General features: G+C 39.4%; 1 protein-coding gene and 3 pseudogenes across 1 annotated transcript; 1 reads left to right on the top strand and 3 right to left on the bottom strand.

Annotated features, from left to right (window-relative positions):
* Positions 1–13,872: 13,872 nt before the first annotated feature.
* Positions 13,873–565,385, bottom strand: LOC149217702 (alpha-mannosidase-like). Its single transcript, XM_089393048.1, has 29 exons — positions 564,890–565,385; positions 564,692–564,775; positions 561,925–562,013; positions 561,655–561,829; positions 560,738–560,857; positions 560,543–560,626; positions 560,383–560,454; positions 560,042–560,155; positions 496,147–496,247; positions 495,966–496,059; positions 495,679–495,846; positions 495,445–495,531; positions 443,347–443,412; positions 443,127–443,183; positions 393,763–393,982; positions 393,418–393,557; positions 325,212–325,280; positions 325,015–325,074; positions 324,766–324,837; positions 285,690–285,737; positions 285,236–285,355; positions 246,141–246,206; positions 136,414–136,526; positions 136,166–136,250; positions 17,455–17,565; positions 17,271–17,366; positions 16,692–16,739; positions 14,583–14,651; positions 13,873–14,496 (listed from the first exon to the last, which is right to left on the bottom strand). The coding sequence occupies exons 1-29, from the start codon at positions 565,100–565,102 to the stop codon at positions 14,308–14,310; spliced, it is 3,030 nt and encodes a 1,009-aa protein (XP_089249174.1). The 5' UTR covers positions 565,103–565,385; the 3' UTR covers positions 13,873–14,307.
* Positions 208,498–209,812, top strand: LOC149217703 (ATP-dependent DNA helicase SRS2-like protein At4g25120 pseudogene; annotated as a pseudogene).
* Positions 565,386–800,542: 235,157 nt separating the features above from the next.
* LOC149217704 (pumilio homolog 24-like) lies at positions 800,543–805,184 on the bottom strand (annotated as a pseudogene).
* A 111-nt stretch (positions 805,185–805,295) lies between these two features.
* LOC149217705 (pumilio homolog 24-like) lies at positions 805,296–818,800 on the bottom strand (annotated as a pseudogene).
* Between the last annotated feature and the right edge of the window lie 334,633 nt (positions 818,801–1,153,433).

Here is a 1,153,433-nt window from a genome sequence, read left to right on the forward strand (position 1 = left end):
AATCTAAAGGCAGCACATGATAGGCATAAAATCTATGCAGATCGGAACATGTTGTTCAAGGAGTTCCAGGTTGGGGAACAGGTGTACTTGTGCATCAAACCAAAGAAGAGATCCTTACGGATTCGATCATGTGCCAAGTTGGCACCATGGTTTTTTGGACCCTTCAGTATTATTGAGAGGATTGGGCCAGTAGCCTATCGACTTGCACTACCTGCGACAATGAAATTCCATGATTTTTTGCATGTTTCATTACTTGAGAGGTATGTTAAAGATGTTGATCATGTGATTGACTAGTATGTATTGCAAGTGGAACCAGATGGAGAATTCCAGCCGAAGGCTGAGTGTATATTACAGAAAAATGTGATCATGCTCTGAAACGAAGCAATTGAGTAGGTTAAAGTGCAGTGGAAGCACTTTTGGCCCGATGAAGCTACATGTGAGATGGAAGATTAGATGCGAGCTATGTATCCTTCATTATTTATCGATTGAGGCAAAACAGTTTTGGTATGGTGTTTTGGTATATGTCTTTGGTATATGTACATATGTATATGGATGTAAATGTCACCATGAGTTATTTTATAAAGCTCCAATAATCGATATGAGTGTCATATCATTCTTTTCAGTAGGGTGATCATTGTAAATATTGCATTGAGCTATGTTATAAAGCTCCATGGGCAGTATGTTTTCTTTTCAGAAGTTTTTTTGAGGTATAGATGTTGTTGAACACCGAGGACAGTGTCCCCCAAGGGGGAGGGTTCTATAACAACCCTGGTGAAAATTCCATGTAATAAAATTTAATAAAGGAAAACATAATAACCACGGTTGATGGGACACTTATTCCAAACTGAATGTTGGGAAAAACATCCTAGTGTGGGTGTTCATTGGACTATTATGGCTAAGTAAATTGGAAAAGGCAATGGCTAAGGCTTTGGAAAGGAAAAATAGCATTTTCGGTACATTTATTTATGGAAATAATGGAAAATTAGGAGAAAAGGAAGGTTAAAAGTCACAGGTTTCATGTGAGGAGGAAAATAATGGAAAATGAAGAAAATAGAGGCCTAATTAATAAAAAAGCTTATGAGGATCAGTATGTAACCTTTTTTAATTTAGTTTTGGAGCCCTCTCATTGTTCTCTCTCTCTCTCACTCTTGGACACTTAGAGTTTTCTTGGAGCACTTTGGCATTGGATCAAGAAAGGAAGAGAAGGCAAGAGGAAAAGTAGGAGCAAGCAAGGAAGAGCAAGATCAAGCAGCTACAACATTATTATTTGCAGATATTGATTTGCATATGTATTTTCCTTGCTATATTTGGCATGCATGGTATTGCATGTGGTTCTTTTGCTGTTATGGCATGGGTTTTTCCAGGTGTGACAGTATTTTCATCCTAGCTTTTCCATTTTCGAATAGCCATGGTGTGATGGGGTTCCATGTTTTGGTTGTGATGGATTGGTGGATCAATTCGAAGCTGAGTGAGGTGGATCTCTGAATGATAGAACACATGGCCTAGTGGTCCCTGAATCGGACTGTCGACCATGATAAAACCACTGGCCTAGTAACCCCTGAGCCATAATGTGGGTTGCGGTAAAGCTATGATTCTATTGCCTCAGTGGGCCTAGGAATCCTTTCCAAGGAATGACAGGATATATGGTAAAGACAAGAGATGGATTGCTCTCCCTTGGGCCTAGTAATCTCGGGTTGGGATATGCTGTAAATCCTAGAGAGTGGGTCTCAATTTAGAGCCTAGTGATCCGGTGTAGATTGTGGTAAATCCTGAGAGACTAGGAGACAGGAAAATTCCTCACGGTGTAGGTGGATAAATCCGGTGGCATCCATGCTTGTTTGGCCAAGTGATCAGGTGGAGATCATGGTAAAGCATGTTATTACATGTTTATTGTGTTGGCCTAGTGATACGAGATCGATTACGACAAAGCCTGGTTTCTATTGATGAGGGTGAGGTGGTTTAGCCTTGGGATTTCTTGGTTGGTTCTTTTGTTTTGAGTCCCACATTCATGCTTGGAATATGGCACGGGGGTGAATGGCTGAAGAGATATTTGGCTCAGTCATTTTATGGTCAGGTGGAACATGGTAGTCCCATCTCGGGTTTGGATTTTTCATCATCAATATGAGGCTATTTCTCCTTGTATTTCTATGGGTATTATACTGGTTTATATGTGGATCATAGGGACGTGATTTCCTTGGTAATTTTGTTGCTATTATGTTGGTTATGTATATGTTTATGACAGTGGCTATGTATGGATATCATCATGTTTTTACTTGTAAATGGATGAGCAATGTATCTATGACCTAATAAATGATAATGCAGCAAATGACATAAGGGAACAATGCTTCATAGCGATTCTCAAATAAGTATGAGACCCCTATGCTTAAATATGTTGTTTACACCTATAGATTACATATTTGTGATATGTTTTAAGAAATTCTTGTCATGGCTATTGGGGGGTCTAGTTAAGGGCTTGTTCAAGTATTTACATTTGCATCATTGTTTCTTTGTTATCTTTCTGTTCTGAAGGTGTCATTCAATTCTGGGCAGTGACCTAGGCTCTGGGCCTAAAAAAGTGGCTCAAATCTCGGGGACGCTAGCACAACACTGGGAAAAATAGTCCCTGGACGCTGGCATGCCTTGGCATGAGAGCATCTAGAGCCTCCTGGACGCTATCAAGTCCATTTCATGGGAGTGTCCAGGGGTGAAGTGATGTAAAACCTTAGTGGGACCCAAGGGCTAGCTACCCGAGTGGTTGGGATGGTTCTTGGGAGTCTTGTAGCTATTGTAGAAGGTATTTATGATTTTTTTTCCATTGATTCCATTTCCTTAAGGTCACCTAGGAGGTTGAATCTAATCATAGTAGCCCCTCGTCACATGTTTACCCTATTAATCTAGGTTGTCATTGATGTCAATATGGCACTAGCCGAGATGGAAAATATTGTTGAGATGCCTGGTTCCAAATGATGATGTCATAACTCTTGTTTCATAAGAATGTCATCAATTAATATTGCAAGTCACTAATGAAGAAGACTTAAGAAGTGCCAAGTGCCAAGTATTTATAAGCCCTTGATGACATATGGAGGACTACATTTGATGATGTCATATTCTTGATGAATGACCAAAATTGATGATGGCACTTGATGAGGTCTTGATAACATGGTTGGAGATCATTTGATGGTTGGAATATTATTTTGGAGTTATCCTAATGATGTTGCACTATGACTGCACTAGTATATGATGACATTGTTCATGCGTCAAGCTACATGGATGTTGCACTCCTACATAATTACTCTATGATCCTATGATGACATTGATAACAATGAAGAAGCTAAAGAATGAAGAAGCCACACTATCCCAAACATTCCTCATGTTGTCCCAAAAATTTTATGCATAAAATTTAAGGACAGTCACAAACAAAAATTATTTTGGACACCTTGGAGGCATCTTTTGAAAATGGATCCTAGACCATCTTAAAGAGGATTTTTTCCTCTTTCTAACGAACCTTTATTTTCCCCGAAAATCCCAATAGTTTGTGAAATATCGAATTCTTAAGTTAAGGAAATTATTCCTAGCAGTGAGCTGACCTACACTTAGTCATACAAGTCAGCCTCACTTCAAATAGACGTGTCCCTTCAGTTATAAATGAAATCTCTATAAATAGACATCTAAACACCATTTTTATCAGAAGTTTAGACAAGAATTCAAAGATACGAAGTACAAGAGAAGACAGAAGGCTGAGGAGAACAAGGAGACTATTGTTTAGGACAAAAAAAAGGATAATTCTGTTTGGGCATAAAATCTTGGTCGAAGCTGCCGTATTTTTTGTGTTCGAAGCTGCCATAGTTGTCGTGGTCGAAACTCTCGTAGTTTCCGTGGTCGAAACTGCCACAGTTTCTGTGGTCGACGCTGCCATAGTTGCCATGGTCGAAGAGTTGTTGTAGTTGCTGTGGTAGAAGCTACTGTAGTTGCTGTGGTCGAAGTTGCCGTAGTTGCCGTGGTTGAAGTTGTCATGGTCGAAGTGTTGATTTATTGGGATTGGAAAAATAGAGCTTGTTTAAGTCTTCTCTTGAGAGCATAATAGGACAGATTTGGAGAACTTTATGAAGCATCATATTGAAGATTTGTGGAGATCATTGAAGACCATGATGCATTGAAGTCATTATGAGGTGACCTTGAAGAAGTTTTGTTTGGGTAACATGAAGAGAAATGGTGACACCTTCATGTGAAGAACAAGGTTGTCATTGATGATGTGACGTGGAGACTAAGTGAAGGCGTAGCTGAAGATTGATAAGGCTTGTTGAAGAAAACATTGGGAGCCGTGAAGTATAAGAAAACATACCTTGACAAAGTGAAGCTATAGGGTTGGAGCCCTTGGGGTTGGTGCCTCAAAATTGACAAGGTTGGTGCCTTGGAAAGTCCAAGTTGGTGCTTGGAAAATATAGGATTGGTGTCCTTGGAGTTGGTGCTCCTAAACTCAAGGTTGGTGCCTTGGATAAGATAGGGTTGGAGCCCTAGAGGATCGAAGTCCTCAAGAAACCAGGTCGGAGCCTGAACCAGATATAGGGTTGGAGCCCTTGAGGTTGGTGCCTCAAAATTGACAAGGTTGGAGCCTTGGAAGTCCAAGTCAGTGCTTGGAAAATATAGGTTGGAGCTTGGGAGATTGAAGATCAGTGTCTTCACCTAGGGTTGGAGCCCTACATATATTGTACTTGATTTATTGAAGAAATTAATAAAATCATTTATTCTTATTGTTCATTTTGTGTTCTAAATATAAGTGATCTAACTGGTAAAAGTAACAATTGAAAAGAAATACTGATTCACCCCCCTCTCAGTATTTCCAATAATTAGTATTAGAGCCAGTACCTTCACTCAAAGCCTAACAACTTGAAGGTTGATCATTAGAACACAAATGGCGAAGCCAAGGAAGAAAGTCTCTAATCCTCCTAAAGATGTGTCTCCCTCAACCACCGAAATTGAAGTCAATCAATTTATGAAGGCTCCATTGTTCAATGGAAACTTTGATATATGGGAGGCAAGAATGAGGAATTTCTTAAAGACTCAAGGCATTGAAGTCTAGAAATCGGTGATTGTTGATAGCATGATGGATGGAGAATCCAAGGAACATAATACAAGAGAAATGAAAGCAATCTTGAATGGGATACCTGATTCTATGAAGGCCAATTTTGAAAAATGTTCGTCAGCAAAAGGCATATGGGATAAAATTCATGATCTTCACTCAAAAGGAGCATTGACAATGATCTCTAGTCAAGAAAATGATGGAAAACAAGAAGGAAATCCAAAGCCCATCAAGGAAGGTGAAGATAAGAGTGATAACATCAAGGCTAAAGAAGACTTAGAAGATGAAGAGAATAAAAAAGATTTTGAAGAAGATCTCCTCACTAAACTTATGGCTACCATGTAAGAGATTAACAATTTGAAAAAGGAAAATGAGGAACTTAAGAACAAAGTGCAAGTTGGTGACCAGGACAAGACAAGGAAGGAAGTTGACCTTGTCAAGCTTCAAATACAAGAAAGAGATGAGGAGCTCTCCAATATTAAGGAAGAATTGCATCAAAACAAGAGAAAGCATCATGAAGAAGTCATATCCATGACAAATCAATTGGATAAGGCAAAGAAATGGGAAGATACCTTGTCAAGCCACCTTGAACAAAGGCACAAAATCTTGAACAAAATTGAAGCAGATATTGGTCAATACAAGGAAGAGGTCTCCTCCCTTAGATCTCAACTAGAAGAAGCAATGAAACAAGCACAAGGAGCTGAGAAGGTTATGGAAGATTTGACATTCATATAAGGACAAGTTGATGAAGCAGAAAAGGAGAGAAATACCATGATATGCCAACTAGAAGAAAAGGATGATGACATCACCAAGTTAAAATTAGAAATCACTTCTCTTAAGGCCCAATCATGTGAAGCAACCAAGATGATGGAAGAAACGAAGAAGCAACTAGTTATGAAAGATGAAGATTGTGAAAAGTTGAAAGGAGAAATTGTCTTTCTTAAAAAGGAAGCTGACTTGTTGAATAAGAACTTGAAAAGCTCTCAAACCCTAGATGACATCTTAAATCATAAAAGGTCTCCCCTTGATAAATCAGGTCTTGGCTATGTGGGTGAATCCTTAAGCAAGAATGATGCAAACCATAATTCTTCAAACAACAAGGATGTGAGGAAGCCTGGAAGAAATGTTGATGCTCCCAGTTCTAGCAAAGGCAAGGAGAAGAGTCAAGACAACTATGGAAGAAACCTTCCTCCAAGAAGAAATGCAGATGGTGTCAAGGATGCAAGAAGAAATGGTTATCATCAAAGGATCCCAAGGCAAAAAGACTTCAGAAGTACATCAAGGAAACCTTCTTCTACTAGGTACCAAAGTATATTTCTTGGTTATTGCTATTCTTGTACAAACTTTGGGCACATGGCAAAAGATTGCAGGGCATATCACAAAGACAATTATAATGTTCCTCATAAATATCTGAGAAGAAATTTTGCAAGAAGTCGTGAATTCTTATTCATGAACAACATAGAGTGCTTCAAGTGTCATAACATTGGACATATGGCATGTAATTGTAACTTGACTTGGGCACCTACTCAAGATAGAACTATGCCAGAAAATAAATTTACACAAGTATGGAGAAGGAAGAAAATACAATATGAAAATCTCTTGAACTCTCTAGCCAACAACACATGTTGTTGACTTGATCTTCGACAATCTAAGCATTTGATGGGGAAACTCTGCCAAAAGGAAGACCATGCATACAGTTAGGGGGAGCTTATGATGATTAGGAATTCTTATAGAAGCCATCCATGAATGAGTCTTATGAAATCCTTGATGAGCTATATGGACAATCATTCTTTGATAGATCATCTCTCAGGAACACTCCTTGAAGAATATAATCCTTATTCATCCGATGGATTATTATTGAAGATCTCTTCCACTTGATCATTAGCAGGTAATCTTTCATGAGGGGGAGTTGGTTCATCACATGAAGGAATTTAAGCACATCTATCATGGACCACATTGCCAGAAAGAAGAGCACCATGACAGGGGGAGTAACATACCTATGAAGAACTACTATTCGTAAAGAAAAGAAGCAGCTTGACAGGGGGAGTACTTGGGCACCCCGTTTGCCATTGATGTCAAAGGGGGAGAGAATGTTGAAAGGGCAAGAATATTGCCATCAATGACAAAGGGGGAGATTGTTAATCTAGGTTGTCATTGATGTCAATATGGCACTAGCCAAGATGGAAAATATTGTTGAGATGCCTGGTTCCAAATGATGATGTCATAACTCTTGTTTCATAAGAATGTCATCAATTAATATGTCAAGTCACTAATGAAGAAGTCTTAAGAAGTGCCAAGTGCCAAGTATTTAGAAGCCCTTGATGACATATGGAGGACTACATTTGATGATGTCATATTCTTGATGAATGACCACAATTGATGATGGCACTTGATGAGGTCTTGATAACATGGTTGGAGATCATTTGATGGTTGGAAGATTATTTTGGAGTTATCCTAATGATGTTGCACTATGACTGCACTAGTATATCATGACATTGTTCATGTGTAAAGCTACATGGATGTTGCACTCCTACATAATGACTTTATGATCCTATGATGACATTGATAACAATGAAGAAGCCACGCTGTCCCAAACATTCCTCATGTTGTCCCAAACTTTTTATGCATAAAATTTAAGGACAGTCACAAAGAAAAATTATTTTGGACACCTTGGAGGCATCCTTTGAAAATGGATCCTAGACCATCTTAAAGAGGATTTTTTCCTCTTTCTAACGAGCCTTTATTTTCCCGGAACTCCCAATAGTTTGTGAGATATTTAATTTTTAAGTTAAGGAAATTATTCCTAGCAGTGAGCCGACCTACACTCAGTCATACAAGTCAGCCTCACTTCAAATAGACGTGTCCCTTCAGTTATAAATAAAATCTCTATAAATAGACATCTAAACACTTCATTTTGATCAGCAATTCAGGCAAGAATTTAGAGATACGAAGTACAAGAGAAGACAGAAGGCCGAGGAGAACAAGGAGACTATTGTTTAGGATGAAAAAAAAGGATAATTCTATTTGGGCATAAAATCTTGGTCGAAGCTGCTGTATTTTCTGTGGTCGAAGCTGCCATAGTTGTTGTGGTCGAAACTGCCATAGTTTCCGTGGTCGAAGCTGTCATAGTTGCCGTGGTCGAAGCTGCTGTAGTTCTCGTGGTCGAAGAGCTACCGTAGTTGACGTGGTAGAAGCTGTCGTGGTCGAAGTTGCCATAGTTGTCGTGGTTGAAGCTGTCATGGTCGAAGTTGTCATAGTTGTCGTGATCGAAGTTGTCATAGTTTTCATGGTCAAAGTGTTGATTTATTGGAATTGGACAAATAGAGCTTGTTGAAGTCTTCTCTTGAGAACATAATAGGGCAGAGTTTGAGAACTTTGTGAAACAACATATTGAAGATTTGTGGAGATCATTGAAGACCATGATGCATTGAAGTCATTATGAGGTGACCTTGAAGAAGTTTTTGTTGGGTAACATGAAGAGAAATGGTGACACCTTCATGTGAAGAACAAGGTTGTCATTGATGATGTGACATGGAGACTAAGTGAAGATGTAGCTTAAGATTGATAGGGCTTGTTGAAGAAAACATTGGGAGCCGTGAAGTATAAGAAAACATACCTTGACAAAGTGAAGCTATAGGGTTGGAGCCCTTGGGGTTGGTGCCTCAAAATTGACAAGGTTGGTGCCTTGTAAAGTCCAAGTTGGTGCTTAGAAAATATAGGATTGGCGTCCTTGGAGTTGGTGCTCCTAAACTCAAGGTTGGCGCCTTGGATAAGATAGGGTTGGAGCCCTATAGGATCGGAGTCCTCAAGAAACCAAGTCAGAGCCTGAACCAGATATAGGGTTGGAGCCCTTGAGGTTGGTACCTCAAAATTGACAAGGTTGGAGCCTTGGAAGTCCAAGTCGGTGCTTGGAAAATACAGGTTGGAGCCTGGGAGATTGAAGATCGATGTCTTCACCTAGGGTTGGAGCCCTACATATATTGTACTTGATTTATTGAAGAAATTAATAAAAGCATTTATTCTTATTGTTCATTTTGTGTTCTAAATATAAGTGATCTAACTGGTAAAAGTAACAATTGAAAAGAAATATTGATTCACCCCCCTCTCAGTATTTCCAACATACCCTAGTTGTTCGGTTACTTGGGTAGATGTGGGAGGACGGTGCTACACAGAGACTTTTCTTGCTGCATTTTTAGCAAAACTCAGTCATCCAAGTCATCCAATATGTTGCAAAACTAGTATCCAAAATATATTCCTAATCGACCAATCCACTAGACAAGAAGACAACAAAAAGATGCAATCTATGTCCATAAAGATTTTCTATGTCATTATCAACCGCGCCACCCCCCCCTAAACTGAACTAAAGGAGTAGTAGTAAGAACACTAATCGAAGCTTAGTTGATAAACAACTCAGTTGAAAACTCCAATCAAAATCTCTGACCAACTGTCATTTTTGGTTGATCCTTGCTCGACTACTTTAGAGGAAATCAATAACAAACAAGAGGAAGATTTTACATATATACAAAAAATGATACATACTTATATGAATTATTAAGAATTTACTTAGATTATTCCATAACCATCCATCAATCCAACCATAATCGATCTTTGATAGTCGATAGTGGTCCACGGTTCTATCTTTTACATAATTTCTACAATGATTGAATGCATATCTACCACATAATTTTTGAAGAAGTATGATTCCCGAGTAAATTCCTCTAATGTTTATGAGCGCGATGATATGGTTCAAATTTTTGGCTTGGAGGCTCAAAGCTTGGTGCACTGATAGAATTACAACTATGCACATCAACAACACTATCATTTGTAATGATTTTATTAGCCATCTCATCAATCGGTGCAACACAACTAGTGGGATACTCTTCCAACAACTTAGTCTGAACTCTACTTGCAACAAATGACATATTATCTGCATCAATAAAATCAAATGTAAGTAGTGACACAACAACAACATCGCTATATCCAAGACTTTCCCTAGATGTTTTAAACTTAGGGTAAATAGGAATAACAATTCCCTGTCCATTCATCCAAAATCCTCCTTCAATGTAGTCCATCTTTTTCAACAACTGGAACACAATATCTCTAGTGTTCTTTTGAAAGCTAGGTGAAGCAATATAATGAATGACCAATAAAGCCTACGATGAAACAAAAATTATCAAAATCATCCTTCTTAGAAACAATGGAGCTGCAATCAATATCATCAAAGGTGGAAGAAATGATAGGTAATCCTTGTAGCTCAAAAGCAACAATCTTATTCATAGCATTCTACAATCAATTGACTTCCAGCTCAAGGTTTTGTTTGTAGTCTTGCAAGCCCTAAATATTCTTGTTCTTCTTAGTCAATTACAGTAACAAGGCATCATAATCATCTTTCAAATCTTGATATTTATCAAATAATTTATTGTTCTTTGTTGAAGAGGGTCAGATTCTTCACAAAACTCATCAATAGAGGCTTGAAGTAGGCAACCTAATTATTCAATTGGGCATTAGTATCCTCCATGTTTCAAACTTCAAGGAAACATTTTTTGAATGAGAGAGACCCCTAACTTCTTCCTCTAAATCATCAACAAGGTTGGCCTTGTTCTCAAATTCATTTGCAAGATTCTAGAAAAAGGTTTCCATTGTTCTCCCAAGTCCATTAACCCTCTTGGCTTTATTAACCATAGTAGTCTGGAATAGAATAGCTTCAGTCTTCAATTTTTCGTTCTCTTTTTGCAATAATGCATTGATAAATTGCAAGATAATGACCTCATTACAAAGCTAAACAACTACCTTATTTTCAAGGAGTTTTTGCAACCTTTTACCCATCTTAAAAAATTGTTCATAGCGCAATAAATTGACAAATGGACTCAAATTAGAGTAAATTAACTCACACCAAATTGAAAGTGAATTATGTATTAGTCGAACTTAGCAAGAAAAAAATGTATCTTGATACTTTGAGTCAAGCTTACTTGAATATCATTTTTCATGTAAAGAAGGGAAAAAAATATGCCATAAACCTCTAAAATACAAACTCCATACAATAGTTATCTACTAGTTATACAATGACAATGACGGTTCTAAGATTTATTTCACAAAATATATATTCAATCCACTCAAATTAGTAGATCATAAACTACCACAAATTTCCTCCAATCTTCATTATGAAGCAAGGAAGTTCCCACCCATTGAAGAGATGTGACATTACCACGATCTAAGCAATGCTCATATCCTCACGAATTATTACTTAAAAATGAAAAGAAAAAATAACATGGATGTAGAGTTGCATCCCTTACAGAGGTGGATCAAAGGTCTTGTAGAGGAGGAGGCCCACAATAACCAAAGTTGATAGATCAGTAGATCTAAGGCTGTGAATGATGCTCTTTCGCAATATGTATAATACAAGCCAGACTACATAGGAAAATCCATGAAGTAGGCTATATAGATTCATGCAGGGAATTGTGGCTCTTTGCCAACGTTGAACTTATGTCAATTATAGATTCTAGGAATATCTTGGAATTTGATAGTTAAGAGACGATTCAAACAATTGACCTCTCTTCTCACTATTAGATTCAGAGATATTTACAAAATATGCAATCTACATAAGGACGCCCCTCAATGAGATCCAAAAGTTAGAGAAGACCACCAACCTGTTGATACAAAAACTTCCCTCCCAATGACTCAGGAAGGAGATGAGCCAAGACTTTAGGACCAGCCTCTGCTTTTATATCACCCAAGCCTTTAGGACAAACCTTTGCTTTTATTCATCCATAGTTTCTTGCTAATCCTCTGAATGAGCTTAGATTTTAAGATGTGAAACCATGCGACAACTAAGTTGGAGAATCAGTGAATGGTGAGCTAGAGATTAAATAGATCGATCACACATTTCAAAGATAGAATGATCTTACACCTGATGAAAAGTATAACTCATCAGAGAAAATAGAACTACTGGTATTGGAGTTCCAATTAGTGCACAAATATCTACTTTCGTTACCCTATCTAACACCAACAATTTCCCTTCAATTGCACCCAGATTAGTTGGAGTAGGATCCTAAGGTGACTATCTGACACCCAAAAATTCAAGAATGTTAACAATTTTCATATTTTTTCAACCTCAAACAACAATATACAATAGTGAATAAAAATAATGGACCTCACCATTGTTTATTACACTTCAAAATATTCTCGAAAGCGATAACTAAACTTCAAAATATTCTTGAAATTGACAATCGAGATAAAGGATGACTACCACAATCTACACCTCAGACAAAAGAAAACAACCACGATCTATGTTGCTCACCCAACAACGTACTCCTCTCCAATCTAATCCAATATACTATGTGGCTAATACATTATAGCCAAGAGAAGTGTGAAAGTGCAGCCTTACTAAAACTTGGAACACCAATATATTGGAAACTGAAGCAAGTTGATGAAAGAGATCAATTTTGTTTGCATTTAGAGCAGCACACATGGGTCATCATGTAGATTAACTTAGCCCAGTTTGAGATTTGCAAGTTGCAATTTCATGACGTCAAAAAAGGACAACCACATATCTCTGCATCAAGGAAATAATCTTGTGATCTGAGAATGAAGGGTTGAATTTTGATGTAGTGCATGAGATCGAGACAACAAACTTTTGTTGAAACATGTTTTGTATAAACTCAGTAGATTCGAAACTAAGATGCCCAAGCCAAAGATTTTTTGATGCCCTAGTGGGCCAAATTGTGATGGATCTCTAACACTGATGTGGTGCCAAAGATGACCATGAACTTCCACATGTGTAATGTTTCCCATGATGTGGAAAAGAACACAATCTATACGAAAGGTAGTATACACAAGTGAAAGATTACACACAAATGTGTACATGACAGAAATAGTAAAGGCTTAAGAAAATAAGAAAATGTGATCCTTAATGTCAAAACATGGTAATAAAAAAAAGAAAGAACTAAATAAGCATATTTGATACTAAGATAAAATATTTGATATTATGGTTGCCTCAAATACAAGAGAGAGAATGCCTACTATTTATAATAATGTTATCGATATTTAATATTAGTTAAGAACTTCTATAACAATTAGACAATATCTAAGTTTAATAAAAATTGTTTTTTTGAAAAAATATTTGATATTACTATTGTGTCGAATATAAGAAAATATTAATTATTTATAATAACTAAAAAAGAATAATTATGACAAAAAAACATTAAGGAAACTTCCAATTAATAATAGTGAGTTCATTGGAAAAATAAATATCGCAAAAAGAAAACATTAACAAAACCCAGGAAAAAAATAAAAAATAAAATAAATTTGAAATCTCTTAATTTAATTATAAAAATTAAAAATAATAAAAATAAAGTAAATATAAAAGAAAAATTTTCGATAAAAATACACTATTTTGTTATGAATGTTTTTAAATTAATCACATCAATAAACTAATATAAAAGCTTATCTCAAAGAACATATTTTCGATAGAAATACACCATTTTGTTATGAGAATGTTTTTGAGATTAATCACATCAAAACTAATATTTTTCTTCTCAAGACATAAGTGAATGTTTTCTTCTCAAGACATAAGTGAGGACAAACTACATTAATAATTTTACTGATGTGATTAATCATAAAGATATTTTTGTTGCAATATGAATCAAAATGCTCTCATTTCAATATGAATCACAAAAGTCTAAAATCTAACCAGTTATCTTGTTTGATTGATTTTTGGAAATTAAAATTTTAGATCAAAGTTACAAATGATGAAAATGTGGGAACTTCTCCCAAATTTACTTCGAAAGGCAACATTAAATTATTATCATTGTGAAATTATATAAAATATAAATCACCTCGGTCCGATAACATTGATGTGCTGCCCGAGTCAGCCTTGACGAAAGGATTTAATTGTCCAGCATATGGGATGCCTCTGACCATCATTCTCAGAGTAACGTCATATTAATTTGCTGCAATCTTTAGGTTTATTCATATTCAGTAAACTGCAGCTTGATCCCACCATGCTGATCATTGGTATCTAGTGATCGAAATCAACCGACCGTAAATCATTTTACAGTGTACTTTACAAAATTGTTTGTAAATATTGCATAAACGATGTCTTTGTATATATTCCTAAAAGGAATTAACATCCAACGGCAATTATTGCCACATGTCACCATAAAATTGATGGCCATTGCCTCCAATAATAACTTAATAAATAATGTGCTTCCAATAATAACAAAATAAAGTTATTTGAAATTCAAAACGAAAGTGCGAATTTCCATAGGCCCCAACTCGACCACCATGTTATGGTCGAGACGGCGACCTCGTATGCCTACACCATGCGTACCATTGTCACCTGCTACTTTCCATTTCAATCTTTTCATTTCTGACTTCTCTTGATTGGCGGATAAACTCATTTCTTTAGCCTTCAGTATCTGTGTCATTTTATTAAAAGTTTAATTTATCAGTAATGAATATTTAAATAAATGAGAAAGGGACAGAACAAATGCTATGGACTTACCATTCTAGTGCCAAAAACCTTTTTAAGCTCAACTTTGGCAACCGTTGAATACACCTGGTCTTCTCCGGCCTGAATAAAAAACAAAATAAAATGTGAAAAATATAAGCAAAGGAGTTTTTCCGAAAGAAAAACAAAACAATATAAGTAAAGGAGTTTTTCTAAAAGAATGTGAAAAATATAAGTAAAGAATTTTTTCTAAAAAATTTGATAGTAAAAATGTTTGAATCTTGTTTCTGATGATGGAAATAAATTTAATACAATAAAAAAATTATGACACCAAAAATTTTGGTGTTTAATAACTATAAGCCAGATATCCAAAAAAAATTACCAGATTTAATTAAAATTATACTTAAATTCACAAACAAATTTAAAACCTAATTAAACTATATAATATCTTTATAATATGTGCTTTTAAATCATATTATTTACCCTTTACAAAAATAATAACTATAAAATTGGTCAACTCAATCAACCTGAGAACAACGAACAGAGTAGAAATACTTAATTGGATTTTTGTGACTGATGAATACGAGTATAATAGGACAAAATATACATATATTAACAACGAACAGAGTAGAAATACTTACTTGGATTTTTGTGACTGATGAATACGAGTATAATATGACAAAATATATATACATATATTTATTTACTTTGAGGAGACGGGAATTTTATAATCTGAGATGAAATGACAAAATTTTTGGTTATTTTCTTTTTTTAATGTTTTTTTCGCCTATTGATGGATGGTTATCATTTCAAATTTATGGTTAAGATTTCAAATTTACTAATGAGATTTATCATTAAGATAAAAAAAATTGATCTATCGATAAAATTAAATAAAATATAAAATAGTAAAGGGATACATTAAATTTTAAAACTAGTTGTTAGGAAATAATATTATTTAATACTTATTACTAGTCTTTAGTTAGAAAAATTTAATTACTTAAGTCAAAGATTTAACAGAGCTCCTATTAAATATAACAAAAAAATTATTTTTCTTAAAAACACGAGCGATCTTATAACAGAAACATTATTTTTCTTAAAAACATGAGCGATCTTATATCAGTGGTACCAGGGATAAATAGAAAAAAAAACATATGAAAATTTTGAAAAATGTTCACCCAGTAACTTATTTTTTATTTTTCAAAACATTCCAATCGTATAAACTCAACTACTTAAATTTACAATTCAATTAATTTACAATTAAATTATTAAAAAAATAAATTAAAATAAATTTTAAACTACACTACCTTTATTCATTTATGGACCTAATTTATTAGAATAATGCTCACTAAACCTCACTTTTATTATTCAAACATATATGTAGCGAGATGGTGTACAACTCCCAAAACGTGTATTCTTGATAAAAATGGAATTACATTGTAGTCAGAAGATTCACCCACTCATAAAAATATGGTTCATTGTTTATAGGATAGATAAAAACTCACTTCCACACAGCCATATACTCTCTCAGCAAGCAAGCATGCTAGAGTATAAGCAAAGGAGTTGTTTATAATGCGATTTTTTGAAGATTCCGGTGACGGAATCCGGCGGAAGAATTTGAGATTAAATTATGATTTGTTGCAGTTAAAATGGTTTTTTAACTGCATATTCGGATTCAGCACCTTGAAAACCCCTGGGACGCTTTGATTGTGCAGAAACTAGCTATCAAACTTGCAATTCCAATAAATTGCTGCCAGATTTTCATCGAAAAAACCAGCCGGAAAAGCTTTCAAAAAATCGCATTATAGACAACTGCATAAGCAAATACTCACACATACACACCCCACCTGCCAGCTTGAAGCCATGCTTGTGCATTCGTAACTTTGAGGAGTAGCCCCCGTTACTAACAGCATTCCTAATGCATAAGTTTAAACTTTTTGGGAGGCAATATGCTAAAAACTGTGCTGCATATTAGTCATTATGTTTATTCAATAATCTAATTTCACAGTTCCTTTTCAATTTTGTTATGTATAATTGAGACTTACAGGATTGAGAGGAAACATGTTTACCTACTTGAATGCAGGACATTATTTTTCTCGTGAAATAAATTAAAAATATTTGCAAACAGACTGACTTGAGTGCAGGCCATAGTCCGAGCAGTCATACCTCATAAAGGTGAGCCAATCGAAAAAGCACACTTCCATCTTCGAGCTCCTGTTGTAAACCAAATGTTCTCATTAGTACGAAACGTGCCCCTAATTTAACAGCCATTATAAATTCACTCTGCCATGCCTGCTAAAGGCACAATTTTACAGATTGTACTGGCTACTTGAGGATCTCCATTGTTTCTTTTCTTGAGGATAAAGACACTTTAAAGCTAGTTGTCATATTATAGTTATTATTATTGAAAGCGATTGCCTTCAATAATCTAAACTGGAAGAATTGAACATATGGTCCCCCTTGCATGGGACAAATTGGTCCAGGCGGGGTGAACTACATAGGGCTCTGCTTGCAAATGGAAGATCCAATGCTTAAATGGAAGAGCCAATGCTTAAGCACATGCTCTCAAGGAGATAAAAGCCTGAAGGATAGCTTGAAAAGCCATCTCCATCGCCATTGAATCACAAACCCTTAGGCCATATTGTTTTCGTTAATGTAATTGAAGAAAATTGTGGATTTTACAAAAGCCAAACACTGTTTATGTTCAATGTAGTAAAGAGGGCATAATGGAAGTGGATCAATAACCTGAAGGGTGATTATTGCAACATTCTTTGGTAAAGAATAATTGGGATCCATTGCTGAGAAACTTGAAATATGAGAAGCTTTCCAATGGTCTCCATCCTGTCAAAAGAGTAACAGAATGCATTAGTGAAGCAACTCGATTAGTCGAAACTTGAATAAAACTACTCAGCAGAGAGATGTCCATCACCTGCTCCGAGAAGGCTAATAGGAGCGGAGAATAGACTTCTTGTCCAGTAGTACGACGCCACTGTGCACCGCTTCCCACAGGATGGATGCTGACATAATAGGTACCTTTCACCTAGCAAAGAAAAAAGCATTTGTTCACATTCCAATGTATCACATTCTTCTACAATGCATAAACAAACATGCAACTCTCTAAATACTATAAAACCATGTCCATTTTGTAAAAGCCTAGTTATTAACCATGTCATATCTAGCTGAAAACTAGAGAAGTGCACCTAGGATAGTGCAAAAACATCAACTTGCATGAAGTTTGCAATACTCTCAGTTCGCATCAATTGCCTGGATGCCTCTCAGCCTAATCTAAGATGGATCCGGAACTGGAGATTGAGGAAATGGCAGTTGAATGAGAAGTGAAGGGCAGTGTTTTTCGGGATAAGAAATGACCCCCTTGCACTATGCATATCATGCAGATAAGTGGGTCCAAATCCATTTAAGGTTCAAAAGTAATCTACAATATGTTATTATGCAATGCATAAAAGAATTCATCTGATAGCCAACACTCCATCGGGTAACAGCAACTGCTACAAAGCAATAGAGCGATGGGCACGGTGACTCAATAGAGACTTTTTATTTGGATAATGGAAAGAGGGACGAGATAGAATATAAGGTAACAGTGGTAGGAGATCCAAGGGAATTCAATCACAGATCCTAAGTCATGATCCTATGGGTATTTTTGTTATCAAGAACTGTAAAGATCATTCCATTTCGAGAGACTGCAAATAAACTATAAATCTAGATTTGAAGATCTTTGTAAAGGTAGAAAGAATCCAAGCTAGTTGATTAAATGCATAGAATGAGAGTTTGGGTTGACCGTTGGAGAGAGACGAGTTAATAAGGTTGGATATGTATATAAAAAGTTATAGGCATTAATAGCAGGTGCCAACGCATGATTGTTTTATTACTTATAGCTCTAAGTCACACTGACTTGAATCTGCATTAAAAATTATAATTTCTTATGAGTATCTCGCATGGCAGTGACATGGAAATAATGTAAACAGAAGTATGTAAGTATTACAGAATAAAGAATCATTTACCTTAAAGGAGTCGACGTGCAATAATATACACATATTCTATAATTTTCTGTCTAATATTGTCAAAATAATATTTACTAGCATTTAATGTCATAATTACCCTATGGACAACTAGGCAAGATAGTGATGGAGCCATCTAATTGTGTAGCAAACTTCTTTCTAGCTTCCGAAATCCAATGATAAGAGTAAGAGTTTCGATCAATTCATAACTTTGATCAATTTTGAAGATCCAGGTGAATCCAAATGGGAAAACCCCTTGGCATGTAGTTCCACCATGCACTGAACTTGGATTATACCCCTCGGCACGTAGTTCCACCATGCAGTGAACTTGGATCATGGTGAACATCTAATCATGCTTAGAATTTCTGTCAGATGTATATCAGAATTGTGATCAGAAAGAGGCTCCTTTTGTTACAAGAATTTACTCTGGTTACCTACTACTACTTAGCTTACATAGCAATTTGGCTTGCAATGTGATGAGCTTACATAGCAATTTGGCTTGCAATGTGATGTGGATGGTCTTGGTTTAGAGTCTAGACACATAGTATTCCACTTGATTCAAGGCATTGATAGCATAGACATATGCCTGCTTGATTCAAGACACTAATGGGATAGGTATATCTTGAGGCATTATGGGAATGATAAAGTACTGTCATGTCCTTTCTCAAACCAATTTGTAACAGGGTGCTGCTACACAATTTTGCACAATTTTGGCTAAGGAAGAGAACCCATCATTTTCGACTTAGGGACTTAGGAAGCAATTCGACTTAATTTGGTTGCTAGTGGAATGTGGGGGCCACCCACATGGGAATTCAAATTGGCCCATTCGAATAGCTTGGAGGGAAAGTCGAATAGGTGGATGGAGGGGCCCATATGAGGCAACGGAGGCCCAAGGAGTTATAAGGATGGAGCAGCTCTCATTTTGGGATTCATTCATACATCTTGCAAACAAAATCACTTGACTATTCACTCTACTATTTAGCTAAGTTAACCGACTGTTTAATCACGAATCTCTCAAGTAGGAGATTCAATCTCTACTTCGGGGGACCATCCGTGCCCACCCTAGAGAGGTAGTTCTACAAGAATTTCAGGAGTTCCGAGGCAATGACATAGCACCACCAACCAGCGCAGAGCAGGGAGTACGTATTTTTGGGCAGCGAGAGAATACGTAGAAGGAGATAGAGGTCAACAGAGATCAGATTCTTTGCTGGAGAGTTAGAGAGTTGAGATAGCAGCAATAGACCAGCATTCTTGCTGAGTTTTACGGCCAACATTCCAGCGGTTTGAATTGCTGGGCTAGGGGACAGTGTAGAGGCCACTCAATAGTTTTTCGTGGAGCTTAGGAGCAAGAGTCTTAGGCCAAGAGCTAACTCGGGGAAGTCAGGGATTGGATAGAAAGGGTCAACCCAGCACTTTGGGTGCATTTTCGGGAGGATTTACAGGCAGTTTCCAATAGGTCGAGTTTTGCAGTTGTAGCCAAGGTTGAGCTCGAGGGGGGTCGAATTTCAGAAGTCTAAACCAGCCAAAATATTTTCTAGGTTTTTTTGGGTTTTTGACAAGGATCCCAAATATAAAGTTTCATAATTTTATAAGCACCAGAGGTGGGGTTTTAAGCCGTATCTTTGCAACAGACAGTGTAGAATTGTTGGGGATTGAATAGTGCCTTTGGGGGTCGATTTTGGGAAGTCCAAATCGGGCCAAACCATTTTTGGGTTTTTGTGGGTTTTGGCCAAGGAGTTTGTGGCTAAAGTTTCATCATTTTTTGAGCATCGGAGGAGGAGTTTCTTGCAGTCCCTTTCCAGGCAACAATGAAGTTTTTTGGGCAGCGCAGAGCATTAGAGGAGCAGTCATTTCCAGCATTTGAGATCATTGTATTATCACCTGGGTTTTGTCACGCTTGCCATTGAGGCAAGCCCAGGTGCATTCCTCCATACTATTGTACTTGCTCCATTGATTAATAAAATGGCTCAACTGGTTCTTAATTCCAGAGTTTTTATGAGCATTTGCTGATTGTTTAAAATTTGTGTTGTAAATCGTTTTTGCTTTGCATATCACTATTTATTTAAGTTTGGAACATTACAATGGTATCAGAGCATGATATTGGCCCAACTATGGAAAATTAGCCAGAAGATCATGGAAGCTTTGGGTATGAGTGCACAGTGACAGGTGAAACCGAAGACAAACCCATGGTTCAAGGGAAATCCAGTATGCAGAAATTCTAGGGTAGAATCCATTGGGACGATGAGAGGTTGGCCGAATTGAAGAGGGTGAAAAACCAAACCCATCCTCAACCTTACAACAAAGACGTTAGAGGTGAGCAGGCCATGGGGGCATAGTATTCAAAACCAGCCCAGCTAACCGGTTATCGATCTAACCGGCCGGTTAGCAGGCCCACCAGTTGGAACCGGTCAAAAAACCCGGTCAGACACCCTGTTTGGCCAAAAATTGGAGCTAACCGGTCCTAACGGGCCGTTTTGTGGCCAAATCGGTCGGTTTTGTCCTAAACCGACCGGTTTATTGCCAGGGCAAGTATAACCCCCACAAAATGCATTTTTGTGAGTTTTGAAGCTGTTTTGAGAGAAATTTGGGGTTGTTTTCCTCCAAAAATAGTCCCTCCAAGAAAAAAATGCCTACCCTCTCATTTTCCTAACACATTTCAACCCTAACAATGTTGGCAATTAATGGTGATGTTAAATTCTTAAAGTAAAAGTGACATTTCCTTTAATTTTCATTGTCATCCTTTTACTTAAATTTTTAACATTACCATGAAATGACTCAGGATGTTTGAGAGTGGTTTTGACCTCATTGGATTTCATATGGAGAAACTAGAATTTTAGATTTCACTCAAAATTCAGCAGACTTAATGGTTTTCAGGATTTCATGGTTTGGGGGTAAACAATAAATGCAATTGAAGCTCCAAATGATGAGAAAAACTCCTGATATAGATCCCATTGTGTTGGACGATATTGATCCAACATAAGAATGGGTGGAGGACACTGAAGACCCTATGTTTGAGGCTGATTTTGATATCGACATGGCTTTAGCAGGGGATGAAGCAGATTATGTGGCAGCATCAGAACCAGGATCAGTAGTGGCATCAAGGAAAGGCAAAGAACCAACGGAAGGCACTAGTCATGCAGGTCGACAAACTCGTGCTTCAATTAAGTCCACTTCTATTGCTATTGGTGGCATTGATATTGAGGTTGCAGATCAGGATGAGGCATCCTCAGACTCTAAACCAGATGATGTCTATGTAGCTCCTGATGATGATCTTATGACTAGTAGTGGTGATGAATTTGATGATTGATCATGTGTACACTGTAGACTTGTAGTAGGCCAATGGCCTCATAGCTTGCAACATTATTTTTGGACTTTATAGGCCATTTAGAGCCTCATTGCTTATGTATTTTGCTATTTTGTCGATGATATGTATTGCACTCGGTGCCATTTTGATATATTCACCTTTACATGGTATATAAATGAGCAAACTTTGCATATTTTGTCTCTATTGGCTTGGGATCATGGTTTTAAATCTTAAAAATAGTTTCATTTCATTAAAAATTAATTATTTAATGTATTTTTCTAAAACGGGTTCGTTTAGACCAAACCAGTCCTAGTTAGACCGGTTCCGGTCGGTAAACCGGTTTCGGTCGGTAAACTGGTTCATTAGGTGGACCGGTCCGGTCACCAATTCCATTTTTAAAAACTATGCTTGGGGGTGTAGCCATCTGCATCATGTGGGGAAAGTCGACCAGATCAGGGCACTAGATCTGCTGAAAAGGAGAAGACAGGACAAAGACGGATAGAGGGTGAGACTAGGGGGCGCTTTTGTTGGTGGAGACCTGGCTTTAGATATCAGGAGCCTGAGGAGGAGGTTGAGCATGATGCTGAGAGCCCAACGGATGGTGAGGAGCACATCAATATACCCGGTGTGGCACAGGAGTCACCTTCATTAGAGACCTCTTTGATAGCCCCAGTTGACACCCCGGTGGAGAGGATAGAGCCTACTCACATAGAGCCATTTGTTGAGGGGGTGCATCCCTAGACAAGATGCCAACACTTGCTGAGGTATTTGGACTTGTGACCGAGTTTACAAGCGATAGATGCCCACAATAGTTCCATTAGTTTCATGCCGACCATCTAGCATTAAAAAGGAAGGTCGCGTTAGTGCGAGAGGCAATTTTGTAGTAGAACGAGGAGCTAAAGGGCATGAGAGTGGTTTGTGCCAAGTCCACGACCAAATTGACTCATGTTGGGGAGCAGTTGGATTTCCTATTGGTGCAGCTAGAGTGCACATTGGAGTGTGAGAGTAGGCCTCTTCGGGCATACATAGACGGGGCTAAAAGCACTGTTAGGTTACCTTGGCCCATTGGAAAGAGGGAGACAAAACTACCTAGTCAGATTGTATGTATTGACCAGGATAGTGAAATGAGACGATCCGAGTTAAACAAGGTGCAACACCCACATGCTGAGGTTGTTCTATGTGTGGGAGTTCATGCATTCGATCCCTATCGTGGGGTTGGGTGGCGAGAGGTTCTGAGTTGGTACCCAGTGGAGTGGATTATGGAGATGGTAGTGGACCCAGGTGGAGCTTAGTAGGAGTTTCCAAGCACTGGGGATGCTGGAAGCCCCAATTGGCATTGGGATCCGGGAGGGAATACCTATCATTTCCCATGTATGTCGGTTGACTACAACCGGGATGGTGTAGTTGACCTAGCAGTTGAGCATGCACATGTTGTTTTTTGGTAGCATCAGATGTGCTCTAGCCTTGAAATTTGGAGGAGAGGCTAAGGCACATGAGATCTCCAAGACCTAGAAATTGTTCTGAGAAATTCCACCCAGATGAGGAGTTATTAAAATAATTAATATTTTTAATGGGTTCTGTTGACCACTACGTGTCAACGACCCATAGCAGTACACCCCCGTACTTCGCAAAAGGGATAGCGCTTGATCGATGTGTCCATGTCGTTCAGCTATCATCATCAGCCTAATTATCATGTTATAATGTAAACCCATTCTGCAAGTGTATAATGTAAATAATCTCAGCAGATCCTTGTCGTGTATGTAATTGCCAAACTGGCTGGTTTCCAACTAGTTCTCCTTCATTCCATTTTCGTTGGGTCTACCCCCCTTAACCTGTTGTAGGGAGACAACTTAAAAGGAGAGATTGGGGATCAAGGTGACAACCCCCGATCTGAGCCGTTGTCGCGGTGCCTAGACATTCTGTGCGACAAATTTTTTTGGTGCCGTTGTCAGGGACATTTTATTCTTGGCGTTTCAACGACATTTCCTCATCATTCTTCTCACTTCTCATCTTTTCATTTGATCTGGCAACGACAACATTTTTTGGCATCATTGGACCCTTTCATCGCTTCATCTTTCATTATCTCATTAATCGTTTCATCTGCACTTTTAGCACCTGGACACATTGGTTCGTTTCTTGTTTGGGTGGTGACTCCACTTATTCATCCATTATTTCTCAGATAAGAAACCTCCCTTATATCCAGTTGTTTTCCTTTTGGATCTTAGAGCTAGATTCACGTTCAAGTGGCAACTCCACTTCTTTCATTTCTTACAATAATTTCTACTAGAAGCTCACTTCTTGTGGATCTCTTGATTTTCTTGAGCAGGGGTCTCTCTCTAGCATCCATTTGGTCCCTCCTTATCCCTTCAAGCAAGTCATCATGTATGATTCGTTTACCCCATGTCATTCTACTGATCTTCTCCATGATATGCCGGAAGAGGTCATTCATAAATTGCCTTTGTTCTCGGGTGGTGATTCAATCGCTGTTAGAAAGCATCTATGCAGGTTTACTCATACAATAATCAAATATTGTAGTTCTCCCCAATATAAACATGAAGATGTCAAAATGTGTCTATTTGCCTTTTCTTTAGAGGGTGATGCTTTGAATTGGTTTCATAATTGTCCTGAAGATTCTTTCGCTTCTTGATAAGACATCATCAATGCTTTTACATTAGATATGGTGATCAAGGTAGCTCGCCTTGTGCCCCTAATACTATCCAACAGAATGCGAGTGATCTTGTAAAGGATCTGTTAGTGTCAGTCTTCCCAGCCTTCCTCCAGTGATCAAATATGCTCTTACAAAGTGGTCTCAGAGTTTCCAAGTCAAATTTTGTCATTTCAAAGAGTTTTCAAACAAAATTTGGTCACTAGGCATTAGGTCTAGGGTTTGCCTTAACTCCTTCTAAAGTTGTCAAAATGTTGGTCCATGTCACCATTCAGCTGAGTCTATCATCATTCATAGGGTTTTCATTGTCATGTCAGTGTCTAATGAGTCATTTTACATCTTGTTCATGCTTCAGTTGTGCCTTGGCAAGGTCATTTCCCTCTCCTAGGGTTTTGAAAGCCAATTTCTCTTGGATGGTCAAATCACCAACAAAACTTGTTTCCTGATGTTCATACACCTTCCCCTATCCTTAAAGTACCTTATCAAACACTTCCCATCCCTTAGATCCGCCAAATTCCTCATTTTTGCACAAACCCTGGTTTCTAGCTACAATCTGGCAATTTTCTAGGTTTGGCCTGTGTTTTGCCCTTTTGGACCCCTTCCCCTCACTCAATCTCTGAGATTCCATTTTCCCCTGCTTCCTAACATCCCTCCCCACTCCCAAAAATTTCCCCAAGAATTTAGAAGCCCCCTATCCCCTTCATTTCGCTCCATTTCGACAAAATTCCTTGTTTCACACATCGGGACAAGTCGCACTCAAATGATGTTCCAGAGCAATAAAAGATGAATTTTGGAAAACTGAGAGAGGTTTTTGTCCAAAACATGCCAAAGAAGAAAAACCTCCTTCACTTTTTGCACAGGTGTCATGGTTTTAGAGAAATGTCAAAATTACAATCGCCGGATCCAAGGCAGTTGGCCAAGGCACAAAAACGGAGAAAGAAGCCAAATCCCCTCCGTATCTTGGCTGAGGCTTCACTCAAGGATCATGGCACTCAATAGCCTAGCCACAGCTCAAATCCCAAATTTTTTTGAGAATTTTGGGTAATTTTGGCATTTTTTGGAAATTTACAGGTTTTGGCTCCTCAACGGGTCTCACCCCCGGTGAGACCCTTTGTCATGACATCTCCTTTTTGCAAATACTCAGCATTTCTAGATTTTTTATGCAAAGTTACATATGCCTATGGATGAACTTGAGTTTTTATGGGGTTTTGGGCCTCTAGAAGGTCAAAATACATGCAAAATTTGACTTTCTGCCCCTTTTTTGAGTTGCAGAAACCAGTCTTGGGAGAATTAAGTTTTGACAGGGCAAATGACCTCCAAATTCAAAAATTCCAGTTGGGTTGGAAAGTAGACTCACAGACCTTTCCAACGAGCTATCCTTCACCCAATTCTGACACATGCAAGTGCCTCAAACAGAGCTCCCAATGTGCACGACCCGTTGAGCAGGGGGCGCGACCCGTTGAGCAGATTTTGCCAGAATTGACTTGTTCAGCCCAGAAAACGCAGATTTGACTCTTTTTTACTTTTTGAGGTTAATGATGGTCCTCTTGGATGTAATTGTGACACTTTTTAGATACTTTTACTCTTGTTTAACACTTCTAGAAGATTCATTTATGTAAAGGGTAAAAATTGAATGTATGAACTGGTTTCCAAGTTTATAGAGGCAAGTTGTTTTGACTGCCTATTTTGTAGTGCTTAGTTTAGAAGTGGTTCAAACAGCTCCTAGGATAGTGAGCTCGACCCATGGAGGCAGGGAAAGAGGTTAGATCATCTATATTATGTACTTTCTTGCTCATTTTCATGGTTGGACTCTTGAGGGAGAAGCTATCATTGTATATTTCACTGTATCTCTGCAATTTTTGGCTAAGGAAGACCAGGGTTTTGCAGTCATCTTTGGGATTCTTGTGGACTCATGTGTTGATGGTGTGTTTCTCAATGTTCTTGTAAGCTTTGTTATGTGATTCATTTCCTTTCTTTACTGTTGCACATTAAACAAATGAAGTGTTAAAGTAAGAATTCATGCTTGCCATGCTCTGCTTTTAAATTTGTTTAATTTCAATGTTTTCTACTGTCTAAAGGGAATTCAAAGTCATTGTTTGCTCTCTTTAGCTCCTCATCTTTCATTCCTGATCATCCATCTCACTTTAAGGCATCAATACTGTTTCCTACCTTGCCCCAAGGAACCCCCTGCAGAAACTGTGTCCAATCCCCGCACCCAAAATTGCAATTCCTCAAATTGCCACCAAAAACCCTAAAAACCCCAAATCAATCTTTCTAATCAGTTTACTAGCCTAATATCAGTGTTACCTTGTTGGTCATCTCATCCCATTGAAGATCCGCCGAGATTGACCGGAGAGAGCCTTCTCCTGCCCCGTAGGGCTAGCTACGAGGCTGAATGGTTTGATGTAGCCTTGGGGTTTACCTTTCTCAGCCTGAGGTGAAATTTCAAGCGCTAACATACTGGCGACCATACTGGGGAGAACAAACTAATCGTTTGCTCATTGATGTGTTTGTTTCATAAGTCTTAGACGGAGCCTGAAGTCATGCCAGGTAGCCTTCGAAAACGCTCTTGTTTTACATCAGCGTTAGTAGATAAACGTTGCTTCAGTCAATCTCCGTGAGCTTGTGAAAACAACACTTCGATTCCATTTTACCCCAGTACATGTATCAAGTTCAAATCTGATTGTTGATAGTGGACAACGATCAGACGCTGACAAGGCTGAAATCATTCACTGGCGACTCCTTCACTGAAAACTCCAGAGATCAATGCTTCATGGTGACTTCACTGCAGAGAGATCAGTAGCTGTGAGATTTTCAAGATGGATCGGATTGCAAGAAGATATGCTCCCCTGAGCCGAGATCACATCCCTGGTTTTCCGAATAAAATTCCGAAGGTAGATTGGTCAAGGAATCTGCCTACATTTAATGATGATGGTAAGAAGGATGCTGCTTTACATCTAGTTAGATTTCATATGCATATTCGCAAGTTGAAGGTGGATTTTCCTGAAGATTGCTTGATGAAGATATTCTTGGCCACTCTAGAAGGTAAAGCCCAATCGTGGTATGAAAGTTTGTCGCCTGCTTGTATTTAATGTTTAAAGGATTTTCATGCTATGTTCATTGAAAGATATCAAGCATCTTATCCATCATTAAATTTAGTTCAAGACTGTTGCAAGCATGCCTATAGTTTTATTGAAAGCCTTGAGAAGTTTTATGAAGATGATAATTTCATGGATGAAGAGATCATGGAAGCCCTGTATGAAAAGCCGTTTCAGCAACACATAGAAATCTTAGAGGATACTTGTCAAGATCAGCAGGTTGAAGATGGCCATATGGCTGTAATTGATGAAAGAGAAGAGCTTGTTTCAGATCTGCCCACAGAAGAAGACAGCGTGCAGGGTAGCCAAGATTCAATTTTAGAATGTAATGCAGTCAACTCAGCTATTTCAGATCAAAATTCAGATCATGGTGACCAAGAATACCTTGTGTTGAATCCTATAAAGAAGAACTCGACTGTTGAGATTAGCTGGCATGAAGAAAACGAAGTTACAAATCTAAGTGCTCCCACCTCACCGGAACTAGATCTTCATGAGGAGGTCATTCATTCAGCTCATGAACAACAAGGTGAGATCTTTGCTCAAGCAAGTGAAAAAGTTTTTCTGCATGAATTTGTGGTAGACGATATAAATGATCATCTTGTGCTTCAAGGACCATCTAAAGTTTCTTCTCTTATGATTGATGAATGTAATGAGAATCTGGCTATCATATCATATGAGGATGACTTACCATGTATTCAAACTACAAAAGATCAGATCATTCAGGATTCCATTTCAGATTCTTCCTCATATGTCTCATGTTTTGAAATGTTATTTCAAGAGGAGATCTGCTCATCTACTTGTTCAGAATTTTTTGAGGACCAGGAACATACTCTTTCCGAAGCACATGATGAAGGCATATCAGAATTTGAAGCAAAGGATACCTTGTTCTTTCAGCAGGTGGTGGCAATGTCAAGTCTTCATATTTTCCAGGATCCAATGGCCGATTTGTTGCAGCCAGCAGTGATAGTGTTTATTGCAGTATTCAGTGATGAAGGAGAATATGGTCAACTATGTTTTTGGATGCCCAGTGATAGATTTGTATTGTTGACCAGAAGATCTAATCAGGAGAATCAATCAAGAAGGCATCTGCTTGATTGGTTGCATTGGCATTTTGATATAGTTTGATGTATATAGTCTTGTAAGAAACACCGGTGGTTGTCATCATGATTTCACATCTTGATGGACTGCTGCCCTTCTCTTTTTTTAGTTAAGTCAGTCATGAGTCATTTGTGTTTGGTCTATTGAGTGAGTTTTTTCAAGTTATTTCAGTTTGCCATCGAGTCGGTTTGAGTCAAGCTTCAGTTAAGTTTCAGTCAGTTTTCAGTCAAGTTTTCATTCAATAAATGTGTCAAATGTGTCAAAGGTGTAAATAATGACTCCATCGCCCAATGGTTGCAAGCACTGGTCTGCTCTCTCAGATGTCTAAGGTTCTTGGCACCTCCAAGGAGCTACCATCCCCATTGGAGCCAATGTTAGTGTCAGTCTTCCCAGCCTTCCTCCAGTGATCAAATATGCTCTTACAAAGTGGTCTCAGAGTTTCCAAGTCAAATTTTGTCATTTCAAAGAGTTTTCAAGCAAAATTTGGTCACTAGGCATTAGGTCTAGGGTTTGCCTTAACTCCTTCTAAAGTTGTCAAAATGTTGGTCCATGTCACCATTCAGCTGAGTCTATCATCATTCATAGGGTTTTCATTGTCATGTCAGTGTCTAATGAGTCATTTTACATCTTGTTCATGCTTCAGTTGTGCCTTGGCAAGGTCATTTCCCTCTCCTAGGGTTTTGAAAGCCAATTTCTCTTGGATGGTCAAATCACCGACAAAACTTGTTTCCTGATGTTCATACACCTTCCCCCATCCTTAAAGTACCTTATCAAACACTTCCCATCCCTTAGATCCGCCAAATTCCTCATTTTTGCACAAACCCTAGTTTCTAGCTACAATCTGGCAATTTTCTAGGTTTGCCCTGTGTTTTGCCCTTTTGGACCCCTTCCCCTCACTCAATCTCTGAGATTCCATTTTCCTCTGCTTCCTAACATCCCTCCCCACTCCCAAAAATTTCCCCAAGAATTTAGAAGCCCCCTATCCCCTTCATTTCGGTCCATTTCGACAAAATTCCTTGTTTCACACATCAGGACAAGTCGCACTCAAATGATGTTCCAGAGCAATAAAAGATGAATTTTGGAAACCTGAGAGAGGTTTTTGTCCACAACATGCCAAAGAAGAAAAACCTCCTTCACTTTTTGCACAGGTGTCATGATTTTAGAGAAATATCAAAATTACAATCGTCGAATCCAAGGCGGTTGGTCAAGGCACAAAAATGGAGAAAGAAGCCAAATCCCCTCTGTATCTTGGCTGAGGCTTCACTCAAGGATCATGGCACTCAATAGCCTAGCCACAACTCAAATCCCAAAAAATTTTGAGAATTTTGGGTAATTTTGGCATTTTTTGGAAATTTACAGGTTTTGGCTCCTCAACGGGTCTCACCCCCGGTGAGACCCTTTGTCATGACAGCTCCTTTTTGCAAAAACTCAGCATTTCTAGATTTTTTATGCAAAGTTACATATGCCTATGGATGGACTTGAATTTTTATGGGGTTTTGGGCCTCCAGAAGGTCAAAATACATGCAAAATTTGACTTTCTGCCCCTTTTTTGAGTTGCAGAAACCAGTCTTGGGAGAATTAAGTTTTGACAAGGCAAATGACCTCCAAATTCAAAAATTTCAGTTTGGTTGGAAAGTAGACTCACATACCTTTCCAACGAGCTATCCTGCACCCAATTCTGACACCTGCAAGTGCCTCAAACAGAGCTCCCAATGTGCGCAACCCGTTGAGGAGGGGGGCGCGACCCGTTGAACAGATTTTGCCAGAATTGACTTGTTCAGCCCAGAAAACGCAGATTTGACTTTTTGAGGTTAATGATGGTCCTCTTGGATGTAATTGTGACACTTTTTAGATACTTTTACTCTTTTTTAACACTTCTAGAAGATTCATTTATGTAAAGGGTAAAAATTGAATGTATGAACTGGTTTCCAAGTTTATAGAGGCAAGTTGTTTTGACTGCCTATTTTGTAGTGCTTAGTTTAGAAGTGGTTCAAACAGCTCCTAGGATAGTGAGCTCGACCCATGGAGGCAGGGAAAGAGGTTAGATCATCTATATTATGTATTTTCTTGCTCATTTTCATGGTTGGACTCTTGAGGGAGAAGCTATCATTGTATATTTTCACTGTATCTCTGCAATTTTTGGCTAAGGAAGACCAGGGTTTTGCAGTCATCTTTGGGATTCTTGTGGACTCATGTGTTGATGGTGTGTTTCTCAATGTTCTTGTAAGCTTTGTTATGTGATTCATTTCCTTTCTTTACTGCTGCACATTAAACAAATGAAGTGTTAAAGTAAGAATTCATGCTTGCCATGCTCTGCTTTTAAATTTGTTTAATTTCAATGTTTTCTACTGTCTAAAGGGAATTCAAAGTCATTGTTTGCTCTCTTTAGCTCCTCATCTTTCATTCCTGATCATCCATCTCACTTTAAGGCATCAATACTGTTTCCTACCTTGCCCCAAGGAACCCCCTGCAGAAACTGTGTCCAATCCCCGCACCCAAAATTGCAATTCCTCAAATTGCCACCAAAAACCTTAAAAACCCCAAATCAATCTTTCTAATCAGTTTACTAGCCTAATATCAGTGTTACCTTGTTGGTCATCTCATCCCATTGAAGATCCGCCGAGATTGACCGGAGAGAGCCTTCTCCTGCCCCGTAGGGCTAGCTACGAGGCTGAATGGTTTGATGTAGCCTTGGGGTTTACCTTTCTCAGCCTGAGGTGAAATTTCAAGCGCTAACAGGATCCAACTATCAATGAAAGATTTCAAGACAATTCTCCATATCAGAATGTGCCATCCACTTGTACCATTGCAGGACGAATCCATGATAGTGGAAAAGAAGGAACAAGTTATCAAATCAGTGTCGACAATGAAAGGGAGAATGATAAACATCTTATAGAAGAACTAAAGCAGTTGGTTAAAGACATGCAGTTCAGTCAAACATAGCTGGTAAAAAATATGGAGCTTAATCAAGAAAAATTTATAATTGATTACGTCAAGGATATGAGAACTTTGTACACTCAACTGGAAAAACGTGATGAGGAGACGAAAATCATGAAAATTAAACACTCTGATCACATAGCCACTGTAGTAGAAAAGTATGCTCAGAATATGGAGGATATGAGGACCGACATGCATAGTCAACATGCTAAGGAAATGGAAACCATGAAAGCTAATCATGACAGGGAAATTAATTCTATGCAAAGCAAGTTATTAGCCCTAGAGGAAAATATGATGATCATGGAATTTAATCATTCAAATCATGTGACTGCCATGGAAACAAGTTATCGAGAGGAAATAAGTTCGATTTAGAACAGATTGTCAACTATGGACGAAGAAATGACCATATTGAGATTCGGTTATAATAATCAGTCAGCTATCATACAAGCAAATCATGAGAAAGAGATAAACTCTATGCAACATTGCTTGATGACCATAAAAGCAGATAACGACAGAGCAATAAAAAATATGGAAGCTGGTCAGATATGTATTCATAATAAGTTGTTGACCATGGACGAAAACCATCCCAAGGAAGTCAATGCTATGAAGGTTAAACACTCTAACTAGATGGATGCCATGACCATATAGGTACAGAAACTTCAGCATCAGTCAGAGGATGAAAGAAACAAGGAAACGTCAATAGATCATAAGCCTCCTTGTCTACTGCAGCAAACTCCATCTTATTATGAAGAGGTCATTTGTTCCATTGAAAAGTGGCTAATTGAAGATGACCTAGATAAAATGGAAATTAATAAGAATCAGATTGATGCTTACATGCTTGTTCCACCAGTCATAAAAGATCAAGCTATAACTCATGAGACTTGTGAGGCTGATCCATCATTCTTGACAGAGCAGATGCAGAATGAAGAAAGACATGTCATGCATATCTTACATACTTCGTTTGAGAGTTTTGAAGTAGAATGTTCCACATCATCAATGATACAACCTGCCACAAAGAAAAAACGCAAGAGAAAGAGAATGAGAAAGTGATTTGATGCATCAGATGGTCGCGAGCAGCTTGATTTTCAGATAGGAAAAAGTCCTACCGTATGCAGGATTAGACATGGCACATCTAAGAAACAGCCAACAGATTTGCCTGAAAGCAGGCAAATGCTCAATATGCACTATATTGAACAGATCTGATGCCATGGGGTATCTTTTTATTGTATTTCTAACCTTATATCTTGTTATTTCAGTGTTTCATTTTGTAGTTAGATTTGTGTTTTTCATGTTATTAGGATAGTTAATAAATGAAGAGCTTATATCTTTTATGTGCTTAACGTTATATGAAGATTTTTGGATGGACACTACTTATGTTATGTTTTGTGTTGCATGGATGCAGATTCTGGAATCTCACCTTCCTTCAATGCAGTAACATGTCCCCAAGTAGAGCCAGATGTTGACCACTACGTGTCAACGACCCATAGCAGTACAACCAATTTTTTCGCAAAAGGGATAGTGCCTGATCGACGTGTCCGTGTCATTCAGCTATCATCATCAGCCTGATTATCATGTTATAATGTAAACCCATTTTGCATGTGTATAATGTAAATAATCTCAGCAGATCCATGTCGTGTATGTAATTTCCTAGGTAAACCTATTCTGGTGATGATCTCTCTCACCAATCCATTCTCAAATGGTCGTCAGAGTTTTCCTTCACCCTTACTCCAAAGCCAAAATGGATTTTGTCACTGGGATCTTAGGCGAGTCCTAGTGTTATAGATAGAGTCTATGTAAAAGTGATTTGAGAATAATTCTAACTATTTGGTTAGGTTATTTTATTAAAAATTGCTTGGTCTGCTGGATTATGTTTGTGTCGCAAAAATGGGTAGTCTGTGAGGGTCTTTTTCAAATGGGTTTTCTCCCATATGATGTAAAAATATGAAAATTGTGATGTAAAGTGTCTTGAGAGTTGGAAAAAATAACTTATCCCTTCATAGGTTAGTTAATTAAATTTTCTGGCCAAAAAATTAATTAAAATCCTAAGCAAAAATTTAATTAATTCTAGGTCCTAGGTAAGTTTAAATTCTCCGAAGGCAAAATTTGTCGGTCCTTCAAATGCAAATTTTAAAAGGTCTCGGGACTAAGGTAAATTAATTATTTTGCTAAATTTTAAACCTTTGGTCCCTGGGGTTAAGTCAAAGTCAAAATTTTGAGGAAATTAATTCAAAAATTTAACTTTTGAATTAATTAAAATGCATTTAATTGAAAAAATCGAATTTCTTCAAGAATTTAAAATTTCGACGGATGAGATTAAAAGAAATTTTGATCTTCATCAACGGTCGAGATTGCTTTAACAAAGATCAGTCAAACTAGCCGTTGGAGGATTTATCTTTAAATAGGAAGTCATTTGTCAATCAATTCATCTGATCTTTGAATCGTGTACTAAGCTCTCAAGCTCTCTTGTATACTTTTTTGAATTAATGCAAAAGTCTTTGGGGTTTCAACAAGCTGTAGTGTTCCTTCATGAATTTATGGTAACATTGTTTTAATTTCTGATTAATATTATGTGAAAACTGTCAATCAATAGCTCTCTTATAATAATCTGAATACAGGTATCTTATTCAGTTTGTTGCATCTAGGGAAACATTTTTAGTTTTGATTGAAGTAGCAGGTATCTCTATTTCCTTAGAATTTTATTGTTATTTTATTTCTCTACTTGATTTGATGGTTGATCTAGTGTTTACAGAAGATCTCTTAGGTTCTCATTGAGTGTTTGGGGATAGTCTTCGGTTGGACCAGCCAACTCTCAACACATACTTTCTGAAGGGCCTACTTCATATAAGCCTCAGGATTTATCTAATGATATATATCTATATATATATATATATATATATATATATATATATTTATAGATATATTTGCAGGATGTTTTTGGGCTAGTACCTCCCTAAAATATCAAAATCTTAAAAATATTTTGTGGAATTTTTGGTAGATCTGGCTATTAAGAGCCTTAAATTATCAGATCTGGGAGCGGAGTTGGACTCATACTCCTCGGATCTGATAGATCTGTAAATTATTTGTATAGATATGTTATTTACTTGTGTAGATATGAAATTTTGTAACATAATTTTGAATTTTAACACTTGGGCTTTTGAGATTTTCTCTATTTTTGTACATATTGGGTACTAGGTTTTTCTATTTTCACTTGTGCAGTAATAGATCTGAGAAATCAGCCAAGAAAATCTTCAGATCTGAGCTAGATCTAGACCATGGAGGGCAAGATTTGGGCTCAAAGATTCTTTGTAGGAATAGATCTGGGAAATCAGCCAAGTAAATCTTCAGATCTGAGATTTTTTTAAGCAGATCTGGGGGTTTTGAGACAGATCTACGCCCTGGACAGAAATATCTTGTCCCAAATAAATTTGCAATGCCAGCCATTAAAGATTTTGCAATAAATTTGAAGATCTGAAGAAAAATAATTTTTTTAGAACAAGGGTTTCAAGTTTGGGGCTCCTAAGCCCAGATCTGCCTTCTCCTAGCCCAACGCTAGTTCTATTGGGCCTGGTGCTAGCTCTCATTGGCCCTAGATTTCCCTTGCTCCATTTCTGATTTGAATATTTGATTTTCTGAAGCTAATCATTGGTGGGTTTTGCAGAAAATTTGGTAAAATTTGTGTTTCAGGTATTGAAATTTTTTTGGCAACTTGGGCAAGTGATCTTCAAGGCCTAGGGCCTAAAGGTTTGATCTCTAAACCATCTTTTTCCTCACTATTTGCTACAGTAGTCGTATACCTTTCTAATAGTGGTGAAAAACACATTTAAGTGGTTTGAAATTAATTAAAAAAAATGTTAAATACATTAATAAGTCATTTATGTTTGATGTGTATCAAAAATTTGGCCTAGATCTACATTTTGGGTGACTGTTATCTCTGAATAATTCTGTTTCTGAAGTCTGAAATATAACAATGGCAAAATTTCATGTGGGTTAGCCTAAAATCAGTTCCTAAGTTGTCTAATACATTAAGGAATTAATTTCTTGAGTTGGGCATTCATCATTAGGCTTATTTCATGTTTTAATCGCTAGATGTAATAAGTATATCAGATCTGATATAATTATGAAAATCACATCATAACAGGCTGAAATTTTTTGATAATTCCTGTGAGCAAGTTTGGAAAAATTTCGGTAAATTTTTGGCATAAAGATATCATTGATAGGTTAGTGTTTTCATTGTCATATTGCTGTTGTCATAAAGTTTTTTTTACTGTAGTCCTAAAAACTAATTTCTAAAAATTAGGTACTCTGTCATGGAATTGTGATAAAATGCATATCTTCTGTTTCATAAACTGAGTATTTTTTTAGTATCTGTTGACATTGATTGCAAGTAAGTTTTTGTTCTCTTTGAGCTATAATTGTATCAAAAAGGTTTGAAATAAGCTTGTGGTTTGAATGTAATATTTTCAGGGGTTTATTTTTAAGTCTTCATCCAATAAAACGAACATTTTATTTTGGTGATTAAGGGCTTTTGCGACACAAGTTTTTCTAATCCTCGGGTCTAACTTCTTCTCATCATCTGGTGCATTTGCATATAAGTTAGTTCTGCATAAATAGATTTTACTTCCAAGCATATGCTTGGTTGATAGAGAGATAGGTATCCATCCATCTTTGCTTGAGAAGCCTGCTTTTAATAGTACTTAAAATGGTGACCTTGCAGTCGTCAGAGCCATGGTTCTCTGCAGCAACGGAGACACCGATTATGTTAGATTTTCAGGAGAGGTATCATTAATCACTCCTTAGTGTGCTTCACCTTATCTTCTTTCTGCCAATTACTATGAAATCAGGGTCAATATAGAAAGGATAGAAGGGTTAAAACTTAGATAGGCATTTAACTAAAATTAATCAAGAATCTTGCATTTCATATTAGCTTTAGGATCTGCACTTCATATAAGATAGTCATTCATCCAAGAATTAGTTGCAAATCAATTACTTGGTCCTAAATTTCCTAGCAAGATAGTTGACTCCATAAGGCACTGTCATCAATTGCTTAAAATCTAATCAAATCCTATAAATCTTACTAAATCTAAATCAAGTACTTGGTCACTTTACTGTGTCTCCCAAACTGACTGGTTTCCAACTAGTTCTCTTTCATTCCATTTTCGTAGGGTCTACCCCACATAGCTTGTTGTAGGGAGACAACTTAAACAGAGAGATTGGGGATCAAGGTGACATCCCCTGATCTCAGTCATCGTCGCGGTGCCTAGACATTCTATGTGACAACAGGTTCCTAGGTTTAAACTTAGGAAAATAAAAATATTAATGGGTATTAATAAAGATAAGGGTGAGAAGCTTTTAAGAGACGAGTATCAAGTATGTTTTAATCTTAGCAGTTGATTAGAGACTTAATCTTGGTCGTTGATTCATCAATAGGAAAAATATATGTTGAGTTATGGTATGTTCTATGCTTGTTTTCTTTCTTATTACTGTTCATAGATTAGCAATCAAATGTAAAGTGCAGATAGAACATTAAATGATCAACAGAAAACAAGCCAAGACAAGAGACACAAGATGTGGCGGCTAGCCAGGGACAAACCCCACAATGTGTGGGGAAACCCTTTGATCAAATCTTCTTTTATCTTCAATAATTCAATAGAGAGAAATAGTACAATAAATCTGATTTATATCAACAGTAGCAAACCCTAGATCAAAAACATTAGCATTAGCGGCTTTATCATCAAAACTAGGGCAGTCGATATCTCACAAACCGACCGTTGGATCGGCTTGATTCCACCACCAAAAAATGCGGCCTTCAGAGGAGGTCCAAATGGACCTACAACGTAGTTCAGAAGAGGAGGTTTGATGGTCAACGCTGGTCAAAGTTTGGATCCGCAGTTGCAGCTTCAGGTTCAGCAGCTTCCTTCCACATGTGTGAGAGAGAGTCTTTTTTGCGCAGTAGAGAAGAGCCTCTTTTCTGCGTAAGGGAGAGAGAGAGATGTGATGAGATGAGTGAGTGCAAATGAGGAAAAGTCCTGTATTTATACACAACTTTTGATGTTTAATAGATGCGACTGTTGGGCTTCTGAACCTACATAAGTTGTAGGTTGGCTTGATAATAATTCCATAATCAAAATAAATTCATATCTCCATAAATACTTATCGGAATCGGATGATCTTTAGATCAATCCTACACCTCTTGACGAGAGGAATCTAATAAAAATATTATCAGCCATAAATAAGATGACCCACATGGATTTTGGCCCTAGTTGCCAATTTTAACACTCCCTCTCAACTAGGGAGAACTCCATCTGCAATCTGTTTGTCGGTCGCTACTATTCATCCATCAAATGCACTGCCCTGTATAGCCTGACCCTTGCCCTGCTCTACTCTATTCTTCCTGTTCTTCTTTGTCTTGTTTTTCCCTGTACTAATTTGTATTGCTCTGCTCTGTTCTGCTCGGCTCTACTTTGTTCTATTCTGTTCTACTTTTGTCCGAATTATGAAGAAGAAGAAATAATCGAGGATGTATCATATTGACTCAAAATCCGTCTCAGAGTATGTACCACCGGTCCCAGACCAATCTCAACAAACCTGAAGTCAACGTCATAGTGAGTACAACTCCTACCACTGGTCCCAGACTAGTATCATCCTCCACTGACTCAAAGTCAGTCTCAGAGTGCGTACCACTGGTCCCAGACCAATCTCAACTGACCCGAAGTCAGTGTCATAGTATGTACCACTCCTACCACTGGTCCTAGACCAGTATCGCAGTCTCAGAGAGTGTACCACTGGTCCCAGACCAGTCTCAACCGACCCGAAGTCAGCATCATAGTATGTACCACTCTCACTAGTCCTAACCCAGTCCTGCACTGACCCAAGGTCAGTCTCAGAGTATGTACCACTGGTCCCAGACCAGTCTCAACCGACCCGAAGTCAGCATCATTGTGGGTACAACTCCTACCACTGGTCCCAGACCAGTATCATTGATCCCAAATCAATGAAGGTCATCCTAGCATAGGGAGTATGGTAGATACAGCGATGCGTCCATCGGTACTACTATGGTCACTAACTTCATTTCCCTGCTCATTGATCAGATGAGAGGTACTGCCCATGAGTCCCTGACTACATGGGTAGGATGCCTTGACAGGAGAACTTAATCAATCCTGTCCTCATAGGAGAACTAATCATCCTGTTACACAATCGCCATGGAGAACACATCATCCAGGCCTCACAGGAGAACTAATCATCCTGCTACATAATTGTCATGGAGAACACATCATCCAGACCTCACAGGAGAACCAATCATCCTGCTACATAGTCGTCATGGAGAACACATCATCCAGACCTCATAGGAGAACCAATCATCCTGCTACATAGTCGCCACGGGGTGTACATGTACACCACCAGGGGATAGTGAATCACCCTATGGTCATATGTCGCTCCAAGAAGTACCCTGCACCCCCCCGAAGCTCCCAGAGCTCAATGCATCATACAGGACCCTCATCGGAGTGTCTTTGAACAATAGCAAGTTGTTCTCAGAAATTTAGGAATTTGACTTTCCCTAGGGGCTTTGTCAGAATGTCGGCGACCTATTCATTTGTACCGATATGTTGGAGCCTTATAGCTCCCTGCTGCACCATATCTCGAATATAGTGATACCTGATATCAATATGCTTGGAGTGATCATGAAATACGGGATTCTCTGACAAATGAATCCCACTCTGGTTATCACATAGGATCACGGTGGTATCCAATGTAAATCCAAACAGCTCACTGAAGAGATTTTGCAACCAGACTACCTCACAGGAGGCCATGCTAGCAGCAATATATTCTACTTCGGCGGTGCTCAAAGCCACTGACTTTTGCTTCCTGCTCATCCAAGATATCGAAGCAAATCCCAAGGAGAAACAACACCTAGAAGTGCTCTTATGGTCCTCCACATTGCCTTCCCAATCAACATCAGTATATCCAAGTAGTCTCACATCTCCGGCAGTGTATCTTAACCCATAAGTGATTGTGCCACGAAGATATCTCAACAGATTCTTGGCACCAATCCAATGTATGTGGTGAGGTTCAACAATATGTTGACTCAATGTGTTGACTGCAAAGCATATGTCTGGACGAGAGCTCACTAAGAACATTAATGCTCCGACGAGTTGCTAATACTTGGTAGCATTTTGTAAAACAGGTCCAGCAGCACTACCTCTTAACTTGAAGTCAAGCTCCATCAGGGTAGTTACAGGCTTGCAGTCTACCATACCAAACCTTTCCAATATATTCACCACATATTTTCCTTGAGATAGGAAAATTTCCCCTGGCTTCTGCCATACTTCAAGTCTTAGGAAATAATGCATCAGTCCTAGATCCTTCATTTCAAATTCAGAAGCCAACTCCCTCTTACATTTGTGAATAAGAGGGTCTGCGCCTGTTAGGAAGAGGTCATCCACATACAGCACCAGTATGAGAGGTTTGTCATCTTCAACCTTAAAATAAAGGTTAGGATCGACTTCACTCTTAGTGAGTCCCAGCTTGATCAAGTAGCTATCGATCCTCTCATACCATGCTCGAGGTGCTTGCTTCAGCCCATAGAGAGCTTTCTTCAACCTGCATACATGAGATTTTCGATCATAAATCTCAAATCCTCTGGGTTGCTCCACATAAACCTCTTCTTTGATCGAACCATGCAAGAACGCGGTCTTGACATGCATCTGATGTAAGTTCCATCCTTGTGAAGTTGCAAGGGCTATGATCGAGCGGATGGTCGTATATCTGGCAACAGGTGCAAATATCTCATCATATTCTATACCTTCCTTCTGGGAGAAGTCACGAGCAACAAAACGAGCCTTGTACTTTTTCGTACTTCCATCTGCTGCATGCTTTATCTTGTAAAGCCATTTTGAAGTGACAACTGTCTTGTCCCGGGGCTTGGGAACTACTTCCCAGACATCATTCTCCATAATAGACTCATATTCTTCGATCATAGCATCCTTCCATACTTAATGCATGACAACATCTGAGAATGATGAAGGCTCATTTTGTATGATCATGCTCATGATAGTCAGGTATCCCTGATACCTGTTAGGTTTCTTACTTTCACGGAAGGTTCCTCAGGGTGCAGCATGTCCTTCAGCATCATCAAGTAGCCCCCTAAGCCATGAAGGCCTCTTCCTAGAAGAGGAAGGCTCAGGTGGATAAATAGGATCCATGGGTTCCTCCACATTAGGCATTGTTACATCATCTACCCATAAAAGCTTTGGAAGTCTTTGATCATGGATCATGGCACGAATAGTTTCCATAATCGTACGATTCTTCCTTTCTGCCACACCATTCTGCTCAGGAGTATGTGGTGTAGTAGTCTCCCTCTTGATGCCAGCCTCAAGTATGCCTGAGTGAACCAACTGTAATATATCGGAGGTCTTGCTTTAGCTTGAGGGAAATGGTCCCATTTTGAGCTTTCCTTCGGCACATCCTAGACATACAACTCCTTTCTCTACTCGGAATTTGGGCATCCCTGTCACCATTTGTCTTACATCGGGTAGAACTTTATAATGAAGGTGGGAAAACCTCCGATGCCAAAGTTCAGACAGAAGAGATGTGTCATATGACACCTAGCGGACTTCCACCGACCTAATATAATGAATCAACACGAAACCCAAGAGTAAAGACATCTTTAACATTATTTTTCCATATACGTACCTTGCCATCGCTGAAGGTTACCTTGTAGCCTTTGTCTTCCATTGCGGAGATGGACACCAGGTTCTTTTTCTGGTCAGGTACATATAATACATCCTGTAAGTGAATCGTATTACCTTGATTCAATTTGAGAGAGACATTGCCTACACCTTTCACGGGATATTTCATATTATCTCCAAAGACAATGTCCAGGTTAGTTTCTTTCTCTATCAGATTATGGAGAACTTCTTTGTAACCAGTGAAGTGCCTTGAGGCACCGCTATCAATGAGCGAAACTCCCATTGAGTCCAAAGGAGCAGAGATAGATAGAGGAGCTGGTAGATAATATTCATCTTGCTTATTTTCAACAATGTTGGATTCATACCTGGAATTTCTAGCCTTCTTGAATGGTTGTCCTCTTCCTTGGTTTCCAGCGCTCCTTTTACCTTTGCTATTGAATTTTCCATTCCTCTGATTGCCATCAGAGGGATTTTGATCGTCGTCCCTGTGTGAGTCCTTTCTATTAGGGCACTCCCTTGCATAGTGACCTGCTTTATCGCAGATGTAACATCGTCCTTTTCTTCCGCCCTTAGGTCCAACCTTTCCTTTTGATTTAGTCCCGGAATTATTTCTTTTCTTAGCATGAGAGGAAAAGGCAGCAGGAGGACCTGTAGGCATGGGCATTTCTTGCTTTTCTACCCTTGTTTCTTCTTGGATGCATCTAGCCATTAATTCCTTGAAACCAGGAACTACATTATTGTTTAGAAGAGTAGTCCTGAACACGTAACATTCGGATGGTAATCCTCCAAGAGTCATGAGTGTCATTTCCCTATCAGTAATAGTCTCCCCCACAGATAGGAGATCATTCCTGATCTCGGTGATTCTTAAGAAGTATGCTTGCATACTCTCATTTTTACCCTTCTTAATTACCTTTAGCTTATTTCTAAGAAACAAAACTTGATTTGCATCATTAATTTTAAATAAACTCACCAGTCTTTCATAGATTTCCTTGGAGGTGTTCAGGTCGGAGATGTAGGCCACCAAGCGCTTATCGATAGAGTCCCGGATGATCTTCTTTGTTTTGACTTCTCCGGTTTTCCATTTGTTCCTGGCAGCAGCGGATGTATTTGATGGGGGCTCAACAATATTGCCTCTCACATGGTCCAACACTCCTTGATCTTCTAAGGTTAGATCGATAGACATCTTCCATCCGTGATAGTCAGCTTTCTTACGGAGCTTGTCATCGGCAGGGAAGAGTGATGAGGACCCCTTTCGATATTCCCTGAACGCCCCTAGAGGACTCCCCCCCAGGCAGGAACTAAATAAGATCATCAAGGAAGACATCTACAGGCAGTTTATCCAGGGCACATGGATTAACCCCCCGGGGGACCTGCGCCCAAAGATGACTTTCTATGCAGAGCACTTCTTGAGTATCAGAGACGGGCTTATAGTTCGCCCCCAGTACACGCTTCGAAATTGGATGCATGCTCTTCAGATCCCCCTCGGGCAGTTCAGAGTTGGATCACATAGGCTTCGGGTAGAGACAGATCACCAGATAGAGAGAGTTGACAGGACTTGCCGGCTATGCCATACACAGGAGGTGGAAACCGAATGGCACTTCATCTTCGGTTGTCCGATATATTATGAGATTAGAGGTCGCTACCACTGTCTGTTCAGAGGACCACAGAACCTATCCAGCTTCTTCAGCTACACGGACCAGAGATGCGTCGCACTTTACATCCAAGAGACTCTTAAGCATCGGGAGCATATCCTCCAGCCTCCCATCCGACCCAACATTACTCGTCAGATCACCTCTTTCTTCAGCATACTCCCCTCAGCCCGAGGAGTTAAGAGATCAACCAGTCCGAGTACCGATCAATCCGGCTCACACAGATTGACAGACCCTCGTTCAGTAAAGAGGAGAGGCCCCTTTCTTACGAGGGCCCAGCAGCAGAACCGTTCCAGGCATCTCCCCGAGAGGCGGCCCAGGATCGTTAGATCACGGAGACAACACAATGGGAGGCAACCAGCGCCCACCGCTTCAAACCAGCAAACCTTACTGAACTACCCACAGTTCTTTTCTCTCGTCCTCAGATGTTAGGAGTAGCGGACTCCCACATCCGCGTCCCCAGGGTCTTCTTCACCAGTGATCCTATGACGCAGTCTAGAGATCAACAGGCGTGGCTAGGATCAAAGCTCCATACACTCTTCCCAACCCGCCTCGTTTTAGCTTCTATCTTCCTTTCAGCATTTGTCTTTATGAGGAGACCGATTGGTTCTCCTACTGGGCACGGCCCCTTATGTAACCGGCAGTCCCGTTGACCTACTTTGTGGTCATTCGTTGGACATTAATAAAATTATCTTATCTTATCTTATCTTGCCAATCTTCTCTTTGGTGATTGCTCTTGCTCTTGCTCGGGCTTTGTCTTCACCTTAGCTCTGATACCATGTTAAGTTATGGTATGTTCTATGCTTAGAGAAATTTACTTTTCTTTCTTATTACTGTTCATAGATTAGCAATCAAATGTAAAGTGCAGATATAACATTAAACGATCAACAGAAAACAAGCCAAGACAAGAGACACAAGATGTGGCGGCTAGCCAGGGACAAACCCCACAATGTGTGGGGAAACCCTTTGATCAAATTTTCTTTTATCTTCAATAATTCAGCAGAGAGAAATAGTACAATAAATCTGATTTATATCAGCAGTAGCAAACCTTAGATCAGTAGCATCAACATTAGCAGCTTTATCATCAAAACTAGGGCAGTCGATATCTCACAAACTGACCGTCGGATTAGCTTGATTCCACCACCAAAAAATGCGGCTTTTCGAGAAAGTTCAGATGGACCTACAGCGCAGTTTAGAAGAGGAGGTTTGATGGTCAACGCTGGTCAAAGTTTGGATCTGCAGTTGCAACTTCAGGTTCAGCAGCTTCCTTCCACATGTGTGAGAGAGAGTTTTTTTTCTACGCAGTAGAGAAGAGCCTCTTTTCTGCGCAGGAGAGAGAGAGATGTGATGAGATGAATGAGTGCAAATGAGGAAAAGTCCTCCTGTATTTATACACAACTGTTGATGTTTGAATAGATGCGACTGTTAGGCTTCTGAGCCTACATGAGTTGTAGGTTGGCTTGATAATAATTCCATAATCAAAATAAATTCATATCTCCATAAATACTTATCAGAATTGGATGATCTTTAGATCAATCCTACACCTCTCAACGAGAGGAATCTAATAAAAATATTATCAGCCATAAATAAGATGACCCACATGGAGTTTGGCCCTAGTTTCCAATTTTAACAGTATAAGAGAAGACTTGAGGATCATTTGGAGACACGCCGACAGATACTCAGTATCTCAAGGGAAATCGATTCTCAAGTGAAAGAGATCGATTTCAGAGGGAGAGTTGCAGGGTGCAGGTAGAGGAGAGCATCAACAGCAGTCAGTGACTGAGGAGGAGGTGACGCAGGGACAGTGAAAGACAGTGTAGAAAAAGATGCAATCCAGAGGAGAGACATAGCCCTCACACACGCTGACGCAGATGGATGCATAGCCACTTAGAGTCGCACTGAGCCACGCAAAGTGACGCAGAGGTGACGCAAGAGTGGGAGAAGGGTCTCCAAAGTGTCAGAAAGTTTCAAAGGGAAAGTCGCAGGTGTTTTCTTTCAGTTCTCTGTAAAATCATTCCTTGTAAAAGCCATTGTTGCTGAAGATTAATAAACCCTCATTTGCTGCACCGGTTTTCCCGCATTGGGGTTTTCCAGGGACAATTGTCCAAAAACCACTGTGTTGATGTGATTGGTTCTTGTGCATGTATTTTCTTTGTGTAATTATTATGATAACTGCAGTAGAATTTATTTTAATATTAGCTGGAGGGATTTCATAAATAACTTATTGTGAAGAATAAGTAGGTGAAATAAATCAGTTGCTGTAGTAGAATTTCAGTTTAGAAATTTTCACATGGTATCAGAGCAGAGATCCGACAACAGGAGAGAAGAATCGACTATGGGTCAAGAGCATGATGCAGAGGCATCAACTCAAAGGGACTCACACAGATTTCCAGAAGAATACACAAGGGACATGGATCACGATTATTCTATGTTAGCTTCCAAATTGGAAGAAGAAGTCACTTGCCTAGCAAGCTCTGCCTCCTTTGAGTTTTGATATATAGACAGTGGAGCTTCCTGGAGCTTCTTGGCATATTTTTGTCTTTATAGGGTGGTAGGGTGGTGCTAGGCAGGTGAATGAAGTCACCTACAGGTTGGGGCCTGTAAACACTTCAGGGTGGTAAGGTGGTTCTAGGGCAAATTATGGCTCGCTAGGGTGTTGGAGCATCCATTCAATTGATTACTGAAGAAACCAAGGCATTGGGGCGTCCTTCCAGTGGGAGTTGGAGAAGAATGCTTTTCTATAATTCTAGGAAGTTGTTGCTTTCATTTTAGTTGGGGTTGAAGATCAAATAATTTATTAGAAAAGTGTTCGGTGGTGTTTGACCTGGAGGGGATTTTCGACCTAAAATTCTTGTGCCTACTTTGTTCTTTTATTTACTGTTATTACTGCATAAATATTAATAATAATTGAAGATTAACTAATGCTTTGAAAAGATTTAAAAGTGCTAATTGCTAAGAAATACTGATTCACTCCCCCTCTTAGTATATCTAACAATTGGTATTAGAGCTTGGTTCCTTCAGTAACAACTTAACCACTGGAAGTCAGTTTTTAGAGCATAGAGATGGGAAAGTCAAAGCAGATTACAAGGATTTCAAAGGAAGGTACAGGTACAAAAAAATCTGAAGAAAGTGAGTATTGTGTACCAACCCCTAATTTTGATGCAAATAATTACTGGATATGGGAATTTAGGATGGAAGTACAGTTGTAGGGACATGGAGCATGGGAATCAATTGTTTCTGGAGACACATCTATCGACGAAGCTAAAGGGTACAATTCAAAGGCCATGAATGTAATTTTGAATGTTTTGCCAAATTCTGTGAAAACAAAAGTTGGTCAATGTTCAACAGCTAAAGCTCTGTGGGAAAAGCTTCATAATCTCTATTCAACAAAGCAATCAGGTCAAAATGTTATTGAAAATTCAGATCCTTCTGATTATGATGAAGAAATGGGAGAAATGAGTAAACAGAGTTTCGAAAACAAGTGATCAAGGTGATAAAGGAACTCAAAAGTCAAAAGGAAAAGATAAGACTTTTGGAAGCAAAATTGAAGACAACAAAAGAACTCATCAAAGAAAATGAAGAGTCTGAGAAGATGATTAGTAGTCTTAGAACTCAGTTGAAAGATATCAAGAATACAACGACATGAGACCTCAATAGGGAAGTCCAACAAAAGCAAAAAGAACTCGACACAGTGTTTGCAGAGATTAGCAAGATCACACAACAGATGCAGGAAGCAGAAATTGAAAGGAAGGAATTTGATCAAATATGCATATCTGTTATTGACCAAAAGCAAAAGGAATTAGAAACATCTTCAGTAGAAATAAGCAGGCTCAAGATTGAAAATGAGAAGCATAAGGAACAGATACGGTTCTCAACAAAGAAGTGGAGAAGACCACTCTTCTCAAGCTACATGTTGAGGAGGCAGAAAAAGAAGGAAGATCTTGATCAAAAGCAAGAAGAAATTGATGCAACCCATGATGAGATCAACAAACTCAAGGGATCGCAAAAAGAATGCTTACAAGATAAGGCAGATGAAGAAGCAAAAATGAAGGCAATTAAAGATGGTAAAGCTCCAGTTGATGAAGGTACAAGCTCCACATCTTCATAGGATGATTCTATGAAGGAATTTGATGAAAGTGAAAAGCCAAAGAAGAATGTTGCAACTCCAAAGAACAAGACCAAAACATTCAAGAACAAAGGACCACAACAAACTACAACACCGCCTCCAAAGAAGAATGAAAAATCTTCTAGGTATGTTCGTTTATTTAATGGTTATTGTTTTTCATGCGCTAACTATGGACATATGACCAAGGATTGTAAAGTTATTGACAAGTACAACTATCAAGGACCATCGCATCCAAATGAACCATTCAGGTATACACATTTATTTAATGGTTATTGATTTTTATGCGCTAACTATGGATATATGGCTAGGGATTGTGAAGTTTTTGATAGGTACAACCATTATTTGCAAAACCCTATAAGCAAGTTTGGAGGATCACAAGACACGTTCCACGATGATTTTCTCATAAGAGAATACGTGTTAGATGGGCCAAACATTGAATGTTTCAAATTCCATAACTATGGTCATAACGTTCATGGTTGTAGATATCAGATGGAATCACCTATGGACAACATTGAATGCTTCAAGTGTCATAACTATGGGTACATGGCTCGAGATTGCAGGAATAAGAAGGTCTGGAAAAGGAAATAGGTACAGGAAGATAAAGCAGATAGCAAGGTTTCAGCAGTTATGATTTCAGGATTTGTAAAAGCAAAAGGTCATGAGGAATTAGTAGTTGCTTCAGATAATGACTCAAGTCAAGATGGCCCGTTAAGTGACTCACTATTTTGAACAATCTGTCTTGTTGACTCCTTAATGTTTGTACAGGAGGAGTCTATGCAACAGTTTATGGCACAATTCTACGATTGATAGGAAGGTAGTTTGAACAAGATTGAAGTTTCATTACAGGTCCAGGGGGAGCAAAATAGTTGAAGGATTACAGGTTGCCAAGTGTTAGAGACATGATTTCCGTTGCACCAAAACCCGCAGGTGTTAGTAAACAGACACATCACTAGATTTAAGCACATGCCACGAAACACACAGGAGCATTGGATCAACACCACCATTAACGGGGAGTGCAATAATCTCCCCCCTCAACGCGAGCTAGGTGTGTTTCGAACTCGAGTCCTTTGGATCCGATACCATTTGTTGGAAACACGATTGTCGTTACACCAAAACCCGCAAGTGTTAGTAAACAGACACATCACTAGATTTAAGCACATGCCACGAAACACAAGGGAGCGTTGGATCAACACCGCCATTAATGGGGAGTGCAACACCAAGAACAAGGCAGATTAGTCTATAAAGGATATGTACAAGATGAAGGAATCAATTTTGAATAGATATTTGCTCCCGTTGCCAAAATGGAAGCTATCAAGACGTTTCTCGCTTATGCTTTCTCGAGAAAAATCAAGGTCTACCAAATGGATGTTAAGTTAGCTTTTCTAAATGGTGAATTGGAGGAAGAAGTTTACATTGAACAACCCGAAGGTTTTCTGCTCTCTGACAAAGAAGACTACGTTTGCAGATTAAAGAAGGCTCTATATGGTCTCAAGCAAGCTCATAGGGCTTGGTATGCTCGTCTTGATAGATATCTACATCAACAGGGATTCAAGAAAGGAAGTGTTGACAATAATCTTTATGTGAAAGTGGATCGAGATAACCTAACAATTATCGAAGTATATGTGGATGATATAATATTTGGAAGCAGTGATGACAGATTAAGTAAAGACTTTGCCACAAAAATGCAAAGTAAGTTTGAAATGCCTATGATTGGCGAACTGACATACCTTTTAGGGTTTTAGATTACTCAGCTGGATAAAGGAATATTCATATATCAAACCAAGTACTAAAAGAATATTGAATGAATTAAATTAGAATGAGCAAGAAGCTCAATGATAATATAGAGATATTTACAATAATAGAAACATCAAGTTTCTATGTAGAATATGGAAACACTCAGTTTCATCTAAGAAACTGCTTAAACGAATAAAAATAGCAACAGCTAAAAGAATGAGTATTAAATACTAAATAGGAATATTATAATACCCTCCCTTAATACTCAATCTATTTACAACACCAATAGACCCTCTGAATTTTACAAATTTATCAGGACCAAGAGGCTTGGTGAAGATGTCGGCGGGCTGCTCTGTTGTGGGAACATATTGCAACTGAACTGAGCCGTCTTCAACAAGCTGGCGAATGTAGTGGCAATGAGTTTCCACATGCTTTGTTCTTTCATGAAAGACTGGATTTTTGGCAAGTTTGAGAACTCCCTGATTATCACAAAACAAAGAAGTAGGCCCGGTCTGGGAAACATGCATATCTGCAAGCATATGTCGAAGCCAAACTGCCTCACAGGATGCCTTAACTGCTCCCCGATACTCTGCTTCTGTTGAGGAGAGAGCCACTGCCTGTTGCTTCTTACTAGTCCAAGTAACAGCACCAGATCCTAGACTAAACACATACCCAGTTGTAGATTTACGGTCATCAACCGAACCGGCCCAGTCAGAGTCAGTGTAACCACTGAGAATAGGATTGGAACTGCGAGTATATAAGAGGCCATAATCAGAAGTACCACGCACATATCGTAGCACGCGCTTTGCTGCTATCCAATGATCAGCTTTAGGAGCTGACATAAAGCGGGAGATATAGCTTACTGCAAAACTGATGTCAGGTCTGGTGGCAGTAAGATAGATGAGACTGCCCACTAGTTGCCTGAATAAAGTTTCATTCACAAGGGGAGAGGATGACTGTGATGAAAGTTTGAGCCCTGGTTCCATAGGAGTCGTGGCTGGTTTGCAATCCTGCATTCTGAACCTGTCCACAAGATTTTTTGCATACTTGGACTGAGAGAGAAAAATATGATTTTCAGTCTGCCAAACTTCAACCCCCAGACAGTAATGAAGAAGTCCCAAGTCTGTCATCTCAAAAGTTCTGCATAAATCTTGTTTGATCCCATGGATCAAATGTGCAGAGCTGCCAGTAATGATAAGGTCATCCACATAGACAACCACAAGCAAGATATCATCAGCAGTACGCTTGATATACAGGTTTGCATCAGATGGGCTCCGCTGAAAACCCTGATCTGTCAGGTACTGATCAATTTTCATGTACCAAGCCCGAGGAGCTTGCTTCAATCTGTTAGCGCTTGAAATTTCACCTCAGGCTGAGAAAGACAAACTCCAAGGCAACATCAAACCACTTAGCCTCGTAGCTAGTCCTACGGGGCAGGAGAGGGCTCTCTCCGGTCTATCTCGATATAAGATCTTCAAAGGGCGAGATAACCAATAAGAAAACACTGATTTTAGGCTAGTAAACTGATTAAAAAGTTTGAATTAGGGAGTTTTAGGGTTTTGGTGGAAAGTTGGGGAAGGGCAATATTGGGTGCGGGGATTGGACACAGTTTCTGCAGGGGGTTCTTTGGGGCGAGGTAGGAGACAGTATTGATGCCTTTGATAGAGGTGGATGGATGAGAATGACCGGTGAGGAGTTAAGGAGAGCAAGCAATAACCTTGAATTCCCCTTAAACAGTTGAAAACATTGATATTAAGCAAACTTAAAAGTAGAGCATGACAGCCATGAATTCTACTTTAACACTTCATTTGCCTAATTTGCAGAAGGAAAAGTAAGGAAATGATTCACATAACACACTTACAAGTACAAAGAGAAACACACCATCAATACATGTGACCACAAGAATCCCAAAAAGGACTGCAAAACCCTGGTCTTCCTTTGCCAAAAATTGCAGAGATACAGTGAGTAATACAATAAGAGTTTCTCCCTCAAGAGTCCAACCCTCCAACCCCTGAAAATGACTAAGAAAATACATAATATAGGCAAGCTAACACCTTTCCTTGCCTCTAGGGGTCGAGCTCATCCTTCTAGGAGCTGTTTCAACCAATTCTAAACTGAGCACTAAAATCTAGGCAGTCAAAACAACTTGCCTCTATAAGCTAGGAAACCAATTCATTCATTAAATTTTTGCCTATCTTATGAATGAATCTTCTAGAAGAGATAAATAAGTGTCAAAATATCATAAAATTACATCATTTACAACAAGGAGGATGAAAATCAACTCCAAAAAGTCAAATCCAGTCAAAACTGCGTTTTGCTGAGCTGTAGGTTGAATTCCTGTGCAAACTGCCTGATGGGTCGCGCGCCTTTGGAGGCACTTTTGAGGCACTTCCAGGTGTCCAAATGAGGCAAAAGTGGGCTTGTTGGAAAGGTCTGGATGTCTACTTTCCAACCCAAGTGGAATTTCTGAATTTGGTGGTCATTTGCCCCTCCAAAATTGCAATCTCCCAAGACTGCTTCCTGTGTGTCAAAAATGTGGCAGAAAGTCATTTTTTGCTTGTTTTTTGACTTTCTGGAGGCCCAAAACTTGGTGAAATATCTTGGCAATGGCTGAATAAGTGTAACTTTTCATGACAAATCCAGAAATGCTGAGTTTTCCCAAAATGGAGTTGCCAAACGAAAAGGTCGCGCGCGGCGCGCGACCCATTGGTGGAGAAAACCTGTGTTTGGCACAAAAAATTCACAATTGACAAAATTTTCTCCAAATTTCTTGAAATTTGGGCTGGGAGTCCCCAATAAAGTACCATGCTCAGTAAAAGAGGCTTTGGCCAAAATTTGGAGTGGATCGGGCCTTTTTCGTCATTTTAGTGCCTTGGCCAACCTCCTTGGATCTGGCGATTGCAATTTTGACATTTCTCTAAAACTATGACACCTGTGCAAAAAGTGAAGGAGGTTTTTCTTCCTTGGCCTGTTGTGGACAAAAACCTCTCTCAGTTTTCCAAAATTCATTTTTGATTGCTCTGAAACGACTTTTGAGTGAGACTGATCCCGATGTGTGAAGCAAGGAATTTCGTGGAAATGAAGCGAAATGAAGGGGATAAGAGGCTTCTAAATTCTTGGGGAAATTTGTGGGAGTGGGGAGGGATGTTAGGAAGCAGGGGAAAGTGGAATCTCAGAGATTGAGCGAGGGGAAGGGGTCCAAAAGGGCAAAACGCAGGCCAAACCTAAAAAATTGCCAGGTTGTAGCAAGAAACTAGGGTTTGTGCAAAAATGAGGAATTTGGGGATCTCAGTGATGGGAAGCATTTGATAAGGTACTTTAAGGATAGGGGAAGGTGTATGAACATCAGGAAACAAGTTTTGCCGATGATTTGACCGTCCAAGAGAAATTGGCTTTCAAAACCCTAGGAGAGGGAAATGACCTTGCCTAGGTGCAACTGAAGCATGAACAAGGTGTAAAATGACTCATTAGACACTAAGATGATAATGAAAACCCTATGAATGATGATAAACGCAGCTGAATGGTGACATGGACCGACATTTGGACAACTTTAGAAGGAGTTAAAGCAAACCCTAGACCTAATACCTAGTGACCAAATTTTGCTTGAAAACTCTTTGAAATGACAAAATTTGACCTTGACACTCTGAGACCACTTTGTAAGAGCATATTTGATCACTGGAGGAAGGCTGGAAAGACTGACACTAACATTTTGGCTCCAATGGGGATGGTAGCTCCTTGGAGGTGCCAAGAACCTCAGACCTCTAGGAGAGCAGACCAGTGTTTTCATCCATTGGGCAATGGAGTCAAAAACTCAAGCTAAAATGCATGACTGAAAACTGATGACTCGGATGACACAAATTGACTCTCACTCAATTAAAAACTGACTCAATACTTAAACACAACCGACAAACCGGAAATGATGCTCAAAGGGGAGCTTATTCATCAAAACCTACTCTAACAGTTTCATTCATCACCTGATCAAGTGAAATGAAACAACCAATGCAACCAAGTAAGTATCCCGTTTGCTGTTCGAAGTCTCCACAAGTGCTCACTTATGAACAACAAAAGGGAACTACTGAAAGGCAACTCCCATGACAACTTAGAAACAGATCCGTAAAATGATATGGATTCTCTATCCGCCTCCAAAAACACTGCATAAGGATCATGAAATTCAAGCACACTGGAACTTAGCTCATCCGATGGATTACTTCTCATTTCCTCATACCATGAACGCAAACTTTGATCTGAGCCTTGTGACGAGACCTCTGCTGAAAATGACAAAGAAATCGGCTGCCGGATCAAATTCATATCAGCACATGTTTCAAGCTCACATGTAGTCAATGAAGAAAAACTTTGACTGCAAACCTCATCCAAAACATCAGCTATTGGATCATGAAAAACTTGAAAAGACTGCTGCAATCCCATTTCTATTGGTTCCATTGTGATTACATGATTTCCTACATGCTGCTCATTCTTCACTGAATATGGACTATGTAAATTTCCCTTCAAATACTGAAATGATTCAAAACAGAATGGTAGGGAACCTTCTTGTATCATTTGATCAAATATGTCAGCTTCCATGCCTTCATCTGCAACTTGACAACCAATGGCATTTGGGGGCTGCAAATCTGAATATGAGAAGTCTGGAACAAGGTTTTTATTGCCTTCAAGATGGTCTAGATCAAGACTTGTTGACAGCTGATTTTTAAGTTCATGGAAGTTGTCTCTAATGAACTGACATGAATCAAAACAAAAAGGTAAAGATCCTTCACTTACTTCAAACTTTGCTGCACTTTCCTCATCACTGTCATAGCTGATATGTGATGGCAGAACATTGTTTTCAATCTGCTGAAAATGAACTTCCTCCTCCCACAAACTAGCTGCTGATTTGTCTGCAAGATTAGCTTCTGTTTGGAGAACATAATCATCATCATACTGAGGCAAATCATTGGTATAAAACATATCATCAAGCATGCAGGTCATATCAACAGTTCTTTCTTCGCCAAGGTGATCTACAAAACAATCATTATCAGATCTATGACAACTAGGATAAGAAACAAAATGTTTTGGATCAGCAACTTGTTCTTCTTCAATCAGCAAGCCATGAGCTTGAACATCATAACCATTCCTTGCGTTGATCTTGTCCATCATCTTCTCTACTGCACTTACCAAAATGTCAAGCTTTACCTCTAGAGATGTCGATTTTTCCGGATCTATGTTTTTCATCTCTTCTTCCTTCAACCTTGCCCTTCGGATCAGCAGATGAGCCTCTACATTTACTGCACTGTTTTGCATCTCGTGAAGTGTTGCAATATTCCTTTCTCTCAGCTGAAACTCCATTTCCGGATCAAAGGCACCCGGATAGTGCAAGAGAGCAGATCTAGGAGAAGGTCTGATATCAACTGGCATTGAATAATAAACTTGATTAAATCTGGCTGAAAACTGTTGTACTGTCTCCCCTGGCAATCTTTTCAGCTGGTTATACTCTTCTACAATCAAGAAAAGGTTCTGTCCGATCATCCACCTGTCGAGAAAAACTTTGACGAACTGCTGGAAATCTGAAATGCTTGCATCAGGCAGGGCTTTGAACCAACTCTTCACTTTGGCTTGCAAAGAAAGAGCAAAAAGCCTTATACTAACATCTTCATCATCAACTTCAAAAAGATCTAGAAAATTCTCAAAATTCTGCACATGTTGCTCAGCGTTGACATTCTTACATTCACCATCAAACCTCGGCAAGTATAGATCATAGTTTTTGGGGAAAGCGTGGAGAACAGAAGGTAAAACAAGAGGTTTATACTGATCTGGAATTTTATAAGGTGTAGGGGTATGTACAGCAGGTATAGAATCAGTGTTGGTTGCTTGAGACTCATCAATTTGAAGATGGTCATCACAAAATTCGGAAAAAGGATCTTGATCAAGCTCAAAGGCATGCAAATCTTTGGTTTTCACACTTTTCAAAGGGAAGGAATCAACTGCAGGCCTGGGATATTTTCTCAAGCATAGTATACTTTGCAACGCAGTCTTGAAATTCTTGGGAAAAGAGAAGAGATAATTTATGACAAAGAACAACATGTCTTGAATGAAATTCCAACTTGAGTACCTGATCTGTCCATATTGTCCTTTCATGTTTCTGCTGGTCAGGATCATCCTCCAGTGGAGTCTTTGGATCTGATCTCGAAAATGATTTAGAGTCGCCAAGTGAATGATTTCAACCTTTCAAGTGTCTGATCGTTGTCCACCATCAACAATCAGATCTGAACTTGATACGTGTACTGGGGTAAAATGCAAATGAAGTGTTGTATTCTCAAGCTCATGGAGATGGACTGAAGCAGCGTTTATCTACTTCCGCTAATGCAAAGCAAAAGCGTTTCGAAGGCTACCTAGCATAACTTCAGGCTCCGTCTAAGACTTATGAAACAAACACATCAACCTACAAACAAGTTTGTTCTCCCCAGTATGGTCGCCAATATGTTAGCACTTGAAATTTCACCTCAGGCTGAGAAAGGCAAACTCCAAGGCAACATCAAACCACTTAGCCTCGTAGCTAGCCCTACGGGGTAGGAGAGGGCTCTCTCCGGTCTATCTCGATATAAGATCTTCAAAGGGCGAGATAACCAATAAGGAAACACTGATTTTAGGCTAGTAAACTGATTAAAAAGTTTGAATTGGGGAGTTTTAGGGTTTTGGTGGAAAGTTGGGGAAGGGCAATATTGGGTGCGGGGATTGGACACAGTTTCTGCAGGGGGTTCTTTGGGGCGAGGTAGGAGACAATATTGATGCCTTTGATAGAGGTGGATGGATGAGAATGACCGGTGAGGAGTTAAGAAGAGCAAGCAATAACCTTGAATTCCCCTTAAACAGTTGAAAACATTGATATTAAGCAAACTTAAAAGTAGAGCATGACAGTCATGAATTCTACTTTAACACTTCATTTGCCTAATTTGCAGAAGGAAAAGTAAGGAAATGATTTACATAACACACTTACAAGTACAAAGAGAAACACACCATCAATACATGTGACCACAAGAATCCCCAAAAAGGACTGCAAAACCCTGGTCTTCCTTTGCCAAAAATTGCAGAGATACAGTGAGTAATACAATAAGAGCTTCTCCCTCAAGAGTCCAACCCTCCAACCCCTGAAAATGACTAAGAAAATACATAATATAGGCAAGCTAACACCTTTCCTTGACTCTAGGGGTCGAGCTCATCCTTCTAGGAGCTGTTTCAACCAATTCTAAACTGAGCACTAAAATCTAGGCAGTCAAAACAACTTGCCTCTATAAGTTAGGAAACGAATTCATTCACTAAATTTTTGCCTATCTTATGAATGAATCTTCTAGAAGAGATAAATAAGTGTCAAAATATCATAAAATTACATCATTTACAACAAGGAGGATGAAAATCAACTCCAAAAAGTCAAATCCAGTCAAAACTGCGTTTTGCTGAGCTGTAGGTTGAATTCCTGTGCAAATTGCCTGATGGGTCGCGTGCAATTCCTGAATGGGTCGCGCGCCTTTGGAGGCACTTTTGAAGGCACTTCTAGGTGTCCAAATGAGGCAAAAGTGGGCTTGTTGGAAAGGTCTGGATGTCTACTTTCCAACCCAAGTAGAATTTCTGAACTTGGTGGTCATTTGCCCCTCCAAAATTGCAATCTCCCAAGACTGCTTCCTGTGTGTCAAAAATGTGGCAGAAAGTCATTTTTTGCTTGTTTTTTGACTTTCTGGAGGCCCAAAACTTGGTGAAATATCTTGGCAATGGCTGAGCAAGTGTAACTTTTCATGACAAATCCAGAAATGCTGAGTTTTCCCAAAATGGAGTTGCCAAACGAAAGGTGGAGAAAACCTGTGTTTGACACAAAAAATTCACAATTGACAAAATTTTCTCCAAATTTCTTGAAATTTGGGCTGGGAGTCCCCAATAAAGTACCATGCTCAGTCAAAGAGGCTTTGGCCAAAATTTGGAGTGGATCGGGCCTTTTCCGTCGTTTTAGTGCCTTGGCCAACCTCCTTGGATCTGGCGATTGCAATTTTGACATTTCTCTAAAACCATGACACCTGTGCAAAAAGTGAAGGAAGTTTTTCTTCCTTGGCCTGTTGTGGACAAAAACCTCTCTCAGTTTTCCAAAATTCATTTTTGATTGCTCTGAAACGACTTTTGAGTGAGACTGATCCCGATGTGTGAAGCAAGGAATTTCGTGGAAATGAAGCGAAATGAAGGGGATAAGAGGCTTCTAAATTCTTGGAGAAATTTGTGGGAGTGGGGAGGGATGTTAGGAAGCAGGGGAAAGTGGAATCTTAGAGATTGAGCGAGGGGAAGGGGTCCAAAAGGGCAAAACACAGGCCAAACCTAGAAAATTGCCAGGTTGTAGCAAGAAACTAGGGTTTGTGCAAAAATGAGGAATTTGGGGGATCTCAGTGATGGGAAGCATTTGATAAGGTACTTTAAGGATAGGGGAAGGTATATGAACATCTGGAAACAAGTTTTGCCGATGATTTGACTGTCCAAGAGAAATTGGCTTTCAAAACCCTAGGAGAGGGAAATGACCTTGCCTAGGTGCAACTGAAGCATGAACAAGGTGTAAAATGACTCATTAGACACTGAGATGATAATGAAAACCCTATGAATGACGATAAACTTAGCTGAATGGTGACATGGACCGACATTTGGACAAATTTAGAAGGAGTTAAAGCAAACCCTAGACCTAATGCCTAGTGACCAAATTTTGCTTGAAAACTCTTTGAAATGACAAAATTTGACCTTGACACTCTGAGACCACTTTGTAAGAGCATATTTAATCACTGGAGGAAGGTTGGAAAGACTTACACTAACATTTTGGCTCCAATGGGGATGGTAGCTCCTTGGAGGTGCTAAGAACCTCAGACCTCTAGGAGAGCAGACCAGTGTTTTCATCCATTGGGCAATGGAGTCAAAAACTCAAGCTAAAACGCATGACTGAAAACTGATGACTCAGATGACACAAATTGACTCTCACTCAATTAAAAACTGACTCAATACTTAAACACAACCGACAAACCGGAAATGATGCTCAAAGGGGAGCTTATTCATCAAAACCTACTCTAACAGTTTCATTCATCACCTGATCAAGTGAAATGAAACAACCAATGCAACCAAGTAAGTATCCCATTTGCTGTTCGAAGTGTCCGCAAGTGCTCACTTATGAACAACAAAAGAGAACTACTGAAAGGCAACTCCCATGAGAACTTAGAAACAGATCCGTAAAATGATATGGATTCTCTATCCGCCTCCAAAAACACTGCATAAGGATCATGAAATTCAAGCACACTGGAACTTAGCTCATCCGATGGATTACTTCTCATTTCCTCATACCATGAATGCAAACTTTGATCTGAGCCTTGTGACGAGACCTCTGCTGAAAATGACAAAGAAATCGGCTGCCGGATCAAATTCATATCAGCACATGTTTCAAGCTCACATGTAGTCAATGGAGAAAAACTTTGACTGCAAACCTCATCCAAAACATCAGCTATTGGATCATGAAAAACTTGAAAAGACTGCTGCAATCCCATTTCTATTGGTTCCATTGTGATTACATGATTGCCTACATGCTGCTCATTCTTCACTGAATATGGACTATGCAAATTTCCCTTCAAATACTGAAATGATTCAAAACAGAATGGTAGGGAACCTTCTTGTATCATTTGATCAAATATGTCAGCTTCCATGCCTTCATCTGCGACTTGACAACCAATGGCATGTGGGGGCTGCAAATCTGAATATGAGAAGTCTGGAACAAGGTTTTTATTGCCTTCAAGATGGTCTAGATCAAGACTTGTTGACAGCTGATTTCTAAGTTCATGGAAGTTGTCTCTAATGAACTGACATGAATCAAAACAAAAAGGTAAAGATCCTTCACTTACTTCAAACTTTGCTGTACTTTCCTCATCACTGTCATAGCTGATATGTGATGGCAGAACATTGTTTTCAATCTGCTGAAAATGAACTTCCTCCTCCCACAAACTAGCTGTTGATTTGTCTGCAAGATTAGCTTCTGTTTGGAGAACATAATCATCATCATACTGAGGCAAATCATCGGTATAAAACATATCATCAAGCATGCAGGTCATATCAACAGTTCTTTCTTCGCCAAGGTGATCTACAAAACAATCATTATCAGATCTATGACAACTAGGATAAGAAACAAAATGTTTTGGATCAGCAACTTGTTCTTCTTCAATCAGCAAGCCATGAGCTTGAACATCATAATCATTCCTTGCGTTGATCTTGTCCATCATCTTCTCTACTGCACTTACCAAAATGTCAAGCTTTACCTCTAGAGATGTCAATTTTTCCGGATCTATGTTTTTCATCTCTTCTTCCTTCAACCTTGCCCTTCGGATCAGCAGATGAGCCTCTACATTTACTGCACTGTTTTGCATCTCGTGAAGTGTTGCAATATTCCTTTCTCTCAGCTGAAACTCCATTTCCGGATCAAAGGCACCCGGATAGTGCAAGAGAGCAGATCTAGGAGAAGGTCTGATATCAACTGGCATTGAATAATAAACTTGATTAAATCTGGCTGAAAACTGTTGTACTGTCTCCCCTGGCAATCTTTTCAGCTGGTTATACTCTTCTACAATCAAGAAAAGGTTCTGTCCGATCATCCACCTGTCGAGAAAAACTTTGACGAACTGCTGGAAATCTGAAATGCTTGCATCAGGCAGGGCTTTGAACCAACTCTTCACTTTGGCTTGCAAAGAAAGAGCAAAAAGCCTTATACTAACATCTTCATCATCAACTTCAAAAAGATCTAGAAAATTCTCAAAATTCTGCACATGTTGCTCAGCGTTGACATTCTTACATTCACCATCAAACCTCGGCAAGTATAGATCATAGTTTTTGGGGAAAGCGTGGAGAACAGAAGGTAAAACAAGAGGTTTATACTGATCTGGAATTTTATAAGGTGTAGGGGTATGTACAGCAGGTATAGAATCAGTGTTGGTTGCTTGAGACTCATCAATTTGAAGATGGTCATCACAAAATTCGGAAAAAGGATCTTGATCAAGCTCAAAGGCATGCAAATCTTTGGTTTTCACACTTTTCAAAGGGAAGGAATCAACTGCAGGCCTGGGATATTTTCTCAAGCATAGTATACTTTGTAACGCAGTCTTGACATTCTTGGGAAAAGAGAAGAGATAATTTATGACAAAGAACAACATGTCTTGAATGAAATTCCAACTTGAGTACCTGATCTGTCCATATTGTCCTTTCATGTTTCTGCTGGTCAGGATCATCCTCCAGTGGAGTCTTTGGATCTGATCTCGAAAATGATTTAGAGTCGCCAAGTGAATGATTTCAGCCTTTCAAGTGTCTGATCGTTGTCCACCATCAACAATCAGATCTGAACTTGATACGTGTACTGGGGTAAAATGCAAATGAAGTGTTGTATTCTCAAGCTCATGGAGATGGACTGAAGCAGCGTTTATCTACTTCCGCTAATGCAAAGCAAAAGCGTTTCGAAGGCTACCTGGCATAACTTCAGGCTTCGTCTAAGACTTATGAAACAAACACATCAACCCACAAACAAGTTTGTTCTCCCCAGTATGGTCGCCAATATGTTAGCGCTTGAAATTTCACCTCACGCTGAGAAAGGCAAACTCCAAGGCAACATCAAACCACTTAGCCTCGTAGCTAACCCTACGGGGCAGGAGAGGGCTCTCTCCGGTCTATCTCGATATAAGATCTTCAAAGGGCGAGATAACCAATAAGGAAACACTGATTTTAGTCTAGTAAACTGATTAAAAAGTTTGAATTGGGGAGTTTTAGGGTTTTGGTGGAAAGTTGGGGAAAGGCAATATTGGATGCGGGGATTGGACACAGTTTCTGCAAGGGTTTCTTTGGGGCGAGGTAGGAGACAGTATTTGGTGGGCTCCAGTATTGTAGCAATAATGCTACAACTCCTGGGGTTCCCTATCTCTAATTTTATCAACCCGGTAGTTCGTACAAACTTGGAAGCGACGGTGCTGTATGCACAAGTACTAGCTCTTGTCGCAGCTGTCACTAGGTCAGCTGCACAAGTCCGCTAGGGCTCAAGCCAACTTCTATATGCTCTTCAGAAGAAGCTTTCTAAATGATGGACGAAGGCTATCTCGAGGGAAATTGATCTACTTTGCAAAAGTGAACTGAAAGCCAACCAAAACATGAAACCCTAGTAAACCCTAATTTGACTAGTTTGACCTCTATGATGCAATAGTGAAAGTGCAAGTGTCTAAAAAGGATGCCATTACCTCTAATGATGTGAAATGAATGAACTCAAACTACTTCTATGAAAAAGAACATTGTTTTTGTATTTTTGCTTAAGTGGATGGAGTGATTATGACTTTGTTTCTTATTAGGGTTTGGCTGTGCAGAGGTGGTGCAAAGGGAGAGAAAGCTTGGGAGAGGTCAGGAGGGCTAGGAGAGGTCCCAGAGGGTCCCTAGCATCAGTCCACAGAAGTCTACAACGTTCAGATGCTCGACAACCAAGTTTGCAGGCTCCTACAGGATGTCTGCAGGGGATCCTACAGGAAACTAAGGAATTCTACAGGAAGTCTGCTAACTTCTACAGGATGTGCTGTAAGTGGAAGTTTTGGGTGATGGTGAAGTGATGGAACGGCTTGGGTGGATAGGTAAGGTGGAGATGGAACTTGTGATGGCTCAGGGGCAGAGGAATAAGATGGAGAGAGAGTGCACGGAGTTGATTGGTGGATAGAAGGATGGCAGCAACGAAAGGTCAAAAAGATGAAGCTACGTGGCAATGGATGAGTTGGAAGGTAAACGAGCTAAACAGAGGTCGAGTAGGTGGCTTGAGGAGAGGTCAAGAAGAAGAAGAAGGAAGTAAAATGATATGGAGCAGTGTAAATGAAACAAATGACTTATGTCTTGCACCAAAAACGAGAATTCAATAAACAGTGATGTAAATCATGAAGAAAAGTCGTGCATGGAATTGCAATGACGAGGTATGGCTCAAGAGCGCAAGTGCATGGAAGGATCCACGATTAAACCGACTGTGTTGCAGCTTGCATGAAAGTAGAAAAGGCTGCGTTTTTTGGTGGTTGGTATAGACTGCACCCCAATCCCTAAACAGAGATGGCAGTGATCTCTAACAACCTTTTCTTGGAGCTCCAGTGGATTACAAACCTCCTATCCGAATCTAAACAGCTGAAAGTAATTTAATCATAAACCAATCCTACTCAATCCTATTAAAGAAATCAAATCTGTGTTCTTGAAATGCATATCAAAACAAGTAAACAAAGTGCTGGAAAGAAAGGTAAATAACACTACAAGAAGAGGAGATCTATTGCTCTCAGGTTGGGCCCTAACCTGAGAGCTATAGCTCCCTTAAAAGCTCAAAATTAGATCCAAATCTGCTTGCCTTTATTCATAATCAAAAGTCTAATGTCATGCCAAAACTGGCTTACAAAAACAAACACCGAGCTATGCTCCAAAATTACAATATCAATCCAAAAGTTCAAAAAGCTCCTAACAAAGGCTACGGCCTTCATATTTATACAAAATGAAGATCAAGCTGGCTTCCTCCATTCGTGGAGCTTGGCTGTCCAACTGAAAGTCAAACTGCTGTAAAACTGCTGATCCTGTAGAACGTGTTGGCTGCCTTTAAGCTCGGTGGGGAGAGCTGTTAGAGCTCGGAGTGAAGGTGAAAATCACCAGGAGGGTCATCAAGACTGTGGACAACCTCCCTATGAACCCGCAATGTCACCTTTGTTGTCTCCTTGTCTCCTTTTGCGTGGTCTTTTGGTCTCTTTAATGCCAAGAACCTGAAATCATCATGTATTAGTCACATAGATATAATGCCTGCCCTTCTTCCTACAAACAACACGAATATACTAAGAAATGAATGCATAAGTGGTAAAATATGAATGGTTGAGCAAGGTAAGTAGGCCAATATGAGCCCAAATTGTACCAAAAATTGGGGCTCATCAGTATTGATGCCTTTGATAGAGGTGGATGGATGAGAATGACCGGTGAGGAGTTAAGGAGAGCAAGCAATAACCTTGAATTCCCCTTAAACAGTTGAAAACATTGATAGTAAGCAAACTTAAAAGTAGAGCATGACAGTCATGAATTCTACTTTAACACTTCATTTGCCTAATTTGCAGAAGGAAAAGTAAGGAAATGATTCACATAACACACTTACAAGTACAAAGAGAAACACACCATCAATACATGTGACCACAAGAATCCCAAAAAGGACTGCAAAACCCTGGTCTTCCTTTGCCAAAAATTGCAGAGATACAGTGAGTAATACAATAAGAGCTTCTCCCTCAAGAGTCCAACCCTCCAACCCCTGAAAATGACTAAGAAAATACATAATATAGGCAAGCTAACACCTTTCCTTGTCTCTAGGGATCGAGCTCATCCTTCTAGGAGCTGTTTCAACCAATTCTAAACTGAGCACTAAAATCTAGGCAGTCAAAACAACTTGTCTCTATAAGCTAGGAAACCAATTCATTCACTAAATTTTTGCCTATCTTATGAATTAATCTTCTAGAAGAGATAAATAAGTGTCAAAATATCATAAAATTACATCATTTACAACAAGGAGGATGAAAATCAACTCCAAAAAGTCAAATCCAGTCAAAACTGCGTTCTGCTGAGCTGTAGGTTGAATTCCTGTGCAAACTGTCTGATGGGTCGCGCGCAATTCCTGAATGGGTCGCGCGCCTTTGGAGGCACTTTTGAGGCACTTCTAGGTGTCCAAATGAGGCAAAAGTGGGCTTGTTGGAAAGGTCTGGATGTCTACATTCCAACCTATGTGGAATTTCTGAATTTGGTGGTCATTTGCCCCTCCAAAATTGCAATCTCCCAAGGCTGCTTCCTGTGTGTCAAAAATGTGGCAGAAAGTCATTTTTTGCTTGTTTTTTGACTTTCTGGAGGCCCAAAACTTGGTGAAATATCTTGGCAATGGCTGAGCAAGTGTAACTTTTCACGACAAATCCAGAAATGCTGAGTTTTCCCAAAATGGAGTTGCCAAACAAAAGGGTCGCGCGCATCTAAATAGCAATATCATCTTGGCTGTAGGAGCAAAAGTCTCTTCATAGTCGATGCCTTCCATCTGTGAGAACCCTCGAGCCACAAGACGAGATTTATACTTGTCTATGATTCCATCAGCTTTGTATTTCACTTTATACACCCATTTGCAGCCTATGGGCTTTTTCCCTGCAGGAAGATCAGAAAGTGTCCAGGTGTGATTCTTCTGAAGACTCTGGAATTTGGCTTCCATAGCTTGTTCCCACTCAGATGTACCCTTAGCTTCTGAATAGGTTTGAGGCTCAAAAATACTGTGAAGGTTAGCCATAAGAGCAAAATTGACTGTAGACTGTTGTTTGTTCTTATGTCTAGAAGTTCTACCTTCAAGAAGCTCATCATCTCGGAGATCACCAATGGTTTTAGCCCACCATTTAGGCCGAAGAGTAGAGGAACCAATATCAGGAGGAGGTGGAGAAGACTCAAGAGCAATAGGGGCATTAAGAGGAGGGTTGTTTTCTGGAGGAAGCTCAGATAGAGTATTATCAAATACTGATGCTATATCATCCCTCCCATCAGGTGGACCGACCGGAAGAACACTGTGAGGCTGATCCTCAGAACACTGCTCAGAAGAAGAAGACTGAAAGAATCCTCTGTCTTCATCAAATACTACATCACGACTGAAGCTAAGACGATCGATGGCTATATCTATTAGCCTATAGGCCTTGTGATGATCACTGTAACCTGTCATCATGAGTTTCTGGCTTTTGGAATCCAACTTAGAGCGCTTAGCAGGTGGAATCCAAACATATGCAACTGAGACAAATACTTTGAGGTGACTGATCTTAGGTTTACGGCCAGACCAAACCTCTTCAGGAGTCTTCCCTTTAACAGCGTGAGTAGGTGATCGGTTAAGAAGATAAACAACAGTAAATACTGCTTCAGCCCAGATTTTTTTTTTTGAACACTCCTGTGTTGTAGCATGGAACGAGCCATTTCAACAACCGTGCGGTTGCGACGCTCGACAACACTGTTCTGCTGAGGAGTGTAGGGGGTGGTTAACTGATGTTTGATGCCATGAATATCACAGAAGTTGGCAAAAGCTGAAGAACAAAATTCCCCCCCATTGTCGGTCCTAAGGGTCATGATGTTACAGCCAGACTCTTTTTCAACTATGGTTTTAAACTTCTGAAATGTACTAAGTGCATCAGATTTATTTTTTAAAAAATATACCCACATCTTTCTATTGAAATCATCAACAATAAGTAAAAAATATTTGCAAGCAGTGATAGAAGTTGTATTCATAGGTCCACAAATATCAGCATGAAGTAACTGGAGTACCTTAGATGCTCGCCAAGATTCTCCATCCTTGAATGAAGACCGATGTTGCTTTCCCGCTTGACAGGCGCTGCATACCCCCAACTGCTGAGTCTGAATATCAGGTAATCCTGACACAAGTCCCTCCCGAGAGAGCCGAGAGAGATACTGCATATTTAGATGCCCATATCGCTGATGCCATAGAGTGCTGATGGGAGAGACACGTGCTGCTAGAGCCACTTCTGAAGAGTCACCGGTGTCAAGTAGTCTGTATAGACCATGGTCTTCGAGGCCAACAGCAACTGTTAGACTAGTCTCCCTGTCAATAATAGAGCACTTGTGTGCACTGAACACTACATCAAGCTGAGGAGAATTCCTCATAATCTGGCTGACAGACAGCAGATTGATTTCCATACCAGGGACATAGTATACATTCAGAAAGATGAGTGTGCGCCCACCAGACTAGATTTGAACTGTACCTCTGCCAACTACTGTGTACTTTTCACCTCCGCCAAATACCACGGAATCACTGAAAGGTGAGAAGTCAATAAACCAGTCACGCCTGTGAGAGAAATGGCGTGATGCACCAGAACCAATGTACCAGGCAGAGGAAGGAACATGATCTGAAGACCTTTTAGCCATAAAGGCGTAAAAGGCAGAATCTGTCTGCTCAGAATGTTCTGCAACATTTGTTGTCTGATGGGGCCCTCCCTGTTTCTTCTGTTCAGAAGCAATCCTCTGTCGGCAATCTTTCTTCATGTGACCGAACCTGTGACAGTAATTACACTGCACACTTTTCTTCCTAGCAGGATCAAAAGGCTGAGAAGAGCCTTTCTGCTGAAAGGACTAAGAGGTCTGATATTTTGCAGCAAATGCATTTTCCGAAGACACTGATGAAGCACCACTACCAAACTGCTGTTTCCACCGATCCTGCTGCAGGAGTTTGGTGCATAGCTCTGGAAACTTCAGATCAACATTTGTGGTGGTAATGTTGAGTGTTTCTATGAAATGTTCATAAGATTTCGGTAGACTTTTCAAAGTAATGACTACCATATCTTCTTCCTCCATGGTCCTACCAATAGCTTCGAGCTGATCTCGAATGTCTTTAATTTTGTTGAGATGTTCCTGTAAAGACATATGTTCGTCCATCATGATGGAGAACAACTGATTTTTGAGAAAAAAAGCTCTGCTTTTGTCAGATGTTTCGTGCAGTTCTTTCAACTGTTCCCAAATCTCGACAGCTGTCTTGCCGGAAGGAATCTGCGGTAACTGATCATCAGCGACAGAGAGCTTGAGAAGCATAACAGCCTCTCGATTTCGATCATCAAATTTATCTTGATTGGTACCAGCTGTACCGAGACGAAGCTCTTTGCCCAAAATGAGCTGATCAAGACGCCTGTATTCAAAAATGGTCAACATTCTTTGTTTCCAAATGTTATAGTTGCTGCCATTAAAGCGTTGATTTCCTTCTAACATCAGATTGGTGAGCGTGGCCATTTTCCCAAAGACAATACAGAAATCTGACACAAAAATGTAGTTGCCCGCTTATCCTGGTGCAAATCAAAACAGAATTTGTTCTGGGAGACAGGTTTAAAATATATATATATATATATATATATTTACCTAGCAAAAATATATCTCCACAAAAAAATGAGCGCTATATTTTTAACTAGCAAAAAAAAATCAGTATAATGACCAATACGTGGGCTGAAAAAGTGAAAACCACGTGAGCCGTCATTTTGATAAACCCACGCTGCACACAGATTGCATGTCGGAGAATACTGCCGCGGCTTTAATTTTCCTCAAATTTTCACTGTCTACGAGTGACCATGATCCCGCTTTGGTCCCGCTGATTTCCTGGGCTAATTCCGATAAACTGCGATGGTGGTCCAGCTCCTGGGGTTCCTGATCGTGCGATTGATTCCGAGCCGGAAATCCGTCGGAATTGGCATGTATGGCGAGAATGATACAATAAACAAGATCATTAAAGAGCTTTGGCAACAAACTTATCGCGGACAAGACATAGATAATATAAGTATTCGTTCAGATACGGACGGTGCGGGCACCCGATCTTATAGTTAATGCTGAGTTGGAAATGCGAGGAAGATGCAGTTCAACAGGAAAAACAAATATGGCGGAGTCAGCCAGCCAGAGAACGAATCCCGCGCCCACGAAACGGTCACCGCCACAAAGTGCTGAAGCGAAGAAAACAGCGGCTTCGATACAAATGGAGCAGAAGCTACGGCCACAGCCGCCACTACGAATGAAACTCTGTAAATAGTGGAAGCGGATGATTTCTTCCTCGCTGCTTGATGTTGAGAACACGACACAGACGAAGAACCGACTACGATTATCCAAACGGAATCGGTACACCAGCAAGGGAAGGCTAAATTTTGTTCTAAACCAGATCCAAGAGTTTCTTCAATTTTTAATTCCTCAGAGAAATGATAATGCAGGAGAAGAATCCATTTCTGTATCGAGATAGACGACTGTAAGCTTTTATCACAGTGAGCAAAGCCGAGGCTAAGACTCAGTGAAGGCTACCTGGCTTACAGAGGGCTCGACCTTAGAAATGAATGAAAGAAAGAACTCAAGAGATTAGGATGCAGAGAGAATAACTGTTCAAGAAATCTCTTAACCTCGCTCTGATACCATAAAAGAATATTGAATGAATTAAATTAGAATGAGCAAGAAGCTCAATGATAATACAGAGATATTTACAATAATAGAAACATCAAGTTTCTATGTAGAATATGGAAACACTCAGTTTCATCTAAGAAACTGCTTAAACGAATAAAAATAGCAACAGCGAAAAGAATGAGTATTAAATACTAAATAGGAATATTCTAATAAGTACATCAAGGAAATTCTCAAAAAATTCCAAATGGAAGATTGCAAGCCAGTCCTTACCCCCATGATAATAGGTTGCAAGTTAAGCTTAGAAGATTCGTCAAAGGATGTGGACTAAAGGTTGTATTGATCCATGATTAGTAGTTTCCTATATGTGACAGCCTCCCGGCCTGATGTGATGCAAGCAGTTGGACAAGTAGCAAGATTCCAAGCAACACCAAAAGAATCTCATATTATTGCCATCAAAAGAATTCTTTGATATCTTAAGGGAACAACAGAATATGGCCTATAGTATCCCAAAGGAAATGATCTGGTTATCCAAGCTTATATAGATGCAGATTGGGCAAGAAGTGTCGATGATCGTAAGAGTATCAGTGGAGCAGCATTCTATCTAGGTGGTTGTCTTGTTTCATGGTTAAGTAAAAAGAAGTCTTCAATCTCGTTAACCACAGAAGAAGAAGAATATGTTGCGGCAATAACTTGTTGTACTCAAGTTCTTTGGATGAAGAAAACTTTGTAAGATCTTCAAGTCAAGTTCGATGAGCCTATTCCCATCTTTTGTGATAACTCCAGTGCCATCAACATCTCGAAGAATCTTGTGATGCATTCCAAAACGAATCACATTCTGATTAAATATCATTTTGTTAGAGAGCAGGTCACTGAAAAGAATATCAAGATTAAATATGTTGGCACAAAGGAACAAATTGCTGACATCTTTACCAAACCATTACATCGTGAAGCATTTGAGTATCTTCGCCAAAAGCTTGGGATTCTCCCAAGTTTTCATTAGACTCTTTCTCTTATCTACTCGAGTAGAAAGGGGGAGTGGAGGTGTGTACAAGTCTACAGGATGGCTATTTGTCAGGGGGAGTTACCCTTTGCCATTGATGACAAAAGAGGAGAGAAGGCAGTAGGAAGAGGTGTCATGATCGTAGGGAGTACTTGTGTTGCCATCAATGCCAAAGGGGGAGATTGTTGATCAGTGGTTGTCATTGATGTCAACCCAAGTAGCACCAGGGGCTACCTCGATCTTGCATGGGAATTTTGACTTGACAACTTACTCTATTCTGAGTCAAGGATCTTCTATATGGATTCTACTCATTGAGATGTTTCCGTTGATATATGGCACACCAAGTAATTCTTCATGGTTTGAGAGATATTCATGTTTGAAGTTAGTAACCCTAGTTAGTGGGCTAAAACCCTATGGGGTTGTGGCATGGAACTCATAATTGGTTGTGGTCATTGAGTAGTCAAAAATTAATAATAATAAAAAAATTATCCTAAAATCCCTCCAACATTCAGATGTTGAGGACCCTCTCAACTCAAGACATTCATATAAATAATGAACCTCATATCCTCCTCTAGTAGGGATTTTGTGGCTTAAAATAGGTCATTGTGAAATTTTCGCAATAATTTTTTTTCTACGAAGCTTTAGAAGTTGAAATTATAACTCATTTGAGTCAAAATCTTGATGATCCTCGTGATTGAATTGGAGATCTTGGTTCGCTATATTTTCGGAGATATGATCTGAGGAAATTAGGGTTTTTGCAGGCTCCCGAATTCCATGTCAAACAGGTGACGTTGGGAAAATCGTCATAACTTTATCTTGGAGCATTGAATTCAAATTTCATGAATAGTCAAATAAAGAGGACGGATTGTAGCTTGTTGAGTAGCATTTTCATGGCTGAAGGTCGCAACAGTGACACATGGCACTTCGTACAATTTTTTTCTACTGAACTAGTCTATAATCAGGTCATCGTGGGATATTGGGCACAACTGTTTCTTGAAGAATCCAATCTTGATCAGACCTACGGGGTTAGAAAGAGGACTTAGAGGGACACCACAAGACGAAATTGAAGACCCTGGAGATCCAAAATTACATAGATACAACAGATTCAATATTGAGCTCCTAGAAGGCAAGAAAAAGCATGCATTTAGGGATCACTGCAGTAAGGACCACACATCAACAATCAAGGGTAAGTCTCCTACAACAAGGTATGTATGATTAGTGTTTACATTTGAAATATGAGTATCATCTCTGACATATGTTTTTGCACGACAACGTAAGTACATACAAGGTCTCAGTTATATCTCTATGTCTCTATATGTCACAGTTAGTTTTGATACCACATTTCAGATGTCCTAATCTTGATACTACACATTTGGTGCTACATATTCTTGATGCTACACCAAGTCTGCTAAATCTATATGATGTTGTCAATTCATGTTATTTGTCTTGTCATAATTGATAAAATGATCTCTGTTGTTCTACTTAGAACTTGGTCCATCACAAGTCTAGGGTCTGTCATTAGTTTTTATTGTATATATATTTAGGTCAGTTTTGGATATAGTCTTGCATAGAGTCCATGATTATATCAAGAGTCGGAGCCTTTGTCTACTATTGCAACAAGTCAACAACAAAAGTGACGAGCACACTTCAGGTATACATTGTAATTTTAATTTGTATTTATTTATTATTATGCACTTACATGTGTTTTGCAGGTAGAGGTAAGTTGAACAGTATTTTATTTTGTTTTGGGATTGGTTTCACCAGGCAAATTTTGCATGTAGGTAGAAGAAGATTCAAGTACAACTTCAAGCAAGAATTCAAGAGCAGAAGTATCAAATCAAAGGAAGCATTACAGCGGAACATCCATTGAAGACATGACAACCATCCGTATATTGTGAAGAAGTGTCAAGGCCAAGAGTCATCATTGTAAAGTTGTAAAAGTGTCATCATCAGAAAAGTCATTATTGTAAAAGAGTCAATTTTCTTAGAGTTGAAAAGGCATTATTGGGAGGTATAGGAGTCTCTGTTGGGATGATGTCATGGTTGGGTTGCAGGTCATAGTGTGATTGAGTGTTCAGTCAAAATCATTGTAAATCATATTGTATCATGGATCATTATTCCTAGTACGGGAGTCCACACTTTTGTCTTTATAGGGTGGTAGGGTGGTGCTAGGTAGGGGAATGAAGTCACCTACAAGTTGGGGCCAGTAAACACTTCAGGGTGGTAGGGTGGTGCTAGGGCGAGTTGTGGCTCGTTAGGGTGTTGGGGCATCCATTTAGTTGATTACTGAAGAAACCAGGGCATTGGGGCATCCTTCCAGTGGGAGCTAGAGAAGAATTCTTTTCTAAAATTCTAGGAAGTTGTTGCTTTCATTTCAGTTGGGGCAGAAGATTAAAGAATTTATTAGAAAAACATTCGGTGGTTTTTGACCCGGAGGGGGTTTTCCACCTAAAATTCTTTTGCCTACTATGTTCTTTTAGTTACTATTATTACTGCATAAATATTAATAATAATTGAAGATTAACTAATGCTCTGAAAGGATTTAAAAGTGCTAATTGCTAAGGAATATTGATTCACCCCCCCCCCCCCAGTATTTCCAACAAAATGTTTATTCCCCCATTCAAGTTTTTAAATGTAAAAATCATATGTATTAGAAGGTGGAAAAAATATTAAATCCCCTCTTATGTAAATTAATTAATTTTTCTAGCAAAAAAAAAAATCCTAAGCCAAAAAATTAATTAATTAGAGTCAAATTAAACTGTCTTAGGAAAATTAATTCTCCAAAGTGGAAAAATTCGTGGGTTTTAAAAGAAATAATTTTTGAAGGTCTTCCACCAAGGGAATATTGTGTATTTGAAGAAAATTTGGACCCTTTGACCTTGGTGTTAAGTCAAAGTCAATTTTTTGAGGAAATTAGCTCAAAATAATTAACTTTGAACTAATAAAAATGGAGTTAAATGAGAAATTCGAAAATTCCTCAAAAATAAAAATTGAACGGCCAAGCTTAAAAGATCTTCAAGAGTTTATCAATGGCCAAGATTATTTTGACAAAGATCAAAGAAACTAGCCGTTATTTTTCCACTTGGAGGATTTAGTTATAAATTAGAGAGTCATTTGAGTCTCTAGCATGATGATCTCTGGCTAGAAAATATTGTTGAAACATCTTTGTAATGTTATTGTCCGACTGAAAACTATTTCTTCTATCATAATAAAAGGTTGGGGTGCAATTCAAGGTGTTCTTGCTTATTGATTTGTGGTATGTGGTGTTTAAGGGCATCTCTATGTTGTGCTAAATATTGGTAAGATCTGTTTTTCATTAAATGGAGATAAAATCATACTATTGATAGTTTTGGGCTAATCTTAGGTGGCTTGATCCCCATGTGATTAACAAATTATTTTTTGAGATAAATACATAGTGTTTGTAGGTACTTCAGTCCTTGGCTTCCAAGTTCACAAACTTAGGCAGAAATCACTGTTGCTTGGATCCCAAATATTTGTATGGTGGATTAAAACTTCGCTAAGGTTATAGTATACATTGGGGTTTCTAAAATATTTTCAGCCATTCATCAAAGAAAAAACTTGATCAAAAAATATTATTTATCATAAATTTTTATTTCAAAACCCTTGTACATTTGTAAATTTTGTGAATAAATTTGTAAATTATTTTTGCTAATTGGGTTTTGAGTTTTTTGATATTTTGTATATATTTGGGTTTTTGGGGTTTTGAATTTATTTTTATTATTATTGACTATTTGGGCTTATATTCTAAATTTGTTTAAGGATTGTGGAATAAATCAGCATTAGAGACCTCAAAAATCCTAGACGTCTAGGGTTTTCACGCTATTTTTGCAGGTTGCTTCTTTTCAAATTGAGGAAGAAACACATTTTCTGAAGGCCCTAGCCCTTACCCAACCTAGAAGGCTAGTGTTTGGGACCTATTTTGCAAGCATTAAGAAGATCATAAGCCTTACATGGGCTAGATTTCATTACAGACAAGGCTTTCTTCAAGGGATTGGAATTTCATCTCTAACAATTTGTTTTGCATCAATTTTGGGGTTAACTTTGTGTTTTCAGGTTATTGTTTTCATTGGATGTCTTCCTAGCCATCTACAAGGTCCAAAGGCCTCTTGGTTCTCTATATGAACCCCAGCTTCTCACTGTTTTACCACCGCTGTAATTTTTATTTTTAACAGTGATATATAAGCCCTAAAATCACATTTAATTTGGTCAAAATCAGTGTGGAAAAAGTCGCCAAAAGGTCGCAATTAAATTGACAAAGTCCAATTTTTTGGCGACTTTTTCACTGCTGAAAAAGTCAAGATTAAATCATAGAAGTCACGATTTATTCAGGGGTCGACCCAAAATGTGCGGAGCCTGCCTAGGTCATAGATAAGTGGCGGAAAAGGAAAAAAAATAGTCATTTGTCACTCTTCTTACTGCCATTCATCCCTGTGGAGAGAGGAGGTGTTTGCCATTGCCCAAGAGGAGGAGATTTGCTAGTTTTGTGGTGTGGATTTGGATATTTTTCCACTGCTCAATGTGAGAGATTCAAAGTGTTGATTTGTTGTTGCCAGGTATGTATTTTAATTTCTCTCTTAGTCTTTGTTACACAAATGGCTTCTTAAATCTTTCTATAATTCTATTACTTTGTTTTATCTTATTTTTGTTTAGAAATTTGAATCAAAATATTGTTTAGAATCTAGATTGAATCAAAACTTCAAATTTCAACTTTCAAGAATCAAATGACAAAAATTCAAACCCTTGTTTAGTGAATCTTAGCGTGTTCAAGTGAGTGAGAAGAGGCATTTACAATTTAAAATCAACAATTACATTTGTGTTCGTTTCTTATGTGATGGGCAAGTTTTATTTTTTTTCAATTATTTTTTGTGCCCAAGTTCAAATTCAAGTTCAAAGTTTCAAACAAAACGCCAAGGCTTTTGGACCTTATGTGGGAATATAGTGAACCTGATACTATACTCGCATCTAGGGTGGTCAATAGAATGTGTTTGACTTGCAAGTTGTGTGCAAAACACATGTCAGGGGGGTGTCAACAGATTAAAACTCCATTTGGGGTAAATTTTGGGGCAAAATATAGAACTTTGCCCAAAACCATCTCCAGAAATCATCTAGTAGAGCATTAAATTGTTGGTGGACAAAGAGGAGGGCAAAGACACCAGGGCATCACTAAAAAGCCAACTTGTAGGGGCCTCAAGAGTGGGGGGCAGTGAGAGTGGTTCTTCAGCATCACCTTCTACACCCACATGTCCCAACCCCTCAACTTTCTCATCCTTTTTTGTTCCTAAAACCACACCTGGTGCACAACCTGGCATCAAATCGACACTTAAAAAAAAGCAAAAGGTAGAAGCTGATAGGTTGGTCAGTAAGTGTCTTCTATAGAGTGATGTTCCTTTCAACATTGCCAAGACAAACCCATTCTACCAACCTAGGTTTGATGTTGTTGTTGTCATTGGCTAAGTGTTAAAATTGGAAACTAGGACCAACTTCCACCTAAGGAAAGCTCATATGTTGGAGATGATTATTGCATTGGATTCCTCTTTTGGAGAGGTACAATTTTGATATAAAGATCATCTCATTCTGACAAGCAGAAATGGAATATTGAGTTTATTCTTCTCATGGACAAATTGTCAAGGTCGGCCTCAATCAAATGTAGCCTCTTGAAGCCCAATGGATGGGTCTCCTCACCCTCAACAAATTGTATAAATAGGATTGACCCTTCTCTCACTTGGACAAACACTCATTTCATCACATCATCTTCTCTCTCCTCTCTCGATTGGTTCATACACTTGGAGGCTCTCTCTCTCTCTTCGCACGTGTGGAAGGAAGGTTGATTTCAGGAGGCCAAAATTTCTGTGATTAGGGCAGCATTGACTTGGGTGCTTTGACCAAGCGTTGACTTATGTTTTTGGGCCAGAACTTCGATCTTTTTGGGTAGCACTCTTTGGCATGCAAATCAAGTAGATTGGGGACAATTTGACCACATTGACTGTAGTGTTGACTTTTATGGTTTGAACGCAAAAATTGCAGCAAGGATTGTTTGGGTTGACCAAGCTATTTTGGGTTGACTTTTACCCTCTTTGGAGGCTGTACTATTCTGCTGTTGACCAAGCTGATTAGCGGTTGATTAGGGCAGCTTTGACCACAGTTGACTTTTTGGTTAGGGCTACATTGACTGATGATTTGGCAGATCTATTTTGGGCTTGTATTTATGCTTTTTGTACTCTCTCTCTGCTGAACTATTGAAGAATAATAAGAAGATTGACCAAAGGGTTTCCCCACAATGGGGTTTGTCCCTAACATTTGCCACATCTTGTGTCCTCTTGTCTTGGCTTGTCTTCTGCATATGATTTTATGTTCTATCTGCATTTACACTCAATGGTTATAAGTTAATGTGATTGCTATTGGATATAATTTGAAATTGTCATTGGGCTGTTGAAGGAACATTGAAGTAAATTATGCTTAAGCATAAAACATACCATTTTTATCTAAAATTAACATGGTATCAGAGCTCAAGTGAAGACAAATCCCAAGCAAGAGTGAAGCAAAGCAATCACTAAGGGAAGTTGTTGAACAAGGACTTGGAACTAGTACCAATGACGAATACATCTTTCCTCAAATCCGAGGACAAGCTTAAGGACAAGTTCAACTATCATGCATGGAAGATGACTTTGGAAGAGAATGATGCCATGGACTATGTCAAAGGAAGAATAGTAGAACCTCCTTCAAAAGCATCCGCTGCTGAACAAACCAAGTACAAGAAAGGCGAGGTAAAAGCTAAGAAGATTATTGTTGATTCCATTCATAAGCCTTTGTTTGCCTATATTTTTTATTTGGAAACATCTAAGGAGATGTATGAAAAGTTGGTTGGGATGTTCAAAGTAAACAATGTTAGTTTTTGGTAGCATCAGAAGTGCTCTAGCCTTGAAAATTAGTGGAGAGGCTAAGGAACATGAGTTCTAAATAATCCAGAAATGATTTGGTGAAATTCCACCTGGATTGTATTTTATTAAAATAATTAATATTTTTAATGGTGTTCTTAAGTCTAAACTTAGGGAAATTAAAATATTAATGGTTATTAATCAAAATATGGGTGAAAATGATCTAGAAGGCGGATCAGGTCATGTTTTAATCTTAGCTGTTGATTACAGACTTAATCTCGTTCGTTGAAGACTCAACAGGAAAAGTATAAAATGGAGGCTTGGGGTTCATTTGAAAACACACACAAAGAGATTGAGGAAATTGATTTTCTAAGGTGAAAAGTTCTCAGGAGGAAAATCGATTGGAGAGATGTTGCAATTGAGGGGCAGGGATAGCAGCTTCCAGAGAGAGAGATTCTTAGTTAGAGATACATCAGCAGAGAGAGGCAGTAAGTGATCCAAAGGCCTTGATGCAGGGGTTGACGCTGGGTCAGAAGGGCCACATAGAAGTGACGCAGAGGTTGAGAGAGGAAGTCGAAAATCAAAGCAAGGGTCAGTTTCAGCAGCCGAAAGCTAGGGTGTGAGACCAGGAAGCTGAGAGCAGAGACTCTGGGCTTTTGATCAAATTACGAGCTAGTTGACGCAGTGCCTATAAGGGTTTGCGTTGGGACAATGGAGTGTGAAAATTCCTACACTATGAAAGAACCCCTACTACAGCAAATCTGAATCTACTTCACCTACTTGATTTTTAACACACATTAACCAAGTTATTCTTCTTAATACTGAAGCAAATTACTTTTGCGGCTTACACTAATTAAATATTTTATCTCATGAAACATAAAATAGAGAAAAGAACAAGATACATAGGACACACTTATTTTTGGACACAATAGTCCCTGGAAAAACCCAATGTGGGAAAACCGGTGTAGCATTTCTGAGGGTTTATTATTATGCAGGAGAAATATCTGAATACAAATCTAGGATGCTCATCTAGCAATCCTTTACAGAGAAAAATGCTGGTGGAAAATCTGAGTGAGTTTTAACTCACTTCACCTTGCAGAATTTCAGCTGATCTGGCACAAGACTAGCTAACCCTGGCTATTTCTACAATGGCTCTACATCAGCCCTGCGTCACCTTCTCTGCCCTCTGTGTCATCTCTCCCAGCAGTTCCCAGTAGTTCCGATAGTTCTGGATTCTCCATGACAAGCAACATTTCTGTGTCAGCTCTCCCGGCTATTGTGATGCCTTTGCGTCTACTCTCCCGGCTTCTTTGTTCTGTATTTTCCGGAAAGTCCTCCTGGATTCTCTCTGTGATCCAGGTGGATATTGGTGGCCACCCTCGTATTCCACTTGTACCCTCACCATTGTTCTTGCAGGTGTTTTCAATTTCATTAATTGTAGCACAGTTTACTATATTTGTCAATTTTTTAGGTCCTGAACTTCCGAAGCAGTTTTGAGGCCCTAAACGACGTTTTTTGGCAAAATGTGGCCGATGATTTCTATGGAAGTAAAAAATCATGTTATTGGTTGTAGTCCTTAGAGAGATCTTTCCAATGAGGTATCAAACGCTTCAAATAGAAATAATATAACCAATTTACGACCCTGGGAAGTTGGCTACTCAACTAACCCCAATAGGGCCCATAAACTCTTGGTGTTACATCTCCTCGAGTTAGGATTTTGGCTGTTTAGGGGATTCTCTTATCGTTCAATAATAAAAAGTCCCTAGAGCCTCATTGTAACTCAGTTCAGAGGCATGTAGCCGCCACATCTCTTCTCAGAGATAAGTTATCATCTCTTGAGCTAGTCTCATTTCCATTCTATTTGTAAGCATATTTCAGTATTTGCTATTAATGAAATGAAGTGTTATTTCTGCTGCATCTCTATATTTATGGTTATATCTGTAATTTATTGCGTTCCTGTTTAAATCCGGATCAGCGGTATCAAAGAGGTCTTCTCTTTCTCTGTTTTTCTTTGCATGTTCCCAATGAGGTCGGGATATAAGGAGTTAGGGCTTGATCTAGTTGAACCTTTATAAGATCAGCCTCACAAACACCGACGGGTGCCCATGGGGAAAGAAAAGAAAGACGAGTGAGCAGGAGATCCTATCAAAATATTGGTCGATGATTCCCTCAAGAAACAAAGGAATGCGATGATGGATAACTTTGCCCAGATCCTTCAACGGTTGCCCACCGACAGGGCATCCACATCCAGCAGCCACTCTGGAGGCTCCACACTTTTTAAGGTACAAGTAAACTTTGACATTCCCATATTTGAGGGCCAAATCGATGCAAACACCGTAAGTAAATGGTTAAACCTGCTAGAAGGATATTTTTCTATTCATGATTTTTCTAGCCGGGAAAAGATTACTTTTGCTCTTCCCAAAGCTGCCCCCACGTCAAACACTGGTGGGAAACCTACCGTAAGCAGAAGGATGAAATTATGACCTTATTGTTTTCAGTCGCTGCCACTTGGAATTCATTCCGAGATGCCATCAAGGAGCAGTACTACCCTATCGGGAGCTATGAGGACAAATACATAAAGTGGACCATGTTGCGACAGGGAAGGGACTAAGATGTGCCAGAGTTTACCAATGTTTTTCATACCCTTCGCACGAAGTTGGGTATCAAGGATTCTGAGAAACATTTAGTACTCAAGTACCACGACTGCCTACAACGATATATCCTGGACATCTCCTCGCTCGGCATGACGTACCGATACACCGTCAAGATCAAGCAGAAGTTTAAACAGAAGAAGTGAGACTTTGGATCTGCGAATCCAAAGCAAGGGAAAGGTGCCCCCAAATTGCATAACAAAGGACAAAGCCAAGGCGGGACAACCAAGAATAACCCGCCAAAGCCATAAGAAAAGGACAACACTGTGAAGCCGAAGAAGGACACGGGAAAGTGTTGTCGGGATAGAGATAAAATCGGCAAGGGTTCAGAAAACCAAAAAATCATAAAAATCGCGAAAATATCTGTAAAAGATCGGCAAACATCGCAAACTTAAGATACCATAAAAATATTTTTAAAAATCGGCAAACATCAGCTAGCCCAAAAAATCGTGATTTCGAGATAAAATCGGGATGTTATCGAGATGTTCGTAACACAAGTTCCATAAGAGCTCCACTCACAACACAAGTGAGTGTCGGGCCAAGCAGTCACTAGTGGCCGAGCTAAAGGCCTTGGAATTAGATGTATGTTCCGACTCTGAGTCAGAACTCGAACTCGACAAGGGGAATGACAAAGGGAAGCATATTATTGATACGAAGCCCAACACCACCGTTGCCACCACGAAGATCTAGAAGGAGGAACCCAAAGATCCAGAGGGGGAGGAGTGTCTCTTCCACTCCTAGATGTGGGTAAAGGGTTCCCTGCTACAGTTCATTGTCGACAGTGGGAGCCAAAAGAACTTCATTGCAACTGAGGTCGTGAAGCGGCTGGAATTACCGACCACAACACACCCAAAACCGTACACCATTGGGTGGCTTCACCAAGGATGGGATCTTTGCATGAGCCAACAGTGTCATCTTCCATATAGCATCAAGCCCTTCACGGATGAGGTATTATGTGACATTGCTCCCCTTGATGTTTGTGATGTATTATTAGGCCAACCATACTTGTGGAAATGACATGCTGTGTATGAGTCAAGGCCTCGCACTATTATTGTTACCTTGGGAAACAACTTGTACAGGATACCGGAGGTAGCACCGCCTACCGCCATCTCTCTGGTTATTGCAAAACAATGCAGTAAGCTCATTTCCAAAAGCGGGAAATTTGTTTTCCTAATGATATGCCCTCAGGGAAAGAAGAAGATGGTGGCCACGACCTCCAGACTTGGCCTCTCCGCACGACAACAACAGATGGACAAGGTCATGGAAGAGTACGAGGACATCTTCACCTCCCCCGGAGGGGTTCCTCTGCACTGTCAAGTCAAGCACTGCATCTATCTGACATCAGGTGCGTTGTTGCCCAATTGACCAATCTATTGGTGCTCTGTTCTAGAGAACAATGAAATCAACACGCAGATTCAGGAGCTGCTGGAGAAAGGTCACATCCAGTCGAGTTCATCGCCTTGTGGGAGTCCGATCATGTTGGTACAGAAGAAGGATGGGACTTGGATTGGAGACTCTGTATCGACTATCGGGCACTGAACAAGATCACTGTTTGGAATAGGTACCCGATCCCACAAATTGATGACCTTCTAGACCAACTCAAGGGGGCAAAATATTTCAGCAAGATCGACTTGAAGTCTGGATATCACCAAGTACCAATCGAACCCTCCAATGTGTCGAAGACTGCCTTCAAAGCAAAGGAGGGCTTTTCGAATGGTTGGTTATGCCTTTTGGGTTGACGAATGCTCCTGCAACCTTCAAGAGGCTGATGGATGACATCTTGTGGCCATTCATCAACTCATTGTAGTGGTATACTTAGATGACATCCTGATCTTCAGCCAGAGTTGGGAAAAGCACCTCCACCACATCCGACAGGTTCTCCAAACACTGCAGCAACAAATGTGTGCCAATTTGGAGAAATGCACTTTTGGCATGGCCCAGGTTTAGTATCTGGGATACATTATTGATGAACAGGGGGTGCTTGTGGATCCATCCAAGATCCAAGTCATTTGGGATTGGCCAGCCCCAACCACTTTGACAAAGCTCTGCAACTTTCTAGGTCTTGCCAATTCCTACCGTAGGTTTGTGTTGGGGTTCTTTAATATCACTTGGCCCTCGAGTCAAGTCACCAAGGGAACAATGAAAGAAAAATTATTTTGGTCTGAATCTCAACAAAAGACATTCATAGAGTTGAAACATCACCTCTTCTCTGCACCATTGCTCACATTACTAGACTTGCAACAACCATTTGAGATCGAGATAGATGCCTCTAACTATGCTATTGGGGCAGCTCTTACTCAACAGGGGAATTCAGTGGCATATTACAGTGAGACACTTTCAGACACAGTTCAGAAGTATCCCCCTTATGACAAAGAGATGTATTCCATTGTGCAGGTTTGCCGACAACGGAAGCATTACATTTTGGGGAAGGAAACAATCATCCACATAGACCACCGACCCCTGCAGTTCATACAGACGCAAGGGAAGTTGCAGAATGATTGCCATCAGAAGTGGTCCACATACCTGCAACATTAACATTTGAACATCAAGTACAAAAGGGCGGCACCAATAATGTTGCAGACCGCCTTAGCCGACCACTGATCATGGCGTTAACCACCGTGCTCAACTCTTGTGGGCACGAGATTTCTGATTGGCCACTTCTCTAGAAAAGTGACCCAGAATTAGGCCACACATACCATACACTCTTGGAGGATCAGAAAGTTCCAGATTTTCACCTCCAGGATGCTCTGTTATGCCACCAGGGACACCTTTGTGTTCCTTCAAGCGAGCGTGCCAAGATGATTTGGGAAGCGCACTACAGTCAGGCCGCTAGGCATTTCGAGGTCGAGAAAATGGTGGCAGTACTAAAAAAGTATTTCTATTGGCCAAATCTTTGATAGGATGTCAAGAAGTACATCAGATCTTGCACTGTCTGTGCCATTGCCAAACCGACCATCAAGAAGCAAGGCCTCTATATTCCGCTGCCTTACCCTAGTCGACCTTGGGAATCCATCTCCATGGATTACATGTCAGGCCTTCCTTCTACTAAGCATGGCAACGACTGTGGTTTTGTGGTCGTCGACTGATGGCCATTATGGCGGCCTACAAGAAGAATATCACAATAGAAGCCACTGTGAAACTCTTCTTTGAACAAGTGTGGGTACACTTTGGATCCCACAGTCTATCATCTTAGATCGGGGCAACAAGTTCCTCAGTACATTTTGGTCTAGTCTCTGGTCGATGCTGGACACCAAACTCACTAAGCCCACAACTTTCCATCCCCAAACTGATGGCCAGACAGAGGTCGTCAATAGGATGATCATACACATTCTGCGCATGTACAATTCAAAGCATCCATGCACATGGGATGAGAGCCTCGCCTATGTCCATCACAGCTATAACCGAGCTCTCCACAACTCGACTGGCCACAACCCTTTTCAGGTGGGCTTGGGATTCTAGCCACTATGTCCCATTGATGTGGCCATACCATTTGCAGCGACTTAGGGAGATTCATCTCATGTCCAATCCGAAGCCGACAAGGAAAATAGCTTCATTGAGCACATTCAACACATCCGCCAACAGGTCCAGCACATATTGGACAAAGCCAATGCTAAGTACAAGCAGCGGAATGATCAACATCTGTTAAATTGGCAACTAGGGCCAAACTTCATGTGGGTCATCTTATTCATGGCTAATAATATTTTTATTAGATTCCTCTCATCGAGAGGTGTAGGATTGATCTAAAGATCATCCGATTCCGATAAGTATTTATGGATATATGAATTTATTTTGATTATGGAATTATTATCAAGCTGACCTACAACTCATGTAGGCTCAGAAGCCCAACTATCGCATCTATTCAAACATCATCAATTGTGTATAAATACAAGAGGACTTTTCCTCATTTGCACTCACTCATCTCATCACATCTCTCTCTCTCTCTCCTGTGTAGAAAAGAGGCTCTTCTCTACTGCACAGAAAAGAGACCTTTCTCACACATGTGGAGGAGCAGTTGCAAATTTTAGGGCAGCAACTGAAGAAGTGAAGTTTGGTCTGCGTGGACCAGAAGATCTCCTCATTAGAACTCCGTTGTAGGTTCATCTGAACCTCCTCTGAAGGCTACAACTTTTGGTGGTGGAGTCAAGTCGATCCGACAGTCAGTTTGTGAGATATCGACTGCCCTAGTTTGAAGGAAACTGCTGAAACTGAAGCTGCAACTGCAGATCCAAAGTTTGACTAGCGTGCACCATCAAACCTCCTATTTTGAACTACATTGTAGGTTCATCTGAACCTCCTCTGAAGGCTGCAACTTTTGGTGGTGGAATCAAACTGATCCGACGGTCGGTTTGTGAGATATCGACTGCCCTAGTTTTGATGATGAAGCCGCTAATGTTGATGCTGCTGATCTAGGGTTTTCTACTACTGATATAAATCATATTTATTGTACTATTTCTCTCTGTTGAATTATTGAAGATAAAAGAAGATTTGATCAAAGGGTTTCCCCACACATTGTGGGGTTTGTCCCTGGCTAGCCGCCACATCTTGTGTCTCTTGTCTTGGCTTGTTTTCTGTCGATCGTTTAATGTTCTATCTGCACTTTACTTTATGTACATGTGATTGCTAATCTGTGGAATATAATAAGACAAAGAAGTAAACTATTATAAGCATAGAACATACCATAACTTAACATGGTATCGGAGCTGAGGTGAAGACAAAGCCCGAGCAAGAGCAAGAGCAATCACCAAAGAGAAGATTGGAAAGGCTATCCTAAAAGATTAATGGGGTCCTCATCACTCTTTCCTGCTGAGGACAAGCTCTGTGAGAAAGCTGACTATCACGGATGGAAGATGTCTATCGATCTAACCATAGAAGAACAAGGAGTGTTGGACCATGTGAGAGGCAATATTGTTGAGCCTCCATCAAATGCATCCGTTGCTGCCAGGTACAAATGGAAAACCAGAGAATTCAAAACAAAGAAGATCATCTGGGACTCTATCGACAAGCACTTGGTGGCCTATGTCTCTGACCTGAACACCTCCAAGGAAATCTACGATAGATTGGTGAGTTTATTTAAAGTTAATGATGAAAATCAAGTTTTGTTTCTTAGAAATAAGTTGAGGGAAATCAAGAAGGCTAAAGATGAGAGTATGCAAGCATACTTCTTAAGAATCACCGAGATCAAGAACGATCTCCTATCTATTGGGGAGACTATTACTGATAGGGAAATGGCACTCACGACTCTTGGAGGATTACCATCCGAATGGTACGTGTTCAGGACTACTCTTCTAAACAATCATGTAATTCCTCGTTTCAAGGAATTAATGGCTAGATGCATTCTAGAAGAAACAAGGGTAGAAGAGCAAGAAATTCCCTTTCTTTAAGGTCCTCCTACTGCCTTTTCTTCTCATGCTAAGAAAAGAAATAACTCCGAGTCTAAATTGAAAAGAAAGGTTGGACCTAAGGGTGGAAGAAAAGGACAATGTTACATTTGCAATAAAGCAGGTCACTATGCAAGGGAATGCCCTGATAGAAAGGACTCTCACCGTGACGATGATCAAAATCCCTCTCATGGTAGTCGAAGGGATGGAAAATTCAATAGCAAAGGTAAAAGGAATGTTGGAAATCAAGGAAGAGGATAACCATTCAAGAAGGCTAGAAATTCCAGGATGTATTAAATGCACCTAACCTTCGAAAGAACCTGGTGTCCATCTCGGTAATGGAAGACAAAGGCTACAAGGTAACCTTCAGCAATGGCAAGGTACGTGTATCGAAAAATAATGTTAAAGATGCCTTTACTCTTGGGTTTCGTGTTGATTCATTATATCAGGTCGATGAAAGTCAGGTAGGTGTCATGTCATATGACACATCTCTTCAGTCTGAACTTTGGCATTGGAGGTTTTCCCACCTTCATTACAAAGATATACCCGATGTAAGACATATGGTAACAGGGATGCCCGAATTCCAAGTAGAAAAAGGTGTATGTTCGGGATGTGTCGAAGGAAAGCTCAAAAGGGGACCATTCCCCTCAAGCCTAAGCAAGACCTCCGATATATTACAGTTGGTTCACTTAGGCATACCTGAGGTTGGCATTAAGAGGGAGACTACTACACCACATACTCCATAGTAGAATGGTGTGGCATCGTATGATTGTGGAAGCTGTCTCTATGGGTAGATGATGTAACAATGCCTGATGTCGAAGAACCGATCGATCCTATTTATCCACCTGAGCCTTCCTCTTCCAGGAAGAGGCCTTCATGGCTTAGGGGGATACTTGATGATGCTGAAAGACATGCTGCACCCCAAGGAACCTTCCGTGAAAGTAAGAAACCCAACAGGTATCAAGGATACCTGACTAGTATGAGCAAAACATACAAAATGAGCCTTCATCATTCTCAGATGTCGTCAAGCATCAAGTATGGAAGGATGCTATGACCATTATGGAGAATGATGTCTGGGAAGTAGTTCCCAGACCCCAGGACAAGACAATTGTTACTTCAAAATGGCTTTACAAGATAAAGCTGCAGCAGATGGAAGTATGATATAGTATAAGGCTCGTTTGTTGCTCGTGGTTTCTCCTAGAAGGAAGGTATAGACTATGATGTGATATTTGCACCTGTTGCCAGATATACGACCATCCGCTTGATCATAGCCCTTGTGGCTTCACAAGGATGGAACCTACATCAGATGGATGTCAAGACCACATTCTTGCACGGTTCGATCAAAGAAGAGGTTTATGTGGAGCAACCCGAAGGATTTGAGATTTATGATTGAAAATCTCATGTATACATGTTGAAGAAGGCTCTCTATGGGCTGAAGCAAGCACCCCGAGCATGGTATGAGAGGATCGATAGCTACTTGATGAAGCTGGGATTCAATAGGAGTAAAGCCGATCCTAACCTTTACTTTAAGGTTGAAGATGACAAGCCTCTCATACTGGTGTTGTATGTGGATGACCTCTTTCTAACAGGTGCATACCCTCTCATTCACAAATGTAAGAGGGAGTTGGCTTCTGAATTTGAAATGAAGAACCAAGGACTTGAAGTGTGGCAAAAGCCAAGGGAAATTTTCCTATCTCAAGGAAAATATGTGGTGAAGATTCTGAAAATATTTGGTATGGTGGACTACAAGCCTGTGACTACCTCGAGGATCTTAACTTTCAGAAGTTATATGGTAGTGATGTTGGACCAGATTTTGGAAATGCCTCTGAGTTTCAAAAACTCATTCGCATTGATGTTCTTGGTGAACCTCCGTCCGAACATATGTTTTTTAGTTAGCATTGTGAGCTTATATTTGGTTGAGCCTCACTAGATTGGTGCCAAGAATCTTCTGAGATGTCTTCAGGACACAATCTCTCATGGATTGAGATACACTATCGGAAATATGAAACTGCATGATTATTCGAATGTTGATTAGGCAGGGAGTGTGGAGTATCACTGGAGCACTTTTTATTGTTGTTTCTCTTTGAATTCTGCTTCGATATAATGGATGAGCAAGAAGCAGAAGTCGGTTGCCATAAGCACCACTGAGACCGGATACATATCTACAGTATGATCTCGTATGAAGCTGCCTGGTTGGGGAAGCTCTTTAGTGAGTTGTTTGAACACATAGCACTATGATTCTCTGTAACAACCAGAGATGGGATTCGATTATTGAGGAATCCCATATTCGTCGATTACTCCAGCAGATAGACATCATCTGGGATATGGTAAGTTGATGAGCAAGGAGGCTCCATTGTATTAAGATGATGTACAGGTCGATACAACTTGTCAAAGCCCCAAGGAAAGATCTAATCTGTGATTTTCCCAAACGACTTGGAGTCATCAAGAAACCCTTGTACAAGGGTCCTGCATGTTGCATACATTGAGCTCTGGGAGCTCTAAGGGCTTGCGGTTCTTAATGGAGCAACATACGACCACAAAGTGACTCACCCTCCCCTAGTGGTGCGCACTGGAACAAGATGATTCGCTCTCTTGTGGGACAAGATGATTCACTCTCTCGTGGAATAGGATGATTCGCTCTCCTATGTAGCAGGATGATTAGTTCTCCTGTGATGCCTGGATTGATGTGTTCTCCATGGCGATTGTAGCAGGATTGATGTGTTCTCCTATGAGGCCTGGATTGATGTGTTCTCCATGGCGATTTTAGCAGGATTGATGTGTTCTCTTGTGAGGCCTGGATTGATGTGTTCTCCATGGCGATTGTAGCAGGATTGATGTGTTCTCCTGTGAGGACGGGATTGATTAAGTTCTCCTGTCAAGGCATCCTACCCATGCAGTCTGGTTCTCATGGCAAGTACCTCTCATTTGATCAATGAGCATGGAAATGAAGTTAGGGTCCATAGTAGTAGCAATGGATGCATCGCTATATCTATCATACTTCCTACACTAGGATGACCTCCATTGATCTGGGATCAATGATACTGGTCTGGGACCAGTGGTAGGAGTTGTACCATACTATGACGCTGACTTTGGGTCAGTTGAGACTAGTCTAGGACCAGTGGTACATACTCTGAGACTGATTTCGTGTCAATGCAGTGCTGGTCTGGGACTAGTGAGAGTGGTACATACTACGACGCTGACTTCGGGTCAGTTAAGACTGGTCTGGGACCAGTGGTACACTCTCTAAGACTGCGATACTGGTTCGGGACCAGTGGTAGGAGTGGTACCTACTATGAAGCTGACTTCGGGTCGGTTGAGACTGGTCTGGGACTAGTGGTACGCACTCTGAGACTGACTTTGAGTCAGTGGAGGATGATACTGGTTTGGGACCAGTGTAGTTGTACTCACTATGACGCTGACTTCGGGTTGGTTGAGACTGGTCTGGGACCAGTGTTACATACTCTGAGACTGACTTTGAGTCAGTATGATACATCCTCGATCATTTCTTCTTCTTCATAATACAGACAAAAGCAGAGTAGAACAGAACAATGCAAGAGCAGAGCAGAACAGAGCAGAACAATACAAATCAGTACAAGGCAGAACAATACAAAGCAGAACAGGCAGAATATAGTAGAGCAGGGCAAGGGTCAGGCTGTACAGGGTAGTGCATTTGATGGATGAATAGTAGCGACCAACAGACAAATTACAGATGAAGTTCTCCCTAGTTGAGAGGGAGTGTTAAATTGGCAACTAGGGCCAAACTTCATGTGGGTCATCTTATTCATGGCTGATAATACTTTTATTAGATTCCTCTCATCTAGAGGTGTAGGATTGATCTAAAGATATCTAATTCCGATAAGTATTTATGGAGATATGAATTTATTTTGATTATGGAATTATTATCAAGTCGACCTTCAACTCATGTAAGCTCAAAAGCCCAATAGTCGCATCTATTCAAACATCATCAATTGTGTATAAAATTATAAATACAAGAGGACTTTTCCTCATTTTCACTCACCCATCTCATCACATCTCTCTCTGTCTCTCCTGCGCAGAAAAGAGGCTCTTCTCTACTATGCAAAAAAGAGACCTTTCTCACACATGTGGAGGAGCAGTTGCAGGTTTTAGGGCAGCAACTGCAGAAGTGAAGTTTGACCTGTGTGGACCAGAGGATCTCCTCATCAGAACTGCGTTGTAGGTTCATCTGAACCTCCTCTGAAGGCTGCAACTTTTGGTGGTGGAATGAAGTCGATCCGACGGTCAGTTTGCGAGATATCGACTGCCCTAGTTTGAAGGAAGCTGCTGAAACTGAAGCTGCAACTGCAGATCCAAAGTTTGACCAGCGTGGACCATCAAATCTCCTCTTCTAAACTGCATTGTAGGTTCATTTGAACCTCCTCTGAAAGCTGCAACTTTTGGTGGTGGAATCAAGCCAATCCAACAGTCGGTTTGTGAGATAGCGACTGCCCTAGTTTTGATGATGAAGCCGCTAATGCTGATCCTGCTAATCTAGGGTTTGCTACTGCTGATATAAATCAGATTTATTGTACTATTTATCTATGCTGAATTATTGAAGATAAAAGAAAATTTGATCAAAGGGTTTCTCCACACATTGTGGGGTTTGTCCCTGGCTAGCCGCCACATCTTGTGTCTCTTGTCTTGGCTTGTTTTCTGTCAATCATTTAATGTTCTATCTGCACTTTACTTTATGTACACGTGATTGCTAATCTGTGGAATATAATAAGAAAAAGAAGTAAACTATTATAAGCATAGAACATACCATAACTTAAAAGCATCAGGTGCCACACAAGTTCCAGGTGGGTGACAAAGTTTGGCTACATTTGTAGGAGCGCTGCACTAGACCCCACCGCAAGATTCACCCGCTTTGAGATGCGCCATACACCATCACCAATAATGCTTTTAAGCTCAGCATTCCCCCATTCCTTGGCCTGCAACCAATGTTCAATGTGGAGCGCCTTCGGCCATACTTTCCACCATTATTGGACACATCTGACATTGCAGAATAGCTCACACCAACAGAGTTAAATCCAGACTGCATGGAACAAGATGCAACTGATCAGATCATGGACACGCAGATCAAGAACACTTGCTAGAAGAAGATCCAGCTATATCGAGTTGTCAAATCCGGCCAACTCTTGCACCAAGGCAAATGGCTCACTAGGGACCAAGTTCAGTAGAAGTTTCCTCGTCTTATGGAGGAAGTCAAAGCAATGGAGACCATTTCTTCTTAAGGGGGGGGAATTGATCCAAGTGGATATTGGTGGCCACCCACCTATTCCACTTAGACCCTCACCATTGTTCTTTCAGTTTTTTTCAGTTCCCTTAATTGTAGTACAATTTACTATTTTTGATAGCTTTTCAGGTCCTGAACATCCAAAGTTGTTTTGAGGCCTAAACGACATTTTTTTGACAAAATAGAAATCCATCAATTTCTACAGAAATTGCATCTATAGTTGTATTCCTAGAGAGATCTTTCGAACGAGGTATCATACGTGTCAAACGGAGATAATATGACCAAGTTACGACCCCTGGAAGTTGGCTACCCAACTAACCCCAACGTGGCCCATAAACTCTTGGTGTTACATCTCCTCGGGTTAGTGTTTTGGTTGTTTAGGGTTTTCTCTTATTGTTCAATAATAAAAAGGCCCTTGAGCCTCATTGTAACTCAGTTCAGAGGCATGTAGCCGCCACATCTCTTCCCAGAGATAAGCTACCATCACTCGAGCTAGTCTCATTTCCATTCTATTTGTAAGCATATTTCAGTATTTGATATTAATGAAATGAAGTGTTATTTCTGCTGCATCTCTGTATTTATGGTTATATCTATAATTTGTTGCATTCCTGTTTAAATCTGGATCACTCTACCCCTCAGCTTCAAGATCTCCCTAATCGATTTTCCTCTTGAGAACTCACCTTAGAAAATCGATTTCCTCAATCTCTTTGTGTGTGTTTCCAAATGAACCCAAGCCTCCATCTTATACTTTTCCTGTTGAGTCTTCAACGACCGAGATTAAGTCTCTAATCAACGGCTAAGATTAAAACATGACTTGATCTGCCTTCTATATCATTCTCACCCATATTTTAATTAATACCCATTAATATTTTAATTTCTCTAAGTTTAGACTTAGGAACCCCATTAAAAATAAAATTTATTTTAATAAAATACAATTCGGGTGAAATTTCACCAAATGGTTTCTGTGTGCTTTAAAACTCATGTGCATTAGCCTCTCCACCAATTTTCAAAGCTAGAGCACTTTCGATGCTACCAAAACCTAACACCCCCTCTTAGCGAGGAAAGTGCTCTAGCAACAATGTCCATCTCTGCATGTTGCTCTGTTTTTGAAGCACCTCCTTTCCGCATTGTTGTTGTCACCAACACTGTGCAGCTGCTGCTACTGTACCGCTACCCAAGACAATGCCACTGCTGCATCTGTACTACAACTCCCTCTCAAACGCTACATCTGCTATGCTGCTAGCACTGCCACTGCTAACACTACATCCATATTGCAACTCAATTGCTAAGAGAATCAATTGAAAAAATCCCAAAATTAGCTAAAGTTAACTGTGTTTAGCATAATACAACAAATGTTGGAATCTGAATACTACTGATTCTAACCCTCTGAATCTTCTACGCTAATGCTGACTCCTGCACTATGCCAACTACATTGCTGCCAACCTTGTTCTGCCCCTGATCAGTCTCTAGTCCCCAACTACTACATCTTTCCTCCAAACACTCCATTGCATCATATGACACTAAGTCCATCTCGTTACTGTTGAATCTTGGGCTCCCGTAGCAAGGAATTGATCCAAGAGATGGACTCCTCAAGGATCCTGCCCACATGTAGTCCTCCTGACTACAGCTCAATATTGCCCCATCTCCCTCCTGGAGATGTGTGGGCACTCATGGAAAACTCATCCTCGTCAATCTTTCCTGAAGAAGCCTTGGGATCGTGTTTCTCATCTTTGTCCTTTTTCTTCAAAGGACATTGGGATGGATAACGGCTGAAACACTTCACCTTCGAAATGTCATTTTTTCACTTTGGCTTCTGTTATCCTTTCAATGCCAGAGCTGTGTTCTCCTCCTCCTCCTTCATCTTTGTGCCACTCCTACTGCTGCCACTGAGGTTGACCTTCACTATGCCCCTCCTTAGCTCCTCCGGTTGAAGAGCTGCGCACATCTCCTCCAATGAAGGTAGTTTTTCTCTACCCAATATGCTTTGGATGAAAACTTTCCATTCATCCAAGACTCCATTCAGGGCTATCCTCACCATCATGGTTGGCTGAGGAGTGGACCCTAATGCAGCAAGCTAGTCTCTAGCGTCTTGCAGATGCTGAAGATGGAGGTTCACCCCTTCTCCTTTCTGCATCAAAGTCCATTGCAACTTCTGCTCCAAATACATCTTCCGCTATTCGGAAGAGCCTTCATTCAGAGAAGACAAGGCTTCCCACATTTCTCAGGCTGTATCCTTGCCCTGCAAGTGTGAGACCACATGATCTCGAACTCTATCGAGAAGGAGCCTCTTGGCCTTCCCCTGCTCGGCCTTATACTTCTTCTTTTGATCGTTGTCAATAGGAACATCTACAACACTATTGACGTAGGCCTCGAGATCATATTCCTCCAAAACAGCTAAGATTCTGGTCTTCCATATGACATAGTTGGAAGAACCTTCCAACCTGTCCTGATCTCTGAGCCCAAGCGATGTCGTCTCACCCAATTGTCGAACTGACTCCTCTAGTCGCTACTTAGCACTCTTCAGCTGCTCAGCAAGTGAGAAATTCGAACTTTCTGGCAAAAAGTTTTATGAGGAGAAAATTCCCCTTCTATGTGTCTTCGTTCTTTTCCAGCGGATTTCTGCCTCGGCAGAAACTGTGCCCTTCAGGCACTGCACTGAGGATCTACATCACTCCCTCTGTCTACAAACTCATGAACTGGAAATCGTGCATCTCTGTTGTCTCACTTAGAGAGAGATTTCCTTGGATCTGTTTCCCTGCAAGGACTGCGCAATCCCTTCAAGGGGATTCGAATTGCTGCCAAGTGTAGCTTTCAGCCTCACTGCTTACTATTGGATCTGCTCTTCCTGTTTCAAAATCAATCATCTGATACCATGTGAAAATTCCTACACTTTGAAGGAACCCCTACTGCAACAAATCTGAATCTAGTTCACCTACTTGATTTTTAACATACATTAACCAAGTTATTCTTCTGAACACTGAAGAAAATTACTTCTGCAGCCTACACTAATTAAATATTTGATCTCATGAAATAAAAAACAGAGCAAAGAACAAGATAAATAGGACACACTTATTTTTGGACACAATAGTCCCCGTAAAAACCCAATGCGGGAAAACCAATGTAGTTTTTCTGAGGGTTTATTATTATGCAGGAGAAATATCAGAATACAAATCTAGGATGCTCATCTAGCAATCCTTTACAAAGAAAAATAATGATGGAAAATCTGAGTGAGTTTTAACTCACTTCACCCGGCAGAATTCCTGCTGATCCGACACAAGATTGGCTAACCCCAGCTACTTCTGCATTGGCTCTGCATCAGCCCTGCGTCACCTTCTCTGCCTTCTGTGTCAACTCTCCCGATTGTTATGGCAGTTTTGGATTCTGCGTGATAGGCAACTTTTCTGCGTTAGCTCTCCTGGCTACTGCATTGCCTCTGTGTCAGCTCTCCTGGCCTCTCAGTTCTGTATTTTCCAGAAAGTCCTTCTCCTAGATTCTCTCTACCCCTCAGCTGCAAGATCTCCCCAATAAATTTTCCTCCTAAGAACTTCTCACCTTAGAAAATCGATTTCCTCAATTCTGTGTGTGTGTTTCCAAATGAACCCTAAGCCTCCATTTTATACTTTTCCTGTTGAGTCTTCAACGACCGAGATTAAGTTTCTAATCAACGACTAAGATTAAAACATGACTTGATCTACCTTCTAGATAATTTTCACCCATATTTTGATTAATACCCATTAATATTTTAATTTCCCTAAGTTTAGACTTTGAAACCCCATTAAAAATATTAATTATTTTAATAAAATACAATCCGAGTGGAATTTCACCAAATGGTTTTGGGTTCTTTAGAACTCATGTGCCTCTCCACCATTTTTCAAGGTTAGAGCACTTCCGATGCTAGCAAAAAATAAATCGTAGAGGCAGCGCAGAGCTAGCGCAGTGCCTACCAGGGGCATCTTAATCAATAACTGGAACAGCCGAGACTTTCCTCATTGACTGTGTGAGGTAAACTCACAAAGCTTCTGGTAGTATTTCCCTTTGTAACTGAATAACTATATTCAGTGACGTATTCAGATTTTTCTATTGCATAACAATAAAACCCTCAGAACTGTTGCACAAGTTTTCACGCATTGAGTTTTTCCGGGGACTATTGTGTCCAAAAATAAGTGTGTCCTATGTATCTTGTTCTTTGCTCTGTTTTTTGTTTCATGAGATCAAACATTTAATTAGTGTAGGCTGCAGAAGTAATTTGTTTCAATATTCAAAAGAATAACTTGATAATGTATATTAAAAAATCAAGTAGGTGAAGTAGATTCAGATTTGCTGCAATAGGGTTTCCTTGAGGATTAGGAATTTTCACATAGTATCAAAGTGTTGATTTTGAAACAGGAAAGAGTAGATCCAGTGCTGAGCAGTGAGGTCGAAAGCTACACTTGGTAGCAATTCGAATCCCCTTGAAGGGATTGCGCAGTCCTTGCCGGGAAGCAGATTCAAGGAAATCTCTCTCTGAGTGAGACGGCAGAGAGATACGATTTCCAGTTCATGATTTTGAAGAGGCAGAGGGAGTGATGCAGTGCTTGAAGGGTGCAGTTTCTGCCGAGGCAGAAATCCGCTGGAAAAGAACGAAGACACGTAGAAGGGGAATTTTCTCCTCAGAGAACTTTCTACTAGTAAGTTCAAATTTCTCACTTGCTAAGCAGCTGAGCAGTGCTAAGCAGTGACTAGAGGAGTCAGTTCGACAGGCGTGAGATGGCATCGCATAGGCTCAGAGATTAGGACAGGTTGGAAGGTGCCTCCAACTATGTCATATGGAAGACTAGAATCTTAGTTTTTGTGGAAGAATATGATCTCGAGGCCTATGTTAAGAGTACTATGGCTATTTCAGTTGACAACGATGAAAGGAAGAAGTACAAGGCCGATCAGGGGAAAGCAATGAGGCTCATTCTCGATGGAATTTGAGATCATGTGGTCTCACACTTGCAGAGCAAGGATACAACCCGAGAAATGTGGGAAGCCTTGCCGTCTCTGTATGAAGGCTCTTCTAAAAAGCGAAAGATGTATTTAGAACAGAAGTTGCAGCGAACTTTGATGTAGAAAGGAGAAGGGGTGAACCTCTATCTTCAACGTCTTCAAGACACTAGAGACCAACTTGCTACAATGGGGTCCACTCCTTAGTCAACTGCGATGGTGAGGATAGACCTGAATGGAGTCTCGAATGAATGGCAAGTCTTCGTCCAAAGCACATTGGGCAGGGAAAGACTACCTTCATGGGAGGAGATGTGGGCAGCTCTTCAATAGGAGGAGTTAAGGAGGGACCTAGTGAAGGTCAACCTCAATGGCAGCAGTGGGAGTGGCACAAAGATGAATGAGGAGGAGGAAAACACAGCTCTAGCATCAAAGGGACAATAGAAGCAGAAGCGGAAGAAGGACATTTCGAAGGTGAAATGTTTTAGATGTGGCGCGATGGGTCACTTTGCATCTCAGTGTCCTTTGAAGCAAAAGGATAAGGATGAGAAGCATGATCCAAAGGTTGCAGCCGCAAGGATATATGAGGAAGAGTATGCCATGAGTGCCCACGCATCTCCAGGAGGGAGATGGGACGATATTGAGCTGTAGTTGGGAGGACTACATGTGGGCAGGATCCTTGAAGAGTCCACCTCTTGGATCAATTCCTTGCTACGGGAGCCCAAGATTCAGCACTAGTGAGATGGACTTACTGTCAGATGATGCAATGGAGTGTTTGTTAAAGTTTCTAAGTTTACTTAGTTAGAAACCCTCCATGCATTTTATCTGATTTATTCCTACCTACTTGTTATATTCCTTAACATGTTATTTACAATGTAAATACTGAAAATAAACACTAGTGCATTCTCAACATATTACAGATTAAAAACTAAATGAAACAAGAACAAACACACAATATGACACCATTATCTTTGGACTAATGTCCCCGGAAAAACCCAATGTGGGAAAACTGGTGCAGCTATTTGAGGGTTTTCTTATTAAGCAATATCAGAGTACAATCTAGGTGCCGAAACTGGCCTACCCAACAGAGAATTTCCTTGGCAGTAATACCTCTCAGTTTTTGACAAATCTACTGGCTGAAACCCCAGGTAATCCTTCTGGCAGCTACTCAACACCAATTTGCCCCAAAAACCCCAGCGTTTGCCAAATCTGGACTGCGTCAACCTCTCCTGGCCCAGTGTTGGCCCTGCGTCAGTCTATCTTGGCTTGTGTTAGCCCCAAGAGGCCCTGTGTTAGCTCTATGAGCCTCTGTGTCAGCTACGTTGGCCCCTCTGGTGCTTTGCACAACACTTACCTGCCTCTACATGGTCCTGCGTGAGCACTGGCTACTCCTACGCTCTCTCTGGCTGCTCTGCTTCTCTCCGGACATTATATCTGCCTCTTTGTCTCTTTGTACTCAATGCCCTTAGCTGCTCTTCGATCACTGATTCTATCTCTCTTAGCAAACCCTACTCTAGAGAATAGAATGATTGATCACTCTGGTGTATTCTCCAAGTGACCCTCAAGCCTCCTCTTATACTTTTCCTGTTGACATATCAACGGTCGAGATTAAGTCCCTAATCAACGGCTAAGATTAGATCTGGCTTGATCCATGTCTTTTGGACCATTCTAACACAGATTGATATTAATACACATTAATATTTTATTTTCCCTAGGTTTAGACTTAGGGAATCCATTAAAAATATTAATTATTTAATATCTCCTGATCTGTTTAGAATCTTCCCAAAGCCTTTATGGGTATTGGATATCTCATGTGCCCCAACCTCTCCACCAAATTTTGTGGCTAGAGCACATCCGATGCTACTCCAAATCAACACTCCCTCTTAGCGACGACTGTGCTCTGGCAATACTCCTCACTGAGTATAACTCTGATCATCCGACATCAATACCTGTGCTGATGTTAGGCCTTCCTACCCAACATCCTCTGCACTGCTGCCTCGTATATTGTTTCCCATGATTCTACCACTACCACTGCTGCATCTGTACGACAACTCCCTCTACATTCGTGCTGCTACTAGTCCTTTCTCCCAGCATTGCATCCGCACTGCACCTCCTCTCATCAAGCTGCATCTTGCTGCCCACTGTTGCACTGCAACTCAGTTACTAAGAAGTAAGTAACTGATCTCCCAACTGACCTCCTTGTTGGGCTAGAGATACCCACTAATTCTGAAGCTCCCTCTGCTGCTGACAAGTGCTCCCTATCTGACCTTTGTGCTGCTGCAACAACTGCCTGTATCTCACACCGTTGCACACCTCTCTGTGCCATCCTGCACTAGTGCAACACTCTGTGCCTCTCGCACTACTCCAGCCTGCTAGCCTCGCGCTATCTAGGGACTCCTGCACTGTAGCTCTCTTTGCCGCTCCATCCGCATCCGTCTCTACCCGACCCAACCAGTCCTGCTACTCCTCGACTGGGCTCCCGTAGAAAGGTCTAATCCAAGAGGCTAGGTACCTCGAGGATCCAGCCCCCCATTGCCTGTATTCCATCTGACTACAGCTCGTTGTCTCCCCACTTCCGCTCAAGTGGTGTGTGTGCACTCATGGCACAGTCATCGTTTGTCAAAACTTCCTTCTTTTCCCGTGCTAGCACTGCCTTAGTCTCGGAAGACTCTCCCTCACTTTTCTTCCTTGGACATTGGGTCGCATAATGACCCAGCTCCCCACAGTGGAAGCACTTGATCTTTGAGAGATCTTTCTTCTTTCGCTTCTCCTGCTTTCCCACAGATGCTAGGGACATATCTTCCTCCTCCTGCTTGACTTTGATCCCCTTGCTAGTGTTACCTGTCTTCGACTGCCGTCTGATCTCTTCCTGGCGAAGAGCTGCCCACATGTCATCCCAAGGTGGAAGTGTCCCTCTACCCAGTATACTCTTGACAAATACTTCCCAGTCTTGTGAGACAGCATTCAGGGCTATCCTCACCATTAGCTCTTAATCCGGTGTCGCTCCTATAGCAGTCAATTGGTCTCGGATCTCACTCAGTCCTCCGAGGAAGGTGTCAATCAATTTTCCCTTCTTCATTTGATACGACATCATCTGATTCTCAAGCAGCATTCTTCTCTGCACAAAAGTATGCTGGTACAGCTTCTTGAGAGTCTACCACATCTCAAATGTCGTTTCCTTTTCGGCTATTTGTGGTACCACATGATCCTTGACCCTGTCAAGGATAATGCAATTGGCCCTCGCCATCGCCTCCTCGTACCTGTCATTATCAATGGGGTCGATTGGGATAGCTATTACCTTCAAGGCGAAGTTCTTGACATGATTCCTGTCAAGCACGGATAAGATTTTGGCCTTCCAGACCACGGAGTTTGATGCTCCGTCCAATCTATCCCGGTCTCTTACTCCATGTAGTGCCATGATGCTCCTCTACTTCCCTCTTGGAAGTTCTCTGTTCGACTCATCTGAGTCTCTACTTCTCGTCTGGAAGTTCTCTTCTAGACTCCCTCTGAGTCCTGATTCCCTCCTGGAAATCCTTCTGCCGCTTGTCGAGATGCCCCCTACTCTGATCGTCTTGTGCAACTGCACTGTTGATCTGGGTTGCTCGGCTAGAAACCCTCGGTAACAACTCCTTTGGCCTTTCTCTGTCAGGTACTATTCTGACTATAGTACCTCACCAACTCCACTCTGCAATATTCTTGCAGCCTTCTAGACCCCAGCAACTGCCTCTCTGTGAACTGCGTCAACCCCTCTCTGCCTCACGCTAGCCCTGCGTCACCCTGGATGGGTCTGCGTCAGCCCTCTGGCCCTCTGCATCAACAACGCTGACCTCTCTGAGGCTCTGTGTAGCTCCCGGCTTCCTCTGCATGGCCCTGGCTGGCTCTGCGTCACACTCCTTGGCTTTTGCGCTGCTAGAAACAGCTTTTGTCACCTCAAGGCAACTGTTCTCTGTTGCTATTGCTCTGCTAGTGTGATGTCTTTTAGTACCCCTGGGATCTGCAATCACCCTTTAATACCATGTTGAAGTTTCTAGGTTTACTTAGTTAGAAACCCTCCATGCACTTTATCTGATTTATTCCTACCTACTTGTTATTTTCCTTAACAAGTTGTTTACAATGTAAATATTGAAAATAAACACTAGTGCATGCTCAACATATTACAGATCATCAATTAAAAGAAACGAGAACAAACACACCATATGACACCATTATTTTTGGACTAATGTCCCCAGAAAAACCCAATGTGGGAAAACCCGTGCAACTATTGTAATATCCCTAACCCGGAATATTCCTTAAACCCCAGCAAAGTCTCAACCAAAAAAACATACAAGTGGTATAATAGCCGAGAAAAATCACAGAGATATAATAACAGTAGTGCAACAACAATAGTGTATATATGAAATATAAACAGATACTCAAGAAATGCAACGAGAAATACTAAGCCATTTTATTATACTGAGTAGAAAAATGAGTACAGGAGGTGATTAGGAAGATGGAACCTCAACTTTTGCAAGGCAAGTGAATAAATACACTCAGAATAGCAAAGGAATGGATTCTCTCTGAACTGCGTCCCAGCTGCTGGAAAACTGTCGTGCTGCTGCTGTTGCTGAAAATCAAATGAGGGTTTGGGGTTGTTCCCCTCCTCAGAAAAGGCTGAAACTCTGGAATCGGACTCTACTCAAGAAACCCACAAAAACTCAGAAAGTTTTTCTAAAATGGCCAACCTCTGAAAATCACCCCCTTGGGGATCTGCACAGTTCCTCAATGCTCGCGCTACCACTAAAGAAACCCCTCTAGAACTCTACCTGAAACTCTGCCAAAAATCCTCCAATATGCAAGGGCTAGTCCCCAGCTCAATCACCCAGCATAAATCCTCCTGCAAAACCCCAATCCAAAACTCCTGCCAGAAAGAACTGCGTCATCCCTCTCAGTGCTGCGCAATCATCCAAAGATGCTCAATCCTCCTGCCCAAAATGCTGTTGAAACCACTGCAAAAATACTGATGGAAATACCTTGCCCGAGCAGGCACTCGAAGTCCCCCGAGGCTAAGGGTGAGATCTCCGAACGGAGACACTCGATGCACTAAATAGTGCTGCAGACTAGCTAAATAGCCAATGTGCTCTAAGTTGAAATGACTAGCTCACAATGCACATAATCGAATGACAAAATGAGGGGGCTCCTCTCTCCTTTATAGCATTGGCCTCTCTCAATCCCAAGGCTCACCTACCATTGTAATATCCCCTCTTTCCACGTATTCCTTTTCCATCTGCGCAGTCCCTCCAAGTGTCTGTGTGGGTCCCATCTCTGCGTGGTCCCTTGGCCCCCTTGGCTCCCCTTTAAGTCACAACATTATGCTACCTAGGAAGTGACTTTTATTCAAAAAGTGAGTTATGTCCGACTTTTATTCAAAAAGTGAGTTATGTCCCCTTTTCCTCACCTTTTTATTTACAAATAACTATAGAGGCAAAATTGAGCAAAATCGAATATTCCAATTAGCCATGGCTAATTAGGAATATTACAACTATCTGAGGGTTTTCTTATTAAGCAATATTAGAGTACAATCTGGGTGCCAAAACTGGCCTACCCAAAAGAGAATTTCCTTGGCAGTAATACCTCTCAGTTTTGGACAAATCTACTGGTTGAAACTCCGGATAATCCTTCCAGCAGCTACTCAGCACCAATCTGCCCTAGAAACCCCAACGTTTGCCCAATCTGGATTGCGTTAGCCTCTGCGAGCCCAGTGCTGGTACTGCGTTAGCCCCAGGAGGCCCTGCGTTAGCTCTGTGAGCCTTTGCGTCAGCTACGCTGGCCCCTCTCGTGCTTTGCACAACACTTAGCTGCCTCTGCGTGAGCACTGGCTGCTCCTGCATCTCTCTCTCTCTGGCTGCTTTGCTGCTCTCCCGACACTATCTCTGCCTCTCTGTCTCTCTGTACTCAATGCCCCTCAGTTGCTCTCCAATAGCTGATTCTATGTCTCTTAGCAAACCCCGCTCTAGAGAATAGAATGACTGATCACTCTGGTGTATTCTCCAAGTGACCCTCAAGCCTCCTCTTATACTTTTCCTGTTGAAATATCAATGGGCGAGATTAAGTCCCTAATCAACGGCTAAGATTAGATCTGGCTTGGTCCATGTCTTTTGAACCATTCTAACACAGATTGATATTAATACACATTAATATTTTATTTTCCCAAAGTTTAGACTTAGGGACTCCATTAAAAATATTAATTATTTTAATATCTCCTGATCTGTTTAGAATCTTCCCAAAGTGTTTTTGGGTATTGGAGATCTCATGTGCCCCAACCTCTCCACCAAATTTCGTGGCTAGAGCACATCCGATGCTACACCAAATCAACAGTGTTTGGAGGACAAATGCAGTGGCTTGGGACTAAAGACTGATCAGCACAGAGCAAAGTTGGCAGCAGTACAGATGGCACAGTGCAAAAGTTAGTAGCAACACAAAAGATTCAGAGGGTCAGTAGCAGTCAGATTCCAACATTCATCGTATTATGCTAAGCACAATTAAGTTCAGTTAATTTAGGATGTTTTTCAGTTGCTTCTCTCAGTAACTGAGTTTCAATACGGATGCAATGTTAGTAGTGGTAGTGCTAGCAGCATAGAAGATGCAACATTTGAGGGAGAGCTATAGTACAGATGCTGCAGTGGGAGTGGCAGTGTCATAGGCAGCAGTAAAGTAGCAACAACAAAACAGTGTTGGCGGCAGCAACAGTGCAGAAAGGAGGTGCTTTAGAAACAAAGCAGCATGCAGGTGGACATTGTTGTTGGAGCGGTTTCCTCACTAAGAGAGAGTGTTAGTTTTTGGTAGCATCAGAAGTGCTCTAGCCTTGAGAATTGGTGGAGAGGCTAAGGCACATGAGCTCTAAAGAATCCACAAACTGTTTGGTGAAATTCCACTTGGATTGTATTTTATTCAAATAATTAATAATTTTAATGGAGTTCATAAGTCTAAACTTAGGGAAATTAAAATATTAATGGGTATTGATCAAAATATGGGTGAGAATTATCTAAAAGGCGGATCAAGTCCTGTTTTAAACTTAGCCGTTGATTAGAGACTTAATCTCGATCATTGAAGACTCAACAAGAAAAGTATAAAATGGATTTTTGGGGTTCATTTGGAAACACACAAAGAGATTGAGGAAATCGATTTTCCGAGGTGAGAAGTTCTCAGGAGGAAAATCGATTGGGGAGATCTTACAGTTGAGGGGCAGGGATAACATCTTCCGGAGAGAGAGATTCTCAGTCAGAGATACATCAGTAGAGAGAGGCAGTAAGTGATCCAGAGGCCTTGACACAAGGCTAACGTTGGGCCAGAAGGGCCATGCAGAAGTGACGCAAAAGCAGAGAGAGGAAGTCGAAAATCAGGGCAAGGGTCAATTCCAGTAGCCGAAAGCCGAGGTGTGAGACTGGGAGGCTGAGAGCAGAGACTCTAGGCTTCTGATTGAATTCCGAGCTGGTTGATGTAGTGTCTGCAAGGGTTGACGCTGGGACAACGTAGAGGCAGCGCAGTGCCTGCCAGGGGCATCTGATTCAGTAATCGAAACATCTGGTTATTTCCTTAGTGATTGTGTGAGGTACACTCACAAAGCTTCTGCCAGTATTTCTCTCTGTAATTGAATAAATGTATTCAGTGATGTATTCAGATTTTTCTACTACATAATAATAAAACCCTCAAAACTGCTACACTGGTTTTCTCCCATTGGGTTTTTCTGGGGACTATTGTGTCCAAAAATAAGTGTGTCCTATGTATCTTGTTCTTTGCTCCGTTTTCTGTTTCATGAGATCAAACATTTAATTAGTGTAGGTTGCAGAAGTAATTTGCTTCAATATTCAGAGGAATAACTTGATAATGTATATTAAAAAACCAAATAGGTGAAGTAGATTCAGATTTGCTGCAATAGTGGTTCCTTGAGGATTAGGAATTTTCACAAACAATGCAAATCAACACGGTAAAAGATATCAAGATGGATAGCGAAGAATCCATCCAATAATACTTCATGAGGATTACCGAGATCAAGAACGATCTCCTATCTGTTGGTGAAATCACTAGTGACCGAGAACTCTGTCCTATTGCACTTGGGGGCCTTAAAAGAGATTGGGATGTGTTCAACACTACCATTCTCAACAATGACAGGATTACGGGATTTGATGAACTATTGGCCAGATGCACTCAAGAATAAATAAGGATGATGGAAAGAGACAAGCCCTCAAATGGAAACAATCCTCTCACTTCTCCACTCATTCCAAGAAAATCAACAATGTTGATCCAAGGAATCAAGGACAAGGGTTCAAGTCGGGATTCAAAGAAGGAAGAAAAGGAAGGTGCTTTAGTTGTAACAAATTTGGCCACTTCGCTAGTGAGTGTCCTCACAAAAAGGATACTCCAAGAGATGATGACTACAATAACAACAAATTCAAGGGAAATGGCAATCAAAGGAACAATAGGTTCAATGAAAAAGGAAAGAGGAATGCTCCCGCTGCTCAAAAATGGAAATGGTCACCCTCCCAAGAAGTTGAGAAACTCCAGGTTTGAAGAAATTAATGTTGTAAAGAAAAAAGAATTTTATCTTATTTATGCCCTCTCCACCGCCTCTCCTCTGGATACATTGGACCATTGGTTGATTGATAGTGGTGCCTCAAGGAACTTCACTGGCTACAAAGAAGATCTTTCAAACTTAGTTGAAAAGAAGAGGAATATGCAGATTATACCTGGGGATAATTCCACTTATCCCATGAAAGGAATTGGTCTTGTTACTCTTCACTTAAATCAAGGTCAAACTCTTCATTTGCAAGAAGTGCTATATGTACCTGATCTGAAAAAGAACTTGGTTTCTATTTCTGCGATGGAAGACAAAGGTTTTAAGGTGACATTCATTGATGGGAAGGTTCGTCTTTGGCAAAGGAATCCAAGAGATGCATTCACTCTAGGATTCAGGATTGAGGGTCTTTACCAGGTTGGAGGAAGTCCATTGGGAGCAATGACTTGTGATACTTCTCTTCAATCCAAATTATGGCATCGTAGAATTGCTCACCTTCATTTCAAAGCCTTACCTAATGTAAGGAAGATGGTCATAGGGATGCTCGAATTCAACTTAAATCATGAAGCTATTTGTCAGGGATATGAAGTTGGAAAACATACAAGGGGACCATTCCCCTCAAGTGAGACTCAAACCACCGATATTCTTCAATTGGTCCATTTTGATCTATCAGGTATGTTTTCGTGACATCTTTGGGTGAATACTTATACTACGTTATTTTTGTGGATGACTTCTCTTGCAAAACATGGGTCTACTTCTTAAAGAAGAAGGATGAAGTATTCAAATGGTTCTGTTCCTTCAAAGCCTTGGTCGAGAATCAAACAGGGAAGAAGATCAAAATATTGAAGACCGATAATGGGACCGGATATGAGTCAAATGAATTCAAAGACTATTGTAGAGAAGCTGGGATTAAGAGGGAGACTACTACCGCATATACTCCTGAAAAAAATGGTGTTACTGAAAGGAAGAATCATACTATCATAGAAGCCACCCATGCTATGCTTCATGATCAAGGTCTTCCGAAGTTTTTATGGGGAGAAGCTACCAACACTATTGTTTATGTCCAAAACCGATTCCCACATCAAGATTTGGACTTCAAGACACCCGAAGAAGTATTCATCGGTAAGAAACTTGATGTTTCTCATTTTAGAATTTTTGGTTGTCTCGTATACTTTCATGTGCCGAAAGAGAAAAGAAACAAACTAAATGCATCTAGGAAGAAAGGAACATTTGTAGGCTATAGTGAAACTTGGAAGGCATATAGAATCTATGTGCCTAGTCAAAGGGAAGTGGAATTAAGTCATGATGTCACTTTCGATGAAGATTCCACTCTTAGAAAGATTCGAGATCTTCCTATTCCTAGGAAGGACAATGATGAGCCTTCGTTGATGAGTCGATGCCTAATGTTGAAGGTCCAATGGATTCCATTGATCCGCCTCCTGGTGAGCCCTCTACTTCAAGGAAAAGGCCTTTGTGGCTCAAAGATACTCTTGAATATGCTGAGAAACATATTGCATCCACAGGGACATTTCATGAAAGCAAGAAGCTGAATAGGTACCAAGGGTACTTAGCTTCCATGAGTACCATTGTATAATCTGAGCCTTGTACATTTGAAGAAGCCGTAAAACAACAGGTTTGGAAGGATGTGATGAACGAGGTTTATGAGTCAATCATGAAGAATGATGTTTGGGATGTGGTTCCTAGATCCAAGGACAAGTCAGTGGTCACTTCAAAATGGCTCTACAAGATCAAACATGGCGCTGATAGGAGTGCTAAGAAATTCAAGGCCATATTTGTAGCTCGAGGCTTCTCTCAAAAGGAAGGAATAGAATATGATGAGATATTTGCACCAGTTGTCTGATATACCACCATTCGTTCGATCATAGCCCTTGCTACCTCGCAAGGATGGAACCTACACCAGATGGATGTAAAAATTGCCTTCTTGCATGGTTCGCTTAAGGAGGAAGTGTATGTGGAATAACCCAAGGGGTTCGAGGTTCAAGATCGTGAAACACATGTATGTAGGTTGAAGAAATCCCTCTATGGGTTGAAGCAAGCCCCTAGGGCTTGGTATGAGAGGATCGATAGCTATGTTATGAAGTTGGGTTTTACCAGAAGCGATGTTGACCTAAACCTATACTTCAAGGTTGAAAATGATAGACCTCTCATTCTGGTCCTTTATGTGGATGATCTCTTTTTGACAGGTGATGACCCTCTCATTCATCAATGCAAGAGGGAGTTGGCTTTCGAGTTCGAGATGAAGGACCTAGGACTGATGCATTACTTCCTAGGGTTGGAGGTCTGGCAAAAGGCAGGTGAGATTTTCCTTTCTCAGGGAAAATATATTGTGAAGCTACTTGAGAGATGTGGGATGGTGGACTGCAAGTCTGTGACTACTCCGATGGAACTCAACTTTAAGAATCTATGTGGAAGTGTTGCTAGGCCCAGATTGGCGAACCCTACATAGTATCATCAACTTGTGGGGGCCTTGATGTTTTTGGTGAACTCCCATCCTGACATGTGCTTCGATGTGAACACGTTGAGTAAATATATGGTCAAGCATCATCACATTCATTGGGTTGCTGCCAATAATCTCTTGAGATGTCTCTGAGGCACAATCCACTATGGACTGAGATACACTGCCGGGAATTTGAGGCTACATGGATATAAAAATGCTGACTGGGCTGGTAGTTTGGTGGATAGTAAGAGCACGCCTAGGTGTTGCTTCTCTTTGGGGTCTACTTCTATATCTTGGATGAGTAGGAAGCATAAATTGGTTGCAGTAAGCACCGCCGAGGCCGAATACATTGCTGCAAATATGGTCTGTTGTGAAGAAGTTCGGTTGAGGAAGCTCTTTAGTGAGCTATTTAAGCACGTCCTAGATATCACCGTGATCTTCTGCTACAACCAGAGTGGGATTCGTCTATCAAAGAATCCCATGTTCCACAACCGCTCCAAGCACATTGATATCAGGTACCACTTTATCCGAGATATGGTACAATGGGGAGAAGTTAGGCTCCAACTGTTGAAGTTTCTAAGTTTCCTTAGTTTAGAAACCCTTCATGCACTTTTTTTGATTTATTCCTACCTACTTGTTATTTTTCTTTAACAAGTTATTTACAAAGTAAATACTGAAAATAAACACCAGTGCATGCTCAACATATTACAGATCAGCAGCTAAAAGAAACAAGAACAAACACACCACATGACACCATTATTTTTGGACCAATGTCCCCGGAAAAACCCAATGCAGGAAAACCAGTGCAGCTATCTGAGGGTTTTCTTATTAAGCAATATCAGAGTACAATCTGGGTGCCGAAACTGGCCTACCCAAAAGAGAATTTCCTTGGCAGCTATACCTCACAGTTTGAGAGAAATCTCCTGGCTGAAACCCCGGAAAACCCTTCTAACAGCTCCTTAGCACAAAACTGCTCCTGCAACCCCAGCGTCTGCCCAATCTGGACTGTGTTAGCCCCTCTCTATCTCACGCTGGCCCTGCGTCAGCCTTTCTAGGCCTGCATCAGCCCCAGGAGGTCCTGTGTCAGCTTTGAGAGCCTCTGTGTCAGCTGCGCTAGCCCCTTTGGTGCTCTGTGCGGCACTTGGTTGCCTTTGCATGGCCCTGTGTGAGCCCTTGCTGGCTTTGCGTCACCCTCCTTGGCTGCTGCACTGCACTCCTGACACAATCTATGCGTTCTCTATTTCTCTGTACTCAATGCCCCTAGCTTCTCTCCTGATCACTGATTCTGTCTCTCTTAGCAAACCCCGCTCTAGAGAATAGAATGACTGATCATCTGGTGTTCTCTCCAAGTAAAATATGGGTGCCGAAACTGGCCTACCCAAAAGAGAATTTCCTTGGCAGCTATACCTCACAGTTTGAGATAAATCTCCTGGCTGAAACCCCGGAAAACCCTTCTGACAGCTCCTCAGCACAAAATTGCTCTAGCAACCCCAGTGTCTGCCCAATCTGGACTGTGTTAGCCCCTCTCTATCTCACGCTGACCCTGCGTCAGCCTTTCTAGGCTTGCATCAGCCTCAGGAGGTCCTATGTCAGCTTTGAGAGCCTCTGTGTCAGCTGCGCTAGCTGCTTTGGTGCTTTGTGCGGCACTTGGTTGCCTTTGCATGGCCCTGCGTGAGCCCTTGCTGGCTCTGCGTCACCCTCCTTGGCTGTTGCGCTGCTCTCCCGGCACAATCTCTGCATTGTCTATTTCTCTATACTCAATGCCCCTAGCTTCTCTCCTGATCATTGATTCTGTCTCTCTTAGCAAACCCCGCTCTAGAGAATAGAATGACTGATCATTTGGTGTTCTCTCCAAGTGACCCTCAAGCCTCCTCTTATACTTTCCCTTTTGACATCTCAACGGCCGAGATTAAGTCCCTAATCAATGGCTAAGATTAGATCTGGCTTGATCCATGTCTTTTGGACCACTCTATCACAGATTCATATTAATATACATTAATATTTTATTTTCCCTAAGTTTAGACTTAGGGACTCCATTAAAAATATTAATTATTTTAATATCTCCTGATCTGTTTAGAATCTGCCCAAACCCTTTCTAAGTATTGGAGATCTCATGTGCTCTAACCTCTCCACCAAATTTTGTGGCTAGAGCACATCCGATGCTACCCCATATCAACACTCCCTCTTAGCGAGGACTGTGCTCTAGCAATACTCCTCACTGAGTATTATTCTGATCATCCGGCATCGGTACCTGTGCTGATGCTAGGCCTTTCTGCCCAACATCCTCTGCACTACTGCCTCCTGTACTGCTAGCAGCCCATGGTTCTTCCACTGCCACTGTTGCATCTGTACGACAGCTCCCTCTGCATTCATGCTGTTGTTGGTCCTTTCTCCCAGCACTGCATCTGCACTGCACCTCCTCTCATCAAGTTGCATCGTTCTGCCCACTGCTGCACTGCAACTCAGTTACTGAGAAGTAAGTAATTGATCTCCCAATTGACCTCCCTGTTGGGCTAGAAACACCCACTGATGCTGAAGCTCCCTTTGCCGCTGACAAGTGCTCCCTCTCTAACCTTTGCACTGCTGCAATAACTCTCTGCATCTCGCACCATTACACACCTCTCTGTGTCATCCTGTACTGTTGCAACACTCTTGTTCCTCTCGCACTGTTACAACCTGCTAGCTCTACGCTATCTTGGGACTCCTGCACTATAGCTCTCTCTGCTACTCCATCCGCATTTGTCTCTACCCACCCATCCAGCCCTGCTACTCCTCGTCAAGGCTCCCGTAGCAAGGTCTAATCCAAGAGGCTGGGTACCTCAAGGATCCTGCCCCTCATCGCCTATAGTCCTCCTAACTACAGCTAGATGTCTCCCCACTTTCGCTCAAGTGGTGCGTGTGCACTCATGGCACAATCATCGTTTGTCAAAACTTCCTTCTCTGCCTATGCTAGCGCTGCCTTAGTCTCGGAAGACTCTCCCTTACTCTTCTTCCTTGGACACTGGGTCACATAATGACCCTGTTGACCCCTACTGGTCAACTGCCCATGCAGTACACCTCCTTTCTGTTGGCAGAGAGGGGTAGCTCCTGAGCGACATGTCCGTGCCAGCCTACAGCCATCGACAACTTGATCATTTTTGTTGTAAACCCAGTTTGCATGTATAAGTTGTAAATAATCTAAGCAGATCAGAGTCATGTATGTAAAGTTGCCTAGGTGGACCTAACTTTCTAACGATGATCTGCGTCTCGGGAGGTTTTTCGTCTCACCGATCCATGGATCGGCAGAGTTTTCCTTCAAACCTGACCCCAAAGCCGGGATGGATTTTGTCATTAGAACTTTAGGAGAATCCTAGTGAGTTAATCTGCTAGATTATAGTTGTGTCGCAGAACTGGGTGTTTTGTGAGGGTCTGTATTAAATGGGTTTGTCCCTTAAGATGTAATTTTGTAAAAGTCATGATGTAATGTGTCCTGAGGGTCGAGAAATGTTTTAAATCCCCTCATGAGTCCTAAGTCCTAGGTCCTAGGTGATGTTTCCGAAGGCTTAGTTCAGTGATCCATTTTAAAATGAATTAAAAAATTAAAAAATGAATAAAAATAATAAAATAATAAAAAATAAATAAAAATTATAAAATGGAGCAAAAACCCTAACTAATAAAATAATAATATTTTAAGTTAATAAATCGACGGATGAGATCAAGAGATGTCTTGATCCTCATCAACGGTCGAGATCATTTCTACATGGATCACTCGAACTAGCCGTTAGGATCATTTCCTTTATATAGGGTCTTAGGGAGTCATTTGAGATCATCTGATCTGTGAGTCTGTACTGAAAAAGCTCTCTTGTAATCTGATTTTCTGGTTAATAAAAAGACTTTGGGGTCCAAATCGTGTTGGTGTTGCTCTCTGAAATTGCTGTGAGATCTTTAATTTTCTGCATATTTCAGTTTTCAGCCATTAATCATAGCTTGTTTTTAGAGTAGTGTGAGCATAGGTATCTTGTTCACCTGCTAGGGTTTGAGGGCTGCTAGGGTTTCTGAAATAATGGCAGGTATCTGCATTATTTCCTGAGATCTAGCAGCTTTCTCTCTCTCTTTGCTGATGGTTGCTTGAGATGTGCAGGAAAACATTTTTGAAGGAAATTTTGTGGGCGTTCGGGGAAGTTCTCGGCTGAACCAGCCAACTCCCGCAAGCACTTTCTGTGCAGAGCCCAGCTGATTGTGCCCTGGGTTAATCTTTAAAGTTTTATTTCGTGTTTTACATTGAGAGATTTTTCTTTCTGTTCACAGTGAAGTTCAAAATTTCTGATATTCTGAAAGTATTTCTGCTCTTATTTGCTGAATCTGGCTATTTCAGGGGCCAAAAATCTGTAAATTATTGGGCTGTCTTAGGGTTTCAATTTTTTTTTTTTTTTTTTTAGGTATAGGGTTTTGTCTTTGCAAGACCGCCATCAGACTTCACGCCCAGTACAACATCTTGTTTCCAATATTTCATGCGAATGATTGTATGAAGTTTCATTCCGGGCCAGTATTAAAAGGCTTTCATCGCAGAAAATTTTCGCCAACAGAACTTTCAAATTTCATCACGTTCAGGAAATGCAGCTCCCAATCATAATCTTCAAAAAATTTCCACGTATATCAAGCCATCCAACGCTGTTATCCATTATACAACATTACCATCGAACCTCTCGCTGATCATATCGCATTACCAGGGGAAGGGAACAGTACATCGGTTCACAGCAAATGCACACGCAGCAAAACAGTGAACTCGTCGATCATCAAGTCTTCATTTGTTACTCAACGAGCCTGGAACCGGAGCGTACCCGCATCATAAGAAATCAAAGACACGGTTTGTGCATCCCACGCGGACCAGATGCTTCACTGAACACAAATACCTGTGTATTTTTCGGGATTCAAGGGCGTTTAGGCTTTTCACACACCGATTCTATCAACATCCTTGTGATCGGGGCAGACATTTGCGGAGCACCTCAGTTATTGTCAAGCCAATGGGAATTGTCGTGGCAGGTAAGCTTTGGTGAGTTTTCAATACGTGAGTTTTCCGCCAGACTCGCTGCAGCATTCACCTCCGCCGTCCGGATCTGGAAAACGTCTCAAGCCACAATGGACTCCAGGTATCGAAATCGAAAATGCGTAACAGGTAAATCAAAAATGCGTATTGGATATTTGCGGGTTTCTGTAGCGTAGGCTAGCATAATCGTAGTTTCATTTCATTACATTTAGTTTTAATCATTTTATATTATGAAAAAAAAAAAAAAAAAAATACGATTCTGTTAGGGTAGCGTAGATTTTAATTAGGTTTAATTTATTCAAAAGGTTTTGTATAGTTTCATTTTTATAGATTTTATGTTAGGTTTTGTTTAGATTTAACGTACTTAGATTTTAATCTTTTTTTTTAATAGTTTCATTTTATTTTCAACAAAAAAAAAAAAAAAAAAAAAAATCAAATAAAAAATGCGTTTACGTTTAGTTTAAGTTTCATTTTGGTAAATGTATATATGCATTAGGTTTTAGATTTAGTTTTATATTTTTATTGAAGTTCCTTTTTTTTAGGATTTATTTTGTTTAGATTTTAAAATAGTTTTTTTTTATTTTTATTTTTAGATTCATTTTATAAAAAAAAAAAAAAAATTTGAAAAAAAAAAAAATAAAAAAATAAAAAATTTGTGGAAAATTATTTTGCCGAGTTTCAGTGGTTTTCACGTTATATCTTTATTGCTGAGATCTAAGTTTTTTCAAGCCGAGATGCGAAATTGATATCTGGTTAATGGTTTATAATTCTCGTGGTATTTTAAGGCATTTATCTGTTAAAATTTTCAGTTGCTGGATATCGTTTTGGTCATTCTAAGAGCATTGTAATTTCGCTGATGATAGATGATTGCTGTTCATGGTCCATGTTTCTATATCATTTAAAAAGTAATCATTTAAACATTAACTCCACAAGGCACTGGTCTGCTAAGTTAATCAAATCATCACGTGCTTTTTTACATCGTATCTCGTGTCTCCCAACCAACTGGTCGACAGTTGGTCACATCATCTCACAGGGTCTACCCCCCTTAGCCGCGGGAGACAGGCTTAAACGGAGGGATCGGGGATCAGAGTGACAGCCCCCGGTCTGAGCGTTGTCGTGTCAGTTTGCGTGACAACATTTTTGGCGCCGTTGCCGGGGACACTTTTTCTCGGTGTTTTCAAACGACTTTTCATGCATCTTCTCATCTTCTCATCTCTCATTTGAGCTGGCAGATTCAATATTTTGCATCTTTTCATCACGTATCAGCAGTACCTCTTGGGTTTGTTTCCTGTTTGGGTGGCGACTCCATTTTTCTTATTTTTCCCAGACAAGAAGCCTACCACATATCTGTTTGTTGATTGCTTCTAGGATCTTAGAATCAGATTTGTTGTTCAAGTGGCGACTCCACTTCTTTCATCTTTTGATTTTCTTGAGCAAAGAGCTAGTTCTATCATTCATCTGATCCCTTATTGTTCATCATGGATTATTCATTTAAACCATGTCATTTTACTGATAATCTCCATGATCTTCCGAAAGAGGCCATTGGTAAATTACTTAAGTTCTCGGGTGATGGTTCGGTCGCTGTTAAAAGGCATTTAAACATGTTTACTTGTGTAATGATCTTATACTGTAGATTTCCTCAATATAATAATGAAGATTTCAAGATGCGTCTATTTGTCCGTTCTTTAGAGGGTGATGCCTTGAATTGGTTTAATAACTTTCCTAATGATTTTTTCACTTCTTTACAAGACATTCTCAATGCTTTTAAAGATAGATATGATAGTCCAAACAGCTTGCCTTCTACTTCTAAAATTGTTGAACAGAAAGAAAGTATTTCAGCTGTTGAAGAAAGATTTCGAGGTCAGAATGTGTCATCCGCCGGAAATATTGCAGATCATCATAGTGGAAAATCAGGGACAAATAACAATGAAAGGGAAGAACAAAAGCAAATTATACAAGATTTAAAGATGCTGGTGAAAAATCTGGAAAGCAACCAAACTAATCTTATCAATGATGTTAAAACTTTACGCACCCATCTAGAAAAACGTAATAAGGAGATTGAGGACACGCAAAATCAGCATGCTAAGGAAATTGAGGCCATGAAAATTAGATATGAAACAGAAATTAGAAGCATGCAAAGCAAGATGTCAGTCTTAGAGGAAAATATGGTGACCATGAAAGCTGATCATGATAGGGAAATTGACTCTATGACATTTAATCATAACAATCAGTTGGCTGACATGCAAGCGAATCATAAAGAAGAAAACATTGCTTGATGGACATAGAGGAAAAGAATGATAAAGTAATAAAACACATGCAAGAACACCATACCATGCAAATCAGCGCTATAAGGGATGAATGCTCTAGTCAGACGGATGCCATTAGAATACAAGTTCAAAAGATTCAACAATGGTCAGATGATAAGAGAAACCATGAGCCTTCTCATTTGCCGCAACAAGTTCCATCTTACTATGAGGAGGTCATTAGGTGGATAATTGAAGGTGATCCAGATAAGCTTAAAAACGATAAAAATCAGATGCAAGACACAAACGGACTTAGCATGCATATCTTCCACACTTCATCTGATAGTTTCGAAACAGAAAGTTCCAGATCATCAGTAATTCATCCTGCCAGAAATAAGAAGCGCAAGAGGAAGAAGATTAGACGAAGATTTGATGCATCAGACGGCCGTGAGCAGCTTGATTTTCGGATAGGAGGGAGTCCTACCATATGCAAAATTGGACATGGCACATCCGACAAGCAGCCGACAGATTTGCCTGAAAGCAGGCAAATGCTCAGTATGCACTATATTGAACACATCTGATGCCGTAGGGCATCCTTTGTATCGTATTTCTAACCCTACTTCCTTGTTTTTTCCGCATTTTCGTTTCTGCTTTAGATAGTTAATAAATGAAGAGCTTTTCTCTTTCCTGTGCTTAATGTATATGATGATTTTGGAATGGACGCTACTTATTTTTATCTGTGTGTTGTATGGATGCAGATTCTGGATTCTCACATTCCTGCAAGCAGCAACGTGTCCCCAAGTAGAGCCAGATGTTGACCCCTACTGGTCAACTGCCCATGCAGTACACCTCCTTTCTGTTGGCAGAGAGGGGTAGCTCCTGAGCGACATGTCTGTGCCAGCCTACAGTCATCGACAGCTTGATCATTTTTGTTGTAAACCCAGTTTGCATGTATAAGTTGTAAATAATCTAAGCAGATCAGAGTCATGTATGTAAAGTTGCCTAGGTGGACCTAACTTTCTAACGATGATCTGCGTCTCGGGAGGTTTTTTGTCTCACCGATCCATGGATCGGCAGAGTTTTCCTTCAAACCTGACCCCAAAGCCGGGATGGATTTTGTCATTAGAACTTTAGGAGAATCCTAGTGAGTTAATCTGCTAGATTATAGTTGTGTCGCAGAACTGGGTGTTTTGTGAGGGTCTGTATTAAATGGGTTTGTCCCTTAAGATGTAATTTTGTAAAAGTCATGATGTAATGTGTCCTGAGGGTCGAGAAATGTTTTAAATCCCCTCATGAGTCCTAAGTCCTAGGTCCTAGGTGATGTTTCCGAAGGCTTAGTTCAGTGATCCATTTTAAAATGAATTAAAAAATTAAAAAATGAATAAAAATAATAAAATAATAAAAAATAAATAAAAATTATAAAATGGAGCAAAAACCCTAACTAATAAAATAATAATATTTTAAGTTAATAAATCGACGGATGAGATCAAGAGATGTCTTGATCCTCATCAACGGTCGAGATCATTTCTACATGGATCACTCGAACTAGCCGTTAGGATCATTTCCTTTATATAGGGTCTTAGGGAGTCATTTGAGATCATCTGATCTGTGAGTCTGTACTGAAAAAGCTCTCTTGTAATCTGATTTTCTGGTTAATAAAAAGACTTTGGGGTCCAAATCGTGTTGGTGTTGCTCTCTGAAATTGCTGTGAGATCTTTAATTTTCTGCATATTTCAGTTTTCAGCCATTAATCATAGCTTGTTTTTAGAGTAGTGTGAGCATAGGTATCTTGTTCACCTGCTAGGGTTTGAGGGCTGCTAGGGTTTCTGAAATAATGGCAGGTATCTCCATTATTTCCTGAGATCCAGCAGCTTTCTCTCTCTCTTTGCTGATGGTTGCTTGAGATGTGCAGGAAAACATTTTTGAAGGAAATTTTGTGGGCGTTCGGGGAAGTTCTCGGCTGAACCAGCCAACTCCCGCAAGCACTTTCTGTGCAGAGCCCAGCTGATTGTGCCCTGGGTTAATCTTTAAAGTTTTATTTCGTGTTTTACATTGAGAGATTTTTCTTTCTGTTCACAGTGAAGTTCAAAATTTCTGATATTCTGAAAGTATTTCTGCTCTTATTTGCTGAATCTGGCTATTTCAGGGGCCAAAAATCTGTAAATTATTGGGCTGTCTTAGGGTTTCAATTTTTTTTTTTTTTTTTTAGGTATAGGGTTTTGTCTTTGCAAGACCGCCATCAGACTTCACGCCCAGTACAACATCTTGTTTCCAATATTTCGTGCGAATGATTGTATGAAGTTTCATTCCGGGCCAGTATTAAAAGGCTTTCATCGCAGAAAATTTTCGCCAACAGAACTTTCAAATTTCATCACGTTCAGGAAATGCAGCTCCAAATCATAATCTTCAAAAAATTTCCACGTATATCAAGCCATCCAACGTTGTTATCCATTATACAACATTACCATCGAACCTCTCGCTGATCATATCGCATTACCAGGGGAAGGGAACAGTACATCGGTTCACAGCAAATGCACACGCAGCAAAACAGTGAACTCGTCGATCATCAAGTCTTCATTTGTTACTCAACGAGCCTGGAACCGGAGCGTACCCGCATCATAAGAAATCAAAGGCACGGTTTGTGCATCCCACGCGGACCAGATGCTTCACTGAACACGAATACCTGTGTATTTTTCGGGATTCAAGGGCGTTTAGGCTTTTCACACACCGATTCTATCAACATCCTTGTGATCGGGGCAGACATTTGCGGAGCACCTCAGTTATTGTCAAGCCAATGGGAATTGTCGTGGCAGGTAAGCTTTGGTGAGTTTTCAATACGTGAGTTTTCCGCCAGACTCGCTGCAGCATTCACCTCCGCCGTCCGGATCTGGAAAACGTCTCAAGCCACAATGGACTCCAGGTATCGAAATCGAAAATGCGTAACAGGTAAATCAAAAATGCGTATTGGATATTTGCGGTTTTCTGTAGCGTAGGCTAGCATAGTCGTAGTTTCGTTTCATTACATTCAGTTTTTTTTATATTATGAAAAAATCAAAAAAAAAAAAATACGATTCTGTTAGGGTAGCGTAGATTTTAATTAGGTTTAATTTATTCAAAAGGTTTTGTATAGTTTCATTTTTATAGATTTTATGTTAGGTTTTGTTTAGATTTAACGTACTTAGATTTTAATCTTTTTTTTTAATAGTTTCATTTTATTTTCAACAAAAAAAAAAAAAAAAAAAAATCAAATAAAAAATGCGTTTACGTTTAGTTTAAGTTTCATTTTGGTAAATGTATATATGCATTAGGTTTTAGATTTAGTTTTATATTTTTATTGAAGTTCCTTTTTTTTAGGATTTATTTTGTTTAGATTTTAAAATAGTTTTTTTTTATTTTTATTTTTAGATTCATTTTATAAAAAAAAAAAAAAAGGATTTAAAAAAAAAAAAAAAAATTGAAAAAAAAAAATAAAAAAAAATAAAAAATTTGTGGAAAATTATTTTGCCGAGTTTCAGTGGTTTTCACGTTATATCTTTATTGCTGAAATCTAAGTTTTTTCAAGCCGAGATGCGAAATTGATATCTGGTTAATGGTTTATAATTCTCGTGGTATTTTAAGGCATTTATCTGTTAAAATTTTCAGTTGCTGGATATCGTTTTGGTCATTCTAAGAGCATTGTAATTTCGCTGATGATAGATGATTGCTGTTCATGGTCCATGTTTCTATATCATTTAAAAAGTAATCATTTAAACATTAACTCCACAAGGCACTGGTCTGCTAAGTTAATCAAATCATCGCGTGCTTTTTTACATCGTATCTCGTGTCTCCCAACCAACTGGTCGACAGTTGGTCACATCATCTCACAGGGTCTACCCCCCTTAGCCGCGGGAGACAGGCTTAAACGGAGGGACCGGGGATCAGAGTGACAACCCCCAGTCTGAGCGTTGTCGTGTCAGTTTGCGCGACAACAGACCCATCTCCCCACAGTGGAAGCACTTGATCTTGGAGATATCTTTCTTCTTCTGCTTCTCCTGCTTTCCCTCAGATGCTAGGGCCACATCCTCCTCTTCTTGCTTGACCTTGATCCCTTTGCTGCTGATACCTGTCTTTGACTGCCGTCTAATCTCTTCCTGTCGAAGAGCTGCCCACATCTCGTCCCAAGGTAGGAGATTCCCTCTGCTCAGGATGCTCTGGACAAATACTTCCCACTCTTCTGAGACAACATTCAAGGCTATCCTCACCATAAGCTCCTTATACGGTGTCGCCCCCATAGCAGTCAACTGATCTTGGATCTCATTCAGTCCTCCAAGGAAGAAGTCAATAATTTTACCCTTCTTCATCTGATACGACCTCATGTGGTTCTCGAGCAGCATTCTTCTCTGCACAAAAGTATGTTGGTACAGGTTCTTGAGAGCCTCCCACATCTCAACTGTCGTTTCCTTCTCGGCTATATGTGGTACCACATGATCCTTGACCCCGTCAAGGATAATGCACTTGGCCCTCGCTATCGCCTCCTCGTACTTGTCATTATCATTGGGGTCGACTGGGATAGCTATAACCTTCAAGGCAAAGTTCTTGACATGATTCCTATCAAGTACTGATAAGATTCTAGCCTTCCAGACTGCGAAGTTCGATGCTTCGTCCAGTCTATCCTGGTCTCTTACCCTGTGTAGTGCCATGATGCTCCTCTACTTCCCTCCTGGAAGTTCTCTGTTCGACTCCTCTGAGTCTCTACTTCCAGTCCAGAAGTTCTCTTCTGGACTCCCTCTGAGTCCTGATTTCTCTCCTGGAAATTTTTTTGCCGCTTGTCGAGATGCTCCCTACTCTGATCGTCTTGTGAAATTGCACTGTTGATCCTGGTTCCTCAATTAGAAACCCTCGGTAACAACTCCTCTGGCCTTGCTCTGTCAAGTACTGTTCTGACTATAGTACCTCACCAGCTCCACTCTGTAATATTTTTGTAGCTTTCTAGACCCCAGCAACTGCCTGTCTGTGAACTGCGTTAGCCCCTCTCTGTCTCACACTGCCTCTATGTCACCATGGATGGGTTTGCGTCAGCCCTGGGATGCCCTGCGTTAGCCATCCAGCCCTCTGCGTCAGCAACGTTGGCCTCTTTGAGGCTCTGCGCAATTCTTGACTTCTTCTACGTGGCTCTGGCTGGCTCTGCGTCACACTTCCTTGGCTTCTGCGCTGCTAGAAACAACTTTTGTCACCTCAGGACAACTGTTTTCTGCTGATATTGCTTCGCTCGATTGATATCTTTTAGTCCTCCTGTCACCTGTGATCTGCAATCATCCTCTCATACCATGTTGAAGTTTCTAAGTTTCCTTAGTTTAGACACCCTTTATGCACTTTTTCTGATTTATTCCTACCTACTTCTTATTTTTCTTTAACAAGTTATTGACAAAGTAAATACTGAAAATAAACACCAGTGCATGCTCAACATATTACAGATCAGCAACTAAAAGAAACAAGAACAAACACACCACATGACACCATTATTTTTGGACCAATGTCCCCAGAAAATCCCAATGCGGGAAAACCGGTGCAACTATCTGAGGGTTTTCTTATAGTAATATCAAAGTATAATCTGGATGCTGAAACTAGCCTACCCAACAAAGAATTTGCTTAGCAGCTATATCTCACAGTTTAAGAGAAATCTCCTGGCTGAAACCCCGGAAAATCCTTCCGGCAACTCCTCAGCACAAAACTACTCCTGCAACCCTAGCGTCTGCCCAATCTGGACTGCGTCAGCCCCTCTCTGTCTCACGTTGGCCCTACGTCAGCCTTTCTAGACCTGCATCAGCCCCAGGAGGCCCTGCGTCAGCTATGGGAGCCTCTGCGTCAGCTCTGGGAGCCTCTGCGTCAGCTCTTGGAGCCTCTACATCAGCTGCGCTAGCCCCTCTAGAGCTCTGCGCAACACTTGGCTGCCTCTGCGTGGCCCTGCGTGAGCCCTTGCTGACTTTGCGTCACCCTCCTTGGCTGATGCGCTACTCTCCCGACACAATCTTTGCCTTCTCTATTTCTCTGTACTCAATGCCCCTTAGCTACTCTCCCAATCATTGATTCTATGATCTATCTCTCTTAGCAAACCCCGCTCTAGAGAATAGAATGACTGATCATCTGGTGTTCTCTCCAAGTGACCCTCAAGCCTCCTCTTATACTTTTCCTGTTGACATCTAAACGACCGAGATTAAGTCCCTAATCAACGACTAAGATTAGATCTGGCTTGATCCATATATTTTGGACCACTCTAACACAAATTCATATTAATACACATTAATAATTTATTTTCCCTAAGTTTAGACTTAGGGACTCCATTAAAAATATTAATTATTTTAATATCTCCTGATTTGTTTAGAATCTACCCAAACCCTTTCTGGGTATTGGATATCTCATGTGCCCTAACCTCTCCACCAAATTTCGTGACTAGAGCACGTCCGATGCTACCCCAAATCAACACCAACATATTAGAAAAGATGAGCATGTTGCAGACATTCTCACGAAGCCTTTGGGGAAGGTCAAATCCTTAACCTTCCAAGAGAGACTTGGAGTTGTGGAATGACCCTCTTATGAGGGTCCCCTATGAGTTGGACATACAGCTCTCGGAGCTCTTGGGGACGTGGGTTACTTCTTGTAGGTAGCTATGAGCAACCATAGAGTGGTTCACCTTCCCCTAATGGTGAACTGGATACAGGGTGAGTGGTTCACTTTCCCCTAGTGGTGCGCTGGATACAAGGTGAGTGGTTCACCTTCCCCTAGATACCCTATTATGGTTGACATGTGTGTAGGCCATAGGGTGAGTGGTTCACCTTCCCCTTACCGGACACATGCATGTAGGGTGAGTGGTTCACCTTCCCCTATGATTGACATATGAGCAAGATGAGTGGTTCACCTTCTCTTGTTGATGCCCCAACACACATCCGACCCATAGAGTCCGGGACTCATGGGAAGTACCTATAATCTGGCCAATGAGTTGGGAAAAGATGGTTAGGGACCATAGCACTACTGATGGACGCATCGTGTACTACTGTATTCCATATGACTAGGATGTATGGTGTTCAACAACTTGATCTGGGATCAAGGACTGACTTTTGTCAATGGAGAGTTGTATGATCTTATGACTCACTCTCGATCACTTCTTCTTCATTATTACTTTATGGTTCGGCATAGCAGAGCAGAGCAGTACAGGTCAGTGATGACAGGGATGGTTCAGGATGACAAGTTGACATGATGATGGATTGGCAGGTGGAATTCTCCCTAGTTGAGGGGGAGTGTTAAAATTGACAACTAGGGCCAATTTCCACCTTAGGACAACTCATATGATGGAAATTATTATTGCATTGGATTCTTCTTTTAGAGAAGTATAATTTTGATATAAAGATCATCTCATTCTAACAAGTAGAAATGGAATATTGAATTTATTCTTCTCATGGACAAATTGTCAAGGTCGGCCTCAGTCAAATGTAGGCTCATGAGGCCCAATGGATGAGTCTCCTCACCCTCAACGAATTGTATAAATAGGAGTGACCCTTCTCTCATTTTGACACACACTCATTTCATCACATCATCTTCTCTCTCCTCTCTTGATTGGTTCATACACTTGGTTTGCATGTGTGGAAGGAAGGTTGATTTCAGGAGGCCGAAATTTTTGTGATTAGGGCAGCATTCACTTGGGTGCTTTGACCAAGGATTAACTTCTATTTTTGGGCCAGAACTTCGATCTTTTCAAGGCGCATTATTTTGCACGCAAATCAAGGAGATTGGGGACAATTTGACCATGTTGACTATAGCATTGAATTTATGGTTTGACCGCATAAATTACAGCAAGGATTGTTTGGGTTGACCGAACTGTTTTGGGTTGAATTTGACACTCTTTGGAGGTTGTACTATTTTGTTGTTGATCGAGCTGATTAAAGGTTGATTTAGGACAGATTTGACCACCGCTGACTTTCTCGTTAGGGCTGCATTGATTGTTGATTTGGCATATCTGTTTTGGGCTTGTATTTATGATATATGTACTCTCTCTCTGTTGAACTATTGAAGAATAATAAGAATATTTGATCAAAGGGTTTCCTCACATTGGGGTTTGTCCCAAGCATCCGCCACATCTTGTGTCCTCTTTTCTTGGCTTGTCTTCTGCATATGATTTTATGTTCTATCTACATTTATTGGCAATGGTTGTAAGTTAATGTGATTGCTACTAGATATCATTTGAAATTGTCATGGGCTGCTAAAGGAACATTGAATTAAATTGTGCTTAAGCATAGAACATGCCATTGTTATCTAAAATTAACACCTGGGGTACAAAGCCCCTACCTTTGCAGAGTTGAGAGGGCCTCTTCTTCAAGATGAAAACACTGATTGCACTGCTAGATTGGAGGATTTTAGGGCAACATGGGAACACACTAGATGCACAGTCATGTCAGATGGTTGGACTGACCAGAAGGGTAGGACCTTTCTTAACTTCTTGGTTAGTTGTCCCAAGAGAACAATGTTTATGAAATCCGTTGATGCATCTCCACACATTAAAAATGCACGCTTATTATGTGAGTTGTTGGAAATCTTCATTTAGGAAGTAGGCCCACAAAATGTTGTCCAAGTCATAATGAACAACCCTGCAAATTATGTTGCAGCTGGCAAGTTGCTTATGGAGAGGTATCCTAACTTGTTTTCGACACCTTGTGTTGTTCATTGTATTGACTTGATATTGGAGGATATAGGTAAGATTCCTCTTGTGAGGGATATTGTTGAATCATCCAAGAGCATAGCAAAAATTATATATAATCATGTATTTGTGGCATGTGCTTAGCTCGATGAGAAGATTCGCTAACAACAAAGAGTTGGTGCATCTTGCCATTACACGATTTTCCATTACTTTTATATCTCTTCAGTCTCAGTTGAATTCTATGTGGGATGTGGAGAGCATGCTTCTTTTACAGGATTGGCGTGCTTTATCTATTAGCCACAAACTAGAGGAAGGGGCATATGCAAACTAGTTTCATATGATCAGAGCTTTTGGGCAAGAGTAGAGGAGGTGTGTGCCATTTCAAAACCTTTGGTAAGGGTTCTTCGGTTGGTTGCTGGAGACAAGCCCACGATGGGATATTTGTATGAGGCCATGGATAGGACCAAAGAAGTCATTCATGCTTATTATGAAGATAAGGGAGATGAGGGGTTAAAGAAACAATAGGTCATATGGAGAGTGATTGATGAGCGATGGAACAATACCCTCCATCACCCCATTCATGTTGTAGGTATCTACCTCAACCCTTTTGTGGTTTTAGATTTGATGCCGAGGTGATGGATCGATTCTTCACTTGTGTTGAGAGGATGGTGACATCTGAGCAAAAACGTGAAGATATTTCTAAAGAAATGGAAATATATAGGATGGCAGGTGGCACATTTGGTTTTACCATGGCTATTAAGAATAGGATGACCAAAATTCTAGGTAAGCTTTAGTTTGTTTCAAGTTTGAACTTTCAAATTTCATAATTCATTGTCTCTTCATAATTTGCTTCAAGTTTAGAATTTCAACGTTTTAACTTTTTTCTTATGTTTCTCATTTTTATTTTAACTTGTCGATGCACAAGCTATGGTGGCAAAGTACCCCATCTCCAAAAGCTTTTTGTTCGAGTTCTCAACCAAACATGCAGTTCCTCTGGGTGTGAGCGCAACTGAAGTGTATTTAACAAAATATACAACAAAAAGTGCAATAGGTGAAAAAAATTAAAATTAAATTTTTGAATTCATTTGATTATTTTTAATATTTGAATTTTCTAAGTACTAATTCACAATCTATGACCCTAATACAAATTGGAGTCCCAACGCCTCAATGACATGGTCTATGTCTACTACAATCTTTGATTGTGGGTGAGACAACTTCAAAAAACTCCTGATGTGGAAGCCATTTCATTGGACAATATTGATACCACTACTGCATGGAGGGTCGAGACTAAGAGGCCGACCATGGACTCTATCCCTGATTGGTTAGATGTGGATCCAAAGGCACTAGCGGCAGAGGAGGTAGTAGTTGCAGTGGAGGGAGAGCCAGAGGTACAGGAGGAAGAGCAAGGTCAGGAGGCAGAGCAAGAGGAAGATGAGGAGGAGGAGGTGACATTGTCTAGTATGGGCAGCAACAAAGGACAAAGGCCACATCTTTTATTGTATCCCTATGGGTAGGGCCTTCTTCCTCTAGAGGAAAAGGCAAAAACATTCCCTATTCCCGTAAAAGGGACAGAGGATCTGAGTGACTAATTACTTTATGACATGTATATGACTCACGATATATGTTCATTACACTTTTTGTTGATATTTTGACTCTTGAGAGTTGAGACTAAGACAAGACTCAAGATTCAGGACTTGATTCACTATTTTGATATGTGATATAGCACTATACTTCATATACATATTACATATTAGCTTTCTTTACATGTTTATGTGGAAATGCATTTATTTGATGTTGTGGATACTTTAGATGCTAAAAAAATAAAAAATAAATGATTATTTTTGTATTTTTTTAATTTCGTCGACTTTTTCAAAAACCTTCGGACTTTAACGAATTTTTCAATTTCTGGACCCTTGCTGATTTAATTCCGACTTCGACTTTTTCCACATTGGTCAAAATAACTCAAAATTGCAAAAGTTGAATTTTCCTAAATTTTGGTCATTTGGGCATTGGTTATCTAGCCTAGATCTAATTTTTTGGTTGCTGGAATTTTACTGGATAACTGAATATATCAGATCTGAACTTTTTTTGAATAATTTACCTAAAAGGCTCAAAATTTCAAATTTTTAGTTTTGGCAATTTTTTCCAAGTTCTGGGCATTTTTTGACATTTGTTCAAGCACTAATAGCTCACTGGTTTTCTGATTTCCTCACTGTTGTAACAAGTTTTTCAGATCTGATATTTTCTAAATATCACACTCTAAAAGCCCTAAAAACTTGATTTTTTCAATTTTGATAAATTTTTCCTAGTTTTGGGCATATTGGGCATTTGTTGTAGCATCATTAACTTGTTGATCTGATGATTTGTTTACTGCTGTAATAAGTTACTTCAGATCTGACATATCATTGAATACAACATTTTAAAGTGGGCTAAATTCATAAATTTATATCTGTTCATCATTCGAAAAAAAATTTCTTTCATATATTTGGTAAATTCCATGATCTAATGTGATTTTCTTGCTGTTGTCATAAGTCTAATAAGCACTGGAATTTTCTAAAATATTACTACTGATCTGGATATTTGAGATCTAACACTTGCTTGTCTTGCTCCAAGTTACAAGGATTTCTGAATTTTACACTTAAATCACTCATACATTTAAGCTCTAAAATTATGATCTTGTTGTTGGTTAACTTGCTTTGATACTTGGAATTTACTTGGCATTGTGATAAGAATATCTTGAGTAAAATTTTATTGGCATCGTGTAATCATTGGCTAACTGACAAAGTGGATGATTTACTCTAACTATCTTGTAGATTGATTCATTGGCACTTGTATCCTTAAGCACTTGCCTTGAATTAAGATTGTCCTCTAATTGTTGTTAAGTATTGTTGTCATAAGGAGTAATCATAATTTGAGTACTTAAACACTTAAACAATCTTAACTCAAGTAATTTCACTCATCATCTTTGCATGAGCATTCTAGGATCTAGCTTGCACTAAAAACTTACCTCCTAGCATAAGCTAGGTCGATAGACTCATAGGGAAACCCTTTTCTGATTAGCTTGAGGGATTCGACCCTTCTTAGTGCTTAACATTGTAATGTTCCTAAGCAGGAAATTAAGTAATAAACAAAGCAAACAAACAATCCAACAATCAGAAATGTGAAATACACATCAGGCACCCATGAAAACACTGGAAATAGGGAACTACTGAGCCATTTTATTAAATCATCAAGGGAAAATATAATGGTATATAGAATGGTACACCTGGGCTTGTCTCTTAGGACAAACATGACAAAACCCAGGTGAGCAAATGATGATCTGAAGGTTGCCCAACTACTGCAATAGAACTGATCTGTGCTGCCCAAAAATTGCGTTGTTTGCTGGAACAAAAAGATTGGAATCACTATTTCCCATGCTCAGAAAATTATGAAACTTCAGCTCTCAGATCCTCAGCCAAAACCCACCAAAACCTAGGAAGGGTTTTGCCTAGTTCAGAATTATGAAATTTGACCCCCAAGGAGCCCAACCTCTGTGGCAACTGGTAAAACTCGGCTTGCCTGAATGAAGCTGGGAAAACTCCCCAAAACTACCCCAAATCATTGGGATGAGTCCTCCTTTGAATTTCCTTCCTGCCCAACTGTGATTCTGATGTTGTGGCCCTTTCCCTCAAGACCACGTGATGCCCAGATTGTCCCTCTGCGTTATCCTCCAAGGATAGATTTCAAACTGCCTATTTGTTGCACCCACTTGCTCCAAAACTCTTCCCAATTGTTGACCTCCTGATGTCCTTCGATTCTCCTGGTTCCTCCGGCTAATGCTGGCCCAATGAAGCTCTATTCTCAACTACATGTTCCCTCTTTGCTGGCCCAAAAATACGCACTGTTGGATGATGACCGAATGTGCTGGCTGTGAATACTCCATGGTGCTCCTAAAGATGCTATGGAACTTCCTTCCTAGGGCGGCACTTGTAGTCCCCCGAAGGTAAGGTTGAATCTCCTGCTTGAGAGATTCGTGGCTAAGCAGCCAGTTGACTCGGCTAAGCAGCTTGAGCAAATAGTCAAGTGATGTTTGATTTGCAAGAGTGAATGATGCCCAAGTGAGGAGCTCTTCCTTCTTATGACTTCGTGGGCCTCCCTTTGCCTCATGTGGGCCCCTCCAATAGCCATATGAATTCCCTCCAAGGCAATTCGAATTTCCCAATACACTTTCCCACGTGGGTGGCCCCCACCTTCCACTAGCAAAATAATTTGGCCATATTTCTCCTAAGTTCCTAAGTTGAAATTTCTTGGGTCCTTTTCCTTAGCAAAATTTGTACAAAATTGTGGAGAGACAAAACATGTTACAAATTCTTTTGGAAAGGGACATGACAATCCACCCCTCCCAAATGTTGCTTGCCCTCAAGCAACTTTAGAGTTGGGTGCTCCAAAATGTGCTCACCCTCCCAAGTGGCATCCTCATCCGGCAAGTTCTTCCAGCATACCAAGAACTCCTTGATGGTCCTGCTCCTTAGCTTCCTCTCCCACCTCTACAAAATGACCTCAGGCTCCAAAACCAGGTGACCCTCGTCATCCAACAAGGGTAACTCTACTACTACTGTCACCTGTTGTCCCAACACCTTTTTAAGGCACGAGACATGGAATATGTTGTGAATATTGCTCCCTAGAGGCAGCTCTAGCTCGTAGGCCACCTCCCCAACTCGCTTGACTACCCTGTATGGCCCATAAAAATAGGGTTGTAGCTTCTCAGTCCCTTTCTGCTTCAATGTGGATTTCCTGTACCGCTGTAACTAGAGGTACACCAAATCCCCCTCCTCAAAATGTATCTCGATCCAGTGCCAATCTGGGTACACCTTCTGCTAGTTTTGCGCTGTCATTAAGTTATCCTTGAGAGCTTTGAAGATGTCTTGGCTCTCTTGGATCCAATCTTTGGCCTTTGGGGCCCAACTATCTCCAAAAAAATGTCAGCAAAAGATAATGCATCATAACCATACAAGGCACGGAAATGATTCATACCGATGGACATGTGATGGGTGGTGTTGTAGCAATATTCACCCAAATGCAGCCACCGAATCCAAGCCCTCTACTGCCTAGTCACATAGTTCCTCAGGTATCCCTCCAGCCACTTACTAACTCACTCAGCTTGGCCATCTATTTGGGGGTGGTGACTTGTGCTAGGGGTGAGCTCGGTACCAACCAACCTAAAGAGCTCCTCCCAGAAGCCTCCCATGAACTTGCTATCCCTGTCACTCACGATGTCCTTAGGAAGCCCGTGTAACTGGAAGATCTCCCTAAAGAACAATTCTACAACCTGTGAAGCCAAATATTTGGTAGAGATGGCGAAAAAGTGGGCATACTTGGTCAACTAGTCGACCACTACATAAATGCAGTCCTTGCACTGTACTATGGGGAGCCCCGTGATGAAATCCATGGTGATGCTCTCCCATTTCCCCTCGAGGATGGGAAGCGACTGTAATAATCTTGCAGGATGAATCAACTCCGCTTTGTTCCTCTGACATGCCTCACACTCCTGTACGTGCTTCAGCACATCCCCCTTGAGGTCCTTCCATGTGAAGTGCTCCCCAACTGCCATGTATGTTTTCCTAAACCCCTAGTGCCCTGACAATGGCAAGTCATGTGCTGCCTGGAGCACTCTCTCCCTCAACTGCGAGTTGGGAACCAGAAATATGCCCCTTGTAGTAGATGACCTCATCATCACTCGATAGCGCTCATCTACGTGGGTACCCTCCAAAATCTTACATGCCCTCTTGTCCTTAGAATACTCCACCAACAACTGGGCCTTCCAATCATGGCAGATGCTCATGAGTGATAGGCCTACGGGTCTCCAGGATAGGGCATCAACCACCACGTTGTGTTTTCCCCGCATATACTCTATGTCGAAATCATAGGCCTGCACATTGCTAACCCATCTTTGTTGTTTGTCGTTGAGGCCCTGCTACCCCATGAAGTGACGAAGACTGTTGTGATCAGTCTTCACCCGAAACCTGTTATCCACCAAATATTGTCGAAACTTGGCCAAGGCATGCATAATGGCCAGCATATCCTTGCCATATATAGAATATGACCTCTCATGGGGTAAGAGCTTCTGACTCTCGAAGGCAATGGGGTGCCCATCCTGAGATAGTACCACTTTGACTCCCTCCCCAGATGCATCAAACTCCACGGTGAAAGGCTAGGAGAAGTCCGGAAGTGCTAAAACTGGATAACTACTCATCACCTCCTTGATGCGATCAAAAATTGCTTGTGCCCCATCTGTCCATGCGAAAGCCCCTCTCTTGGTCAAATCTGTGAAGGGAGCTTCCAACTGCGAAAACCCCTTGATGAACTTCCGATAATATGTGCAGATGCCCAAGAAGCCCCTCAACGCTGTCACATCTTTGGGTATTGGCCAATCACAGATAGCTCGTATCTTCTCCTCATGGAACTTCACCCCATCTACGCAATGATATGCCCCAAGTAGAGCATCTTGGTCAGGGCAAACTCACACTTGGACAACTTGGCATAGAACTATTGCTCCTCCAAAATACGCAGCACCTTCTCCAAGTGCTGGAGATGCTCCTCCCAAGTCTTGTTGTAAATCAAGATGTCATCGAAGAAAACCAACACAAAACTCCTCAACTACCTCTAGAACACATGGTTCATACATGATTGAAAAGTAGCTGGGGCGTTGGTCAACCCAAATCGCATGACCAAGAACTCGCAGTGCCTATAATGGAACCAAAAAGTTGTCTTGGGGATGTCCTGATCCCTCACCTTGATCTGGTGGTACCCCAAACGTAGATCTATCTTAGAGAAGTACTAGGCTCCTCTAAGCTCATCCATCAACCCATCGATGAGGGGGATGGGGTACATGTTCTTCAGTATCTTCCTGTTGAGGGCTCGGTAGTCCTATGTGTAATAGTTCTTCAAGTTCTATTTGTAAAATGTATTGTGTTTCCACTTTTCTTTATGAGTTTAGTGTACCATTTGCTTGAACTTATGTATTTCTATTAAAACACTTGGAAATCAATAATTTATGTTGGAACTGAAGCATGAATATTCCATCATGTCGTTGATTAGCATGGAGCTCACCTAATTAATCCTTGCCAGTTTGTTGAATGGAAATCATGACTCAGTTCACGAGTAGGAGGAGCCTTAGAGAGTTCTGAGAAACCAAATGATCAACAAGTAATGAAACAAATTCCGTGTGAAGTCAAACCTGGAGGAGTTTGTAATATCCCGTTTCAGAGATATTCTCCAAAACCCCAATAAACTCCAAGCAAATACATACAAATTATATAATAACCAAGAAACTCAAATGATAAAAATGACAATGGTGCAATATATAATAATGTAAACGTGCAATATAAGCAGATACTCAAGAAATGCAGAGAGAAATGCTAAGCCATTTTATTATACTAAGCAATAGAATGAGTACAGGAGGTGATCAGAAAGATGGCACCTCGACTTGCACAAGGCAAGTGAAGAAATACACTCATAATAGCAAAGGAATGGCCTCTCTTAGAACTGCATGGAAGCTGCTGGAGAACTATTGTGCTGCTGGAAATAAAATGAGGATTTGGGGCTGTTCCCCTCCTCGGAAAATGCTAAAACTCTGGAATCGGACTCTACTCAAGAAACCCAAAAAAACCCAGAAATCTTTCCTGAAATAGCCAACCCCTGAAAATCACCCCCTTGGGGTTCTGCATAGTCCCTCAATACTCTGCGCTACCACTAAATGAAACCCTCCAGAAATCTGATTGAAACCTCTGCCAAAAATCTCCAATATGCAAGGGCTGATCCCCTGCTCAATCTCCTAGCACAAATCCTACTACAAACTCTCAATCCAAAACTCCTGGCAGAAAGAACTGCATCATCCCTCTCAAGACTGCACAGTCATCTACAGTGCTCAATCCTCCTGCCAACTACCAATGAAACTGCTGCAAAAATACTGATGGAACTACCTTGCCCGAGCAGGCACTCGAAGTCCCCCAGGGCTAAGGGTGAGATCTCCGAATGGAGACACTCAATGCACTAAACAGTGTTGCAGACTAGCTAAACAGCCAGCGTGCTCATAAGTCGAAATGACTAGCTCAAATGCACATAAACGAATGTCAGAATGAGGAAGCTCCTCTCTCCTTTATAGCCTTTGCCTCTCTCAATCCCAAGGCCCACCTTCTCCAGCGTAATTCCCCTCTTGCCATATGTTCCTTCCCTTCTGCGTAGTCCCTCCAAGTGTCTGCGTGGGCTCCATATCTGTGTCCCCCTTTGGCCCCCTTGGCTCCCCCTTTAAGTCACAACGTTGTGCTACTAGGAAGTGACTTTTATTCTATAGGTGAGTCATGTCCCCTTTTCCTCACCTTTTTATTCATAAATAACTATAGAAGGCAAAAATAAGCAAAATTAAATATTCCAATTAGCCATGGCTAATTAGGAATATTACAGTCTCTCCCGGCAAAATGTTGCTTGTCCTCAAGCAACTGAGGTGATGGATGCTGCAATATTTTCTCACTCTCCCAAGTGGCATCCTCATCCGGCAAATTCTTCCACCTCACCAAGAATTCCCGGACTGTCCTACTCCGCAGCTGCCTCTCCCTAGTATCAATAATAGCCTCTGGCTGCAACACCAAATGCCCCTCATCATTCATGGGTGGTAGCTCATCAGTCACTGTCACCTGCTGCCCTAATGTCTTATTCAAGCATGATACATGAAAAACGTTATGAATCTTGCTGCCTTGGGGCAACTCCAACTCATATGCAACCTGTCCAATCCTGCGTATCACCCTGTATGGCCCGTAAAAGCGGGGCTTGAGCTTCTCAGCCCCCTTCTGCTTTAGTGACAACTGTCGATATGGCTGTAATCGTAGGTAGACCATGTCCCCTACCTCAAACTGTCTCTCCACCTGACCTCTGTCAACATACATCTTCTGCTGGTTCTGCGATGTAGCCATGTTATCCTTGAGAGCTCAGAGGATATCCTGACTCTCTTGGATCCAAATCTTGGCTCTTGGAGCCTTGCTATCACCAAACATCATGTCAACAAAAGATAAAGGATGATACCCATACAAAGCATAGAATGATGACATACCAATGGACATGTGATGTGTAGTGTTGTAGCAGTACTCCCCTAGATGCAGCCACTTCATCCATGCCCTCTGCTACCCACTGACATAGTTACGCAAGTAGCCCTCCCGCCACTTGTTAACTATCTCTGTCTGTCCGTTTGTCTATGGGTGATAACTGGTACTCGGTGTCAACTCCGTCCCCACTAAATGAAAAAGCTCCTGCCAAAACCTGCCCATGAAACGACTGTCCCTGTCACTGACAATGGTCTTAGGAAGACCATGTAACCTGAAGACCTCTCTCAAGAACAGCTCGGCCACCTGTGCTGCTGTGTAGTGTGTGGATATGGCAAAGAAATGTGCGTACTTTGTCAGTCGGTCAACGACGACAAAGATACAATCCTTTCCCTGTACCATGGTCAACCCTTTGATGAAGTCCATCGAGATACTCTCCCATTTCCCCTCCGAAATGGGAAGACGCTGCAATAAACCCGCGGGATGGCTTATCTCCCCCTTGTTCCTCTGACAAACGTCGCACTCCAGGATATGTTGGAGTACGTCCTCCTTGAGGCCCTTCCATGAGAACCTCTCTCTGATGGCCCTGTAGGTTTTGGTAAACCCCTAATGGCTAGCCAATGGTGAATCATGTGATGCCTAGAGTATCTTCTTCTTGAGCTGAGATCCCTCAATCAAGAAGATCTGATCCCTATAGTAGATGATCTCATCGACCACCGTGTACCTGTCATCCGCCACATGCCCATCCAAAACCTCACATGCAAACCTATCCATGGAGTACTCAACTAAGAGTCGAGCCCTCCAGTTTGTGTCCAAGCTCAAAAGAGACAACGTGGCTAGTCTACGTGAAAGAGCATCTGCTACCACGTTGTTCTTACCGTTGACATACTCGATGTCAAAGTCATATGCTTGGATCTTGCTGATCCAGTTCTGCTGCCTCTCCTATAGTTGCTTCTGCTCCAAAAATAATCTGAGGCTGTTGTGATCAGTCCTCACCCTGAACCTGTTACCTACTAAACACTGTCAAGACTTGGCCAATGCATGCATGATGGTCAGCATCTCCTTGTCGTATATAGAATACAACCTCTCGTGCGGAAGGAGCTTCTGGCTCTCATGGGCTATAGGGTGACCTCCTTGCATCAATATTGTTCCTATCCCCTCTCCTGACGTGTGACACTCCAAAACAAATGGCTGCGTGAAATCTGCCAATGCAAGCACTGGGCAGCTGCTCATAACCTCCTTGAGCCTTTCAAAAACTCGTTGCACTGTATCCATCCAAATGAAAGCCCCCTTCCTTGTCAAATTTGTCAGGGGTGCAGCAAGCTGTGAGAAACTCTTGACGAACTTCCGGTAGTAAGTACAAATGCCAATGAATCCCCAGAGTTTTGTCACGTTCCTCGGCTCCGGCCACTCTCTAATGGCCCTGATCTTCTCCTCGTGGACTCTCACTCCGTCCACCCCTATGATGTGCCCCAAATACAACATCTCTATCAACCCAAACTCACACTTGGAGAGTTTGGCATAGAACTGCTGCTCCTGCAAGATACGCAACACTGTCTCAATGTGCTGGAGATGCTCCTCCCAAGTCCTGTTGTAAATGAGAATGTCATCAAAGAATACCAACACAAACTTCCTCAAGTGACTGCGGAAGATGTGATTCATGCAGGACTGAAATGTGGCGGGGGCATTGGTTAGCCCAAAGGGCATCACCAAGAACTCAAAGTGCCCATAGTGACACCTGAAGGCGGTCTTGGGAATGTCCTGCTCCCTCACGCGAATCTGATGGTACCCAGATCTCAAATCAATCTTTGAGAAGAACCGTGCTCCTCTCAACTCATCCATCAACTCGTTGATCCTGGGTATGGGGTATCTGTTCTTCAGTGTCTTCTTGTTCAGAGCCCTGTAGTCAATGCGCATTCTCAATGTGCCGTCCTTCTTCTTCACTAACACCACGGAAGAAGCAAAAGGACTCGTACTCTGGTGAATGTGCCCAAGAGCCAGCAACTCCTGAATGGCCCACTCAATCTCATCCTGATAGGCCTTGGGATACCTATAGGGGGTAGTGATCACTATCTGTATACCTTGCTCAAGCTCAATGGTGTGCTCAAACCCCGGTCCGCTGGCTGTCCTGGCGGAATCTCCCCAAACACTATGGCATACCAGTAAAGGATGGACTGTATCTCTATATGTACTGCCTGCTCTGTAGTCCCTGCCTATGATGCACGCAACTCCACTGCCCACTCTACATCTCCCTTCCGGAAGACTGCCTCCATCCGATGAGCCGAAACAGTCTGAGGCGGATATGTGTGTTGTCCTTGTATCTTCTCATGCCTCCCTGTCTTCTCATCATCCCACTCCATCTCTAGGGTTTTCCAATCTGTCGTGACCTTCCCTAGAGTGATGAGCCACTGAACACCCAGTATCATGTTGATGTTCGGAATATCGACCACGAAAAAGTGGTCAGTCAATGTGTAGGTGCCCATCGTCACTGATAGCTCTGGAACATAACAAGCACACATCATGGTCTGATCTCCTGGGACCAAGACCGAAAACGCATCAAAGCTCTCTGTCTATATACCCCTCCGCTCAACCATCTATGCATCGATGAAGTTGTGGGTTGCCCCACTGTCAACCAAAACTAATACTCGTTGGCCACGTACTATCCCCCGTACGCGTAGCGTCAAATACTTGGGAACTCCTGGCAATGCTGCAAGGGCCCCTCCGATAGGTGCAAAAGATGCACCACCTGTTGTTGGTGGTTGAGGTGGCAAAGGTCCCTGCACGCCATGACAATCTCTTGCCTCCACATCATCCTCATCATCCTCTTCCCCATTGCTCTCGGAGAAGACCTCAATAAAATGTGCTTTGCCGACAGCACATCTATGTCCTGGTGCCCACGGCTCCTGATAGGGGAAGCATAACCGCTTCTTCTTCAGCTCTCTCCTGGCATCATCGTCAATCTGTACTCGTCCTGGATTCCCCTTTGGAGGTGGAATCCTCACATCCTTCCCCTTAGACTGGAAAGTCTGTCTCTGGGGGTAAGGTGTCCGGGTCCTGGGTAAGACATCCTGTAAGTCTCGGGTCCTGCTAATAGCGTCTTGGAGTGTAGCTGGTCTAGTGGATCGGACTAAACCCTGAAGTGGCTTTGCTAACCCCTCAACATACATATAGATCCTCTGTGTCGTGGATAGATCTGGCACCATCACTGAGACCCTCAAGAACTCTGCAATGTAGGTCTCTGGGCTCCCTGTCTGTTTGAGCCTCGTCAGCTCAACAAAATGCTGCTCTGGATCCCTCCGATCAAATCGCTCCATCAATCTCCTGGTGAACTCGGCATATGTCATCACTGTGGAGTGTCCGAGTGTAACCATCCCATGAAACCACCAATCCTGAGCCTCACCATCCAAATGCAATGTTGCCACCTTGATGGCCTCTGTCTCCGACATCTGGTTAAGCTAGAAATAAATGTCCAGCTTCTCCACCCAAGACTTTGCCGAACTGTTTGATGAACCATCAAACGTAGGCAAGTGGAATCTACTAATTGCACGGTGGGTGTCACCATCATGCTAATGCCGGTACCCTCTGTGATGGTCGCGGGGTCTGCTATCCTGTTGGAGCTGAACAAAGTCCCTGAATGAGAGGGCTTCCCTGAACTCCTGCCCATAGGCTTGGTACTTTGCGAAATAATCACCCATATGTCCAGGCTCTGCCTCCTGCTGGGCTACAACCCCCGTGTCTGCTCCTAAGAAAGTGGGCATGGTAGAGCGTGTAGGGGCTTGTGAGGCCACCTACTGCGCAGTATCATGCTGCTTTGGCAAATGGTGGGATGCGCCCGAACCCTCACCAACCTGAAAAACCCGTGGGCTCTCACGCTGTCTAGCCTCTACTTCCGTGAATCTCTGTCCCATCGCCTCAATCTGCCTCGACAGATCCTATACCAATTTGAGGAGCATATCCGCAAATTTCTTCCCGTCCTCGTCTGCAATCTGCTCTGCGTCCACTACTGGCTCTTTCTGTTCTGCGTCCACCACAGGCTCCTCCTGTTCTGCGTCCACCACAGGAACACAGTCTCCCTCCCCGTAGGTATTCTCCAATTTACGTCCAGTGTCTCTGTATCTCCTACCTCTGTAACAGATGTAGGGTTTTTCCCCCGGTGTCATAGATTGCTAGCTCTACACGCTAAGCTAGATTTATGCTTTGATACCACTGTAATATCCCGTTTCAGAGATATTCTCCAAAACCCCAGTAAACTCCAACCAAATACATACAAATGATATAATAACTGAGAAACTTAAATGATAAAAATAACAGTGGTGCAATATATAATAATATAAACGTGCAATATAAGCAGATACTCAAGAAATGCAGAGCGAAATGCTAAGCCATTTTATTATACTAAGCAATAGAATGAGTACAGGAGGTGATCATAAAGATGGCACCTCGACTTGCACAAGGCAAGTGAAGAAATACACTCAGAATAGCAAAGGAATGGCCTATCTCAGAACTGCGTGGAAGCTACAGGAGCACTGTCGTGCTGCTGCTGCTGCTGGAAATAAAATGAGGATTTGGGGTTGTTCCCCTCCTTAGAAAATGTTGAAACTCTGGAATCGGACTCTACTCAAGAAACCCAGAAAAACCTAGAAAGCTTTCCTGAAATAGCCGACCCCCGAAAATCACCCCCTTGGGGTTCTGCAAAGTCCCTCAATGCTCTGCGCTGCCACTAAATGACACCCTCCAGAAATCTGCCTGAAACCTCTGCCAAAACTCTCCAATATGCAAGGGATGATCCCCTGCTCAATCTCCCAGCACAAATCCTACTGCAACCCCTCATTCCAAAACTCCTACCAGAAAGAACTGCGTCATCCCTCTCAAGACTGCGCAATCATCTACACTGCTCAATCCTCTTGCCAACTACCAACGAAACTGCTGCAAAAATACTAATGGAACTACCTTGCCCGAGCAGGCACTCGAAGTCCCCCGGGGCTAAGGGTGAGATCTTCGAACAAAGACACTCAATGCACTAAACAATGTTGCAGACTAGCTAAACATCCAGTGTGCTCATAAGTCGAAATGACTAGCTCAAATGCACATAACCGAATGCCAAAATGAGGAAGCTCCTCTCTCCTTTATAGCCTTTGCCTCTCTCAATCCCAAGGCCCACCTTCTCCAGCGTAATTCCCCTCTTGCCACGTGTTCCTTCCCTTCTGCGCAGTCCCTCCAAGTGTCTGCGTGGGCTCCATATCTGCATCCCCCTTTGGCCCCCTTGGCTCCCCCTTTAAGTCACAACGTTGTGCTACTAGGAAGTGACTTTTATTCTATAGGTGAGTCATGTCCCCTTTTCCTCACCCTTTTATTCATAAATAACTATAGAAGGCAAAATAAAGCAAAATCAAATATTCCAATTAGCCATGGCTAATTAGGAATATTACAGTGTTGTGTTTCCACTTTTCTTTATGAGTTTAGTGTACCATTTGCTCGAACTTATGTATTTCTATTAAAACACTTGGAAATCAATAATTTATGTTGGAAATGAAGCATGAATATTCCATCATGTCGTTGATTAGCATGGAGCTCACCTAATTAATCCTTGCCAGTTTGTTGAATGGAAATCATGACTCAGTTCACGAGTAGGAGTAGCCTTAGAGAGTTCTGAGAAACCAAATGATCAACAAGTAATGAAACAAATTCCATGTGAAGTCAAACCTGGAGGAGTTTGGTACCAAATCTTAGTCTTGACAAGGCATAATTGGGCCATGAGTGAGTTGGAATGTGGGACGAAGACTAGACCCTCGAATAGCACCAAACAGTCCAAGGGCATGGTTATTCCCATCAAAAGTAAACAACTGAGCAAAGCGTTTATGAAGATACAAAGATGCTAGTACATTGCAAGAGAAAAAGTGTTGCTTTGGTTTTAGATACACTTATTCACAATTAAAAAATGTAAAGGTGGATAAGCACTTTCAACGACCAAAAGTATTTTCATTACTAGGAATTTTTGTTGTTGTTATGCAATTTCAAGCCAAATTTCAAGCCATTTTTCTTGGTATGCATAGGCTACTCTACTATTAAATTTTGAATGTGGCACAGACATTAGGGAAGTAAGCTTTGGATTCATTTTTGGCTTAACATACTGTCAGAGGCATTATACTACATTTAATGATAAAAAATATACAACTAAAAACATTTTTGAAATTACATACTGTTAGTCCTTGACACTTCGATTGTACACAAACAGTTTCATTAAGAGGTTCACCAACCCCTCGAGAATCATCATGGAGCAATCGCCTGGTAAAGCACAAAAAGAAAAATATTTTAGATTTTCAAAGTGTTTATATAAAATGATATATAGAAATTTGAAAACTTTCTAAGAATGCTATTACATTTATTATTGATGATGACAGCAATGTGATATTTTGATTTCTCTCAACTATAAAAAAACTTGAAAAACCTGTGAAGCATTAGTTCAAGTTCCCCATCTTCAATGCTTGCACCTCCAACAGCACGATCAACCAAAACTGAAAATTCAGCTTTGTCATCCATCATATAGATCCCAAGGTTAAGCTGCAAATACTCACAACATTCAATAATTTGTGAAGCTTTTGTGATTGAAAAAAGGGAAAAAAAAATATACAGGATACTATAATGTTCCATGAATTCACTGAAAGAACTAAAATCTTGCATCTACATTTGTTCTTTTAAATTTCATTATACAGTTTTTACTATAAGGAGCTTATATTTTCTGTTACCTAAAAAGGAGAATTCATTTTTTTTATTCTAAGAATATCAATAATAAGAAGTGCCATTTTACACTATGTTTTTCTTAGGGTTTTCATTGCCTAAAATTTTAACCAAGTATTGGTTTCACATGTTCTGCAAAGAAGATAACCCAATATTTGAAAGTGATGCATTCTGTCACACAGCAAATCCTTTTCATCTTTCATATATGAGGTGTCAATAAGCACACTAATAAGGGGAGATTATCACATCAGCAATCACATTGATTTGATCAAGGACCTATCTGTTTGATGGCTTGTTAAATGATGGAGGATACATTGATACGTCTCCCTATGAGTAATAAATAAAATGGGAAGATACTCTAACTGTTATTCATGTGTCTTAGATAGAATTTTGTCCTTCAATTAATTTCAGTGATCTATATAACAAATTGGATTACTGCTTAAGACAATTTCCTTTTTCTTATAAGATGAGGCCATGCAGGGATTGACGAAGAGAGTGTTTACATGCACCATCTTGAAATGGAATTCTTCCAATGTGTAGTCTCCAACAAATAAAACATATGTGCATTAAAATATCCCACAATCAATGACAATATCAGCGTGTAAGGAATAAATATTGAAACAAAAAGGAAATGAGCATACTTCATTCATAATTAAACAAGGAAACGATTTTAAATTTTAACTTTATTTGATTTTGGAAAGCTTAGATCCATTCATCAAGATTATTCTGATGAAAAATGTTGGTGGTGGGAATCCCTATATTTAAGTTATAACCTTTTTAGGGACGCATCTGCCATCAACATCATAGTACACTAGCTTTTCAAAATTTAGACAATCTTTTCAAGGCCATTTTAATACATTTTATCCTTGCAACTAATTCTGTTATTATTAATTTTCCAAATGGTATCTATAACAAAAAACACTTTGAATGTAATGTTCCTAAGTAGGAATGTGAGTGATATTTAAACAAATAAACAGTGTAACAGCATAAAATTAAAAAAATGCATTACACATCCATGGAAACACTGTAAATCTGGGACTGCTGAGCCATATATTATAAAATTTGAGAGCAATGTGTATAATATAAATGAAGTGGTACACTTGGGCTTGTCTCAAGGACAAGCTGGACTAAACCCAGGTGATGGAATAGCTGAGATGATGGTTGTTCAGTCACTACACCACTTGCACTGCGCTGTCCCAGCAAAACTGCTGATCTGCTGACTTTGACCTGCTAGAATGTGCCCAAAAACCGCCCAGAAAATTTTGTCCTTCCGGCCTTAGAATCCTTGGACAAAACCCAAAAGGGAATTTCTCAGATTTTGACTTTGGATTTTCGGCCTCCTTGGAGCCTCTCCCCAGCTGCTACAGCCAAATTCGTTTTGCAGGAAACAAGCTGCAAATCCCTTTGAAATTACCCCTAGTACACTGGGTTCACCTGTATTGACTAACTCCTTGCTCCCCGGATGACCCTTGGCCCGGATGACTGCTCTTCCAGCACCACGAGTTTGCTGCTACAGTGGCCTCTGTGCAACACCTCTATCCAAAACTTTGACTCACTGTTGCGCTGGTCTGGCTGGCTGCTACTCTAGCAAAATGACCTTTTCTATGTTGCCTCCTCAACCCCTGGCTCTCCCAGCAAGCTATGAATCTCTTTGCTGATCTATTCCCTGCTCTCTCAGCAAGCTAGGAATCCCCCTGATTTTCCAACCCCTCCTGCTTGTTCTCTAGCTGCGTCGAAATACGCAATTCCTCCCTATGTTGATGGCTGAAATGTGTGTCTGTACTGGACTCCCTGGAAACTCCTGTGTAACATCCTCCCTAGGGCAGGCACGGATGGTCCCTCGAAAAATAGGTTGAATCTCGCGCTTGAGAGATTCGTGGCTAAACAACCGGTAGGCTCGCTGAACAGTAGAGCGTACAAAAATGAATTTGTTTGTCAAATAATCAGAATGCCTCTAGAATGAGAGCCAATCTCTCTTTATAGCTCTTTCGGCCCCCTTAGCCTCATGTGGGCCCCTCCATCCACTAGCTCGAATTCCCTCCAACGTATTCCTTGGCCAATTTCGAATTATGCATGTGGTGGCCCCCACATTCCACTAGCTGCTAGAAATAAATCAGATTGCCTATAGTTCCTAAGTTTCTACATGTGGGGTCCTCCGCCTAAATCAAAAATGCTGCCAAAATTGTGTTGCTGCATCTTGTGACTAATTCATTTAAGAAGGGACATGACAGCCCCCCCCCTCCCAAATGTTGCTTGCCTTCAAGCAACCTCAAAGCTAGGTGCTCTAGTATGTGCTCACCCTCCCAGGTGGCATCCTCATCCAGTAAGTTCTTGCAGCATACCAAGAACTCCCTGACGGTTCTACTCCTCAGTCTTCTCTCCCTACTTTCCAGTATGGCCTCTGGTTCCAGCACCAAATGGCCCTCATCATCCAATGGGGGTAGATCATCTGTTGTCCCAACACCTTCTTCAGGCATGAGAAATGAAACACGTTGTGGATCTTGCTCCCCGGAGGCAGCGCTAGCTCATATGCCACCTCCTCAACTTGCCTAGTCACCTGGTAGGGCCCATATAAATGTGGTTGTAGCTTCTTGGCCCCCTTCTATTTCAGCATAGACTGTCTGTAACGCTGCAACCGGAGGTACACTAGGTCCCCCTCCTCAAAGTGCCTCTCTACCATGTGCCGATTTGCATATAGTTTTTTCTGATTCTGGGTTGTCGCTAGATTATCCTTGAGATCTTTGAGGATATCTTGGCTCTCTTGGACCCAGCCTTTGGCCTTTGGGGCCTGGCTGTCTCCGAAATTAACATCAACAAAAGTTAGAGCATCATAACCATAGAGGGAATGGAAAGGAGTCATATCGATAGACATGTGGTGTGTGGTGTTGTAGAATAACTTGCCCAAGTGCAACTACCAAATCCACATCCTTTGCTGACGTGCCACATAGTTCCTGAGGTACCCCTCGACCACTGATTGATACTCTCTGTCTGGCCATCCGTCTGAGGGTAGTAATTGGTGCTAGGAGTAAGCTCTGTCCCAACCAACCTGAAAAGATCCTGCCAAAATCCTCCCATGAATCTACTATCTCTGTCGCTAACAATGCTCTTAGGGAGTCCATGTAGTCTGAAAACCTCCCTAAAGAACAACTCAGCAACCTAGGCTGTCGTGAATCTAGTGGGGATGGCGAAGTGGGCAAATTTGGTCAGCCTGTTGACCACCACATATATGCAATCCTTTCCCTGTACTTTGGGGAGCCCCGTGATGAAATCCATCTAGATACTTTCCCATTTCCCCTCTGGAATGGGAAGTGACTGTAATAGCCGTATAGGGTGAGTCAGCTCCCCCGTTCCGCTGGTGGGCCTCACACTCCCTTACATGTCATAGCACGTTCTCCTTGAGGCCTTTCCATGTGAACCTCTCCCGAACAACCATAGAAGTCTTTCGGAACCCCTGGTGTCCAGACAATGGTGAATCGTGAGCATCCTGGAATACCCTCTCGCTCAACTACGAGTTGAGCACTAAGTAAATGAGCCCCTTGTAATAGATGACCTCATCCATCACACGGTAACGCTCATCTACATGTGTCCCCTCTAGCACCTCACAGGCCTTCCTGTCCTTGGAGTACTCAACCAATAGCTGAGCCTTCCAATCCTAGCAAATGCTCATAAGAGATAACCCAGCCAGTCTCCTGGATAGAGCATTAGCCACCACGTTGTGCTTGCCCCACACATACTCAATATCAAAGTCGTAGGCCTGCACCTTGCTGACCCATCTCTGTTGCCTATCATTGAGGCCCTGCTACCCCATGAAATGTCGAAGACTATTGTGATCAGTCTTCACTCTGAATCGGTTGCCCACCAAGTACTGGCGGAACTTGGCCAATGCATGCATGATGGCCAGCATCTCCTTGTCATATATGGAATATGACAACTCATGTGGTAGGAGCTTCTAACTCTCGAAACCTATAGGGTGCCTCTCCTGTGACAAAACAACTCCAACTCCCACCCCTGATGCATCACACTCCACCGTGAATGGCTGCGAAAAATCTGGGAGTGCCAAAACAGTGCAACTGCTCATCATCTCCTTCAGGCGATCGAAAGCGACTTGTGCTCCCTCAGTCCATGTGAAGGCCCCTTTCTTGGTCAAGTCAGTCAAGGGTGTTTCTAGCTGTGAGAACCCCCTGACAAACTTCCTATAGTAAGTGCAAATGCCTAAGAAGCCTCTCAGCATAGTCACGTCTCGGGGTACTAGACAATCTCGGATGGCCCGACTCTTCTCCTCATGAACCTTCACCCTGTCTGCTCCAATGATATGCCCAAGATAAAGCATCTCTGTCAATCCAAACTTGCATTTGGAGAGCTTGGCATAATACTGCTGCTCCTCCAAAATGCGCAGTACCTCCTCCAAGTGTTGGAGGTGCTCCTCCCATGTCCGGCTATAAATCAGGATGTCATCAAAAAACACTAGCGCAAACCTCCTCAACTTTCCTCAAAAGATGTGGTTCATGCCAAACTGAAATGTGGCGGGAGCGTTGGTCAACCCAAATGGCATAACCAGAAATTCAAAGTGCCCATAGTGGCACCAAAATGTTGTCTTTGGGATGTCCTGATCCTGAACTCTGATCTGGTGGTACCCCGAATGCATATCGATATTGAGAAATACTAGGCTCCTCTAATCTCATCCATTAGCTCATCAATGCAGGGAACGGGGTACCAGTTCTTGAGGATCTTCCTGTTAAAGGCTCTGTAGTCTATGCACATCCTGACGGTCCCATCCTTCTTCTTCACCAATGCTACAGAAGAAGCGAAGGGACTGGAACTAGACCTCATGTGACCCAAAGCAAGTAGCTCCGGAATAGCCTTCTCTATCTCATCCGTATAGACTTTGGGGTGCCTATAAGGGGTAGTGATGATTACCTGTATACCCAGCTCTAGTTCAATGGTGTGCTCAAAATCTCTATCTAGTGGCTTCCTTAGTGGAATGTCCCCGAACACCACTCTGTATCGGTCCAGAAGCACCTGTATTTCTGCTGGTGGTGACTTTGCCTGTCCTCCAACCTTTGAGATCCTCAACTCGACTGCCCATGCAATGTCCCCATGTCAAAGATCTACCTCCATCCTGTGGGCCGAAACTGTTTGAGGTGGATAAGACTGCATGCCTCTCAAAACCACCAGTTTGTCATCTAGCCCGATGAACTCCATTTCAGGTTTCCGCCAATGTATCGTAACTCTCCCAAGGCAATACAACCACTGGACACCCATCACCACATTGGTGTCTGGCACATGGACCACAAAGAAGTGGTCCGTCATCAAGTAGTTTCCCATAACGACTATCAAGGAGAGCACTTATCTGGTACACTGGATGGTACGGTCACCTGGCACTAGGACGGAGAATCCCTCAAACTCTGTCATGGTGAGGCCCCTCCTCTGGACTCGTTGTGCATCTATGAAGTTGTGGGTAGCCCCAGTGTCCACTAGTACCAACACCCTCTGTCCCTGTATTGTACCTTTGATTCGGAGTGTCAAAAACTTAGGAATCCCGCATAGAGAAGTAATGACTCCCCCTGATGAGGCAAGAGATGCCCCTCCTTGTGGAGGTGGCCCTATGCCCTCTGAACTCTCTCCATTTGCCCCACCACAATCCTGCTTCACCTTGTCCTCCTGGTCACTGTCAGAAAAGACCTCAACATAATGTGCTCTACCCGCTGTGCACCTATGGCCTGGTGCCCAGGGCTTTCTGCATGTGAAGCATAGCTTCCTCCTCCGGAGGTCCTTCCGTGTCTCCTCATCTATTTGCCCCCTCCTGTGTGGTCCTCGGTGGCGGGGGTATAGTCTCATGCCCTTTCTATGGGAAAGGGGTCCGTGCAAGGAATGGCGTTCTAGTCTTGGGGATGGTCCCCAATAAATCTCTGGCGCACACCACCACCTCCTGCAGCGTAGAGGGTCTGCGTGACTTCACCAATCCATGAAGAGGCTCAAGCAAACCATCAATGAAGATGTATACCCTCCTGGACTCGGACAAATCCGGAACCATCACTGGCACACGCAGAAAATCAGAAAATATTCCTTCGAGTTGCCTATCTTGCGCAGTTGTGTCAGCGCCCTGAAGGATGCTTCTGGATCCCTCTGATCGAATCAATCCACCACCCTCATGGTGAAGTCCTCATACGAAACTATCTGGGCATGCCCCAAAGTGGTCAAGCCATGAAACCACCAGTCATGGGCTTCCCCCTCCAAGTGCAGCGTTTCCATCTTAATGGCCTCCTGTTCCGTCATCCAGTTGAGTTGAAAGTATGTGTCCATCTTTTCAACCCAAGCCCTGGCTGTGCACTTGGCAGTGCCATCAAATGTAGGGAAGTACATCCTCCCTATAGTTCTTTGCAGCTCATAGTTTTGGGTTCCCTGTCCTCCGTACCCCTTGTTCCTCTCACTCTACTTGAGCTTGCAGTAATCTTTGAAGGAGAGGGCTTCTTTGAAATCTTTGTCCATCGCCTGCCACTCTCTGAAGTAGTCCCCCATCTGGGGAGTGTCCTCCTCTCTTGCTGGTTTGATTTGTGCTATAGGCACGAAAGAGGGTAGTGTAGCCCTAGTGGGCACACTCACTGAAGGGCGCTGCGCTACTGGTGAGGGTTGATCAAAAGGCTGAGAAGCCCCTGAAGTTTCTCCACACAAGAACCCTCTAGGTGTGGCTCTATCCCGGTTCTTTGATTTGATTTCTTCTAGCATGTCTTTCTGCCCCTTGGCCAAGTCACTCAAAGCCCTCAAGAGGCTATCGAAAACCATATCCTCCATGCTCTTGGAAACTGTTGTTTCCTCCTCTTCGGCTACTTCTTTCCATTTTTCCTCCGTATCTAGTGTAATCTCTAGCTCCCTTTCTCTGCTCCTATACCTCTGCCTCCGGTAAATGATGTTTGGCATTCTCCTCTCATATGAAGCCAACCCCACAGCTGAGCCAAGAATTAGGCTCTGACACCACTGTAATGTTCCTAAGTAGGAATGTGAGTGATATTTAAATAAATAAACAGTGTAACAGCATAAAATTAAAAACAAGCATTACACATCCATGGAAACACTATAAATCTGGGACTACTTAGCCATATATTATAAAATCTGAGAGCAATGTGTACAATATAAATGAAGTGGTGCACCTAGGCTTGTCTCAAGGACATTTTGGACTAAACCCAGGTGATGGAATAGTTGAGATTATGGTTGTTTAGTTGTTGCACTACTTGCACTACATTGTCACAGCAAAACTGTTGATCTGTTGACTTCGACTTGCTGGAATGTGCCCAAAAACCACCTAGAAAATTTTGTCCTTCCAGCCTTAGACTCCTTGGATAAAACCCTGAATAACCTAGAAGGGAATTTCTCATATTTTGACTTTGGATTTTCGGCCACCTTGGAGCCTCTCCCCAGCTGCTACAACCAAATTCAACTTGCAGGAAACAACTTGCAAATCCCTCTGAAAATACCCCTAGTACGCTGGGTTCACCTGTATTGACTAACTACTTGTGTCCTAAATGACCCTTGGCCCGGATGACTGCTCTTCCAGCACCACGAGTTTGCTACTACAATGGCCTCTGTGTAGCACCTCTACCCAGAACTTCGACTCACTGTTGCGTTGGTCTGGCTGGCTGCTACTCCAGCAAAATGGCCTTTTCTATGCTACCTCCTCAACCTCCGGCTCTCCCAACAAGCTGTGAATCCCTTTGTTGATCTATTCTCGGCTCTCCCAGCAAGCTGGGAGCCCCCCTTGTGAATCCCTTTGTTGATCTATTCTCGGCTCTCCCAGAAAATTACAATTCATTGCATTCATAGTCATGAATTAACAGATTTAATTCAATGCGCACTTGCAAAGTGCAAAAAAGCAAAAATTAAGAAGTTTGAAACAAATTGCTTTCCGGTTAATGCTTGGTTTGATAAGGAATGCAAAAAGGTAAGGAGAATGTGGAAAGAGTCAAACAAAGATAACATAAAGCTCAAAGCTTACAAGCAGTTATTAAGCAAGAAAAAGGTCGATTTCATGGTTTTAAGGAGGGAAGAACTAATCTTCCTTGGAAAAAATAATCCCAAATTATTTTGGAAGGAGCTCCAACCGAAAAAGATACAAATTGGAAATAATATTACAGCTTCTAAATGGTTTGACTGTGCAAGACAACTCTATGAGCAGGTTCCTAAGGTTGACCCTCCCCCCTTGGTCAACACTGATACTAAAATCTTCATGGTACAAGAGATAGAGATGGATATCAAGAATTTGGGTGTTGGAAAAGCAAAAGACTTAGTTGAACTCCAAGCAGAATAGCTAAAGTGGGGCTCAAAGATTCTTGCACCTCACATTACAAAAATCTTCAACAACATCATACAACAAGGGCTCCCCACAGATTGGACAACTAGTCTGGCAATACCTCTTTTCAAGAGTGGTGACGTCAATAATCCCTCCAATTATAGGACCATCATGATAAACCCTTTGTTTTCAAAGCTATTTGGAAGCATGCTAGAAAACAAAATTAGCAAGTGGGTAGAAGAAATAAATAAGCGTGCTAAAGGGCAAGCAGGTTTTAGACCTAAACATTCCACAGTTGATCATTGTATAACTTTAAGGCACATCATTGAAAAAGTTTGGGAGAAAAAGGAAGAAGTCTTTTGTTGCTTTGTTGATTTCAGAAAAGCGTTTGACTCGGTTCCTAGGGATAAGCTTTGGCACAGAATGGAGGAACTTGGGGTTCCTAAACATTTGAGAGTAGTTGTGCATAGGCTGTATGAAGAGGCAAAAGTCAAAATTAGAACTTTAGCGGGGATTTCTGAAAGTTTTAGAAGATATATTGGGGTCAAGTAAGGTTGCCCATTGTCTCCTACCCTTTTTTGGTTTATATATCAACAAGCTTGAGGAGTGGTTAAATTCACAAGGGGATGATGGTATCTATTTGGGCAAGTTTGTTATAAGGCTTCTTTTGTATGCAGATGACCTTATTCTGATTGCTAAATCGACTCTTGGTTTGCAAGAGCACTTACTATCCCTTGAGCATTTTTGTAGAAGTGTGGGGATGCAAGTCAATATCAACGACACAAAAGTAGTGGTCTTCTCTAAGAAAAGAAATCATAACTAGGATAAGTTCTACTTTGAAGGCAACATTTTGGAAGAAGTTGCGAATTACAAATACCTCGGAATTGATATCAACAAAAATATAAGCTAGAATGGTTGTAGAAAGAAAATAACTTTGGGGGGTTGGAAATCATTTTATGGTTTTCAAAATAGGTGTAGAGAGGTAGAGTTATGGGACTAAAAAACCAATCAAACTCTTTTTGTGCTTCTAGTGATTCCGGTGATTCTCTATGGTTGTGAACTATGGGCAACAATACATCTGACATGTAGTGGACGCAAATTGAGAAAATTCAAAAGCATTTGGTTACAAACAAATTTAAGATTAAAAGTGCAGTTCCTTATGATATCTTGTTAAGTGAAATAGGGACTGCTCCTATTGAAGCAATTGCTATGGTGCAAGTCATAAGGTATTTAAAAAAAATTGAGCAAATGGAAGAGGGTAGATGGTCTAAGTTTGTCTTTAATGATAGATTGTGCAAGAGCAAAAAAACTTGGATGCAGCAAAATAACAAATGGTTATGGGGTATTTGCTTGAACGCATGTCCCATAAACAATAAAGAGATAAAATATTTTGTTATGGATAAGTTCCACAAGCGTACTTGGGATAAGGAGCTAGGAAGAAAGAAAAATTACTATATTGAAGTGTCTAATCCCACTCATAGTCATCAACCAAAAGCATACATAGAGGCCAATATCTCTTGGAGAGTCAAAATTTTTATTGCTCAGTTAAGGACTAATTCTCATCAACTCTGTTGTGAAACAGGGTGCTGGAAAAGGCCAAAGGAAGTGTGGGAGGAAAGAATATGCATTTTTTGTTCTTCCGGAAAAGTGGAAACAGAAAAACATTCCATTTTAGAATGTGAGGCCTTCAAAGACAACAGGAAAAGTCATATGCTGGTAGCTAGCTCTTGGGATACTCTATTTAGTGAGAGGTTTGTTGAAAAGCTGGGAGCATTTATTTTGAAGCTTCATAGAAAAAGGGCCGAAGACATCAAGCAGATGAAGAAGCAATCTGTTCCATAGGCTATCTTTAGCCTCGTGGACGCTAAAATAATTTCTTTCTTTCTTCTTTCTTCAATAATAATGTAAATTAAAAATATATATATATAATTTATAACAATAACTTTATGAAATTTGCTCAACGATTTATTTTTAAACAAAAACTTTATTCATACTCTATTTATACCATACAAAGATCGTAATTTTAATATAGGGAAATTGAAAAGGCATAACCATAATCATCAACGCCCTAGTTAATTAATATATTCTTGATACACAACCTATTAGTGGCGTAAGCTATGAGGATGCCCAAAGAGAATAGATACGGAACTGCCTGGATGAGTTAGTGGCATTAGAAGAGCACAAATTCCCATTTGATTGATGATTTCGTTTGCCCTTGATAACACCCAAGCCAAGAGGCATCATAATCCAAAAGCATGGTCAGTTCCGAATTGAGAAAGAGATAGAAACCACGTCAGAATAAAACAAAAGGGATAAAAATCTAGAACGTAGACACCATTGCGAGCATATAGAGATCCCTTTTTCTTAAAAAATAAATACACCATTTGTGAAATGCAGCGGAAGCATTAAATTCACACTTCATAATAGCTACTGTAATTTGGTAAAGTCTGGAAATCACACTTCATATTAGGAATATAAAAATTATAATATAGGTGTCTCGAAATTATGAATATATAAATTAAGATATATATGGTTACTTCTATATATATATATATATATAGATATATATATTAATAAAATAGAGTTATTTTTATTATGTTTAGAGAAAGAAAGAATGAAATAACACATACTCGAATCACCAAAAATTTCACCATACCATTTTGTGAGAGGACAATGCAGCATCCAAAGTCATTTCTGAAATAACTATCTTTTTATAAAATGTTCTCTTGTATGATGCTCTCGAATCAATGGACATCCCCTTCATGACCAAGACTCATGCGAGCCCTATTCGACCCCTCCCAAATATTGCAAGTTACCATTGGATCTCAATTTGCAGGAAAGAGACAAGGAGTTGAGGAGGGGTCAGAGGATCAGGTGGAGTTGCTTGTTTGGCTAGTGACTCACTCCAGAACAGGGTAACTTTGGTAGCGGAAGATGAGTTTGCCAGGCTTATGTGGATTCGGATTAGCATCGGAGTCTCTCCTCTAAGGGACATCTACATTGCAGTTTGTTACTTCCCCCCAGCCTCTTCACCATTTGCTATCCATAATGGCTCAAATGGGGATCCCTTTATAGACTTGTACACCAACATCACTTGGTACTGTGTTGTTGGGGAAGTCATCCTCCTAGGTGACTTCAATGCTCACACTAGAGATCTCCAAATCCCTCTCCACGACCGATCAGAGGATGTATTTTGTACCCAGGGGATAGATCCAGATTCAGTAGGGCTTCACTGGATGTCAGATGATGCTTTAGGGCCCATTACAGTTTATGGTAAACATCTATTGCAGTTGGGGGAATCTCAGGAGTGGTTGATTCTAAATGGTCTCCCCAATTTCCCACACTCTTGCTTTTTCACTTGCCGACCATATGGCGGGGGTGCAAGTGTAGTTGATTATGTACTCGCTAGCCATAACTTGCTCCCTTTTATTCACCATTTCTCAGTCTCCCCCATCCCCCTTGCTGATCATGCACTTCTTTCCTTCTCTCTCCGGTTTGACCCTCCCCTTCCACCCCATCCCTCCCCTCAGGGCCCACCCCAAACTACCTTCTGATTTGACGAAGGAGACCCTGACATTTTCTCCTCTACCCTACGCAAGATGCTCCCATCGAAAACCCAGTTCTCCTTGCTTGATTCTGCTTCCACTAAATACACCTGTCTTTCAGCTGCCATTTGGGAAGCAACACTCAAATCCTTCCCCCACTTCACTTGTTCCACTTCCATCTCCCCTAAAGTTGGATCTTGCCCCATGAACAAATGGTACGATGATGAATGCAAGACTCTACATCGAGAACTTTGATATGCTTTCACCCACTCTCAACCCTTCTACTCCGACCTCAAAGCTTCTTATCGTCATCTCCTTCGTCCAAGAAATGACTCTTTGTCTCCCATAGTAGACAAGAACTTTCAGCTTTCCTTGCCCACTCCCCTAAACAATTCTGGCGTACCATCCTTCCCCGACGCTCCCCTCTTCCCCCTGCTCTCAACCCTACATCCATGTTCTCTCACACTTCAAATCTTTATGATATTCCTGGGCAGACCCAAATTCATGTTACCTCCCCACCCTCTTCCTGTTATCTATTCTCAGAAAAAGATATTAGAGAGGGCATTTGGGTGATGAACAACAACAAAGCAGTTGATGAGGAAGGCTACCAAGAAGAGTTCTTTAAGCATGGTTTCTATGCTTTAGTTAGCTACTTGGTTGATATCTTCAACCATGTAGTCCGTGAAGGTTTTCCATCGACATGGGCACACCACATCATCCATCTGATCCACAAATCAGGTTCTAGCTCAAATCCCAATAACTATAGAATGATCATGGTGGTTCACACGTTCTCGAAGTCGTATGCTACTATTCTACATAGGAAGCTCTCCAGTGACATTGAGCAAAGACAACTCAGAGCTAAGGGACAGACTGGTTTTCGATCGGATGATCAAACCATTGACCACATCTTCGCCCTTCATGCCGTGATTGAGGAGGCATGACACCGCTCTTCGAAAGTCTATTGTTGTTTCGTATATTTTCCAAAAGCTTTTGAATCTATTCCGAGGGAGGCCTTGCTCCAGAGACTCAGAGATACTGGCATCTCTGCAACCCTATTGACCGTTATTATGCGCCTATATGAATCCGTTCTTGGTCGTCTTCATGCAACCCATGGGATGTTTGATTTCATTCACAACACTATTGGGGTTAAACAGGGTTGTCCGCTATCCCCTACCCTGTTTGGGATCTATATTGATGAGTTGGAAGCATTTCTACACAAGCATATCCAGGACACTGATGGTTGCCTTCTTCACCAGGTTCTGATATCTATTCTACTCTTTGTTGATGACGTGGTCCTCCTCTCCTCATCCCCAGAAGGATTATAGAGGCTGCTGGATGCCTTAGCTTTGTTTTGTGACCATCCATAGTTGAGGGTCAACCTGGGTAAAACCAAGGTTATGATCTTCAATGAGATGAAGAAAACCTCAGACCTTCACTTTCTATTCAGAGGGGAGGAGATTGAGATTACCAACACGTATACTTACTTGGGGGTGCAATTCTTAGGTCCTTGCTTCAATTTGCGACTAGCACTTCAGTCTTGGATCACCAAAGGATATGGATCCTTAGCCCTTCTCGAGAGAGAGTGCTTTCAACATCACTTACAGGACATCTCGTCCAAGATGAACCTCATGGACACCTTGATTCGTCCCACTGTTCTATATGGCTTAGAGATTTGGGGACCGTCTGTACTTGAGTCAGACTGGGCTTCAGCTAAGAGAGTCTAGATTCTTCTTCTTCGCTGCATCATTAGGTGCAAACTAATGGTGCCACAGCACATCATCCTTGCAGAGTTTGGATCTCAGCCGTTTCGGCTTGACACAGTCTTCAAATTGGTTACATTCTTGCATCGTGTCTAGGGATTGGCAGACTCGATAAAGAGTAGGGACCGTTATCCTTACTTGGCATATTGCTCTTCTGAGACTATTGCCCGTTTTGCTCCCTTAGGCCAAGACAAATGTTGGTTTACAGGAGTTTCAAACCTCTTAGAATTGGTGGGAATTCAGTTGGATCGTCTCCCTCCTTTCGGATATTCCTTAGATGCTCCTGGTCACCTTTTACCTACTAGACAGGAGCTAAACAAGATCATCAGGGAGGATATCTACAGGCAGTTCGTCCAAGTCACTGTTGATTTGGGGTAGCATCGGATGTGCTCTAGCTACGAAAATTGGTGGAGAGGCTAAATCACATGAGATCTCCAATTCCCAGAAATGGTTTGGGTAGATTCTAAACAATTTGGGAGATATTAAAATAATTAATATTTTTAATGGAGTTCCCAAGTCTAAACTTAGGGAAAATAAATTATTAATGTGAATTAATATAAACTATGTTAGAAGGGTCCAAAAGTCATGGATCAAGCCAGAGTTAATCTTAGCCATTGATTAGTGACTTAATTTCGGTCGTTGATTTGTCAACGAGAAAACTATTTAAGGAGGCTTGAGGGTCACTTGGAGAACACACCGAGTTGATCAAGATTTCGATTTTCTGGGGTAGGGTTTGCTGAGGAAGTCGAAAAAGTGATCAAAGTTGCAACTGAGGGGAAGTGAATACAAAAGCAGAGAGGCAGAGATAGTACCAGGAGGATCAGCGCAGAAGCCTGGAGAGAGGGATGCAAAGCCAGCCAGAGGTTCACGCAAAGCCAGCAAGGGCTCACGCAGAGGCAGCCAGGAGCTGTGCAGTGCCTCAGAGAGCCAACATGGATGATGCAGAGGCTCTAAGGGCTGACGCGGTGCCTCCAGAGGCTCACGCAGGGCAAGCTAGGGTGACGTTGGGCCAAAAATAGCTGACGCAGTCCCTAGAGGCCGACGCTGGGGTTTTCGTGGGGCAGATTGGAGATGGGACCTGTCAGAGTGTTTATCCGGGGTTTAAGTCGGAACATCTATCTCCGACTGAGAGGTACTAGTGCCAAGATTATTCGTTGTTGAGTGAGTCGGTTTTGGCACCCAGATTGTATTCTAAAACTGCTTAATAATTAAAACCCTTAGATAGCTTCACTAGTTTTCCCACATTGGGTTTTTTCTGGGGACATTGGTCCAAAAACAACGATGTCACTTGTGTGCTTGTTTTGTTTCCTTCAGTTGATGATCTGTAATGTGTTGAGCATGTACTTGTATTTATTTTCAGTATTTACATGGTAAATAACTTGTTAATTAATCAAAACAAGTAGGCTGAAATAAATCAGAAAAGTACATGAAGGGTTTGTAATAGTTAGACTTAGAAATCCCAACATGGTATCAGAGCGTGGTTGCAGATCACAAGAGAACTGAGGACATTAGCCGAGCAGAGAGCAGCAACAGAAAACTATTGTACCGAGTGATAGAATTTGTTCCTAGCAGAGAAGTAGCAAGGAAGGGGTGACGCAGTGCCTGCATCATCAAGTTTGAGCCAGGAAGAGGATCAGCGTAGTGGCAAAGGGGAGCAGACTTGACCTACGTAGTGCTCAGTCATCTTTCTCAGTCAGGAAGGATTGATGCTCATGGCCAGGAGGTGGGGATTTTGCTGGTGCCTAGAAGCTCTAACCTTCAGTTTGTTGAAGCTTAGGAGAGTGTGGGTAAGTTGCAGAGTGAAGCTGGTGGGGTACTGTAGTCAGAACAATACCTAACAGGGCAAGACCAAGGAGGAGGGAGTTGTTACCGAGGATTTCTAGCCAAGAAATCCGGATTAGTGGTGCAGCTACACTAACAATCGGAGTGGGGCTATCTTGACATTGGCAGAAGGGTTTCTAGTAGGGAAATCGAGGCTCTGAGGGAGTCACACCAAGAACTTCCAGAAGGGAAGTAGAGGAGCAGCAAGATGGCAGTGAATGGGGTAATAGACCAGGATAGACTGGACGAAGCCTCAAACTTCGTAGTTTAGAAGGCCAGAATCTTATCCGTTCTAGACAGGAACCATCTCAAGAAATTCGCATTGAGGACAATAGCGGTTCCAGTTGACCCGGTTGATAATGATAGGTACGAGGATGCAATGGTGAAGGCCAAGAGAATCATCCTTGACGGGGTCCAGGACCATGTAGTGCCACATATTGCTGAGAAGAATATGACAAATGAGATGTGGGAGGCCCGAAAAAAGTTGTATCAGCATACTTTCGTGCAAAGGAAGATGCTACTAGAAAATTAGTTGCGGTCATACTAGATGTAGAAGGGAGAACAGAGCAACACCTTCCTCAGTCGATTGAAGGAGATCTGGGATCAGCTGACTTCCATAGGGGCCACGCTGGATCAAGAATTGATGGTGAGAACAACCCTGAACGCAGTCTCTGAAGACTGGGAGGTGTTTGTGTTAAAATTCGCAATTAGGGCCTAACTTCATGTGGGTCATCTTATTCATGTCTGATAATATGTTCATTAGATTCCTCTCGTCGATAGGTGTAGGATTGACCTAAAGATCATCTGATTCCAATAAGTATTCATGGAGATATGAATTTATTTTGATTATGGAATTATTATCAAGCGGACCTACAACTCATGTAGGCTCAGAAGCCCAACAGTCGCATCTATTCAAACATTAACATTCTGTATAAATACAAGAGGACTTTTCCTCATTTGCACTCACTCATCTTATCACATCTCTCTCTACTACGTAGAAAAGAGTCTCTTCTCTATTGCGCAAAAAAGGGTCTCTCTCTCACACATGTGAAGCCGGAAGCTGCTGAAACTGAAGCTGCAACTGCAGATCCAAACTTTGACCAGCATGGACTATCAAACCTCCTATTCTAATCTGCGTTGTAGGTTCATCTAAACCTCCTCTGAAGACTGCAACTTTTGGTGGTGGAATCAAGTCGATCCGACAGACGGTTTACGAGATATCGACTGCCCTAGTTTGAAGGAAGCTTCTGAAACCAACGCTACAACTATAGAAGTGAAGTTTGACTTGCGTGGACCAGAAGATCTCCTAATCTGAACTGCGTTGTAGGTTCATTTGAACCTCCTCTAAAGGCTGCAACTTTTGGTGGTGGAATCAAGCTAATCAGACGGTCGGTTTGTGAGATATTGATTGCCCTAGTTTTGATGATGAAGCTGCTAATGCTGATGTTGCTGATCTGGGGTTTGCTACTACTGATATAAATCAGATTTATTGTACTATTTCTCTCTACTAAATTATTGAAGATAAAAGAAAATTTGATCAAAGGGTTTCCCCACACATTGTGGGGTTTGTCCCTGGCTAGCCGCCACATCTTGTGTCTCTTGTCTTGGCTTGTTTTCTATCAATCGTTTAATGTTCTATCTGCACTTTACTTTATGTACATGTGATATCTAATCTGTGGAATATAATAAGAAAAATAAGTAAACTATTACAAGCATAGAACATACCATAACTTAACATGGTATCAGAGTTGAGGTGAAGACAAAGCCCGATCAAGAGCAAGAGCAATCACTGAAGGGAAGATTGGCAAGGCTATCCTAAAAGAACTATGGGGTTCTCAACACTCTTTCCTACCGAAGAAAAGCTCCTTGAGAAAGCTAACTATCACGGATGGAAGATGTCTATCGATCTAACCCTAGAAGATCAAGGAGTGTTGGACTATCTAAGAGGCAATATTGTTGAGCCTCTATCAAATGCATCCGTTGTTGCCTGGAACAAATGGAAAAACAGAGAAATCAAAACAAAGAAGATCATCCGGGACTCTATCGACAAGCACTTGGTGGCCTACATCTCTGAATTGGACACCTCCAAGGAAATCTACGATAGACTGGTAAGTATATTTAAAGTTAATGATGCAAATCAAGTTTTGTTTCTTAGAAATAAACTCAGGGAAATCAAGAAGGGTAAAGATGAGAGTATGCAAGCATACTTCTTAAGAATCACCGAGATCAAGAATGATCTCCTATCTATTGGGGAGACTATTACTGACAGAGAAATGGCACTCACGACTCTTGGAGGATTACCATTCGAATGGTACGTGTTCAAGACTACTCTTCTAAACAATAATATAATTCCTGGTTTCAAGGAATTAATGGATAGATGAATTCAAGAAGAAACAAGGGTAGAAGAGCAAGAAATGCCCATGCCTAAAGGTCCTCCTGCTGCTTTTCTTCTCATGCTAAGAAAAGAAATAATTCCGGGACTAAATCAAAAGGAAAGGTTGGACCTAAGGGTGGAAGAAAAGGACGATGTTATATCTGCGCTAAAGCAGGTCACTATGCAAGGGAGTGCCCTGATAGAAAGGACTCACACCGGGACGATGATCAAAATCCCTCTGATGGCAATCAAAGGAATGACAAATTCAATAGCAAAGGTAAGAGGAGAGCTGGGAATCAAGGAAGAGGACAATCATTCAAGAAGGCTCTCTATGGGCTGAAGCAAGCACCCCGAGCATGGCATGAAAGGATCGATAGCTACTTGATGAAGCTGGGATTCACTAGCAGTGAAGCCGATCCTAACCTTTACCTTAAGGTTGAAGATGACAAGCCTCTCATACTGGTGTTGTATGTGGATGACCTCTTTCTAACAGGTGTAGACCCTCTCATTCACAAATGTAAGAGGGAGTTGGCTTCTGAATTTGAAATGAAGGACCTAGGGCCGATGCACTATTTCCTAGGACTTGAAGTGTGGCAGAAGCCAGGGGAAATTTTCCTATCTCAAGGAAAATATGTGGTAAAGATATTGGAAAGTTTTGGTATGATGGACTGCAAGCCTGTGACTACCTCGAGGATCTTAACTTTTAGAAGTTATATGGTAGTGATGTCGGACCAGATTTGGGAAATGCCTCTGAGTTTCATAAACTCATTCACATTGATGTTCTTGGTGAACCTTCGTCCGAACATAGGTTTTGTAGTTAGCAATGTGAGCTCATATTTGGTTGAGCCTCACTGGATTGATGCCAAGAATCTTCTAAGATATCTTTGTGGCACAATTACTAATGGGTTATGATACACTGCCAGAGATGTGAGACTACTTGGATATACTGATGTTGATTGGGCCGACAATGTAGTGGACCGTAAGAGCATTTCCAGGTGCTGTTTCACCTTCGGATCTGCTTCAATATCCTGGATGAGCAGGAAGCAAAAGTCGGTGGCTTTGAGCACCGCCAAAGCAGAGTATATTGCTGTTAGCATGGCCTCTTGTGAGGCAATCTGGTTGCGAAAGCTCTTCAATAAGCTGTTTGGATTTACATTGGATACCACTGTGATTCTCTGTAACAACCAGAGGTGGGATTCGATTATTGAGGAATCCAGTATTTGTTGATTGCTCCAGTAGATAGACATCATCTGGGATATGGTAAGTCGATGAGGAAGGAGGCTCCATCACATTAAGATGATGTACAGGTCGATACACCTTATCAAAGCTCTGAGGAAAGATCTAATCTGTGATTTTCCCAAACGACTTGGAGTCGTCAAGAAACCCTTGTACAAGGGTCCTGCATGTTGCATACATTGAGCTCTGGGAGCTCTGAGGCGTTGCGATTCTCACTGGAGCAACATACGACCACAGGGTGACTCACCCTCCCCTGGTGGTGTGCACTGGAACGAGATGATTCACTCTCTTGTGGGACAAGATGATTCACTCTCTTGTGGAACAGGATGATTCGCTCTCCTATGTAGCAGGATTGATGTGTTCTCCTGTGAGGCCTGGATTTATGTGTTCTCCATGGCAATTGTAGAAGGATTGATGTGTTCTCCTATGAGGCCTGGATTGATGTGTTCTCCATGGCGATTGTAGCAGGATTGATGTGTTCTCCTATGAGGCCTGGATTGATGTGTTCTCCATGGCGATTGTAGCAGGATTGATGTGTTCTCCTATGAGGCCTGGATTGATGTGTTCTCCATGGCGATTGTAGCAGGATTGATGTGTTCTCCTGTGAGGACAGGATTGATTAGTTCTCTTGTCGAGACATCCTACCCATGCAGTCTGGGACTCATGGGAAGTACCTCTCATTTGATCAATGAGCAGGGAAATGAAGTTAGGGATCATAGTAGTACTGATGGACGCATCGTCGTATCTACCGTACTCCCTACGCTAGGATGACCTCCATTGATCTGGGATCAATGATATTGGTCTAGGACCAGTGGTAGGAGTGGTACATTCTATGACATTAATTTCGGGTCGGTTGAGACTGGTCTGGGACCAGTGGTACGCACTCTGAGACTGACTTTGAGTCAGTGGAGGATGTTACTGGTCTAGGACCAGTGGTAGGAGTGGTACATTCTATGACACTGACTTCAGGTCAGTTGAGACTGGTCTGGGACCAGTGGTACGCACTTTGAGACTAACTTTGAGTCAGTGGAGGATGTTACTAATTTGGGACCGATGGTAGGAGTTGTACATACTATGTCACTAACTTCGGGTTGGTTGAGACTGGTCTGGGACTAGTGATACATACTCTGAGGCTGACTTTAAGTCAGTAAGATACATCCTCGATCATTTCTTCTTCTTCATAATTCAGACAAAAGCAGAGCAGAACAAAACAAAAGAAGAGCAAAACAAAACAAAGCAGAGTAGAGCAGAGTAGTACAAATCAGTACAGGGTAGAAGAAGACAAAGCAACACAGGCATAATAGAGCAGAGCAGGGCAAGGGTCAGGTTGTACAGGGTAGTTCATTTGATGGATGAATAGTAGCGACCGACAAACACATTGCAGATGAAGTTCTCCCTAGTTGAGAGGAAGTGTTAAAATTGGCAACTAGGGCCAAACTTCATGTGGGTCATCTTATTCATGGCTGATAATATGTTCATTAGATTCCTCTCGTCGAGAGGTGTAGGATTGACCTCAAGATATCCGATTCCGATAAGTATTCATGGAGATATGAATTTATTTTGATTATGGAATTATTATCAAGCTAACCTACAACTCATGTAGGCTCAGAAGCCCAACAGTCGCATCTATTCAAACATCAACAATTGTGTATAAATACAAGAGGACTTTTCCTCATTTGCACTCACTCATCTCATCACATCTCTCTCTCTATTGCGTAGAAAAGAGTCTCTTCTCTACTGCACAGAAAAGGGTCCCTCTCTCACACATGTGAAGCCAGAAGCCGCTGAAACTGAAGTTGCAACTGCAGATCCAAACTTTGACCAGCGTGGACCATCAAACCTCCTCTTCTGATCTGCGCTGTAGGTTTATCTGAACCTCCTCTAAAGGCTGCAACTTTTGGTGGTGGAATCAAGTCGATCTAACAGACGACTTGCGAGATATCGACTACCATAGTTTGAAGGAAGTTGCTGAAACTGAAGCTGCAACTGTAGAAGTGAAGTTTGACCTGTGTGGACTAGAAGATCTCCTCATTTGAACTGCACTATAGGTTCATCTGAACCTCCTCTGAAGGCTACAACTTTTAGTGGTGGAATCAAGCCGATCCGACGGTCGGTTTGTGAGATATCGACTGCCCTAGTTTTGATGATGAAGCCGCTAATGCTGGTGCTGCTGATTTAGGGTTTGCTACTGCTGATATAAATCAGATATATTGTACTATTTCTCTCTGCTGAATTATTGAAGATAAAAGAAGATTTTATCAAAGGGTTTCCCCACACATTGTGGGGTTTGTCCCTGGCTAGCCGCCACATCTTGTGTCTCTTGTCTTGGCTTGTTTTCTGTCGATCGTTTAATGTTCTATCTGCACTTTACTTTATGTACATGTGATTGCTAATATGTGGAATATAATAAGAAAAAGAAGTAAATTGTTACAAGCATAGAACATACCATAACTTAACAGTTTGTCCAGATCATACTAGGTAGGGAAACCCTTCTAGATTGGGAGGAAATGTGGGCAGCTCTTCGCCAAGAAGAGATCAGAAGGTTGACCAAGGCAGGAAGCAGCGACAAGTGGGTCAAAATCAAGAAGGAGGAGGAGGTGGATGCTTCCCTAGCATCTGAGGGAAAGCAGGAGAAATGGAAGAAGAAGGAACTCTCCAAGGTCAAATGCTTCCATTGTGGGGAACTAGGTCATTATGCGACCCAGTGTCCAAGGAAGAAGAGCAAGAGAGAGGCTTCCAAGACCAGGGCTGTGCCAGCAAGGGCAGAGAAGGAAGTGGAGACAGATGATGACTGTGCCATGAGTGCTCACACGCCACTTGAGCGGAAGTGGGGAGACATCGAGCTATAGTGAGATGGACTACAGGCGATGAGGGGCAAGATCCTCGAGGTACCCCACCTGTTGGATTATACCTTGCTACGGGAGCCCCGAAGAGGAGTAGTAGTATTGGCGGATGTCAGTAGAGACGGATGCAGATGGAGTGACAGAGGGAGCTACAGTGCAGGATGCCTAGGACAGCGTGAGGCAATAGTGCGAGAGGCATGGAGTTGTTGCAACAGCCCAGACGTCAGAGAAGGGGCACTTGTCAGCGACAGAGGGAGTTTCAGCATCGAGGGTGTCTCTAGCCTGACAAAGATGTTAGAGTTGGGAGATTAGTTACTTACTTCTCAGTAACTGAGTTGCAGTGCAACAGTTAGCAATGGCAGTGCTATGGGCAGCACGATGCAGCATGATGAGAGGGGTTGCCATACAAATGCAGTAGTGGCAGTGGCAAGGCCATGGGTAGCAGTGCATGATGCAGCAGTGTAGAGGATGTTGAGCAGCAGGCCTAGCATCAGCATAGGGACCAATGTCGGATGATCAGGGTGATGCTCAGGGAGGAGTATTACTAGAGCACAGTCCTCGCTAAGAGGGAGTGTTGATTTGGGGTAGCATCGGATGTGCTCTAGCCACGAAAATTGGTGGAGAGGGTAAAGCACATGAGATCTCTGATACCTAGAAATGGTTTGGGCAGATTCTAAACAGTTTGGGAGATATTAAAATAATTAATAGTTTTAATGGAGTCCCTAAGTCTAAACTTAGGGAAAATAAAATATTAATGTGAATTAATATAAAACTATGTTAGAAGGGTCCAAAAGTCATGGATTAAGCTAGAGTTAATCTTAGCCGTTGATTAGGGACTTAATCTCGGCTGTTGATTTGTCAATGAGAAAAGTATTTAAGGAGGCTTGCGGATCACTTGGAGAACACACCGAGTTGATCAATATTTCTATTTTTTGGGTCAGGGTTTGCTGAGGGAGTCAAAAGAGTGATCAGGGTTGCAGCTGAGGGGCAGTGAATACAGAAGCAGAGAGGCAGAGATAGTACCAGACTACCAGGAGGATTAGCGCAAAAGCCCGGAGAGAGGGAGGCAAAGCCACCCAGAAGGTTCACGCAGAACCATCCAGGGCTCATGCAGAGGCAGCGAGGAGCTGCATAGTGCCTCAGAGAGCTGGCATGGGTGACGCAAAGGCTCTAATGGCTGATGCGTTGCCTCTAGAGGCTGACGCAAGGCGAGCTAGGGTGACGCTAGGCCAGAAAGAGCTGAAGAAGTCCCTAGAGGCTGACGCTGGGGTTTTCATGGGGCAGATTGCAGCTGGGAGCTGTCGGAGTGTTAATCCAGGGTTTCAACCGAAACATCTGTCTTCGACTGAGAGGTACTACTGCTGAGATTATTCTCTATTGAGTGAGCCGGTTTTGGCACTCAAATTGTATTCTGAAACTGCTTAATAATTAAAACCCTCAAATAGCTGCATTGGTTTTCCCGCATTGGGTTTTTCCGGGGACATTGGTCCAAAAACAACAGTGTCACTTGTGTGCTTGTTTTGTTTCCTTCAGTTGATGATCTGTAATATGTTGAGCATGTACTTGTATTTATTTTCAATATTTACATGGTAAATAACTTGTTAATTAATCAGAACAGGTAGGCTAAAATAAATCAGAAAAGTACATGAAGGGTTTCTAACAGTTAGACTTAGAAATTCCAATAGTCACCTAGGTCAATCCTCCAGGAGGGTTATGCCCAAAGATGGCCTTCTACACTGAGCACTTCTTGGAGTTGAGAGATGGGCTCAATGTTCGACCCCAACATACATTTCACCACTAGATGCATGCTCTTCACATTCCTCTAGGCCAGTTCAGAGTAGGTTCTCATAGACTTCAGATAGAGACAGACCACCAGGTGGATAGATTAGACAGACTCTACCAGGTATGTCATTTATAGGAAGTGGAGACCGAGGTGCAAATCATCCTTGGATGCCTTGTCTACTACGAGATCATAGGAAGGTTTCATTGCTTGTTCAGAGATTCTCAGACCCTCGCCAACTTTTTCAGGTACCCTGATCAAAGATGTTTGGCCCTATATATGCAGGAGGCTCTTAGGTTTTGAGCGCGTATTCTTCAGCCTCCCATTAGACCAGACCCCACACAAAGGATCATGACATTTTTCAGGGTACTACCTTCAGACAGGGGCACCAAGAGATCAATTGATACCAATACCTATCCAGACTCCAGATCAATGAGGATCCGTGGGACCTCACCCTGCCAAATGAGATCTCAGCAACAGTTCTGTCTCAGATCTGTTCCTGGGAGACAAACTAGGTCCTTCAATAGTCAGCAGCGTGTGAACCCCCCCAGGATACGATTTAGTTGACAATTTGTACTTGCCATCGGCTCTTCATCAGGCCAACAGACTTTGTTGAGTTTCTTCAGTGTTATTCATTCAACCTCAGATGTTAGGAGAGATGGGTCTGATCCTCATGATCCTCGGACCTATTAGCTCCTGGATCTTCTTTGCTAGGGCCAGAGGTTGATTTACTTCATGCATTGTATCTTTTATAGGAGACCATTTGGTTCTCTTGTTTTGTATATACATCAGTGTACTCAACAATCCCTTTGACCTACTTTGTGGTCATTAGTTGGACATAAATATAATTATCTTATCTTATCTTATCTTCATCATCAGAATCATCATCACATGCACATCTTCTGCAAACGGGAAGCCTCTTTTGTTTGCATAAATATCGTCACAAAGACTATCATCTTTATCAGTTTCATCTTTTCCAACAGTGTGAAGTTCTAGCAAATGTAACAACTTTTATTAAATATTCTAGGGGCATTTTTTGTGTGTGTGTTTTTTTTAAGATGATGTGAAATCTTAATCAAAACCCTGATATATATATATATATATATATATATATATATATATATATCCAAAGCACAAGTCTTAGATGGTTTGAATGATGGATAGATCCTTGCATATGCCTTGGAGAATTTAATTATCTTCCCTTTTTAGATGTGAGCCAACTTAAGTATGAAATATATATCTTTTTCCCTCTGGCACGCCTTTAGAGCAACTATGATGAATATGAAGAGATCATTTGAACAAATAGGGGTGGTTGTAATCATAAGTAGAAGTCTTTAGGTGAGGTATTGTAATCAATAATTGCCAACCATCCTCACAAAAATGACTAGGAACAATCTTCATCCCATGATTGAGTTGCCATGTGAGATATGAAAAACTTCAAAGTCACTGCTCATGACAGTATGTGTAGTTGTTTCACTGATCATGAAAGCTTGGCATGTGGTCCTTGATAACAATAAAAAAAAATTGTGTTTATCCATCTAAAATAACTTTTTTGAAAGAACCCAATGGTGACTGGATAACTTCAGGAATTTGATCAGTGTCACTGATTTAACTTCCTTTCACGTGTATCGGTTCATGCCAATATATCTTGTGGTTTGATCTACACTACACCCCTTGGCTAGCTTCTAAGAAGCGTCTCTCCGGCTTCTCCACGCTGTAGCTCAACTTGCTCACATTAAATTAATACTAAGATAATTAATAATAAATTTTCGTACCTTTAAATATGACGTGAATACAAATGATTATCAAATCCTATTACGCCATCCAAGATGTTCTATATCAATTATTTAACAAATTCATTTCATGGAATGGCAAATTTATCGCACGGATTAAAGTTATGCATTAAATTTTGCAAGGACACCAACGATGATTATTTCAAGCCCTCAATTTTTAAGTTCACCACGTTTTGACTACTATTCTCACGGTGTTTTTTGGGTTCATCACATAATTCATATTTCTTTGTGGTATATCTAATATGAACAACCTAACCATGAGGTACAACCCAAAAAATGGATCTTTCTAAAATCGAGGTGTCGGAGAGTCTAAGGCACTTATGTTTCATTTCATGCTTGAAATCGTAAGAGCTCGGGCTCTAAATGAAATTTCTGACATATTTGAATATGTCATAATTACAGAAAGCGGATAAGAAAGAAAGAAAGAAGAACAAAGAAATTATTTTAATGTTCACGAGGTTAAAGATAAAGATAGCCTATGGGATAGATTGCTTCTTCATCTGCTTGATGTATTCGACCCTTTTTCTGTGAAGCTTCACAATAAATGCTCCAAAGAATTAGACAAATATATTGTTAAAAATATGCCTTAAATTCCAGTGTTGCACACATCGCGATCGGGATTTAATCGGCGCCGGGAAAAAAGCGGAAAAAATCGTTAAAATCGGGAAAAAATCGGAAAAAAGCGGGAAAAAATCGTTTGGCACAAAAATATTCATTTTTTTTTCAATTTTTTTCAATTTTTTTAATATCTAAACCATCTACAACATAAAATAAATACATTGACACATAAATATGATAAAAAAACTAATATATAAGATGTTTAATATCATTTCTAGCGCTAAAATCACACATAACATTGAATCATGTCCTGAATAGTAAGTCCTGAGTCCCAAGTCCAACTCAGCCTCAAAATATCAACAAAAAATATGATAATGTATCTCATCATGTCATAATGTCATATACAATAAAATGAAAGTCTAATCCTATTGATTTCCTCTGCCCCTCTTGCGAGAAAATGGCACAACTTTCTCTTTCCCTCTAGATGTAGAAGCTGGTGCCTGTGGTGGTGGAAATGGCAGTGGAGTCTGACGTGCTCTAGAAGCTGAAGAACTAGTAGTAGCAGCTACAGGAGGCTGAGGTGGACGGAGACCACGTCCTCTACTGGTGGTAGTGGTAGCCCGGGTAGCCCGGGTAGGCGGTGTCACCTCCTCCTCCTGCTCCTCCAACTCCTCCTCCTCCTGCTCCTCTCCTGCTCCTGCTCCTCCTCCTCCTCCCCCTCCTCCCCCTCATCCTGCACTAACCAATCCTCAGTGGGATCCATGAGAGGCCTCTCGGTCTCAACCCTCCATTCAGCAGTGGTGTCAATCCCATCCAATGAGATGGCTTCCGTATCAGGTGTCTTCTCTAGTTGTTTCACCCACAATCGAAGATTGTAGTAGACATAGACCATGTCATTAAGTCTATGGGACTCCAACCTGTACAAAGTTTATGAAATAATAAATTAATAATTAATATTATAAAAAAAATATTGTTTAAAACTTTAATGAATTCAAAAATTTATTTGGAAATTTGCAATATTTTAAATGTTTAAGTGTTAACCTATTGCGCTTCTTGTTGTGTATTTTTTCAAATACACTCCAATTGCGCTCACATCCCGAGGAGCTGCATGTTTGGCTGAGGATGCGCACGGCAAGATTTTGCAAAAGGGGTACTCTGCCACCATACATCTTCCACCATGCGTCTACGACAAATTACAAAGAAAATTTTAAATAAACATAAGAAAAAAATGAAATTTGAAGAAACAATGAAATTTGAAACAAAGTTACAAAGTACATACTACAAACTAAAAAATACCTGGCATTTTAACCGTCCTATCAATGACAGCCATCTCAAAGCCAAATGTGCCAGCTGACAACTTATATTGCTCAATTTGTCTAGAGACCTCCATACGTTCTTCTGGAGTTCTCACCATCTTCTGGACACAGGTTAATAATCCTTCCACGACCTCAACATCAAAATTAAACCCACATGCATAAGAAAATGCAGGGTTCAGGAAAAGGCCAGCAGCATGAATGGGACGATGGAGTGTGTTGTTCCATCGCTCATCAATGACGTTCCATAGAAGGAGTTGTCTCTGGAACCCATCATCTCCCTTGTCATCATAGTAGGACCGAATGGCTTCTTTGGCCCTATCCATGGCTTCATACAAATAGCCCATTGCAGGCTTCTCAGCATCAACCAACCGAAGAACCTTTACCAAAGGTTCTGTAACAGCGCACACCTCCTGCACTCCCGCCCAGAAGTCTTCCTGGTATGAAACTAGTCTGCAGACGGCCTCTCCTTCTGGTTTGCGGCTCATTGACGAAGCACGCCACTCCTCTGTAAGAAACATTCTCTTCAAATCCCACATAGAATTCAAGAGGGATTGAAGAGATATGAAACTCGTCGCAAACCGTGTAATGGCGGGGCGCACCAACTCTTTGTTGTTGGTGCATTTTCTCATCAAGCTAAGCACAGATGTGTGATTGTAAATAAATTTTGTGATGTTTTTTGATGAGTCAACAACCTCTTTGACAAAGGGAATTTTCCCAATGTCCTCTAACATCAAATCAATACAATGGGCAGCACAAGGTGTCCAAAATAAAGTAGGATGCCTGTCCATAAGCATTCTACCAGCAGCAACATAATTTGCAGCATTGTCCGTTATGACTTGGACAACATTTTCTGCACCCACCTCCAAAATAAACACATCCAGCAAATCACATAAAATTTTTGCATCTTTGATTTGATGAGTTGCATCAACAGATTTGATAAACATAGTCCCCAGGGGACAACTAACCAAGAAGTTTATAAGGGTTCTCCCCTTTTGGTCAGTCCAACCATCTGACATAACAGTGCATCCTGTTTGTGCCCATGATGCCCTAAAATCCTCCAATCTTTGGGTGCAATCACGCTTTTCATCTTGAAGAAGCCGGCCTCTGAAATCATGAAGAGAAGGGAGTTTGTACCCCGGGCCAACACTGGCAATAGCATCAACAGTAGGTTGGAAAAATGGATTATTCCTTATAATGCTGAAAGGAATATCACTCCAGAGGAGAAATTTTGTCATCAACTTGTCAGCTTTTTCTTTTTCAGTTCTTTTTAGCATTGAACCAATAGTTGGTTGTGAACCAGGTGTGGTTCGAGGAACAAAATATGATGATGCAGCTACCGGATTGACTGACGCTGCAGTAGAACTTGTGCCACTTGGCCCACTTCCTTCAGCTGACCTTTTTAGTTGCCTTTTGAGTTCTTCTTTGGCGTCTCTAGTGTGCTCTAATTCTCCCAATGCTCTCATGGCTTTTTGGATAATTTCAGCATTTGTCTTTAGACAGGGCCCCACATCACGTCCAGGGATTTGTGCAAGGTGGAACTTCAACCTGTACACCCCCCCGAATATTTCCTTTCCACACAACTTGCAATACAAGTTTTGTCTATCATTCGGAGTTTTAGGGTCACCATATTCCCAGAAAGGATCCAATTTCCTTGGCATGTTTGTTTTTGAATTTTGAATTTGCAAACCTATGGAAAAATAAGGATTAGGAAATAGGAATTTAGGATTACATAAATGATAATAGTAAATACAAATTACAATTTAGCATTTGCAAAATTACAAGCTAATTATTTCCAAAATCCCAATTTCTAAACCCAAGTTACCCAACCAAATGCCAAAAAACAATGAAAAATAAAAAAAAATAAACAATGTTTAAAGAAAATGAGAAAATAAAAATAAAAAATTGGTTCTCATAGTCATAACAAATAACCCATCCCAAATCAATGAAAAATTTCCAAAAATTCTTTAAAAACAATGAAAAACAAAGTTTTTATAGAACCAAAACAAAAAAAAATTAATCTACATACCTGGTTTATGGACAAATTGGCGATCTTGGCTTGGATTCCTCCTAAAATCGCTTCGATTCGCTCCCACAACCGACGGCAACCCTCTCCCTCACTTCTTCTCCTCCTCCTCCGCGCGGACTGCTGAATGAATTAAAAAAAAATCGATTTTCCCATATAAAACCCCGCTGCCCGCGCCCTCCACGATTTTTATTGAAAAAATCGCGATTTTTTCCGATTTTTTCGATAAAAATCGTTATAAAAAAAGGTGGCGATTTTTATGTAAAAAATCGCGATTTGAATCGGCTAAATGAAAAAATCGCGCTTTTACGATAAAATCGCGATTTTAACAACACTGTTAAATTCCACTACCCAATTTTTATAATTACAATTGACTTTCATAGTAATTTTAGACTGTATGGAGAGCCTATAAGGTCCAAAATAGTTTGAATTGGCTCTAAAACCATAAATTAATACCCTAACCAAAATTAAATCCCTAAATTCTACCAGAATTTAACAGCTGTAATTTAAACAGGAATTTATCAATTTGATTCACAGATACATACCTGGCTTCTGTGTTTGACGTCGATCCCGAGCTGTTGTAGCACCAAATTTGCTTCCATTACCAAAATGACCAAAACCTCCCTGCCAAACTGGGCACAATCTCGGTACCCAACTCCAAAATACTTCAAAATTGAAGCACTCTGACCCCCGTGCCCAAAATATTCAAGAACAATCAAGGCTCACTCCTCACTTTGTCAATAGTTCTCTATTGAAATTCCTCCTTGGTCTCTCCGAAAAAGGCTTCCCCTTCTCTGTTCCTTACACTTTTTCCTTATACCTTCCCCGCACCATCGTCTCAACCTCCCGCAAGACCTCCCGCAAGGCCTTGTGTCTCCTTTGCCTTCCAGCACATGGAAACCTAGCTTAGTCATTTTCCTTCTCCAAAAGTCTAAAGAGGCAATTGCATTTTTATAATGGTTTTGAATAATGGGTTCTTTACTTTAGTTCATGAGTTAATTGAAAGTTTCAACCTTTAATATAATTTTCATTTAATTTTATACTCTTTTTTAGCTTAATTCTTTATTTTTATAACTTTAATTTAATTCTATATTTTTATAAAAACTTTTATTAAGATTTTACTATAATTCTTATTTGATTATTTTAATTTAATTTAGTTCACCATCTTTTATGTATGTTTTAATATTAATTAATGTATTAATTATATATTATAACAGTGGTATATTAAGTACCCTGCTTGACATATTCATCATACTTTGGTGAGTTAGGTATTTACTTCACAAATCAATTTATTGCCCTATACTTAGACATTTTCAATAACAACTAGTATGTATACTAGTGCAGTACATGCGTTGTATGCATATGTAGCTCCAATATGCATACTAATATTCACATTTTGTTTGTAATTATAGGTGGGTCATTACAGAAAGGGTTTCGTAGAGAGCATATCTTGTGTCTTGTGTGTGAGAGCTTATTTTGTCGTTCTCTAATTTTCTCCACAATTTTCATTCACACGCATGCACTAATTACAATTAAATCTACAAATCTATAATTTTAATAAAACTATAATAGTGTAAAATTTCAATATTTTAATATATTATTATCAGATCTATTGTGGCGAACTTTTCAATGGAATATCCACAATAGTTTACGGATCATTGTGTAAAATTTGCAATAAATAATTCTAAATTAGTAATATATACCACTCAAAAGTAAATATATATGACATGAAAACAACTTAAATGAGTATACAAATAATATATTAACCAAATATATGATTATTCTTGTGTTTATATCTTTGGTTAGAGGGGTTGCTTTGTTAAATTACTTGTCGTCGTGTAACTACAAATTGTAAAATCTGCAAAAAAGTGAGAAAACAACACTAGTGTCCCTTGAAGTATGTCATGTCCCCATTTTTATTTTCCTCTATAGTACAACCAGGATGGATTACCAGGGTATGTGATGGCCTGGCCGCAGGAGTAGGATTACTCATTAGGGTTTTCAGAGGAGTTTTGAAGAGTTTTTATGAGATCTGATGGCATTCACTTGGAATATTCTATCATCAACACAACTTGGCTTCCGTTTTGTTGCATTCCGAAAAATCTCAAAAAACAAAGTTATTAATGGGCTTGACTCAATTAATTTCGCCTAAGGTGGCATTATGGGAGAAATATTTGATGGAATACCTCAATGTAATAGCTCGTTGGAACCACATGAGAAGATCTACAGGATGAGATGTTGAGAAGTAACTTCTAGTGGCCAGAGAGAGTATGGTGGGAGATTTAATATTTTCCCTAATTAAAAATGACTTTAATTAGTCATTTAACTAAGAAAAAATAATTAATTGGAGGAAAACTTCCAAAAGTGACTTAAGTGAAATAAAATAAAATTAAAAAAAGTCATTTAAGATAAAGTCAATGGAGGAGCTTCTAGAATAATAAAATAAGATACTTCTAGAGGCTTGGAGATCTATCCATCAGATATATAAAAGAGGAGGAGAAGATCATTTGGATACATTTAGGTTTTTAGCATTTGCCTTTGATATAGATTGGAGAATTTAGTTCTCTACCTTAGTAGCCCCAGGGTAAAACTCTCACGTCATTTAGTAAGAGTGGGCAAGAACTCGCCACTCTCGTTGGTGAATTCATTCAGAATTCACAGGTTGCATCTTATTGATTTTCAGATCAGTATTTTGGAGGCATGTTGTAGTGTTATTGTTGATCTTTTGATGGCATCACCTCATCCATATTGCTTCTGTTTGTACTAGCATATTTTCTTATTAATAAAATAAGGTTGAGATTCTTTGCATGTTCATATTGTTTATTTTTCAGTTGCAGTCTATATTTCTATTATTTTCTGTGGATTTTGTGGTTTGATTTGCATAAATTGTTTTTGAAATTAACAACATAAATTTTGAAGCAAATTTCTGCCAAAAAATATATCTTCTGCATTTCAAATACATTCCCCCAATAATGCCTTAGTACACTCTAGATCAAAGGTATAGGGGTGGAGATGCTAGGGAATGAAAGATAGACCACTTTGGATCAATCCTAAGACTGGAACCAACAAGAAAATGTAATTTCCAACAAGATGGAAATTAGTTTGCTATGGTGATGGGGTCAAACTCTAGTGGGTGCAAAACCCTGAAAATTTTCTAGCGAATAAAGCAATAATGGCTGGAAATTATGTTTTTAGGCTCCAATTAAAATCAATATAGAGTATATCCATAAGGTTTTATTGATGTAACTTACTAAGAACATGTCTTGTACCTTGAAAATCTGCAAATATTGTTGTATTACAGTGGTATTTTAATGTAGATATGCAATAGAAAACTCAATATACCCATGAAGATAATATGGAAATCAAGCTCAAATAACAAAAACATTGATCCTTGGTTTAAGTATATCTTTATTACTGAAAATCCTAAGGTTTAAGCTAGATAATAAACGATGAGATTTTAAAACACTAGTTAGTAAATAAACTCTATGTTCCACGAAGGATCCAGGATTGGGGGACATGTGTGGGGATACATACATTATCCATTCATACACCATGAGATTTAGTAATGAAATATATTGATTCATATTTATCTTTTATTATTTATTATTCTAGAATCTATATTGATTTAAAATTAAATTCACAATTCTAGATTATAGATTAATTTAAAATTAAAATTTATCATTTTAGAATCTAATTAGTACTAAGAAAAATAGACTATAGTAGATACTGAAGTTTGAAGACTGGAATTGTAGATTGATATTACTCAAACTTAAAAATTGATGAAGTGCCATGTCAAAATCCAGGTTCCTGAAATTTCGGCCCTCTCTAGAAAAATGATCTCCTTTATATAGCCTTCAAGTGGGGGTCGAATGGGTGCCTCTTAGGGGCCCATCCGACCTAATGAATTTGGAGGCATATTTAAAAATAAAAATTTCCATTTATCTTTCAAAATGAAAATACCGATCATGGCAACCATATTTCTCAACAGTTTCCACACTTCAAACTCCAATACCACATTTACAGAGGACATTGCTATCTCCACACCTAGGGTTTTTTTAAAAGGGAGGAGAGGTAGTTTTGTTATTTGTTTCTAGCATCAACCATTTAATGAATTTACGAGGGTTCTTATTGCATATGCAAATGGGTTGATTATCTTATGGAACAGTGTAAGTCCACTTACACCTTGGATGGACATACAATATTCTATGATTTTCAAATATCATAGACTAAGTGTGACACAATATGCATCTGTCATTCAAGACTACATCACTTCATCAGAGATATATTTCTTAAATGAAGTAAGACTAAGTCTCCGGAGGGGCAACTCAAAGTTGGTATTGAGGTTCCTTAATAAGGAAGGTATTGAACCATCAAAAATCAGTCATATGACAATGTTATAAAAAATTTGATATTTGTAAATAGCCTTGCTTCTGAAATTCTAGTTCCAAGGAGCTAGAATTTGCCTCCATATGACAAGTTATATTTGCAAACTCCAATTGCCTCCATACAAGATACCTGTAAAGCAAAAGTTGGAAGAAAAATGAATGTTGTAAGGAATCCCAATTTTTTACTCACTTTTGGCTTTGGCGTGAGTAGTGCAACTATCACCACTATTGTACATGAATATATAATTTCTTTTAAGCTTCTTTGGGACTTGAACAAGCAGGTTCAAACACTAACTTAGACCCAAGTTAAGCTTAATGTGGAAGCTCCTTGAAGAATATGTAAAGAAAGTAATGAGAAATTTTGGGCAAGACTGGATAAGCAAACACAGATTCTTGGTCTCCACCACGGAGAGACAATTCCAGGTAAAATTCTTATAAACTTCATTGAGGAATAAAAATTAAAGAATGTTGATTTCTGTAGAATTAGATGTAATCTAGCCTCAAGATTTTGCAGAGAGGCTAAAACACATGCATTCTCCAATACCCAGGAATTGTTTGGGAAAATTCTGCCTAGAGATGAATTAATTAAAATAATTAACTTTTTAAAATGGTTCCCTAAGTCTAAACTTGGGAAATCTGGTTAATTAAAGGGTATTAATTAAATCTGGTGTGAATTTCATAGAAGAAGACGAGGATCAACTCCTAGTTAATCTTAGCCCTTGATTATGTTTTAATCTTGGTTGTTGGTACTCCAACGAGAGATTATAAGGAGTTCGATGGGCACGTGGAGGATACACTTGTGTAGTTCGATTTTGCTAGGAAGTCGATTTCCTGAGTAGGAGCTGTGAGTTGTTGAAAGTGACTTAGTAAAGTCGAAGCAGTGAGAGAGAGGTAGGGACAGTAGACTAGAGGAGAGTTTTCCAGATCCGGGGAGTGCAAGGTAGAGAAGATAGAGAGAGGTTCAGAGAGGTAGCGCAGTGCCATGCAGAGGCAGTGATGAGCATTAGAGGGAGTCTGAAAATTAGCTAGGAAAGTCAAGATCTAGAGCCAAAAGTCGAAGCGTGAGATCGGAGGGACAAATGGTCGAATTTCTAGTCAGTAGGAGATCAGAGGAGGTGACGCAGAGCCCAGAGGCTATGATACGGATCTGTGTAGGTTGACACAGAGGTTGCACAAAAGCAGTGTGGGGCCAGCCATCCAGAGCCTGGATCAGATTCTGATTGTCAGTGACATTGTGAGATTTTTCTCACTACCTCTTTGTCAATATTTCTCTGTATCATATGGTCAGTTTGGGAATCTAATGATTTGTACTTAGATTACTACTACATAATAATAAAACCCTCAATTGTTGCACTGGTTTTCCCACATTCAGGTTTTCCGGTGACATTTTTCCAAAAACAATAGTGTATATGTGTGTGTTCATTTATCTCCAGTGCAGTATTTAGTTTCCGCAATATTTTATTTTGTGTAGGCTGTGGTGTATGTATTTCATATTTGTCGTAGAAAACTACAAGTAATTTGTTCAAGCAATTTAACAAATAGAAGAAATATCATCAGTTTGCTATAGTAGGAATCGGGTCACTGATTTTTCACATGGTATTAGAGCACAGATTGTAAGCCAAAGAGCTCAAAACAGAAAGGAAGGCAACAGTTCAAAACCCTAGAGGCAGCGCAGTCCTTGGGCCAAGGAGGTCGAGTTTTGAGGAAATATCGATTTCTCTAAGTGACTCGACAGAGAAATTTGATTTTCTAGATCAAAGCTTTCCAGAGGCAGAAGGGAGCAACGTATTTTTCTTTGCAGAGTAGATCTTCACCTGGGACGCAATTATTTTGTAGCAACGGTACGCAAATAGCGTCAGAAGGAGAGAAGTGCACACATTCAGGGAATTTCTTCCTTAGATGACTTCTAGCCAAGAAGTTCAAATTTTTCTAGCAGAGCAGCAGTAGTTGTGTGCGGAATTTCTCACTCCAGGAGGGAGTGCGAACAACTAGGTAGTAGTTGTGTAGAGGAGAAGAGGAACCATTTTGAATTTTTCAGGAGAGATGGCATCATCTAGGTTGAGAGATCAAGATTAGTTGGACGGAGCCTCCAACTATGTGATCTGGAAGGCCAGGATTTCCTGCCTTCTAGATGAGCATGATCTCAAAACTTATGTCAATAGTGTGGTAGTTGTACCTGTCGATTGAGATCTGCTCAAGAAGTAGAAGGCAGAGATGGCAAGAGCTAAGAGGATCATTGTAATGACCCGTCTATAAATAAAATAATAATATAAATTAATTAAAATTATAAATTTAATACATTTATAATTAATTTATAAAATAATAAAATAAATAAACCTTATTAAATCAAACTATGTATTCAAATAAAAATCAACGAAATCAAATCAGGTTCCATTTCATAAAAGTTACACGTAACCATAAAATTGACACGAAGAAGGAAAAGAAGGCGGTGGATGAGGAAATAAAAGGAGAAGGGAAAAATCATTTTGGAGGGAGGAGAACAAATTGGATACTGTAGTACAGTTATGAAGGAAACTTGAGTCTTGATTATACTGATGTTTTTGGGCACGGGGGAAATTAGATTGCTTCAACTGAAAGCTTTCTGAGACTAAGTACCTAGTTTGTACTCAATTCGGCAGAGTGGTTTTGGCTGTTTTGGTGACACAGACGGTCAAGAATTGCAACAGAGTAGATAGATTTTTAGCAAAATTTCAGCAGAGCAAACAGCTGGGCAAGAACTGCAGTAGAGTAGACAGATTTTTCAGCAAAGCAGAAAGATTTTTAGCAAAGAAAAAAGGGCGAAGCTTTACGCTTAAAAGTGACCATCAAAGTCTACAGTACTTGTTCACCCAAAGAGACTTGAATGCTAGACAAAGACAATGGAGTGAATTCCTAAGTGAATATGACTTTGGAATATCATATATCAAAGGAAAAGAGAATGTAGTGGCAGATGCTTTAAGCAGAAGACCCCGAATATTTTCCCTCGTACCTATCAAAGTTGACTTAAGGCAACAAGTACTCGAACATCTCATAAGAGATAGCTGGTATTTAAAGGTAAGATCTAGTCTTGATAGTAAAAAGCCAAAAGAACCTAAGTTTGAAGGATATGAACTAGAAGATGATGGAATCTTACGATTTCATGGAAAGATGTATATTCCTGATAGTAGGGATCTCTGAGACATCATCCTTAAGGAATCCCATAGAGCAGTATATTGTGCACATCCCGGAGTAAAGAAAATGTATACAGATACCAAGAAACTCTTCTTCTGGTCGCGTATGAAGCGCGATATTGTTCAATTCGTTGCAATATGTTTAGACTGTCAACAAGTAAAAGCTGATCATTGTCATCTAGCAAGTCTCCTACAACCTCATGACATTCCTATGACCAAATGGGAGATCATTTCTATGGATTTTATCACTGGGCTACCTCTTACTTCTCAAAGACACAATGCTATTTTGGTGGTAGTGGATAAATTAACAAAAAACACCCATTTCATTCCCGTAAGAGATACTTACGAAGTTAATGACGTAGCACGAGTATTCATAAATGAAATTATCAGATTTCATGGAGTACCTAAGAAGATCATATCAAATAGAGACTCACGATTCACTTAAAGATTCTGGACTTGCATACAGTCAGCCTTAGGAACTCAACTAAATTTGAGTACAACATATCATCCTGAGACTGATGGGCAAACAAAAAGGGTAAATCAAGTACTAGAAGATACGTTGAGGATGTACGTTATGGATCAACAATCACACTGGGAAAAGTACTTATCTTTGGTCGAATTTTCATACAATAATGGTTACCATAGTTCAATCGTAATGCCTCCATTTGAAGCATTATATGGTAGACCTTGCAAAACACCTTTAAGTTGGGACATGTTAGAAGATAGGGTGATACTAGGGCCAGAATTAAACCAAGAGATGGAGGAATAGGTAAAACAAATTAGACGATGGTTAAAAGAAGCACAGGATAGACAAAAAAGTTATGCTAATGCCCACAGAACTGACAGAAAGTATGAAGTAGGGGATCAGGTTTTCGTCTGCATCAAACCAAATAAAAGCACTGTCTGATTCGGAAAAGGGACAAAGTTGTCACCCCGATTTATCGGACCATTTAAAGTCATGGAAAGAGTTGGACCTGTCGCCTATCGTCTTGCACTGCCACCTCACTTGCATAAAGTTCAAAATGTATTTCATGTATCTGTATTAAGACATTACATAGCTGACAAATCTCATAACCTTCAATGGAAGGAACTGCAGGTATTAGACGAAGGTATCATATCGGTCGAACCATTACGTATACAGGAACGTAGGGTTCGACAGCTCTGGAATCGTATGGTAGACCAAGTTAAGGTCCAGTGGGACAAGTATAGTCCTGGATCGACTACTTGGGAAGATACGGAAATCATATGTCAAAAATACCCCAACTTGTGTCAATTTTGAAGAACTTTAAGCCATATTTTGTATATATTTTCTTTAATTTAAATCAGATACTCAAAACCATTTTTGGAAGAAATTTTTATGTTACCAAAATATGATATATGTTACCTGCTTAATTCCACTGGTACACGGATACCAAGATGAAATATGTTATTTAGATTTACCTTACTAAGTTATGAATACTAAGATCAAGTTCAATATTTGATTAACCTTCTTATAAAATCTAAATTCAATTTTGCTATGAATTAAGGTATTACAAATTTTGCTTTATTTATGCATATTGATATGATTAATGAGATAGAAATGAAAGAATTATTACAATTGCAATATGAAAATCAATAACATGAGCAGAACATGACCAAGTATGTTATATTGTAGATAACAATATGTATGAGCTATACATAAACTATTTATTTTATTGATGCATATGTTATAATATATGGATAAGTGTTTATATGGCAGCTTACCAAAACAACCACGTGATGACAAAAACTTCAATACAATTAAGACTCAATAAGATTCCATGAAAGAACATTAACTCTAGTACCACGAGGAGGGGTGGAGGTATTGCCAACCATTTATCTTCCAAAAACCTAGATTCATGGGAGGAATGTGCAAATCACGCTCCCCTAGATGTGTGATGATGACTACCAGATGCCTACTGGGCAATCAGGTTGATATAATGAACGTTGATACCCTTGAGAGTCTATGAATGGTTAACCAGTATAGTTGACACCATGGCATACTCTAGTAGAGGATGGATAGGATGGAAGCGGAAGATATTAGGAAGGATAGGATGATTCTAGAGTAGCTTGAAGAATCAACCGGGGAAGGACATGAATATTATAGTTGTAAAATCTTAAAATATTTAAGAAAACATATACTCACGTTAATCACTAATATATTTTAGCAACCCTAACTTCGGGACGAAGTTTTTGGAAGGAGGGATGTATGTAATGACCCGTCTATAAATAAAATAATAATATAAATTAATTAAAATTATAAATTTATAATTAATTTATAAAATAATAGAATAATTAAACCTTGTTAAATCAAACTACGTATTCAAATAAAAATCAACGAAATCAAATCAGATTCCATTTCATAAAAGTTACACGTAACCATAAAATTGACACAAAGAAGGAAAAGAAGGCGGTGGATGAGGAAATAAAAGGAGAAGGGAAAAATCATTTTGGAGGGAGGAGAACAAATTGGATACTGTAGTACGGTTATGAAGGAAACTTGAGTCTTGATTATACTGATGTTTTTGGGCACAAGGGAAATCAGATTGCTTCAATTGAAAGCTTTCTGAGACTGAGTACCTAGGTTGTACTCAGTTCGGCAGGGTGGTTTTGGCCGTTTTGGTGACATAGACGGCCAAGAATTGCAGCAGAGTAGATAGATTTTCAGCAGAATTTTAGCAGAGCAAACAGATGGACAAGAATTGCAGTAGAGTAGACAGATTTTTCAACAAAGCAGAAAGATTTTTAGCAAAGCAGAAAAGTTAGTATTCAATAGATTAAATTTCTTTAAAATTTTGTATTCATTATTTCAGGTTCTGCTATTTAGAAATTAGCCTATAGTTCAAGTTCTTACAATCATTCTCGACGGGGTTCGAGATCATGTGGTATCCCATATAGCTAGCAAAGATACTGCTCGACAAATGTGGGAAGCATTAGCTACGTTGTATGAAGGATATCTGAGCAGCGGAAGATGTACTTGGAGGAAAAGTTGAGATGCACGAGGATGCAGAAAGGGGGGAGTGTATATCCCTTCCTTACTAGACTTCAGGATCTCCAGGACCAGCTGGCTTCAATAGGGTCAGTGCCCCAGCCATCAAAGCTTTCCAGAGGCAGAAAGGAGCAACGTATTTTTCTTTGCAGAGTAGATCTTCACCTGGGACGCAATTATTTTGCAGCAGTTATACGCAAATAGCATCAGAAGGAGAGAAGTGCACACATTCAGGGAATTTCTTCCTCAGAGGACTTCTAGCCAAGAAGTTCGAATTTTTCTAGCAGAGCAACAATAGTTGTGTGCGGAATTTCTCACTCCAGGAGGGAGTGCGAATAGATAGGTAGCAATTGCGCAGAGGAGAAGAGGAACTAGTTTGACTTTTTCAGGAGAGATGGTATCATCTAGGTTGAGAGATCAAGATTGGCTGGACGGAGCCTCCAACTATGTGATCTGGAAGGCCAGGATTTCCTGCCTTCTAGATGAGCATGATCTCAAAACTTATGTCAATAGTGTGGTAGTTGTACCCATCGATTGATCCGCTCAAGAAGTAGAAGGCAGAGATGGCGAGAGCTAAGAGGATCATTCTCAACGGGGTTCGAGATCATGTGGTATCCCATATAGCTAGCAAAGATACTGTCCGATAGATGTGGGAAGCAAGAGCTACGTTGTACGAAGGATATTCTGAGCAGCGGAAGATGTACTTAGAGGAAAAGTTGAGATGCATGAGGATGCAAAAAGGGGAGAGTGTAGACCCCTTCTTTACTAGACTTCAGGGTCTCCAAGACCAGCTGGCTTCAAATTTCAATAGGGTCAGTGCCCCAACCCTCAGAGTTTGTACAATTAGCATTGAATAGTGTTTCTGAAGATTGGCAGGTTTTCATCCAGAGTATCCTGGGCAAAGAAAAACTGCCAGATTGGGAACGTGTGTGGGTTGATCTGCAGCAGGAGATGAGGCGCAGTTTGGTGAAGGCCACCATCAGTGGCAGTAGCAGCACTAGGGTGAAGTAGGTGAAGGAAGAGGAGGATGTGGCCCTTTCATCAAAGGGGCAACAGAAGCAACACAGAAGAAAGAAGGATATTTCAAAGATCAAGTGCTTCAGGTGTGGTGAAGCAGGATCAACATGCTACATCCGTTGAGATTGATAGGTTGTCCTCCAAATTGCAAGAAGAGTTTGCCATGATTGTCGAGATGCCTCCAGGGGTGAGGTCGGGCGATCTAGAGTTGTAGCCCTAGAGAGCTACAGGATGGGTTGGATCCTTGAGGAGTCCACCTCTTGGATCAAGACCTTGCTATGAGAGCCCATAGTCAGTAATAGCAGGATGGACTAGTGGCAGTTGGTGCACTCAGGTTCCAGAGTGACAGCTGCAGTAGCTAGTAGCGGTTAGATTCTGAGTAGCGCAGAGAAGAGTTGGTAGAAGTGCAGTTGGCACAGAGCAAAGTCAGCAGCAGTGCAGAGGCTTTAATGACAACACAAAGACTAGCAGCAGTCAGAACTCGGATGACGAATGCATCATACTAAACACATTTATTTCAGTATTTTGGATGCTTTTTCGTTGCAGTTGTAGCAGCGGCAATTGGAGAGGGTTGCAATGCAGATGTAGTGTTGGTAGCAAATCAGCAAGGCCGACAGCAGCACAGGTGCAACTCATGTTAGAGTTGCACAGTAGTTGGTGAGCAGTAGAGTCAGAGATTAGCAGCACAACAGGAGATGGTGCAGAGACAGAGTGATGCTTCAGTGGGTTGCAACATTAGAGCACATTCCTCGCTAAGAGGGAGTGTTGATTTATGTAGCATTGAATGTGCTCTAGCCTCGAGATTTTGCAGAGAGGCTAAGACACATTCATTCTCCAATACCCACATATCGTTTAGGAAAATTCCACCTGGCGATGAATTAATTAGAATAATTAACTTTTTTAAATGGTCCTAATACCCACCACGTTGTGGGTGATATCCCCAGGAGAAATTTTTCTCCATGATGAGCCTCAACCGGTAGCCAGCAGCCCCTTGATGCTTCCTACCAGCTTGTTGTGCCATTTCTCTACCACCTGAGCCAACAATGTGGTCCCTCACTCACCTGTATTGATCATATGTTTGAAGGTGGGCCTCCCAAATCTAAAGGTATGTCTTGTCATTTGATAATTGAGTATTGGGTTTACTTATCATGGATACTTCTGGGTATTGATTGATGGGGGGGATTTGGCGGAAAGAGTGGTCTTAGTTTGTGTTCTTTTCCCATGGTCTCTTTTGGTTGCTACCCTTGGATCTTAGTTCCATGGGGTCTCCTATATTGGCCATTTGGTTCTAAGGTGGTACTGTCAGACCAGGAGTAACTCCAGATTAGGCAAAAATCTGATTCGTATATTTCATTAGGTAGCTATTGTTTATATACATGAATGTGACTGATCATTTCATCTTCTAGATGACTGTTCACATTCCGGGTTCACCCAACCGCTGAGGATTAGGTGTCAACATTCCCCCCCTTAATCTGAAGGGATGTTGGTGAGTCCAAGCATCGTTCTGAATCTTTCAAGCTTTTCTCTTCCAAGCACTTTGGTGAAGATGTCTGCAATTTGCTCATTTGTGGAACAATGACGGATATGGATTGTTTTGGCCTCAACATGATGTCGGATCAGATGATATTTAGTATTGATGTGCTTAGTACGATCATGGAACTTTGGGTCCTTGGCCAACTTTATTGCAGAGGTGTTATCAATCATGAGTGGAGTTGATTGTACTTGTTTTACCTGCAAATCTTCAAGAATTTTCCTGAGCCACACAATTTCTTTCGTTGCTTCAGCTGCTGCTACGTATTTTGCTTCTGTTGTGGAATCTGCTGGAACTGATTGTTTGCGTGATCTCCAGGAGACAGCTCCTGATCCAAGACTCATAGCATATCCTGAAGTAGATACCCCAGTTTCTTTGTCTCCATCGAAGTCTGAATCAGAGTATCCAATCAAGCTGAAGTCGTCCACCTGTGTATACTTGATTCCAAGGTCTTGAGTTCCCTTCAAGTACCTTAGAACTCTTTTTGCAGTAGACCAATGTCCCTCACAAGGTTTTTGCATAAACTTGGAGAGGATTCCAACAGCAAATGAAATGTCTGGTCTGGTAGTAGTGAGGTAGATGAGACTTCCTACAAGCTGTCTATACTTTGTTGCATCCTCAAATTCCTTTCCTTCAATAGATGTGAGCTTTAAGTTTTGTTCCATTGGAGTAGAAAGAGGATTGCACTCTGTCATGCCAAATCTGTTTAACAAATCTCCAATGTATTTCTTTTGAGAAAGAAATATGGATTTTGGATGTTGGGTTACTTCAATGCCAAGATAGTAATGAACATAGCCCAAATCAGTCATTTCAAAACTTTTTCCTAATTCTTTCTTTATGGATGCAATATAGCTTTCATTGTTCCCTGTCATTAAAAGATCATCTACATATACCACAAGATATACAACTGTTTTGCCAACTTTCTTGATAAATAAAGTTGCATCATCAAGATCAAAATGATTGAAGTTGAGTTTCAGAAGATGCTCAGTTAGTTTTTCATACCAGGCTCGTGGTGCTTGTTTGAGGCCATACAAGGACTTCACAAGTTTGCATACTTTATGTTCATGTCCTTTCATAGCAAATCCTTCAGGCTGGGACATAAAAACATTCTCTTTTAGATCTCCATTCAAGAATGCAGTTTTTACATCCATTTGATGGACTTTCCAACCGTTCTGAGCAGCTAGTGCAAAGAGTGTCCGGATGGTGGCCCATTTTGCTGTGGGGGCAAAAGTTTCCTCATAATCGACCCCTTCCTTCTGTGCAAAACCTTTTGCCACAAGCCTAGCTTTGTGCTTGTCAAGTGAGCCATCAGCTTTGTACTTGTTCTTGTAGACCCACTTGCAACCAATTGGTTTGGTTCCAAATGGAGGGTCAACCAGCTTCCAAGTGCCATTCTTTATGAGGGCATCATACTCCTTTTTCATTGCTTCTTTCCATTCATCATGAGAAGCAGCTTCTTTGAAGGAAGTTGGTTCAAAATTTGTAGACAATTTCAATTCACAATCATAAGTAACATCCATATCAACAGGTGAATTAGAGTCATCTACATCACCTCCATTTTGTTGGTTTGAATTTCTGGTTCCTGTTTTTCCAATTTCATCAGGATGAACACTTTCAAGTGTCTTTGTCAGCCACTTTGGGGTACCTTTCTGAGATGGTCCAGGCTGCTCTGTTGATTGAGTTGGGACTGAATCAAGATTGAGTCTCCCAATTCTATCAATTACATCACTTAAGGCATCATCCGTTGTTGGAGTTTCATGCAGGGGAGATTGTTCTTCAGAAGAAGATTCCACATGTTGTTCTAGTATAGGAATCCCCCCTTCAAGATGTGGAATCTGATTATCAAATTCTTGAAATGATTTCGTTTTTTGCGAATCTATCCAAGCGATCAAGTTGTCGCTCAACAACATTGTCAGATTTGGATGATTCAAGAAAAATGACATCTCTAGATACAACAAACTTTTTATTTACTTCATCATAGAGGTGGTATTCTTTAGATGTGTTTGAATACCCCAAGAAGATACACTTACGACTTCTAGCACCAAGTTTGTTTCTATGTACCTTTGGTATCAAAGCATAACAGGTGGAACCAAAGATCCTGAGATGTTTTACCGAAGGAACATGTCCATACCACAATTCATAAGGAGTCTTGTTTCTTATAGCATTAGATGGACATCTATTCTTTATATATGCAGCACATAGAACAACATCAGCCCAAAACATTATCTTTACATTTTTGAAGAAAAGCATGGATCGTACCATATTCAAGATTGTTCTGTTCATTATTTCAGCTACACCATTCTATTGAGGCTTATAAGGCACAGTTGTTTGATGTTTAATCCCATGTTGGCAAAGATAGTGTTCAAATTCATTTGATGTATATTCTTTTCCATTATCAGTGCGAATAGACCCAATATGAGATTGTGCATCATTTTCAATCCATTTATGAAAATTCTTGAATGTTTGAAAAGCATCAGATTTGTTCTTCAATAAATAAACCCAACACATTCTGGTGTAATCATCAATAAATGTCATGATATATTTATTTCCATTTGCAGAAGGAACAGGCATTGGACCACATAAATCTGAATGAATGAGTTCAAGCTTCCTATGTGCTCTTGAATGTGAATCATGAAAAGACTGTTTGCTATGCTTTCCTAGAATGCAAGCATCACATTGCTTATGTTTCCTAGGAATTGTAGGCAAACCAGCAACACCATTTTTCTTCAATAAGCGGAGACTGTCATAGTTTAAATGTCCAAATCTAGCATGCCATAATAAACTTGATGGAAGTGTACCTTCTTCATGATGAGAAATATATGAGAAATGTTGTGCATGAGCAGAGGTTCCTTGCAGTTTGAGAAGCCTTTCTTCTTTTATACCCCTCATGACAAGTGAGTGGTCAGATGCTTTTCTTACCTCAAGCTTGCCATCAAACATATGAATGGAGTGACCTTGCTGGCGGATGTGGACCAGGGACAGCAAGTTTCTCTTGAGCTGTGGGAGATATAGAACATGGTCCAGAAGAAAGTCTGGAATACCAGGCAGTTTAAGCCTGATTGTGCCAAGCCCTGATGGCTTGATTTTTGACTGATCTGCAAAGTATACTGCTCCATCAACATTGTTAGTGAAATCTTCAAAAAAATCTTTCCTATGAGTCATATGACAGGTTGCTCCTGAATCAAGCAACCAATCATTTTTCGAAGAAGCAAGTGAAGCATTAAACAAATCTTCATTTACTCCAATGTTACATTGTGCCTCAATATAGTGAGCGGATTCAGGTGCTTTACCTTTGTCTGTATCATCAGTTTTACCTTTCTGCTGGTTTCTTTTCTGCTCAATTTTGTCCCATGGTAGCTTGCATGTAGAAGCATCATGTGATCCATTTCGTTTGCAGCGAATGCAATGCAGATCTGCTTTTTCTCCTTGAGGATGTCTGCCCCCCTGCCTCTGAAGTATCTTCCTCTTCCTCTTCGTCCACCTCTTCCTCTTGTAGAATCTTGAGCAGGGTGCTTTTCTTTATGAGCAAGACAACAATCTCTTCAAAAGATTCAGGGACTGTCTTCTTTCCAAAGGCTTTCTCTCTTTCAGCAAACTTTTTCACAAGAGAGTCAAAGGTTATATCTTTAAGATTTCCATTTGCTTGTAAAGACTCAAGATAATTGGAGTAAGTAGGATAGAGTGCCTTAAGAAAAGCAATAAGAGGGATATCCAGCTCAACTTTAGTGGATTTGATATCATGCATTATGGATTTAACTTCAGATGCAAGAGCAAGAGGATCATTATTTTTCAGTTCAAGAGTGAAGAGTTTAATCATGAGCTGAACAACTTTAAGTGCAGAATGTGAGTCATAGAGTTCTTTGAGCTTTTGTAAAGCTTCAAAGGCAGTTGAATATGATGAAATATGGCGACTTACTTCTTCATTTACAGATGCTGCGATTAATGCATATGCTTTGTTGTTCTTGTTATCCCAAATGACGAGCTCTTTGTCTGATGTAGGCTGTACTGGGTCATTGTCTCCTTCTCCAACACACTCCCTTCCACAACTCATTGTAGATGAGGGTGTGTTTTACCATCCGGGACCATTCAGGATATTTCTCCTTGCCAGTGAGAACTATCCCTACCATAGAGATGATTGAATGCATTCTGTAAAAAAAATGTCTCTGCTGATAAAAACCTTATGTCACAGCCTTATGCACTTTATTTTCCTCTAACGTTTGATAGAAGCATCAGCATCACTTCAATATATCATGCAATACTACTATGTTGAAAAAACGCATAAGGGATCACTTCAATATATTACTTCAATATATATCAATGCAATACTATTATGTTGAAAAAACGCATAAGGGATATATCACTTCAATATATATCAATGCAATACTATTATGAAAGCAGCGCAATATGTAAAAATTTTGAATGATACTGCGCGTTTTAAACTCTCAATCTTCACTGTTTTAGCAGATTGAGTCTCTTGCAAGCGCAGAGACAGTATGCTCAGAAAAGAAAATTTCCTCCTCTTGCGCCGAGTAGAACAACCCTTCCACCTCAATTCCGCAACTTATTAACAAATCTCCTCTTCACAGATTTCTGTGTCTACATGTGAAGCAACGGGGCATATATAACCCAGGTTCTGCGTGGGATGTCGAGCAACGACACATATATATCACAGATTCTATGGCTATGATTGTCCCGCAGATTCGCAAAAACCACGAATAGGCACCAAGGCACCACCATGAATAAACACCACCATACTTCAGTTGTGTCCACAAATCCACGCATCCACCAGCGTTGACTGCTTCTCTGATGTTATACGCACTTAAGTAGTATAAAGACGAAGGTTTATACATATATATAAACAAAATCCATCAGAGACGACCTCATTTCAGAATATATATATATTATATTGGAAAACAAAGTATTTGTATAACCAATATCCAACAAAGTATTTGTATAACCAGATAATCAATCTGCTACAAACGCCGGCTCTCCAGCAATGTAAGCGGAGCTACAAATGTCGTGGTCTTCACCGTTTGCCCTTCATCCTCAACTGCCAGCGTCGGGCTTCTCTCCTACACATTTGCAGCGCAAACCGACCAGAAAAACACCATTGTTTCTATTCTCAATGCGAATAGACCACGAGGTTTGGAGACTAGCCAGCGAGGAAAATACAGTCCGGCCTCGGCCTCAGGGAAAATGACAGAGCCTTTTTTTTTGGTAGCGGGTTTCTTCGGACAGCAAGAAAAATTTGCTTGAAAACGTTTACCACGCAGATGCGCAGGGTATGATGAGGCCGACAGTAAATGACAGAGCTTTCATACATTGATGAGGCAGCGAAACCACGCAGGGATCTGAGCCTTTGTCAGGGGTGGAGAAGCAGCGAAACCGATGCTGGGAGAATCAATGAGTCGCAGGATAATCAATGAGACTCAGGACAATCAATGACACGCAGGACAGAGGCAGCGCTCAGGTATTCATGAGCAGAGAATCAATAAGAGGAGTTACGACTATTCTTAGGACTGGCTCTGATACCATGTCAGACCAGGAGTAACTCCAGATTAGGCAAAAATCTGATTCGTATATTTCATTAGGTAGCTATTGTTTATATACATGAATGTGACTGATCAGTTCATCTTCTAGATGACTGTTCACATTCCGGGTTCACCCAACCGCTGAGGATTAGGTGTCAACAGGTACTACTTGGAAAACCCCGACTTTGGGTGCGTGGCTCCACTCCTTTACCCACAAATATTACTCCCTTTCTGCTCACTATACCCCCATTCATCATTTCTCCCACCTGGGTCCACATTCCCATTCTGGGTCCACATAGGGCTAGCTTCCCTATCCCCATGCCCCCACCTTGGGTCAGGACTAGAATGATGCCTAGAGGTCGAAGCAATTAATAGAAAAAGAGAAAGGCATAATCAGCCACATTAACAAGAAATTGTACCACAAAATGCAAAAGATGACTAGGACAAAAATTAGCATGTGAGCAAAAGCGAACACATGAGCTCTAGCCCATCCATGGAAATCACCCTAGTTCCATAGGCCCTAGCTGAGCCTCCTCTATCATTCAGGAAGCCATGATTGTCCCAACCCCTGGAAGGCAATGAACCGCCTTACCTCAAAAGGGGTAATCACTGCTATATTATACAAATCATGCTCTTGTCCTTTGAGCCCCAAGCAGTTAATTAAAGAAAATTCATAAAAGGCAAAAGGCATATAAAGAAGGGTGGAAAAATCAAGGTCGGGGCATCTCATGTACCATTACTGCTCCCTCCTATAGATTATAGACCCAGGTGTGGTCTTCCCCTTATCTAGATACCCTTATGCCCCATTATGTGGCCCAAGGATGCCCCTCTCATTCCCTATTCCATCTCACCTATTTGTCATTGGCCACCCCCATTAGAAGGATGTACCTTGGACATACTATCCCCTCTAAGGGTTGAAGCCACCTAATAAGTTACTTAGCTAACCCCTTTGGAGCTTGGAGACACTAGCACATGCCAAAGCCCACTACAGAAGGGCATACCCACTTTGATATCCATGATTTGTAAGCTCTTTTAACCGATTTTAATGACTGGTTGTACTAAAATCCTAGGGGACGCATTGGATCTTTTGTGGCATTGTAGGTGATTTCCATTTGGGTTTGGCTTCCCTATATGAGATCCTGACACTAGAGGTCCACATTGGCACATGTAGGGTATGCATGGAAATCCATGGGTCTCCACAGCGGCAGACAACACTCCACAAATCTTCATGGATGTTTCTACTAGCGATCCACTTTTGGGATGATAGTGATATGTTTGGTACACTATGCCCAATAGGCCCCCACAGGAGCCCCACGCTCTTGGCAGGTGCCCCAACACTTGTACAATGCCATCGTAGTATTCATTCCACCACTTGGACCATTGCAGAGGATCTACAAACATCTCCTATTCATATGGAGACCCATGGGGTCATTGATGTGCCCTCAGACCCACTGAGAGCACCATAGGTCTACAATTTGGAGAACAAGGGGTCACCCCCTTGTCCATCATGTTTCGAGGAATTTATTCCTCAATATGACACTTCAGGATGTTATTGAACCTTTGGAGGGCCCTACGACATGCATGCATTTTTATTTGGCCCCTTGCAAAGCTTATTTTTACATTTATGAGCTAGTTTGGTGGGCTTGTCACCAATAGGGGTTATTATTTGCACATTATTTTATCATTAGGGGCCCATAGGCTAATTCGAACTCCTTAGGAGGCTACATATTGATGTTAGATACATTCATTTGTATCATCACTTGACTTGGGATCTCTCTATCTTTAGAGAACTTCGCAATTTTTCCTTGGAGGATTATCTTGGAAGATGGATGGATTTTGACGTATGGATTTGGGCTATTTATCTTGTCTTGGAGCTTTGTCTTGTCAACAATATGCTGGTTGGATATACTCTATAATGTTGTAAGTAAATTTTGATGTTATTATTCTTGTTGCTGCATAGGGCTAAAATTAGGGTTAGTTGTTGCATTATCAAAATGTGGAATTGAGCATGTTTTAGCTATTTTAATGTATGGACCAATGTTATATGAATGAAACATCCTAGATATTGTTTGTCTCGATAAGCTTGCATCATTTTCTTTGAAGTATAAAAGCTTGAAGGTCACTTTTCTTTTCTTTCTCTCAACATTGGATGAAGTTGACTTTGTAGGCCTCCTTGATCAAGAAACCAAGTTCTTACTCATTACCATCCTTGACTCCATATTCCCAAGTGAATTAGGAACTTGTCCCATAAAAGGATGATCATCTCAACCTTCATTTACCATTTTCCCATTTTTCCCAAGTCTAGCCCCATTGGGTCACCTAGGGCATCAATTTCCTAGCAATTGGGCCAAGGAAAAATTTTGATCTCCTCTAGGCTACTGCACTGGTGGGTCACCTTCTTCTTCTCCAAATTTGATGCCATTCTGATAGTGGAATCTCTAGGAATCCCAAGCCCTAGCTCTAGGACTGAATTTTTCCTAGGTATCCCCAAAGCTAGACCTTAATAGGATCAATTCAACCTTTTGAAGTGAATATTCTTGTTTGGTCCTTTCCCCTCACCTTGTCAAGGATAGGAACATCATTGGCTGCTATATTCCATCCCCAAACCTGGGCTACGTCCACTTAGCCTAGTGTCATCCCACTTCTCAACAAATACTATTTGTTAAAGACCACTAAGGAATCCAAGTTTCCAAGGATTATAGGGATCGAGAAACTCCTTTATAAGCCTATCTTTTCTCCATCAACCCTCCAATACTCACCCCTTACCCTTGGTGGATCAAGTCCCTTCCTTAAAGAGCGAGCAAGTTCCACTTTTCACTCCATCCTTGGGAAAGGGTTTTCAAGGTCACTCTTCACCTATCCATTGACTTCTACTTTACAAAGTGATCCCTACACTACCGGGACTCCTCCCATCGATGAAAATGCGTAAAGAGTAGGGAGACTTAGCTAAGGTGACAGTGGGCTAAGCCTCCACCGTTGCCCTTGACCTAGTAGTTTCCCTCTTAGGAACCTCTTTTAGGTCCCTTGTTGGTTTGAGTGGTCTTTCATAGAAGTGGTTGAGGCTGCTCGAACGGGGAGATCACGAGAACTCCAACAATCTCTTGGTCATCGTAGACCTGTTATCTACACATGTCAAAGATCAAAGCCATAGGATAGGATGTTTTTTATGGTGTCTGATGATCACCCATGCTTAATGTTAGCCCATGAACCAATATATATATATACACAATCTAATCTATCATGAGAAACATCATGTGTGATTATTTCTAATGCAAAAATCAGCATGCAATGCATCCCACCCTAACATGCATGTGATAGTTCTAACGCTAAGTGTAATCATAAAGCCAGTGCAACCAACATATCATCATATCAATATACATATGCTTTTTAGTATGACTACTCATGTAGCAAATACCAAAGCGAATGCAAACCCAAACACATGGAGGACGTTGTGGGCGGCGGGTGGGAAAATATGATGCCCACACATGGATGATTATGTTAAAAGAGGTGAGAAAAGGATGCGGTCTAGTCCATGAGATCTTCTCTTGCAACCAAAATATAGAGATGTTAACAACCAAGCTCATAAACTTCTGATGGACGGCCACCTCTGGCATATCACTTCCACCATTGTCCTTATTATTTATGTCATGGCTTATGGCCTTCATTTGGCTATAAATAGTGGGAAAGGGAGGCCGACAAGATGGAGAAACACAAGTAGGTTGCACATGATGATTACACTAGACAGGGGAGACTATGGAGTGATCAAAACCCTGAGGGTGTGTCCAAGGAGGAAAAATATAATCGATGAGAGGCTTTACCTTGATACTGTACTCAGGCGGGGGGGTAAGGCTCACAATTACTTGACATCATATGACCAGGGGTGAGGGAATCACACGACAAAGACTCAAGATGTTGACCAATAGGAAAAAGGGAAAAATAAATATTGCACTCAATGGGTTGTGCTTTCCCAGAATCATAATCTAAAGGCTCAAGTGATTTAAACATTGAATCATACTCATGAGAAGTGGGAGACTTATCAATTTCCTTAGTATCAAAGATCGGGTCTCTCCTAAAAGGAAAATTGATCTCTTCTAATTGCCCCTCTTTATGCAAAGGAAAATGGGGATTCTCCTTCTTAGGGGTATCAATGGGTATGTCATCATAATTAGTGTCTGAGGGGAAGGGAAGACCGATCTCATCCTCATCCTCGTCAGTGTCATAAATGGGAGCACAATCAAATTGAAGACCAACAATGTCCCATTTATCCCTTTCAATATGGAAATAATCTTTAATGTCATGTTTCAAGGGGCTAATGGGATAATCTCTCTCAAGGTTTTAAAAACATGATTCATCGAGAGTAATATCCTTGAGAAAGGTAGGGTTGGTCTCAATTTCATTTTCCATAAATTCATCCTTCCCAGTGCATGTGTCCTCAAAATCATCATTTTCATCATTCGAACCCAAGGAGGACTCATCTTCTTGCTCATTACCTAGATTCTTAATGTCTTGATGATGCTCGATGAGGGCTTCCTCTTGGGTGCTTAATGTAGGATGTGCTTGAAAATGTTTAAGAAACCCATCAACGAACTCTTCAATAGATGAGATGCTCCTAAGTTCGGTTGGAATTTCTAAGTTTAACCCATTAGAAATTCTTCTTGTATTATTTGATTTATTTCTTCCTACTTGTTCAATTACTTAATAAGTTATTTACCATGTAAATACTGAAAATAAATACAAGTACAACATCAACACATACATATCATCAACTGAAAGCAAACAAGCACACAAGTGACACTGTTGTTTTTTGACTAATGTCCCTGGAAAAACCCAATGCGGGAAAATTGGTGCAACTGTTCAGAGGATTTTATTATTATGCAGTTTTAGAATACAACCCGGGTGCCAGAAATGGCTCACCCAACAGAGAATGCCCTCGGCAATAGTAACTCTCCGTCAGAGACAGATATTCTAGCTAAAACACCAGATGAACAATCCCACAACAACAATGCAGCTTTTGCTGCTCTACGTCACTCTGATAGGGATTGTGTCACCCTATCCGGCTCTCCAGCTCTCTGTTTGTCCCACGAAATGCTCCCAACGCTGCCTCTATGGCCTACATCAGCCTCTCTGGGCTTTGCATCAGCTTCTGGAGCCTTTGTGTCAGCCCTTGGACCCTCTGCGTCTCACACGCTGGCCCTCTCTGGCTCTGTGTAACTCCTGGTTGCCTTTGTGTGCCCTCTAGTTGGCTCTGCGTCCTTCTCCCAGCTCTGCACTGATCCTCCTGGTACTAACTTTGCCTCTCTGCTATGTATTCACTGCCCTTCAGCTGCGACTCAGATCACTCACTCAATTTCCTCAGCAAACCCTGCCCTAGAAAATTGAGTTCTCGATCTCTCTTAGTGCGATCTCCAACTGACCCTCAAGCCTCCTCTTATACTTTTCTCGTTGGTCCATCAATGGTCGAGATTAAATCTCTAATCATTGGCTAAGATTAGATTTGGCTTGATCCATGACTTTTGGACAATTCTAACCCAGTTTTATATTAATACCCATTAATATTTTATTTTTCCTAAGTTTAGATTTAGGAACTCCATTAAAAATATTAATTATTTTAATATCTCCCAAACCGGTTAGATTCCGCCCAAACCATTTCTGGGTCTTGTAGATCTCATGTGCTTTAGCCTCTCCACCAATTTTTGTGCTAGAGCACATTTGATGCTACCCCAAATCAAGACTCCCTCTTAGCGAGGCCTGTGCTCTAGTAATACTCCTCACTAAGTATCACCCTGATCATCCAGCATCGATCACTGCTGATGCTAGTCCTCTCTGCCCAACATCCTCTGCATTTTTGCATCATGTACTACTACCCATGACCCTGCCACTGCCACTGCTGCATCTATATGACAACTCCCTCTGCATGTGTGTTGTTGCCGGTCCATATACCCAGACTACATCTCGACTGCATCCCCTTCTCCTCACGCTGCATCGTGCTACCCATAGCACTGCCACTGCTAACTGCTGCACTGCAACCCAGTTACTGAGAAGGAAGTCACTGATCCACCCATTTTTGACATCCCTGTCAAGCTAGAGACACTCCTGATGATGAAGCTCCCTCTGTCGCTGACAAGTTCTCCCTCTATTGACCTCTGCAATGCTACAACAACTCCATGCATCTCCCACTGTTGCCTCACGTTGTCAGGGGACTCCTGCACTGCTTCATCCACATCCGTCTCTACCCACATTCACCAGTCCTGCTACTCCTCTTCAGGGCTCCCGTAACAAGGTATAATCTAAAAGGTTGGGTACCTCAAGGATCTTGCCCCTCATCGCCTATAGTCCACCTGACTACAACTCCATGTCTCCCCACTTCTTCTAAGGTGGCGCATGAGCACTCATGGCACAGTCGTCATCCTCCTCAACTCTTTCTCCGCCCTTGCTGGCGCTGCCTTGGTCTCAGAAGCCTCTTCCTTACTTTTCTTCCTCGTACACTGGTTCGCATAATGACCCAGTTCCCCACAATGGAAGCATTTGACCTTGGAGAGGTCCTTCTTTCTCCTCTCTTGTTTTCCTATAGATGCGAGAGCCGCATCTTCTTCTTCATCCTTGCTTCTGACGCCTTTTCCGCTACTCCCCGCCTTGGTCACCCGTCTGATCTCTTCTTGATGAAGAGCCGCCCATAGTTCCTCCCAATCTAGAAGGCTTGACCTGCCCAGTATGCTCTGGACAAATACCTCCCAATCCTTTGAGACTGCGTTCAATGCGGTCCTCACCATCAGTTCTCGATCCAGTGTGGCCCCTATGGAAGTTAGCTGATCATGGATCTCCTTCAATCCACCAAGGAAGACATCTAGCTGCTCTCCCTTCTGCATCTGGGATAACCGCAACTGATTTTCAAGTAACATCTTCCTCTGCACGGAAGTATGTTGGTACAATTTCTTCAGGGCCTCCCACATCTCATTTGTCATGTCCTTCTCAGCAATATGTGACACCACATGATCCTTGACCCCATCAAGGATGATGCACTTTTCCCTGGCCATTACCTCCTCATACTTCTCATTTTCAGCTGGGTCAACTAGGATCGCTATCATTTTCAAGTCGAAGTGCTTGATGTGATACCTGTCTAGAATGGACAAGATCCTGGCCTTCTAGACTACGAAGTTGGAAGCTCTTCTAGTCTATCCTGATCTCTTAGCCCATTCACTGACATATTGTTGTTCTTCTTCCGACTCCTCTGAGTCTCTTTACTTCCCTCCTAGAAGTCCTCGGTTCGACTCCCTCTGAGTCTCGATTTCCTTTCTAGAAATCCCTCCTCCTTGATCTTGCCCTGTTAGGTACTGTTCTGACCACAGTACCCAACCAGCTTCATTCCGCAAATTATCTGCAACCCCTTATACCTCAACAACTTGAAGAACTAAGCCTCTAAGCTCTGCGTAATCCCGACACCAGCAAAATCTGCACCTCCTGGCCACATCGTCAATCCTTCCTAGCTGAGAAAGATGATCGGGCACTACACAGGTCAGGTCTACTCCTCTCTGCCACTGCGGTGATCCTCCTCCTGGCTCAAATTGATGATGCAGGCACTCTGCGTCACCCCTTCCTTGCTGTTTTCTACTAGGAACAACTTTTGTCACTCGCGACAGCTGTTTTCTGTTGCAACTGCTCTGCTCGAATGATGCCTTCAGTTATCCTGTGATCTGCAACCACGCTTTGATACCATGTTGGAATTTCTAAGTTTAACCTATTAGAAATTCTTCCTATACTATCTGATTTATTTCTTCCTACTTGTTCAGTTACTTAACAAGTTATTTACCATGTAAATACTAAAAATAAATACAAGTATAGTATCAACACATACAAATCATCAACTGAAAGTAAACAAGCACACAAGTGACACCATTGTTTTTGGACTAATATCCCCGAAAAAACCCAATGCGGGAAAACGGGTGCAGCTATTCAGAGGGTTTTATTATTATGCAGTTTCAAAATACAACCTAGGTGCCAAAAATGGCTCACCCAACAAAGAATGCCCTCAACAGTGGTACCTCTCAGTTGAAGACAGATATTCCCGCTAAAACACTAGATGAATGATACCACAACAACAATGCACCTTTTGCTGCTCTACATCATAGGGACTGCGTCACCCTATCCGACTCTCCAGCTCTCAGTCTGTTCCACAAAATGCTCCCAGCGCTGCCTCTAAGGCTTGCATCAGCCTCTCTGGCCCAATGTCAGCCTCTCTGGGCTCTGCGTTAGCTTCTAGAGCCTTTGCGTCAGCCCCTGGACCCTCTGCGTCTCACACGCTAGCCTGCTCTGGCTCTGCGCAGCTCCTGACTGACTTTGCGTGGTCTCTAGCTGGCTTTGCATCCTTCTCTTGGCTTTGCACTGATCCTCTTGGTACTAACTCTACCTCTCTGCTATGTATTCACTACCTCTCAACTGCAACTCAGATCACTCGCTCAATTTCCTCAACAAACCTTGCCCCAGAAAATCGAGTTCTTGATCTCTCTTGGTGTGTTCTCCAACTGACCCTCAAACCTCCTCTTATACATTTCTCGTTGGTCCATCAACAACTGAGATTAAATCTCTAATCAATGGTTAAGATTAGATTTGTCTTGATCCATGACTTTTGGACCATTCTAACCCAGTTTTATATTAATACCCATTAATATTTTATTTTTCCTAGGTTTAGACTTAGGAACTCCATTAAAAATATTAATTATTTTAATATCTCCCAACCCGGTTAGATTCTGCCCAAACCATTTCTGGGTCTTGGAGATCTCATGTGCTTTAGCCTCTCCACCAATTTCGTAGCTAGATCACATCCAATGCGACCCCAAATCAACAGTTTCATGATCATGCAGCCGTGAGTTATGACCATAGAGGGAACTAAAGAATAAGAACGTAAGGACATCCTTGTGGACCACTTTTTGCTTTGAAGTATGTGCATTAAATATTTCCACATGGTCAATTGCGGAGCTTGGGTCACCATCAAACATGGGCATCCCACGTAGCATCCTTCCTGCGACATGATTAGGATGTTTAGGGATGCTAGCAATGTCGAAAGTGAGAAATTTATGAAAGAATGACAACCTATTTTAGGTATACATGAAACATATGTAGGAGTCGCCAAGGTGAAATTAAAGATGCCTAGAAAAATTCTTGATTCACCCTACAAGCATCGACCTTAGAGTTCAATTAAGAACTAGGGCTTTGTTCTTCCAATGGAGTCACCAATAATGATATGTCGATATGTCGATAAGGAACAAAACGCACACTTCAGTCCCCGACAATGACGCTAGAAATGTTACCACTCAAACTAGAAGGGGACCTAAAAGGGGTTCCTAAGAGGGCAACTGCTAGGTCAAGGGCAACGGTGGAGGCTTAGCCCACTATCACCACAACTAAGTCTCCATGCTCTTTACGGACTTTCACCAATGGGAGGAGTCACGGTAGTGTAGGGATCACTTTTCAAAGTAGAAGTCAATGGATAGGTGACGAGTGACTCTGAAAACCCTTTCCCAAGGATGGAGTGAAAAGTGGAACTTGCTTGCTCTTTAAGTAAGGGACTTGATCCATCAGGGGCAAGGGGTGAGGATTGGAGGGTTGATGGAGAAAAGATAGGCTTATAAAGGAGTTTCTCGATTCCTATAATCCTTGGAAACTTGGATTCCCGAGTGGTCTTTGACAAATAGTCTTTGTTCAGAAGTGGGACCACATGGGGCTAAGTGGATCCAGACCACGTTCGGGGATGGAATATAGCAACCAATGATGTTCCTATCCTAGACAAGGTGAGGGGAAAGGACCAAACAAGAATATTCACTTCAAAAGGTTGAATTGATCCTATTAAGGTCTAGCCTTGGGGATACCTAGGCAAAATTCGGTCCTAGAGCTAGGGCTTGGGATTCCCGGAGATTCCACCATCAGAATGGCCTCAAATTTGGAGGAGAGGGAGGGGACCCACCAATGCAGTAGCCTAGAGGAGATCGAAATTTTTCCTTGGCCCAATTGTCGGGAAATTGATGCCCTAGGTGACCCAATGGGGCTAGACTTGGGAAAAAGGGGAAAAATGGTAAATCAAGGTTGAGATGATCACCCTTTTATGGAACCAGTGACTAATTCACTTGGCGATATGGAGTCAAGGATGGTAATGAGTAAGAACTTGGTTTCTTGATCAAGGAGGCCCAAAAAATCAACTTCATCCAATGTTGAGAGAAAGAACAAAAAGGTGATATTCAAGCATTTATACTTCAAAGAAAACAATGCAAGCTTATCAAGACCATCTCTAGGACATTCCAATCATATAACATTGGCCCATACATTAAATTAACTAAAGCATGCTCAATTCCACATTTCGATAATGCAACAACTAGCCCTAATTTTAGTTGTATGCAAGAACAAGAATAATAACATCAAAATTTACTTACAACATTATAGTTTATATCCAACCAGCATTTCTTACACAAGACAAAGCTCCAAGACAAGATAAATAGCCCAAATCCATACGTCAAAATTCATCCATCATCCAAGATAATCCTCCAAGGAAAAATTGCGAAGTTCTCTAAAGATAGAGAGATCCCAAGTCAAGTGATGATACAAATGAACATATCTAACATCAATATATAGCCTCCTAAGGAGTTCGATTAGCCTATGGGCCCCTAATGATAAAATAATATGCAAATAATAACCCCTATTGGTGACAAGCCCACCAAACTAGCTCATAAATGTAAAAATAAGCCTTGCAATGGGCCAAATAAAAATGTATACAAGTCGTAGGGCTCTCCAAAGGCTCAATAAAATTCTGAAGTGCCATATTGAGGAATAAATTCCTTAGAACATGATGGACAAGGGGGTGGCCCCTTGTTCTCCAAGTAGTAGGCCTGTGGTGCTCTCAGTGGGTCCGAGGGCACATCAAAGACCCCATGGGTCTCCATATGAATCATATATGTCCGTAGATCCTCTATAATGGTCCAAGTGGTGGAATGAATGTTACCATGACATCGTACAAGTGTTAGGGTACATGCCAAGAGTGTAGGGCTCCTGTGGGGGGCTGTTGGGCATAGTGTACCAAGCATATCACCATCATCCCAAAAGTGGATCGCTAGTAGTCTCTAAACATCTATGAAGATTTGTGGAGTGTTTTCTGCTGCTGTGGAGGCCCATGGTTCTCCATGCACACCCTACATGTGCCAATGTGGAACTCTAGGGTTAGGATCCCATATAGGGAAGCCAAACCCAAATGGAAATCACCTGCAATCCTACATAAGATCCAATGTGTCCCTTAGGCTTCCAGTAAAATCAATCATTAAAATAATCGAGTAAAAGAGCTTACAAACCATGGATAGCAAAGTGGGCACTTCATAATGGCATGCCCTTCTGTAGTGGGCTTTGGCATGTGCTAGTGTCTCCAGGCTCCAAACAGGTTAGCCAAGTACCTTATTAGGTGGCTTCAAACCTTAGAGGGGATAGTATGTCCAAGGTACATCCTTCTAGTGGGGTTGGTCAGTGACAAATAGGTGAGATGGAATAGGGAATGAGAGGGGCAACCCTGGGCCACATAATTGGGCATAGGGGTAACTAGATAAGGGGAAGCCCACACCTGGGTCTATAATGTATAGGAGGGAGCATTCGTGGTACATGAGGTGCTTCGACCTTGATTCTTCCAACCTTTTTTTATGCCTTTTGCCTTTTATGAATTTTCTTTAATTAACTGCTCGGGGCTCAAAGGACAAGAGCATGATGTGTATAATATAGCAGTGATTACCCCTTTTGAGGTAAGGCGGTTCATTGCCTTCTAGGGGTTGGGATAATCATGGATTCCTGAATGATAAAGAAGGCTCATCTAGGGCCTATGGAACCAGGGTGATGGCCATGGATGGGGTAGAGCTCATATGTTGGATTTTACCCACGTGCTAATTATTTTGTCCTGACCAACTTTTGCATTTTGTGGTACAATTTCCGGTTAAATGTAGTTGATTATGCATTTCTCTTTTTCTTTTAATTGCTTCAACCTCCAGGCATCATTCTAGGCCTGACCCTAGGTGGGGGCAAGGGGATAGGGAGGCTAGCCCTATGTGGACCCATAATGGGAATGTGGACCCAGGTGGGAGAAATGATGAATGGGAGTATAGTGAGTGGAAAGGGAGTAATATGTGCGGGTAAAGGAGCGGGACCACACACCCAAATCAGGGTTTCCCAAGTAGTACCACCCTAGAACCAAATGGACAATAAAGGAGACCCCACGGGACTAAGATCCAAGGGTAGCAACCAAAAGAGACGAGGGGACAAGAACACAAATTAAGCCCACTCTTTCCGCCAAATCCCCCCATCAATCCATACACAGAAGTATCCATGATAAGTAAACCCAAATCTAAATTATCAAATAACAAGACATACCTTTAGATTCGGGAGGCCCACCTTCAAACATACGATCAATACAGGTGGGTGAGGGACCACATGCTTGGCTCAGGTGGCAGAGAAATGGCACAATGAGCTAGTAGGAGGCATCAAGGGGCTGTTGGCTACCAGTTGAGGCTCATCATGGAGAAAAATTTCTCCTGGGATTTCATCCACAAGGTGGTGGGTACCAGTTCCTTAAGTCTAACCTTAGGAAATCTAGTTAATTAAAGGGTATTAATTAAATCTGATGTAAATCTTCTAGAAGAAGACGAGGATCAACTCCCAATTAATCTTATCCCTTGATTATGTTTTTATCTTGGTTGTTGGTGCTCCAACGAGAGATTATAAGAAGGTGTTTGATGGGCACTTGGAGGATACACTTGTGTAGTTCAATTTCGCTAGGAAGTCGATTTCCTAAGTAGTAGTTGTGAGTTGCCAGAAGTGACTTAGTAAATTCGAAGCAGTGAGAGAGGGGTAGGGATAGTAGATCGGAGGAGAGTTTTCTAGATCCGAGGAGTGCAAGGCAGTGATAGTAGTTCAGAGAGGCAGCGCACTGCCACATAGAGGTAGCACTAAGCTTAAGAAGGAGTCTGAGATTCAACATGGAAAGTCGAGATTTAGAGCCAGAAGCCAGGGTGTGAGACCAAAGGGCTAGAGGGTTGAATTTCCAATCAGCAGGAGATCAAAGGAGGAGGTGACGAAGAGCCCAGAGGTTGTGACTCAGATCTGCGTAGGTTGACGCAGAGGCAGCATGTGGCTAGCCATCCAGAGCCTGGATCAGATTCGGATCACCAGTGACAGTGTGAGATTTTTCTCACTACCTCTTTGCCAGTATTTCTCTATATCGGATTGCCAGTTTGGGCATCTAATGATTTGTAATCGGATTACTACTCAATGTTTTAGAACTCCGACTCGGCCGAGGGTCAACTCCGACTCCGACTCGGTATCAACTCGGCCGGCTTGATTTCAATGACTCGATCATCGTAAAAAATACATTAAATATTTATTTTTTATAAAAACACATAATTTTAAAGATTTTCATTCATGTTTCCAAACACACAACATTAGAATATAGATAGAAGACAACATATGATCAAAGTAGGCTCATGAATATATCCATTATATTAAAATGGCACCCAGTGCACTGTCCAATACATACAAAATGATGATATAAAGATCAAAACAAAGCCACATAACCAAGGAGGCTAGAAATGGCCTCTACAACAAAAGTCTGTGACCAATACTACTGGCTACTGCTAGAGTTGCCAACATCATCTGGCTTAGTGTTACTTGGGAGTGGGAGCGAAAACGGGAGTGTTAGCGACACTTTTGGAAGCTCCCGGTTTGGGAGCGAATCTTGAAGGAGTTCAACAACCAATGTCACTAACATCAAGGTACATAGAGGGATTGGTGCTCTTGATTAAATACGAGTTCCATACCCTAATACATGACAAAATTCAATGGAAACATTGCAATCCCCTAATCCTGAAATCCTGAAAAACCGATAAGTCTACTGGATTTTGAATGAAATCTAAAATTATACTTTCTCCATATGAAATCCAATGAGGCCGGAACCACTCTCAAACATCCTAAGTCATTTCATGGTAATGTTAAAAATTTAAGTAAAAGGATAAAAATGAAGATTAAGGAGAATGTCACTTTTACTTTAAGAATTTAACATTACCATGAATAACATAGCCTTAGTAAGGCGATATGATCAAATACTAGGGTTTGGGAGAGGGGAACGGACCCCAAAGACCAGAAAACTAATTCATAAACCCCTTTGGAGTCCCCCACACTTAGAAAAATAAAAAAATAAAAAAAACGTGTTTTTATGGTTCACTGGTCACTGTCAGCTACTCGGCCAAGTAGTTACGGATCCGGCCAAGTCGGCTGAGTTATGACTGACTCGGCCGGGTCAGTCATAACTCGACCGACCGAACCGAATTTTCTGGTGGGTTGAATTTTTTTTTTTTTCAGCTCGAATCAACTCAGCCGAGTCAGTTCCGAGCCGGACGGATCTTAAAACAATGTTACTACTGCATAAGAATAAAACCATCAGCTGTTGCACCAATTTTCCCACATTGGGTTTTTCTAGGGACATTTTTCCAAAAGCAACAGTGTATATGTGTGTGTTCATTTCTCTCCAGTGTAGTATTTAGTTTCAGTAGTATTTTATTGTGTAGGCTGCAGTGTATGTATTTCAGTATTTGCCATAGAAAACTGCTAGTAATTTGTTCATATAATTTAACAAATAAGAGAAATATCATCAGTTTGTTGTAGTAGGAATTGGGTCACCGATTTTTCACAAAGACCACAACAATTGGAGCAGTTCTAAATAAGACTCTTCTAGGAGCAACGTCTTTAGTTAAGGATAAAGCATTGAAGGATTCAAAGTATACAAAGACAAGTCTTATGCGTTGCAAGCTCTTTTCTCTCCTTCAAGTTCTCTCAACTATAATGTTGCAGTCAATTGGACACCTAAAGACTATGAAAAGATGGGAAATATCATTGGTGCTTCTATTCTTGGACATTATAATGCTACATTAAAAGCTTGTAATCCTCTAGACTACCATGATTAGGGACTTAATCTCGGCTGTTGAGATGTCAACAAGAAAAGTATAAGAAGAGGCTTGAGGGTCACTTGGAGAACACACTAGAGTGATTAGTCATTCTATTCTCTAAAGCGGGGTTTGCTAAGAGAGATAGAATCAGTGATTGGAGAGTAGCTAAGGGGAATTGAGTACAGAGAGATAGAGAGGTAGAGATAGTGCCGGGAGAGCAACCAGAGAGACAGACGCAGGAGCAGCTAGTGCTCACACAGGGCCACACAGAGGAAGCTAAGTACTGCGCAAAGCACTAAAGAGGCTAGCGTAGCTGACACAGAGGCTCAGAGAGCTTACGCATGGCCTCCTAGGGCTGATGTAGGCCAAGATAGGCTGACGTGGGGCCAGTGTTGGGCTAGGAGAGGCTGACGTAGTCTAGATTGGGCAGACACTGGGGTTTCTGGGGCAGATTGGTGCTGAGTAGCTGCCGGAAGGATTATCTGGGGTTTCAACTAGTAGATTTGTCAGAAACTGAGAGGTATTACTACCAAGGAAATTCGCTGTTAGGTAGGCCAGTTTCGGCACCCAGATTGTACTCTAATATTGGTTAATAAGAAAACCCTCAGATAGCTGCACTGGTTTTCCCACATTAGGTTTTTCTGGGGACATTAGTCCAAAAGTAATGGTGTCATATGGTGTGTTTGTTTCTGTTTCTTTGAGTTACTGATCTATAATATGTTGAGCATGCACTAGTGTTTATTTTCAGTATTTACATTGTATATAACTTATTAAAGAAAATAACAAGTAGGTAGGAATAAATCAGATAAAGTGCATGGAGGGTTTCTAACTAAGTAAACTTAGAAACTTCAACATGGTATTAGAGGGTGATTGCAGATCACAGGAGGACTAAAAGACATCAGTCGAGCGGAGCAATAGCAGTAGATAACAGTTGTCCCAAGGTGACAAAAGTTGTTTCTCAATGTTGCCAGGAAACGTGGGTTCGGGGACGGGGACGACATTTTTTGAAACAGGGTGCGTGGGTTCGTCGGGTAATATAATAATATTAAATTTTAATAATTAAATTTTATGAATTATAAATTAATACATTATAATTAATAATATATATGAAATTTGAATTTGTATATTTTTCAACTTTAAACAAGAAAACTTTAATCATTTAAACATGCACACCATTGAACATTCAACATTCACATTGAAATTTCAAAATTTATCACCAAAAAATTGTTTAGTGTTTACATATTAATAAGAATAATGAATCATGATATATGTCCATTGTCATACTACATTCAAAATTTTCCTTAAGGCATCTTCAAACATGAACTAGGAAATTTTAAAATACTAAAATAAAAATAGCTAAAGCCTAATGAACAATGGCTTCCTCAAGCCATGTCATCAACATCCATGTCACCAACATCACCTAGATCTTCAGCTAGCATGCTCTCCAGGTAGGAATCACTCTCATCTTGAGGCTCTTGCTCATCCATAGCAATTGGAGGTAGCTCAACAAGGCCATCTGGTTGTATCTCCTTGTCCACACACATCATCAATTCGCATCCCATCATCAAATGTTAATTTGAGTGGGTTCATTCAAAGTTGACAAGATACAGGCCTAGACAAAAAGGCAAAATGTGCAGAGCAGTAATCCTACACTCACTAACCAAGTTAAGCTAATCATAGTTGATGTTTCATATTTGATATTACGCTTAAGGACATTGAGATACACGAATGGACAAAACCCTGCACAACCAAATTAAGAAATACAACACTATGGCAATTTCCAACATTTCTCACACTGATCTATTGATAAATGTCAAATTACGAAATAAAATAAAAGACACCAACCACAGGGAGCCACAATACAAAAAAGGTCACCACACAGGGAAACAAAATATACATAGATGATAGAATGCTTCACAGAAGAAACATATGCAACCTCCAAGAACACACCTGAACAACAATGTCTCTGCCCGATGTCTCCCCTGCATAAACACCGACTCAAACTGGCTGACGTCTCCCTTGCGCAAACAACGTCCTCTACCAACCATTGGTAATGGAACGCCTAATGCCTAACACCACTAGCGCTCTGTCCATCTAAAGGTGTCGTCGAATCTGTGCACTACCGCTGAAAATGGGTAAATCGGAATAGCTCAACCAAAAACAAAAATGAAATTCGATGATTGTGGGTTAGTTAAAAGTTTAGGTTTTAACTTTTAAGTTTTTGACATTCGTTAATAATAAATATCATATTATTAGTTTTTAAATTTGAAATTAAAAAAATTATTTGAAAATTAAATTTTTAATATAATTTCTTTTCTGAAGAACCTAAAGAACTCGAAGAACCCAAAGAACATGTTAAAGGAAAAGAACCCAAATTTTTTTTTTGGAGAACCCGGTTCTTATGGGTTCTTCTGAGAAGAAACCGTACCTGAATCCGGCACTTAGGGACGAGAACCCGGGACGGGTTCGAGAACCCCACCCTCGGGTTCGGGAACCCATGCAACATAGTTGTTTCTAGTAGCGCAGAAGCCAAGGAGTGTGACGCAGAGCTAGCCAGGGCCACACAGAGGAAGCCGGGAGCTACATAGAGCTTCAGTGAGGCTAGCGTTGCTGACGCAGAGGGCTAACGTTGGGCATCCCAGGGTTGACGCAGACCCATCCGGGGTGACGCAGGGCCAACGTGAAGCAAAGCAGGGCTGACACAGTCCACAGATAAGCAGTTGCTGGAGTCTAGAAGGCTGCAGGAATATTGCAAAGTGGAGTTGGTGAGGTACTATAGTTAGAACAGTACCTGACAGAGTAGGGCCAGAGGAGTTGTTATCGAGGGTTTCTAGCTGAGGAACCCGGATCAATAGTGCAGTTGCAGAAGACGATCAGAGTAGGGGGCATCTCAACAAGCGGCAGAAGGATTTCCAGGAGGGAAATTAGGACTTAGAGGGAGTCCAAAAAAGAAACTCTAGACGAACGGACGGTTTGTGAGATATCGACTGCCCTAGTTTGAAGGAAGCTGCTGAAACTGAAGCTGCAACTGCAGAAGTGAAGTTTGACCTACGTGGACCAAAAGAGCTCCTCATCTGAACTGCATTGTAGGTTCATTTGAACCTCCTCTGAAGGCTGCAACTTTTGGTGGTGGAATCAAGTCGATCCGACAGACGGTTTGCGAGATATCAACTGCCCTAGTTTGAAGGAAGCTGCTGAAACTAACGCTGCAACTGCAGAAGTGACATTTGACCTACGTGGACTAGAAGATCTCCTCATCTAAACTGCATTGTAGGTTCATCTGAACCTCTTCTGAAGGCTGCAACTTTTGGTGGTGGAACAAGCCAATCCAATGGTCGGTTTGTGAGATATCGACTGCCCTAGTTTTGATGATGAAGTCGGTAACGCTGATGCTGCTGATCTAGGGTTTGCTACAGCTGATATAAATTAGATTTATTGTACTATTACTCTCTGCTGAATTATTGAAGATAAAAGAAGATTTGATCAAAGGGTTTCCCCACACATTTTGGGGTTTGTCCCTGGCTAGCTGCCACATCTTGTGTCTCTTGTCTTGGCTTGTTTTCTGTCGATCGTTTAATGTTATATCTGCACTTTACTTTATGTACATGTGATTGCTAATCTGTGGAATATAATAAGAAAAAGAAGTAAATTGTTATAAGCATAGAACATACCATAACATGGTATTAGAGCTGAGGTGAAGACAAAACCCGAGCAAGAGCAAGAGCAATCACTGAAGAGAAGATTGGCAATGCTATCCTAAAAGAACTATGGGGTCCTCATCACTCCTTCCTGCCGAAGACAAGCTCTATGAGAAAGCTGACTATCACGGATGGAATATGTCTATCGATCGAACCCTAGAAGATCAAGGAGCACTGGACCATGTAAGAGGCAATATTGTTGAGACTCCATCAAATGCATCCACTGCTGCCTGGAACAAATGGAAAAATGGAGAAGTCAAAACAAAGAAGATCATCTGGGACTCTATCGACAAGCACTTGGTGGCCTACATCTTCGAACTTGACACCTCCAAGGAAATCTACGATAGACTGGTGAGTTTATTTAAAGTCAATGATGCAAATCAAGTTTTGTTTCTTAGAAATAAGCTGAAGGAAATCAAGAAGGGTAAAGATGAGAGTATGCAAGCATACTTCTTAAGAATCACTGAGATCAAGAATGATCTCCTATCTATTGGGGAAACTATTATTGACAGGGAAATGGCACTCACAACTCTTAGAGGATTACCATCCGAATGGTACGTGTTTAGGACTACTCTTCTGAACAATAATATAATTCCTGGTTTCGAGGAATTAATGGCTAGATTCATTCAAGAAGAAACAAGGGTAGAATAGCAAGAAATGCCCATGCCTAAAGGTCCTCTTGCTGCCTTTTATTCTCATGCTAAGAAAAGAAATAATTCCAGGACTAAATCAAAAGGAAAGGCTGGACCTAAGGGTGGAAGAAGAGGACGATGTTACATCTGCGATAAAACAGGTCACTATGCAAGGGAGTGCCCTGATAGAAAGGACTCACACCAGGACGATGATCAAAATCCCTCTGATGGCAAATCAAAGGAATGACAAATTCAATAGCAAAGGTAAGAGGAGAGCTGGGGATCATGGAAGAGGACAACCATTAAAGAAGGCTAGAAATTCTAGGATGTATTAAATGCACCTAACCTCAAAAAGAACCCGGTATCCATCTCGGCAATGGAAGACAAAGGCTACAAGGTAACCTTCAGCGATGGAAAGTCTGCAAGGTGTCATGTCTTGTGACACAACTCTTCAGTTCAAACTTTGGCATCGGAGGTTTGCCCACCTTCATTACAAAGCTCTATGCGATGTAAGACAAATGGTGACAGAGATGCCCGAATTCCGAGGAGAGAAAGAAGGTGTATGTCCAGGATGTGCCGAAGGAAAGCTCAAAAGAGGACCATTCCCCTCAAGCCATAGCAAGACCTTTGATATATTATAGTTGGTTGACTCAGGCATATCTGAAGCTGGCATTAAGAAGGAGACTACTACACCACATACTCCTGAGCAGAATGGTGTGGCGGAAAGGAATAACCATACGATTGTGGAAGCTGTCTCTATGGGTAGATGTGTAACAATGCCTGATGTGGAGGAACCCATGGATCCTATTTATCCACTTGAGCCTTCCTCTTCTAGGAAGAGGCCTTCATGGCTTAGGGGGATACTTGATGATTCTGAAGGACATGCTGCACCCCAAGGAACCTTCCGTGAAAGTAAGAAACCTAACAGGTATCAAGGATACCTGACCATCATGAGCACGATCATACAAAATGAGCCTTCATCATTCTCAAATGCCGTCAAGCATCAAGTATGGAAGGATGCTATGACCAAAGAATATGAGTCTATTATGGAGAATGATGTCTAGGAAGTAGTTCCTAGACCCCAGGACAAGACAATTGTTACTTCAAAATGGCTTTACAAGATAAAGCTGCAGCAGATGGAAGTACGGAATAGTATAAGGCTCGTTTTGTTGCTCGCGGTTTCTCCCAGAAGGAAGGTATAGACTATGATGTGATATTTTCACTTGTTGTCAGATATATGACCATTCGCTTGATCATAGCCCTTGTGGCTTCACAAGGATGGAACCTACATCAGATGGATGTCAAGACCGCATTCTTGCACGGTTCGATCAAAGAAGAGGTCTATGTGGAGCAACCTGAAGGATTTGAGATTTATGATTGAAAATCTCACGTATGCAGGCTGAAGAAGGCTCTCTATGGGCTGAAGCAAGCACCCCGAGCATGGTATGAGAGGATCGATAGCTACTTGATGAAGCTGGGATTCACTAGGAGTGAAGCTGATCCTAACCTTTACCTTAAGGTTGAAGATGACAAGCCTCTCATACTGGTGTTGTATGTGGATGACCTCTTTCTAACAGGTGCATACCCTCTCATTCACAAAAGTAAGAGGGAGTTGGCTTTTGAATTTGAAATGAAGAACCAAGGACTTGAAGTGTGGCAGAAGCCAAGGGAAATTGTCCTATCTCAAGGAAAATATGTGGTGAAGATTCTGAAAAGATTTGGTATGATGGACTGCAAGCCTGTGATTACCTCGAGGATCTTAACTTTCAGAAGTTATATGGTAGTGATGTCGGACCAGATTTGGGAAATGCCTCTGAGTTTCAAAAACTCATTCGCGTTGATGTTCTTGGTGAACCTCTGTCCGAACATATGTTTTGCAGTTAGCATTGTGAGCTCATATTTGGTTGAGCCTCACTAGATTGGTGCCAAGAATCTTCTGAGATGTCTTCAGGACACAATCTCTCATGGATTGAGATACATTACCAGAAATATGAAACTGCATGATTATTCGAATGCTGATTAGGCAAGTAGTGTGGAGGATCACTGGAGCACTTTTAGTGTTGTTTCTCTTTGAATTCTACTTCGATATAATGGATGAGCAGGAAGCAGAAGTCAGTTGCCATAAGCACCGGCGAGAACAGATACATATCTACGAGTATGATCTCATATGAAGCTGCCTGGTTGGGGAAGCTCTTCAATAAGCTGTTTGAACACATACCACTGTGATTCTCTGTAACAACCAGAGGTGGGATTTGACTATTGAGGAATCCCATATTCGTCGATTGCTCCAGCAGATAGACATCATCAAAGATATGGTAAGTCGATGAGCAAAGAGGCTCCATTGCATTAAGATGATGTACAGGTCGATACACCTTGTCAAAGCCCCAAGGAAAGATCCAATCTATGATTTTCCCAAACGACTTGGAGTCGTCAAGAAACCCTTGTACAAGGGTCCTGCATGTTGCATAAATTGAGCTCTGGGAGCTCTGAGGGCTTGCGGTTCTTACTAGAGCAACATACGACCACAGGGTGACTCACCCTCCCCTGGTGTTGCGCACTGGAACAAGATGATTCGCTCTCCTATGTAGCAGGATGATTAGTTCTCCTGTGAGGCCTGGATTGATGTGTTCTCCATGGCGATTGTAGCAGGATTGATGTGTTCTCCTGTTTGGCTTGGATTGATGTGTTCTCCATGGCAGCCTGGATTGATGAATTCTCCATGGCGATTGTAGCAGGATTAATGTGTTCTCCTGTGAGGCCTGGATTGATGTGTTCTCCTGTGAGGGCTAGATTGATGTGTTCTCAGTGGCGGCCTGGATTAATGTGTTCTCCATGGCAATTGTAGCAGGATTGATGTGTTCTCCTGTGAGGATAGGATTGATTAGTTCTCCTATCGAGGCATCCTACCCATGCAGTCTGGGACGCATGGGAAGTACCTCTCATCTGATCAATTTACAGGGAAATGAAGATAGGGACCATAGTAGACCGATGGAAGCATCGTTGTATCTATCATACTCCCTATGCTAGGATGAGCTCCATTGATCTGGGATCAATGATACTGGTCTGGGACCTGTGGTACGCACTCTAAGACTGACTTTGAGTCAGTGGAGGATTTTACTAGTCTAGGACCAGTGGTAGGAGTTGTACTCACTATGACGCTGACTTCGGGTTGGTTGAGACTGGTCTGGAACCAATGATACATACTCTGAGACTGACTTTGAGTCAATATGATACATCCTCTATCATTTCTTCTTTTTCATAATTCAGACAAAAGCAGAGCAGAACAAAACAAAGCAGAGCAGAGCAAAACAGAACAAAGTAGAGCAGAGCCGTACAGATCAATATAGGGCAGAACAAGACAAAGCAGAACAGGCAGAATAGAGAAGAGTAGGGCAAGGGTCAGGCTGTACAAGGCAGTGTATTTGATGGATGAATAGTAGCGACCGATAGACAGATTGCAGATGAAGTTCTCCCTAGTTGAGAGGGAGTGTTAAAATTGGAAACTAGGGCCAAAATTCATGTGGCTCATCTTATTCATGGCTAATAATATGTTCATTAGATTCCTCTCGTCGAGAGGTGTAGGATTGATCTAAAGATCATCCAATTCCGATAAGTATTCATGGAGATATGAATTTATTTTGATTATGGAACTATTATCAAGCCGACCTACAACTCATGTAGGCTCTGAAGCCCAACAGTCGCATCTATTCAAACATCAACAGTTGTGTATAAATACAGGAGGACTTTTCCTCATTTGCATTCACTCATCTCATCACATCTCTCTCTCTCTACTGTGCAGAAAAGAGTCTCTTCTCTACTGCGCAGAAAAGGGTCTCTCTCTCACACATGTGAAGCCGGAAGCTGCTGAAACTGAAGCTGCAACTGCAAATCCAACTTTGACCAGCATGTACCATCAAACCTCCTCTTCTGATCTGTGTTGTAGGTTCATCTGAACCTCCTTTGAAGGCTGCAACTTTTGGTTGTGGAATCAAGTCGATCCGAGAGACGGTTTGTGAGATATCGATTGCCCTAGTTTGAAGGAAGCTGCTGAAACTGAAGCTGCAACTGCAGAAGTGAAGTTTGACCTGTGTGGACCAGAAGATCTCCTCATCTGAACTGTGTTGTAGGTTCATTTGAACCTCCTCTGAAGGCTGCAACTTTTGGTGGTGGAATCAAGTTGATTCAACGAACAGTTTGTGAGATATCAACTGCCCTAGTTTTGATGATGAAGCCGCTAATGTTGATGCTACTGATCTAGGGTTTGCTACTGCTGATATAAATCAGATTTATTTTACTATTTCTCTCTGCTGAATTATTGAAGATAAAAGAAGATTTGATCAAACAGTTTCCCCACACATTGTGGGGTTTGTCCCTGGCTAGCCGCCACATCTTGTGTCTCTTGTCTTGGCTTGTTTTCTGTCGATCGTTTAATGTTCTATCTGCACTTTATTTTATGTACATGTTCTTGCTAATCTGTGGAATATAATAAGAAAAAGAAATAAACTATTATAAGCATAGAACATACCCTAACTTAACATTTCTGCTTTTGATTCATTTTGGAAAGACTTCCCTTCTCATAAAGAGGTTAGCTTGCATCAAAATTATCGTTCAACGCAATGTATTGTTAAGGCCACATCTTTTCTTATTGGAAACAATGTAAAACGCTTCCCCTCAAAGCACATTTTGACAGGTGTGTGTCTGGTGATAGAATTATTATAAGAGAATGTCGAAATGAGGATGCCCAATGTGCATTTGTTGTTGATAATATCTTGATGGTTACCTTGGTGAACTCTAAAGGAGAATGCTCGTTTGCCAACATAGCCATCCTATATTGTCGACAAGTCTCAGGAAATTCATTCCAGTCAATTCTACGTGATTGAAAGATTCCATTTAATTTAAATGGTTTGGATTCTTATTAGAAAAAGGTAATCAAAGTTGTGATCTCAATGCTTCAAACTACATTGGCTATGGGTGTAGATGACTCGTGTCTTTGTGTCTTCAAAGCACTGTTATCCTAGTTATAAGGAAGAGAAGGAAATTGTTGTTAATATGTGGAGAAGCTTGCAAACAGTACAAAATGTGGATTTTTGATGCCCGCTTGTGAAATCTTTATAGCAAAGGTTTTAGGCACTTTCAACAGGTGGCAACTTGCCCAAGGCCACAGAGTGCTCTTTAGTATTGACACCATTTATAAGCCTGTATGCAAGGAATGATCTTTGTTAGCTATTCTAACTTCAGCTATTAAATTTATACCTTAGAAATTTCTATTTGAGAAGCATGCTATCATCGATGAAGACAATGAAAAGCTTTTGAATGAAGAGGATGATCCTAGATCGGTTCTTGAGTACCTTCGAGATGATGTTTCTGATTTCCTATGCAATCATTTAAATTCCATGGGCACAAATGAGAAGGGTACAAACATAGATGATCAAGGTGGATGTGTGACAGTGCTTAAAGTCTTTCTTGATTATCTATCTACAAGGGAAATGGAGAACTCCAGATGTCTAAGAGTACACAATCAAAATTCTGGCACTTTGACCACAATACATCAGTCTAAAGGCTTGGAATGGGACACCGTGTTCATTGTAAATACTAATGATTCAAAGATACCCTTACTTCATGAATCAATGGGCTTTGTAAAAAATGGTGGATCCTCCCTTGAGGAAGAGAGACGACAATTCTATGTGGAAATGAATCGAACTCGGGAAAATTTGTACATTTCCTATGTAGTAATGGATTCTAATTGGAAGTTGCTTCAACCATCTCGTTTTTGAAGGAATTTCCTAGCCATCTTATTGATATCCTGGCTGACTCATTGAGTTCAAGAGGACAAGGAAAATATGGATAAATAGGATGTTAAAATTAGCAACTAGGGCCAAACTTCATGTGGGTCATCTTATTCATGGCTGATAATATGTTCATTAGATTCCTCTCGTTGAGAGGTGTAGGATTGATCTAAAGATCATCCGATTCTAATAAGTGTTCATGGAGATATGAATTTATTTTGATTATGGAACTATTATCAAGCCGACCTACAACTCATGTAGGCTCAAAAGCCCAACAGTCGCATCTACTCAAACATCAACAGTTGTGTATAAATACAGGAGGACTTTTCCTCATTTGCACTCACTCATCTCATCACATCTCTCTCTCTCTACTGCACAAAAAAGAGTCTCTTCTCTACTTCGCAGAAAAGGGTCTCTCTCTAAACATGTGAAGCCGGAAGCTGTTGAAACTGAAGCTGCAACTGCAGATCCAAACTTTGACCAGCGTGGACCATCAAATATCCTCTTCTAATCTGCGTTATAGGTTCATCTGAACCTCATCTGAAGGCTGCAACTTTTGGTGGTGGAATCAAGTCGATCCAACGGACGGTTTGTGAGATATCGACTGCCCTAGTTTGAAGGAAGCTGTTGAAACTGACGCTGCAACTGCAGAAGTGAAGTTTGGCTGGTGTGGACCAGAAGAGCTCCTCATCTGAACTGCTTTGTAGGTTCATTTGAACCTCCTCTGAAAGCTGCAACTTTTGGTGGTGGAATCAAGTCGATCCGACATACGGTTTGCGAGATATCGACTGCCCTAGTTTGAAGGAAGCTGCTGAAACTGACACTGCAACTGCAGAAGTGACGTTTGACCTACGTGGACCAGAAGATCTCCTCATCTAAACTGCGTTGTAGGTTCATCTAAACCTCTTCTGAAGGCTGCAACTTTTGGTGGTGGAACAAGCCAATCCAATGGTCGGTTTGTGAGATATCGACTACCCTAGTTTTGATGATGAAGCCGGTAACGCTGATGCTGCTGATCTAGGGTTTGCTACAGCTGATATAAATTAGATTTATTGTACTATTCCTCTCTGCTGAATTATTGAAGATAAAAGAAGATTTGATCAAAGGGTTTCCCCACACATTGTGGGGTTTGTCCCTAGCTAGTTGCCACATCTTGTGTCTCTTGTCTTGGCTTGTTTTCTGTCGATCGTTTAATGTTATATCTACACTTTACTTTATGTACATGTGATTGCTAATCTGTGAAATATAATAAGAAAAAGAAGTAAATTGTTATAAGCATAGAACATACCATAACATGGTATTAGAGCTGAGGTGAAGACAAAACCCGAGCAAGAGCAAGAGAAATCACTGAAGAGAAGATTGGCAAGGCTATCCTAAAAGAACTATGGGGTCCTCATCACTCCTTCCTGCCGAAGACAAGCTCCGTGAGAAAGCTGACTATCACGGATGGAATATGTCTATCAATCAAACCCTAGAAGATCAAGGAGTGTTGGACCATGTAAGAGGCAATATTGTTGAGCCTCCATCAAATGCATCCACTGCTGCCTGGAACAAAGGGAAAAATGGAGAAGTCAAAACAAAGAAGATCATCCGGGACTCTATCGACAAGCACTTGGTGGCCTACATCTTTGAACTTGACACCTCCAAGGAAATCTATGATAGACTGGTGAGTTTATTTAAAGTCAATGATGCAAATCAAGTTTTGTTTCTTAGAAATAAGCTGAGGGAAATCAAGAAGGGTAAAGATGAGAGTATGCAAGCATACTTCTTAAGAATCACCGAGATCAAGAACGATCTCCTATCTATTGGGGAAACTATTACTGACAGGGAAATGGCACTCACAACTCTTAGAGGATTACCATCCGAATGGTACGTGTTCAGGACTACTCTTCTGAACAATAATATAATTCCTGGTTTCAAGGAATTAATGGCTAGATGCATTTAAGAAGAAACAAGGGTAGAATAGCAAGAAATGCCCATGCCTAAAGGTCCTCCTGCTGCCTTTTATTCTCATGCTAAGAAAAGAAATAATTCCGGGACTAAATCAAAAGGAAAGGCTGGACCTAAGGGTGGAAGAAAAGGACGATGTTACATCTGCGATAAAACAGGTCACTATGCAAGGGAGTGCCCTGATAGAAAGGACTCACACCGGGATGATGATCAAAATCCCTTTGATGGCAATCAAAGGAATGATAAATTCAATAGCAAAGGTAAGAGGAGAGCTGGGAATCAAGGAAGAGGACAACCATTCAAGAAGGCTAGAAATTTCCAGGATGTATTAAATGCACGTGACCTCAAAAAGAACCTGGTGTCCATCTCAGCAATGGAAGTCAGTGATGGCAAGGTACATATATGGAAAAATAATGTTAAAGATACCTTTACTCTTGGGTTTCATGTTGATTCATTATATCAGGTCGATGGAATTCTGCTAGGTGTCATGTCTTATGACACATCTCTTCAGTCCGAACTTTGGCATTGGAGGTTTGCCCCCCTTCATTATAAAGCTCTACTCAGTGTAAGACAAATGGTGACAAGGATGCCCGAATTCCGAGTAGAGAAAGAAGGTGTATGTCCAGGATGTGCCGAAGGAAAGTTCAAACGGGGACCATTCCCCTCAAGCCAAAGCAAGACCTCCGATATATTACAGTTGGTTCACTCAGGCATATCTGAGGCTGGCATTAAGAGGGAGACTACTACACCACATACTCCTGAGCAAAATGGTGTGGCGGAAAGGAAGAACCGTACGATTGTGGAAGTTGTCTCTATGGGTAGATGATGTAACAATGCCTAATGTGGAGGAACCCATGGATCCTATTTATCCACCTGAGCTTTCCTCTTTTAGGAAGAGGCCTTCATGGCTTAGGGGGATACTTGATGATGCTGAAGGACATGCTGCACCCCAAGGAACCTTTCGTGAATGTAAGAAACCTAACAGGTATCAGGGATACTTGACCATCATGAGCACGATCATACAAAATGAGCCTTCATCATTCTCAGATGCCGTCAAGCATCAAGTATGGAAGGATTCTATGACCAAAGAATATGAGTCTATTATGGAGAATGATGTCTGGGAAGTAGTTCCCAGACACTAGGACAAGACAATTGTTACTTCAAAATGGATTTACGAGATAAAGCTACAACAGATGGAAGTATGGAATAGTATAAGGCTCGTTTTGTTGCTCGTGGTTTCTCCCAGAAGTAAGGTATAGACTATGATGTGATATTTGCACCTGTTGCCAGGTATACGACCATCCACTTGATCATAGCCCTTGTGGCTTCACAAAGATGGAACCTACATCAGATGGATGTCAAGACCTCGTTCTTGCACGATTCGATCAAATAAGAGGTCTATGTGGAGCAACCCGAAGGATTTGAGATTTATGATTGAAAATCTCATGTATGCAGGTTGAAGAAGGCTCTCTATGGGCTGAAGCAAGCACCCCGAGCATGGTATGAGAGGATTGATGTAAAGTACCATCTTTGATTCTATAAAATATTTACTGAACTGTTTTATCTATTTTAAGTTGTCTATCTATTTTAAACAGAGTATGGAACTTTAAAAATTTATGTTCTAATTTATGCATAAACTTCACATAGCTAATTTCTTCAATTAATGAAAAGTACTTACTTGGTCTGCTGTGAATGTCTCTGCAGTTCTACTGTAAATGTCTGCTGCGGATGAGAATGTTTCAGAACCCTTCTAGTTTGCTCCTGTTTACCAAAAGACCGAAACCACCCAGCGAGACTGAGCAGAACCTCGCTACTCAATCTAGTAAGCTTCTCAGTTGAAGCAGACTGTTTCCCCCGTGCCCAGAACCTCAGAACAATCAGCGCTCTTCTTTCCTGTGAATTATTTCAGTTTATGATCCTCCTCCTCCTTCCCTTCTTTCATTTTTTTCTCCCCCCCTTTGTTAAATTCTTCCCTCTAGTTTATAAACTGATTCTTGGCGGTGGCCGTCCTTCCTCAACACTCACCGCTTCAGTTCCTCACGACACCCTTCCCATGTCGTGTCATGTGTATTCCTTTTTAAAAATATATTGATTTTTAATTAACATTCCTTTTCTGATTTTATTTTATTAAAATACTTTATCATTCGTATTTTTATTATTTTATTAGTTTGGTTAATATAATTTATTTAATATTATTTTATAAATAGGTCGTTACAATGCACCTCCTCTTCAGAAAACTTCATCCCGAAGTTAGATTTTTACGTTATATGAATATTCATGATCGTGATTAGTACATTTTGGATTATGTATTGAGGTTAAATTCTTACTTAATGTGAGGGTATTACAAATTTTGGTGTTTTGAATACTTTAGGTTTACAATTTTAATGATCATGTTTTATTTCATTAGGTTCCCAACTATTACAAAATCATCCTATCCTTCTTAATCTCTTCTGCTCCCATCCTATCCATCCACTACTGGAGTATGCCATGGCGTCAGTTATACTGACCTAACCATTCATAAACTCTAAGGATGACAGCGTCGGCTATACCCCCTGATTCCCAATAGGCATCCGGCAGTCATCATCACACGTCTAGGGGAGCGTGACTCGCACAGTCCTCCCATGACTCCAGGGTTCGGAGGATAAATAGTGGGCAACACCTCCACCCCTTTTCAAATAGAATTAGAGTTAATACCTTATCATAGAATCTCTTTAAGCCTTAATTGTTCTGAGGTTCTGTCATCACGTGGTCATTTTGGTAACGGGTATTATCTGCAATCATAAACACTTGTCCATGCATTTATAAAATGTGCATTAACATATTCAAAAGCAACTAGCTTATGTATAATTCACACATGTCAACTACAGTATAACATACTTTGCCATATTCTACTCATGTCATTGAATTTCATTTTAAAATGTAATTATTCGTTGATTTCTATCTTATCAATCACATTGATACATATAAATAAAACATAGTTATAATATCTTAATTCCCATTAGAAGCAAAATCACATAAATATTTTAAACTTTACTATGACATCTATAATTTAGTAAGATCAATAACATATTACATCTTGGTATCCATGTACCAGCAGAATTTAAACAGGTATTATGTGATAAAAAGTCACATTTATATATGATCGTTCAAAATGGTTCTGAGCTTCTGATTTACAGCAAAGTAAATATATACAAAACATAGTTTAAAGTTCTTCAAAATTGACATAGATCAGGGTATTTTTGACATATGTACTCTGTATCTTCCCAAGTAGTTGATCCAGGGCTATACTTGTCCCGTTGGACCTTAACTTGGTCTACTAGACGATTTCTGAGTTTTCGAACTCTACGTTCCAGTATACGTAATGGCTCGACCAATAGGATTCCTTCGTCCAAAACCTGCAGTTCCTTCCATTGAAGGTTATGAGATTGATTAGCTATATAATGTCTTAATACAGATACATGAAATACATTATGAATTTTATGCAAGTGAGGTGGCAGTGCAAGACGATAGGTGACAGGTCCAACTCTTTCCATGACTTTAAATGGTCCACTAAATCGGGGTGACAACTTTGTCCCTTTTCCGAATCGAATAGTACTCTTATTTGGTTTGATGCGAATGAAAACCTGATCCCCTACTTCATACTTCTTATCAGTTATGTGAGCATCAGCGTAACTCTTTTGTCTATCCTGTGCTTCCTTTAATCGTTGTCTAATTTGTCTTACCTGCTCTTCCATTTCTTGGATTAATTCTGGTCCTATTATCACTCAATCTTCTAACCTGTCCCAACTTAACGGTGTTCTGCAAGGTCTACCGTATAATGCTTCAAATGGAGGCATTCCAATCGAACTGTGGTAACTGTTATTGTATGCGAATTCGACTAAGGATAAGTACTTTTCCCAGTGTGATTGCTGATCCATAACATGCATTATCAACATATCTTCAAGTACTTGATTTACCCTTTCTGTTTGCCCATCGGTTTCAGGATGATAAGCTGTGCTCAAATTTAGTTGAGTTCCTAAGGCTGACTACATACAAGTCCAGAATCTTGAAGTGAATCGTGAATCACTATCGGATATAATCTTCTTAGGTACTCCATGAAATCTAATAATTTCATTTATGGATACTCGAGCTATGTCAGCAACTTCGTAAGTATCTCTTACAGGAATGAAATGTGCGCTTTTCGTTAATTTATCCACTACTACCAGAATGGCATTGTGTTTTTGAGAAGTAAGAGGTAGTCCAGTGATGAAATCCATAGAAATGATCTCCCATTTGGTCATAGGAATGTCGTGAGGTTGTAAGAGACCCGCTGGATGACAATGATCTGTTTTTACTTGTTGACATTCCAAACATTTTGCAACAAATTGAACGATATCACGTTTCATGCCCGACCAGAAGAAGAGTTTCTTGGTATCCGCATACATTTTCCTTACCCCAAGATGTGCACAATACACTGATCTGTGAGCTTCTTTAAGGATAGTGTCTCAAAGATCCTTATTATCAGGAATATACATCCTTCCATGGAATCGTAAGATTCCATCATCTTCTAGTTTAATCCCTCAAACTTAGATTCTTTTGGCTTTTTACCTTCAATACTAGATCTCACCTTTAAATACCAGCTATCTTTTATGAGATATTCTAGTACTTGTTGCCTTAAGTCTACTTTGATAGGTATGAGAGAGAATATTCGTGGTCTTCTGCTTAAAGCATCTGCTACTACATTTTCTTTTCCCTTAATATATGATATTCCAAAGTCATATTCACTTAGGAATTCACTCCATCGTCTTTGTCTAGCATTTAAGTCTCTTTGGGTGAACAAATATTGTAGACTTTGATGATCGCTTTTAAGTGTAAAACTTCGCCCTACTAGATAGTGTCTCCAAATCTTTAGGGCTAGTATTACAGCGGCTAACTCTAAATCGTGAGTAGCGTAGAGTTCTTCATGAGGTTTTAACTTTCTGGAGGCATATGCTATTACTCCTCTATCCTGCATCAATACTGCACCTAGCCCTTGTTTGGATGCATCAGTACATACCGTAAAATCTTTGTCCATATCAGGGACTCTTAAGATTGGTGCACTGGTCAGTAGTCTTTTGAGTTTAGAGAATGCTTTATTACATTCCTCAGTCCATTCATGCTTAACACATTTATGCTGAAGGGTTGTAATCGGCTTTGCAATTTTGGAGAATCCCTCCACAAATCTTCGGTAGTAACCGGCTAAACCCACAAATCTTCGTATTTCATGTGCGTTTTTCGGTATTGGCCATTCCATGATTGCTTTTACCTTCTCAGGGTCTACTGAAATCCCTTCACCTGATATGATATGACCTAAGTAATGAATCTTTTCCTGAAAGAATGAACACTTGGATAATTTTCCATACAACTGATGTTTTCTAAGGCAGGACAATACTATTCGTAAACGATTTTCATGCTCTTTCTTATTCTTGGAATAGATGAGAATATCATCTAAAAATACTTGTACAAATTGATCAAGATATTCGCGGAAAACACTGTTCATAAGATTCATGAATACTGTTGGTGCATTTTTTAATCCAAATGGTACCATAGTAAATTCATAATGTCCAAAACGTGTCTGGAATGCAGTCTTAGAAATATCGCTTTCAGAAATCCTTAGCTGTTGATAGCTTGATCGAAGATCAATTTTTGAAAAGACAATAGCTCCTTTCATTTGATCGAAAAGATCATTGATTCGAGGCATAGGGTATCGATTCTTTACTGTAGCTCGATTCAAGTCTCGATAATCTATGCATAATCTTAAGGATCCATCTTTCTTCTTGACAAAAATTACAGGAGCACCCCAAGGTGATATACTGGGTCGAACAATTCTTGAAGTTCTAGAGCTATCATTCTATAAGGTGTTTTAGATATTGGTTGAGTACCAGGTTTCAATTCAATAGTGAGATCTAGCTCTCTTACAGGGGGTAATCCTTGTAGTTCCCTTGGAAATACATCTGGAAATTCAGCTAACACCGGATATTGTTCTAAGGATGGTCCTTTTTCTTTACTTACTTCTTGAATTACATATCCCTGACAACCTTTTCTTAAGCAACGCTTCATTTTCATTGCTGATATGTAGCATAAAGACACTTTTCTCTTGATTCCTTGAATTTGGATCGCTTTTCCTTCATCATTTATACCTAGAATTCTTTTCCCATAACAGTCTACCCAAGCTTGATGAGTTTCTAGCCAATCCATACCTATGACAAGATCATAAGTTCCTAAGGTTGTGACATAAGCTTTTAGTTTAGTCGTACAGACCCCTAGGTCAATTTTGCATTGATCCACACTTAAGTCTATGGATTGGAGTTCTCCTGAGGCCATTTCTACCTATCTGAAATCATTTTGTTTGCGAGCTGCCAACCCACATTTGTTTAATGCATATGACGAAATGAAACTATCTGTGGCACTTGTATCATATAAGATTTTGAGTCTTATATCATTAATAATACCTGAAGATTCCACTACAGTGGATTGATGTGCTGCTTGGTCATTGTTGACTACTGCATGAATTCTATGATTACCTTGATTATTTGATATTGGTTCATTTCCAGTCCTATGCAATATACTTGACGAAGCTTCTGGACAATCACGTTGAAAATGCGGTCCTCCACATCCCCAACAATTAACCTGCATTGATCCTCTTGAATCAGGACATGAATTTCGAGATAAAGAGCTCTGTCCTCTCATGTTGTTTCCTCTCGAATTTCTTCCTCTATTGGTAGTTCCACGAGATGTCCATGGACTAGTGTTTGATGATTCAGCGGCTATAGTATTAACTGCCATGGGAGCTCTTGTTCCTACATTTCTTGAGGTAAATTTGTTACCATAAGGTGGCCTTGAGCTACCTCCCCTGAAAAAATTTCGGGGGGTCTTTCCTGGAAATCCTGATTGTAAAGGTTCTGCTGGCCCTACATCCTTTTTGATTCCCAGATGTTCTTCTGCATAACGGCAACATTCTACCTCCTCAGCTACTGATGATGGTTTCCACATGCTTACCAAGGCCCCGATGTGAGGATTTAACCCAAATATGAAGCGTTCAACTTGACGTTCATCAGAATCTAAAGAGTGAATGTATTTTACAAGCTCCATAAACCTTATCTCATATTTTTCCACTGTTTTATTACCTTGAACTAATGTATGAAAGGCTCTGGCTTGTTGTTGTTGAAAGTATGGAGGTAAATACTTTGTGTGGAATCTTTCCTTGAACAATTCCGAAGGGACATTATCTAATGTAAGGTGCAGTTGTTTTTCCAGATTTCCCCACCAAATCAAGGCACTTTCCTTTAATTGAAATACAACAATTTTTGTTTTTGTAGAAGAAGAATATTCTCTTAATCTAAAACATCTTTTCATTCCTTCTAACCATGCCTCAGCCCGTTCACCTGCTTGACCTCTTGAAAATTCTGGGAGTTTAATTTTCTGAAGCTCCCTAGAGATATCTTCTTTTGATCTTTTATGCTCAGAATTCTTTGGTTCCGCTGAATTGGTTGCTAAGGGTTGAAGTTCTTCTTTGGTTTTAGCCATAGTCGACCCTTTTAATGTTTCCAATAAGGCTTCTAACGAGTTCATTATCACGGTCAACTCCAGTGCTGGAGCGATTGGTGTTGATGATGGTGGTGGTGATGGGGATGACAATGATAACGGTGGTGGCATTAATGATGGTGATGCTGCCTGATCACGTCGTCAGTGCTCATATGTCCTTACGATTGTAGTGTTTCCTGCATACATAATAAAATTTTGTAAAAATTTGAGGTAGACATTCGGTTTAACATATAGTTTTCTTTTCACAATTTCACATTGATAAACGGGTATAGTTTTTTTTGTTGTTTTTATCTGCTAGGCAAATCTTATTGGTACCGAGGTCAAGGAGGATGGTCTCGCGACCTCCTTGTCCTAATGCAAGGTATTCTATCCTAATATGAAGTAATGTAGAAGTGTATGGTTATTATTTCCTAAAGTAGATCATCCAAAATTAATTACTAAATAACATTCACAAAATTAGAATATTAAATGCCTTGTTACAATGAACATCATCAACATACCCATCGCGCCTCAAACTAACTATTGCCTTTAAATAAGGACACACATAGTTATAATGTTGAATATGTTACTTAGATGTATACTACCGGGTTAAGATTTAAGTGAGGCATTACACCAAGTGGCATCCTAAATGAGAAATTGATGTCCTTGAAACAAACATAATGTCATTCATACAATTGTTCCTGCTGGTCAAACTAATAAAGGAATAATAGTTTTAAAATGTCTCAACCAAAACTTCCTTGCTCAGCATTCCCAATACAAAACCCACAGCAATTACTTCACTTGATTTTTAAGCTATTTAAAACTTCAACTAATATTTTGTATCAAATTAGTATATTTTTCCTATATATATATATTATTGACAAATCTGCTTTTCTTCATGCACAAATGGCCAAAAGTGTTGGAGAAGGCAAAATAATCAGTTAGACTTTTATCGTATTTATTATTGAAGATCGTGATCATAAGGAGATAGTTATTATTTCAGCATTCACCATACATATTTTGATAATTTATATTTTATGATAGGAAATTCAATTTTATCTTTTCCTATTATTAGAATTTAAAAAAAAATATTATTTAAATAATAATTTGTAAACTTTATTAAACTAGATTTAGGATGCAATTCTTATATTTATAAAATTAAATTAATCTAAAATTTTCAATGCATTTTTTTTTTTTAAATTTAAAAATTTAAATTAATTTAGATTTTTTTTTAATGCACAAAAACATAAATTAAGTACAGTTTTTTTTTAATTTACACAAATTATAAGACGTAGGTAGAATTTCTATGTACACTCAATTTCAGGTGTTATATATAAATAAATATTATAATAATAATAATAACTAAGATTTGCAGAATATTCCCACATGTTAACACTCTCCAAGCTGGATTGTGGAATTATAAATGGAAATTCGATGTGGCAAGGGTAATGGGTTTCGTGTAAATATGGTATAACGAGTCTTTTTGATGGTTGACCCTGTGGGCTTTTTTTTTTTTAAATTCATCGAAATTCCCAAATCATAACGTAAAATGAATTTTAACAAAAACTCATGGAATTCCTAAGAACGAACCCTTAAAAGAATATTTCGTTGATGAAAAGAGATTAGAGTCTAAGACCACACGTTTGCAGTAAATGGAGACGCCATCTATACTCTACAATTTTAGGTCGGTCAGGCTCCTCGATTTTAATTGAAACTTTGAAGGACAACATCTACAGGCGTGAAGCCACATCGATATTTCATGCATAGGGTTGAGCGAGGAGGGATGTGTTGAACCGCATGAAAACCATATGGCTATTTGTTTGCCACCTCCCCACTATTATAATGCCACGAACCTAAACGTCAGGTGGTTTGTCGTAACCACAGGAGGGCAGGTCACCGTAAATCGAGACCGCCGAAGGTTAATACCAGAATGGTGATATATATTCCGCGGGTATACCAATACTGGATTATTTCGACACAGTGAGGGAGGGTTTTGAGATTGCAAGCTTTGCGACGATATCCTTGCGACTCCAGTCAATCAGAGAACCAGTGGTGGTTTCCGTTAGTTGATTTGTTGCCCTATCTTTAAATGCATCAATTTTTTTCTTTTGCCGTCATTCGCTTCGAAACCTGGGCCACGAATTCGTTGTCGAATCCCTGGAGGGGTTTTGCGCTCTCGTTGTTTGAAAGAAAGCGTTGTTCCGGTTTGGCATGTCGTGGTCATTCAGAGTGCTGCAATTCGAACCGTGATCTAAAAGGACAGAGATTGGATTATTATTATTGTAATTGTTATTATTATCTGAGCGTCTGTCCTTATAAGGGGCTGCGATTGTTATTTAGTAACAGATGCTGTAAGCGGACAGAAGGATGAGGTGGAATGCGCGGAGGATCTGGTGGATGGTGGAGGCTAATTGATTACTGTTCAGAGAAGTAACAAGAATAGATTTCCTTCTAAATTCCTGAAGCCACTGGGCACCATCTAAAGATTCTTGGCCCCATAATCCGCGACTTGATTAGCTTCTTCCTTCTCTGCAGTAGACCATAATTGACTTAAAGAACTTGCATGGACAGATCTTGAGATTGCTATTGCAAAATCACTTGAATTCGCTTACTTAATGAAAACTTAAGCGAATTTGTGGCAGTTGTTCTAGTGTCCTTCCACCGGCCTGGCTGTCAGATAGGGACAACTAAAGTCACCAATACATATGAGCTACCTTAAGGTTTTGATTGAGCATGGGCTACAGAGCATTAGTTACTTCTAGGGCCTGTAAGATCCCAAGGGTTTGAAAATACGCTCTGATACCAGATGTAAAGGACCATCTCTGATTCTATAAAATATTCACTGAACTGTTTTATCTATTTTAAGCTATCTATCTATTTTAAATAGAGTATGGAACTTTAAAAATTTATGTTCTAATTTATGCATAAACTTCACATAGCTAATTGCTTCAATTAATGAAAAGTACTTACTTGGCTTGCTGTGAATGTCTCCGCAGGTCTGCTGTGGATGAGAATGTTTCAGAACCCTTCCAGTTTGCTCCCGTTTACCAAAAGAGCGAAACCACCCAGCCAGACTGAGAAAAACCTCGCTACTCAATCCAGTAAGCTTCTCAGTTGAAGCAGACTGTTTCCCCCGTGCCCAGAACCTCAAAACAATCAACACTCTTCTTTCTTGTGAAAAATTTCAGTTTATGGTCCTCCTCCTCCTTCCCTTCTTCTGTTTTTTTCTCCCTCCTTTGTTAAATTCTTCCTTCTGGTTTATAAACTGATTCTTGGCGGTGGTCGTCCTTCCTCCAGCACTCACCGCTTCAGTTTCTCATGACACCCTTCCCATGTCGTGTCATGTGTATTCCTTTTTAAAAATATATTGATTTTTAATTAACATTCCTTTTCTGATTTTATTTTATTAAAATACTTTATCATTTGTATTTTTATTATTTTATGCATTTGGTTAATATAATTTATTTAATATTATTTTATAAATAGGTCGTTACAATTGATAGCTACTTGATGAAGTTGGGATTCACTAGGAGTGAAGACAATCCTAACCTTTACCTTAAGGTTGAAGATGACAAGCCTCTCATACTGGTGTTGTATGTGGATGACCTCTTTCTAACAGGTGCATACCCTCTCATTCACAAATGTAAGAGGGAGTTGGCTTTTGAATTTGAAATGAAGAACCAAGGACTTTAAGTGTGGCAGAAGCCAAGGGAAATTTTCCTATCTCAAGGAAAATATGTGGTGAAGATTCTGAAAAGATTTGGGGAAATTTTCCTATCTCAAGGAAAATATGTGGTGAAGATTCTGAAAAGATTTGGCATCATGGACTGCAAGCTTGTGACTACCTCGAGGATCTTAACTTTCAGAAGTTATATGGTAGTGATGTCGGACCCAATTTGGGAAATGCATCCGAGTTTCAAAAACTCATTCGCGTTGATGTTCTTGGTGAATCTCTGTCTGAACATATGTTTTGCAGTTAGCATTGTGAGCTCATATTTGGTTGAGCCTCACTAGATTGGTGTGAAGAATCTTCTGAGATGTTTTCAGGACACAATCTCTCATGGATTGAGATACACTGTCGGAAATATGAAACTGCATGATTATTCGAATGCTGACTAGGCAGGTAGTATGGAGGATCACTGGAGCACTTTTAGTGTTGTTTCTCTTTGGATTCTGCTTCGATATAATGGATGAGCAGGAAGCAGAAGTCGATTGCCATAAGCACTAGCGAGACCAGATACATATCTACGAGTATGATCTCGTATGAAGCTACCTGGTTGGGGAAGCTCTTCAGTGAGCTGTTTGAACACATACGACTGTGATTTTCTGTAACAACCAGAGGTGGGATTCGATTATTGAGGAATCTCGTATTCGTCGATTGCTCAAGCAAATAGAGATTATCTGGGATATGGTAAGCCGATGAGAAAGGAGGCTCCATCGCATTATGATGATGTACAGGTCGATACACCTTGTCAAAGCCCCGAGGAAAGATCTAATCTGTGATTTTCCCAAACGACTTCGAGTCGTCAAGAAACCCTTGTACAAGGGTCCTGCATGTTGCATACATTGAGCTCTGGGAGATCTGAGGGCTTGCGGTTCTTACTAGAGCAACATACGACCACAGGGTGACTCACCCTCCCTTGGTGGTGCGCACTGGAACAAGATGATTCGCTCTCTTGTGGGACAAGATGATTCACTCTCTTGTGGAATAGGATGATTCGCTCTCCTGTGTAGCAGGATGATTAGTTCTCCTGTGAGGCCTGGATTGATGTGTTCTCCATAGTGATTGTAGCAAGATTGATGTGTTCTCCTGTGAGGCCTAGATTGATGTGTTCTCCATGGTGATTGTAGCAAGATTGATGTGTTCTCCTGTGAGGCCTAGATTGATGTGTTCTCCATGGTATCCTGGATTGATGTGTTCTCCATGGCAATTGTAATAGGATTGATGTGTTCTCCTGTGAGGACGGGATTGATTAAGTTCTCCTATCGAGACATCCTACCCATGCAGTCTGGGACTCATGGGAAGTACCTCTCATCTGATCAATGAGCAGGGAAATGAAGTTAGGGACCATAGTAGTACCGATGGACGCATCATTGTATCTATTGTACTCCCTACGCTAGGATGACCTCCATTGATCTGGGATCAATGATACTAGTCTGGGACCAGTGGTAGGAGTGGTACATTCTATGACACTGACTTCAGGTCAGTTGTTATTGGTCTGGGACCAGTGGTAGGAGTTGTACTCACTATGACGCTGACTTCAGGTTGGTTGAGACTGGTCTGGGACCAGTGGTACATACTCTGAGACTGAATTTGAGTCAGTATGATACATCCTTGATCATTTCTTCTTCCTCATAATTTGGACAAAAGCAGAGCAGAACAAAAGAAAACAGAGCAAAGCAGAACAGAGCAGAGCAATACAAATCAGTACAGGGCAGAACAAGACAAAGCAGAACAAGCAGAATAGAGTAGAGCAGGGCAAGGGTCAGGTTGTACAGGGCAGTCCATTTGATGGATGAATAGTAGCGACCGACAGACAGATTGCAGATGAAGTTCTCCCTAGTTGAGAGAGAGTGTTAAAATTGGTAACTAGGGCCAAACTTCATGTGGGTCATCTTGATCTGAAAGTCACCCTTGAGTGACCTCAGTTAATTAATTATTGAATGAAGGTATTACAGACTCATGTGCTGGTGTGTGTCTATGTTTTTAGGCAACGGATCGATCAGATTGCAAAATACACAGACACTGGAAATGGAAAACAGCAGAGAAACATAGTAAGCAAATACAAGAACACAACAATTAATAAGGAGTTCACCCTATCCTCCAGGGCTACGTCTCCGGTCCAGCTTTCAGTGGTGGCCTTCTTTTATTGTGTCTTTAAAGCAGAGAATTACAATGAGGAGCTCAATCTGAGTCTCCTGAAACAGAATTGCTTGGTAGGGTGGTTCTTGGATTCCCCAAGTCACTAGAGTGCACAAAGTCTTTTCCTTACCAGCTCTTGACCTTTTTGGTCTTTAAGGGGAGGAGCCCAATATGGTACTCAATTGCCGACAGATCCCTTCAGGGGTGGCTTGAACCTCTCAAGCTCTCTGGTGCTCGACGCTGCCTGTGGTTAGCTCAGCTCTCTGTCTTATTGCTTTTTGCTTCACTGTCTTTGTCATCTTCTCTCTGATTCTTCCTCTCGGCGTCCTCTCTCTGTTTTCTGGTCATGGCTTTAAAGCCAGTCGATCTCATGACTGTTCGATTCCTCTTCTTCCTCCATCGGGTCGCCTGCTGCTTCTTGCTTGGAGTTCCTTGTCTTGGCGTCATCATCAACGGCTCACAGGGAGTGGCCACTTGTCCTCTTGCGAACTGCGCCAGCTCTTCCTCGTCGGTTCGGTTCTTCAGTTTCGTCGGGAAATGACTCATCCGCCACCTCAGCGGTCAAATCGGACCTCAAATCCTTGTAGATCTCGGCTTAATCCCCTGTCAAATCCCGTTCTTTCATTGGGCGCGTTCTCAGCGGTTAGATCTGGAGCCTCCCGATCCAAAGTCATTCGCTCATTTCGCGTGATTGACTTGCTCGACCGTTAGCGTGCAATGAGTAGCGGTTTTCTCTCTCCTCCACCTGCCACGCGTCGGGCGCTGAATGGAATCACTAGGTTTTAGCCAAATCCGTTTACCGCCCAAGGGTGTCCTCGATATATACAGACGGCTTTTGGAGCGTGGGTCCCGCCTTTAGCCTTTTGGGCTTTTCCCCACAGTTTTCCCGGCTTCCATGCAACCGAGCGCTTCGGGGCCTTTCCATTTGGAGGGGATTTGCCCAGCGATGCCGCTAATCGCGCATCACAAACAGCCTCCTTTTCCCGATCCGGGCTTCCTACGTGCTAGTTTCGCCTCTTGCGCAGTCTCCATGGGCCTCGGTCAGCGCGCTTTGACCGAGGTCCTTGTCGTTCCTCGCTGGCTGCCAACTGCCACTGTTTAGAGGTTTTCCTGATCGCTCTGTGCTCTTTAATTCGAAGTTTGTCCCGATTTGATACAGTCATGGTGCTTTGATTATTCTTCATGGATCCAATTCGGATCACGGCCTTCCCACTGAAAAAGCTTTTGGACCACCAAAAGTTGGTTTTCAAGCATCGACTAAGTGAGGGTATTGTTGTCTCACTTGTCCAGTCTCAATCTACTTTGCATTTCTCGGCTTTGAACCCTTGAGTCCTACTCTGAGGTACGTCATCCTCACCTTCCTGTTCAGAACTATGTCTTCCTGCAATCCATTAAGATATTCAGGTAGCAGGTCATCAATAGAAGGCAATTGACTCTGCTATTCGGGATCCTCAATTAGAGAGGGTTCAAACAATCTCAAGCAATCTGTATTTACGACTGAGTAGATGTGCATGTAAGCTGGTAGATAAAGGTGAAAAGCATTCTCACCAATCTTCTCAAGTATTTTGTAAGGTCCATACCTGATAGGCTTTAGCTTTTTACCTTCACCTTGCATCCTGTCCTTGCTGATATACAGACAGACTTGGTCACCAACGTTGAAACTATGCTCCATCTGATGCTTGTCATGCCTTGCCTTGTATTTGGCTTGGCTCTTTTCCAGCTGTTCCTGTACTGCCTGGTAGATCTCCTAGATTTGTTCAATGAACCTAGTTGCCCGGTCCACATCACTGTGTCCCTCAACTGTGGTATCTTTACCAAAGACAAAATCCAAAGGAGACCTTGGTGTGAAACCAAAACAAGTCTCAAAAGGAGATCTCTGTGTAGAGGAATGTTTTGCTCTGTTGTAAGCATGCTGCACATAACACAAATGTTCATCCCAAAGCTTCGGATGTTCGCTGCAATATCCTCTAAGTAACTGGATCACTGTCCTGTTAACTACTTCTGTCTAGCCATCAGTTTGTGGATGAAAAGTTGTGCTTTTCTTCAGTTTAGTGTCCATCAGTTCCCACAGACTTGACCAAAACTCCCCACAAATCAGGTGTCTCGATCAGATACAATGGAAGTGGATAATCCAAAATGAACCCATACATGTTCAAAGAACAGTTTTGCAGTTTGTTCAGCTGTAATTTGTTTATTACAAGGTATCAAAATACACATTTCGCTGAACCTATCCACAACAACATATAGATAATCATGACCTTTCCTAGATTTAGGCAGTCCTCCAACAAAATCCATGGAAACGCTTTCCCAAGGGTGAGAAGGAACTGGTAATGGAGTGTACAAGCCTAGTTTTCTGTTGCTAGGCTTGCTTTTGGCACAAATAGTACACCCTCTTACATATCTAGAAACTGTCTCATTCATTTTTTGCCAATAACAACATCTTTGCAGCTGTGCAACTATTTTACTTACCCCAAAGTGACCTGATATCAAAGAAGTGTGTGCTTCTCTAATTATCTTTACTCTCTCAGTTTGTGGAATGCATAACTTCCCACAATGGTATAAGAGCCAGTCCTTTACATGATAATCCAATTCTTCTACTCCTTTGCCTTGACTTAAAGTTGCATATACACCTTTGAAATCTATATCTCGGGCATAATGTTCAATGTAACTCTCATGTAACACAAAATTATGCTTAAGTATAGTAGATGCATTTATAGTGGGTCTAGATAACATGTTTGCAACTTTATTGTGTATGCCCTTTTTATATCTGATGACTAAATGAAACTGTTGTAGAAAATCCATGCACCTATAATGTCTTGATTACTGCAACTTAGTTTGGGAGTGTAGATATTGAAGTTGTTGATGATCAGTATGTATTATTGTCTCTTTTCCCATTAAGTAATGTTTCCACTTTTTCACACTCTGAAATAATGCGTACAACTCTTTATCATATGTAGAATAGTTAACTACTGTAGGATTAAAAGTCTCAGAATAATAACATATGGGTTTATCGTGCTGTGTCAACACTGCTCCCATGGCATAGTCACTAGCATCTGTTTGGATCTCAAATGGTCTTTACAGATCAGGCAGTGCTAGTACAGGTGTTGTACTAATATTTTTTTTCAAGGTGTTGAAGGCTTTCTGATGTTTGCCTCCCCACTGAAACACCTTGTTCAATCCTGTTAAAGCATATAAGGGAGTTGCAATTGAAGAAAATTTAGAAATGAACTTCCTCCAATACTGTGCTGCCCCTAAGAAGCTTCTCACTTCCATAGCAGATTTGGGTTTAGGCTAGTTTACAATGACTGCCACCTTAGAGGGATCTATCTTCAATTCACCACCCCCTACTATATGACCCAAATAATTCAGAGATGTCTTGCCAAATTCACATTTTGAGAGTTTAACATGAAGTTTTTCTCTTTTCAAAACATCAAATGTCTGCTTAACATGTTGTAAGTGTTCCTCCCACGTTTTACTAAAAATTAAAATGTCATCCAGATACACTAACAAAATCATCAAGAAAAGGTCTGAGTACATCATTCATTAATCTCATGAAAGTAGCAGGAGCATTAGTTAAGCCAAAAGGCATAACCAGCCACTCATACAATCCTTGCTTTGTTTTGAAAGCAGTCTTCTATGCATCTTGTTCTGCAACTCTGATTTGATGGTATCCACTATGCAAATTTAGCTTGGTGAAATAAACAACTTCTTTCAATTGATCTAAAAGATCATCTATGCGATGAAGGGGATAAAGATTTTTTATTGTTATCTTATTTAGTGCTCAATAATCAATGCACATTCTCCACGAGCCATCTTTCTTTCTTACCAAAACGATTGGTGACCCACATGGTGACGTGCTAGTCCTGATGAACCCCTTCTCGAGCAACTCCTACACCTGCTTCTTGATTTCAACATTCTCTAAAGCAGACAACCTGTACATTCCAATGTTAGGCAAAGGAGCGTCTTGCTGCAAAATAATATCATGTACTATTTCATTTTTGGGTGGCAGACCCTTAGGTTCTTGAAACAAGATATCATACTCTGAAACAACCTTTTCTAAATCAGCTTGCTGTTTAGCATTACAGCCCTCAAATACATTGGTTTTATCAGGTTTCTTTTCCTTTATAACCATCAGTAAGAATTGTTTGCATGAATTTATCATTCTTTTCATTTTCCCTGAGTTTATGAGAGTATAATTATTCTTGAGCTTATGAGCTCTTATAAAGTATTCGATTCCATCTTTGACAAGTAGATACTTGTTCTCAGCTCTATAGAAAATAGCTTTTATATCATACAAGTAAGGACTTCCTAAAACAATTCCACATATATCCAAAGGAACTATGTCTAACTCAACCTCATCTACAAACGCTGACCCAAAAGAAAACTTGAGTTTGCATTGTCTAGTCACTTGTAGTTGTGCTTTGTCATTCAACCATTCTAATGGGTATGGTTTCTTATGAGGTATAGTTGCTAATCCCAATTTCTTTACAATTGCTTCAGAAATTAAATTTACTTGTGAGCCACTATCAAACAAAGTATCAATCTTTTGATGTTTGGAAATAACTCGAATATGGAAAAACTCATGTCTTTTTCTCTCATTTTCTTCATCAATAACAAATTGTGCAAAATTACTTGTAGATGCTTCAGAATTCTTACCTTTTATACCTGTGGCTGCAATGGTTGTTTCATCTCCCGAGTCTAACCCCAAATCTTTCTGAATAGCTGCAGCAGTCTTCTTCTTCTTGCCCTCAAACTTCTTAAGTCTCAGCTTTGGATGCAGAATCCAACAATGCTCATCATCATGCCCATCCTTTTTACAGTGAGTGCATGAAGCCTTGCTTTTCTGTGCAGTGTTAGCCTTCCTTGCTTTCCACTTTTGCAGTGTTAGCCTTCCTTGCTCTTGCTTGCAGTGGGTTGGGATGGTCCCCCAACTTCTGGATTTCCATTCTTTCCTCTAGGTTCTAGATGAGTAGCTTGTACAGATACCTCATCTATACTAGTGGGGTTAAACATGAGGATAGAACGATCATGTAGCTGTGTAGACCACCAATGTACTTCAACAGAGTCTCTGGTGAGTCTAATGAGATTCCTAGAATCAATGCTCTCTTTCTAAATTCTTGAGTGTACCCTTTCAGACTTTGCCCTTTCAATTGTCGAAGAGTCTACCAACTCATCATGGCTTGTTGCATGTAGGCCAATGGATAGAGCTGCTTTTTGATTGCAGACACAAATTCATTCCAGACAGAGATAGTCTTACCGTGTCTTTTCATGTCAGCTTGGGCTCTGCCTTCCCACCAAACCAAGGCAGTGCCTCCAAGGCGTAGGCTTGCCAGCTAAATCTTGCTCTTGTCTGAGTCGATGTTTTGCACTATGCAATACACATCATTTTGTCTAATCCAATTGTCCAACTTTTCTGCATTTAACTCTCCATCCTATATAGGCAAAGCAAATTTAACATCTAGCTTGATCAAAGATGTTTTCTTGTTATGTACAAGGCTATTAGGAAGTGTGAGAAAGCTTTCCTCTTTGCTTTTTCCTTTTGAGTGGTCATGACTGTGAGACTCATCTTCTCCTTTGTCCTGTTTAGAGCCTGATGAATCTTCATTCTTATGTTTTCTAAAGTCCTTATACATTTCTTCTACCATGGACTTTATGGCTAGAAAACTCTCAATAAATTGAGTGTCTAGAACCATAGGACCTTCCTCTAACATTGTCTTCCGATGATAGACTCTCCCAATTTCAGGATTAGTTTCGACCAACTCTCCTTCTCCTAATTTGAGCTTTGATCTAGTGAGCATTCACAACTAAACCAACACAAGCTTGTCTAACTTTAACAGCCTAAAGCTCTGATACCACTTGATCTGAAAATCACCCTTGAGTGACCTAAGTTAATTAATTATTGAACGAAGGTATTACAGACTCATGTGCTGGTGTGTGTCTATGTTATTTTAGGCAACGGATCGTTCAAATTGCAAAATACACAGACACTAGAAATGGAAAACAACAGAGAAACACAGTAAGCAAATACAAGAACACAACAATTAATAAGGAGTTCACCCTATCCTCTAGGGCTACGTCTCTGGTCCAGCTTTCAGTGGTGGCCTTCTTTTATTATGTCTTTAAAGCAGAGAATTACAATGAGGAGCTCAATCTGAGTCTCCTGAAACAGAATTGCTTGGCAGGGTGGTTCTTGGATTCCAAAAGCGACTAGAGTGCACAAACTCTTTTCCTTACCAGCTCTTGACCTTTCTGATCTTTAAGGGGAGGAGCCCAATATGGTACGATTCCCGACAGATCCCTTCAAGGGTGGCTTGAACCTCTCAAGCTCTCTGGTGCTCGACGCTGCCTGTGGTCAGCTCGGCCCTCTGTCCTTCTGATTTTTGCTTCACTATCTTTTCTTTTCTCTGTCTTTGTCATCTTCTCTCTGATTCTTCCTCTCGGCATCCTCTCTCTCTATTTTCTGGTCATGGCTTTAAAGCCAGTCGATCTCATGACTGTTCGATTCCTCTTCTTCCTCCATCGGGTCGCCTGCTGCTGCTCGCTTAGAGTTCTCTGTCTTGGCGTCATCATCAACGGCTCACTGAGAGTGGCCACTTATCCTCTTGCGAACTGCACCAGCTCTTCCTTGTCGGTTCGGTTCTTCGATTTCGTTGGGAAATGACACATCCGCCACCTCAGCGGTAAAATCGGACCTCAAATCCTTGTAGATCTCGGCTTAATCCCTTGTCAAATCTGGTTCTTTCATCGAGCGTGTTCTCAGCCGTTAGATCTGGAGCCTCCCAATCCAACATCATTAGCTCATTTCGCGCGGTTGACTTGCTCGACCGTTAGCGTGCAATGAGTGGCGGTTTTCTCTCTCCTTCGCCTGCCACACGTTGGGCATTGAATGGAATCGCTAGGTTTTAGCCAAATCCGTTTACCGCCCAAGGGTGTCCCCGATATATACCACCGATTTTTGGAGCGCGGGTTGCGCCTTTAGCCTTTTGCGATTTTACCCATGGTTTTCCTGGCTTCCTTGCGACCGAGCGCTTCAGGGCCTTTCCATTTCGAGGGGTTTTGCCGAGCGATGCTGCTAATTGCGCATCAGAAACTGCCTCTTTTTCCCGATCCGGACTTCCCAAGTGCCAATTTCGCCTCCTGCGCAGTCTCCATGGGCCTCAGTCAGCGCGCTTTAACCGAGGTCCTCGTCGTTCCTCGCTGGCTGCCAACTGCCACTGTTAAGAGGTTTTCCTGATCGCTCTGTGCTCTTTAATTCGAAGTTTGTCCCGATTTGATACAGTCATGGTGCTTTGATTATTCTTCATGGACCCAATTCGGATCATGGCCTTCCCACTGAAAAAGTTTTTGGACCACTAAAAGTTGGTTTTCAAGCATCGACTAAGTGAGGGTACTGTTGTCTCACTTGTCCAATCTCAATCCACTTTGCATTGCTCAGCTTTGAACCCTTGAGTCCTACTCTGAGGTACTCAACATCTCCTCTGCGCATCGTCCTCACTTTCCTGTCCAGAACTGTGTCTTCCTGCAATTCATTAAGATATTCAGGTAGCAGGTCATCAATAGAAGGCAATTGACTCTGCTATTTGGGATCCTCAATTAGAGAGGGTTCAAACAATCTCAAGCAATCTGTATTTACGACTAAGTAGATGTGCATGTAAGCTGGTAGATAAAGGCGAAAAGCATTCTCACCAATCTTCTCAAGTATTTTGTAAGGTCCATACCTGATAGGCTTTAGCTTTTTACCTTCACCTTGCATCCTGTCCTTGCTGATATACAGCTAGACTTGGTCACCAACTTGGAAACTATGCTCCATCCGATGCTTGTCATGCCTTGCCTTGTATTTGGCTTGACTCTTTTCCAGCTGTTCCTGTACTGCCTGGTGGATCTCCTGGATTTGTTCAACGAACCTAGTTGCCCTGTCCACATCACTGTGTCCCTCAACTGTGGTATCTTTACCAAAGACAAAATCCAAAGGAGACCTTGGTGTGAAATCAAAACAAGTCTCAAAAGGAGATCTCTATGTAGAGGAATGTTTTGCTCTGTTGTAAGCATGCTGCACATAACACAAATGTTCATCCCAAAGCTTAGGATGTTTGCTGCAATATCCTCTGAGTAACTGGATCACTGTCCTGTTAACTACTTCTGTCTGGCCATCAGTTTGTGGATGAAAAGTTGTGCTTTTCTTCAGTTTGGTGTCCATCAGTTCCCACAAACTTGACCAAAACTTCCCCACAAATCGGGTGTCTCGATCAGATACAATGGAAGTGGGTAATCCAAAATGAACCCATACATGTTCAAAGAACAGTTTTGCAGTTTGTTCAGCTGTAATCTGTTTATTACAAGGTATCAAAATACACATTTTGTTGAACCTATCCACAACAACATATAGATAATCATGACCTTTCCTAGATTTAGGCAGTCCTCCAACAAAATCCATGGAAACACTTTCCCAAGGGTGAGAAGGAACTGGTAATGGAGTGTACAAGCCTAGTTTTCTGTTGCCGGGCTTGCTTTTAGCACACATAGTACACCTTCTTACATATCTAGAAACTGTCTCATTCATTTTTGGCCAATAACAAAATCTTTGTAGCTGTGCAACTGTTTTACTTACCCCAAAGTGACCTGATATCAGAGAAGTGTGCGCTTCTCTAATTATCTTTACTCTCTCAGTTTGTGGAATGCATAACTTCCCACAATGGTATAAGGTTCGGTCCTTTACATGATAATCCAATTCTTCTACTCTTTTGCCTTGACTTAAAGTTGCATATACATTTTTGAAATCTATATCTTGAGCATATTGTTCAATGTAACTCTCATGTAACATAGAATTATGCTTAAGTATAGTAGATGCATTTATAATGGGTCTAGATAACATGTCTGCAACCTTATTGTTTATGCCCTTTTTATATCTGATGACTAAATGAAACTGTTGTAGAAAACCCATGCACCTATAATGTCTTGATTGCTGCAACTTAGTTTGGAAGTGTAGATATTGAAGTGGCTGATGATCAGTATGTATTACTGTCTCTTTGCCCATTAAGTAATGTTTCCACTTTTTCACACTCTGAACTAATGCATACAATTCTTTATCATATGTAGGATAGTTAACTACTGTAAGATTAAAAGTCTCAGAATCATAACATATGGGTTTACCATGCTGTGTTAACACTGCTCCCATGGCATAGTTACTAGCATCTGTTTGGATCTCAAATGGTCTTTGCAGATCAGGCAGTGCTAGTACAGGTGTTGTACTAATCTTTTCTTTCAAGGTGTCGAAGGCTTTCTGATGTTTGCCTCCCCACTGAAACACCTTGTTCAATCCCGTTAAAGCATGTAAGGGAGCTGCAATTGAGGAAAAGTTAGAAATGAACTTCCCCCAATAGTGTGCTGCCCCTAAGAAGCTTCTCACTTCTGTAGCAGACTTGGGTTTAGACCAGTTTACAATGATTGCCACCTTAGAGGGATCTATCTTCAATTCACCACCCCCTACTATATGACCCAAATAATTCAGAGATTTTTTTGCCAAATTCACATTTTGAGAGTTTAACATGAAGTTTTTCTCTTTTCAAAACATCTAATGTCTGCTTAACATGCTTTAAGTGTTCTTCCCATGTTTTACTAAAAATCAGAATGTCATTGAGATACACAATAACAAAATCATCAAGAAAAGCTCTGAGTACATCATTCATTAATCTCATGAAAGTAGCAGGAGCATTAGTTAAGCCAAAAGGCATAACCAGCCACTCATACAATCCCTGCTTTGTTTTGAAAGCAGTCTTCCATGCATCTTGTTCTGCAACTCTGACCTGATGGTATCCACTGTGCAAATTTAGCTTGGTGAAATAAACAACTTCTTTCAATTGATCTAAAAGATCATCTATGCGAGGAAGGGGATAACGATTTTTTATTGTTATCTTATTCAGTGCTCGGTAATCAATGCACATTCTCCACGAGCCATCTTTCTTTCTCACTAAAACGATTGGTGACCCACATGGTGACGTGCTAGGCCTAATGAACCCCTTCTCGAGCAGCTCCTGCACCTACTTCTTGATTTCAGCATTCTCTAAAGCAGACAACCTGTACATTCCAATGTTAGGCAAAGGAGCATCTTGCTGCAAAATAATATCATGTACTATTTCCTTTTTGGGTGGCAAACCTTTAGGTTCTTGAAACAAGATATCATACTCTGAAACAACCTTTTCTAAATCAGCTTGTTGTTTAGCATTACAGCCCTCAAAAACATTGGTTTTATCAAGTTTCTTTTCCTTTACAACCATCAGCGAGAATTGTTTGCATGAATTTATCATTCTTTTCATCTGCCCTGAGTTTATGAGAGTATAATTATTCTTGAGCTTATGAGCTCTTACAAAGTATTCGATTCCCTCTTTGACAAGTAGATACTTGTTCTCAGCTCTATAGAAAATAGCTTTTTTATCATACAAGTAAGGACTTCCTAAAACAATTCCACATATATCCAAATGAATTATGTCTAACTCAACCTCATCTACAAATGTTGACCCAAAAGAAAACTTGAGTTTGCACTGTCTAGTCACTTGTAGTTGTGCTTTGTCATTCAACCATCCTAATGGCTATGGTTTCTTATGAGGTGTAGTTGCTAATCCCAATTTCTTTACAATTGCTTCAGAAATTAAATTTACTTGTGAGCCACTATCAAACAAAGTATCAATCTTTTGATGTTTGGAAATAACTCGAATATGGAAAAGCTCATGTCTTTTTCTCTCATTTTCTTCATCAATAACAGATTGTGCAGAATTACTTGTAGACGCTTCAGAATTCTTACCTTTTATACCTATGGCTACAATGGTTGTTTCATCTCCTGAGTCTGACCCCAAATCTTTCTGAATAGCTGCAGCAGTCTTCTTTTTCTTGCCCTCGAACTTCTTAGGTCTCAGCTTTGGATGCAAAATCCAACAATGCTCATCATCATGCCCATCCTTTTTACAGTGAGTGCATGAAGCCTTGCTTTTTTGTGCAGTGTTAGCCTTCCTTGCTTTCCACTTCTGCTTTCTTTTCTCCTTGCTCTTGCTTGCAGTGGGTTGGGATGGTCCCCCAGCTTCTAGATTTCCATTCTTTCCTCTAGCTTCTAGATGAGTAGCTTGTATAGATACCTCATCTATACTAGTGGGATTGAACATGAGGATGGTATATTTCATGTAGCTGTGTAGACCACCAATGTACTTCAACAGAGTCTCTGGTGAGTCTAGTGAGATTCCTAGAGTCAATGCCCTCTTTCTAAATTGTTGAGTGTACCCTTGCACACTTTGCCCTTTCAACTGTCGAAGAGTGCCAACTCATCATGGCTTGTTGCATGTAGGCCAATGGATAGATCTGCTTTTTTATTGCAGACACAAATTCATTCCACACAGAGATAGTCTTACCATGTCTTTTTATGTCAGCTTGGGTTTTGCCTTCCCACCAAACCAAGGCAGTGCCTCCAAGGCGTAGGCTTGCCAGCTAAATCTTGCTCTTGTCTGAGTCGATGTTCTGCACTCTTGTAATATTCCTAATTAGCCATGGCTAATTGGAATATTCGAATTTTGCTCAATTTTGCCTTCTATAGTTAGTTATGAATAAATAAAAAAGGTGAGTAAAGGTTGACATAACTCACTTTTAGAATAAAGTCACTCCCTAGTAGCACAACATTGTAACTTAAAGGGGAGCTAAGGGGGCCATAGAACCATGTAGAGGAGGGGGCCCACGCAGACACTTGTAGGGACTGCGCAAATGGACAGGAGCACGTGGCAAGAGCTGGCTACGTTGGAGGAGGTGGACCTTAGGGTTGAAGGGCCAACGCTATAAAGGTGAGGGGGCCTCCTCATTTTGGCATTCGATTATGTGCATTTGAGCTAGTCACTTCGACTTAGAGCACGTTGGCTGTTTAGCTGGTCTGCAGCACTGTTTAGTGCATTGAGTGTCTCCAGTCGGAGATCTCACCCTTTGCCCCGGGGGACTTCGAGTGCCTGCTCGGGCAAAGTATTTCCCTCAGTATTTTTGCAGTAGTTTCATTAGCATTTTGGAAGGAGGATTGAGCATCTTGGATGACTGCGCAGTCTTGAGAGGGATGACGCAGTTCCTTTTGGCAGGAGTTCTAGATTGAGGGTTTGTGGAGGATTTGAGCTAGGAGTTTGAGCAAGGGATCAGCCCTTGCATATTGGAGGATTTTTGCAGAGTTTCAAGCAGAGTTCTGAAGGGTTTTCTTCAGTGGCAGCGCAGAGCATTGAGGGACTGCGCAGATCCCCAAGGGGGTGATTTTCGGGGGTCGGCTATTTCAGGAGGAGGAGGGAGTAGAGGCTGATTCCAAAGTTTCAGCATTTTCTGAGGAGGGGAACAGCCCCAAATCCTCACTTGATTCCAGCAGTAGCAGCAGCACAGCAGTTCTCCAGCAACTTGGACACAGTTCAGAGAGAGGCCATTTCATTGCTATTCTGGGTGTATTTCTTCACTTGCCTTGTGCAAGTCGAGGTGCTATCTTTCTGATCACCTCTTGTACTCTGTCCATTACTCAATATAATAAAATGGCTTAGCATTTCTCTCTGCATTTCTTGATTATCTGCTTATATTTCCTGTTTACATTATTATACGTTGTACCACTGTTATTTTCATCATTTTGAGCTTCCCGGTTATTATATCATTTGTATGTATTTAGTTGGAGTTTGCTGGGGTTTGTGGAATATTCCTAGAAATGAATATTACAGTGGTATCAGAGCATAGATCTGGCTCAGCCCGTGTTGCTAGTAGTCTATGACACCGAGGGAGAAACCCTACATCTGTTACAAGGGTAGGAAATACAAAGACATTGAGCGTAGGTTGGAGAACACCTACGAAGAGGGAGACTCTATTCGGATAGAGGACATAGAACAGGAGGAGCTTGTGGTGGACATAGAGCAGAAAGATCCGATGGCAGACGAGGTCGAGAAGAGATTTGCGGATATGCTCCTCAAATTAGTGTAGGATCTGTCGAAGCAGATTGACGTGATGGGGTAGAGATTCATAGTAGTAGAGGTTAGACAGCGTGAGAGCCCATGGGTTTTCCAGGTTGGTGAGGGATCGGGTGCATCCCACCATTTGCCAAAGCAGCGTGATACTACTCAGCAGGTGGTCTCGCATGCGTCTACACACTCTACCATGCCCACTTTCTTAGGAGCAGACACGGGGGCCGGAGCACAGCAGGAGGCAGAGCCCGGTCATATGGGTGATTATTTTGTAGAGTACCAGGCCTATGGGCAGGAGTTCAGGGAAGCCCTCTCATTTAGAGACTTTTTTCAGCTCCAGCGGGATAGTAGACCCCGCGACCATCACAGAGGATACTGGCATTATCATGATGGTGACACCCACCATGCAGCTAGTAGATTTCACTTGCCTACGTTTGATGGTTCATCAAACAGTTCGGCAAAGTCTTGGGTGGAGAAGCTAGACATTTACTTCCAACTTAACCAAATGTTGGAGGCAAAGGCCATCAAAGTGGCGACGTTACATTTGGATGGTGAGGCCCAGGATTGGTGGTTTCATGGGATGGTTACACTCGGACACTCCACAGTGACGACATATGCCGAGTTCACCAGGAGATTGATAGAGAGGTTTGACCGAAGGGATCCAGAGCAGCACTTTGTTGAGCTGACGAGGCTCAAACAGATCAGGAGTCCAGAGACTTACATTGCAGACTTCTTGAGGGTTTCAGTGATGGTGCCAGATCTATCTACGACACGGAGGATCTACATGTACGTTGAGGGGTTAGCCGAGCCACTTCGGGGTTTAGTCCGATCCACTAGGCCAGCCACACTCCAGGATGCTATTAGCAGGACTCGGGACTTACAGGATGTCTTACCCAGGACCCGGATGCCTTATACAGGGTGATACGAAGGATTGGACAGGTTGCATATGAGTTGGAGCTACCCCAAGGCAGCAAGATTCATAACGTTTTTCATGTATCATGCCTGAAGAAGGCATTGGGGCAGCAGGTGACAGTGATAGATGAGCTACCACCTATGTATGATGAGGGGCATTTGGTGTTGCAGCCAGAAGCTAATATTGATACCAGGGAGAGGCAGCTGTAGAGCAAGACGGTTCGGGAATTCTTGATGAGGTGGAAGAATTTACCGGATGAGGATGCCACCTGGGAGCGCGAGAAAATTTTGCAGCATCCATCACTTCAGTTGCTTGAGGATAAGCAACATTTTTCCAGGGGACACTGTAATATTCCTAATTAGCCATGGCTAATTGGAATATTCGAATTTTGTTCAATTTTGCCTTCTATAGTTAGTTATGAATAATAAAAAAAGGTGAGTAAAGGGTGACATAACTCACTTTTAGAATAAAGTCACTCCCTAGTAGCACAACATTATAACTTAAAGGGGAGCCAAGGGAGCCATAGAACCACGTAGAGGAGGGGGCCCACGCAGACACTTGGAGGGACTGCATAGATGCACAGGAGCACGTGGCAAGAGCTGGCTACGTTGGAGGAGGTGGGCCTTAGGGTTTGAGAAGGGCCAACGCTATAAAGGTGAGGGGAACCTCCTCATTTTGGCATTCGATTATGTGCATTTGAGCTAGTCACTTCGACTTAGAGCACGCCGGCTGTTTAGCTGGTCTGCAGCACTGTTTAGTGCATTGAGTGTCTCCGGTCGGAGATCTCACCCTCAGCCCCGGGGGACTTCGAGTGCCTGCTTGGGCAAGGTATTTCCATCAGTATTTTTGCAGTAGTTTCATTAGCATTTTGGCAGGAGGATTGAGCATCTTGGATGACTGCGCAGTCTTGAGAGGGATGACGCAGTTCCTTCTAGCAGGAGTTTTGGATTGAGGGTTTGTGGAGGATTTGAGCTGGGAGTTTGAGCAGGGGATCAACCCTTGCATATTGGAGGATTTTGGCAGAGTTTTAGGCAGAGTTCTGGAGGGTTTTCTTCAGTGGCAGCGCAGAGCATTGAGGGACTGCGCAGATCCCCAAGGGGGTGATTTTCGGGGGTCAGCTATTTCAGGAAAGCTTTCTAGGTTTTTCTGGGTTTATTGAGTAGAGGCTGATTCCAGAGTTTCAGCATTTTCTGAGGAGGGGAACAGTCCCAAATCCTTACTTGATTCCAGCAGTAGCAGTAACACAACAGTTCTCCAGCAACTTGGATGCAGTTCAGAGAGAGTCCATTTCATTACTATTCTGGGTGTATTTCTTCACTTGCCTTGTGCAAGTCAAGGTGCTATCTTTCTGATCACCTCTTGTACTCTGTCCATTACTCAGTATAATAAAATGGCTTAGCATTTCTCTCTGCATTTCTTGAGTATCTGCTTATATTTCCTGTTTACATTATTATACGTTGTACCACTGTTATTTTCATCATTTTGAGCTTCCCGGTTATTATATCATTTGTACGTATTTGGCTGGAGTTTGCTGGGGTTTGTGGAATATTCCTGGAAAGGAATATTACAACTATGCAATACACATCATTTTGTCTAATCCAATTGTCCAACTTTTCTGCATTTAACTCTCCATCATATATAGGCAAATCAACTTTAACATCTAGCTTAATCAAGGATGATTTCTTGTTATGTACAGGGCTATTAGGAGGTGTGAGAAAGCTTTCCTCTTTCCCTTTTCCTTTTGAGTGGTCGTGGCTGTGAGACTCATCTTCTCCTTTGTCCTGTTTAGTGCCTGATGAATCTTCATCCCTATGTTTTCTAAAGTCCCTATACATCTCTTCTACCATGGACTTTATGGCTAGGAAACTTTCTATGAATTGAGGGTCTGGACCCATAGGACCTTCCTCTGACATTGTCTTCCGAGGATAGACTCTCCCAATTTCAGGATTAGTTTCGACCAACTCTCCTTCTCCTAATTTGAGCTTTGATCTAGTTAACATTCATAGCTAAACCAACACAAGCTCGTCTAACCTTAACAGCCTAAAGCTCTGATACCACTTGATCTGAAAATCGCCCTTGAGTGACCTCAGTTAATTAATTATTGAATGAAGGTATTACAGACTCATGTGCTGGTGTGTGTCTATGTTATTTTAGGCAACGGAACGATCAGATTACAAAATACACAAACACTGGAAATAGAAAACAGCAGAGAAACACAGTAAGCAAATACAAGAACACAACAATTAATAAGGAGTTCACCCTATCCTCCAGGGCTACGTCTTCAGTCCAGCTTTCAGTGGTGGCCTTCTTTTATTGTGTCTTTAAAGTAGAGAATTACAATGAGGAGCTCAATCCGAGTCTCCTGAAACAGAATTGCTTGGTAGGGTGGTTCATGGATTCCCGAAGCCACTAGAGTGCACAGACTATTTTCCTTACCAGCACTTGACCTTTCTAGTCTTTAAGGGGAGGAGCCTAATATGGTACTGGATTCCCGACAAATCCCTTCAAGCGTGGCTTGAACCTCTCAAGCTCTCTGGTGCTTGACGCTGCCTGTGGTTAGCTCAGCCCTCTGTCTTTCTGGTTTTTGCTTCACGGTCTTTTATTTTCTCTGTCTTTGTCTTCTTCTCTCTGATTCTTCCTCTCGACGTCCTCTCTCTTTGTTTTCTGGTCATGGCTTTAAAGCCAGTCGATCTCATGACTATTCGATTCCTCTTCTTCCTCCATCGGGTCGCCTGCTGCTGCTCGTTTGGAGTTCCCTGTCTTGGCATCATCATTAACGACTCACGGGGAGTGGCCACTTGTCCTCTTGTGAACTGCGCCAACTCTTGCTCGTCGGTTCGATTCTTCAGTTTCGTCGGGAAATGACTATCTGCCACCTCAGCGGTCAAATTGGACCTCAAATCCTTGTAGATCTCGGCTTAATCCCCTGTCAAATTTGGTTCTTTCATCGGGCACGTTCTTAGCCATTAGATCTGGAGCCTCCCACTCCAACATCATTCGCTCATTTCACGCGGTTGACTTGCTCGACCGTTAGCATGCGATGAGCGGCGGTTTTCTCTCTCCTCCGCCTGCCACACATTGGGCGTTGAATGGAATCGTTAGGTTTCAGCCAAATCTGTTTACCACCCAAGGGTGTCCCCGATATATACCGCCAGTTTTTGGAGCGTGGGTCCCGCCTTTAGCCTTTTGCGCTTTTCCCCACGGTTTTCCTGGCTTCCATGCGACCGAGCGCTTCGGGGCCTTTCCATTTCGAGGGGTTTTGCCCAGCGATGCCGCTAATCGCACATTAGAAACTGCCTCCTTTTCCCGATCCGGGCTTCCCAGGTGTCAGTTTCGCCTCCTGTGTAGTCTCCATGGGCCTCGGTTAGCGCGCTTTGACCGAGGTCCTCGTCGTTCCTCGCTGGCTGCCAACTGCCATTGTTCAGAGGTTTTTCTGATCGCCCTGTGCTCTTTAATTCGAATTTTGTCCCGATTTGATATAGTCTTGGTGCTTTGATTAGTCTTCATGGATCCAATTCAGATCATTATTCATGGCTGATGATATGTTCATTAGATTCCTCTCGTCGAGAGGTGTAGGATTGATCTAAACATCATCTGATTCCAATAAGTATTCATGGAGATATGAATTTATTTTGATTATGGAATTATTATCAAGCCGACCTACAACTCGTGTAGGCTCAGAAGCCCAACAGTCACATCTATTCAAACATCAACAATTGCGTATAAATACAGGAGGACTTTTCCTCATTTGCACTCACTCATCTCATCACATATCTCTCTCTCTCGATTGTGCAGAAAAGAGTCTCTTCTCTACTGCGCAGAGAAGGGTCTCTCTCACACATGTGAAGCCGGAAGCTGCTGAAACTGAAGCTGCAACTGCAGATCCAAACTTTGACCAGCGTGGAACACCAAACCTCCTCTTCTGATCTGCGTTGTAGGTTCATCTAAACCTCCTCTGAAGGCTGTAGCTTTTGGTGGTTGAATCAAGTCGATCCGATGGACGGTTTGTGAGATATCGACTGCCCTAGTTTGAAGGAAGCTGCTGAAACTGAAACTGCAACTGTAGAAGTGAAGTTTGACCTGCGTGGACTAGAAGATCTCCTCATCTGAACTGTGTTGTAGGTTCATCTGAACCTCCTCTGAAGGTTGCAACTTTTGGTGGTGGAATCAAGTCGATCCGACGGACAGTTTGCGAGATATCGACTGCCCTAGTTTGAAGGAAGCTGTTGAAACTGAAGCTGCAACTACAAAAGTGAAGTTTGACCTGCGTGGACTAGAAGATCTCCTCATCTGAACTGCGTTGTAGGTTCATCTGAACCTCCTCTGAAGGCTGCAACTTTTGGTGGTGGAATCAAGCTGATTCGATAATCGGTTTGTGAGATATCGACTGCCCTAGTTTCGATGATGAAGCCGCTAATGCTGATGCTGCTGATCTAGGGTTTGCTACTGCTGATATAAATCAGATTTATTGTACTATTTCTCTCTGCTGAATTATTGAAGATAAAAGAAGATTTGATCAAAGGGTTTCTCCACAGATTGTGGGGTTTGTCCTTGGCTAGCCGCCACATATTGTATCTCTTGTCTTGGCTTGTTTTCTGTTGATCGTTTAATGTTCTATCTGCACTTTACTTTATGTACATGTGATTGCTAATCTATGGAATATAATAAAAAAAAGAAGTAAATTGTTATAAGCATAGAACATACCATAACTTAACATAGGAAGCTAAAGTTCAGAAAGTTCATGAAGAAAAAAATTGAAACTTCATAATCAAGGGAGGTTATTCATAACCAGAATTTATTCAACATTCTAAAGGAGAAAGAGTTGGATTAATTTTATTAAATGGAGAGGTTGGGCATTCAATCTATGAATTCCTCTCGAGTGAAATCATTGATTGGTGCTTTGAAGTCAAAAAAACACACATTTATGGAAAAGAGGATTCTTCATCTATTGTTTGTGCACACGTTATGCTTGTTTATGTCTTTTAGAATATTGTAAAGTTACTCCACCATTTCATGCCATATGTTACAGAACCTTGGTAGGTATTCCCTGACAAAAGAGTTGCTCTTATAGTGGCAGTTTGGCCCAGAAAGTTGCTTCCAAGTGATACAGAGCCTGTAGAAAAGCTAGAAACTCTGCAATCCTTGGTTAGAGAAATTCATAATGCTAGAGAAAGGTATTTTGAAGAACCTGCAAAGCAGATTTCTACAACTATTGTTACATGTGAGAGTCGAGACACGAGACTACATCTGTAGAGGAAAGTCAATGTCAATATCACTTGCTCGACTGGATCTTGGAAGTGTTCATCTTACTGATATTCCCCGAAAACATTCAAAATCAGCTGTACATCATGTTGTGAGGGAAGCAAATGGATTGTTTTTAAGGGCCTGGAAGTGGAAACACAGGTAGCCTCGGGAAGTTTGTCTGTACTAGCCCAATCAGAGATAATGTATTGCATGATTCAAATTGGCCCAGAAAGCCCAAAATGGGTCTATCTGAATAACCCCAGTGAGCAATCTATAGTGATGCAGCTCACACTTAATTTAGAAACAGTTGTTGTTCAATGCAAGGAGGATGAGAAAATCAGTTTCGCAATGTGGCCTTGGGATGGACTATGGTATCGTAGGATACCTCGCAAAATAGTGAAGTATGACAATGAGGATAGAGCATTTTCTAGGCACGTTTGGGACCCTGGCATTAGCTAGGTGAGGTTGTTGAATAGTTGCATATGGTGAAATTGGTTGAGGAAAAGCAATTTTTTGGTGGAGAGGACTGTAATATCCCTGATTTTTAGTACAGAAGTTACTAAGGAATTTGCCCAATTTTGATGAAAAAGGGCAGATATTATTTAATTATAAATGGCGGAAAAATATTATTTCATTAGGAAAGGGCAGAAAACGTTATTTTATTAAAAGTGGCAGCAAAAGTTACTTAATGGAGAATGGCTCCCACCAATAAAATAATATTAGAAGGGAATCTAGAAGCTTTGGGATAACTCATAAAAGGAGGTTGGGGGATCATTTGCAAATCATCCTAACTCATCATTTCTATTGCTACTGAAGTGGAGCTTCAAGAGAGTTCAGATCGAGGGTTTCAAGGGAGACCCTCACCCTAGTTTCAGTGGACTTTCCATTGCCACCCTAGCTAGTCTTCCAACTTTGGTGGAATTCTTTTGCCACCCTAGTTGGGTTTCTATCTTTCTAGATTTATTGCTAATCAGCTTGATGGTGTTCTGGAGCTAATCCATTTTTGTGCAGGAGAAAATTAAAATTCTCAAGGAGGCCAAATTGTGTTATGTGGGCAGAGTTTCCCTTCACCAAGAGGCCAAGTCCTGAAGTGGGTTTGTTGTACAAGCCATTTACAGTCACATTCTGCCCAACCCAAGTGCCATTCAGTTGTAAGGGGGACGAGAAGCATGCATTTTGATGCCTGCTAGCGCATGTGGAAGAGAGGCACGAATTCTGTCCTGTAGCTGAACCATGTGCCAATGAGTTTTTTCATGAAAAAGGGACGAGCTGGAGCTGATATGCAGAGAGGACATTTCGCAGAATTGGGGCATTTGAAATAGAAGACTAGTTGTTGTTTATAACCATGTTCTACCATATTTTTCATTGCTCTGTACTTGCCTTGGTGACTGTAATGTTTGCAATTCTGGAATATAATTTCAGAGTTGTCTAAATTGGAGAAACAACGAACTAGATGGATGTAGCGTTCACTATTTCTGCTAAATGTTGTGATGGAATTTATGTGACCATCCTTCTTGAAAAGGGTTGTCTATGCCAACATTATATTGGATATGCCCTTTATTATTTATGTGACATGGAAAAAAATGCACATACAGCAATCAACTCACAAACTGTTTTAACAAAATATTTCACTGAGAAAACCAGTAAAACTCAGAAATTACAGAGGTTGGTTTGGGTTGTTTCCAAGAAGGAACACTACAGAACATGAAAAATATATATTAAAAATACATTTTATCATCAAAATATGCACATTTAATTACAACACAAGAAATTATAAAGCCAAACTTAACATCAAATTAACAAGGTTCATATTCAAATGATTACTAATGCATGTTTGATTTGTTGGTGATGAGAGCCTTTGTTTTCCAAACAGCCAAAGTTCAAACACAAAAAAAGGCTAAAGAAGGTAATAATTTCAACAAACTCACAGGATAATAGTTGCCTGCCACAGGTTGATGTACTTGTAGATCCCAATCTGTCCTATAATCCCTCACCTGTCAAACAAAATAAAAATGTCGTTCAACTTTTTTGTCTCAAGTATTAAACAAATAAGAACTTTATGTGCGTGAACATGTGAATTTAGAATTATTAATACTCAAATAAACAATGTGCTAATACATGGTTAAATTAATTAAGCTATGTTGCACAGGTATTAAACATATAGGAACTTTGTGTGCATGAACATGTTCATTTAGAATCATTAATCCTCAAATAAATGGTGTAATAATACTGGGTTAATTTAATTATACCTATCTTGTACAAGTTTTTGGAGGGTGGGAATGATAGAAACATGGGTATAGATGTCCATAAAACTAGAAGCTTTTGATAAATCCAAGAATGACCATTCCTTGGACCCAACTTAAGCATTAAATGGCGCTTTACTCATACCACAATGTAATATCGCTAACCCGGAATATCCCTCAAGCCCAGCAAAACTCCAACCAAAAACGTGCAAATAATATAATAACCCAAAGATGACAAAATAACAGTGGTACAACATATAATAATGTAAACAGGAAATATAAGCAAATACTCAAAAATGCAGTGTGAAATGCTAAGCCATTTTATTATACTGAGCAATAAAATGAGTACAAGAGGTGATCAGAAAGATGGCACCTCGACTTGCACAAGGCAAGTGAAGAAATACTCTCAAAATAACAAAGAATGGCCTCTCTGCGTGGATGCTGCTAGAAAACTGTCGTGTTGTTGCTGCTGCTAGAAAACAAATGATGATTTGGGGCTGCTCCCCTCCTCAGAAAATGTTGAAACTCTGGAATCGGGCTCTACTCAAGAAACCCAGAAAAACCCAGAAAGCTTTCCTAGAATAGCCGACCCCCGAAAATCACCCCCTTGGGGATCTGCGTAGTTCCTCAATGCTCTGCGCTGCCACTGAAGAAACCCCTCCAAAACTCTGCTTGAAACTCTACCAAAAATCCTCCAATAGGCAAGGGCGGGTCCCCTGCTCAATCACCCAGCATAAATCCTCCTGCAAAAACCCCAATCCAACACTACTGCCAGAAAGAACTGCGTCCCTCTCTCAGTGTTGCGCAGTCCTCCAGAAAGCTGATGAAACTGCTGCTGAAATGCTGATAAACTACTGTTGAAATGCCAATGGAAATACCTTGCCCGAGCAGGCACTCGAAGTCCCCCGGGGCTAAGGGTGAGATCTCCGAACGGAGACACTCAATGCACTAAACAGTGCTGCAGACCAGCTAAACAGCCAGCGTGCTCAGAAGTCGAAACGACTAGCTCAAAATGCACATAACTGAATGATCCAAATGAGGGGGTTCCTCTCTCTTTTATAGCCTTTGCCTCTCTCAATCCCAAGGCTCACCTCCTCCTGCGTGATTCCCCTCTTGCCACGTGTTCCTTTCCTCCTGCGCAGTTCCTCCATGTGTCTGCGTGGGCTCCATTTCTGCATCCCCCTTTGGCCCCCTTGGCTCCCCTTTAAGTCACAACGTTGTGCTACTAGGAAGTGACTTTTTATTCTAAAAGTGAGTTATGTCCCCCTTCCTCACTTTTTATTTACAAATAACTATAGAAGGCAAAAATCGAACAAAATCGAATATTCCAATTAGCCATGGCTAATTAGGAATATTACACACAAATGGTATTCGATGTTAAGTTTCTAGTGCTCCATGCTTAACACAATCACTTGTTACAATTCTTCTTTAGTTATCAATCACTTTATCCAATATAATTCAATCTTCCAGCGACAATAAGCAATTGTAGATAGAACAATAAATCTAATGCATAGTAGAAGACAACCAAGAACAATAGAGACGCAGTATTTGGTCAAAGACCGTGGAAAAACCCCACAAGGTGGATACCCTTTTCAAATATTTTGAAGTTGGATAGCTCGATCTGCCAAGGAACTTGAGCTCAAGTTTGTCTTTCTCCAACTCCATTGACCTCCTCTTATAATCTCTAGTTGGATCACGAACGACCATGATTAAGTCCTTATCAATGGTTGAGATCATTTTTGAGTTGATTCATGTGAGTTTCTAGATAAATCTCACTTTTCTCAATTAATTGTTATTAATTAATCATTTTCCCTAAGTTAGACTTAGGAAAAATTTAATTACTGACTAATTAAATTAATTGAGCTTTTTCTAGGTGGATTTTTGTAATATCCCTAATGGAAATTTTAACAGTAGATACCATAAATGAACTTGAACAACAAAATAATTGTAAACAGACACACAACCAGCAAATTGATACACAAATAGATGCCAATAAAATCAATGAGCCATTTTATTAATCCACTGAAAAAAGTACATCAACATGAAGGAATAGTGGAACCTGAGCTTACCAAGCAAGTAGAGCTAAACCTAGAAAAAGATCTCTGATCCAACTGGTGAATGATTCTAGCAATGATGTAGATGGCCTCGTGAGAAGACTGTTGCAAACTTGCTACTGCAAAAGTGCTCTCTCCAAAACTCGGATGAAGCATTGTGAGATTTTTGAGTGAAATCTCCTCAAGAGTGTTGGGTTTTTATCCAACACCCACTAGCACACCCAAGGGTTTCCGTCTTGGGCCTACCAATGAAGTAGAGAATCGGGTTCTCAACCTCTCATACAAGAAGAAATATCAAATCCAAGATGTTCCCTCAATAGCCTCCTCTTTTTATAAATATGATGGACCCCTCTAGAACTTCCTATTTTATTATTATTTTAATCATGGAGCACCTTTCCCTCTTTTATGTCAATTAAAATATTTTTTTAATGTGGGAAAATGGTAAATTTGCAGCCATGTCTCCTCAGGTCACTCAAAATCACCTCTAACCATTCCATCCTGTATATCTTTTCATTTCGGTTCCAACGAGCTATTACACTAAGGTGTTTCATCAAGTATTCCTCTCGAAATGCCACCTTAAGCATAATTAATTAAGTTAGGCCCAATAATAACCCTGTTTTTCGAAAGTTGTTGAAATGCAACGGAACGAAAAGCAAATTGTATAGGTGATGGAACATGCCAAGTGAATGCCATTGAATCCCATAGAAACTCCTCAAAACCCCATGAAACATCTCCAAAAGCCCCTGGGCCCATTGATGACATAAACCTACACCTGTGACCTGTCTGCCTCAACCTGAAATTCCATCCTATCCAAGCCATAAGGAACACCAAAAAATGAACATTACAAATCCTCTTGCCCCAATATTGCTTTCCCTCAAGAAATCCAAACCTGTGGAGCAATATGGTGGCCCTATTACCCACCATTTTGTGGGTGATGTGAAAATTCGGCTAACCCCAAATCCTACTGTAGCAACTAATTTAGTTTCTTCTATTTGTTAAATGAATTGAACAAATTATTTACTGTGTTCTACAGTAAATATTGAAATTAATACATTGCAGCCTTCACAAATAAAATATTGTGGAAGAATGAAATAAACTCGCTGCCCTCCGCCTCCCCGAGCTTTGAGAGCTGCTTGTGCTCCCACGGGTTGGTTGGCCGCGCTAGGGCTGCGCCCCTCTGTGCCCCTCTGCGATGGATGAGCTGGGCTCATCCCAGGCTCCTCCTATCAGTCTTCCGTCCTCCTCCAAAGCTGAATATTTCGCATTCAAGACTTTTCTGGCTTCGCTGCCAGCCAAGAAGAAACTGAATGCATCGAAGTTTGTTAAAAGACTGGAAAACATTCTGGAGGTCTCCCTTCCTCCGGAAGGGCCAATCAAGGTTGCTCTGTCGCTGGCAGAAAGGGCCCTGGTAGGTCAGTTCACTGGCCTTTGGCCTTCTTCCAAAGCCACGGAAGCGTGGGTCTACAGAAACTGAAGACCATTAATCAAGCAAAGTGTCACCTCGTATTTTCTAGCGCAAGGTTATTTCCTATTCGAGTTTATCTCAAAAGAAGACAAGGATCTAATCTTCAGGAACGGGCCCTATTTTATGGGTCCTCAAGGTCTCTATTTGAACAGATGGAATCCAGATTTTGATCCAACTGAAGATGTTCCGTCGGCGGTTCCAGTGTGGGTAAGGCTTCCGAATCTTCCTGTGCATTGTTGGAACTGGGACTCTCCAACATATTGGCAACGCGCTGGGCAAATTCATAGATCGCACAAACACCAAGGATCAATATGATTGCGGTCAGATCTGTGTCGAAGTAGATCTAGAAGTGGGACTGCCAGAGGCTATAAAGATAAATGTAGGAAGCTGGATTCATGTGCAAAAACTGGGCTATGAGTAGCTTCCTTTCAAGTGCCAGGAATAAGGACATTTTGCCAAGAACTGCACAAAAAATGAAGAGGCTGTGCAAGGAAAGGAAGAAGGATGGAAGCAGGTCAAAAGGTCAAGGGCTAACCCTAAACTTTCAAACCCTCCTAGAGCTACAAAAGGAAAAGGGTTGCAACCCTCTTCTAGTGGCCAACCAAAGGCACAAGGGAATGCGTTCACCCCTCTTTCCTCTACCTCAATCAAAATGCATGAGACAGAACAGCAGCAGAAGGAGGCAAATGAGAAAGAGATCCTTGAAAATTCCAGGCAAGGTGAGAGCACAACAATAAGCCCTAAGGAAAAGGCTATAGATATGGAAGAGGAAGACCTAGATTTGGAAGAATCTGAGGAGGAAGGAGAAATAGGAGACTCCCAAACATTGTCCCGCAGATCGACAAGAGGAAGGAAAATTGATCGAGAAAAAAGAGAGCGAGAAACATATAAAGACAAACTCCAAGGCAGCCAGCCAACATTGGAGAAGCTGCTAGCAAAGACACCGAAGATTACAAGAAGCCATGGACAGGGGCCCAAAGGGGCCACCCATTCTCAGAAAGGTAAATAATGAATATTGTCTCCTAGAATTGCAGGGGGTTGGGGAGCAAGCAAAAAGAAGAAGCAATGAGAAGTTTGATTAGATTAGAAACCCCAAATATCCTTCTGATCTAGGAGACTAAGTTGGAGGAGAAAAGCTTCCTCCAAGTAAGCAGGAACTTATGGAGAAAAAGTGGAGGACAGGCTGTCTCAGCCCAAGGTGCATCGAGAGGGCTGGGAGCTCTCTGGAATGAAGATAAGTTGGAATTGGTCAATGGAAAGCAGAATACACACTGGCAACTTATGCAACACATAAGCCGAGAAACAAGGGAGGTCTTTAGCCTCTTTACTGTGTATGTGCCAGTAAACGCAGGGGAAAAGAAGCAGTGTTGGGACTCAATCAAACTCATGGCTGAGGAAGAAACGTTGAGAAATATTATTATCGCAGGGGATCTGAATATAACCCTAAGCTCCTCTGAGAAGAGAGGTGGCAACATAGTAAGAGACCCAGCAAGTGAATGGGTGGAGGATATCATGCAAGATTGGGATCTGCTCGACATCAAACCTCTGAAAGGTAAGTATACTTGGTCAAATAAAAGAATTGGCCCTGGCCATATTGCTGCGAGATTAGATAGATTTCTTATTCAAAGTTCCTATCTACTCCTTGGTTTAGAAGCTAGGATGCTCATTCTTCCATGCAGTATTTCGGATCATAAACCCATAAAGCTGGAACTCTCAACGCAAATAGAAATTTTGGGCCCATTCCTTTTCGATCCAATGCTCTATGGATAAGGTTAAAGAGAGCTGGAATCGGCCTGTCACAGGGTCCCCTTTCTTTGTTTGGGAAGAAAAATTAAGAAGAGTAAAGGCTGCATTGAAAAGTTGGGCTAAAACTCTTCCAAACCCGGCTGATGAATGGAGGATGGCCCATGCCTCCCTTGAGAAGCACCAACTGCAGATGGAAGAGGAGGAACTCACAGAGGAATCGATAGTCATAGAAGGAAATCTGCAACAAAAATTCCACAAAGCTTGTCTGCAAGAGGAAGAATATTGGAGGCAGAAATCCCGTAGCCTGTGGTTGAAAGCGGGAGACAGGAATACCTCCTTCTTCCACAAACAAGCCCAAGCTAGAAGGTCCTTCAACACAATTTCTGAAATAAAAGAAGACCGCGTTACCCATAAGGACTTTACAAGCATCAAAGGGGCTGCCTTCTCCCACTTTGAGAAACTATATAGTGAAGTCGAGGGAATGAGCCAGGACACTATGTTCTTGGATGTTGTCCCCTCCAAGATCTCTTCAAATATGAATCAACAACTGGAAGCTAAAGTCACCAGAAAAGAGACAAAGGTTGCGCTCAATGAAATGGAGTCGGACAAAGCCCCAGGTCCGGATGGCTTCACTGCCAGATTCATTCAAGTCTGTTGGCAAATAGTGAAGAAGGATCTGCACAGAATGGTATCCAAATCTTAGTGCTGCCAGAAAATTGGAGGAAGCACGAATTCTGCCTTTGTCACCCTCATTCCGAAGGAGAAGGGAGCCAACACCTTTAATAGGTTTCATCCGATTTCGTTATGCAACATTGGCTACAAGTTCATAACAAAAGTGATTGCCAACAGACTGAAGGTCCTCTTGCCCTCCATTATTCCTGAAATCCAAGGGGGGGCTCGTTCAGGGCTGGCAAATCGTGGACAACATAATCCTTGTGCAAGAGGCGATTCATTCTAGCTTGCAACGGAAAGAAAAAGGTATGGTGATCAGGCTGGACCTTGATAATGCATTTGACCGAGTTCATCACAAGTTTCTCTTTGGCGTGATGCACAAGTTTGGGTTTGGTCAGGAGTTTATCAAATGGGTTCGAGCATGCATCTCTGAGCCCTAGATTGCCCCTCTGGTGAATGGAAGAGCAACGGAGTTCTTTAAAGCCTCTAGAGGGTCGCACCAAGGCTGTCCTCTTTCCCCTCTTCTTTTAGTTTTGCAAGCTTCAATTCTGAGTTTTTATTTAGAAAAGTGCCAGATAGACCAAGAAATTATGGGTCTTAGGATCGCTCGAGGTGTCAAGGATATCAACCATGCATTGTTCATTGATGATTCTCTTTTGTTGGGTGCTGCCTCCGTGTACTCTGCCTCCAGATTCAGAAAAGTGTTGGACAATTTCTGTAGGACTTCGAGCAGCAAACTAAATGAACGAAAATGCCATTTTTATGGCTAGAATATCCCCAACAGCGAGCTCTCCTCAATTTCTAGATGTACGGGTTTCGCTGGCTTTGCTTCTTGGAACTCCTTCATCTACTTGGGCCTTCCTATCTTCCAAAGGAGGCACTCCAGTAAAGATTGGCTCCCATTGGTCGAGAAATTTAAGAAAAAAATTCAGTCTTGGGGCTTCTCATGGTTGAACCTGGTAAGGAAAATAGTGCTTATTAAGTCTGTCCTATCTAGCCCGCCCATCTTCCAATTCTCGACCATGTTGGCTCCCTCCAGCTTCCTCAAGAAGATGGAGGAATGGATTCTAAGGTTCTTCTGGAAAGGAGTTAAGCAAAATGATAGAAAGATCCCCCTTGTCAATTGGGACAAAGTTGCCAAACCTCTGCTAGAAGGAGGTCTGAATTTCAAGGATCTGAGGACTCAAAATATTGCTATGGGGGCTAAGATTCTGTGGAGACAAATATCTCAGAAACCGGGGCTAGGTCCAAAAGGCGTTGTGGAAGAAATATTTTAGGGGTCAGAGGCTATGAAGCTTGGATGACCTCACCCACACCAGCAAAGGCTCTCAAATTCACAGGCTTTACATGCAGGCCTTACCTCTGATACAAAAGTATTCTTACTGGATCTTGGGTAATGGCAAGCTCATTAATATTTGGACTGATAAAATCATGAGCGAAGAACCTTTGGGTGAAGTCTAAGAGCTCTCTAAGCTTCGAAGCTGGACGTTAAACAACGACATCAAAACTTTGTGGGATATTTCTAGCTGGAAGGATAATTCGTGGGTAGGCTGGAAGAAGCCTCAAATGCTGGATGCTCTAGATCATGCGTGGTCATTCTTGCTGACTAAGCTGAAGGGAATGAGCCTGATGAGCATCAGGAAACAAGACAATAGAGGCTGGGGCTCTCTAGCTGGTTCTTATACTGTTGCACAAGGCTATGCACAGCTCAGAAAAATTCCCCATGTCCCTTGCTGCCCAGCGACTTGGTGAGGACTCTGGAGGCAGAAATGTGTGCCAAAAATCGATTTTTTCAGCTGGTTGTTGTGCCACAACAACATTTTAACTGACGATAGACTAAAAAAGAAAGGCTTCCTGGGCCCTTCCAGATGTAATCTCTATCTGGAAAATGAGGAAAATGCCACTCATTTATTGATTGAATGCAGGTTCGCCAATAGTATTTGGGCTGATGCATTTTCCTCATGGGGATCCTCTGTTCGTCTGTCAAACTCGTTTGCTGGATACTTTGCTAACTGGACTCACCTCTATCCCAGAAAACTCCCTAATAACAACTGGTTCAAGGCAGCTTGGATGGTTTATTGTAATATCCCGTTTCAGAGATATTCTCCAAAACCCTAGTAACTCCAACCAAATATGTACAAATGATATAATAACTGGGAAGCTCAAAATGATAAAAATGACAGTGGTGCAATATATAATAATATAAACGTGAAATATAATCAGATACTCCAAAAATGCAGAGAGAAATGCTAAGCCATTTTATAATACTGAGCAATAGAATGAGTACAGGAGGTGATAAAAAAGATGGCACCTAGGCTCGCACAAGGCAAGTGAAGTAATGCACTCAGAATAGCAAAGGAATGGCCTCTCTTTGAACTGCGTCCCAGCTGCTGGAGAACTGCCGTGCTACTGCTATTGCTGGAAATCAAATGAGGATTTGGGGCTGTTCCCCTCCTCAGAAAAGGCTGAAACTCTGGAATCGGACTCTACTCAAGAAACCCAGAAAAACCCAGAAAGCTTTTCTGAAATGGCCGACCCCCGAAAATCACCCCCTTGGGGTTCTGCGCAGTCCCTCAATGCTCTGCGCTGCCACTGAATGAAACTCTCCAGTAATCTACCTGAAACCTCTGCCAAAACCCTCCAATATGCAAGGGCTGATCCCCTGCTCAATCTCCCAGCACAAATCCTGCTGCAAACCCTCAATCCAGAACTCCTGCCAGAAAGAACTGCGTCATCCCTCTCAGTGCTGCGCAGTCCTCCAAGATGCTCAATCCTCCTACCAAAAATGCTGATGAAACTACTGCAAAAATGCTGATGGAAATACCTTGCCCAAGCAGGCACTCGAAGTCCCCCGGGGCTAAGGGTGAGATCTCCGAATGGAGACACTCAATGCACTAAACAGTGTTGCAGACTAGCTAAATAGCCAGCGTGCTCTAAGTTGAAGTGACTAGCTCAAATGCACATAACTGAATGCCAAAATGAGGAAGCTCCTCTCTCCTTTATAGCCTTTGCCTCTCTCAATCCCAAGGCCCACCTTATCCAGCGTAATTCCTCTCTTGCCACGTGTTTCTTCCCTTCTGCGCAGTCCCTCCAAGTGTCTGCATGGGCTCCATCTCTGTGTCCCCCTTTGGCCCCCTTGGCTCCCCTTTTAGTCACAACGTTATGCTACTAGGAAGTGACTTTTATTCTAAAAGTGACTCATGTCCCCTTTCCCTCACCTTTTTATTCATAAATAACTATAGAAGGCAAAAATAAGCATAATCGAATATTCCGATTAGCCATGGCTAATTAGGAATATTACAGTTTCCCCCAGCAAAATGTTGCTTGTCCTCAAGCAACTGAAGTGATGGATGCTGCAAGATTTTCTCACTCTCCCAAGTGGCATCCTCATCCGGCAAATTCTTCCACCTCACCAAGAATTCCTGGACCATACTGCTCCGTAGCTGCCTCTCCTTAATATCAATAATAGCCTCTGGCTGCAACACCAAATGCCCCTCATCATCCATGGGTGGTAGCTCATCTGTCACTGTCACCTGCTGTCCCAATGCCTTCTTCAGGCATGATACATGAAAAATGTTATGAATCTTGCTGCCTTGGGGTAGCTCCAACTCATATGCGACCTGTCCAATCCTACTTATCACCCTGTATGGCCCACAAAAGTGGGGCTTGAGCTTCTCAGCACCCTTCTGCTTCAATGACGATTGTCAGTATGGCTGTAATCGTAGGTAGACCATGTCCCCTACCTCAAACTGTCTCTCCACCCGACCCCTATCAGCATATAGCTTCTATTGGTTCTGCGCTGTAGCCATGTTATCCTTGAGAGCTCGAAGGATATCTTGACTCTCTTGGATCCAAATCTTGGCTCTTGGAGCCTTGCTATCACCAAACATCATGTCAACAAAAGATAAAGGATGATACCCATACAAAGCATAGAATGGTGACATACCAATGGACATGTGATGTGTAGTGTTGTAGCAGTACTCCCCTAGATGCAGCCACTTCAGCCATGCTCTCTGCTTCCCACTGACATAGTTACGCAAGTAGCCCTCCAGCCACTTGTTAACTATCTCTGTCTGTCTGTTTGTCTGTGGGTGATAACTGGTGCTCGGTGTCAACTCCATCCCCACTAGCCGAAAAAGATCCTGCCAAAACCCACCCATGAAACGGTTGTCCCTGTCACTGACGATGGTCTTAGGAAGACCATGTAGCCTAAAGACCTCTCTGAAGAATAGCTCGGCCACCTGTACTGCTGTGTAGTGTGCGGATATGGCAAAGAAATGTGCGTACTTTCGTCATCCGGTCAACGACGACAAAGATACAATCCTTTCCCTGTACCATGGGCAACCCTGTGATGAATTCCATCGAAATACTCTCTCATTTCCCCTCCAGAATGGGAAGAGGCTGCAATAAACCCGCGGGATGGCTCATCTCCCCCTTGTTCCTCTGACAAATGTCGCACTCCCGGATATGTTGGAGTACGTCCTCCTTGAGGCCCTTCCATGAGAACCTCTCTCTGATGGCCCTGTAGGTTTTGGTAAACCCCTGATGGCCGGCCAATGGTGAATCATGTGATGCCTAGAGTATCTTCTTCTTGAGCTGAGATCCCTCAGTCAAGAAGATCCGATCCCTGTAGTAGATGATCTCATCGACCACCCTGTACCTGTCATCCACCACCTGCCCATCCAAAACCTCACATGCAAACCTGTCCTTGGAGTACTCCACTAAGAGTCGAGCCCTCCAGTCTGTGTCCAAGCTCATAAGAGACAACGTGGCTGGCCTACGTGAAAGAGCATCTGCTACCATGTTGTTCTTACCTTTGACATACTCAATGTCAAAGTCATATGCTTGGATCTTGCTGATCCACTTCTGCTGCCTCTCCTGTAGCTGCTTCTGCTCCAAAAAGAATCTGAGGCTGTTGTGATCAGTCCTCACCCTAAACCTGTTACCCACTAAATACTGCCGGAACTTGGCCAATGCATGCATGATGGCTAGCATCTCCTTGTCGTATACAGAATACAACCTCTCGTGCGAAAGGAGCTTCCGCTCTCATAGGCTATAGGGTGACCTCCCTGCATCAATATTGCACCAATCCCCTCTCCCGATGCGTCACACTCCAAAACAAATGGCTGCGTGAAATCTGGCAATGCAAGCACTGGGCAGTTACTCATAACCTCCTTGAGCCTGTCAAAGGCCCGCTGCACTGTATCCGACCAACTGAAAACCCCCTTCCTCGTCAAATCTGTCAGGGGTGCAACAAGCTGTGAGAAACTCCTGACAAACTTTCGGTAGTAAGTACAAATGCCAATGAGCCCCCGGAGTTATGTCACGTTTCTCAGCTCCGGCCACTCTCTAATGGCCCTGATCTTCTCCTCGTGGACTCTCACTTCGTCCACCCCTATGATGTGCCCCAAATACAACATCTCTGTCAACCCAAACTCACACTTGGAGAGTTTGGCATAGAACTGCTGCTCCTGCAAGATACGCAACACTGTCTCAATGTGCTGGAGATGCTCCTCCCAAGTCCTGCTGTAAATGAGAATGTCATCAAAGAATACCAACACAAACTTCCTCAAGTGACTGCGGAAGATGTGATTCATGTAGGACTGAAATGTGGCGGGGGCGTTGGTTAGCCCAAAGGGCATCACCAAGAACTCAAAGTGCCCATAGTGACACCTTAAGGCGGTCTTGGGAATGTCTTGCTCCCTCACGCGAATTTGATGGTACCCAGATGTCAAATCAATCTTTGAGAAGAACCGTGCTCCTCTCAACTCATCCATCAACTCGTTGATCTTGGGTATGGGGTACCTGTTCTTCAGTGTCTTCTTGTTCAGGGCCCTATAGTCAATGCACATTCTCAATGTGCCATCCTTCTTCTTCACCAACACCACGGAAGAAGCGAAAGGACTCGTGCTCGGCCGAATGTGCCCAAGAGCCAGCAACTCCTAGATAGGCCGCTCAATCTCATCCCGATAGGCCTTGGGGTGCCTATAGGGGGTGGTAATCACTGCCTGTATGCCCGGCTCAAGCTCGATGGTGTGCTCAAACCCCCGGTCCGATGGCTGTCCCGACGGAATCTCCCCAAACACTATGGCATACTGGTCAAGGATGGACTGTATCTTCGGATGTACTGTCTGCCCTGTAGTCCCTGCTTCTGATGCACGCAGCTCTACTATAATATCCCGTTTCAGGGATATTCTCCAAAACCCCAGTAAACTCCAACCAAATACGTAAAAATGATATAATAACCGGGAAACTCAAAATAATAGAAATAAGAGTGGTGCAATATATAATAATATAAACGTGCAATATAAGCAGATACTCAAGAAATGCAGAGAAATGCTAAGCCATTTTATTATACTGAGCAATAGAATGAGTACAGGAGGTGATCAGAAAGATGGCACCTCGACTTGCACAAGGCAAGTGAAGAAATACACTCAGAATAGCAAAGGAATGGCCTCTCTCAGAACTACATGGAAGCTGCTGGAGAACTACCGTGCTGCTGCTGGTGGAAATAAAATGAGGATTTGGTGTTGTTCCCCTCCCTAGAAAATGCTAAAACTCTGGAATCGGGCTCTACTCAAGAAACCCAGAAAAACCCAGAAAGCTTTCCTGGAATAGCCGACCCCTGAAAATCACCCCCTTGGGGTTCTGCGCAGTCCCTCAATGCTCTGCGCTGCCACTGAATGAAACCCTCCAAAAATCTGCCTGAAACCTCTGCCAAAACTCTCCAATATGCAAGGGCTGATCCCCTACTCAATCTCCCAGCACAAATCCTACTGCAAACCCTCAACCCAGAACTCCTGCCAGAAAGAACTGCGTCATCCCTCTCAGTGCTGCGCAGTCCTCCAAAATGCTGATGAAAATACTACTGAAATGCTGATGAAACTATTGCTGAAATGCTAATAGAAATACCTAGCATGAGCAGGCACTCAAAGTCCCCCGGGGCTAAGGGTGAGATCTCCGAACGGAGACACTCAATGCACTAAACAGTGCTACAGACTAGCTAAACAACCAGCATGCTCTAAGTCGAAGTGACTATCTCAAATTCTCATAACTGAATGCCAAAATGAGGAAGCTCCTCTCTCCTTTATAGCCTTTTCTTCTCTCAATCCCAAGGCCCACCTTCTCCAGCATAATTTCCCTCTTGCCACGTGTTCCTTCCCTTCTGCGCAGTCCCTCCAAGTGTCTGCTTGGACTCCATCTCTGTGTTCGCCTTTGGCCCCCTTGGCTCCCCTTTAAGTCACAACGTGGGGCTACTAGGAAGTGACTTTTATTCTAAAAGTGAGTCATGTCCCCTTTCCCTCACCTTTTTATTCATAAATAAATATAGAAGGCAAAAATAAGCAAAATCGAATATTCCAATTAGACATGGCTAATTAGGAATATTACAGTCTCCCCTGGCAAAATGTTGCTTGCCCTCAAGCAACTGAAGTGATGGATTCTGCAAGATTTTCTCACTCTCCCAAGTGGCATCCTCATCCGGCAAATTTTTCCACCTCACCAAGAATTCCCCGACCATTATGCTCCGTAGCTGCCTCTCCCTGGTATCAATAATAGCCTCTGGCTGCAACACCAAATGCCCCTCATCATCCATGGGTGGTAGCTATCTGTCACTGTCACCTGCTGTCCCAATGCCTTCTTCCGGCATGATACATGAAAAGTGTTATGAATCTTGCTTCCTTGGGGCAGCTCCAACTCATATGCAACCTGTCCAATCCTGCGTATCACCCTGTATGGCCCATAAAAGCGGGGCTTGAGCTTCTCAGCCCCCTTCTGCTTCAGTGACGACTATCAGTATGGCTGTAATTGTAGGTAGACCATGTCCCCTACCTCAAACTGTCTCTCCAACTGACCCCTATCAGCATACAGCTTCTGTTGGTTCTGCGTTGTAGCCATGTTATCTTGAGAACTCGAAGGATATCCTGACTCTCTTGGATCCAGATCTTGGCTCTCGAAGCCTTGCTACCACCAAACATCATGTCAACAAAAGATAAAGGATGATACCCATACAAAGCATAGAATGGTGACATACCAATGGACATGTGATGTGTAGTGTTGTAGCAGTACTCCCCTAGATGCAGCCACTTCAACCATGCCCTCTGCTGCCCACTGACATAGTTACGCAAGTAGCCCTCCAGCCACTTGTTAACTATCTCTGTTTGTCCGTCTGTCTGTGGGTGATAACTGGTACTCGGTGTCAACTCCGTCCCCACTAGCCGAAAAAGCTCCTGCCAAAACCCGCCCATGAAACGGCTGTCCCTGTCACTAACGATGGTCTTAGGAAGACCATGTAGCCTGAAGACTTTTCTGAAGAACAGCTCGGCCACCTGTGCTGCTGTGTAGTGTGTGGATATGGCAAAGAAATGTGCATACTTCGTCAGTCGGTCAACAACGACAAAGATACAATCCTTGCCCTGTACCATGGGCAACCCTGTGATGAAGTCCATCGAAATGCGCTCCCATTTCCCCTCCGGAATGGGAAGAGGCTGCAACAAACCTGCGGGATGGCTCATCTCCCCCTTATTCCTCTGACAAACGTCGCACTCCTGGATATGTTGGAGTACGTCCTCCTTGAGGCCCTTCTATGAGAACCTACTCTCTGATGGCCCAGTAGGTTTTGGTAAACCCCTGATGGCCAGCCAATGGTGACTCATGTGATGCCTAGAGTATCTTCTTCTTGAGCTGAGATGTCTTAGTCAAGAAGATCCGATCCCTGTAGTAGATGATCTCATCGACCACCCTGTACCTGTCATCCGCCACCTGCCCATCCAAAACATGCAAACCTGTCCTTGGAGTACTCTACTGAGAGTCGAGCCCTCCAGTCTGTGTCCAAGCTCATAAGAGACAACGTGGCTGGTGTACGTGAAAGAGCATCTGCTACCACGTTGTTCTTACCCTTGACATACTCAATGTCAAAGTCATATGCTTGGATCTTGTTGATCCACTTCTGCTGCCTCTCCTATAGCTGCTTTTGCTCCAAAAAGAATCTGAGGTTGTTGTTATCAGTCCTCACCCTGAACCTGGTACCCACTAAATACTACCGGAATTTGGCCAATGCATGCATGATGGCCAACATCTCCTTGTCATATATAGAATACAATCTCTTGTGCGGAAGGAGCTTCTCGCTCTCATAGGCTATAGGGTGACCTCCTTGCATCAATATTGCGTCGATCCCCTCTTCCGACGTGTCACACTCCAAAACAAATGGCTGCATGAAATATGGCAATGCAAGCACTGGGCAGCTGCTCATAACCTCCTTGAGCCTGTCAAAGGCTCGCTGCGCTGTATCTGACTAAGTGAAAGCCCCCTTCCTCGTCAAATCTATCAGGGTTGCAGCAATCTGTGAAAAACTCTTGACGAACTTCCAGTAGTAAGTACAAATGCCAATGAATCCCCGGAGTTCTGTCACGTTTCTCGGCTTCAGCCACTCTTTAATGGCCCTGATCTTCTCCTCGTGGACTCTCACTCCATCCACCCCTATGATGTGCCCCAAATACAACATCTCTGTCAACCCAAACTCACACTTGGAGAGTTTGGCATAGCACTACTGCTCCTGCAAGATACGCAACACTGTCTCAATGTGCTGGAGATGCTCCTCCCAAGTCCTGCTGTAAATGAGAATGTCATCAAAGAATACCAACACAAACTTCCTCAACTGACTGCAGAAGATGTGATTCACGCAGGACTGAAATGTGGCGGGGGCGTTGGTTAACCCAAAGGGCATCGCCAAGAACTCAAAGTGCCCATAGTGACACCTGAAGGCAGTCTTCGGAATGTCCTGCTCCCTCACGCAAATCTGATGGTACCCAGATCTCAAATCAATCTTTGAGAAGAGCTGTGCTCCTCTCAACTCATCCATCAACTCGTCGATCCTGGGTATGGGGTATCTGTTCTTCAGTGTCTTCTTGTTCAGGGCCCTATAGTCAATGCACATTCTCAATGTGCCGTCCTTCTTCTTCACCAAAACCACGGAAAAAGCGAAAGGACTCGTGCTCGGCCGAATGTGCCCAAGAGCCAGCAACTCCTGGATAGGCCGCTCAATCTCATCCCGATAGGCCTTGGGGTGCCTATAGGGAGTGGTAATCACTCCCTGTATGCCCTGCTCAAGCTCGATGGTGTGCTCAAACCCCCGGTCCGATGGCTGTCCCGACGGAATCTCCCCAAACACTATGGCATACTGGTCAAGGATGGACTGTATCTCTGGATGTATTGTCTACCCTGTAGTCCCAGCCTCTGATGCACGCAACTCTACTGCCCACTCTACATCCCCCTTCCGAAAGACTACCTCCATCCGATGAGCCGAAATAGTCTGAGGCGGATATGTGTGCTGCCCCAGTATCTTATCATGCCTCCCTGTCTTCTCATTATCCCACTCTATCTCTAGGGTCTTCCAATCTATCGTGACCTTCCCTAGAGTGATAAGCCACTGAACACCCAATATTATGTTGGTGTCCAGAATATTGACCACGAAAAAGTGGTTAGTCAAGGTGTAGGTGCCCATCGTCACTGACAGCTCTGGAACATAACGAGTACACATCATGGTCTGATTTCCTGGGACCAAGACTGAAAACCCATCGAAGCTCTTTGTCTGTATACCTCTCCACTCAACCATCTGTGCATCGATGAAGTTGTGGGTTGCCACACTGTCAACCAAGACTGATACCCGCTGGCCACGTACTGTCCCCCGTACACGTAGCGTCAGATACTTGGGAAATCCTCGCAATGCTGCAAGGGCCCCTCCAGTAGGTGCAAAAGATGCACCACCTGTTGCTGGCGGTGGAGGTGGCAAAGGTCCCTGCACCACATGGCTATCTCCTGCCTCCACATCATCCTCATCATCCTCTTCCCCACTGCTCTCGGAGAAGACCTCAATAAAATGTGCTTTGCCAGCAGCACATCATGTCCTAGTGCCCACAGCTCCTGATAGGTGAAGCACAACCGCTTCTTCTTCAGCTCCCTCCTGGCATCATCGTCAATCTGTGCTCGTCCTGGAATCCCCTTTGGAGGTAGAATCCTCACATCCTTCCCCTTAGACTGGAAAGTCTATCTCTGGGGGTAAGGTGTCCGAGTCCTGGGTAAGACATCCTGTAAGTCCCAGGTCCTACTAGTAGCGTCCTGAAGTGTGGCTGGTCTAGTGGATCGGACTAAACCCCAAAGTGGCTCTGCTAACCCCTCAACATACATATAGATCCTCCGTGCCGTGGATAGATCTGGCACCATCACTGAGACCCTCAAGAAATCTGCAATGTAGGTCTTTGGGCTCCCTGTCTGTTTGAGCCTCGTTAGCTCAACAAAATGCTGCTCTAGATCCCTCCGATCAAATCGCTCCATCAATCTCCTGGTGAACTCGACATATGTCGTCACTGTGGAGTGTCCGAGTGTAACCATCCCATGAAACCACCAATTCTGAGCCTCACCATCCAAATGCAATGTTGCCACCTTGATGGCCTCTGTCTCTGACATCTGGTTAAGCTGGACTCTCCACCCAAGACTTTGCCGAACTGTTTTATAAACCATCAAATGTAGGCAAGTGGAATCTACTCGCTGCACGGTGGGTGTCACCATCATGGTAATGCGGTACCCTCTGTGATAGTCGCGGGGTCTACTATCCCACTGGAGCTGAACAAAGTCTCTGAATGAAAGAGCTTCCCTGAACTCCTGCCCATAGGCCTGGTACTCTGCAAAATAATTGCCCATATGTCTGGGCTCTGCCTCCTGCTGGGCTATGGCCCCCGTGCCTGCTCCTAAGAAAGTGGGCATGGTAGAGCGTGTAGGGGCATGTGAGGCCACCTACTGCGCAGTATCACGCTGCTCTGGCAAATGGTGGGATGCGCCCGATCCCTCACCAACCTGAAAAACCCGTGGGCTCTCACGCTGTCTAGCCTCTACTGCCGTGAATCTCTACCCCATCACCTCAATCTGCCTTGACAGATCCTGTACTGATTTGAGGAGCATATCCGCAAATCTCTTCCCGTCCTCATCTGCCATCGGATCCCCCTGCTCTGCGTCCACCCTAGGCTCCTTCTGTTCTGTGTCCACCACAAGCTCCTCCTGTTCTGCGTCCACCACCGGAACACAGTCTCCCTCTCCGTAGTTATTCTCCAACCTACGCCCAGTGTCTCTGTATCTCCTACCTCTGTAACAGATGTAGGGTTTTTCCCCCGGTGTCATAGATTGCTAGCTCCACAGGCTGAGCCAGATCTATGCTCTGATACCACTGTAATATCCCGTTTCAGGGATATTCTCCAAAACCCCAGTAAACTCCAACCAAATACGTACAAATGATATAATAATCAGGAAACTCAAAATGATAGAAATAATAGTGGTGCAATATATAATAATATAAATGTGCAATATAAGCAGATACTCAAGAAATGCAGAGAAATGCTAAGCCATTTTATTATACTGAGCAATAGAATGAGTACAGGAGGTGATCAGAAAGATGGCACCTCGACTTGCACAAAGAAAATGAAGAAATACACAAAATAGCAAAGGAATGGCCTCTCTCAGAACTGCGTGGAAGCTGCTGGAGAACTGTCGTGTTGCTGCTGCTATTGGAAATCAAATGAGGATTTGGGGTTGTTCCCCTCCTCGGAAAATGTTGAAACTCTGGAATCGGGCTCTACTCAAGAAACCCAAAAAACCCAGAAAGCTTTCCTGGAATAGCCGACCCCCGAAAATCACCCCCTTGGGGTTCTGCGCAGTCCCTCAATGCTCTGCGCTGCCACTGAATGAAACCCTCCAGAAATATGCCTGAAACCTCTGCCAAAACTCTCCAATATGCAAGGGCTGATCCCCTACTCAATCTCCCAGCACAAATCCTACTGCAAACCCTCAACCCAGAACTCTTGCCAGAAATAACTGTGTCATCCCTCTCAGTGCTGCGCAGTCCTCCAAAATGCTGATGAAACTATGTTAAAATTGGCAACAAGGGAAAAAATTCATGTGGGTCATCTTATTCATGGCTGATAATATTTTTATTAGATTCCTCTCGTCGAGAGGTGTAAGATTGATATAAAGATCATCCGATTCCGATAAGTATTCATGGAGATATAATTTATTTTGATTATGGAATTATTGTCAAACCGACCTACAACTCATGTAGGCTCAGAAGCCCAACAGTCGCATCTATTCAAACACCAACGTTGTGTATAAATATAGGAGGACTTTTTCTCATTTGGACTCACTCATCTCATCACATCTCTCTCTCTCTACTGCGCAGAAAAGAGTCTCTTTTCTACTGCGTAGAAAAGGGTCTTTCCCTCACACATTTGAAGCCGGAAGCTGCTGAAATTGAAGCTGCAACTGCAGAAGTAAAGATTGACCTACGTGGACTAGAAGATCTCCTCATCTGAACTGCATTTTAGGTTCATCTGAACCTCCTCTGAAAGCCACGACTTTTGGCGGTGGAATCAAGTCAATCCGACAGATGGTTTGAAAGATATCGACTGCCCTAGTTTGAAGCCGGAAGCTGCTGAAACTGAAGCTGCAACTGCAGAAGTAAAGATTGACCTGCGTGGACTAGAAGATCTCCTCATCTGAACTGCGTTGTAGGTTCATCTGAACCTCCTCTGGAAGCCGCAACTTTTGGTGGTGGAATCAAGCCGATTCGACGGTCGATTTGTGAGATATCGTCTGCCCTAGTTTGATGGTGAAGCCGCTAATGTTGACGCTACTAATCTAGGGTTTTCTACTGCTGATATGAATCAGATTTATGTACTATTTCTCTACTGAATTATTGAAGATAAAAGAAGATTTGATTAAAGGGTTTCCCCACACATTGTGGGGTTTGTCCTTGGCTAGCTACCACATCTTGTGTCTCTTGTCTTGGCTTGTTTTCTGTCGATCGTTTAATGTTCTATCTACACTTTACTTTATGTACATGTGATTGTTAATCTGTGAAATATAATAAGAAAAAGAAGTAAACTGTTATAAGCATAGAAAATACCATAACTTAACATGGTATCAGAGCTGAGGTGAAGACAAAGCCCGAGCAAGAGCAAGAGCAATCACCGAAGAGAAGATTGGCAAGGCTATCCTAAAAGAACGATGGGGTCTTCAACACTCTTTCCTGCTGAAGACAAGCTCCGTGAGAAAGCTGACTTTCACGGATGGAAGATGTCTATCGATCTAACCCTAGAAGATCAAGGAGTGCTGGACCATGTAAGAGGCAATATTGTTGAGCCTCCATCAAATGCATCCACTGCTGCCTGGAACAAATGGAAAAACGAAGAAGTTAAAACAAAGAAGATCATCCGGGACTCTATCGACAAGCACTTGGTGGCCTACGTCTCTGAACTGGACACCTCCAAGGAAATCTACGATAGACTGGTGAATTTATTTAAAGTTAATGATGCAAATCAAGTTTTGTTTCTTAGAAATAAGCCGAGGGAAATCAAGAAGGGTAAAGATGAGAATATGCATGCATACTTCTTAAGAATCACCGAGATCAAGAACGATCTCCTATCTATTGGTGAAACTATTACTAACAGGGAAATGGCACTCACAACTCTTGGAGGATTACCATCCGAATGGTACGTGTTCAGGACTACCCTTCTAAACAATAATGTAATCCCTGGTTTCGAGGAATTTATGGCTAGATGCATTCAAGAAGAAACAAGGGTAGAAGAGCAAGAAATGCCCATGCCTAAAGGTCCTCCTGCTGCCTTTTCTTCTCATGCTAAGAAAATAAATAATTCCGGGACTAAATCAAAAGGAAAGGATGGACCTAAGGGTGGAAGAAAAGGATGATGTTACATTTGCAATAAAGCAAGTCACTATGCAAGGGAATGCCCTGATAGAAAAGACGCTCACTGTGACAATGATCAAAATCCCTCTCATGGTAATCGAAGGGACGAAAAATTCAATAGCAAAGGTAAAAGGAGTGCTGGAAATCAAGGAAGAGGACAACCATTCAAGAAGGCTAGAAATTCCAAGATGTACTAAATGCACCTGACCTCCGAAAGAACCTGGTGTCCATCTCGGCAATGGAAGACAAAGGCTACAAGGTAACCTTCAGCGATGGCAAGGTACATATATGGAAAAATAATGCTAAAGATGCCTTTAATCTTGGGTTTCGTGTTGATTCATTATATCAAGTCAATGGAAGTCCGCTAGGTGTCATGTCTTATGACACATCTCTTCAGTCTGAACTTTGGCATCGGAGGTTTGCCCCCCTTCATTATAAAGCTATACTCGGTGTAAGACAAATGGTGACAGGGATGCCCGAATTCTGAGTAGAGAAAGAAGGTGTATGTCCAGGATGTGCTGAAGGAAAGCTCAAAAGGGGACCATTCCCCTCAAGCCAAAGCAAGACCTCCGATATATTATAGTTGGTTCACTCAGGCATACCTGAGGTTGGCATTAAGAGGGAGACTACTACACCACATACTCCTGAGCAGAATGGTGTGGCAGGAAGGAAGAACCGCACGATTGTGGAAGTTGTTTGGGCCATGCTACATGATCAAAGACTTCCAAAGTTTCTATGGGCTGAAACTACAAACACCACCGTATATGTACAAAATCGATGCCCTCATCAAGCATTGGGTTCCAAGACTCCTGAAGAAATTTTCACCGCCAGTCAAAGGGAAGTCGTGATTAGTCATGATGTCACCTTTGACGAAGATATGGCTCTCAGCAAGGTGGACAATCTTCCGACTTTGAGGAGCTCTCAAGAAGCCGACACCAAGGAATCGAAAGAAAAGGATGATGAATCAATGCCTGATGTAGAAGAACCCATGGATCCGATTGATTCTCATCCACATGAGCCTTCTTCTTCTAGGAAGAGGCCTTCATGGCTTAGGGGGATACTTGATGATGCTGAAGGACATGCTGCACCCTGAGGAACCTTCCGTCAAAGTAAGAAACCTAACAGGTATCAGGGATACCTGACCATCATGAGCACGATCATACAAAATGAGCCTTCATCATTCTCAGATGTCGTCAAGCATTAAGTATGGAAGGATGCTATGACCATAGAATATGAGTCTATTATGGAGAATGATGTCTGGGAAGTAGTTCCCAAACCTCGGAAAAGACAATTGTTACTTCAAAATGGCTTTATAAGATAAAGCATGCAACAAATGGAAGTACGGAAAAGTATAAGGCTCGTTTTGTTGCTCGTGGTTTATCCCAGAAGGAAGGTATAGACTATGATATTTGCACCTGTTGCCAGACATATGACCATCCGCTTGATCATAGCCTTTGTGGCTTCACAAGGATGGAACCTACATCAGATGGATGTCAAGACCGCGTTCTTGCACGGTTCGATCAAAGAAGAGGTCTATGTGGAGCAACCCAAAGGATTTGAGATTTATGATCGAAAATCTCATGTATGCAGGTTGTAGAAGGCTCTCTATGGGCTGAAGCAAGCACCCCGAGCATGGTATGAGAGGATCGATAGCTACTTGATGAAGTTGGGATTCACTAGGAGTGAAGCCGATCCTAACCTTTACTTTAAGGTTGAAGATGACAAGCCTCTCATACTGGTGTTGTATGTGGATGACCTCTTTCTAACAGGTGCAGAACCTCTCATTCACAAATGTAAGAGGGAGTTGGCTTCTGAATTTGAAATGAAGGACCAAGGACTTGAAGTATGGCAAAAGCCAAGGGAAATTTTCCTATCTCAAAGAAAATATGTGGTAAAGATATTGGAAAGATTTGGTATGATGGACTGCAAACCTGTGACTACCTCGAGGATCTTAACTTTCAGAAGTTATATGGTAGTGATGTCGGACCAGATTTGGGAATGCCTCTAAGTTTCAAAAACTCATTCGCGTTGATGTTCTTGGTGAACCTCCATCCGAACATATGTATTGCAGTTAGCATTGTGAGCTCATATTTGGTTGAGCTTCACTAGATTGGTGCCAAGAATATTCTGAGATGTCTTCAGGACACAATCTCTCATGGATTGAGATACATTACCGGAAATATGAAACTGCATGATTATTCGAATGTTGATTAGGCAGGTAGTGTGGAGGATCACTGGAGCACTTTTAATGTTGTTTCTCTTTGGATTCTGCTTCGATATAATGGATGAGCAGGAAGCAGAAATCGGTTGCCATAAGCACCACCGAGACCGGATACATATCTATGAGTATGAACTCGTATGAAGTTGCCTGGTTGGGGAAGCTCTTCAGTGAGCTGTTTGAACACATACCATTATGATTCTCTGTAACAACCAGAGGTGGGATTCGATTATTGAGGAATCGTATTCGTTGATTGCTCCAGCAGATAGACATCATCTGGGATATGGTAAGTCGATGAGCAAGGAGGCTCCATCGCATTAAGATGATGTACAGGTCGATACACCTTGTCAAAGCCCGAGAAAAGATCTAATCTGTGATTTTCCCAAACGACTTGGAGTCATCAAGAAACCCTTGTACAAGGGTCGTGCATGTTGCATACATTAAGCTCTAGGAGCTCTGAGGGCTTGCAGTTCTTATTGGAGCAACATACAACCATAGGGTGACTCACCCTCCCCTGGTGGTGCGCACTGGAACAAGATGATTCGCTCTCTTGTGGGACAAGATGATTCGCTGTCTTGTGGAACAGGATGATTCGCTCTCCTATGTAGCAGGATTGATGTGTTCTCCTGTGAGGCCTAGATTGATGTGCTCTCCATGGCGATCTTAGTAGGATTGATGTGTTCTCCTGTGAGCCCTGGATTGATGTGCTCTCCATGGCGATTGTAGCAGGATTGATGTGTTCTCCTGTGAGGCCTGGATTGATGTGCTCTCCATGGCTATTGTAGCAGGATTGATGTGTTCTCCTGCGAGGCCTGGATTGATGTGTTCTCCATAGAGATTGTAGCAGGATTGATGTGTTCTCCATGGCGACTGTAGCAGGATTGATGTGTTCTCCTGTGAGGCCTGGATTGATGTGTTTTCCATGGCGGCCTGGATTGATGTGTTCTCCATGGCGATTGTAGCAGGATTGATGTGTTCTCTTGTGAGGACAAGATTGATTAGTTCTCCTGTCGAGGCATCCTACCCATGCAGTCTGGGACTCATGGGAAGTACCTCTCATCTGATCAATGAGTAGGGAAATGAAGTTAGGGACCATAGTAGTACATATGGATGCATCGTTGTATCTACCGTACTCCCTACGCTAAGATGACCTCCATTGATCTTGGATCAATGATACTGGTCTGGGACCAATGATAGGAGTTGTACCATACTATGACGCTGACTTCGGGTCGGTTGAGACTGGTCTGGGACCAGTGGTACATACTCCGAGACTGACTTCGTGTCAGTGCAGTACTGGTCTGGGACCAGTGAGAGTGGTACATACTATGACACTGACTTCGGGTTGGTTGAGACTGATCTGGGACCAGTGGTACACTCTCTGAGACTGCGATACTGGTCTGGGACTAGTGGTAGGAGTGGTACCTACTATGAAGCTGACTTCGGGTCGGTTGAGACTGGTCTGGGACCAGTGGTACGCACTCTGAGACTGACCTTGAGTCAGTGGAGGATGATACTGGTCTGAGACCAGTGGAGTTGTACTCACTATGACGCTGACTTCGGGTTGGTTGAGACTGGTCTGGGACCAGTGGTACATACTCTGAGACTAACTTTGAGTCAGTATGATACATCCTCGATCATTTCTTCTTCTTCATAATTCGGACAAAAGCAGAGCAGAACAGAACAATGCAAGAGCAGAGCAAAACAGTACAGATCAGTACAGGGCAAAACAAGACAAAGAAGAATAGGCAGAATAGAGCAGAGCAGGGCAAGGGTCAGGCTGTACAGGGTAGTGCATTTGATGGATGAATAGTAACGACCGATAGACAGATTGCAAATGAAGTTCTCCCTAGTTGAGAGGGAGTGTTAAAATTGGCAACCAGGGCAAAATTTCATGTGGGTCATCTTATTCATGGATGATAATATTTTTATTAGATTCCTCTTGTTGAGAGGTGTAGGATTGATATAAATATCATCCGATTCCAATAAGTATTCATGGAGATATGAATTTATTTTGATTATGGAATTATTATCAAGTCGACCTACAACTCATGTAGGCTCAGAAGCCCAACAGTCGCATCTATTCAAACACCAACGTTGTGTATAAATATAGGAGGACTTTTCCTCATTTGGACTCACTCATCTCATCACTTCTCTCTCTCTCTCTACTGCACAGAAAAGAGTCTCTTCTCTACTGCGCAGAAAAGGGTCTCTCCCTCACACATTTGAAACTGGAAGTTGCTGAAACTGAAGCTGCAACTGCAGAAGTAAAGATTGACCTGCGTGGACTAGAAGATCTCCTCATCTGAACTGCATTGTAGGTTCATCTGAACCTCCTCTGAAAGCCACAACTTTTGGTGGTGGAATCAAGTCAATCCGACAGATGGTTTGCAAGATATCGACTGCCCTAGTTTGAAATTGGAAGCTGCTGAAACTGAAGCTGCAATTGCAGAATTAAAGATTGACCTGCGTGGACTAGAAGATATCCTCATCTGAATTGCGCTGTAGTTCATCTGAACCTTCTCTGGAAGCCGCAACTTTTGGTGGTGGAATCAAGCCGATCCGACGATCGGTTTGTGAGATATCGTCTGCCGTAGTTTGATGACGAAGTTGCTAATGCTGATGCTGCTGATCTAGGGTTTGCTATTGCTGATATGAATCAGATTTATTGTACTATTTCTCTCTGCTGAATTAATGAAGATAAAAGAAGATTTGATCAAAGGGTTTCCCCACACATTGTGGGGTTTGTCCCTGGCTAGCCGCCACATCTTGTGTCTCTTGTCTTGGCTTGTTTTCTGTCGATCGTTTAATGTTCTATCTACACTTTACTTTATGTACATGTGATTGCTAATCTGTGGAATATAATAAGAAAAAGAAGTAAACTGTTATAAGCATAGAACATACCATAACTTAACAAACTACTGCTGAAATGCTGATGAAACTACTGCTGAAATGCTAATGGAAATATCTTGCCTGAGCAGGCACTCGAAGTCCCCCAGGGCTAAGGGTGAGATCTCCGAACGGAGACACTCAATGCACTAAACAGTGCTGCAGACTAGCTAAACAGCCAGCGTGCTCTAAGTCGAAGTGACTATCTCAAATGCTCATAACTGAATGCCAAAATGAGGAAGCTCCTCTCTCCTTTATAGCCTTTGCCTCTCTCAATCCCAAGGCCCACCTTCTCCAGCGTAATTCCCCTCTTGCCACGTGTTCCTTCCCTTCTGCGCAGTCCCTCCAAGTGTCTGTGTGGGCTCCATCTCTGCACCCCCTTTTGGCCCCCTTGGCTCCCCTTTAAGTCACAATGTGGTGCTACTAGGAAGTGATTTTTATTCTAAGAGTCAGTCATGTTCCCTTTCCCTCACCTTTTTATTTATAAATAACTATAGAAGGCAAAAACAAACAAAATTAGGAATATTACATCTACTACCCACTCTACATCCCCCTTCCGGAAGACTACCTCCATCCGATGAGCCGAAACAGTCTAAGGCGGATATGTGTGCTATCCCCGTATCTTCTCATGCCTCCCTGTCTTCTCATCATCCCACTCCATCTCTAGGGTCTTCTAATCTGTCGTGACCTTCCCTAGAGTGATAAGCCACTGAACACCCAGTATTATGTTGGTGTCCAGAATATCAACCACGAAAAAGTGGTCAGTCAATATGTGGGTGCCCATCGTCACTGACAGCTCTAGAACATAACGAGCACACATCATGGTCTAATCTCCTAGGACCAAGACTGAAAACCCATCGAAGCTCTCTGTCGGTATACCTCTCCGGTCAACTATCTGTGCATTGATGAAATTGTGGGTTGCCCCACTGTCAACCAAAACTGATACTCGCTCGTCATGTACTGTCCCCTGTACACGTAGCATCAGATACTTGGGAACTCCTCGCAATGTTGCAAGGGCCCCTCCGGTAGGTGCAAAAGATGCACCACCTGCTGTTGGCAGTGGAGGTGGCAAAGGTCCCTGCACGGCATGAATATCTCCTGCCTCCACATCATCCTCATCATCCTCTTCCCCACTGCTCTCGGAGAACACCTCAATAAATGTGCTTTGCCAGCAGCACATCTATGTCCTAGTTCCCACGGCTCCTGACAGGTGAAGCACAACCGCTTCTTCTGCAGCGCCCTCTTGGCATCATCGTCAATCTGTGCTCGTCCTGGATTCCCCTTTGGAGGTGGAATGCTCACATCCTTCCCCTTAGACTGGAAAGTCTATCTCTGGGGGTAAGGTGTCCGGATCCTGGGTAAGACATCCTGTAAGTCCCGGGTCCTGCTAATGGCGTCCTGGAGTGTGGCTGGTCTAGTGGATCGGACTAAACCGCGAAGTGGCTCTGCTAACCCCTCAACATACATATAGATCCTCCGTGTCGTGGATAGATCTGGCACCATCATCGAGACCCTCAAGAAATCTGCAATGTAGGTCTCTGGGCTCCCTGTCTATTTGAGCCTCGTCAGCTCAACAAAATGCTACTCTGGATCCCTCCGATCAAATCACTCCATCAATCTCCTGGTGAACTCAGCATATGTCGTCACTGTGGAGTGTCCGAGTGTAACCATCCCATGAAACCACCAATCCTGAGCCTCACCATCCAAATGCAATGTTGCCACCTTGATGGCCTCTATCTCCGACATCTGGTTAAGCTGGAAATAAATGTCCAGCTTCTCCACCCAAGACTTTGCCGAACTGTTTGATGAACCATCAAACGTAGGCAAGTGGAATCTACTCGCTACACGGTGGGTGTCACCATCATGGTAATGCCGGTACCCTCTGTGATGGTCGTGGGGTCTACTATCCCGCTAGAGCTGAACAAAGTCTCTGAATGAAAGAGCATCCCTGAACTCCTGCCCATAGGCCTGGTACTCTGCAAAATAATCGCCCATATGACCGGGCTCTACCTCCTGCTGGGCTCCGGCCCCCGTGTCTGCTCCTAAGAAAGTGGGCATGGTAGAGCGTGTAGGGGCATGCGAGGCCACCTGCTGTGCAGTATCACGCTACTCTGGCAAATGATGGGATGCACCCGATCCCTCACCAATTTGAAAAACCCGTGGGCTCTCACGTTGTCTGGCCTCTACTGCCGTGAATCTCTGCCCCATCACCTCAATCTGCCTCGACAGATCCTGCACTGATTTGAGGAGCATATCCGCAAATCTCTTCCCGTCCTCGTCTGCCATCAGATCCTTCTGCTCTGCATCCACCACAGGCTCCTCCTGTTTTGCATCCACCACCGGAACACAGTCTCCCTCTCCGTAGGTATTCTCCAACCTATGCCTAGTGTCTCTGTATCTCCTACCTCTGTAACAGATGTAGGGTTTTTCCCCCGGTGTCATAGATTGCTAGCTCCACAGGCTGAGCCAGATCTATGCTCTGATACCACTGTAATATCCTGTTTCAGAGATATTCTCCAAAACCCCAGTAACTCCAACCAAATACGTACAAATGATATAACAACCAAGAAGCTCAAAATGATAAAAATGACAGTGGTGCAATATATAATAATATAAACGTGAAATATAATCAGATACTCCAGAAATGCAAAGAGAAATTCTAAGCCATTTTATTATACTAAGCAATAGAATGAGTACAGGAGGTGATCAGAAAGATGGCACCTCGGCTCGCACAAGGCAAGTGACGTAATGCACTCAGAATAGCAAAGGAATGGCCTCTCTCTGATCTGCGTCCCAACTGCTGGAGAACTGTCTTGCTGCTGGAAATCAAATGAGGATTTGGGGTTGTTTCCCTCCTCAGAAAAGGCTGAAACTCTGGAATCAGACTCTACTCAAGAAACCCAGAAAAACCCAGAAAGCTTTTCTGAAATGGCCGACCCCCAAAAATCACCCCCTTGGGGTTCTGCACAGTCCCTCAATGCTCTGCGCTACCACTGAATGAAACTCTCTAGTAATCTACCTGAAACCTCTGCCAAAACCCTCCAATATGCAAGGGTTGATCCCTTGCTCAATCTCCCAGCACAAATCCTGCTGCAAACCCTCAATCCAGAACTCTTGCCAAAAAGAACTGCGTCATCCCTCTCAGTGCTGCACAGTCTTCCAAGATGCTCAATCCTCCTACCGAAAATGCTGATGAAACCACTGCAAAAATGCTGATGGAAATACCTTGCCCGAGCAGGCACTCGAAGTCCCTTGAGGCTAAGGGTGAGATCTTCGAACGGAGACACTCAATGCACTAAATAGTGCTGCAGACTAGCTAAACAGCCAACGTGCTCTAAGTCGAAGTGACTAGCTCAAATGCACATAACTGAATGCCAAAATGAGGAAGCTCCTGTCTCCTTTATAGCCTTTGCCTCTCTCAATCCCAAGGCCCACCTTCTCCAGCGTAATTCCTCTCTTGCCACGTGTTTCTTCCCTTCTCCATAGTCCTTCCAAGTGTCTGCGTGGGCTCCATCTCTGCGTCCCCCTTTGGCCCCCTTGGCTCCCCTTTTAGTCACAACGTTGTGCTACTAGGAAGTGACTTTTATTCTAAAAGTGAGTCATGTCCCCTTTCCCTCACCATTTTATTCATAAATAACTATAGAACGCAAAAATAAGCATAATCGAATATTCCAATTAGCCATGGCTAATTAGGAATATTACATTTATCCAAAATTCATTTTCTAGCAAATTTGGATTGAGCGCAACCCCATAATTTTTCATGAAAAAGAACAGAAGTGCAACCTTGTTTTGTCAAAAGCCAACAGCCTGATCAAGGAATTTCTCGGTGAGAAATTTGAGAAGCTGGGAAGAAATAATTTAAATCCTCAAGAACTTGCATGGGGGAGCAAGCTCGGCCTTCAGTTTTCTAAGGATGAGAGAGAGTTCCAAACTATGAAAAACTGGCAGATCAGGCTTGCTGAGAGCGATTTCCACATTTGGCTCAATAATTGTGACAGTTCTTCCTTGTTTTTTGATGGGACCGCCAAAGGCAATCCGAGAATTACTGGGGCTGGGGGTGTCATTAGGAATGCGAATGGCTGCATAGAGAACAGGTATGCCTGGGGCCTGGGCCACAATACAAACATGCAAGCTGAGGCCATGGCTTTGTTGCAGGGTCTCAAGCATTTACAAGTTCTTGGTATTGAGAAAGCCAATATTCTTGGTGACTCCCAATCCTTGATACGAATTCTTGTGGATAACACGTCCCTGAGGCACTTTTGGCTAGCAAGAGTGGTTGCCAGAATAAGGAAGCTAGTTGATTCCTTTCTTCAGGTGAATTTTTTCCACATTCTTCGGCAGAATAATAAGGAAGCGGATGCGGAAGCCAACAAACCAGTCCTCCTTCCTGCAGGCACCCGGATAAGAGATGGGGTTGAAGATTGGGATCCAACCCCTTAATTCTGTTTCTCATGTATTACTGTCTTTTACTTTAGCAGTTTGTTTGTATTCACAAGCATGGGGAAATTAGGGAAATAGGCTTGAATAATAGAGCTAAGAAGATTCAGAATATTAAGGTTAGGAAGTCAGTTCTTCTACATGTTGAGGATCGCTGGTTCATGGACTTCCTAAATGTAACCAGCCAGCAAGCTTTGGATTTCTTTTAATACAAATTATATCCGTTTTCGTTAAAAAAATAAAATAAAATATTGCGGAAGAAAAATAACACTAGAAGAATAGATGCACAGACACACAAATACACAGTTATTTTTGGACTAAAGTCCCTGGAAAAACCCAACTTGGTAAAACCGATGCAGCAGCTGAGGTTTTTGATATTATGCAGTAGTAAATCTGAGTACAAAAATATGGATGCTCAAATCTAGCAATCCATACAGAGAAATAACTGACAATAAATCTAGTGAGAAAAATCTCACTCCCACTGGCTATCCGACACTGACCTTGGCTCAAGTTGAGCTGCTCTTTGCTGTCGCTGTGTAGTCCTTGCGTCAGCCTATGCAGTACTTGGTCCCACAACTCGGAACTGCTTCCCTCTCACTATCTGATCAGTTGATGTTTGGAAGATGGACCCCTCTGGCCTCCAAACTCTCTCTCCAGCTTTTGGCACTAAATCACTGGTTCTCCCCAGAAAAATATGGAATCCCCTCTAAATCATTGCACTGCCTCAGTGAATCTGCGTTGCCTCTCTATGCCACTTACTGCCTCTCTGCAGTGCACTCACCGGAACTGGAAAAACTTCCTCCGGCCTTGCTATCCCTGCCCCTCTCTCACTGCTTCGATCTCACTAGCTCTCTCTTCGAAAACTCAACACTGCTACTCTGGAAATTGATTTGCTAGTGAAATCGAACTACTGGTGTCTAATCTATGTTCTCCAAGCCCCATCGAGTTTCTTCTTATAATCTGTCGTTCAGGCATCAATGACCATGATTAAAACTTAATCGATGTCTAAGATTAACAAGAACTCAATCCATGTATTTTTCAAGAAGATTCTCACCATGAATTAATTAATACCCTTTAATTAATCAGATTTCGTAAGTTTAGACTTAGGAAGCATTAAAAAACGATCAATTGTTTTAATTAAGTCATCTCTAGGTGGAATTTCCATAAACAATTTATGGGTTTTCGAGAATACAAGCATTCTAACCTCTCCACCGAATTTTGTGGCTAGAACACATCCGATGGTAAAAAAACTAACACTCCCTCTTAGCAAGGAATATGTTCTAGCATTGCAACCCACTGAAACAACACCATGTCTCTGCATCATCTCCGATCACGTTGTTGATGTCTGGTTGTTGTTGCTCACCAACTACTGCGCAACTCTGATATGTGTTGAATCTTTGTTGTTGCTGACCTTGCAGAACTGCTGCCAACACTGCATTTGCATTGCAACTCCCTCTCCATATGTTGTTGCTGCAACTGCAACATATGCAACTGAAAATCATCCTAAATATTGAATCAATTGTGATTAGTATGATGCATCTGTCTTCCGAATCTCTAACTACTGCTAGTATCTACGCTGTCACTGAGGTATCTGCGTTGTTACTGACTCTTCACTGTGCTAATTGCACTGTTGCCAACTTTGCACTGTGCTCCCCAACATCTAACATGCAACTAGACTCTGCATCTGTCACTCTGGCATTTGACTGCATCTACTACCACCGATCCATCTTGTTATTGAAACACTGTGGGCTCCCATAGTAAGGTTCTTATTCAAGAGGTGGACCTCCTCAAGAATCCTGCCCAACTGTAGCATTCTAGGGCTACAATACCAAATCACCCCATTTGACTACTGGGGGTATGTCAGCAAACATAGTGAAGTCTTCCTCCAGCCTGGAGGAAAGCCTATCGATCTCTGCTAATGTTGCCTGCTTCTCTTCCTTGACCTTCTTCCTGAGAGGACACTGAGTGTTGTAGTGGCCAAGCTCACCACATCTGAAGCATTTGACCTTGGAAAGGTCCTTCTTCCTCCCACGCTTCTCCTGCTACCCGTTTGATGCGAGGGCCACATTTTCCTCTTCCTTCACTTGCTTCGTTCCATTGTCGTTGTTGATGCCACTGATGGTGCTCTTCACCAAATCTTGTCTCATCTCCTCCTACTGCAGATCAGCCCACATTTGATCCCACTCTGGAAACTTGTCTCTGCCTAGAATACTCTGGACAAATACCAACAAATCTTTGGAAACGCTATTGAGAGCTAACCGCACCAATTCTGTACGTTGGGGCACTAACCCTACTATAGAAAGTTGGTCTCAGACATCCTGAATCCTAGTGAGGAAGGGATTATTTCTCCCTTTCTTGCATCCTTGTCCATCTCAGCTTCTCCTCAAGATACATCTTCTGCTGCTCGGAAGATCCCTCATATAGCGTAGAAAGAGCTTCCCACACCAAGTAGTATCTTTTCCAACTATGTGAGACACCATGTGATCTTGAACCCCATTGAGAATCATCCTCTTTACTTTTTCCATCTCCTTCTTGTAGGCCTTCAACGTATTTGCATTTGTGGGTACATTACCACGCTATCAATGTAGGCTTTGAGATCGTACTTATCTAGAAGACAAGGAATTCTTGCCTTCCAAATCACATAGTTGGAGGCTTCGTCCAACCGATCTTGATCTCTCAGCTCTATTGATGCCATCTTTGCAAAAATTCGAACTCCTCCTCTTCTCCTCCGCGTAGCTGCTGACTAGCTCTACACACTCCCTGATCGATTGGGAAAATCTGCTCACAACCACTGTTGCTCTGTAGTGAAAAATCGAACTTCTGGACTAGAAGTTCCTTGAGGAAAGAAGTCCCTCAGTGTGTGCTCTTTCTTCCTCCTGACGCTAGCAATCTGCTGCAAAATAATTGCATCCCAACTGAACATCTGCTCTGCAAGGAAATATTGTTTCTCCCTTTGCCTCTAGTAATCTTTGATCTGGAAAATTTATTCTCTGTCAACTCTCTCAGAAGAAATAATTTTTTCCTAAAAAATCGACCTTGTTGGCCAAAAGGAACTCCACTGCCTCTAAGGGTTTCAAATTGTTGCCTACACAAAGCTTCGAAATTCCTCTTCGTTTCTGCTACTAAGCTCTCCAGCTTACAAATTGGCTCTGATACCATGTGAAAATTCAGCTAACCCCAAATCTTAATGCAACAACTGATTTAGTTTCTTCTATTTGTTAAATAAATTGAACAAAGTATTTACTATGTTCTATGGTAAATATCGAAACTAATACATTGCAGCCTTCACAAATAAAATATTGCGGCAGAAAAATAACGCTGGAAGAATAGATGCACACGGACAAATACACAGTTATTTTTGGACTAAAGTCCCCGGAAAAACCCAACTTGGGAAGATCGGTGTAGCAGTTGAGGGTTTTGATATTATGCAGTAGTAAATCTGAGTACAAAACTATGGATGCTCAAATCTAGCAATCCATATAGAGAAATGAATGACAATAAATCCAGTGAGAAAAATCTCACTCCCACTGGCGATCTGACACTGACCTTGGATCAAGTTGAGCTGTTCTCTGCTGCCTCTGCGTTAGCCTACACAGTACTGAGTTCCACAACTCGGAACTGCTTCCCTCTCGCTATTTGATCAGCTGCTGTCTAGAAGATGGAGCCCCCTAGCCTCCGGACTCTATCTCTGGATTTTGGCACTTAATCACTACTTCTCCCCAGCAAAATACGGAATCCCCTCTGAAGCATTGCATTGCCTCTGCGTTGTTAGTTTTTGGTAGCATCGGATGCGTTCTAGCCATGAAAATTGATGGAGAGGCTAAGGCACATGCGTTCTAAAGAACCCAGAAATCGTTTGTTGATATATCTACAGGAGTGAGGTGGGGTGACCTGGGGTTGTAGCCCAGAGTGCTACATATGGGTAGAATAGTTGAGGAGTCCACCTCATGGATCAACAGCTTGCTACGAGGGCCCACAATATATAGTAGCAGGATGGATCAGTGATAGTTGATGCAGTCAGATGCCAGAGTGAGAGTTGCAGAGACTAGTAGCAGTCAGATGTTGGGAAGCACAATGCAGAGTTGGCAGTAGTGCAGTTGGCACAGTGCAGAGTTAGCAGCAGTGTAGATTCTTCAGTGACAGTGTAGATACTAGCAGCAGTCAGAGACTCGGGTGACTCACAGTTGATTTAGTATTTTGGATGGTTTTCAGTTGTAGATGTTGCAGTTGCGGCAACAACAAATGAGAGGGAGTTGCAGTGTTGACAACAGTATGGGAGTGTCAACAGCAGCACGAATGCAACATATATCAGAGTTGCATAGTGGTTGGTGGGCAATATGGCCAGATATCAACATCGTAACAGGAGATGATGCAGAGACAGGGTGCTGCTACAAGGTGTGTAGTAAGCTTAGAACACATTCCTCACTAAGAGGGAGTGTTAGTTTTTGTAGCATCAGATGTGTTATAGCCACAAAATTTTGTGGAGAGGATGGAATACATGAGATCTCCAAAACTTAGAAATCATTTCTGGAAATTCCACATAAAAATGTCTTAATTAGAATATTAACCAGTTTTTAAATATTTTCTAACTCTAAACTTAGGGAATATGATTAATTAATCAGTATTAACTAATTCAAGGCGAGAATCATCTAGAAACTCACACAGATCAATCCAAAGATGATCCTAGCCATCGATTAAGTTTTAATATTGGTCGTTGGTGCTCCAATATAGGATTATAAGAGGAGATCGATGTGGTGATGGAGAAGACACTGAGAGGTTCAATTTTTGAGCAGATCGGTTTCCAAAGTAGTAGCAGTCAGTTTCCAAAGAGAGAGCTAGAGATCGAAGCAGTGAGAGAGGGGCAGAGATAGTGAAGCTGGAGGAAGATTTTCAGATTCGGTGAGTACATTTGTAGAGAGGCAGAAGAGCCACAGAGAGGCTAACACTGGGGCAGTGCAATAACCTCTAGAGGTAGTTTCGATTCTGCTGGGGAAAGCCAAGTTTCAATGCTAGAAGCTGGACATAGGTTCTGGAGGCCAACATAGATGTTTTCACAGACAACAACAGACTAGACGACTTGAGGAGAGACTGATTTGGACTAAGTATAGAAGGGACTGTGCTAGGGTGATGCAGTAGCTACGCAGAGGCAGTTTGGACGACTCACTTGGAGCTGTGGTCAGAACCCAGATTTGCCTGTGGGCTGAGGAAAATTCCTTACTAGATTTTTCCCATTATTTTCTCTGTAGGATTGCTAGTATTTGGCATCCAGATTGTACTCATATTATTTCACTGTTGCTTAATAATAAAACCCTCAGTTGTTGCACCAACTTTCCCATGTTAGGTTTTTACAGGGACTTTGTCCAAAAACTATTGTGTTATTTTTGTGTGTATGCTAGCATTTCTTCCAGCGTTTATTCTTTCCCAGTTTTATTTATGTAGGTTGCAGTGTGATTTATTCAATATTTGTCGTAGGAAACCACAAAAAAATTGTTAAATAAAATTAACAATTAGGACAATGATTTCCAGTTGTTGCAATAGGATTCCAGTTTGGAATTTTCACATTCAGAAGACAGTTGACCAAGTAGGAGTTGCTCAAGGTTGGTGGACCACGCAACAAGAATGAGTTAAGGAGGAAGGGTATTTGCTTCATTTGCGGGGAACCTTAAGGGCCTAGCCACTCCTGTTTGAGTGACACCGAGGAGATGATAGGGGTAGTTTAGGAGGAGACTCCTTCTGACTTTTAGGATGAGGATTCTTCTTCTATAGTTTATTCCTTGGGTTTTTACGAGGATACCTCTAAGGAGCATGATCGGCCATGTGGAAATGTTGACAACAACCCAGATATGCATCCATCTGAGATGGAGTATGATGAGTAGTAGATTGTTCCCATGATGGAAGAAGAATGGGTAGCAAACTTGCAAGATGAACAATTGATGATTCACCATGAAGAGTACATAGAGGAGTGTGAGTCAATTGAGGAGGATGATATGCACGGTGTGAATGATGAATCACTTTTGGAGAGCCAGCTAGAGGCTCAAGTTGAGCCCATGATGGATGAGGATGAGCAACCGTCTTTTGGATTAGCCATTGATAAGGAGCAGACAAATGCACAAGCAGTCAACAGAGTTGTAGTAATTTTAGATAACATACCTCTCCATGAGTACATAGACAGGGCTTGCAACATAGTTTTTCCACTCTTGTCCACTATAAAGAGAGGGACAAGATTTTCTAGATGGATCTTGTAGATTGACCAAGCAAAGTTGCGTGAGTTGGGCAAGGTGCATCATAGGGGACTTATTCCATATATAGGTGCCTATGCATTCGAATCCATCCCACAGGATGGATTGGCGAGACATAATGCGTTGATATCATATTAATGGAATATCATTCTTAGTCAGGGGTATAGTACAATAGGAGCCCTTAGATGTGAGGGATACTACATGCTCCATTGGTAGTATGATGCAAGCTAACAATTCATCAACATTCCAGTAGCACCAGCCCAACATTAGCATAGTGGGATTGACCTTGGTTTATGCCAGGGGTTGGATTGGAGGGAAGTAAAGAGTTGGTATTTTATTCGTGGAGCAACATCTATGGTCAAAGACAAAGCACAACTAGAGCCATGGGATGTGGGTTGAAATGATGGGCCGTGGTGGCATTGGGATCCGAGCGGATCTATTGGTAGCAGGGAGAGTTAGAGATTTGTTTGGGATTCATGCAGGATTGGATCACGTAGAGGCATGTGACACAATGGGTTGCCTTTGTAGCAGTTAGATTTGGATTGCTTAAGGGAAAGCAATCTTGGGGCGAGACGAATTTTAATGTCCCCATTTTCAGTTTCCTCTATAATATAGCTAGGATGGATTTCCATGGTATGTGATGGCTAGGCCACAGGAGCAGGGTTACATCATCAGGGGTCTCAAAGAGGATTTTGTTGGACATTGGATAAACCAACACCCCTTGTGTGTTTCGTGACATGGACTAACCGCCTCTCGTGGATCCTCATCTCTCGCGATACGATCATTGACTAACACCTGCGGGTTTTGGTTTAACGACAATTGTGATTCCCAACAAGTGGTATCAGAGCGTAGGTCATGAGTACGATACACACCCGACTCACGTTGGGGGGGAGATCATTGGACATTGGATAAACCAACGTTCCCCATGTGTTTCTTGACATGGACTAACCGCCTCTCGTGGATCCTCATCTCTGGCGATACAATCGTTGACTAACACCTGCGGATTTTGGATTAACGGCAATCGTGATTCCCAAAAATTTTGAGGGATTTTTATGGGATTCGACGATGTTCGCTTGGCGTAATCATTCGCACAACTTGCCTTTTGTTCAATTTCATTTCAGCAAATTCCATAAAATGGGGTTATTATTGAGCCTAACTTGACTAATTACACTTGAGGTGGCATTCTGGGAGGAGTATTTGATGGAACATGCCAGTGTAATAACTCATTAGAACCACAACAAGGAGATCTACATGATGGGATGATGAGGAGAGGCTTCCTGTGGCCATATAAAGTATGGTGAGAGATTTAACATTTTCTCAAATTAGAAGTGACTTTAATTAGTCACTTAATTAATAAAAAGGAGGGGAAAATAATTAATTGGAGGGAAAAGGCCAAAAGTGACTTAAGTGAAATAATATAAAATTAAAAGTCACTTAGATGGAGTCAAAGGGGAGCTTCTAGAATAATATTAAAATAATCAAAATAAGATACTTCTAGAAGCTTGGAGATCTATCTATTGAATCTTTAAAAGGAAGAGGAGATCATTTGAGAACATCTTGGTCTTGAGTATTTGTCTTTGGTGTAGCTTGAATAATTTAGTTATGTACTATATTAGTCGGGTGATTCAATGAGAGTGAGCAAGAACCCATCTCTTCCCTTGGATTCATTCAAAATTCTCAAGTTGTACCTAGCAATTTAGTTATTTGGAGGCTTCATATAGTTTGTGGCAGATATTTTTGGGAAGTCATCCTCTCAGCCATTTTTGGCATTATATGTACTATTTTATTTAATAAAATAAGGCTGAGTTTTTTTGCATGATTATCTCATTTATTCTTCAGTTGCAGAATATATTTCTGGTTTTTGCCGTTAATTTATGGTCCAATTGGTGTAAAATTGTTTATGGAGTTGAATTAAATTTCTGAAGCATTTTTCTGCTAAATTTGTATTTGGGATATTACAAGAAGGTAATATATAGGACACTAATGGGGTGAGGGGAGGCAGATTTTGGAAGGATAAAAAGGAGTTGTTGTAGAGAACAGAGGGTTTTCTTCTCCAATTAACCTAGGAAACAACCTATGCTAATGTCGATTTAGATTGACTCCTTAAATCAAAATAATGACATTGTTTTCTAATATCATAGAATGTTTCATGGGAAAGAAATGCTGATTTTATATAGCATGCAATTAACAGAAAACTTATTAACTTTTATATTACTCAGTTTTGAATTTTCTATTTCTCATAAAAATTAAAATAACAAATATATGCAGCAACGCAGATATGCACTGTGAGATGTCTGGAGAAATTAAACACTACCCGCTTTATGAAATCTCTTGCATTAGAATCTGTGTAAAACACTTTATTGGTAGTCATATTTGTTGTAATTTGAGTTATCACTTCCTTTCCAACACCATCGTGGACTGGGATGGGGCCAACCTTCAGGCACATTTACATATAATGTTTGTTAGCAATGAAAAAAATGCACTCATCCACTATTTGAAACGAGGTAATCTAATCGCTCAAACAATGATACAAACTTCTGAATTAACAAAGATAAGCACCCTACATCTGTTAATATGGTTTGTTTTGACGGGGTTTTCCTTTAATAGTCTACGTTGTGCAAATACTATCTAAGCATAAAATAATGCATCAGCCATAATAAATGACTGGGATAGAATAAAAACAGATTGTATATTACCCTACATTTTCAAACGTTGACATGGACATCATATCTATATATCAATGAAAAAGTAGTGAGAATCTCTCTTACAGTGAACTCCACTTCAGCATGCTCCTTGTCCTTGTAAAGTCTGGTTACCTGCATGTTGAATTGACACGTAGACATGAACTCATATGCCTGAATAGGCAATTACAATAAATCTGTATACAACATCAACTCAAATACGTGAATCTTAATAAGAAAATATCAGCACATTCATTACATATTTGAACTGTCACTCCCGTTCTGGAGTCACAACTATGCCACAAGGAATTACAAAATTGCAAATATGTGAATTTCAGTGGCAGCCATATGCTATCAAAAATAAAAAAGATGGATTGATGGGTAACAAAGAAAGACTTTCCATTAGAGTAATAAAATAAACCCTTTACAACTTGTTACATTCAATATGTTGACAATACAATGTTTATGAGCACACCAACCAATTTTTCAGAATATATATATTTTCTGGCTAGCATGTGGGAATTTAAAAATATTTATATATATTTTATGGAAATAAAAGTCCATATCTATTATTTGGAGTGATGTCTATGCTACATGTTACCACCTAAACTAGCATCTAAGTCAAGAACCCAATCCATGGATGCCATTTTGGGGTAACGTATGGGATTTGTACCATTGTCAACTCACTACAACTTCCCCTTCACCTCTAGCTGACTCGTAAGAGGTTAAGAGGGGTATCCCTTTGATATATTATTTGATAATAGCTCCTTAAGAAAATAAGCCTAAATCACCGCAATCCACTTGGATGCTTAGCTGAATTAGAAACAAGTGGATCAAACCTCAAATCTGATTCATTAAATGAGCAAGAGAGATATTTCAGATTTCAAGTTATTTATTACCAACCCAAGTCAATGATAAAACCTTAAATGTTAAAATTGGCAACTAGGGCCAAACTCCATGTGGGTCATCTTATTAATGTCAACTGATATTTTTCTTGGATCCCTCTCATCAAGAGATGTAGGATTGATCTAAAGATCATCCGATTCTGATAAGTATTCATGGAGATATGAATTTATTATTGTTATGGGACAATTCATCAAGGTCGGCCAACAACCAAATAAACCCCACTTGTGCTCAACGTTTTAGTATAAATAGAGGTGGCCTTCAAGTCATTTCAATACACACTTGGGATCTCTTCCTTTCTACTTGTCTTTGGGTCTTAGTAGGAGGAGAGATCCTAAGGGATAACACTGCCCTAATGTAGAGGGAGTGCCCTAGGCTCTACAATGCCCTAATGAAGAAGCCCTAGACGCAGGAGGAAAGGGAGATCTAGCACGGTGAAGGAAGCCCTAACGCTGCCCTATGGAGAAGCCCTAAACGCTGCCCTATGAAGAAGCAGTAATATACAGCCATGGAAATGAAGGCAAAAACCCTAGCTGCAGGTCTAAGGAGAAGAGATGCCCTAAACCTAGTTGCTACGCTGCCTAATGGAGATGGCACCTAAATGCTGTCCTAGAAGAAGTGCTCTACACATGGAATGCCCTTGCTGTCATGAAAGGAAAAGCCCTTATCCTATATGCAGTCATGAAAGGAATACCATTGCTGTCATGGAAGGAATGCTCTCACACGTAAATGCTGAGATAAAGAAGCCACATCTTCAGCTATCCTTAACCTTGTTCTAAATAAGGATGCTCTATCTGCTGTTTGGATTTAATCACGGTCATGAATGATAGATCCAAGTCATATGATGAATGTTGTAATATTATAGACAGCATAGTATATGACAACAAGATGTATGGCGCAGCAATGGTACAGCAATATGGATAGCAAGATGTATGGTGCAGCAATGGTGCAGATGTATGGACAGCAAGATGTATGGTGCAGCAGTATGACAGCAAGATGTATGGTGCAGCAATGGTGCAGCCAGTGTTGATAATATCGCCGATATTTCGGCGATATTCGTAAATATCGCGCTATTTTATGTGAAACGAGATATCGGCCGGAAAATAGCGCGATATTTTCCGATTTTGAAAATCTCGCGATAAATACGATATTTCGGCGATATTTTCCCAAATATCGCGCGACGATCCTAAATATCGCGGATGGGGTTAAAAAAATTTATGCCGAGCTGTATAAATGAATTTTTTCGCTATCTGTTTAGTCATTTTGCTGCGAAGGAGGCCCGAGGGTTTGAGGATGCTGTCGTTTTCCATTGGGGCGCTGAAACGGTGCTGTCGTTTTCGTTTGAGGGGCGCTGGAAGGTTGCTGCCAACGACGGTTTTCCATTGGGGCGCTGTCCACTGATACAGGTACCTTACAGTTACAATATATGCCTTATACACGACAGTGAAGAATAATGTATGCTGGAAATGATACTTGTGATGACTGTAACCGTGTATGATAGAGTAACCCTTTGACATGACAATAACCTTGTTCTATGACAGCGATCTTTTATATGGCAGTCAGTTTGCATGACTGTGATTTATATATCTCTGATTTTGATGCAAGAATAGCACAACGGTAACTTGGAGGCTTGACTGGGTTCTATACAGAACAATCATTTTTGATATGGCTGTAACTATAATATGGCAATGAACTTGGTATAACAGTGATCTCCGATATGACAAGTAACCTTGATATGGCAGCGACATTGATATGGTAGTATATAATAGACACAAATACAACCTTGAGAATATACTGAGTCACTGACTGTAGGGAATACAGCTGTGCTGTTGGATATTTGTAGATTAGGTATAAGACTCAATACTCCATTTTATATCTTGTTCTCCAAAATCCATTTTATATCTTGTTCTCCAAAATTCCTTACGACAGAAGCCTCAAGAATCTGGTGCTCCAGCAATTTCCTATAGCTGAAAAGGATCTGCTACTTGATGTTGATGGCATTGGTTTTGATTGCAGGATGGTCTCCAAATGCCTCTTTAACAGTGTTCAATTGTTGGTGGATCTTCCTCAAACCTGCCCTTAATTTCTTGCACTCCCAGCTCTGACCCCAACCCTACATAAGGAATGTCGTCTTCACTATTAATCCACTTCCCTTTGTCATCATAATGTTGCCTTTAATACTGAGATTCCAAGCCAGAGGCATGCATGTCCTGCATCTTCCACTCGATTATCCAAATAGCCAACAACTTTCCAATCCCTTCAGTTCTTCAATAGCCGACAACTTTCCAATCCCTTCAGTTCTTCAATAGCCAAGATATTGTTTCCCTTTAATTTCTAAGTGTTTGATTGAAGTTGATTGAAAATCTGTCCAGTTCAATTATTCTATTTCTATTTATGCGGTGGCTCAATGGAAAGAGATCAAAGCACACCATAATGACTTGCTGTTTGTCCTGAATTGTAGAGGTCTGCACCTATGATTTTCTGGCATATACATCAAACTTCAAAGTAACCAACATCAAAGTAATAGATGCTGTATAGGTTAGGATATACAACATTTAATATTTATTACTCTGCTGCAGGGTGCATGATGTTTATAACTTTATCCTTGCTTGTGATTGTTATTGTTTTGTTTGAGTCCTTGAATGGACAATTATCACTATCAGGGATCAGCAGGGTATGTGATGTTATTTTGTTTGAGTCCTTGATTGGACAATTATCAGGGATCAGCAGGATTTGGTATCGCCTTTGAAGTTTGATGTATCATTTCTATTTGACATCATATATATCAATGCCTTCTTCATATTTATGTGCCAATGTGTTTAGTTCATGTTGTTATTGCTTTATATGTTTAGAAATCTGAAAAAAATGAATATATTATGCATTTTTTATGCTTGCCGATATTTGCCGATATTTTCGCCGATATTTCCGATAAGATATTTTCCGGACCCTCGCCGATATTTTCCCGATACCGATATTATCAACACTGGGTGCAGCAGTATGGACAACAAGATGTAAGGTGCAGCAATGGTGCAGATGTATGGTGCAACAATGGTGCAGCAGTATGGACAGCAAGATGTATGGTGCAGCAATGGGACAGCAATGCTACATGGTGCTGCAATTATACAGCAATGGGACAACAAAGGCAACTTGGTGCAGTATGGTGCAACATATGGTACAACAATTGAACAGAAATGGCCAATGGCATATAATGCACAATGGGACAACAATGGTACAATGGTACAACATGGGACAACTAGTATTTAGTGCAGCAAATTCATGGTGTTGTTATGGTATGGCAAATCACAACGGGACAGCCATGACATTGTGCAATAGTGGCACAATGGGACAATCATGACATAGTGCAGCAGTGGCACAACGAGACAGCCATGACATTGTGCACCAGTGGCACAATGGGACAGCAAGCATGTGCAGCAGCACGATGAGGTGCAGCATGATGACGAGATGCAGCACAATGATAGGTGAAGGAGTCACCTTGGAGAATCAATTGAAGCAGTATGTCTTCTGATCTCATGTATCATCTTGTTAGAGATGATCTATGCTCTTATTTAGATAAGTCAAAGTGTTGACCTCTGTTGTAAATGTACTATCTCTCTCTCTACTGAACTATTGAAGAACATATAAGAAGAATCGATCAAGGGTTTCCCCACATTGGGGTTTGTCCCTAGCTAGCACCACATCTTGTGTCCTCTTGTCTTGGCTTGTCTTCTGTAATTTATGTTTATGTTTTATCTGCAGTTTACTTTAACGCTGATGTGATTGTTAATCTGAAAAAGATATTGAGCTAACTATGAAAATTGAAATAAATTGCTCTAAGCATAGAACATACCTAAACTTAACATTAAAGAATTAGCCTAACAACAACTTAGTGAATGTAACTTGCAATAGATCCAAATTTCCTTTCAGAGAACAAATTCAAGTCAAATATAAGCACATGAGACACAATCTTAATAGTAGAACACAAAGTGCTTAAATAATATGATATTAAGAGCAATCCAACTAGTGCTTAAGCAAGGACAAGTCCAATATGTAATTTGGTTTGTCTTGTATCACCAAATCTGTTTTGTGTTTAAGTATGCAATATCCAGATTTGTGATTAGAGATAAATCAACCCAAGAGAATGTATAGATGCTTCACACCAAGACATCTAGGGTTAGATTATCAATTAGGAGCTTATGATATTCAAGAAAGCAACATCCCAATGTATTCCAAACAAGCATATAAGAGATGTATCAAAGTAAAATATAAGGGACTTGAATCAAGAGGTAAATCCAAATTATGGGTTTATTAGTGTTAACTGTTGGATTTACTTGAATTTACCAAATCTTTTCTTAAGTGTAGATAAACAATAAAGCTAACTTAAGGAAGCTTCACAACTAGAAATTATGTAATATCCCCCTTCTAATATTACTTATTTAACTTGCAAAATTTTTAATATTCTCTTTCAGACATTTTTACAAACATTTTCCAAGCAATTGTTTCTTCAAATATAAAGAAATAACTGCTAACAATTTTTTCTCAATAAATTCATTAAATAGATGCCAAATTCTCCAAGCCAAATTTATTAAACTAAATAAGAAGATTACATGGAAATTTATATCAAGAACCTAGAGTCTTCTTAGCAATGGCACTATCTAGCTCCTCCTAAATTAATTCTGCCTCAAAGACAAACTCAACCACTTCTGAAATAACCTTGTCTTCCCAATAAAATCATCCCCCTCAAAGACAATTTGGTCCCTTGCCTTCACAATGAATAACTCGACCCTCTATTTATCTTGTTCTGGCAATGGAACTGAGCCTCCCAGTAAAAAAATTGTCCTTCACAAATTAATTCAGCCTCTCCGGCAATTTGGTTTATCAAAAAGCATCAACTCAGCTTCTCAATCAATTTGGACCCCAGGTAATGAACTCAAAGCCATGCAATAAAAACTCGGACTCAATAATTAATTCAGCCTCCTAGAAATAGAACTCGTCTTCCATAATGAACTTGGACATCTAGAGATGAAGAAATTGGCCCCAACAATTATTTTGGCCTTCAGGAAATAGAGATATTGCTCTCTCTAATGTTGAATTCGACCTCGCCAATTTCTTGGGCTTCCTTCTCAAATAATTCAACATGTACAACTTATCTAGCTTCTGCCAGGAGATTTGATCTCCCAAACATGGAACTAATTCCCTAAATTAATTCAACTTCCAAAACTAATTCGACCTCCTCAAATATTTTGGCTTCATGAGATAGTTTGGACTCCTATAATAATCAATGTTGCAAACAGGTCCTACTTCCCAAGAGAACTTGGACCTGCCACATAATTCAACTTCCAAAAGATGAGCTTAATCTTTATCTGGGAAATCGCATCCTCAATGATATTTGGCCTTAGTCAATGAATTCAAAGCCTCCATTAAAATTCGGACTCAAGAAAATAAAAACTTCTACATAGATGAATGTTTCTCCTCAGTTCCCATGATCTCCTACAAATGAACTTCAATTAAGCACCTATGAGGAATCTAGATGATCCCTCCTTATTGACTGTCTAGGGTGGATAGTTTGACCACTGAAACCAACCTTGATCAACTAGGGTGAATGGTCTCACCACCTAAACTAGTCTCCATGATGGTTTCACACCCTTACAAAAAACTCCAAGAGCCCTGTTACCCATCATCTCCGCCACCTGAGCCAACTGTTATGCTCCCTCGCCCATCTGTTATGACTGTATGGCTTTCATTATGTAGTTGGGTGTTTTTGCTTACTTATCATGGACACTTCTAGGCATGGATTAGTGGGGGGATTTGGCAGAAAGAATGGGCTTGGTTTGTATTGAAATATTCCTAGTGGGAAATATTAAGTTATAATGACAAATAAAGCATCCACATGTAACCATAAACTAACACACCAACATAGTGACAAATTGCACCAGAAATTGTACCAAGAGCTGAGCCATTTTATTAACTGAGAAAATAAGGTACATATAAATGAAGAAGAGGAACATGGGCTTGCTACAACAAGCTAGTCAAGTCTTAGGTAAAAATGGAGTTTCCCAAGTGTTGGACACTGCTCTCCCCAAGTCTTTGTGTTGGTCTAGTAAATTCTGCTACTACTGGTTGGAATGGAATGTTGATTTGGGGTAGCATCGAATGTGCTCTAGCCACGAAATTTGGTAGAGAGGTTGGGGCACATGAGATCTCCAATACCAAGAAAGGGTTTGGGTAGATTCTAAACAGTTAGGGAGATATTAAAATAATTAATATTTTTAATGGAGTCCCTAAGTCTAAACTTAGGGAAATTAAAATATTAATGTGGATTAATATAAAATTGTGTTAGAATGGTCCAAACGATATGGATCAAGCCAGATCTAATCTTAGCCATTGATTAGGGACTTAATCTCGATCGTTGATATGTCAACGAGAAAAGTATAAGAGGGGGCTTGAGGGTCACTTGGAGAGCACACCAGAGTCATCAGTCATTCTATTCTCTAGAGCAAGGTTTGCTAAGAGAGAGAGAATTAGTGATCGGGAGTTGCAGCTGAGCGGCATTGAGTACAGAGAGGCAGAGATAGTGCCGGGAGAGCAGCGAGTAGCCGGGGAAAGTGACGGAGAGCCAGCCAGGGCTCACGCAGGGCTATGCTGAGGCAGTCGCGAGTTGCGCAGAGCCTCAGAGAGGCCAGGGTTGCTGACGCAGAGGGTCAGAGGACTAACGCAAACCCATCTAGGGTGATGCAAGGCCAGCGCTGGGCAGAGAGGGGTTGTCGCAGTCCAGAGAGAGGCTGACGCTAGGGTTTCTGGGGTAGATTGGTGTTGAGGAGCTGCCGGAAGGATTATCCAGGTTTCAACCAGGAGATTTGTCAGAAACTGAGAGGTATTACTACCAAGGAAATTCTATGTTGGGTAGGCCAGTTTCGGCACCCAGATTGTACTCTGATATTGCTTAATAAGAAAACCCTCAGATCGCTGCACCGGTTTTCCCACATTGGGTTTTTTTCTGGGGACATTTGTCCAAAAATAATGGTGTCATATGGTGCGATTGTTTCTGTTTCCTTTAGTCTTTGATCTGTAATATGTTGAGCATGCACTAGTGTTTATTTTCAGTATTTACATTGTAAATAAAAACTTAGAAACTTAAACATGGTATCAAAGCGTGATTGCAGATCACAGGAAGACTAAGGACATCAGTCGAGTGGAGCAATAGCAGCAAAAAACAGCTATCCCGAGGTGACAAAGTTGTTTCTAGCAGAGTAGCAACAAGGAAGGCTGATGCAGTGCCTGCGTCATCAAGGGTGAACCGGGAAGAGGCAGCGCAGAGGCTAAGGAAGGCAAAGGGAGCCTCACGCAAAGCCACGTAGTAGCTGGGAGGGCTGACGTAGTTGGCTGAGGAGGTCAGGTTGCTGGTGCCAGGATTGCACAAAGCGTAGGAGCTCTCACCTTCAGGTTACTAGGGTTTAGAAGGTTGTGGGAATATTGCAGAGTGGAGCTGGTGAGGTACTATAGTCAGAACAGTACTTGACAGATCAAGGCCAAGAGGAGTTGCTACCGAGGGTTTCTAGCCGAGGAACCCGGATCAATGGTGCAGTTGCACAAGATGATTAGAGTAGGGGGCATCTCGACAGTGGCAGAAGGATTTCCAGGAGGGAAATCGGGACTCAGAGGGAATCCAAAAGAGAACTTCCAGACGGGAAGTAGAGACTCACAGGAGTCGAATAGAGAAATTCCAGGAGGGGAGTAGAGGAGCATCATGGCACTACACGGAGTAAGAGACCAGGATAGACTGGACGGAGCATCGAACTTCACAGTTTGGAAGGCCAGAATCTTATCCGTACTTGACAAAAATCGTGTCAAGAACTTCGCCTTGAAGGTTATAGCTATCCCAATCGACCCCAATGATAACGACAAGTACGAGGAGGTAATGGCAAGGGCTAAGAGCATCATCCTTGACGGGGTCAAGGATCATGTAGTACCACACATTGCCAAGAAGGAAACGCCATATGAGATGTGGGAGGCTCTCAAGAAATTGTGCCAGCATACTTCTGCGTAGAGAAGAATGTTACTTGAGAATTAGTTGAGGTCGTATCAGATGAAGAAGGGAGAACCGATTGACACCTTCCTCGGAGGACTGAATGAGATTCGAGATCAGTTGACTGCCATAGAAGCCACGCCGAATCAAGCGCTAATGGTGAGGACAACCCTGATTGTTGTCTTAGAAGACTAGGAGGTATTTGTCCAGAGTATATTGGGTAGATGGACATTCCCACCTTGGGACGAGATGTGGACGGCTCTTCGCTAGGAAGAGATCAAACGGCAGTCGAAGACGGGTAGCAGCAGCAAGGGGATCAAAGTCAAGCAGGAGGAGGAAGATGTTGCCCTAGCATCTGAGGGAAAGCAGGAAAAGCAGAAGAAGAAGGACCTCTCCAAGATCAAGTGCTTTCATTGTGGGGAGCTGGGTCACTATGCGACCCAGTGTCCAAGGAAGAAGAGTAAGGGAGAGTCTTCCGAAACTAAGGCAGCGCCAGCACGGGCAGAGAAGGAAGTTTTGGCAGACGATGACTGTGCCATGAGTGCACATGCACCACTTGAGAAGAAGTAGGGAGACATTGAGCTGTAGAGGACTACAGGCGATGAAGGGGCAAGATCCTCGAGGTACCCAGCCTCTTGGATTAGACCTTGCTACGGGAGCCCCGAAGAGGAGTAGCAGGACTGGTTGAGTCGAGTAGAGAAGGATGTCGATGGAGCGACAGAGAGCGCTATAGTGCAGGAGTCCCTAGACAGCACGAGGCTAGCAGGCTCCAGCAGTGCGAGAGGCACAGGAGTGTTTCACCAATGCAGGATAGCACAGAGAAGTGTGCAACGGTGATAGATGCAGGGAGTTGCAGTAGCGCAGAGGTCAGAGAGGGAGCACTTGTTAGCGGTAGAGGGAGCTTCAGCATCAGTGGGTGTCTCTAGCCCAATAGGGAGATCAGATTGGGAGATCAGTTACTTACTTCTCTGTAACTGTTAATTTTAGGTATGTTTTATGCTTAGAGCAATTTATTTCAATTTTCACAGTTAGCTCCATATCTTTTCCAGATTAGCAATCACATCAACATTAAAGTAAATTGCAGATAGAACATAAACATAAATCGCAGAAGACAAGCCAAGACAAGAGGACACAAGATGTGGCGCTAGCCAGGGACAAACCCCAATGTGGGGAAACCCTTGATCAATTCTTCTTATATGTTCTTCAATAGTTCAGCACAGAGAGAGAGAAAGAGATAGTGTTGCTTCAACTAATTCTCCAAGGTGACTCCTTCACCTATCGTTGTGCTGCATTTCGTCATCATTTTGCACCTCACTGCACTGGACCATGCTGCATCCATCATCACTATGTTGCATCTCATCACGTTTCATTAATCATGACTGTATCTATCACTGTACTGCATTATGTGCCATTGCTGCATCATGTTGTCATCCTGACCTATGTGTTGGCTGCACCTTGCTTGCTTGTTGTCCCTAGCATGCTTGTTGTCCTTAACATGCTTGTTGTTGCATGCTATTTGTCCCTTGCATGCTAGCTGTAACATTGCATGCTTGGTGTATCTGCTGCTAAGTAACATACAACTGTCCCAATGTTAGTTAGCTGTCCCTTGCATGTTTCTCTCCTTCGAAGACAGATGCTCCAGCTGTTTCGGCAGTTCCCGGCAGTTCTGGCAGTTCCGGCTGTTCCCAGCAGTTATGGCAGTTCTGGCTGTTCCCAGCAGTTCTGGCAATTCTGGCTGTTCCCAGCAGTTCTGGCAGTTCCAGTTGTTCCCGGTAGTTTCGACAGTTCCAGCTTTTCTGGCTTTTCTGGCAGTTCCGGCTTTTCTGGCAGTTCCAACTTTTCCGGCATTTCTGGCTTTTTTGGCTTTTCCGACAGTTCTAGCTTTTCCATCTTTTCTGGCTCTTCCGACTTTTCCAGCAGTTCCGGCTATTCCAGCTTTTTTGGCAGTTCTGGTTTTTCCAACATTTCCGGCAGTTCCGGCTTTTCTGGCAGTTCCAACTTTTCATCTTGCTTGGGCATTGTTTTCACCTCAGCTCTGATACCATGTTAATTTTAGGTATGTTCTATGCTTAGAGCAATTTATTTCAATTTTCACAGTTAGCTCCATATCTTTTTCAGATTAGCAATCACATCAGCATTAAAGTAAACTGCAGAGAGAACATAAACATAAATCGCAGAAGACAAGCCAAGACAAGAGGACACAAGATGTGGCGCTAGCCAGGGACAAATCCCAATGTGGGAAAACCCTTGATCAATTCTCCGCCATCAGTGCCTTGCACTGCTCTGCTCTGCTGAACCATGGAGAAGAAGAATTGATCGAGAATGTCTCATACCATTCTCTATTGACCTAAAGTCAATTTCATCTGAAGAGAGTGTGTCACATCACTCTTATTGACCCAAAGTCAGTTTTATTGATCCCAGATCAATATCACAAGAGAGTGTCTCAAACCACTCATACTGATCCCAGATTTCTGGCTTTTTCGATAGTTCCGACTTTTTGCCCTCTGGATCAGGGCAACGTTATTCCTTAGGATCTCTCCTCCTACTAAAACCCAAAGACAAGTAGAGAGAGGAAGAGATCCCAAGTGTGTTTAAATGACTTGAAGGCCACCTCTATTTATACTAAAACGTTGAGCACATGAGGGGTTTATTTGGTTGTTGGTTGACCTTGATTAATTGTCTTATAATGCAAATAAATTCAAAACTCCATGAATACTTATCAGAATCGGATGATCTTTAGATCAATCCTACACCTCTCGATGAGAGGGATCCAAGAAAAATATCAGCTGCCATAAATAAGATGATCCACATGGAGTTTGGCCCTAGTTGCCAATTTTAACACTCCCTCTCAACTAGGGAGAACTCTATCCGTTGATCCATATGTCCAACTGCACTATCTTTGCCATCAGTGCCCTGCACTGCTCTGATCTGCTGAGCTCTGATCTGCTTTGATCTGTTGAGCTCTGCTTTGCTCTGCTCTGTTGAACCATGAAGAAGAAGAATTGATCGAGAATGTCTCGTACCATTCTCTACTGACCCAAAGTCAGTTTCATCTGAGGAGAGTGTGTCACATCACTCTTACTGACCCAAAGTCAGTTTTATTGATCCTAGATCAATAACACAAGAGAGTGTCTCAAACCACTCATACTGATCCCAGATTCCCAAAGAATCTGAAGAAGATGGCCAATACAAGATAACGCTTCTTTATCTTATCAGAAACAACATTTGATTCTTCATACCTAGGGTTCCTTGCTTTCTATGAAGAGTTGGCCATTTCCTTGATGACCTGCATTACCTGTCATTCCTTTGATCACTGAAGATGTCCCTGGAATGATTGTTATCATCATCAAGTGATGTGACCCTGCCATTTAGACACTCTTTCGCATAATGGCCGAACTAGTTATCTTCCTTTCCTTCCACCCTGAGATCCAGTCTTCCAATGAAGTGATATTTAGGTAAGCCATATTCTGCTATGCCATTCTAATAATATTCTCTGCTTGGACTTCACCCTTGGTGAATTTGAAGAGGGATGAGGAATCCATTGATCCTTTTGTCCTTTCCCAACTGTCTTCGGTGATTGCTCTTTCACTCTTGCTTGGGCATTGTCTTCACCTCAGCTCTGATACCATGTTAATTTTAGGTATGTTCTATGCTTAGAGCAATTTATTTCAATTTTCATAGTTAGCTCCATATATTTTCCAGATTAGCAATCACGTTAGCATTAAAGTAAACTGCAGATAGAACATAAACATAAATCGCAGAAGACAAGCCAAGACAAGAGGACACAAGATGTGGCGCAAGCCAGGGACAAACCCCAATGTGGGGAACCCTTGATCAATTCCTCTTATATGTTCTTCAATAGTTCAACAGATAGAGAGAGAGAGAGATAGTATGTTTACAATAGAAGTCAACACTTTGACTTATCTAGATAAGAGCATAGATCATCTCTAAGAAGATGATACATGAGATCAGTTGAAGATATGCTACTTCAACTAATTCTCCAAAGTGACTCCTTCACCTATTGTTGTGCTGAATTTCATCATCATGCTGCACCTCACCGCACTGCACCATGGTACACCCATCATCTTGCTTGGGCATTGTCTTCACCTCAGTTTTGATACCATGTTAATTTTAGGTATGTTCTATGCTTAGAGCAATTTATTTCAATTTTCACAATTAGCTCCATATCTTTTCCAGATTAGCAATCACATCAGCATTAAAGTAAACTGCAGATAGAACATAAACATAAATCGCAGAAGACAAGCCAAAACAAGAGGACACAAGATGTGGCGCTAGCCAGGGACAAACCCCAATGTGGGGAAACCCTTGATCAATTCTCTGCCATCAGTGCCCTGCACTGCTCTGCTCTACTGAACCATGAAGAAGAAGAATTGATCGAGAATGTCTCATACCATTCTCTATTGACCCAAATTCAGTTTCATCTGAAGAGAGTGTGTCACATCACTCTTACTGACCCAAAGTTAGTTTTATTGATCCTAGATCAATATCACAAGAGAGTGTCTCAAACCACTCATATTGATCCCAGATTTCTGGATTTTTCGGCAGTTCCGTCTTTTCCAGCAGTTCCAGCTTTTTGCCCTCTGGATCAGGGCAATGTTATTCCTTAGGATTTCTCCTCCTACTAAAACCCAAAGACAAGTAGAGAGAGAAAGAGATCCCAAGTGTGTTGAAATGACTTGAAGACCACCTCTATTTATGCTAAAACGTTGAGCACATGAGGGGTTTATTTGGTTATTGGCTGACCTTGATGAATTGTCTTATAACGCAAATAAATTTATAACTCCATGAATACTTATCAAAATCGGATGATCTTTAGATCAATCCTACACCTCTCGATGAGAGGGATCCAAGAAAAATATCAGCTGCCATAAATAAGATGACCCACATGGAGTTTGGCCCTAGTTGCCAATTTTAACAGTAACTGAGTTGCAGTGTAGCAGTGGGCAGCTTGATGCAGCATGATGAGAGGAGGTGTAGTGCGGATGCAGTGTTGCGGAAAGGACCAGCAGTAGCACGAATGGAGAGGCAGCTGTCGTATAGATGCTACAAGCAGTGGTAGAACCATGGGCAGCAGTACAAGATGTAGCAGTGCAGAGGATGTTGGGCAGGAAGGCCTAGCATCAACACAGGTACCGATGCCGGATGATCAGAGTGATACTCAGTGAGGAGTATTGCTAGAGCACAATCCTCGCTAAGAGGGAGTGTTAATTTGGGGTAGCATTGGATGTGCTCTAGCCACAAAATTTGGTGGAGAGGTTGGGGCACATGAGATCTCCAATACCCAGAAAGGGTTTGGGCAGATTCTAAACAGTTAGGGAGATATTAAAATAATTAATATTTTTAATGGAGTCCCTAAGTCTAAACTTAGGGAAATTAAAATATTAATGTGGATTGATATAAAACTATGTTAGAATGATCCAAAAGACATGGATCAAGCCAGATCAAATCTTAGCCGTTGATTAGGGACTTAATCTCGGCCGTTGATATGTCAAAGAGAAAAGTATAAGAGGAGGCTTGAAGGTCACTTGGAGAGCACACCAGAGTGATCAGTCATTCTATTCTCTAGAGCAAAGTTTGCTAAGAGAGATAGAATTAGTGATTGGGAGTTGCAGCTGAGGGGCATTGAGTACATAGAGAGAGAGGCAGAGATAGTGTTGGGAGAGCAGCGCAGTATCCGGGGAAAGTGATGCAGAGCCAGCCAGGGCTCATGCAAGGCCACGCAGAGGCAGCCGGGAGCTGCGCAGAGCCTCAGAGAGGCCAGCGTTGCTGACACAAAGGGTCAGAGGGCTGACGCAGGGCCTCCTAAGGCTGACGTAGGGCCAGCGTTGGGCAGAGAGGGGCTAACGCAGTCCAAAGACCAATTGACGCTGGGGTTTCTGGGGCAGATTGGTGTTGAGGAGATGCCGAAAGGATTACCTGGGGTTTCAGCCAGGAGATTTGTCAAACACTAAGAGGTATTACTGCCAAGGAAATTCTCTAATGGGTAGGCCAATTTCGACACCCAGATTATACTCTGATATTGATTAATAAGAAAACCCTCAGATAGCTGCACCGGTTTTCCCACATTAGGTTTTTTCTGAGGACATTGGTCCAAAAATAATGGTGTCATATGGTGTGATTGTTTCTGTTTCCTTTAGTCGTTGATTTGTAATATGTTGAGCATGCACTAGTGTTTATTTTCAGTATTTACATTGTAAATAACTTGTTAAGTAAAATAAAACGTAGGTAGGAATAAATCAAATAAAGTGCATGGAGGGTTTCTAACTAAGAAAACTTAGAAACTTCAACATGGAATTGGTGTTTCGGGCCTCTAAACTATTTAGAAAATTCTAGGAAATTAACTGGAGTCTCCTCACAAGGAACCCAGAATAACCCAGAAAAATCTCACGAACCCAAGTGGTGGAAATGGTCCCAGAGTGAACTGCACCCTTCTCCAATACTTTATGTTGCTAGCTGCTGACTAGAACACTGATTTCTGCCAGAAATACTACCTAGAAAAATCTACAAAATTAACCCCGGACTCCTCTCACCAAACCAACAAGAACCCAAAAAGTGTTTGGGTTGAATCCACCGACCCCAAATGACCCCCAACAAGTGCAAATCGCCCAAACTAGCCAAAAATGCCCCACAGTTTGATATTATGGAATTATGCCCAATCTACCACTAGCTAAATTCTCTCTTGAGGTTTACCTCCAATCTTCGGCCCTCGTCTCTCCGCAATTATTATCCCTTCTTCCCTTGCACAATCTAAGCCAAAAACCCATACGCACTTCCAAATGAATAGAATTTCATCCCACAAATTTATTGCTCTCTATCCCTGTAAAATCACCACAAAATTCCCAGCTCCAACTATAGGAAAATCCTCCTAGAAATAACCTAGAATCCAACTCGTTGTATGTTGGACCATAATGAATAACTCGAATTGCCTCTATGCCCAGGAAATACTTAGAGTTGGGAATACGGGCATCAATGAAGCTCTATGAAATCCCAAAAACGAACTAAGTTCCCAACAGCGGAGGCACTCAAAGTCCTCCGAAGATGGTGTTGATTTCTAGTAGGATCGGATGTGCTCTAAGCCTCAAAATTTGTTGGGAGGCTAGGATACATGTATTCCAAAATACCCAGAAATCGTTTTGGAAAATTCCACTAGGAGAGTGTTTTATTAAAATAATTAATTATTTTTAATGGATGCCTAAGTCTAAACTTAGGAAATTAAAATAATTAAAGGGTATTAATAGAAATGGGTGTGAATCTTCTAGAAGAAGACATAGATCGAGTCAATATGATATGAACCATTGATTATAATTTAATCTAGTCCATTGATTACTCAAGGAGAAGATTATAAGGAGGACTTCGATGGGAATTTGAAAGACACATCGAGTGAGATCAAGAGATCGATTTCCCAAGAGAGCAGCGCAACAGTTGCCGGACAAGTCATCAACGATATTCTAACAGTGAGGGGTAGGGATAGTTTTTTGGAGGAATTTTTTCTAATCTAGAGAGTGCAAGGCAAAGAGGGCAATGAGTAGTCCAGAGAGGCAACGCAGTGCCATGTAGAGGCAACACAGAGCTACGTTGTGGCAGAGCAGAGCTTCAGAGGGAGTTTGTATTTTTGCTGAGGAACAATCGAGATCTAGTACCATAGCCGGGGTGTGAGACCGAGAGTCCAGAGGGCCGAAGTTTCCAGCTAGCAGGAGATCAAGAGGAGGTGCAGCGCAGTCCCAACAGTAGTGATAATAACTGCATAGGTGTGATGCAGTACTGCGCAGAGGCTCATCTCCAGCACAGATTAGTGTCAGATTTTCCAGTGACAGGGTGAGATCATCTCATTATATTTTGTCCAATTAGATCTCTATATACGATGGCCAGTTTGGGCATCCGAAAAATTGTATTCAGAAACTACAGCATAATAATACAAACCCTCAGTTGCTACACCGATTTCCCACATTGGATTTTTTGGGACATTGTCCAAAAACAATGGTGTCACTTGTGTGCGTTCTATTTATTTCTTGGTCAGTTCTTGTTTCCACATATTATTTATGTTGTGAAGGCTACAGTTGTATTTACTTCGATATTTACAGTGTAACACAGTAAATAACTTGCATGAATTAACAAGTAGGAGAAGTAATATCAGTTTGTTGCAGTAAGGATTTGGGTCTCCAAATTTTCACATGGTATCAAAGCACAGGTGAAGCAAGAGAGCAGACCAGAAGTGCCCATCGTTGAAGAGAAGGAGGGAGATCAAAGTGCTTCATAGGCAGTACATTGAATCCCGAGAAGGATTGCGTAGTCCAGGCTAGGAGGGCAAGATTCTCAAGGAAAATCTCTCTCTGAGTGAATTGATAGTGAGGTAAGATTTCCAGTTCGTGATTTTTTAGTCACAGAGGGAGCAGTGCAGCTACTGATTCAGCGCGGAGCAGCCTTCAGGTGGGACACATATTTCTGCAGTGTTTGTTGGGTCAAAAAAGCGTTAGAAGAAGGAAAAAAACACTTTTGGAGGGAATTTCTTCCTCAGTGAATTCCGAGCAAAGGAATTCTATTTCTCAGTTGTCGAGCAACAGTAGCGAGGAGCAGATCTACTAAATCCAGAAGGGAGTGCATAGGCCAGCTTAGCAGCTTCACAGAGGAGAGAGGCAATAATTCGACTTTTGTTGGTAGAGATGGCAGCTAATGGGTTGAGAGATCAAGATCAATTGGATGGAGCATCCAACTATGTGATCTGGATGTTGATTTGGGGTAGCATCGGATGTGCTCTAAGCCTCAAATTTTGCAGGGAGGCTTGGGCACATGTATTCCAAACAACCTAGAAAGCGTTTTAGGAAATTCCACCCAAAGACAATTTTATTAAAATAATTAATATTTTTAATGGAGTTCTTAAGTCTAAACTTAGGAAAATTAAAGTATTAATGAGTATTAATCTAATTGTGGGTGTAACTTCTAGAATAAGATGGAGATCAAGCCAAAACGATCTGAGCCTTTGATTAAGAGTTAATCTAGGCCATTGGTTGTCCAACAAAAAGATTTAAGAGGGGATGCCATTGGTTCTCCAATAAAAAGATACAAGAGGGGGCTTGAGGGTAATTTGGAAAACACATCGAGAGATCAAGAGATCGAATTTTTGAAGTGAGAAGTGTGAAAATTCCTACACTAAAGGAACCCCTACAACAACAAATTTGAATCTACTTCACCCTCTTGATTTCTAAATTACATTCATCAAGTTATTCTTCTCAATACTGAAGCAAATTACTTCTGCAGCCAACACTAATTAAATATTTGATCTCATGAAACAAAAAATAGAGCAAAGAACAAGATACATAGGACATACTTATTTTAAACCCAATGCAAGAAAACCGGTGCAACAATTCTGAGGGTTTATTATTATGGAGGAGAAATATCTGAATACAAATCTAGGATGATCATCTAGCAATCCTTTACAGAGAAAATAGTAAATACTGGTGGAAAATTTGAGTGAGTTTTCCCTTACTTCACCCAACAGAATTTTAGTTGATCTAGCAACAAGACTGGCTAACCCCGGCTACTTCTGCGTTGACCCTGCATAGGCCTTGCGTCAGCCTTTCAGGTTCTGCATAGGCCCTGCGTCAACTATCACGGTTGTTCCGGCAATTCCCGACAGTTCCAGCTTCTGCGTGACAGGCAACTTTCCCCTTTGCACTGTCCCTTCTGGCTCTGCGTCAAGGCTGCGTGGACCCAGACTGACCCAGCGTCAGCTCTCCCGGCTATTGCGCTGCCTCCACAAGCTCTCTCCGCCTCTCTGTCAGTATTCTTCGGAAAGTCCTTCTCTCAGATTCTCTATGCCCCTCTGCTACTAAATGATCACTTAGTTCAAATTTCTCAACTTCCTGCCCTAGAAATCCAATTCTAGATCAATTCATTCTCTTCATGTGTATTTTTTCTAAATGAACCCCAAGCCTCCATTTTATACTTTTCCTGTTGAGTCTTCAACGGCCAAGATTAAGTCTCTAATCAACCGCTAAGATTAAAACATGACTTGATCCACCTTCTAGATCATTCTCACCCATATTTTGATTAATACACATTAATATTTTAATTTTCCTAAGTTTAGACATAGGAACCCCATTAAAAATATTAATTATTTTAGTAAAATACAATCCGGGTGGAATTTCACCAAACGGTTTCTAGATTTTTTAGAACTCATGTGCCTTAGCCTCTCCACCAATTTTCAAGGTTAGAGCACTTCTGATGCTACCAAAAACTAACACTCCCTCTTAGCGAGGAAAATGCTCTAGCAACAATGTCCACCTGCATGTTGCTCTGTTTCTGAAGCACCTCCTTTCTGCACTGTTGCTGCCCCCAACACTATGTTGTTGTTGCTATTGTCCTACTGCCCATGACACTGCCACTGACACTGTTGCATCTGTCCTGCAACTCCCTCTCAAACGCTGCACCTGCTATGCTGCTAGCACTGCCACTGCTAACACTACATCTATATTGCAACTCAATTGCTAAGAGAAGCAACAGAAAAACATCCAAAAATTAACTGAACTTAACTGTGTTTAGCATAATACAATGAATGTTGGAGTCTGACTGCTGTTGACCCTCTGAATCTTCTGCGTTGTTGGTGACTTCGGCACTGCTGCCAACCTTGCTCTACGTTGATCAATCTCTGGTCCCAAGCTATTGCATCTGTCCTCCAAACAATCCACAACATAATTTGACACTAATTCCATCTTGCTATTGTTGAATCTTGGGCTCCCATAGCAAGGAATTGATCAAAGAGGTGGACTCCTCAAGGATCCTTCCCACATGTAGTCCTGCCGACTACAGCTCAATATCCCCCCATTTCCCTCCTGGAGATGCGTGGGCACTCATGGTCTACTCATCCTTGTCTATCTTCACAGCTGCAACCTTTGGATCATGCTTCTCGTCCTTATCCTTTTGCTTCAAAGGACATTGAGATGCAAAGTGACCCATCTCGCCACATCTAAAACATTTCACCTTCGAAATGTCCTTCTTCTGCTTATGTTTCTACTGTCCCTTCGAAGCTAGAGCTACTTTTTTCTCCTCCTCCTTCGTTTTTGTGCCCCTTCCACTGCTGCCATTGAGGTTGACCTTCACTAGGTCCCAACGTAACTCCTATTGAGGAGCTACCCACATCTCCTTCCATGAAGGTAGTTTTTCCCTTCCCAATATGATTTGGACAAAAACTTGCCATTCATCCTAGACTCCATTCAGGGCTATCCTCACCATCGTGGTTGGCTGAGTAGTGGACCCCACTGTAGCAATTTAGTCTCTGGTGTCTTGAAGATGTTGAAGATAGAGGTTCACCCCTTCTCCTTTCTGCATCAAGGTCCACTGCAACTTCTCCTCTAAATACATCTTCCGTTGTTCAGAAGAGCCTTCATACAATGACAACAAGGCTTCCCACATCTCTCAGGCTGTACCCTTGCCCTAGAAGTGTGAGACCACATGATCTCGAACTCCATCGAGAATGAGCCTCTTTGCGTTCCCCTGATCGGCCTTGTACTTCTTCTTTTGATCGTTGTCAACAGGAACAACTAAAACACTTTTGACGTTGGCTTCAAGATCATATTCCTCCAGAACAACTAAGATTTTGGTCTTCCATATGACATAGTTTGAGGCTTCATCCAACCTGTCCTAATCTCTGAGCCCATGCTATGCCATCTCGCCCAGCTGTCGAACTGACTCATCTGGTCACTGCTTAGCATTGCTCAGCTGCTCAACAAGTGAGAAATTCGAAATTTCTGGCAGAAATTTCTTTGAGGAGAAAATTCCCCTTTTACATGTTTTCGTCTTTTCCAGCAGATTTCTACCTCGGCCTCGCAGAAACCGTGCCCTTCAAGCACTGCGTTGAGGCTCTGCGTCACTCTCTTTGCCTCTACAAGCTCAAGAACTGGAAATTGTACCTCTCTGTCATCTCACTCAGAGAGAGAATTCCTCGGATCTGCTTCCCAACAAGGACTGCGCAATCCCTTCAAGGGGATTAGAATTGCTTCCAAGTGTAGCTTTCGGCCTCACTACTCAGCACTCGATCTGCTCTTCCTGTTTCAAAATCAACGCTCTGATACCATGTGAAAATTCCTACACTTAAGGAACCCCTACTGTAATAAATCTGAATCTACTTCACCTACTTGATTTTTATATTACATTTATCAAGTTATTCTTCTGAATATTGAAACAAATTACTTCTGCAGCCTACACTAATCAAATATTGATCTAATGAAACAAAAAATAGAGCAAAGAACAAGATACATAGGACACACTTATTTTTGGACACAATAGTCCCTGGAAAAACCCAATGCGGGAAAATCGGTGCAGCAGTTCTGAGGGTTTATTATTATGCAAGAGAAATGTCTAAATACAAATCTTGGATGCTCATCTAGTAATCTTTTACAGAGAAAATACTGGCAGAAAATTTGAGTGAGTTTTTACCTTACTTCACTAGGAAAAATTTCCGCTGATCCGGCACAAGACAGCTAACCCCAGCTACTTCTGCGCCTGCCCTACGTAGGCTCTGCTTTAGCCTTTCAGGCTCTGCGTCAGCTATCCTATTTGTTCCAATAGTTCCGGCTTCTGCGTGACAAGCAACTTTCCCCTCTGCGTGGGCCCAAACTAGCCTAGCATCAGCTCTCCTGGCTACTGTGCTGCCTCCACAAGATCTCTCCACCTCTCTGTCAATATTCTCAGGAAAATCCTTCTCCTGGATTCTCTCTGCCCCTCTGCTACTGAATGATCACCTAGTTCGAATTTCTCAGCTTCCTAGCCCCAAAAATCAAACTCTAGATCAATTCGTTCTCTCCATGTGTATTTCTAAATGAACCCCATGCCTCCATTTTATACTTTACCTGTTGAGTCTTCAACGACCGAGATTAAGTCTCTAATCAATGGCTAAGATTAAAACATGACTTGATCCACCTTCTAGATCATTTTTGTCCATATTTTGATTAATACCCATTAATATTTTAATTTTCCTAAGTTTAGACTTAGGAACCCCATTAAAAATATTAATTATTTTAACAAAATAAAATTCAGGTGGAATTCCACCAAACGGTTTCTATGTTCTTTAGCACTCATGTGCCTTAGCCTATCCACCAATTTTCAAGGCTACAACACTTCCGATGCTACCAAAAACTAACAAGAAGTTCTCAGGAGGACATTCTAATCGAGTAGATTTCTTGCAGTTGAGGAGCAGGGATAGTTGGGTTGGAGTATCTTCTCTAGAGCCCAGGATATGCAATAGAGAGAGGCAGAGAGACACCAGAGGGGTTGACGCTGAGCCAGAAGGGCCCAAGAAGAGCTTGATGCTGAGCCAAAAGGGCTCACGCAGAGTCAGCTCAGTCACCCACGCAGAAGTCTGAGTTTTGCATAAGAGATGACATTTTTGAGCCGGGAGGGCTAGAAACTGCTCCAAAAGGCAAGATGTTTCCTAGTTGAGCTAACGCAGAGCCTCAGAGAGCTCCACACAGTTACTGCGCAAGGGCAACATAGTTGTAGCCAGGGAGACTTGATTCATTTGTCGAAACAACCGAGATTTGCAGGGTAGAGTGAAATAATCTCACAATTCTTCTCTGCCAATTGTATTTCTCTGTAGTTGGATTGTTGGGAGGGCATCCAGAGTTGTATTTAGAAACTATTGCTTAATAATATAAAACCCTCAGAGTTGTTGCACCGGTTTTCCCGCATTGGGTTTTTCCGGGGGCACTTGTCCAAAAATAACGGTGTCTATTGTGTTGTATTTTCTTTCTTGCTCTGTCTCTTGTTTCTGCATAATATTTAATTAAATGAAGGCTGCAGTGTATGTATTACGATATTTGTCGTAGGAAACTGCAAGTAATTTGTTTAAAGGAATTTAACAAATAGGACTAATATGATCAGTTGCTACAGTAGGGATTCCTGTTAAAGGAATTTTCACACTGGAAGGTTAGAATATCCTGCCTTCTAGATGAGCATAATCTCAAATCCTATGTCGATAGTGTGGTAGTTGAACCCACCGATGCAGATCCACTCAAGAAGTACAAGGCGAAGATGGCGAAAGCCAAGAGGTTGATCCTCAACGGAGTGAGGGATCACGTTGTATCTCACATTGCTGGCAAAGGGATGGTCAAAGAAATGTGGGATGCCTTGGGTACGTTGTATCAAGGATCTTCCAAGCAACGGGAGATGTACTTGGAGGAGAAAATGAGATCCACAAGGATGTAGAAGGGGGAACGCATTGATCCGTTCCTATCGAAGCTTCAGGAAGTCCGAGATCAGTTGGGAGCTATAGGATCAACACCTCAGCCCATAGAGATGGTGAGGTTGGCCCTAAATTCAGTCTTAGAAGAATGGAAAGTATTTGTCCAGAGTATCCTAGGCAGACAGAGATTGTCGGATTGGAAAGGGATGTGGGCCGCTCTTCAACAGGAAGAGATGAGGTGATACTTAGTCAAGTGCAAACTTGATGGCAGCAATAGCAGTGGGACGAAGCCCAAGGAGGAGGAGGAGAATGTAACCCTTGCATAAAAGGGGTAGCAGGAGCAGCGAAGGCGGAAGGAGGACGTCTCTAAGATCAAATGTTTCTTGTGTGGTGAATTTGGCCACTACGCTACACAGTGTCCTCCCAAGAAGAAGGACAAGGACGAAAAACATGATCCGCAGGCCGCAACTGCACAGATCGAGGAGGAGTTTGCCATGATTTCCTAGATACCCCCATTTAAGTTTCTAAGTCTACTTAGTTAGAAACCCTCCATGCACTTTATCTGATTTATTCCTACCTACTTGTTATGTTACTTAACAAGTTATTTACAATGTAAATACTGAAAATAAACACTAGTGCATGCTCAACATATTATAGATCAACAACTGAAGGAAACAGAAACAATCACACCATATGACACCATTATTTTTGGACCAATGTCCCCGGAAAAACCCAAAGTGGGAAAATCAGTGCAACTATCTGAGGGTTTTCTTATTAAGCAATATCAAAGTACAATCTGGGTGCCGAAACTGGCCTACCCAACAGAGAATTTCCTTGGCAGTAATACCTCTCAGTTTGAGACAAATCTCCTAGCTGAAATGCCGAATAATCCTTCCGGCATCTCCTCAGCACCAATCTACCCCAAAGACCCCAGCGTCAGCCTCTTTCTGGACTGCGTCAACCCCTCTCAACCCAGCACTAGCCCTGCGTTACACCGGATGGGTCTGCGTCAGCCTTAGGAGGCCCTGCGTCAGCCCTCTGGCCCTCTGTGTCAGTAACACTGGCCTCTCTGAGGCCCTGTGCAGCTCCCGGCTGTAATATCCCTTTTTCCGGGATATCCCTCAAACCCCGGCAAACTCCAACCAAATGCATACAAATGATATAGTAACCAGGAAGCTCAAAGAGATAAAAATAATAGTGGTGCAACATATAATAATATAAACATGGAATATAAGCAGATACTCAAGAAATGCAAAGAGAAATGCTAAGCCATTTTATTATACTGAGTAATGGAAAGAGTACAGGAGGTGATCAGAAAGATAACACCTCGACTTGCATAAGGCAAGTGAAGAAATACACCCAGAATAGTAAAGAAATGGCCCCTCTCTAAATTGCGTCCAAGCTGCTGGAGAACTATTGTGCTGCTGCTACTACATGGAATCAAGTGAGGATTTGGGGCTGTTCCCTTCCTCAGAAAATGCTGAAACTCTGGAATCAGCCTCTACTCAATGAACCCAGAAAAACCCAGAAAGCTTTTCTGAAATAGTTGAACCCTGAAAATCACCCCCTTGAGGATCTATGCAATCCCTCAAGGCTCTGCGCTGCCACTGAATAGAACCCTCCAAAACTCTGCCCGAAACTCTGCAAAAATCCTCCAATATGCAAGGTTTGATCCCTTGCTCAATCTCCCAGCTCAAATCCTACGCAAAAACCCTAATCCGGAATTCCCACCAAAAGAACTGTGCCCCTCTTTCAAGATTGCGCAGTTATCAAAAATGCTCAGTTCCTCCTCACTCCAAAGATCAATCCTCCTGCAAAATACTGCTGAAAACTACCTTGCCCAAGGAGGCACTCGAAGTCCCCCGGGGCTAAGGGTGAGATCTCCGAACGGAAACACACGATGCACTAAACAATGTTGCAGACACGCTAAACAGCCAGCGTGCTCTAAGTCGAAGTGACTAGCTCAAATGCACATAATCGAATACCAAAATGAGGAGGCTCCTCTCTCCTTTATAGCATTGGCCTTTCTCAAAACCCTAAGGCCCACCTCCTCCAACGTAGCCATCTCTTGCCACATGCTCCTCTCCACCTGCGCAATCCCTCCAAGTGTTTGCGTGGGCCCCTTCTCTATGTGGTCCTATGGCCCCCTTGGCTCCCCTTTAAGTCACAATGTTGTGCTACTAGGGAGTGACTTTATTCTAAAAGTGAGTTATGTCCCCCCTTTTCTCACCTTTTTATTTATAAATAACTATAGAAGGCAAAATTGAGCAAAATCGAATATTCCAATTGGCCATGGCTAATTAGGAATATTACAGTCTCCCCTGGAAAAATGTTTCTTTTCCTCAAGCAACTGAAGTGATGGATGCTGCAAAATTTTCTCACTCTCCCAAGTGGCATCCTCATCCAGTAAATTCTTCCACCTCACCAAGAATTCCCGGACTGTCCTGCTCCGTAGCTGCCTCTCCCTGGTATCAATAATAGCCTCTGGTTGCAATACCAAATGCCCCTCATCATCTGTGGGTGGTAGCTCCTCTGTCACTATCACCTGCTGCCCCAATGCCTTCTTCAGGACTGATACATGACAAACATTATGAATCTTACTGCCTTGGGGCAGCTCCAACTCATACGCAACCTGTCCAATCCTGCGTATCACCTTGTATGGCCCATAAAAGCAGGGCTTGAGCTGCTCAGCCCCCTTCTGCTTTAGTGACGACTGTCGGTATGGCTGTAATCGTAGGTAGACCAAGTCCCCTACCTCAAACTGTCTCTCCACCCGACCCCTGTCAGCATACAGCTTCTGCTGGTTCTGCGATATAGCCATATTTTCCTTGAGAGCTCAGATAATATCTTGACTCTCTTGGATCCAAATGTTGGCTCTCGGAGCCTTGCTATCACCAAACATCACATCAGCAAAAGATAAAGGATGATATCCATACAAAGCATAGAGTGGTGACATACCAATGGACATGTGATGTGTAGTGTTATAGTAGTACTCTCCCAGATGCAGCCACTTCAGCCATGCTCGTTGCTGCCCACTGACATAGTTACGCAAGTAGCCCTCTAGCCACTTGTTAACTATTTCTGTCTTCCCATCCATCTGTGGGTGATAACTGGTACTCGGTGTCAACTCCGTCCCCACCAACCGGAAAAGCTCCTGCCAAAACCCGCCCATGAAACAGCTGTCCCTGTCACTGGTGATGGTCTTAGGAAGACCATGTAGCCTGAAGACCTCTCTGAAGAACAGCTCGGCCACCTGCGCTGCTGTGTAGTGTGTGGATATGGCGAAAAAATGTGCGTACTTTGTCAGTCGATCAACGACGACAAAGATACAATCCTTGCCCTGTACCATGGGCAACCCTGTGATGAAGTCCATCGAAATACACTCCCATTTCCCCTCCGAAATGGGAAGAGGCTGCAATAATCCTGCGGGATGGCTCATCTCCCCCTTGTTCCTCTGGAAAACATCGCACTCCCGGATATGCTGGAGTACGTCCTCCTTGAGGCCCTTCCATGAGAACTTCTCTCTAATGGCCCTATAGGTTTTGGTAAACCCCTGATGGCCGGCCAATGGTGAATCATGTGATGCCTAAAGTATCTTCTTCTTGAGCTGAGATCCCTCAGTCAAGAAGATCCGGTCCTTGTAGTAGATGATCTCATCGACCACCCTGTACCTGTCATCCGCCACCTGCCCATCCAAAACCTCACATGCAAATCTGTCCTTGGAGTACTCTACTAAGAATCGAACCCTCCAGTCTATGTCCAAGCTCATAAGAGACAACGTGGATGGTCTACATGAAAGGGCATCTGCTACCACGTTGTTCTTACCCTTGACATACTCAATTTCAAAGTCATATGTTTGGATCTTACTGATCCACTTCTGCTGCCTCTCCTGTAGCTGTTTCTGCTCAAAAAAGAACTTGAGGCTATTGTGATCAGTCCTCACCCTGAACCTGTTACCCACTAAATACTGTCGGAACCTGGCCAATGCATGCATTATGGCTAGCATCTCCTTGTCGTATATAGAATACAACCTCTTGTGCGGAAGGAGCTTCTAGCTCTCAAAGGCTATAGGGTGACCTCCCTGCATCAATACTGCGCCGATCCCCTCTCCCGACGCATCACAATCTAAAACAAATGGATGTGTAAAATCCGGCAATGCAGGCACTGGGCAGCTGCTCATAACCTCCTTGAGCCTGTCAAAGGTTCGCTGCACTGTATCCAACCAACTGAATGCCCCCTTCCTCGTCAGATCTGTCAGGCGTGCAGCAAGCTATGAGAAACTCTTGACGAACTTCCGGTAGTAAGTACAAATGCCAATGAGCCCTCGATGTTCTGTCACTTTCCTCGGCTCCGGCCAATCTCTGATGGCCCTTTCTCCTCGTGGACCCTCACTCTGTCCACCCCTATGATGTGTCCCAAGTATAACATCTCCGTCAACCCAAACTCTCACTTGGAGAGCTTGGCATAGAACTACTGCTCCTCCAAGATGTGCAATACTATCTCAATGTGCTGGATATGCTCCTCCCAAGTCCTGCTGTAAATGAGGATATCATCAAATAACACCAACACAAACTTCCTTAAGTGACTGCGGAAGATGTGGTTCATGCAAGACTGGAATGTAGCTGGGGCGTTGGTTAGCCCGAAGGGCATCACCAAAAACTCAAAGTGCCCATAGTGACACCTGAAGGCAGTCTTGGGAATGTCCTTCTCCCTCACGCAAATCTGATGGTACCCAGATCTCAAATCAATCTTTGAGAAGAACCGTGCTCCTCTCAACTTATCCATCAACTCATCGATCCTGGGTATGGGGTACCTGTTCTTCAAGGTCTTCTTGTTTAGGGCCCTGTAGTCGATGCACATCCTTAATGTGCCGTCCTTCTTCTTCACCAACACCACGAAAGAAGCAAAAGGACTCGTGCTCGGCCAAATGTGCCCAAGAGCCAGCAACTCTTGAATGGCACGCTCAATCTCATCCTGATAGGCCTTGGGATGCCTAGAGGGGGTAGTAATCACTGCCTGTATGCCCTGCTCAAGCTCAATGGTGTGCTCAAACCCCCGGTCCGGTGGCTGTTCCAATGGAATCTCCCCAAACACTGTGGCATACTGGTCAAGGATGGCCTGTATCTCTGGGTGCACCGTCTGCCCTGTAGTCCCTGCCTCTGATACACGCAGCTCCACTGCCCACTCTACGTCTCCCTTCCAAAAGACTGCCTCCATCTGATGAGCCGAGACAGTCTGAAGCGGATATGTGTGCTGTCCCCATATCTTCTCATGCCTCCATGTCTTCTCATCATCCTACTCCATCTCTAGGGCCTTCCAATCTATTGTGACCTTCCCTAGAGTGATAAGCCACTGAACACCCAGTACCATGTTGGTGTCCGGAATATTGACCATGAAAAAGTGGTCAATCAGTGTGTAGGTGCCCACCATCACTGATAACTCGGGGACATAACGAGCACACATCATGGTCTGATCTCCTGGGACCAAAACTGAAAATCCATCGAAGCTCTTTGTCTGTATACCTCTCCGCTCAACCATCTGCGCATCGATGAAGTTGTGGGTTGCCCCACTGTCAACCAAAACTGATACTCGCTGGCCACGTACTATCCCCCGTACGTGCAGCGTCAAATACTTGGGAACTCCTCGCAATGCTACAAGGGATCCTCCGGTAGGTGCAAAAGCTACACCGCCTGCTGGTGGGGGTGGAGGCGGCAAGGGACCCTGCACGGGATGACTATCTCCTGCCTCCACATCATCCTCCTCATCCTCTTCCCCACTGCTCTCGGAGAAGACCTCAATAAAATGTGCTTTGCCAGTAGTACATCTATGTCCTGGTGCCCATGGTTCCTAATAGGTAAAGCACAACCGCTTCTTCTTCGACTCCCTCCTGGCGTCATCATCAATCTGTGCTCGTCCTGGATTCCCCTTTGGAGGCGGAATCCTCACATCCTTCCCCTTAGGCTGGAAAGTCTGTCTCTGGGGATAAGGTGTCCAGGTCCAGGGTAAGACATCCTGTAAATCCCGGGTCTTGCTAATAGCATCCTGGAGTGTGGATGGTCAAGTGGATCGGACTAAACACCGAAGTGGCTCTGCTAACCCCTCAACATACATGTAGATCCTCCGTGACGCGGATAGATCTGGCACCATCATTGAAACCCTCAAAAAGTCTGCAATGTAGGTCTCTGGGCTCTCGGTCTGTCTGAGCCTCATCAGCTCAACAAAGTGTTGTTCTGGATCCCTCCAGTCAAACCTCTCCATCAATCTCCTGGTGAACTCGGCATATGTCGTCACTGTGGAGTGTCCAAGTGTAACCATCCCATGGAACCACCAATCCTGGGTCTCACCATCCAAATGTAATGTCACCACCTTGATGGCCTTTGTCTCTGACATCTGGTTAAGCTAGAAATAGATGTCCAGCTTCTCCACCCAAGACCTTGCCGAACTATTTGATGAACCATCAAATGTAGGCAAGTGGAATCTACTAGCTGTGCGGTGGGTGTCTCCATCGTGATAATGCCGGTGTCCTCTGTGATGGTCGCGGGGTCTACTATCCCACTAGGGCTGAACAAAGTCTCTGAATGAAAGAGCATCCCTGAACTCCTGCCCATAGACCTGGTACTCTGCAAAATAATCGCCCATATGACCAGGCTCTGCCTCCTGCTGGGCTCCAGCCCCCGTGTCTGCTCCTAGGAAAGTGGGCATGGTAGAGCGTGTAGGGGCATGTGAGGCCATCTGCTGAGTAGTATCACGCTGAGTGGCACCTTGCTCTGGAAAATGGTGGGATGTACCCGATCCCTCACCAACCTGGAAAACCTGTGGGTTCTCACACTGTCTAGCCTCCACTACGTGAATCTCTGCCCCATCACCTCGATCTGCCTCAACAGATCCTGCACTGATTTGAGGAGCATGTCCGCAAATCTCTTCCCGTCCTCATCTGCCATCCAATCTTCCTGCTCTGCGTCCACCATAGGCTCCTCCTGTTCTGTGTTCACCACTGGCTCCTGTTCTGTGTCCACCACCCGAACACAGTCTCCCTCTCCGTAGGTGTTCTCCAACCTATGCTCAATATCTCTGTATTTCCTACCTCTGTAACAGATGTAGGGTGTTTCCCTCGGTGTCATAGACTGCTAGCTCCACAAGCTGAGCCAGATCTATGCTCTGATACCACTCTAATATCCCTTTTTCTGGGATATCCCTCAAGCCCCAGCAAACTCCAACCAAATGCGTATAAATGATATAGTAACTGGGAAGCTCAAAGAAATAAAAATAACAGTGGTGCAACATATAATAATGTAAACATGGAATATAAACAGATACTCAAGAAATGCATAGAGAAATGCTAAACCATTTTATTATACTAAGTAATGGAAAGAGTACAGGAGGTGATCAGAAAGATAACACCTCAACTTGCACAAGGCAAGTGAAGAAATACACCCAGGATAGTAAAGAAATGGTCCCTCTCTGAACTGCGTCCAAGCTACTGGAGAACTGTTGTGCTGCTGCTACTGCATGGAATCAAGTGAGGATTTGGGGTTGTTCCCTTGCTCAGAAAATGCTAAAACTCTGGAATCAGCCTCTACTCAATAAACCCAGAAAAACCCAGAAAGCTTTTCTGAAATAGCTGAACCCCAAAAATCACCCCCTTGAGGATCTATACAATCCCTCAAGGCTCTGCGCTGCCACTGAATAGAACCCTCCAAAACTCTGCAAAAATCCTCCAATATGCAAGGGTTGATCCCTTGCTCAATCTCCCAGCTTGAATCCTACGCAAAAACCCCAATCCGGAATTCCCACCAAAAGAACTGTGCCCCTCTCAAGACTGCGCAATTATAAAAAATGCTCAGTTCCTCCTCACTCCAAAGATCAATCCTCCTACAAAAGACTGCTGAAAACTACCTTGCCCAAGCAGGCACTCGAAGTCCCCCGGGGCTAAGGGTGAGATCTCTGAACGGAGACACTCGATGCACTAAACAGTGCTGCAGATAGGCTAAACAGCCAGCGTACTCTAAGTCGAAGACTAGCTCAAATAAACATAATCAAATACCAAAATGAGGAGGCTCCTCACTCCTTTATAGCATTGGCCTTTCTCAAAACCCTAAGGCCCACCTTCTCCAACGTAGCCATCTCTTGTCACGTGCTCCTCTCCACCTGCGCAGTCCCTCCAAGTGTCTGCGTGGACCCCTTCTCTACGTGGTCCTACAGCCCCCTTGGCTGCCCTTTAAGTCACAACGTTGTGCTACTAGGGAGTGACTTTGTTCTAAAATTGAGTTATGTCCCCCCTTTTCTCACCTTTTTATTTATAAATAACTATAGAAGGCAAAATTGAGCAAAATCAAATATTCCAATTAGCCATGGCTAATTAGGAATATCACACCGGCTGCCACTACATGGCCTTGTGTGAGCACTGGCTGGCTCTGCGTCACTCTCCCCGGCCACTGCGCTACTCTCTCGACAATATCTCCACCTCTCTGTCTCTATGTACTCAATGCCCCTCAGTTGCAACTCCCGATCACTAATTCTATCTCTCTTAGCAAACCCCGCTCTAGAGAATAGAATGACTAATCACTCTTGTGTATTCTCCAAGTGACCCTCAAGCCTCCTCTTATACTTTTCTTGTTGACATATCAACGGCTGAGATTAAGTCCCTAATCAACAGCTAAGATTAGATCTGGCTCGATCCATGTCTTTTCAACCATTCTAACACAATTTCATATTAATGCACATTAATATTTTATTTTCCCTAAGTTTAGACTTAGGGACTCCATTAAAAATATTAATTATTTTAATATCTCCTGAACTGGTTAGAATTTGCCCAAACCTTTTCTGGGTATTGGAGATCTCATGTGCCCAACCTCTCAACCAAATTTCCTGGCTAGAGCACATCCGATGCTACCCCAAATCAACACTCCCTCTTAGCGAGGATTGTGCTCTAGCAATACTCCTCATTGAGTATTACTCTAATCATCTGGCATCGGTACCTGTGCTAATGCTAGGCCTTTCTGCCCAATATCCTCTGCACTGCTGCCCATGGTTCTGCCACTGCCACTGCTGCATCTGTACGACAACTCCCTCTGCATCTGTGTTGCTATTGGTCCTTTCTTCCAACACTGCATCTGCACTGCACCTCCTCTCATCATGCTGCATCGTGTTGCCCACTGCTGCACTGCAACTCAGTTACTGAGAAGTAAGTAACTAATCTCCCAACCTGACCTCCCTGTTGGGCTAGAGACACCCATTGATGTTGAATCTCCCTCTGCCGCTAACAAGTGCTCCCTCTCTGACCTTTGCGTTGTTGCAACAACTCCCTGCATCTCGCACCATTGCACACCTCTTTGTGCCATCCTGCACTGGTGCAACACTCCTGTGCCTCTCGCACTGCTGCAGCCTACTAGCCTCGCGCTGTCTCGGGACTCCTCCACTGTAGCTCTCTCTGCCGCTCCATTCGCATCCGTCTCTATCCATATCAGCTAGTCCTGCTACTCCTATTCGGGGCTCCCGTAGCAAGGTCTAATCCAAGAGGTTGGGTACCTCGAGGATCTTGCCCCTCATCGCCTGTAGTCCATCTGAATACAGCTCGATGTCTCCCCACTTCCGCTCAAGTGGTGCGTGTGCACTCATGGCACAATCATCGTCTGTCAAAACTTCCATGTTTGCCCTTGCTGGCGCTGCCTTAGCCTCGGAAGACTCTCCCTTACTCTTCTTCCTCGGACACTGGGTCGCATAATGACCCAGCTCTCCACAATGGAAACACTTGATCTTGGAGAGATCCTTCTTCTTCCTCTTTTCCTACTTTCCCTCAGATGGTAGGGCAACATCTTCTTCCTCCTGCTTGACTTTGATCCACTTGCTGCTGGTACCCGTCTTTGACTGTCGTTTGATCTCTTCCTGGCGAAGAGTCGCCTACATCTCATCCCAAGGTGGAAGTGTCCCTTTGCCCAGTATACTCTGGACAAATACCTCTCAGTCTTCCAAGACTGCATTCAGGGCCGTCCTCACCATCAACTCCTGCTCCAGTGTGGCTTCTATAGTAGTCAACTGATCTCAGATCTCGTTCATTCCTCTGAGGAAGGTGTCGATCGGTTCTCCCTTCTTCATCTGATACGAGCTCAACTGATTCTCAAGTAACATTCTTGTCTGCACAAAAGTATGCTGGTACAATTTCCTGAGGGCCTCCCACATCTCATATGTCATTTCCTTCTCGGCAAGGTGTGGTACTACATGGTCCTTGACCCCGTCAAGGATGATGCTCTTGGCCCTTGCCATTGCCAAGTTTGGGTTTCAAACTCATCCAAAGTGCTGACCTCCTAATGTCCTTCAACTCTCTAGGTTCCTTCAGCTAGTGTTGGCCCAATGAAGCTCTGTCCACAACTATGTGTTCCCTTCTCTGACAGGCCCAAAAATACGTACTACTAGGTTGTGGTTGAATGTGTTGGCTATGAATCCTCCTTGGTGCTCCTCAAGGTGCTACAAAACTACCTTCCTAGGGTGGCACTCGTAGTCCCCGTAAGGTGAGGTTGAATTGCTAGCTTGGGAGATTTGTGGTTAAATAGCCAGTTGACTCAGCTAAGCAACTCGAGCAAACCGTCAAGTGATTTTCGATATGAAAGAGTTAATGGTCCCCTAAGTGAGGAGCTCTTCCTCCTTTTGACTTCATGGGCCTCCCTTTCCTCATGTGGGCCCCCTCCAACAGCCATACGATTTCCCTCCAAGGAAATTCGAATTGCCCAATGCATTTTCCCACGTGGGTGGCCCCCACCTTCCACTAGCAAATTAATCTGGCCTCATTTCTCCTAAGTTCCTAAGTCAAAATTGCTTGGGTCCTTTTCCTTAGCAAAATTTGTACAAAATTGTGGAGAGACAAAACCTATTACAAGTTCTTTTGGGAAGGGACATGATACATGCAGCATCCCTCACATCTAAGAGATCTTGTTGCACTATGTCCCTAACTAAAAATATCGCTCCATCAACAGGATACCAACTCATGATCTCCCGCCAATCCATCACGTGGAAATAGTCGAATGCATGGGCACCTGTGTATGGAACAAGTCTAGTATGATGATGCTGGTCCATGGTCAACTCATGTTGTTCTGCCCAGGCAATCAACAAGATCTGCCCAAGAAATCCTACCCCTCTCTCTATAATGGGAAAAAATAGGCAAGTTGTGCTGCAAGCCTTGTTTATGTACTCCTAGAGAGGGTTTTTGCCTAAAAATACTGCAGTTGTGTTGGATGCCACTGCACTTATATACACCTCATTAATGGGCAGGCACAAAGATGGATGCACCAACATATCCAAAATATCCTCCCTCATCGTATTGGAAACTCTATGCTCTCCTAGTCTACCAGTCTCCTGCAATACTATCCCATCGAGTTTGAGCAGCTCCTAGCGACAACTGTCTGCAAATACTGTCACCCTGTTGGCTATCTGTACATTTGCCTGCTCCTCACCAATGACTGGACCAAAGGACAACTGCTCATCCTCCCTCTAATATGGGCTCAACATGAGCCACTAGCTGACCCTCCAAAAATGGCCCATCTCACACACTGTGCATATCATCCTCCTCATTTGGCTCATGCCCCACCATACGTTGCTCATGTTGAATCGTCACTAGTGACTCATCTTGAATGCCTCCCATAGGACCTACTAACTGCTCAGCATACACATAGGAATATATATCCGACCTACTGTCAACATCCTGATATGACGACACATGTTCCTCAGAGGCATCCTCGCAAGAACCCATGGACTCAACCATAGAAGCAAAATCCTCATTCAGAAAGTTAGAAGGAACCTCCTCTTGCTCTAACTCTGTCATCTCCTCCATGTCACTCATGCATAAATGACCAAGTCCTCAAGGTTCCTTCGAGATGAAGCAAAGACCCTTCCTCCTTAGCTCATTCTTGCTACATGGTTGGTCAACACCAATCTTCCGCAACTCCTCTAGGGTCAATCATCTCCTGAATAGTTTTATGCTTTTCTTAACCAACCTTTGGGCTAGTTCATAAGCAACAAGGGATACCAATTGTTTCTTCCTCTATATGGCCAACATCTTAGATTGAAACCTTCTGCAAATGACCTCACTATCTCCCATGCATGAATATAAAATGGATTGCATGTTTGTTTGGACTGTGTGAGGATGATGTCTTTTAATGTTGAAAATGTGTTGGAACATTTGCAGGATCAAGTTATCACACTCCAAATCAAACATGAGGTCATAAGATCTAACCATGGCCATGACTTCTAAAATCTCTAGCTTCTCCCCAAAGGTAGGGCCCTCACTGTTATCCAAATTCTGAAAGGTCCCCACTTTCAGTCTAAAGACTCTCATAATTTCGTCATTGTAAGGGGGTATAGGTGTGGTCAACATTATGATATTACTAAGACAAGAGGCAAATATGGGCTCGAAGAAGGAAAATGGTGAATGGGGATTGTAATGTGGGAAGGGAAGTGATAAATATGGAATGGGAAAATGGGACCACACTACCAAAATCAGGGTATACCAATAGTTCCCTTACCAATAGTGACTAGGCTTGAAGATTAACCCAGCCATTTAAGTTGAGAGAAAAAAACCACAGTCAAAACCCTTCCTTCTTCCAAGTCACCCAATAATCCAGCCAAAGTGCCCAAATGAAAAACAAGCATAAGCACCCGATTGACCAATGAATAGCATACCTTTTGGATCAGATTTCCCACCTTCTAACATATGGTCTTAACAAACGGGCGAGGACACATACAACTAATGCAGGTGGTGGAAATAAAGTAGCACATCACATCAACTACAAGGTGGCTCTCAAGGACCGCTAGATGATGGTTGGAAAAAGATGAATGGGAGAAAATCTCTCCTAGGGGCACCCTCTTTTGGTGGGTAATAGGATCGATTCAAGGTGATAGAGAGAGGCCAAATTGATTTAGAGGGGCCAAGTTACTTCCAGGAGTTGGAGTTAGCTTGAAAAAGTGAAAAAATTAATTTGTCAAAGGTTTGCTAATTTACGACAAATAGTATATGTAAATTTCAATTATGGATTTGTTGAAGAATAATAATACCCTCATCTGTACCCCCGATTGGGGTGATAATGATGGCGATCAGGGCAATTAATACAGATCAGGTAAGAGAGGATGACGAGGCAAAAGATAGTCAGGTAATGATGAAGGAGGACAGAGGGATCATCAGCAAAGGTATCATATCGAGAAGGGACGGCGACGAGGCAATGAAGGAAGAAGCTGGTGGAGGTAATGCAGCAGAGATTGGACGTGGGAACGACCGCACAGAAGAAGGACGAAAGGAGGTGGGTGGTGATGAAATCGGCAGGTGGCAGGTGAAGCGAGCGACGAGAGACGAGGAGAATCGGCGGAGGAGACATCATAAAGGAAGGCGAGATAAACAGAGGAGAACGTTAAACAAATGTGCAGAGGATTTGCGAAGAGATAGAGTAGTGAAAGCTCTGGGCAGGTTAATAGAAAGGCAGAGGAGGCGGAGAAGACAAGCGGACAACGCCGGAAGGAAGTATCGAATGGCGACAAGGAGGAGAATGAGGAACGACGAGGATGAAGACAACAGAGGACGGAGAAGCCAGGGAAAGAAAGGGAAAGGAATCGAAGAGGTAGAAGCGGCAGAGGAGTATCAGACGATCCAAGATGACACGGAAGATGAAGTGGAAATGTTTGACTCGGACCAGGATAGAGGGGAACAACCGCGAAAGAAGATATGGAAGGATGCAGGGTCAGCAAAGGATAAAATACAGGAGGACAGGGAGCAGGTAGACAGGAGTAACAAATGGCGAGAGGAGAGAGGTGACTTCGGAAGCACCTCAGGCATGAAGAGTCGGGGAGGTAGGGGAAATTACAGGAACAGAGGAAGAGCAGGACGGGGACGAGGACAACGCAGCAGAGGAAGAGGAGGATCGGAAGGGAGACGGGTAGAGAATGAACCAGCACCAGCAAGAAAATACAGGAAAACATTAAAGAAGAGGATTCAGTTTGCGGAGGAAGCCTACTGTGAGAACACCAATAAAGACATCAGAAGGATAATCCAGCATCTGGAGGAAGAAGCGACCCAGGGGCAATCAGGATCAGAAATGGAGGACTGGGAATACCTCCTCCCGGATCCAGGGAACACGAGAGGCCGCATGACTCTGTATAAACAGGCCTTGCATGTTTACTGGGTCATGAAAAGGCTGCTGGCGAAGGCGATGGAACAAGTGGCCATGGAGATGGCAGAACTGTCACAGGGAATCCCAAACTTGAAGAAAGAATTGCAAAACATTCAGGTCACTCTGATAATGCAGGATAAAAAACTGGAGGAGATACAGCAGCAGATAAAGGAAACCAACCCGGGTATAAAGAAAGAAGAGGAGCAGCAGGAAGTCATGGCGGACTAATACTGGAAGATATGTATATACTGTCTGTAGTTTTTTGTGAAAACGGTTGAATAGTTTAGTTTCTATTTTCAGTTAAGAATGCAAACAAGAAGCAGTAGTAATCTTTTCGAATGTATAGTTTACATAGCATGGACAAGAAGAATCAGTATTTTTTGTTTTTGGATGGCTGTCAAAAACTTAAGGTGGCCAACAGACCCGGTTTCCCCTCGGGGCGGGTTGAGGCCACCATGAAAATGTAATGGTTTCAATTCGAAGTAATGGAAAAAGAATGGTCCCTCCTTAGTTTACAAAAAAAAATAATACCCTCATCTGTAGTACTGATTTTCCCTTCGGGGATTTTCCAGGGAAAATTGGTCCAAAATATTGGTGTTAAAATTTTATGTGTGTTATTTTCTCAGTTCCTGTGATTATTTATTTGTGAAATTACTGTTGTGTTTTAATTCAGTATTTGTCATGAATTAATTTCCAGAAGACAAATAATCTGCAATGATAGAAGATTAAAAACCAGTGACTGCAATAGAATTTTCACAGGCCACTACCCTGTTGTTGCTAATAGGTCTAGTTTATGCCTTGTAGGGTTTCCCTGCCCAAGGCCTGCTATATTTTGTGGCAACAAGCCTCTTGAGAGTTGGCCAAAAGTGAACGGCAATTTTGCAAACATTGGCATCAGGTTAAAATCGGCAAGGGTATGGAAAACCAAAATATCGTAAAAACTGGGAAAATATTAGTAAAAATCGACAAACATATGCAGAATTAAGATACCACCAAAATATCGGTAAAAATCGACAAACATCTGCTAGGCCAAAAAATTGTGTTTTCACGACAGGATGTTTGCAACACTAGTGAACGGGAAGTGTATTGAGGTGACAGTGATAACCTCTCATCCATTACCCCAATGTGGCATTTGTGAATCTGTATTTTTCACTTGGATGCTAGTTTAGGCAGTAATGCAGTGATAAGGCTGAAAGTTCACAACAAAGAGATCTTGGAAACCTTATATTTTGAGGTGAAATTTCTTAGCATAGATCTTACAAAATTTCAATCCTCTTGCTATTCTTATTTCTAGAACTTTGAATAATTTTCAAATTCAACCAAAAAAAAATCATATACATTAAAAAAATCCTAAAACCATTACTTGTGCAAAACCTGAAAATTGTCATTTTTTGTAATATACTCATTGCACATATCTCATTTCTAGTAACATACATTCAAATTAGTGATATATTTCTTCAAAAGTATCAGTCACTAATGAGGATTATGAATGAAACAATTGGGATGTGAAGATTTCAGATCATGGTTGTTGTTATTTTTAAGGATGCTAAATACAACAATAAGGGTAGCTAGTAAAAATAAAATCAACCAAAGTGGCAACATAGGAAATTTGTTCATAGTGACAACATCCTAACGAAAAGAACCAAAAGACACTCAAGAAAAAGCTGAAATTTGACATAGAAAGTTAGATAATCTCTACACATTTATTGTTGTTTAGAAAGTATTCTTTCCCTGAGAAGGTTATAGCTCACCTATTTCCAACTTTTGCTATTTCTATCTTCCACATTATTTAATATACAAGATTTTTGTATATGAAAGGATATGTCATTAATAAATATATTCTGAAAATAAATCCACAATTCTGTAAGAATTTTGAAAAGATGTTTCTACCTGATAGATCCATGAACTGAATTCTTCATGAACTTCCTCAACCAGAGGTCCCCTCATGATAGTCAATGGGACCTGCAAAATAAACCACTTTGTAAAGAAATATACATTGTCTTGACATCTTGTCCAAGAGAATACATTTTAAATGAAGTGACATATTTTCCATGAAAGAAACAATGTAGTGATCAGATCCTTTAGTCTATTGCGTGACTACGGTGATGGGATGCTATCACAAGGTTGCAACATTTATACCAATCTTGAAACAGTTGTTGGAGGGGCACCATTTGGACGAAAGATATATGCTCCAGAAGCCTTCAAAAACAAACATAGATTTAACACAAAATGATATTAACAAAGAAGGAAATGAAAAACTTTGAATATGCGCATGAGGAAAAGTAATATATGTTCCACAATTTTGTACTTGAAATGTGGAAATAGTATTAAAATACCTGTTTGTCCGTACCATTGCCATCATTGGCACCATACCAAAGATATGACTGATGCATTGGAACCTTTACCTATTGCAACAGAAATAAAACATTAGCCAATTTCAGTATAAGCTACATATGGACAAGATAAAATTCACCATGGAGTAGTACTAACTAGTGAACATGCTTTACTTTGCAGATAGTGTTATTTTGTATCTTGATGTAGAATCATAACAATGTTGCTCCTTTTTCATAGATAAGGCTTCTGAATTTTTGTTAATTGTGGAATATTGAAGCTACAAAACAGTCTTTTTGACTATTGACTATGAACATACCTAATCACACATAGATGTTATTTGATGATACTTCACGTAAATGAGCAATGCATACTTGGATTGTTATAATCTTTCTATGAAACTTTTACAATACTGCAAGGAAACCATGCATAAATTGTTGTACTCCGTTGGAGATAATGTTGATTTCTGGTAGCATTGAATGTGCTCTAAGTCTCAAATTTTGCGAGGCTTAGACATATCTATTCCACAATACCCAGAAATCGTTTTGGGAAATTCCACTCAGAGACAGTTTTATTAAAATAATTAATTACTTTTAATGGGACACAGTCTAAACATAAGAAATTAAAATAATTAAAGGGTATTAATTTAAACTGTGGGTGTAACTTCTAGAAGAAGACGAACATCAAGTCCAAATGATCTAAGCCATTGATTAGAATCTAATTTGGGCCGTTTCTTCTCAACTGGAGGATTATAAGAAGGACATCGAGGGGCATTTGGAACACACACTAGAGGTAGATACTCAGTTACCCAAGTAAGATCGATTTTCTCACTGGTCAAAGTTTGGCAAGAGAAAATCGAATGAGAGGGAGAGTTGCAGGTGAGAAGAAGAGAGAGAGAGGGTATCAGAATAAGTCTGGAGGTCAAGAGCAGAAGACGCAAAGCGAAGGGAGGATGACGCAAAGGCTGTGACATAGAGGAGGGGCATCACAGAGGCAGTGTCACACTGGGAATACGCAGCTCTCATGCAGGTGCTGACGCAGTGAGACGCAAAGGGGGCAGCAGGTCCTCTCCTGGATCAGAAACTCATCAAGAAGTGTCTATAAAATTTCTCACAGAGAATCCTCTTCTATTCTGTTGGTTGTATCTTGTACATGAGAATTTTGTTGAAGAATAATAAAGAAACCCTCATTTGCTGCACTAGTTTTTCCACATTGGGTTTTTCTGGGGACAATTGTCCAAAAATAATTTTGTCATCGTGTTTATACTTGTGCTAGTATTTTTCTTTATATTCACTTTCCGCATTATAATAATTGTGAAGATTGCAGTAGAATTTATTTCGATATTTGTTGTAGAAACACTGTGAATAACTTATTTCTGAGTTAATAAGTATAAGAAATAATATTAATCACTGCAGTTGGATTTCTATTTAGAAATTTTCACATGGTATCAAAGCAAGGTTAAGTAGAAGTGCAGACCGGAAGAGCCAGCGTTAAAGAGGAGGGAGTTCAAAACTATTGTATGGGAAGAAAATCGAATCCCAGAAGAATTGTGTAGTCCAGCCTAGGAGGGAAAAATTCTTGTTGACCACTACTGGTCAACTACCCATGCAGTGCACCTCCTTCCTGTTGGCAGAGAAGGATAGCTCCTGAGCGACATGTCCGTGCCAGCCTACAGTCATCGACAGCGTGATCGTTTTTGTTGTAAACCCAGTCTGCATGTTTAAAATGTAAATAATCTAAGCAGATCAGAGTCATGTAAGTAAAGTTGCCTAGGTGGACCTAACTTTCTAATGACGATCTGCGTCCCGGGAGGTTTTTAGTCTCACCGATCCATGGATCGGCAGAGTTTTCCTTCAAACCCAACCCCAAAGCCGGGATGCATTTCGTTATTAGGACTTTAGGAGAATCCTAGCGTGTTACTCTGCTAGATTATAGTTGTGTCGCAGATCTGGGTGGTCTATGAGGGTCTATGTTAAAGTGGATTCATCCCTTTGAGATGTAAATTGTAAAAAATTGTAAAAAATCATGATGAAATGTGTCTTGAGGGTTGAAAATGTTGTAAATCCCCTCATGAGTCCTAGGTCCTAGGTGATGATTCCAACGGCTGGGTTTGATGATCCGTCTTAAGATAAATTTAAAATTTTTTGTTTTTAATGAATAAAAATAATAAATTCATATATAATAAAAAAATAAAAAATTTAAAAATTTAAAAAATTTAAAAAATTTAAAAAAATAAAAAATAAAAAGCATAAAGCAAAAACCCTAAGCAATAAAATAATAATATTTTTGTGGATCACCCAAAACTAGCCGTTGGGATCATTTCCTTTATGTAGGGTCTTAGGAGGTCATTTTCAGTTTTATCTGAACTGTGAGTCTGTACTGAAAGCTCTTCTTGTAAACTGGTTTCTGATTAATAAAAAAGACTTTGGGGTTTCAAACTGGCTGGTGTTACTCTCTGGGATTTGCTGTGAGATTTTTGCTTTCCTGCATATTTCAGTTTTCAGCAGTTAAAATAGCTGTTTTTCAGAGCATTGTGAGTACAGGTAGCTTGCTCATGTGCTAGGGTTTGAATGTTGTAGGGTTTCTGGAAATGTGGCAGGTATCTCCATCATTTCTTGAAATCTAGCAGCATTTCTTGCCCTCTTTTGCTGATGTTTGCTTGAGGTGTGCAGGAAATTTTTAGGTGAAGGTTATTTGTGGGCGTTTGGGGAAGTTCTGGGCTGAACCAGCCGACTCCCACAAGCTGTTCTGTGCAGAGCCCAGCTGTTTTTGCCCTGGGTTAATCTTTAGGGGTTTATTTCCTGTTTTACATGAGGGATTTTCTTTATTTCACAGTAAAGTTCAAATGTTTGGTATCTTGAAAATGTTACTGTAATCATGGTTAAATCTGGCTGTTCTAAGAGCTGTAAAATTTTGATTTCAGGTAATCTGGAAGGGTTTTACTCCAAAATTTTTTGTGGATATCTGCCAGTTTTCTTTTCTTGCAGGGTATCTATCATCAGGTGATGTTGCAGCTCAATTATAGTGACCAGGTCGTGGGTTAAGCGTGAAAAGGTGCGTTCTGCAAGCTTCAAGACATCCCAGGTATTTACAAAACCCCTGCTGTCCTTTTAAAACTGCAAGCAACACTGAAACGACAGAGAAAGTCTAGAAACAAAAATGGAAGCGTGAATGTATAACAACTCCGGTTTTAGATTTGAGTAACTTGTGATTTGACTTCTGGTGTAACGCATTTGTATGTTTTCTTCATAATCCAAATACGCTGCTTGCTGTCTGATCTCTCACGCCTCTATATGCAAAACGCTGTATGCCTTCCAGTTTCAAACAGTCCCTACACTTACACATTGCAAACCCCTCCTTCCGCCATCCGACCTGTGCATTTCACAACCTGCAAACAATCCCATTCACTTGAAGAAGCTTCGACCTGCACTGATCAAATAACAGAAAGAAGCAAGAAATCGGTCTCTCCTCCTGCATCTGGTTGTCTCGCCCTTGAATGCGGTCACGAAATACCCTGCCGGCCTTGAAGCATCTGCGTCTTTTCTTTTGACCTGCGGCTGCATCAAATTAATTGTTTCGTTCCCATTTTGGAGGCATATCAAAATCTTTCAGGTGAGCTCCCGTTCCAGCCATCGTTTCAAAAAGAAATCGACCCGTAGGCCTTTCCAAGCCCCCGCCATCGAAAAACTGGAAATCTGAATGCAGTGGCATCGCTTTGGTAATTTCGTATTTGTTTCCTCATTGATTTTTCGCGTCCCCAGGTCGAAGTCTCTCAGTATTTGGCGTATCCATCTGCGTCTTCCCTTTGAGTTTTGGCCTGCGGCCCCGTGCCTATCGGAGCTCTGTCCCGTTCACCTGCAAGCACCCCCGCCGTCGCATCCTCTCACCGCACCCCCGTCTTTCCTTTGTGTCTGTCTCCTTGCAGCGTAAGTCTGTCTATGGCCAGGGTTTAGCATTCAGGCGTTTAAAAAAAAAAGGGAGTCGCACGATTTTTGCATGTCGTTTTTTTTTGGAGTTTCATGGTTTCGGTTCATAGTTTGGTAGGGTCTAGAGTTAAGCGTAGGTTAGATGTTTAGGATTTAAATTTACATAGTTTCATTAACATTTAAAATAGATTTTGGTACTTTGTTTTATTTTTTTATTTATTTTTTTTGTTTAATTTAGATTGTAATTTGTTTAGCTTAGGTATAGCTTGGATTTCAAAAAATTTATATTTTCAAATAAAAATAAAAAAAAAAAAAAATCAAAAAAAAAAAAAAAAAATTTAGTTTTCTTTTGTTTTAAAAAAAAAAAAAAAAAAAAAAAAAGAAAAAATTGTGTGTGGAGAATTACTTTTACTACATTCAGTCGTTTATCATTGCATATCTTTACGCTGTGATCTGAATCTAAATTAGATATCTGGTTTTACCGTGTTTTAAAGCAATTTATCTCTCTTAGTTTGCTGGATATCATTATTTGAAGAGCGTTGTGGTTTTATTCAATATTTAAAGCATTGCTCTCTTTTCTCTGATGATTGCTGTCCGTGGTTCATATTTTTCGATCATCTAGCTAGTAATCATTTAGATCTCTTAAGGCACTGGTCTGCTCAATTCGTCAAAGTCATTTAGTGCATCTCGTCTCCTGGCCCAACTGTCTGGCAGTTGGCCTTCATCTTTCCTCAGGGTCTACCCCCCTTAGCCGTGGGAGACAGGCTTAAACGGAGAGACCAGGGATCAGAGTGACAGCCCCTGGTCTGAGCGTTGTCGTGCCGGTTTGCGCGACAACATTTTTTGGCGCCGTTGCCGGGGATAGAGTTTTTCTGTCCTTGGTCCTTGTTTTTTCAAGCTTTTCCGTGCTTAGCTTCTTGTTCAAGTGGCGACTCCACTTCCATTATTATCTGCGAGAGTGTACACTAGAAGACATCCAGGCAGTCTGTGCAACCCCACTCCGGATCCTGAAAAGGTTTACAGGGTGCGGTCACACAAACTCGCTTCTCGTGCACTCCTTACAAATCTTGGACAAGAAGCCCTTTCTGACGTTCATCTGCTCTTTAGGGGTCAGGTTAGGCGCAACACCATGAGTCTGTTGGGTCCTTGTGATTTCTCTAACATTCCCGGAGCCCCCAATGATATTCCATCTGTTGGGATAGACAAATTGCCTAGCTTTCATGGAGATAATGCCATTACTGTTAATTCCCATTTGCGAGATTTCAACATATGGATGGCTAAGTACGCTAGATCTCCTGATTTTGATCATGAGGATGTCAGGATGACCCTTTTTATCTTGACTCTAGGAGGTGATGCTCATGACTGGTTTACAGAAAAACCTCCTAATTCTTTTGACTCTTTACAATCAATCATTAATTCATTTAGAGAAAAATATGGAGATAAAAGAGAGGGACGACATCTTGTAAGAGCTCTTACTCTGATGAGAAAGAGAGAAGACGAAACTGTTGAGGAATTTAATAGAAGGTTTAATAGCATTATTAAAGAGCTACCTCAAGATTATAAACCTTCAGATAAAACTCTCCAGGATTTTTATATTGATGCCTTTGGTCCTGAGCCATCTTATGAGTTAAGGCGTGCTAAACTTACTGATTATCGAGCTTACCAAACCTTAGCTGTAGAACTTGAGAAGGACAAGGCAGCTTCTGGGAAGTCTGAAATCCCAGGTTATGACAGGGCTGCTACAAAACTGAAGGAAACTAAGGGAAAAGCAGCCCAAGAGCCTGAAAATGAACTTGTTCTCAAATTGCTTCAGAAAATTGAAACCATGGAAATTAACCATAACAAGGAGATAAACACTTTGCAGAATAGGTTAATTCAAATGGAAAGAGCGCAACCGCAAAATTTTCAGCCTCGAAATAATAATAACAAAAATAGTAACTGGCAAAGAAAGGGTCAAACTAGTGAGCAGAGGCCCCCTAATCCGCTTACCAATCTGGTGGATGATGCTCCTCCCTACTGTCGTGCTTGTGCTGATTTTCACGAAGAGTCCTCTTGTCCCATTATCAGAAGACTTCTCGATAATGGAATGCTTGGGACAGGTGAGCAAATAAACGTAGTAGGGAGCAAGTTCCCTTTGCCCATGAATGATTGGATAGAGGTTAAGGAAAGGAGCTATGATGTTGTGAGTCCTCAATCCGCTTTTAGCATAAATAGCCTTGAAGACGAAGATGACATTTTGGCTAGGTTATATGGTGAGAAACCTTCTCCTGAGAAAATTCTGGAAATTGCTAGAGATAAGGGTTTGACATACCAGAGAAGGGATAAGGATCAGAGCGGGAATCAAATTCCTCCTCGAACTTTAAACCCTGGTATAAATTCGGGAATAGATGTCGATTTGGGGAGTTGGTTTAATAATGCTAAAATCTGGGTTCCCGTCTCTGAGATCGCTAAGATCCCTTCCCAAAGAGACAAATTACTAAAAGCAATTCAGGGTCCTCAAGTCAACGCTTCTCAGCAGAAGATTCGTGAGGTTGACTATCATGATGCTCCTATTTATCTGCAAAGCGTAGATGCTGATAACAAGGATCATCAACCCTTCTTTATCACCTTATTAGTCAATGGGTATAAATTGAATAACTGCATGTTGGATTCAGGCGCATCTGCTTGTGTTATGACTAAAAGGGTTATGGAACAGCTTAACTTAAGAGTTTCCAGACCCTACTATAATATATGCGCCATGGATTCTAAGAAGATCGAGGTACATGGTTTAATCAAGGATTTGCAAGTTCATCTTTCGGTCTACCCAGACATCATGGTTGTTATGGATATTGTTGTCGTTGATGTACCTGATGCTTGGGGTATGCTGTTATCTAGGAAGTGGGCCTCTGATCTAGGGGGAAGCATTCAGATGAATTGGTCATATGCTATGATTCCTTCTCCTAGCGGTGACGGTTTTGTTAGACTGAATAGAGAGCCTGAGAGGAAATTTCATGTTGAAAATCCTAAAAAGCCTCATAACGAGATAATTAAAGAGAAATCTGACATCGGGAACTATGCTATCATGTCCAATTTCATAATTCCTCCCGATGATGAGATTAAAAATCTTAAGGATGAAGTCTGGTATATGTATTTCGATGGTGCGTTCTCTAGTCATGGTAAAGGTGCTGGGATTGTGCTTAAGTCTCCCCTTGGTCACGTATTCAAGTTTGCCTATCGTCTAGAATTTGAAGCAACCAACAATGTCGCTGAGTATGAAGCCATATTGTTGGGCCTTGAATTGGCCAAAGCTTTGAAGATTAAATTGCTTAACATAAAGGGGGATTCCGATCTGGTTATCATGCAGCTTAAGAACAAATTCACATGTAGAAATCAGAGATTAAGAAACTATCGAAATGCTGTGTGGGATACTATGGAGCACTTTGATGCCCTTAACCTTGAAGCAATTCCTAGAGAGCTAAATAGTTCGGCAGATGAACTTGCCGTAGCTGCTAGCACTTTCCAGTTGTCTGATGAGTTAATCAACGATAAAATTAAAATGGAGATAATATTCAGACCATCTGTCCCAGACAACTCAGAGCATTGGCAAGTTTTTAATGATGAAAAGCAAGTCGTTCGTTTTCTCAATAGTTTAGACGAGTTTGAGGATTTCCGGCTAGTTTCTGGCGAGGATGGGTCTTTAGATCAAGGACATATCATAAATCCCACTCCCAGAAATGTAGTTGCCTTAGAGCAATATTTTGATCGGCATGATGCCACGAAGCTGAGAGAAGAAGACAAGTCGGACCCAGGCGAGTACCTTGAAGTTAACATTGGTACTTTTGAAAGTCCGAAAATGGTTAAAATCGGTAAAGGTACTAGTCTGGAGGAAAGGAAAAAGTTAATTGGTTTACTTCGTGAATATCGTGATGTTTTGGCTTTTTCCTATGATGAGTTGAAGGGCTACAGGGAAGATATTATGGAACATACTATTCCCTTAAAGGACGAAAATGCTAAACCTTTTCGGCAGAAACTTAGGCAGATTAATCCTAAGTTAGCCCCTCTGGTCCAAAAGGAACTTGCGAAGATGCTTGCAGCAGGAATCATCGCTCAAACTAGGCATTCGACATGGTGTTCGAATTTGGTGATTGTCAGGAAGAAGAACGGTACAATAAGACTTTGTGTCGATTTTAGAAACCTTAATCTAGCATGCAAAAAAGATAATTACCCTTTGCCAAAAATGGAAACTTTGCTGCAAAGAGTAACTGGGTCTGGAATGATGTCGTTGCTAGACGGTTTTTCTGGTTATAATCAAGTTTGGGTTAAAAAGGAAGATCGACACAAGACCACATTCACAACACCATGGGGCACTTTTGAATACATCAGAATGCCGTTTGGGTTAACAAATGCTGGGGCTACTTTCCAGAGGGCCATGGATTATGCCTTCAAGGGGTTAATTGGGAAAATCATCGAGATTTACCAAGACGATCTTACTGTGTTTTCTAAAGATGGTATCAGCCATATAGATCATCTTAGGAAGGTTTTCGATAGATGCAGAGAATATGGAATTTCTTTGAATCCGGCTAAATCTGTCTTTGGGGTAACTGAAGGGAAACTTCTGGGTCATATCATTTCTAAGGAAGGAGTCAAGGTCGATCCTGAACGAGTTGAAGCAATTCAAAAGATTCCTCTCCCGCATAACCTCAAGTCCCTTCAGTCTTTCCTTGGAAAGATAAATTTTATTAGAAGATTCATCCCGAATTATGCAGAAATAGCTAAGCCCATTCAAAGTCTTCTGAAGAAGGATGTGAAATTTGTCTGGCAAGAAGAGGGCAAAAGGGCTTTCCAAGAAATCAAGTCTGCTATCGCGAAGGCTCCTGTCCTTGTTAGTCCTGATTACTCCAAAGATTTCATGATTTTTTCTTTCGCTTCTGAGGATACCATTGCCGGTGTCTTATTTCAAAAGAATAGAGAGGGTCACGAGCAGCCTATCGCTTTCATGAGTAGAGCACTTCAAAATTCCGAATTGAAGTACAATACCATGGAAAAGCAGGCCTATGCCCTAGTCAAGTCTCTTAAGCATTTTAAAACTTATGTGGGTTATTCTAAGATCATCGCTTTCGTCCCACATTCTGCTGTTAAGGACATATTAACTCAAACTGATTGCTTAGGGACTCGTGCTAGGTGGGTTACTAAGATACAGGAGTATGATTTAGAAATTAGACCCACTAAGCTGATCAAAGGCCAAGGTTTGGCTCAAATGTTAGCTGAAAGTAATGAAAAGACTCTTGGTTTGTTCTGCCTTGACGATCTTTCTTCACCAGAATTAAGAAAGTTAGCTGAGCATGAATGGTATCAGGACATAGTTCACTACTTAACAAATCTTGCTTGTCCTAACCACTTAGTCGCTCATAGAAGAAGGGCTCTTAGACTAAAAGCCACTAAGTACTGCCTTATGAAGGATGGCCTCGGATGGAGAAATCCAGAGGGCATAGTGCTTAGGTGTGTTGACGATGTTGAGTCCAAAAAATTAATCTCCGAATTTCATTCAGGATTTTGTGGTGGTCATTATGCCGCTAGGACTACTGCCCACAAAATCCTGAGAGCTGGCTATTATTGGCCTTCGATTTTTTCTGATGTGCACAAGTTTGTTAGATCTTGTCAAGCCTGTCAACTGTTCACTGGGAAACAGAAGCTTGCTGCCCTTCCTCTACAGCCTGTTATTGTAGAGGCACCTTTTCAGCATTGGGGTCTGGACTTCATAGGGAAGTTCCATGAAAATTCTAGCAATGGCTACTCTTGGATTTTGACTGCTACTGATTACTTCACTAAATGGGTAGAAGCCATTCCTGCTAAGAATGCCACTGAAAAGGTGATTATGGATTTCATTGAGAATAACATCATTACTAGATTTGGTGTCCCCGCTAAAATCACTACGGACAATGCCAAGGCTTTTAGTTCCTCAGAGTTTACATCTTTCTGTTTCAAATATGGCATTATCTTATCTCATTCGTCGAATTACTATCCTCAGGGTAATGGTTTGGCTGAATCAAGTAATAAAAATCTCATAACCATTATCAAGAAAATAGTAGGAGATAACAAGAAGTCTTGGGACAGCAAAATCAAGTATGCTTTGTGGGCGGACAGAATTACTAAGAAGAAGTCTACTGGTAAATCTCCCTTTGAATTGGTTTATGGCTTGGATGTTACCTTACCTGTGCACCTAAAATTGCCAGCCTATCAGCTCCTCCAAAATTTTTCCACTGATAAAGATGTTGTTCAGAATAGGATAGATCAGATTGTGGAATTAGATGAGACACGTCAGACAGCGTTTGAAAATATATGCAAAAATCAATCTAATATTAAGAAAAGCTTTGATAAATGCTCTAGATCTAGATCTTTGCAGGTTGGAGATATGGTTTTGCTTTGGGATCGCAAAAATGAAAAACCAGGAAAGCATAAAAAGTTTGACAGCTTGTGGTTGGGACCGTACATCATTAGAGATATAGCTGGACCGAACTCATTCCACTTGAGCAGATTGGATGGTGAACCACTTCATCTACCAGCGAACGGCCAAATGCTCAAGCTGTTCTTCAGAGATGATATCTGATGCCATGGGGCATCTTTTGTATTGTATTTCTATCCCTACTCCTTGTCTTTTCAGCATTTTTCTGTTTTTAGGATTAGATTTACTTTTCATGTTATTAGTTAGTCAATAAATGAAGAGCTTTTATTTTTCCTGTACTTAATGCATATGATGATTTGGGAATGGACGCTACTTATTCTTATTTGTGTGTTGTATGGATGCAGATTCTGGATTCTCACATTCCTACCAGTGCAGCAACGTGTCCCCAAGTAGAGCCAGATGTTGACCACTACTGGTCAACTACCCATGAAGTGCACCTCCTTCCTGTTGGCAGAGAAGGATAGCTCCTGAGCGACATGTCCGTGCCAGCCTACAGTCATCGACAGCGTGATCGTTTTTGTTGTAAACCCAGTCTGCATGTTTAAAATGTAAATAATCTAAGCAGATCAGAGTCATGTATGTAAAGTTGCCTAGGTGGACCTAACTTTCTAATGACGATCTGCGTCCCGGGAGGTTTTTAGTCTCACCGATCCATGGATCGGCAGAGTTTTCCTTCAAACCCAACCCCAAAGCCGGGATGCATTTCGTTATTAGGACTTTAGGAGAATCCTAGCGTGTTACTCTGCTAGATTATAGTTGTGTCGCAGATCTGGGTGGTCTATGAGGGTCTATGTTAAAGTGGATTCATCCCTTTGAGATGTAAATTGTAAAAAATTGTAAAAAATCATGATGAAATGTGTCTTGAGGGTTGAAAATGTTGTAAATCCCCTCATGAGTCCTAGGTCCTAGGTGATGATTCCAACGGCTGGGTTTGATGATCCGTCTTAAGATAAATTTAAAATTTTTTGTTTTTAATGAATAAAAATAATAAATTCATATATAATAAAAAAATAAAAAATTTAAAAAATTTAAAAAATTTAAAAAATTTAAAAAAATAAAAAATAAAAAGCATAAAGCAAAAACCCTAAGCAATAAAATAATAATATTTTTGTGGATCACCCAAAACTAGCCGTTGGGATCATTTCCTTTATGTAGGGTCTTAGGAGGTCATTTTCAGTTTTATCTGAACTGTGAGTCTGTACTGAAAGCTCTTCTTGTAAACTGGTTTCTGATTAATAAAAAAGACTTTGGGGTTTCAAACTGGCTGGTGTTACTCTCTGGGATTTGCTGTGAGATTTTTGCTTTCCTGCATATTTCAGTTTTCAGCAGTTAAAATAGCTGTTTTTCAGAGCATTGTGAGTACAGGTAGCTTGCTCATGTGCTAGGGTTTGAATGTTGTAGGGTTTCTGGAAATGTGGCAGGTATCTCCATCATTTCTTGAAATCTAGCAGCATTTCTTGCCCTCTTTTGCTGATGTTTGCTTGAGGTGTGCAGGAAATTTTTAGGTGAAGGTTATTTGTGGGCGTTTGGGGAAGTTCTGGGCTGAACCAGCCGACTCCCACAAGCTGTTCTGTGCAGAGCCCAGCTGTTTTTGCCCTGGGTTAATCTTTAGGGATTTATTTCCTGTTTTACATGAGGGATTTTCTTTATTTCACAGTAAAGTTCAAATGTTTGGTATCTTGAAAATGTTACTGTAATCATGGTTAAATCTGGCTGTTCTAAGAGCTGTAAAATTTTGATTTCAGGTAATCTGGAAGGGTTTTACTCCAAAATTTTTTGTGGATATCTGCCAGTTTTCTTTTCTTGCAGGGTATCTATCATCAGGTGATGTTGCAGCTCAATTATAGTGACCAGGTCGTGGGTTAAGCGTGAAAAGGTGCGTTCTGCAAGCTTCAAGACATCCCAGGTATTTACAAAACCCCTGCTGTCCTTTTAAAACTGCAAGCAACACTGAAACGACAGAGAAAGTCTAGAAACAAAAATGGAAGCGTGAATGTATAACAACTCCGGTTTTAGATTTGAGTAACTTGTGATTTGACTTCTGGTGTAACGCATTTGTATGTTTTCTTCATAATCCAAATACGCTGCTTGCTGTCTGATCTCTCACGCCTCTATATGCAAAACGCTGTATGCCTTCCAGTTTCAAACAGTCCCTACACTTACACGTTGCAAACCCCTCCTTCCGCCATCCGACCTATGCATTTCACAACCTGCAAACAATCCCATTCACTTGAAGAAGCTTCGACCTGCACTGATCAAATAACAGAAAGAAGCAAGAAATCGGTCTCTCCTCCTGCATCTGGTTGTCTCGCCCTTGAATGCGGTCACGAAATACCCTGCCGGCCTTGAAGCATCTGCGTCTTTTCTTTTGACCTGCGGCTGCATCAAATTAAGTGTTTCGTTCCCATTTTGGAGGCATATCAAAATATTTCAGGTGAGCTCCCGTTCCAGCCATCGTTCCAAAAAGAAATCGACCCGTAGGCCTTTCCAAGCCCCCGCCATCGAAAAAACTGGAAATCTGAATGCAGTGGCATCGCTTTGGTAATTTCGTATTTGTTTCCTCATTGATTTTTCGCGTCCCCAGGTCGAAGTCTCTCAGTATTTGGCGTATCCATCTGCGTCTTCCCTTTGAGTTTTGGCCTGCGGCCCCGTGCCTATCGGAGCTCTGTCCCGTTCACCTGCAAGCACCCCCGCCGTCGCATCCTCTCACCGCACCCCCGTCTTTTCTTTGTGTCTGTCTCCTTGCAGCGTAAGTCTGTCTATGGCCAGGGTTTAGCATTCACGCGTTTAAAAAAAAGAGCCGCACGATTTTTGCATATCGTTTTTTTTTGGAGTTTCATGGTTTCGGTTCATAGTTTGGTAGGGTCTAGAGTTAAGCGTAGGTTAGATGTTTAGGATTTAAAATTTACATAGTTTCATTAACATTTAAAATAGATTTTGGTACTTTGTTTTATTTTTTTATTTATTTTTTTTGTTTAATTTAGATTGTAATTTGTTTAGCTTAGGTATAGCTTGGATTTCAAAAAATTTATATTTTCAAAAAAAAAAAAAAAAAAAAAAAATTTAGTTTTCTTTTGTTTTAAAAAAAAATAAAAAAAAAAAAAAAAAAAAGAAAAAATTGTGTGTGGAGAATTACTTTTACTACATTCAGTCGTTTATCATTGCATATCTTTACGCTGTGATCTGAATCTAAATTAGATATCTGGTTTTACCGTGTTTTAAAGCAATTTATCTCTCTTAGTTTGCTGGATATCATTATTTGAAGAGCGTTGTGGTTTTATTCAATATTTAAAGCATTGCTCTCTTTTCTCTGATGATTGCTGTCCGTGGTTCATATTTTTCGATCATCTAGCTAGTAATCATTTAGATCTCTTAAGGCACTGGTCTGCTCAATTCGTCAAAGTCATTTAGTGCATCTCGTCTCCTGGCCCAACTGTCTGGCAGTTGGCCTTCATCTTTCCTCAGGGTCTACCCCCCTTAGCCGTGGGAGACAGGCTTAAACGGAGAGACCAGGGATCAGAGTGACAGCCCCTGGTCTGAGCGTTGTCGTGCCGGTTTGCGCGACAACAATTCTCATGAGAAAATATCTCTTTGAGAGAGTCAATAGAGAAGAAGATTTCAAAATTTGAAGTTTGTCATTGATAAAGGTAGTAGCATAGAAACTTCAACGCAGAGCAGTCTTCAGGAGAAGATGTAGTTTTTCCTGCAGCAATTGCTGGGGCAGGATAGCATCAAAGATCATTAGAAAAATAGCACAAAGACGGAAACTCAAGATGTCTCTGAATTATCTTCTAGATTAGAAGAATAATTTGCATGCCTAGCAAGTTCAACGTCAGCAAATGTTTGGTACATTGATAGCGGGGCTTCCGCCCATATGACTAGAGTACGAGAATATTTCTCGAGCTATCAAGAAGAAAAAATGGACTTATAGGTTACTATGGGAAACAAAATGAAGTGTACTCCTGTAGGGAGAGGCATTATAGCAATTTAGACGAAAGCGGGAACCAACATCCGAGCCACCAATGTTATGCACGTGCCCGGGTTAGGAATGAATCTGATTTAAGTATCCCAGTTACAGGACAAGGGATACGATGTATACTTCATTGGAAAGAAAGTATACGTCAAGCATCCAAGCTGGAAGAGGAAGAGACAAATTGGAGCTCAAAGCAACAGACTGTATAGGTTGCAGCTTGAGTCTCCAATGCAACTGATAGGCAACAGTCATAATGGTGAAAAGGAACTGAATGAATTATGGCATAGGAGAATGGGACACTTACACCATGAAGCACTGTGGATGCTCAGAGAGACTGTTATAGGAGTTCCAGTCCTTAGTACTGATCATGATGATTTATGCAGAGGATGCGTACTAGGGAAGTACGCTAAAACAACTTTTCCAAAAGCAACAATAGAGCAGAAAGTGTATTAGGATTGATACACTCAGATATTTGTGGTCCAATGTCCACAAGAGCTCTTAGTGCTAGTGAATACTTTGTCACCTTTATTGATGATCACCTTAGAAAAACTTGGATCTATTTCTTAAATACCAAGGATTAGGTCTTTGATCGATTCAGAGAATTTAAGGTTCTCATTGAAAACATGATAGGGAAAAAGATAAAGGTATCGCGTTCAGATAATAGTGGAGAATATAGGGACAAAGACTTCACAGATTTCTGTGTAAAAGAGGGCATCAAAAGAGAGTGGACAACTCCATATAATCCGGAGCATAATGAAGTAGCAAACCAGAAAAATAGAACTATTGTTGGGGCAGCAAAAGCTATGTTGTATGATCAGGACTTGCCTAGATTCTTATAGGCAGAGGCTTGTAACACAACGGTATATATACAAAATAGAACTCCTCACAGAGTGTTGGGGAAGAGAACGCCCGAAGGTGTCTTCACAGGGAAGAAGCCAGAAGTAAGTCATCTCAGGATATTTGGAAGCGTGGCATATTGTCACATTCCAGATAAAAAGTGCAGTAAACTGGATCAGACTGTAGAAAAGGGGTACCTCGTAGGATATAGCGAGACCTCAAAGGCATACAAAATCTACATTCCTAGCAGCAGGAAGATTGTAGTGAGACGGGATGCGAAGTTCATGGAGGATAGAGCTTTCAGGAAATCTCGAGAGATGCCAGCAGAAGGTCAGTCAGTAGATGTTCCATTAGTCCAGCAGCAGTAGGGGCAGCAAGGAGGACAGGCAAGAGGACAGACACTTGGATCGAAAACTGTGACCAGTACCAACATTTCCTCAGAAGAAGGAAATCCAGATAGTTCCCAGCAGATGGAATGACAGAACCAGGAGGAGGAGTTGATTGAGCTTCCCACCACCAGTGGTAGAAACAAAAGGGAAGTACGACAGACGCTGAGGGTCACAGAGGAGTTTGTTGGAGCTCCTAGAACCGAGAAGAGGCAGCGTAGATAGCTTGACAGATACCAGACCTTGGTAGCATAGGTTGAAGAACCCTCTAGCTTTTAGGAAGTTATTCAACACCAAGTTTGGGTGGATTCCATGGTAAAAGAGTATAGTTCTATCATGATGAATGATGTTTGGGAAGTAGGACCTAGACCAGAGGATAGATCAGTTGTAGGATCAAAGTGTATCTACAAGATCAAGTATGCTGCAGATGGCAATATAGAGAAGTACAAGGCTAGGTTCATGGCAAAAGGGTATGCACAGAAATAAGGAATAGACTATGAAGAGACCTTTGCCCCAGTAGCCCAATATACCTTTATCAGATCTGTTATATCCCTAGCAGCTCAAATGGGATGGGAGATTCACCAGATGGATATCAAGACAACATTTCTGAAGGGGGTGATAGAAGAAGATGTGTATATAGAACAGCCTGAAGGTTTTGAAACGCAAGAAAAGAGAACTCATGTGTGAAGATTAAAGAAAGCCCTATATGGGCTCAAGCAGGCACCCAAAGCATGGTATGGTTGGATTGATAATTACTTGTAGCAGTTGGGATTCGTCAAGAGTGATGCTGATCCCAATCTCTACTATTTAATGGAAGAGAATGAGCCACTTATTCCGGTATTATATGTGGATGACTTGTTTTTAATAGGGCCATCTAAACTCATATAGGACTGCAAGAAGAATCTTGAAGCAAAGTTTGACATGAAGGATATGGGGTTGATGCATTATTTTCTAAGGTTGGAAGTTTGGCAAAAGGATGGGGACATCTTCCTTGGGCAAGGAAGATATGCTACAGAAATATTGAAAAGATTCAAAATGCAGGATTGTCGACCCATGGCTACTCCCATGATCACCAACTAGAAGAAAATAGATGCATCAAGAGACAAGAAGGTGGACCCCACCTCGTACAGACAACTCATTGGGTTGCTCATGTATCTGGTCATTACTAGGCCAGACATTTGCTTCGCTATCAACACCCTTAGTCAATTCATGGTGGAACTAAAAAGGGTGCATTGGGCAGCAACCAGGCACATTCTGAGGTATGTGCATGGAACAGTGGATTATGGGTTGAAATACCCCCGAGGGGATGACGTTAGATTGAATGGATTCATAGATTCAGATTGGGCAGGTAGTTTAATAGACCGAAAAAGTACCTCTGGGTACTGCTTCAGTGTTGGATCAGGAATGATATCTTGGTGCAGCAGGAAGCAGAAGTCAATAGTTCCCAGAGAGTCTCCTAGGCATCCCCCCACCTAGCCGGGGTCTCTTGTGGTTATGCCTATTCTTTCATGGTTTTATTTATTTGGTCTTAAAATTAACTTAACACCCCAAAACATTAGAGTAAATTTCGTTTTCATAGATTAAATTTTATTTTATACTTTAGATTAGATTTCAATTTTGCAATGTAATGAATCCCATCAGGCTCTATCATGCTCTTTGCCATTGCAGGTCTATGCCGATCCTTGCGCGTGACAAGAAAGAGCTTGTTGGTGGTTTAGTTTAATTAGGGAAACCAATTCTACCACTTTTTGTGAGGTTGGGGGAAGGTAAGGTTGCCTTGTGAAATCAAGCTAGGAGCTAAATTCTCATAGTGTTGGATCTCCTTGCAACTGGTCAACTTGTGAAATCAAGGGAGTACTCATTGAAGCGAAGCTTCCTCCCATTGGATCTCCTTCTGACCCTCTGAAACCTATTCAAAGAATAAGTTAGAAGGGAAAACACACGCTTAGATTAGATTCATTTTCTTGCAATCACATGGGTTGTATACCCTCATCTCTACTATGCACTCACTTCACTAATTAATCTAAACCCAAGTGAAATCTAACTTAATAAACTTTACCAAGAACGCATTCCACAACATTTCCTACAACATTTAGCATTGGGTTATTATTTCATTTGCTATATTTATTTTCAAGTAGCATTTGACTTTTCAAGCATTAGTATTTACTTTTCGCAAGGTCTGTATCCATTGTGAAACTATCCTGACCAAATAGGATGAATTTCAGACACTGCATTTCAACGTGATACAACGGGTATGCAGTGAGCCGACTAGACCTCAATTGGTCAGCTAAAGTTTGCATATATGTTCACATGAAACACTTGCAATGGTGTAATTTGTTTTATTTATATACAGCTAATGTATATCTCCTTTCAGTGCTAAGTGGGCGCAAGAATAATCTTGTTGCACACAATATACCATGATTAATCCACTGTAACAGCGCAAGATCAGTTTGTCAAAGGTTACAACATATGTCGTATGTAATTCACTTCAAAGTTCTTCATGTTACAGGAGATGGAGAATTGAATTAAGAAGCTGAAAACAGGAAAGGCAAAGGACTTGGTTGAACTTCAAGCAGAGTATCTAAAATGGGGAATGAACACTCTTGCACCGCACATCATGGAAATATTCAACAACATCATTCAGCAAGGATTCCCAAGAGACTAGACAACTAGCCTAGCAATACCCCTTTTTAAAAGTGGAGACATTAATAATCCATCCAACTATAGAACTATTATGATCAATCCTTTGTTTGCAAATCTTTTCAACAGCATGGTAGAAAACAGAATCAGTAAGTGGGCAGAAGTAAAAGAAAAGAGGGCAAGAAGACAAACAGGTTTTAGGCCGAAACATTCTATAGTGGATCATGGTATCATGTTGAGACACATTGTTGAAAAGGTTTGGGAGGACAAAGAAGAAGTATTTTGTTGTTTTGTTGACTTCAAAAAAGCATTTGACACAGTTCCTAGAGATAAGTTGTGGTGTAGGATGGAAGAACTTGAAATTCTTGTGCATTATAGAGTCGCTGTTCATAGACTTTATGAAGAGGTGAAATTCAAAATTAGAACCTCAACAGGTATTTCAGAAAGCTTTAGAAGTGACATTGGAGCCAAGCAAGGTTTCCCTTTATCCCCTACTATTTTTTGTTTATTTATTGATAAATTGGAAGAGTGGCTAAATCTGCAAGGTGGAGATGGTGTTCGGTTGTGGGAGTTTGCAATAAAGCTTCTTTTATATGCTGATGATATTGTATTGATTTCTAAATCGGCCCATGGATTGCAAATGCACTTATATGCCCTTGAGCATTTTTGTTGAGAAATGAGGATGCAAGTCAATACCAGCAAGACCAAAGCAGAGCCAACATACTTTCTTCTTTGAAGATAATGTTCTTGATGAAGTAAATGAGTACAAGTACCTCGGGATTGATTTCAACAACGAATTCAATTGAGAGGACAGTAGAAAGAAGAGAATTTTAGGAGGGTGGAAAGCATTATTTGCTCTACAAAATAGATGTAGAGAGGCAGAGTTATGGGATTGGAAAACCATTAAAGTGCTTTTTGGACTCCTAGTTTGTCCAGTGATGCTATATGGGTGTGAATTGTGGGTTAGCAGCACCCCTGTCTCCAAATGGAAACAAATTTAGAAAATTAAAAACGCTTGATCATGAGCAAGTTCAAAATAAAAAGTTTAGTACCTTATGAGATAATGTTGAGCGAAACAAGAACAATTCCCATCGAAGCAATTGTTATGCTGCGGGTCATAAGATATCTAAAAAGAAATGAACAAATGAGAGTAGGTAGATGGCCTAATGTTATCTTCAATGAAGGCATGAGTGAAAGAAAGAAAACATGTATGAAACAAAATTACACATGGATGCAAAAATGGAATATCTACCTCAATGCCTGTCCCACAAATAGCAAGGAGCTAAAGAATTTTGTTATGGAGAAGTTTCGTAAGAGTTGGGTAGAAAGAAGCACTAAATTGAGGAATTCAACCCTACATGTGATCTACAACAAAAAATTTCATTGGAGCTAGCATTTTGTGGAGGGAAAAGTTTCTTATTGCTCAATTAAGGACCAACTCGTATCAACTTTGGTGTGAAACAGGATGGTGGAAAGGCCTAAAGAAGCTTGGGAAGAACCGTTATGTACATTTTGCACGTCTAGGGTAGTGGAATTGGAAAAACATTTCATTTTGGAATGTGATGCATTCAAAGACATCAGAGAAAGTTATGAGAACGTGTTAGCATTAGTTTCTCAGCATTGTATTTTTAGCGAGGGGATTGTTGGAAGGTTGGGCCAGCTCATCATCAATTTGAATCGAAAAAGGATTGAATTGTAAAAAGCGAAAAACAGGGAACTAATGGTCTCATAGACTGTTTTTAGTGTCATGGACCTTAAAATACCATTTCATTATTATGCATATAACATAACTATATTTCCTCTATTTCTTTTGGCGACCCCTCAATTATGAAAATAGTTAGTGACGGGTAATACAAATGTGCATCGAGAAATAAATTTAACTATCCATTGTATGAGATGTATCAATGGTTTTTAGATGAACAAAGGATTGGGTTTCACTTCCACTTTTGACGTCTGTTGGATCAAATTTGTCAAATATATATATATATATTATAAAATTAGACTGTAAGTTATTAATAAATTCCAACATTCGTTCAATGGGGTATTACAAATGTGCATCGGGAAATAAATTTAACTATCCGTTGTATGAGATGTATCAATGGTTTTTGGATGAGCAGAGGATTGGGTTTCACTTCCACTTTTGACTTATGTTGGATCAAATTTGTCAATATATATATATATATATATATATATATATATTATAAAATTACACTGTAAGTTGTTAATAAATTCCTACATTCATTCAATTTGGAATGGTGAATCCTGACATAACAAGGGAAGGGAATCTTATGATGGTCACAATCTGATTTTGTATATATATATATATATATATATATATAGATATAACTCGTAATTTAAGTCTGGATAAATAGTCAAAGCGATAATTGTGTCATGTAGTTGAGAGACTCATTCTACAACCCAGTATGATGTGTAATGTTGTCAGTCTGCCATCAAAATTGAATTGAAATTTTGCTCATGTTAGCCAAAATAAAAATTATGAAAAATCTATACAAAAAATAACTATACAAAACATTTAAATAATGTTGGCTCATAAAAAAAATTACACGTTAAGAAATTGGATCTCTCTCGGCTCATGTTAGATTTGTATTTAAGATGGATCTATGCTGGTATATATTTTTATTTCAAAAGAAAAAAATAGGCATTCTTCATTACAGAACTGAGAAGTTACATAATTCAATCTGTCACATACACCCTGGGTAACAATACTACAATTTCCTTCTATGCCCTACCGGATCCATGATGTGGACTGTTAGATTCAATTAATAGACTTACATTCCAGATAATCCCTTAAGCATAAATTATAACTTGGAGAACAGAATCAATCATGGCATTCAATCAAAAAGATTTGAGCGTCCAGACTTCATTTCTATGAGGACTCAACACCAGCATTAATGGAATGTTATCATGAATATACCGTAACTAGCATAGCCATAATCATGATCATAGTCCTACTGGCATAGTTGAAAATATTATTGACATATATCTTATGCAATATGAATAATTAGCTAAACGATGCCTCTGTGGATGCAATTCACCTCATGATGCATAATGCATAGCATAAACAACCTGAACCACAAACTATACCATTTCACATCTTAAAACATAATCACTCTTTATACATAGTTGTCTCATGCATAATTAATCACCATTATTCCATCATCTCAGAGCAAGGATTATTCATGCATCTTACACTCACAAATTCTACAACATCAAGAGTAATAAGATAGCACCATGCAATCGTACTCATAAGTTTAAAGATGTGACAACAAAAAGAGTAAAGGGGCCACATACAGTACATCCCAAGCAATTGAAGTAAACTAGCTTAGTTGAAGAAAGTCACTTGGAAAAACCGAGCACCGCCACCCAACCTAGAACTGTCTTCCACCAGTTCACCCCCGAGCCGAGAGTTCTTGCCATGGATCAACTGCTCCCTGTTGATCTCTTCAATGGGTATTTAATACCCTCTTTCATGATATGGTTTCCATTAGCAGTGTTCCTCTTTTACGGATCTTTTTTATCCATTTACCTAGACTTTTCCCAAAAAAGCTCACCTTTCTCTCTCGTGAGGTTTTTCTTCATAAAAGCTTTCCTTTCTCTCCCGCAAGGCTTTTATGTTTTTCTTAAACTTAGCATCTTTCTCCAGCTAAGTAGCTTAATGGATATTTATCTCCAATCCATTAAGCTTATCTAGAATTGGATCTAGAAGTCTTATCATGAAGGAATTATCCCTTCCCATTCACCAATGGGATTTGGCAAGAATCTCATCTCTTGGTGTCTCGGTTTTCCAAGTGATTAAATTATTTTATTTAATAATAAAGTATTTACTTTCCTTGTTACACATCAAACCTAGCTTTTCTTAGCTTAGGTTAGCAAAGTTTTACATACAATGGAGGGGTGTTACATACTCCCCCCCTTAAATTTACACCGTCCTCGGTGTATTACTGCATCTTACAATATTATTTCCTCGTTCATAGGTAGTTGTCTCTGAATTTACAGGCTCCCATGGCCTTGCCATCTGATGTAGATCTTCCGATATATATCGGTTACAAACGAGCACATCTCCTTCCATCGCTACCTGTAACATTTGTTTCAATCAATTTTGTGAGAGATTTTAGATGTAGAAACTCAACTTTGTTTACCACAGTTAACATCATAACTTGATATATAGTACTACTTGTTTAGTCAATTTAGTGTTGTCTAAATTGCTAGTATTAATTGTCAACCCGGGGCTCGTAAGCTGATGAAGTGAAGGTGTACTATATGTACTTAAGTAACCTCTTAGAGTTTTCTTATCGTTGGGGGTGTTGTTGTGGTTAATTATGTTCCTAAGATGGAATGATGATTTATAAACAAGTGAGTGATGGTGTGTGTGTAGTGTGAATCCTAAATGGGTGAGAGTGTGTGATTAGTGATTTTTAACTACTTGCTTGAAAGGAAATGCTTGAAAGAAATAAATGACTTGAAAGATCTTGAAATAACTTTGAAAGCAAATAACCACTTCCAATGGCACTAGACACCATTCATGCAGCTGCAAATAAAAGAAAAGAAAGTCACTTTTAAAACCAAAGATAAAGATTATCTCTCTCTAACTCGCTGCTTCAAACACATGTACTGTGTAAAGCACGGAAAGAAAGTAGCTTAAGTTGAATTAGAAAAGTGATTAAAAATGAGAAAATCTGCTTTAAAGACTAGTGATAACGTTTTGCTCTTTCTAACTCTCTACTTCAGCCATATGTACTATGCAAAGTATGATTAGAAAGTAGTGAAAGAATAGTCTAAAAAACACTTAAAACCAAAAATCTACTTTAAAGACTAGTGATAACGTTTTGCTCTTTCTAACTCTCTACTTCAGCCATATGTACTATGCAAAGTATGATTAGAAAGTAGTGAAAGAATAGTCTAAAAAGCACTCAAAGCCAGCTGCAAGTTAGTGGTATTCTGATCTTAAAAGATAACAATTTATGATAGAAGATCATTCATGTGTTAGCAGCTCTTTGAGAAATAAGATTAAAAATCAGCTATAAAAACAAAGGCAGCAACTTGAATCTGTCAACTTCAAATACCATTAGTTTGTAAAGCAAACACACACACATAAAAACAAATCCCGGGCTAAAAGAAACCTGCAAAGAAGTAATACTGATCAGCTTGAAAGAAAAGAAATCAAATAAATGAAACTATACATGCTTAAAGGAATGCTGAATGAGAAAATAAGTAAATACTGAACATAAAATACTTTACAGAGGCTAAGATGAACAGGGGCCCTCTATTCATTCAGCCACAAGAAAACTCAGAGATCTGGAAGCTTCAAAACAGCACTATGTCTATTCCTTCATTTGCAAAAGTGTACAAAACAAAGTGCTAGAATAGCACTAAAAAAACAGAGTTCACAACGCTCTTAAAATTAACACAAGTTCAGAAATTACAACTGATAAAAAGTCCCTTGAGCGTACGCAGACGCAGCTATTTATAGGCATTTCTAGGATAGCCTAACACGTACAGCTACTAACTGAAAAACAACTAATTGTAATGCGTAATTATGGTTCCTGGACACATCATACGGCTGCGTGGATGAGCTGGTGCTTCTGTCGTCATGGGCAATGAATCCCATGTTGGATCATGTCCCCTACCATCTGCAAAACGTGGACAAGTCACCGTTTAAGCTGACGTGACCTAGCAGCTCACAATCACCGTTAAACAGCCTTTAGTTGACCGTAACTTGACCAACTTTGACCAGGGGTAAAGATGACGTGGATGGCTGGAAAAATGGGACAGGAACCTCGAGCACGTTGATACCTAAGTGCCCATGTGGCTCATCTGGCAAACTGACACGTGGAACCTTGCGTTTAACAAAAAGGCTGCAGGATCATCAGATAGCTGCGGGATCATCAGATAGCTGCGGGATTCCTGCAAGTATGTCAAAATCTAAACAAACAGTCACCCATTAGCAAAACTTACTTGATCATGCCTAATGACACCTAATGTAATGATCTGGGTGGTTTTACAGTGAAAATGAGGCAAAAGTGAAGAAAAACTGAGGAAAAACTGAGGGAAATGATAGACAAGTAGGTGTCAAGTAGAGACTCTACATACCCCCACTACGAGGGTATTGCATGTCCTCATGCAATGAAAACACAGCTCAATCCATCTGCTGGGATGCCTCTGCTAGGACATCCAACCTCCTCTTCTTCCTTTGTGTAGAGATATTGACTTTTGGTCTTTTGAACAAGCATCTGAATTTCAAATTGATTAGTGCTCTGTTTAGCCTTCTACATTTCTTCTTCAGTTCACTGCTTTTCTTTTTGCAGACGACTAGGTGCAGCATGGTGTTATTATGAAGCATTTTGTCAATGTTTGCTTGTTCCTTCAATTTCTCATTTTCCTGCCTAATGTGGCGATTTAGCACTTCAAGTTCAAAGATCTCTTGTTTGAGTACATCTATTTGCTGCTCATGAGGTAGGATATTACTTGGACAGCAGTGGTCTGCTCCAATGTTTCAAAATAATTGTATGCTTCTTGCTGCGCTGGATCAATCATTGGTGATTTTCTTGGACTGTGTGCATGCTCAATTTCTGTTTCAAACTCCTGCTGAAATGGACTGTCCTCCCTTGGAGGGGTAGCTTCATCATGTTGTGGACTACCTTCAAAATCTGATTTTATAGCACCCTTCTCAGGTGTGCTTAGATCAATGAAAAGTGTCCTTGTGGTTTTATCTTTATTCTGCAATCTGCTACTCCTTCTTACAGTGGCAACACTCTGTGTTTCTCTTTGTGCCTTTTTCCTTGGTTTTTGTACTTTTACTTTCTTGGAGAGGGCAATTTTCTCATGGAGTTTAGCTAACCTTTGTGCTAAGGGCTGGCTATCTCTCTCTTCATCACTAGAATGCTCTGGAGTCTGATAAGTTTCTTGAACTATGGATTTTCCCTTGTCTTGCTTTTGTTTCTTTTTATCTTCTCTTCTCTTTTTGGCAGCTTCTTTGGCAAGTTCAGAGAGGGTTTCTGAGATAATCTCTTGAGCACTGTCCACAGTAGGTTCAGGCTCAATCTCATGTTCAGGATGATGTACTTCTATTTCCTCTACAGTCTGTCCTTGGACAGTTCCCTCTAAGATATCAGTTTCAGGGGTATCCTCTTTTCTTTTTCTTCTACTTTTTCTAGGCACAGAGGTTTCTCCAGCTTCTTCAAAATGATTTCTCACAAGGAATCTCTCCCAGGTGTCTCGTTTGGCTTTTAATTGTTCCTCCACTAACAACTTGACAAGACTATGATGACCAAGATATGCTTCAATGTTTCGTGGATTCTTTTGAGCCATGGAACACATTTTTCTAAGGCTTTGGAATAGAAAGTAGGGAAGATTTATATCATGTTCTCCTTGAAATTGCAGCATAATTTTACCATGATAAACGTATAAAACCCCAAATCTCCCTTCACATGTGAAAAACTTTTGCACTAACAACAGTAAAATTTTCCATTCTTCTTTAACATGAGAGACAGGGATTCCTTTGGTGAAGATACTTGTGTCCATACCTGGGTTTTTAAAAATCTGCTTCCATTGTTGATCCTGGACTGCCCGGTTTTTGAACCACCGTTCTCCGGTTTGTGGAAGAGATGTAGCTTTTGCTATGCTCCCCTCACTGACTGCAAATGTTAAATCACCCACCTCCACTTGACTGTCTTTATCTTTGAATGACCTTGCAAAGGCTTTTGTTACTTCCTTGTGGTAGCCTTTAAACTTCTTGATGCACTGTAGCCAATTGGCTTTTTGCAATGCCTCCTCAACTTGAGGATATGCCTCCAAGAATTTCGAACCTTCTGGTTCAGCCCTTAAAAGTTTTCCCATTGACCCTACGGCTCTGTCTTAAAACACGATTTTGATGGTGGCTTTACACAGAAAATCCTCGGCTCTTGTTCAGAATTTTATGGAACAGAGGATGTATGGGTTCAGCAACAGCCTTAGACTCAGAGAATTTACGGCTTGAACAGAGTTAAATGGTGGACAAACAGTGTGAACACAGTGAAACGGTGGCTTTACTGGCTATACGTATTCACTGTTTCTCAGAATGAGCAGAGAGGAAAAATAGAGTATGGTTTATGGAGGCAATCGTAGTGAGTGAAACGGAATGAGGGAGATGAGAGAATGGAACAGCGTGAAATGGAGTGTTATGAGCGTAGAGGGTTTCGAAATAATGAGTGAAACGGCTAGATTCTCAGATTTCGGTTGTAGGTTAACACATGGCTGTGGGATGAGGACTGAGAGAGTCGTAATACGGTAGGTTACGTCACTAGGGTACGAAAGCCTTAATGACAGAAGCAGCCGACGGTGATTTTCGAAATCGTGGTTATCATGAACTGATAGACGTGGAGGATTCGTGGATATGTGGTCGCATGGTAGAGAAAATGGGTAATCATTACAATTAGTGGCCAAAAAGACATAACCCAGAAAATTCTGCGTAATGAAATAACTATAGGTTTAAGATTTAAAACGTACCTCAGATCCGCGTTTGATTTGCTTTCTGATAATTTGCCACTAACCCTTTGTAACCTTTATTGCTATTACATGATTCTTTCCTACTTGTCATTGATGATTTTTGAACTGTAAATATTTCTCAGACAGACTGTGTTTCTCTGTGCAGGTGCAGAGGGCTGCAGAAAGGCTAAATGGCTGCAGAATTGCCAAATAGCTGCGGGAACTGCAATGGTGTCCTTCAGCTGCACAAAATAACTTTAGTTCCTGAAAAAAAACTTTATTAATGAAATGAAATGGAATGAATGAATGGATGAATGGGTGGAAAACAGTGAGGATGGTGAGATGGAATGAGATGGTGAGATGGAATGGATGAAATGGCGAAATGAGATGAGAGAGTGAGATTTTTTTTTTTGGAAAACATGAGGTGTTAGGTGACCCTGATTTTCACCTTATGTTTTCTGCATGAGACTGCCAATCAGAGATTGGTTTTCAGGCTCATACATTTATTCTTTTCTTTTCTTTTTTTTTTCATTGAAATTGAAAGAAACAGAGATTAGGCTGATGGAGGAGAAGAATTCTTCTCCACCAGCCTCATTTCAGAATCGCCTTGGAACAACTTAACAAACTCCTCTTTTGAGAGTGGCTTGTGGTAAATTTTCAACCGGTGGCCATTCATAATAAAGGGAGTTTGAAGTTCATCAATAGTCTTCACTCTAACTGCTCCATTATTAAAGACTTCATCAATCTCATATGGCCCAAGCCAATGAGTTTGAAATTTTCCTTTGAAGTCCTTAAATTTTGAATCAAACAAGAGTGCCCAATCACCCTTTTGAAACTTCTTTTCTTTGATATGTCGATCATGCCATTTGCTTCTTTGGTGCTGAACTAGATCGGTCCTTAGAATTGCATCTTGTCTCATTTCATCTAGTCCATTTAACTGGTCCATTCTGTGCTTCTGGGCTTCTGATAAGCTCATCCCCAATTGAACTGCTGTCTTGAAGGTCTTGATTTGGAACTCAATGGGAAACAGGACTTCCTTCCCATAAACAAGTTCATAGGGAGAATGTCCTGTGGTGTTTCTCCATGTAGTTCTATAGGCCCATAAGGCTTCAGGAAGCCTTTCCGCCCAATCTCTTCTATGAAGATGAACAGTCTTTGTGATGATGCTTGCAAGAACTTTATTTGTAGATTCTACTTGACCATTCGCTTGCGGATGGTATGGAGTAGATGTTCTATGCTTGATCTTATACTCCTCCATCAGCTTCTCCATCATTCTTGATGTAAATTGGTTCCCCTGATCTGTTACAATTTCTCTTGGGACACCAAAACGAGTGAAAATATCCTTAAAAAGAAATTGAACAACTAAATTTTCAGTAGCAGAAGTCAATGCTATAGCTTCTACCCACTTAGTAACATAATCAGTACAAACCAATATATATCTGTTTTGCTTGGATGGCGGATTAATTGGTCCAACAAAATCTAGAGCCCATTTCTCGAAGGGTTCGATGCATACCTGTGGCTGTAGTGGCATTTCATTTGAAAGAGTTGGTCTCCCAACTCTCTGACAACTGTCACACCTTTTAACATATTGCTTTGCATCCTTAAAGAGAGAAGGCCAATAATATCCTAATGAAAGGATTTTATAAGCAGTCCTCTTATCAGCAAAGTGTCCACCACAAGGTTCGTCATGACATGCCTTAAGGATGTCAGGCATTTCATCCTCCCGTACACATCTTCTGATCATCAAATCTGGCCCTGTTCTGAACAATTCATTAGAAATCCAAGAATAATGTGAACTATCCTGAATGATTTTCCTTTTCTCATTAGGAAATAAATGTAAAGGTAACTTTCCAGTAACTAAATAATTAGCAATATCAGCATACCAAGGGGTTTTGGTAGTTACTGCAAACAAATACTCATCTGGAAATTTATCCTCTACAGGAGAGTCCTCATTAGTGTTTTGGATTCTAGACAAGAAATCAGCTACTGTGTTTTGTTTACCTGGTCGATCTAACACAGTTATGTTGAATTCTTGTAAAAGCAAAAGCCATCTTGTAACTCTACCATTAGTGACTGGTTTGTTCATGAGGTATCTAATGGCAGAGTGATCAGTGTGGACAAAGGTTTCATAGCCGGTTATATAGTGTCTAAACTTGTTTATCGCATGAACAACGGCTAGAAATTCCTTTTCAGTAACAGTGTAATTTAACTCAGTGGGAGTCAAATTCTTACTTGTGTAATAAATGGCATAAGGGATCAAATCCTTTTGTCCCAAAACAGCTCCTAAAGCTGTATCTGAAGCATCAGTAGAAATGTGAAAAGGGAGTTTCCAATTTGGACCCCTTAGAATGGGTGCTTTAGATATTCTAGTCTTTAAGGCTTCAAAGGCAGATTGACATTCAGGATCCCACTTAAATTCACAATCTTTAGTAAGGAGTTTGAAAAGAGGGGATGCTATCTTAGTGAAGTTTTCAATAAATCTTCTATAATAACCAGTAAATCCAAGAAAACTTCTAACATCCCTTTGGCAATTAGGAATAGGTAACTTAGAGATGACTTCGACTTTAGATCTATCAACTTTGATTCCATCTCCTAAAATATGATGTCCTAAAACAATCCCTTCAGTAAACATCATAAAACACTTTTCATGACTTAAAGAAATATTTGTTTCCTTGCATCTTACCAGTACTTTTTCCAAATTTGCCAAAGCTTCTTCAAATGTATTACCATAAACTGTGAAATCGTCCATGTATACCTCTACACAATCATGAATCAGATCTGAAAAGATTCCTAGTACAGCCCTTTGAAATGTAGCGGGTGCATTGCACAATCCAAAAGGGAGTACTCGGTAGGCAAAAGTTCCCCAAGGACAAGTAAATGTGGTTTTGTCTTGATCTTCAGGTGCTACCTGAATTTGATTGTAACCACTAAAACCATCCAAGAATGAGAAATACTTTTTACCTGCTAAAGTGTCTAGTACCTGATCAATAAAAGGTAAAGGGAAATGATCCTTTAAGGTTGCTTTGTTCAATTCTCGATAATCAATGCAAACTCTCCATTTACCATTCTTTTTGGGCACTATAACCAAGGGAGAAACCCATTGGCTATCTGAAATGGGGTAAATGAAGTTTACCTTGAGCAATTTCTGAAGTTCTTCTTTCACAATTTCCCTAAGATTTGGATTCATCCGTCTTTGTGGCTGCCTAATAGGTCTGCTGTTTTCTTCAATATAAATGTGATGAATACAAGTCTTAGGGTCGATTCCTTTCATGTCAGTGTATTCCCATGCAAAGGCAGTGGAATGTTTTTGCAACAGTTTAGTTAATTCTTCTTGTTGTAGTCTTTCCAAGTTCTTGTTAATGTTTAATGTTTTTCCTGGAAAGATTTCAACTGTAGAACTACCAAACTCTTCCATTGAGAAGAGAGACATCTGTCTAGAGGAGAGATATTCAATGTCTGCATCTAACTGAAACTGTGAAGAGTCATTCTAAAGGTATCTCAAAATTTTCTAATGTATTTAGAATTTGACTGTCCTCACTAATCTCAGAGATGGTTAGAACAGGTTGAAGGGTATCCTCATCATCAATCCACTCATCTTCTCCTATTTCTGTTATTGCCTTTGCGGGAGGATACAAGTTGAATTTCTTGGTAGAATTACCATCTGATATGTACATGTCCCCAGACCTACAACTTATGAAAGCATCAGCTGTGGCCAGCCAAGGTCTTCCTAAAATAAGAGGATGTCCTCCTAGATTGTTCTTGGGAGTTAAAATCATAAAATCAACTGGATATTCCCAAGAATCTAGAGAGACAGGAATGTCTTCTAATACACCATCAGGTTTAATGATTGATCTATCTGCAAGTTGCAGCAAAGTAGGTGTAAAGAGAAGGTTAGGAAGCTTTAACTGATCCATGGTCTGTCTACTCATGATGTTGATAGCGGCTCCTAAGTCAATCAAGGTATTTGGGATTTCAACCCCATTAATATGAGTTTTGACAATAGGACTACCGGGATCCACATACTTTTGCATGGTAATCTTACCCATCATAATGTCTGCAATTTTTCCAACTAGATGTATCCTTTTGGTATCTCTGGTTCTTTTTATTGTTTTTTTCAAACTCAACTCCTTTATCGTCTTTGCTAGAATGGGAATCTCCTTAATGGCTGTTAACAAGGGAATCTTGATACAGACATTTTTCAATTCATCTAGAAAGCTATAGTCAGGCAACCAAATCTGCTTCTCCACTCCTTTGTCAATTTGCAATCTTTCAGGAAAAGGAGGAGTAGCTGAAGATGTGGGTTGCTCAACTAAGGGAGTTGATTCTTTTTCTTTTTGGGTTTGAAGTGATACTTCAGAACCTTTATTGACTTTGAGAGATTCTTCCTCAGAAATGCTTGGTTCTTGAACACTTGTGGAAGGTTGATCTAAGATTCTACCTGATCTGAGTTGTACTTCATTGAGAGGAACAACCATATAGGTAGGGAATGGTTGACCTTCCATCACATAAGCATTTTGAGGGTTCCTATTATTTGGGTTTGGTAATGGCTGAGAGGGAAGTTGATTTGACTTCTGCTGGGTGAGTTGAGAATTTTGATTTTGTGGAGGAGTTTGTTGTTGTTGAGGGTATGGCAATGATAATTGTTGACCTTGATTTGGAAGTTGGGGAGCTTGTTGATTCTGAAATGATGGAGGATATTGATAGAATTGAGCAAGCCTCGCATAAGGATTTTGCATGCTTTGCAACCATGCTTGAAAAGCATTTTGTGGTTGAGGCCAACGTTGTTGCCAAGGATTCCAATTTGGTTGGGATTGAGAATTCATAGAGTTGTTAAACCCTTGATTCTGTTGTCCTTGCCAAGGTCTCCTTGCAACAAAACAGAGAGATTCAAGTGTGTTTGGATCCTCTTGAAAGACTGCTTTGAGGCCAGGGATTGAAGGACAATCCTTGGTCTCATGAGTTTCTGAGCAAATGACACATGTTTCTACAACATTTGCTTCCAAGGGACATTCCCTTAAAGCATGCTTCTTTCTACACTTCGGGCAAAAAATGGTCATAGCCTCAGCTTCTGCTTTTTGTTTGTTTTGGATCTTAAGGGTATCAATTTGTTCACTAAGACTCCCTAAGATGTCAGTTTTAAATTCATCAAGCATACTGCCGATTTCAGCCCTACTCACGGATCCTGTTGCAGATTTATTTGCCCTAAGGAGAGAAGGATCTCTAGGCCCTTTTTGAGTTTTTGATTTGCCCCTTGAGAGATGGATACAAAGTTCTGCTATATCATTGAGAGAAAGTTGAGAGATATCCCCTTTCCCCATCATGTTTAAGATATCTATCCATTCATCCCTAATGGCTTTTAATAAGAGGGCTTTTAAGGTCTCTTCATCCAGGCTACTCATCTTTGCTCTTTTTAAGTTATATTGAAACCTTTCAAGCAAATCTTCTAAGCTCTCATCTTCTTTTTGCATCATTTTAAATACCTCGTCCTTGTGATTAGTAGGCATACAATAGTCCAAATACCTATCCAAAAAGGTTTGTTTCATTTCATCCCAAGTCCTAATGGATTGAGTAAGTAACCCCATGAACCATTTCAAAGCTTGATCTTTTAATGTTGAGGGGAACAGCTTGAGTTTCTGAGTATCATCCAGATAGTCATAGGTTCGACACACAACTTCAAATTCAAACAAGAATGTTTCAGGGTCCTCAGTTCTTAACCCATGGAAATTTGGGAGGACGGATGGTGATATGTTTTTCATAGTGGCTCGGGAATCCTCATTAACAATGGGAAACCCAAATGAATTATCCCCATCTCTATTTCCTCCTCCAATGTGACCTCTACCTCCTCCATTATTATTGTTATTTCCTCCTCCTCCTCTACCTCTACCTCTACCACCTCCTTCTTCCTCTGCCATGATGATTCTCCTAGGGATTTCAAAATCTTCTGGTTCCTCTACAAAGGGTGAATGAGAAGAGATTTCTCCTTCTTCTTCAGGTGAGTCTATTTCCTCAATTACAATTGGTTTTCCTGTAAGAGAAAGAGAAGAGTCTCTTCCTGGTTCAAACTCAATAGAAGGTGTAGGAGAATCAACTCTAGGCTCTTGAATTCCAAGAATTCTAGGACTAGGAGTTTCGGTTGGAGATAAGGGAGGTGTCTCTTGTCTCTCTCTTGAAGCAGATGGACTTGAAAAGATTGAACTTCGAGCTCTAGCTAAAAACCTTCCTCTAGAATCTCTAGCTCTATGCATGTCATTTTTTTTTATTTTTCTTCAAGTCAAGTTAATAGTTCTTTTTCTGATCTTCCAGGTCACTCTAGGTGCAAGAAGAGAGCATACTCAAGAAACTACTAAATCAATAACTTTCTCCTTTCTGATCCTCCAGATCACTTTGAAGTGCAAGAGGAGAGCATACTTAGATAGGCTATTAACTTCTTTCCTTGAAAATTTTTTTTTATGTTTTTTTTCTAAGAATATGGCTACTTAATTTCACTTCCCCGGCAACGGCGCCAAAATGTTTAGTCAATTTAGTGTTGTCTAAATTGCTAGTATTAATTGTCAACCCGGGCTCGTAAGCTGATGAAGTGAAGGTGTACTATATGTACTTAAGTAACCTCTTAGAGTTTTCTTATCGTTGGGGGTGTTGTTGTGGTTAATTATGTTCCTAAGATGGAATGATGATTTATAAACAAGTGAGTGATGGTGTGTGTGTAGTGTGAATCCTAAATGGGTGAGAGTGTGTGATTAGTGATTTTTAACTACTTGCTTGAAAGGAAATGCTTGAAAGAAATAAATGACTTGAAAGATCTTGAAATAACTTTGAAAGCAAATAACCACTTCCAATGGCACTAGACACCATTCATGCAGCTGCAAATAAAAGAAAAGAAAGTCACTTTTAAAACCAAAGATAAAGATTATCTCTCTCTAACTCGCTGCTTCAAACACATGTACTGTGTAAAGCACGGAAAAAAAGTAGCTTAAGTTGAATTAGAAAAGTGATTAAAAATGAGAAAATCTGCTTTAAAGACTAGTGATAACGTTTTGCTCTTTCTAACTCTCTACTTCAGCCATATGTACTATGCAAAGTATGATTAGAAAGTAGTGAAAGAATAGTCTAAAAAGCACTTAAAACCAAAAATCTACTTTAAAGACTAGTGATAACGTTTTGCTCTTTCTAACTCTCTACTTCAGCCATATGTACTATGCAAAGTATGATTAGAAAGTAGTGAAAGAATAGTCTAAAAAGCACTCAAAGCCAGCTGCAAGTTAGTGGTATTCTGATCTTAAAAGATAACAATTTATGATAGAAGATCATTCATGTGTTAGCAGCTCTTTGAGAAATAAGATTAAAAATCAGCTATAAAAACAAAGGCAGCAACTTGAATCTGTCAACTTCAAATACCATTAGTTTGTAAAGCAAACACACACACATAAAAACAAATCCCGGGCTAAAAGAAACCTGCAAAGAAGTAATACTGATCAGCTTGAAAGAAAAGAAATCAAATAAATGAAACTATACATGCTTAAAGGAATGCTGAATGAGAAAATAATTAAATACTGAACATAAAATACTTTACAGAGGCTAAGATGAACAGGGGCCCTCTATTCATTCAGCCACAAGAAAACTCAGAGATCTGGAAGCTTCAAAACAGCACTATGTCTATTCCTTCATTTGCAAAAGTGTACAAAACAGAGTGCTAGAATAGCACTAAAAAAACAGAGTTCACAACGCTCTTAAAATTAACACAAGTTCAAAAATTACAACTGATAAAAAGTCCCTTGAGCGTACGCAGATGCAGCTATTTATAGGCATTTCTAGGATAGCCTAACACGTACAGCTACTAACTGAAAAACAACTAACTGTAATGCGTAATTATGGTTCCTGGACACATCATACGGCTGCGTGGATGAGCTGGTGCTTCTGTCGTCATGGGCAATGAATCCCATGTTGGATCATGTCCCCTACCATCTGCAAAACGTGGACAAGTCACCGTTTAAGCTGACGTGACCTAGCAGCTCACAATCACCGTTAAACAGCCTTTAGTTGACCGTAACTTGACCAACTTTGACCAGGGGTAAAGATGACGTGGATGGCTGGAAAAATTGGACAGGAACCTCGAGCACGTTGATACCTAAGTGCCCATGTGGCTCATCTGGCAAACTGACACGTGGAACCTTGCGTTTAACAAAAAGGCTGCAGGATCATCAGATAGCTGCGGGATCATCAGATAGCTGCGGGATTCCTGCAAGTATGTCAAAATCTAAACAAACAGTCACCCATTAGCAAAACTTACTTGATCATGCCTAATGACACCTAATGTAATGATCTGGGTGGTTTTACAGTGAAAATGAGGCAAAAGTGAAGAAAAGCTGAGGAAAAACTGAGGGAAATGATAGACAAGTAGGTGTCAAGTAGAGACTCTACACTACTATTTCAGTAACTACGGGTTATATTGCCCGTCATTTAAATATGATTCCTCATGTTCATTGTATTTGAAGAAATGCATGTTCTTCCCTTGCATTCTTCCAAAGCCTTTGTGTTCTTGTTGAACACTTGCTTCCTGCAGTTTCCCTGCATTAGTCACAACAAGTCAACTAGCACATTTGACTAATCAACATGTATAAAATATCATATCAGGTTAGCTCAAACATAACCATCAAAATCATACCCCATATGTAACCATCATAAGCATAACCATATGTCATATGTATACTAAGACTGAAGCAAAACACGGATACTTATCCTTAGTTTCCCATACCAATTCTTAGTTTCCACTTTTATCCTGCCTCTGTACACACTTTGGATTAGTTGCCTTACTAGGCAATCACCCAGTGTCTTCATGTGCACCTTCACATAGTGTGCATTACACACAGTTATACATGTCATATATTATCATGCAATACATGTATCCATACCGGTACCATATGTACCACTTGTACATAGTACCACCTATACAACTTGTACACCATAATGATGTCCATAGCATCACCTGCACAACATATACTTCATCCACATGTTTCCAATGATGTTACTATTATGCTAAAAATTCCTTCAAGTATTCATCTTACCTTTAGGCAAGTCCAATCAAACCATGTTCCGTTTGTCGATTGGGGAATAAAGAATTCTGCAACCAGAGTATAACTGAAATTTTTTATGTCAAAGTATTCAAGTGCTTTTACTTAGCTAATCTTTTTCATGTATCTTGTGGTTGCAGGGAATTTTCAGCGACAGAGATGCATAATACAACTTTACAAAACCCATAACTTTGAGTTTTAGGGTTGAATTTGTCCCATAGACAAGGTTTTAATAACAATGGAATCTGACCTCCGCTTAATCATAAAGCAAACTACTGACTATGATAGTTAGTCTAGTATGGACTCCAATGTGATATTTGAAGTTTAATAACAATTTTAACCTTGTCTTTAGCCAAGACAAAAGTACTCCACACATAACCTAGTTATGCCATCTGCTTTCCTGGTTGCTCTTTTTTATCCAAAGCTAATCGAACAATCAGCATGTATGTACCCACATCTATGCATAAATCATAAGTGAAGGTTACAATGTTCTCCATTCCACACCCTCCAAGTTTTTAGGCATTATGTGTACTAGGGTGTGAACCTAGGTCATTTACATGTTTACACCTCACCTTAGGCATTAAATGACCCCTGGAAGACAAGAGAATATAACCTATTTATCCATTATCAAATTAGTTTATGCAATACTTGTTATGTTGTCTTATTCAGAACCAGACAACACTATTAATGCAATCTGACAGGCAGACTTCTCCAAGTTTGTTTGATAGGAAATAGTGGTACAAAATATGCATTTCATATTGTACGGTTGTCCATTTATTTGAATATATTGCTAGATACCCAATATCTTTGTGCACAACAATCCTGATTACCAGTGCCACTTAGCCATCATCTTCTTAATTTAACAAGCTGTTGCAAGATTTGTTATCCTCTTTCTTCCTTGTCTAGAACATTTTATATGTTCCATTTTACTTGATGTATGCATTATTTTACTACTAGCCTAAGATACTTTGATTATCATAAGTTGTATTAATGTGAAACCTATTGGTTTACCCAAGATTGGTTTATTAATCCAAACCGGTCATGTTCTGAATCCAGTGTACCATTCTTGTTATTCGTTTGGTTATCGTTCTCTTTCTACTTCTAGTGCATCCAACACCACCATATCCAATATGTTTGTCATTTCTATTGTTATAAGCATGTATAGTTTGTTTATATATACACACAGATCATTGTAATCTTATCCCTTCCCATAAGAAGTACATTTGCAAGATCTACCATCCTTCTACTGAAAGCATATTTCTCTTGTTACAGATTGGAAAGGTCCCTATTTATGGGTTATTATTAACAAAAATCCATTTATATTTGGATTGATATGCACATCCATGACACATTGAAATTGAGTGAACTATTAAGAATGTGCTCTTAAGCTTAATACTGTCTTTCTACTATTAACCAAGAAGCACTAGGAGTTGCTTCCATTATGTATTTTTACTTTTGGGTGTCAGTCCCATTGACCTACTTATGAAGGTCATAAAGTTGTTCATGTATGATGTCTTCATGCATACAGTGAGTTGTATTGCATGTGTGCATATAACTTTGACCCTAGTTTAGTCTAGATTTGAACATATAATTTGTGCTTATAATTTATTATAGTTACAATTATTTAGATATTGTTTTACTCAAAGACACATATAGGTCAAAACTATGCATGTCCAATGAAATATGCATATGTTACTCAATATAATAACCTGGTAAGGTTAAGTTCACTTCAATAGAATTTTCCCTAATGACAAAATTACATTCCAAAATGGATTGCATCATCAGATGTAGATGCACCAAATATTAAGTTGAAAGACAATTTTTACAAATACATAGTCTCATACAACGACCTATCCTTCATGAGCTTAACAATATTTCATGGGAACCGTTACAAATAGATATCCTTACATAAAACCTTAAAATTTATTCTAGGATGGAACCCACTTAAGTAACCATCAACATATGTTAATGTTGATAGTATGTCAAGGACGTCTTACCTGATGATTTATATAGTTTCCATTTATATACTTTAATTTTTTATTTTTCCTCATGTTGTCTGTTGTGGCTAAAACTTGCATATGCAGCACAAATGCAGCACGATACAGAGAAAGCCCCCTAGAGATGGTCTTGGATTGTTGACAAGACCAGTGCCTAGGGTCATCTAGATTAGTGTGTCTCAAATGATTTTTGGATAACAAGAGACATCACTTATGTTTGAAACAATGAACACGAGAGAGTGATTCTTCTACCCAAAGATGTAAGCCAATGATATAAGCCTTAATAAGCAGAAGTAGATTTTAGAAATAAAACAGGACAGTGGAGGCCTTGCCCTTCAAAACTTCACAGTTAAATCAGATTTGTTCTAAAGTAAATGATAACAGATAAAGAGAGGAAAGGAACTCAGAATTATAGAGCTCACAACACCAAGGAATTCATACACAAAGTATGATCCTGGAACCATAAAGCTGATCTATTTCTGAGTTAAAAAAGGAGTGTTGAACAGACAATAGAAGAAAGATGACTTTGCATCATACAATGTTGTAAATGTAATTTTGAACCCTCACACTGGCACATGCATTTAAATAAACACAAATGAATCTGTAGGAGAATTAAAAGACATTACAGTGCTTTATTGATGCATGAATAGGAGGACTGATAAACAAACAGACAAGCAATTGTACAGGACTAACAAGCTGCAAAGCTCAGAAGGAGGAATCACCACCAATCTGTGGTATTCTGAAGGTCTATAACTATCACAGGAATTACAGAATCGACCCTTTTCTCTCAAGATTTTCGAACCCTTTTACAATATCAGGACCCCCTATTTATAAGAAGGGGATGACCAAGACATTAATGATTTTTACAGGAGCATTCATGGGCCGAGGGCTTCTTTGTTAGATCAGGTTGCCTTCTCGGCTGAGGAAGGGGATCGTCTTCAAGCTACGCTGCCTCTTTAAACTCTTAAACACGATCTGGAAATCTTTTGAGTAAATGAGCAGAGAGGAGGATCCTAGGGAGAAGGAGGAGGTGTCAGAACATCCTTTATTGCGAAAAACTCTTGTGAAGGCCACGTACTGCTGCAATGGGTGATTTTAAGGCGGTTGATGTGAAAACGGGCCGACATAGTCACTTCAGATGTCTTGCCTGAATAAATTGATCGCTGCATTCGAATCCTGGCTTCTACCCCTTCAAACTTCGAAACAACTCTGTTTTCCTGTTTTTTGGCGGTGACCGAGGTTTCTTTCACTTCAACGTTTAAGTCTTCTGAAGAGCGAGCAGGGGCCTTTCTTTTCAATACAAATATCCCTTTTTGGCGATTTAGGTGGACGCAAAATTTTATGAAATGCAGCCTAAATTTATCGCATCCGGGAGAAAACTGCATATCGCAATCAACGCTTCTCCATTGTCTCGCCCTTTTTAACTTTTAGCGCATTGCAATCGTTGATCACCAATAATACAAATGCCCAAACTCGAAGGCTTCATGAACTGTAGTTTATAGTTAATCGCATCCGGGCTTTGCTATCACATCGCAACCTCGCCGATAATAATAGGACCCAGATACGCCGATCGCCGATCATCGATAGCTTGCTGACGTCATCGTTGAAGTCATCATGACGTCATCATTGCCACATGTCACCCTATGAGTGGTGCCACGTGGCACTCGAAAATAAGCCGATTGGACCCCTGAAAAGACCGAAAATGAGTGACACGTATCCCCCTTCCACATCATCCTCCATACCTGCCACATCATCACTGACGTCATCCACCACATTAGCTCTACAGACCAATAAGAAGTCGCCACATGGAGGAGACAGAAGGGGCGTCTTGGGCCGTGTTTTGCACCGCATTTCTTTGTATTTCAGAAATCTGCCTCCCCCGACAAGTTTGGTCTATATATCACAATTGGCCTTCGCCTCCGCCAATAATCCTTAAGGGAGGACCCCTTGGGATTCGCCAATTGCGATATAGATGTGTGCTGCGATCCACCAATGCCGATGTTTATGTATTCATGCAATGCGATAATTCCTCTAGGCCCAATTGCGATTTTATTTGAACACTTAGCTATTTTTACCCTTTTCATGCTTTCAGGGCTTTTTAAAGGGATAGTTCAACTGAGTGTAACTTTTGATCCAGGGATCCTTTTCTGGATTTCTTTATACCACTGGAAAGCTATTTCCAAGCACTCTGCAATGGGGAAAGTTCCATCAATCTCTGGTCACTTCCATGACTCAGAAAATGGCCTTTTCTCCCCTGATATCTTGCATCACAGACTTCTGACCCTCATCAAGACACTGAGTGAGCTGTGAATACAACATTGGCTCCATCAGGGGATAGTGCCTTGCCAGCAAGGTGCTGAGAACTTGCACACTATGAACTACTCCTTTGGGCATGGAGTCATTTCTAGAACAAAAGATACTTCCAAAATTCCAAAAATTCTTTACAAATTTAAAGAAAGAAAAAAAAACTTAAATCAAAATTTTGCAGTAAACACGCCGAATATTTACAATGAGTGCGGAGCACACAATTTTAATTTTGAAAATAAAACTTAAGGAATTGACCATTCACTGGTAGTTCTAGCAATTCACCATCCAAGTTTTCCAGCGGAAAGGTATTGTTCCCTCTTTCTTCTGCAACCCTTAAGGGACCAAACCATAATGGATCGAATTTCCTGTGCTTGCCCTTGTCTTCCTGCCTGAAATTTCACCTAAGAACTATAGATCCTGGCTGCAGAGGTCTGTCCTTAGCTTTCTTATCAAACAACTGTTGAAATTTCTAAGTATTACCTGTTAGAAATTTTATCTGTATTCTCTGGTTTATTTCGCCTACTTGTTTAATTACTAACAATTTATTTAACCATATAAACACTGAAATAAACAAAATACAGTCTCAACCATCTATAGATCAACAACTAAAAGAAATAGAAAAACACACAAGGGACACCATTATTTTTGGAAAATCGTCCCCAAAAAAACCCAACCTGGGAAAACCGATGTAGCAATTATGAGGGTTTTATTATTAAGCAACTTTTCTTGAGTACACTGGGTGCCAAACTAGTTCACCTAACAGAGATAAATAATCTGCTAGTAATACCTCTCTTCGAAAGTAGATATTCTGAAAGTTTGCCCCACGAAACCCTCTCCATCACAATCTGAAGCACTACATTAACCCTCCTGGCCTCTGCATCATCCTAAAACCCTATGCATTGGCCCTCTGCGTCACTTCTGCAGCCTTTGTGTGGATGACGCATGCCCTTCTGGCCTCTGCGCAATCACTGTTGGCCTCTGCGTGGCTCCCTCTGGCCTTGCGTCTGCCTCTCTGCTTCTACGTTTGTCCTCCGGCATTATCTTTGCCTATCTGCCTTGTACTCACTACCCTTCACTACAACTCTGATCACTGGTTCGATTTCTCTTAGCAAACCCTGCTCTAGAAAATTGAACTGACTGATCACTCTAGTGTATCTCCAACTGATCCTCAAGCCTCCTCTTATACTTTTTTTGTTGAGTCTTCAACAGTCAAGATTAGATATCTAATCAACGACTAAGATTAGATTTGGCTTGATCCATGTCATTTAGAACCTTCTAACCCAGTTTTATATTAATACCCATTAATATTTTTATTTTCCTAAGTTTAGACTTAGGAACCCAATAAAAATATTAATTATTTTGATTCCTCTTTAACTAGGCAGAATTTTCATGGCTAGAGCACATCCGATGCTACCCCAAATCAACACTCTCTCTTAGCGAGGAATGTGCTCTAGTAATACTCCACCACTGAGCATCACCTTGATTGTATGACACCGGTACCTGTGTTGATACTAAGCCTTCCTGCCCAACATCCTCTGCACTACTGCATCCTGTACTGCTACCCATGGCTCTACCACTTCCACTGCTACATTTGTATGGCAGCTCCCTCTACATCCGTGTTGTTGCTGGTCCTTTCTCCCAACACTGCATCTACACTGCAGTTCTCTCTCATCATGTTGCATCGTGTTGCCCATAGCACTACCACTGTTACTGTTGCACTGCAACTCACTTACTGAGAAGTAAGTAATTGATCCACCCAACTAATGACATCCTTGTCAGGCTAGAAACCCTCCCGATGCTGAAGCTCTCTCTTCCGCTATCCTGTGCTCCCTCTGCTGTCTTTGCGTTGCTGCAACAACTTTGTGCCTCTGGCACCGCTCCAAACCTCTTTGTGCCATCTTGCACTGCTGGAACCTCCTATGTGCCTCTTGCATTGTTGCAACCCTCTCTGCACCACCTGGGACTACTGCACTCTAGCAATCTTTGTTGCTTCATCCGCATCTGCTTCTTCTGCCATCCTGCTACTGTCACTTCGGGACACCCGTAACTGGATATGATCCAAGAGTTTGGGTACCTCAAGGATCTTGCCCCTCATCGCCTATAGTCCTCCTGACTACAGCTCGATGTCTCCCCACCTCTTCTCTAGAGGTACATGAGCACTCATGGCACAATTGTAATCATCCTCTACCTCCTTTTCTACCTTCGTTGGCGCTGCCTTGGAGTCAAATGCCTCTGCCATATTCTTCTTCCTCAGACACTGGTTTGTATAATGGCCCAATTCCCAACAGTTGAAGCACTTTATCTTGGAGAGGTCCTTTTTCTTCCTCTTCCCCTCCTACCCCGCAAATTCTAGAGTTGCATCCTCTTCCTCCTCTTTCTTGATCCGGCCTCCTTTACTGCTACTTCCTGTCTTGGTCAGTCGTCTGATCTCTTCTTGGCGAAGAGCTGCCCATAGTTCTTCCCAATCTGCAAGATGTTCTCTGCCCAAAATGCTCAGGACAAATGTCTCCCACTCCTCGAAGACTAAGTTCAGGGCCGTCCTCACCATTAACTCTTGATCTGGCGTGGCCCCTATGGAAGTCAGTTGGTCCCAAATCTCCTTCAATTTGCTGAGGAAGTGATCTACCTGCTCCCCTTCTTCATCTGATACAGCTACAGCTATTTCTCCAGTAGCATCTTCCTTTGCACGGAAGTGCCCTGATACAATGTCGCCAAGGTGTCCCACATTTCCTTTGCCGTATTCTTCTTGGCAATATGCTGGACCACATGATCCTTGACCTCGTCAAGGATTATGCATTTCGCCTTGGCAATCGGATCCTCAAACTTTTCATTGTTCTCAAGGATAGCCATGGTTCTCAAGGCGAAGCCTTGACACAATGTCTATCTAGAATGGACAAGATCTTGGCCTTCGAGATGACAAAGTTGGATGCCCCATCCAGCCTGTCCTGATCCCTCAGTCCATTCATGGCCATCTCTCTGCTCTCCTTTTCGACTTCGCTGAGTCTCTACTTCCCTCTTGGAAGTTCTTTCTTCGACTCCCTCTAAGTCTCTACTTCCCTCTTGGAAGTTCTCTGTTAGACTCCCTTTGAGTCTCGGTTTCCCTCCTGGAAATCCTCTTGCTAACCGTCAAGTCACACCTCTCCGATCTCCTATGCACCTGCAACACTGATCTGGATTTATTGGCTAGGAATCCGCCTAGGTTGCGACTCCCTTTACCTTGGTTTTGCCCCGTTAGGTACTGTTCTGTCTCGGCAGTAACAACACCCCACCAACTTCACTCCTCACAATCTTCCCACAGCTTCCTATTCCCCAACAGCTAAAGGACAGAGTCTCTAGGCTTTGCACAATCTTGGGAAGGCTGATTTTCTCCCTTGGCCACCTGTGTCAACCCTCCTGGTCTCTGCGTGGCTCTTCGTGAGCCTCTTCCACCTTCTTCTGCCTCTGTGCTGGCCTCTCTTTGACTTGAACTGATGACGTAGACCCTTTGCATCAACCCTTCTCTGTTACTTTCTGCCTAGGAACAACTTTTGTCACTTGGGACAGTTGTTTCTGCTGCAAATTATTTGATTCAGCTGGCGCCTTCAGCTCTCCTGTGATCTGCAATGCTCTGATACCATGTTGAAATTTCTAAGTATTACTCGTTAGAAATTTTATCTATATTCTCTAGTTTATTTTTCCTACTTGTTTAATTACTAACAAGTTATTTAACCATATAAACACTGAAATAAACAAAATACAATCTCAACCATCTATAGATCAACAGCTGAAAGAAATAGACAAACACACAAGGGACATCGTTATTTTTGGACAATCGTCCCTAGAAAAACCCAACTTGGGAAAATCTGTGCAACAATTCTAAGGGTTTTATTATTAAGCAACTTTTCTTGAGTACACTGGGTGCCAAACTGGCTCACTTGACATAGATAAATAATCTGGCAGTAATACCTCTCTTCGGAAGCAGATATTCTGAAAGTCTGCCCCACGAAACCCTCTCCAGCACAATCTGAAGCATTGCGTTAGCCCTCCTGGCCTCTGCGTCAACCTGAAACCCTTTGTGTCAACCCTCTGAGGCTCTGCGCAGCCTCTCTGGCCCTCTGTGTCACTTCTGCAGCCTCTGCGTGGATGATACAAGACCTTCTGGGCTCTATGCAGTCACTGCTGGCCTCTACGTGGCTCTGTCTAACTCTACGTCTACCTCTCTACTTCTGCGCTGGTCTTCTGACACTATCTCTACCTCTCTGCCTCGTACTCACTGCCCCTCACTGCGACTCTAATCACTGGTTCGATTTCTCTTTGCAAACCTTGCTCTAGAAAATCGAACTAACTGATCACTCTAGTGTATCTCCAACTGACCCTCAAGCCTCCTCTTATACTTTTTCTGTTGAGTCTTCAACGGCCAAGATTACATCTCTAATCAACGACTAAGAATATATTTGGCTTGATCCATGTCATTTAGAACCTTCTAACCTAGTTTTATACTAATACCCATTAATATTTTTATTTTCCAAAGTTTAGACTTAGGAACCCATTAAAAATATTAATTATTTTAATATCTCCTTCACCAGGCAGAATTTCCCCAAACCATTCTGGGTCTTGGAGATATCATGTGTTTTAGTCTCTCCACCAATTTTCGTGGCTAGAACACATCTAATGCTACCCCAAATCAACAACAACAGCTTCATCTTTCGCTGATAACCATATAATCTGGCTTCCACTCTTTGCTCTCCTGAAGTTCCACTAGCTGATTTATTCTCCTTGTTAGTGCACTTGGCTCCTCCTCAGCTTCTTGTAGCAACTTGTCTACGGGCATTGCTAATTGTATAGGGAAAAAAGCAGCCTTACCATACACCAACTCAAAAGGTGATACCCCATTGGATCTCTTGGGTGTTACCCTGTTGGCCCATAAAGCAAATTTCAACTGAGAATCCGAGTTCCTTTTGTTTTCAGCAATGATTTTCTTCAATATTGTCCATGATCTATGGAAAGAAAACACTTGACATTTTATCTCATAAAGGTTCAATATCTCTATACACATAACTTTATTCCATTAAGTTATGTCCTTGACTAGACTATCTTTACTGGCATTAATTTGCATTTTATTAAGCTATGTCCTTGCATAAAAATCATATATCCATTATTCCTCCTACAGCTGGTTATATGCTTTACTCCTCTTATGTGGAGACATTTAGTATTTGAATCTTCTCATTCCTCAATGATATATATTCTTCTTACAGATGCACTACCTATTATCAAAATTGAATATCTCATTAATACGATGGGTATAGCATCCCACTTCTAATGCAATAATCATACTTTACAATTATTACCAAATTGTTTATTTCTCCCGCTCTACTATGCATATTTAAAACTATGCAAGTATCAATTTTAAATCATGGTATAAAGTCTTTGTGCCTTCATAAGAGCATTCAACAATAACTTAAGTTTTGAAAACTTTCACACATATAATAAGTAGAATTTTAAATCTTCACATCATTCGATAAGTAAGCACAATAACAAGTAACCAATTGAGGTTTGACCTTTTCTATTTATTCAATTAATCAACATGTTATTTGTTCTCTTTTAGTTGTATTACTCTCCATTCCACCACATCACTGCAAGGTTCTTTGCTATATAACCACATTGAAGAGTTATTAGTTCCAGTGTAGCCTTTTGGGTTTCCTCTCCCCATATTGCTATAATAACTATCAATATAGTTGAGATATTTAATATAGGTGTAAGGATTAAATCCAACCTCGTACAGTTATAAATCTCGACTATTAATTCAATTTTAAATCATGGTAACAGTGAAAATATGAGTTCTCAATCGCTCTGCTAGGGTTCTGCTAATGCTCTGATCGCTCCTTCGACGGCGCCGACAGTAATCCAGTCAAGCCCATCTCTGCAGAGGAAAGATCGTTGTAGAAGCTCAGTACTGCAGTGAGCCAGGGGCTCACAATGACTCAACCACAGGGGGGGGCGTCAGAGCCCTCCCCGAACAAGCCGGATCCGACGCATGGAGTCGTTTTTGGGTCAGTGGACGGAGAGGTCCTGAATGGAGGGAAAACTCCCCAAAACGACAACAAAGAAAGTGAAAATAGTAAGGAAGATGACTGCAACCCCCAGCAGGGTACTGAGATACCAGAAGTGGGTCTGAAGGTTACCTCTTCGACTTGCAGACCAGTCGCCAAAGTAAGACCTCGAATCGAACTATCGGGAGACTTGATAGATAGAAGAATCGAATTTATGCGAGATCATGCCCTCATCGGGAAGTTCATAGGGTTCTGGCCCACTGAGAAAGCTCTGAACGGATGGATAGCGGCGAAATGGAAACCGAAGGGGGATGTCACGCTCCAGCTTGGACCGAAAGGTTTCTTCACGGCAATATTCTATTGCTTGGAGGACAAGCACCGAATATTGGTGGGAGGGCCATACTTTTTCAACTCAACCGGATTGTATCTGAGGGATTGGATACCCAGATTCAATCCAGATAAGGAAGATCTAACCTGGGCTCCGGTCTGGATCCGGTTATACTCCCTCCCGGATGAATATTGGGAGGAGGAAGCTCTCAAAAGGATAGGAAATGGAGTGGGGGAGTATATCAAAGCAGCAGAAGAAACTAAGTCTCGTAAGTTTGTCTCCTATGCCCGTATTTGCGTTTTTATTCGTCTCAATGAAGCCCTACCTGATTCTGTCACTCTGGCTCACCGAGATGAGGAATGGATCCAGCCTCTCGACTATGAGCATGTACCTTTTCGGTGCCGTAAATGCCATACCCTAGGTCATCTTTTTAGGGACTGTCCCCAAAATGCCCAAGACAGCTCTCCCGACTCCTCTGTCTCCCCGGGCCAGGATGGTTTCATCAAAGTTGCAAGCAAAAAGCGTTCTCATAAAAAGCCCCAAAATGGGTACAAACCCCAGCCCCCTAAGTCTCATGGCCCAGTAACCAAGAACAGCTTCAGCGTTCTTGGTCAAGACTCTGAAAATCCACCTCACAGCGCTGAAGCCTCTCATGATCTCCCGTCTTCCTCGACGCCTCCCCCTCCATTGCATCCCCCGTTCAAATCCTCCCCTCTAGTCATCTCCCCTTCTATTCTCAAACGGGATCAGAAAGATGCCCCAGATATCATCAAAGAAATGGAGGTTGACGGAACATTGGAGCGCCCCCAGAACAATGAGATCAGCACTGAAGGAAGCAATCAGGTGGTAGTCATGGATGAAGAGCCCGAGAGTATCGACATGCACGGCTTAGACCTCCTCGAGCTAGAAACAGCCTGCAAAAAAAAAGCGTACGATGCAATACCAGAACTGCAGCTCAATAAGCTCGAATTGGTCATTTCTCGAGCTTACTATCAGAGCCAACTTGGTATACAGTCAGGCAGTCAATGGGATGGGGGTCCACGCACAAAAGACTCAAAGAAAAGAGGAAGAAAGACTGATCTGCAAAGAACTATAGAGATCGGGAAAATCCTGGTGGATTCAGGCAGATATGCACAGTTGACAAAGTACTACAAACCCTCCATCAATAGTTAAAGATGAAGCTGGTATCATGGAATATAAGAGGACTTAACAGTCCCGGCAAACTTAGGATGTTAAAACATATGTTAAAAAAGGAAAAGCCTCATTTGTGCTTCCTCCAAGAAACCAAGTGCAACTCAACTGCGCTAGGTAGTATACTCTCGAAAGCCTGGCCTGGCTGTAGATCGGTAGCAGTAGATGCCTCCAAGGCATCAGGAGGTCTGGCAATAGCATGGAATACCCAAGCGGTTTCCCTCTCGGATTTTCATGCGGCGCATCACTTAATTTAGGCAACTTTTCATATCTTAGGCACCAATATCTATGGTAATCTGTCAAACGTTTACTTCCCACAAGATGCAGGAAGTAAGATGGCGCTTCTAGACACAATTGAAACTCTTAGCAACAGCAGAAAATACCCACTCTGGCTTGTCGCGGGAGATTTCAATATGATAACTAGAACTGAAGAGAAGTTGGGAGGCAGAAGCAGATTGGAGCAAGAAGATAGTCACTTCAAGGACTTCATCCAAGCGACTGCACTCATTGACATGCCGTTTTGCAACGGAACCTTCACTTGGAATAATCGCAGGCAGGCAAACACCAGATAGCCTCAAAATTGGATCGCTTCCTACTTTCTGACAATGCGGTCCACTTAGGAGGGGACTTCTCAGCAACCATTCTAGCCCACTCAGGCTCGGACCATTGGCCAATAGCACTACAATGGCAACGGCCAGGTAATCTAACCAAACGACCCTTTCGGTTTGAAGATTTTTGGCTCACGCACCCCACTTTCAGGGATCTTGTGAAATCCTTATGGGCCTCATATACTCCACCAACGGGATCAAAGATGTATCAATTTCAGCAAAAGCTAAGATTCCTCAAGGAACAACTGAAAAGATGGAATAGGGAAACCTTTGGAAACATTTTCAAAGAGCAGCAAAAACTCTCTCAGGACCTGGAGACTCTTCACCAAAGGATCATTGTTGTAGGATACACGGAAGACACTCTGAAGCAGGAACGCCTCATCCATAGCCAGTTGGAAATCAGAGGAAAGTAGGAAGAAATTCTTTGGAAACAAAAATCAAGGATTAGGTGGCTGAGGGAAGGGAAACGCAACACAAAGTTCTTTCACAGAACCACTGTTCAGAGAAGAATGCACAATAATATTCCCTTCATCCAAAAGCAGTCTGGAGCAAAAGTAGAGACCCATGAGGAGATTGAAGAGGAACTTCTCGACCACTTCAAACAGATCCATCAAGATCAAAGAGAAGACCGGCGACAGGCCATCCACAAAATAACGAGCAATATCCCAAAAATCGTTACGAAGGAACAAAATGAACTCCTAATGCGCCCGATCTCTCAGCAGGAAGTGGACGATGCAATGAAACAGCTCAAAGAAGGCAAGGCCTCGGGGCCCGATGGTTTTTCTACCACCTTCTTTCACGCCTTCTGGGATATGCTAAAGGAGGAGGTATGGCAGATAGTTGAGGATTCCAGGGCGACGTGCTGGCTCTTACCATCTCTTAATGCCACCTTTATTACTCTCATCCCCAAAGATGAGGACGCCATTACCCCTGACAAGTTTAGGCCCATTGCGTTATGCAATGTCATATACAAAGTAATTTCTAAAGTCATAGCAAATCGGCTCAAACCCCTGCTACCTGGGCTCATCTCTCCGGAACAGTCAGGGTACGTGGAAGGGCAGCACATAATGGATGGCATCCTGCTTTCGCATGAAATCATTCATTCCCTCAAGCTCTCTAAGCAATCAGGTATGCTTCTTAAACTAGACCTCTCCAAGGCATTTGACAAACTAAGCTGGAACTACATTCATAGCATGCTTACAGCTTTTGGTTTCTGCCCTCACTGGATCCGCTGGATAATGAATATGATAACCTCCACGCACTTCTCCATTCTCGTCAATGGCATTCCCTCCCGTCAAGGAGATCCCCTTTCCCCCTTTCTCTTCGTCCTAATGGCTGAAGGATTAGGACGGCATATCAAGTAGGCTCTCCTCTCTCATCAGATCAACGGCATCTCCGTGCACAACTCCCCCGCAACCTCTCACCAGCAATTCGTGGATGACACGATGCTTTATGGGTATCCCTCTGCCCGTGAAGCCCGTCGTCTAAAATCCCTCCTTAATGATTTCTCGGAGGCCTCAGGCATGCACATCAATTGCGCCAAGTCCCAGATCTTCTTTTTCCATACTCCGCCCTCTGTCAAAGCTGTTGTCTCGCGTATCCTGGGCTTCCCTGCTGCCTCTCTGCCATCTAAATACCTAGGCGCCCCTCTTTCAGCTTCCGCTCTCAAGCAACCTGCTTGGCGTTCCCTTCTGGAGAAGCTAGAAAATCGTCTCAATCTTTGGACCTACAGAACTCTCAATTTTGCCAGCCGAATAGTCCTCATCAAATCTGTTTTGCAGGCGATGCCTCTGTACTTGTTTTCCATTCTTGCAGCGCCCAAATGGGTTTTAAAAAGTATAAGAAATCTACAGCGAAATTTTCTGTGGAGCAGCGCAGCTACCAATCACAAATGGGCTCTGGTGAAATGGACCAATGTCTGCATGCCAAAAGAGAAAGGAGGTATTGGATTAAGGGATCCTGAACACAGCAATTCCATTATGAATGCCAAGATTTGGTGGCAATGGATTACTAGTCCGGACAAGCCCTGGGGTAAAATATGGACAGCCAAGTACGCCGGCAATCGACCTCAAGAAGAGCTCATCCGCTTCATCCCCAATGAAAACGGCTCCTCTATTTGGAATGCGGCCAAGCAACATCATCAGCTCATTCAGAAGCATAGCTTCTGGGAGATAAGGAACGGATGTACGGCAAGATTTTGGACTGATGCCTGGAATCAACTGCCTAAACTTCAAGACACTCTCCACCCTACGCTCATTCCTGATGGCCTGGATCAGCAGCAGAAAACTGTGCATCAATTCTGGTCTTCAGAGACAGAGCATGGCTTCAGAAGATGGAAAGGAAGTGACCTAATTCTCCACAATGCAGAGAGGCAGAAGCAAGAAGAGCTCACGATCGAATTGAAGAAAAGAAGTATCAGGCAGAACAGTGGAAGGGACATTTTGAGATGGGGATACCTTCCCAAGGGATCTTATACTACTGCTGAAGCATATAGGGTGTTATGCAACTTCCCCTCACCCCCTGACCCTGTTTGGAGTAAAATTTGGAAGCTAGGACCCTGGCCAAAAATTTCCTACTTTCTCTGGCTGGTGAGCCATAAAAAAATACTCACCTGGGACAAGCTCCGAAAGAGGAACTTCCATGGTCCCTCTATCTGTCTCAATTGCACGCAAAATGAGGAAACTCTTCAGCATCTGTTAGATACCTGCCCGTTCGCCAGTCAATTATGGAATAAGGTTAGTTTCAGATGTCAGAAAAACGGCAGGGGGGAAGGGGATATCATCAGCTCCCTAAGACTATGGCCAATGCAGCCCTACAACAGCAGGATCCTCAATCATCTTTGGAGTATGGTTCCGGGAATTGTCCTCTGGAACATCTGGAAGGAACGCAATCAACGCATCTTCAAAAACAAGAAATCTCCTTTAGAGGAAATCTGGAACAAGATTCACAAGAATATTCAAGAGACTATGGAGCTTCAGGTTTGGACCAAGGAGGACCTTCCATCCACTGATATTGAGCACAACATCCTAAACAATTGGCAGCTGAAGCTTCCCCTTGACTCCCCCAATAGTAGGGCTCTCAATAATAGTAGCAAGGATTGTTTTCATTGGCTAGCTCCTCCCAAAAACTCATTCAAGCTAAATTTCGATGGGGCCTCCAAAGGAAACCCAGGGGCGGCAGGATATGGAGGCATAATAAGGGACTCAGAGGGCAAGCCTATTCGAATCTACTTTGGGAACATAGGGTGGGACACTAACAACTCAGCTGAGTTGGAAGGTCTATGGCAAGGCATGTTACTAGCAGGGAATCTTCACCTACAGCCCCTTATTGTAGAAGGAGACTCCCAAATTCTAATCAATATAGCTATCCGCCTTCAAAATGGATCAAATGCCAGGAAAGTCGCTCCCAATTGGAGGCTGGAAGCCAGATTAAATGAATTAGCGCAGAAGCTCAGCAATTTTCGGGCCATCTCATTTACTCACATCAAGCGGGATGGCAACAAAATAGCGGATCTTCTTGCAAACATCGGGACAGAGTCTGATCAATCTCATGCATCGGGGGACATAAACCTCATTACAAACAGGCAGCAGCTCCAGGAGTGCCAAAGCCTGATCCTTGCAGAGATCATTACCCCGGATGCGGGTGGCAGTATGATATTCAACGGCGAGCCACATGACGGCCATGGGCTGCCACGTGATGGAGCTCCACCCTTAAATGCTATCCGCCGCTAGTACCTCTCATCTAACGTGGCCTCTGAGCTATCTTAATGGAGACGAGGGAAGGTATGGTTAGCCTGCGGGAGGCATTCATTGCTGGTCTTTTCATTGGTAATGAAGGGCGGTTTAAGATGGTGGTATGCCTGGAGAAGGGAGCTCATTATGGTAAAAGGAATTTGCAGAGCGTTGAGTGTCTGCGCGGAGGGAAGGAGGTGGAGAGTTGGGCCGCGAACCAGAACGCGCCTGCGCTCCTCGGACTGGTCTTTAGCCTATTTAAGCGTTGTTCTGTCCCAAATTGGGGAGTGTTTGTTGTGGGGAAGGAGCAGCTCCATTGCGGGACCTCGTCTGTCGGGGAAAGGCACAAAAGCTGGGAGCCTGTCATGGTGCGTGAGAGAATGCCTTGTCGCAGAGGAACCTGGCGTGGAGAATCCTCTCGCCCTCCAGCTGCTGATATTCATCATCACTGTTGTTGTTGTTACTGCCACCGGAGGATGGGAGCCACCCCTATCCAGCCCTGTCAAGTCATGGAAGTGGGCAGCTCAAGCGGTGGGGAGCACAAGTTACCTGCATTTGGTTCGGTTATATTTACTTTGGGTAGTTCTGGGGATAATCCAGGCATTAACGCCCATATTTCTGTGCTGTTCACCCCAATTGAGGAGGAGAACGCAGAAGACTCATCTCTGGTCCTGGCGGAGGACAATGTTGTGCATGGCAAGGGAAAACTCCCAATGGGGGAGCCGTCAACTGATGCGGAAGGGTCAGCAATTGGTCGTGGGAAGCTCCCAGTGGGGGAGTCGGCGAGTGAGGAGAGCAATTCAGAGTCGAACCGCTCTCAACCCCCATCCCAACCTCGAGCTTCTGAGCAGCCGGAACCTGTGCACAATCCGTCAGCAATGGAAGAAGAGCCAGAGGACTAGCTCTGGTGGGTGGTTCTGTGTTTTTGCCTTTTGCACTCAAGTCGGGCTTCGGGGTAAGAATAATCGCAATTTCCTGTGTCACATGGTTGTCTGTGTTTTTGTTCTGAATGGCACTGCTTGCGGTTTCCACCACGGCAGTGGGGACTTAATCTCCTGTTGGGCGCAAATCCTTGGTAATGGCCTGGTTTTTTGTATTTTCAAGTTTATGTCTTCAGGTTCCATAGTTGCTCTGGGTTGTAAGTCTGTTTGGAATTGCCCCTGCGTGGGTCGTTATGGAAACTCTCAGTATTTTGATTTTTGATCATAAAGCCCAGCACGACAATTGCACTCGTTTGAAAATGCAACCCATGAGCCGCAGTAGGCCTTGGGTCGCCAGACTCTCTGTTTGTAAAGTTATCTGTACATATTAATATACTAGTAGTTAATTTTGCCGAGAAAAAAAAAGAAAATATGAGTTCTCAATGTATACAGTCACATAATGCAGTTCATCAAGAGCACATGATAAGCCCTACATGTATGCACACAATTGAGTTTGAACATTACTCATCGTATGCAAAATGAGAAGGATAACATACAACCTTCAAAGATCAAGCAACTCAAGAGGTATTCATATTTTTATGGGAGCTTTATGCATACCAAAAAAAAAGCTCAAATAACTATACTCACAGATATATGAAATTTGATTATACACATTCTGTCTTAATTCGTCGGATGTCTGGTAGGTTTCAATTTTTTTTTTCGAAATTGCGTTGACCATCTATAGCTATTTCGATTCGCAAAATTGCATGCCCCCCCCCAAAAAAAAAAACATTTTGTGGTGATAGTCCATTGCCAAGATATCTCACTTATTAATTCTTGAAAGGAGATGTGAAGGCCAACTCAGCTTGATCATCTACTCTACATATATTTGACTTCTCTGGATTCCCCCTCTTGTGATTCAAAGGAAATTGTTACACAACGTCCACACGTCATTTAAACTTGTCTTAATAGTAATTATACAAAAAAAAGAATTAATTAATTAAATAATAATAATAATAATAAAATCTGACAACGACATCGTTGCAGTCAAATCAATTGCAAATAAACATTGCAATAACCTGAGCCTACATATCAACTAGATTCTACATGCTTTGGTGTGTTTCACACTTTAATGGGTACAAATACCACGAGTTTCCTTATTCAAACCCCATTTTCACGACCAGACTCCTTCTATACTCATGGTGAAGGAGCCCTGACATACTCGAATTTGTGCACTCCAGTTGTGAACACTATATTATTATTTACAACGCCATCATTCTTTATTGATCCTTCCGCGTAGTTGCTTTTATCGACAGCTCTCATGGTGATGCCGTGGAACCGACAGAGTAATCAGTAATGGCAAGGGTTTCAGGAGGAAGTACTGCGGACCTGCCATCAAACCCTACATTGGAAAAGAACGAGAGAACAACTTCAAAGATAACAATGCATGGTATTCAGCCATTAAAATTGAGCGCAACTACAATTTCTTTCCTTTGGACCCTTGTTGAGCATGGCGTAATTTGGAGAGATAAAATTCATCATACAAGCCGGTGTAAGAATTATGAATTACAAAATACTCTGCCATGTGCATGACAAAGGTTGTTGGTGCACAACCTTCAACTATGTCGCCAACGGAGTGAGAATGTTTCTCTGAGAAAGAGGGAGGGTTGCCAATTGTCGGGGACGTAATGTATCTTGTAACGACGCCCTCACCCAGATGGAACATATATAGCTATGATGACTCCTTCCCGCTAAGCATTGTGATACCTATCCTTATTATTTTCTGGATAACCATTATCCTTATCCTTATCCCATCTGGATAACCATTATCTAAACATGACGTGGTTATGGGATGTTAGTAAGGATAACCTTATCCACGATAGGATTTTAAGGCGTATCTAACCGGATGATCATTATCCATTGAGGCTGGCATTACAGATCAGCAAGGAAACATCAGCCGCCACTCAATTGGCAAGGTGCATTTTGCATTTTTCATTTTGGCAAGTTCCAGAGCACTGCTCATATAACATCTTTTCTTTCTGTGCACTCTTCATTGTTAGCATTTGACCTTGATGATTTGTGATTCAAAGGTATGTGCCGCACAATGAATGATGAGAATAATCTATACCATCCAAGGTTCTATGAATTTTTTTGTGCTAATTCTATCGTGCAAAGTAGAGTTAAGAAACGCGTGTTTTCAGCGAAACCCTAGTGCTTGCAATGATTCTGACATTTCCTAGGGTGTTCATAACCAGTCACTACTATTAGATTGATTCTCTATTTCATCAATTATATAACGCCCTCTATGTCAGATCATATTCACCTTCCTGGTGATATAAACAATGTCCAACGAATTCCAATCTCATAAATTTCCCAATCTTATTAATTATCGGGTTAGATTCTGGCTAGAGATGTTGTTAAGCATTATTGTGAAACAACTATTTGATTTACAACCTCCCGCAATATTTGATATACAACCTATTGCATCGTTGCATTTGATATATCATTCATTTCATCGGTTGATATCTATTGTAGTGGTTGCATTATGATATAATCTCCATCGTAATGTTTGTGCAATCATTTCATCATTTTAGGTATAGTCTTCATCGCATTTTGACTATACCATTCTCTGACAATCTAACCCCCCCCCCCCCTTTTGGATGCAGAGAATTCGTTGGTTGCGGGGGATTACCTTTGATGGCAAAAACAAAATTTTTAAATTTGTATTGGATGATTCACGCAGTGCATTGGTCTACATCTTGTTGACACCGCCCACAGTTTCCAGCATTAAAATTTACACACTTTGATGGTTTTTGAAGAGGATAATTAGGAATAATAATAGCACCGGAGTTAGGAACAACAAATCGAGGAACAGAAAAATACTTCTATAATTTCAAGTGTTGTCACTAAGCTTTTTTAGTCACCAATTGCTTCAAATGCCCAATAGCAGTGAAGTTTGATGCCAAATTCTAAGCCATAGATGCTACTAGAGCTAGATGGGACCCTCTCCATTGCGTAGTTCCCCAAAAAATCTTTCCGGTGGTATATAGAAGTCTAAAAATGGGTTCCTGGATCAGAGGTTAGACCCTATTGAAGAATTCCTTTGAAAAACTCAGAAAATAAGAAAAATGGCTAAGTCTGAGGGAAAAATCACAATCGGGACCTGGGAGGTTCATCGCAATCGCATATCAGCGTTGGCGGGTCTAGGTGGGTAAAGAGCATCGGCGGAAGTAGAAATAGTGATCTGTCCATCATCGATATCGCAAATCAGCAATCGGCGGATCAGGGCTCTGTATTCATCCACTATCAGCAGGGTTTTAAGTCCTGAAACTGCACAGACGAGGCTGAATGCGATATAATGTTGTACCGCCGGGAGGGGCCGAATCTGGAATACAAAGGAAATGCTTTAAAAAACAAGGGTTGAGCCCTCCCTTTCTCTCTCCTCCACGTGGCGTTGGCGATCAGCGATCGGCAGGGGTCGCAGCTCTGGAACAATGAAAAATCTTCGATTTGCGATGCCTGTGTTAAAGTCCCAGGGAGAGCCAATTTTCAAATACAAAAGAATTCCCTGCAAAACCAAGGCCCGATCGACCTTTTTCTCTCTCCTCCAGGGGGCCATGTGGTAGCCTCTGATTGGCCAACTGAGTTGACATGGTAGCTGACATCATAAATGATGTGGCATGTATGAATGATGATGTGGCGAGTGGACATATGTCACTCATTTATGGCATTTTTCAGGGTCCTATGGGGCTGTTTCCGGGTGCCACATGTCACCACTCACAGGGTGACACATGGCAGTGATGATGTCAGCATGTTTATCGACGATCGACAATCAACAGTTCTTGGTTTCAGGCTTATCGGCGATTGCGATTGTGATAAGGAAAGGCCCCGGATGCAATATATTATGAGCTGCGATCTACAAAGATTTCGGGTCCGGGAAATCAACCAATGAGGAACTTCTAAGATATAAAGAAAAAGGCCCCTTTGCATAGCCGTTGAGAGCTTTAGCGCCAAAACACATGGGCCCTTGGTTCCAGCTCCCAGTCACATGCGAAAAACTACAGAGGGGGTTGTAATAAAAGGGGCCTAAGAGAAAATCAAAAGTGCCCGCTTGTTCATTTGTTTTAAACATTAAAGGCCTGCGACCACACAACTGTTTGCTACAGCATAAGGCAACCAGAGCGTTGAAAGGACTACGCAGAGCTTTAAAAGATGGATGGGTCGACAGCTGGGGTGGTTAATGAAGGTATGGGCGCATTCATGGAAGGACTTAGCCTACAACATGCCTCCATAAGCCAATGCAAAAATCATTTAAAAATAATTGACAGAAGTCGACCAAGGCAGTAGTGAACCACCTCTGTTAAAATTGGAAACAAGGGCCAAACTCCATGAGGGTCAGCTTATTTATGGCAGCTGATATTTTTATTGGATCCCTCTCGTTGAGAGGTGTAGGATTGATCTAAAGATCATCCGATTCCGATAAGTATTTATGAAGTTACGAATTTATTTATGTTATGGACAAATTGTTAAGTCGGCCAGCAACTTATGTAGGATCAAAAAGCCCAAACGTCACGTCTATTCAACCTATACGTTTTTGGTATAAATAGAAGAGGATTTAATGTCATTTGGTACACAGATTATTGAGGTGATCTCCTCCTCTCCACGTCTTGGGTTTTTGGAGCAGCAGAGAGACACCATAAGAATGTACGCTAGCCTATGATGCCCTAGCTCTAATGCACAACAATACACAGTCAATGTGATGCCATATACGCAGCCACGAAAGCACCTGTACATACGCAGATATATGTATGCTACTCTTTATACGCAGGGTATAGGGAATGAAGTTGCAGTGGAGCTGCAGTCAAGGATGTCAATTGTTGGGCATAAAGTTATTTAACATGCAGGCAATGAAGACACATACGTTGGGTCAAGAATCCACAGGAAAATGGTGACACCTTATCTGTTGTAAATAGAGACAGATACGCAGGCAATAGAGACACCCTATACGCAGGCCATAGAGACGTTTTAGGTGCAGTGATCTACGAATTGAGTCAAGGCATGAAGCCACCGTCTAGGCATGAAACCGCAGAAGAAAATGCCGCAGTTAAAAGGAAGAGTTGAATAGTGTAGGCTTGTTCATGGTGAGACCTATACGCTGCCATAAAGACACTTTCCACGCTATCATGAAGACTCTTGTTACAGGTAGGCTGTGTGGTAGGCCGCAGGCCATACCACCACAGCAAAGCATTTGTGTGGGTCTATTTTGGGGTTGTATACTGCCTTAATCTCCAGCGTGGAAGCAGAGGGATCACACTAAGGTGAGCCGCAGGATTGAAGGCTGTTTGAGGACTATTCCGGGATTGATTGAGGGTTGTTGCAGTGTGCTAAAGTGCCCTAAACAGGAACAGTCAAGGGTAGTGTGGGACAACAGATTTGGAGGTAAGGTTGTTGTGTATTGGGTCAATGTGTTGACCAGATTATTGAGCAGCCTGTGGAAGCCATGATTTGAAGCTGACTCATGATGAATGGGTAGCATGATGTATGATATCATGGGCAGCATGATGAATGGGTAGCATGATAGATGATATCATGAGCAACATGATGTATGGGTAGCATAGTGATCATGAGCAGCATGATGATGCTACATGGTAAGGTGCAGCAAATGGACGAAATGCAGCACTACAATAGGTGAAGCTGTCACCTTGGAGAATCAGTTGAAGCAGAATGTCTTCAACTGATCTCATCGTTATAGGAGATGATCTATGCTCAGATCTAGATAAGTCAAAGTGTTGACTTCTACTGTAAATGTACTATCTCTCTCACTTTCTCTGCTAAACTTTGAAGAATATAAAAGAAGAATTGATCAAGGGTTTCCCCACATTGTGGGGTTTGTCCCTGGCTAGCGCCACATCTTGTGTTCTCTTGTCTTGGTTTGTCTTCTGCGATTTATGTTTATGTTCTATCTGCAGTTTACATTAATGCTGATGTGATTGCTAATCTAGAAAAGATATTGAGCTAAATGTGAAAATTTAAATAAATTGCTCTAGCATAGAACATACCTAAAATTAACAAGCCACAAACAGCCGAAAAGAGCCTGATGACAGTAGGGATGTGGCTCAATTCAAGGCCTCCACTAAAGCAGCAAGGGGACACCTCCTCTTTCCTCTCTCGATTTTCTTTCTCTGTACATTTATTTTTGTATTTTTCCAAGAAAGGGATTTGATCCTTGTTGTAATCTTTAGGTAGGTGGTAGCAAAGCCTTACAGAGGCTAACACATCTAGTCTAGTATGGCAGTTGGAGCCCTGTAATCTAAGATATTTTGATTGTAACTCCTACTCTCCCTCTCTTCCTATAAATATGGGGAAGAAATCTATAATAGGGGCTCCAGAATTTCTCACCTAGGAGGATTGTACTCCGTGATGCCATTTTGGTTCTAATTTGCTTGTTCATGAGGGTTTCACTGATATCATTGCTAAGTGTATGGACTGGTTATTGGACCCTTGGAGTTAAATGGTATTTTCCTATTGATTCGTAACATGATTAATGTGCAGTAAGTTTTCCCTTCTCTAACCTCATTTCACTGTGTATTTCTTCTCTGAAATAGTATTAAGACAGTTGCTATGATTCTTGCTGACTAATAGATTTGTCTTCACTGCTAAATAGAAGAGAGTACTTGTGCAAGACCACATAATTACTTCTATTATTTATATGCATGTAGTACCTGTAGTCCTTCAGATTTACTTATGCTTGTGAGTAGCTTACAGTACCTGTGGTGGCTCAGACTTACCTCAACTGTTGAACAGAGATTGATACCCATTACTATGCATGTCTGAAACTGTAAAATCAGCTCCCTCTATTTCTATCATTTTAGTGGAAAACAATGGTTTAGGATTCTGTGTTGCTTACAGCCCTATCGATCAAATTCCATTTTTTGCTGGAAATTAGTGGCTGAAGATTCTGTTGTCACGATGCTCTGCTCCTAATTTCCTCCTTCTCCTCCCCCTCTCCTTCACCACTTGAACTTTAGTTCAAGCTGTCTCATTTCCATGAGTAGGCCACTAGAAGAAGAAACCAGTTCTCTCTAAGATTGCTCCATATACCCCCAACAATTGGATCCATGAATTGGCTTGAATCTACCTCTTTGAAAGCTAATTGAACCAAGCCCCCTCCTATTACTTTTTACGTGACATTTGGAGTGTTGCAACTATTGGAATTTCTAAGTTTAACCCATTAGAAATTCTTCCTGTACTATCTGGTTTATTTCTTCCTACTTGTTTAATTACTTAACAAGTTATTTACCATGTAAATACTAAAAATAAACACAAGTACAGTATCAACATCTACAGATCATCAACTGAAAGAAAACAAGCACACAAGTGACACCGTTATTTTTGGACCAATTTCCCCAAAAAAACCCAATGCAAGAAAACCGGTGCAGCTATTCAGAGGGTTTTATTATTATGCAGTTTTCAGAATACAACTAGGGTGCCAGAAATGGCTCACCCAACAAAGAATGCCCTCCGCAGTAGTACCTTTCCTCGAAGACAGATATTTTGGCTAATTAATCACCGGATGAACGATCCCACAGAAACAATTGCAGCTTCCACTGCTCTGCGTCACTCTGATATGGACTACGTCACCCTACTCGGTTAACCAACACCCAGTTTGTCCCACGAAAGTCCTCCCAGTGCTGCCTCTTAGCCATGCGTCAGCTTTGCTAGCCTCTATGCAGCTACTGAAGCTTCTATGTCAACCCTCAGACCCTTTGTGTCACACACGCTGGCCTCTCCTGGATCTGCGTTGTTCCCAGTTGCCTCTGCGTAGCACCCAGCTGCCTCTGTGTCAACCTCTCCAGTCTCTGCACTGTCTCTCTAGTACTAACTCTGCTTCTTTGCTATGTATTCACTGCCCCTCGTTGGTGATCACTGATTCACTTTTTCTTAGCAACCCCGCTCTAGCAAAATGAATGACTGATCACTCTGGTGTATTCTCCAACTGACCCTCAAGCCTCCTCTTATATTTTTCTTGTTGGTACATCAACGACTGAAATTAAATCTCTAATCAACGGCTAAGATTAGATTTGGCTTGATCCATGACTTTTGAAACCTTCTAACCCAGTTTTATATTAATACCCATTAATATTTTATTTTTCCTAAGTTTAGACTTGGGAACTCCATTAAAAACATTAATTATTTTAATATCACCCAAACCAATTAGAGTCTGCCCAAACCATTTATGGGTCTTGGAGATCTCATGTGCTTTAGCCTCTCCACTAATTTTCATGGCTAGAGCACATTCGATGCTACCCCAAATCAACAACAACCCCCTCACATATAACCTTACAAGCACTCCTCTATTTAAGACGTCCTAGGCACTGGTCTATTATCAGCCCAGAGGCTGCCTCTAGGGAGATTTCTTGTCTCATGCTACTACATGGTGCAAGATTTAGCGACAACATCTTTCTGGTGTCGTTTTCGGGTAACGGATTAGAATATTTTTCCCTGGGTATGACAAAGTTTTACATTTCCCCTGTTAGGTGAGCTAGGGAAGTGTGGATTGAAGATCTCTCACCTTGGGGACTCCACTGATTAATTTTATGGTAAACATCCTGGTGACTCCACTGTCTGAATATTAATTGTAAACTCTCTGGCTACTACATTTGTCAAGAAATGGAAGAGACGATGGAAGAGAAGGTTAGCTTACTAAAGAACACCTTATATAGACTAATGAAACTGGAGATAGAAAACATAATTCTTCGATGACAGTATTCCTCTTTCTCTGACAAAGAGCAAGAAACTAGGACGCATGAAGAAGAGGAGGATGATCTAGATGACGATGAGATGGATGATTGTTGCAGGCAGTTCATTGATTTCATGATGGCTCGGCTCCACAAGGGAAGTGCTCCTCGGTTATCTAGAAAGACATCAATGGGACATGACCAAAACGAAGACACTTCCTTCGAGGAGCCTCCTAGGCTAGTTGACAAGGGAAAGGGACTTCTAGATACAAATGGCTTTAAACCCAAAGTCCTCAAAGAAGAGAAGTCACCCTCCCCTTCCTGGCTCATCTGTGAAGAAGCCAAAGAGCCAAGTGGTGTTTGTGGCTGCCATGACCAAAAAGACATCGGTCAGCAAACTATATGTGAAGAAGAGGTTGCTGCAAACATTCCTTTTCTATTCCAGGACCCTGTGGCTGAGTACATAAGCATATTCTTCAGTCAGCACCAGAGGTCATTTCATGAGCATGTATCAGGTTCCATATTTGCAGATTTTTCATGTTGCATGCATGTTCTAATTTTTATTTTTCAGCGATATGAAGGCATATGGTCCAATACTCTTATGCTAGATTGTACATAAATAAGCTCACTAGCTGAGCATTTACTTTTCAGTTGTTAGAATTTTAATTTTTTGCATTTTAGATTCCGGAGGAAAGTCCCATGGAGATTTTGCTGATTACAAAGTTCATATATTACTGACTCCATGCCCAATAGTGAAGGATACTAGTCTGCAGGTTCTCAGCACCTTTCCTACATGGCACTGTCCCCAGTAGGAGCCAATGTTGTCACTCACTACTTTTTTAGCCACTAGTTGCTTCAAATACCCAATAGCAGTGAAGTTTGATGCCAAATTCTGAGCCACAAAAGCTACCAAAGATAGATGGGACCCTCTCCATTGCGTAGTGCTCGAAAAAATCTTTTTAGTGGTATATAAAAGTCTAAAAAGGGGTTCTTGGATCAGAAGTTAGACCCTATTGAACAATTCCTTCGAAAAACTCAAAAAACAAGAAAAATGGCTAAGTCTAAGGGAAAAATTGCAATCGAGACCCGGGAGGTTCATCACAATCGCATATCGGCATCGGCGGGTCTAGGTGGGTAAAGAGCATTGGTGGAAGTAGAAATAGCAATCCATCGATCGCCAATATCGCATAGTGCCAATTGGCAGATCAGGGCTTAGTATTCATCGACGATCCGCAGGGTTTTAAGTCTTGAAACTGCGCAGATGGGGCCGAATGTGATATAATGTTGTACCGCCAGGAGGGGCCGATTCCGGAATACAAAGGAAATGCTTTACAAAACAAGGGTCAAGCTCTCCCTTTCTCTCTCCTCCACATGGCATCGGCGATCGACAAGGGTCGCAGCTCCAGAACAATGAAAAACCGCTGGTTTGCGATGCTTGTGTTAAAGTTCCGGGGAGAGATGATTTTCAAAATACAAAGGAATTCCCTGCAAAACCAAGGCCTGACCGACCTTTTTCTCTCTCCTCCAGGGGGCCACGTGGCGGCCTTGATTGGTCCACCAAGCTGACATGGCAGCTAACGTAAAAAATGACGTGGCACGTACATATGATGATGTGGCGGGTGGACACATGTCACTCGTTTTTGGCATTTTTTGTGGTCCTATGGGGCTGTTTTCGGGTGCCACATGTCACCACTCACAGGGTGACACATGGCAGTGATGACGTCAACAAGTTTATCAGTGATCGACGGTTCTTAGTTTTGGGCTTATCGACGATTGTGATTGCGATAAGGAAAGGCCTCGGATGCAATATATTATGAGCTACGATCTATAAATATTTTGGGTTCGGGAAATCGGCCAATGAGGGACTTCTGAGATATAAAGAAAAAGCCCCCCCCCCCCCAACATGGCCGTTGAGAGCATTAGTGCCAAAACACATGGGCCCTTAGGTAGGTGGTAACAGAGCCTTACAGAGGTTGACATAGCTAGTCTAGTATGGCAACCGGAGCACTGTACCCTGAGATATTTTGATTGTATCTCCTGCTCTCCCCCTCTTCCTATAAATATGGGGAAGTAATCTATAACAGGGGCTTCGGAATTTCTCACCCGGGAGGGCTGAACTTCGAGATGCCATTTTGGTTCTAATTTGCTTGTTCATGGGGGTTTCACTGATATCATTGCTGAGTGTATGGACTGGTTATTGGACCCTTGGAGTTAAATGGTATTTTATTGTTGATTCCTAACATGATTAATGTGCAGTAAGTTTTCCCTTCTATAACCTCATTTCAACATGTATTTCTTCTCTGAAATAGTATTAAGATAGTTGCTATGCTTCTTGCTGATTAATGGATTTGTCTTCACTGCTAAATAGAAGAGAGTACCTGTGCAAGACCACAAAATTACTTTTTTTATTTATATGCATGTAGTACCTGTAATCCTTTAGATTTACTTATGTTTGTGAGTAGCTTATAGTACTTGTGGTGGCTCAGACTTACCTAAACTGTTGAACACAGATTGATACCCATTACTATGCATGTTTGAAACTGTAAAATTAGCTCCCTCTATTTCTATCATTTCAGTGGAAAACCATGGTTTAGGATTCTTTGTTGCTTACAGTCGTATCCATCGAATTCCACTTTTTGTTGGAAATTAGTGGCTGAATATTCTGTTGTCACAACCCTCTGCACCTAATTTCCTCCTTCTCCTCCCCCTCTCCTTCACTACTTCAACTTTAGTTCAAGTTGTCTCATTTCCATGTGTAGGCCACCAGAAGAAGAAACCATTTCTCTCTAAGATTGCTCCATATACCCCCAGCATTTGGATCCATGAATTGGTTTGAATCTACCTCTTTGAAAGCTAATTGAACCAAGCCCCCTCCTATTACTTTTTACGTGACAATTGGAGTGCTGCAACCCCCTCACATATAACCTTACAAGCACTCCTCTATTTAAGATGTCCTAGGCACTGGTCTACAATCAACCCATAGGTTGTCTCTAGGGAGATTTCTTGTCTCATGCTATTGCATGGTGCAAGATTTAGCGACAACATCAGGAAACATTGTTCAAAAATGCATGTTAAGAAAAAGGTGAAGGTAGTTCCAAGTAACTTCCAATCCATGAGGATTAGAAATTACCAAAATATGGAAGGATTATCTTCTATTCTTATTGCGGGCATACCGAGTTCTTCATCGAATATGCCAACTGAAAGTAAGTACATGCAGATGTCAAAACAACGTAATCCATGGTAGCATGTGCAGAAGTGAAGAAGATGAGATGTCAACTGGCTCATCATCAGGAGAACAAAACAAAAATGGTCCTTGCTATTTTTTTTTTTGACGATAGAGCATGAAACTAGACCAAAAATTTAAGTTTGAAAGTGTAATTCTAAGTGGGTAAAACCAGTCAATGAGAATCCCCCCTCAAGACTATTGTACAACAGGTTAATATATACCCAAACCCTCCGTGGACATCGTAATTTTCGTTGTTCAAATCAACACCAGAAACTAATATTTATTAAATGTTGATTTGGTTATTAGGATTTTAATTTTAATTATAATGTGTAAAACTGAAATATACACATTCATAATCCATTTAACTTCTTTTTTTAAATAATTACCAATCATAACGATAAGGGAGTTGCCTAAAGAGGCTAATCCCATGCCTTCCACTCTGAGATTCTATATGAGTTGAAGCTCAACTACCTCTAGATAGGAGTTTACATCTCAGAGCCATAATCGTTGTATTTGACATGGATGGAATTTTTCTATTGGAAATTATTGACCAATCTAATGGCCATTTCAACACTCAATGAAAGCACTTTTGGTCGCATATTGTTGTGGAATAATGCTAGGTTGAATATGTAGGAGACAATCGCCTCATCCATAAGAATATTTGTTGCAACATGCAAGATTGCAACCTTAGTCACGATATATAATTGTCATAGATACATCGAACTAATTTCAAAATCCATAACTTTTACAACCTCAGTTCAAAGTTACCTTCAATTTTATAGAAAACCTCCTCCAATAGTTCATTTTCAGATTTAGCTTCAAACCTTATGAATTCTAATGCCTCAAGACACTACTCTAGAACTCATTGGAGCAGAACCTAACAACTCATCTATATCTTATAGAGGTGGATTGGCCCATAGGCCGAAATGTTTAAACTTAGAGCTCTGATACCATTTGTCACATACCCCCTGGGTACAATACTATAATTTCCTTCTATGCTCTACCAGATCCATGATGTGGACTGTTAGATTCAATTAATAGACTTACATTCTAGATAATCCCTTAAGCATAAATTATAACTTGGAGAACATAATCAATCATGGCATTCAATCAAAAATATTTGAGCATCCAGATTCCAAAGTTCATTTCTATGAGGACTCAACACCAGCATTAATGGAATGTTATCATGAATATACCGTAACTAGCATAGCCATAATCATGATCATAGTCCTATTGGCATAGTCGAAAATATTATTGACATATATCTTATGCAATATGAATAATTAGCTAAACAATGCCTTTGTGGATGCAATTCACCTCATGATGTGTAATGCATAGCCTAAACAACCTGAACCACAGACTATACCATTCACAACTTAAACCATAATCACTCTTTATACATAGTTGTCTTATGCATAATTAATCACCATTATTCCATCATCTTAGAGTAAGGACTATTCATGCATCTTACACTCATAATTCTACAACATCAAGAGTAATAAGATAGCACCATGCAATCGTACTCATAAGTTTAAAGATGTGATAGGAAAAAGAGTAAATGGGCCACATATGGTACATCCCAAGCAATTGAAGTAAACTAGCTTGGCTGAAGAAAGTCACTTGGGAAAACCAAGCACCGCCACCCAACCTAGAAATGTCTTCCACCAGTTCACCCCCGAGCCGAGAGTTCTTTCCATGGATCAACTACTCCCTGTTGATCTCTTCAATGGGTATTTAATACCCTCTTTCATGATATGGTTTCCATTAGCGGCGTCTCGCTTTTATGGATATTTTTTATCCATTTGCCTAGGATTTTCCCAGAAAATCTCGCCTTTCTCTCCCGCGAGGCTTTTCCTCATAAAAGCTTTCCTTTCTCTCCTGCGAAGCTTTTCCTCATAAAAGCTTGCCTTTCTCTCCCGCAAGGCTTTTATGTTTTTCTTAAACTTAGCATCTTTCTCCAGCTAAGTAGCTTAATGGATATTTATCTCCCATCCATTAAGCTTATCTAGAATTTGATCTAGAAGTCTTATCATGAAAGAATTATCCATTCCCATTCACCAATGGGATTTGGCAAGAATCTCATCTCTTGGTGTCTCTCTTTTCCCAGTGATTAAATTATTTTATTTATTTCATAATAAAGTATTTACTTTCTTGTCACACATTAGAGCTAGCTTTTCTTAGCTTAGGTTAGCAAAGTTTTACAGACAATGGAGGGGTGTTACACAATCGCAGTCTGCAAAAGCCCAAGAGGAAGGGCGACAAAAACAGAGACCCTCTGAGGACGAACAAAGAAACAAAGTAGAACGGAGGAGCTAATACAAGGCATAGATTCAAGGCCTAGCCGAAACATAAGAACATAAAGAAATACAATCCTAGAAACCAAAACAGAGCAGAGAGAGTCCAATAGGGTAATTCATAAACCAAAAGAACCTGAATCATGTAAAGAACCATCAATCAAAAATTCAAAAAACATTCTGCCAAGGCAGAGAGGGATAGTTGTGTTATATATATATATATATATATATATATATATATGATTTTATTTATTTTTTATATATGAAAACTAAAAGCTTTCTAGTCACTTATATACTATCAATCTAAATAATCTAAATGAAATTTGGAGCAATACGGTTTACCTTCTTTTTTATATTTGGAAACCAAAATTCTTTAGTCACGTTTATATATTATTAATCTAAAGTTATATTAGATTAAGTATTATCACTTCATTTACTTGGTTGTGGTTGTGTTTGGTAAGGTGTCCATATTTTATATGTTTTGATGTCTTACAGCTGGGTAATACTATAATTTTGTTGACTATAGCTGATTGAGTTATAGTTTCCTATGTAACGTGGATATATATATCCTCACACAATTGCTTATATCTGAATACGTATTTAGTCATAGTACATGGTTTAAAAATATGTATATATGGTTATATTATACACGAGGTACACATAAATATATAGGTGTCAAGTTGGCTTTGGGAATTACAATCATATCTGATTCAGAATTTTTTTTAGATTTTGGTATTTTTGTAACTTGATTTATTAACTATCATTAGGAAACTTGAGTCAACAAGTTTGTAACATCCCCCATGACCCATGAAAATACTAGTATGGTAGGTACGGTTACAAAATTGATGTTGAATTCAAGATTTTCCAATATATTTTCCAAACATTTGTCTATGCAATTTCACGTATACTAATATAAATAGAAACTATATAACCTTGGCGTCATCAGCAATCACATATGCAATTTTCCAATTATTGGACTCTGATTCATAATTTTATTAATCAATTGTCTATTTCACAACTGACTTGCCTGCTAAGGACTAACAACTAATTAACTAGAATGGGTTGTGATAAGGTCTGGAAATTTACCCCTGTCCTGTGATTTGATATCTGTTGACATTGGCCAGATGCAGAGGAAAATAACATTTTTAGGTTGCCAGATCCAACTTCAAAATTCCCATTCTCACTTACTTTTGCAGATTCTATCGTTGAGAGAATAGATCTACCTTCTGACATTTAGACAACATCCAAGATTTATTATCTTCTCAAACATATATCTTGGAATAATCTGAGATATCAGCGCCTCTTATGATGTTATATGGTATTTGTGCTTTACAATGCAGAGTATTATGCCATGGTTCATCAAGGAAAAATTATGATGATGTGTAAGATGAAAAAACCTTTAAGCATGGGAAATTGAAAAGAGGTACTGACCTTTACCATTATCATTTGAGATAACATATGTGCTGAATCCAAGGGGTGGCACAGATGCTGGAAACACAAGCGAAAAAAGGGGGGCTTTTCCTGACGTTATGCCAAGATATGCTCTCTTGTAGTAGCTTCTGGTCTTACCCGTAGAATTTGCTAGAGGTACAAGTTGTGACTGTATTATCTTTCCATCATAATCTTTGACAACGAGTGATTCACTGTTTACCTGAAAAAGGCATTTTTTGCATCAATAAATGGAAGTATCACTGGATACACACGTCACAAAATCAAGAGTCTAACCATCGGTTATTGTAGAGCCAAATCTAATATTGTCAAGCAAAAAAAGAGAGTCAGAGTATTACTGTACCTGATAGAACATATGCAATGTTGTTACAAAGGATGAATGGAATAGTTTCAACATGGGGAATTATAGGATTCCTCAGTCCAATACCAGAAATAGTTTTCCTAATCTTGGTAATGTTGACTCCACATTTCATGTGACATGATTGTTTCCCTAGTACTATAACATTCTCCGACATATTTAGTGATTATTAAGAAAAAGTTACTGAGCATTCTCAAATCTTCTATAATGTTCATAAAAAATCACTCACATGGTAGATTTATCTGCTTAAAATAATCATTTATAATCATTTGAAAGCATGAGGGAGAAACTCGACCCAGAATAATCATAATCATAATCAGAATAATAATGAGCAACTATTGACATAAACGGATATGTATGCAAGATAAAATACATATGATACGGTCAATCATGATTTAAGTGATAACTGAAGGTAAAATGCTTCAAAATGTACACCTAAAGAAAAGAAAGATGCAAGAATCCTTAGATTAAATGCAGACATTTTGTACAGAACAAGCCAGGAAAGCACAAATTCATCATCCAAAGCAAATAGGCACATTAGCCATTGTTCTATTTCATAAAATACAACAAGGAATACAAATCCAATGAAAATTATGAATATCATACCTGTTGACCACTGGAGTGGCACCTGATGATTATATGAAGACTCCATGCCTAAGGATGATCTAGAGGACACTTGTACCATTAGATATCATCAGTCAACAGATTTTTTTAACTCTTCTTCTATCTTCTCATCATCTTTCTTGTACCCAGATTCCACACCCTGCGAGGAATTGTAATAAGTGATACTAGTAATGATAAATTTTTGAGTTTGTAACATGCCTAGAATGTTGGAACTCGATCAGAAAACGAGTACACCTTGGAGTGTTTTTTTATCTAGTTAATTATCTATTTTTTTTTAGAGGCAAATAATTTTCTGGGTTTTTCACTCCCATTTTACCCCAAAGTCGGGGTGACTGTTTTAGGTTGAGCCTCTAACACATCTTAGTGTCTAAAGTCAATGAATATTACCATACTAGATCACACAAAAAATTTCGTGGAATTTGTTAGGTCTAGGCAGTCATTTTTAAATTTTTTAGATTTTTCGCACTGCAGAAATTGCTAATAAAATTGTATTTGTAATGTAATAAGTGACGTCTATAGAAGTTGTATGGGGTATGAGTAATGAAATTTGCACCTCTCACCCTCAACTTTATACTATGACACACTTTGAGGGGTTAAAAATGTGTTTTCGACTTTCAAACCCCACTTTTTCTAAGTTTAGTGGGAAATATGGCAATTAATTAAGCCAGAAATTAAATAAATGGATAAAAAAAATATCCACACATGGTAAATGTTGTGGAAATGACGTGAAAAATTATGGGGAAGTGAAGTCCCAAGGTGATGTGGAGTCCTAAAATCAAGGAAAGGATGTGTTCAAATAAAATCAAATTTCTGGCATTAAATGAGAAAACTACATACTTGGAATTTCGAATTTGTGAAGTTAATGCACATTTGGGAGGATTTGGGAGAATATTTGGTGAAGATTTTTGTGGGAAATTGTCCCCACATGGGTTACCACCCATATACACTTGTCATTACATCATAAAATTCGAATTTGGCATATAAGGGAAGAAGAAAATGATGTCCACTTGCCAAAATTCGATTTTTACACTTGGCATTGGAGCTCCATTCAACAAATTCGAATTTCTCTTTGAGATTGTCACCTCATGCCACTTGTTTAATCACTTCTACATTGGAATTGGCTCTCATAGTTCCAAATAATGGAGTCTTGAACTCTCGTTTGTGTCATGTAATACGAGCTATTGTGTCTGAAGAAACTCTGCGGGATTGTATTCACTACTTGCAATATAATACAACAGTCTTTGGGGTAAAGCGTGATGGTGTTTTTCTCCTTGCATGTGTGGTAAATTCTTGGCTTGTTGTTATGCTTCTATTTATTTCCTCATGTCATTATTTCTTTCATGCTTGTTTCAAGTTATGTTAGTATGCAGCTATCTCATATTAGCATAAGAATTAATTATTTTCTTTAGGAAAATAAATATTCTAGTAGATAATAGATGTATCTCTAGGAATTCTTTCCACTGCACTTATTTAATTTCATGTCGATTTAATGATTTGTGCTGAAGTTTTGTGGATGAATTATTATTTGGTCAAGCTTTTCAAGTGTGGGGAAATTCTCAAAGGAATCAACCCATTCTTGAAAAATATTCAAGGAAAACCCGCATGTTTTGAATTCCAAAGTCTCATCTATATCTTGTTTATGTCTTGCGGGGATTCTTTCTAGTTTCTTAAAGTTTTTATTTATTGCATCAAAATATCAAACTTGGAAAAAAATATTTTTTACGTATTGTACTTCATTTATCAATATCTAGCTATTTCAAAGAGCTAAGTCATGGCTAGTCAAAGAGGAGAGCTTATTCATACTTTTTGGCCTAGTCTATTGTACATTATTTTTGTAACATACATTGTTGTCATCTTGGTCTAGCACTTGAGTTATTTTTGTATCATTTTGAACAAGATAATTTCCATGCTTTGATTTGTAGAATTATTCATCTTGAAAGCATTTATAATATCTTGTGTTAACAATTTATTGTTTCACTTTTCAGGATTATTTTGGCTTTCCATTTGAAAGCATTTCACTTCATTATAAGAAAATACAATTTCATTTCTTAAAGAGAAGTACTTTGAAGGCACTGGTTATTTATGTAATTCATGCTTATCTTATGTATTTATGGTTATTGTTCATATCAATTTTGCTTATAAATCTTAAAGAAATAATCTATTTAACTCTAACAATTCTCCTCATTAGGAACCACCCCCCTTCTCTGAGTTCCCTGCCACCAACCACACATTGTGGGGTTGAAGGCTTTTCTCACTGACTTGTAGGTAGGTGTAGGCAATAGGGTCAACAATACCCACGACAACATGAATCTGATACCATCGCTTCTTGAGTATCGCTACCAAAAAATGCACCAGAAAGGGATTTCCAAAGTTAAATAACACATGCAGTTCAAGAGTTTATAACCATCTTAGTTTAAAACTAGGATGACACAACAACCTTGACTTGCTTTATGAATTTATTTTGTCTTGGTATCAATATAGTCCAAAGTTGTCAGACTTGAACTCTAAAACTTGGTGTTAAAATTGGCAACTAAGGCCAAATTCCACCTTAGGACAGCTCATATGACGGAGATGATTATTGTATTAGATTCCTCTTTTTTAGAGGTCCAATTTTAATATAAAGATCATCTCATTTTGAGAAGCAGAAATGGAATTTTGAATTTATTCTCTCACATGCACAAATTGTCAAGGTCGACTTTAGTCAAATGTAAGCTCATAAGCCCAATAGATGTGCCTCCTCACCATCAACGAAGTTTATAAATAGGAGTGACCTATCTCCTCATTTGGACATCACTCATCTCATCACACATCTCTCTCTCTGCTCTCTTGATTGGTTCGTATAACTTGGAGGCAACCTTCTCTACTTCGCACGTGTGAAAGGAGGATGCATTTCAGGACTGTTTTGGAGGCTGAAAATTTCAAGAAACAGGAGAGTGTTGACTAGAGTTGACTTCGTTCTAGAGGGAAAAATTTCGATTTTTGAAGGCCACATCGATTGGCACAATTTTCGAGGTGATTGGGACAGTTTGATTGGTTTGACTTCAGCGTTGACTTCATCCTTTGACCGCAAAAATTACAGCAATGTTTGATTAGGTTGACCAAATTGTTCTTGGGTTGACTTTGACCCTCTTGGAAGGCCGAATTGATCTACTGTTCACCGAGCTGCATGGAGGACATTTTGGGGCTGCTTTGACCAACATTGACTTTCTGGTTAGGGTTGCAGTTGACTGCTGATTTTGACAGGACTATTTTGGGCAATTTAATTTGATATTTGTACTCTCTCTCTCTTTGCTGAACTATTGAAGAATAACAAAAGATTTGATCAAAGGGTTTCCCCACATTGGGTTTTTCCCTAGCATCCACCACATCTTGTGTCCTCTCGTCTTAGCTTCTCTTCTGCACATGTTTTTATTTTTATCTACATTTATTGTCAATGTGTTTAAATGAATTTGATTGCTACTAAATATAATTGGAAATTGTCATTGGGCTGATAAGGAACATTGAAGTAAATTGTGCTAAAGCATAGAACATACCATTTTTATCTAAAATTAACATGGTATCGGAGCTCAAGTGAAGACAAAGCCCAAGCAAGAGTGAAGAAAAGCAATCACTAAGGGAAGTTTTTGGACAAGGACTTGGAACTAGTCCCAATGACGACTACATCTTTCTTCAAATCCGAGGACAAGCTTAAGGACAAATCTGACTATCATGCATGGAAGATGACTCTAGATTTGAGATTGGAAGAAAATAATGTCATGGACTATGTCAAAGGAAGAATAGTGGAGCCTCCTTCAAATGCATCCACTACTACACAAACAAAGTACAAGAAAGCTAAGGTTAAAGCTAAGAAAATTATTGTTGATTCTATTCACAAACCATTGGTTTCCTATATTTCTCATTTGGAAACATCTAAGGAGATGTATGGCAAGATGGTTGGGATGTTCAAAGTAAATAATGCAAATCAAGTTCGCTTTCTCAAGAACAATTTGAAAGACATCAAGATGGATAGAGGAGAATCCATCCAATCCTACTTCATGAGGATTACCAAGGTCAAGAATGATCTCCTATCTATTGGAGAAGTCATTGGTGACAGGGAGCTTACTCTTATCACGCTTGGAGGCCTTACAAGAGAATGGGATGTTTTCAACACTACCATCCTCAACAATGATAGGATTCCAGGATTTGATGAATTATTGGCTAGATGCACTCAAGAAGAAATAAGTATGATGGAAAGAGACAAGCTCTCAAATGGAAACAATCCTATTGCCTTCTCTGCTCATTCTAAGAGGAGGAACAATGTTGGTCCAAGAAATCATGGTCAAGGGTTCAAGTCAGGATTCAAAGAAGGAAGAAAAGGAAGATGCTTCAATTGCAACAGGCTTGGCCACTTTGCTAGAGAGTGTCCTCACAAGAAGCATACTCCAAGATATGATGACTACCATAACAACAATTTCAAGGGCAATGGCAATCAAAGGAACAACAGGTTCAATAACAAAGGAAAGAGGAATGCTCCCGCTGCTCAAAATGGAAATGGTCATCCTCCCAAAAAGTTGAGAAACTCCAAGTATGAAGAAGTTAATGTTGTAAAGCAAAAAGAATTTTATCTTATTTTTGCCCTCACCACTACCTCTCCTTTGGGTACATTAGGTCATTGGTTGATTGATAGTGGTGCCTCAAGGCACTTCACTGGGTACAAATAGGCTCTTTCTAACTTGATTGAAAAGAAGAAGAACATGGAGATTATACTTGGGAATAATGCCACTTATCCCTTGAAAGGAATTGGGACTATTATTCATCACTTAAATCAATGTCAAACCCTCCACTTACAAGAAGTACTATATGTACCTAATATGAGCTTAGTATTTGTTGAAGTATATCATAAGAAACCTTTTCTCTCGAGCCTTGACCTTGTGAATACCTATTGTTGACCCTGCCATCTACACCTACCTACATGTTAGTGAGAAAAGCCTTCAACCCCACAAGGTGTGGTTGGTGGCAGGGAACTCAGAGAAGGGGCTGTCAAACTAATCTCAACTTTCTCCAATTGAGCTATCTCCTAGGTTAGCTAATGGGGGTGGTCCCTAATGAAAAGTTAAGTTAAAAAAGATGTGAGTTTCTAGGAGAATTGTTAGAGTTAAATAGATTATCTCTTTAAGATTTATAAGCAAAAACTGCTATGAGAAATAACCATCATAAGATAAGCATGAAATACATAAATAACCAGTGCCTTCCAAGTATTCGCTCTTTAAGAAATGAAATTGTATTTTGCTTAAAATGAAGTGAAATGCTTTCAAATGGAAAGCCAAAATAACCGTGAAAAATGAAACAATAAATTGTTAGCACAAGATATTATAAATTCTTTCAAGATGAATAAGTCTACAAATCAAAGCATGGAAACTATCTTGCTCAAAAGGATACAAAAAGAACTCAAATCTTAGACTAAGATGACAACATGCAATTAAGTTTGCAACCCAAAATAATAGTACTTGAAAGTGAAATCAACCATTCATGACAATATGCAATTAAACCAAAAGATAAGCCAATTTCCAAGTACAAGAAAATTAAACTTGTTGCAAAATTAAAACGGATTACAATGTTTGCATCCAAAGTGCCTCTTGAAATAAGATTTTCATGTGAGACTTTAAACCATCAAGATAGAAAGAAATTTAAGAAATTTGCAAACAAAGCAAATGTGATGGAATGAGTTCTTGGTTTATTTTATTAATTAGTGTTAAGGCAAAGTTACTTTTGAACTCTAGTCCTCAGACCTCATCCTCACCCAAATATTTGGATCTCACAGTGAAGAGTCAATAAATATAGAAGGTCCCTAAAAGCCTATTCAACTAACTTAAGTTGGAGGTAAGTTCTGGTGAGACTTGGGGCCTTCCTATACTAAAATGCCTAGATGAAGTGCAAATTGTGTTAATTCTCCAAGTTAAACTAATGCTTCATGCAAATGCTTCAAAGAGAAATAGTTTGCAAACTTGAGAGCGTATGCATGCGGGAATTTAAATACAAGATTAATAAAATTTGCATGTGGAGTGAAATGTGTTGATTTTAAGCATGTACAATATGAAATTAAAAGCTAAAAAGCTATGAAAAACTAAAAGCAAGATTAGGCCACCCACAAGAATCCCTTCTCTAAACGAGGAAGGGGAATGCCATGGCAAAATCCCATGCTCCCTCCAACAATTCTTTTATCTTTTATTAGCGCTTAAAGCGGGTAAAAATGCCTCTAAGAGGGCAGCCCACGATACAAGAGAGATCTTTACAAAGATGAGACTCTAACAAAGCTAGACTCTCTCCCCAAAATATATAACAACAACAAACTTGAAGATGGAAAAAAAACTCTCCAAAAGAGATTCACAAGGCTCAAAAGGCCCAGGGTTTCGATGAGTTTGCAACTCTCTCCCAAGTGCTTATGGCCTTCCTAGAAATCAAACTTTGGATAGTGTGAGAGGGTTTGCATACACACAAGTGAGTAGTTTTCCAAAGCTTCTCCTCAAGCTCCTTACTGCCTAATGCTCAAGCCTATGGGCTGCAAAACACAAAAAAAAACCAATTGTCAGTGTGAAATTAGAAAAAAGAAACAAAAACTAAACTTAGGATTTAATATACAAAGTACTAGCTTAATTGATGGGGGTGAACCCCATACTTGGACGGCTGTGGCTCTAGGAGTTAGTTGATCTAATTGAGATTTCTCCCACTTCCAAATGGATTCCTGCACACAATACAAAATATCTTTCCTACACACTTGAACACGTATTAGTTTGCACAAGATTAGAGCAATTGTTAATTTTAGGTATGTTCTATGCTTAAAGCAATTTATTTCAATTTTCACAGTTAGCTCAATATCTCTTCTAGATTAGCAATCACATCAGCATTAAATTAAAATGCGCATAGAACATAAACATAAATCGCAGAAGACAAGCCAAGACAAGAGGACACAAGATGTGGCGCTAGCCAGGGACAAACCCCAATGTGGGGAAACCCTTGATCAATTCTCCTTTTATGTTCTTCAATAGCTCAGCAGAGAGAGAGAGAGATAGTACATTTACAACAGAATTCAACACTTTGACTTATCTAGATAAGAGCAAAGATCATCTCTAGGAAGATGGTACATGAGATCAGTTGAAGACATGTTGCTTCAACTGATTCTCCAAGGTGACACCTTCACCTCTCATTGTGCTGCATCTTGTCATCATGCTGCACCTCACCGTGTTGCACCCATGTTGCATCTCATCATGCTTCATTAATCATGATTGTACCCATCATTGTAAGGCATTATGTGTCATTGCTGCACCATGTTTCCATACTGACCTATGCGTTGGCTGCATCTTGCTTGCTTGTTGTCTCTAGCATGCTAGTTGTCCCTTGCATGCTAGCTGTAACATTGCATGCTTGGTGTATTTGCTACTAAGTACCAGACAACTATCCCAATGTTAGTTAGTTGTCCTTTGCATGCTGCTCTCCTTCGGAGACAGACACTCTCGCTGTTCTAGCAATTTTAGCAATTTTTGCTGTTTCTGGCAATTCCGACAGTTCTGACAATTCTAGCTATTCCCAGTAGTTCTGGCAGTTCTAGCAGTTTCGGCTTTTCCCGGCAATTTCGACAGTTCCGGCTTTTCCCGACAGTTCCGACAATTCCAGCTTCTGCACTTTATGTTAGTTTCGGCTTTTCCTGACAGTTCCCGATAGTTTTGGCTTCTACCCTCGAATACGGGATTCCTAAATAATCGAATCCCCCCTCTAGTTGTCACAGAGAATCACAGTGGTATTCATCATGTGTACAAACAACTCACTTAAGAGCTTCTGCAAGCATGCAGCTTCACACGAGATCATACTCGTAGCTATGTATTTGGTCTCAGCGGTGCTTATAGCAACCGACTTTTGCTTCCTGCTCATCCATGATATCGAAGCAAAATCCAAAGAGAACAACACTGAGAAGTGCTCTAGTGATACTCCACACTGCCTGCCTAGTTAGCATTCGAATAATCATGCAATTTCATATTTTCGACAGTGTATCTCAATCCATGAGAGATTGTGCCCTGAAGATATCTCAAAAGATTCTTGGCACCAATCCATTGAGGCTCAACCAAATATGAGATCACCATGCTAACTGCAAAAACATATGTCCGGATGGAAGTTCACCAAGAACATCAACACGAATGAGTTTATGAAACTCAGAGGCATTTCCCAAATCTAGTTCGACATCACTACCATATAACTTCTGAAAGTTAAGATCCTCGAGGTAGTCACAGGCTTGCATTTTATCATTCCACATCCGGAATCCAACTCCCTCTGACTTCTGCAAATGAGAGGGTATGCACCTGTTAGAAATAGGTCGTCCTCATAAGGTGCTGGTATGAGAGGCCTATCATCCACAACCTTCAAACAATGGTTTGGATCAACTTCACTCTTAGTGAATCTCAGCTTCATCTGACAGCTATCAATCCTCTCATACTACGCCCGGGGAGTTTTGCTTCAAGCCATAGAGGGATTTCTTCCACCTGCATACATGAGATTCCTGATCATCAATCTCAAACCCCTAGGGTTGTTCCAAACCTGTGGACCTACTACATGAGGGGAATGGTCCCTTTGTAAGATTTTCCTTCGATACATCTCAAACATGTACTTTCATGCTCTTTTTGAATTCAAGCATCCTTGTCACCATCTGACTCACAGACCTCCAATGCTATGTGTCAATGGACATGGTCCCCAGTCGACTTCCTGCAACTTGATACAACCTTGAACTCAAAAACATCTTTGAAAATTCTATTTTCAAACACGTACCTTTGCATCGATGAATGCCACCCTGTAACCTTTGACTTCCATTGCCGAAATGGACACCAGGTTCTTCATGTGATCAGGTACATAAAAGAGATTCTGTAAATGAATCGAGTTACCCTCATTCAATTGAGGGGTAACATTCCCTACGCCCTTTCTGGGATAGGTGGCATTGGCTCCAAGTATAATCCCACAATTGTTTCCATCTCTACCAAATTAGAGAGTGCACCCTACTATCCAATGAAGTGCCTTGAAGCACTACAATCAATAAGCCAGATTCCCAAAGAATCTGAAGGAGAGGGCCAATACAAGATAACGCTTCTTTATCTTATCAAAAACAACATTTGATTCTTCATACCTGGGGTTCCTTGCTTTTTTTTGAAGAGTCGGCCATTTCCTTAATGACCTGCATTACCTGTCATTCCTTTGATCACTGAAGATGTCCCTGGAATGATTGTTATCTTCATCAAGAGATGTGTCTCTACCATTCGGACACTCCATCGCATAATGGCCGAACTTATTGCAACCAAGGCATTTGCCTTTCCTTCGACCCTTAGATCTGCACTTCCCAATGAAGTGATCTTTAGGTAGGCCATCAGAAACTTCCGCTGCGCCATTCTGATACTATTCTCTGCTTCGACTTCACCCTCAGTGAATTTGAAGAGGGATGAGGAATCCACTGATCCTTTTGTCCTTTCCCGACTGTCTTTGGTGATTGCTCTTTCACTCTTGCTTGGGCACTGTCTTCACCTCAACTCTGATACCATGTTAATTTTAGGTATGTTCTATGCTTAGAGCAATTTATTTCAATTTTCACAGTTAGCTCGATATCTTTTCCAAATTAGCAATCACATCGGCATTAAAGTAAAATGCACATAGAACATAAACATAAATCGCAGAAGACAAGCCAAGACAAGAGGACACAAGATGTGGCACTAGCGAGGGACAAACCCCAATGTGGGGAAACCCTTGATCAATTCTTCTTTTATGTTCTTCAATAGTTCAGCAGAGAGAGAGAGAGAGAGAGATAGTACATTTACAATAGAAGTCAACACTTTGAGTTATCTACATAAGAGCAAAGATCATCTCTAGGAAGATGATACATGAGATCAGTTGAAGACATACTGCTTCAACTGATTCTCCAAGGTGACTCCTTCACCTTTCATTGTGTTTCATCTCATCATCATGTTGCACCTCACTGTGTTGCACCCATCATCACTGTGCTGCATCTCATCATGCTTCAGTAATCATGATTGTACCCATCATTGTACTGCATTATATGCCATTGTTGCACCATGTTGCCATACTAACCTATGCATTGACTACATCTTGCTTGCTTGTTGTCCCTAGCATGCTAGTTGTCCTTTGCATGCTAGTTGTCCCTTGCATGCTAGCTGTAACATTGCATGCTTGGTGTATTTGTTGCTAAGTACCATACAACTGTCCCAATGTTAGTTAGTTGTCCCTAGCATGCTGCTCTCTTTCGGAGACAGATGATCTCGCTATTCCGGTAGTTTCAGCAATTTCGGTTGTTCTCGACAGTTCCGATTCCGACAATTCCGGCTATTCCCGGCAGTTCCGGGAGTTTTGGCAGTTTCGGCTTTTCCCAGTAGTTCCGGCTTCTGCCCTCTGCTTCAGCTTTCTCGGCTGTTCTGGCTGTTCCTGGTAGTTCCGGCTATTCCCAGCAGTTTCGACAGTTTCGGAAATTTCGGCTATTCCCGACAGTTCCGACAATTCTGGCTATTTTGGCTATTCCCGGCAGTTCCAGCTTTTCCCAGCAGTTCCCAGTAGGTCCGGTAGTTCTGGCAATTCCGGCTATTCCCAACAATTCCAGCTATTCTCGGCAGTTCCGGCTATTCCCGGCAGGTCTGGTAGTTCTGGCTTTGCCCGGTAGTTCTGGCAGTTCCTGGTAATTCCGGCAGTTCCGGCTTTTCCCAGCAGTTCCCAGCAGGTCCGGTAGTTCCAGCAATTCCAACTATTCCCGGCAGTTCCGACAATTTTGGCTATTCCCGGCAGTTCTGGCAGTTCCGACAATTCCAGCTATTCCTGGTAGTTCCCGGCAGTTCCCGCAGTTCTGACAATTCCTGCTATTCCCAGTAGTTCTATCTTTTCCCGACAGTTTCGGCAGTTCTAGCTTCTCCAGGCAGTTTCGGCAGTTCCCGGCAGGTCCAGTAGTTTCGCTTTTCCCGGTAGTTCCGGCTTTTCCCGGTAGTTCTGGCTATTCTCGGCAGTTCCGGCTTCTCCCGGCTATTCCCGGCAATTCCCGGAAGTTCCGGCAATTCCGGCTATTCCCGGCAGTTCCGGCTTCTGCCCTCTGGATTAGTGCAACGTTATCCCTTAGGATCTCTCCTCCTACTAAAACCCAAAGACAGGTAGAGAGGAAGAGATCCCAAGTGTTTTGAAATGACTTGAAGGCCACCTCTATTTATACTAAAACGTTGAGCACAAGTGGGGTTTATTTGGTTGCTGGCTAACCTTGACGAATTGTCCAATAACACAAATAAATTCATATCTCCATGAATAGTTATCAGAATCGGATGATCTTTAGATCAATTCTACACATCTCAATGAGAGGGATCTAAGAAAAATATCAACTTCCATTAATAAGATGATCCACATGGAGTTTGGCCCTAGTTTCCAATTTTAACAGCAATATAATGAATAAGATAAACCAAACATTCCTCCTAAAATGAATTGGCAAGCTTATCCCTATAATACTACTTTAAATCAATGATATGTGCAAAATAGCTTGCACACATCAATCCAAACAAGATAGCAAGCATAAACTAATATTAATTCAACATGCAAAAGAAATTAAACACAATAGTAGTAGTATGAAAGGACATCACCTCATAATGCCAAGAGAACACCAACCAGATAGCCCCAAAATCTTGATTGTATTAAGAAAGTGTTGACCACTACATGTCAACTTCCCATAGCAGTACACCCCCTTTTTTCTTCACAAAAGGGATAGTGCTTGATTGACATGTCTGTGCCATTTGACAGTGATCGTCGACTTGATCATATTATGTTGTAAACCCAGTCTGCATGTGTAAAGTGTAAATAATTTTAGCAGATCTGAGTCATGTATGTAAATTGCCTAGGTGGACCTAATTTTCTAGTGATAATCTACATTCCGGAAGGTTTTTTGTCTCACCGATCTATGATCGGCAGAGTTTTCCTTCAGCCTAACCCCAAAGCCGGAATGAATTTTGTCATTAGAATCTTAGAGGAATCCTAGTGTGTTAATCTGCTAGATTATAGATGTGCGCAGATCTGGGTGGTCTATGAGGGTCTATGTCAAATGGGTTTTCCCCCTTGAGATGTAAAATTGTAAAAGTCATGATGTAAAGTGTCTTGAGGGTTAGAAAATGTTTTAATCCCCTCATAAGTCCTAAGTCCTATGTCCTAGGTGATTTTTCCAAAGGCTAAGTTCGAGGATCCATTTAAAAAAAAAAAAAAAAAATAATAAAAAAAAATATATATATATATATATATATATATAATTAAAAAATTAAAAAATATAAAAAATAAATAAATAAATAAAAATAAAAATAAAAATAATAAAATAATAATAGGTCAAGTTTTTGAGTAAATAAATGCAGAATTTCAATTTTTTAATGCATCTAAAAATTCGACGCATGAGATTAAAAGATGTTTTGATCCTCATCAACGGTCAAGATCATTTTGACGTGGATCACTCGAACTAGCCGTTGGGAATTTTCCCTTTAAATAGGGTGCTAGGGGTCATTTGAGATCATTCGATCTGTGAATCTTATGCTGAAGAAAACTCTCTTGTAAACTTTTTTCTGGTGCAAATAAAGAAAGACTTTGGGGTTGAAATCTTGCTGGTGTTACTCTCCTGAAGTGCTGTGAGCTGTTTTATTTTCTGCATAATTTTATTTTCAGCCATTAGTAATAACTTGATGTAGAGTATTGTTGAACACAGGTATCTTGTTCACTTACTAGGATTTGAATGGTATTAAAGTTTCTGAAATAATGGCAGGTATCTCCATTGCATCTGGAATCTAGTACTGTTTTTTCTCTCTTTATTGATGGTTGAAGTGAGCTGTGCAGGAAACCCTCATCGAGAAAATCAGTGGGCGTTTGGGGAAGTTCTCGGCTGAACCAGCCAACTCCCGCAAAGCATTTTATTGTAGAGCCTAGCCAGTTTCGATTCTGGGTCTAACATTTAAAGTTTTCTTTTTTTGAGTTGCATGAGAGATTTCTGAAGTATCTCATAGTAAATTTGATATTCTGAAAGTATTATGGAGGGTTATTGACAAATCTGGCTGTTGTAGAGTCACAAAGCTGTAAATTTGTAGCTGGTTTTTAGGGTTTAATTTTTGTGCATATATTCTGGGTGTTTTTACTTTCCATTTACAGGTTGCAGGGTTTTCTGAAGACTTTCGAGGGTTTTATCAACTCCCCGCTATTACTCAGGGTTTTGTCATGTTGCAGGTTTACTTGTGTTTCAGGGACATTTTGAAAATTTTAAGGCCAAACTGCGTTCCAGCCTTTCCACACCTGCTGCTCTATCAGCCTGCGTTCCTTGCAGCCATCAGTCCTTTGCTCCTCACGCTCACCTGCAGCATTGTAGATGCCACTTCTGCTCCTGCGTTTTCTTTTGAACGCCCTCCAATCTGCAAAACGAATTGGCAGCATGGTACCATTCCCGCTGATTTCTTTCCCCTGCACGCTGTCCCTAAAGCTTGCCAACCCTGCAATGTCCCTCCAAGAACTCCCTCCGCCGTCCATTGCTCAGTTTTCCCTCACTTCACACACAGCTCATTACTGCACCTTCTAAATCCACAGTTATCCAGCTATTCGCCATCGCTCAGCTTTCCTCAAACCCGCAGATCTGTTGACTGTCGGCTTCCAAGCTTCCGCAGCGTTCTTTGCGTGGCTGCTCTCTTCGAAACCCGCCGTCACCAATCGTTCTTCAAACCTGCGCAGCAAACGACAAAAAAAAGAAGGAAAAATCGAAGTTTGTTTTGCGTGGTTGGCATGATCAGGTTCGGATGTTAGCGTATCATTTTTTTCTTTTTAGATCGATTTTTTAGGTTCAGCGTAGTTTGTTTCTTTGTGTCAATGCATTAATAGCTAAAGTTTGGTCATGCGTATGGTTCTAGATTTGAACTGTTATTTAATTTAGTATTTAGATCTTAGTTTTTTTTATGTGATTAGTATAAATTTTCGATTTCAAATTTTTTTTTACGTTGTCAGTGTAATACGTTTTAGTGTTAGTTCCCTTTTTTTAGAGTTAGCTCTTTTATATATATAGAGAGAGAGTATGTTTTAATATATAAAAAAGTAAAATAATAATAATAATAAAACGTTAAACAAAAAAAATAAAAATAAAAAAAATTCGGAGTTTAATTTTTTTTATTAGGTGTTAACTTTAGATTTAAATTTTGTTTTTTTGGCCCTAGTTTGGCCTAGGTTTTTTATTTTAGATATTTAGATTTTAAATTTTAGTTTTAATTTTAGATTTAGTTAATTTTGTTTAGGTTCAGATTATAACAATAAAAAAATCATAAAAATTCTAAAATTCTAAAAACCACAAGGAGTTTCTTTTCTTTTAGTTTAGATGTTGATTTAATTTAGTTTAGATTTATTTTTGTTTAAAGTAAACTGAAAAAAAAAAAAAAAAAAATAAAAGGTTTTTTTTTTTTTAGATTTTAATATTATTTAGATTTTTGACTTAAAGTTTCATTTAGTCTTTAATTTTGTTTGAAAATAATAATAATAATAATAATTTGGAAATTTTTTGCCAATTTCAGTCTTGGCTCAAGATTTGTTATGTTTGCGATATATCTTTTATGCTGAGGCTAAAATTTTGATGTGGGAATAATATTTATCATTGTTTTATATGGTTAAACATGCTTAAGTGTTCATTTGAAGATTAACTACATGAATGTGATCTCTGGTTAGCATTTTACGTGGTTGTTTAAAGCATTTTATCTTTCGAAATTTTAATTGTTGGAGTATCATTAAGCCATTGATCATTTAGTACATTTGGTAAAAGTTAATCTTTGATTGAGTTAGTTGATGGTAAACGATTGTTAGTGAGTTCAAATTTCTGCAGCATTTGACAAATAATCGTTTCATCATTCATTTCATAAGGCACTGGCCTATTAACTCAATAAAATCAATTAAATGCTTGTTTCCCTCGTGTCTCCCAACCCAACTGGTCCCCAGTTGGTCATCCACTATTCCATAGGGTCTACCCCCCTTAGCCGCGGGAGACAGGCTTAAACGGAGAGATCGGGGATCAGGGTGACAGCCCACGATCTGAGCGTTGTCGTGACAATCTGTGCGACAACATTTTTTGGCGCTGTTGCCGGGGACAAAGTTTTTTCTGTCCTTGGTCCTTTTTATTTCGAGCTTTTCCGTGTTTCACTTCCTGTCTGGGTGGCGACTCCACTTCATATATTATCTACAAGAGTGTATATTAGAAGACATCCAAGCAGTCTGTGCAATCCCGCTCCTGATCCTGAAAGGGCCCTCAGGGTACGATTACACAAACTCTCTTCTCGTACACTTCTTGTTAACCTCGGACAAGAAGCCCTCTCTGATATCCATTTACTTTTTACTAGTCCAGTTGAGCACGACATCATGGACATATTCACCCCGTGTAACTTTGCTAACATTCAGGGTTATCCCAATGATATTCCAAAACATGGAATGGATAAATTGCCTATCTTTCAGGGAGATAACGCAATCAGTGCTAATTCACATCTGAAAGCTTTTAGTTCATGGCTGGGCAAGTACGCAAGGGCCGCTGATTTTAATCATGAAGATGTTAAAATGACCCTTTTTGTTCTGACCTTGGAGGGTGATGCTTTAGATTGGTTTACGGAAAAGCCTCAAAATTCATTTGATTCCTTACAATCGATTGTTAATGCCTTTAAGGAAAAGTATGGAGATAAGAGAGAAGGAAGACACCTTGTGAAAGCTATCAACATAATCAAAAAGAGAGAATGAAACCGCTGAAGAATTTAATAAAAGGTTTAATGATATTATTAAAGAATTGCCTCAAGACTATAAACCTACCGACAAATCTCTTCAAGATTTTTACATTGATGACTTTAGTCCTGAGCCATCTTATGAATTGAGGCGTGCTAGACTTAATGATTATAGGGGGTGCCAAGCCTTAGCTATCGAGCTTGAAAAGGACAAGGCGGCATCTGGGAAGTCTAAGATCCCAGGTTTTGATAGGGCTGCTACGAAACTAAAAGAACCTAAAGGAAAAGCAGTTCAAGAGCCTGAAAGCGAACTTGTTCTCAAATTGCTCCAAAAGATTGAAACCATGGAAATTAATCATAACAAGGAGATAGCCACTTTGCAAAATAGGTTGATCCAAATGGAAAGAGCACAAACGCAAAACTTCAACCTCGAAATAATAATAACAGAAATAACAATTGGCAAAAGAAGGGTCAGTCTAGTGAGCAGAGACCTCCTAATCCATTAACTAATTTGGTTGATAATGCTCCTCCTTACTGTCGGGTTTGTGATGCTCTTCATGAAGAAGCCACTTGCCCTATCGTTAGAAGAATCTTGGATAATGGAATGTTTGGGACAGGTGATCAAATAAATGTGGTAGGTAGCAAGTTTCCTTTGTCTATGGATGATTGGATAGAGGTCAAGGAAAATAGTCGTGATGTTATAAATCCTTCATCAGCTTTTAGTATAAACAACCTTGAAAATGAAGATGACATTTTGGCTAGGTTATATGGTGAAAAACCCTCTCCCGAGCAAATCATGGAAATCGCTAGAGATAAAGGTTTGACCTATCAGAGAAGGGATAAAGATTAGAGCGGGAACCAAATTCCCCCTCGAACCTTTAACCCTGATTGAACTCTGGATTAGATGTCGATTTGGGAAGTTGGTTTAACAATGCAAAAATTTGGGTTCCTGTCTCCGAAATTGCTAAAATCCCTTCCCAAAGAGACAAGTTACTAAAAGCTATTCAAGGTCCTCAAATAAATACTTCTCAACAGAAGACTCGGGAAGTTGACTATCATGATGCTCCCATATATTTGCAAAGCTTAGATGCAGATAACAAAGATCACCAACCTTTCTTTATCACCTTGTTAGTTAATGGATATAAATTGAATAATTGCATGTTGGATTCTGGTGCATCAGCTTGTGTAATGACTAAAAGGGTCATGGAACAACTTAACTTGAGAGTTTCTAGACCCTACTATAACATATGTGCCATGGATTCTAAGAAAATTGAAGTGCATGGTTTGATCAAAGATTTGCAAGTTCATCTATCAGTTTACCCAGACATCATGATTGTTATGGATATTGTTGTTGTGGATGTGCCTGATGCCTGGGGTATGCCTTTATCCAGAAAGTGGGCCTCTGATCTAGGAGGAAGTATTCAAATGAATTGGTCATATGCTATGATTCCTTCTCCTAGCGGTGATGGTTTTGTAAGATTAAATAAAGAACCCGAAAGAAAATTCCATGTCGAAGATCCTAAGAGACCTCACAACGAGATAATCAAAGAGCAATCGGACATTGGGAACTATGCCATCATGTCTAATTTCATAATTCCTCCCGATGATAAGACTAAGGGTCTCAATGATAGAGTTTGGTACATGTACTTCGATGGTGCATCATCTAGGCATGGTAAAGGTGCTGGAATAGTGCTTAAATCTCCCCTTGATCACATTTTCAAGTTTTCCTATTGATTAGAATTTGAAGCAACCAACAATGTCGCTAAATATGAGGCTATATTGTTGGGTCTTGAATTGGCAAAATCTTTGAAGATTAAGTTGCTTAGCATTAAGGGGGATTCTGATTTAAGTATCATGCAGCTTAAAAATAAATTCACATGTAAAAATCAAAGATTAAGAAATTATCGGAATGTTGTGTGGTATACTATGGAGCACTTTGATGCCCTTGACCTCAAAGCTATCCCAAGAGAGCAAAATAGTTTGGCAGATGAACTTGCTGTAGTTGCTACTACTTTCCAGTTATCTGATGAGCTAATTAAGGATAAGATCAAAATGGAAGTAATATTTAGACCATCTCTTCTAGATAACTCAGAGCATTGGCAAGTCTTTAATGATGAAAAACAAGTCATTCGTTTTCTCAATAGTTTGGATGAGTTTGAGGATTTCTGGATAGATTCTCGGGAGGATGGACCTTTAAATTATGAGCATATCATAAATCCTACTCCTAGGAATGTGGTTGCCTTAGAGCAACATTTTGATCGGCATGATGCCACGAAGTTGAGAGAAGAAAATAAGATGGACCCAGGCGAATATCTCGAGATAAACATTGGTACTTCTGAAAACCCAAAGATTGTTAAAATTGGTAGAAGTACTAGTGTGGAGGAAAGAAAAAAGTTAACTAATTTACTTCGCAAATATCAAGATGTTTTAGCTTTTTCTTATGATGAATTAAAGGGCTATAGGGAAGATGTCATGGAACATACTATCCCCTTAAAAGATGAAAATGCTAAACCCTTTTGCCAGAAACTTAGGCAAATTAATCCTAAATTAGCCCCTTTGGTTCAGAAAGAGCTGGCGAAAATGCTTGCAGCAGGAATTATCGCTCAAACCAGGCATTCGACATGGTGTTCAAATCTGGTGATTGTTAGGAAAAGGAACGGTACGATAAGGCTTTGTGTCGATTTTCGAAACCTTAATCTAGCATGCAAGAAAGATAATTACCCTTTGCCAAACATGGAAACTTTGTTGCAAAGAGTAACCGGTTCTGGAATGATGTCGTTGCTAGATGGTTTTTCTGGGTACAATCAGGTATGGGTTAAAAAGGAAGATCGTCATAAAACCACATTCACCACGCCATGGGGTACCTTTGAATACATAAGAATGCCGTTTGGATTAACCAACGTTGGGGCTACATTCCAAAGGGCTATGGATTATGCCTTCAAGGGGTTAATCGGAAAATTTATTGAGATTTACCAAGATGATCTAACTGTATTTTCTAAAGATGGTATCAATCATGTAAATCATCTTAGGCAAGTTTTCGATAGATGTAGAGAATACGGGATTTCTTTCAATCCAGCTAAGTCTATTTTTGGAGTAACATAAGGGAAATTACTTGGCCATATCATTTCTAAGGATGGAATCAAGATTGATCATGAAAGAATTGAAGCAATCCAAAAGATTCCTCTTCCTCATAATCTTAAATCCCTTCAGTCTTTCCTTGGAAAGACAAATTTTCTTAGAAGGTTTATTCCAAATTACGTAGAAATAGCTAAACCTATTCAAAGTCTTCTAAAGAAAGATGCAAAATTTGTTTGACAAGAAGACAGCAAAAAGGTTTTTCAAAAAATCAAATGTGCTATTACAAGAGCTCCTGTCTTAGTTAGTCCCGATTATTCCAAGGATTTCATGATTTTTTCTTTCGCTTCCGAAGATACCATTGCTGGTGTTCTGCTGCAAAAGAATAAAGATGGTCATGAGCAGCCTATTGCTTTCATGAGTAGAGCACTTCAAAATTCCAAATTGAAGTACAATACCATGGAAAAGCAGGCTTATGCCTTGGTCAAGTCTCTTAAGCACTTCAAAACTTATGTGGGTTATTCTAAAATCATTGCTTTCGTCCCACATTCTGCTGTTAAAGATATATTAACTCAAACTGATTGCTTAGGGACTCGTGCTAGGTGGGTTACTAAAATACAAGAATATGATTTAGAGATCAAACCCACCAAGCTAGTCAAAGGCCAAGGTTTGGCTCAAATGTTGATTGAAGGTAACGAAAAGACTCTTGGTTTGTTTTGTCTTAGCGATCTATCTTCGCTGGAGTTGCAAAGATTAGGAGAGCATGAGTGGTACAAGGACATAGTTTATTACTTGATGAATCTTGCATGTCCTAACCATTTAGCTGCTCATAAGAGAAGGGCTCTTAGACTAAAAGCCACTAAGTATTGCCTTATGAAGGATGGCCTTGGATGGAGAAATCCTGAGGGCATAGTGCTTAGGTGTGTTGATGACGTTGAGTCCAAGAAATTAATCTCTGAGTTTCATTCAGGATTTTGTGGTGGTCATTATGCTGCTAGAACTACCGCCCACAAAATCCTGAGAGCTAGTTATTATTGGCCTTCAATTTTTTCTGATGTGCATAAGTTTGTTAGAACTTGTCAAGCCTATCAACTTTTCACTGGGAAACAGAAGCTTGCTGCCCTGCCCCTACAGCCTGTCATTGTAGAGGCACCTTTTCAACATTGGGGTCTGGACTTCATAGGGAAGTTCCATGAAAATTCTAGCAATGGCTACTCATGGATTTTGACTGCTACGGATTATTTTACTAAATGGGTTGAAGCCATTCCTGCTAAGAATGCCACTGAAAAGGTTATTATGGATTTCATTGAAAATAATATCATCACTAGATTTGGTGTCCCTGCTAAAATCACTACTGACAATGCCAAAGCTTTTAGTTCCTCAGAGTTTTCATCTTTTTGTTTTAAGTATGGCATTGTTTTATCTCATTCATCAAATTACTATCCTCAGGGTAATGGTCTGCCGAATCAAGTAACAAGAATCTCATAACCATTATCAAGAATATAGTAGGAGATAATAAGAGATCATGGGATAGCAAAATCAAGTATGCTTTGTGGGCAGACAGAATCACTAAGAAGAAAGCTACTGGTAAATCTCCCTTTGAATTAGTTTATGGCTTGGATGTAACCTTACTTGTGCACCTGAAATTGCCAGCTTATCAGCTCCTTCAGAATTTTTCTACTAATAAAGATGTTGTTCAGAATAGAATAGATTAGATTGTGGAGTTAGATGAAGCTCGTAGGACAGATTTTGATGCTATATGTAAAAATCAATCTAACATTAAGAAAAGCTTTGATAAATTCTCTCGATCTAGATCTTTGCAGGGAGGAGATATGGTAATTCTTTGGGATCACAAGAATGAGAAACTAGGAAAACATAAGAAGTTCGACAGTTTGTGGCTGGGACTGTACATCATTCGAGATATAGCTAGACCAAACTCATTCCACTTGAGCAGATTGGATGACGAACCACTTGATCTACCTGCGAATGGCCAAATGCTCAAGCTGTTCTTCAAAGATGATATCTGATACCATAGGGCATCCTTTGTATTGTATTTCTAACCCTACTCCTTGTTATTTCAGCATTTTATTTCTGATTTAGGATTAGATTTACTTTCCTTGTTAATAAATGAAGAGCTTCTATCTTTCATGTGCTTAAATGTTATATGATGATTTTTGAATGGACGCTACTTATTTCTGTTGTGTGTTGCGTGGATGCAGATTCTGGATTCTCACATTCCTGCAGTGCAGCAACGTGTCCACAAGTAGAGCCAGATGTTGACCACTACATGTCAACTTCCCATAGCAGTACACCCTCTTTTTTCTTCGCAAAAGGGATAGTGCTTGATTGACATGTTCGTGCCATTTGACAGTGACTCATTGGAAAGAGACTGGCTAGAGAGACTGACCTTCCTAGAGAGGAGACCCTTATTCCTGCAATTGGGATGGGGATCATCCTGGACAGAGATAGAGAGACTGGCCTTCCTAGAGATTGGATTGTGGATCTTATCAATTCCTTAGATTTGCCGAAGGGTTGACTAAGGGTGTCTTAAGACAAATATCTATTGTGGTGCCTTATATCTATTGGTTGGGGGAGTCTTTCCTTGGGCAGGGGACCTCATAAAGAATCTATCCATTGTGTAGAGGGTGTAAAGAGGGTGGGTGTAGACCCACCTTCAGTTAGTCCTACGCTTACCCAACTTTCACCAGTATGACTCTCTCTCACACACTATTCACTCCCACCTCCCCCCCCCTTCTCGTTACGCTCCAAAAAGCCTCCTTCCCTCTAGCGACATCATCTAGATGCCCCTCAAGTGGGTAACCGATTGCGCATCTCGGTTCAGTTATTCAGAAACTGAAACTGATCGGACCATATCCAACAAGCATCGAGACTCTATTTATGTCTTTTACCCTAATAATTACAATATTAAGGGAAAAAAGCAAATGAATCGATTCATCGTCTCATTGCAATGTGATAAAGAATGGGAAAAAAGAATAATACCTTGTCCTGATGCGATTCTTAGAATACCCAAAAGTGGTATTCTACAGAGAAATTCCATTTTTGGATATTCTAACGTAGAACATGGAATACCTGATGGGTCGAATATGACAACACCGCACACCACTTGCCCCCATAAAGACACACCCTTTGACCCGGATCGACGGGACGGAAGGAGATTAGGTGGTGGGACGGAAGGGAAGGAGCACCGGAACAGGTACAACGAAACACGGCTGGCTTTGAGAAGAAACGAGACCAACGGGCTGACTAGTCGAATGGGAGGATCATCCTTTACACCAACTGGATGGGAAAAGAAATTGCTTGCTGGGAGAAGAAATGATAGAACCGGGCTTACTTGCTTCTCTAGACCTTGCGACCTGCCCGACTGATATATAAATACCCTGCCCTTTTGACCCGTTGATATCTTCTTGCTCGGATAGAGAATAGATTTACCTACTCGACCTTGGCACCTCACGAATAAGACCGTGGCCGCTTAGATCGACAAGAGCAGCACCGATTGATTTGATCCTTTGGAAGGTGCTGTTAAAAGATCATCAATTCCTAATGAAATAGCTGTATTAGTAGCTTGTTGAAAACCCGAAGTCTTGAGTTGATCCAAGATATGTGATGTATATGTCATTCCGAAGTGATCTATTAATCTGCTAATAAGCTTTTTAATGGCAGTTTTATCCATCACTTTATTATAAAAGGGCAAATTATCAAAGGGCAATCTAGTTCGTTCCTTCATAAGGAAAAATCTCCATATTTTCATGAGCAGGATTAAGCAATGGGTTCAAGCCGGTTATTCGAAGGCTTCCTCGATCTCCATATCTGCACTAATGAAAAAATCATAAGATCAATAACATTAGATCCTGAGAGCTGGTAGTGATTTATTTGGGTGTTCAGAACAGGCAAACCCTTGTATGGCTTCTTCCATTTCTCGATTGAAACGAGTACGACCAACAGTTGTTAATTTTCTAGTGATAATCTACATTCCGGAAGGTTTTTTGTCTCACCGATCTATGATCGGCAGAGTTCTCCTTCAGCCTAACCCCAAAACCGGAATGAATTTTGTCATTAGAATCTTAGAGGAATCCTAGTGTGTTAATCTGCTAGATTATAGATGTGTCGCAGATCTGGGTGGTCTATGAGGGTCTATGTCAAATGGGTTTTCCCCCTTGAGATGTAAAGTGTCTTGAGGGTTAGAAAATGTTTTAACCCCCTCATAAGTCCTAAGTCCTAGGTCCTAGGTGATTTTTCCAAAGGCTAAGTTCAAGGATCCATTTAAAAAATTAAAAAATTAAAATTAAAATTAAAAAATAATAAAAATTAAAAATTAAAAAAATAATAATAAAAAATTAAAAAATAAAAGATATAAATAATTAAAAAATAAAAAAATAAATAAAAATGGTAAAATAAATAAATAAATAAATAATAATAGGTCAAATTTTTGAGTAAATAAATGCAGAATTTCAATTTTTTAATGCATCTAAAAATTCGACGCATGAGATTAAAAGATGTTTTGATCCTCATCGACGGTCGAGATCATTTTGACGTGGATCACTCGAACTAGCCGTTGGGAATTTTTCCTTTAAATAGGGTGCTAGGGGTCATTTGAGATCATTCGATCTGTGAGTCTTATGTTGAAGAAAGCTCTCTTGTAAACTTTTTTCTGGTGCAAATAAAGAAAGACTTTGGGGTTGAAATCTTGCTGGTGTTACTCTCCTGAAGTGTTGTGCGTTGTTTTATTTTCTACATAATCTTATTTTCAGCCATTAGTAATAGCTTGATGTAGAGTATTGTTGAACACAGATATCTTGTTCACTTACTAGGATTTGAATGGTATTAGAGTTTCTGAAATAATGGCAGGTATCTCCATTGCATCTGGAATCTAGTACTGTTTTTTCTCTCTTTATTGATGGTTGAAGTGAGCTGTGCAGGAAACCCTCATCGAGAAAATCAGTGGGCGTTTGGGGAAGTTCTTGGCTGAACCAGCCAACTCCCACAAAGCATTTTCTTGTAGAGCCTAGCCAGTTTTGATTTTGGTTCTGACATTTAAAGTTTATTTTTTTGAGTTGCATGAGAGATTTCTGAAGTATCTCATAGTAAATTTGATATTCTGAAAGTATTATGGAGGGTTACTGACAAATCTGGCTGTTGTAGAGTCACAAAGCTGTAAATTTTGTAGCTAGTTTTTAGGGTTTTATTTTTTTGCATATATTTTGGGTGTTTTTCCTTTCCATTTATAGGTTGCAGGGTTTTCTGAAGACTTCCGAGGGTTTGATCAGCTCCCCGCTATTACTCAGGGTTTTGTCATGTTGCAGGTTTAATTGTGTTTCAGGGACATTTTGAAAATTTTTAAGGAAAAACTGCATTCTAGCCTTTCCATACCTGCTGCTCTATCAGCCTGCGTTCCTTGCAGCCATCAGTTCTTTGCTCCTCAAGCTCACCTACAACATTGCAGCTGCCACTTCTGCTCCTGCGTTTTCTTTTGAACGCCCTCCAATCTGCAAAACGAATTGGCAGCGTGGTACCATTCCCGCTGATTTCTTTCCCCTGCACGCTGTCCCTAAAGCTTGCCAACCCTGCAACGTCCCTCCAAGAACTTCCTCTATCGTCCATTGCTCAGTTTTCCCTCACTTCACACATAGCTCATTATTGCACCTTCTAAATCTGCAGTTATCCGGCTATTCGCCATCGCTCAGCTTTCCTCAAACCCGTTGATCCGTTGACTGCCGGCTTCCAAGCTTCCGCAGTGTTCTTTGCCTGGCTGCTCTCTTCGAATCCCGTTGTCACCAATCATTCTTCAAACCTGCGTAGCAAACGAAAAAAAAAAGAAGGAAAAATCTAAGTTTGTTTTGCGTGGTTGGCATGATCAGGTTCGGATGTTAGCGTATCATTTTTTTTCTTTTTAGATCGATTTTTCAGGTTCAGCGTAGTTTGTTTTTTTGTGTCAATGCATTAATAGCTGAAGTTTGGTCATGCGTATGGTTCTAGATTTGAACTGTTATTTAATTTAGTATTTAGATCTTAGTTTTTTTTATGTGATTAGTATAAATTTTCGATTTCAATTTTTTTTTTACATTGTCAGTGTAATACGTTTTAGTGTTAGTTCCCTTTTTTTAGAGTTAGCTCTTTTATATATATAGAGTATGTTTTAATATATAAAAAAGTAAAATAATAATAATAATAAAACGTTAAACAAAAAAATAAAAAATAAAAAAAAATTGGAGTTTAATTTTTTTTATTAGGTGTTAACTTTAGATTTAAATTTTGTTTTTTTTGGCCCAGTTTGGCCTAGGTTTTTGATTTTAGATATTTAGATTTTAAATTTTAGTTTTAATTTTAGATTTAGTTAATTTTGTTTAGGTTTAGATTTTAACAATAAAAAAATCATAAAAATTCTAAAATTCTAAAAAGCATAAGGAGTTTCTTTTCTTTTAGTTTAGATTTTGATTTAATTTAGTTTAGATTTAATTTTGTTTAAAGTAAACTGAAAAATAAAAAAATAAAATAAAATAAAAGGTTTTTCTTTTTTTTTAGTTTAGATTTTAATATTATTTAGATTTTTGACTTAAAGTTTCATTTAGTCTTTAATTTTGTTTGAAAAATATAATAAGATTTTAATATTATTTAGATTTTTGACTTAAAGTTTGAATATATATATATATATATATAGATATATATTTGGAAATTTTTCGCCAATTTCAGTCTTGGCTCAGGATTTGTTATGTTTGCGATATATCTTTTATGCTGAGGCTAAAATTTTGATGTGGAAATAATATTTATCATTTCTATATATGGTTAAACATGCTTAAGTGTTCATTTGAAGATTAACTACATGAATGTGATCTCTAGTTAGCATTTTACGTGGTTGTTTAAAGCATTTTATCTTTCGAAATTTTAATTGCTGGAGTATCATTAAGCCATTGAGCATTTATTACATTTGGTAAAAGTTAATCTTTGATTGAGTTATTTGATGGTAAATGGTTGTTAGTGAGTTCATATTTCTGCAGCATTTGACAAATAATTGTTTCATCATTCATTTCATAAGGAACTGGTCTATTAACTCAATAAAATCAATTAAGTGCTTGTTTCCCTCGTGTCTCCCAACCCAATTGGTCCCCAGTTGGTCATCCACTATCCCGTAGGGTCTACCCCCCTTAGCCACGGGAGACAGGCTTAAACGGAGAGATCAGGGATCAGGGTGACAGCCCCCGATCTGAGCGTTGTTGTGACAATTTGTGCGACAACAGAAAGTATGCAAGTACAAAATGGTAGAGTTTCCTCAAGCCCAATAGCTTATTACATGACACAAAGATGAGATCCAAAGCTCATTTAAATAGAACTATGGGAGTCGATCCCAATGTGAATGCAAGTGACAAGTGTGGAATGGAGATAATCCCAATGATAAAAACGAATTTGTACAAGTGGTTGTTATGACTGATGTGCATATCTCCATGTGTGAAATCAAATTGTTGTAGGTGACTGTTAGCACATGTTCTCTGACTGTTGTGAATTTCTGTAGGTGTCATCTTCATAAATCAACATAGATATCCCTGGCTGCCAAGTGCTTTGAGAGTAGGAGTGGTAGGGAGACAAACTATCATCAAATCTCCATCAAAATCCAAGGCAATGACACCTCTCCAACCGCACCAACAAACTGCCCATCGAACATTTTCAAATCTGCTGTGTGCATTCCTTGATTGCTGGTGTATAACTTTTGATTGGCTGGCAGTGGAGAAGGAGCACCAATGCATGAGTTTAAGTGGGAGACAAACTCCAATCAGAACTGCAGTAATAACTGACATCTAATCCATAAAATTCGTGCCCACAATATGCCAAAATGTGTTGCGTATTAGTTGTATGAACTGCTGCGTGGAGATGGAGTTAAGTTGCTGCATTGACACTTTGATTGGGATAGTGTCTAATCTGATTTGGTGTATGAGTAGTTGCAGGTGACTTTTAGCTGGCAGCGTGGAGGCTAAGTGGAGTTTTAATGCGTAGATAGTCCTCACAAAAACTTGAGTTAACCTCACTTAACATTCCATGAAAGTCTACGCTGATTTTATTTTGCTGCATGGAGATATCTTTGTCCAACATGGATATTCCTTTGTTGTACGCGGAAGCTTCTTTTATCATGTGCCTTTTATCAAGCTAATGCGTAGACCATAGTTATGTGAGGTCCCTCAATTTCTTTTAAATTTTTCACCTTAGACTTTAGTAACATTTGATTAGAATTAAATCAAAGTTACTTTGGCCCCTTTGACTTTGACTTGAGTTGTGGCTTCATGTGGTGGGCCCCACATAATTGCCACATCATCTTTGAATTTCATTTGGAACTGCCATGTCATTTGGTTGAACTTCTTTGACTATGGAAAAATTTAGAAAAATTTCCACTTATTGAATTTGTTTGAATTTTTTCTCAGTTTTTGCCACTGTCACTAGGAAAATCGGCTTTTGAGGGACTATAAGTCATGTTTTGACCCTCAAATTGGATCCTAGGATAATGTTGGGCTTCTAAAGATGAATTTCGACTAGTCATACGCCCCAGACATTTCCTAAGGCCACATTTTTACATCATTACATAGAAATTAATTAAAAAATCTCATTTTGTGGGAAATTTTTAATTATTAAAAAATCCTACTTACACATAGCCAAATTCCACAAATTTTTTTGTGTGATCTAGTATGGTAATATACATTGACTCTATACACTAATATGTGTTAGGGGTTCAACCTTCAAACTGTCACCCCGGCTTTGGGGTAAAAAGTGAGTGAAAAACCCAAAAAATTATCCACCTCTGAAAAAGGGATAATTAACCAGATTAAAAAAACACTCCAAGGTGAACTCATTTTTTGATCAAGTCCCAACATCTTAGGCTTGTTACAGACTCAAAAACTCATCATTACTAGTATCACTTATTACAATTCCCCCTAGGGTGTGGAATCTGGGTACAAGAAAAATGATGAGAAGATAGAAGTAGAGTTAAAAAACTTTGTTGACTGATGATATTTGATGGTGCAAGTGTCCTCTAGATCATCCTTGGGCATGGAGTCTTTATATAATCATCATGTGCCACTTTAGTGGTCAACACCTATTACCATCTAAAAACCTCAAAACCCTATGTCTTGTGCCAGGATTTTGTTAGAGATCGATTTTCTTCTTTGAAGCCTTGTTCCTTTATTGGGCCTCTCTTTTGAGTGACCTCTAGCTCCATCACCTTGTACCTTCAACCCTAGAATATCTATTATAGGTGATCATAATCATACTGGAATTCCTCCCATCGGTGAAAGTCCATAAAGAGCAAGAGACCTTGCCTGTGGTGACAGTGGGCCATTGTCCCATTGTTAGCACTTAGTCCAGCTCCAAGGCCCGCTAGATTTTGTGGTAACACTACCTATATATATATGATGTAAAAAGAAGTTGGTGCTTGCATTTACATCTAAACAAAAACATTGGCGGTTTTCTTCCTTTATGGGTTCCACGTATATATGGTGTCTCTATTTGTTGCTTGAGTGTTTGAAGTTGATAGTATTGTTGTGTATTGATTTCATGATTAATTGCTGAATATTTAAATAACTATGCTCATTGTTAAAGAAATTGGCTAATAATTGTTGAAAGCTTTAAAATACTGATTCGTGTTGATTTCTGGTAGCATCGGATGTGCTCTAAGCCTCAAAATATGCAGGGATTCTAGGACACATGTATTCCATAATACCCAAAAATCGTTTTGGGAAATTCCACACAGAGACAGTTTTATTAAAATAATTAATTATTTTTAATGGATGCACAAGTCTAAACTTAGGAAATTACAATAATTAAAGGGTATTAATTAAACTGGGGGTGAAACTTCTAGAAGAAAAAGAGGATCAAGTCAAAATGATCTGAGCCATTGATTAGAATCTTATTTGGGTCGTTGATTGATCAACGAGAGGATTATAAGAAGAAGCTTGATGGGCATTTGGAAAATACATTGGGTGAGAGATCAAAGATCGATTTTCTCAAGAGAGCAGCGCAGCAATTGCCAGAGAAGGTGATCAAGGAGGTTTTTTGCAGTGAGGGGAAGGGATAATTTTCTGGAGGAAGTTTTCCTGATCAGAGAGTGCAAGGTAGAGAGGGCAGAGAGTAGTCCGGAGAGGCAGCACTAGGCCATGCAAAAGCAGTGTAGAGCTACAATGTGGTAGCGTAGAGGTTCAGAGGGAGTTCATATTTCTGCTGGGGAATAGTTCGGATCTAGTGCCGGAGCCGAGGTGTGAGACTGGGAGGCCAGAGGGCCGAAGTTTCCAGCGAGCAGAGGATCGAGAGGAGGTGTAGCACAATTCCAGCAGCAGTGAGGCTGTAACTGCGTGGGTGTGACGCAGTATTGTGCAGAGATGGAGTAGAGATAGCGCGAAGGCTCATCTCCAGCGCAGATCAGTGTCGGATTTCCCAGTGATAGGGTGAGATCATCTCACTATCCTTTTGTCCAGTTAGATCTCTGTATAGGATTGCCAATTTGGGCATCCGAAGAATTGTACTCAGAAATTATTGCGTAATGATACAAATCCTTAGCTGCTGCACCAGTTTTTCCACATTGGGTTTTTCTGGGGACATTTGTCGAAAAACAACGGTGTCACTTATGTGTGCTATTCTTTCTTGCTCAGTTCTTGTTTCTGCATATTATTTAAGTTGTGAAGGTTGTAGTTGTATTTACTTCGATATTTCCAATGTAACACAATAAATAACTTGCATGAATTAACAAGTAGGAGAAGTAATATCAGTTTGTTGCAGTAAGGATTTGGGTCTTCAAATTTTCACATGGTATCAGAGCGCAAGTGAAGCAAGAGAGCAGATCGGAAGAGTTGAGCGTTGAAGAGGAGGGAGATCGAAGTGTTGCATAGGCAGCCAATCGAATCCCCAGATGGATTGCGCAGTCCAGGCCAGGAGGGCAAGATTCTCAAGGAAGATCTCTCTATGAGTGAGTTGACGGAGAGGTAAGATTTCCAGATCAAGATTTGTCAGTGGCAGAGGGAGTAGCATAGAATAGTCTTCAAGTGAGACGTAGTTTTTGTAGCAATTGCTAGGGTAGAAAAACATCAGAAGAAGGAAGGAGACACATTTTTAGGGAATTTCTTCCTTAGTGAATTTCGAGCCAAGGAATTTTATTTCTCAATTGCTGAGCAATAGTAGTGAGGAGCAGATCTACTAACTCCAGCAGGGAGTGCATAGGCCAGCCTAGTAGCTGCGCAGAGGAGAGAAGGAGCAGTTCAATTTTTGTTGGTAGAGATGGCAGCTAATGGGCTAAGAGATCAAGATCGATTGGACGGACCATCCAATTATGTGATCTGGAAGGTTGGGATCTCCTGCCTTCTAGATGAGCATGATCTCAGAGCCTATGTCGATAGTGTGGTAGCTAAACCCGCCGATGCAAATCCGCTCAAGTACAAGGCTGAGATGGTGAAGGCCAAGCGGTTGATCCTCGACGGAGTGAGGGATCACATTGTATGTCACATTGTTGGCAAAGGGATAGCCAAAGAGATGTGGGATGCGTTGGCTACGTTGTATCAAGGATCTTTCGAGCAGCGAAAGATGTACTTGGAGGAGAAAATGAGATCTGCGAGGATGTAGAAGGGGGAACGCATTGATCTGTTCCTATCAAAGCTTCAGGAAGTCTGAGATCAGTTGGAAGTTGTAGGGTCATCACCTTAACCTACAGAGATGGTGAGGTTGGCCCTGAATTCAGTCTCAGAAGAATGGCAAGTATTTGTCCAGAGTATCTTGGGCAGAGAGAAATTGTCGGATTGGGAAGGGATGTGGGCTGCTCTTCAACAGGAAGAGATGAGGCGAGACTTAGTCAAGTGCAAACTTGATGGAAGCAGCAGTAGTGGGATGAAGCCCAAGGAGGAGGAGGAGAATGCAGCCCTTGCATCAAAGGGGCAGCAGGAGCAGCGGAGGTGGAAGAAGGATGTCTCAAAGATCAAATGTTTCCGGTGTGGTGAATTTGGTCACTATGCTACACAGTGTCCTCTCAAGAAGAAGGACAAGGACGAGAAACATGATCCGCAGGCTGCAACCGCAAAGATCGAGGAGGAGGAGTTTGCCATGATTTCCCAGATACCTCTAGGGGAGAGGTGGGGTGATCTAGTACTATAGTTCGAAAGAACCACATATGGGTAGGATCCTTGAGGAGTCCACCTCTTGGATCAAGACCTTGCTACACGAGCCCATAATCAGAAATAGAAAGATGGACCCGTGTCAGTTGGTGTAGAGGAGTGTTAGAGTGACAATTGTAGTGACTAGGAGTGCCAGACACTGAGCAGCGCAGAGTAGAGTTGACAGCAGTGCAGTTGGCACAGTGCAGAGTTAGCAACAATGCAGAGACTTCAGAGGGTCAACACAGAGACTGGCAGCAATCAGAACTCCAACAAGAGATGTATCATTTTGAACACGTGTTCAGTATTTTGGATGTTTTTCCGTTGCAGTTGTTGCAGAAGGCAGCAACAACAATTGGAGAAGAGTTGCAGTGCAGATGTAGTTGGCAGCATCATGCAGAGTCAGTAGCAGCAAAGATGCAACATTTGCGCAGTAGTTGGTGGGCAGTGATGTCAGACATCAGCAGCATAGAGGGATATGCTACAGAGTCGAGGTGATGCTTCAACAGGTTGCATTACAAGAGCACATTCCTCGCTAAGAGGGATTGTTGATTTCTGGTAGCATCGGATCTGTTCTAAGCCTCAAAATTTGCAAGGAGGATAGGACACATGTATTCTAGAATACCCAGAAATTGTTATGGGAAATTCCACTCAGAGATAGTTTTATTAAAATAATTAATTATTTTTAATGGATGCCTAAGTCTAAACTTAGGAAATTAAAATAATTAAAGGGTATTAATTAAACTGGGGGTGAAACTTCTAGAAGAAGACAAGAATAAAGTCAAAATGATCTGAGCCATTGATTAGAATCTAATCTCGACTGTTGATTGATCAACGAGAGGATTATAAGAAGAGGCTTGATGTGCATTTGAAAAATACATCGGGTGAGAGATCAAAGATCGATTTTCTGAAGAGAGCAGTGTTGAAATTTGATAACTAAAAAAGGTTTCCAACAATCCCAACCCGGTTTAATTTCACCTTATCACTCCCATTCAGTTAAATGCCCTTTCCCATAAACATACATTCAACATATAGAATTTTGGAAATGAAATTTTCAGATTAAAACACATGGGACTGTCAACACATGCTGAAAATAAATATGGACATAACTAGACCAACAACACATAAAAATACACATATATTTTTGGTCAACTTAGACCCAGGCAAAACCCCTTCAATCTTCTATGGGGAAAACCTGTTAGAGAGCTTTTCAAATTTATTTATCTTTCAAGGTGTAGGAAAAATACATTTGCAGACAAAACAAAACAACAAAATACAACTTATCTCTTCAGCCCAAAACTCCTTGAAAACCGTGCCCACTTTGCCTCGATTTTCGTGCCCACTTGAAGTTGAAAATATGTACTGTACGGATACGACTATATGGACTATATGGATTTCCGTACCACTATATGAATTTTTTTCAATTTTTTTTAATTTTCTCTCGAATGGCGTGCAGTTCACAACATTCAATGATGTTCGTATTGTACCCTCTGTTGTCGTCTAAACCTTGATTTCCATGTCCATCTTTGCCCAGAAATCACTCCTTCAGCTTGCTGCAACAAATTTCTCTTTCAGAACTTTTCTCTAGCTCTCAGCCTCCTTTCTCCAATCTGCTAATGAAGAATGAATGTAGTCTCACTTTTCTTTTTCCCTTTTTATTTCCCTAAATGACTTTTGGGCAACCCTAAGATCTAATGGCTCAGATTCATTTAGATCAAGGGATGAGAATAAATGTGCATTTAATTTTCACTTTCTATTTTTTAACTCACCCATTTAATAAAGTACCCACATTGTACTTTGTCTAAAGTCACTTTTCACTTTATAATTTAACATTGACTTTACCACTTATAAAGTCACATTCACTTTATAAAGTCACACTTAGGAAAAGAATTATTTTGGACACTTTTCTCTAGGTAGATATTAACCCATGGGAAACCACTTGTCCAAGGTATATTAAAAATCAACAAGCAGTGCAACAGCTTGTGGAGAAGGTGATCGAGGAGATTTCTTATATTCGACTTAGTTACCGGAGAATCCACAGTAAGAACCATTTTCTGCCAACGTTTCAAATCCCAACTGGGATCCATCATCAGGACAACTTGAATGCTTGATAGAAGAAGAGCTTATTTGAGGGATTAAATAGTAATGAGGAGAGAAAAAGAGATGAATGTCGGCTTTCAATTTTTATGAAAAATAATTTTTGATGAGATGTCGGCTATCTCAGATTAATTTAAATTATTTATTTATTTATTTTATTTATTATTATTATTATTATTTATTTAATATTCAATATGATAGTTATTATTAATATTAATTTATTAATTATTATTAATATACTAATTAATAATAAAAATAATTAGTATTAGTGATATTATATTCATCATAGATAATGTTAAAAAAGAAGAAGTATTAATCCTAGAAAATTGAATTAATATTTAATATTTATAATACATGATTGATCATTAATATTTATTATTAATAATAATTGTAATTATTATTATTATTATTATCATTAATATAATAATTAGTAATAATAATAATTAGAATTATAATAATTAATAATAATAATTAGAATTAATGGAATTATAATGATCAAAATTAATGTTAAAAATATTAATTTTAGAATATTGAATTAATATTTAATACTTATTATAATATATGTTGGTACGATTTTTTAATAAATTTTTAAGAATAGGTTACCATTTAGCTTAGTAAAGAAATTTATTGTTAATTGTAAAAATTATTGTTATTAATAATTATTATTTATTAATATAAAAATTAATAATAATAATTAGTATTAATAATCATAATTAGAACTGATCAAATTAATCCTAGAATATTGTATTAATATATAATAATGATAATATTAATCCTAGAATATTGAATATGATATTTGATATTTATTATTTAATTTATATATAACACATGAGTTAGTACAATGTTATTTTTATTTTTAATTAGAATTATTACCAATAAATTTTTGATATTTTGGGAGAAGAATTATGGGATAATATTAAAATTAGTTAAACTATTTAAATGAATAAATATTAATAATTATTATTATTATATTAAAATAGATATTTTAATATTAAGAATTAAAGTAATTAATATGGGTAATTAATTAATTAATGATAAAGCTCAATGTCAAAATTAATAATGTAAATGATTAATAAAGTAAATGATTAATTGTGTACTACTTATTATTATTATTATTATTAATATTATTATACTAATATTAATAAAGCGAGTTAATTTCTCTGATTAGGGGAAGCCAGCTTCCACTGATCTCCATACCATTGTCTCTGTTGAGATTATGCGGGTGTTTGATAATTTCAAGAGCTTCTCTGATCTTTCGCCAATGGTGTTGCTCTTCCCTAGCGATTATAGAGGTGCTTTCCAAGCAGACATGGTGCTTAGTTTTTGAGGAGTGTTCTGCCAGGCGGAAGTACGAGACCTTTCCTTCTTAATATCAGCTCCATGTTCCTTGAGTCTGGTCTGCAGGGAGCGACTTGTTTCACCAATGTAGCTTTTCCCACATGAGCAATCAATTTTATAGACCCCTTTAAGTTGATGTCTATCAATATTATCCTTGACAGATCTAATACCTTGCCTAATAGTTCCAGGTGCTGAGAATTGCATGCTTATGTTTTTCCTTCTTAGGATTTTCGCAATCTTATCTGTAACTCCATGAATGTAAGGTAGAAAAACCCTACCACCCTCAAGATGATCACAGGCCTTGGGTTCATGAGATAACATCCTTTTTGCTGAGAATTGCGTGCTTATGTTTTTCCTTCTTAGGATTTTCGCAATCTTATCTGTAACTCCTTACGCTGCCACGACGTAGCTCTACGCTGCCTCTCCAAACTACTCTCTGCTCTCTCTGCCTTGCACTCTCTGGATCAGGAAAACTTCCTCCAGAAAATTATCCCTGCCCCTCACTATAAGAAATTTGGATTTAAGACCTCTGTGGTTTATTACTTTCGACTTAGTTACCGAAGAATCCACAGTAAGAACCATTTTCTGCCAACGTTTCAAATCCCAATCGGGATCCATCATCAGGACAACTTGAATGCTTGATAGAAGAAGAGCTTATTTGAGGGATTAAATAGTAATGAGGAGAGAAAAAGAGATGAATGTCGGCTTTCAATTTTTATGAAAAATAATTTTTGATGAGATGTCGGCTGTCTCAGATTAATTTAAATTATTTATTTATTATTATTATTATTATTATTTTACTTAATATTTAATATGATAGTTATTATTAATATTAATTTATTAATTATTATTAATATACTAATTAATAATAAAAATAATTAGTATTAGTGATATTATATTCATCATAGATAATGTTAAAAAAAAAAAAAAGTATTAATCCTAGAAAATTGAATTAATATTTAATATTTATAATACATGATTGATCATTAATATTTATTATTAATAATAATTGTAATTATTATTATTATTATCATTAATATAATAATTAGTAATAATAATAATTAGAATTATAATAATTAATAATAATAATTAGAATTAATGGAATTCTCAGCAAAATTGCACGCAATTCTCAGCAGGAAAATCCTAAGAAGGAAAAACATAAGCATGCAATTCTCAGCACCTGGAACTATTAGGCAAGGTATGAGATCTGTCAAGGATAATATTGATAGACATCAACTTAAAGGGGTCTATAAAATTGATTGCTCATGTGGGAAAAGCTACATTGGTGAAACAGGTCGCTCCCTGCAGACCAGACTCAAGGAACATGGAGCTGATATTAAGAATGAAAGGTCTCGTACTTCCGCCCTGGCAGAACACTCCTCAAAAACTAAGCACCATGTCTGCTTGGAAAGCACCTCTATAATCGTTAGGGAAGAGCAACACCATAGGCGAAAGATCAGAGAAGCTCTTGAAATTATCAAACACCCACATAATCTCAACAGAGACAATGGTATGGAGATCAGTGGAAGCTGGTTTCCCCTAATCAGAGAAATTAACTCGCTTTATTAATATTAGTATAATAATAATAATAATAATAATAATTATAATAATAATAATAAGTACACAATTAATCATTTACTTTATTAATCATTTACATTATTAATTTTGACATTGAGCTTTATCATTAATTAATTAATTACCCATATTAATTACTTTAATTCTTAATATTAAAATATCTTTTTTAATATAATAATAATTATTATTAATATTTATTCATTTGAATAGTTTAACTAATTTTAATATTATCCCATAATTCTTCTCCCAAAATATCAAAAATTTATTGGTAATAATTCTAATTAAAAATAAAAATAACATTGTACTAACTCATGTGTTATATATAAATTAAATAATAAATATCAAATATCATATTCAATATTCTAGGATTAATATTATCATTATTATATATTAATACAATATTCTAGGATTAATTTGATCAGTTCTAATTATGATTATTAATACTAATTATTATTATTAATTTTTATATTAATAAATAATAATTATTAATAACAATAATTTTTACAATTAACAATAAATTTCTTTACTAAGCTAAATGGTAACCTATTCTTAAAAATTTATTAAAAAATCGTACCAACATATATTATAATAAGTATTAAATATTAATTCAATATTCTAAAATTAATATTTTTAACATTAATTTTGATCATTATAATTCCATTAATTCTAATTATTATTATTAATTATTATAATTCTAATTATTATTATTACTAATTATTATATTAATGATAATAATAATAATAATTACAATTATTATTAATAATAAATATTAATGATCAATCATGTATTATAAATATTAAATATTAATTCAATTTTCTAGGATTAATACTTTTTTTTTTTAACATTATCTATGATGAATATAATATCACTAATACTAATTATTATAATACTAATTATTTTTATTATTAATTAGTATATTAATAATAATTAATAAATTAATATTAATAATAACTATCATATTAAATATTAAGTAAAATAATAATAATAATAATAATAATAAATAAATAAATAAATAATTTAAATTAATCTGAGACAGCCGACATCTCATCAAAAATTATTTTTCATAAAAATTGAAAGCCGACATTCATCTCTTTTTCTCTCCTCATTACTATTTAATTCCTCAAATAAGCTCTTCTTCTATCAAGCATTCAAGTTGTCCTGATGATGGATCCCGATTGGGATTTGAAACGTTGGCAGAAAATGGTTCTTACTGTGGATTCTCCGGTAACTAAGTCGAAAGTAATAAACCACAGAGGTCTTAAATCCAAATTTCTTATAGTGAGGGGCAGAGATAATTTTCTAGAGGAAGTTTTCCTGATCCAGAGAGTGCAAGGCAGAGAGAGCAGAGAGTAGTTTGGAGAGGCAGCGTAGAGCTACGTCGTGGCAGCGTAGAGCTTCAGAGGGAGTATGTATTTCTGCTAGGGAACAATCGGGATTATCTAGCGAGCAGAGGATCGAGAGGAGGTGCAACACAATCCCAGCAGCAGTGACACAGTAACTGCGTGGCTGTGATGCAGTGTTGCACAGAGACTACGTAGAGACAACGTTGAGGCTCATCTCCAACGCAGATCAGTGCCAGATTTCCTAGTGACAGGGTGCGATCATCTCACTATCTTTTTGTCCAATTAGATCTCTGTATAGGATTGCCAATTTAGGCATCCGAAGAATTGTACTCATAAATTACAGCATAATAATGCAAACCCTCAACTGCTACACCAGTTTTCCCACATTGGGTTTTTCCAGGGACATTTGTCCAAGAACAACGGTGTCACTTGTGTGTGCTATTTCTTTCTTGCTCAGTTCTTGTTTTCGCATATTATTTAAGTTGTGAACGTTGCAGTTGTATTTACTTCTATATTTACAGTGTAACAAAGTAAATAACTTGCATGAATTAACAAGTAGGAGAAATAATCAGTTTGTTGCAGTAAGGATTTGGGTCTTCAAATTTTCACAATTCACACCCCTCTTAGTATTTTCCTAGTTTTCAACAAGGAGGTCAATCACTTGTGTAACCAGTGTGTTGGATTCATTCTGGTAAAAGATAAGTACTTTCCATTTTATATTATTGTTATTTAATCTTGAATTTTGTGCCTGAGATTTTATATGAATCATCATGAAAAGGAATGTGGGCATGTGTTGCTCTTCTGTCCATGGTTAAATGGTTAATATCATATACATTTGTTGAAGAAATATTTTTATGTTATGAATTTTATAGAAAGGCTGAAAATAGGGATGAATAGTGAATACACTGTGTTTGAATGAGCTTTTTTTCATGCATTTATAATTGTGCATTTTGTTGCATTAGCAGTTGATTTATGTGCACTGTGATTTTGGTGGACGCCCATTTCCATCCCCGGTTGCATCTCTGACTGGTTAATGAGGTGCATTTGAAATATGATAAGTGGTTACTTGGCTAGCTGCCATCTTGGAGACAATAGGTGGGTATGCTTCAAAATAGGAGTTGCTAAGTTGTATAAATATGCATCTGTCTGCATTTTATTCCTTTTTATTCTGACTATTTTAATTTTTAGATTTCTACACAAGCAAATCATATTGCTGAATTAGGACTTTGTTTATTGACATTTGTGACTTCAAATTCACAAATTACATCCTTCGAATTCGATGTCTTTTAGGAAGTACTAACACAAGTAATGATTATGATATTGAATAGCCTTTTCTAATATGTGCTAGTAACTATGAGCAAAGCAATCAAATGTAGAACACAAAGCCAAGGATATGAAACTGGGAAACTTATTCCTAAGTTATAACCAATTCTCAAAATAAATCGTAGCATTTTGGTTCTTATTATCAAGTATCTATCATTGTTATAATAACTCATATTGTGATTGGAACATTTTGCAGGTATGCTTCTGATTTTCTCGTGAGTGGGGATCCCCAGCCATTATGTCTGCTGATCACTCAAATCATAATGATATTATCTTGTATACTTCTTACTACTGGGGGTACTCTCTTCCTCTCTTTTATCCCTTTTTGCTACACGATTGTGAAATAAAAATAACCAGCTGTTTACTTCTGTGTCAAGAAAGTGACAAGATGTTTGTCTTTGCTGGGTCTGCAAGCTGCTCTTTTCGATTTCAAGTTGAAATGTATCAATAACAACTTACATTAAGCATAAAGAAGCTAGTGATTTCTTTTAAGATGTTCTTTTTATATTGAAAGTCAATGTCTACATAAAATCTTTATAGAACTTACCTGATGAATCCAGGCCAGTCAGTCAAGATAAGGAAGAGATACCATCATTGCAAGACATCAATGTAGAAAGGAAGTAAATAATGTTTGTTCTTTGAGGTTTCCGAGTCTAATTCTTGAACACCATTTGTCTCCATTTTTTTCCATATTTCTTCCTTTACATGCCACTGACCATTCTTATGATGCTGTTTTTAGCAAGCAAACCCTAAAATCCAAAAATGTAAACAAACCTAAATCCTAAATTCTTTTCTAATATTTGAGGTATTGCCTGCAAATACCTCCCTTCCCCTTCCAAAAAGAACAAATTATTTGGTTTTGGAAAATAAAGTTTAACTGCAATACACAAATAGATATTATCATACGAATATTCTAGTGAATCCCCTGAACCTTGTGGCAAGATATGTTTTTTGGTAATCTTGGCTTCCCCTTTAGCAACATATAAAATGTAATAATGTGTTTAAGGATCGATATCTATGCATACAGGCTTCTCTGTTCTATTCTGGTGGGTCTATTGGGCACCTCCTCTTTGCCATTCTTTATATGCACACTTGAGTGTAGTACAAATGTGTTAAATTGGCAACTAGAGGAGAAAATCACCCTGCAATGGAAAAATTTCACCAGGATACAAATCCTGGACTACGAAGGAGTCCCTTTCAGATGTCGTAGGTGCCACAAAGTGGGGCACTTATTCAAGGAATGCCCATTGGTGCGAAGGGACTCAGACTCTCCAAAGGGACCAGGAGGAGAGACTACAAAGGCTCTTGCATCCATCCCAGGGTCGACTCCTCAGGCTGCCACATCAATGAACAGGAAGGGGTCACCAACTCATCGGTCGGCTACAAACACTCTTCATCCTCCCTCCCCGCCGATGACCTGATTGAGGGCTGCTGCCGAGGCTGCTCGCTCCTCAGGTACTCCTCCTCTCCTTGACTCTATATTTTCTTTTTCTCCTGCATGTACTGCACTGCATATGCACTCTACATCTGCATCAGTCCAAGATTTCACTCCCTCCACCATCCCCTGCCCCCTCGACACACACCGGATGGTCCTCTCGACCACTACCCCATCCTTCCCTCCTAATCCCCCTCCCTCCCCCATTACAATACCTACTTCCCACTCTGATCCCCCCACCCCTACAACCTCAGACCTCACCCCCCCCCTCTGAGGACTGCTCTACATCCTCTGGTTTGGGTCTGACCCCCTCTTCCCTGCCCCCCAAATCCAACAGAGGCCGTAAATCCCATTTATCTAAATCCATCCTTATATCCAGGGCGAAAGTGGCCTCTAGCAGACAATCATCACTTGATCGGGTTCTTAGAGCTATGAACACCCATTCTAACTCACCCCCATGAAGTGGCTCTCCTTTAATTGCAGGGGCCTGGCTAGCTCGCCGAAAAAGCTAGCCCTCAGATGACTTTTTGAATCTGAGACTATTGACATCATATTCCTATAAGAAACTTTGGGAGTTGCTGACCTTACCTCTCGCACTCTTTGCTCTTTGAAGCCAGGATGGATCTTTCAATCCCTTGATGTCATAGGGTGATCTGGAGGACTGGCCCTGGGATATAACCCCCATACTATAAACCTCAAGGCCTCCTGAGGTGGAGTTGGTTTTATTGGCATGGACATCTTTTCATCTGAATTGGGGATGGATCTTCGCTTGATCAATGTATATGGCCCATGTCATAATAGAGAAGCCTTTTGGAACCGCCTCCTCAATCTATCCCTCATTGCCCCAGATAATCTCATATTAGGCAGTGACCTGAACTTCTCCATAGGATTTTGGGAATCTTAGGGGACAAATGCATAGGTGGATTCGCTTACAGAGACTATGGAGTTGCTGCTTGAACAACACCATCTGACGGATATCCCAATGATAAAACCTCTCCCCACCTGGCGGAACCAGAGAGTGGGTGAGGCCACTTTGGCCAGGAGACTAGATCGATTTCTCATTAAGGACTCTCTGATACAAAAAACTCTCCCTCTATAGACAATGGGTGGGTTCAGGAGGTATATCGGACCATTCCCCCATTTATATGGAGATTACTAGCCCCTCTCAAAAACCAAGGGCACCGTATAAATTCAACTCCACCTGCTAGCGGACCCATCTTACAGACAACTGGTCTCTAATTTCTGGTTATCAAATCCTCCATCCATGGGGAGATCTCTGGCAGAAGGATTTTGTTCCAACCTCACTAGACTCAAGAGACTCTCCATTAATTGGGCTAAGGAAAAATCTAAGAGGGACGACCAAACCCTTGGAGAAATTGAACAGACATTGGCCACTCTTCTGGATGACCAGGGCCGGGGATTCACATCTGTAGAAGCTAAGACTCATCTTATAAATTTGGATAAAAAATTTTGAAGGAGAGGGAAGAAACCTGGCGGCTCTAGAGTCGAGTTGTTTGGTTAAAAGCAGGAGATGAGAACACCAAGTTCTTCCAAAACTTTTCCAAGGGAAGGAAAGTCACCAATACTATCTGGAAAATGCCCATGGAAGATGGGGGCACGGCGACAACCTTTAATCAGCTCTCCTGCCTTGGGAATTCACATTTCAGGAACCTCTTCAAGGCACCTCCTGGTGCCTCTCTTGCTGAAATTGTCAGAATTGCGGGACACTTCCCCAGATTTGTGGACATGGATACGGCTGAGGAGCTCACATCCCCTGTCACTCAGGTGGAACTAGAAGGTACGCTGAAATGGTTCAAAAAAGATAAGAGTCCAGGGCTAGACGGCTAGACAATTGAATTCTACCTTGCTTTTTATGAGATCATTGGACAAGACCTGCTTAAGGTGGTGGAGGAATGTAGGACTTCTGGGCGTATGTATGAGGCCATTAACACCACTTTCATTGCCCTGATCCCTAAATCCAACTCCCCCTCATCTTTCAATGATTTTCTCCCTATCTCCCTTTGTAACTGTCTATATAAAATCATTGCCAAGATTCTTGCTAACTGGCTCAGGCCCATCCTATCCCGCCACATCTCCCCTGAGCAATTTGCTTTTCTACAAAATAGACAAATCCACGAAGCAATTGGCACTGCCCAAGAAGCCCTCCACTCCCTCAAAACAAAAAAGCTAAAAGGGGCAATTCTCAAAATCGATCTAGCTAAAGCTTTCGACTGGGTCAGCTGGCTTTACATTAAGATGATCCTCACCCACCTGGGTTTCCCCCCTCCCTTCATCGACTGGATCATGTGTTGTATCACCTCGGCAACCTTCAGTGTTCTCATTAATGGTTCTGCATCACATTTCTTCCATGCTGAGAGAGGTCTTCGGCAAGGATGCCCACTCTCCCCGCTTCTCTTTCTGATTGTCATGGAAGGACTCAACAGACTCATTGCATCGGCCAAGAGGGATGGGCGACTGCAAGGGCTAAAAATGAGTGATCACTGCTATCTCACTCATCTACTTTTCGTTGATGATGTCCTCATATTCCTAAATGGAAGCCATAGGGACTCATCTACCTTCCATGAAATTCTCACACTATTTTCCCTCGCTACCGGCATGGAAGAAAATCACTCCAAGTCTACCATCACCCTCTCTAATACATCTCCCCTGGAAGCTAGATTTGCACATCAGAAATTCCCTTTTCAGAATCATCATCTGGAGGATGGCCTCAAGTACCTAGGGTTTTGGATCAAGCCCCATTGCTACAGAATAGCAGATTGGATTTGGCTTGTAATTAAAATTGAGAAGCGCCTATCAAATTGGAACCACGGATTCCTATCCAGAGTTGGATGACTAGTCTTCATCAAATCTGTCTTGGAGGCTACCCCTATTTATTGGATGTCGTTGGCTTGGATTCCTAAAGGAATTCTTGCCCGAATTCAGAAGATTTGTTGCAAATTCCTTTGGAATGGATATAAAGAGGGCAAACCTTTTGCTTGGGTAGGATGGAAGCACATTGCCCTCCCCAAGAAATGGGGAGGATGGGGACTAAAAGACTTATCAATTTTTTGCACATGCACTAGCAGCCAAGATGGGTTGGATCCTACTCACAACACAAAACCTCTAGACTGAAGTCTCCTATCACAAATATATTTGGCCTCATCATCTCATGGACTGGATTCGTTTACCCTCCTGGCCTCGAACAGGGGTATCTATGGTTTGGAGAGCAATTTTGCATACCCTGCCTTTCATCAGAGAGGGTCTAGCATGGAGAATAAATGATGGCACTTCGGCTCGTATAGGCATGGACCCATGGATAGGAGGGGGGAATATGTACCAATTACCACCAGGCCTCATCCTATTTCTCAACCAGAGGCATATCAATGTAATTGCACAGATAGATGATTTGGAGAACAACTCCATCTTCGAACAGGCTTGGTTATCTGCTCCACACTTGGGCATCCCCGAACACTGGCAGCAGACCTGGGAGGGGTACATCAATGCCCTGAAAGAAGCCCATGTGCGCATCAAAGAAGGACCCGATGAACTTATCTGGACCCTGACTGATCATGGTAAGTACTCCCCGAAAACTAGCTACCCCAACCTTCTCAAAGCGCGCAGACCACTTGTACTTCTTGACTGGTGGGGCAAGATTTGGAAGCTCAATGCGCCACCAAGAACAAAACTCTTCATGTGGAACGTGCTCAAGAACAAAACACCAACCGGAGCTAACCTTATGCACTAATCTCACTACGGTCCACATTGGTTTGTTCTCTGTAAACAGGCTGAGGAGACAAATGACCACCTGTTTCTCCACTGCCCAATGTGTGCACAGCTATGGCTACAAGTATTAAACCTACTCTCCAAATCTGGCTGCTGGAAGGGACAAACGATCCTTGAGGCCTGGGACAACTGGACTACCGTGAATAATGGTTCTAAATTCCTATGCCTTCCTCTCCTCATTTGTTGGTCAATCTGGCTGGGCAGGAACAAAATCATATTCAAAGGAACAGAGGCCCAATGGCCACATGTAGCAGCGAAAATTGTTGCAGCCTACCATGAGATTCCTGATGAAACTCACCCTCCTTCAAACCACACTTGCACCACTGAGACGATTGATCACACCAAACCGTGGGCATATTTTGATGGAGCCGCCCAAGCACAGGGGTGTGGGGGAGGGGGGGAATTATTCTACACCTATTTGAGCAACACCACTTCAAAATTCAACTGGGATTGGGAGAGGGAACCAATAATTATGCAGAATTGATCACACTCAGGCACCTATTGCATTTTGCACTAGCACATTCTTGCATTAATCTACAGATCTTTGGAGACTCCAAAATCATCATAAATTGGTTCAATAACATCAATAATTGTCATGCACATTCACTTAGAAACATCTTGGATGAAATTATGGAATTCAAGGCACAATTTAACTCTGTCACCTGTCAACATATTTACAGGGAATGTAACGAGGTTGCTGACAAATTATCCAAGGAGGCCACGACACATCCCAGAGGCCTGTGGATGATACAAGAACAGTTTGGTGCAGAACAATATCAATACTATCACCGGCCCTACATTGATAGGGCATATCCTAGGGTGGACAGGCCCTAATTTTTGGTTTATCTTCAGTTGATACACAATATTACTTTATGTATATATTTATGCTCTTTTTCTGCTTACTAGATACTCTAAGTACACCCTGCGTGGTGAATATGTACAACTCTTTTTGGAAATGGCTTCGGCCATAACTTATATTTTTTGAACACTACTTGAATGGCTACGACCAACAGTTATGCATATGCCAATGGCATCTACTATATGTAATTTTTCAAAATTAATGGAAAGTTATGATTTTTCCTTGGGAAAATATATATATATATATATATAATTTTATTAAATAAAAGAAATTATATATATTATAAAAATACATAGGAAATTATATATATAATAAAAATATATAATTTCTTTTAGTTAATTTAAAATATATATATAGGGGTTCAAATGGGCAAATAACATAAACAACTTAATAATTTAAATCCAAACAAATTCATTTATTAATCATATAAATTTATTAAATGTTTAAATTTAATAAAAGTAGTAACTTATATTACTACAATAACTTAAAGGTAGTAATGTATGTACTTGATATAAAGTATTAAGTACGAATATTAATAGGATTAAAATGCCACTTAAATAAAATAGATATTATATTCACCATCAATCTCCTAACCACCTCTAAATTTCATAAAGAGCACCCTGGACGCGAGAGTTCGCTCCACCTGTGACCAACTGAACCAGAAAACCCTTTTTAAATCGAGATATTGAGACGGTGGAAGAGGAGGCGGTGAAAGAATTATTGATATAAGGAAATCGAAGATGACAGAAGGGGGGTAGAGTTTTTACAGAGGAGGAATTTCTAACAAAGTCACTATAGAGGGAATTGGGCTTTCATTGTTCTTGAAATTTTGGGCACAGGGGCCAGAGTACCTCGAATTTGAAGTACTTTGGAGCTGGGTACTGAGATTGTGCCCAGTTTGGCAGGGAGCTTTTGATCATTTGGTAACGGGAGCGAGAGTAAGAGCCACAGAACATCAAAAGCATCTTCAACCATAGAAACCCCAAGTAGGTACTCAATAATCAAATTGATAAATTTTGATATTCTGAGCATTAATTCTGGTTATACCTTGTTAAATTCCTAATTTAGGGCCTCACACCGAGGATAAATAGAGTATGCCTCAAGGAAGCTAAAGCCTCATGAAGAACTTTATGCCACACACGATTTAGAGTTAACTGTTGTAGTGCTAGCTTTAAAGATATGGAGACACTACCTAGTAGGTAGAAGCTTTATGCTCAAAAGCGACCATCAAAGTCTACAATATTTTTTTACCCAAAGAGACTTAAATGCTAGGCAAAGACGATGGAGTGAATTCTTAAGTGAGTATGACTTTGGAATTAAAGGAAAAGAGAATGTAGTGGCAGATGCTATAAGTAGAAGACCATGGATATTTTCCCTCATACCTATCAAGGTAGACTTGAGGAAGCAAGTACTAGAACATCGCTTGAGAGACAGAAGGGGGGGAGAGTTTTTACAAAGAGGAGGAATTTCTAACAAAGTGAATACAAAGGGAATTGGGATTTCATTGTTCTTGAAATTTTGGGCACGGGGGCCAGTGTACCTCGAATTTGAAGTACTTTGGAGCTGGGTACTGAGATTGCACCTAGTTTGGCAGGGAGGTTTTTTTTATCCTTTGGTAACGGGTGTGGAAGCGAGAGCCACAGCAGAGTGGTAGCATCTTCAACCAAAGAAAACCCAGGAAGGTACTCAATAATCAAATTGATAAATTTTAATATTCTAAGCATTAATTCTGGTTATACCCTTCTAAATTCCTAATTTAGGGCCTCACAAAACTCCTCATATAAGTAGAGGAGAGATTCATTCTTGTAAATCATCATCACACACTTGGGATTTTCAGCCTCTTGAGCTAATTCGACCTTCTTTTCTTATGGAGAATTTGGATCTATGAATGCATTTTGACATTTAGAACTGATTTGTTTATATTTGGAGCTATTATTTGGATTAAATGATTGAATATATTTGCCTACTATCTTGTAAGTGTACCTATTGTTGAATATTTATTTTTTCTGTCTAATGTAAGGAATATGTTGAATCTAGGGTTTGCTATTGCTCCCTAATTTTTTGAAAATTTATTGAATGCTAAGTAAATATCACTATTGCATGCATTACTCATGAATAGCATTTGAATGGATATACTAGTGGTGAACTTTTACTAGCTCTCCCAAGAAAATTCTTTGATCCATTACATAGATAATTGCTTGAGTTTTGGTGCTAGGGCATCAAGATTTCAACCTCCTAAGAAAAGTTTTGGCTATCCTATCAAATCATATACTCCATATTCCGAAGGGACAAGGCACTGGTCCATTTTGTTGGTGATCGAATTTCAAACACACTTATTATCCATTAACTCTTCTTTCCTTAATTTGTCCTCTTTAAGGCCAAGCACACTAACTAGGGCTTGGTGCAAATTCCTAGGCAAGGCATACTTTTGGAATTGAAGAGATTAAACACCATGAGGATTGTATTTTCCACAAAATCTCTTCTTTTGGTTGGCATCTGCTTCAATTTTTTCCATAAAATCCTTTTCCCTAGCTGTTTTCCCTAGGGTAAACCCTAGTTTGATCTTGCTTCAAATTAGGGGCTCGTTTAGGGGTTTCGTGTGCCTTGAGCTCGTTGATATATATTGTTGGAAACCCTTTCCCTTTGCCTTGACCTATAACCATCCCAACACTCAACCTACTAATCAAGCCCTAATTCTTGTGCCTCACCTAATAGGCCTCTATCAAGAAAGCGAATTGCCTCCTATTGGAGCCTTGAGCCTAAGTTGTGACTTTCTTATAGAATGCATCATTGTGTCACCTTGTACCCTCACCTTAGAATACCCATTAGGCGACCTTCTTACATACCGAAACTCCTCTCATTGGTGAAAATCCATAAAGAGCAAGGGGTTTTGGCTATGGTGATAGTGGGCCATCACCCCATTGTTGTCACTTGGTCTAGTGTTAGCCTTGTAGGGTGCCCCTCTCCAAGGCTTGTTAGATTTTGTGGCAACAGTCCCATAAAATTTTGTGTGTCTCTCCACCAATGTTGCAAATATCACTTCATGGAATATAATTTTGAGGGTCCAAAATCTTTTTTTATCAGAAATATGAAGGGAACTATTGAAAATTACTGGAAAATGTTGAGATGAATGAACTTAAACCTGAGGACAAACTGGTAACTTGTAAAACTTGGGAGAAATCAAAGATATTTGTAACAATGTTCTCCACACCTCCCTGAATTGCACCCCTACATTCCCAATTCTTGGTACATCATTGAAAAAAATAAAACACAAAATATTGGTTAGCTTCAATTACCCATGTCACCAACACAAATTTGTACAGAAATACAAAATTTTATTTAAAAAATATTACATTTACTAATATAAGTAGCCAATTGCAAGTGGAAAAGCATCATTTTATCCCAGGTTGAACTTCCATTCATATGGAATATGGGAAGTTCTTATAAATGGACATGTTCTCATTACAATAACAATGAAAAGTAAAGTGGAACTAACAATAACAGTCGTCATAGATAAGCAACCAAGCCATGCAAGGTCACAATTAATAGTAAGATAGTTGAGAAGTAGGATTGAATTGCACCAAACACCCCATAAAAGAAATTTATTATTTCATAAAAATAGAAAGAATAAAATTAAAAAGAATACGTACTGGCACTCTTATAGTCTCTTTGCGCTTCCAACCAAGAGGATTGTATGCCACTACAACCTAAAGAAAGTTTGATCGAGTGAATCAAAAATATGAAAACCATAGGACACAAATTTTAGTCATATATACTTGTAAAAAGCATTATTTTCTAATCTTGAAGAAAAATCTTAAGCCATAAAACTAACTACCATCCAAAATTGAATTAAGGAAGAAGAAATCTAACCACGCTCTTCCCAAATGGAAGGTTTGCTTCTGTTGGTGGGCAATAACTGATGTTTAGGTTACCACACTGCAAATTATGAGTAAAAAGTAAAGCGTGAGTCATAATATAATACAAAAAATCACAAACTACCCAAGTTAAATGCTTCTATTTATAACCATTTGCACCTACAAAAATATTGTTGCTATCATAAAATAAAACAGTTCATGGTTATGTTGTTAAAAAAATTCTAAAAAATGATGTAAAAGTGAGGCTACCATGTAGATGTGCCAACAACGCAACTCCTGGAATAAAGAGTCAAAAATCAAAGCAAAAGAATAATGATTCTATTGCATATTACTCTCAACTGCATGCATCAACAATCTAATAACATCACGCTTGTTAATTATATACGCTTTCTGGACAATAGTTTCGTAATGACATAAGACATTATATAAATTTAAAACCCTTTGTTACCCTACCATTCAATTGGTAAATTAATACCTATAAAAAATCCATCATCTTAGAGAGAAAAGACTTAATCTAGAAAATAACTACCAATGTGCAGGTCAAGAAACTCATTATGATATGTTGAAATGGAAAATATAGACATTTTGAAACCCTTTTTGTGGCCTCTTACTTCATTGACTGCCAAAGAGATCACTCCTTACTTCACTCTAAGCTGCATCCATAACTAGGGGAGTTTGATATAGATTTTGCATCTAATGAGGTCAGAAAAGTCATTGATCATTTAAACTTAAAGAACAGTGTTGTCATCCTTCACATTTTGTCACAGACACCTCGGGAGCAACAACTATATAATTCTTTCACAAACAAATGGGGTTGTATAGGCTGGAAGATGGAATCTTCCTAGCAAGTTGGCAAGTGATACATCTATGCAGTGTTAGCCAAAGAGGAAGTGGCTCAAAAAGTGTTCTTGAATGAGGTCTAATACATTGGGATTTGCATCACATGGACGGGATTTCCAACTGGTTTCTTGGAACATTGAACCAATTGGGGTGATACATCTTCATGGAGATCCTTCTCCTCATGGCATTGAATCATTGGATGGAAGTCTTTGGTTTGGGGGAATTTCACTTCTGTAATGTTCCAAATGGAAAAATACAATAGATAGCATAAGCAAAGAACTAGCTACAACTATAAAATTCAACCATGCATAGCTATACACAAATAAACACTGAAATGTGGGCAAAAACTCTGAGCCATTATATTAATATAATAAATTATGAGTACAATAATTGTGATAAGAGAAACCTGGGTTTGCTACAACAAGCAAGGCCAAACCCAGGGGTCAAATCAATGGCTTCAAGTGTTGGAAAAGATCCCAAAAGAAACTGTGGCCGGCGTGGTGTATATTGCTGCTACAAATGGAAACGACCTTGTATTTGACCCCTCAAAAGTGCCCAAAAATTTCTGTAATTTGTGATTTTCCTTTTTCTAGTGTTCCTTATGGCATGGTTAGCATGGGCTTTCAGAGTTGGGTGCTTACATGTCATGTTGTCGCACAGATTGTCACGACAACGCTTAGACTAGGGGCTGTCACCCTGATCCCCGATCTCTCCGTTTAACCCTGTCTCCCGCGATTAAGGGGGGTAGACCCTATGGGAAAATGGATGACCAACTGAGGACCAGTTGGGTTGGGAGACACGAGGGGGAACAAGCACTTAATTGATTTAGAAGTTAATGGACCAGTGCCTTATGGAGTTAACGATTAAATGATTAAATGTTGCAGAAATATGAACCATGTAAAACAAACATTTATCATCGAATAACCCAAGCAATGCAAGATATCCAGTAAATTCCCAATGCTTTAACGATGATCCAGCAATTAAACTTCAAGAAAAATTAAATGCTTTAAATGATCATAAAATTTAAACGCTGACCAGTTACCACTTTCACATAGCTAACTTTAAATAAACATTTAAGTGCATTTAGCTATACCACAACAGAAAAAAGACTTTAAAGGAATTTCCGATTTTAAATTAGTCTTTTTCAAAATTATTTTTTTATATTTTTTTAATAAAATTTTAAATTTAAAAATTAAACAAAACTAAAATCCTAAATAAAATCGAATCTAAACTAAAGGTTTTTTTTTTGTTTGTTAAATATAAACTAAATTCTAAAACAAGACTAACTAAAAACCTAAGAATTAAACATTCTATGCTTTTGGTATTTTTTTTTAATTTTTTATGATTTTTTAATTTTTTAATTTTTTATGATTTTAAAATTTTAGATTTAAAATAAAAAATAGAACAAAGCTAAAATCTAAAGTATATAAAATTAAAGAAACTGATCTAAACTAAGAACTAAAATTAACTTTTTTATTTTTATGAAATTTTTTATTTTTCATGAAATAAAAAATAAAACAAAACTATTCTAAGCTAAGATTCTAAAAGTAATAAAAAAAGGAACTTTTTTATGTTTTTTTATGATTTTATTTTTAAAGTCAAAAATAAAACAAAAATTTAAATCTAAGCTAAATGAAATTGAAATTTAAAAAGACAAGTGTTAAATGTATACAAATGAACTGAAATAATTATTTTTTGTTATATATATATATATATATATATATATTTAAATGAAATCGGAATATTAACAAAAATAATTAAATTCTAAACTAAAAATGAAATCTAATTAAAATTGAAATCCAAAACTAAAAATCTAAACTAAAAGAAACCCTTTGTTGCTTTTTATGATTTTTTTATTTTATTTTTGATATAAAATCCTAAGTTAAATATACACATAATCTAAATGAACAAAAGGAAAATTAATATCTAAACCCTAATTATACAAAACGTAAATAAAATCTAAACTATATCTGATCTAAAATTAACCTTTTTACTAAAATGAAATTGAAAGGAGAAGAAATATGCTAACCAAAACAAAATCGAATGAAATCTAACCTTACAGCTAAACTAGATGAAATTTGACGCACATATACAAATAAATAGAGGAGAACGATAGTGTAGGGAGATACACAACTGCGTATCTGAAGTTCTATGGCATGGAGGGGAATCGAATACGCAGGTGGACGTTGGAAGGAAGACGCAAGTCTGGCAGATGGAAGAATAGCAGCGTAGATCTGGAGATGGCAGCGTGAATGGACGCAGTTGCAGCAGAAAGGAAGAACGCAGGTTTGGGCAGCGGATGCACACTCAGGTGAATAGGAAGAGCGTGGGAGGATGGCTGAGGGTTTGATTGCAGATTGAAAGATAGCTGCATGTTACGTAGAAGGAGAATGCGTGGTGGAGGAGAGGACGTTGGAAGGGATGGTTGGGTGGAAATGTTGGGCAGCAAAAGGCGTTTTCCTTTTGCAGGTTTGGAGAATGGGCAGCGTAACTAAAGTTTTTTGGAGTGGCAGCAGAAGGGAAAATCGAGCGAAGGCAGAGGGAAAAAATGCGATGAGGGTTTAGACAGTGATTTTGCAGGTTTGCTGAAGCCGCAGAGGATATAGCTGTATAATCTCGAATTTTTCTTTTGATTTTCTAAGCCTGAGACCAGCGTATGCCCAAAAAAGATTTTAATTTTTTCCTGCGAAATGAAACCCCACGAATAGCAGACAGATAGATCAGAAAACCCTCCAAATTCTCCAGTAAATTTCAAATTGCCTTGCATTCAGATTTGTGTAATGAAAACCCCGAAAAATTTTCAAGATCTGTACCTGCAACCTGCAATGTCAAAAACAGAAAACCCAGAGGTAAAATGTGCCAAAAACAAAACTGAAAACCCTAAATCAGCTAAATAATTACAGTATTTACAGATTAATGACTCTAAGCAGCCAGATTTGTCAATAATCCACAGTAATATTTTCAGAATTTTAAACTTAATGTGAGATACTAAAGAAAACCCTGCATGCATTCATAAAAATTTTCAGATGATAAGCCCGGGATTAAAACTGGCTGGGCTCTTGCAGAAAACACAATCCGAGAGTTGGCTGGTTCCGTCGAGAACTTCCCCTAACGCCCGGTAAACTCAAAACTAAGGTTTCTTGCACAGCTTAAAATCAACTATCAACATAGAGGGAGAAAACAATAGTGAAATCCAGATCAAATGGAGATACCTGCCATTATATTTCAGAATCTAAACTATCATTCAAACCCCAAATATCAGACAAGATACCTGTGCCTAAATCAGTCTTCATCAAGCTAAAATCAATGGCTGAAAATAAAATTATGCATAAAAATAAATCATCTTACAACACTTTCAAAAGAGTAACACCAGCAAGATTTTTAACCCCTAAGTCTTTCTTTATTGCACAAAAAAAAATTGACTACAAGAGAGCTTTCTTTAGCACCAGACTCTCAGATCTAATCTTGATCTCAAATGACCTCTAGCACCCTATTTAAAGGAAAAATTCCCAACAGCTAGTTCGAGTGATCCATGTCAAACTAATCTCGACCGTTGATGAGGATCAAGATTTCTTTTAATCTCATCCGTTGAATTTTTAAATGCATTTTAATATATTAAAAAATTAAAATTCTGCATTTATTTACTAAAAAATTTGACTTATTATTATTTTATTTTTATTTTTTTGTTTTTTTATTATTTTTTAAATTTTTAAATTTTATTATTATTTTTATCTATTTTTTAATTAATTAATTTTTTTTAATTTTTTGTTTTTGGATCTTCGAACTTAGTCTTTGGAAAAATCACCTAGGACCTAGGGCTTAGGACTTATGAGGGGATTAAAACATTTTCTAACCCTCAAGACACTTTACATCATGACTTTTACAATTTTACATCTCAAAGGGGAAAACCCATTTGACATAGACCCTCATAGACCACCCAGTTCTGCGACCAAATATAATCTAGCAGATCAACACACTAGGATTCCTCTAAGATTCTAATGACAAAATTCATTCCGGCTTTGGGGTTAGGCTGAAGGAAAACTCTGCCGATCATGGATCGGTGAGACAAAAAACCTTCCGGAACGTAGATTATCACTAGAAAATTAGGTCCACCTAGGCAATTTACATACATGACTCAACTCTGCTAAGATTATTTACAATTCACACATGCAGACTGGGTTTACAACATAAATCGATCAAGTCGATGATGATTGTCGAACGGCATGGACATGTCAATCAAGCACTATCCCTTTTGCGAAGAAAAGGGGGTGTATTGCTATGGGAAGTTGACACGTAGTGGTCAACACGTCACAAGTACAAGTTAGTGTCATCAACGGGCCCAAGGGCTTTTGGAGGGGTTTTGAGGAGTTTCTATGAGGTCAATGGTATTCGCTTGGTATATTCCATCATCCGCACAATTTGCTTTTCATTTTAGTGCATTCTGACAACATTCAAAAAACAAAGATATTATTGGGCCTGACTCAATTAATTACGCTTAAGGTGGCATTCTGGGAGGAATACTTGACAGAACACCTTAGTGTAATAACTCGTTGGAACTGGAACGAGAAGAACTATAGGATGGGATGGTTAGAACTTCAAAGTGAGTTTTAGTGACTTGAGGAGATATGGTGACTAATTTACCCTTTACCCACATTAAAAAGAATATTTTAATTGAAATAAAAGAGGGAAAAGCGCCCCATGATTAAAATAATAATAAAATAGGAGGTTGTAGAGGCGACCATCAGATCTATAAATGTTGTTTTTAGGTATGTTCTATGCTAGAGCAATTTATTTCAATTTCTTTAATTACATCAGCATAAAGCAAACTGCAGATAGAACATGAATATAAATCACAGAAGACAAACCAAGACAAGAGGACACAAGATGTAGCGCTAGCCAGGGACAAACCCCACAATGTGTGGGGAAACACTTGATCAATTCCTTTTTTATGTTCTTCAAAGTTCAGTAGAGAGAGAGAGAGAGATAGTACATTTACAACAGAAGTCGACACTTTGACTTATCTAGATCTAGCATAGATCATTTTGTATAACGATGAGATTAGTTGAAGACATTCTGCTTCAACTGATTCTCCAAGGTGACTCCTTCACCTATCATCGTGCTGTATCTCATCCATTTGCTGCACCTTACCGTGTAGCACCATCATGCATCATCATGCTGCTCATGATCTCATACATCATGTTGTCCATGATCTATATCATATTGCCCATACATCATTGCATCATCTAATTCAGGTATGCTGAGATATGTATTTAGTCTGCGTCCACATCACATCTCCTCGAACCTTGTTGTTCCATCAATCTGGAATACCTTAATTCAATGCGAATCCATACGAATGCAAGTCCCCGTACCCGAGTTACACCTTACGTTTAGATTGTGGCTACTATATCCGAAATTCCAGAGAGGGAAGTTCTTTTGCGTTAACAGGTCTCCATTAACTGCGTTAACTGGTCTCCATTACAATGTTAATAGGTCTTCATTACAGCGTATAGGGTTTCACTATGAATAGCGTATCAGGTTTCCTTGATTTCACCATGAAACATCATATCATGTTGAACTATGTGTATGACTCTTCATAATTGCATATAGACCCTTTATTAACTGCGTGTTAATAAGTATTTATCAAGACTGCAGCTCACTGTGGTTACGTGGCACCCTTGCACTTGACTGCGGCATTCCCTCTCCATCACTGCGGCTTGACTGTGGTTCTCTCCATATCACAGCAGCTGTGGTTACCCTTTATGACAACGACTTCTTATATCACTGCGGCTACCATGTGGACAGTGGCTAAGTGCTCTAGCTGTGCGTGTATAGACTGCATTCCATATATGACTGCAGCTCTTCATAGTTGAGTTGCTTTTGACATGCGTTCTTCTGCGTATACATGACATCGTTGAGTTTCCATGACTGTTATTCTGCGTATACATAATAGCGTTGACCATGACTACGTTATTCTGCATATACATAACAGCGTTGACCATGACTACGTTATTCTGCGTATACATGACATCGTATGAATGTCTCCATGACTGCAGATAGGGTCTTACTGCGGCTTCATAAACTGTGTATAAAAGTTTCCATGGACAGCGTATAAGGTCCAGCGTATAAGATTTGTTTGCATCCTCATAAGCCTGCGGCTAGCTAGGGCATTACAGCAATTAGGGCATCACAGCAGTTAGCACACCATAGGCCAGCATAATCCATAGTGTATCTCCTCCAAAAACCTAGACGTGGAGAGGAGATCACTTGAAGTGAGTTGCCAAATGACTTCAAATCCTCTTCTATTTATACTAACATGTAGATGATGAATAGATACGTCTATTGTAATATTCCTAATTAGCCATGGCTAATTGGAATATTTGATTTTGCCTAATTTTTGCCTTCTATAGTTATTTGTAAATAAAAAAGTGAGGACGAGGGACATAACTCACTTTAAGAATAAAAAGTCACTTCCTAGTAGCACAACGTTGTGACTTAAAGAGGAGGCAAGGGGGGGCCAAAGGGGGATGCAGAAATGGGACCCACACAGACACATGGAGGGACTGCGTAGGAGGGAAGAACACGTGGCACGAGGAGAATCACGCAGGAGGAGGTGAGCCTAGGGATTGTCAGAGGCAGAGGCTATAAAATAGAGAGGAGCCCCCTCATTTTCGAGCATTCAGTTATGCGCATCTTAAGCTAGTCGTTTCGACTTCTGGGCACGCTGGCTGTTTAGCTAGTCTGCAGCACTGTTTAGTGCATTGAGTGTCTCCGTTCGGAGATCTCGCCCTTAGCCCCGGGGGACTTCAAGTGCTTGCTTGGGCAAGGTATTTCCTTTGGCATTTCAGCAGTAGTTTTATCATCATTCCAGCAGTAGTTTTAGTAGCGTTTTGGAGGACTGTGCAACACTGGGAGAGGGACGCAGTTCTTTCTGGCAGTAGTGTTGGACCGGGGTTTCTACAGGAGGATTTATGCTGCATGATTGAGCAGGGGACCAGCCCTTGCCTATTGGAGGAGTTTTGGCAGAGTTTCAGGCAGAGTTTAGAGGGGTCTTCTTCAGTGGCAGCGCAGAGCATTGAGGAGCTGCGCAGAACCCCAAGGGGGTGATTTTCGGGGGTCGGCTATTCTAGGAAAGCTTTCTGGGTTTTTCTGGGTTTTTGGAGTAGAGCCCGATTCCAGAGTTTCGGCATTTTCCGAGGAGGGGAGCAGCCCCAAATCATCATTTGTTTTCTAGCAGCAGCAGCAGCACGACAGTTCTCCAGTAGCATCCACGCAGAGGGGCCATTCCTTGTTATTTTGAGAGTATTTCTTCACTTGCCTTGTGCAAGTCGAGGTGCCATCTGTCTGATCACCTCTTGTACTCATTTTATTGCTCAGTATAATAAAATGGCTTAGCATTTCTAGCTGCATTTCTTGTGTATCTGCTTATATTTCTTGTTTACATTATTATATGTTGTTCCACTGTTACTTTATCACTTCTAGGTTATTATATCATTTGCACGTATTTGGTTGGAGTTTTTGTTGGGGTTTGAGTATTATTCTGGGTTAGGAATATTACAGTGGTATCAGAGCATAGATCTGGCTCAGCCTGTGGAGCTAGCAATCTATGACACCGGGGGAAAAACCCTACATTTGTTACAGAGGTAGGAGGTACAGAGACACTGAGCGTAGGTTGGAGAATACCTACGTAGAGGGAGACTGTGTTCCGGTGGTCGACACAGAACAGGAGGAGCCTGTGGTGGACATAGGACAGAGGGAGCCTATGGTGGATGCAAAGCAAGAGGATCCGAAGGCAGATGATGACGGGAAGAGATTTGTGGATATGCTCCTCAAATCCGTGCAGGACCTGTCAAGGCAGATTGAGGTGATGGGGCAGAGATTCACGGCAGTAGAGGCCAGACAGCGTGAGAACCCACGGGTTTTTCAGATTGGTGAGGGATCGGGTGCATCCCATCATTTGCCAGAGCAGCGTGATACTGCGCAACAGGTGGCCTTGCATGCCCATACACGCTCTACCATGCCCACGTTCTTAGGAGCAGACACGGGGGCCGGAGCCCAGTAGGAGGGAGCTCGGTCATATGGGCGATTATTTTGCAAAGTACCAGGGCTATGGACAAGAGTTCAAGGATGCTCTTTCATTCAGAGACTTTTTCAAGTTGGTGAGGGATCGGGCGCATCCCACCATTTGCTAGAGCAGCGTGATACTGCGCAACAGGTGGCCTCACATGCCCCTACACGCTCTACCATGCCCACTTTCTTAGGAGCTAACACGGGGGCTATAGCCCAGCAGGAGGCAGAGCCTGGACATATGGGCGATTATTTTGCAGAGTACCAGGCCTATGGTCAAGAGTTCAAGGAAGCCCTCTCATTCAGAGATTTTGTTCAGCTCCAGCGGGATAGTAGACCCCGCGACCATCACAAAGGGCACCAGCATTACCATGATGGTGACACCCACCGTGCAGCGAGTAGATTCCACTTGCCCACATTTGATGGTTCATCAAACAATTCGGCAAAGTCTTGGGTGGAGAAGCTGGACATTTATTTCCAGCTTAACCAGATGTCGGAGACAGAGGCCATCAAGGTGGCAACATTGCATTTGGATGGTGAGGCCCAGGATTGGTGGTTTCATGGGATGGTTACACTGGGGCACTCCACAGTGACGACATATGCCGAGTTTACCAGGAGACTGATGGAGCGATTTGATCGGAGGGATCCAGAGTAGCATTTTGTTGAGCTGACGAGGCTCAAACAGACAGGGAGCCCAGAGACCTACATTGCAGATTTCTTGAGGGTCTCTGTGATGGTGCCAGACCTATCCACAACACGGAGGGTCTATATGTATGTTGAGGGGTTAGCAGAGCCACTTCGGGGTTTAGTCCGATCCACTAAACCAACCACACTCCAGGACGCTATCAGCAGGACCCGGGACTTATAGGATGTCTTACCCAGGACCCGGACACCTTACCCCCAGAGACAGAATTTTCAGTCTAAGGGGAAGGATGTGAGGATTCCTCCTCCAAAGGGGAATCCAGGACGAGTACAGCTTGATGACGATGCCAGGAGGGAGCTGAAGAAGAAGCGGTTGTGCTTCACATGTCAGGAGCCATGGGCACCAGGACATAGATGTGCTGCTGGCAAAGCACATTTTATTGAGGTCTTCTCCGAGAGTAGTGGAGAAGAGGATGATGAGGATGATGTGGAGGCAGGAGATAGCCATGCCATACAGGGACCTTTGCCACCTCCACCACCAGCAGCAGGTGGTGCACCTTTTGCACCTACCGGAGGGGCCCTTGCAGCATTGCGAGGAGTACCCAAATATCTGACGCTACGCGTACGGGGGACAGTATGTGGCCAGCGAGTATCAGTTTTGGTGGACAGTGTGGCAACCCACAACTTCATCGATGCCCAGATGGTTGAGCGGAGGGGTATACGGACAGAGAGCTTCAATGGGTTTTTAGTCTTGGTCCCAGGAGATCAGACCATGACGTGTGCTCATTATGTTCCAGAGCTTTCAGTGACGATGGGCACCTACATGTTGACTGACCACTTTTTCGTGGTCGATATTCCGGACACCAACATGATACTGGGTGTTCAGTGGCTTATTACTCTAGGGAAAGTCACGACAGATTGGAAGACCCTAGAGATGGAGTGGGATGATGAGAAGACAGGGAGGCATGAGAAGATACGAGGACAGCACACATATCCGCCTCAGACTGTGTTGGCTCATCAGATGGAGGCAGTCTTCCGGAAGGGAGATAGAGTGGGCAGTGGAGTTGCATGCATCAGAGGCAGGGACTATAGGGCAGATGGTACATCCAAAGATACAGTCCATCCTTGATCGGTATGCCATAGTGTTTGGGGAGATTCCACCAGGACAGCCACCAGATCAGGGATTTGAGCACACCATCGAGGTAGAGCGGGACATACAGGCAGTGATCACTACCCCCTATAGGCACCCCAAGGCCTATTGGGATGAGATTGAGCTGGCTATCCAGGAGTTGCTGGCTCATGGGCACATTTGGCCGAGCACAAGTCCTTTTGCTTCTTCTGTGGTGTTGGTGAAGAAGAAGGACAACACATTGAGGATGTGCATTGACTACATGGCCCTAAACAAGAAGACCCTAAAGAATAGGTACCCCATGCCCAGGATCGATGAGTTGATGGACGAGTTGAGGGGAGCACGATTCTTCTCAAAGATTGATTTGAGATCTGGGTACCATCAGATTCGCGTAAGGGAGCAGGACATTCCCAAGACCGCCTTCAGGTGTCACTATGGGCACTTTGAGTTCTTGGTGATGCCTTTTGGGCTAACCAACACCCCCGCTACATTTCAGTCCTACATGAATGACATCTTCCATAGTCACTTGAGGAAGTTTGTGTTGGTATTCTTTGATGACATTCTCATTTACAGCAGGACTTGGGAGGAGCATCTCTAGCACATTGAGACGGTATTGCATATCTTACAGGAGCAGCAGTTCTATGCCAAACTCTCCAAGTGCAAGTTTGGGCTGACGGAGATGTTATATCTGGGACACATCATAAGGGTGGACAGAGTGAGAGTCCACGAGGAGAAGATCAGGGCCATCAGAGAATGGTCGGAGCCGATAAATGTGACGGAACTTCGAGGGTTAATTGGCATTTGTAGTTACTATCAGAAGTTCATCAAAGGTTTCTCGCAGCTTGCTGCACCCCTGATAGATTTGATGAGAAAGGGGGCATTCAGTTGGTCAGATACGGTGCAGCAAGCCTTTGACAGGCTCAAGGAGGTTATGAGCAGCTGCCCAGTGCTTGCGTTGCCAGATTTTACGCAGCCATTTGTTTTGGAGTGTGATGCGTCGGGAGAGGGGATCGACGCAGTGTTGATGCAGGGAGGTCACCATATAGCCTTTGAGAGCCGGAAGCTCCTTCCACACGAGAGGTTGTATTCTATATACGACAAGGAGATGTTGGCCATCATGCATGCATTAGCTAAGTACCGACAGTATTTGGTAGGTAACAGGTTCAAGGTGAGGACTGATCACAACAACCTCAAGTTCTTTTTGGAGCAGAAGCAACTACAAGAGAGGCAGCAGAAGTGGATCAACAAGATCCAAGCATATGACTTTGACATTGAGTATGTCAAGGGTAAGAACAATGTGGTAGCAGATGCCCTCTCACGTAGACTAGCCACGTTGTCTCTTATGAGCTTGGATACAGATTGGAGGGCTCGACTCTTAGTAGAGTACTCCAAGGACAGGTTTGCATATGAGGTTCTGGATGGGCAGGTGGCAGATGACAGGTACAGGGTGGTCGATGAGATCATCTATTACAGGGACCGGATCTTCTTGACTGAGGGGTCTCAGCTCAAGAAGAAGATAGTCCAAGCATCAAATGATTCACCATTCGCAGGACATCAGGGGTTTAGCAAAACCTACAGGGCCATTAGGTAGAGGTTCTCATGGAAGGGCCTCAAGGAGGACGTTACAGCAATTAGGGCATCATAGCAGTTAGGGCACCATAGGCTAGCGTAATCCATAGTGTATCACTTTCTCTAAAAACCCAGACATGGGGAGGAGATCACTTGAAGTGAGTTGCCAAATGAATTCAAATCCTCTTCTATTTATACTAACATGTAGATGATGAATAGATACGTCTATTGAGCTTCTGAGCTTTCTCAAGTTGTTGGTCAGCTTGATGATAATTCCTTAATCAAAATAAATTCATATCTCCATAAATACTTATCGAAATCGGATGATCTTTAGATCGATCCTACACCTCTTGATGAAAGGGATCCAATAAAAATATCAGCTGCCATAAATAAGCTGATCCACATGGAGTTTGGCCCTAGTTGCCATTTTAACAATAAAAGAGGAGGAGGTCATTGGAGGATATCTTGGATTTTGTGAAAATTTCTAATCTGAAACTCTACTGCAGCAACTCATTTATTTCACCTACTTATTCTTCACAATAAGTTATTTACGAAATCTCTTTAGCAAATATTAAAATAAATTCTCCTGCAGTTATCACATAATTACACAGAAAAAATACATGCACAAGAACCAATCACATCAACACAGTTGTTTTTGGACAATTGTCCCCATAAAAACCTAATGCGGGAACACCGTTGTAGCAGATGAGGGTTTTGTTAATCTCCAGCAACAATCAATTTTACAAGGAATGATTTTACAGAGAAACTGAAAGAAAACACCTGATACTTTCCCCTGAAACCTCTCTGACACTTTGGAGACCCTTCTCCCACTCCTTTGTCATCTCTGCATCACTCTGCGTGACTCAGTGTGGCTCTGCATCCCTCTGCGTTAGCTTGTGTGAGGGCTACGTCTCTCCTCTGGACTGTCTCACTCTGCATTGTCTCTCAATGTCCCTGCGTCACCTCCTCCTCAGTCACTGACTGTTGTTGATGCCCTCTTGTTCCTCCACCCTGCAACTCTCCCTCTGAAATTGATCTTCTTCTCTTGAGAATCGATTTTCCTTGAGATACTAAGTATTTGCCGGTGTGTCTCCAAATGATCCTCAAGTCTTCCCTTATACTTTTCTTGTTGATGAATCAACAACCGAAATTAAGTCTCTAATCAATGGCTAAGATTAAAATAGATTTGATCCTCGTCTCTTAGAAGCTTGTTACCTTTATCTTTATTAATACCCATTAATATTTTTATTTTCCTAAGTTTAGACTTTGGAACCCATTAAAAATATTAATTATTTTAATAACTCCTCATCCGGGTGGAATTTATCAAAATGATTTCTGGGTCTTGGAGGTCTCATGTGCCTTAGCCTCTCCTCCAAATTTCAAGGTTAGAGCACATCCGATGCTACCAAAAATTAACACTCCCTCTTAGCGAGGAATTTGCTCTAGTAATGCTTCACCATAGAAACATTACATTGATCCTTCGCATTGGTACCTGTGCTGATGCTTGACCTACTACCTCACATCCAAAGCACTGCTACCCATGACACTGCCACTGCCACTACTACATCTGTACTGCAACTCCCTCGGAACATGTTGCCCATAGCACTGCCACTTCTAATTGTTGCAATGCAACTCCCGACGCTAATCCATTTCTCCTACTAAAATGGAGTCTTCACCATTCCCATCTTCTCCCTGAAATAAACAAACTTTGTTCTTCCTAGAGCCTTGGTGAGGATGTCTGCCACCTATTCTCTTGTAGGAATGTACCTCAACTGTACTGCTCCTCATTGGACACAATCTCTGACAAAGTGACACCTGATATCAATGTGCTTCGATCGATCATGAAATACTGGATTCTTAGAGAGCTTGATGCAACTTTGATTATCACACATGATGCTGGTCGCTTCCATCCTTCTCCTAAATAGATTCACAAGCAATTTCCTAAGCCATATGGCTTCACACGAAGTTGTGCTAGCTGCCATATATTTTGCTTCAGCTGAGCTCAGAGCCATGGAATTTTGTTTCCTACTACACCAGGAGGTCATTCCTAATCCAATGTTGAAACAATACCCAGTTGTACTTTTCCGATCTACTGAACTTCCAACCCAATTTGTGTCAGTGAACCCACTCAGCCTGATGTCATTGCCTTGGGTGTACAATAGTCCATGCTCGACTATTCCTTGTATATATCTGAGAACATGTTTGGCTGCTACCCAGTGCGCCCTCTTGGGTTCCACCATGAGTTGACTGAGGGTGTTGATAGCGTAACCAATGTCTGGCCTAGTATTGACCAGATACATCAGGGACCCTATAAGCTGCTCGTACAAGGTAGGATCAACGTCTTTATCTTCTGATGCATCAATCTTCTTCCAGTTAGTGAACATTGGAGTAGCCATAGTTCTACAGTCCTACATCCTGAATCTCTTCAAGATCTCTGTAGCATATCTCTCTTTTCCAAGGAAGATCTCACCCTTCTGCTGCCAAACTTCCAACCCCAGGAAATAATGAATCTGAACCAAATCCTTCATGTCGAATCTGTGGCTAGGTTCTTCTTGCAGTCGTTGATGAGCCTGGATGATCTTGTCAGGAAAAGATCATCCACATATAACACTAGGATTAGAGGCTCATTCTCTACGACAAGATAGTAGAGATTAGGGTCTACGTCACTCTTAATGAACCCCATCTTCTGCAAGTAACCATAAATTTGACCGTACCATGCTCTAGGTGCCTGTTTAAGCCCATACAAGGCTTTCTTTAATCTGCATACATGGGATTTATTCTCATGTGTCTCAAAATCCTCTGGTTGTTCAATGTATACTTCCTCTTCTAATACCCCATTCAAGAATGTCGTCTTGACATCCATCTGGTGAATCTCCCACGCCATCTGTGCTGCAAGGAATATCACAGTTCTAATAGAAGTATACCTGCCTACTGGGGCGAAGGTTTCTTCATAGTCTATCCCTTCCTTCTAAGCATACCCCTTAGCCACAAACTTGGCTTTGTATTTTTCCAAACTGTCTTCTGTAGCATATTTGACTTTGTAGATCCATCTTGAACCTACCACTAACCTGTCCTGAGGCCTAGGTACCACTTCCCAAACATCATTGACCATTATAGAACTATATTCCTCCACCATAGCATCTACCCATACTTGATGTTGAATGGCCTCCTAAAAACTAGAAGGTTCCCGACCTGAGCTACTAGGGCCTGGTATCTGTCTGGCTGTCTTCGCTCCCTTTTTTCATTCCTGGGTACATGAATGAAGTTCTATGCATCCCGTAGGATCTGTCGAAGTTCCCGGCTCGTTCTTCCACTGGTAGTGGGTAAATTTATCAGCTCTTCCTCTTCTTGAGATTCCTCATGTTCTGAATTTTTGGTACTAGATTCTGCTGGTCGAAGTGGTTGGACCAAAAAATCATCTTTTGACTACTCTTCAGAAGGCATTTCTCGAGATTTCCTGAAAGCTCTATCCACCATGAACTTTACATCCCATCGAACTACTACCTTGCCACTCCCTGGAAGATAGACTCTATATGCCTTAGCATTCTCGCTATATCCCACAAGATATCCTTTCTCAGCAGTTTGATCTAATTTCTTTCTCTTTTCTTCGGGTACACGACAATATGCTAAACTTCCGAATATCCTGAAATGACTAACTTCAGGTGTCTTCCAGGTGAAGACTCTTTCCGGAGTGATTTTTCCTAGTGCCCTGTGAGGAGTCCTGTTTTGGACATAAAATATCGTGTTGTATGCTACTGCCCAAAGGAATTTGAGCATATCTTGATCATACAGCATTGCCCTAACTGCTTCCACAATACTCCTGTTTTTCCTTTCTACTACTCCATTATGCTCTGGATTGTAGGGAGTTGTCCACTCCCTTTTGATGCCTTCCTTAGCGCAAAAATCAATGACGTCCTTGTCAACATACTCTCCTCCATTGTCTGAGTGCAACACTTTTATCTTCTTTCCTGTCAGATTCTCCACTAGCCTTGAACTCTTTGAATCGACCAAAAACCTCATCCTTGGTTTTTAGAAAGTAGATCCAAGTCTCTCTGGAATGATGAAGGTGACGAAGTATTTGGCACCACTAAGAGCTTTTGTGGACATCGGTCTGCAAATGTCTGAGTGTATCAATCCTAGAACACTCTTAGCTCTATCTTTGCTTCTAGAAAACGTTGCTATGGCATACGTGCCCAGAGTGCACCCTCTGCATACATCATCTGGTTCAGTACTTAGTTTTGGAACTCCTAGAACTGTTTTCCTGGGAATTCTTAGAGCCCCATGGTGCAAGTGTCCCATCCTCCTGTGCCATAGTTCATTCAAATCTTTGCCTCCATTGTTGCCTATCAATGCCATTAGTGATTCTAGCTGTAATCTATACAGCCTGTTACTTTTGATTCCAATCTGGGCCTTCCTTTTCCAACTCGGGTGTTTGACATATACTTTCTCCTTAATGAAGAAAACGTCATAGCCCTTGTTTTGAATTTGAGATACGGAGAGTAAGTTCAAAGCCAATCCTGACACATGCAGCACATTGGTTGCTCGAAGCCGCTCTCCAACTTTGGTTTGAAAGACTACAGTACCTCTTCCTACTATGTAGACTTTGCCTTATTTCCCATGGTGATCTGAAAAGTCATTCTTTCTTACTGATAATCTGAAAAACATTCTCAAATTCTTGTCATATGCCAAGAAGCTCCACTGTCTATATACCAAATCTCAGAGGAGGCAGAACTTGCTAGGCAAGCGACTTCTTCTTCCAATCTGGAAGCTAACATTGAATAATCGTGATCCATGTCCCTTGTGCCTTATTCTGGAAATCTGCGTGAGTCCCTTTGAGTTGATGCCTCTGCATCATGCTCTTGACCAATAGTCGATCCTTCTCTCCTGTTGCCGGATTCCTGCTCTGATACCATGTGAAAATTTCTAATCTGAAATTTTACTGCAATAACTGATGTATTTCACCTACTTATTCTTCATAATAAGTTATTTACGAAATCTCTTCAGAAAAAATTAAAATAAATTCTACTATTGTTATCACATAATTACACATAGAAAATACATGCACAAGAACCAATCACATCAACACAGTTGTTTTTGGACAATTGTCCCCAGAAAAACCCAATGTAGGAAAACCGGTGCAACAGATGAGGGTTTTATTAATCTTCAGCAATAATCGCTTTTACAAGGAATGGTTTTACAAAGAAACTGAAAGAAAACACCTGAGACTTTTCCCTGGAACTTGTTTGACAATTTGGAGACCCTTCTCCCACTCTTGCGTCACCTCTGCGTCACTCCGCGTGGCTCAGCATGGCTTTGAGTGGCTCTGCATCCCTCTGCGTGAGGGCTATGTCTCTCCTTTGGATTGCGTCTCACTCTGTGCAGTCTCTCAATGTCCCTACGTCACCTCCTCAGTCACTGATTGTTGTTGATGCCCTAGTCTTCCTCCATCCTGCAACTCTCCCTCTGAAATCGATCTCCTTCTTTTGAGAATCGATTTTCCTTGGGATACTGAGTATTTGTTGGTGTGTCTCCAAACGATCCTCAAGTCTTCTCTTATACTTTTCCTGTTGATGAATCAACGACCGAGATTAAGTCTCTAATCAACGACTAAGATTAAAACAGACTTGATCCTTGTCTCTTAGAAGCTTCTCACCCTTATATTTATTAATACCCATTAATATTTTTATTTTCCTAAGTTTAGAATTAGGAACCCATTAAAAATATTAATTATTTTTAATAACTCCTCATTCGAGTGGAATTTCTCAAAACGATTTCTGGGTCTTGGAGGTCTCATGTGCCTTAGCCTCTCCTCCAAATTTCAAAGCTAGAGCACATCCTATGCTACCAAAAATTAATAGATTTGATTTTATTTATTGTATGAGAGGTTGAGAACCCTGTTCTCTATTTCATTGGTAGCCCCAGGACGGAAACCGTCAGTTGTGCTAGTGGGTGTTGGACGAAAACCCAACACTCTTGAGGAGCTTTTTCGTATCCAGTTTGTAGCAATCTTCTCACCAAGCCATCTACATCATTGCTAGAGCCATTCATCAGTTGTGTAATATTCCTAATTAGCTATGGCTAATTAGAATATTCGATTTTGCTCAAGTTTGCCTTCTATAGTTATTTGTAAATAAAAAAGGTGAGGAAAAGGGGACATAACTCACTTTTAAAATAAAAGTCACTTCCTAGTAGCACAACGTTGTGACTTAAAGGGGAGCCAAGAGGGCCAAAGGACCACGCAGAGATGGGGCCCACACAGACACATGGAGGGACTGCGCAGATGGAAAAGGAACACATGGCAACAGGGGATTACGTTGGAGGAAGTGAGCCTTGGGATTGAGAGAGGCCAATGCTATAAAAGAAAGAGGAGCTTCCTCATTTTGGCATTCGGTTAGGTGCATTTGAGCTAGTCATTTCGACTTGTGAGCACGCTGGTTGTTTAGCTAGTCTGTAGCACTGTTTAGTGCATTGAGTGTCTTCGTTCGGAGATCTCACCCTTAGCCCCGGGGGACTTCGAGTGCCTGCTCGGGCAAGGTATTTCCATTAGCATTTCAGCAGTAGTTTCATCAGCCCTTTTGGCAGGAGGATTGAGCACTTTGGTGGACTGCGCAGCACTAAGAGGGATGACGCAGTTCTTTCTGGCAGGAGTTTTGGATTGGGGGTTTGCAGTAGGATTTGTGCTGGGAGATTAAGCAGGGGATCAGCCCTTGCATATTGGAGAGTTTTGGCAGAGGTTTTAGGTAGTTTTCTGGAGGGTTTGATTCAGTGGCAGTGTAGAGCATTGTGGGACTGCGCAGAACCCCAAGGGGGTGATTTTCGGGGGTCGGCTATTCTAGGAAAGCTTTTTGGGTTTTTCTGGGTTTCTTGAGTAGAGTTCGATTCCAGAGTTTTAGCATTTTCTGAGGAAGGGAACAACCCCAAATCCTCATTTGATTTCCAGCAGCAGCAGTAGCATGGCAGTTCTCCAGCAGCTTCCACGCAGTTCTGAGAGAGGTCATTCCTTTGATATTTTGAGTGTATTTCTTCAACTTGCCTTGTGCAAGTCGAGGTGCCATCTTTCTAATCACCTCCTATACTCATTCTATTGCTCAGTATAATAAAATGGCTTAGCATTTCTCTCTGCATTTCTTGAGTATCTGCTTATATTTCACGTTTAGATTATTATATATTGCACCTCTGTTATTTTTATCATCTTGAGTTTCCCGGTTATTATATCATTTGTACATATTTGGTTGGAGTTTACTGGGGTTTGGAGAATATCTCTGAAACGGGATATTACAGTGGTATCAGAGCATAGATCTGGCTCAGCCTGTGGAGCTAGTAATCTATGACATCGGGGGAAAAACCCTACATCTGTTACAGAGGTAGGAGATACAGAGACACTGAGCGTAGTTTGGAGAATACCTACGGAGAGGGAGACTGTGTTCCGGTGGTGGACGCAGAACAAGAGGAGCCTGTGCTGGATGCAGAGCAGAAGGATCCGATGGCAGACGAGGACGGGAAGAGATTTGTGGATATGCTCCTCAAATCAGTGCAGGATCTGTCAAGGCGGATTGAGGTGATGGGACAAAGATTCACGGAAGTAGAGGCCAGACAGCATGAGAGCCCACGGGTTTTTCAGATTGGTGAGGATCGGGTGCATCCCATCATTTGCCAGAGCAGCGTGATACTGCACAGTAGGTGGCCTTGCATGCCCATACACGCTCTACCATGCCCACGTTCTTAGGAGCAGACATGGGGGCCAGAGCCCGGTCATATGGGCGATTATTTTTGCAGAGTACCAGGCCTATGGACAAGAGTTCAAGGATGCTCTTTCATTCAGAGACTTTGTTCAGCTCCAGCGTGATAGTAGACCCCGCGACCATCACAGAGGGAACCGGCATTACCATGATGGTGACACCCACCGTGCAGCGAGTAGATTCCACTTGCTTATGTTTGATGGTTCATCAAACAGTTCGGCAAAGTCTTGGGTGGAGAAGTTGGACATTTATTTCGAGCTTAACCAGATATCGGAGACTGAGGCCATCAAGGTGGAAACATTGCATTTGGATGGTGAGGCTCAGGATTTTACACTCGGACACTCCACAGTGACGACATATGCTGAGTTCACCAGGAGATTGATGGAGCGATTTGATCGGAGGGATCCAGATCAGCATTTTGTTGAGCTGACGAGGCTCAAACAGACAGGGAGCCCAAAGACCTACATTCAGATTTCTTGAGGGTCTCAGTGATGGTGCCAGATCTATCCATGGCACGGAGGATCTACATGTATGTTGAGGGGTTAGCAGAGCCACTTTGGGGTCTAGTCAGATCCGCTAGACCAACCACACTTCAGGATGCTATTAGCAGGACCCGGGATTTACAGGATGTCTTACCCAGGACCCGTACACCTTACCCCCCGCGTCAGGCTTTCTAGCCTGAGGGGAAGGATGTGAGGATTCTGCCTCCGAAGGGGAATCCAGGATGAGTACAAATTGATGATGATGCCAGGAGGGAGTTGAAGAAGAAGCGGTTGTGCTCCACCTATCAGGAGTCGTGGCCACCAGGACATAGATGTGCTGCTGGCAAAGCACATTTTATTGAGGTCTTCTCCGAGAACAGCGGGGAAGAGGATGAGGAGGATGATGTGGAGGCAGGAGATAGTAATGTCGTGCAGGGTCCCTTGCCGCCTCCACCACCACCAGCAGGAGGTGCAGCTTTTGCACCTACCAGAGGAGCCCTTGCAGCATTGCGAGGAGTTCCCAAGTATTTGACGCTGCGCGTATGGGGGACAGTACGTGGCCAACGAGTATCAGTTTTGGTCGACAATGGGGCAACCCACAACTTCATCGATGCACAGATGGTTGAGCGGAGAGGTATACCGACAGAGAGCTTCGATGGGTTTTCAGTTTTGGTCCTAGGAGATCAGACCATGGTGTGTGTTCGTTACGTCCCAGAGTTATCAATGACGATGGACACTTACACGCTGACTGACCACTTTTTCGTGGTCAACATTCTGAACACCAACATAGTACTGGGTGTCCAGTGGCTCATCACTCTAGGGAAGGTCACTACAGATTGGAAGGCCCTAGAGATGGAGTGGGATGATGAGAAGACAGGGAGGCATGAGAAGATATGGGGACAGCACACATATCCGCCTTAGACTGTTTCGGCTCATCGGATGGAGGCAGTCTTCCGGAGGGGAGACATAGAGTGGGCAGTGGAGCTATGTGCATCAGAGGCAGGGACTACAGGGCAGACAGTGCACTCAGAGATACAGTCCATCCTTGACCAATATGCCACAATATTTGGGGAGATTCCGCCAGGACAGTCACCGGATCGGGGGTTTGAGCACACCATTGAGCTTGAGCAGGGCATACAGGCAGTGATTACCACCCCCTATAGGCATCCCAAGGCCTATTGGGATGAGATTGAGCAGGCCATTCAGGAGTTGCTAGCTCTTGGGCACATTCGGCTGAGCACGAGTCCTTTTGCTTCTTCCGTGGTGTTGGTGAAGAAGAAGGACGGCACATTGAGGTTGTGCATTGACTACAGGACCCTGAAGAACAGGTACCCCATACCCAGGATCGATGAGTTGATGGACGAGTTGAGGGGAGCACGGTTCTTCTCAAAGATTGATTTGAGATCTGGGTACCATCAGATTCGCGTGAGGGAGCAGGAAATTCCCAAGACTACCTTTAGGTATCACTACGGGCACTTTGAGTTTTTGGTGATGCCCTTCGGGCTAACCAACCCCCTAGCTACATTTCAATCTTGCATGAATCACATCTTCCACAGTCACTTAAGGAAGTTTGTGTTGGTATTCTTTGATGATATCCTCATTTACAGCAGGACTTGGGAGGAGCATCTCCAGCACATTGAAACAGTATTGCACATCTTGGAGGAGCAGCAGTTCTATGCCAAGCTCTCCAAGTGTGAGTTTGGGTTGACGGAGATGTTATACTTGGGACACATCATAGGGGTGGACAGAGTGAGGGTCCACGAGGAGAAGATCAGGGCCATCAGAGATTGGCCAGAGCCGAGGAACGTGACAGAACTTCGGGGGTTCATTGGCATTTGTACCTACTACCGGAAGTTCGTCAAGGGTTTCTCACAGCTTGCTGCACCCCTGACAGATTTGACGAGGAAGGGGGCATTCAGTTGGACGGATATAGCGCATCGAGCCTTTGATAGGCTCAAGGAGGTTATGAGCGGCTGCCCAGTGCTTGCATTGCCGGATTTTACGCAGCCATTCGTTTTGAAGTGTGATGCGTCAAGAGAGGGGATCGACGCGGTATTGATGCAAGGAGGTCACCCTATAGCTTTTGAGAGCCGGAAGCTCCTTCCACACGAGAGGTTGTATTCTATATACGACAAGGAGATGCTGGCCATCATGCACGCATTGGCCAAGTCCCGGCAGTATTTAGTGGGTAACAAGTTCAGGGTGAGGACTGATCACAACAACCTCAGGTTCTTTTTTGAGCAGAAGCAGCTACAGGAGAGGCAGCAAAAGTGGATCAGTAAGATCCAAGCATATGACTTTGACATTGAGTATGTCAAGGGAAAGAACAACGTGGTAGCAGATGCCCTTTCACGTAGACCAGCCACGTTGTCTGTTATGAGCTTGGACGCAGACTGGAGGGCTCGACTCTTAGAAGAGTACTCCAAGGACAGATTTGCATGTGAGGTTCTGGATGGACAGGTGGCGGATGACAGGTATAGGGTGGTCGATGAGATCATCTACTATAGGGACCGGATCTTCTTGACTAAGGGGTCTCAGCTCAAGAAGAAGATACTCCAGGCATCACATGATTCACCATTGGCTAGCCATCAGGGGTTTACCAAAACCTACAGAGCCATTAGAGAGAGGTTCTCATGGAAGGGCCTCAAGGAGGACGTACTCCAGCATGTCCGGGAGTGCGATGTTTGCCAGAGAAACAAGGGGGAGATGAACCATCCCGCAAGATTATTGCAGCCTCTTCCCATTCCAAAGGGGAAATGGGAGTGTATTTCGATGGACTTCATCACAGGGTTGCCCATGGTACAGGGCAAGGATTTCATCTTTGTCGTCGTTGATCGACTGACGAAGTACTCACACTTTTTCGCCATATCTGCACACTACACAGCAGCACCGGTGGCCGAGCTGTTCTTCAGAGAGATCTTTAGGTTACATGGTCTACCCAAGACCATCACCAGTGACAGGGACAGCCGTTTCATGGGCGGATTTTGGCAAGAGCTTTTCCGGTTGGTGGGGACGGAGTTGACACCGAGTACCAGTTATCACCCATAGACGGATGAGTAGACAGAGATAGTTAACAAGTGGCTGGAGGGCTACTTGCGTAACTATGTCAGTGGGCAGCAGCGAGCATGGCTAAAGTGGCTACATCTGGGGGAGTATTGCTACAACACTACACATCACATGTCCATTAGTATGTCACCATTCTATGCTTTGTATGGATATCACCCCTTATCTTTTGTTGACGTGATGTTTGGTGCTAGCAAGGCTCCGAGGGTCAAGATTTGGATCCAAGAGAGTCAGGATATTCTTCGAGCTCTCAAGGATAATATGGCTACAACGTAGAACTAGTAGAAGTTGTATGCCGACAGGGGTCGGGTGGAGAGACAGTTTAAGGTGGGGGACTTGGTCCACCTACGATTACAGCCATACCGACAGTCGTCACTGAAGCAGAAGGGGGCTGAGAAGCTCAAGCCCCGCTTTTATGGGCCATACAAGGTGATACCCAGGATTGGACAGGTTGCATATGAGTTGGAGCTGCCCCAAGGCAGCAAGATTCATAACGTCTTTCATGTATCATGCCTGAAAAAGGCATTGGGGCAGCATGTGACAGTGACAGATGAGCTACCACCCACGGATGATGAGGAGCATTTGGTGTTGCAGCCAGAGGCTATTATTGATACCAGGGAGAGGCAGCTGCGGAGCAGGACGATCCGAGAATTCTTGGTGAGGTGGAAGAATTTACCGGATGAGGATGCCACTTGGGAGAGTGAGAAAATTTTGCAGCATCCATCACTTCAGTTGCTTGAGGACAAGTAAAATTTTGCCGGGGGAGACTGTAATATTCCTAATTAGCTATGGCTAATTAGAATATTCGATTTTGCTCAATTTTGCCTTCTATAGTTATTTGTAAATAAAAAGGTGAGGAAAAGGGGACATAACTCACTTTTAGAATAAAAGTCAATTCCTAGTAGCACAACGTTGTGACTTAAAGGGGAGCCAAGAGGGCCAAAGGACCACGCAGAGATGGGGCCCACGCAGACACATGAAGGGACTGCGCAGATGGAAAAGGAACACGTGGCAAGAGGGGATTACGTTGGAGGAAGTGAGCCTTGGGATTGAGAGAGGCCAATGCTATAAAGGAAAGAGGAGCTTCCTCATTTTGGCATTCGGTTATGTGCATTTGAGCTAGTCATTTCGACTTGTGAGCACGCTGGTTGTTTAGCTAGTCTGTAGCACTGTTTAGTGCATTGAGTGTCTTCGTTCAGAGATCTCACCCTTAGCCCCGGGGGACTTCAAGTGCCTGCTCGGGCAAGGTATTTCCATTAGCATTTCAGCAGTAGTTTCATCAGCCTTTTTGGCAGGAGGATTGAGCACTTTGGAGGACTGCGCAGCACTGAGAGGGATGACGCAGTTCTTTCTGGCAGGAGTTTTGGATTGAGGGTTTGCAATAGGATTTGTGTTGGGAGATTAAGCAGGGGATCAACCCTTGCATATTGGAGAGTTTTGGCAGAGGTTTCAGGCAGTTTTTTGGAGGGTTTCATTCAGTGGCAGCGCAGAGCATTGTGGGACTACGTAGAACCCCAAGGGGGTGATTTTCGGGGGTCGGCTATTCCAAGAAAGCTTTCTGGGTTTTTCTGGGTTTCTTGAGTAGAGTCCGATTCCAGAGTTTCAACATTTTCCGAGGAGGGGAACAACCCCAAATCCTCATTTGATTTCCAGTAGCAGCAGCAGCACGACAGTTCTCCAGCAGCTTCCACGCAGTTGTGAGAGAGGCCATTCCTTTGCTATTCTGAGTGTACTTCTTCACTTGCCTTGTGCAAGTCGAGGTGCCATATTTCTGATCACCTCATGTACTCATTTGATTTCTCAGTATAATAAAATGGCTTAGCATTTCTCTTTGCATTTCTTGAGTATCTGTTTATATTGCACGTTTAGATTATTATATATTGCACCTCTATTATTTTTATCATCTTGAGTTTCCCGGTTATTATATCATTTGTACGTATTTGGTTGGAGTTTACTAGGGTTTGGAGAATATCTTTGAAATGGGATACTACAAGTTGGGTCAAAGATCTTTTTCTGAGTTTTTCTCTACTTGCTTGGCTAGCTCAGGTTCCACTATTCCTTCATGTTCATGTACTCTTTTCAGTGGATTAGCAAAATGTCTTATTGATTTTATCAACATCTATTTGTGTATTATTTGGATAACACTGTTGGTTTTAATTTTGGGAAAAAGCTCCAGATTTTGGAAAATATGGCCAAACTCCGAGCCTATGACATCATGTTTGATCGAGAGTGTGATGACCTGATTCTTCAAATGTTCCAATCCTTTTTCAGCATTAAGAAACATCATCCAGACATGGTCAAAGCACACATGCAGTCCATCTTGTCTTCAGTTATGGGAGATCATGATGTCATCTGCAAGACGTTACAGTCTAAGTTGTTGGCCATTTAGTGAGAGGAACAGACAGTCTCACTCGCGGCTTATGAGCTAGGCAAAAGGTTGGTTGACTAGAATATTATATTGTTCCGGAGACAATTGACGAGGGAGGAGTTGCTCAGGATTGGTGGACCATGTAGCAAGAATGAGTTAAGGAGGAAGGGTCTTTGCTTCACCTGCAAGGAACCTTGGACTCTGGAGACTTGACCACTCATGCAAGACTGACATGGAGGAGATGGTAGAGGTAGATCAGGAGGAGGTTCCCTTTGATTTTCCGGCTAAGGAGTCCATGGGTTCCTATGGGGATGCCTCTGAGGAGCACAACCAGTCATGTGGAGTTGATGATAGTAGCCCAGATATGCATCCATGTGTAGTACGGGAGTATGATGAGCATCTAATTGTTCCCATGAGCGGACGCCTGTGTGGCCAGCCATTAGTGAGGAGCAGGGAGATGTATAGGAAGCCACTAGGGAGGTAGTATTTCCAAGCACTTATCCCCAAGAGGTGCGAGGGTTTGACATGATAGTTTTGGAGGGGGTTGGTAGACTGGAGGAGCGTGGAGTTTCCAGTCAGATGAGGGAGGATCTTCTTGAGATTGTGGTGCATCCATCTTTGGGCCGATCCACTAATGATGTTTAGGTGGATGCACAGGCAGTTGGCAGAGTTGCAGTACTTTCAGGGAGCAGCTCTCTCCAGGAGTACATAGACGGGGCTTGCAACATAGATTGGCCACTTACACCCATTACAGGGAGAGAGGCATGGTTCTCTCATTGGATATTGTTGATTGACTAGACAAAGTTGTGTGAGTTGTGCATGGTGCAAAATAGGAGACTGATCCTAGATACAGATGCTTATGCATCTGATCCCTCCCACAAGATGGATTGGCGAGAGATCATGAGTTGGTACCCTATTGGTGGAGCATCATTTTTAGTCAGGAGCATCGTACTGCAGGAGCCCTTAGAGGTGAGGGGTACTACATGCTCCAGTTGGCAACAGGATGTAAGCTGGCCACTCATCAGTATTTCAGCACAACATCAACATAGTGAGATTGACCTTACTCTATGCCAAGGGTTGGACTGGAGAGAGGTGATGAGTTGGTACGCAGTGGATGGAGCAACACTCATGACTGGAGTTATAGCATAACAGGAGCCATGGAGCATTGATACTTCTTCTTAGTGGCGTTGGGATCGAGGAGGATGTGATGATGGCAGGACGAGTCAGAGTTTAGTGTGGGATTCGATCATTAAGGGATTCTTTCTTGGTTGGGTGGCACGGAGGTTTGGTATCACCTAGTGGTTTATATGGGATCCATGTATTGATTCTCAATTGCATGGGACTGCCAGATTGGTCGACAGATATGGATTGCTTGAGAGCAAGCAATCTTGGGGTGGGAGGATTTGTCATGTTCCTTTTTCTGGTGTTTCTTATGGCACGGTTAGGATGGGCTCTCAAAGTTGGGGGTGGACAGGTCATAGGTATAGGTTGCTGTCATCAGCGAGCCCAAGGGCTTTTGGAGGGGTTTTGAGGAGTTTCTATGAGGCTCGATGGCATTCACTTGGTATATTCCATCATCTGCACAGTTTGCCTTTCATTGCAATGCATTCCGACAACGTTGACAAAATAGAGTTATTATTGGCCTTGACTCAATTAATTATGCTTAAAGTGGCATTCCAGGAGGAATACTTGACATAACACCTTAGTGTAATAGCTCGTTGGAATCAAAACGAGAAGATCTATAGGATGGGATGGTTAGAAGTGAGTTTTAGTGACCTGAGGAGACATGGTGGCCAATTTACCCTTTTCTCACATTAAAAAGAATATTTTAATTGAAATAAGAGGGAAAAATGCTCCATGATTAAAATAATAATAAAATAGGAGGTTCTAGAGGGGCCCATCAGATCTATAAAAGAGGAGGAGGTCATTGGAGGATATCTTTGTTAATTTTAGGTATGCTCTATGCTTAGAGCAATTTACTTCAATTTTCACAGTTAGCTCAATATCTTTTCCAGATTAGCAATCACATCACCATAATAGTAAATTGCAGATAGAACATAAACATAAATCGCAGAAGACAAGCCAAAACAAGAGGACACAAGATGTGGCACTAGCCAGGGACAAACCCCAATGTGGGGAAACCCTTGATCAATTCTTCTTATATGTTCTTCAATAGTTCAGCAGAGAGAGAGATAGTACATATACAACAGAAGTCAATACTTTGACTTATCTAAATAAGAGCATAGATCATCTCTAAGTAGATGATACATGAGGTAGTTGAACTCAGTTGAAGACATGTTGCTTCAACTGATTCTCCCAAGTGACTCCATCACCATGCTGCACCTATCATTGTGCTGCTCCTCATCATCATGCTGCACCATGCTGCACCCATCATCACTATGCTGCACCTCATCATGCTTCACTAATCATGACTGTACCCATCATTGTACTGCATCATGTACCATTGTTGTCCCATGTGCTTGTTGCACCATGCTTGCCACTACTATCCCATGTGCTTGCTGCACCTTGTTTACCATATTGTTGTTCGAATGTGCTTGCAGCACCATGCTTGCCATCATGTGCTTGCTACACCTTGTTGTTGTTGTTGTCCCATTGCACCATGCCATTGCTACTATCCCATTGTAACCTACAACAACCCAACAATCATGCCCAAAACATACCTTGAACAACCTCAATAAACTGTGGCCTAGTCAAGGTAGATAGCTACCTCCACATGCTGCTGTTTTGGGATATGGCAGCCCCTAACACTTCCAAACTGGCCTGTTTTGGAGTGGCTAGGCCTGTGGCCTACCACAGACCTCCACTGCCACCTACAACCCATTCAAAACACCTTACGTTGCCCTCTAAACTGCTCGTAGGGCTTGAGGCTTACCCACATCAACCTACACATCCCGTCACCATGAGTTAGACACCTAAGAACTTCTCCATGCAGGCTGCAACAACCTTTCCTTGTCTTGGCCCTTTAGGGAGTAATCTCGGCCTCCCTTACAGCAAACTCAACCCTCCAAAATATCATGAAACAGGACTCTATAATCACGTTGTTCAGCTCTCCTTTGCTGCGGCCAAGACAAAGTTCCCTTGCCTCCAACTTAGGGCTATCTCCTTCACAATATGACTGTGTCTTCTTGGATTAGGGCAGACTGCGGCTAGACATCCTTTAGGACTGCGGCTAGGTCATCCTCCTTAGGACTGTGGCTAGGGCATCCTCCTTAGGACTTCGTTTTCCTTGCTTGGGCATCATCTCTAGGGAAAGTCCCTTAGTCTCCTTTCCTCCTGCGTCTAGGGCTTCATCATCTACATTTCACTACATTTCTCTTGCCACTAAAACCCAGAACAAGTGGAGAGAAATCAAGAGTGAAGTGTGTGTAGAAATGACTACCAAGTCACCTCCTTTTATACTAAAACGTTGAGCACGTGTGGGGGTTATTTGGTCGCTGGCCAACCTTGACGAATTGTCATAAAACACAAATATATTCATAACTCCATGAATACTTATTGGAATTGGATGATCTTTAGATCAATCCTACACCTCTCGATGAAAGGGATCCAAGAAAAATATTAGCTGCCATAAATCAGATGACCCACATGGAGTATGGCCCTAGTTTCCATTTTTAACAATCTTGGATTTGATATTACTTCTTGTATGAGAGGTTGAGAACCCTGTTCTCTACTTCATTAGTAGCCCCAGGATGGAAACCCTCGGGTGTGCTAGTGGGTGTTGGATGAAAACCCAACATTCTTGAGGAGATTTCACTTAGAAATCTCACAGGGCTTTAGTGGAGTTTGGAGAGAGTAGATTTGTCGTAGTTGGTTTGCAGTAGTCTTCTCACCGAACCATCTACATCATTGCCAGAGCCATTTATCAGTTGGGTTAGAGATCTTTTTTTGGGTTTTGCTATGCTTGCTTGGCAAGCTCAGGTTCCACTATTCATTCATGTTCTTGTAGACATTTCAGTGGATTAATGAAATGGCTCAGTGATTTTATCAGCATCTATTTGTGTATTATTTGTTGGATGTGTGTCTATTTACGTTTATTTTGTTGTTCAAAGTTTATTTCAGCACTGTTCATTTGGGGTAGCATCAGATGTGCTCTAGCCATGAAAACTGGTGAAGAGGCTAAAGCACATGAGATCTCCAAGACCCAAAAATGGTTTGGACAGATTGTACTCGGTTTGGGAGATATTAAAATAATTAATATTTTTAATGGAGTTCGTAAGTCTAAACTTAGGAAAAATAAAATATTAATGGGTATTAATATAAAACTGGGTTAGAAGGTTCCAAAAGTCATGGATCAAGCCAAATCTAATCTTAGCCATTGAATAGAGATTTAATCTCGGCCTATGAAGGACCAACGAGAAAAATATAAGAGGAGGCTTGAGGGTTAGTTGGAGGATACACCAGAGTGATCAGTCATTCATTTTGCTAGAGCGGGGTTGCTAAGCAAAGTTGAATCAGTGATCAGCAGCAAGGACCGTCAGTACTGGGCAGAGAGGCAAAGATAGTGCCAAGAGACCAACACAGAAGAAGAGAGTGAGAGGCAATAGCCAGTTCAGGCCACGAAGAGCCCAGCAAAGACGACGCAGAGGCCAAAGGGACTTCGTCATCCACGCAGAGGCTGCAGGAGTGACGCAGAGGGTCCCAGAGGCTATGCAGTGCCTCAGAGGGCTGACGCAAAGAGGTTTGAGGCTGACATAAGGTAGCAGGAGGCTGATGCAGAGGCTAGAAGGGCCAGTGCAGAGCTTCAGAGATGTTGGAGAGGGTTTCATGGGACAGGTTTTTTGAATACCTGTTTCTGAAAAGAGAGGTATTGTTGTTGTGTATTTTTTTCTCTATCAAGTGAGCCTGTTAGACACCCAGTTGTACTCAAGGAAATACTGCATAATAATATACCCTCAGAATAACTGCACCGATTTTCCTGCATTGGATTTTTTCGGGGACATTTGTCCAAAAATAATGGTGTCACTTGTGTGTTTGTTTTATTTCAGCTGATGATCTATAGATGTTGAGATTGTATTGTGTTTATTTCGATATTTATATGTTTTAAATAACTTGTTTAGAATTTACAAGTAGAATAAATAAACCAGCAGAATACAGATTAATTTTCTAACGGATAAACTTAGAAAATTCAACATGGTACCAGAGCGTGGTTACAAATCACAGGAAAACTTAAGGCATTAGCTAAGTAGAGCATTTGCAGCAGAATCAGTTGTCCCGAGTGATAGAAAGTTGATCCTTGCAGAAGCGATAGAAGAAGAGTTGATGCAGAGGGACTGCGTCATCAATCTGGACCAGAGAGAGGCCAGCGCAGTGGCTGAGGGAGTTGTTTTTGCCAGTGTCGGGATTGCGCAGAACCTAGCAGCTCATTCCTTCAGTTGCTGGGGCATAGGAAGCTGTGGCCAGTTTGCGAGAGCAAAGCTGGTGGGGTACTGTGGTCAGAACAGTACCTAACAAGGCAAAACCAAGGTAGAGGGAGTTGTTGCCGAGGCAGATTTCTAGCCAAGGAATTTGGATCAGTGTTTTGGGTTCACAGACGATCGGGGAGGGGCAACTTGACGATTGGCAAAAGGATTTCCAGGAGGGAAATCGGGACTCAGAGGGAGTCCAACAGAGAACTTCCAGGCGGGAAGTAGAGAGACTTAGCAGGAGTCGAAAGGAGAACTTCCAGAGGGAAGTAGAGAGACTCGGAGGAGTCGACAGAAGAGCAGAGAGATGGCCGTGAATGGGCTGAGAGATCAAGATAGGTTGGACGGGGCGTCCAAATTTGTGGTATGGAAGGCCAAGATCTTGTCCATTCTAGATAGACATCACATCAAGGGCTTTGCCTTGAGAGTAATGGCTATCCCAGTTGACTCAGTAGCTAATGAGAAGTACGAGGAGGCAATGGCCAAGGCAAAATGCATCATCCTTGATGGGGTCAAGGATCATGTGGTCCAACATATTGCTGAGAAGGAAACGACAAAGGAGATGTGGGACACCTTGAAGACATTGTACCAGCATACTTCCGTGCAGAGGAAGATGTTACTTGAGAATCAACTAAGGTCATACCAGATGCAGAAGGGGGAGCAGATAGATCACTTCCTTGGTTGGTTGAAGGAGATCTGGGACCATCTGACTTCCATAGGAGCCACACCGGATGAAGAATTGATGGTAAGGATAGCACTTAATGCAATCTCCGAGGAGTGGGAGACATTTGTCGAGGGGATATTGGGTAGGGCGGATCTTCCAAATTGGGAAGAATTGTCGGTGGTTCTTTGTCCAGAGGAGATCAGACAATTGAGCAAGGTGGGAAGTAGTAGCAAAGGGGTTAGGATCAAGAAGGAAGAGGAAGGAGAAGGACCTCTCCAAGGTCAAGTGCTTCCACTATGAGGAACTGGGTCATTATGCGAACCAGTGTCTGAGGAAGAAGAACAAGGGAGAGGCGTCTGACTCTAAGGCAGTGCCAGTGAATGGTGGAGAAAGAAGTCGAGGAGGATGACAATTGTGCCATGAGTGCTCAAGTACCACTAGAGAAGAACTAGGGAGACATTGAGTTGTATTCAGCAAAATACAGGCGATGAAGGGTAGGATCCATGAGCTACCCAACCTCTTGGATTATACCTTGCTACGGGAGAGCCGAAGAGGAGTAGCAGGACTGGTAGATGTCAGTAGAGAGAGATGCAGATGAAGCGGTAGTGAGCGCTACAGTGCAAGAGTCCCCGGGCAGCGCGAGGCTAGCAGGCTGCAACAGTGCGAGAGGCACGGGAGTGTTGCAACAATGTAGGATGGCACAGAGAGATATGCAATGGTGCGAAATGCAGGGAGTTGTTGCAGCAACACAGAAGTCAGTAGAGGGAGCACTTGTTAGCAACAAAGGGAGCTTCAGCATCAGGAGTGTTTCTAGCCTGACACGATTGTCAGAAGTTGGGTGGATCAGTTACTTACTTCTCAGTAACTGAGTTGTAGTGCAGTAGTAGTATGCAGTAGCACGATGCAGCATGATGAGAGGGGATGAAGTGTAGATGCAGTGTTAGGAGGATGGACCAGCAGCAGCACAAATGCAGAGAGAGTTGTCGTATAGATACAGCAGTGGAAGTGGCAGGGCCATGAGCAGCAGTACAGGATGTAGCAGTGCAGAGGATGTGGGGCGGGGAGGCCAAGCATCAACACAGGTATTGGTGTCAGATAATCAGAATAATGCTCAGTGAGGAGTATTACTAGAGCACAATCCTCTCTAAGAGGGAGTGTTGATTTGGGGTAGCATCGAATGTGCTCTAGCCATGAAAATTGGTGGAGAGGCTAAAACAATTGAGATCTCCAAGACCCAGAAATGGTTTGGACGGATTGTACCCGATTTGGGAGCTTTTAAAATAATTAATATTAATATTAAAATAATTAAAATAAAATATTAATGGGTATTAATATAAAACTGGGTTAGAAGGTTCCAAAAGTCATGGATCAAGCCAAATCTAATCTTAGTTGCTGATTAGAGATTTAATCTCAGTCATTGAAGGACCAAAGAGAAAAGTATAAGAGGAGGCTTGAGGGTCAGTTGGAAGATACACTAGAGTGATTAGTCATTCATTTTGCTAGAGCGGGGTTGCTAAGCAAAGTTGAATCAGTGATCAGCAGTGAGGGGCAGTGAGTACTAGGCAGAAAGATAGAGACAGTGCCAAGAGACCAGCGCAGAAGCAGAGAGCGAGAGGCAACAACCAGTTCAAGCCACACAGAGCCCGGCAGAGACAACACAGAGGCCATAGGGACTGCGTCATCCATGCAGAGGCTGCAAGAGTGACACAGATTGTCCTAGAGGCTACGCAGCGCCTCAGAGGGCTGATGCAGAGAGTTTTGAGGTTGATGCAGGGTAGCAGGAGGCTGACGTAGAGGCTAGAAGGGCCAGCGCGGAGCTTCAGAGACGCTGGAGAGGGTTTCGTGGGACAACTTTTCTGAATACCTATTTTTGTATAGAGAGGTATTGTTGCCGTGTATTTTTTCTCTGTCGAATGAGCCTATTAGGCACCCAGTTGTACTCAAGGAAATAATGCATAATAATATACCCTCAGAATAGTTGCACCGGTTTTCCCGCATTGGGTTTTTTCGGGGATATTTGTCCAAAAATAACGGTGTCACTTGTGTGTTTGTTTTCTTTCAACTGATGATCTGTAGATGTTGAGACTGTATTGTGTTTATTTCGTTATTTATATGTTTTAAAAAACTTGTTCAAAATTTGCAAGTAGAAGAAATAAACCAGCAGAATACAGATTAATTTTCTAACGGATAGACTTAGAAAATTCAACAAGCACTGCCATTGTTAACTGTTGCACTACAACTTAGTTACTGAGAAGTAAGTGACTGACTTCATCCAAACACTGACATCCTGGTCAGTCTAGAAGCTTCGTGATGTTGAAGATACCTCTGCTGCTATCCTGTTCTGATGCCACTACATTGCTGCAACCTCTTCTATGCCTCTCGCACTGCTGCAACCTCCACTGCGCTGCTGCAGACTTCTTTCCTGCCGCTCCATCACACTTGGCTCCACCCAACACCTATCATCATGCTACTGTCTTTAAGGGCTCCCGTAGCTGGATGTGATCCAAGAGTTTGGGTGCCTCAAGGATCCTGCGCCTCCTTTTGTAGTTCTCTCGACTATAGCTCCAAGTCTCCCCATCTCTTCTCTAGAGGCACATGAGCCCTCATGGCACAATCGTCATCAGTCTCGAAATCCCTCTCTGCCTTTGCTAGAGTAGCCTTTGAGTCAGAAGCTTCTCCCTTGCATTTCTTCCTAGGGCACTGAGAGGCATAATGTCCCAGCTCCCCACAGTTGAAGCACTTGACCTTGGAGATGTCTTTCTTCTTTCTCTTCTATACTCGTTGATGCGAGAGCTGCAACCTCCTCCTCATCCGTGATTCAAACTCCCTTACGACTACTCCCTGCCTTGGTCAATCTCCTGAGCTCTTCCAGTCGAAGAGTTGCCCACATCTCCTCCCAACTAGGGAGAGTCTCTCTGCCCAAAGTTCTTTGGACAAATGTCTCCCACTCCTCGGAGACTGCATTCAGGACAGTCCTGACCATGAACTCTGGATCCGGTGTAGACCCCACGAAAGTAAGCTAGTCGTGAATCCCTTGCAACCTGAGAAGGAAGGGATCTATCTCCTCCCCTTTCTACATCTGGTATGACCTCATCTGATTCTCCAATAACATCTTCCGTTGCACGGAAGAGCCCTAGTATAAGGTGGTCGGGGTCTCCCACATCTCCCTTGTTGTTGTCTTCTCAGCAATATGTGGTATTACCTATTGAAATTTCTAAGTCTAACCCGCTAGAAAAATTTCTGCACTACCTGGTTTATTTCTCCTACTTGTTAATTACTGAACAAGTTATTTAACCATATAAATATTGAAATAAACACAATGCAGTCTCAACCATCTACAATCAACAATTGAAAGAAATAGACAAAAACACAAGGGACACCGTTATTTTTGGACAATCGTCCTCGGAAAAACCCAACTTGGGAAAACCGGTGCAACAGTTCTGAGGGTTTTATTATTATGCAGCTTTTTTGAGTACAACTAGGTGGCAAACTAGCTCACCCTATAGAGAAAATAATCTGGCAGTAATACCTCTCTTCGGAAACAGATATTCTGAAAGTTTGCTCGACGAAACCCACTCCAACACCTCTCTAAGGCATTGTGTTAGCCCTCTTGGCCCCTGCTTCAGCATGAAACCCTCTGTGTAAGCCCTCTGAGGCTCTGTGCAGCCTCTCCGGTTCTCTGCATCACTCACGCAAGCCCTTTGGCCCTCTGCGCAATCACTGCTGGCCTCTACGTGGCTTCCTCTCGCTGTGTGTCTGCCTCTCTACCTCTGCGCTGGTCTTTCAGCACTATCTTTGCCTCTCTACTGTGCACTCACTATCCCTCGCTGCAACTCTAACACCAGTTCGATTTCTCTTAGCAAACCCCACTCTAGAAAATCGAACTGACTATCACTCTGGTGTGTCTCCAACTTACCCTCAAGCCTCCTCTTATACTTTTTCTGTAGAGTCTTCAACGACCGAGATTACATCTCTAATCAATGACTAAGATTAGATTTGGCGTGATCCATGTCATTTAGAACCCTCTAACCCAGTTGTATATTAATACCCATTAATATTTTTATTTTCCTAAGTTTAGACTTAGGAACCCATTAAAAATATTAATTATTTTAATATCTCCTTCACTGGGTAGAATTTCCCCAAACCATTTCTGGGTCTTGGAGATCTCATGTGCTTTAGCCTCTCCACCATTTTTCATGGCTAGAGCATATCCGATGCTACCCCAAATCAACACTCCCTCTTTGCAAGGACTATGCTCTAGTAATACTCCATCACTGAGCATTACCCTGATCATACGGCACCGGTACCTATGTTGATTCTTGGCCTTCCTACCCAACATCCTCTGCACTGCTGCATCCTGTATTGTTGCCCATGTCTCTACCACTGCCGCTGCTACATCTATATGGCAACTCCTCTACATCTATGTTGTTGTTGTCCTTCCTCCCAACACTGCATCTACATTGCAGCCCTTTCTCATCATGTTGCATCGTGCTGCCCATAGCACTACCACTGTTACTGTTGCACTGCAACTCATTTACTGAGACGATGGTAACTGATCTACCCAACAACTGACATCCTTGTCAGGCTAGAAGCCTCCTGATGTTGAAGCTCTCTCTGCTGCTATCCTATGCTCCCTCTGTTGCCTCTGTGCTGCTGCAACAACGTTGTGCCTCTCATGTTGTTGCAACAACATTGTGCCTCTCGCGCTGCTGCAAACACCTTTATGTCTTCCTACACTGCTGCAACCTCCTCCGTGCCTATCGCACTGCTGCAATCCTCTCTGTGCTGCTAGGGACTACTGCAATATAGCATTGTTCTGTCGCTCCATCTGCATCCGCTTATACCGACATCGCAATCCTGCTACTGTCACTTGGGGCTCCCGTAGCCGGATATGATCCAAGAGTTTGGGTACCTCAAGGATCCTGCCCCTCATCTCCTGTAGTCTTCCTGACTACATCTCGATGTCTCCCCATCTCTTCTCTAGAGGTACATGAGCACTCATGGCACAATCGTCATCATCCTCTACCTCCTTTCTTGCCTTAGCCGGCACTGCCTTGGAGTCAGACGCCTCTCCCTTATTCTTCTTCCTAGGACACTGGGTTGCATAATGGCCCAACTCCCCACAGTTGAAGCACTTAATCTTGGAGAGGTCTTTTTTCTTCCTCTTCTCTTGCTACCCCGTAGATACCAGAGCCACGTCCTCTTCCTCCTCTTTCTTGACCTAGGCTCCTTTGCCACTACTTCCTGCCTTAGTCAACCGTTTGATCTTTTCTCGGCGAAGAGATGCCCATAGTTCTTGCCAATCTGGAAGATTCGCTCTGCCCGAAATGCTTTGGACAAATGTCTCCCACTCCTCGGAGACTGCATTCAAGGTGGTCCTCACCATTAACTCCTGATCCGACGTGGCCCCTATGGAAGTTAGTTGGTCCCGAATCTCCTAAAACCTACTGAGGAAGTGATCTACCTGCTCCCCCTTCAGCATCTAATATGACCGTAGTTAATTCTCAAGTAGCATCTTCCTCTGCACGGAAGTGCCCTGATACAATGTCACCAAGGTGTCCCACATTTCCTTTGCCATATTCTTCTCAGCAATATGCTAAACTACATGATCCTTGACCCCATCAAGGATTATGAACTTTGCCTTGGCCATCGCATCTTCATAATTTTCGTTATCAGCTGGGTTGATTAGGATAGCCACGGTTCTCAAACCGAAGGCCTTGATGCAATGTCTATCTAGAACAGACAGGAACTTGGCCTTCCATATGACAAAGTTGGACACCCCGTCCAGCCTATCCTGATCCCTCAGTCTATTCATGGCCATCATTGCTCTTCTTTTCGACTCCTCTGAGTCTCCACTTCCCTCTTGGAAGTTCTCTACTAGATTCCCTCTGAGTCTCGATTTCCCTCCTGGAAATCCTTCCGCCAATAGTCGAATTGCACCTCTCTGATCTCCTTTGCTCATGCAACACTGATCTAGATTTCTTGGCTAGAAATCCGCCTAGGTAGTGACTCCCTTCTACCTTGGTTCTGTCCCGTTAGGTACTATTCTGCCTCAACAACAACACCACCCCACCAGCTTCACACTCCACAATCTGCCCACAACTTCCTATGCCCCAACAACTGAAGAACTGAACCTCTAGGCTCTGTGCAATCCCAACAATGACTGAATCGCTCCACTAGCCAACTGCGTCACTCCTACTTGGATTAGCAGGCTTCTGTGCTGGTCCCTTCTCTGACTCGAACTGATGATGCAGGCCCTCTGCGTCAACCCTTCTTTGCTGTTTTATGCTTAGGAATAGCTTTTGTCACTCGAGACAGCTGTTTCTGCTGCAAATTTTCTGACTTAGCTAATTCCTTCAGCTCTCCTGTGATCTGCAATGCTCTGATACCAAGTTGAAATTTCTAAGTCTAACTCGTTAGAAATTTTTCTGTACTACCTGGTTTATTTATCCTACTTGTTAATTACTAAACAAGTTATTTAACCATATAAATACTGAAATAAACACAATGCAGTCTCAACCATCTACATATCAACAACTGAAAGAAATAGACAAACACACAAGGGACACCATTATTTTTGGACAATCGTCCCCGGAAAAACCCAACTTGGGAAAACTAGTGCAGCAGTTCCGAGGGTTTTATTATTAAGCAACTTTTCTGAGTACAACTGGGTGCCAAACTGGCTCACCCTACAGAGAAAATAATCTGCCAGTAATACCTCTCTTCGAAAGCAGATATTATGAAAGTCTACTCTACGAAACTCTCTCCAGTGCCTCTTTGAGGCACTGCGTCAGCCCTTTGAGGCTCTGTGCAACCTCTCTAGCCCTCTGCGTCACTTCTGCAACCACTGCGTCACTCACGCAGGCCCTCCGGCCCTTTGCACAATCACTACTGGCCTCTGCGTGGTTTCCTTTGGCTCTGCATCTGCCTCTCTGCCTCTGTGTTGGTCTTCCGACACTATCTTTGCTTCTCTGCTATGCACTCACTACCCCTCGCTGCAACTCTGATCACTGGTTCAATTTCTCTTAGCAAACCCCGCTCTAGAAAATCGAACTCACTGATCACTCTGGTGTGTCTCCAACTGACCCTCAAGCCTCCTCTTATACTTTTTTTATTGAGTCTTTAATGGCCGAGATTACATCTCTAAGCAACGGCTAAGATTAGATTTGGCTTGATCTATGTCATTTAGAATGTTCTAACCCAGTTTTATATTAATAGCCATTAATATTTTTATTTTCCTAAGTTTAGACTTGGGAACCCATTAAAAATATTAATTGTTTTAATATCTCCTTCACCAGGTAGAATTTCCCCAAACCATTCCTGGGTCTTGGGGATCTCATGTGCTTTAGCCTCTCCACCAATTTTCATGACTAGAGCACATCCGATGCTATCCCAAATCAACATTACATGATCCTTGACTTTGTCTAGGATCATGCATTTCGCCTAGCCCTCCTCATACTTCTCATTTGCATCAGGTTCAACTAGAACATCTATTATTTTCAAGGCATAGTCCTTGATGCGATGTTTATCTAGGATTGCTAGGATCTTGGCCTTCCAGATGACAAAATTGGAAGCCCCATCCAATCTGTCCTAATCCCTCAATCCGTTCACTGCCATCTCTACTCCTCTTCTCTAGACTCCCTCTAAGTCCTGATTTCCCTCTCGGAAATCCTCTGGCCAACTGTCGAATCGCTCCTCTCTAATCCTCCTTTGCTGCCGCAATCTGGATTTAGATTTCTTGGCTAGAAATCCGTCGAGGTAGTGAATCCCTCTACCTTGGTTTCGTCTCCTTAGACATTGTTCTGCACCGACAGAAACAACGTTCCACCAGCTCCACAAATCAAAATCTCACAGCTCCCTTAGCCTTAGCAACTCGAAGAATCTGAGCACTTCAAGCTCTGCGTGGGTTGAATCTGCTCCTCACAACCAATTGCATCAATCCTTCCTGGTTCAGAAAGATGACGTGGCTCTGCGTGAGCCTGATCTGCCCTCCTCTACCTTTGCGCTAGCCCTGATGACTAACACAGCTACTGCGTGGGTTCCTCCCAACTACTGCGTCCACCTCTACTGGCTCAGAATGCTGACGCATGCACTGCGTGAACCTCTGTGTCACCTCTTTTGCACTACATCCTTCTCCTGCTGCCTCTCCGGCTCTAGAACAATGTTGTCTCTCAGGACAACTACTTCTCTGCTGCAAATTCTTAGATTTCTCAGCTGGTGTCTTTAGTCACCTATGATCTGCAATCCCTTTGATACCATGTGAAAATTTATGAATCTAACACATCAGAAACTCCTACTGCAATTACTGGTTTACAATCTCCTACTTGTTCTTTACATTAACAAGTTATTTAATTGCATAAACATCGAAGTAAACACTACTGTAGCCTTCACAAATATACAGATCATGCACTGAAATAAACAGAAACAATAACACAAGGGAGACCGCTATTTTTGGACAATTGCCCCAGGAAAAACCCAATTCGGGAAAACCAGTCCAGCATATAGAGGGTTTGTATTATTAAGCAGATTCGTGAATACAACTAGGGTGCCAAAAATGGCTCACCCAACAGAGAATATCCTCAACATTAGTACCTCTATCCGGAGACAGATATTCTGGCAAATCAGCAACTGGATGATTAAACCCCACAGCGACTCTGGCCGTTCCCTATGCTGAACAGTGACAGTTGCTCCAAGTACTACTCTGAAACTGTGTCACTCCTCCAGGATCTGCGTCACCCTCCCCGGTTCAGAATCTACTGATCTACTCTCAGTCTGCCCCACAGAATCTCCCCAGCGCTACCTCTAAGGCCCAACATCAGCCTTTACGACTTTTGTGTCACCTGCATCAGCCTTCTACATCCTCTATGTCAGCTCTTCAGCCTCAGTGTCAACCCTTCTAGGGCCTGCACTGTCTCTCTCGGCACTGCGCTGCCTCTCTTCTATGTATTCTTCAGCCTCGGATGAAAATCCCTTCCTGAAATGCCCCTCACTGCAACTCTGATCACTAACTCGATTTCCTCAGCAAACCTCGCCCCAACTGACTCTCGGGCCTCCTCTTACATGTTTCCTGTTGATGAATCAACAGCCGAGATTAAGTCCCTAATCAACAGCTAAGATTAAAACTGGTTTGATCCTCATTGCTTAGAACTTTCTCACCCATATTTTATTAATACACATTAATATTTTTATTTTCATAAGTTTAGACTTAGAAACTCATTAAAAATATTAATTATTTTAATAACTCTTCATCCGAGTGGAATTTCTCCAATGATTTCTGGTTCTTGAAGATCCCATGTGCCTTAGCCTCTCCACCAAATTTCATGGCTAAAGCACATCCGATGCTACTCAAAATCAACATAACGCAAGTGCCTCCTCGGGTCACTAAAAATAGATCCATATTTTTTAGGGATGTTTTTTTCATTTTGCTTTTTTGTTTTTTCAGGAAAAATTACCATTCATTACGTGGAAAGATTACGCAGTTCTGGGAAGGACTAGGCAACTCGCAGGCTCATGCACTGCACAGTTTCTGAGCACAGTGAGGTCTGTACAATTTCTAGGCTAAGTGTCTTTGGGCTTCCTCTGTTGTCTACACAATTTCTTAGCTCAAGGCTAGCTGGCAGTCAAGACTGTGCAATTCCCAACAGCAAGGCCAGTTGCTCTCAAGAATTGCGCAGTTCTCTAAGGCGAGCCCGAAACTGTTAAGGGACTAAGTCAGGAGATCGACTTGTGGGTTAGAAAATGAACTAAGTGAGCAAACACAAGCCTGGTTGAAAAGAATAAGGCTCAGTCGAAGCACAAGTACATGGATTAGTGAAAGATGATAAGTTGCTATGGTTTAGAAGGAAGGCTCCAAAATTGAAGCATAGGCAAAATTTTGGAGGGTGGTTGTAGCCGCCAGTGTTGAAAATATCGGTATCGGCAAAATATCGGCGAGGGTCCAGAAAATATCTTATCGGCAATATCGGCTAAAATATTGGCAAAATATCGGCAAATATCGGCAAGCATAAAAAATAATTTTTTCAGATTTTTAAATATAGCCGATATTTTGCCGATATTTTCCGATATTTGCCGATATTTTTGAAAATATCGCGATATTTTCTCGGCGATATATCGTTTTGCCGAAAATATCGCGATATTTTCGAATATCGCCGATATTATCAACAATGGTAGCCGCTACAACAAGTTCATAGGTCTAGATGGCAAATCAGTTTTGCTATGGGGTATGCATTCATACCCTCCACAGATTGTTTCAGCCCACAGAATGGAGGTGGATCTGAGACATGGAGACATTGAGTGGGTTGTGGAGTTAAGGATTTCAAAGGCTGGAGGTTAGGCCAAGCCACTGCACCCAGATATACAGGCCATTTTGGACATGTATCTAGTAGTGTTTGGAGACATACTGTCGGGTCAACCACCTGACCCGGGGTTTGAGCATACCATTGAGTTGGAGTCGGGGGTATAGGTAGTGATCACTACCACTTACTGACATCCCAAGGCAGACTAGGATGAGATAGAGAGGGTTACTCATGAGTTGCTGGCACTTGGGCACATCAAGCCCAACTCTAGCCATTTTGCTTCATAAGTTGTTTTGGTGAAGAAGAAGGATGGGCCCTGTTGACCACTAGAGTGGCACTTGATGATTATATGAAGACTCCATGCCCAAGGATGATCTAGAAGACACTTGTACCATCAGATGTCAACAATCAATAGAGTTTTTTAACTCTACTTCTATTTTCGCATTATCTTTCTTGTACCCAGATTCCACACCCTGCGGGGAATTGTAATAAGTGATACTAGTAATGATGATTTTGAGTCTGTAACGAGCCTAGGATGTGGGGACTCGATCAACAAATGATTACACATTGGAGTGGTTTTCTTATCTGGTTAATTATCCCTTCTTTTTTAGAAGCGGATAATTTTCTGGGTTTTTTCACTCACTTTTTACCCCAAAGCCGAGGTGACAGTTTGAAGGTTCAGCCCCTAACACATCTTAGTGTCTAGAGTTGATGTATATTACCATATTAAATCACACAAAAAAACTTGTGGAATTTGCTTAGGTCAAGTAGTCATTTTTTAATTTTTTAGATTTTCTACATTGCGGAAATTGAAATAAAATTTGAATTTGTAATGTAATAAGTGATGTCTCGAGAAGTTGTATGGGGTATGAGTAATGAAATTTGCACCTCTCACCCTCAACTTTCTACTATGACACACTTTGAGGGGTTGAAAATGTGTTTTTAAACTCTAAAAACCCACTTTTCCTAAGTTTAGTGGGAGATCTAACAATTAATTAAGCCAGAAATTAAATAAATGGAGAAAAATATATATCCACACATGTTAAATGTTGTGGAAATGAGGTGGAAAATTATCAAGGAGTTAAAGTGAAGTCCCAAGGTGATGTGGACTCCTAAAATCAAGGAAAAGACATGTGCTCAAACAAAATCGAATTTCTGGCATTAAATGAGAAAACTACTTACTTGGATATTCGAATTTGTGAAGTTAATGCACATTTGGGAGGATTTGGGAGAATATTTGGTAGAGATTTTTGGGAAATTGTCCCCACATGGGTTACCACCCATATACACTTGAGATTCCATCATAAAATTCGAATTTGACACATAAGGGAAGAAGAAAATGATGTCCACTTGCCAGAATTCGATTTTTACACTTGGCATTTGTAAAGTTTTGTAGATGTTCTATGCTAAGAGCAATTTCACTTTTCTCACAGCAATCATACATGTAGATAAGCAAAATGCAGATAGAACATATAAGCAGATCTTACAGAAGACAAATCAGAAACAAGAAAAATGTATGTGTTCGTTTCGGCGGTCAACAGGATGCTTCAACCAGCAAAGTCTCCTTTGGTCAGCCAGCCCAGCATATGTCACAACAACCCTCCAGGTAGCTCGTACTTTTAGGATGAGAGAGGAAGATGTGAGTTGTGTTGTGTTCAAATTCTCTCCAACTTTTCCTGTATATATATCCATTAATGAGGGTGTGTGACACATCTGTTGGGCATGTGAGCCTACATTACAAAACTGGCTGACCTTGCACATATAATTTATTAAGAATAATAAATTCAAAATATAAGTTCAGCTCATCGGATTAAGACTATTTTTATATGGATTTTACACCTCTCAGAAAGAGGAATCCAACAAAAATATTAGCCTCTTAATCTGAGCATCAGAACATGGAGTTTGGACCTAGTTGTCCAATTTTAACACTCCCTCTCAACTAGGGAGAACTCCATCTATTAGTGCAATTAACATCGTGAGTCATCCCGCCGAAACTTGCTTTGCTGGCTTCTTTATTTCAGAACAGAAGTAGGTCAGTCACAAAGACATCATTCCCCGACTGACATAATCAGTCCAGAGGTCCCAGACCTCACAAATCTTGATCCCAGATCAAGTGGTTGGACCATGCCATCCTAGATAGAGAGTACGGCAATCTCTGATGCATCCATCAATCTTTGCTAATAGTCTCTAGCTTTTCCACACCTCATTGGCCAAATGAGAGGTACTTCCCATGAGCCCTGAACTCAATGGGTAGGATGCATACGGGGCACAGATTAAATGAGTGGCGAACCAGCTCAATAATCACAAGGGTGGGGCAGAAGCATTATGAGTGCTTATAGCTCCGAGAAGCTATCCCCAAAGCCCCCCAGAGCTCCCAGAGCTCATCGTCCAACAGGACCCACATCATAGGGTCTTTCCACGACACCAAGACTCTCACGGAAGGTTAGGAACTTGACCTTCCCCAGGGGCTTAGTGAGAATATCCGCGACCTGCTCATCAGTTCCTATATGATCGAGCCTTACGGCGCCTCGCTCTACCATATCCCGGATAAAGTGGTACCTGATATCAATATACTTGGATCGGTCGTGGAACACAGGATTCTCAGTCATACGAATCCCACTCTGATTATCACAGAGTATTACAGTGGTATCTAGCACATGTTGGAACAGCTCACTAAAGAGCTTCCTCAACCAAACTGCTTCACAACAGGCCATACTAGCAGCAATGTATTCGGCCTCCGCGGTGCTCAAAGCCACCGACTTCTGCTTCCTGCTCATCCATGAGATCGAAGCAGAACCAAGATTGAAACAGCATCCAAATGTGCTCTTACGATCCACCACACTGCCAGCCCAATCGACATCAGTATATCCCCGGAGTATCACACTCCCGGCAGTGTATCTCAGCCCATGGTTTATCGTGCCCCGAAGATATCTCAAAAGATTCTTGGCACCAACCCAGTGAAAATGATGAGGCTCAACCATCTGTTGACTCAAAGTATTCACTGCAGAACATATGTCCGGACGGGTGTTCACTAAGAACATCAAAGCTCCTATGAGTTGACGATACTCAGTAGGATTGGCCAAGATAGGCCCTGCAGCGCTGCCACTCAACTTCTTAAAGTTGAGTTCCATTGGTGTCGACACGGACTTACAGTCCACCATCCAAATCTTTCCAGAAGCTTCACAATATACTTTCCTTGAGAAAGGAAAATCTCTCCAGGTCTCTGCCAGACCTCCAGGCCTAGGAAATAGTACATCAGTCCTAGGTCTTTCATCTCGAACTCAGCAGCAAGCTCCCTCTTACATTGATGAATGAGAGGGTCATCACCTGTCAGGAAGAGGTCGTCCACATACAGCACTAGAATGAGAGGCTTTCCTTCCTCAACCTTAAAGTAAAGGTTTGGATCAGCATTGCTTTGAGTGAAGCCCAGCTTCATCAAGTAACTATCCATCCTCTCATACCAAGCTCTGGGTGTTTGCTTTAACCCATAGAGGGCTTTCTTCAACCTGCAGACATAAGTGTCTCGATCTTGAACTTCAAATCCCAGAGGTTGTTCTACATACACCTCTTCCTTTATTGCACCATGCAGAAAAGCGGTCTTGACATCCATCTGATGAAGACTCCATCCTTGCGTAGCAGCAAGGGCTATGATGGATCGGATGGTGGTATATCGAGCCACAGGTGCAAATATATCGTCATAGTCAATTCCTTCCTTTTGAGAGAAGCCACGGGCAACAAATCTTGCCTTAAACTTTTCAGCACTCCCATCAGATCCATGTTTAATCTTGTAGAGCCATTTAGCGGTGACAACAGATTTGTCCTTCGGTCTCGGGACCACATCCCAGACATCATTCTTCATAATAGCCTCATATTCTTCATGCATAGCATCCTTCCAGACTTGATGCTTGATGGCTTCCTCAAAAGATCCAGGTTCAGATTGTATAATAGTACTCATGGCAGCTAGATACCCTTGGTATCTACACGGCTTCTTGCTTTCTCGGAATGTTCCCCTTGGGGCAGCATGACCCTCAGCATCTTCAAGGGTGTCCCTGAGCCATGGTGGCCTCTTTCCTAGAGAAGGGGAAGGATCAATAGGGTCCATTTGCCCTTCAACATCAGGCATAGTCTCATCCTGGGGTTCTTCCAGATTTCCAGGTCTTTCTTCATGGTTTTCTTCAGATCTAGGAAGATCTACTACTTTCTTCAGGGAAGCATCTTCGTCAAAAGTGACATCATGGCTTTTCCCTTTGACCAGGTACATAGACTCTATATGCCTTAGAAGTCTCACTGTAGCCCACAAACATTCCTTTCTTCCCAGTAGCATCCAGCTTACTTCTCTTTTCTTTCGGCACATGAAAATAGACAGGACATCCAAAAATTCTAAAATGTGAGACATCAGGTTTCTTACCAGAGAAAACCTCTTCGGGTGTTTTGGAGTCCAAAGCGGAATGAGGGCATCGGTTTTGAATGTACACAGCAGTATTTGCAGCTTCTCCCCACAGAAACTTTGGAAGACCATGGTCACATAGCATGGCACGGGCAGCTTCCACAATAGTCCTATTCTTGCGTTCAGCAACACCATTCTGCTCAGGAGTATATGCAGTGGTAGTCTCCCTTTTAATGCCAGCTTCTCTGCAAAAGTCTTTGAACTCATTTGACTCATACTGCATCATGCATCATCATGCTGCTCTTGATCTCATGCATCACTGTGCAGCCCATACATCATGCTGTCCATGATCTACATCATGTTGTCCATGATCTGCATCATGCTGCCCATGCTCATGATCTCATTTATCATGATGCTGCCCATTACATTATTCACCACAGTTGCACCTTTACTGAGATCATGCTTGCTGTACCTTTTGAAGTTGTTACAGCAGCATCTTCCCAATGATGAGATCTATTGAGATCTTCACAATGCTTTTTGTTAGATAGCTTCATTTAGGGCTTCATTATTATAATGACAGTTTCATCATGATTACATAAACACTATATAGAAACTGTAATGATAACTGAGAGATTACCGTTGTGACAACATTTGAGAAGCTCATTCTTAAATTGATGCCGAGACATTACTGCTGAGCTTGCTGTGGTTAAGTGTCTCTATTTACAGCGAGTAACTATCTTCCTTACTGCGGCTACCATTGCCTGAGTGATCTTACTACGTCTTGCTGCGTTGTTTATTTCTTGCATAATTTCCGCATGTATGTTGCCTTCATTTCTTGCGAAATTTGCCAACGAGTATGGTCTCTCTACCCTGTGTATAGATGAGGGAATTACATTGACTGTAAGGTCTCTCTGCATATAAATGAATTACGTTGACCGTGCAGAGAGCGTAGAAATGTCTTGGTGATTGCGTATATATTACAACATATTGATATCTCCATGTCTGCGTAGAAGGAGTCTTCATTAACTACGTAGGTCAACATATTGTGGCTGCGTGCATTTGGCTGTGGCTCCATACGCTGACTTCGGCTTTGTGCATTTGCTGCGGCTTCATGTATAGATTGCATTTTATATGTCTCCATGTACGGTGTTATACACAGCGTATGAGATCTTCCATGTTGTGCGTATACCATGACGCTCAGCACATACATAACATATATTAATGTCTGCGTATACATGACAAATTATTCCCTGCGTACACATTTCCATGACTGCGATATTACTGTATACATGATAGCGTTGAATTTCCCTGTGTATACATGACCTCATTGAATTTCCGTAACTGCGTTATGACATCGTATAACCTCATCATGTACAACGTGTAATCCATCGTGGACAGCGTGAGAACTATATATAATCTCCAGCGTAACAATATCTTTGTTTCCTTTGCCTGCGGATCTTTATGACATGCGTATGTGTCTTCATTGTTAGCAGAAACTGCGTTTACTCCTTCCCTTACTGCGGCTAGGCTCCACTACAGCGTAACGTTGACTGTGGAAAGCATGACCATTGACGCGTTAATATTTCTCATGACGGCATGAAACCAGCGTATCCACTACAACATATAGGTTTGCATGCGTGACTGTAATTTAGGGCCTTTCCTCTGGCTGTATATATATAACCTCAGCGATGTGTACAGGACCTCTGTGACTTATATAATATTGTATAAAACTTCTGCGGCTGATATAACTCTTCTGCAATGCGTACAAGACTTCTGTGACGTGTACAGGACCTCTGCGTGTATATATATAACCTCATGCGATGTGTACAGGACTGTCTAGCGAATAATTGCACAACGTATATATAACTCCAGCTACACCTCAGGACTGTGGAATTTAGACTGCGGTTGACTGTGTCCTTTTATTACTGCGTCCACCATTTATCATACAGCGTGTAAGTTTCTTAAGAACAACGCATATATGTATATATTGTGCTCCATAATATTTCTACAGCGAAGCATATATATATTGCGTTCCCAGCGTATGGCTGCGTGTCATTATTATCTGCGTGTAAGATACTCTATGAACTGTGCTTTGACAACAATGTATATAATCCTTTATGAACAACGCATATGATCCTCTATATAAAGGCATCCATTAACTGCGTTTAGGGCTGCTTAGAACAGCGTATAAGTTCATGACTGCGTTCTCCGTTAGGGCATCATGTTAGGGCATCATACTAGGCCGGTGAAATCTAGTGTGAATCTCCTTCTCCAAAAACCCAAGACGTGGAGAGGAGATCACTTGAAGTGAGTTTGTCTTCACCTCAGCTCTGATACCATGTAAAGTTTTGTAGATGTTCTATGCTAAGAGCAATTTCACTTTTCTCACAGCAATCATACATGTAGATAAGCAAAATGCAGATAGAACATATAAGCAGATCTTACAGAAGACAAATCAGAAACAAGAAAAATGTATGTGTTCGTTTCGGCGGTCAACAGGATGCTTCAACCAACAAAGTCTCCTTTGGTCAGCCAGCCCAGCATATGTCACAACAACCCTCCAGGTAGCTCGTACTTTTAGGATGAGAGAGGAAGATGTGAGTTGTGTTGTGTTCAAATTCTCTCCAACTTTTCTTGTATATATATCCATTAATGAGGGTGTGTGACACATCTGTTGGGCATGTGAGCCTACATTACAAAACTGGCTGACCTTGCACATATAATTTATTAAGAATAATAAATTCAAAATATAAGTTCTGCTCATCGGATTAAGACTATTTTTATATGGATTTTACACCTCTCAGAAAGAGGAATCCAACAAAAATATTAGCCTCTTAATCTGAGCATCAGAACATGGAGTTTGGACCTAGTTGTCCAATTTTAACAGCATTGGAGCTCCATTCAACAAGTTCGAATTTTTTTTGGGATTGTCACCTCATGCCACTTGTTTAATCACTTCTATATTGGGGTTGGCTCTCATAGTTCTATATAATAGAGCTTTGAGCTCTCATTTGTATGATATTGTTACTAGCTATTATGATTGCGGAAGCGTTGGTGCCTTGCACACTTTCAAAAATATCAATAAAGACTTTGGGGTTTCATTCATGAGGTGTTCCTCCTTTGGGAGTGTGATGAATTGTTGATCATTGGTATAATTCTTTTTACTCATGCTTTGATCTAATTTGTTTCCATATGCTCTTGTAGATTTGTTAATGTAGAGCTATCTTGCATTGACATTTGATTTAGAAGTATGCTGTAGGTATAGAATGCTCTAGTTGGTTTTAAATAAATCTCTAGAGTTTCTTATCATTGTTTATTGTTAAATTTATATGGAACTAATTCTTAAAGGAGCTCTCATTTGTTCTTTGAGCCTTCATAGTCTTATCTTACAAAATGGTTTTGCAGGGGTTTTGGCACATAGCTTGTACACAAGCCAAGCACTTCTAAATTTAAATTTCTTTTAAAAAACATTGTACTTCATTTCTTTCATTTGCTTGAACATGGCTAAGCAAAGGCGAGAGTTTACTCTCACTCTTTAGCTTAGCCTTTCGTAAATTATAATTGTACATATACATTTTAACTTGTTGATTTTTCACTAATACTTAACTTATTTTGCAGTCATTGTTTGGATTGTTTGCTAACTCTTGTGTGGCAGATATTGAATAGCAATCTCCACAACATCTAACAAGTGTTTGTAGGACCTTTGGCAAATGTTGGGGGTTCGATTTCCAAGTCTGTCATGAGCCCTTTTGAGGTTTATTTTAGCCAAGTTGAGTGCACTAGAGGGCTGCCCATTTTCCTCTTTAAGCCGTGGGCATTTGGAGGAAACTTATTGTTTCCCTTGCATATGCCAAGGTCAGTCCCACTATGTAGATGAAGGCCTGAAATGTTAGGAAGTTGTTGCCTACCTCCCACTGCCAACTGGAGCATGTAGTACTCCTCATGTCTATGGGTCCCTGCTGCATTATGCTCCCGACTGAGAATATTGTGCCACCAACAGAAGACCAACTCAGGATCCCTTGCCAGTCCATCCCAAGCTTTCTAGGGACCAAAAATTTGCAAGATTAAAAAACTGGGTTTTCACCCTGGTGGGGATTTGATGTCAAAACTGAATAGTATTCTCCAGATTTGTGTATCTTTTAAAATACTCAGTGTTCTGAAGTGCTATTAGGCTCATTGAAAAGCTATTTCAGTGTACTAACATCTCCAACCCGAAGTCATACTTCATTTGCAAATTTTTAGGCCTGTGGCTGGCCCTGAAGTGGTCCCTAGCTTGCTGATTTCTGCATTTTTTTGGAGAATTACAAATTTGCATATTTAGAACAGCAAGAAAATAAGTTATTTTCAACCAACTACCAAAGACACAATAAAGAATAATTGCATCAAAGTTGGTAAGGGCTCTTTTACACTCAATATTGTGTTTTTCCAAGGATTTACTCTCCAGTTTATTGAGTGTTCTAATTGCTGGTATGAATTTCTGTGCAGTAGAATACAATTTACAAATTTGCAATCATCTAAATTAACTCCTAGACCCCATCACCCAATAGAGATTTATAGGCACCGGTCTACTAATCTTATGGTGGGGTTTTTGTTTGTGTAGAGAAGCTTCCCGTGGCATTTTAGGAGTTAGCTTAAAGTGTGGGGACTCATGCCAAGGTGACAGTGGACACTTGTCCTGTGTGGTTCCACTCTAGCATCTTGCAATACCTTTTCAAGACTGCTAATCCATGATGTAACGGTTAACTTTATACATATTATAAATAGATGCTCCTAGTGCCCAATACCTTGTCATTTTTTGAATTGATATCATATATGAGATATCTATACATGAAATTTTGGACATGTATTGATATTGTGCATTGTATGGACAGGGATTTATTGGATATCATGAAAAACGTTTTTTTTTGTAAAAATGTGTAAAATTTATATTTTTGTAATTCCCGAGTTTTTCCCAATCCAAGTCAAACTCTTGGTGCTTCTGCCTCACTGATTTTTTCTTAATTCCAGATCCTGTTAACTTTTCCCTAACAATATTTGATGATAAACTTGTTGTTTCTGTAATAGCTTGTCCACAATTATGTGTCGTAGAAGAGGGTATTGATTTGACAAATTGGGAAAACATGAATTTTACCAATTGTGCAATGCTACCATTGGTTATTTATAATACTTCTCCAAATTTGCATGAAACTAGCCATAACTCCACAAAACTAGAATCCAATAAATTATTGTCAATTTCCATACGTGTCTTAATACCTGAGAATAGACAATGATAGAAATATAGATATTTAAGTTCCATTCCTAGAAAGTAGGAATAACTTAATAACGAAAGTTTGGAACCCATTTGGAATTGAAGAAAAAGGCTGAGTCTAAAGAGGGTGTAGGTTATGACGCTTCTCATATTTGAAATAAAAGTGAATGATTTCTGTACCTGTTCAAACTTTGTCAATGTGTTCCGACATCCATAAGATTTCGAACTCGTCAAGCAGGAAAGAGCTGAATTCACTACCTCTTCTGCCTAAAAAAGTTCCAAGTCATTATAAGTGTTTGTTACACTACACATACAGTATGAATGGAATGTAGAATATGCAATGCCTATTTTTCTATGTTGAAAGATAAAAAGAAATTGTAAAAGCAACAAATATTGGTTACTCTAAGGCCAAACCTGAGAAGCTCCGATTGCAAGACGTTTAGCATAGTCACTAGCTGTATGGTTCTTTTCAGTGCCAGAAACAGCATCATGATGCTGTGCAAGAGCCAAACCATCACCTAGAAGGTCTGTTTTTGGGCCAGAATCTCTTCTCCCAACTAGGAACTCAAGTTGTCGTGCGGCCTGTTTATATAAATCATGCCATGACTACTTGCAGATTCCATTTATCTTGCAAATTAACTTCAATCAGAGATGTTAAATAAAATGGCATTGTTAAAAAGATATGGTTTTAAGATGCTTACAACATAGTAACCACTCAGGAAGCGAACATATCGCTTCAGAGCTGGCCTACTGGTGAAATATCCTGTCCAATAAGCATTTTCAGAGTCTGCATACCTGTACATTTCTATCAATTACAATCACAGGAGATGAAGAGGATTCAGGAATCACTAACATAGATGGACATAATCAATTTCTACTCACGGGAAGTAATCATCAAGTTTGAGGGGCCATGCTTCATTTGCAGCATTGTTTGCATCGGTGTAAATTGATGGAGTTGAATAGAATGCATTGACTCGTCCATCCTGAGAATTCTCAACTTGTCAATAACCCCAGATGCGATGTTTCACAAATAGTCTTTAGAAAAAGCGATGCCCTAACACCTACTTTTCAACAATTACCCACCCAAGATCTAAGGAGTTTCATGGAAGAAAATCAAATTTCAATCGACTAGGAACATTTATCTACTTGTTATTCAATGAGTAACATGAGCAATTTCACAATCTAACAATCTTTACAATGATTTTCAATAAAAAAGAACTAGCTAGTTGCAATAATTCCACACATTAGACATTATTTTATGAAAAATCTTCAACAAAAATCACTTACAAGATAACAAGAGATATATCAAACCAAAGATCAAGAGGCAGCTCCAAGAGAAAGCGAAATTAGCTCCCAAAAATATTGAAATGCATCAAAGATATCCAATTTCGTCCAAGAGAGAGAAGTGCGAAATTCTTTTACAAAGAGATCCAAGTGTGATGATGATGATCTCTCTCAATGGGAGAGATCTAAATTTATATGATCCTCTATCCTATTCGAATTAGCCTAAGATGCCCCTAAAATTATTTTAATGTGCAAAATAACATATCCTTGGTGACAAGCCCACCAAGTAGCTCATAAATTGAAGAATAAGCCATCCAAATGAGCCGAAATGATGAAATGATGGTGTAGAGGGGCCGTTGGAGGGCTTCATTGAGCCCTCAAAGTGCCATAATGAGAGTGAGGGATCCATGAATGATAAACAAGGAAGTGGCCTCTTGATCTCCAAGTAAAATATCATGTGGTGCTCCAAAGTGGTTGTAGGGCATAATTAGTGGTCTCATGGATCTCCTGAAGTAAAATAAGCCTACATAAATGAGGGCACAGAAGATGGTGCTTTCTCTCCCATGTCTCAAGGATGAAACAAACTTCCTTTGGGCCTTGGATCAGCTAACAAACCCTGTATATACTGCTAAGCCAGCTGGGGGCACTGTTGGTCCAAGTGCATCATCTCGCATATAATGTGGGGCAATGAACAAGTTGTTGAAGGTGCTGAGGTTTCCCATGGCATAGGATAATGCTCTGTCACGTGATGGAAACCCATGGCTCCCAATGCTTCCCCTACAAGTGTCAATATGATCCTCTGGTGGGCTTGGGCCAGAATTTAGTTGCCCAGCCCACGATGGAACCACCTGCCAATCCTGTATAAGATCCAATGTGTCTCCTCACCTTCAGGTACAATAACTCATTAGTGCATCTAAGTAAATCAAGCTTGTTAGTCAAGGGCACAAATGAGACTCTATAGTGGGTTTCCCTTCCAAAATTGGGGCTTTGAGCATGTAATGGTGTTACCTCCCTAGGTAGGAGCAGTTAACAAACAACCCTATTAGGTGTTCTCAGCCCCTAAAGGGAAGGACATGTCCAAAGTACATCCTTCAAGTAGTAGGTGTCATGTCAATAATGATGAGGTGGATTGGGACACAAGGGTTTCAAAGCCAATTTCCATGGGCTCAAGGGTAGCAATGATCATCGATGTCCACATATTAGGGTGTATGAAAGTAGGAGGGAGCAATTGTGGTACATGAGTTACTCTGACCTTTGTTTTTTCACCCTTCTTCATTTTCCTTTTGCCTTTTATTGATTTTTCTTTTATTTTACTGCTCGGGGCTCCAGGAGATGAGAGCATGTTGTGTATGATATAGTAGTGATTACCCCCTTTAGGTAGGGCAGTTCATCACCCACCAGGGGTTGCGACATGCATGGGTTCCTTAATGATGCAGGAGGCACTTATAGGGGCCCTAGGAACCAGGGTGATTTCCATAATGATACAAGGAAGAGCTCATGCTTGGCTTTTGCCCAAATGCTAAATTTTATTGTCCTGGCCATCTTTTGCATTTTGTGGTATTATTTCCTTTTGTACATGGCCATATTATGCTTTTATCTTCTTTTTTTACCTGCATCAACCTTTCGGACATCATTCCAAGCCCAACCAAGACATGTGGATAAGGGGAGGGGGAGTACCAAAGCCTTGTGGACCTAGTGGTTATGTGGACCTAGAGAGGGAAGATAGTGAAATAGGGCATCTAATGTGCAGAGGGGATTGAAAAATATGGAATGGGAAAGCGACACCATGCTATCAAAATCAGGGTTCCCTAAGTAATGCCCATCCTAAAGCTATAAACTAGTAGGGGAGATCCCACGGGACTAGGGTTGAGGATTAACCCCCCATTTAAGGGCGAGGGAACAAGACTATAGTCGAAACCCTTCCTTCTTCTAAGTCACCAAGTAATCCATACCCAAGTGTGCTCCAGAAAAACAAGCATAAGCACCCAATTGCACAATGAAAGACATACCTTTAGGATTGGATGGCCCACCTTCAAACATACAATCTCAACAGATAGGCGAGGGAACATATGACAGGTTGTAATATCCCCAATTTTGATTTTTCATTTGAGGAGATTAACGAAGTTTATTGGGGAGGTGCTAGGCATAGTACAATTTTGTAGTTCGAGTTTTGGAGATGATTTCGGCTTGAGGAGCTTGGATGAAAAGGAAATATTGCAACTCATTGGCAGGTGGGGGACACAAGAGAGACAAAAAGGGAATGCACACATGTGGAGCAAGAGACAGAAAAAGAAAGAGGGTGCACTGGTCGAAAGTGGGGGCCACCAAGGGAGAGAGAGGCCAACAATTATAAATAGAGCAAGGAGGCTCTCATTTGAGACATCTTTGATCATTTGATAATTTAACATTAGTTCTCTTGAGTTGCTTAGTCAAGACAATCATGTTGTTCAGCAAAAGGAAATTCCAAGCAGAAATTCCACCCTCATTTCGGAGAACTTAGAGTGTCTCCCTAGTGAGGCAATTTGGGGAGTTCAATTCAGAGTTTCCATCAGGCGTATTTGCAGGTTATGTCAGCTGCTACGTATTTCTTCCAAGGTACAGAAGTGGTTTGAATTGTTTGTGGGGAGCTCAGTTACGAAGGGGTAGAGCACCAAAGGATTTGCTGGGGTTTCCCCCTAATTTAGACTGAGGATTTTTTGTGATTAGTAGGGTTGAGTTTGAGAGAATTCTTGGGGTCGAAATTCTACAATTATGGAAGTGTGCAGGGGTCTCCATGTAGGCTTGCACAAGGGATGAAGGAAAAGAGGTTGAGGAGAGATAAGAGCCATAGATTTGAGATATTCCTCAAGGAAGTTGGGGGAGATTTCCAATGGTGGATTTGGGCTTAATTCAACAGTATCAGTTTTGTGGGGCCTTTTATGGCCAAATTAGGTAATTTGCACTTGTTGGGGGTCACTGGAGGTCGGTGGATTCATCCCAAACCCTTTCTGGTTTTTTATGGGTTTATTGAGAGGAGTCTCCGACTAATTTTGCAGAATTTTCCGAGTGATATTTGGGCCTGAAATTCTCATTCTTATAGCAGGGAGAATTGTTGGTTAGCTGGGGAATTTGCATCATTTTGTGGATTCGACTTTGGCTTGGATATAGGTCAAACCTTTTTTGGGTTTTTTTGGGTTTGAGGAGAGAAACTTCCAACTGCAATTTCAGAGCATTCTAGGCATTATTTTGATTAGGATGACTAGTTCCATCCAACAATCAGCAGCCGAAATTGTTGGAAAAGAACACAGTTTATTCTGGGACCATTTCCACCACTTGGGTCAGCAAGATTTCACTTGGTGTTTCCATAGAAAGCCTAGGTTCTATTGTTCTTACTCATTATGTCCTAAATTCTCCACATTAATAAAATAGCTCAGTTATTCGCCCTATTTCTTGTGTTTTATTGACTGTTGCATGTGTAGGAAAATTTATTTGCTATAACTTAGTTCATGCATCTATTATCTACTGTAAATTCAATTTAGAATACTATGGTGGTATCAAAGCCATGATCTTGGCCAATTGTGGGGTAGGCAACTAGATCATGGAAGATTTGGGCATGTATGCACAGTGATGGGTTAAACCATAAACAACCTATGGCTCAAGGAAGATTTAGTATGCAGGAATTTTGGGGTGGAATCCATTGGAACGATGAGAGATTGGCCTAGTTGAGGAAGGTGTCGGACCAGATCCATCCTCATCCTTATAGCAAAGGAACTAGAGGTGTGTAGGTCGTGGGGGTGCATCCATCTACATTGTGTGGGAAAAGTCGACAAAATCACGGCATCGAATCTCCTCAAAAGGAGCAGATAGGACAGGGACAGTTAGAGGGTGAGACCAAGAGGCGCTTTTACTAGTGGAGACCTGGCTTTAGATATTAGGAGCCTGAGGAGGAGGTTGAACATGAGATTGTGGGCACATAGGAGTGTGAGGAGCGTGTCGATGTGTCCAGTGTGATGCAAGTTTCACCCTTGTTGGAGATGTGAAAATTCCTTGACTTGAAGGAACCCCTACTGCAACAAATCCGAATCTACTTCACCTACTTGATTTTTAAATTACATTCATCAAGTTATTCTTCTGAATATTGAAGCAAATTACTTATGCAGCCTACACTAATTAAATATTTGATCTCATGAAATAGAAAACAGAGCAAAGAACAAGATATATAGGATGCACTTATAATTGGACACAATAGTCCCCAGAAAAACCCAATGCGGGAAAAGCGGTGCAGCAGCTCTATGGGTTTATTATTATGCAGGAGAAATATCTAAATACAAATCTAGGATGCTCATCTAGAAATCCTTTACAGAGAAAATACTAGCAGAAAATCTGCGTGAGTTTTACCTCACTTCACCTGGCAGAATTTCGACTGATCTGGCACAAGATTGGCTAACCCCGACTATTTCTACGTTGGCTCTGCATCAGCTCTACACCACCTTCTATGCCCTCTGCGTCTGCTCCCCCGGTTGTTCGGCAGTACTGGCAGTTCCGGTAGTTCCCGACAATTTCGGTTGTTCCGAAAGTTTTATATTCTGTGTGACAGGCAGCGTTTCTACATCAACTCTCTTAGCTATTGTGTTGCCTCTCTGCAAGCTCTCTTCGCCTCTCTATCTGTATTATCCGGAAAGTCCTTTCGGATTCTCATTGCCCCTCAGTTGCAAGATCTCCCCTCGATTTTCCTCCTAAGAACTTCTCACCTCAAAAAATCAGTTTCCTCAATCTTTGTGTATGTGTTTCTAAATGAACCCCAAGCCTTCATTTTATACTTTTCCTGTTGAGTCTTCAATGGCCAAGATTAAGTCTCTAATCAATGGCTAAGATTAAAACATGACTTGATCCGCCTTCTAGATCATTCTCACCCATATTTTGATTAATACCCATTAATATTTTAATTTCCCTAAGTTTAGATTTAGGAACTCCATTAAAAATATTAATTATTTTAATAAAATACAATTCGGGTGGAATTTCACCAAACAGTTTCTGGGTTCTTTAGAACTCATGTGCCTTAGACTTTCCACCAATTTTCAAGGCTAGAGCACTTCCAATGCTACCAAAAACAAACACTCCCTCTTAGAGAGGAAAGGGCTCTAGCAACAATGTCCACTTGCATGCTACTTTGTTTTTGAAGCACTTGTTTTCTGCACTATTGCTGCTGCTAGTGTACTGTTGCCCATGACACTACCACTGCCACTGCTACATCTATCTACATCTCAATTGCTAAGAGAAACAACAGAAAAAACATCCAAAATTAGTTGAACTTAACTGTGTTCAGCGTAATACACTGAATGTTGAAATCTGTCTGCTGGTGATTCTGAACCTCCGAATCTTCTATGTTGCTGCTGACTCCTGCACTGCTGCCAACCTTGCTCTACGCTGATCAGTCTCTGGTCCCAAGCTACTGCATCTGTCCTTCAAACACTCCATTGCATCATCTGACACTAAGTCAATCTCGCGTACACATTTCCATGACTGCGATATTACTGTACTGGCAGTACTGGCAGTTCCGGTAGTTCCCGACAATTTCGGTTGTTCCGAAAGTTTTATATTCTGTGTGACAGGCAGCGTTTCTACATCAACTCTCTTAGCTATTGTGTTGCCTCTCTGCAAGCTCTCTTCGCCTCTCTATCTGTATTATCCGGAAAGTCCTTTCGGATTCTCATTGCCCCTCAGTTGCAAGATCTCCCCTCGATTTTCCTCCTAAGAACTTCTCACCTCAAAAAATCAGTTTCCTCAATCTTTGTGTATGTGTTTCTAAATGAACCCCAAGCCTTCATTTTATACTTTTCCTGTTGAGTCTTCAATGGCCAAGATTAAGTCTCTAATCAATGGCTAAGATTAAAACATGACTTGATCCGCCTTCTAGATCATTCTCACCCATATTTTGATTAATACCCATTAATATTTTAATTTCCCTAAGTTTAGATTTAGGAACTCCATTAAAAATATTAATTATTTTAATAAAATACAATTCGGGTGGAATTTCACCAAACAGTTTCTGGGTTCTTTAGAACTCATGTGCCTTAGACTTTCCACCAATTTTCAAGGCTAGAGCACTTCCAATGCTACCAAAAACAAACACTCCCTCTTAGAGAGGAAAGGGCTCTAGCAACAATGTCCACTTGCATGCTACTTTGTTTTTGAAGCACTTGTTTTCTGCACTATTGCTGCTGCTAGTGTACTGTTGCCCATGACACTACCACTGCCACTGCTACATCTATCTACATCTCAATTGCTAAGAGAAACAACAGAAAAAACATCCAAAATTAGTTGAACTTAACTGTGTTCAGCGTAATACACTGAATGTTGAAATCTGTCTGCTGGTGATTCTGAACCTCCGAATCTTCTATGTTGCTGCTGACTCCTGCACTGCTGCCAACCTTGCTCTACGCTGATCAGTCTCTGGTCCCAAGCTACTGCATCTGTCCTTCAAACACTCCATTGCATCATCTGACACTAAGTCAATCTCGCTACTGTTGAATATTGCATTCTCGCAACAAGGAATTGATCTAAGAGGTGGACTCCTCAAGGATCCTGCCCACATGTAGTCCTCCCGACTACAGCTCAATATCGCCCCATCTCCCACCTGGAGATGCGTGGGCACTCATGGCAAACTCATCCTTGTCAATCTTTGTTGAAGTAACGTTAGGATCATGTTTCTCATCCTTATCCTTTTTCTTCAAGGGACATTGGGATGCATAGTGGCCCATCTCGCCATAACTGAAACATTTCACCTTCGAAATGTCCTTCTTTCGCTTGGGATTTTGTTGTCCTTTTAATGCTAGAGCCACGTTCTCCTCCTCCTTCGTCTTTGTGCCACTCCCACTGCTGCCACTAAGGTTGACCTTCACTAGGTCCCTCCTTAACTCCTCCAGTTGAAGAGCCACCCACATCTCCTCCCATGAAGGTAGTTTTTCCCTACCCAATATGCTTTGGACGAAAATTTGCCATTCATCCGAGACTCCATTTAGGGCTATCCTCACTATTGTGGTTGGCTGAGGAGTGGACCCCACTGCAGTAAGCTGGTCTCTAGTGTCCTGAAGACATTGAAGAAAGAGATTCACCCCTTCTCCTTTCTACATCAAAGTCCACTGCAACTTTTTCTCCAAATACATCTTCCACTATTCGGAAGAGCCTTCATATAGAGAAGACAAGGCTTCCCACATCTCTCGGGTTGTATCCTTGCCCTGCAAGTCTGAGACCACATGATCTCGAACTCCATCGAGAATGAGCCTCTTTGCCTTCCCCTGCTCGGACTTGTACTTCTTCTTTTGATTGTTGTCAGTTGGAACAACTACAACACTTTTGACGTAGGCCTCGAGATCATAATCCTCCAGAATAGCTAAGATTTTGATCTTCCATATGACATAGTTGGAAGCACCTTCCAACCTATCCTGATCTCTGAGCCCATGCAATGCCATCTCACCCAACTGTCGAACTGACTCCTCTAGTCACTTATAGACTATCTGCTTCCAAATAGAGAGGTATTATTGCCAGATTATTTTCTATGAAGGGTGAGACAGTTTCGCACCTAGTTATACTCAGAAATACTGCATAATAATATAACCCTCAGAATTGTTGCACCGTTTTCCCAAGTTGGGTTTTTTCGGGGATGATTGTCCAAAAATAACGGTGTCACTTGTGTGTTTGTCTATTTCTTTCAGTTGTTGATATATAGATGGTTGAGACTATATTGTGTTTATTTCAGTGTTTATATGAGTAAATAACTTGTTAGTAATTAAACAAGTATGCGAAATAAACCAGAGAATAAAGATAAAATTTCTAACGGGTAATACTTAGAAATTTCAACACATGGCAGTCAGATATCCTTGATACCTATTCGGATTCTTGTATTCAAGGAAAGTCCCCCTTGCTGCAATGTGTCTCTCCGCATCCTCGAGAGAATCCCTAAGCCATGAGCGTCTCCTTTTGGATGAGGAGGGCTCACGAGGAGGAGGATCAATAGGATCCATAGGTTCATCAACATCAGGCATCGTTTTGTCTTCTTTTGCACCTAGATTTCCAATGTCAACTTCTTTTTCCTTCCTTAGGATAGGAAGGTTGTTGATCTTCCCGAGGGCCATATCTTCGTCGAAGGTGACATCATGACTTATTTCAACTTCCTTTTGACCAACCACAAATATTCTATATCCCTTAGAATTTTCACAATACCCCACAAAGGTTCCTTTCTTCCGAGATGCACTCAATTTGCTTCTTTTCTCTTTCGACACATGAAAATATACGAGACTTTCAAAAATTCTAAAATAAGAGACATCGGGTTTCTTCCTATTGAACATTTCTTCAAGAGTCTTGGAGTCCAATGCTTGATGAGGGCATCAGTTTTGAACATATACAGCGGTATTTGTAGCTTCAACCCATAGGAACTTTGGAAGTCCTTAACCATGAACCATGCCACGAACTGCTTCTACAATAGAGCGATTCTTCCTTTCAGCCACACCATTCTGCTCAGGAGTGTATGGCGTTGCAGTCTCCCTCTTAATGCCAGCTTCTCTGCAATAATCTTGGAATTCATTGGATTCGTACTCGGTCCCATTATCAATTCTCAATATCTTGATTTTCTTCTCGGATTAGTTTTCAATCAAGGCCTTGAAGTGTCGGAACCAGGCGAACACTTCATCCTTCTTCTTCAAGAAGTAGATCCAGGTTTTGTGAGAATAATCATCTATAAAGGTGAGATAATATAAGTATCCTCCCAAAGAGTTTACAGGCATCATACCAGATATGGCGGAGTGGATCAATTGCAATATATCTGTGGTCTTGCTATTATGTGAGGGGAATGGTCTCCTTGTAAGTTTCGTTCAGCACATCCCAAATATACACCTTCATGCTCTACTTTGAACTCGGGCATACCTATCACCATCTGTCTCGCATTGGGTAGGGCCTTATAATGAAGATGGGCAAACCTCCGGTGCCATAGTTTAGATTGTAGAGATGTGTTGCAAGACATGGCTCCTAATGGACTTCCTCCAACTTGATACAAAGTGTCAACCCTGAACCCAAGATGAAAAGCATCTTTAAAATTTCTTTTCCAAACACATACCTTTCCATCGATGAATGCCACCTTGAATCCTTTGTCCTCCATGGTTGAAATGGACACCAGGTTCTTGAGATTAGGTACATCTGGTAATTCTTGCAAATGAATGGTGTTACTAAGTTTGTCTCCTTTTCTATCAGATTAGAGAGGGCTTCCTTGCATCCGATGAAGTGCCTTGAGGCACCAATATCAATCAGCCAATTTCTCAAAGTGTCCTGAGGAGAGGCAATAGAGAGGGCCGATATAAGATAGTAATCTTTTTGCTTATTGTTAACAACATTTTATTCTTCATACCTGGAGTTCCTTGATTTCTTGGAGGGTCGACCATTTCCTTGATGTCCCGCATGCCTTTTTCCTTTGCCATTGGACCTACCATTCCTTTAATCATTGTTGTTAAAGACTTAAAGTTGCCCCTGGAATGATTGTGATCATCATCATGCAATGTGTCCCTTCTATTTGGACACTCCCTTGCATAGTGGCCAAACATATTGCAAACAAAGCACCTACCCTTCCTTCCTCCCTTAGATGTAGGCTTTCCATGGAAATGACCTTTAGACCCTGCACTATTTCTCCTTTTGGCATGAGCGGAGAATGCAATCGGGTTGCTTCTATTAGAAGGCATTTCTTGCTCCCCCATTCTTGTTTCTTCTTTAATGCATCTTGACATCAATTCTTCAAACCCTGAAATTCGATCATTGTTGTGGACGGTGGTTCTAAATACATACCACTCAAGTGGGAGTCCTCCAAGGGTGGTGAGAGTAAGTTCTCTGTCAGGAATGACTTCTCCATTCATGAGTAGATCATTCTTGATCTCAATAATTCTCAAGAAATAGGATTGAATATCCTCATCCTTGCCCCTTTTAATATCCTTCAACTTATTCTTGAGTAATAGAATTTGATTAGCATTACTAACCTTGAACATCCCAACCAACCTGTCCTAGATCTCCTTGGAGGTCTTCAATTCGGAGATGTAGGCCACCAGATGCTTGTCAATAGAATCCCTGATAATCTTCTTTTCTTTGACTTCAGCCCTATTGTACTTGGTTTTTGCAGCAGCTGATGCATTTGAAGGAGGTTCAGGGATTTTACCCTACACATAGTCCATCACTTCTTTTTCTTCCAAGGTCAAATCAAGAGACATCTTCCATCCATGATTGTCATATTTATCATGGAGGTTGTCTTTAGCCGGGAAGTAGGATGAGGAACCCATTGAACCTTTTGTCCTTGTCCAACTGTCTTTGGTGATTGCTCTTTCACCATTGTTTGGGCTTTGTCTTCACCTCACCTCTGATACCATGTTAATTTTAGGAAACAATGGTATGTTCTATGCTTTAGAGAAATTTTACTTCAATTTCTTTATTAGCTCAATATCAATATTTAGATTAGCAATCACATCATTATGATAGTAAAATGCAGATAGAACATAAACATAAACAATAGAAGACAGGCCAAGACAAGAGGACACAAGATGTGGCACCATCCAAGGACAATCCCCAAGTGGGGAAACCCTAGATCAAATCTTATTTTAGTCTTCAATAGTTCAACAGGGAGAGATAGTACAATTTACAAATCTGATAATTTATAACAGCAGCAAAAGGCCCTAACCAGAAAAGTCAACGCTGGTCAATAGGGTATATTTGACCCTCAGCAAATCGATCAACTTCAGTCAACTTCGGCCTCCAAGCAGCAAGATAAAACAACCCTCAAAACAGTGAAATTCAGCCCAGTCAAAGTCTGGTAGAAGTTCAAACAGCCCACTTGCGGTTATCCCTAGCTGTAATCAACGTTGGTCAAATTGGCCAAAACTTTGGTCTCCTGAAATTTCGGCCTCCTGAAATTTCGCTCTCCTAAAATTCTGGCCTCTTGAAATTTCAGACGTGTGGAGAGAGAGAGGCCCAAAAATCCGTACCCAATCAATGAGGAGAGAGAGAGAGAAGTGTGAAGATGAGTGCGTCCAAATGAGGCTAGGTCACATTCTATTTATATTCAACATTGAGCATGAATAGACGTGATTGTTGGGCTTCTGAGCCTACATAAGTTTGTTGGCCAACCTTGACAATTTGACCATAATCAAAATAAATTCATAACTTCATTTGTACATGTCAGAATTAGATGATCTTTGGATCAATCCTACACTGCTCGGAGATAGGAATCTACAAAAAATATCAGTTGTCATAAATAAGATTACCCATGTGGAGTTTGGCCCTAGTTACCAATTTTAACACTCCCTCTCAACTACGGAGAACACCATCTGCTAATCCATCTGCCAATTTGTACTACCTCTGCCATCTATGCACTGCTCTGCTCTGCTGAACTATAAAGAAGAAGTAATCGAGAATGTATCATACCATTCTCTACTAACCTGAAGCCAGTCCCAATCGAAGGAGAGTGTGTCATACCATTCTTACTGACTCGAAGTCAGTTCCAATCAAAAGAGATCTTTTCATACCACTCTTACTGACCCGAAGTCAATTCCCATTGATCCCAGATCAATATCAGTCATCCTAACATAGGGAGTACGGTAGTACACGATGGTTCCATCGGTAGTACTATGGTCCTTATCCTGATTCCCCACTCATTGACCAGATGAGAGACACTTCCCATGAGTGCCAAACTGCATGGGTAGGATGTCTCAGCAGGAGAAGGACGAACCACTCATCCTGCCTACATGTCGCCAAGGGGTATCATAGGGGAAGGATGAACCACTCACCCTGTACACAGCGAACCACTAGGGGAAGGCTGAACCACTCACCCTATGGTTTCTCATTGCACCAAGAAATACTCCAAGCCCCCCGGAGCTCCCAGCGCTCAATGTCCATCTCATACAGGACCCTCATAAGAAGGTCTCTCCATGACTCCAAGTCGTTCTCGAAAGGCCGAGAACTTGACCTTCCCCAAGGGCTTTGCCAGAATATTGGCGACCTGCTCATCAGTCCCAATGTGATGGAGCCTTATTGCTCCTCATTGTACCATATCCCGGATAAAGTGGTACATGATATCTATATGCTTGGAGCAAACATGAAACATGGAATTCTCTAATAATCAGATCCCACTCTGGTTGTCGTAGAGGATCACGGTCGTATCCAGCACATGTCCAAATAGCTCACTGAAGAGCTTCCTCAACTAGACAGCTTCAGAGGAGGCCATACTAGCAGCTTTGTATTCAGCCTCGGCGGTGCTCAAGGTAACCGATTTCTGCTTCCTGCTCATCCAGGATATCGAGGCAGAACACAAAGAAAAATAGCATGCAAAAGTGATCTTGCAATCCACCACACTATCAGCCCAATCAGCATCAGAATAACCATGCAGCCTCCCATCTCCGACAATGTATCTCAGTCCATGAGTGATTGTTCCCCAAAGATATCTCAGAAGATTCCTGGCACCAATCCAATGTATATGATGAGGCTCAACCATATATTGGCTCAATGTGTTAACTGCAAAACATATGTCCCGACGGGAGTTCACCAAGAACATCAGTGCTCTTAGGAGTTGACAATACTTAGAAGCATTTCCAAATTCAGGTCTAGCAGCATTACCACATAACTTCTTAAAGTTAAGTTCCATCGGAGCAGTCACAGGCTTGCAGTCCACCATCCCAAATCTTTTCAATATCTTCACAACATATTTTCCTTGAGAGAGGAAAATTTCACCTGCCTTTTGCCAAACCTCCAACCCTAGGAAATTGTGCATCAGTCCTAGGTCCTGCATCTCAAATTCAGAAGCAAACTCCATCATACATTTGTGAATGAGAGGGTTTGCACTTCTTAGAAAGAGGTCATCCACATAAAGTACTAGAATGAGAGGTTTATCATTTTCAACCTTAAAGTAAAGGTTCGAATTGAATTCACTTCTAGTGAATCCCAGCTTCATCGAATAGCTATCGATCCTCTCATGCTAAGCCCGAGGTGCTTGCTTCAATCCATAGAGAGATTTCTTCAACCTGCATACATGAGATTCCCGATCATGAACCTCAAACCCCTCGGGTTGTTCCACATAGACTTCCTCTTTAATTGAACCATGCAAGAAAGTCGTCTTGACATCCATCTGATGTAGGTTCCATCCTTGCGAAGCAGCAAAGGCTATGATCGAGCGGATGGTGGTGTATTCGGCAACAGGTCCAAATATCTCATCGTAATCTACACCTTCCTTTTGAGAGAAGCCTCGAGCAACAAAGCAAGCCTTGAACTTTTCTGCACTTCCATCAGCTCCATGCTTGATTTTGTAGAGCCACTTAAAGGTGACAACCGATTTGTCCTGGGGTCTAGGGACCACATCCCAGACATCATTCTTTATAATTGACTCGTATTCTTCATTCATAGCATCCTTCCATACTTGATGCTTCATGGCTTCTTCGAATGATTAAGGTTCATTTTGAATGATATTGCTCATGGCAGTCAGATATCCTTGATACATGTTCGGCTTCTTGCTTTCACAGAAATTCCCCCTTGGTGCAATGTGTCTCTCGGCATCTTCGAGAGTCTCCCTAAGCCATGAGGGTCTCCTTTTGGAGGAGGAGGAATCATGAAGATGATCAATAGGATCCATAGGTTCATCAACATCAGGCATCGTTTCGTCTTCTTTTGCACCCTGATTTCCGATGTCAGCTTCTTTGTCCTTTCTTAGGATAGGAAGGTTGTTGATCTTCCTGAGGGCCATATCTTCGTCGAATGTGACATCATGACTTATCTCAACTTCCTTTTGACCAGCCACATAAATTCTATACCTCTTAGAATTTTCACTATACCCCACAAAGGTTCCTTTCTTCCCAGATGCACCCAATTTTCTTCTTTTCTCTTTTGGCATGTGAAAATATACAGGACTTCGAAAAATTCTAAAATGAGAGACATCGAGTTTCTTACCAGTGAACATTTCTTCGGGAGTCTTGGAGTCCATTGCTTGATGAGGGCATTGGTTTTGAACATACACAATGGTATTTGTAGCTTCAGCCCATAGAAACTTTGGAAGGCCTTGGTCATGAAGCATGGAAAGAACTGCTTCTACAATAGAGTGATTCTTCCTTTCAGCCACAACATTCTACTCAGGAGTGTATGGTATTGTAGTCTCCCTCTTAATGCTAACTTCTCTGCAAGGATGATCACCAAGTTTGTCTCCTTTTCTATCACATTAGAGAGGGCTTCCTTATATCCGGTGAAGTGCCTTGAGGCACCAGTATCAATCAGCCAATTTCCCAAAGTGTCCGGAGGAAAGGCAATGGAGAGGGCCGATATAAGATAGTACTCTTTTTGCTTATTGTTAATAAAATTTGATTCTTCATGCCTAGAGTTCCTTGATTTCTTAGAGGGTCGACCATTTCCTTGATGTTCCACATTCCTTTTTCCTTTGCCATTGGACCTGCCATTCCTTTAATCGTTGTTTTTGAAGTTGCCCCTGGAATCATTGTGATCATCATCATGTGATGTGTCCCTTCTATTTGGACACTCCCTTGCATAGTGGCCAAACTTATTGCAAACTAAGCATCTGCCCTTCCTTCCTCCCTTAGATGTAGGATTTCCATGGAAATGACCTTTAGACCCTGCATTATTTCTCCTTTTGGCATGAGTGGAGAATGCAGTGGGGTTGCTTCTATTAGAAGGCATTTCTTGCTCCACCATTCTTGTTTCTTTTTGAATGCAACTCGACATCAATTCTTCAAACCTTGGAATTTGATCACTGTTGAGGATGGTGGTTCTAAATACATACCACTCAGGTGGGAGTCCTCCAAGGGTGGTGAGAGTAAGTTCTCTATCAGGAATGACTTCTCCAATTGAGAGTAGATCATTCTTGATCTCAATAATTTTCAAGAAATAGGATTGAATATCCTCATCCTTGCCCTTCTTAATGTCCTTCAACTTATTCTTGAGAAATAGGATTTGATTAGCATTACTAACCTTGAACATGCCGACCAACCTGTCGTAGATCTCCTTGGAGGTCTTCAATTAGAAGATGTAGGCCACCATATGCTTGTCAATGGAATCCCTGATAATCTTCTTTTCCTTGAATTCAGCCCTATTGTACTTGGTCTTCACAACAATCGGTGCATTTGAAGGAGGTTCAGGAACTTTACCCTACACATAGTCCATCGCTTCTTTTTCTTCCAAGGTCAAATCAAGAGACATCTTCCATCCATGATAGTCAGATTTATCATGGAGCTTGTCTTCAACCGGGAAGTAGGACGAGGAACCCATTGAACCATTTTTCCTTGTCTAACTGTCTTTGGTGATTTCTCTTTCACTCTTGCTTGGGCTTTGTCTTCACCACACCTCTGATACCACGTTAATTTTAGGCAACAATGGTATGTTCTATGCTTCAGAGCAATTTTATTTCAATTTCTTTATTAGGCCACTATCAATATTCAAATTAGCAATCACACCAACATTATAGTAAAATGCAGACAGAACATAAACATAAACAGTAGAAGACAAGCCAAGACAAGAGGACACAAGATGTGGCACCAGCCAGGGACAAACCCCAATGTGGGGAAACCCTTGATCAAATCTTCTTTTAGTCTTCAATTGTTCAATGGAGAGAGATAGTACAATTTACAAATATGATAATTTATGATAGCAGCAAAAGAGGCCGAACCAGAAAAGTCAATGCTGGTCAACAGGGCAGGTTTGACCCTCACCAAATCAGTCAACTTCAGTCAACTTTGGCCTCCGAACAGAAAGATAAAACAGCCCTCAAAACAATCAAATTCAGCCCAGTCAAAGTCTGGTCAAACAACCCACCTACGGTCAGCCCTAGCTGCAATCAACACTGGTCAAACTGTCTAGAAATTTGGTCTCCTGAAATTTCACTCTTCTGAAATTCCGGCCTCTTGAAATTTCGGACGTGGAGAAAGAGAGACCCAAAAATCCATACCCAGTCAATGAGGAGAGAGAGAGAGAAGTGTGAAGATGAGTGTGTCCAAATGAGGCTAAGTCACCTTCTATTTATATGCAACATTGAGGATGAATATACGTGATTGTTGGGCTTTTGAGCCTACATAAGTTTGTTGGCCGCCCTTGACAATTTGACCATAATCAAAATAAATTCATAACTTCATTTGTACATGTCAGAATCGGATGATCTTTAGATCAATCCTACACCTCTCGGAGAGAGGAATACAAGAAAAATATCAATTATCATAAATAAGATGACCAATGTGGATTTTTGCCCTAGTTGCCAATTTTAACACTCCCACTCAACTAGGGAGAACTCCATCTGCTAATCCATCTACCAATCTATATTACCTCTAACATCTATGCACTGCTCTGCTCTGCTGAACTATGAATAAGAAGAAGTGATCGAGAATGTATCATACCATTCTCTACTAACCCGAAGTCAATCCCAATCAAAGGAGAGTGTGTCATACCACTCTTACTGACCCGAAGTTAGTTCCAATCAAAAGAGAGTGTCTCATACCACTCTTATTGACTCGAAGTTAGTTCCAATTGATCCCAGATCAATATTGGTCATCCTAGCATAGGGAGTAAGTTAGTACACGATGTGTCCATTGGTAGTACTATGGTCCCTATCCTCATTTCCCTACTCATTGGCCAGATGAGAGGTACTTCCCATGAGTCCCAAACTGCATGGATAGGATGTCTCAGTAGGAGAAGGATGAACCACTCATCCTGCCTACATGTCGCCAAGGGGTATCGCAGGGGAAGGCTGAACCACTCACCCTATGGTTGCTCATCGCTCCAAGAAGTACCCTAAGCCCCCCGGAGCTCCAAGAGCTCAATGTCCATCTCATACAAGAACCTTATAAGAGGGTCTTTCCATGAATCCAAGTCGTTCTCGGAAGGCCAAGAAATTGACCTTCCCCAGGGGCTTTGCCAGAATATCAGTGACCTACTCATCAGTCCCAATGTGATGGAGCCTCATTGCTCCTCATTGTACCATATACCAGATAAAGTGGTACCTGATATCTATATGCTTGGATCGATCATGAAACATGGGATTCTCTGATAATCGGATCCCACTCTCATTGTCGCAGAGGATCACGGTGGTATCCAACACATGTCCAAACAACTCACTGAAGAGCTTCCTCAACTAGACAGCTTCACAGGAGGCCATACTAGCAGCTATGTATTCGGCCTCGACGGTGCTCAAGGCAATCGATTTTTGCTTCCTGCTCATCCAGGATATCGAAGCAGAACCCAAAGAAAAACAACATCCAGAAGTGCTCTTGCGATCTATCACATTGCCAGCCCAATCAGCATCAGAATAACCATGCAGCCTCACATCTCTGGCAGTGTATCTCAGTTCATGAGTGATTGTGCCCTGAAGATATCTCAGAAGATTCTTGTCACCAATCCAATGTATATGATGAGGCTCAACCATATATTGGCTCAATGTGTTAACTGCAAAACATATGTCCAGACAAGAGTTCACCAAGAACATCAGTGCTCTTATGAGTTGACGATACTTAGAAGCATTTCCCAATTCCGGTCCAGCAACACTGCCACATAACTTTTTAAAGTTAAGTTCCATCGAAGTAGTCACAGGCTTGCAGTCCACCCTCCCAAATCTTTCCAATATCTTCACAACATATTTTCCTTGAGAGAGGAAAATTTCACCTAGCTTTTTCCAGACCTCCAACGCTATGAAATAGTGCATCGGTCCTAGGTCCTTCATCTCAAAATTCAGAAGCCAACTCCCTTTTACATTTCTAAATGAGAGTGTTTTCTCCTGTCAGAAAGAGGTCGTCCACATAAAGTACCAGAATCAAAGGTTTATCATTTTCAACCTTAAAGTAAAGGTTCAGATCGACTTCACTTCTAGTGAATCCCAACTTCATCAGATAGCTATCGATTCTCTCATGCCAAGCCTGAGGTACTTGCTTCAATCCATAGAGAGCTTTCTTCAACCTGCGTATATGAGATTCCTGATCATGAACCTAAAACCCCTTGGGTTGTTCCACATAGACTTTCTCTTTGATTGAAACATGCAAGAAAGCGGTCTTGATATCCATCTAATGTAGGTTCCATCCTTGCGAGGCAACAAGGGCTATGATCGAGTGGATGGTGGTGTATCGGCAACAGGTGCAAATATCTCATCATAATCTACACCTTCCTTTTGAGAGAAGCCTTGAGCAACAAAGCGAACCTTGAACTTTTCTGCACTTCCATCAACTCCATTCCTGATTTTGTGTAGCCACTTGTAGGTGACAACCGATTTGTCCTAGGATCTAGGGACCAAATCCCAGACTTCATTCTTCATAATTGAATCATATGATTCATTCATAGCATCCTTCCATACTTGATAATTCACGGCTTCTTCGAATGATGAAGGCTTATTTTGAACGATAGTCCTCATGGCGGTCAAATATCCTTGTTACCTGTTCGGCTTCTTGCTTTCACGGAAATTCCCCCTTGTGCAATGTGTCTCTCAGCATCTTCGAGAGTCTCCCTAAGCCATGAGGGTCTCCTTTTGGAGGAGGAGGATCAATAGGATCCATAGGTTCATCAACATAGGTTTCATCTTCTTTTTCACCCTGATTTCCGATGTCAGCTTCCTTGTCCTTCCTTCGGATAGAAAGGTTGTTGATATTCCTAAGGGCCATATCTTCATCGAAGGTGACATCATGAATTATCTCAACTTCCTTTTGACCAGCCAGATAAATTCTATATCCCTTAGAATTTTCGCTATACCCCACAAAGGTTCCTTTCTTCCCAGATGCACCCAATTTGCTTCTTTTCTCTTTTGGCACATGAAAATATACAAGATTTCCAAAAATTCTAAAATGAGAGACATCGAATTTCTTACCAGTGAACATTTCTTCGGGAGGCTTGGAGTCCAATGCTTGATGAGGGCATTGGTTTTGAACATACACGGCGGTATTTGTAGCTTCAACACATAGGAACTTCAGAAGGCCTTGAAGTTAATTTTAGACAACAATGGTATGTTCTATGCTTTAGAGCAATTTTACTTCAATTTATTTATTAGCCCAGTATCAATATTCAAATTAGAAGTCACATCAACATGATAGTAAAATGCAGATAGAACATAAACATAAATAGTAGAAGACAAGCCAAGACAAAAGAACACAAGATGTGGCACCAGCCAGGGAAAAACCCCAATGTGGGAGAACCCTTGATCAAATCTTCTTTTAGTCTTCAATAGTTCAGTAGAGAGAGATAGTACAATTTACAAATTTGATAATTTATAATAGCAGCAAAAGATCCCTAACCAGAAAAGTCAATGTTGATCAACAGGGCAGATTTGACCCTCACCAAATCAGTCAACTTCAATCACATCTGCCTCCAAACAACAAGATAAAACAACTCTCAAAACAATGAAATTCAACTCAGTCAAAGTCTAGTCAAATAGCCCACCTGCGGTCAGCCCTAGCTGCAGTCAACACTCGTCAACGGTCAACGTTTCGCCTCGATTTCTGTGCCTAGAAATGAGGCCTGCCTAAACAGAGGTAGCCCTCACAAAATCACAATCAAAGGAGGTCAATGCATGTTGGTAAATGCTTTGACAAAGTATCCAGAAATTCGGTCTCCTGAAACTTCGGTCTCCTGAAATTTCGCTCCTAAAATTTCGGCCTCCTAAAATTTCACTTTCCTGAATTTTTGGCCTCCTGAAATTTTGCTCCTGAAATTTCGACCTCTTGAAATTTCACTTTCCTGAAATTTCGCTCTTCTGAAATTTCGGACATGTGGAGAGAGAGAGGCCTAGAAATCCGTACCCAATGAATGAGGGGAGAGAGAGAAGTGTGAAGATAAGTGTGTCCAAATAAGGCTAAGTAATCTTCTATTTATATGCAACATTGAAGATGACTAGCCATGACTGTTGGGCTTCTGAGCCTACATAAGTTTGTTGGCTGTAATATTCCTAATTAGCTATGGCTAATTGGAATATTCGATTTTGTTCAATTTTTGCCTTCTATAGTTATTTGTAAATAAAAAGTGAGGAAGGGGGACATAACTCAGTTTAGAATAAAAAAGTCACTTCCTAGGTAGCACAACGTTGTGACTTAAAGGGGAGCCAAGGGGGCCAAAGGGGGACACAGAAATGAAGCCCATGCAGACACATGGAGAGACTGCGCAGGAGGGAAGGAACACGTGGCAAGAGGGGAACCACGCAGGAAGAGGTGAGCCTTGGGATTGAGAGAGGCGAAGGCTATAAAAGAGAGAGGAGCCCCCTCATTTTGATCATTCAGTTATGTGCATTTTGAGCTAGTCATTTCGACTTCTGAGCACGCTGGCTGTTTAGCTAGTCTGCAGCACTGTTTAGTGCATTGAGTGTCTCCGTTCGGAGATCTCCCCCTTAGCCCCGGGGGACTTCGAGTGCCTGCTCGGGCAAAGTATTTCCTTTGGAATTTCAGCAGTAGTTTTATCAGCATTCCAGCAGTAGTTTCAACAGCGTTTTGGAGGACTGCACAGCACTGGGAGAGGGACGCAGTTCTTTCTGGAAGTAGTGTTGGACTGGGGTTTCTACAGGAGGATTTATGCTGGGTGATTGAGCAAGGGACCAGCCCTTGCCTATTGGAGGAGTTTTGGCAGAGTTTCAGGCAGATTTTAGAGGGGTCTTCTTCAGTGGCAGCGCAGAGCATTGAGGAGCTGCGCAGAACCCCAAGGGGGTGACTTTCGGGGGTTGGCTATTCCAGGAAAGATTTCTAGGTTTTTCTGGGTTTTTGGAGTAGAGCCCAATTCCAGAGTTTCGGCGTTTTCCGAGGAAGGGAGCAGCCCCAAATCATTTTTTGTTTTCTAGCAGCAGCACGACAGTTCTCCAGCAGCATCCATGCAGAGGGGCCATTCCTTGTTATTCTGAGAGTAATTCTTCACTTGTCTTGTGCATGTCGAGGTGCCATCTGTCTGATCACCTCTTGTACTCATTTTATTGCTCAGTATAATAAAATGGCTTAGCATTTCTCGCTGCATTTCTTGTGTATCTGCTTATATTTCTGGTTTACATTATTATATGTTGTTCCACTGTTATTTTATCACTTTTGGGTTATTATATCATTTGCATGTATTTGGTTGGAGTTTTTGCTGGGGTTTGAATATTATTCCGGGTTAGGAATATTACAGTGGTATCAGAGCATAGATCTGGGTTAGCCTGTGGAGCTAGCAATCTATGACACCGGGGGAAAAACCCTACATTTGTTACAGAGGTAGGAGGTACAGAGACACTGAGCGTAGGTTGGAGAATACCTACGGAGAGAGACATTGTGTTCCAGTGGTGGACGCAAAACAGGAGGAGCCTGTGGTGGACGCAGGACAGAGGGAACCTGTGGTGGACACAAAGCAGGAGGATCCGATGGCAGATGATGACGGGAAGAGATTTACAGATATGCTCCTCAAATCCGTGCAGGACCTGTCGAGGCAGATTGAGGTGATGGGGCAGAGATTCACAGCAGTAGAGGCTAGACAGCGTGAGAGCCCACAGGTCTTTCAGGTTGGTGAGGGATCGGGCGCATCCCACCATTTGCCAGAGCAACGTGACACTGCGCAGCAGGTGGCCTCACATGCCCCTACACGCTCTACCATGCCCACTTTCTTAGGAGCCGACACGGGGGCCGTAGCCCAACAGGAGGCAGAGCCTGGACATATGGGCGATTATTTTGCAGAGTACCAGGCCTATGGGCAGGAGTTTAGGGAAGCCCTCTCATTCAGAGATTTTGTTCAGCTCCAGTGGGATAGTAGACCCCACGACCATCACAAAGAGCACCGGCATTACCATGATGGTGACACCCACCGTGCAGCGAGTAGATTCCACTTGCCCACGTTTGATGGTCCATCAAACAGTTCAGCAAACTCTTGGGTGGAGAAGCTGGACATTTATTTCCAGCTTAACCAGATGTCGGAGACAGAGGCCATCAAGGTGGCAACATTGCATTTGGATGGTGAGGCCCAGGATTGGTGGTTTCATGCAATGGTTACACTGGGGCACTCCACAGTGACGACATATGCCAAGTTTACCAGGAGACTGACGGAGTGATTTGATCGGAGGGATCCAAAGCAGCATTTTGTTGAGCTGACGAGGCTCAAACAGACAGGGAGCCCAGAGACCTACATTGCAGATTTCTTGAGGGTCTCTGTGATGGTGCCAAACCTATCCACGGCACGGAGGGTCTATATGTATGTTGAGGGGTTAGCAGAGCCACTTCGGGGTTTAGTCCGATCCACTAAACCAGCCACACTCCAGGACGCTATTAGCAGGACCCGGAACTTACAGGATGTCTTACCCAGGACCCCGACACCTTACCCCCAGATACAGACTTTTCAGTCTAAGGGGAAGGATGGGAGGATTCCTCCTCCAAAGGGGAATCCAGGACGAGTATAGCTTGATGACGATGCCAGGAGGGAGTTGAAGAAGAAGCGGTTATGCTTCACATGTTAGGAGTCGTGGGCACCGGGACATAGATGTGCTGCTGGCAAAGCACATTTTATTGAGGTCTTCTCCGAGAGCAGTGGAGAAGAGGATGACGAGGATGCTGTGGAGGCAGGAGATAGCCATGCCATACAGGGACCTTTGCCACCTCCACCGCCAGCAGCAGGTGGTGCACCTTTTGCACCTACCAAAGGGGCCCTTGCAGCATTGCGAGGAGTACCCAAATATCTGACGCTACGCATATGGGGGACAATACGTGGCTAGCAAGTATCAGTTTTGGTGGACGGTGGGGCGACCCACAACTTCATCGATGCCCAGATGGTTGAGCAGAGGGGTATACAGACAGAGAGCTTCGATGGGTTTTCAGTCTTGGTCCAAGGAGATCAGACCATGACGTGTGCTCGTTATGTTCCAGAGCTTTCAGTGACGATGGGCACCTACACGTTGACTGACCACTTTTTCGTGGTCAATATTCCGGACACCAACATGATACTGGGTGTTCAGTGGCTTATCACTCTAGGGAAAGTCACCACAAATTGGAAGACCCTAGAGATGGAGTGGGATGATGAGAAGACAGGGAGGCATTTGAAGATACGGGGACAACACACATATCCGCCTCAGACTGTGTCGGCTCATCGGATGGAGGCAGTCTTCCGGAAGGGAGACATAGAGTGGGTAGTGGAGCTGCGTGCATTAGAGGCAGGGACTACAGGGCAAACGGTACATCCAGAGATACAGTCCATCCTTGATGGGTATGCCATAGTGTTTGGGGAGATTCCAACAGGACAACCACCAGATCATGGATTTGAGCACACCATCGAGCTGGAGCGAGGCATACAGGCAATGATCACTACCCCTTATAAGCACCCCAAGGCCTATTGGGATGAGATTGAGCAGGCTATCCAGGAGTTGCTGGCTCTTGGGCACATTCGGCCGAGCACGAGTCCTTTTGCTTCTTCTGTGGTATTGGTGAAGAAGAAGGACGACACATTGAGGATGTGCATTGACTACAGGGCCCTGAACAAGAAGACCCTGAAGAACAGGTGACCCCATGCCCAGGATCGATGAGTTGATGGACGAGTTGAGGGGAGCACGATTCTTCTCAAAGATTGATTTGAGATCTGGGTACCATCAGATTCGCGTAAGGGAGTAGGACATTCCCAAGACCACCTTCAGGTGTCACTATGGGCACTTTGAGTTCTTGGTGATGCCTTTTAGGCTAACCAATGCCCCCGCTACATTTCAGTCCTGCATGAATCACATCTTCCATAGTCACTTGAGGAAGTTTGTGTTGGTATTCTTGGATGACATTCTCATTTACAGTAGGACTTGGGAGGAGAATCTCCAGCACATTGAGACGGTATTGCATATATTACAGGAGCAGCAGTTGTATGGCAAACTCTCCAAGTGCGAGTTTGGGCTGACGGAGATGTTATATCTGGGACACATCATAGGGGTGGACAGAGTGAGAGTCCACGAGGAGAAGATCAGAGCCATCAGAGAATGGTCAGAGCCGAGAAATGTGACAAAAAGTCGAGGGTTCATTGGCATTTGTAGTTACTACCAGAAGCTCATCAAAGGTTTCTCGCAGCTTGCTACACCCCTGACAAATTTGACGAGAAAGGGGGCATTTAGTTGGTCAGATATGAGGCAGCGAGCCTTTGACAGGCTCAAGGAGGTTATGAGCAGCTGCCCAGTGCTTGCGTTGCCAGATTTTACACAGCCATTTGTTTTGAAGTGTGATGCGTCGGGAGAGGGGATCAGCGCAGTGTTGATGCAGGGAGGTCACCTTATAGCCTTTGAGAGCTGGAAGCTCCTTCCGCACGAGAGGTTTTATTCTATATACGACAAGGAGATGTTGGCCATCATGCATGCATTGGCTAAGTACCGGCAGTATTTGGTGGGTAACAGGTTCAGGGTGAGGACTATCACAACAGCCTCAAGTTCTTTTTGGAGTAGAAGCAGCTACAGGAGAGGCAGCATAAGTGGATCAGCAAGATCCAAGCATATGACTTTGACATTGAGTATGTCAAGGGTAAGAACAACGTGGTAGCAGATGCCCTCTCACGTAGACCAGCCATGTTGTCTCTTATGAGCTTGGATATAGACTGGAGGGCTCGACTCTTAGTAGAGTACTCCAAGGACAGGTTTGCATGTGAGGTTTTGGATGGGTAGGTGGTAGATGACAGGTACAGGGTGGTCGATGAGATCATCTATTACAGGGACCGGATCTTCTTGACTGAGGGGTCTCAGCTCAAGAAGAAGATACTCCAAGCATCACATGATTCACCATTGGCAGGACATTAAGGGTTTACCAAAACCTACAGGGCCATTAGGTAGAGGTTCTCATGGAAGGGCCTCAAGGAGGATGTACTCCAGCACATCCGGGAGTGCGATGTTTGCCAGAGGAACAAGGGAGAGATAAGCCATCCCGTGGGATTATTGCAGCCTCTTCCCATTCCGGAGGGGAAATGGGAGAGTATTTCGATGGAATTCATCACAGGGTTGCCCACAGTATAGGGCAAGGATTGCAGCTTTGTCGTCGTTTATCGACTGATGAAGTATTGAAATTTTTTTGCTATATCCGCACACTATACAGCAGCATAGGTGGCCGAGCTGTTCTTTAGAGAGATCTTCAAGCTACATGGTCTTCCTAAGACCATCGTCAATGATAGGGATAGCTGTTTCATGGGCGGATTTTGGCAGGAGCTTTTCTGGTTGGTGGGGACGGAGTTGACACCGAGTACCAGTTATCACCCATAGACAGATGGGCAGACAGAGATAGTTAACAAGTGGCTAGAGGGCTACTTGCGTAACTATGTCAGTGGGCAGTAACGAGCATGGTTGAGGTCGCTGCATCTAGGGGAGTACTGCTACAATACTTCACATCACATGTCCATTGGTATGTCACCATTCTATGCCTTATATGGGTATCATCCTTTATCTTTTGCTGACATGATGTTTGGTGATAGCAAGGCTCCCAGAGCCAAGATTTGGATCCAAGAGAGTCAGGATATTCTCCGAGCTCTCAAGGATAACATGGCTACAGCACAGAACCAGCAGAAGCTGTATGCCGACAGGGATCGAGTGGTGAGACAGTTCGAATTTCGAAGTAGGGGACATGGTCTACCTACGATTATAGCCATACCAACAGTCGTCACTAAAGCAGAAGGGGGCTAAGAAGCTCAAGCCCCACTTTTATGGGCCGTACAGGGTGATACGCAGGGTTGGACAGGTTGCATATGAGTTGGAGCTGCCCCAAGGCAGCAAGATTCATAACGTTTTTCATGTATCATGCCTGAAAAAGGCATTGGGGCAGCAGGTGATAGTGACAGATGAGCTACCACCCATGGATGACGAGGGGCATTTGGTATTGCAGCCGGAGGCTATCATTGATACCAAGGAGAGGCAGCTGCAGAGCAAGACGGTTCGGGAATTCTTGGTGAGGTGGAAGAATTTGCCGGATGAGGATGCCACTTGGGAGAGTGAGAAGATCTTGCAGCATCCATCAATTCAGTTGCTTGAGGACAAGCAACATTTTTTCGGGGGAGACTGTAATATTCCTAATTAGCCATGGCTAATTGGAATATTCGATTTTGCCCAATTTTTGCCTTCTATAGTTATTTGTAAATAAAAAAGTAAGGACAGGGGACATAACTCACTTTAAGAATAAAAAGTCACTTCTTAGTAGCACAACGTTTTGACTTAAAGAGGAGCCAAGGGGGGGCCAAAGGGGGACGCAAAAATGGGACCCACGCAGACACATGGAGGGACTGGGCAGGAGGGAAGAACACGTGGCAAGAGGAGAATCATGCAGGAGGAGGTCAGCCTAGGGATTGTGAGAGGCAGAGGCTATAAAATAGAGAGGAGCCCCCTCATTTTGGAGCATTCAGTTATGTGCATCTTGAGCTAGTCGTTTCGACTTCTAGGCACGCTAGCTGTTTAGCTAGTCTGCAGCACTGTTTAGTGCATTGAGTGTCTTCGTTCGGAGATCTCACCCTTAGCCCCGGGGGACTTGGAGTGCCTCCTCGGGCAAAGTATTTCCTTTGGAATTTCAGCAGTAGTTTTATCAGCATTCCAGCAGTAGTTTCAACAGCGTTTTGGAGGACTGCACAGCACTGGGAGAGGGACGCAGTTCTTTCTGGAAGTAGTGTTGGACTGGGGTTTCTACAGGAGGATTTATGCTGGGTGATTGAGCAAGGGACCAGCCCTTTCCTATTGGAGGATTTTTGGCAGAGTTTCAGGCAAATTTTAGAGGGGTCTTCTTCAGTGGCAGTGCAGAGCATTGAGGAGCTGTGCAGAACCCCAAGGGGGTGACTTTCGGGGGTCGGTTATTCCAGGAAAGCTTTCTGGGTTTTTTTGGGTTTCTGGAGTAGAGCCAGATTCCAGAGTTTTGGCATTTTCCGAGGAGGGGAGCAGCCCCAAATCATTATTTGTTTTCTAACAGTAGCAGCAGCACGGCAGTTCTACAGCAGCATCCACGCAGAGGGGCCATTCCTTGTTATTCTGAGAGAATTTCTTCACTTGCCTTATGCAAGTCGAGGTGCCATCTATCTGATCACCTCTTGTACTCATTTTATTGCTCAGTATAATAAAATGGCTTAGCATTTCTCACTGCATTTCTTGTGTATCTGCTTATATTTCTGGTTTACATTATTATATGTTGTTCCACTGTTATTTTATCACTTCTGGGTTATTATATCATTTGCACGTATTTGGTTGGAGTTTTTGCTGGGGTTTGAGTATTATTCCGGGTTAGGAATATTACATTGGCCGAGCTTGACAATTTGACCATAATCAAAATAAATTCATAACTTCATTTGTACATGTCAGAATTGGATGATCTTTAGATCAATCCTACACCTCTCGGAGAGAGGAATCCAAGAAAAGTATAAGTTGTCATAAATAAGATGACCAATGTGGACTTTGGCCCTAGTTTCCAATTTTAACAGTCCCTCTCAACTAGGAAGAACTCCATCTACTAATCCATCTGCCAATCTATACTATCTCTACCATCAATGCAATGCTCTGCACTTCTCTGCTCTGCTGAACTATGAAGAAGAAGAAGTGATCGAGAATGTATCATTCCATTCTGTACTGACCCAAAGTCAGTCCCAATCAATGGAGAGTGTGTCATACCACTCTTACTGACCCGAAGTCTTTTCCAATCAAAATAGAGTGTCTCATACCACTCTTACTAACCTGAAGTCAGTTCCAATCAATAGATAGTGTCTCATACCACTCTTACCGACCCAAAGTCAGTTCTAATTGATCCCAGATCAATATTAGTCATCCTAGCATAGGAAGTACGGTAGTACATGATGTGTCCATTGGTAGTACTATGGTCCCTATCCTCATTTCCCTACTCATTGGCCAGATGAGAGGTACCTCACATGAGTCCCAGACTGCATGGGTAGGATGTCTCAATAGGAGAAGGATGAACCACTCATCTTGCCTACATGTCACCAAGGGGTATCACAGGGGAAGGTTGAACCACTCACCCTGTGCACAGAAAAATAACTAGGGGGAGGCTGAACCACTCACGCTGTGGTTGCTCATCACTCCAAGAAGTACCCCAAGCCCCCCGGAGCTCCTAGAGCTCAATGTCCATATCATACAAGACCCTCATAAGAGGGTCTCTCCACAACTCCATGTCGTTCTCGAAAGGCCAAGAACTTGACCTTCCCAAGGGGCTTTGTCAGAATATCAGCGACCTACTCATCAATCCCAATGTGATGGATCCTTATTGCTCCTCGTTGTACCATATCCTGAATAAAGTGGTACCTGATATCTATATGCTTGGAGTGATCATGAAACACAGGATTCACTAATAATTGGACCCCACTCTGGTTGTCACAGAGGATCACGATGGTATCTAGCACATGTCCAAACAGCTCACTGAAGAGCTTTCTCAACTAGACAACTTCGCAAGGGGCCATACTAGCAGCTATGTATTCAGCCTCGACGGTGCTCAAGGCAACCGATTTCTTCTTCCTGCTCATCCAGGATATCGAAGCAGAACCCAAAGAAAAAAAGCAACTAGAAGTGCTCTTGCGATCCACCACACTGCCAGCCCAATCAGCATCAGAATAACCATGCAGCCTCACATCTCCGATAGTGTATCTCAGTCCATGAGTGATAGTGCCCCAAAGATACCTCACAAAATTCTTGGCAGCAATCCAATGTATATGATGAGGCTCAACCATGTATTGGCCCAATGTGTTAACTACAAAACATATGTCCAAACGGGAGTTCACCAAGAACATCAGTGCTCCTATGAGTTGACGATACTTAGAAGCATTTACCAATTCAAGTCCAACAACACTACCACATAACTTCTTAAAGTTAAGTTCCATCGGGGTAGTCACAGGCTTGCAGTCCACCATCCCAAATCTTTCCAATATCTTCACAACATATTGTCCTTGAGAGGGAAAAATTTCACCTGGCTTTTGCTAGACCTCCAACCCTAGGAAATAGTGCAATGGTCCTAGGTCCTTCATCTCAAATTCAAAAGCCAACTCCCTCTTACATTTGTGAATGAGAGGGTCTGAACCTGTCAGAAAGAGGTCGTCCACATAAAGTACCAATAAAGGTTTGAATCAGCTTCACTTATAGTGAATCCCAACTTCATCAAATAACTATCAATCCTCTCATACCAAGCCCGGGGTGCTTCCTTCAACCCATAGAGAACTTTCTTCAACCTGCATACATGAGATTCTTGATCATGTACTTCAAACCCCTCGGGTTGTTCCATATAAACTTCCTCTTTGATTGAACCATGCAAGAAAGCGGTCTTAACATCCATCTGATGTAGGTTCCATCCTTGTGAGGCAGCAAGGGCTATAATCGAGTGGATGGTGATGTATCGTGTAATAAGTGCAAATATCTCATCATAATCTACACCTTCCTTTTGAGAGAAGCCTCGAGCAACAAAGGGAACCTTGAACTTTTCTGCACTTCCATCAACTCCATGCTTGATTTTGTAGAACCACTTAGAGGTGACAACTAATTTTTCCTGGGGTGTAGGGACCACGTCCCAAACATCATTCTTCATAATTGACTTGTATTCTTCATTCATAGCATCCTTCCATATTTGATGCTTCACTGCTTCTTCGAATGATGAAGGCTCATTTTGAATGATAGTGCTCATGGTGGTCAAATATCCTTGATAATTGTTCAGCTTCTTGCTTTCACGGAAACTCCCCCTTGGTGTAATGTGTCTCTCGGCATCTTCGAGAGTCACCCTAAGCCATGAGGGTCTCCTTTTGGAGGAGGGTTCATGCGGGGGAGGATCAACAGGATCCATAGGTTTATCAACATTACTCATTGTTTCGTCTTCTTTTGCACCCTGATTTCCGGTGTCAGCTTCTTTGTCCTTCCTTAGGATAGGAAGGTTGTTGATCTTCCTAAGGGCCTGTTGTCGCGCAAACTGACACGACAACACTCAGACCGGGGGCTGTCACTCTGATCCCCGATCCCTCCGTTTAAGCCTGTCTCCCACGGCTAAGGGGGGTAGACCCTGAGGAAAGATGAAGGCCAACTGCCAAACAGTTGGGCCGGGAGACGAGATGCACTAAAATGGTTTTATTGATTTGATAGACCAGTGCCTCGTGTCTCCCAACCAACTGGTCGACAGTTGGTCTCATCACCTCACAGGGTCTACCCCCCTTAGCCGCGGGAGACAGGCTTAAACAGAGGGATCGGGGATCAGAGTGACAGCCCCCGATCCGAGCGTTGTCGTGCCAATCTGCGCGACAACAGGGCCATATCTTCATCGAAGGTGACATCGTGATTTATCTTGACTTCCTTTTGACCAGCCACATAAATTCTATATCCCTTAGGATTTTCACTATAGCCCACAAAGATTCCTTTCTTCTCAGATGCATCCAATTTGCTTCTTTTCTCTTTCGGCACATCAAAATATACGGGACTTCCAAAAATTCTAAAATGAGAGACATCGGATTTCCTACTAGTGAACATTTCTTCGGGAGTCCTAGAGTCCAATGCTTGATGATGGCATCAGCTTTGAACATACACGCCGGTATTTGCAGCTTTAGCCCATAAGAACTTTGGAAGGCCTTGATCATGAAGCATGGCACGAACTGCTTCTACAATAGAGCAATTCTTCCTTTCAGCCATACCATTCTGCTCAGGAGTGTATGGTGTTGTAGTCTCCGTCTTAATGCCAGCTTCTCTGCAATAATCTTGGAATTCATTGGATTCTTACTTGGTCCCATTATTAGTCCTCAATATCTTGATTTTCTTCTCGGATTGGTTTTCGATCAAGGCTTTGAAGTGTCAGAACTAGGTGAATACTTAATCCTTCTTCTTCAAGAAGTAGATCCAGGTCTTGCGAGAATAATCATCCGTAAAGGTGAGATAATATAAGTATCCTCCCAAAGAGTTTACGGGCATCATACCAGATATGTCGGAGTGGATCAATTGCAATATATCTGTGGTCTTGCTATTACTTGAGGGGAATGGTCCCCTTGTAAGTTTTCCTTCGGCACATCCCAGACATACACCTTCATGCTCTACTTTGAACTCGAGCATACCTATCACCATCTGTCTCACATCAGGTAGCACCTTATAATGAAAATGGGCAAACCTCCGATGCCATAGTTCAGATTTAGAGATGTGTCGCAAGACATGGCTCCCAATGGACTTCCTCCAACTTGATACAAAGTGTCAACCTTGAACCCAAGAGTAAAAGGATCTTCAAAATTTATTTTCCAAACACGTACCTTTCCATCGATGAATGACACCTTGAATCCTTTGTCCTCCATGGCTAAAATGGACACCAGGTTCTTCTTGATATCAAGTACATATCGTACTTCTTGCAAATGAATAGTGTTACCTTGATCCAATTTAAGGGTAACATACCCTACTCCCTTCACGGGATAGGTGGCATCATCTCCAAGGATGATCTCCAAGTTTGTCTCCTTTTATATCAGATTAGAGAGGGCTTCCTTGTATCCGATGAAGTGCCTTGAGGCACCACTATCAATCAACCAATTTCCCAAAGTGTCCAGAGGAGAGGCAGTGGAGAGGGTCGATATAAGATAGTACTATTTTTTCTTATTGTTAACAACATTTGATTCTTCATACCTGGAGTTCCTTGATTTCTTGGAGGGTTGACCATTTCCTTGATGTCCTGCATTCCTTTTTCCTTTGCCATTGGACCTGCCATTCCTTTGATCGTTGTTGTTGAAGTTGTCCCTGGAATGATTGTTATCATCATCATGCAATGTGTCCCTTCTATTTGGACACTCCCTTGCATAGTGGCCAAACTTTTTGCAAACAAAGCACCTACCCTTCTTTCCTCCCTTAGATCCAGACTTTCCATGGAAATGACCTTTAGACCTTGCATTATTTTTTCTTTTGGCATGAGCAGAGAATGCAGTGGGGTTGCTTCTATTAGAAGGCATTTCTTACTCCACCATTCTTGTTTCTTCTTGAATGCATCTCGACATCAATTCTTCAAACCCTAGAATTTGATCATTGTTGAGGATGGTGGTTCTAAATCAAGGTTGCACGAAACGGGGAAAAGGGTACGAGTTTCCGAAACGGGAAGCGATACGAAACGTGACCTCCCCAGATTTTGGAAACGGGGAAATGCGAATATATATATATATATATATATATTAAAAATATTTAAATATATATATATATATATTAAAAATATTTAAATATATATATATATATATGTGCAACATAAAGCATAAATGATACATTATAATTCATTACATTTAAACATTAAGATTAAATTTACATCACATTTACTCATGAATCATCACATAATGAAAATAACAATATTGGAATATCCAAAAGCAACCTTTATTATATATCCAAATCTCAAAATCAGCCTTTATTTATATTAATATATGAGGCTGCAAGTACAATAAAGACTATAAGGCTGTAGGAACTATAGAGACAAAAGACTAATCCTCATCATAACAATCCTCATAAAAAATAGAAGCAGTACAATGCTCAACAGTGGATGGTGGGGCTGAAGAAGATGATGCGCCAGTTCCACTTCTAGACTCGGCCTCAATATTCAGGGTAGCAAGAGAGAGATCCAAATCAGGATTTTCTGCATCCACATCCCATTCTTTAGAAGGACCACTGTTGTATTCTGCACCCCTACAAGATGCAAGGCAAAGGTTGGAGTGCACATAAACAAGATCCTCTGCTTTCTGTGAGCCCAACCTATTGCGCTTCACAGAATGAATAAAACGTAAGTGCTCCAATTCCTTTCTGCTGATGAAGAGCTTGCCACTTGTGAAAGAATACGAATGGCAAGGTTTTGCAAATGTATGCCATTTGCTCCATGACAAATCCACCACCTAATTGGATTCATGGTTCTTCTCTCCTCCAAAGCTGATATATCTGAATAATCATCTATTCTTGCAGCAAAACTGGCAAATTCCTCCTTTACCTCCCTGTGTAGATGAGAAGGAAACATTCTCATAAGGGCTTTTTTCACCCCATTAGCCACCTCTCTATCCTTATGGGGTGCCTTCCTCTTCCCATTGCTTTGAGCAATAAGCTCCTAATCATAAAATTTGGGGTTCAAAGCATGTGCTAAAGTGTGCAATGGAGTGTTGAAATTGTTCCACCTATCAACAATGATTTTCTTGACCAAACCAGCAAAATGATCATAAAAAAAAAAGTTGTAGAGACTCTTGGTAAATGATTTCCATAGTTTTCTCAACCATGGAATCCATGCCATCATATACCTCTCCTAAGAAAGGTTGGTCAGCGTCAGCACTCTGGAGAAGCTCAAATGCAAGGGTTGTGAACTTTAGCAAGAAATCTACCTTGCTCCACCAATCCTCATCAAGGCACAATCTACGCACCATAGATCCCCACTCTGAATCTGCTTGTCTCCACTCAATCCAAAGTTGACTCACCACCATAGAAACTAATGCATGCTTAATCTCAACAAGGCGGTACAACATCAGGAAGTTTGAGGCATATCTTGCCTCAACAACTTTTAACAACTCCAATTTGGAGTACTCTCGAAATATGGCCTGAGATTGGTGGTGGTTGGTGATGAATTTGACAATCTCCCTTGCTTCCCATGTGAGTTCCTTTATCCAGGAAACTTTGTTGTCGATCTCCTCTAAGATCAGATTCAGATTATGGACAATGCATGGTGTCCAAAAAATGTGGTCATACCTCCCCTCAATAATTAAACCTGCAACTTTGCAAACTGGTGCATTATCTGTGATAACTTGCACCACCCTGTTAGGCCCTATTTGTTCAATAGCTTTTATAATAACATCAACAATGAACTGTGCATCTTTCACCTCTCCTAAGCAGTCTTCTGCCTTGATAAACATTGCTCCTTTGCGGGAAGTGGCAACGATATTTATCAATGGTCTTTTCCTTGTATCTGTCCATCCATCTGAGACTATGGTAAACCCAGAGCTACTCCAGGAAGAAAGAATTGGAGCTAAAATATCCTCTACAAGCTCCTTCTCATTTTTGAGAAGCTAGGTTCTGACTTTCTCATAGTTGGACCCCTTGTACCCTTGAGGAGCTTTGTTAATTGCCCTTATCATATCTTGCCAGTAAGGAAAGCGAACAACATTGAATGGGATACCACATGCATAAATGCACCTAGCCACTCTGGAATCAGTTTCTTCTCTTGTTTGCACATTCACCAATTTAGCAATTCTGTTATCCTGAACTGAAGGGGATGCCCCTCTCGTATTTTTGGGTGCTGGTTGTTCATGTCGTTGAGTGGGACTGGCTCTCCTCTTTCTTGCTTCAACTACAATCCTTGGCTGAATGTTAGATGGAGCTTGAGTAAGGTCATCATGCCTTCTCTTAGTACCATTCGCCTCATCTTGCTCTCTTTGATATGCCCTCCTTGCCAATGCATCTGTTGTTTTTGTGCAACTTGTAATCCCCTGTCCTCCTCCATGCAAAAGATGTGCCTTCACTCTTAGGTAGGAGCCCTTGTACGAATTATTGCAAAGATTGCATTGCCATTCCCATGAGCCACCACCTGCACATCTTTGAAGCTTCGTCACATGCCTCCAAAGAGGATAATATTCAGCCCTTGGGTTGGCCCTAGGGCTTGAACTTGCAGCTGCACTTTGGTTGGAAGCCATTGCTGCAAAAATAAATTAAAAAAACAAATCTATAAATAAAAAACGTTTTCATATTATTGGCAGCATAAACCCTAGAAAAATTGAAGATATAGTAGAAAAAAACTAACAAAATGAATGTTGCTTACCCAAATTAAATTTTTGTAGCTGAAGCTACCCGAAAATGCCAGAAAAGAGAAGAGAAATATGGCTGTAGCTGAGCCAAAAAGCCAAAAATGTCGTAGCCGGAAACTCTGCACTCCAAATCTACTGCTGAAATCTCTTGCTCTTGCTGCTGAAATCTACTTTGCTCACTGCTCAAAACACCCTAGCTGAAACAACTGCTCTCTTTCTCTCTTCTCCTTTGCTAAAATTGCCAGTCTCCAAGAGAAAGGACTTGTTGAATAGTGTGATGAAAGAATGAGACAAAGTTCACTTTCATAACTTTAGACGGGCATCTAGAAGCAACTAGAAGTCATTAGGAAAACCTAATAATAAATGAGAAAACAAATTAAAAAATAAAAAATAAAAAAACACAAGTAAAAAGCTGAAACGTGTGTCGTATGGTCGTGAAACGCGTTTCCGGCTATACTGGCCACTTTTCTGCACCGTGAAAGTGCCAGTACGGCTGGAAATGCGTTTCATGGTTGTACCACATGCGTTTCAGCGTTTCATACTCGTTTCCGTACGGAAATGACCTCCTACCCTATGTTTCCTGCAACTTAGTTTTAAATACATACCACTCAGGTGGGAGTCCTCCTAGGGTGGTGAGAGTAAGTTCCCTGTCAGGAATGACTTCTCCAATCAACAGTAGATCATTCTTGATCTCAGTAATCCTTAAGAAATAGGATTGAATATCCTCATCGTTTCCCTTCTTAATATCCTTCAACTTATTCTAGAGAAATAGAATTTGATTAGCATTACTAACCTTGAACATGTCGACCAACCTGTCGTAGATCTCCTTGGAGGTCTTCAATTCAGAGATGTAGGCTACCAGATGCTTGTGAATGGAATCCCTGATAATCTTCCATGTTTTGAATTCAGCTCTATTGTACTTGGTCTTTGCAGCAGCCGGTGCATTTAAAGGAGATTCAGGGATTTTACCCTGTACATAGTCCATCACTTCTTTTTCTTCCAAGGTCAAATCAAGAGACATCTTCCATCCATGATAGTCAGATTCATCATGGAACTTGTCTTCAGCCGAGAAGTAGGATGAGGAACCCATTGAACCTTTTGTCATTGTCCAACTGTCTTTGGTGATTGCTCTTTCACTCTTGCTTGGTCTCTGTCTTCACCTCAGTTCCGATACCATGCTAATTTTAGACAACAATGGTATGTTTATGCTTTAGAGAAAATTTACTTCATTTTCTTTATTAGCCTAGTATCAATATTCAGATTAGTAATCACATCAACATGATAGTAAAAGGAAGATAGAACATAAACATAAACAGTAGAAGATAAGCCAAGACAAGAGGACATAAGATGTGGCACTAGCCAGGGACAAACCCCAATGTGGGGAAACCCTTGATCAAATCTTCTTTTAGTCTTCAATAGTTCAGCAGAGAGAGATAGTACAATTTACAAATCCGATAATTTATAACAGCAGCAAAAGATCCCTAACCAGAAAAGTCAATGCTGGTCAACAGGTTAGATTTGACCCTCAGCAAATCGTCAACTTCAATCAACTTCGGCCTCCAAACAACAAGATAAAAAAACTCTCAAAACAGTCAAATTCAGTCCAATGTAACTCTGGTCAAATAGCCCACCTGCGGTCAGCCCTAATTGCAGTCAACACTAGTCAACAATCATCATTTAGCCTCAATTTTGTGCCTAGAAATACGACCTGCCCAAACAGAGATAGCCCTCACAAAAATGCAGTCAAAGTTGGTCAATGCTTGGTCAAACTGTCTAAAAATTCGGTCTTCTCAAATTTTGGCCTCCTAAAATTTCGCACCTGAAATTCCGGCCTCTTGAAATTTCGCTTTCCTGAAATTTTGGCCTCCTGAAATTTTAGACATGTGGAGAGAGAGAGGCCCAGAAATTCGTACCCAATCAATGAGGAGAGAGAGAGAAGTGTGTCCAAATGAGGCTAAGTCACCTTCTAATTATATGCAACGTTAAAGATGAATAGACGTGACTATTGGGCTTCTAAGCCTACATAAGTTTATTGGCTGACCTTGACAATTTGTCCATAATCAAAATAAACTCATAACTTCATTTGTACATGTCAGAATGGGATGATCTTTAGATCAATCGTACACCTCTCGGAGAGAGGAATCCGAGAAAATATCAGATTTCATAAATAAGATGACCCATGTGGAGTTTGGCCCTAGTTGCCAATTTTAACACTTGATCATGAAGCATGGCACGAACTGCTTCTACAATAGATTGATTCTTCCTTTCAGCCCCACCATTCTGCTTAGGAGTGTATGGCATTGTAGTCTCCCCCTTAATGCCAGCTTCTCTGCAATAATATTGGAATTCATTGGATTCGTACTTGGTCCCATTATTGGTCCCATTTAAACCAGGTGAACACTTCATCCTTCTTCATCAAGAAGTAGATCCAGGTCTTGTGAGAATAATCATCTGTAAAGGTGAGATAATATAAGTATCCTCCCAAAGAGTTTACAGCATCATACTAGATATGTCAGAGCAGATCAATTGCAATATATTTGTGGTCTTGCTATTACTTGAGGGGAATGGTCCCCTTATAAGTTTTCCTCCGGCACATCTCAGACATACACCTTCATGCTCTACTTTGAACTCGGGCATACCTGTCACCATCTGTCTCACATCGAGTAGGGCCTTATAATGATGATGGGCAAACCTTCGGTGCCATAGTTCAGATTGTAGAGACGTGTCGCAAGACATGGCTCCCAATGGACTTCCTCCAACTTGATACAAAGTGTCAACCCTAAACCCAAGACTAAAAGCATCTTTAAAATTTCTTTTCCAAACACGTACCTTTCCATCGATGAATGCCACCTTGAATCCTTTGTGCTCCATGGCTGAAATGGACACCAGGTTCTTCTTGAGATCAAGTACATATAGTACTTCTTGCAAATGAATAGTGTTACCTTGATTCAATTGAAGAGTAACATTCCCTACTCGCTTCACGGGATAGGTGGCATCGTCTCCAAGTTTGTCTCCTTTTCTATCACATTAGAGAGGGCTTCCTTGTATCCGGTGAAGTGTCTTGAGGCACCAATATCAATCACCTAATTTCTCAATGCGTTTGGAGGAGAGGCAATGGAGAGGGCCGATATAAGATAGTACTCTTTTTGCTTATTATTAACAAAATTTGATTCTTCATACCTAGAGTTCCTTGATTTCTTGGAGGGTCGACCATTTCCTTGATGTCCTACATTCCTTTTTCCTTTGCCATTGGACCTGCCATTCCTTTAATCATTGTTGTTGAAGTTGCCCCTGGAATGATTGTGATCATCATCATGCGATGTGTCCCTTCTATTTGGACACTCCCTTGCATAGTGGCCAAACTTATTACAAACTAAGCACCTACCCTTCCTTCCTTCGCTGTAGGCTTTCCATGGAAATGACCTTTTGGCATGAGCAGAGAATTCAGTGGGGTTGCTTCTATTATAAGGCATTTCTTGCTCCACCATTCTTGTTTCTTCTTGAATGCATCTCGACATCAATTCTTCAAACCCTGGAATTTGATCATTGTTGAGGACGGTGGTTCTAAATACATACCACTCAAGTGGGAGTCCTTTAAGGGTGGTGAGAGTAAGTTCCCTATCAGTAATGACCTCTCCAATTGAGAGTATATCATTCTTGATCTCAGTAATCCTCAAGAAATAGGATTGAATGTCCTCGTCCTTTCCCTTCTTAATATCCTTCAACTTATTCTAGAGAAATATAATTTGATTAGCATTACTAACCTTGAACATACCGACCAACCTGTCATAGATCTCCTTGGAGGTCTTCAATTCGGAGATGTAGGCCACCAGATGCTTGTCAATGGAATCCCTGATAATCTTCTTTGCTTTGAATTCAGCCCTATTGTACTTGGTCTTTGCAACGGCCGGTGCATTTGAAGGAGGTTAAGGGATTTTACCCTGCACATAGCCCATCACTTCTTTTTCTTCCAAGGTCAAATCAAGAGACATCTTCCATCCATGATAGTTAGATTTATCATGGAGCTTGTCTTCAGCCGGGAAGTAGGATGAGGAACCCATTGAACATTTTGTCGTTGTCCAACTGCCTTTGGTGATTTCTCTTTCACTCTTGCTTGGGCTTTGTCTTCACCTCACCTCTGATACCAAGTTAAGTTTAAGCAACAATGATATGTTCTATGCTTTAGAGAAATTTTACTTCAATTTCTTTATTAGCCAAGTAGCAATATTCAGATTAGCAATCACATCAACATGATAGTAAAATGAAGATAGAACATAAACATAAACAGTAGAAGATAAGCCAAGACGAGAGGAGACAAGATGTGGCACCAACCAGGGACAAACCCCAATGTGGGGAAACCCTTGATCAAATCTTCTTTTAGTCTTAAAGAGTTCAGCAGAGAGAGATAGTACAATTTACAATCTGATAATTTATAACAACAACAAAAGAGCCCTAACCAGAAAAGTCAACGCTGGTCAACAGGGCAAATTTGACCCTCGACAAATCGGGCAACTTCAGTCAACTTCGGCCTCCAAACAACAATATAAAACAACCCTCAAAACAATTAAATTTAGCCCAGTCAAAGTCTAGTCAAACAACCCACCTGCGATCAACCCTAGCTGCAGTCAACGCTGGTCAAACTGTCCAAAAATTTGGTCTCCTGAAATTTCGGCCTCCTGAAATTGCTCACTCCTAAAATTTTGGACATGTGGAGATAGAGAGGCCCAAAAATTTGTACCCAATCAATGAGGAGAGAGAGAGAAGTGTGAAGATGAGTGTGTCCAAATGAGGCTAAGTAACCTTCTATTTATATGCAACGTTGAGGATGAAAAGATGTGATTGTTGGGCTTCTGAGCCTACATAAGTTTGTTGGCCGACCTTGACAATTTGACCATAATCAAAATAAATTCATAACTTCATTTGTACATGTCAGAATCAGAGGATATTTCGATCAATCCTACACCTATCAGAGAGAGGAATCGAGAAAAATATCAGCTTTCACAAATAAGATTACCCATGTGGAGTTTGGCCATAGTTTCCAATTTTAACAGATTGGGTACTTTGCCACCATAGCTTCTCCACCATGCATCTACAACAAATAAGATAAAAATAAGAAAAAAATGAAATTTGAAAGTTGAAGCAAAGTATGAACTTGAAGAGAAAATGAAATTTGAAACAAACTAAAGCTTACCTGGCATTTTTGTCTTCCTATCCACAATAGCCATTTGAAAGTTAAATGTACCACCTGCCATCTTGTATATCTCCATTTCTTTGGAGATTTCTGCATGTTCTACTTGAGATGGCATCATCCTCTAAACACAAGTGAAGAATCCATCCATGACCTCAACATCAAATAAGAAACCACAGGAGTAAGAAAATGCGGGGTTTGGGTAGATCCCTACAGCATGAATGGTATGATGGAATGTATTGTTCCATCGCTACTCAATCACTTCCCATAGGAGTTGTTGTTTCTCAAACCCTCATCCCCCTTATCATCATAGTAGCTTTGAATGGATTCTTTGGCCCTATCCATGGCCTCATACAAGTAGCCCATTACGGGTTTGTCTCCATCAACTAATCGAAGAACCTTTACCAAAGGTTAAGTAATGCTACACACCTCCTGCACTCTCGCCAAGAAGCTTTCCTGGTATAAAACTAACCTTCATATGGCCTCTCCCTCTCGTTTGCGACTATATGAAAAAACACACCACTCCTCAAAACGAAACATTCTCTTCACATCCCACATAGAATTCAAGAGGGATTGAAGAGATATGAAACTCATTTTAAACCATGTAATGGCAGGGCGCATCAACTCCTTGTTGTTGGTCAATGTTCTCATCAAATGAAGCACAAATGCCTAATTATATATAAATTTTGTAATTCTTTTTGATGATTCAACAATATCCTTGACAAAAAGAATTTTTCCTATGTCCTCCAACATCAAATCAATGTAATGTGCAGCACAAGGTGTCCAAAATAAGTTAGGATGCCTCTCCATAAGCATCTTGCCAGCAACAACATAATTTGCAGCATTGTCTGTTATGACTTAGACAACATGTTGTGGACCCACCTCCTGAATGAACACATCCAACAAATCACATAATAATCGTGCATCTTTGATATGTGCAGATGCATCAACAAATTTCATAAACATTGTCCCCTTGGGACAATTAACCAAGAAGTTAATAAGGCTTCTACCCTTTTGATCAGTCCAACCATCTAACATCACAGTGCATTTTTTGTGTGCCCATGATTCCCTAAACTCCTCCAATCTCTTAGTGTAGTCAACCTTTTCATTTTGAAGAATGCACCCTCTAAAGTCATCATATGAAGGGACTTTGTACCCTGGGCCAACAATAGCAATAGCATCAACCGCGGGCTAGAAAAATGGATTTTTCCTGGCAACGCTGAAAGGAATATCACTCCAAAGAAGAAACTTGCCCAACAACTTGTCAACTTCTTCCTTCTCCCTTTTTTTAATAACTGGCGAGATAGATGGTTGTGCACCAGGTGTGGTTCTAGGAACAAAAAATGATGAGGTAGCTACAAGGATGGGTGTAGAATCGTAGATGTTGATAGTGATGTAGAACCAGTACCACACTCTAACTGTCACCTCCCAATCCTAACACTCTACTCCCTGTAATTTGACTCTTTAGAGCTACCTTGGACATTTTGGTTGTCTTTATTTCTTCTAATGATTTGAGGGCTCTTCAGATGATTTTTTGATTTGTATTTGAGCAAGGCCATACCTCATGTCCAGGGAACTTGTGCAAGGTGATACTTCAATTTGTATACCCCGATTGTCATATGATGCCCACATAACTTGTATGTCAAATTTAATCTGTCAAACCCTCCATCAGGTTCACCAAATTGCCACAAAGTGTTAAAATTGGCAACTAGGGCCAAACTCCACATGGGTCATCTTATTAATGACAGTTGATATTTTTCTTGGATGCCTCTCTCCGAGAGGTGTAGGATTGATCTAAATATTATCCGATTCCGACATGTACAAATGAAGTTATGAATTTGTAATATCCCTTTTCAAGAATATTCCTCAAACCCTAGCAAAAACCCCAACCAGAAAAACGCACAAGTGGTCTAGTAGCTAAGAAACTCACAAAGATATAATAACAGTAGTACAACAAACAATGATGCATACATAAAATATAACAGATACTCAAGAAATGCAACGACAAATGCTAAGCCATTTTATTATACTGAGTAATGAAATGAGTACAGGAGGTGATCAGCAAGATGGCACCTCGACTTGCTCAAGGAAAGTGAAGAAATATACTCAGAATAAAAAAGAAATGGCTCCTCTCTGAACTGCGTCCAAGCTGCTGGAGAACTGTAATGCTGCTGCTGGAATCAAATGAGGATTTGGAGCTGTTCCCACCTCAAAAAATGCTGAAACTCTAGAATCCGCCTCTACTCAATAAACCCAGAAAAACCCAGAAAGCTTTTATGAAATGGCCGACCTCCCGAAAATCACCCCCTTGGGGATCTGCGTAGTCCCTCAATGCTCTGCGTTGCCACTGAAGAAAACCCTCCAGGACTCTATCTAAAACTCTGCCAAAATCCTCCAATATGCAAGGGCTGATCCCCTGCTCAAACTCCCAGCTCAAATCCTCCACAAACCCTCAATCCAGAACTCCTACCAGAAAGAATTGCGTCATCCCTCTCAAGACTGCACAGTCATCCAAAGTGCTCAATTCTCCTGCAAACTACTAATGAAACTGCTGCAAAATACTGATGGAACTACCTTGCCCGAGCAGGCACTCAAAGTCCCCCGACGCTAAGGGTGAGATCTCCGAACGGAGACACTCGATGCACTAAACAGTGTTGTAGACCAGCTAAACAGTCAGCGTGCTCTAAGTCAAAGTGACTAGCTCAAATGCACATAATCGAATGCCAAAATGAGGAGGCTCCTCTCTCATTTATAGTGTTGGCCCCTCTCAAAACCTAAGCCAACCTTCTCCAACATAGCCTCCCTCTTGCCACGTGTTCCTATCCATCTGCGCAGTCTCTCCAAGTGTCTACGTGGGCCCCTCCTCTACGTGGTCCTTTGGCCCCCTTGGCTCCCCTTTAAGTTACAACGTTGTGCTACTAGGGAGTGACTTTATTCTAAAAGTGAGTTATGTCATCCTTTACTCACTTTTTTATTCATAACTATCTATAGAAGGCAAAAATTGAGCAAAAATCGAATATTCCAATTAGCCATGTCTAATTAGGAATATCACAGAATTTGTTTTGATTATGGACAAATTGTCAAGGTCGGCCAACAAAATTATGTAGGCTCAGGAGCCCAACAGTCACATCTATTCATCCTCAACGTTTGCTATAAATACATGATGCCTTAGCCTCATTTGGACACACTCATCTTCACACTTCTCTCTCTCTCTCCTCATTGATTGGGTACGGATTTCTAGGCCTCTCTCTCTCCACACGTCTGAAATTTCAGAAGAGCAAAATTTCAAGAGTCCGAATTTCTAGATAGTTTGACCAAGGATTGACCAGCATGCGTTGACCTCCTTTGACTGCATTCTTGTGGGGGATATCTCTGTTTGGGAAGGCTGCATTTTTGGGCACAAAAATCGAGGCCAAACATTGACTTTGACCAGCGTTGACTACAACTAAGGCTGACCGCAAGCAGTGTTTTTAAAACCGGAACCGGTGACCGAACCGGTCCACCTAGCTAACCGGTTTACCGACCGGAACCGGTCTAACCGGGACTGGTTTGGTCTAAACGAACCGGTTTTTAAAAAATACATTAAATAATTAATTTTTAATGAAACAAAACTATTTTTAAGATGTAAAACCATGATTCCAAGCCAATAGAGACAAAATATGCAAAGTTTGCTCATTTATATACCATGCAAAGGTGAATATATCAAAATGGCACCGAGTGCAATACATATCATCGACAAAATAGCAAAATACATAAGAAATGAGGCTCTAAATGGCCTATAAAGTCCAAAAACAATGCTGCAAGCTATGAGGCCATTGGCCTACTACAAGTCTACAGTGTACACATGATCAATCATCAAGTCCATCACCACTACTAGACACAGGATCATCATCAGGAGCTACATAGACATCATCTGGTTCAGAGTCTGAGGATGCCTCAGCACAAGTCAGAGTAAGGTCTGAGTTACCTATGTGTTTGAGACTGAGTCGTGAAAGAAGTTCAAAGCCAGATCTCTGTAATATTGTTGTGTAATCTGAACTCTCCTAAAAGGGCCTAATCTAGGCCTTGTTGCAGATATTTTCTAGCAGAACTTGATCAAGATATTTAAAACATATTGATGACACCTTGTTGATGGACTGACGCCAGCAACCTGTGGAATAAAAGGTTCAATCACAAAGCGAAGATGCATGACAAAAATTTATTATACAGGAAAGAAGTAATGAATTAGTCATGAGAATGCAGACCTACAAAAAGATCATTGAAACAAAGCCAGAAATCAAAGTCCAAAACATATTAAAGAAGGCCCGTCGTGAAGTTTACAAACAGATTTTGAATTGCACTGTCAAGTACCTCATTTCTCTTTGAGATTTATTTTGTGCTTTTTTGAAATACAAATCATTTCATAGTTTGAAGGACTCTAAGATCTCCATGCAAAAGACATTACAATGATGGGTAGCTCAGCATCTCATAACTCACAACCATAAATGAGTCTAACAAAATTATAAGTCTGCAAATGAAAGGTATGCATCATGGCTTGATTTACCCACAGTGACCTTAATCAATATTAAAGATTTTGCTTTGGCATCATTCTTAAAAAATTTCAAGGCTTGGAATAAAAGACATGTATCAAGAGGTTGATTTCACAAGAATATGATCAGTCAGATCATAGAACTGTCAATCTTGTTGAAGATTGGCAGCTTCGGTCAGAATTTCGTTAGCAAATTAATGGAGAAACTTAATATTTATGACTTTGGCCAAGTCAGCCTCGTAGAAGACAAGTTGGCCCCACATTTCTGACCAGCATTGACTATCTTGATTGACTTGTCCATAAACCGGCCGGTTTAGGACAAAACCGGCCGGTTAGCAATAAACCGGCCGGTTTTGACCTAAACCGGCCGGTTTTTACCGATTAGGTCTATTTTCTGGGCAAATGAGGCTTCTAACCGGGTTTTTTCACCGGTTCTGACCGGTGAGCCTCCCAACCGGCCGGTTAGGCCGGTAACCGGTCAGACCGGAACGGTTTTTAAAACTATGACCGCAAGTTGGTTGTTTGACCAGATTTGATTAGGCTGATTTTGGGTTCTTTTGAGGGCTGATTCATCTTGTTGTTTAGAGGCCGAAGTTGACCAATTTATTGAGGGTCAAATCTGCCCTATTGACCAACATTGACTTTTCTAGTTAGGGCTCTTTTGCTTCTATCATAAATTATCAGATTTGTAAATTGTACTCTCTCTCTCTGTTGAACTATTGAAGAATATAAGAAGAATTGATCAAGGGTTTTCCCACATTGGGGTTTGTCCCTGGCTGGTGCCACATCTTGTGTCCTCTTGTCTTGGCTTGTCTTCTACTGTTTATGTTTATGTTCTACCTGCATTTTACTATCATGTTGATGTGATTGCAAATCTGGATATTGATATTGGGCTAATAAAGAAATTGAAGTAAAATTGCTCTAAAGCATAGAACATACCATTGTTTCCTAAAATTAACCTGGTATCGGAGTTGAGGTGAAGACAAAGACCAAGCAAGAGTGAAAGAGAAATCACCAAAGACAGTTGGACAAGGACAAAAAGCTCAATGGGTTCCTCATCCTACTTCCCGGATGAAGAAAATCTCCATGATAAATCTGGCTATCATGGATGGAAGATGTCTCTTGATTTGACCTTGGAAGAAAAAGAAGTGATGGATTATGTGCAAGGTAAATCCCTGAGCCTTCTTCAAATGCACTGGTTGTTGCGAAGACCAAATACAATAGGGCTGAAGTCAAAGCGAAGAAGATCATCAGGGATTCCATTGACAAGCATCTGGTGGTCTATATCTTCGAATTGAAGACCTCCAAGGAGATCTACGACAGATTGGTCGGCATGTTCAAGGTTAGTAATGCTAATCAAATTCTATTTCTCTAGAATAAGTTGAAGGATATTAAGAAGGGCAAGGATGAAGACATTCAATCCTATTTCTTGAGGATTACTGAGATCAAGAATGATCTACTCTCGATTGGAGAGGTCATTCTTGATAGGGAATTTACTCTCACCACCCTTAGAGGACTCCCACCTGAGTGGTATGTATTTAGAACCACCATACTCAACAATGATCGAATTCTAGGGTTCGAAGAATTGATGTCGAGATGTATTCAAGAAGAAACAAGAATGGTGGAGCAAGAAATGCCTTCTAATAGAAGCAACCCCACTACATTCTCCGCTCATGCCAAGAGGAAGAACAATGCAGGTTCAAAGAAGCAAAGTCAAGGAAGACCGGGATTCAAAAATGGAAGGAAGGGAAGATGCTTTGTTTGCAATAAGTTTGGCCACTATGCAAGGGAGTGTCCAAATAGAAGGGACACATCGCATGATGATGATCACAATCATTCCAGGGGCAACTTCAACAACAACGATCAAAGGAATGGCAGGTCCAATGGCAAAGGAAAAAGGAATGCGGGACATTAAGGAAATGGTTGACCCTCCAAGAAATCAAGGAATTCCAAGTATGAAGAATCCAATGTTGTTAACAATAAGCAAAAAGAGTACTATCTTATATCAGCCCTCTCCATTGCCTCTCCTCCAAACACTTTTGGAAATTGGCTGATTGATAGTGGTGCTTCAAGGCACTTCACCAGATACGAGGAAGCCCTCTTTAATCTGATAGAAAAGGAGACAAACTTGGAGATCATCCTTGGAGACGATGCCACCTATCCCGTGAAGGGAGTACGGAATGTTACCCTTCAATTGAATCAAGGTAACACTATTCATTTGCAAGAAATACTATATGTACCTGATTTCAAGAAGAACCTAGTGTCCATTCCAGCCATAGAGGACAAATGATTCAAGGTGGAATTCATCGATGGAAAGGTACGTATTTGGAAAAGAAATTTTAAAGATGCTTTTACTTTTGGGTTTAGGGTTGACACCTTGTATCAAGTTGGAGGAAGTCCATTGGGAGCCATGTCTTGCGACACATCTATACAATTTGAACCATGGCATCGGAGGTTTGCGCATCTTTATTATAAGACCCAACCCGAGGTGAGACAAATGGTGACAAGTATGTACGAGCTCAGAGTAGAGCATGAAGGTGTATGTCCGAGATGTGCCAAAGGAAAACTTACAAGGAGACGATTCTCCTCAAGTAATAGCAAGACCACAGATATATTGCAATTGATCCACTCCGACATATCTGGTATGATGCCCGTAAACACTTTGGGAGGATACTTATATTATCTCACCTTTACGGATGATTATTCTCGCAAGACCTGGATCTACTTCTTGAAGAAGGATGAAGTGTTCACCTGGTTCCGACACTTCAAAGCCTTGATTGAAAACCAATCCGAGAAGAAAATCAAGATATTGAGGACTGATAATGGGACTAAGTATGAATCCAAGGAATTCCAAGATTATTGCAGAGAAGCTGACATTAAGAGGGAGTCTACAACGCCATACACTCCTGTGCAGAGTGGTGTGGTTGAAAGGAAGAATCGCTCTATTGTAGAAGCAGTTCGTGCCATGCTTCATGATCAAGGCCTTCCGAAGTTCCTATAGGCTAAAGTTGCAAATACCGTTGTGTATGTTCAAAACCGATGCCCTCATCAAGCATTGGACTCCAAGACTCCCGAAGAAATGTTCACTGGTAAGAAACCCGATGTCTCTCATTTTAGAATATTTGGAAGTCCCGCATATTTTCATGTGCCGAAAGAGAAAAGAAGCAAATTGGGTGCATTTGGGAAGAAAAGAATCTTTGTGGGCTATAGTGAAAATTGTAAGGGATATAGAATTTATGTGGCTGGTCAAAAGGAAGTTGAGATAATTCATGATGTCACTTTCGACGAAGATATGGCCCTCAGGAAGATTAACAACCTTCCTATCCTAAGGAAGGACAAAGAAGCTGACACCAGAAATCAGGGTGCAAAAGAAGATGAAATGATGTCTGATGTTGATGAACCTATGGATCCTACTGATCCTCCTCCTCATGAACCCTCTTCCTCCAAAATGAGACCCTCATGGGTTAGGGAGACTCTCGAAGATGCCGAGAGACACATTGCACCAAGGGGGACTTTGCGTGAAAGCAAGAAGCCAAACAGGTATCAAGGATATTTGACGGCCATGAGAACTATCATTCAAAATGAGCCTTCATCATTCGAAGAAGTCGTGAAGCATCAAGTATGGAAGGATGTTATGAATGAAGAATACAAGTCAGTTGTGAAGAATGATGTCTGGGATGTGGTCCCTAGACCCCAGGACAAATCGGTTGTCACCTCTAAGTGGCTCTACAAAATCAAGCATGGAGCTGATGGAAGTGCAGACCCTCTCATTCACAAATGTAAGAGTAAGTTGGCTTCTAAATTTGAGATGAAGGACCTAGGACTGATGCACTATTTCCTAGGGTTGGAGGTCTGGCAAAAGCCAGGTGCAATTTTCCTCTCAAGGAAAATATGTTGTGAAGTGTTAATTTTAGGTATGTTCTATGCTTAGAGCAATTTATTTCAATTTTCACAGTTAGCTCAATATCTTTTCTAGATTAGTAATCACATTAGCGTTAAAGTAAACTGCAGATAGAACATAAACATAAATCGCAGAAGACAAGCCAAGACAAGAGGACACAAGATGTGGCGCTAGCCAGGGACAAACCCCGATGTGGGGAAACCCTTAATCAATTCTTCTTATATGTTCATCAATAGTTCAGCAGAGAGAGAGATATAGTACGTTAACAATAGAAGTCAACACTTTGACTTATCTAGATAAGAGCATAGATCATCTCTAAGAAGATGATACATGAGATCAGTTGAAGACATGCTGCTTCAACTGATTCTCCAAGGTGACTCCTTCACCTATCGTTGTGTTGCATTTCGTCATCATGCTGCACCTCACCGCGCTGCACCATGCTGCACCCATCATCACTATGCTGCATCTCATCACGCTTCATTAATCATGATTGTATCCATCACTGTATTGCATTATGTGCCATCGCTGCACCATGTTGCCATACTGACCTATACGTTGGTTGCACCTTGCTTGCTTGTTGTCCCTAGTATGCTTGTTGTCCTTAGCATGCTTATTGTTGCATGCTAGCTGTAACATTGCATGCTTGGTGTATTTGTTGCTAAGTACCATACAACTGTCCCAATGTTAGTTAGTTGTCCCTTGCATGTTGCTCTCCTTTGGAGACAAATGATCTGGCTGTTCCGGCAGTTTCGGCAGTTCCAGATGTTCCTGGCATTTCAGGTAGTTCCAACAGTTCTAGCAATTCTGACTGTTCCCGGCAGTTCCAGCTTCTGCCCTCTCTGTCAGCTTTCCCAACTGTTCTGGATATTCCCGACAATTTTGGCTTTTGCCCTCTGGATCAGTGCAGCGTTATCCCTTAGGATCTCTCCTCCTACTAAAACCCAGTGTTGTGGGGGAGTGCCCCCTCCTCGATCCCGCTCCCAACCCGCGCTCCGGGCAGGAGCGGGTTGGGAGTACGCTCCCGAAATCGCTCTTGAAAAGGGAGCAATTCCGAGAGCTTGCTCCCTAAAAAAAATTTCGCTCCCTGCCTTTTTGGGAGCATTTTGTCTTTTTTTGCAGTTTTTTTGTCTTCATTTTCATCCTTTTACTTAAATTTTTAACATTACCATGAAATGACTCAGGATGTTTGAGAGTGAAGCGAACAAAGTTCTTTCTACAAATTAATTACTCCAGAAGACTTGGAATATAAAGATATCCATGAGGATACAAATATTATTTATTAAATATGAATAAGAATGAATTATTTACAAATGAGAATGAAAGACTTGCTTATATACCAAGTAAGTGTCTCTTCATGAAGAGTCATGTCTCACTTAGACATGCCTCTTCAACCTAATTACTAGTTAACTAATCATTATTACAATTTATCTTTATTATTTATATATATATTTTATTCATTACATTGCCTCCTTCCTCAAAGAGATTTGTCCTCAAAGCTTGTCGATGAAAAAATGCTTGATCTCTTTTTCGGCTTCGAAAGTCTTTCTGTCTCAGAATAGTCATCCTCGTCGATACAAGATGATATGATCTTCTTAGTGACAAATAAAATTGTCGCACCGATAAGGGATCAAACCATCCCAGATTAATCTTCTGTATAGTACTCTGATCACTAGAATTTTGTAACGACTTGTTAGCATAAGACTGGATTGAGATTACATCACTATTATCTGGAACATCAATTTGTTGTTTCAGTTCTGACTGGTTCAAATATGTAGCATGGTTGATTCGTCTGTTCTCATGATTCGGATGTCGATATGGAACTTTTTTGGTTTGATTTCTCCTTACTGGGCATGTGCCAATTTTTATATTTTCTTCTGGCAAAGATGTTGTTGAGATGGTTATGGAACATTCACTTGGGATGTTCATTGTCTGAACTGCAACATCTACGTGTGTCGTTTCTTCAACTGACTTGTCTTCTTGAGTTGTCATATTCACTGGATCGATATTTGTTGTTTTGTCATCAACTTGAATTCCTACATTTGATACTTCTTTCTCTATAAATTGTTGTACCTTGTTTTCTAATGACTTCTTATCCTTTTTAAGTTTCTTAATTTGCGTCAATAATTTTTCACTATGGTTTTTAAGTCGAGAAACTTCTTCATTTTTGTCAATAGTGATTTTGTCAATTTCATTTTGCATAATTTGTAATACTTTTTTACCTTCTTGAGAAATTACTTTTGAAATATCCGATGTATCTTCTGGTGTTACTGAATTAGGTTTCAGTGTAACATCTTGGAGTGTTATTTTCTTCTTCTTGTAAGAAAATGTTAAAAAATTTTCTTAGTATTTAGAATAAAGGAACCTAGAGTTTTTATCCATGGTGATCCTAAAACAATGTCACTATCGTTAAAACGTAAGGTTTTCACGGTGAATTGTGAGGTAAAAGTATAATCTCCAATATTCAGGTGTAGATTGCTTATATCGTATTGTTTGCCAAAAATATTTGTTTCAACTATATTTGATTCAGGGATCACCAATTGATTAGCACATTTAGGACTAACATAATTACTTCTTTCAGTATGACTGATAGAGATTAAGATGTCTCTTCCTGCGAGTGATCCTTTGATTTTAAATAGTGTGTAAACACATGTACTATGGGATTCAGGAAACCTTTCATTACTAGTCTCCATTTTTGCCTTGACGTTTTTACGTAAACAATATGTCAACTGGAGCTATTTTTATTATAAAATATCACTTATTTCTTCTATATATATTTTTCAAATATTCTCCTTTAATGTGGATTGTTAAAAACTTGAATACCCTTTTATTAAAAAAAATACTCCTTTATATTGTTGCCCTCTATATATGTATGTATTTCTATATATTAAGACCCCTTTTTTTATTACAGAGGAATCGGCAACTGGAGCAGCCTCGCAACTCGTGTTACATGGGGTCGATTCTGACCGCTACGACTATAATAGTTTCACTTCTTTTTTTAATAATAAATTGGTCCCTTTTTTATATACTTAATTACTCCCTTGATAACTTTTAATGTCACCCCACTTAATATAAAAGTCACACTTAATATAAACGTTTATGATGTCACCACACTTAATAAATATAAAGGTCACGTCTTTTCATATGACACGGTCACGATGTTCACAATACTTTAAGTAAAAAGTAATATTTACCTTTCACGTAAAGAGATTTTGTATCCCTTTTGTTTTTTCTTTTACTTTTAAAATACCATGGGTTGTTTCTAAAACCACGAGCTTCTCCACGTAAAAAGTTTTAAATATCACTTGGTATGAGATTTTGTATCCCTTTTGTTTTTTCTTTTACTTTTAAAATACTATGGGCAATCACCATGGGTTGTTTCTAAAACCACGGGCTTCTACCAGGTGATTTTGATTTTTTTTTTGGTTAATTTTTTTTTTATGGCCAAAGGTCAACTAGTGAATTGGAGACCCTCCAACTAGCAAATTTTCTTTTAATTTTAATTTTAATGGCCAAAGGCCTAGAAAAACGGAGAAAAGGAGAAACTCCCAAATTCTGAGCAAAATGCTTCAATTGTACGGCAACACGGTTGACGAATTCCGATAGCCAAGGACCTGGATCGGAGAACGAGCTCTGTGCACCGGTTAAGCAACCTAGAGGACCAAACTGCTTTGATACCAAATGAAGCGAACAAAGTTCCTTCTACAAATTAATTACTCCAAAAGACTTGGAATATCAAGATATCCATGAGGATACAAATAGTATTTATTAAATATGAATAAGAATGAATGATTTACAAATGAGAACGAGAGGTTTGCTTATATACCAAGCAAGTATCTCTTCATGAAGAGTCATATCTCATTTAGACATGCCTCTTCAACCTAATTACTAGTTAACTAATCATTATTACAATTTATCTTTATTATTTATATATATTTTATTCGTTACAGAGAGTGGTTCCAGTCTCATTGGATTTCATATGGAGAAAGTAGAATTTTAGATTTCATTCAAAATCCAGCAGACTTATCAATTTTTCAGGATTTCGGGATTGGAGGATTGCAATGTTTCCATTGAATTTTGTCATGTATTAGGGTATGGAACTCGTATTTAATCAAGAGCACCAATCCCTCTATCACTATGCACCTTAATGTTGGTGACATTGGTTGTCAAACTCATCTATCATGACACTCCTAAAAATGTACGCATCACTCAAACAAAATCTTGACCTGACATGCTATGCTTTTTCTATCTTATGTTAATGCTTAGAGGGTGATATTAATGACAAAGATCCCTATTCAGATACAAAGGTAATGACAAAGATACCTCTGGATATTAATGCTTAGAGGGTGATATTAATGACAAAGATCCTAATTTTCCAACAAGACTAAAAAATTAGACATTTCTCGTGGTGGCAAGAGACCCAAGCATAAGAAATAGATAATAGATTTACTTCTCTTTTCTAGTTTCTAGAAGCTTTTATAACTATTGACTCTTTCATATTTATTATGATATTTTTTTAAACAATATATGACAATTTAAGTTTGAATTTGGCAATTATAACTCATTAGTAATAAATTATGAATATGATGCTTCATGAAAGTTGAAAGTTGTTTCATTTCATTTCATTTTATAACATTTCATTTCATGTTAGATATTATTTGTTGTAATGGTTACACTTAGCTTACAAGTACAGCTTTGGTGATCAATGATGATAAATGTTATATATTGAATTTTGAAAGCTTGAAACTTTAAGATTGATGAATCATGAGACTCAATATGTTGTATGTTACTATGTTACTAACTTGTGGACATGGTTGATGAAGATTATAACTTCTAGATGATTGTTGTTATATGGTTCAATCTATGTTTTTTTTATGTTTTTTATATCTAATTCATTATTCTACATGTTTTTGTTGACATATATGTATCAAAATATAAAAAATATAAAAATATATATATATTGTATAAAAAAAGCTCCGGGATTCGCTCCCAAACCGGGAGCTTCTAAAAATGTCGCTCCCGCTCCTCGCTTTCGCTCCCGCTCCCAAGTAACACTGCTAAAACACAAAGACAAATAGAGAGGAAGAGATCCCAAGTGTGTTGAAATGACTTGAAGGCCACCTCTATATATAATAAAACGTTGAGCACAAGTGGGGTTTATTTGGTTGTTGGCCCACCTTGACGAATTGTCCCATAACACAAATAAATTCATATCTCCATAAATACTTATCGGAATCGGATGATCTTTAGATCAATCCTACACCTCTCGATGAGAGGGATCCAAGAAAAATATCAGCTTCCATTAATAATATTACCACATGGAGTTTGGCCGTAGTTTCCAATTTTAACACTCCCTCTCAACTAGGGAGAACTCCATCCACTAATCCATATGTTTGACTGTACTATCTCTGCCATCAGTGCCCTCTGTTGAGCTCTGCTCTGCTGAACCATGAAGAAGAAGAATTGATCGAGAATGTCTCATACCATTCTCTACTGACCCGAAGTCAATTTCATCTGAAGAGAGTGTGTCACATCACTCTTACTGGCCCGAAGTCAGTTTTATTGATCCTAGATCAATATCACAAGAGAGTGACTCAAACCACTCATACTGATCCCATATCGATGGAGGTCATCCTGGCATAGGGAGTACACTAGATACATCGATGCGTCCATCGATAATACTACTATGGTCCCTAATCCCATTTCCCTACTCATTGATCAGATGAGAGGTACTTCCCATGAGTCCCAGACTACATGGGTAGGATGCCTTGACAGGAAAACTGTAAAAATTTCTGTTTTTCCACCCCGGTTTTCAGTTTCACCTTATTTCTCCCATGTAGTTAAATGCCCATTCCCATAACCATACATTTAACAAGCTGAAAAAATAAATATTGCTGAAAACACAAATTCTGGAAATTTTACAGAATGCTGGAAATTGCAGAAATAAAAATCAGCAATCATAAATAGCCATTAAAACACATTTAAACACTGAGATTTTTGGTCAACTTGACCCTGGAAAAACCCCCTACAACTCTTGGGGAAAACCAGTTTGAGAGCTCTTCTTTATTTCTGGAAAATGCATTTTTACAGAGAGAAAATTTTCAGCAAAAAAATCAGCAAAACAGAATTTTTCCAGCAAGCAAACTTATCTGTTTTCAGCCAACAGACAATCTGAAAATGTGCTGTACGAGCTGTACGGACCGTACGGATGTACGGACTGTACTGACGTACATATGTACGGACCGTACGGACTGTACGGACGGCCGTACGGACTTGTACGGACAGACCTCGAAAATTGTGCAGAAAATCGCCTCCTCGATATTCGTGCTGAAAATCAAATTTTCACTGTTTGCTCACAAAAATCTGCCTTTTTTTGCTTGTTCTTTATGCTATTCGGATTTGCTGAAGTGCTGCCTTGGTATGTGTGCCAAACTGCTGCCTCTTTCTCCTCCTTGTCCAGAAATCTCCCTTGCTCTCTTGCTCTCCTTCTCCCAATCTGCTCATGAAAGAATGAATGATCTTTTTCTCCTTTTCCTCCCTTAACCCAACCCTAAATGACTTTTGGGTGATCCCTAAATCCAATGGCTGAGATTAAATGCTCATTTAAATCTCACTTTCTATTTTTTTAATTCACCCCACTTTAATAAAGACCCACTTAGTCATTTATTTCCAAAGTCACTTTTCCTTTCTAATTTTTCATTGACTTTATAAAAGTCACTTTAAAATTAGACTTAGTAACTTTATCACTTAAAGTCACTTTTAAATTAGATTTAACTTTATAAAAATTATAAAGTTACTTTAGGAGAAAAATTAAATTCTTTTGGACACTTTTCCCTAGGCCAAAGATCAAAGCCTTAGGGAACCACCTGTCCTCCGGTACCAAATTTCAACAAGAACTAATCATCCTGTCCACAGGAAAATGAATCATCCTGCCCCAAAGTCGCCACGAGAGAACTAATCATCCCGGCCCACAGGAGAACTAATCATCCTATTTCACAGTTTCCACGGGAGAACTAATCATCCCGACCACAGGAGAACTAATCATCCTGTTCCACAATTGCCACGGGAGAACTAATCGTCCTGTTCCACAGTCGCCACGAGGTATCACAGGGGAAGGTTGAATCTGTCATCCTGTACATAGCGCACCACCATGGGAGGGTGAGTCGCCCTGTGGTCGTATGTTGCTCCAGTAAGTACCCCAAGCCCCCTAGAGCTCAATGCATGCAACATGCAGGACCCTTATAAGAAGGTCTCTCAACGACTCCAAGTCGTTTGGGAAAGTCACAGATTTGACCTTTCCCCGGGGCCTTGACAAAATGTCTACGACCTATACATCAATCTAAATGCGATTTAGTCTCCTCGTTCATCGACTTACCATATCCTAGATAAGGCAGTATATGATGTCTATCTGCTGGAGCAATCATCGAATACGAGATTCCTCAATAATCGAATCCCCCCTCTGGTTGTCACAAAGAATCACAGTGGTATTCTTCATGTGTACAAATAGCTCACTTAAGAGCTTCTGCAACCATACAAGCTTCACACGAGATCATATTCGTAGCTATGTATTCAGTCTTGGAGGTGCTTATAGCAACCAACTTTTGCTTCCTACTCATCCATGATATCAAAGCAGAAACCAAAGAGAACCAGCACTGAGAAGTGCTCTAGTGATCCTCCACACTGCCTGCCCAGTCAGCATTCGAATAATCATGTAGTTTCATATTTTCGGTAATGTATCTCAATCCATGAGAGATTGTGCCCCGAAGATATCTCAGAAGATTCTTGGCACCAATCTGTGAGGCTCAACCAAATATGAGCTCACCATGTTAACTGCAAAACATATGTCCGGACGGAAGTTCACCAGGAACATCAACGCGAATGAGTTTATGAAACTTAGAGGCATTTCCCAAATCTAGTCCGACATCACTACCATATAGCTTCTAAAAGTTAAGATCCTCAAGGTAGTCACAGGCTTGCAATTTATCATTCCACATCCGGAATCCAACTCCCTCTACTTCTGCAAATGAGAGGGTCTACACCTGTCAGAAATAGGTCGTTCTCATAAGGTGCTAGTATGAGAGGTCTATCATCCACAACCTTCGGGTAATGGTTTGGATCGGTTTTTCATCAGACAGCTATCAATCCTCTCATACTACGCCCAGGGTGTTTTGCTTCAAGCCATAGAGGGATTTCTTCCACCTATATACATGAGATTCCCGATCATGAATCTCAAACTCCTGGGGTTGTTCCAAACCTGTGGATCTGCTGCATGAGGGGAATGGTCCCCTTATAAGATTTTCCTTCAATACATCTCAGACATGTACCTTTATGCTCTTCTTGAATTCAAGCATCACTATCACCATCTGACTCACATCGGGTAGGACCCCATAGGTCGACCTCCGGTGTTATAGATGCGACATGTCAATTGTCATGATCCCCAATGGACCATCCTGCAACTTGATACAAATTGCCAACCCTGAACCCATAAGAAAAATAATCTTTGAAAATTCTATTTTTTAACACGTACCTTCCCATCGATGAATGCCACCTTAAAACCTTTGACTTCCATTTCCGAGATGGACACCAGGTTCTTCTTGCGATTAGGTACATAAAAGAGATTCTTGTAAATGAATAGAGTTACCCTCATTCAATTGAGGGGTAACATTCCCTACACCCTTTCTAGGATAGGTGGCATCGACTCCAAGTATAATCCCACAGTTGTTTTCGTCTCTACCAAATTCGAGAGAGCACCCTTCTATCCAATGAGGTGCCTTGAAGCACTACGATCAATAAGCCAGATTCCCAAAGAATCTGAAGGAGAGGGCCAATACAAGATAATGCTTCTTTATCTTATCAGAAACAACATTTGATTCTTCATACCTGGGGTTCCTTGCTTTCTCTAAATTTCCTTGATGACCTGCATTACCTGTCATTCCTCTAATCATTGAAGAGGTCCCTGGAATGATTGTTATCGTCATCAAGTGATGTGTCCCTACCTCAGACACTCCTTCGCATAATGGCCGAACTTATTACAACCAAGGCATCTTCCTTTCCTTCCACCCTTAGATCTGGACTTCCCATTGAAGTGATCTTTAGGTAGGCCATCAGAAACTTCTGCTGCACCATTCTCATAATATTCTCTGCTTCGACTTCACCCTAGGTGAATTTGAAGAGGGATGAGAAATCCATTGATCCTTTTTTCCTTTCCCAATTGTCTTCAGTGATTGCTCTTTCACTCTTGCTTGGGCATTGCCTTCACCTTAGCTCTGATACCATGTTAATTTTAAGTATGTTCTATGCTTAGAGCAATTTATTTCAATTTTCACAGTTAGCTCAATATCTTTTCCAGATTAGCAATCACATCAGTGTCAAAGTAAACTGCAGATAAAACATAAACATAAATCGCAGAAGACAAGCCAAGACAAGAGGACACAAGATGTGGCGCTAGCCAGGGACAAACCCCAATGTGGGGAAACCCTTGATCAATTCTTCTTATATGTTCTTCAATAGTTCAGCAGAGAGAGAGAGAGATAGTACGTTTACAACAGAAGTCAACACTTTGAATTATCTAGATAAGAGCATAGATCATCTCTAAGAAGATGATACATGAGATTAGTTGAAGACATACTGCTTCAATTGATTCTCCAAGGTGACTCCTTCACCTATCATTGTGCTACATTTCGTCATCATGCTACACCTCACCGCGCTGCACCATGTTTCACCCATCATCACTATGTTGCATCTCATCACACTTCATTAATTATGACTGTACCTATCACTGTATTGCATCATGTGTCATTGTTGCACCATGTTGCCATACTGACCTATGTGTTGGTTGCACCTTGCTTGCTTGTTGTCCCTTGCTTTCTTGTTGTCCTTAGCATGCATGTTGTCCTTAGCATGCTAGCTATCCCTTGCATGCTAGCTGTAACATTACATGCTTGGTGTATTTGCTGCTAAGTATCATACAACTATCCCAATGTTAGTTAGTTGTCCCTTGCATGCTGCTCTCCTTCGGAGACAGATGCTCTAGTTGTTCCGACAGTTCCCGGAAGTTTCGGTTGTTCCCGATAGTTCCGGTAGTTCCAGCAATTTCAACTGTTCCCGACAGTTCCGGATTCTACCCTCTGCGTCAGCTTTCCCGGCTATTCCGGCTATTCCCGGCAATTCCGGCTTCTGCCCTCTAGATCAGTGCAACGTTATCCCTTAGGATCTCTCCTCCTACTAAAACCCAAAAACAAGTAGAGAGGAAGAGATCCCAAGTGTGTTGAAATGACTTGAAGGCCACCTCTATTTATACTAAAACGTTGAGCACGAATTGTTCCATAACACAAATAAATTCATATCTCCATGAATACTTATCGGAATCGGATGATCTTTAGATCAATCTTACACCTCTCGATGAGAGGGATCCAAGAAAAATATCAACGTCCATTAATAATATGACCCACGTGGAGTTTGGTCCTAGTTGCCAATTTTAACATGAAAATATTGGAAAGATTTGGGATGATGGACTACAAGCTTGTGACTACTCCGATGGAACTTAACTTTAATAAGTTATGTGGTAGTGCTACTGGACCTGAATTGGAAAATTCTTCTGAGTATTGTCAACTCATAGGAGCGCTGATGTTCTTAGTGATCTCCCGTCCGGACATATGTTTTGCAGTTAACACATTGAGCCAATATATGGTTGAGCCTCATCATATACATTGGATTAGTGCCAAGAATCTTCTGAGATATCTTCGGGGCACAATCACTCATGGACTGAGATACACTGCCGAAGATGTGAGGCTGCATGGTTATTCTGATGTTGATTGGGCTGGCAGTGTGGTGGATTGCAAGAGCACTTTTGGATGTTGTTTTTCTTTGGATTCTGCTTCGATATCCTGGATGAGCAAGAAGCAGAAATTGGTTGCCTTGTAAACCACTGAGGTCGAATACATAGCTGCTAGTATGGCCTCCTGTGAAGCTGTCTAGTTGAGGAAGCTCTTCAGTGAGCTGTTTGGACATGTGCTGGATACCACCGTGATCCTCTGTGACAATCAAAGTGGGATCTAATTATCAGAGAAGCCCGTGTTTCATGATCGTTCCAAGCATATAGATATAAGGTACCACTTTATCCGGGATATGGTACAATGAGGAGCAATAAGGCTCCATCACATTGGGATCGATGAGAAAGTCGTCAATATTCTAACAAAGCCCCTAGGGAAGGTCAAGTTCTTGGCCTTTCGAGAACGACTTGGAGTCGTGGAGAGACCTTCTTATGAGGGTCCTGTATGAGATGGACATTGAGCTCTGGGAGCTCCAGGGGGCTTGGGGTACTTCTTGGAGTGATGAGCAACCATAGGGTGAGTCGTTTAGCCTTCCCCTAGTGGTTTGCTCTGTACAGGGTGAGTGGTTCAGCCTTCCCATGTGATACCCCATGGCGACATGTAGGTAGGATGAGTGGTTCATCCTTCTCCTGCTGAGACATCCAACCCATGCAATCTAGGACTCATGGGAAGTACCTTTGATCTGGCTAATGAGTAGGGAAATGAGGATAGGGACCATTTTACTACCGATGGTTGCATCATGTACTACCATACTCCCTATGTTAGAATGACTGATATTGATCTGGGATTAATTGGAACTGACTTCGAGTCAATAAGAGTGGTATGAGACACTCTCTTTTGATTGGAATTGACTTCAGGTGAGTAAGAGTGGTATGACACACTCTCCTTTGATTGGGATTCACTTCAGGTCAGTAGAGAATTGTATGATACATTCTCAATCACTTCTTCTTCTTCATAGTTCAGTAGAGAAGAGCAGTGCATTGATGGCAGAGATAGTATGGATTGGTAGATGGATTAGCAAATGGAGTTCTCCCTAGTTGAGAGGGAGTGTTAAAATTGGCAAGTAGGGCCAAACTCCACATGGGTCATCTTATTTATGACAGCTGATATTTTTCTTGGATTCCTCTCTCCGAGAGGTGTAGGATTGATCTAAAGATCATCTGATTCCGACATGTACAAACGAAGTTATGAATTTATTTTGATTATGGACAAATTGTCAAGGTCGGCCAGCGAACTTATGTAGGCTTAGAAGCTCAACAGTCACGTCTATTCATCCTCAACGTTTGATATAAATACATGATGCCTTAGCCTCATTTGAAAACACTCATCTTCACACTTCTCTTTCTCTCCTCATTGATTGGGTATGGATTTCTAAGCCTCTCTCTCTCTCCACACGTCAGAAATTTCAGGAGAGAAATTTCAGAAGGCCAAAATTTTAGGAGAGCGAAATCTCAAGAGACCGAATTTCTGGACAGTTTGACCAAGCGTTGACTAGCATGCGTTGACCTGCTTTGACTATGTTTTTGTGGGGGCTATCTCTGTTTGGGCAGGCTGCATTTATAGGCACAGAAATCGAGGCCAAACGTTGACTTTGACCAGCATTGACTGTAGCTAGGGTTGACCGCAGGTTGGCTGTTTGAACTTTGACCAGATTTGATTGGACTGATTTTGGGTTCTTTTGAGGGCTGATTCAGCTTGTTGTTTGGAGGCCAAAGTTGACTGAAGTTGACCAATTTATTGAGGGTCAAATCTACCCTGTTGACCGACATTGACTTTTCTGGGTAGGGCTCTTTTGCTGCTATCATAAATTATCAGATTTATAAATTGTACTATCCCTCTCTCTGCTGAACTATTGAAGAATATAAGAAGAATTGATCAAGTGTTTCCCCACATTGGTGTTTGTCCTTGGCTGGTGCCACATCTTGTGTCCTCTTGTCTTGGCTTTTCTTTTACTATTTATGTTTATGTTCTATCTGCATTTTACTATCATGTTGATGTGATTGCTAATCTGGATATTGATATTCGGCTAATAAAGAAATTGAAGTAAAATTGCTCTAAAGCATAGAACATACCATTGTTGCCTAAAATTAACACGAAGGGTCCAATTTCCTTGGCATGATTGTAACTTTGTTGAATCTTGAGTTTTAATGTAAGATTGAAGATTGAAGTTTGAAGTTTGAACCTAGGGCACAAGAAGAATGACAACTTAAACAAATGAAATTAAAACTACATACAACATTTTGAATTTTTTACCAAAACAAAAACACTTAACTCAATGCAACAATAATGGCAAAAAAATACATATTCAAACCCAAGCAAAAATGATGGAAAAAAATTAGGGCACAAGAAGAAATTGAACAAATAAAACTAACAATCGAGATTTTGCATTTTTGAACAAAAAAACCCTCCACTGAATGCAACAAAACTGACAAAAAAACACACTAAAATCCAAACAAAAATCATGGAAAATAAATGGGTGTTAGAAACCCAAGGAAAAACAAGAAAAAAACAAAAAATGGCCAAATTTGATGTCCATACTTAAATACCATGTTTCGCTGAAGAAACTTGGTCCAAACTTGAATTTTTTTTGCTTGGGATGTTAAAGTCCTTCACTTTTCTCCTCTCTTGCCCTTGTAAATGAATTCTCCTCCTTAGCTCTCACTCTTACCCTCTGTCTGCAAAATGAACCAAAAAAAGCCAAAAATTTGCTTTAAAAACTCGTTGTTGCTGCACCTGGCGATTATGACTGCTTGACTCGTGATTTTTCCATGATTTTTTCATCTCAAAAAAATCGTTGATATTATCGGCCAATAAAATAATTCACTTGAAAAAAGCGTGATTTTTTGAAAAAATCGCGATAACATCGCAATGTTCGCAGCACTGCTTTGTACTTCATCCTTTGTCTTTTTGGGTGACTTCGTACAAATTGATCACTCATCTACTTTATTATATTTTATCAGAGACTTTGTCAAACATAATTATTCTCTTGCAATTTTGCAAGCCTATATATATAATACAAATAACTATACAAGTTGTTTACAATTCCAACAATCTCTTGTCTTGTGCTTGCATAATTGTCTCCTTGTTTGGTCTCCTTGCATTGTTGTAACTGAGATCATATCACCTACAATGTTTTAAACTTGCTCTCATTGTGTGATGTTACTTTTTCTGGTGTTCCTTATGGATGAACTTTCAGGGTTGGAGGTAGACAGGTCACAGGGGCAGGTTTACTTCATCAACGGGCCCAGGGGCTTTTGGAGATGTTTCATAGGGTTTTGAGGAGTTTCTATGAGGTTTGATGGCATTCGCTTGGTATATTCCATCATCCACACAGTTTGCCTTTCGTTCCGATGCTTTCTGATAACTTTCAAAAAATAAAGTTATTAATGGGCCTTACTCAATTAATTACACTTAAGGTGGCATTACGGGAGGAATACTTGATAGAACACCTTACTGTAATAGCTCGTTGGAACCAGAACGAGAAGATCTACAAGATGGGATGGTTAGAAGTGAGTTTCAGTGGCCTAAGAAGGCATGGTGGCCAAATTACCATTTTCCCACATTAAAAAGATATTTTAATTGAATTGAAAGGAGGGAAATGTGCTCAATGGTTAAAATAATAATAAAATAGGAGGTTCTAGATGGGTCTATTAAATCTATAAAAGAGGAGGAGGAGGTCATTGGGGGACAACTTGGATTTGATATTTCTTTTTATATGAGAGGTTGAGAACCCGATTCTCTGCTTCATTGATAGCCTCAGGAGGGAAACCCTCGGGTGATTCAGTGAAGTTGGGCGAGTACCCATCTCCCTTTCGTGAATTTATCCAGAATTCATAAAAAAGATCAACAGTGACATTTCAGTTCAATTTTGGAGGGCCAGCATAACATTGGAGCAGATTCTTGAGATTTCTGCAAAATTTGCCAAATATCCCGCTTGGGATATTATACATTGCCTAACTAGCAATGACCACACTTAAAAGCCTCCAAAAATGAAGTTTTGGCTAAGGATTATTGGCTTGCATTAACTTGTATTGTCTATTGGTGTGTTCATTAATGTAGATAGCAGAGATGGAGCCCTTAACAGTTAACCAGTGTGTTGTACGCAAAGAATATAACTTGGCTATTGCTTCATTGAGATGTTGCCATGTCATAAATTTTTGGTCGAACTTTCATCATTTTTGTTGAACTATGTCTTAGCAACCTTGAAATTTATTCCCTACAGCTAAAGTTATAAATGATTTTGGAGAAATATCTTACACTCTATTAATAATTTTTATTATAAAGCAAAACTGAGGAAAGCGGATCAAAGAATTTTCAGGATGCGTACTGAATAACTACAATGTCAAAAAGAGATTTATATGATGTATGACTAAGAGCAAATGCACCTATAAAAGTGGTACCTTATTCACATAGTGGATTAACTTGTCCATTTGCTTGAACCAAGAATCTGCATATTGATATTGAAAGTCATCTCCCATTGTCCACATAATATGATTTGTACGGGTAACATTAGCCTACACACAGTGAGGCAAAGTCATTATATCCAATTAATGAAGTAAAACAAAACAAAATTATAAGAATGCATTAAAGTAGTCATTGATACTTCGATGGAATAGAAAATTGAAGTTTCGACAGCGTATTCTAGATCCAAAAAGTAAAGTGAATGAACTACATAATTGGTCAAGTTAGGCATGATTATCCTAATATCTATTGGATTGCTATCAAAAGCAACACCAATTACCTGAGTTGTTGATGCTTCGACAAAATCATTAACACGTTGCGCAACATTGTAGTCAAAAAGCAGAACATCATCCTGCAGTAAATTACACAGGAATATGACTTAAAGAAAGAGATAACTGGAATGCATATTTCATTCTGCAATTTACCCACAGAAAACTTACCTGAATTGGAGGAGAATCATCATTAATTTCAAAAGAAAAACCATCCGGAGGACTATAGTGAACAGGAAATGCGTCAGTCCATATCTGCAATAAAATGAATTAGTGATCAGAATACCATTTAATCAGCTTAGTATTCTTGACATTTCCAAGAAACCTTTAAGGGCGTACGTCACATTTACAAGACCATCTGGTTACCTGAGCAGAGGGGCCAAATGTCTTGGAACCCTGCCATACAACTTCCAAGGTCTTCTGATCTTTTCGCTTTTCTCTGTCCTGGTAGTCGATCCGTGCAAAAAAGAGAGAGTCGAACCCAAGCTACGAATAAAAGAGAAGAAAGAAATGCAGTTAATAAACACATTCGAAGTGCAAACAGTGGCAACCATAACACGGCAATTTGACCTAAGGATTTAATTCAGATGTTCATGCTTATTTGCCGGAAACCAATGGAGGCGGAGACATTGACATTTTGACTTCTAGATTATTATTGGAAAGAACCAAAGGTCCATCAGCTCTATGACATGCAACTTATTAACATGGGTGAACACTAGTCCCAAGATACAATTACTGATTTAAGCTTTAACTAACCAGGAAACTCTGTAAGCCCTTGGCTTAGCTCAATTGGCTATCGCAGCATTATGAAATATATGGTGTAAACCATCAAAATCGAGGTTCAAATCTCCTTGGATCAAACCGAAAAAAAAAAAAAAACACTATGTCACCCTACACAAACAGAGAAGTGAATCACCTAATACAGAAATATGATTGTCCTGCATTAAAAATATGCCAAAAATGCCAAAGGGTAATCTGCTGTGTGGTACCTGTTTTCCACACTCCTCTAAAATGCAAGATAACATAACGAAACTAGTCGCAACTCTAATATGTGCTAAGGTAGAAGGAAACAGAAGAGTTCTTCATAAAGGGTGTAAAAAGGGCAACTTAGAAAATAATGGCAAAATCATGATTGCGATTTACAAAGAATTATCATAATTCTAAAGAATATATGAGGAGCAATGGCAAAAGACAATGAGAGCACCTCAAACCCAACAACATATCTGCATTCTATTTATTGCAATATCAAAAGCATAAGGCAATTCCAATATCATAAAACAGACCTCTGCACCTAGCAAATAAGCTTGAACTGCGGAATGCCCAAAAGGATCAATCTGCCATCCAACACGTGGGGTTTTATTAAATTGCTGCTTGATAAAACGGTGTCCGAGTGTTGTCTGATCGATCATGTCTATATAATGTGTTGTTGCTTCATCATGCATACACCAGCCACCATTTCTGGAATTTGAAATACAAAACTGAATCAGCACAGCCACTAAGTGATATGAATCGTTTTAAAAGAAGATGGTTGTTTCCAAAGGACAGAAGAATACATGAATTCCAGCTGGCCTGAATCAACTAGTTTCTTGACTTGTCCCTGCTTATCCTCACTTTGCTCCATCCACCACCTGTGAAAAAATGCCTGCAACCACCACACCCAACGATTTGACACCCATGTATCACAGGCTAATCCTACTATTTAGTGAAGAATTTTAGCAATAGGCGGGTATCAGGTATAGTAAAACTAATTCTCGTAACAATACGAGCTTTGCTTGTAGCTAAGAAGCCCCATTTGACAACCAGAAGTCATTACTTCAACCTAGATGGAATGTCGTAAACCCCAAGGATAATAGTGGGTCTATCCATGTGCGGAAAATAAGAGCTGCAGTAATCAGCTAGTATTTTTGGGAAGGTTTTGGCATTGTCTACTTAGGCAACAATTTTGCTTAATTTCATTACTTCAACCTAGATGGAATGTCGTAAACCCCAAGGATAATAGTGGGTCTATCCATGTGCGGAAAATAAGAGCTGCAGTAATCAGCTAGTATTTTTGGGAAGGTTTTGGCATTTTCTATTTAGGCAACAATTTTGTTTAATTTCACTTTTTTTTAAGTGGAAATGAATTCAGCACTATCAAAAACTCCTCTGCACCCAAAATCTTGAAGTTTCACAGATGTAACCATATTTCCAAAATTCTGCACCCAAAATCTTGAAGTTTCACAAATGTAACCATATTTCCAAAATTTTCCACCAAATTTTTGTCAAAATCGTGCTGAAATTTCCATTATTTTCCACGAAAAAACAGTGTATGTTTTTTTCTTGTCACATAATTGTAGGGAAGCAATGTTTTTGACTTTTTTTTGCAGGCATGTCGTTTCAAAGAGTTACACCACAACTTTATGAAAGAGCCTATCCATTATACAGACTCCCCCTACTGTATCTGCTGTTAGACACCGCACATATTGTTCACGGTTCTGCCCGCCATACTTCAAGGTTCCGCCAGTCGTACTCATGCTGACAGATTGATGTGCAACTGGTGGAGCCTTGAAGCAGCAAGATTGATGTGCAACTGGTGGAGCCTTGAAGCAGCCTTGAAGTAGGACTGGCAGAACGTAACAGCTCACATTCAGGGCGAGTGTGTATAATGGATAGGCGTTGCACAACTCTACTGGCGCACTGTTCTTGAGGATCCTTGGTGCTGCCACATATCTGTCTGGAGTGTCTGGCAGGTAATCAAGACGGTCAGTCTTCACTTCTTGCAGCGAAAGAATATGCCAGAAGTTAGAACACTTGAAAATTTACCCAAAGAAAGGGAAACTAAAATTGATCAGTTTTCAGTTTTGGGCATAGCTATTCAATGTTCAACTCATCTGGTCGCCTTGAGAAAAAATTGTCAAAAACTCATCTGACTGCCTTTCGATCAAAAGCTATATGTAGGAGCTAGATCTACAGCACATGGCCTACGGGTAGGTCAGAGGAACAGGTTAGCACGCACACTTTGAAGAAATAACACATCCCTTCCAGTAATATAAGTATCGGGTCTTAAAAAAATCATAAAAGGATGGAAGGTGTAATGCACAAGGTTTAGCTTAATAAATAGCTATGTGAAGGTCTACCACAACTTGGTAGAGGAGACCTTAACTTCTGTCATCCAATCTTTTCAATCAAAGGCAGACCAGTCCAATGAGTGCTGGGCAGCATTTATCAAGTGGGTGTCAAGAGATACATATTGACATGCTTACCAAAAAAATATAGGGACCAGATGAAACTGCAACCGCTGTCATATGATAGTCATATAGGCAATGTTTTCCTAGTTACATCAGAAAATATAACTTTTTGGGACTATGTTTTGGAGCGGCAAGAAAAACCTCTGGGACCCCAGATTGGAGTTGGAGACCTCACTGTAAACTCTACCTTGAAAAAGTGCAGTCAAACCAATTGAGCTAACTCACTGGATTCTGGAGAGTAAATACTTACCTTCATTATTTGATGGAAAATATTTCTGATAAACTTTCTGTCTCTGGACAAACATGGAGCTGTGGGCCAATTTATCCCGTTGCAGATCACATTGACAAGAATGAAAAATTCAGGATACCGAAACAAGTTGGATAAGGAGACCACAAGGTATCTAGCCATCCAACTCTTCTTTTAGGATTAGAGTACCTGGGTGGTTCATTCGTCATAAGAGTTCAGGAGCTAAAGATAGACTGTATTGCACTGACCTCACAAACAGATATTATGTAATATGCTGCAAGATGAATAACAATTAGGCATGTTTAGAAAATAGTCTTTTGGATTAATCACATTGTAAGGATTGGGTCGATGTTTCGAACCAATTAATGTGGTCTTTGAGGATGAACCACATTAGTTGGTTCGAATGTCGACCCAAATATTTTTTAAATTATGGATCACAAAAGTCTTAGATCTAAAATTAGGCATGTTATGTGGAATTGCAAACTTGCCCAAACATTTTGGGTCTGGATTGCCGCTTATTACAGGGTTGTTCTTTTGCTCCTTCGCATAGGAAAGGGATTTATTTGGGGATCGAATGAATGATTTGGCAGGTAGGAGTGGGTGAAACGTGATCAGATTGATTGGCATATTTTTTTTATGAAAACCAAGAGAAACACTTAGTCCATTCAGATTAAGAGAAATTTTAGCTTCTCATTTTTCCCTAGTTTGAATTCAAAGCGCTTCCAGTCATGTATCAATTTGAAGAGACTGGGTGCTATAAACTCAGTGATAAATCATTCCAGTATACCTATAAACACTGCATGATTGATAAAAGACGTTGAGGATTTATTTGGCAAGAAAACATACTTGTTCTACATAAACGAATTTACGGTTTGGATCTTCTTGCAATGAGTAGACCAAACTATCTAATACGTTCCTCACACAGGCTCCCTGCAGATATGATTTACAGAGTCTATGGTAAATACATTTCACTCAAATGCAAATAATAACAAACGGATTAATGCAGAATAAGGATTGACATTTGAGTAGAGGAAATAATAAGACCTGAATACTGTTATTGGAGCCTACGTAGTACTGATCGACTGTCTTAAGCCACCCCACGTCGTCGTGAGTATGGGCAACCAAATGCACATTAAGCTTGCCTTCCACAGGCCCAGCTGTTGTATTGTAGTGAATAAACACACAATTAATCCCATGTTGGGATAACAATAGTGAGCTTACTAGTAACAAAACCAGTGCCCTTAATGCAATCATCATCCTGCAGTGCACTGGTCTATTGCAGAGCTAGTAGTTGCCTGAAACAATATATATGATCCCAAATTTATATTGGGACTGACTGTAGCAAACTTGTAGTTGCCCGAAATAATGTATATCATCACAAATTTATATTGGGATTCACTGTAGCATTAATGTTTATATACGATGGGTGGTTCAAGAATGGAGAGCAGAGACGTGGCTCGTGCTCTCATACCCTGCGGCATCGCTCGCACTTTGTCTGCGTCAAAGGCTCTAGAAACCGTGGGCCAAGTGAAGGCTATGAGGTCGTAGAATCTCCATGTGAGGTTCAAAGATTGCAAAATGCGATCGGCGTTGCAAGTCATGGACGGATAGGAAGGAATTAATAAAGTAATTTACTGTGTCGAGATAGCGATGGATTAAAGTTGCCACTTTGGATGGTAGAATCTTGCGAGTTTATGGCCATATTTTCAATTGGCTTTTAGACAATCGAGTCATTTGAAACTTTATTTTTTTAATAGTAGAGTCGTGGAGTAAATGGGAATTTTATTTTTTAATAATTCTGTTTTGGTTAAAAATTATTATTTTGTTTAAATATGTCGGGAAGTTTTATATATTTTTAATTGAATTGGAAAATAAATGATTAATGATTGTTTTTTTTTTAAATTATAATTTATTTTAAAATATGAATTTTGTCTAAAAAAATTATATTTATAATTTTATTGCGATGAATTATTATTGATATAGAAATAAATGTAATATTAATAGTTTAATTATTATATGTTTTTATTTTTTAAGTCAAAACAATTTTTTGTAGAGTCATGATTTTAGTTATTATATCTATTTAGGCATGATATATTGTGTTTAGTTTGTTTATTAGTTATTTTTTATAAAAAAAATTTACAACTTTTTATATAATTTAACATTACAAATTATTTTCAATTATTTTTAATAATATTTTAATTTTAATTTTATTTATTTGTTTTTTTAGTTGATTGGTGACCTTTTATTTTGTCATAATTACTTTGAATAATTAAAAATGACAAATCTTATGCAAGGTACTAAGTTCCAATTATTACATAGTTATGATCCTACACCATCATACCTAAGTTGTAATGAAAAATTAAATTTCAAATAACTCGAAGGCTTAGTGGAATATCATGTAGCTTTTATTGGTTGAGGATATAATGGCATAGGAGAATATCATGTAATCATCGTCATCATCACAAAATATCATCCAAACTGATGGAGTATGTGCTGATTTGCCATGTTGCCAAAGCAAAAACAACCTTAAACTAATCAGAAAATCAGAATGGACAACACAATTTCCATTTTCATACGCTTGTGGACGCGCACAATTTTGAGTGGTCATCTGGTTCACATTTATTCACCATAAATGAGATGCTTTGCCCTAGCTATAATTCATCGCTGCCAAACATTACATAATTGGGGAGTCCAGACCATGTAAGAACAATATTGCATTTTAAATATTATATACTTCTTAATATTCACATTTCAATTTGTACTTTATTTTAAATTTAATGTATAATTTTAAATCAGATTACTAGCATATCTTTATTTTGCTTTAAATTTCAGGTAAAAGAGCAATCAACATTGAAATGTAAAATATCCTCGATCAGGGTGCGAGACAGTTCATCGTCCCTCTTGAGACTCTCGACAACGTTGAATTGACAAGTGACAGAGCATAAGGGCAGCTCATCCCAGGATGTTACATGCGCGATTAGGGCAGTGGGGTGGCAGGTAGCATGGGTAAGTTTGATGTTGGAGTGATACGATACAAGGTTCATAATCTCTAGGTGGTGATGGCGCGTAGCCCCATTCATGCATTTGTTTTGTGTTGGACACTGGTTGTAGTAAGTAAGCGAAGGTGCCTGGGTCTTTATCCTCTGGTGGTAAGCTCAATTGGGAGGTTTTGTTCGCGGGACGTTACCGGCCTTGGGTTCATGGCGATGGTAATCAAGTATGTAATTTTCCATTTATCCCCTTCTCGTCTGCAACCTGCTCTATTTCTGATTGTCTCTTGCAAGTTTGTTGACCTCTCCTGCAAAATGATTATTGAGCAAACTTGAATTGACTGCTTGACAAGCGAGCATGTTTATGTGGTTACTTTTTATGTTGAGTCTGCAGTTTCTATGTTGATGTCTGTCTTATATGGTATTCTATTGCTTCGAATGGGAATCTATGGAACAATTTGGGTTAGTTGTCTTTTGTGGACGGATTGTTCGCCATACGGAAAGGGTTTTCTTTGTGATTTGTTGAACTGTAATGTGAAAGTCTCCTATAATTCTTCATCTCTGGTTTTTTATGGTTATGGTGTGTTTCTCCATGGGAGTTGGTTCGAGGAACTGGTCTATAGTAGCTCCCTTTTGAGGTGAGAGACTATATATGGTTCCTATATGTCAATTGAACCACCTGAGCACGAGGTGTTGGATATTTGCAACGAATGGCAATGGTGGTTGGCCTTCTCAACCTGATATGTTTTCGTATGGCTCGAGCTTAATGTAGTTTTCTTCTTGCTCTTTTCCTTTGAATTTGTGTTAGGTTATATTAATTAGGGTTTTCACTCAGCTCGCATGCAATCGTTCTATTTCCAGACTGTGGCTTGGCCTGTTTGGGTGGAAGGGTGTATTGTGTTGGATTGGTGGTTTATATATATTGTTTGGCCTTCTCCGGGTGCTGGTCTGTGGGAACTGGGGGTTGGGGTCGCGTCGAAAGGTTGGGAATAAAGGCGGACGGGGTTCCTCCTCTACGCAGCCACCGAGGAGAAGTGGCAGAAAGTCTGATGCTCAGCTTATCAATGTCACGACCCAAGCATATAACGTAGGTATTCCAACCCAAGTAAAACAGTTGATTTCATCATGGGAGGCAGATCTCAGCCAATGTACTGAGAATGATGTGCAACTCGAGGATTGACGTCTCCTAGTTCCTGATCCCGAACATACCCAAGGTCGGCTCACACAGTATAAACAAACGGTTCACCTTTACTGGATGATGAAGAGTATTGTGGCCCAAGTTATTATGGATTATATAGGTTTTGTTAAGTCTGACCCTTGTTTCTAAGAAATTTAGAAAGAATTTCAACTTGTTCAATTTTAGATCTAGTAGCAAAATGTTCGTCTTGGTCGTATTGAGAAGTACATTTTGTGCCTTCCTCAATTGGAACTACCACGTTCTAGCGCTAAGGACCCAGCCTCAGTGGAGTCCTATGTTGAGTAGTAGCTAGCAACATCTTTTTTGTTTATTCTATTGTATATGTCAGTTAGTAGTACTTATGCTAGTATGTTAGGTGTAAACTGGTTTATAGGCATTCAGTCCTATAAGGCTTTGTGAGACAGACTTAATATTCTCAAATTTTGTATGGCATACAATACGGTCCGATGGCAAACAAAGTTGGTTTCCCAATGGGCATATTGAGGCCACATAATGTTTTTCATGGATGTAACCTACTTTTTTGCAAATGAATGAATGAAAAGTCCTACCAAAATTACAAAAAAAAAATTGAAATATAAAATATGTAAAAACTCTTTTTCTTTTTGCACTTCACTAATAACTCATAAATGATGCTTTGCTGGATAAAGTTGGACCATTCAGATAAAGTTAATTTAAAACTATTTAACTTCGGTCAACACGTTACTATTGAGCTCAGTCATCTATGTTTTGCAAACAGTGCAAATGTGGCATTGATAGTTGGTTGAGTTAATTAATATTCATGTTTTTGTTAGTTTGACAAGTTGGATTTAATTTTCCATATAATAACTGAAGTTAGTTAATAAGTATATTATATAATAATTGAAGTTAGTTAATAAGTATATTATTTTAAAGATATTTGATTATTCAAATTTTAAAAATAATAAATACATGTATAATTTTGTTTACTTAAATAAAATATATAAAAAATTGAATGTGTTTATTTATTAATTTATTTTAAAATGACAAAGTTGTTTAGCAGTATTATATATATATTTTTTTTGCAATTAATTAAAATAAAGAGATGGATTTTCAATTGGAAGATATCCGCCTATTTCATTAAATATTGATCATCATATATTAGTAGTGAGTCGAGTGGTTGGCATGAGCTTTCCAATTATATGAAATCAATATTATACGATATATTCTATTCATTGGGATGAAAAAAAGGGAGAGGGGGTAAAAAAAAAAGATCCCGAATAATCAAATTGGAAGAGATACAAAGTTATCAATTTCTATGCAATCCATGGACCAAATCCAATTTGATTAGATTGTTAATTCAAATCCTTTCACGTCGGGAGTGCCTTATAAAGCTCTTTGACCCTAGAATTCTCAGTACCTTGATTTTATGCGATCTACGAAAAAGAAATTCATATTTTTTGGTCAAAGGTATAGTAGTACTTACATTATCGATCTAAAATAAAGAGAGCAAAAACTCATATTTTTATCGCTCACATTGTTATCAATTGGTTCTAATAATAGAGACAACATTTTTACTTTAATTTAGCTATATTCTATAAGATTTTTTAATTAAATTGTAAGTCATTTTTTTGTCATAATTTACTATACATTTTTCTAAAAGTTTGTTAGTCAACGTAAAAGTCATAGGAAAATGAAGAGTTATAAAAGAAATATTAGTTTGTTATTAATTAAACTTTTCAATTCATCAAATTGTTGAAATTAATAAATATATGAAAAAATGATGAGTATGTTCGACAATAATCACAATCCCAAAAAAATTGATATTAAAATAAGAGTTGCAAGCAAACCATGTATCATAGATAGAAATGGACAATAACATTAAAATTCATTTAAGAGCATGAGTGGGCCTAATAGTTAAGAGCATGTGTTTCCTCCTAAGAGGTCAAAGGTTCAAAACCGGAGGGGGTAGAGTATGTATGCCTTTGTAGACTTAGTAGTTAAATCATTGTGCGGAGGTGGGTCCCTCGTCCCAAAAACAAGGGGTTAAATCACTGTGTGGAGGTGGGTCCCTTGTCCACAAACAAGGGGGTCTCATACACCAATTTGGTGTCTAGAGGTGGGTCCCTTGTCCCACAAACAAGGGGGTCTCATACACCAATTTGGTGTCTAGATTGGCCGTGACCTTAAAATTGGATAATAATAATAATAATAATTTATGAAGGCTTCAGTTTTGCCAAATCTTCATAGTTTTTTACTTTACTTTAATTATATTTATACTAGGTGACAGGTACTCACTACTATATAGCTTGTTTAAAATGCATATATATATATATATATATATATATATATATATATATATAATCATGGACACTTAGATATTTACAACACATTACACATGTTACAATCACACTACTAAAAATTAATGAAGTATTTTAACAAACAAAAAAATATATTTGATATTGCATTGTAACCATTTAATTTTAATATAACAACAAATGTAAAATCAATTTATGGTGTAACTTGATAAAGTGTTTCATAAATGTAGAGTCCACTTATATAATGTAATTTAGCTGATAAGAATGATAATGTTTTGTTTTATTTTTTATTTAAACATGATTTATAAATTATTAATAACCTAATTCATTAGTAGATTAGTAGTTTAAGGTTTGTCATTTGTTTATTGGATATAGTTTGGGATAGTTTACAATTTATAAATATTATGAATGTCATTATCATAAAACCAAAAATTTATATATTAAAAATAATTTTCAAATTGATAAAAAAATTGATATTAATAATGTTATCTTTATCTCAAAATTATTATAACTATTATAACTATGAGATTATTCATAATATCTATATGCATCAACAATATTAATATACATATGAATGTAGCACAAAATCCTATATTATTATAAAAATGTCATATAAATAACAAATTCACATAAATAACAAATGTAAGTCCAAATAGGTTTACAGGGAATGATATCAAAACTACCAAACATGTTAATTTTAGAATGGGAGAATATGTTATTACATCAACTTGTACCAAAAAAAATTGTCTATATTGGCAATGTTGATGGTGGAAACTACTACTTTTTTTATTTATCATTATATTATGATGTCTCTGAGCTATGGCAAATGATAGAATAGTAGTATTACATTGAAATGGTAATTTATATCAATGTTTTTAATTAGTTTTGAGTTCATGAAATGGAGCGAAAAAAAACTATATATATATAAAAGTTTAGTTAAATTTAATATATATATATAAATAAATTTAAAAATTATTATTTATAATTTAAAAATAAAAATTATATATATAAAATAATTATATTTTTAAATTAAATTGAAAAATAAATTATTAATGATGAAATTATAATTGGATTATAAAATATTGATTTTAACATAAAAACAAGGCCAGGTTTATTTAATATTTTATTGTGGATATTTAGAATAAATATGACAACAAATGTAGCATTAATTTATAATGTAACTTAATTAAATGTTCCAAAAAAAATCATTAGTCACTCAATATTTCATCATAATGATTTAGTTTTAACATGACAACAATTGTAAAATTAAATTATTACGTAAGTTGATAAATTGTTCCATAAATGTAGCATCCACTTATGACGTAACTTACTAGATGAGCGTAATATTATTTTTGTAAAAACATGACTTACAAATTATTAATGGTTTGATCCATTGATAGTTTAATATACCTTACTTCATGAGAGTGATATTGTTTTGTTTCAATTTGATTTTTGTTTTTCTAGATACATGACTTACAAATTAATAATGACCTAATCCATTGATATTTAAAGGTTTGTTATTTGTTTACCAATGATAGTTTGTGATTTATAGATATTGTGAATGACATCATCATTAAAACCAAGAATTTACTCATTAAAATTAATTTACAAATTGGCAAAAAACATTGATGTAAATAATGTCTCATAAATGATATTTGTCTTAAAATTATTGTAAATATGGGATTACTCACAGTATTTGTAAGCATCATCAATGTTAACACACATATAAAAACTTGAGCAAATGAATATAAATGTGGCCCAAAATCCCATATAGTGATATGTTACTATAAAGATTGCATATGATGTCATATGAATAACAAATGCAAGTCCAAGATGGTTAACAAGGCATGGAATCAAAACCACCACATATATTGATATTGGAGTAGAGAGATGTTGTCATATAAACTTGAGGACTTGTACCCCAAAAATAATGTCTAAATTCGCAACGTTAATGGTGGAAACTACCACTTTGTCATTTACCATTCTATTTCGATGTTACATGGCTAAGAAAGTTTATATAATAGTTTTTTTTTAAGCTAAATTTTGTATGATAATTTAGAAAAATGCATGTTTGCCACTAGGGAAACCAAACTAGTGGCAATGCATGTGTGTCCTGGTCATGAGAGATTTGTAATCAAAATTTAAATTTTAAATTTACATCTTTCTTTTTATCAAAATTGAAATTGTCTATCAAGATACTATCCCTTGGTTGACAAATTGTAGAGGAAAAAAACACTAGTTAATTAGAGGATTTACATGAAATATTTGAGGATTCAAAGGGATTCACCTCAATGGGGTCTTCAACCTATTTTTTGAGTTCCATAGACTACATGGAGGAATAAGCTAAGCTTCAATGCACTCCATTTTTTGAGCTAACTCTTTCATCTACAATTGTAACTCATCCAACATGATAAAAATTTGTCTTTGGTGTCATTGTGATCTAAAAGCAATGTTTTGAGTAGCATTTGCATCCACTAGTATAGACCTATGGTGTGAAAGTATTGCTCATGCCTTCATCTACTATATCATGTATCTAGGATCCAAGGTACAACCTCTGCTACAATGCCAAAGTTTGACAAAAACCCTCTCTCTCTCATCACTTCATATTCACCCTCTTGGACTTCTAGTTGGATTTCCATTAGAATTTTTGAATGGAACTATTTGACTAAATACCTCACCCTAAGTTGGGCCTGTGAACTATTGAAATTTTGGCATTAATGTCAAGGTCATGCAGGTCCAGGAGTTATTCATTGTGCAAACTCAAGATGGATCATGAAGTAAACACAAGCTTATGAGACAAAGCATATTACATCATCTATAGCAAGCCCCTCACTAGGTCGACTTGAGTCTTCACATGAAAAATCCCAAAACACAAGCTCGGGAGGTAGAGTTAACGATTGACAAGTGGTGGGCCACTCATCAGATGGAATACCCTCACCATATTAGGAGTGACCACCAAAAGTTAAGCTTAGGAGGAAGAGTTGAAAAGCAACAGGTTGTTAAGATAGGACCTCTATCAACACCCACAATCACAAAGAGACAACTAGTAAGAACTTGTGACCTTAGATCCCACTAAATATTAAAACAATATAGGGACCCCAGGCACAGTTTCCATATTGAGATGATGTGGTATTAGATGGGTAATAGGTGGTAGGCACGATCAATGGATCAAGTAGGTTGACCAAGTAGCAAAAAGTTGCATCGTTGGATCAGTTAGTTTGGGAAGATCTATGGTAGGAGAGGGCTAGGCTCATTCAGAAGTTAACAGGGATATACCCACCCCCATGGTGGAAACCATCATGGTTTACTATCATTTATGTGGTAACCTGTGATTGGTTACGAGACCCCCCTTTGCTCCAGACCAAAACCATGAAGCCCCCCCCCCCATGGTGGAAACCATCATGGTTTACTATCGTTTATGTGGTAACCTGTGATTGTTTGCGAGACCCCCCTTTTCTCCATACCAAAACCATGAATCCCCCCCCCCCCCCCCCCCATGATGTCAATTGTTTTCTTGATGAAACAGTGTAGGTTGACCGTCGATGACATGGAACACAGGTGGAAGCGAATGTGGCTAAAGAACTTGATGTGGCAACATGTGAGAGTCACATGTGGCAGGTGGATTTAACATTTTTGGGTGGCTAAATGGAAAATTGGTGAGTGACATGTGTGCAGGAAGAGACACGGTAAACTCTTATTGGTGGTATCATTTAACATGTTAGACATGATGACAATTGACGTAGCAAGGTGGGTCACATATCAAACCACCTGATTTGAAGGGTTTTGCAACCAACCTTGAATGCGACTGATGATTGATGGGCGACAGATAGGTAACAATCTATGACAATTAATGAACATGTTCAACATCATATAATGTGTCCATCTATCAGACTGCCAAGTTGGAGAGCGGTGAACACAACAACGATCTTAGCTGATGGGCGGTGGGTAGAAAATGGAGAAAATGTGATCAATTATAGAAAAGAGAAAGGGAACCATTAAATGACATGTATGTATGTCAGACCACCAAGTTAGAGGGATTTTCACACCATAGTGAACTTGGTTGACCAACGACATGCAACAAACAGAATAATCCACAACATTTAATAGTGAACACAATCATCCTCAACTAATGTATATGTCTATCATATCACTTGAAGATGGGAGGTTGATCATTGTTTGGATTCCAACTCCGATGATCAATGGTTTAACAAAGGATCACCATAAGGTCACAATTCCTAGTCACATGGTGTCTGAAATATAAGTGCCTAAAGGTTGATCAACCACCAGAATTGAGACTATGGAACCCAGTGTTCAAGCATTAAAATTGCCCAATATTTTGATCCACTAATGCCCACAATGGATAAGATTGTGGTTATAACGCCTAGGTCACATGCATTGGTGAGAAACAAAGCCCAAGTGCTAAGGCCAAAACTCACAGTCTTGGGCACCATGTCTATTGTAAATAATTCCAAATTAGGCCAAAACTTATGGATGCATGTGGGTATAAGTGGAAACCCAAAATGACATGAAGTGTGGAGTTCTTATGCAGATCACTAAGTCAGATTACAACAGATGCACACAACGGAGAAGTTAACAAAGAAAAGAGGAAACTTTTTTATTGTAAAGGAAGAGATCTCAACACCAAATTAAATGCATGGGAGTGAAAGTAGACACATTTGTAGAGTGCCAAGTTTGTAAGTGGGGCTTTAACAAGTTCTCAAGTTGATGTGGAGTAGAGGAAAACAATAGTGCTAATTTTAGACTCTTTATAAAAATGAGTGTTAAGAAGAGGCTAAGAGGGAAAATTAGCTGAGAAATGATGTTGTTGTAGAATAAATATTGCATATTTGAAATGTTGTGGAATTAATTGGAAGAAGATCTGAAAAGGGAGAAAATCCTAGTATAAACATTGGTGTCATTGTGATATTTTTTTTAAAGAGCCATAGATCTGAGTTTGAAAATGTATGATCTGAGTTAGCAAGTTGATGCTTACATATCAGGGGATTGGATTTGGTGCTTCCAAGAAGTGAGTTATTACAAAGAAAAGGGTTTTGGTGCCTCTTGTAGGTTGGTACCTACAATATCTAATATAAACTGAAGTTGGTGCTTGCATTCACATTAAAATTCAAAGAATATTTGTGGTTTTCTCCTGTATGGGTTTCCATGTAAATATCTTGTGTTCAATTTTGTATGTGATTTATGCACTATTGTGTGATTGAATGTGTTTAACTAAATAAATAATTGTTAAAATTTACAAAATATTGACTCCTCCCCTTTAACATTTTCCTGGTTTCTAACATGAACCACCCCTTGCTTCATAAAAGGATACTCCTCTTCTAGAAGAACCCATTTCCTTGTCATGAATTATGCAAGGAAACTGTGTTGTAATAGGGTTGGGACTACTCCAAAGGAGAGAAGGAAAAAATAACTCTAAGGACAAGAAATATGGGGAAGGAGAATTCTAGCACTAATACTAATCTAACTGCAGATACAACATTGTTTTGTGCCCGATGAGAAGAGGAGAACATTTATAGACCAAGGGATCCAACTAATCGCACATCTCATGAATTCTCAAAGGAAGGAAATAATGATTAGATCATGCAATAGATCCAAATTTTCGGGGCTTCATTACAAGGAAATCCTTTCGATCTGATAGCAACAAAGCACTAATGGATTCATACCATACTTTAGGCTCACAGTTAGCTTGGAAGATAGTAAAAGGGAGGAAATTAGAGGTGGGGGAGAACACATGGCTTGGAGAAAAAAGGCAAGATATCTTGTTCCCAAAGTTATGATCCCTTCTTCATAACCATAATATTCATAACTTGAAATATTTTAAATTCAACCCAATCCATGGAGGAAGGATTGGAATTCTTTTAAATAAATAGGTTTAGTGGGATATTTGGCTTAACAATGGACAACCTAGACCGAGCTTCAAATTCAATTCAATAAAGCTAAAGGAGGGTGGATATTCTTCTCTAGTCAAAAAACGCTTTGATTGGGGCATACCCCACAAGGATAGGATACTCCTATATTTTCTTGGTTGATCTTAGACAGGAAAAGGAATGGTAGTGGCATACAATATGGAAGTTGAAAGGAGAACTAAAAGCCAAATTGTTCTTTTGGCTATAACTACCCAATCAAATTCCAACTTGGGACTTTCTTCAAAAGAGATCAAAGCTCAATCTAGGTATATATTATATTTGTTGACAACATGAAGAGATATGTAAGCATTTATTTGTAAGATGTCACTTTACCTAGGAAGTGTGGGTAGCCTCTATGATTCTATTGAATGGAGTATTTAAGTGGGAAAGTGAAACATTGACTAAGGATTTCAAATCTCAATTCGTGGACAAATATATAAGTGATTATAAGGATTCTACAATTTAAAAATGTTTTTATGTCATTCTTTTAAAGAGAGTATATTCCAAAGCTATCTCTTCATCCTAGACCAAGTATTTTATAGAATCAATTTATGTTACAAAGAGCACAAATATCTAGTTAAGGAACAAGCTCAAAAGCAGATTGATCCACTATTGATCATGAGAGGAGGAAATGGTATACTTTTGATGGTGCATCGCACGACAATCCTAGGAAATGTGGAGTTAGAGGATCTCTATATTTTAATCCATCACATGGTATTTATTTCTCCCTTGGTTTGGATGCTAAATTAACAACTGGGTTGAGTTGATAGCCCTTGAATATTTTCTTAGGATAACTTTAGAATGGAGATTTCTATACCTACATGCTTATGGGGACTCAAAGATCATAATTATACTAGATTAATGGTGTTTCAAACTTTAGAAATGTGGATTGAGAAGTAGTGATGGCATAAATTCTTGGAAAGAACACTTACATCCAAACTCCTTTACCCATATTTATAGGAAGAACAACAAAAAATCATACTCTTTAGCAAAAGCATAGTACTTTCAGAAATACGTTTGTTTCATACTTTTGAGGAAAATGACGTGCAGTCTCTCTACCCCCAATTCAATTTTATTTTAACATATGACATATAATGTCTCTTTAGAAGAGATTGGATATACATGGACTATTTGGAATTTGGGGATCCATGTTTAATTTTATCTTATTGATGGGAAAATGTTTTGTTCATAAACAATATATTATGATTGACTACATAGTGATACAATGGACATAATGTTCCTTTGATTCAGTAGTCTATTATATATGTAATATTATAGTAATTCTAGCGGGGTAGAGTTCACGTGGTTTTGATTTAATATTCTCAAATGTGTTAATTATCTTTCTTATAAAATATGAACACAATGTGGAAAAAGTAATAACTTACAAGCTAAAATGCAATATTTATCACTATGCCTTTAGGGTAATTTCCATTAGTCATTATTATATGGTATATCTTAATGGTGGGATTTCACTTTATGATAATACTTAATAACTTATGTCCATTTTAACTTCTTTTTTATTGCATATGGAGAGGGAAGCAAAAACAAAATGCAATTATGTCACGACTTAAAAGATTTGGAATTAAAATAGATTTGTGCTAGTGGTTTTTTTTAACCTTTTTCTCTATAATTATAAAATTTCATGGTATTTTTTCTCTTTTATTATATTAGATGTTAAGTATCAATTTTATTTTAATATTATACATCCATCATCACTTGTAACATATCACATCCAAACTAAACTATAAAATGTGCCCCACTTCTCTTGATACAATTACGTTAAAATACCTAAAAGATAATCTAAGATTTACAAAGAAACTACTATGATTTTTCGCATTGATGCTCATGACTAATATATCCTCATTACAAACCATAATTTGTTAATGTTATTTAATCTAGCAAATAAAAGAATGATAATGTATCCAGTAAAAATATAACATCTACATGTGGAGGTGTTCACTTACAAAGAGATAGGTATTAAGAGGGGACTAATATATTATATAAAAAATATATTGTTAATATTCAAAGTCATTATTACATAGTGTATAGTTAGATTGTGATTCATTTGAAACAACTAATTATTTCAAGAATTCATAAATTAATTAAGGCTATATGTCTATTACTAATCTATAATGTATTTTTGATATCTTACAAGTCATCCCTTCTTGAAATGCTTTTTCCTCGAAGCATTGGTAGATATGAGAGCCCCAATTTAAATTTGACAATTTTGTAGGTGTCTTTATATCTTGTTAGGTTCCTCCACTTGATAAGGTATTTGTTGACAGTTCTTGAAATATTTTCCACATTAAAATTATTATTTTTTAGTACTATACATTTTTAAATATATGCCCTATCATATTGGGAAGTAAAAAGCATAGATCGATGGGATAAAAACTCTGTGTGTGTGCGCGTGCCTACATTGGTTTTTTTTTTTGTATTAATGTTCTTTTAATTGTTGCATGTCAACTACATATTAAGCATTGAAGAAGTTACAAATCTCTTTCATACCTTGAATGAAATAATAGATCTCTCTCTCTCTATGTGTATGTGTGTGTGTTGCTTCATATTAAAAATTGAATAAGTTACACATTCCCCTCACAATGCAAAGTGAAAATATAAGTTTTTTTTTTTTTTTTTTTTTTAATTTGTCTTGATATAAAATTATGTTACATTGAAATATTTTATTTATGAATGACAATTGTATATAAATATATGTGTGTGTGATCTAGGCAGATCCCTCATGGCTTAAAAATCAAAGTTTTCACATCTCAGCAAAACTAGAATAGAATCAAAGAGCTCATCATTCTAAATCCAACGGCGCAAACGACGCCTCAATCTAACTTCGTATGCGCAAGTTATTGGCAGTCAAAGTTTCAAGTCAAAAACAGGATTTTTGTTGTCAAATAAATTTGGTAGTTTGGACAAATTTGGCAGCGACTTGGCTAAATCTGGTGAATCGCTAGATAAACTTAGCAACACTCTACATTTGGTGGAACCACCAAATTTTCCAGGACTCCACTAAGTATGGAGGTAGGTACGTGGCCCAATAGGAAGGTGCCACGTGGTGCTCTCACAATGGCTAGTGAAACCCAGATCCAAAATCAGCAAACGAGTATGATATATATATATATATATATATATATATATATATATATATATATATATATATATATATATATATATATCTATCTATATATATAGATATATATATATACATACATACATACATACATACATACATACATACGTACATACATACATACATATATATATATATCGTGTGGGTTGGAGCCCGTGGGTCTAACCTCGGGACCCCACCCAATGGCCCAACCATTTAATATGGGGGTCGATGGGAGTTGAACCCATGCCGACCACCAATCTGCTCGCCATTGGTGGCCCCAAACTTAACACAAACGCCAACGAAACCTCAATCAAATATGTCAAACAACAATTGACAGATATATAACAAAACCCAACTTTATTTATTATGGCGCGGGTGGGTATTGAACCCGGGACCCCCGACCAGTCCAACACCTTAATTATAGCACACCAACCAACAGTCCAAGCCAATAGACTTTGAATTCTTTGTCACCTAAATTATATTTAAACCTTACTTATCCATTCCACCAACGAAGGAGGAGAGGAACCAGGCCGGGAGCCAATGGGCAAAATTGTGTGCAGAGCGGAACCACGCACATGTGGAACATGAAATAGAGGTGGAATCATGACCTTGTGGAACCCTGACATAAAGAATATTTCATGTTGTGAGGAATCTTTTAGATTCCCCGGAGGCCCAAATTTGGCAGTGTCGAAATGGGGTCAATTTTATACTCATCTTAACTAATTTTTTCACAAGGATCGCAATGGCACAATCCATTTTGGCATATGAGTAGCCGATTTTCAAGCCATCGCCCGATTGGGGGTTATAATGTTGCATTTTGGCCATGTTATTTATTTTTATTTCAGCAAAAGGATGGGTGTATGTTACAAGTTTTGGTGATCATTGTATGTTGTAACAAGACAACAAGATGTGAATCTCTATAGGGAATTCATCATTTGATTTGTTGCACAAAACCTGAGGTGGTGCATTGCTAATAGTAGTCATGTTTACAACCATTGGTCTCAAAGTTTCGAGATGATTATGATGATGATGAGTATGATTTGAATCTGATCAGTGGATTCAAGAGGAAATGTTTACACTTATGTGAGAGTGTCCATTTATGCCACTTTTTTGAGAAACCATTTCTTTGTCTTGTTGAAGGAGATATGGATGAGAATTATTTTTAGGAGAGATATCGTCACTCAAGAAGAGAGATATATCCTTGTGTTGATGAAGAAATGCCATGTACTCATTATCTTTTGTTGATACTAATGAAGTTGCCTCCCCACTAATGACCAAGGACTAGAGATGTAATCCACACTGGAAAAATTATGTTATCATGTCTTGTGTATGATTGCTTCATGGTTATTTTCTTCTTGTTTATGTTGATGAATTGGTGAAGTATTGCTTAGAGAATTTATTTCTCATGTTTCACATGCAAATATAAGTGTCAGTAAAAGGTCTTGTAACAAATATTTTTGTTTAAGGGTATTCATATTTTTTTCCAGATCAATTGGTATTAGAGCAGTCTAACCATTTTGTAGGGATTGTGAATGTCATCATGGGCAAAGGATTGAAGTGGGAAAGACTTCAAAAGTTTGGAAGAATTTAACCATTGCATTAAATAAGAGAATGTTGAACTGAGGAGACTTCTACAAGAAGCAGAGGAAGAGAAACAAAGTTTGCAACATTAGTTACAAGCCACGGAAGAGGCCTTGGAAAAGTTGCAACTTCAAAAGCCATCATCACCCACTTCGAATTCGGCACCTGAGGTAAAAATTGATTCTTCAGTTTCATGTTATGATGATGACTTCACTGCTTATGAGAAACACACTACAAAAACTGGTTCAAAATTGATCAAGAAAATGGGGTATCAAGAAAAATGCATCGGTATTAATGGCTAGAGAATTGTGAATCCCATCAAATTGGAAGAATTACATTGTTATGCAGGGCTTGGTTATTTAAAAAATGAGGTTTGAGAATTTCCCAAGACAACCAGTGACTGATCAACGATGGATGTTGAGAGCACATCACAACATTCTAGTGATAATGAGAATTCCAAAGGAAGAGCTAAGGCAAGCTCTCTCCTCGTTAGATCTACATCAGAGATGGTCATTCAAACAAGTTCAGGAAAGTATGGAGGAGGAAGAACCATTACAACCATTGAAACAAGAGTGGACATCAGAGAGCCACATGTTGGGATCTCCATGTAGAGTTGCATCTTAAGAGGGACCGGAAAGCACCTGCGAAGAAATCATTCAGTGATGTTGTTTAACAAGAGAATCAACTACGGAAAGAAGACCCATTAACCTGGATGACTGAGAGATGGTGGTATCAGAACATTTTTAAGTAGTTGAGCATGGCGAAATTTGTAAATCACATGTTGCGAAAATGTTTGTAAAAGTGGTGAAGTGTTTTCCATCACTTATAAATGCAACATGGTGATATTTTTGCCTTTTAGTTGGATGCAAGGGGTTTGGTTTCTGTTGTAAATTTGACCATGAGTGTGTTATAAACTCTTGGCAAGTATGGATTTTTCTTGGGTCCTCTTTTGGTCTTACAATTGAACATGTATTGGCAACTACAAGTTTGCATATGGATACAGGTGTCAGTTTCATCATTCCAAGTTCCAAAGTATAAAGGTGAAGGAAAGAGAAGATGACATGTTATGGGAATCAATTATGCAGATCAATAGTGGATCAATATTGAAGATCACGCGTATGCTTTTGGAGGACCACAATCTCCTTAGTGGGGAGGAATGATCTAGGTGGATCCCTCATGGCTTAAAAATCAAATTCTTCATATCTCATCAAAACTAACATAAAATCAAAGAGCTTATCATTGTGAATCCAATGACACAAATGACACCTCAATCGACTTCATATGCACAAGTTATTGTCAGTCAAAGTTTCAAGTCAAAAGCAGGTTTTTTTTCGACAGACAAATTTGGAGGCTCACTAAATTTAGCAGTTCGAACAAATTTGGTGGTGATTTGGCTAAATCTGTCAGACTGCCAAATAAACTTAGAAACACTCTGCATTTGGCAGAACTTCCAAATGTGGCGAGACTCTGCTAAGTATGGAAGTGCGTATGTGGCCCAATTAGGAGGTGTCATGCGGCACCCTTAGAATAGCCAGTGAGGCCGAGATCTGAAATCAAAAAATGGGTATGGTTTTAATATAAAAATCAATATATATATATATATATATATATATATATATATATATTAAAAAAATAGGGTGGCGGGTGGTCAACCCCACCAAAGCACAAACCATATATATATCTTCTAGTGAGCACATCACCACATTCCAATGATAATGAGAACTCCAAAGTAAGAGCTACAAAAAGCTCTCCTCATCAGAGCCGCACCAGAGACAGTGATTCAAAGAAGGTCGGGAATTTCTAGAAGAGGAAGAACCATTGCAACCTTTGCAACAAGAGTGGACTTCAGAGAACCACATGTTGGGAGATCCATATAGAGTTGTGTCTCAAGAGGGACCAGAAAGCACCTACAAAGGAATCAACTAGTGAAGTTATTCAACAAGAGAATCAACTACATGAAGAAGACCCATTAACCTGGTTGGTTGAGAGATGGTGGCATCAAAACATTTTTAAGTAGTTGAGCATGGCCACATTTGTAAATCACATGTTGCGAAAATGTTTGTTAAAGTGGTAAACTATTTTCCACCACTTATGAATGCAACATGGTGATATTTTGGCCTTTTAATTGGATAACGAGGGGTTTGGTTTTTGATGTAAACTTGACCATGAGTGTGTTATAAACTCTTGGCAAGTATGGGGTTTGTTTGGGTCTTATTTTGGTCTTGTAATTGAACATGTATTGATAGCTACAAGTTCGCATATGGATACATGTGTCGGTTTCATCATTCCAAGTTTCAAAGAACAAAGGTGAAGGAAAGGAAAGGTGGCATGTTAAGGGAATCTGTTATGCAGATCGAGATTGCAGATCACACTTATGCTTTTGGAGGATCAAAAGCTCCTTAGTTGAGAGGAATGATCCAAGTGGATCCCTCATGGTTCAAAAATAAAAGTCTTCATATCTAAGCAAAAATAGCACAAAATCGAAGAACTCGTCATTATGAATCCAATGGCGTAAACGGTACCTCAATCCGACTTCGCATGCGAAAGTTATTGTCAGTGAAAGTTTCAAGTCAAAAACATGATTTTTTAGCATGTATGTTTTCATAGTGAGTAATATATTGTTGTTGAGAACTTATGGAATCATGTGTCCATTGTTTGAAGAAACTAACGTTTTGGGTGAACACTTCACCCATCTTCAGGGGCAGGGAGCAAACTAATGATAGGAAGAGTGCTTGACTAGAATATATAGAGAATGGAGTGAAGAATTGGCTATTAGAGATAGTAAGATTAAAGGACCGTTGCATAAATGATAATTTTGACTAAACCATAGAGAGAGAAATTATTGATTTAAATTTTTTAAATTTAATTTATATTTAATATAATTCCATGATTTGTTAGATAAATTAAAATAACATAAATATAAATAACTCAAAGGATTGTAATGATACAATTAAACTTTAAAAAAAAATTGATTAGTCAAAATTCAAAAAGGTTCACAAATATTATTTATTGATTATGTCAAAAACCTAATTATAAGAAATACATTAAACTGGGATGGAATTCAATAGTCAAAGGTCATAAGTTCAACATTTGGAAATTATATAAATGAATAAATCACCTTAAAGAGATTAAAATTTTATTTTAATTGGTCAAAAATTGTAAAAAAGGAGCGGGACAAACATAAGAATTAAAAATATTATTATTTTATAAATTAAATCAAAGACATGATTACTTATAAGATTTAAAGGACATATTATTAATGAGAGGAAAATTTATTACATAAATAAATCAAATGTGGAATTACAATATATAAATGTTAAAATGGAATTAAGTAATCATGTCTTTGATTTAATTTAATACCATTTTAACATTTATATATTGTAATTCCACATTTGATTTATTTCTATAATAAATTTTCCCCTTATTAAAAATATGTCCTTTAAATCTTATAAGTAATGATGTCTTTGATTTAATTTATAAAATAATAATACTTGTGATTCTTATGTTTGTCCACACCCTTTTTAGAATTTTTGACCAATTAAAATAATTTTTCTATCCCTTTAGGGTAATTTATTCATTTATATAATTTTCAAATGTTGACCTTATGACCTTTGACTATCCAATTTCATTCCAATTTAATTTATTTTTTATAATTAAGCCTTTGACATAATCAATAAATAATATTTAATTCTAATATTTGTCAACCTTTTTGAATTTTGACCAATCAAAAAATATTTTTTGAAGTTTAATTGTATCATTTCAATCCTTTCAGTTATTTATATTTATGTGATTTTAATTTATCTAACAAATCATGGAATTATATTAAATATAAATTAAATTAAAAAATAAAATAAAATCAATAATTTCTCTCTCTATGGTTTAGTCAAAATTATCATTGATGCAATGGTCCTTTAATCTTACTATCTCTAACGACTAATTCTTCACTCCATTCTCTATATATTATGGTCAAGCACTCTTCCTGTCATCAGTTTGCTTCCTGCCCCTGAAGATGGGTGAAGTGTTCACTCGAAATGTTTGGCTCTTCAAACAATGCACACATGATTTTAGAAGTTCTCAACAACAAGATTTTTGTCCCCAAACATTTGGTAGTTCGAACAAATTTGGCGGCAACCTCGCTAAATTTGACAGGCTACCAGATAAACTTAGCAACACTCTACATTTGGCGGAGCCACCAATTCTGGTGGGACTACGCTAAGTATGGAGGTAGGTAGGTGGCCCATTAGGAAGGCACCACGTGGCCTAATTAGGAGGTGCCATGTGGCACCCTCGGAATGGCTAGTGAGGCTCAGTTCCGAAATCAGTGGACTAGTATGATTTTTAATATCAAAATAAAAAATAAAAATATATATTAAAAAAAATAAGATGGCAAGTGGTCAACCCCACAAACTCCCAAACCATATACATATATAATATATTGTGTGGGTTTTGGCCCTTGGGCCTGACCCTGGGACCTTGCCCAATGGCCCAACCATTTAATACGGGGGCCAGTGGGAGTTGAACCCGTGCCAACCGTTAGTCGGTCTGCCACCGGTGGCCCCAAACTTAACATAATTTCCAACAGAACCTCGACGAAATATGTCAAACGACAACCAATATATATAGATATATATATATATATATATATATATATATATATATATATATATATATATATATATATATATATATATATATATATATAGATATAACCAAACTTTGTTTATTATGGTACAAGGGTGGGGGTATTGAACCTGGGAGCCCCGGTCTGTTCAACACCTTAAATATAACGCACCAACCAACAGTCCAGGGCAACGAACTTTGAAATATTTGTCATCCAAATTATATTTAAATATTACATATTCATTCCACCAATGGAGGAGTAGAGGAACCAGGACGGGAGCTAACAGGAAAAATTATATGCAGAGCAGAACTACATGCATGTGAAACCATGAATCGAGACACAGAACCATGACCCTGTGGAACCCTAATGTAAATAATCTACGATGTTGTGAGGAATATTTTAGATTCCATGGAGGCATAGATTTGACAGTGTTGAAATGGGGTAGGGTTTATGTTAATCTGAATTGACATTTTGCAAGGATCGCAATGGTACAGTCTGTTTTGGCATATGAGCAGCGAATTTTCAAGCCATTGTTAGATTGGGAGGTAAAATGTTGCATTTAATCCATTTTACTTGTTTTTTTCTTTTGGCGAAAGGATGGATGTATCTTGTAGGTTTTGGTGATTGTTGTATGTTGCAACAAGGCATCAAGATTTGAATCTTTGCAAGGAATTCATCATTTGAGTCGTTGCATGAAAACCAAGGTGGTACAGTGCTGAAAGAGCACCATGTTGACACTTTGTTAGAAAGTAGTCATGTTTATAGCCATTGATATCAGAATTTCACGATGATTACGAAGATAAAGAGTATGATTTGAATCCGATCAGCAGATTCAAGAGGACATGTTCCACTTAAGTGAGAGTGTCCATTTATGCCGCTTTTGTGAGAAACCATTTCTTTGTCTTGTTGAAGGAGAAGTCTTTGTGGGTGAGAATTATTTGTAGGAGAACATCTCTTTGTAGGAGAGATATTTCCAATCAAGAAGAGAAATATGTCCTTGTGTTGATGAAGATCTACCATGTACTCATTATCTTTTGTTGAGACTAATGAATCAACTCCCTCTCCACTACTGACCCAGGGCCCGGAGACGTAGTCCACACTAGATGAAATTCGTTATCACGTCTTTTGTATGATTGCTTCATGTTTATTTGCTTCTTGTCTATGTTGATGGATTGGTGAAGTATTGCTTAAAGAATGTATTGCTCATGTTTCACATGCAAATATAAGTGTCAGTAAAAGGTCTTGTAATGAAGATTTTTGTTTAAGAGTATTCACAATTTTTTTTGGATCAATATATATCTATATCTATATATATATATATATATATATATACATGTTCATGTTAATTGAAAAAAATAATGAATTACGCATCTCCCTCATGCTAAAAAGTAGAAATAAATTATGGATGGAATTATAATTTTTTACTTCCAATTACTTTATCTCTCTGTATAAAGTTGATTTAAAAGTAAGGTGGATATGAAAGTATTGTATACATGGTTTAAATTGAAATCTTTTTTTGTTATTACCATTTCTTAATTTGTTAATGTAATTATTATTTTATTATTTTTAATAGTAATGTTATAGGACAACATCTCCCCTATACCAGGCTATAGAGTGCCTCTCAACACAAAAATACAAATCCCAAAGTTAAAATACATTTCCTTTATATCATGGATATTAACATAAAGTGTGATGGAAAAGCATAGAAGATAATTTCATTCTCAATGGCCAATTTTTCCACTTGAGGCATCTTACAATACACTATACCAAACTTTTAAGTAGGCCTAATCACATCAAATATCATGGATGAGTACCATGGGCTGCCCAATACCATGCACTTGAAAATTATCTATGGTTTAACCTTTAAATATGATTCATCACATCCAATACCATGGAACACCCAAACCAGGGCTTGAAAATTATCTATAGAGTTACTTGTCATAGGAAGGGTAATTAAGAAATGCCCCATGAAATTCTTTAGAATGGTAGCATGTATTCATTCCTCCCCACATCAAGACTACTCCCATAGCATACCCAAAACACTTGTCTCCACTTCGAAGGGTTGTTGCAAGTTTAGTAATGCTAGAATTGGTGCTTGATTGATCTTCTTCTTTAGCTCCTCAGAAACCCATTATTGACCAAGTTCCCCATTGGAAGCTATTACCACTTACTATTATGGTGTGGATTGGTGTTACTACCAATGAAAATGAGGCTATGAATTTCCTCAAGTATTGTGCTACCCCAATGAAACTCATAACTTTAGAAACATTAGTAGGCACCAACCATTTCATAATGGCCTTTGATGTTGAGCTAATATTGGTTGTGCCAATATGTTAACTTAAAAACCCACAATTCCAAACTAAAGCCAAAAAAGTGATTCCTTAACCCCAATTTAGGGAGATAAATCCCTTATTCGTTTAAATTCTAAGTGGAAGGAGCTGCATGGGTATAATCTAGACCCATTTTTATAAAACCATCAGATTCAAGCTTTGTGTGTGTGTGTGTATATGCGCAACCCCATTCTTAGCACCTGTGCCTAAACTTTTCCACTGCTCCACTTGATGTGTCCGAGTTCAGTGACTTGGCCCTTGGCCTTTTACACTACGCATAATTATTTACCTGTTAGGACATATCATCCTAGGCTTGTGTCATCCCAACCTTTCCAACAATGTGTGCTATTAAAGCCTTCCGAGATATAGACTCCAGGGAACAGGAATTGTTCCCATCAAATGTCGTTCCCAAATTTTTTTAGTTGTTGTCCCCGACCCTTTTTAAAAGAACGAAAATAACAAACCTCCAGGAGGAGCTAGAATCCTCGTGGCCCACTCATTAGTTTTGTGCTCGATAAATAAACTTTCATCACCTTGACAATTGATATGTAGGTTAGCTTCCACTTCCACCTAAATCTTTCTCATGATGTGAAAAGCTTGTGCTTATGGAGGAGTCAACACTCCTTCATTGCCCCTTTGTCAGTCTCCTCTTCTAATGTCACGTTTTCCTGGCACTGTCCCTTAACAATATTTTTCCAACAGAACCTTGAGTTATGTTTCCCCGACCTTCGTTATGCGATAGATTCTCACGGCTCCAAATGAACTAAGTCTTCCACTCCTTCTTCATTATGACCTTGGCTACTATTTCATTGCTCCTATGTAGGTATTTCTCCATACATCCACACACTTCTCTTTATGGCTTCCTTCTAACCCTCTATCAAATCCAGGCTTTTGTTGTGTCTCCTCTCTCTTTGACAAACTTTGATTAAATTATATTTTTGATCTACCTCATTGATCAATGATCAACAAAATTTTTCATGAATTACAGAAGGATTTCAGACTGGTATGCACTCTCCCGTCAATTCTCTAAGCACTCTCCCTTTTGAGCTTCACTGCAGCATGCCTACAATATCCTCACCTGTTACAAACACCAAAGTTTATTCTCATAAATATAATATGGTTACTAATAATGAAAAGGGGCTTGAATGATATTGGAAAGAAAATATTTCCTCTCATTAATCTCTAATTGTACAATAACTATACATAGGCCTATGAGCTTGATTTACAATGAATTGGCCCTTCTCGGCCTCGTGGCCATACTCGGCTTCAAATCCTTCCTATTCTCCTCTAATATTGATTGCTGCTCTCTAATGTCTTTTGACTTAAAAAAATATAGAAAAGGATCATGAACTAGAATTAGTTTAGATCCATAATTCACTCAACTAATAAGCTCCTGAAAATCCTCTAGATCCACAAATCCTCTCAAGGAATTTAACCTATCCCAAGATATCTCTAACTCACTAAACCTCTTGATACTTCTTCTTAGAAGAAGCTCTGATTACACACCAATTAAATTAATATTACAATATTTATAGAATTACTAAAAACATAGAAAATTACAAATAATTAACAATTAGGGAACCAACTCTCTTAGTAAATGACAGACCCCTAGGTCTTAGTCAAAGGTATTTGACTTAGAGGTTAGATGCTCCTACATTAGCCTCCATATTCACGAGATGTATCTTCATCTATCCTCCATCTATAACATACCCAAAATACACCAAATCATGTTGTGCAAATTCACACTTCTTGTTATTTGTTAGTAGTCGAGGCTTCTTTAATGTCTCCATCAACTACGTCAAATGTGAAAAGTTATCATCTCAAGTATCACTTGCCTAGTTTAAAAGGTGGTTTTCTAGGTATATTGACAGTGTGAATATTTCATTCCTATATGGGGAGATATTGGTGTTCACTTATCATTTAGTTTGTTAACCTAGAGTCTATTGACTTGTGAGGTTCTCGGTGCTATATGCACAAGCATCAAAGTTCCTACTACTTTTATATGCAACAAAATTAACTCAAAGAAAACTTATTGGTGATATGGAGCCTATGTCATGACGAGGCTTAAATCAATACTTCGGTTCAGCTACTTGTCGCCTCATGTATTGTTATCAAAACTCAATACTTAGCTCAGTGTCATTGTTCCTACTCAAGTTAAGAAATTCTACAGGGATATAGTTTTGTAGTAGCTACCATTGATTTTGTAGCACAACTACGAAATATTCATCTTATGAAATCAAAATCAAAACATGTCCCAATTAAATTCTTAAAAGGAAATTCAATCAAATTGTCTAGAATGAAATCCAGCAGATCATGAGAGATGCAATTAACACAAAAAAAATACAAAATAAAACATTATCGTTACTATTGTTGGGTAATTTAATTAAGTGTTAAATTACTTACATTAAAATGTCAATCTAGGTTCGTACACTTATGAAGTACACTATAATATGTGTTAGGAGATTAACTTTTTGATTTCAATGCTTCGAAGAAGAATTCTATTCTATTGAAAACAATAACTTTCTAATCTAGAAAATAAATGAAACTAGTCTAAGGAGTAGACTAACTCTAGGAAATTGATTAAACAATTTATAATATGAAAAAAAAAAATTCTAATTTGTGGAAAATAAAGAAAGTGTATTCTATGAAGGATTTTAAATCTTAATCTAAAGAAAGTAAAGACAATCTTACCTATGAAAACAATCAAATTTTTATCTTACAAAAGATAAAAGCAGATTACTCTTTAAACTCTGATATATGAAAAGAATATTATGCTATGAAATACATTTTCATTTCTAATCTATGAAATATAAAGGTGTCTACAATTATCTGCAAGGAATTGAGAGAGTATCAAAGCAAATGAATCAATTAGGTGCATGCATGCAAAACTCAGAATTCATTCATGCATGGAACCATGATATGTCTACAATGTTGTGCATGAAATCCTAACATATTTATAAATATAAGACTAAAAGTGAATGCAGAAGTGAATTAATTGTAAAGATGGATGGTGAATGTTCTGTGATTTTTTGAAATTTGTATAGGTGCTTGATATCTGCAAAAACAACTAAAACAAATAAGCAAAAATTCTATAGAATGAAATGGCGAAAAAAAAAGTAAAAAAATAGAGTATTTAAAAAAAGAGAAAGATAAATGAAAAGGAATTAAAATACACTTCTCGTATGCAATAGGGGGCCCTCCTGTGGAGCACAAGATCTAAAACTACTCAGAAAATTGATTACCAAATATGTATTACTCTCATTGAGGTGCAATTGTAATAGTAGGCAAGATTTTATTAAATCAGAACAATGCATGCATGATACAAAATGTTAGTACTAACCAAAGACAAGATACTGATAATGGATGTCTCTTCACTTCTTAGTGAATCATATATATAGTATATTTTACAATAACAACTTGAGAAATTGATTTCTAGAAACCTGAGTGGTGAATGACAACTAAGTCTTCTATTTCTATTGAAATTATAATTTCTATGATTCATTATCAAGGAAGTGAATCATAAAAATATTTAATATTAGACACATCATCATTAAGTTGATTTCTCATTCCTTTAAGATTTATCACACTTGATTGAGATTTTAATTCATTGCCAAGTAATATGGAGGTATGGTTCACGCACCATCAAACAGTTGACCGAATGTTTTACTTTGCTATTATGATCAACCAATGAACTTTTGCTTGCACCCAGTAGGTGGAATACCATGTAGGAGTGATTTGGCATCTGTCCATATGCTAGAGCTAATCTATCCTCCACGGAGTCTACCTAAACCTTGGATTCAACTATAGAATGTTGTCAAGGCTGCATAATGTGTTAATTTTCGTAACCTATGAAAATTGAGCCAAATTTATAAATTAAAACACATGGAACTAGGAAAATATTGGAATTTTACCTTATTGCATCTTTTATAGCTCTAATGATTGATTATTCATGGACCAATAGTACGATAATGCAAGGATGAGTGAGTTATAAAGGTTTTTATGACTAATGGGTGAAAAACTAGGTAACATTCTGTTAAAAAGGGTGTTATTTCTTCAGCCCAACAACTATCTACTTTGCAAGTAAACAAAATAAAAACTATAATATACTAAAATAACAAGAAATGAACACAATGTAGGGCTTTACCTCGAGAAGGCCCAACTCAAGGTTAAGAAAGTGCCTGAAGAGTTATAAGTTCACCAACACAACTATAGCAAGTAATCCAAAACATCCACGGGTAGGAAATTTTTTATTAACAGAAACCAAAATTACAGAGCAATTTTACATGTTATCTACCTGTATAATACCATATTTCAGAGTACATATTTATATAGGCAAAAGCGAATCTAAGTCTCAACAAGGGTTTGAGAGACCATTCGTAATATGGGGATGCTAACTTAAAACAATTGGTATAATTTGTCATGTGTAACAACATATGTCTAAATAAAGAGAAGGATTAACGAATTGATCCTAGTCGAGAATGATTATATGCCCTTAGCATTGTAACAACTGTTACATGCTGAGGCATCTTGGAAATGCTTTGATTGGTGACATAACAATCCATTAGAAAGTCTAGTGTTCACCTGGGGACGAACCAAATCTATCCATAATTGGTTGGAAAACAAACTATGCATATCATCTCTCCTAATAGTATTGAAATAATCGTGGCACTATTTACCATGATTTTGGCATCATTTCTCCTCATGTGGCATGATTCTCCAAATGCTACCTATTCCTTAAGCTTCCACCACGTTGTTGATCCTTGATTCAAGACATGACACCTAGTAATAGATGGTTGTACTTCTACAAGCATGTGAGTTATCCCCCTTGCATGTATTCTTGCAACATCCTCTTCCTACTCAAGAAGCCCAACATGTATATCGATTTAGTCATATGATGGATGAACCAATTCCCCTACATAATAATAACCAATACATTGTCCCACTCCTACTAGCGTGTTGTCTCTTCCTACTCATCCCACTAAATGGGTGACTAGTAAAATCTGGTGGGACACCAAATGAGAGGGAAGTGGAATCGCAGACCGATCCATATTACCCCATATCCCAATACAAAGTTGGAATAGAAGGAGGATCAATTAAGATCTAAGCTAAAATAGGGTTACCCAACTGGGTGCCTCTAATGGAGAAATTTGGATAATCCATCCCAGATGTTTTGTGCAATTATAAAGGCCCTGATTGAATAAGTTGTGACCAACTCTCAGAACTTTGTGATTTTGTACATTTGGTTATGTTGAATAGTGATGACATCTTCTAGGTCTATCCTAAGCCTATGTATATCTTCTCAGATAGGACTAGCCAATGGATACTCTTCCTTTACTACCAATTTTGACACAATTTACATTTTCCCATAGAATTTTGTGTATTTATTCCATTGTATTAGGTTGGATATGTACGACTTTATGGATTAGAGCTATAAATACCCCACATATGGGTTGACATTCCACCGTGAATTTTATGCCAAGATAAAATTGAAAATATAGAGTTCACACACAAGGTTTTGGTCCACATTCTCAGCGTTAAAATAAAAATCAATAAACTCTTGTGGTTGGTTCATCAAATGAGGCTGAAATGTTGAAGTTTGTTTTAGCTGAAGGGTTACCCATCACTCATGTAAAAATATTGGTTTCACCTGAGAGGTTACCCAACAGGTGATAGCCTCTAGTCCCAACTCACATGTAATTTTCTTAAGATTTTCCTCCCATGTATTCTTTTCTTTCCATTTTCGTATTTTGGCTCCCCATTTTTCCTCCTAATCTAAATACATGGTGAACAATCGCTTTCTCGTTTTGTAAATAACTTGGGGATGTGTTTCTTTGTCAATAAGTCCAAGATCAAATAATTCATCTTTATTTTCCACACGGGAAGGTTCAGTTTGAGTTGGTGAAAGGCATAGGTATTTAATACAATGTCATCCAAGATGTTATTAATGAGGTGTTGTGCCTTAGTAGTGAATTCCTATGAATATTGTTATACCCTAACTTCTAGGCTCTCAACCTAGTCAATGGCTTCAATGAGGATATTCAAATTATGAAACCTTGGTCTGGCCTTTTGTAGCTAGGCCCTCAACTTTTGGTTTTGCAACAAAAGAAATTTATTTTGTTTTAACAAATTTATATATGTTGGGCTATATAAATGAAAATGTTGAGGCATAATAGGTTTACCTCTAATCCTTCACCTCCTTGGCTTGCCATTCGACCTCCCAAAAATGAATTTCATAGCTTCATCCTAAAATGGAGGGTCAACTTAAAGAGTGTCAGCAATGTCTTCTTACATTTGTTCAGACCCATCATCACTAGTAGTAGCTACATATTCCTCTGTAATCTTCTTGCCTTTTTCCTATTGTTATGCTCTTACAGCATATTGATGTTTGGGCTTGTATATTGTGGCAGACCATTCTCCCCCCTTGGGAGCTAATTTCTTAGTTACTGGAAAGATTGTCACCCAGGATTTAGTCCTTATTTTATGCAAAAATGGACCCCAAGGAATGCCAATTCATTTTAACTCATCAATGACAATAATTTTGATAAGACCTTAATGAAATAGTGCATTCTAAAGGTTTTTTCATTTGAAAACTACAACGACCCTTTTTTGAGACTCTTTAGGAGATAGTGGGGCATATTCACAGTCTTTATCTTGGCCAAATGCATGAGGATTTGTATGTGGTAGTGATAAAGTTTGTTGAAGCGCCCCTCACATGTGATGACTTTTGAACAAAATAGACAACATCCCTCCATAATGACTATAATTCCTCTCACCGAATCCCTTACTTCAAAACAGACAATGGTGAGGGCTCTTCAAGAAAGGAGCCCCAATTTTCACTAGATATCTTATGATTTTTATACCATATTTCACCATCATGTGGAAGCATGGTTGTTGTCACAAGGGTTGCTTCATTCATGATGATTGTGAGTTGGTATACAAAGGTCCTAGATACGTAAATGGTGTTGTAAAATTCCAATTCTATCTAAGTGTTATTACCTTGGATCCTTTCAAGAAATGCAATCCACTTTGCTCTAATGAAGACATCCTAGACTACTGGTTTTGCATGAATAACTTTAATATCAGATGGTTCGACTTGAGCCATTGTTCCTCCCATAGCTCCCTACATTATTTTGTCTTTCCTATGTTGGAAATTATTCCCTTCTTAAGACTATGTAGTCTCCCCTATTATCCTTCCTATACTATGTGTTACTCATTTTCCAATGATGGTTCCTTGTCATCGCACCACTCTTTAGTTCAATCTGTATGTAGGCCATGTCAAGTCATTTCCATAAATGCTTCGAAATTATGGTCTGGCTAGTTGGATACAAAATAGCTATGAGTTGATGCCCATTGTTTTTCATGCCATCATTATTCCCCAATTGACGATACCGCCCAATCACATGGAGTGGTGTTGCAAAATGTCATATCGTGTTGCAAAATATGGCACAAGCTACGAAGAAATACATTCACTATGAAACAGGGTAATAGGGAATCGTTTTGTTATGTCGTGATTTGTTATTTGGTGAGTTTAATGGGGCACAATATAATCAACACGTAATAATCACGAGATAAGGTATAATGTTTAAACCATCTAATGGTCCTTGGCTTAATCATAAAGAGTGAGGAGATGAGGATTTTGATGAGGGACAATTAAGTGGGATATAAAGGTTAAGTAGAATAAACAAGCTCACGACATTCTTGACATATTACTAGTCTCCTAAAATCATTTTAGAAAAGAAACTAAAGAAAATTTTAAAGAGTACCTGGCCCATAGAAAAATTACGTGACACATAATTATGTCATTCATTTGTTTGTCTCGTGCGGTATTCTTGATAGATAACCTTGAAGGTATTATTATTATCCTTAACATTCCTAAAAATCATAATCCACAAGACTAATGACATGTCTGGATCACATGGCACTATAAATTTCATGTTGAAAAAGAAAAATATATTATTATTTATTATTTATGTTCTTTCTTTTTTTTTTCTCCTTTTTTTCTAACTCTACCAACAGGGTCCCTGATTTTCCAAATTAAGCTTGCCCAACTGTGCCTTGAAAGGTTTTCACAGTTGGAATTCCTTTTTTTTCTTAGTGATATCAACGAGAATTTGGTTTTCTAACATCACTAAGTGCTGGTAGTACCTGAAAAGACATGTTTTTATTTCCAGATCTCTCTCTCTCTCTCTCTCTTTCAATACATGGACATGAAATGAAGAGGTAATAGAAATGGGTGGATCATCCACCATTTATATGACTTCTAGGTCTAATTGCTTTACCAATTCCTTGATAGACTATTCTTTGGACTTACTAAGGTCTTTGATATTACCTTAGTCACTTCCCATTAGCCATTAATTGTGTCTATGATACATAAAGGTGTGAAGCTTTACAAACCCATTGCCAGATATAGTTCCAATTTCATATGGCCCTAACCATTGGGTATAGAATTTACCCTTGAAACCCTTATATCTTGAATCGAACAAGAGAGCCCAATCTCCCTCTTTAAATTTCTTCTTCTTGATGAATTTTTCATGCCACTTTGTTCATTGCTATTGCACAAGAATTTTCTGTTGTATGGCATCTTGACAGATTTCATCGAGTTCATTAGATTGATCCAATCCATGTTGTTATTCGTCGGAGAGGTCCATTCCCACTTTCAATGTTTTTCTTAGTGTTTTGATTTCGAACTCGATATGGAGGAAGACTTACTTCCCATGCACAAGCTCATAAGGATTAAAATTAGTGGCATTTTTCCAAGTGACTTGGTAGGACCATAAGGCCTCTGAAAGTTTCTTGACCCAATCCTTATGATGTTTTTGTATTGTCTTAGTCAAGATGGTTTCTAGAACCCTGTTAGTAACTTCTACCTATCCATTTTCCCAAGGGTGATACAGAGTGCACATCCGATGCTTAATTTTGAACATCTCAGTAATGGATCATATGAGCTTAGAAGTGAACTAAGTCCCTTGGTTTGTAACAATTTCCCATGGGATGCCAAAATGAAAAAAAAAAATCTTCATACAAGAAATTGGTTACTACTTGCTCTATCGCCTTAGGTAGGGCCTTAGCCTCAACCTTGCTATTTACATAGTCGGTACATACCAAAATGTGTGCCTTATGTTTTCATGGAAGGTTAATAATGTTGATTTTCTAGTGCAATTAGGGTTAGCACAATATTTATGAAATTATGATAATTACTTTTGATGGAGATCTTCTTTTAACTTATTCCAATATATTATTCAACAATTATAATTCAGAAATTCAACAATAAAGAAGAGTAGAATAATAGAGATCACTATCCACAAAAGAGAGACACACCTTTTTTAATAGAAAAAATATTCTTGTTCAATGAGAGACACAGCTAAACCTATGGTCAAACCTAGTCTTCTCCTCCAAGTTAAGGAGGTCAAGTTGCCTTTATAAAGTAATTTGTTTAAGGTGAATGGACGCGTCTCTTGGCTAGGGCCGAATTGACTTGGAGGGAAGTTGAATTGTCACTTTTGGAGCCAAAGTTTTCATTTCAAAAATTCAACTTTACATTTTTTTAAAGTCGCAATGGGACTTTGACTCAAAATAAATTTTCATTTGACTCAAGCATTTATAAATGATAAATACAATTACATCAAGTGACCAAAAGTACATTATGAATACCGACCATAGTTACAAATTCAATTTTGTCCCTCTTAACTAGGGAGGTATTCATAACCATTATCATAGATGTTCTCAAATTGAACAAATTTCTCTAAATAAAATGTTATCCATTGTTACCAACATCATCATCTGTGGTACCAAACCCATGGAAATTCCATCAACATATTAGGACTCACTCTTTCAAAATGATCGGTCCTCGAATCCCATGGCCACTAACTTTGAAAATATGTTGGGACCCTCAACTAGCAGGCACTCACTCACCCTTCCTGGTGAGCAATCTAGGTGAAGACCTCACTCAACCCCTTCCTAGTTGGTGTTCATGTCTAGATGTTAGACAAGACCTCACTGCACCCTATCTAATGTGTGATCGGGTTCCAAGAGCTCACTCCACTCTTCTGGTGTGTGATCAAGGCCTAGGACCTCACTCCACCATTTCTAGTGTGTGATTAGGGCCCTCCTCCAAGAGAAACTCACTCAATATTTCCTGTTGAGCCCTCTGGGTCTCTTGGACCCATTCTCCCTTTCGCGAGAATGTCCATTTTTTTGTAGATAAATCAGCACTCCCTCTCAATAACAGGGGTGATCTCCACAAGCCCCAACTTGTCTCTGGAGTACACGAACTTTTCCCTTGGAAACGGCTTCGTCAGAACATCAACTGTCTACTCATCAACGAAGATGTACTCAAGTATTATTTTTGTGCTCTACACCATGTCATAGATGTAGTGGTACTTGATCTCAATATGCTTCAAATTTTCATGAAACACGAGATTCTCTAAGAGATTCACACAACTTTGATTATCATAGTGCGTCACCATCGATTCTAATTCTTAGCTAAATAATCTTGCAAATGACTTTAAGAACCATACTACTTTAGTACAAGCCTCATTTGTTGCAATTTACTATGCTTCAACAATGTTAAGTGAAATCAACCTCCACTTCTTGTTTATCCATGATATCATAGCAGATCCCAAACTGAAGCATTCTCTTGAGGTACTTTTCATGTCCTCAACACTTCCTGCCCAATCAACATTTGCATATCCCTGAAGTTGTACATCCTTGTTTGCAACATTCCTCAAGCCATAGTTCACTATACCACACAAATATCTTAAGATGTGCTTTGCTGCAATCCAATAGTTGTGTCTCAGTTCTACCTACAATTGGCTCAAGGTCTTCACAAAAAAGCATATGTCTGACATGGTGTTAACCAAATACATCAACATGCCAATCAGTCATTGGTACATATATGGATCTACGAATCTGGGTCAAATCCTCTTAACTTCATCAAGTTAGTTACCATGGAAGTCGCCATGTATTTAAAATCCATCATATTGAATTTATGAAGGATCTCTAACACATACTTTCCTTGACTAATGAAGACTTCACCAGGGTTTTTTCCCTACTTCTATTCCCAAGTAATAATGCATCAACCTAAGATCCTTCATGTCGAACTCATAAGCCAATTACTTCTTTCACTGAATGATAAGAAGCTTGAATTCAAGTTAGAAGTCCTTCTGAAGTCATGCAAGAGTTATCCCTTAAATTAAGGAGATTAGATTGAGTTATATTTGAGTTGTAATTAGTTAACTCAGTTTACTGAGTTAAGTCCAGTTAAATTAGTTCCAAACTGGTTGAGGAACTAATAGAGAGTTAATAGTCAGTTGATGCATGCATGCACTCAACTAGTGCTACTCTAGTTAACTGAAGTTTCCCTCATCAAAAACTCATGCATGTCTATTCTGAGAAAGACCCAGTTGAGTTAAATGTCAAGGAAAATGTACTATCAGTTTCATGTGTTTTATCAAAGAGATAACTCATGCATGCAGTAAAGGATTTGATCCTTGAGGATTGCACAGTTTTGGTAAGAGGTTTTCCACTTGGTTGAAGGAGATCATCCACTTGGTAATAGGAGAATCATCCACAAGGAACAACACAAGGATATAGGAGCTTGGAGGGTAGAGAGGAAGGCTAGAGAGAAGCCAAGATTTCCTGTGAGCACCTGTGAGGATTGTACTAAGAGCTAGCTAGCTGTGAGAGCAAAGGCTTTGTATAATTCCTATGTATTTCCACCATGTATGATAATACAATAGTGTGGGGTTTTTAGCTGAGGCTTTCCCCAAAGTATTTTCATGTGTATTGTGTGATTGATTCTTCTTCTTCTGGTTATATTATTCAGCTTGATCTTTAAGCTTCCACAAATTGATAGTAGATGTAGGTTATAATATTCTTCTTTGATTTATATTGCATTATCGGGTTAACCTACCATCAGATTTTCTACATGGTATCAGAGCAAGGTTTTGTAGAAATTTTCTACATGGTATTAGAGTTGGATTTGTAGAAATTTTCTACATGGTATCAAACCTGTGAACAGTATACTGAGAAGAGAATTTGAAGTTTGAAGTTCGGGGTTGCAAGTGCAAATTGAATTCATATCTTACTTCAAGGTTGGCCAATGGCGTTCTATGGCTTGAGACTCGAATATGCCTTGGAAGGTAGCTCAAATTACATAGCATGGAAATATAGAATGGAGGTTGTATTAGAAGACAATGGCTTGAAGGAATTCATTGATCAAGAAATCCCGAAGCCATCTTCAACTAATGCACAAGAGTTGGCTAAGTGGAAGAAGTGTGTGGCAACGGCGAGATAGATCATCCTCGAGGGAGTTCGAGACCATATTGTCTCGAGTCTCCATGGGAAGGATACCCCATTTTCAATGTGGAAGACATTGAAGGACCTCTACCAGAACAATAGCGACCAAAGGAAATTGGCACTCAAGGACAAGCTTCGAAGAATCAAGATGGAGAAGGGTGATACTATTTCCACATATCTAAACAAGCTCACCACCTGCAGAGATGAGCTTGGCAGTGTGGGAATAACTACTTCTGATGATGATATGGTGAGCCTCTCTCTCCTTGGCCTTCCAAAGAGTTGGAATAGCTACCAGGACTCTGTGAATATAAGGGAGAGATTGCCAGATTGGGAACGACTGTGGTCAGATCTTATGCAGGAGGAGATCAGGAGGAGCACACGAGATGGTTCTTCATCCAAGAATGACGATGAAGAAAATCTGGCCTTAGCAAGTAAGGCAAGGAAAGGGAAGGGGAAGGCTTCCCATTCCAAATCGAATTCTTCTCATGGAGGGAAGAAGGGTGACATGTCTAAAGTAAGATGCTTTAATTGTCACAAGATGGGACATTATGCGACTAATTGCCCATCGAAGAAATCCAAGAAGGGATCCTTGGAAGGATCGGGAGGTGAGGCATTAGCCTCTTAGTTCGAAATGGACTTTACCTTCATCGCATGCATGGTGTCATCGATGATGGGTTGTGTCTGGTATCTTGACAGTGGAGCCTCATTCCATATGACCGGTGATAAAAATTTATTCAGTGCTTTGGAGGAGAAAGACCTCAAGATGCACATAGAGATGGGTGACGACGAAAGATATAGTGTTTTAGGAGTGAGCATGGTTGCATTTTAGAGGGAGCATGGAGCTCCTCTCACCTTGACAAATGTGATGTATGTGCCTGGACTGAAGAAGAACTTGGTATCGGTCACGATGTTGGAGGACAAAGGCTACGATGTTGTCTTTAGTAAAGGAAAGGCATTCCTAAGACACATAGCCACGGGTCAGACCGAGAGGATAGGGATTCAGGTGAAGAATCTCTATAAACTAGAGGTAGATGACTGTGCAACATTGAGCACGAAAGAAGAATTGATGCAAAGCCAAGACATTGGCAAGTTGTGGCATAGGCGGTTGGGCCATTTGCATCATGGGGCTTTGAAGATAATGCAACAGATATCTATAGGACTTCCCAAAGGTAACTTGAGCAAGTTGACACATGCAAAGGTTGTACCTTGGGAAAGTACACCAAGTCTTCCTTTCATGATCGAGACAGTCGAGCAGAGGCTATCTTAGAGCGAGTTCATACTGATGTGTGTGGACCATTCTCGACGACATCCATAGCGAAGCAAAGGTATTATGTGATTTTCATTGATGACTATTTAACATAAATGATGGATTTATTTCATGTAGAAGAAGGACCAAACTTTCACAAAGTTTTGAGAGTTCAAAGCTTTGGTCAAGAAAGAGTCAGGGAAGAAGATCAAGGCCTTGAGAAGTGACAATAGCGGCGAATATGTCTCTCAAGAGTTTAAGGACTTCTATGCAGTGGAAGGAATTAAACGAGAGTTGATGGCACCTCATAACCCACAGCAGAATGGGGTGGTCGAGAGGAAGAACAGAACTATTGTAGGGGTAGCACGGGAAATGCTACATGACCAAGGCCTACCACTTCACTTGTGGGCTGAGGCATGCAACACAATGGTCTATTTTCAAAATAGAAGCCCGCATCGTATACTTGGGATGAAGACACCAGAGGAAGATTTCTCTGGTAATAGACCAGATGTGGGTCACTTCAGGATCTTTGGATCATCGATATATTTCCATGTGACAAAGGATGCACGGAAGAAGCTTGAGCTGACAGCAGAGTTAGGGATATTTGTGGGGTACATTGATACACCTCACAACTATCGGGTGTACTTGCCTACCAGTCGGTGGAAAGTGGTTCGCAGAGATCTCAAGTTTGATGAGTAGAAGGCCATGCGAGTTTCCCTTGAGAGGGAGCTCCAACTACAAGCTTTGGAGGAACTATTGGTTCCTAAGGAGAAGGAGCCTCAAACTGATGTGGAGCAGCTACATGCAGAAGTTCCAGGAGTGGAGACATCCACTCAAGAAGAGTCTTCCAGAGATGGACAGAAGTGCACAAGAGAAGCTGACAGATTGTTGGAGGATGCAAGAGAGAATGTGGGAGCACCATCTTCTCAGCACAGATAGAGGAGGTCACTTGAGAGGTACACTAGGTACATGGCCCTTGCTGGGGAATGTGTTGAGACCGAGCCATCTTCCTTTGAGGAAGCAATGCAACAGTCGATTTGGGTTGATGCTATGGTGGAGGATTATGACTCCATAGTTCGTAACAGTGTTTGGGACGTGGTTCCGAGACTGAAGAATAAGTCAGTTGTGAGTTCCCATTGGCTTTACAAGGTAAAGCAAGCTGCTGATGGTAGTGTGGAGAAGCATAAGACAAGATTTGTTGCCCGTGGCTTTTCACAGGTTGAGAGGATCATGTTGCTGTAGTATATTTCGACAGAGGAGCAAGATGCTGACAATTTGACAAAGGCATTGTCAAAGTGTAAATTCGAGTTCCATAGAGACAGGATCGGGGTGGTAGGTAATCCCTTTCTTGTTGAGAGGGAGTGTTGAAATATGACAACAAGAATATTCCAATTTAATTTGTCCTTGAATTAAATTGTGAATTAAAATACAATTTAGTCTTAACAACTACTTGGAAATAATTAATTAATTTATTTTGAATTAATTAGTTGGAGAAATTCAAGTTCGAAGTCTTTCTGAAGTCATGCAAGAGTTATCCCTTAAATTAAGGAGATAAGATTGAGTTATATTTGAATTGTAATTAGTTAACTCAGTTTACTGAGTTAAGTCCAGTTAAATTAGTTCCAAACTGGTTGAGGAACTAATAGAGATTTAATAGTCAATTGATGCATGCATGCACTCAACTAATGCCACTCCATTTAACTAAAGATTCCCTCATCAGAAACTCATGCATGTCTATTATGAGAAAGACCCAGTTGATTTAAATGTCAAGGATAGTGTACTATCAGTTTCATGTGTTTTCTCAAAGAGATAACTCATGCATGGAGTCAAGGATTTAATCCTTGAGGATTGCTCAGTTTTGGTAAGAGGTTTTCCACTTGGTTGAAGGAGATCATCCACTTGGTAAAAGGAGAATCATCCACAAGGAACAATTCAAGGAAATAGGAGCTTGGAGGGTAGAGAGGAAGGCTAGAGAGAAGCCAAGATTGCCTATGAGCATCTGTGAGGATTGTACTGAGAGCTGGCTAGCTGTGAGAGCTAAGGCTTTGTATAATTCCTATGTATTTCCACCATGTATGATAATACAATAGTGTGGGGTTTTTGGATGAGGCTTTCCCTAAAGTATTTTCATGTGTATTGTGCAATTGATTCTTCTTCTTGTGGTTATATTGTTCAGCTCGATATTTAAGCTTCCAAAAATTGATAGTAGAAGTAGGTTATTGTATTATGCTTTGATTTATATTGCATTATCGGGTTAACCTACCATCAGATTTTCTATAGTTGTTTTTGCTATGAAGGCTCCAAATGGGAATTAATATTCATAGTTTTCCCAAGATGAATTTCAACAACCTTAGTTTGATTTTCTATAACAGTGCTAGGTGGATCTATTGTATCCAGTTGTTGTGATAGTTTAGTGGTTGAACATGTTTCTTGGGATTATTTCCCTAAAACTTGATCAAGTGGTGAATCGTAGTCAATGTGGGGATGTGCTACAAATGTACAAATCAGATCATCATTAATATCTTCTTCAATAATGTTAAAAACACATATGGAAGCAACATAATCTGAAAGATGAAACATGAGAATATGTTTTTTATTAACAAAACATATACATTTATAGTACATGGTTTGACCGTTGGGTTTCACTTCCCAAGGTCTCTTGGACTTCCTTTTGTCTATTTAGCTTCCACACTAACCCATTGAGAATTAGGTGTCCAACATTCCCCCCTTAATCCGAAGGGTTATGTATGAGTCCAAGAAGAGAGTTGTAATACAAAATGTGCAAAAATGCATGACAACACTAGGCTGAATGTGCTCTCTGAAATGTTGGTATAAAGGGCGGTGGTTTAAGGATGACCAACAATACTGGAACACTTAGTGCAGTTCCTGGAACTCTTCCGAAACTGGCAAGAAGCTGAGGTCTTCTGCTAGAGGAAGTGCTCCTATTGTTTTGAAGAGGGAAACCTTCAACCATAAAAGGGAGGTCTCACCCCGCATAAAAGGGAGAACTTCAACCTGAAAAGGGAAGTCTCAACCTGTGATGGTTTAAGGATGACCAACAACTCTGGAATGCTTAATGCAATTCTTGGAACTCTTCCAAAACTCGCAAGAAGATGAAGTCTTCTGCTAGAGGAAGTGTTCTCAATTTTGTTCCTGGAATTCTTCCAAAACTGGCAAGAAGCTAAAGTCTTATGCTAGAGGAAGTGTCCCAGATTATCAACTGAAGGCATGTTCAGGGGCATCTTTGTTTCTGGCTACAACTCTGAAATTGGTGTGGCAGGTTGTGGCTCATGCTCGCTTGATGCACGCTTGATGTGACAAAGCTTGTAGATGACCATCATTTCCCCACCTGTCAGATACAAGGTGAGATGATGGAGAAAAATCAACTGCAAGACTGTTCAATACTCTGGAACAAGTTCGGATATATGACTAAAATATCTTCTTGGATGTTGATGTCCATTGCCAAGAAGTGATCCATCCAAGATGAATCTTTTTTCTTACAGGACGTTTGCTTCTGAAGCATCTGTGTGAAGAATGGGTGGTTTTATGACAGTGCTTACATGGATGCAGATCAAAACAGTGATCTTTTAGATGGGCAACTCGGTCACAGTGTTTGCATTTGAAAATCTATTGTGGTGGCTTTTTCTGTTGCTGTGGAAGAGAACCAAAATATGAAACAGCTGAAGTGGAACTGTCATGAAGGAATCCAACACTCTGAAACTAAATGGGCTTTGAGTAGTCTGGAATATGAAAGGACAAGTCCTTCTCATATCCGAGGCCAGTTCTATGCTTGTTGTGAACAAGCTCTTCCCAAGGTCTGATGATGGGCTTGGGAAGTGCAAGCTGAACTTTTGCATCTGCATGTAACCTTGCTGCTTTATGGGAGTCTATTTCAATCTTCTGAATAGAAACAGGTTCAGAATGACTCCTCTGTTTTAATTCTTCTTGCTGTAGCTGAGATTCGAGCTGCAAAAAATCAATTTTCTCTTGTGCATTTTGTAGACAGACCTGAATGTCTGTGAGAGAAACTTTGCTGATTTTTAATGTATCATGAGTAGTAGACAATATCAGAGTTTTGAGGAACTCTAATACTTCATTGATTCTGGCCATTTTTTCTTTAATGTCATAATTACACCTTAAAAACTGATCACAACTACTACTCAATGCAGAAAAGTAATACCCACTCATAGTACACAACAATATCCTTTATAAATGTGCAGCAAATGATCAGTGTGCAACCAACAAGCACCAATTACAATCCATTACATAAAAATAAGAGTTTACTCATGACCAGCACTATGTTCTGACAATACAACCGACTAAACTTTTCTCCACAAAAGATTACTTTTATTTGTCAAAACAATCATTGCCTTTATACAACCCACCAAACTCTTATGCAGCAGTCAAATCAAGGAATCAATGCATATATATGTAGACAAAAACTATAATGAGTTTTAAATACAATGCCACAACTGGGGCAGCAACAACTGCAAACTTGCTTGGATCCTTCAAATACTCCTTCACTTTCAAAGCAGAAATGATGGTTGTCAAAATTTCAACAACTATAGCACCATGTCATGGACAGGACTTGAATGCTCATATATAAATGCTTTGACTAGGGTACGAACAAATATTCTCTGATCTTGCCACTTCTTCAAAGAAAACAATCTGCCCTCATATATCACACAGAATTTATGGAGAGCTAACAACACATATGCCAGAATGCAATATATAAAGAGTCAACGATACCTCTAGTATTCCAATAAGAATGATGAACACAACAGTGACCCACTTGTACCAATGAAAGGATTATTCCACATGTTCATGCATGTATGAACGCACAGAGATGAACCAACCAGCTCGTTGCTTTAACACACAGCTTCTCTTGTGCGAGTCTCACTGCTCTCCACGCCACTGCGAAGCTGTTCTGCGGTGCTTCTGATTCTCCAGACTTTCACATCTATAGCAGTGATCAACACTCCAACATCATCCACGGTCTTCCACCAAAAGCATAGCAACGTTTAGCAAAATATATATCTGATATTTCTCGGAATTCCCCCCACAGAAATATCAGAATGCGCCAATTGACTTTCTGCTTGCTCTAGCTTCTCCGCAAGATCTGAAATTTGACCTGCAACATAATCTTGGTTCCCTAAGAGTGGCGAAGATGAAAGAGTATTCACCCAATATTTATTCCATAAGAGGTCCAAGAGGTGAGAATCAAGGGATGAATGTATGGAGGAATATATAACGCAGAGTATGGAGGAGAAACCGGTGGTATACGGTAGGACCGGTGGTAATGGGGACGAAAGAAAGATCTAGTCACAGGGCAAGTGCATGGAAACCAGAATTCCAACGTTATATACCAGCGTTCAATATATGGTGAGTGTAAATACAATGTAATACACAACGTTGAATATAACCATCATTCAAGAAACTATCAACGTTCAAGAAACTATTCAAACTTCAATGGAACCAGCGTTCAGCATTCAAGAAATATATATGGATGGGGCAGCGTAAACAACCATATATGATACCAATGCACATATCACAACATACCAGAGTATTTCAATGCATAGTCATGTTGACCAACACACCATAATTTTCAGAGTGGCTCGAATCAATGTACCACGGGCTCTACAGGGCACAACAGTTCATGGAATTAGCTCTTCGATGGTGTTGAGAGAGGAGTCCAGGTTGGACCAACATTCACCACAACAACGTTTCGACCAACGTTCAAGGCTCTGGAAATTCAACGCACTCACATAATTTAATCAATGCATACTCACTGCATCATAAACAATATCCATATGACCCATTTTCAAACGCAAATATTTCATCATGCCAGATTTACAGTCGTCCTTATGCCACCATTACACGGTCTTTCCACCATTGCTTGGAGCCACGGTTTTCAGAAAAATGCAGAGGACCAACGCACCAAAATTAGGGAAAATGTGTAGCAGCGAGTGGCCAGAGTTATAGCAGAAAGAAACTAAATTTGGGCATGTGATCTGATAATTCTATGAAGGTAATTTCACAAATTGAATTGTACCCACTCTAACTGGTTTCCATGTCTGAATCATAAACACAAGTGTATTTATCATTCTCGTCTGGGACCACCTTAGCTCATAAGAATAGCGAAGCCTCTGCACTCAGAGATCTGGGCCATGTTGATTGCTTGCAGTCAAGGATGCCCACAGACCAATCCTTTTGCACTTGTTTATTGTCTGGGAAATCTGCCCCTTCTTATGTGCACCATTACCGTATTTCATTCTTTATGAAATATCAATGTCATATTTGCTGCGTTCTTGCCACTGTCATTACTCTGTTGTTGCTTCGTTCTATACTGCAAGGTCTCCAGAGGGTTTTGACGTGATCTTCCGGCATGCGCAGAGTTTTTCAGTTGAGATGATAGATAGAGGAAGTACGTGGAGGAATGGCAGAGCACTTAGGTGCAGTTCAGACAGACAAAACTGACGTGCAGAGAAAGGTTCATCAAAACGCTCATAACTGATATCAAACGCATATGCCAAAGATATGATTTCACTCGGACTTCAGCTGAGAGATGTTACCTCTGTTCTGACAAATGCTCTGAAACTGGCATAAAAAATGTATTAAACACATATGATAGGTATGACAGCATATGGCAGAGGTGAGCAGTGCAGCCTGGGAGGAGAGGCATTCAAGGCAGCATTCGAACTGACCACGTCGAAGATCAACCGACAATCCTCAGGAGGTAGCGCTGGATTCCACTCAGACAATACAGGAATAGTAATGAATAGCGGATTATATGAAACAACAGATTATACCATGTCAGGGCAGTGCAACGTTATATGTATCGGGATTATATGTCAGGGCAGTGCAGCGTTACATGCAGGTGATTATAAAAAACTAGTTAGAGAAGAGTAGATACCAGCAGCGTTATGGGCAGCGTACCAGCAGGGTATTATATGTCAGAGCAAAGCAGAGGAGGAGTGCTTTTATATGCAGGTGAATAAAAATGGCACTGGAGAAATAACAGGTTGCAGCTAAAATTTAGCTGAGAAAATATTCATGAAATGGAGAATTGATGGCAAAAATGACCTACATAAAAAGGCCATAAAACAAATGGCTCAAAGAAATTATGCAGGGCAGGAATACGCCTGCTCTAATACCATGTTAAACACACACATGGCAACAACATAATCTGAAAGATGAAACATGAGAATACGTTTTTATTAACAAAACATATACATTTATAGTACATGGTTTGACCGTTGGGTTTCACATCCCAAGGTCTCTTGGAATTCCTTTTTTCTATTCGTCTTCCACACTAACCCATTGAGGATTAGGTGTCCAACAAACAGTTAAGGCTTGGTCGAGGATAAAGAGAGGTCAAATAGATTCTTTATCACTATCTTCAAACTAGAGAGAGTTTTCATGATCCAGGGAAGATTTAGTGGGAGGATAAAGAGTAAGCTTATTCATGGATTTTTCATGAGAAATAGTCCTATCCCCTGAACTATAGTTGATATGGCCATATGTTGTGGCCAACCAAGGTCTACCTAGAATTAATGGGTAGCCTCCAAGATTAACTTTAGGTTAAATAATCATGAAGTCAATTGGGTATTCCCATGAATCTATGGGAATGACAATATCCTCCACCATTCCATTTGGTTTTATGGTAGACCTATTGGACAATTCAGGGACAGTGGGGTTCGGTCACAGGCAAGGTAGTTTAAGCTTCTCCATGGTTTCTTTTGTCATAACATTTACAGCTACACATAAATATGTTAAGGCATTGGATATGGATATATTATTAATTTTAATAATAATGACGAGGCTTTCAATATCCACATACTTTTCCATAGACACTTTTCCCAACATTAAATATGTTAATTTACTAATTACATGAACTATCTTTGGATCTTTTATTTTCCTTGTCGGCTTCTCTGACAAAGGAACCAGACTGATTTTGTGTAAATAGGGACACCCTTAATGGCTTGAAACAATGGAATATTCACACACAATGATCTAGGTGGCTCTGGAGAGGCTCAAAAATTGAAGTCTTTGGATTTTGTCGAAACCATGACCAAATCGAAGAACTCGTCATCTTGATTCCAACGATGCGGACAACACTCAAATATGGCTTCCTATGCCCAAGTTACTCATAGTCAAAGTTCGGGTCAAAAGGATCAGTACTTGTGTTGCCAACTAAAGGGTGAGGCTCACCAAATAAATCAGGGCCAACGGGGATCGAACCCGCTCGACCATTGGATGGCCCGCCCAACAAGAAACCCCATTAACACATCACATAGTTATTTATAACAATCCAATGACCAACATTAAAAAATAGAGGGTCACGGGGATTCAAACCATGACCAACCCCAAACAAATGCCAGTTTAATGTCTATTGACTGGGAGGCCAACAACCCAACTTTGATTTATTTGCCCTTATTTATATATTAACCAACCTACCATTCGACTGGACAAGGCAGAGAGAGAAGAGGTGAGGCAGTGGAAACTTGTCATGATTGGAACCATGCAAAGACACATTTTTCGAGAGCATCTTTCTAGGGAATATTTTTTATAGAGAATTTTTTAGGAATCTTTAGATTCCTTGGAGGCAAAATGTTGACAGTGTCAGAAACATGTCGATTTTATATTCATTTGAACTGGATTTTCGCCAAGAGTTTGATGGTGCAATCCATTTCTTTGTTTGAGCAACATATTTTTTTCCGTGTCCAGAAAATAATCTTATGAGATATCTAAAAGTTTCTTGGGGATCCCATATTTGACTGTGATAGAAAGGGGTTGTGTTTATACTCAAATTTCAAATTTTTTGCAAGGAACACAATGATATAGGACGTTTATTAATCCAAGTAGCTGAATTCCAGGCCGTCATTAGACTTGGAGGTATAAGGTGTATTTCTGATTGTATTCATTTGGTTTTTGCTGAGACAATGATGTGAATCTGATCAACGTATTCAAGAAGTCCATTTTTATGCCATTGTATGGGAGGGGTCCATTTATGCCACCTTGTGTGAGAGGATCATTGTATGCCACTTTATGTGAGAGATTGTTCCTTTCTCATGCTGAAGGAGAACCTCTTGTGATTGAGAGTTCTTTGCAAAAGAACGTCTCTGGGACAGACATGCCACTCTAGATAAGGGGTTTCATCCTTGTGTTGAAATAGACGATTACATTATGTACTCATAATCTTCTTGTAGAGACTAAGGAAATGGCTTCCCCACTCTTGACCCAGGGCCCGGAGACGTAGTCCACACTGGACAAACTCCTTTATCATATCGTTTGTTATGTGGGCTTCATGATTATTGCTTCTTGTTTCATGTTTATGGTTTGTTAAAGCGTTGTTTAAGAATTTGTATTGCTTATGGTTTCACATGTAAATATGCATCAGTAAAGGTCCTGTATAATGAATATTTTTGTTTGAAATTATTCAAAATTTTTTTTTTTTTTCGAATTAAGTGGTATCAGAGCGATTTGACTATTTTTCCAGGGAATGTGTATGACATTATGGGCAAAGCATTGAAGTGAGCAAGAATTGAATAATTAGAAGAGATCAACCATCACATTCAAGCAAAGAATGCAGAGCTTCGAAGACTTCTCCAAGATGCAGAAGAAGAGAAGCAAAAATTGGAGCTTATGATGGAGCAAGATGATGAGGAACAAATGGGAGAATGTTCCACTAACAAAGGAGATTTGGCTAAAGTCGATGATCGGGCATCACAAATGAGATCGGAGGTAAAATAAACTTCTTCTCCTCATGATTTTATTTCTGTTGGAATCTTTGAGATATACATTCCAGGAATCGACCTGAGACTCCTCACAAGATGGGGTACAATGGAGGAGGACTTGGTGTCAATGACCAAGAAATGACTCAACCATTAGAGGTTGTAAAAGGGCCTCGATTTGCAGGATTGGGGTACATTGAAGGAGAGTGTTCGAAGGAAGTAGAGGTAAGGGGTTCTGCAAACAAAGAATCTAATCCATTTCCAAAACCATTAAAGAAAGAGGATGTTGAGAGAACATCACAATCTTCTCGTGATAGTGAACATTGTAAAAGAAGAGCTAAGGCACATTCTTCTTACCGAGATCGCACCATAGAAAACCAAGCTTGGTATAAAAGGTCTCATTATTCTAATATTCCTTTTTATTACAAGTAGATTGATTATGATGGGAAATTTTGTGGCATAGAAAACCATGTACTTTTTGTGGCTTGCATAACCATGTTTTTGGAAACTGTTGGAAAAAAATGGAAGCAAGGAAGAGGCCAAGGTAGGAATACCTTTCTCCACATCAGGGTAGGAAGAAGGCCAAGAATTTTTGTAGGAAGAAGATTTTTTGCAGTCATTGCAGCAAGGGTGGACATTAGAGAACCACATGTTGGAGGCTACATTCAGAGCAATGACCAAAGAATGACAGTGAGCATGTGAAAGCACCTACAAAGGAAACAACCAGTAAAGCAATACAATAAGTGAATCAAATACAAGAAGAAGGCCCATTCACCATGTTGAGTGAGAGATGGTGGCATTAAAACATTTTTTAGTTGAGCATGCCCACATTTTGTAAATCACATGTTGCGAAATTTTTGTAAAAGTGATGAAGTGTTTGCCATTAGTTATGAAAGAAACATAGCGATATTTTTGGCTTTTAGTTGATAGCTGGGATATAGTTTCTATTATGATTCTGATGTAAAATTGACCATGAGTGTGTTATAAACTTTTTGCAAGTAAGGGGTTTTCTTTGGGTCATGTATGGTGTTGTAAAAGAACATGTATTTTGCAAGTTGTACTACATGTTTGTATAGAATACATGTGTTGATTCATCACTTACGACTCTGAACTACAAAGGTAAAGGAGAAGGAAGTATGGCCGGTTAGGGAACTTGTTGTGCAGATGAGGGAATATAACAGATTGCATATTTTGTTTATGCTTTTGGAGGACCAAAAGATCCTAAGTGGGTATTATCACCTGGATTGAACCTCAGGCTGAAGGAAGGCAATGCCAGGGTAACCACAAACCACGCTTAGCCAAGTAGCTAGCCCTACTAGGCCAGGAGAGGGCTCTCTCTGTAAGGATCTCAGCCAAATTGACTAGATCTAGAAACTGATATTAGGCTCAGTATAGTAGCACAAGGTTTGATTTGATTTTGAAGGGTTTTGTTGGATCAAGAGGAGCTAAACAGTTAGGGCAAGGAAATTAGGTCAAAATTGCAGGGGTTCGATGGGGCAAGGTAGGCACAAAGCTCAACACTCTAGGGTTTGATGGGTGAGGTGATTTCAAGACAGGTGAGGAGCTAGAAAGAGCATGCAAGAAAACATGGATTCTTCCTAAACTGAAGAAAACATAGACTGTGAATATTTTCCCAAAATAGAGCATAAATATTATGGGTTCTGCCTATCAACTTGAAAACATCCACTTAAAGAGCATGAAATGATGAAATGGAGTCAACAATACATTTTAACACATGAAAACATAATAAAAACTGAATTGAACATCATACCACATGGATCCCAAAGAAATAGCTGCAACTTTTCATTAATCTCCTGCTAAAACTAATACAAAATGACGTAGACTCAAAGCATAAGCATCCAGCTGAGTCCAACCCTTTAAAATGAGAAAGAAGAAGAAGATATATACATTGATTTAACCTCCTCCCATCCTCAGGGGTCGAATCCCTTAGGATGAGGAACTAATCTATCAAAAACTGAACAAGAAACTGAAATCTAGGCAACCTAACAACTTGCCTCTAAAAGTGAGGAAACTGATTCATTTGTCCTCAAGATAACTTTTAATATAATGAATCTACCTTCTAGTACTTATTATCCATCCTATTTACATGCCTAGTCACCATTTACATCAGTAAAACACCATCCATGAGAGGAAACCCAAAATTACAGTCAAGGCACAGTGAAGTGGAAACCCAACACAATTTTTGTCCTATGCGCAGTGCTTTTTGCAGGGCCATTTTGGAGGCCTTCCCAGTGTCCAAATTGAGCTCAAGATAGCTCATTGGAAAGCTCTTCAAGTATTATTTCCAAAACATCTTGAAAATTTTTATTTGAAGTTCATTTGGCCCCTCAAAAACTGATTCTCCCAAGACTACTTCTGTGTGTCCAAAAGAGGGCAGAAAGGTCATTTTTTGGGTGTTTTTTGACCTTTTGGTTGACCAATTCTGCTCTAAAAGCTTAGAAAATGCACAGGGTTCATGTACTCATCATTGTGAATCCAAAAATGCTGACCATTTCCTCATTGGATTCCCCTAGGAAAAGCGCAATGCCAGTGGTGCTGCGCATAGAACCAAAATTTCTGTGTCAAATATTGCCAAATTGTTCAAAAGGCAAAAATTCTTCAAAACTTGCTCAAAATTTGTGGAAAACACCACCATTAAGTATCTTGGTTAGCCAAGGAAGCTTCAGCAAGAAACCTAAGCCTATCACCCTCCTTTTTGCCTTTGAGTGCTTGTTTTAGCCTTGTTTTCATTTGCTTGACCCTTATGTTGCAAATCTTATTCCGGGTCCTGTAATGGCGAGCCAAATGCCTAATGATTTGATTGTCCCTGTTGGCCTTTTGTAGTAGCTTCTCCAAATGAAAATTGACTCTGTCAAGCCAAGTTTCTCTATCCTCCTTAATTTCTTTCGCAATTCTTTGTTTTGTAGTCAAGGTAACTGGTGTTTCTTCCTCTTGCATTACTGAGTTGCCCTTGTCACTTTGCCTCTTTGCTTTGAGAAGTTCTAGCTCCATGAGGACTTGTTTGTCACTTTGCTGCTTGTTCTCTTGCTCAAGGTATGAAATGGCATACTTATATCTCCCCAAGTTGTCCATCAGTGCTTGGATCTGTGCATATTTTTCCCTTATGGTTATGTTTTCATTTATTTCCTCATCTTGAGCCTCCAAGTCAACTATCTCAATGCCATGATGGATGTGTGGTTGTTTTGGTTCATCATCTTCCATCAAATCAAACTCCCTTTCCTCCTCATCATCAAGGCTTTCCTCTAGCATATTTTCCTTACCTTTATGTAGTTGTTTCACCTGTTGTACCTGTTGTGTCGATGAAGAAGGCAAAGCCCCTTCCACATTTTGTGGAGCAAGCATTTGCCTATGGGTTGATGAAGAAGGCAAGGCCCCTTCTACATAAAGTGGAGTAAACACTTGCCTATCCACTGCAAACAACTTTCTAGCCCCTCTCTGATATGTCTTGTAGGCTTCTGGCTCCTCAACAGCTTTAGTCTCTTTAACCTTCTCATCTTTCTTTACTTTGGCACTGCTAGAAGGCCTTTCTGCTTCTTGAGGCACCAGTGGAGGAATCTGAGGACCATTGAAGATGTCATTGGCAATGAATGTATCCCAGGAGATGTTGAGGAGGTTGAGATGATGTAGTACAATCATCTTAATCAAGGAATAGTGATAAATACTACTCATATGTTGGGGGTATGGCTTTTTCTGTACAATGTAGGCCATCTTCTCAATATTCTTGAATAAGAAATACGAGATGTTCAACATTTTCACTCTTGTGAAATGCATAAGAAGCATAATGTGATAGGTGTACAATCTAGAAAATTTTCCCTCACATGTAAAATACTTCATAATGATCCTCATCATAGGGGAAAACTTGTATTCAAGGAACCTGAAAGGAAAGGTCCTCTTCTTTTCATTTATGTACCTAGATTTGATGTATGGTTCATTGTAGTGCTCATCCAAATCTTGTGCCCTATACCATTTTTTCCCCACATTTGGAATCCTTGTAGCATCAGCAATGATGGAGGATGAAACTGTAAATTTCACCTTGGCAAGAGTTACCTTGTTGTCACGGAGATTGGCTACAAAAATCCTGGTCAACTCAGGATGATGTTGAACTCTTTCCACCTGCTCACAAAACTCATAACACCCTACATGCCTGAAACAAGAGACAGTCATATGAGAATATGTTAAAATTTGAAACTAGGGCAAAACTTCATGTGGGTCATCTTATTCATCGCTGATAATATTTTTATTAGATTCCCCTCATCGAGAGCTGTAGGATTGATATAAAGATCATCCGATTCCGATAAGTATTCATGGAGATATGAATTTATTTTGATTATGGAATTATTATCAAGCCGACCTACAACTCATGTAGGCTCAGAAGCCCAACAGTCGCATCTATTCAAACACCAACGTTGTGTATAAATATAGGAGGACTTTTCCTCATTTGGATTCACTCATCGCATCACATCTCTCTTTCTCTATTGCGCAGAAAAGGGTCTCTCCCTCACACATGTGAAGTCGGAAGCTGCCGAAACTAAAGCTGCAATTGTAGAAGTAAAGTTTGACCTGCGTGGACTAGAAGATCTCCTCATCCAAACTACACTGTAGGTTCATCTGAACCTCCTCTAGAAGCCCCAACTTTTGGTGGTGGAATCAAACCGATCCGACGGTCGGTTTGTGAGATATCGTCTGCCCTAGTTTGATGATGAAGCCACTAATGCTGATGCTGCTGATCTAGGGTTTGCTACTGCTGATATAAATCAAATTTATTGTACTATTTCTCTCTGTTGAATTATTGAAGATAAAAGAAGATCTGATCAAAGGGTTTCCCCACACATTGTGGGGTTTGTCCCTGGCTAGTCGCCACATCTTGTGTCTCTTGTCTTGGCTTGTTTTCTGTCGATCATTTAATGTTCTATCTGCTCTTTAATTTATGTACATGTGATTGCTAATCTGTGGAATATAATAAGAAAAAGAAGTAAACTGTTATAAGCATAGAACATACCATAACTTAACATGGTATCAGAGCTGAGGTGAAGACAAAGCCCAAGCAAGAGCAAGAGCAATCACCGAAGAGAAGATTGGCAAGGCTATCCTAAAAGAACAATGGGGTCCTCAACACTCTTTCCTGCTGAAGACAAGCTTTGTGAGAAAGCTAACTATCACGGATGGAAGATGTCTATCGATCTAACCCTTGAGGATCAAGGAGTGTTGGATCATGTGAGAGGCAATATTATTGAGCCTCCATCAAATGCACCTCCTGCTGCCAGGAACAAATGGAAGAACAGAGAAATTAAAGCGAAGAAGATCATCCAGGACTCTATCGACAAGCACTTGGTAGCCTACATCTCTGAACTGGAAACCTCCAAGGAAATCTACGATAGACTGGTGAGTTTATTTAAAGTTAATGATGCAAATCAAGTTTTGTTTCTTAGAAATAAGCTAAGGGAAATCAAGAAGGGTAAAAATGAGAGTATGCAAGCACACTTCTTAAGAATCATCGAGATCAAGAACGATCTCCTATCTATTGGGGAAACTATTACTGACAGGGAAATGGCACTCACAACTCTTGAAGGATTATCATCCGAATGGTATGTGTTCAGGAGTACTCTTCTGAACAATAATGTAATTCTTGGTTTTGAGGAATTAATGGCTAGATGCATTCAAGAAGAAACAAGGGTATAAGAGCAAGAAATTCCCACGCCTAAAGGTCCTCCTACTACCTTTTCTTCTCATGCTAAGAAAATAAATAATTATGGGTCTAAATCAAAAAGAAAGGCTGGACCTAAGGGTGGAAGAAAAGGATGATGTTACATTTGCAATAAATCAGGTCACTATGCAAGGGAATGCCCTGATAGAAAGGACTCTCACCGTGATGATGATCAAAATCCCTCTCATGGTAATCGAAGGAATGGAAAATTCAATAGCAAAGTTAAAAGGAATGTTGGAAATCAAGGAAGAGGGCAACCATTCAAGAAGGCTAGAAATTCCAAGATGTATTAAATGCACCTGACCTCAAAAAAGAACTTGGTGTCCATCTCGGAAATGGAAGACAAAGGCTACAAGGTAACCTTCAGCGATGGTAAGGTACGTATATGAAAAAATAATGTTAAAGATGCCTTTACTCTTGGGTTTCATGTTGATTCATTATATCAGGTCGATGGAAGTCCGCTAGGTGTCATGACACATCTCTTCAGTCCTAACTTTGGCATTGGAGGTTTACCCCCCTTCATTATAAAGCTCTACCCAATGTAAGACAAATGGTGACAGGGATGCCCGAATTTCGAGTAGAGAAAGAAGGTGTATGTCCAGGATGTGCCGAAGGAAAGCTCAAAAGGGGACCATTCCCCTCAAGCCAAAGCAAGACCTCCAATATATTACAGTTGGTTCACTCAGGCATATCTGAGGTTGGCATTAAGAGGGAGACTACTACACCATATACTCCTAAACAGAATGGTGTGGCGGAAAGGAAGAACCGCACGATTATGGAAGCTGTCCGGACCTTGCTACATGATCAAAGACTTCCGAAGTTTCTATGGGCTGAAGCTACAAACACTACCATATATGTACAAAATCAATGCCCTCATCAAGCATTGGGTTCCAAGACTCCTGAAGAAAAGTTCACTGGTAAGAAACTTGATGTTTCTCATTTTAGAATTTTTGGAAGCCCTGTATATTTTCATGTGCCGAAAGAGAAAAGAAATAAATTGGGTGCATCTGGAAAGAAGGGAATTTTCATGGGCTATGGTGAAAATACTAAAGGCTATAGAATCTATGTATCTGGTCAAAGGGAAGTCGTAATTAGTCATGATGTCACCTTTGACGAAGATATGGCTCTCAGCAAGGTGAACAATCTTCTGACTTTGAGGAGCTCTCAAGAAGCCGACACCAGGGAACCGAAATAAAAGGATGATGAATCAATGCAACCCATGGATCCGATTGATCCTCCTCCACATGAGCCTTCCTCTTCTAGGAAGAGGCCTTCATGGCTTAGGGGGCTACTTGATGATGCTAAAGGACATGCTGCACCCCGAGGAACCTTTCGTGAAAGTAAGAAACCTAATAGGTATTAGGGATACCTGACCATCATGAGCATGATCATACAAAATGAGCCTTCATCATTCTCAAATGCCGTCAAGCATCAATTATGGAAGGATGCTATGACCAAAGAATATGAGTCTATTATGGAGAATGATGTCTAGGAAGTAGTTCCCAGACCCCAGGACAAGACAATTGTCACTTCTAAATGGCTTTACAAGATAAAGCATGCAGCAGATGAAAGTACAGAAAAGTATAAGGCTCATTTTGTTGCTCGTGGTTTCTCCCAAAAGGAAGGTATAGACTATGATGTGATATTTGCACCTGTTGCCAGATATATGACCATCCGCTCGATCATAGCCCTTGCCACTTCACAAGGATGGAACCTACATCAGATGGATGTCAAGACTGCATTCTTGTATGGTTTGATCAAAGAATAGGTCTACGTGGAGCAACCCGAAGGATTTGAGATTTATGATCGAAAATCTCATGTATGCAGGTTGAAGAAGGCTCTCTATGGGCTGAAGCAAGCACCCCGAGCATGGTATGAGAGGATCGATAGCTACTTGATGAAGCTGGGATTCACTAGGATTGGAGCCGATCTTAACCTTTACTTTAAGGTTGAAGATAAAAAGACTCTCATACTGGTGTTGTATGTGGATGACCTCTTTCTAACAGGTGCAGACCCTCTCATTCACAAATGTAAGAGGGAGTTGGCTTCTGAATTTGAAATGAAGGACCAAGGACTTGAAGCGTGGCAGAAGCCAGGGGAAATTTTCTATCTCAAGGAAAATATGTGGTAAAGATATTGGAAATATTTGGTATGATGGACTGCAAGACTGTGACTACCTCGAGGATCTTAACTTTTAGAAGTTATATGGTAGTGATGTTGGACCAGATTTGGTAAATGCCTCTGAGTTTCATAAACTCATTCGCATTGATGTTCTTGGTGAACATCCGTCCGAACATATGTTTTGTAGTTAGCATTGTGAGCTCATATTTGGTTGAGCCTCACTATATTGATGCCAAGAATCTTCTGAGATATCTTCATGGCACAATCTCTTATGGGTTAAGATACACTGCCGGAGATGTGAGACTAATTGGATACACAGATGATGATTGGGCAGGCTTTGTGGAGGACCGTAAGAGCACTTCCGAGTGTTGTTTCTCCTTGGGATCCGCTTCGATATCTAGGATGAGTAGGAAGTAGAAGTTAGTGGCCTTGAGCACTGCTGAAGCAAAGTATATTGCTGTTAGCATGGTCTCGTGTGAGGCAGATTGGTTGCAAAAACTCTTCAGTGAGCTGTTTGGATTTACATTGGATACCACCGTGATCCTTTGTGACAACGAGAGTGGGATTCGTTTGTCAGAGAATCCCGTATTTCATGATTGCTCCAAACATATCGATATCAGATATCACTATATTCGAGATATGGTGCAGCGGGGAGCTATAAGGCTCCAACATATCGGTACAAATGAACAGGTCGCCGACACTTTGACAAAACCCCTTGGGAAAGTAAATTTCTAACTTTTGAAGAACAACTTGGAGTTGTTCAAAGACCCTCCGATGAGGGTCATGTATGATGCAGAGCTCTGGGAGCTCCAGGGGGGTGTGGGGTGCTTCTTGGAGCAACATATGACCATAGGATGATTCACTATCCCCTGGTGGTATACATGTACACCCCGTGGCGACATTGTAGCAGGATTGATGTGTTCTCCTATGAGGCCTGGATTGATGTGTTCTCCATGGCGATTATAGCAGGATTGATGTGTTCTCCATGGAGATTGTAGCAGGATTGATGTGTTCTCCTGTGAGGCCTCGATTGATGTGTTCTCCATGGTGATTGTAGTAGGATTGGTGTGTTCTCCATGGTGATTGTAGCAGGATTGATGTGTTCTCCTGTGAGGACAGGATTGATTAGTTCTCCTGTCGAGGCATCCTACCCATGCAGTCTGGGACTCATGGGAAGTACCTCTCATATGATCAATGAGCAGGGAAATGAAATTAGGGACCATAGTAGTACCAATGGACGCATCGTTGTATCTACCGCACTCGCTACGCTAGGATGACCTCCATTGATCTGGGATCAATGATACTGGTCTGGGACCAGTGGTAGGAGTTGTACCATACTATGACGCTGACTTCGGGTCAGTTGAGACTGGTCTGGGACCAGTGGTACATACTCTGAGACTGACTTTGTGTCAGTGCAGTACTGGTCTGGGACCAGTGAGAATGGTACATACTATGACGCTGACTTTGGGTCAGTTGAGACTAGTATGGGACTAGCGGTACACTCTCTGAGACTGTGATACTGGTCTGGGACCAGTGGTAGGAGTGGTACTTACTATGAAGCTAACTTCGGGTCAGTTGAGACTGGTCTGTGACCGGTGATACATACTCTGAGATTGACTTTGTGTCAGTGCAGTACTGGTTTGGGACCAGTGAGAGTGGTACATACTATGATGTTGACTTCAGGTCAGTTGAGACTGGTCTGGGACCAGTGGTACACTCTTTGAGACTGCGATACTGGTCTGGGACCAGTGGTAGGAGTGGTAATTACTATGAAGCTGACTTCAGGTCGGTTGAGACTGGTCTGGGATGAGTGGTACACACTCTGAGACTGACTTTGAGTCAGTGGAGGATGATACTGGTCTGGGACCAGTGGAGTTGTACTCACTATGACGCTGACTTCGGGTTGGTTGAGACTGGTCTGGGACCAGTGGTACATACTCTGAGATTGACTTTGAGTCATTATGATACATCCTTGATCATTTCTTCTTCTTCATAATTTGGACAAAAGCAGAGCAGAACAGAACAAAGCAGAGAAGCTCATAATAGAGCAGAGCCGTACAGATCAGTACAAGGAAAAACAAGACAAAGTAGAACAGGCAGAATAGAGCAAAGTAGGGCAAGGGTTAGGCTATACAGGACAGTGCATTTGATGGATGAATAGTAACGACCGATAGACAGATTGCAGATGAAGTTCTCCCTAGTTGAGAGGGAGTGTTAAAATTGGAAACTAGGGAAAAACTTCATGTGGGTCATCTTATTCATGGCTGATAATATTTTTATTAGATTCCCCTCATCGAGAGGTGTAGGATTGATATAAAGATCATCCGATTCCAATAAGTATTCGTGGAGATATGAATTTATTTTGATTATGGAATTATTATCAAGCCGACCTACAACTCATGTAGGCTCAGAAGCCCAACAGTCGCATCTATTCAAACACCAACGTTGTGTATAAATATAGGAGGACTTTTCCTCATTTGGATTCACTCATATCATCACATCTCTCTCTCTCTACTGCGCAGAAAAGAGTCTCTTCTCTACTGTGCAGAAAAGGGTCTCTCCCTCACACATGTGAAGCCGCAAGCTGCCGAAACTGAAGCTGCAACTGCAAAAGTAAAGTTTGACTTTCATGGACTAGAAGATCTCCTCATCTGAACTATGCTGTAGGTTCATTTGAACCTCCTCTGGAAGCTGCAACTTTTGGTGGTGGAATCAAGCCGATCCGACAGTCGGTTTGTGAGATATCGTCTGCCCTAGTTTGATGATGAAGCCACTGATGCTGATGCTACTGATATAAATCAGATTTATTGTACTATTTCTCTCTACTGAATTATTGAAGATAAAAGAAGATTTGATCAAAGGGTTTCCCCACACATTGTGGGGTTTGTCCCTGGCTAGCCGCCACATCTTGTGTCTCTTGTCTTGGCTTGTTTTCTGTCGATTGTTTAATGTTCTATCTGCTATTTACTTTATGTACATGTGATTGGTAATCTGTGGAATATAATAAGAAAAAGAAGTAAACTATTATAAGCATAGAACATACCATAACTTAACAGAATCCTATAACTCTCTGATGTTTGATGGTTCCTCTCTGATGATTCTGCCTTCCTTATGTGGTTTTATCTGATGCTGAGGTTCATCTCCCAAGCTTTCACTACCACTGTTTTCCTCCTCATAATCTCTATCCTCTTTGTCCATGTTTGTTGAATTTTGAAGCTTTGTAACCCTAGAGAAGGTAATCAAGGAGTGAGTTATGGTGAACAGGGATAGGGGAAGGGGAGATGAGCTTATGTGGTGTAGGATGGAATATATATGATATGAGAGTGAGAAGGAGGGTATTTTTCTTTGGTAGGGATTGTTTAGTAAATAGGGTTTTAGGATTTTGTTTTGGGGATTAGGGTATAAGGGATAAGTGGAGGAATGTGTTTGAGGGAATTAGGGTATAAGGAATAGGTGGAGGGATTTGTTTGAGGGAATTAGGGTATAAGGGGTAGGTGGAGGGATTTATAGGCAATCTAGGGTTTGAAATTTGAAATAGCAAACCAACTTCAAAATGATGAACTGAATGCCGGGAGGATAGCTCAAGGATTGAACTTACTTGTTTAGAAGTCCTAGATGGAAAAAAACACGATTTGGATGGTTGATAGGGTGTTTTGGTGCTTGCTGGTCCTATGCGCAGTGCCCTCTACAGGTGCGCAACGCTCCGGCTCTATGCGCAGTGCCATGCAAAATTGCACTGGCAAAATTTCCCTATGCGCAGTGCTCCATCCCTATGCGCAACACTCCAGCCTCTATGCGCAACGCTCCGTCTCCTATGCACAACGCTCCGTCTCCTATGCACAACGCCTCCTTTTTTGCTTAGCCACCAATTGGCCTCAATTCCCCTCTCTCCTTCAATGCTCTTCTTTCTCTTTGTCAAATGAAAGTGATGAATTTGGAAAAGGAATTTGACATCTTATATAGAGGTTGATTTTGATTTTTCTTTAGAAAAACCCACTTTCTAATGTTTTGGAACTTTTTCTTTGTCTTCAAATCTTTGTTTAATGTTTTTCCTTCTTTGTCTCTTTTCAAGTGAATGGATGCTCTGATTGACTTGATTTCTTCAATGGTTTCATTTTCTTGCAGCAAGGAGAAATGTTTGGGGTAGCTGGGAACACTTATTACATAAAATGAATTAAATTACATCAAATGAATTGAATTACATAAAAAAAAATATTAATAAACTAAAAATACTTTGTTTTCATCTCAAAAACATGTTTTTGAGATGGAAATTACATTAGTGACATAAGATCTTTGTACAATAACCATGACTTACTAGTAATCACTCTTTGTTTATTGTTCATCCTCATACTTTTGTTGCCCTTTATTTACACTTGAAACCATGCTTATGACTTTGGAAATGAACCCTAGGACCTAATGGAAAGACAAATCTCTTGACACTAAAAATCACATATTTGAAACCACAACTAAATACAATATCGAGATGGGTCATCAAATGTACCTCATGAGGGAAGATTTTGATTTTCTGAGAAGAAGACTGTTGTTTGAATAGGGGAAACAATGAGGAAAGAAAATACACACATTCAATTATACATTGACCAAGAAAGATTCATAACTAACTAGAAAACTGAAACTGAATTCACACACACACATAAACACACAGGATTTACGTGGTAAAACCTTGACAGGGTGTCAAGGAAACATCCATGGGGCAAGGGATTGGAATCTCTATTAATTCAACAATGGTTCTCCACGATTACATTTCTCTGGCATTCACTAGTTTTATACAAGCCTCCTCCGTTACATAACTGCTATTTTGGTATAAAACTAACTAGTTACATTTTTACCCAAATTTACATAATTCGTTGTCAAACTTCCAACAAACTCCACCTTGACAACAATTTTCCTACTCCCTTGCCCATGCCCATTCATCATCTTTTCTGCAAGCCAAGAGAAGCTAAACTCCATCACAGCTTCTCTACTATAATTGGCTTTGTGAATATGTTTGCATAATTCTCTCGCGTATGGACCTTTTAAAGAGCTACTTTTCTGCCATCGATCACATGTCTCAGAAAATGATACCTTACATCAATGTGCTTGGTTCTGCTGTGATAAGCAGGATTTGTAGCCAAGTGAATATCACTTTGACTATCACAAAGTACATTCACTCTCTCCTGCGTCCTTCCAATCTCATCGAGCAGACCCTTTAACTTGATTGCTTCTTTACGGGCATCTGAAGCAGCTATATATTCAGCTTCGGTAGTGGACAACGCAACTGTTTCTTGAAGCTTTGACATCCAACTAATTGCTCCACCTGCAAGAGTAAAGACATAAACTGTAGTAGATCTTCTTTTGTCCAAATCACCTGCATAGTCAGCATCTACATATCCGCAGCCTGATCCTTCACTACCATTAAAGACGATGCAATTGTTGGCATTATGGCTAAAGTATTGTCCTTGATGGCAACCCATACAGGTGATAGATCACAGTACTTCAGGTCAGTAGCAGAGATTGATGATCAGCTCTAAAATATTGAAGAAAATAAGGGGTACGCAGGTACACCGTACAAAATATGCGTACATGCAGGCATGTCTTAGATAAACTTCGTACATACACGCAGGTCACCCGTTCATGAGGTGCGTACCCCCAATTCACTCACTTCAAGGCAGAGAAGCGCGCTCACGTGGGGTTTCTTATGTTTGGCCCGTGGTATTTAGCCCGTCGTTCTTGATTCTATGGTTTTGGCCCGTGGTATTGTTTTATATTATTATTATTATTATTGAGCCCCATGTTTTGGTTATCTATGGTATTGATCCATGATTTTAGGAAGAGCTTGCCTATATAAAGCAAAGGAGATCATTTGGCTAGACACTTGTGAAATTAGAAGATCTTAAGAGAAGCTAGATCTGAAATTCTTGTAATCGGTTTGTGAGAGAGAGTTGAATCAATATCAAGGAGAAACATGAGAATTACAAGTCAGATCTAATAATGGGTTGATATCTCCTCGGCGCATGTTCAGATCTATAGATCTGACAGTCTGGGTTATTTTTGAAGTCATGAAATTATCTATACCCGCAGGTACGCAAGCACAGTGAAAGAAAAGCGTGGGGATACGCAGGCGCAGAAGCGCTGCAAGTGCGCAGATACGCAGGCCCGGAAGCGCTGCAAATGCGGAGGGGCGCAGGCAGTTTATAAGACACAGAGCGCAGGTACGCAGGAATTCAGTGAGGCACAGTGCGTGGGTACACAGGGAAGCAGTAGGAAACAGTGCGTACTTCTACGCAGGGGTTCTATGGGTTAAGCTGCGTACTTCTCATGAAATCTATTTAGCTGCTCCTGTTATTTTTGTTGTGTTCTGGGTTTTGAAGTGATGTCTAGTTTCTGGTATTAAGTTCTGATAACAGCAGTGATTGATTAAATGTTTATACATTGATGGATGAATGGATCAGGTTCTTATTGACTCTTTTATGTGATCTGATGGACTAGATCTGATTGATGACTCACTTGTATATGTATTGATCTAGTGCTTGGGTAATTCAGAAGGTTGTTTGATTATGAGCTTCAATGTTGTTGGGTCTAGTATGAAAATTGGATGAAATGTGGCCTTTCAGATTATGTGTTGTGCTTCAGTGTATCCAGTCTGAAAATTGATGAAACGTGGTACCTGGAGGAGAGAAGATTGTAGGTCAGCACCTACATACTAGTATCTAAGCTAGTACAAGAGCTAAAGGAAATCTTTGGAGCATTGTAGCAGGTAGTAGCCTGCGTACTAGTAAATGGATCGACTAGTACAAGAGCAAAGGGGGTTGTAGCTCCCGTACTGGTATAAGACTGCACCAGTACAAAATATTGTAAAAGGATTTTCTTATTAAGAAGAAGATTGAGATGACTTGCAGCAGGTGGTTTTCTCCTGCATTGGGTTTCCACCTTATATCATGGTGTTCATGTGTGTGCCTTATGTGTGATGATCTACTCTATGTTACTGCATCTGTTAACTAATAATATGGTTGATAACATTCTAGTGCACTCATTGAAGATCAATTAACTTAATCATAAGAAGTTATGGAAGTAGCATATGTGAATCTGATTATGGAAATGAAAAAGTTTTATTAATGTGATAATACTGATTCACCCCCCCCTCTCAGTATTATTTCCAACAGCAATGGTCACTTATGCCTCTTAGATATCGAAGCACCCATTTCACTGCATGCCAATGTTCTTTACCTGGATTTTCCATGAACCTGCTGACAGCTCCAACTGCATGTGAAATGTCAGGTCTTAAAGATACCATCACATACATTAAGTTGCCTACAGCATTTGCATATGGTACATGAGACATATACTGCTTTTCTTCATCAGTTCTAGGACTCAAAACTGAAGAAAGCTTAAAACGGGAAGCTAGTGGAACATTAACAGGTTTCAGATTGTTCATAGAGAACTTTTCAAGTACTTTCTCCACATACTTCTGATGTGATAACCAAAGCTTACCATTTTTCCTGTCTCTGTGTATCTCCATTCCCAAGATATGTTTTGCTGCTCCAAGATCCTTCATATCAAATGTCCTAGAGAGCTGAGCCTTTAACCTATTGATCTCTTCCATGCTTTTGCTTGCAATAAGCATATCGTCAACATACAAAGCTAAGATAATGAATATGCCATTGAAACTTTTGAAGTATACACAATGATCATACTCATTTCTTATAAAGTTCTAGCTCACCATGAAGGAATCAAACTTCTTGTACCATTGTCTGGGAGACTACCTCAGACCATACAATGATTTCCTGAGCTTGAAAACTAATCTTCTGCTGCAACCTTGTGCAAAACCTTCTGGCTGTTCCATATATATCTCTTCATTCAAATCACCATGTAGAAATGTTGTTTTAACGTCTACCTGTTCTAACTCAAGATTAAGTAATTCAGTTAGTGCCAACACAGTACGAATAGAAACAAGTTTTACAACTGGAGAAAAAATCTCATAAAAGTCTATACCTTCAACCTGAGAATACCCTTTTGCTACCAGTCTCGCCTTATACCTTTCGATACTTCCATCAAGTTTCCGTTTCAGTTTGAAGACCCACTTGCATCCAACAACACTTCTCCCTTCAGGAAGCTCTACAAGATCCCAAGTATTTTTCTTGGCTAAGGAATCCATTTCTTCTTCCATAGCCATTTTCCATTTTTCTCTATCTGTGTCATCTACTGCTTCCTGATAAAACAAAGGTTCCACATCTTTAGTAATCAAAGCAAAAGATGAAGCAGAATCTTCATACCTTTTGAGAGTTTTCCTTTCCCTTGTAGACCTTCTTAGAGCGACTCGTTGTTGAACTGGTTCAGAAGCTTCAACGGCTTCCTTTGTGTCTTCAACACCTTTTTCTCCAGAAATCTCTCCTTCCTTTTGACTGTCACCGAAAGGTCTAGCCTCCAACTGAACTCGTTGATTTGGCGATACCTGTTCCTGTTCAATTCTTTCAACATTTGATTTTAAAAGAGAAGATTCATCAAATGTTACATCTCGACTAATGACTATCTTCCGCAATGTAGGATCCCACAACCTATATCCTTTCACTGCATAGTCATACCCAACAAAGACATAACACTTCGATTTTGGATCTAATTTTGAACGCTGATTTTTAGGAATAAGAGAATAAGCATCACAGCCAAATATCCTCAAATGTGAATAATCACAACACTGACCTGTCCAAACTTCTTCAGGAATTTTACATTTAATTGCTACTGAAGGTGATATGTTAACTAAATAACAAGCAATAGATACTACTTCTGCCAACAACTCCTTTTGCAAGTTAGCATTGTTGATCATGCTTCTGGATCTTTCCATAAGAGTCCGATTCATACACTCAACAACACCATTTTGCTGAGGAGTATAAACAACAGTTTTGTGTCTAATAGTTCCCTCATCCTTACAGTATTGTTCAAATTCAATTGAAGTGAACTCACCACCATTGTCAGCTCTTAAACATTTAATAGATTTTCCTGTTCTTTTCTCTACCGTCGCTTAAAATTTTTTAAAGACATTGAATACATCAGCTTCCTTTTTTAGCATAAAGACCCTAACTTTACGGGAGAAATCATCAATAAATGTTAAAAAATATAGAGCACCTCCATATGACACAACAGGGGATGGTCCCCACAGATCAGAATGAATATAGTCTAAAATATCTTTACTATTATGATTTCCAACTTTAAATCTTTGTTTACACTGTTTTCCATACACACAATGTTTACAGAAATCTAACTTCAAGGATTTCAGATTGGGAAGAGATTTACGTTTCATCAGTATTTGAAGACCTTTCTCGCTCATATGACCTAATCGCTGATGCCATAGATGAGTACCTGCTTCTTCCTTTTCTGACGCAACCGCTGCTTCACTGACCTGAGTACTTCCTTTTAACCTATAAAGATTTCCAACCTTTTCTGCTTTCATAACCACTAGGGCTCCTTTAGAGACTTTCAAGACGCCATCCTGACCTGTAAACTTATAACCATCTGAATCCAACACTCCCAAAGAAATCAAATTTTTCTTCAAATCAGGTACATGTCTAACACTAGTTAATGTTCTAACTGTGTTATCATACATCTTAATCCTGATATTTCCCATCCCAACAGTCTGACATGACACATTATTACCCATAAACACAGAACTTCTGTTTACATTTTCATACGAAGTAAACCAATTTCTATGTGGGCACATGTGATGAGAAGCACCAGAGTCTAATAGCCAGCTATCTAAACCCTGAGAGACATTACATTCAGGTGAAGTTTCATCTATCATACATAATTCTTCAGAAGATAAAACTTCGTCTATCATACCTGAATTGACTTGATTCACTTCCTTCTTCTGGTTATCGGATTCCTTTCGTTTCCAACAGTCTTTCTTTAAGTGTCCAATTTTATTGCAGTGCCAACATTTTGCCTTACACTTCTTTCCCTTCGATTTCGATCTGGAAGACCCCCTTGGTTTTTCTCCTCTTTCCTTTGAGCATACTCTAGCTACCATAGCTTCTGATGCAACTGTTTCAGTACTGGATTTCCTTCGTACTTCTTCAGACAGGAGAGCTCCCATGACTGATTCAAACTTCAAAGAATCAGCAGTGCTCAAGCTGATTGAAGTTACGAAGTGATCCCATGATTCGGGCAGAGAACACAGCAAGGTTATGGCTTTATCTTCTTCCTGAATTTTAACTTCCATATCTGTTAATTGACATATAAGTGTATTAAAAACATTCAAATGTTCTGCAACTTTTGAACCTTCTTTCATTCGAAGACTGTACAACTGTCTTTTCAGATAAATTCTGTTGGTTAATGACTTTGTCATATAGAGTTTTTCCAGTTTTTCCCACAATCCTGAAGCTGTAGTCTCTTCAACAATATTGAAGAGAACTTCATCCACCAGGCATAACCAGATGGTACTGAGAGCTCGGGCATCCAAGTCCTCCCAGTCTGAAGTAGTCATGGTTGCAGGTTTCTTAGTTGCCCCATCCAATGCCTTGTGCAACCCTTGTTGCACAAGCAGATCCCTAACCTTCAGTTTCCAAAGAGAAAAATTGCTCTTTCCGGTGAATTTCTCCACCTCGAATTTCGCATTCGACATCTTGGCCATTTTGTTTTTCTCCTAGGGTTTCAGTCTTTTCAGCTAGGGTTTATATTTCCTTATTTTTCCAATGAAAGTTTTTTTTCTTCAACTAGGGTGTATATTTCCTTATTTCTCCAAGAAATTTTTTTAATTTAAATAGAAAAAACCCTTTGAAAAAAAAAAAAAACATTTTCTCCTTTCCTTTAAATAGAAAAAAAACTTTTTCTCCTTTCCTTCAATTAAAAAAGAAACTGTCTTTTTTTTCTTCAATTTCACACATCCACCCCTTTATCTTCAGAATTTCTTCAATTTACATAAATCTATATTTTCACAACTTTTTGAAAAAAAATTTCTGAGACAAAATTTCTTTCAAAAAATACCAGGATTCAGATAGCAGATGGCTCTGGTAACAACGCCCTCTCTGCTCCCTCTCTGCTCTACCACGCAGGGTCTGGTCTTCCTCTCTACTCCAGCACACACATCGGCAGGCACTCCAGCACCTAGTTCAACGCACTTCAACTGATACGCAGAGGGTTTCTGGCTCTGGTCTTCACGACCTCCCTTCCTTTCTTACACATGCAATCCTCCTGCAGCACGCAAGAAAATCACGCAGGCAGCACGCAGGCAAAAGTGCTCTGGTCCACGCAGAGAGCAGATTGCTCTGGTCTTCACACGCAGAGGGTGGCAATCTTCAAGCTCCAAGCTCTGGCGGCAGGAGCAAAACACGCAGGGTTTTACGTTGCACGCAACTACTTCACGCTTCTCATGTAGCCAACATGTAGAGGGGACATCACGCAGAGGGTTTGGATTGCTCCACGCTTCTGCAACTATTCCACGCTTCTCACCCAACCAACACGTAGAGAAAATACGCGGCAGAGCATTTGGCAAATCTTCCACGCAGGCAGCACACTCACGCAGGTGGCCTCACGTTGGTTTGGTAGCGTCCTCTCACGATTTTCCACGCAGATTGCCCCCTTTATCTCTATACGCAGGCTTTGTCCTTCACACAGAGCCTCCTCAATGCAGACGCTGGCTCTTCAACAGCCTCTCCTCACAGAAAAACCTTCATGCAGCACCAAACACATGCTCTGATACCAATTGTTGTTCGAATAGGGGAAACAATAAGGAAAGAAAATACACACATTCAATTATACCTTGACCAAGAAAGATTCATAACTAACTGGAAAACTGAAATTGAATTCACACACATGCATAAACGCACAGGATTTACGTGGTAAAACCTTGACAGAGTGTCAAGGAAACATCCACGGGGCAAGGGATTGGAATCTCTATTAATTCAACAATGATTCTCCACAATTACATTTCTCGGGCATTCACTAGTTTTATACAAGCCTCCTCTGTTACATAACTACTATTTCGGTATAAACTAACTAGTTACATTTTTACCCAAATTCAGATAATTCGTTGTCAAACTTCCAACAAAGACAACCATTAGTGGACCATTTTGACATGACCTAATGGAATGATCCAAAAATTCAGTATGAGACACCTAAAATGAAAATGCAAAGAGCATATTTGATCCCTGATGGAAGTATGCATATATTGACACTAATAGTGGGGAGGAATGATCTAGGTGGCTCTGAGGAGGCTAAAAAATTGAAGTCTTTGGATTTCGTCAAAACTAGGATCAGATTGAAGATCTCATCATCCTAATTCCAATGTCATAGACAACACTGGTTTCTGACTTCGTATGCCCAAAGTTATTCACAGTGAAAGTTAAGGTCAAAAGGATCAGCAATTTTGTCGCTAGCTAAAGTTGGAGGCTCACCAAATCTAGCGGTTCAGCGAAATGTGGCATAAATTGTCAAATTTAGTGACAACACAATTTTCAAACTTCACGGCGACTGGAAATGAATAAATTTTTTCCTGTTTAAATTTTCTGGTGACCCCTAAAAATCCACCAACGGGTTTTGAATTGTATGTTTAAAATATAAATTATAAAATATAAAAAAATGGGGTGGTGGGCCACCGCCCCCGCCAACGCCCTACCTATCATTGTTTAAATATATTAAAACTATGTTGTATGGGGGTTGGGGCCCGTGGCTTTGACCCAGGACCCTGCCCCCGACCCTTATAAATGATAGTCCATTTAAATCGAGGTCGACGTGGATCAAACATGCCCTACCATTAGTTGGCCCATCCAACGGGTGGCCCCATTAACACATCACATGGTTATTTATAACAAACCAACAACCAATGTTAAAAAATAGAGGGTCACGGGGATTCAAACCCTGACCAATCCCAACCAAACACCAATTTAATGTCTATCGGGAGGCCAACAACCCTACTTTGATTTATCCGCCACTTATTTTATATATAAATCGACCTACCATTTGACTAGGAAAGGCAAAGAGGGAAGAGGTGAAGTAGTGGAACCCTGACGTGATTGGAACCATGCATGGGAACATTTTTCGAGAGTATATTTCTAGGGAATATTCTTTATGGAGAATATTTGAGGAATCTTTAGATTCCCTAGAGGCAGAATTTTGGTAGTGTCAGAAACATGTCAAGTCTAGAATCGTTTGACCCAGTTTTTCACAAGGAGTCTGATGGTGCAGTCCATTTCATGGTCAACGTATTTTTCTCTTATTTACAAAAGAGAATCTTGTGAGGAATCTAAAAGATTCCAAGGGATCCCAAATTTCATCGTGATAGAAAGGGGTCGTGTTTATACTCAAATTTCACGATTTTTCGCAAGGAACACGATGACATATGTCATTTCTTCATCCAATTAGTTTAATTTCAGGCCGTCCTTAGACTTGGAGGAATAAGGTGTATTTTTTATTATGTGTTCATTTGATTTTTGTTGAGACTATGATGTGAATCTAATCAACATATTCAAGAGGTCCATTTTTATGCCATTGTATGGGAGGGTCCATTTATGCCACCTAGTGTGAGAGGATCCTTGTATCCCACTTTATGTGAGAGATTATTCCTTTTTTATGCTGAAGGAGAAATTATTGTGAGTGAGAGTTCTTTATAGAAGAACGTCTCCTGGGAGAGACATGCCACTCTAGATAAAGGGTTTCATCCTTGTGTTAATAGAGACAATGACATTATGTACTCATCATATTCTTATAGAGCCTAATGAAGTGGCATCCCCACTCTTGGCTTAGGGCCTAGAGACGTAGTCCACATTGGATGAACTTCATTATCATATCATTTGTCATGTGTGTTTTATGATTATTGCTTTTATTTCAGTTGATAGTTTATTGAAGTGTTGTTTAAGAATTCATATTGCTCATGATTTCACAGCAAATATGCATTAGTAAAAGGTAATGTATAATGGATATTTTTGTTTGAAAGAATTCACGAAAATTTTCGGATAACAAACATTTATTAATTCTTCCAAAAAATAAAACTTGAGTTGCATAGGGGTTTTTTCAAGACCTAACCTTTCTAGATAAGGAGTAGATTCCAACTCATTCCCATAAGATTTTATGTTGGAGTTTATTGATATTTTGAGGAAAGCAATTATGGTCTTTGATAATTATCCTCATCATCTTTCTCTTTGGTGATAGGAGGGGTTTGATTTTGAATTACCTTCCCAGAACGCAAGTGGGTATATTTTAAGTCCATTGATCAAAGGGTGTAAGTGGGAAAGATAAGTAGTTCAACATTGTATGTGGGTTGGAATTATTTATTATTTAGGTTAGGTATAGGTTGCAATAATTGAGGTCTTTTTGGAGCTTGAGAAGGTTGGTTGGAAGGTAGCTAAATTTGTTGTGGATGCATTTGAGTTGGAGCTTGTGGTGCCATATTTCCAAAGGGAGAAGGCCCTCTCCAGCCTGGGGTGAACCCTTCATTTTGCGTATGAGGGGGCCAATGTGGCCATGGAAAGGGAGGGTGCCATCCAAAAGCTGGTATATAATATTGGGAAGGCTCAGATGATGTGGCTCCAAGTGAATGAGGGGGCCATGGTTTCTTTTGGTCCATGGAAAAAATTTGCTTGGTCTCTTTATTAGCCTCTTGAAAAACTTCCTTAAGACCTGGAAGAGAAGAACAATCTTAAGTAGAATTATTTTTCTTGCAAATATTACATGCCTTGACATCATTTTAAGGACATTCTCAAATAGGATGTTTCTTTCGACATTTGGAGAAAAATATAGCCAAGGCTATCTTAGCCTCCTCCTTTTTCGTTTTAGCTTGTAGGATATCTAATTGGGAGCTAAGTGTGCTAAGGATATCAATATTAAAGTTATCTAACAAGTTCACTAGCTTAGTTTTAGTCACCCCTGCCCCACTTGGTCTATTAATCCTAGAAATCACATCTCGAGAAATAATTCCATATTTCAACTTCCCTCTAGAATATCACTTACACAAGTCATGTATCTCCTCATATGACAAAAGAGAAAAATCTCCTTCCCCCATAAGGATTAATGTTTCAAGACAATCCTCTCGTATACCATTAAGAAAAAGGATACGCATGGTTTTTGGGTCTAGAGTATTTTATTCCATTCTTTTTAGATTGTACTAGAACCTCTCTGCATAATCCTTTAGAATTCCATCATCTGCTTGGGATATTTTGAATATTTCTTCTTTAATATGTTGAAACTTACAATAGTCTTGATATTTTGTCCAAAACAAATTCTTCATATCATCCCAAATTTAGATGGAGTCTCCCTCAAGTCTCATAAACCAATGGAGGGATGCATCCTTCAGAGTTGTAGGAAATAACTTCAGTTTTTTGACATCCATAGAATAATCATAGCTATGACAAAGAATATCAAACTCAACCAAAAATGTATTCGGTTCCTCCTTAGGTAGGCCATGAAAATTTGGAAGGGAGGAAAAAGGAATGTTATTCATTTGGACCACCACATTAGGATCTTGGATGGGGAATTCAAAAGCAACAAATCCCTATTGTCTAGGTCCATTTACTTCTTCGAACCCCATCTTTTATTTTCTTGAGGCTTGGGGTTCTGAATATGATTGGAACCTTAGAAACTTTAAAGTTCCTCATTCAATTTAGTTTCTTCCATCCTTGGTATTTCTACTTTCAATGGCTTCCCAACTATACTAGTTTGAAATAAAGCTACCTCTAAAGGGTTCCCCTTTTCACTTGCCAAAATGTTAGTTTGGGTCACTCCTATCATACCATGCATTGGGATTTGAGTGGAATATTTCTTCTTTAAACCTATGGTATTTTAGTGTAGCTATCATGCTCTAAATGTAGGATATTTAGGATGTAGGTTACTGAAAGGGAATTATTGGAAATTTCCCTTTGGTCGCTTCTAATCCCAGCATCATTCCTATTTGACCTAAAGTAGGAAACCTAATACTGTTGAGTGCCTCCTTGTCAATGATGCCAAAAATGATGCTATAAATATTTGATTCCTATATGAAAAAGTGTTTGGTCAATTTAGTGATGTCTAAATTGCAACTTTTAAATGTCAACCTGGGGCTCGTAAGCTGATGAAGTGAGGTGTACTATATGTACTTAGGTAACTGTTTTCTTAATCTTTTGTCGTTTTTATCTTTTTAGTTTGTTTTTGATTGTATCTTTCCTAATGTGATGTGATGGAGATGTAATAAAGCGAGTGAATGTGGGTGATTGTGATGATTTCTAAGTGATTTCTTGAAACTTAAAGAGTATTCTAAAAGGAAACTTGAACAATAACTGAAATAAAATCAAAGCTTAAAATCAAATAAAGGACTAATGGCATCGGCCCAGTATCTCTGCTGTTGATGAAAATGAAAATGAAATCTATATTAACCCAATGAAAAGCAAGAACAACTACTTTATACTATTTTAACTTTGCATTAAAATCTAATCAATGTGAAATCTAAGTGAGACAAATCACACCATTTTAACCTTTTCTTAATCATGTGAGAACAATTATGAATAGGTCAGCAATGTGAGTCTTAAAGCAAAATAAACCAAGCTGCACTAAGTGATATTTTGGCTCTCAATAAAGATATTGGATTATGGAAAAAGAACCATCAATAGATGAACAACTTGATAACTACTGAGCAGAAAGTAAAGTGCAAGTTAAAGAAATGATACTAATGAAAATCAAACTACAGAAAAATAAAGGTCAGCAGCCTAGACAAGATGATCACACATGCCACTAGTTGTACAAAGAAAAGAAAGAAAACTATCCCGGGCTCGCCTAAGAAACCTGCATAACACACTGATCAGTCATGAACAAAAGTGCAGAAATGTAAATCAGCAGAATTCAAAGTTTATGTACAGCTATTATACATGTTGAAAACGCAACAATTAAAAGACATTTGTACAGCTATTATACATGAAACAAGGAAAAAAAGAAATTCTGGAAATTAAAAGTAAAACTACTGTACAGTGGCTGCCGCAAACAGGGGCCCTCTACCTACTTTAGCCAATCCAAAGAGCAGTTACACGCTTAGAAACAGAACAGTCTTCTCATATATTAATCATCAAAATGTCAAGTACAGTGGGGAGCTCAAAATTACAAAATGATTACAGCAATGACTAACTATCCAGCGTTCAAAGACGCTTTATTTATAACAGAGGAAAGCAAACTAACTTAACGAAAACTAAGCTATTCAAACAGCTGTGTAAAAACATGTAATCTGGCTGTGTCCTCGGATTTAGGCAACGGTCGTTGTGGGCATTCAATCTTCTGTTGGATTCGTGTTTCCCACTGTCTTCGTGGCTGAGGAAGATGCCACCTGTTCTTTACGTGCTCCAAAACAGAACACGCAGAGTCGTGCCACCGCTAATGACTTCTGTTGACCGTATTTGCCTCCTCGTTGACCACGGGTTTTTATGACCGGTTTGGGTGAGCTGGCAGGATACACACCATGTCCTTGGTTCCATGAACTTGCCCATGTGGCTCTTCTTCCCTAAGGACACCTGGAACATATCATTTAATAAAACAGCTGCGGAATCCGGAGTTGGCTGCGGAAACTGGGATCAGCTGCGGAAACCCTGTGTGAGCTGCGGAAACGCAGCACTTTGAACCAAAATTCTAAACCAACAACAGTCATTAGCATAATTAGCAAACCATGTAAAAAGTCCTAAAATACAATGATTTGAGCAATTTTATGGAGGGAATGAGTGGCAAAAGAAGGAAATGAATAGGAAAAGGAGGCTGAGAAGATGTGTGAAGAAGTGCAGGTTTGAGGCTCAACATACCCCCACTGTGAAGGTGTTGCATGTCCTCATGCAACCAAAACTTTGTCATTGTTTTTCAATCCATGTGCTCAGATGCTTCTGCCAAAAAATCTAGCCTTCTTCTCTTTCTCCTTGCTGCCAAAATTGTCCTTGGTTTTCTGACTAAACACTTGAATTTCAAATTGATCAATGCCCTGCTCAGCTTCTTACATTTTCTCTTCAATTTTCTGTTCTTCTTCTGCCAGAGTCCTAAGTGAAGCATGGTATTGTCATGGACAATTTTTTCCACCTTGCTTTGTTCTTTCAATGCTTCGTTTTCTTGTTTAATATGCCAGTTTAGGACTTCTAGCTCAAACACCTCCTGTTTTAACGATTGGACCTGTTCATCAAGAGGCAATATAGTGCTTGGACCTGCAACTGATTGCTCCAAGGTCTCCAAATAATTGTATACCTCCTGCTGGTCAGGGTCAATTTCAGGTGTTCTTTTTGGGCTATGTTCAAAATCAAATTCTGTTTGAGGTTATGGCTGAAAAGGGCTCTCTTCATGTGGAGGAGTGGTCTCAACACGTGGAGGACTCGACTCAAGGTCAAGCTGAGTTGGAGCCTTTTCAGGTGTACCTTCTCCCAAATCAATGAAATGTGATTGTTTTCCTTTAGTCACACTCATTTTTTCTTTAAGTCTACTGCTTCTTCTCACTTGTGCACTAATGCTCTTTTGCTGGGCACCCTGTTTTTTTTTCTGTTTCTTCTTTGAGAGGGCAGCAACTTGAAGTTGTGCTAGTCTATCAGCCAAGGTTTGAGAGTCTTCTTCTATTGAAGGTTCAGGTGATGGATATGATTCTTGATCAATTGTTTTCCCTTTATCCTTTTTCTGTTTCTTGGTTTTATCTCCCTCTTCCTCTTCTTATTGAGCAATTTCTTGAGTTTCTACTGTGGGAGGATCTTGGGCTGCAACATTTCTTTCTCTTCTCCTACTTCTTTTTGGGATTCTAGGGGAACTGCTAGAGGCTTCAGTCACCTCTTGGAAATGGTTTCTGATTAGAAACTTTTCCCATGTATCCTTGTTATTTTTCAATTGCTCTTCTATGAGAATTTTAATGAACCCGTGATGATACAAGTGGGGTTCAATATGGCCTACATTCTTTTGGACAGTGGAACTCATTTTCTTTAGGCTTGCTAACAGAAAGTGGGGTAAATTGAGGGCATGGCCTTCCATGAAATTCATCATAATCCTTGCATGGTACATATACATAATGCCAAAGCGGCCCTCACATGTGATAAACTTTTGAACAAGTAATAATAATGCAGTCCATTCTTCCTTAATTGCATGCACAGGAATCCCTTTAGTGAATATTGAAGTGTCCATACCTGGGTTCTTAAGCATGTCTTTCCATCCCTGATCTTCTAGCCCTCTGTTCTTAAACCATCTGTCTCCCTCTTGTGGTAAACTGGTTGCTGCTGCTATGGTGTTCTCTGTTATTGTGAATTTCAGGTCCCCAACTTCCACGGTGTGTCCATTGAAGGATCGAGCAAATGCTTTCGTGACCTCCTTATTATACCCTCTGAATTTTTGAATAAACTTCAACCACTTTTCCTTCTTTAATGCTTCCTTCGTCTGTGGATACCCTTCTAAATATTTCGGACCCTCAGGTTCAGCTCTAAGCAGCTTCCCCATCTTCGGCTCTCAACTTCGGTTGAAGCTTTGACTGTGTGTGGATGCTCAAGGAGGATGCTTACGGGAAAAACAGGTGGATTACGGCTGTAAGTGGAATAGCCATAACGTAATGCAAGGCGTATTGCAGAATTGTAATCGGGGTTTGAAACAAAGCTATGGTGTTTGCGACAGAAATGAGAGTGGAAATAGTGTGAGTACGAGGGAGTAGAAGACAAACACGAGAAATGAGTTCAACGCATGCGGAAATGGAGTGATAAGTGGACGGAATAACAGCCGAATCCTTTAGAGTCGGGTGGCTTACGCACACGTCTCAGCATTGGCTGCGGAAATGATGGTAAGGAGAGCCGTGGTACATTGGGTTACGTCACAGAGGTACGGCCAATAAATGAAAGCGCAGCCCCATTTCGAGTTTGAATTAAGAGTGATTATGGAACCGTTAGAAAGGTATGAGGTGGATTATCGTGGAGGAGGAATGGGATGATCTTGCCGAATCATTGCATTTAGTGGCTCTTTCCACGATTTAATAACTATGCATAAAATGACATTAAATTGTTGTTTGGAAAAGATTTTGATCATACCTTCATAAGTTCGCCATTTGTTGATTAAGGTTGCTGACCCATTATTGCTTTTGATCTTGCAGATTCCTCATATCTTTGCTATTCTTGGTGATGATGATACCTCTGACTGTGACTTTTGAAAATAGAGTGCTGCTGTAGAGACAGAGTGTGCTGGTTGCGGAATCATTTCGAGCTGCGGAAACTGGTGCGAGCTGCGGAAACGGTTCCCAGCTGCGGAAACTAAGACAACTCCCCTTTTAGCTGCACAAATTTAGTTAGAAAAACAACTAACTGAATGAAATAGTCCTGAGAGGGACTGTTATTAATGGAATGGAATGAAATGGAAATGGAATGGAGTGAAGTGGAATGGAGATGAAGATGAGATGGAAAGAGATTTTTTTTTTTTTGGAAAATATAGAGTGTCAGGTGTCCCTGATTTTCACTCCATATTTTCTGTATAAGACCGCCAATCTGAGATTGGTTTTCAGGCTTATACACATATTTTTTTTTTTTTATTTTTTTTTTATTTTTTTTTTTTTCAGAAAGAAACAAAGACTAGGTTGATGGAGGAGAAGAATTCTTCTCCACCAGTCTCATTGCAGAATTCTCTTGAAACATTTTGACAAAGTCCTCTTTTGACAGTGGCTTATGATAAATTTTCAATCGGTGGCCATTCACAATAAGAGGAGTTTGAAACTCATCAATAGTCTTGACTCGAACTGCTCCATTGCTAAAGACTTCATCAATCTCATATGGCCCAAGCCAATGCGTTCGAAATTTCCCTTTGAAGTCTTTAAACTTTGAATCAAACAGTAACGCCCAATCTCCCTTTTGAAACTTCTTCTCTTTGATATATCTGTCATGCCATTTAGTTCTTTGGTGCTGAATTAGATCGGTTCTTAAAATTGCATCTTGTCTTATTTCATCTAGCTCATTCAGCTGCTCCATTCTGTGCTTTTGGGCTTCTGATAGACTCATCCCCAACTGAATTGCCATCTTGAAGGTCTTGACTTGGAACTCAATGGGGAGCAAGACTTCTTTCCCATAAACAAGTTCATAGGGAGAATGTCCTGTTGTGTTCCTCCATGTAGTTCTATAGGCCCATAAGGCTTCAGGAAGCCTTTCTGCCCAATCTCTTCTGTGGAGATGAACAGTTTTGGTGATGATGCTCTCAAGAACTTTGTTTGTGGATTCTACTTGACCATTTGCTTGCGGATGGTATGGAGTAGATTTTCTATGCTTGATTTTGTATTCTTCCATCAGCTTCTCCATCAAATTAGAGGTAAATTGACTTCCCTGATCTGTCACAATTTCTCTTGGGACACCAAAACGAGTGAAAATATCCTCAAAAAGAAATTGAACAACTGAATTTTCAGTGGCAGAAGGTAATGCCTTGGCTTCTACCCATTTAGTAACATAATCAGTGCAAACCAATATATACTTCTTTTGTCTAGATGGTGGATTAATAGGTCCAACAAAATCTAAAGCCCATTTCTCAAAGGGTTCGATGAGTACCTGTGGCTGTAATGGCATTTCATTTGAAAGAGTAGGTCTCCCAACTCTTTGGCAGCTGTCACACCTTCTAACATATTGTTTTGCATCTTTGAAGAGAGAAGGCCAATAATATCCTAAAGAAAGGATTTTATAGGCCGTCCTCTTGTCAGCAAAGTGTCCACCGCACGGTTCATCATGACATGCCTTAAGGATGTCAGGCATTTCATCTTCCCGAACACATCTTCTGATCACACAATCTAGCCCTGTTTTGAACAATTCATTAGAAATCCATGAATACTTTGAACTCTCCTGAATGATTTTCCTTTTCTCATTAGGAAATAAGTGTGGAGGTAGCTTCCCTGTAACAAAATAGTTAGCAATATCTGCATACCAAGGAGTTTTAGTAGTTACTGCAAACAGATATTCATTTGGAAACTTATCCTCTACGGGAGAATCTTCGTTAGTATTTTGGATTCTAGACAAGAAATCAGCTACTGTATTTTGTTTTCCTGGTCTATCTAACACAGTAATATTGAATTCTTGTAAAAGTAAAAGCCATCTTGTGACTTTGCCATTAGTAACAGGTTTATTCATGAGATATCTAATTGCAGAATGATCAGTATGGACAAAAGTTTCATAGCCAGTTATGTAATGTCTAAACTTGTTAATTGCATGAACAACGGCTAAGAACTCTTTTTCAGTCACAGTATAATTTAACTCATTGGGAGTCAAATTTTTACTGGTGTAATAAATGGCATAAGGAACTAAATCCTTTTGACCCAACACAGCTCCTAGAGCTGTATCTGAAGCATCTGTAGAAATATGGAAAGGAAGTTTCCAATTTGGCCCTCTCAGAATGGGTGCTTCAGATATTCTTGTTTTTAGAGTTTCAAATGTAGATTGACAGTCAGGATCCCACTTGAATTCACAGTCTTTTGTAAGTAATTTGAAGAGCGGAGATGCTATCTTGGTGAAGTTTTCAATAAATCTTCTATAATATCCAGTAAATCCAAGAAAACTTCTAACATCTTTTTGACAATTTGGAATAGGTAACTTGGAGATGACTTCAACTTTTGATCTATCAACTTTAATTCCATCTCCTGAAATATGATGTCCTAAAACAATCCCTTCAGTAAACATCATAAAGCATTTTTCATGACTTAATGAAAGATTTGTTTCCTTACATCTTATAAGGACTTTTTCCAAATTTTCTAATGCCTCTTCAAATGAATTACCATAAACTGTAAAATCATCCATATAGACCTTTACACAATCATGAATTAGATCAGAAAAGATTCCTAATACTGCCCTTTGAAATGTTGCAGGTGCATTACATAATCCAAAAGGAAGTACTCGGTAAGCAAAAGTTCCCCATGGACAGGTAAATGTGGTCTTGTCCTGATCTTCAGGTGCTACCTGAATTTGATTGTAACCACTAAAACCATCCAAAAATGAGAAGTACTTTTTGCCTGCTAAAGTATCTAATACTTGATCAATAAAGGGTAAAGGAAAGTGATCCTTCAAAGTTGCTTTGTTTAATTCCCTGTAATCAATGCAAACCCTCCATTTACCATTCTTTTTAGGTACTATAACCAAAGGGGAAACCCACCGGCTATCTGAAATGGGGTAAATGAAGTTTACATTAAGTAACTTTTGGAGCTCTTCTTTCACTATCTCCCTAAGGTTTGGATTCATCCTTCTTTGAGGTTGTCTGATTGGTTTACTGTTTTCCTCAATGTAGATGTGATGAATGCAAGTCTTAGGGTCAATGCCTTTCATATCGGTATACTCCCATGCAAATGCAGTAGAATGTTTTTGCAAGATTTTGGTTAGCTCCCCTTGTTGTGATTTTTCCAAGTTTCTGTTGATATTCAATGTTTTTCCTGGAAAAATCTCAATGGCAGAACTACCAAACTCTTCCATAGAGAAAAGAGACATTTGTCTAGATGATAGACACTCAATGTCAGAATCCAACTGAAATTGTGTGGAGTCATATTCTGAAGATGGTTCAAAATTTTCTAATGTGTTCAGAATTTGACTATCTTCACTAACCTCAGAAATGGTAAAGACAGGTTGTATAGTATCTTCATCATCAATCCACTCATTATCCCCTATTTCTATAATTTCTTTTGCTGGAGGATACAGATTGAACTTCTTTGTCGAATTACCATCAGAAATATACATATCCCCAGACCTACAACTTATGAAAGCATTAGCTGTGGCTAGCCAAGGTCTTCCTAAAATAAGAGGATGTCCTCCTAGATTACTCTTGGGAGTTAAAATCATGAAATCCACTGGATATTCCCAAGAGTCTAGGGAGACTGGAATGTCTTCTAATACACCATCTGGTTTAATAATTGATCGATCTGCCAATTGCAATAAAGTAGGTGTAAAAAGAAGATTAGGAAGTTTTAGCTGTTCCATAGTCTGTCTACTCATAATGTTAATAGCAGCCCCTAAATCAATCAAAGTATTTGGTATTTCTACCCCATTGATATGTGTTTTGACAATTGGACTACCAGGGTCTACATATTTCTGCATAGTAATTTTTCCCATCATGATATCCGCAATTTTTCCTACCAGGTGGATCCTTCTGGTATCTCTTGGTTTCCTTCCTGGTCTTTTAAGGCTCAACTCCTTTATTGTTTTTGCTAGAATAGGAATTTCCTTAATGGCTTGTAACAAGGGAATCTTGATACAGACATTCTTCAATTCATCTAGAAAATTATAGTCAGGCAACCAAATTTGTTTTTCCACTCCTTTGTCAATTTGTAATCTTTCAGGAAAAGGAGGTGTGGATAAAGATGCAGGTTGCTCAACTATGGGAGTTGTGGGGGTTAATTCTTTTTCTTTTTCTTTTTGAGTGTTTGGGTTTTGAAGAGATGCTTCAGAACCCTTATTGGCTTCAAGAGATTCTTCCTCAAAAATGCTTTGCTTTTGATCATTTATAGAAGGCTTATCTAAGACTCTACCTGATCTGAGTTGTACTTCATTGAGAGGAACAATCATATAGGTAGGAAATGGTTGACCTTCCAACATGTAAGCATTTTGAGGATTTTTATTATTGGGGTTTGGCAATGGCTGAGAAGGAAGTTGATTTGACTTCTGTTGGAATGGAAGCAAGAGTTGAGAATTTGGATTCTGTTGAGAAGGTTGTTGTTGTTGAAATGGCAATGATAGTTGTGGATTTTGATTTGGAAGTTGTGGAGCTTGTTGGTTTTGAAAAGATGGAGGATATTGGTAAAATTGAGCAAATCTCCCATAAGGATTTTGCATACCTTGTACCCATTATTGAAAAGGATTTTGAGGTTGGGACCAAGGTTGTTGCCAAGGATTCCAATTTGGTGGGGGTTGAAAATTCATAGAGTTGTTAAACCCTTGATTTTGTTGCCCCTGCCAAGGTCTCCTTGCAACAAAACAGAGAGATTCGAGTGTATTTGGATCTTCTTGAAAGACAGCTTTGAGCCCAGGGATTGAAGGACAATCCTTGGTCTCATGATTCTCTGAACAAATTACACATGTCTCTACAACTTTTGCATCCAAGGGACATTCCCTTAGAGCATGTTTCTTTCTACACTTCGGGCAAAAGATGGCCAAAGCCCCCGCTTCTGCTTTCTGCTTATTGTGAATCTTAAGGGTGTCTAATTGTTCACTAAGACTTCCTAAGATATCAGTCTTAAATTCATCAAGCATATTGCCAATCTCAGCCCTACTTACTGATCCAGTTGCAGATTTGTTTGCTCTGATGAGAGAAGGATCTCTAGGCCCTTTTTGAGTTTTAGACTTCCCCCTTGAGAGATGGACACATAGTTCTGCTATATCATTGAGTGAAAGTTGAGATATATCTCCCTTTCCCATCATGTTAAAAATATCTATCCATTCATCTCTAATGGCTTTTAGTAGAAGGGCTTTTAAGGTCTCCTCATCTAAGTTGTTCATTTTTGCTCTTTTCAAGTTGTATTGAAATCTTTCAAGCAAATCCTCCAAATTTTCATCTTCTTTTTGCATCATTTTGAATACCTCATCCTTGTGATTGGTGGGCATACAATAGTCCAGGTACCTATCCAAAAATGTTTGTTTCATATCATTCCAAGACCTAATGGACTGAGTGAGTAATCCCATGAACCACTTCAAGGCTGCTCCTTTCAATGTTGAAGGGAGAAGTTTGAGTTTTTGAGAGTCTTCCAGATAGTCATAAGTTCGACAAACGACTTCAAACTCAAATAGAAATGTTTCAGGGTCTTCATTCCTCATCCCATGGAAGTTTGGGAGGACAGATGGTGAGATGTTTTTCATGGTGGCTCGGGAGTCCTCATCGACTATAGGAAATCCGAATGAGTTATCTCCATCCCTATTTCCCCCAAGGTTACCTCGACCTCCTCCATTGTTTCCTCCTCCTCCTCCTCCTCTACCTCTACCTCTACCAAATCTAGGTGCTCCTTCTTCTGTCATGGTAGTCTCCCCGGAGACTTCAGAGTTTTCCGGTTCCTCTACTAAGGGTGAACGAGAAGGAATTTCTCCCTCTTCTTCAGATGATTCTACTTCTTCAATTACAATTTGTCCTCCTATGGAAGGAAGAAAAGGGTCCCTTTCTGATTCAGATTCGATAGATGGTGTGGGAGAGTCAACTATTGCCTCTTGAATTCCAGGAATCCTAGGGCTAGGAGTGTAAGTTGGAGATGATGGAGGTGTCTCTTGTCTATTCCTTGAAGTAGATGGACTTGTAAAAATCGAACTCTTGGCTCTAGCTAAAAACCTTCCCCTAGAATCTCTTGCTCTATACATGTCATTTTTTTATTTTTCTTCAAGTCGGGGTAATAGTTCTCTTTCTGATCTTCCAGGTCACTCTAGGTGCAAGAAGAGAGCATACTCAAGAAACTATTAAACCAATAACTTTCTCTTTTCTGATCCTCCAGGTCACTCTAGGTGCAAGAGGAGAGCATACTTTGAGAGGTTATTAATTTTCATTCCTTGAAATTTTCTTGTTTTTTTTTTTTTTTAAGAATTGGCTACCTAATTTCACTGCCCCGGCAACGACGCCAAAATGTTTGTTCAATTTAGTGATGTCTAAATTGCAACTTTTAAATGTCAACCCGGGGCTCGTAAGCTGATGAAGTGAGGTGTACTATATGTACTTAGGTAACTGTTTTCTTAATCTTTTGTCGTTTTTATCTTTTTAGTTTGTTTTTGATTGTATATTTCCTAATGTGATGTGATGGAGATGTAATAAAGCGAGTGAATGTGGGTGATTGTGATGATTTCTAAGTGATTTCTTGAAACTTAAAGAGTATTCTAAAAGGAAACTTGAACAATAACTGAAATAAAATCAAAGCTTAAAATCAAATAAAGGACTAATGGCATCGGCCCAGTATCTCTGCTGCTGATGAAAATGAAAATGAAATCTATATTAACCCAATGAAAAGCAAGAACAACTACTTTATACTACTTTACACTATTTTAACTTTGCATTAAAATCTAATCAATGTGAAATCTAAGTGAGACAAATCACACCATTTTAACCTTTTCTTAATCATGTGAGAACAATTATGAACAGGTCAGCAATGTGAGTCTTAAAGCAAAATAAACCAAGCTGCACTAAGTGATATTTTGGCTCTCAATAAAGATATTGGATTATGGAAAAAGAACCATCAATAGATGAACAACTTGATAACTACTGAGCAGAAAGTAAAGTGCAAGTTAAAGAAATGATACTAATGAAAATCAAACTGCAGAAAAATAAAGGTCAGCAGCCTAGACAAGATGATCACACATGCCACTAGTTGTACAAAGAAAAGAAAGAAAACTATCCCGGGCTCGCCTAAGAAACCTGCATAACGCACTGATCAGTCATGAACAAAAGTGCAGAAATGTAAATCAGCAGAATTCAAAGTTTATGTACAGCTATTATACATGTTGAAAATGCAGCAATTAAAAGACATATGTACAACTATTATACATGAAACAAGGAAAAAAAGAAATGCTGGAAATTAAAAGTAAAACTACTGTACAGTGGCTGCCGCAAACAGGGGCCCTCTGCCTACTTTAGCCAATCCAAAGAGCAGTTACACGCTTAGAAACATAACAGTCTTCTCATATATTAATCATCAAAATGTCAAGTACAGTGGGGAGCTCAAAATTACAAAATGATTACAGCAATGACTAACTATCCAGCGTTCAAAGACGCTTTATTTATAACAAAGGAAAGCAAACTAACTTAACGAAAACTAAGCTATTCAAACAGCTGTGTAAAAACACGTAATCTGGTTGCGTCCTCGGATTTAGGCAACGGTCGTTGTGGGCATTCAATCTTCTGTTGGATTCGTGTTTCCCACTGTCTTCGTGGCTGAGGAAGATGCCACCTGTTCTTTACGTGCTCCAAAACAGAACACGCAGAGCCGTGCCACCGCTAATGACTTCTGTTGACCGTATTTGCCTCCTCGTTGACCACGGGTTTTTATGACCGGTTTGGGTGAGCTGGCAGGATACACACCATGTCCTTGGTTCCACGAACTTGTCCATGTGGCTCTTCTTCCCTGAGGACACCTGGAACATATCATTTAATAAAACAGCTGCGGAATCCGGGGTTGGCTGCGGAAACCGGGATCAGCTGCGGAAACCCTGTGTGAGCTGCGGAAACGCAGCACTTTGAACCAAAATTCTAAACCAACAACAGTCATTAGCATAATTAGCAAACCATGTAAAAAGTCCTAAAATACAATGATTTGAGCAATTTGATGGAGGGAATGAGTGGCAAAAGAAGGAAATGAATAGGAAAAGGAGGCGGAGAAGATGTGTGAAGAAGTGCAGGTTTGAGGCTCAACAAAAAGTATTGGTGTTCACTTATCATTTAATTTGTTCAACCCAGGGTGTACTAAATTTTAAGGTTCTCGGTGTTGTATGCATAGGTGTCAGGGTTCCTACCACTTTTATATGTAACAAAATGAACTCAAGGAAAACCTATTGGTGATATAAAGCCTAAGTAATAAAAGGTCTTAAATCAATACTTTTGTTTAGCTATGTGGCTCCTCATGTATTGGGATCGTAACTCAATACTTAGCTCAGTGTCACTATTCCTACTAAAGTTAAGCAATTCTGTAGGGGTATGATTTTGTAGAAACTGCCACTAATTTCATAGAAGATGTATTTCGCAGCAAAGCTACAAAATATTCACCTTACGAAATCAAAATTAAAATGTGTCGCTATTAAATGTGTAAAAGGAAATTCAATCAAATTATTTAGAATGAAATCCAACACACCATAAGAAATGCAATTTTCACACTTAGTACAAAAACTAAACACAATCGTTACTATCTATTTTTTAAGTAAACAAAATAAAAAATACAGTAAAACAAAATAACAAGAAATGAATGTAATGCAAGGCTTTACCTCGAGTGGGCCCAACTTGGGGTTCAACCTGCGCCTGAAGACTTATAAGCTCACCAAAACAACTTTAGAAATTAATCCAAAGCATCTACAGGCAGGATATTCCGTATTAACAAAAATCAAAATTACAGGGCAAGTTTACATACCGTTTGCTTGTATATCATCATATTTCAAAGTACAAATTTATATAAGAGAAATGGAATCTAATTCTAAACGATGGTTCAAGAGATTATTCACAATCTAGGGATGCTAACTTAAAATAGTTAGTATAATTTGTCATGTGTAACATCAAATGTCTAAATAAAGATATGGCTCAACTAGTTGATCCTAGTCGATAATAATTATCTTCCCTCAACATCGTAATGGTTTTTACATGTCGAGGCATCTTGGACATGCTTTATTTGGTGACATAAAAATCCATTAGACAATGTAGCATATGCCTTGATACAAATTGAATCTATCCATAATCAACTAGAAAAAAATTGTGCAAAACATCTCTCCTAATGCTATGTAAGTAACCATGGCACTATGTACCGTGATTTTTTTAGATGTTAAATTCGGTATCGTTTCTCCTCATATGGCATGCCTATGAATTCTCCAAATGCCACCCATTTGTTCCTTAAGTTACTGCCACGATGTTGATCCTTGATTCAAGACATGATATCTGTTAATAGAAAATTGTACTTTTGCAATCATTTCAGTTAGCCCCCTTTTATTCCATACATATAGAATATATTTAGATGACTCTTTAAAATATCCTTAGTTCTAATATGAAAATTATATTAAGATAACTAGTTAATAAATAATTCATACCTTGAGCTTCTCAGAATGTATATACTGGATTTTATGGTAATTTAAGGTAGTGTTGACAACGTTGGACCCACCAGCATTCAGGGGATCTCCCCTATATTAAGTCCCAATCATACCTCACACATTTTTGTGTAAGAGTCCCATCCGATATAAAGGCCTGGCTGCCAAATTGTTAAATATTTTCCTTGACTCTAGCAGTCAGCACAAGAGAGTGATGCAATGGTATGTTCTAAAAGTAAGGTGAGTGTTCCTGGTGAGTGTGTAGCACAACTGTGTCTAGGTTCTCTTATTGCAAAGGGGGGGAGAAAAGTGAACCTCTAAATGAGAGGTAATAGTACCACCCAGGAAGAGACACACACAAACCAAAAGGACCTATCTAGCATCCAACGGATGTGACAGTCATTACAACCAATAAACAAGGGAAGATTTGTCTAACATCCAAAGGAATGGTCCACAACAGACGTGACGATTGTTATAGCCAATAAGCAAGGAAATATTTGTCTACTATCTTGTGTAATAGCCCACAAGGATGGGGACAACAATAACAACCACTACAACACATTCTCAACAAGATAATCAATAAAATATCTGAAATAGTTCAACTATCTTAGTACATGTGAAAGTAAACATGAAATATAAACGTCCACAGAATAGTCTTACAAACATTCATAAGTTGTGCATGAAGAACGTGTTGGCCTTAAAAGGCTTCTGTTATTAAGAAAAATTTCCAAGACACATATTTACATTGAACATCACTAGCCCCAGTAGTGGGGCATTGGAGCCAAGCATTGCTCCTCAAAGAACTAATTGGTCTCTCTAATGCCTTACGGGAGGATCCAAGGTGAAAAGGCTTTTTCTCATACAATGAGGGGGTATATATAACCAAGAGGTGATGCTTACCCCTTATGACTCTTTGACTACCCTCATGACTATTCAACTTCCTATGAATTTTCAACCTACATGACTCTTCATATTCATGTGTGTCCATTGGACTTACACTTTACAATACATTTGATTTATAATATACATGGCCCACAATAGTGATGTGGCATATGAAAACTCATGACACAACTTGACATGACACTGTTGACATGTACTGACTTGATGATGTGGCTATGTCAAGTCGTTGTTGCTACTGAGTGCTAGATGTGTTCTTGGATATGCTTTCTCTTCTCCTTCACATAGCTTGGTAATGCGGGGCCTTCAATGATCTTCGATCTTGGAAGGTGGTTGCACACTTGTGTTCCTTTTCTTTCTCTTGGTAGGTCCACTCATCTGGTCAACTACAAGTGATCCTTTAGGAAAGTTTCCCTCCTCCTTCTCCTTCTTCATCATCTCACCATGACTTGATAGTGTACCTGTTCCTACAATTCATTCATGACGGGACGACATCAATCTGAAAAATCCCTAGTTTAAGATGATGCATTATTATCCATGAACTGAGCCCGGGACAAGTTTCAAGCTGGGAGAGAGGGCCCAGTAGCTACACATTCTGCAGTTCTAGGTGACAGGGAGAGAGATTGATCACCGAGACTGTGTATAGTGCATCTCAGGCTTAACTAAGGAACTTTTCAGCACAGTCCCCACTGGGGAAATAAATTGCACAGTGGCCACTGGGAGTCAGGTTTGTGTAGTTCAGTACAGTAGTGGTTGATGTGGGATGAGGCCTTGCGAGATCAACTTGCGCAATTTTCAGAGGCAAGGGTATCAGAGAGGCCTAGATGAAAAATCTACGAAGTTCTTTAGGTTAGTGAGCTCTAGCTAAGGGAAGGACACTAGAGGACACATCTGTTCAATTCTAGAGGCCAATGGAGACTAGGCTATCTGCACATTGTGAGGTTCCAGAAGGCAAGGGAAAAGATTCAGGGATGAAAGTACGAAGTGTGCAGTTCAAGGCAGACACAATTCTGGGGTTAAGGAAGGTTGCTGGGCTCTAGAATTTCACAGTACAACTACCCTGGAGGAAAGTGAATGTGCACTACAGAATTCTAAGTAGCAAGGTCACATCAATGAGGAATGAGACTGCGCAATGCACAGCTAAGTCGAGGAATGGTGAAGCTGAGTTGCTCGGTCGGGAATTTTTTCTGAAAATGGCTAAGTGCGGGAGGAAGATAGATTCGTAATGGACTTAAACTTGTGATCACACACATAGCATACTTCGACGACATGAAAACATAGACCACCGAAGCAACAAACAAAGAATTACCCTCTCTGTGATTGTCTTATGACAAGAAGTGACAAGTGCGACACTTGAGATAGACTTTTAGGATGATCATGACAACACTTGTGTGACAATGCTCAAAATTTTGTGTATGAGTGCGACAAATGTTTACATGAATAGGACAACTCGTATACACACAAACCAACCTTCAAAACCACCAAAAAGGTTCGCAAACATGACATAATAGGTAAACATGCCAAAAGAAGACAATTGTTCCAACAATTGAAACAATTCAAAGAACTTGGAGAAAGCTCATGAAATCAGCTTAAGTGTTTGCAAAAATCAAGGGAAGGACCAAGGAAGGCTCTGAAATTTGAGTGCAAGCCAAAATTTTGGAGGGTGTTGCAGTAGCTACAACACTTGGAGATGCACTGGTTGCATTCCAACTTCTCTGTCTTGGTTAGTTTATTCCGTGCAGGGCCTTGGTTGTTCAGGGAGTATTGATTCATCTTGTAGGTTACTTTGGATTCCCCACTTATCCCACAAGAAGACATGGTCCTTATTGTAGCAGCTACAACTACCCTCCAAAATTTTGCCTTAGCCTCATTTTGGAGCCTCCCTTCCAACATTCATAGCATCTTGCCTTGCTTCGTCAAGTTCGCAAGTTTCAGTGTCTTTCCTACACAAAGGAAGCCTGTCGGTCACAGCTTGATCCATTCCCCTCATAGGTTGTTCACCCGGACTTGGTCCAGCTGCATGCTGAGCAGCTTCCCCTTGAAAATTGTGCATTTCTGGAGGGAAAGAAGCCTTCCCTCCAGAAATTGCACAATCCTCTCTGGTAGTCGAAGTCATCGTTTAGAGCAATCCAGGAGATGCAGTCAATCAAGTGTCTATGAGCTTTCCTACTCACAAAGACATCAAGTTGTTTCTAGACAACAACATCAAACATCAACATCACAATGATCAACATCATGAATAACATCTAAAGTCATCATACCAAATGTAGTGAACGCAACGAATGCAAGAGGAAGGCTGTTGACAACATAGAGGTGGAACAAAGTTGAAAGATCAAGCAGATCCACTGGTAATGAAAGCAACTTTGGAGACTCAGGCTATGAGGTGACAACGCGACATGAAGGTCGCGCGAAGAAAGAGAATGGAACGAATAAGGAGTTGCATATACCGAAGCAGCAACTCAAGGAATAACATGAAGCTGCACAGATAGATGAATGAGGTGCAGCAAGATCAAGAACAACAGTGGGCACAACATGCACTCACGGATGAAACTGCACCAGTACAAGTTAAAGATCCATCCCAGCGCTGACACAGAGCAGACATGGTGGGAAGTGTTGTTGATCATGTTATCACTCAGGTTGTCCCTTGGCTCCTTAAGGGATACGGCCGAGGTAACCACAAACCAATCTTTGGGCTGCAGGTCCTAGCCTACCTGCAGTCAGAGAGGGCTCTCTCTTTATGATTTAACTTTGTTTTGGGTTGATTTTAGGCTAGTTATGGTGTACAAGGGTTTTGTTTTGATTTTGGTGGGAAGGAGATGTTTTCAAGCAGAGTTGGGATGCATAGTGTGAGAAGTTCAAACCATTGGGCATGGAGTCATGGATTAGGGCTTGTTGTTGCATTTTCTTGGTCACAAGATGAATATAGAGCAGGATAGCCACACATAGAACAATATCAGGCTGGAATAAAGATGGAATGAAGGTCAGAGATGAAAGGAAATTAAAAATCTTTCATTAGCTAACAGAGAGGGAAGGTGGATGACAATTTGTCTAGGAGCAGTTAAGAATTCCTAAAAAACAGTCATATGTGAAAGAAACAGGGTAAACATGATCATTTACGTATACATATTCATAACCATTTCTGAAGAAAACATATAGAAATAACAAAAACTGAGCATAGGGTGCAGTCGAGCAAAACCCAAGCTATTCTTTTTTCTTGCTATTTAGATGGTAACACGATGATGCATAAACATATGAAAACTGTAAACAGAGGTAAGAAAACTTATTGAGCCATGTAGTAGCACAGGAATTCTGCAGTCACTCTTTAACCATTAATAACACAACAGTCAGTTCTTCATCCAAAGAATTCCAGCAGTCTTTGATTACAAAGCTTCTCAAAAATACAGCGCAAGTCCAGAATGAGGAATATCAACCAACCAACCCTTTAAACAATGAATTAGGGTGGTTTATATAGGGAAAATATCTAAAAATATCTATTACAACAGACCTTAAACAGGTCTAAGGGAAATGAGTTCTTTAACCTAATTTTGTCCTGAAATTAATGTAAGAAAATATCTTTGAGCTGCGCTGGAGGCAGCTGTATCAAAATGAGTTAATATGGTGTCCTTATGGCTCTGTGCTGTTCATTTAGCCATAACTGTGCTTTGGGCTTTGATCCCCTGCTCTCGAGTGGTTTTGATGTGCATTAACTATGATCTGAGAGCCTTAAATGGCTTCACCGCTTTCTTTGACTTTGCTTGGGGGCCTTTAATGTTCACCTGCTTTGGTATTTTCCGATCTGATACTCTTTGCCGCTTCACTGATACTCTTTAATTTAATTTGGGCTTCGTCTTTCCTCTGATACTCTTGAAATTGTCAAATCGCCCCTTTTTTGAACCTACATGAAGAAATCCTATCAAATTGCGAATTTTCGAGCCTGCTGGTAGCCGAGCAATAGGCAGCCTTCCATTTTGACCATTTTTTCTTAGCGATGTGCGATTAGCGCTAAGCGCTAAAAAACTGCCTCAGTTTTTCATTCCGGGCATCCTTCGCTACGATTTTCGCCTTTCGCGCCTTTTTTCGGTGATGACGTCAGTGGTGGGTCCCGATACGGCGGTGACGTGGCGGGGTGACGTCAGCAGGGTGACGTGGCGGTACGGCAGGGGAGGAGAGATAGAAGGCGGTTTGTGGTTTCGTCGGACCGCCTTCTGTACGAGAGCGGTAATTGTCAGAGGGGCTCCGACGCAATAAAAGGCGGACACCTGTCTTCTGTACAATGGCAAAACCGTCAGGCTATCGGAGGATAATCGTCGATCGTCAGGGTGGATTCGAAATCGTCGTGAGCCGTTGGATCTGGGTGGGTGGATCAGAGGGCTGACGGAGTGCGGAGCTGGCGGCAGGTTTATGTACGGTGGCCCGCCCGAATATTAAATTAATATTTATGTGTGGGGGGGTCAAAACTTTGGGAAATACGGGTTTTTGAGGCCTCGGAAGGGGTCCGATAACCTAAAAAAGGAATTTCACGCTTTGGAGGAGTTCAAAGGCACTTGAGAAGGGTTTTATGTGTTTTGAGAAGGGTTTATGGCCAAAAAGGGGTTTATGCCTTGGGAAAGGTAAAACACGGCCAAAGATGGATTTTATACATTTGGAGGGGAATTTTATGCATAGGAATGAGTCCTAATGCATTTTTAGAAGATGGTTTGAGAGGCAACCTGAGGGTTCTGGCTAAGTTTCAGGCAAACTTAGCGATTCCCAAGCATAGTCAAGGTTATCTTTCAACCAAAGGGAGGGGATATGTACATAGGGGAGCTATTTAGTGCTTTTTAGTAAGGAGAAGGGAAAATAGATAGGGATTTACATAATAATGTTAGAAGTTAATATGAATTTGTGAGGTGAAGTGTAGGGGAGAGGCTAAGTTTGTGAACTGAAACTTTAAACATAGGAAGTGAATGGACTGTGGAGAAATGATTTTTACACAAGAAATGTGGCTTCTTTTCACTAAAGAAAGTCAAAGCTTGACTTAGTATTTTACAAAAAATGAAGTGGTAACAGGACTGGTTGGGCAGATCCCAAGGTCCTCAAGGGGATGTTAGTGAGTGATTTGGGGAATAAGAAGAAGGGGGAGTTAGACATGCCTCGCTTGAGTTCCTCCAAATGAAAAAGTGCCTCATAACTATGATCTGAATAGATATAACACTTGAAAACATGAAATGGATCACATAGCTTGATTCTGCAACCACAAAACTACTTACCCAGCCTACTTGCCTAGCATTTTTTCTTCTTTTTGCATGGGTGCACTTAGACTTGCAGACCCTGATTATCTTCTTTTCTTTTGACTGCCCTCCTATCTAAATGTACCCTTATATCTTCCAAGGGCCCAGATTAAGCAGTTGGGCTCCTTCATTTCTCTACCTAGCTACTGATCTGCCAAGTTTAAGCTGTTTGGACAGATATTCATTCTCTATCTTCTAAAACAAGCAATTTAAACCTAGGGAAGCCAAGATTAAGCTGTTTGGCTTTCCCTTATCTGTAAAACTCTTCAAAAATGGTATGATTCTTCAAAATGGAACTTCTTGGAAATATGGAACCTTGCAGCATGAAAAGATGACATATTTGGCATGTAAAACAGTCAATCATGAAATATGAAACCTATTGCAATAGGAGGCTAACAGTGGCTCCACTTGGGGATGGTTTTTCAGGATGAAAAGCCAAGAACAACAGGTCAGAATGCCTTGATCTTCACTTGTTGCTGTAAACTAAAAATTTCCTTCTTGTCAATGCCTTTGACTGAATTCTCGTAAGCTGATATGCAATATTCTTTTGAGCTGAATTGCATAAAAATTCCAGCTCCGCTTCTTGCCCTTTGGGTGCTTGTAATCATATTGAAATCCGCTTGAGCACTTCATTATTTCAAAAACAGAGATCTGAAATAGAACTTTATTTGATCTTTCCTTGAAAATTTGCTGCATTGTTCCCTCTTATTGGCCTTTTATAAGAAAAAGTGCTGAAAATACTAATATTAATGTACAGATAGTATACAGAACTGTGCTGCCTTCACCAAATGGGATCATGATAGTGCTTTAGCATTCGGCCATTGACAGGGCCTTCTTCAGCTATGATGCCATCCAAATTCTTCAGAAAATATGTGTTGTTACCTTGAACAGCAGAAATAATAAAGGGGCCTTTCCACAGGAAATCAAACTTGCCATGCTTTCCTTTGTCCTCTCTTCTTGAATCCCATCTTAAGACTTTGTTGCCTATGTAGAAATCTTCATCCTTGGTTCTTTTGTTAAACATTTTCTTGAGCTTTTCTTGTAAAATCTGAGCTCTGTCATACACTTGCTCTCTTGTTTGCTACAAATGGATGGTTTGGTTTATTCTTCTTTGGATATCATTTGGCTCTGCCTGCATCTCTTGCAGCAATTTGATAACTGGGATTCCCAAAGAAGAGGGGAACTTGGCCTCCATGCCATAGATTAACGCATATGGGCTCATCCCTATGGACCTCTTGGTTGACAATCTGTCTACCCATAGGGCATTTACAAGCTTTTTGTGCCAGTTCTTCTTGTTCTCCTCCAAGACTTTCTTAATGATGTTAATCAGACTCTTGTTGGATGATTCGGCCAAGCCATTCCCTTGAGGGTAATAGCTTGTGGAGTGACTTAAGGTAATGTGGAATTTGTGGCAAAAACTGATCATTTTCTTGGATTTGAAGGCAGCAATGGTATCTGTAATGATCTTCTCAGGACAGCCAAATCTGGAAAAAATGTTGGTTTCAAGGAATTGGATGATGGTGGAGTCATTGGCTTGCTTACATGGGATGGCTTCAATCCACTTGGTAAAGTAATCTGTGGCTGTTAGAATCCACTTATGTTGGCCAGAAGAGGATGGATGGATTTCTCCAATGAAGTCAAGACCCCATTGTTGAAAAGGCCTCTCGGTTGAAATGGGTTTAAGGGGCAAGGGCAGAAGCTTTCTTTTGCCGTCAAAGATTTGGCATTTGTGGCATGAAACAACAAATTTTCTGACATCAGCAAACAAAGAGGGCCAATAGAAACCAGCCCTTAGTATCTTATCAGCAGTGGACTTCCAATATAAGTGCCCTCCACAGTCTCCTGCATGGAATTTTTTCATGACACTATCAGTTTCATTTATAGTTAGACAATTCAACAATATTCCTTTATGATTTTTCCAAAACAGGGCACTATCTAAGACACAAAACTTTGATGCTTTCATCTTTAAAAATCTCTTTTTGGTTCTGGACAACCCTGGAGGAGCACACAGGTTTAACAATATAAAACATATATCAGCATACCATGGGGATTGCAAAAAATCTTGACTGATCTGTGGAGTCACCAGCTCCTGTTCATTGTCCAGTTGATTAATGTCTAAGGCTTGAAAATTGGTTTCGGACATCAGTTTGGCTAAACCTTGTCCCTTTATCAGCTTGGTGGGTTTTATCTCAATGTCGTACTCAAGGATATTGGCAATCCATTTGCCTCTTTTGCCTTCTATGCCCTCTTGAGTTAATATGTCTTTTACAACAGCATTTGGTACATAAGCAATCACATGTGAATATAAAATGTAAATTCTGAAATCTTTGATTGCTTTTACAAGGGCATATGCTTGCTTCTCCATGATTTGGTATTTCAAGGGTGCATCTCTAAGGGCTCGGCTAAAAAATGCAATTGGATTTTCATTTCCCTGATCATCTTTCTGCAAAAGGACAGCAGCAATGGTGTGTTCAGATGCAAATGAAAAAATGATGAAATCTTTATCAAATTGAGGACTTGTGAGGACTGAGGCTTGTGTTAAGGCAGATTTTATGCCCTCAAAGGCTTGCTTGGCCTCTAAAGTCCATTTTACCTTGGAATCCTTTTTTAACATTTTATTTAGCATTCTTATCAGCTCGGCCAAGTTTGGGATAAATCTCCTTAGGAAATTGATCTTTCCTAGGAATGCTTGCAACTCTTTGATGTTTCTTGGATAAGGGATTTGAAGGATGGCTTGAATTCTTTGAGGATCAATTCTAATCCCATCTTTTGAAATGATATGGCCTAGCAATTTTCCTTCTTCAAGGCCAAATAAAGACTTCTTGGGGTTCAAGGAAATGCCATATTTCCTACATTTTAGGAACACTTGTCTCAAATGTTTTAGGTGCTCTTAATCAGATTTTGAGAAAGGAGTAAGGTCATCAAGGTAAACCACTAGGAAATCATGGATTTCTTTGGCAAATGCAATGTCCATGGCCCTTTGAAAGGTAGCACCTGCATTCTTTAGTCCGAAAGGCATCTTCACATACTTAAATGTTCCCCACGGTGTTGTAAAGGCTGTCTTGTCTTGGTCATCCGGGTGAACAAGTATTTGATTAAACCCTGAAAAGCCGTCTAGCAAAGAAATTCTTGATGACCCCACTACTCGTTGTAGAATGTGGTCCATTTTTGGCAGAGGGTAGTGATCTTTAAGGGAGACTTGGTTCAAATTTCTTAAGTCCACACATAGTCTAATCTCCCCTATTTTCTTCCTTGTGGGAACAAGATTGGATACCCATTCTGAAAATCTAATGGGTGCTATGATACCAGCCTCAAACATTCTTTTCACTTCTTTCTTAATCAAAGGGAGGAGCACAGGATTGATTCTCCTTAGTTTCTATTTGAAGGGCTTTTGATTTTGTTTTAAGGGAATGATATGTTGAATAACAGAGGTGTCATAGGACTTAAGGTCCTCATAACTCCAGGAAAATACATCTTGGAACTCTTTAAATAAATCAACATATTTTGTTTTTTGATCAGGAGGCAAAGACTCGAACAGTTTAATCATTTTGGGCTTCTCTACTGTCCCAATATTACAGTCTTCCACAGCAGCGTTTAAGGGCTGCATCTTTGGCTTTTTGGGGACATTGTTTGAATCAAATATGTCTTCTAGTGGAGTGAGGCCGGCAGGTAGAAAGTTGTCTTTTAAATCAATGACTTCGGCCTCTGCTTTAGCTATTTCTTCTAAATGCATTTGCTTCAGCTCTTGCATGTTTTTCTCCTAAAAAATGGTTGGGTGCAGCATTTGATTTGCTGCTTCAGCTGTTATAGTTTGCTCATTTTGGTTCATTTGTTGTTGTGGGTCATTCATGGAATCTTCATCAATGTTTAAGCTTGAGAATTCTTGCTGTAAGGTAAGAAAATTGTTGATTTGAGCATCATCCTCAAACACTTGCCAATCTTTGATATTGTTAGGGACAGTAGGCCTGTGCTTTATCTCAGCAGTAAAGTGGTAATTGGGCTCAAAGGGCAGCTTGCAAGTGCTAGCAAAAGTAGCTAGACTATGAGCATGCATGTTATGGTTTCTAGAAATTTTAGCAAGCTTGGATTCGGTGAAGGAATTGAGTATTTCTATGGCAGTAGACCTATAAGCTCTCAACCTATTGTCATTAGTAACAAAGTTACCTTTCATCTATTGAATGATCAAATCAGAGTCACCTAGAATGGACACTTTTGCAGCTCCTAGAGCTTTGAGCAGTTTAAGGCCTAAAAAGAGAGCCTCATACTCTGCCATGTTATTGGTGCATTTGAAGTTTAGTCTGTAAGCATGACCCTCTGCATGGCTGTTATGTGTATTGTGAATCCATATTCCTGCCCCTGCTCCTAGCTTATTAATAGAACCATCAAACTCTAAATACCATGTGATTTCTTGCTTGTGGTTAGTATTAAGAGTTTCAGTCATTTTAGGATTGGGTGGACCTTGGTTTTGTGCTTCATGTGGTTCTTCTTGTATGCTGGTTGCACTAATTGTTTTAACAGTTTCATGGGTATGGGCAACTGACTCTTGATTGATGCATGTTTCTTGTTCTAAAGGCAAAGGCTTTTCATCAGTGGGAGGGCAACTTTCATCATTGAACAATATAAAAGAATCCATATCAGAATGGATTGAGTAAATGGGAAAGTTTTGGGGTTTTTCCTCACTACTTACCACATACTTCATCAGTGTTTCTCTATACAGCCTCTTTGGTTGTCCAAAGGCTGAAATAGTGGCATAGGAGAGGTCTAGCTGGAGAGATCCTTGGAGTTTTTCTCCCCAAGATCTTGATAAGAGCATACCATACTTTGGTGGAATGCCAGCAACCACCACGTCCATTAGGATCGTTTTATTGGGAAATTGGACTAAAGACACACAAAGGTCTTTGATTAAGCCTAAACACTCGACCTGACTAGAATCGAATGAGAATAAGTCTTTGTAGGGTCTAGTGACATCAAGGTTTAGCTTCTCCATTACAGCTTTGGGCATTAAATTGTGCGAAGCACCTGAATCAAACATAGCATTGTGCAACACTTTATTATGAATGTGCAAACGGACATAAAAGGGTAGAACAACTCCATGTCCTGATTTACCATTGACTTCAAGACCAAAATGTAATTCAGGTCGATTATCTAAGACATTAACATCATCCCTGTTCTCTGGTATTTGCAGTGATCTTTTGATTTGTTGTCTATACACATCATGTTTGGCAAGCTCAGAGAGAGGAATAGATATCTTTAATTTACCAATTTCTGCTTCTAAATCAAAAGGTTTTTCTGACTGTGTTTTAGTATTGTGACTAGCATATTTTCCCTTTTCAATTGTATCTTCAGTTATCTTCTCTTGGTTATCAGTGATTTCTTGAGATTGTTCTGTTTTGGGAAGGCTTTGAGGAGTGCTATTTACATTGTCTTTTAAGGTAAAGGAAACAAGAGGCTGGTTATTAGAGGGCTGCATGTCAGATACATCCTCTATGGTCACTTCCTTTAATTTTGGATTTGTTTTATCAGCAGGTTCTGTGATAGCGGCCTTGTCTTTTACTTTCTTAGCTTGCTTGACATCCTTTGGCTTGATGGGATCAGACACATCAATGGTTCTTGTTCTCAATTTGTATTGTTTATGGACTTCATAGACAGCTGAATCATAGCCTTGTTTGAAGTCAAAGGACTCTCCAGACTTGGTCTAAAATTGCTTTATATCATGGTCATCTTGGTCTTCTTGGGTTAGGAATACTTGTCGTTCACTTTTCAAACCCATCAAGTTTATGTGAGTGTCTTCTGTTTGCTTACTAGATGTAGATGCTTCAGCATAGTTTTCATGAAAAGGAGGTCTTATATCATGGTCAGGATTTGCCCTTCCAACGTTTGGGTTCTGATTTTTTCTAAAGTTTGGATTTCTGATAGGATTGTTTTGCTGTCCTTCCCATGAGGCTTTTCTTTCAATAGTTCCCATTCTATTTTCAAAGGTGTCCATACCTTTGATGATTGTGTCCAATTTTTGCTCAAAGGCTGAAGGTTCATCTTTGAAAGTGGTTCTTCTCTCAGCTTTTGCTCTATTTCGCTTGGCAATCAGATTTTCCTCTACACTAATAGCTACATTCTGCATGTCTGTTAAGGTTTGAGGGGCTCTTTCTCTTAACTGATAAGCCATATCTGAATCAAATCCATCAAGGAATATGTATAAAGCAAGATCAGGTGGAGGTCTAAGGTTTTGTGGAATAGAGTTATAAACATTGTTAAACCTGGCACAATAGTCTAAGACAGCTTCTTGAGGGCCTCTTTTGATAGTGTCATACTCGGATAATATGTGCAGAGGGTCTTTCTTTTTCTCCCATCTGTTAAGAAATGTTTGGTAAAGGGCCTTTGGGTCATCTATGGAATTTGCAGCAAGTGCTCTAAACCAGGGCCTTACATCTCCTTTTAAACTTTGGACAAAAATCTTCATTCTTAAACTATCATCATCTATTTCATAACTCTCAAAAAAGTCCTGCATTTTCTTGGTATGCTGCAGGGCTGTGCCAGAACCAGTACCATCAAAATATGTGATTTTGGTTTGATAATCCTGAGGCATAGCCCCTGGATTTGCAGGTAACTGTAAAGGTGCATATCTGTTAGCCATATTTACAGGGATAAGTGGAACGACTGGAACAGCTGGAAGAGATGTAATAACAGTGGTGGTAGTGGTAGTATGCGCAGTGAATGGAGGTGTGGAAAAGGTGCTTGGAGAGGTGGATGATGAACAAGGGGAAGTAGGGGTTGAACGAAACAAAACTTTAACAGGGGTTGGAAAACAGCTTGGCTGAACTGTTTCAGGACTAGAATCAACAAGCTCTTCTTGTTTTTGTTTGCTAAGGTTTCTAGAGATTAAATTGGGATTTTAAAAAACAGCTGGTGGATTTGGGTCTGGATTTGACCTAGTATTATGTGTTTTCTTCTTGGGAGCCAGCTTCTAACTTGTTTTTTGGAATTTTCTAAATAAGTTCCCCAGTGGAGTCGCCAATGATGTTATCACTCAGGTTGTCCCTTGGCTCCTTAAGGGATACGGCCGAGGTAACCACAAACCAATCTTTGGGCTGCAGGTCCTAGCCTACCTGCAGTCAGAGAGGGCTCTCTCTTTATGATTTAACTTTGTTTTGGGTTGATTTTAGGCTAGTTATGGTGTACAAGGGTTTTGTTTTGATTTTGGTGGGAAGGAGATGTTTTCAAGCAGAGTTGGGATGCATAGTGTGAGAAGTTCAAACCATTGGGCATGGAGTCATGGATTAGGGCTTGTTGTTGTGTTTTCTTGGTCACAAGAGGAATATAGAGCAGGATAGCCACCCATAGAACAATATCAGGCTGGAATAAAGATGGAATGAAGGTCAGAGATGAAAGGCAATTAAGAATCTTTCATTAGCTAACAGAGAGGGAAGGTGGATGAGAGTTTGTCTAGGAGCAGTTAAGAATTCCTAAAAAACAGTCATATGTGAAAGAAACAGGGTAAACATGATCATTTAAGTATACATATTCATAACCATTTCTGAAGAAAACATATAGAAATAACAAAAACTGAGCATAGGGTGCAGTCGAGCAAAACCCAAGCTATTCTTTTTTCTTGCTATTTAGATGGTAACACGATGATGCATAAACATATGAAAATTGTAAACAGAGGTAAGAAAACTTATTGAGCCATGTAGTAGCACAGGAATTCCACAGTCACTCTTTAACCATTAATAACACAATAGCCAGTTCTTCATCCAAAGCATTCCAGCAGTCTTTGATTACAGAGCTTCTAAAAAATACAACGCAAGTCCAGAATGAGGAATATCAACCAACCAACCCTTTAAACAATGAATTAGGGTGGTTTATATAGGGAAAATATCTAAAAATATCTATTACAGCAAACCTTAAACAAGTCTGAGGGAAATGAGTTCTTTAACCTAATTTTGTCCTGAAATTAATGCAAGAAAATATCTTTGAGCTGCGCTAGAGGCAGCTGTATCAAAATGAGTTAATATGGTGTCCTTATGGCTCTGTGCTATTCATTTAGCCATAACTATGCTTTGGGCTTTGATCCCCTACTCTCGAGTGGTTTTTGATGTGCATTAACTGTGATCTGAGAGCCTTAAATGGCTTCACTGCTTTCTTTGACTTTGCTTGGGGACCTTTAATGTTCACCTGCTTTGGTATTTGCCGATCTGATACTCTTTAATTTAATCTGGGCTTCGTCTTTCCTCTGATACTCTTGAAATTGTCAAATCGCCCCTTTTCTGAACCTACATGAAGAAATCCTGTCAAATTGCGAATTTTCGGGCCTACTGGTAGCCGAGCAATAGGCAGCCTTCCATTTTGACCATTTTTTCTTAGCGATGCACGATTAGCGCTAAGCGCTAAAAAACTGCCTCAGTTTTTCATTCCGGGCATCCTTCGCTGTGATTTTTGCCTTTCGCGCCTTTTTTCGGTGATGACGTCAGCGGTGGGTCCCGGTACAGCGGTGACGTGGCAGGGTGACATCAGCAGGGTGACGTGGCAGTACGGCAGGGGCGGAGAGACAGAAGGCGGTTTTTGGTTTCATCGGACCGCCTTCTGTACGAGAGCGGTAATTGTCAGAGAGGCTCCGACGCAATAAAAGGCAGACACCTGTCTTCTTTACGATGGCAAAACTGCCAGGCTATCGGAGGATAACCGTCGATCGTCAGGGCGGATCCGAAATCGCCATGAGCCGTTGGATCTGGGCGGGTGGATCGGAGGGCTGACGAAGTGTGGAGCTGGTGGCAGGTTTATGTACGGGGGCCCGTCCGAATATTAAATTAATATTTATGTGTGGGGGGGTCAAAAATTTGGGAAATAAGGGTTTTTGAGGCCTCGGAAGGGGTTCGATAACCTAAAAAAGGAATTTCACACTTTTTAGGAGTTCAAAGGCACTTGAGAAGGGTTTTATGTGTTTTGAGAAGGGTTTATGGCCAAAAAGGGGTTTATGCCTTGGGAAAGGTAAAGCACGGCCAAAGATGGATTTTATACATTTGGAGGGGAATTTTATGCATAGGAATGAGTCCTAATGCATTTTTAGAAGATGGTTTGAGAGGCAACCTGAGGGTTCTGGCTAAGTTTCAGGAAAACTTAGTGATTCCCAAGCGTAGTTAAGGTTATCTTTCAACCAGAGGGAGGGGATATGTACATAGGGGAGCTATTTAGTGCTTTTTAGTAAGGAGAAGGGAAAATAGATAGGGATTTACATAATAATGTTAGAAGTTAATATGAATTTGTGAGGTGAAGTGTAGGGGAGAGGCTAAGTTTGTGAACTGAAACTTTAAACATAGGAAGTGAATGGACTGTGGAGAAATGATTTTTACACAAGAAATGTGGCTTCTTTTTACTGAAGAAAGTCAAAGCTTGACTTAGTATTTTACAAAAAATGAAGTGGTAATAAGACTGGTTGGGCATATCCCAAGGTCCTCAAGGGGATGTTAGTGAGTGATTTGGGGAATAAGAAGAAGGGGGAGTTAGACATGCCTCGCTTGAGTTCCTCCAAATGAAAAAGTCCCTCATAACTGTGATTTGAACAGATATAACACTTGAAAACATGAAATGGATCACATAGCTTGATTCTGCAACCACAAAACTACTTACCCAGCCTACTTGCCTAGCATTTTTTCTTCTTTTTGCATGGGTGCACTTAGACTTGCAGACCCTGATTATCTTCTTTTCTTTTGACTACCCTCCTATCTAAATGTACCCTTATATCTTCCAAAGGCCCAGATTAAGTAGTTGGGCTCCTTCATTTCTCTACCTAGCTACTGATCTGCCAAGTTTAAGCTGTTTGGACAGATATTCATTCTCTATCTTCTAAAACAAGCAATTTAAACCTAGGGAAGCCAAGATTAAGATGTTTGGCTTTCCCTTATCTGTAAAACTATTCAAAAATGGTATGATTCTTCAAAATGGAACTTCTTGGAAATATGGAACCTTGCAACATGAAAAGATGACATATTTGGCATGTAAAACAGCCAATCATGAAATATGAAACCTATTGCAATAGGAGGCTAACAGATCACATGAAAGGGATTCAACAACATGCATGTCATTGTGCGCACGCATGCAATCCAACCCATTTAGTACACTCACCAAGGCAAAGACAAGAAGTGAGTCCAATTGAAGTTGAACATGTACTTCGGAAAGTTGATGCGCATGACCACCAACACACACTTGAAGATTAGAATGGATACTATGCATCAGTGTGTTTCCGGTTCAACCATACCCAAGAAGACCATGTGCATGTTAACAGATGAGTTGGATTAAGGAGCCAAACCAATGCAGCGGTTGCAACGAAGGCAAGAGTTCGCTTCAACAAGATGTCACCATGAGGTGCATGCACACCATCACGGACGACCAAGATTGGCATCAAGTCACCACCTTCACCATCACAAGCATGTCAAAGAGTTGGTCTCATCACAATGGACCGAGTGTCAGTGATGTCTTGCATGGCTTGCTCAAGCCATGTTGTCTCACATGAGTACATGTGCATTGTAATGTTGAGTCATGTCAAGTGTAAGTCAAGTGCCAATAGTTGGACGTAACAGTGATAGAGTAGGTGAAGATTCATGAGGGTAGTTGAACTGTCACAAAGGGGAATGTCAAGGGTCACCCCACCTTTTGCTATAAATAGTCCCTCATAACTTATTGTATAAGCTTTTGGTCAGCCAATCTTCTATAGAGACTATCTTGAAGAAAGCTTGGACAGTATTGTAACGTGCCTTGGCTTCTCCACTGCACGGAGCTAGCACATCTCTTTGGAGGAGTAGGCAAATGTGGCTGTAACGTTTTATTGATGGGGCTAGCAGGTTTACATGGAATTATTGTATGATTGGAACTTACACTTTTATATAATAAGAGCCAACACATTTTCATGCATATGTTGTTATTGTAGTTGGATTGCTCCGATTCCCTTAATGATATATGTTGTTTAACTTATGTATTTGTGTATGAACTGATTCGTATGCAATTATACAAATATTGTTACAAATGTGTTGTATATGCTGTTAATGTTGTCCTGTCCATTTCGACTGCTCTGTCGGACACTAGACAGACCTTTCACATGAACCTTGTTGTAACAATCGTTGCACTTGTTCGGATTGATCCATAAGTGATGTACGTGTTAACTTACCTTGTATATTGTGACTACCGCATCCGAGTGGATTGCTCCACTGGAAGCTATGTATGTCCTTTTGTGTTATGTGTTCCTAGCCGAGTTGGGATTGATCCCTTTCAACCTAGAACTCACCTTCACCCTTATCTCCCCCCTTATGTGTTAGAACCTCTCATACACCTTCCTTGACTTGCTGTAGCAGTCACACCCTTGCTACTGACAGAGTTATCTTACTTGCCTCTGTGTGACATCACGGTCAAGGAATTACCTTACGACCCACTGCTGGAATCCATGCACTAAACAGTCTGAGGTCTAATAGGGACTTCTTACCGGGGATATCCCCTTGACATGTTGGCGGGTCCAACAACGTCAACATTTCTAGTGCTAGAAGGAGGGCTTGATGACAAGCTGTGTCCTCTCATCCAATTGTGAACCTTTGCACATCTTTCATGGAGTCTTGCACTCTTCTTCCCCCGCAGTTTTTTTTGAATCGTGAAGATGTCTCCATCACGAGGAAGCTTTTCAATCTCTTGTTGACTCACATGTCTGATGGTAAAGGCGTGGCCTGGCCTGAGCACTTACGTAACTTTCTTACCATGCTTCATGAGGAAGATGAGCTTTCTAACGAACATGCCGGTTTTCTGCTTGCATACACACTTCGTGAATCTCCATTTCTTTGGGTGCTCAACCTACCGTTGACATCGTGCACTCATTTGAGCACTTCTGTAATCTCATTGAAGACACGTTCTATCATTTTGATCCAGACCACCTTGACCAGAAACTGTTATAACAATGGAGGGCTCCGTGTGAATCAGTTATTGATTTTTGGCAGTGATTCCATGACTTGCAGTTTCAAGCTCCGAGGAGCCAGATGAAATTTGCTTATCTTTGGGACCCGTTCGAGTATTGCCTTAAGAAATCTGCCCATCGCAAGAGAAAGTTTGAAATCAAACCTTGCTCAACATTCTTCATTGATGGAGTTGCGCAATCTCATGTGGATGCGGTCATTGTCTCGAATGACTTTCTGCCTTCCTCTCATTCAACAGCTCCACCATTTCCCAGTGATGTTGAGGATCATGCTGACACATTTGTTCATCCTTCACACTCTCCCAACATCACTTCACTCAAATTTTGCACAGATTTGGTTGTGAGTCCTTCAAGCTCTCATATGCATTATTTTCTTCGACCTCCATCTTCGCACTTGGTTGTTCCTCCAGATGATGATGATGTTGTTCCGTCTATTCCAGACTCTTCACTTGTTGTGAACGAGGAACAACCCATTGACGGAGTTGGTGTTGCACAACCAACATGCGCTGTCATTCATGAAGAGTATGAGTGGGAGCTTGAACATCAACACTCAGCGAAGGATGACTCCCTTCCATCCGAGCCCCCTCCGTTATTTCATGACCTCTTTGGTGAACCTGCCATCCATGATTTTTCATGTGTGTCTTCATCCATGGATGCACCCATTGTTGATCACTCACAGGACTCACCAGATGTTAGTCCATCATTCAACAATGGAGAGGATAAGTTACTCATTGAAAATCCACTTGATCCTTCATCTGTCTTTTCCGCAAACACAAAGGATGTGTTTGTTCGCTTTTCATCTACCCCTTTGTTCGATTCATCTGATCACGAGGATGCTGAAGGATCCATTGATTTTTCTGATTGTGGTGGTCGTGATCCATTTGCTTCAATTTTTTATCACTATCATGAATCTATCATAGTTGATCTTTCGAAGCCACCAGTTTATGATGATCTATCTGATGATGAAGTTGAGACACCCAATACTGTCGAGGCACTTCAGCCCGAGCTGATGGTTATGTTAGGCCCTCGCCCTCTTAGGGTTAGTCTCACTTCCGATCATGAAACTGTTCAATCATCCAAGGCTCCTCATCACTCATCTATATTCATTGAAGATCCATTTCACTCACATATCACACTTCCTCCACTCGAACTACACAATCCCATTTCTCATGCATTGCAGGAGTCTTACATTGCTAGCACTCGTGCGCGACACAAGTTATCTTTGTTTCTTTCGTTTGCTTGCCTGTCATAGTCAAGAATCTGCTTATGCTTCAAAATTGCTTGTAGGGGCACACAACACCATGAAAAGTCCACAGACCGCTCATCTTGCACTTGCACTCACTTATGTCCCATGGGCACTTTGAAACATGAAGTGTGGCTGTCTTCATTGTTATATCTTTCTTGTTTGCTGGTTCACACAATTGGGTTGCTTGCGGACCAAGCCGTCACCAACATGGGTCTACCAATGCGCTAGTGGCTGCATTGGAAGTATCACTTCACGTGATTAGGCCCATGCACCGTTGGTGTAGGAGTAGGAGTAGTGTTTGCTTTTAGTTGCTTGCTTGCATGCTTGCTTGCTTACATGCTTTGTTTGCTTGTTTGTTTGCTTTCTTTTTTTCCTACTTGCTTCACTTTCATTTTTCTTCCACTCTTGCTTTGCTTTGTTGTTTGTTAGTTCACTTGTTTCATTCATAGGTTAGTTTTGCATGAAACTATGTATGACTCTTGAAACGAGCTAGGTAAAGTACAAGAGGGCTTGTACAACTATTACTGCTTGGTTATCTGTCATCTTTCCTCTGTATGATGATCTTGTTACTTTTAGTCCATGATACGTCGAAGGAAAATACTTACTGTTTGAATTGAAGCTTGGCGAAAAGACAATGCTTGCATGCTAACTAGTGTCACCTTCTCTAGTCGTTTGTTTTTGGGTTAACCCTTGTTAGCCCAGTCAAGTAGAGTAAGGTGAGGGGGAAAACCTTAACAGGCACATTAGAGATACAATAAACTACTTCTCTGCTGGAACAACCTCTTCTGCTCTCAATAAGTCGGGATCCCTCTTCCGCCTCTGAAATGAATAAGTGCTATGCATAGTGAAAATTGAAAAAATGAAAAGTAAAAAATTCAAATTCAAATGAATAAGGCAAAAGAAGAGAAAGGCTTCCTATGCAGCAAGGTGATGCAAGTAACTCTATCGGGGTACTGACCAGGCTCACTGGCAGCATAGCTATGCTTGTGTTCCTATGTGACTCCATCGGGGTACTGTCTAGGCCTGTTAGTAGTGGAGCAACACCAGAGATGAAACTATGACTCTCATGAGTATACTGCTTGTACACCTATATACCCCTCAACCCCAATTGAAACAACTATGTTTCCTTGGCTTGGAATGTGTGTCAATCGACCAAGGTTTTGGCAGGTGCTACATATTTTAATCAAGTTAGTGTGAAACCAAGATGAGATGAGAATTGAACAATACTTCCGAAGGTATTAGACCTACTTTTCACGAATAAGGTCCATTCAGAGAGCTGGAGTTCTACCAGTGTGTCACCAAGCGTTGTAGAGGCTACAAATACCCTCCAAAATTTTGCCTTAGCCTCGTTTTTTAGCCTCCCTTCCAGCCTTCACAACAGCCTGCCTTGCTTCGTCAAGTTCATAAGTTTTAGTGTCTTTCCTACACAAAGGCAACCTGTCGGTCACAACTTGATCCATTCCCCTCACAGGTTGTTCACCCAGACTTGGTCCAGTTGTAGGCTGAGCAGATTCCCCTTGAAAATTGTGCATTTTTGGAGGGAAACCAACCTTCCCTCCAAAAATTGTGCAATCATCTCTGGTAGCCTGCTGGGCTCCAGGATTACACAATCCTGCCTGCCAACACTCCCAACAGGATTTGCGTAAATTTCCCCAGCAAGGATGCTTAACCAAAAATTTACACAAACCTGGGCAACAGTCAACTGCTCTACCTAGAAATTGCACAAATCTCCTGGGCAGTCAGCCCAGCTCCCAGCCAGAAATGCACGTTTCCTTCAAGCAGTCGAACAACCTCTAGCATGTGCAACTGAGTTGACTGGTTCCCTCCAGGACCGAGCAAAGAAGACTTGAATGCATAGGCTGCTTCTCCTAAGGAAGCATGCAAAGGCATCCCTTGTATCAGGGATCTATGTTTAGCAGTTGGAAGTTACATGCAAGGAGCTATTCAGAAACCTCCCACCAAGTGTCACTTCCCCTATATTTGTGGCATGCACGTCACAACCTCGATGTTATCAAAACTCATCAACCGGAGCTCATTCCTCACATCAACCTTGCAGCTCTGACATCCCACACCACATCTAGGAGCAGTGGGCACATTTAGCTCAACAGTTTTGGGGTAAGCCTGCTTCCCATGCCTTATGCTGGATTTCTATCGCTTTTTGTGTTTTTGCTTGTGGGAGTACTGTTTTTTTGATTTCTTTAAATGCTTGTTGTCATTTACATGTATACTAGCTTGTCCTAGTTCTGTTTCAGTTTTCATTGCTATCTCACTGTTGTCACATGCATGAAACTGTTTTGCATGGACGTTCGCCCAACCAACAAACTGCCTCACCCACATGCATGTTGATCTGTTTGTCGAATCTTTCATTCATGTTTTTCATGCACTGTCAATCACTTCTACTATCACTTAGTGTCGCCATGAATTTATTGTCTTAGTTGTTTTCAGTTGCCTGTCGGCGAGTCGGGGCAACCTTGGCCCAGACTCTGCCTTCACCAAGGCTGCATTGTGAAATATAGGGAAGGAAGGCTCACCCTCCTCTCCAAATTTGCACATTCCTGCCCAACACTGGCCTCCAGGACTGTTTTGTGCATTTCCAGAGGACAATGGCTGCTTGGCCCAAGAAATTGCATAAATCTGTCCCTAGGCTAGCAGTCCTTCCCAGCTAGAATTTCCCATTGCGCAATCCCAATAGTCAGCAACCAGAATAGATTGTGAATTATGCAGTTCCAATAGTCAGTCAGTCTCCCAACAGCTCAGACTATGCCTTGTGTAGTCTTGGCAGTCGGTGTCCTGACCTCCCAGACGAAATTACGCAACCTTCATGATAAGTCACACAGGTATGTTGCAAATCAGTTCCCAAAGTTCATTTTGGTTTTTGACTAAGAAATTTCTTGCCATGAGTGTTGCCATGTCCCCAGGCATTTCAGGTGCTCATCTTCCTCTCAGCAGTGCAGGTACAATGGTTTCCAAGAGAGAAGAGTTGAAGATACCGTTCAGAGCACACTTGGAGATGTTATCGATCAAGTGTCTATGAGCTTGCCTACTCACGAAGACATCAAGTTGTTCGTAGATAAGAACATCAAGCAACAACATCACAGTGAGCAACATCATGAACATCAACTAAAGGTAGCATACCAAATGCAGTGAACACAACGAATACAAGAGGAAGGTTGTTGAAAACACAGAGGTGGAACAAAGTTGCAAGATCAAGTAGACCCACTGATAATGAAAGCAACTTTGGAGACTCAGGCTATGAGGTGACGATGTGGCATGAAGGTTGTGCGAAGACAGAGAATGGAATGAAGAGGGAGTTGGATGTACCGAATCAACAACTCAAGGAAGAACATGAAGCTACATAGATAGACGAATGAGGTGCAGTAGGATCAGGAACAGCAGTGGGCACAACGTGCACTCACAGATGAAACTGCACCCGTACAAGTTAAAGATCCATCTCAGCAACTGACATGGAGCAGACATGGTGGGCATTGTTGTTGATCTTATGCAAGGGATTCAACATCATGCATGTCATTGTGTGCACGTATGCAATCCAACCCATTCATCACACTCACCAAGGCGAAGACAAGAAGTAAGTCCAACTGAAGCTGAACATGTACTTCGACAAGTTGATGTGCATGACCACCGGCACACACTTGAAGATCAGAATAGACACTATGCATCAGTGTGTTTCCGGTTCAACCACACCCATGAAGACCATGCACATATTAGCAGACGAGTTGGATGAAGGAGCCAAACCAATGCATCAGTTGCAACGGAGGCAAGAGTTTGCTTCAACAAGATGTCACCATGAGGAGCATGCACACCATCACAGACAACCAAGCTTGGCATTAACTCACCACCTTCAGCATCACAAATATGTCAAAGATTTGGTCTCATCACAACAGACCAAGTGTTAGTGATTCCTTACATGGCTTGCTCATGCCATGTTGTCTCACATGAGTACATGTGCATTGTAATGTTGAGTCATGTCAAGTGTAAGTCAAGTGTCAATAGTTGGATGTAACAGTGATAGAGTAGGTGAAGAGTCATGAGGGTAGTTGAACTATCACAAAGGGGAATATCAAGGGTCACCCCACCTTTTGCTATAAATAGTCCCTCATAACTCATTGTATAGGCTTTTGGTCAGCCAAGCTTCTATTAAGACTATCTTGAAGAAAGCTTGGACAGTATTGTAATGCACCTTGGCTTCTCCATTGCACGGATCTAGTACATCTCTTTGGAGGAGCAGGCGGATGTGGTTGTAACGTTTCACTGATGGAGCTAGTAGGTTTACATGGATGTATTGTATGATTGGAACTTACACTTTTATATAATAAGAGCCAACATATTTTCATGCATATGTTGTTATTGTAGTTGGACTGCTTTGGTTGCCTTAATGATATATGTTGTTTAACTTACGTATTTGTGTATGAACTGATTCATATGAAATTATATGAATCTTGTTGCAAATGTGTTGTATATTTTTTTAATGTTGTCCTGTCCGTGTTGACTACTTTGCCAGACACCAGACAGACCTTTCACATGAACCTTGTTGTAACAACCGTTGCACTTGTTTGGTTTGATCCATGAGTGTTGTACGTGTTATCTTACCTTGTATGTTGTGACTACCGCATCTGAGTGGATTGCTCCACCGAAAGATGTGTATGTCATTTTGTGTTTTGTGTTCCTAGTCGAGTTGGGAATGATCCCTTTCAACCTGGAACTCACCTTCACTCTTATCCCCCCCTTTAGCACCTCTCATACACCTTCCTTGACTCACTGCAGCAATCACATCCTTGTTACTAACAAAGTTATCTTACTTGCCTCTGTGTGACATCGCGGTCAAGGCATTACCTTACGACCCACTGCTAGGACTCCTACACCAAGCAGTCTGACGTCTAATTGGGACTTCTTACCGTGTTGATCCCCTTGACATGTTGGTGGGTCCAGCACCGTGAACAGTCCCCTCTATACCTTCCTAGTTGAACACAACATAAGATTCAACATAATCACAATGTTTCGAGTTGGGAAGGGTAGTTTAGCTCACGAGCTTAAGATTTCCAGAGTATAGTTTTTCATCTTTGGTGTTGCTTCGCTATTAGCAGGCTTAGATAGTACCCCGATGGAGTCACGTAGGAACACAAGCATTGCTCCCCTACCAGTGACACTAGAAAGTACTTCGGAAAAGTTTCTTGCTTCACCTCTCTGCACAAGAAGCCTTTCTCTTCTTTCACCTCTCTGCACAAGAACACTCGTTACAGATGGATCGTATTTTTTGTCAGAACTTCATCTGCCAAAAGATGTAACCAACACAAGGAAGACAGACATAATGTTAGCCAAATGTTGGAGTGTCACAAGACTCTTTAGACTTCAGCCATGCACACACTTAGAATCCACTACGCAGTCAGGAACAACACTTATTCACATGAAAAAACAACACAAAACCAAAGCAAAGACATAAACAACAAACAACAAAATACTATGTACATAGTGAAGGGCACAACCCCAGATATTCATTGAAAATATTGCTTTAAGTTTTGGTCATTGACAGGGAGAGAGTCAATCTTCCTATCAAGTGATTAAAGAAGATAAGTATGTTGGCCAAGCTTCTTGTGGACAGTGTATGGACCAATCAATAGGGATTAAAACTTAGTTTTTTCCTTTGTCCTCATGGACTTTGTCCAAATTAAAGACTAAGTCACCCACAATGAAGTTATTCTTTCCTTCAAACTTTATATCAAACCATCACTTGATACAACTCTAGTGAAGTGAAAATATTTCTTTTGCTTTCAAATTTTCTTCTTGTAGCTTGCACAAAGTTTCCATTCTACGCTAGACTAAAAGACAAGGCTTGCCTTGGTATTTTTGGGACAATTGGAGAGCAGGCAAGTAGATGCTTTGCAGGAGGATGGCTTCTTTTCCATACACCAGGAAGTAAGGGGAGTTGTTCAAAGAAGGTTTAGGTGTGACTCATCAGACCATAAGGAATTCACCAAAGCAGAGTGCCAGTTTCACTTCTCGGAGAATATGGTCTTTTTGATGATACATATGAGGTTATTATTTGTGGATTTGGCAAGATCATTCCCCCGTGGATAGTAATTAGCTGAATGTTTCAATATAATACCGTTTTCCAATGAAAAATCATAAAGTATTAATGATGAGAAGTATGTTTCATTATAAAAAACAAGTGACTTAAGAACGCCAAACCTGGAGATGATATTTTGCTACAGAAAGCTGATGAATTCCTAATCATTCACCTGTTTTAGCGGAATTGCCTCCATCCACTGTGTGAAATAGTGCGTGGCAGTTATAATATAGTGGTGTTTCTTTGATGAGTGCAGGAAAATTTCCCCAATGATATGCAAGCCCCACTGTTGAAAAGGATCTTCCACTGCAACAAGCTATAGTGGGGCTGTTGACTTATGATTTCGGCCGACACACCTTTGACAAACCGATCACTTGCAGGTATAGGCATGAGCATCCTTGAATAATGTAGTCTAGTAGAATCTGTCCCGCATGACCTTATGTGCTATAGTGTTGTCTACAAAGTGTCCCCGGCTGGTCTATCGTGGAGATCACGTAACACCTTTTCTGAATCGTGTGCCTCCAAGCACTTGAGAAATACTCCATGGTGGTGCTTCCTAAACAACACCCCATGCACCAACTGATATGACAATGCTTTAAGTTGGATTTCTCTCTTCTGCCGCATAGATAAGTGAGAGGGCACGATGCCATGCTCAAGGTATTGGCACACATCAATGTACCAAGAGTCTCTGTCTATCATGGGGGTGTCTCGCTCAACGTTGTACATTTTGATTCCTTTATCCCATCCTATGAGCTCTTCTTCTTCCTATTTTGTGTTTATTTCCTCTACTGCTAATAGGAAAATACCATGACCCTTGATGGTGTGAACTGAATTAATGTCTAGATCATACTCTTGTAACCCAGTCATCCAGTTCGCCTTCCGTTCACCCATCTCTTGTTGAACAAGCAATGATCTGACTCTTGGGTGTGGAACAAAGATAACACAACGATTCTTTAACAAATAGGGTCTGAAGTGCTTTACCACCTTGTATACTGCGTAAGCCTATTTGTCCACAATGGGGTAGTTGAGCTCTAGTCCTTGCATACTTGCATTCATGAAGGAGATAGGCCATTCGTTGTTCAACTCATCCTTCTAAGTAAGCACAACAACAAGAGAGGTATCAGAAGAAAAAGTGTAGAGAAAGAAGTCTTTACCAAAGTCTGGGTTGTACAACGCAGGTGCTTCTACTATAGCTTGCTTGATACAGGAAAACACATCCTTTTCCCTCTTATCCCATTTATAAACTACGTCCTCCTTGATCATCTCTTGTATCGGTTTAACAATATAAGCATGCATGGATTTCTTATTCACTGGGTGGGGAATCTGCGTAATGGTCCTGACCCTGTCTAGGTCTACATTGATCCCACTTTTAGCAATGATGTGTCCTTGGATATTACCTTAGTACACTGCAAAGATACTCTTTTTGGGATTCAAGAATATCCTGTATTTATGACATCGATAAAAAATATTCTTTAGATGGCATAGGTGGTTTGACCACTATTTGGAGAATATTTTCATGTCATCAAGGTAGATCACTACACTCTGTCCAATAATTCTGCAAAAGGCGATGTCGTCCAATAATTCTGCAAAAGGCGATGTCCATTTCACGTTGGAATGTTGCACCAGCATTGACTAGCCCAAACGACATTTGTCATAATGCGAATGTGGCCCACTTTGTCCGGAACGTAGTTTTCAGTCTGTCAAGCTTTGCTACTAGAACTTGGTTTTAACATGAGAATCCATTGAGCAAAGAAAACATTGCAGCTCCCGATACTGTTTGCAGTATTTTCTCCATGGATGACACGAGGTAATTTTCCTTGTCCGAGGCGCGATTGAGATTGCAGAAATCTATGCACAAGAGGATCTCCCAGACTTCTTTTTCATAGGGACCAAGTTTCATAACCGCGTTTAATGATGCACCTTGTAGATGATCTAAGCATCCAATAGTTTTCTCAACTCCTTATGTATGAGGGGCTCAAGGGTTGGGTGAACTTTCCTTTTCTTCTGAAATGGTTTGGCCTCTTCCTTGATTGGTATCACATGCTGGATGATTTGCGTGTCATATGTCTTGAGTTCATTGTATGTCCATGCAAAGACATCATGGTATTGCTTGAATAAGAGAATGAAGGCTTGCTACTCTTGTGGTGTGAAGCAAGTACCGAGATTGACATATTTAGGATCTTTTTCGGTTCCCAAGTTGATTTACTCATGTAATAACGTAGAAATGTGGGTCTTGGCATTAACATGTCCCTGAAAGCATCTTTGCAGATCATTCAACTTTTCAAGTGATACCACACCCTTAGGGATGAGGTTGCCTTTATTTGCACTGGTTGCATCCCGCAGTGCCTATTCGTGATCGTCCTCGTCGATCGTTGTGTCTTTGAACACATCAACATTTGCCATAAAGTACTTTATTTGTTGGTCATCATAAAAAATGCGTAAGTTAGTTATGTTATCTAGGACATACAGTTTATACAAAATTTCAATAGAAAAGTCGTCCCTTAAAGGTAACATCCTAGCAACAAGATTTGCTAAGGCATCCGTAGCTACATTATTGATCCAGGTGGATATTGGTGGCCACCTTCTTATTCCACTTGGACCCCCAACACTATCTCTTTCAGTTTTTTAGTTTCCTTAATTGTAGCACAATTTACTATTTTTGACAGTTTTTGAGGTCTTCAACTTCTGGCGCAGTTTTGAGGCCCTAAACGATGTTTTTAGGGAAAATGGAGAGACTCAAAATGTCCCAAACTAGTTTCCCAATTTGTTTTTGGCCTTCTCTTCGAGATCTTCGAAACGAAGTATTATGATAGCCAAATGGAGATTGTACGCCAAAGTTACGACCCGGGAAGTTGATGTACAAATTTACCCAAATAGGGCCCACAATTTTGGCGCTTCATCTCCTAGGGTTAGGTTTTTGGATGTTTAGGGTTTTCCATTGTTTCTCAATAATAAATAGGCCTTTGAGCTTCATTGTAACACAGTTTAGAGGCATGTAGCCGCCACATCTCTCCTCAGAGATAAGCTAACATCGCCCGAGCTATCTTATTTCCATTCTGTTTGTAAGCATAGTTCAGTATTTTTCCATTAATGGAACGAAGGGTTTTTCTGCTGCATCTCAGTGTTTATGATTATATCTGTAATTTTTTGCATTCCTGTTTAAGTTCGGATCAATTACACATTCTTGGTACTGAAATAATATTGAAAGCTTGGAAATAAGAGATGATTCACCATACCTCTTGTTGATAACTCTTAAGATGAGGTGACACAAATGTATAGTGTTACGTACCTGACACACCACAATTTCAGAGTCACCTACCACTTTTAGAACAACAACGTTGAGGTCAATGGCCATCTATAAGCCCAAGAAGAGTGCTTCATACTCTTTACTACGCTACTTATGAGAAGGAGTTTTATGACCTTATGTAAGATATGAAGAAGTGGAAACACTATCTGATGGGAAAGGAGACAGTAATCCACACAAATCACCAACCACTATAGTACTTGTAGGCCCAAAGTAAGATACAACAAACTAATAATTACAAATGGATGGGGTTTTTGCAAAAGTTTCATTTAGTGATCAACCATAAGAAGGGAAACACAAACATGTTGGTTGGCATGATTTCAAGGCCACCCACATCAAATATCATAGATTTGGGAACTTTGACGCACATGGATCCATTCACTCATGAAGCATACATAGAGGCATATTTAGAGGATGAGGTGTTTTAGTAGTTGTATATCCTAATTCATGTACAAGATGTTGAAAACATCATTAATAACCATATCTAGGATGAATTACTCTACATGCTAGCAAAGTTATGTGTTTTTAAAGGTGATCATTTGTAGCTAATTAGATAGGATCATACCTCCAAGGTTGTAGGGAAATTTAGTGTAGGGAACTTTAGTGTAGGGAATATAGTGGCCAAATTGAATAGTTATGTGTATTGGCCCAAGATGCAAGAACATATAGCTAGGTTCATAACATGATGCATGCTTTGTTGTACCAGCAAGCCTAGTAACATGAAATAGGGTTTGTTTCATCCCTTACATTTACTCACTTGTCCATCGGAAAGCATTTCCCATGGAATTTAAGTGAGGTTTACCAATAGCTAGGAAGGGACATGACTACCTATTCGTGGTACTTGATAGGTTTATCAAGATGTGTGTTTTGATGCCTTGTAAAAATGCCTTCTGTCAGACGAGGAGGTAACTCCTCAAATCAAAACTCATATTATTTATTCAGGTTGTTCATTATTATATACAAGAGGGAGTGACTATTTGGTTCATCTCCCAATGACTCTCTATCTTCTCTATTATTTATTTACATTAATTACAGTTGTACACCAATCCCTCTGATTAGGTGTCAACATTCCCCCCCTTAATCTGAAGGGATGTTGGTGAGTCCAAGCATCGTTCTGAATCTTTCAAGCTTTTCTCTTCCAACTGCTTTGGTGAAGATGTCTGCAATTTGCTGATTAGTGGAACAATGGTGGAGATGGATTGTTTTGGCCTCAACATGATGTCGAATCAGATGATATTTAGTATTGATGTGCTTTGTTCGATCATGGAACTTTGGGTCCTCGCCAAATTTATTGCAGAGGTATTGTCAATCATGAGTGGAGTTGATTGTACTTGTTTTACCTGCAAATATTCATGAATTTTCCTGAGCCACACAATTTCTTTTGTTGCCTCAGCTGCTGCCACATATTCTTCCTTTGTTGTGGAATCTACTGGAACTAATTTTTTGCGTGATCTCCAGGAGACAACTCCTGATCCAAGACTCATAGCATAACCTGAAGTAGATACCCCAATTTCTTTGTCTCCATCGAAGTCTGAATCAGAGTATCCAATCAAGATGAATTCACCCACCTATGTATACTTGATTCCAAAGTTTTGAGTTCCCTTCAAGTACTTTAGAACTCTTTTTGTAGCAGACCAATGTCCCTCACAAGGATTTTGCATAAATCTGGAGAGGATTCCAACAACAAATGAAATTTCTGGTCTAGTAGTAGTTAGGTAGTTGAGACTTCCTACAAGCTGTCTATACTTTGTTGCATCCTCAAATTCTTTTCCTTCAATGGATGTGAACTTTAAGTTTTGTTCCATTGGAGTAGTCAAAGGATTGCATTAAGTCATGCCAAATATGTTCAACAAATCTCCAATGTACTTCTTTTGAGAAAGGAATATGGACTTTGGATGTTGAGTTACTTCAATACCAAGATAGTAATGAACATAGCCAAAATCAGTCATTTCAAAACCTTTCTTCAATTCCTTATTTATGGATGCAATGTAGTTTTCATTGTTACCTGTCATCAAAAGATCATCTACATATACCACAAGATATACAATTGTTTTTCCAACTTTCTTGACAAACAAAGTTGCATCACCAAGATCATAATGTTTGAAATTGAGTTTCAGAAGATGCTCAGTCAGTTTTTCATACCAGGCTCGTGGTGCTTGTTTGAGGCCATACAAGGATTTCACAAGTTTGCATACTTTATGTTCATGTCCTTTCACAACAAATCCTTCAGGCTGGGACATAAAAACATTTTCTTTTATATCTCCATTCAAGAAAGCAGCTTTTACATCCATTTGATGGACTTTCCAACCGTTCTGAGCTGCTAGGGCAAAGAGTGTCCAGATGGTAGCCCATTTTGCTGTGGGGGCAAAAGTTTCCTCATAATCGACCCCTTCCTTTTGTGAAAAACCTTTTGCCACAAGCTTGGATTTGTGCTTGTCAAGTGAGCCATCAGCTTTATACTTGTTCTTGTAGACCCACTTGCAGCCAATTGGTTTAGTTCCCAATGGAGGATCAACTAGCTTCCAAGTGCCATTCTTTATCAGGGCATCATACTCCTTTTGCATTGCTTCTCTCCATTCATCATGAGAAGCAACTTCTTTGAAGGAAGTTGGTTCAAAATCTGTAGACAAATTGAATTCACAATCATAAGAAACATCCATATCAACAGGTGAATCAGAGTCATCTACATTACCTCCATTTGTCTGGTTTGAATTTCTAGTTCCTGTCTTTCCAACCTCATCAGGATGAACACTTTCAAGTGTCTTTGTCAACCACTTTGGGGGACCTTTCTCAGATGGTCCAGGCTGCTCCATTGATTGAGTTGGGACTGAATCAAGATTGAGTCTCCCAATTCTGTCAATCACATCACTCAAAGTATCATCCGTTGTTGGAGTTTCTTGTAGGGGAGAGAGTGTTTCAGAAGAATATTTCACAGATTGATCTAGTATAGGAATCCCCCCTACAAGATGTGGAAAATGATTATCAAATTCTTGAAATGATTTTGCATTTGTGAATCTATCCAAGCGATCAAGTTGCCTTTCAACAAATTGTTAGTTTTGGATGATTCAAGAAAGATTACGTCTCTAGATACAACAAACTTTTTGTTGACTTCATCATAGAGACGGTATGCTTTGGATGTGCTTCAATACCCCAGGAAGATACACTTACGACTTCTTGTACTAAGTTTGTTTCTATGTACCTTTGGTATTAAGGCATAACAGGTGGAACAAAAGACCCTGAGATGCTTTACCGAAGGAATATTCCCATACCACATTTCATAAGGAGTCTTGTTTCTGATAGCATTAGATGGACATCTATTCTTTATATATACAGCACATAGAACTGCATCAGCACAAAACATCATTTTTACATTTTTGAAGAACAACATGGAGCGTACCATATTTAAGATTGTCCTATTCATTCTTTCAGCTACACCATTCTGTTGGGGATTATAAGGAACAGTTGTTTGATGTTTGATCCCATGTTGGCAAAAATAGTTTTCAAATTCATTTGAAGTGTATTATTTTCCATTATCAGTGCGAATAGAGCCAATATGAGATTGTGCATCATTTTCAATCCATGTATGAAAGTTCTTGAATGTTTGAAAAGCATCAGATTTGTTCTTCAATAAATAAACCCAACACATTTTGGTGTAGTCATCAATAAATGTCATCATATATTTATTTCCATTTGCAGAAGGAACAAGCATTGGACCACATAAATATGAATGAATGAGTTCAAGTTTTCTGTGTGCTCTGGAGTGTGAATCATGAAAGGACTGTTTGCTATGCTTTCCTAAAATGCAAGCATCACATTGCTTAAGCTTCCTAGGAATTGTAGGCAAACCAGTAACACCATTTTTCTTCAACAAGCGGAGGCTGTCATAGTTCAAATGTCCAAATCTAGCATGCCATAATAAACTTGATGGAAGTGTACCTTCTTCATAATGAGAATTGTATGAGAAATGTTGTGCACAAGCAGAGGTACCTTGCAGCTTGAGAAGCCTTTCTTCTTCTATCCCTGTCATGACAAGTGAGTGGTTAGATGATTTTCTCACCTCAAGCTTGCCATCAAACATATGAATGGAGTGACCTTGCTGGTGGATATGGACCAAGGACAACAAGTTTCTCCTCCACTGTGGGAGATATAGAACATGATGCAGAAGAAAGTCTAGAAGACTAGGCAATTTAAGCTTGATTGTGCCAAGCCCTGATGGCTTGAGTTTTGATTGGTCTGCAAAGTATACTGCTCCATAAACATTGTTAGTAAATTCTTCAAAAAAATATTTTCTATAAGTCATGTGGCAAGTTGCTCCTGAATCAAGCAACCAATCATTTTTCGAAGAAGCAAGTGAAGCATTAAATAAGTCTTCATTTACTCCAATATTACATTGTGCCACAACATAATGAGCGGATTTAGGTGCTTTACCTTTGTCTGTGTCATTAGTTTTACCTTTGGGTTGGTTTATTTGCTGCTCAATTTTGTCCCAAGGTAACTTGCATGTGGAGGCATCATGTAATCCATTTCTTTTGCAACATAGGCAGTGCAAATCTGACTTTTCTCCTTGAGAGTGTCTGCCCCCCCTGCCTCTGAAATATCTTCCTCTTCCTTTTCGACCACCTCTTCCTCTGGAAGAAACTTGGGCAAGATTCTTTTCTTTATGAGCAAGGCACATGGTCTCTTCAGAAGATTCAGGGGCTGTCTTCTTTCCAAAGGCTTTCTCTCTTTCAGCAAATTTTTTCATAAGGGAGTCAAAGGTAATATCTTTGAGATTTCCATTTGCTTGCAATGACTCAAGATAATTGGAGTAAGTAGGATAAAGTGCCTTGAGAAAAGCGATTAGAGGAATATCCAATTCAACCTTAGTGATTTTGATATCATACATTATAGATTTTACTTCGGATGCAAGAGCAAGCGGATCATCATTTTGTAATTCAAGGGTAAAGAGTATAATCATGAGTTGAACAACTTCAAGTGCAGAGTGTGAGTCATAGTGTTCCTTCAGCTTTTGTAAAGCTTCGAATGCATTTGAAAATGGTGAAATGTGTCGACTCACCTCTTCACCTATAGATGCTGGAATCAATGCATAGGCTTTGCTGTTCTTATTTTCCCAAATGGTGAGCTCCTTGTTTGAGGTAGGTTGGACTGGCGCTTAGTCTCCTTCTCCAATACACACTCCTTTCTATAGCTCATTAAAGATGAGAGTGTGTTGGATTTTCCACGACCATTCAGGATAATTCTCCTTGCTAGTGAGAACTATTCCCACAATAGTATGATTGAATGCATATCGTTATACCAACAACGTTATACCAAGAGCATTCAACATGGTATCGCCTTATTTCACCCGTATACAAGACTTTGACGTTTAAGAGATGAACGAAGAAGAGATGAATGGTGTTAAGAGATGAACGATGGAGATGAGTGGTGGAGATGAGCAGAGGAGATGAACGGAGGAGATGAACGGAGGAGATGAGTGGAGGAGATGAACGGAGGAGGGCCATCGATGGTAAGTGATTAACGATTATCGCAAGCAAAACAATTCAAGGCGATAACCATGGCCCTCCTCGGGATTTCGGGCGGATAAAAAACGGTAAGTGGTATTGAGAGGGGAGCACCTGATTCCACTAAGTGGTGGACACGTAGCGACTAGAGGAGAGAGAAAAACCGCTCATTTCGGGTGGGTAACTCTCGTGCATCTAATGCACCCGAAATCGCTATAAACCATCGGATTTGGAGGTTATGATCAATGGTGGAGATTAAAAGGCACTTTCTAGGTGGGTAACCACCGTGCAAGTGGTCCCCTCCGAAATCAATGTCAGCTGTCGGATCTGGAGGTTGAGATCAATGGTGGAGAACGAGCTAGATAAAGTGAAACCTCAGGAATTGTGTCTAAGAGGGTTTAATGAAGGGTATGATCACATCGCAGACATGCAGCGGTATTGATCGGGGCAAGAGATTTGTGATATGGGATTAAAAAGCAGACTCAACAATATTTATATATATATGGGTTTATAATACTTGAGATCCAGTTCAAGGGAATACGAAAAAGGATATATGTGAATACAAAAAAGGATATATGGTTTTTCAATGCGAAAGGGTATACATACCATACTCAGAGCAGGAGGAAATCCAAGTCATTACAACACCTTCGACGAATGTATTAAATGATAAATGAACGAAATCTCTCCTTTGGCTTCAATGAACCATTCAACACAACAACAATGAATGATATTTCGTAGGGTTTTGACAGAGATATTAGCCTGCAAAAGATGCAAAACAAAGGGAAAACGAAATAGGAGTTACAAATTAAAAGGAAGCCAAAAAATGGTGCCTGCTCTGATACCATGTCAGACCAGGAGGTAACTCCTCAAATAAAAACTCATATTATTCATTTAGGTTGTTCATTATTATATACAAGAGGGAGTGACTATTCGGTTCATCTCCCGATGACTCTCTATCTTCTTTATTATTTATTTACATTAATTACAGTTGTACACCCAATCCCTCTGATTAGGTGTCAACACCTTCAATGAGCAAGAAGCTACAAAATTGTTCTTTGGGCCGGTTTGGGTGCACTTTGGATACTAAGAAGCATTATTTCAAACAAGGACACAATATTTCTCAGTGCATTTTGGACTGCATTTTGGGAGAATATGGACATGAATTTAAAGAGGACAACATCATTCCATCTTCATAAAGATGGACAAACAAAAGTAGTCAACATGAATTTGGTGTAGCTTTTGAGGGGTTACAATGAAAAGCATCTAAATACTTGTGATGAAAATATGGTATATATACAACACTCATATAATAGAGAAATACACACTTCTACTAGTAAGTCCCCATTTGAAACTTGTTTTGGATATTTGTCACCTTCACCTTTGGATGTTGCATATGGGAAACACGAAAGAGTAAGTGAGGATCATATAGGGGATGCCTTAAGGGCATAAATATTTTTTGGAAAGATTATGTAATGCCCCCTCCTACCCCCTAGTTCCTTCTAGGCTAAATGGGAGGTGTTACTTTATCCTAACCTGACCTCCATGATTTCATTATGGAAATGGGGTTATAAATTTCCACTTATCCAAAGCTTGAAGAATTAACTTTGGAATACACCATTATACTTAGCATGTTAGGTACTTTTCATCATACCCCAACTAGTTGATCAAACACAACTAGTTAACGTGACAAAACTAGTTGAAATAAGCCAACCAATCGACTTAACATGACTAGCCGACTTACCACAAACATTTGACTTAACATGAATAGACAAGATTGGTCGAAATGACTCGACCAGTAAACTTAACACTACTATCTAACTTACCACAAACAATCGACTCAACACTATTAAAAAGGATTAGTTGAAACAACTCAACCAGTCGACTTGGCATGAATATGCAACTTAGCACAAGCAGTCGAGTCCACATGTCTAAATGAGACCCCGATATGGCCAACATAAAGTCAATGCCGAAAACCAGTTGAAACCTTCATCTAGGTCGATAGTTAGTAATATTAATGCATATAATTGAATAACTTCCTCGTAAATTTGGTCTAGGAAAATAACATTGAATAAGTTCCACACTCTTTAGGGACCCATACCATATGTCAACAACTTTATAAATTTAATTAATGATCAAGCCACAGTGTTGACGGCCAGTTACTATGGATGAATTAGGTGCGCCAATATTCTAGGTCTTCCCATGATGGGCTCCACACTAACTACTAAGTAATCCTCGTGGAAATAAGGATCCTTTCTAGCTATGCACAAACCATAACTTTTCGACTCATCCCAAGTCTTGATTGACCACAAAATTTGAGTACACTTTGGTCAACTCAAAGTGAAGTTACGTTAGATTTCCACACCATTGAATTATACCTTTTCTTCTTTCCATAAACATCTAATAGTATAAAATCCAACCCTCTCAACCAAATTTTGGCCTATATTTCTCCTCCTCCTCAGACTTGTGAATCTGTGTCCACTTTTCAGCTAGTCAGTGTGTTACAATTCCATGTAATTAACATGAATCACAATTCATAATGATATTTACAAGAGGTTCAACGACAGGGGATGTCAATTTTCCCACCCCATTAGAGGAACATTTTCATCGGTTTTTTACATCCAAACATGTACTATTTACAAGATATTTGTATACACAAGTCTTCCCATTCATTTACATTTACAGTCATATTCAAGTTTGATTAATCAGCAAAAAAAATGGGTATAACAACCTCATTTTTTCATCAATCTCCCATGTGGCTTCCTTTGGTCCAAAGTGTCAGTATTGCACCTTGTCAACCTCTATTGCTCGATTACAGAGCATGATCTACCCCCTTTCTACAATGAACAATGGCTCTGGCTAGAATTCTCCCATGGATTACACTTGTATCATAGAACAATCAACAACATTATTAGAATCATGTACATACATTTTAAGAAAAGAAATATGGAAGATATCATGTTTACCATGGATTGCAATGCCAATCTGTAGGCCGATGGTCCCACTCTTTCCAAAATTTAATGTGGCCCACAAAACTATGGTGCCAACTTGGCACGAGACCCAATCCTCAAAGAGGTTTTCTTTGGTCTAATATGAAGATACACATGATCTCCCACCTTAAATTCCTTCTGCACTTTATGTTTTTATGCATAACTCTTTTTCCTGTCCCGAGCTATCTTTAAATTCTACCTAATAGTTTTCATTTCCTATTCCATCTCTTTTACCATATTAGTTCTGATATCGACCCTATTTACTGGATCACTCCAATTGATAGGAGTATTGCAGTTTTTACCATAAAGTGCCTCAAATGGACTCATCTTTAGTGACTCTTGGTATCCATTGTTGTAAGAAAACTCTAACAATGGAATAAACTCTTCCCACTTCCTTAGTTGGTACATGACACACATCCTGAGAATGTCCTCCAACAATTTGTTTGTTCTCTTGGTTTTTCCATCTATTTGTGGATGGTGGGCTATGATAAAAACCAACCTTGTCCCCAAACTAGCAAATGGTTACTTCCAAAATTTAGAAGTAAATTTTGCATCCATATTCGAGATAATTTTCTTAGGTACTTCGTATAGCCTCACTATATCTTTTATGAAGACCTGGGAAATATCACTTGTTGTATGGGTATACTTGACAACCACAAAGTGAGTTGACTTTCTCAACTTATCCACTACGCCCATAATGGCATCACATTGCCTAGTTCTCTTTGGAAAACATGTGATAAAATACATGGAAATGACCTCCCATTTCCATTCTTAAACAGGGATTTATTGTAGAAATCCCACTGGATATCTGCATTTTACCTTTACCTGTTGGAATTCCAGTCATTTTTCAATATACTCAACCACACCATTTTTCATGCTTGGCCAATAGTATGACTTCTTCATAAATGTTATCATTTTTTTATAACTGAGATGACTAGAATATGGTATTTTATGGAATTCATCCAAGATGAGCTTCTTCAAGTCACCCCCATAAGGTAGATACCACCTTGATTTGAGAATTTGGAAGTACATCACCTATACGAGATAAATTATTGCTCAACGCCCCTTCAAGCTCTTACTGTAAGCATGCCTTTATATGCTGATAATATTCATCTTGCAACTCAACACTTTTTTTTTTCTTGCATGTTGATTTAGCAAGAACTTATGGTAGGTACATGGGAAACTATTGTGAAGGTAAATCCCCTCAGCAGACAGAGGCTATCCCTCTAGCCCAATGAGTGAGTCTAGAAACAAGCAAAACAAACTAACATACACTTTCCTAGATTATGTTTAACAAATGCAAAGAGAGAGAGTGGCCTACCTCACTCTGATGTTAATCGCTCAATCCTTTGAAGACAACTTTGAATCCTTTGCTTTCAGGCTTGCTTCTTACTTGTTCTTCACGTCCGAGTACTTGGAAGAAAGATCAAAGAGCAATACAACATACAAGAGCATATATGGTATACATGAAACATAAAATACTTAATAGATCAAGGAGTATTAAGCTAAAAGCATAAACATTTACACAATTATGGAAAGTGAACATCAGATGTATATATTAATAAGCTAAAAAGGGAAGCATACAACCTATGCCTTGATGTTGGATATCTCCTTTTGGTGAATGTCCAAGTCCAAGAAAAGACTCTTCAAGCACTCCTTCTCCAAGTTAGAATGGGCAACATGTAAGCATAATCTTAGTATAGGAATGCAACAATCAATGACCAAACCATTTTGGGATGGAAGGGAGTTGATTTATAGGAAAGGAGAGGGAGTTAAGGATCCAAAAATGAGGGAGGAAGGTCCACATATCAAGGGGAAATCCCATAATGATAATATCAAGAGGTCCAAATGGGAGAGCTCGACCATATCAACAACAACCAATATCCAACTTGTTGTTCTTAAAGTTTCTAGTGCACAAAGATTCTCCTCCAGTTTGGGAAAACCTACCAAAAGAGGTTCAACGTGGGTTTTTATATCAAAACCCATGCTAGTAGCGCTAGGGTAAAGACAATGCAACCTTCCATCAGCACAGGTAGGTAGTGGAGAAAAATGCACTGGCCCTAAAAATTAGGGTTTTACTTAACCTTCTTCAGAATTGACTCAGGGCAGTTTTCCTTTGGTTCTTCAAGGAGGTTTTGGTCATATATCATGATGGATATGTTGCACAGTTATCATTATTTTGGCACTTTCGGGATATGGAACAAGAAGTGGACAAGAGGTGTGACAAAATTGTTGAAAAGTGTGCAACAAGAAATGCTTGTTGAGAATGCAACAAGATTATGGAGCTTAGTGGAAAGGAGTCGCCTTCACTAAGTGGGCCCGCAGACAAATTATGGTGCAAGTTCTATTTTTGGATCCCAGCAGGGATGATCACAGCATGAGTGATCACAGTATGGGTGATCACAGTATGAGTGATCACAGTATGGGTGACCACAGTATGGGTGACCACAGTATGGGTGATCACAGTATGAGTGATCAAATTCTATTTTTAGACTGGCTGTCAAAAATAGAAAAGTCAAATATTATTGACTCATAATAATATTTGGACTATAAACTTTGTCTTATTCTCTTGGAGCACTTCAGGATGAGCTACGGATGTGGTACATGCAGATCCCAGAAGGAAATACGTGGTTACCTATGGGATGACTAATATTTGCATGCAAGACTTCAGTTAGAACTCAAGTGAGTTGAGTTTAGTGGACTGGACGTGCAGTTGATGGAGTTGTGTTCAGTTTAACTTTGTTAAACTAGTTGTATTTGGTCTAACTGATCAATAGACTAGAGATGAGTTGGGTGAATTAGTTATTAATTAGTTCACAAGTTATTAACTCATAATGCAACTATAGAATACATCAGTTAACTTAGTTGCATGTCAGTGCATGTTCAGTTCAGCAGGGACAGGTGTTAGAGAATCAGATTGCTATCAGTTGTGACTATAGTTGTGCATGAGGATTTTCACAATCAAAGGGATTGAGTATGCCAATGAATTGGCCAATACCAAAAATTGTAGCCTGTGCTCACGTCCAACATAGTGTGAGTGATTATTTGCAGGTCAAATACGAGTTTGGTAAACCATTTCTCATCAATTCTTGAGCAGGTATTGAGGTGTGGAGGCAGGCAAGCAGTGGAATAGATTTGGAGATCAGATCTGAGCTGTATTGTGTGTAACAGGTGGAGCTGGTACTGGATTGCTTGTGATAAGCATTGTACTTTGTAATGTTACATGATTCAATCAATATTATTTATAGATAGTTGGGGTTTTTAGCGAGATGCTTTCCCCGGGAAAATACTGTGTTGATATGTGTGATTGATGCTTCTATGTACGCCTGTGAATGTTTCTGATTCTGTAAATTGATGATCAATGTAGAGGAGGTTATGCATTATGCATGTTCCGCTTATAAGTGTATAATCAGGATAATCTCTGTGAATATGTGTCATATTATTCAAAATTTCTACAAAAATACTATTTAATAGAAACTTGTATGCTTTTGTTGAGTGCATATGAGAACCTATTTTCCTTTCCCTTGATGTATTTAATTTCAAAATAAAACTCGCTAATTAAGGGAAACCATTGTTCCTAGACCGTATTCATCTTAGGCTAATCAAATAGATACTTCATGTAACATACCCCCATGCACCCCATAGCCCATACTAAGGGTAGAAAAATGTGTTACTATCATTGACCCGACCTCCAAAGTCCTATTATGGAAATGGGGTCTTAAAATTTTGTCATTTCTCAAACTCCTCAAAAGTTAAAATAAACACTGTCATTGCATCCACCCCATTGAGATCTTTCTAGCGATTTAAAATTTTCCTCAATCCAACTCTTGGATCAAAAGTTATGGTCGTTTAAAGTTTTGGCTAGTAACCTCTTGCCAAGTTATCAAGCTCTACCATGTGGCACCCACATGGTCCCCACATGGCATTCCAAATCATCACCATGTCATTCCCCAAGAAATTTCGCGTCATAGCATTGTCCCCTTAGCATTCTACAATGGCATATGCCAAATCAACACAACATGGTCCCCACCATATATGGTGCTTAAAAATGTTTTCGAGGTGAGACGAAAGTTTGTCCTCCTCAAACAACATGAATACTTGCCAACTCGGCCTCCCATATTGGCACATTCCCATGGATGCCATATTGTGCACACAAGAATAATATCGAGGTTAGATGGTACTTTCCATATCAAATCATGGGCTTATTTCCCGTCTTGACTGATTAATAAATTGGGCTAACCCCCTGCGTTAAACGTTGTCCTAGTCAATTGCAAGCAGTTTTTCCATGTCATCCATTAATATTGACCTTAGCTCCTTTCCACTCAATGGAAATGCCTGTGATGATGTCATCCCTAGGTGGCATCACTTTAACATCATGTTAACATCACCCTATCCACGTGGCCTTCTCGAATAGTGCCATGTGTCATGTGTTTTTGGGCCACTTCCCAGCAAAAAGGCCATTGGTACATACCATGTGGCAGTCCTCTTGAATGTCATGTCACCACTAATCCATGTCATTATGCAATGTGGGTTAGGTCCCACTAGTGTTCTGTCCCTTGTGCAAATTCCAATTTTCCTTTATAAATTTATGTGCCATTTTACGGACTTGGACTTCCATTGGATGGCTAGGTGGTTCAAGGCACCAATGGTTTATATTAAACATAGACCCACCCACCCCCACCCGAGATGCCAATTTTACCATTACCTGCCAGATGACTCTCTATAAACCTTAGTCATCAATCTTAGCCATTTCCTAGCATTACCGCATTGAACACTTAGAAAATATCCTGAGGTGAGATGGACATTCCTACTCTTGAATTGATGGGAATATCTTTGTCTTGGCCCATTTCCTCCCTTGACACTTAGACATAGCTTCAGGGAGGCCCCATATATATGTGTGTGTGTGTGTGTGTATCTCTCTCTCTCCATATATCTATATCTCTCTCTCTCTCTCTCTCTCTCTCTATATATATATATATATATATGGTTATGCCCAACCTTCCAAACTTATTCAATTATGTTGCCCTCCCACAAGCCTTCGTTGAGGCTCTCAATGCTCGTCGAATTTGATCCCTCCTGAGATTTACAATATATAATATATATATATATATATATATATATATATATATATATATATATATATATATATATATATATATATATATATATATATATATATATATATATATATATATATATATATATATATATTTCTTTGTGTGGTACATAATGCTACCTCTCCTGTGCCTAAAAACGCCCATTCTCAACACTTTGATAATTCATTGGCTATCTATCTTCTTCTTGTGGTATATATGAATAAATACAGAAGCCTATCTCTCTTGAGCTTTACAATTATATACCAAGTCTTGATGATCAAGTCATTTTAAGCGAAAATTTGGTTATTAACAAAGATTTACCCATCTCTTTTATACTTACAGGCTATTTAGATTGTTCTCATACTCATTTTAACACATAGATTCACATATCTCTTAAGATTGGAAATCAATGAGAGTCAAGCTCATAAAGAAAATATGATAATCAATCATTCCTCAGAATTTATGTAGTAAATCAATATTCCATAATCTTGTAGGAAATCACATTCCTCAGTATTAGCATAAGCATTTAATCAACACAAGAAACATATACATAATATTCAAATGCACAAGACATAAGTGAACACTTATCTTATGAAGAAGTCTAGCAACTGAGATTGGGACTTCAACTCTCCACCCAACCTTAGATTGGCCTACACTGCAACCTTTCTTGTAACTAATCACCCTTGAGCTAGATTTCAAAGCTTGAGGAGGTAGCTTATTTAGGAGCTATCAACTCTCATTCACATATCATGAACAAGGCTTGTTTCCTCAAGTGATCTCAACATCTCCCAGTTGTTACACCACAACGGCCTTTAGCTAATCGACATCAACACATGGGTTCTCAAAAGCAAAGAGACTCTTAGTCAAACTTTCAATATAGAGATTTACAAAACTAATAAGGGAGGTGTTGGGTGTGTGTTATATTCTTTCCATGACTATTTGCATGCGCAGGGGGGGTGATAGCCCCCCTTTTTCATTGCGTTGGGCACAATAGGGGGGTCACAACCCCCCTGCATGGGATTCGGAGCAATGCCTTGGGAAAAAAATTGGACCCTATATTGGGTGGGAGGACCTACCTATGGTTTTGTGCATGGGTTTTGCACATGGTTTTGGGCATGATGGTTTTCTTCCCATGGTATTTTGTAGATCTGGTCAAGGGAACTATGATTATGTTCTAATCCAGGGTTAATGGATTGGGGTTTATGAATGCTTCAACATGTATATATATGTGTATTGTAAAATTGAAAGGAACATAATGAAAAATCAATCTAGTAGTCCCAGTTTTGTGATCCAAGGGAAAATATCTATGTATTTGTTTTCTGTTTCTCGCCATTGTATATTTTATGTTTTTAAGAATTTTTTTGTAGGTAATTTATATATAGGGTTAAAACCTACATTTGGTATCTGAGTTGTTTCGGCTTCAAGGGGATGCCTTTGCTGTTGAGGGGTTTTTCTCAGGCCTGTGGAAGACACTGTTTAGTGAGAGATCTGCAGGATCGATTCTTGCTGTGAAAGAAGATGACGAGCAGTGGAAAGATAAAGATCAAGAAATTTAATGGTCTAAGTTTATATTTTTGGTAGCTCAAGATGGAGGATCCGCTGGGGGATAAAGATCAATGGATCACAGTAGATCCGGGTACTAAACCATTGACAATGTTAGCGGCAGACTGGGAGAAGTTGGATCAGAAGAAAAGGAGCACAATACGGTTGTGTATCTTAGATTCAATATTGTCAAATGATTAGGGGAAGCTACGACAAAGGATTTGTGGGTCAATTTAAGGAATTTGTACCAATATAAGTCTCTGGTGAACAAATTGTTCCTGCGAAAAAACTTGTATAACTTGAGGATGAAGGATGGAGACTCGATGACAGAGCATCTGAACACATTTAATACTGTGGTAAGACAATTGTTATATGTCGATATAAAAATTTCAGATGATGATAAGTGCATCAGTTTGTTGTTTTCTCTACTAGATTCGTGGGATAGTTTGGTTGTTGCTATAGATAGCAATACAACTACCTTGAAGTTTGATGAAATAGTCTCATCCTTATTGTAGGAGGAGATGAGACGGTAAAATATGTAGAGCCAGAATGGAGATGTCTTTTATATACGAGGATGGTCCCAAAATAGAAATAAAAGTAATTCCTCGAGTGGGAGATCAAAATCTAGAGGGAGATCTAAATCTCTAGGAAAACTTGTAAAGTTATGTTGGAAATGCGGAAAGGAAGGGCACTACAAAAAGGACTGTAGATCTAAAGTTCCTGAGAAAGGAAAGGGATCTAATGATGCTCCTTTTGTAGAGGCAAAAACCACCTTAGATGAATGTGGGGATGTGTACTTGGCTTCTTCTTCAAGTACACATGTAGATCATGATGCATGGTTGATTGATTTAGATGCATCCTTTCACTTCACTCCCCATAGGGAGTGGTTCTGCGAGTTTGAGAAATATGATGCTGGTAATGTATTCTTAGAGGATGACAGGAAGGATAGAATCATCGGATGCGGAAAATTCAAGGTGAAGTTGCAAGGTGGAACTATTAGAACACTTCCAGGTGTTCTGCATATTCCTGCATTGGCCAGAAATATGATTTCTATAAGCAAGATGGATGATGTGTGTGTAAAAACAGTGTTCGAGAAAGATACCCGCAAGATGGTTCGGGGAGCACTGGTATTGATGTGGGGAGTTTGGATTGGAAATCTGTACAAGATTATGAGTAATATTGTTATTGATGGGTGCAATAATTATGTGGTTCCTGAAAGTGGAGTAGAAAATCTAGTGGTCTCTAGAGAAAAGACCATGCTATAAAATCAAAAGCTTGGACATATTAGAGAGAAGGGCCTTCGAATACTTCATGGTAATGGTATGGTAGAAGGTATGTCTAATTTCTCTCTCGATTTCAATTTCTGTGAACATTATGTATATGGGAAGCAGAATCGGTTGAGTTTCCCCTCTGGTGCTAAGAGGGAGAAAGGGATATTAGAGTTTATGCATAGTGATGTGTTTGGACCTGTGTCGGTTCCATCACTGTCTAAGTCTATGTACTATGTATCATTTATATATGAATTCTCAAGGAATACATGGATATTTCCTCAAGAAGAAATCTGAAGTCTTTGACAAGTATAAAGAATTTAAGGCTCTCTCGGAAAACTAGATAGAGAAGAAGATAAAGGTGTTGAGGAAAGATAATGGTGGAGAGTTCTACAAGAAGGAACTCGAAGAGTTTTGTAAGAAGTGTGGTATAGCATGAAATAAGACTACTCCATAAACACCTTTGCAAAATGAAGTTGCAGAAAGAATGAATAGGACGTTGATGGAAAAGGCAAGAAGCATGCTTAGTGGTGTCGGGTTAGGACAAGAATTATGGGCAAAGGTAGTGGAGACTACATGTTACCTGGTTAATAGATCACCTTCATTAGCATTGGAGCATGAGACTCTAGATGAGGTATGGACTGGTAAGAAAACCTCTCTTTCACATCTGAGGGTATTTGGTTGTGGTGAATATCTACATGTTCCAAATGAGAAAAGAACCAAGTTGGATAGTAAATCTAAAAGGTGCATCTTTATTGGGTATAAGTATGGTTTAAAAGGTTATAAGCTTTAGAACCCAGAACCAAGGAAGGTTGTGTACAACCGAGATGTGGTGTTTATAGAGGTGAAAGATGTTACTAAACATGAAGTCCTAACAAAGGAATCTGAGAAGATAAAGTTTGAGACAAAGGAGGAAGTACCAGACTCTACAACAAAACAAGAATAAGAAGATTAAGAGCCAGAAAGTCTAGTTGTGAGAAGATCAATTCGAGAAAGAAGGAAACCAAAAAGGTATAGTCCATCTGATTTTTTTTCAAATTTTTCTTTATCTATTACTGATGATGATCCCAGAACTGTCAAGGAGGCAATAGATTCAGAGGATGGAAAACTCTGGAAATAGGCCATGGTTGATGAAATGGCATATTTGGACAAAAATGAGGCCTGGGATCTCATGGATTTGTCAGCTAGAAGGAAACCCATTAGAAGAAAATGGTTTTTTAAGAAGAAGATGAATGCAAAAGGAAAAGTGGATAAATACAAAGCTTGGTTGGTAGCAAAAAGTTATTCCTAGGTGCCACGAATTGATTTTGGTGATATTTTCTCCTGTTAACGAGGTAGCTTCTATTAGATTACTTTTTTCTGTTGCTACTTCTTTTGATTTTGAGGTAGAATAAATGGATGTGAAGAAAACATTTATTCATGCGGATCTGGAAGAAGAGATCTTGAAGCAACCTGAAGGCTTTGTTGTGAAGGGAAAGAAAGAACCAGTATGCAGGTTAAAAAAATCTTTGTATGGGTTAAAACAGTCACCAAGGATGTGGTATCATAAATTTGATACATTTATACAGGGACTTGGCTTCATCAGAACCAAAGCGGATCACTGTGTGTATTTTAAATTAATTGGTGTTGTGTTATTTATATCTTCTTGTATGTGGATGATATGTTTCTTATTGGAAATGACAAAGAAATTATCTAGGATTTGAAGACCCAATTGTCCTCCAAATTCGACATGAAGGATATTGGTGCTGCAAACTATATTTTGGGCATGGAAATTAAACGAGATCAAGCAAAGAGGAAGGCTGCTCTGGTTAAACTAGAGGAAGTATGTCGAAATAATACTGCAGAGGTTTAATATGTAGGATAGTAAAATAGTGAAGGTTCCTATTCCTGTAGGTGTAATTTTATTTGCTAAATAATGTCCCAAGGCATAAGAAGATGAAGATGACGTGTCCCGTGTTGCATACGCAAGTGAAATCGGAAACCTAATGTATGCAATGGTCTATACTAGACCATAAATTGCACATGCAGAGGGAGTATTGAGTATGTTTATGTCAAAACCAGGGAAGGAGCATTGGACAACATTGAAGTTGGTTTTCAGTTATTTTTGTGGCACTAGTGATTATGTTTAGGAAGACCAGGATTGGATACAGTTTTGGACATCCATGGGTTTGTTGATGCAGACTAAACTGAAGATATAGATCAGAGAAGATCTACAAGTGGGTATGCATTTAACCTATTTGGAGGAGCAATCAGTTGGATGAGCAAGAGATAGTTTGTAGTGGCACTTTCAACTACAGAGGCAAAATACATGGTAGCCACTCATGCAATCAAGGAAGCAGTTTGGTTGCAGATATTGTGTTCAAGTATGGGGTTAGTATAGTGAGCTATAATAGACTATGACAACCAAAGTGAAATTTTCTTGGCAAAGAACCCTTCTTATCATTTAAAGACAAAACACATTGATGTTCAGTATCCCTCTGTGAGGGATATGGATGAGGAAAAAAAGGTGTTGTTGGTAAAGGTGGACACTTTGAAGAATGCTATAGATGCATTGACGAAGTATGTTAGCACTGAGAATTTTTCTTGGTGTAGAGAAACAATGGACGTTGCAGGGCTGGACCAGTGACTAAGCTCTCCTGTGACCCCCTATGTGGAAAAGAAAACAACAAGTGGGAGAATGTTTGGTGTGTGTTATATTCTTTCCACGACTAGTCAAATGCGTGGGGGGGTGGGGGCATTAGCTTCCCCTATTTGTTGTGTCAGGTGCATCCCCCCTGTTGGGGAGTTTCAGGGGGGCAATAGCCCCCCTGCACAGGGTCTGGGAAATGCCCCGGGAAATTTTTTTGGACCTTATATTAGGTGGGTGGGCCTACCTATGGTTTTGTGCATGGGTTTTGGACATGTTTTTGGGCATGATGGTTTTCTGCCCATTGTATTTTGTAGATCCATTCAAGGGAACTACGATTATGTTGGTTTTTGCACATGGTTTTGGGTATGATGGTTTTCTTCCCATGGTATTTTGTAGATCTGTTCAAGGGAACTACAATTATGTTCTAATCCAGGGTTAATGGATTGGGGTTTATGAATGCTTCAACATGTATATATGTGTATTGTAACATTGAAAGCAACACAATGAAAAATCAATCTGGTAGTCTCGGTTTTGGGATCTAGGGGAAAATATCTGTGTATTTGTTTTGTATTTCTCGCCATTGTATATTTTCTATTTTTAAGAATTCATTTGCAGGTAATTTCTGTACAGGGTTAAAACCTACAGGAGGCTTATCAATTGTATTACTATGGTAAGGGTAAGAGTATGTCTACCTAGGGACCTCTCAATGGTGCTACACATGTGTTCTTAGCCTCAGGCTACACAGGTGTTATCAACCCAACTAGTCCTAGAGTGCCTCTTCCCACCAGTAGTAATCAACCAACTATTTCTTGATGGTTTTATCAGCCTTAGAAGTAATCCAATACTTTGTGATTATCACCCAGCACACCTTCTTGGGTTTCCTTAGTTGGCTACCACTAGAGAAATCTCTTCCTCCTAAAATCTCCCTACGTTCATTTCTTTCTTGAATACATAATATCCCTCCTCCGATGTGAATCCCTTCTATTTTTCTATTTTTCCTTCCAATATTATCATCGCAACTGTAGATGGTTGTGTTGTTATGCACTTGTTTGGGCCAATCTCCTTGCGAGCACCACCCACCTTAATTGCCTTGTCCCATTTTACTTGTGAATTTTTCAAGGGAGGTATGGCTCTCGTCCTTTCTTCTCCATATGAAATCAATGGTGTAGTTAGTTGATTTAAGGCACCATAGTCATCCTCCCATGAATTTCACTAAATAACCAATCCTCTTCTGATTTCCAGTAGTCTCCCTCCCTATGCTCTGAAATCTGTGTCCCAAATCTTAGCCTATCAATTACAACAAACATGATTATATCATTTACATTAGGGGGATTCGTAAGAAGGGTTGTCACAAACCCAAACTCTTGAAAGTAACATCATCCTCTATGTTCTAGACTTGAACACAAATACAAAAGCATTCTTTCCCAATTATTCAATGGTTATAAATTCTCATTAAATTATCCACTTCTTTGTGGTCCTTTATGCTTCTTAACGTGCCTTATCTAGCTTGACAACTTTCCTTTTGGAGTGTTGTCTACCTCCATGTCTAGTACTATTGTATATCACGCTTAGTGCTCCTTTAGTGAACAACTTTGGCTCACTACTATCTGGGACACACCCAATGTACCCATGATCCCAATTTTCAATGCCCATGACTATTTTAAAAAACTAATTCAAGTCTCAACATCCTCTTCTCTTATGCATAGTCCCTCGAGTGATATATTTCCTCTTCTGTGTGGTCGCTCGCTTCCAATTTTAGGAACCCCCTTCCCTTGGCAAGGTTTCCTTGCATCGAAAGAGTTTCATAACTGAGGCATTTACCTGCCTCAAAACAAGTCTCGTATGTCATGGAATGATTCATGGAAATCAACAGTTAATATTGGGTCCCAGTGTCATCATAATGGACCTGTTCATTGCTACGCACTCTGTCATCTTCAAGGTGCTTCTATTCAAATTTTCATCTAGCTTCATTCACCCAAAATGTGTAGTCCAATTTCCTTCCTACATCGTGACATACAAATATTCATGAGACTCATCATAAATGAATTGCAATAAACTTAAATCATGCCTCATTAAATAATTTATCAATGGGGCGATGTCTGCAATCTTATTTTACTTACTATCAAAACAAAATTGATTAGTCCATAATCCACATGATTATAAATTGGAATTTTAAATAAATTTAAATCATGGAAATAAGTATGATTTCACTAAATTAAATGGAAAATACTTATCTTTGGTTTTCTTTTGTTTCATGGATCCACACATACTGAGTGATTTTCCAACCCTTGTTAGAATTCAACAATGCTCATATAGCTCCATGAATTCCTCAACTCACACGCATTGAGATGGTTGCAAAACTAGATAACATCCAATGGTGGACATGCTCCATGCAATCTTAAATCTTCTTTTCTCTTCTCTTCTGCTCACTCACATACACACACTAGATCAATTGCCAAACTCGACAAGCATCCAATGGGAGAGGTGATCCACACAATCTTTAGTCTTTGAACTGGGCCCATGTAACCCCTAATCCCAAGTGGTCTACCTGTCCTAGTATAGGCTCACGGGCCTAGGAAACCCTGAATCCCAAGTGGCATACTTGGTCCAAATATCATCAGTAATATAGAGACTACACAATATCCACCCATATAAACCAGGAATTACCACTTCTAGTGTCTCCACTCAATACTAGGAACCTAGAGAACACTTATAGACCTCTTTGAATCCTACAATCAAATATCACCAGGAATCCAAAGACTACACCACCTTCACCCATATAAACTAGGCAACACCGCTTCCAATGTCTCCACCCAACACTGGGAGCCTAGAGAACATTGATATACCACTGCGAAGCCTGTAGTCAAATATCATTGGGAGTCCAAAGACTACACCACCTTCACGCATATAAACTAGGCAATATTGCCTCCAATGTCTCCACCCAATACTGGGATCCTGAAGAACATTGTAACCAATTACAATCCCACAGTCAAATAATGAAGACATAGAGAACACCTCTACAAGGCAAGGGTCCAAAGAATACATGGCCTCCACCCAAAATTAGGAATCCAGAGAAACTTGCTCCTTCACCTAGGTAGCATATTTAGTATTCTTTGATGCGTGTGCCCACAACCCAAATCTCAAGTCTGTGGTCCCTTCAACTTGTCCACACTTGTCCTAGTGTGCCATAGATCACATTTCTCTTTATCTGCTAACATAAGCTTCAAGATTCCCTATTCACAACCATTACATGACTTGAGTAGCATAATATCATGATAATAAAGTCATAATTCAGTGAGGGTTTCATTTTTCCCGATTGATTCCTCGCAAAACCATGAATATTAACATGTAATCCATTCATTCATTAAATTCATAAACATGATTAATAATTCTTTCATAAAATAATACCCAACAACAACCTATCAATCTCAATGGCATTCTCATATACTTATATGACAATCAACATGTTCGTGGACATAGCACACATATTTTCATAGGTCAATAAATTCAGAGTTAAGAGAATTCCCTACACCTATGAAAATCATGCATCGAATTGAACCAATAGTTTCTAATGCGGTCAAGGAATTATTTAATCCAAATTCCTCCCTTTTACCTTTATACCTTGATGTTAGTATCAATGCTTCCAATTGTTGTTTTTTTGTTAAGTTGGAGTTCACGCCATTAATTTTTAGCTTGCTTGTATTCCCTTTTTCATGCTTGCTATCACACTCAAGAGTAGGATTCCAATAATATTTTAGTGATGGAATTTTTCGGCCCATTTGTCCAACTCTAGCCTTTCTCATTTTTCTTCACTGCTCTTTATTTATACATAGGGCCTTACCCTGATCGCATAATTCTATTGGGTTCCACTGATCCCTTCCCCCAGAGCTTCGTGGCTTTGCTTCCACACCCAACAAGTTTACCCAAGGCCCTAAAGCATGAAAGACAAAAGGAAAAAATCAAAAGGAAACAAGGGAAATTAGTAAAAGGAAAAATATTCATGACAACAATAAAATCATAAACAAAGTGGCATGGACGTGCTCACAACCAACAATCAAACGAAAATAATTATAAATTCAATTGTGAAACACATGAAACATATAACAACCCAAAAATTGACTCAATTCCCAAGAGCTTGATGTTCAATGCACTTGTCACCATCTTATAAGATACATATACATGTTCAATTTTCAAGTGGAGAACATTGTACAAATCTTTATAACACTTCTAAATTCCAACACCCCAAAATAGTCCATGAATATATATATATATATATATATATATATATATATATATATATATATATATATATATATATTCATGCAATCAGATACCACTATGTTAGCTTGTAGGCCCCATAACACATATTGTGCCCCTTGTCAATTCTAAGAAGAAAGGCCCATGGTTATCAAAGGTCATGAGGGGATGCCCCCCCTCCTTTCATCTAGCATCACTTGTTGTTGTCTCCTATATCTACTGTTCATCTAGTTCATCCTTCTTCCTTCTTTGTTGGTTGGGGTGATCCTTTTTCATATGTTCCTCCCCAAAAAATCAACATAAAATGGGATTCTTTTCCTTCTCATCCTTACGAGGCATATTCATATCGACAAATGTTCCTCTTTTAAGGATAAATCTTGTTGTGTCAATTCCTGCATACGTTTTTGCAACATTAAGTCCACCTTGGCTAGCCCTCACTGCTTCCTAGCAAGTTTCTTAATGTTTTCCTTGCAGTTCCTCACCTTAGCCTTCAAGTTATTTAAGGTCCTTTCTCTTTCAAGGGAGTTTCCCCTTTTTCTCTCATGTTGAATTCCATTGGCTATGCCTTTCCTTTTTAAGCCACTAAGTCTTCTTATGTGTTGTCACACACCCACTCAGTTTTTAGTTAACAATAAAAATAAACAATTTAATTGTTTACCTTGCCATGCTAGTTCCAAGCATGTTAATTGTAGTTGTACACATCTCAAGTTGCTTTCAATAACATGTATCAAAACCTTAAACATAAATAGGCATATTCTATACCTCAACATAATTTTAAAAGTCAAAATTTTACATACACGTGTATATCGACATTTTTAAATACTAGAGTATAATTATTACAAGTTTTAGGATTCAACCGTTTTTACCATCAGTGTTAATTAAAACCAATCTCCTTACCAAGACCTTATCATTAATTGAAATCAACCTCCTTTCTAAGGCTAGCAATAACAAATATATTCAACCTCTTTACCAAGGCTAGCCACCATAACATCTGCAGTCTAGAAAGGTTAGTTACAAACCAATATAGCACTTCAACATTTGTAATTTTTATATTTTCACACTTATGAGATCATCATGTACATGAATACTATATAGTCTATAAAAAAACACATAACCATCACATTCCGTGTTGCACCAACACTCACTTGGAATCATCAGAAAACACATTACTTTGTAATAGAGTCACAAAATCTTGTGTCCCCAAAGGTATAGCATAAGACATTTTCGCTTGAACCCATTCATTTCAAGTGGTGAACCTAGATGTTCTAGCCTCATATTGATCAACAACCATTATAGGATTTAACCAACCTTCCCATATACACACCATTCCATGAGTAAGGAAGGAATTAACCATTGATGACAATAATTAACATATATAAACAACCAACCTCCAATCTACCGAGACTCTTGGCTCTATATAACACATAGACCCTGGGATTCCCACATCCCAATCAACATTTATATAAACACCTAACATTCAATAGAATCAAGCAATACTATGCAAATATAAGCAACACAAGGATTTCCCCAAATCCTTCATATCACATGAAAACTCACATGCACATCTCATCCCAAGTATGAAAAGTCACACTAGTTGAGATGGTACTCCACAAACAACCATACACACAACCATGTAGGCAATATCGCAACAACTAAAGAAATGACAAGCATCCAAGGTCATAGCAATAAACTATCCCAACCTTCAAAATGCAAGCAAGTAAACCCATGCATTGTCATTGCATTTGGTAAAATAATTCAAACATCATTGTAGTCAGCATGCAATCCACAATCAATGCTATAAGTAGCACATATTCATGTTCACATTCAACTACTACACTCATAGCTTGAGTTCCACTCTTATTTATAGGTCCAAGTGTTGAACCTTCTTCTCCGATACCACTCTATAACATATCCTCATCCACCTCATAGCCCATACTAAGGATAATAATGTATTTTTCTACTATTAGTAAGGGCTATGGGGTGGATGGGGGTATGTTACACTTTGAACCTCTATGATTTGCCACTAATACGAAATTATTTCAAGAATATAATGTCTCCACATCTTTAGCATGTGGACTATCACTGCCAATTCTAGATCATGAATCACATAATTTTTCTCATGCTCGCTCAAATTTATAGACTCGCAGAACATAACCTGTCCTTCTTACATGAGGACTCCACTAATCCCTTCCTTGCAGGCATCCCTGCACACCACATTGAAAACTAATACAAAATTGTCTAGATAAGGACTGAGCACATTATTCATTAGACACATGAAAGTAGCAGGAGAATTTGTAAGCTCAAAGGGTACAACCACAAACTCATAGTGCCCATACCTAGTTCTAAATTTTGTTTTATGAATGTATTCATCCTTTATACATACTTAATGGTACTGAGATATTTTATCAATTTTCAAAAGTATTTGCAATAAGGGATATCTATTCTTTATGGTGGCTTTATTCAGTTGCTTGTAATCTATGCATAATCTTAGTGTGCCATATTTCTTTTTCACAAAAAAAATTGGTGCTCCCCAAGGTGACACACTTGGTCTGATATAACCTTTGTCTAACATTTCTTTTATCTATAGCTTCAACTCTATCAATTCTGACATACTCATTCAAAAATGAGATTTAAATGTTGATGTTGCACGTGGAAATAATTCTATTGAGAAATCAATTTCCTTATGTGGTGGGAGTCCAAGTATCTCTTCAAGAAACACATCACTAAATTTTTTAATGAATGGTTTCTCTTCCATTCTGCCCTCCTCATCCTGTGGTTCATTGGTCACTTGGAACAAAAAAAGTATGCATCCATTCCTACTACATCACTTCAACTATGGTACAATGGTTTTCCTAATAGTTAGAGGATTTATTTTTCCTTGTAGTGTGATTATCTCCCCACTATTATTAAGGCACTCAATTGTCTTGCTAAAGAAATCAACCTTTTTCTTGTTCCTAGCCAATTAGCCCATGCCAATTAATAATTCATATGAACCCAAGGGTAATATGTTTATGTCTACTATCATAGGCATGTTGCCCATCACCGCTAGACATGCCTTCACCACATGTTCAATCCTCCTCTTATTTCTGGTGGCTAGTTGAACCAACCATAAACTCTCATGTGTTGTACTCTTAAACGCACACTTCTCTACAACTAACGAAATCACATAACTGAAATTTGAGTCAGGGTCAATTAGAATAGAAAAGTCTGGCTATTGATCGATGTACCTTCCATTTCGATCATTGAGGCTTGGTGATCAGTCTGTCTGTTGTCGAATGTTGCATAGATGCGTAGTATGCTCTGAGCCACATCATTTACTATCTCGTCTTCTTGTACATTGCATAGTTTTGGATGATTTATTTGTAACTGAGGACAATTCCTTCATAAGTGGTCTTCACCACACTTCCAACAATCTATGGGTTTTCTCTTGGACCCATTTTTTCCCTCTCTCGTATACTTAGAGAACTAATCTTGATTTAGTAAAATGGGGTTCTTGCTGAGATTCACTCCTTGTAGAAGTGGAAAATCTCACACTTCCACCTTGCAAGGGTCCTATAATTTTCTTCCCCTTTCCTTTATAGTTGGGCTTCCCGGTTGTTCCCAAATTAATCTTATATTTATATTTCTATTTGGATTTTTCATAATAGTACTTCAACTTTTTAATAACATCCTATAGAGTCTGAGGTTCATCAAACTCTATTTTGTCCCTAAAGTCTTGTGGAAACCCACTAATATACCTTTGGATATTTGGTTTCTCATCCTTGACGTAGGGTACATACCTAAGTAACTCCAATAATTTGGTTATATATTCGTCAACTAGTGGTTGCCCTAACTTGTGCTCATAAAATTCCTTGGATTTGATGTCATAGTACCCCTCCGATAGGCACTTCTCTTGAAAATAACTTTTGAATCTCCTCTAGGACAACTCTTCTTCTTGAATGTTCTTGAATATCTTCAGGTATTCCCACAAAATATTAGCCTTTCCCCTTAGGTTGAATGTGGCTATTCTCACATTCGTATTTTCAGAGTAACTATGGATCGCAAAAAAATTCTCCATTCCAAGCAACCATGCCTCTACTTCCTCGACCTTCTTCACTTCTCCTTCAAAGGTAGGAGGCATTTCCTTCTTAAATTCCTATGGCATGAAATTTTCCCCTTGTGTCTATGCTAACCATGCCTTTTTTTGTGTCACTAAGCTTCTTCTCAATACTTTATGTCCTCCTTTTTTGGGTACTTAGAGGAGTTCCACCCTTTGTTGTGTCTTCACTTCCTTGCCTGTGTCTCTTCTTGGACCTACTGCCTTCAACACCATCAACCTTCAATTCTTGTCTCCCAAGTCCTGATGAGATTTGCTTAATCTTGTAGTTAGCTTCTAGATCATGTTGTTTCTTTCTCTGCAGATCTGATAGGATTTGTAGTATGACTACATTCACTCATGCTTGCTTCTCCTAGGCCTTGGCAATCCTCTCATTGTTAGATCTAAGACTTTTGTGATCCATAATGTAGATATCAGTGTTTCAGATTAATCACATCGTAAGAATTTGATCAACGTTTCAAACCAACCAATGTGGTTCATCCTCAGGACAAGGTGGGAAATCAATTGATCTGAAAGAATAAATAAAACGAATGCATCATTGCCCAGAGTTAGTCGTTAGTTAATTTGTTACTAAGGACAAATTGTTTAATATCTAGTTAAAAACTAGCTGTTATGTAATAATTAAATATTTTATTTTGATATTATAAATAGATTATTTAATAATATCAAGTTTTATAGTAATAATTCTATCTAAAAATAATTAACTTTATAATATAATTCGTTATGGTTTGACCTATTCGTGATAAATTAGATAATATTTCAAATTAAAATATTATCAATTTCTATAATAAGAATATTATCTGTTAGAATTGTTCACTATTTAGTTAGGAACTAGCTTGTTAAGTAATAATGAATAAATATTTTATTTCAAAATTATAAATTAATTAATAATATTAATTTTTATAATCATGTTATCTGAAAATAATTAATTTAAATAATATAAGCTGTTATGGTTTGACTAATCAAACATAAATAAGGTTAAAGACTTACTATAAGGATTAATTCATATTCAAGTATTTAGTGTTCATTATAAATTAATATTATTAATTTCTATTAATAAGAATACAATTAATATGACCATAATTAGTTAGAAGAAAACTTATATTGTTAATAAAGGAGGATGGCTGAGATAATTTTAAAGGTTTAAAAGATGAATATTAAAATCCAGATAAGTTAGGTCAACCAAGTAGATCAAAAATATACTTCACATGTTAAAAAAATAAAGATACAAAAAATTAAAACAGAAACAGGGGGTGGATAAAGCCTGAAGACGAAAAAGGGGAGAATCAGAAAAACGAATAGGAGAAAGGAAAGGGAGGGAAGGAAGAGTCAAGAGGAGAGAGTTGGAATCCAACTTTTACTTAGTTTCCAGCCATCATCCCTATTAATGTTTTTGTCATTGACTGTTTCCTCTCATAGTTAGCCTTGCATCTTCTTAGCTCAACCCTTAGCTAAGAGTATCCATCAAATCAAGGGAACCTTCCTCTCCTCGTCACTCCACTGAATCCTCTTCGTGTCCATGATGATATATATTAGTGCTATACTACACCATTCTGTTTCTCATGTTTTGTTTCTTGGTGTCTTCTTATGTGTTTTCATACACATACAACTATTATCCAACCAAAATGATATCAATCATATTTACTATCATCTTGGTTTAATTGCAATAATCCTGTTGGTGTATATCCGTGTAAAACATCACACCTCAAGTTAGCATGCTTGTTAGAAAATAATGATCACGTCAAAGTCAACATTTTCACACAACATGCAATCTATAATAAAATGCTATGGTAGCATATGAAATTCAATCAAATATATTACCACACTCTATAACAGAGCATCAAGCCTTTATCCCCAAATGCTTAGTGTTGAACCTTTGAAATTTGATACCACTCTGTAACACCCCCTTACCCCTAGTTCCTTCTAGGTTGAACGTGAGGTGTTACTTTATCCTAACCCAAACTTCACGGTCTCATTATGGAAATGGGGTTATAAATTTCCACTTCTCCAAATATTGCAGAATTAACTTTGGAATACACCACCATACTCATTTTGTCCAGCGATTTTCGTCATACCCCAATTAGTCGAGTAAACACAACTAGTCATCATGACATAACTAGTTGAAATAACCCAACTAGTCAACTTAACATGACTAAATGAATTACCACAAATAATAAAATTAGCGTGAATAAACAAGATTAGTTGAAACAACTCAACCAATAAACTTAATATGACTAGATGACTTACCATAAACAATTGAATTAGCACGACTAGACAAGATTGATTGAAACGACTTAACTAGTCGATTTGGCATGACTAGATGACCTAACAAAAGAAGTCAACTCCACGCGACTAGACGAGATCCTAGTATGGATGACGAAAACTCAATGATAACAACCATTTGAAATATTTGTCTAGGACGATAGTCAATAAGATTAATACATATAACTGAACAATTCCCTCATAACATCAATCTAGGACAACAACACTGAATATGTCCCTCTTTAGTGACCCATAACCTCCACTAAAATATTTATACACGTAAATAATGATCAAGCCACAATGTTGACAATCAATTACCTTAGACGAATTGGGTGCCCCAACAATCTGGGTCCACCTATGATGGGCCCTATTGACCACTACGTGTCAATGACCCATAGCAGTACACCGCCTTTTTTTCGCAAAATGGATAGTGCCTGATCGATGTGTCAGTGTCATCCATCTATCATCATCAACCTGACTTCCAAGATGTTATGTAAACCCATTTTTCATGTGTATAATGTAAATAATCTCCGCAAACCCGTGTCATGTATGTAATGACCTAGGTAAAACTATCTTTCTAGTGATGATCTCCATTCTAGGAGGTTTTTCGTCTCACCAATTCATTTTCGAATAATCGACAGAGTTTTTCCTTCCAGTCTTACCCCAAAGCTGGAACAGATTTTGTTGCTAGGATCTTAGGTGAGTCCTAGTGTTCTAGATCAATTCTATGTAAAAGTGATTTGGGAATAATCCTAACTATTTGGTTAGATTATTTTATTACAAATTACTTGGTGTGCTCGATTATACTTGTGTCGTAGAAATGGGTAATCTGTGAGGGTCTATTACGAATGGGTTTTCCCCCTTATGTTGTAAAAAATATGAAAATCATGATGTAAAGTGTCTTGAGGGTTGGAAAAATAATTTATCCCCTCATAAGTTAATTAATTAAATTTTCTGGCCCAAATTTAATTAAAATCCTAAACCAGGAATTTAATTAATTCTAACTCCTAGGTAAATTTAAATTCTCCAAAGGCAAAATTCGTCAGTCCAAAAAAATTAAATTTTAAGAGGTCCTGGGACTAAGGTAAATTAATTATTTTTATAGATTTTAAACCTTTGATCCCTAGGGTTAAGTCAAAGTCAAACTTTTGGGGAAATTAACTCAAAAGATTAATTTTTGAATTAACTAAAATGCATTTAAATGAAAATTTTGAATTTCCTAAAAAATTAAATATTTCGACGAATGAGATTAAAAGAAATTTTGATCTTCATCAAAGCTCGAGATTACTTTGACAAGGATCACTCGAACTGGCCATTGGAGGATTTATCTATAAATAGGAAGTCATTTATTAGTTGATCTATCTGATCTTTGAGTCGTGTGCTTAACAAGAAGTTATGGTGTAATCTTTTTTTGGATAATAAAGAAAGACTTTGGGGTTAAATTTAGCTAGTGTTACTCTTCATGGGAATACTGTTAAATGTTTCATTTCATGCATAATTTTTTCTAAAGCCATTGATGATAGCTTCTGAAGAGTGATTTGAGTACATGTATCTTGCTCAATCGCTGGGGTTTGAATAATAATTTAAATTTTGAACATAATAGAAAGTATCTCTATTTCTCTGGATTTTATTATTATTTTCTCGCTCTATTTTTAATGGTTGGATAGAGTTTGGAAATCTTGAGTTAGATCATCAGGCGTTAGGGGAAGTTTTCAGTTGGATTAGCCAACTCCCGATCCGTATTTTCTGAAGATCTGAGCTAAATTAGCTCTGGGCTTATCATAAGATTTTTGTTTTGTGATGCATGAGGGTTTCAAGTTAGCACATCCTTTAAAATAAAATAAAATTGTGCGGCATAATGATAGATCTAGCTACTTAGAGCCTTCAACTTGTAATTATCGTAATTATTTAACTAGTTTTTTTTTAGATTTTTTTTTCATCATTGTATATATCATTTGGGTGTTTTGTTTTGGTCATTGCAGGTACAGATCTGAAAGGAAAATTTTTATTTGAAGCCAAATCTAGGCCTTGGAGGGTAAGATCCGGCCTCAATATCATTTTGCAAGGACATTATTTTCAGTCTAAGGGTTTTAAATTCAGATCTAAGGTCTTTTGGAAGAATTTTTTTTAAGCATAGATACATTGGTTCGAAATTTTAATTTTTTTGGAGTTTTTGGGCTACCGTTTTTATGCCTGAAAGCCTCTTGAAATTCTGTCACTGTCTCTTGTTGCATTTTCCCATCTTTTTTGCATTTTTACTTTGGAAAAATTTTTAAATTCATTTTGCTGCTTGGGGTTTTCTTTTTTATTTTTCCTGCAATTCTTCCCTCACTACCATATCCTTGTTTCCCTACCTTTGAATCCTCGCGTCCAATCCTCTCCTAAAACACTGTCTTATTTCCCCTACCCAAGTTTCTCCTCCTTTCCCCTCAACCCGTGTCCCTTATTTTTCTGCGATTCCCTCTTTCCTTGTGTTTTTTGTTATATCTGCACATCCCTTTCTCCTCGATCTGCATCGCAGACCTGTCCCTACTCCATGAGCTTGCAACTTCTCCTCCATTATGGTGTCTTCTCTTTCTCTAGGTTGTTGTCATAGAGCCTTCCATACCTTGTTGCTGCCATCCTTTCACTGCCATTTGTGTGCTCCTTCCTACAAAAAACCTTCAAGCTACCTCTCTCCCTTGACCTGCTCTAGTTCATACGCCGCTGCGAGAGCCTGCATACACAACCAAACAAACTATTCGATTTCGTTTTTTCTTTGTTTGGTTTTTTATTTTATGTATGCATTAGAGCTAGGTTTAACATTGTAATTCATTTCTTTTGAGTTTGATTTTCAATTTTTTTTATAAATTTTGACTTTCGTTCAAATTTAATAAAACTAAAAAAAATCATTTTTTATTTTATTTTAATTTTCACTTTGATTTTATTTTCTATTTTACTTTTCATTTTTTTAATGACACTTTGACGTTGTTTAAAAAATCTAAAATTTTTCAAAAATTTAAAACAAAAACTTAAAAAAAAAATCATTTTCATGTGACTTAAATTAAATCGAAAGGATAATTTATCTTTCACATTTAAAAAAAAAACATGTGGCCTACAACCCATTAAAATTTTAAATTTGATTAAGTTCTTTCGATTTTTATCTTTGGTCACATTAAAAAAATTAATTAAACATTTTCCACATTAAATTTGCTTCATAATCTTAACACATTAAAAATCTACCTGAGGGATAGTTAAACTCTAATATAAAATTCCTTGGTGTCTTTTTATGTTAAGTGTAAAATTTTAAAGGGAGAATTTTGTGGTATTGATTTTTCTATTATCAAGCATGATTAATGTTTTAGAATCATATCTAAATATTGACTATAGGAGAAAGATCAATTTTTCTAGGTTTGGGTTATTAAAAAAAAATCATTTTAATTCTAGAATCATGTATTGCTTAGCAGTTAAATTTCATAGTTCTTCATGGTATTTAATTGCTAGAATAACTTGCATGATAAAGTTTTGAGCATTTATATTTAATCATTCATGATTGTCACTTTCATCACATTTATAAATTGCTCTAGATAACTTGTTTTCATTTAATTTATGGTTAATTGAGTATTAAGTCACTGGTCTAAAATTATTTCTATCTTGAGGTTGCATTTGTTTTAATTGTTTAATCTATCCATCTCGGTTAACTAGGACTTATTTCACATTTGTCAAGTTGTTCATATTTAAGTCTCCTAGAGGTTGTGTTCAATAGGCCACCCTCATTCATTCACCCTAGGGACTACCCCCCTTGACTTGTCTAGGAGAGAGTCTAAACGGAGTAAGGATTAGAGTGAAAACCCTTACTTTGAGTGTTATCACAGTGCCTAGACACTTTGTGAGACAAAAGGCCCCACACTGGCTACTGAGCATTTCTCATGGAAACCCATCTCATTTCTAGCTATGCACAAATCACAACTCATCGAATCATCTCAAGTCTTGACTAACCGTAAACTTCAAGTACCCTTTGGCCAACTCTAAGTGAAGTTACATTGGCTTTACCCACCATTGACTTGTACCTTAGCCTCTTTCCACAAACGTCTGGAAGTGTAATAACCAACCCTCTTGACTAAACGTCGACCTGGCTTTCTCATCGATTGGATCCCTATTGATGAGACCTGATTAATATACCATATGATGAAATGTACTTATTCCCTATTCTAAAAAGAAAATCACAGTCTTAAACATGCAGAGATCCGTAATATCCATAGCATACCAACCAATGGGATTCACACATTGCAATAGCTTAGTCAACCACATTTAGCAATCACACAAGACCATACGAATAACTTTGTTCTACATGAAAATATTAACAATCACAAAGGCCTCCAAGGCCCCTTTTAACCATGAGAGTTATACATATATATAAATCATCTCATCATAGACAAACAAGAATATCATATTTCTCTATTAACAATATATATATATATATATATATATCACATGGAAACAATACTCATATTTTCAATGCACCAAGTACACAAGTAAGCAACTTATCTTATTATCTTCAAATGACTATAAATTAAGAGTGTGACTTCAACTCTCCACCCAACCATAGGGCGATCGCATTGCAATCTTTCTTGTAGTCGACCAACCCCGTGTTGGATTCATAGCTTGAGGAGGTAAATTTCTTAGGATTTCTCAACTAGTCACACTTGGGAAGGGTCCATTTATCATGTGATCTCTCTCTACATCTCCTTGCTACAACACCATAGGGACCTTAACCAATCACACAACAACCACCAGGTTTCAAGCAAGGCACAAAGAGTCTCAGTTCAACTATGGAGATGGATTAGATATGCACAATGGGGGATTTATCATCTAGATTAACTACTAGAGGAGTAAAGAGTACACTCATCCAGGAAATTTATCAATGGGTGCTAACCCTAGTGCTATAAGCCCCAAGGCTACACTTGGTGTTTATCAGCCCCAACTAATACCATATTTCCTCAACCTATCTAGTATTTTCTCAAACCAACAAGTTCCCAATGGTTTATTAGCCCCCAGGAAGGTCACATCCCAAGTGGTTTATCAACAAGCAAGCCTTCATGGGTTTAATAACTCGGTGAAAAATACAAGTTCTTAGGGAGCTCAAGTTTTCCAAGAAGCCATATTAGCTACTACACTGACTCTGCATTCTCCCTCCTATTCTTAGGCACTCTTTGTTGATACATGAGCATTTGTCTAAGAATTCTCTGATCCTCAAATGCTCGGCCCTCCAATTATCAAATCATGATCACGATCAACAACTCTTTTCCCTCTTGTCTCCTCGTCGAGGTTTTCTCCTTGAATTTTCTCATGTGTTGATCCTGTCAACACAATCTACGTGGGAAAGTCCATTAACTCGTCCTATATATCCTCCATTAAATGATTGCACAATAATGTCATTAAATCAACATAGATTTAGGTGATGAATTAAATGCATTGCTTTGGTTTACCAATAATATCCTCCTCCTTAGTCCTCTAAATCCATATCCACTTCTTAGCCATTCAATATGTTACAATTCCACATAATTTTATATGAATCACAATTCATAATGATATTTATAAGAGGGTTAGCTATAGAGGCTTTCACAGATTAGGAAAATCCATATACAAGTACAAGAGGCATTGTAGAAGTCACAAGAAAAATATAAGGTCAGACATGATTAGCACAAAATACAGAAGTTGTTCAAGGTGGGAGACAAAGTATGATTACAATTGAACAAGGAAAGACTACATGGTCCTAGTAATAAAATCAAGGCTCTGTGATATGGTCCCTTTGAGATACTGGAAAAGGAGGGCGATAATTCCTATAGATTCAATCCACCCCCATACATACACATTTACTCAATTGTGAATGTTGAGAACCTGGAACTCTATGAGTCTTTCATGTTAGATCAGGAAGAGGAATAGATTCTAACTTCTCTAGAGGATTTGGTACTCGATTCTTACGCATAGTTGATAGAAGATACAATTTTTCAGAAGAGGTACACAACTACAAGATAGTGTTAACATGACCTTTGGAAGATTGGGTTGAAAGGATAACTTCCAGGAAAAGCTAAATGGTATACCTGAGAGAAGGTGGAGGAAAAATTTCCTCACCTCATTCAGTACAAGATATTGGGACCAAAAGCCTCCCAAAATTGTGAGGTGTGATCTGGGTTGGATGATTATGTTCTTTTTCATCCACCTATAGAAATTCTGCTCTCTACACATCTTGTAGAGAAACTGTAGGTTAAACTGATTATGCAATGTACTAAAGCAAAATACTTAATCTACTTCTACAATCAAACTTGTGGAAGCTTAATCAATTTGCGCAAGATCAATCAGAACACATATATTAGAGAAGAAGGTTCAATCACACATGAAACATAGAAGAATACTCAGGGGAAAGCCTCATCTAAAAACCCCACTATCTGTATTATCATACAAGTGGAAATATCTCAGGATTACACAAAGCTTTAGCTCACAAGCTATCCAGCTCTCAGTACAATCCCTCACTGCTGCTCATAGACAGAATAGACAACACATATGCCTTCCTTCAGTCCTCCAAGCCTCCTATTTCCTTGCGCAGTTTCTCCTGGGTCCTCAAGCTGCCACCTGTGTGTAATAATCCCTCACACACTGCTCTGACCTCTGAAATAACTGCGCAATCCTGAAGGAGATAATTCCTTCTGCATGGATGAGTTTCCTATATAGGAAAATTCCTCCAACTGATAGTACATTATCCCTTCCTTTAATCTCAACTGGGTCTTTGTCTAAATTGACATGCATGAGTTATTTATGAGAGAATATTCAGTTATCTGGAGAACACTAGTTGCATGCATGCATGCATTAACTGACTGAACTCACAATTAGTTCCTCCAATTGTTTGGAACTAATTTAACTAGACTTAACTTAGTTAATTGAGCTAACTAATTACAACTCAAATACAACTCATCCTTATCTCCTTAATTAAGGGATAACTTCCTCAATTAAAGGGATAATTGTTGCATGTCTTCACAAAAACTTCATGTTTGATTTTCTCCAACTAATTAACTCAAGATGAATTAATTAATTATTTTTCAAACAGCTAGTGAGACTAAATTCGAATTTTAATTCTCAATTTTAATTCAAGGACTAATTAAAATTGGAATCTATCCTGAAATGCTATTTATAGCAATGTTATTTTTAGCATTTCTATTTTTTGCTATTTCCAACAGAGTTGGAGTATATCCTGAAATGCTATTTATAGCAATGCTATTTTTAACATTTCTATTTTTAGCATTTCTTGTTGCTATTTTCAACACCACCTTGATGATTTTAGATTGGAAAAGGTGGAGGAAGCATCTCATAAGACCATTTTTATTAGTGGGACCCAATTTGGCAGATTGGAGTTTGAAACCTTTCGAGAAAATTTTGAACCATCAAATGGAATTTTTTGGGGTAAAACTTTGTATATTTAATGAAAAACCTTATTACCTTATTCTACACATAGAGACGTTTGCATTGACACAATAATTTCCTTAATCAGAGTCTGTATGCAAAAGTTATGCCACTTGGAAGTTGACCTTTTGATTTGACGATCGTAATTCGAGAGGATGACATGTTAGCCCAAATTATTCATGGAAAAGTCGTTAGCCATGTGGTAATGATGAAGAAGACTCTAGAAGTCTCCATATTGTAGTTCTAGTTAAGATTTGAAGTAGTCAAACCTAACCAGTAGTAGGCTATTGGGCTATGTTATAACCAAACTACTAGGAGGAAAAGGGGTTCCATTTCTGTCAAGTGCAATTTGTTCCATAAATGAGAAAAGTATCTAATATGGATAGGGAGAGAGGACATAAAGAGTATTTTTGCAATGTAGTATCCCACAGGCCACAAGCCTTACTTATTTGTACCTGCAACCATTTTCTATTCAAAGAAAGAGAGCAGAGCAACCTCACCTTCTAGTTGGGTTTTCTCCCAAAAGGGTTTCCAAGGATATATCTTGTGTCAATTTTGGTTTGTGAGTTTTTATTTCATAATTCTCCATTTTGTACATAATTATAATTTCCATGCATACACAATAAACAATAATTTATAGATCTAGAAATATAAAGAGAAATAAACCCTCATAGTGTATACTTCATATTTTTAAGTATAATTTTATCATATATGTTGTCATGCATGAACTGTCCAGTGGAATATCCACAAAAGTTTACAAATCACAAAATACATCAACCATTTTAAAGGCTTTAAATACATGTACTACCATAGTCTTAATACCAAGGATCACCAATGCCAGGTGCTAGAAACCACAATCATTGACCTAAACACCTTGACTACTAGGTCAAGTTTACTAACATCATCATGTGCATGTTCTTGTGTAATTGATTCGATTTTTTGTAAAAAAATATGCCAAAATCTTAAGGTTTTTTAAATTTTTAACTATTTTTTGTTTTTTAAATCCAAACAAGTAATAATATAAGTACGAAGAATTAGTATGGCTCCTCAATCCACCAAGGAAGAGACTCACATAGACCAATTATTGCTATTGAATAATATTTCTAGTCATGATGTCTTGGGAATTTGGAAATTGCGACTTCTTGAAGTTATAGGTGATTTTGTAGAAAGTATAATAGCTTGGGTGCATTCATATGACTCACCAAAACTCATATGATTGCAAACGAGCATGTAGCCTCTTTCATAATGGAGAATGAAAGACCTTGTAAAAGTGATTCCAAGTGGATTAATTTCTTTATAGAATAGCTCATACTTTAATATTGATTGAGGCTTTTGAGGCCCTCACGTGGAAATCCAACTACAAATAACTTGAAGGCAAAGATGTAGTAATGTGGTACTACATATACACCACAAAAAACACGGATAATGAAATTGCATCACCTTGGTTGAAATATTTGAGAAATGCATGAATTAAAAAGTGGAAAATATTATAAAATAGTGTGTGTTGTTCTTGAGAGGTTGATTTGAAGTTTGAATGTTAGTTTTAGTGAATACAAAGAATATATGACCTGATAAATGAAATGCATAAGAAAGAAACCATTGGGACGTTGAAAAGACACAAAGTGAAGTTAATTTCACTTAATAAGCATTGATGCATGAAAATTAAGGCATGTGATATACTAAGCATCCTAAAATTGTGAATTGATTGGATCATATGCTACATGTTCAAATAGACTTGTTAACGAAAGCGTGGGAAGTGTATTGAATTCACTAAAGTTAAGAAATATATTGAGTTTGGATAACTCATGAAATGTAGTGGTTTTGTTAGAATTAGTTGCTTCAAAAAATCGCAGGTGAGTGAATATGGAAATCCAAGACAATGGTTGGACAATGACATTAAAAATCCAAAGGTTAAAGACCATTGAAAAACCCAAACACATGGACAATGGTAAAGGAACAAGAAGGTATATGAAATGATGTCATATGTATCATTATCTCTCATTGACATTTTGTAGTCCTCCATGGTATTACTTTATGGTGAAAAAATCATAAAGTGTGGTGTATCTATAAAGGAAAATTAGCTACATCATTTTTTCCCTTTGTATGTCTAGTTTGGTAGGTGCATAAAGAATGTAAAATTGACTTGGATGCATATTGTATCAAAACTATTATTATATAAAATTGGTGAGCTCCATGGTGGGCACCAAGGTGTCTCAAATAAATACAAATATTTCCATGGGATGGCTATTTATTCAATAATTATAGTAAGGTTGGTGTTAGGCCATGGAGTACGACACATTCCCAACCAATCTGTGTGGTAAGGGTGTTTGGACCTATGGTTGGTCCCCAATTGGTATGAATTTGAAATAAAAACTCTACAAGTGAATGGAGGAGCATGGACACTGCCATTCTAAGAAGAAAGCAATTTGCTTGGGTTAAAAATCATTGGTTGATTATCATGGTAGTTAAAAACTATAGAAACCAATTGTAATTGCAAACTTAATTATGAAGTGGAATGGTGAGATTGCAACAAGAAGGACAATTATGTTCTAGGTATAACATAGAGTTATTTTCTTAGAGTTTGATATAAGGGAAGTCATCGACAGTTCTAGTGGTAGTAATTGGAATTTATATGATTTTGGAAGAACAAAGTGAACTTTATGAATGGGGTTGAAGAAAAGAAGACTTGACCATGTGGAATTTTGAATCAAAATAAGTCTATGATTTCATATATTTGAGCTTGTATCTTGCCTAGAGTTTGTACTTGGAAGAATTATTAAAGTGGTACTTAGACATTGTCTTTAAAACTTGTACCTAGTGTCTTCATGAGATAGAGTATGTTAATTGTGTGTATCTATTGTTGAGCAATCTAATTGATAATTAAATTACTTTATTAATTTTTAACCAAGGTTTGTGTACTTATGAAGTGCATGTGTACAATATACATTAGGAGTTCTACTTTTTATTTTGAAATGATAAGTCAATCAAAGGAAATTGCAAAATAAAACAAATCAAGATCAACTCATCTCAACTTTACGCATATGTTCTTTCTATCAAACTTGAAAAGATAAACTATGCTTTCGAACACAATATCGAATTGAAAAGACTATCTAATGACATTGAATTGAAAGGCCTATTCGAAATTGAGAAGACTATCTAATTGCATGGAATTGAAATGAATAATATAATTTCATCAAATTGAAATAATTATTGCATTAGTGGAAATAACTTATTCTACTTGCATTAAATCAAAAGACTATTCTACTTACTGAAATGAAGTCTTACTCTATTGAAACAAATTGAAATGCTATACTATCATACATAATTGAAATTGATTCTAAATCCAAAGTAACTGAAATCAAATGCACTAAGGAGCAGAAATAAAATTTCAAATTATGATAAATTAATAATGTGCACAACGGAGATATGAATTAACTCAATAATCTAAATCTGAGACTAAGTAAAATAAAAACCCTTAATGAAAATAACACTTAAATTTTTTGGTTGTTTTTAATTTTAAGAGTGCTCAATCCTATAAAACATAATCAACCGTAAGTGACCAAAAATTGACCATAATGAAATAAAAACAAATCCACTTGGAGCTAACTAAAATAACAATGAAATAAAAGTATCTAACCTATATTACAACTCTCCAAGGGGCCCTCTTGTTGAGTGTAAGGCATTATAAGTTTAAATCAACTCAACTATGGATGCATTTGCACTTCAGGAACATAATATTTGCATTAATAAAAACCGAGAGTCTTTGCACCACTTAAAACAATGTAATCAACATCTATTATCTCTCCTCTCGATTAGTAGAGCAAGGAGATATATATACATGAGTGAATTAACAACTTTAAATAAAGAAATGCTAAGAGGCAAGTTTTTTGATGAACAACACAATTTTTTATTTGACTACGAAATAGATCTGGCACGATTTGATTTGTCGTAGCAAATCATGCAGATCTTCTTCTATACATCAGCCACATAAAAATCACTTTCTTGATACCCTTTTTTCCATGCTCGCTTGATGTCGAAACTGCATCTTGAAACCCTTGTGTATGAACATAATGGTGTTGACGTGGATGTTTGACCAAAGGGGTTCTCAATCCAATCAATCTCTTGAGTTGGCACAATAGGTGGATGAGCATGTACTTGACATTTGGAAACTGTCCATAGCCTTTGTTTTCCTTGAAAGTGTTTGCATCCTATCTAACCATGGGCTGAGCTATGGAAAATTTAGTCAACTATAGAAATGTTGCAATTCGGTAGCCAAAGAGATATTTTAATCAATTTCATAAAGAAAGTCTAGATTATGGGCATTAAATGATTTGATACCTTTTGTTATAGATGAAATGGAATTGATGACCTTACAACCTGTAAAGATATTCTAAAATATATATGGAGTGGGTGAAAAGAAGAAAAAATGATGTAAAAATTGAGGACAATTTGAGAGTCCAACATTCTCCCACACTCGGGGTATTGCATGTCCTCATGCAAAAAAACTCAAAACTGAAGAAGTATCCTTTGTTACTCTACTTATTTTGAGGCTTGAATCAATAAATCCATATTGCTTAATCTCTCTTGTCTTTCTCCTTAATAGCACATATGGGTTTTCTCATAAGAAGTTTTGCTTGTAGATCCCTGACTTTATTTCTAAGAACTTTGTTGTTAGTTTTGAGTTTTTTGTTCTTATTATACCAGAAACACATTCTTAACAACATAGTGTCATTTTGTGCCTTCAGGAGTTCATTTTGTGCTTTTAGCATTTAATTATCTTCTTTGATATACTTTTTTAGTATTTCTAACTGAGAAATATCTTCCTTCATAATATGAATGGTTGCTTGTTTCCCTTGAGAAGTAGTTGCATGAGTTTTTGGACCAACAAGATCATCATCATATAAAGATTCTTCATGAAATTTCTTCAGGAGACTTTACCTTTTCTTGCGTTTTCTGATCCAAATTCTCTAAATAGTCATACACTTCTTGTTGATCTGGATCAATTTCTGGAGTCTTTATTATCAGATTCTAATGAAATGAAAATTATACGTCTGTTTCTATGTAAACATCATCTTCCTCATTACGATTGATAGTGTCTAGAGGGTTCTATTGTGTTTACTCAATTGAATGCTTGGAAAGTCATTTACTTCTTCTCAATTTTTTCTCTGGATCAATTGTCCTTGGTGTAATCCTTTCTTTGACATTTTTTTTGTTTCTTTTCTTGATGCAAAAATGTTTCTTTTCTTTTGTGGCTTTAGACTCATGTATATTTTTTCTAGCTTTCTCTCTTCTAATCTTCTATCTTTTGTTTTTCTTCCTAACCTTCTCTAGATATTGAATAAGTTGCACATCCTCCTCTGTTTCTTCTAGTGGGATTTCCATTGGTTATGGTTTATTATTAATCAAACCCTCTTCTTCAACAACAACTTTAGGGTTAGGGTTTTGTGATGCACGTCGTCGACTCCGCTTTGCTTTTGGTAATTATACTTCTTTTGAAGATTCTACAAAATGATTTCTAAGCTTAAAATCTTGGATATTATCACCAATAGAATTTAGATGAGCTTCGACAAGAATTTTTATCAAACCATGGTGATATAGGGCTCTATCAATATTTTAATACTCTCTCCAAATATTGAAGGCCATCTTCTTGAAAATTGACATTAAATAATAATGCAAATTCATTTCTATTCCTTCTAAAAAATGCATGATATATCGAGAGTGGTAAAAGATCATAGTACCAAACCTACCTTCACAAGTTAAAAAATTTTGGAGGAAGAGCAACAAGTTTCTCCATCTGGTATTTAATGCAGTGATTGGTATTACCTTCTTGAATGTTGATGTGTCCATTTGTGGATTATGGAAGCATTTTTTCCAGTATTCATTCCTAAGCCTCTAACTTTTGAACCAAGTTTCTCCAATTCAAGTCAGTCTTGTTACCTCTACTATCAATGACTCGGAAATTTTGAGCTTGATATCTCCTAATTTGGCCTCCACACCATCAAAGGATTTAGAAAAATCTCATGTAACTTCTACTTCATGCCCATTGAATTTCTTTGTAAAACTGAAGCCATCCCACTTTCTATAGCTAGTCTTTCACTTTTAGATAAGCACTAATAAAATTTCCCCCTTGTGGCTCAAACCTAACAATAACACCCATAGCGGAAGAGAATTTGAAGCCTTGAATTACCTTTTTCTTGACAGGGATGAATGGAGATGGATATGGCAGCGAATAAGGATGGTGGAAGTAGGGTATGGGTGAAATATTCAAGTGATTGAATTTGAATCGACACCTCCTTTACTAATGATTTCCCACATTAGAGAAATTTTGGGGTAAAAATTGGGCCTCAAAATAAAAATTTACAATAGAAATCAACTTTATAAGAACCAACATGATTCAATATGATGATGTCAACCATGGGGGATGTTTAACCATTTTTGAAGTAAAAAGGTAAAAATATTAAAAAAAAAACTAAAAAAATATAAAAACTACTTTTTGAACTCGCATTTTCAACTTATCTCCCTAGGATTTTACTCAAATTTCGAGCGGGAGATTTCGTTGGATGTGGAAATTATTTTTTCATCTGAGTACCCATGTTGGATACTTTTGATGGACCCTACGACATGAGAAATGTGAAATACATGAAAGGTTTTTTTTTTCATGTATTTCAGTTGTTTCATGTAGTAGGGTCCATCGAAAGTATGAAAAAGGGTACTCCTTGGATGAAAAATTAAATTCCGCATCCAATGAGTGCTCCCGCTCCAAATTTGAGTAAAATCATAGGGAGATAATTTGAAATTACGAGTTGAAAAAGTAGGTTTTTCTTTTTTCCCTTCAAAACTTGATGAGGTAATCTAATCTTATTTTATTATCTCCACTATTATTCTATAATATTCCTTAGAAGGCCCATTTTAGACCTCAAAATTTCTATAATATGAACTCATTTGATCTGTTTTTGTAGGATCGTTGGGATATTTCAAGTCATTTGCATTCGGTGGATGGATTCTATCATGATGAAATGAATTGCGGTAAAGAGGTCAGGTGTAAATATGATACATTAAAGTACACAGTCATCATTTTAAATAAAGTCGTATCAATAATTATTATTGAAGCCCATAGATCTATCATTCTATAAAAAATGATTTAATATCATTTGTATGTACCTTTTTGTACTATTTGTTGTAGCCATTTGTCCATTTTGTATGATGCCATTTGGACTTTGATCAATTCACCTTTGCAGGTCTGTCACTTAGATGCAGAATTTAAACTGAGCTATGGAAATTGGTAAATTTTGTAGCTATCTTCCAAACTTTACAATTTTATGAAAATTATGCTGCTGATGATGTGGCTGATCTTTGTTGGTGTTGCTAACTTTTGAGAATGCTTGAAGAAAACCAGGTCTTCAAAAATGTTAATTAGACTTGGAAATTTGTTAGAAGAAAAAGTAGGGATAAAAAGGAAGTGGGGAAAGACAAGGAATTTGAAAATCTAAACTGCCAAGAATTCTTGGTTTTCAGTTAAGATTTTCTATATCTATATGCCAACAATGTTGGTTTTCATATCTTTACTTGTTTTGTTTTTAGATTACAGTGTAGTTGGAAGATGAGGAGAAAAAACTCCTTTTTTTAACCAACTTAAAATCATAATTGGATTAAAAATATTTGACAAATTCCTCTTTTGTTAAGGGCTTATGATATAACTTTAACCTATGCCCATTAACAAGAGAGGTATTCTTTTCTTCATCAATAGTCTTGATTCTACCTACTTCATTATCAAAGACAATATCTATCTCATAGGGACCAAGATAGTGAGTCTAGAATTTTCCTTGAAAATCCTTGAATTTAGAGTAAAAAATAAGAGCACAATCACCTAGATTGAAGTTCTTGGATGAATCTATCATGCCATCTCGATCTTTGTTGTTGGACTATGCTAGTTCTTTGGGTAGCATCTTGTCAGATCTCGTCTAGCTCATTTAATTGTGTTAACCTTTATTTTTGATCCTCAGATAGATCAAGTCCCAACTTTGTTGTTGTTCTAAAAGTCTCCACCTATAATTCAATTGGAAGAAAAACTTTCTTCCCATAGACAAGCTCATAGGGAGTATGTCCAGTAGTGTTTCTTCATGTGGTAGGGTATGCCCAAAGTGACTCTAGATGTATTTATACCCAATATCTACTATGCAAATGTAAATTTTTGGTCAGGATTGCTTCAAGTACCTTATTGGTGGATTCCACTTGCCCATTGGCTTGTGGATGGTACAGAATAGAATTTCTGTGCTTGATTTTGTATTGCTCCATAATTTTCTGCACCAATTGTGATGTGAACTGAGCACCTTGATCTGTTACAATTTCCTTTGGGACACCAAAACAAGTGAAAATATCCTCAAAAAATAAATGTAGCTACAACATTTTCAGTAGCAAAAGGAAGTGGTTTAGCTTGTACCCATTTTTTAACATAATCTGTGCAAACAAGAATGTACCTTTTCTATTTAGATAGAGGATTGATTGAACCAATGAAATCTAGAGCCCATTTTTCAAAAGGCTCTACAAGTACTTGAGGTTGCAGAGGCATCTCATCTTATTGTATGGGCCTTCCCATTCTTTGACAATTGTCACATCTTTTGACATATTCCTTAGCATCTCTAAAAAGAGAAGGCCAATAATATCCTAAAAGAAGGAATTTATTTGCAGTTCTTCTATCAGCAAAGTGTCCTCCACATGGTTCATCATGACAGGCTTTCAATATCTCTGGTACTTCATCCTCTTGAACACATCTTCGAATGATCAAATCAAGTCTAGTCTGGTACAATTCTCCATTTAGCCATGAGTAAAGTGCACTAGTTTTGATAACTTTATGTTTTTATTGAGCTAATAAATGTGAGGGAAACTTTATTGTTCCCAAATAGTTAACAATATCTACAAACCATGGAGATTTAGTAGATGTTGCTGATCAGAATCTGGATTAGGGGGCAAAAATTTGCTCAAAAATTAAAGTGCTTGGAATCGATCAAAACCTAAATGAATGCATCTATCTCAGTGATACAATCCTAATGCAACTTGTTTCACTCAAAATGGAGTTCGTATGAGAAAGTTAGAGCCTATTGTCCGTTTTGTCAAACAGGGAAAATTTGTGACTCGAACACTGACTAGGCATCCGTACAGCCCAGTTAGCAAAAAGAATATTCCAGGGAATATTCCTTAGAATATTCTAGGGAATATTCCTAAAGTATTGTCACAGGTGGCTCAAGGAGGTTGTGACAAGTGTTTGTATGTTATTGGTCAACGACAATGGGTGGACCAATGAGAGGGTGACACGTGGCAAGTTCGGAGGTTGCCACGTGCCCTCTCAAAGGTAATTTAAAATTTTATAGAGGCAAGCCAGGGAATCAAACTTGTGACCTTGCCTGCATAAGCACCAAGCATTAGTGCTACACCACAACCATCCAAATTAACATATAACAGTCACATGTTGTATTTAAAATTTAATGCGTTGAAGTTTGGAGGTAAGGCTAGCATTAACCACCAGCATGTGACCAGAATGCATAAACGCGGGCCGATGGTTATTACTGACAGCACCATTAAACGCGCTAATTACAGTTTAATGCTAATTAATCCACACTTATCATTTAATTAATTGTGGGATTAAGTTGGCGGATCTTTTGGTGGGTCTGATAAATCTGGAACAACTCCAAATTTGGCAGAGTTAACTAGAGTTTCTCCAGTTTTAGTGGAGATTTCCTAGGAAAAACTGAAGAAGCCATAAATTTGGCAGTTTTCAACCAATTTTGGCTTAGAAAGAGTCATTCCTAGATGATTTAGATTCTCTGAAAATAATGGAATAGGTTTCAGAGGCAGAAAGGCACTTCTGCACGTGATTTTTCTACATTGGAGTTTAAGGAAGCATGGGGCCACCAGGAGAGGAGGTCAAGCCTAGATCAGTTGAAGTCCAATTGCAGAGCTTGGATAGTCATTTTTGGGGTTTTTAGGTCTTCTGAATCCAATGGAGTAGGTTGAAAAGCCATTCTAGCACTGAAGGTACATGTAATCAGATAAATTACCATTAATCCAAAGAGGGCCTAGCCATTGAAGCAGGTCCAAGGAGATGTAGCCCAGGAGGGGTGAACTCCTTTATCAGCTTTGTGTTATGATTTTGTTGTGTTTTATTTATATGCAAATTACTTGTTGTATATGTTTTTGTAAACAGCAAATTAACCTCATACATTGCTCATAAAAGACACTCAAATACTTGACACATAATCCTTCACAATTTGGTTATTTTGAGACGATCCTAAATACATTTTAAATTATTGATGAAGGAGCTTGCATAGCATTAAGAATTTTTCCCAACATTTTAGATCAAGTTGGTAGCAGAGAACTATTAGCTCATTTTAACCCTGAGATGGTTTGCCAAGGTTAACTAGAAAATTAGCTATTGATTTTATATTTATGCAAGGGGAATTTAACTATGTGCAATTTTATGTGATGACAACTTCAACAAGTGATGATTTTAATCCATCTTCTTTAGCAAGACTCCTTGATGAAGAGATGTTGCAAAATCTTACCATCATGAGAGATATGGTGCAAGAGCTATATGAAGATAGGAAGGAGAACACTATACTTCAAGAGGAGTTGATGGCCATGAAGGAGGAGAAGCAAGAGCTTCTTGAAAAGATGCATGAGATGGATACTCAACTCTATGATGCCAAGGAAACCCTAGCCAAGTATGTGCATGAAAATGGGGTATGTAATTCAAATTTATCTTCAATTTCCTCTCAAAATTAATGTTTTGGTGCTTTTGAAAGACACATTAGAGGAATATGGTCCAAATTATTGATGAATATGGGCTATGAAGGTAAAGGGTTAGGAAAAAATGCATAAGGCATAGTTGAGCCAATTGTTGTTGAGGAAAGGCCTAGGTATTTGGGTCTTTGTTGTGGACAACATGATGGAGAATCCTCCAAATCCAAGGAGGCACATGAAGGTGTTCCAAGAAGGAATCTCATTACATGTTCATTACCTCAAGCTTGTGAAGTTTGTGTTCATGAAGAATGCAAAAGTTTTATAACAACTTTGCAAGAAGATTCTCATAAGCATGCAACAAGTGGAAATGGAAAACAAGAAGATATTGAAAGCTCTAAGGTCATTGAAACCATTGTTGGTATTCCGAAGAGAGCCACTACCTCATCAAATTCACCTCTTCAAGAAAGAAAAAAAGGTGAATGTGCAATGCATAAATCTGCCTTTAATCAAGTTTCTTTTGATTATGATAAACACGGCAAATCTTCACGTAAGATTTGGAGAAAATTTACATGTTCTTTTTGTGGTTTGAATAACCATACTGTTTCGAGGTGTTGGAAGAGGATAGCCATACACAGGAAACTTTCAAAACAAAAGAGACAAAAAGGCAAAGGTCCATTGGATAATGGAAACCATGTTGAAAATAAGATGCAATTATTTTTCACTCATTTCCATAAGTGGGGTCATCTTGTAGACGAGTGTTGGATTTTGCATCCAACAAGTCATCCACGACATTTGAAGAAGGTGGAGAGAGATTTTGGCAAGAATGGAAAAGAGGATTCCATAATTGATGTGGGTCAGGATGATACACATGATGAAGTGAAGCTGAAAGAAGTGCCATTCAAATGGTTTGTAAAGAAATGGCTATATTTATTAACCAATTAAGGCCTTGCATTTCTTTTGATAATTTATGCAAATATTTCCTTATTGATGCATTTCCTTGTTATTTGGATGCATTTATTTTCTCTTGAAAGTATGCTGCATATTGCATGAAGCAAGATGTTGGAAAAGTAGAGTTATGTTGACTCACTTAGATGCAACAAAGATGGAAATTTGCAACTACAAATTTGCATGCATGTTGCGTTCTTGAACTTGCATGTTTACACCAGGAAGGTGTTTGAAAGTGGAGTATGTTGACTCACTTTATTGTAGAAAATTTGGTCATTTTAGCTCTTTAAGTACTCGTACATACCAATGGGATTCTTGTACTTGTGATTGTACTTGTGAGAGAGTTGAGAATTGTTATACATGCATGAGAGTTTGTGTGTGTGAACAGTGGAATTTTTAATAGTTTCATTGTGCTTGAACATGCATGAGTGATTGACTTGTGTTGCTTGAATGCTTTGTTAACATGTATGTTGTCAACTTGAGAATGTTGATCATTTTCACATGCGTGAGTGTCGGCTTATGTGGTCGAGTGATTATTACATGTATGTTATATTGAATTGGAAGAGTTGATTTTGTCTCCAAATATGAAAGGGATATGTGACGAATTGTTTCATGAGAATGTGGAATTCTTGTTATAAATCGTCAAGTTGTTGTACATGCTTTTGCTTGATTTGAAAGTCAGTTGTTTGAAGAAGCATGTTTTGTCGACTTGTGTTTAGTAAACCATTTAATAAACACCAAGATTGTTTATACACCAATATATAAGAGTACATGGGGATGTTCACAAGAAGCAAAAGGAAGAGGTCGTCAAGTTATATTCTTTCATGAGTGTTTTTCAAGGTTAATGGTGTTTCTTGTGACAAGATGTCGCAAGATTTTGGAAGGTCCAAGCTTGAGAAAGAGGCTCATGATTAGCCTTCATTCTCAAATCATGATATGAGAAGCATGTTAATACTAGAGGGCGATGGAATCAAGAAGCGAAAGTGGACAAAAATGCCAAAAAAAATTGTAGCCCTCGTAAGATATCAAATGGTCTAAAATGCGATTTAATCTGTTGACGCCAAGAAGCGAAAGGGATGGAGAATGCATTATTCCAGATGTGGAATTTGGAACCGTGGAGGTAAAATAATGGTCATTTCTTTTCTTGTTATTACTGATATTGGAACTCATTATTGTAGTTCACTCAGATGGGCTTAACTTGGAAAAGTGGTTTCCAAGGAGAAGCTTGCATCGAATGCATGTGTTGCAAAGGAGGAACATGATTCTTAGTGGGAAGGCCATCAGTCAGCTTTCCAAGCATCGAGGGAGCACTTTGGTACATTAGGGTGTTTAATCAACAAGTAGCCAACAAGTGTTGGATTGGGTTAGTAGTAAAAGGAGAACATTGGTTGAAGTGCCAAGCCATTTGCAAGGCAAGGCATGTCAATGAACCCAAGTGGTTGTCATGGAGATTCTCCAGGTAGAATAAATTGATAAAACTTAGGAAGGATAAGAGTATTCAGCTCTCATCATAAACCCAACTTTTGTGGGTCCAAAAGCCTGTCATTGGGAAGGAGTGATCAAAATTTGGATTAGGGGCAAAAATTTGCTCAAAAATAAAAGTTCTCGGAATCGCTAAAAACCTGAATGACCGTGTCCTTCTCGGTGATACAATCCCAATGCAATTTGTTTCACTCAAAACGGAGTTCGTATGAGAAAGTTAGAGCCTGTTTTCCGTTTTATCAAACAGGGAAAATTTTGTGACTGGGACGTTGACTAGGCATCCGTACAACCCAGTCAAAAAAAAGAATATTCTAGGGAAAATTCCTAGAATATTCCCACAAGTGGCTCAATGAGTTTGTGACAAGTGTCTATACATTATTTGTCAACGACATTGGGTGGACCAATGAGAGGGTGACACATGGCAAGCCCAGAGGCTGTCACGTTAAATCCCAGAGGTCATTTAAAAGTTTATAGTGGTAGGCCAGGGAATCGAACTCATGACCTCGCCTGCACAAGAACTAAGCATTATCGCTACAACACAACCATCGAAATTAACATATAACAGTCACATGTTGTATTTAAAGTTTAATGAATTGAAGTTTGGAGGTAAGGTTAACTTTAACGTTAGCATGTGACCCGAACGCATAACAGTGGGCCGATGGTTATTACTAACCGCACCATTAAACACGCTAACTGAAATTTAATGCTAATTAATCCACACTTATCATTTAATTAATTGCGGGATTAAGTTGGCAGGTCCGATAAATCCTGAACAACTCCAAATTTGGCAGAGTTAACTGGAGTTTCTCTAGTTTTAGTGGAGATTTCCTAGGAAAACATGAAGAAGCCATAACTTTGGCAGTTTTCAACCAATTTTGGCTCAGAAATAGTCATTCCTAGATGATTTGGATGCTTTGAACACAATGGAATAGGTTGCAAAGGCAGAAAGACAATTATGTATGTGATTTTGCTACGTTTAATTTTAAGGAAGCCTAGGGCCACCAAGAGAGGAGGTCAAGCCTAGATCCGCTGAAGTCCAATTGCAGAGCTTGGATAGTCATTTTTGGGGGTTTTGGGTCTTCTGAATCTAATAGAGTAGGTTTCAAAGTGATTGGAGAACTACAGGTGCATGTAATCATTGAATTGACCATTAATCCAAAGAGGGCCTAACCATTGAAGCAAGTCCAAGGAGATGTAGCCCAGGAGGGGTGAACTCCTTTATCAGCTTTGTGTTATGAGTTTGTTGTGTTTTATTTCTCTGAAATTTACTTGTTGTATATGTGTTTTTAAACATCTAATTAACCTCATACATTGCTCATAAAATACACTCAAATACTTGACACATAATCCTTCACAATTTGGTTAATTTGAGATGATCCTAAATACATTTTAAATTATTGATTAGGGAGCTTGCATAGCATTAACAAGTTTGCCCAAAATTTCAGATCAAATGAAAATATATATTCATCAGGATAAATTTCCTTTACAGGGGTATCAATATTATCATTTTGTATTCTAGAAAGGAAATAAACCACTATGTTCTCCTTTCGAGGCCTATCGAGAATAGTAATACTAAATTATTGTAAGAATAAAAACCATCAGTAATTGTACCATTAGTAATTGTTTTATTCATTAAATATATAATAGCAAAATGATCAGTATGAATGAAATTTTCATAACCAGTAATATAATATCGAAATTCATTGTTGGCATGAACAATAACTAAAAACTCCTTTTCTGTTACTGTACAGTTTAACTATGCGAGAGTCAAATTTTTACTTGTATAATAAATATCATGAGTCAGATCTTTATGTCCCAAAAAAACTCCTAAAGTTGTATCTGAAGCATTAGTTGAAATGTGAAAAGGAAGAGACTAATTAGGTCCTCTTAAAATTGGTGCTTTAGTGATTTTTTGCTTCAAGAATTCAAATCCTTTCTGGCAGTGATAATTCCAAACAAAGTCACAATATTTTGTGAGACGTTTAAAGAGTAGAGAAGCCATTTTTGTGAAGTTTTATATGAATCTTCTATAATATCCTGTAAAACCAAAAAAAATTCTAACATCTCTTTGAAAAGTAGGAACTGAAATTTTAGAAATTACCCCCACCTTAGATGGATCCACTTTAATTCCATCACCTGAAATATGGTGGTCTAAAATAATTCCATCATTAAACATCATATAAAATTTATCATGACTTAATGAAAGATTTTCTTGTTTGCATCTCGTGGGTACTTTTTCTAATTTTTCAAGAGCTTCTTCAAAAGTGTTTCCACAGACAGTGAAATCATCCATGTAAACTTCTGCACAATCATGAATTAGATCAGACAAAAATCCTAGAACTTCCATTTGAAACATTGCAGGTGCATTACATAGTCCAAAAGAAAGTACCCTATAAGCATATGTACCCCATGGACATGTAAATGTTGTTTTATCCTTATCTTCTAGCACCAATTGGATTTGGTTATATCTACTGAAACCATCTAAAAATGAAAAATATTTCTTCCCTGCTAAAGTATCTACGACCCGATTGATGAAAGGTAGAGGAAAATGATATTTTAAAGTAACATTATTCAATTCCCTAAAATAAATGCACACTTTCCACTTTCCATTCTTCTTAGGAACAACCACTAGAGGTGAAACCCATTGACTATCTGATATCGGATAAATGAAATTCACATTAAGCAATTTTTGTAGTTCCTCTTAATAACTTCTCTTAGATTGGGATTCATCCTTATCTAAGGTTGTTTGACTGGTTTGATATTTTCTTGGATGTAAATGTGATGTATACATGTGTTAGGATAAATTCCCTTCATATTTGTATATTCCCATGCATATGTAGAACAATGTTTTTGTAGCATCTTTATTAATTGTCTCTTTTGGAGTTCATCTAGGTTACTATTAATGTTTAATGTTTTACCTGGAATGATTTATATCAAAGAATTTCCAAATTTATGCATAGAATGTAAAGCTACTTTAGATCATCGAGTTGATAAATATTCAAGATTACATTTCTCTTGAACCTTTTATATTCATCAAAATATGAAGAATAATATGTTAGGTCCCTATAATACTAGTGATTACCCCATTACTATTGTAGTTGTATCCCTTATTAATATTGTTGTGCCCCTATTGTCCTCATATTGTTATTATTGTGCCCCATAGAATCCCTCTATTGTTATTTTTGTGCCTTTATATTATTATTGTTAGGTCGGCTGGGTTATATTGTGACTCCTTAGACTCCAATATATAGAAATGAGGTTTTGTCATTTGAATCATCAAAGAATCATTCATTTGTGTAATGTAAAGGAGGTTTCCCCCTTGAAGAGGCTGAATTCTAAGGTGTTGATATATGTTTTCTATCTTTTTGTGAGCTGGTTTCATAACATTTGGTATCAGAGCTTTCGATTCTAGGGTTTCGCTGCTCCAAATAGGTCATCGTGGCAATTTCGCTATAACTTTTTTTTTGTGAAGTTTCAGAAGCAAAAAAAAAAACCCGTTTGGGACGAAATCCCACTGAACCTCGGGTCCAAATTTCAGAGCTTTTAGCGCTATATTTGTGGAGATATGATCTGAGGAATTTGGTCTTTTTGCAGACTCCTGAATTACATTCCAAACATGTGACCTGGGGAAAATCGTCATAACTTTATCTATGAGCATCGGATTGAAATTTCGTAAGAAGGTATAGAAAGAGGACAGACTATAGTTTCTTGTATATATTTTTCAGAGCCAAAGGTCGAAACAGGGACATGTGGCATGTCATACAAGTTCGCTCTACTGAACTAGTCTATAATCAGGTCACTGTGGGAGATTTGGAATAACTCTTCCTTGGAGAATCCAATTTGGATCAGACTGGTGGCATTAGAAAGAGAACACAGAGGGCTACTGCAGGTCACAATTTCAGAACTGGATGATCCGAAATTACAGAGATACATCAGAGGAAATATCGAGCTCCTACAAAGTGAAAAAAGGTGTGTAGATTTTTTTAAATTTTTGCTTAAGCTTGGTTTGAAAAATTATTTTGAAGGAATTCAAAGGGCATAGTAGAGAATTATTATCAGTAACTGATGCCCCGAGGAAAGAAAATGCAAACACCTAGTAAGCAACCTGAAAGCTCTAGCATGACTCATGAAGAAGAGGAAGAAATGCTACATGATATATCAAAATTACAAGACCAAGTGCAACAAATGTCACTCTCACAAAAGCTAACAGAAGCTAAGATAAATGGTGTGGAATCTAAGATAAAGTGCGTGGAAGCTAAGATGGACGATTTAAAGATAGATTTGAAGACAGATTTGAAGATAGGCATGGTAGATTTGAAGACAGATTTGACAAATTTTCTACAAGAAATACTTAATAATGGTGAAAGGGTAGTAAAGGAAACTCATGATGCAAACAAAAGAAATGCTAATCATGATTTCATATACTCTAATGTTGGATCAAAGACCCACCATATTCCAAAAATTGATATGAGGAAGTTTGATGGTAAGGATCCCGCAACATTGATATTACAGATGGAGCAATTTTTCGATCTCAATAATGTGAAAAACACACAAAAGGTACGTATTTCAACTTTATATTTGGAACCATATCAGTTTGTATGGTATCAATGGCTTTGCTCTCGTAAACAAATTATTACTTGGGAAATTTTTATGGAAGAATTGACAGCACATTATGAGGATACAAAAAGCAACACTTTTTTTAGCCAATTGATAAGTCTCAAACAAAAGGGTTGAATAATGGAGCACATTGAGGAGTTCCAAAAATTGAACATAAGGGTAGAAAATATTTCAGAGGAGCATAGGATTGATGTGTTCATAGAAACTTTAAAGGATAATATCCAACATGATGTTCGCCTTTGGGAACTTGATTCATTAGAGAATGCATTCAAGTTAGCAAGAAAAATGGAAAGCAAAATTATGGCAACCAGGAAGCATACCACTCACAACTATAAAGATGGAAGTGTTGTTGCCCCTAGTCTACCATAACCTATAAGGTTGACACCACAACAATTGGAAGAAAAAAGAGCAAAAGGGCTTTGTTACAGTTGTGATAGCAAATACACTAAAGGTCATAAGTGTGTTGAGAAGAAATTATCCTACATAGATTAGAGGAAGAAGAAAAGGAGCAAGAAAGGTCAAAAGAAGAGGATATACTCCAGGAACAAAGCCTAGATAAAGAATAAATGAATCCAACCATATCTTGTAATGCATTGGCTGGAATTACCACTCCTCAAACCATCAAGATAGAAGGACAAATCAAGAAGAAAAAGGTAATAGTGTTGATTGATTCAAGAAGTACCCACAATTTTATTCATTGTAAGGTAGAAAAAGAATTGAATTGCTTCCTATATCCAACACTAGAGTGTCAAGTGATGGTTGCAAATGGAGGAACAATAAATTGCTCTGGAAAGTGCCATAATATCAAGCTATCCATGGGAGAATATGTATTGACTAGCCCAATGCTTTCCATTCCAATGGGAGATGCTGATGTTGTACTAGGAGTCCAATGGCTACAATCCTTGGGTACAATAGCTTTTAATTTTCAAGAAATTTTCATGAAATTTTCTGCGGAACGAAAGGAAGTTGAATTAAGGGGTATTGCAGGGAAACCGGGAAAGATAATCAGCTCTAACGGTATGACAAATCTTCTAAAAAAGGAACAAAGAGGTGTAATTGCACAATTATGTTCACTACATGTTTCCACATCGAAATCATCTATTTCTCCAGATCTCCAAAAAGTCTTGGACAATCATTCTAAGGTATTTGAGACTCCCAAAGGATTCCCACCTATTCATGATCATGATCATGCTATTCATTTGATTCCATGAAGTGTTCCTCCAAACATCAGGCTGTACAGATATTCTTATGCCCAAAATAGTGAAATTGAATGTATGGTTGTAGAAATGATAGAGGCTGGTATAATTCAACCTAGTCAAAGTTCTTTCTCTGCTCCAGTAGTATTGGTGCACAATGGATGGATCATGGCGCATGTGTCCAGATTATAGGGAGCTCAACAAGCTCACTATTAAAGATAAGTTTCCCATTCCTGTCATTGATGAATTACTGGATGAATTGCATGGATCGATCTACTTCACCAAGTTGGATCTTCGTTCAGGATATCATCAAATCAGAATGAAGACTGAAGACATTCCGAAAACAACATTTAGAACTCATGAGGGTCATTATGAATTTTTGGTCATGCCTTTTGGCCTTACCAATGCACCTTCTACATTTCAAGGTTTGATGAATTCCATTTTCAAACCCTTCCTTAGAAAATTTGTGTTAGTATTTTTGATGATGTAATAATCTACAGCAAGTCTTGGAAGGATCATGTTGAACATGTTGACAGGGTGCTACAACTATTGGAGGAGAAACAATTATATGCAAAAAGATCCAAATGTTTCTTGGAGTACAAGAGGTGGAATATCTGGGTCATATTGTATCTCATGAAGGAGTTAAGGTAGACCTTAGCAAAATTAAAGCCATTAAGGAATGGAAAATCCCCACATCCATAAAGCATTTGCGAGGATTTCTCAGGTTGACAAGGTATTATCACAAGTTTGTTAAGAAATATGGGAGAATAGCAGCACCTCTAACAACATTATTTAAGAAAGATGCATTTTCATGGACTATAAAAGCAACAAAGGCCTTCAAACATCTTAAAGAGGTAATGTGCCAAGCACCGGTCTTAGCTACACCGGACTTCAGAAAAACCTTTATTGTGGAAAGTGATGCTTCAGGAAATGGAATTGGTGCTATTTTAATGCAGGATGAAAGACCCATTGCTTTTGAAAGTCGTCCAATCAAGGGAAAGTTTTTACACAAAGCTATTTATTTGAAGGAAATGTTGGCAATACTACATGCACTTAAGAAATGGTGACCCTACCTAATGGGAAGACACTTCAAGGTAAAAACGGATCATGATAGCCTTAAATACTTTTTAGAACAAAGATTATCCTCTGAAGAGCAACAAAAGTGGGTCACAAAGATGTTGGGTTATGACTTTGAAATCATCTACAAAAAAGAGAAGCAAAATGTGGTGGCAGATGCACTCTCAAGAAAGGATGAGGATGTGGAAGCATTGTTGTGTGCCATTTCTATTATCCAACCAGATTGGATAAACGAAGCAAGGGAGGAATGGAAGAATGATGAAGAAGTGTGGGCACTTATTCGAAAGTTACAACAAGATTCCAGTACATCTGATACATTTAGCTGGCAAAATGATTCGTTATGGTACAAAGATCGCTTATACCTCTGTAAGAATTCCCAAATCAAACAAAATATTCTTATGGAATTGCACACTTCTCCCTTAGGAGGGCACTCAGGATTTTTAAAAACTTACCACAGGGTTAAGAAGGAATATTTTTGGGATGGCCTTAAATCAGATATTAAAAACTTTGTGGTGGAATGTTTGGTTTGCCAACAAAATAAAGTTGAAACAATTAAGACCCCGGGTCTATTATAACCTTTATCCATTCCAAGCCAACGTTGGGAGGAGGTTTCAATGGATTTTATCACAGGTTTACCCAAGTCTGAGGGAAAGAGTGTCATCATGGTGGTATTTGACAGACTTACCAAGTATGCACACTTTTGTGCATTATCACATCCATTTAAAGCCAATACAGTTTCTACTGCATTTATGGAAACAATTCAAAAGCTACATGGAAACCCAAAGATTATTGTAAGTGACAGAGATCCCATTTTCACTAGAAATTTTTGGACAGAATTATTTTCTTGTCTCGGTACTCATTTAGCTCATAGCTCATCTTATCATCCTCAATCTGATGGGCAAACTGAGATAGTAAACAAATGTTTGGAAGGATATCTTCGTTGCTTTGTATCTGATAAACAGACACAATGGGTCAAATGGTTACCTCTGGTTGAATGGTGGTATAACACTTCCTTCCATACAACAACAAAAATGACCCCATTTATGGCACTTTATGGATATCAACCACCATCCATCACATCATATTTAAGAGAAAATTCTAAGGTTCAAGCAGTGGAACATCACATCGAGCATCAATAACAAGTCCTCCAACTCTTAAAGGATAACCTCGTGTTGGTGCATAATAGAATGAGACAACAAGTAGATCAACATTGCAGCGAAATAAGTTTTGATGTAGGTGATTGGGTATTCCTACGGTTACAACCATATAAACAAATGTCCCTCAAGCAAGCTAAGAAGGATAATAAATTATCACCAAAGTATTATGGTCCGTACAAGGTGTTGCAAAAGATTGGTACTATGGCATACAAATTGGAGCTTCCTGCAGCTTCTCGAGTGCACCCAGTTTTCCATGTTTCATGTTTAAAGAAGGTTATAGGCGACAAGCTCCCAGTTCAAACAATATTGCCAGAACTTGACGAGGAAGGAAAAATTTTATTGGAACCGGAAGCAGTCATAGAAGCAAGAACTCGACAGCTACGAAATCGATCAATTTCGGAGTATCTCATCAAGTGAAAAAATTTATTCGCTAAAGATTCCACATGGGAGGATGAGAATTTTATACAGAAGCATCTAGAACTACTCAATTGTTGAGGACAACACTCTTTTGAAGGAAAGGGGCATGTTAGGTCCCTATAATACTAGTGATTACCCCATTACTATTGTAGTTGTATCCCTTATTAATATTGTTATGCCCCTATTGTCCCCATATTGTTATTACTGTGCCCCATAGAATCCCTCTATTGTTATTTTTGTTCCTTTATATTATTATTGTTAGGTCGGCTGGGTTATATTGTGACTCTTTAGACTCCTACATATAGAAAGGAGGTTTTGTCATTTGAATCATCAAAGAATCATTCATTTGTGTAATGTAAAGGAGGTTTCCCCCTTGAAGAGGCTTAATTCTAAGGCGTTGATCTATCTTTTCTATCTTTTTGTGAGCTGGTTTCATAACATAATAATTATTATTCATCAAATTTATTAATTGACCCTCTTCATCAATTGTGAAAGAGTAAATACAAACTAAATATCTTCAAATTCTTCATTATCATCATCAATCCAAACATCAATTTCTACTTCAGTTATTGTTTTTGCAGGAGGATAGAATGTGAATTTCTTAGTAGATCTACCATCATAAATATACATATCACCAGATATACAACTTATGAATGCATCCACTGTAGCTAGCCAAGGTCTACCAAGGATCAATGGATGGCCTCCTAAATTATTCTTGGGAGATAAAATCATAAATTAGCAGGGTACTTCTGTGAATCTAAAGACACATATACATCTTCTAATATACCATCAGGTTTGATAATGGATCTTTCTGCTAATTGTAACAAAGTTGGAGTATATTGAATATTAAGAAGCTTTAATTGATCCATAATTTGCTTGCTCATGATATTAATGGCCGCTCTTAAATCAATCAGAGTGTTTGGAATTTCAATACCATTGATGTGGATTTTTACGATGGGGCTACCTGGATCTAAATATTTTTGAACTATTGGTTTCCCCATCATAATATCTGCAATCTTCCCTACCAATTGACTCTTTTAACATTTTTCATTTTTCTTCCTAGTATTTTAATGCACAACTCCTTTATTATCTTTGTAAATATAGGTATTTCCTTTATAGCTTGAAGTAAAGGAATTTTGATGCAAACATTTTTCAATTCATCTAGCATATCATAGTTAGGTAAAATGATTTTCCTTTCTATATCAATTTGAAGCCTTTCTGGAAAAGGAAGATTTTGTATGGAGATAGAAGTTTTCTTACTAAATGAATTGTGGGAGTTGATTTTATGTGGTTGTCATCTAATTGAGTAGGAACATATTCCTTTGAGGAGTGTTTTCTTGATCAAGAGGTGTCACTTCTTGAGGAACTTTATCCTCCTTAAATTCCTGGATGATAACTCGTGGTGATTTTTTTTTTGCAAAACCTTTCTAGATCTAAGTTGGACATCATTCAGACCTATAGGAGATATCATGTAGGCTTGAACCCTCAACATTGTAAATGGGTTGTTGAGGACTTTTATTGTTTCGATTTGGAAGTGTCTGACCAGATAGTTGGTTATACTTGTGAGGAAATGGAGCAGATGGAAGAAGAAGTGGTTGGTTGGAAAATTGGGGTTGTAATTGTGGTTGAGAAGGTTGTGAAGGTTGAGGGGGGTAATATTGTGGTTGGTATTAATGATATGGCAGTTGGAATTGAGGATATTGAGGGTTTCTACTGTAAGCATTTTGCTAACCTTGTTCCCAAGATGGATTTTGGGGTTGAGGTGGCTAGGTTTTCCAAGGCATAGGTGCATTCCAATTAGTTTGTGGTTATGTATATGATTGATATTGAGCATTGGTACCTTGTGCCATGCATTCTTGTTGGGGTTGCCAAGGTCTCTTAGCAATAAAGCAAAGTGATTAAGCTTTACTTGCTTTAGCTTCATCTTGGAAGACCTTAAGCCTCGATATTGAAGGACACTCTTTTGTATCATGATTTTAAGCACATATGAGATAGATCTCAACACTATCAAGAGGGCATTCTCATAGAGCATTATTTTTCCTAAACCATGGGACAAAATATAGATAATGCAAAATTCTCAACTTTTTGCTTGTTTTGTATCTTTAAAGTATCTAGTTGTTCACTAATATTTCCAAGGGTATCTATTTTAAAATTGTAGAGCAAATTTCCTAATTTTGATCTACTTACTATCCTAGATGCATATTTTATTACTCTAGATATGATTGGGTCTAGTGGGTTCTTACCATATATTTCCCTTCCTCTTGAAATGTGTTTGCATAACTCACATATTTCATCAAATGACAGTTGGGAAACATCTCCTTTTCCCATTAAATTGAGAAGATCAATCCACTCATACTTTATAGTTTTTAGCAAAAGAGATTTTAGTGTCTCCTCATCTAAGTTGTGCATATTATCCATTTTGATATTGTAGGCAAATATTTCCACCAAATCTTTAAGATTTTCATATTCTCTTTGAACCATTTTAAAGACTTCATCCTTAAGGTTATGGTGCATACAATAGTATTTATATTTTTCTGGGAATATCCTTTTCATTTCATCCCATGTTTTAATAGAATGTGTTCCTAGGCCCATAAACCATTTAAGAGCTACATCTTTTAAAGTGGCAGGAAATAATTTCAAATTTTGATTATTAAGTAAATAATCATATGATCTACATACTACCTCAAACTCAAAAATAAGTGTTTTAGGATCCTCAGTTCTTAGGCCATGAAAATTAGGAAGGATAGAAGGTGATATATTTTTCATGGTGGCTATGGTAGCCTCATCTAAAACGGGAAATCCATAAGGATCTTGATCTCAACCTTTGTCACCTCATCCTCCACTACCACTTCCTTTATCACCACTTCCTCCTCTTACCATACCAATTCTAGGTCCATGTTACATATCCATTTGGGAACATCTCTCCCATCCTCCAGATTAGTGTTTTAGGGCTCATTAAACCCTAATTTCAGTTGCTACATGCCCTAAACAAGTCAACATTTTGAATGCCTCCTTCCTAGATAGTTTCATGGCCTGAAGACATCCTAAAATGACCTCTAGAGGGACCAATGCAGTTAGGCCCATGCAAGGGTGCACTGCAGAGCAGTTGAGTCCATGCCAGGGTGCTCTGCAGAGCACTTAGGCCCTCTTTGACCTGCGCTGGGTGAGATTGAGCGAAATTCACATAGGGTTTGGGGAATATTCTTATCTTCTGGAGCCTTCTAGATGATTCCCACACTTATCATCTCCTATGAGCTCGAAAATGGATGAGGAATGAGTTAAGATACATCCTATCCTCTCATCCCTTCCTCCATGGAACTAATTCTAAGTTTGGAAGGCCATTCAATACCCTCATTGATGACAAAACCTCCTCCATCTTCCTATAAATTGAGCACTCATCTAAGTGATCAGGGGTTGGACTTTGATGATTGTAAGGAGATAATGCTAGTTTGAAAATTGAGACTATTGTAAGGGGCGTTATGCTGCTGGATTGTCATGCTTATGATGTGATGTGGATGGAACCAAAGCTGGAGGAGTGACTTTGAATCAGGCTTCATGGTTGTAATTCTTCCTTCTATTCAATAAAGTATTTGCACCTTTTTCCATATGCTTATCTTGATATATGATGCTTATATGTGTCAATGTATCTGATTCCATTTACTTGTAATCAATTGATCTTTTACTTTGATCAATTCTTTGTATTCTGTTGATGTTTACAGGTACTTCTCAAGTGTGTTATGTACAAGAAGGAGCGGCATGATCGATACAAAGGAGACAAGAGGAAAGTGAAAGTACAAGTAGGTCCTCTCATTCTCTTTGTCTTATCTATTGTTTATAGAGAAAGGTTAAAGTGATTTAAATTGTTGTTCTAGATATAGCTACTATCTAGGGAATTAGTATTTATCTGTAGATACCAAATTATTCATAACAGTCCACCATCAACATTATGTGCTTCTCTTTCCTCTTATCCTGCCATTGTGGATTCTTTAGATCTAATGTAAGGTTCAACAATGGTATTGTCTACTTCTTCCTCTTGCTCTTCTACTAAGGGTATGTCAAAAAAAACTTCTTCCTCCTCTTCACTAGGCACTTTCAACTCCTATCCTATGAGATTTTCACCTGTTGAAGACAGAAATATAACTCCTTCAGTAGTGGATGTAGGCTGTTCAACTACAAATTTTGTAGATGAGGTTGTTGAATCCCTAGGCTAAATTTTGGATCTATGTACTTTACGAAGTTTATGTCTACCTGTTATGGATGGAATGTGAGTGTCAGTGGATGGTGTTGCACTACATGGTCTAGCAGGGGTGGTTGGTGATGTTGGTATTGAACTACGTCCTCTACCTCTACTTACAAATCTACCCCTAGAATATTTTTCTCTATACATGGATTCTAAATAATTTTAATATGATTTTAACTATGCATCTAGAAAATGAATGCATCAAATGTGAAAATCAAGATAAAACCCGATATACACTTCCCTGAAAATGAAGCCAAAATGTTAAGCAATCTAATTGATAATTAAATTACTTTATTAATTATCAACCATGGTTTGTGTACTTATGAAGTACACGTGCACAATATATGCTAGGATTTCTATTTTTATTTTGAAATGATAAGGCGATCAAAGTAAATTAAGAAATAAACTAAATCAATATCAAATCATCTCAACTTTACACACATGTTATTTCTATCAAACTTGAAAAGATAAACTATGCTTTCGAACACAAGATCGAATTGAAAATATTGTCTAATGTCATTGAATTGAAAGGCCTATTTGAAATTTAAAATACTATCTACTTGCATGGAATTGAAAGGACAAATCTAATTTCATCGAATTGAAAGGACCATTGCATTAATGGAAATAACTTATTCTACTTGCATTAAATTAAAAGACTATTCTACTTACTAAAATGAAGTGTTGTTCTATTGCAACAAATTGAAATTCTATACTATCAGACAAAATTGAAATTGATTCTAAAGACAAACTAACTGAAATGAAATGCACTAAGTAGCATAAATAAAGTTTTGAATTATGATAAATTACTAATGTGCGCAACAAAGATCTAAATTAACTCAATCATATAAATATGAGACTAAGTAAAACAAAAACCCTTAATGAAAATAAAACTTATATAATTTTTGTTGTTTTTAATTTAAAAAGCACTCAATCTTGTAGAGCATAATCAATAGTAACTAACCAAAAATTGATCAGAATGGACTAAATTAAAATCCACTTGGAACTAATTGAAATAACAGTGAAATCAAAGTATCTAAACTATCATACAACTCTCCAGGGGTCCCTCATATTGAATGTAAGGTGTTATAATTTCAAATCAACTCAACTATGGACACATTTACACTTCAAGAACAAAGTATTTGCATTAATACAAAACAAGATTTTTTGCACCACTTAAAATAGAGTAATCAACATCTATTGTCTCCCCCCTCGATTCACAGAGAAAGGAGACATTTATACATGAGTTAATTAACAATTTTAAATAAATAAATGCAAAGAGGCAAGTTTTTAGATGGGCAACACAGTTTCTGATTTGAATATGAAATAAATTTGGCATGATTTTCTCTGTCATAGTAAATCATGCAGATCTTCTCCTATACATCAGCCACATAAAACTCACTCGCTTGATATCCTTTTCCCATGCTTGCTTGATGTCGAAACCACTTCTTGAAACCTCTACATATGAACAAAATGGTGTTGACTTGGATGTTTGACCAAAGGGGTTCTCAATTCGATCGATCTATTGAGTTGGAACAATAGGTGGATGAGCATTTCCTTGACATTTGGCAACTGACCATATGCTTTGTTTCCCTTGAAAGTCTCTGCATCCTATCTGACAATGGACTGAGCTACGGAAAATTCAGTGAGCTACAAAAATGTTACAATTTGGTAGCCAAAGAGATATTTTAATTAATTTCATAAATAAAGTCTATATTATGGAAATTAAATGATTTCATATATTTTGGTATAGCTTAAATGGCATTGATGATCTTATAACCTATAAAAATATACTAAAATATATATGGATTGGCGAAAAGAAGGAAAAAGGATGTCAAAATTAAGGACAATTCGCAAGTCCAACACCTATATCTATGTATTTAACATGTGAAGGGAATATTGTTGTAAGACATGAATAAGCATGCATACCCATTTTCTATGTGTCCTCGATGATTTCAATAACTTGTTCAATATAGTGCAAAAACCTCTATTATAGAGTTGTTAAAAATTTGGAGTAGGAGATGTGTTGGTTAGATACACTATGAGAGGACCATGTTGGTCGTTGACTCTAGGAAGTGCCTAAAAATTGAAAGTTTTACATTCAAGGGAAGTTCATCAAGAAGTTTAGAAATTTCAATGGTTAGATACCGATGCATTCCAATGGATGCCCTTTATATAAACTTTGATAGATTCATGATGACAACATGGATGAGGTATGAGTTAAAAGTTCCAACTTGAATCCAAATATAGATTTTGTTGATAAGGAAGTTCTTCAATCATAATGGAGCATTTGTTGTAGAAGACTAAATGATGATGACGCGACTTAATAGAGATTAAGACAAGTACTCATTAAGGGGGAGCATGGGAATTATTATCTCCTATTTGTCTTATGTGGTTGTTATTATTGATGATCATTATAAGGTATAGTTTGTCTTTATATAAGAAGTCAATTTCCAAGTTTTTAATAGGTTGTTAAGTCTATTTGTGTGTGAGAGATCTTCTCCAACTAGTTGGCTCCTACTTAGGTGTGTGGTTGAAATATTTTCTCAATAATTTGCTAGTTAGATAAGATGGTGTTTTCTATATTGAGGTAAATTTTGATATGTTTATATGTACTATTGATTTAATAGAACTCTCAAATCAATTTTTGGTGTATGTGATAATGCCATACTCTCCCATTTCTCTACACCCCAACCTTTAATATTTTAAGATCATGCATTGTCATTGACAATTTCAAATAATGTACAAGTAGTTCCCTACTTTAAATGCTAATCTAGGATTGTAATATTTAAAAAAATTGTGCACTATATATGCAATTTTGGAGTCTAAACTCATTTGGCCTTATTCAATTACAAAAGAATTTATATTATTTGTACATTTTCTTTTTATCCATAATTTATTGAAATATAAATGGCACAATTAAACATCTATAACCATCATAAAACTAATGTGTCCAACTTGAAAGCTAACCTTTTAGTACAAACTAATTACCTACTACTATAGAAATTCAATACAAAAACTTGAAAAAGAAAAAGAAAGAAAACAACTATTTATAGAAAATAAAAGTACGATAATTGATAACTAGATATAGAAAATGAATTACAATATTGCTACATAAATTATTGATATCTATTGCCATGAAAACATATTGCATCTACAATAATTTTAAATTGAAAAAAAAAAAGAAACGAACTTCAACAACTACATAAATCAAAGATTAATTACAACAACTAAAATTAACTACTTGAAAAATACACAAATAAACTACTTCTTGAGATGAAATATGTCATAAGTGTATGGAAAACATAAATCAATAATACAATAAAATATATATGACAATGCACATGTACATGCATGGATAAGGAAATATATACACAAATTAGAAAGAAAATGGAAAGAAGATAAAGATAACGATAAAGATCACCTTAGCTATAGAGTGGCCCTTGCTCTATAATTTGTTGAGATCACACAAGAACACACTCAACACACAAGGGCTTTGAACAAATAATTTATTTGTATATAGAGATGGAAATAAGGAAGAGAATTCAATCCCTATTAAGTTCCCTTCTTCTATGTTTTATACAAAAAAATAAACTATGTATGCAACTAATTAGCTAACTTCCAGTGGTTCTTTGCTTGCATGGAGGAAAAAAAATGTTTTTCTATTTCAAAAACAAACTACAAACAACTATTGAACTTACTACAATATTATATCTTATACTTTGGTCGAGTAGGTTGAATTGTCTTCTAATGACATGGAAAAAACTTTGTAGGGTTAATGTGGCAAAAATAATTTAATACAACAGTGGGGTAAAAAATAATTATATACAAAATTCCATTGCATTGATGCTGAAAAAAGATTATATAACAATATTTCTATTCCTCTTTGGCTATACAATTGCAAAAAAACTCTACAATTGTTGTTCTCATTTTAATGGCTTGATGTTGATGAAAGACTCTTCAACAATTGTTGCCAATGAGAAACTGTTAACAAGTATTTTCTAATAGGAAATTACATAGCTCCACTTCTAATATGAAAGTAAATGGGTGTTCCTTTGAACTTGAAAAGCACACATTATTCATCCAAAACAAACCATAGCATAAAATTTCATTAATTCTTTATTAAAAAGACCAATTTTTCACACATAAACCAACCATGCTAAATGTGGTTTATTGATGGAGGAAGATGAGGTAAGTTAAGGAAATAATGGAGGAAAATAATCTAATTAAGAGTAAAAACATGGGTTTACTGTGCAATTAAGGAGGAAAATCACATGCCTTATAATCACCTCCCAAATTAATCCCTTGCATGTGCTTTATGTAATTATTCTAAATCGGAGAAGATCAATTGCACATGCCATGCCACATAAATTGCTTTGAAATCATAGGGAACTAATTTCTTAGATGTTTCTTCAACATGCAATTCAACTAACATCCCAATCATAGTCCACCTTTGTCTCTCCTTTTCCTTATCCATAGTTAACTATCCTTTGTAATATGGTATTTGATATATTAGACGTGGATGGTTGAATCTTATCCTAATTCCTTTAATCCTAGATTTCTTATTGTATGTACATATATTTTTATTGTAGAATAGTGTTGCATGAAGATTCAACATGGAATGAGATTATCAAGTTTTAAGGCTATCAACTAATTCTTCCCATCATTATTAGCATGTCATTAGAACTGAGAGTTCTGATCTCTTGTAGAAGCTAACAAATTCTCGTACATCCTATAATTTGACTCACATCATTATTTCTCTGATTTGGAAATTGGACATTTTTTTCTTATGGTATTGGAAGATGTCTATGATGGGGTTTGCCTCACGACATACCCGTAAAGGTGCATGTAGCTCCTCATTTTTATACAATTCTATTTCATAAAACATTTTGAGTTCATTTTCTAGGACATATTGAAAATCTCTCAAGTTCATATACCCAACATAATGTTGTGGAATGACATCAAATAATAGTATAGAAATAATTCATAAACTAAATTCTTTCTTTTAGGAATACTAGAAAAATTTAATGAACAAAAACTCCTTTCAGTATGGCATTGGTTTATGACCAAATTTGAAACTAACCATTCAATTTGAAATCTTATCCATTGTTCTTTTAGATAGAATTTTTAGATTGGTGATGGTGGTTGATACAATATCAAGTCTGCAACTAAGTCCCCAATTTTATTAATCCTTTCTTACAACTCCTCAATTTCTTCATCTTTTTCCTGATTTTTATTGATATTCTTGTTTCATAGTTGTGGTTTTTGTGTGTAGTTCTTTATTATTTTCTTAGAGTTTCCAAATATTCTCTAGTTGGTTATTGTGGAACCCAAAGACTTTATCCTTCTCTAAATGTAATTTTCTTCCATAATGTTTTCATAGATACATGCTAGTTTGGATTAAAGGATGCATATAAACATTTCTACATTAAGCCCTTTCACCTATTCTCTTATCTTGTGTAACTCCTTCATTAAATTAGAATACAATTCTATAGTCACTTGAGTTGATTGTGTTTGCTTACCTATTTTTCAGTAACCATGAATTGTTTTTCTTCCTCGGGATCATCAGGTTGCACAGGCATTATAGATGGCCTAGCTTCCAATATATGGTTATTTCAAGATTTAGCAATATCTCTCTTTCATTTTAACCTTTGTCCTAGTGGTTCTTGTGAGTCACTAGGATATAGTTGTTGTTACTAATGAAAAGCTTGGAATGGTGGTTCATCTTTAAACACTAAAGAAACCAATTTCTCTACAAATCCCCTCCAATTTAATGTAGGGAATTGTTGCCTAAACACATATTTAACCAATAAATAAATCAATCCGGTGATGATGGGATAACTAATCAGGCATCCCTTTTTAGTATTTCCAACCATAGATTGCAGTGACTTCAATAGAAAATAAGGAATACAATTTTAATTTATTCTCAAATGAGCTAGACAATAGAAATGATAAGTCATGCATGTCAATGAAGCACAAAATTCACACGTGAAATATCTAATGATGTGTTACAAAACCTTGGCCCAATGGGCAAAGATAGTCATCTTACCTGGTGTCCTATGTCTTCAATTATTTCTCCTTTAACTAAAAATTCTGCTTGCACAATTGCATAAACAACTCACGCTTTGAACCATTATTTTTCCTTCCAGAACCAATCTAGTTACTTGAGAAACATTATCCTCTATGATTATAGCACCTACCAGCCAAACAAATATTTGTTTGCAATAAAAATATACAACAAACAATTTAGCTATGAGTAAATTGATATTTTTAATCCATTGAAAGAACTGTAACCAACCTTCCTGTCAAAAAAATGTCTACAGCTACATTTAGATCGATTAACACCATCTCAATAGTAATTGGATTTTATATAAATAAGATTCCTCCCATTCCTCTCTTTATAAGTGGGCACCATTCATTATAACACTACTCTAAGTTTCCACTGTGGAAAAATATTCTGCATAATAAATAGTTCAACAATGCAGCTCTTAACAGTAGCTGCAAAGTAGTTCTTTGAAAAATGGGGTGGAATGATACTGATTTTACATGTAATGAGTTTGAATCGTCTCAAAATTTGTGTCCTAATAGTGTGTACTAGCAAAGTAACCTCCATAACTTCCATACTAGCAAAGTAATTTGTTTGGCAACGACCATCCATTCCATTATCATGTGCATTCACATCTTCCTCAAACCAAACATTAATGTTATACGAGTGAGTCGTTAGAATAATAGGTGTGAATAGCTAATGATAACAAAATTAGAATAAGTTCCGCATGCATGTAGAATAAATCGGTTTGTATACATATCACCATAAACACTGTTCGAGAGATTCAAAATGGATTTGTGGTACGAATGATATTGAGGCCAGTGGTTGCATTAGAATTTGGGAAGAGTGCATTTCATGATTTTTAGACACGTTGAATAAATGAGTAATTAAATATAACACGTTGGAAAGTTGCGTACTATTGTAGATTTACCTAGATTTAGTTTGGATGGCTGTTGCTGCGTTGAATCACAGTGACAGAAATGTCCCTTTCGCATCGCTACAAAATATGTTGGCAATGGTTGATAATTAAATTCTTTGGAGTAGTGGTTGATGATTTTTTATGTCGTTCATGTGCCATGGAATTCTTAGCATAATGGTTGCTGATTTTTCTCGCAGAAAACATATTAATGATTCTTTGACATAGTAGTTAGTTGTATTTTCCTGCAGCTGCACTTCATTGCATTTTTGACTTAATGTTTATATATTTTATAAAAACGAGTGAATTGGTAAATTCTAATATTTTTACTACAAACTTTTTAAATTAACTTCATTGAAATTTTAGAAAAGTTTGCATAGTTTTGTTGCTTAATGATTTTGTAGATTTCTATTATTTTTTTAAGTAAATGTTTTTATTTCTTTTGGAACAAGATATTACATGATTAAAAAGGGCATTTTACATAGGTCAGTTACTTGGAAAACCTGATCATATCCAAAAATTTAGCCCCTTGAGGCACAGAGCTAAGTATTGCTTAAAGAGTCAAAATTCAAATTACATATGCAGTATAGTGGGTCTTCAAGACCTTGAGGAGTTTGAAGAAAAAACTGAAACTATAAAACTAAAGGCATAGCATCAGGAAATTAACTAGGAAGAGGGGTCTAAATTTGTGGCCTCCATTGGGATAGGCTCCTTGTTGCTTCCTAGAGAGTAGTTAGGATCTGGAGGGATGCATATATGTTTTTTGATGCACTCCAATCTATGATCCAAATCAACATGATGTTGCAAGTGAGAAATAGAGAGGAGGAGGTCCTCCTAACTTTTGTGCTTGTCCAATAAGACTTTTCCAAGTAGATACTTCATGTTACAATAGATTCCCCTCATGTAATTATATCGGTTTTCTTGACCACGCATATGTCCTGCATTAAGAATCCAATAATCCACATTAGCTATAACCTCCATGTTCGAGAGAAGACACCTTTGATTGGAAATCTCCCTCTTAGCCTTAGAGAACTCTACTTGGATTGGAAGGGGAGTGAGCTCCAAAATCGTACTATCAAACCTTTAGTTATAAGTTATGCTCTTGTACATCCCTGATCCCCACACTCTTGATAATATGTTTCCCCATGGTGAACACTAGCTCGTTGATGAGGCATGCTTGTTGCACAAGGTGAGAAGCAGTTCTCGAAGAAGAGGAGAAAGTTGGAAGGAGTGAGATAGGGGAGAGAGGAGAGTGGGGTGAATAATGTGAATTGAAGGGGGAGGCTCAAAGAGGTGTGACCTTACAAATATTAGAGCAGCCCAAAGAAACTCATCTCCCCATAGATTCATGAGGCTTACTCTAGTTGAATCTAGACCATATTGAGGGAAAGATAGATAAAACACAAAAGAGACAAAATTCAATAATCCATCAGGAAAGAGAATTGAAATCGAACTAGAGAAAAGGGTAGCTGGAAAGCCCAAGAGAGAAAGATGGGTGGCAAACTTAAGAGGAAGGATGGCTAAACCAAGGAAGAGAGGGCTCTTAGCTCCACTAGAAATAAATTGCCATAAGATAATCTTATCAATTGAAGCTGAATCCAACCATATTCTATGGATAGAAAACACCAGAGTGATGGAGAAAGGATTTGTTGTAAGTAAACTTTCCCAATTACATTCCCTGCGAAGAGGGATGAGATGAGCGAAGGCTAGATATGAAGAGAATGTAGTAGGCTTATAAAGGAATGAAAAATAGTGCTAAGAAAAGTCACATATGGTGCCTACACCCCATTCCCTCAGTAAGAAATGTCTCTTCATTCTCATAGTTGAAATTATAACAGAGAGATGCATGTTTCTTGGCCAAAGGCTATGATGCCAAAATTATTATCAGATTTGATGTGAGTGATAGCCATTGATATGGAAATTAAGGTTTTCATTTATGGTTCTTGTGAAATGCCAGTCACGTGAGGTAACTAGAGCTGTTGAGTAGGTGGGAGGATCCATTTGCTATGACAAGAAAACCCATCGAGGTTTGCAATTGCAAGGGAGGTAGTGTTGAATTTTGTAGCTATGGCCGGTCTTCATAATTAATGTTTTATCCCTTCAAATACATGTAATAATAAATACATGTTCTCCATGTCGACCTCAAAAAGAGGGAATTCTGAATTTCTAAATTTGAATTTTTGGCCCCAAGAATTTCAAGTCTAACCCTTCAAACACACCACTTTGGGTTCATCCAATCACTATATATACCCATTAAACTTAATTAATTTCAAGTCAATTCAAATTATTTATGTTCAAGAGAAGGTTCACTTTTGTTTAAGCGAAGGAAGAGAGAGACAAGGGCAAGTTGAGAATCTAGGAAGACCGTCTCTCAGTAGACTGAATCTAGGAAAACTTAACATCTGAGCATAGCTAATCTCTGAGGCATAATAAATCAAGTTTATAGACAATTTGAATTTCTTAGGCTACTTATTTTGTTTGACTAGGTTTAATCATGGTTAGTTTTGACCTCTGTTTTGACTAGAAAGATAAGGTTGCATCTCTTGTTGATTTGAGTAATTTCTCTAAGCAAAAGGTTGTTGGATTTTTCCCCCAAGTTGGTTTTCCCAGGGTAAAATACTTGTGTCTCTTGTTTGGTTGTCTCTTTATGATAGTACTAACATTTTTGTTTCTACTATTGAGATATTCTATGTAACTACTTTATGATGAATGTGAACACAAGAAGGATTAACATAAGAAATCATAAGAAGTAATCATTAGATTATAAGACCTTTAAAAAAATCAACAAGTAGATCATTTACTTCGTGTTGAACGATGGCATGGGGACTGCCCTTGCGCTGCTTTCAATACCATATCGAACCCCTTAAGGGGGTGAGTGGCCATGTCCCCTGCCCATGTGGCAAAGTGGGATGGTGGAAACCCACCCCATACCCTTTCTCATGTTAAGCACCCCATCCGGGTTTGCATATTTCTATGTTGAAGTATTCTGCATTTTTTTTCTTACTATCAAAATTTCCATTTCTAGTTTTAAAAAAAAAATGTAACCTATAACACTATCTTTGGTTTTCATCACATGTTTTATTTTTTTCAAAACCCTACAATAATAGTACCCATTACTAATTTTCGAAAACTACTATAGCCTACAATGTCAATATTGGTTATTTATTTATTTATTCATAAGAAGAATATATACAAAAATTAAAAGTGATTAGGCTAGTTAGACCCTTAATTCAATTTAGATCATGGTGCTGTTGGAGTTTCAAAGTAAACTCGTATTTGGATTCTAGATTCTTGTACAATTTTAGACGATGATCATTGACTAGGAGGGGTAACTTTTCCTCATTAATAGTTCTTAGCTTTACAATTTCATTTTCATATACATGTTCAACCTCATAGGGACCTAACCATCTTATGGTCAATTTTCCATTGAAATATTCGAACCTTGAATCATATAACAACATTAATCACCTGGCTGGAATGATTTATTTTTTATAAAATTGTGTCATTGGGCTCTTTGTTGCAAAATTGTTTCTGTATGATGCAATGATTTTTGTTGAAAGTCATCTAATTGACGAAGTTGAGTTATTCTCTCCTTTAGTGCTATTGAAATACTCATCCTCAACTCCATTATTTCCCATAGATTTATTATCTCAAATTTGGTTGGTAGCAATACAATTTTACCAAATACAAATTCATAAGCTCTAAATCTCGTTGAGGTTTTCTAGGGAGTACGATATGTCCATACTACTTCTAGTTGTCTATTTTCCTACTCTCGACAATGTAATTGAACTGTTTTTGTCAAAATATTTTCTAGCTCGCTATTTTTGACTTCCACCTACCCATTATCTTGGGGGTGGTATGGTGAGGTCTTCCAATGCTTAATCTTGTACAAGTTCATGATATCCTCTACCAATTTTGATATAAACTATGATCCTTTGCCTGACTCATTTTCTTTGGGTAATCCATATCTTGTAAATATGTTTTCATAAAGGAATTCAACAACTCTCTTTTCCTAAATATTATTTAATAATAACTCTTCATCCCATTTTTGTAAAATAATTGGTACATACCAAGATGTATTTAAATTGATTAAAGGTGGATTAACAAGTCCAACAAAGCCAATGCCTCATTTTTCAAATGACTCCAAGAAATCAGTGGTTGCTTAGGCATATATTTTGATCTTGTGGGTTGGCCCATCCTCTAGCAGGAATCAAAATGCCTATCATATTCCTTGGCATCTTTATGTAGTGTTGGAAAGTGATTCTGAGTGGAAACTATATTCTTGGATATTTTGGTAGCTGTAAAATGTCCACTACATGGATCATCATGACAAAATTTTAGAATATCATACACATCATCCTCCCTTATGCATATTTGAAGAACTTGATCAGGTCCTAACTTAAACAGGTAGCCCTTTATTTAAGTAGATGGTGCACTTTTGTGTATTAGAGAACTATTTTCCTTGGATGAGAAATGTTGAGGTAGCTTATTAGCCACCAGATAGTTTGCAATATCCGCAAACCATGATGTCTTTACTGAGATTGCAAACACATATTCATCCAAAAAATAATTGTCTTGTAGGTTTTAACCTCGTACAAAAATTACTTGCATACGAATTCTAAAAACAGAAAATAGACAATGGCGAGAGCATAAAACATAAAACAAATATACACAGATATTTTCCCTTGGATCCCAAAATCGGGACTACTATATTGATTTTTCATTATATTCCTTTCAATGTTACAATACATATATATACATGTCGAACCATCCATAAACCCTGGATTACAACATAACCGTAGTTCCCTTGACGAGATCTACAAAATACCATGGACAGAAAACCATCATGCCCAAAACCATGTGCAAAATCATGTCGCCCCCCCTGTGACCCCCCCACGCGTGGGGTAGTCGTGGAAAGAATATAATTCAACCCAACATGTTTAAAGGTTCATCTTCTCTGTCAGTAATGACCCTTGAAAGGAAATTTGCAACCATATTCTCATGAAGGTTTTTAGTGAATGCATAAGTTATGAAGAATTAAGGGGGATCAATAAGGTCATCTTGCTACAAAAATCTACTCCTCCAAAAGCCCAGTATAGTCTATTTATCACATGTACACAATCTCTAATGATTTCCTTATTTCTATATCCTCAAAAATGACCCACAAGAGGATTTTATTCCCAATGTTATCATTGACAAGATGCACTTGTCATTGAACTCACACTCTCATCCTTATGCACTTTGATGGAACATAATGGTACTTCTTGATTGATCTTGTACACATGTATTGTGCCATTTTCTTTCAGTCCTAAATTTGTGAATAAAGTCACTTGTGATGTGACCAATATGGGGTTTTATGGTATGTTGCTTCTTACTTTTATTACTAAAGGGTTGATAGGGATTTGCAAACTTATCATTAAAATTATTTTGTTAAATTTTAAGAGATATTTCATGATCAACTGTATCTTTAGAGACAATAAAATTCTCTCCCTCTCTCTCTTCTCTTCATAAAATAATGATTTAAAAGATATCTTAATTATGATGTGAATAATAAGCAATTATGATATGTAATTTTGATGCCATACTTGTAAAAATCTCTTAAATTTAGTGCTTGAGTGCCACATCATTCACAAAATACACAGGTACATAAACATCTATGTTATTAGTAGGAAAATTGACACTTTTATTGTAGTTGTATATGGGATATATGTATCATTTTGTACAAATTCATCTTTGTTGTTTAATGACATCAACATTGTCATTATAGTTTCAAATTTAAAGTTGGTAAGGAACATTCTCAATTCTAATTAAAATGGCATTCCATCAAGGTCAGATCCCCTAATAAATTTTGAATGATAGTGATGAGTGTAAGAGACTCATTTCTTATTATTCTACATTTATCTCAAGTCAATTAAAAACCATTCCATAGTAAGGGAAACTTATGCAACTTCAAAAATTGGTGCAACTTGTGGATAACTTGGTGCCCTCATGATAATACAATAAGTGAAATGGTTAGTTGGTCTCCTGGTAGTTAAGCCTTTATCATGAGTGTTATAGAGTTTGTAAAATGAGGCAATGAGAAAATTGTGCTCATTTTATTGCCATAAGGGTGGTGTTCTTTTGGAAAGGAATATGCCATTCTATAGTGAATTCTATGAAATGTCCTTATTTCCATAGGGGTGTCAGAGCTTATGGAAGGGTTGTAATGTAAAGCATTTGTTTGAGATAGGGGATCACATAATGTTGACAAAGGTTTTGTTAAGAAATCAAGGGCAACTAAATTGGGTGATTTCTCTTACTTTGATAATTGCTTGTGATGTCTTTTTATTTACCTTCATTAGATTCTTTTTCTCCTCTATTATTATTATGTTCTTTTCATCAAACAAATACCAAACCATAAAGAACAACGAAACAATAGGACAAAGGATGTAGGAAATCAACCAGGGCTAAAAACTCTCCACTTGAGAGGAAAACCCACAAGAATTCTTCTTCTTATAGAATCTTCGATTAACAAATTCCAAGACCTATGAACCTTGATCAAGACCCTGTAATACCAAGTCAAATCTAAGATTTTCCTTCCAGTAAGTCCTGCAATTTTAACCTCCAAAAAATTATCTTTCCCAATAGATTCTTCTGCAATTTCTACCCCTCCAGCAAATTCTTTTGCCACTTCGACTCCTCCAATAGATTCTTCTGCAACTTCTTCCTTCCAGTAGATTCTTCTGTAGAAACCATAAGTGACACGTATGAGAGAATAATGGAAATCTTGTCCTTCTTTTCTTCTTCGCTAGAGATGATATCTTCTTCTTATCAACTCAACTTGCAAGATGTATTTCCTTTGACCAAAAACTCAGCCTTCTTGAAGTGATTGCAACTCGATTTCTACTTCTGCAAGATGATGCCCTAACTTTCACATGTGTGGAGGATTATAACCCAAAACCAAATAAAAAAATCGCTTTTCTCATCTTCTTCTAGTCTTCCTCTTCCTCACACTTCTTGCTCTTCCTTGTACAAATTGGTGGGTGAATTGTGTCTCTTTCAAGTGAGGTAAAAGTCTCCTTTATATAGGTATTCCACTAGGTCAAATTGCACCTTTTAGGCCAACATGTCCATGTGTGTAGGCTTACTTGATATTTGCACCATGAAGAGGTCTTGGAGGGTTGTTTGATATTATTTTGACTCAAATAAATTTTCTTTACAATATGTAACATTCCCAAATGGGTCTTCAATACATGAAAATGATTCAATTGACTTTATGAAAAACCTAGAAGCACTAAATGGGTTCTTGACCTAAAAACAAATTTCTCTTGAGCATGAAACCCATGCCTCAAGAAAAAAATAAAATATTTTTCTCTTTACATAAAACTATGATTACATATGTCATTATGAAGACCAAACTTGGTTACATATTTCAACTCTCCCTCTTAACGAGGGAGGGGTTCATAATCCATACTAGGTACTTGGACATTCTAAATCTGACGAATTCTCATAAGAAGAGTCAGATAAGCAAACCATATGTTTATCATTATACCAACTAGCATTGTCACATAACAGTTCCTTGAATAAAAAATCTATCTCTCCACAAGATCATAACACAATTCTGGTGAGACCAATCAATGACAGGCACCATCATCATTGTCTCTCAAGGCACATACCCCACCTAGGTGTTCACAGGGTATGTCCTTCCAGAACTATTCTTATCTTGGATTTTTGGTCCTCAAAGATTATCGATCCTCTACAACTACTCTTATCTTAGATGCCCTACCTCATCCTCAAAGAGTATCAGATGCCAAATGTTTACCCAATCATCCATTCTTTCTTCACAAAGTGAAGACAATAATGATGTGTCTATCTCTCCCTCTCAACTAGGGAAGACATACCCATTCCTATGAAGGAATGTACCCATTCCTATGAAGGAATGTACTCATTCCTATAAAAAGGAATGTACCCAAGCTCCCTCTTATCTAGGGACTTGTCCAAGCTCCCACTTAACTAGGGACTTATTTCTAGCAGTAGTTATTTAGTGGAGAGCATGGTACCTTCAACTTCTTGTGGGGATCCTTCTTTTGATGTCATTAAGTTAATCTTTTTCATTATGGAGTTTTAATCATTCATAGGGAATTACCCATCAATCACTTTTCTTTAGTCATATCATCCTTCTCTTCATCGGAAAGTGATATTCTAGTCCACATATAGATTTTTTTCATACAAATACCTCTTCCAAGTCATGTTTCCTTTAGGATATTTCATCCACCCACATGAATGCTAGTTGTAGGTGACATCTACAACTCTCTTCTGGTATCCCTGTATCAACCCATCCAGATGTCATTCAAAAATAAAAAATGAACATCAAATAAAAGTTACCTTTTGTGATGATCTTCCATCGTGACATCTTGCTTTCTTGCAACATCAACATCCTGCATAAGCACATCTCCAAGACTTTCAATATCAAGGGTCTCCTTCCTTTACAGACTTTATCAGGGTCTTCATACTTTCTATGGAGATGTCATGTCTAATTCTTCTAGTCTTTAGATGTTGTTTTCCTTTTCTTATGTGATCATAGTTGCATCTTTCATGATATCTTATTTATTTCTTCACATATTTCCACCCCTAGGAACTTTTATTCATGGTTCCTTCATTTTTCTCAACCACCTCATATTCCATATGATGATATATTATGTTGATTTCATTGTGTCAATATGTGCATCATGCCTTCATGCATCTTTCCAAAGGAAGAGATCCATTTTTTTATATTATGCTCATAGGTAGATCATTTATACTATCACAACTATATGATGACATGACTTAATATATTAAACATATACATACATATTTTCTCTTTTTGGTTCAACTAGACTTCCTTTGGAAGCTTACTTTCCTTGATTGAAAGTATTTCAACCATCTTGATCTCCTGCACTTGCCTGCCACCATACCATCATCCATCTAAACAATGTATGTCACACAAGGTGGAATGATCAACGAGCCACTTGTTTCTTCCAAGTAGAGGTCAACCTTCTAATGGAGGACCTTGATTATCCTCATCCTGCAAATTCTCCTTCCTAATGATGATGTATGATGATTTATTTTTACCATGCTAAATGACTTTCTTTCAACCATATAAACTATCTATCAATGTGGTTACCAAGAGATCCTTCCTTTTATGATGACTGCTACATACATGTAGACTTCTACTTCAGATAACTTTCAAGCTTCTATAAGTATGTCACGAGCTTTTGCTTCAATCATATGCTTCCAATATGACGCCCTCTCCTAATATGATGCATCCTATTAGTCTTATGATGCTTTCTACCATGACGAAAAAACAAAAAACAAAAAAACACAGTGAAGGGGATTATCTCAGTTGTAGTAGAGATCTCTCACTTCCTCCTTCTTTGATTTCTTCTTTTCAACTTCTTCTACTTCTTTAGTGACATGGGCTTCTTCCCTTCCTATTTTGTTGTTGTCCTTCTTAAGTTTAGGACAATTTATCTTGTAGTGACCATATTCTTGACAACCATAGCATTGGATATTTGACATATCGATCTTTTTCTTTTTCTGAGGACCAAACTTCCCAAACTTTCCTCTTCTCTTAGCCATGGAAGCAAATGCTTGAACTTGTTTTCTTGGTCCTACATCACTTTTTTCTTTTAACATGTTTTCTTATGTTTTACACAATGACTAGAGTTCATTGAATGGGGTGGCTTCCTTCTTTCCATATATGCTTGATATGAAGTTTCCCCATTCATCAGGTAGTGCATTGATCACCATGGTGATCATTTATTTATCAAACATTATTTCCCCCAACTCTTGCAGTCAGCCTCACATTTCTAACACTCTCATAAAGTATGAGGCTATTCCTTCTTCCTTTGATATCGTCATATTGTAGATCTTGGTTCTCAATGATATTAATTCTCTTGTAGTACTTACGGAGAATAGCCCTACTAGTTTGTCGTAGACGTCTTTTGACTTTTCCAATTTTCCTACACATGGAATGAGAGAATCCTTGATTGATTCTATAAGGATTCTTTGGGCCCTTATTCCCACCTTCATGTATTTTGTTTGATCTTGAGCTTCTTCTTTTGGCAGTTCGATAATTAAACCCTCAACACAATCAATGACTTCATTTTCTATGAGGATCAAATTTGTCATCTTTTTCCATGCAAGGTAGTTTGTTGACCCAACCAATTTGTTGCATTCCTTGCAAAATGAATTCATTTTGATAACATATTCAAACATAAATATAAAGATACTTACTTGTGAAGATACTCCTTGATGACAATATCTTCAACTTGACACCTTCTTGATTTTGATGTTGATAAAAGGAGATGCCTTCCTTCAAAAGTGATCCTTGGCTCAAAGAGAGGGAGATCACCTTGATTCCTTGATGATGATGACAACACCTCTTCTTGCTTCTTCAAATTATAGTGTAGAATGTGATGGCCTTTACAAGGTACTTCAAATGTAGGGTATTTCTTTGGATGTCAAGGTCCTTGAGGTCTTCTTTCCTTTGAGATGAAGATTGTAAACTTTCCAAGAATGCTTCAATTGAATAACCCTTCTTTGAATGAGCTAGGGTTTTGAGGTCTTCTTTGATGCTCTTAATTAATTTCTTAAAATGATGAGAGGGATAGTCCTTCTTGATGATTGATGCTCTTTATGTTTCCACGATGATCTCCTTATGCTTCGTCCCTTGAGTGTCCTTCTTTAAGTTGCCTTTCCTTGATATAGTCACCTTAGCTCTGAAACCATGTTGAGAAATCAAGGGAAACTAAATTGGGTGATTTATCTTACTTTGATAACTACTTGTGATGTCTCTTTATTTACCTTGATTAGATTTTTTTCTCCCGGATTATTGTTATTTTCTTTTCATCAAACAATTACCAAACCATAAAGAACAACAAAAACAATAGGACACATGATGTAGGCGATCATCCAAGGCCAAAACCTCTCCACTTGAGAGGAAAAATAACAAAAAATCTTCTTCTTAAAGAATATTCAATTGAAAAATTCCAAGACCTATGGCCCTTAAATAAGAACCTCTAAGACCAAGTCAAATATGAGCTTTTCCTTCTAGCAAATTATGCAATTTTAACCTCTAGAAAATTCTTCTGCCCAATAGATTCTTTTGCAATTTCAACCCCTCCAAAAAATTCTTCTACCACTTCGACCTCTCCAGTAGATTCTTCTGCAACTTCGTCCTTCTAGCAGATTCTTCTGCAGAAACCCTAAGTGACGCATGTGAGAGAATAATGGAGACCTTGTCCTTCTTTTCTTCTTCGCTAGAGATGAGACCTTCTTCTTATCAACTCGACTTGCAAGATGGATTTCCTTTGACCAAAAACTCGGCCTTCTTGAAGTGACTGCAACTCGGTTTCCACTACTACAGGATGATGTCGTAACCTTAGCACATGTGGAGGATTATAGCCCAAAACCAAATAAGAAAATGCACTTTTCTCATCTTCTCTAGTCTTCCTCTTCCTTGCACTTCTTGCTCTTCCTTGTATGAATTGGTGAATGAATTGTGTCTCTTTCAAGTGAGGTCGAAGTCTCCTTTATGTAGGTCTTCCACTAGGTCAAATTACACCTTTTAGGCTGACTTGTCCATGTGTGTAGGCCGACTTGATCTTTGTACCATGATGAGGTCTTGGAGGATCTTTTGACTTTATTTTAACTCAAATAATTTTTCTTTACAATATGTAACATGTCCAAATGATTCTTCAATACATGGCAATGACTCAATTGACTTTATGACAAACCTAGAAGCACTCAATGGGTGCTTGACCTAAAAATAAATATCCCTTGAGCATGAAACCCATGCCTCAAGAACAACAATAAATTTATTTTTCTCTTTACATAAAATTATGATTACATATGTCATTATGAAGACCAAACCTAGTTACATATTTCAACAGGTTATACTTTGTGAAGACTTGACAAGGGGCTAATGGTTTGTTCCTCAACCAAAAATACTTGGAAGGTTAAGTTGTGTGTGGCTTTGATAAGGTTTCCCATGTGAAAGATAAAAACTTGCAAGTTTGTTACATGACAACCTTGGAAGATAAAAGAGTAGAAGTGATTTGGTACAAAGAAGTTGGGCATAGATGACAATAGGTACAAAAAGAAAGATGACTATTATTTTACCATTTCCATTTATTTTATTCTATCTTTCTCCAAGAATATTGTTGCTTTCATTTTTCTTTGCCACGACCTTCCAACTAACCCCACATATATTTTAATTCCTTCGATTAAAGTTGATGACTTTAGAGTCGACCAATATTACATGTTATGTTTGTTTCTACACATTTAAGCAACCTAATAGACTTTACACATCTCTGGTCTACCAATTTTAAGAATATTCTTGAGCTAAGTAAATTAAGTCTCCTCATTTTTATCCAAGTCTCCTCTAGGTGAATACTAAATTTCAACCCAAAGTCAATCATGAATATAAATTAAATTCTAAATAACACCAATTACATAGTTTTGTATTTACTAGTAATTAATAATAATGATTAAAATTATCTTTTAATTTATTTTATTTTTAAAAAATGACTATAAATAATATTTAAAATTAAAATATATACATGTAACATTTTCTCTCACCTATATACTTACAAACATTTATTACTCCATTCACCTCTCTATATTATTTTTCCTTTATCATTTTCTATCTCCTTAAATATCATTAAATATCATCGCTACACAAACATATGCCACTCAATCATTTTTATCTTTTCCTTTCCAACTTAAATAATATATTAGTATTTTTAACATTATAAGATATTAGTATTTTTAACATTATAATTATCTTATAGTTTTCCTTAATTTCACAATGATTTAATTAAGATTTAGCATCTTTATACCCACCACTCTTGAATTGTTTATATAATTCTTATATATATTCAATACTTTGATCATTTTTAGTGAGTAAAATATTTACTTTTAAGAAAAAAAATACAATATATAATATATTGTATTTAATTTTAAATTATAATTTATTAAACATTTTTAAATTTATTATATTATATTCCACAATTTTCAAACATATTGTAAGCCCACCTCAAACAATATTAATCATTTTATTTTAAAATATGAAAGGCAATATGAAAAGTTTTATTCGTGGTGGGGTCAATTTTTTAAAGATCCTTTGAAGTTATTCATTTATTTAACATGGTGGGTCCCATGCACGTATCACAAATGATAAAGTAAGAAATTTTATAATGTTTACCTTTGCCCATCTTTATGTCTTATCCCACGTGCAGTGAATGGACCATTTCATATGGTGGGCACTGAATACAAGTGCACGTGCTGGAGTTGCTAATGATAACATATGGTGGTGGGCCCATTCCTCTGATTTTGTCTGCTGTCGAATAAAAACAAATGCAAACTACAATTTGGGGGTCATGGGGTCACCATAAGCTTCAAGCCGAAATTGCGCATCTCAAGTGTATTTTAAATTGGGGTGTGCGCAATTGCGAGATGGCCCTGCCTTTTCCCGAACGTATTTTCTATTGCGAGTCGCGACAAACAAGAAGTGGGGCGCCGGGGCGCGTGCGTCGACTGGCATCTACAAAAAGCGGGGTTGCTTTCCTTTGGGAATAAACAAATGCATGAAAACAACCGCTCGTTGCTTTCAGTCCATCTCATTTTTGTATCCAGATTTTTTTTTTTAATCTAATTTCATGATTAACTTTTAAACTCTTAGCCGAATAAATTATCTCAAGAGTTAGTTGTTAGAATATTTATATAATTGTCCCAATTGTTTTTTAAGACTTTATATTTTAAAATGAAATGTTTTTCTGTTTCCACTTTTATGGAAGCGCAAAAAATATATATTGTTTTTTTCCAAACTTTTTTTGAACTTTTCCCACGCCTTGTTTCACAACGGAGTTGATGAAAATTAGTCCTTCACTGAGCATTAAGAATTTTGGTTCTCCAAAAAATATTGGCCTCTATGTACGCTTTTTGATGATGATTACGAGTGGGATTAAACTCTTCAATATAGTACTTTCTCTTTCTCCCTAGCTCTTTATCTAAAGTATGTTTGTGGAACTTATCTATAACACAAGTCTTTATCTCTTTACTATTTGTGGGGCACATAAGTAAATACCCTATTTAATAAAACACTTGTTATTTTGCTGCATCCAAGTCTTCTTTATTTTGCATAATGTTATTGAAGACAACCTTAGGCCATCTACTCTCTTCCATTTGCTCATTTTTTTTTAATATCTTATGAGTCGCACCACAGTGATTGCTTCAATATGGGCAAACCCGATTTCACTTAGCAAAATATCATAAGGAACTAAACTTTTAATTTTGAACTTGTTTGTAATCAAATACTTTTGAATTTTCTCAATTTGTTTCCATTGTACGTTAGATGTATTGCTGGCCCACAAATCACAACCGCATGGAATCACCGGAATCACTAAGGCCCATAAAACTCTGAAAAGCATAAAATGCTTTCCAATGTCCCAAAGTTATTTTCTTTCTTAAGTCTTACCAACTTATATTTTTGTTGAAGTCAATTCCGGGGTATTTGTAATATGCAACTTCTTTAAAAGCGTCACCTTCAAAGTAGAACTCACGCTGGTTGTGTTTTCTTTTGTTAAAGAAAACCGCCACTTTCATCTTGCTAATATTGACTTGGATCCCCACCCTTCTACAAAAATTCTCAAGGGAAAGTAAGTCCTCTTGCAAACCAAGAACAAATTTAGCAATCAGAATAAGGTCATTCACATACATAAGAAGCCTTATAACAAACTTGGCCAAATGTACACCATCACCCCCTTGTGAGTTTAACCACTCTTCAAGTTTATCAATATATAAACCAAAAAGGGTAGGAGACAATGGACACCCTTGCTCGACCCTAATATCACTCCTCAAACTTTTGGAGATGCTTGTTGAAGCTCTTATTTTGACTTTCACCTCTTCATACAACCTACGAACATTTGCTTTAAGATGCCTAGGAACCCCATGTTCCTCCATTATGTGCCAAAGCTTATCCCTAGGGACCGTGTCAAAGGTCTTTCTGAAATCAACAAAGCAACAAAAGACTTCTTCCTTTTTCTCCCAAACTTTTTGAATGATGTGCCTTAAGGTAATCTTGTGATCAATTGTGGAATGTTTAGGTTTGAAACTTGCTTGCCCTTTAACACGTTTATCTCTTTCTTCCACCCACTTGCTAATTTTATTTCCTAACATGCTTCCAAATAAATTTGCACACAAGGGGTTTATTATTATGGTCCTATAATTGGAGGGATTATTGATGTCACGACTCCTGAAAAATAAGTATTGTTAGACTAGTTGTCTAATTTGTGGGGAACATGTTGAAATAAATTTTTGTAATGTGAGGCACAATAATTTTTGAGCCCACTTTAGATACTCCACTTGAAGTTCAACTAAGTCTTTTTCTTTTCCAACACCCAACTTCTTAATACCCATGTTGACCTCTTGCATAGTGAAGAGCTTAGAAGTAATGTTGAGCAAGGGAGGAGTGTTAACCTTTAGAGCATGTTCATAAAGTTGTCTTGCATAGTCAATCCATTGAGAAGTTGTGATACTATTTTAAGTTTGTTTCTTTCTCGATTGGAGCTCATTCCAAAATAATTTGGGGTTATTTTTTCCAAGGAAGGTTAGTTCTTCCCTCCTTGGGACCATGAAATCAACTTTTTTCTTTCTTAAAATATGCTTGCAACCTTTGAGGATTATGTTATCCTTCTTTGACTCTTTCAACGTTCTCCTTGCCTTTTTTCATTCATCATTAGACCATGCATTAACCAAAAAACAATTTGTTTCAAACTTCCTATGTTTTTCTCTTTTGTACTCTACAAGTGCGTTTTTGAATTAAATGTGTTAGTTTGTGACTATGAAGCCCATGGAACAAAATTTTCCCCTTCTCAAAGAGCCTCTCTAGTGTTATTTTGAAGGTATTATAATTTTTTTGAGTTAAAAGAATTCTACCTTTTGAGAGATTTTGTTGAACATGTTGAGTTTTTGTCCCTAGTTGCTTCTTTCCAGTCTAAGAGAAAATTAAGTAAATTGGTTTGTGATATGATTTTAAACCCCAAAGCTATTCCCCCATCAAAACTTCCTCCATTTTCTCACACAAACCATGCGAGAAAATTACATAATCTACTACACTTTCTCCATTATATGTAGCACAAGTGAAATTACCAAACTTTTCTCATCTAGTCAAACCATTGCAAATGACTAAATCGAAAGCCCCACGTAGATTAAGCAACTACTCACCAAGGATATTACAACCCTTGTTGTATTTTGAATCTCTTGCCCACTGATGACTACTCTCTTCCGATAAGCCAAATAGGGTTGCAATATTCTTTACAAAAAAAAATGCTAACTTGTTCACTTGCAGTCCTATCATTGAAATCACCCACTATAAGGACCTCACCTAGTTGAGAAAACATTACAATATCCACTTTTAAGGTTGCAAGGTGGTCTTTGTGATCAAGCTCTCTACTTTTGTAAGTTTTTGAAACTTGCGACACAAAATAACTTGCTACAATTCTAATGTGATTTCCATTTTCTGATATTTTAAACCAAACAGATTGTTTATTTGAGCCTTCTTTTTCTAGCAGAATGAAACAACCTTATTTTTCCCTCACTAAGACCATGATACCCCCCATTTTCTTTGTCATTCTCATCTATCTTGTTCCACACTACCATCTTCCAATGCCCTTCAAACAAAGGTGTCTCGCACCCTTCATGTTCATGTGTTTCTATGAGACAAATCATGTCTCTATCTTTCGCAATAGGCCCTAGCCCGAGTCCTCATTTCCATAAGTAATCTATAAAAATCAAACAACCTCTAAAAATCTCTATCTAACTTGCAACAAAATTAATTGAAAAATATAAAAAACAAATTACAAATACCATTCTTAAAAGCGGGTGTTTTGGATGTGTGCTTTCTCTGCAAAGAGAAGGAACTATCAAAATCACCAAATTGTTTTGCAAACTAGTACAACCACATTAGAATATTAATGTGGTTGATATAGTCGAAGACTTTATAAATATAACAAAAAAACTATTGCAACACAAAGAATGCCTTACCAATGTACACATTTCCCTGATTAACCATGTATAAGAACGTTATGGGTCAACTTTAACTTGAGAAAAAAAAGGAATTACACATCCTATTGTAAAATGGATAATTTTGCTAAGAAAAATTTGCTTATGTATTAATTTCCCCATCTAATTAGAATATGAACTTATTAGAATTGGAATAATATCAAATCCCTAGGAAATTGGTGGGCGGGGAGCCATGTGGTACCAATCTAATTTAATTTGAGAAAAAAAGAATTACACATCTTATTCTAAAATGAACCATTTTGCTAAATGATTTTTTTTTAGACATTAATTTCCTCATCTAATTACAATATGAACTTATTAGAATTGGAATAATCTCAAATCCCTAGGAAATTGGTGGGTAGGGAGCCACCTGGCACAAATATATTTTTCTTTTAATTTATTAAAAGTCAATGAAACCTAACAAACTCTTTAACACAATACAATCATTCATAAGCATTAAGACTAAACATATGTTGAGCATATTCCCTTGAGAATCAATCTAGAAGGTCAATTAAAAAAAAAAGGTCTTGAGATCCTCATCCACTTTAAGTTGAAATAAACCAAATAAGATTGCAATCTTCTTTACAAAAAACAATGCTAGCTTGTTCGTTTGCAGTCCTAGCATTAAATTCTTCCACTATAAGGACTTCACCTAGTTTAGAAAATGTTGCAATGTGTGCAAGGGGGGCTTGATACTTGTATCAAGCCTTCTACTTTGGTAAGTTTTTGAAACTTACGACACAAAATAACATGCTACAATTCTAATATGATTTCCATTTTCTGATAGTTTAAACCAAAGAAATTGTTTATTTGAGTCTTCTTTTTCTCGCTGAATGAAACAACCTTATTTTTCCCTCACTAAAACCATGATACCCCATTGCTTTGCCATTTTTAACAATCTTGTTCCACACTACTATTTTCCAATACCTTAAAATAAAGGTGTCTCACACCCTTAAGCTCATATATTTCTACCAAACAAATTATGTCTTCATAAATAATCTCTAAAAATCAAGTAACCTTTAAAAATCTCCAGCAACAAAATTAATTGAAAAATATAAAAAACTAATTACAAATACCAGTTTTAAAAGCGGGTGCTTTCGCTATTGCGTCCGTTTTCTCTGCAAATAGAAGGAACTATCAGAATCACCGAATTGTTTTGCAACTCTGTTCATGTCGTCATTTTCTCAACAACTTAGGAACAATCGAAGTCAATGGAGTTGAGGGTTGTCGTCATCATGGTTAAATGGGAAACACGGATTCTTTTGTCCTCGTGGTTAAGTCAATGGAATTGAGTTTTTATATAATGTAAATTTAATTTATTTATTTTATTATGAAATATATTTATTGTCTAAAGGTTAGGTCAACGAAATTGAGTTTGAGTTTCCTATATAATGTAAAGTTAATTTATTTTTTATTATATTTATTATTTAAACATGAAATTTGTAATTTCAAAATAATATTTTTTTATAAAAATATTATATAAAAAATGTACACATATGGGTGATGTGTGTTAAAATAGAAATCAAATTTTAGTAAAATATTTAACTAATGTATTAATAAACATTTAAAATGTTGTTTTTTGTTTGATGAAGAACATAGTTAAAGAGACATACAAAAATGAATATACTAGATAATAAAAGTTTAAGAGTGCATGTGATAAAGGCTTGATTGTGGATTCTTATTTTTTTCCTTTGTAAGATTGCTTCTTCATTATTTTATTCTTTACGATAATAGGATTAGAGCTAGTTCATCTAGAGGTGGATGTGATCAGGAGTTTTATTGTTTCTTTTTCTTTGTTAGGCCTTTCACAATAAACTCTGAAGTTGAGGCCAATGTTAACTCGGTGAAATATGGTAAATTTGGATTTCAAACTTCAGACCCTATCAAGAGATTCAAGCTCATAGGTTTTGTGATTTTTCAGAGCAATGGTTGTTAGTGTTTTAGCCAACTAGTAGATTTCCATCGCTCTAAAAACCTTGGTATCGTGAGACTTAGGGAACTTGTCCTCTTCAATCCTATTTGGAAAGTCTGCCTTGATTTGTTGGGCTAGGACGTGTTGATGCCTTCAATTCACTAAATTTGTGAGGGCTTCCACTTCTTTCTAAGTTGTAGGAAAAATGTTTCGCTGAAAGTGTTCACTGGATTCTCTAGCTACTCTCTTAACACCTGTGTTTGGAGAGCGTAGAGAATTGTGCCTACAAGACTACCCTCGTCTATTATGTTTTTGAGTTCCCCCCATCTTGTTAGATTTGGGAGCCTCTTGTTTAGCCATGTTTGCAACTCAACTAATGTAATGGATTAACTTTAACAAACTCCGAAACAAGACCCTAAAGAAGCTTACCCTCCTAGCAGCATGCATGACCTCACAAAGAAGGGAGGGCTATGCTGGCACCGCATGAAGAAAACAACCAAAAACCAGCCACCAACACAAAGATCATAAAGAAATTAATTGACCACGAATGATGATCCCTTAACCAAAACAAGGATGAGTGGAATTAAACTCTAGCTACTCACATAACAACACAGACATAGACAAAATAGGTCATGGGGCAAACAACATCAATCAAATATAAATCAACTGAAGGAGTGAGACCACAACAAATACTTGGAGCTAATGAATGCTTAGGGTATAACCACTTTAAATGAACTTTCTCATTTTGTTCCATAGTCGCCATAACACGAGCCATGCCACATCAAAATAATTTCTACGTAGTATAACTAATAGATAAAATGGCTCTTTTATGGGCACTTTTTTCTGGTCAAAATTTCCCAAATTCGAGTAGATATTTTTAGGAATCATAAGTTTAAATTTTTTAATATGCAAATTTCAGGTGTCTTAGGGGTTTTTTAGGGTCTTGAATCCATTTATGCATTCAAAAGTGTATTTTAAACAAAAATAAATCACAATCTTGCTTGAAATTATATTGCTAAATTCCAATGAAAAAATCCATTTTGTCTATTCTTTAGACCATGCCAATAATTTCACCATCCAACATGTCCTGGCGCCATCATAGTCATGAGGGGTGGTTCCCCATCATTGGCTTTCCTCCTAAACATCATCTCCAATACACTAAAACCATCTCTCGCACTCTTAATCATAAGTGCAAGTTGACTAATGAAAGTACTAATCCACATACCACTTTCCATACATTAAACCACCATATATGCCTACCGCATGGTGGGCTCTCTCTCTCTCTCTCTCTCTCTCTCTCTCGATATATATATATATATATATAAACTCGAAAAACAAAGCCAAAATTTATATTTGCAATCAAAATTTGATAAATTAGTTAAAAAAAAAAATGGAAACGACATTCACCTTCCCCCTCTCTATGTGCGCAAGTACACACATATATAAAATAACGAAAAAGATATACTATATAATTTTTAATTTATCAACTTAAAATTAAAAACAAATATTTAAAAAATAAAGTATTTAGAATAAAAGAAATTGCATAGAGAGAGGGGAAGGTGAGTGTGATTTCCATTTATTTTTTTCAAATTAATCTATAATTTTTTGTTTGCAAATATAACTTTTAGCTTTGTCTCTAGAGTTTTTTTCCTCTCTATATATAACTATAATTTAAAAAAAATTAAAGAAAAAAAAAGAAATTCTTAAAACAAGGGCAAAAGTTAACACACACACGCATATATATATATATATATATATATATCTATATCTATCTATCTATCTATCTATCTATATATATATATATATATATATATATATATATATATATATATATATATATAAATTTAAAGAAAAAAGGCTAAAAATAAAGCCAAAAGTTATATTTGCAAACAATATTTTATAAAATAATTTAAAAAATTGGAAATCACACTCACCTCCCCTCTCTTTATGCACCTTTTTTTTCTTCTTCTTCTTCACATTATGTTTTTTCAAATATGTGTTTTTAATTTTAAGTCGCTAAATTAAAAAATTATATATATATATATATATATGGATGGTTAATTGGGGTTATCTTAGGTGGTTCGGTGGAATAGTTATTATTTTCTCCACCCAAGTTTAAATCCCTGAGCCTTGTGAACTCTTAAGTGAGTATAGTTTGGGCTAACATGGTACTGACAACCTCAACCTCATTCTAGCCGTAGAGTTGAGAGGGAGGCTGATTTATATTCTAATCATCATCATCATCATCATCATCATCATCATATATATATATATATATATATATATATATATATATATATATATTAAATATTTTTTCTCATTTCTTCAACTAATTTTTCAATCCAGCCAATGATTCACCATCTCCACCTTTCTCTTCATCTCATGAGATTAGGCAAGGTGATCTGTTATCAACATTCCCCTTTATCCTAGTAATGGAGGGACTGTGTCATTTGTTCAAAGTAGCAATATCAAAGGCCTTTGACTTTTTAGAGGAGATCTCTTGCTCACCCACCAACAACTCGTGAAAACGCTATGGGATTGGGAAATCCCACAATTCATGAAGCTCGAGCTTTCAATCATATAGTAGAAATGTTGTCTTTGACTTCAGGTATGGATATTAACAAAAAAAAATCTCAAGTCTTTTTCTGTAATACTCCAATTATTGTTCAACAACATGTGGCTCAAATATTAGGGTTCTAAATATATAAATCCCCTTCAAAGTATTTGGGCATGCCCCTAGTATATAGCTCCCTTAAATGGAACCCGTGGGAGGGACTCTTATCCAAATTCCACAATAAATTAGCAAGCTAGGCATTCTGAAATCTTAACATTGCAGGAAGATTAGTTATTCTTAAAGCGATGCTTCGAGCACTACCAATATATCTTTGTTCAACAATCATGGCTCCATTTTCCATGCTACAAGAATTATGTAGGATTCAAATAAATTTCCTCTAGGGTGGTTTACACTTGTAAAATAAATGGTATTTAGTGGCATGGGACAAACTCTGCCAACTGAAGTTCAAGGGAGGCTTGGGATTGTGTTATTCGACAATCTGTTGAAAATAGAAACAAGAAATGTTAAAAATAACATCTAGAAATTCCAATTTAATTTGTCCTTGAATTAAATTGTAATTCTTTTCTCATAGAAACTTGTAATAGTTAACTAAGTTAAGTTCACTTAGTTAACTTAGGAATTTCGAGTTGGAAGTCTTTTGGAAGTCATGTATATGTTCTCCCTAAGTTTTAGGGGTCTAGAATGAGTTTATTTATGATTTGTAATTAGATAACTCAGTTTACTGAGTTATCTAATTACAAATCAGTTCTAACTGTTTGTGGAACGACTAGAGAGTTAATAGTCAGTTGGTGCACTAGTGCATCCATAAGTATCACTCTAGTTAACTGAAGATTCCATCATCAGAAACTCATGCATGTCGATTATGAGAAAGACCTAGTTGAGACTAGAGTGCAGGGACAATGTACTGTCAGTTATATGATTTATTGAGTTGTAAATATCATGCATGCAATCAGAGAAGGACCTAATTTTGGATTGCACAATTATGGATGAGGAATTTCCCTTTAAATACGAGCTAATTCTCTTAGGAATTGTGCAAAGAATTCGAAACCTTGGAGGCTTGGGAATTTGGCTAAGTATTGGCCAAATAAAGTCATCAGGTGGAGGATAGGAAATAACTGTGTAGGTTAAGCTCAAGGGTGAGCAGAGCATATTGTATTCATCCAAATTCTTTGACCAAGGGTGAAAGGAATCAGGGGCTTTGAGAACAACAGAAGAGGCTAGAGATTCACTTGAGATTTCTTGTGAGCAGGGAGATTGATCATACTGAGTGCTGGTATTTTTGTTGTGAGAACAAGCATTGTATTATCATCTTGGATTTATGATTTAATGCAATACAATTATTGGGGGTTTTCAGCTGAGGCTTTCCCTAGATACTTATTGTGTTATGTGCCATTGATTTATCTTCTTCTTGTGCATATGGTTTTTGTCAGTCTATTGGCTTCCGCTAGTTGAAAGGAGAAGTAGATTCTTTCCTGTGCTTTAGTACATTGCATGAGCTTGTGAATTTACAAGATTTTCTACATGATATCAGAGCTAGATTTGTAGAAATTTTCCACATGGTATCGGAGCCGGAATTTTTTTGGGCCATGAGTTTGTAGAGAAGATATGAAATTTTTTGTGTACAATTTTCAGAAAAAAGTAGAAGATATAGATTCCTTGTGAAAAAATACCCAAATTAAAAAATAAAATCGACTGAATCGGAGTTTGGATGAGGGAGATAACGCTAATTTAAAATCAACTCATTTTCTAGAAAATTTCGTGACGACGAGACAAATGAAACATATTGGTATGCTAGCCAAGAATTTGTATGCACATGAGATACAAGATGCATGCAAAGCCTTGAGGAGCAAGGCAAAGGTTAGATACTTGGTGGTTGAGAGGGAGAGTAAATTACCTCTCAACATGCAGCCCCAGAAGAAGCCTCAAAGCAACTTCAAGAAGTTGTGGAGCAGCCACAACTAGAGAAGTCGAGAGGAGACTGAGTGGAGGCATCCACTCATGTAGAGCCCTCCAATAGGGAGAAATTTTGAGCGAGGTGGGCAGAGGGAGCACATGCAACCATACCTCTAGGTGAGAGCTGGGGCGATGTGAAGTGATAGTCCCAAGAGGGACGAAATTGGGCAGGGTCCATTGAGAGGTTTTATCTCATGGATTGTACCTTGGTACAAGAGTCCAAAGTACATAGTAGCAGGAGGAATTAGTGGTGGTTGATGCAGTCAAAGATCAGAGTTACAAAGGTTAGAGTAGTTAGATACTAAAGAGTGGAGAGAAGGGTTGACAACAGTATAGAGAGGAAGAGTCAGTAGAAGCGTAGATTTTTTAGTCGATAGAGGCAGTAGTAGTTAGAGACTTTGATTACAGATGAATCGTACTGATTTAGGTTGGATGTTTTTTTGTTTCTAGAGTTGTTGTAGAAACAACACTAGAGAGAAGTGTTGCATGCAAAACATTCCAAAGGTTTGGGATCGAGATCGAGTTGAATTCTTTTCTTGTTGAGAGGGAGTGTTGAAAATAGAAACAAGAAATGTTAAAAATAAAATCTAGAAATTCAAATTTAATTTGTCCTTGAATTAAATTGTAATTCTTTTCTCGTAGCCACTTGTAATAGTTAACTAAGTTGACTTATTTAACTTAGGAATTTCGAGTTGGAAGTATTTTGGAAGTCATGTATATGTTATCCCTAAGTTTTAGGGGTCCAAAATGAGTTTATTTATGAGTTGTAATTAGATAACTTAGTTTACTAAGTTATGTTCAGTTAAATTAGTTCTAACTGTTTGTGGAACTAATAGAGAGTTAACAGTCAGTTGGTGCACTAGTGCATCGACAAGTGTCACTCTATTTAACTGAAGATTCCCTCATAAAAAATTCATGCATGTTGATTCTGAGAAATAACTAGTTGAGACTAGAGTGCAGGGACAATGTACTATCAATTGTATGATTTACTAAGTTGTAAATATCATGCATGCAATCAGAGAAGGACCTAATTTTGGATTGCGTAGTTATGGATGAGGAATTTCCCTTTAAATATGGGTTAATTCTCTCAGGAATTGTGCAAAGAATTAGAAGCTTGGAGGCTTGGAAATTTGGCTAAGTATTGGCCAAAGGAAGTCATCAGGCGGAGGATAGGAAATACTTGTGCAGGTTAAGCTCAAGGTTGAGCAGAGCATATTGTATTCATCCAAATTATTTGACCAAGGGTGCAAGGAATTAGGGGCTTGGAGAGTAGCATAAGAGGATAGAGATTGGCTTGAGCTTGCTTGTGAGAAGGGAGATTGATCATACTGAGTGCTAGGTTTGTTCTTGTGAGAAAAATCATTGTATTATCATCTTGGATTTCTGATTTAATGCAATACAAATAGTGGGGGTTTTCAGCTGAGGCTTTCCCTGGATACTTATTGTGTTATGTGCCATTGATTTATCTTCTTCTTGTTCATATTGTTTTAGTCGGTCCATTGGCTTCCACTAGTTGAAAGTAGAAGTAGATTCTTGTCTTGTGCTTTAGTACATTGCATGATCTTGTGAATCTACAAGATTTTCTACATGGTATTGGAGCCAGATTTGTAGAAATTTTCTACACAATCATGGGTACAATAATAGGAGAAAAAGTCTGGTGGTGATGGATTCAAGTGGGCATAGATCTGTGAAAAGAATTTGGAATTGTAATTACACTCCACAAAATTCTCAACAAAATCTAATTCGGCTAAATACCATGGCCCCATGATCATCGATTTGGACAATGGAAAAAAAAATGCATGAGCCTTATCCAAAATCATTGATTTTGGGAGGTTAAAAATGGGTGCTCTACTCTGTGCTGGGAAAATTCATGGAAAAAAAATACTTAGAATGGGGGACAAAATATGATTAAAATAGTTGTGCCAACATATGACAACTCAAGAAAGAACCACAATTTCATATTACTGGGTGGAGGAGGACCCCAATTTGCATTGGTGATGTTAACTCCCACTAGAGACTTGGTTCCCTAGATAAAAAAGAGAAGCATGGCAAACTTTTTAGGGAAATCTACATAATAGATTTATCCCTTATTCATATCAGGATGATAAACTATGTTGGGGATATAAATCTAAAGGATATTTTCCCATTAGCAAGGCCTATCATTTAGAAGCAGGTCATCAGTGTTTATAAATGGAATAAGTTGGGAAAATATTTGGAAGTAGAATGTATAACCAAAAATATCTATCTTTCTTTGGCTTCTACTTTAGAAGAAGTCATTAACCCAGGGGAACATTCATAAATGTAACTACTAGGGACCTTCAAGATGTTCTTTGTCATCTTCACTTAGAGAATCTAGAGAATTTGTTTAGTAGTTGTACTTTTTCATTGGGCTTATAAAATAAAATATCTAAGTGCCTGTATTCTACAATCTGATATGGATCCCACCAATATTTCAAATACTATAGTTTGTTGGCACTCCCAGGATTTTTTCCAATATGATCTTAAATGATATATGGACCCTCTCCCTTGGGTGCCTTCTCTAGGGAATATGGAAAGAACAAAATAGAACAATATATAAGGGCTCTTTTAACCCCTTTTATTCCATATGGAACTTTATCAATCACCAGATCAAGGAATCAATTCTCACTCTTAACTGGTCCCCATAGGATTGGAAAATGTCTGGTAGTGAACCAAAGTTCCTGCATGCTTGGTTCCCTCCCCCCCCATGTTGCCCTCCAATCCCCTCTCTCTTGCCCTTCCCTCTAGTTCGTCATCCTAGATCACCTCTTCGCCTTCCTTCTTGAAATTGAATTTTGAATGGGCTTCAAAAGGAAATATTAGTCCCATGGGATATGGGGGTATTACTAAATATCAGGTAGGCTTTCCTTTATTCATTTACTCTAAAATTATGGGAATTAATAGTAACAATGCAACTAAATTAGTGGGTCTTCGTATGGGATTGGAATATACTCAATTACTAGGCCTCACCAAGATCCTCGTAGAACGTGATTCCAAAATTGTGGTAAGTATGACCCAAAAACTTCAAAATGGTACCCATATACATAAGGTTCCCTCGAGTTGGAGATTGGAATGTATCTTTTAATCATGTCTATTTTCTCATTCCCCACATTCGAGTGTTGATTTAATTGCATGTTCAAATGATAGGAAAATACTAGGATGAGGTGATTCTAGGATGGTGGGATACCCATCCCGACTAGGATACAATTTTTATAGTTAGAAAATTGTCTGCAAGGTCAGAATTGCCTTTTACAAAGGAATTTTTTTCTATCATTGCCCTGTCTCATTGACTTGGAATTGGTAAATACCTATTTCTTTCTAGAGTTTGGCTTCGTTTGTTGTTTATTCACTCATGCGATTCGATTAGCACTAGGACAACACTAAGGTTCGAGCTTCTGGTATTTCTTCATTCTTTTTCTATCTTCATATCTTCTCCCTTCGTCCCTCTCCCCTCTATCATAGTCAACTCAAACTTTCCTTCTTGCCCTCTCACTGTGTCACCTAACTTAGCCCTCCAATCCACCCAACTATGCCCTCTATTCGACTATTTTGGCTTCAAACTTTGTTTTCCTCATGTACTTGTAGTGTGTTTCCTTTTTGATGTCTTTTAGTGGTCATTATCTTGGGGTGTGTTCATTTTACTCCCACAACTCCTTTGCGAACCTTCCAAACTTACCTCTGAAGGGGTGCCTATAGCATCAGATTTTTATGTAAGGTCACTATAATATTACTATAGCGCCATATTATTATTTTTGTGCCCCATGTAGCTTGTTATTATTATGCCTCGCACAAGCCCAATATTAATATTGTTGTGCCCTTACATTATTATTGTTATGTAGGCCCTGATTATATTGTGACCCTTTAGACTCCTATATATACCAAGGAGGTCTTGTCATTTGTATCATCCAAGAATTGTTCATTTATGTGATGTAAAAGGAGGTTTCCCCCTTGAAGAGGCTTATTTTCAAGTCGTTGATGTATATTTTCTTCTATTTTTTGAACTGGTTACATAACATTTGGTTTCATAGCTTTAGATCCTAGAGTTTTACTTCTTTAAATATGTCATCTTGGAATTTTTGCTATAACTTTTTTTCTGCGAGGATTCAGAAAGATGAATATTGACCATGTGGAGCTGAAATATTATGAACATAATGTAAAAAATCTAGCACTTGGTTCTCTATATTTTTGGAGATATGGTCCAAAGAAGTTAGGGCTTCTACATGATCTAGAAATAGTCTCCTTCATGCTTCAACCCATCACCTCCCCACGTCACCTCCACCTATTCCCCCATTTTCTCCCTGAAAATGCTGAGTTACTCAAAACAATCCCCCATACCCTATTTCCATTTTCCCAGAAATGTCAAAATAGGTAATTTCAATGGTCACTCAACTACTTGGTTATAATTCAGACCAGTGGGTAGATGTAGTAGTTTTAGGATTCTTGGCAGTTTTCTCAGTGGGACAAAAGCCTTGAGTTTTGTTTATTTACATTCAAGTCTTATATGATGCCATACATGATCAATTTATGAAATTAAAAAGATGAAGAAGCATTCAAGTATCAGTCAGTGTTAGTGTATCTCATGTTATATTATTAGGTAGACATATTAAAATTCCAATTGTAGAGGATGGACGAGCCGGGCAACCCTTTGTCAGTTATCCATTAGACTTCACTGGTTAGGAGGAATTTGGAGGAATACACCTATACAAATTTTGTGGACCAATTTATTCACACTTCTCTATATTTGTTATGTAGTGAAATCATACCAAGGATATCTCTAGAAATCAAGAAGGTCTTACACCTTTCAGAATAGTCAAAGGTTGGAGACTGGTACTTATACTAGAACTACACAGAGATCATGATTTATGGATGTGAACTCCCTCCATATAGCTTACCAATTTTTGTACCAGTAAGAATATTTTATTTAGAGTATGCTAGAAAAATTCTTAATATGGATAAGTTGCGTTTTGTATATAAAAAGAAAAAATCACATTTCAAACTAAAAGCACAAGTGGACCCTTACATTGTGAACACTAGAGCAACAACAAAAGAGGTAGAGACATCCCTGAAACAAATGAAGTTCCAACTCAGTTTTACATGGTCCTATGACCCCTTGGGAGTAATCTCCAAGCTAAGGGTTGAACAAAAAATTACCCCATATCCTCATACACCAAGGCCAGAGATAGAACAATATGCAACCAAGAGGAATGGGTAGAAAACACTTTGCAGGAAACTAAAGATTAGTTGGTTAGTTAGTCATCATTACAGACTCTCATCCCTAAAGGTAAATAAATCAAGAAGCCAAGGGAAAGTATGTCACATACCAACTTAGAGACACAAGCTGCAGATTTTCTTGTTTTTAAGAGAAGGAAGAAGGATGAACAGACCACATCCAAAACTGATAGCAGAGATTATCCTCAGGTGATGAACATTAAGGAAGAATATCTAGAAGAAAGGGATACACAAGAGAAGACAACTTTGGTTTTGACAAGAAATTATACCACCTCACTCCCCTATATAGAAGAGATAACCCAGTCTCTTGTTTCTTCTACTTCTCATGATCAGCAACAACCAAGTATTTTTGCTAGGTACAAAGAAATTAAACTAAATAATGAAGCTCTTAAAGCTTTAACATACTCGGATTTCTAGAAACAAACTGCCACAGGCTATTGTCTGCTTTTGACTCAAAAAATTGGAAATTTCAAATGGCCTTCTTGGAGCCCAAGGTTGTAGCCCCTAGGGGTGCTAAAGATTATAAGGCCTCAATATTTCCAGTTGACACTAAACATGTCCATGCAATCGATCAGATTGATTTGCATAAGCAAGCAAGAGAAATGATTTATTCTACTTTGACCAACTTTTCCATGTTTGCTTCAAAATTGAAGGCTTCATTGAACAATGTCCACTCACATATCAAGATTGAGAGGATGTCCTCTATGGCTAATGATACTAGAATCAAAATATTGGAAGAATTAGCTATTAAACTAGGATATGATCCTAGTGATGTCAATGCAACAAAGGAAGTGATCAAAAGAAAAAAAGTTGACATTCAGGCTCTTAGAAAACAACTGAAACTCCCAACTATAGAACACCCCAAGACCAAGGAAGTCACAAGTTTGAAGATGGAGAAAGAAAAGTTGTTTACTTTAGTGGTGGAGCAGAATGCTCAAATACAAAAAATGAACAAGATATGGAGGCATTGCTAAAGAAAAAGGAAAAATGGGAAGCAACGGGTACATCAATAGGAACATCAACAACATAAACTATAATTCAGCCCTTGTCACAGATATCAGTTTCAGACTCCTCAGAAAGGCTGATTCAAGCTTTGGGGGAATTTCCATTAACAAACAAAGAAGTAGAGAAACTGACAACAACTCCGGCCAAGATGGAGGAAAGAAAAATAAAGGCAGATAATGCATATTTGGCAGAAGTGTAGAAGAACTTAAAACTTATTCAACAAATTCATAAGTATGATGATGAGTCCATCATTATTAAAATATTAGGAGAAGCAAATATCAACATTTGGAATAACATCGATGCTAACATTACAGACTTATGGCCCTCCATTAAAATCATCTTTGAACATGAAGAATTGGTACGAAGAGTGAAGGCATCAGTAGAGAAAACAAAAGCTGATATTGAGCATGGACCAGAAGAAGCACACAAAATTATCAAGATTCTAAACTCTAAAACTAGAGAAGAACTGGAGGAGCTCAATATCTAGGATAGAACAGAAGCAACGATGAAAGTAAGAAGAGTTTTGACTAAAAAGGATCTAATGGTGTAGCTGGAAAACAAATACAGAGAGATGAAGATATAGGTAAATAAATTCAATTAGATTTTTTTATGTATTTAAGGAAAAGGGACTCCCAAAACTCAGAAAATCTAATGGCAAATTGATTCCATTAGAGAATTATCAAGAATAGTTGTGCAACATTGTTGTAGATGTATCAAATTTTGCAAAAGCAAAAGGAATCATTAGTGGAGAAGATTTCCTACAAGGTCTACAACATGATTTGAATATACAACATGAAATTCATCATTTGTTTGTAAATAGGCCAACTTTCCAAATTTACATTAAAGTGGACGAAAATTTTTAGAAGCATGGTGAATTTTTCAATCCTGCATGAAGAAAGGTGGGACCAACTATTGGAGTTGGTCGAGCAAGCATTAACCAAAGGTCTATATTTTGGCACAAAAGAAGAAGTAAGGAGAAAAAAAGGAGCATATTTGGCAACAAATTCTCTAAACAATTTCAACAGACAACCGAATTTGTCCAAGGCTTCTATTTTTTAGTTTTTTTTAGAGAAATGTGTAATTTTGTTAGAATATTTGTTGTAATGAATTCCTTTTTTGGAATATGAAGTTAGTTTAGTAGAAATTCTATAAGTATGTTGTAATAAGACTTAGAATGGGTTGGAAATTGTATGAAGAAAGGAGCCATATTTTGATGTAAGATGTGCATTTTCTTGAAGTGATGAATTTGAAATAATACAGAGAGTTTTGTTCTAGGATTCCTATGTCAAACTGTTAGGTCCCTATAATACTAGTGTATTCCCTCATTGTTGTTAGTGTAGACCCTTATTGTTATTTTTGTGCCCCATAAAAGTCCACTATTGTTATTGTGGTGCCTTTACATTATTATTGTTATGTCGAATCTGATTATATTGTGACCCCTTAGACTCCTATATATCGAAAGGAGTTTGTGTCATTTGAATCATCCAATAATTGTTAATTTATGTAATGTAAAGGAGGTTTCCCCCTCGAAGAGGCTGATTTTGAAGGCGTTGGTCTATCTTTTCTTCTATTTTGTGAGCTGGTTGCATAACATATGGTATCAAAGCTTTGGATTCTAGGGTTTCACTGCTCCAAACAAGTCATCGTGGAATTTGCGCTATAAATTTTTTTGTGCGATGTTTCAGAAGCTAAAACAAAAACCCATTTGAGACAAAATCTCTTTGAAGCTCGAGTCTGGATTTCAGATCTTGTCTCACTATATTTTCTGAGATATGATCCAAGGAAGTTAGGATTTTTGTAGCATCCCGAATTACATCCAAAACATGTGACCTTGGGAAAATCGTCATAACTTTCTCTCTGAGTATCATATTGAAATTTAGTAAGAAGTTACGGAAAGAGGACGAAATGTAGTTTTCGATGTAGAATTTTTAGGTCCGAAGGCGGAAACAATCATACGTGGCACTTCATACAAGTATGATCTACTGAAGAAGTCTATTATCAGATCAGTGTGGGATATTCACCTAACTCTTTCTTGAAGACTCCAATCTTGATCAGACCCATGGGGATGGAAATAGGTTTCTGAGGGCTATCATAGGATGAAATTTCAAACCTTGGAGATTCGAAATTGTAGAGATACAACAAATTCAATATTGAGCTCCTACAAAGCAAAAAAAAAGGGTGTGTAGTCTTTTTAAAAATTTGCATAAGTTTGGTTTGAAAAATTAGTTTGAAGTATTTCAAAAGGGTATAGTGAAGAATAATTATCATTACTTGATGCCTTGAAGAAAGAAAATGGAAACACATAGTAAGCAACCCGCAAGCTCCACTATGACACATGAAGAAGAGGAAGAAATGCAACATGATATATCAAAATTGCAAGAACAAATGCAACAAATTTCTCTCTTGCAAAAAGTAACAAAAAATGAATTGGAAGCCATGATGAATATTAAGATAGATGGTATAAAAAGGGACATGGTAGTTTTGAATGATGGTTTAAAATCAGACATAGAAGCAATAATGGATTTCAAGATAGAAGGATTGAAAGAAAGTTTGGCAAAGTTGCTAGAAGAAAGGCATCCCATTAGTGACAAGGCAATCCATGAAAATCATGATGAAGACAAAAGAAATATCAATCACAATTTTACAGAGTCCCATGTGGAGTTTAAGAACCACCACATTTCAAAGATAGAGGTGAGGAAGTTTGATGGCAAGGACCCAGTAACCTGGATAATACAGATGGAGCAATATTTTGATCTACAGGATGTGTAACACTCACAAAAGGTACGTATTGCATCTTTATATTTAGAACCCAATCAGTTTGTATGGTATATATGGCTTTTTTCTCGTAAACCACTTGTCACCTGGTCAATTTTTACGAAAGAAATGATAGCACATTATGAATATACAAAGAGAAACACCTTCTTTAGCCAATTGATAAATCTCAAACAAAAGGGTTCAATGGTGGAGCACATTGAAGAATTCCAAAAATTGAATATTAGGGTAACCGATATTCCAGAGTAGCATAGGATTGATGTCTTCATAGGGACTTTAAAATATAACATCCAACATGAGGTTCGCCTTTGTAAACATGATTCCTTGGAGAAGGCATTCAAGGTGGCAAGAAAAGTTGAAAGCAAAATTATGGCAACAAGGAAGTCTACCAATCACAACTATAAAGATGGAAGTGTTACTGGTCCTAGACTTCCACAACCTACAAGTTTTACACCACAACAATTGGAGGAAAAAAGAGAAAAAGGGCTTTGTTACAATTGTGATAGCAAATACACTAAAGGTCATAAGTGTGTTGATAAGAAATTATTCTACATAGATTGTGAAGAGAAGGAAGAAAAGGAACAAGAAACATCAAAAGAGGAGGATGCACCAGGAATCAACCCCAGAGAAAGAAGAAATGAATCCAACCATATCTTGTAATGAATTGGCAGGAATTACCACTCCTCAAACTTTCAAGATAGAAGGACATATCAAGAAGAAAAAGGTAATAGTGTTGATTGATTCAGGTAGTACCCATAATTTTATTCATTGTAAGACAACAAAGGAATTAAATTGCTTCCTATATCCAGCACCAGAGTGTCAAGTGATGGTTGCAAATGGAGGAACCATAAATTTCTCTAGAAAGTGCCATAATATCAAGCTATCCATGGGAGAATATGTATTGAATAGTCCAATGCTTTCCATTCCAATGGGTGGTGCTGATGTTGTATTAGGAGTCCAATGGTTACAATCTTTGGGTATGATAACTTTTAATTTTCAAGAACTTTTCTTGATTTTTTTCTGGGAAGGAAATGAAGTTGAATTAAAGGGTATCACAAGGAAACCAGGAAAGATAAGCAACTCTAATAGCATGACAAAGCTTCTAAATAAAGAACAACGTGGCGTAATTACACAATTATGTTCTCTAGAGGTTTAAACATTGAAATCATCTATTTCTCTAGACCTCCAAAAAGTATTGGAAAATCATTCCAAGGTATTTGAGACTCCCAAATGCCTCCCACCTATTCGTGATCATGATCATGTTATTCATTTGATTCCAGGAATTATTCCTCCAAACATCAAGCCTTACAGATATCCCTATGCCCAAAAGAGTGAAATTGAATGTATGGTTGCAGAAATGCTAGAGGCAGGTATAATTCAACCTAGTCAAAGTTCTTTCTCTACTCTAGAAGTATTGGTGCACAAGAAGGATGGATCATGGCACATGTGTCTGGATTATAAGGAGCACAACAAGCTCACTATTAAAGATAAATTTCCCATTCCTATCATTGATGAATTATTGGATCAATTACAGGGAGCAATTTATTTCACCAAGTTGGATCTTCGTTCAGGATATCACTAAATAAGAATGAATACTGAAGACGTTCTAAAAATAGCATTTATAACTCATTAAGGTCATTATGAATTTTTGGTCATGCCTTTTGGCCTTACCAATGCACCTTATACATTTCAAGGTTTGATGAATTCCATTTTCAAACCCTTCCTTAGAAAATTTTTGTTAGTATTTTTTGATGATATACTAATCTACAGTAAGTCTTGGAAGGATAATGCTTACGAGTTGATAGGGTACTCAAGCTATTAGAGGAGAAACAATTATATGCAAAAACCTCCAAATGTTTCTTTGGAGTACAAGAGGTGAAATATCTGGGTCATATTGTATCTCATCAGAGTGTTAAGGTAGACCCTAACAAAATTAAAGCCATTAAGGAATGGAAAATCCCCACATCCATAAAGCATCTGCGAGGATTTCGCGGGTTGACAGGTTATTATCGCAAGTTTGTTAAGAATTATGAGAGAATAACAACACCTCTAATAACATTACTGAAGAAAGATGCATTTTATCGAACTCCGGAAGAAACTAAGGCCTTTGAGAATCTTAAATAGGCAATGTGCCAAGCATCGGTCTTAACTACGCCTCAAGAAATGGAATTGGTGTTGTTTTAATGCAAGAAGGAAGACCCATTGATTTTGAAAGTCATCCAATCAAAGGAAAGTATTTATACAAATCTATTTATGAGAAGGAAATGTTGACAATACTACATGCACTTAAGAAATGGCGACCTTAGCTAATGGGAAGGCACTTCAAGGTAAAAGAAAATCATGATAGTCTTAAATACTTTTTAGAACAAAGATTATCTTCAGAGGAACAACCAAAATGGGTCACAAAGATGTTGGGTTATGACTTTGAAATCATATACAAAAAAGGGAAGAAAAATGTTGTTGCAGATGCACTCTCAAGAAAGGAGGATGTGGAAGCATTGATTTTTTCCATTTCTATTATCCAACTAGATTGGATAACCAAAGCGAGGGATGAATGGAAGAATGATGAAAGAAATGTGGGCACTCATTCAAAAGTTGTAGCAAGATCCTAGTACATTTGATACATTTAGCTGGAAAAATGATTCATTATGGTACAAAAATCGCTTATACCTTTGTAAGAATTCCCAACTAAAACAAAAGATTCTTTTGGAAATGCACACCTCTCCCTTAGGAGGGCACTCATGATTTTTAAAAACATACCACATGATTAAGAAGGAATTTTTTTGGGATGGCCTTAAAGCCGATATTCAAAAGTTTGTGGTGGAATGTTCGGTTTTCCAACAAAATAAAGTTGAGACAATTAAGACACCGGGTCTTTTACAACCTTTATCCTTTCCAAGTCAACGTTGGGAGGAGGTTTCAATGTATTTTATCACAGGTTTACCCAAGTCTAAAGGAAAGAGTGTCATCATGGTGGTAGTTGATAGACTTACCAAGTATGCACACTTTTGTGCATTATCTCATTCATTTAAAGGCAGGACAATTGCTATTGCATTTATGGGAACAATTCAAAAGCTACATGGAAACCCAAAGATTATTGTAAGAAACATAGATCCTATTTTCACTAGAAATTTTTGGACGGAATTATTTTCTTGACTGGGTACTAAATTAGCTCATAGATCATCTTATCATCCTCAATCAGATGGGAGAACTCAGATAGTAAACAAATGTTTGGAAGGATATCTTCGTTGCTTTGTATTTGATAAACAAACACAATGGGTCAAATGGTTACCTCTGGCTGAATGGTGTTATAACACTTCCTTCCATACTGCAGCAAAAATGACCCCATTTATGGCACTTTATGGATATCATCCACCATCCATCACATCATCTTTAAGAGAAAAATTCTAAGGTTCAAGTAGTGGAAGATCACATAGAGCATCAACAACAAGTTCTCCAACTCTTAAAGGATAACCTCACTTTGGCGTAGAATAAAATGAAACAATAGGTGGATCAACATTGCAATGAAAGAAGTTTTGATGTAGGCGACTGGGTATTTTTACGGCTACAACCATACAAACAAATGTCCCTCAAGCAAGCTAAGAAGGATAAAAAATTACCACCAAATTATTATGGTCCTTACAAGGAGTTGCTAAAAATTGGTACTATGGCATACAAATTGGAGCTTCCTACATCTTCCAGAGTACACCCAGTTTTCCATGTTTCATGCTTAACGAAGGTTATAGGTGACAAGCTCCCAGTTTAAACAATATTTCTAGAACTTGACGAGGAAGGAAAAATCATATTGGAACCTGAAGCAGTCATGGAAACAAGAACTCGATAGTTATGAAATCGATCAATTTCAGAGTATCTCATCAAGTGGAAGAACTTACCTATGGAAGATTCCACATGGGAGGATGAGAATTTTATACAAAAGCATCCAGAACTACTCAAGCATTGAGGAAAACACTTTTTTTGAAGGAGAGGGGCATGTTAGGTCCCTATAATACTAGTGTATTCCCTCATTGTTATTAGTGTAGCCCCCTTATTGTTATTGTTGTGCCCCATAGAAGCCCACTATTCCCTCATTGTTATTAGTGTAGCCCCCTTATTGTTATTGTTGTAACCCATACAAGCCCACTATTGTTATTGTGGTGCCCTTACATTATTATTATTATGTCGGCTCTGATTATATTGTGACCCCTTAAACTCCTATATATAGAAAGGAGGTTGTGTCATTTGAATCATCCAAGAATTGTTCATTTGTGTAATGTAAAGGAGGTTTCCCCCTCGAAGAGGCTGATTTTGAAGGCATTGATCTATATTTCTTCTATTTTGTGAGCTGGTTGAAATGTGTAATTTTGTTAGAATATATGTTGTAATGAATTCCTTTTTTGGAATCTGAAGTTAGTTTAGTAGAAATTCTATAAATACATTGTAATAAGACTTAGAATGGGTTTGAATTTGTATGAATAAAGGAGCCATATTTTGATGTAAGTTATGAATTGTCTTGAAGTGATAAATTTGAAATAATACTGAGATTTTTGTTCTAGGATTCTTGTGTCAAACCATTGGTGATGTACTTTCTCATGTGAAATTGTTATTTTCTCAGTTTTCCATATGTTTTCTATCTTTATTCTTTCAAGAATATTAAGGGCCGAATTTGCTTACGTGTACTCTGCGCTGGCTTGTAAACAATATTAATGTTTTCACTCTGATGTTAAGTATATAATTCATCTCAGCATGCTCTATATTTAATTGAACTTAAATCAAATTCATCCCATACACTCCACAAATACTTTAAAAGATCCAAAAGTTTGCTTATCCTGCCCTGTTACAGTCGATTTTTCATTTTTGTGTCTGATCACCCAAAGACTCATGAATCCATGACCAATGGACTTTCCCTACAATTTTCAACCAAATATTTAAAAAACCAATCTCAGAACTCAATAACTAGCCTAATACCTTAAGACAAAATTTAAATAAGAAAGAGATATCCCTCTCTAAAGATGGAAGGGCTAGATCCCATCTTTGCAAGTGGTTTTGTGTTTAACTATGGGGTTCTCTCCACAACCTAGGGGAATTACAGAGTGATAACATTCTGGTGACCATACTAGGGAAGACAAACCTGCTACAAACTACTTTTTTTCCCTAGTAAATATTCTTTTCAAATCTTAAAGCTATTTCCAGTGTGTGACTTTGAAATAAATGTTATTAAGGTTGTTGTTTCCACCCAGATTTTGTACATATATCTATTTGTAAATAATATGTTAAAGATCTAGCTCCTAGAAAGATCTACACTAGATCCCATCCAGATCCTAACACACCTGTGATTGTAAATAATCCATAGAAACTTATTAGGAAGAAGATTTTTACCGAGAGCCAAGCAAGAAATAATCCATTGGCCGGAGTTAATTCTCTCCCTAAAAGTTTCATAATTGTAGAGAATATTGAATTTGACTTACCTTTTGAGCATAGTCTTTCCTGAACCAAGTCAAAAATTTTTGTCCCTGAGACAGTTTTTGATGAAAATATTTTGAAACCTTATATCTCAAAACATCAACTTGTCATTTCAGATTCTGATGAAGATGTTATAAAACAATTTAATAAACTTGAAGATTTGGTGATTGAATTGAATCAAGCTTCTCATAAATCATTTACTGATCAATCAACTATTTTATCTTTTTTTTGCCTCATCACCAACCCCTCTAGTGGTTTCTCTTATTACCATTGTCCCTATTTCATCTATTGTCCTTACTACTTATATACCTACCCAGTAGATCATAATGCCACCTTCTTTACCACCCTTAATATCCACATCAATTGCAGTTTCATCTTCTTCCCATTTACTAGTCATGGCAGTTCGATATGCCCCTCTTATATTACTAAGACAACTTCATGCCGTTCCACAGGATTATCAGAGCCGTATACCTCAATTTGATGACACTAGACAAATCAGAACACAACAACACATAGACATAATGAATGACTATTTAGATATGCAAAAGGTTGATGAAGATGATGTGAAAATGAGACTCTTTGCACAAATTTTGATAGGAGAAGTTAGGAAATGGTTCAAGGCATTGCCAATAGCTAGTATTGTAGATCTCCCACAATTTCGATGATTTTTTCTCACACGATGGGAAGTAAAGAAGAATCCTCTCAAAATCTTGGCTAAATATGAGAGTATAAAGAGGGCTCCTGGTGAAATAGTTCAAGATTACTGCACTAGGTTCAACAACATTTACTATTGCATTCCAGCAACAATACAAACTCCACCAAGGCTAGATATGACCAAATATCCAGATGGTTTTGATGCATATATCTCTTATCAACCAAGGGAGAGAAATATTGCTACCCTAGAGGAAATGCAAAGGAATTTTTTCAGTGTGGAAGTAAATTTATTGGATAAGAGAGCAAGGTTAAAGGCTGAGAGAAGAGTCACGATCAAAGAAAAAACTTCTTCTTCTTCATTCTATGAGAATTTAGACACCTTAGTTAAAACCATGGAAAACCAATGATGGAAAGGATAAGTTTAATTGATAGGGCTCCACCAAGAGAAACTCAAGGGGGTCCTCAAATAAAAAATCCTAATTTTAGGAGAAATCCACCCCAAATTAAACAGAGAGAGAAAAGAGGCTCAACTGATCAATAGCAGATTAGACCTCCATTCTTGGAGAATCATGCAGATGAAGAAGCCGAGATAGCCGAGGATACCGAAGAGAATCAAATAAAATTATTTGGGGAAGGAGAAATATAAAATATTTTCTTAACTAAGGAGGAACAAGATCTATTCTTGTTATCATAGCCAGAAGTTATCCCTGTAGGGTTAGATTATGATAAAAAGGGATACCAAAATGATATCATGGAGGTACACAAATAGTACAATTTGAGAAGTAAGAAGATTATAGGAAACCCTCCCAAGAAGATTCAGAGTGATGCCCCTTCCACCAGCCAGGCAAAGGATGATTCTCAAAGGGAGACTTCTCAAAAACAGGATGTAAGTATCAAAGAAGTTGATAAACCTCAAACATCTTTTAGTATTGAAAATGAATTAGCCAAGGTCAAAATTTCTATTCCTCTGACATAATTGATTAACAAGAATGCATATAGATCTCAAGTCATGAAGGCACTAAAAATAGGGGAGGGAACAGACACAGTTAACTTAACTGATGACCAACCTAAATTATTGTTTGGACCTGAAGTTGAAGGGAAGTCTCAAGATGGTAGTGTGCCACCCTTCTATGTCAATTTAAACATCCATGACTACATTCTTCACAATTCCATGCTTGATTTTGGTGCTGCACACAATCTTATGCCTAGAGTCATCATGGAAAATCTAGGATTAGATATAACAAGACCCTACAAATATTTATATTCTTTTGATTCTAGCAAAGTAAGATGCTTAGGTCTCATCAAGGATTTATGTGTGACTCTAGCCCAAATTCCAACAAAGAGTGTGGTGATGGATATTGTAGTGGCAGACATACCTCCCAAATATGAAATGTTGTTATCGAGATCATGGGGAACAATATTACATGGTACTTTGTAGATGGACATGACACATGTTACTATTCTTGGTTTTGGCCAATAGAGAAGGTTGTAGAGGAAAGCATTAATGAAATATATGGTAAGCAGCCAAGGCAAACCAAATAACTACCCCATGTATTATGTGCTTTCAAATATGGATTCCTTCATTCTATATAATGACATATGTGCAAAAGAGAAAGTGGCAAGACTTGAAAACTGAATTGAGAAAAACTGAGTTTATGAAATTAGATGCTTGGAAGGAAGATGAAAAGGGTGAAGCCCTATGGAATATGGATTTTGACTTGGTAGTGAGAAAGGAAGGATCAGGGCAAGCATTTGGGTCTCAAACTCATAAACATGCATAGATAAGGGATATTATTGCAAGCTCAATTTCTAATGCACCAATAATATAGTTGAGTATGAAGCACTAATTTTAGGACTGCAACTTTTGAAGGGGTCAAGAGCTAAAATGATTTCTGTAAATGGTGATTTGGAACTCATCATTAATCAAATCAAAGATGAGTACTCGACTAAACACTCTATGTAGAATTTACCACTATAGTTCACCTGATAATGCAATATACTAAAGCAAAATACTTGATCTACTTCTACAAACAAACTTGCAGAAGCTTAATCGATTTTGAGAAAGATCAAATAGAACATATATAATAGAGAAGAAGATACCATACACATGAAACACAGAAGAATACTCTGGGGAAAGCCTCAGCTGAAAGCCTCGCTATCTGTATTATCATACAAGTGAAAATATCTCAGGATTACACAAAGCTTTAGCTCATAATCTATCCAGTTTTCGGTACAATCCATTTGCTGCTCATAGACAGTCAAAGGCTTCTCACAAACCTTCTCCTCTACCCCCAAGCCTCCTATTTCCTTGCACAGTTTCTCCAAGGTCCTTTGGCTACCACCTGTGTGAATTCACCTCTCACACAACTCACCAAACTTAGAAATAATTGCGCAATCCTGAAGGAGATAATTCCTTCTGCATGGATGAGTTTCCTATATAGAAAATTCCTCTGATTGATAGTACACTGTCCCTTCCTCTAATCTCAACTTGGTCTCTGTCTAAACTGACATGCATGAGTTATTTATGAGAGAATATTCAGTTATCTGGAGAACACTAGTTGCATGCATGCATGCATTAACTAACTGAACTCACAATCAATTCCACAAACTGTTTGGAACTAATCTAACTAGACTTAACTCAGTTAACTGAGCTAACTAATTACAACTCAAAGTACAACTCATCTTGATCACTTTAATTAAGGGATAAATTCCTCAATCAAGGGGAAAACTGTTGCATGTCTTCACATAGACTTCATGTTTTATTTTCTCCAACTAATTAACTCAAGATGAATTAATTAATTATTTTACAAACAACTGTTAAAATCAAATTCGAATTTTAATTCTCAATTTTAGTTCAGGGACTAACTAAAATTGGAATGTATCCCAAAATGCTATTTATAGCTATGCTATTTTTAGCATTTCTATTTTATCATTCCTTGTTGCTATATCCAACACTGGTACTTGAAATGATATTTATAACATTTTTTGTTGCTATTTTCAACACCATAGACTAAGGGCCTATATAAATGTTGTCTTAGATTTTCTGCAGTGTTTCCTAGAGTATCAATTATCTTTGATTCTTAGGGGTCAAAATATCTTAGATGATGCATTAACTACCTCATCTAGTACTTGTAAGATGCTTTTTCATCCCAATAGAAAATTTGAGGTGGAAGTGAATCATAGGCCAACTGTCCCAGATAATATTAGATATTGGCAGGTTTTTGGTAGTGATAAGAAGGTAGTTTTTTTTTTTTTTTTTGCAGTTAAAAGAAGAATTTGAGAATGCACATATTGATACAAATAACTATGTAGATAATGATATGAATGAAATAGTATTGAACGAGATTGATGAAAATCCATAAGAGCTTGAGGTCCTACAATTGAAATACAATGTGTTGCGAAGGGGTTTGGTGCCACTAGAAGAGTTGTTTGATTTTAATGATGTAGCTAAAAAGCCAAATATAGAACCTGTAGGAGCTGAGGTTGAAGATTGTAATATAGGTGCCGAGGAAAGTCTGAAGATTGTAAATTTTTCCAAGTCCTTACCTCCCAAAGAAAAACAAAAGTACATTGATCCACTAAAGAATATTCTGATGTGTTTGCTTGGGGTTTTGAATATCTAAAGGAATATGATACCAATATTATACAACATACCATTCCCATCAGAGAGGACCAAAAAACTTTCAAGAAGAAACTAAGGTGGGTAAATCCAGTTATGTTACCTCTGATAGAAAAGGAGGTTAAAAAACTTTTTGACGCCAAAATCATTGTGCCTTTAAGATTTTCAAAATAGGTGTCAAATCTAGTGCCAACAAGGAAAAATACAGGAGAAATAAGGCTATGTGTAGATTTCAGGAATCTGAACAAAGTCTCACTCAAGGATAACTACCTTGTACCTAGAATGGATCATATATTACAAAAAGTAGTTGGTTCTAGTTGAATTTATTTGCTTGACGGTTTTTTAGGATATAACCAAATTCTGGTACATCCTGATGATCAACATAAAACAACTTTCACAACACCTTGGGGAACCTTTATGTATGTGAAGATGCCCTTTGGCCTTATGAATGCAGGGGCCACTTTCTAGAGAGCAATGGATATTTATTTCATAGATGAGAAAAATAGATTTATTGTGATTTATCTAGATGACATTACTATATTCTCCAAAACATATGAAGATCACCTACTTCACTTAAGGATAGTTTTTGAGAAATGTAGGAAATATGGTATTTCCTTGAACCCCAAAAAGTCTCTTTTTGGTTTAGAGGAAGGAAAGTTACTAGGTCACATTATTTCCAAGGATGGTATCAGAATAGACCCTAGTAGAGTTGAAGCCATAATGAAGATTGATCCTTGCAGGAACAAAAAAGAAATTCAGTCTTTTATTGGTAGGATAATTTTTCTCAGAAGATTCATCCCAAAACTGGCCGAGATTTTGAGAGAAATCACAAACATGCTGAAAAAGGACACTGAGATAACATGGAATAGATAACATGGAATAGTGAGGCTAAAAAATATTTGAGTGAGGTGAAAGTAGCTTTGACATATGCTCCTGTTTTAATTAGCCTTGATTTTACTAAAGGTTTCATGATTTTGAAGGACTTCAGAGTGTATATTCTACATTCCCACATAATTTCTTTCATTGCAAGTGCAGTGGTAAAAGATATCCTCACTCAGACTGATCCAGATGGGAAAAGTGGCAAATGGATCGTAGTGATTTTAGAATATGACATTGAAATAAATCCTACTAAACTCATCAAAGGTCAAGGACTAGCTAAATTGATGGCTAAGTCAAATTTTCATGCACTAGACATAAATTTTGTATTTTCTCTAGATGAACAACAAGATATGGCGACTCCAAGTGTATCAAAAAATTTTATTACTTCCCCCTAGTATGCAGATATTGTGTATGTTTTGCAGAATTTACAAGTTCCTGATGGTTTGACCAAAACCAAGGCTAGATTTATTAAACTAAAAGATGTAAAGTTTTGCATTTTGAATCAAGCTTTATATTGGAAGGATGTTGGAGGTATTTTTTTGAATTTTTTATTGGAGGATGAAGCAGATAAAGTCATGGAGGAATTTCATCAAGGTGACTGTGGAGGAAATTTATATTGGAAAGCCATTGCCAACAAAATCCTTAGAGCGGGTTTTCATTGGCTTACCTTGTTTGCAGATATTCATAAAAGTTTCAACTTGTCATCAATGTCAAATTTTTGAAGGCAAGAGAAAACTCCTACCTCTACCCCTCAAGTCTATCTCAATGGAGGTGCCTTTCCAGTATTGGGGTTTGGATTTTATTGGAGAAATTCATCCAAGCTCTTCAGTGCAACACAAGTGGATCCTAACAGCAACAAACTACTTCACCAAATGGATATAAGTTGTCCCAACCAGAGAAGATATAGATTCTATCATCATTTATTTCATTGAAGACCATATTCTCTCCAGGTTTGGTTGTCCCCACAAAATTATTTTAGATAATGTTGCTGATTTTAAATAAAAAAGGATGATTGATTTTTTAAACAAGTATCATATAATGTTAGGTAATTTTACTGCATATTATCCCCAAGGAAATTGGTTAGCAGAATCTTCTAACAAGTCATTAGTAAACATCATAAAGAAATTACTACAAGAAAAAAATAAATCCCGACATAAGAAATTGATAAATGCCCTATGGGCTGATAGGATAAGAACAGAGAAATCAATTGGAATGTCACCTTTCCAATTGGTTTAAGGAGTAGATGCAAATTTTCCTGTTTCCCTACGAATTCCAGTGCTGAAATTGTTGCAGGAAGAGGAAGCAGAACCAAATGATGCCTAGAGAAGGATCAATCAATTGATACATTTGCAATAGACTAGAGAAGAGGTTTATAACAATACACAGGTCATTCAAGATAAAATCAAGAGAATTCATGACAAGAGGATTAAAGCAGATGATTTTCAGCTAGATGATATTATTTTAAAGTGGGATGCTAGAAATGAAGAGAAAGGGAAACATGAAAGTTTGACAGTTTGTGGAAAGGTCCTTACATAATAGCAACTGTCTGTGGAACTCATGCATTTTTGTTGGAAGAACTCACTAGAGAAACATTGCCTGGAGGGCCTATTAATGGGAGGCTTCTCAAGCACTATTTCACTTGAATTTAGCTAGTAACAAACACATCACTGTATATATCATTTTACTATTTTAAATACTGCAAGTGTGGGTGGTTTTCATCAGGAATTGAAGCCTGAAGTGAAGGCCCTAATTTCAAATGAGTTGCTACTATATTTTTTGATTTTTCAGTTTACAGAGGCTAGTCTTAGTTGGTGATAAACATATTTTCCCAATGGAGAAGGCTACTGATCTACAGTGTTCTTGACACCTCATAGGGAGGACGTCATTGCCATTGGAGCCAATGTTAGGGTCCTATATGTTAGCGCTCTAATTTGGCCTCAGGCTGAGGAAGGCAAAATCCAAGGCAACATCAAACCACTTAGCCTCGTAGCTAGCCCTACGAGGATAGGAGAGGGCTCTCTCCGGTCTATCTCAGCAAATTTTTTTCTAAAAGGGGCTGAGATGAATTAAAAAAAAAATGATTTTAGGCTAGTAAATTGATAAAAAGGGGTTTTTAATAAAACGATGGGGTTTTTCTGGGCTACATGGGGCAAAGAAACAGCTTGAACAGAGAAATGTAATAAAAAACACAGATTGTCTCCTGAGGCAAGGTAGGCAAGAAATTTTAACATCAAATTGAGATTAAATGGAATGGTAAGACTGCTGAGGAGCTGACAAGGGCATAGAGGATGAATCCTTGTCAAACAGAAGAAAACATTAAAAATGAACAAACTTAAAGGCAGAGCATACAAAATATGAATTCTACCTTAACACTCCATTTGTTCAATTGGAAACGATCATGAGATGACATGAACACATAACATGCTACATATGAAACAAAATAGGACACAAATGTTAAATCTCATACCACAGGAATCTCAGAAGCCAGAGCTGGGTATTTTCATTAAAATCCCTGTCAAAGACTGTACAATGAAAGCTCTGTTCTCTCTCCTCCACCAGCGCTCAGAACTCTCTCCCCCCAACTCTAACAAAATGATTTTTCATACATTAAATAAAACTATCCTAGGAGAAAACAGATCGACCCAAAACAGGGGTGCTGTTTCTCCTGAAGTTACAAAAATAGAAAAGAGCGTTTTCATCTATTCTAAAATAGAACAACGTTCCTCTAAAAATCCTCTGATGGCCGACAAACTAGAGTGCAGATCCTGTTGAATCTGTTAGCGCTTGAAATTTCACCTCAGGCTGAGAAAGGTAAACCTCAAGGCAACATCAAACCATTTAGCCTCGTAGCTAGCCCTACGGGGCAGGAGAAGGCTCTCTCCAGTCTATCTCGTAAAATCTTCAATAGATGAGATGACCAATAATGGTAACACTAATATTAGGCTAGTAAACTGATCAAAAGGGTTGATTTGGGGTTTTTTGGGTTTTTGGTGGCAAATGGAGGGAATGGCAATTTTGGGTGCGGGGATTGGACACAGTTTCTGCAGGGGGTTCCTTGGGGCGAGGTAGGAGACAGCGTTGATGCCTTTAACTGAGGTGAATGGTCAGGAATGAAAGATGAGGAGCTAAAGAGAGCAAACAATCACTTTGAATTCTCTTTAGACAGAAGAAAACATTGAAATTAAACAAACTTAAAAGCAGAGCATGGCAAGCATGAATTCTTACTTTAACACTTCATTTGTTTAATGTGCAGAAGTAAAAGAAAGGAAATGAATCACATAAAAAGCTTACAATAACATTGAGAAACACACCATCAACACATGAGTCCACAAGAATCCCAAAGGGGACTGCAAAACCCTGGTCTTCCTTAGCCAAAAATTGCAGAGATACAGTGAATAATACAATGATAGCTTTCTCCCTCAAGAGTCCAACCATGAAAATGAGCAAGAAAGTAAATAATATAGATCATCTAACCTCTTTCCCTGCCTCCATGGGTCGAGCTCAGTATCCTAGGAGCTGTTTCAACCACTTCTAAACTAAGCACTACAAACTAGGCAGTCAAAACAACTTGCCTCTATAAGCTAGGAAACCAATTCATTCATTTAATTTTCACCTTTTTCATGAATGAATCTTATAGAAGAGGTACATAAGAGTAAAAGTGTCATAAAATTACATTAATTACATCAAAGAGGATAATAATCCACCCCAAAAAGTCAAACAGGGTCAAACTGCGTTTTTCTGAGCTGTACACTGAAATTTGGAGAAGTTTGCCTGATGGGTCGCACGCCTCTGCCTGACGGATTGTGCGCCTTTGGGACCACATTTGGGTCACTTTCAGGTGTCAAAATTGAGCAAGAGTAGGCTTGTTGGAAAGGTCTATGAGTCTACTTTCCAACCCAACTAGAATTTCTAAATTTGGTGGTCATTTGCTCCTCCAAAATTGCAATCTCCCAAGACTTCTTTCTGTGTCTCAAAAATGTGGCAGAAAGTCATTTTTTGCTCCTTTTTTGACTTTCTGGAGGCCCAAAACTTCATAAAATCTCAAGTCCATTGATGAGAATATGTAACTTCTCATGAAAAAACTGGAAATGCTGAGTTTTTGCAAAATGGAGTTGCCAGGATGAAGGGTCGCGCGGGGGGTGAGACCCGTTAATGGAGAAAACCTGTAAATTGCCTGAAAAAACCAAAATTGACCCAAAATGCTCAAAATTTCTTGGGATTTGTGCTGTGGCTGAGCTATTTAGTGCCATGCTCAGTCAAAGAGGCTTTGGCCAAAATTTGGAGTGGATCGGGCCTTTTCCGTCGTTTTAGTGCCTTGGCCAACCTCCTTGGATTTGGCGATTGCAATTTTGACATTTATCTAAAACACAACACCTGTGAAAAAAGTGAAGGAGGGTTTTCTTCTTTGGAATGTTATGGACAAAAACCTCTCTCAGTTTTCCAAAATTCATCTTTTATTGCTCTGGAACATCATTTGAGTGCGACTTGTCCCGATGTGTGAAACAAGGAATTTTGTCGAAATGAAGCGAAATGAAGGGGATAAGGGGCTTCTAAATTCTTGGGGAAATTTTTGGGAGTGGGGAGGGATGTTAGGAAGCAAGGGAAAGTGGAATCTCAGAGATTGAGCGAGGGGAAGGGGTCCAAAAGGGCAAAACACAGGCCCAACCTAGAAAATTGCCAGGTTGTAGCTAGAAACTAGGGTTTGTGCAAAAATGAGGAATTTGGGGGATCTAAGGGATGGGAAGCATTTGATAAGGTACATGAAGGATAGGGGAAGGTGTATGAACATATGGATACAAGTTTTGCCGATGATTTGACTGTCCAAGAGAAATTGCCTTCAAAACCCTAGGAGAGGGAAAATGACCTTACTTAGGCACAACTGAAGCATGAACAAGGTGTAACATGACCCAATGGAACCTAATATGATGATGACAACCCTCGGAATGATTTTACACTCAGCTGAATGATGACATGGACTGACATTTGGGCAACTTTGAAAGGAGTGAAAGCAAACCCTAGACCTAATGCCTAGTGACCAAATTTTGCTTGAAAACTCTTTGAAATGACAAAATTTGACCTTGACACTGTGAGATCACTTTGTAAGAGCATATTTGATCACTGGAGGAAGGCTGGAAAGACTGACACTAACATTGGCTCCAATAGGGATGGTAGCTCCTTGGCGGTGCCAAGAACCGCAGACCTCTGGGAGAGCAGACCAGTGCTTTCAACCATTGGGCGATGGAGTCATTATTTCGGCAAACGACACAAGACTTTGAATCGATTCTTTTTGAAGGTAGATCATCTGAGGGATCTAGGCAAGGGGACCAGGGTTGCATTTTGTCCGCTGAACACTTTTGAAATTTCATCACTTTTTACAAAAATTTAAAATGACCTTGGCTTTAAAAACAGAGTTTTTAAATCCAAGGTGAAAATTAACTGTACAAGATTAAAATTCTCGAATAAACATCTTTACAATCATCCCTCTGGCTTGCTGAGCACTTATTGACCTTCAAAACATGACCTTGTAGACATTTTTGACCAAAACCCTAGACCTAGGAAATTGACCTCAAGACAAGACAATACAAGCTTAAAAGAGCTTAATGACTGAAATGACCTGAGCCAGCAATGCCAAGAGGGGTATAAACACACCAGCTCCTCCATCAGGTTTTTGTCATGCCTAATGGGATGCAAAAAATTAACACTGATGAGACACCTACATATGCAAATGCAAAGAGTTTTGATCGCTGATGGAGGGCTCAAGACCGAATCTAACATTGGCTCCAATGGGGATGGGAGCTCCTTGGAGGTACCAAGAACCGCAGATCTCTGGGAGAGCAGACAGTGCCTCCACCCATTGGGCAATGGAGTCATCATCGACACAACTCTTGACTTAATTTTCAAACTGAAACTGAACTCAAACAATTTTCAAGCAAACTAAAACAAAATGCTGCCCTTATGGCTGCTTATTTATTTGCAAAATCTACTCTACTTTGCTGTACAAACACTAGATCAGGTAATACTAAAATGCCAAATTAACCATTCAAGTAAACCTGAGAATGATGTAGCCCGAGAATGCTTCCGCCAGGACACAGATGTGATTGCTGGGAGCCCTTCATGTAAGTAATGACCCTGGTCACGGAAAAGACAGCCTGATTTGTCAATCAAACTGAAAAACATGTCCATATATGCCGCAATAGGATCACGGAAGCAGGACTCTGTTGGCTGCCCCAATTCTGCAATGCATACTTCCAGCTGCACACTGTCAATGTAAACATCTATAGGCGAGTATGGAGGAAGGATTTCCAAGAACTTTTTAGGGTCTTGGAAATCATATGACTGGATTTGCTCATCTAATTCTTGAATCTCCTTTTCGATTCTTTCAACAACTAACTCACAGCCACTAGTTTTAAACCAAGGGAACTTTGGAGATTTCAACAAACGAAGGCAGATACTGAAAAATTCTTCATTAATTTCAATATCCACTAACCATTCTCTAAATTCGTTTAGAGCTTCACACAGGGCAGGGTTTGCCACATACCCCACCATTGCATAAATGGATCAGCAAGCGTTGGAATGTCTGGATCGAGTTGGAGTCGCCAGGTGAATGGTTCAGCCTGCATAAGTGTCTGACTGCTGTCCACCATCAGCATCAGATCTGCACCTTGATTGCATGTACTGGGACAAGACAATCAACAAGTTGAATGTTCTCCCCAGTGGAGTCGCCAGTATGTTAGCGCTTGAAATTTCACCTCAGGCTGAGAAAGGTAAACCTCAAGGCAACATCAAACCATTTAGCCTCGTAGCTAGCCCTACGGGGCAGGACAAGGCTCTCTCCGGTCTATCTCGTAAAATCTTCAATAGATGAGATGACCAATAATGGTAACACTGATATTAGGCTAGTAAACTGATCAAAAGGGTTGATTTGGGGTTTTTTGGGTTTTTGGTGGCAAATGGAGGGAATGGCAATTTTGGGTGCGGGGATTGGACACAGTTTCTGCAGGGGATTCCTTGGGGCGAGGTAGGAGACAACGTTGATGCCTTTAACTGAGGTGAATGGTCAGGAATGAAAGATGAGGAGCTAAAGAGAGCAAACAATCACTTTGAATTCTATTTAGACAGAAGAAAACATTGAAATTAAACAAACTTAAAAGCAGAGCATGGCAAGCATGAATTCTTACTTTAACACTTCATTTGTTTAATGTGCAGAAGTAAAAGAAAGGAAATGAATCACATAACAAGCTTACAAGAACATTGAGAAACACACCATCAACACATGAGTCCACAAGAATCCCAAAGGGGACTGCAAAACCCTGGTCTTCCTTAGCCAAAAATTGAAGAGATACAATGAATAATACAATGATAGCTTTCTCCCTCAAGAGTCCAACCATGAAAACGAGCAAGAAAGTACATAACATAGATCATCTAACCTCTTTCCCTGCCTCCATGGGTCGAGCTCACTATCCTAGGAGCTGTTTCAACCACTTCTAAACTAAGCACTACAAACTAGGCAGTCAAAACAACTTGCCTCTATAAGCTAGGAAACCAATTCATTCATTTAATTTTCACCTTTTTCATGAATGAATCTTCTAGAAGAGGTACATAAGAGTAAAAGTGTCATAAAATTACATTAATTACATCTAAGAGGATAATAATCCACCCCAAAAAGTCAAACAGGGTCAAACTGCGTTTTTCTGAGCTGTACACTGAAATTTGGAGAAGTTTGTCTGACGGGTCGCGCGCCTTTGGGACCACATTTGGGCACTTACAGGTGTTCAAATTGAGCAAGAGTAGGCTTGTTGGAAAGGTCTTTGAGTCTACTTTCCAACCCAACTGGAATTTCTGAATTTGGTGGTCATTTGCCCCTCCAAAATTGCAATCTCCCAAGACTGCTTTCTGTGTCTCAAAAATGTGGTAGAAAGTCATTTTTTGCTCCTTTTTTGACTTTCTGGAGGCCCAAAACTTCATAAAATCTCAAGTCCATTGATGAGCATATGTAACTTCTCATGAAAAAACTGGAAATGCTGAGTTTTTGCAAAATGGAGTTGCCAGGATGAAGGGTCGCGCAGGGGGTGAGACCCGTTAATGGAGAAAACCTGTAAATTGCCCGAAAAAACCAAAATTGACCCAAAATGCTCAAAATTTCTTGGGATTTGTGCTGTGGCTGAGATATTTAGTGCCATACTCAGTCAAAGAGGCTTTGGCCAAAATTTGGAGTGGATCGGGCCGTTTCCGTCGTTTTAGTGCCTTGGCCAACCTCCTTGGATCTGGCGATTGCAATTTTGACATTTATCTAAAACCATGACACCTGTGCAAAAAGTGAAGGAGGTTTTTCTTCTTTGGCATGTTATGGACAAAAACCTCTCTCAGTTTTCCAAAATTCATCTTTTATTGCTCTAGAACATCATTTGAGTGCGACTTGTCCCGATGTGTGAAACAAGGAATTTTGTCGAAATGAAGCGAAATGAAGGGGATAAGGGGCTTCTAAATTCTTGGGGAAATTTTTGGGAGTGGGGAGGGATGTTAGGAAGCAGGGGAAAGTGGAATCTTAGAGATTGAGCAAGGGGAAGGGGTCCAAAAGGGCAAAACACAGGCCCAACCTAGAAAATTGCCAGGTTGTAGCTAGAAACTAGGGTTTGTGCAAAAATGAGAAATTTGGGGGATCTAAGGGATGGGAAGCATTTGATAAGGTACATGAAGGATAGGGGAAGGTGTATGAACATCTGGATACAAGTTTTGCCGATGATTTGACTGTCCAAGAGAAATTGCCTTCAAAACCCTAGGAGAGGGAAAATGACCTTACCTAGGCACAACTGAAGCATGAACAAGGTGTAACATGACCCAATGGAACCTAATGTGATGATGACAACCCTCTGAATGATGATACACTCAACTCAATGATGACATGGACTGAGATTTGGGCAACTTTGAAAGGAGTGAAAGCAAACCCTAGACCTAATGCCTAGTGACCAAATTTTGCTTGAAAACTCTTTGAAATGACAAAATTTGACCTTGACACTCTGAGGTCACTTTGTAAGAGCATATTTGATCACTGGAGGAAGGCTGGAAAGACTGACACTAACATAATCATTAAATGAAGTCATTAGTAGGAGATCGGTTCCTATTTTTCTGTTGTGGTCGATGTCTTCGTGGCCTTCGGTCCTTTACTTTTCACCTTTCATTGCCAAGTTAGATTTTCCATTTGAATAACACCGATTTTTAATAAAACTAGATCCTTTACTTCTTTTTCACAATGCTCACGTGTAACTTCTTCAAAAGCAGTTGAATCCTCTGACACAGCGTTCTCAAGATCATATTGAAACAATTTCAAATCGGATCTACTAATTTGCTGAACGTGTCCCATGATCCATTTGCACAGCGGTTTCGAATCTCTTCTCGTGTTAGTGACCCATTTTCAGAAACCAGCATCACCATATAGCAATTTGGATCAACAGGATTGGGTAAAACATATCCTTCTAGGCCAGGGTGTGGTTCAGTTGTAATTCCAAAAACCACATCACTTGTACCCAAACTGATTGCAAGGTCTCCAGGATGATTCAAAGCCAAACCTGCCAAGCTATTTGGATTGTCTCCAGACCACTGGATAACCAAACATTTTTTTTTCAAACATGAACCTGTCTACAAAATATGAGCTCAAACTACCAGCAAGAGCATATGATGGAGCCAATGATCCAAGTTTATCTTCCAAGTTTGGAGCAGTGGCCTCTATGGCTTCCTTTGACCAAGTTCTTTCCCTTAGATCCATCAAATTCATCCCTGCTTCATCGGTTTCATCAATATTGGCATAGCCACCAATAAAAAGGGATGCCAGGCGTTAAATACCACGTCAATGCCAGGCGCTGACACGTACATAATTTGCTGAATAATGCTTGTTGAACAATGCCAGGCGCTGACACGTACATAAGTGATGCTTCTTGGTTTTGAACTTTCAACGCAGGTCCACACATAGCAGTAAATTGCTGCGGCCACACCATGATTGTATATAAAATAAGTTGCTCCACCATATGCAATGGTCAATTCATTCATGCATCTCAGTATGAAACGCATATAAACCCACAACTACAACGAATCCAAATGCAGATCTTTCAACGCAGAGTTTGCAGGGCTTCCAATGCAGAGACCCACATCTTGCACTTGCCCTTTAAGGCCACATCCCAAAAAATAAAGCAAATGAGGAAGCATTGACACCATCAGGTATATGAGACTCCAATATCAACTTGCGTACTGTCCTGCTGGAATGGTATTGCACAAATATATGTTCACCACTTTGAGAACCTTCTTCATTATTTAGTTGAGGCAAAGCACTCACATCTGCTATGACTCTATGAAGAGCGGTCAAACTGTCAGCCTCTACCTGCCACATAATATCTCCAGCCCCACCATTTGCTACCTCGAAAATAATATCCTTCCCATACTGAGAACGAAGAAGTTCTCCTACATTTTGCATACACATTTCTGTAAGTTTCTGTGCGAATCCACTCTTAGTTAAAAGTTCAATTCTTTTAGTTGAAAAATCCTTTTTGGATATTTTCCCCAACCCTCACTCTCTTCGAGATTTTCTTCATCTTTTTCATCTCTTTTGAGACCTCGGATATCTGTCTCTAAAGATGGCTTTTGACATTCATAAGGTTCATCATTTGCAGACTGGGGAAGCCCATCAGGTAGTAAGAGAAGTAATCGTTGATCTTAGAGTCTCCAGAACATCTGCAGGAAGGTAGCGAGGTACATTTGGGCAAAGAAGATGCAAAATTGGACGCCACCCATACTTGGCTAATGCCAATTCTTTCAAATCTTTTTCTAGCTCACGAAATATAAACTTAGAAACAAGACTGGTGTCATCAACAAAACTGAGAATGCACATGAGGATCACACATCCATATTCATTGTGAGCAATCTTTACTACATGCCCTTTCATTCCTTTCACAATCTTCTTTCTTTCCTTAGCACCACTATGTATAATACAAAATGCGCCAACCTTTGAACCATCTCTTGTATGGATCATTCGTACAAGAAGTGGCCCAGATAGCTGCTGAATTATATCTGTCACAGATGACTTGTTTGATATACACATGTACTCCAACAAAGCTCTATGCACAATTGAGTGGTCAACAATTCCTTTTTCAAGAATTGGCTGTAATGCTAATGTCATGTGCTCCAAAACTGCAGACCTTTTTGATGGATGCTCACCAGATAACAAATCCACTAATCTGCAGAATATATTTCTGAGAGAAGTTCTTGCTTTTGAGTTCCATTTGCAAGTTTGAAGACATGTTCTACAACAGCTGATCCAACTGAACAATAGATTCATTCGGTGTGTTTTTATTTTCTGAGATTCACCAAGAAGAGTTGACAGTTCACCCTCCAAATTCATTTTGCTTCGCTTTCTATCTGCATCAGACCATCCCAGCTCCTTGAGTGCAATGATGACAGCCCTTCTCCTACTCTTTCTCAAAGAAAGCTCTAAAGTTTCAGAATGGCGTTCAAGCTCCTTGCCTCGTTTAAATGCCTGTAATGCTTCCTCACCTTTTCTTTCTTTCTTAAGAGTATGATATTTCTTTTTCTCCTCCTAGGCTTGCTGCCGAAGTTCCTCAGGTGTAAAGGAATCATTCTCATTATTGGCATGGATAGCACTCTCCTTAAATCTGCTCTGAAAAACATCATGCTTTCTATAAAAAAATTTCAATAATTACATATTTGAAAACGCATTTAACGATTTCTTCTTCAAAACAGGGTTTTGAAGAAGAATCAATCTTGCATTGATAACCATCTTGAAGTATAAACTCACTGAACCTTCTCCTAGCCTGCAAGTGTTATTGAAACATCAAGCTTTGCAAACATCTAAGTAGCAGTGGGTGAAAGCTAATTGTCATTGGCTTGCATATTTGAACTGAGATTTGGACAGCCACCTGTCAATTTGACTCTGATAGAGAACTTTGAGAAGACGGAGTCTAACATTGGCTCCAATGGGGATGGCAGCTGCCGCTTTTTGGAGGTGCCAAGAACTGCAGAGCTTTGCGAGAGTAGACGGTGCCTCCATCCATTGGGCGATGGAGTCATCATTCCAACAACCAACACAAGAGTTCCGACTCATTCATGGACTGAAACTTGACTGAAATGATTGAAAAACTGACTCAGCAAACTTCTAACTAGAACTGTAATAAAACTGGAACAAAATGCTGCCCTTTGGCTGCTTATTTATTTACAAAATCTACCCTAATCTGCTGTAGAAACAATAGATCAGGTAATACTGAAATGCCAGATTAACCATTCAAGTAAACTTGAGAATGATGCCGCTTGAGAATGCGTCCACCAGGACACAGATGTAATCACTGGCAGCCCTTCATGCACGTAATGAGCCTGGTCACGTAAAAGACAGCCTGATCTATCAATCAAACTGAAAAACATGTCCATGTATGTTGCTACTGGATCGTGAAATCCAGACTCCGTTGGTTGTCCCAACTCTGCAATACATACCTCCAGCTGCACACTGTCAATGTAAACATCTGTAGGCAATTCTATGATTTCTTGTTTCAATGGAGGAAGGATTTCCAAGAACTTTTTAGGGTCTTGGAAATCATATGATTGGATCTGCTCATCTAAATATTGAATCTCCTTCTCAACTCTTTCAACAACTAACTCACAAAATCTAGTTTTAGTTTCAAAAGGGAACTTTGGAGATTTCAACCAATGAAGCAAGGCACTGAAAAAATCTTCATCAAATTCAGAATCTGCTAACTCATTTCTTATTTCTTCTACAACTTCACACAGGGCAGGGTTTGCCACATACCCTACCATTGCATGAATGGATCATCGAGCACTGGACTGTCTGGATCGAATTGGAGTCGCCAGGTGAATGGTTCAGCCAACATATGTGTCTGACTACTGTCCACCATCAGCATCAGATCTGCAATTTGATTTCATGTACTGGGACAAGACAATCAACAAGTCGAATGTTCTCCCCAGTATGGTCGCCAATATGCTAGCGCTCGAATTTGGCCTCAGGCTGAGGAAGGCAAAATCCAAGGCAACATCAAACCACTTAGCCTCGTAGCTAGCCCTACGAGGATAGGAGAGGGCTCTCTCCGGTCTATCTCAGAATTTTTTTTTCTAAAAGGGGCTGAGATGACTTTAAAAGAAACTGATTTTAGGCTAGTAAATTGATAAAAAGGGGTTTTTAATAAAATGATGGGGTTTTTCTGGGCTGCATGGGGCAAAGAAACAACTTGAACAGAGAAATGTAATCAAAAACACAGATTGTCTCCTGAGGCAAGGTAGGCAAGAAATTTTAACATCAAATTGAGATTAAATGGAATGGCAAGACTGCTGAGGAGCTGACAAGGGCATAGAGGATGAATCTTTGTCAAACAGAATAAAACATTAAAAATGAACAAACTTAAAGGCAGAGCATACAAAATATGAATTCTACCTTAACACTCCATTTGTTCAATTGGAAACGATCATGAAATGACATGAACACATAACAGGCTACATATGAAACAAAAGAGGACACAAATGTTAAATCTCATACCACAGGAATCTCAGAAGCCAGAGCTGGGTATTTTCATTAAAATCCCTGTCAAAGACTGTGCAATGAAAGCTCTGTTCTCTCTCCTCCACCAGCGCTCAGAACTCTCTCCCCCCAACTCTAACAAAATGATTTTTCATACATTAAATAAAACTATCCTAGGAGAAAACAGATCGACCCAAAATAGGGGTGCTGTTTCTCCTGAAGTTACAAAAATAGAAAAGAGCGTTTTCATCTATTCTAAAATAGAACAACGTTCCTCTAAAAATCCTCTGATGGCCGACAAATTGGAGCGCAGATCCTGTTGAATCATTAACTGAAGTCATTAGTAGGAGATCGGTTCCTATTTTTCTGTTGTGGTCGATGTCTTCGTGGCGTTCGGTCCTTTACTTTTCACCTTTCATTGCCAAGTTAGATTTGCCATTTGAATAACACCGATTTTTAATAAAACTAGATCCTTTACTTCTTTTTCACAATGCTCACGTGTAACTTCTTCAAAAGCAGTTGAATCCTCTGACACGACGTTCTCAAGATCAGATTGAAACAATTTCAAATCGGATCTACTAATTTGCTGAACGTGTCCCATGATCCATTTGCACATCAGTTTTGAATCTCTTCTCGTGTTAGTGACCCATTTTCGGAAACCAGCATCACCATATAGCAATTTGGATCAACAGGATTGGGTAAAACATATCCTTCAGGCCAGGGTGTGGTTCAGTTGTAATTCCAAAAACCACATCACTTGTACCCAAACTGATTGCAAGGTCTCCAGGATGATTCAAAGCCAAACTTGCCAAGCTATTTGGATTGTCTCCAGACCACTGGATAACCAAACAATTTTTTGTCAAATATGAACCTGTCTACAAAATATGAGCTCAAACTACCAGCAAGAGCATATGATGGAGCCAATGATCCAAGTTTCTCTTCCAAGTTTGGAGCAGTGGCCTCTATGGCTTCCTTCGACCAAGTTCTTTCCCTTAGATCCATCAAATTCATCCCTGCTTCATCGGTTTCATCAATATTGGCATAGCCACCAATAAAAAGGGATGCCAGGCATTAAATACCACGTCAATGCTAGGCACTGACACGTACATAATTTGCTGAACAATGCCAGGCGCTGACACGTACATAAGTGATGCTTCTTGGTATTGAACTTTCAACACAGGTCCACACATAGCAGTAAATTGTTGCGGCCACACCATGATTGTATATAAAAGAAGTTGCTCCACCATATGCAATGGTCAATGCATTCACGCATCTCAGTATGAAACAGATATAAACCCACAACTACAACGAATCCAAACGCAGATCTTTCAACGCAGAGTTTGCAGGGCTTCCAATGCAGAGACCCACATCTTACACTTGCCCTTTAAGGCCACATCCCACAAAATAAAGCAAATGAGGAAGCATTGACACCATCAGGTATATGAGACTCCAATATCAACTTGCGTACTGTCCTGCTGGAATGGTATTGCAAAAATATATGTTCACCACTTTGAGAACCTTCTTCATTATTTAGTTGAGGCAAAGCACTCACATCTGCTATGACTCTATGAAGAGCGGTCAAACTGTCAGCTGCTACCTGCCACATAATATCTCCAACCCCACCATTTGCTACCTCGAAAATAATATCCTTCCCATACTGAGAATGAAGAAGTTCTCCTACATTTTGCATACAAATTTCTGTAAGTTTCTATGCGAATCCACTCTTAGTTAAAAGTTCAATTCTTCTAGTTGAAAAATACTTTTTGGATATTTTCCCCAACCCTCACTCTCTTCGAGATTTTCTTCATCTTTTTCATCTCTTTTGAGACCTGGGATATCTGTCTCTGAAGATGGCTTTTGACATTCAGAAGGTTCATCATTTGCAGATTGGGGAAGCCCATCAGGTAGTAAGAGAAGTAATCGTTGATCTTAGAGTCTCCAGAACATTTGCAAGAAGGTAGCGAGGTACATTTGGGCAAAGAAGATGCAAAAGTGGACGCCGCCCATACTTGGCTAATGCCAATTCTTTCAAATCTTTTTCTAGCTCACGAAATATAAACTTAGAAACAAGACTGGTGTCATCAACAAAACTGAGAATGCACATGAGGATCACACATCCATATTCATCGTGAGCAATCTTTACTACATGCCCTTTCATTCCTTTCACAATCTTCTTTCTTTCCTTAGCACCACTATGTATAATACAAAATGCCCGAACCTTTGAACCATCTCTTGTATGGATCATTCGTACAAGAAGTGGCCCATATAGCTGCCGAATTATATCTGTCACAGATGACTTGTTTGATATACACATGTACTCCAACAAAGATCTATGCACAATTGAGTGGTCAACAATTCCTTTTTCAAGAATTGGCTGTAATGCTAATGTCATGTGCTCCAAAACTGCAGACCTTTTTGATGGATGCTCACCAGATAACAAATCCACTAATCTGCTGAATATATTTATGAGAGAAGTTCTTGCTTTTGAGTTCCATTTGCAAGTTTGAAGACATGTTCTACAACAGCTGATCCAACTGAACAATAGATTCATTCGGTGTGTTTTTATTTTCTGAGATTCACCAAGAAGAGTTGACAGTTCACCCTCCAAATTCATTTTGCTTCGCTTTCTATCTGCATCCTGCAAATCTGCATCAGACCATCCCAGCTCCTTGAGTGCAATGATGACCGCCCTTCTCCTGCTCTTTCTCAAAGAAAGCTCTAAAGTTTCAGAATGGCGTTCAAGCTCCTTGCCTCGTTTAAATGCATGTAATGCTTCCTCACCTTTTCTTTCTTTCTTAAGAGTATGATATTTCTTTTTCTCCTCCTGGGCTTGCTGCCGAAGTTCCTCAGGTGTAAAGGAATCATTCTCATTATTGGCATGGATAGCACTCTCCTTAAATCTGCTATGAAAAACATCATGCTTTCTATCAAAAAATTTCAATAATTACATATTTGAAAACACATTTAACGATTTCTTCTTCAAAACAGGGTTTTGAAGAAGAATCAATCTTGCATTGATAACCATCTTGAAGTATAAACTCACTGAACCTTCTCCTAGCCTGCAAGTTTTATTGAAACATCAAGCTTTGCAAACATCTAAGTAGCAGTGGGTGAAAGCTAATTGTCATTGGCCTGCATATTTGAACTGAAATTTGGACAGCCACCTGTCAATTTGACTCTGACAAAGAACTTTGAGAAGACGGAGTCTAACACTATAAATATAGGAGTCTTGTATTTTGAATAAGCATTTATCTCACCGGGATATTGTAAATATTTATTTTATCATTTCAAGTTTGTTATGTTGAAAAGAAAAATAAAATAAAATGAAAATAAAAAATGAAAAGAAAAGAAAAGAAAAAGGGGAATAAAAGAAAAGGAAAATAAAAATAAAAGATTAAGAAATCATATATATATATATATATATATATATATATATATATATATATATATATATATATATATATATAATAAAGGCCTATAGCGAGCCAATTAAAATGTCACTTTTAGAATTTATTCGGAAAGTTTCAATTATTTGAAAAAACTTTGGTTATAATGTTTTCGGCATGATATGAGATTATTTGTCACTTTGTTATATTAAGTGTGCATGTATCGATGATGGATATCTCCTTTGCCAGGATCAATAGTGGGAGGAACTTTCATACCCCTCGACACCGTTGATGGTTAATGGAAGGGGGGTCCTAGAAAGTCTTTTCGCCCAAACCCCCTAAGGCGACGTGTCAATCTCTCACCCTTTTTGGTGGGTCCCCTCCCAAAACAACTTATTGCTCATACCCCCTTGAAAACTGCTGTTGGGTCCCTATAATACTAGTGATTACCCCATTACTATTGTAGTTATACCCCTTATTTATATTGTTGTGCCCCTATTACCCCCATGTTGTTATTTCTGTGCCCCATGGAATCCCTCTATTGTTATTTTTGTGGCTTTATATTATTATTGTTAGGTCGGCTGGATTATATTGTGACTCCTTAGACTCCTATATATAGAAAGGAGGTTTTGTCATTTGAATCATCGAAGAATTGTTCATTTATGTAATGTAAAGGAGGTTGCCCCCCTCGAAGAGGATGAATTCTAAGGCGTTGATCTATCTTTTCTATCTTTTCTTGAGCTGGTTACATAACATTTGGTATCAGAGCTTTGGATTCTAGGGTTTCGCTGCTCCAAACAGGTCATCGTGGAATTTTCGCTATAATTTTTTTCTGTGATGTTTCAGAAGTCGCGAAAAAAATCCATTTGAGAAGAAATCGTGCTGAACCTTGGGTGTGAATTTCAGACCTTTTCACGTGATATTTACGGAGATATGATCTGAGGAAGTTGGTATTTTTGCAGACTCCTGAATTACATTCAAAACAGGTGACCTGGGAAAAATCATCATAACTTTCTCTCTGGGGATCGGATTGAAATTTCGTAAGAAGGTACAGAAAGAGGATGGACTGTAGTTTCTTGTATGCATGTTTCAGATCCAAATATCGAAACAGTCACTCGTGGCACGTCGTACAAGTTCGCTCTACTGAACTAGTCTATAAGCAAGTCACTATGGGAGATTTCACATAACTCTTCCTTGGAGAATCCAATTTGGGTCAGACTTGTGGCATTGGAAAGAGGAAACAGAGGGCCATTACAGATCATAAATTCGGAAGTAGATGATTGGAAAGTACAGAGATACATCAGAGGCAATATCGAGCTCTTACAAAGTGAAAAAAGGTGTGTAGATTTTCTTAAATTTTTGCTTAAGCTTGGTTTGCAAATTTATTTTGAAGGAATTCAAAGGGCATAGTAGAGCATTATTATCGGTAACTGATGCCCCGAGGAAAGAAAATGCAAACACCTAGTAAGGAAACTGAAAGCTCTAGCATGACTCATGAAGAAGAGGAAGAAACGCAACATGATATATCAAAATTACATGACCAAGTGCAACAACTATCCCTTGCACAAAAAGGAATAGAACCTAAGATGGATGGTTTAAAGAAAGATGTAGAAGCTAAGATGGATGGTTTAAAGAAAGGTGTAGAAGCTAAGATGGACTATTTAAAGAAAGGTGTAGAAGCTAAGATGATTGACGTGGAAGCTAATATGGATGATTTGAAGATAGATTTAAAGACAGACATGGACGAATTGAAGATAAATATGAATAAGTTGCTACAAGAAATGGTCCCTAAGGGTGAGAGGGTACTAAAGGGGACTCATGATGAGAACAAAAGAAATGTTAATCATGATTCCATAGACGCTAGTGTTGGATTGAAGACTCACCATATTCCAAAAATCGATATGAGGAAGTTTGATGGCAAGGATCCCACCACATGGATATTACAGATGAAGCACCCACAATGGCTTTGGAAAAGGTAATAGTGTTGATTGATTCAGGAAACACCCACAATTTTATTCATTGTAGGGTAGCAAAACAATTGAATTGCTTCCTATATCCAGCACCAGAGTGTTAAGTGATGATTGCAAATGGAGGAACAATAAATTGCTCTGGAAGGTGCCATAATATCAAGCTATCCATGGGAGAATATGTATTGACTAGCCCAATGCTTGCCATTCCAATGGGAGGTGCTGATGTTGTACTAGGATTCCAATGGCTACAATCCTTGGGTACAATAGCTTTTAATTTTCAAGAACTTTTCATCTAATTTTCTATGGAAGGAAAGGAAGTTGAATTAAGGGGTATTGCAGGAAAACCAGGAAAGATAATCAGCTCTAATGGTATGACAAAGCTTCTAAAAAGGGAGCAAAGAGGTGTAATTGCACAATTATGTTCGCTACATGTTTCCACATCGGAATCATATATTTCTCCAGATCTCCAAAATGTCCTGGACAATCATTCCAAGGTATTTGAGACTCCCAAAGGTCTCCCACCTATGTTTGATCATGATCATGCTATCCATATGATTCCAGGAAGTGTTCCTCCAAACATCAGGCCGTACAGATATCCCTATGTCCAAAAAAGTGAAATTGAACGTAAGGTTGTAGAAATGCTAGAGGCTGGTATAATTCAACCAAGTCAAAGTTCTTTCTCTGCTCCAGTAGTATTGGTGCACAAGAAGGATGGATCATGGCGCATGTGTCCAGATTATAGGGAGCTCAACAAGTTAACTATTAAAGATAAGTTCCCCATTCCTGTCATTGATGAATTACTAGATGAATTGCATGGATCAATTTACTTCACCAAGTTGGATCTTCGTTCGGGATATCATCAAATCAGAATGAAGATTGAAGACATTCCAAAAACGACATTTAGAACTGATGAGGGTCATTATGAATTTTTGGTCATGCCTTTTGGCCTTACCAATGCACCTTCAACATTTCAAGGTTTGATGAATTCAATTTTCAAACCATTCCTTAGAAAATTTGTGTTAGTATTTTTTGATGATATACTAATCTACAGCAAGTCTTGGAAGGATCATGTTGAACATGTTGACAAGGTGATACAACTATTGGAGGAGAAATAATTATATGCAAAAAGATCCAAATGTTTCTTTGGAGTCCAGGAGGTGGAATATTTGGGTCATATTGTATCTCATGAAGGCGTTAAGGTAGAACCTAGCAAAATTAAAGCCATTAAGGAATGGAAAATCCCCACATCTATAAAGCATCTGCGAGGATTTCTTGGGTTGACAGGGTATTATCGCAAATTTGTTAAGAATTATGGGAGAATAGCAGCACCTCTAACAACATTATTGAAGAAAGATGCATTTTCATGGACTCCGGAAGCAACAAAGGCCTGTGAACATCTTAAAGAGGCAATGTGCCAAGCACTGGTCTTAGCTACACCGGACTTCACAAAAACCTTTATTGTGGAATGTGATGCTTCAGGAAATGGAATTGGTGCTGTTCTAATGCAAGATGAAAGACCCATTGCTTTTGAAAGTCGTCCAATCAAGGGAAAGTTTTTAAGCAAAGCTATTTATGAGAAGGAAATGTTGGCAATACTCCATGCACTTAAGAAATGGCGACCCTACCTAATGGGAAGACACTTCAAGGTAAAAACGGATCATGATAGCCTTAAATACTTTTTAGAACAAAGATTATCCTCTGAAGAGCAGCAAAATTGGGTTACAAAGATGTTGGGTTATGACTTTGAAATCATCTACAAAAAAGGGAAGCAAAATGTGGTGGTAGATGCACTCTCAAGAAAGGATGAGGATGTGGAAGCATTGTTGTGCGCCATTTCTATTATCCAACCAGATTGGATAAACGAAGCAAGGGAGGAATGGAAGAATGATGAATAAGTGTGGGCACTTATTCGAAAGCTACAACAAGATTCCAGTACGTCTGATACATTTAGCTGGAAAAATGATTCGTTATGGTACAAAGATCGCTTATACCTCTGTAAGAATTCCAAGCTAAAACGAAAGATTCTTATGGAATTGTACACTTCTCCCTTAGGAGGGCACTCAGGATTTTTAAAAACTTACCACAGGGTTAAGAACGAATTTTTTTTGGGATGGCCTTAAATCAGATATTCAAAAGTTTGCGGCGGAATGTTTGGTTTGCCAACAAAATAAAGTTGAAACAATTAAGACACCGGGTCTATTACAACCTTTATCCATTCCAAGCCAACGTTGGGAGGAGGTTCCAATGGATTTTATCACAGGTTTACCCAAGTCTGAGGGAAAGAGTGTAATCATGGTGGTAGTTGACAGACTTACCGAGTATGCACACTTTTGTGCATTATCACATCCATTTAAAGCCAGTACAGTTTCTACTGCATTTATGGAAACAATTCAAAAGCTACATGGAAACCCAAAGATTATTGTAAGTGACAGAGATCCCATTTTCACTGGAAATTTTTGGACATAATTATTTTCTTGTCTTGGTACTCAGTTAGCTCATAGCTCATCTGTTAAGTTTAGGTATGTTCTATGCTAGAGCAATTTATTTAAATTTTCATAGTTAGCAATCACATCAACATTACAATAAACTGCAGATAGAACATAAATATAAAATCGCAGAAGACAAGCCAAGACAAGAGGACACAAGATATGGCGCAAGCCAGGGACAAACCCCACAATGTGTGGGGAAACCCTTGATCAATTCTTCTTTTATGTTCTTCAAATTTCAGCAGAGAGAGAGATAGTACAAATATACAAATAAGATATTGTATGATAGCAGCAGTAAGTCCATCATTCTGATAATGATGATTTTTCTAGGATGCAGCACCGACAATCTTCAAATATTCACAAGGAGTGTTGTAGCATACCCTCATAGGAGATCATCAAACTGATGTCCTTCCACATAACACTAATGTAGCATTACTCTGTTTACTTGTTGCTCCAGAAGTTGCAGCATATGCTAGAGTAAGTCTTCTTTATATCTAGACAGCCCTAAGCAGTCCTTGTTATGGTGCTATGGCCTATGGCCTAGCACATAGCAACTCCTCAAAACAGTTATATAAACATCATCAACACAGCAAAATAGATTACAAAATCTCAGCTTAATGTTAAAATCCAATCCGAATAAGTATCTTAGCTCTGTGCTGAATTGATCCAAGACTTGAGGCAGATTTCTTCAATGCATTACGACATTGGCTTACCGACCTTGATTCCAGACCTTAAGATATGCCTAGGAACAACCTTCATTACTATGTTATCATCATGCTTCTTTCACCCTGCTATCATCTATAGCAACCGAAACTCAACGTTGTCCTTCCAAGCCTCCTTATGTTGTTAAGGCTCTTATTAAACTGTGGATAAGGGTCTCTCTTTACTGCGGTGAGGCTCTTCTTGGCTACAGCTTAGGGTCCTTATAAACTGTAGATTAGGGCTTCTTTAGCTGCAGGTTAGAGTTCATTTAAACAACAGATCAAACCCTCCTCTTGACTGCATTCTAAAGCCTTCCCTTGATGAGGCTCAAAGCCTTTACTAACTGCGTATGGGAGCCAACCCTATGACTGCGGCTAGGGCTTCCACTGATTACGGCTAGGGCACGTTTACTGCAGCTAAGACCTCCTCCTTTGATTGCGGCTAGGGCACATTTACTGCGGCTGGGACCTCCTCCTTTGACTGCGGCTAGAGAACATTATGACTGCGGATAGGTTTCCATTAAGACAACGTATTTAACCTCTTCTTAAGCCTGCGGCTAGGGCACATTATGATTGCGGATTGGGCACCCACTGAACTGCACCTAGGGCATCTTCTTACCTGTGTTAAAGGGTCTCCTAGGATTGTGTCTATAGGGACAGCAAAGTCTCTCTTCTTGCTGCATATAGAACAGCGTATAAGAATCTAATTACTGTGCCTTCATGGACTGCATATTGAGCCTCCCTTTGCTGTGACTTAGGGCATCTTCTTACCTGCGTTTAGAACCTCCTTTCTTAGTGGAATTAAGTCTCTTCTAGACTGCGTATAAGTGCCTCCCTTTGCTGCATTAGATTATCATTTATTGCTGTCAAGAGTACCCTCAAATGCTATGGCTAGGGCACCCTTAAATGCCGCTGATAGATTTACTGTGGCTAGGGCATCATAGGCTAGCGTACATTTTCATGGTGTCTCTCTCCTGCTCCAAAAACCAAAGATGTGGAGAGGAAGAGATCACCACAATAATGTATGTCCCAAATGACATCAAATCCACTTTTATTTATACTAACTTGTAGGGGTTGAATAGACACGACGGTTGGGCTTCTAGAGCCTACATAAGTTCTGGTCGGCTTGATAATAATTACATAAACAAAATAAATTCATATCTCCATAAATACTTATCGGAATCAGATGATCTTTGGATCAATCCTACACCTCTTGACGAGAGGGATCCAATAAAAATATCAGCTACCATAAATAAGCTGACCCACATGGAGTTTGGCCTTAGTTGCCAATTTAACATCATCTTATCATCCTCAATCTGATGGGTAAACTGAGAAAGTAAACAAATGTTTGGAAGGATATCTTCGTTGCTTTGTATCTGATAAACAGACACAATGGGTGAAATGGTTGCCTCTGGTTGAATGGTGGTATAACACTTCCTTCCATACAACAACAAAAATGACCCCATTTATGGCACTTTATGGGTATCAACCACCATCCATCACATCATATTTAAGAGAAAATTCTAAGGTTCAGGCAGTGGAACATCACATCGAACATCAACAACAAGTCCTCCAACTCTTAAAGGATAACCTCGTGTTGGCACAAAACAGAATGAAACAACAGGCAGATCAACATCACTGTGAAAGAAGTTTTGATGTAGGTGATTGGGTATTCCTACGGATACAACCACACAAGCAAATGTCCCTAAAGCAAGCTAAGAAGGATAATAAATTATCACCAAAGTATTATGGTCCGTACAAGGTGTTGCAAAAGATTGGTACTATGGCATACAAATTAGAGCTTCCTGCAGCTTCTCGATTGCACCCAGTTTTCCATGTTTCATGTTTAAAGAAGGTTATAGGCGAAAAGCTCCCAGTTCAAACAATATTGCCAGAACTTGATGAGGAAGGAAAAATTATATTGGAACCGGAAGCAGTCACAGAAACAAGAACTCGACAGCTACGAAATCGATCAATTTCAGAGTATCTTATCAAGTGGAAGAACTTATCCACTGAAGATTCCACATGGGAGGATGAGAATTTTATGCAGAAGTATCCAGAACTACTAAAGCGTTGAGGACAACACTTTTTTGAAGGAGAGGGGCATGTTGGGTCCCTATAATATTAGTGATTACCCCATTACTATTGTAGTTATACCCCTTATTTATATTGTTGTGCCCCTATTACCCCCATGTTGTTATTTCTGTGCCCCATGGAATCCCTCTATTGTTATTTTTGTGGCTTTATATTATTATTGTTAGGTCGGCTGGATTATATTGTGACTCCTTAGACTCCTATATATAGAAAGGAGGTTTTGCCATTTGAATCATCGAAGAATTGTTCATTTATGTAATGTAAAGGAGGTTGCCCCCTCGAAGAGGTTGAATTCTAAGGAGTTGATCTATCTTTTCTATCTTTTCTTGAGCTGGTTACATAACAATTGCCCTCTACTTAATGCTTCAGCCCGCCACCTCTACACGTCACCTCCGCCTATTCCCTCGCACCATTTTTCCTTCCTCCATTCTCTAGGTCAGTTCCACCTCATCCCTCTCCACGTTGACACCCTTTCATGCCATCTGACTATTCAATGTTCAAATTTACCCTCCAATTGAATGTTGTGCATTTACTCCTTCCCGCTAAATTGATCCGTTTCTGAATTATTGTTTTCCCTCACACCTGAAATGGTTATTGTTCTATTATGATACCTCTCCATTCCCTTTATAAACTACCATAGGAGACGACATTTCTTCCCTTTGATGATTTTGTTCTATGTGCAGGTAGTTGCAGAGTGAATTTACAGTGAGCAAGCATCATTTGTCAATCATTGTCACAACAAAATACATACAATTTGTAAACCGGGTGACCTGTTTCCTAATCGTCCTCAGTTCAAAAAGTCTATGGAGAAGGGAAAGGGAAAGATGGTTGAAGAGAGACCTATGATTCCCCTAGTCCCAGATCTTGACGAAACACCTTTGATTGACACCCAATTCAATTATATTTTTGAGACTAATTGTGAGTTTGATCTATACGAACTTCACAACTAGGAATATATATATATATATATATATATATATATATATATATATATATATATATATATATATATATATATATATATATATATATATATATATATCGACCACAATGATGATCTGAGAATCTAGGAATATTTTCTCCCTCAATTCATTTCCCCCAAACTGATTTCTTCCCTGAGTTCTCCACCTGGTGTCACCTTCGATACCTTCCTAGCAAGAAAGCAGTCATTGCTCAGAACAATGAAATTATTTTCTCTATATCTCCTCAAAGCATTTTTTAGGATTTACAAATAAATCCCCAAGCCTCCTTGCATTCTTTTTCCTCTGACTCATTGATGGAATTATACAAACAACTTACATTTCCCCAGAGAGCTCATATTTTTGAGTGTTTTCTCCCTAAAAATGTTGAGTTACCCAGAACAATCCCCCATACCCTGTTTCCATTTTCCCAAAAATATAAAAACCAGTAATTTCAATGGTCACTCGACTACTTGGTTATAATTCAGACCAGTGGGTAGATGAAGTAGTTTTAGGATTCTTGTCATTTTTCTCAGTGGGACAAAAGGCTTTAGTTTTATTTAATTACACTCACTTCTTATCTGATGCCATCCATGATCATTTTATGAAATTCAAAGATGAAGGAGAATTCAAGTATGAGTCAATGTTAGTGTATCTCATGTTATATTATCAGGCAGACAGATTAAAATTCCAATTGCAGAAGATGGATGAGCACGAGAACCCTTTTTCAGTTATCCATTATAATTCACTAGTCAGGAGGAATTCAGAGGAATACACCTATACAGATTTTTGGACCAATTTCTTCACACTGCCTTATGTTTGTTATGTAGTGAAATCATACCAAGGATATCTCTAGAAATCGAGAAGTTCTTACACCTTTTAGAATAATCAAAGGTTGGAGACTAGTACTTATACCAGAACTACACATAGATAAGGATTTATGGATGTGAACTCCCTCTATATCACCTACCAATTTTTGTACCAGTAAGAATATTTTATTTAGATTATGCTAGACAAATTCTTAATATGGATGAGCTACATTTTTGTATATAGCAAGAAAAATTTATAGTTCAAACTAAAAGCACAAGTGGGCCCTTACATTGTGAACACCAGAGCAGTAGCAAAAGAGGTGGAGAAAGCCCTAAAACAGATGAAGTTCAAACTTAGTTTTACATGGTCCTATGACCCCTTGTTGGCTTAGGGGGTCTTGACCTAGGTTCAGAGTTAGTTGTAACAACCAACAAAACCCTACACTACTGACCCTTTTGGAAACAACTCGCGTATCGCAGGCCACAGTCTCACCCGAAGTGGTATGGGGGGATGCCAGAACCAAGCTTATGCACCCAGAGACTAGTGTGATGTCTTCCAACACCTTAAATATGCCTCCGCATAGATCAATATATTTCTTCAAGTCTCACTAAGACTCAACTATTTATACTGTTTCTTCATACAATACCATGGTCCATGGACCATGGGAGAATCCAAAAGTCGACAAAAAACAAGGGGCTAAGGCCCCTTTAACTCTATTTAACTGCACGTTCCACATCCACATTTTGTGGAGACTTTACATCTTTTACAAAATTTGATACAAAAAATGACTAAATAATTCAATTCTACCCATAGGGACCCCATCCCAATAGGACCCCAACACAAAGATCATGACTCGCCCTCGAGTCACTCAACTGGTTGTTCCACTTTTTGGCGGAGTTCACTGAATGCCCTGGTCAATGCTTGTATCTCTGCAATACTCTGTTCTGCTGCTTGCTGCACCTGCTGGACCAGTTTATTTTTGGTTGGTCCCTCTACTTCCAGTTTCGTAGTCCTCTGTGTCATCTGCATTTCCTTCAGCTTCTCATGAATGTTCTATGAAAGCTGGTAGGCTTCCTCTATCCAAGGCTCAAGTTGGGCTCTGAGAAAGGACTGCTTTTTTTGCAACTCTTGGATCTGCATCAACTTTTCCTTTCCTTCCTGCAAGCACACGAAGCACTAGATTGGTGCCAACGTCTGCGCGGTCGTACTGATCTCATCGTACTGTTGCTGTGCTTCCCTAATTTTTGTGTTCAACTGCTACAACATAGGATCCTCCTGCAATGTATTCCAGAGGCTCATTGCCTGAATGAAGAGCTGGTCGCACCCTTAAACTACGACACACCTCTTTGTTCCTGAACCTCCGATGGTGTGGTCGGATACAACTTCAACTGTGGCTCTGCTATCTACATCCGAAGATTGAAAGTAACCTTATCGACCTTTTCCTTTGACATGAGAACTGCGATAACCAATTTCGTCACTTTACCTGAAGCATCTGCATCATTGAGAATATAAGCTTAGGCACAGACTTGCAGACCTGTTCAATTACTGTGACGAGGTTCTGGCATTGTGTCTGCAACTCCTCTTGTTCCTTCAATGCCTAAGTTTTTTCTACGAAAATCTGCTCGTTGTTAACTCGGAACTTACTGACAGAAGTGAGTGCATGTTTCTATCTGATTTTCAACTCGTCAAAGACCCCCTGATGTAGCACATGAAAAGACTCGAACAGCAACGTGACAAGGTTCAGTCCCTATCTTTTACTGTGTGAAGCACTTCGTGAGCCTCATCCAACTCCAAGCAGACTGACCCCTCTGGGAAAGGAAATACTCTGAGATCTAGAGGCCATTCAATCTCTGAGACTGCACTCCATCCCTATGTCAGGCTCGCCTATGCGCTGCTAGCCTTCCCAACATCCACTTGAATCCTATTCGCCTGGATCTGCAGCTCACGTAGATCCTTCAGGATGCTCCCTAGAGTTTGCATGTATTGTTACAACACCTCTATCATTGGGTCCCAAATCTTGTCGCCGATCTCATTGAGATCACCCTCTGTCAGTACCATGGGATCGATATGCGTCTGCTTGTCAGACTTGTGTTTCTTTCACTGTCCACCTTTTTGCACCTGAACACGCCTCTTAAGGATGAAAGGAGTGCTTTTCTCCTCACCACCACCTCCTCCCTGCTCTGATAGCTCTTACTCATTAGTGTGGTGAGAAGAAGACTTCTCATTCTCCTCATAATCCTTCTATTCTCTTTTTGCCTGTGCTTTGACAGTGTGCTCCTCCTCCATACGAGCCTTCTCTGTAACTGCCTTAATAGCCTCCTTCTTCTTTTGCTCGGCCAATGTGCACATAACTTTCTGAGCGGCTTCCTTCCTCTTCTGCACAACAAAGGTTTCTGCGCCTATGCTTGTTCCTACATCTAACTCCATAGGCGTTCACCATTCCTGAGGCCAAAGCCCCACAACTTCCTGGATATCTGTATTCATCACCATGTAAGGCAGTGGGTGCCATTTCTACTTAGGGTCTCTCTGTGCTTCGATCGAGACCCTATGAAAATCGAATTTGAATTCTGCATAGGTCGATAGCTGCGCGAACAAGGTGGGAGACAACCTTGGCCGTTGATTAACCACCATGTGCATGTCCATATCCATCAAAACCAAAAATATCATAGTTTCTTTAATATGCTCTGGATATTTTTTTGCCCACAACGAGGCAAACTGCGTTGCCTCGGGCAATTCTTCTTTGTGTGGAGGAAACTGGCTATCCTCCAGTAGCTTCCAAGCAACCAAAATGATAGACAATAATAACCAGGCATAATGAAATCGCCTGCTCTCCTCTTGGGCCTCGTGACAGTTCATGAGGAATTCCTGGCAGAGATACTTGGGCCAGTTGTATTGTACACCCTTCACGCATTGAGCTGCGAGAGATATGATTTGCGTTGGAACTTCATCCGCGCAACATTTTCTCATTAACTTGCCAGTTAGATCTGGGCAGCCAACTGTAATGCTGAGTTTTAGATGGACATGATAGAGTATCCTTGTAACTTTTTGGTCAGACCAAATTCTTTCTTCATGTTATCTGCCAATTCCTTTTCTTCGGTTTTTCCTCTAGATTCTTTGGAAGGGTTTACCCCTCTGTAAGTCAACCTTGTTATCCTATGGATCAACATCTCTGTGATGGGGAAAGGCTCACCTAGCCATAGGCACCCATCATGCACCAGCGCAAGGAGCTGGCACACACATATTGTGTTGATGCTAGAGCGGTGATAATGTGATACTAACAGTAGATTGAACAACCCTGACTGCTCAATACTGCAGACCCACTTCATGGGCTCCAACACTGTAGCCCTCGTGTCATCTTAGTAAATTTTCTGCATATAATTGTGAGTCACCAAGTGAGGAAACTTTGTATGGTCCACGGGGTCCCAATCCTCCATCTTAAGCAACAGAATATGTGCTAGCCTAGGACCTTCAAACATGACCTGTTTAGGCAGCAAAGGTGTCAGAATTGCAAATTTCCCTAAATCAGGATCCTTCATTACTTTAGTTTCTCCCTTCCGTGGAGGGATATACTCAGGAAGCCTTGTCATAGGCTCTACCTCTTCGACATCGAAATCCTCAATGCCTTGGAATTCTTTTTCTTCTAACTCCACTACCTTTTCTGGTTGCTTGCCATTTTTTTGCTTTGGTTGTGGCTCTGTATATTCCTCGGGGACATCTGCATTGGTACTGGCTTCGTTTGTTTTTCCTTTGTGGCTGGTTTCTTTTCTTTCATAGCAGGCTATTTTTCTTTTGCCACAGTTTGTTTCGGCCTAGGAGACTTCGATGTCGTGGGCACAACAGGCATAACCTCCATACTAGACACTTCTGGACCTGGTGCATCAGACACATCTACTTCTGAACTAAGGGCTTCGACGGGGTCAGTGGCAGTCATTTTTTTAATGAATAGTTCCTGTTATTCTGTAGAATAGTATGTAAATGAGGGCGACGACATAAATTACTCCCAGAACACTTGGCTCATATGTGTCAGATAGAAAAATTCATCAGCATGTCTTAGAGCGCAAAGTGTTCTTTGTTGGACCGATATGTGCAATTTATAGGGGATTTGAATTCAAATCTTACTGTTCCCCCCAAATTCTGATAATAAATACTATTTTGGTGGTATATCTTCAAATATTTTTTCCTTAATTTCCTCCTCCTTGCTTCTTTTAACCGCTTTCTAGCCATCCCATCAAGAATAGTAACTCCAATGGTAATTTTCTTGTTGGGCTGCATGGTACCTTTCCTTTTCGTGCAACATCCTGAGCGCAACTTCATCTGGTGCATCCTCGTCAACCTTCACGCAGCCAGGTTCCTGCCTTGTCCCCTAAACTGGGTAGTGTATTTTATAGTTCCACACTCCCTTGCAACTTCAACCTGCTCCCATTTACTCTTCTCGAATAAGGTTCACCATTCAACTTCATGAGCTAAACTGCGCCACCATCTGTAATTTCCTTGAAAATATATGATCCTGACCAATGTATCTAGAATTTACCCAGAAATTTAGTCAACTTACGATCATATAACAACACCAAACCATTTATCTTGAAAGAGCGAAGCTTGATATGGCGATCATGGCATGCTTTTTCGCGTTCCTTCTGTACTTGTTGGTGGAATCCTGCCAAAAATCGGTCCTCCTCGAGCTCCATGAGCTGCACGACCCATTATTCCAAGGCCTTGCGATTCACCATATACTTTAAAGCTGCTATGCGTAGACTAGGCACAATGTATTCCATTGGCATTACTGCTTTGACCCCATAAACTAATATGAACGACGTTTTTCCTGTCAGCTTCTTACAAGTAGTCCGGTAAGCCATAGCACTGTAGGTACGTGTGCATCCCAATCATTGTGCTGTGCGTTACAAATCTTTGTTAGCGCATTCTCCAAAATTTTGTTAAAAGCTTCGACAATCCCATTTGCTTGCAGCTGATATGGTGTACTCTTTTGATGGTAGACCTGGAATTCATCTGTCAACGTGCTAATTGTTTCATTTAGAAAGTGCGTACCCCTATCACTCATCAAAAATTTTGGGCATCCAAACCTTGTTAAGACATATTCAAACAATAATTTTGTTGCCATAGCCCTTGTACAATCCTTTACTGGCTGTGCTTTCACCCATCTTGTTAAATATTCCATCGCAGTGATAGTGTAGCGCACACCCATTTTCTTTCCATGGGGTTGAATTAGCCTAATAAAATTGATCATCCATTTCTCAAATTCCTGCAAATATACCTCAAGATGTAGTGGTATCTCATCCCTTCGCGACGGTCTGCCAGTCCTTTTACATGCATTGCATGCCTTACAGTATGCTTGGGAGTCCTTGTGCAATGTTGGCCACCATAATCCTGCGTTTAAAATATTCTATGCAGTTGCTTTTCCTGCATAGTGGCCTCCCACAACTCCCCCATGAGCTTCGGAGAGAATACTATCACGCTCAAAGTCCAACACATATCTCTGCAATATTTCATCTGCACCCATTTTGTACAAATGTCCCGCAATGATCGAAAAGTTGACTGCGCACAATACTAATTATCTCTTCTGTTTATTTGTATATCCTTCTAGCACCATTCTTATAGTTAAGAAGTGAATAATGTCTGCAGAATGGTCATCATCTATGCGCACCATAAAGAGTTTCACATCTGGAAACCCTTCCTCCAAATTACTGGGTTCCTTGCTTGTTTCAATCTGCGATAGATGGTCAGGTCCCCCCGACTTCACAATGACTTCAAAGTCATACTCCTAAAATAATAACAACCATATGCAAATTCCCCCCTGCCCCCAACTCAGGCTTGTTGACCAGGTATTTTAAGGCAAAATGACTTGTACACATCTTCAAATGTCCTCCTAACAGATAATTCCTGAATTTTTGCAGTGCATAGACCATGGCCAACCCTTCGCGGTCAGTCGTTGAATAATTTTTCTCGACCTTCGATAACTTCCTACTTGCGAAGGCTATAGGATGGTCCATTTCTCCTTCACCGAACTGTGTTAGCACTGAACCCATTGCAATGCAAGAATTATCCACATGTACATGGAACTCATTTTTCCAATCGGGGAATATCAATATTGGTGCAGTTACCATCTTTTCTTTTAACACATCTAAGCTGTGCTGGCATTCTTCATCCAACCAGAATGTCACATCCTTCTTCAACAATTTTTCCGTGGGCTCGGTAATTTGAGAATAATCTTTGATAAATTTTCTATAGTATCTCGTATGTCCCAGCGTCGTGCGTAGCTTCTTGACATTCCTAGGGGCCTCCAAGGTCACAATCACCACACTCTTTGCAGGGTCCACCATCAATCCTTTCTTTCACACAACATGAACTAGAAAGGTCCCAAAAGGAACACAAAATATGCATTTTTTCAAATTCAACTCTATTTGGTAATCTTTGACATGTATCCAACATAAGGCACAAAATTTCTACATGGCGCTTCACCAAGCCAAACACCGTCCAGTCATCAAAGTACACTTCTAGAAACTTATGAATGAATTCCCTGAACACTACTATGACTTTGCAGGAAAATATCATAGGCATGTTCTTTAATCCAAATGCCATAAAAATGTACTGAAAACAACTCCACTCTGTCGTGAAGGTGGTTTTGCTTCTATCTTCTGGGGAAATCTTAATATGATGATACCTGGAAAACCCGTCAGTAAAGGCATAGGCCTCCTGCCCTCTAACATTGTCTAACACTTCATCTATAAACGACGTTAGAAATGAATCGTGAACACATGCATCATTAAGCTTTCGCAGATCTACGCAAATCCTTATTTTACCCTTTTGTTTTTTCTCTTGGACCACCATCGAGCTCACCTAATCAGACTCTTCAATAGGTTCTATAATGCTTACCTCCAACATTTTATCCAGCTCTTGGCAAACCTTTTCCTTATACTTAGGATTAAGGCGATAAGGCCTCTGTTTAACAGGCTTCATGATCAACTTCAACGTGATATTCATAACACTCAAGTCACCAAGTATGCCTTTCAGATCTGAAAGCTTAGTGGGGAAGAGTTCCTGATATTCGCGAAGTAATTCAACAAATTTGTCTACTATGGTGTTATCCCAGTAGTCTCCAATCTTCGTGAACTTTAGTTCTTTTTCAGTGCCTATGTTTACTTTCTTCATTTTTGAAGGTGCGGAGATGTTTGGGTTCCCTACTTGTGGGCCTTCGAATTCACGATGCCTTTCTGTCTCCAAAATATTGATGTTCCTTGGGTCTTATTCCTCCTCTTCAGTGGTCAGATTATAATATTCCAAGGCATGGCGCAGCTAGGTGCTTCAATCTGGTTGGGTCCATTCCATTAGTTCTTTCGGTATCCTGAAGATAACCACTTTAATTTATTGAAGCACTTCATCGATGTTTGCAAACCTGTCTTCAAAGCTGAAAGTCAATAAGGACTCTTCCTTCAACACATGCCAGTCCACAATGCCATGGTAGAGCTCTGTTTCGAGGTACCAGTTCATGGGGATTGTATCTAAGGTATGACAAAATATATGTACCCATTCTGGCTGTGGTTATATTCCCCATGCCTTAGTCTACTTTTCCAGGTGATCACGCAGATCATCCCTCCCATTGTACTTCTCAGTCATCTTGGTATTAGCATGCCCAAATCATAGCTTCATCATCCTCATGTAATCTCGCCATCCAACAAAACTATCCTTATGTGTACCTCAACATTGTGTAGGAGTAGCGTGCAACACCAACTCTAAGGCTTGAAAGCAGTGGTCTTCAGGGACTTCATGCTCAAATTCATCTAAAAACATATCTACGTCAGTCAAACCATCATAATAAGGTAACTTTCTTACCTTCAACAAAACGCAATGCAGTGACTTCGTCATCATATTGTAATGCAATGTAGAAACTTCATGTAAGCAGTATGTCCAATGCTCTAATTCCTCATCTAAATCAGAAGTGTAGGAACTCTCTCGATCCCATGAAATCCATCCATCCACCATTGGATTGATCCAATATTGATCTCACGTTGTTATCTTGTAGATTTGATCTAGCTCATCGTCACTTTCTTCATAATTGCAGACTGGTTCAGTATAGCGCGCACCTTCTGCAGGATCCAGTGACACTATAACCCTAAGAGACTTTATTTCAAACGACATTGTTCTTTTCTTCAAGTTAATGAACCCATTCATATCAATAGCCCAGTCGATTCTTAGGAGTGCAGGGTAGGGATTACTGTCATCAACAATTTCTATAACTTCAAAGTCCACTACCACACTCGCACCTTCAATATCCACCGTTACTCCATATAATCATCCCATGGGAATGATTTTCTGCTGATTTTCCATCCTGAGCTGAATCGGATACCACTGCAGCGCAGGTCTCCCCATCCTTTCCCATGTCTGTTTTGGTAGAACATTTGCATCAGACCCTAAATCCAAAAAATCCTGGTCTATTTCATAATCACCTTTCTGCGCTGTTAGTTGCATCTCACGTCCTATTTGTTCCTTATGCTTACCAATCTTCCTAACTGTGCACTGCTCTGAAGGATTCTTTTCCTTATTGGCGCACTTGTGTATTAAGTCCTACAATATTTCCACAACCTTCCTATCATGCAGTAGCTTTATGCAGGTCTCCAAAAATGTAATAATTACGGAAGGATCAACTTCTTGTGTCGCACTGAGCTCTTATGTTTTGCCCTAGCTTCTTGAGGTGGAGGCCTCAGCGAAGCTTTACTTGGCTTTGATGAATTTTTCCTTCACACGATTAAGGTCAAAGGTGGCTTCTTTCTTTGGAGATGTGTGGACCCATCCATCATATTTAGGTTTCTTACCCTTATCTGCACCAGTCATCATACCACTTCGTAGTACAATATTAGTGCTTTGATCCTCCTCACAGGGTTCAACCCTCATCATTTGTAAATTTTGCATAGGCTGCTGAGGCTGCATTTTCTTCTCTTGCAGTTTAGCTATCAACACCAGAAATTCTTCTATGGCATGGTCATATTGTCTATAGTATTGACATGAAGGGTGCGTTGGATTCATGCAATCTCACGCAAAGTGCCCTAGCTGTCCATAGTTGCAGCAGATAATCTGACTACGACCTCTACCATGTCCTCGACCTTGGCCTTGAAAACCTCTATGCGCTCCTCCTACACCTTGATCTGGAGGCCAAGTCTCTACTTGCATATGGTAAGTATGGTCTCTTTCCATCATCATCTAATAGCTTTGGCAATGGTGTTCATCATGGCCCACATATTGACAGAAATTATAGAACAACTGTTGGGGTGTTTGAATGAACTTCTGAAGTAAATGGTAGTTATTCATTGCATGTTGTTCAGTAACTTGACAAATGGTGCACCATAGTGCAACCCCATGCTCAGCCCCGCTGGGGCTCCTGGATTTAGGGGAATTGGCAACCCTCCTATAATATAATTCGCATACATGGGACAATGATATGTGTCGTGCTCGTGGCCCTTGAATTTCAAACACCAAACCTCTGTGCACACTTTTGGCTTAGCCTCCCTTTCTTTCTTTAAGCTCTGCAATTCTAGGTGCAAGCTTGCTAACTACGAGTGAATCTATTGCACCCCTAGATTTGTATCCTGAATAAGTGATGTGTGTATCCTCATCGCAATCTCCAGGGATTCTGCCTACATTTCTATCTTCTGTTTTGACGGAGAAATTATTAAATGTGGCAAAAGCGATGCGATAAAACAGTCGCGATGTTGGCTATCTGAGATCTGCATGTTAGCCTATCTGATCTAGCACTTCAACCTCTGTTCAAAGTCCCAAGGTGTATCTTCTACCTTCATCATGATCTCTTTAAATTCAATTACCGAATGCACCTCAGATTTATGCTTACTAAATTCCTTATTCAGAGTTGTCTGAGTCTCTGCTAGCGATGCCCGAGGATTATTAGCGCAATGCTTAATGTAACAGGTTAGTGCGCGATCTTGCAAGGTAGTAACCAACTACACCTTATTTATATTATCATCAATGATTTTTTGTGCTCTCCATACATTGTTCGCAGCAAACCAGAATTTATCTAGATCTTCACTTCCTATTCCCTTGAAGATCGACATCTTCATTGCATTCACCATGTTGAATGGTGGCGGTGGAGGTAGAGGTGTGGGTGAAGGTGTATGTGGTGGAGGTGGAGGTGGAGGTGGAGTGGATGGATGATTTGTTCTAGGAATACCCTGAGTTATTAGCTGAAAAACATTGTGCGGCGTACTCTGCATTGCCCCTTCATCGTCACTTGAAGGAGGTCCAATCAATGGACTATACTTTGGTCCCGATCCTTCACAATTTCTAAAGAATCTTCCACTTTGCATAGTTCTGAACATTAAGGTAATGGCATTACCATTTTTTCATATAATATCATTTTAATCCAAGTATTCAATGACCTTAAATACTTACTTCGTGGTCCCTTAAAGAATCTTCGCTCCGCTTTGCTATAGCTGACTGAGGTATCAACTAAAAATTCAATAACAAATCCTCCTAGAATTAGATCCAACTAATGATCAGTAGCCCATGTGATCTTATTTTCAGAGGCCTCTAGTTGTCGCACTAATTTTGAAGTCCACACTATGAGACTATCGAGCATCCACCTTCCCTGGTTGTCTGTCAATTTAGCTAACCACTCATATATTTCAATTGGAAAAGTGCAAAGAACATTTCATGTAACTTCATATACATATATCTATTTAACAAATCCTCCTACGATAAGCATCGATTCTTATTTTCTTGCGCCGTGAACTCGTGAATCTTGCGATCCAACCACTCTTCAATTTCTTTCTTAGTCGGATTTCAATGATGCAACATCACACATCTCTTTAAGCAGATCGTGGTCCCGACAACAGAACCATTTGTTGGCTTAGGGGGTCCTGACCCAGGTTTAGAGTTAGTTGTGCCAACAAACAAAACCCTACACTAATGGCCTTTTCGATAACAACCCGCGTAGCGCAGGCTACAGTCTAACTCGAAGTAGTATGGGGGTATGCAAGAACCAAGCTTCTACATCTAAAGACTAGCGTGACGTCTTCCAGCACCTTAGATCTACCTCCGCATAGATCAATAGAATTATAGGGCTTGTTACTGTAACTTAGTTAAAGAGGCCTTCATACCTTCACAAAGGTCCTTGATCAGTCCTTGCAGACCTTAAAAAACCGATTTACCTACTTACGCGCATCAAAAAGTAACCCTAGAATGGAGTTTGCGTAGATATACTTTATTCGTCAGAAAACATAAGAGAAACGATCTGAAACTTTGCAGAAGCGGCTAAGCATTCATTTCATACATTATTAAGATAGATTCAGTAAATTCACGTAGCATTCAATCCTTATTTCATAAAACATGTCATTCATCGACAACATATAACATAAACAAATACAACGGAAATACTTAGTAATTCTTTGAAAAACTGTCTTTATTGATCTTCAATTCACTGATTACAGACTCTTCTTACCCTGCACACACAACTACAGGGGTCCGTGCACTCAGCTGCGGACTCTACCTAGGCGTCCTGTGCACTCAGCTGCAGGAGCCTTTCCTTCTCTATATAAGCGCAAGAAGTAGAGCCTTCCTTCCTTAGCTCTTACCTAAGACAACAAAACTCTTCAATGTACCCAATTCTCTATCAAAACCTGTCAACTTATCTTCAAGACTCGCTAAGACTCAACTATTTACACTATTTCTTCATACAATACCATGGTCTGCGAACCATGGGAGAATCCAACAACCAACCAAAAACAAGGGGCTAAGGCCCCTTTGACTCTATTTAACTGCCTGCTCCACATCCACGTTTTGCAGGGAATTTACATCTTTTACAAAATTTGTTACAAAAAATGACTAATTAATTCAATTCTATGCCTGAGGACCTCATCCCAATAGCCCTTGGGAGTAATCTCTAAGCTAAGGGTTGAACAAAAAAGTACCCCATATCCTCATACACCAAGGCCAGAGATAGAACAATATGAAAACCAAGAGGAATGGGTAGAAAACACTTTGCAGGAAGTTGAAGAACAATTGGTTAGTCAGTCATCATTACAAACTCCCATCCCTAAAGATAAATAATGCAAGAGGCAAAGGGAAATTATGTCACCTACAAAATTAGAGACACAATAAGGATCAATAGACCACAACCAAAAATGATAGCAGAGCTAATCCTCAGGTGATCAACATTAAGGAAGAATCTTCAGAAGAAAGGGATACACAAGAGAAGACAACTTTGGCTTTTACAGGCACTTCTACGACCTCACTCCCCTATATAGAAGAGAAAACTTAGTCTCTTGTTTCTTCTACTTCTCAAGATCAAGAACAACCAAGTATTTTTGATAGGTACAAGGAAATTAAAATAAAGAATGAAGCTCTTAAAGCTTCAACACACTCAGAGTTATGGAAAAAAACTGCCACTACTCGACACAGGCTATTGTCTACTTTTGACTCAAAAAAGGGGAAATTTCAAATGGCCTTCTTGGAGCCCAAGGTTGCAGCCCCTAGGGGTGCTAAATATTGTAAGGCCTCAATATTTTCAGTTGACACTAAATAGGTCCATGCAATTGATCAAATCGCTTTGCATAAGTAGGAATGAGAAATGATTTATTCTACTTTTACCAGCTTTGCCATGGTTTCTTCAAAATTGTAGGCTTCATTGAACAATGTCCACTCACAGATCAAGATTGTGAGGATGTCCTCTATGGCTAAAGATACCAGAATCAGAATATCGGAAGAATTAGTTATTAAACTAGGATATGATCCTAGTGATGTCAGCACAATAGGAAGTCATCAAAAGAAAAAATGTTGACAGTTAGGGTCTTAGAAAACAATGCAAACTCCAAACTATAGAACACCCCCAAACCAAAGAAGTCACAAGTTTGGAGATGGAGAAAAAAAGGTTGTTTACTTTAGTGGTGGAGCAGAATGCTCAAATACAAAAAATAGAACAAGACATGGAGGCACTGCTAAAGGAAAAGGAAAATTGGGAAGCAACAGGTACAAAAATAGGTACAACATGAGGTACATCAATAGGAACATCAACAACAGAAACTATAATTCAACCCCTATAACAAATATCAGTTTCGGACTCCTTAGAAAGGCTAACTCAATCTTTGGGGAATTGTCATTAATAGACAAAGAAGTAGAGAATCTGACAACATCTCTGACCAAGATGGAGGAAAGAAAAATAAATGCAGATAATGCATATTTGGCAGAAGTGTAGAAGAAATTCAAACTTATTCAGCAAATTTGGAAGTATGAGGATTAGTCCATCATTATTCAAATGTTAGGAGAAGAAAAGAGCAAAATTTGGCATAACATCAATGCTAACATTATAAACATATGGCCCTCCATTCAAATCATCTTTGAACATGAGGAATTGGCACGAAGAGTGAAGGCATCAATAGAGAAAACAAGAGTTGATATTGAGCATAGACCAGAAGAAGCACGCAAAAGTATCAAGATTCTAAACTCTAAAACTAGAGAAGAACTGGAGGAGCTCAATATCCAGGATAAAACAAAAGCAATGATGGAAGTCAAAAGAGTTTTGATTAAAAAGAATGTGATGGTGCATCTGGAAAACAAATACAAAGAGATGGAGCTACAGGTAAAGAAAATCAATAAAAAGGTTTCTGTATTGCAGGAAAAGGGACTCCCAAAACTCAGAAACTCTAATGGAAAATTGATTCCATTAGAAAATTATCAATAACAATTGTGCAACATTGTTGTAGATGTATCAATGTTTGCAAAAGCAAAGGGAATAATAATTGGAGAATATTTCCTACAAGGCCTGCAACATTAATTGAATATACTACATGAAATTCATCATTTATTTGTAAATAGGTCAACTTTCCAAATTTACACTAAAGTGGATGAAATATTTAGGAGCATGGTGAATTTTTCAATCTCACATGAAGAAAGGTGGGACCAACTATTGGAGTTGGTCGAGCAAGCATAAACCAAAGACCTACATTTTGGCATAGAAGCAGAAGCAAGGAGCGGAAAAGGAGCACAATCGGAAACAAATTCCCTAAAAATATTCAACGGATAGCCAAATTTGTCCAAGGCTTCTATTGTTTAGTTCTCTTTTTGAAAAATGTGTAATTTTTTCTAGAATATATGTTGGAATGAATTCCTTTTTTGGAATCTGAACGTAGTTTAGTAGAAATTCTATAAATATGTTGTAATAAGACTTAGAATGGGTTGGAAATTGTATGAAGAAAGGAGCCATATTTTGATGTAAGTTGTGCATTGTCCTGAAGTGATCAATTTGAAATAATACAAAGAGTTTTGTTCCAGGATTCTTGTGTCAAACCATTGGTGATGTACTTTCTCATGTGAAATTGTTATTTTCTTAGTTTTCCATATGTTTTCTATCTTTATTGTTTCAAGAAGATTAAGGGCCGAATTTGCTTAAGTGTACTCTTCTATGGCTTGTAAACAATATAATGTTTTCACTTTGATGTTAATTTTATAATTCATCTCAACATGCTCTATATTTAATTGAACTTAAATCAAATTCATCCCATACACTCTGCAAATACTTTAAACGATCCAAAACTTTTCCTATCTTGTCCTGTTACAACTGCTCTGTAATTTATGTGTTTGATCACCCAAATACTCATGACCCCATGCCCAATGGACTTTCCATACAATTTTCAACCAAATATTTAAAAAACCAATCGCATAACTCAATAACCAGCCTAATACCTGAAGACAAGATTTAAATCAGAAAGAGAAATCCCTCTTTGAAGCTGGAAGGGCTAGATCCCAAATTTGCAAGTGGTTTTGTGGTTACCTATGGGTTTCTCTCCACAACCTAGGGAAATTAAAGAGTGATAACATTTTGGTGACCATACTGGGGTAGACAAAGCTGCTACAAACTATATTTTTTCCTTGGTAAATTCTCTTTTCAAAGCTTAAAGCTATATCCAGTGTGTGACTATGAAATAAATGTTATTAAAGCTATTGTTTCCACCCATATTTTTTACATATATCTATTTGTAAATAATCTGTTAAATATCTAGCTCCTAGAAATATCTACAGTAGATCCCATCCAGATCCTAACACACCTGATATTGTAAATAATGATGAGAAACTTATTAGGAAGAAGAGTTTTACCGAGAGCCAAGCAAGCAATAATCCATTTCCCAAAGTTAATTCTCTCCTTGAAAGTTTCATAATTGTAGATGATATTGTATTTGACTTACCTTTTGAGAACAATCTTTTCTAAACCAAGTCAGAAAGATTTTTCCTTTCGACAATTTTTGAAGAAAATATTTTGAAACCTTGTATCTCAACAAATCAACTTGTCATTTCAGATTTTGATGAAGATGTTATAAATTGGTTTAATAAACTTGAAGATTTGGTGACTGAATTGAATCAAGCTACTCAGAAATCATTTACCAATCAATCAACTATTTTTTCTTTTTCTACCTCATCACCAACCCCTCCAATAGTTTCTCTTATTACCACTGTCCCTATTTCATCTATCGTCCTTACTACTTCTATACCCACTCAACAAATCATAATGCCACCTTCTTTACCACCCTCAATATCCACATCAATTGTAGTTTCATCTTCTTCCCATTTACCAGTCATGACAGCTCGATATGCCCCTCTTGTATTACCAGGATAACTTCATGCCATGCCACAAGATTATCAAAGTCGTATACCTCAATTTGATGGAATTAGACCAATCAGAACACAACAACACACAAACATAATGAATGACTATTTAGATCTACAAGAATTTGATGAAGATGATGTGAAAATGAGACTCTTTGCACAAAGTTTGATAGGATAAGTTAGGAAATGGTTCAAGGCATTTCCAACAGCTAGTATTGCAAATCTCCTACAATTTCACCGAAGTTTTCTCACACAATGGGAAGTAAAGAAGAATCCTCTCTAAATCTTGGCTAAATATGAGAGTATAAAGAGAGCTCCTGGTGAAACATTTCAAGATTACTGCACTAGCTTCAACAACATTTACTATTCCATTCCAGCAGCAATACAACCTTCACCAGGGATAGCTCTGATCAAATCTCCAAATGGTTTTGATGCAAATATCTCTTATCAACTAAGGGAAGGAAATCCTTCTACCCTAGAGGAAATGCAAAGGAATGTTGTTAGTGTGGAAGAAAATTTATTGGCTAAGGGAGCAAGGTTAAAGGATGAGAGAAGAGTCACGATTAAAGAATAACCTTCTTCTTTTGCATTAGATGCAAAGTTAGACACCTTAGTTAGAACCATGGAAAGAATGATGGAAAGGATAAGTTTAACTAATAGGGCTCCACCAAGAGAAACTCAAGGGGTTACTCATATAAGAAATCCTAATTTTAGGAGAAATCCACCCCAAATTAAACAGAGAGAGAAAATAAGCTCATATGATTAGTGGCAAATTAGATCTCCATTCCAAGAGAATTATGAAGATGAGGAACCTGAGATAGATGAGGATACTGAAGAGAATCAAATAAACTTATTTGGGGAAGGAGAAATAGACAATATTTTCTCAACTAAGTGTTGGGAAAAATACTAAGAGGGGGGGTGAATCAGTGTTTTCAAATTAATAACTTTTTCATTTCATATTTAGATTTCTATACATGAATTTATTGAAAGGAACCCACGTGTGTACGTGACTATTCTTAAGACAACTAGTGTACATTGAGTAAACTTATGATTCAGTTAATTCATCATATGTTGGTCTTCAACGAGTGCATCAATACCTTATTAAACATTAGATAAATAGTAACCATTTCTTGTAAGAACAAAATAAATCATCACACATAAGAAACACACATGAACACGAGGATTTAAGGTGGAAACCCAATGCGGGAAAAAAAACCACCTGCTAATGTTGTCTCTGTCTTCTTTTTAATATAAAGAAAAATATTTTTACAATATTGTATTGGTGTAGATTTATACCAGTACACAGGCACCCACTTGCAGAATGCTACAACCTTCGTTCGTTCTCTACCTCCTACCCCCTGGTTCTTGTACTGGCATAAACTTGTACCAGTACGTAGGCACCAACCTGTAGAAGGCTACAATCTTCACTCGTTCTCTAGCTGCTACTTGAAGGGAGATCCAAACCCCTTATTTGATCACTAGCTACTACTGGTAGGAAGCTTCGACTTCCTCATTGAAGGCTTCAACCCTTAGCAACATCCATGTACCATGTTTCATAAATTTTCACACTGGATCCACATGCTACAACACAACTTAACTTGTAGGCCATGTTTCATCAAATTTTTAGAATTGACCCATTATCAACACTTAAGCTCAATATCAATAATCAAATTGTAACTTATCACCGTAACAAAGTCATCAATCTCTTACGCAACTGAATCAACCAATCACAGACACCCAATCATCAATCGTTGACACAACTGAATCAACCAATCGCTGAAATCCAATCATCAATCTCTAATAAAATTGAATCAACCATTCATTGAAACCCAATCATCAATTTATGATACAACTGAATCAACCATTCATTGAAACCCAATCATCGATTTTTGATAAAAATGAATCAACCATTCACTGAAAACCCAATCAGTTGACACTTAATCAAAACTCAACGAATCAACTAGAACAGGCAGATCACTGAAACCAGTACACATAATTGAATCCATAATACTGCATCAATACATAGAATCCACTGTAGTCCTGATAATTCAAATGTCAAAATGTGTACGCTACTTCACTTAAGGCAACTCACGTGCATATGTGATTTTTTGTAGAGAAACCTGTGTACAAATATTAATATACTGAAAACTAAAAACTTGACCACTACAATTTCTGAAAAGAACATTGAATCATACTCAGATATACTGCAACCCTCTGAACCAATCACAAAACTATCTCTAATCTTCAATCACAATCAACAAGTAATCTTAACATTCTTCAATCAATTGCTGAGAATAGCAACAAGAAATGCTAAAAATAACATACAGGATATTCCAATTTTAATTTGTCCTTGAATTAAAATTTGAATTTAGTATCACCAGCTGCTTGATAAATAATTAATTAATTCATATTGAGTTAATTAGTTGGACCTTAGAATTACTCTCTCTTTTCTCACTTCTTTCTCTTGTTTTCCATAAAAGACAAATCCCCATCACTGACAAATGATATATTTTGTCTCAAGGAGGACATTAAATGATTGACATGTTATACTTTTATGTTTTTGCTATTTGAAATAAGATTTTTGCAAATTAGCTATAGAATGCAACCTATTCTGCAGCTAACTGTGTGTTCCGTAGCTATTTCCATGGTATAACAGGTTACAGGTGTCAAACAAAGAAACCGGCCACATGGGCATCTCTAGAATCGTCTTGACATGGATCCTATCCTAGTCACCCAACCCAGATCGACAAAAAATCCAGCTCAATACCATAGTGAAAGGTGGAGTCAAACGTATGAAACTTGGAAGCAATAGGACTCTTTGTCTACCCATTCATGGTTAATTAATAAATACAATAGATCTGTTGAAGCATTAACTTGGATCTTCCACCTGCGTCAACGGTTATGTGCAACCACCTTGTTCGAATTCAAGTCACCTGTAGCTGATAAAATATTTACGCAAACTGCTTGTAATACGTGTAGACCACCTGTAGCTAATTTTCCTCAAAAGACAGTTATGAATATTTTCTTTTAAATACCAGTTGAACAGAACCGGAAGCAGTTTGAAGTTTTTGGATGTATTAAGTTTAAACTTATCAACTCTGTAATTTTGGACTTTCGTTCCTGTTTTATAATACAAAGCCGTGTGTTGACTAATGATCATTTGAAGGAGCATTTTAAATTAAGTTAGCAACTCAACCTAGTCAGTTGCAAAGGCCCCCTGCACTGAAGGAGGTTTTCTTTTCATTTGTTTTTCTTCTTTTTGTTTAGTTTTAAATTCCTCATTTGCTTTTAGCAGTTTTTATAACTTAGGTTGATTTCTTGTAGTTTGATTCCTTCTAGTTTTAATCAGCAGCATAATGTTAGAATTCAATTATGTAGTCTTGTTTCTCCAATCCATTTCATAAAGGAAACGACTTTGTCTCTAAACAGAGTAGGGGTGAAAGTAATGAGAATGCATTGTTGATTAGTTTACTCATTGTTTTTGTTATTTATTTCCTAGTTCAGGTTGTTAATGCACTATACTAATGAATGTTTTTGTTCACCATTTCAAGCTGATATCCATCCTAAAATAAATGGTTAAACATTCACTTTACATCAGGGTTGAAACCAATTAGTTACCTTATGCATGTTTTTATTTAGTTTTTTTAGATCATGAAGTACACAAGTTGCTTGAATTCCATCTTAAGGAGGTTATCTTTCAAAATTAAAGGTTAAGGTAACTAGAAGTACTTCAGTTAAATTCATTATGTGTATTTATTTCAACATTACTTACAACTTTACCTTCTAGTTTTAAGAATTATTCATGAATTAGGATTAGATGAGAAGACAGGATAGATGCTCTGTTTTTTCCTTCTTTTAACTTAGATTTTGACTGGTTTTAAGCTCTTGGTTCACCTTTAGGAAATTTAGATTCAGTTTCTCATAGTTCAAATTGTAAATCATTAGGAATCAAAGAACAGAAACCCCCAAAATAATATAAAATACAAAACAACGAAGTAAGAAGGGTTAACTAGCACATACAATGCACTACACTTCATCAGCTTACGAGCCTTGGTTGATAATTTATGCAAAGCAATTTAGGACACTAAATTGACTAAACATTTTGGCGCCGTTGTTGGGGAAGTGTAACTAGGTAACCTTATCTCTTACATTCAAAAAAACAAAAAAAATGATATGCATAGAGAAAGAGACTCTAGGGGTAGATTTATAGCTAGAGGCAGGAGTTCAATTCCTACAACACCACCTACTCCACCAAGAACAAGAAGAGATACACCTACATCTCAAGCTCATACTCCCAGCCATAGAACTCCTGAAATTCCAGGGGCAGAAATCCAATCAAAAGAATCTCCTACTTCATCTACCAAGTCAGTCCTAGAGGAGAAAAATCTTGGGTCTCCAACAATAGGAATAGCCTTTTTCACCTCCATAGGGGAGCACATTTTAGTTGAAGAATTAGGAATACCTGGTGAGGAAGAAGAATTAGAACCTCTCTCCCATATCCCATTAATAGAAGGACCAGAGGAGGAGGAAGTAACCTTGCAGGTTGAACCTTATACTAACTCTGAAGAAACTATAATGGCAGAAGAAGGAGAGGATGGAGAATTCACACTGTTTGGAGGAGGGGGTAGAGGAAATAATGGAGGAGGTAGAGGAAGTATGGAAATAGATAATTCTTTTGGATTCCTAATATTGGATGAAGAAACAAATGCCACAATGAAAAATATATCACCTTTTGTCCTCCCAAACTTCCATGGGTTAAAAAGTGAGGATCCTGAAACATTTTTATTTGAGTTTGAAGTCTTTTGTAGAACCTATGATTATCTAGAAGACTCTCAAAAAATTAAGTTGTTCCCTTCAACACTAAAAGGAGCTGCTTTGAAGTGGTTCATGGGGTTAGTCACTCAGTCCATTAGAACATGGAATGACATGAAAAAAGTGTTTTTGGATAGGTATTTGGATTATTGCATGCCTACCAATCACAAAGATGAAGTGTTCAAAATGATGCAAAGAGAGGATGAAAATTTAGAGGATTTGATTGAGAGATTCAACTATAATTTGAAAAGAGCAAAGATGGACAATTTAGATGAAGATACCTTAAAAGATATTTTATTAAAAGCCATTAGAGATGAGTGGATAGATATCCTTAACATGATGGGGAAGGGAGATATCTCTCAACTCCCATTAAATGACATAGGAGAATTATGTGTTCATCTCTCAAGAGGGAAATCCAAAACTGGGAAATGTCTAAGAGATCCTTCTCTTGTTAAGTAAATAAATCTGCAACTGAATCAGTAAGTAGGGCGGAAATTGGTAATATGCTTTATGAATTCAAAAAAGATATTCTAGGGAGTCTTAGTGAGAAAATAGACACCCTTAAATTGCAAAACAAGCAGAAAACCAAGGCTGATGCTTTAGCTATTTTCTGTCCAAAATGCAGAAAAAACATGCTCTAAGAGAATGCCCTTTGGATGCAAAAATTATAGACTTGTATGATTTTCTCAGAGAATCATGAGACTAGGGGTTGTCCTTCAATTCCAGGTCTTAAGGTTGTTTTTCATGAAAAAACAGTTCCAAATTCAGCAGAACCCCTTTCGAGAAAACCTTGGCAGGGGCCACAAAATCAGGGATTTAACAATCAAATGTATCTTCACCCCCCACCAAATTGGAATTCTTGGCAGTAACCTTGGCCTCAACCTCAATTTCAACCTTGGCATCAACTTCAATCTCAATCATATCAGAATTATCCTTCCCCACACATTCCACAAGAGAATTAGTAGTCACAACTTCAAAATCAGAAGTCTCATCTTTCATTACCATTTCCACAAAAAATTCCACAACAAAACCCAAATCCTCAACTCTTACTGGCATTTCAACAGAGACCAAATCAACTACCTACCCAACCATTAATAAACCCCAGCAATAAAAATCCTCACAATACTTACATGGTGGAAGGACAATAATTTCCAACTTATATGATCACTCCTCTATATCTCGATGATGTTAAACTAAGATCTGGTAGGATATTAGAAAATGAAAGGCCTTCTGTAGTTATTCAGGAACAAGACAATTCTGAGGAAGATTCTCTACAACCCAATAAAAGTTTTGAGGGAACATCTCTCCAAAACCAAAATACTGAAAATGAAAAACAGAAAGAACCAGTGAACTCAACTCCTATCATTGAGCAACCAGTATCTACTTCTTCATATCCTTTTCCTGAAAGATTACAAGTTGATAGAAGAGTAGAAAAACAGATCATGTTACCTAATTATGATTTTCTAGATGAATTAAAAAATGTCTGTATCAAAATTCCTTTGTTACAAGCCATTAAGGAGATTCCAATCCTAGCTAAAACAATAAAGGAGTTGAGCATAAAGAAACTAGGAAGAAAAGCAAAAGAAACAAAAATAATTCACCTGGTAGGAAAAATAGCAGATATAATGATGGGAAAAATTGCCATACAAAAATATGTAGATCCAGGAAGTCCAATTGTGAAAACACATATCAATGGAGTTGAAATTCCAAATACATTGATTGATTTAGGGGTAGAAATAAACATCAGGAGCAAACAAACCATGGAACAACTCAAGCTTCCTAATCTTCTTTACACCCCTACATTACTGCAATTAGCAAACAGATTTGTAATCAAACCAGATGGAGTGTTAGAAGATATTTCAGTATCCTTATATTCTTGGGAATATCTTGTTGATTTTATGATCTTAACCCCCAAGAACAATCTAGGAGGACATCCACTCATATTAGGAAGACCTTGGTTGGCCACAGCTGATGCTTTCATTAGCTGTAGATCTGGTGATGTGCATATTTCTGATGGGAATGCAACAAAGAAATTCACTCTATATCCTCCAGCAAAAACAATTATAGGAATAGAAGACAAAGAATGGATTGATGATGAAAATGACATTCAACCTCTCTTTACTATTTCAGATATTACTGAAGATAGTCAAATCTTAAATAAAATGGAAAATTTTGAATCATCTCCAGAATATGAACATGATCAATTTCAAGAAGAATCCAATATTGAATATTTGTCATCTAGGCAGATGTTTGTTTATTCTATGGAAGAATTTGGTAGCTCTACAATTGAAATCTTTCCAGGGAGAACATTGAACATAAACAATAACTTGGAGAAATTACAACAGGAAAAGCTAATCAAGACATTACAACAACATTCTGTTGCATATGCATGGGAATATACTGACATGAAAGGAATTAGTCCTAAGACTTGTATACATCACATATACATTGAGGAAAATTGTAGACCTATCAGACAACCTCAGAGAAGGATGAATCCAAATCTTAGGGAAATTGTGAAAGAAGAGCTTGAAAAACTGCTAAATGTAAACTTCATTTGCCCAATTTCAAATAGCCAATGGGTTTCCCCTTTAGTGATTGTACCTAAAAAGAATGGTAAATGGAGGGTGTGCATTGATTACTGAGAATTGAATAAAGCTACCCTTAAAGATCATTTTCCTTTTCCCTTTATAGATCAAGTGTTAGATACATTAGCAGGTAAGAAGTATTTCTCATTCTTGGATGGTTTTAGTGGTTATAATCAGATTTAGGTGGCACCTGAAGATCAAGATAAAACCACATTTACTTGTCCATGGGGAACTTATGCCCACCGAGTATTTCCTTTTGGGTTATGTAATGCACCTGCAACAATCCAAAGAGCAGTACTAGGAATTTTTTCTGATCTAATACATGATTGTGTATAGGTATATATGGATGACTTTATAGTCTATGTGAATACATTTGAAGAAGCTTTGGAAAATTTGGAAAGAGTTCTTAAAATATGCAAGGAAGAAAACCTTTCACTAAGCCATGAAAAATGTTTTATGATGTTTACAGAAGGTATTGTTTTAGGGCATCACATTTCAGGAGATGGGATTAAAGTTGATAAATCTAAAGTTGAAGTCATCTCTAAATTATCAATTCCAAATTTCCAAAATGATGTTCAAAGTTTTCTAGGATTTATAGGATACTATAGACGATTTATAGAAAATTTCACTAAAATAGCATCCCCACTCTTCAAATTACTCACCAAGGATTGTGAATTCAATTGGAATCCTGACTACCAGTTAGAATTTGAGACTTTAAAAACAAAAATTTCTGAAGCACCCATCTTGAGAGGTCCAAATTGGAAACTACCTTTTCACATTTCAACATATGCTTCAGATACAACTCTAGGAGCTGTATTAGGACAAAAAGACTTGATTCCCTATGCCATCTACTATACAAGTAAGAATTTGACTCCCATTGAGTTGAACTATACTGTAACTGAAAAGGAATTTTTAGTTTTTGTTCATGCAATCAACAAGTTTAGACATCATATAACATGCTATGAAACCTTTGTTCATACAGATCACTCTGCAATTAGATACTTAATGAATAAACCTATTACTAATGGTAGAGTTACAAGATGGCTTTTACTCTTGCAAGAATTCAATATTATTGTGCTAGATAGACCTGGAAAACAAAACACAGTTGCTGATTTCTTGTCCAGAATTCAAAATATCAAAGATGACACTCTGGTTGAAGATAAGTTTCCTGATGAATATCTTTTTGCAGTGACTACTCAAACTCCTTGGTTTGCAGATATTGCTAATTACTTAGTCACAGGGAAATTGCCTTCACATTTGTTTCCTAGAGAAAAAATAAAAATCATTCAAATAAGTTCAAGATACTTATGGATCACTAATGAATTGTATAAAACAGGCCCAGATCTTATGATCAGAAGATGTGTTAGGGAAGATGAAATGCTTGAGATTCTTAAGGCATGTCATGATGAGTCGTGTGGTGGAATCTTTGCTGACAAGAGGACATCCTATAAAATCCTTTCTTTAGGATATTATTGGCCATCCATCTTCAAAGATGTCAAAGAATATGTCAAGATGTGTGACAGCTGCCAAAGGGTAGGGAAACCTCGTCCTTCAAATGAAATTACACTACAAATTCACGTACTCATTGAAACTTTTGAAAAATGGGCCTTATATTTTGTTGGGCCAATTAATCCTTCATCTATGCAAAATAAGTATATATTGGTATGCACTGATTATGTCACTAAATGGGTAGAGGCCAAAGCATTACCTTTAGCTAATGAAAAATCTGTAGTTAATTTTCTTTTTGAGGACATCTTCACTCGTTTTGGTGTTCCAAGAGAAATTGTGACAGATCAGGGATCTCAATTTACATCTAAAATGGTGATGGGTCTTGTGGGAGATTACAAGATCAAACATAGGAAATATACTCCCTATCATACACAAGAAAATGGTCAAGTTGAATCTACAAATAAGGTGATTGGAGGAATTCTCACTAAGACTTTGCCTCTACATAGAAGAGATTGGGAAGAAAGGCTTCCTGAAGCCTTATGGGCCTGTAGAACTACATGGCGGAACACAACGGGACATACGCCCTATGAACTTGTTTATGGGAAACAAGCCCTGTTCCCTATAGAGTTTCAAATCAAAACCTTCAAGATGGCAGTCCAATTGGGATTGGATTTATCAGAGGCATAGAAACATAGATTGGAGCAACTCAATGAACTTGATGAAGTTAGGCAAGATGCAGTCCAAAGAACAAGTATAGTCCAACATCAGAGGGCTAAATGACATGATAAATATATTAAAGTGAAGAAGTTTCAAGTAGGAGATTGGGCACTGTTGTTCGATTCAAAGTTCAAATATTGTTAAGGGAAGTTTCAAACTCATTGGCTTGGGCCATATGAGATTGAAGAAGACTTTAATAACATAGCAGTAAAGATAAGGACAATAGATGGAAGCAAAATACCTCTTCTTGTGAATGGTCATCGGTTGAAGATATATCAAAACCAGTTTCAAGAGAGGAGTTCATTAAGATTTTCCAGAATAACTATGAAATGAAGCCAGTGAAGAAGAATTCTTCTTCTCCACTAACTTTGTCTTTATTTTTCCTAAAAAAATGATAAAAATAAATAAATAAATAAATTATATAAGGTTGAAAACCAATCATTGATTGGCATACTTATACAGAAAATACAGAGTGAAAATCAAAGATTTCTGACATCCTATATTTTCCATTTCCTTTCTGTAATAAGTAGTGACAAAAAGCTACATTCATTTACAGTTTAGAGTCTGCAAATTCATCATCTCATTCCATCTCATTCTGTCTTCATTTTCTTTACAGTTCCGCTTCATCTCACTGTCATATTTAATTTACATTTTATCTTTTTATATTTTTACCCAATTTTCACCCTCTTTTTCATTTTATCTTACATCTCATTCCATCTCACATTCATAACTCATTTCCATTATATTTTTACATTCATATTCCATAGCCATATTTCACTTTTCCTTCTTTTCACATTCTGCAGCTGATTCCATTTCGTAGCTAATCTGATTCTGTAGCTACAACTTACTTATCAGCTCTGGCACAATTGTACAGCTCACAAATAAATCATGAATGCAGGGAAATTGAAGAATCAAGTTTTCAAGATCAACCATGCTCAAAGTACCTACAGATCAACACCAAAATAATTATCAAGCAAAAGGTTAAGTTCTAAAGGTGAAATGAAAAATTTATTTCAAACAACAAGTTATAAACATAAGTCATGTATAATATGAATGATCATATGTCTTCTTAACAAGTCATCATTTGATTTGACTGCCACTTCATGATACCACATCTATGCCACTTCTTCCACATTTGATACCAAACGGTCTATAAAGATTTCATCATACCACACCTCTGTTACGTTCTCCATACTCTATACTTAAACGGTCTCTAATAACTCCATCCGTTAACGGTCAAAACTACAATGTGACCAACGTATTCACATCTCTCCAAACCCTCACCGTCTACTTATTCCACGCAAACCCATAGTTCTTTTTCACCATACCCGCAGTCAGTCCATTTCATAGACCAGGAGAGTAATTCTAAAGGTTAAAAAATTCTATGAAACAGAGACCATGGGACTCATTGTCAAGGCAGAGCCTGTAGGGGCAAAGTTTATGGAAGGGTACCCACAACTCAAGGAGATGCTGCAGAAGGCTGGATGGCTCAATTTCATTGAAAATTTTGATGGATATCACAAGGAGATCACAAAATCTTTTGCTAGATCATTCGATGGTAAAGAAGTAGAGATTGGAGACATTAAGTTTGCAGTAACAAAATATTACATAGCAGAGGCTGCAGAACTGCCAAGACTTGGTGAGAGATGGTTCAAAAACAAAGAATTTCACAGTGAATCATGGAAGGTAATCCTCAAGAACCCAGGTATGGATTTCACTGTGTTTAGAAAATGAATTCTTATTTCATCACTTAAAAATAAATGGATAAGCATGCTTTTGATATTACAAAAATTGTTACTTGTGAGGGAAGATTCAGATGCATGTATGTTTATCATATATGTTTATTGATGAAATTTCTATAAAATGGAAACATCAACCTCCCTTTCTTCCTTCTAAACAGTGTAAGGAGGATGGATTCAAATGTATAGAAGAATATAGAATTCATAGACACAACTATGTACCATCATGGGTTGGTAAAAATACTGGTTGAGTTTCATCTTAAAACAATAGGAGATACTTGGGAAAAATTCTTGATAAGAAACTATTTCGAAGAGGCACCAGAATCACCTAAAGAGGGTAATGTCAGAAGGAGTAAGAGGAAAAAGACCAGTATGACCATTCAAAGCAAACTTGAGTCCTCCACACAGAAAAATGATGAAGAGCCAGTCTCTAGGATAGAGATCAGGGAGCAGATCAAGCAAAAAGGAAAGATAAAAAAGAAAGCTAGTGGAATTACTGAGAACAAACCTGAATCTTCATTACAACAAGATGATGAACAACTAATCTCTGAAAAATTGATAGAGATTAGGAAACAAATCAAGAGGAAGGAAAAGATAGGAAAGGAGAAAAAGGGTACCAAGGAGGAGAACATAAACCCCCTACAACTTAGAAGGAGCTCTAGACTCCGAGGTATGGTAAAGAAGGTATCATCAAAGGGAACAGAGTTCATAAATCTAGAAGAAGAAACCCCAGTACCATCTCCTGATAATGTTCCATTTGCATACAATCCTCAAAACTCTCACAAACAGTATTTTCAAGCTGTTGGGTGCAGTATAGGGTCTACAAATGTACCAACATTTAATTTTCCAATCCAGGGAGTTCATGAACTTCGAGACGCAACACTGGAAATGCCAAAGAGAGTCCCCGGTAACCTGCAAAACAAATTCTAGTCTATCTTGCGATTAATCTCGAAAATAAATGTAATCCTGCACTAGTGCGAGAAACACCAATCCTGCACTAGTTCGAGAAACACCAATCCAAACAATTAAAAGCATGCGGGAAAGTAAAAGCAATCAATGCAAAAGGAAATTATAATCGCAAGTAAATAAAATAGAAATCAGAACTGGAAATGAAGTGGTGCCTGCACAATAACGAAAAGTCTGTAAATGCTGAAATAAATTCAAAAGAAATTAAAACTATTCTGCTTACACTAATTTTTCCTGTACTAATTTTGCTTGCACTAATTCTGTGTAACAATCTGCTTGCACTAATTCTGTGTAACATTCTGCTTGCACTGGTGCAAGCAGAAAATCTGCTTGCACTAATTATGTGTAAGAACAATCCAGAAGTTAAAGGAAACCATAATATTAATTAAGCATTTATCGATTCAAACATAGTGTAGTTTCCTTATTTATGAATATTGGCTCAGCAAATGTAAAAATCACAGCTTTAGATATAAATTAATAGATCTGGATTAATTTATAGAATTCGAGTTAGAGCTCATAAAGGCAGAGCCGATCTTGTGGATTCTGGAAGGACACGATGTTTGTTTAAAATATTTCAGGTGCAAGTATAATTAATAATGTAACAAATGAAATAGAAACAAATTGCAGCAACTCAAATTAACCTTAAAACTTGGAATAATGGATTGCAACAAATCGAATTAATTTTAGAACTAGAAATTAAAGGCAGAAAGAAACTATAAAATTCATACAGCAAATAATCTAAATGCTATTGAATCTAAAAGATGAGAGTGGTGTCGAGCTGGTCTGGTGGCCAACCCAGCCAGCTCACACCCTCGATTAACCTGGTTCACACAACCATTAGATTCATTAAGATGCAATGGATGAATAGACAAAGCATGAATTAAAATTGCTTCAATTAATTAAAAAAAAACATAGTCTTTTACATCACGCAGATAATGCTCAACTCCAACAAGCAAGAGGAGCGATCCACCAATTATGAACTGCGTGAGGCTACATTGGGACAACTCCTCTGCCCTTCTGCACCTTCCTTTGATGCGCACTAACCCCTGGTTGTGCGTGCTTCTGCCCTCTGCTTAATTGATTGACTAAATTGATTAGCTAGGCTTAGAGCCATAGCTCTTCTTTTATAATCTTTTTACATTCCAAGCTTGGCATAAAACAAGCCAATCCTTTGCAAACATCATGGGGATTGAATCCCAACTAATTTAATTAATATAATATTAGTACAACCATTTTCCTACTCAAATAATGGAGATTTACCACGAATTTCCCAAATCTGCGCATTTTCTAGAATTCTGGAAAAGTTGGTATTTTTAACAAAATTCCTCCAAAGCCCCCTTTGTATCTCCTTAACCATTACGAATTTTGGAAAAATGTTTCGAGACAATCTAGCTTGTTATATTTTCAACAATAACCTCTCTCATAATTTTCTGGTTTAGATCCATTGCCTCAGAAATCATGCCTGAAAATGACTGTTTGAAATCTGAGATGCTAAAATTCTGGAAAAACAGTTTATTTTTAGAAAACTATTTTAAAGACTGTTATGTAACTTTTATACCATTATGAATTTTAGAAATCGGTTTGACTCTTTGTAAATTTGCTAGATTGGGACCAAAACCCATGTTCTAGAATTTCTTCATTCGCCTTCACGTGCACAAAAAACGAGGCAGAAGTTGGCAGTTTGGAAACTACTGCAAATTTGGGGTTGTAGCATTAATTATTCTCTAAATATAAATTTGTATGACCTGGGTGTGTCTTGGCTTATGTGGAAGTGTTCAAATGGAATTTTGATCATAAACCTCTTTCAGATTCTCCCAGAAATGTGTCAAGGTATCAAAGCCCCAAATTGGTGGAGGTACGCTGTAAAACTTGCACTGGTGCAGGCATGCTATAAAACTTGCACTGGTGCAGGCACGCTGTCAGAACTGAATTGGTACAGGATTCTGTTGCATAGTGTAGGCAGGTAATTGTAGGTTCAAAACATGATCAAATCAACTTTAACCTGCAACATACAAACCTTTATTAAACTTCCATTAATGGTATTTTAATCCTGTTAAAACAAAAGAAGTAAAAAATACTTGCAACAATAATCATTTAATCAAAGACTAGCATGAGAGGGTTTGAGTGAAAAATGAGACAAAAATGAGGCCCAACATCCCCCCATGCTGACCATCTTGCATGTCCTCATGCAAGAAAATCCGGTACTATTACTCCTTTGCAAAAAAACAAAATTAGAAACATGTATAAACATTCATAATGATTTTCCTACAATTCTGCATAATTACATTTCCTGCACTTGATAAAGCTCGCTCTTAAAAACAGAGTGTCTACTAGACTCTTTATTTACTTAAACTGATTTCAATAAAACCTAAAACGAAAACTACCATGGAAAAACTAAATTGCAAGGATGGTGTTATTACTTGAGAAAAATAGACAACCTTTAAAATTTTCAAAAATAATATCTCGGAGGCAACCATGATCAAATGTTTCACTTTAACATCCTCATTATAAACATGAGTGACATGATTTAAAAGATATGGTGTTACAGGTAAACATAGTAATACCTTCCCATAATGATCATTTTACCATTATCCATGTATAGTTAAAGCTCCTCTTATCCAAGCACAATGAATTACCTACACTAAGGGTCCCATGTCCATAGAAATCATTAAAAAAGATAGAACCCCAAGGTATAACAAAAGAAGGATTTTAAAGCCATTCTCAAAGAGATTGATAGTGAGTTCATGGAAAGTAAAACCAACCAAGTAAATTATAGTGTAGAGTCAACTTTAATACCACAGGCATGGCCCTGCTGCCAGCAGGTGTCTATAGCCTCGACAGGGGTACCTTTTAACCTTATGAAATTATTTTGTCCCACCTATTAGATATAGATTCAGAGTCATTTAAGAATATTTTAATTTTTTCTCTTTTTTAGAAGTTAATTGAAGGTCGTTGTCTTGGCTTAGTAACCAGCTATCAACATTGCCATTCACAAGAACTAACAAGAATGAACAAGTCGGCTCACGATGAGACCTCTTGTCTTGTAGATTTTCAACTGAAAGCGATTACCCTGGCTTGGTGACCAGTGCGGTAATGTCATTCTCCTTAGGACCCATGATCATAGTAGGTCGGCTCACAATGAGACCTCCTATCCATCAATTAATTCGTTTATGTTTTTAGAAAGAAACTCTGATTATGAATAACCTCAAATGGATTATTTAATAGGTGGGGAAGCAAATCTACTCCTTAAGAGTGCAGAATGGTGTGAAAATTTTTTAATTACTATTCTTTACTAGTTGGTTATGCTACCCTAAGAACTTTATTATAAAAACATCTCAGATAATGACCAAAAATATTCCTTGAGTTTATCATGCTAGGGTTCTTTATGAAAGCTTATTAGATTTTTGTAGGCATGGTCCACCATAGGAGGTTTTTCACTAGTCTCTTCGAAGAGGAATTTGAAAAGATTTTCTAGATGATAGTTTGTTAGAATAAGAGAAAAGTATTACATGTAACTTATAACAATACATATTGATCCACAATCAAAGTCAATTTAAAAATATGAAGTGTTAAGTGTAAAGTACTTTTGACAAGTTTTACCATGAGAATGCATAATAATAAAAATTTCAAAAGCTGTGCTTTTATGGAATCACAAGTTCAAGAGTGTTGTTATTCATCTTTATTCATTACCCTACCCTATTTTTAAAGAAAGAAATATCACCTTTAAGTGTAGGCATACTTCCAATGAAGCCATGTGCATAACAAAATGTTGATTATACTCACACTTAGTTTTAAAGAATAAACTTCAATACATACCAAAGCGTGAGAAACCAGCGTCTTTATTTGACATGGAACCAAGAGTTTTTGAATGATGAAGAAATAAGATGGGTTGATGGTTGCTCGAAACCATGATTCAATGGAATCCACACATTTATGATTCTCCAATTGATGCAAGTCTTCCACCATTTGATAGTCATTCTCCTGTAAGCACAAAAATTATGGTGAAAGACAAAAGATAAATCCCTCAAGTTCATGCTCACATATTTGATTTTCAGATTCAAAAGAAAGGTTGAGAGATATTCTAGGGCTTTGAGTTTCAACAACATTTTCAGAACAAGTTCCAATGAAAGATTGATCCTTAGGTGGTCTTTGAATTAAATCTTCCCAGGGTAAATGTTCTGCGATAATGGGGGAAGTTTCCAAATTCATTCCCTTTCCCAATATGGAAGGTGTAACATATTGTTCAATATGGGAATCATCATAAAGAATAGGAGGTTCAAACTATTGTGCAACTTGATGGTTTGGATTAGGGTTTTGGTTCAGGCTTGGACCAAGGTTTGGATTGGGATTACGGTTAGGGTATGGATGAGGGTATGGATTAAGGTTAGGATATGGATGAGGGTATGGACTAGGGTTAAGATAAGGTTGCACATGTCGTTGGGAACAAGGAGGAGGATAACATAATGGTGTATTGGAAAGAAATTGTGATTATTGTTGGTGCTCATATGATTGAATTTGCATGAGAGATTTCCCTAGAGAAAAAGATCCAAACGATTCTTGAGGCCATGGAGATATTTGGCTCGAGGATGAGGGCCAAGGAGAGGGCCATTGCGGCCATAAGGTGGGGTATTGAATCAACGGAGGATTATAAGCTTGCCACGGGACTGTGGGGTTGTATATGTGTTGAGGAACCTACTGGGGATAATACATATTACTCCAAGTATTAAATGATGATGAGTTTTGAGTTATACCTAGCGGTCGATTTATTTCCTTACTTGATTCCTTAAATACCTGTTGAAACCTCGAAAATGATAGGAAATAATTTATTGAATGATCCTCCTTACGCTGCTTCCATTCTTCCTGCAAATCATCCAATTGTAAATTTAGACAAGATTTTGTAGCTCCTATTTTTGTATTTTATTCCAAAAATTGAGAAGAAGGTTCTTGAGAATTCTTACCAATCTTGGAGATTCCTCTTGAATAACTAATGCACAATTTACAAACATCATCATATGGTAAGTGAGAAACATCGCCTACTCCTATAAGATTTAAAGGTTCTAAAAATTCATCTTTGATTCCTTTGAGTAGGAGTGTTTTCAAAGTATCTTTTACCAGATTCTTATGTTTTGATTTTTGGAGGTTGTATCTAAATTGCTCCACATAATCCTCCAAGCTTTCATTTTCCCCTTGTGTTATTGCAAAAAAATCTTCACGGCCTGGCAATAGTTTTGATATTTCTCCAAGAATACATTCTTCATGTCTTCCCATGTTTGAATGCAGTTCCCACCAAGGCTCATGAACCAACAGAGAGCTGCTCCTTTAAGAGTAAGAGGAAACACTTGCAACCTCTGAGAATTAGTACAATAACCATATCCTCTACAAAGTATTTCAAACTCAAATAAGAATGTATGTGGGTCTTCATTTTCCAAACCATGAAAATTTGGTAGTGCAGACGGGGAAATATTATGCATTTCAGCCACTCCTAGATCTTTGATAGGAAATTCAAAAGTAACAATGTTTTCCATTTCTTACCAAACTAAAAGAGGTTCTCCATGTACTACTTCGAGACGACTCCTTTGAATGTTTCTTCTGACTAATAAGTAAAATAGGTGCATTGAATGATTGATGTTAGCCTCAAAATACCATTTTTCTATCTTCAATGAGACCACTGGTACATTTGTTAGCACATGAATAGTGTGTGTGTGTGTGTGTATATATATATATATATATATATATATATATCTAGGGTGGGTGGTGGGTTCTTACAACATTAAATAAAATGAGAAACCTTAAAGCAAAAATGTAGGAAAGAAATAAATTCAAAGAACATAAAATTGCAAGAGAAAGTAGGTGAAGGAATAGAAACCAAATGCAACAAGTCACCAAAGTCAATCCCCTAAGCGCCTCCCCAGCAACGGCGCCAAAATGTTGGGTGCAATATAGGGTCTATAAATGTACCAAAATTTAATTTGCTGATTCGGAGAGTTTGTGAACTTCGAGACACAGCACTGGAAATGCCAGAGAGAGTCCCTGGTAACCTGTGAAACAAATTCTAGTCTATCTTGCGATTAATCTCGAAAATAAATGTAATTATGAACTAGTGCGAGAAACACCATTCCTACACTAGTTCGAGAAACACCAATCCAAACAATTAAAAGCATGTAGGAAAGTAAAAGAAATCAATGAAAAAGGAAATTCTAATTGCAAGTAAACAGAAGGGAAATCAGAACTGGAAATGAAGCGGTGTCGGCATAATAACGAAAAGACTGTAAATGCTGAAATAAACTCAAAAGAAATTCAAACTATTCTGCTTACACTAATTATGCCTGTATTAATTCTACTTGCACTAATTCTATGTAAAAATCTGCTTGCACTATTTCTGTGTAACATTTTGCTTGCACTAATTATATGTAAGAACAATCCAGAAGTTAAAGGAAACCATAATATTAATTAAGCATTTATCGATTCAAACATAGTGTAGTTTCCTTATTTACGAATATCGGCTTAGCAAATGTAAAAATTGCAGCTTTAGATATAAATTAATAGATTTGGATTAATTTACAGAATTCGAGTTAGAGCTCATAAAGGTAGAGCCGATCTTGTGGATTTTGGAAGGACACGATGTTTGTTTAAAATATTTCAGGTACAAGTATAATTAATAATGCAACAAATGAGATAGAAACAAATTGTAGCAACTCAAATTAACCTTAAAACTTGGAATAATGGATTGCAGCAAATCGAATTAATTTTAGAACTAGAAATCAAAAGGCAGAAAGAAACTGCAAAATTCACATAGCATATAATCTAAATGCTATTGAATCTAAAAGATGAGAGCGGTGTCGAGTTGGTTTGGCGGCCAACCCAACTAGCTCACACCCTCGATTAACCTGGTTCACACAACAATTAGATTCATTAAGATGCAATGGATGAATAGACAAAGCATGAATTAAAATTGCTTCAATTAATTAAAAAAAAACATAGTCTTTTACATCACGCAGACAATGCTCAGCTCCAGCAAGCAAGAGGAGCGATCCACCAATTATGAACTGCGTGAGGCTACATTGGGACAACTCCTCTACCCTTTTGCACCTTCCTTTGATGCGCAATAACCCTGGTTGTGCATGCTTCTGCCCTTTGCTTAATTGGTTGACTAAATTGATTAGCTAGGCTTGGAGCCATAGCTCTTCTTTTATAATCATTTTACATTCCAAGCTAGCATAAAACAAGCCAATCCTTTGCAAACATCATGGGGATTGAATGCCAACTAATTATCATTAATAGAATATCAGTACAACCATTTCTCTACTGAAATAATGGAGATTTACCACGAATTTCCCAAATCTGGGCATTTTCTAGAATTCTGAAAAGTTGGTATTTTTAACAAAATTCCTCCAAAGTCCCCTTTGTATCTCCTTAACCATTACGAATTTTGGAAAAATATTTGGAGGAAATCTAGCTTGTTATATTTTCAAAAATAATCTCTCTCAAAATTTTCTGGTTTAGATCCATTGCCTCTGAAATCGTGCCTGAAAATGACTATTTGAAATCTGAGATGCTAAAATTCTGGAAAAACAGTTTATTTTTAGAAAAATGTCTTAAAGACAATTATGTAACTTTTAGAAAACTATGAATTTTAGAAATCAGTTTGAGGTTTTTTCAATTTGCTATATTGGGACCAAAACCCATGTTCTAGAATTTCTTCATTTGCCTTCACGTGCACAGAAAACGAGGTAGAAGTTGGCAGTTTGGAAACTACTGCAAATTTGGGGTTGTAGCATTAATTATTCTCTAAATATAAATCTGTATGACCTGGGTGTGTCTTGGCTTATGTGGAAGTGTTCAAATGACATTTTGATCATAAACCTCTTTCAGATTCTCCCAGAAATGTGTCAATGTATCAAAGCCCCAAATTGGTGGAGGCACGTTGTAAAACTTGCACTGGTGCAGGCACGCTATAAAACTTGCACTGGTGTAGGCACGCTGTCAGAACTAAATTGGTACAGGAATCTATTGCACAGTGTAGGCAGGTAAGTGTAGGTTCAAAACATGATCAAATCAACTTTAACCTACAACATACAAACCTTTATTAAACTTCCATTAATGGTATTTTAATCCTGTTAAAACAAAAGAAGTAACAAATACTTGCAACAATAATCATTTAATCAAAGAGTAGCATGAGAGGGTTTGAGTGAAAAATGAGACAAAACTGAGGCCCAACAGAAGGCATCCCCAACAGAGGATTCCCAGGCATAGACCCAGTGCAACAACAAATTTATGATTACATAGAATCATTGGAAAAGAAAAGTGCCTCAATGCATCCAGGATCCTCAACCAATCCAAAACAACCTGTCAATCCACAAGAACCTCTGACTGACTCTCTCAAATAGGAAATCTATGAGTTAGAGATATTGAACAGGCATATCAAGAAAGAAAATGAAACCCTGAAGGAACAAAGCAAATTGGATAAAGCCATTCATGATAATACAATACTGCACCTAGGGCTATGGTACAAGAAGAATAGGAAGTTGAAGAGGAAGAATAGAAACTTGAACAAAATAGTCATCAACCTTAAATACAGACTTCTCATGAAGAAACCCAAGATGGCAGTCACTTCAAAGAGGAGCAAGAGAAGAAAGTTAGATGTACTAGCAGAGGTATCTAAGCAGATACAATAGGAAAGAAGAGTTCACATTTTTGGCAAAATTGCATGGGGACATGCAATGATTTTGCAGTGGGGGTATGTTGGACCTCAAAATTACTCTCTCTTTGACAACTTTTCTCACTTCTTTCTCTTTTTTTCCATAAAAGACAGATCCCCATCACTGATAAATGATAGATTTTGTCGCATGGAGGACATTATTGACATGTTATACTTTTATGTTTTTGCTATTTGAAATAAGTTTTTGCAAATTAAATATGGAATGCAGCCTATTTTGAAGCTAACTGTGTGTTCTGTAGCTACTTCCATGGTTGAACAGGTTACAGGTGTCAAATGAAGAAACCGGCCACATGGGCATCTTTGGAATCGTCTCGACATGGATCCTATCCTAGTCACCCAGCCCAAATCGAGAAAAAATCCAGCTCAAGACCACAGTCAAAGGCGGAGTCAAACATATGAAACTTGGAAGCAATAGGACTCTTTGTCTACCCTTTCATGGTTAATTAATAAATCCAACAGATCCGTTGAAGAATTAACTCGGATCAGCCACCTCTGTCAACAGTTCTGTGCAACCACCTTGTTCGAATTCAAGTCACCTGTAGCTGATAAAATATTTACGTAGATTGGTTGTAATACATGTAGACTGCATATAGCTAATTTTCCTCAAAAGGCAGTTATGAATATTTTCTTTTAAATACCAGTTGAACAGAACCGGAAGCAGTTCAAAGTTTTTGGATGTATTAAGTTTAAACTTACCAGCTCTGTAATTTTGGACTTTCGTTCTTGTTTTACAATACAAAGTCATGTGTTGACTGATGATCATTTGAAGGAGCATTTTGAATTAAGTTAGCAACTCAACCTAGTTAGTTGCAGAGGGCCCCTGTGCTGAAGGAGGTTTTCTTTTCATTTGTTTTCTTCTTTCTGTTCAGTTTTAAATTCCTCATTTTCTTTTAGCAGTGTTTATAACTTAGGTTGATTTCTTGTAGTTTGATTCCTTTTAGTTTTAATTAGTAGCATAATGTTAGAATTCAATTATGCAGTCTTGTTTCTCCAATCCATTTCATAAAGGAAACGACTTTGTCTCTAAACAGAGTAAGGTTGAAAGTAATGAGAATGCATTGTTGATTAGTTTACTCACTATTTTTGTTATTTATTTCCTAGTTCAGGTTGTCAATGCACTGTACTAATGAATGTTTTTGGTCACCATTTCAAGCTGATATCCATCCTAAACTAAATGGTTAAACATTTACTTTACATCAGGGTTGAAACCAATTAGTTACCTTTTGCATGTTTTTATTTAGTTTTTTTTAGATCATGAAGTACAGAAGTTGCTTGAATTCCATCTTAAGGAGGTTATCTTTCAAAATTAAAGGTTAAGGTAACTAGAAGTACTTCAGTTAAATTCATTCTCTGTATTTATTTCAACATGACTTACAACTTTACCTTCTAGTTTTAAGAATTATTCATGAATTAGGATTAGATGAGAAGACATGATAGATGCTCTATTTTTTCCTTCTTTTAACTTAGATTTTGACTAGTTTTAAGCTCTTGGTTCACCTTTAGGAAATTTAGATTCGGTTTCTCATAGTTCAAATTGTACATCATTAGGAATCAAAGAACAAAAACCCCCAAAATAATATAAAATACAAAACAACGAAGTAATAAGGGTTAACTAGCACATACAGTGCACTACACTTCATCAACTTACGAGCCTCGGTTGATAATTTATGCAAAGCAATTTAGGACACTAAATTGACTAAACAAAAATTTAAGTTAGAAGTCTTTGTGAAGTCATGCAACAACTATCCCTTAAATTAAGGAGATTATCCCTTAATTAAGGAGATAAGGATGAGTTGTATTTGAGTTGTAATTGACTTGTAATTAGTTAGCTTAGTTAACTGAGTTAAGTCCAGTTAAATTAGTTCGAAACTGTTTGAGGAAATAATTGTGAGTTCAGTCAGTTAATGCATGCATGCATCAAACTAGTATACTCCAGATAACTGAAGATTCTCTCATAAATAACTCATGCATGTCAGTTCAGACAAAGACCTAGTTGAGATTAAAGACAAGGACATTGTATTATCAGTTGGAGGAATTTTCCTATAAAGGAAACTCATCCATGTAGAAGGAAAAAGGTTACTTGAGGATTGCGTAGTTCTGATAGTGTGTTAGAGCAGTGTGTGAGAGTAGTGTTACACTGGGCGAAGGAGATCATCCCAGAGGTAACTGCGTAAGGAAATAGGAGCTTGGAGGGTAGAGAGGAAGGCTTGTGAGAAGCTTTGATTTCCTGTGAGCATCCAAGAGGATTGTACTAAGAGCTGGCTAGATGTGAGAGCTAAGGCTTTGTATAATTTTGATGTAATTCCACCTTGTATGATAATATAGATAGTGGGGTTTTTAGCTAAGGCTTTCCCTTGATTATTTTCTGTGTTTCATATGCATCGATTCTTCTTCTTCTAGTTATATGTGTTCAGCTCTGATTCAAATCAATCTTTAAGCTTCCACAAGTTTGATAGTAGAAGTAGATTATTGTATTTTTCTTTGGTATATTGCATTATCAAGTTAATCTACAGTCGGATTTTCTACATAGATCTCAGAGGTAGATTTGTAGAGAATTTGCAGAATTTCTACATGGTATCAGAGCTAGCTGATCTATACAGAAATTTCTACATGGTATCAGAGCTAGCTGATCTATAGAGAAATTTCTACATGGTATCAGAGCCAGGTTTATCAGAGCAGAGTTTATGGGAGCACTGAACAGTATATGAAGAAGAGAATTCGAACTTTGAATTTCAGGGTTGTAGGTGCAAATCAAATTCATATGATACTTAAAAAAAAACAAGATGGGACATTATGCGACTAATTGCCCATCGAGGAAGTCCAAGAAGGGATCTTGGGAAGGATCGGAAGGTGAGGCATTAGCCTCTCAGTTCGAAATGGACTTTACCCTCATCGCATGCATGGTGTCATTGATGGTGGGTTGTGTTTGGTTTCTTGATAGTGGAGCCTCATTCCGCATGACCGGCGATAAAAGTTTATTCAATACCTTGGAGGAGAAAGACCTCAAGATACTCATAGAGATGGGTGACGATGAAAGGTTTAGTGTTTCAGGAGTGGGCATGGTTGCTTTTAAGAGGGAGCATGGAGCTTCTATCACCTTGAAAAATGTGAAGTATGTGCTTGGACTAAAGAAGAATTTGGTATCGATCGCGATGTTGGAGGACAAAGGCTCCGATGTTGCCTTTAGTAAGGGAAAGGTTTTCCTTAGAAACATCACCATGGGACAGGTGAAACAGATTGGTTCATGAGTTAAGAACCTGTATGCTCTTGAGGTTCAAGATGCATGCAAAGCCTTGAGGAGAAAGGCAAAAGTTGGAGACTTGGTGGTTGATAGGGAGAGTAAATTACCTCTCAACCTGTAGTCCCAGAAGAAGTCTTAGAAAATTGTGGAGGAACCACAATTGGAGATGCTGAGAGGAGATCGAGTGGAGGCATCCACTCATGCAGAGACCTCCAGTAGGGGGAAATTTTGAGCCAAGTGAACAGATGGATCACATGTAACCATACCTCTAGATGTGAGGTGGGGCAATGTGAAGTGATAGTCCCAAGAAGGCTGAAATAGGGGCAAGATTCTTGAGGTACCCAACCTCTTTGATTAGACCTTGCTATGGGAGCCTTGACAAGGAGTAGCAGGACTGGCTGAGTGGGTAGAGATAGATGTGGATGGAGTGGCAGAGCGAGCTTCAACATCAGAGGCTTTTTCTAGCCCAACATGGAGGTCAGTTGGGAGATCAGTTACTTACTTCTCAGTAACTGAGTTGCAATGCAACAGTGGGCAGCACGATGCAACATGATGAGAGGAAGTGCAGTGCGGATGCAGTGCTAGGAGAAAGGACCAACAGAAGCACGGTTGTAGTGGGAGGAATCAGTGGGATTGATGTAGTCAGAGATCAAAGTGATAGAGACTAGAGCAGTCAAATATTGAAGAGCGCAGAGAAGGATAGACAACAGTGCAGAAAGGCTGACTCAGCAGAAGCGCAAAGTTTTCAGTTGACAGAGGCAGTAGCAGTTAGAGAATTTGATGATAAAGGCATCATTTTGATTCAGGTTGGATGTTTTTTTTGTTTCTAGAGTTGTTGGAGCAACAACACTAGAGAGAAGTGTTTCATGCAAAACATTCCAAAGGTTCAGGATCAAGATCGAGTTGAATTCCTTTCTTGTTGAGAGGGAGTGTTGAGAATAGCAACAAGAAACGCTAAAAATAGAATTTAGGATATTCGAATTTTAATTTGTCCTTGAATTAAAATTTAGAATTAAAATTCGAATTTAGTCTCACGAGTTGCTTGATAAATAATTAATTAATTCATCTTGAGTTAATTAATTGGAGAAATTCAAGCTAGAAGTCTTTGTGAAGTCATGCAACAGTTATCCCTTAAATTAAGGAGATTATCCCTTGATTAAGGAGATAAGGATGAGTTGTATTTGAGTTGTAATTAGTTAGCTCAGTTGATTGAGTTAAGTCCAGTTAAATTAGTTACAAACAGTTTGAGGAACTAATTGTGAGTTCAGTCAGGTAATGCATGCATGCATCAAACTAGTGTACTCTAGATAACTAAAGATTCTCTCATAAATAACTGATGCATGTCAGTTTAGAGAAAGACCCAGTTGAGATTAAAGATAGGGACATTGTACTATCAGTTGGAAGAATTTTCCTATAAAGGAAACTCATCCATGCAGAAGGAAGAAGGTTCCTTGAGGATTGCGTAGTTCTGACAATGTGTTAGAGCAGTGTGTGAGAGTAGTGTTACACTGGGTGAAGGAGATCATCCCAGAGGTAACTGCGCAAGGAAATAGGAGCTTGGAGGGCAGAGAAGAAGGCTTGTGAGAAGCTTTGATTGCTTGTGAGCATCCAGGAGGATTGTACTGAGAGTTGGCTAGCTGTGAGAGCTAAGGCTTTGTATAATTCTGATGTATTTCCACCTTGTATGATAATACAAATAGTGGGGTTTTTAGCTGAGGCTTTCCCCTGAGTATTTTCTGTGTTTCATGTGCATTGATTCTTCTTCTTTTGGTTATATGTGTTTAGTTCTAATTCAACTCGATCTTTAAGCTTCCGCAAGTTTGATAGTAGAAGTAGATTATTGTATTTTACTTTGGTATATTGCATTATCAAGTTAATATACAGTCGGATTTTCTACATAGATCTCATAGGTAAATTTGTAGAGAATTTGCAGAATTTCTACATGGTGTCAGAGCTAGTTGATCTATAGAGAAATTTCTACATGGTATCAAAGATAGCTGATCTATAGAGAAATTTCTACATGGTATTAGAGCTAGCTGATCTATAGAGAAATTTCTACATGGTATTGGAGACAGGTTTATCGGAGCACTGAACATTATACAGAGAAGAGAATTCAAAGTTTGAAGTTCGGGGTTGCTAGTGCAAATCGAATTCATATCATACTTAAAAAAAAGAAGATATGGGACATTACGCGACTAATTTCCCATCGAAGAAGTCAAAGAAGGGATCCTCGGAAGGATCGGAAGGTGAGGCATTAGCCTCTCAGTTCGAAATGGACTTTACCCTCATCGCATGCATGGTGTCATCGATGGTGGTTGTGTTTGGTTTCTTGACAGTGGAGCCTCATTCCACACGATCGGCGGTAAAAGTTTATTCAATACCTTGGAGGAGAAAGACCTCAAGATACTCATAGAGATGGGTGATGATGAAAGGTTTAGTGTTTCCGGAGTGGGCACGGTTGCTTTTCAGAGGGATCATGGAACTTCTATCACCTTGATAGATGTGAAGTATGTGCCTGGATTGAAGAAGAATTTGGTATCGATCGCGATGTTGGAAGACAAAGGCTACGATGTTGTCTTTAGTAAGGGAAAGGTTTTCCTTAGACACATCACCATGAGACAAGTGAAACAGATCGGTTCACGAGTTAAGAATCTATATGCTCTTGAGGTTCAAGATGCATGCAAAGCCTTGAGGAGCAAGGCAAATGTTAGAGACTTGGTGGTTGAGAGGGAGAGTAAATTACTTCTCAACCTGCAGTCCCAGAAGACGTCTTAGACAATTGTGTAGGAGCGACAATTGGAGATGTTGAGAGGAGACCAAGTGGAGGCATCCACTCATGTAGAGACCTCCAGTAGGGGGGAATTTCGAGCCAAGTCAGCAGAGGGATCACATGCAACCATACCTCTAGGTGTGAGGTGGGGCGATGTGAAGTGATAGTCCCAAGAAGGCTGCAATAGGGATAGGATCCTTGAGGTACCCATCCTCTTTGATTAGACCTTGCTACGGGAGCCCTGATGAGGAGTAGCAGGAGTAGCTGAGTGGGTAGAAATGGATGCGGATAGAGCAGCAGAGGGAGCTTCAGCATCAGAGGGTGTTTCTAGCCCAATAGGGAGGCTAGTTGGGAGACCAATTACTTACTTCTCAGTAACTGAGTTGCAGTGCAACAGTGGGCAGCATGATGCAACATGATGAGAGGAAGTGTAGTGCGGATTCAGTGCTAGGAGAAACGACCGGTAGCAACACAGATGTAGCGGGAGGAATCAGTGGGATTGATGAAGTCAGAGATAAAAGTGATAGACGCTAGAGCAGTCAGATATTGAAGAGCGTAGAGAAGGATTGATAACAGTGCAAAAAGGCTGAGTCAGCAGAAGCACAAAGTTTTCAATTGATAAAGGCAATAGCAGTCAGAGACTTTGATGACAGAGGCATCATTCTGATTTAGATTGGATGTTTGTTTTGTTTCTAGAGTTGCTGGAGCAACAACACTAGAGAGAAGTGTTGCATGCAGAACATTCCAAAGGTTCAAGATCGGGATCGAGTTGAATTCCTTTCTTGTAGAGAGGGAGTGTTGAGAATAGCAACAAGAAATGCTAAAAATAATATTCAGGATATTTCAATTTTAATTTGTCCTTGAATTAAAATTTGAATTTTGTCTCACGAGATGCTTGATAAATAATTAATTAATTCATCTTGAGTTAATTAGTTGGATAAATTCAAGCTAGAAGTCTTTGTGAAGTCATGCAACTGTTATCCCTTAAATTAAGGAGATTATCCCTTAATTAAGGAGATAAGGATGAGTTGTATTTGAGTTGTAATTAGTTATCTAATTTAACTGAGTTAAGTCTAGTTAAATTAGTTCCAAATAGTTTGAGGAACTAATTGTGAGTTTAGTCAGTTAATATATGCATGCATCAAGCTAGTGTACTCTAGATAACTAAAGATTCTCTCATAAATAACTCATGCATGTCAGTTCAGAAAAAGACTCGGTTGAGATTAAAGATAGGGACATTGTACTATCAGTTGGAGGAATTTTCCTATAAAGGAAACTCATCCATGCAGAAGGAAGAAGGTTCCTTGAGGATTGCGCAGTCCTGACAGTGTGTTAGAGCAGTGTGTGAGAGCAGTGTTACACTGGGTGAAGGATATCATCCCAGAGGTAACTGTGCAAGGAAATAGGAGCTTGGAGGGTAGAGGGGAAGGCTTGTGAGAAGCTTTGATTGCTTGTGAGCATCCAGGAGGATTTTACTGAGAGCTGGCTAGCTGTGAGAGCTAAGGCTTTGTATAATTCTGATGTATTTCCACCTTGTATGATAATATAGATAGTGGAGTTTTTAGCTGAGACTTTCCCCTGAGTATTTTCTATGTTTCATTTGCATTGATTCTTCTTCTTCTAGTTATATGTGTTTAGCTCTGATTCAACTCGATCTTTAAGATTCCGCAAGTTTGATAGTAGAAGTAGATTATTGTATTTTGCCTTGGTATATTGAATTATTGAGTTAATCTATAGTCAGATTTTCTACATAGATCTCAGAGGTAGATTTGTAGAGATTTGTAGGAAATTCTACATCAATTAATAACCAAATTCAACATCATCATTCAATCATTTCTACTTTAGACATTATCACTCAACCCATATCAACATGAGGACATCATTGAAGACAACAGAGAAACAACAACATTGATCAGAGTGATCAGTCATTTATGAACATAAAACCCTTAATTTATATACGCAGCTTTGAAGAAGCTAACCGATGTGTATACATGATTTTCTCGAGACCAACCAGCGTATAGATCTACAAATTTTGACCTAAAATTATGAAGCTCTTCAAAACTTTAGAAAGACCCAGATCATAATATTCAGAGATAGAAACATGCATCAGTATTGAGATCTAGTCAATCCATGAGCAGATCATACAATGAAAAGTCATTTAAGGTCTCATAATCTTGATCCATCATTGTATTCATTAGTGCATAATTATTTCAGATCTATTTGATCTCATCCATCATCAAACTCTTAGGTGCATAGTTAGTTTAGATCAGGAAAAGAATCAAAACCCATAACATGCATATTTTCTTTTGATTTAACTCTTCATAATATTTCCATCGCTTACAACCCTATCACTTTTATCTTCACCTCTTTATATAGTTTATCCCTTATCCAACACCACGGGTCAAAACTACATTAGTGCCGATGGTAATCTTTGATGGGATCAATATTCGTTGCCACTCTCATTACTATGGGCCAATACCATGGTAAGAACCCCTGGTATTTAGAATACCATGGTGCATAAGCCATACACTACTTTGCTTCACTAAAGTCACGTGTATATGTGACTTGGCTTAACAGAACCCACATATAGATATTGAACTTCCAACTTTATCATTCCTTTGAACTGCCATGCATTCAGTCACATCTGTAAACACATCTTGTTTATACCTTTATCAAGTATATTTTCATCAAGAGACAACTTATCAAGTATGATTTCATTCATCAAATAGGTTGTCATCAAGGACAAATCATCAGGTAGGTTTCCATCAGGGACAAGACCTAATTCATAATGCCAACAATCTCCCCGTATCAAACTTTTGATTATGATCTGTAAACCTTTGACCCATCATTATGGTATTTTATCCCATCATTCTATCACTTATGAACTGACCTGTGGATTCATCTAGTTACCATATACTTGTTCTTGATCCAGGTGGATCTCAAGACATCGGTGGCATGGAAAAGGCTCAAAATTCAAATTGGCAGAAAGATGATGAACTTGACATGAGATCAAAGTGCTTTTTGCCTTAATTCCATTAGTGTGAACGAAACTCCAATCTGAGTCCAGATGAAGGAGATAGAGGGAGTCAAAGTTGGGTTGACTTTTTGATGATAGGGCAGGATTAATGAAGGCACAATTTGGACTTTTTCCCACAGACAGAATCCAGCCAATTCCAGCCAGATTCTGGATGAAATCGTTGCTTGGTTAAAATGACTCCTTTGGTCAAAAACTGAATTTCCAAAAATGCGCACTTTGTTTTATTTCAACAATATATATATATATATATATATATATATATATATATATATATATATATATATATATATATATATATATATATATATATATATATATATATATATATATATATATATATATATATATATATATACATATATATAGGGGGTGGCAAACCACCAACCCTGCCAACCCAACCTGTAACACACACACACACACACATATATGATATGATATAATTACGGAGGGGCGGGCCATGACCCTCGGCCTCTCCCCACATCCCACGGAACCACCATTAAACAGAGCGTTGAAGTTGGGTGGGCCAACCCTTGGGGTGCGGACCCAACCTATTCAATACAAACAACGACCATTAAGGTGGGCTGGCCCTTGGGGTGAGGTCCTAGCCTCAACCACTAGCCACATAAACAACACCAACGAACCAACAGGAGGTAGGTACGGGGGGTGGGTCACCCAAGGAGGGCCCAACCCAACCCATAATTTGAAAAAAGGATTTCATTATGTAAAGAAAGGGAGGAGGCGGGGTTTGACCACCCAACCTCCTCCACGATATTTGGATCCATAACCACTACACCACAATGGATTTATTGAGAAATCTTCCACCACAATTTATATTTAAACACATTTTATCAGTGCGTCCAGGGAGGAGGCAATGCACATAGTTCGAGGCAGATTTTTGGCAGGAGGGCCGAATTTCCACTTTGTCAGATTTTAACAGATTTTATATGGTTTCAGCATTTCTTGACACCATGAATGCAATGGCACTGTCCATTTCTCCATCAGAGTTCTGCATTTTTTGGCCATTTTTCAGTATGGAGGTATAAAACTCCTTTTTTTGTAATTGATACATGTACTCTTCTTTCTCATGCCACTCAATGAATGAAGGCCTCCCCATTGATCGAGCAGGGCCCAAAGACATAGTCCAAGTTGGATGAACTCTGTTATCAAGTTTTGGTGTCTTCTTTCATGCTTTATGTGTTTCTCCTCTTCTCTCATGTGCACATTAAATTTCTATGTTAAGCTACAATTTATGCATGTAATTCTTTAATACATATATAAGCAAAAGATTCTTGGATCAAGTGGTATTAGAGAAGGTCTTTTTAGATGTGAATTGCATGTTTGTATGCTAACAAGAAAAAAGCTCCGAAGAGGCGAAGGGAAACTAAAGTCTTTCGATCTCGAAGCGGGGCATGCACATCGAAGGAGAAACATGGAAGATGAAGGGGCTCATCATGAAGAGGAGCTCAATTTCCACAAAACCTTTTATACAATGGCATAAAATGTTGGTCAATTGCTTTCAAGGCTGGGGAAAGCAGAAGAGATAAATCTAGAAGAACAAGGTTCAATGCATGGAAATGGTGAAGAAGAACCCCTTCCTTCTCCTTCCACGAGTGAAAGTTCTTCTTCCTCTCATCACCATCATCATAGAAATTCAAGGGATGCATCTAAGAAACCTTTCTTTAAATTAGATGTCAAATTTGATCTTCCCATGTTTAACGGTGAAAGTAATGTAGAAAATCTTAATAATTGGATTAGGCAGATTGAAATCTACTGCAAGATTCAACAGATCGAAGAGGACGAGGCAAAGATTCAGTTGGCCTCTCTTTGGCTTAGTAGCACCGCTCTCATTTGGTGGGAGAGAAAATTGTGAAGCCGTAAGAGTGTGGGTAATCTTTTTTCCTCATGGCCTACTTTCATTTCTACATTAAAGAAACAATTTTATCCCTTGGGTTATTAAAAAAAAGCATTAATGGATTAGCAATACTTAAGGCAAGGTATTGGTCAGGATGTTCAAAGATTTATAGATGAATTTAGAAAACAGGCACTTAATTTGGGCATTGCACTTGACTCACCTCAAGTAGTAACTAAGTATATTGGATCATTACATAGTTACCTTAGACATTCATTATTATTGTTTGAACCAACTACTAATGACTCAGCCATTGTAAAGGCCATTCATCTTGAGAACAAGGGAAAAAATGAAAGAGATGATCATTTCAAGAAACCACCTTTCAAACCTCTAAATGGAAAACCAAAAGTGAAAGGAAAAGGAAAGGAGAAGAGGACGACATCAACCGAGAAAGATGAAGCAGAAAGACCTTATTGAGCTCATTACAAAAAGGAAGGTCATGACGACGATCATTGTTGGAAACTATACCTGGAAAAGAGACCAAATAAGTATGGAGGAAAAGGCAAGAGGAAGATAGTGGAAACTGTGCAAGAAGACCTTGGATTTGATTCAGGAGATGAAGCATTGATCACAACAGTAGGAACAAAAGGTACTCTTATACCTCATGTTAATTATGAATCACATGAAGGCACTAGTTCAATTGATGAGTCTCTTCCTAATGAACGAAAGAGAATTGACATATTTCATATTAGAGTTATCATAAATCATACAAAAGTGGAAACTCTATTTGATATAGGATCCCAAGAAAACTTAATTTCAGAGTCCTTGGTAAAGAAGCTAGGCTTAGAAACCAAACCACATCCAAAACCTTACCCACTTGGATGGATACATGATTTTGAAAAACTGAATGTAACTAATCAGTGCAAGGTTAAATTTGTGATTGCTTCTAAGTTAGTGGATGAGGTAAAAATTGATGCGATACCATTGGATATCTGTGGCATGGTGTTAGGGATTCCATATCTATATGATATAAAGGCAATCTTCTTCCATCATGAAAACAAATACCAAATCACAAAAGATGGGGTAGAATATATTGTAAGGGCTCATCAAACTAAAATCAATGTCAGCCTCGTAAGTGCAGGACAAATGAAGAATTTGGTGAATTTTAGCAAGGGTTGCATGCTTATGGTGCAAGGGGGAAAGATGCAGAATTATCCGATGCTTTCCAGGGTTGTGATCATGTGCATAAAAAGGAATTATGTGAATTAATTTCTAATTATGATGAGATGTTTCAGGAACCAAGGGGATTACCTTTGAAGAGGGAAATCCAACATGAGATCCATTTGCAACATGACACTCCTTTACCGAATATTGGCATGTACAGGATGTCAACCATTGAGATGGAGGAGATCTAAAAGGAAGTGCAGGAAATATTGAACCAAGGGGTCATCAGACCGAGTACTTCTCCATGTGGTTCATCAATTGTCTTAGTGCTGAAGAAAGATGGTGCATGGAGGATGTGCGTGGATTATCGAGCACTAAACAAAATCATGGTGAAAAATCGTTACCCTCTTCCCCGTATTGATGACTTACTAAATTAGTTAAAAAATGCCATATATTTCACCAAGTTGGATTTGCATAGTGGTTATCACCAGGTCCGAATTGCAGAGCAGGATGTTTGGAAAACCACCTTCAAGACCAAAAAGGGGTTGTTCGAAGGGATGGTGATGCCATTTGGACTTTGCAAAACTCCAACCACTTTCATGAGGGTCATGAATGATCTCTTTAGGCCTTTCATTGATGAATTTGTTCTTTTATATCTAGATGATATTCTTATCTTTAGTAAAAGTTGGAATGAACATGTATGCCATGGGAAGAAAGTGCTTGATGTATTTAAAAACGAAAAACTCTATGTAAAATTGTCAAAGTGTGAGTTTGGGAAAACCTCTTTGGTTTACCTAAGTCATATTGTTGGTCATGGTCAGCTAAAAATCTTATAAAGTTGAAGCAATTATAAACTGGCCTAAGCCTATGAGTGTAACTGAGGTTCGCAACTTTTTGGGTGTAGTACAGTATTGGGGGAGACTTATTGCTAATTTCTCTATTATTGCCGCACTTTTACACGCATTTACAAATGTATAGCAAGTCTTTCAATGGGGAGGAAAGCAACAGAAGTCCTTCGAAACATTGAAAGAAAAGACCAGCACTGCACCGGTCTTGGCCTTACCAGATCTCCAACAACCATTCAAGATCGAAACAGACGCCAACACATATACCATTGGAGTTGTACTGATGCAACAAAAGAAGCCGATACATTACCATTCAGAGAAGTTCTCTCAGGCTGTGATAAACTATCCCACTTATGACAAGGAGTTATGTGCCTTGGTCTAGAGTGTGAAAAAGTGGAAACACTACCTGATCGGCAAGGAGACCATCATTCATATGAATCATCAGTCCTTGCAGCATCTTCAGTCACAGATCAAGTTACAGAAATCTCGTCATTTCAAGTGGATGGGTTCTCTTTAGTAGATTCATCTGGTAATAAAGTATAAGAAGGGCACTGGCAACAAAGTGACCAATATGCTATCTTGCCCTCCTATTTCTACTTATGTTATTTTGTATAATGCTTCGTTATATTTTGAAAGTTATGCTAAACAATATGATAATGATGATGACTTTAAGGATATTTATGAAAAACTAAGCCATGGTTCACAAGTGGACAACTATCACTTGTAGGGGAAATTGTTGTATCACCATAGCAAATTATTCATACCCACAGGAGAAAGGGTACATGTAATCCGGGAGGCCCACACCGCCCTTGTGTCCGATCATTTTGATATTGAAGAAACTTTGTGTCATGCACAAAGATTTTGTTTTTGGCCTCATATGAATAACATTGTGACTCGCTATGTAAAGGGATGTGTGATATGTTCTGCTTCAAAGCCCTCTAATAGAAAACTCAGGCTCTACACACCACTCCCTATTTTGAGTCTTCCATGGGAAAGTGTGTCGATGGATTTTGTAGGAGGTTTTCCTTTGTCTAGGAAAGTCACGACTATTTGTATGTTGTCGTTGACCATTTTAGTAAGATGTGTATTTTAATGCCTTGTAAAAAGCAGATCACTGCAGAGCAGACTACTTATCTTTTCTTTTAGCATGTTTGGGTCCATTTTGGGTTGCCCACATTGATTGAATCAGATCGGGACTCTCGCTTTCTTGGAGAGTTTTGGACCAGCTTGTGGAAGATGATGGACACCAAGTTGAAAAGAAGCACAACATTCCATCCACAGACTGATGTATAGATAGAGGTTGTCAACCGCACCGTGGTACACTTGTTGTGAGGCTATTATGAGAAAAATCCTAAGTTGTGGGATGAGCATCTTCCATATGTGCAACATTCTTACAATCGAGCAATGCACTCATCTACGCATTGTTCACCATTTGAGACATGTTTTGGCTACTTGCCAAAAGACCCTTTTAATATGGTCTTTGGAAGGGAAGATGACTAGTGGATGTGATGACAGGGACAAAGCGCATCGGTTCATTCAGTAGATCCAGTTGATTCACCAAGTAGTATAGGAGCAGTTGGAGAAAAGTCAATCCCGGTACAAGGCTTGACATGACAAACATTGAACCGATCATCAGTTTCAAGTGGGTGACAAAGTGTGGTTCCATATCAGCAAGGATAGGATGAAGGGAAGAAGTTGCAACCAATCTGGTATGGTCCATTCAACCAGGGAAAATTTTAAGAACCCCCCCCCAAATTTACATGTATAATAAATGGGCGAACTCCATGGTATATAGGAAAAATGGAAGGCGATTTTATCAATAATATGATATGTATATATAATTTTTTGGCGAATCTCTCACCAGGCATGGCGAATATTCTACTCAATTATAAAATCTTGTGTTTATTGAATACACAAATGAAATCATTGCATTTCTTTAAAATACCTTTTGAAATCAAAATTACCGAAATTACATATTGATAACCTAGTAGGTGTAGGATAAAATTCACCCGTGCCATTCACAGAAAACATGAGAAAAAACCTAATACTATATATAAAACCAAGAAAAATTCAAATTCATCACTTCTAGGGAACTCGTAACCACCCTGCCAATACACAAGTATGTTCCTGTTTGCAATTAGAAAAATTACCCAAATTACAATCTGTTTACTCTAGCATATGTTGGAAAGTTATAGAAGGATGACTAGTGTAATCAATCCATTCCTTTTAGCTCTGGATTTGTTTCAGTTTAAAACAGAAGTATACAAATATACTTGTCCAATGTCTATGCTTTAACCATTCACCTTAAGATGTTTTTACAATATAATTTCCTAAGTCTATTTAATATCTTGATTATCATAAAAACCAACCTATATCCATCTTAACTCCACATCTACCACTCTTAGGGGGATGAAATCTATTTATCCCTATGAGCACTTGGTAGACCCAGAATTAAGATGGATTTAAGATGATAGAATTTCCCCTTTAAATAGTCTATGCTCACATGAATACCATGGTATTACCATGGGTTATCATAAACCTGGAGCTTAAAAATTACTATTAGTAATTTACAAAAATTAATAAAATTAATAGTTGTTTTTTATTTTATTTTTTATTTTAACCAAGCTAAAATGTTTAACATACATTAAATTACAACATCCATTTTTACTCTTGATCGGATCAAATATTTTTTCACTCTACGCTAGTTTGCATATCACGATATTTGATACCTCTCAGGGGTTAGTAGATCCAGAGTAAAGATGGATCTATGATGGTTTAATTCCCCCATTTAAATAGGCTACATTCCAGGTGAATACCATGGGTCAATACCATGTGCCATTTTGGTGAATACCATGGGTCAATACCATGTGCCATTTTTATTTTTATTAATACTAATATTAGGGTTAATAATGTTTTTTTGCATGGTATTAATAACAATCTAGTCCATGGTATTTGTCGCATAGTATTTTGCCCATAGGTTTCACCTAAATATAACACATTTTTTGAGTGTTCGTAAATATAAGGTGACTTATGGAGTAAATATAAAAAAATGTTTTATTTGTTTACCATACCTCTCGTTTATTTATATTTTTATGAATGTACCATACCTCTTTTACAAATATGGTATTTGGCCCATAGGATTCACTTAAATAAAACCTCTTTCTTGAGCCTTCATAAATAGAACGAGGGTTATGGACTAAATATAAAAAGAGGTTTTATTTATTTACCATGCTTCTAGTTTATTTATATTTTTATTTATTTACCATACCTTTTGAGTAAGTATAAAAAACGTTTTATTTATTTACCATACCTCCACTTTACTTATATTTTTTTTGTTTACACCCTTTCATGTATATAAAGTGACTTATGGAGTAAATATAAAAAATATTTTATTTATTTACCATACTTCTCATTTATTTATATTTTTATTAATTTACCATACCTCTTTTATAAATATGGTATTTGGGCCTTTTAGCCCATAGGATTCACTTAAATAAAACCTATTCTTGAAAATGGGCGAATGGAAAGTTGTAACTCCTAATTTCAAGGGCTAAATTTACCTTTTTTACCCTCTCCCTTAAAAGAAGGTGGGCTATTTGAGGTGATTTGTAAAAATGTACTATGATACAAAATAATCACCCACTAAAAATTTAAAACCCCTTAATTTCGCCAAAGGGCGAACATTCGCCCCTAAAATCACCCCTACATTCAACATCTTGGAGAAGATTGGAAACAATTCCTTTCGTCCCGATTTTCTGATATATATGCAAATGTACTTCGTAGTGAATGTGGAAAACTTAAAGATGTATGAGCCACCATTGATTATGGACACCGAAGAGGTGGGCATAGTTACTACAGTTGATGAATTTGCACCAGAGTATCTCGATGAGTTACCTGAAGACAACATCCTTGATAGAAGAACCAGAACATCACGATGGGGAGATGTGGAATACCTTCGAGTTGGTTTCAAGGGGATGTGCCCTAGCAAGGCAAAATGGCTAGAAAAAAAAAGAATGAGGGAACAATTCCTTCACTTTCCAATTGACTGATAAAGCTTTTGGTGTTCCAAAAGCTCCTAAATGGGGAGGATTGATCTAGGTGGATCTCCAGACACCAGTGGCATGGAAAAGGCTCCAAATTCAAAGTGATGGAAAGATATTAACTTGACACCAGATCGAAGTGCTTGTTGCCCTGATTCCAGCGGTGTGAACGACACTCCAATCCGAGTCTGGATGAAGGAGATAGAGGCAGTCAAAGTTGGGTTGACTTTTTGATGACTAGGTAGGATTAATGAAGGCACAATTTCGGGTTTTTCTAGTGGACAGAATTTGGCCAACTCCAGCTAGATTTCAGGTGAAATCGTTGCCTGTTTAAAATGACTCCTTCAGTCAAAAACTAAATTTCCAAAAATGCACACATTGTTTTATTTTAACAAATATATATATATATATATATATATATAAAGTGGGTGGCGGGCCACCAACCCCACCACCCCAAGCCGTACCACATATATATACGATATAATTATGGAGGGGCGGGCCACGACCCTCGGCCCCTCCCCACATCCCACGAAACCACCCTTAAACATACTGTTGAAGTTGGGCGGGCTCGCCCTTGGGGCACAGACCCAACCCATTCAATACAAACAATGACCGTTAAGGTGGGCTGGCCCTTGGGGTGTGCTCCCAGCCTCAACCACCAGCCACTTAAAACAGCACCAATGGACCAGTGGGAGGTAAGTACGGGGGGTCACCCAAGGCGGGCCCAACCCAACCCATAGTTTAAAAAAAAGATTTCGTTATGTAAAAAAAGAGAGGAGGTGGGGTCTGACTGCTCGACCTCCTCCACAATATTTGGATCCATAACCATTGCACCACAATGGATTTACTGAGAAATCTGCCACCACAATTTATATTTAAATGCAGTTTATCAGTGCGTCCAGGGAGGAGGCAGTGCACACAGTTTGAGGCAGAATTTTGCAGGAGGGCTGAACTTCCACTTTGTCAGATTTTGACATACTTTATATGGTTTCAGTATTTCTCGACACCATGAACACAATGGCATTGTCTGTTTCTCCATCAGAGCTCTACATTTTTTAGCCATTTTTTAGTATGGAGGTATAAAACTCTTTTTTTGTAATTGATGCTTGTACTCTTCTTTCTCATGCCGCTTAATGAATGAAGGCATCCCCATTGATCGAGTAGGTCCCAGAGATGTAGTCCAAGTTGGACGAACTATGTTATCAATTTTTTTTGTTTTCTTTCATGCTTTATGTGTTTCTCCTCTTCTCTCATGTGCACATTGAATTTCTATATTAAGCTACAATTTATGCATGTAATTCTTTAATACATCTATAAGCAAAATATTCTTGGATCAGTTCTTTTACAAGTGAGTTGCCATCAAGGACAACACATGCATCATAATGCCAATAATCTCCCCCTTTGAACTTGATGGCAACCACTTTGGTGTTTGGTCACCACAAACTGTAAATAACATCAAGCCAAGCACCAAGCTTTTCAAACCATTAAGCTACTCTCAAACACCAAGCTACTCTCCCCCTTTGACATCAAGGGCAAAGGGTTGACCAATGTTGAATGAATACTTCCATATTTGAACTATTAAATATGAATACCGACCATGCTCCCCTGAGCACATGTTGAATTCTTTGATCATGCTCCCCTTGAGCACATGCCAAAATCTCTGATGGATGTACAATGAAGTACATGACTCTATGACTCATAGAACTTGTCCTATCACAAAATACTTACATCAATCACCCAATCACAGTGGGTTTTCACATTTTACATCATTATTACATCAACTTCCCAAACACAGTGGGGTTTAAAAATTCATCATATGTCCAAAAGGACATGACCACAATAGTTCATACATGGATGAATTTTACATTGAGTACATCATAGGTCTTTACATGAACTTTACATAATATGATATACATGACATTTATAGCAAGGACCAAGACTTAAACAAGAGCATGATAGTTATCAGAATCTATCATACACCATATATGATTGGCATCATAAGCATTTTTCAACATCACCAAGAATAACACCCTGTAAATGTCCATCATCAATTCACAAGATAAGACAATGTAGCTTTACTATCATCAACCTATGACGAAGAATGCTGAATACAGATTTTCATATATATCTGCTATCATCTCACCTTCTTGACCTTATCAAGATCAACTTGCTCTTTTTCTTTAGTAGAAAAAACCTTAATCAATGTTCATGAAAACATATCCTTTCATGAATCAAATAATAATATGCCATATCTCCAAGCAATAATGCCTATATCTTCACAAAACCATTTAGTTAATATCATATACATGTGAAAGCACCATAGTCATCATCCATGACTACAACATCATCATCAAATCATCGTAGCGAGAACTGCATGTTCTTTCCTCAATATATCAAACATGTATCATCACTAGGGAGTTTTCTAGCATCCCACATATGATAAGCATCAACCATGATAATCAACATATGTGAGAACCAAGGCTATCATCATAAGGTAAGAAGTATACACCATTCCTTATCATCATCATTATGTGACTAAGTATGCCATGTCTCCAAATACCCATGTCTTCAAATAGCCACGTCTTCATGAAACCTACAATAACACCATTCTCTTGGAAAATTTTCTTGATACAAGAAGATCTTTTATACCAACATCCTTTACCAAGCGATATAAGTAATCATCCATGTGATCCTTATAAGTAATGTGTATCTAGCTTCTCATTAATGTGAAAAGAAAACCATGAGCTCACAGTCATTGGTCAAACTTTCTTGATACCATCAAAAGAAACAATCCTCAAACAATATACCTTGTGAGAGCCAAGAACTGTTGGCATTATGATGCATGTGTTGTACTTGATGGCAACCTACTCATAGAAGAACTACAAAAGAGATATCAGATGGGCCATAATACATGGGATGTAGAGCAGATTCATCAGGAAAGCCAAGCCATAAGCAAAGAGGAGCAGATGGAGCAAGAGGAGCCAAGAGGAGACAAGAGGAGCCAAGAGGAGACAAGAGGAGCCATATATATGTATATGTCACAAAAGAGGAGCCTATCGGAGTAAGAAAGGCACTCTCATATGCAAGGAGGTCTTTGGAAGACACTACCAAGCCAGAAGAGCATATCGGGAACTTATCGGGAGCCATCGGGAGCAACAGACAGAATTATCGGGAGCGCAGACAGAGTCATCAGGAGCCATAGGGAGAACAAAAGCAGTTATCGGGAGCCATTGAGCCATCAGGAGCCTATCGGAGCAACAGAGGCACATTCTCATATATAAAGAGCTTATCGGGAGGAATTGGGTGTATAAAACCCTTGGATGCATGCTTAATCATTATCGGGAGTCATCAGGCCATATATGCATGCTTTAACTCTATCGGGCGATTAAAACCCATATATGCATGTATTAACTCTATCGGGAGTTGTTGGTCGCCCAAATCCCATATATATGATAATCAAAGGCATTTCATATATTTCGGCATATATGCGCATCGGGGGTTCCGCTATGTGACACCGCTGAAACCTCTGATTGCGATCGGACCCGATGGTGGCATTAAAACTTGGTGTATAACAATATCGTGTCCGGCATATATTGCAGTGCTTAAAAGCCCTGCCTCACCTGAATGCCGATTGCGATAAGAGGAGGTGGACCCGATGAAGGTATTAAAGTTAGTCTATAACAATATCGCATCCGCAATGCATAAAGGGTCGCCCACTCCAATCCTCCGATTGCGATAAGAGGTGGCGGACCCGATGGAGGGATTAAAGGCATCATATATTAATATCGCATCCGTGGTAATCACCCATTTTAAAAAGGCTTCCCACATCTAATCGCCGATAGTGGTGAAAGGAGCGGACCCAATATATTTATAAAGCAAGATTAATTGCCGTATTGCATCCGATCCATCGGATCGGTCATCGGCAATAGACGATGTTATATAGCGATAAGGAGCGGATCCGACATATATATAAAGCATCGTTAATGGCTATGTCACATCTGATCCATCGGATCGGCCATCAGCTATAGACGATGTTATACAGCGATAAGGAGCGGACCCGATATATTATTTTTATGGGTGCATTCATTTTAAAGTCCGCCTCTTTGCCCGTTTGGACCGTTTTCATCATATTTTCGTTGTTTTTATCACTTAAGTCATTCTTTAAGTAATCGGTCAAAGCAAGTGAGCCCTAGGTTTTCGGATCCCTGGTATTGTTAATCTACGGTTTTGATTCATTATTTTAAAAAGAGCTTTGCTATATAAGTGGGTGTTAAAGATCTCATAAAAGAACAATTCTGAAAGACTTTCGATCGGTTGGGAAGTATTGGCTGAGATCTCATCGGCGCTGTCTGGTATGATTGAAGTCTGAAGATCATAAATTGCAGGAGACTGTGCAAGCACATATTCCCATAGATAAAAAGGCACAGGTGCAGATATTTACGGATGCCTTAATGAAGTTGCAATCCCCGGTAGAGATTCGGTTCTGGCTTTTATCAATTTGCAGGTTGATGGGTGCACAATATTAAGCCTTTCGGCTGTATTGATCATGTTTAGCCTCGGGTGTGCTGTAATATGTATATCCTCTATAATTGGGTTCTGAAATTAGCCTCTGTTGTTTTCTAAAAGGGCTCTAGGTGCGCAATATTAAGTGTTTCTTATGTAGTAATAATGTTTAGCCTCCATGTGCGCAGTAGTAAGTAAATCCTCTGTTTGGGTCTTGATATTGGCCTCTGTTGACTAGATCGGGTGATAACTGTCATGTATATTGATCTGATGCTTGGGTAATTCTAAATATTTGTTTATACTTTATTTGCCAAGAAGAAGTTTGTGCAGCTGCGGACACTTGCAAAATTCTAAGAAGTGATTGATTTGGTTATGTTCATAATGGCTTATCCTTATATGATCTGATGGACTAGATCTGATTGCTAACATACACACTATCCTTGTAAAGTGTATTGATCTGGTGCTTGGATGATTCAAAAGATTGATTGATTATGTGCTTCAATGATTTTAAAGGGTCCAGTATGAAAATTTGATGAAACGTGGCCTTTCAGATTATGTATTGTGCTTCAGGTGTATCCAGTCTGAAAATGTATGAAACGTGGTACCCGGAGGAGAGAAGATTGTAGGCTAGCGCCTACGTACTAGTATCTTAGCTAGTACAAGAGCATTGTAGCAGGTAGCAGCCTGCGTACTAGTAAATTGATCGGCTAGTACCAGATCTATGGGAGTTCTAGCTCTCTGCAGGTAGAAGCCTACGTACTGGTATAAGACTGCACCAGTATAGAAATATTATAAAAGGATTTTCTTATTAAGAAGAAGATTGAGATGACTTGCAGTAGGTGGTTTTCTCCCACATTGGGTTTCCACCTTATATCATGGTGTTCATGTGTGTGGCTTATGTGTGATGATTTGTTCTATTTTACTGCACCTGTTTACTGTTAATATGGTTGATAATGTTCTAATGCACTCATTAAGGATCAACTAACTGAATCATAAGAAATTGTGGAAGTAGCATATATAAATCTGAATATGGAAATGAAAAAGTTTTATTGATGTGATAATACTGATTCACCCCCCCCCAGTATTATTTCCAACAATTGGTATCAGAGCAGGTCCTTTGGTAGAAGCTTGATCGCTTGAAGGAGATTTGTGGAACTATGGGAAAGAAGCTTAAGAAGAAAGCACCTAAAAAGAAGAAGACATCTCAGAAGAACTATGACAGTGGGAGAATCGATTGGGGATTAGGTGTAAGAAGCTCCTCAGATTCAGAATCATTTCAGAATGAAGATGAACTATCAGGTATTAATTTGCTATCCTATGATGTTCCAACTATCTATCCATTTGGAAAAGATGAGAGTGATAGCGAAACAACTGAATTTTCTCTTATGGGTGAACAAGAAAGATATCAAATAGAGGCAGAATTTAAAAGGCTTTCAGATAGGATCAGAGATCAACAAGATCTATTGAACAAAAGGGAATGTGACTTCAAAGAAGAAGCTACCAAACTAAAAGCCCAACTAGAGGAAGGAAACAAGGTAAGGAAGTTATTCAAGGACAAATATCAAAAGTTGCAGGATGAAGTAACATCACTAAGAGATGAAGTCAATGAAAGAAGCACAACCATCAAGAAACTCAGAGATAGATCCAGTTACTATGAAAGTCTTGAAGCCACGATCCGCTCACTAAAGGAAGATCTTGAAGAATCAAAGAATCAGAATAAAGATCTACTCCAAGCTATTGAAAAACAGGTAAACAAAGTTATCAGCTTAAAATCTCAGTTAGAATGTGCCATCCGAATTCGTCAAATGCAACAGGATATGAATGAAGAACAAGAAAAGGAGATACTCAATCTAAGACAACAAATGGAAGAAGGAAGAAAATCTGAAGAAATATTCAAGAAGCAATATCTGGAAAAGGAGGAACAACTTCAGGATGAGGTAAATAGTTTGAAAGGCAAATTAGAAGATAAGGATAAGCTTTTATGATTTCAAGATAGTACTAATGTCTTGGATGATATTCTTAATAATCAAAGGTCCCCTGCTATCAAGACTGGTCTTGGTTTTCATGAATCTATTAAAGGTGAATCTAGTTCACAAGGAGAAGAAAGGAACTCTAAAGAGAAATCTAAAATGATCAACAAGGAAATGAGAAATCAACCCCATCAACAATCAAGGAAAGAGATTCTTCAAAGAAAATCTTTTACTCCTAACTATGGAAGCAATAGTCGGCCGTTTACTCAGATGAATAATATCGAATGTTATAAATGTCATAATCTTGGACATGTTGCAGCTAGATGCAGAAGAAGAATGGGTCAAGATCATCACATAGAAAGATCATCACATTACAGGTACTTTAATGGATATTGCTTTGCTTGCAATATGTTTGGTCACAGAGTTGTTGATTGTTATAGAAGAAATATGAGACATGTAAGATGTTACACATGTAACAAGCTTGGACATACAGCTAAGAAATGCAGGAACAAAGTATGGGCACCACACCAAAAGGAGAAAACGTCATCGTCACGCTTGAAGATATGGAAGAAAAAGGAAGTACAGTCAGAGAGATGTGGCACAGATATAACAGACTCAGGGGGAGCTGAAAGTGTAAAACTTCAGTATCCTAAATCTCATATGCAAGTTTGATAAAGGGAATTCGTGTATATACGCGAATTAGTTGCTGCACAGTCGCATATATGATTGTTTGAGGAAAGGCAGTAGGGACAGGTTCAAGAAAAGGATCAGTTATGATTCATTTTTTTTGCTCTGGTTGTTAATGGTTGCATTCTGCTGATGAGGTGTGGAAATAATTCGATGGTTAGAAGTGTTTTGTTTCTATCTTGATAATGATGATGTCTTGATACTTCTTGTTGATGTGAATGATTAGATCAGACAGTAATCAAGATTGCACAGGTTTAGGGGGAGCATATGGCTTTAATATTACATTGTTGGCATTATGGTTAATAGTCCTTGGTGATATGGCTAGATAATATATCTTGCTATGATGATTCTTGGGTTACATAGTTGATGATTCAGATCATATTAGTGGACTGACTCTTAGATGGTGCATATATGATGCTTACATAAGGATAAGGAGAAGTACAAAGCCTAAAAACACATCTTCATTACTTGATGATGAGTCACTCATATGTTGTTGTCATCATATGCATAAAGATCATATATTAAAGTCATGATGCAGGAGTCCTATTGTTCTTGGCACATATATGGATGAGGATTGTTGGCTGGATACATGGATGATTATTCAAAGCTACATTGTTGAAGACATGATGATGATGAATTCTTACCTATATGATAATAGGTTGTTTCGTACATATGTTGATTGATGCAGATATTTCCAATTGATGATACTTGGTTCATGTAGATCTGGATGGCTATGGTGTTTTCTCACATAGAATGAGAAATTCTGTTGATGCGGACATACCTTGATGATTCATGTACAAATACAAGTTGCTGGTCTAGTCACTGTTGACAGATGCTATCATACAGTGTCGTTGCTGATGTTTATCATGATCTTATTTAGGTGTTTGGTCTATGTTATAAATGTCATGTATATCATTCGATGTAAAGGTCATATCAAGACTCATGATGTAATAGTGTGTTTCTATCTATTGTAGTCATTTGATGAGATCCCTTCAGGTCATGTAACGACCTATGTTGGTTTCCCCACTATGCCTAGGATGAATGATGTTATTCTCTTATATTATCATTTTTAAACATTTGATATATCACCATAGTGATGGGATATAGATGTATGTATGAATCCTTGGTGATAGAAAGGTCATTCATGATAGAGTCATGTTCTTCTTGTAGAACATCTTTTTGCAGACCTTGCTTACAGTCAGAGGGAGCATGAACAAGCATATTCAGCAGAGCAGAGATTTCAGCATGTTCTCAGAAAGAGCATGGTCAGATTGGTACACCATGGCACATACAAAGGGGGAGCTCATTCAGAGACTTTAGCAGATACTTAGGGGGAGTATGGACAGCCGAATGTATATCAAGGAATGAGTATGTCTTGATCCGCCCTTTGCCCTTGATGTCAAAGGGGGATAGTGAGTTTGGTGTTGTTGCCATCAAGTCCAAAGGGGGAGATTGTTGGCATTATGATGCATGTGTTGTACTTGATGGCAACCTACTCATAGAAGAACTACAGAAGAGATATCAGATGGGCCATAATACATGGGATGTAGAGCAGATTCATCAGGAAAGCCAAGCCATAAGCAAAGAGGAGCAGATGGAGCAAGAGGAGCCAAGAGGAGACAAGAGGAGACAAGAGGAGCCATATATATGTATATGTCACATATATATGCCAAAGAGGAGCCAAGAGGAGACAAGAGGAGCCATATATATGTATATGTCACAAAAGAGGAGCCTATCGGAGTAAGAAAGGCACTCTCATATGCAAGGAGGTCTTTGGAAGACACTACCAAGCCAGAAGAGCATATCGGGAGCTTATCGGGAGCCATCGGGAGCCATCGGGAGCAACAGACAGAATTATCGGGAGCGCAGACAGAGTCATCGGGAGCCATCGGGAGAATAGAAGCAGTTATCAGGAGCCATTGAGCCATCAGGAGCCTATCGGAGCAATAGAGGCACATTCTCATATATAAAGAGCTTATCGGGAGGAATCGTGCGTATAAAACCCTTGGATGCATGCTTAATCATTATCAGGAGTCATCAGGCCATATATGCATGCTTTAACTCTATCGGGCGATTAAAACCCATATATGCATGTATTAACTCTATCGAGAGTTGTTGGGCGCCCAAATCCCATATATATGATAATCAAAGGCATTTCATATATTTCGGCATATATGCGCGTCGGGGGTTCCGCTATGTGACACTGTTGAAACCTCCGATTGCGATCGGACCCGATGGTGGCATTAAAACTTGGTGTATAATAATATTGCGTCTAGCATATATCGCAGTGCTTAAAAGCCCTGCCTCACCCGAATGTCGATTGCGATAAGAGGAGGCAGACCCGATGGAGGTATTAAAGGCAGTCTATAACAATATCGCATCCGCAATGCATAAAGGGTTGCCCACCCTAATCCTCCGATTGCGATAAGAGGTGGCGGACCTGATGGAGGGATTAAAGGCATCATATATTAATATCGCATCCGCAGTAATTGCCCATTTTATAAAGGCTTCCCACATCTAATCGCCGATAGCGATGAAAGGAGCGGACCCGATATATTTATAAAGCAAGATTAATTTTTGTTTCGCATCCGATCCATTGGATCGGCCATCGGCAATAGACGATGTTATATAGCAATAAGGAGCGGACCCGACATATATATAAAGCATCGTTAATGGCTATGTCGCATCCGATCCATCGGATTGGCCATCGGCTATAGACGATGTTATACAGCGATAAGGAGCGGACCCGATATATTATTGTTATGGGTGCATTCAGTTTAAAGTCTGCCTCTTTGCCCGTTTGGACCGTTTTCATCATATTTTCGTTGTTTTTATCACTTAAGTCATTCTTTAAGTAATCGGTCAAAGCAAGTGAGCCCCAGGTTTTCGGATCCCTGGTATTGTTAATCTACGGTTTTGATTCATTGTTTTAAAAAGGGCTTTGTTATATAAGTGGGTGTTAAAGATATCATAAAAGAACAGTTCTGAAAGACTTTCGATCGGTTGGGAAGTATTGGCTGAGATCTCATCGGCGCTGTCTGGTATGATTGAAGTCTGAAGATCATAAATTGCAGGAGACTGTGCAAGCACATATTCCCACAGATAAAAAGGCATAGGCGCAGATATTTATGGATGCCTTAATGAAGTTGCAATCCCTGGTAGAGATTCGGTTCTGGATTTTATCAATCTGCAGGTTGATGGGTGCGCAATATTAAGTCTTTCGGCTGTATTGATCATGTTTAGCCTCGGGTGCGCTGTAATATGTATATCCTCTGTAATTGGGTTCTGAAATTAGCCTCTGTTGTTTTCTAAAAGGGCTCTGGGTGCGCAATATTAAGTGTTTCCTGTGTAGTAATAATGTTTAGCCTCCGTGTGCGCAATAGTAAGTAAATCCTCTGTTTGGGTCTTGATATCAGCCTCTGTTGACTAGATCGGGTGATAATTGTCATGTATATTGATCTGATGCTTGGGTAATTCTGAAGATTTGTTTACACTTTATTTGCCAAGAAGAAGTTTGTGTAGCTGCGGACACTTGCAACATTCTAAGAAGTGATTGATTTGGTTATGTTCATAATGGCTTATCCTTATATGATCTGATGGACTATATCTGATTGTTAACATACACGCTATCCTTGTAAAGTGTATTGATCTGGTGATTGGGTGATTCAAAAGATTGATTGATTATGTGCTTCAATGATTTTAAAGGGTCCAGTATGAAAATTTGATGAAACATGGCCTTTCAGATTATGTATTGTGCTTTAGGTGTATCCAGTCTGAAAATGTATGAAACATGGTACCCGGAGGAGAGAAGATTGTAGGCTGGCGCCTACGTACTAGTATCTTAGCTAGTACAAGAGCATTGTAGCAGGTAGCAGCCTACGTACTAGTAAATGGATCGGCTAGTACAAGATCTATGGGAGTTCTAGCTCTCTGCAGGTAGAAGCCTTCGTACTGGTATAAGACTGCACCAGTACAGAAATATTGTAAAAGGATTTTCTTATTAAGAAGAAGATTGAGATGACTTGTAGCAGGTGGTTTTCTCCCACATTGGGTTTCCACCTTATATCATGGTGTTCATGTGTGTGGCTTATGTGTGATGATTTGTTTTATTTTACTGCACCTGTTTACTATTAATATGGTTGATAATGTTCTAATGCACTCATTAAGGATCAACTAACTGAATCATAAGAAATTGTGGAAGTAGCATATATAAATCTGAATATGGAAATAAAAAAGTTTTATTGATGTGATAATACTGATTCACCCCCCCTCCTCTCAGTATTATTTCCAACAAGAACTATAAGAATCCTCATTCATAACTGCATCATATGAAATTTATGCATATTTGAAGTCATAATGACATCAAAATAAAAGTAATGAGTGACACTTATCATCATCAAATAATGAAGTTGTGTACTCAAGCTTTGTTTTTCTCCTTGAACTTATGAAGATCACCATGTAAGTAACATAACATATGTACTATATGCATCATCAAAGAATCATCCATAAATATGATCAATAGAATCAAAACAACTATGTGGTTCAATCAATATATAAGTATCATCTGTGATTTCATCATAGGCAACCCATGGCCGTAGCATAGAAACATAAGCATCATCACCATTAATAAGCATCATTGTGTACCAAGGACTTCTAAAGCAAACATAATGTAAACACTACATTATTAGAAGCATAGAAAATGCTCCCCCCAAACCTATGGCAACCATTCACTATCAGATCTGATCATTGCACATATTAGTAAGAATCATCAAGGCATCATCATGAACCAGTTATAAATCAAGTCATCAACAACTTATGAGGGCCAAAAGCACTTCTAAATAGTATCAACAAACTATAGTCATCAACCATCAAAATAGAAAAGACAATTGATAATTGATTGAACCATATCAGACCATTTTCTTGAGTTTGTCCCACTGTTTCTTCATCAAACCAACATATATGCGACTGTGCAATTTCAAACTCATGTATATATGTGACTATACTTCATAAGTTCCACGTATGGAAGGTGGAATACTAAAATTTAACACTTTCAACTCCCCCTGAGTCTGTTCTGACTGTACCTGGTCCTAGAACTTGTGTTGAAAGTTGAAACCTCAGTTCCAAGAATAAAATTAACATGATGGTTCTTCATGAGAGATTCCATTTTACTCTTATCTCCATCCATGTGATGAGAACATCCATTATCTATGTACCTTTCTTCTTCGTCTTTGAATGAGCAGAGAGAAATACCACACCTTATTCGATCTTGTTTTTATTGCTTATTGGTTGATCCATCTTTTTCAGATTTTCTAATATCAATGTTCTTATTTGGTTTCTTACCATATTGTCTATGAAAATCCATAGACTTGTTCCTGCATTATTTTGCTACATGCTCAAACTTGTTACAAGCATAACATCTTATATGTTTCATATTCCTTCTATAACAATCAATGGCTTTGTGACCAAATATATTGCAAGAAAAAAAATATCCCGTAAAGTACCTGGAAGCTGATGATCTTTCACACGATTATTAGCTTGAAACATTATACTTCTGCAACTAGCTGCAACATGTCCAAAATTATGACATATAGAACATTCAATATTATTGATCAGAGGAAAGAATTGATTAACAATTCTATAGTTAGGATTAAATGATTTTCTTTGAATACTTTCTTTCCTTGATTGTTGATGGGGTTGACTTCTTATCTCTTTGTTGAGAATTTCATATTTTGCATTAGAATTCCTTGTCTCAGTTTGTGAGCTAAATTCACCTTTAAAATTTTCATAAAATATAAGACTAGATTTGATGGTAGGATACCTTTGACTACTAATAATATTATCCAATATCCTAGTATTATCTTGAAATCATAAAAGTTTATCCTTTTCTTCTAATTTACCTTTTAGGATATTTACCTCAACCTGATATTTCTTTTCCTTTTCTAGATACTACTTCTTCATGATTTCTTCCTTCTTCTAATTGTTGTTTTAATTTGAGAATCTCATTTCCTTGTTCTTCAAATTCTTGAAGTAGTTCTTCATTCTGCTTATTTGATTTTTCAAGATCTTATTTTAGAGAGATGACCTCAGCTTCAAGACCTTCACAGTAACTGGTTCTTTCTTTAAGTTCCTTGGTTGTCGTATCCTTTTCATTCACTTGATTTCTTAATGTTGTTGCTTCATCCTGCAACCTTTGACATTGATCTTCCTTTTTCTTGTACTGCTTCCTTATTTTGTTTCTTTCCTCCAACTGAGTTTTTAACCTGGTAACTTCTTCTTTGTAGGTACATTTCCTTTTATCGAATAGATCTCGTTGATCTCTAATTTTATCTATGAGCCTTTTAACTTCTACTTCTATTAGATTTCTTTCACTTTCACCCATAAGAGAAAGTTCAGTTGTTTCACTGTTATATTCATTATCTTCAATATTGCAAGAATAGAGAAAGGTATCACCAGAGGACCAAAACTTAGTACTTGATAATTCTTTTGTTTGTTAATCTTCATGCTAAGGTGATTCTAAATCTAAATGTTTTCTTCCACCTGATAACCAATCATTTGTAACATTGTCACTGTCTCTTTGAGATGTCTTCTTCTTTTGATGTGCTTTCTTCTTTTGCTTCTTTCCCATTGTCTCGATGGATCTCCTTCAAGCGATCAAGCTTCTGCCAAAGGACTTGCTATGATTCCAATTGTGGGGAAAAATACTGTGGGGGTGAATCAGTCTTTTCAAAACAATAAATTTTTCATTTCATATTTAGAATTCTATACACAACTTTACTGAAAGGAACCCATGTGTGTACACGAGTGTTCTTAAGATAACTAGCGTACATCCATTAAACTTATGATTCAGTTAATTCATCATATGTTGGGCTTCATCTAGTGCATCAATACTTTATTAAACATTAAATAAACAATAACCATGTGCTGTAAGAACAAAATAAACCATCACACATAAGAAACACACATGAACACTAGGATTTAAGGTGGAAACCCAATGCAGGAAAAAAACCAACTGCTGTTGTCGTATTTGTCTTTTTTTAATATAAAGAAAAATATTTTTACAATCTTGTATTGGTGCAGACTCATACCAGTATGTAGGCACCCACCTGCAAAAGGCTACAACCTTCGTTTGTTCTCTAGCTCTTACTCGAAGGGAGCTTGTAACACCCTCCTCCCACATCTACCTAAGCAACTGGCTAGACGGGGTAAACATGTGATGAGAGGCCACTATGATAAGATTCAACATCCTTTGTGACTTTAAGGAAATGGAATCGATGGAACATCACATACAACCATCCAACATCATCCAAGTAATCTTCAAGAGAAAAGTCACCCACTCAAACTGCCTATCACTGGGTCCTACTACTGTTTGAGAGACTTAGGGCAAGGTAACACTCCATAGACACTGCCCAAGCGAGTTAGTTTCAGGACTAACACTCCCCAGACACTACCCAGGTGATTTATAACTCTTCCCAGACACTGGCCAGGCGATTTAGTCTTAGCACTAATGCTAGCATTCTGAGATTTGAGCCACCTTTTTCGGCCCAGTGCCCGGGACATTGCCCAGAATGGAATGGTCACTTAGAATTAGTAAGGATGTAAGGAAACAATGATGCAAAAGCAATAATATGAACAAGATCATCACCAAAACCCTACTAGCCATGACATTCATTTTGTCAAACATATCATCAACATGTAACCTACAGGTGTAAATAACATAATTACATGTAGGGATCTCATACTTATCTGAGAATCGCTATGAACCATCATTCCCTCATGCAATTTGTTGCATTATCCTCCATTAACTCATAAACACATTATTCATTCATATAAAAGTAAAAACATGTTGAGAGCCATACATAGCTGTTATCATGAAATGTGCATATAACCAGCATAATAGGAATAGAAATATAATAAACATATTAGCCATCAAATCCATAAATGCATCAGTACCTTTACATATGAAAATCAAGGGAATGGATTTTTAATTAATGAATGTATTGAACCAAATGGAGATGGGACTACCACGTTCCACCGGACCGTAGAATGGTTGAGCCAAATCTCTCTTCAGCCATTCACCCCCGTGCCATATTCCAAGCATGGATGTGGGATCTCATAGAACACGTCAATCAAAACTCATCCAGGGCTTCCAGAGGTCATCCACCTCAACCCATCAAATAGTGATTCCACCTCACGGTCAGACATCACCAAAACCATCATCAAATTGTTCTCCATCGAAGCCTTCCAGGGCTTCTAGAGCATTTCTCCAACCAAGGCTTCCAGAACTAGTAACTCAACCCATAGCTTATACAGGGCTTCCAGAGCATTTGTCCAACTAAGGATTCCAAAACTAGTAACTCAACCCACAACTTATACAGGGCTTCTAGAGCATTTTTCCAACCAAGGCTTCCAGGACTAGTAACTCAACCCACCAAGGGAATCCATAGTGTTTGTCCAAGCAGGGCTGGTGAGCTCCAGTATTGCAACAATAATGCTGCAACTCCTGGAACTCCCTTCTTTAATTTTATCAACCCGATAGTTCGTAACAAACTTGGAAGCGACGGTGCTGTATGCACAAGTACTAGCTCTTGCCACAGCTGTCACTTGGTCAGCTGGCACAAGTCCACTAGGAGCTTAAGCCAACTTCTATGAGCTCTTAGAAGAAGCTTTTTAATTGATGGATGAAAGCTAACTCGAAGGAAGCTAATCTAATTGCAAAAAGAAACTGAAAGCCAAAAAGAAACGCAAACCCTAGCAAACCCTAATTCTACCAGCTAGTCTTACTGACGCAAAGGAGAGCATGCAAACTACTGAAAGAGATTCCATTACTTCTATGAAGGTAAAATACATGTGTCTAGACTACCTCTATCTGAAGAAAACATCTTTTTGTATTTTTGATTAAGTTGTTGGAATTATCATGCATGTGATTTTAACTATTTTTGACTATGCAGAGGTGGATCAAGGAGGAGAAATGCTTGGAAGAGGTCGGGAAGGTTCAGAGAGGGTCTAAGGAGTCCCTAACACCCTTCTAGAGAGTTTCACAAAGTTTGGTTGCCAAGAAACCACGTTTATGAGCTTCTACAGGAAGTCTGCAGGGGTTCTACAGGATGTTTAGGATTTCTACAGGATGTTCTGTAATTTTACTACAGGATGTTTAAAAATTGGATTTTGGAGGATGGATGAGTGAGGTAAGGGGCATGAATGGATAGGGAGGTAGGGTAGGGGCCTGAAATGACCCAAGGACTGATGGATAGAGTTGAGGGGAAGGTGTAGATGGCTGGACTTGTTCCAAGAAGACTGAAGTAATGCTGCACAAAAGGTAGGGTTATGAGGGCAGTATGGCAACGTGAGGCAAGAAACCAAGTTAGGAGATGGATAAGATGGGTTTGAGGGAGTCCAGGTAGACAGAGAAGTGGTAAAGGTGCTCTGCAATTTGTGTTTCCAACTGAACCAACAAAGACATGCAAGAAAACAAAGATCTAGTTATGCTACCCTAATATGATCTAGCTAACAGTAACAAGAATGGACAACAGCTTTATTTACAAGGAAACAATGTATATTAACTATGCAATGAAGCATTCAAAGATCTGAACATGTAACCAACTTCTGCAAATGAAAACCAAACACTAATGATTGCATGGCAAAGCAAAGTCAGTGTTTTTGTGGGCAGCAAAGTCATCCTAGTCACAACTCCCGATCCCACTGAGGGAGAGGTGAAACCACAGATGTTTGTTGGCCCTTTTCTTGAAGCTTTTTCTGTTACAACCTATCAACTAAATCTGAGCATGAAAAGTTACCAAAAAACAAACTAAATAACAAAACAAGATTTAGATCTAAATAGCAGATTTTATTCTAAGAATGCAACAAAATCACATAAAGATAATCAAAGGAGGTATTGGGCGCTTGAGATGGGCCCAACCCCAAGAGCTATAGCCTCCTAAGAGAGATTTAGAGCTGGTGCAAAGCTGGATTCATCTTTATTGAGCAAGAAAAGAAGAGTTACATCAAAACTGTCCACAAGGAGAACTTGAAAATGAGCTGAAAGCAAAGCTAATCTATTGCCTAAAAATCGAAATACAAACTAGCTAACTTCTGCCTACAAAATGACTAACCATTGGCTACAAAATGACTAACCACTAGCTAACCAAAATGACTAACTGAAATGAGGCCCTAAGCCCTCTTATTTATACAAATTGAGGACCCCAACAGTCCTCCTAAACTTTAGGGACTCGGCTGCCCAAAACTTGTAGTTAACAACAGTCCTACTTGACTTGCTTCGCTGCCCTTGTGCTGATTTATTTGGTGGCCCTTGAACTCCGAGCTGATGGTGGAGAATTCGAGGTAAGGGCCCATAAATGAAGGGAACACCTTCCTAAAAATACTCTCCACGAATTTCGCTGCCAAGTGCTCATTTCAACCATTGATTTTGTCTCCAAATTGACCAAAAAGGCTACACAAAGCACACATTAGACTTGTTGGCATAATGACTAACCCAATTCACTCTATTAGCATAAATATAATAAAAAACATGCAATAAACTAATGAGAATGGTGGATTAATTCGAATTAGGAGGTTGAATGAGCCCAAATAATGATCCATTTTTGGGGCTCATCATCACCCCCCTACTGAAAGTGTTGCTCATCCTCTGAGCAACCAATCTATCTCTTGATCTTTGATGGCCCTGGTGGCCTCCCTGTCATGCCAAGCTTCTGAAGTGATGTCTCTTCTTTGTCATGAAACCATGCTTTTCTCTTTGCTTCTTCCCACTACTTGCTCCTTTTCCTAGAGAATTCTCAGCTTTGGTATGATTGTGCAAGTATATTCAATGTGATGGCGGCAATGGTGGTGAAAGGAGATGAAACCAGTGGAGGATGGAAGAAAAGAGTGGTTGCATGCCTCCTCAATAGACTTCAAGCTTCAAATCCCTCTCCATAATTGATTCTGGCCTGCCCAAAGGCTTCTACAGGATGTTTCTGGTAAAAATACAGAACTTCCTGTAGAAAGTCCTGTAGCTTCCTGTAGAAGGTTGAACCATGACTAAATTGTGTCCGAACCCTGAAAAAAATGAGTGTTCATGGAGGGGATGGATGTCCTTAGGGTGGCCAACACAAGTGCTGCCTCCCTAGCTAAAATCTCGGCCAATTTCTCCTTCTGCTGCCCTTTCCCCAAACTTCCTGTAGAAAGTCCTGTAGTGGCTGTTTTCTGTCTTCCTGTAGAAACAGTCTTCACTGTTTTGGCCTGCTTGGCTGAGGGTGCCTTCTCTTTTGATTTTGCTGTGGTTGCCTTGGGTGTGCCTTTACTTGTTTGGCCTTTTTCAGTCTTTTCTGCCTGGGTCTGCAATCTTTTTTCCGAGGTGTTTGTGCCATTGTTCCTCCCACAGTTTTAGGCTTAGCAATTTGGCCCATTTCTCCTTTTCCACTCTGTTTCTTCCTTCTTTTTCTTTCTTTCTCTTCCTCTTGCTTTCCTTGTGATGGTTTCACTGTGATGCTTTACCCTAGGTTTTCTTTCCCTTAGCTTCCTTACCCTTAGTTTTCTTCTCTGCCTCAATATCTTGCTTCCTCACGCTCTGTTTTGGCTTGCATTGATCAGAATGGGAATCGTGTATATGGTTTCCTCCCCAGAATGTGGAGGACAATATCCCTCAAGTGTTCTTTCTTTGCAAACCATTCAACCAATCCTGTCATGTTTTTCACTCTATTGAGTTTTGCCATAGAAAAGATAATGGGCTTTTTATGGTCATTCAAAATACACATGTGTTCAGCTGTCTGTTCGGGATTGAACACGAGTTTTTCAATTGAACCATGTAAAGCAGTAAGATGATGCTGCTTCTCCGTGTAAGGGAAATAACTCTGCATGTCTGCTCCAGGAGAAACAATGTTGAACTTGGGATAAAAAAACCATCAATTCCATGAACCACAAGATAAAGACCAGCAAGGGTGAAAGCAATTCCTATCATACTGGCCGACAGTATCCTTGCTCCCAACAATCTCTTGATATGTGCTAGTGATAATAAAATCTGTATGATTCATTGCAATTAGATCTGCAGTAAACTGGCAAGAGAAATGGTATTTTTCTTCATATTTTTCAGTATATGTCTGAATCTAAATATTTGGTCTTCTCCAAAGCATGGGCTATGTTGCACTGAAGACAATTCCAGGCAGCAATAAGAAAACGGCTTTTGAATTCATAGACAGACTTGCATTCACATTTTTCCTACCCCCTCAACACATCGAATTCACCACCTTTTGAATTATTTGCATGGGAAAGTTCTGTTCAGGCCTACCTCACTGAGAATTTCCACCCTCGATGTGAACAGTCCAAGCTTCATTGTATGTTGGGTCTCCTGTAGCGCAGCTTCCTGTAGAAACGCCTGTAGAGTGCCCCTGCGCCTCTAAACGATCTTGGTATGCGGGAGAATTTTGAACAAGCCGAAAAACTTGGTGAAGGACGTCAGTTTAACAGAATTCAGAGGCAGAGGATTCAGCCAAAGAGGTTTGCAAGTGTAAATGAACAACAGTTAACGTGAGTCTTCAGCCGAGCATTCCTTTAATTACTGCGTGATTTGTGGTGAGGTGGCAAAAACGTGTGCTGTCTTCATTTGAACTACAGTGATGTTATAAACTGTATGTTCTCCTCTATCTGTTAATTATTTGACGTCCTGTGCACTGGAGTTCAACAGATCTACCACTAACTGTGTTTTTCAAATTTCTCATGAATGACCATACACGTATGCTGCGTGATTTTTCCTTGAGCGCTAGAGAACTGGATGTCAAGTTAACCTTGCTATATTCGTGGCTTAATTTCACCATTCCATTCGTTCATGCATTTCTTTAATTAGATTCATGCAATAGAGGAACAGGTTTTAGTCACGTACCTGAAGTCAAATGGCTGCTGTGAAGTGCTTTTTGCTGCTGCATGCTCATATTCTGCTGCTGCATGCCTGGATCCTTTGGTTGCATGAGGGCTTGGCTGATGATTTTTGGTTGTTTTTCCTTGTGCAGGTGTCCTCTGACCAGATCTAAGCTGCAGGCATTTGTTTCCACGTTCAAATCTGCACCTTCAAGCTGCTACTGCTGAATTTTCACCGGACCAGAACTTGTTTTCACCATTGCTTCCAAACGGTAAATCGGATTGATTTGAAACTTGCTGAGCGCATTCCTATCATCATTATGCACCTCCCATAGCAAAATCGTGATCAATGGATGCATAGATTTCGAGAAAAATAGAAAATGGCTGAATATTTCAGAGATCAATCTCTCAGAAACCATGCATCGGAATCAGCTGAAACTGCTTGGGTAGGCTACTATCACCCATGTGCATCTCTCCATGAAACAGGTTTTAAAATGGATGCATGGATATGGAGAAAATGCAAAAATTGCTGATGGTGATGGAGGCTGATTTCTTGGAAACTGTGCACCGGAATGGACTGAAACTGCTCGGGCATGTTGCCATCATCCCTATACAATTCCTTGTAAAACTGTTTTTCAAATGGATGCATGGTTTTCAAGTTATGGCAAAAACAAATTTTGTTCTATGTATTTTCTCTTCAGAGCATTTTGCAAGTTTTTGCATGGAAAGAAAAACTGAGCTTGGGCTGTGATGCAGGTATGGAGATGATGGAGGAGGAGTTTGAAGATTTCAGGAGGACTTCTGAACCCTTGAGGAAGCTACCATGTTCGCCAAACCACCTTTTTGAAATCCATTTCTAGCTTCCTACAATTTCTACAGGAACTTCTTGTAGAAGCACAATGAGGTGGAAAAATGATGGAGAAAGGCGAGGGATGGACACAGAGGTGCTTGTAGGCCTAAACAATATATTCCAAGCCTTAGATTCCCTTCCAAAATCGAATCTGGCTCGCTTGAAGGTTCTACAGGATGTTTCCTGTAGAAATACAGAACTTCCTGTAGAAGGCACAAAAATTCCTTTGACCTTGTTTTGAGTGATCCTCCTGACCTGAAACTTCCTTGCTGCAACCTGCAATTATTCAATGCAAATTAGGTTTATTTTTATTTTTCTTTTTCTCTTTTTTTTTTGAAAAACAACTAGGGCGCCTCATGGAGGTTTTCACCCTAATTGCCTACCTTGGGCGCCTCCAAGGGAGGTTTTCACCCAGAGATCTTATTCTCTTTTCTCTTTTTTCCCAACCCAATGACCGCCTCATGGAGGTTTTCAATCAATGAGCCAATCTAAGGCGCCTCCGAGGAGGTTTTCACCTTAGATTTCTATTTTCCTCTTTTTTCATTTTTCATTTTTTTTTTTTTTTTTTTTTTTTCTACCCTACCCTACTTGAAAAAAAACAAAATTATTTTCAAGTATAAGAATACTTCCAATGGAGCCATGTGCACATCGAGATTAGAGATAAAATGATGTGGCAGCTTGAAATGCATGCTTTGACAGCTATCCAGATCTCAGAGACCCAATGATTTGACTTTGAAGGGACCAAACATAGCTGAGGAAGATAGTACCGCTGCAACTTAGTGATTGTCTGAAACCATATCTCAATATAGCTCTGATATCCTTGGTCCTTTTGCTGATCTGGATCATTCTTCATGTCACCTTCTATCATGACCTTCTCATCTTCCTCTTTTTGCTGATCTTTCTCTTGAGTACATGGAGGATTTGATGGTAACCATGAGGGAACTCTCTCGATCTCTAATTCTGATCTCTTCTCTTCATCAAGTGCAGCCCATGGTTCTTTGATCTCCTCTTTTGAATCTTCTTCTGCCGGATGTGGTCCTTCAATGCTTTCAATATAGTCTCCGCTTTGCGACACTCTTCCTGAGCTATGGTGAAGATCGTTGAGCTCAAGAGGAGTCATTTGGACATGTTGTGCCTCAACATTGTAATGGAGTTGAGCTACTCCAATGTGTGGATTTGGAAATGGTGGTATGTGTAGCTGAGTGGGGGTGTGTATTTGAGATGGATGTGGATGGGGTTGTGGTTGGGTAGGCATGTGGGGTTGCCTTGGTGGAGGAGGAGGTGATGGTTGCGGTTGAGCAGGTGGTGGAGGAAACGAAGTGGGAGGAGTGTTGTACTGGGGCCTCCACCCCTGATGAGGTGCATTCCACTGAGGCTGTGGCTGAGCATAAGAGTGAAACGAATGAGCAGCTGGTTGGGCATAATATGGATCTATGAAGGAACAAGGAGGAGGTGTGTAGCAGGAAGGATGAGCAGGGGGACCCCAAGAAGGCATGAAAATGGCTTGATAGGGGTCATAATAGGTCTCGGGTGTCCCTTGCAGTTCCTGCTAGTAAGATCTAGGTCCATGCAGCCTCCTTTGGTTCATATAATAGAGTGATTCAGTGGCTCCTTTGGCTCTCTGATATGCAACTTTGATTCTAGGTAAGGAAGGGCACTGATCTGTAAGATGGTATTCTTCAAATACAAAACACACTTCTATGGAGTACAATGGACATTCGTTCCTAGGATGCTTTCTAGTGCACCTAGGACAAAAAATGGCCAAAGCCCTCTTGGCTTCTTCTTGCTTCTTTTGGATCTGCAAGTTATCCAGTTGCATGGCAAGAAACTGCCTCATATCATTCTTGAAATCTTCGATCTGATTTTCAAATTCGTCTTTGGACAAGGTGCTGCTCCCAACATTTCTGCTTGTAGCCATTTGCTCCAGAGGAATGGTTTCTTCTTCTCCTCCCCTAGAGGTTCTTTAAAGATGCCTTGATGTCCACCTAGGGCTTCTTCTTAATTACAACCATTGAAGAAGAAAGAAGGTTGGCTGTGTGAAGCAGTGGGGGGTGTTGTGCAAATGTTTTTCTAAATTATCTCTACTCCTACAAGGCATGAAAGGTAATTTTTTTGGTTGTTTTTTCTTTTTTTTCTGCTTGTACCTTCAAAAACTATAATAGATTGAACTGCAACTAACTATCTTGCTAAAATGAAAATGCGGAATTGAAATAAAAGCAGGAAAGGACTAATCTATTTTGCTCAAATGAAATTGCAGGAATGAAATGCTAGTCTACGCTTGCGGAATTGAAATTCTAATCTACGCTTGCAGAAATGAAATTGCGGAATTGAAATGATAATCTATGAAAGCGGGAAAGGCTAATCTACTTTTGCATAAACGAAATTGCATAATGGAAATGAAATAAACTACTTAGCAGAAGATTGTAGTGGAAAATAGAAGAAAAGCGACAATCACCAATACTCTGACGCTTCCCCGGCAACGGCGCCAAAAAGATGGTGAGCTCCAGTATTGCAACAATAATGCTGCAACTCTTGGAACTCCCTTCTTTAATTTTATCAACCTGGTAGTTCGTAACAAACTTGGAAGCGACGGTGCTGTATGCACAAGTACTAGCTCTTGCTGCAGCTGTCACTTGGTCAGATGGCACAAGTCCACTAGGAGCTTAAGACAACTTCTATGAGCTCTTAGAAGAAGCTTTTTAATTGATGGATGAAAGCTAACTCGAAGGAAGCTAATCTAATTGCAAAAAGAAACTGAAAGCCAAAAAGAAACGCAAACCCTAGCAAACCCTAATTCTACCAGCTAGTCTTACTGACGCAAAGGAGAGCATGAAAACTACTGAAAGAGATGCCATTACTTCTATGAAGGTAAAATACATGTGTCTAGACTACCTCTATCTGAAGAAAACATCTTTTTGTATTTTTGATTAAGTTGTTGGAATTATCATGCATGTGCTTTTAACTATTTTTGACTGTGCAGAGGTGGATCAAGGAGGAGAAATGCTTGGAAGAGGTCGGGAAGGTTCAGAGAGGGTCTAAGGAGTCCCTAACACCCTTCCAGAGAGTTTCACAAAGTTTGGTTGCCAAGAAACCGCGTTTATGAGCTTCTACAGGAAGTCTGCAGGGGTTCTACAGGATGTTTAGGATTTCTACAGGATGTTCTGTAATTTTTCTACAGGATGTTTAAAAATTGGATTTTGGAGGATGGGTGAGTGAGGTAAGGTGCATGAATGGATAGGGAGGTAGGGTAGGGGCCTGAAATGACGCAAGGACTGATGGATAGAGTTGAGGGGAAGGTGTAGATGGTTGGACTTGTTCCAAGAAGACTGAAGTAATGCTGCACAAAAGGTAGGGTTATGAGGGCAGTATGGCAACGTGAGGCAAGAAACCAAGTTAGGAGATGGAGAAGATGGGTTTGAGGGAGTCTGGGTAGACAGAGAAGTGGTAAAGGTGCTCTGCAATTTGTTTTTCCAACTGAACCAACAAAGACATGCAAGAAAACAAATATCTAGTTATGCTACCCTAATATGATCTAGCTAACAGTAACAAGAATGGACATCAGCTTTATTTGCAAGGAAACCATGTATATTAACTATGCAATGAAGCATTCAAAGATCTGAACATGTAACTAACTTCTACAAATGAAAACCAAACACTAATGATTGCATGGCAAAGCAAAGTCAGTGTTTTTGTGGGCAGCAAAGTCATCCTAGTCACAACTCCTGATCCCACTGAGGGAGAGGTGAAACCACAGATGTTTGTTGGCCCTTTTCTTGAAGCTTTTTCTGTTACAACCTATCAACTAAATCTGAGCATGAAAAGTTACCAAAAAACAAACTAAATAACAAAACAAGATTTAGATCTAAATAGCAGATTTTATTCTAAGAATGCAGCAAAAACACATAAAGATAATCAAAGGAGGTATTGGGCGCTTGAGATGGGCCCAACACCAAGAGCTATAGCCTCCTAAGAGAGATTTAGAGCTGGTGCAAAGCTGGATTCATCTTTATTGAGCAAGAAAAGAAGAGTTACATCAAAACTGTCCACAAGGAGAACTTGAAAATGAGCTGAAAGCAAAGCTAATCTATTGCCTAAAAATCGAAATACAAACTAGCTAACTTCTGCCTACAAAATGACTAACCATTGGCTACAAAATGATTAACCACTAGCTAACCAAAATGACTAACTGAAATGTGGCCCTAAGCCCTCTTATTTATACAAATTGAGGACCCCAACAATCCTCCTAAACTTTAGGGACTCGGCTGCCCAAAACTTGTAGTTAACAGCAGTCCTACTTGACTTGCTTGGCTGCCCTTGTGCTGATTTATTTGGTGGCCCTTGAACTCCGAGCTGATGGTGGAGAATTCGAGGTAAGGGCCCATAAATGAAGGGAACACCTTCCTAAAAATACTCTCCACGAATTTGGCTGCCAAGTGCTCATTTCAACCATTGATTTTGTCTCCAAATTGACCAAAAAGGCTACACAAAGCACACATTAGACTTGTTGGCATAATGACTAACCCAATTCACTCTATTAGCATAAATATAATAAAAAACATGCAATAAACTAATGAGAATGGTGGATTAAGTCGAATTAGGAGGTTGAATGAGCCCAAATAATGATCCATTTTTGGGGCTCATCAAGGGCTTCCAAGACTAGTAACACAACCCAAACCATTACAGGGCTTCCAGAGCATTTGTTCAACCAGGGCTTGCAGGCCAAGTAACTCAACCCAAGCTGTTATAGGGCTTCGAGAGTGCTTATTCAACCAGGGATTCCAGGACTAATAACTCAACCTAAGCTAAGGAAACATGAGAACCAACCAAAACAAAGCAATGAAATTAAACCCACAATCACCATAGCTATCCAGGAAATGACAAGGCTAGGCAATCCACTATCAATCCCAGCCATCCTCCATGCCAATGAAAGATCATAACCAAGAAACCACATGCATGTGTCATGCATGCAAAAACTAGTGAAGAAATCAGACATGAACTTGGTACCTTCAAGAAAATTGTATGTAGCTACTGATGTCGATGCCTTCTTGCACTTTCCTGCTCTTCCTTTGCCTTCTTGCTCCAAGAATCCAAGTATGCCACACCCTCCAAGAGTGCTCCAAGAAAACTATAAGTATCCAAGAGTATGAGAGAGAGAGAGAGAATAATGAGAGAGCTCCAAAACTGAACTGATCAAGTCTTTTCCACTGATCCTCGGAAGCCTTTTTATTAATGAGGCCTCTATTTTCTTCATTTTCCATTATTTTCCTTCAATTTCCTCTTCACATGCAAGTTGTGACCTTTCACCTTCCTTTTATCCTATTTTCCTTTATTTTCATAAATAAAATGCCAATTAATGTCTCATGCCTTTCCAAAACCTTGGCCATTGCCTTTGCCAAGTTCTTTAGCCATAAGCAACCAAATGAACACCCCCTAGCATGTCTTTCCCAACATTTATCTTGGAATATGTGTCCCATCATTTGTGGTATTTATAAATTTTTACATGGAATTTTCACAAGGGTTGTTACATAACCCTCCCCCTTGAGGGAACACTGTCCTCAGTGTTCAGTGACACCGATAACCAACATGACTGTTGAAAACAAAACATACTGCCCCTGGAGCTTTATAACATAGCTCGTTGCAGTATTTACAATGAAATACCTACTCAAAATCAAAACGTCATGAAAACATGACAACATACCGCATATGGGAGCTTTATGACATAACTCATTACAGTATTTATAATAACCACATATACATATACATATACAGATATGTACATTTTCTCAACCAAGAAATAAAATAATATGATGCCTACATCCGCAACAAGGGAATCTAGAGGCTCAAACCTCCACCCTCAAAGTAATACTAGGATCCACCTCCTTCTAGGAAGTCTAGAATCCATTGCAATGCCAAATTTGTATCCAATGTCCAGTGTTATAATCCTGCGCCAGTTATCCTCTAAGTGAACAATTACTGACTCATTGTTCCAGGGAGCACTCCCAATGTGCATATGATTCCATCTGGAAATGAAAATGACCAAAACACATCCATCTATGACCTTCCCTTCTCTGCTACATAGTCCCTCGGGAATTCAGTCACCCCTTCCGTGCAGTCACTCACCTTCCAAGTTCTACTGGCACCCCAATCCCAGGTAGTCCATCCCTTGGCAAGGCTTCCTCACATCGAAAGATACAAAAACCAAGGCATATATATGCCTCAACACATCATATCAGTCATAGCATGCTCATGGAAAACAATGGACACTATTGGGTACCAATGTCCCACAATGGCCTTGTTCCTGAAGTGCTTTACCAACATAGTACTGCATGTTCCAATTTCTTTTGTTGTTGCTACCAATTATTGTGGTTATTCTGATGTGTTTTCTTGGGGTTATGAAGATCTAAATGCATATGATACCAGTGTTATACAACATACCATTCCCATCAGAGAGGAACAAAAACCTTTCAAGCATAAACTTAGGAGGGTAAATCTAGTTCTATTATCCTTGATAGAAAAAGAGGTTAGAATTTTCTTTGATGCCAAAATCATTGTGCCTTTAATATTTTCAAAATGGGTGTCAAATCTAGTGCCAACAAGGAAAAATACAAGAGAAATAAGGCTATGTGTATATTTAAGGAATCTGAACAAAGTGCCATTCAAGGATAACTACCCTCTACCTAAAATGGATCATATTTTACAAAAAGTAGTTGGTTCCAGTTGAATTTCTTTGCTTGGTGGTTTTTCAGGGTATAATCAAATTCTGGTACATCTTGATGATCAACATAAAACAACTTTCACAACACCTTGGGGAACCTTTATGTATGTGAAGATGACCTTTGGCCTTATGAATGCAGGGGCCACTTTCTAGAGAGAAATGGATATTTCTTTCGTAGATGAGAAGGATATATTATTGTGATTTATTTAGATGACATTACTCTATTCTCCAAAATAGATGAAGCTCGCTTGCTTCACTTAAGGATAGTTTTTTAGAATTGTAGGAAATATGGTATTTCCTTGAACCCCCAAAAGTATCTTTTTGGTTTAGAGCAAGGAAAGCTACTAGGTCACAATATTTCAAAGGATGGTATCAGAATAGACCCCAATAGAGGTTAAGCCATAATGAAGATTGATCCTCCTGAGAACAAAAAATAAATTCAGTATTTTATTAGCAGGATAAATTTTATGAGAATATTCATCCCAAACTTGGCCAAGATTTTGAGAGAAATCACAAACATGATGAAAAAGGATACTGAGATAAAATGGAATCGTGAGGCTAAAAAAATATTTCAGTGAGGTGAAATTAGCTTTGACGTATGCTCCTGTTTTAATTAGCCCTGATTTTACTAAATATTTCATGATTTTTTTCTTTTACATCAAAATATACTATTGCAGTAGTATTGTTGCAGAAAAACAAAGAGGGACATGAACAACCTATAGAATTCTTCAACAGAGCTTTAAGAGATGTCTCCTTAAAGTACAATATCATGTAAAAACAAGCTTTTGCTTTAGTAAAGGCTTTGAAGGAATTTAGAGTGTATATTCTACATTCCCACATAATTACTTGCATTCCAAGTGCAGTGGTAAAATATATCCTCACTAACACTGATCCAGATGGGAAAAGAGGCAAATGGATTGCAGTGATTTTAGAATATTACATTGAAATAAAGCCTACTAAACTCATCAAAGGTCAAGGACTAGCTAAATTGATGGCTGAGTCAAATTTTCATGCACTAGACATAAATTTTGTAGCTTCTCTAGATGAACAACAAGATATGGTGACTCCACATGTATCAGAAAAAAATTCTTACTTCTCCCTGGTAGGCAAATATTGTGTATGTTTTGTAGAATTTACAAGCTCCTGATGGTTTGACCAAAACCAAGGCTAGATTTATTAAACTAAAAGCTATAAATTTTTGCATTTTGAATCAAGCTTTATATTGGAAGGATGTTGGAGGTATTTTTCTCAATTATTTATTGAAGGATGAAGCAGATAAAGTCATGGAGGAATTTCATCAAGGTGATGGTGGAGGACATTTACACTGGAAAGCCACTGCCAACAAAATCCTGAGAGCGGGTTTTTACTGGCCTACCTTGTTTGCAGATGTTCATAAAAAAATTTCAACTTGTCACCTATGTCAAATTTTTGAAGGCAAGAGAAAACTCCTACCTCTACCCCTCAAGCCTATCTCAGTGGAGGCGCCTTTCCAGCATTGGGGTTTGGATTTTATTGGAGAAATTCATCCAATCTCTTTAGCACAACACAAGTGGATCCTAACATAAACATACTGCTTCACCAAATGGATATAAGTAGTCCCAACGAGACAAGCTACATATTTTATCATCATTCAGTTCATTGAAGACCATATTATCTCTAGGTTTGGTTGTCCCCACAAAACTATTATAGATAATGTTGTTGCTTTTAAATAAAAAATGATGGTTGACTTTTTTAACAAGTATCATATAGTGTTAGGTCATTCTACTGCCTATTATCCCCAAGGAAGTGGGTTAGCAGAATATTCTAACAAGTCATTAGTAAACATCATAAAGAAACTACTACAAGAAAACAAAAAATCATGGCACAAGAATTTGATAAATTCCCTATGGGATGATAGGATAAGCACAAAGAAATAAATTGGAATATCTCCTTTCCAATTGGTTTATGGATTAGATGTAATTTTTCCTATTTCCCTAGTAATTATAATGCTAAAATTGTTGTAGGAAGAGGAAGCATAAACAAATGATGCCCAGAGAAGGATCAATCAATTGATACATTTGCAGCAGAATAGAGAAGAGGTTTATAACAATACATAGGTTGCAACAGAATAGACAATAGGTTTATAATAATACATAGGCCATTCAAGATAAAATCAAGAGAATCCATGACAGGAGGATTAAAGGAGATGATTTTCAGCTAGACAATATTATTTTAAAGTGGGATGCCAGAAATTAAGAGAAAGGGAAACATGGGAAGTTTGACAGTTTGTGGAAAGGCCCTTACAAAATTGCAGGTATCCATGGAACTCATGAATTTTTGTTGGAAGATCTCACTGGAGAAACATTTCTCGAAGGGCTTGTTAATGACAGGCTTCTCAAGCACTATTTCACTTGAAGTTAGCTAGTAACAAACACATCACTGTATATATCATTTTACTATTTTAAATACTGCAAGTGTGGATGGCTTTCATTAGGAATTGATGCCCAAAGTGAAGGCCCTAAGTTTAGATGAGTTGCTGCAATATTTTTTGATTTTTTAGTTTACAGAGGCTAGTCTTAATTGGTGATGAACATATTTTCCCAATGGATAAGGCTACTGATCTACTGTGTTCTTGACACCTCACAGGGAGGACGCCATCCCCATTGGAGCCAATGTTAGGGTCCTATAAATATAGGAGTCCTGTATTTTGAATAAGCATTTATCCTACTGGGATATTGTAAATATTTATTTTATCATTTCAATTTTGTTATGTTGAAAAGAAAAAGAAAAGAAAAAGGGGAATCAAAGAAAAGGAAAATAAAAATAAAAGATTAAGAAATTATATATATATATATATATATATATATATATATATATATATAGATATAGATATATATATATATATATAGATATATATATATATATATATATATATATATATATATATATATATAGATATCTGTGTGTGTGTGTGTGTGTGTATAGACACACACACACACACACACACACACACACACACACACACACACACACATATATATAAAGGCCTATAAAGAGCCAGTTAAAATGCCGCTTCTAAAATTTATTTGGAAAGTTTCAATTATTTGAAAAAACTTTGGTTATAATGTTTTTGGCATGATATGAGATTATTTGTCGCTTTGTTATATTAAGTGTGCGTGTATCGATGATGGAGATCTCCACTAAGATCAATGGCAGGAGGAACTTTTCAGCCCCCCCAACACCATCAATGGTTAACAGAAGGGGGGGGGGGGGGTTCTGGAAAAGTAGATTTTTCCCAAACCCCCTAAGACGATGTGTCAATTCCTTGGCCTTTTCGGGGGGTCCCCTCCCAAAACAACTTACCGCTCACATCCCCCCTGAAAACTACCCTCTACTTCATGCTTCAGCCTGCCACCTCCGCACGTCACCTCCCCATGTCACCTCCACCTATTTCCTCACACCATTTTTCCTTCCTCCATCCTCTAGGTCACCTCCACCTCATCCTTCTCCATGTCGACACCCTTCCGTACCATCTGACGGATCAACATTCAAATTTACCCACCAATTGAATGTTGTGCATTTACTCATTCCCGCTAAATTGATCTATTTCTGAGTTAATGTTTTCCCCGCGCTTGAAATGGTTATTATTCTGTTATGATCCCTCACCATTCCCTTTATAAACTACCATATGAGACAACATTTCTTCCGTTTCATGATTTTTTTCTACATGTAGGTAGTTGTAGGGTGAATTTATAGTGAGCAAGCATTGTTTATCAATCATTGTCACAATAGAATACATACAATTTGTAAATTGGGTGACCTTTTTACTAATCGTCCTTAGTTCAAAATGTCTATGCAAAAGGGAAAGGGAAAGATGGTTGAAGAGATCCCTATGATTCCCCCAGTCCCAGATCTTGACAAAACACCTTTGGTTGACACCCAATTCAATATTTCTAATATTAATTATGAGTTTGACCTATATGAACTTCACAATTGGGAAAAACAGAAATATATCGAGCACAATGATGATCTGATCATATGGGAATCTTTTCTCCCCCAATTCATTTTCCCCCAAACCCATTTCTTCCCTGAGTTCTCCACTTAGTGTCACCTTCGATACCTTCCTAGCAAGAAAGCAGTCACTGCTCAAAACAATGAAATTTCTTTCTCTATTTATCCTCAAAGAATTTGTCAGGATTTACAAATAAATCCCCAAGCCTCCATGCATCCCTTTTTCTCTGACTCATTTATGGAATTATACAAACAACTTACATTTTCCCAGAGAGCTCATATTTTGAGTGTTTTCTCCTTGAAAAAGCCGAGTTACCCAGAACAACCCTCCATACCCTGTTTCCATTTTCCCAGAAATGTAAAAATAGGTAATTTCTATGGTCAATTGACTACTTGGTTATAATTTAGACCAGTGGGTAGATGAAGTAGTTTTAGGATTCTTGTTAGTTTTCTTAGTGGGACAAAAGCCTCCAGTTTTGTTTAACTACATTCAATTCTTATCTGATGCCATCCATGATCATTTTATAAAATTCAAAGATGAGGAGCATTAAATTATCAATGAGCATTAGTGTATCTCATGTTATATTATCAGGCAAACAAATTCAAATTCCAATTGCAGAAGATGGACAAGGAGGGAAAACCTTTTTCATTTATTCATTAGACTTCATCAGTCAAGAGGAATTCAAAGGAATACACCTATACAAATTTTGTGGACCAGTTTATTCACACTTCTCTATGTTTGTTATGTAGTGACATCATACCAAGGATATATCCAGAAATCAAGAAGGTCTTACACCTTTGAGAACAGTCAAAGGTTGGAGGCTGGTACTTATACCGAAACTCCACAAAGATCAGGATTTATGGATGCAAACTCCCTCTATATCGCCTACAAATTTTTGTACCAATACAAATATTTTCTTAAGAGTATGCTAGACAAATTCTTAATATGGATGAGCTGAATTTTGTTTCTAACAAGAAAAAATCACAATTCAAACTAAAAGCACAAGTGGGCCCTTACATTGTTAACACCAGGGCAGCAACAAAAGAGGTGGAGACAGTCCTGAAACAGATGAAGTTCAAACTCAGTTTTACATGGTCATATGACCCCTTGGGAGTAATCTCTAAGCTAAGGGTTGAACAAAAAAGTACCCCATATCCTCATACCCCAAGGCAAGAGATATAAAAATATGGAAACCAAGAGGAATGGGTAGAAAAAACTTTGCAGGAAGCTGAAGAACAATTAGTTATTTAGTCATCATTACAGACTCACATCCCTAAAGATAAAGAAAGCAAGAGTCCAAGGGAAAGTATGTCACCTACTAATGCAGAGACACAAGTTGCATATTTTCTTGTTTTTAAGAGAAGGAAGAAGGATCCACATTGTTACACCAAAATTTGTCACCATGACTATTTTCAGTTAGTATGGCTCCATCAATTGTCGTACTATCCTCCTTGGCAAGTCTTATACCTCTGCTACTCATGTCAAACTCCAAGAAAGAGAGAAAGTCTTTAAAAATCTATATAACTCTGGGTACGCAATTTCTCTTAGCCTTACCTGCGTGTACGCACCTCAAGTTCATAAACACCTGCGTACTTGTACTCTCTGTCTGTAAAGCAGTGGGTGCGTACTCCTGTAAAGGTCAAAAGGCACAAGTTTTACTCCAAAAAAGTTACTTGTGGTCGATTCTAGAGCATTCTAGAAGATGGTTTGACGTGTATTGAGCGCCCCTAGATGGTTCATGCATCCCAAAGAAAGAGGAACTTATCCCATCAAGAGGGGAGCTATTCCATTGAAAGAGGGGCTTATCCAATTGATGGTGGACCTGATTAACTTCCTCCAAAGCATTATAAATGCAGGCATTGGGCCAGAGGGAGGGGGGGTTGAAAGCTGAACATTCCTAAGGGTAGATGCTGCTGAAATTAGGACTCCCTGTTAGAGCTTGAGAGGAGAGATTCCCATCCTTTCTTAGTTTCATTTGGAAGTGGGTCAGCTGATCAAAGTAAAGGAGAACTCTTGCTGGACCCTGGGAGGGACCTGCACAACACCAAGGCACTGGTTGTAATGGTTTCTTTTGTTTCCAATTAATGCAATTAAGTTCATTTTTCTCAACAAGTTGTTATATATAATTTGTTTCATATACTCGGTCTTTATGATGAATATGTTTTATTATATGAGTTATTCAGGTGCTATGTAATCATTTGCTTGTTAGTGAATGCAGGTTTCAAAGAGAAGGATGAGCTCATCTGGATCGGAGAGGCTGGACTACTACAAACAGCGTTGGACTAAAGGTATGCTTTAAACACCTGGTTGCTTGTATTTTAAATGCATATTTAGGGAAAGATAGTGCTTGATTGTTTTGTTTGTCACTAGAAAGCCTTAGCTTCTAGGGAGGTCGGTTTTGTCCGCAAAATTTACTCTTTCCGCATGACAAAATGGCGACTCCGCTGGGGAATCCATGGATTTGATTGATTTCTCTTTTGATTGATACTTTGGTCTAAGAAAAGTCGATTTCTTTCTGGTTTTTGACTGATTGACTGTGAATTTGGGTGGAATAGCTTAGGGTTAAGTTAGTTTTTATTTTTCTTGCTTTTGCTAGCAGTACGCACCCTCTACGTTAAGCACAGTGCGTGCCTGTACGCACTGCAGCTTTGTACACAAAGCGTGGCCACACCTGTGAAAACAGGCTGCCTGCGTACCCTGTCAAAAGTTGAGAAAATTCCAATTTTTTCCTTTTTGCCTCTTAGATTTTGTTGATAGCTTGTTTTTGCTGCCCAGATCCACTGTTTACTTGTCAAAAGTTTTCATCTAAGCTTGTTTCATTAGCGTCAAGGGTTTTAGTGAAGTTCATAGAGATTCTAGCCCTAGGTTTGATTTTTGCATTGGTCCTGTAGTGACTTTGGCTTTAGAAGTTGTAAACACCTTGGATCTCCCTGGTCTTTTTAGTCTTCTTAGGAGTCGGACCTTTCGTAAAATCCACCTTTGTGAGAAACCTACCGTTGTGTTGTCTCTTTGCGAAATTTCGAGAAGGCTTGTTGGTTAAGCTGTGAATTTCATTCTTAAGAAAAAGAACAAAAAATTTTTATTTTGTTTTTGACTAGTTTATGATTCTGCATGAACTAGTCCTTGGTTGAATTGTAACTGAGTAAAACATCCTGGAATTATATTTTGTAGGCTTTTTACCTCATTAGATTTGCTTTTAGGTAAATTTCTCTTAGATTTGCTTTTAGGTAAAATTGATTTGATTTTCATAGATTTTTTAAGAATGATTTTTGTTAAGTAGCTTTACATGCTTTGTTAAATAGGAAAAATACAAAAAATCTCTTTTGAGGAAAGTTTGTTTTAGTAGCATTTGAAGTCTTTGAAAAGAGAAAGGAAGTTTTCGTGAAATAATTAGTGGTCATGTGTTGTGTGCTTTGGAAAAGATAAAAGAGATTGTTTCTTTGATTTTCATTGTCGAGAAAGTTGTCTTTATAAGTTTTGCATTCTCCAACTCTCTTAGCTAGGGAATTCATTGAAAATGAAAGATTGTTTTGTTTCATCCTAGGTGCATCTTTTTAGTGGATTTGAGTCGAGTCTACACACCATCAGTTTCATCTCCACTACCTTTTTTCCTAAAGAAAAGCCATAAAAATTAACGCTTAAAGTAAAATCAACTTAGTAACTTTTTATTTACTAAGGCTCTGAAACACCAATATAGATCAGGCTAGTGTCTTGGAGTAGGAGAGTAATTAACTCTCCAAGACAGCAAAACCAAACAAGTAGCTCATCTTGTGGTAGGATAAATCCAACTGTTTCATTTGTACTCTGTGAAAGCTCCTCTTAAAGGAGAAGCATGAGACCGTGTCCGAACCAGTGAGGGAATCAATCCTCCTTCATTGGGAACGACGCCAGATACGCACGTACTACAAATGGTAAACCTCGGATTAACCATTGTCGAGGAGCCTGGGGTCACTTGTCGGTAAACCTTGGATTATTGTCAAGGAGCCGGCAAGGGGATTAAGCTTGTTACTCTGCCCTTGCGTGCTATCGAGTTGTAGACTGTTCCCCCAGGTATATTTGTTGCTGTTGGTAACCTTAGTGACTATTATCTTTAGGATTCTACCCAAGGTGACGGTGGAGGGAAGATCCCACTGTACCTGGAGCAGACGTCGGCTAGACTCACTTGGATTTTCCGGGGGGTTCACTTCACTCGAGACGGTTAAAGTGGAGGAACTTGTGCCGGTCTATTCATTAAGCAGGTTGCCGGGGTAACTGTTCCACCCACCACTTCTGTACTGAATTCGGTGATGTTGGATTTCATCACCAACTAGTGTTTTCGATTCGGAAGGCTACTGTTTGTGTATGGTTTGACGCCCTAGATTCTTTAGGCATGTGATTCGAATTTGTTTGGTTTTTTAGAGACTTTAGGTGGTTTGCTTTGAGATTTTACTTTGTTTTCGTGTGCAGTAGTTAGAAGTTTTTAACTGTGGCTGAATTACCGAGACAGTCCCGTAGACTTCGGGGCCAGTCTCCTGAGATTGTAACCGTGGCCGATTTGTTGAGGAAGTCCCGTAGACTTCGGGGCCAACCTCCTGAAGACGTCCCGGGTCATTACGAAGGTTTAAAAGTCCTTGTAACTCCTGGTGGCAGTAAAGTAGGATCACCTGAAGAAGGAGAGTCGTCATTGGTTGTTCATCCTAATTACCAAGCTTTAGAAATAGGTTATAATCCTGAAGCTATTGCAGTTTCCGAGCTTGCTGGTAGTTTTTCATCTACTAGTGATATAGGCGAAGAACCTAAGATATCTGAACTTGTTACTCCAACATCGGGGTTAGTCTCTCCAACTTCTAGTGCTCCTGATTCGCCTAGGGTAGAAAGAGTCATCACCGAAAATCTTCCTTCTGGTTTGATAGCTATTGAAGAACTTGCTCCAGAAGAAGAAATAGGCGTCCCTATCCCTGAAAATCAACCTACTATTGATCTAAGGGAGCGTGAATCCATTTTTTACAGTCCACCTAGAAGTACTACTTGGTATCTTTCTTTAACTAATTATTTGGACAACTCAGGGTTAAGTTTTTCTCCACCTCGTGCTCCTTATCCACCTAGAGGTCTTTATACCCCTGTAAATATGTGTGGTCAGTCGTCCATGTTTACTCAATCGCCTGAATCCTTTTTGTACGGCGGTCCTTCTATTCCCTCTGGGTATCAGTCACTCTCTGGTACCTTTGCGGGAGCATCTCCTCAACCCATTGAACATGGGTTATTAACTGGAAACAATGGTAATAAACCGTTGGGCGTAGGAGACATTTACATGATGTTAGGTTCAATTCCCAGTTCTCAACCTCAAGGTGGCCAGTTACCGCCTGGGGGGCAGCCTCAATTAACGCTTGGGGGGCAACCTCAAGGTACACAAATTGTGTCTGGGGGTCAACCTCAAGGACAATATGTACCCGTGGTGCAGTACATTCCTCAAGGTCAACCTCAGCCTCAATATGTACCCCAAGGCCAACCTCAGTATCAATTTATACCTCAAGGTCAACCCCAGTATCAGTACCTACCTCAAGGGTATCTACCCCAAGGTCAGTACTCGAGTCAAGGTTTCCAACCACCCCAAGGTCAATCTTATGTTCAAGGTATGGGAAATGTACCTTTTAATTATCAATCCTACCCTCAATTCGGTTACGGATCTCAATATCCTCAACCTGTTATGGGTCAATACCCCAGAATGAACATAGTGTGGGATCCATCGCAAGTTCAACAGGTATTGCAGCCAAGTGTACAGTTGTCATCTCAAACTGGACAACCCTTAGTTTTTGGTTCACCCCAGCAACCAGTCCAGTCTAATATTCAAACTTCTGTACCTTCGGTAGTTTCTCAGTCCGGGCCTATTTCGCCTCGTACTCCATCTCAAACGACTGCTGCAACTACCGCAACATCTGTTTCATCTACCACACTTACTTCTGGAGTATCGACAGCTCCGGTTTCTACTGTCTCTGTAACTACTCCTCAGACATCTTTACCATCGTCTGGATCTACGATTCAAACTACGGTTCAGATGCCTATAGGACAACCTGGTTTAAGTACGGTTGTCACAAGTCAACCACAATTCACTTATCAACCGTACCAGGGTCAGTACCAATTCGGTCCTGCTGTCCAGCAACCAGTTTACCAGTATCAACCGTATCCTGGGTACACTTATCAACAATCACAACAACCCCAGTACGGTCCGGTTAATCCTGGTTTTCCAGGAGGATACAATATCCCGAACGCGATTCCTATTCTTAGTTGTCCTAGATATCCTCCTCCTGGGACTGGTCTTGTGACCCAGAGTTTTAGGGATCCTAATCGGCAATTACCGTTTATCGCAACTTTGGATTTACCAGACTTGTCGTGCCTAACGAATGATACAATAAATTATCTTCCGTTTTAGCCGCCAATGCCAAATAAGTTGCCCAGTGACATTCCCAAGTTCGAAGGTAAGTCTGGAGAGGATCTGTAGAATCATGTGATGACTTACCACCTCTGGTGTGCCTCTAATTCCATCTCGGATGATTCTATCTGCTTACGTCTTTTCCAGCGTACTCTCATTGGTCTCGCGGCCAAGTGGTACATTGAGTTACCACGGGCCTCTTTTTATAATTTTAGCCAGTTAGCTACCTCGTTCTTAACTCATTTTCAGTTGCCAGTTAGATATGATAATGGCACGGAGTTATTAACTTCATTAAAACAATCAACGTCCACATATATTTCCGATCATATTCATGAATGGAGACGTCGAAGGCGGTTAGTGAAAGTTTTTATCCCGGACTAGATCTTAGCTGAATGGTTTGTTAAATCATTGTTACCGAAGATTACTGAAGACGTAGCTAAGGCCAAAGTAGTTACTGAGGAGGAAGTGATTGCTCAAGCACAGTACCTTGACTTAGTTTACACTCAGTCAGGTACGTTACACGAAAAGATCCCAGATCTTCCTAAGTTGAATCAAATCGCTGCTGCTCCTTCGGGGTCTCATGCCGCTGATGGCATGATTGGTGGGGTGAATACTAAAAGCAAGAATAAATCCTCAAAGAATTCTTCTCCTATTATAACCTTACCAGACTCCCCGACAGGAGATTCTTCTGCTGAAGTTTCTGCCGATATTCACGCTGTAGAGTCATCTACGGCTAAATCAAAATCCGGTGGGAAAAAGAAAGGCAAGAAGAAGAATAAAGCAGACAAAACTCCAAAGGAGAAAACTGAAAAGTCAGAAACCAATGACGAAAAGCGAAAACCTCGTTATCCTTGTCTTATTTGTGAAGAGGATCATTTTACAAGAGATTGCCCTCATCGGGCAGAGGTTGTGAAAATCATCAAGGGTTCCCCAACTCCTGCTGTTTTGAAAGATCCATTTCCAAAGCAGGAGAGTAAGATGATAGGTTCTTTCTCGAGTGCCAGTGAAGAACCCATATTGATGATGTCTCATGTGAGGATTGCCACTCGATCGCAAGATTATGGTAGTAAAAGTCTTGTTGATGGCAAAGAAGCAAAATCTTCTCATTCTAATCCATCAACCTTAGCTCCCGGTTCCGATCCACTACAGATTTAGAAACCTAACCCGGACTTAGTAATCAAACCGCCCGCCAAGGGTGTACTTCGAAGGTCTGCTTTCAATCCACATGCAAGAGCGGCCCAGAATTACAACATTGTTGAGGATTTCGCTGTTTCACCCTCAGCAATGTCGGCTTTGGAAGTGCTGCAATCATGCCCAGCACAACGCAAATTACTTTTGTCAGCTATAGGAGCTGTTGATGTTCAGGACCCAAATCTAATAATATTTGATCTAGAAAATAGTACACCGCGTTTACCTCATCAAATGGCTTTCCAGATCCCAGTGATAGTAAAAAACAAGCCTATTCATCGGACTGTAATTGATGAGGGAGCTTCCACGTGTATTATGTCGATACAGTGTTGGAGATTGCTTGGTTCTCCTTCACTAAATCAATCACCGACAATTCTTAAGGCCTTTGATGGCCGTGGGTTTCATCCTTTTGGCATTCTTCAGGATTTGCCTATAGGGGTTGAAGGAAAAACCATTAGTCTGGATGTGGAGGTGGTTGATGCCCCTCTAGACTACAACCTTCTCTTGGGTCGAAGTTGGTCTTACGCTATGACAGAAGTCATTTCATCGGTCTTCTGAGTAATAAAGTTTCCACATAATGGCAAGATCGTAACAATAGACCAGCTGGCTTACTTTTCATTTGACCCAGCCTCTTCAGAGAGTATCCAGCATGTCGGTAAAACGACTATCCCTTATAAGGATGTTGGAGTAGGATTAGTTAAAGATGCCGGTTTACTGGGAACTTTTCCTTTTCCTCCAATCAACGCATTGTCTTCATTTGCATCCATTCATATGATTACATCAGAAACCATTGTTTATGACGATCCTTGGATCGTTCCTTCTGAATCTGAGATAGACTCATTTGGTGATGCTATGCCTTTGAGTCCATATGAAATTGCCTATGAGGCCGTGCAGTCTTTTACCGACCCGCGTTCAACCAAAATCGACCAAATGAATGTGGTCCGTGAGGAGTCACTTTTCACATCAACCTCGGAGTTAATAGCGTTTCCCGAAGTTGTGTCATCTGACGAGCAACTTCGTGAAGTCCTGTGTGTAGACGATTTACCATGGGAAGATCTCCATCACAGATTTGAGGATGATCGTTTTGAAAATGATTTCTCATCAGTCTTTACAGCTGAATATGTCAAGGAAGCTCAGAATCCCATGAAACATCCTGATTCAGAGTTGAATTTGGGAAATATTTCTCGAACTATTCCCATTGACATTTCAGTTAAGCCCGGAATTGTTGAGAACATTCATATAGGTGCCTCGTGTACAGATGACGAAATTCAAATATACAAGGCCCTATTTCAAGAATTCCGCGACGTGTTTGCCTGGTCCTATGAGGAAATGCCAGGAATTGATCCCGCAATTGTTGTCCATGAGATCAAGACTTACCCGGACGCTAAACCCGTCCGGCAACGTTTGCGTCAGATTCACCCACGAAAAGCGGCTGCAATTAAAGCAGAAGTTGAGAAGCTATTGAAAGCAGGGTTCATTTATCTGATCCCGTTAACGGATTGGGTATCGAATATTGTTCTGGTTAACAAAAAACAGGGAACAATAAGAATATGCATCGACTATAGGGACATTAATCGAGCTTGTCCAAAGGACAACTACCCAACACCCTATATCGATCAAATAATTGACGATTGTGCCGGCAGTGAAATATTTTCCTTTATGGACGGTTTTTCCGGTTACAATCAAATCAATATTCTACCTGCTGATCAACCAAAAACGGCTTTCATTTGTCCATGGGGGACATTTGCTTATTGCAAATTACCTTTTGGGTTAAAGAATTCTGGAGCAACTTTTCAAAGGGCGATGTCTTATGCGTTTCATGACATCAAACACATTGTGCAACCGTATCTCGATGATTTGTCCACTCATTCATTACATCGAGCTGACCACCTTGTCCATTTACGAGCAATTTTCATGAGGTGTAGGCATTATCGAATTCGGTTGAACCCACACAAATGTGTCTTCTGTATAGAAGTGGGACGATTGCTGGGATTTGTAGTTTCAAAAGCCGGCATTCGCGTCGATCCCTCGAAGGTCGAAGCTATCATCAAATTGCCTCCTCCTTCGAGTCTTTGCCAACTCCAAAGTTTGCAGGGGAAAGCAAACATTTTACGACGATTCATTCCTAACTACGCTGAGGTTACAAAGGGTTTTACACGGTTGTTGAAACAGAACGCTCAATTCACTTGGGATGAGATAGCTCAGATATATTTTGATGCACTCAAACACGCGTTGACCCATGCACCGTTGCTGCATCCTCCCAACTACAACCAGGATTACTTTTTGTACTTCGCCGCCTCCCATTCCACCATTGGAATGGTCTTAGTTCAGGAAGATGAATTCGGAACGGAACATGTGATATATTACCTTAGTCAGACGTTAAACCCAACTGAGCTCAAATATTCACATGTGGAGAAATTGGCATTGGCAGCCGTTCAAGCTGTCCAACGTTTTCGTCACTACATTTTACTCTGTAAAACTACATTCATTTCGGATTGCAACCCTATGATCTACATTTTGACTAAACAATTGCTAGGGGGCAAGTACTCTAAATGGATCGTTATCCTGCAGGAGTTCGACTTGGAGTTGGAGAAATCTAAGTCTAAGAAATCTTTAGTTTTTGCCGAGTTAATGTGTGACTTCCCGTGTGCTGACATGGAAACTGTGGCAGAGGAGCCCATTGCGGACGAATCTTTGTTTCTAATCAGCACTTTAGATCCATGGTATGGGGATATCATCGTCTATCTCCAGACCCAATCCTTTCGGCCCGAAGCTTCAAAGTCGGAGCGTCGGAAGATTCGATTCCAGTCCCAACAATACAAAATTATTGGAGATACTCTTTATCACCGTGGGGCAGACTTGGTTTTCCGACGTTGCTTAACTCACGAAGAAGCTGAAAGGGTTATGAATGACTGTCACTCTGGAGTGTGTGGCGGTCATATGTCTGGGTATGCCACAGCCCAAAAGATATTGCGCGCTGGCTACTTCTAGCCGTCTTTGTTTAAAGATTGTATTACTGCGGTTCGAAAATGCCACAACTATCAAGTGTTTGATCGAAAGATGCGCACTCCACCTGCTCCTCTCCACCCTATAATTGCCGTTGGTCCTTTTGCAAAATGGGGTATCGACTTTATTACATGTAACCCTCACTCGGCCGGGGGGCATGCGTATATCATCCTTGCGGTTGATTATTTTACTAAGTAGGCCGAGGCGATGCCTACATTCGAGGTAGACGGCAAGACAACTGCAATTTTCATGTTCAATCACATTATTGCTAGGTTTGGTGTCCCACAAGCGATAATCACTGATCATGGGCGCCATTTTCGAAACGTTATGATGACAGAACTTACAGGCCAGCTTGGTTTGCGTCATGATAGCTCAACTCCTTATTATCCACAAGCAAATGGTCTGGTTGAGTCCATCAACAAAGTTTTAGTTATCATGATCTGACGAATTATTGGTATTCATCGGTCGAATTGGCACAACATGTTATTTTCAGCGCTTTGGGCGTACCGAACCTCAGTGAAAAAATCAACAGGGTTCACTCCTTTCCAACTAGTTTATGGTTTGGAAGCTGTGCTACCCATTGACTGCGAAATCCCGTCACTGCAAATGGCCATCGAGTTACTTCCAGCTACTTCCGAAGAGGAAAAGCATTTATTATACTTAGCTCAATTAGATGAAACTCGACGTGATGCTGCATTAGCGATCGAGACTCACGCAAAACGTATGAAAGCTCAGTATGATCGAAATGTGACCCCTCAAAATTTTTCGGAAGGAGACCTAGTGTTATTATATGATCAAGCTAATGATAAATTAGGTGCTGGAAAATTCGTTCCTATGTGGCATGGGCCCTATATTGTCAAGCGAAAGCTAGCAAAAGGGGCCTATGAGCTGGTAGACTTTGACGGGGACTCTTTGGGTAAACCCAGAAATGGAGTTTACCTAAAGAGGTATTACGCTTAAAAGTTGGGTATGGAGATTTTAGTTAGGTTAGGTTTTTCTTTCTAGCTGGTGTGTTTGTTAGTTTAGACAGTGTGCTTAGCTTAGAAAGTGTGTTTTCGTTGTTATTCTGACTTATCTTGGTTTTACTCTTGATGATGCAGATGTCAATGCCTCAACAAACATACATTGGTTTCGCTGATGGTGCTTGTCGTAGTACACGGAATATCTCTTCCGCAGCTTGGGTTATCTATTCACCCTCTGACGAGTTAGTTTCTATGCATGGGGTGAGCCTCAGTCAAACAACAAACAACATTGCAGAATACAGTGCAGTGATTGAGTTATTGTCTGAATCTATTTCATTTGGGATTCGGAGTTTGATAGTGAGGTTAGATTTTGAACTCGTTGTATTACAGCTTAATAGAGTGTATGCCATCAGAAATCCAGTGTTATTAAGGCTATTTTTGAGAGTGCGTCTCTTGGAATGTGAATTTGATTACATTGAATATTAGCATATTCCAAGGTCTTTAAATACATTAGCAGATGCAATTTCTTCTCGAATGTTAAATAGACATTTGCAATAATCATACATGTAAATTTAAAAACATTTCATCACACATGTTTAACAAGATAAGCCGGTAATAATGATATATATAGATAGGAGTGTGTCAAAAAATACATCGTCTTCGATCATAGGTTGAAAAACACCTTATGATCGGCAAAAATGATAAGTACAAAAAACCAAAATGTTGCATGTGTCTACAAAACGACCATCCAATCACTGGTGATGCTCTCTATACGACACCACTGCACGAGCTACTCTACACAAGAACCTTCTAAAAGGTCCTGGGACTGCGACTACATAGCGCTGAAGCCTGATAGGAATATCATCTATAGTAGTCTCTGGTATATCTGCTGTAAGACGCTCTAGGTCTTGTTCCAACTCAGCTAAAGTCTCTGTGGCCTCGTCCTGTGGGGCCGGCGCCGCTGCAACTGGTAGTCTCCTCTCGAAAGGCCGGAGATTGGCTGGACGACGTGGGCCTACATCTGCATTTTGAAAATTGTTACCTGTCAGTTTTGAGACGATATAAAAACAAACAAAAAAAATAAATAGTTTAAAAACTTGTGAAAAATGAATTACCTGTGTCATCCCACTGTTCTCCCGGTGGAAGAATCATGTCCGGATCTCCACGAAAATCAACTCCGGCATAAGGAAAATCCTGTATCGAAAAGACCTGGTCCTCTAACCAGTGAAAGTACTCCGGAGTAAATCGAACAACCTCCGTGCCCTCATCAGGATGACGGGCCATCACCGCAACCCATTGCATCGATTGAGGCTCTCGGGGAAGCCCAGCCTCAACAGTGAGCTGCTGTGGGATCAGCATCGGAACCCTCTCTAAGCCAAAACTGACAACTAAAGGCCCATAACCAAAAGTCTTCAGCTGCCCGTTTTTGGCTCGAGTCAGTTGGCCTTTTAAGTTGGCCAACACAGCATCACACCAGTTGAAAATGGTGCCTCGATAGCAATCAATCGCCATCTGCATCTGGGACCTGGTGGCAATGTGCAAAGCGGCAGCCCCGCAAAGTTTGGTAACTGTAAAGGCAATCACCATAAGTTTAGGTCGGGATATAGTTTTGATCTCTATCCCCTTCTCTTGGTTCTGAGTGTTACACCACTCTAGTCATAGACTAGCGATGGACTGGCCACCCGGCCTAGTCCCGAACAGAGTCAAGTGTTCACCTCTCTTGGGCAAACCAGTGAGAAAGTAAATATCTGAGAGCTCTATCTCGAGCTGGTTCCCTCCAATGTAAAAGCACTGATCATGAACATTCCACCTTTCTACCAGCCACTCTAGAAATCTCACCTGGGCCCTGATGCCAGGTATGGCCCAGTATTTGTAAAGGCCGCATGCCTTCAAAGCATCAATGGACGGTTGGTGATAAATGGCGGCCAAATCAACATCTTCGTGCTCTCTCTCGCGCCAATCAAGCATGGTGGACAATCTACACACCAAAAAACATCCATTAGAATCCATGAAATTTAAAATTTTTGGTCCAATTTGGAGAATTTGGGGTTTGTAAACCCTTTGCGCAGGGTACGCACCACGCCTTTAGGAACAGAGCGTGGGTACGCGGCTTCCCTTAAGGCAAGGTGCGTACGCCCGACATTTTCCCAACTGAGAAAATGTCGGGGTACGCGGGTCCCCAGTGCAACACCTGCGTACCCCGAAAGGCGGATCTTGAAACCCTAAAGCCTCCAAAAAATGAAACTAGGGCCTAAAAACAAATTCTAAACAGATGAAAATGCAAAGGAGGATGTTGTAGAATACCTGAAAGAGACGGCGTTCGGTTTCGACGGTCGGATTCTCTGCAATGTCCACGGGAAGTTTCTTGCCAAAAGCCCTTTTTCTCTCCTCAATAGTAAAATGGTAAAAATGAATTGGTAAAAGCCCTATTTGTAGGTTTTTTGGGTAAATAAATGGTAAATTTGTTTATTTTTCACTGTGAAAAGGTATTTTTCAAAGTATTTTTATCTATCTTTAAATAGGTATGAGTAATGTGTTGGTTTTTGTGCAGGATAAAGGATTTTCAGGGAAAATTGTCATTTTTCACAAACAAAAACACTAGAGTCATCTTTAAGCCCTTTTCTGACATGAAAAGATTGCCGAGCGTTTCTTTTACACTCGTTAAAACGGAATTAAAAGAAGGTCCTCTTATAGCCCTTTTCTAACCGTAAAAACATGAAAAGATTGCCAGATTTTTGTCGTTTCAAATTCGATATTGGAAATAAAACGACGTGTCCTTGATCGCTTTTTACTTTTCAGGTCAAAGACACTAATCATGAAAGTACTCGGTCGTAAAGATCAAGCGGTTCTCTCAAGTATTATTTTATACTTTTTCAGGCTTGGGAGACACAAATTTACGAAAAAGTTCAACCCTGGAGTCTTCTTAAGTTTTTTCAGACTCTCTAAAATTGAAAAATGCCGAGTTTCTCCTATACTGGACTCGTTAAAATTTCACAGTAAAGGACCTGTTCGATTACAAACAGGAACGGACCACTCCTTCTTAGGGTTCAAATCTAAACTAAGTTGGACTCATCCGAAGGATGAGCTTATAATCAAGCAAATGTTATCCTCCTCAAGCTTGTAAAAAATAAAGAGGTACTTGCCAGAAATGGTGGGGGAAAAGAGAGAAAAATGAGCTTATTTGTTATCCTTTGTCTCAGAGAAACCTTATTACTGCTCTTGAACACGACACTTTTCATTCACCTGGGTTGGGAAATCCTTTGCCTCACAGTTGATCAAACCACATTGAAAGTCTTCAGCCGGGTATTAACTTTGGGTCAATTGTCACCAAGCCATCTGTCGTGTCGTTATGTGTTCAAGAGGTCACTGCAAATAAACCATTCATCTACAAAATACCTGTCATCCATCTTGACCATCCCTGAGTCAGTCCTTACAGCTACATTTATTCAACTTGATTTATGATTTCGTGTTGTGGGCTTGCCTACGACGGATCGCTTTCTATCGACATCAGCACATTATCTAGAAAGATGATCTAGAAATCGTCACTACCTTGAAGTCTGCATGCATCGATGGCAGGTTTCTCGCCTTTGACGACAGTTTACATCATTGACTTTCGATCGAAGGATTCCGTGACATGTTCGACATCAATACATTCATTCACATCTCATGGATTGTACTGGGTACTTTGAGAACCATTGACATCACTGGTGGTCTCTCTCACACTTGTTAACAGTTTACATCATTGGCTGGTAATCAAGTGGTTTCTACCATGTTCGACATCAACTCATTTATTCGCATGGATAGAATCGTACTATTTCGGGAAGTAGAAATGAAGACCCTGGATCTAGTTTCCGCCATCCAGGCTGCGAGGAGTTTTGTATTCATTATATAGTAGACTAATTATAAACATATGGCTGCGTCCATACTGTGTCTACATGAGTCTATGATTATGATGTACTGCGAAATCATTCCTATATCAGAGCGGTAGTTAGTTTGTTAGTTAAAGTTCTGATATGAGTATGGGAATGCCTACCTCAGCGATGATATGATCTCATATATGTATTTTGTGTTGAATATTTGCAGGTTCCGACTGGGCTCTCCACGAGATAATCCTTGAAATGATAAATACTTCACCCTTCCTAGATGATATGAAACCCTAATCTACTACAGGCTTCGCACTTTAGGGGGCAATCTGTTACACCAAAATTTGTCACCATGACTATTTTCAGTTAGTATGGCTCCATCAACTGTCATACTATCCTCCTTGGAAAGTCTTATACCTCTGCTACTCATGTCAAACTCCAAGAAAGAGAGAAAGTCTTTAAAAATCTATATAACTCTGGGTACGCAGTTTCTCTTAGCCTTACCTGCATGTACGCACCTCAAGTTCATAAACACCTGCGTACTTGTACGCTCTGTCTGTAAAGCAGTGGGTGTGTACTCCTGTAAAGGTCAAAAGGCGCAAGTTTTACTCCAAAAAAGTTACTTGTGGTCGATTCTAGAGCATTCTAGAAGATGGTTTGACGTGTATTGAGCGCCTCCAGATGGTTCATGCATCCCAAAGAAAGAGGAACTTATCCCATCAAGAGGGGAGCTATTCCATTGAAAGAGGGGCTTATCCCATTGATGTGGACCTGATTAACTTCCTCCAAAGCATTATAAATACAGGCATTGGGCTAGAGGGAGGGGGAGTTGAAAGCTGAACATTCCTAAGGGTAGATGCTGCTGAAATTAGGACCCCCTTATAGAGCTTGAGAGGAGAGATTCCCATCCTTTCTTAGCTTCATTTGGAAGTGGGTGAGCTGATCAAAGTAAAGGAGAACTCTTGCTGGACCTTGGGAGGGACCTGCACAACACCAAGGCACTGGTTGTAATGGTTTCTTTTGTTTCCAATTAATGCAATTAAGTTCATTTTTCTCAACAAGTTGTTATATATAATTTGTTTCATATACTCCTTGGTCTTTATGATGAATATGTTTTATTATATGAGTTATTCAGGTGCTATGTAATCGTTTGCTTGTAGGTGAATGCAGGTTTCAAAGAGAAGGAGGAGCTCATCTGGATCGGAGAGGCTGGACTGCTACAAACAATGTTGGACTAAAGGTATGTTTTAAACACCTGGTTGCTTGTATTTTAAACGCATATTTAGGGAAAGATAGTGCTTGATTGTTTTGTTTGTCACTAGAAAGCCTTAGCTTCTAGGGAGGTCGGTTTTGTCCGCAAAATTGACTCTTTCCGCATGACACACATACCACAAACAAAATTGATAGTAGAGCTAATCCTCATGTGATCAACATTCAGGAAGAATATTCAGAAGAAAGGGATACATAGGAGCAGGCAACTTTGGTTTTGACAGACATTCCTACCACCTCACTCCCCTATATAGAAGAGATAACACAGTATACTATTTCTTCTACTTCTCAGGCTCCACAAAAGCCAAGTCTTTTTGCTAGGTACAGAGAAATTAAACTAAAGAATGAAGCTCTTAAAGCTTCAACATGCTCAGAGTTATGGAAACAAATTTCCACTACTGAGAATAGGATATTGTTTGCTTTTGACTCAGAAAAGGGGAAATTTCAAATGGCCTTCTTGTAGCCCATGGTTGCATCCCCCAATGGTGATAAAGATTATAATGCCTCAATATTTTCAATTGACACTAAATAAGTATATGCAATTGATTAGATCGATTTGCATAAGCAAGAAAGGGAAATGATTTATTCTACTTTGACTAGCTTCGCCATGGCTGCTTCAAAATTTCAGGCTTCATTGAACAATGTCCACTCACAACTCAAGATTGAAAGGATGTCCTCTATGGCTAAAGATATTGGAATCAAAATATTGGAAGAATTATTTATTAAACTAGGATATGATCCCAATGATGTCAAGGAAATAGAGGAAGTGATCAAAAGAAAAAATGTTGACATTCAAGATCTTAGAAAACAACTCAAACTCCCAAGTACAGAACACCCCCAGACCAAAGAAGTCACAGGTTTGGAGATGGAGAAAGAAAAGATGTTTACTTTAGTGCTGGAGTAGAATACTCAAATACAAAAAATGGAATAAGGCATGGAGGAAATGCTAAAGGAAAAGGAAAAATGGGAAGCAACAGGTACAACAATAGGTACATCAACAAGAACATCAACAACATAAACTATAATTCAACCCCTCTCATAGATATCAATTTTAGACTCCTCAGAAAGGATAAGTCAAGATTTGGGGGAATTTTCATTAACAAAAAAAGAAGTAGAGAAACTGACAATAGCTCTAACCAAGATGGAGGAAAGAAAAATAAAGGCAAATAATTCATATTTGGTACAATTGCAGAAGAACTTCAAACATATTCAACAAATTCATAAGTATGAGGACCCATCTATCATTATTCAAATGTTAGGAGAACAAAAGAGCAACATTTGGCATAACATCAATGCACATTACAAACTTATGTCCCTCCATTCAAATCATCTTTGAATAAGAGGAATTGTTACGAAGAGTGAAGGCAACAGTAGAGAAAACAAGCGCTGATATTGGGCATAGACTAGAAAAAGCACACAAAATTATCAAGATGCTAAACTCTAAAACTAGAGAAAAATTGGAGGAGCTTAATATCCAGGATAGAACAAAAGAAGTGATGGAACCCAAAATATTTTTGACTAAAATAAATCTGATGGTGCAGCTGGAAAACAAATACAAAGAGATGGAGCTACAGGTAAATAGATTCAATAAAAAGGTTTTCATATTGCAAAAGAGGGACTCCCAGAACTCAGAAACTCTAATGGAAAATTGATTCCATTAGAGAATTATCAAGAACATTTGTACAATATTGTTGCATATGTATCAAGCATTGCAAAAGAAAAGGGAATCATAAGTGGAGAAGCTTTCCTACAAGGCCTGCAACATGATTTGAATATATAGCACAAAATTCATCATTTGTTTTGTTTGATCACCCAAAGACTCATGACTCCATGCCCAATGGACTTTCCTTGCAATTTTCAACAAAATATTTAAAAACCAATCTTAGAACTCAATAAATAGCCTAATACCTTAAGACATAATTTAAATAAAAAAGAGAGATCCCTCTTTGAACCTGGAAGGGCTAGATCCCACCTTTGTAAGTGGTTTTGTGGTTACCTCTGGGTTTCTCTCCACAACATTATATGGAAATTACAGAGTGATACTAGAAGTTTTAAAGGATTGTTTAAAAATAAAAATGAAAAGGGATCTGGAAATTTTGAAGGAAGGTTTGACAAATTTGCTACAAGAAATGCTTCCTAACGGTGACAAGATAATTATTAATCTTGGTTAGCAATGGTATGTTCTATGATTGCAAAAATTACTTCAATGTCCTTTAGATAGCCTAATGACATTTCCAAATTAATTTCTAATAGAAATCACATTAACTATTAATCACATTGATAGTAATTGTAAATAGAACATAAATAATAAATGCACAAGACAAGCCAAGACAAGAGAACACCAAGATTTAGCAAATGCTAGGGAAAAACCCCAATATGGGGAAAACCCTTTGATTAATTATTATTATTATTATATCAAATGTTCAACAGATAGTGAGAATACAAAATTCAAAATTTACTTTCTAAATAAAATTCAAAACAACCCCGTCAAATCTATAGTCAACAACAATCAAATTTTGCCCTAACCAAAAAGTAAATGCTGGTCAACAGAACAACAAACAGTCCACAGTGTAGCTTGGTCAAACCCACTCAAATTCAACCTTATTTGTTGGTAAAATTTAGCCTAAAATAATCAATAAAACAATGGTCAAACTTGATAAAAATATAAACTTCTTTCCTACAGTCAAACCTACAATCAACTTAGTCAACATGCCCATAAAACCTCGATTCCTGTGCCAATTAATGCAACCTTCCAAAACTGAAATTTTTGCATAGAAGACAAAATCAAAGGAGGTGTTGTAGCGGCTACAACCACCCTCGAAAATTTTTCCTTAGCTTTATTTTGAAGCCTCCCTACCAACCATCCTTAGCAGCATGTCTTGCCTTGTCAAGTACACAAGCTTCATTGGTTTTTCAGCAACTTTCCAGCCTGTGTGTGATATCTTGCTTCAATCCCCTCATAGTCTGTTACTTTGGACTTGGTCCAACTACCATCTGAGTAGATGCCTCAAGAAATTGTGAAATTCTTGAGGGTAACCAATCTTCCCCCCAGAAATTACGCAAATTTTACTGGCAGCCTGGTGGGCTCAGAAACTGTGCAATCCTGTCAAACACCCTTCCTAGTGAAAACTGCGTAATCTGGCCCAGCAGTGTAGCTAAGTCTACGAATTGCACAATTCTGGGTAGTAGTTAGCTTCTCTTCCCAGAAATTGCGCAATCCCTCTAGACAGCGATCCCAACTTCCTCCCCAAAATTGCACAAAAATTCCCCTCAGTCAAGCAGGCTATTGCATGTGCCCTCAGGTTGATCGGCTCCACCCAGGACCGAGAAAAATTGACTTGCATGCATGGGCTGATTTTTCTTGAAATAGAAAAAAGCTACATGCAAAAAGAATCCCTAGATTTTAGGGAGCTATTTGTAGTAGCTGGATTTTACATGCAAAGATCATTTTAGAAATCTTCCTTCAAGTGTTTCTTTTTCCAAGATTTGTGGTATGCGTGTCATGAGCTTCAATATTATTTATTCAACACTTCAAAGCTCATCCTTCACATCGATCTTGGAGCTCTGACCTCCCACAACACATCCAGGAGTCTTCAACACATCTAGATTAGTTATTTCTGGGTAAGTCGGCTTTACGTGTCTTTTGCAACATTTCTATCTATTTTTTTGTTTTGGCTCGTGTTAGTGTTGTTTGCTTGATTTCTATGAACGCTTGTTGTTGTTTACATGCATGTTAGCTTGTACAAGCACCATTTCAGTTTTCATTAGCATCTCATTGTTGTTGCATGCATGACACTATTTTGCATGAATGGTCACAGATTCGACGAATCATTTCACACACATGCATGTTTTTTCATTTTCTGAATCTTGCATTCACTGTTCACATGCATGATCATCCACTCTTGCTTAAACTCAGTATCAGCATGCATTCACATCTTCATTTGCTTTCAGTTTCCTGTCAGTGGGTCTGGGCAACCTTGGCCCGTACTTTACCTCACCAAGACAACATTGCGCAGTTTTGAGAGGGAAGGATCTGCCTTCCTCCCAGAAAATGTGCAATTCAGTATAGTGATTTCCCTCCAGTCTTGCCTTGTGCAATTTTGAGAGGTAGTGACTATTGGCCTAGAAAATTGTGCAATGTAGTCCCTGGGCCGACATCACTTGCTAGCTAAAATTGCGCATTATGCAATTCCAGCTGTCAACCAACCTCTCGATAGTCCAGATTATCTTTTGTGTAGTTCCAACAGTCAGTCTCCTGGCCTCCCTGTGAAAATGTAGTATACCTAGGAGGAATAATATCAGGTACAGAGGGAGGTACCTAAGGGAATAATGTAATAATGGGATGGGCCATAATAATAAATAAAGTGGTTAACCCGTATCATGTAAAGGACCACAAGTAGTTAGCAATAATGTAATAAGTCCATTGTATTAGATATATGGTATTGAGGGAACCATGGTAATGACCCATCGTATTGTATGTATGAGGCCTATATAGAGGCTAGAGACTCCCCATGGAGAGATGTCAAGGAATATTGTATGGACAAGCATATAGCTCATGGAGTGTTCTCCTTCCTTGAGGAGTGATTGTATGGTGTTGCCCTACCTTAATGGTTTGATCAATAAAGAAGCATTTCTATCTATTTCTATCTTGTTATTTCTGGGTATATTTGTATTCTAATATATTTTCAGGACAGATCTATAACAAGTGGTATCAGAGCAACAACAGATCGTATGGTGCTTCCCTTAAGGTAGGGCAACACCATACAATCACTCCTTAAGGAAGGAGAACACTCCACAAGCCATATGCTTGTCCATATAATATTCCTTGACATTTCTCCATGGGGAGTCTCTAGCCTCCATACAAGCTTCATACATACAATACCATGGGTCATTACCATGGTTCCCTCAATACCATCTATATAATATAGTGGGATTATTACATTATTTCTAACTACTTGTGATCCTTTACATGATACGGGTTAACCACTTTATTTATTACTATGGCCCATCCCATTATTATATTATTTCCTTGGGTACCTCCCTCTGTACCCCATACTATCCCCCCTAGGTATACTACATTCAACCCCCTTTAAACATGTTACATCACTGAAACATAAGACGAATACAAATACTAATATTTACTCAAAAGAGTAGTCCACTAGTACCATGCACGTGCATCTAGCCATCCAAGAGAAAGGTGAACCCTCGATCTAGCCGGTGCCTCGATTGCTTGAGATGGAAGTTGATCCCGACGTTTCTTTTATGTTGATGTGTAACGGATGGATTGTCGCCCCTCTCTATTTGGCATGCAGGGGTTTTTGTCCTTGTGGCTAATTTGTTGCCATCGTGTTGATTGTTTTCTTGCGGGGTGATTTGGGTGGTGATATGCTGAAGTTTTAATCAATGGTGTATATTTCTTTAATTCACCACCTAATGGAGCATAATTGGTATATGGTACATGTTGTGGCATCTGTTGTTGTTGTTTATCTTCCAATATTACTTCAACCATAGATTCCTCATCTAATGTATCCGTACCTGTAACATTTTCTGCTTCAGCTTCCTTGGGCTCTACCTGTTTTTCTGGTACCTGGTTTGATGTTTGTGTTTGGTTGTTGACCATCAAGGTCTGATAATCTAATGTGTCAGTCCCTGGAACATCTTCTGCTTGATCCTCCTTGGACTCTACCTATTTATTGATGGGCAATGTAATTTTCTTATTTTTATACTAGAGCTTCAGGAATTTCTTCTACACATTAATATCGATAGTACCCATAGATTCCATCCAAGGGTATCCCAAAACAACATCCACATGAGCCATATCTAAAGCATAAAAATCAGAATGCAATACATACTTTTCCATAGAAATCTTCAAATCTTTATAAACTTGCACCTCCTCATTATTAACCTATGTGCGCTCCATTTGTTTTGCTGGAACTTGCAATTTTTTTGCCAAATTGACATTTATAAGGTTTTTCTTGCAACTAGGATTTATAGACACAACGATCTTCTCCTTCTAAATATATCCATGAACCTGTAATAAGGAGATTCCAGTAGAAAATAATCTCTTACATGTCTCATTCCCCTATTTTTCTAGCATGACACCATTTGTCCAAAAGGAGTTTTCAAATTCTTCATCTGAAAGTTTGGACCACTGCTTGGTGTAAAGTGAGTTTCACCATATGGAAACCTCTTCTTTCATACTAAGTAATAGTAAACATTTCCAATGTTTTTGCCATAATGAATTTTCTCTCTCTATGAATTCTTTAATAGTAGGACCATTATTTTTTCCTATAAAAATAAAATCTTTGCTAGGTTTTTTGGTTTCCTTCTTTCTAGTATGAGACCATTTGTACAAAACTAGTTCTTCAATTTCGTTAGCACGACATAACTTCATAATCTCACTGTCAAGTGATTTCCACCATATAGCAGCCTCATCTATCAAATAATACCCAATTTTGTCCTTCCAATACCCTGTGAAGTCAACCTTCTAATATTGTATAAATTTTTCAATAGTTAGCCCATCATTTCTTCCTGAAAACAACATCTTGCTAGAAGCCACAAAGAGGGTTTTGAAAAAAATCACTTACTTGGTGAAAATTTAAAGTGGCCATAGTTCAGTCAATATTGCTCAGAATCTTTATTATGGCATATTTTTAGAAATGGAACGACCATTATGCATCTTTTCATGTGATAAAAATCCCGATCTAGGCATTGAAATTTCAAATTCGCATTGCAACTGTCTCGCTGTCACAAAAAACTCTGAAAAAAGAGCTGATTTTAAATCAACGATATCTCCCTCATCCGGACTCTAATTCGACCGTTTGTTTTGTTTTTTTTGTTTTTTTTTCTTATTTTTTTCTGTTTTTTTGTTTTTTTGTTTTTTTTTGTTTTTTGTTTTTTGTTTTTGTTTTTGTTTTTTCTTTGTTTTGTTTTTTTTTTTTGTTTTTTGTTTTTTGTTTTGTTTTGTTTTTGTTTTTGTTTGTTTTTGTTTGTTTGTTTGTTTGTTTTTGTTTTTTTTTTTTTTTTTTTTTAATTGGGTATTTTTTTCGCAAAGAACCTAGATATGCAATTAGATTCTACAATTTTTTCACCAATATGTATAGATATGATTTTCAAAATCACTGGCCCAAAAAAATTTCTACAACACAGTTGATAATCAGCGATATCTCCGTCATCCGGAGTCTGATTCAACTGATTTTTTTTTTTTTTTTCAAATTGGGTATTTTTTTGCAAAAAACCTAGATATGCAATTACATTCTACAAATTTTGCACCATAATGTACAGATCTGATCTGCAAACTCGTTGACCCAAAAAAATTATGCAACACAGTTGATTTTTAAATCAGCGATATCTACCTCATCCGGACTCCGATTCGGCCGATTTTTTTCTTTCAAATTGGGTATTTTTTCGCAAATAACCTAGATATGAAATTAGATTCTACAAATTTTGTACCAGAACTTATAGATCTGATTTAAAAACTCTCCACCCCAAAAATTCTTGCAAAAAAAAAAAAAAACTCTGCTTTGCCCAAGAAAGTGCTGCTCCGATACCACTTGTTGTATATCTAACCCAGAGATATATTAGAATACAAATATACCCAGAAAAAAATAGAAATAGATAGAAATTCTTCTTTATTGATCTAACCCTTAAGGTAGGCCAACACCATAAAATCACTCCTTAAGGAAGGAGAACACTCCACAAGCCATATGCTTGTGCATACAATATTCCTTGACATCTCTCCATGGGGATTCTCTAGCCTCTATATAGACCTCATACATACAATACCATGGGTCATTACCATGGCTCCCTCAATACCATCTATCTAATACAATGGGCTTATTACATTATTGCTAACTACTTGTGGTCCCTTACATGATACATGTTAACCACTTTATTTATTACTATGGCCCATCCCATTATTACATTATTACCTTGGGTACCTCCCTCTGTACCCCATACTATCCCCCCTAGATATACTACAGAAAATTGTACAATCCTTTCCAGTCAGTCCCCAGGTATGTTGCATGTCATCCCTCAAGTTTGCTTCGGTTTTAGCTGATAGATTTCGTGCCATGCATGTCGCCATGTCTCCAGATATAGCAGGTGTTTGTCCGTCTCTCAGCAGTTTAGGATCAATGGCTTCCAAGAGAGCAGGATTAAAGGACACTGACGTAAGCACGAATGGAGTAGCATTTGTGTGAGTGTCTACGAGTTTTCCGATTTATGAAGACACTGAGCTGATTGTAGACAAAGACATCAAGCTAAAATGGCAAGAGTTAAATGATGCATTCTCCGGAACATTTAAGGAAGATCTCGAAGACCACCAGGTCTATGTCAAAATTCACAAGTTTGACTTCTACCGGATTGCATGCAGGTATCTTGCATTCCCATGCGTGTACTTGATACATTGGATTATCTCATACACTGATCCTGAGACAATGACATTGAACAGTGTCAACGAGACGAAGATTGCCACCTTTAGGGCACATGATTATCAGCAGATGTACCATTTGTCAAAGCTAGTGATCACCATGGAGACACCCTTTATCATACCCAGTAGCAATGCCAACTCCAGGGATATCTTGAACAATTGAGTGAAGGAGCCGACCAAATTCAAGATGACACCCAACCAAATATACAAGACGAGGATACTACAGAAAGCGTATCAATACTTGGTCATCTTTGCATGTCACTTGTATGGCCAAGAGAGCAGAGTTTAAGAAGGCATTACTGGATGAAGTATCGTCCCTTGAGACAGTCATGCAAGCATTGTATTCCAAGTTTGCTACCATGCATAAGGAAGTTGTCCATCTCAACGGTTTGTAGCAACGATGTGCTCGAAGAGAACGTATCTTGTCAAACGTGTATACTTTTGTTGACTACATGAAAACATGGACAATGAGGTACAAGGGAGCCCCGTTACACTTGCCCAGGATGATGAAGGCTAGAGTGGTCAAGCTGAAGGCACACATCTGGAGTCAGTTCCGGAACTATGAAGAACTCCCGCAGCTCATCACTAGTTTGCAGGCTTCCCATGCCCGAGTATTCAGGAGCATGGATATTGTTGTGTGCATACATGTGATACCATCTATTAGGACACTCACTGAGGCAAAGACAAAGGCACAATTCCGACTGGAGCTTGACTCGTACTTTGATGAGTTGATGCGCACAGCCACCAGTGCATACTTGATGATCATTGTAGACACCATGCATAAGTATGTTGTTGGTCTAGCTACAATCAAGACAATGATGTGCATGTTATTAGACAAGTTGGATAGAGGAGCCAGAGTAGTGTACTAAGATGCAATGAAGGCAAGAGTTCATTTCCATAAAGGTGTCACCATAGAGTACACAGACACCATCACGGACTACCAAGCTTGGCATCAATTCGCCACCATCGACCATCGTGAGGATGTCGAAGAGATGGTATTCCCATAGTTGTCTGAGTCATAGTGATGTCTTGCATGGCTTGCTCAAGCCTATTTTGTCTCACATGGCTACATGTGCATATTGTATGTAACATCTTGTCAAGTGGAAGTTCAAGTGTCAATAGTTGGATGTAACAATCATAGAGTAGATGAAGAGTCATGAGGGTAGATGAACAGTCACAAAGGTGAATGTCAAGGGCCACCCCACCCTTTTCTATATATAGTCCCTCATAACTCATTATAGGGGCTTTTGGTCAGCCAAGCTTCCGATAGGAGTATCGTAGAGAAAACTTGGAGAGTATTGTAACGAGCCTTGGCTTCTCCACTATGCAGAGCTATTATATCTCTTTGGAGGAGTAGGCGACAATGACTGTAACATTTTTCTTTCGAAAATAGTAGTTGGTCATGGTTGTATTATATGATTTGAACTTTCACTTCTTAATATAATAGAGCCAACACGTTTCATGCATATGTTGTTATTATATTTCAGCTAACTTGTTTACTCTAATAATATATGTATCTATTTTCTTACGCATGCATGTATGGATTTCCTGTATAAGTATCTATTAATCTTACTTAAAAGTGTTGTTGGTTTAACCATCACTTTGGATTGCTAGCTTACTTGCCTTCCAGTTTGTGATGCATCTTTGCTCGTGTGTTCCCTTCTTAACTCCGTGCTTTCACAGGTTTCCAAGGGGCGCACTCACCTCACCCTCCATGTCTTAGAACCGCTCATGCACCTTCCTTGACTTGATTCATATGTCACACTCATGCTACCAACAGGGACATCTTACTTTCCTCTATGTGCAATTGCGATCAAGTCGATACATACGACCCACTTCAGGGACTCCTACACCAAAAGGTTTGAGGTCTAGTTGGGTCTTCTTACCAAGGAGATCCCTTGACATGTTGGTGGGTCCAACACCATCAACAGGAGGTAAAAAGGCCTTAGAAAATGCTGGTCAAAACCTGCAACAGATCCTGAAATTCATCCTTGTAATTTTTCCTCTTTGAGTCACACGTGTGAGAGAAGAAGATATGCTCCTGTAATTTGTACGACCCAACTAGATGAGGAGAGAGAAATGTTGTTGTGAGATGGTGCCAAATGAGGTTTGATGTCTCTCTTATTTATACAAGAGGTTGAGGGTCAAGATACATGTCCATTGGGCTTCATGAGCCTACATGATGATGAGGCCGGCCTTGACAATTTGCACATGTGTGGGCTTGACCTCAAAAACATATTTTTCCTTGTCCAAATTTGATAATATTTAGGTCGATTTCGGTCCTCTCGAAAAGAGTAGTTCAATGAAATAATAATATCCATCAAACGAGATATCCAAAGTGTAATTTGGTCTGAATTTCCAATTTTAACATCGCCTTTCAACTAGGGAGAATTCCACCTACCAATCCATCCATCATCATGTCATCATGTCATCATGAATTCTTTCTGCATCTCATCTCAACTCTATTGAACACTGATGTAATAATGAAGAATAATCAATCAAGAGTGAGTCCCAATACCTTTCCACTTTCCATTGAGAAAAGTCAGTCCAGGGGTAGAAATCTAATCAGATTTGATCTTAAACAATCAAGTTATTGAATGCCATACATCCTAGACATAAGGAGTATGACAGTACACAATGCATCCATCTGTAGTGCTATGGTCCCTATCCAATTTTCCCAAATCATTGGCTAGATGAGAGGTACTTCCCATGATTCCCATACTACATGGGTAGGATGTATGTTGGGACGTCTGCAGGAGAAGGTGAACCACTCATCCTATGCATATATCATCAATCATAGGGTAAGGTGAACCACACACCCTACGCATATGTCAACCATATTGGGTTATCACTTGGGAAGGTGAACCACTCACCATATACACAACACACCTATAAAGGAAGGTGAACCACTCACCCTATGGTCGCACATAGCTCCAAGAAGTACCCCAAGCCCTAAGGAGATCTAAGAGCTCAATTTCTAACTCAAGCGGGACCCTTAGGGGAGGGTCCTTCCATGACTCCAAGTATATCTTGGAAGGAGAAGAAATTGACCTTCCCCAAGGGCGTTCTGAGAATTTCTACAAATTTCCCATCAGTCCTGATGTGTTGGAGCCTTATTGTTCCCTGTTGTACCATATTCTGGATAAAGTGGTACTTGATATCAATATACTTGGAGTGGTTGCGGAAAACGAGATTCTCTGAAAGGAAAATACACTCTAGTTATTGCAATATATCATTATGGTATCTAGCACGTGCTCAAATGGCTCACTGAAGAGCTTCCTCAACCAAATTGCTTCACAACAAGACACACTAGTTGCAATCTATTTAGCCTTTGTGGTTCTTATAGAAACATATTTTTTCTTCTTACTCATCCAAGAAATCAAAGCAGACCCTAAATAGATGCAACATCTTGATGGGCTCTTTCTATCCACCACACTAATTCAAAGCATTCATAATGAAGCATATGTCTGGTCAGGTGTTTACCAAGAACATCAGGCCCCCCATAAGTTGTTAATACGCGAAAGGGTTCCCCAATTAAGGCCCAACATCACTTCCACATAGCTTCTCAAAGTTGAGTTCCATCGAAGTAGACACATATTTGCAACCGACCATCCTACATCTCTTTAACAACTTCACAATGTATTTTCCTTGAGAAATGAAAATATCACCTGGATTTTGCTAGACCTCCAGGCCTAGGAAGTAATGCATTAGTCCTAGGTCCTTAATCTTGAACCTGGAAGTCAACTCCCTCTTGCATTGATAAATGAGAGGGTCTGCACCTATCAGAAAGAGATCATCAACATTAAGGACCAAAATAAGAGGAATGTTGTTTTCAACCTTGAAGTATAGGTTAGGATCAACATAGCTCCTCGTAAATCCCACCTTCATAAGATAAACGTCAATCCTCTCATACCAAGCCCTAAGGGATTTCTTCAACCCATAGGGAGCATGCTTCAACCTGCATAATTGTGTGCTTTGATATTGAACCTCAAGCCCATGAGATTGTTCTAGGTAGACTTCCTCCCTAAACAATCCATGCAAGAAAGTAGATTTGAAATCCATTTGATGTAGGCTCTAGCCTTGATTGGAAGGGAGAGGAATAATAGATTGAATAGTGATATATTGGGAAACCAACACAAATATTTCATCATAGTCCACTCCTTCCTTTTGAGAGAAGCCACGAGCAATGAACTTGACCTTATATTTTTTAGCACTCCCATCAGCTCCATGTTTAATTTTCTAAATCCATTTAGAAGTGGCTACAAACTTGTCCTTGGGTCTAGTAACCATGTCGGGGGCACATAATTCTTCGTGATTAAATCATACTTCTCATTCATCATATCTTTCCAAACCTGGTGTTTTACGGCTTCTTCAAATGTGCAAGGTTCAACTTGAATAACAATACTCATATTAGCCAAATAACATCGATAAATGTTCAACTTCTTACTTTCACAAAATGTCCCTCTGGGATAAATATGTCTTTCAACATCTTTGAGAGTATCTTTGAGCCATAGTGGAAATTTCCTTGAGGTAGAGGGATCACCAGGAGGTGTATCAATAGAATCCATCGGGCCTTCAAAATCAAACATAGGCTCATCTATTGGAGGTTCAACCTATTTTTTAGCAGCATCATCGTCCTTCCTCAGGATAGGGAAATCTCTGGCTTTCCCAAGGGTAGTATCTTCATCAAAGTGTTGGAAATAATACTGAGAGGGGGGGGGGGGGTGAATCAGTATTATCTAGCAATTTAATAAATCTTCCTTATTTGATCTTTGAATTATTTTTGCATGTCAGTACCATAAAATAATGAGCATGAAAAACAGATAGTCACACCAAAGAACACAAGATGTAAGGTGGAAACCCAATGTGGGTGAAAACCACCTGCTGCAATATGTCTCTATCTTCTTTCAATTTAGAAACTTCTTTTACAATGATTTTGTACTGGTGCAGTCCTTTACCAGTACGCAGGCTGCAACCTGCAGAGAGCTACAACTCTCTCTCTCTCTCTCTCGTTTTCCAGTCTACTCCTGGAAGGGAGCTACAACCCCCTACTTCCTTTCATAAAGCATTAGATAATCAACAAGTAAATAACAGATATAGATCACTACAGATATCAGATCAGCAACAACAGAACTAACCCAGAACACCTTATCAATAGAGAAATTCAATCAACAAAACATCTTAAAAACAGAGACGCAGTTTTTCTTTCTGTGGCTTGCGACCAGACGCCGTTAACCTTCTGCTACTCTGCGTCCACACGCAGATATCCTTCTGCTCCGCTGCGTGCCCACGCACTGTTCCTTTGACTGCTCTGCATTCTGTTGCTTCAGGGACGCACCCAAAGATACTATCGCGCCGCGTCTTTCGCTATAGAGACGCACCTGAAAACACTATCGCGCCGCGTCCTTCTACTTCAGAGACGCACCTGAACCTTGATCGCCCTGCGTCCCCACGCAGGTCTATTTCTACTGTGCTGCGTCTCGGCGCACTTGCCCTTTACAGTACCTGCGTCCCGGCGCACTTTTCTTCCACTGAACCTGCGTCCCTTCAGATATAAATGATATGAAGACTTCAAGACTAACCCAAACAGTCAGATCTACAGATATGATAATGCGCCATAGAGATCACAGTCCATTAGAAGATTCGCCCTCTTAGATCTGGACTAGATCTCACCAAATAAGATATTCAACCAAAGACGATGCCCAAATCAAATGAACTCCTTTGCTTTATATAGGCAAGCTCCTCCCCAAAACATGGAACAATACCACGAGCCGACACCATAGAAACACAAAACCGTCGGCTAGATATCACACAAGAAACCCCCACGTGCTTTTTCTCTGCCTTGAAATGTGTGCACTGGGTAGACGCACCCCCTGAACGGCTGGCCGACATCCCTGGACGCGGGTTCTGCATGGTATACCTGCGGGGACGCACTTTCTGAACTGGCTTCCTGCGTCCTTCATAATTTTTCAATAAAATGAGAGCTGATCATCAACTTCTGCTGCTGACTTGAAGAATAGTGAACTACCACCTGAATGGGTTGCCATCAAGGACAACACTTTAGCCATAATGCCAACAATCTCCCCCTTTGGACTTGATGGCAAAGCTTACTAAGAACTTGCCATTTGATTCCTTTGAGCTGTCCTGCATCTATGTATTATGTTACATCTGATATCTCTTCTGAATGTATATAAGTGAGATGGTCTTCTATGAGGGGGGTTGCCATCAAGTACAACACATGCATCATAATGCCAACAATCTCCCCCTTTGGACTTGATGGCAACAACACCAGATCACTCTCCCCCTTTGACATCAAGGGCAAAGGGGTATGCTCCCCCTAAGAACATGCTCCCTTTGACTATGAACCAGATCTGCTGAAGTCTCTGAATGAGCTCCCCCTTTGTATATGTCATGGTGCTCCAATCTGATAATGGTCTTTCTGAGAACCAGCTGAGATGTCTGCTCTGCTGTATGGTCAAGCTCCCCCTGACTGTAAGCAAGGTCTACAAAAAGATGTTCTACAAGAAGAACATGACTCTATATATATCATAAATGACCTTCCTATCACCAAAAGACTCAATACATACATCTATCACAATAAGGATCATCCATCCAACCAAGTGGGAATACATCAGAAATATGAGAACCAGATACATTACATCTTCATCCCATGCATAGTGGGGGAACATAGGCCGTTACATGACCTGAAGAGATGACTATAATAGATAGACCATTACAACATGAGTCTTGCTACGACCTTCCAAACATCAAACAACAACACTATATAATCTGCTCCATAGTATCTGTCAACATCAACTCATAACCATCCAGATCTATATGAATCAAGAGCCATCAAATGAAAGCATCAGCATCAATCAACATATGTATGAATAATCATCCCTGTATCCAGCCAACAATCCTCATCCATTTGTGCCAAGAAAGAATTCATGCATCATGCTCATGTCAACATCATCATGAAATGCATATGAGTAACTCATCATCATCATGTCTTCAACAATGCGACTTTGAATAATCATCCACGAAATCAGCCAACCTCATCCATATATGTGCCAAGGATAATAAAGACTTCATGCAAGCATCATTAGAGAATCAACCATACATCTGATCATGTGACCAACTCATAATAGCAAGATGAATCATAAGCATTGTCACCAAGGACCATAATGCCAACAATGAATTTAGGACATATGCTCCCCCTGAACCAATGCCATCTGTTAAATCTAATCAGCCAATAAATGCTTTGAGACAGGTACGCACTTCATCTTCTTCTATATCTTCATGATGTACTTGCCTAGGAATATATCCCTTCTCATCAATCACTACATCAATGCTGTCAACAATTCTGCCAAGTCTTTTATTGTAGCATTTGTATGCTTTGCTATGTGGAGAATAGCCAAGAAGAATGCCTTCATCTGCTCTAGGTTCAAGTTTGCCAAGCTGCTCATCAGTATTCTTGATATAGCATTTGCTCCCAAAGATTTTGAAGTGCTTTACCGAAGGAGTTTTACCACTCCAGAGCTCATGAGGAGTTTGAGTGCTGTTCACCCGGACATTTGTTTTGTTGAGAATAATAACCGCAGCATGTGCAGCTTCACCCCAGAAAGTTGCGGGAGTTCCTGATTCATCAAGCATAGCACGAGCCATTTGTTGGATTGTTCTGTTCATTCTTTCAACAACTCCATTTTGCTGAGGAGTTCTAGCTGTAGAGAATTCTCTCCTTATCCCATGTTCATCACAGAAATCGAAAAATTCATTTGAAGTAAATTCCCCACCTCTGTCGGATCTGAGGCACTTAATTTTGTGACCTGATTCATTTTCAACCAAGGCTTTGAAGGTCTTGAATTTTTCGAATGCTTCATCTTTGTGCTTCATAAGTCCTAACCAGACAAACCTGGAGAAATCGTCAATAAATAATATCAAGTATTCCTCTCCTCTAGGTGTTCTTTTTCTGAATGGGCCACATGTATCTGTATGTACTAGCTCAAGAGGCATGCTAGCTGATCCCTCTTTCTCTGGAAAGTTAGTCCTGGTTTGTTTTCCAAACTGACATGATCTGCATATGGTGTTGTCAGGAATTTTGATATCTGGAAGATCGCGAACTGCCTGATATTTGCATGCTTTCCTTATTTGTGAGAAGCTTAGATGTCCCAACCTTCGATGCCATAACCAGTGCTCTTCATCCTTGCTAAGATAGCATTGTTGTTCTCCTTCTTCAAATATGTACAGATTATTTGGAGTTCTTTTGCCTTTGAGTACTGTTTTACCTGTATCAAGATCACGAACAAGACATCCATTCGATCTGAAAATAACCTCGGTTTTTTGATCACACATCTGGCTGACACTTAGTAGATTATGCTTCAATCCATCAACATACAAAACATTTCCAGCCTTGACCTTTTCTTTCAAAGGAGCAATACCTTTTCCTTTTATAGTTGCAGGAGTATCATTTCCAAAAGAAACTTTCTTTCCCTTTTCTAAAGTAGAATAAGATTCAAGTTTTTCTTTATCACCTGTCATATGTTTCGAACATCCACTGTCAATGTACCATAGATTTTCCTGTCCTTCTGCATAAAATGCTATCCCACATCTTTCAGTTTGAGGTTCCTTTATTCTCCATGTTTTGGTGCTTGTGGCTTGTTCCTTTTTCTCCTGAAACCTGCTCCTGCATTCAGAGTCTTCATGACCAAAATTATTGCAAATAGAACATTCAACTTCATTTTCAAGAACCGAAAAGTTGTTATAGGTCCTCTTTGTAATCCCTGTCATACTTCTTTGTTTTTGAGCTTCCCTAGTCATGATTGTTTTATATGCAACACATTGAGCTGCTTTGTGACCAAAGTTATGGCAAGAAAAGCATTGTCCATTGAAGAAGCTTCTGCGGTTATTGAATCTACCAGCCAACTGATTGTAATTTCTATTTTCATCTATTCTTGAACCAAACTGAGAAGATTTTACCTGTGGCTGGTTGTAGCTTTTGTTCACCCTTAGGATGGATTGTCCCTGATAGTTTCTGTTTGTAATTCGTCCCTGCTTTATCTGATTATCTTCATTGTTCTTCTGCTCATTTCTTCTTGCTGCATCAAGATAACTTTTTGAGGTGGATGCTTGAGAGGTTTCTCCATTATAGCCCAAACCTGTCTTGTTTAGAGGAGACCGCTGCACATTGATAATCTCATCCAAAGTTTCAGATCCTTTGACAAACTTAAGATTAATAGCTTTTGTTTTCTCAATTTCTTTTCTGAGACCAACAATTTCACCTTCTAGTTTTTCAAGATGTTTTTCCTTTTCATCAATTTGAAATTGCAAAGTATCAATGATCACATTCTTTTCTTCTATGCATCTCTTGAGTCTAGTAATTTCATCATAGAGATTATCCACATTTACAACATCCTCATAATCATCATCTTCAAATGCCATTAACAACTTATATTTATTACCTTGTTCATCTTCATCACTGTTTGATAAGCCATCACTATCTTCATGGGTGTAGTAGCTTTTCTTATTTGCACTTTGTTTCCTGTTCCATCTAGCAGGTTCTTTTCCTTTATCCTTATAAGGACATTTTGCAGCATAATGACCTACTCTTCCACAAGCAAAGGATTTGAAAGGTAGCTTACCTCTGAACCTTCCAGAACCCCTTTGAAGATTTCTGACGAAATTTGATTCTTCTTCCTCTTCTTCTGGAACATGGCTTGCTTCATAGTAATCTTCTTTGCCTGATGCCTTAAAAGCAGCTTCCCTTCTGTCTGATGGACCTCCCTTTCTCATTTCATAAGCAGTTAGAATTCCATGTAACTGAGACATAGTGAGAACACGGAGATTTTCCTTTTCTTCTATTGCAGATACTTTAGATTCAAACTTGGGGGATAATGATCTTAGAATCTTTTGAACTACTATAGCCTCTTTTATTTCTTCACCCAGATTTTTCATACAATTAACAATCTCATCTACCCGAAGAAAATAATTAGCAACACTTTCATCATTATACATCTTGAGAGTCTCATATTGAATCCTGAGAGTTTGAAGTTTGGCTTGTTTTACCTGTTCATCTCCTTCATAGCTCGTGACCATTTTGTCCCATATCTCTTTTGCTGATTTGAAGTGCATTACCTTCATGAATTATGTTTGGGATATACTTCCTAATAGAGTACTGACTGCTTTTGCATTTGTTTCATACTTCTTTTTCTCAGCTGGATCTGTAGGAGTAGCTGAAGGAAAAGCATAGCCTGTTTCTACAATGTCCCAAACTTCTGTACCAAGAGATTGAAGATATGCAGTAACTCTTACCTTCCAATAATTGAAGTTTGTCCCATCAAAAATCGGTGGCCTGATTGATGCTTCTCTCTTGTAGTTGCTCATGATGAACGATCTACCTTCAAGCGATCAAGCTTCTATCAAAGGACCTGCTCTGATACCAATTGTTGGAAATAATACTGAGAGGGGGGGGGGTGAATCAGTATTATCTAGCAATTTAATAAATCTTCCTTATTTGATCTTTGAATTATTTTTGCATGTCAGTACCATAAAATAATGAGCATGAAAAACAGATAGTCACACCAAAGAACACAAGATGTAAGGTGGAAACCCAATGTGGGTGAAAACCACCTACTGCAATATGTCTCTATCTTCTTTCAATTTAGAAACTTCTTTTACAATGATTTTGTACTGGTGCAGTCCTTTACCAGTACGCAGGCTGCAACCTGCAGAGAGCTACAACTCTCTCTCTCTCTCTCGTTTTCCAGTCTACTCCTGGAAGGGAGCTACAACCCCCTACTTCCTTTCATAAAGCATTAGATAATCAACAAGTACATAACAGATATAGATCACTACAGATATCAGATCAGCAACAACAGAACTAACCCAGAACACCTTATCAATAGAGAAATTCAATCAACAGAACATCTTAAAAACAGAGACGCAGTTTTTCTTTCTGTGGCCTGCGACCAGACGCCGTTAACCTTCTGCTACTCTGCGTCCACACGCAGATATCCTTCTGCTCCGCTGCGTGCCCACGCACTGTTCCTTTGACTGCTCTGCGTTCTGTTGCTTCAGGGACGCACCCAAAGATACTATCGCGCCGCGTCTTTCGCTATAGAGACGCACTTGAAAACACTATCGCGCCGCGTCCTTCTACTTCAGAGACGCACCTGAACCTTGATCGCCCTGCGTCCCCACGCAGGTCTATTTCTACTGTGCTGCGTCTCGGCGCACTTGCCCTTTACAGTACCTGCGTCCCGGCGCACTTTTCTTCCACTGAACCTGCGTCCCTTCAGATATAAATGATATGAAGACTTCAAGACTAACCCAAACAGTCAGATCTACAGATATGATAATGCGCCATAGAGATCACAGTCCATTAGAAGATTCGCCCTCTTAGATCTGGACTAGATCTCACCAAATAAGATATTCAACCAAAGACGATGCCCAAATCAAATGAACTCCTTTGCTTTATATAGGCAAGCTCCTCCCCAAAACATGGAACAATACCACGAGCCGACACCATAGAAACACAAAACCGTCGGCTAGATATCACACAAGAAACCCCCACGTGCTTTTTCTCTGCCTTGAAATGTGTGCACTGGGTAGACGCACCCCCTGAACGGCTGGCCGGCGTCCCTGGACGCGGGTTCTGCATGGTATACCTGCGGGGACGCACTTTCTGAACTGGCTTCCTGCGTCCTTCATAATTTTTCAATAAAATGAGAGCTGATCATCAACTTCTGCTGCTGACTTGAAGAATAGTGAACTACCACCTGAATGGGTTGCCATCAAGGACAACACTTTAGCCATAATGCCAACAATCTCCCCCTTTGGACTTGATGGCAAAGCTTACTAAGAACTTGCCATTTGATTCCTTTGAGCTGTCCTGCATCTATGTATTATGTTACATCTGATATCTCTTCTGAATGTATATAAGTGAGATGGTCTTCTATGAGGGGGGTTGGCATCAAGTACAACACATGCATCATAATGCCAACACAAAGGTGACCAGACACATAGATTCTATATGCATTTGAATTTCACTATAGTCAACAAATATACCTTTCTTCCTAGAAGCTTCCAACTTATTTATTTTCTATTTAGGCACATGAAAATATACCAGACAACCAAAGATTATAAAATGAGAAACATCAGGTTTCTTACCAGTGAAAACTTCTTTGGTTGTCTTGAAATCCAATGCTTGATGGGGGCTCCTATTTTGAACATATATTGCAATGTTGGTAGCTTCTCCCCACAAGAATTTTGGTAGAACTTGATCATGGAGAATGGCACAGGCGACTTTCATGATTATTTTATTCTTCCTTTCAAGAATTCCATTCTACTTAGGAGTGTATGGAACAATTGTCTCCCTCTTAATGCCATCATCTCTGCAAAGTTCATTGAATTCATTTGGTTCATATTCGGTTCCATTTTTGGTCCTCAATATATTGATCTTCTTCCTTGTTTGATTCTCCACCAATGCTTTGAAAGAATGGAACCATTTGAACACTTCATCCTTCCTCTTCAAGAAATAGATCCATGTTTTGCATGAGAAGTCATCCATAAAGATTGCATAATATGTGTATCCTCCCAATGAGGTTACAGGAAAGGCGCCAGATAGGTCAGAATGAACCAATTGAAGAATATCAATTGTCTAGATTTCACTAGAAGGGAATGGTCCCTTTGTATTTTCCCAACTACACATCCCTGAAAAACTCCTTCATGGTTCATATTAACTTTGGGCATCCTTGTGACCATCTTTCTTACCCCAGGTAAGGCTTTATAATGTAAATGGGAAAATATATGGTGCCATAGCTCAGATTGAATTGAAGTATCACTTGCCAAAGCTCCCAAAGGACTTCCACCAACTTGATAGAGATCATCAATCCTAAATCCAAGAATAAATGAATGTTTAGGATTTATTTGAAAAATACGTACCTTTCCATCAATGAATTCTACCTTGAAACCTTTATCTTCCATCGCAGAAATAGACACCAAGTTCCTCTTCAAATCATGCATATACAATACTTCTTGTAGGTGAATGGTTTGCCCTTGATTCAAGTGAAGAGCGACAATACCTATCCATTTCATAGTGTAGGTGGCATTATCTCCAAGTGTGATATTTAGATTAGTCTTCTTTTCAACCAAATTTGAGAGGGTCTTTTGTATCCAGTGAAGTGCCTTGAGGCTTCACTATCAATCAACCAATGATCCAATTTATCTAGAGGAGAGGCAGTAAACAGAGAGAAAATAAGATAAAACTCATCTTGCTTTTATACAACATTACTTTCATCATATCTAGCATTTCTTGTCCTCTTAAGAGGTCAACCATTTCCATTTTGAGAAGTGGGAGCATTCCTCTTTCCTTTGTTGTTTAACCTATTGTTCCTTTGATTTCCATTTCATTTGAAATTGTTGTTGTCATCCCTTGGAGAATTCTTCTTGTGAGGGAACTTTCTAGCATAGTGGAAAAACCTATTGCAATTGTAGCACCTTCCTTTTGTTCCTTCTTTGAATCCTTGATGCTATCTCCTTGGACCAGCATTATTCTTCCTTTTTGCATGAGCGGAGAAGGAAATAGGTTCATTTCCATTGGAATAATTATCTCTGTTCATCATCCTTGTCTCCTCTTGAATGCATCTAGCCAATAACTCATTGAAACCATGTAACTTGTCATTGTTGAGAATGGTGGTGGTAAATACATCCCATGGTCTTTAAAGAACTCCATGTGAAATGAGAGTGAGATCATTGTCCACAATAACTTCTCCATTAGATAGAAGGTCATTTTTTATTTGAGTAATTCTCATGAAGTAGGATTGGATAGATTCCACTTTATTCATCTTGATATCCTTCAACTTGTTTTGAGAAAGAGGATTTGATTTGCATTGCTCACTTTGAACATCCCGAATAGCTTATCATATATCTCTATAGGAGTTTACAATAAGAAATATAGGCAATCAAATTATTTTAAATAGAGTCAAGCAAAATTTACTTTGATTTGACCTCACCTTTTCTATACTTTGTCTTAGCAGCAACCGATGCATTTGAAGGAGGCTCCACCACTTTTCCCTACACATAGTCCAATACTTCATGCTCGTCCAAAGCCAGATTCAAAGTCATCTTCCATGCATGATAGTCATATTTGTCAATGAGATTGTACTCAGTCTTGAAGTAGGATGTAGATGCCATGGATACTTGTCCAATAGTCCTATCCAACATATCTCTTAGTGATTATTTTCTCTCTCTTTCTTGGTCTTTGTCTTCACCTGGGCTTTGTTACCATGTTAATTTTAGTTAACAGTGGTATGTTCTATGCTTGCAACAATTACTTCAATGTCATTTAGATATCCCAATGACAATTTCTAATTTAATTTCCAATAGCAATCACATTGACCATTAATTACATTAACAATAACTGTATATAAAACATAAAAAATAAATGCAGAAGACAAGCCAAGACAAGAGAACAATAGGATTTGTAGAATTCTAGGGAAAAACCCCAAGATGGGGAAAACCTTTTGATAAATTCTTCTTATTATTATATCAAATGTTTAGTAGAGAGAGAGAGTAAAAAAGTCAAAATTAACTTGTCAAATCAAAGTCAAAACAACCCTGTCAAATCTGTAGTCAACAATAGTAAAATTATTCCCTAACCAGAAAGTCAACACTAGTCAACGCAAAAAAAAACAATCCACAATGTAGCTCGGTCAAACCAAATCAAATTTGGCCTTATTTTCTGGTCAAATTTAGCCCAAAATAGTCAATAAAAAATGTTCAAACTTGATCAAAATCTAAACTTCTATCTTGCGGTCAACCCTTCGGTCAACCTAGTCAACATGCCCAAAAAACCTCAATTCCTGAGCCAATTAATGCATCCTTTCAAAATGATTTTTTTGTCACAAAAAATGAAGTCAAAGAAGGTCAAAAAGGCCCTGGTCAATTCTGGTCACACCCTACAACAAATCCTAAAATTTGGTCCTGTAATTCAACCTCTTTTAGCCACATGTGTGAGAGAAGAAAAGGTGCTCTTGTAATTTGTATGAACCAATCAGATGAGGAGAGAGAAATGTTGTTACGTGATGATGCCAAATGAGGTTTTAGGTCTCTATTATTTATATAAGACATTAATGGTCAAGAGACATGTCCATTGGGCTTCATGAGCCTACATGATGATGTGGCCGACTTTGACAATTTGCACGTGTGGGATTGACCTCAAAAACATATTTTTCCTTGTCCAAATTTGATGATATTTGGGTCAATTTTGGTCCTCTCAAAAAGATGAATTCAATTAAATAATCATCTCCATCAAATGAGTTTTCCAAAGTGAAATTTGGCCCTAGTTTCCAATTTTAACAATAATCCATGAAATTCATGAAGAGAACAAAAGGAATGTGTATCATGATTTTAGAGACTCTAAATCAAGGCTGAAGATAAATCATATTATAAAGATCGATATGAGGAAGTTTGATGAAAAGGATCTAGTAACATAGATACTACAAATGGAACAATTCTTTGATCTACATGATATGCCACACACAAAAACGATACACATTGCATCTTTATATTTAGAACTCAATCAGTTTGTGCAATATCGATGGATTTTTTCTCGTAAATAAATTTTCATGTGGACAATTTTTATGGAAGAATTGATAACACATTATGAGGATACAAAGAGAAATACCTTCTTTATCCAATTGATAAATCTCAAACAAAAGGGTTCAATGAAGGAGCACATTGAGGACATCCAAAGATTGAATATCAAGGTAACTAATATTCCAAAGGAGCATATTATTGAAGCCTTCATATAGAATTTAAAGGATAACATCCAATATGAGGTTTGCCTTTGGGAACCTAATTCATTGGAAAATTCATTCAGGGTGGCAAGAAAAGTTGAAAGAAAAACTATGGAAACACGGAGGTCTACCAAACACAACTATAGATATGGAAGTATTACTGCTCCTAGCCTCCTACAACCTATAAGGTTGACACCAAAAAAACTAGAGGAAAAAAGAGAAAAAGGGATTTTTTTATAGTTATGATATAAAATACACTAAAGGCCATAAGTGTGATGAGAAGAAATTATTTTACATATATTGTGAAGAGGAGGAAGAAAATGAAAAAGAAACATCAGAAGAAGAGGATATACACTAGGAACCAACCCCAATGAAAGAAGAAATGAATCCAAAAATACCTTGTAATGCATTGGGATCAATTACCACTCCTCAAGCTCTAAAGATATAAGGATATATCAAGAAGAAAAAGGGAATAGTCTTGATTGATTCAGGTAGTACCCATAATTTTATTCATTGTAAGATAACCAAGCAATTGAATTACTTCTATATCCATCACCAGAGTGTCAAGTGATGGTTGCAAACGGAGGAATGATAAATTGCTTAGGGAAGTGCCATAATTCAAGCTAACCATGGGGGAATAAATATTGACTAGTCCAATGTTTTCCATTGCAATGGTAGTGTTGATGTTGTATTGGGGGTCCAGTGGTTACCATATTTAGGGATGATAGTTTTTAATTTTGATGAATTTTTCTTGAAATTTTTTTGGGAGGGGAAAGGAAATTGAATTAAGGGGTATCACAAGGAAACCAGGGAATATGATCAACTCTAATGGCATGATAAATCTTTTAAAGGAAGGAAAACGAAGTTTACTTTCACAATTATGCTCACTTGATGCTCAAACATCGAAATCATCCATTTCTCCAGATATCCAAAGAGTCATGGAAAATCATTCCAAGGTATTTGAGACTCCAAAAGGTATCTCACCTATTTGTGATCGTGATCATGCTATTCACTTGATTCCAGGAAGTGTTCCACCAAATATCAAACCTTAGAAATATCCCTATACCCAAAAGAGTGAAATTGAACATATGGTTGAAGAAATGCTAGAGGTAGGTATAATTCAACCTAGCCAAAGTTCTTTCTCTTGTCCTATACAAGAAGGATGGATCATGGCGTATGTGTCCAAATTATAGAGAGCTCATTAAGCTCATTATTAAAGATAAATTTCCTAATTCCTTGTCATTGATGAAGTTTTGAATGAATTACATGAAGCAATTTACTTCACTAAATTGGATTTTCATTCTGGATATCATTAAATTAGAATGAAGACAAAATACATTCCAAAAACAACACTAAAAACTCATGAAGGTCATTTTGAATTTTTGGTCATGCCTTTTGGCCTTACTATTGTACCTTCCACATTTCAAAGTTTGATGAATTCCACTTTCAAACCATTTCTTAGAAAAAATTTGTTAGTATTTCTTAATGATATAATAATCTACAATAAGTCTTGGAAAGATCATGTTCAACATGTTTGAAAGGTGCTTAAACTATTGGTGGAGAAATAATTGTACGCAAAACCCTCCAAATGTTTCTTTGGGGTACAAGAAGTGGAATATTTGGGTCATATTGTATCTAATGAAGGTGTTAAGGTAGACCCTAACAAAATTAAAGACCCCAAGGAATGGAAAACCCCCATAACCCTAAAGCATCTTCTACGATTTCTCGGGTTGATAGGGTATTATTGCAAGTTTGATAAGAATGACGGGAAAATAGAATCAACTCTAATAACATTACTGAAGAAAGATGCATTTTGTATGGAATCTAGAAGCAACTAAGGTATTTGAAAATCTTAAAGAGAAAATGTGCCAAGCTCCGATCTTAGCTACACTAGACTTCACAATTTTTTTTACTAAGTGTGATGCCTCAAGAAATGGAGTTTAATGCAAGAAGGAAGACCCATTGCTTTTGAAAGTCATCCAATCAAGGGAAAGTATTTACACAAACCTGTTTGTAAGAAGGAAATGTTGGAAATACTACATGCCCTAAAGAAATGGTGCCCTTACTTAATGGGAAGACACTTCAAGGTAAAAACAGATCATAATAGTCTTAAATACTTTTTGGAACAAAAAATATATTTAGAAGAGTATAAAAAATGGGTCACAAAGATGTTGGATTATGAATTTGAAATCATCTACAAAAAAGGTAAGACAAATTTTGTTGCAGATGCACTCTCAAGAAGGGATGAGGATGTGGAAGCATTTCTTTGTGCCATTTCTATTATCCAACTTGATTTGATAACTGAAGCAATGGATAAATGGAAGAATGATGAAGAGAAGTGGGCACTCATTCAAAAGTTGCAATAAGATCCCAATACATCTGATGCATTTATCTGGAAAAATGATTTGTTATGGTACAAAGATTTCTTATATATATGTAAGAACTCGCTACTCAAATGAAAGATTCTTTTGGAATTGCACACCTCTCCTTTAGGAGGGCACCCGAGTTTTTTTAAAATTACCACACGGTCAAGAAGGAATTTATTTGGGATGACCTTAAATATGATATTCATAAGTTTATGGTAGAATGTTTGGTTCACCAACAAAATAAAGTTGAGACAATTAAAACCCCATGTTTGTTACAACCTTTAGCCATTCCAAGTTAGTGTTGGGAGGAAGTCTCAATGGATTTTATCACAGGTTGACTGAAGTCCAAAGAAAACAATATCATCATGGTGGTAGTTGATATACTCACAAAGTATGCACACTTTTGTGCACTATCTCATCCTTTCAAAGCTAGTACATTCTTTGCTTCATTTATGGAAATAGTTCAAAAGCTACATGGAAACCCAAAGATTATTGTAAGTGACATATATCCCATTTTCATTAGAAATTTTTGGACAAAATTATTTTCTTGTCTTGGTGTTCAATTAGCTCATAGCTCATCTTGTCATCCTCAATTGACGGGAAAATTTAGATAGTGAACAAATGTTTGGAAGGATATCATCATTGCTTTGTATATGATAAACAAACAAAATATGTCAAGTGGTTACCTCCAACATAATGGTGGTATAAAACTTCCTTCCATACCACAAAAAAATCATCCCATTTATGGAATTTTATGGATATCATCCACCATCCATCACATCTTCTCTAAGAGAAAATTTTAAGGTTCAAGTAGTGGAAGATCACATCGAGCATCAAAAACAAGTTCTCCAATTAAATGATAACCTAACTCTAGCACAAAATCAAATGAAACAACAGGTAGATTACCATCGTAGTGAAATAAGTTTTGATGTAGGTGATTGTGTATTTTAACAGTTACAACCATACAAACAAATATCCCTTAAGCAAGATAAGAAGGATAATAAACTATCACTGAAGTACTATGGTCCTTACAAGGTATTGCAAAAGATTGGTACTATGTCATACCCAGGTCATTGATCTATCTTTTATTTTATTTTGTGAACTAGTTACATAACATTTTCTAGTCTAATCCTCGTCTGACATGGATCTTCTCCTATCATTTTGTCTTTCTCGACATGTCTTAGGCTATGTCTAATATTTTTTTTTCCCTTGACATGTCCCCCATTCCTTGTCAGATAGCACGAGTTTAGAGGGGTGTCATGTGCAACTGGGAGTAGGCTTGTAGGGGTAATACCTACATGCATCATTGGTTGGAGGACTTTATATCATGTTACTATGAACTCACACTAGGTTATATTTAGAATAAACTTACACATGTTGAAGGAGAAACTTCTTCATAGAGATATCCCCTCTTTGACATGAATGATCTCACTAAATGGGTAGATTGGATTCTAGAAAGAGGACACATAAGAGGTGGCTTCAATAAATATACAAAAAATGTGGATATTTATTGGCAGATGAAATTTATATTGGGCCACACACTCTTGGACAAACACAATCAGTCAAAAAATATTATCCACTCCCTAAAGGATATACTAAAATTTGAGGAAATTAGATTAAAGGATGGAGCGAATCTAACAATATCTTAATATCCCCCCCTTGGCAAGGAAAAAACCAAGGTCTCTAAGGATCCCATCCAGGTAACAGTTCCAAATTCATAACACTCTTTCTAGTTACTTATCATGTCTATGTTTTATGTTCCCTATATTATAGACTCTTTATTGCAAAGTTGTTTAGGCAAGTTTATTAGTTTTGTTATGTTTACTTTTGGCTCACGTAGTACTCATTTGGCCCTCTCCTCCCTACAAAGAGTTAATTTTTGTTTGGTCAGGTCTCCCTAGTGAGAGACTGACCTGATATGTTTCAATTTATCTTGTACTCTCTAGCTTTGGAGGCAATAAAATTTCCATAATACAAAAGAAATATTAAATATATATATATATATTAAATATTTTTCCTCGGAAAAAAGTGTAAGTTTATTAATACCATAAAATTACCTTTTGTATATACATGTCTAACATCTATTCGTGTCGTGGATATTGTTCAAATCTGTTCAAAAAATGGCCCTTAGCCATACAAAAGAGTTGGTACATAGAGTAAAATAGCTAAAAAAATAGGCAAAAGAAAAAATATAATGTCTTTTTCCATACATTAACTACATAATAAAATATAAAGTGTCTCATAAATATGAAAATAAAAAAATTTAATAACATATGTATGTCAATGAAGAGCAACATAGAAACTATTTGCAACAAATATCTTCATGCAACAATTTGATCTATAAAGGGCCTATGATAATATTCAAAAAATTGTCCATTTTGGTGTTCTAAATCAACTAGCTCCTGATACCCAATCAGATCCTTTCTGTGGAAATATTGTTCGCTTAGATATTGAGCTCCTTGTACATAAGTGAAAGAGAAAATTGGTTAAAAGTGACTTTTAATCTATAATCTCATCTACCAAAGGAACTAATCTCAAGTTGTGACATCTATAAATCCCATTTATCCAATTAATGACCAATAATGAGTCACCAAAAGTCTAAATTTTATCCACTCCTTTCTCCACCACAAATTTCAAGAGGAGTTCTATTTTTCCACCTAATAATTATTGATAATTAAATTAAAATTATGGAATCCCTATTCCAAAATAGACATGACTATCTTCATACTTATATATAAAATTCAAATTATACTTTTAAATGTAGAAATAAATTTAACATTTATGCTTATAGGAGTGTTAATTTTGGAAGGATTTCACAATTTTAATTTGATTTTCAATAATTATCAGGTGGACGGTAGGGATTTCACCTCTATAGAATATTCTAGAATATTCACAGTAGTATACACAAATCAATGGTTGAGATTCATCACCAAAGTAGGTATACCCTTTTTGCTCTTTAATTAAACTCACTAATCAAAAAAGTCATATGAAGAAGTTTCATATGAAGTGAGTTATGATTTTTTGGGCATGTGGCGTTGATAAGTTGTGGTATTGTAATAAAGCATATTTACATATTAAGAATTTCCATCATAAGGTGGGGATAAATTTCCATGGTTAAGAGTCTTGTTCCATGTTTTTTAATATGTGTGTGTGTGTGTTTAACTTATATATTAATTCTTTTTATAATCAATAAAATCATAATAATTTCAAATAAAGTTATAATAGTTAGCTTTTATAAAGTTTTATAATTTAGTTAGTTAGTTAGTTAGTTAGTGAAATGTATCATGAAGCAAGTCCTTTGATGTTTATTTTGAATTGATGCTTATCCACGTTTACTAGCCATTTAATTTGTATGGTTGTGCTAGTTATTGACATATTATGATGCTATACTTTTAATTATTAATATTTTCAAATTTTATTTATTTATAAACTGAATTTTAGATAAACTTTGTCAAAATAAAAAAATGTAATAGGTAAAAAGAATGAATTGTTTAAAATCATTTATAAAAATATGGGTTGTTTGAGGTTGCAAAGGTTTGGTGGACACTTGAAATATCTAATAGAAATATTTTAAATTAGAAACATGATCATTTTACGGATTTATATATCATAGATATTATGGAGAAAAATTCAAGATTAGTGCATCGTGTTTGGAATATCAAAAAGAATTTTCATGATTTTTTAGAATAATCAAGATAAAAAATACAAAAAAATAAATAATAACAAATCATACATAAAAACATCACACATAAATTATGTAGACCATGCTTTTCCCTGGGAAACCCCAATTGGAGAAAACCCAACCTAATAATATATCTATTATCCTTTGGCTTAAATGTAGCCACCATGATGAACACCTTGGCCCTAACCATGTGAACCTTCCTCTTGCTCAACTCTAGCACAGTACAATGTAGAACCCTAAAACCTTTTGAAACCTTTAACTACACGTAATACCATGGGTTAATACTATGGGTCACCAATACCAAGTACCTGAAATTACCACCTTGACCTAACAAACTTGTCTCTTTCACCAATCCAAGTTCACCTAACAAACCTCCTTTCTAAAATTAGATTATGGAAATTCTTCAGATCCAATCCAAAAAACCCACATGCTCTCCCCCTTATCACTTAGCTCTACATCTAGACTTTATTGGTAGGGGTATGCATACCTAACTAGGTATACAATATTGTGCTCAGTTACATGTAGTTTACAAATTTCCATCTCCAAAGTATTTTTTTCTTTGAATGCACTTATGTCACCATTCGCTTGCTTCACCATAATTAGTGCTCTCCTCTCTAGATCTAGATTTTGTGGTTGCATGTCACCTTGTTGGACCTCTATTTCCTCTAAGGAAATCCATGCATACTCTCTTTAATATGGAACTCACTATGGATGCAATCATGCTATTGAAGTCCCCATCGAGATTTTCTATATCAGCTTCAACCTCAACATATAATATGCTGACATCTGCAACCATTTCCTCATTCTCTGTGACATGGTCCCTTGACTCTAAAACCAATTTTTAGAGATAAATAACATGAAAGAAATATACAATAATATATTATACATAACAACATCACTAATAAACCATTCGCACCATTATTTACCCTAGAAAATCCCAACCAAGAAAAAATCATCCTAATAATAGATCTATTATCTTCTAGCTTAAATGTAGTCAACCCAGTGAACACTTTAGCCCCGGCCAAGAGAGCCTTCCACTTGCTCATCTCTGCCACAATACCACAAGCCTTATGAAGGATTTAAGTACGTGAAATACCACAATATTAATACAAATTTCACCAATACCAGGTACCCAAAAACCACCATTGTTGACCTAACAACCTTAACTCTTTCACTGGGTCAAGTTTACGTAATATCATCATTTGCATGTGCATGTGTAAGTGATTTGATTTTCGTAATGAATATGGAAAAAACTTTCAAGATTTTTTATTAGAAATAAGACCATTTTATGTTGTAATTTTTTATTATTTTTAAAATTCAAACAAGAAATAAGAGAAGGGAATTAGTATGACTCCTTAGTTCACTAAAGAAGAAACAAAATGATTGATTGTTTCTATTGAATAAAAGTTCTATTCATGACTTCTTGGGCATTAGGAAATTGTAACTTCTTGAAGCTGCAAGCGATTTTGTAGAAAGCATATTAACATGGGTGTGCTCATATGAATCACCAAAGCTACATATGATTGTAGAAGAGCATGGAGCCTCTTTTGTTTAATGGAAAATGAAATCTCTTACTTAGTGATTCCAAGTGGCTTGATTTCTTTATAGAAAAGGTTGTTGTTTAATATCAATGGAGACTCTTGAGGCCCTCACATATGAATTTAGATACAATGAATTTCAAGGAAAAGATGCAGTGATGCAGTCGTTCATGTGAACCATAAGACAATTGGATAGTGAAAGTGCATCATCTTGAGTCTAGTATTTGAGAAATGCATGGGGTTGAAAAGTAGACAAGATTATAGTATTGTGTATGTTGTTTTTGATAGGATAATTTGAATTTTAAATGTTATTTGTAGTGGCTACAATGGTTATATGAGCCACTGTAATAAATGCATAGGAAAGAAACCATTGGGATGTTGAAAAGACACAAAGTGAAGTTAATTTCACTTCATACGCATTGATGTATGACATGTGATATACTAGGCATGGAAAAATTGTGGTGTTGGTTAGTGTCCATGTTAAAATCATAGTGAGTTCATTGGATCAAATGCTACATATTGGAATAGACTTGTTAATGGAGTTGTGGGAAGTTTCTTGAATCCATTGCATTTAACCAATATATTGATCTTAATTAAATCAATATGAAGTGTAGGGATTTTGTTAGAATTATCTACTCTAACAAATAAGAAGTGAGTGAATATGGAAATTCAAGACAATGATTGGACAATGGCATTAAAGTTCCAAAGGTTAAAGACACATATGAAAACTCCAAACATGTTAATGAATATCAAGGAACAAGAAGGTTTATGAAATTATTTAACATGTATCATTCTCTCTTGTAGATATTTTGTAGTTTTGCATGGTATTACTTTGTGATGAAAAAATCATTCCTTAGTCTACTTAGTAAGGTGTGGTGTAGCTAAAAGGAAAATTAGCTACATATTTTTCCCCTTCTATTAAGAAGCATTGTTTCATGAATGTTTCACTATGTCCTTATTAGAAGGTTCATGAAGAATGTAAACTTAACATGCATACAACCTAAATCCAAACTATTATTCTAGAAAAATGGTGAGCTCCATGATTGGGCACCAAGGTGTCTCAGTAAATGGAAATATTTCTATATGATGGTCATTTGTTTAATTTTTATAGTCTGGTTGGTGTTAGGATCTAGAGTATAAAAAATTCCTAATCAATTTGTGCAATATTGGTGTTTGGACCAAAGGTATAGTTGGTTTCGAATTGGTAATAATGTACTTGAGATAACAACTCTATAAGTGAGTGGAGGAATGTGGACCCTTTGGTTTTGAGATGGAAGTAAGTTTCTTGGGTATGCAATTATTGGTTGGTTAATCATGGTAGTTAAAATTACAATGAAGTTGCATTGATATTTCTACAAAAGCTAATGGATGATTACAAAGTTAAGGATGAAATGGAATTGTGAGATTGTAGCAAGAAAGACAAATATGTTGTGGTTATAGTAGAGAGTTCTTTTCTTAGAGTTTGATCCAAGGGAAATTGGTGACAATTCTAGTGGTAGAAACATAAGTTAAATGCTTGTGGAAAAACAAAGTGAACTTTGTGAGTTTTGTTGAAGAAAAGATGACTTGACCATATTGAAATTCAAATCACAACAATTATGTAACACCTCCTCCCATATTTACCCAAGATAACTAGTCCACCGGGGTAAACATGTGATGAAGAGTTACTATGATATGATTCAACTTCCCATGTACAGTTAAGGAAGTGGATCTGACAAGACAAGACCAATTTGACCTTCCTCAGGAGCTACAAAACCTTCAGGAGGCAACCAACCCTTCCTGGTGCCCAAACCCTAAGAAAACTTGATGTTTTTCTGACCTAGATCCCCAATCGCTCCCATGACAAGCCATGCATGTGACTGAGACCTTCCAGTCACTCCCATAACAAGGCATGCATGCAATTGTGACCTTTTTTCTGGCAGTTCTATGTCAACGGCCTCATATTTTGTGCCACATTTTTAGGGCCAAGACTCAGGCCACTGCCCAGAACTTTATGAAACTTCACGAATTGATAAATAACATTGAAAAAAGGCTACTAATGAAAAAAAATTGAACAAGGACTTGACCTGAACCCTACTAGCCATGACAAGAATTTATCAAACATATCATAAACATGAAATCTACAGGCCATAACAAAAGATCTGAACATAGGGGTCTATGTTCAGATCTATTAGGTCATTCATTCATTATTATCTCATCTACTAACCATGATTCGATTTGGATCCTAAAGAACTCTCTAAGTTTTCATAACTCTGTAAAATTCATGCCAAAGTTTCAAAGACTTACAAAGGTCAAGCTTATCAAAAATATCCTCGAACAGTTGTAAATTGTGAGCAGCGCCAAGCAACGAGGACCCTCAGTCAAGCGCACCGACCATTGGCCCATGGTAACATGCGCTGCCACAAAACAACAAAACGAGAATCCTTTTTGAGAAATGGGGGAGGTTTCTGATATGCGATATCGCATATCGTCAGGCAAACCCCTCAGAGAAGAAAAATCCCTGAGCGACCCGGACCCGAAAAGTCAAAAACTGTACGGAATTCGCCGATTCCATCAGAGGTGGGTCCCACACAAAAACCGACAGGATATTGGAAGGGCTTCGAGCGGTAAGCAGTTTCAACCGAGTCCCGCCCGATGCCACACATTGGGCGCCACGTGTCTGGTAGAAGAGAGAGAAAATTGCTCACATTGGACAGGTAAACATCATGCAACTTATCCACCTGATATGGACAGAGACTGTAGGATCTGGAGGCTCTAGATCGAAAGTGGACATGCAATTCGATCGATGACTAGATTCAATGGGGTAAATAGGGCGAGTTGTATAAAGGTTTGAAGTCCAGCATGAATGATGAGTTGGTAGAGGAATCTTGTTCGTGGGCATTCTGGGAAGTTAAACGAAAATAATAGTAGTTCAAACATTTCTAAGAGCACTGACACTCAGTTCGTTATGAAACAGGTGGCCACCTCCATGTAAGGCATTACACAGTGATGATGACACAGAACAAAGGAATTCAAGTGAACAGATGCAGGAGAACCAGAGCATCGGGAAGTGGAAACAAACAATTAGAAAATAGATTGGCTTTAAAGCCATGAACTGACAGAAACAAAGAAAGCAGTGAGAAAAGCGAGTAAGAAAGCTAAGAGTAGAGAGCAGAGAAAGTAAGTCGAGCTGACCTGCAAAGCAAAGGCAGCAACAAGACAGAGCCAGAGAGAGTCAGAGAGTCTGTGTACTCCCGAGAAGGCTTGAGAGGTTCTAGTGAACTCCTCAGCATAGGCTTGTCATGTATAAGCCTCAGATTGGGCTTATACTTCTGTGACCAACAGAGGTCAATTTTCAGTAAGGAGATTCTATGTACTCCAGAGACTTGGGGGTTCGAAGTCCAGTCCTACTAATTTATATCTGTTGAGTGAGACTCAAATTGAGCTCACTTTTGTAAAGAATTTTATTTAAAAACATAATAGAGAGGCCACCACTGAAGGTTGGACCAGGAGACGTAGCCCAGGAGCATTGGGTGAACTCCTTATTAAACTCGTTGTATTTACATGTTTTACTGTTGTGTTTTCTCTAATTGCTTCAGTGTCTATGTATTTCACAATCTTATTGATCCATTGCATAAAGTAACATAGGCACATACATGCACATGAGTCTGTAATACCTTTAGTCCTTTGTCCTAGATAAATTCCAGATCAAGTGGTATCAGAGCTCTAGGTTACTAAGGTTAGACAAGATTGTGCTGGATTTTGTTGTTGAATGCTAACTAGATCAAAGCTTAAATTAGGAGAAGGAGAGTTGGTTGAAACTAACCCTGAAATTGGAAGAGTCTATCCTAAGAGGAAAATGTCAGAAGAAAGTCCCTTGGAATCAGACCCTTAGTTCATGGATAGTTTCATGACCATGAGAGCCATGGTAGAGGAGATGTATAGAGAATTTAAGAAAGGCAGAGAGGAAGATTCATCAAACTCCAAACAAGATAAAGGAGCAGAAGAATCTCTCCGCCATGACCACTCTAAAGGCAAAGGGAAATAAGAAAAACTTCCCACACCTCTTAGTAGCCTTGAAAACAAAAAGAAGACATATTTGATTAAATTAGATGTTAAATTTGATTTACCCATATATGATGGAGAGTTGAATGCAAAGAAGCTAGATAATTGGATTAGACACATTGATTTTTACTGTAGAGTGTAGAGCATTGATTCAGACAGTAGTAAGATTCAGCTAGCCAGCCTACGCCTTGGAGGCACTGCCTTGGTATGGTGGGAAGGTAGGACACAAGCTGACATGAAGAAGCATGGTAAAATTCTTTCTGTCTGGAGTGAATTTGTTTTTGCAATTAAAAAATAGTTCTATCCACTAGCTTATATGGAGTAAGCCATGATGAGTTGGCAAACTCTTCGACAATTAAAAGGGCAAAGTGTACAAAGTTACACTCAAGAATTTAGGAAAAGAGCTTTGATTCTAGGAATTTCTTTAGAATCACCTGAAACTTTGCTGAAGTATATAGGTGGTCTACATAGCTACTTAAGGGACACTATTCTCATGTTTAATCCCACTAGCATAGATGAGGTATCTATTCAAGCTACACATCTAGAGGCTAGAGGTAAGAATGTGAACCTAGAAGTTGGGGGATCATCAAAACCCACTGCAAGCAAGAATAAGGAGAAAATAAAACAGAAATGGAAAGAGAGGAAGAAAAATACTGTACAAAATACCAAATCTTCATGCACTCACTGTAAGAAGGATGGGCATGATGATGAACACTGTTGGATTTTGCATCCAGAGCTGAAACCCAAGAAGTACGAGGGAAAAAATAAGAAGATTACTGTAGTTATTCAAAAGGATTTGGGGTCATATTCAGGAGATGAAACAACAATTGCAGCCACAGGTATAAAAGGTAAAAATTCTGAAGCATCTACTAGTAATTCTGCACAATCTACTGACAATGAAGAAAATGAAAGATCCCAGCCATCCTCCATGCCAATGAAATATCATAACCAAGAAACCACATGCATGTGTCATGCATGCCAAAACTAGTGAAGAAATCATACATGAACTTGGTACCTTCAAGAAAATTGTATGTAGCTACTGATGTCGATGCCTTCTTGCACTTTCCTACTCTTCCCTTGCCTTCTTGCTCCAAGAATCCAAGTATGCCACACCCTCCGAGAGTGCTCCAAGAAAACTATAAGTATCAAAGAGTATGAGAGAGAGAGAGAGAGAGAATAATGAGAGAGCTCCAAAACTGAACTGATCAAGTCTTGCCCATTGATCCTCGGAAGCCATTTTATTAATGAGGCCTCTATTTTCTTCATTTTCCATTATTTTCCTTCAATTTCCTCCTCACATGCAAGTTGTGACCTTTCACCTTCCTTTTATCCTATTTTCCTTTATTTTCATAAATAAAATGCCAATTAATGTCTCATGCCTTTCCAAAACCTTGGCCATTGCCTTTCCCAATTTCTTTAGCCATAAGCAACCAAATGAACACCCCCTAGCATGTTTTTCCCAACATTTATCTTGGAATATGTGTCCCATCATTCGTGGTATTTATAAATTTTTACATGGAATTTTCACAAGGGTTGTTACATAACCCTCCCCCTTGAGGGAACACTGTCCTCAGTGTTCAGTGACACCTATAACCAACATGACCATGAAAACAAAAAATATTGCCCCTGGAGCTTTATAACATAGCTTGTTGCAGTATTTACAATGAAATACCTACTCAAAATCAAAATGTCATGAAAACATGACAACATACCGCATATGGGAGCTTTATGACATAACTCATTACAGTATTTATAATAACCAACTATACATATACATATACAGATATGTACATTTTCTCAACCAAGAAATAAAATAATATGATGCTTACATCCGCAACAAGGGAATCTAGAGGCTCAAACCTCCACCCTCAAAGTAATACTAGGATCCACCTCCTTCTAGGAAGTCTAGAATCCACTGCAAAGCCAAATTTGTATCCAATGTCCAGTGCTATAATCCTGCGCCAGTTATCCTATAAGTGAACAATTACCGACTCATTGTTCCAGGGAGCACTCCCAATGTGCAGATGATTCCATCTGGAAATGATAATGACCAAAACACATCCATCTATGACCTTCCCTTCTCTGCTACACAATCCCTCGGGAATTCAGTCACCCCTTCCGTGCAGTCACTCACCTTCCAAGTTCTACTGGCACCCCAATCCCAGGTAGTCCATCCCTTGGCAAGGCTTCCTCACATCGAAAGATACAAAAACCAAGGCATATATATGCCTCAACACATCATATCGGTCATAGCATGCTCATGGAAAAAAATGGACACTATTGGGTACCAATGTCCCACAATGGCCTTGTTCCTGAAGTGCTTTACCAACATACTACTGCATGTTCCAATTTCTTTTGTTGTTGCTGCCAATTATTGCAGTCGATTTCAATCACCCAACTGGGCATTTCATGCATTCCTATACTAAGCACATAAATTCCATTAGATTTGAAATAAATTGAAATAAATTCATATCATACCTCATTGGTAGCTCATCAATAAGGTACATTTGCAATCCTATTCGCTTCTTATCACAACAAGTCAAACTAGCATATTTGACCAAATCAGCACTTATAAAAATATCTCGTCAGGTTAGCTCAAAACATAACCATCATAGATAAAAATCATAAATCACATGTAACCATCACAACCAAAATCATAGATCACATGTAATCATCATAAACCATACTCATAGATCACATCCATAATAAAACTGAAATAATACACCGATACTTATCCTTCATCGATCCTTACTTTTGCCTTTGTTCTTTCTGTACACACACTGGATCGGTTGCCACACCCAAAAAACACCCAGTGCCTTCCCTTCCACCAGGTGCACATACACATAGTCTTCATCACACACATACAAATACCATGCAACACATGCACCTATACATGACATACAACATATACACCTACACCCAATGTAAGTACGTATACATACATAATATACATCACAAGACATGCATCTGCACACAACATGTGGTGCCACAAAATGCATACACATACACCCGATATACAACATAACTCATAAATATATACTCAATGTACAATGCCACACAATACATGTACCCACATAGAGTACAACCCAACAACTACACATGTCACAAAACTACAACTACACAATCCACATATATAGTACTGCATGCCCGCAACACAACATATATGACATTCACACAATACCACAAATACACGAGTACCATATGTACAACATGTACACAATACCACTTGTACACTACACCACTTGCACAACCTGTGTGCAACATCACATGTGCACGTCACCACTTGCACAACATGTACACAACGCCACACGTACACTGCATCATCTGTACAATGTGTACACAGTACCACATGTACACAATACCACATGCACGACACATACACGACACCACATGTACATAGAACCACATGCATGACATGTACATAGCACCACCCGCACACAACACCACTTGTACAACATGTACACAAAACCATATGCACCCAACACCACTTGTACAATCATGCACACCACACCATATGTACATAGCACCACATGTACAACATGCATGCAACACCACATGTGCATAGCACTGCATATCCAACATGTACATAGCATCATTCGTACATAGCACCACATATCCAACACATGCAGAGCACCATATGCACACAACACCGCATATCCATCATGCACACAGTACAATATGTACAAAGCACCGTATATCCAACATGTACATAGCACCATATATAACCTGCACTTAATATGTAACATTCACACAACACTATCTATGCTAACACCGTGTGCATAATATTGCATAAACATCATGTACACACTACATATGCACTGCATTTGCACAATCATCACAGATTCAACATGTACAACATATACAACATATGCACAACAATACTACCACACATTTGAAACCAAACTGTCCTTACCAAGAAACCATGCTTCCAGTTTCTTATTCATGCTTATCCTAGCATGTCGTAGAGACACTGCTTTCATTTTGATGATGTATCCCTTGGTATAACCTGTCCATAACATAGACATGATATAATCACATAATGTCAACTCATAACCACATGATACTGACCTCATATTTTTCATGACTACTCTTCCCACTTGATTCCTCGTAAGACAAGGGACCTCTTCATTCCATTCTCCTACATAGGCAATCATTCCTTCGCAAGAATGATGCTTGACAACCCTATCAAACCGTGACATAGATACATACACATGTACAAACATTATCATAAACAATCATGATCCTGTTAGGCAACGATATGCATACATACACATATATACATATAAACATCAACATAATCATGAACATAACATAATTACCAGATAACATAAGGTCTAGGTTAAGAGATCTTCCTTTATTCATACACAACATTGAGAAAAATTGTTCCCAACACAATCAAGGCATATGATGTCTCAAATCCATTTACTTTACCTTTTCCTGTTACCTTTCTCATGGCTATACTACCACCATCCGTTTACCACAATGGACCCAGCCAGTACAACTGATAGTCATAGTATTACCTTTCACTGCACTTACTCATGGACAAAGCTTTATTTGAGTCATACATCACCTATCGAGTACCACATAACTCTCCTTTAGCTACATTAACTCTCCTCTTTCCGAGCCAATTCCCAAGACTCAAAACACAAAAGGCAAGACAAGAAACAAACAAGAAGAAGACCATAAAAACCAATAACAACCTGACTCCAAAAACAAAGTGGCATAGCTATGCACTAGAAACAATCAAAATTGCAAATCAAGAGAAAAAATTGAAAGGACCAAAAGCACAAGACTAACAACAAACACCATGACTCAATCCCCATGGTTCCCAGGGAAAGCTCAACCCGAGCCTTCTTCAAGATTTCATGGAAATATCTCTTGCCATGCAACTCCCTGCATTATATTGTCATTAACACATAACTGTTAGTGCATAAATAAACATCACAAGACACCAACTACCTCATCTTTTTGTGCCAAGAACATTACTTGCAACTGAACACATCCACGCCATCTCTCATGGGACTCCAATCCTTTAACAGATCCACTTGTAGCTAAAGACTAGCTAATAAACTTGTCAAGTATAGTTTCATGAATCTAGCACATATCCACATAATGCTAGACAAAATCAAGGTTAAGATTACTTCCTATATGTAAAGTAATCATTCATTTGGAATTAGCATTTCCAAACATAGCCAAAGGAATTCTTGCCCAATTCCTTTCTTTTACCTTTTTACCTTGTGGCAATCGAGACTTACTATGCGTTTTCACATCACCCAACTGCTAGTTATGAAAACACATCAACTATTACCTTTTCACGCTAGTACTAAGCATGTTTCCTGCAACTTCTCACACATGTAAACCATATGTTCCAAATATCAAGACAATCATATTTATCAATTTGAAATTAAATTCTACAAATCATCATGTCATAATCCATAGTCAACTCATAGTCATCAGGCATAACGCTACGACTATCAACTACATTCAAGTACATATCAATTGTCTCAACACATATATGTTAGTACAATCATCTTAAAACAAAATCATTTGAACACATACTCGTATTAAGAAATTCATCAATCATTCAACCACTTGCAAACATACCATGTTAAATAAATCAGCTAGGCACCAAACACTCAAACACCAAATAGACGTCATAATCAAGAATCAAGCACCAAGTATGCTATATAAGCAACCTCATACCTTAGTGCATCTCAGGGGGGAAATCTTTTCTACACAATCAATCCAGGTTGCATGATAAAACTTCACAACATATTAACATAAATCATGATATCCATAACAGTAAATAACTAACATGTTCACATTATAAGCTCATAAGCATTCATCGTTCATGCATAATAATCACATATGTATGATCAATCTAGATTATTACGACATCATATCACCAATATGTTAGCTCATACCTGAATATCGCAACCATAACCATCTACATAGGTCAAACCAGGGTAACACAATACACATAACATCAAGATCTTCGATGTAATGAACATAACCGTCACACATATGACCAATCCAATTTACAACAACAAGATCTCAATGAAATAACTCTAATCATCAAGCTAACTATCATTTAACAATAAAAATTTAACCTATAACATACTCATCAACAACATATAACATAATCACCAGGTTATCTAATCTAAAACAAGGATAGCAATCCATACAACTACAGGTTACTATCATTCATGACTATCTGACACCTGTGCATATAACCACACTAATAATCTAACATCTATCATGAATGTAACCATAGCATCAAATACATGTTCACAAACCTAACGTATATAACCCGAATGCATATAACAATCCTTAAACTAACATACCTTGATGTCGAACATACAATACTTGCGTGATGATCTGATCTTAACCCAAAGTCCAATGTTGCAACGTCATTATGATGATCTGCGTATCCTTCTCTATCTCAGCCAACACATTAGCATCATAACAACCAACAACATCATGATGACCTAAATTTCATACAATGACTTCACAAGGCATGTTTGACCTACTATACATGCATAATCATAACCAAGACCAGACATGCATAACAACTGCATATGCATACATAAAAAAAATGAGTACTAAACCATATACACATCATTCCCACTAGAGTTTAGCGATCAAGGCATGACCATATCAACTACACAAACCATGACCTCATGCATGACAACGAACATTACTCCACTGCACACATTTCCACATGCAACCAACAGTATGCATTAGCAATGCCAAGTCAACTACACCTATGCATAAATTCATGTAGTCAAACATAACCAATAAGTTCTTGTAATCAACCTACAAGACTGAGGCATGCAATCAAAATATTAAAAAAAGATGTAACTTAACATACAAGGATGTAAGTAGGTATCATGAAATAAACATGTACGCAATGTATAACCATATAGAACCAGTCACATACTCATGATAGATGCATTCCACAAAATCAATATCAAATTCTCCATGATAACCATACTACAACCATAATCAATCATCAAGAAAATGCAACAAGCACATGAAATGAAAGTCTAAAAGGCACACATGCAACTGACATGCATGTATGACTAAAACATTCAACCCATCTAGTCTAAGAGTTGAACCATACTCTAATACTACTTTATAACACCCTCCTCCCACATCTACCCAAGCAGAAGGCCAGCCGAGGTAAACGTGCGACGAGATGCCACTATGAGAAGATTCAACCTCCTTTGTGACTTTAAGGAAATGGAATCAATGGAACATCACATACAACCATCCAACATCATCCAAAGAACCTTCAAGAGACAAGTCAGCCACTCAGAATGCTTATCCTTGGGTCCTACTTTTGTTTGAGAGATTTAGGGTAGGGTAACACTCCCTAGACACTGCCCAGAAAGGAATGATCACTTAGAATTAGTAAGGATGCAACGAAACAATGATGAAAAAGAAGTAATATGAAAAAGATCATCACTAGATCCCCACTAGCCATGACAGGCATTTCATCGAACATATCATCAACATGTAATCTACAGGTGTAAATAACAAAATTAAGTGTAGGGATCTCATACTTATCTGAGAATCACTATGAACCATTTTTCCCTAATGCCATTTGTTGTTTTATCTTCCATTAACTCATAAACACATTATCCATTCATATAAAAGTAAAAACATGTTGAGAGCCATACATATTTGCTGTCACGAAATGTGCATATAACCAACATAATAGGAACATAAATACAATAAACATATTATCCATCAAATCCATAAATACATTAGTACCTTTACACATGAAAATCAAGGGAATAGATTTCTCATTAATGAATGCAGTGAACCAACTGAAGATGGGACTACCACGTTCCACCCGATTGTAGAATGGCTGAGCCAAATCTCTCTTCAGCCATTCACCCCCATGCCATATTCAAAGCATGAATGTGGGATCTCATAGAACACATCAATCAAAACTCATCCAGGGCTTCCAGAGGTCATCCACCTCAACCCATCAAATAGTGATTCCAACTCACGATTAGACATCACCACAACCATCATCAGATTGGTCTCCATCGAAGCCTTCCAGGGCTTCCAGAGCATTTGTCCAACCAAGGCTTCCAGAACTAGTAACTTAACCCATAACTTATACAGGGCTTCCAGAGCACTTGTCCAATCAAAGATTCCATAACTAGTAACTCAACCCACAACTTATACAGGGCTTCTAGAGTGTTTTGTCTGACCAAGGCTTCCAGGACTAGTAACTCAACCCACCAAGGGCTTCCAGAGCATTTGCCCAAATAGGGCTTCCAGGACTAGTAACTCAACCCAAGTTGTTACAAGGCTTCCAGAGTGTTTGTTCAACCAGGGCTTTCAAGGCTAGTAACTCAACCCAAGCTATTACAGGGCTTCGAGAGTGCTTGTTCAACCAGGGATTCTAGGACTAATAACTCAACCCAAGCTAAGGAAACATGAGAACCAACCAAAACAAAGAAATGAAAGTAAACCCACAATCACCATGGCTATCCAAGAAATAACAAGGCTAGGCAATCCATTGTCAATCACGACCATCCTCCATGCCAATGACAGATCATAACCAAGAAACCACATGCATGTGTCATGCATGCCAAAACTAGTGAAGAAATCATACATGCAACTTAGTTCTGCAAAAAAATATGATGTAGCTACTGATGTTGATGCATTCTTGCTCCAAGAATCAAAGTATGCCACACCCTCCAAGAGTGCTCCAAGAAAAATCTAAGTATCCAAGAGTATGAGAGAGAGAGAGAATAATGAGAGAGCTCCAAAACTAAACTGATCAAGTCTTGCCCATTAATCCTCAGAAGCCTTTTTATTAATGAGGCTCTGTTTTCTTCATTTTCCATTATTTTCCTTCAATTTCCTCCTCACATGAAAGTTGTGACCTTTCACCTTCCTTTTCTCCTATTTTCCTTTATTTTCATAAATAAAATGCCAATTAATGTCTCATGCCTTTCCAAAACCTTAGCCATTTCCTTTGCCAATTTCCTTAGCCATAAACAACCAAATGAACACCCCCTAGGATGTCTTTCCCAACATTCAGCTTAGAATATGTGTCCCATCATTCATGGTATTTATATAATTTTACATGGAATTTTCACAAGGGTTGTTATAGAGCTCCTACCCCCTGGTTCTTGTACTAGCATAAACTTGTACCAATATGCAGGCACCAACCTGTAGAAGGCTACAACCTTCACTCGTTCTCCAGCTACTACTGGAAGGGAGCTCCAACCCCATTATCTGATCACCAACTACTACTGGCAGGAAGCTTTGACTTCCTCACTAAAGTCTCCAACCCTCAACAACATCTATGGACCATGTTTCATAAATTTTCACATTGGATCCACCTGCTAGAACACATCTTAAATTGTAGGCCATGTTTCATCAAATTTTTAGAATGGACCCATTATCAACACTTAAGCTCAATATCAATAATCAAACTGTAACTCATCACTATAACACAGTCATCAATCTCTGACACAACTGAATCAACTAATCACAGAAACCCAATCATCAATCTTTAACACAATTGGATCAACTAATCGTTGAAACCCAATCATCAATCTCTGATACAACTGAATCAACCATTCACTGAAACCCAATCATCACTTTTTGATACAACAAAATCAACCATTCACTGAAACCGAATCATCAATTTTTGATACAACTGAATCAACCATTCACTGAAAACCCAATCAACTGACACTTAGTCAAAACTCAACCAATCAACTGGAACAGTGAGATCACTGTAACCAATGCATAGAATTGAACCCAGATATTGCATCAACACACATAATCAACTACATTCCTGATCATTCAAATCCCAAAATGTATATGCTACTTTACTTAAGGAAACCCATGTGGATACACTCTTTTCTGTAGAGAAACCCATGTACAGATCTTAATATATTGAAAATTGAAAACTTGACCACTACAATTTCTGAAAAGAACACCGAATCAAACTCAGATCTACTACAATCCTCTGAACCAATCACAGAATTGTCTCTGATATTCAATCAAAATCAACAAGTAATCTTAATATTCTTCAATAAATTAATAACCAAATTCAACTTCATCATTTAATCAGTTCTACTTCAGACATTATCACTCAACCCATATCAACATGAGGACATCATTGATATGCAATAGAGAAACAAGAACACTGATTAGAGTGATCAGTCATTTATGAACATAAATCCCTTAATTTATATATGTGACTTTGAAGAAGCTAACCCACGTGTATACACGCTTTTCCCGAGACCAACCAGCGTATAGATCTGCAAATTTTGACCTAAAATTGTGCAGCTCTTCAAAACTTTAGAAAGACCCAGATCATAATATTCAGAGATAAAAAAAGGTGTCAGTATTGAGATCTAGTGAATCCATGAGCAGATCATACAATGAAAAGTCATTTAAGGTCTCATGATCCTGATCCATCATTTTATTCATTAGTGCATAATTATTTCAGGTCTATTGGATCTCATCCATCATCAAACTCTCAGGTGCATACTTGGTTTAGATCAAGCAAAGAATCAAAACCCATAACATGCATATTTTCTTTTGATCTAACTCTTCATAAGATTTCCATCACTTACACCCCTAGCACTTTGATTTTCACCTCTTTATATAGTTTAGCCCTTATCCAATACCATGCGTCAAAACTACATTAGTGCTGGTGGTAATATTTGACAGGATCAATATCCATTGTCACGCTCATTACTATGGGCCAATACCATGGTAAGAACCCCTGGTATTTAGAATACCATGGTGAAAAAGAAATAAACTACTTTTCTTCACTAAACTTGCATGCATATGCGACTTGGCTTAACAAAACTCGTGTATAGTTCTTGAACTTCCAACTTTATCATTCCTCTGAACTGCTATGTATTCTGTCACATCTGTAAACACATCCTGTTTATACCTTTAACAAGTAGATTTTCATCAAGAGACAACTTATCAAGTAAGATTCCTTTCATCGAATAGGTTTTCATCAAGGACAACTCATCAAGTAGGTTTCCATCAAGGACAACACCTAATTCATAATGGCAACAATCTCCGTGTATCAAACTTTTGATTCCAATCTGTAAACCTTTGATCCATCATTATGGTTTTGTGTTCCATCATTCTGTCACCTCTGAACTAAACTATTGATTCATCTAATTACCATATACATGTTCTGTTACAAGTGAGTTTCTATCAAGGACAACACATGCATCATAATGGCAACACTAAAGAGGATCATGATCTATTCTTGTTATCATAGCCAGAATTCATCCCTACAGAGTCAGATGATTATAAAAAGGGATACCAAAATGATATCATGGAGGTACACAAACAAGATGGTAGGAAACCCTTCCAAGAAGATTCAGAGTGATGCCCCTTCCACCAACTAGGCAAAGGATGATTCTCAAGGGGAGAATTCCCAAAAACATGATGTAACTATAAAATAAGTTGATATACCTCAAACATCTTTCAGTATTGAAAATGAATTATCCAAGGTCAAAATTTTAATTCCTTTGACATAATTGATTAACAAGAATTCATATAGATCTCAAGTCATGAAGGCACTAAAAATTGGGGGGGGGGGGGAGGACAGACACAGTCAACTTAACTGATGACCAACCTAAATTATTGTTTGGACCTGAAGTTGAAGGGAAGTCTCAAGATGGTACTGTTCCACCCTTCTATGTCAGTTTGAACATCCATGAATACATTCTACACAATGCCATGCTTGATTTTGGTTCTTCGCATAATCTTATGCCTAGAGTCATCATGGAAAGCGAGGACTAGATATAACAAGAACCTGTAAAGATTTATATTCTTTTGATTATAGCAAAGTAAGATGCTTATATCTCATTGAGGATTTACAAGTGACTCTGGCCCAAATTCCAACAAAGAATGTGGTGATGGATATTGTAGTGGTAGTCATATCTCCCAAATATGGAATGTTGTTATCGAGATCATGGGGTGCAAAATTACAGGGTACTTTGCAGATGGACATGACATATGCTAATAATCTTGTTTTTGGTCAATAGAGAAGGTTGTATAGGGAAGAATTAATGAAATATATGGTAATGAGCCAAGGAAAACCAAATAACTACCCCCTATATTATGTCCATTCAGATATGGATTCCTTCATTATATATAATGAAATATGTGCAAAGAGAAAGGGTCAGACTTGAAAACTGAATTGAGAAAAACAGAGGATATGAAATTAGATGATGGGAAGGAAGATGAAGAGGGTGAAGCCCTATGGAATATGGATTTTTATTGGGTAGTGAGAAAGGAAGGAGCAGGGGCAAGTGTTTGGGTCTCAAACTCACAAACATGTATAGAAAAAGGATATTCGTACAAGCTCAATTTCCAATGCACCAATAATATAGTTGAGTATGAAGCACTGATTTTAGGACTGCAATGAATTTCTGTACATGGTGATTTAAAACTCATCATTAGTCAAATCAAAGGTTAGTACTCAGCTTAACACCCTAGACCAAGGGCCTACAGAAATGTTGTCTTAGATTTTCTGCAGTGTTTCCCAGAGTATCAATTATCTTTGATTCCTAGGCTCAAAATATCTTAGTTGATGCATTAGCTACCCCAGCTAGTACTTGTAAGATACCTTTTCATCCCAATAGAAAATTTGAGGTGGAAGTGAAGCATAGGCCAGTTGTCCCAGATAATGTTAGATATTGGTAGGTTTTTGGTAGTGATAAGCAGGTATAATTTTTGTTGCAGTTAAAAGAAGAATTTGAGAATGTACATATTGATACAGATAGCTATGTAGATAATGATATGAATGAAATAGTATTGAACAAGACTAATGAAAATCCATAAAGGCTTGAGGTCCTACAATTGAAAGACAATGTGTTGCTAAGGGGTTTGGTGCCACCAGAAGAGATGTTTGATTTTAATGATGTAGATAAAAATCCAAAGATAGAACCTATAGGAGCTGAGGTTGAAGATTGTAACATAGGTACAAAGGAAAGTCTAAAGATTGTAAATCTGTCCAAGTCATTACCTCCCAAAGAAAAACAAAAGTACATTGATCTACTAAAATAATATTTTGATGTGTTTTCTTGGGGTTATGAAGATCTAAATGCATATGATACCAGTCTTATACAACATACCATTCCCATCAGAGAGGAACAAAAACCTTTCAAGCATAAACTAAGGAGGGTAAATCTAGTTCTATTATCCTTGATAGAAAAAGAGGTTAGAATTTTTTTTGATGCCAAAATCATTGTGCCTTTAATATTTTCAAAATGGGTGTCAAATCTAGTGCCAACAAGGAAAAATACAGGAGAAATAAGGCTATGTGTATATTTAAGGAATCTGAACAAAGCGTCATTCAAGGATAACTACCCTCTACCTAAAATGGATCATATTTTACAAAAAGTAGTTGGTTCCAGCTGAATTTCTTTGCTTGGTGGTTTTTCAGGGTATAATCAAATTCTGGTACATCTTGATGATCAACATAAAACAACTTTCACAACACCTTGGGGAACCTTTATTTATGTGAAGATGACCTTTGGCCTTATGAATGCAGGGGCCACTTTCTAGAGAGAAATGTATATTTCTTTCGTAGATGAGAAGGATATATTATTGTGATTTATTTAGATGACATTACTCTATTCTCCAAAATAGATGAAGCTCACTTGCTTCACTTAAGGATAGTTTTTTAGAATTGTAGGAAATATGGTATTTCCTTGAACCCCCAAAAGTATCCTTTTGGTTTAGAGGAAGGAAAGCTACTAGGTCACAATATTTCAAAGGATGGTATCAGAATAGACCCCAGTAGAGGTTAAGCCATAATGAAGATTGATCCTCTTGAGAACAAAAAATAAATTCAGTATTTTATTAGCAGGATAAATTTTATGAGAATATTCCTCCCAAACTTGGCCAAGATTTTGAGAGAAATCACAAACATGATGAAAAAGGATACTGAGATAAAATGGAATCGTGAGGCTAAAAAAATATTTCAGTGAGGTGAAAGTAGCTTTGACATATGCTCCTCTTTCAATTAGCCCTGATTTTACTAAATATTTCATGATTTTTTTCTTTTACATCAGAATATACTATTGCAGTAGTATTGTTGCAGAAAAACAAAGAGGGACATGAACAACCTATAGAATTCTTCAATAGAGCTTTAAGAGATGTCTCCTTAAAGTACAATATCATGTAAAAACAAGCTTTTGCTTTAGTAAAGGCTTTGAAGGACTTTAGAGTGTATATTCTACATTCCCACATAATAGCTTGCATTCCAAGTGCAGTGGTAAATATATCCTCACTAACACTGATCCAGATGGGAAAAGAGGCAAATGGATTGCAGTGATTTTAGAATATTACATTGAAATAAAGCCTACTAAACTCATCAAAGGTTAAGCACTAGCTAAATTGATGGCTGAGTGAAATTTTCATGCACTAGACATAAATTTTGTAGCTTCTCTAGATCAACAACAAGATATGGTGACTCCACATGTATCAGAAAAAAATTCTTACTTCTCCTTTGTAGGCAGATATTGTGTATGTTTTGTAGAATTTACAAGCTCCTGATGGTTTGACCAAAACCAAGGCTAGATTTATTAAACTAAAAGCTATAATTTTTTTCATTTTTAATCAAGCTTTATACTGGAAGGATGTTGGAGGTATTTTTCTCAATTATTTATTGAAGGATGAAGCAGATAAAGTCATGGAGGAATTTCATCAAGGTGATGGTGGAGGACATTTATACTGGAAAGCCACTGCCAACAAAATCCTGAGAGCAGGTTTTTACTGGCCTACCTTGTTTGCAGATGTTCATAAAAAAATTTCAACTTGTCATCAATGTCAAATTTTTGAAGGCAAGAGAAAACTCCTACCTCTACCCCTCAAGCCTATCTCAGTGGAGGTGCCTTTCCAGCAGTGGGGTTTGGATTTTATTGGAGAAATTCATCCAATCTCTTCAGCACAACACAAGTGGATCCTAACATAAACATACTACTTCACCAAATGGATATAAGTAGTCCCAATGAGACAAGCTACATATTTTATCATCATTCAGTTCATTGAAGACCATATTCTCTCTAGGTTTGGTTGTCCCCACAAAACTATTATAGATAATGTTGTTGCTTTTAAATAAAAAATGATGGTTTATTTTTTTAACAAGTATCATATAGTGTTAGGTCATTCTATTGCCTATTATCCCCAAGGAAGTGGGTTAGTAGAATATTCTAACAAGTCATTAGTAAACATCATAAAGAAACTACTACAAGAAAACAAAAAATCATGGCACAAGAATTCGATAAATTCCCTATGGGATGATAGGATAAGCACAAAGAAATAAATTGGAATATCACCTTTCCAATTGGTTTTTGGAGTAGATGTAATTTTTCCTATTTCCCTAGTAATTATAATGCTAAAATTTTTGTAGGAAGAGGAAGCATAAACAAATGATGCCCAGAGAAGGATCAATCAATTGATACATTTGCAGCAGACTAGAGAAGAGGTTTATAACAATACATAGGTTGCAACAGACTAGAGAATAGGTTTATAATAATACATAGGCCATTCAAGATAAAATCAAGAGAATCCATGATAGGAGGATTAAAGGAGATGATTTTCAACTAGATAATATTATTTTAAAGTGGGATGCCATAAATTAAGAGAAAGGGAAACATGGGAAGTTTGACAGTTTGTGGAAAGGCCCTTACAAAATTGCAGGTATCCGTGGAACTCATGAATTTTTGTTAGAAGATCTCACTGGAGAAACATTTCTCGAAGGGCCTGTTAATGACAGGCTTCTCAAGCACTATTTCACTTGAAGTTAGCTAGTAACAAACACATCACTGTATATATCATTTTAATATTTTAAATACTGCAAGTGTGGGTGGCTTTCATTAGGAATTGATGCCCAAAGTGAAGGCCCTAAGTTTAGATGAGTTGCTACAATATTTTTTGATTTTTCAGTTTAGAGAGGCTAGTCTTAATTGGTGATGAACATATTTTCCCAATGGATAAGGCTACTGATCTACTGTGTTCTTAACACCTCACAGGGAGGACGTCATCCCCATTGGAGCCAATGTTAGGGTCCTATAAATATAGGAGTCCTGTATTTTGAATAAGCATTTATCCTACTGGGATATTGTAAATATTTATTTTATCATTTCAATTTTGTTATGTTGAAAAGAAAAAGAAAAGAAAAGGGAAAAATGAAAAGAAAAGAAAAGAAAAAGGGGAATAAAAGAAAAGGAAAATAAAAATAAAATATTAATAAATTATATATATATGTGTGTGTGTGTGTGTGCGTGTACACAGATATATCTATATATCTATATATATATATATATATATACACACACACACACATATATATATATATATATATATATATATATATATATATATATATACATATACATACATATATATACATATGTGCGTGTGTATACATATATAGATATATATGTGTGTGCATACATATATATCTATATATGTATACACACACACACACACACACACACATATATATATATAAAGGCCTATCAAGAGCCGGTTAAAATGCCGCTTCTAAAATTTATTTGGAAAGTTTCAATTATTTGAAAAAACTTTGGTTATAATGTTTTTGGCATGATATGAGATTATTTGTCGCTTTGTTATATTAAGTGTGCGTGTATCGACGATTGAGATCTCCGCTAAGATCAATGGCAGGAGGAACTTTTCAGCCCCCCCAACACCATCGATGGTTAACAGAAGGGGGGGGGGGTCCAGAAAAGCAGATTTTTCCCAAACCCCCTAAGACGATGTGTCAATTCCTTGGCCTTTTCGGGGGGTCCCCTACCAAAACAACTTACCGCTCACATCCCCCCTGAAAACTACCCTCTACTTCATGCTTCAGCCTGCCACCTCTGCACGTCACCTCCCCATGTCACCTCCACCTATTTCCTCACACCATTTTTCCTTCCTCCATCCTCTAGGTCACCTCCACCTCATCCCTCTCCATGTCGACACCCTTCCGTACCATCCGACCGATCAACATTCAAATTTACCCACCAATTGAATGTTGTGCATTTACTCATTCCCGCTAAATTGATCTATTTCTGAATTAATGTTTTCCCCGCACTTGAAATGGTTATTATTCTGTTATGATCCCTCACCATTCCCTTTATAAACTACCATAGGAGACAACATTTCTTCCGTTTCATGATTTTGTGCTACGTGTAGGTAGTTGTAGGGTGAATTTATAGTGAGCAAGCATTGTTTATCAATCATTGTCACAATAGAATACATACAATTTGTAAATTGGGTGACCTGTTTACTAATCGTCCTTAGTTCAAAATGTCTATGAAAAAGGGAAAGGGAAAGATGGTTAAGAGATCCCTATGATTCCCCCAGTCCCAGATCTTGACAAAACACCTTTGGTTGACACCCAATTCAATATTTCTAATACTAATTATGAGTTTGACCTATATGAACTTCACAATTGGGAAAAACAGAAATATATCGAGCACAATGATGATCTGATCAGATGGGAATCTTTTCTCCCCCAATTCATTTTCCCCCAAACCCATTTCTTTCCCGAGTTCTCCACTTAGTGTCACCTTCGATACCTTCCTAGCAAGAAAGCAGTCATTGCTCAGAACAATGAAATTGTTTTCTCTATTTCTCCTCAAAGTATTTGTCAGGATTTACAAATAAATCCCCAAGCCTCCATGCATCCCTTTTTCTCTGACTCATTTATGGAATTATACAAACAACTTACATTTTCCCAGAGAGCTCATATTTTGAGTGTTTTCTCCTTGAAAAACGCCGAGTTACCCAGAACAACCCTCCATACCCTGTTTCCATTTTCCCAGAAATGTAAAAATAGGTAATTTCAATGGTCACTTGACTACTTGGTTATAATTCAGACTAGTGGGTAGATGAAGTAGTTTTAGGATTCTTGTTAGTTTTCTTAGTGGGACAAAAGCCTTCAGTTTTTTTTAACTACATTCAATTCTTATCTGATGCCATCCATGATCATTTTATAAAATTCAAAGATGAGGAGCATTCAATTATCAATGAGCGTTAGTGTATCTCATGTTATATTATCAGGCAAACAAATTCAAATTCCAATTGCAGAAGATGGACAAGGAGGGAAAACCTTTTTCATTTATTCATTAGACTTCATCAGTCAGGAGGAATTCAAAGGAATACACCTATACAAATTTTGTGGACTAGTTTATTCACACCTCTCTATGTTTGTTATGTAGTGACATCATACCAAGGATATATCTAGAAATCAAGAAGGTCTTACACCTTTGAGAACAGTCAAAGGTTGGAGGCTGGTACTTATACCGAAACTCCACAAAGATTAGGATTTATGGATGCGAACTCCCTCTATATCGCCTACCAATTTTTGTACCAATACGAATATTTTCTTAAGAGTATGCTAGACAAATTCTTAATATGGATGAGCTGAATTTTGTTTCTAACAAGAAAAAATCACAATTCAAACTAAAAGCACAAGTGGGCCCTTACATTGTTAACACCAGGGCAGCAACAAAAGAGGTGGAGACAGTCCTGAAACAGATGAAGTTCAAACTTAGTTTTACATGGTCCTATGACCCCTTGGGAGTAATCTCTAAGCTAAGGGTTGAACAAAAAAGTACCCCATATCCTCATACACCAAGGCAAGAGATATAAAAATATGGAAACCAAGAGGAATGGGTAGAAAAAACTTTGCAGGAAGCTGAAGAACAATTAGTTATTCAGTCATCATTACAGACTCACATCCCTAAAGATAAAGAAAGCAAGAGTCCAAGGGAAAGTATGTCACCTACCAATGTAGAGACACAAGCTGCATATTTTCTTGTTTTTAAGAGAAGGAAGAAGGATCAACATACCACAAACAAAATTGATAGTAGAGCTAATCCTCATGTGATCAACATTCAGGAAGAATATTTAGAAGAAAGGGATACATAGGAGCAGACAACTTTGGTTTTGACAGACATTCCTACCACCTCACTCCCCTATATAGAAGAGATAACACAGTATACTGTTTCTTCTACTTCTCAGGCTCCACAAAAGCCAAGTATTTTTGCTAGGTACAGAGAAATTAAACTAAAGAATGAAGCTCTTAAAGCTTCAACATACTCAGAGTTATGGAAACAAACTTCCACTACTGAGAATAGGATATTGTTTGCTTTTGACTCAGAAAAGGGGAAATTTCAAATGGCCTTCTTGTAGCCCATGGTTGCATCCCCCAATGGTGATAAAGATTATAACGCCTCAATATCTTCAATTGACACTAAATAAGTACATTCAATTGATTAGATCGATTTGCATAAGCAAGAAAGAGAAATGATTTATCCTACTTTGACCAGCTTCGCTATGGCTGCTTCAAAATTTCAGGCTTCATTGAAAAATGTCCACTCACAACTCAAGATTGAAAGGATGTCCTCTATGGCTAAAGATACTGGAATCAAAATATTGGAAGAATTATTTATTAAACTAGGATATGATCCCAGTGATGTCAAGGAAATAGAGGAAGTGATCAAAAGAAAAAATGTTGACATTCAAGATCTTAGAAAACAACTCAAACTCCCAAGTACATAACACCCCCAGACCAAAGAAGTCACAGGCTTGGAGATGGAGAAAGAAAAGATGTTTACTTTAGTGCTGGAGTAGAATGCTCAAATACAAAAAATGGAATAAGACATGGAGGAAATGCTAAAGGAAAAGGAAAAATGGGAAGCAACAGGTACAACAATAGGTACATCAACAAAATAAACTATAATTCAACCCCTGTCACAAATATCAGTTTTAGACTCCTCAGAAAAGCTAAGTCAAGATTTGGGGGAATTTTCATTAACAAACAAAGAAGTAGAGAAACTGAAAATAGCTCTAACCAAGATGGAGGAAAGAAAAATAAAGGCAAATAATTCATATTTGGTACAATTGCAGAAGAACTTCAAACATATTCAACAAATTCAGAAGTATGAGGACCCATCTATCATTATTCAAATGTTAGGAGAACAAAAGAGCAACATTTGGCATAACATCAATGCACATTACAAACTTATGTCCCTCCATTCAAATCATCTTTGAATAAGAGGAATTGTTACGAAGAGTGAAGGCAATAATAGAGAAAACAAGAGCTGATATTGAGCATAGACTAGAAAAAGCACACAAAATTATCAAGATGCTAAACTCTAAAACTAGAGAAGAATTGGAGGAGCTTAATATCCAGGATAGAACAAAAGCAGTGATGGAAGCCAAAATATTTTTTACTAAAATAAATCTGATGGTGCAGCTGGAAAACAAATACAAAGAGATGGAGCTACAGGTAAAGAGATTCAATAAAAAGGTTTTCATATTGCAAAAGAGGGACTCCCAGAACTTAGAAACTCTAATGGAAAATTGATTCCATTAGAGAATTATCAAGAACATTTGTACAATATTGTTGCATATGTATCAAGCGTTGCAAAAGAAAAGGGAATCATAAGTGGAGAAGCTTTCCTACAAGGCCTGCAACATGATTTGAATATATAGCACAAAATTCATCATTTGTTTTGTTTGATCACCCAAAGACTCATGACTCCATGCCCAATGGGATTTCCTTGCAATTTTCAACCAAATATTTAAAAACCAATCTTAGAACTCAATAAATAGCCTAATACCTTAAGACATAATTTAAATAGAAAAGAGAGATCCCTCTTTGAACCTGGAAGGGCTAGATCCCACCTTTGTAAGTGGTTTTGTGGTTACCTCTGGGTTTCTCTCCACAACATTATAGGGAAATTACAGAGTGATACTAGAAGGTTTAAAGGATTGTTTAAAAATAAAAATGAAAAGGGATCTGGAAATTTTGAAGGAAGGTTTGACAAATTTGCTACAAGAAATGCTTCCTAATGGTGACAAGATAATTATTAATCTGGGTTAGCAATGGTATGTTCTATGATTGCAAAAATTACTTCGATGTCCTTTAGATAGCCTAATGACATTTCCAAATTATTTTCTAATAGAAATCACATTAACTATTAATCACATTGATAGTAATTGTAAATAGAACATAAATAATAAATGCACAAGACAAGCCAAGACAAGAGAACACCAAGATTTAGCAGGTGGACTTGGCAGGTGGCCACCAATATCCACCTGGATCATTCCTCCCCCCTTAGGAAGCAATGGTCCCCATTGCGTTGAGCTCCTCCATGAGATGAGGAAACTTCTGCTGAACTTGTTCCCTGGTGAGCCACTTGCCCTGCTGAAGGAGTTGGCCCGCTTTGACAACTCGATACAGTTGGATATTCTGTTGGCGAGTGTTCTTGATCTGTGTGTCCATGATCCGATCAGTTGCAGCTTGTTCCATGCAATCTGGATTTAATTCTGTGGGGATGTGTCTAGCAATGGTGGAAAGTATGGCCGAAGGCGGTCCACATTAAATACTGGGTGCAGGCCAAGGAATGGGGGAATGCTGAGCTCAAATGCATTGTCTCCCATAGCCTTAGTAATGGTGTAAGGACCATATCGGAGTGGTCTCAATTTTCGATAGGCTCCAGTAAGGCGTTCCTTTTGCAAATGCAACCAGACTTTGTCGCCCACCTGAAACTTGTGTGGCACCCGATGTTGATCATGTCGCTGCTTGTACTTGGCATTTGATTTCTCAAGAATGTCATGGACCTGCTGGCGAATATGTTGGATGCGCTCAATGAAGCTGGTGGCCTTATCTGTTTCGGACTGGACATGAGCTGAATTCATGTGAGTATCTGCAAGTGGCATGGCCACATCAATGGGGCATAGTGGCTGGAATCCCAAACCCACCTGAAAAGGGCTATGGCCAGTGGAGCTGTGAAGAGCTCGGTTGTAGCTGTGCTGAACGTAGGGGAGGCTCTCGTCCCATGTGCGTGGATGCTTTGAGTTATACATGCGCAGAATGTGCACAATCATCCTATTGACAACCTCTGTCTGGCCATCAGTTTGAGGATGGAAGGCTGTGGACTTCGTGAGTTTGGTGTCTAGCATTGACCAGAGACTGGACCAAAAGGTGCTGAGAAACCGACTGTCCCGATCTGAGATGATAGACTGTGGGATCCCAAAGTGCACCCACACTCGTTCAAAGAAGAGTTTAGCAGTGGCTTCTGCTGTGATATTCTTCTTGCAGGCCATCATAATGGCCATCTTTGAGAACCTGTCGACGACCACAAAAACACAGTCATTTCCATGCTTAGTGGAAGGAAGGCCTGACATGTAATCCATGGAGATGGATTCCCAAGGTCGACTAGGGGTAGGCAACGGGGTATAGAGGCCTTGCTTCTTAATGGTCGGTTTGGCAATGGCACAGGCAGTACATGATCGGATGTACTTCCCAACATCCTGTCGAAGATTCGGCCAATAGAAATAGTTTTGCAGTACTGCCACTGTTTTCTCGACCCCGAAATGCCCAGCAGCCCGACTGTAGTGTGCTTCCCAAATCATCTTGGCACGCTCGCTTGAAGGAACACAGAGGTGACCGAGGTGGCATAATAGGGCATCCTGGAAGTGAAAATCTGCAACCTGCCGACCCTCCAAGAGTGTCTGGTATGTGTGGCCGAATTCTGGGTCGCTTTTGTAGAGAAGTGGCCAATCAGAAGTCTCGTGCCCGCAAGAGTTGAGCACGGTGGTTAGCGCCATGATCGGTGGTCGACTGAGGCAATCTGCAACATTATTGGTGCTGCCCTTTTTATACTTGATATTCAAGTGAAACTGTTGCAGGTATGTAGACCACTTCTGATGGCGATCATTCTGCAATTTCCCTTGGGTCTGTATGAACTGCAGAGGTCGATGGTCTGTGTGGATGACCGTTTCCTTCCCCAAAATGTAATGCTTCCATTGTCGGCAGGCCTGTACAATGGAATACATCTCTTTATCATAAGTGGGGTACTTCCGGACTGTGTCTGAAAGTGTTTCACTGTGATATGCCACTGGATGTCCATGTTGAGTAAGGACTGCCCCAATAGCATAGTCAGAGGCATCTGTCTCGACCTCAAATGGTTGTTGTAAATCTGGTAACGCGAGCACTGGTGCTGTGCAGAGGTGATCCTTCAACTCCTTGAATGCCTTCTATTGAGATTCAGACCAAAAGAATTTTGCTTTCACCCCGCCCTTGGTGACTTGACTCAAGGGCCAAGAAATATGAGAAAATTCCAACACAAACCTGCGGTAGAAGTTGGCAAGACCTAGAAAGCTGCGGAGCTCTGTTAGAGTGGTTGGAGAGGGCCAATCCCGAATGACTTGGACCTTGGCTGGATCGACATGCACCCCTTGTTCATCAATGATGTATCCCAGATACTGAACCTCGGTCATGCCAAAAGTGCACTTCTCCAAATTGGCGCATAGCTTGTGTTGCCGTAGTGTTTGGAGAACCTGTCGGATGTGGTGGAGGTGCTCTTCCCAACTCTGGCTGAAGATCAGAATGTCATCCAAGTATACTACTACGAAGGAGTTGGTGAATGGCCGCAAGATGTCATCCATTAGCCTCATAAAGGTTGCAGGAGCATTCGTCAATCCGAAAGGCATGACCAACCATTCGAAGAGGCCCTCCTTTGATTTGAAGGCAGTCTTCCACACATCTGAGGGTTCAATTGGTACCTGGTGATATCCTGACTTCAGATCGATCTTGCTGAAATATTTCGCCCCCTTTAGTTGGTCTAGGAGGTCATCAATCCGCGGGATCGGGTACCTATTACGAACAGTGATCTTGTTCAACGCCCGATAGTCAATACAGAGTCTCCACGTCCCATCCTTCTTCTGTACCAACACTATCGGGCTCCCACAGGGCGAAGAACTCGGACGGATGTGACCTTTCTGCAGGAGCTCCTGAATCTGCCTCTTGATTTCATTGTTCTCCAGAATGGAGCGCCGATAAATTGGTCCATTGGGTAGCGGCGCACCTGGGGTCAGATCGATGGAGTGCTTGACTTGACAGTGCAGAGGAACCCCTGCCGGGGAGGTGAAGATGTCTTCGTACTCCTCCACAATCTTGTCCATCTGTAGCTGCCATGCAGAGGGACCCCGTTTGGAGGCCGCGGCCACTGTCTTCTTCTTCCCTTGAGGGCGTATCATCAGGAAAACAAATTTCCTGGTTTTGGAAATGATCTTACTGCATTGTTTTGCAGTAATCAAAGAGATGGCGGCAGGTGGTGCTACCTCTGGTATCCTGAACAACTTATTTCCCAATGTAATAATAACAGCACGGGGCCTTGATTCATACACAGCATGTCGCTTCCACAAGTATGGTTGTCCTAGTAATACATCACAAACTTCAAGGGGAGCATTGTCACACAATACCTCATCCGTGAAGGGCTTGATGTTGTATGGAAGGCGACACTGCTGGCTCACGCGAAGATCTCGCCCTTGGTGAAGCCACCCAATGGTGTATGGTTGTGGATGTGCTGTGGTCGATAAGCCCAACCGCTTCACGACCTCTGCCGAAATGAGGTTCTTTTGACTCCCGCTATCAACAATGAACTGTATCGGGGAGCCCTTTACCCACATCTGGGAGTGGAAGAGATGCTCCTCCTCCTCTGGATCTTCGGGTTCATTTTTCTGGATCTTTGCGGTAGCAACAGTGGTGCTGGGATCCGCATCAATGATCTGCTTCCCTTTTTCATACCCCTTATCGGGTTCTGACTCAGAGTCGGAACATGCATCCGATTCTAAAACCTTTAGCTCAGCCACCAGTGACTGCTTGGCCCGACACTCACTTGTGTTGTGAGTGGAGCTCTTATGGAACTCGCACCATTTTCCAGTGTCCTTTCTCGGCTTCGCGGCGTTGCTCTTTTCTTGCAGCTTCGGCTGGTTGTCTTGGGTTGTCCCGCCTTGGCTTTGTCCTTTGTTCTGTGGTTTAGGGGCACCTTTCCCCTGCTTTGGATTCGCAGATCCAAAGTCTCGCTTCTTTTGTTTAAACTTCTGCTCGACCTTGACGGCATACCGGTATGCTGCGCCGAGCGAGGGGATGTTTAGGAACTGTATTTCTTCCTGGATGTACTTGTGCAGGCAGCCACGATATTTGAGTATCAAATGTTGCTCTGAATCCTTGATACCCAACTTTGTGCGAAGGGTATGGAAAAGATTGGTGAACTCCGGCACGTCTTGGTCCCTTCCCTGCCGCAGCGTGGTCCACTTTATGTATTCATCCTCATAGCTTCCAACAGGGTAGTACTGCTCCTTGATGGCATCCCGGAACGAATCCCAGGTGGGTGCGGCTAAAAATAGTGAGCCAGTACTTTCATCCTTCTGCTCGCAGTAGGTTTCCCACCAGTCCTTGACGTGGGGGGCTGCTTTGAGAAGAGCAAAAACAATCTTTTCCCGACTCGAAAATTCATGAACAGAAAAATAACCCTCTAGCAGATTTAACCATTTATCTACGGCATCGGCGTCTATCTGACCCTCGAATATGGGGATTTCAAAATTAACTTGTACCTTAAAGGGTGTGGCGTTTCCATAGGAGCTGCTGGAAGCCGATGCGCCGCTTCTGGGTAGCCGCTGAAGGATCTGCGCAAAGCTGTCCATCATCGCGTTCCGTTGTCGCTCGAGCGCTTCTTCGAGCAATATTTTGATGGGATCTCCTGCCCCCTCGTCTTTCTTCTCGTCCGCCATGGGAGGCCGTCGGGATTTGCGAGGCTGGTCTTGCAAAGGTTCAACCAGTTCAAGCCCTAACTCCTTATATCCCGACCTTGTTGGGGACATGCAAAGAAAAACAGAGAAAAAGCAGGCCGCTCTGATACCACTGATCCGGATTTAAACAGGAACGCAACAAATTACAGAGATAACCATATACATAAAGATGCAGCGGAAATAATACTTCATTTCATTAATGGAAAATACTGAAATATGCTTACAAACAGAAATGGAAATAAACTAGCTAGGGCGATGGTAGCTTATCTCTGAGAAGAGATGTGATGGCTACATGCCTCTGAACTGTGTTACAATGAGGCTCGAAGGCCTATTTATTGTTGAGAAACAATGGAAAACCCTTAACATTCCAAAACCTAACCCTAGGAGATGAAACGCCAAACTGTGGGCCCCGTTTGGGTAAATTGGTACATCAACTTCCCAGGGTCGTAACTTTGGCATACGATCTTCGTTTGACGCGTACAATAGCTCGTTAGAAAGATCTATCCGAGCACTACCACTTTGGGAAGGGTAACATCGGTCCATGGACCCATGTTGCCCCCAGATTTCCCAAAAAACGTCGTTTAGGGCCTCAAAACGGCTCCAGAAGTTCAGGACCCGAAAAACTGCTAAAAATAGTAAGTTGTGCTACAATTAAGGAAACTGAAAATGCTGAGAAAGACAATGGTGGGGGTCCAGGTGGACTTGGCAGGTGGCCACCAATATCCACCTGGATCAGGGTAGTAGTTAGCTGCTCTTCCCAGAAATTGCGCAATCCCTCTAGACAGCGATCCCAACTTCCTCCCAAAAATTGCACAAAAATTCCTCTCAGTCAAGCAGGCTATTGCATGTGCCCTCAGGTTGATCGGTTCCACCCAGGACCAAGAAAAATTGACTTGCATGCATGGGCTGATTTTTCCTGAAATAGAAAAAAGCTACATGCAAAAAGCATCCCTAGATTTTAGGGAGCAGGGAAAATTTTAAGAACCCCCCCTAAATTTATAAATATAATAAATGGGCGAATCTCCATGGTATATAGGAAAAATGGAAGGCGATTTTATCAATAATATAATATGTATATATAATTTTTTGGCGAATCTCTCACCAGGCATGGCGAATATTTTACTCAATTATAAAATCTTGTAAGATCTTGGCGAGTCTTTCACTAAATAATAAAACTTTGTAAAGTCCTAGTGAATCTTAGCAAAGGCTACATGCTGGTTTAATTCCCCCATTTAAATAGGCTACATTCCAGGTGAATACCATGGGTCAATACCATGTGCCATTTTGGTGAATACCATGGGTCAATACCATGTGCCATTTTTATTTTTATTAATTCTAATATTAGGGTTAATAATGGTTTTTTGCATGGTATTAATAACAATCTAGTCCATGGTATTTGTCCCATAGTATTTTGGCCATAGGTTTCACCTAAATATAACCCATTTTTTGAGTGTTCGTAAATATAAGGTGACTTATGGAGTAAATATAAAAAAATGTTTTATTTGTTTACCATACCTCTCGTTTATTTATATTTTTATTAATTTACCATACCTCTTTTACAAATATGGTATTTGGCCCATAGGATTCACTTAAATAAAACCTCTTTCTTGAGCCTTCATAAATAGAACAAGGGTTATGGACTAAATATAAAAAGAGGTTTTATTTATTTACAATACGTCTAGTTTATTTATATTTTTATTTATTTACCATACCGTTTGAGTAAGTATAAAAAGACATTTTATTTATTTACCATACCTCCACTTTACTTATATTTTTATTTGTTTACACCATTACATGTATATAAGGTGACTTATGGAGTAAATATAAAAAATGTTTTATTTATTTATCATACCTCTCATTTATTTATATTTTATTAATTTACCATACCTCTTATATAAATATGGTATTTGGCCCATAGGATTCACTTAAATAAAACCTATTCTTGAAAATGGGTGAATGGAAGGTTGTAAGTCCTAATTTCGAGGGCTAAATTTACCTTTTTTACCCTCTCCCTTAAAATAAGGTGGGCTATTTGAGGTGATTTGTAAAAATGTACTATGATACAAAATATTCGCCCACTAAAAATTTAAAACCCCTTAATTTCGCCAAAGGGCGAACATTCGCCCCTAAATTTATCCTTGTTAGGGAGCTATTTGTAGTAGCTGGATTTTACATGCAAAGATCATTTTAGAAATCTTCCTTCAAGTGTTTCTTTTTCCTAGATTTGTGGCATGTGTGTCATGAGCTTCAATCTTATTTATTCGACACTTCAAAGCTCATTCTTCACATCGATCTTGGAGCTCTGACCTCCCACAACACATCCAGGAGTCTTCAACACATCTAGCCTAATTATTTTTGGGTAAGTCGGCTTTACGTGTCTTTTGCAACATTTCTATCGATTTTTGTGTTTTGGCTCGTGTTAGTGTTGTTTGCTTGATTTCTATGAACGCTTGTTGTTGTTTACATGCATGTTAGCTTGTACAAGCACCATTTCATTTTTCATTAGCATCTCATTGTTGTTGCATGCATGACACTATTTTGCATGAATGGTCACAGATTCGACAAATCATTTTACACACATGCATGTTTTTTCATTTTCTGAATCTTGCATTCACTGTTCACATGCATGATCATCCACTCTTGCTTAAACTCAGTATCACCATGCATTCACATCTTCATTTGCTTTCAGTTTCCTGTCAGTGGGTCTGGGCAACCTTGGCCCGTACTTTTCCTCACCAAGACAACATTGTGCAGTTTTGAGAGGGAAGGATCTGCCTTCCTCCCAGAAAATGTGCAATTTAGTATAGTGATTTCCCTCCAGTCTTGCCTTGTGCAATTTTGAGAGATAGTGACTACTGGCCTAGAAAATTGTGCAATGTAGTCCTTGGGCCGGCATCACTTGCTAGCTGAAATTGCGCATTATGCAATTCCAGCTGTCAACCAGCCTCTCGATAGTCCAGACTACCTTTTTTGTAGTTCCAACAGTCAGTCTCTTGGCCTCCCTGTGAAAATGTAGTATACCTAGGAGGAATAGTATTAGGTACAGAGGGAGGTACCTAAGGGAATAATGTAATAATGGGATGGGCCATAGTAATAAATAAAGTGGTTAATCCATATCATGTAAAGGACCACAAGTAGTTAGCAATAATGTAATAAGTCCATTGTATTAGATATATGGTATTGAGGGAACCATGGTAATGACCCATCGTATTGTATGTATGAGGCCTATATAGAGGCTAGAGACTCCCCATGGAGAGATGTCAAGGAATATTGTATGGACAAGCATATAGCTCATGGAGTGTTCTCCTTCCTTAAGGAGTGATTGTATGGTGTTGCCCTACCTTAACGGTTTGATCAATAAAGAAGCATTTCTATCTTGTTATTTCTGGGTATATTTGTATTCTAATATATTTTTAGGACAGATCTATAACAAGTGGTATCAGAGCAACAACAGATTGTATGGTGTTTCCCTTAAGGTAGGGCAACACCATACAATCACTCCTTAAGGAAGGAGAACACTCCACAAGCCATATGCTTGTCCATATAATATTCCTTGACATTTCTCCATGGGGAGTCTCTAGCCTCTATACAAGCCTCATACATACAATACCATGGGTCATTACCATGGTTCCCTCAATACCATCTATCTAATACAATGGGATTATTACATTATTTCTAACTACTTGTGATCTTTTACATGATACGGGTTAACCGCTTTATTTATTACTATGGCCCATCCCATTATTACATTATTTCCTTGGGTACCTCCCTCTGTACCCCATACTGTCCCCCCTAGGTATACTACATTCAACCCCCTTTAAACATGTTTCATCCCTGAAACATAAGAAGAATACAAATACTAATATTTACTCAAAAGAGTAGTCCACTAGTACCATGCACGTGCATCTAGCCATCCAAGAGAAAGGTGAACCCTCGATCTAGCTGGTGCCTCGATTGCTTGAGATGGAAGTTGATCTCGGCGGTTCTTTTATGTTGATGTGTAACGGATGGATTGTCACCCCTCTCTATTTGGCATGCAGGGGTTTTTGTCCTTGTGGCTAATTTGTTGCCATCGTGTTGATTGTTTTCTTGCGGGGTGATGTGGGTGGTGATATGCTGAAGTTTTAATCAATGGTGTATATTTCTTTAATTCACCACCTAATGGAGCATAATTGGTATATGGTACATGTTGTGGCATCTGTTGTTGTTGTTTATCTTACAATATTACTTCAACCATAGATTCCTCATCTAATGTATCCGTACCTGTAACATTTTCTGCTTCAGCTTCCTTGGGCTCTACCTGTTTTTCTGGTACCAGGTTTGATGTTTGTGTTTGGTTGTCGACCATCAAGGTCTGATCATCTAATGTGTCAGTCCCTGGAACATCTTCTGCTTGAGACTCCTTGGACTCTACCTATTTATTGATGGAAATATCCTGCAATGTAATTTTCTTATTTTTATACTAGAGCTTCAGGAATTTCTTCTACACATTAATATTGATAGTACCCACAAATTCCATCCAAGGGTATCCCAAAACAACATCCACATGAGCCATATCTAAAGCATAAAAATCAGAATGAAATACATACTTTTCCATAGAAATCTTCAAATCTTTATAAACTTGCACCTCCTCATTATTAACCTATGTGCGCTCCATTTGTTTTGCTGGAACTTGCAATTTTTTGCCAAATTGACATTTATAAGGTTTTTCTTGCAACTAGGATTTATAGACACAATGATCTTCTCCTTCTAAATATATCCGTGAACCTGTAATAAGGAGATTCCAGTAGAAAATAATCCCTTACATGTCTCATTCCCCTGTTTTTCTAGCATGAGACCATTTGTGCAAAAGGAGTTTTCAAATTCTTCATCTGAAAGTTTGGACCATTGCTTGGTGTAAAGTGAGTTTCACCATATGGAAACCTCTTCTTTCATACTAAGCAATAGTAAACATTTACAATGTTTTTGCCATAATGAACTTTCTCTTTCTATGAATTCTTCAATAGTAGGACCATTATCTTTTCCTGTAAAAATAAAATCTTTGCTAGCTTTTTTGGTTTCCTTCTTTCTAGTATGAGACCATTTGTCCAAAACTAGTTCTTCAATTTCGTTAGCACGACATAACTTCATAATCTCACTGTCAAGTGATTTCCACCATATAGCAGCCTCATCTATCAAATAATACCCTAATTTTTTCCTTCCAATACCCTGGGAAGTCAACCTTCTGATATTGTATAAATTTTTCAATAGTTAGCCCATCATTTCTTCCTGAAAACAACATCTTGCTAGAAGCCACGAAGAGGGTTTTGAAAAAAATCACTTGGTGAAAATTTAAAGTGGCCATAGTTCAGTCAATATTGCTCAGAATCTTTATTATGGCCTGTTTTTAGAAATGGAACGACCATTATGCATCTTTCCATGTGATAAAAATCCTGATCTAGGCATTGAAATTTCAAATTCGCATTGCAACTGTCTCGCTGCCACAAAAAATTATGAAAAAAGAGCTGATTTTAAATCAGCGATATCTCCCTCATCCGGACTCTAATTCGACCGTTTGTTTTGTTTTTTTTTTGTTTTTTTTTGTTTTTTTTTTGTTTCTTGTTTTTTGTTTTTTGTTTTTTGTTTTTTGTTTTTTGTTTTTGTTTGTTTTTGTTTTTGTTTGTTTGTTTTGTTTGTTTTGTTTTTTTTTTGTTTGTTTTTTTTTTTTTTTTTTAATTGGGTATTTTTTTGCAAAGAACCTAGATATGCAATTAGATTCTACAATTTTTTCACCAATATGTATAGATATGATCTGCAAAATCGCCGCCCAAAAAAAATTTCTACAACACAGTTGATAATCAACGATATCTCCCTCATCCGGATTCTGATTCAACAGATTTTTTTTTTTCAAATTGGGTATTTTTTTGCAAAAAACCTAGATATGCAATTAGGTTCTACAAATTTTGCACCATAATGTACAGATCTGATCTGCAAACTCGCTGACCCAAAAAAATTATGCAACACAGTTGATTTTTAAATCAGCGATATCTACCTCATCCAGACTCCAATTCGGCCAATTTTTTTCTTTCAAATTGGGTATTTTTTCGCAAAGAACATAGATATGAAATTAGATTCTACAAATTTTGTACCAGAACTTATAGATCTGATTTGAAAGCTCTCTGCCCCAAAAATTCCTGCAAAAAAATAAAAAAAAAAATTCTCTGCTTTGCCCAAGAAAGTGCTGCTCCGATACCACTTGTTGTATATCTAACCCAGAGATATATTAGAATACAAATATACCCAGAAAAAAAATAGAAATAGATAGAAATGCTTCTTTATTGATCTAACCCTTAAGGTAGGGCAACACCATAAAATCACTCCTTAAGGAAGGAGAACACTCCACAAGCCATATGCTTGTCCATACAATATTCCTTGACATTTCTCCATGGGGAGTCTCTAGCCTCTATATAGACCTCATACATACAATACCATGGGTCATTACCATGGCTCCCTCAATACCATCTATCTAATACAATGGGCTTATTACATTATTGCTAACTACTTGTGGTCCCTTACATGATACATGTTAACCACTTTATTTATTACTATGGCCCATCCCATTATTACATTATTACCTTGGGTACCTCCCTCTGTACCCCATACTATCCCCCCTAGATATACTATATAAAATTGCACAATCCTTGCCAGTCAGTCCCCAGGTATGTTGCAGGTCATCCCTCAAGTTTGCTTTGGTTTTAGCTGATAGATTTCGTGCCATGCATGTCGCCATGTCTCCAGATATAGCAGGTGTTTGTCTGTCTCTCAGCAGTTCAGGATCAATGGCTTCCAAGAGAGCAGGATCAAAGGAAACTGACGTAAGCACGAATGGAGTAACAGTTGTGTGAGTGTCTACGAGTTTTCCGATTTATGAAGACACCGAGCTGATCGTAGACAAAGACATCAAGCTAAAATGGCAAGAGTTAAATGATGCATTCTCAGGCACATTTGAGGAAGATCTCGAAGACCACCAAGTCTATGTCAAAATTCACAAGTTTGACTTCTACCGGATTGCATGCAGGTATCTTGCATTCCCATGCATGTACTTGATACATTGGATTATCTCATACACTGATCCTGAGACAATGACATTGAACAGTGTCAACGAGACGAAGATTGCTACCTTTAGGGCACATGATTATCAGCAGATGTACCATTTGTCAAAGCTAGTGATCACCATGGAGACACCCTTTATCATACCCAGTAGCAATGCCAACTCCAGGGATATCTTGAACAATTGAGTGAAGGAACCGACCAAATTCAAGATGACACCCAACCAAATATACAAGACGAAGATACTACAGAAAGCGTATCAATACTTGGTCATCTTTGCATGTCACTTGTATGGCCAAGAGAGCAGAGTTTAAGAAGGCATTACTGGATGAAGTATCGTCCCTTGAGACAGTCATGCAAGCATTGTATTCCAAGTTTGCTAACATGCATAAGGAAGTTGTCCATCTCAACGGTTTGCAGCAATGATGTGCTAGGAGAGAATGTATCTTGTCAAACGTGTATACTTTTGTTGACTACATGAAAACATGGACAATGAGGTACAAGGGAGCCCCGTTACACTTGCCCAGGATGATGAAGGCTAGAGTGGTCAAGCTGAAGGCACGCATCTGGAGTCAGTTCCGGAACTATGAAGAACTCCCGCATCTCATCACTAGTTTGCAGGCTTCCCATGCCCGAGTATTCAGGAGCATGGATATTGTTGTGTGCGTACATGCGATACCATCTATTAGGACACTCACTGAGGCAAAGACAAAGGCACAATTCCGACTGGAGCTTGACTCGTGCTTTGATGAGTTGATGCGCACAGCCACCAGTGCATACTTGATGATCATTGTAGACACCATGCATAAGTATGTCGTTGGTCTAGCTGCAATCAAGACAATGATGTGCATGTTATTAGACAAGTTGGATAGAGGAGCCAGAGTAGTGTACTAAGATGCAACGGAGGCAAGAGTTCATTTCCAGAAAGGTGTCACCATAGAGTACACAGACACCATCGCGGACTACCAAGCTTGGCATCAATTCGCCACCATCGACCATTGTGAGGATGTCGAAGAGATGGCATTCCCATAGTTGTCTGAGTCATAGTGATGTCGTGCATGGCTTGCTCAAGCCTATTTTGTCTCACATGGCTACATGTGCATATTGTATGTAACGTCTTGTCAAGTGGAAGTTCAAGTGTCAATAGTTGGATGTAACAATCATAGAGTAGATGAAGAGTCATGAGGGTAGATGAACAGTCACAAAGGTGAATTTCAAGGGCCACCCCACCCTTTGCTATATATAGTCCCTCATAACTCATTATAGGGGCTTTTGGTCAGCCAAGCTTCCGATAGGAGTATCGTAGAGAAAACTTGGAAAGTATTGTAACGAGCCTTGGCTTCTCCATTATGCAGAGTTATTATATCTCTTTGGAGGAGTAGGTGACAATGACTGTAACATTCTGCTTGTTGAAAATAGTAGTTGGTCATGGTTGTATTATATGATTTGAACTTTCACTTCTTAATATAATAGAGCCAACACGTTTCATGCATATGTTGTTATTATATTTCAGCTAACTTGTTTACTCTAATAATATATGTATCTGTTTTCTTACGCATGCATGTATGGATTTCCTGTATAAGTATCTATGAATCTTACTTAAATGTGTTGTTGGTTTAACCATCACTTTGGATTGCTAGCTTACTTGCCTTCCAGTTTGTGATGCATCTTTGCTCGTGTGTTCCCTTCTTAACTCTGTGCTTTCATAGGTTTCCAAGGGGCGCACTCACCTCACCCTCCATGTGTTAGAACTGCTCATGCACCTTCCTTGACTTGATTCATATGTCACACCCATGCTACTAATAGGGACATCTTACTTTCCTCTGTGTGCAATTGCGATCAAGTCGATACATACGACCCACTTCAGGGACTCCTACACCAAACGGTCTGAGGTCTAGTTGGGACTTCTTACCAAGGAGATCCCTTGACATGTTGGTGGGTCCAACACCATCAACAGGAGGTAAAAAGGCCTTAGAAAATTCTGGTCAAAACTTGCAACAGATCCTGAAATTCATCCTTGTAATTTTTCCTCTTTCAGTCACACGTGTGAGAGAAGAAGATATGCTCCTGTAATTTGTACGACCCAACTAGATGAGGAGAGAGAAATGTTGTTGTGTGATGATGCCAAATGAGGTTTGAGGTCTCTCTTATTTATACAAGAGGTTGAGGGTCAAGATGCATGTCCATTGGGCTTCATGAGCCTACATGATGATGTGGCCGGCCTTGACAATTTGCACATGTGTGGGCTTGACCTCAAAAACATATTTTTCCTTGTCCAAATTTGATAATCTTTCGGTCAATTTTGGTCCTCTCGAAAAGAGTAATTCATTGAAATAATAATATCCATCAAATGAGATATCCAAAGTGTAATTTTTTCTGAATTTACAATTTTAATATCGCCTTTCAACTAGGGAGAATTCCACCTGCCAATCCATCCATCATCATGTCATCATGTCATCATGAATTCTCTCTGCATCTCATCTCAACTCTATTGAACACTGATGTAATAATGAAGAAGAATCAATCGAGAGTGAGTCCCAATACCTTTCCACTCTCCATTGAGAAAATTCAATCCAGGGGTAGAAATCTAATCAGATTTGATCTTAAACAATCAAGTTATTGAATGCCATACATCCTAGACATAAGGAGTATGACAGCACAAAATGCATCCATCTGTAGTGCTATGGTCCCTATCCAATTTTCCCAAATCATTGGCTAGATGAGAGGTACTTCCCATGATTCCCATACTACATGGGTAGGATGTATGCTGGGACATCTACAGGAGAAGGTGAACCACTCATCCTATGCATATATCATCAATCATAGGGTAAGGTGAACCACTCACCCTACGCATATGTCAACCATATTGGGTTATCACTTGGGAAGGTGAACCACTCACCATATACATAACACACCTATAGAGGAAGGTGAACCACTCACCCTATGATTGCACATAGCTCCAAGAAGTACCCCAAGCCCTCAGAAGATCCAAGAGCTCAATGTCTAACTCAAGCGGGACCCTTAGGGGAGGGTCTTTCCATGACTCCAAGTATATCTTGGAAGGAAAAGAAATTGAACTTCCCCAAGGGCGTTCTGAGGATTTCTACAAATTTCCCATCAGTCCTGATGTGTTGGAGCCTTATTGTTCCCTGTTGTACCATATTCTGGATAAAGTGGTACTTGATATCAATATACTTGGAGTGGTTGAGGAAAACGATATTCTCTGAAAGGAAAATACCACTCTAGTTATTGCAATATATCATTATGGTATCTAGCACGTGCTCAAATGGCTCACTGAAGAGCTTCCTCAACCAAATTGCTTCACAACAAGACACACTAGTTGCAATCTATTTATCCTTTGTGGTGCTTAGAGAAACATATTTTTGCTTCTTACTCATCCAAGAAATCAAAGAAGACCCTAAATAGATGCAACATCTTGATGGGCTCTTTCTATCCACCACACTAATTCAAAGCATTCATAATGAAGCATATGTCTGGTCAGGTGTTTACCAAGAACATCAGGCCCCCCATAAGTTGTTAATACGCGAAAGGGTTCCCCAATTAAGGCCCGACATCACTTCTACATAGCTTCTAAAAGTTGAGTTCCATCGAAGTAGACATATACTTGCAACCGACCATCCTACATCTCTCTAACAACTTCACAATATATTTTCCTTGAGAAATGAAAATCTCGCCTGGATTTTGCCAGACCTCTAGGCCTAGGAAATAATGCATTAGTCCTAGGTCCTTAATCTTGAACCTGGAAGTCAACTCCCTCTTGCATTGATAAATGAGAGGGTCTGCACCTATCAGAAAGAGATCATCAACATGAAGGACCAAAATAAGAGGAATGTTGTTTTCAACCTTGAAGTATAGGTTAGGATCAACACAGCTCCTCGTAAATCCCACCTTCATAAGATAAACGTCAATCCTCTCATACCAAGCCCTAAGGGATTTCTTCAACCCATAGAGAGCATGCTTCAACCTGCATAATTGTGTGCTTTGATATTGAACCTCAAGCCCATGAGATTGTTCTAGGTAGACTTCCTCCCTAAACAATCCATGCAAGAAAGTAGATTTGAAATCCATTTGATGTAGGCTCTAGCCTTGATTGGAAGGGAGAGGAATAATAGATTGAATAGTGATATATTGGGAAACCAACACAAATATTTCATCATAGTCCACTCCTTCCTTTTGAGAGAAGCCACGAGCAATGAACTTGACCTTATAATTTTTAGCACTTCCATCAGCTCCATGTTTAATTTTTTAAATCCATTTAGAAGTGGCCACAAACTTGTCCTTGGGTCTAGTAACCATGTCGGGGGCACATAATTATTCGTTATTAACTCATACTTCTCATTCATTATATCTTTCCAAACCTGGTGTTTTACGACTTCTTCAAATGTGCAAGGTTCAACTTGAACAAGGGTACTCATATTAGCCAAATAACATCGATAAATGTTCAACTTCTTACTTTCACAAAATGTCCCTCTGGGATAAATATGTCTTTCAACATCTTCGAGAGTATCTTTGAGCCATAGTGGAAATTTCCTTGAGGTAGAGGGATCACTAGGAGGTGTATCAATAGAATCCATCGGGCCTTCAAAATCAAACATAGGCTCATCTATTGGAGGTTCAACCTATTTTTCAGCAGCATCATCGTCCTTCCTCATGATAGGGAAATCTCTGGCTTTCCCAAGGGTAGTATCTTCATCAAAGGTGACCAAACACATAGATTATATATGCATTTGAATTTCACTATAGTCAACAAATATACCTTTCTTCCTAGAAGCTTCCAACTTATTTATTTTCTATTTAGGCACATGAAAATATACTAGACAACCAAAGATTATAAAATGAGAAACATCAAGTTTCTTACCAGTGAAAACTTCTTTGGTTGTCTTGAAAGCCAATGCTTGATGGGGGCTCCTATTTTGAACATATATTGCAATGTTGGTAGCTTCTCCCCACAAGAATTTTGGTAGAACTTGATCATGGAGAATGGCACAGGCGACTTTCATGATTATTTTATTCTTCCTTTCAACAATATCATTCTACTCAGGAGTGTATGGAACAATTGTCTCCCTCTTAATGCCATCATCTCTGCAAAGTTCATTGAATTCATTTGGTTCATATTTGGTTCCATTTTTGGTCCTCAATATATTGATCTTCTTCCTTGTTTGATTCTCCACCAACGCTTTGAAAGAATGGAACCATTTGAACACTTCATCCTTCCTCTTCAAGAAATAGATCCATGTTTTGCATGAGAAGTCATCCATAAAGATTGCATAATATGTGTATCCTCCCAATGAGGTTATAGGCAAGGCACCAGATAGGTCAGAATGAACCAATTGAAGAGTATCAATTGTCTAGATTTCACTAGAAGGGAATGGTCCCTTTGTATTTTCCCAAATACACATCCCTGAAAAACTCCTTCATCGTTCATATTAACTTTGGGCATCCTTGTGACCATCTTTCTTAACCCAGGTAAGGCTTTGTAATGTAAATGGGAAAATATATGGTGCCATAGCTCAGATTGAATTGAAGTATCACTTGCCAAAGCTCCCAAAGGACTTCCACCAACTTGATAGAGACCATCAATCCTAAATCCAAGAATAAATGAATGTTTAGGATTTATTTGAAAATTACGTACCTTTCCATCAATGAATTCTACCTTGAAACCTTTATCTTCCATCGCATAAATAGACACCAAGTTCCTCTTCAAATCATGCACATACAATACTTCTTGTAGGTGAATGGTTTGACCTTGATTCAAGTGAAGAGCGACAATACCTATCCATTTCATAGTATAGGTGGCATTATCTCCAAGTGTGATATTTAGATTATTCTTCTTTTCAACCAAATTTGAGAGGGTCTTTTGTATCCAGTGAAGTGCCTTGAGGCTCCACTATCAATCAACCAATGATCCAATTTATCTAGAGGAGAGGCAGTAAATAGAGAGAAAATAAGATAAAACTCATCTTGCTTTTATACAACATTACTTTCATCATATCTAGCATTTCTTGTCCTCTTAAGAGGTCAACCATTTCCATTTCGAGAAGTGGGAGCATTCCTCTTTCCTTTGTTGTTTAACCTATTGTTCCTTTGATTTCCATTTCATTTGAAATTGTTGTTGTCATCCCTTGGAGAATTCTTCTTCCGAGGGAACTTTCTAGCATAGTGGAAAAACCTGTTGCAATTGTAGCACCTTCCTTTTCTTCCTTCTTTGAATCCTTTTTTGGATCCTTGATGCTATCTCCTTGGACCAGCATTATTCTTCCTTTTTGCATGAGTGGAGAAGGAAATAGGTTCATTTCCATTGGAAGAATTATCTCTGTTCATCATCCTTGTCTCCTCTTGAATGCATCTAGCCAATAACTCATTGAAACCATGTAACTTGTCATTGTTGAGAATGGTGGTGGTAAATACATCCCATGGTCTTTAAAGAACTCCATGTGAAATGAGAGTGAGATCCTTGTCCACAATAACTTCTCCATTAGATAGAAGGTCATTTTTTATTTGAGTAATTCTCATGAAGTAGGATTGGATAGATTCCACTTTATTCATCTTGATATCCTTCAACTTGTTTTGAGAAAGAGGATTTGATTTGCATTGCTCACTTTGAACATCCTGAATAGCTTATCATATATCTCTATAGGAGTTTACAATAAGAAATATAGGCAATCAAATTCTTTTGAATAGAGTCAAGCAAAATTTACTTTGATTTGACCTCACCTTTTCTATACTTTGTCTTAGCAGCAACCGATGCATTTGAAGGAGGCTCCACCACTTTTCCCTACACATAGTCCAATACTTCATGCTCGTCCAAAGCCAGATTCAAAGTCATCCTCCATGCATGATAGTCATATTTGTCAATGAGATTGTCCTCAGTCTTGAAGTAGGATGTAGATGCGATGGATACTTGTCCAATAGTCCTATCCAACATATCTCATAGTGATTATTTTATCTCTCTTTCTTGGTCTTTGTATTCACCTGGGCTTTGTTACCATGTTAATTTTAGTTAACAGTGGTATGTTCTATGCTTGCAACAATTACTTCAATGTCATTTAGATATCCCAATGATAATTTCTAATTTAATTTCCAATAGCAATCACATTGACCATTAATTACATTAACAATAACTGTATATAAAACATAAAAAATAAATGCAGAAGACAAGCCAAGACAAGAGAACACTAGGATTTATAGAATTCTAGGGAAAACCCCCAAGAAGGGGAAAACCTTTTGATAAATTCTTCTTATTATTATATCAAATTTTTAGTAGAGAGAGAGAGTAAAAAATTCAAAATTAACTTGCCAAATCAAAGTCAAAACAACCCTGTCAAATCTGTAGTCAACAATAGTAAAATTCTTCCCTAACCAGAAAGTCAACACTAGTCAACGCAACAAAAAACAATCCACAATGTAGCTCAGTCAAAACAAATCAAATTTGGCCTTATTTTCTGGTCAAATTTAGCCCAAAATAGTCTATAAAAAATGTTCAAACTTGATCAAAATCTAAACTTCTATCTTGCGGTCAACCCTTCGGTCAACCTAGTCAACATGCCCAAAAAACCTCAATTCCCGAGCCAATTAATGCATCCTTTCAAAATGATTTTTTTGTCACAAAAAATGAAGTCAAAGAAGGTCAAAAAGGCCCTGGTCAATTCTGGTCACACCCTACAACAAATCCTAAAATTCGGTCCTGTAATTCAACCTCTTTTAGCCACATGTGTGAGCGAAGAAAAGGTGCTCCTGTAATTTGTATGAACCAATCAGATGAGGAGAGAGAAATGTTGTTACGTGATGATGCCAAATGAGGTTTTAGGTCTCTATTATTTATACAAGACATTAATGGTCAAGAGACATGTCCATTGGGCTTCATGAGCCTACATGATGATGTGGCCGACCTTGACAATTTGCACATGTGTGGGATTGACCTCAAAAACATGTTTTTCCTTGTCCAAATTTGATGATATTTGGTTCAATTTTGGTCCTCTCAAAAATATGAATTCAATTAAATAATCATCTCCATCAAATGAGTTTTCCAAAGTGAAATTTGGCCCTAGTTTCCAATTTTAACAATAATCCATGAAATTCATGAAGAGAACAAAAGGAATGTGTATCATGATTTTAGAGACTCTAAATCAGGGTTGAAGATAAATCATATTATAAAGATCGATATGAGGAAGTTTGATGAAAAGGATCTAGTAACATAGATACTACAAATGGAACAATTCTTTGATCTACATGATATGCCACACACAAAAATGATACACATTGCATCTTTATATTTAGAACTCAATCAGTTTGTGCGATATCGATGGATTTTTTCTCGTAAATAAATTTTCATGTGGACAATTTTTATGGAAGAATTGATAACACATTATGAGGATACAAAGAGAAATACCTTCTTTATCCAATTGATAAATCTCAAACAGAAGGGTTCAATGAAGGAGCACATTGAGGACGTCCAAAGATTGAATATCAAGGTAACTAATATTCCAAAGGAGCATATTATTGAAGCCTTCATATAGAATTTAAAGGATAACATCCAATATGAGGTTTTCCTTTGGGAACCTAATTCATTGGAAAATTCATTCAGGGTGGCAAGAAAAGTTGAAAGAAAAACTATGGAAACACGGAGGTCTACCAAACACAACTATAGATATGGAAGTATTACTGCTCCTAGCCTACTACAACCTATAAGGTTGACACCAAGAAAGCTAGAGGAAAAAAGAGAAAAGGAGATTTTTTATAGTTATGATATAAAGTACACTAAAGGCCATAAGTGCGATGAGAAGAAATTATTTTACATATATTGTGAAGAGGAGGAAGAAAATGAAAAAGAAACATCAGAAGAAGAGGATATACACTAGGAACCAACCCCAATGAAAGAAGAAATGAATCCAAAAATACCTTTTAATGCATTGGCATCAATTACCACTCCTCAAGCTCTAAAGATAGAAGGATATATCAAGAAGAAAAAGGTAATAGTTTTGATTGATTCAGGCAGTACCCATAATTTTATTCATTGTAAGATAACCAAGCAATTGAATTACTTCTATATCCATCACCAGAGTGTCAAGTGATGGTTGCAAATGGAGGAATGATAAATTTCTTAGGGAAGTGCCATAATTCAAGCTAACCATGGGGGAGTAAATATTGACTAGTCCAATGTTTTCCATTACAATGGTAGTGTTGATGTTGTATTGGGGGTTCAATGGTTACAATATTTAGAGATGATAGTTTTTAATTTTGATGAAATTTTCTTGAAATTTTTTTGGGAGGGGAAAGGAAATTGAATTAAGGGCTATCACAAGGAAACCAGGGAATATGATCAACTCTAATGGCATGATAAATCTTTTAAAGGAAGGAAAACGAAGTTTACTTTCACAATTATGCTCACTTGATGCTCAAACATCGAAATCATCCATTTCTCCAGATATCCAAAGAGTCATGGACAATCATTCCAAGGTATTTGAGACTCCAAAAGGTATCTCACCTATTTGTGATCGTGATCATGCTATTCACTTGATTCCAGGAAGTGTTCCACCAAATATCAAACCTTAGAAATATCCCTATACCCAAAAGAGTGAAATTGAACATATGGTTGCAGAAATGCTAGAGGTAGGTATAATTCAACCTGGCCAAAGTTCTTTCTCTTGTCTTGTACAAGAAGGATGGATCATGGCATATGTGTCCAAATTATAGAGAGCTCAATAAGCTCATTATTAAAGATAAATTTCTAATTCCTTGTCATTGATGAAGTTTTGAATGAATTACATGAAGCAATTTACTTCACTAAATTGGATTTTCATTCTGGATATCATTAAATTAGAATGAAGACAAAATACATTCCAAAAACAACACTCAAAACTCATGAAGGTCATTTTGAATTTTTGGTCATGCCTTTTGGTCTTACTATTGTACCTTAGACATTTCAAAGTTTGATGAATTCCACTTTCAAACCATTTCTTAGAAAAAATTTGTTAGTATTTCTTAATGATATAATAATCTACAATAAGTCTTGGAAAGATCATGTTCAACATGTTCAAAAGGTGCTTAAACTATTGGTGGAGAAATAATTGTACGCAAAACCCTTCAAATGTTTCTTTGGGGTACAAGAAGTGGAATATTTGGGTCATATTGTATCTCATGAAGGTGTTAAGGTAGACCCTAACAAAATTAAAGACACCAAGGAATGGAAAACCCCCATAACCCTAAAGCATCTTCTACGATTTCTCGGGTTGATAAGGTATTATTGCAAGTTTGATAAGAATGACGAATCAACTCTAATAACATTACTAAAGAAAGATGCATTTTGTATGGAATCTAGAAGCAACTAAGGTATTTGAAAATCTTAAAGAGAAAATGTGCCAAGCTCCGATCTTAGCTACACTAGACTTCACAATTTTTTTTACTAAGTGTGATGCCTCAAGAAATGGAGTTTAATGCAAGAAGGAAGACCCATTGCTTTTGAAAGTCATCCAATAAAGGGAAAGTATTTACACAAACCTGTTTGTAAGAAGGCAATGTTGGAAATACTACATGCCCTAAAGAAATGGTGCCCTTACTTAATGGGAAGACACTTCAAGGTAAAAACAGATCATAATAGTCTTAAATACTTTTTGGAACAAAAAATATATTTAGAAGAGTATCAAAAATGGGTCACAAAGATGTTGGATTATGACTTTGAAATCATCTACAAAAAAGGTAAGACAAATTTTGTTGCATATGCACTCTCAAGAAGGGATGAGGATGTGGAAGCATTTCTTTGTGCCATTTCTATTATCCAACTCGATTTGATAACTGAAGCAAGGGATGAATGGAAGAATGATGAAGAGATGTGGGCACTCATTCAAAAGTTGCAATAAGATCCCAATACATCTGATGCATTTATCTGGAAAAATGATTCGTTATGGTACAAAGATTTCTTATATATATGTAAGAACTCCCTACTCAAATGAAAGATTCTTTTGGAATTGCACACCTCTCCTTTAGGAGGGCACCCGAGATTTTTTAAAAATTACCACGCGGTCAAGAAGGAATTTATTTGGGATGGCCTTAAAGATGATATTCATAAGTTTATGGCAGAATGTTTGGTTCACCAACAAACTAAAGTTGAGACAATTAAAACCCCATGTTTGTTACAACCTTTAGCCATTCCAAGTTAATGTTGGGAGGAAGTCTCAATGGATTTTATCACAGGTTGACTGAAGTCCAAAGAAAACAATATCATCATGGTTGTAGTTGATATACTTACAAAGTATGCACACTTTTGTGCACTATCTCATCCTTTCAAAGCTAGTACATTCTCTCCTTCATTTATGGAAATAGTTCAAAAGCTACATGGAAACCCAAAGATTATTGTAAGTGACATATATCCCATTTTCATTAGAAATTTTTGGACAAAATTATTTTCTTGTCTTGGTGCTCAATTAGCTCATAGCTCATCTTGTCATCCTCAATTGATGGGAAAATTTAGATAGTGAACAAATGTTTGGAAGGATATCATCATTGCTTTGTATATGATAAACAAACAAAATATGTCAAGTGGTTACCTCCAACATAATGGTGGTATAACACTTCCTTCCATTCCACAAAAAAATCATCCCATTTATGGCATTTTATGGATATCATCCACCATCCATCACATCTTCTCTAAGAGAAAATTTTAAGGTTCAAGTAGTGGAAGATCACATCGAGCATCAAAAACAAGTTCTCCAATTAAATGATAACCTAACTCTAGCGCAAAATCAAATGAAACAACAGGTAGATTACCATCGTAGTGAAATAAGTTTTGATGTAGGTGATTGTGTATTTTAACAGTTACAACCATACAAACAAATATCCCTTAAGCAAGATAAGAAGGATAATAAACTATCACTGAAGTACTATGGTCCTTACAAGGTATTGCAAAAGATTGGTACTATGTCATACCTAGGTCATTGATCTATCTTTTATTTTATTTTGTGAACTAGTTACATAACATTTTCTAGTCTAATCCTCGTCTGACATGGATCTTCTCCTATCCTTTTGTATTTCTCAACCTGTCTTAGGCTATGTCTAATATTTTTTGTTCCCTTGACATGTCCCCCGTTCCTTGTTAGATAGAACGAGTTTAGAGGGGTGTCATGTACAACTAGGAGTAGGCTTGTAGGGGTAATACCTACATGCATCATTGGTTGGAGGACTTTATATCATGTTACTATGAACTCACACTAGGTTATATTTAGAATAAACTTACACATGTTGAAGGAGAAACTTCTTCATAGAGATATCCCCTCTTTGACATGAATGATCTCACTAAATGGGTAGATTGGATTCTAGAAAGAGGACACATAAGAGGTGGATTCAATCAATATACAAAAAATGTGGATATTTATTGGTAGATGAAATTTATTTTGGGCCACACACTCTTGGACAAACACAATCACTCAAAAAATATTATCCACTCCCTAGAGCACATACACTAGAATTTCAGGAAATTAGATTAAAGGATGGAGCGAATCTAACAATATCTTAATATCCCCCCCTTGGCGAGGAAAAAACCAAGGTCTCTAAGGATCCCATCCAGGTAACAGTTCCAAATTCATAACACTCTTTCTAGTTACTTATCATGTCTATGTTTTATGTTCCTTATATTATAGACTCTTTATTGCAAAGTTGTTTAGGCAAGTTTATTAGTTTTGTTATGTTTACTTTTGGCTCACCTAGTACTCATTTGGCCCTCTCCTCCCTACAAAGAGTTAATTTTTGTTTGGTCAGGTCTCCCTAGTGAGAGACTGACATGATATGTTTCAATTTATCTTGTACTCTCTAGCTTTGGAGGCAATAAAATTTCCACAATACAAAAGAAATATTATATATATATATATATATATGAAATATCTTTCCTTGGAAAAAAGTGTAAGTTTATTAATACCATAAAATTACCTTTTGTATATACATGTCTAACATCTATTCGTGTAGTGGATATTGTTCAAATCTGTTCAAAAAATGGCCCTTAGCCATACAAAAGAGTTGGTACATAGAGTAAAATAGCTAAAAAAATAGGCAAAAGAAAAAATATAATGTCTTTTTCCATACATTAACTACATAATAAAATATACAGTGTCTCATAAATATGAAAATAAAAAAATTTAATAACATATGTATGTCAATGAAGAGCAACATAGAAACTATTTGCAACAAATATCTTCATGCAACAATTTGATCTATAAAGGGCCTATGATAATATTCAAAAAATTGTCCATTTTGGTGTTCTAAAATCAACTAGCTCTTGATACCCAATCAGATCCTTTCTTTGGAAATATTGTTCGCTTAGATATTGAGCTCCTTGTACATAAGTGAGAGAGAAAATTGGTTAAAAGTGACTTTTAATCTATAATCTCATCTACCAAAGGAACTAATCTCAAGTTGTGACATCTATAAATCCCATTTATCCAATTAATGACCAATAATGAGTCACCAAAATTCTAAATTTTATCCACTCCTTTCTCCACCACAAATTTCAAGAGAAGTTCTATTTTTCCACCTAATAATTATTGATAATTAAATTAAAATTATGGAAGCCCTATTCCAAAATAGACATGGCTATCTTCATACTTATATATAAAATTCAAATTATACTTTTAAATGTAGAAATAAATTTAACATTTATGCTTATAGGAGCGTTAATTTTGGAAGGATTTCACAATTTTAATTTAATTTTCAATAATTATCAGGTGGATGGTAGGGATTTAACCTCTATAGAATATTCTAGAATATTCACAGTAGTATACACAAATCAATGGTTGAGATTCATCACCAAAGTAGGTATACCCTTTTTGCTCTTTAATTAAACTCACTAATCAAAAAAGTCATATGAAGAAGTTTCATATGAAGTGAGTTATGATTTTTTGGGCATGTGGCGTTGATAAGTTGCGGTATTGTAATAAAGCGTATTTACATATTAAGAATTTCCATCATAAGGTGGGCATAAATTTCCATGGTTAAGAGTCTTGTTCCATGTTTTTTAATATGTGTGTGTTAACTTATATATTAATTCTATTTATAGTCAATAAAATCATAATAATTTCAAATAAAGTTAGAATAGTTAGTTTTTATAAAGTTTTATAATTTAGTTAGTTAGTTAGTTAGTGAGATGTATCATGAAGCAAGTCCTTTGATGTTTATTTTGAATTGATGCTTATCCACGTTTACTAGCCATTTAATTTGTATGGTTGTGCTAGTTATTGACATATTATGATGCTATACTTTTAATTATTAATATTTTCAAATTTTATTTATTTATAAACTGAATTTTAGATAAACTTTGTCAAAATAAAAAAATGTAACAGGTAAAAAGAATGAATTGTTTAAAATCATTTATAAAAATATGGGTTGTTTGAGGTTGCAAAGGTTTGGTGGACACTTGAAATATCTAATAGAAATATTTTAAATTAGAAACATGATCATTTTACGGATTTATATATCATAGATATTATGGAGAAAAATTCAAGATTAGTGCATCGTGTTTGGAATATCAAAAAGAATTTTCATGATTTTTTAGAATAATCAAGATAAAAAATACAAAAAAAATAAATAATAACAAATCATACATAAAAACATCACACATAAATTATGTAGACCATGCTTTTCCCTGGGAAACCCCAATTGGAGAAAACCCAACCTAATAATATATCTATTATCCTTTGGCTTAAATGTATCCACCATGATGAACACCTTGGCCCTAACCATGTGAACCTTCCTCTTGCTCAACTCTAGCACAGTACAATGTAGAACCCTAAAACCTTTTGAAACCTTTAACTACATGTAATACCATGGGTTAATACTATGGGTCACCAATACCAAGTACCTGAAATTACCACCTTGACCTAACAAACTTGTCTCTTTCACCAATCCAATTTCACCTAACAAACCTCCTTTTTAAAATTAGATTAGGGAAATTCTTCGGATCTAATCCAAAAAACCCACATGCTCTCCCCCTTATCACTTAGCTCTACATCTAGACTTTATTGGTAGGGGTATGCATACCTAACTAGGTATGCAATATTGTGCTCAGTTACATGTAGTTTACAAATTTCCATCTCCAAAGTATTTTTTTTCTTTGAATGTACTTATGTCACCATTCGCTTGGTTCACCATAATTAGTGCTCTCCTCTCTAGATCTAGATTTTGTGGCCGCATGTCACCTTGTTGGACCTCTATTTCCTCTAAGGAAATCCATGCATACTCTCTTTAATATGGAACTCACTATGGATGCAATCATGCTATTGAAGTCCCCATCGAGATTTTCTATATCAGCTTCAACCTCAACATATAATATGCTGACATCTGCAACCATTTCCTCATTCTCTGTGACATGGTCCCTTGACTCTAAAACCAATTTTTAGAGATAAATAACATGAAAGAAATATATAATAATATATTATACATAACAACATCACTAATAAACCATTCTCACCATTATTTACCCTAGAAAATCCCAACCAAGAAAAAATCATCCTAATAATAGATCTATTATCTTTTAGCTTAAATGTAGTCAACCCAGTGAACACTTTAGCCCTGGCCAAGAGAGCCTTCCACTTCCTCATCTCTGCCACAATACCACAAGCCTTATGAAGGATTTAAGTATGTGAAATACCACAATATTAATACAAATTTCACCAATACCAGGTACCCAAAAACCACCATTGTTGACCTAACAACCTTAACTCTTTCACTGGGTCAAGTTTACGTAATATCATCATTTTCATGTGCATGTGTAAGTGATTTGATTTTCGTAATGAATATGGAAAAAACTTTCAAGATTTTTTATTAGAAATAAGACCATTTTATGTTGTAATTTTTTATTATTTTTAAAATTCAAACAAGAAATAAGTGCAGGGAATTAGTATGACTCCTTAGTTCACTAAAGAAGAAACAAAATGATTGATTGTTTCTGATGAATAAAAGTTCTAGTCATGAATTCTTGGGCATTAGGAAATTGTAACTTCTTGAAGCTGCAAGCGATTTTGTAGAAAGCATATTAACATGGGTGTGCTCATATGAATCACCAAAGCTACATATGATTGTAGAAGAGCATGGAGCCTCTTTTTTTTAATGGAAAATGAAATCTCTTACTTAGTGATTCCAAGTGGCTTGATTTCTTTATAGAAAAAGTTGTTGTTTAATATCAATGGAGACTCTTGAGGCCCTCACATATGAATTTAGATACAATGAATTTCAAGGAAAAGATGCAGTGATGCAGTCGTTCATGTGAACCATAAGACAATTGGATAGTGAAAGTGCATCATCTTGAGTCTAGTATTTGAGAAATGCATGGGTTGAAAAGTAGACAAGATTATAGTATTGTGTATGTTGTTTTTGATAGGATAATTTGAATTTTAAATGTTATTTGTAGTGGCTACAATGGTTATATGAGCCACTGTAATAAATGCATAGGAAAGAAACCATTGGGATGTTGAAAAGACACAAAGTGAAGTTAATTTCACTTCATACGCATTGATGTATGACATGTGATATACTAGGCATGGAAAAATTGTGGTGTTGGTTAGTGTCCATGTTAAAATCATAGTGAGTTCATTGGATCAAATGCTACGTATTGGAATAGACTTGTTAATGGAGTTGTGGGAAGTTTCTTGAATCCATTGCATTTAACCAATATATTGATCTTAATTAAATCAATATGAAGTGTAGGGATTTTGTTAGAATTATCTACTCTAACAAATAAGAAGTGAGTGAATATGGAAATTCAAGACAATGATTGGACAATGGCATTAAAGTTCCAAAGGTTAAAGACACATATGAAAACTCCAAACATGTTAATGAATATCAAGGAACAAGAAGGTTTATGAAATTATTTAACATGTATCATTCTCTCTTGTAGATATTTTGTAGTTTTGCATGGTATTACTTTGTGATGAAAAAATCATTCCTTAGTCTACTTAGTAAGGTGTGGTGTAGCTAAAAGGAAAATTAGCTACATATTTTTCCCCTTCTATTAAGAAGCATTGTTTCATGAATGTTTCACTATGTCCTTATTAGAAGGTTCATGAAGAATGTAAACTTAACATGCATACAACCTAAATCCAAACTATTATTCTAAAAAAATGGTGAGCTCCATGGTTGGGCACCAAGGTGTCTCAGTGAATGGAAATATTTCTATATGATGGCCATTTGTTTAATTTTTATAGTCTAGTTGGTGTTAGGATCTAGAGTATAAAAAATTCCTAATCAATTTGTGCAATATTGGTGTTTGGACCAAAGGTATAGTTGTTTTCGAATTGGTAATAATGTACTTGAGATAACAACTCTATAAGTGAGTGGAGGAATGTGGACCCTTTGGTTTTGAGATGGAAGTAAGTTTCTTGGGTATGCAATTATTGGTTGGTTAATCATGGTAGTTAAAATTACAATGAAGTTGCATTGATATTTCTACAAAAGCTAATGGATGATTACAAAGTTAAGGATGAAATGGAATTGTGAGATTGTAGCAAGAAAGACAAATATGTTGTGGTTATAGTAGAGAGTTCTTTTCTTAGAGTTTGATCCAAGGGACATTGGTGACAATTCTAGTGGTAGAAACATAAGTTAAATGCTTGTGGAAAAACAAAGTGAACTTTGTGAGTTTTGTTGAAGAAAAGATGACTTGACCATATTGAAATTCAAATCACAACAATTATGTAACACCTCCTCCCACATTTACCCAAGATAACCAGTCCACCGGGGTAAACATGTGATGAAGAGTTACTATGATATGATTCAACTTCCCATGTACAATTAAGGAAGTGGATCTGACAAGACAAGACCAATTTGACCTTCCTTAGGAGCTACAAAACCTTCAGGAGGCAACCAACCCTTCCTGGTGCCCAACCCCTAAGAAAACTTGATGTTTTTCTGACCTAGATCCCCAATCGCTCCCTTGACAAGCCATGCATGTGACTGAGACCTTCCAATCACTCCCATAACAAGGCATGCATGCAATTGTGACCTTTTTTCTGGCAGTTCTATGTCAGTGACCTCATATTTTGTGCCACATTTTTAGGGCCAAGACTCAGGCCACTGCCCATAACTTTATGAAACTTCAAGAATTGATAAATAACATTGAAAAAAGGCTACTAATGCAAAAAAATTGAACAAGGACTTGACCTGAACACTACTAGCCATGACAAGAATTTTGTCAAACATATCATAAACATGAAATCTACAGGCCATAACAAAAGATCTGAACATAGGGGTCTATGTTCAGATCTATTAGGTCATTCATTCATTATTATCTCATCTACTAACCATGATTCGATTTGGATCCTAAAGAACTCTCTAAGTTTTCATAACTCTGTAAAATTCATGCCAAAGTTTCAAAGACTTACAAAGGTCAAGCTGATCAGAAATATCCTCGAACAGTTGTAAATTGTGAGCAGCGCCAAGCAACGAGGACCCTCGGTCAAGCGCGCCGACCATTGGCCCATGGTAACATGCGCTGTCACAAAACAACAAAATGGGAAGCCTTTTTGAGAAATGGGGGAGGTTTCTGATATGTGATATCGCATATCATCAGGCAAACCCCTCAGAGAAGAAAAATCCCTGAGCGACTCGGACCCGAAAAGTCAAAAACTGTACATAATTTGCCGATTCCATCAGAGGTGGTTCCCACACAAAAACCGACAGGATATTGGAAGGGCTTTGAGCGGTAAGCAGTTCCAACCGAGTCCCGCCCGATGCCACACACTGGGTGCCACGCGTCTGGCAGAAGAGAGAGAAAATTTCTCACATTGGACAGGTAAACATCATGCAACTTACCCGCCTGATATGGATGGAGACTGTAGGATCTGGAGGCTCCAGATCGACAGTGGACATGCAATTCGATCGATGACCGGATTCAATGGGATAAATAGGGCGAGTTGTATAAAGGTTTGAAGTCCGGCATGAATGATGAGTTGGTAGAGGAATCATGTTCATGGGCATTCTGGGAAGTTAAACGAAAATAATAGCAGTTCAAACATTTCCAAGAGCACTGACACTTAGTTCGTTATGAAACAGGTGGCCACCTCCCTGTAAGGCATTACACAGTGATGATGACACAGAACAAAGGAATTCAAACGAACAGATGCAGGAGAACCAGAGTGTCGGGAAGCGGAAACGAACAGTTAGAAAATAGATTGGCTTTAAAGCCATGAACTGACAGAAACAAAGAAAGCAGTGAGAAAAGTGAGTAAGAAAGCTAAGAGCAGAGAACAGAGAAAGTAAGTCGAGCTGACCTGCAAAGCAAAGGCAACAACGAGACAGATCCAGAGAGAGTCAGAGAGTCTGTGTACTCTAGAGAAGGCTTGAGAGGTTCTAGTGAACTCCTCGGCATAGGCTTGTCATGTATGAGCCTCAGATTGGGCTTATACTACTGTGACCAACAGAGGTCAATTTTCAGTAAGGAGAGTTTGTGTACTCCAGAGACTTGGGGGATCCAAGTATAGTCCTACTAATTTATATCTGTTGAGTGAGACTCAAATTGAGCTCACTGTTGTAAAAACTTTGCTTTGAAAACATAATAGAGAGGCCACCACTGAAGGCTGGACCAGGAGACGTAGCCCAGGAGCATTGGGTGAACTCCTTATTAAACTCGTTCTATTTACATGTTTTACTGTTGTGTTTTCTCTAATTGCTTCAGTGTCTATGTATTTCACAATCTTATCGATCCATTGCATAAAGTAACATAGGCACATACATGCACATGAGTCTGTAATACCTTTAGTTCTTTGTCCTAGATAAATTCCAGATCAAGTGGTATCAGAGCTCTAGGTTACTAAGGTTAGACAAGCTTGTGCTGGATTTTGTTGTTGAATGCTAACTGGATCAAATCTTAAATTAGGAGAAGGAGAGTTGGTTGAAACTAACCCTGAAATTGGAAGAGTCTATCCTAAGAGGAAAATGTCAGAAGAAAGTCCCTTGGAATCAGACCCTTAGTTCATGGATAGTTTCATGACCATGAGAGTCATGGTAGAGGAATTGTATAGAGAATTTAAGAAAGGTAGAGAGGAAGATTCATCAAACTCCAAATGAGATAAAGGAGCAGAAGAATCTCTCCGCCATGACCACTCTAAAGGCAAAGGGAAAGAAGAAAAACTTCCCACACCTCTTAGTAGCCTTGAAAACAAAAAGAAGACATATTTGATTAAATTAGATGTTAAATTTGATTTACCCATATATGATGGAGAGTTGAATGTAAAGAAGCTAGCTAATTGGATTAGACACATTGATTTTTACTGTAGAGTGCAGAGCATTGATTCAGGTAGTAGTAAGATTCAGCTAGCCAGCCTACGCCTTGGAGGCAGCCTTGGTATGGTGGGAAGGTAGGACACAAGCTGACATGAAGAAGCATGGTAAAATTCTTTCTGTCTGGAGTGAATTTGTTTCTACAATTAAAAAACAGTTCTATCCACTAGCTTATATGCAGCAAGCCATGATGAGTTGGCAAACTCTTCGACAATTAAAAGGGCAAAGTGTACAAAGTTACACTCAAGAATTTAGGAAAAGAGCTTTGATTCTAGGAATTTCTTTAAAATCACCTGAAACTTTGCTGAAGTATATAGGTGGTCTACATAGCTACTTAAGGGACACTATTCTCATGTTTAATCCCACTAGCATAGATGAGGTATCTATTCAAGCTACACATCTAGAGGCTAGAGGTAAGAATGTGAACCTAGAAGTTGAGGGATCATCAAAACCCACTGCAAGCAAGAATAAGGAGAAAATAAAACAGAAATGGAAAGAGAGGAAGACAAATACTGTACAAAATACCAAATCTTCATGCACTCACTGTAAGAAGGATGGGCATGATGATGAACACTGTTGGATTTTGCATCCAGAGCTAAAACCCAAGAAGTACGAGGGCAAAAATAAGAAGATTACTGCAGTTATTCAAAAGGATTTGGGGTCATATTCAGGAGATGAAACAACAATTGCAGCCACAGGTATAAAAGGTAAAAATTCTGAAGCATCTACTAGTAATTCTGCACAATCTACTAATAATGAAGAAAATGAGAGATCCCAGCCATCCTCCATGCCAATGAACGATCATAACCAAGAAACCACATGCATGTGTCATGCATGCCAAAACTAGTGAAGAAATCATACATGAACTTGGTACCTTCAAGAAAATTGTATGTAGCTACTGATGTCGATGCCTTCTTGCACTTTCCTGCTCTTCCTTTGCCTTCTTGCTCCAAGAATCCAAGTATGCCACACCCTCCAAGCGTGCTCCAAGAAAACTATAAGTATCCAAGTGTACGAGAGAGAGTGTAGTTATTCCTTTTGGCTTAACTAATGCTCTTGCTACTTTCATGAGAATAATGAATGATGTACTCAAACCTTTTATTGATGATTTTGTCATTGTATATTTGGATGACATTCTTATATTTAGTAAAACATGGGAATAACATTTAAAGCATGTCAAGCAAACTCTAGATGTTTTGAAAAAAGAGAATCTTTATGTTAAGCTCTCAAAATGTGAATTTGGCAAAACATCTTTGAATTATTTGGTTCATATTGTAGGGGGTGGTGAATTGAAGATAGATTCCAATAAGGTTACAATCATTGTAAACTGGCCTAAACCCAAATCTGCTATAGAAGTTAGAAGCTTCTTAGGAGCAACACAGTATTGGAGAAAGTTTATTTCTAAATTTTCCTTGATTGCAGCTCCCTTACATGCTTTAAAAGGATTGAACAAGGTGTTTCAGTGGGGAGGAAAACATCAGAAAGCCTTCGACACCTTAAAAGAAAAGATTAGTACAGCACTAGTACTAGCACTGCCCGATCGTCAAAGACCATTTGAGATTGAAACAGATGCCAATGACTATGCCATGGGAGCAGGGTTGATGCAGCACGGTAAACCCATATGTTATCATTCTGAGACATTTTATTCTACAGTAGTTAATTATCCCACATATGATAAAGAATTGTATGCATTAATACATAGTGTGAAAAAGTGGGAACATTATTTAATGGGCAAAGAGACAGTTATACACACTGATCATCAACCACTTCAATATTTTCACTCACAAACTAAGTTGCAGCAATCAAGACACTATAGGTGGATGGGTTTTCTACAACAATTTCAGCTTGTCATCAGATATAAAAAGGGCATACACAACAAAGTTGTAGATATGTTGTCCAGACCAATCATAAATGCATCCACTATACTTAAGCATAATTCAGTATTGCATGAAAGCTACATTGAACAATATGCTTAAGATATAGATTTTAGAGATGTATATGCAACTTTAAGTCATGGAAAACAAGTAGAAGAATTGGATTATCATGTTAAGGACCAATTCTTGTATCATTTGGGAAATTTATGCATTCCTCAAACAGAAAGAGTAAAGATAAATCGAGAAGCACACACTTCTCTAATATCAGGTCACTTTGGTATAAGTAAAACAATTGCGTAGCTGCAAAGATTTTGTTATTGGCAAAAAATGAATGAGACGGTTTCTAGATATGTAAGAGGGTGTACCATGTGTGCTAAAATCAAACCCAACAATAGAAAACTAGGCTTGTACACTCCACTACCAGTCCCTTCTCATCCTTGGGAAAGTGTTTCTATGGACTTCATTGGGGGACTGCCTAAATCTAGAAAAGGTCATGACTATTTATATGTTGTTGTGGATAGGTTCAACAAAATGTGTATTTTAATACCTTGTAACAAACAGATTACAGCTGAACAAACTACAAAGTTGTTCTTTCAGCATGTATGGGTTCATTTTGGATTACCCACTTCCATTATATCTGATCAAGATACCCGATTTGTTGGGAAATTTTGGTCAAGTTTGTGGGAATTGATGGACACCAGACTGAAGAAGAGCACAACTTTTCATCCACAAACAGATGGCCAACAAGAAGTGGTCAACAGGATAGTGATCCAGTTGCTCAGAGGCTATTGTAGCAAGCATCCAATCTTTGGGATGAACATTTATGTTATGTGCAGCATGCTTACAACTGAGCTAAACATTCTTCTACACAAAGATCTCCTTTTGAGACCTGTTTTGGTTTCACACGAAGGTCTCCCTTGGATTTTGTCTTTGGTAAAGACATAGTAGTTGATGGACATAGTGATGTGGACAAGGCAACCAAGTTCATCGAACAAATCCAATAGATTCACTAGGCAATACAAGAACAACTGGAAAAGAGCCAAGCCAAGTACAAGGCAAGGCATGATAAACATCGGACTGAGCATAATTTCCAAGTTGGTGATCAAGTCTGGTTGTATATCAACAAAGACAGAATGTAGGGTGAAGGTAAGAAGCTGAAGCGAATAAGGTATGGACCTTTCAAGATACTTGAGAAAATTGGTGAGAAAGATTTTTGCCTTGATTTACCAGCTTACATGCACATCTACTCAGTTGTTAATGCAGACAGCTAGAGACTATTTGAACCTTCATTGATTGAAGATCATGAAGAGTAGAGTCAATTGCCTTCTATTGATGATCTGTTACCTGAATATCTCAATGAGTTGCAGGAAGATACAATTCTGGATAGGAAGGTGAGAACTTCGTGCAGGGGGGATGTTGAGTACCAGAGGATTGGACTCAAAGATTCAAAACCAAGCAGTGCGAAATGGATAGAAATTGGGAAAGTGAGGAATCTGTACCCTCACTTGATTGATGCTTAAAAACCAAATTTTGGTGGTCCAAAATATTTTTGGTGGGAAGGTTGTGATCCGAATTGGATCCTAAAGAACTCTCTAAGTTTTCATAAATATGTAAAATTCATGCCAAAGTTTCAAATACTTACAAATGTCGAGCTTATTAGAAATATCCTTGAACAGTTGTAAATTGTGAGCAGCGCCAAGCAACGAGGACCCTTGGTCAAGTGCGCTGACTGTTGGCCCATGGTAACGCGCGCTGCCACAAAACAACAAAACGAGAAGCCTTTTTGAGAAACAGGGGAGGTTTCTGATATGCGATATCGCATATCACTAGGAAAACCCCTCAGAGAAGAAAAAGCCCTGAGCGACCCAGACTTGAAAAGTTAAAAACCGTACGGAATTCACCAATTCTGTCAGAGGCCAGTCCCACACGAAAATCGGCAAGATATCAGAAGGGCTTCGAGTGGTAAGCGGTTTCAATCGAGTTCCGCCCGATGCCACACACTGGGTGCCACGTGTCCAACGAAAGAGAGAGAAAACCGCTCACATCGGACGGGTAAACATCATGCAACTTACCTGCCTGATATGGACAGAGACCATAGGATCTAGAGGCTTTAGATCGATGGCGGACATGCAATCTGATAGATGACCATATTCAATGGGGTAAACTGGCCGAGTTGTATAAAGGTTTGAAGTCCGGCATGAACGATGATTTGGCAGAGGAATCATGTTTGCGAGCATTCTGGGAAGTTAAATGGAAATAACGGCAGTTCAACCATTTCCAAGAGAACTGACACTCAGTTTGTTATGAAACAGGTGGCCACCTCCCTGTAAGGCGTTACAGAGTGATGATGACGTAGAACAAAGGAATTTAAACAGACAGAGGCAGGAGAACTAGAGCGTCGGGAAGCGGAAACGAATAGTTAGAAAGCAGATTGGCTTTAAAGCCATGAACTGACAGAAACAAAGCAAGCAGTGAGAAAAGCGAGTAATAAATCTAAGAGCAGAGAACATAGAAAGTAAGTCGAGATGACCTATAGAGCAAAGGCAGCATCGAGACAGAGCCAGAGAGAGTCAGAGAGTCTATGTACTCCCGAGAAGGCTTGAGAGGTTTAAGTGAACTCCTCGACATAGGCCTGTCATGTATGAGCCTCAGATTGGGCTCATACTACTGTGACCAACAGAGGTCGAGTTTTAGTAAGGAGATTCTTTGTACTCCAGAGACTTGGGGGATCCAAGTCTAGTCCTACTGATTTATATCTGTTGAGTGAGACTCAAATTGAGCTCACTGCTATAAAAACTTTGTTTTGAAAACATAATAGAGAGGCCACCACTGAAGGCTGGACCAGGAGACATAGCCCAAGAGCATTGAGTGAACTCTTTATTAAACTCATTGTATTTACATGTTTTACTGTTGTTTTTTCTCTAACTGCTTCAATGTCTATATATTTCACAATCTTATCGATCTGTTGCATAAAGTAACATAGGCACATACATGTACATGAGTCTGTAATACCATTAATTCTTTGTCCTGGATAAATTCCAGATCAAACCAAAACATGTTAAGAGCCATGCATCGAGATTTTTAGGGTCCCACCCTAACCCCCTTATTTATGTAGTGGGATCGAGTCATAGTAAAGAGTCAATAAAGACCATATTAATAATTGTGAGTGGTTAACCCGCAATTAATGACGGGACCACAGTTAGTTGCAAATGGGTCATGGTATTAGATAGATGGTATTAATAAAACCCATGGTATTGATCCATGGTATTGCATGTATGAGTCATATATAAAGGATAGAGACTCCTTGCGAGGAGCATCGTGTCTTATTTTTGTATCGAGCTCTGCTCTATTGGAGGTTGCCCCCTCGAAGAGGCCAGTGAACATTGCTTTCTGAATAATAAAATATTTGTTGTTGTCTCTCAGTATTCTATGTTCTGGGTATCTTTATTCGCATATTCTGTATTTGGGTATCTTTTGTAGGTTAAGAGCATAACAAGTGGTATCAGAGAACTTTCCAGGGCCGGTGGGATCTCCATTTCTTAGCAATTTTTTTTTTTGGCTAGAGACGTGTTCCGACATCTTTAAACCACGGGATATGTCGTTGAGCGCATAAACCTGTGGATTTGGGGAGGCATGCACATAGGAAATACAAGAGGTGGTCACACTTGTTGGACTCCCTTGTAACCCCTGTGGGTACCCCTTTGAGTAGTAGCGCATTAGACATAACCGCGTATGGACTGGCACAGTGGATAAATATATTACAACCTTTGAAGCCTTAGCCTTCCGCATTAGGGGTCTCTCAGATGTGTTCTACATGGAATGCTTTATCAGCGGTCTTAAAGAAGCCATAAAAGCCCACGTCTTACTGCACCACCCTCCCACATGGACGAAGGCTTGCAAGGTAGCTCGTAACGTGGAACGTGCATTAGCAGCCTAGTATAGTCGCCCAAATTCCACCACTAAGGGTCGCCCCCCACAGGCTCACAGCACGACTCAAACACTTAAGGTTCAAAAGGTGTCGCCTGCAGAAATGGCCGAAAGAAGAAAGCAAGGATTATGTTACTACTATGATGAAAAATACTCCCCAGGTCATAAATGCAAGGAGCCCAAATTTTTTCAAATTGATGCCATTGATTACAGCTCATCGGAGGAAGATCCACCACTGGAGGAACATGAGGTGGTAGAAGAGGACAACCAAAAGGACAATGTCCCTAACGAACCAGTTATTTCGCTACATGCTTTGGCGGGGATTTCTTCACCTCAAACTCTCAAAGTCAGAGGTTTTATTAAACATTGCCCAGTAGTAGTCTTGATTGATAGTGGAAGTACACATAATTTCATCCATCAAAAAGTCGCGGAAGCAGTGCATTATTTTGTACGAGCAGTTTCTAACTTCCAAGTCCAAATTGTGGATGGGGGCACAATGAAATGTGAAGGCCACTGTGAAAATGTCAAACTTCAAATGGGGGATTATTAGTTGAAGACCCATATGTTTGCCATACACATGGGAGGGTGCGACATTGTCCTTGGTGCTGAATGGCTTCGCACTCTTGGGCCAATCACAACGGATTTCCAGGAGTTATATATGAGTTTTAAGCAGAACAAATCCACACATACCCTCTGTGGACTCCAGGTGGGAGCTCCCTCTATAATAAGCTCGCATAGGATGGAAAAATTGCTAAAAAAGGGCCATCATGGAGTTATAGCTCAATTTAATGCCATCCAGGCAGTCGAAACCAAGTCTGTTCCAATTCATCCTGAGATACAACAGATTTTAAATAACCATCTGCTGGTCTTTGAAAAGCCTCATGAGCTTCCACCCTCGAGAGGCAAACATGATCATAACATCACCTTGGTTCCAGGGGCCCAACCCCCAAATGTGTTCCCATACAGATATCCGTTCACCCAAAAGAATGAAATAGAAAAAATAATCAAGGAACTTTTGGAAGCAGGTGTCATTCGTCCCAACATTAGTCTTTATTCATCACCGGTGGTCATGGTGCTCAAGAAAGATGGGGAGTGGCGGATGTGTCCAGAATTCAGGGCCCTCAATAAGTTGACAGTCAAAGATAAATTTCCCATCCCGGTGGTTGATGATTTGCTGGATGAACTCAATGGGGCTCAATTCTTCACTAAGCTGGATCTTTGCTCAGGCTACCACCAAATTCGCATGAAGGAAGTCGACATTCCAAAGACTGCTTTCTGAACTCATGAAGGCCATTATGAGTTCCTGGCCATGCCATTCAATCTTTGTAATGTCCCATCTACTTTTCAGAGCCTTATGAACCACATTCTCAAACCATATCTCAAGAAATTTGTCCTTGTCTTCTTCGATGACATCCTCATCTATAGTTTCACTTGGGCCGCACATCTTTAGCATGTAGATCTACTCTTGCAACTGCTCCGCAAGCATAAATTATTTGTCAAGATGTCCAAGTGTTTGTTTGGCATGGAAGAAGTTGAGTATTTGGGCCACATTGTGGGGTGTCAAGGTGTCAAGGTGGACCCCAAAAAGATCCAGGCAATGCAGGATTGGCCTCAACCTAAGACCTTGAAGAGCCTGAGAGGATTTTTGGGTCTCACAAGCTATTATCGCAAAGTTGTCCGCAATTATGGTCGCATAGCGAAGCCCCTCACTCAACTCCTGAAGAAAAATTCATTCTTCTGGAATGAGGATGCACAACAGGCATTTACAGCTCTCAAAATTGCCATGTGTTCCACTCCAGTCTTAGCCCTACCTGACTTCACCAAATCTTTTGTCATTGAATGTGATGCTTCAGGTATGGGTATTGGGGCGGTCTTAATGCAGGAAGGGCAACCTTTGGCCTTCACAAGCCAACAACTAAGTGGGAAGAATCTGGGCCAATCTACCTATGAGAAGGAAATGATGGCCATTTTACATGCAGTAGAGACTTGGCGACCTTACTTATTGGGGTGACGTTTCCAAATCCGCACAGACCATCACAGTCTAAAATATTTTTTGGAGCAATGCCTATCCTCCCCACAACAAAATAAATTTCTCGCTAAAATGCTGGGATATGATTATGAGATGATTTGCAAGAAAGGGCAAGAAAATAGTGTAGCAGATGCATTATCTCGCCAATTTGAGGAGGGAAGTACCCTGCTAGAAATTTCCCTTCCCATTCTAGAATGGATTGAAGAGGCTTGCAGGGAATGGTTTTCACATCCCGGGGTCTCCCAACTCATTTCTCAATTGCAGGTGGATCCAAATTCCAGCAAGGGCTACTCGTGGCAGGATGAGATTCTTCGCTACAGGGACAGAGTCATAATATCACCAAAATCCACCCTCAAAAGTTGCATTTTGGCAGAATTGCACTCATCCCCCATTACAGGACATTCAGGCTTTCAGAAGACGTATGCTCGCACCAGAAGATCATTTTTTTGGACAGGCATGAAAAAGGACATCCTCACTTTTGTAGCAGAATGTGATGTCTGTCAATGCCACAAAGGGGAGACTATCAAAGCACCAGGCACATTACAACCGTTGCCCATCCCGGCAGTAATATGGACGGAGGTTTCTATGGATTTCATTACAGGTCTTCCAAAGTCAGGAAACAAGTCAGTCATCATGGTGGTTGTGGACAGACTTTCGAAGTATGCTCATTTCTGCGCCCTACCCCAACCGTTTACACCGACTTTGGTCGCTCAATCTTTCATGGATCAGATCTTCAAATTGCATGGCATGCCCACTTCTATTGTGTCTGATCGCGACCCGATCTTCACCAGTAATTTTTGGCAGGAACTCTTCAGGCTACAAGGCACCCAGCTAAAACTCAGTACTTCTTATCATCCACAAACGGATGGTCAAACAGAAGCCGTCAACAAATGTCTGGAAACCTACCTTAGGTGTTTCACTTCAGAAAAGCAACATCTTTGGGTACAATGGTTACCTCTGGCTGAATGGTGGTATAACACCAACTATCATGCCACCACCAAAATGACTCCCTATGAAGCAGTATATGGTCAACTCCCTCCTTCCCCTACTTCTTATATCAAGGGGGGCTCAAAGGTACAAGCAGTGGATCAACTCCTACAAAACCGCCCAACCATGCTCGCCCATCTTAGAGAGAATCTTCATCAAGCTCAAAACCGCATGAAGAAACAGGTAGATCAACATCGCTCAGAGCACCAATTTCAAGAAGGGGATCAGGTCTTTTTGAGGCTGCAACCATATAAGCAAACATCACTCAAAGACAAGGGTTGTCAGAAATTATCTCCAAAATTCTATAGACCATATCAAGTACTTCAGCGCATTGGAGAAGTAGCCTACAAGCTGGCTTTGCCACCTACTACAAAAATCCATCCAGTTTTCCATGTCTCATGCCTCAAGAAAGTGATTGGGAACAATTGCAGAATTCAAACCAGTCTACCTGAATTGGATGAGGAAGGGTCAATCTGGCTCCAACCTCAACAGGTCCTAGACACACGAGAAAGGCATTTGCATGGCTGCATGATTAGGGAAGTTCTCGTCAAGTGGAAAGACACCTCTCCGGAAGATGAAACTTGGGAACCAGCCACTATTCTTCAGCAGTTTCCGAAGCTTCAGCCTTGAGGACAAGGCTATTCTTAAGGGGGAGGGCATGTTAGGGTCCCACCCTAACCCCATTATTTATGTAGTGGGATCGAGTCATAGTAAAGAGTCAATAAAGCCCATATTAATAATTGTAAGTGGTTAACCCGCAATTAATGACGGGACCACAGTTAGTTGCAAATGGGCCATGGTATTAGATAGATGGTATTAATAAAACCCATGGTATTGATCCATGGTATTGCATGTATGAGTCATATATAAAGGATAGAGACTCCCTGCGAGGAGCATCGTGTCTTATTTTTGTATCGAGCTCTACTCTATTGGAGGTTGCCCCCTCGAAGAGGCCAGTGAACATTTCTTTTTGAATAATAAAATATTTGTTGTTGTCTCTCACTATTCTATGTTCTAGGTATCTTTCTTCGCATATTCTGTATTTGGGTATATTTTGCAGGTTAAGAGCATAATAGAGATTATCATAACTCATTCTCATAACCAACGAATAACCAAAGATATATAAATGATGAAACAACTATTAAATCCACATAATGATAAGCACATTTAATCATGAAAATACCAAAGGAAAATAACTCTTATTAACATATGAAAATCCAACCAAGTCAGGGACTTCTACGTACCACCTGAACATAGATTGGGCTGAACAAAATCCCTCTTTTAGCCAATCACCCCCGCGCCATATTCCAAGCATGAATGTGAGATCTCATTAAACAACTCAAATAGAACCAAACCATGGATTCCAGAGGCCAAACCACCTCAATCCTCAACCAATGATTCCACCTGACGGTTGAAAATCACTAACCATCACCAGATCGATCTCTACCAAAGTTTTCTAGGGCTCTAGATTGTTTTTTCCAACCAAGGCTTCCAAGACTAGTAACTCAACCCAAAGTTGTTGCTGGGCTCCAGAGAGTTTTTCCAACCAGGGCTTTCAAGACTAGTAACTCAACCCACCAAGGGCTCTAGAGCCTTTTTCCAACCAAGGCTTCTAGGACTAGTAACTTAACCCAAGCTATTACAGGGCTTCAAGAGTGTTTATCCAGCCAAGACTCCAGGAACTAGTAACTCAACCCACAACCATAAGGAACATAAGGACCAACCAGAAAACAAAAGGAAAGAAACCCACAACACCATGGATATCCAAGAAATGGAAAGGCTAGGCAAAACCATTCTTAATCTAGGAAATCCTCCATGCCAATGACATATCATAACCAATAAACCACATGCATGCCAAAACTAGCAAGGAAATCATATATAAAACTCGGTACCTTAAGAAAAACCTGGTGTAGCTGTTGATCCTGATGTCCTCGTGTGCTTTGCTTCTCTTCTTTTTCCTTCTTTCTCCAAATCCAAAGTATGACACACTCCTCCAAGAGTGCTCTACGAAAAATCTAAGTGTCCAAGATAATGAGAGAGAGAGAATAGAGAGAGATCTCCAAGCTAAAACTGACAAAAAGCTAATTGAGAAAAAACTTAACACAAAAAAAAGCTGTGTACTAATCCTCAGAAGCATTTTTATTAATGAGGACTCTATTTTCTCCATTTTCCATCATTTTCCTTCAATTTCATCCTCACATGAAACTTGTGACCTTTCACCTTCCTCTTCTCCTATTTTCCATTATTTTCATAATTAAAATGCCAATTAATGCCTCTTTTCCTTTACCATTACCTTTGCCAATTTCCATAGCCATTTATTAATCACAAGTGATCCCCATCACTATGTTTTTTTCCCAGCATTCAGCTTGGAATATGTGTCCCATGACTTTGGTTATTATTTTACCTTTATTAACTTTATTACATGGATTTTTAACCAAGGATGTTACAAAACCCTCCCCCTTGGGGGAGAAACATCCTCGGTGTTCAATGACACCTATAACCAACAAGACTAATGAAAAGGAAAACATATTTCCCATGGAGGTTTATAACTTAGTTCGTTGCAGTATTTACAATTTTCATCCTACTGAGAAGCAAACCAACATGACAACATAACAACATGATACCCATACCACTTATTGGAGCTTTATAACAAATCTCATGATGGTATTTACATCCATATACATATTCCAAAACACCACACCAAAACATATACTAAAATACATTTTCTCAACCAGCGAATAGAAAAGGGTACATAGCCCACATCGGATTGACCATCTCCAAAGTAGCTTCATCGAGCCCAAAGTGCTTCAACTACACTTTAACTTGATCAATTTCTTGGTTTCGGAGCAAAAACATCTTTCGCAAAATGCACTGAGGTTCCAGCTTGAATTCTCATTCTGGTTCTACCTATAATACAAACCATTCAATCACATGATCAACATATTTAACATACTTCTTAAGAAAGGACACATGGAAAAAATCATGGACTTTCATTGTTGAAGGCAATGCAAGTAGATAGGATATATGTCCAATCCTCTCAAGAATCTTGAAAGGTCCACGATACCGAGGTGCTAGCTTGGCACATGATCCAATCCTTAAGGAGCTCTTCTTGGGTTTGATGTGCAAGTACAAATGTTCCCTAACATGAAACTCCTTAAACATCTTGTTATGATCTGCATTACTCTTCTGTCTATCCTATGTTGCCTTCATATTCTTCTTGACTACCTACATTTTTTGTCCCATCTTTACCAACATGTCCAGTCCTATCAACAACCTGTTCATTGGATCACTCTAACTGATGGGAGCATTATAACTCTGCCAATAGAGTGCCTTAAACAAACTCACCCTCATACACTCCTGATACTCATTGTTGTAAGCAAAATCAACCAGTGGAAGATACTCTTCCCACTTTCATTGTTGATGCATGACATATATTCTCAACATGTACTCCAAAATCTTGTTTACCCTCTCTGTCTATCCATCTATCTATAGATGATAAGCTATAATGAAGGCCAAATCTATACCCAAACTTGAAAATAACTCTTTCCAAAACCTATAAGTGAACTTGACATCCTTGTCTGACACAATGTTCTTTAGGACACCATGCAACCTCACTACATCTATGATGAAGACTTGTGCTACATCATTAGCTGAATAAGTAGACTTCACTGGAATTAAGTGTGCTATCTTTGTGTTGGGCACGGGAACCCCCAAGGAAATTTTTGGGGCTTTAGCCTAGATTTTGGCTAAAAAGTGTGAATCCGATGTAAAGACTCCACATTTTATGGGCTTGGAGCGCGAAGTTGTAAATGATTCATAGGGTTGTACGCCCTCAATTTTGTAATATCATGTTGGCTTTAGAGATCTATCCATGGTCCATGGACCATGGGATTGTATAAATAGAGCGAGGCTCTAAGTAGTTGAAAGAATCTAATTTAAGTAGTGATCATGGAATAGAAGCATAACAAAAGATTTAAGTGTAAAGTCGAGTCTTTAGGTTGTAGAGCAGGACAAGGCTCTACAACTGAGTGCGCAGAGGCCTAGTAGTCCACAACTAAGTGTGTGGACCATTGCAGCTGAGTGCGCAGGGTGAGTCGAGTCTGTAATTGTTGAAGCATTGATAATGAGAAGTTTTACATCAATTATTTGTATTTATTTCCTATTTTTTGTATTGAATATATTGGGTATAAATTGTATTTATATTGTCTATATGGTGTGCAAACATATATAACTGTGTAGATTAAGTAAATGTGAGTTAAAGTATCTAGTTACGCAAAGTTGACTAAAATCTATAAGAGGATAATTAAGATACATGGTGTAACTTGGGGAAATAGCGTAGATCGCTGCCATAGCAGTACGAAATCACCTCAGCCACCTGGTTAGGGCTGTGCAAAGGACAATTATAATAGATCGCGAAGGTATCGTAGGTTAGAACAGTGTGCGAAGTAACCTGCGTGAATGTAGGCACAGTTGGACTAAATCGACCCCTTAAACAGTTTAAGGGTGCAGAAACTTGGTTCCAACATCCCCCCATACTATTTCGAGTGAGACTTCAGTCTGCGCACCACGGGCTGATGCCAAAAGGGACAATAGTGTAGGGATTTGTTTGGCTAATTAACTTTGAACCTAGGTCAGGCCCCATCAAGCCAACAAATGGTTCTGTTTTTGGGACTGGAATATGCATAGAGATCTTTGATGTTGTATCATTGTAATCCAACTAAGAAGGAAATTGAATACTAGTTGGACAAAAGAATTCACGAGTTCGTGGCGTAGGAGAACGAGAACTCGCGACTAACAAAAGAAGAGTGGTTAGACTGATACCTGTACATAGAGATCCATGAAATATTCTTCGCATCTTTTCCTACTGAGTTGTACGAGTGGATCATGAAGCTAGCAGATAGCCAAGGAAGGTGGAAACTCGACAATCCTATTGTGTGGACCCCAGAGTTAGTGCAAAGGTTGGAAGCACTGGAGGATAAGATCGCATGCATCGTTGATCATTGGCTCGATCGAATTATAGGAGGATTCATTACTGATTTCGTGGTTGACACCTCAGTGAGCTACAACGAGGCAGAGCAACTCTTTCTCAAGGGACCACGAGGTAACTACATAAAGTCCCTGAATACTTGCATTAAAAAGTTATTGTGTGAAAAGTGGGTTATGCAATTACCTTGATGTTCGGGGCTACGCGAAGTGGAAAAACATACAGGAATGAAGGAAATAAGGGACCAGAAACTAGCCCCTTGATTTCACCTCCGTGAGGGGGCGAGGAAGAACTTGTGAAGGTCTCGCCACGAAGTGCGATCCATCTGATAAGGAAAATAATTTTGTGAATACCACCCCCACCCACATTGCCACCAGCTTCACTACCTTCACCTCCATCTTCACTTGTACCACCTCCGCCACCACCGCGAGTCAATATGGCAAGCACGATAAAGTTTCCTATGTTCAAGGGATTGGGAAATGAGGATCCAGACCAATTTTGGTTCGTGGTAAGAGCCATATGGGAAGCATAGGGAGTTACAGATGACAATATAAAGAAAGTGACATTGGTTAGAGTCCTACAGGACTACGCGCTGACCTGGTATATTAAGCACTCCAATTATAATCCAAATACGGAAATCACGGATATCCAAGCAGCACTAAATAAAGAATTTAGCAGGACAAAGTCTAAAGCATAGTTGACAATTGGATTCAAAGAAATTATGATGCTACCAGGTGAGACCCCCTGGGAGTTGGATCAGAGGCTAAAATGTATGATTCACGAAGCTAATATTAATCTGATGGATGGACAACATCGCGAATGGTTTGTAGCATCACTAACGCAACATTTAAGGAGCGTGCTATCGCAGCAGAAGTTAACGACTCAGGCAAAGGCCTTAGAGATTGCAATGAGGTTGCATGAGACCTCAATGCAGGATCCTAACTTAGGAGTTTAGCAGATCCATGTGCAGCTGAATAATTTTTCCTGGAGATGCAGAGTCTGAAACAAGAAAGAACAACTTGGCCAAAAGTGCGCGAAGAGGTGTGGTACGTAAAATGCAAGGGTCAGGTTAATGACAAGGACCATTTCCCGGTGTTCACAAATTACCTCGTGGGAGGAGGACCGATTTCGTTAAGGCCAAAAACACAAGCAGGACCTAATGTGGCACCTGCTTTGTGGTGCGCAATTTGTTAAATAAGTGGAAAACACGCTATGGACAACTGTCATTTGTTACAAAAGTATACACAAAATTTTCAACAATTGTTCTGTAACGTTTGTAGGTCTGTGGGACACGATGAGTGCACTTGTAGGAGCTATGAGTTGATGATGGATAGAACTCCCACCTACAGATTTCAGGGTGAATCGCAGCCCCTATACCAGAATGCAGGAGTGGCGTGAACAAGATTTCAGGGGCGCAGACAAGGCTAAGGTGGAGGAGGACCTGGAAGAGGTCATGGTTAGTTGATATGCTACAATTGCGGAGGTCTAGGACATTATGCTGGTGATTGTATGAATTCTACGCAGCCATCATGTTTAAATTGCACCTTGTTTGATCATGAGATAGAATATTGTCCTATGCTGATAGCTAGGATACGTGACAAAGGAGCGCTACTGCCTCCCCTGACTTAGAACCTGCAGACAATGAGGTCTGAGCCGCGCAAGAAAGATCCAAATGTGAACATTGTGCTCCGAATTAGAATCACAACCGGAGATGACAAAGGAAAACAACTGGAGAATAGTACCTGGGTTCGCAAAGCCCCGGTGAAAGAAGCAAAGTTTGAATTGGAGCGCACTTGGGAAACTTTCATGGAAACTAAGAAGAGCTTCACGGAGGCCTCCACTTCATGAAGAAAAGATAGACTGGAGCCAGAGATGGATCCATCCATGCTCACAATGTTCTTGGAAACATGTATGAAGTTACTGCGTGACAGTAAAGCTGTAAAAGGATTAAAGGAACTCATTAATAAATGCACTGGGACCGCGCTAGGAGAACCATACGTAGTCCGTAATATTGGAAAGCATAAGACAAGAACAGGAAGAGAAATGAGGTTGACCGCGCAAATTGGAGAATATGAAATGGACCAAGTAATTCTGTCGGATGTGAATGTTCTGTCGAATCAGATATGGGAGTGAATGGGGAGACCTATGCTACAATGGTCTCCTATTCAGATGTGGGTGGTGAACCAATAGAAGATAATACCCATGGGGCAATTGGAGGGAATCACTGTGGATATTGAGGGAGAAAGCACGCTAGCAGACTTTGAAGTGATATAGATTGTTGATGACAACAATCCATACCCCACACTCTTAGGAATTGATTGAGCTATTGACATGAACGGGGTGATTAATTTGAGGAAGCGCAAGATGATTTTTGAAAAGAAGTCACTATTCGTAGTTATACCTCTTGACCCTGCTGAACGATCTTGCTATACAGAGCCGATGCACGACTATGAAAGAGGTTATGATTTGGACTGCATCTATAAGATAATAGTGCGAAACCAGGACTGGGTGAATCCCACTATAGATGGACAGATTGCATGGGAGCGCGAGAGCTCCTGTACTTTGGATTCGGATGAGGAAATGGAGCGATGGAAAAATTGGCTACATGAGGTGACTACATTGAATTGTAATATGATGAAAAGGTTTTTGCGTTGTGTATCAACAAATGTAAGGGACTTTCCTACTTATGATGGCCTAAGTGAGTTAGATACCTTCTTGAATAAATTTGAAATGGAGGTGCCGGAAAAGCAATGCTTCCAGGCTTTAAATTGGGTACTGCGCACTCCGCCTGCAAGGTGGTGGGGTACACACAAAGGGAGCTTTGGCGACTGGCGCAAATGTAGAAGGATGATATGCTTACGATTTGGAAAGCCTAGGGTATGATTGATAGACAAGTACAATGGACAAGATGATCCGCAAGTGCATCTGGCCAAATGGATGCAGGCTTATGGGGAAAATCCATAGCCTAAGTAGGTACCCCTGTTCTGTCATACCTTGGATGTTATAAAAATGAATTGGTACATGGAAACAGAGCTCCACCATGGGACAGGTGAATGGGATGTTCTCCCTGAAGGGTTCGTGATGACCTTGAATTTTGAGGATGAGTGGGACAACATTAATGAAGTGCTACAAGAGATAAAAACAACCATCTTTAGGATACCACAGGAATCGGTAGAATCGATTCAACCTAAATGGGCTACTTAGCTAAGCTGCATGCTGGAATGTTATAATGTAATTGCTGAAGAAGAAGATGAAGATCTGCGGAAAATTAACATTCCAAAGATGGAAGGCCACCACGAGGTTCAGGGACCACAGATTGAGAACCCTGGCATAACCACGCTGATGAAGACTATGCAGGTGAATATTGGTACGGAGGTAGAACCTAAATTTGTGAAGTTTTTAGGCTATTGGGATGACCTGACCGTGGATAAGGTCACTGAATTGCTCTGCGAATATCATGACTTAGTCCCGACCAAGTTTACAAATTTGAAAGGAATAATCGAAGATTTATGGGTAATGAAGATCAGGTTAAAACCCAATGTGAAGCCAGTTAAGCAGAGGCTGTATCGCTTAAATCCAAAATACAAAGAGAACATCCACGTAGAACTAGACAAGATGCTCATCGTAGGCATCATCGAGCCTGTGGAGGAATCCAATTGGGTAAGCCAGATGGTGGTACAAGAGAAGAAATAGTTGGAAGAAATAAGAATATGCATGGATCTCATAAATTTGAATGACGCGTGTGTACATGATTCATTCCCAACTCCATTCACAAAGGAGGTGTTGGACAATGTAGGCAATCAAGAAACAAATTCTTTCACTGATGGGTTCTTAGGGTACCACCAGATCAAAATCGTGCTGGAGGATAGAAGCAAGACAACCAACGTGACTAAGTGGGGTTACTTTCTATATACTGTCATGCCATTTGGATTGAAGAATTCCCCTGCTATCTTTTCATGCGTAGTTGTTGCGGCATTTAGGGAATATATTCATGAATTCTTGGAGGTCTATTTTGATGACTAGACTATACTTGGGCTGGTTAGGTTCCATGTAGTGAACCTGTGCTTGATGCTGGATACATGATGAAGATACCAAATTGCACTCAACCTCAAGAAGTTTACATTTCTTGTTCCTTTTGGGAACTTGTTGGGGCACGTGGTTTGTAGATAAGGGCTGATGGTAGACCCCATGAGAATCACAGCGATTCTAAATTTTCAAGCACCACGGAGTGTGAAACAGCTGCATGCTACTCTGGGGAATACAGGGTACTACATGAATTTGATCAAAAGCTATGCCCAGATCACTACACAGATGGAAAAGCTGTTGAAAAAGGATGTCACATTCTGCTGGAACGATGACTGTAATAAAATCCTGGATGTATTAAAAGAAAAGATGGTTACTGCACCAATTCTTGTCTTCCCAAACTGGAAGAAAGAGCTTCATGTCCATGTTGACGCGTCAAGTATAGCGCTAGGGGAAGTAATAACACAGGAGGGTGGAGAAGGCTTGGATCACCCTATCACGTTTGTGAGTCACAGATTATCTAAAGTAGAAAATAATTATTCCACCAGTGAATACGAGGGATTGGCTATGGTGTATGTGATCCAGAAGTATTGACACTACTTGCTAGGAGGACACTTCAAGATGTATACAAATCACTCCATGTTGAAATACTTGGTTAGTAAGCCCATGTTGGGGGGGCTCATATGTAGATGGCTTTTATTGTTCCATGAATATTATTTTGAAGTTGTTGTGAATCCTAAACGATTGAATGCAGGACTAGATCACCTGTCATGCATTGAGACAGGAGAGGAACCTACTAGTATGGAGGAAGGATTAATAGACGCACAACTCTTTGCTGTGCACATAGCGGATGGAAATTTTGAAGATATAATTCACTTTCTCACGACTGGAACCGTGCTGAAACAGTACTCTGTCCAGCAGAAGAAGGAACTAGTGGTGCGCGTGGTAGATTTCTCTATAATTGCAAGGCACCTATATAAGATGGGGAATGATGAGATACTGCGAAGGCATGTACCTGAATATGAATGAAGCAATATCCTCATAGATGCTCATGGGGGTGTTGCAGGAGGAAATTATGCAGGGAGAGTGACCACGCAAAAGTTTCTCTATGTAGGGTTGGATTGGCTGACCCTTCATCAGGATTCAAAAGCACATTGGAAGGCCTGTGATGTATGTCCAAGAACGGGTAAACCATCGCGGAGGGACATGATGCCTTTGAATCCACAAATGACATTGTGGCCCTTTGAAAAGTGGGCAATTGACTTTGTAGGACCTATCAAACCTCAAGGAAAAACGGGCGCAAGATATATTATCATTGCAACATAATACCTGACTCGTTGGGCAGAAGCACAACTGGTAAAATCTTGCATGGCCGCAACGGCCGCGAAGTTTCTGTTTGAACACATATTGACATGATTCATATGTCTGAAGATCTTGATGAGTGATCGCAGTACACATTTCCTAAATGAGATGATCAGCGCGCTGACATAAGAGTTTCAGGTGTATCATCAGAAAAGCACACCATATCACCCACAAGCTAACGGGACAGTAGAAGCTTTTAACAAAGTACTGGAGACTGTGTTGACCAAGGTATTCAATGCAAAGTGAAGTGATTGGGACCTGCGCGCACCCGTAATATCATGGGCTTATAAGATGACATGCAAGAAACTGATGGGACAAACACCTTTCCGGTTGGTCTATGGAGTGGAAGCCGTAATGCCAATGGAGTATATCATGCCTAGTCTACGCATAGCAATGCTCATAGGTATGAAAGACCGCAAAAACCTGGAGAGGCTTGCGCAGTTGGAGGAGCTTGAAGAAGAAAGATTTTTGGCTAGATTCCATCATCAGGTACAAAAGCAGCGCGAAAAGGCTTGGCACAATTGACATATTGAGTTACGCACATTTAAGGTGAATGATTTGGTATTGTTATACAATAGTAAGTTTGATAAATTCTCGGGGAAGCTCCAAATGCATTGGATAGGACCGTATGTTATTAAGGAAGTCACAGATGGTGGTGTGGTGTAGTTGGAGAAGTTAAATGGCGAACTCTTTTTAGGAAAAGTAAATGGTAGTCAGTTGAAGCCTTACACAAGTGGCCCGACCATCTAACTAGCCACGAGAAGCATAGTCTTAGCACTCTAGGCAGCTAAAAGGAGGCGCAGAACTATAAACTACTCTACCCAAGAGCTGTGAAATGTCAAGACTGTGCACAGTAGCGAGGTGTCACAGGGTCCCCGACAATGCAAGGGTAGCTGCGCTACCGCGCGGGTTGGCTGGAAAGTGACCATTATAGTCACTATTGACGATGTGATGCTTGGTTTGAGACCAAATGGTGTAGGTGGCAGGCATTTAAGGCAAACTTTATGGGCTAGACTTGGGAAAATTTGTCTCCAAGGGAGCATTAATGGATTGAAAGTGGGGGGGGCGGTCTAATTCAAATTCAAAAGGTGTTATAAAGTGCAAAGGGCTACCTAGCAAACAACACTTTGCAATTTAAGAATTGAGATATTGAGTATCCAGAGGTTCATGAACCCTGATTTGTTCAATCTTTTGAAGTTGAAGGCATTGTTTGAGCACTTACCTAAGTCGTTGAGAGAATTGTGGAATAGCAGTATGGCCGCGCTAAAGGAAGCCATGGATATTGGAGAGATGACTACTGAGAAGGCCGTGCAGGCCATAACAGTAGGAGAAGCCCTAGAAAGCATCGGGATAGTTGCAAAAATCCCTAACTCACCACGCACACCAAGACCCAAGAAAGATAAGTAGCCTATGGTACCGGTGCACGTGTCCCCCAGGAATCCGTTAAGAACGAGTCTCACCATGGAATAAAAGGGGAAGGTGATCAATTTGGAAGCCGATGAGGAGGAAGAAGACTTCAAAGAAATCTTGGTAGAGGAGGAGGATGAAGAAATGGAGGAAGAAACCCAAGTTGTGGACTCTCTAACCAGGTTGCCCACGTTTGTTCCTCCGTGGAAGGGGAAAGCAAGGGTGCCCAAGGACCTAGATAAGAGAAAGAGCTCTCTGCAGACTCCATTACTACCTAATGATAACATTTTTGATGAAGCGCACTTGGGACGGGTGCCATTCTAAAATTTGAAGACTAGGATCTTGCGGACCACGAGAAATTCCCACATTTGGCAACTGCGTAGCTAATGCGGCCGAAGAAAAATACAGTGGAAGGAGTCATAGAGTTGGAACTGCATAAATGGTTGCGAGGAGTAGAGGAAGAAGGATTATTAAACCTGCTCTGGGTACCGCATTACCATCGTGCCCAGTGACTATTTTCGTCATCAGGCAGTTTCTCTACTTGGTGCATGATGGGTGTTTGTGGCTGGAGGAGCCCATCCCCATTATGTGTCATTTAATTCATAGAATTACCTGGCTCCCTTCAAAGGGGAGGATCCAGTGAACATATCCGAGGGTAAAAGTAATGATTTGGCCATCGCAGAGCCCATGAAGAAGAAGTTCAAGCTAGAGAAGAAAAAGAGAGAGTACGCGATCTCTAGTATCAATAACATTGCAGTCATTGTCGCGACACAAATATTAGCCGGGAAAGCTATGCGGAAGTGCCATGTGGAGGGGGTCTAGTTTAACTGGGTGGATTACTTGTGCAGGGAGTTCCTGGAAAACTGCTGCAAGGCACAGGAACAAGGGAAGACTTTCCACTAGGCATGGCTTCTGCTATCCATAGTGCTGGTGGCTTGGGAATTGCCTAAGGACAACCAGTTCCCCACAATTGTGTAGGACCTTCCAGAGGCAACGACATATGCTTCGCTGTGGGAAACTAAAGAAATGCAGAGGATCAGAGACAACAAGATATTCTGGGTGTTCATGGAGATGAAAATTAGAATGGGGATTAACCGCAAGCCACGGTTATCGCCCACTATTTATAACAGTCTGCAAAGCTTCACAGAGTTCAAGGCAGACTTTCATCATGTGTAAATTATGGCAAGGAAGGACCCGATGAAGGCATGGAAGGAGCTACCTTATTTGGTGATGGACGATGTCATATTCCCTGTGCTTGATTCATGGCCACCAGAGTGATGCGCTCTCGCCATCTCCACGGTGGAAGCAGAGAAGTCCGCTGCACAGAGGAAAAAGGAGGAGGAAAAACTATGGATGGTGCAGTTGGCAGAGAAGAGGAGGAACAAATCAGTAGAAACCAAGGTGCACGAAGCGCGCGACACTGCGAAGGTAGCAGAGGGCAGCTAAGAAAGATCGCGAGGGAGAAAAGTCGCCTTTGCCCACACAGGAGACAGATCCATAGGAAGGTGGCGCGGACCCATAGACAGTGCCCACACAACTAAAGTGACAGCACTCAAGAGGGTAGGTGGGGCTGTAGAAGAAGTCAAAAGCCTCCAAGACTTCTTTTGACCTGATCACCCTCATTGAGGGGGATCTCCATGACATAGGGGAGATGATGTGGGAGGTCACCGTGGAGGCCCTCCAGTAGTTCACAGAGGAAAACTAGATGGTGTTAGGGGCCCTTCGAACACAGATACAGGAGTTGTAGGTGCACACTCCTCAGGCTAGTACTCTATCGGCCAACCTTGCATTAGGAATGGCCGCAGCTGAGGAAATGTTGCGCACCCGCATGACCAACACCATAGTGCTGCCAGAGGGCGCCCTGGTTACAAAAAATGAGGCTGACAGGCATATGGTTAGTGCATTGAAGGGAGTTGGGATAAACATGGTTGCGCTCCCTCGGGAGATGCTCTATGTTCTACAGGATAGAGTGACTCAGAACTGCAGGCCAGGGAGGGTCGCACGCTCTAGGGGATGAGCAAGCAACAGATTAATATTGAACAATTGAGCCTGCAGCACGATAAGGTCGTGACACAGAACAAACAACTAGTGTAGGTGGTTGAGAAAGCCTATCAAATGGTCCCTGAGTTGGCCATCCTAGCAGAGGAACCAATGGAGGTGCGCATCCAGAGACTAGCAGCAGAGGTGCGTGAGGCGAAAGAGGAAATGGCTAAGGTTTAGCTAGAGATGAACCTTCAGATATATGGGCTACAATTTTTGTGCTCTTGACTTGCAAGAAGATGCCAGAATACCAAATATACAAAGAAACACAACCCAAAACACAAAACAAAATGAGAAATAATAACATTTATTTTATTATTCAAAGATAAAAGCAATGTTCACTTGCCTCTTCGAGGGGGTAACCTCCAATAGAGTAGGGCTGGATTAAAATATAAGACATGACGCTCCTCAATGGGGAGTCTCTATGCTTTATATAGTATTCATAAATGCAATACCATGGGTTAGTACCATGGTTCTCTTAATACCATCTATCTAATACCATGGCCCGTTTGCAACTAACTATGGTCCCTTTCTTTAAATGTGGGTCAACCACTTGCAATTATTAATATGGGCTTTATTGACTCTTTACTAATTATAATTATGACTCAACCCTATTACATAAATAAGGGGGTTAGGGTTGGACCCTAACATGCCCTCCCCCATAAAAGCAACCTTGTCCTTAGGGCTGAAGCTGCAAAAACTGCTGAAGAATAGTGGCTGGTTCCCAGGTCACATATTCTGGAGAGGTGTCTTTCCACTTAACAAGGACTTCCTTGATCATGTGGCCGCAAAGATGTTGTTCTCGCATGTCAAGGAGCTATTCAGGTTGGAGCCATATTGAACCTTATTCATCCAATTCAAGTAGATTGGTTTGAATTCTGCAATTATTCCCCACCACTTACTTGAGGCATGATACATGGAAGACAGGATGGATTTTTGCATTGGGTGGCAAGGCTAGCTTGTAGCCTACTTCTCTAATGCATTGAAGTATTTGATAAGGTCCGTATAATTTTGGAGATAATTTCTGACAGCCCTTGTCTTTGAGTGATATTTTCTTGTATGGTTGTAGCCTCAAGAATACCTGATCCCCTTATTGAAATGTGCACTTTGAATGATGTTGGTCTGCCTTTTGCTTCATGCAATTCTGAGCTTGAAGGAGATTATCTTTGAGATGGGCTAGCATGGTTGCACGACTCTGTAGGAGTTGATCCACTGCTTGCACCTTAGAGAATCCAGGGATATAAGAAGTAGGTGAAGGTGGGAGTTGACCATAAACTACTTCATATGGAGTCATCTTGGTGGCGGCATGATAGTTAGTATTATACCATGATTCAGTGAGAGGTAACCACTGTACCCATTGATGTTTCTTTTCTGAAGTGAAGCACCTGAGGTAGGTCTCCAAACATTTGTTGATTGCTTCAGTTTGTCCATCAATTTGGGGATGATAGGAAGTACTTAGTTGGAGTTGGGTGCCTTGTAGCTTGAAAAGTTCCTACCAAAAGTTACTGGTGAAGAGCAGGTCATGATCAGACAAAATGGAAGTGGGCATGCCATGCAATTTGAATATCTGGTCCATGAAAGATTGAGCCACCAAAGTAAGGGTAATTGGGTGAGGTAGGGCACAAAAATGAGCATACTTAGAAATTATGTCCACAACCACCATGATGATTGACTTGTTGCTTGACTTCGGAAGACCAGTAACGAAATCCATATAAACATCCGTCCAAATTGAGGCAGGGATGGGAAATGGTTGTAAAGTGCTTGAGGACTTGACTGTTTCTCATTTGTGGCGCTGACATACATCACATTCAGCTACAAAAGCAAGAATGTCAGTTTTCATGCTTGTCCAAAAGAAGGAATGACGAGTGTGAGCATAAGTCTTCTGAAACCCTGCATGGCCTGCAGTGGGAGATGAGTGCAACTTTGCCAAAATGCGCATTTTGAGGGTGGATGTTAGTGATATCACTACTCTATCCTTGTAGCAAAGAATTTCATCCTTCCAAGAGTAGCACACTATGGAATTAGGATCTGCTCACAAGTTATTAATGAGTTGGGAGAGAGAAGGATGTGAAAACCATTCCTTGCGGTCTTCTTCAATCTAATCTGGAATGGGAAGAGAGATTGATAGCAAGGTGTTGTCCTCCTCAAATTGGCATGATAAAGCATCTGCTACGACATTTTCGCACCCTTTCTTGTAAATTATCTCATAATCATATCCCAGCATTTTGGCTAGCCATTTATTTTGTTGTGGCGAGGATAACCATAGCTCTAGAAAATATTTGAGGTTTTGATGGTCTGTGCTGATTTGGAAATGCCGCCCCAGTAAGTATGGTCGCCAATTATCCACAACAGGTAAGATGGCCATCATATCCTTCTCATAGGTAGATTTTCCCATATGTTTCCCACTTAGTTGTTGGCTGGTGAAGGCCAAGGGTCGACCTTCTTGCATTAAGACAACCCTAATACCCGTACTTGAGGCATCACATTCAATCACAAAATATTTGGTGATGTCGGGTAGTGCCAATACTGGAGTGGAACACATTGCTTGTTTGAGAGCCATAAATGCCTATTGTGCTTCCTCCGTCCAGAGGAATGAATTTTTCTTGAGAAGGTGAGTGAGGGGTCTAGCAATGCGACCATAATTGTGAACAAATTTGCGATAGTAGCTAGTGAGACCTAGGAATCCTCTCAAACTCTTCAAGGTCTTTGGTTGGGGCCAATCCTGCATTGCCTGGATCTTTTTGGGATCCACCCTGACACCGTCATGCCCCAAAATGTGGCCCAAATACTCGACTTCTTCCATGCCAAAAGAGCACTTGGACAATTTGACAAATAATTGATGCTTCCGGAGCAGTTGCAAGAGCAGGTCTACATGATGAAGATGTTTTTCTCAAGTGAGGTTGTAGATGAGAATGTCATCAAAGAAAACGAGAACAAATTTTTTGAGAAAGTGATTCATGAGGCTATGAAAAGTGGATGGGGCATTATAGAGACCAAATGGCATGACCAGGAATTCATAATGACCTTCATGAGTTTGGAAAGCTATCTTGGGAATGTCTACTTCTTTCATGCGTATTTGGTGATAGCCCGAGCGAAGATCTAGATTGGTAAATAATTGAGCACCATTTAGTTCATCCAAAAAATCATCAACAACCGGGATAGGGAATTTTTTTTACCATAAGCTTGTGGAGGGCCCTAAAGTCTAGACACATGTGCCATTCCCCATCTTTCTTGAGCACGATGACCATAGGTGATGAATAAGCACTGATGCTAGGACGAATGACACCAGCTCCCAAGAGTTCCTTGATGATTTTTTCAATTTCATTCTTTTGGGGAAAAGGGTATCTATATGGGTGCACATTCAGTGGTTGTGCCCTTGGGACCAAAGTGATGTTATGATCATGTACCCCTCTAGAGGGTGGAAGCTCGTGAGGTTTGTCAAAGACCTATGGGTGGCTGTTTAAGACCTATTGCATCTTAGGATGAATATGAAGAGTAGTGGGCTCGATGGCCTGGATGGAATTAAATTGGGTGATAACTCCACGATGGCCCTTTTTAATAACTTTTCCATTTGATGCGAGTTGATGATAGAAGAATTACCTACCTAGAGTCCGCGGAGGGTATGCATGTGGTCATTCTGCTTAAAGCTCATATATAACTCCTGGAAATCCATTGTGATGGGGCCTAGTGTACGGAGCCATTCAACACCCAAGACAATGTCACAACCACCCATGTTGATGGCAAACATGTGGGTCTTTAGTTGGTAATCTCCCATCTGGAGTTTGATATTTTCACAATGGCCTTCACATTTCATTGTCCCCCCATTAGCAATCTGGACCTAGAAATTAGAGACTGCTTTGACAAAATAATGAACAACTTGTGTGACTCTATGATGGATAAAGTTATGCGTGTTACCATTATCAATAAATACTACTACCGGGCAATGTTTAATAAAACCTATGATTTTGAGAGTTTTGGGAGAAGAAATGCTTGCCAAAGCATGGAGTGAGATAACTGGTTCTTCTGGTGTGGCTAGGAGCTCATTGTCCTACTGGTTGTCCTCATATTCCTCCTCTGGTCCCTCAAAGGGTGGGGATTCCTCAGATGAACTATGATCAGTAGCATCAATTTGAAAGAATTTGGGTTCCTTGCGTTTATGCCCAGGGGAGTATTTGTCATCATAGTAGTAACACAATCCTTGCTTCCTTCTTTTAGCTATTTATGCGGGGGACACCTTTTGATCCTTAAGTGTTTGGGTAGTGCCCTAAGCCTGGGTGGGGTGTCCCTTGGCTATGAAATTTGGATGAGGTGAAAGGGCCACTAAAGCATGTTCCACTTCTGTGAAAGCTTCCATCCATGTGGTTGGGTGTTGCATCCTAACGTGGGCTTGGATGGCTTCTTTGAGACCACTTATAAAACATTCCAAGTAGAATTCATCTCCTAGACCTGCTGTGTGGAAGGCCAATTTCTCAAAGGCTGTAATATAGTCGTTTACAGTGCCTGTCTATCTCAGCTTAGTAAGATGACCCAAAAAATTAGACTCGCAGTCAAAGCAGTCACAAATGGATTTTGCAAACACCTTCCAAGTAATTGTCCTTAGATAGAATTTATGATGCCACTTCCACCATTGCCATCTTTCTTTGTCCAAGTAAAGGCCTCCTACACGTAGTTTATTTTCATCATCTACGATGTGATTCAGAGTGAAATATTGTTCCATTTGTACTACCCATATTGCCGAATTAGAGCCATCAAATTTGTACATGTCCAGCTTGGGAGGTCGAGGGTGGGAATGTTGGTGATTTCCATGGAAGTGAACATGATGGCTAGATTCTCCTTCAAGGTCTTCATTAAAACCATCTACCTCCGATTGTAACACCGAATTTCCCTTTGTGACTATTTCTGTTAATGTCTTCAGCTGATCCATTATCCAACCCAAATTTTTTTCAATGGTCTCGATCTTCTCATTTGCCATGGCTTGAGCTCTGGTTTCTACCATACACAGATCTGGGTCACTTGTATTCACTTTCAAAAAATTTAGGACCACCCAAAAATTGAAGCTGACAAGTGAATGGTACCACTGCACTCAACTTGTCATCCTAATTCTTATGGGATAAGTCTCTTATAAGCATCCCAAGCATGCCTCAAACTTCTTTTTTTTTAACTCCAAATGGAGTTTTACTCCCCGCTTATCAATACTGTAGTAGCCAATTTCCAGAAAAGTTAATCCTGCCTAATGTCCTGTGATAATCGCCCTAGGGTATGGGAGCCACAAGCCTCCCTGCACAATTGGTCATATTTGTCTATGAAACCCTCAACTGTTGAATGTGAGTTGGACTACGGCAGGGACCAAACCCCAGCTGCTAGATCTGAATGCTATTGTGACGGTAGACCTTGAACTGGTGGATCTGATTATTGCGGCGATGACAGAACCCCTACTGCTAGATTTGATTTGGCAAAGAAGATGATGGGCGATCTTCAGAAAGATGAGGGAACTATGGTCTCAAGGATTTTCAGGTGCTACAGATCGCAATATACATAAGGGTCCAACAGTAGTACTCATCCCAATATTTAAAGGCACTAACTAAGGAGGATCAACTGTACCCTTAGTCGTAGTACCCGACTACCCTATAGTACACATGAGTAATCTCCTCGAGTGTTGTGCTTGGTGCATTGTAGTGGCAATATGGCTAATGATTTATCTACGGCGAGGTTTCAAGTGAGCCTAGGGGGCTTTCGATATACACAGAGGGTACAGGGAAGATAGTCCGTGCATGGTTCTATCTAATGCACTACTACTCAAAGGAGTACCCACAGGGGTTACAAGGGAGTCCAACAAATGTGACCACCTCTTGTATTTCCTGCATGCGTGCCTCCCCAAATCCGCAGGTTTATGCGCTCAACGACAGATCCCGTGGTTTAAAGATGCCGAAACACGTCTCCAGCCAAAAAAATTCTACTAAAAATGGCGAAACCACCAACCCTAGAAAGTGCTCTGATACCACTTGTTATGCTCTTGACCTACAAGAAGATGCCAAAATACCAAATATACAAAGAAACACAACCCAGAAGACAAAACAAAATGAGAAATAAGAGCATGTATTTTATTATTCAGAGATGAAAGCAATGTTCACTTTCCTCTTCGAGGGGGCAACCTCCAATAGAGCAGGGCTCAATTAAAAAATAAGACACGACACTCCTCAATGGGGAGTCTCTATCCTTTATATAATATCCATACATGCAATACCATGGGTCTATAACATGGTTCTCTTAATACCATCTATCTAATACCATGGCCCATTTGCAACTAACTGTGGTCCCTTTCTTTAAATGCGGGTCAATCACTTGCAATTATTAATATGGGCTTTATTGACTCTTTACTAACTATAACTATGACTCGACCCTATTACATAAATAAGGGGGTTAGGGTTGGACCCTAACAGCAATTGAAGGCACAGCCTTCAACTCCATCTGAGTTGAAGGAACAGCGCGCCAGTGCCATTACAGCAGGAATACCGGAGATCACCAGTGCAATGAAGGACTGCACCAAACTGTTTGAAGAGTCGTTCGAGGTCCTCACCACTCTGCAGGAGGACCTGAACATACAACGCTTAGAAATAGAGGCGTGCAAGCTACAACAACAATATGATGAAATAAAAGGGACCGCGTAGACGGTGGCCCTTACACAGAGGCTTGTGTGGATGCTGTAGGAAAAAGCGTTGAAGGAGCAAATAGGCACTACTCAACATACAGAAGCTGTATTGAAGGTGGGCGTACAACCATGGATCGATGAGGTGTTCATCATTACATCCTCGATTGAAGCCAAGCTCAAGTAGATGTAGGGAATGCAGGAACAGGTGTAGGGTAGCAATTCAGCTACAACAATCTCTGAACAGTGCATCCAGGAAGCGCAGTAGTTAGTTGCTCGGTGTGTTGTCGATCTTGCAGCAGTCCAGGCAGAGTTGGGAGGACTTTGTGGGAAGATCTCTGCACCAACAGAGAGACTCGAGGGTGATTCATGATGTTTGTATTGGGGGCCTGTTGGGCGCAGGATCTCCCAAGGAAATTTTTAGGGCTTAAAGCCTAGATTTTGGCTAAAAAGTGTGAATCTGATGTAAAGACTGCGCATTTTGTTGGCGCAGAGCGCGAAGTTGTAAATGAGTCATAGGGTTGTCCGCCCTCAATTTTGTAATGTAATGTCAGCTTTAGAGATCTACCCATGGTCCACAGACCATGGGATTGTATAAATAGAGCGAGGCTCTAAGTAGTTGAAAGAATCTAATTTAAGTAGTGATCATGGAATAGAAGCATAGCAGAAGATCTAAGTGTAAATTTGAGTCTTTGGGTCATAGAGTAGGATAAGGCTCTACAACTGAGTGCGTAGAGGCCTAGTAGTTCGCAGCTGAGTGTGCGGACCCCTACAGCTAAGTGCACAGGGCGAGTCAAGTCTATAACTATTGAAGCATTAATAAAGAGAAGTTTTACATCAATTTTGTGTATTTATTTCCTATTTTTTCTATCAAATATATTGGGTATAAATTGCATTTCTGTTGTCTATATGGTGCGCGAACATATATAACTATGTAGATTAAGTAAATGTGAGTTAAAGTATCTTGTTACGCGAAGTTGACTAACATATATAAGAGGATAATTAAGATACATGGTGTAACTTGGGGAAATAGCGCAGATCGCTGCCATAACAGCACAAAATCACCTCAGCCACCTGGTTAGGGTTGCACAAAGGACAGTTATAATAGATCGCAAAGGTATCACATGTTATAACAGTGCGCGAAGTAACCTGCACGAAGGTAGGCACAGTTGGACTAAATCGACCCCTCAGACATCTCAAGGGTGCAGAAACTTGGTTCCAGCATCCCCCCATACTGCTTCGAGTGAGACTTCAGTCCGCGCACCACGGGCTGATGCCGAAAGGGCCAGTAGTGTAGGGATTTGTTTGGCTAATTAACTCTGAACCTAGGTCAAGCCCCATTAAGCCAACAAATGGTTCCATTTTTGGGACCAGAATCTGCATAGAGATGTCTGATGTCGTATCATTGGAATCCAACTAAGAAGGAAACTGAAGGCTGGTTGGATAGGAGAATTCACGAGTATGCGGCGCAGGATAATGGGAACTCACGACTGACAAAAGAAGAGTGGTTAGACTGCTACCTATACATAAAGATCCATGAAATATTCTTCGCGTCTTTTCCTACTGAGCTGTACGAGTGGATCGCGAAGCTAGCAGATAGCCAAGGAAGGTGGAAACTCAACATTCCTATTGTGTGGACCCTAGAGTTAGTACGAAGGTTGGAAGCATCGAAGGATAATATCACATGCGCCATTGATCACTGACTTGATCGAATTATAGGAGGATTCATTACTAAGTTCGCAATTGACACCTTAGTGAGCTACAATGAGGCAAAGCGATGCTTTCTCAAGGGACCGTGAGGTAATTACGTAAAGTCCCTGAATACTTGGATTAAAATTTTATTGTGTGAAAAGAGGGTTATGAAATTACCTTGATGTTTGGGGTTACGTGAAGTGGAACAACTTATAGGAATGAAGGAAATAAGGGACTAAAAACTAGCCCCTTCATTTCACCTCCGTAAGGGGACAAGGAAGAACTTGCGAAGGTCTTGCCGTGAAGTGCGATCCATCTGATAAGGAAAAGAATTCCGTGAATACCACCCCCACCCACACCGTCACCTGCTTCACTGCCTTCACCTCCACATCCACCTGTACCACCTCCACCACCACTGCGAGTCAATATGGCAGGCACGATAAAGTTGCCTATGTTCAAGGGATTGGGAAATGATGATCTGGACCAATTTTGGTTTGTCGTAAGAGCCGTATGGGAAGCACAGGGAGTTACATATGAAAATATAAAGAAAGAGACACTAGTTAGCACCCTATAGGACCGCATGATAACCTGGTATATTAAGCACTCCAATGATAATCCAAATACGGGAATCGCGGATATCCAAGAAACGCTAAACAAAGAATTTAGTAGGCTGAAGTCTAAAGCACAGTCGATCATTGGATTCAAATAAATCATGATGCTACTAAGCAAGACCCTTTGGGAGTTGGATCAAAGGCTGAAATGTGCGATTCTTAAAGCTAATATGGATCTGACAGATGGACAACATCACAAATGGTTTGTAGCATCACTAACTCCACATTTAAGGAGCGCGTTATCGCAACAGAAGTTAACGACTTAGAAAGAGGCCTTATAGGTTGTAATGAGGCTGCATGATACCCCAATGTAGGATCCTAACTTAGGAGTTCAGCAGATCCACATGCAACTGAAGAATTTATGCCTGGCGATGCAGAGTCTGAAATAGGACAGAACAACTCAACCAGAAGTGTGCGAAGAGGTGTGGTGCATAAAATGCAAGGGTCAGGGTCATGACAAGGACCATTGCCCGGTGTTTGAAAATTACCTTGCAGGAGGAGGACTGATGCCATTAAGGTCAGAAGGACAATAAGGACCTAGCATGACACCTCCTTTGTGGTGCGTGATTTGTTAAATAAGTGGAAAACACGCTATAGACAACTGTCATTTGTTACAAAAGTATACACAAAATTCGCAGAAATTGTTCTGTAACTTTTGTAGTTCAGTGGGACACGATGAGAAAACTTGTAGGAACTATGAGTTGATGATGGATAGAACTCCCACCTACAAATTTTAGGCCAAATCACGGCCCCTAGAATAGAATGCAAGAGTGGCACGAATAGGATTTCAGGGGCGTAGACGAGGCCAAGGCAGAGGAGGACCTCGAAGAGGTCGTGATCAATTGATATGCTAGAATTGCGGAGGGCCAAGACATTATGCCCGTGATTGTACGAATATGACGTGACTATCATGCTTATATTGCACCTTGTTTGATCATGAGATGGAATATTTTCCTACATTGATAGCTGGGATACGTGACAAAGGAGCACTATCGCCTCCCCTGACTCAGAACCTACAAATGATGAGGTCTGAGCCGCATGAGGAAGATCAAAATGTGAATATTGTACTTGGGTTCGCAAAGCCCTGGTGAAAGACACGGAGTTTGACTTTGAGTGTGCCAGGGAAACTTTCATGGAAGCTAAGAAGAGCTTCACGGATGCCTCCACTTCAGGGAGAAAAGATAGATCAGAGCCAGAGATGGATCCATCCATGCTTACAATGTTCTTGGAAACATGTTTGAAGTTACTGCGTGACAATAAAACTATAAAAGGATTACAAGAACTCATTAACATATGTGGTGGGACCGTACCAGGATAACCACGCATAGTCTAGAAGATTGGAAAGCATAAGACAAGAATGGGAAGAGAAATGAGGTTGACCATGCAAATTGGAGAATATGAAATGGACCCAGTATTTTTGGATTTAGGGTCGGATGCAAATGTTCAGCCAAAGCAGACATGGGAGCGAATGGGGAGACCTACGCTACAATGGTCTCCTATTCAACTGCGAATGGCGAACCAACAAAAGATAATACCCACAGGGCAATTGCAGGGAATCACTGTGGATATTGAGGGAGAAAGCACGCTAACAGACTTTGAAGTGATAGAGATTATTGATGATAGCAATCCATACCCCACGCTATTAGGAATTTATTGGGCTACTAACATGAACAAGGTGATTAATTTGAAGAAGCGTAAGATGATTTTTGAAAATAAGTCACTACGTGTAGTCATACCTCTGGACCCTGCTGAAGGATTGTGATATACAGAGCCAGTGCACGACTATGAAAGAGATGATGATTTGGAATGCATCTATAAGATAACAGCGTGAAACCAGGACTGGGTGAATCCCACTGCAGATGGACGGCTTGCATGGGAGCGTGAGAGCTCCTGTACTTTGGATTCAGATGAGGAAACAGAGCAATGACAGAATCGGCTACATGAGGTGACTACACTGAATTGTAATATGATGACAAGGTTGCTGCGCTGTGTATTGACAGAAGTAAGGGACCTGCCTACTTATGATGGCCTAAGTGAGGTAGATACCTTCTTGAATAAATTTGAAAGGGAGGTGCCAGAAAAGTGTCATAGACATATTTGGGCACCTCAACCCCAAACATATGTTTCGATAAACTAGGGCTCCTCAAACCCCTAAAAGAGTTGTTTCATACCCTAAAAGAACATGGTCATCTGATTATATCATTCCCCAAAAGTTCCACCTAAGAAACCATCCAGAAATGGCCTAAACTAAACCAAACTGACTGCTCCACTGGCAAGGTGCAATGCATACTGAGTATTACACTGGCCAGGTGCGATGCATACTGTTTGTGCCTTCTATAGGGTGCGATGGGAGAGGATGGACAAATGTCCAAGATAGTTTTCTAAGTGGTTTCTCATGGAATCTTCTAAAAACTTCTCCTATGACACTTGCCTCTCTGAATTCGCCTAGGGATGAGTAAGAGATCCAAGAAATCTCCAAGTGGAACCAATTGTAACAAGTGGAATGACACTAATCAAAACCCCAGAGATGACTCACACCCTTATACACATCTATAAATGGATCCCTCATCTAAGAGATCCAGAGGCTGGAATATTGTGAATTGCAAGGAAGTGTTGATAGTTTGTATTTGAGGAAAAGAGCATTGTATTGTTGGTGTGATATTGCTATTTCATGAGGTGAAGAGGGATTGATGCTGGATCAGACAATTGGGTTGTAATTCTCCCTTCTATTTAATAAAGTTCTTCAGGTTTTCTTCCATATGATTGTGCAATTGTGAATGTTATCATTTGTGAATGCTATTGTATGTTCATTATATATCTGATTCTGTAGTGTTTATGTTATAATAGATCAAGACGCTTTGATGGTTCTTTGTTACTGTGTTTCTACAGGTACTCTCCAAGCGGGATAAGTATGGGGAGGAGCTACAAAATCTGTCAAGGGGGAGAGATATCAAGAAAAGGATTAAGTGGAAGTTCCAGGTTGGTCCCCTCATCTTTCTCTTATCTATTGTGTATAGAAGAAATCATTGAATTACTTTAAAGTGTTGTTTCTAGGGTAGCTGCCAAACCTAGAGGGCTAGTCGATTGAAAAGACACTAGTTCTCCCATAAACAAATGCAATGCTTCCAGGTTTTGAATTGGGTACTATGTGCTATGCCCACGAGGTAGTGGGGTATGCACAAAGGGATATTTGATGACCGGTGCGAATGTAGAAGGATGATGCGCTTACGATTTGGGAAGCCTAGGGTGCGATTGATAGACAAGTACAATGCATAGGATTATCTGTGCGCATATCTGGCCAAATGGATGCAGGCCTATGGGGAAATGCCACAACCTGAGTGGGTAAACCTATTCTATCATACCTTAGATGTTATACCAATGAACTAGTACATAGAAATAGAGCTTTGCCATGGGACATGTCAATGGGATGTTTTGCACGAAGGGTTTGTGATGACCTTCAATTTTGAGGATGAGTGGAACAACATTGATGAAGCGCTACAAGAGGAAAAAGCAACAATCTTTAGGATAACACAGGAGCCGGTAGAATCGATTCAGCCTGAATGGGCTACTTAGCTGAGCTGCGTGCTGGAATGTTATAATGTAATTGCTAAAGAAGAAGATGAAGATCTGTGGAAAATTAACATTCTAGAGATGGAAGGCCACCGCGATGTTTAGGGACCATAGATTGAGAACCCTAACATGACTGCATCGATGAAGACTAAGTAGGTGAATATTGGTACGAAGGTGGAACCTAAATTTGTGAAGATTGGAGATTATTGGGATGAATCGATGGTGGATAAGGTCACTGAATTGCTCCGTGAATATTAGGACTTATTCCTAACCAAGTTTATGGATTTGAAAGAATAATTAGAGATTTAGGGGTAATGAATATCACGTTAAAACCCGATACAAATCCAGTTAAGCAGAGGCCGTATCGGTTAAATCTGAAATAAAAGGAGAAGGTCCGCGTAGAACTAGACAAGATGCTTGCGGTAGGCATCATGAAACCTATGGAGGAATCCGATTGGGTAAGCCCAATGGTGGTACAAGAGAAGAAGTAGTTGGAAGAAATAAGAATATGCATGGATCTCCGAAAGTTGAATGACGAATGTGTACATGATCCATTCCCAACTCTATTCACAGATGAGGTGTTGGACAATGTAGGTGTTCAGGAAGCATATTATTTTAATGATGGGTTCTTAGGGTACCACCAGATCAAAATCACGCTGGAGGATAGAAGCAAGACAACCTTCACGACTGAGTGGGGTTGATTTCAATATACTGTCATGCCATTTGGATTGAAGAATTCCCTTGCTATCTTTTTGTGCATATTTGTTGCGGAATTCAGGGAATATATTCATAAACTCTTGGAGGTCTATTTTGACGACTAGACTATATTTGGGCTGGTTAGGTGCCATGTAGCGAACCTGTGCTTGATGTTGGATACATGGCGAAGATACCAAATCACACTCAACCTCAAGAAGTGTACGTTTCTCATTCCTTTTGGGAACTTGTTGGGGCATGTGGTTTGTAGACAAAGGTTGATGGTATACCTCGCGAAAATCGTGGTGATTCTAAATTTGCAAGCACCGCTGAGTGCGAAACAGATGCGCGCTACTCTGGGGATATGGGGTACTACAGGAAGTTCATCAAAAGATATGCCTAGATAACTACGCCGATGGAAAAGTTGTTGGAAAGGGATGTCATGTTATGTTGGAAGGATGACTGTAAGAAAAGCCTAGATGTATTAAAAGAAAAGATGGTTACTACACTAATTTTTGTCTTCCCGAATTGGAAGAAAGAGTTTCATGTCCATGTTGACGTGTCGAGTATAGCGCTGGGGTAGTACTAACATAGGGGGGTGGAGAAGGCTTGGATCACCCTATCGTGTTCGTGAGTCACAAATTATCTAAAGCAAAAACGAATTATTCCACCACTGAACGTGAGGGATTGGCTATGGTGTGTGCGCTCCAGAAGTATCGACACTATTTGCTAGGAGGACACTTCAAAATGTATACAGATCACTCCGTGCTAAAATAATTGGTCAATAAGCCTATGTTGGGGGGGCACATATGGAAATGGATTTTATTGTTCCAAGATTATGATTTTGAAGTTGTTGTGAAGCCTAGACAATTGAATGTGGGACTAGATCTCCTTTCGCACATTGAGACAAGAGAGGAACCTACTAGTCTGGAGGAAGGATTAACTGACGCACAACTCTTTGCTGTGTGCGTAGCGGATGGAAATTTTTAAGATATAATTCACTTTCTCACGACAGGAACCATGCCGAAATGGTACTCCATCCAGCGAAGAAGGGACTAGTGGTGTGTGCGGCATATTTCTCTGTCATTGCGGGACATTTTTATAAGATGGGGAATGATGAGATACTGTGAAGGTATGTACCTAAATTTGAACGAAGAAATATCCTCATGGACACTCATGGGGGCACTACAGGAGGATATTATGCAAGGAGAGCGACTGCGTAGAAGATTCTCCGTGCAAGGTTGTGGTGGTCGACCCTTCATCAAGATTCAAAAGCACATTGCAAGGCTTGTGATGTATGTCAAAGAACAAGTAAACCGTCGTGGAGGGACGAGATGCCTTTGAATCCACAAATGACATTGTATCCCTTTGAAAAGTGGGTGATCAAATTCGTAGGACCTATCAAACCTCAAGGAAAAACGGCCACGAGATATATTATCACTGCAACAGAGTACATGACTCGTTGGGTATAAGTGTAGCTAGTAAAAGATTACATGACCATGATGGCCACGAAGTTTTTGTTTGATCACGTATTGACATGATTCTGATGTCTGAAGATCTTGATGAGCGATCGTGGTACACATGTCCTAAATGAGATGATCAACGCATTGACATAAGAGTTTCAAGTGTATCATCAGAAAAGCACACCATATCATGCACAAGCTAACGAGATAGTAGAAGAATTTAACAAAGTACTTGAGACTGTGGAATAAGGTATGCAATGCGCAGTGAAGTGACTGGGATCTGCACATACCCACAGTGTTATGGGCTTATAGGATGACATGAAAGAAACTGACAGGTCAGACACCTTTCTAGCTAGTCTATGGAGTGGAAGTCGTAATGCCGATGGAGTATATCATGCCTAGTTTGTGCATAGTAGCGCTCACAGGTATGATGGACAATGGAGCCTGGGACGAGAGGCTCGTGCAGTTGGAGGAGCTTGAAGAAGAACGATTTTTGGCTAGATTCCATTAGCAGGTACAAAAGCAGCGCAAAAAGGCTTGGCACAATCGACATATCAAGCTACGCACCTTTAAGTTGAATGATTTGGTATTTTTATACGATAGTAAATTTATTAATTCCCAGGGAAGCTCCAAATGCATTGGATGATACCGTATGTTATTAAGGAAGTCACAGATGGTGGCACAGTGTAGTTGGAGAAGTTAAATGGCAAACTCTTCCCAGGAAAAGTAAATGGTAGTTGGTTGAAGCATTACATAGGTGGCCCAGCCATCTGACTAGCTGCGGGAAGCATTGTCTTAGCACTCTAGGCAGCTAAAAGGAGGTGTGGGACTATAAAATACTGTGCCCGAGAGCTGCACGATGTAAGGACTGTGCACAGTAGTGAGGTGCCACAGGGTCCGCGACAGTGTAAGGGTAGTTGCACTACTATGCGGGTTGGTTGGAAAGTGACCGTTATAGTCACTATTCACAATGTGATGCTTGGTTTGAGAAGAAATGGAGTGGGCGACAGGAATTTAAGGTGAACTTTTTGGGCTAGATTTGGGAAAATCTGCCGCCAAGGGAGCATTAATGGACTGAAAGTGGCGGGAACGGTCGAATTCAAATTCAAAAGGTGCTATAAAGTGCAAAGGGATGCCCAAAAAACAACACTTGGGGGAGTTCCAGAGATTCATGAACCCCAACTTGTTCGATCTTTTGAAGTCAAAGGCATTGTTTGAGCACTTACCTGAGTCATTGAGAGAATTGTGGAATAGCAGTATGGCCGCGCCAGAGGAAGCCATGGATATTGGAGAGATGACTGTTGAGGAGGCCGCGCAGGCCATAACAGTAGGAGAAGCCCTAGAAAGCGTCGGGATAGTCGCAGAAATCCCTAAATCATCGTGCACATCGAGACCCAAGAAAGATAAGTAGCCTATGGTACCGGTGCACGTGTCCCCCAGGAATCCATTAAGGACGAGGCTCACCATGGAAGAAAAGGGGAAGGCGATCAATTTGGAAGCTGATGAGGAGGAAGAAGACTTCGAAGAAATCCTGGTAGAGGAGGAGGATGAAGAAATGGAGGAAGAAACCCAGGGTGTAGAACCTATGACTAGGTTACCCACGTATGTTCCTCCGCAAAAGGGGAATGCAAGGGTGCCCAAGGACCTAGATGAGAGCAAGAGCTCTCTGCAGACTCCGCTACTACCCGATGATATTGTTTTTGATGGAGCACACCTGGGACGGGTGCCGATTCTAAACTTTGAAGGCTAGGATCTTGCTGACCATGAGAAATTCCCACATTTGGTAACCGTGCAGCTAATGCGGCCGAAGAAAAAAATAGTGGCGAGTGTCATAGAGTTGGAACTGCATAAGTGGTTGCAAGGAGTAGAGAAAGCAGGATTGTTAAACCTACTCTGGGTGCTGCGTTACAATCGCGCCCTAGTGACTATTTTCGTCATCAAGCAGCAGCTCTGCTTGGTGCATGATGGGTGTTTGTGGCTGGAGGAACCCATTCCCGACACGTGTCATATAATTCACATGATTACCTGGATCCCTTGCAAAGGGGAGGATCCAACGAACATATTTGAGGGTAAAATTGATGACTTGGCCATTGCGGAGGCCATGAAGAAGAAGTTCAAGTTTGAGAAGAAAAAGAGAGGGAATGTGATCTCCAATATCAGTAATGTTGCGGTCAAAGTCACTATGTAGATATTAGCTAGGAAAGTTATGCGGAAGTGCTGCGCGGATGAGGTGCTCACGCCTGTGGTTGCACTTGCCGCGCAGTGCGCAGAGGGGGTCCAGTTTAATTGGGCAGATTACTTGTGCAGGGAGTTCCTGGAAAACTACTGTGAGGAACAGGAACAGGGGAAGACTTTCCACTATGCATGGCTTCTTATATCCATAGTGTTGGTGGCTTTGGAAGTGCCTAAGGACAACTAGTTCCCCACAATTGCGTAGGATCTTCTAGAGGTAGTGAAGTACACTTCACTGTGGGCAACTAAAGATGCACAGAGGATCAGAGACAACAAGATATTCTGGGTGTTCATGGAGATGAACATCAGAATGGGGATTAACCGCAAGTCGCGGTTATCGCCCATTGTCTATAACAGTAAGCAGAGCTTCGAGGAGTTCAAGGCGGACTTTCATCAATTGTACATCAGGGCGAGGAAGGAACCTGCAAAGGCATGGAAGGAGCTACCTTATCTAGTGACAGACGATGTCATAATTGTCGTGCTTGAGTCATGGCCACTAGAGTGGCGCGCTCCTGCCAGCTCCATGGTGGAAGCAGAGAAGTCTGCTGCACAGAGGCAAAAGGAGGAGGAAAACCTATGGATGGCACAATTCGTAGAGAAGAGGAGGAACAAAGTAGTAGAAACCAAGGTGCACGAGGCACGTGATGCTGTGAAGGAAGCAAAAGAGTAGCAGAGAGCAGCTGAGAAGGACCGCAAGGGAGAAAAGTCGCCTTCACCCGCACATGAGACAAATCCAGAGGAAGGTGGCATGGACCCATAGACAGCGTCCACACAACTAAAGCGACAACGCCTAAGAGAGCAGGTGGGGCGGCAGAAGAAGTTGAAAGCCTCCAAGACTTCTTTTGACCTGATCACCCTCACTGAGGGGGATATCCATGACATAGGGGAGACGGTGCGGAACATCACTGCAGATGCCCTCCAATAGTTCGTGGAGGAAAACCAAATGGTATTGGGGGCCCTCAAGACATAGATACAAGAGTTGCAGGTGTGCACTCCTTAGTTTGGTACTCTATCGACCAGCCTCACAGTAGACACAACTGCGACTGAGGAAATGCTACACGCCCACATGACCAACACCATAGTGTTGCCAAAGGGCACATTGGTTACAGAAAATGAGCTCGAAAGGCCTATGGTTAGTGCACTGAAGGAGTTGGGATAAACATGGCTGTGCTCCCTCAGGAGACACTCTATGTTCTATAGGATGGAGTGACTGCAGAACTGTGGACCAAGGAGGGCCGCGTGCTCCAGGTGTTGAGCGAGAAACATATTAATATTGAATAATTGAGCCTGCAATGCGACGAGGTTGTGACACAAAATAGACAACTAGTGTAGATGGTTGAGGAAGCCTACATATGGTCCCTAAGTTGGCCATCCTAGTAGAGAAACCAACGGAGGCACGCATTCAGAGACTGGCAGTAGGGGTGCGCGAGGCGAAAGAAGAAATGGCTAAGGTTAAGTTGAAGCTAAACCTTGAGATAGATGAGTTTCAATTGAAGGTGCATCCTTCAACTCCACCTAAGCTGAAGGAACAGTGCACCAGCGCCATTACAGTAGAAATAGTGGAGATCAATAGTGCAGTGAAGGACTGTACCAAACTGTTTGAAGAGTCGTTTGAGGTCCTCACCACTTTGTAGGAGGACCCAAACATATAGTTCTTAGAAACGTAGGCGTGCGAGCTGCAGCAATAGTACAATGAAATAAAAAGGACCGTGCAAATAGTGGCCCTTGCACAGAGGCTCGCGTGGATGCAGCAGGCAAAAGTGCTCGAGGAGTAGGTAGACGTTGCGCAACATAAGGAAGTTGTCTTGAAGGCATGCGTACAACCATGGAACAATGAGGCATTCGTTATTACAGCCTTGATTAAAGCCAAGTTCGCACAGATGTAGGGAACAGAGGAATAGGTGTAGGGCAGCAGTTCAACTACAACAGTCTCTAAACAGCATGCCCAGGAAGTACAATAGGAAACTGTTCAGTGCGCTACCAATCTTGCAGCAGTCCAGGCAGAGTTGGGAGGTCTCCTCACAAAGATATCCACACCAACAAAGTGACTCGAGGGTGAGTCATGATGTTTGTGTTGGGGGCATGTTGGGTGCGGGATCCCCCAAGGAAAGTTTTGGGGCTTAAAGCCTAGATTTTGGCTAAAAAGTGTGAATCCAATGTAAAGACTCCGCATTTTGTGGGTGCAGAGTGTGAAGTTGTAAATGAGTCATAGGGTTGTCTGCCCTCAATTTTGTAATGTAATATCGGCTTTAGAGATCTACCCATGGTCCACAGACCATGGGATTGTATAAATAGAGCGAGGCTCTAAGTAGTTGAAAGAATCTAATTTAAGTAGTGATCATGGAATAGAAGCATAGCAGAATATCTAAGTGTAAAGTCGAGTCTTTAGGTCGTACAGTAGGATAAGGCTCTGCAGCTGAGTGCACAAAGGCATAGTAGTCCGTAGCTGAGTGCGCGGACCCTTGCAGCTGAGTGTGTAGGGTGAGTCGAGTTTGTAACTGTTGAAGCATTAATAAAGAGAAGTTTTACATCAATTATCTGTATTTATTTCTTGTTTTCTGTATCGAATATATTAGGTATAAATTGCATTTTTGTTGTTTATATGGTACGCAAACATATATAACTACGTAGATTAAGTAAATGTGAGTTAAAGTATCTAGTTACATGAAGTTGACTAACATATATAAGAGGATAATTAAGATACATGGTGTAAATTTGGGAAATAGCGCAGATCGCTGCCATAGTAGCGCGAAATCACCTTAGCCACCTGATTAGGGTTGTGCAAAGGACAATTATAACAGATCGCGAAGGTATTGCAGGTTAGAATAGTGCACGAAGTAATCTACGCGAAGGTAGGCACAGTTGAACTAAATTGACCCCTCAGACATCTCAAGGGTGTAGAAACTTGGTTCCAGCATCCCCCCATACTACTTTGGGTGAGACTTCAGTCCGCGCACCGCGAGATGATGCCGAAAGGGCCAGTAGTGTAGGGATTTGTTTGGCTAATTAACTCCGAACCTAGGTGAGGCCCCATGAAGCCAACACTTTGTCGACCTTTCCACTACAACCATGACGGAATCAGGCTATCTAGATGTCCTCGACAACCCTGTAATGAAATCCATGGAAATGACCTCCCATTTCCACTCTAGAATCAAAATCGGTTGTAGTAATCCACCTGGATGCTTACATTTGGTTTTTACCTATTGAGAATCCAAGCATATAGCCACAAACTATGCCACTTATTTCTTCAAATTTAGCCAAAAATATAACTTATTCATTGCTGTCAATGTCTTTTGATATCCTGGGTGACCTGAATATGGCTTAGAATGAAATTCCCTCAATATAAGCTTCTTGAGATCACTATTGTCTGGTACATATATCTTCTCCCTAAATAGGACCAAACCATCTACTATGAGATGATAGTCCACATCCTGATCAACTGTATCCTGTTGTATCCTATGCATAAGATCCATATACCTATCATCCTACTATCCTTCCTATTATATATCATCTTGTAGATATGTTGCATATGAACTCATAGATACTATGTGATTTACATGTATTCTCCTGCTAAGAGCATCTGCAACTCTGTTATCTTTACCTTTAATGTACCTAATATCAAAGTCAAAATCAATGATCGTGGCCAACCATATAGCTTGTCTAGCATTTAGGCTTGATTGGTCAAATAGATATCTCAATCCACTGTGATCACTCATCAATACAAACCTCCTCCCAAGAAGTCAGTGCCTCCACATATTTAATGCATAGACGATCGCTTCCAACTCAATATCATGTGTCACATAATTTTTCTCATGCTCATTCAATTTCCTTGATTCATAGCACATTACCCATCCTTCCTGCATCAGGACTCCTCCAAGTCCTCTCTTGCAAGCATTTGTACATAACAAAAACTCTTTGTGTAACAACCCTAGTGAAAATTCTGTGTAATAAAAGTTAATAAAGGAAAATTAATAACCACGATTGATGCGACACTCATTCCAAGCTGAATGTTGGGTAAAATCATAGTGATGGGGCACACTTGTGATTATTTAATTGCTAAGGAAATTGGAAAAGGAAATGGCTAAGGCTTTGGAAAGGCAAATGAAATTTTTGGCACATTTATTTATGAAAATAATGGAAATTAGGAGAAAAGGGAGGTTAAAGGTCACATGTTGCATGTGAGGAGGAAATTGAAGGAAAATAATGGAAAATGAAGAAAATAGAGACCTCATTCTTTAAAAGGCTTCTGAGGATCAATTGGTAACCTTTTGTCAATTCAATTTTGGATCTCTCTCATTATTATCTCTCTCTCTCATACTCTTGGACACTTAGAGTTTTCTTGGAGCACACTCTTGGAGGGTGTGGAATACTTGGATTATTGGAGCAAGAAGGAAAAGTAAGAGTAGGAAGGCATAAGACGAAATTGGGATCGACAACTACATTAGATTTTTCTTTCAGGTACTGAGTTTCATGTGTGTTTTCCTCACTAGTTTTGGCATGCATGGCATATTCATATGGTTTGTTAATTGTGATTTGTCGTGGGCATGGAGGATGGATAGGATTGACAGTGGATTGCCTATCTTTTCCATTTCCTAATAGCCATGGTGATTGTTTTGGTTGTTTCTCATGTTTCCTTAACTTGGGTTGAGTTATTAGTCCTGAAATCCCTGGTTGGACAAACGCTCTGGAAGCCCTAAAACAACTTGGGTTGAGTTACTAGTCATGGAAGCCTTGGTTGGACAAACACTCTGAAAGCCCTTGGTGGGTTGAGTTACTAGTCTTGGAAGCCCTGGTTGGACAAACACTCTAGAAGCCCAGCAAAAGCTATGGTTTGAGTTATTAGTACTGGAAGCCTTGGTTGGAAAAATGCTCTAGAATCCCTGGAAGGGTTGGATAGAGACTAATCTGAAGATGGTTTTGTGATGTCTGACAGTGAGGTGGAAGAACTGTCGGATGGGTTGAGGTGGATGGCCTCTGTAAGCCCTATATGGTTTTGGATTGGTGTGTTCTATGAGATCCAAAATTCATGCTTGGAATATGGTGCAAGGGTGAATGGCTAAAGAGAGATTTGGATCAACCATTCTACAGTTAGGTGGAATGTGGAAGTCCCATCTGGGTTTGAATTTCACATCATCAATATGAGGTTATTTCTCCTTGTATTTCTATGAATATTACAATGTTTTATATGTGGATCATATGCCTATGATTTCATTGGTATTTTTGTTGCTATTATGCTAGTTATATATATATATATATATATATATATATATATATATATATATATATATATATATATATATATATATATATATATATATATATATATATATATATATATATATATTATGACAGTATCTATGTATGGCTCTCATCATGTTTTTACGTCTAAATGAATGAACAATGTATCTATGACCTAATGGATGAAATGGTAGTCAGTGTGTTGAGGCATCAATATCTCTTAGAAATTTTCAACTGAGTATGAGACCCCTATGCTCATATTTATTATTTACACTTGTAGATTACATATTCATGATATGTTTGATGAAATGCCTGTCATGGTAAGTACGGGTCTAGTAAAGGTCTTATTAAAGTAATTTCTTTTGCACTTTCATTTCCCTTACAGTTTTGAATATGTCATTCTATTCTGGGCATTGACCTGGGCTCTGGGCCCAAAAAAGTGGCTAAAATCCCAAGAACATTGGCACAACACTGTGCAAAATAGTCCCTGGACTCTGGCTTGTAGGCCCGTGAGAGCATCTAGAGGTCCCTGGACGCTGGAACAACACTGTGAAAAAAATTCCCTAGACACTGGCTTGCAGGCCTATGAGAGAATCCAAAGCTCCCTAACACTGGCATGCCCATAGCATGAGAGCGTCCAAAGGTCAAGTGGTCCAAAATCTCAGTGGGACCCAGGGGCTAGTTGGCAGGAAGGTTGGATTGGTTCTTGAGGGTCCTGTTGTACTATTCAACAACCCCCAATTTTTATATAATAATTTCCTATGAAATTAATTATTTAAAAAATAGGGGACCCTTTTTAAGTTTTAAAACACAAAAATAATATTTTGTTTTGAATAAAACAATTTTCATAAAAAATAATAAAACATTCTTTTTTAGTTTTAAAATCATTTGATAAAAAAAAAAAAAATTGAAAATAGCCCCTGAGACTAAAAATCATACTTAGGCTTTTAAAGCCCTAAGTATTAAACATGGGTTATTTAAATAGAAAATAATCAGAGTTTTATTCTTTACCACTCCCCCACATCGAAAATAAACATAGCACTATAGGCAAGACCCTTCCGCTAAATTCATTGCGATTGTGATTATAAGAACAGACCCGACAACAGAGTTAATGCAGTTCTATAAGTCATCGCATCTGCATATCGCAATATCCACAGACTTAAGTCTCAGCCTTGACTGCATTGCGATTCAAATACTCAAGGCCGGACCTGACCAAAATATTAATGCCATTTCATAACCCACCGCATCCACGCAATCACAAAAGCCATAGGATCTCCACTCTTCCCCCTCTCATTGTGATTTGCAATCAATGCCAGACTCAACCACAGATTTAAATCCATTGTATGAAATATTGCATCCATGGCTATCGCAGTTTTATTAGCCATGTTGCCCATTCGAAAAGCCCCTATCAAATGCAATTGCGATCTACGATAAGATGCATTCCTATGCCATTTCATCCACCACATAATCCCTTACATCATCCCGCAAATTATAAATCTTTCAAACCTAACAAACATCCACCTTTTCACTGTTGCGATAGTGATATCGCAATCGCAAGATTCAAGGGCCACGTACCATATTCCTCCTCTGCCCATTGCAAAGCGATTGCGATATAATTTGAGAAGCCCCCCTTTGGATTTTGTTTGGAGTACTCCCGGTCTAAAAGCGATTGTGATTATTCTATGTTCTGTCCCTGATTTTTATGCGATTACGATTTAGTCTTTATTGATTATAACTTCTCAGTTAAAAAGTGATTGCAATTTAATCAAAACGAACCACCTGTTTTTATTCAATTCTATATGAAAATACAATCTCAATTCATGATTTACTTATCCATGGCTTATACTTCCAAGTATACACAGAGCTCAACAGCGAGGAGGAGATACCTATGAAGAGGAAAAGGAAGATTCGTTCCTTAGAATCTGTAGAAAGCAAGGATATTTAGATCGAAAGTCAAGGATAATAAGCCAGAAATGGCAAACTGTTTTTTATTTTTCATAATTCGAGGAACTTCATTTATTTTTTCAGCATTATGCATATACCTACTATTTTTAAACAATTTGTATTATTATTTAAAAAGACATGATGGATCGATTCAAGGGTCCATAATTTGATAGAAAAATCCTAAGGAAGAATTCTCATTTTTTATTCCTTCTTAAGTATCTATTTGAATAAAAAATTTCGGATTGTAGTCTCTTTTATTTTTGCAAAAAATCTTGAGAGTTGTTTCATTTATGTATTACTTTAAAGTGCTGGAGCAAAGGAGAAGAGGTCGAGATTGCTAATTTTTGAAGAGAAAGCGTTTTTGGATACATGTATTTTTATCAGTATTTTAAATAAATTTTGTTTTCTTTTATTGTTTGTAGTTTCTCTATGTTTTCTGTTATATGCATTTATGTAAAACAACATTAGCATAAATTCATTTCTGAACATGGTTAAGTGCTGCAATATTTTAATGGCATGTATGAAAGATAGTTAATAATATTTTGATTTTGATATAAGCTTATCATAGTTCTTTTAATTAATTTCTTAATTAAAAGATTTAATTTAAATTGTTTTTCAATTATGAAGTAAATGATTAATTTCTTACTCATCTACTAAGGAAAATTATTCTAGATCAAAATCAAATTGTTAAGAAATACCCCAAGTAATAACTAGATTATTTCATATGTTTTATCATTTAGTCATAAACCATTCCAAATCCATCTTTTTCATCCCATTATAAGAATTTCTTACCCATTTTATCACCTCTCATTGGGAAATTGGTCCCATTTAATCTAGTCGGAGCCACTACCCCAAATGGAAAAAGGAGTTGTTTAAGGTCTGGACTGGGTGGTTATCCCCCATGTTGGTGCAACGAATTTTGAAGCATAAACATTTTGTTGCTAGAAGGAGGGCCAAGACTATGAATAGAAAAAATAACTCATTCTAAACTAACAAGCCATTCCAAGAGTCACTCCCCCTCAAGATCACCTCCAACTTCTCAATCCTCATCTAAAACTCCTACTTCTAGATCAGAAGTTGAGAAATCACTCTCAAAATCGCCTAGTACTATTCCTAAAGTACCTTCTTCAGAATAAAATCCTAAATCACCTGAGGTTTAGACTTTAATAAAGAAATTAGAGGATCATATTTATTACAAAATCTCTATTTCAGCAGAAAAGCCTATCCCATCTGAAGCATCTGAAGGGAGTATCTCTTTTTTTTAACAACCCACTTAGATTCTAACTCGTTCTCAAAGTGAGAAGCTTGGGGTTCCTCCATTTGAATTTCCTCTTCCTACTTTTCGAAAGAAAACTAAGAAATCTGAGTCATAGACATCAACTAGCGAGATTTTGTCGAATTCCCCTCCACAAACACCTTCATTTCCTCCATTCGTTCCTCTTAATATCCCTTCTTCTCAAGGTACTGGTGCTAGTTCATCCAGCTCAAGCACACAACCTCCCTCTTCTTCCACTCAAACCCCAATAATGGCAGGATAACAAACACCCTGACCATGCGCTAATCATGGTGTTGTGCAAATGCCAGCACTGCTCCATGCTCTACCTAAACAACTTGAAAGATGGCTACCAAAATTGAATCTCGATGAAGGATTTCCTATTGAGGAACATCTCCATAATTATATGTTAGATATCAATCTTAATGGAGTACCTTAAGAAGATTGTGTAGTAATATTATTTCCATACACTCTTCAAGGATTAGAAGGATCCTGGTAATTTTCATTGCCAACCATATCTATTACTAGCTGGGATATATTTGAAGAATTTTTTTTAGCCAAGTTTGGCGATGATCGCACTATTGCCACTTTGATTAATGATCTCTCCAACCTTAAAGCAAGTCCCAGTGAAAAAATCAAGGATTTTAATTCTAGATTTATTAAAATCTTAAATAAAATCCTAGATACTTCTAAAACTAGTGTTGATGTACAGAATGAGTGGTATATATCTTCCTTACCTTCAAATATCACATTTTTTGTCAATAGGGCTAATAAAATGACTCTAGTTGAAAACATGAAAGAAGCATTAGCGGTTGAGAAAATAATACTTTCTTTAGAGATGAAACCACATTGGATGAAAGAAAAGCCAAAAAGGTTTCATTTAAGGATGAATTGAAAAAGAAAACTCCTAAAGATCCCTTTGGTCTTGAAGGATTACAAAAAAACTTTATAAATGTATCTAACAAGATAGTAGAGATTAAAAAACAAGTGGATGAATATTCTTCCAAGAAACCATTTATACCATTCAGAAGAAATCAACCAACTAATCCTCAACCTCCAAACACCATATCAAATGCTGAAACTGATGATGAGGATGAGGATGAAGCAACATTTTTTGTTGACGAATTCCAAGATGAACAAATTGTTGAGTTAAATAGAATATGGGATTTCATTCTTCCTATATCTAATAGTAAAAATGAATATGAAGCACTACCTGTTAGCACAAGAAGTAAAGGTGCAGTTGATCCTATACAACCAATTAAAAAACAAAAACCTTGAACTCGTCTTGCTAAAGATAAAGATGTTAATAAAGAATCCACTTCCACATCTAATCAAGTGATTCCCTCTTCATCTAATTCTCCAGCTCCACCCAAAACCTTAGAAATTTTAGATAATATTGAGTATAACATAGTAGAAGACATGAAAAAATTAAAAGAAAATATCTCCCTCTATGAACTCATTAAACTCAAATAAAAACAAAAGATTTTATTGAAAGAATTGAATGTAGTGCCTGCTTCTCCTCTCCCTGCTGCTGTAATATCCAAGGCTGAAAATGGAATGGGTATACCTCCTGTTAATCTATTTTTTGATTCCTCTTATGCTATTTTGATAGGTGACAGATCTAATTTGCATACCCCGACTTTCTTGTTGACTTTTGAGATATTCAATAAAAATGTACATAACTGCTTGGTAGATTCAAGAGCTTCTTCGAACATTATGCCATATTCATTTTGTTTAAAATTGAACATGCCTCCTCAAAAATTTACAGTTCATATTGTGCAACTCAATAGGAAAAAAGTCGAAGTCATAGGAGAAATGAATTCAGTCCTCATTCAATTATCTTCAATTCCTAAATTCTTTCAAATAATTGACATACTAGTTGCCGACATTCTAGATTTCTATGGTTTGATTCTTAGTAGGGATTGGTCAGAAAAACCACATGGTTATTTTTCCACTGATTGGTCTCACTTGTGGCTTCCTTACAATGGTAAGCCAAATCAAATTAAAATCAACCGAGGAAAACACATGAAAAATTTGATAACATATTTTGAGGGAGAAAATGAGCCAGTAGCGTTTAATAATAAGATCCTTGGAAATTACTCTATTGTATCATTTTTTGGGAATTTCAATGCACAAATGTCACCTTTTCTGAATAATTCAGTAAATTCCCAAGTTGAAAATTTTTCACAAATAGATTCTTCTAGATGTGTAACTATTTTAGAAAAACCATTAGTTAACTCTTTTTTTGGAAATTGTATTTCGATGGATCAAAATCAAGTGATGGTGTAGGAGCAGGTTGCATATTGATTAGTCGTGAAGGTGAGAAGACAATGCTAACTTGCAGGTTAGAATTCCATTGCACAAACAATATTTCATAATACTAAGCATTGGTCCAAGGTATGTACAAAGAAATGAACCTTAATGTTAAATACCTTCAAGTTTTTGGGGATTCAGAAATTGTATTAAACAAGTAATAAACACTATGCATTGCATTTCTGGACACTTGAAGCATTATGAATATTTAGTTCAATCTCTCACTTCACACTTTTTATATTTTAACATTTCTTCTATTCCTAGGATTCAGAATGCTAGTGCTGACCTTCTCGCTAATGTTGCATCAAAACCAATTCCGTGAGAATATTACAACCCAAATAGATTTTCTATAGAGTTAATTTTTAGACCATCCATTCCTCAAAAGATCACCAATTGGAAGGTATTCGATGATGGTGAAGATATCTTAAACTTATTAACTTGAACATGACAATCAATTAAAAAAGAAAATCAATGAAAATCCCATACCAAAATCCATAGTTAAACTTGAGGATATTTACGATTTAAAAGACAGATTCAAAAAGGTTACTAATTCAAAACTTCAAAGTCCGACTTTAAGATTTGAATTAATAAACCTTGGGACAGATCTTAGACCTCAAAACATTAAGTTAAGACTTGGTCTCTCATATGGCAAAAGATTATCCTTCATCCATTTGTTAAAGAAATATAAGGATATATTTCCCTAGAGTTACGAAGATCTCAAAACATTTGACACTTCCATCATTCAACACACAATTCCGATGACATCTAATGATAAACCTGTCCAACAAAAATTAAGGAAAATTCATCCGAACTTAGAAAGTCAAATCAAAATGGAATTGAATAAACTCCTTAAGGCCAAAATCATTTTTCCTATTAGGCATTCAAAGTGGGTTTCCAACTTATTGTCTATTAGGAAGAAAAACGGTGATATCCGAATTTGTATAGATTTTAGAAACCACAATAAGGCTAGTCAAAAGGATAATTTCCCATTGCCTACTATGGAACAAATTTTGTAATCAATTGTAGGTTCATAACTTATGTCTTTCATTGATGGGTTTTCAGGATACAATCAAATCATAGTCCACCCAGATGATAGGCTTAAGACTAATTTCAGAATAAATGCGGAACTTATGGCTACCAAAAAATACCATTTGGGTTAATAAATGCAGGGGAAACTTTCCAAAGGGCTATGGATATAGATTTCAAAGGTTTGTTAAACAAAACGGTTGTTGTTCAATTAGATGACATTATTGTTTATTCTAAGAAAATAAATAACCTTTACATGACTTTAAAACATCTTTGAATGTTGTAGAAAATACGGGATTTCATTAAATCCAAAAAAGTCTTTCTACGTTCTCAGTGAAGGAAAACTTTTAGGATTCATTGTATCCAAAGATGGAATTTTTATTGACCCTACTAGAGTAAAATAAATTTCATAGATTCCTCTTCCACACAATAAAAAAATCCATGCAATATTTTTTCGAATAGATCAATTTCGTCAAAAGATTTATCCCTGATTTTTCACAAATCCTTCTACCATTACAACAAATGATCAAGAAAAACTCAACCTTTGAGTGGGGTCATAATGAAAGGTAATTTTTCGACTCAATCAAACAAGCAATAATTAATTCTCCCTCTCTAAGTACTCTGAATTTCTCTGATCATTTCATCTTGTATACTTTCACTTCTTCAACATCTTATGTTGTTGTCTTAACACAAATTAACGATCAAAAAATCGAAACACCTATCTCTTTTTTTAGTTCAAATTTTCAAGGTGTTGAACTGGATTACTCAGAGGTAGAGAAACAAGCATTTGTTGTTTATAAATCTATAAATCATTTTAGACCTTTTCTCTTAAAAACACATATGAAAGTAATAGTCCCATTCCCAACAGTGAGACAATTACTTATGCAGAAAGAGTTAGGAGAAAAGATAGAAAATTGGGTAACAGCTCTGCAGGAATATGATATTGAAATAAAACTAGCCAAAATTGTCAGAGGACAAGGTTTCTGCAGATTTCTTACAGGATCATCCAACATACCAGCTGATGAGGACATAGGTAACAATGAACACGTATCTGAGGTAAGCCTTATTGATACTGAGTCCCAATACGTTGATCTAATTTTTTATTTAAAAAATGGATATGCTCCTCCTGAACTCAATCATAAAAGAAAAAGAGCTTTAATATTGAAAGAAAATCAATATGATATTGTTGATAATGTATTAGTTAGAAGAAACTATGATTCCATTTTGTTAAGATATCTTGAAAAATTTGAAGCACAAAAGGTTTTATAGGAACTTCATGATGGAAAAACAGGAGGACAATTTGGGGGAGATACTACCATTCATAAAATCCTGCATGCAGGATACTATTGGCCCACTCTCTTCAAAGATACTCATGCATACGTAAGAAAATGCAAAACATGCCAAACTATGTCTGGAAGACAATGAAAACCAGCCTTGCCTCTGCAACCAGTCAACATCGAACAACATTTCGAACCATGGGGACTGGATATCATAGGTGAGATCATTCCTCACTCTTCTAAACAACATAAATATATTTTGACTCCTACAAATTATTTCACTAAGTGGGTGGAAGCAATTTCGTTAAAGGTAGCCAATTTTGACGTTGTTACTGAGTTGATTGATCAATTTATCATTACAAGATTTGGTTTACCTTCTGCACTTATATTTGATAATGCATCTTACTTTTCATGTAATAGTATGACCGATTTTTCACTTAAGAGAGGTTTTAAACTAAAATATTTCGCTAACTACTATCCCCAGGGAACCCCCTAAGAATAATCAAAATAATTGTTGACCAAAATCACGTAATTAGCATAAATCATTAATATTTTCTCTATGGGTTGATAGGATAACTCAGAAGGCATCATTCCATCACATTTAGCTCTTCCCTCACTAGCCCTAGTTCAATTCATTGAAGAAACACCTACTTCTTCTTTACAATTAAGACATTCCCAAATCCTAAAACTAGAAGAAGAAAGGGAAAAATCCAAACTCACACATGCCAAACATCAATAGATAGTGAAAGCTTCTTTTGATGCAAGCTCAATTGCACAAAAATCCTTCCAAGTTGGAGACCTAGTTCTCAAGTGGGACAAAGCACATGAAGAAAAAGGGAAACATACAAAATTTCAAAAATTGTGGCTTGTTCCATTCCAGATTGTCGAACAGATAGGACCATCTACATTCATATTGCAAGATTTATCAGGAAAGAGAGATTCTCTTCCTATAAATGAGCTCATATGTGTGTGTGTGTGTGTGTAAAATATCACTTCCATTGTACATCCCACTGCAATTTATTTTCCTTTTATAGATTCTGTTAATAAAAATGTTAAATAGTACTCTATTGACTTTTCAAACATCTCTCGAAGTTATTTCTCATTTTTCAATTTGAAGGTAGGAATTTTTAAGAAGAAGTTACCAAAATTGAAAACTAGATAAATTATATAGCTCTGAAATTTTTCAATTAAGTTGTGAAATCTTTAAACAGCATAAAAAATTATATAATTTTACTCTAGTTTTAGTAAAAAAAGGTTATCTTTAAAAAAGTAAAGACTATCTTACGACTAAAGCACTTACAACTCAAATTTGTCATCCAAAACTATTAAGGAGTCAATGATTCTCCCCATCCATTAAAAACAATTTTTTTAGAGTGTAATTCTAAAATTAATAAATCTAAAAGTTAAGAGGACTCATCACGAGAATTCTTACCATGATCATAAAGAACCAATTAAACTAACATTACCAATATGGAACACCAAATCAGGGTAATGGTTTATGATTGTTTCAACTATAAGACAAGGGGTCTCATCACGAGCCAACTTGTTCAGTTTGATTATTACCATTTAATAACATTGTCACAATATGGCCACCAAACCAGGACAATGGCTTTTAAACATCAGTTAAAAATAAAAGGAAAAGAAAAGAAAAAATAAAAAAGTTACCTCTAATTATTGTACTATTAAATGGATGGGACAATGGATTATTGTTGGTTAAAAGGTAACCCTGTTGAAGCTATGAACGCTTGCTGGTAATAGTGGCTCTATCTATGACAAATGAGTACATTAAAAGCTAAGTCGTAAAAGGCCCCCTACTTTATCTCTATAACTGATTAACGATTGATACAAGTAAATAGGTTTCTTTTCATTCACGAAATTTTTTTAAAGAAATTGCAATTTAATGATTTTTATAGTTAGAGTAATTTTATTTATCTAAATATTTCGAAAAGTAGTTTCCACTTCCTACATTATTTTTACTAAATTTTTGGATAATTCCATTCATCATAGATAACTGGTTCTTCCAGTGAATCGGAAATTATTGTACTATTCAACAAACCCCAATTTTTATATAATAATTTCCTATGAAATTAATTATTTAAAAAATAGGGGACCCTTTTTAAGTTTTAAAACACAAAAATATATATATATATATTTTGTTTTGAATAAAACAATTTTCATAAAAAATAATTAAACATTTTTTTTAGTTTTAAAATCATTCAATAAAAAAATCAAAAAACCAAAATAGCCCCCGAGACCAAAACTCATACTTAGGTTTTTAAAGCCCTAATGGTTATTTAAACAAAAAATCAAAATAAGCGGAGTTTTGTTCTTTATCGCTCCCCCGCATCGCAAATAAATATAGCACTATAGGCAAGAACCCTCTGCTAACTCCATTGCAATTGTGATTTGTAGAACGAGTCCGACGGTGGAGTTAATGCAGTTCTATAAGTCATCACATCCGCAGATCGCAATATCCACAAGCTTAAGTCTCAACCTTGACCCCATTGCGATTGCGATACTCAAGGTCGGATCCGACCACAATATTAATGCCATTTCATAACCTGTTGCATCCACACAATCACAAAAGCCATAGCATAACTACTATGCCCCTTCTCATTGTGATCTGTGATCAATGTCGGACCTGACCACAGATTTAAATTCGTTGTATAAAATATCGCATCTGTGGCTATCGTAGTTTTATTACCCATGCCACCCATTCCAAAAGCCCCTGTCAAATGCGATTGTGATTTGCGATAAGGCCCATTCCTCTACCATGTCATCCACCACATCATCTTTATGTCATCCCTTACATCATCCCGCAGATCATAAATCGAAAATATTTCAAACCCGACAACCATCCACCATTTCGTTGTTGTGATAGCGATATCCCAATTGCAGGATTCAAGGACCATGTACCATATTCCTCCTTTGCCCATTGCAAAATGATTGTGATATAATTTGAGAAGGCCACCTTTTGATTTTGTTTGGAGTACTCCCGGTCTAAAAGCGATTGCGATTATTATGGGTTTTGTCCCTAATTTTTATGCGATTGCGATTTAGTCTTGATTGATTATAACTTCCCAGTTGCAAAGCGATTGCAATTTAATCAAAACAGCTCGCCTATTTTTGTTCAATATTATATGAAAATAAAGTCTCAGTTCATGATCTACTTATCCATGGCTTATCCTTCCAGGTTGTTGTGCCCTACAACAACCCCCCATTTCTTATCATATTTATTTTCTAAATCAATATATGAAATGGGTCCCTTTAGAAGTTAGTTGGTATCAATACTTCATTATTTGAAAAAGGTCCGCAAACCAAATGAAGACATTAGATAAAACCTTTTAAAAACCCATTTTTGGTCAAATAAAACAATCTTTTATCATTGCGATAAAGCGATCGCAAGATCGCATATCGCAATGGCATAGAAAACACAAATAAGTGGCACATTGGTCTCCGCCGATGCGATATCGCTATCGGCTATCGGCAATACTCTATGCACATTTTAAAGCGCCTCATGCCATTATCCCCGACGCGATGCGAAATCGGCGATCGGCCATCGGCGGTAATCTTTACACAGTCTTAAAACACCCCAACTCTTTCACCCCGATGCGATGCGATATCGCAATCGGCAATCAGCGATACACTATTTATGCACATTATGATGCCCATTCACCCCGATGCGATGCGATTTCGCTATCGGCGATCGGGATTTCAAAATTGTCAACGTAAGGATTTAAGTGTTCCCGACGCCCGATTACGATATAGCGCGGATTTCAAAAAAGCCGTTAAATGGAGGGATATTATGATTCATTCATATTTAAAGCTTGATCTTTTAAGCAATCATTCACCTGCGCTCAATCGCCAAAACGTCCACAGCACGCTTAAACGGGCCATTCGGCTGAATAATGGTATAATGAGCATTTAAGGGGTGGCAGGTCTTAAACGGCCATTTAATGTAATTGTAAGATCCCCCCATGGATTGTGTCTGCGCCCATTTTAAAGCTAATCCCTTATTATGCATTTCTCAATATTTCTCATCACTTGCAAGTTTTCGTTGCTATTTCTCTGTGTTACGTATATTTGCGCCTCTGTGCAGAATTCATCCAAAGGAGAAAGCTCAAGCAAGATGGGGAAGAAATCCAAGAAGACCACAGGCGCTTCCGCTACACCAGCTGCAGGACAAGCTCTCGTGGACAAAAAGAAGGGCTTGATATCTGATACTACATGTACAGGTCTCGTCAGAGTTACTTGGCAAGGCACCTACAACCTGATTGAAGCCGAAGAACCAACAAGGACAATAGTCGAAGCTACTGTGGATCCTACTCGGAAGTCTGAATGTACTCTCAAGGATTTAGCCGACTCTTTCCTTCACAGAATAGCGGCCAGGGAGCAAATTCTCCCATACACAGACGTAGTGCGGTGGGCGATTCAAGAAATCCCAATCTTGGATAGAACTTTCAGCACTAGAGATGGAAGAATCTTCGGATCGTTCAGGGCGGATGATCTAAGGCAAATGTATCATTTTCCCGAGCCAGAAAAGATATATAATAAGGCGTTCCTAGAGAAATTTGCAAATGAAAATGAAGTTGAATCCGAACCCATCCGGGATTGGAGACAAAATCCGGCCAAGAACAAACACAAATCTTCCGGTAAGTACTTGGTTGATTCTCTGGCTTCTCCTTATTGCTATGCTGGAATAATGATGTGTAGATTATGGGGATTGCATGACTCTGCTAATTTTACCATAGAAATGGTTCCTCTAATGGAAGCAGCATGCAACAGTATAATTATGGATTGGGCCACCATCCTTTCTGACAAATTAGCACAAGCTGTGCTTGATTTTAGAAATCAGACTGTCATCTCTGAAAGGAAAATTCCCCCATTCTATTACAGTGCATATATTTTAAATACATTATGTTTCAATTCTGAATTTCCCGTGCTCGGCTGGAGGTGGACGCCACAAGATCCCACGGCTATCCACATATACCATCAGAAAGTATGGAAGTCCTCTTACAAGCACCATCTGTACCAAATCTGCAATGGCTTTATGGTGCCTATTTATTATTCTATTTTTGACAAACCCATTCCCAAGATTTCCTATCAAGCTTCGTTTGATATAACAGCGGTAGGGAGTTGGTTTGGAGAGGAGAGATTTACCTACATAAGAGTTTTTGGCAGCCAATCCAACCCACATGTTCTCCCTTTGTACATACCAGACAAACTGCTAGCAAGAGAAATCGCTTATCAGATTACGGCTGAGAGTGTTACACAGACTCTCAAGAAAGAAAAGAAGAGGGGCTGTCCCTCTTTTCCCTTGAGGTGTGGTGTCTATACTCTGCATGATCTCAAACATGCAGAAAAGGAAGCCACAAAGATTCAATCCTTAACTCTGGCGACTATCCCAAATAGGCCATATGATCCAAAGAAAGTTGCCTATAATGCACTAGAACAGGCCAAATTGACGAAATTTGAGCATAAAGAAGATATGTTTGACGACTTGTTCGTTTCGGCGGAATCAATAGGTCAGGCTAAAGAATTCGCTAGAATGAAATATAATGATGAAGGGTTGACTGAGTTTAATAAGCTTAGAGAACAGAGGTTGCAAACTCTGCCTCTAGATTTACTAGCAACAACCCCGGCGACATCATCAAGCGAGCCTGGTCGGCAACAGTCAAAGGAACCTCCGGTTGTAACAAAGGATCATAAGAAGGAACAGGAGGAGAAACAGAGGAAAGAGAAAGAGGAACAGCAAAAGAAAGAGCAAGAGGAAAGGCAAAAGAAAGAAAAGGAGGAACAGCAGAAGAGAGAGCAGGAAAAAGTGCGGAAGGAGTCCCAAGCTGAAAAAGAAAAACAAACCACCATTGATGTTAATATAGATACTCATATTGACCCTAAATTGCTCCAGGAGTGGAAGCAATTTGACTCTATCATCAGTGGGTTGGAATGTTCCAAGGATGCAGACACCTCCAAGACAAACGATACACAGGACATCACTTCACCTCAGGTTCTAAGTGGAACCAGCGGCCCACCCATTTCTAAGGATGTTTAGGTAATACCAAAAGACCCCTCCGACCAAATCATTCTCCAGGTAGAAGATATTCCTCCCCTGGATGTTTTCTACAGCCCGAGGCATAAAGCAGTGGTAAAACGACAAGGGAAAAGAAGGAAGATTGATCAACCTCCCCTTTTCCCAGAACAAACTGTTACGGGCAGCGTGGTTTGGAAGGAGGAATTCGACCCCTCCGATGACCTGACAAAACTGTCGCAGTATGCGGGAGCCTATTCGGCAGCGATAATCAATAAGGCATCAGAGGTAAGTCTTCTACTGAAAACCAAGGATCAAGAAATTTTCGCATTACAGGCAGAATTGGCTGAGACAAAGCAAAAGGCAGAGCAGGCAGAGTAGCAATTGTTGACACAACAGCAAGTGAACAGTCAACTAACTCAACAATTGCAGGCAGAAAAGCAAAGGGTTGACCAAAACGCAATCCAGAAACAGAAGGAATTATCAGAGGCATTGGCACAATTAAGGGCAGCAAACGAGCAAATGATGAAAACAAAGGATGAGCAAATCACTCAATTGTCATCACAGCTCGAAAAGATAAAGGGCGCTCCACAAGTGGCTGAATTCAGAGCAGAAGCATTACAAATAAACACTGCATTAATATCTCAAATTAGGCTTCTGTGTCAATAAATCGCTCAGGCAGAGCCACTCTGTGAATTAACGACATCCATAAATCAGCAGGTAGAAAAGGCTAGAAATGAATTAGATCAAGCCGAAGAGATCATAACTGCATTTCTTGACTGGCAAGATTCTGATCAAGGGAGAGCAGCAAATTTGCCCAAGATTTCAGAAACACATAAAGATATACTTTTCACAGAATGGCAGTCTCAGATGATGAAAGCAGAGAGGGCAGCTTCAAGATGTAAATCAACTTCCAGCAATCTGGTTGAACTAGTTAACAACACTCTCTACTTATCAAATATGATTTCCCAATGTACACCAGGAAAGTTGACAACAACAAACACATTGGAGCAATCATGCTATCCTGATTTAGAGGAAAAGGGGAGATTAATCGCTGGGATTAATAGTTTAACTATGGAAGCATATTGGCTCTTCCTGGTAAAGCCGCATACACAGAGAGCCGCCCTTAAGTGCCTAACAGATGCGATCGGGTATATAATTCCCGATATTCAGGATGCCACCTATGTCGCCCAGCTCAGTTCGCGCCTCAACCAACCTCCTGAAGTAGAGCCAATGCTTGCGATAAGTCAGCTCAGATTTAAAGGCAAGCAGCCTACCTGAAGAATCATGCCGCCGATTGCCACATCGCTGAGGAAAATAGGATCAAAATTCATTGATACAAATTTAGTTGCATTTCAGTTTAATAGATATTTAGATTAATTTAGTATTTATAGACCCTTTCATTGTTTTGGAAAGGGTCGTAAAGTTTTGTACCAGACTTAAAGACTGAAGTTTGCACTATTGTGCTTCAGTCAATATTCTTTTATGAAACTGGACCAGTTGTTCTCAATTCAACAAGGAGGCTTTTTATGCAATTGTGCACTATTGTCTTTGTTAAGAATGTTTCTGCGTTGAAGAAAGAATTACAAGTAACGATTGATATCGGGAGTGTCAAAGCAGCTCATATGGTATTTCTATCTATGTCTGAATTCATTCCTGTTATGTGAATTGTTATTTGATTATCCTTGCTATTGTTGATTATATGCATGCGCTGTAACAGTAGATCTACATTCATACCACTATTGGATGTTTTATGATATGCTTACCTTTTAATCATGTCTATGTCGATAATATAAATGATGAGTGTGGTAATATCGCTGTAATCACTTGGCTTAACTATTTAGGCACAGTAATCTTGAATGAATTAATATCTATGTCTGTTAGATGGAGTCATCTATATGCCTGTCTTTAGACACAGACCATCAAACGCTGCACTTTAAAGTTCAATAGATTCCCGGGATAGGTTATAGTTCTTGTATTCTTGTTAATAGTTTAGTTATTCGCTTACCGCTAGCTTAGTTTATAAATCATCCATTCATCCCGTTTATCCACTTTTGGGAAACTAGTCCCATTATCCCCAGTCGGAGCCACTATTCCAAATGGAAAAGGAGCTGTACTAAGGTCCGGACCGGGTGGTTATCCCCGATGTTGTTGCAACGATTTTTGAAGCTTCAACATTTTTGGCGCTAGAAGGAGGGCTCAACTGTGAATGGCACATAAGCCAAAACCTATAAGCCATTCTAAGAGTAATCCTCCCTCTGAATCCCCTCGATCTTCCTATTTGCATACTGGTTCACCGGTATCCAAACAAGAAGAAGAGGAATCAACTACCACTGCTCAAACCCAGCATACTCCAGAACAATTAAGTCTTGAATCACCTGAAGTCCAGTCTCTTATCCACAAACTTCAGACCTTCTCGATTTCACCACAGAAATTTGAGGTATCACAAAGCAGTGCGACTTCGTAGTTCGATTTACCTCACCCTCTCACCAGACTTCAGAGCGAAAAGCTCGGTATTGAACCCACTGAGTTCCCTTTACCCAAAAGGAAAAAGGCAAAGAAAAATACTGAAGGATCTGACAGTGAAGAGCTTTCATCCATATCCTCCATTGCATCTTCCCCTCTGCAAAGTCAACCATCCACTCCCCCATTACATATTGTTGTTCACCAGGGATTAGAAGCTTCAACATCCCAACCTGCCCACTCCTCAGCATTATTTCCTTCCCATACATCTGGAATTCCAATAGTAGTATCAACCACTGTTGCTATTACAATGGCATATCCATGGACCAGACCTGGTGCAGTCAATATGCCTGCGCCATTGCATCCATTACCAGATTATCCTGAAAAATGGCTACCCAAGTTTAATCCAGATGATGGAACCCAAGCTGAAGAACACATCAATAATTTCATGTTAGCAGTCAACTTGAAAGGAGTAACAGAACAAGATGTTGTTGTTAGACTTTTCCCTTACACCTTACAAGGATCAGCAGGATCCTGGTATTTCTCTTTACCCTCTGGTTCCATTACCAGTTGGAACACTTGCCAAGAGCAGTTTCTTACCAAATATGGAGATGATAGGTCTTTGACAACTTTAATAAACGATCTCTCCAATCTGAGAATAGAGCATAGGGAACCAATTAAGGAATTTAATGCTCGCTTCAATAAACTCCTGAACAAAATCCCTACAGCTTCCAAACCAAGTGAACAAATTCGAAGCGAATGGTATATCACCGCCCTACCTGCCAATATAGCCATTTTTGTAGACAAGGCTGGGAAACCTACCTTAGCCGAAAACATGAGAGAAGCACTTGCTGTGGAAAAGCGCATCAATGCTCTAGAGAAGAAAGCTGCTTTGGAAGACAGAAAAGCCAAAAAAGTCTCTTTCAAAGATGACTCAAGAAAGAAAACCCCAAAAGACCCATACGACATGGAGGGTTTACAAAAATTCCTAAAAACTTTATCAAATGAAATGGTTGAAATAAAGAAACAAGTGTCCAAAACCTCAACCAAAAGACCCTTTAGGACTTATAAGAAAAATGAATCAAAGCCCCCAAATGTCATATCTAATGCAGACTCAGAGCAAGAAGAAGAAGAGGAAGAGGAAACAATCACACCGACTGATGATGAAGAAGAAGTAGTAGAATGTCATGGAATGTGGGATTTCATACTCCCCAACTCCGATACTGATAATGAAGAAGAGGCGTTCCCGGTCACTACTAGGAGCAAAAGTAATTCTGAACCTGTTCAGGTATCATCAAAGAAGAGGAGTGCAGGTGCCGCCACAACCAAAGAAAAAACACCTGCAAAGAAATCACCTGCAGCAGTTCCCCAAAACTAGCCTTCAACTTCTAATACTCCTTCAACATCTAAAACATTAGTGGTATCCGATTCAATGGAATATAACATTGTTGATGACATGAAGAAAACTAAAGTAAACATTACTATGTTTGAGCTTAGTAAATTAAAACATCAGCAGAAATTACTTCTTAAGGAATTGAATGCTATTCCTTCTACACCTCTTCCCAGTGCAAAAGCTGCTAATGATTCGGGCCAACCTCTTCCCGGTATGGTTGAAGCTACCGATTCAGTTCTGATTGGCGATAGATCAAATTCTCATACTCCACCTTTCCTTCTAACCTATGAGATTTACAACAGAAACCTGCACAACTGTTTAATTGACTCAGGGGCATCATCTAACATAATGCCAGCTTCAGTTTGCTCTAAACTAAACATTGAACCCCAGAAGTCTGCTATCCATATTGTACAGTTGGACAGGACCAAAGTGCAGGTTGTGGGAGAAATTAATTCCGTAACTATCAGATTGTCTGCTGATCCCAGAGTAGTACAAAGGATTGACATCCTAATAGCCGATATACCTGAATTTTATGGTTTAATTCTGAGTAGGGATTGGTCCGAAAAATTGCATGGGTATATTTCCACTGATTGGTCACATATGTGGCTTCCCTACAAGGGCAAGCCAAATCAAATAAGGATCGATCGAGAGAAACATATGACCCATACAGTGACTGAATTTGAGCAAGAAAACCAACCCGTAGCATTCAACAATAACATTTTGGGGAATTATTCATCAGAGTCATTCTTTGGCAACTTTGTTGCCCAACCATCTCCTTTTTCAGTCAATCATTTTACATCTCAGATTGAGAATTTTTCACAAACTGATAGGTCTAGATGTTTCAATGATGCTGAGAAAACTGTAAATACATTTGTTAATACCTCTTTATTTTGGTCTTTATATTTTGATGACTCTAAGTCCAACGAGGGCTCAGGAGCAGGTTGCATTTTGGTTAGTCCACAAGGAGAAAAGACAATGCTATCCTGTAGGCTGGAATTCGAATGCACTAACAATACAGCCGAATATGAAGCCTTAGTCCAGGGACTGTATAAAGCGATCGGTCTTAAAGTGCAATATTTGAAAGTATTCAGCGATTTTGAAATTATTGTTAAACAGGTGAGGAATGCAATCCATTGTCTTTCAAATCACCTCAAGCACTATCAATCGCTAGTACAAGAACTTACTTCGCACTTTTCTGCATTCAACATTTCCTCCATCCCCAGGTCTCAAAACTCGGCAGCCGATCTCCTAGCCAATGTAGCTTCCAAGCTTCTACCTTCTGAAGACTACAGCCTAGATAGATTTTCTGTAGAATTGCTTTTTAGGCCTTCAATTCCTGACAATGTCACTAATTGGAGAGTATTCAACCATGATGAGGATATTTTACAATTTCTAACTTCTGAAAAGTCCTATGACGATCAAATTATTGAGGGAAATGACCATGATCTACAAATGAAAGAAACACCTCAGGAAAATTCAATTCCTAAGCCAGTGGTAAAGCTCAAAGATATTTATGATATCAAAGACAGGTTTAAACTTGTAGTTAATGCAAAGCTCCAAAGTTCTACCCTTAGGTTTGAATTGATAAATCTAGGTACTGAGCATGCTCCTCAAAATATTAATTTAGGATTAGGACTTTCCTTGGAAGAGAAGGAGGAATTTATTAAACTGTTAAGGAAAAATAAACAGGTTTTTGCTTGGAAATATGATGATTTGAAGACTTATGATACATCCATTATCCAGCATACCATTCCTATGCTTCCCGATCAGAAACCGATTCAGCAGAAGTTAAGAAAAATACATCCAAATTTGGAGAGCCAGATAAAATCGGAACTTAACAAACTCTTGAAAGCCAAGATTATTTTTCCTGTCCGACACTCAAACTGGGTCTCTAATATGGTGCCAGTCAGAAAGAAAAATGGCGACATTCGAATTTGTATTGATTTCAGAAATTTGAACAAAGCAAGCTTGAAAGACAATTTCCCATTACCTACTATGGAGCAAATACTCCAATCAGTAGCAGGCTCGGAACTGATGTCCTTTCTTGATGGTTTCTCAGGATATAACCAAGTTCTGGTTCATCCTGATGACCAGCTTAAAACCACATTCAGGACGAAATGGGGAACATATGCGTATCAGAAAATGCCTTTCAGACTTATAAATGCAGGAGCGACATTCCAAAGAGCTATGGATATAGCTTTTAGAGGGTTGATTAATAGAACAGTAGTCGTCTATCTAGACGATATTACTGTATTCTCTAAGGAGAGGTATAATCATTTGCGTGATCTAAATCAAATCTTTCAACGTTGCAAAAGATATGGTATTTCTCTTAACCCTAAAAAGTCTTTCTTTGCTCTTGATCAAGGAAAGCTCTTGGGGTTTATTGTGTCCAAAGATGGCATTTATATTGATCCTGATCGGATCAAAGAAATCTCTGAAATCCCTTTCCCACACAATAAAAAATCGATGCAATCATTTTTAGGCCAGATCAATTTTGTTAAAAGATTTGTCCCAGATTTTTCTCAAATTATTTTGCCACTTCAAACAATGATTAAGAAAAATTCAGTCTTTAAGTGGGGATCAACAGAAAAGGAAGCTTTTGATCTAATCAAGCAATCAATAATCAATGCCCCAGCTTTAAATACTCCAAATTTTTCTAATCATTTTACATTGTATACCATCGCATCCAACTTGTCTTATGCTGCAGTACTCACGCAACTAAATGATCATAATTTGGAAGCACCCATTTCATTTTTTAGCTCAAATCTTCAGGGTGCTGAATTGAATTACTCTGATGTAGAAAAACAAGCCTTTGTTGTATTTAAAGCAGTCAAGCATTATAGACCCTTCCTTTTGAAAACTCACACAAAAGTTATAGTTCCTTTCCCAACAGTTAGGCAACTATTAATCCAAAAAGAACTGGGTGAAAAAAGGGCAAATTGGGTCACAGCGCTTCAAGAGTATGACTTAGAAATTAGGCCAGCAAAGATTGTTAGGGGCCAAGGTTTTTGCAAGATATTGGCAGGGGCATCCAACATTCCAGAATCAAGCGATACAGAGCAAACTGAAGAAATCAATCAGATAAGTGTTACTGATTCTGAATCTCAATATACAGATTTAATCTTTTATTTAAAGAATGGTTATGCACCTCCAAACCTATCTTACAAGAACAAAAGGGCCATTAGGTTGAAAGCAAAGAATTTTGCAATTATTGATGATGTGCTTTTTAAGCAGAATTATGATTCCATCTTATTGAGATGCCTTGAGAAAACTGAAGCACAAAAGGTTTTGCAGGAGTTACATGATGGACCAGCGGGAGGACATTTTGGAGCTGATACAACAGCTCACAAAATTATTCATGCTGGTTACTATTGGCCTACTCTGTTTAAAGATGCCCACGAGTATGTAAGGAAATGCCTCAATTGTCAAACTTCTAGTGGAAGACAACGTAAATCAGCTTTCCCTCTGCAACCAGTCAACATTGAACAACCATTTGAGCAATGGGGATTGGACATCATTGGGGAGATTACTCCATCATCTTCCAAACAGCATAAGTATATCCTTACCGCTACCGATTATTTTACTAAGTGGGTTGAGGCAATCCCTTTAAAGACAGCAAATTCTGAAGCAATCATTGAATTCATAGATCAATTCATCATTACCAGGTTTGGTGTCCCAAATGCTCCTGTTTTTGATAATGCATCTTACTTTTCAGGCAATGCTATGTTTGATTTCGCTATTAAAAGAGGATTTAAATTAAAATATTCTACTAATTACTATCCCCAGGGTAATGGTTTAGCAGAGTCTACTAATAAAAATCTGATCAAGATCATTAAGCGAACTATCGAACAGAATCATAAAAACTGGCACAAATCTTTAGTGTTTGCATTATGGGCTGATAGGATAACACAGAAAGCTTCTATAGGATCTTCTCCGTTCAATCTTGTGTATGGAAAAGAAGCAGTACTACCCACAAATCTTGTTCTTCCTTCTTTAGCCCTAGTGCAGTTCATTGAGGAAAGTCCTTCCTCTTCTATTCAGCTTAGACATGACCAAATTCTAAAATTAGAAGAGGAAAGAGAAAAAGCCAGGGTTATTCATGCCAAACATCAGCAAGTCATCAAGGCAGCTTTTGATTCAGTCTCATCCGGTTCAAAATAATTCCAAGTCGGTGATTTAGTTCTGAAATGGGACAAAGCCCATGAGGACAAGGGTAAACATACCAAGTTCCAGAAGATGTGGCTTGGACCGTTTCAGATCTGTGAAAAGATAGGCCATTCGACCTTTATATTGCAAGACTTATCAGGGTTAAGAGATTATCTCCCTGTTAATGGCCTTATCTTGAAGAAATTCTTTAATTGAGGAGGTAACCCCTTCTCCTTCTAGTTTGATAGATTTTTGTAGTTTGTAGGATTTGCAAAAAATAATGTTGTAAGGTATCTACTATTGACCTTTGCTGTGTTTGAAAATTTGATCTACAGGAGTACAGCGATATTTGCTTTTAAAATAATAGAACTCTTAACCAAAAGGGATAATTTCTAGGAAATTAGGTATCACTGTATTCTGAAACTACAGTTCAAGTTTTGTGAACTCCTTTCAAAGTTTAAAAGTATTGTAAATCATTCTCTCTTTTCAAATTGGTTTCAAAAGGTTATCAATATCAAGATAGAAGCCAATCCAATTTCAGCATCTTCAACTCTTACCTTGTCATCCATTTACTCTTAAGGAGAAGATTGTTCATCCCATTCACTAAAGTTTATGATTACTCAGAGTGTAATTCTAAAATATCTGATATTAAAGATAAGAGGTCTTATTACAAGCCTGCTTACCATGTTCATAGGGAAATAGTTTAACCGACATTACCATACTACATACCAAAACAGGGTAATGGCTTGAAATTATAAGACAAGGGGTCTCATCAAGAGCCAGCTTGTTCGGTTAGATTACTACCAGTGAATGGCATTGTCAATAGCTGGCCACCAAACCAGGACAATGGCTTTTTATCTTATCAATAACAGAAAAAGGAAATGAAATACAAAATATGAAAACATGTTTTGAATTCATTCTGTTAATCACACTCTTAATTGGATGGAACAATGGACAATAGCATGGTTAAAAGGTATCCCTGTCGAAACTATGAACGTTTGCTGGCAGCAGAGGCTCTACCTATGACGGAGGAGTTCACTTTAAAAGCTGATTTGGAAAGGTTTTCTGTTTTATCATTATAAACCAATAAAGGCCTATTTAAAACTTAGAATGTATTTATTTTCTTAAAAAAGAAAGGAAGTTAGCAAAATAGTTTCATCTTACTCGGAATGCATATATACCTAGTTATATTAGAATCTTCCCCTTTGACTAGAACTCTATTGTGAAAAAAGTTTAAGTATTTTTATGCTTTCCAGAGATAACTAGTTCTTCCAGCGAATCGCCAATTGTTGTGCCCTACAACAACCCCCCATTTCTTATCATATTTATTTGCTAAATCAATATATGAAATGGGTCCCTTTAGAAGTTAGTTGGTATCAATACTTCATTATTTGAAAAAGGTCCGCAAACCAAATGAATACATTATATAAAACCTTTTAAAAACCCATTTTTGGTCAAATAAAACAATCTTTTATCATTGCGATAAAGCGATCGCAAGATCGCATATCGCAATGGCATAGAAAACACAAATAAGTGGCACATTGGTCTCCACCGATGCGATATCGCTATCGGCTATCGGCAATACTCTATGCACATTTTAAAAATGCCTCATGCCATTATCCCCAACGTGATGCGAAATCGGCGATCGGCCATCGGCGGTAATCTTTACACAGTCTTAAAACACCCCAACTCTTTCACCTCGATGCGATGCGATATCGCAATCGGCAATCGGCGATACACTATTTATGCACATTATTATGCCCATTCACCCCGATGCGATGCGATTTCGCTATCTGCGATCGGGATTTCAAAATTGTCAATGTAAGGATTTAAGTGTTCCCGACGCCCGATTACGATATAGCGCGGATTTCAAAAAAGCCGTTAAATGGAGGGATATTATGATTCATTCATATTTAAAGCTTGATCTTTTAAGCAATCATTCACCCACGCTCAACCGCCAAAACATCCACAGCACGCTTAAATGGGTCATTCGGCTGAATAATGGTATAATGAGCATTTAAGGGGTGGCAGGTCTTAAATGGCCATTTAATGTAATTGTAAGATCCCCCCATGGATTGTGTCTGCGCCCATTTTAAAGCTAATCCCTTATTATGCATTTCTCAATATTTCTCATCACTTGCAAGTTTTCGTTGCTATTTCTCTGTGTTACGTATATTTGTGCCTCTGTGCAGAATTCATCCAAAGGAGAAAGCTCAAGCGAGATGGGGAAGAAATCCAAGAAGGCCACAGGCGCTTCCGCTACACCAGCTGCAGGACAAGCTCTCGTGGACAAAAAGAAGGGCTTGATATCTGATACTACATGTACGAGTCTCGTCAGAGTTACATGGCAAGGCACCTACAACCTTATTGAAGCCGAAGAACCAACAAGGACAATAGTCGAAGCTACTGTGGATCCTACTCGGAAGTCTGAATGTACTCTCAAGGATTTAGCCGACTCTTTCCTTCACAGAATAGCGGCCAGGGAGCAAATTCTCCCATACACAGACGTAGTGTGGTGGGCGATTCAAGAAATCCCAATCTTGGATAGAACTTTCAGCACTAGAGACGGAAGAATCTTCGGATCGTTCAGGGCGGATGATCTAAGGCAAATGTATCATTTGCCCGAGCCAGAAAAGATATATAATAAGGCGTTCCTGGAGAAATTCGCAAATGAAAATGAAGTTGAATCCGAACCCATCCGGGATTGGAGACAAAATCCGGCCAAGCACAAACACGAATCTTCCGGTAAGTACTCGGTTGATTCTTTGGCTTCTCCTTATTGCTATGCTGGAATAATGATGTGTAGATTATGGGGATTGCATGACTCTGCTAATTTTACCATAGAAATGGTTCCTCTAATGGAAGCAGCATGCAACAGTATAATTATGGATTGGGCCACCATCCTTTCTGACAAATTAGCACAAGCTGTGCTTGATTTTAGAAATCAGACTGTCATCTCTGAAAGGAAAATTCCCCCATTCTATTACAGTGCATATATTTTAAATACATTATGTTTCAATTCTGAATTTCCCGTGCTCGGCTGGAGGTGGACGCCACAAGATCCCACGGCTATCCACATATACCATCAGAAAGTATGGAAGTCCTCTTACAAGCACCATCTGTACCAAATCTGCAATGGCTTTATGGTGCCTATTTATTATTCTATTTTTGACAAACCCATTCCCAAGATTTCCTATCAAGCTTCGTTTGATATAACAGCGGTAGGGAGTTGGTTTGGAGAGGAGAGATTTACCTACATAAGAGTTTTTGGCAGCCAAGCCAACCCACATGTTCTCCCTTTCTACATACCAGACAAACTACTAGCAAGAGAAATTGCTTATCAGATTACGGCTGAGAGTGTTACATAGACTCTCAAGAAAGAAAAGAAGAGGGGCTGGCCCTCTTTTCCCTTGAGGTGTGGTGTCTATACTCTGCATGATCTCAAACATGTAGAAAAGGAAGCCACAAAGATTCAATCCTTAACTCTGGCGACTATCCCAAATAGGCCATATGATCCAAAGAAAGTTGCCTATAATGCACTAGAACAGGCCAAATTGACGAAATTTGAGCATAAAGAAGATACGTTTGACGACCTGTTCGTTTCGACCGAATCAATAGATCAGGCTAAAGAATTCGCTAGAATGAAATATAATGATGAAGGGTTAACTGAGTTTAATAAGCTTAGAGAACAGAGGTTGCAAACTCTGCCTCTAGATTTACTAGCAACAACCTCGGCGACATCATCAAGCGAGCCTGGTCGGCAATAGTCAAAGGAACCTCTGGTTGTAACAAAGGATCATAAGAAGGAACAGGAGGAGAAACAGAGGAAAGAGAAAGAGGAACAGCAAAAGAAAGAGCAAGAGGAAAGGCAAAAGAAAGAACAAGAGGAACAACAGAAGAGAGAGCAGGAAAAAGTGCAGAAGGAGTCCCAAGATGAAAAAGAAAAACAAACCACCATTGATGTCAATATAGATACTCATATTGACCCTAAATTTCTCCAGGAGTGGAAGCAATTTGACTCTATCATCAGTGGGTTGGAATGTTCCAAGGATACAGACACCTCCAAGACAAACGATACACAGGACATCACTTCACCTCAGGTTCTAAGTGGAACCAGTGGCCCACCCATTTCTAAGGATGTTGAGGTAATACCAAAAGACCCCTCCGACCAAATCATTCTCTAGGTAGAAGATACTCCTCCCCTGGATGTTTTCTACAGCCCGAGGCATAAAGCAGTGGTAAAACGACAAAGGAAAAGAAGGAAGATTGATCAACCTCCCCTTTTCCCAGAACAAACTGTTACGGGCAGCGTGGTTTGGAAGGAGGAATTCGACCCCTCCGATGACCTGACAAAACTGTCGCAGTATGCGGGAGCCTATTCGGCAGCGACAATCGATAAGGCATCAGAGGTAAGTCTTCTACTGAAAACCAAGGATCAAGAAATTTTCACATTACAGGCAGAATTGGCTGAGACAAAGCAAAAGGCAGAGCAGCAATTGTTGACACAACAGCAAGTGAACAGTCAACTAACTCAACAATTGCAGGCAGAAAAGCAAAGGGTCGACCAAAGCGCGATCCAGAAACAGAAGGAATTATCAGAGGCATTGGCACAATTAAGGGCAGCAAACGAGCAAATGATGAAAACAAAGGATGAGCAAATCGCTCAATTGTCATCACAGCTCGAAAAGATAAAGGGCGCTCCACAAGTGGCTGAATTCAGAGCAGAAGCATTACAAATAAACACTGCATTAATATCTCAAATTAGGCTTCTGTGTCAACAAATCGCTCAGGCAGAGCCACTCTGTGAATTAACGACATCCATAAATCAGCAGGTAGAAAAGGCCAGAAATGAATTAGATCAAGCCGAAGAGATCATAACTGCATTTCTTGACTGGCAAGATTCTGATCAAGGGAGAGCAGCAAATTTGCCCAAGATTTCAGAAACACATAAAGATATACTTTTCACAGAATGGCAGTCTCAGATGATGAAAGCAGAGAGGGCAGCTTCAAGATGTAAATCAACTTCCAGCAATCTGGTTGAACTAGTTAACAACACTCTCTACTTATCAAATATGATTTCCCAATGTACACTAGGAAAGTTGACAACAACAAACACATTGGAGCAATCATGCTATCCTGATTTAGAGGAAAAGGGGAGATTAATCGCTGGGATTAATAGTTTAACTATGGAAGCATATTGGCTCTTCCTGGTAAAGCCGCATACACAGAGAGCCGCCCTTAAGTGCCTAACAGATGCGATCGGGTATATAATTCCCGATATTCAGGATGCCACCTATGCCGCCCAGCTCAGTTCGCGCCTCAACAAACCTCCTGAAGTAGAGCCAATGCTTGCGATAAGTCAGCTCAGATTTAAAGGCAAGCAGCCTACCTGATGAATCATGCCGCCGATTGCCACATCGCTGAGGAAAATAGGATTAAAATTCATTGATACCGATTTAGTTGCATTTCAGTTTAATAGATATTTAGATTAATTTAGTATTTATAGACCCTTTCATTGTTTTGGAAAGGGTCGTAAAGTTTTGTACCAGACTTAAAGACTGAAGTTTGCACTATTGTGCTTCAGTCAATATTCTTTTATGAAACTGGACCAGTTGTTCTCAATTCAACAAGGAGGCTTTTTATGCAATTGTGCACTATTGTCTTTGTTAAGAATGTTTCTGCGTTGAAGAAAGAATTACAAGTAACGATTGATATCGGGAGTGTCAAAGCAGCTCATATGGTATTTCTATCTATGTCTGAATTCATTCCTGTTATGTGAATTGTTATTTGATTATCCTTGCTATTGTTGATTATATGCATGCGTTGTAACAGCAGATCTACATTCATACCACTATTGGATGTTTTATGATATGCTTACCTTTTAATCATGTCTATCTCGATAATATAAATGATGAGTGTGGTAATATCGCTGTAATCGCTTGGCTTAACTATTTAGGCATAGTAATCTTGAATGAATTAATATCTATGTCTGTTAGATGGAGTCATCTATATGCCTGTCTTTAGACACAAACCATCAAACGCTGCACTTTAAAGTTCAATAGATTCCCGGGATAGGTTATAGTTCTTGTATTCTTGTTAATAGTTTAGTTATTCGCTTACCGCTAGCTTAGTTTATAAATCATCCATTCATCCCGTTTATCCACTTTTGGGAAACTGGTCCCATTATCCCCAGTCGGAGCCACTATTCCAAACGGAAAAGGAGTTGTACTAAGGTCCGGACCGGGTGGTTATCCCCGATGTTGTTGCAGCGATTTTCGAAGCTTCAACACAGGTATACACAGATCTTAACAACGAGGAGATAGCTATGTAGAGGAAAAGGCAGATTCATTCCTCAGAATTTGTAGAAAGCGAGGATATTTAGATCAAAAGTCAAGTATAATAAGCCAGAAATGGCATACTATTTTTATTTTTCATAACTCTAGGAACTTCATTTAATTTTTCAGTGCGTGTGCAGACCTACTATTTTTAAACAATTTGTATTATTATTTAAATAAACATGATGGATCAATTCAAGGGTCCATAATTTGACAGGAAATCCCAAGGAAGAATTCACATTTCTGCATTCCTTCTTAAGTATTTGTTTGAATAAAAAAATTTGGATCATAGCCTCTTTTATTTTTGCAAAAAATCTTGAGATTTGTTGCATTTATGTATTACTTTAAAGTGATGGAGCAAAGGAGAAAAGGGCCAAATTGCAAATTTTTTAAAAGCAAGTGTTTTTTTTTAACAAGAACGGTTAAATATTATTTAGAGAAGAAAGGTTGGATATGAGCCATACAACCACTATTACATTGTGCTTCAGCTTTATGATTTCAGGAGATCATCATCATCGGATTCCAACTTGATCCATTGAGCATTCACTAAGAGTCGACTTTTACAATTGTTTCTTATGTGATTACATAGAGATCCTTGATGAATGCACAGGAGCCTAAAAACAAGGGCACCTTAGATTCCTATTCCTATTTTCTCTGGTAGGATAAGGAAAGCCTCACATTGCCCAAAAATGAATCCGGCAACTCATCAGACTGAATCCTCTAATTATGGAAAATTTGGTGAGCCGCTTCTTTATCTCGTTTCTTGAATGTTGGATGCTTGAGTGTTGGTTGCATTAATAGTGAAAAACCCGATATGAGGTTCTATCTAGGTCATGCATCATCAACATTCATCAGCATTCATCAGCAAGTATCAAGGCCGTGCATCACTAGTGATCATCAGCATTCAAGTGTAGTTCAATTGTATGCTTCCTGCATGAAATTTTGGACATTCATGGAGACTAAATCTTTGCGTAAGGAGGGTGTAACAAGGTTGCGCTATTCTTGCATTGCTTAGTCTTCTCTATTAAGGAATAGGATGCCATTTTGTTGCTTCATCATTTTTTGACAGAACACCTTGGGCTAAGAGACATCCCTTATTTTCCCTTGTGTCCGCTTGCTTATTTAGGGTTCGGAGGATATGGTAGAATGAATTGGAAGTGAAGTTCTGCAGCAGTTTCCTTAGTCTCTCAAGGGTCTTGTTGAGCACTGAGCTATTGAGATGATCACCTGTGTTTAGGATTTTTATCAGGATTTTTGAATCCCTGAAGACTTGAAGGTTTTTCCCTTTGTTCCCATGAGAAAACTGGCATGCTTTGAGTAGTCCTAGAATCTCTACCTAGTTTTTAGTTCTCTATCCTAGGCCCCAACTGAATTTGTCCTTTTTTTGCCCGTCTAAGAAGTAGATTACTCCCGTTGCTCCTAATATCCCAGGGTTTAATATGGAGGCTCTGTCAAAGAATATTGTAACTTTCCTCCTTTTTTTCCACCACTTTTGAAAGTCCAACTCATAGATCTAAAGCCGCCACTCAGAGACTCACCTAGCTAGCTGATCTCTTCAGGGAGGAGCGCATTGTCTAACTTATGAGACCGATTTTCATAAGTTTCCAACAATAGAGATTTGGCTTTGGCAGCCACTACATTAGTAGATTGTAATCTGTTATTGAATATGGCTTCATTCCTAGATAACCACACTTCCCAGCAAATGTATTTTGGAAATGCATTCCAGATTTTGGCCCATGTTGATTTGCTCTTCAAAGCATGAGGGGAGCACTCTTTCTAGGAGATGAAGAGACTAACTACTGAAATATGCGCTGGAATTTGAGCATTGAGCCTGATCATTTCTTGGGACCATACTTCTTGAGTGAAGGGGTAGTCAATGAACAAATTTTCAATCGTTTCCTGATCCGAGCAGCAGAGAGGGCATCTATGGGGTCCGATAATTCCACGTTTCACTAAATTATCTCCAATGAGGACCCTTCTATGCATGAGAATCCAACAGAAGAAATTAATCTTTAGGAGGCCGAAGGGGTCCCAAACATATTGCCAAAGCGAAGTGGAGTGGATCTGAGGTTGATGTTCTTGAAGAGCTGCAAAGCCCTACAATGTTGAGTAAGCTCTAGTCTTCCCCCAGCCCCACTTGTCCCTTGAATGGAGATGCGCAGGAGTCAGACTTGAGAGTTCAGCTAGGAAGAGGTGAAGTTGAGGAAGTAGCCAGTCAAGGAGGTGATGGAAAGCCCATTCACTCCAATTCCTTCCAGAGTCCCAAGAGCATATATCAATGAGCTTGTGGATGCCATTTTGAACGAGCTAGTCACCCAAATATGAAATCTCAGGGGCTAATTTTAGGGGTTAGAGGCCCATGCTCTTGTCTTCCCATAGCTTGATTCTTTTTCCGTTTCTAGGGATTTTGTAGAGATGGTCTTTAAAGAACTCCCAACCCCGGCTACATAGCTTCCATAGTGTGGTTCCTTTGTAGGAAGCCCCTTCATCCACATTATTTATTGAGAGCCCATGCAAATACTTTTTAATTAGGACTTGATTTACAACATGTCGTTGATTTGAGATGATTTTCCAAAGAATCTTTCTCCCAAAGCCAGATTGGCCAACCCAGGGTCTCTTACTTGAAGTCCGCCTTCAAATAGTGGCCTTTTCACTATGTCCCAACTTACTAGGTGAAATTATTTTTTATTCCCTTTCCTCCATGCCATAGGAAATTTAGAATCAGCTTAGATAGTTGTTTGGTGATCATTTTTGGAGCTAAGAGAGATGAAGCTTGATAGATTAGAAGGGTGGAGAGAACATATTTTACAAGAATGAGCTTCCCTGCTATGGTAAGCCACTGTCTACCCCATACAGTCATTTTTGCCTTGATTTTGCTAATAATTTCCATCCAATGAGGGGCCTTGCTAGTTCCCAATGTTAAAGGTAGTCCAAAGTACTTGAATTGGTCCCAAGAGGCATAGCGTGTGAAGCCCAAGGCTTGAGAAATCCTCATAATAGTTTGCTCATCTACCGACCAACCATACACAATGCTTTTCCTCTTGCTGACGATAGCTCCAGAACTCTATAGAAGCTTTGGATAACTTCATTGAAATCCCTTGCAATTTTAATGGAGGATCCTCCCATAAGGATAGAGTCATCGGTGAATAAGGCATAATTGATTGGTGTTGTTCCTTTTATCACCTTGATGCCTAGAAGTGTCCCATTTAGTTTCTCTACTGTAAGCTTTCAGCTTAGGGAATCTGCCATCAGAATGTATAGGAAGGGGGACAATGGGCAGCCTTGCCTAATGCCCCTCGACGCTTTGAAGTAGTTAGCCAGCCTGCCATTTACTAAAGGGGCTATCTAAGGTTCTCCTATACATGATTTAATAAATTTTATAAAATTAGAATTTAAACCAAAATCGGAAAGAACTTGGAGGAGGAAAGAATTTCTTACTCAGTCAAAGGTTTTCGCCATGTCTAGCTTAATGAGCATGCCTTGCTCTTGGCATTGGTGGCTGGAATGTATGATTTCCTGCACCAGAATCACGTTGTCCAGGATATGCATGCCTTTGACAATCCCATCTTGGTTGGGAGAGATGAGTTTTTCTAGCAACAGCTTGATTCTATTTGCAAGTAAATTGGTGAGAATTTTGTAGGATGCATTACATAGTGAGATTGGCCTGAAGTGATTGAACGCCACCAGGTTCGCTTCTTTTGGGATTAGCGCTAGGAAAGTGGAGTTTGTGATTACTCCCACTTTGGCATTTTGGAGGAAGCCTTTGATCATTCGAAAAAAATCAGCCTTGATGATGTCCCAACAGATTCTATAGAAATGAATGGAGAACCCATCAGGTCCTGGATCTTTTTCTGGTTCCATCTTCCATATGACATTGCTGATTTCGTCTTCAATAAAGGGCTTTAGGATTCTTGAGTTATCCTCCTTGTTAATCAGTCTTGGAACGTGAGTGAGGAAGTCTTGTGATTCCTCAACATCATCCACACCTTCTTCTTTGTACAGCTGTTGGAAGTGAGAGGTTGCAACCTATTTTAACAAAGTTGTCCCTTTCAGGACAACCCTATCCGGTGAGGTGATTTCAGCAATGTGGTTTCTAGAAAGTCGAGTTCAAATTTTCTTATGGAAGAAGGCTGATTTTTTGTCTCCAGACATAAGCCAAAGATTACATGATTTGAGCCTCAAGGATTCTTCCTCCTCTCCGAATGATCGGAGAGTGCTGAGTTGGAGTTCTTGCTGATTCTAAATTTCTGAGTAGGTAATGTCTTGCAGCTCCATGTCCCTTTGCAAATCTAACAGCTAATTTATGTTCTGCTTTCTATGCCTAGTGGGGGAGTCTATGGGATTTTTTATCCTTCTTTCAAGGCTATTTTGGTGGCCTTTATTTTTTGTTCCCACACATAGTTGGGCAATCCAAGAAAAGGGATGGACCAGGCCTTCGTGACTATATCCATAAACCGTTCCCTGTCTTACCAGAGAGGGCTGAATTGGAAGGGGATTGGCCCCAAATTTTCCTCTTCTTCAAGCAGCAAAATAATGGGTTTATGATCTAAAGTCAGCTTCAGCAGAATTTTCATGGAGATGATCTTGTTTTCTGAGAGGAAGGTTCTTTGAAGTAAGAATCTATCCAACCAGGCTGAAATATGTTATGCCCCAACTCTATTGTTTGTCCATGTGTAAAGCCCTGTGTTTGGCTTAAAATCCAATAAATCCGATTTTTGAATCAGGTCTTGCATGAAGGGAAGGAAGTGGTCCATGTTGTTTATTCCTCCTCTTTTTTCTTTTGGGTCAAAGATTAGATTGAAGTCTCCTGCTAGAATTATATTCTTGAGGGAGTAAGATTCAAGGAAATCAGACAGGGTCTTTCAGCAATCTTTCTTTTCTGCATAGAGGACAGGGACATAAAGATTAAAGAAAGTAAAGGTAATCTTACTAGCAAGGTGTCGTAGTTTAGTGTATATCCAAAGCTATGTTTGGAATGAGCTCTCAAGTTGAAACTTGTCTTCTCCCAGAGGGTGGCAAGCCCACTACATAAACCCCTTGCACTTACTGCTCTTCTAGCTTTTGTTTTCCATTTTGCTTTGCTGAGATCAAGAAGGGAATCCCCTTCTATTTTAGTCTCTTGGAGCATGAGGATCTTGGGAAATTCTGATTTCAATAGGTTCTTGACTACTTCAGATTTTAAAGGATTCCCCAGTCCTCTGCAATTCCAAGAGACTAATCACATTATTTACTAGCATAGGGAGGGGCATTAACTCCCTTGGGAGGCCTGGTTCTAGTATTTATGCCGATGGACATCTCAATCATGGTCTGGTTGCCTTACATTTTTTGTCTCTCTGCCTCTTCTTCTCTTGCCTCTCTATGAGATTTCCTCCAAACTCTTTTCGAAGGCCTCTCGGTTGTCTCATCTTCTGAGGATCCATAAATCTCTGAAGTCTTCTTCATTGTCATTTTTTCATAGGTTGGGGAGATAGAGACACCTCTTAGGGTTCTGGTTTAGAGAGGGCCTAATTCCTCCTATCTTTTATCTTCTTCCGTAGTAATGGCCTACTGTTAAGCCTCTTCTTCTGCTAGATCTAGGAGTTTTTCTTATGTACTAAGTATTTCAAGGGGATTGGTGGGTATGTCTACTCTTGGAGGGATTGTGCTCCCCTCCCCTTGTACTATGGGTGAAGTACCACTCCCTGTGGACACTAGATTCCCTTTGATTCTGTTGTTTTGCTTAATTGATGCTGATTTTTGGACTTGAGTCCATTGATTTCCTTTCACATTCTTAGCCCCATCCTCTGATTTCTTTTTACAGTGCCTGGCAAAGTGCCCATAGCCATGGCAATACCAACATTTAAATGGGAGTTTCTCATAATCTAGCACTTGGATGTGAGACTAGTTGGCCACCTTGAGTTTTATAGCTTCAGGGAGGCCCTCTTCCAGGTCAACTTCTACACAAATTCTTGATCAGGATTACTGATCCCTCCTTTCTTCTTTGTCAATGTATTTGCCAAGTTTATTTCCTATGGTTTCCAAGGATTTGGGGTTCTAGAAGTGTAGAGGTAAATGAGGCAAGCACACCCAGACAAGGAAATCTGAGGGCACATCCTAGGTTGGATTGAAATATGGAGTCCATTGGTTCAGATACAAACCCTGAGGAACCATGAAATACGGGCCATTTCTGAATATGAGGTTCCTGTCTTGTATCAATTCAAATACGAATACAAGGAAGCCTTTGCTGATAAAGTGGCATTTAATTCCTTCCTTGAAAAGAGATCGCCAGTTCCTTTGCACCCAAGTATCAACAGCTTTAGGTGAGGGCCATAGCCTAGTGAACTACCTAATAAGCCCTCGTTCTACTAGGTTCAGAGCCAATTTGTAGGGTTCTTTAGTTGGCAGAGCAACTATGGGGATGGTTTCCATTCTTTTGACAAACTTATGTTGGTTTTCATTTGCTGACTGTTTATTGCAAGCCGCTACCAGTTTTGGAAACACGGATAACTTAGGTGGAAGGGGAGGATCAAGCTCGGGGTCCCCTCCTGGGGCCATGGCGATGGTGCTGCACGCAGTCTCTCTCTCTATGTCGACACTGTTGCTCCTCTCGCACGTGCAGCCTATTGTAACACCACAACCATGTCCATTGGAATGTATCCTTCTATCTTTCACTAAGGTAAGATTTTAATAGCTAAATTTCATTTTCCTTTTTCAAAAGGAATGTTTATGCATGTGTTTTTGATCAATTATGCAGATTGTACAACATGGCACCCAAAAGAGTTGGAAATGAATCTAAACAACTCAAAGTGGAAGAACCTAAAGATGAAGAGGCCAAAATCCAAATTAAACTTTGTTTTAGATACCTCTTATGAGATTGGATGATATAGTAATGAAACCTATGATTTCCATGAGAGGGGAGATTTATTAGATGAGTATGTGGAAGATTCAGATGGATATGTAGATGTTCAGCACTTGACTCTTCACAAGGTTGCAGCGAGACTGCTCTTGTTCCTTACACAGATCTGGTGCGATGGAAAATTAGTCACATTGACATCAAAACTAGAACTAATGTTAAAATCATGCGTTTTGTGATACGGGTATTTTTATCAGTATTTTAAAGTGATTCAATTTTCTTTTATTGTTTGCAATTTCTCTTTGTTTTCTGTTATATACATTTTTGTAAAACAACATTAGCATAAATTCATTTATGAATATGTTTAAGTGTTGCAATATTTTAATGGCATGTATCAAAGACAATTAATAATATTTTGATTGTGATATAAGCTTATCATAGTTCTTTTAACTAATTTCTTAATTAAAAGAATTAATTTAAATCATTTTTCAATTCTAAAATAAATGATTAATTTCTTACCCATCTACTAAGGAAAACTATTCTAGATCACAATCAAAGAAATAACCCAGGTAATAAATAGATTATTTTCATATGTTTTATCTTTTAGTCATAAACCATTCCAAATCTATATTTTCCATCCCATTATAAGAATTTCTTATCCATTGGGAAATTGGTCCCATTTTATCCAGTCAGAGCCACTACCCCAAATGGAAAAGGAGTTGTTTAAGGTCCAGACCGAGTGGTTATCCCCCATGTTGGTGCAACGAATTTTGAATCATCAAAAGGTCCTAATGCTGACGTTGAATGTCTATATGGTGTGTTTCTTTCAGTTTGAATTCCTTAACGTGAATTAGGAGGTCAAATCATATCATAATGGCCTCTTGTCGCATGTTTACCCTAGTTGGTCAGTTCCTTGGGTAGATGTGGGAGGAGGATGTTACAAAGTTGTATCAGAGCATGGTTCACCCCTCAGACTAGATGGGTTGTGTGTTGGTCATGTATGAATGCCAGTTGCATGTGTGTCTCTTGCACTTGCATTCCATATTCTTGTTGCATTTTCATGATGTTGATCGTGGTTGTAGTATGTCGTCATGTGGAAGTTGATGTTGTTATTGTGGAGTGGATCATCGTGAGTGTATGATTGGTTACATAATGTTATATGTCGCTTACATGTATCATTTCGTATTCTTGGTTACATTATTGTATGCTTGGTTGCATGTATCATTCTGGTGGGTTTGGTTACAAGTATTGTTCGTCTATGCTTGATTATATGTGTTTATGCATGTGTATGCTTGGTTATGCATTGCTTATGCATGTTCATGTTTGCATGTGGTCAAGTGTGTAGTGATGTAATGATTGTTGTCATGCATGAGGTCATGGTGTGTGTTGTTGTTAAGGTCATGCATTGATGACTGGACCCTAGCTAGAATGATGGTTGCATGGTTATATGCTTATGTGCTATGTTCTATGTGGTGTCATGATTATGTTATACATGTATCATGTTGATTTGTTGATCTTGCAGACAAGGTGTCCTCCCTAAGATATACTAAGGTACGTTGGTTTATTATGATTTGGTTTATCTGACATGATATACCTTGCAAGAATAAATATCAAATGGCTAGCAAGATGGTAGACTACAAAGACTCTCCCTATGAATCAAAAGAGAAGTATGGTGTTGGGAACTCTTCTGATTTGGCAGATACACTGAGAAGCTTAAAGGAAGAAATAAGGAGTTGTAAGGAAGATAATGATAGAATCATGCAGACACAAGAGAAGCTAGCAAAGGTAAATGCAATGATACTTCAAAGTTTGTCAGATTTTCAGTGACATGGACCACTTCGGATCAGCCATGAGCAAGAGGATAAAACTAATGGGGCATATGGCAGTAGGTCACATGGTGGTTACATATCAGATAGCGATGACATAGAGATGGAAGATTGTTGGACACTCCAGATAGGAGATGGGATAGATACAGGTACCATTCTAGTTTTGGTTTTGACAGGCATGGTGATCAATATCGTTGTCATCCTTATAGGAGGATTGATAGGGGATACTTTCCAGATGAGTTTAAGAAAAAAATCCACATACTTTTTATGGAGAGATGAAGAAATCACAAGATGAAGAGCATGGTTTCTTGGTATGAATAGTTTCTTCAGGTTGCATGATTATTCAGAGAACCTGAAAGCCAGAGTAGCTACATTCAATCTCAAAGGCAAAGCATAAATTTGGTGGGAAGATGTGAAGAATGTCAGAGGTATACACGAGGAAGACTTGACTTGGAGTGAGTTTGAGCGTCTATTCAAGAAGAAGTATCTATCAAAGAGATACTTTGATGAAAAGGAAAAGTAATTCTATGAACTAAAAATGGGATCTATGACAAATGATGAGTACACTAGCAAGTTCTTGGAGCTACCAAAGTACCTGTCTTACCTCAAGGAGGAGAAGGCCAAGATTCAGAGATTCACTAGTGGGTTACCAATGGCATTCAAGGACAGGATTGAGTTTGATGAGCCTAGATCATTGGAGGAGGCCATCTGGAAGCTACAACTTGCTATGAAAAATCAAAGCGTAGATCTGAGACTAATCCTGACTAGAAGGGAAATGCAAAGAACAAAGGAAAATTGGACAAGAAGCAAGTAAGACCACAAGATTCACGTAATAAGGAGAATTTTACACCACCTAAGAGGTTCAATGCATCTCATAGAGGACAGGGACATCGATCTGAGGAGCAGAACAAGGATGCAAGATGGAAGCCTATGGAGTGTTGGACTTGCGGCAAAGATCATCACAGGAGATATATCCAAAGAATCAGGGTTGTAGGCCTCAGATATATAGTGCACAGGACGCATAGATTGTTGGGGATGTTGGTCAGAGAATTCCTCATATTTATGTAGCATTGGACAATAACCAAGCAGACCATCAAGCATCTATCATTGCGATGGATGGTAAGTTTTGTAATCAAGTTATTTCTATTTTGATTGACTGTGGATCTAATTATAGCTATGTTAGTCCTGACTTGTTTGATAAGTGTGGTTTAAGTAAGGAATTTCATGCAATATATTGGTTAGTATAGTTGGCTACAGGTACCAAGAAGCGAGTTCACCATTGGGTAAAAGCTTATGCATTTGATTTGAATGGCATGCCTACCCCAATACATTTGAATGTATTACCATTAGGATCATACAATATGTTGTTGGGAAGGGATTGGTTGTACCTTCATAGAACCAAGGTGGATTGTTATGACAAAGACATTGAGTGTGTTGATGACAATGGAGAACCAAGAGTCTCAGAAGGTAAGAAGAAGACCACATCATTTGGGATGGTAACTACTATGCAAGCAAAGAGAATTCACAGGAAAGGGTGTGTGTTATTTGCAGTGCAAATTTCTAGTGACAAGGGTAAGGAAGTTGAGGGTGCATATTTTTTGAGCAGGTACCCAATTTTACAGTGGTTCAAGGATGTATTTCCTGAGGACATTGCAGTGTTTCCACCTCACAGGGAGGTAGAATTTTATATTGAGTTAGTGCCAGGGGAAGCTCCAACATCAAAACAACCTTACAAGATGAGCACACCTGAGTTGGAAAATTTGAAGCTATAGTTGAAGGAAATTTTGGACAAGGGATACATTAGGCCAAGTGTACCACCTTGGGGCACACTGGTATTGTTTGTGAAGAAGAAAGATGGTACTCTCAGATTGTGCATTGACTACAGGTAGTTGAACAAAGTGACCATCAAGAATAGGTATCTTTTGTCGAGGATTGATGACTTGTTCGATCAGCTGAAGGGAGAAACAATGTTATTGAAGATTGATATGAGATCTAGATATCATCAGGTACTCATAAAAGAGGAGGACATTTACAAGACAACTTTTTAGACCAAGTATTGGCATTATGAGTTTGTTGGAGTTCCATTTGGTTTGACTAATTCTCCAGCTACATTTATGAGCTTGATGAATAGTGTGTTCATCTATATTTGGATAAGTTTTCTATTGTGTTCATTGATGACATATTGGTATATTCTAAAAATGAGGATGTTGAGCATTTAGCAACAGTGTTGAGGTTGTTGTGAGAGCATCCATTGTATGCTAAGCTTAGCAAGTGTAGTTTCTTTCAGACTGAGGTACATTACTTAGGACATGTTGTCTCCAAGGAGGGCATTGCAGTAGATCCAGAAAAGATAACAACCATCATGGAGTGGGTAGCTCCTAAGAATGTAGATGAGGTGAGATATTTCATGGGATTGGCAGGCTATTACAAGAGGTTCATCAAGAACTTCTCACAGATTTCTTATCCTATTAGATCATTGTAGAGGAAAGGTAAGAAGTTTGAATGGACAGAGTAGTGTGAGGATAGTGTTGAGCAGCTTAAGCAATTGTTGACACATGCACCAGTGTTAAATATTGAAGATGTGGACAAAGAGTTTGTAGTATGCACATATGCTTGCAAGAAATGAAATGGTGGAGTCCTTATGCAGGATGGACAGGTGGTGTGCTATGAGTCATGAAAACTCAATGAACATGAGCAGAATTATCCCAAACATGATCTTGAGTTGGTAGCGATTATACATGCGTTGAAGATGTGGAGACACTATCTGTTGGGCAAGAGGTTTACATTGATGAGTGATCACAGTGGTTTGTTGTATCTATTTGACAAGATGAATCTGAATGGTAGGTAGGCTCAGTGGTTGGCTATGATTAATGAGTTCGATTTTGAGATCAGATATATCAAAGGTAAAGAGAACAAAGTGACAGATTCTCTTAGCAGGTGGATACATGTAAATCACTTAGCATCCATGAACTCCTATGGGATAGACTTATAGGATAGGATATTGCAGGCAGGTAAGTAGGATGTCAAATATATGGAGATTATGCACAGGTTTCAACTGAGTACTGGTACAGGTACAAGTGATAGTATAGGTGGAGGTACATGTGATAGTACATATAAAAGTACATGTGGTAGTATAGGTACATGTACAGGTGGTAGTACATGTACAAGTATAGGTACAAGTATATGCATAGGTGGTAGTACAGGTACATATAATGGTACAGGTATAGGTGTAGGTGCACAAGATATAAACTATTTTCTTACAATAGATGGAGTGGTTAGATCCAGAGATAGTATATATGTGCTAGATAGAAGTGAGTTCAAGAAGGTGATCTTGAGGAAGTTTCATGTGAAACCATATTCGAGTAACCTAGGTTATCAAAAGACATTGACAGTAGTGAAGATATTTTATTACTGGCCAAACCTAAAGAGGGATGTAGTAGAGTTTGTGGCTAGGTGTTTTGATTTTCAATGTGTGAAGGCAGAGTGTAAACATCCAGGTGGACTACTACATCTGATCGCAATTCCAAAGTGGAAATTGGAAGTCAATTCCATGGACTTCATCATAGATTTGCTGAGGATAGTGAGATAACGTGATTCCACCATGGTTATTATGGAAATGTTGAAAAAGGTTGTACATTTCATCCCGGTGAAGTCTACATTCTCAGGTAGCGATGTAGCATAGGTATTCATTAGAGATGTGGTCAGATTTCATGGCGTTCCAAGGAATATTGTGTCATACAGGAATGCAAAGTTCACTTCCAAGTTTTGGAAGGAGTTATTTGCAGGTTTGGGCACAAATTTGGCCGCCTTCAATACAACTTATCAACCATAGATAGATGGATAGATAGAGAGGGTCAACAGGATATTGGAGGACATGTTAAGGATGTATGTGATGCATCGATAGTGAAAGTGGGAAGAGTACCTTTTGTTGGTAGAGTTCGATTAAAACAATGGTTATTAGGAGTCATTGGGGATGAGTTTGTTTGAGGCATTGTATGGGTGGAGTTGTAATAATCCTGTCAGTTGGAGTGGTCCAATTAATAGGATGTTGACTTGTTTAGACATGTTGGCGGACATGGAACAGGAAATGCAGGTGATCAAGAAGAATCTAAAGGCAGCACGAGATAGGCATAAGAACTATGTATATCAAAACAAGTTGTTCAAGGAATTCCAGGTTGGGGAACAAGTGTACTTGCACATCAAACTGAAGAAGATCTCCTTACAGATTGGATCATGTGCCAAGCTGGCACCGCAGTTTTTTCGACCCTTCAATATCATTGAGAGGATTGGGCCAATAACATATCAACTTGCACTACCTCCAATAGTGAAATTCCATGATTTCTTCCATGTGCCATTGCTTAAGAAGTATGTTAAAGATATTGATCATATGAGTGCATGGTCTATGTTGCAGGTGGAACTAGATGGATAATTCTAGCTGGAATCTCAGTGTATATTGCATAAAAAGGTGCTCATGCTCAAGAACCAAGCAATCGAGCAAGTTAAAGTGCAGTGGAAGCACTTTGGGCTCAATGAAGCTACATGGGAGATGGTGGATCACATGCGGGCCATGTATCCTTCCTTGTTTTCCGGTTTAGGAAAAGAAGTTTTGGTATGGTGTTTTGGTATATCTCTTTGTATGTGTTTTGGTATATGTTTTGGTGATGTTGCTATATGTACATATGTATATGGATGTAAATACTTCCATGAGCTATGTTATAAATCTCCAATAAGTGGCATGGGTGTCATGTCATTATGATGTTATGTTTGTTATGTTTTCATGTTGGTTTTCTTCTCAGTAGGTTGATCATTGTAAATATTGCAACAAGCTAAGTTATAAAGATCCATCAGTAGTATATTCTACTTACAATAGTTTTGTGGTTATAGCTGTTGTTGAACATTGAGGATGGTGTTCCCACAAGGGGGAGGGTCTTGTAACAACCCTGGTGAAAATTCCATGTAATAAAAGTTAATAGAGGAAAAATAATAACCATGGTTGATGGGGCACTTATTCCAAGCTGAATGTTGGGCAAAATCCTAGTGATGGGGATCACTTGTATTTTTTTAATGGCTAAGGAAATTGGCAGAGGAAATGAATTAGGATTTGGAAAGGAAAATGGAATTTTTGGCACATTTATTTATGAAAATAATGGAAATTAGGAGAAAATGGAGATGAAAGGTCACATGTTGCATGTGAGGAGGAATTGAAGGAAAATAATGGAAAATGAAGAAAATAGAGGCCTCATTCATAAAAGGGCTTTTGAGGATCAGTTGGTAACCTTTTGTCAGTTCAGTTTTAGAGATGTCTCCCTCTCTCTCTCATACTCTTGGATACTTAGACTTTCCTTGAAGCACTCTTGGAGGGTGTGGCATACTTGGATTCTTGGAGCAAGAAGGCAAAGGAAGAGAAGAAAAGTGCAGGAGGACATTGGAATCAACAACTACAATGTATTTTTCTAGTAGGTACCGAGTCACATGTATGTTTTATTCACTATTTTTGGCAGGCATGTCATATGCATGTGATTTGTTGATTGTGATCTGTCATAGGCATGGAGGATGACCAAGATTAATAGTGGATTGCCTAGCCTTTCCATTTCTTGGATAACCATGGTGATTGTGGATTTGTTTTCCTTGTTTTGTTTTGGTTGGGTCTCATGTTTCCTTAGCTTGGATTGAGTTATTAGTCCTAGAATCCCTATTTGGAAAAATGCTCTAGAAGCCCTTGGTGGGTTGAGTTACTAGTCCTGGAAGCCCTAGTTGGACAAATTCCTTGGAAGCTCGGTAAAAGATATGGGTTTAGTTACTAGTCCTAGAAGTCTTGGTTGGAAAAAGGCTCTGGAAGCCCTGGAAGGCTTGGATAGAGACTAATCTGAATATGGTTTTGTGATGTACAAATGTGAGGTGGAATCACTGTTAAATAGGTTGAGGTTGATGGCATCTGGAAGCCCTGGATGGTTTCAAATTGATGTTTTCTATGAGACCCCACATTCATGCTTGGAATATGGCACAGGGGTGAATGGCTAAAGAGAGATTTGGCTTAGACATTCTACAATTGGGTAGAACGTGGAAGTCCCATCCTGGGTTTGGATTTTGCATCATCAATATGAGGATATTTCTCCTTGTATTTCTATGAGTATTATAATAGTTTGTATGTGGATCAAATGGTTGTGATTTCATTGGTATTTTTGTTGCTATAATTTTGGTTATATATATGTTTTATGACAGTAGCTATGTATGGTTCTCATAATATTTTTACTTGTAAATTAATGAAAAATGTATCTATGACAAAATGGATGAAATTATTTTTAATGTGTTGAGGCATCAATGTCTCTTAGCGATTCTTAGCTAAGTATGAGACCCCTATGCTCAGATATATTATTTACACCTGTAGAATTACATATTCATGATATGTTTGATGAAATGCCTATCATGGCTAGTAGGGGTCTGGTCAAGGTCTTGATCAAGTAATTACTGTTGCAATATCATTTCCCTGTTATCTTACTGTTATGAATATGTCATTCTATTATGGGCAGTGATCTGGGCTCTCGGCCTAAAAAAGTGGCTAAAATCCTAGGGACACTGGAACAAGACTGTGCAAAAAAGTCCCTGGACACTGGCTTGCAAGCTTGTGAGAGCATCGAGAGGTCCCTGGATGCCGGCATGCCCATAGCATGAGAGCTTCCAGAGGTCCCTGGACACTAGCATGCCCATAGCATGAGAGCTTTTAGAGGTCCCTATATGCTATCATGCCCATAGCATGAGAGCTTTTAGAGGTCCCTATATGCTAGCATGCCCATAGCATGAGAGCGTCTATAGATCAAGTGGTCCAAAAGCTCAGTGGGACCTAGGGGCTGCTTGGAAAAAAGGTTGGATTGGTTCCTGAGGGTCCTAATGTTGATGTTTTATGTTTGTGTGGTGTGTTTCCATCGGTTCCACTTCCTTAACATGAATTAGGAGGTTGAATCATATCATAGTGGGCTCTCATCGCATGTTTACCCCAAGTGGACGATTTCTTGGGTACATGTGGTAGGGGGGTGTTACACTTTGTTTGAATCTACAATCTTTAGAACTGGAGCATTTGTCAACAACTTCTTCAACTTCTTAAATTTCCTGCACATTCCCCTATCCATTCAAATTTATTACCTTTCCTCTGTAATGATGTAATGTGATAGGAAATCTGAGAGAATTTCCTGATGAACCTCCTATAATAACCTACTAACCCCATGAATGATCTTAACTCATCCACATTTTTAGGAGTTCCACATTCCATGATAACTCTTATCTTTCATGGATCCATTATTATGCCTTCCTTGAAAACAATGTTTCCAAGTAATGTACCTTTGTCTGAAAGAAACTGCATTTGCTAATATTGGCATACAACTGATGCTCTTTTAGCAATCTCAACACTGTTGTTAAGTGTTCGACATGCACTTCCTCATTCTTAGAATATATCAATATGTCATCAATGAATATAATGAAAACTTGTCCAGATAAGGATGTAGCACACTATTCATTAAACACATGAAAGTAGATTGAACATTAGTTAAACCAAGTGGAACTACAAAAAACTCATAATGCCCATACTTGGTCTGGAAAGCAATCTTGTAGATGTCATATTATTTAATTCTTACTTGATGATATTAAGATATCAATTCAATCTTTGAAAAAACTGTTACTCCCTTCAATTGGTCGAAAAAATCATCAATCCTTGATAAGGAATACCTACTCTTGATGGTCACTTTGTTCAAATGCATGTAACCAATGCATAACCTAAGAGTACCGTCCTTATTTTTTCACGAACAAAGCTGGTGCATCCCAAGGCGATACAATTGGCCTAATGTATCCCTTGTCAAGCATTTCCATCAACTACAACTTCAACTCCACTAACTATGTTGTGCTCATTCTGTATGGTGCCTCTGATGCTGGTGCTACCCCTGGTACCAACTCAATAGAAAATTCCACTTTCCTGTGAGGCAACAACTCTGAAATATCTAGTGGGAACACATCTTGAAACTACTGTAAAACCGGGTAGCTGCTCCATACCTCTGCATCCTCAACATCCTTACCTTTATCACAATAACGCACACCCTTTCCTATGACTGTGCTTTTCCTACATAGCTTTTACCATTCTAACCAGTGTTTTCTTCTCTTCACCCTGCAAGATTCTTTGCTCCCCATTGTCATCCAAGCACTCAATGGTCTTGTTATAATAATCCACTTTTGTCATGCGAATATATATCCAATCCATACCCAAAAGAATATTATATGATCCCAATGGAATTACATTCAAATGTGTTGATGTAGGCATACCATTCAACTCAAACGCACAAGCTCTTACCCATTGATGAACTCTCTTCTTTGTACCTGTGGCCAACTTCACTAACCAAGGCTCTGCATGCAATTCCTTATTCAAACCACACTTATCCACTAGGTCAGGATTAACATAACTATAATTAGATCTATGGTCAATCAAAATAAAAATAACTTGATCACAAAGCTTACCACCCATCTTGATAATATACTCTTGGTGATTTACTTGTCTATTATCTAGTGTTGCATAGATCCGAGGGATACTCTGTCCAACATCCCCCATCGTCTATGGTTCCTAAACACTGTAGATATGTAGTATACCACCATGATGCCATGGAAAATATATTTTTTATATACTTTCCTCCACAAGGCCAACACTGTGAAGGTTTCCTATCATCACCCTTGATGTTCTCCTCAAACTGAAATAATTGTCCTCTGTCAGATGCATTGAACTTCTTAGGTGGTGTTGGATTCTATTTTTTACCTGTGTCTTGAGGTCTTTCTCACTTCTTATCCCATTTTCCTTTATTATTCTAATTAAATTTCCAAACCTGCTTAGTCTTATATATGCACTTTGATTGCTCATAGAAATTCTTTATCTTCTTGATGGCTTCCTCTAATGATCTAGGCCCATCAAACTCAATCCTGCCCTTGAATGCTACCAAAATCCCACTAATGAATCTCTGAATCTTCACTTTCTCCTCCTTAAGATAAGGCACATACCTCAATAAATCCAAGAATCTTCTAGTGTAATCCTCATCAGTCATAGATCCCATCTTCATCTCATAGAATTCTTTTTCCCTGTCATCATAGTATCTCTACGATAGATACTTCTTCCTAAAAATTCTCTCAAATTCACTCCAAGTCAACTCCTCTTCATGAATACCTCTGAAATTATTTACATCCTCCCACCAGATATATGCTTTAGTATTTACCTTTACGACTAAATGTATCTATTTTGGCCTTCATGTTCTCTGAGTAATCGTGTAATCTAAAGAACTTATTCATCCTAAGCAACCATGCTTCTACATACTATGACTTCTCAATTTCTCCGTAAAATGTAGGTGGTTTGTATTTCTTGAACTCATTCAAAAAATATCCCCTATCACTCCTCCTATAAGGATGATAGCGATGATTACCATGATACTTATCTGAACCAGAACTAGAGTAAAGCCCATATCCACTACTTCGTCTATCAGGTGTATCCAAGAATCTTCCATCTCTGACCATGTCATCTCTATCTAACCTATGCCCATCAGAGACCTACTTCCATATGACCTGTTAGTCCTATCCTCCTTTCCATGACTGATTCTAAGTGGTCCTTATCTCTGCAAGTCTGAACAGCTCTGAAGAATAACTACATTGACTTATGCTTGTTATCTTTTTCCCTAGCAAGTCTCTCTTGTGATTGAATGATTCGTTCATTATCTTCTTTGCAAATTCTTATTTCTGCCTTCAAACTTCTCAGGTTGTCTGCTATGTCATGAGAATATCCCTCACCATGTTTCTCATTTGATCTGTAGGGAGAATCTCGTGAGTTTTAGTCTACCATCTTGCTAGTTGTTTTTTTGATCTTCTCTTCCTACAAGGTATATCATGTTAGCTAAACCAAATTATAAACAAACCAACATACCTCAGAGTAGTTCAGGGGAGGTTATCTCGTCTGCAAGATCAACTATATTAGAAAAATACATGTATAATAATAATCACAATAGTATATAGATGTCATCTCAATCATTATCCTAGTTACCTTGCATAGTGCCACAATTATAACACTGACTAGGTATTATGCATAACAAACATATGGACGACACATATGCATAAAAAATACATACAAACATTATCATGCATTCATAACGAACACATCCCAACAACAACCTCATTATCTTCTACATGACAATACAAAAACAACAATGTCCCTTACCATGCATACATAAAAAGCACATTAACCATAAGTGTTATGTAGTATTCTTCTCGAAGGTGTACGAAAAGAAACCACTTCAAGCTGTGGATAACAAAAAACCCTAACAGTAAAAATAGTTGTTAAACAGTGCGGATCTGCAGCAAATGATAGAAAAAAACCTACCAAAGCCTTGATCTATGCAACATGAATAGTTAAACAACAAAATGAAATAAGAAAATAAGCGTAATCCCAATAATCCAATGGAAACTAGATATATTCTTTATATATTTTATTAAACGACACCTGTGAAGGGAACACATAATGTTGCCAGTCCCCCTCTATGGGATGGGTTCTTGGCTATTGTCAATGTCTTCAACTTTTGTAGAGTCTCTCTCCTCTATAATGTGTAAAACCCAGCAAACAAAATGTTTGAGCTTAATGAGAACTCAAATGGAAAAGAAAAATGGTGTGCGACAATGATAATAATCAGAGTTATAACAGTGAGTGAAACAATGAAAATAATAAAGAGCGAAGAATGAATGTAAAACCCTTCTATTTATAACAAAATATTGGGTTATTCTCGAATAATGGGAAATAATAAAATATTATTAACCAAATTCTAGAATTAACCATTTGGAATATTTTATTATATTTGGTTTGAGGGAAAAAGTATTTAAATTGGTTAAATACTTTTATTTAAAAATAATAAATAAATAAATATTTTTTTATCATCTCAAGAAATATGGTTAAGGAAAAATAAACAAATAATGATTTATTTAAGTATTCCTAGGGGATTTAGTCAAACTTGACAAAGAATAATAACTAATTAGTGTTAATTAATTATTCCTAGAGAAAAATAAGATAATTAATGATTTATCTATTTATTTCTTATAACTAGGTCAAATATGACAAGGAATATTAGATAAGAAATGGTTTAATTAATTATTCCTAGAAGATAATTAAATAAATAGTGATTTATTTAATTATTCTTCACGGGTTTAATTATAAATGACATAACAAATATGGTTTATTAAGTAATTTCTTACAGTGAAATCAATTTTACTATGGTAAAATTGGCCCTACATGGTGTACTTCAATCCATCTAGTAAATATGGCTAGATGATCAATTTTTGATGATAACAGATTGCCCCCCAATGTGCGAGCATTAGGAGAAACATGTATGACTGAAGTACAGTGTAAGGACACATAATCACTATAAAACGAAGTGGAGTCAGAGAGAGAGAGAGAGAGACCAATGGAGTTGAAGTGACAAATTATAGTGACAGAGGGGGCGAGACCAATGTAAGTCTCCTTTTATGTTGTGGTACAAGATCTTAGTGAGGTGAGGCAGGCATACATATACCCGCCAAGATAAGTTAATACAAAAATAATAATGCGCCCAGGAAAATGGAATTGAACAATAAAGTACATGTTGAATGGTACATGACATGCTGGCATAAATGAGCCAGAAAATAACACAATGTATCCCATATTCATAATGTGCTTGGAAAAAACATGAGCCAAGGTTGAATACAATAACATCTAAGTACATGAGATATAATGGCCCTTCCCTCAAAAAATGGGTGGGAGGGAAGGTAGAACAACCAAAGAAGCCCTGTTGAACATAAAGGGCTCTACAAAGCTAAATGGATCATCAAAAGGAGACATGCATGCTATGAATGTTGCAAGCGGCAGGAACCGAATCCATCAAATTTGCGAAACTGCATCTAAGGTTGTGGCATAATATGAAGTCATCCGGGCATGTGGGGGGCTACCTGAAGGGCCATCCCCTCATGAGGTTTGGAACATCTCACATACACCCAGAAATCACTGGTACAATCTGTTGCATCACTAGATGATCAAGTGTATGAATCATGAGCATGAAACAATCAAATCAAAGGGCAATGATGATTCCCTTTGCTTGATCTGAGGCACCGAACAAGAGTGGAATATAGAACCAATATACACTACACTATAGGTTGTTCTTTTGGAATAGATGTGCTGATGTCGATAGAATAGGGCTTGCCATAGGTGAAGCAATGAGGATCCTCAATTAAGGCATGAGAGAAAATAGTAATGTGACTAATGAACTGACACCAAGGAAAATGGGGAAAATGGGACTTATGGACAAACATATGACTTCCCTTGTCAGAGCATAAAGCACCTGGTTGACATGGCAGTGACCAAATCGACTCCAGAGGGGATGGTGGACAATATGACTGAAGACCAAAATGGGCAACACGGGATGAATGGTATGCAAATATGGATGGAATACTGTGACATGATATAATTGGATGCAAAACAAACTCCATGGATGCAAGGGTGACTCATCGCAGATGCTCTGAACTTGGGTGACTCATCGCAGATGCTCTAAACAAGGGTTACTCAATGATGCTACCACATAGAATAGGCCCATTGGGGACCATGAAAACATGAGAAAATGATGGTTTCCCATGATGGAAATTGACACTGGAGTCGAAAAGAGCCAAGGGAAGTTGGTTCCAAAGTACAAGCGTCGCATATGAAGAAATTTGATTTTAAGAGGTGACGAAGTGACCCTTCTTGGAAAAATGGTTTCCTGGTGAAGTATAAAAATCAAATGAGATGATGCCACCTACCTAATGCATGATAGAAATAAATACACGCAAATCAATGGGATATGATATGGGTGAAATTTATTAAGGTAGAGTGCATTGTGCGGATTAGGAAGGAGTTGGCCTTCAAAATCCTCCTGAAGCTATGCCCCCTTGCCTAAGTCCAAGGGTAATCAGGGGTAGACATAGCTTCCAGGATATCCTCATCAGAATAGAAGATGGGTGGATGGGAGGAAGACTGACTACATGATGCAGTAGCAGGACCTGGTGCATCATCATGAGAAAGAAGGTTCACTTACGCATCATCTGGAATGTCAGACGACAAGCTAGTAGATGGAAAATCTACCGATGTTGAGACCTGATTTTCTGACAAAGGAGGTTTAATAGAAGCGCGCACATAAAACTCAGAAATTTTTTTCTACGAGGAACTCAAGGATGACGACAGGTAAAGATATGGACTGTGGAGTTCATCATTTGTACATCGGGGGGAGGGATCACGATGGTGGGACTAGAGTCCCCCTGTCCTGGTGTACTAGTGGTACTAGAATCCATAGGTAGAGGAGTAGATGATCCACTATGAGTTGCCTCAAAGTCGTGAAGCATTGGAGGCAATCACGAAATTCATCGAGATGAGGGAAATAATGGGAATAGTGACCATAATGATCGCACAAGGCCCAAGGGTGATTTGTGTGCAACATTTTAAGTCTTTTGGTTGAATCTGCTAAGGTGACTTGGAACTCAGGGATATTTGACTCAGGGAACATTTCATGAACTAAAGGTTTGAGACAAGGAAGTTCAGGACAATTATTGGTGGCATGCCCAACAACATTACACAAAGTGCATGGAGGTGTCGGCTATGGAGCTTTGGGAGATGAAGGTGCTTGGGGAGATTTGTCCTTAGGTTCTTTCCTCTTAGATTTGCCCCCTGTTCAGATGCTTTTGCAACAAGACTCGGTTCTTATTGAGGTTGCAGTGGAACTGGAGTGGCGACAGGGGTCGTAGGGACTGGTTGAACCGGGGTCAAAGCATGATATGGTATGAGCTAAGTGTTTGCTGGGGATAAATGTACCAGACTGGGATCCCCAAAGTCATATTAGGGAGAGTTAATGAAGTCATGACAGGGACATAAAAGATTCCATAAGGAGGAAACAAAAAAGCTATTTTTCCTGCAGGGTAATGTCCTGGCGGAACAACTCCTAGATGGTTAATACCTAGAGGAATAGTTCCTGGTGGGAATAAAGGAGAGGCACCCAAAAACGGACGAGGTCCTAGGGGGGTTGATCTAGATGGCTCGGCTGATCTGGTAACAACAAAGTGCTGAGGAGATGGTTGTTGACCAGAGGTACCAAACCAATTTTGAGCAACCAATGAATCTTGTAACATGCAAACACTCAAAGAGCTAGTCTCATAGATGGGAGGAGGAGGACCAAGGAAAACACCCAACAAGGTGGAATATTTGTAGACTCCAGGTGAAACACCAATGAGATGGGTGGAAAACTGCTTTCTGGACATCGACGAGATAATGGACTCAAGGGAGGTTAAGGATGATGGCTCATAATATGTCAACTGATCAATAGTGACAATCTTCCCTTCATGGGGAAAGCACATCTTGCGGAAAATCATAGAGGCGATAGTCGACATGGCATATGTGTAACAACGACCCAATAGAATGTTCTAGTCTAGAGGGACAACAATAAATTCAATGTCTACATGAATAGTCTTTCCCGCAAGAGTCACTGGAAAATTGTGATACATGCCAAGAGGCTGGGAGGGGTGACCATCCCAAGCAAGCAAAGTGATGGTAGATGGGGACAGTTTAGGTGACTTGAGTTTCTTCCAAACAGAAGTGGACATCATGCAGATGGATGCACCTTCGTCAATAATACATCGGGAGATGATGGCATTACAGACTCAGATTGGTATTTGGAAAGCAACAGATGGAGTTAATAGAGGATGCTCTGACATATCAACAAGAAAGAAAATCAAACAATTGTCTGAAGGATCTACTACACCCAAAGAATTTAGTAGAGATTTATTTTGATATGGGCATGATTGGAGAACCTCCAACTTCGACATGGCAACAGGTGATTGCGCCAAGTCATCTACTATATTGTATGTGTGGGAAATGCGGTTAGAAGCTACATTATGGTGTAATAATCCCTTGGGGATCTTGGGAATTGACTCAACTTTAGGTTGAGGGATTTGTAACGGACCATTTGGTGTCATAAGAGGCTCAGTAGATGTTTTGGTTTTGGTCTCAATTGCAGACGAATATGTTGTCTCGTCATATTGACGTGACCAAGTTTTCAAGTTGATATCATAGGTATTGACCTCGTCAGAATTCATCACGAGGATCTGGTAGTCACCGAGACTAGAAGGTTAGGGAGGGTGGGTTTCTTGACCTTGTTGATGTTGAGTAGTAAGAAATAGTTGTTGAGGGAAAGGATTTGTAAGCACTGCCGGTTGAGATGGCATAGGGTTCTAAGGCAATTGTTGCATAGGCAATTGACCTCTAGAAGCTGCTTGGGCTTCCCACATTTGGTGCATATGGGGTAAGAGGGGACACTCATGAGTATAATGGTGATGTACACCACAACATGCACAAGGCTTGTTCATACGAATAGCCTTGTTCTACCTGGGTTGGTTTCCGTGTTGCTGGTTGTTTGTGTTAGGTTGGTTCCCCTAGGGTTCATTAGGTTGATTAACTTGGTTACCTTGGTTACTCTTATTACCCTTCCCCTTATTTTTTTATTCAAATTTTAGGGATTGGTCACACTCTACTATTCATACAATTGACCCTAAGGGGAAGGTGGTTGCTGGGGTTGAGGATGCATGGGAGGTTGTGGCACTAATGCTTGAGGGGCTGGAGTGCTCGGTGGTGCATAGGTGTAAGATGGTGAGGGGGAAACGGTTTGGTAGACAGCTTGATTCCTAGCTGGCCCTAACATCTACAGATGTGGTTTGGTAAATGCATAAGATGTGCTTTGTCCTGAATACACATTGCTGGCATGAGGGGGATAAGTGTTGGAGGAAATTGTGCCCCCTTGTGGATAGCCATAACTCTGCTGAGTATATGGTGAAGGATGTGAAATAGCTCCAATGATATCATTGGTGGCATGAGATGCCCCCAATGCATTGGCACCACCAGGACGAGGGAGGTCTAGTATAATGGTATATACATAACAGGATTGAGCATAAATCAAGTCATATCTCAGAGCCATATGGAGAGCTTATTCCTCTATCTAAGGAAAGTGAGACATGACATCTTTGGAAATAGGCGCTAAAAGGGTCCTAAGAAACCAATCAAGGTAAATATGGTCTTCAAAGGGTGGGGCACAACACATGCTCCACCTTCTATTCCATTCTTGAACATGATTGGAAAGACGGGTGGCAAAGGACTGACGAAATGTGGTCAAGAGCTCCGTAATGTTGTTGTATCGGAGAGGTAACTGAAAATATGAAAGGAACACTTTAGCAAGCTTTGAGAAAGTGGAATGAGAAGTGGAAGGTTGGTCAACATACCACTTTGCAACATCTCTAGTGAGCATGCATTGGAACAACTGATGCTGAATGGAATCATCGATGATGGAATTGGATGAACACCACATATGGAAGTAGCAGACGTGATTGGTGGGGTCCTCTCTAGAATTACCCTCAAACTTGGGAATGTCGGAGGGAATATTAGTCGACATAGCTTGCCAACCAACATCATGGTGTATAGGGTTTCTAATCAACTGGCTAAAATCCGAGAGGCTTAAACCAGCCATGAAAGGTAGCATTAGAGCAGTCAGAATGGTTCCTATAATGGTTCTGTTAGATGTGACTACCAGGGCAGAATCGGAACCAACACCAGGTTGGTTTCTTGCACCTACGGTGGGTCTTGACATAATGATGGTATGCGGTGAAGGAGGCCTGGAATCGAATGAGGAATCAGATGAACCAGAAGAAGATTCAGTATGGGGACTCGGGGGAGGATGAACTCGAACGCTATGGGGAGGAGTAATATGCCCAAGTGAAAACTAGGGATGAAGGCCTAAGAGTTTCCATGACAAATGCCTTGGTGGCGCAATGGTTGTAAGACACAAGTGACATGAAAATGGTGAAGGGAGATAAACAAAATGTCTGTCTTTGTGTGGGGAGATAAATTAATTAAGTTAATTCTTGGCTTGGAAGTGTAAACCAAGCACCCTTTGCTTAAGGTGTGCTTGTGCGTGAAAATGTGTTTATTAGTTAATTCCAGAACGTGTTTGAAAAAAGAAAAACATTATTGAAATAAACTGAAATTAAAAACATAAAATAAAAAACAAATCAACTATCTAAACCCCACCCAAACTGGGTTTGCAAACACTGTGCTGGTTGGTGGCGAAATCGACTGAAAAGACACAAAAAAGGCCAAGATATCTAAGCGTCAGTGTGAATGGGATCAAAGGACACTATGCTTCTAGAAAGCAGTGCAACAACAAAAAAAACTAGTGAGGAAAATCATTGCAAAAGATAGGGAGATGGGTGTGAAACCTAGGGCAAACAATGGCACCCTAAGGCAAATGACAAAACAAGATCCAAGAGGGAATTTTGGATGGAAACGACCTATATTTGAAGATCTGAAGAAAGAAGGTACAGATCCGGAAAATATGGTTGAAAGAACTGCAAAAACTCAAACTTTTTACTCAGCTAAACTCCTCCTATAAAGGTGGAAGCGTACTAGAAGCCCTAAGGGGATAAATTCCACTTCGACGAGTGAAACAGAGTAGATCAAGGCCTAAGCGGGTTAAGGCAGTGGTGTCACCAACCAATTGTACTGTTCAACAACCCCCATTTTAATGTATTATAAATTTCCTATGAAATTTATTATATTAAAATAGGGACCCTTTACTTTAAAAAAGCCTTTAATTTTATTTTCTTAAAAAACCAAAAAATTAAAAAAGTAGAAAATCAACAAAATTCTTTTTTTTAATAAAATCCTATAATCTTCATGTTTAGAATTTTTAATTAAAATCCAAGTATTAAACCTTGATTATTCAAAAACCCAAATTTTAATAGCCCCCGAGATGAAAACTATACTTAGGCTTCAAAAAAACCTTAAGTTTTAAACAATATGGGTTGTTTAAATAAAAAATGAAATAGTCGGAGTTTTTTTTTAATTCCCAAAGGTAGAAATCTTTATAAACTCTGACTCTCCACCATACCCTACATCACACATCCCATAATAAACAAAGTTCCAAAGGCTCAAAACACCTTCGCCAAACTCCATTGCGATTGTGATTAGACCAGACCCGATAGGGAAAATATACATGTCAATTCATAAATTCCCCACGCCCATGACTATTGCAAAAGGTTCCAAAGAACTTAAGTCCTAGCCTTAACCGATTGCGATTGCGATTAAACCCGGACCTGATGGGATTATACACCGCAATTCATAAATAATCTCACGTCTGCGGCTATTGCAATATCCAAATATCCTGCCTCCTGCCTCTTGTCTTAACCAGTTGCGATATGCTATATAGTCGGACCCGCAGGGATTATTCACTGTGATTCATTAAAATATCACATCCGCGCAATCACAAGAGTCTAAAGGTTCTTCCCCGCTCCACACCACTACTTGTGATTGCGAAGAATGACATTATATCCATGTCAAATGTGACATCATCCTCCATGTCATCCCGCACATCGCAAATCACAAGTCTTTAGGGACTTAAACCATATTCCTATGCCTCCACTCTGAACGCCGATTGTGATAATATACAAAGCCAGATCTAAATGAACGACTGAGATCTAATCTGCCTAGATCAACAGCAAATAAGATTTCAAACCCCCATGCGCTCAATCTTAATTTTGTCACAAGGGGGGTCACAAAAGTGGTTTTTTCTTCCAAGCCCTATCTCTATGTGTCACTCCTCCATTCTTTCAGACTTCCCCTTTCACAAACCACTTACCACTTGGAACCCCCTTCGAGAAAACCACTAATCCTCCCATCTATTTTTCAATTTGCGGTAAGACCCAATCCGCCACGTCACCCACCATGTCACCGCAGGACTTCGCAATCGCAAATTTTAAAAGGACATAGTTTATAACAAGCCATCCACCTTCTTGATGTTGCAATTGCAATATGTTTTAAGAAATCCCCCTTTTAGATTATTCTGAGTTCTACCCCCAGTCTAAAAGCGATTACGATTTACGATAAAACAATAAATTCCACCTCTCTTATCACACACATCACTCTGCATTCCTCTCCATGATGGTTATGTTTAGAATTTATTAAAACTCTATGTTTTTCCTGATTTCCTGCAAAAGTGATTTGTTTCAAATAAAACTCGTTTATCAGTCTCATTTATTTCTAGCTTATCGATTCCTGTTTTCCTTGTTCAGGTTCATGACAGAAGAGGACAACTGTGCTGATACGCGACAGCTCAGTTTAAATAGGTAGACAAGCATCCAAATAATCTGATGGAACAAACAAAGCTGATGAAGAAAACAAATCACATTTAGAAATTTCTACCAAATACTGTTTTCCTTTAAGCATTGTTGAAGGGATTTGTTTAAATGCCCTCAACATTCTGCACAAGAGATTCAATTGTTTTCTGCTATTTAATCTTACTTTTTGTATGAAATAAAGCTTCGAAATTTTATGAAGAAAGTATTACGAATATCTCACTACTGTACTTTCATACTTTTCTCAATAGAACGAATGGAACATTGTTTTAGGAATTTTCATAAAGAATTTTGAGAAGTTGCATTTATGTACTCCCAAAGTCATCTCTGTGAGAAGGACTAAACTACTGCTATTTCTTTTATGAGCTGAGCAACGTGCATTTGGTATTTCTATCGTTGTACCTTTGCTTTATTCATAAGTAAATAGTTAATTTATATTTTCAGATTTCTTATGACATGGTATTTAAAGAACGGTGTTACATGTATTCATTTTTGATCATGCTGCGATTGACATTTTTACATGTTAAGCAGCTTTCTTTGATATTCTGAATAAGATATGAGTTATACACATTATTTTGATTAACTATTTAATCAAAGTAATCATCTTGAAATATTTTCATTTCCATTGGTGTTTGAGCAATCTATATTGTCATTTACTAAGGAAAATCATTATAGATCGCATCCAGATAAATGTTAAACAATCTCGGGTTATAGAGTAGATTAATGCATATGTTTTCCATTTAATTCATTACTACAAATCCATCTATTTCACTTCACTATAAGCATTACACATTCATTCAATAACCTTTCATTGGGAAACTAGTCCCATTATCCCCAGTCAGAGCCACTACCTAAATGGAAAAGGAGTTTTCTTAAGGTCCAGACCGGGTGGTTTTCCCCCTATGTTGACACAACAATTTTCGAGACCTCAATACTTTTTGGTGCTAGAAGGAGGGAATGCAGACGATGAATGGAAATTAATTCCAATCCAAAAACAAAATTCCATTCCAAGAGTCATTCCCCTTCCAAATCTCCTACAACTTCCAGATCCCCTCCAGAATCTCCTACTTTTAGATCAGAAGTTGTACAATCTCCTCCCAAGTCTCCTAGAATACTTCCTGAGGTAATCCCTATGGATTATACTCCAGAATCACCAAAAATTACAGCTTTGATAAAGAAATTGGAAGACGTCTCCATTTTAGCAGAAAATCCTTAATCATCCAAAGTTTCTAAAGGAAGTATTACTTCTATTTTTCACGAAACTGGTGTTTTGAATCAGTCCCAAAGTACAAAACTTGGCATCTCACCATTTTAATTTCCACTTCAATATCGCTGACGAAAATTGCTACATCAAATTCCCAAACACTTACTAGTGAGATTACCTCATTCTCTCATTCACAAACATCTCCATTTATTCCTTTTACATTTCCTTTTTCTCTACTGATCACTTCATCTATTTTCATTTCCTCTACATGAACGACTAATGCTGCCTCAAGAAGTACTATCACAACTACCAATTCTTCTTTCATCACATCCACCTCCCCAACTGTTACAATGGCAGCTAGACTGTGGTCCAATCTGGGAGTTGTTCAAATGCCAACACCACTTCATCCTCTACCAAAACATCCTGAAAGATGGCTTCCCAAATTCAATCCTGATGATGGGTTACCTACTGAAGAGAACCTTCATAATTATATGTTAGCCATCAATCTTAATGGAGTAGATGAAGAAGACGTGGTTGTTAGATTATTCCTGTACACTCTTACAGGATCAGCAGGGTCTTGGTACTTTTCATTACCAACCAATTCTATTACTAGTTGGGATATTTTTGAAGAACAATTTTTGACTAAATTTGGTGATGATCGCTCAACCGCATCTCTTATCAATGACCTTTCCAATTTAAAAATGATTTCTGGGGAAAAGATAAAAGATTTCGATTCTAAATTTAATAAATTGTTAAATAAAATCCAAGCTACTTCTAGACCTGGTGTTGATGTACAAATTAAATGGTATATTTCATCTCTTCCTTCTAACATAGAAATTTTTGCACATAGAGCTAATAAGAATACCTTGGTAGAAAACATGAAAGAAGTTGTGTCTGTAGAGAAGGGGATAAATGCACTAGAAAAGAAAAAGGATCAGGAAGAAAAAAAATAATAAAAGAGTTACATTTAAGGATGAATCTAAAAAGGAAGCACTTAAAGTTCCCTTTGATCTTGAAGGTTTGCAACAAGTCCTTAAAACTTTGTCTAACGAGATGGTAGAGATCAAAAAACAAGTAGCTAAATCTTCTTCCAAAAAACCTTTTAGAACATTCAGAAGAAATCAACCACCTAATCCACAACCTCCAAACACGATCTCTAATGCAGAAACTGATGATGAAGATGAGGAGGAAGCAACATTTTCTACTGATGAATCCCAAGATGAACAAATAGTTGAATTAAATGGATTGTGGGATTTTATTCTTCTTATTTCTGATAGTGAAAATGAATATGAAGCATTACCTATTAACACAAGAATTAAAGGTCTAGTTGATCCTATACAACCAATTCAAAAACAGAAACCTTCAACTTCCACTTCTAAAGATAAAGTTGTTGTTAAAAAATCCACTTCCACTTCTCCCCAAGTAATTCTGTCTTCATCAAATTCTCCATCTTCACCCAGAACCTTAGTAGTTTCATATACTATTGAGTACAATATAGTTGAGGATATGAAGAAACTAAAAGAAAACATTTGCCTTCATGAACTCACTAAACTAAAAAAAGAACATAAATTTTTACTGAAAGAATTGAACACAATACCTGCTTCTCCTCTTCCTGCTGTTGTGGTATCCAAAGCTTCTATGGAATGGGTAAACCTCCTGGTCATTCATTATTCAATTTCTTTGATGCTATTTTGATATGTGACAAATCTAATTCACATACCCCTCCTTTTCTTTTGACTTTTGAAATATTTAATGAAAATGTACACAATTGCTTGGTAGATTCATGGGCTTCTTCGAATATCATGTCGTATTCAGTTTGTTTAAAATTGAACATGTCACCCTAGAAAACTGCAGTTAACATTGTGCAACTCGATAGGACAAAATTCAAAGTCATAGGAGAAATGAATTTAGTTCTTATTAGATTATCTTCGAATCTTGAAGTTTGTCAAATAATTGATATACTTGTTGCTGATATCCCAGATTTCTACGGTTTAATTCTTAGTAGAGATTGGTCATAAAAACTACATGGTTATTTTTCCACTGATTGGTCTCACTTATGGCTCCCATTTAATGGGAATCCGAATCAAATTAGATTCAACTGAGAAAAACACATGAAACATTCGGTAACATATTTCAAAGGTGAAAATGAAGTAGTAGCATTTAATAACAACGTTCTTGGAAACTACTCTACTAAATCATTTTTTGAGAATTTTAAAGCACAAATGTGCCCATTTCTGAGTAATTCTGTAACTTATCAAATTGAAAATTTTTCACTCATAGACTTTTCTAGATGTGTAAATATGCTAGAAAAACCATTATTTAATTATTTATTCTGGACATTGTATTTTGATGGTTCGAAATCAAGTGATGGTGCAGGAGAAGGTTGCATATTGATTAATCCTGAAGGTGTGAATACGATGTTGACTTGCAGATTGGAATTTGAATGCACAAATAATATTGCAAAATATGAGGCATTGGTCCAAGGTGTGTATAAAGAAATTAGCCTTGATGTTAAACACCTTCAAGTTTTCAGAGATTTAGAAATTGTAGTTAAACAAGTAAGAAACATGATGCATTGTATCTATACACACTTGAAGTAGTATCAATCATTGGTTTAGTCTCTCACTTCACACTTTTTATAGTTTAACATTTCTTCTATTCCTAGCATTCAGAGTGCCAGTGTTGAGCTTCTTGCTAACGTTGCATCAAAACTGATCCCATCCGAAGATTACAGTCCTGATAGATTTTCTGTAGAGTTAATCTTTAGACAATCCATTCCTAATAATATCACCAATTGGAGGGTATTCAATGATGATGAAGACATTTTAAGATTCTTAACTTCTGAAAAATCATATGATGACCAAATAATTGATGAATATGAACACGACAATCAATTAAAACAGAAAATTAATGATAATCCCATACCCAAATCTGTAGTAAAACTTGAGGATCTCTATGATTTAAAATACAGATTTAAAAGAGTTACGAATTCAAAACTACAAAGTTCAACTTTGAGGTTTGAATTAATAAATCTTGGGATATATCTTAAACCTCAAAAAATCAATTTAGGACTCGGTCTCTTGTCTGAAGAAAGATTATACTTCATTCATTTGTTGAAAATATATAAGGATATCTTTGCTTGGAATTATGAAGATCTCAAAAGATTTGATGCTTCCATCATTCAAAATAAAATTCTGATGACATCTAATGATCAACCTGTCTAACAAAAATTAAGGAAAATTCACCCGAACTTAGAAAATCAAATCAAAACAGAATTGAATAAACTACTTAAGGCTAAAATCATTTTTCCTGTTAGGCATTCAAGATGGGTTTCCAACTTGGTACCTATTAGGAAGAAAAACAGTGATATTCACATTTGTATAGATTTTAGGAATCTCAATAAGGCCAGTCAAAAGGATAATTACTCGCTACCCACTATGGAATAGATTTTACGATCAGTTGTTGGTTTTGAACTTATGTATTTCCTTGATGGTTTCTAAGGATATAATCAAATCATGGTCCACCCAGATGATAGGTTAAAGACTACTTTCAGAACCAAATGGGGAACTTATGCCTACCAAAAAATGTCATTTGGTTTAGTAAATGCATGGGCCACTTTCCAATAAGCTATGGATATAGATTTCAAAGGTCTGTTAAACAAAAGGGTTGTTGTTTATCTAGATGACATTACTGTTTATTCAAAGAATAGAAATAATCATTTGCATGACTTAAGACAAAATTTTGAACACTGTAGAAAATTGTGTCAAAAAATGGAATTTACACTGACCCTGATAGAATAAAATAAATTTCAGAAATTTCTCCACCATATAACAAAAAAAGCATGCAACCATTTTTTGGACAGATCAATTTTGTCAAAAGGTTTGTCCTTGATTTCTCACAAATTATTTTGTTGTTACAACAAATGATTAAGAAAGATGCAATTTTTAAATGGGGTCATCATTAAAATCAAACAGGAAATTACCAATGCTCCTTCTTTAAATACTCCGAATTTCTCTGATCATTTGATCTTATATACCTTTGCTTCTTCAATGTCTTATATCGTTGTTTTGACACAAATTAATAATCATAAAATTGAAGCACCCATATCTTTTTTCAGTTCAAATTTTCAGGGTGCTAAATTGAATTATTCAGTGATCTATTGTTGAATGTTAGTTTTTCTGCACTAATTTCAACTTCAGATTTATAAACAAATGCTTGTCAATTGCTTCACGTGCATAGGTTCCCTTATGGTGTTTGTGAATGAAAACAGGTAAATTTTATCAAGTTTTGTGTTAAGTTCATGAGCCAAATAAAATGAAAATCAAGTGTTGAATAGCAGCATTTAAAAGTACAACAAACCATCAAAATGAACACTTAACACAATGTTTTGATGAAGGAGTTCACCCCTCCTGGGCTACATCTCCTTGGCCCATCTGCCATGGCTTAGGCCTTTGTATTAGCTCAATCATGGAAAACATGTTGTTTACAATGCTATACTGCTCCTAAAACCTGCTTCAATGTGTTCAGAACCTCCAAATCAGCTAGGAACACCTTTTCCTCATCCCAATTTGGTCGAATTTTGCCCAAGTTATGGTCAAAATTGTATTCCCTAGTAAACCTCCTCTAAAACTGGAGGAACTCCAGTTAGTCCCACTAAAACTGGAGGAATCTTAGAAATTGGAGGGACTGCCAAAAGTTTGTCGAATTAACTACAAGTTTAATTAAATTTTAACTGTGTATTAATTAAGCACTGATCATGCTTAGCGCTAATACTACGTGTTACACTAACTATTAGTTGGTAGCTTACATAGACGATGTCACATGGTGGCATTGAATGTCATGGTTATGATTTTCGTAGCCACCGGATGGATAAGACGTTAGTTGTTACCACCATATGTTTGGTGTGTTCACATGGGAGGGGCATAGCTCCCTCCTAACTCCCCAAAAGCAAATGTTTAAACTTTAAATAACATTTGTGACCATTACATGTTAATTCCTGAAGTGTTGGTAGAACGATATGTTGTGTGGTTTGCTCGGGTGAGGTCACAGGTTCGAATTTGCCGACCTGACCCATAATTTTTCCACTGTAGTGCACCGATGAGAGACCTTTGGGGAGGGACATGTGGCGGCCTCCGGGCTTGCCACTTGTCCCCTCCTCATTAGTCCACCTCAAACTAGTAAAAGCATGCCACATAACCACACCTGTGGACCAACCAAATGTGGCACTTGGCGGGTCCTAATTGGACGTTGACCATCCATTTACTCTATCCAGTCACCTGCCATGTCAGTAGTACATACTACTGACTATGCAATGACTTTACATTTTTTTCAAAAAAATTCTTTGTTTGGCAAATCGGACAGAACGCGATATCTTCCTCATATGAACTCGGTTTTGAGTGAAATGAGTTGTGTTGGGATAATTTCGCTGAGACAGATGTGGTCATTCAAGATTCAAGTGATTATGAGAACTTTGATTTTTGAGCTAAATATTGAGCACCTGATCATTCCTCCCGACTGGAAGCCTTTTAGACCCCAAAATATACTATCAATTGTTCAGCAGGTGAGGGTACAACTCCCTCACCCTCTTGATTTAAAACCATTTGGTCTTATAAGGCTTTTGTCCCTTGAGTCCCACTCTAAGGTATTCGACATTCTCTCTCTTCGAAGTTCTGGTTCTTCTATCAAGTATGAGATCCTGCTAAAGCTCATCAATATATTCTGGTGAGAAATCATATATTTATGGTAGTTGAACATGCTCTCGTTGATCATCAATCAAATGAGGCTCAAACAATCTCAAATTCTCAACATTAAAAACAGAGTATATTTTCATATAAGGAGGAAAATCTAGCTTAATTGCATTGTTACCAATCTTTTCCAAAATCTTAAAAGGACCATAACGGATTGGCTTAAGCTTTTTACCTTCCCCTTGAAGTATCTCTTTGCTAATATATAACCAAACTTCGTCTCCAACTTGAAATTTATGATCGACATAGTGTTTTTCATACCTTTCCTTATAGCTACTCTAACTTCTTTCAAGCTATTCTTGCAATGTGTGATGTATCAACTAAATTTTCTCTATGAACTTCCTTTCCTTATCAATGTCACTATGACCATCGATGGTGACATCTTTTTCAAATATGAAGTCCAATGACTATCTTGGCAAGTACCCAAAACATGACTCAAATGGCGATGTATTTGTAGAAGAATGCTTTACCCTATTGTATGCATGTTGTATGTAATGCAACTGTTCATCCCACAACTTGGGATGTTTGCTGCAATATCCTCTAAGAAGATGAATGAATGTTCTATTGAACAACTCATTTTTTCCATCTATTTGCAGATGAAAGGTTATACTTTTCTTCAGCTTAGTTTCCATCATGTCCCACAAAACAAATCAATAATCTCGATCACTTACAATGGAAGTAGGAAGACCATAATGAACCCAAATATTTTGAAATAAAAGATGAGTTGTTTGTTCAGCTATAATTTTATTTTTACATGGTGTTAGAATACACATCTTACTGAACCTGTCTACAACTACATACAACTAATCATGACCTTTCCTTGACAATGGAATACCTCCTACAAAATCCATTGAGATACTCTCCCATGGACGTGAAGGTACTGGAAGTGGAGTGTACAATCCCAGTTTCCTATTGCTAGATTTACTTGTTGCACACAAAGAACATCCTCTAATGAAATGAGATACGTTATCAAACATGCGTGACCAATAACAATACCTTTGAAGATTCACTATTGTCTTTCCTAAACCAAAGTGTCTAGCAATCAATGAAGTGTGAGCCTCCCTTATGATAATGTTTCTTTCTCCTTGTGGAATACATAACTTGCCCAAATGATACAACAAACTATTATGTACAAGGTAATCTAACTCTTCAATTCAGTTTCCTTTCCTCAAGCTTGCATACACATCTTGAAAGTCATTATCATATGCATATTGCTCAGTGTAACTTTCATGTAAAACATAATTTTGCTTGAGTGTAATAGATGAATTTACAATAGGCCTAGAAAGCATATCAGCTACATTATTGTAGATTCCCTTTTTGTACTTGATAACCAAATGAATATGTTGTAAATAAAGCATCCATCTGAAGTGTCATGATTACTCTAACTTTGATTGTGATTGTAAGTACTGCAATGGTTGATGATCGGTAAGTATAATGGTCTCCTTCCCCATCAAGTAGTGTTTACATTTTTTGACACTTTGTACCAATGCATAAAGTTATTTTTCATAAGTGGGATAGTTAGTAACAAATCCATTAAAAATTTTAGAATGAAATGAAATGGGCTTACCATGCTGCATAAGAACTTGTCCCATGGCATAATTACTAGCATCCGTTTGAATCTCTAATGGTTGTCTAAGATCTGGAAGAGCCAATACCGGTGCTGAACTGATATTTTGTTTTAAAGCATCAAATGCTTTCTGCTATACATATCCCTAATGGAAGACTTTCTTGACACAAGTCAATGCATGTAGTGGTGCTGCAATGGAAGAAAAATTAGCAATACATTTCCTCCAATATTGTGCTGCCCCAAGCAAGCTTCTTACCTCTGTAACTGTATTGGGCTTGGGCCAATTCATAATTCCCTCAACCTTAGAGGAGTCTATCTTCAGCTCACCTCCTGCAAAAATGTGTCCCAAATACACTAAAGAAGTCTTGCCAAATTTTCACTTCGACATCTTTAAAAACACCTGTTCTTTTCTCAAGACATCAAGTACATTATTCACATGCATGACATGTTCATTTATGGATTTTTTCAATATGAGAATATCATCTAAGTAAAAAATAACAAAGTCATCTAGAAATGGTCTCAATACATCATTCATAACTCTCATGAAAATAGTTGGAGCACTTGTAAAACCGAAAGGCATAACAAGCTACTCAAACAATCCTTGTTTAGTTTTAAATGCAGTTTTCCAAATGTCCTCTTCAACTATTATAACTTGATTATAACCACTTCGTAAGTCTAACTTATTGAAATACTTTGCATACCTTAACTGATCAAGCAAATAATAAATTCTTGGAAGTGGATAACGATTCTTCACCGTTATTTTGTTTAGTGCATGGAAATACACACACATGTGCCAAGTCCCATCCTTCTTTGGCACCAAGACAATGGGTGAACCACATGGCAAAGTAGATGGGCATATAATACCTTTTTTCAGAAATTATTGAATTTCCTTCTTGATTTCCATGCTCTCCATAATCGACATGCAATATATGCCAATGTTTGGAAGTGGAACATCCTGTTGCATCTGTATCTCATTCTGAATTACCCTCTTGGGAGGTAACCCCTTTGGTTCCTGAAACATCTCACCATGCTTTCTTACCACATCAAACAAAACAGATTTTAATTTGTCCTCACAACCTTCAAAAGATTCATAATCAATATAATTCTTTTTCTTGATCATGAGAAGCACAAAATGTTTACTTGCATTTACTAGTATCTTTATCTGCCCTACATTAACCAAAGAAATGTTTAACTTTTTGCGATGGGCTCTCACAATATACTCCAACCCATCCTTGAGCAATAGGTATTTTTTTTCATGGCGATAAAATACTTCTTTCCTATCATACAATTAAGCACTTCCCAATAGAAAACTTGAATAAGAATTTCTTGTAACCTGTAAATTTTCATTATTGACTATCCACTCTAATGGATATGGCTTATGAGGAGGTATAGTTTCAAGGTTAAGAGTTTTGACCTATTCTTCTGAAATTAAGTTTGATTGTGACCCACTATCAAATAATGCATCAATATTTGTATGATTTGAAATTACCCTTACATGGAACAACTCTATTCTTGATTCTTCATTTGGAGTGTTCTTGTGACTATGTGAGGAACTAGTGCTTGCAATAACTTCTTTTCCTTTTGTGACCATGGCTGAAATCTTGGTCTCATCACTAGAATCTGATCCAAGATCATGTTGTGTGGTAGTAGTCATCTTTTGTTTTCCCTTATTGTTTGGCTTCTTAGGACTTAGTTCAAGATGTAATTTCCAACAATGGGTTTCATCATGCCCAACTTTGGAAAAATGTTGGCATATAGTTTTCTCCCCTTTTTCTTCACACTTTCATTCTTCTTTCCCTTCCATTTTCCACCCTTCTCTTTCTCCTTACCCTTCAATGTCTTTTTCTTACTACCCTCTTCCTGAATTTTCTTTCCTCTTGCTTCAAGGTGTGTGGCTTGCAAACATACCTTATCCAAATTGCTTGGATTAAACATAAGGATAGTATGTTTTAAATAGGAATGTAAAACCCCAATATATTTCAATAATGTATCTTGGGAATTCAAGTTTACTCCTAACAAAAAAGCCCTCTTTCTAAACTCCTAGGTATAGTCTTGAATTGTTTGGCCCTTGAGTTGCCTAAAATTTTGCCAACTCATAATGGATTTTTGCAAATAGGCTAAGGGATAAAACTGTATTTTAATTGAAGAAACAAATTCAACCCAAGAAATGGATATCTTACCATGAATTCGCATTTCCTATTGAGTCTTTGCTTCCCACCAAACTAATGCTGCTCCTTTTAGCCTCAATGAAGCCAACTGGATATTTATGTCTTCTTATTCAAGGAATTGAATTCTGCAATAAACCTCCAATTGTCGATTCCAATTGTCAAAAATTTTTGCATTCACCTCACCATTGTACATCGGAAGTTCAAACTTAATGTCCAATTTGAGTAAGAAAGCTTTTTCCTTTGGGGTTTTTAGAATGAGTATGAACAGTTTTTGTGGTGGAAGTGGAAGATGTTGTTGTTTAAGATGTTGAGGATGATGAAGATGATGAAATTGTTGTAGATGGAGGATTCTTTCCTCCATTACCTTTGAATGCTTCTTTTCATCTTTTATTATCTCCTAAGCTCCCCTCTCCATGTAAGAGCTTAGAACTCTCTTCAGCCATTCGAGTATTCCTCTCTTCATAGAGGACTCTAACCATGCCAGTTAAGTCATAGAAAGCTCTCTTGAATGCTTCCTCTTATGAAATACCTTCAGTCTCTCTTGTTCTAAACATGACGCCTTTGGATTCAAGCTCAACTTTTGGTATTGCTTGTACCTCCTCAATCTCAATTGAAGGTAAAACTTGAGGTGTTTCAAGTGCAGCTGGGATTGGAACTTTGGGTGGATATTGTGGCCTTGTGGCTCTCCTTCTTCTAGGCATTACCTCATGAGTTGCAACCAACAGATTCCCTTCTCCTCTCTTCAACTTTAACCTATGAGTATAAAAAATATGCGACCATTAAAACCCTACTTGCACAAAAACCAAGCAATCAAGCAAATAAAACTTTCCTCTGATACCAACTTTGTTGGCATTATGTTTCTGGTATGGCTATATGTTACAGATGTTGTACTTGATGGCAACTCCCGTGGCAAGGCTCTCATTTTAATGAAAATTAAGAAGTACGCAGGAAAGCAGTTCAAAAGGTGCGTACATGCAGGTACACCATGCAGGGACCGCGTCCAGATACGCAGGCCAGCCGTTCAGGAGGTGCGTACCCCCAGTGCACTCATTTCAAGGCAGAGAAAAGCACACGTGGGGGTTTCTTATGTTTTACTCTTGGTATCTAGCCGACGGTATTGTGTCATTATGGTGTCGGCTCGTGGTATTGTTCCATGATTTGAGGAGGAGCTTGCCTATATAAAGCAAAGGAGATCACTTGGCTAAGCATCTTTTGCAATTGAATATCTTTAGATCTGAAATATTGGGTTATGGTCTTAAAAGCTTGATCTATAGGAAAGGAAGGTTGAAGGCGAATCTGTGAAGGGTGATCTCTCGAGCGCATGATCAGATCTGAGCAACTGTGCCACTCTGGTGGACTGCCTATTCGGCCCTAATCAGAAGGACGCAGGTGTTTAACAGAAGAGCTGCGTGGGTACGCAGTGCAGAAACAGGAGATCTGCGTGGGGACGCAGAGTAGGAACAAGAGACCTGCGTCGGTACACAGAGCAGAAGAAGGAGACCTGCGTGGGTACGCAGAGCGACTAAGGTTCAGGTACGTCCGTGCAGTAAAAGTACGCGGCGCGATAGTATTTCCAGGTGCGTCCGTACGCGGCGCGATAGTATTTTGGGGTGCGTCCCTGCAGTAATAATACGTAGCGCGGTTCAAGGTACAGTGCGTGGGCACGCAGTTCGGCAGAAGGATTCCTGCGGGTATACGCAGGAAAGCAGAAGGTGAACTGCGTCGCGATGCAGGCCACAGAAGGGAAAACTGCGTATCTGTACTAAAATGTTCTGTTGACTGAAATTTTCTGTTGATAAGGTGTTCTGGGTTAGTTCTGTTATTGTTGATCTAATAACTGTAGTGGACTGTAACTTTTATGTACTTGATGATCATTTGATGCTTTATGAAAAGAAGTAGGGGGTTGTAGCTCCCTTCCAGGAGAGACTGGAAAACGAGAGAGAGAGAGTTGTAGCTCTCTGCAGGTTGCAGCCTGCGTACTGGTAAAGGACTGCACCAGTACAAATCCATTGTAAAAGAAGTTTCTAAGTTGAAAGAAGATAGAGACATATTGCAGCAGGTGGTTTTCACCCACATTGGGTTTCCACCTTACATCTTGTGTTCTTTGGTGTGACTATCTGTTTTTCTTTGTTCATGCTCATTATTTTATGATACTGACATGCAAAAATAATTCAAAGAACAAATAAGGAAGATTTATTAAAAGAATTAGATAATATTGATTCACCCCCCCCTCTCAGTATTATTTCCAACAATTGGTATCAGAGCAGGTCCTTCAGAGAAGCTTGATCGCTTGAAGGTAGATCATTCATCATGAGCAACTACGAGAGAGAAGCATCAATCAGGCCACCGGTTTTTGATGGGACAAACTTCAATTATTGGAAGGTAAGAGTTACTGCCTATCTTCAATCTCTTGGTACAGAAGTTTGGGACATCGTAGAGACAGGCTATGCTTTTCCTTCAGCTACTCCTACAGATGCAGCCGAGAAAAAGAAGTATGAAACAAATGCGAAAGCAGTCAGTACTCTATTAGGATGCATATCTCAATCAGAATTCATGAAGGTAATGCACTATAAATCCGCAAAAGAGATATGGGACAAAATTGTCACGAGCTATGAAGGAGATGAACAGGTAAAGCGTGCTAAACTTCAAACTCTCAGAATTCAGTATGAGACTCTCAAAATGTATAATGATGAAAGTGTGGCTAACTATTTTCTTCAGGTAGATGAGGTTGTTAATTGTATGAAAAATTTGGGTGAAGAAATAAAAGAGGCTATTGTGGTTGAAAAGGTTCTAAGATCATTGTCCCCCAAGTTTGAATCTAAAGTATCTGCAATAGAAGAAAAGGAAAATCTACGAATTCTTACTATGTCTCAGCTATATGGAATTCTAACTGCTTATGAAATGAGAAAGGGAGGTCCATCAGACAGAAGAGAAGCTGTTTTCAAGGCATCAGGCAAAGGAGATTATTATGAAGCAAGCCACGTCCCAGAAGAAGAGGAAGAAGAATCAAATTTTGTCAGAAATCTTCAAAGGGGTTCTGGAAGGTTCAGAGGTAAGTTACCTTTTAAATGCTTTGCTTGTGGAAGAGTAGGTCATTATGCTGCAAAATGTCCTTATAAGGATAAAGGAAAAGAACCTGCTAGATGGAACAAGAAACAGAACACAAATAAGAAAAGCTACTACACTCATGAAGATAGTGATGGTCTATCAAACAGTGATGAAGATGAACAAGGTAATGAATATAAGTTGTTAATGGCATTTGAAGATGATGATTATATGGATGCTATAGATGTGGATAACCTTTATGATGAAATTACTAGACTCAAGAGATGTATAGAAGAAAAGAACATGATCATTGATACTCTACAATTTCAAATTGATGAAAAGGAAAAACATCTTGAAAAATTAGAAGGTGAAATTGTTGGTCTTAGAAAAGAGATTGAGAAAACAAAAGCTATTAATCTCAAGTTTGTCAAAGGATCTGAAACTTTGGATGAGATTATCAATGTGCAGCGTTCTCCACTAAACAAGACATGTCTGGGCTATAATGGAGAAACTTCTCAAGCATCCACCTCAAAAAGTTATCTTGATGCAGCAAGAAGAAATGAGCAAAAGCAAAATGAAGATCATCAGGTAAAGCAGGGACGAATTACAAACGGAAACTATCAGGGGCAATCCATCTTAAGGGTGAACAAAAGCTACAACCAGCCACAGATAAAATCTTCTCAATTTGGGTCAAGAATGGATGACAATAGAAATTACAATCATTTGGCCGGTAGATTTGATAACCGCAGAAGTTTCTTCAATGGACAATGCTTTTCTTGCCATAACTTTGGTCACAAAGCAGCTCAATGTGTTGCATATAAAACAATCATGACTAGGGAAGCTCAAAAACAAAGAAGTATGACCGGGATTACAAAAAGGACCTATAACAACTTTTCGGTTCTTGAAAATGAAGTTGAATGTTCTATTTGCAATAACTTTGGTCATGAAGACACTGAATGCAGGTGCAGGTTTCAGCAGAAAAAGGAACAAGCCTCAAGCACCAAAACATGGAGAATAAAGGAACCTCAAACAGAAAGATGTGGGATAGCCTTTTATGCAGAGGGACAGGAAAATCTATGGTACATTGACAGTGGATGTTCGAAGCATATGACAGGTGATAAAGAAAAATTTGAGTCTTATTTTGCTCTAGAAAAGGGAAAGAAAGTATCTTTTGGAAATGATACTCCTGCAACTATAAAAGGAAAGGGCACTGCTCAGTTAAAAGAAAAGGTCAAGGCTGGAAATGTTTTATATGTTGATGGATTAAAGCATAATCTTCTAAGTGTCAGCCAGATGTGTGATCAAAGAACCGAGGTTATCTTCAGATCAAATGAATGTCTTGTTCGTGATCTTGATACAGGTAAAACAGTGATCAAAGGCAAAAGAACTCCAAATAATCTGTACATATTTGAAGAAGGACAACAACAATGCTATCTGAGCAAGAATGATGAGCACTGGTTATGGCATCGGAGGTTGGGGCATCTAAGCTTTTCACAAATAAGGAAAGCATGCAAATATCAGGCAGTTCGCGATCTTCCAGATATCAAAATTCCTGACAACACCATATGCAAATCATGTCAGTTTGGAAAACAAACCAGAACTAACTTTCCAGATAAGGAAGGATCAACTAGCATGCCTATTGAGCTAGTACATACAGATACATGCGGTCCATTCAGGAAAAGAACACCTAGAGGAGAAGAATACTTGATATTATTCGTTGACGATTTCTCCAGGTTTGTCTGGCTAGGACTTATGAAGCACAAAGACAAAGCATTCGAAAAATTCAAATCCTTCAAAGCCTTGGTTGAAAATGAATCAGGTCACAAAATTAAGTGCCTCAGATCCGACAGAGGTGGGGAGTTTACCTCAAATGAGTTTTTCAATTTCTGTGAAGAACATGGGATAAGAAGAGAATTCTCTACAGCTAGAACTCCTCAGCAAAATCGAGTTGTGGAAAGAATGAACAGAACAGTCCAACAAATGGCTCGTGCTATGCTTGATGAATCAGGAACTCCCGCAACTTTCTGGGGTGAAGCTGCACATGCTGAAGTTGTTATTCTCAACAAAACAAATGTCCGGGTGAATAGCACTCAAACTCCTCATGAGCTCTGGAGTGGTAAGACTCCTTCGGTAAAGAACTTCAAAATCTTTGGGAGCAAATGCTATATCAAGAATACTGATGAGCAGCTTGGCAAACTTGAACCTAGAGCAGATGAAGGCATTCTTCTTGGTTACTCTCCACATAGCAAAGCATACAAATGCTACAATAAAAGACTTGGCAGAATTGTTGACAGCATTGATGTAGTGGTTGATGAGAAGGGATACATTCCGAGGCAAGTACATCATGAAGAAGAAGATGAAGGCTACCCCCAACGACAGAATGATGAAGAAGAAGAACCTCAAGAAGAACCAGAGGAGCAAACAAGAATAGAAGAAAAGACTCCATCCAGATATGTTCAGAAGAATCATCCAGAATCTCAGATTATGGGGCAGAAAGAAGCAGGTGTACAAACAAGAAGAACAGTTGCAGAAGCTTCAAGCTATTTGGCATTACTCTCCTCTACTGAACCACAAAATGTGAAAGAGGCATGCAAAGATGAATGTTGGGTGAAAGCAATGGATGAAGAACTTGAGCAGATCGAAAAGAACAACACTTGGGAGCTTGTTTCTAGACCAAAAGATAAGAATGTTATCGGGACAAAATGGGTCTTCAAAAACAAATTGAATGAAAATGGAGAAGTAATTAGAAACAAAGCCAGACTTGTTTGTAAAGGGTATGCGCAGCAAGAAGGAATAGACTTTGAAGAAACCTTTGCTCCTGTTGCAAGACTTGAGGCCATTCGAATGTTCCTTGCTCTCTCAAGTTTTCAAAACTTCAAAGTATTTCAAATGGACGTGAAATCAGCTTTTCTGAATGGAGACTTGGAAGAAGAAGTGTACATTGAACAGCCAAATGGGTTCATTCTTGGAAATGATCCAAACCTTGTATGCAGATTGAAAAAGGCTCTCTATGGTCTCAAACAAGCTCCAAGGGCTTGGTACTACCGTTTGGACAAATATCTTCATCAACAAGGCTTTTCAAAAGGATCGGCAGATAGCAATCTTTATATAAAAGTTGAAAATGACAAATTGCTAATACTTGTTGTGTATGTAGATGACATTATTTTTGGGAGCAATGAAGAAGCTATGAGTCAAAGCTTTGCCTCGGTAATGCAGAAAGAATTTGAAATGTCTTTGCTAGGAGAACTGACATATTTCCTTGGTTTGCAAATCCAACAAAAAGAAGGAGGAATCTTTTTATCTCAAACCAAGTATCTCAAACAGATTTTGAAGAAATATGGTATGGAAGATGCAAAACCAGTATGTACACCCATGGTCACAGGATGTAGCCTCAGTACAAATGATGAATCTGTAGCAGTATATCAACCAACCTACAGATCTATGATTGGAAGCTTACTTTATTTGACAGGTACCCGACCGGACATCATGCATGCAGTTGGAATAGTTGGAAGATTTCAGGCAAATCCGAAGGAGACTCATCTTCAGGCAGTGAAGAGAATTTTCAAATATCTTCAAGGGACTCAAAATTATGGCTTATGGTATCCTAGAGATACAGATCTTACACTTCATGCTTATACAGATGCAGATTGGGCCGGAAGCGTGGATGACAGGAAAAGCACAAGTGGTGGTGCGTTCTTTATGGGTTCCAGACTGGTATCTTGGTTCAGCAAGAAATAGAGTTCGATTGCCTTGTCTACAGCTGAAGCGGAATATGTTGCTGCTGCATCTTGTTGCACTCAACTCCTCTGGATGATGCAGACTTTGCAGGATTTTCAAATCACTTGTACTCCACCTATCCCCATCTTATGTGATAACACAAGTGCAATCAGTATCTCAAAGAATCCGGTTATGCATTCAAAAACCAAGCACATACCAATCAAGTACCATTTTCTGAGGGAACAAGTACTTGAACAGAAGGTCAAGTTGGAGTATGTTCCTTCTAAGGAACAAGTTGCTGATATTCTCACCAAACCATTGCCCAGGGACACTTTTGAATACCTCAGGCAAAAGCTGGGAGTTGTTGATGCATCATCTTATTGTTGAACCTTTTCTGATTGATGGTACAGGTTCAGGGGGAGCATATAATGCATTGTTGGCATTATGAAGGATGGTCAGAAGGAGATCTTGGAAATCGCTGCAATATGTCTCTATCTCTTTCATGGTGGATTATGGTTCTTTGTTGCAGATCTGATTCATTTTCAAGGGGAGCATGATCTTAGGGGGAGCATACCCCTTTGCCCTTGATGTCAAAGGGAGAGAATGAAGCTGAAGTTTGTGAGGTTGCCATCAAGTCCAAAGGGGGAGATTGTTGGCATTATGTTTCTGGTATGGCTATATGTTACAGATGTTGTACTTGATGGTAACTCCCGTTTCAAGGCTCTCATTTTAATGAAAATTAAGAAGTACGCAGGAAAGAAGTTCAAAAGGTGCGTACACACAGGTACACCATGCAGGGACCGCGTCCAGATACGCAGGCCAGCCGTTCAGGAGGTGCGTACCCCCAGTGCACTCATTTCAAGGCAGAGAAAAGCACACGTGGGGGTTTCTTATGTTTTACTCTTGGTATCTAGCCGACGGTATTGTGTCATTATGGTGTCGGCTCGTGGTATTGTTCCATGATTTGAGGAGGAGCTTGCTTATATAAAGCAAAGGAGATCACTTGGCTAAGCATCTTTTGCAATTGAATATCTTTAGATCTGAAATATTGGGTTATGGTCTTAAAAGCTTGATCTATAGGAAAGAGAGGTTGAAGGCGAATCTGTGAAGGGTGATCTCTCGAGCGCATGATCAGATCTGAGCAATTGTGCCACTCTGGTGGACTGCCTATTCGGCCCTAATCAGAAGGACGCAGGTGTTTAACAGAAGAGCTGCGTGGGTATGCAGTGCAGAAACAGGAGATCTGCATGGGGACGCAGAGCAGGAACAGGAGACCTGCGTCGGTACGCAGAGCAGAAGAAGGAGACCTGCGTGGGTACGCAGAGCGACTAAGGTTCAGGTGCGTCCGTGCAGTAAAAGTATGCGGCGCGATAGTATTTCCAGGTGCGTCCGTACACGGCGCGATAGTATTTTGGGGTGCGTCCCTGCAGTAATAATACGCAGCGCGGTTCAAGGTACAGTGCGTGGGCACGCAGTTCGGCAGAAGGATTCCTGCGGGTATACGCAGGAAAGCAGAAGGTGAACTGCGTCGCGACGCAGGCCACAGAAGGGAAAACTACGTATCTGTACTAAAATGTTCTGTTGACTGAAATTTTCTGTTGATAAGGTGTTCTAGGTTAGTTCTGTTATTGCTGATCTGATAACTGTAGTGGACTGTAACTTTTATGTACTTGATGATCATTTGATGCTTTATGAAAAGAAGTAGGGGGTTGTAGCTCCCTTCCAGGAGAGACTGGAAAACGAGAGAGAGAGAGTTGTAGCTCTCTGCAGGTTGCAGCCTGCGTACTGGTAAAGGACTGCACCAGTACAAAACCATTGTAAAAGAAGTTTCTAAGTTGAAAGAAGATAGAGACATATTGCAGCAGGTGGTTTTCACCCACATTGGGTTTCCACCTTACATCTTGTGTTCTTTGGTGTGACTATCTGTTTTTCTTTGTTCATGCTCATTATTTTATGATACTGACATGCAAAAATAATTCAAAGAACAAATAAGGAAGATTTATTAAAAGAATTAGATAATACTGATTCACCCCCCCTCTCAGTATTATTTCCAACAAACTTGATTTGTTGTGGAGTGTTAGTTTTTCTGTGCTAATTTCAACTTCAAAATTATAAAAAAATTCTTGTCAATTGCTTCATGTGCATAGGTTCCCTTATGGTGTTTGTGAATGAAAATAGGTAAATTTTATCAAGTTTTATGTTAAGTTCATGAGACAAATAACATGAAAATAAAGTGTTGAACAACATCAATTAAAATTACAACAAAGCATCAAAATGAACACTTAATATAGTGTTTTGATGAAGGAGTTCACCCCCTTGGGCTACATCTCCTTGGTCCATCCTCCATGGCTTGGGCCTTTATATTAGCTCAATAATGGGAACAATGTTGTTTACAATGCTCTACTTCTCCTGAAACCTGCTTCAATGTGCTTAGAACCTCCAAATCAACTAGGAACACCTTTCCTGATCCCAATTTGGTTGAATTTTTCCCAAGTTATGGTCAAAACTGTATTCCCTAGTAAACCTCCTCTAAAACTAGAGGAACTCCAGTTAGTCCCGCTAAAACTGGAGGAATCTCCGAAAATGGAGGGACCGCCAAAAGTATGTTGAATTAACTGCAACTTTAATTAAATGTTAACTACGAATTAATTAAGCACTAATTGTGCTTAGAGTTAATACTACGTGTTACACTAACCATTAGATGGCAGCTTAGGTGGAGGAGGTCACATGATGGCATTGTATGTCATGGTTATGGTTTTCGTAGCCGCCGAATGGATAAGCCACTAGCTCTTACCATTGGATGTTTGGTGTGTTCACATGGGAGGTAGCTGGCCTGAGGGTTGGCTCCCTCCTAACTCCCAAACTGCAAATGTTTAAACTTTAACTAACATTTGTGACCATTACATGTTAAGTCCTGACGTGGTGGTAGAACGGTATGTCGTGTGGTTTGCTCGAGCAAGGTCACGATTTCAACTTCGCCGAATTGCCCCATAATTTTTCCAGTGTAGCACACCGATGTGCGACCTTTGGGGAGGGACACGTGATAGCCTCTGGGCTTGCCACTTGTCCCCTCCTCATTGGTCCACCTCAAACCAATAAAAACATGCCACATCACCACACCTACGGACCAACCAAAATGTGACACTCGGTGAGTCCTCATTGGATGTTGACCATCCATTGACTATGTCTAGTCACCTGCCACATTAGCAGTATGGACTATTGACTATGCAGTAACTGTACATTTTTTTGAAAAAAATCCTTTGTTTGGCAAAGGGGACAAAACGCAATATCTTCCTCATACAAACTTGGTTTTGAGTGAAACAAGTTGTGTTGGGATCATTTTGCTAAGACGGATGCGGTTGTTTAGATTTAGAGTGATTCTAAGAACTTTGATTTTCAAGCTAAATACTGAGCACCTGATTATTCCTCCCCATTGGAAGCATTTTAGACCCTAAAAGATACTATCATTTGTTGAGAAGGTGAGGGTACAACTCCCTCACCTTCTTGATCTACAATCATTTGGCCTTAGAAGGCTTTTGTCCCTTGAGTCCCACTCTAAGGTATTCAATATTCCCTCTCTTCGAAGTTCTAGTTCTTTTGTCAATTATGAGATTTTGCTTAAGCTCATCAAGATATTCTGGCAAGAAATAATCTATTGATGGCAACTGAACATGATCTCGTTGATCATCAATCAAAGGAGGCTCAAATAATCTCAAATTCTCAACATTAACAACAAAGTATATTTGCATATAAGGAGGAAAATCTAGCTTAAATGCACTGTTACCAATCTTATCCAGAATTTTAAAAGGACCATAGTGGATTGGATTAAGCTTTTTACCTTCCCCTTGAAGTATCTCTTTTCTAATATATAACCAAACTTTATCTCCAAATTGAAATTTATGATCGACACGGTGTTTGTCATGCCTTGCCGTATAGCTACTCTGACTTCTTTCAAGCTTTTCTTGCACTGTGTAATGTATCAACTAGATTTTCGCTATGAACTTCCTTTCCTTATCAATGTCGCTATGACCATCGATGGAGACATCTTTCTCAAAGATGAAGTCCAATGGCGATCTTGGCAAGTACCCAAAACATGCCTCAAATGGCAATGTATTTGTAGAAGAATGCTTTTACCTGTTGTATGCATGATGTCTGTAATGCAACTGTTCATCCCACAACTTGGGATGTTTGTTGCAATATCCTCTAAGAAGATGAATGATTGTTTTGTTGACCACCTCTGTTTTTCCATCTATTTGTCGATGAAAGCTTGTACTATTCTTCAACTTAGTGTCCATCATGTCCCACAAATTTGACTAAAAATTCCCAACAAATCGAGAATCTCGATCACTTATAATGGAAGTAGGAAGACCAAAATGAACCCAAACATTTTGAAAGAAAAGATGAGTTGTTTGTTCAACTATAATTTTATTTTTACATGGTGTTAGAATACACATCTTTTTGAACCTATCTACAACTACATACAACTAATCATTACCATTCCTTGACAATGGAAGACCTCCTACAAAATCCTTTGAGATACTCTCCCATGTATGTGAAGGTACTGGAAGTGGAGTGTACAATCCTAGTTTCCTATTTCTAGGCTTACTTGTTCAACACAAAGAACATCCTCTAATGAAATGAGATACGTTATCAAACATGTGTGGCCAATAACAATACCTTTGAGGATTCGTTACTGTCTTGCCTACACCAAAGTGTCCAACAATCAATGAAGTGTGCACCTCCCTTATGATATTATTTCTTTCTCCCTATGGAATACATAACTTGCCCAAGTGATACAACAAACTGTTATGTACATGGTAATCTAACTCTTCAATTCAATTTCCTTGCCTTAAGCTTGCATACACATCTTGAAAGTCATTATCATATGCATATTGCTCAATGTAACTTTCATGTAAAACATAATTTTGCTTGAGTATAATAGATGAATTTACAATAGACCTAGAAAGCACATCAGCTACGTTATTGTAGATTTCGTTTTTGTACTTGATAACCAAATGAATCTATTGTAGAAAACCCATCCTTCTAAAGTGTCGTGATTACTGCAACTTTGACTATGACTGTAAGTACTACAATGGTTGATGGTCAGTATGCATAATGGTCTCCTTCCCCATCAAGTAGTATTTCCATTTTTTGACACTTTGTACCAATGCATAAAGTTCTTTGTCATAAGCGGGATAGTTAGTCATACTCCATTAAAAATTTCAAAATGGAATGAAATGGGCTTATCATGCTGCATAAGAACTGCTCCCATGGTATAACTGCATCCGTTTGAATCTCAAATGGCTATGTAAGATACGAAAGAGCCAATACCAGTGCTAAACTGATCTTTTGTTTTAAAGCATCAAATGATTTTTTTTGTACATCTCCCCAATGGAAGACTTTCTTGACACTAGTCAATGCATGTAGTGGTGCTGCAATGGAAGAAAAATTAGCAATAAATTTCCTCCAATATTGTGTTGCCCCAAGAAAGCTTCTTACCTCTGTAACTGTATTGGGCTTGGGCCAATTCAGAATGACCTCAACCTTAGAGGGGTCTATCTTCAACTCACCTCCTCCAACAATGTGTCCCAAATACACTAAAGAAGTCTTGCCAAATTTTCACTTAGAAATCTTTAAAAACAACTGTACTTTTCTTAAGACATCAAGTACTTTATTCACATGCATGACATGTTCATCTCTGGATTTGTTGAATATGAGAATATCATCTAAGTAAAAAATGACAAAGTCATCTAGAAATGGTCTCAATACATCATTCATAACTCTTATGAAAGTAGTTGGAGAATTTGTAAGACCGAAAGGCATAACAAGCCACTCAAACAATCCTTGTTTAGTTTTAAATGCGGTTTTCCAAATGTCCTCTTCAACTATTATAACTTGATGATAACCACTTCATAAGTCTAACTTATTGAAATACTTTGCATACCTTCACTGATCAACAAATTATCAATCCTTGAAAGTGGATAGCGATTCTTCACCGTTATTTTGTTAAGTGCACGGAAATCTACACACATGCGCTAAGTCCCGTCCTTCTTTGGCATCAAGACAATGGGTGAACCATATGGCGAAGTAGATGGGCGTATAATACCTTTGTTCAAAAATTCTTGAATTTTCTTCTTGATTTCCATGCTCTCCATAATCGACATGCGATACATGCCAATGTTTGGAAGTGGAACATCCTGCTGCAACTGTATCTCATGCTGAATTCCCCTCTTGGGAGGTAACCCCTTTGGTTCCTGAAACATCTCACCATGCTTTCTTACCACATCAAACAAATCAAATTTTATTTTTTCATCACAACTTTCAAAAGGTTCATAATCAATATCATTATTTTTCTTGATCATGAGAAGCACAAAATTTTTACTTGCATTTACTAGTCTCTTCATCTGCCCTACATTAACCAAAGAAATGTTTAACTTTTTGCAATGGGCTCTCACAATATACTCCACCCCATCCTTGAGCAATAGGTATTTGTTCTCATGGTGATAAAATACTGTTATCCTATCATACAAATAATGACTTCCCAAAATTATTCTTGATATGTCAAGTGGAACTACATCTAACTCAACTTCATTATTGAACTTTTCAGTAATAGCAAACTTGAATAAACATTTCCTTGTAACCTGTAAATTTGCATTATTGGCTATCTAACTCAATGGATATGGCTTATGATGTGGTACAATTTGAAGGTTAAGATTTTTGACCAAGTCTTCTGAAATTAAGTTTGATTATAACCCACTACCAAATAATGCATCAACCTTTGTATGATTTGAAATTACCCTTACATGGAACAACTCTATTCTTGATTCTTCATTTGGAGTGTTTTTGTGATTATGTGAGGAACTAGTGCTTACAACAACTTCTTTTCCTTTTGTGACCATGGCTGAAATCTTGGTCTCATCACCAGAATCTGATCCAAGATCATGTTGTGTGGTAGCGGTTGTCTTTTGTTTTCCCTTATTGTTTGGTTTCTTAGGCCTTAGTTCGGGATGTAATTTCCAACAATGGGTTTCATCATGCCCAACTTTGGAACAATGTTGGCATACAGTTTTCTCCCCTTCTTTCTTCACACTTGCATTCTTCTTTCCCTTCCATTTTCCACCCTTCTCTTTCTCCTTACCCTTGAATGGTTTTTTCTTACTACCCTCTTCCTGAATGGTCTTTCCTCTTGCTTCAAGGTGTGTGGCTTGCACACATACCTTATCCAAATTTCTTGGATTTAACATAAGGATAGTATGTTTTAAATAGGAATGTAAACCCACAATATATTTCAAAAATTTATCTTGGGAATTCAAGTTTACTCCTAACAACAAAGCCCTCTTTCTAAACTCCTGGGCATGGTCTTGAACTATTTTGCCCTTGAGTTGCCTAAAATTTTGCCAACTCATAATGGAGTTTTTCATATAGACTAAAGGATAAAATTGTCTTTTAATTGCATAAACAAATTCAACCCAAGAAATGGATATCTTACCATGAATTCACATTTCCTCTTGAGTATTTGCTTCCCACCAGACTAATGTTGCTCCTTCTAGCCTCAATGAAGTCAACTGGATATTATGTCATCTTATTAAAGGATTTGAAGTCTGAAATAAACCTCTAATTGTCGAATCCAATTGCCAAACTTTTCTACATTCACCTCACCATTGTACATGGGAAGTTCAAACTTAATGTCCAATTTTAGTAAGGGAGTTTTTTCCTTTGGGGTTTTTGAGTGAGTATGAACAATTTTTGTGGTGGAAGTTGAAGATGATGTTGTTTGAGATGTTGAGGATGATGAAGATGATGAGGAAGATGATGAAGATGGTGGAGATGGAGGAGGCTTTCCTCCATTACCTTTGAATCCTTATTTTCATCCTTTTTTATCTCCTGAGATCCCCTCTCCATGTGGGGGCTTGGAACTCTCTCCATCCATTCTAGTATTCCTCTCTTCATAGAGGACTCTAACCATGTCAATTAAGTCATAGAAAGCTTTCTTGAATGCTTCCTCTTCTGAAAGACCTTCAGTCTCTCTTGCTCCAAACATGATGTCTTTGGATTCAAGCTCAACTTTTGGTACTGCTTGTACCTCCTGAATCTTAATTGAAGGTAAAAATTGAGTTTTTCACAATGCAGCTAGGATTGGAACTTTTGGTGGATATTGTGGTTGAAACCAATAGTTTCCCTTCTCCTCTCTGCAACTTTAACCTTGTAAGCATCACAAATTTGCAACCATTAAAACCATACTTGCACAAAAATCAAGCAATCAAGCAAATAAAACTTTCCTCTGATACCATCTTGATCTGTTGTTGAATGTTAGTTTTTTTGTGCTAATTTCAACTTTAGATTTATAAACAAATGCTTGTCAATTGCTTCATGTGCATAAGTTCCCTTATGGTGTTTGTGAATGAAAACAGGTAAATTTTATCAAGTTTTATGTTAAGTTCATGAGCCAAATGACATGAAAATCAAGTGTTAAACAATAACAATTAAAAGTACAACAAACCATCAAACTGAACACTTAACACAGTGTTTTGAAGAAGGAGTTCACCCCTCTTGGGCTACATCTCCTTGGTACATCTTCCATGGCTTAGGCCTCTATATTAGCTCAATAATGGAAAAAGTGTTGTTTACAATGCTCTACTGCTCCTGAAATATGCTTCAATGTGCTCAGCACCCCGAAAATAGCTAGGAACACCTTTTCCTGATCCCAATTTGGTCGAATTTTTCCCAAGTTATGGTAAAAAATGTTTTCCCTAGTAAACCTCCTCTAAAACTGGAGGAAATCAAGTTAGTCCTGCTAAAACTGGAGGAATCTCCAAAATTGGTGGGACCACAAAAAGTCCGTCGAATTAACTGCAAGTTTAATTAAATGTGAACTTTAGATTAATTAAGCACTAATTGTGCTTAGCGCTAATATCACACGTTACACTGACCGTTAGCTGGCAACTTACGTGGAGGAGGTCACATGGTGGCATTGAATGTCATGGTTATGATTTTCATAGCCGCATAATGGATAAGTTGCTAGCTATTATCGCATGATGTTTCATGTGTTCACATGGGAGGGAGCTAGCTCCCTCCTAACTCCAAACTGCAAACATTTAAACTTTAAATAACATTTGTGACCATTACATGTTAAGCCCTGATGCGGTGGTAGAACGATATGTCGTGTGGTTTGCTCGGGTGAGGTTGCGGGTTCGAATTCACCGACCTGTCCCATAATGTTTCCACTCTAATGTGCTGATGAAAAACCTTTGGGGAGGGACATGTGGCGGCCTTCGGGATTGCCACTTATCCCCTCCTCATTGATCCACCTCAAACTAGTAAAAACATGCCATGTCACCACACCTACGAACCAACCAAAATGTGACACTTGGCGAGTCCTGATTGGATGTTGACCATCCATTGACCCTGCCCAATCACCTGCCATGTTAGCAGTATGGACTATTGGCTATGTAGTGACTGTACATTTTTTTTCAAAAATTCCTCTAATTGGCAAAGTTTTTTTCAAAAATTCCTCTATTTGGAAAAGCGAACAAAACATGATATCTTCCTCATACAAACTTGGTTTTGAGTGGAACAAGTTGCATTGGGTTCGTTTCACCGAGATGAATCCAATCGTTCATGTTTCAAGTGATTTTGAGAACTCTGATTTTTTAGCTAAATACTGAGCACCTGATCATTCAGAAGTAGAAAAACAAGCATTTTTTGTATATAAATTTGTAAATAATTTTAGAACTTTTCTTTGAAAAACACACACGAAAGTAATAATCCCATTCCCAATAGTGAGGCGATTACTAATGCATGAAGAATTAGGCGAAAAGAGAGCAAATTGGGCAACAAATTTTCATGAGTATGATATTGAAATTAAACCAGCCAAAATTGTTAGAGGGCAAGGTTTCTACAAGCTTCTTACGAGAGAATCCAACATACCAGCTGAAGGGGACACAGGTAACAATGAACACATTTCTGAGGTAAGCGTAATTGATGTTGAGTCCCAATACGTTGATTTAATTTTTTAACTGAGAATTGGATATGATCCTCCTGAACTCAATTATAAAAGAAAAAGAGCTTTACAATTAAAATCAATTCATTATGGTATTGTTGATAACGTGTTATTTAGGAGAAAACATGATTCCATATTGTTAAGATGCCTTGAAAAGTATGAAGCACAAACAATTTTGTAAGAAATTCACGATAGAGCAACAGGTGGACACTTTGGAGAAGATACTACTGCACACAAAATATTACATGTTGGATACTGCTAGCCCACTCTCTTCAAAGACACCCACACATACGTAAGGAAATGCAAAACATGTCAAACTGCTTCTGAAAGACAATGAAAACTAGCCTTGCCTCTGCAGCCAATCAACATTGAACAACCATTTGAACAATGTGGATTGGATATCGTAGGTGATATCGTTCCTCATTCTTCTAAACATCATAGATATATTCTAACTGCTACAGATTATTTCACTAAGTGGGTGGAAGCAATTCCACTAAAGGTAGTCAATTCTGAATCTGTTATTGAATTTATTGATCAATTTATCATTACAAGATTTGGTTTGCCTTCTGCACTTATATTTGATAATGTATCTTATTTTTAGGGTATTAATATGATTGAATTTGAAATTAGGAGAGGTTTTAACTCAAATATGATGGTAATTACTATCCCTGGGGAAATGGTTTGGCAAAATCCACTAATAAAAATCTCCTTAGAATAATCAAAAAAACTGTTGATCAAAATCAAAGAAACTGGAACAAAGCTTTAATATTTGCTATATGGGCTAATAGGACAACTCAAAAGGAATCTATAGGCACTTCTCCATTTAACCTAATCTATGGGAAGGAAACCATCATTCCATCACATTTAGCTCTTCCTCCATTAGCCCTAGTCCAATTTATTGAAGAAACACCTTCTTCTTTCTTGCAATTAAGAAATTCACAAATCGTAAAAATAGAAGAAGAAAAGGAAAAGGCCAAACTCACACACACCAAACCTTAACAGATGGTGAAAGCTTTTTTTGATGCAAGTTTAGTCACACAAAGATCCTTCCAAGTTGGAGATCTAGTTCTCAAGTGGGACAAAGCACACGAAGAAAAAGGGAAACATGCCAAATTTCAGAAATTATGGCTTGGTCCATTTCAGATTGTTGAACAGATAAGCCCATCTACATTTACACTTCAAGATTTATGAGGAAAGAAATATTCTCTTCATGTAAATGGGCTCATCTTAAAGAAATTATTTTCTTAATTTCTTTAACTATATATATAAAGAATAAAATCTGTAAAAAATCACTTCCATTGCACATCCTGCTACAGTTTATTTTTCCCTTTACAGATTTTGTTAATAAAAATGTTAAATAGTACTCTACTGAATTTTCAAACATCTATCAAAGTTATTTTTATTTTTCATTTTGAAGGTAGGAATTTTTTAGAAGCAGTTACCAAAATTGAAAACTAGATAAAAATTATGGAATTCTAAGAATCTTTTCCATTAAGTTGTAAAATCCTTAAAAAACCTTAAAAATTATATCATTTTACTCTAGTTTAAGTTCAAAAATGTTATCCTTAAGAAAGTAAAGACCGTCTTACGACTAAAACACTTTCAACTCAAATTTTTCATCCAAAACTCTTAAAGAGTCAATGATCCTCCCCATCCATTAAAAAAGAGAATTTTTAGAGTGTAATTCTAAATATAAAAAATCTAAAAAGATAAGAGGTCTCATCACAAGCCTACTTACCATGTTCATAGGGAACCAATTAAATTGACATTACCACACTGAACACCAAATCAGGGTAATGGCTTACAATTTTTAATTGTAAGACAAGGGGTCTCATCACGAGAAAACTTATCCAGTTTGATTATTATCGGTGAATGGCATTATCGTTATTTGGCCACCAAACCAGGACAATAACTTTTTAGTATTAAAAAAAAAGAGAGAAAAGAAAAAAAAAATACCTCTAATTATTGCACTATTAAATGGATGGGACACCGTATCGTTGTTGGTTAAAAGGTAACCCTGTCGAGGCTATGAATGCCTACTAGTAGCAATGGCTCTATCTATGACAAACAAGTAAACTACAAACTAAGTCATAAAATCCCCCCTACTTTACTTTTATAAACTGATAAATGAATGATACAAGTAAATAGGTGTTTTTTCATTCATAAAAGGTTTTTAAAAAGAAATTACAATTTAATGAGTTTTATAGTCAGAGTAATTTTATTTATCTAGATGTTTCGAAAAGTAGTTTTCACTTCTTAAATTATTTTTACTAAATTTTTCAAAAAAAAAAAATTATCTGAGATAATTGGTTCTTCACTGAATCGCCAATTGTTGTACTATTCAACAACCTCCATTTTAATATATTATAAATTTCCTATGAAATTTATTATATTAAAAGAGGGACTCTTTAGTTTTAAAAAGCCTTTAATTTTATTTTCTTAAAAAACCAAAAAAAAAAATCAACATAAAAAAATGTTGATAAAATCCTATAATCAAAGTTTAATACTTAGTATTTTTAATTAAAACCCAAGTATTAAACCTTGATTATCCAAAAAACCAAATTTTAATAGCCCCTAAGACCAAAACTATACTTAGGCTTCAAAAAAACCTTAAGTATTAAACAACATGGGTTATTTAAATCAAAAACAAAATTGTCAATTTTTTTTTTAATTCCCAAAGGTCAAAATATTTATAAACTTCGACTCCCCACCATACCCTACATCACACATCCCATAATAATAAAAATTTTGAAAGGCTCAAAAACTCTCCGCCAAACTCCTTTTTGATTGTGATTAGACCAGACCCGGCGGGAAAATATACATGTCAATTCATAAATTCCTCGCGTCCATGACTATCGCAAAAGGTTCCAAAGAAGTTAAGTCTTAGCCTTAACCGATGGCGATTGTGATTAATCCCAGTCCTGATAGGTTTATACACCGTAATTCATAAACAATCTCGCATCTGTGGCTATCACAGTTTGCTAATATCCTGTCACCTGTCTCCTACTTTAATCGATTGTGATATACAATATAGACAAGCTTGCGAGGATTATTCACTGTTATTCATTAAAATATCGTATCCGCACAATTGCAAGAGTCTAAAGGTTCTTCCCCGCTCCACACCATTGATTGTGATTGCGATCAGTGACGTCATATCCACGTCACATGTGACGTCATCCTCCATGTAATCCTGCACATCGCAAGTCTTTAGGGACTTAAAAAATATTCTTGTGTCTCCACTCTGAACGCTAATTGCGATAATATCCAAATCCAAACTTGAATGAACGACTCAGATCTAATCTACCCAGATCAACGACAAATAAGATTTCGGACCCCCCTGTGCTCAATTTTAAGTTTCTCACAGGGGGGTCCGAAAAGTGGTTTTTCCATCCAATCCCTATCTCTACGTGTCACTCCTCTATTCTTTCGGACTCCCCCCTTCACAAACCACTTACCACTTCAATCCCCCTCCAAAAAAACCACTAAGCCTCCCGTATGTTTTGCGATTTGTGATAAGACCCAATCTGCCACATCATCTACCACGTCATCTTCCATGTCACCCGCCACATCACCGCAGGACTTTGCAATAACAAAATTTAAAAGGACATAGCTTATAACAATCCATCCACCTTCTCGATGTTGTGATTATGATATGTTTTAAGAAATCCCCCTTTAGATTATTCTGAGTTCTACCCCCAATCTAAAAGTGATTGCGATTTACGATAAAACAATAAAGTCTGCCTCTCTTATCACACACATCACTCCACATTCCTCTCCGTCATGGTTATGTTCAAAATTTATTACGACTCTACATTTTTCCTAATTTCCTGCAAAAGTGATTTGTTCCAAATAAAACTCGCTTATTAGTCACATTTATTTCTAGCTTATCAATTCATGTTTTCCTTGTTCAGGTTCATGACAGAAGAGGAAAGTTGTGCTGATAAGCAGTAGTTCAGTTCAAACATAGAGATAAGCATCCAGATAATCTGATGGAACAAAAAAATATGACAAAGACAACAAATCACATTCATAAATTTCTACCAAATATTGTTTTCCTTTAAGCATTGTTGAAGGGATCCATTTAAATTCCCTCAATGCTCTACACAATAGATTCAGTTGTTTTCTGCTATTTAAGCTTGTTGTATGAAATAAAGGTCTAGAATTTTATGAATAAAGACTTACGAAAGCTTGGACTACTGTACTTTCATACTTTTCTAAATAGAACGACTCGAACATTGTTTTCAGAATTTTCATAAATAATTTTGAGAAGTTGCATTTCTGTACTCCCAAAGTCATCTTTGTGAGAAGAACTAAACTGTTGTTATTTCTTTTATGATCTGAGTAACGTGCATTTGGTATTTCTATCGTTGTACCTCTATTTTTTTCATAAGTAAATAGTGAATTTATCTTTGCAGATTGCTTATTACATGGTTATTAAAGAACAATGTTACATGTATTCATTTCTAATCATGCTTCCATTGATATTTTTACATGTTAAGCAATTTTATTTGATATTTTGAATGTGATATGAGTTGTACACATTATTTTGATTAACTATTTAATCAAAGTAATCATCTTGAAATATTTTCATTTCCATTGGTGTTTGAGCAATCTATATTGTCATTTACTAAGGAAAACCATTATATATCGCATCCTGATAAATGTTAAACAATCTCGGGTTATAGAGTAGATTAATGCATATGTTTTCCATTTAATTCATTACTGCAAATCCATCTATTTCACTTCAGTATAGGCATTACACATTCATTCAATAACCTTTCATTGGGAAATTGGTCCCATTATCCCCAGTCGAGGCCACTATCTAAATGGAAAAGAAGTTGTCTTAAGGTCCAGAACGGGCGGTTTTCCTCTTGTGTCGACACAACGATTTTTGAGGCCTCAACAAAACCTAGCAGACTCCTCTTGGAAAAACCCAGAAAAAGATTAGAAAAAAATCCTAGAAACCCTAAAATTGCCGGTACTTACCTTTTTAGGGGGATATCACACTTTTTGGACCAAAACATGCGTTCTGGACCTCTAGATCACAGGTTTGGGGCATAAAAATGCGATTTTTGCTCCTCAGTTCTCAGGCGGCAAGTCTCAGGAAACTTTTCTGCCTATGTCGCGGCCGGTTCTTATGACCTATGGAAATAACCAGAAAACTTGTGGAAGTTAGAAATTTGACTAATCTAGGGTTAGAATGCTAGTAAACAACATTAAGAGAATAAAAAGAAAAACACTAAGCTGAAAGCTGGAGTTCACCCAGGTTTCTGAATTAGAATTAAAAACCCAATTGAGTCGCCAGTTCGTTAGTGACAATCATAAATTCCCCAATGGACTCACCAATTTGTTATGTAGTAGTCTTCTCGAAGGTGTACAAAAAGAAACTACTTTAGGTTGTGGATGAAAAACAACTCTAACAGTAAAAATGGTTTTTAAACAGTGTGGATCGGCAACAAATGATGGAAACAAAACCTACCAAAGTTCTAATCTATGCAATAGAAATAGTTAAACAACAAAATGAAATAAGAAAATAAGTGTAAGTAACCCCAATAATCCAATGGAAACCAGATATATAAATAATATATTTGATTAAAAGACACCTATGAAGGGAACAAATAATGTTACCAATCCTCCTCTATGGGATGGGTTCTTGGCTATCCTCAATGTCTTCAGCTTTTGTAGAGTCTATCTCCTCTATAATGTGTAAAACCCAACAAATGAAATGTTTGAGCTCAATGAAAGTCAAATGAAAAATAAAAATGGTGTGTGACACTGATAATAATTAGAGTTACAACAGCGAGTGCAACAATGAAAATAATCAAAAGTGAAGAATGAATGTAAAACCCTTCTATTTATAACAAATAATTAGGTTATTCTCAAATAATGGGAAATAATAAAATATTATTAACCAAATTCTAGAATTAACCATTTGGAATATTTTATTATATTTGGTTGGAGGGAGAAAGTATTTAAATTGGTTAAATACATTTATTTAGAAATAATAAATAAATAAATGATTTATTTATCATCTCAAGAAATATGGTTAAGGAATAATAAACAAATAATGATTTATTTAAGTACTCCTAGGGGATTTAGTCAAACTTGACAAGGAATAATAACTAATTAGTGATTAGTTAATTATTCCTAGAGAAAAATAAGATAATTAATGATTTATCTATTTATTTCTCATAACTGGGTCAAATATGACAATGAATATTAGTTAAGAAATGGTTTAATTAATTATTCCTAGTAGAGAATTAAATAAATAGTGATTTATTTAATTATTCTTCATGAGTTTAATTATAAATTCCTTAACAAATGTGGTTTATTAAGTAATTTCTTACAATGAAAGAAATGTTACTATGGTAAAATTGGCCCTACATGGTGCACTTCGATCCATGTAGTAAATTATGGCTAGATGATCAATTTTTGGTGATAACAATAAGCATAATGAACATATATGTAACTGACATATACACATGAAAAAATATGCATCCAAAGAGAAAAGGGAAACTAAACGTCACCCAAGAAGAATGGAAACATGCTCTGATACCACTATGTAACACCCTCCTCCTACATTTACCCAAGATAACTTGTCCACCAGGGTAAACATGCGACTAAGAGTTACTATGACATGATTCATGTATAGTTAAGGAAGTGGAACCGACAAGACAAGACCAATATGGCCTTCCTCAAGAGCTACAAAACCTTTGGAAGACATCCAACCCTTCTAGGTGCCCAACCCTTGAGACAAATTGATGTTTTGTTGATCTAAACCCCCAGTCACTCCCATGACAAGCCATGCATGCGAATGAGACCCTCCAGTCATACCAAAACAAGAAATGCATGTGACTGTGGCCTTTTCCAGGCAGTTTTGTGCTAGTGACCCCAGATTTTGTGCCACTTTTTTAGCACCAGGACACATACCATTACTCGAAAATGCATGAAACTTCACGAATTGATAAATAATATTGAAAGAAGGATACTGTTGCAAAAACTTAAACAAGGATATGACCTGACCCCTACCAACCATGATAGGAATTTTGTAAAACATATCATAAACATGAAATCTAGAGGTCATAACAACAAATCTGAGCATAGGGGTCTCATACTTATCTAAGAATCATCAAGGAGGAATTCTATCTCTCCCCAATAGCTACATTGTTATCTATTAGGTAAGTCATTCATTATTATTTCATATACTAACCAATTCATGTTTAGATCCATACATCAAGATTATCATAACACATGATCATAAACAACAAATAACTAGAGACATATCAATGATGAAACAACTATTAAAGCCACATAATGACAAGCACATTTCCACATGAAAATACCAAAGGAAAAGAGTTTTTATTAACATATTCAAATCCAACCAAGTCAGGACTCTACATACTGTTGGCATTATGGCTAAAGTGTTGTCCTTGATGGCAACCCATTCAGGTGGTAGATCACAGTACTTCAAGTCAGCAGCAGAGATTGATGATCAGCTATCAAATATTGAAGAAAATAAGGGGTACGCAGGTACACCTTGCATAAGGTGCGTACACGCAGGTCAGTGTAACATAAAATGCGTACATACCCGTAGTTATCCCGTTCAGGAGGTGCGTACCCCCAGTGCACACATTTCAAGGCAAAGAAATTCACATGTGGGGTTTTCTTATGTTTTACTCTTGGTATTTAGCCGACGGTATTGTGTTATTATGGTGTTGGCTCGTGGTATTGATCCATGATTTAAGGAAGAGCTTTCCTATATAAAGCAAAGGAGATCATTTGGCTTGAGCATGTTTTTGGTTGAATATCTTATGAGGGCTAGATCTGGTCTAGATCTAAATCAGGCGAATCTACTGATGGACCGAGATCTCTTCGGCGCATGTTCAGATCTGTAGATCTGACTGTCTAGGTTACTTCTGAAATCTTGAAATCATCTATGCCCGAAGGTACGCAGGTACAGTGAGAGAAAAGTGCGTACATACGCAGGAACGAAGCATTTCAGGTGCGTCGGTACGCAGGCACAGAAGGGTTTCAAGTGCACCGGTACGCAGGCACAGAAGGGTTTCAGGTGCGCCGGTACGCAGGCACAGAAGGGTTGCAGGTGCGCCGGTACGCAGGCACAGAAGGGTTGCAGGTGCGCCGGTACGCAGGCACAGAAGGGTTGCAGGTGCGCCAGTACGCAGGCACAGAAGGGTTGCAGGTGCGGAGGTCCGCAGGCAGTTAAATGGACTCAGAGCGAGGTACGCAGGCGAGCAGTTGAGCAGGGTGCGTACATAAGCAGGCTAGCAGTTGAGCAGGGTGCGTACTGTAAGCAGGAAAGCAGTTGAGCAGGGTGAGTACTGTAAGCAGGCCAGCAGTTGAGCAAGGTGCTTACGTGAGCAGGCAAGCAGTTGAGCAGGGTGCTTACTTCTCTTAAAATCTTTGTTTATCATTGTTGTGTTCTGGGTTTGGTCCTATTATTGTTGATCTGGTTACTACAGTTGACTGGGTGATTCTCTTATACTTGATGATTATTTGATGCTTATGGATCCAGTTTGAAAATTTTTGAAAAGTGGTCCTTGTAAGAAAAGAAGTAGGGGGTTGTAGCTCCCTTCCAGGAGAGACTGGAAAACGAGAGAGAGAGTTGTAGCTCTCTGCAGGTTGTAGCCTGCGTACTGGTAAAGGACTGCACCAGTACAAAACCATTGTAAAAGGAGTTTCTAATTTGAAAGAAGATAGAGACATATTGCAGCAGGTGGTTTTCACCCACATTGGGTTTCCACCTTACATCTTGTGTTCTTTGGTGTGACTATCTGTTTTCTTTTGTTCATGCTCATTATTTTATGGTACTGACATGCAAAAATAATTCAAAGAACAAATAAAGAAGATTTATTAAAAGAATTAGATAATACTGATTCACCCCCCCTCTCAGTATTATTTCCAACAATTGGTATCAGAGCAGGTCCTTCAGAGAAGCTTGATCGCTTGAAGGTAGATCGTTCATCATGAGCAACTACGAGAGAGAAGCATCAATCAGGCCACCAGTTTTTGATGGGACAAACTTCAATTATTGGAAGGTAAGAGTTACTGCCTATCTTCAATCTCTTGGTACAGAAGTTTGGGACATCGTAGAGACAGGCTACGCTTTTCCTTCAGCTACTCCTACAGATGCAGCCGAGAAAAAGAAGTATGAAACAAATGCGAAAGCAGTCAGTACTCTATTAGGATGTATATCTCAATCAGAATTCATGAAGGTAATGCACTATAAATCCGCAAAAGAGATATGGGACAAAATTGTCACGAGCTATGAAGGAGATGAACAGGTAAAGCGTGCTAAACTTCAAACTCTCAGAATTCAGTATGAGACTCTCAAAATGTATAATGATGAAAGTGTGGCTAACTATTTTCTTCGGGTAGATGAGGTTGTTAACTGTATGAAAAATTGGGTGAAGAAATAAAAGAGGCTATTGTGGTTGAAAAGGTTCTAAGATCATTGTCCCCCAAGTTTGAATCTAAAGTATCTGCAATAGAAGAAAAGGAAAATCTACGAATTCTTACTATGTCTCAGCTACATGGAATTCTAACTGCTTATGAAATGAGAAAGGGAGGTCCATCAGACAGAAGAGAAGCTGCTTTCAAGGCATCAGGCAAAGGAGATTATTATGAAGCGAGCCACGTCCCAGAAGAAGAGGAAGAAGAATCAAATTTTGTCAGAAATCTTCAAAGGGGTTCTGGAAGGTTCAGAGGTAAGTTACCTTTTAAATGCTTTGCTTGTGGAAGAGTAGGTCATTATGCTGCAAAATGTCCTTATAAGGATAAAGGAAAGGAACCTGCTAGATGGAACAAGAAACAGAATGCAAATAAGAAAAGCTACTACACTCATGAAGATAGTGATGGTCTATCAAACAGTGATGAAGATGAACAAGGTAATGAATATAAGTTGTTAATGGCATTTGAAGATGATGATTATATGGATGCTATAGATGTGGATAACCTTTATGATGAAATTACTAGACTCAAGAGATGTATAGAAGAAAAGAATATGATCATTGATACTCTACAATTTCAAATTGATGAAAAGGAAAAACATCTTGAAAAATTAGAAGGTGAAATTGTTGGTCTTAGAAAAGAGATTGAGAAAACAAAAGCTATTAATCTCAAGTTTGTCAAAGGATCTGAAACTTTGGATGAGATTATCAATGTGCAGCGGTCTCCTCTAAACAAGACAGGTCTGGGCTATAATGGAGAAACTTCTCAAGCATCCACCTCAAAAAGTTATCTTGATGCAGCAAGAAGAAATGAGCAAAAGCACAATGAAGATCATCAGGTAAAGCAGGGACGAATTACAAACAGAAACTATCAGGGGCAATCCATCTTAAGGGTGAACAAAAGCTACAACCAGCCACAGGTAAAATCTTCTCAATTTGGTTCAAGAATAGATGACAATAGAAATTACAATCAATTGGCTGGTAGATTCGATAACCGCAGAAGTTTCTTCAATGGACAATGCTTTTCTTGCCATAACTTTGGTCACAAAGCAGCTCAATGTGTTGCATATAAAACGATCATGACTAGGGAAGCTCAAAAACAAAGAAGTATGACGGGGATTACAAAAAGGACCTATAACAACTTTTCGGTTCTTGAAAATGAAGTTGAATGTTCTATTTGCAATAACTTTGGTCATGAAGACTCTGAATGCAGGAGCAGGTTTCAGCAGAAAAAGAAACAAGCCTCAAGCACCAAAACATGGAGAATAAAGGAACCTCAAACAGAAAGATGTGGGATAGCATTTTATGCAGAGGGACAGGAAAATCTATGGTACATTGACAGTGGATGTTCGAAGCATATGACAGGTGATAAAGAAAAACTTGAGTCTTATTCTACTCTAGAAAAGGGAAAGAAAGTCTCTTTTGGAAATGATACTCCTGCAACTATAAAAGGAAAAGGCATTGCTCAGTTAAAAGAAAAGGTCAAGGCTGGAAATGTTTTGTATGTTGATGGATTGAAGCATAATCTTCTAAGTGTCAGCCAGATGTGTGATCAAAGAACCGAGGTTATATTCAGATCAAATGGATGTCTTGTTCGTGATCTTGATACAGGTAAAACAGTGATCAAAGGCAAAAGAACTCCAAATAATCTGTACATATTTGAAGAAGGACAACAACAATGCTATCTGAGCAAGGATGATGAGCACTGGTTATGGCATCGGAGGTTGGGACATCTAAGCTTTTCACAAATAAGGAAAGCATGCAAATATCAGGCAGTTCGCGATCTTCCAGATATCAAAATTCCTGACAACACCATATGCAAATCATGTCAGTTTGGAAAACAAACCAGAACTAACTTTCCAGAGAAAGAAGGATCAGCTAGCATGCCTCTTGAGCTAGTACATACAGATACATGCGGTCCTTTCAGGAAAAGAACACCTCGAGGAGAAGAATACTTGATATTATTCATTGACGATTTCTCCAAGTTTGTCTGGTTAGGACTTATGAAGCACAAAGATGAAGCATTCGAAAAATTCAAATCCTTCAAAGCCTTGGTTGAAAATGAATCAGGTCACAAAATTAAGTGCCTCAGATCCGACAGAGGTGGGGAATTTACTTCAAATGAATTTTTCGATTTCTGTGAAGAACATGGGATAAGAAGAGAATTCTCTACAGCAAGAACTCCTCAGCAAAATGGAGTTGTGGAAAGAATGAACAGAACAATCCAACAAATGGCTCGTGCTATGCTTGATGAGTCAGGAACTCCCGCAACTTTCTGGGGTGAAGCTGCACATGCTGCAGTTGTTATTCTCAACAAAACAAATGTCCGGGTGAACAACACTCAAACTCCTCATGAGCTCTGGAGTGGTAGGACTCCTTCAGTAAAGCACTTCAAAATCTTTGGGAGCAAATGCTATATCAAGAATACTAATGAGCAGCTTGGCAAACTTGAACCTAGAGCAGATGAAGGCATTCTTCTTGGTTACTCTCCACATAGCAAAGCATACAAATGCTACAATAAAAGACTTGGCAGAATTGTTGACAGCATTGATGTAGTGGTTGATGAGAAGGGATACATTCCTAGGCAAGTACATCATGAAGACATCGAAGAAGATGAAGGCTACCCCCAACGACAGAATGATGAAGAAGAAGAACCTCAAGAAGAACCTGAGGAGCAAACAAGAATAGAAGAAAAGACTCCATCCAGATATGTTCAGAAGAACCATCCAGAATCTCAGATTATGGGGCAGAAAGAAGCAGGTGTACAAACAAGAAGAACAGTTGCAGAAGCTTCAAGCTATTTGGCATTACTCTCCTCTACTGAACCACAAAATGTGAAAGAGGCATGCAAAGATGAATGTTGGGTGAAAGAAATGGATGAAGAACTTGAGCAGATCGAAAAGAACAACACTTGGGAGCTGGTTCCTAGACCAAAAGATAAGAATGTTATCGGGACAAAATGGGTCTTCAAAAACAAATTGAATGAAAATGGAGAAGTAATTAGAAACAAAGCCAGACTTGTTTGTAAAGGGTATGCGCAGCAAGAAGGAATAGACTTTGAAGAAACCTTTGCTCCTGTTGCAAGACTTGAGGCCATCCGAATGTTCCTTGCTCTCTCAAGTTTTCAAAACTTCAAAGTATTTCAAATGGACGTGAAATCAGCCTTTCTGAATGGAGACTTGGAAGAAGAAGTGTACATTGAACAGCCAGATGGGTTCATTCTTGGAAATGATCCAAATCTTGTATGCAGATTGAAAAAGGCTCTCTATGGTCTCAAACAAGCTCCAAGGGCTTGGTACTACCGTTTGGACAAATATCTTCATCAACAAGGCTTTTCAAAAGGATCGGCAGATAGCAATCTTTATATAAAAGTTGAAAATGACAAATTGCTAATACTTGTTGTGTATGTAGATGACATTATTTTTGGGAGCAATGAAGAAGCTATGAGTCAAAACTTTGCCTTGGTCATGCAGAAAGAATTTGAAATGTCCTTGCTAGGAGAACTGACATATTTCCTTGGTTTGCAAATCCAACAAAAAGAAGGAGGAATCTTTTTATCTCAAACCAAGTATCTCAAACAGATTTTGAAGAAATATGGTATGGAAGATGCAAAACCAGTATGTACACCCATGGTCACAGGATGTAGCCTCAGTGCAAATGATGAATCTGCAGCAGTACATCAACCAACCTACAGATCTATGATTGGAAGTTTACTTTATTTGACAGGTACCCGACCAAACATCATGCATGCAGTTGGAAAAGTTGGAATATTTCAGGCAAATCCGAAGGAGACTCATCTTCAGGCAGTGAAGAGAATTTTCAAATATCTTCAAGGGACTCAAAATTATGGCTTATGGTATCCTAGAGATACAGATCTTACACTTCATGCTTATACAGATGCAGATTGGGCCGGAAGCGTGGATGACAGGAAAAGCACAAGTGGTGGTGCATTCTTTATGGGTTCCAGACTGGTATCTTGGTTCAGCAAGAAACAGAGTTCAATTGCCTTGTCTACAGCTGAAGCGGAATATGTTGCTGCTACATCTTGTTGCACCCAACTCCTTTGGATGATGCAGACTTTGCAGGATTTTCAAATCACTTGTACACCACCAATCCCCATCTTATGTGATAACACAAGTGCAATCAGCATCTCAAAGAATCCTGTTATGCATTCAAAAACCAAGCACATACCAATCAAGTATCATTTTCTCCGGGAACAAGTGCTTGAACAGAAGGTCAAGTTGGAGTATGTTCCTTCTAAGGAACAAGTTGCTGATATTCTTACCAAACCATTGCCCAGAGACACTTTTGAATACCTCAGGCAAAAGCTGGAGGTTGTTGATGCATCATCTTATTGCTGAACCTCTTCTGATTGATGGTACAGGTTCAGGGGGAGCATATAATGCATTGTTTGCATTATGGAGGATGTGCAGAAGGAGATCTTGGAAGTAGCTGCAATATGTCTCTATCTCTTTCATGGTGGATTATGGTTCTTCGTTGCAAATCTGGTTCATATTTAGGGGGAGCATGTTCTTAAGGGGAGCATAACCCTTTGCCCTTAATGTCAAAGGGGGAGAATGAAGCTGAAGCTTTGAGGTTGCCATCAAGTCCAAAGGGGGAGATTGTTGGCATTATGGCTAAAGTGTTGTCCTTGATGGCAACCCATTCAGGTGGTAGATCACAGTACTTCAAGTCAGCAGCAGAGATTGATGATCAGCTATCAAATATTGAAGAAAATAAGGGGTACGCAGGTACACCTTGCATAAGGTGCGTACACGCAGGTCAGTGTAACATAAAATGCGTACATACCCGCAGTTATCCCGTTCAGGAGGTGCGTACCCCCAGTGCACACATTTCAAGGCAAAGAAATTCACATGTGGGGTTTTCTTATGTTTTACTCTTGGTATTTAGCCGACGGTATTGTGTTATTATGGTGTCGGCTCGTGGTATTGATCCATGATTTAAGGAAGAGCTTTCCTATATAAAGCAAAGGAGATCATTTGGCTTGAGCATGTTTTTGGTTGAATATCTTATGAGGGCTAGAACTGGTCTAGATCTAAACAAGGCGAATCTACTGATGGACCGAGATCTCTTCGGCGCATGTTCAGATCTGTAGATCTAACTGTCTGGGTTACTTCTGAAATCTTGAAATCATCTATGCCCGAAGGTACACAGGTACAGTGAGAGAAAAGTGCGTACATACGCAGGAACGAAGCGTTTCAAGTGCGCCGGTACGCAGGCACAGAAGGGTTTCAGGTGCGCCGGTACGCAGGCACAAAAGGGTTTCAGGTACGCCGATACGCAGGCACAGAAGGGTTGCAGGTGCGCCGGTACGCAGGCACAGAAGGGTTTCAGGTGCGCCGGTACGCAGGCACAGAAGGGTTGCAGGTGCGGAGGTCCGCAGGCAGTTCAATGGACTCAGAGCGAGGTACGTAGGCGAGTAGTTGAGCAGGGTGTGTACATAAGCAGGCTAGCAGTTGAGCAGGGTGCGTACTGTAAGCAGGCAAGCAGTTGAGCAGGGTGAGTACTGTAAGCAGGCCAGCAGTTGAGCAGGGTGCTTACGTGAGCAGGCGAGCAGTTGAGCAGGGTGCTTACTTCTCTTAAAATCTTTGTTTATCATTGTTGTGTTCTGGGTTTGGTCCTATTATTGTTGATCTGTTTACTACAGTTGACTGGGTGATTCTCTTATACTTGATGATTATTTGATGCTTATGGATCCAGTTTGAAAATTTATGAAAAGTGGTCCTTGTAAGAAAAGAAGTAGGGGGTTGTAGCTCCCTTCCAGGAGAGACTGGAAAACGAGAGAGAGAGTTGTAGCTCTCTGCAGGTTGCAGCCTGCGTACTGGTAAAGGAATGCACCAGTACAAAACCATTGTAAAAGGAGTTTCTAATTTGAAAGAAGATAGAGACATATTGCAGCAGGTGGTTTTCACCCACATTGGGTTTCCACCTTACATCTTGTGTTCTTTGGTGTGACTATCTGTTTTCTTTTGTTCATGCTCATTATTTTATGGTACTGACATGCAAAAATAATTCAAAGAACAAATAAAGAAGATTTATTAAAAGAATTAGATAATACTGATTCATCCCCCCCTCTCAGTATTATTTCCAACACATACCACTCAACCATATATTGGGCTCAACCAAATCTCTCTTTCAACCATTCACCCATGCACCATATTCTAAGCATGAATGTGGGATCTCATGAAACTACTCAAATAAAACCAAACCAGTGCTTCCATAGGCCAAACCACCTCAACCCTCAATGAGTGATTCCACCTCATGGTCAGACATCACTAACCATCACTAGATCAGTCTCTACCAAAGCTATCAAAGGCTCTAGAGCCTTTGTTCCAACCAAGGCTTCCAAGACTAGTAACTCAACCCACAACAGTTTCAGGGCTCTAGAGAATTTTTCCAACTAGGGCTTCCAGGACTAATAACTCAACCCACCAAGGGCCCTAGAGTATTTTTCCAAATAAGTCTTTCAGGACTAGTAACTCAACCCAAGTTGTTACAAGGTTTTCAGAGCATTTGTCCAACCAAGTCCCTAGGAACTAGTAACTCAACCCATAGCCATAAGGAACATGAGGACCAACTAGAAAAAACAAGGAAAGAAACCCACAATACCATGGATATCCAGGAAATGGAAAGGCTAGGAAAAATCACTTTCAATCCAGACGATCCTCCATGCAAATGAAATATCATAACCAAGAAACCACATGCATGTGTCATGCATGCCAAAACTAGCAAAAAAATCATACACGCAACTCGGTACCTGCAAGCAAAAACTATTGTAGCTACTGATCCTAAATATCCTCTTGCACTTTCCTTCTTTTATTTTTCCTTTTTTCTCCAAATACCAAGTATGAAACACTCCAAGAGTGCTCCAAGAGAATAGGGAGAGCTCCAAGCTAAAACTGACAAAAATCTAACTGATAAAAAAATTAACACTAACAAAAAGCTGTGTACTAATCCACATAAAACTTTTTATTAATAAGGTTTCTATTTTCTTCATTTTCCATTATTTTACTTCAATTTCCTCCTCACATGCAACCTGTGACCTTTCACCTTCGTTTTCTCCTATTTTCCATTATTTTCATAAATAAAATGCCATTAATGCCTCTTTGCCTTTGACGTTGCCTTTGCCAATTTCCCTAGTCATTTATTAATCACAAATGATCCCCATCACTATGTTTTTGTCCAATGTTCAACTTGGAATACATGTCCCATGACCTTGGTTATTATTTTTCCTTTATTAACTTTATTACATGGATTTTTAACCAAGGATGTTACAAATTCTATGTTTTAATGTATTTGAGATTGTATTCTTCCTATAATTGGTACCTGAGAGAAGTATTAAACTGATGCATGTGTATTGTATTTAAAGCTTGTACTGGATTTCTTCGTGAGAAGTATGCTAATTGTATGTACCTATATTTATGTATGTAACATGTGAAGGGCATATCATTGTAAGACAATATTGAACATTAAGTTGTCATTGATGTTAAGTTCATGGGAGTCCTCATTTCTAACATGAGATCAATGGCCCTTGTTTATTTCGTGGGCTCCCAACATTTGGTTGCTTAATTGATTGAGAGGTCCTATATGCTACCTAGGAAGTAAAATTACAGGATGCATGGCGACCATCTAGGCATATTGGGAGGCCCATAGCTACTTTTGAAAACCACCTTCGACCCCCCCCCCCCCCCCAAATCATTTTGTTAAGGCAAGGAGAAATTACAACTTACCATATCTTAGATATGTCGTAAAGCTAAAATTTAAGGAATTTCTAAATATCTATCATAGTAGGCATCTAGTCGTAGCCCTCAATCATGAAGTTCTACAATATAGAACCAAATTGTGAAGAGCCTTTGGGGCCCCATACGGGGGTATCACACACTGGACTCAACCTTGTTCAGTTTATATATGGGCATCCAAATATTTGATAGCTCACTAAGTTAAAGAGTTAACAAAATGAATTGGATTTGGAACTTTGGTCCTGGATAATAGGTGTACAAGTCGATCCCAAATAAAAAATAGGTAGTGGTGACGTGGATGACAATTGATAGGATTGTTGATGTCGCAGCCTAAGAAAGTAACATGTAGCACACGATTTTGGCCTTTTTGGATGACCAAATAGACAATTTGTGGACTACATATGGCAAAAAAAATTTGAAAATGCAACAAGATGATGGAGCTTAGTGGAAAGGAGTCACCTTCACTAAGTGGGCCCGCAGGCTATTTTTGGCGCAAAGTCTATTTTTAGACATATGGATCATGGTCTATGAGTTGCAGGATGCTATTTATGGATGATTGGTCATGTTGGGAAAAATAGATGGACTTCTATTTTTGGTTCACAGCGGAGTGATCAGAGTATATTTTTAGATTGCCGAGCTAAAAATAGAAACAGTCAAATACTATTAGACCTTAGTAATATTTGGACTATAAACTTTATCTTATTCTCTTGGAGCACTTCAGTTCGAGCTACGGATGTGGCACATGCAGCTGAAAAAAGGAATCACGTGGTTTCTTATGTGTTAGTTGAGCTATTGCATGGAGGACTTCAGTTAGAACTCATGCATGTGATTTTTGTGGAGTTGGATGTGGAGTTG

This window comes from Pinus tabuliformis, chromosome 1_1, assembly GCF_031772625.1.
Source record: "Pinus tabuliformis cultivar Carrire ecotype Pingquan chromosome 1_1, CPIR1, whole genome shotgun sequence".
NCBI lineage: Eukaryota > Viridiplantae > Streptophyta > Pinopsida > Pinales > Pinaceae > Pinus > Pinus tabuliformis.

Excerpts from the sequence above, each read along its gene's own strand:
- LOC149217702 (XM_089393048.1), bottom strand. The coding sequence starts at position 565,102 with ATGATGATTGCATTAAGGGCACTGGTTTTGTTACTAGTAAGCTCACTA. Across the intron at positions 564,776-564,889 it reads GCTCCAATAACAGTATTCAG|GGAGCCTGTGTGAGGAACGT; the intron begins GTCTTATTATTT and ends TCATATCTGCAG. Across the intron at positions 495,532-495,678 it reads TTGCAATCGGAGCTTCTCAG|GCAGAAGAGGTAGTGAATTC; the intron begins GTTTGGCCTTAG and ends GAACTTTTTTAG.